This window comes from Ambystoma mexicanum, chromosome 8, assembly GCF_040938575.1.
Source record: "Ambystoma mexicanum isolate Mex_15411 chromosome 8, UKY_AmexF1_1, whole genome shotgun sequence".
Classification (NCBI taxonomy): Eukaryota; Metazoa; Chordata; class Amphibia; order Caudata; family Ambystomatidae; genus Ambystoma; species Ambystoma mexicanum.
The window spans coordinates 1,660,393,095-1,661,274,530 of NC_090929.1; the positions used below are offsets into that span (position 1 = coordinate 1,660,393,095).

The window sequence follows — 881,436 nt, forward strand, 5'->3', positions numbered from 1 at the left end:
ATGGGCAGGCAGCGTCTTCCTCTGTGTGCCCACTGTCTCGCCCGGATCATGGGGATTCCAGCTTGCCTCTGTCCCTGGCCTCCTCTACGCTATGTAGATGTCAGCCGTGGCTTGTGCGCAATTCTCCATAAAACAGCTTGTCTACATATTGTTAATTGTTGGTACTTATATTGGGACACTTTTCCATGGGGGGGGCACCTGCAAATCCGCTTCCGCCTATGCAGCGCGACATCGGCTGCAGCCTGCTCGCACACACTCAGGGGCCTCTGCAGCAGTCCACCGTCGCACTCCTCACAGCCCTACGATGTTCGGAGTAGCCCGCTCCATGTTGTGAGGTCGCTCCAGTGACCGCGCCTCATACACACTGCAGACCACGGCGGGCCCCTCGCCGGTAATTCCCAGGGCTTCACGCCCGCTCCATGGGGTGCGCCACGGGCTTCCCTCCTAACAGCGGTAGCCCTGTACTGTGGTGGCTAAGGGCTCCTGGCCGCCACAGCATCAGCGCTACCCGCTCCTTGTGGATACAAAGTCGCGGGCCGCATCTGAACTCCGAACGATCCCCCAGGCACGCTCGCCACTGCGCTCCTGTCTTCCACGGTGCTGGGAGCGCAACAAATGCATCTGCAGCCTGGAGCGCCCGAGGTCATCAAGACTCTCTTCACAATCGTCCGGTCCTCTCAAGGGCTGACGGCCATCCTGCACAGTTGTTGCTGGCCTTCTCAGGGGCTCGGGTGTCCTTTGTCCTTAGGCCGCCATCTTGGAATTTGTTTTTCGGCCGGGCACGGGATACAAAGTGTCGAGAATGCCGCTTCCTCGCTGCGAACAGGACTCCGACTTGCTCCTCTTCTGCCCAATGTGTTCACACGCAGTTCATGTTGTTTTCAAGCTGCAATGAGCTGTTTGATGCACGCTTTACAACGGATCAGTATACCGGATCACGGAGCCCCCAGGAAACACAGCCTATTCCATGGCTACCTGGCCACGCCCCCCCCCATTGCCAATCCTTACTTCTAAATACAAATGCTGTGGGAAACAATGTTATGCAAAAGAAAAGTGTTCAAGAAATGATATGTCACAATCACAATAGTTGAGCCGTTGGCTTCCCTTCCCCACGTTTTCAGCATGGGACAAGGTGGCACACTCGAGGTCAGCACACACTCTGGCTTCTCTAGCACGAGGATGCACTTCTAAATCTCATTATCAGGGCCTTCTGTGCCAAAGTCTCTTTGCCATTCAAACTCTCTTACTTCAGAGTGCCTGATGCGACAAACAAACATTAAAGTTCCTTTCTTTTCAGGATTTCAAATGCACAATTTCTCGGGTGGTTCATGGTTTACCCGGTGTCCCCCTCCATCTGGGTCAGACGCACTTTAACACAATGTTCTCAATTGGCCTCCCTCGATCGGGCTTGGACCACTTGATCTCATTTTCCAATCTTTCCTTTCTGTATCAAAAATCGAAGACTTTCGATTATGTGCAGGGTTTTGCTTGACCCGTCGCAGGACCACTTCAATTCACAAACTCTATCTCCTTACAATTCTTTAACTTTCACCTCTGCCATTTCTCAGCTGGATACCTTAAAGAGACCTTCAATTGAGCATGCATGCAGTGCCGGATCACTCTGTCAAAGGTATCTTATTGTTCCCTTCAAAGTTCAAGCTTTTCCCAGCAATTTAACTTTACTCGCGTCTTTCATCATATGCATTGTTCATTCCAGCGCTTATTATACAATGTTGCTGATTGCAACCTTGGCTTCAACACAGACCGGTCTGGTATCGGTCTCCCCAAATCACCGGCTGTGTTGATTTCTCTGTCGCAACTTTGTTGTTGGAGCCAAGGATGGTACCGCAGTGGCTTCTGCTCTCCCCCCCCACCCCCCGACTCGATTAGTCATGTAGGAAGAGCGTGGGACCTCAGACGCAGAATGCAGGATTCTTCAGCCTGGTTTGCTGGTCTTAGCTTTATGCCTAGAAGGTTTTTTGAAAGTAACGGCTTTCTGCCGAAAAGGTTGAGCGTGTTGCCCTTCTCATAAATCCCTCATGCCTGGACGTCTTTCTCCCCTTGGTCACCTGCTGACGCGGAATTGCTGTTTCCTTGTGTGCTCTGTCTCTTTCAGAGTGTGCTTTCAAACTCTGCCTTTTATCCATGTGGGGAGGTTTAATGGAAGTCAGGTGTGTGTAATGGTCAGTAATTACCTGACCTCGCCTGACCAATGTATTGGGACACGTCAGGTATACTGCGCGGGTGTTAGTCTGTTTTCTCCTAGAGCGGGCTGTCCATGTGAAAGTGTTTGTGTAGCAAAAGGGGGGCAGAGTCCCTATGTATCCTACCTGGTAGGATAGGGTAAAGGTGTTACAGGGAAGGGGATACCGCGTCTCACCATCCGGTGTCCCACTCCTCGAAAACACTCACCCAGGTGATCCTCCCGCACTGGTCCACCCCCAGGAACTGAATCCAAAAGCGATGGCCATGTCCTGGCAACCTGAATGAGAGATCCCCGGGGACTAGTGGGTGAGACACCTTCTGATTTCCCACATGACGCAATTATCTGCAGGTTGTCAGAGTGCATAGACCTAGGCGCAGCATAAGTGCAACCCAGCTAGGTCTTACTCCAACTATAAATAAGTGAGCAAGGTCCTGTGCGGCGTGTCATTTGCAGCCCTGTAGGGTAAAATCACAAGGTGCAGTCTATAAAAAAGAGGCAAGGTGGGTCCCCAAGAAGGTCAGGAGTGTTGTGCCGGCACCATCTGTACAGCAAGCATTACCTCGTCTATAATTAAATGCAGTTTTTGGCTGGCGCCTCCCGAGGGTTCAATCCAGCACCGACAGCCTTCACCAGTGTGGAAACACAGTCGTCACCATGGTCAGGCATATGGTCTTCCCGCACCGACTACACAGCTAGCAGTGCCGCATGATAGTCAGTGGCGGACAGGACGAGCTGCGTTCTGGTTCAGTGGAATTCTGCACCGCGTCATCACCTCAGCCAGCAGCACCAAAGCATGTTGGTCACTGGCCGTGTTGCATGGCTCAGGTCCTGCATTCGTTTGGGGGAACACCTATGTTGCGTCCTCCGCACGTTGTTCGGTGCCTCTCTTGCTGTGGCTCCGCGATAGGGGAGCAGGGACAAACCTCTAATTCTTGTGGTGTACAGTACCCAAAAGGTGTCTCCTGCATTCTGGAATGCTTCATCTAGCCACCGGGATAAGCGTCATGGCAAATCACAGTTGCGGCTCGGTATATAAAGTGCGTTTCACCTGTTCTGCACAGAGCTTACAGAAAAGCCGACATGACAGCGCAGCCGCTCCACAGCGCCCCCCAGCCCAGATTTTCTTAACACTCTCATGACTGTGTAAAGGTGGAAGAAATTATCTTTCCATGTCCTGCTATTTATCACAATGTCGTCTATATAGGCTCGGCAAAAGTCAGACTAACGCTGTAAGATGTTGTCCATCAGTCTCTGAAATGATGTGGGAGCACCATGCAGACCAAATGGCAGGACTTTGAACTGAAACAGTCCTAAGGGAGTAGCATGATCATACTCATGTCATGATCATACAGCGGAACATGCCAAAATCCTTTCATGAGATCTATTATTGAAAGGTAGACAGCATTACCCAGCCGGTCGATGAGGTTGTCAGTATGCAGCATTGGGTAAGCGTCAAATGTAGAGATGGCATTAACCTTTTGGAAATCTATACAAAACCTCCAGCTTCCATCAGGTTTTGCCACCAACACGATAGGGGAGGACCAGGGGCTATTAGAACGTTCAATGAGGTTGGCCTCAAGCATTTGATTAACTTCCTGGATGTTGGTATCTTTTGGGGACTAGGTACTAAGTATGATTTTAAATGTACTACTTTGACTTATGGAGTGCGGATATGATGATAAATATCCTTCACTCTTCCGGGCTTCTCTTTAAACACGTCAGTAAACTGTCTTGCTTTTGGTTATTACTAAGATCGGGGGAGATTAAGGCATTATTATCCATATCCTCTGGCAACAGACAGGATCATATAATGGCATTGTGCTCAGAAGGGTTTTCTCTCTATTCCTTTAACACATTTATATGGTAGACTTGGGTTTTTAGACGACGGTCCAGCTGTGATAAATTTATAATTACACTGACCCATTCATTCCAGCACCTCATATGGTCCATGCCACTTATATATACGTTTATTTTCAGAAGTGGGTAATAGCACTTTCAGTTTTTGACCTATTGTAAAGGACCTCAAAGGGACCATTTTGTCAGAAGAGGTTTTCTGTTGTTCCTGTGCTTTGACCATGTGAGTCTGTACCAAAGATCTAATAGCTGTCATATGTTCTTTAAGCCTAGTTGCAGTTTGGATTAGTGGGATTGGGGCCTCTTCTCTCTCTTCCCAAGTTTCCCTCAACATATCTAGGACAGCCCAGGGTTCCAGCCCATAAAGTAATTGAAACGGGGATGTGGAAGCCTGAGGGATCTTTCAAACTGCAAAGAAAGCTCATGGAATCATTTGATCCAAGTTTCTACCATCCGGTTCCACCAACTTCTGTAAAATGGTCTTGAGGGTTTTCTTAAACCTTTCTACGAGGCTGTCTGTCTGGAGATGATATACTGATGTTCATAGTGTGATGATATGTAGCAGTTGTTTAACCACCCCCATGGGTTTACTCATGAAAGTCGAGCCCTGGTCAGGTAATATTTCCTTTGGAAACCCTTCTCGGTTCTGGGTACCATGTCGCTTAGTCCCCAACCACCAGAATATATTTATTTCCCAGTTCGGAAGTTTCTAGGGGTCCCACGATATCCATACCAATTCTCGAGAATGGAATGTCACTGATGGATAAGGGATTTAAAGGAACTGGTGGTGGTATGTGAGTGCTAGTCTACTGGCAGATTTCACAAGCCTGAATACAGTTTTTAATATCTGCATATATTCCGGGCCAGTAACATTTATTAGTTATTTGGGCCTGAGTCTTGGACTGTCCCAGATGGCCTCCTGTCAGATGTGAATGGGCTATCTCTAAGACCACCTGCTTGTGACTTGTATTTTTATTAAACCCCCTGAAGTGGTGTCTCCTCTATATAAAAATCAGTGTTTCAAAAAGAAAAAGGATCTCCCTTTCTCACGACCCTCTGGCTCAGATAGTACTTATAAAAATGCTTCAGCCAATAAGGGATTGCTCCTTTGGGCAAGGGCTAGATCTGGAAATGTTTTGGGTTTTTCTTCTATAATTTTTCTGGGTTCAGGGATCAGAGGGGTATCAGGTGATTCATCTACCTCTCCGTAACCGGGCCCTCGGTGGCTACTGATGGATTTGATGCTCTGGCACTTAACTTCTCAAATTTAATGATTCCCCAACTTGTATTGGTGGAGCCGCATCAGCTTCCTGACACCATTTGTGAAAGGCATCATGAAGTAAGACACAAGCAAGAGACTCCCTTTTCTCGAAATCAAGAGTTTATTCGTTATTTGTCAAGATGGAGTAAGGCCTAACTTGCCCTATGCTAAGTTGGAATGTCCCTACCTAAAGAAACTAAAGATAGTCTGTGTTCTTGAGTTCAACTTAAAGTCTGTCTGTGTGCAAAATCCATGCTTGCCCTCTCATCTAAAGATGCATAATGTGTAGGGATGTCAGCAACCAAAGAAATAGTGTTCAAAACAAAGTTCTGAGCTTTTCAAGCTCCTTTGTGCGTATTACAGCCTCTTCCCCAAGTTCAAAGCAATTCCACACGAAAGACCTCAGGGTTCCTTTCCCCAAGTGTAACACAGTTTCCATAGGGGCTTGGGGTTCCCTTCCTCAAGTTCAATACGGTTCCAAAACAAGACCTCTGGGTTCGCTTCCCCAATTTCTACACAGTTCCAAAATAAGGCCCAGGGGCTTCCTTCCCCATGTTCAACACTTTAAGCTTCACAATTATAGTCAACTCTCATGGCTTTCGTATTCCAAACCAACTTTGCAACCTCTTAGGCTGGTCAATGGGCCATTTAACTTGCTCTTCTCTCGAACTGCTTTAACACTTGACCAACACAACAGCTTCAGTTTCTTAACTTTCCTTGGTTCACTCCAAGTAGGTTTACTTGTTCTAGCGCAGTTATTGGACCACACGGTCCACCCAATACAGGTCACGCAAACATAAAAACCCTTGGCACTTTGTTACAGTCACTGGTTCTTATTGGACCTCTTTGCAGACACAGGCTCTCTCTTTGAACCTGCATCAATTGTCCACTTGCAGCTCTTTTCCTCGTTGGCAGTTTTCTTGACTCTTCCAACACGTGACTTTCACACCATTCACCTTGTGGGATGATTTCCTGAGCTCCACCTTGCTTTCACACTTCTCATTAGTGCTTATCCTTTGCTTTTCACTTACTTTCAAAGTGCCCTTGTTACTGGCATTCCTTTGATTCATACTTTCATGTTGACACCTCGGGCTGGCTTTTACTATTCTCATAATTGCATTTCACTTTCAGTTCATTCGTAGGGTGCTTTCATGTGTTTCACATAACGTTTCTTTAGTTCAGTATTCAAAAATGCAGGCAATATTTTGCAGCTTGTTCAGGTTTCATAAAATTCTCCTTTGGTCTCCTGACCAAATTAACATTAGCTTTCATCTGATCGCATCTCTGTGTGCCCCAACCAAAGCCCCTGGAGTGCCCCGGTGTGACTTTCCCTCATCATCACTCACTGGTATCCGGCACCTCCTCCCGGTGCCTTTGGTTCTCTCCTCTGAGTTTGCTTGCTCTCTCTCGCCTAATCGGGAGCTTAGGTAACATCATCAAATTGGAGCCTCTCGAGTGCCAGCTCGGACGATGATAATGGGGCCAGTACCTCAGGACCACAGTACAGAGATTGCTCCCGTGATAGGCAAGGGAGGAGGGAATAGTTTGTACATTTTGAGGATGACAGAGACCAACGTCGTCAAGTAAGAGATGATCTGGCTTTTTTAGACCAACGCGGCAGAGGCTGGGGGCGCAGCAGAGGTCAACAACACAATTCCCCCCGAATAACCAGGAGCAGACGGAAAGGGTTATTCCTGCAGAGGAATTACTAGTTGCCAATCTTATCTGATCATGCCTTAACTAGAGATGAAATAGCGGTACTACAAAAAGGCTTGTCCTTTGTACCCACGGCTAAGTATGATCCCTTTGACACCCAGATCGAAGTAGCTCAACCTCTAAGAAAAATCACACTCAAACATTTCTTTGGGGACCTGGACAGCTTCAATACTACTGCCAATTCGAATGATACCACAGGTCTCCACCCAAAATCCACGTTCTACCCCTCAACATTACACCTGAATTGATTACCTTTGAAAAGGCATTAACAAAGCAGATCATGGAAATCGAACAAGAAAACCACCCTGTCTTTCACAATTTGACAAGACTGGAAAAAGCTGCACTGGACAACCTGAGCAAGAATTCCAAAATAGTAATCAAACCAGCCGATAAAGGTGGTGCAATCGTGTTGATGAACACAGTGTCTTACGTACTAATGATCACAACCCTCTTGAACAACGACTTACATTATCAGTGTTTTAGCGCAAGGCCCAACTGAGAACTTGAGAATCTGCATTGCTATTATAGCCGCTAGTGAGGGTCATATTAGTAAGAAGGAAGCAGAATTTCTGTGCCCCACTTTTCCGAACATCCCAGCCTTCTATGCACTCCCCAAGATACAGAAGAGGGTTTCTCCTCCCCCCCAGCCGCCCGGTAGTGGCTGGCATTAATTCAATTCTGGAACCACTATCCCAATTTGTGGATTTTTTCTTGCAATCAGAAATACCTAAAATGCAGTCCTACATCAAGGATACAACTGCTGTACTGAATCTCATAAAAGACATAGGGCCTCATTACGAGAATGGAGGTAGCCATGGAGCTATTTGCTCCATGGCTGCCTCCGTTCCGGGCTCCATTACCGGGTTCCTGCAATGGGGACTTACCGGGTTACTCCGACATAGGAGGACCCGATAATTCCTCCTTGCAGGAACCCATCCCCATTCCCATTTGAGCCCCCATAGGGCTCAATGGGAATTGGGAAGGAGGTAATAACGGGCAGATTACATCTGGCCCGTTATTGCCTCACTCTTCCCCTCGTGGGACCCGGAAAACATGCCTGGTTTTACCAGGCATGCGATCCGGGTCCCGCGATGGGAAGCTCGTAATCGGTGCTCCTGGAATTAAGGGGGCTGGTCCCGTACCGGCCCCCTTCATTACGGGAGCGGCAGCCTTATAATGAGGCCCATAACCTTCAATCCAGAGGAACAGCCCCTGGTGGCTCTAGACATAGAATCTCTATATACCTCAATTCCCCAGATGGAGATGTTGCTGGTTATTGCCAAAGTCCTAGAAGAAGAAATACCTCCATCTGAGATCCTCGCATATTTCTATTACAATTTACAGAGATCGCACTAACAAAAAACCTCTTTATGTATAAAGAATTATTTTTTTAACAGATGTCAGGAACGGCTATGGGAGCCAACTTATATGTGGCAGACTTTGAGAAAACATACATTTACAACAATAACCAACATACAGGACAAATCTCGTTGTGGCGGAGATATATAGGCAACATCCTACTTGTCTTCACAAGAAATGAAGCCCAACTTGAAATATTTATGACCGAACTTAACAGCAGGAAAAGATATTTGAACTTTACTTACTCAAGTAGTAAAGAAGAAAGCCTCTTTCTGGATTTAGAATCACAGCAAAGAATGGGATGCTCAGTAGTACGGTGTTCCGGAAACCGACAGACAGGAATTCTCTTTTGCAGTTCGATAGTTTCCATCCAAAAACAGTAACCACAAATTTACCATTTGGACAGTATCTACATTTTCGGTGCAACTGTTCTGACACCACTGAATACGATGAACAGACAATGACATTGACACAAAGATTTAAAGAAAGAGGCTATCCAAGGAAATTACTTAAGAACGCTAGGAAAGGAGCACGTAATATTCCACGAGCCCACACGCTCGAACAATGCAACAGACCTACACAGGAGAACCGTATTATGGTAGTATTTAGCTATTCGTCTCAACTGAATAGGGTTAAGAAAGAAATCCTTAAACTGTGGCCCATCCTCAATGTGGGCAAAACGGCACTGCCCCCACCGCGTTTTGCAATTAAATGCAGAAAAAACATCAGCAACTCAGTGGTGAGCTCTTACCACTCAGGACTAGGTCCTCAGTCTCAAACGACACTATGGAACACAACATGTCCAGATGGATATGCTCCATGTGGGTCATGCTCAGTATATCCACTAACTAACAGGTCAATAACACTGGACCTCGGTCTCCATACACCATGGAGGCAATTGACTTTCATCAATTGTGATACAAGCAACGTGATTTACATGAGTACCTGCCCTTGTTACCTTCGATATATTGGCATGGCTGCTTGACCCATTAAGATGCGTATACAAGAACATCAATCATGTATACGCACCAGGAAACTCAAAGCTCCCCTAGTTGAAAATTGTTCCATCAAAAAACACAAAGAGAATGATGACCTTAAATGGTCTGTGATTGAAAAAGTACACATCCCTCCCAGAGGAGGCAATATAAATGTGTTACTACTTTAAAGAGAACAAAGGTAGCTCTTTAGATTGGGGACTGATCGTCAAGGCTTGAATGAACCGATTAACTGGCGAAGCCTTCCAACCCTGGGCTGATTCACCCCAGGCGCTAGGCTCATACAATTATGAGTCACATTGTGACTCTTCAACTTTGAACCAACTTAGGAATCTAACATACCATAATATATGTTGTCCGTAGGGGTTTCACTCCCCCGCTGGAATATGTGTATTCCAACGTAACCAATGACTATAGATTTTGAGACATCCATCTCTTAAGAGGGGGACATCCCCTTACCTCCATTGGCTTGACATAAATATGTACAATCTGTGACTACACAGCACATGACACCTGTGCAAGTGTTTGGTCGTTCTTGCTGATCCAGTATGGAAATATTCAGAACATAAATACAATCTTATAAAAAATACTAGTCGGGTTAGTTAATTGATCCGAAATGGAGCACCGACTTCGATTACTGGGAAAGGAGTATGTACCTGTCACAAGGGACTAGCCAGTACAGAAACACATTTACATCACACACGATATTCCAGTGGGATGTAATTTTAGGAATAGACTGTGCGACGTGAGTCGATAATTGCATACAAGATTCAGTATTTCTCTTAAAGTAATCAGGGCTTATTTTCACTATGTCGAATTGTCCTATACATTTCTCGTGCCCTTAACATCTATGGCAAACTAGGTCACTCCAAGATGGCGGTCCACCCCACGCACGATCATTCAGTTACGTGCTCATGTACTTCGGGTTACTGTGGCAACACGCAGGCTTCTAATCACCAAGACCTTGCGGCAGCTATTACACGCTGATTCAAAGTGTGGAGGCTGTGAGCAAGACAAATGAGCTGCGTTACACGGGTAAGCTTTGTCAAATCGATTTTTACTCTCTGGGCAGACGCTTCACACTGTCAGCCACTTTGATAACATGCCCGTAGATAAGGGGGGGCTCCATATAACAGATGGGCTGTCCCTTGTTACAAACAGAACATGCCACTTTGTCATACCACGTGGCTGCAGCTAAATATAATCATTAGCAGATGCAGCAATCCCAATAAGGGACAATGGTAAATACACGGCCCACTATGCGCTCCCATATAAGGGATAGATTGGCCTATTTGGGACCATAGTGCCCCCGCATGCACAGCCGCGCACCACTACAGTCCTAAGTATAGTAATAAATATAAATTAAGCAAGTAATTAGTTTTACTTTGCTCAATGTCAGATACTGAAAATGCTCATACTCATTATTGTAAATTGCGAATGTAGGCCGACTACACAGCCTAATACATATCTGTGTACCTCTTCCAGAAGATACAGCTACATACAACCCCTGTACCCGAACCTTATGAAACCATACATGTGAATGACCGACCAGTAATGTGAGTATAGAAAGATGTGTGTTGGCTCCGTAATATTACAATATTACAATAATTATCAAAACATATATACGCATCAATTGCAGGTATGGTGATACTGTCCCTATACTCATTTCTTTTTAGAGGGTCTGCTTGGAAATCTCCACCCATTGAGTACAGACGTGATACCCTTCATGTAATATGTCCTTGGAAGCACATCATAACAGCCTAACTAATATGGGCATGTTGTATATGCAGATGATAATCGCAATCTAGACCAAAGGCATGTCCTGAAGAAGGTGTCATAAATTAAGAAGTACACTGAAACCGGTTGACAGAACACAGGTAGACAGTGGACAGATTTCCACTGCAGTTCCCGCCCTTGAGCACCAGGAAGGCCCTCTAACATAGGGATCTGCCCTTATTTCGTGGAGTATTCACAACATCCTTTTTTTAACTGCTCTATTGAGAGGGCTCTTTTCCTCCCTTTTTACCATGGCACTCTCAGCCACAGTATAGGCTAATAAAGCAATCATTGCAACAGAGTCAATCACTTCTCCAAGCTCCTCTATCTCAGTCTCTACCTGTGGTGTTCCTCAGGGGTCTAACCTCTCTCCCTGGCTGTTTAACCAATACCTGGCGCTTTTGCCCACTTCATTGCCACCCTCTGCCCCATCTTTCAGTACTATGCGGATGACACTCAACTAATTTGTAGGCTCCCTTCTGCCACTTATTCTCCTTCTCTGACTGTCTGCTATCCAGGAGTGGTGTGCCGCCAATGATCTCTGCCTTAATACCAGTAAGACGGAAATTCTCCTCATCGGCACACCTGCTACCTCCTTTCCTGTCACTCTCTGTCTGGACTCTCTTGGCCCTCTTCCTGCTCCCACCTGTGAGGCTAAAAACATCTTCGACTCCACACTCTCCTTCTCTCCTCACATCTCTGACGCCTCGAAGAAGTCATACTACCAGCTGTACCTCCTTAGAGGTATTCTTCCTTTCCTCTCCTTCCCCCAGAAGCTCACTGTCTCCAGAGCTCTGGTTCTCTCTGGGCTGGACTACTGCAAAAGCCTCTTTTTAAATCTGCCTGCTTCTACACTGCGCCCTCTGCAACTCATCCAGAACAGGACTGCGAGATCTGTCCTTGGGCTCAAGCCCAGGGATCGTATCCCTCCAGGACTGAAATCTCTGCACTGGCTCCCAGTGGCTTCGTGGATTAAGTTCAAACCCCTCTGCATTGTCCACAAGCCTTCAACTCTCTCTTCCTAAATATCTTCCTTCTCGAGTTCTTCGCTCATCCGCCTCCAACTCCCTCAGAGTCCGTCACTTCTCCAAGCAACGAGTTGGTGGTAGATCTCTGTCTTTGGCTGGTCCCTCCCTCTGGAACAGCCTCCCTGCCTGCCTGAAACTTGAGGAGAACCATTTCCGGTTCCGGAAGCACCTTAAAACCTTCCTCTTTGCTTCTGCTTTCTCTCCACCTCTCCCCTGCTGATCTCCTGGCTGAAACTGAAACTGCACTGGTCACCTGGCTACCCTCTGATCTCGAGCCCAGGTCCCCTCCCCTGCCAGTTGCACACCTGAACTGCCTCCCTGGCAACCCCTACACTTGGGGATTGTTTTCTGTATCCCTTCAGTCCACTACCAGCACTTGACATGTCTGCACTTGCCACCATCTGGTCGCACTTTTGTACTTATTGCTATTATTTATTCAATTTTTTCTTTTTGTTTACTGTCGACCCCATGTACTGCACTGCCCTCTCCTCCCCCCGCACTTTTCCCCTTCCCCCTTCCCCTGCAATTGCACAATCTCAATGTCACCAGGCCTAGTAAGATCGCTGTCTCTGCTTCTCTCTGTTCTCCCTTCCTTGCCTTGTTGCACCTTGAAACACTTGTGTATAGGTGCGTTATGAATGCCATATCATATCATATCATATCACAATAAATGTGGGGGTTCCTGTCCTGTTTTTAGTTGATCATATTGCTAATCCTTGGTTGCACAATTTTAATCAGCCCTCACTGAGGCCACACCTGCCATAGTCTTGCACACTACTAGAGCTATTAAAAGACTACCTAAAGACTAGATAATAAACATCTACAGTTTAAACAAGAAGTTCTTTGATTTGTATTAAAATTAATCTGAAGCAATTCTCTGCACCTCCTTATTATATCCACTTTTAGATAAGCGGCCCGCCAGCACTGCCTAGGGAAAGTGATTTAGAGAGGTAGGGACAGATAGAAACTTCTCTGTCCTCTTTGTATTCCTCCTTGCTTGTCAACATCAAACCACTATGCATTAAACATCTACTTCTTTTGTGCTAATACACTTTGCTTGGTCATAACCCAGTCGCAATGACTGATAAGCATGTAACCCTCCTTTTGTGTGAATCCCCTCACCTCTTCCAAACCTTCCTTCTACGTGCTGCGGCTCCCTAAAGTCTTCAGTGTCCCCCAGCTCCAGAGGGGGACACGCGGCAGCGGTTTCTGCAGGACTCCTGACCCTCTCACAGCCCGGTCTGGCTGGAGCATCTCTCTGCCTTTCCTGCAGCGCTCAGCGTCCTTTTCCCTGAGTGGGCTCCTTTCTCCACATGGGACGCTGTCTCCTGCAAGCTGGGTTCTGCCTCCCAGCTGGACTCCGGCAACCTTGGTTCTCTCTCTCCCAGCTTGACTCCCTTTCCTTCTGACTTCTTTCTCCTTATATACACATGTAGCCTGTCAACTGGCTGCAGGTGTAAGCCATTTGCATGACCCCAATTAGTGGGACTTGCCTGACTAGTATAGTGGTGTTTCACAGTCCTCTTCCTCATCTCAGTACCAGAGTGATGAAATGACATGTTAGCGTGTACTGCTCCTAGCTTCCTCTTCCTCGTCCCAGTACTATAGTGGTGTGACTGAGGGGGAATGATAGATTGGGATTGGCAACAGCCTATAAAGGCAGGGGGAGTGTACGGTTGGTTTGCACAATTAAAAGGGGGATACCATGCCTCACCTGCAGACATCCTCTCCCCAATCCCCAAGGGCCCTCCACCCAGGTGATCCTCCTTCTCATCTCGCATTGCTCTCTCCCACTCCTCTCGGGTAATCAAGCTGTCACTGATGTCCAGCACCACCTCTTGATCCTCCTTTGTTGTTTTCTTTTTCTTCAACGGACGACATCCTTGATGAACAGTCGGCAGCATAATTCTCCATACCTGGTATATACTTCACGATACAGTCATATTTCTGTAGGCGAGAGACCAATCTCCTAATCCTGCCCGATACCTTGTCCAATCATTTCAATGCTAATATTTCAACCAATGGTTTATGAACTGTGTGGAATTTGAATTTTGTTCCCCACACAAAGCTTCCAAACCTTTTTGCCACCCACTTAACGGCCAAAGTTTCCTTTTCAATTGTGGCATAATTCTTCTCAACTCCTTTCAACAATTTGGAGGCAAAGGATATTAAGTACTCTGTACCGCCTTCCATTTGGGTCATCACTGCCCCCAGGCTCACGTTGCTAGCATCAGTCGTGATGATGGTGGCCCTTCCTCTTTTATAGTTTTGCAAAGTCGGAGCGCTTGCTAATCCACCTTTTATAGGCACAAATTCCAAATAAATGCACCTTTGCTCTTAAGTAACTGCCTCATGTTTGCAGTGTGAGCAGCAAAATTATTAATACACTTCGAATAATATGCCCTTTACCCTACACAAGATTCAGATCCTACGCTCTCAAATGGCTGCACAACAACGACATGCAACGACCCTCACCCTAGTGGAAACAGTACAACCTGTTAAAATGTTACTCTTATGCGCTTAACCCTGTTATTTTATATGCATTTTATCACTCACTGTAAGTGACCACTGTTTTGCTGTGTTAGCCTGTGTCAGGCATTGTAACTAAGTTTCGAGTCCTCTTGTACTGCTGCGCCCAGATGCCCACGGGCTCGGAGCGCATTACCAAATAAACAAACAAACAAACAAACAAACAAACATTTGTCCATTCCCAAACGTGTCCGTAACTGCTCTCGGCCCCTCGGTGCAGGCATTCCTTCAATCTCATCTGACAAATTCTTCTTTGGACGGATGCCCTCTTTTGAAAGGACATGCCCAAACTATTCAATTTCACTTCTATTAATTTTGCACTTTTCACTGCTAAGTGCCATTCCTGCCTTATGTAGTTTCTGAAACACACCCTCACGCCTTTTGTTGTGTTCTTCCAATTTGTCAGCATAGACCAGGATGTCATCCTGAAAGAAAAGAACTCCAGGATCCCCATCAAATATCCGGTACATAATCTTCTGGAAGACTGAGCCTGCAGAGATGAGCCCAAAGGCCATGTGCTTATACTGAAATGTACCCTCCAGGGTTATAAAGGCAGTTAAGTGTCTGGACATCTCATGTAGTTTTACTTGATTATAGGCAAAGGTGGGGTCTAAAGTGGAGACAAAATCCTGTTGGCCCCGTGGTTGAGATGATTTCTTGGAGGTTGGGTAATGGATGCCTCTCTGGCACAATGCATTTATTCAACTATCTCATGTCCACACAAATCCGTATCTTCCCAGAACTTTTCCTCAGAACGACCAAAGGGGAGACCCACTCCGAAGCATCAATGCTCTCAATGATGACTTGTTCCACCAACTTCTTCAATTCTGCTTTCATTGATAAGGGTATATTCGGCATTTTATGCACCACGGGTGTGCAGTTGTCTGAGCTTTATGTGGTGGACAAATCCCTGTAGACATCCAACTGTGACAGTACTGCATCTTTTGCATTGGGATTAAGCTTGACCAGTTGCTTCTTCTGGTGCATCCGGCTTAGTAGGGGCATAGGTTCTTTCCTCAAGACATATACTTTCCCAGTGGTATCTCTCCCCTTGAAAGTCAGTGTCGCATTGAACCATCCTAAGAGATTTATGGTCACACCCCTATAAGCCTTAGGGCACATATCTACTTCACTCAGATATTTGGCCCCCATATTCTCCCAAACGTTCTTGGGCATCAATGTGTACTTGGTGTGAAGGCATCATGGAGTAGACACAGACAACTGAATGAAGTGTGTACTACAAACTTTTATTACAAATAAAAATAAGGTTGGAAGAAGGCCTAACTTGCCCTCTGCTAAGGTGGGATTCCCTACCTAACTGAAACTAATCATAGTCTGTGCCAGGAAGTCCAAATGAAATATCTGTCTGTGTCCAAAATCTATACTTGCCTTCACATCTAATTGTATACAATGTATAGGGATGACATCATCAAATGAGAAGTGTTCAGAATAAAAGTTCTTCCAGCTCTTAAAAGGAAAAAGGGTTTTCCCTTCCCCACGCTTTCAAGTCTTTCAGTGTTTCACAAAACACAATTCCATGGGATCTTCAATGTTCAACGTTCCAAAATATAAAGTTCAGTTCCTCAATTTCAGTTTAGTCAGATTTTCTTCCTATATTCAATCAAAACAATCACAAAGTGGCTTTTCCTTAGGTCGATGTCTTCGGTCTAGGTGCAGTTGTTGGACAACGCAGTCCACCCATCACAGGTCACGCAACCAACATACACAGTGAGGCTTGACTTAATCTCCTTTCAAGTGCCCTTGAAGCTTTATTATCACTTATTAGTTCATCATTTACTTGCTTAGCAGCTTTTGCTTGTAAAACCAACATAGGCTTCTCAGTACACTTTCCTGCTAGGAAACTCAATTACTGTAAGATTTCTTTTGCACAATCCATCATAAGTTTCCCAATACACTCTCCTGCTAGGAAATGTATTCTCTGTTTCAGGTTTCTTGGTTATAGTTATTTTATACAATCTATCACAAGCTTCCCAGTACACTCTCCTGCTAGGAAACTTATTCTCTGTTTCAGGTTCCTTTTGTGTACAGGCTTTGGTACCATTATATTTCTTTCACACATTTATTCTTGGCTCTTGGCAATGCTTGCTTATTTAACTCCAAGCAATCTTGGCCATGCTTTCTTATTTCACTCTTTGCAATGCTTGCATATTCAACTCTTGGCAATGCTTGCTTATTTAACTCTTGGTAATGCTTTCTTTCATGGCTTCTCATTATGCTCATTACGTTTTCACATTGGTTTTGCGTATATTAAATTCAGATATTTACAATTCAGTGTCTTTTGCCTTCACAGAGGGTGTCAGAAGTGGGATGCGGCTCAACAGAACCCTTAAATATGAAAAACTGAGTACCAGAGCAACAGAACCCTCAGTAGCCTCTAAAGGCTCTATTGGGATTGATATGTGTAGCAGTAGGGACAGGATTATTCCCCCCCGGTGAGAGAAGACTGATACCCACTGATTTGATCCTAATTCCACCCCCTGGAACTTATATCCGACTGGTGTAATGCTTACCTGGTATCCACGGGGACGTCACTCAGCCTATTCTGACCTCTTATGACCTCAAACCCTTCCCTGGAGTCTACTCGACTGGAGGCTGGGCCTTGTTTTCTTGGAAAGTGTGCTCTCCGTCCTGCTTTCAGCGCAGGGGTGCGTTGATTGATGCAGGCTCGTTGCTGCCTAGTTACTTCACTGGCAAGAGTCCGACAGGTAAGTATAATGAGTCTTTTGAAAAGTTCTCTAACTTCGTTCCTTTCCTTCCTTAGATGATGGCCGCTTCCGGGGACGTGCTGCTGAGATGAGTAGTGCTGAAGGAGAGTAAGAGCGCAATCTGCAATGCGACCCTTTCGTATTTGTATTGAACTGAGTTCTTTTTCTGTGTCTTTTAGGTGCCGCAACGTTTTTCAGCGTGGATGCCGGTTATGAAGGTTATGAAGAAGAAATGCGGTGAGTAAGCACGGTATGCGGCGCCTGTAGATGTTTCCACGCTAACCTGGAGTGTCTTTTCCCTCTTGCAGATGGATGAGAAGTTCCGGAGACAGAGTTCTCCCAGAGCGGATGGGATTCAGGTAAGCGTTTGAAGCACGTACAGTCTTTAAAAATAAGCGAAGATTTGCTGAATGCTTACTAATGCCTTTTTTCTGTTCTTTTCCCTTTTCCTTAGGAAGCAGCGTGCCGGGATGGGAATGACACCGCCAAAGATGCCCGCAGAACAGAAGAAGCGATGAATGATGGGCAGAAGCGCTGCAAGGTAAGGCTGTTCCTAACAGTGTTCTTGCAGGAGCTGAGCGCAGAAGAAAGATGCAGGCCTACTGGAGACCAATCCGAACACGGTGAGTGTCACGCTGTAGGTGCAGAAAACACAAAGCATGTTTCTCAGCCTGGGCGTGGCTTAAATAGTATCTGCGTATCCCAGGTGTCTCTGGGCTGAACCACACCCAAAAGACTAGACTGCACATGCAGTTCAGGGAACCGAAATATGTGGGGGCATCCATCTTGTCCCCATCAAAGCACTACAAGTCGAATCCCCAATGTTATCCTATGGGAGTGAGTGAGTCTGGTGCCACAAGCGCCAAGTCTGACTCCAAGTGGGTCTTTGGAGGGATGGAGAGGCCTTTGAGGGCCATGTAGGCGATCGTGGCCTGGCTCCAGCCTGACATCTTGGAGGGCTGGGGACATGAGGGGCAGGAATCATGACAACTGGCTCCCAAATCATGATTAGCTTGAATATTTGGAATTAATGTACTGGCTGTGGTTATCGACCCAGACTTTAATGGTGATGTTAAGGTATTGTTACAAAACCATGGAAAAGATCCCTTTCAGATCCACCAAGTGGATACAATTCTTCAAGGAGTGCATGAGAGGGTGTCACATCCCCCAATGTTCACACAACATCACGGAGCAGCTCGCAGTCGCTCGCAATCCAACAGAGCAGCAAACACTCACAAGCTCACACGCGATTCTGCAGGTAGAAGCATCGACCCCTTACCAGAATTACTAAGTCAATGCTTGGTAGGTCGGGTGTTTATCGACCTTCCCTCATGTGGCAGGTGAAATGGAGGTACCCTTTCTGTTGGCGCAACCATCAGCGCAACCATCATCGTTAAAGAGAACTAGGCGTCACGTGATCACCAACTAGAATCACGTGATTCCTCTGCACGCCTTCCGTGCCTTCGTGACTCCATCACGTGACCGCTTCTGATTGTTTAAATGCAATTGAAAACACAGAAACAGTGCTTCACAGCTGCTTACTCGAGTACTGTTTGGCGCTTCGTTTCTATTGGATTTTGGAATTCTACGACCACAGACTTCTTTTTAGATTGATTCTGTCTTCTGCCCCTGAACTGGTACGTTGTCTTGGACATTGTGTTTGCCATCCTGCTACCGACCTCGGATTCTGCATTAACGGATTACCCTGCGGATTTTGCACTAACGGACTACCTTATGGATTAACTCTGGTCTGGAACTGCTATAAACATTTCTGGTGTGTGTTCCCATGGATTACAGCTTTGGTGTTCTTCATTAGTCTGAAAGTGATCACCTGTTCTCTACTTTCCATTGAGAACCTCTCACGCACTCTCTACCTGGCGCCAAGCTTCCCACGCATCAATTTCCATTTTTCATAACCATTAGGTAAGCAGTGTTCCACTTCTTCCTGTGTATCTGTTTACTGCATTGCACTGCTTGATTACTTACCCATTGCCTTTCAGCGCTCAAGGGGTCCTTCCGGCAGTTCCTGGTTCCATCTTTGACGACCTACTACACACCTGTGGCCTCAAAGATTGCACAGGCAGTGGGTTTATTCTGCCTGTGTGGTACTTGGGGACGGAGGTATTATATAATCTGCACAACCATCAAGTTTAGAACAGAGGGCAATGCTCCCTAGGATCAAGGAAGAGGAACAAAGGAGAAAACAGACAGAGGTACTCGAGGTTTCGTAGAGGCAGATGACACACCTGATACCCCTCCAGAGCCAGTACCTAGAAGGGTCAGAGAAGACGACACAGAAACCCTTCCCGACCTAGCCTTTGCCCAAAGGTATGACCCATTGTTGGCTGCAGACCTTTTTTAAAGGTTACATCAGAGCAAGAGCTGTGAGAAGGGGGAACCTTTTTTCTTTTTGAAGCATGGTCTGGTGTATAGGGGAGATACCACTGCTGAGGGCTTAGTGAAAACCCAGTTGGTGGTTTCCAAGAGTCAAAAGCAATGTGAGAAACCTGAGGGTATTCTTCCAAGTAGACCTCTGGAGTCCCTTATTCAGGTGGCCAGGGAAGGGCTGGCACTCTCAGATCCCAACCCTGGTGGTGGATGAGCAAAGGAGGATCACCTGGGTAGGGGAGCCTGGGGTAAGTTCGGGAAAATGCCCCAGGTGAGATGCAGTATTATACCGGAGAAGAAGGAGAGGATTACGGGATCCCCAAGACCTTTGTAGGTTGCGCTACATCTGCCTCCCTTCCTCTTGTTGAATCTTTCTTACACAGACACCATCAAACCCCTGTATACAACCAATCCACTAGGATCTCAAACTTCGTTACACTTAGAAACGATCTCTCCCAGAATCCCTGTTTTCATATGTCCTACCCGTATACTCCCAGTCATTCTTTTCCCGTCCCTATGTTTATTATTTCCTGCACTCCCAACCTGCTCAGATAAAACACTACCGTTCCCACAATCCCCCATGTTTATTTCAAGATAATGCTCCCGGTCATTCCCGTTTATGTCACAAACTTTACCAATCCCACCCTTCTGAATTTACCATGCCCCCTAGGATGAAAAATATAAATTCTCATAACAAAATCTTCCTTTTTGACACAAACAATTTCTTAACCCGTGGAAGACAGCAGACTAACTCTAGAGCTGTTCACCTAACATGTCCTGACATAAGGGCCAGGTAGAGTCAGGCAGTTGACAGGGATCACACACAACTGATAGCCCTTTTCCTTCCCCACGGGGATAAAAGGTGAAGCACAAGAGCACAAGGCGACCAAGGCAGACTGCACGACGTGAGAGCTAACCCAGCATGGCAGTTCAAGAGGAGGAAAAAGACGGTGCATACTGAGAGGATAACAAGGAGAGAAGCAACCTTGCCCTTTCTGACCAAGTCCCGTGAAACCTCCGCAGAAGGAATCATAAAACCATGAACAATAGCCAGCATGTGTTGCAGCAGATGTCAATGGTACACGAGACCCTCCTGCGTTGATTACCAAGCCGGGGAGAGACGCTTGTCTCTGTGGTACCAACCTTGATGAGAAAGAAAGCCAAGTGGTTCATCACAGCCGGAGAGTCGAGGGGAGATTCAATAAGAAACCGAACTGTGTTGAACAAAAAGTAGCCAAAGGCTGATTTGAACTTTGAAAGGCTTTAAGATACGATTGATGAAAAAGGGGTAAAACCAGCAACAGAGGAGTCCGGCACCACATGGGTGCTCACGCAGGAAACTCTGGGCGATTACCCGATGGTAGAAAGTACCGTACCCAGAAAGCCTTGTGACAAGGCGAAAAGAGGTCAAAGTGGTCATACAGGGATCTTGTAAAATCCTCTGAACGGTCGAAAGTCTTTGACCTACAGATGATTGTGAAGGAAAGGGAGATGAATCCCGCTTGATGAGATTAGCGCATTAACTGTGTGTTGTAAAGGTTGGCAACACGGATGCTGACGAAAAGAGGCAAAGTCTAAAGTCCCTGTTAATAGTGTGTTGACCGAAGTGAATCCAACTGAGGGGTGTCCACAGTGAACTGTCTGTAAAAGTTGGCAAGAGGGAACCCGGCAGAGGGAAGGTGACAAAAAGGGGCAAAGCCTGAAGAATTGTTTAAAAAGACATTGTGAGTCGTGAATGTAAGAAAAGCCATAGTGAACCCGAAAGAGGGAGGCTGGCGTTTGAAAGGGGACCAAGCCCGAAAGAGGGAGATGCAGGGGTGGAAAGTCATCATCCAAAGTTTATTGAGAAAGGAACTGTTTGGTTGATTTGTTGAATACGAATTGTGAGGGGTCTGCACCCACAAGAGGGGGACCCAGGGGTGAAGCCATCACCCAAAGTATAAGTGCAACAGAACTTTGTGTTTGTTTGTTGAAACCATCAGGCCCTCGAAGGCAAGAGACTTTTTGTTAAAAACACTTAACCATCGAAGAACCTGATATCCGATACAGACCTGTCGGCTCGTGCTGGGAAAGCTTGAGCGTGTGCTGTGCTCCAAAGTCCCATCCTACCATTATTTGTGAACACTCCTTTCTTTATTGAGAACATTATACCACACTTCTTTTTGTATTTAGAGTAAGGATTGGCAATAGGATTTTCTGAGTATAGGCCCTTTTATTTTGACACAATGCCACAAGGACTGCCTTATTTTTCATTTGATGGTCGAAGCTTGCACCCATCTTAGATTTAGGTTTAGGTTAGGCGTGTTTCCACCCTGCATTTACAGTTTAATAAACACCCTTGAACTGTGACCACTTGTGTCTGTCTTTAGTATTGCCACAATGAGCTCCTTGCAGCAAGTGGCCCTGGAGATAGCCCATTCACATCTGACCGGGGGCCATTTAGGACAAGCAAAGACACAGGTCCAAATTACTAATAAATTCTATTGGCCGGGAATACATGCTGACATCAAGAACTTTATACAGGCCTGCAAAATTTGCCAAAAGACTAGTACTCATATGCCACCACCAGTTCCACTAAATCCATTACCTATTATTGAGATCCCTTTCTCAAGGATTGGTATGGATATTGTAGGACCCCTAGAAACATCTAAATTAGGAAACAAGTACATTTTGGTATTCGTGGACTATTTGACCCGGCACACCGATGCTTTTCCCCTGAGAGCTAATACCACTCAACAAATCCTGAAATACCTGCTCCCTTTCTTTTCCGGGTGGGTCATTCCTAAAGAGATATTCACTTTTCAAAGTTCAACTTTCATGAGCAAAGCTATGTGGGAAGTTAAACAAGTGTTGCATATCACCACCTTGGGAACCTCAGTGTACCACGGCAGACAGATGGCCATGTAGAACGATTTAACAAGACACTAAAGACTGTACTTAGGAAGCTGGTGGAACAAGAGAGCAGAACGTGGGACCAGATGATCCCATTGGCCTTATTTCCAGTCAGGAAAACCCCTCAGGCTCCCACAGGGTCCTCCCCGTTTGAGTTACTTTATGGACGAGAACCCCGGGATGTCCAAGACATGCTGAGGGAAACATGGAAGGAGAGGAAGGTGGCCTCAATAACTCTTTCCCAAACTACCAATAGAATTAAGGAACACAAGACTATCTTTGGTACAGACCCATATGGCCAAGTCACGGGAACAACAAAAAGCCTCCAATGATAAAAAAAAGGTTTCACTGAGATCCTTTTCCATCATCCAGAAGGTATTTGTTTTGTTACCCACTTCAGAGAACAAACTAATATCCAAGTGACATGGTGCATATGAGGTATTAGAGCAGATGGGACCTAGTAACTATAACATTTCCCAACCTGATTGCTGCCTCAAAACACAAGTCTACCACATTAATTTTCTAAAGGAATGGAGGGAGAATCGTTCTGAAGCTACAGCCACCATTCTGTCCTGTTTATTACCTGAGGCTACAGATAACATCGCCCTAATAACCCTCGATTTGAGTAAAAATCAAAAACTAGACTTATATGATCTTATAAGAAGGTTTACTGATGTATTGTCACGACCCTCGCCCAAAAACCCCTCTGGCAAACCCATTGGCCAGGCGGAGTCAGGACTCGGGTCTCTAGAGCCTGGCATCCTCTTCAAAAGCCCTCATGGTGCCAGTCCTGGGGCCTACGGCCCCAGGCTCATACACCATGAAAAACAATGTGCTTGGGAACTACTTTTTTGTATTGTCAGCCAACATGGAGGCTTCCACATAGCTTGGTTCCTAAGAACCAAGCTATGCGGTGTAGTGTTTTGGGTGTGGTAGCCTAGGGACTACTTTACCTAGACTATTTTGTTGGGGGTATTTAAACCACACCCGAGCAAGAAAACACGATTCGCGTTACTTTGCAGCTTGCAACGGGATGCTCACCATGTCCAGCTATTCCCTCGAACCTCGGAGAAGCAGAACCTGCAAGGAGACAAAAGGAACATCATTAGCAGCAGCATCTTACCTGCAGTCTTCATCTTTAAACACTCGCAGCTACTGAGAACAGCTTCCTCGAATCTGCACGCCACCTGGACAAAACGACCTGAAAGTGGAAGATAGATGCAACATTAAAGAAAGCAGTAGAGACATTTACAAATTATGAACTGCTGAAAAGGCTAACCTGGCTGGTCGCCTCTCGGCTGGCACCACTCCGGACATTCCACTTGCGCTGAAGAACACCACGACCTACAAGGAAGGAAAACACAGGTTAGCAAAGGCAAGACTTTGCAGCACTGGGAATACGCTTACTTACCGCATCATAGCGCTCTTAATGCGCCATCATTTACCAGCGGGGCTCAACCAAGCCAGTTCGCCGCGCTGAAGCTCTGCATACCTAAGGGAGAAAAAAGAGACATTTTAAACAAAGAAAGGCATACAGGATAGCAACAAAACTAAAGAACAGCAATAAGACCTACCTGAACAATATCAAACGGGCCGGCGTCAGTGAAGTAACTGGACCGCATTCGCCCATGAAAGACAACGCGCCCCTGCAAAGAAGGCAGGACGGAGAGCATGCCTAATTCTACCACAAGGTGAGGAGAGGGTGCCAGAGGGACTGAAATCATACAGGGTTGGAGGAAGGATACTTACCCCAGTCGGTCAGTCTTGAACACAGTCCTCCTGTATTTTCAGGCAGAACCTCCCCCGCAGACCACATCAGGGCAAAGCTGAGAAGCATACCAGCGAGTAACCCGGCTGGGTGGTGTCCCTGTGGATACCAGGTGAGCGTAACATGTGTTTAGAGAAGAACCAGGGAGAGTTAAGGATATTAATGACCATATCCGCACTCCAGAAGGCAAAGTGGTACATTTAAAACCTTACCGACTACATGAGGCCAGAAAAGAAACGAATATTCACGAAGTAAAGCAGATCCCAGAGGCTAACAAAATTGAGCCATCTATTAGCCCCTGGTCCTTTCCTACCGTGTTGGTGGCAAAACCCGTTGGGAGCTTGAGGTTTTGCATCGACTTTACAAAGGTAAATGCCATCTCTGCCTTTGACACTTACCCAATGCCACGAATTGACGATCTAATCGACTGACTGGGTAATGCTGTCTACCATTCCACAATAGACCTCACAAAAGTTTATTGGACCTGATAAAGAGAAAACTGCCTCTGCCACTCCCCTAGGTCTATTCCAATTTAAGGTCCTGCCCTTCGGTCTACATGGAGCTCCCGCAACATTCCAGAGATTATTGGAAAAGATTCTACAACCTTACTCGGACTTTTACAGAGCCTATAAAGATGATATTGTTGATCCAGCGTAAACCTAGGAAGATCGTTCATTCCACCATTACACTTTCATGCGAGTACTCAGAAAATCAGGCCTAACAATGATACCACGAAAATGCAAACCAGCCCAATCTGCTGTTAAATACCCTGGTTTTTTTTCTGTAGGTAATGGCTCTGGTCAACCCCAGCAAGAAAAGGTTGCGGCAGTCCTTGACACCCCGATGCCAAAATCAAAGCAAGACCTAAGAGCCTTTCTGGGGTTAATCCGCTACTACCGCCAGTTTATTCTGAGCTTTTCCAGTAAGACCTCCCGACTCACTGACAAACTGAAGAATGCAGAACCCCAGAAGATCAAGTGGGATGAGGAAGATGAGGTTTGTTATACCACTCTCAAACAGATTAAGAGATTTGGAGTTGGAGGGAGAAACTGTCCCCTGCGCAATTTAGAGATTGCTAATGATTGTCAGTTGTTAGCCTGCAGCTGTAACGCTCACCTGACTCCCACGGGGGCGCTGGCCTGGTTCGTGCTGCTGTGACCTCGTCTAAGGTGATGCGCAGGGTTCGGAAGACGGACTGGACCGAGCCCCAGATCTGGCTTGTCTGACTCGCAGAAGTATCCTTCTGTAGGTGAGAATATGGGGTTAACTGTTTGCGGGGTAATGCAATCGGCCTCCCACTTACCCCTCTCACCCTCCTCAAAACCCTTCTGTGCTTCCCCGTAGCGTCTCACCTTAGGGTCTGGAAGGACGAGCTCTCCATCCTGCTTCTGATGCAGGGGCGCGTTGGTATCCAGTTACGTCACTGGATTTTCGGATGGGTGAGAACCAAACTTGCTTGGCTTCCAGGTAAGTTTTTCTATAAGTGGTTCCCCTTTTGTCCATGCATTAATGTTCTAATGCTAGTGTCTTTTTCCCCATAGGGGCCGGGGTACGGAATGCCGGGGAACAGGCACCGACCCGAGGTGAGCGGTGAAATCCTTGTGGAAATCAGGTGGTAAGTCTTTAATGAGTGTTTTGGTAATGTCTTTTCATTCACTCATTAACGCTGATGTCTTTTTCCCCTTAGGGGCCGGGGTCCGAAAATGCCTGGATGCGGCGCGGACCCGAAATGAAAAGGGAATGACCCAACAGGTAAGTCTTGACATGGAGTTTAGCTTCCCTTTTCCCTTCTTTCTCTCACCTTTGTTCTTGTCTTTTTGTCCCTAGGCGCGGGGGTGCGACTGCGAATCCGGATGGTCGCTGCTGAACACGGAGGCGCCCTGTAAAGGTGAGTAGAATGCGGCGCTGCAGCGATCGATGCGATGTGCTTTTAAAAATAAATGTCTTCCTTTTCAGGATTGTCGGCGAAATGTCTCTGGGATGCAGATTTAGCAGTTGAGGCCTTTTCTTTCTTCTGTTCTCTTGTTCCCTTCCTTTGCAGGTGATTCAGGATGCTGGCAGGTGTGGCGGAAGTCAAGGTGCAGGAGCAGACACGGTGAGCGTCCAGCTGCTAGATGCAGAACAACGCGAAGCACGTGTGGCTGATCGGGTGTGGTTTAAATAGCCTTGGAAGAAGTTCCTAGAATGTGTCCTTCCTCCAATCAGGTATGTATCCTTCCCCGACCACGCCTGGGTGGTAAATGAGTCCCACAGGTAAAGTAGTTCCTTTCAGGCCTCAAGGAGGCCGGGGTTCTGCAGCATGGTCTGCATCAGGTAAGTGCACCCAAACACTTTCATAATGAGTGTTAAGACGGATTTCTGAACTCTGTCCTGGTGGCGCAGAAGTTCAGAAGGCCAACCTAATTACTTGGAACAGGGTAACCTCTGGACAAGCCAGACCAATCAAGGTAGCGATCGCGGCGGTCAAGACTAGGTCTCAAGAGGGGTGAGGGTGACTGAAAGCCCGCAATGAGCACACAAAGCAAGAGCGCTTACAAACTACTCCAAACAGTTGTTATATCAAAAATATATACACATTTATTTTAAGGCCTTTAAAACAATGACCGTAGCGAGAAAATCACAATATCACAATATTAAACCAACACATACCATATCAACACAATATATATACAAATACACAGTCGCAAGCGTTTAAAGCACGAAATATGTAGTCCACCTGAAAGGAAAGGAAAACAGGCAGTGCGATAACGCTTTAGACTCAGTTCGCCTTCAGAGGCACCTAACTAGATGGAAGTCCGAGCCCTGCGAAGAGTGGAGCCTTGTGCTCAAAGTACCTGCCACGCCGGTGCCAACGGGCAAAAGGGGAAGCTCTTTGGAGGAAGTCAGGCAGTTCGGGTTAGTGCACAGCAGAAGGAGAACAGGTTCCGCAACTCAAGCGCAGCCTCCACAGCGGGCAGAAGCAGAGCGCGAGTACGGCCAAAAGGGTGCTGTTTTTACACAGCAGGGAAAAGCAATGGGATACTGCAGGAGGGCGACCAGATCCTAGCTAAACTACTCACCGGTCCCCGAAGCAAGCAGACCCAGGCTTCTCCACGTTAGTTTCAGCAGCTGGCAGGTTCAGAAGAGCAGGGAACGCCTCGTAGTCGTGTAGAGCAAAAAGACGTCCCAATCGACGAAACCAGCACAGTTTTGTTGCCGCAGCAGGACAACGGAGCGGCCGTGTGTATTCGAGCCAAATGTACACTCCTCCCTTCAGACCTGGGGACGCCAAGCGTACGAAGCGTGGGAGAGTGACCAGGACTCGAAATACAACACAACCTGGCGGCGGTTACAGAGCAGGACTCCCTTGTAAGCTGGTCAGTCAACTGGATGGCCCAGAGACACTTCCGAAGGCTTACTTGGCAGGAGTTGATGAAGTCGCCGGGAATAGCTGTTCCTGCTATTCCAAAGGTCGAAGCACCAGTACAGGCCTTCTGGTTCGATCAAAGGAGGAAAGGGTTTCACAGGACGACAGCAGTGCAAAGGAGGATTCCTTCAGCGGGTCACCAGCGATTCCTCGGTCCAGCCTCTTGGTTGCAGGATACTTGGCTCCTGTATTCCTTCGTTCGTGAGAACTCAGGAGATCGACATGGTAGTGGTGTTTCCAGCCCCCTCTTATCCACGGTTCCCTTCGCGCCAAAACGGAGGGGAGCCAATGGGAGATCCGCTCATCAACACACATACCATACGTGGACCAATCACGGACCACGGTGGTCCCAGGCATTCACACCACCCTAGACTCTCTGGCACCCAGGATGTGTATTGGGACCAGACATCCCAGCCCACACCCTGGAGGCACACAAACGACATGTAGAAGCCCGCGAAAGCAACCACGTTTCGCGGGAAAGTACATGCCCAAATAAGGAAGGCCCCGGGTCTCTCGACCTGGGGAAGGTGAAGGGAGCAAGACGGTTAGTAGACAAGACAAAGGAGCCTCGTGGTCTGGCCATTTTGGGAGCCAGGCCACCATTTTGGGTTCAGTGCGAAAAACGTGCTCAGAACGCCAAAAGGAGCTCAAAATAAACAAAACGATCGCTGCCACCATTCGAGTCCCTGAATGACTTGCACCGATCAAATACCATCCTAAAAGAGTATCTAGGGCCTGTAGAAGGCTAGAGACCCAAGAGAGCTGTAACTTAGCTTACAGTGCCCTCTTGTGTCATGTTGCACTAAAGCCGCAACATGATAAAAGAAACTACGGGAAACAGCGTTCCCCGGTACTGACTGTCTTAAGGGCATGTCAGTTTCCCCGTAAGAAAAGAGCGAAAGCCCAGAGGAGTGCGGCAGAAGGCTGCACTTCTCTGGCAAAGTCAAGAACAAGGTGAAAAACAACAGCAAAAAGTTTAGGGGTTGCCACATGGAAGGAAAATTACCTACAATTACGAAATCTTTCCTAACACTCGCCCCTCCCAGACTATGGACAGGGGGAACTAATCCACCCCTGGATGAGTCTCTTGTTCAGGTCGGTAAAACATTCTGGACAACCCATCAGCATTGCTATGTTGGACACCTGGCCTATGCTCAATAGTGAAGTCGAAGCCTTGTAGACTTATGGACCACCTAAGCAACTTTGGATTCTCCCCCTTCATGTTCATTAGCCACTTTAACGGCTTATGGTCAGTTTGCACAGTGAAGTGGGTCCCATAGAGGTAGGGCCTCAGCTTCCTTAGGGCCCACACAACAGAGAAACATTCTTTCGCTACCGTGGACCATCTGAGCTCTCTGTCCTTAAGCTGGCGACTAATAAAACCGATAGGGTGTTCCTTACCCTTCTCATCTACTTGTGATAGTACAGCTCCTATCCCAGTGTCAGAGGCATCCGTCTGCACGATAAAAGGTCTTTGATAATCAGGGGCCCTTAGGACAGGGGCCTGGCACAAGGAGTCTTTTAAGCCGTTGAAGGCCTTCTCACACTCGTCGGTCCAAGTTACCTTCTTGGGTTTCTTCGGAGTTGTGAGGGCAGTCAGAGGAGCAGCTATGGTGCCATAGTCTGCCACAAAATTGCGGTAATACCCCGTGAGTCCTAAAAAGGCTCTCACTTGGGTTTGCGTAGTGGGGGCAGGCCAGTCTTGTACTGCTTGTACCTGACTGAGTAGAGGCTGTCTCCTCCCTCCACCTACTTCATGTCCAAGGTAAACCACTGAGCCTTGTCCATTTTGGTGAGGGGCCACTCGGACACCCTCAAAAGAGCTATCTGAAGGACTGCTTGGGAACAGGTCGGGGAGAGGTTCAGACTCCTCTCCCGCAACGTCTGAAGCCAATAGCAGTGCTGCGATTTCGACGCTTGGGACGAAAGCCTTCAGCCTATTCACGTGAAACACTTTTAGAGCCTGTCCAGGCCTTCCAAGGTCCACTGAATAGTTAACCTCACCCAGGGGCTCCACCACTGGGTAAGGGCCTGACCATTTGTCCTGTAAAGCTCGAGGCCTTATGGGATTCATGATCAGGACTTGCTGACCAAGTGTAAAGTTGATGAGGGAAGCTTTCTGGTCGTACCAATGTTTCACCAGCGCTTGCCCTGCCTTCAATTTATCACTAGCCAAGCCCATCAGAAGTACCATCCGTTTTCTGAGCCCTAGCACATAATCAACTACATTGGTAGTAACAGGGGGAGTGGGCATCTCCCATCCCTCTTTGACGATGGCTAAGGGTCCCCGTACGGGATGACCGAACAGAAGTTCGAAGGGGCTGAAGCCAACACCCTCCTGTGGTACCTCTCGGTAGGCAAACAGTAAGCATGAAACAAGAAGATCCCATTCTCTTCTCTGAGGCTCCTCCAGAGCCCCAATCATGCTCGTTAACGTCCTGTTGAATCGCCCCCCCAGACCATCGGTCTGGGGGCGGTATGCAGAAGAGAACCTGTAGGTGACCCCACATTCTTTCCACATAGCCTGCCTATACTTCGACATAAAGTTGCTGCCATGATCCGACACAACTTCTTTAGGGAAGCCAACCCTAGTAAACATGCCGAGTAAAGCTTCTGCAACTGGCTTGGCAGTTACAGTTGTAAATGGGACGGCCTCAGGATACCTGGTTGCATGGTCGACCAGCACCAGGATAAACCTATTGCCTGAGGATGTTTGCGGGTCAAGGGGACCAACCATGTCGATCCCTACCCTTTCAAATGGTACCCCCACAACTGGGAGCGGTACCAACGGAGCTTGGATTGTCGCGCCAACCTTACCAGACAACTGGCAGGCGGCACAACTCCTGCAGTGACTTTCTACTTGCTCCCCCATCTTGGGCCAGTAGAAGTGCATGGATAACCTTTGCTTGGTCCTCCTCATACCAAGGTGACCAGCAAGGGGAACGACATGCGCCAACTGCAGGAGGAAGGGCCTAACAGCAAGGGGAACCACCAACCTCCTATGGTCTCCTTCTGTAGACTCTGTGGGCTCACTATACAGGAGTCCACCTTCCTGGTAAATCCTATGCATCCCAGGAGGTTCACCCTCAAGCTGGGAGCAGGCCTGTCTCCTTAGGCCTTCCAGAGATGGGCACTCACGTTGGCCTTTACTGAATTCGTCCCTATCAGGACCTCCTTCAACTAACAAGTCTTTTAGTTCAGGATGATCGTTGGGGTCGAAAACTTCAGGCATCTCCACCTCCTCGTCAGGCCCGGGCGATTGACCAACTTCCTCCACCGCAGTGGTAGGCGAGCTCGGGGGAATATTCTCTTTCCCTCGTTTTGACTTGTAGACTCCTTTCGCCTTGGGTTTCCCCTTTGGCTGGGGCGGCGTATTGGACTTGGCCAATGCTGCCCGTGCTTGAGACCGTGTGTAGGGTCTTTCGGCAGTGTCTCCTACGAGCCCTAAAGCTCTGAGATCATTACCCAACAAGACCTTTCCCGGGACGTTTCTCTGAATGCTCACTGGAATCCTGACTGCTGTACCATTTAAAGTAAGATTTACAGGGATCACGGGAAACATACGGAGGGGGCCGTCAGCCAACTTAGTGGGCATCAGAGTAGCTCTGGCAACTTCCTCTGAGTCTACCAAGGTAGAATCCACTACAGTGCGACTGCACCCACTATCCCTAAGAGCTGGAGTATCCACTCCATTGATCAGCACACTGGGCCTCATTACGAGTCCGGCGTTAACCGAGGCGGTAAAACCGCCTGGTTAACGCCGGACTTGTATTACCATTCCGCCTCCGTGACTCCAGGAATTACCGGGGCATCACAACCCCGGTTTTCCGGGAATCACGGAGGCGGAATGGTGTAAATCCCCATTCCCATTGAGTCCTATGGGACTCAATGGGAATCGGGATCATGGAAACACCGGCAGCATCTTGTAATGCTGCCGGTGTTTCCTCGTCCGCCTGCAGGCGGGCGGTGTTAAACCCGCCAGGTCAGACCTGGCGGGAACATCACCTCCCGCCTGCAGGGGTCGGGATCAGGCGGTTCGGAAACAACGGTGGCGGCGGGTTTACCGCCACCGTTATTTCCGGACCGCCACGATCGTAATGAGGCCCACTGTCTTTAAAGTAGCGCTTGGTATTATCCGGAATCCTAGCATAAGCCTCTGCGACTTTAGGCTCCCAGGAACCCAGGGACACTAAAACTACCTCAGCCTCTATTCCGCTGGGAAATGAGTCTGATGAGAAGGATGCTCCTGTAATCTCTTCCTCGTAGGAGGAGAAGGCCAGATTAGCGGAGTGGACCCCCAAAGGTCTAACCTTACACCGGGGATCCCCCTTCACATGGTCAGTTGCTCCACAAGAAAAACAAGCCCCATTGGGTCTGTTTACGTAGGGAGGCTTATTGTAACCAGAGTTCTGTTTCGGAGGCGGACCTCCACTACCCTGTGAGTTCTCTTGTGTTGTACCCTTGTTTTTCTTTTTGTGGCCCTTAGGGGAAGAAGATTTAGCAGATTCCCCACCCTCCATATCTTTGGACTTTTTCCCTTCCTCCTGCTTACCAGGATGAGTTTTGTCCTCATGGGACACTCGATGTGACACCCATAAGTCTGCTGCAATGGCCAGCTTCTTAGGATCTATCTCCTTCGAATCGGCCAAATGCTGCTTAAGCTCCGGGGAAGAAGAGGCAAAAATATGTTCCAGCATGACAAGATTTATCATGCCTTCGAAGGTAGAAACCTTATAACCTTCGACCCAGCCAGTTAAGTTTTTCAAAGATTCAGCGACATAAGATACCCAAGTACCACCTTCCTTTTTCTTATACTCTCGAAAACGCTTTAAATATTGGGCCGGAGTCTTCCCAAACTTTAAAATGAGAGTTTGCTTTAACATTGCGAAATCAGCTCGCTCAGCCTTCGACATTTCCATGATGGCACTACAGCCAGAATGGGGCAGTCTACTGAGCAACCATGCAATCTTATCAGCATTGTCAACTTCTTGAACCTCGCATGCATACTCAAACGCATTCAGCCAGTCCATAATGTCATTCCTTTCTTCATACACACTGAGCAGATCTTTCGGAAACCGTGGATGAGAGGAAGCCCCAGACCCATGTCCAGGACCCTTGGACCCATTTGCAACCTGAAGCTTGGCCAGTTCCAACTGGTGATCCCTGTCTTTCTGTTTTTCTGCCTGTTCGATTTTTAGTTTGGCTATGCTGAATTCAAGCTCCTGCTGCCTAAACCGCAGCTCTTGCTTCTTGAATTCAAGCATAGCATCCCCATCAACACTGGCAGAGGAAACATTAGACATCTCGTCCTCCCTGTCCTCGTGGTCGCGATGGATCAGTGCAGCGGCAGAACCGTCGGTTCTACCAGTGAGAGCAGCCCCACCACCTTCTGCACTGTCCTCAGAAGTTATAGCGTCAAGCTGCGCTTCTTGCCACGCCACGATTCTCTGGATCATTTCCAATTTTGTGCCTTGAGAGGAAACACCTCTCTCCGCACACATCTTTTTCAGCGTTTCTGATTTGGAAGCATTTAAAGTTAACAAGGTATTTGTTTCCATACTGTTTGATAGGACTATGGCCTTCTTCATACACACTGAGCAGATCTTTCGGAAACCGTGGATGAGAGGAAGCCCCAGACCCATGTCCAGGACCCTTGGACCCATTTGCAACCTGAAGCTTGGCCAGTTCCAACTGGTGATCCCTGTCTTTCTGTTTTTCTGCCTGTTCGATTTTTAGTTTGGCTATGCTGAATTCAAGCTCCTGCTGCCTAAACCGCAGCTCTTGCTTCTTGAATTCAAGCATAGCATCCCCATCAACACTGGCAGAGGAAACATTAGACATCTCGTCCTCCCTGTCCTCGTGGTCGCGATGGATCAGTGCAGCGGCAGAACCGTCGGTTCTACCAGTGAGAGCAGCCCCACCACCTTCTGCACTGTCCTCAGAAGTTATAGCGTCAAGCTGCGCTTCTTGCCACGCCACGATTCTCTGGATCATTTCCAATTTTGTGCCTTGAGAGGAAACACCTCTCTCCGCACACATCTTTTTCAGCGTTTCTGATTTGGAAGCATTTAAAGTTAACAAGGTATTTGTTTCCATACTGTTTGATAGGACTATGGCCTTTTTAAAGTTATACTACAACAATTCACTACGTGTACTGGTTGGAATAACCTGAAATGCCTTAGTTCGAGCGCAACACTGGATACCTTCAGTCGTATCCCACCGCTGTACACCAATTTGTTAAGACGGATTTCTGAACTCTGTCCTGGTGGCGCAGAAGTTCAGAAGGCCAACCTAATTACTTGGAACAGGGTAACCTCTGGACAAGCCAGACCAATCAAGGTAGCGATCGCGGCGGTCAAGACTAGGTCTCAAGAGGGGTGAGGGTGACTGAAAGCCCGCAAAGAGCACACAAAGCAAGAGCGCTTACAAACTACTCTAAACAGTTGTTATATCAAAAATATATACACATTTATTTTAAGGCCTTTAAAACAATGACCGTAGCGAGAAAATCACAATATCACAATATTAAACCAACACATACCATATCAACACAATATATATACAAATACACAGTCGCAAGCGTTTAAAGCACAAAATATGTAGTCCACCTGAAAGGAAAGGAAAACAGGCAGTGCGATAACGCTTTAGACTCAGTTCGCCTTCAGAGGCACCTAACTAGATGGAAGTCCGAGCCCTGCGAAGAGTGGAGCCTTGTGCTCAAAGTACCTGCCACGCCGGTGCCAACGGGCAAAAGGGGAAGCTCTTCGGAGGAAGTCAGGCAGTTCGGGTTAGTGCACAGCAGAAGGAGAACAGGTTCCGCAACTCAAGCGCAGCCTCCACAGCGGGCAGAAGCAGAGCGCGAGTACGGCCAAAAGGGTGCTGTTTTTACACAGCAGGGAAAAGAAATGGGATACTGCAGGAGGGCGACCAGATCCTAGCTAAACTACTCACCGGTCCCCGAAGCAAGCAGACCCAGGCTTCTCCACGTTAGTTTCAGCAGCTGGCAGGTTCAGAAGAGCAGGGAACGCCTCGTAGTCGTGTAGAGCAAAACGACGTCCCAATCGACGAAACCAGCACAGTTTTGTTGCCGCAGCAGGACAACGGAGCGGCCGTGTGTATTCGAGCCAAATGTACACTCCTCCCTTCAGACCTGGGGACGCCAAGCGTACGAAGCATGGGAGAGTGACCAGGACTCGAAATACAACACAACCTGGCGGCGGTTACAGAGCAGGACTCCCTTGTAAGCTGGTCAGTCAACTGGATGGCCCAGAGACACTTCCGAAGGCTTACTTGGCAGGAGTTGATGAAGTCGCCGGGAATAGCTGTTCCTGCTATTCCAAAGGTCGAAGCACCAGTACAGGCCTTCTGGTTCGATCAAAGGAGGAAAGGGTTTCACAGGACGACAGCAGTGCAAAGGAGGATTCCTTCAGCGGGTCACCAGCGATTCCTCGGTCCAGCCTCTTGGTTGCAGGATACTTGGCTCCTGTATTCCTTCGTTCGTGAGAACTCAGGAGATCGACATGGTAGTGGTGTTTCCAGCCCCCTCTTATCCACGGTTCCCTTCGCGCCAAAACGGAGGGGAGCCAATGGGAGATCCGCTCATCAACACACATACCATACGTGGACCAATCACGGACCACGGTGGTCCCAGGCATTCACACCACCCTAGACTCTCTGGCACCCAGGATGTGTATTGGGACCAGACATCCCAGCCCACACCCTGGAGGCACACAAACGACATGTAGAAGCCCGCGAAAGCAACCACGTTTCGCGGGAAAGTACATGCCCAAATAAGGAAGGCCCCGGGTCTCTCGACCTGGGGAAGGTGAAGGGAGCAAGACGGTTAGTAGACAAGACAAAGGAGCCTCGTGGTCTGGCCATTTTGGGAGCCAGGCCACCATTTTGGGTTCAGTGCGAAAAACGTGCTCAGAACGCCAAAAGGAGCTCAAAATAAACAAAACGATCGCTGCCACCATTCGAGTCCCTGAATGACTTGCACCGATCAAATACCATCCTAAAAGAGTATCTAGGGCCTGTAGAAGGCTAGAGACCCAAGAGAGCTGTAACTTAGCTTACAGTGCCCTCTTGTGTCATGTTGCACTAAAGCCGCAACATGATAAAAGAAACTACGGGAAACAGCGTTCCCCGGTACTGACTGTCTTAAGGGCATGTCAGTTTCCCCGTAAGAAAAGAGCGAAAGCCCAGAGGAGTGCGGCAGAAGGCTGCACTTCTCTGGCAAAGTCAAGAACAAGGTGAAAAACAACAGCAAAAAGTTTAGGGGTTGCCACATGGAAGGAAAATTACCTACAATTACGAAATCTTTCCTAACAATGAGCCTGGCGCCTATGGCGCCAGGACTGACGTTTTCTATGAGCCTGGCGCCATAGGCGCCAGGACGCTGTCCAAAGGGCCCCTATAAGGGGTTGCTGGGACCTTTCCCGGGGACTTGATGTCCGCTTTCGGGGACGCAGGGCCTGAGCCGAATCCCCGGGAGCGGGCATCGTGACAGCACTCCCCCCCAAGGCCCCTCGCAAGGTTGTTCCCTCCGGGGGTTTTGGTTTGTTTGGGAAGAGTCGGTGGAATTTCCTGACTAATCGAGGTGCATGCACATGGTCACTGGGTTCCCACGACCTTTCCTGAGGTCCGTACCCCTTCCAATCAATTAGGTAGAAAAGCTTTGACCTAAACATTTTTGAATCTAAAATGTTCTTCACTTCGAATTCGGGTTCCCCATCTATTTGAATAGGTTCTGGAGGTTTGAGTAGTCGGGTTCCGGGTACCACTGGTTTCAGAAGTGACACATGAAAAACAGGGTGAATTCGCATATTAGCTGGTAAATCAAGTTTAACCGCTACTGGGTTAATTATTGCCGTAATAGAATAAGGTCCCAGATATTTTGGGTTAAAAGTTCGAGGCCCTTTGAGCGGTAAATGTCTGGTAGCTAACCACACTTGATCCCCAATCTGATACGGAGGTGCTTCACTCCGATGTAGGTCAGCATTCTCCTTGTATTTTCTCTTGGCTTGTTGTAAATGCATGGTTGCCTCTTTGAAGGCTCGGGTAATGGTAGAATGCAGATGTTCTACTGCGGGCACTCCGAGGTTCTGAGGTGAGTCGAGGATTGAGGTTCGAGGGTGATGTCCAAACAAGGTATAAAAAGGACTATGGCCAGTTCCAGAGTGTACCGAATTATTATATGCGTATTCGGCTATCCAAAGAATGTCTTTCCAGTTGCTTTCAGATTGCTGTAACATACACCGTAAGTACTGCTCAAGGGTCTGATTTGTCCTCTCGGTCTGACCATCGGTCTGAGGGTGGTGACTGGTCAATAATCTTACGTCGATTTGTGCCAATTGACAACATTTGCGCCAGAAGTGGGAAATGAATTGGCTTCCCCGGTCAGAGATTAGTATAGATGGGAATCCATGTAGCCGAACAATATTTTCGAGGAATTCTTTGGCTAGGACAGAAGCTGAAGGTAAACCTTTCAAAGGAATGAAGTGGGCCATTTTGGAAAACAAATCCACAATTACCAGAATGGTTTTGTATCCCGAACAAGGAGGCAAGTCCGTAATAAAATCCATTGATAGGGTGTGCCAGGGTGCTGGCGGTATGTCTAGAGGTTGAAGGAGACCGGCTGGTCTTTTCTTTTGACCTTTATTTTGGGCGCAAACACCACAGGACATCACAAAAGATTTAACATCTTTTTCGCCAAGAGGGCCACCAGAATTGTCGTTTCACCTTTTCCATTGTCTTGGCAATACCGGGGTGTCCCTCTATTAATGTATTATGATAACCTGAAATAACTAGTTCGTGTAAATCCTTGTGCGGCAGGAATAAGCGTCCTTGGTAATAAGGTAAACCATTATCTATGGTAAAGTCTGATCCCTTTTGTATCCAATCCTGTAGGACTGTAGGGTCCAGGAGTTGTTTCACTGTGACTTGAATGTCTTCAAGCGTCTGTAACGAAGTCATGCCTAGAATTCTCTGTTCGGGAATTATTGGTACTGGTTCTGAGTTTGTATCAGATTCTCCCATTCCAATTCGGGATAAGGCGTCTGCTTTGCCGTTCCTGCAGCCAGGTCGATAGGTAATCATGAAATCAAATTCAGCGAAAAACAAAGCCCATCGGAGCTGCCGTGATGACTGAGCCTTGGCGGTTTTCAAATACTGTAAATTCCGGTGATCAGTGATCACCGTGATGGTATGTCGAGCGCCAAGCAGGTAATGCCGCCAGGCTTTAAAAGCGGACTTTATGTCTAACAGTTCTTTGTCAGTGATTGCGTAATTAATCTCTGGTGCCGAGAATTTTCTGGACCAAAATGCTACGGGATGCAGTTGGTTGGTTTCAGGATCTCTTTGAGACAGAACTGCTCCAATGGCTAGGCTGGATGCGTCAGTTTCGACGACATACGGGAGATCTGGACGTGGGTGTTTCAATATAGGTGCAGAGGTAAACTTAGCTTTTAAATCCTGGAAGGCCTGCTCGGCTTCTTCAGACCATTCAAAACTTTTATTTTTCCTCAAGAGTGCAGTAATGGGTTGTACTATGCGTGAAAATTCCGGGATAAACCTGCGATAGAAATTGGCAAAGCCGAGCATGCTTTGAACCCCTTTTACAGAGCTAGGTGATGGCCATTTGAGGATGGCATCCACTTTTCTTGAGTCCATTCGGACTCCTTTGGGTGTCAGGATGAAACCGAGAAACTCAACTTCTGTGGTATGGAAAACACATTTCTCCAGTTTAGCAAATAGTTTGTGTTGGCGCAGTTTTTCCAGAACTGCCCTAACGTGTTTTCTGTGATCAGATTCCGAAGAGGAGTACACTAGAATGTCATCGATATAGACGACAACACAAACATCGATGAGTTTCCGAAGGATATCATTCATGAAGAATTGGAAGGCAGCAGGCGCATTGCACAACCCGAAAGGCATTACCTGGTATTCGAATAATCCATATTTTGTACGGAAGGCTGTTTTCCATTCGTCGCCTTCTTTTACTCGCACCAGATGATATGCCCCCCGGAGATCTAACTTGGTGTATGTGCAAGCGTCCTTCACCTGGTCAAGGAGTTCAGGAATCAGAGGCAGAGGATAACGGTTTTTGACCGTTATCTGGTTCAATGCGCGGTAATCGATACAAGTTCTAAGGTCGCCTTCTTTTTTAGGCACGAAGAACAAAGCCGTGGATGCCGGGGACTTTGACGGGCGAATAAAACCATTGGCGAGGTATTGATCCAAATATTGTCTCAAATGCAGGTTCTCAGGTTCGGTAAGGGCATAAATCCTGCTACAAGGGGGTTGTGCACCGGGCACCAGATCGATTTGGCAATCGTACGATCGGTGAGGAGGTAACGTGTTGGCCTGTTCCTTTTGGAAGACGTCCTGAAAGTTCTGGTATTCCGGAGGTAATTGCATGGAGGCAGAGGTTACAGATGCTAGATTAATCTTCAGGTTTTCTGGGTAGCATGTTTGTGCACAATCCGGGAAGGTTATTCTCTTAGCTCGCCAATCAATTCGAGGATTATGTGTCTCTAACCAAGGAATTCCAAGAATAACCTGAAACTGTGGAGCCTTGATTACATCAAACACAACTGCCTCCTGATGGCCGTCAGGACCAATAAGAGTCACCCCAGTAGTGGAATGTGTTACCGGTCGAGAGGCAATTTCAGTTCCATCGACTGTGGTGATGACATCTTTGCTGGTTTTAGGACGGAGAGGGAGGTTAATCCTAGAGGCCAATTCACGATCCACATAGTTTCCAATAGCCCCGCTATCGATGTATGCCTTTATTGCATGCAACCGCTTAGGCTTTTCTGGATCTACGAGAACCATTGGCACAATGAAATGCGAGGTCTGAGAGTTAGTTTTCAAGCTCGGCAAGCGGACCCCTACGCTTGTCGGGCTGAGTCGTTTCCCGAAACAGAGTCTTCATGGTTTTTATCAGCGGCTCCTACCGCTTTTCGGGGCGGTTTTGCCGGGCAATCTCGTAGAAAGTGTCCAGAGTTCCCACAATAAAGACATCATTTTAACTGCCGCCTCCTTTCACGTTCCTTTTGAGTTAAGGGTTCTTTAACCCCTCCAATTTGCATAGGCTCAGAGACATCAACTCCCTTGGGGTTAGCGTGGGTCTTGACCAACACCCGGGTCTCAAACCTGGACCGATCTGTTTTTCTGTTTTGAAGTCTGTGATCCAATTGGACCACTAAGTCTATATATTCTGTGCATTCTTGGGGCGGATTTACAACTTGGGCCAAGACATCTTTAAGTTCTCCGCGTAGACCTCGATAAAATAACGTGACTCTTTTATCCTCTGGCCATCCCGTTTCCACAATTAGTCTATTAAAGGTTGCAATATAGGATAGGAGGTCCTGATTGCCCTGTCGCAGGGATAGAAGTTCATCATCCAGAGCCTGCCCCTGAGAGTGTCGAGCAAATAACCTTTCCTTGCTTTCTTGAAATCCTTGAAAATCACGGAGAATCGGGTCATCTTGAGTAACCAGTGGAACTGACCAATCGGCAGCGCAGCCGCTGAGATATGACAATACAAAGGCTACTTTGGTCTGATCATTAGGGAAGGCCCCAGGTCTCCATAGGAAGTGCAAACAACACTGATTCATGAATACGGCGAATCGTTTGGGGTCCCCAGCAAAGCGTTCAGGTGGGGCCAGCGGCATGTTTCCAGGTAGATTAATCTGCACAGGGTTACTGGGAACCACAGGAGCGGGGTTCCCTCCGGAACAGGATAGAGGAGTTTGTCCAGCTTGACCTTGCAAAAGCTGTCTGGCCAGGTCATCAGTTCTTTCCTTTGATATTATTAATTCCCTCTTGAGGGCATTAGTCTCTTGACGAGCGGCATGTACTTCGGCCCGTAATTCCCCCAGTAATTGGGCCAACTGATCAGTCTCAGAGGTTTCCATAGCGCCTGGGTGGGAATTTGTAGGAAGGCTTCGCGTTCTGTAACGCTCACCTGACTCCCACGGGGGCGCTGGCCTGGTTCGCGCTGCTGTGACCTCATCTAAGGTGATGCGCAGGGTTCGGAAGACGGACTGGACCGGGCCCCAGATCTGGCTTGTCTGACTCGCAGAAGTATCCATCTGTAGGTGATAATATGGGGTTAACTGTCTGCGGGGTAATGCAATCGACCTCCCACTTACCCCTCTCACCCTCCTCAAAACCCTTCTGTGCTTCCCCGTAGCGTCTCACCTTAGGGTCTGGAAGGACGAGCTCTCCATCCTGCTTCTGATGCAGGGGCGCGTTGGTATCCAGTTACGTCACTGGATTTTCGGATGGGTGAGAACCAAACTTGCTTGGCTTCCAGGTAAGTTTTTCTATAAGTGGTTCCCCTTGTGTCCATGCATTAATGTTCTAATGCTAGTGTCTTTTTCCCCATAGGGGCCGGGGTACGGAATGCCGGGGAACAGGCACCGACCCGAGGTGAGCGGTGAAATCCTTGTGGAAATCAGGTAAGTCTTTAATGAGTGTTTTGGTAATGTCTTTTCATTCACTCATTAACGCTGATGTCTTTTTCCCCTTAGGGGCCGGGGTCCGAAAATGCCTGTATGCGGCGCGGACCCGAAATGAAAAGGGAATGACCCAACAGGTAAGTCTTGACATGGAGTTTAGCTTCCCTTTTCCCTTCTTTCTCTCACCTTTGTTCTTGTCTGTTTCTCCCTAGGCGCGGGGGTGCGACTGCGAATCCGGATGGTCGCTGCTGAACACGGAGGCGCCCTGTAAAGGTGAGTAGAATGCGGCGCTGCAGCGATCGATGCGATGTGCTTTTAAAAATAAATGTCTTCCTTTTCAGGATTGTCGGCGAAATGTCTCTGGGATGCAGATTTAGCAGTTGAGGCCTTTTCTTTCTTCTGTTCTCTTGTTCCCTTCCTTTGCAGGTGATTCAGGATGCTGGCAGGTGTGGCGGAAGTCAAGGTGCAGGAGCAGACACGGTGAGCGTCCAGCTGCTAGATGCAGAACAACGCGAAGCACGTGTGGCTGATCGGGTGTGGTTTAAATAGCCTTGGAAGAAGTTCCTAGAATGTGTCCTTCCTCCAATCAGGTATGTATCCTTCCCCGACCACGCCCGGGTGGTAAATGAGTCCCACAGGTAAAGTAGTTCCTTTCAGGCCTCAAGGTGGCCGGGGTTCTGCAGCATGGTCTGCATCAGGTTAGTGCACCCAAACACTTTCATAATGAGCCTGGCGCCTATGGCGCCAGGACTGACGTTTTCTATGAGCCTGGCGCCATAGGCGCCAGGACGCTGTCCAAAGGGCCCCTATAAGGGGTTGCTGGGACCTTCCCCGGGGACTTGATGTCCGCTTTCGGGGACGGAGGGCCTGAGCCGGCTTCCCGGGAGCGGGCATCGTGACAGCAGCCTGGCACATGGTTTGTCAGTGAACCAAAACTTCAAAGTTCCCGAAGGGTTAGTTTTTGAGTGAGAAGACAAACCTAGTTTACTTTAGGTGTTGGCTGGTCATAGTTTGTTCAATTTCTAGAACGATTCCATATTCTGAGTTATCAGATTTAGAGACACGCGACTCCTGTTTTTGCTTCAATGCCAATTTTAATAGAATAAAGCACAAGGTTGGGCAACATATGCCAAGTGAAGTGAAAGCGAAAGCCGGCGCGCGTTTCGACCGTAGCCTTTCTCAAGGCTGTGCTGGTTGAAGTGTTGGGTGATATGTGTGGGCGATGTAATGGCGCAGTGGTTCGTAATCAAGAATTGTTTATACATTAAGGCAGAGATGTCATGACCCATAGAACTTGTCCTTTCTGGACCTCCTGGTCCTTATCGCGCCGGGGCTTGTATTCCTTGTTACTCCCAACATGGCCGCAACAAGCGACTAGCCTCACACCAGCTTTCACGACGCACACGGCACATCCTATACCTATCATTAGGTAGTGACTCGACGTGTGTGTGCTGTTCGGCGATTCTTCTATCCAAGATCCTGGTTCCCTTCCTCCTTCCTTCTTCCTTTCCCTCTACTCGACTCCTGGAATCCCCATTCTTAGCGACCGCTAACTACTTCCCTGGACATCCTGGAACAACGGCCTTCCCGGAACTCTGAACGCGCTCTGCAGCCGGACAAGACTGGAGCGAGTCTATACAAGACCCGATCCGTCCACAAGAGGAATCCTCCCGCGGAACAGAGCAAGAAGCGATCCCAGGTGAGACGGGGGAGATTTATGACAGTTTGAGACGCCAAACGACCGACACTGATACTGCTATGGAGAAAGCAGTCCAGGACCTTATGCGTGGCATGCAAGAGCTCACAACTGAAGTACAGAACTTAAAGGCTGAGAATTCTGCGCTAAAGCAGCTAGTGTTGTCTCGCGACCCCGCTAACAAGGACAGTGTGTTACTTGGTGGAGTGGTGGACAAATATGATGGATCAGCAAAATCCTTACGTGGATTCCTGGATTCCTGCTTGGTGCATTTTACCTTTAAGCCCTATTATTTTTCAACTTCTAGGGCGAAGGTGGGCTTCATTATCTCGCACCTCACAGGGAACACGTTAACCTGGGCTACGCCCTTAGTCAACTCAGGGGATGCCCTCCTGTATGATTATGATGGATTCATTCAGGCACTCAAGACTATGTTCGACCGCCCAGAACAGGTTTTTAGTGCTCAAGAACGCTTACTTGATTTTCGGCAGGGTACCCAGGATATGTTAACATACGTTACTAGATTCAAACAACTGGTCAAGGAAGCGGATTGGTCCTCTGAAGCAAGTTTCACTCTATTTCGCAGGGGTCTAAACGTGGACATAAAGGATGAATTAGCCCGGGTAGCTCGTCCTAGTTCCTTCCAGGCTTTTATGGATCTAGCCCTGCAGAAAGAAAGGCTGAAAGAAGAAAGACCAAGACACCTTTTCAAAAGAATTCCCTTGAGACCTCTGTTAAAACCGATTCAGACCCAACCCCTGACACAGATCCGGAACCCATGCAAATCGGAGCCTTACGTGGGCCTATTTCCCCTCAAGAAAGGATGAGAAGGATCCACACAGGCCTGTGCATGTATTGTGCCTCGGATAAACATCTTGTTAGAGAATGCCATCTAGCCCCTCCACGGCGTTCGGGAAACGCCAGCTCCCGATCCTAGATAGAGCGAGGTGTCGGGAGAGAGATGTTTGCTCCACATCAATTCCATCCTTGAACTCTCCTGGACAAAACAGTTTGGTGATTCTACAGGCCTTCCTCTCGCCCTCCAAAGACAAGACCTATCCCATTCTGGCCTTGGTGGACTGCGGAGCTATGGGAATTTTCATTGATCAAGACTGGGTAGTTAGTCATCAAATTCCGTATGAGACACGAAACACCATGCAGCCGGTGGAAGCAATTGACGGAAGACCCCTCTCTTCAGGACCCATAAGCCTGCAGACTAAAGAGATCCAACGTTTCATAAATCATCATCAAGAGCGGATTACATTCGACATCATTAAGTCAGCCCATTACCCCATGGTTTTGGGTATGCCCTGGCTACAAAAACACAATCCGTATATCAATTGGACAGCAGGATCATTATTCCTGGGCTCAGAGTTCTGTAGGTCCCATTGTCTATCCCTGGACCCTTCCTCGATAACTCCTGACGAACCTCCAAGAGACCAAGAAAAAACACTCATGGTTTCCAATATCATACAAGTTCCAGAGTCCTATCAGGAGTATGCTGATGTATTTTCTACCGCCATAGTCCAAGCATTACCCCCTCACAGGCCTGAAGATTGTGCCATAGATACAGATCCCTCAGCTGTAATTCCCTTCGGCCGAATGTTCATCCTTTCCGAACCTGAGAAAAAGGCCCTTCGGGAATACCTCAACACCAATCTTGAAAACGGCACCATAAGACCCTCGAAATCTCCAGCGGGTGCTTCGTTGTTCTTCGTTCCCAAGAAGGACACCAAGGAACTCAGACCTTGCCTCGACTATCGAGGCTTAAACCAATGCACCCTCAAAGATCGATACCCACTGCCCCTGATTTCGGATATCCTGGAAGCTGTGAGAGGAGCCATAATTTTCACGAAGCTGGATCTCCGGGGTGCCTACCATTTAATTTGAATCCGGGAAGGGGACGAATGGAAGACAGTCTTTCGAACACCCTTTGGTCACTTTGAATACCTAGTCATGCCTTTTGGACTAGCCAATGCTCCTGCAGTGTTTCAGCGTTTTATGGACAGTGTGTTCTCTGATATGTTGTTCCTCTTCGTCATTGTCTATCTGGATGACATATTGATTTTTTCCAAAGATCCTCTAAAACATGAAGAACATGTAAAGGTAGTACTACAACGACTTCGTGAAAACAAACTGTTAGCCAAACCCGAAAAATGCTTGTTCCACGTCACTTCTGATTCATCCTTAGCCCAGAAGGAATTGGCATGGACCCTTCGAAGGTAAAGGCCATACTGGCTTGGCCCGCTCCCACTTCTGTGAAACAGGTGCAATCCTTCCTGGTGCTCGCCAACTTCTACCGGAAGTTTATTTCTACCTTTTCAGAGATTGTTCAGCCGATCGTAGCTCTATTGAAGGACACCCCCTTTATCTGGTCTACATTGCAAGATCAGGCATTCCAACGATTGAAGACGGAGTTCATGCAAGCCCCCATCCTGACCCAACCCGACACAAATCGCCCATTTCTAATGGAAACGGATGCCTCTAACTACGCCATAGGGGCGGTCTTGAAACAGGAACTTGAGGATGGACTGGAACACCCCATTGCTTACCTTTCACGAACCCTGACCCCCAGTGAGACTCACTATTACGTCCTGGAAAAGGAACTCTTGGCGATCCGCCAAGCCTTCACTGAATGGCGACACCTATTTCTGGGTGCTAAATATCCAGTTCAGGTCCGCACAGATCATCGGAATCTCCAAATCCTACAGTCTTTGGAGTGCAGGAACAGTCGTCAGGCCCGATGGGCCTACTTCTTTGCCCAATACCAGTTTCAAATCATTCACGTTCCCGGATCACAAAACATGATTGCTGACGCCTTATCTCGACGTACAGACTACGCAACCACTGAGGATAAGGCCTATCCTAAGATGTTTCCCCAAACTATCTTTGTAGCTCAGGCAATCAACCTCCTGGAAGAAATCCAAGCTCAAACCCAGTCCTCTGATCTCTGGAAGGAGATTTCAAGGAAGAATCCATGGAATCTAAGAGTCAAGGAAGAATATCTATTCAAGGACAATGCACTGGTCATTCCTACGCAGAAATTACAACACAAGATAATAAACCTCTGCCATGATACCCCTCACTCCGGTCATCGTGGTATAACTAACACCCTCCGTCTTATACAAAGACAGTTTTGGTTGCCTCATATGAAGACCGACGTACAACAGTACGTCAAGGCTTGTACTGTCTGCAGTCAAAACAAACATGATAACAAGAGACCGGCGGGTCTTCTACTGCAACCATCGCTGCCAACAAGACCATGGGAGTTTATTGCTACAGACTTCATTGTGGAGTTACCACCTTCCCGAGGGTACACGACCATCATGGTAACCATAGACTTGTTCACCGATATGGCTCATTTCACACCTTTATATAAGCTACCATCTTCCTTAGAACTTGCTGGAGTCTTCCTGGAACATATTTTCCGTCTCCATGGACTTCCTTCCAAGATCATATCAGACCGAGGACCTCAATATGACTCACAATTCTGGAAACATCTCTGTCGCATTCTAGGGATCCAATGCGCTCTCTCATCAGGTTATCACCCACAAACCAACGGAGCCAAGGAACGTGTAAATCAAACTCTGGAGCAATATCTTTGTTGTTTTGCCACCAAGGTTCAGGATGACTGGTATCTCCTCAGACCCCTGGCCGAGTTTGCCTACAACAATCCCGATCACTCTGCACTCAAGGTCAGCCCTTTCTATTGCAGTCACGGTTTTCACCCGTCCGTTTTACCTTCTGTTCTTCCACATCCCACTCCAGTACCTACTCTCGACTCTTGGATACAGACTCTCATCAACATTCACAAGGAAGCCAAGGAACATTTGAAAGAGGCCCAAACACGCACTAAGCTCTATGCGGATTCCAAGAGAAGACCAGCGCCCTCCTATTCTGTTGGTGATCAAGTCTGGTTGTCCTTGAAACTATTACGATCACATCTACGGCCAAAGAAATTGGCTCCTCGGTACTATGGACCATTTTGCATAAAGGAGGTCGTCAATCCTGTCTCTTTCCGACTAAAGCTACCCGATTGCTGGACGAAAATACACCCAGTTTTTCACGCCTCCCTATTGAAACCTTACATCCAATCCTCCCGAAAATCCTGCAGGCCCAGTCCTGTTGTTGTGAATGATCAGCTAGAATATGAAGTGTCCCGAATATGCGATTCCAGGTATAAACGAGGTCAACTTCAATACCTGGTTGAATGGAAAGGATACCCTCCTAGCGAGAGAACCTGGGAACCAGTTTCTAACTTAAATACCCCTTGACTGCTTCGAAGATTCCATCACATACACCCCGGCAAACCTGGCGGAACAGGTCTTCGGATGAGGCATGCTGTCATGACTCATAGAACTTGCCCTTTCTGGACCTCCTGGTCCTCATCGCGCCGGGGCTTGTATTCCTTGTTACTCCCAACATGGCCGCAACAAACGACTAGCCTCACACCAGCTTTCACGACGCACACGGCACGTCCTATAAATTGGCCACGCCCTGCGGCCCCGCGCGTCTCAACGCTATCATTAGGTAGTGACTTGACGTGTGTGTGCTGTTCGGCAATTCTTCTATCCAAGATCCTGGTTCCCTTCCTCCTTCCTTCTTCCTTTTCCTCTACTCGACTCCTGGAATCCCCATTCTTAGTGACCGCTACCTACTTCCCTGGACATCCTGGAACAACGACCTTCCTGGAACTCTGAACGCGCTCTGCAGCCGGACGAGACTCGAGCGAGTCTATACAAGACCCGATCCGTCCACAAGAGGAATCCTCCCGCGGAACACAGCAAGAAGCGATCCCAGGTGAGACGGGGGGAGATTTATGACAAGGACATGGTAAGGAGAAAAAACAATGTTTCATTTTGGCAAATTCACATGTTGTAACCAGGTGGTGTTATGTGAATAGTGGTGGTGGTTGTCGTTTGTCAGTCCGATAAGAGTTAAGTAAGCCATGGCATGCACTTATTAATGCATTATTTGCAAGTTGCATAAAGAACAGTGTACCAAGGAGAAAGAGCGGGAGGGGGGGGAAACAAGGGAAAGAGTTAGCAAGATAAAAACCTGGTAGGGTATGCGAAAAAATGGTAGAGCTACTGGTGCTTACCAGGAGAATGGTGGTGATCCTGGGTAAGGATGAGAAACTGCGTAGCCTCCCGGTAGGGTGCGGGCTGTGTGCTGGTTAGCCAATCTGTAAGCAGGGTAATTAGGGCTAGCTTTAGCATTTACTAAGGCCTGTGTTATCCACAAAAAGGTTTAATGCAAAAAGAAAAGTAGAGTTGTCCTAGGTAATGAGTAGGGTCATGCAATCCTGGGTGAGGAAGTGTACTGAATTGATTAATTCCTATGGGCTGATTGGATGAAGCCAGAGGCGTAAGTGAAGATAGGGGTGGAGCATTGACCTACGTGGGCGATGGTGCCCGGACCTAGGCAGTTAGAGAGTGGTACGGTTATCCGGCAGGAAATCCGTGTATTTGTGAATTGTCCTGTAGCTGGTAGAGTGATAGCTGTAATTGGACAGATAGCATTTCTGATTGCTTCAGAGCGCTTAATAAGTATAATCGGTGTGGAGTTGGACCAGAAGGTGAAACTGTGGTCCGATTGATAAGTGTCAGGCGCGTAGGTTAGTGAAGGGGGGTAACGTTAACCCACATGGGGGATAGGGGCTAGACCAGGGTAGTGGGGGGAGCAACCACAGTAAGTAAAAATGCTGGTTGCTTGGACATGCTGTCTTGGTAATTCTGGTGTGTGTGTAGCGTCTGCATCTGCATTGGTATTAGGGAGTAGCGAGTATTAGGCTAGCAAGGGAGGGTAGCGTTAACCCACGTTGGGGATATACACTGGACCAAGGTACTGGGGGAGCAACCACGGTAAACAAAATGCTGGTTGCTTTGACCGGTTGTCCTGATGCGTGCCAGGCGTCTGCAAATGGCATAGGTCATGGGGAGTAGCGAGTGTTACACTAAGCCCCAGTAGGGAGGCTGACTGAGCATAAAATTGCCATCCTGCACGATCCTATGGGGGCGCGGTTGCTACCAACGGCTATTTAGTGCCTCAAAATAAATAGCCCAGTTTGGAATTGGCTGACACGATGCAAGAGAGCCATGATAGTAATGTAAAACCAAAAAAGTTGGCCCACTGTTGCTGCGTGTGGTGATGTAGGGAGTCCATGTGAATTAATAATGAATTGCTTGCAAAAGTAGGCGGGGGGGAGCCGCGATTGGCGAGTGGTCGAAAGAAGAAGCTAGGTAAGAGGATGATGTGACAAAGTCATTCTCATATAGTTGCAGCCTTTGGGCTGACTTGCGTCAACGGGGTGGGTAAGCGCAGTTTGGTATGGTCAGGCAGGCTATGCCAGTTTTAACTGGGAGAATGTTGCATGAAGATAGATCCTGTGGCTAATGCCTTCGAGTGGTTGATAGAAAAGCTAGGTAAGAGGATGAAGCGACACAATCACTCAAAAAGTGCTGCAGCTTGTGGGCTGACTCGCGTCAGAGGGATGGATAAGTGGAAATCGGCATGGTAAGGGGGCCATGCCAAGTGCAACTGGGAGACTGTTGCATGAAGATGGATACTAGGGCTAAACCCTGAGGATTTGGAGAAGTCCCACCTTGGGTGGGGAGCCATGGTTGTGGTAGAATGTGTTGGGTTCAACCAGATAGGTGGAAAGGCAAGTGGTGTGCCTGTAAGGGAAAGTCAACATGTTAGAGGGAGGCTGGTAATTGTGACCGCAAAACAAGCACGTGATGCTCCACGAGGTTTAGCCGGGTGGAGCGGCTGGTCTGTCAGTGGATTGCCAATGAGCTCTGACAGATCAGGAGTTGGGAGTGCAGAAAAAAGGACAGAGATTAGTTAGATTTCAAAGGAAAACATTACATTCATTATCACTGTTGAGTCCCAGTGTAACACATCTGTATATACAGATGAGTTTTGCTTCTTTTTGTCGCAGGTGAAGTTCTCTGTCTCCACCTCTTGCATCTGCTGGTACTGTTTCAAGTCCCACAAACGAGATGTTCTCCTTCTTGTCCAACTAGTGTCGCTCTTGCCAGTGTGTTGCAATTGGATATTTTGACTATTGTGAATGTAGTGAACCCAGATGCTCTCAGATCCGAGTTCTGAGCTCCCTCTTGGTGCTTCCAATGTACTTGCTATCACATGCACAGATAATGATATATATAACAAACTTGGATTTGCAATTGATATATTGTTTTATTGCATGCTTGTCAGTTTCATTAAATGTGACTGTTTTGGTGTTTTTGGCATATTTGCATATGGAGCATGCCCCACACTTGTAAAAGCCTACAGGTTTGATGCTTGTGAGCCAATTCTCAGTTAGTCTTTGAGCTGGTGCCATGTAGGATGAGTTTAGGATGGTCCTTAGAGTTCTGGCCTTGGTGTAGGTCAGGGCGGGTTTGTCAGGCAACCAACTCCTGATGTCCACATCTATTGTCAGGATGTGCCAATGTTTGTGAAGGATTTTTTTAACATGTTGGCTGTCGCTGTAGTACTTGGTGATGTATCCGATTTTATCGTTTTCTTTGAAGGTCTCTCTGGTGGTTTCTTTAGGTGTCAATAGTGTTGGGCGTTTTGTGCTTCGTGTCAGATCAATGGCTGTGTCTACGGCCGGCTACGGGTAGCCTCTTGCTGAGAATCTCCCTACGAGTGTGGAACATTGCTTTTTGAAATGTGCTTGCGTGCTGCAATTTAGTTTTGCTCGTATGCATTCCCCCTTGGGAATGTTATTGATGACTGATTTTCTGTGACCACTGGTAGCATAGAGAACCGAGTTGACTTCTGCGGGCTTCCTGTAGGTTGTGGTGATCTTTTTGGTTCCCACGGGGCTGATTGTGATGTCCAAGAAATCTATTGAGGTTTCGCTTGATGTGTCAGTTAGTTGTAGTCTGAAATTGTTGTCTTTCAGGTAATCTTGGAAAAACCTCAATTGTTCCATTGATCCGGACCAAATCATCAGAATGTCATCTATATAGCGAAACCATTTATGCACACGTTTGTTGAAATCCTGGTTTGAAAAAGCATGCACCTGTTGAAATTGATGCATGGATAGGTTGGCCATGGATGGTGCATAGTGTTGCCCCCGTGGCAATCCCTTTGGTTTGTCTGTAGTATTGTTGATTGAATAAGAACATTGTGTTTGTCAGAGAGAACTTGAGAAATTCTTTGGTTAGTTCAAGATGTGAGCAAAAACATTCTGATTCCTCGCAGAAGGCAAAGTCAATTGCCTTAAAAGCAAGCGTGTGGTCAAAGGCCGTATCGAGGGCCTTGACATCCAATGTCACCAGAATGTAATTGGTTTGCCATGTTACATCTTGCAGAAGTAGTAGCGTGTGCATGGTGTCACATCGGAATGTTGGTATTTTTGGAACTTCTGGAGCCAGTACATTGTTGATATATTTGCTGGAAGTTTCTGTTATCCACCCAATTCCGCTCAGGATCGGACATCCTTCGGGGATCTTGTTGAATTCTTTATGAACTTTTGCCAGGAAATATATCGTCGGCATCGTATGGTGTTTGGGTTGTAGGTATTTGAATTCATCATCGGTCAGTAGCCTGGGACGGTGCCATTTAGTCAGTAAAGTATTGGCTTCTCGTGCTATTTCCTGGGTTGGGTTGTTCTGAAGAGTCTCATAGCACCCTGGTGTTGTTAGGTGTGTCATCGCCATGGTCACATAGGGCCTCATCACGACTTCGGCGGTAACCCTTAAATCCGGTGGTAGCGCTATTACCGTTGGATTTAAGGGTCCGCCGAACCAGGGCTTTGGCGGATTTCGCCCCAGTTCTGAGCTGGGGGGAAATCGGCTGAAAATTCACGCTATTACCTCCGGTGGGAAATCCGCCGGCGGTATTAGCGCAAAGATTCCCCATTGAGCCCAATGGGGAAAGGGGCATTCCCGAATGGGCTCAGTGGGGAATGGGGACTTACATTACCGCCGAACTCGTGATCCGGCGCTATTAGCGCCGGGGAGTTCGGCGGTAGGGCTAATACCGCCCACGCTAATAGCGTTACCGTTACCGCCCAAGTCGTGATGAGGCCCATAGTCTGCTCTGTCCATAATGACAACGTTCCCTCCTTTGTCAGCCTCTTTGATAATGATTTCATTGTTGTCCTGTAGGGCCTTTGTTAGGGAGAATTCTCTGTAAAGGCTAATTTCCCAAACCTATTGAGTCCCCCAGCAACTTTGCTGGATTTTTGGGTTTTTTTTTTTCTCCTGCTAAGAGTGAGACTCTTTTTCTCCCACACTTAGGCATGATTTGAGAATGTCCTTTGACTGTAAATGTGTTTTATGGGCTATGGGGTCTTTTACTCCATAGGGCTTCATGTGTTTTTGGTATGTGTGTTACACAGCACCCTCAGTGCAGTAACACAGGGGTGTCATAATGACCCCCAAACATAGACTCCACTGTCTCCCAGGGCATGTAAAGTCACCATTGACTTTACTAGTCTTAAATTGTGAACAGAATCAGTACAAACCATCATATTGTGGAAGTACTGGTAGGGGTAATTTGATTGCCCCTGGGTCTGTTTTTCAAGGGGGCACTGTCCAGTCCTCTCTTGTCGAGTTTCTGGCTGGTGGCAGTGGTTACGACGCAAAATATTCCACCAGAATATTTCCTATGGGATTTTCCCATTCATTTTAAATGCACCACTTTTTTTGGTGCAATGTTAAAGATACCGCCGGGTTATTTATTTAATATTTATTCCCCGGTTGGGTCTTTTTGCCAGGACTCGGTTTTAAAATGGCGTTTGTGTTCGCCTCTGTAACTCCAACCCAAGTCAAGCCCTTTGTTCCACTTTTGGCGGGCTTCTGCACAGAAGCCTCCAAAAGTGGTGCCACTCTGTCTGGGTCTACAGGATGTGTGGGAGGGGGGAATAGGCACCCTGGACAGAGTTGCCTCGGCAACTCAAGTCACACTCTTGTGTGATTGGCCCAGTGGTGAGCCGCCCGGGTCCCCACTTTGCATGTTTGTGTGACAGCTAGGACTGATGAATGGGGGTTTTCTGCATAAAAGCAGGGCTTTGGGGACTGGAACTTCAGAAGTCGCCACAGGACCTAAAGAATCCGAAGAGAGAGAAGCTGAGCCGACCTGCAACGACGACACCACCGGTGGAGCCCTGCTGAACCGACTCACCACTTCCCAACGACAGAGAAGATCTTCTTCCAGGAGAGTCTTCTTCCTTTGAGCTGGTGGGGTTAACCAGTTCGCCCTTTTTTCACCTTCCTGGATCGTCTCGTGGTCGAATCGCCCGTGCCAAGCACCCCAGCGGCCGGATAGCCACGCTTCACCACTACCGCAAATAAAAGGGTAGTACATTTTAACCGGGAAACTCTGCGGCTGGTTTCTTCCCTGGCAGTGCAACGACCTCCAGCTTTCCTCCACGTCGAGACCTTCTCTTCCCCTGGACGAAGCACCGACTTGCACCCGCTGCCAGGAACAACTGCCCCCACTGGAGCTTTCTCACCATTTCAGGTACTGTGTCCCGCCTGGTCTCCCTTGCAACACACCGTCCAAGGTGTCCCGTAAATCCTTGACTCTTTATCCTGGGGTGACCTCGGACATGATAACTAACTTTTCTGAACTGATCTAACTCCTTTTTGAACTATCTGCAAAGACTTTTAAAGTGTACTTCAACTGTGTGATCTTGGGCACATTCCGCCTTGCTCTCTCCAAGAGTGGGCCTGGCCTATGAAGTTTTTGCTCTACAGTAGACCCTGCCTTTCTTGACTTGCTGTTGTTCTTTAAAAGTGTTGGTATTGTGCGTTTTCCTATTTCTGACTTTTCTCTCCCTTTTTAAATAATTATTGGAGTGCCATCTGGGTTAAGCACTCACCTCTGTGTTGATAAAAAGTGGTGTTCTTTTCCTAAGACTTGTCGAATAATTAATCAGGGAGGTGTATATATTTCTAGTGACTGTGTTTGAACTTGCTTGACATATTAGTGCCAGTGTAGTTTTACAAGTGTGTTTTTAAATAAATAATTATATACTTTTATACCAAAGCTCTGGTCAGTGTTTGCTTGTGCTACTGTATTTTTGTACCTAATGTGTATACTCTATATACTGCTTAACTCTTCTTGAGAGAAGTCTGACTGCTCAGCCACAGCTACCAGGTAAATCTGGGTGGTATAGACTGCTAACACCTGTAGTCTTAAACTTTTTGCAGTGGTCCCTAAGGGAACTGCACAGGTTTCTGCCTAACAGCCTTCAGTGTGCTCCTTTCTTGGTTTGCAATATTGTCGGATAGTGTGCCGTGTCTGACTCTCAACCGGTCTTCTAATGTTTGTAGATCTCAGGGTACTGCTTGGGTAAAAATGTTGATAGCATTGTCGCCTTGTAGATTCAGCGTGAACTTAGATTTCGCCTTCATTTCTGGGATTTTCAAATTGCTCTTGTCGATGTTCAGCTCTTGCAGGGTTTGTTGTATGGTCTGTCCTTGCATTCCAGGTTGTTCTTCCAGTGTCGCTAGAAGGTGCGTGTGCTCAACATGCTCCATATTGATGTCACTAATTGTGACTTGTGGTCTTCTGGTAGGGCGCCAGTTGACTTGTTTGGCAAAATATTTTTTGAGCTTCAATTTCCTTGTGTATTTGTAGAGATCGATATGTGCATCAACATAGTTGATATGAGCAGAGGGTGCAAATGACAAGCCTTTATCGAGTACATTGATGTCACTGCTCGTTAGGTTGTGACTGGAAATGTTCATCACTAGGTGCGAGGCCTGGCTTCCCTCTGTTGCAGCTGAGTTTGTGACCTTGTCAGTCTGATATCGCTTTCTATTTCTTCTAGTGCGTTTCTTGGTGCCCGCTCATTTGCCTCTCTTCTATCTAGTCTTGGTGGTATGTTGTCCCTGGGGGGATCTAGAAAATGCACTTGTTTCTTGGTGGGTGAACGTGTCCCTTTTTTGTATCATTGGAAGTTATATCTGTCAACAATCTCGATGTCAATACCCCCGCTTCCCTCTTCAACCTCCTCACCTGTTGAATCAGAGTCCTCTTCAATAGATCTGAGAGTTCGATGCGCTCTGTAGTCTTTTTCTTTTTTTCTTTGTTGCGGATATCTCCCACGAGAAGAAGCCACAGTGAGAACGATAGGAACGCCCTGACCGTGACCCCCTCCCGGGAGAGACTGGAAAGGGGAAAAAAGCCAAATGAAGGCAAAAACCCTAGGAAATCACAACGGCAGGTGGGAATCCTGATGGAGGTTGTAGCAGATGAAATCAACAGAAATCAGCAATACTCAGTAATAGAAAGCGAGGAAGGAATAACAGGAAACAGGAAGTGTAGGAAATGCAATAACTCCCACAACAAGTAAAACGGAAAGAATGGCAAGCAAAACAGAATGGTTAATGAACTAAAGAATACGAAGAAAAATAGAGAGAGAATGGTCCCGAGAATCAGAACCTGAAAGGTCGAGGAGGAATAGAGAGAGGAAAGCTCAGCGGAGCAGAACACAGCGTACAGCAAACCGCGGCAGCAAAAGAAAGCAAAGTTGACCGGAAGGGTTGCAACGCACAGAAGGAAGATAGGGTGTGGCTTAAATAATGCCACGTTCGTTAAACGGAGAAAGACTAGACAGTCAAGTGGACGTGATGTGAATCACGTGACAGGAATGAGGAAGTGCGTAATCGGAATCGGGGCCACAGACGCCAGGTAGGAATGCGTTGCATGACAATATCCAATGCCCCTGCTGGTTTCATTAGGTCTTGTGAGACTTGATGTTGCTTCATTTCAACTCTACTTTTCTTTTTGCATTAAACTTTTTTGTGGATAACACAGGCCTTAGTAAATGCTAAAGCTAGCCTTACTTACCTTGCTTAAAGATTGGCTAACCAGCACGCAGCCCGCACCCAACCGGGAGGCTACGCAGTTTCTCATCCTTACCCAGGATCACCACCATTCTCCTGGTAAGCACCAGTATCTCTATCATTTTTTCGCATACCCTACCAGGTTTCATCTTGCTAACTCTTTCCCTTGTTTCCCCTCCCTTCCCGCTCTTTCTCCTTGGTACACTGTTCTTTATGCAACTTGCAAATAATGCATTAATATGTGCATGCCATGTCTTATGTAACTCTTTTCGGACTGACACACGACAGTGTGTCCTCAGCACCGACCAAACCTCAGAGGCGCTACTTTCCCGAAGCGATGAAGAACGGGCCTTCTCCCGGTCGCGTCCTCCAACGACTGCGACTGTCGCTGGCTCAGTGAGAAGAGCGGAGAAAACAGCCCCGAAGACCAGCGGGCTGGACTTGCAGCCTGAAACTGAACCGCAACGGACAACAGACATAAAAGGCAACCCTGCCTCCACGGACTTGCTTAATGCATCGGCCGTTGGCGTAGCTCTAACACCGCCAGCCGAAGGGCTGACGGCGGGGAGGCTCGCCCTGGGTATCCTGGCAGGCACCAGCCTGAGGCCTGAAGGCCCGGAGAGCCCAGAGAGGGCGCAGCTCCTCTCAACAACGCTCTCTCCGGCTGGCAACCCCAACCCCCCGCAACAAGACTCCCCTTCACTTACCAGGTGCTCGCCTTCTAGGACGAGGGGGAGCAGCCACATGACCATCGATCTTGCTACACTTGTGGCAAATGCAGCCCACAGCCGCAGTCCCTCCCGGGGGGGGCTACAGCGAGGGACTTTCTGACCAGCCCCCAGTGAATTGCTGTGTCCACGAGGCCACCTTAAACATCGACTAAGAGTTGCTGCAGTCCAATGGAGGTGCAGCTGCGAGCAATGAAGCGATCACTGCTTCTAAAAAAAATCACCCCTGTCTGAAAAAGCTACATGCAACGGATGTGCCTCAACCAATAAAACTAAAAAACTATTGTCATACATGACCACACCACAAGAATCAGCACAAGTTCCAACGTTTTCACTGGGAAAAAAGAACCCCAACTGCCGGAGCGGGACAAAATATTTGAAAAAACAGAAAATGACTCTAAAAAAAAACATTCCTAAAAATGGCCAACTGTAATTCTCTGAAATACATTTTTTTTAAATATGGCATACGCAATCATGATCATTTGGATGAGTTATCGGACGCCGAGATTTTAGAGGCCATTCAGGACCCTTTCCCTGCCATCAAGATTAGGAAAACAGGCACAACCTCAGAGGTCGTCCCTTCACAAATTCTCCTTGTTGCAAGCAACACACCTCAAACCGCCACAGTGCACGGCAGCTCGGAAAACAATTTGAGGCCCACAGTTGAGGTAAGAAATATGCACAGCCCGGATTTAGAGGCTGGCCCACACAGAATAGAAAGGCTGCAAAACGGGCCATCCTCACCTGGGTATCCTGAGACCCTTCTACCTATAGTGGACCAAACTACCCGGGAGACGACACCGCCAAAATTCACCCCATCCAGTAAGGGAGACGAAATTGTTGCTGCACCACCTGGAGGATTACCACACGTAACCCCTACAAGAGATGTCAGCAAGGCAAAATAAATGGAACCAAAGCTGCACAGCGGCGGATCCACGTCCCCAAGCCCCCTGATGTAGAGTGATCTCTTTCTGAACCCATTACCACCTCGGCAAAGCAACAGGAACTCTCAAAAACATCAGACGCCGGTACGGGTGACGAGCCAGGATTCCTTTTTCAACACACCGAAGAAGCCTCAGAACCAAAGTGAGCACCCTCCATCAGCACTAAAGGAAACACCATCCAAGCAAACCGACATGCTAAAGATCATGTCAGCAATTACCATCGCGCTAGCTCCTTTCTGCAAACTGTATGAAGCAATGAATGATACTCTGAAGGGCCACTCTACAATATCTGCGATGATGCACACCAAATTGATTTATTTGGAAGGGTATATTACAGCGATGGATCAAAATACAAACGCATTGAATAAAAAAACAAACGCCCAAATAAATAAAGTCTCTGCTCCCGACGGGCAAACCAATATACAACACGCCAGCAACACAAATTTGAATTCAAAGGCACAGTCTCAGACTACTAAGAGTACCCAAACGGAGAATAAAACTACAAATACTGCAGTAAGGGTGGACCAAAACCCAGAATATTTCGGTATATTCAACTTTCAACAAAGCAACACTTCAGGGGGAAACTCTACTCTACCAGAAGTTTTCCTTTTCCAAGAAAAATTACCTGGGAAACCCCCCGTCAAGCCATCACGCAAGAGAGGCGAACCAAACCGGTCGGAAACCGAAGGAGCATCATGCATCATTACAGGTTCTTCCTCAAAGGAACCAGTAATCAACGCAAAAGCAAACTCGAATAATCAAGCTTTACTGAAACTACATGCCCCTCCATGTGAATAAAGAGATCACTGGCAACAACAAGCTTGGCATTAGTTTCCACATTACCTAAGGAAACTCTCAAAACAAAGGCTACACCATCAAACCCGGCAGAGCGAGAAATGACCGCCAGAGGGAAAAACTGCCAGCGATTCCCTCCAAAATCACCGACCACGATAGCTGACTTCCTGGCGGACAAGGTATGAATATCTCGCAACATATTCAATCTGACCTCCTAGAAGATTCCGAAGTCAAACATAACAAACAACTCTCCAAAACGGAAATGCAAACACCCAAAGAAAAAAAAAAAACACAAAGCCCTGAAAGAAAAATGCATTCAGTCCAATATTCATCTCGCAGCCCGAGAAAACACTGTGAGAAGCGGAACCACAGAGATTATCTATCCTCGAAGGCAAGATCTCCTAGACCGTCTGATCAAAGGTTTCGACAAGAACGTAAAAGGTCCGAAAGAGCACCCTACAATCCAACTGCTTACCTTTCTAAGCCTGATTCTCAGCGCACTTACAAGAGCAGACAGAAAGAGGGCCCCAACCAATCTCCAGATCGTACTAAATATATACCGAAGGACCGCTGCTCGCCGACCAGATCTAGCTTGAGAAGAAACTCCACTCCTATGACAACTTTCAAAATCAAACAATCCACCTGGAACCACAAGGACCTTATTCTCAATAGAAGAACCATAAGGAAAATTTTCAGCAGAAACACTGCCTTCAAAACTTTGATACCAATATATTACTTTCGGGTAGAACCGTATCATAGGGGGCCCTATGCGAAGGCTTTTATTCACATAAGAACCTCGGCTTTACCCTCATCTCTCAAAGAAGGAGTGGAAGAGCTACTCCAGCAGGGCCTCCACCTGTCGGAGCTCACAGACAGCCGACGTGAGTTGACCTCTTTGAGTCGCAGAAATCAGCAAACGCACAGGAGTGTCCACACAGGTCCAAAACTGAGGACTTGTATAACACAAATAGGCTGCCTAGACATATGGCCAAGTCCACAGTTTTCATACCTCCTGACAGCAGACATCTCACCTTGGCGACCACGAATGAACTGAAAGCAGAAGGGAGACCTAGTGATTCACAATCCAGCCCTTTGAACTCACTGCCAGTAATAAATCATAGATTCCAGACATCAGCTAATGTCACTCAATCAGGCACACGTAGAGAACAAGCTCGAGATTTACAACCCACTAGCCTAAATAGCTCGCCGAAACTAAACAAAAACGACTCAGCTTCCCCCAATGAAACAACTATGGGCTTGGCAGCCAAAAAAGCTCTCGTCCTATGCCAAGAAATAGCAACCCGTGACCTGCAGCCAAAAATTCTGAACGCCGGTCACATCAACATCTACCAAGCCCGCCATCACCATTTCGAATATCGGCTTGTGGAATACAAGGGGATACCAACATCTGATGAAAAGGGGTGGTGTCAATCTAAGCATCTTCGACATTCTTGCCCTGCAATAGACATAGATAACTGAAAAACCACACCTGGACGGCTTTACTATAGAGTTTTCACCAGAAAATAAAAGCCAACTAGGACGTCCCTCTGCAGGGCTACTATTAGCCATCCGCTCGGGCAGTGGAGTTACCATTCACAAGTCACTGGCCTTTTCACTACACCACCTGGCAGTGCTGACAACTTGTAACATCTTTGGACATTAATAAAAGCATCAGGGGCGCATAACGTACCATCACAGTCGAACAATGTAAGCGAAGAAAGATGGATATCATATTTCAGCTGGCTTTTCATCGTTCCACCTGCAGACCATCCCTGCTCTCCTGACGATCACGAAGCCCTTTGGGAAGATCTCTCCAATGAAGAAGACATCAAAACAACTATCCTTAAACTGAAAGTTTTACGGGCCCAGGGGCCGGACAGTGTGACAAATATTGATCTGAAGAACTTCCCATCAGAGTGGTCAATGCTTATCAGCTTGGTATTCAAAAAATGTGCCACCTCAAGATCGCTTCCAAAGTCGTGGACGTCGGCGGTGATGGTCCCAATTTTTAAGAAGGGTGACGGGGCAGACCCACAAAACTATCGACGATAGCCCTCCTCGATACTATTTGGAAAATGTTTGGCATGCTTTTACTTCAGAAATTCCAAGAATGGGCAACGATTGCCCCTAGCAATGATCCCTTCCAAGCAGGTTTCCGAAAAAATTCTGGCACACAATTAACATCATGCTGCTCAGCATCCTAAAAAACAAAATTCAGGAAGGGCCCTCAAGGGTGTACCTAGCGTTCATAGACCTCACCCAGGCCTACAACAAAGTCGACAGATCCTTGCTATGGAAAAAACTTCAGGTTGAAAACTGTCCCAAAAAAAATCCTCAAACCGATAAAAGCCCTCCACTCTGCAACATCTATAAGGGTGAAACTCAACAAAAACGGTCTCTTATCGGACCAAATTCCAACTAGTAGAGGGGTAAAGCAAGGGTGCCCTCTGGCTCCAGCACTTTTCATAGCTTTCATAGTTTCATAGGGGAATACAAGGACTCAAATTCCTCCATCAGAGCATTTCCACCGAAGATTGGAGGACAGATGGTCCCCAGATTGGCTTTCAAACCTGTCAGACTACATCGGACGGAACAAGCTGGAAATTAACAAAAAGAAAACGAAGATCATGATCATAGAGAGAAAGGCAAAAAGATCTAAGACGCTGCACTGGCATCTTAAAAATGTTGAAATAGAAGCAGTCACAGAATTCAAATATTTGGGGGTAATGCTCGACAGTTCTCGATCAGAATTGAGCATGCAAAGATACATCTGGGCCGAAGCCCGGTCGCTGACGACACAAGAGCGACTGATGGATAAGAAATTCAGACACTTTTCTTTTTTGCCTGTGATGAAGTTTTACAAAGCAAAAGTCGTCCCCTCTCTGATCTACGGCGCTGAGGCTATGCCAATGATATCGGAAGAAATCTGGCAAAAAATCGAGGGCCACTTTTGGAGAGCGTTGATGTCTTTCCCTAAATCAACTTCGCTGCCAGCAATCAGGAGAGAGCTTGGCCTCATTTCACTAAAGGCAATAGTCGAAAACAGCAGCATGTCACTGTTCAGAAAAATCTTGAGACCTGACGCGCCGTTTTTTTATAAACTGATAAAGAACCTGAGGAGGGAGGCTAAAAAATGATGACAACATGGGCATCCAGAAAAAGGGAACAACTCGATCTAATTGCCTACACAGAGGACGATCTAATCAGAAATCCACTCAGAGTCAAAAAGAAATTAGAGGAGCTAGACTGGATTGCAACTCTTGAGAAGGCCAGAAAGAACAAACTTTTAAGCCACCTGCCACCGCACTTAATGAAAGTAAATGACACAGCGGAAATTTACTAAAGATTCCCCAATAGATCTTCAAGGCAGACCTTTTTGAGAGTGAGACTAAACTTGCTGCCGACAAATGAGATTCTCCACGTAAGAGGACTCTCGAGCTCTAACATCTGCAGGCTCTGCAAAAAGATCTATTGACCACTATCCTTATTCCACATTTCACCTCCTCCAACTGTACAGCATTACCAAGATCTTCCCATACAGTTTTGGCACATGAACATTTGGGATCTGTTTTTCTGGTCCAGCTGGGAAGCTTAATTTTGACCTGATCACCTCTCATCATCGTCACAACTTTACATCAATGCTTTTTGTCATACCATTTGTTTGATTCCTCACCTTTCATCTTCATGCTCTCATGCACTCCCTTGACACCGATATCTACCATTTTGGAGCACCCCATCCAACCCGGAATGAACAAAGTGGAGGGTGTACGACCCTGCATCAACTAAATCGAGTGATCCCACTCCCCGGATGTATTGAATTACTCTTCACAATAGTTTCTACTGCCAATCTTCACCCCCCTGTACTGACATCCGAATTCCATCCATGAGCATTCTGTTAAATCGCTCAATACAGCCATTATTTTGTGGGTGGTACAGTGTTGTTTTCTTCTGCTTAACACCATTCTTCAACAACCAGTCTTGAAACTCTTTGGAAAGAAAGTGAGGACCATTGTCGCTAATTAGTACTGCCGGCCATCCTTCCCTCCAAAAGATTTCTTCCAGAAACCTGATCACATTCTTAGCATGATATTTTTTATCACTCCTACTTCCGGCCACTTGGTGAGTAGATCCATAACCACAACCACATAGGAATCTTGAACCCCTTGAATGTTTGATGAACCTAACAAGTCTATTGCAATGGTATCCCAGGGAATTCTGGGAGCTTGATGTACCACCATAGGGGATTCTCTTTTCTCCAACACCTTATCGCTGTTCTTGCACTGTTCACACTCCTTGATTCACAGGACTAGAGATGCTCTGCAGTACAAAGTGCACCAACCTGGTCGCTAGAGCACACTTGTGCCTTTGGGAACTAGCTCCCACTAACCTACTTACCTACCCCTCCTACTCTGCTCTCGTTTTCCTCTTTTGCTGTATTACCTGGGCATTTCATATACTTCTCACCTTGATTCCTTCCCGTTCCATCATATCGGTAAGGCTTCTCCATATCATTATATATTAATTACCATTGCTGCTCCATCCCCATTTCATCCATGTCATTACTCCTCTTACCTTTTCCCTAGAAATCCCTTGCCTACCAGAATAGACCACCTTAACATCTACTTACCGGAACACATTGCTGAAGAGATTAGCCACTCTCTCTCTCCAAGTCATGTTTTCCTCATGTTTTGATATTCATGCCCCTGACTCCTGTCTTCTTATTACAGCTGGTGTCGCTTGTGGTTATCTGTTCACCACCCTGCTCTTTCAATTAATTAACCTCTCTATTAGTGCATTAACATAACAGAGCGGTACATAAATAGGAAGGTCTCCCTCCCTGTGAGACTTAGACCTGCTGGTCTAGGTTCCTGTTTCCGGTCGTTGGACCATTGGAGAGACCAGAACTCGTTTGGGGACCCGGTTCTGGTGAGTCACAACAGAATCTGAAGCCATATCCAACATGAATGCCTCTGACATGCTGGCCACACTCGTGCAGCTGGTGTCCGAACTTTGCGCGGACATGACCGCCACTCATGACTCCATGAATCGTCGGATTGACGCCCTGCAGGAATTTACTCATCGTCCGCCTTGAGTAGAGGCAAAAGCCGCTGCTGCCATCCCTGGGTCAGGGTACTCCTTACCTCAACAGGATCCAGTACTTGTTCTCATGCCCACCCAGTTTCCTCTGGCTCCACCTGAGAGATTCAACAGTGACCCCAAACAATACCGAACGTTTATTAACCAATGTAAGTTCCATTTCCTGTGTCGGCCTGCCACATTCCCCGACTCTACTACTAAAGCCGCTTTTGTATTACCTTATCTTGTGGGTAAGGCTGCAGCCTAGGCCAACCCCCTTTTGGAGAACAACAGCTATATGCTCTATGACTGTGATGTCCTGATTACCACCATGAGTCGTGTCTTTGACACACGATATAAAACACAGGCCACTGATCTGGAGTTATTAAACCTTCAGCAGGGCGATGCTTCTTTACTAACGTACCTATCTAGATTTAACCAGCTAGCGGCCGAGACAGGTTGGCCGGAAGATAAGAAAACCACTGTCTTTTACAGGGGTCTTTCTGAATCACTGAAAGACACTCTGGCCACTGTGCGAGTGGTTCCTACAGCTTTTCAGGACTTGGATCTCGTGCTTCAGATAGACGCCAGGAGAGCAGAGAGGAAAGGCGAATGGAGACCACCTCCCCCGGTCTCAGCACGTCTGGAACTGCCTCTACAGGGAGACACAAACCCATGCAGATCGGTGCAGTGCGTGGTTTGTTGTCTTCTGCTTAGAGGGATAGTCGGATGAAAGAATAATCTCTGTATGTACTGTGGGTCCGCCAAACACTTTCTGCGCACATGCCCTAAGAAACCAGCCGAGATAGTTGGGAAACTCCAAAGCTCGGCAGTAGAGGGAGTCCGATTGCCGAGCGCCCTACCTCTGGACTTCCCGGGCTCGGGTGCTGTGATCCTGTTTACTGTTTTCAGTCCTGTTTTCATTCCTTCGGGCAAACCCTGGCAGACACAGGCAATTATATAGATTTACACTATGCTTGAGAGGCAGGAATTCCCATTATTACCAAACCACAACCGGAAGTAGTGAATGAAGTAGATGGTACAGCCCTGGTCTCCAGCCTGGTGACAGCACAAACAACTGAGCTCTTTATGTCTACCAAGTGTGGGCATTGTGAGTGTATTTCCTTTGACTTGATCACCGCACCCCAGTTTAGGGTAATCCTTGGCCTTCACTGGCTATTGGAACATAACCCTACTATTGATTGTCAACGACATGAAGTGCTTTTTCTGTCTGATGTTTGTGATTCTCATTGTGCTGGTACTGGATCCCTAATACAGGCCAGTCCTTGCCGGTCTCTCCTTGATACCGCCTCTGTGGTAGGGGCCACTTCAGCCATTCACGTTACGGGACTTCCGAAGGAGTATGACGCCTTCAAAGATGTCTTTGATAAGGGTAGAGCAGAGCAACTGCCTCCACATCAGCCTTATGATTGCCCCATAGACCTGATTCCTTACTCCAAAATCCCAACGGGCCGAGTGTAATCCCTTACAGTGAAGGAAGACCGAATCCTGAAGGATTATATTGACAAAGCCTTGCACACTGGTTTAAATCGCCCTTCGAAGTCTCCCGCAGCATCCCCTTTGTTCTTCGTGCCCAAGAAGGAGGGTGACCTGCACCCATGTATCTACTATAGGGGCTTAATTCCATCAACGTGCGAAACCAATACCCCGTGCCACTTATATCTGTCCTTTTGGACCAGTTGGGTTAATCAGTTATTTTTACGAAACTGGATCTACGTGGGGCCTATAATCTTGTCCGCATTACAAAAGGGGATGAGTGGAAGACCGTGGTTTAAGACACGCTATGGATTGTATTAATACTGTGTCTTGCCCTTTGGACTCGGTAATGCCCCGGCCACATTTCAGTACTTCCTGAATGAGGTCCTCCGGGACATGCTGGATCAGTACGTAATCATATACCTGGATGACATCCTGATATACTCACCATCATACGACCAACACATCGTTCACGTCCCCTCTGTTTTACAATGCCTCAGGGAAAACCACATATACGCCAAGGCCGAGAAATGCATCTTTCATGCCACGGAAGTCGAATTCCTTGAATATGACATGACAAACAAGGGGGTACGGATGAACCATTCCAAAGTGAAGGCAGTGCTCGATTGGCCAGTCCTAACAACCATCAAGGCCCTACAGTCGTTCCTCGGCTTCCTTAACTTTTACAGTAGATTTATCCAGTCCTATTCCTCTGTGGTTGCTCCCTTAACAGCTCTCACCAGTAACAAGGTCCCCTTTTCATGGAACTCCGGTGCCCAGAAGGCGATTGAATGCACTCAAGGAGGCGTTTACTTCAGCCCTGGTACTACAGCACCCTAACCCTTCTCTGCCCTTCTTTGTGGAAGCCGACGCTTCTGGCGTTGCAGTCGGGGCCATCCTGTCTCAGGAGTGTCAAGACACCGGCATCTTACATCGGTGGCATTCTATTCTCGGAAACTGACACCCTGTGAACAGTTTATATAGTCAACGAATGCAGGCTTTTGGCAGTTTGTTATGCTTTCACTGAGTGGAGACACCACCTATTGGACACTAGCTATCCTGTACAAGTATACCCTGATCATTGCAATCTCTTGGAGCTCGAATTAACCAAATGCATGACAGCCAGACATGCTAGATGGCATACATTCTATTCCCTGTTTGATTTCACGATTACTGATCGTCCGGCCCGCTTACACTCTAAGGCCGATGCTCTTTCCCGCCTGGACGGGAAGCTTCTCACGACTGACAAGGAATGTTCACTCCTGCTTCCCAACCAGGTCATATGTGGTTGTACTCCTCAGCCCTCACTCATTAACACGGTTCAAGAATGGGAATCATTGGAATCACCTGAACTGACTGAGTACAATATGGACGTTGTCCACTTACTACCATACATTCAGGGCAGGACTGATATGCCCAATGTGGCAGCCCGTCAAACCTCACTGCAATGGTGCCATGATTCTGTGCTCGCCGCCCATCCCGGTAGAAAAAAGACTATGGGTCTGTTACGCAGGTGGTGTTGGTGGCCGTCTATGCATAGATATGTAGTGGATTACATTTCTTCCTGCTCCATATGCACATAATGCAAGTCTTCTTCATGTTAAACTATCGGATTGCTGCAGCCACTCCTGGTACCCCATCGACCATGGCACATGCTGTCCATGGATTTTATCATCGAATTACCTTCAGTACACCAGTTTGATACTATATGGGTAGAAGTAGACTACTTCTCCAAGATGGTGCTCTTCATAACTTGTTGTGGCCTTCCCTCCACACCTGTTCTGGCTGATCTTTTCCTACTTAATGTTTTTTGTATCTTTGGGCTCTCTTCGATCATGGTCACCGATAGGGGTTCACAGTTTACCTCACATTTTTGGAAAGCACTAACCTCTTCTTTTGGCATTGATGAACGCTACTCAAGTGCTTACCATCCCCAAACAGACAATCAGACCGAGAGGCTTAATGCCACCCTTGAGCAATACCTCAGCTGTTTATGTCTCCAACACCAGGAATCCTGGGTATCTGTTTTGTGTTGTGCTGAGTTTGCATATAATAATTCCATACACTCCTCCACGGTTCGTCTCCATTCTTTGCTCTATTTGGGCAGCATCCTCTGGCCTTTCCGTTGGATCCTGGGCTGCCTCCAGATAATCCGGCTGCCCACTCCTGCGTCCGGGATCTGACTATTCTTCATAAAGACATAAAGGCACACCTAGTGAAGGCCCAGGATCGAGCCAAATCTTTTGCTGATGCCCATCATTCTCCTGCACTGACATACCAGTCCAGGATGCAAGTCTGGCTCCCCACCAGGAATCTCAAGATCCCGGGTCAGAAGGTGCTGTTGCTGTGGTTTGTAGCACCCTATAAAACCACAGAAGTTATCAACCCGGTGGCGGTACGCCTGGCTCTGCCCTCCCATTGGAAGGTACACCCAGTCTTTCATGTGTCCCTGGTCAAGCCCTGTCTTCCAGGCCCTCATTTGCCTTCTCACCCTCACCTGTGATGGTACATGGTTCGGAGGAGTATGAGGTCAATGCAATCCTAGTGTCAAGCTTGGTGTCCCCTTCCCTCAACTCATCCTCACCTTGTTTTCTTGTTACACATTATCAGCGTTGGTCATTGTGGCAAAGAAGGAGATTAGGAAGAACGGCACATAGCGTTATAGCGCAGGCTCCCAAAGTGACGGTTCCTTGTGAGGAAGGCCGCGGTCTAGTTGTTCCACGTACATCTTACGTTCCTGCGTCTACTCACGTGACCCCTGATAAGGAAGGAAGTGTTAGTAGCATACGCGTCGCTACTGTTCATACAGACACTCCGTAAATTCGCCACTAGGATTCCTTCTTCCGACATTGCTAGCTTGCATTATCCTCTAAAATCTAATCTTTACTCTTGTCTTTCCGCCTCTCATACATAGAGGCTTACTCTCAGGCCGTATCCAGTTTCCACCATAGATTTCCAGCTAGGAGTTCCGCCCGTGTCTGTAAATACGTTAAACTCAGAGTCCTCTTTAGCTCATTCTATCCTCCGATTACTAACATTCATACCCTTTCTATTCCGTTCATTCAGCACCACAGTTCTATGGCTTCCAGCCATTCGGATACTCCCAAGAACGTCCTCATCCCATTGAGAATTACATTCTAAAAATCACATACGTTTCCCTTCCATATCCATCTCTTGTTCTTTCACTTCTTTCTACCTGGCATTTACCTGTTCTATATTGTTCCCCGGAAAGGTTTCCAATCCTCTTCGCACTCCAGCTCGCCTAGAGGGACCGTCCAAGCTGCTACTCACCGCACCTCGATTCAGGGTTTTATTCCCCAGGAGGGTTTCCCTGGGGATTCTGCCTCCCTCCTCTCTGATTTTCAATCCGGGGAGTGAGAGAGAGCAGGACTCCCACGGGGGATTCCTCAATTTCTGCCTGTTGCCTCCAGTGCAAGTCTCTGTCTGCCCAGGTTAGTGAATATTTAAGTCTTTGATTTTTCCTCAATTAACATTTCCAAAGAGTCTTCAGGTGATTCTACTTCTTTCTTCCTTCTGGGTTTTCTTGGTTCCTTCTTCTTCTTTTCCTTTTTGTGATGTAAATAGGGGCGAGGCTCCCTGGTGGCCCCCGTGACCGGAAGGTAACCTAGTCCTGGGGGCCCCGAGGAGCAAGCTCCCAATCTCAGGGAAAAAGCCGACCAGCTGAAAATACCCTGAGCTGAGTTGGTGGTTCTCCTTATCTTGCGAAGTTTGGGCTCTGGTTGTATAGTCCTCTGAAGTAAATTGTAAGAGAGTGTCAGGATTAGTCAGGCGAGTACTAAGGCAGCGAATATGGCAAGGGAAATGTGCACCCAGGAACAACGACTCAGGTATGCTAGAACCCAGGAGTGCAAAATAGAGTGTGACATCAAAACCAATATATGAAAAGGGATGTGGGGTAAGCACCTGACCGCGAGGAAAGTCGGCAAGCACCTTACCCCCAATTGCTGTTACAGGTACTGACAGCGCTAAACCCACGTGGAGGGCCAGCAATGACAGGATCTGTGTACTAACACTCTTGATGATATTACATAAGGGAACTTAGGAACTGTACTCACGAGGACGAGATACACCTCTTGAATGTCAGCTAGCCCACGAATCCTGTTGATGAATCTGGGACCCAGAAAGGCTATAACAGCAATGGGAGAAGTAGGGAGGTCCAGAGGACAAGGGCTGAAGGCAGCCGGAATGAGGCAGGCTGCCGGGCAGGGAGCCCAGAGGACAAGGGCTGAGGCTGGGAATCAGCAGAGCGAGATCCGCTGCTATGTGGAGAGCCCGCAGGGCAAGGGCGGAGGCTGGAAGGCAGCAGAGCGAGATCCGCTGCAATGTGGAGAGCCCGGCAGGACAAGGGCGGAGACTGGAAGGCAGCGGAGTGTGATCCGCTGCAGAAAACTAAATACCTAAGTTGGAATAGGGATAACAAACTAGTGGGGAAAACATAAGCATTCACACAGGAGCTAGCTACCACCACACACCACACCTAATGATCAAATGGGAAATGGATGCAGAAGTGCAATGGAAAACATGGAATGGATCCTCTAGAAAGTAAGGATCAGGAGCAGGGAAAAACAAAATTACCTATGCAAACTCTCCCTACCCCTCCAAGGAAAAGACAGGAAACTAAACTAAGAGGAAGGCTAAGGCAAATGGGTAACAGCAGCAAAGGACAGAGTCAAAGAAATATAGAACACAGACAAACTGGGCTGCATCTAAAAGGGGAAAGCACTGAGAATTGCTGCCTGCAAACAGGGGAAGACAAAAAGGGAAATCAAGGGAGCAGAAATCAATTAGCGCAAGAATCCGAAATTCAGGGCGGAGGAAACAAGAAAACAGGAACAGGGAAGTAGGTACAAAGGCAAGGAACCAGGAACCAGGGACTAGTCAAAAACAGGAACACTGCAAACGATGACCAGCGCTGGACTGAAGTGAGACTGAGGCTTTTAAAGCTGTTTAACGAGCACACGCCTCAGGTGTGCTGACTGCTGCACCTGCAGCCACAGGTGTTGCCTATCCTCCACCCAACCTTGTCCTGCAAGGGTGGAGGTGGAGCAGTGGGCCAGGCATTCTGGGAAGCACAGTCATTTGGTTAAAGAAGCATGCTGGCTGCCAAAAACCTGGAATGGATCCGGAAGGGAAGTAGTTTGGAAAATAGGGATTTAGCGCTCCCAATTCATTACAGCACTGTGGCATTAGGTTCGGAGGAAATGTCCAGCAAGGAATAAGCCCCAAAACATGCCCCCAAGTGGCGGGAACGGGAGCGAAGGGAGCGAGTCGTGACAGTATACCCCCTCCTACGGCCCTCTTCGGGTGCCCGCCACCCGTACGAGACTTCTTCTTTCCATGATGGGAGTGCTTTTTCTTTGGAGGTGGCACTGATGGAAATGGTGGCTTGTGGGCAAAGGCTGATGGGCTTCCATGATAGGAGTGTGTTGTCTTTGGAGGTGATACTGATGGAAACAGTGTCTTCTGGTGAGGAAGAGACTCATGGTTCGAAGAAAGGCATGAACTTGCAGGACCTGGAGCAGAGTTGGAAGGTCCAGGAAGCTCAGTCACTGGGAGTGGACCCTTGTAAGTCTTTGAGGAGGGAGGCAGGCTGGTGCAACTTGCCTTAGACGATGGTAGAAGTTCTGTTAGACTTTCTGCCGAGAGCGGACAAGCGGGAGGTGTGGAAGTTGCTGGCTTCAGGAAATGTTCATGTTCCGCCATTAGAGAAGGTGGCGGCTGAGGTAGAGGTTCAGATCTTTTTCTGTCATCCATCTGGGAAAAGGCTTGTGGTTGAAAATGATTAAGGTTTGACTGCACATATTCTACGCCTTGGATGCCTGGAAGTCCCATGGGTTGTACGAGGCTGGTACTCCTGGTGACAGTCGTGTAGCCACCTTGTTGCACGTTGGATACAACAGCAGGGACGTTTGGCATACTGATAGGAGTGATAGACACAGTACTTGGTATTTCAGGCACACTCGCAGAAGGAGCAATAACAGACACATCTTGAACTGCAGCAGTCATTCCCTTCCTTTGGCTACTAGCACCCAACTGGTGCTTCTTGGCAGAATTCTGTTGCACAAGTTCTGTAGGTAATACGCCGGTCTGCACCACCCCCTGTACACACCCAGGTGAGTGGTTCTGACTCACCACTTGGTCCAGCTTGATGACTCTGAAGCGGGAGCTGGCAAAAGTCTCAAACTCTGATGCTGCATTTTTAGGAGGCTCTGATGCTAAAGTGAAGCAGTTGGGAGAATCGTCTTGTGGAAAAGGCAGGCATTCTGGTGCTCCTCCTGAAGCAAAAGAAAGGCAATCTAAACGTTCATCGACAGTAAATGTTTGGGATTCAGGAGGACTGTCTGGAGCAGTAGAAAATATAGCAGGATCTGATGGTGTAGACAGGTATACCTCTGATGTTGGAAGCGAAGCTAAGCAGGATACCGGTGTATCATGAACTGAAGGCAAACAAGCAATAAACTCTGGAACTGAAGACATGCACATATGATGGACTACCGGAGGCTCTCTGGCTGAAGGATGATCTTCTGGATGAGTCACTGTAGCTGAAGACAGGCAGGCCAGAGGAAACTTTGAAGCTGAAGGCATGCGAGTTGGAGCCATCTCGGTAGCTGAATCCAAACATGTCAGGGTCTTTGGGACTAACCCCGTGCATGGTGGAGGCTCTTGATTAAATGGCAGACATGGCAGCGGTTCATTGATTGAAGACACGTGTACCAAAGATGACTGCAGGGCTGTGGATTGGATCATAGAAGAGTCAATGGTTGTAGGAGGACACACAGAAGTCTCAGAAGTTGATAGACACATTAGTGGCTCAGGAATGGAGGGCACCTTTAGGGCATTAGACTCCTTGGCTCCAGTAACCAAGGACTGAACTGTACCCTTGCAGTCCTTTTCTTTAGTGGGTGACACAGAGTCTCTTTCTTTGTGGAAGTCAAAATCAACCAGTGGAATCACCATAGTAAAGTCTCTGTTAATCAGGATTTCGTCAATTGTCCATTCCTCTGTCTTAGCTTCTGAAAGAGGCAGATTAACAATCAACAGTTCAGGAATCGCCTGCTGGTCTTTTGGTTCTGTATACTGTGGAATGAGTTCATCAGAACATGAAATCTGTACTGTCTCTGACTGTTCGTATTGATCAGAATTGGCAGAAGGAAGAGTGAACCCAGAGGTAAGATCGTCTTCCACATCAGCTTTAACATCTACTTCAGTCTCAGCAGCTGTATCAAGAGCAGGACCTAAGCCTACTGTAGTGACTGAATCTGTGTATGCCACCTTTGTGTATTGTGTTTGGAGATCAGAAGCTTGTATGTGTGCTAGCTCAGAATTATGACAGACTGCTACACAGGAAACTTTAGGTAAAGGAGTGGCTTGTAAATCTTCAGCTAACTGCAATCCCTGACAATCAGCAGAACAATTGTTAGAAACTGTGCCCAGATTGAGCGCTGTGCTAGAAGAAAGACTTTCACTTCCAATAGATCTAACATATTGGCAATTATCATGGTTTACCAAAGTCTCTGCACTCAGGGGCTGAACTGTGTTCACTTCATCAACATCAATGGATAAAGTCTGAGGTGTATTCAGGAATGCGTGCAAGATCTTATTCTCCTCTTGTAAAGAAATGAATTCTTGTGTTAACTCCTCAAGCTTAGCTCTTAGCATGCCCTGCATTAACTGTACATCACTATCAGTAGGCACAGGGGGAGGCATAGTGGCATCAGGGCTGGATCCTGCACTAGCAATCTGGATGTGCACCGATTGTGCATTATCCTCAACTGCTTTCAGGTTCTGAGATTTATACTTTCTCATACTAACTTGGTCTGTGTTACCCTTAAGCAATCTATTGACCTTAGACCTCTTGACATTAGGGACTACCGTATGTACTTGTGCAAAGAAGTATTTGGACTGAGGGTAGAAGACTGAAGTTATGCAAGGAACCCCTCCATTCGTTATGTTTGTACCATGAAACTGTTCTATCTGAGGTGAAGCACAACTGGAATCATGGGGTTCAACAACAGAGGTACTCTTGTATAATAAGTCTAACAGTGTGTTGTTTTCTGCGGCTAAGGCTTGCGCTGACATAGAATCGGGATCAGAACAAAAGATCGAACTAGGATCAGGCAATGTAGGATGTGCCATCCTATGGGAAAAATACTTTGCTCGTAAATGCCCATTCGTGACAAGGAGTTCATTTAAGCCAAGACTAGTGATTTGATTGTCACAGGTAAATGTAGGGGAAGCTTTCTGTACAAGCTTGTTAGAGGCCTTGCTGCCTTTCTTTCTTAAACTTGCCATATTCAATGGGAATTTTGGGCTGGTCATACTGTCAGGATTAGTCAGGCGAGTACTAAGGCAGCGAATATGGCAAGGGAAATGTGCACCCAGGAACAACGACTCAGGTATGCTAGAACCCAGGAGTGCAAAATAGAGTGTGACATCAAAACCAATATATGAAAAGGGATGTGGGGTAAGCACCTGACCGCGAGGAAAGTCGGCAAGCACCTTACCCCCAATTGCTGTTACAGGTACTGACAGCGCTAAACCCACGTGGAGGGCCAGCAATGACAGGATCTGTGTACTAACACTCTTGATGATATTACATAAGGGAACTTAGGAACTGTACTCACGAGGACGAGATACACCTCTTGAATGTCAGCTAGCCCACGAATCCTGTTGATGAATCTGGGACCCAGAAAGGCTATAACAGCAATGGGAGAAGTAGGGAGGTCCAGAGGACAAGGGCTGAAGGCAGCCGGAATGAGGCAGGCTGCCGGGCAGGGAGCCCAGAGGACAAGGGCTGAGGCTGGGAATCAGCAGAGCGAGATCCGCTGCTATGTGGAGAGCCCGCAGGGCAAGGGCGGAGGCTGGAAGGCAGCAGAGCGAGATCCGTTGCAATGTGGAGAGCCCGGCAGGACAAGGGCGGAGACTGGAAGGCAGCGGAGCGTGATCCGCTGCAGAAAACTAAATACCTAAGTTGGAATAGGGATAACAAACTAGTGGGGAAAACATAAGCATTCACACAGGAGCTAGCTACCACCACACACCACACCTAATGATCAAATGGGAAATGGATGCAGAAGTGCAATGGAAAACATGGAATGGATCCTCTAGAAAGTAAGGATCAGGAGCAGGGAAAAACAAAATTACCTATGCAAACTCTCCCTACCCCTCCAAGGAAAAGACAGGAAACTAAACTAAGAGGAAGGCTAAGGCAAATGGGTAACAGCAGCAAAGGACAGAGTCAAAGAAATATAGAACACAGACAAACTGGGCTGCATCTAAAAGGGGAAAGCACTGAGAATTGCTGCCTGCAAACAGGGGAAGACAAAAAGGGAAATCAAGGGAGCAGAAATCAATTAGCGCAAGAATCCGAAATTCAGGGCGGAGGAAACAAGAAAACAGGAACAGGGAAGTAGGTACAAAGGCAAGGAACCAGGAACCAGGGACTAGTCAAAAACAGGAACACTGCAAACGATGACCAGCGCTGGACTGAAGTGAGACTGAGGCTTTTAAAGCTGTTTAACGAGCACACGCCTCAGGTGTGCTGACTGCTGCACCTGCAGCCACAGGTGTTGCCTATCCTCCACCCAACCTTGTCCTGCAAGGGTGGAGGTGGAGCAGTGGGCCAGGCATTCTGGGAAGCACAGTCATTTGGTTAAAGAAGCATGCTGGCTGCCAAAAACCTGGAATGGATCCGGAAGGGAAGTAGTTTGGAAAATAGGGATTTAGCGCTCCCAATTCATTACAGCACTGTGGCATTAGGTTCGGAGGAAATGTCCAGCAAGGAATAAGCCCCAAAACATGCCCCCAAGTGGCGGGAACGGGAGCGAAGGGAGCGAGTCGTGACAGAGAGCCAACAAGTCCAATGGTTATTATAGATGGACTGGGTAGCTAGATCAACCCAGTCTCTCCTCAAAGGAAGTAGATGCGCCTTAGAACACAAGAAGCAGCAGCGTCCCAGGACAGAAGAGGCGACTGTGCCGCCGAACACAGGAGGCGGCAACACTGCAGAGTCTAGAAGGCTGCCATGCTGCAGAGCACAGAAGTAGCAGCATTGCTGAGCACCGGAGGCAGCAGCAGTACAAGCACAGGGGGCAGTAGCGCCGCAGGGTACAAGATGCGGCAGCACCGCTAGCACAGGAGGCGGTAGGTAATTAAGAAAACAAGGAAGACACAAAGAGTATCAAGAGAAAAACACTGAGAACGGGTGTTCGGTTACGATAGCTAAAGAATTTTAGATAAAGTAATAGACCAGAAGAAGCAGAACGTAAGGAGACAGAAGGCAAAGAACAGCAAAAAATGAAGTACCAATACCCACCTCCATGTACTGTAAGACTGCAGACCCACGAAAGAAATACCTGAATCAGGGTAGCTTCGGAATGTGTCAGAAAAATAGACAGCGAAAACAAGGAGCGAGTCACTGGAGATCAGAGATCGATAGAGTTTGGAGTTTTAGAAAAAACGATACAACGCATCGGAGTAATGGTGCGTGTAACGTAAATACGCTCCGGTGGCCATATTGGAAAAGACATAGACCGGCAACACGGAACGCGACATCCATGTTAGGTGTATCTCCATTGGAGCCAAAACCTCCACGGCTGATGCATTACACCTAGATATGAGGTCATGTAAGGGGATGCAGTATTATTTGATTGACTGGAAAGGGTACTGTCCCAGAGACAGGACTTGGAAACCGGTCAGTAACATACACAATCCTGGACTCCTAGCACAGTTCCATGCCTCTAGGGGGGTGTTGGCATCTTTAGGGGAGGATACTGTCAACGTGCATTACCCGTGATGTCTCGTCACAGATCTTTACTGAGCCGTTTCCCGCACATAAACAGTTCCCCTTAACGTTGAGGATGCTTTCGTGGGAAAAGGCATTGGACTTCTGCTTATACTGTTGCCAAGGGTATCGGCCGCGCATGTGGTCATGTGACCAGCTATGATGCAACACGTCCTGCCTCCGTATCGGCATAAATATCGAGTAAACCTGGACACAACTGCTTCTGAGTGAAGTTGTGTTCCAGAGCCGAATTTCTGTTTGTTTCGCTACAGTCCTGATTCCCACTGATGACCTTGCCCCTGCTTACGGACTTGCCTGCCTCCCATCTTGGTCTTTTTCTTATCGTTGTTTTCTGCTTACAGACCCAGCCCTGCTTATAAACTTGCCTGCCTCACGTTTGGTACCTTTCCTGCCCGACAATGCTGACCTTCTGCTACACCTTTGGATTTACACCTTCCTGCTGATTTGGATCCTTTTGCTGCCCACACGCCGTCGACCAACCTTTGTTTCACTGACTTCTTCTCCACTCCGCCTAAACCAGACGGAGCTTGTGTACCGGACTAGAGATGCTCTGCAGTACAAAGTGCACCAACCCAGTCGCTAGAGTGCCCTCGTGCCTTCAGGAACTAGGTCCCACTAACCTATTTACCTACCCCTCCTACTTCGCTCTCCTTTTCCTCTTTTGCTGGATTACCTGGACATTTCATCTACTTCTCACCTTGATTCCTTCCTGTTCCATCATATCGGTAAGGCTTCTCAATATCGTTATATAATATTTACCATTGCTGCTCCATCCCCATTTCATTCTTAGCATTACTCCTCTTACCTTTTCCCTAGAAATACCTTGCCTACCAGAATAGACCACCTCAACATCCGCTTACCTGAACACCTTGCTGACGTCCCGTGCCTAGGATTGGTTCCCCGAGAAAAGAGGTTAGCCACTCTCTCTCTCCTGGTCACATTTTCCTCATGTTTTGATATTTATGCCCCTGACTCTTGTCTTTTTATTACAGCTGGCGTTGCTTGCGGTTATATGTTCACTGCCCTGCTCTTTCAATTCATTAACCTCTCTATTAGTGCATTAACATAACAGAGGGGTACATTAATAGGAAGGTCTCCCTCCTTGTGAGGAGACCTAGACCTGCCAGTCTAGGTTCCTGTTTCCGGTCGTTGGAACTTTGGAGCGACCAGGACTCATTTGGGGGTCCGGTTCTGGTGATTCTCAACACTTGGGCACTTGCAGGGTGGCATGTCAGGAACCCCCAAAGAGAACACTGGGAAGAAAAGCCTGCATCCATATAGCTTCATATCAGCAACAAGAAACACAAATCCTATCTATTGGGTTGCAAACACGTGTGAGTATATCTGAACACTGCATAGTTTGTTTCTTCAAGAGGTGTGAAGTGGATTCCAGTTGCAGGCGTGCTCCGAAGTATCCCTGGAGCGAGAAATGCTTTTTACCCGACTGGCGTGGGTCGCAGGAAGAGGAAGGAAGCAGTTTGCCGGGCAGAGCGCAGTAGAGAAAGCAGCAAACCCGGAGGCAGCAGAGTGAGCGGACACGTATGCGAAACCCGGTGGGTTTACTAGTGTTATGTGACCCCGGAACGCTCCATGTTCACCCGCTAGCCAAATCTTATACTTTTGAATATCAAACTGATGTAAAGAACTTGAAGTGGCAGAATAATAATGCTTTTGAATACCGAACACATTAATAACTTTGGGAACAAACAAGAAAGGTATCATTATACTTGTAAAGGTCAAAGTCATTGCCAAAGCCAAAAGAGGGCAATATCAAAGCAAGTTTATAAGAACCAACATTGTCAAAGCCAAGAGAGGGCAATTAAGAAACAATTTGTTTGTAAACCCTATTGCCAGATTAAGAAAGAAGTAGATGACTTAAACAAGTATTGTCTAAGCCAAATAAGAGCAAGTTGGAGCAAAAGCCATTCTCAACAGTTGGTTAATAAAAGAGTGAGAAAACAAGAGTGGCAGGAAGCTGCCTTCCTGATAGAAAGTATTCAGGAAGAGTGGCGCATAACCTGCATAGCTGTGCTAAAATACTTTTTGCCCATTTATTGGATTTCCTACTGTCCTAATATGTGTGTGCTTTTATTCAGTGGCCACTTGAGGCGCTATGTGTTTATTTGTTATGGGATAATTTGGCACAGCAGCTACTTGCACCTGGCATTCAAAGATACGTCTGTTTTCTGTCTGCTACCAATAGAAACTAATTAACCTAATAATTGCATGCTGTGCCCTGGGAAATGTAATCTGGTGCAGTTTCAGCTTCTAAGCAGAATTCCCCTTCGCACAATGACCTTGGTGCTTGGCCTGCTGTCTGACCATCGTGAGGCCTGGAATCTTGTGTTAAGCAATTTTACGTCAGGCTGCAGTATTTCAGAATTGAGGCCTTGCAGGGTTTGGTCTGAGTAATGGCGGTACTGCTGCTCTATCTCCACCATGTTGGTGTTCTTGGCGTCTTTAGCATACCGCCATTTAATTATTCCATGCCCGTGTATGGTGCAACCTCTCCCTGCCTGCCCATGTCTATACTACCTGTATAGCTCTGTCAGGGTATTCTGCAACCTGTTCCTACTTCTTTTAATTCACACTAATTTTCGCCCTACTTGTGTCGCACAACCTATTCTACTCTTCATGGCGACTGTGTGACCATTAGTGTTTTACTAACTGCTTACATAATGTTTCTCAGCTTGTACTTTCGTTCATGCTCGGTAACAGTGGGGCGCGTGGCCAGACTCGGCGCAACCTTTATCTGCATAGCACACCCTTTATTATTGTGAGAAACCTGATGATATTCTCGCTCGTACTCCCCTGGGATCCTCTGTGCAGGTCACCAGGGAAAGACCATCGCGTTTGGATCCTGACCCTGGGGGTGGACAAGCGAGAAAGGATCACATGGGTGAAAGGTCCTTGGGGAGTGGGAGTGAGGTACCTGCAGGCAAGCCATGGTATCACCCTTTCTCTTTAGAAAGTCAACCCAACCTCCCCAAGCCTTTATGGACTATTACAAGTCCTTCATTTCCCCACCTTTGTCCTTTAACAGTACTGTGACAAAGAAGAGGCAACTTGGGGTAATTACCACTAACAACTCCCATGTCCACTTTAACACTGAGACAAGGAAGATACCTGCTAAAAGCTATGGGGGTCAGGCATGTCCTCTTAATCAAAGTCAGGCAGAATTGGACAATAGTGCACACCTGCAGCCTATTGAAGGACTACAGTTGCATAAAATGAGAAACCAAGAAGTGAACTGAGAGAGAGACCTTGGGAACTGTCAAGGCAGAGAGCAGCAGGAAACCCCGGAAGACTGGAGGCGGCCGTGGTGGGACCCGAGGTGGAGCTGGGACGCCAGACGACATCCCCAAGCCGTGGGGAGCCTCCAATATGAAGTGGGAGCAAACAGAGCTGTGGCAAAGCCAAAGAGAAGAGGGCGCTGAGTCAGTCCTCTCAGAAGCAGAGGAGCCACCCACGCTAGCCGAGCTCCAGTCCACAGGTGAGCAGGGCTTGCGGAACCAGAAGCAGCAACCAGAGCAGAGGAGAAAAGCAGCGAGAGCCGCCGGAGGTGGATGCCTATGACCAGTGAGTGCTGGGAAAGCCACTCAGAGACTGGGGCACTCCGGGTGGGCTGCAAAAGCATAGAACAGCGCAGAAGGAATAAATGCTTCAGTTACAGATAAATCTATGATACCAAGTGAATGCAAGAAAGGCAAGTTGCGCGAGGCACAGTAATTGCCAATGTTGAATAACGAACTGAAAGAAAGTAGCAAATCAAGTCGAAGGACTCTGACTACAGAGTTGAAGTCAAGTCTGAGAAACCATTTGTTTGTTGAATAGCAAATGGATTCAACCCTAAAACCGTGCTTAAAGGACTGTAACCTACATACTTGAAAGAAGCTAAGCACAAAGGGGGAAAAAGGGTCACCAGCATTGAATGTGTACAGAACAAGGATGCCAAGGACTGGCTTAGAGATATGCGGTACTCTATAGAAAGCCTAAAAGGCTGACACAAGCAAGTCAAAATAAAGTAACTCATATACTGAGGCAAGATACTGAGGAGCCTATGTGTGAGCAGGAGAACTAAAGGTTTCTGGTTGCGCGACCTGTAATGGGTGGACTGTGTGGTCGTACAACTGCGCCTAGACCAGAGAACCACAAAGTGTTGAAAAAGGTCAAGATAAATATGCCAAGTTTCAAAAAGGAAAACTACCATTGTTGCATTTAAACCTTTGGGAAGAAAGCTCTGAGCTGTGAAGAATTGTTGGAAATTACCTTGAGGACAGAGCCTCAAGATCATTTCTTTTGTGATCACTGTTACATTGAACTTGGGGAAGGGAACCCTGAGACCTTCTGTGATGAGAATGTATTCAGCTTGGGGACGGAAACCCAGAGAAAGGTGTGGAACTTGAGTGAAGAGAAGATAACTTGAAAACTGTTGTGGACTTGTTTGTACTTGGGGAAGGGGAGCTGAAGAAGAAGCCCAGAGCTGGAAATAGCTCAGAACTTTACTTTTGGAACACTGCTTAGTTTGTGGTTGACATCCCTATACATTGTTTTACTTTAGTGGTGAGGACAAGCATAGGTTTTGGACACAGACAGACGTTTATGTTGAACTTACTGATACAGACTATCCTTAGTTTCTTTAGGTAGGGAAACCCCACCTTAGCATAGGGCAAGTTAGGCCTTACTCCATCCTGACATTTAAGTTAATAAAAGTATTTTTGGTGAGTATTTAATCAGTTGTCTTAGTCATACTTTATGATGTCTTCACATTATGCAAACTAATGCCAGTGACACAGGAATGGTAGTTGTCTTGTCCCAGTTGGATGACAAAGGGAGCGACCATCTCAAAATCTTCATCAGTAGGCAACTGAAAGGTAGAGAACTTAGGAGGGCCACTGTTGAAGGCGAATGCTTTAGCATAGTTTGGAGTCTTAGGTGTTTTAGGCCTTAATTTACTAGGTCAGCCTTAAAGATCCAAACTGACCATAAGCCCTTAAATTTGGCTTATGCAGATAAAGGGTGTAAACCCCAAACTGCTCAGGTGGTCCATTAGCCTGCAAGGGATAGACTTCACCATAGAGCACAGACCAGGGAAGTGTCATGATAATGCAGATGCCCTTTCCAGAAGGCATGTTGACCATCTGGCTGAGGGTGACAATCTTGTGGGAGATTAGTCTACCCTCACCTTAGTCTGGGGGGGAGTGAATGTGATGCTGGAAATGCTTTGGAGTGACAGGGCCTCCGTATCCTTGTTGCACTACTCACCTGTACTTGTTTTTCTGTATGTTATCTGGATAGGAGTCCAGTTTGGACCTCTGGCACTGCAGCTCTTAATTTTTAATGTTGGTGAACAATACCCACGGGCTACCTCTATGACACCCATGGGTAGGGGTGCCTCTTGGCACCCATTGTGTGTGTTTTGGGCACCTGGTCTTGCCCCACAGAGCAGGGTATGGGCTGGTGGCTGCTAAATGCTAACTTGGCAGTGGCTCTGGGTCGCCCCCATTTTGGGACGCATAGACCCCGCCACAGGAATCGATGGATTCCTGAACAAAGGCAAGATGACCACTGAAAGCCTCATGACTTCCTCCCTTTCCCTTCCTGTTTCTCGAAGTCCCGAGAAGCCCTGGCTCTGTCTCCGTTCCCCTGGTTGGATGTTGGGTGGAAGGACCATATGTGGCTCTGGGGCTGCCCCTGTTGACTGGTAGGAGCCTTCCCAGCGACTGCTTGTTTTGTGTATACCCTAGTGGTGGGACCTGAATGAATGGAAAGGGGAGTCAATTCACATTCTGAGTTGTGTGTGTCTGGTTTTGTTTGTGTCTCACAATGCATGTGGTCTGCATGAGCCAGCCCAGTCTGAAACTGGAGTGAATGCAGTGTGTGCTCTGAAAGGCTGGGTGCTTCCCCCAATACACATTCACTGTTTTGAGTGTCTAGTTTTGGGTGAACGACCTGAATACCTGGAAGCCTAATTGGGTGCTGCATGATAAATGTCCTAGTGCAGAGGTCTTCAATCTGTGGGGCGCGCACCCCTTGGGGGGCGCGCCACCATGCCTGAGGGGGTGCGTGATGCCTGGCAGAAGAAGAGGAGAAGAAAGAGTAACGCTTTTTTTTTTTTTCCTGCTGCACTGAACTGAGCATGTGCAATGGGGAGCCACTGGCTCCCATGCACATGCTCAGCCAGTGCAATGTGGTGGGGCGTGGCCATGAAACAGGATATAAACGCAGCCTGGACGCGTGCTTTCCTGCATTTGGATTGCGCGTCCAGGCTGCGTTGTGGTGTCCTGTGTTCCTTGCTCCTGCTGCCGCCGCCTGTGAGAAGTAAGTAACCCTTTATTTACAACGCGGCTCCCCCGTGGCAATCTGCCACGGGGGAGCCACATTATTAATACAGTACCGGTCCCCCTTCTCCCTTCTCCCTCTGCGACCCCCACATTAGGGGCATGGAGGAGAGGGGGCGAGCAGGGGACCGAAACTGCCCTGCCGGTGTTTTTTACAACGCGGCTCACCCATGGCAGATTGCTGGAGCCCAGCAATCTGCCATGGGGGAGCCGCGTTATTAATGCAGCACCGGTCCCCCCTTCGCCCCTCTCCCTCTGCGACCCCCACATTAGGGGGCATGGATGAGAGGAGGCGAGCAGGGGACCGAAACTGCCCTGCCGGTGCTGTTTTAATAATGCAGCTCCCCCATGGCAGATTGCTGGAGCCCAGCAATCTGCCATGGGGGAGCCGCGTTATTAATGCAGCACCGGTCCCCCCTGCGCCCCTCTCCCTCTGCAACCCGCACATTAGGGGGTATGGAGGGGAGGAGGCGAGCGGGGGACCAAAACTGCTCTGCCGGTGCTGTATTAATAATGCAGCTCCCCCATGGAAGATTGCTGGAGCCTAGCAATCTGCCATGGGGGCGCCGCGTTATTAATGCAGCACCGGTCCCCCCTGCGCCCCTCTCCCACCTGTGTGTCAGTCTCCTCCTTCTGCACCCTTACAGGGTCCTCAGGGACATTCAGTGATTTTTCATATTTTGCGTTTCTCATATGCAACAAATGTTTAGGCACACTATTTTGCTGACTGTTTTGTAGTATAAATCCTGGTCGATTTATTTGGACTTCATTGCAGTTAATGTCCATTTCAAGTTTACACAACACAGAGGTTCTCAAGATTTGATCCTTTTTTGCTTTTCTGTTGCTAAAAGTATTTGGCTGCGAAACATTAAGATTTCCATTTTTATAACTGTTTTATAACTGTTGGTAATTAATAGTTTGCTCTCTGGCATTTACTACTTTTACGCTATAATACCCGAGCTGGAGGGTTGGATCAGGCAGCAACAGTCCGGGGACTGTTGGGCCCTTAATGATGGGTGCTGGTACCTTTACCACCCATCCAGCTTGTGGGCGAAAGCATTATAGCTATTAGCACACTGGGTTTTTAATCTGGGGTGCTGACAGCTACCCTTTTTATTTGAATGAATGGGTTGCGCGTTTGTGGCAGCACGTTCATTCAAACAAAGTACTTACCTAAGATGGCCTCAATGGAAATGGAAGGCGGGCATCCAGATGGAGCCCCTCTTCCATTTCCATATTTTCATAGTGGCCAAGCAGACATGAGGGGAGTCCCTTCAGGTAAATTGGAGATGGGGAGGGATGACAGACGTGGGGACTGTGAGGGCATTTCTGGATCCGTGTGGGCATTACCCAGCCTGAACTTGCCTAAACCCTTGTGGTCACACCTCTTGAAAAGGTTTTGTTCGCCCGTCAATTGGTATTCAAACCAGGTCAGCAGATTCTCTGTGCCCGGCTCTGCTGCCATTTTCATTTTAATTTGCACCTGTCGTGCAGTTGTTCAGAAGGCAAATGCAGAATGAACCTTAATATAGATATAAATAGATCTATAGATAGATAGATATATTATATAGATATAAAATTACGCCCATGGAGGCAAGCGGCGGTCTGGAACTGCTCTGCCGGTGTTGTTTTTACAACGCGGCTCCCCCATGGCACATTGCTGGGCTCCAGCAATCTGCCATGGGGTAGTTGCGTTATTAATACAGCATTCAGCAGATGTCATGTCCCCCCCCAACATTTTCAGCAACGGTCCTCCCTGCACCCCTCTCCCTCTGCGACCCCCACATTTGGGGGCATGGAGGAGAGGAGGCAAGCAGTGGAGTACCTTTGCTGAAGATGTTGGGGGGGCATGACATCTGCTGAAAGGTTTCCGCAGCTAAATGAATGGGGATAAAATGGTGTGCCATGAAAGTTGGGGGTGGACAAACACCCCTGTCCCCCCTAAAATTACGCCCATGTAGGCAAGCGGGGGACTGAAACTGCTCTGCTCTCACCTCTGCCTGTGTTACCCTCGGCTCTGCCTGTGTTACCCTCGCCTCTGCCTCGGTTACGTGTTGTATGTGACAGCCATTTAATTTTGAATATGTCCATGGCACGAGCCAACACTATACACAGGGACCTTTTCATGTATTGCTGAGTCAATGTGCTGTTACCTTTCAGCACCTCATACCTGTGCGAAATTGGGTTCTCTGCACTTGCAGCCCTAAAGACAAAATATCGGTCAAAGCTGGAGGTGGAAGAAAGCCTGCGGTTGGCTATTGGAAAAATTGAACCCAATATTGACAGGCTGGCTGGTGAAAGGCAGGCCCACCCGTCACACTAGTTCTCCAGTATGCCACTGTCCAACTTGCAAGTGACAGCATTGACAGTAAGTTGTTGTACTTGAGAAACAAATTGTTACAGCACTTGCATAGCAAATGTTACTACAAGACAGCAATATTGGGTGTTTTCGTTTGTGTGAAATAAATATCCAACACTATTTTTAGTCAAGTCCTCTGTATTATAGCAAAATCGGAAGGCTTTGTTCACAAATATTTGTCCTCTAATCTGACTTGAATCATTGCAAGCAATCATTTTGAAACAACGTGGTGTTTGGCATTCACTTCTTCATTAGGGGCACCATTCTACTCCAGCGCGCAATAACGGTTTGCAACCGAGTAAAATTTTGGAGTTAATGTTTATAGGGGGGGCCTGGGCCGGAGACATTTTTCTTAGGGGGGGCTCGGGGTCAAAAAGTTTGAAGACCACTGTCCTAGTGTGTGATTGGCTGACTGAGCCTAACTCAGCCTGAGTGAATAGGCGTATTTGGGCATATCAGTAGACCCCTCACTTACCTCTGTGTCAGAAGCTGCCAGTCGAAACCAAAAGTCCGAAGCTTGGAAGCTTGTATCCTGAATCCAGCTGGAGGAAGAAGTCTTTGGTTGCAATTCTTCAAGAAATCCAAAGGCTGCTGTGCTGATTCAAGGACTAATCAAGAGAGGACCTGGAGAAGCAACCTCTTGCCATAGCTATGAGGGGACATCGTGCAACTGCTGTACTTCACCCAAAGTGTCCTGGAAGCCAGTCCTGAGTGCCTGCCATCCTGCAGAGGGATCTTTGTGGGTCCAGAAGAGTAGTGACCGGACATCTTGAGCCCACGAAGGCCAACAGCAGTGTCCTGTGTCTGGAAGCTGTCCGTGACCAGAAGAAAGCCAGATTGCTGTGTATCCCCCAGATGATTGGTGTGTATCCCCCAGAAGAGGGGGTACCCTGGCATAGTGTTGCTCGACGCCTGCAGTTTACCAAGTTCCCACCAACTTAAGAAATCTTCAAGTGGCACTGCAACCACATCTGTCCACTTTTTCACAGCTGAGGAAGGCCAGTATCGCTGCCTGCAGAGAAGTGCCCCCCAGTGGGTTTCCCATCATTTCTAACTGGAGAACGAGTCCTGAGGGTCCACACTTGGTGGTGGCCCGCAGAGAAGTCCTGTGCTTAAGTCCAAGTCACCAGAAGCCATCCCGTCGTCCGTGCTGCAACTATAGCACCGAAAAACTGAACGGTGGCCAAGCACGAAATACTGAAACCTGACACTTACTTTTGTCGCTGCATCCGTCGCCACCAAAGGTCATCAGCAAAAACCAAAGGCCTCATCCTCACCTTCCAAACCTTGTCGAGTCCACAGTGAGTTTCAGATTTGTGGCACATCCACAGCCGGCATAACAATCCGACCAAGATGACCCCGGCGACAGACCTTTACTGCTGCCTTTCTGGCACTGCTTGGTAACCTTCGCCTACTCAACAGCAATGGCCCAGTGGCTTCTTCTTCCAGAGGGGTCCATCCTCGAATGGGCATCCTTTAGTAAAGCCGAGAGACTCCACCACTTTGCCTTCCAAGGCTCCCAAGGTACTGTGATGACGAAAAGTGGCTTCCTCCATCAGGTTCCATCCAGGGGTCCCAGAAGCGTCTCAGGCCGGCCCTCCTGTTGTTTTTTGGGTACTTTGGGGTGGTGGGATCTGCAGAAGCAACAGCAGTTAATGAACACATAAGGACTGGACATTGACTGGACATTGGCATTGACATAAAAGCAAAGTATTACTTACCTTTTCTTACAGGTTGCTTGGGTGGGTGGATCTCCACACAGAATTAGATGTTTACTCTAAAATGGATTCTGCCAATGTTGTAAAGCATTACCTGCATTTCTACATTCATGACTGTGGGGTTAAACAGAGTTTAGTTCTTTAATGCGTTTTAATAACTGTTACCAGCTGGTGCATTATTGCTGAACTAAGAATAACTGTGGTACCATATAGAACGGTATATATAGTGTTGACTATTTGAGTAGAATGTTATATATTTTTTTTTATCTGGCATGTTTTAGCAAAAGCTTTTCTCACCAATACACACAATAATAAACACAAAAAAATAAGAAAATACTAACATACATATAAAAATATGTGCATTTACATAGAAATTACCAATAAACTGTTATATCCATCCAAAATCACATCATAAAAGCATGCAATGTACAAATAAGATAAGTTCATAGATATTGCAATATTTTGGCACATTGACTACCCTTCAAAGGGATAGCTTAAATATTAAATTCCTTTCAAAGTACAAAGTCAAATTTCACAACATACCTGTATTAAAATCAATCCGTCTAATATTATCATACTAATTTGCAAAGTGCGTTGCACTACCATCCTGAATGTCCAACCTAGCTAGAACAACCCTATAGATATTATAAAGTGTAATCGTCAATGAAGGGACATTACCACCATTTCATAGAACAAAGTGAGTCTTATTTGTTTTTATATATTCACCTAAATCCTATGTTAGTTATAGAAGAACTTGAATAGCACCTAACATAGTGTGTAGACATTCCTTTGTAGGGGATTGGGGATTCACTGTACCTAAGAGCCAGCCTGCATCACTCCCCTTGAGTCTCATCCTTGGCTGCTCGCCTGCCAAAATGTGGGACACAGAGCCAGGGAACATACATCTAACATCTTAATTTTACTTTCACTTTCTGCCTGACGCGGCAGAATGTGCTCACGCATGTGTGAGCATGCCCGACCCTCATTGGGCATATTCAGCGTGATGAGCAGCCTTCGTCACGCTGGGTTAACCGTGTCCATGCCGGAAATGACATCTCCCCCTCTCGGGTGAAACAAAATCCTGTAACTCACATTTGGCCTCACATTTGGCCTCACATTTCTTCGATCAGTCTCACAGGCCTTGTAATAGATCGCCTGGGTCTCGTAGATCTCACCACAGGCGGGCCACTTTCAGTCGACGCTGTTTCTTCACTCTCAGATCTTTCTCTATGAAGCTCCTTCTCTGCCTCGTGGTAGAGCCAGAACTGTGACACATTTCGTGTGATCATCCTGCCTGGGGATTGGGCTGTCAACATAGGCCCCTTGACCTCTGTGATGAGTAGATGACCAGGATCAAATCTTGACTCAGATTTCCGTTCTTGTTTTCGGCACACAAGGACATTGTCCCCAGGTTACAGTGTGGCCGACTATGCTGCCCTCTTCTCATCGGCATATCTGTTCATCTCAAGTTTCCTGGTTGCATCCTCCACATGTAGCTTTGCAAGGTCTATCTCTCGGTGCTCTTCTCTGTGGGGCAATCTCATCTTTACCTTTCTTTGGAACACCAACTCTGAGGGGCATTTTCCCGTTGTCTCATTTGATGAGTTTCGGTATCCTGCACACTGCTTGATTTAGTGACACTGGGCTCAGCTCGTTTTGTTGCAGTACTTTCTTCAAGCTCCGCATGAATGTGTCAATCATTCCATTAGCCTGCGGCCACAATGGCATGATTTTCCAGTGGCGTAGGCCCATGTGGCACATGAATCGAGCAAACTCCAGACTGCTGAATAGAGGCCCATTGCCCGACTTCAGCATATCGGGAATGCCCCACGCAGAGAATATAATGTCTAGTTCCTGGATTACGGTGCTAGTTGACATAGACGAGATCATCTGTACGAGGGGCCACCGGGAGAATTCGTCCATCAGCACCATCCAGTATTTTCCCCCACCAACTGGTCCAGAAAAGTCAACCGCAAAATGAGTCCATGGGGCTTCTGGCAGTTCCGACTTTCTGAGTGGTTCCGGATTACTGGGCTTCGATGTGCACTGGCACAGGTGGCATTTATTTACGGTGTCTTCTACCATCATGTCGATCCCTGGGAACCACATGGTGTCTCTTATTTGATGTTTAGTGGCGACCATGCCTCAATACCCATCATGCGCTAGATCCACTACTTGCTGTCTCAGATCCGTGGGTATGATGATTCGCCTCCCGTACGTCACCAGAACTTCTGTTGTGACTGACAGTTCATCTTTCACCTGAAGGCTTGCATTTCTTGTTTCCACATTTCTTGGCTTCCCTGTGCGTATCCCAGCTCACTGTCTCTCCATCTTCGCAACGTGATAAGCTCCTTCCCCTTCTGCAATATCTTGTCCCTCATGGTGTGATCTCTCACCACAGCCCTCGTTAGTGGCTTTGGGGGTCCGTGCTGAGTGAGGCAATTGATGCAGAGACGTTTTTATGGGAGGGCAAAAGGGGCACTTGCCTAGGGCCCCCACCTTGGAGGGGGCCCCAAAAGGCTGCCTGATCTAAAGAAGTAAGATGCCATTGTTCACCAGACTTAAATAGCACATGTCATGACATTTTCAGGCCGATTCATGGAATAAATGTGCGCCGAAAAACCCGGCGCAGAGGGGCCAATACGTGCGCTGCGCCGAAAATCAGCGCAAAGCGCAGGGAAACCAGCGCACGTCGATTCATGGAAGTCCCTGCGCAAGAAAAGCAGAGGACGTGCGCGGAAAAAACGCGCGGCGCAGGCCGGCGCACAGGTCAACCAACGTCGTGCGCCACGGCCACTGCGCCATCACTCCGAGCGCAGCGCACAGCTCTAAAGTAGGCGGGACACAGGGCGGGATACTCGGAATGGGGAATAAAATGGGGCACAACACTCGGAATGGGGAAGAATGTGGGCGGCACGGGGAAAGTTCAGGAGGCAAGTGCGCGGAACGCCCACACGCTCGCATACAACACGTATTCATGGAATAGAATAGGGCAAAAAAGCGCACGCTCAAAGCAGCGCACAGGCACAAACAGGCACAAACACGACCGCCACAAGAAAGCAGGCGGTAGCGTCTCTGCGCCTGCAAGAAATGTGCGCTAAAAGGTGCGCCAACAAATAGCACCTATATACAGACATGACCAATGTCCAATACTGTTGCCCTCCAGGACAAAAGACGTACAAAGGGGTACCCACAAACACAGACACGCGCAGAGAGAAAAAATAAACGTGTGCGTGCATACCGGGGTGCGCGGGAAGTTCCACACGCGATATGGCCGAGTACGTGGATTGCAGGGGTGCGCGGGAAGTTCCACACGCGATATGGCCGGGTACGTGGATTCCAGGGGTGCGCGGGAAGTTCCACACGCGATATGGCCGGGTACGTGGATTCCAGGGGTGCGCGGGAAGTTCCACACGCGATATGGCCGGGTACGTGGATTGCAGGGGTGCGCGGGAAGTTCCACACGCGATATGGCCGGGTACGTGGATTGCAGGGGTGCGCGGGAAGTTCCACACGCGATATGGCCGGGTACGTGGATTCCAGGGGTGCGCGGGAAGTTCCACACGCGATATGGCCGGGTACGTGGATTGCAGGGGTGCGCGGGAAGTTCCACACGCGATATGGCAGGGTACGTGGAATCCAGGGGTGCGCGGGAAGTTCCACACGCGATATGGCCGGCTACGTGGATTCCAGGGGTGCGCGGGAAGTTCCACACGCGATATGGCCGGGTACGTGGATTGCAGGGGTGCGCGGGAAGTTCCACACGCGACATGGCCGGCTACGTGGATTCCAGGGGTGCGCGGGAAGTTCCACACGCGATATGGCCGGCTACGTGGATTCCAGGGGTGCGCGTGAAGTTCCACACGCGATATGGCCGGCTACGTGGATTGCAGGGGTGCGCGGGAAGTTCCACACGCGATATGGCCGGCTACGTGGATTGCAGGGGTGCGCGGGAAGTTCCACACGCGATATGGCCGGGTACGTGGATTCCAGGGGTGCGCGGGAAGTTCCACACGCGATATGGCCGGCTACGTGGATTCCAGGGGTGCGCGGAAAGTTCCACACGCGATATGGCCGGGTACGTGGATTGCAGGGGTGCGCGGGAAGTTCCACACGCGATATGGCCGGGTACGTGGATTGCAGGGGTGCGCGGGAAGTTCCACACGCGATATGGCCGGGTACGTGGATTCCAGGGGTGCGCGGGAAGTTCCACACGCGATATGGCCGGGTACGTGGATTGCAGGGGTGCGCGGGAAGTTCCACACGCGATATGGCAGGGTACGTGGAATCCAGGGGTGCGCGGGAAGTTCCACACGCGATATGGCCGGCTACGTGGATTCCAGGGGTGCGCGGGAAGTTCCACACGCGATATGGCCGGGTACGTGGATTGCAGGGGTGCGCGGGAAGTTCCACACGCGACATGGCCGGCTACGTGGATTCCAGGGGTGCGCGGGAAGTTCCACACGCGATATGGCCGGGTACGTGGATTGCAGGAGTGCGCGGGAAGTTCCACACGCGAATTGGCTGTGTGCTCCCAGGCATTACCTGTACACCCTCCACGGCCCCTGCAGGCAGCACACACCACAGGGAACTACCCTGCACACCTGCTCATGTCTCCCACCACCCCCACCCCCCATCCACCAGGGACACCCTCCACCAGGCCCCCACCCATGTCCAACCCATGTCTCCCACCACCCCCAACCCCCCATCCACCAGGGGCACCCTCCACCAGGCCCCCACCCATGTCTCCCACCACCCCCACCCCCAGCACTGTGGGGAACCTGCCAGCAGGCCCCCACCCATGTCCAACCCATGTCTCCCACCACCCCCACCCCCCATCCACCAGGGACACCCTCCACCAGGCCCCCACCCATGTCTCCCACCACCCCCAACCCCCCATCCACCAGGGACACCCTCCACCAGGCCCCCACCCATGTCTCCCACCACCCCCACCCCCAGCACTGTGGGGAACCTGCCAGCAGGCCCCCACCCATGTCCAACCCATGTCTCCCACCACCCCCATCCACCAGGGACACCCTCCACCAGGCCCCCACCCATGTCTCCCACCACCCCCAACCCCCCATCCACCAGGGACACCCTCCACCAGGCCCCCACCCATGTCTCCCACCACCCCCACCCCCAGCACTGTGGGGAACCTGCCAGCAGGCCCCCACCCATGTCCAACCCATGTCTCCCACCACCCCCAACCCCCCATCCACCAGGGACACCCTCCACCAGGCCCCCACCCATGTCTCCCACCCCCCCACCCCCCATCCACCAGGGACACCCTCCACCAGGCCCCCACCCATGTCCCCCTGGCCCCTGGTCCTGACGATACACAATAATGGCAGTAATGGTCAGCATACCCAGCACAAACACCCAGGCAAGGATTGCATGCACCCACATAGTGAATGCAATCACACGACACAACCCCAAAGGCAAGTATGCAAAAGAACACATGTCCGCCACACACACATACACAATGGGTGCAAGTGAATGTCAAAACCCATATCATGACATGTAAGAAACAAAAGAAAAAATGACACAAGTGTAAGATAATATAAAAATCTATTTTAAAAAAAATCAAGTAAACTAATACAACTATCTGGCAAAGCAAATAAAAGGTCCATGTCCAGGAACAAAAATGAGAAACCAAAAAACAAAGGATAGAAAAATCAACAGATTTTGTCCAAAGTAAACACATGTAGTATGAAATGAAAGAAAAACCATTACGACATGGTGTAAACAATATGAAAGTAAAAAAATGTACCTCCCAAAAAATAACTATATATACAGGAATGTTCAAGGGTCCATGAGCCCAACACCACTAATGAAACCTAATACTAACTAATTAAAAAAATATGTACAAAGAAGTGGCCATTGTCCAAGCGGTCCAAAATAATGAAAAGAAATAAAGGAAACCTAGCACTAACTAACTAAAAAACTATATACAAAGGCAGCGGGCTAGTCCTGCGGCTCACTTGGTGATGCTGGCCAGGGCATCCTCGAACTCCATGTCAATGTCCTGGAGGCGGGACTCAGTCCTGGCCCCGAGGTCTCGCAGGGACAACCCCATGTGCTCACCAAATTCCCTGCGAGCCTCCTCGAGGCACTCAGCCCGCCTCAATGCCTGATGCATGGAGATCTCCGCCCTGGCCATGGCGAGCCGCTCCTCTTCCGCCCGCTGCCGCTCCGCACCTATCCGCTGGCCAAACTCCTCCCACACGGAACACACTGCCATGCCAGGGTTGCCCTGCCCTCCGGCCGATGCCTGCCCCTCCGATCTTGATGGCCCTGAGCCATGATGCCTCCCACGTCGAGCCCGCTGCTGCCTCCGACGCCACTGCCTCTGCCAGCACGACGGCATCCAGGCTGATGGTAACCACCGACGCCGTCGTGCACGTGCCCTGCCCAATGATGCCGGCACATCTTCCATCTGCTGGGGTCCACTTGCTGTGTCGTCCACCCCTGCTGGACCTCCGACTCCCAACTGCGGCAGGGATGGGATCCCCACCGAGCTCGCTGCATTGGTCGGGGCAGGTCCACAGGGGGCCATGGTGGCATCTGGGCCGGAAGACGGCAAGGAGAACGACCGGTGGATAGCCTGCACAGAGGAGGAGAGGGCCGTCAGATTGGCCAACACATGCAGGAACCCCCCAAACATGGCCGATCCCAATTGGGCCACGTCGGCACGGTGCACTTCGTGATGACGTGCGTGCTCCTCCCGGGAAGCACGCACGGCATCACGAATCACAGCCGTGCGCATCGCGACCCCAATCAGGACCTGCTCCACGCGGCCAGGGGTTCCCACGGCCGCAGGTGGAGGGGAGTCAGTTGACATGGACATCCCCTCTACCTGCGGACGGGCCTGGGACGGGGCATCCCTGCTGGTGCATGGTGGTGCACTCACAGGGTCAGGGACAGCGACATGCACAGGCACCTCCACGGTGACCTGTGCTGCCTCCTGCCCCTGGCCCTGGACTGCACCACTTGCACCAGCAGGGATGCTCCCACCAGGCCCCATGTGTGCACCAGTGTCGGCCTCCTCCTCCTCTGTGCAAACCACCAACCTGGATGGCTCCTCACCGTCTCCCGCCGTAGCAGGCCCCTGTGGGGGCTCACCCACCCCTTCCGCTGCAGCCGTGGGGGCATCCCCGCCGCCTTGCTCCACAGCGCCGTCTCCGCCCTCTTCTTCACTAGCCGCTGCGTAGAGGGAGACAAAGGACACAAGCATCAGGCTACTGTACAATGGTCCCCTAGACAGGAAGCAATAGAAGATGAGCACCCCTGTCAAAGTACACTTCCATCATGTCCCTCCACAACACATGGGTCAGTCCAGGCAAAACACACACAGTAACAGGCATGGTGCATGCCATGCACATTTCCATGCATGTCCAATTGACTCTTGAAACATTCAATGATAAGTAACTCACATGCATCATGGCTCATGCATATCACTTGCACACACTTCACCTCAGTCACATCCATCTGGCCACAATCACACCGAACACAGGCAAAACAAGGGTAAGTTGGGTGCGTCACTGAATCTGTGCATTGTCACACACATGAGTCATGCATCCATGGCATGCACAAGTCACAGACATGCAGGTCAGGCACACAGACATGGCTACCATATATGTACCTGGCATCAGCACCCATCCTTCACCCCCATCCATGTCCAGGTACAGAGACTAGCATGCTCTCATGTCCCAAATCTGCATAGTGCTCCCCATGCCGCATTTCAACACATGCAACAACCATGTGGGTCACACATCACTGGTCGCACATGCATTACCATGATGTCCCAGCACACATACATGCATACATGGCCCATGGCACACATACAGGCAAGTATCATAGAACCAGCACACCGCAACATGCCCTGTCTCACACAGTGATGCTTGGACACTTACCGCTCAACTCCAGACGGGTCTCCCTCTCAAGGATCTGGGCGTGGAGCGCTGGGCGTACGCGTTCCAGGACCCTCTTCTGGATGGAACTCATGTGGCCCCGGCCCCCCTCCACGAGGCGCCGGGCCTTCACAAGGGTCCTGGACCTCAAGTCCTCCCAGCGCTTCTTGATCTTCAAGACGTTGCGGGTTGCCACCCCCTCCGCGTTGATGGCAACCACACAGTCGGCCCAGATCCTCTCCCGTCCTTCCTTGCTGGCGCGGGACGATCCAAAGAGGGCATCATACTGCCCCAGGACATGCTCCACCAGGACACCAACTTCGGTGGCAGTGAAGCTGGTGCCCCTCTGCCCCTCTGGCCTGGGGTTGCCACTGGTGCCAGATGTAGAAGTGCCCGACATGGCAACCCCAGAGGCAGGTGTGGGTGGGCAACTGGGTCCTGGGGCTGGGCTGTGGAGCGATGTAATCCCAGTTGGGAGTCTTCAGTTCCAGCAGGGGTGGACACAGCAAGTGGACCCCTGCAGATGGCTGATGTGCAGGCACCAAATGGCAGGGCACGGTGGCAGCAGGCAGGCAGGCAGGCAGGCAGCAGCAGATAGCACGTGGGAGGCTGCTCAGGGCACTGGGGGGGCAGTAACTCAGCCTTCGGGGCAGGAGCGTGGTGTTCCGTGTGTTTTCGGGTGGCCAGCTTGATACGGAGTGATTTGGCACGTGAAATTCCTGCACGTCAGCGTGAAATCCGAGGAAAGGCCCTTAGCGCGTAAGTGCGTCAGCACGCATACGCGATTCTATTGGACCAGAGTCCCTCATCGCGTAAGCGCGTCTGACGTGATCCGCACGGGCGTTCCCCACTCAGCACGTGAAGACGGAGCACACGTGGAAATACAGCACGTCAGAGTGTCATCGCGTGTAATTGGCCAAAAGTGCGCGTACACGCCATTGGCCTATGTACGTGTATTTCATCGCGTGTAATTGGCCAAAAGTGCGCGTACGCGCCATTGGCCTATGTACGTGTATTTCATCGCGTGTAATTGGCCAAAAGTGCGCGTACACGCCATTGGCCTATGTACGTGTATTTCATCGCGTGTAATTGGCCAAAAGTGCGCGTACGCGCCATTGGCCTAAGTACGTGTATTTAAGGGGCGCGCGGCCACTTACACAAGCAAGTACGTCAGCGCACCTGTATGCCTGCTGCGTGGGAATTTCCACACGCGATTGGAGTGGGAACTCGATTCCAGGGGTGCGAGGCTCACACGCTCGCCTACAACACGCGCAAGGCATTAATTTGCGCACTTTTCAATAAACAAGCCAGGTGCCAGGATGAACATACCGTTCCTAGCAGCAGTGGCAGTGGGCTACCAAAGGAGGAGGAGGAGGGGAGTCAGGGCCAGAATATTCACACCCAGAACCAGCCTATTCGGGATGCCTGATGACCAGGTGTATGGGAGGTACAGGTTTCCAGCACACATCATACTGGACCTGGTCAGTGAGTGGGAGGATGACCTCACATCACCCACCCTGTGCTCCCAAGCACTCAGCCCCCTGCAGAAGGTCCTGAATGTACTGCACTTCTTGGCCACTGGATCCTTTCAGCGGACAAGTGCCATAGTGGGTGGTGTGTCACAGGCCACGCAGTCACGCTGCCTACACCAGGTCTTGAACATCATCACTGCACGGCCATCAGTCCGCAGGCACATATATCTCCCCAGGACTCATGCAGAAAGGCGGACGTGCATCCAGGAATTCTATGGTGTGGCTCAATTCCCCAAAGTGCTTGGTGCAATTGACTGCACACATGTGGCACTACGTCCACCCAGGGCAACAGAGCACATCTATAGAAACCGCAAGCACTGGCATTCCATCAACGTGCAAGTTGTATGCAATGCCAAGGGAATAATCACATCAGTATATGCCAACTATCCAGGGTCCACCCACGACAGCTTCATCTACAGAATGTCTACCCTATGCCGGGACCTAGAGGCTGGCCAGCATGGAGATACATGGCTGCTTGGTGAGCATGAATGCCACTGCACATGCATGCATGTCAGATACTGGGTCATGACACAACACCACTAATGATACCCATCACCACCTCCGCAGGGGACAGTGCCTACCCTATCAGCCCCCACATGATGACCCCAATCCGGAACCCCACCACGCCACCCCAGGTAAGGTACAACACAGCCCACATTGCAACACGGGGCATAGTGGAGCGCACATTCGGAGTGCTCAAGTCACGCTTTCGCTCCCTTGACCGTTCTGGCGGGCAGCTGTTATATGCTCCCCGAATAGTGTGCAGGATCATAGTGGCAGCATGTGTCCTGCACAACGTTGCAACACGCCGGGGCCTGCCCGTGGACATGGTGGTGCCCCCACATCCACAACCACATGCACGCCCGCTGCGCATGGGAGGGGAAGGGCACGGGGGGAGGCAGCCCGTACGCAACTGGTGGCCAACTTCTTCACCTAGGAATCACAGTGCTGGCTAGTGCACACTGCTCTGGCACATACCATCTGACAATCAATGATGACACTACCTGACAATGTCTGAAAATTACTTGACAATAAACAGTCAGATACACATCAGCCTGAGATTGTTAACATGGAAGTGTCAATATGTGTGCACCCCTAGCTACACATACACCAGCAATGCATCACAACGCAAAGACACAACTCCATCAATCTAATATGCATTGCCACAGGCGATTCACTACATGACAACATTGCCATGTCACCCATTCCCTTCACAGTCCCGCCACTGAGGACACCATGTCATGGTATGTGACAGCAAACAAACTGGCCATCACAACATGACACCAGTGTCACAAATAGCAGTGCCCCAAATGGAACATAGCCGCACTTGAGCAGCTAACCGCCCTGGAGCCACTACTACACACCTGTGTAAGAGTATTTTCAATCAAATTACACACCAACCCACCCTGAAGCCCACCCAAACAAGACACATTGCATGTAATCAATGGTAGTGTCATTACCTGATTCTGCTGGTATGTCCTCACCGTCCAGATGTACAGTGATGGCGCCATGCAAAAGTGTCAGTGCACATCTACCGACATGTAGTCTGACTCCAGAGAGTATGCCCTTGTGAAGATCTGTGTGACATACCTGCAAAACATGAGCAACATATGTAAGTAGAGGCACATATCAAACCATCATGCATAGTTAGGTGCAACAACAATGAACACTATGAATGTCTACACAGTATTGACTATGGACTGGCCAACAGCTCATGGGAGTCCAATGTCACCGTGTAATTTGCTGTCACTTGGGCACACCCTTTGCAAGCCCATGGAAACGGAAGCAGGAGGGGTGTGGATGTCTGCTACCCAAGCATCGAAACCAAACTCAGGACAAGCCTGCATGTGCCCAGCCACAATACAGTGTATGCCCAGGTACCCACACAAGGCAACACTCTTGCAAAATAAAAATAAAAATGAGAAAAAATGGCCATGAAAGGGCCGGCGGGGGGGGGGGCCACCTATGAGGTCCGAGGACAGGATGCACGCCACAATCCACCTGTGTGGATCATGGGAAAGGAAAACACCCCATAGGCTCGTGGCCCACACGGCTACTCTGTTGTGGGAGATGAGTCGCTATGGCTCTGGCCAGACCCTGCAGCTGACTCTGGAGGTGGGGGAGCTGCCTCAGAAGATGGTGTGACAATGGGAGGCAGCCCACGCAAAGCACGAGTTTGCTCCTCCATGGCTGCAAGCAGGCGGGTCTGGTAGTTCTGGTTCTGGGTTATAATCATGCGGAGGTCCCCATGCAGTAACTCCCGGGATGACCTGACCTCCGCACGAGTTGCCTGCATCTCGGCCGAGAGCGTCCGTGTCAGACGCTCCAGCTGCTCCTCTGTCCTTCTATGGGATGAAGCCTCAAGCTCTAACAGGGTCGACCTGAGGTGACGGAGTTCTTCCCTCAGGCCTTCCCTGTGGCGCTGGGACTCCATGGAAAGTGATTCCCGCAGAGTCGCCAGTGCCGCCCGCCTGTCCATGTTGGACGCCAACATATCCTCCCTGTGTGCCTGGCAGATGGACTCTGTAGCCTGCTCCAGTCGCTCCATCAGCCTTTCTGGGGGGACAATGGAAGTGGCCACCCTATCCATGGCCTGTGCAATCATCTCGGATGATGCTGCCTGTTGGGTGGCCATACCGTAGATGGATTGCTCCCAAACGGTATTGCCAGGTGGCATACGGCCACCACGTTGACGGGCACCACACCTGCCTGGGGCAAGGCGGACTGCGCCTTGCTGTGCCGGCAAGGCCTCAGGCTGCAGGACTGCATTCCCTCTCTGATCTGCAGCCCCAGGAACAGGAACAGAGATTGGGTGGTGTGGCCCTGCATCCGTAACCACCGGAGGCTGATCTGCCGACACTGACATCCCCATTGAGGGCAATGGCCCGGCTGCAGGTGGGTCGGACAGAGGAGATTCTCTCCCAAGAACACTCACCTGCGACTGCACATAGGTGTCATCCTCCGAGTCTACACCTGAATACTGCTCGGGGGAGGAACCCCCAGAGACACCCCTCGACAGCACGGCCTGCAGCACTTGTGGGTTTTCACCCACAAACACACCACGTCCCTCACTTGTGGTAGGTCGGCCCGGGTTGCCCTCCTGGGACGGCTCCACCACCACATCCCCAGCATCAACAAGTGCTTTGTCCCCGGCAAAGACATGAAAGAGAAAAATGGAAACAGGCATTAGCACCATGGCATGCAACAAGGGCTGATGAACAACAGAGGCAGTAGTTCTACGACACATGTCCAACATGACTGGGAGACCTCCTATGCATTCACCATCACTGGGTCTGTAGGGGAGGCTCAGGGCATACAATGTACAGATTGGAGAGCAACGCCTGCTCACCTTGCTGCCTAGCACTGCCATCACACATTGGCCGTTGATTGCCATGTCAAAGGCACATGCCATCACACACATGGCATGTGACATAGCCACCAAGTGAAGAGGGAGAGGAGGGCTACTTTTTTGGATTTCAACCACTCTGGTCCTGACATTGCATCGTCACATCAATAAGTATACATGTTGTACATGGATCTGCTAGTCCAAATTGGCAACGATGCACAGTGCCTTGTCTACATCAACAAAATGCAGTAAACAATGTGATTCCACCTCCCCATCACCTGTAAAGGATTCATATTGCATTCGTGAAGCACCGGTCAAGTAATGTATGAAGGTACAGCGGAGCACTGAGGGGTGGTGGGGCAGAAGGGGATGCCAGTCAACAATCCTACTGGTGCTGGTGTCATTCATGTCACGCAAGTGCAGGGGTGGGTGGCACAATGAAGTGCAAGGGGAAGTGGCGGCTGGAAGTGCTGTACAAGGTAAGTAGGACTTGACGTCAAGGGCAGATGGTGTTAGGCGCAGACAACTGCTGGGGGGGTGGCCTATAGGGGTACAGAGACATTCATGCAGTGCTGTGGGCTCGGAGGGGACAGGGGAGGTACACACTGCTTCTGGCTCGGCAAGGTCCTTTCAGATTTCTATGTGTCCTGCAGAGTTGTCACATGCCGCAGATATGTGCCCTTGGATTGGGGATCTCATCTTGGTGAAAAGGGTGAGGCGCTATTGCCTTTGGAGCATGTGGCAGGCCAGTTTGCCAGAGGATGGCCATGATGCAGGACATTCCCTCTCTGCTACCCGGCACCTGTGGTTTGGGTTCACAAGATCCGAGTCATGCCAGGACTCTGCATTGGCATGGGGCTTCAGACAGGTGGTCATGACCGTGGCAAAGACATCCAGTGTACCTGACATGGAGTGGAGCATGGAGTGGGCCCTGTCAGGATGGGAGTGAGCCTAAGGGGGAGCTGGATGGGGGGGAGATTTTGGCAGCATGAGCCTCGACTGACACACACTTCATGGGTCGGAATACCAAGAAGGTGTGTGACAGTGGTGAGGGTGGCTTTGCCTGTGGGGTGGTGAGGGTGAGCTGGGAGGAGAGGAGAATGTGATCACTCCAGGAGAGAGGAGTGTAGAGATGGACGGAGAGGGGAAAGTCAGATGAGATCAGAGCATCAAGAGTGTGCCCTGCAGAATGAGTAGGGACAGACGGGAGTCTAGAGGGTGAGAGGGAGTTGCTGAGGTCACAGAAAGGTCACGTGGGGGCGTCAACAAGCATGCAGGTGGATGCGTACAGCACCAAGGATGAGGATTTCTGTGTCTGGGGACATGAGTGAGGAGGAGAGGTGAGGACACTCAGAAAGGAAGTAGTACATTTGACCAGTTTTCCCAGACACAGTACGCACTGTTTGAGAATGTCAAGGTGTGGTGGAGAGAGACCTCACACAAGCCATTCCAGAGTGGAGTAGGTCTAAGTAGGAGTGACAGTGGCAGGAATACCCTCAGGGAAGCCAAGGGCACACCCCCCCTGCACAGTAGTGGCGGGCCAAGGAGAGGGTCAAGGATGCAGACAGAGCTGGCCGTCAGACATGTTTCCATGAGACCAAGGATGTCAAGGTGCATAACCTCATGTAAGTGACAGATATCGGAGGAATGCCTGATGCAGCCGCAGTGAAAGGAGTGTAATTGTGGAGGAGGTTGACAGCCTTGTAGGACTTACGGGGAGTGCTAGAGATCAGAGGTGCAGCATGTGTAGGAGTTGGAGTGGGAGGCGGAGAAGGTTCATGGGAGGGTGCAGGGAGGCAGTGCAGGATTGATGAGGAGAGAGGAGGGGGGACAGCAGGAGAGGTAAGGAAGTTGATGAGATGTGGGTAGCATTTCTCAAGGAGATTGAGGTTGGCCTAAGGGCCTTGGACTGAGACGCTCCCATTATCATGCACATCAATAGTGGCCTCTGAGGATTGGAAGGAGGCCAGGAGTACACCCCAACGGGTCCCACCAATGATGGTGGAAGAGGAGCAAGGAGAGAGGACAGGGACCATGTGAAGGGTCTATGGGACAGGCAAAGGCATGTATGAGCAGATGTCAGTGAGAGTTAGCTTAGAGTAGGCTCAGATGCACTGGTCAGCTCTAGGGTGGGTCGCATTGGAGGGCAGGGTGCCCTCATTTGACTTTTGGCAAGCAGGTGTCGTGAGTAGGGCACGATGGTCTGAACTGTAGAAGTCATGGAAGATAGACCATGAAGAGCAGCATGGAGTGTGAGGGAATGGGGCTCGAAACCAGACGGTACCAAAGCCCACAGGTAGGAGGTGGATGTCAAGGCAACATCCACAGTATGACAGCATGTTGGTTGGCATTTATATACAGAGGACGCATTAGCATGTGGTATCATTGCATGTCAGGCATGTGAAGATGAAACTTGCATGGCTGGGGGAAAGGATAGGAATGGTATGTAAGACATCAGATGAATAGACAGGGGAGTATGAGCAACAATGTAGTGACAAAAAGACAATTCAAGGGCAACTTCCATGGTGTCGGCCCATATGTGCACTGTTGCCAGTAGGGATAGTGCTGTGGCCAGATGGTGTTGCACTGAACATACTGGATGAGGCACATGGGTGCCACTATCAACTCTGCCACACACCCCCTTGACAGGCACCCAACATGAATGCTTCACACGCACACCATGCACATGGATAATACACACATGCATGTGCACTCACCGGATGATGCCTCGTAATCAGGGAGGTGTCCCACACCTTGGAGTTGTCCCTCGGTGACGTAGGATCCAGCTACGGACTCGTGTGGTGTGAGTTCTATTTCCTGTGCTGGGGACCCACCTCCAGTCACCAAGGTTGCGGCATGACTTGAGGCCAGCTTATCCTTTGCCCTGCGCTTAAGGTCATTCCAGCGCTTCTGGCAATCACTAGCTGTGCGCCTCACTACTCCAAGGGCACTTATTCTGTCAGCAATGGTCTGCCAGTGTGCCTGGCGTCTGGCATGTGTGGTCTTGGACCCTGCAACGATGACCATTTCCCTATCATGATCTGACACATACTGAACAAGTGCATTCAGTTCGGCGTCTGTGAAGCTTGGCTTCCTTGATGGGCCGGACTGTGCAGCCGTGCCTGGGGCATCAGCCTGTGCCGGACGTGCACTCTTCCTCTTGCGCTTGGAAGGGGGTGGGGATCCAGAGTGTCCTACGCCGCTGTGGACACTAGGGGCAGGAGTCGTGGTGGACTCAGTACTGGGTGTGTGGGATTGCCCACTCAGCATGGGAGTAGGTGCAGGCATTGGGGGTAGTGGGATGGGGTCAGGCCTGATCTGAGGTGCATGAACTAGGACCGACACAGTCTTGGCAGGGTGTATGAGAGGTGGGGTGGATGGAGCCACACCCTGGCTACGGGGGCCAGCAGATGACCTATCTGGCATAGATGCGCGTGCCCTGATGACACCAATGTGCACCGGTGCACGTGCAGTGGACCTGCTGACCTGGATGTCAGCGATGGGATCACCCTCAGACAGGTCTGGTGCCACAATGGCCTGGTCCAACAAGGGCTGATCAGGGTTGGTATCAGCCACATGACTCTCAACTGGGGGGGGGGAGGGGGGGGGCATGGGTGTCCCTGACTGTTCCTCCAGACTGGGGGGGACAGGGGCACCCTGCAAGTCACAACCACGTCCCCTAGTGGATCCTCCACGGCCACCACGTGTGGCTCGGCCACCTTTGCCACCCTTACGGCTTGCACGCCTCCCAACCATGGCACTGATGGTATTGTGCGTATGGGAGTCGGTGTGCACAATTGTCCTGGGCAATTGGGTGTCAAAGGGGTTGGGTACCAGATGGTATTCGTACCCTAGTGCAGTGGCAAGGCTATATGACACCCCTGGGGAAAGATGACGGGTCACGCAACGCACAGGCACCCCAAAAAAGTTAAGGAACGTGCACAATACCCCTCCTAGACCACGTGTGCTGATGGAAAACCCTGCACTACGCTGTGGCATCCAGTAACACAATGAACGTATGCGTGTCACACGCAGCCTAGATTGACCTCTGAAGGGGTAGGCTACACACGGGGCAAGCACAGATGTTAGATACGTGCGTGACTCACCGTCTGCCAGGTAAAAGAGCGTGAAAAATGTGCGCTTTTGGTTGTCAACACCCCCGCCAAAAGAAGATGTGTACGCTGTCTGAGGAGACAGGACAACAGTAGAAGGGGACACTGTTTGAGGGAACAGGCCCAGGTAAACCAGTACAAGAGGAAAAAGAGAAAAAGCTGTCAGAGGTAACAGGGAGTACGAACTGGAAACGCCGTGAAGTAAATCGCGTGTGAAACGACAAGAAGTACAGAATTCACCCACTCGCTCTCCACGAAAAGCACGTACAAGGAAATGGTGTTCAACACTACCTTTTATACAGGCCCACACGTACAGCGTCACTTACGGCGTGTACGTGCTTGGCCCATGTTCACCAATCACACGCTTTGACACTCCTGCGTGTAGCTCACTTTTCACCAATCACACGCTTTGTCACTCCTGCGTGTGGATCCTTTTTCACCAATCACACGCTTTGACACTCCTGCGTGTAGCTCACTTTTCACCAATCACACGCTTTGTCACTCCTGCGTGTAGATCCATGTTCACCAATCACACGCTTTGACACTGCACGTGCAGGTAACTATTGACGCACATATGCTGGTGACGGGTTTTCGCGCGATTCGCTGAGTGTGGGGTTTTCACGTGCAAAATCACTCCCTATCAGGCTGTCCACGCGTTCAAACACGAAAGACCACGCTCCTGGCCAGGAGGCCAAATTTAAGTCCCCCAGAGCCCTGAGCACGCTCCCACCTGCCATCGGCTGATGCCTGACTGCCTGCTGGCCACGTGCCCCACAGTGCTGGTGGGTGGGGGTGGTGGGAGACATGGGTGGGGGCCTGGTGGAGGGTGCCCCTGGTGGATGGGGGGTGGGGGTGGTGGGAGACATGGATGGGGGCCTGATGGCAGGTGCCCCTGCACTGCTGGGGGGTGGGGGTGGTGGGAGACATGGGTGGGGGCCTGGTGGAGGGTGCCCCTGGTGGATGGGGGTGCAGGGGGACATGATCAGGTGTGCAGGGTAGTCCACTGTTTTGTGGGCTGCCTGCAGGGGCCGTGGAGGGTGTACAGGGTACACCTGTGAGGGCCCACCCAGCCTATTTGCATGTGATAATTCCCACGCACCCCTGTGATACACGTACCCTGGCCAATCGCGTGTTGAACTTCCCGCTACCCCTGTAATACACGCACCCTGGCTGTTCGCGTGTGATAATTCCCGCGTACCCCTGTAATACACGTTCCCTGGCCTATCGCGTGTTCTACTTCACGCGTCCCCCTGTAATACACGTTCCCTGGCCAATCGCGTGTTGAACTTCCCGCTACCCCTGTAATACACGCACCCTGGCTGTTCGCGTGTGATAATTCCCGCGTACCCCTGTAATACACGTTCCCTGGCATATCGCGTGTTCTACTTCACGCGTCCCCCTGTAATACACGTTCCCTGGCCAATCGCGTGTTGAACTTCCCGCTACCCCTGTAATACACGCACCCTGGCTGTTCGCGTGTGATAATTCCCGCGTACCCCTGTAATACACGTTCCCTGGCCTAACGCGTGTTCTACTTCACGCGTCCCCCTGTAATACACGTTCCCTGGCCAATCGCGTGTTGAACTTCCCGCTACCCCTGTAATACACGCACCCTGGCTGTTCGCGTGTGATAATTCCCGCGTACCCCTGTAATACACGTTCCCTGGCCTATCGCGTGTTCTACTTCACGCGTCCCCCTGTAATACACGTTCCCTGGCCAATCGCGTGTTGAACTTCCCGCTACCCCTGTAATACACGCACCCTGGCTGTTCGCGTGTGATAATTCCCGCGTACCCCTGTAATACACGTTCCCTGGCATATCGCGTGTTCTACTTCACGCGTCCCCCTGTAATACACGTTCCCTGGCCAATCGCGTGTTGAACTTCCCGCTACCCCTGTAATACACGCACCCTGGCTGTTCGCGTGTGATAATTCCCGCGTACCCCTGTAATACACGTTCCCTGGCCTATCGCGTGTTCTACTTCACGCGTCCCCCTGTAATACACGTTCCCTGGCCAATCGCGTGTTGAACTTCCCGCTACCCCTGTAATACACGCACCCTGGCTGTTCGCGTGTGATAATTCCCGCGTACCCCTGTAATACACGTTCCCTGGCCTATCGCGTGTTCTACTTCACGCGTACCCCTGTAATACACGTTCCCTGGCCAATCGCGTGTTGAACTTCCCGCTACCCCTGTAATACACGCACCCTGGCTGTTCGCGTGTGATAATTCCCGCGTACCCCTGTAATACACGTTCCCTGGCCTATCGCGTGTTCTACTTCACGCGTCCCCCTGTAATACACGTTCCCTGGCCAATCGCGTGTTGAACTTCCCGCTACCCCTGTAATACACGCACCCTGGCTGTTCGCGTGTGATAATTCCCGCGTACCCCTGTAATACACGTTCCCTGGCCTATCGCGTGTTCTACTTCACGCGTACCCCTGTAATACACGTACCCTGGCCAATCGCGTGTTGAACTTCCCGCTACCCCTGTAATTCACGTTCCCTGCCTAGTCGCGTGTAGTACTTCCCGCGTACTCCTGATTTGATGATTGCCCGCTTTTCTTTCCTTGTTTGCCTGCCCTGTGAAGTGGTCCAGGGTTAGCGCAGCCCTTAGCGATGATTTAGCGATTTTGATGGCTTTTCCTTGCGCGAGGGCGTTCTTGGGGGCGTTACTGGCGCTGCTGCAGGCTCGCTGCGATTCTCTGCGCCACGGCTGGTTTGGGAGCTTGAAATCCATGAATACGCTGTGCGCGGAAATCTGTTTTAGCGCACGTGCCTGGCGCAGACTATCGCAGGCGCACGCTGTGCGCCAGCCGCGTGCGCTACTTGTGCGCTGGATTCTATGAATTAGCCTGTTTATGGCATGCTGCTGAGGTTCTAAACCCACTGCCTGTCTGTTTTGACAAGTACATTCTGTTTTGATGAATTCATCGTGTAATACCTACTGTTTTCACTGTGTTATACATAGCCTGTTCCTAACAGCATAACTCTGTAGCATTCTTTTCCTTCCAGTGGGAATTATGTTGATCATGTGCAATACCTAAAGTTGAAAGGCATATTGATAAATTGAATGCCACAATTGTTAAGAAGTTAAAGAAGTTAGCTCAGTGGGTTAAGCACTCATTGCAGAGATATGTAGTCATATGCAAGATTAGAATAACACATTCCAGCAAAGCTGGCAGGGCTTTCCTACGTTTGAAGTTTATAAACCGGCCTGCATATGTACTTGGTCTTATAGCACAGCAGGTTCTATTATCAGCAATGTACCCGCACCAGATAGTGGCTGCTATAAAATAACATATCATCTGTATGGTGAAGGTCTAGAAATTGGTTTGTTCAGATGGGGTGTTGTAAAACCTAGGCCATCACCTCCAAAGATGAGCATAAACTGTTAGTCCAAGAGGTGAACAAGTATCCAATTTCAAGACTGTGGAACAAAAGCGTTCATGCTTGTATTCTGACTTTGCCAGCAGACGATACAGTGATCCTGGTCAAATCATCTAATATATCTCACATTACTGTGCTGTCTTCTGTGAGGTTTCCCTGGTTGCATCCAGTGGCATTGTTGAGCACATTACATGATCTTTCTTCTTATGTAGGCCATTTGACTGGAGGAGAGTGGACCACATGTTGCAGGCCTCGGGCAAGCATATTTTAAGGTCTGCTTGTTTGACACAAAAAAACGGTTTGCTTTATTGTAAAAGTCAAAGGTTTTTATGCATGTTTATAAATGACATTGTCACAAGCCATTGTTTTGGAAGTATTTAAAGCTTTAAAATACGAAAGAAAAACACAGATTAAATGTGTTAAATCACAGGCACTTATTCCTTTGCTCTCTAATGGCAACTAATTATCTCAGTCTGTCTGGATTCAGACGCCTTCCTGGTAGCTTTTAATCTGCATTCACTATCCATGCTATGGTATGTGTAGCTTTCTCCTTGCTTCCAATTGGTCTCCTCTATCCATGCTTGAGCACTTTTGCATTCTGTGAGGCAGCTTATGTGAGTTCTCTGTCTATTCTGGGATACAGGTACCTTTTACATACGGTCCTGCATTAATACTACAGGCTGCATACCTTCCTGGATACTATTGATAAAAAGTATCCTGTATCTATACTAGAACAGAACAGAAGTAACCTCTTCGTAGACTGCTAATGTTGGCCTTCAAATGCTACTTGTGTATTATTCTGATTAGAGTAAGAATGAAGGCTAAGGGGACTTAAAGGGAGTAAACATGCTTATTTTGAATGCTGCAAGGCATCATATCAACCTATAGTTTGTGATCGCGACGAGGGTAAGTGGGGGGTGGGGCACGACCAGCTATTCTTGATGAGTTAATTCCTTTGATTTGGTGTAGGGGGGCCCCCCCAAGATGTCCATGCCCAGGGCCCCAAAAGTGGTTAAGATGGCACTGAATTGATGTATTTCTGCACTATGGATGGGTCATGGCCTTGTTTCGCAAGCGGGTGACGGGACATGAAATCTGCCGGATTGTACTCTTTCCCCGGTGTATGAACGATGGTGAAACTGAAGTCCTGCAATCTTAACCCCACATCTTTCAATCCTGGGGGGCATCTTGCATTGAGGGTTTCCGTGGATCGTGACCAATGCATGGTGATCTGTCACTACTGTAAATGGTTTTCCCAGTAAGAACATCTGAAAATGTTTGTACGCCCAGACGACGGCCAACCCCTCTTTTTCTGGCTGGGAGTATTTTCTTTCAACCTCTGTCAGACTTTTTGAGGCATATGCGGCGATGACCATGGGACTGTCCCTGCTGGGCTTGTGCTGCGCCAGGATGGCTCCCAGACCTACCGGGCTTGCGTCCTCCATCAATTAAGTACATATAGCCGGGTCACAATAGGCCATACATTCGGCAGACCCAATGTCTCTCTTGATCTGTGCAAATGCCTTTTTGCATGCTTGGTCACACTGAGATGTGTTCCCTTGCTTGGAGAGTTCTCTCAATGGTGCACTAATGGTAGCAAAGTCCTTCAGGTATCTGCTGCAATACCTTGCCCTCGTCAGAAATGAACGTACATCACTACGGAAGCGAGATGTTTTCAATTGCTGTTACTTTCCCTAATCAGGACTCATCCCCTCTTGCGAGAACACGTGTATGAAGAACTTAAGGTTCTTTTTGTGAAATGCATACTTGTCAGTATTTAACGTCAGCCCCGCTTGAGAGAGAGCTGTGCACACCTGATGTAGCGCCTGTTCATGTTGTTCAGGATCAACTCCAAATACCAAAATGTTGTCACTGTAGTTGAACTAATTCTTTATGTGACGAATTACCTTCCTTATGCTCTACTACAAAATTTCAGCAGTTGACGATATCCCAAAGCTTAGCCGCTTATATCGAAATAACCCTTTGTGGGTTGCAAAAGTGGTTATGTAGCGTGATTGTTCATCTAGCTGTATCTGGTTGTATCCTTTATATAGATCAGGTTTCGTGAATACCTTAGCTCTATTCAGCATGCTAATCATGTCATCCAGATGCATGCCAGGGTATCTCTCTCATTGGATTGCTTTGTTGGCTTGGTGCATGTTCACGCACAGGAGAATATTTTCAAAGGACCCTTGTTTGGGTACTGCTACCACATCTGAGACCCCCGGGGTGGAGCCACAGACAGGTTCTATGATGTCCTCCTTTAACAGGCACTTAATCTCTTTCTCTACTTGCGGTTGTGGGTGAATGGGTATTCGCCGCAGATATTGTGCCACTGGAGGTATTGACCCATCAATGTGAAGGGTCACTGGTTCTCCCTTGAATCAGCCGATTCCTTTGAAAAGTTCTGGAGATCCTTGCATCATTGAGATTTAATGCTGCATCATGTACATTACTTAAATGATCTTCATTTCGAGGACCGTGGGTCGGCCTAGAAAGTTGTTTCCTGGCACCTCTCCTTGAAGAACGTGTAGCTCTGCCATTGCCAGACTCCCTTTCTAGTTCAATTGTATCAAAAACTTCCCATGTTTCCGAACTGGCAGCTGGGCATCCCACTGAAATACCTTTAGGTCTGACGGTTCCAATGCCGGCGGATGTGCCATCTTGCAAAACTCAGATGCACATGATGTTCAGTGTGGCTCCCGTGTCACCACGTCAGTCATCATATATGCATATTCATGATGACTTCTTTCTTGCTCTGGTGGGGGCAACGATGGCTGTCTGGTAATCCGCCGATGCTAGCTCACTACATTTCTTCTCGCGTAGGTCTCTCTCCTGAGTCCTGGGGCATGTGGGTTGTGTTCTTGTTGAGTCCCGCTAGTACTGCCTCCTTGTGGCCTGTTCAGCGGTGCATTACACACTCTAGCCATAAGATTTCCTGCCCACAGTTAGCGCATTTCTGTCCAAAAACAGGGCATTGGGTGCCTTCCTTATGGGGAAAAGGCAGGCCACACCTGTAACACTTTCCAGCAGTGCCAGAACTTCTCGGTGGGGTATTTCTACTGTTGTCCCTTCTGCCACCTTAACTGATGAAATATGCTTGCTATTTTACTGGTCCCTTTCTGGCTTCTATCTGTGTGGCTTGTGAGTCTGCTCTCGCTTCTGTCCATGCCATTTGTAGAATGGTGGCGTGGGGAAATGGTTCCCGGAGTAGTTTTTTTCTGAAAGCAGATGATAAGCACCCTCCGATGACCCTTAACCTGATGGCCTCATCATTTGAGAATTTATTAAAGTCACAATGAGCCACAAACTTGTGCAATCGAGTTGCAAAGGCTTCCATGGATTCACCAGGCATTTGACAGGTTGTTTTGAAGATGTGCCGTTTGTGGTCTATGTTTCACTGAGGATCAAAGTATGTGCATAGTGCCTCCTTGAGCCCCTCATACGTTTTGACTTCTTCAGGCGGCAATATGGGGATGGGGTGTTCAACGTCGTCACCAACCAAATTGATATGTAATCTTCCGGCAAACTTGTCTGGAGCCTTTTCATCATAGGCGGCCCTGTAATTCTCGAATCTTTGTAGCCATCTCTCCCATCTCTGTCCCAGGGTTTGTTGATCACCCATGTCAAAAGAGCCCAGTCGAAGAAATGCAACTGCACTGGGCCCTTCCTCATCAGATCCATCACTTGTTCACCTCTGCCTCTCCTCAGTCACCGACATCCTGCTGCAATCAGGCACCCTCAGATTTACACGCTGTTACAGGACTCACAGATCTTCACTGGCCACTGTATTTCTTCCCTTCTTTCTTTTCTCTATGTGGTGAGTGTTAATATCCCATCCTCGTCGTCAGTTTTCCGGTCTTGAAGCACAAGACAACTTGAATATCTCCCTTTATGTCCACAGCGCGCAGCAGCACCAAAATGAGGGACACAGAGCCAGGAAACATACGTCTAACCTCTGTATTTTACTTTCACTTTCTGTCCGACACGGCAGAACATCCTCACGCATGCGCTAGCATGCCCGAGCCTCATTGGACATATTCGGCGTGACGAGCAGCCCTCGCCATGCCGGAATAAGTGCGTCCATGCCGGACAAGACACCATTTGAGAGCCCTGGCTGAGGTACCTCTGTGCATACATGCCAACATTCAGACGCACCTGGGCGGGAGATTTCTACAGGGAAATCGGGAGACGCATATTTCCCCATAGCAATGCATTGGGGCTACAGTTATTTTAGGCGGGAGGCCGTGTAAAATAGCAATATTTTTCACCCAAAAATCGGGATTCTCCTGCCTAAATCGAGAGGGTTGGCATGTATGTCTGTGCCTTTACCCCAACCATATATTGAGAGTAGTACAGGTATCCCCCTCATCTTTATAATTGTACTGAACAGATTGAATTTACAGTGGCTAAACAAAGTGTTTTGTAAGGCAACCTCGGTTGCTTGACAATGTTGTATGATAAAAAAAAATGTTAAATTGTGTTCACAGTTTATTAAAACGTTAACACAACATTTAATCTACAAAATATTCAATTCATTTTTACAATATCAATTCAATACATTCTACCAAAAATTCACAAATCACTAATGTTATTGAATTCCTTGTTTCTTCTCCACACATAAAACCCAAATCAGTGTATATATATATATATATATATATATATACACATGTTCCCCAAAAAAATAGTGAAATAAAAATAAAGAGACTGACCATGTTTCCATTGAAAATGGGAGTAAAGTAACTGTGACAGGGGTCTGGGCGCCTGTGTAGCCAAAGCTCCGGCAGGCGATATCAATGTTATGATCATGGCCTACAGTTCCCGGCGCGCCCTTCGCCAGTCTCATCTCAGCCAGCCCAGGACTCCACTTCCCGTCGTGCTCTGCGGTGCAGAGGTTTCCCAAGCATGGCGGCGGTGGCGGCCCGGGCGGCGCATGCGCAGTGCTCACGCCTTGCCTCACACCTCCAGGGGGAGGGATGGAGAGCTGAGGAGGCTCCAGGCCGCCTGCACCGCCGGGGAGAGCGAGGATGAGGGCGGGGGGACGAGGGGCGGCGAGCCCCGGAGACAGCGCGCGGAGAAAGAGGAGCCCACGGAAGTGAGGGCCGGAGGGTGGAGTGCTCGGTGCTGGCTGCTGCTCCCCCCCAGCACAGTCTACTGCAGTGCCCCCCCCCCCCCTCCTCCTGCCTTGCACTAGCTTCCCCACTCTTTACAGTTATCCCCCCTGACACATGTTCTGACTGCTCCCACCTTCCTTTCTGGTGCCAGTGACACCCCCCCAAGTACCCACTGCTGCACCCCCTCCCCTCGCTAACGTTTCCTGGGGCCCCTGCAGAGCCCCCTCCTCTTACAGGAGGCCCCTGCCACCCATCTCCACACTCTTATCTTGGCCCTTGCAGTAGCTACCCCCCCCCCCCACCCCGGAGAGCCCACTCTTCACCCCTCCTTTAATCCTTGACCCCTTGAGTGCCCCTCCAGATATCCCCTAGGAACCCCCCCCCCCCCCCCCCCCCCCGAGCTTTCCGGCTGCATCCTCAGCACAGGGCCTGGCTCTCTCCTTGAGACCCCGGCCCCAGTGTCACCTGTGCCCGGTGCCCCCTCTGCAGACTGAACGCTGCCCCAGCTGTGCTCCGCATTTTATCCCCATCGCAGCTTCTCTCCCACTTTTCATACCCCCCTGGGCTTGCCATCTCCCATCTACTTTTGGCCTCTCGCATTTCCCTCTGCTGCTGTCAGGCTGCCCCCCCCCCCTCACTCCCCCTGCCCCATCTCCCTCCCCTGCCACCTTGGCATAGCTCAGCTCTCGGCTCCCCACTGCAATATCTCCCCCTCGGCTCCTGAGCCCTGTGCCATTTCCCTCTGCCCCCGACCTTCCCAATCTCACTGCTGCGACTGGCCTATCCCTCCCTGACCCCCAATCACTTTCCCCTTCTACTCCTTACCTGCCCTAATCCCTCCTGACCTGCTAGATCCCATCCTCTTATCATCTTCCATCGCTCCCCTTGAACCCGGGCTGGCCTATCCCCTTCTCTTTCTTAAACTTGCATGCTTCGATTCCTTTGCTTCTGACCCATCCTTGCGCCCCTCATCTGCCACACACGCTCTTCTCTTTATCTGCCATACAGTACGGCACCTTCTGCTCCTGGCCTACAGTATCTCGCCCTCTTCCTGTGTCCCCCCCCCCCCCCCTCCCTCCCTCCCTCCCTCTTACCCACCCACTCCTTCCCCCTCCCACCCCCTCCTGCCGCCGCGGTGCTGCCTCTCCAGTTCAGCCTGTCGATGGAGCTGGAAAATATAGTGGCCAACACGGTCTTGCTGAAAGCCAGAGAAGGTAAGCGGGAAGGGGGGGGCTTGGGTTTGGGTGATCGCAGAGGGGATGCAGTGCGGGCCCACCCTCCTAATGCCACCGCCGTGGCGGGCAGCCCCTCCGCGCATTGCACACAGCGCATTTCACAGGCGCACACCCGATGTGTCCGCACGGCTGTATTTGCGCGGATGCTGCAGGAATACGAGAGCGCATCGTGCCTGCGGTAACACGCAGATTGCACGGAGAGCGTCAAGCCTTGCGCGCGCGCACACACACGCCTGCATGTTGCGCGTGTACACGGCACACAGGGGTCGCACACCTCGGTGGCTTTTGAGAGATGCAGCGGTTTATATTGTAGGGGCAAGCACAGAGCTGGAGGCAGGGCTAATGTCTACATGGTGGTGATATATGCCAAACCTATTATTGTGCACTCGGGAGGCTACAAGTGTATAGCGCGGCGGCCCTAATTACACCCCTCAAGGCGCTTTGCGGTGGGTGCCTGAGCACCGCAAAGGCTGAAGATGCATGTTAATTTTGCCATTTCCGAGGCAGGGTCGTCTCATGGGCGGATGAGCGCCACCGCGGTGGTGGTCTTCGTGTGCCAGCAGGCCCCGTCTGAGGCGCTCTGCCTGGGCATCCAGGGTGCTTCGTGGAGGGCACGCGGGCATTGCATTGTCGGGGATCTGGGCAGTGCCTTGCTCTGCACCCAGGGGAGCTGCTATCATTGAATGGCACGGCGGTGCCCTCTTCCCCGGGGCACGTTGGCCACCCGGGCGCCTCTCCATGGTCTTGGATCCCGCCGCCCTTGGCATCCTTGGCCTTTCGAGCGCACTTTATCGGGGCTCTGGCCATCCCGGCGCCCTCTCGTCCCCTGGCATCCGGCGATGCCACCTCCGCTCTGCTCTCCAGAGCCTTGAGGCTGATAAGCGATGCGCGCAGGGCTGATAATGGAAGCCGGCTTCCCGAGTGCAGACTGCAAGGTTATGCCCAGGCCCTCCCCCTGTTTGCTCCAAGGGGGTTTTCACTGAATCACTGACATGTTTCACATTTAGTGGACATTCTTATGCTCCCATAATGCTCTTTGCTTTCACGCAATAGCGTGATCGACCCTCGGCCTCTCCTCCAAGGATGAGAGCGTTCCCCCAGTAAATGTTTTCCATTTCCAGCACGGGACACACACACAGACACACTCTCTGCTGCAGCATTGCACGGTCTTAAAGAAAGCAGGCGCCTTGAGGCTTCATAAGGCTGTTCTGTTAACATGCTTTTTATATTGCCCCCAGTCACCTCAGGGGAGGTAGTCTCGGAACACCCAGGCTTGGCCGCGGAGTGGCGACCTGTGTCCACCGCCAAGTGCACCCAGGACTTGCGGAAAGAGAATGAGGAAGCGTGGAATAGATGCTCCAAACACGCAAGGGGGGGCATTTTTTGTACTAGCATTGCTGCAGGTCGGCCTGTGAGGTGCACCGTAGACCCCTTTGCCCACTTTTAAGTTGGTACCCAATGCAGTGGAGTGTGTGCTTGGGCCATCCTGGAGGTTTGGGGGCATGTTTGCCCCATCCTCTGTATAGTGTACTTCTGGTCAAACTCCAGAATGTAAATTCTGTGACTGCCGAGCCATGATCGGCATAAGCAGTAACACACTGTGTGTAAAGGTGGATGCTGTTGGTAATGGGAGGTTCATTAATACTATAATAATGGGTGGGTGATTGGAGTGTTGGAGCGAGTAGGGTGTAACTGACAACCCCTGGCACCTTCATATCGAAAAGGTCATATTATCACGAGTTGGTTCTCTGCAAGGCTATGCTAGACTTTTTGTTTCATTGCCAGGTGGTTGCTGCCTGCCTTGTGAATATGCCATCAGTGTATAGATGGAATTGGAAAGAAGACGGGGTAAGCAGGAGCTACAAGCAGCTCCTGGGTATCCAGCATTAGCCAGTGACCAGGAGCTGTCAACCGGGAACCAGGAGCTAAAAGCAGCTCCTGGGTATCCAGCATTAACCAGCGACCAGGAGCTACCACTGGGGAAGTAGGAGCTAAAAGCAGCTCCTGGGTATCCAGCATTAGCCAGTGACCAGGAGCTGTCAACCGGGAACCAGGAGCTAAAAGCAGCTGCTGGGTATCCAGCATTAGCCAGCGACCAGGAGCTGCCACCAGGGAACCAGGAGCTAAAAGCAGCTCCTGGGTATCCAGCATTAGCCAGCGACCAGGAGCTGCCACTTGGGAACTAGGAGCTAAAAGCAGCTCCTGGGCATCCAGCATTAGCCAGCGACCAGGAGCTGCCACTGGGGAACCAGGAGCTAAAAGCAGCTCCTGGGTATCCAGCATTAACCATTGACCAGGAGCTACCACCCGGGACCCAGGGCTAAAAGCAGCTGCTGGGTATCCAGCATTAACCAGTGACCAGGAGCTGCCACTGGGGAACTAGGAGCTAAAAGCAGCTCCTGGGCATCCTGTATTAACCGGTGACCAGGAGCTGCCACTGGGGTCTGCAGAACCGACTTCCACTTAAAATGCAATTATTTGGTCCATTGTGGTCTCTTATACCTTAAATGTTGTATAGAAGTGTCCCAATGTTTGTTTATAGATTGTCCCAATTCCAGAGAGTTGCATTCTGTTCGGCATGGAGTTGCTGCTCGTAGCTGTTGATGTCGAGCTCTTCTAGGATGCAAACGGGAGCTATATAACCCCCCCCCCCGTCCCCCCTTAATTTCTAACCCTTGTATATGGTCATGCAGAGCCACCTATGGTGCAGGCGTATGTTCTGAGCTCTCTGCACAGGCTGTGTTCCTTTGACTGAAAGGCACAGGTGGGTTTGCGGCAGAGACAGGTAGGGAGAGAAGGGCCCGCTGCCTGTACGTCTGTGTGCAGGCACAGTCTGGCGCCCTTCTGTTATGTTGCTATGCTTTGACTGTTCCCCTAAGGCTAAAGTAAGCTGTGTTGCCTGTAGAGGGCTTGCTGCTGGGATAAGGCCGCCTTGCAGAACTGATGGGCAGGGAGGGATCGTCCAGGTTGGGCCTAAAGATAAGCCCAGCAAAAAGACTGGGCGTAAAATGGAAGCAAATCTGCTCCAAAACAGACACGCTGGCAAGAGAAACGGTGATCTGTGCAGCTTTTGCACATGAAAACCATTCTGATCACACTTGGGAGTGGTTGTATGTAAACATTGCAAAATTGGTATGTTAAAAATGAGACCTTTTCATTTTCCCTCCTTTGTAGTGTTGTAGAAGTTTTGTACATTGCCAGACGCCACCGCAGATGTCACCGAGCACTTGGACTGTTTAGACACAGTGCTGGCTTTGGCTCAGCAGTCGAGCTTTTAGACTGTCATAGTGTGCCTGGTCATGCTGTGACCATGCCCAAGAAAGCCAGGGAGGGAAAGTCCTTCTGGAGACTGCCCTGGGCTCCAAACAGCCATGTTCTATAGACGGGAGGCCTGGCTGGTGCCAAGGGCACTTTTGAATGAGTGGATTTTGAACTGCGGCTTTTCTGGGAGCAAAACCCCGGACTGCGCTTTCTGGGAGTTCATGAGTCCTGGTAGGAATTGTATGTCGGTGATTATAGTGGTGGGGCATGCAGCACTGATCTTGGTGTGAGGCCTGGCTTTTCTGGGAGTTCTTTACCCATAGCAACCCGGACCGCAGTTACCTTGTCCTCTTAACCGAGGGGAGAATGCACAAAACAGGTGGGTAGGTAAACACAGGGAGTGTAGAGACTGCTTACAGATTACCTTGGCCAGAATACTTTGGGCGTGATGACACTTTCTTAAGTGGAGGGCCGCTCCAGTGTTTCGGGGGAGTGCTGCTGGCCACCTAAAGTGCTGGAACGTTAGACGTTAAACAAGCATTGGCAAAGCCAACAGTTTTGGCTTTTATGTAGGCAGGGTTCTTAATTAAGATTCAATGAGCAGGAGCTAAAGCCAGCTCCTTGGTGAAGGGCATTGCCCACAAGGCAGGAACCACCACTGGGGAACCAGGAGCGTGTAAATGGCACATTGCAAATCTAAATTTTACATGCGATGCACACTTGCCCATTATGTATGATCCAATATATTTAAATGGTCCTAGATGTGTCCTAATGCTTCTTCTTTAGTTACTTTCTCAAACCCTCAAAGTTAATGTCACACATGCATGTTTTGTAAGGCCCCAGTTGGCCTGGAGAGCCAAACGTATTTCCTGGTAATGATTGGTTTTAAGCTAACCAGGCTCTGCTAAGGTAGAAGCAGTAGCTAAATAGCACCCAGCCATGTGAATGGTAGGCATGAGATAGCGTAATGCTAGTACACGCCCTTAAGATGGGAAACGCTGGAAAGTGGGGTGATTACCTGGGAATGTGGTGGCAGTGCCAGCTAAATGACTATCTAATATATATACACAAGCCAAAACTGATGGCTTTGGCCAGCCCTACAGAGAAGGGGTGTGTCAGCCACTTCTACTTCATAAAAATAGAGCAATATTCCCAAAGAGCCCCTGCCTTCACCCGCACAGCTCCATGGATATGCTTGGGCCAGTAGTGCATGTAGTACCTATTATTATTGCCGCCTGATTGGAAGAAATACGGATGCATCCTTTAATGTGCATGAATAACTAGGTGCAAAAGAATCATTATTACACCACCATTTCCGTTAAACCCATCCCGACACTATGCTGTCTATCCGCATGCTCGAATGCACTAGTCTTTGCTTAGAAGGGCGCTTCAAACTATCCGAAACTAAAGGAAAAGCTCAAGGGCGCAGTAGGGTTGGGTTGAGATGCAGTGAGGGAGGAGGTGGGAGTCCACAATGGTGGGTGTTGTGTATGCATGCGTAACAGCCACCAATATCCCTAGATTCAGAAACAAAAAACAGATACCGGAATAGATGAACGTTGCTCTAGATCAGAGGGCTCATGGGAGTGGTAGTCCAAGACACCTCCAAAGCCGCAGGTTGCAGAGCCCTGCAGATGGCTCATGGGAGTGGTAGTCCAGGACACCGGCAGAGCGACAGGTTGCAGACCCCTACAGAGGGCTCATGGGAGTGGTAGTACACGACACCTGCAAAGCCACAAGTTGTAGAACCCTGCAGAGGGCTCATGGGAGTGGTAGTCCAAGACACCTGCAGAGGACTCATGGGAGTGGTAGTCCAAGACACCTGCAGAGGACTCATGGGAGTGGTAGTCCAAGACACCTGCAGAGGGCTCATGGGAGTGGTAGTCCAAGACACCTGCAGAGCTGCGGGTTGCAGACTGACCTGGTGCAGCATGACCTAGAACGGTGTAGCATATCGACCTAAGAGCGCATCAGTTCAAGCACAGTGGAGCATGGCAAAGTGCAGAAACACAGCAAAATCCTGTCGTAGCTTAGCATATTTGGGCCATTCTTTATGGCTTGGATGCCCTAAATATACTTGAGGGCCATTATTGGCGCTCAGTATTGGGTTTGGGCCCCTCATGTCCTATACAATATCTCCGTCTGGAACTAGGCCTGATCTCATTGAGGGGTATGGCCCAGCGCGCCCGGGGAGTGTTGTGCCTCCCCAGTTTGTAAATGACTTGCTTCTGCGGGTTGTAATTATGACTCTGAGAAGGTCCTGTGAGGCTCTAACTTAAACGGCTAAATGAGGCTTTATTCTTGGAGCTTAATTGGACCTTCTTCAGGAAGAGAGTCATGCCATATGTCCACGTGAAGAAATCCTTCGAACACGAGTTGAATAGATGGGATTGGTTTGAAAATTATACCCACTTGTCCAAACTAAAAGGGTATAAGGCAGTATCCCATGTTTTGCATAGATACAGGAAGATTAAACTGTACCTGTACTGTGCCCGGCCCCTGAAGTAAGGCAATTCTTAAGGCTGCGCACCAATCAACTCCAGGTATTAGCAGTCACCGGCCCACGCCCGGAGGTGTCACTGGAACGAAGGACCTGTCGTATTTGTGGGAGACTACGTCTCATGGAAAAATCTAGACATGCCCTTACCCTATGTCCAAAACTGGGTTCAGTCTATATGTGCCTGCCTGGCAAGCTGTTACATAGATACAAGTCTATTAAGGGGGAATCGTTTTGGGATTACTGTCTCCACTCGGACACTATCACGGTTCAGCTTGCCTTATTTAGGCTATGGGCCCATGTTTGTACACTCCTACCAGCCTAGAGTCTAATACTAGACTGTACTAATCCCCTGCACGTGTTCCCGTTCTCTACTTTATTTTGGCGATGGTTATATGTATTCGAGCCTGGATAGAGCATATACCTATGAGCCTTTATATACGGTCTATTTGATTTGTTTTATATGTTTATATTTGCTTTTATATTCATGTGGTGATATGTTAATATCACGTAATATTGTATTTTATTGTACTCATATGTTTGTGTAAAGACCGAATTTCGGTCTATATCACAATACACTTATTATAGCTTAGCATCACAAAAGAACTTCGAGTGGGTGCCCCACATAATGCACAAATGAAGCCCCCCAACTGTCCCCCTGACTGTCAGCTAAACGAATGATGCCACATACCTTTGCTGGAGCCCCTCCTGCAAAACGTTGATTGTCGGATGAGCATAGGAGCCCCTAAGAGTGTTCACTTATTTTTTGTTTAGGTGTGTTTGGGGGGGGTCCTTGCTGAGATTGTATTTGCAAGTGAGAGAGAAGGATTTGGAAGTGACCCAGACCTGACGGGCAACCACCAGCCTCTTTCCAGGACCACCTTTCTCATGCCATCTGAACCCCTTGTAGATGCAAGATGTGTTGTGGTCTTGGGGCAAGCCTAGCGGATGTTGAGCAGGATTGAAGATGGGCATGGTGTTGCAGAGGTAATGGGAGGGGGGCGGGCAGGGGTGTTCTGCAGGGACCGGAATAAAGATTTGATGTGCAGGAGCTACAAGCAAACCCTGGGTGATGGGGCATTGGCCAATAAGCAGGGGGAACCTCTGGCAATTGAGATATTGTGGCATGAATTTTACCAGCGCTTGTTGCCCTTTGCATATGACGCGTTGTTTCTTCTCAATGTGTCCTAATGCTCGTTTCCACATGTTTCCCACACACGCAGTTATGGCGCCCTTTAGCATGGGCAGCCAGTAGCTCTGGGTTCCAAGCTAACGAGGCCCTTCTCGGCTGCAAGGTTCTACTTCACGTTGAGCCATGCTTGCGGCAGCGCTGGCTTGCAGGCTTTTGACTTGGGTGCCGAGCCCTGCTTGTCGGAGCTAGTCCAAGTGTGGGAGTTAGTTGCGTGGGATTGTGAAGCATAACCTCTGCCATTGTCATGGAATACTGGCACCGGTCCTCTTTTGTGACCATGAGCATGGTCGAGCTCTTTGGTAGGTTAAGATTGGTTCATTTTCCTTGAGTCCCAGCCTGAGCAAAGGGATCATCTTCCGACCTTCCTGTCAGTGCTGCTGTGCATGTGTTCAGGTCAGATGGCTCATGTTAGTTGTTCAGCTGTTGCTCGTGCAGGGTGTGTTATTGGGGTTCAAGATCCACCAGCATTATCTACCCCCAGCAGTGGATTCCCTTGGTGCGGTTGGGTCTTGCGTCGTTGGATGCGTTCTGTGGCGTGTGGTTTCCCTCTAGAGCTTTGTGGCATTTAGTGCTTGCATGTGCCATGTTGAGCCTGTGGAATAGCTGGGTCTTGTGTCGGGTTAGGTTTGTAGTCCATGGAATTGGTTTTTATTGATAGTGGTGTTGTCCAAGCTAGTGATAGGTATTTGCTAATGACTTCCAGGATGGGCCTGTGTAGATGTTGAGGAGCACTGGTCTTTCACAATGCAATAGAACACAAGGGTTTGTTTTGGGCTTGATAAACACAAGTTTATATTGAGGATCGACCAGACTAAAAACATAACTGGAGGAGCAAGAGGCATCAAAGTAAGATCTGTGAGCGTTGTTAAAGGCTTTGCAATTCTAGTTGGTGCACCCAACACCCTCTCCTTTTGAGGCTTCCCTTTTAGATTAGGGTTCTTTACCACTCCCAAGATCCCTCATTGACCATGCTGACTCAGTCCGGTGGGACTTGTAGTCCAAAACATCAGGATAGCCTGATGACTTGGGTGCCGAGATGATGGTTGCTGGCCCAAACTACATTTTGGAGTATTTTGTTTCAAGCTCTTCTGCAACACTGAAGGGAAGATTTTGAATCCGTTCCAACCAATGGCGTTGCTCTGGGCATCCCTCCAAGCCCTTGTTCTTAAGCCTGCTGTCCAGTTAACTGAATTGGTAAAAATAAATATGCAAGTCCTGCTTGGCCCTACCCTTAGACGGTCCAAACCAAACTGCTTGGTCACACCTCTTGTGTTTGGGCAGCATGCTGTAAATAGCAGGTCTGAGCTGGGTCTTAAGGTTCTTCTTGGAGCTGAAACCAGGGTGAAAGTTTGACTTCTGCCACACTGTCCCAATGCACGGACCAGGCACTGGGAACTGGTAACAGCCGAACCAGTGGGTAACACCAGGCCAATTGAAGCAAGTCAGCAGCCTCTATGGGCTGCCAAAGGCAAAACCTCTGAAGCTGGAGCAGGCACTGGAATTGAACATGTAGACTAGAGAAGAAGGCTATATCCTCCAGATGTGTGGCTCCTGGTACCCCACACCATTGGCTGTGCTCACTAGGGATGATGGGAGTTGTAGTCCAAAACAACTGGAGAGCCAAAGGTTGCAGAACCCTAGGCTCGAGCAAAGGATAAATGGGAACATGATTTTGATGGACTCTTGTGGGGTGGGGGCGGGGCGCGGGGGGACAGCAAGTAGCTGTGGGTGTTGGGGAACAAGCAACAATGCACTGGAGTATTAATTAACCTTGTTGTGTGTCTGGAAACTCGCTGTGACCCAGAACTGGTTGTTGACTGTCTTGCCTAATGTCTGTTATGAGATGCACAATGTAGTCCAACACTTCTGGAGAGCCAAAGGTTGCAGATCCCCGTTAAATACATTTAGGATTGTTTGTGGGTGAGTGGGCCCACTATCGGGTTAATTATTTACAGATTAAGCATGGGGGCAAGCCGCACTTGGCCCGTTTGAATCCTGTCAGGACTGCCTAAGTCCTGCTCCTTTCTGAGGGCAATCGATGCAAAAGAGACTGGAAAAAATGGTGGGTGTCTACTTCAGGGGGCGACGGAGACCTGCTGTGCCCTGATGTCCTCAACGATGGAACTTTTGGGCTGGTGGCACATCGTCCTACCATTTGGGGGAACAGATGTGCAGCGGCAGGCCCGGAAGCCCCTCTGTGGTGTTGGTCAGTGAAGGCTGGCGGGAGAGGGTTGAGAGGCAACCCGTAAAGAGCGGGCTCCCTCACCGGCTCCCATTTTGAACCGAAATACGGCCATAACATGCTCTGCTGATCGAGTTTTTTGGGTTAAAGTTGTAGAAAATACCTTATATTTTTTGGATACTTTTTTGGGGGGCTATGTGTTTGTAGATTTTCAAGTTCCGTGGTATCTAAGCATAATGTATTATTGTGGCCTGGGGGGCCTATTGAAAACCATTTAATTGCATAATGGCGGTTATTGGGGTGCTTAGAAGTGGGGGGAGCCTTGTATGAAGTGTCTGCCAACACAGAACACGATACACCCAAAAATATGGTGCTCGGTGTTCTCTATGTATGAATAAAGGGTGATTCTGTCTCCCGGCAAGCCAAGTGAAAGGTCTAGGTAAGGATTAAAGGGCCTCCCTGTGTTTCGCCTCTCATGGGCCCTGGTCTTCCCCTGGAACTTGGCTTCACTTTACTAGTTTCAGTGTAAAAGCTTCCAACACTCTTCTTGACCTCCCCAATGGCAATCCCCGATTTGTATCCTTTCCAGCCTCTCGGCCCTCGCTGCAAATACCGATTGACACAATTTGGCCAGGTCTTCTCCCCAGTTCAACAAGCTTTCCCGGTCCTGCTTTCCCCGTCATAGGCTCTCAACTTTCTCTGGTTTCTGCCTCCTCTTACTAAAGGCATCCGATCTTATTATTTATTTTTGTAGGCCTCGCACCTTGTTCTCTTTATATTAACGAATCTTTTATAACTTGCTACATACCGGGGACCAGTCTCTAAGCTCGGGACCGGGATTCGAACCAGTGTTGCTATGAGTTGTCTTGCTTCCAAGACAAACGTGTTGCCCCTGAGCTATCCTCCCAGCTGGTGTACTTTGCTTTGGTAGTGGTTGGGTCACGTTCCTCTTTGTCCCTGCCCTTCTGATTGGTTCTTGTGTTCCATTGAGCAAATTCACCTTTTGCCTTTCCCGGGCCTCTGGAGGCTTTAAAGGCCAAGTGACCACCCTGAAACCAGGCTGCTGCCTGCGGCATGTTTTGCTCGTACCCATCCACCAAGCAGGAGGCTGTGGTTCCTCAGACTTCGGTGCACCTCTTCTTTCATTTCTTCTAGTGAGTCCCTGTGTGGGTCATAGGTCAGTTTTCCCAGTGTAGTCCATCTTCCCCCACACGTGCTGTATAATAAGTGGGTATCCTCAAGTGCGTGGGTGAAACAGTACCCACACAGCCATTTACAGATTTTTGGGTGGGCCTCGCTAGCTCAAGCCCTACCCGCTCTACGCCTCTGGAAACATGTAGCGCATGCTGTAGCTGGCTATTGAGAGATCCTGCACTGAAGGTGTCTGTCATGTACCTGTGTATGGGGGTGGAGTGTTGCACTGCAGTTGTCCATGCTGTACCTGTGTGTTGGGGGAGGGGTGGTCTTCCACTGCAGGTGTCTGTGATGTGATGTACCTGTGTATGGGTGATCTTGCACTAATAATAATTTTGCATTTATATAGCGCTACGAACCCTCGGGTATCTGAGCGCTGCTTATTATTAACCACGGTGTGTGGTGCTCATTTATCGACCTCGGAAGGATGAAAGGCTGAGTTGGGCCCTGCCGGGATTCGAACCTGCGTTAGCAGGATCTGCACTGATGTCAAAGCAAGTGCTCTACTGGCTGTGCCACGTGACCGGCACTGCAGGTGTCTATGCTGCTCCTGTCTATGGGTGATCTTGCACTGCAGGTGCCCATGTTGTACCTGTGTGTTGGGGTTTTGCACTGCAGGCGTCAATGCTGTACCTGTGTTGTGGGATCTTGCACTGCAAGTATCCATGCTGTACCTGTGTGTTGGTGCGGGGGGGGGGGGTGGGTGGAGTCGGTGGGAGTCTTGCACTGCAGGATCCCATGTTGTACCTGTGTGTTGGGGATCTTGCACTGCAGGGGTCCATGCTGTACCTGTCTATGGGGGCGGTCTTGCACTGTAGCTGTCCATAATGTAACTGTGCATATGAAGGGATCTTGCACTATGTCCATGCTTCGCCTGTGTATTGGGGGTTGGATCTTGCACTGCAGGTGTCCATGCTGTACCGGTGTATGGGGTCTTGCACTGCAGGCGTCCATGCTGTACCAGTGTATGGGGTCTTGCACTGCAGGTGTCCATGCTGTACCGGTGTACGGGGGTCTTGCACTGCAGGCGTCCATGCTGTACCGGTGTACGGGGGTCTTGCACTGCAGGCGTCCATGCTGTACCGGTGTATGGGGTCTTGCACTGCAGGCGTCCATGCTGTACTGGTGTATGGGGTCTTGCACTGCAGGCGTCCATGCTGTACCGGTGTATGGGGTCTTGCACTGCAGGTGTCCATGCTGTACCGGTGTACGGGGGTCTTGCACTGCAGGCGTCCATGCTGTACCGGTGTACGGGGGTCTTGCACTGTAGGTGTCCATGCTGTACCGGTGTACGGGGGTCTTGCACTGCAGGCGTCCATGCTGTACCGGTGTATGGGGTCTTGCACTGCAGGTGTCCATGCTGTACCGGTGTACGGGGGTCTTGCACTGCAGGCGTCCATGCTGTACCGGTGTACGGGGGTCTTGCACTGTAGGTGTCCATGCTGTACCGGTGTACGGGGGTCTTGCACTGCAGGCGTCCATGCTGTACCGGTGTACGGGGGTCTTGCACTGCAGGCGTCCATGCTGTACCGGTGTACGGGGGTCTTGCACTGCAGGCGTCCATGCTGTACCGGTGTACGGGGGTCTTGCACTGCAGGCGTCCATGCTGTACCGGTGTACGGGGGTCTTGCATTGCAGGCGTCTATGCTGTACCAGTGTATGGGGTCTTGCACTGCAGGCGTCCATGCTGCACCAGTGTATGGGGTCTTGCACTGCTGGTGTCCATGCTGTACCGGTGTATGGGGGTCTTGCACTGCAGGCGTCCATGCTGTACCGGTGTATGGGGGTCTTGCACTGCAGGCGTCCATGCTGTACCGGTGTACGGGGGTCTTGCACTGCAGGCGTCCATGCTGTACCAGTGTATGGGTATTGCACTGCAGGCGTCCATGCTGTACCAGTGTATGGGGTCTTGCACTGCAGGCGTCCATGCTGCACCAGTGTATGGGGTCTTGCACTGCTGGTGTCCGTGCTTCGTCTGTGTGCCTGTGTATGGGGAATCGTGCCTAGTGCTGCTGAACCTTTCCCCGGTGTGGATAGAGCCGTTTCTTCATAAAAACTAAATTTTTTTTAATTTTATTTTTTTACATGGTTTCCTTACTTCAAAAAGGAAAGTGTTTTCATTCCTTATTCACAACTTCATACACAATTAAGGATTCCGTTTCTTATCAGAAACACATTCTAGTCCAAAGAAAAAGAAGGCAGGAATAATTCCAAAAGCGAACCTTTCCACAATCCCTCATTCCCTGTATAATCGGTGGGTGTCCAGTCAAAGGATCCATTACAAAAGGTGAGGGTCAATAGGGTCGAAAACCAAAGGTTCGAATTTTTTTTTAATATATTTATTTTTGGGTTTCCGTGTAGGTAAAAAAGTGGTTTTTACCACAAAAACGGGGGTTGGGGAACCCCCCAAAAAATATATTTAAAATTTAAAAAAAGTTTTTCGAACCTTTTGTTTTCGGGACTATTGACTTGAACCTTTTTGTCATTCGACCCTTTGCAGTTGATCCTTTGACCTATAACCTAATCGGTGTCATTTGCTTGCCGCCGTCATTGTTTTCATATTATTTATTTCTTTAAACACTCCGTCCAAAAAGTTCGTCAACGCGATTATTGATGTCCTTTCTCCTTGGAGAAGTGTTCCACCATTAATCTGCAGTATATGTCTTCAGTTCTTCAAAGAAGTCACCCAGTGTGTTCTTAAAGATGCCAGCGCCTTGCAAAATAGGAGGAGATGTTTTACAGTTTCCTTCTCTTCCTTCAATTTGCACACTCTACCGCTGACTTGACTTTTCACTCCATTATTTCTTGATGCCAAAACCTCCAGGGTGGGGGGTACGTATTCAGCCAGAATCTCATAAATGTTGTTATGGTGGCGTAACTGGGGCTCATTGCCAAGTATGTCGGAAGAACATTGTAGGGCCTACATGTTGGTCCTCCTCGGGTGCATTTTTTTCCCCTTCATTTGCTTTTCCCTGTGTCATGATACAAATCTCTATTTTCATTGAGTCTGGATTAGTCCATAATTGTTATTATGTTGATGTTGCACTTTCACGAGACCTGATGCAAGCTCTCTTCCAGTCCTGCAGCCAAGGGTCTCTTCCACCATGTCTTGCTCCTTTCAGTGACCCAAAGTCTCTTTTCGGGTCCACTAATACCATTTTTCTAAAGTGCGCTTGAAGTGAGATCAGCCCAAGCTCCTGTCTCACCACTGCTATGGGGACACACTTGGGAAATTCAGCCGCTTTTTCCAGTATGTCCCACAGTTCCTGTGACAGTGACAAGAATGCTTCAGCCCATATGTTACTATTGGAACTACTTTCGTTTTATAGAAAGTGAATGCGGGTATAATGGAACATTTACTGAATCTTCTTTGGATTAACCTTCCCTACGTAGTTAATACTTTAATTTTGTTCCTCGACATGATTTCTTGGGCAAGGTCTCTTAGGGCAGTGTTTTTTTTTTTTTATAACTCGCTTAACATCTGAGTTTGGTTTCTAAGCTTGGATCCGGGATTCAAACCTCTGTTGCACTGTGTGGTCTTGCGTCCAAGACCAGCACATTGCCCCTGTGCTATCCGTTCATTTTCTAAGCGCGGAACACGTTGACTTTTAAACCGTTCTCCTGCACAAATCGTTCCAACACTTTTAATTGCCTTTGCAGGCCCACTTGAGTTTGGTCTAACAAAACCAAATCATTGGCGTACAATAGATGGTCAATCTTTACCCCATCTATGTTTGGTGGGAAGCTGTGGGTTTTCTTCTGTATGTCTGGAAGGTTCGAGAGGAATAAGGTAAACCAGGCTGGCGCCAACAGGCAGCCCTATTTTAGCCCTCTTGATGTCAAAATCGTACCTGTTAGGGAGCCCTGTTGGTCCATCTTTATTTGAAGACTTTTATCCATGTGCAGGTCTTTTAAAAGCTCCAAAAGATCACACGGGCATCGCCAAGTTGCTAGTTTACTTCACCGTTTGTTTCTATTCACCTGATCCAAAGATTGGGCAAGCTCTATAAATGCCAAAAATATTTTACTATTTGATCCCCTCAGATGGTTTTTCAAGAGGTTTATTATGAACAAGTTCAAGGAGTTGTCCATTCCTCTGACAAAACCCGACTGCCAGTGGTCCATGCGCCCAGCCTCCCCTGTCCATTTTTTTCGAAACCTGCCAAAACTAGTTTGGCGAAGACCTTACCCACCACATGCAAAAAGCTATAGGGCAGTAGTTGCTGGGATCCTTTCTATCGCCATTTTTTAAAGTTGGAACCACTAGGGAGGTGGGTTACTAGAAATTTGGCCCATAATTCTAGCTCCTCTTCTAGATTGGCTTTTGTCAACCCTTCGGGGCCAGGAGCTCTTGAACCATTGGCTTTGATGATGGCTTCCAGGATGTCCTCTTCCTCAGTTTAAGAGATCCTTTCTGCACCCGAGTTCTAGTTTTCCAGGAGAGAAGATCTTCATCTGAATTGAATACTCTTCCAAAGTGACGCACCCATTCTTGGGCATTGAGGTGTTGCCAGATCTCCAATTTGCTATGTTGTCCATCTATTCAGAGTCCTCTTTGAACATTCTGAATGTCCTTCCCTTTATCCAACTTCTCTGCTATGTCCGAGCCAAATCTGTGTTGTGCTGAAAGATGATGTTCTTGTTTCATTAAAGGCCATTAAGAATTGTGGGTACTCTCGATAATGCAGCTGGCCATGGGAGGGAAACGTGCATGGGGGGGAGGGGAGGGGGCCAAAGAAGGTGGAGGTGGATTATTATTCTTCACATTCACGCGTGGCCCACCGCTGTTAAGATGCACCGATCTCCCCCTGCACACTGTTGGCAGGAAGACGGCCTGTTTCCTACTACTTGCAGTCCTGTCCACCCCCTCCAAGAATGTACTGAAGAGATGAGAGGACAGCCGTGCTCTGTGCGGGGCTAATGGAACTTATCCAGGTTTTCACTGCTCTGGGACAGGAGCCATCTCTATACAGAGGTAGCAGGGGCCCTGGATCATTGCCTCCCGCACCCCTGCTGTGGTGCAGCAACCCTCTTAGCAGAGACGGGGGCCCTCGGTCATTGCCTCCCGCACCCCTGCTGTGGTGCAGCAACCCTCTTAGCAGAGACGGGGGCCCTCGGTCATTGCCTCCCGCACCCCTGCTGTGGTGCAGCAACCCTCTTAGCAGAGGCAGTAGGGGCCCTGGGTCATTGCCTCCCGCACCCCTGCTGTGGTGCAGCAACCCTCTTAGCAGAGGCAGTAGGGGCCCTGGGTCATTGCCTCCCGCACCCCTGCTGTGGTGCAGCAACCCTCTTAGCAGAGGCAGTAGGGGCCCTGGGTCATTGCCTCCCGCACCCCTGCTGTGGTGCAGCAACCCTCTTAGCAGAGACAGGGGCCCTCGGTCATTGCCTCCCGCACCCCTGCTGTGGTGCAGCAACCCTCTTAGCAGAGGCAGTAGGGGCCCTGGGTCATTGCCTCCCGCACCCCTGCTGTGGTGCAGCAACCCTCTTAGCAGAGGTAGCAGGGGCCCTGGATCATTGCCTCCCGCACCCCTGCTGTGGTGCAGCAACCCTCTTAGCAGAGGCAGTAGGGGCCCTCGGTCATTGCCTTCCGCACCCCTGCTTTGGTGCAGCAACCCTCTTAGCAGAGGCAGTAGGGGCCCTCGGTCATTGCCTTCCGCACCCCTGCTTTGGTGCAGCAACCCTCTTAGCAGAGGCAGTAGGGGCCCTGGGTCATTGCCTCCTCCACACACCGTGGAGCAGAAACTACTTTACTGTGTACTGAATGTTATATAAGCTGTTCTGTAGCCATTACCCTGCTCTAAGATTGCTTTCAAGTGCAAAGGGGGAGAGAAGACTGAGTGGGAGAGAGAGATAATGAGTAATCGGGGGGGGGGGGGTGAGTGAAAGGAGGTGATCTGAAGTGACTAAGAACTCTGGGCACACAGCAAGGCCACAACACCCCCCACCCCCTGCAGACACTCCCTCTTGAACCAAGCGATTGGATAAGGAGAGTTGGAGCAATCTATGGGCCGCACGCATATACTACTCTGAATTTCCATGTGTGACTCTGGCTCCTGGGAAGACCTAGCCATCCGCGTTCAGAGTAAATCTAGTCTATATCGAGGAGCCTAAACTAGCCTTCCTACCAAAGGGGGATAATTACTAAGATTGTCACTTTCAAGTCTTGTTGCTTATTCATGTCGTGCAATCCAACCTCCTAAAGCTCATAAACTCTTACTTGCATCTGCCAGCGCCTCTGGGGCTAAGCTTCTTCTAGATTGGTTTTGATGGACATGTGTCCTGTTTTTGGCAGAGCCTGAAGAGATTAGAATCCCAGAAGTCTGTGGACTGGGCGATGTAGAAAGGGAGGCGAGCCCAGGGGTTCGATTTGTAAGTAATTGTTGCGGATGGTAAGAAGTAGTAATACGGTCAACTGTGGAGTATCATTAGGTGTCGAGGGACTGAGATTTGAGTGGTGGGCGTGGCGTTGGCTAGAGAAGGGTGGGTGAGTTGGAGATGTTCAATATGTAGAAAGTGCTGTAGTGCAGACCTTCACTTCAAGAACATGCTCATTGCATGGTCTACTTTTGTTTGAAGTCTTTTAAAAGCAGAGCTTATAATACTTTTCCCAATGTCTAACCTGAAATTATTTTTTGGTCTAGTGTTATAATACTGCGTCCCTTCTGTCAAACTCAATACGATATTATTCTCTTGTTGATGCTTTTTTTCCAAAAATGATAATGGTTCTTTCAAGAATCCCTATTCACTTTGGTCCTTGCTGGATAATGGCAGTGTGGCCTGCCCAGAGGGAGTGGGGCTAGCTAGCACTAGGCAGACTTGCTGCCCGTTCATGGGAGCTGGTGATGTTGGCAGAGGCCCTCGTCAGTGTAAGCATCTGACCGCAGAGAGAGGGAGTGCGGCCCCGTTGACATGGTGCCAGGTCCCATGCCCTGTCTGTTTCTGATGGTTTCGTTCACTAAATTGGCATTTGGGGAGCCAGGGGAGCATGCAGAGAAAATGCCCGGATTAAAAACACGCTTTTGCTGGTCTTCATCTGGGTGTTTTGTGGGTGGGTGTTTACCAGTAGGTCTTTGTAGTAAGACCTCATCGATCACGGCACCCTCTGCCATCACCTATCTTCTGCAGCCAACTTCTCCCCCAATGCCACAGCATTGATCACCTAATTCCATGAAGATAGTCATGAAGGTCTTATCTGACCATGCCTGCGCACACCCCAACATCCAGTGCGGTGTCCCATAAGGTACCTGCATCTCCCCCACCCTGTACAACATATTTATCAGACTGCTATTCCTCATCCTTGATGTTCCAGGCATCACCTATACAAATTACGCGGAGATCACAAATCTGACACAAAAACCCTCAACTCAAAGTACGCCACCATCCAAACATGGATGGCTGAAATCAGGCTTTGTCTAAATGGGGACAAAACCGAACTTCTTCCAATTGCTTCCTCGGAAACACTAGGGAGATTCCATGACCATTACAAAGCCTTCACCATTGACGGTGTTCAAATCCCGGTCTCCCAAGCCGTCAAAACACTTGTCTACCTGGACTCTAACCTATCCATGTCTAAACGGGTCAACGCCATAGCTTCTGCAGCGGCCTACCACGCCAAACTAGTAACCGCGTCAAGACCCTTCCTCACTGAGCAAAATTGCCTAGCCGGAGCCATGATTGGATCCTGCCTTGACTATTGTAACGCCCTCCTTGTCGGCACCTCAGCTAAAACATCGGAAAACTCCAGGTTGTCCAAAACAACACACTCGGGGTGACCATCGGCATCCCCAAAAGAGACCACATACCAGCCGCCAGGAAACAAGCCCATTGGCTCTCTTATCAAAGAAAGGGTAGTCTTCCAAACCTTGGCCCCCACACATATATGCCTGCACAACACAGCCCCCCTGTAACTGTCTCAAAGAATCTTAAGACCACACGCTGCTTAACCCAACAGAACCTCTTACACCAACTGCATCACAGTACCTACGGTCTTGAAAACGCATGCTGGAGGCGCCAGCTTCCACCTTCATTGCTGCCTCCCACTGGAACTCGCTACCACCTTAGAGGAACAACCTCCCACATAGCCTTCCGCAAAGCGATCAAGACCATGCTTTTCGTATGAACTCACCTCCACCCCCTTTGACCGGGTACTTGCTGCCTGCTAAATGTATCCTAAAGTTACACATGTAACTAAAAGCAAGTACTGTACCGTTTGCTCTCTACTGCTACGCTCTCTGCGACCAGTAGCAATGTTTGTACCATGTAACTTAAGACATTTTCCTTTGACCAGTGCCTCAATACCTCTGGGCTGATGGTGCGCTTTATAAATTTAAACAATACATTTCTGAGACCAATGGCGTGCAGTGCGTCCCAAAGGACACATCCCAACGCTGGGCTGGACGTGCGCAGCATACAGCCATGCTCTGGGCAGAGGCAATAGTGAACTTTGATTTAATCCAACCACTTGTGACTGACTATCTGTGCCCTCGAAGGCACATTAATGCATTTCTCAGTCAAACCTCTTACCTGCACCAGCCTTGCAGTTAGTGCTTCTCTGTTCACCCAGAGTTCTGCTCACTGCAGATGTTTCCCAAAAGCTCTGAATTCTCTTCTGAACCACGTGCTAGATATTCGCCCTGCTGACTTGAGGACCCCCTTTCTACTGCTGCTTAATTTGCCCCCTACCATCCCAAGCCCCGCCGGCTGTGACTAGTGCCTCCCTTCAAGCTCTATGATGGGCTATACTGGCCATATCGGGTTTCAATCGTTCCGTTTGATGTGATGTATCTTGCCCTGAAGCCGCTGTGCCCAGTATGCTGGGTTGTACCCACTTTCCAGAACAGAACTGCTGGCTACCAATCCCCACACGCCCTAGGGGTTGGTTCTTTGCCCATTTTGCTTTCTGGGATAGACTGGGGTGGAAGTGGTGGGGGGAAAGACTGGGGCGGAAGTGTGGGGGCCTTTACACTATACACAGGCTTAAGGTCATCGAGAGGCAGGTCTGAACAGAGGATGCTTGGTCACTGGCAAAGTCAGTTTATGCATGGGGTAGACTGACCAGCAGCGGTGTGGAGGAAGGTCTTCATGCATTTGCTAAGCTATAGCTCTTCAACATATGGCTCTCCAGCTGTTTTGGACTTTGACTCCCATGATCCCTCACCATTGGCTATGCTTGGTAGGACAGATGAAAGTTGTAGTCAAACACCTGCAGGGCCAAAGTTTGCAGACTCCTTCTCCGGGGCCAAAATCTTGAGCTGCATGGGATGCACATAATAGTGTTCACTGGCCCTCATATTTTGTGCGCCCCCTGCCCGTGCTCAGAAGCTCTAAGCTCCTGTTGGAACTTCTCGGGAGGATAGCTCAGGGGCAACACACTCGGCCTTGGGAAGCAAGACGACACGGAGCACCACAGGTTCGATCCCAGGGTCTGCGCTTAAAAACCTCTGGGAACTAGTCTGATAAATCTACCCGATGGCGCTCATACTGCGCCCATCGTCGTGGTGGTCTTGTACTGCACCCCCACTCGGGATAAACCAGACCGTGGTCTGCGTGGGGGAAAAGGAAAATTGGGAAAAGTGACCGAACAAGAGACGTGGGAGTAGAAAACATCTACACTAGGAGAGATACAGTGGGGTTTCATACTTTTAATGCTTGCTTTTCATAAATACGTGATTCTTTGGGCTAACTGAGCACAACCATCACATGGAGAGTTCGAGGAATGTAATATATTAGGCTTTCATTTAACAGTTTTAATGTTTTTTTGCCAGCGTTTCTTCCATTTCTGTTTTTGGGGCAGAACAATTTTAGAGTGTACGTGTTGGGTCTTAGAGTGCTGTACAGCAATTGGGCACACTAATATGGGTCAAGTACAAGGATTGACTATTACGGGCCCCTTGAAGCCCAGTGCCACATTGGTACAAGGCAATAAATGAAACTCCAGTATACTTTCTTTCGTTGGATGCTTCTCAAGTGTATGGCCACATACTAGCCTAAGAGCAGGGCCTTCTGAGGGAGTGAATATTCGCGAGCATACCAGTGTGAAACATATGATCACTGCTGTACATTGTGTATAGGAGTAGTTTTACTCTGCTGACTCTCAGCCTAATTTACTAGGCTTATTGTGCATGTAGAATGCATGCAAGTCTGTTTATGAAACACCATGGCTTTTCCCTTTCAATGACTGGCTCTTCTATGTATGTAGGTGATTTATACAGTGCACACCTGGTTAGAATGCAACAGTGTGCTGTACAATTGAAGGTGTTTGTAGAACATAGTGAAGGGGGTGTCCTCTTGGCGGGGAAGTGTTTCTGAAAGACCCTGCTCTCTGAATCGCGGGATGGAGGGAGCCAGCCTGATGCTAGCAGGAAGGTTGTTCCAGAGCATGGCCAGACATTGCTTGTGCTCTTTCTTTCGTTCTCCTCCTTGAGTTCCAGTGTGGCGTTCTCTTGGGTCCCAGTGTTGAGTTAACCTCCTGGGATTGTGATATTTTCTGCTAAGTTTGATGGCTTCCTGGATGTTAGAGCAGTGCTTCCTGGAGATTAGAGCTGTGTATGGGGTGCACGCTGTTGAAGGTTATGCAAGCTTGGGGAGGTAGCCTCTATAGTTACTTGATAGTGGGCTTATTGTGGATGTAGAGTGTGGTTGAATCTCTTTGGTGCCCGGATGAGGTGTGCTGGACCGCTTTCAGGGGGCGCGAGTAGTGATTGGGGACACATGCCAAAAGGACGTTGCCACCATCAATGGGAGAGTCACCAGGCTTGAATGATGGATATGAAGGAAAGAAGGGTTTGATTTGGCTCGGATACAAGAGCTGATGCTGTGCTGTGTGTGTCGTCTTGCAATGTGTACTTTGAAGCAGAGGTTGGACTCGATGGTGAAGCTGATTTGACTTTGCAGTAGGGGCAATTTGGGGCGGGCAAAACTTGTCTGGATCCATCGGTGCCAGCCAGTTTGGTACTTGGCTGCGTTTGTTGCCAACCCCGAGGATGAACTGTTTTGGTAGGATTGACATCCAGGCTTGAATGGTTGAGAGGCAGTGTTTGCATTTGGTAGTTGACCTTCAGGTTATAACTGTGTCATCAGCATACTCGTTCCTTTTTGATGTTGAATTTGACCACCTTTATGGGACATGCCATGACACAGCTCGCTATGTCATTTATATCTTGCATCACCATTGATATCGTTCTTTTGGCCATGGAGGTCCGGCCTTCAGACAGGGGTGGGCTTTGAGTGAGGGATACGGTCCAATGCTGGGCGGCTTTTCTGACCCAGGTGAAGTAGTGTGGTTCTTGGTTTGGGTGGTGTGTTGGCCTACAAAAAACATTTATGGTTGTATTCATTTGTGTAGAAAAATGAAACGTGGGCACTTGTGTGCAATGTAATTGCATCTGAGCTAAGATGTTGCCTAAAGGTTTGCCGTGTTTATATGGGCTACACTAGCCGTGGCGTACGCTGTAAGGATGTAGCGAGTCTCTCTAAGGACCTCTGTGACCAAGAAGTAGAACGGGGCCAGAGGCCAAGTCCTTTCTCAATGCCACAGATAAATGTGTATGTACACATGTGGTTAATTTTTTCCCGATGAATGCATGGCTGCAGCGTCATTGCCTTCAGTAGTTGACTTAGGATTCTCTTGTAGAAAATCAAGTATCTGTACCTACAGGTTGTCATCATAAAAACCTTTCCCCAAATGTTCAAGGACTGGTGTTGGACTAGTAAATGATCGCCTCCTAGAGCATTTGGGGTGAAGAGGACTTTCCCATCCATCTTTTTCCGTTCATTCTTATTGATTTAGATATCTTTCAAATGTGTCCGACAGGCCCAGGGGTACAGAGGCCCAAGGGGGTTGTTTGCTCTCATTCAAGAGCGCTTCCAGTTGCTGATAAAAATTATCAACGTGGAATCTGTTTGGCTGAAAAAATACTAAAATGAAGTGTGTGATATTTATTTTAAGATGTTTATTACAGTGCAATTAAAACCAGGCTTGTGTCTCAAAGTAAGTGATAGCATTCAGAAAAAGTCTTGCCATCTTAAACTCTTGCAGGGTGCAAATTAGCCTACTACCAAAGACGGTGTCTTTATCAGTTAATGGCTGCAAAGGGTCACAGAAAGCGACATAAGAAGGCAGGAATCTGGAAAGTTAGTCCCAGCTTTAATTAGGCGCTCCCATGGCAGCTGGAGTTATGCGTTTGTGCAGACTCGAGCATTGTGACGGCACAACCAACTGCAATAAGTTATTACAGCTATAGATAGCATTGATGCCATTTTCCTACTACAGATTAGTGATGCCACAGCTATACCTTACAGAGAAGGGATTTACAAGCTTTTATACAGGTGGTGTGTATTATATCTGGTGTTCTAATGGAACTTGTCACTACGTCAGCCATAGTGCAAAAGGACGCTCACCCTTGTCAATGCGCTTAAAGCCTTGCACCTACCTGCCTTGCCTGCAGGGGAGTTGCTAGGTCTGGAAAAGACCCGGGGCTAAACTGATGTCGGAACTGGGGGCTAGCTAGTCTTTTGGCTGTAGCTCCTGAGATTCTATCCGGGGCTACAACCAAAAGATCAGGGGCTATAGCCCTCTTAGACCCCCCCCCCCCCCCCCCCCCCCCCAGCAACGCCCCTGCTTGCCTGCACAAACCTCTTACACGCTCAACATTGCACTTTGGGCTTGATTAATAACTAAGGGGGGTTTTGTAAACGAAATTTTGACTGCAGTTTTGGTGCACAGTCTAGGTCTGTGGACCCCGAAGCATAAAGGTCTCGGGCTAAATGCAGCACCCCTCTAGGTCCGTGTCTCGGCCAGATGTTTTCTGCTACCCTCACCGTGGACTGTGCTGGTTCAGGCTCATGGCAGTTGTAGTGCCAAACATCTGGCGAGCTTTTGGTTCTGTGCGCTGAAAGGAAGGTCAATGTGTCCTGCGTGTGTATGTTCACATGTGGTCTGTGGGGACTGGCGTGCACCCGGGCACCTCTGGGAGATCTTGGGTGCATTTCCCCAATAGTCCCTGATACTGGGGTGTGTAGAAAATGTGAGGGGCAAAAGATTCCCTTTTCAAGTATAGCCTAACTGGTGCAATAGTTACTTGTTCAAAATCTCCTGTTTTCCTGCAGCGGCTCCGCTTGCTCGGACCGTTCCACTCTTAATACAAATGAACGGAGGAATGTTGCAAAGGGTAGGAAAGCAGCCAAGCGCTTGCAATTTCTTGGATTGTTAGCTGTCCTACTGGAACGTTAGTGCACTTTATATGGTGCCCTTTGATGTCTTGACTGTTCTTTGGTTGGTCACACTAGGCGATTGACATACAATGTATCCAAACACTTGCTGCTTACTCTGGACCACTTAATTTTTGGCAAAGTACGGTTCCGCTAGTGTGTGCAGACCGATTGTGCGTGCATCTGGAAGATTCCACAGGAAATGCAAGCCTCTCTTCTGATGGACATCCCTCCGCCATGTGTTGTGCTCAGAGCTTGTGCTGAAGCTGGCAGGTGGCCTCATGGCGCAGAGGAAATGGAGGCACGCTGCAAGTTAAATGTATAAAGCAAAAGGTGTAGATCCTACTTTAAAAAGCCAAGTCTGCGTGGTTTGTGGAATGTTTCTTTTGTTTTTCTTGCAGTTGTCTGAGGAGGGAGTTCCAGAATGTTGGTACCTAAGCAGAAGGGCACTGTCATCCTAGGCACACTTTCTTTCAGAGGCCTACTGAAGGATACCAGCAGACAGCTTGAAATATGGGATAGTTAATTTTATCTGGGATGCTCGATAATACCGAGCCTGGGTCAACCGGAACAGAGCACCCAACAATTCTGAATATGTATGAAAGTACCTCTTCCCAAAATGGTCTAATTTTTGGACACTCCCACCATTTGTGCATCAGAGTCCCTCTATTCCCACATTCTCGCCAACAGTCCCCTGTAGAACCGGAGTCAATATTCTGAAATCTGTCTGGCGTTAAATACCATCTCGACAGCACTTTATAGGCTACCTCTTTTAACTGTACCGTCAAAACCACCTCATTGGTGCTCCACCAGATACCATGTCACTCTTTGTAAGGGATTTGTCTACCCAAGTCTTCTCTCCTTTCGGTCATGTTAGCCCATTTCTTCTTTCCTGTCCCATTGTTTGTCACAAACTTCTCCGAATGGCAGTCAATCTCTAGTGGCAGCTTCTTTTACTACCTTGCCCACCACCCAGTCGCGCAATGATCGGCCAGTTTCCTGCCGTTTATATTCCTGATTGCACTCCCCAAAGGGTTTCATAACCCTTCCATTGAACATGTCTGCTATACACCACCCTTTGTTCTCTCTCCAACCCTTTAAATGGACCTCTCGTCCTGCTCGGTGCAAAGTCTGGATTGATGTGAATTGGTGGGAATGGCGATGGGAATGTAGTGAGATTTCGCCATATGGTTGTAGAGAAGGAGCCAAGTACCCCCACCTCAAGCATCTCACCCATATTGCCTATATATTGGGAACCAGAGTGTAAGATCCGTGCAGTACCAATGAAAATACAGATACCAAGGAGCATCATGGAAGCCAGGTTCCTACTGCGAAAGCCATACCTGCATACAAGACAGTATGATGGCCATTTGAATGAAAACCCCGAAGCAGCATGAAAAAAAGAGCAAAAGAGCAGACTGGTGACGTCGTGCAAAGGAATACTGATGCACCTAGAAGAGATGCAGAGACCAGAAAATGAAAATAGTCTATAAGGCATCAAGAGCGTATCAAAGCTAAGTGACCTCTCGGGTTTGGGATAGAGGCTTATGCTACAGAAATGGTGAAGATATCAAGTCAGTTTACACCTGTACAGATGCAAAGAAACGCAAGCAAAGTATTCTTAAGGCTAGCTATGCAGTGAATAGATTGCGGCAAGCGCCAATGTATGCATATATAGGAGTAAGTAAAGAATGGATGTTTCCACTACGTATTATAGCAGAGCTAGACCAGAGAAGGAAGGTCTTTTCCAGAGTGTCGCAGTTGAAAAGCAATTCAATTACAGGGGTGAATCTCAGAGGTGAGGCTGGACAAGCCCCAAGAAGGCAAGGTCGTATCGGACTGGGATGAGCATACATTAGTTACAATCGTGTGATAGAATGAAACTCCTGTTCAGACGACGTGAACGAAAACAAGGAAGACGTTGGAGGTTCATGAAATAATAGTATTTTAAAAGCACCAGAGCTCAAATTTGTGGTCTTCGGTCACGTGGAGGGATGAAGCTGGACAAACATGACGAACCACACCTACGCAGGGAGGCAGAGCGTGCCTCTACTCCCCTGAATTCTCCAGAGCAAGGAACATTTCGCAGGCTAAGGTCAAAGCCTTAATTGACGTGCAGACCACTAAGGTGGTGATAGATGATGTGCTAATTTGTGAGAAGCTATGGTTATGACCAGCTCACCAGCATCTGGAAGTCCAGCCTGTGTGCTGCTAGCGTGGGTGGAAAAGTACTGACGGATGTAAGGGTCCCAACCAATTATAGAGGCCCTTGTAATTAAGAGCCCTATGGCTTGTGTAACCAATGGGACATTGTGCATTTAGTGACGTTCATAGTGACCTGTTTGAGGGGTGGGCTTAGTTCCACCTGATGTCGAAGAGCCTATCACTTTCTTAGACTAGTATGGAACGTATATGTAGGTGTTCCTTTTAAGCCTATCACATTTGCCACTAGGTTCATGTAGTTTGCCACATAGGGTGACGTCAGCAAATACATAGGTTAACGTCATCAATGAGACGTATTTTCTATAAAAATGTTTTTTCTGAGACGCATTGAGAGACCATGCCATGAGACTTCTGTTGTACTCCTTGTTTTAGATAATTGATATTAAAACCGTCAACTTTGCCAACTTCCTGAGTCGTTTTGATTATTGATGTTTCAGTATCTTCTGCATCCACATTCATCTCAAAGTATTGCTACTTCGTCTTAAAGGGCATTGTCGGCTGTCCCAGTTCAGTCATTGTATCCCATATTTCAAATGCTGTCCTAGTCAATATGTTACTACACACAGGTGTCGGTCTATTACCCTTCGGTTGACAGAGAAGGCTTCACAATGGGATACTTCTGACTGCAGAATCCGTAGCCGACCTTCTATTTGACACCATTCCTTTACTATCAGAAGCTGCGCTGCCACAATATGCCTGGAAGTCTGGTGCTTGCAAACCCCCTCGTCCCGGTCCATCTTTCAATAATGCTTTGGCTAATCTGCCTCTCCTCCGCTTCCAGATAAACGATGTGGCGCGCTCTGCAGTGCTAGGAGCATTTTCCTAGGGATTCTTACTGGGAGGGCCTGAAAAAAGTATCATAGACAAGGAAGCACATTCATTTTTAAAACGTGAATACACCCAAACTAGGAAATGGTAATTTACTCCACCTGAGCAGGCCAGCCTCAATGGTTTCTAGTAAGGTGGGGTAGTTGATGTCCTAAAGCATGTCTAAGTTAGCACTTAGTAGCTCTCCCGACTACTCTCTTTAGCCCTTCGAAGTACAAGCCGATGGCACACTAGGGAAGGCGTAGTTAAGATTTTGTACTTGTCCAGGTTCGCTTTGGACCCCGACGCCCGCCCATATATCGCAAGATCATCCTGTACTGCCGGAAGAGACTTAAGGGTATCGCGCAGAGAGAAAATGACATCTTCTGGAAATAGAGCAATTGTATACTCTGTCCTGGATGTCTGTCCATGTCCTCACCCTCTGTGCAAATCATCCATGATCAACGCAAAGAATATGGGCGACGGGGGACACCCATGTCTAGTTTGTCTATCTAGTACAAACTGGGCAGAGAGGACACCGTTGGCTCTGATTCTTGCAGCGGGTTTATTATATACGGACTCTATCCGTTTAATCCAGTTGTTGCCCATCCATTCTATTACCTCCTTAAGAGCCGAGTTAACTCTATCAAAAGCCTTTTCGGCATCTAAAGAGAGAAGAAATGCATGATGCCTTCTGAACCTAGTGGTGTTCTCAATGAGCTGAAGAAGCTTTAATCAAAAGCCTGATGCCTCTCTATGAAACCAGTCGGATTCGAATCAATACGGTCTGGAAGTATTCACTCCATTCTCATCCAGAGGATTTTGGAAAAAAATGTTCATCCATGTTCAAGACAAAAATGGGACCGTAGGACCCACAACTCTCTGGGCCTTTACCTGGTTTATGGATTAGGCTAATAAGGTCTGATTCATTGTTTCTGAGATTGTGCCAGATGTTAAGAAGGGAGTTGAATAAATGAGTCAGTGCTTTTAGCAGTGATCCAGAGAATGCTTTATGAAAGTGGTTTGTCAGACTGTTAGGATCCGGGCCTTGTTATGCTTCAGAGCTTTAATTGCATGGATAACTTCCTCAAATGTAATCGGGCTCTCCAGGCACCTGCCTTTGATGCTCTGTAATTTGCCTTAGTGATGCTGCACCTATATATTCTTTCGCAGTTTGCTTCTCACCTGGTCTCTGCATTGTACAGCCCCTGGTAAAAACTCTGGAAAGCCTCTACAATGCCATCTGCATTACGTTTATCCTCTCCCTCTGAGTTCTTCAGCATTTCTAATCTGGCCTTTAGAAGCTTTCAAAGCTCTAGCTAGTAGTCTGTTGAATCTGAAAAGTATGTATGATGAGCGGTCTAATAAGCGCAATGAAGATCGTTCTGCCCAATTAACCTCTATTGTGTTTATTTGCCCCTTAAGAATTATTAGTTTCCTGCGCATATGCGTCGACCTACTATCCTTATACTTTTTGTTTTTATTATTTCGTTTTTATTATTTATAATGCGCAAGGGTACCCGGAGGTATCAGGCGCATCATTTACAAGAATTTCCGAAGCTTAGTTGCAGTCATCATAACAAATGCATATACGTAGGACAATAAGGTAAACCTATGTTATATACAAAGCAGCAGTGAGGTAGACGGGCATTATATACAAGTAGACAGGTAAGCACACGTGGATAAAGTGTGTGCAGGTATTGCAGCATTTATTTGTCCTAGTGGGCCTCTGTTTGTAGCCATGAAACTACCTTCGAGCAGAAGTTTTGGTAAGGCAGGTCCATTCTGAGGTCTGCAGGCAAGGAGTTCCACAACTTGGCCGCTTTTACCGGGAAGCTGTTTCCCCCTATGGTGGCACGTTTGTAGTTGGGAACGGATGGGCAGTCTTTATATGCCGTTCTTACGGGTCTTAAGGAGGATTGTCTGTGAAATCTATTGACCAGGTAGGTTGGGGCAGCATTGTTGAGAGCTTTGTGGGTGAGTGATGCCGTTTTTAAGAGGATTTTGTTATTAGTGGAGAGCCAGTTGTTCTGTTGGCTGAATCCTGTTATGTGTTCTCTTCTAGAGATGCCCAGAGCTGCTCTAAAAGCGTTCTTCTGGAGGATTTGTATCTTGCTAGTAGTGGCCTTAGATGATCACAAGTAGAGGGCGTTGCAGTAGTTAAGGCGGGACAATATGAGGGCTCTGGCAAGTGTAAGGCAGCTAGTGTCCGAAAGAAATGATTTGGCTGCGCTAATTAATTTGCATGTGTATGCCGTGGAAGATGCCAAGGAGCTCACTTGTCTTTTAAAGGAGAAATTAGAATCCAGGTAGAATCCCAATGTTTTGACCTCCTGTCCGACAGTGATGTTATTCCCATTAATCATGAAGGAATTGTATGCCGGGCCCAGTTTCTTTAGGCTGGAGGTGGTGCCTAAGATGATAAGCTCTGTTTTATCATCATTCAGGCATAGTCTATGAATGGCCATCCATGCCTGGATGATGGTGTATACCCTATTTATCAAGGCCAAATCCTTTCCGTAATCTCCAGAAAGCGGAAGGAGGCTCTGGGTATCATCTGCATAGTTGGAGTAGGTGATACCGAGATGATCCAGATCATCGAAAAGGGGCTTAGTAAATAGATTATACAGAGTAGGGGAGACACAGGAGCCCTGTGGTACACCACAAGCGATGGGTATGGAGTCTGCTGAAGCAGTGGGAGAGAAGACCCTCATGGTTCTGCCATCAAGGAATGATGTGATCCAGGTGATGGCCTCAGTGGAGAAGTGTGCTGATGAGTGGAGGTGTGAGCATAGGACGGAATGATCGACCAGGTCGAAAGCTGCAGATAAGTCGAGGAGTAGGGCAGCTTGTCCATTGTCTCAGTGTGTCGTCAATGAGTGTGGTTTCAGTCCCGTGTTGGGGGCGGAACCCTGATTGTCTGGAACCTAATAGATGGTGCTCTTCCGGGTTCTTCTGTATTTGTACATAGGCAACCGTATCCAGAATTTTCAGTAAGAAAGGGACGGTTGTTATGGGTCGGTAGTTAGTGGGTGTGGCTGGGTCAAGTGTAGTTTTTTTTTTTTTTTTTTTTTTTTTTTTAGTAGTGGTCGTACCCAAGATTGTTTTAGATTGGTGGGAATAGAGCCGGTGGCGAAGGAGGCGTTAATTAGTTTCGTAATGAAAGGGCAGAGTTTGCGGGCAGCATCTTTGATAAGCTGTGCTGGGCACAGATCTCCTTGGCAATTGGATGGTTTCAAGGATAAGATGATTTTTTTTCAACTTCAAGTGTATTGACTTTGGAGAACTTGAAGCGGATGATGACTGTGGATGTGAGTTTATCTGGGATTTTTGGGGGGAGAGTGACATTGAGGGAGGCTTTTTTGCTGGAGATTTTGCATTGTAGGGTCGCGATCTTGTTCGCTAAGGCGCTTTGAATTTCTGAGCACCAGTTTTTATCTTTGGCGCAAGTGTCAGGCGGTACTATGGGTGTTTCTATTTCTTTAAGGATAGAGAAGAGTTCTTTCATGTTGGATTGCGCTTGGGATATGCGAGAGTCAAGAGGTTCATTTAGCCAAGTAGATTTCTTTTTGTAGAGTGCGGCTAGTTTGTAGTGTTTGAGTTTGTTTGCGGCTGACAGGGATTTGTTTCCAAGTGGCCTCGCAGTTTCTTTTCTGCTGCCTAAGGTTTTTGAGGAATGTTGTGTACCATTTGTTGAGGTGTGTTTTTGGTTTGCTTGGTCTGAGTTTGAGAGGGGCGTTGTTGTCCAGTGAGGTGGCCATAATCTTGTTATATTCTTCGACCAAAGTGTCAGGGTCGAGGTTGTCAGTGTATTGAGTGTGGGAAGTAGGTTTGGGTACGAGTCTTTCTACTGTCTTATTCTTCTTGTTTCTAGTGAGAGCTGGTGGGGCCCTAATGGTGGGCGGAGGAGGAGCTCTGTCAGTAGAAAGCGTGAACGAGAGTAGATGGTGGTCGGTCCAGGCTAGGGGTGAGATATTTGTGATATTCGCTTGGCAGTTATAATCAGCTACCCAGTCGAGTGCTCTGCCTTTTGAGTGAGTGGGTACTGTGCATCTTTGCGTGAAACCTAGTTCTGTGAGAGAGTTAGTTATGGAACTGGCGATGTGGTCTCCCGGGTCATTATAGCCTAAATTAAAGTCTCCCAGGGTGAGAACTTGAGTGGAACTTTTAAGATTGCTGGATAGAATGTAGTTAAGGTCTTCTTCAAAGGTGCCAATGGGGCCTGGCGGGCGGTAGATCAGGTAGATATTGAGTGTTTGGGTGTTGGTAAGTGGAACTTTGATAGTGTTTTGCATGATAGGATATTGGAGGGAATTGCTAGTCTCATGGTAAGGCTGCACTTATGGATAATGGCGACACCCCCTCCTCTGGAGTTGGGGCGATCTTGTCTCGGGATAGAGTAGTTATCTGGGACTGCCAGCATGAGCATGGGACCTGCTGCTGGGTGGAGCCAGGTCTCAGTAATAGCGAGGAAGTCAAGGTCTTCTATGAGGATTAAGTCTGCTATTTCTGTAGCATGGGCTACTAGCGATCTAGCGTTGATCAAGGCTACCTTGATTTTGGGGCTATCTGTGTTTTTAGGAGTAGTGGTATGGCGCTTGTCCTGTGTTGATTCTGGAATGCCTTGGGTGTAGGAGTTGTGAGGTGGTGTTGAGTTGCGGTTTTGGGGTGACTAGGAGGTTTTTGTAGAGGGATTAGGTCTAGGCGGCGGCGCTCTGGGGTTCTGTGTAGTAGGCAGTGAGCGGGCAGGGGGTTCATACATTTTGGCTAGACTAGCTCTGAGACCTAGGTGTCCGTCTATAGTGACTCGAAGACTGGTAGGTGACTGTGGTTGAGGGATGTTTGTGTCTAAGTTTGGTTCAAGGATGTTAAGTCTGGTTAGGGATGGCGTGTTGGGTAGGTATGGAGCCATCTTGAGGTGTATTGTAGTGTTTAAGAGGATCAGGAGACATGCAAGCAGGTTGGTGGTGAGTGGGCACATGTTAAGGAGGTTATACCTATACATCTAAGTACAGGGCAAAGTGGCTAAGGTACATTTAGCAGTGACTTGATTCATGTATAGCAGTTAGGCTAAGATGCAATGAATAGCGACCAGATTATACCTATGCATCTAAATAAGTGTGCAAAGTGGCTAAAGTACATATGGCAGCATCTAGATTCAAGTATAGCAATTTAGGCAAGAACGCATTGAATGACGACCAGATTATACCTATGCATTTAAATACAAGTGTGCAAAGTGGCTAGAGTGCATTTAGCAGTGGCTGGATTCATGTGTAGCAGTTAGGCTAAGGTGCATTGGCTAAGAACTGGGTTGAGGTGGGCAGAAAGGAGGCAAACAGTTGAGGATACACATGTGCGGTTTCACATTAGCAGTGCGGTCTTAGCGTGGTAGAGTTTTACAAGTGATGGGAGGGAGCAGGTCAATAGAGGTGCGCAAGGTGGCATTTACTGTCGGGCTATGGCAAATGGCTGAGGTACGGTGGGATACACAGTAGCGGGTGAGGCAGCAACGAAAAGGTACAATATGTCATGCAGTTACTTGAGCATTTCAATTTCACGTGGGTGGTAGCGGGCAGCGTTATAGTTGTGGCGGCGTTTCAATAGTGTGCAAAGTACCTTAGAAAGAGTGATAGGCTGAGTAGTGCGCAGGACTGCAGTGGGAGTCAAGGTTCCGGCAGATTCGATGTGTGCATCGGATGATGAGCTGGCAGCTTATGCGAACAGGTGTTAGGAAAGCTGCGGCACGCAAGCACGGTCCAGCTCGGTCAGCTCAGTCAGGTAGCAGCCTTTGTCTGTTGCCTTTGTTGAGCTGGCTTCACCGATAGGCTAAGGGAGTGCGGGCAGCCAATCGGAGGGAGAGGCGGGCTTGTGCCTTCTGCTGCAGAGATGATTCAGAGGGTGGAGATGGCAGCGGCCATCTTTTAGTAGCAAAATCTCGTGTTGCTGCTATGTTGGATTCAGGTGGAAAAATGCTTTGTTTCGTTTCCACGTGGGCATGGGGCTTTTACACGATTCTTCGTGCATTGCTTGGAAGTCACTTTTGCGGGCAGTGCCTATAACGTAAAGGGTGTAGCCTCCAGGCTTACCTTTGGCCCAGCAGTACTCCAGACTGCATGGGGCAGCTCCTGCAGCTCGGGGGTGAAGGATCTCCTGCTCCAACCTCAGTGAGCCAGATGAAGGACTACCTCAGATCTCAAGCAGCTGGTCTTTCATCTTTTCTCAGCTTAGCTAAATGGAGTACCCATAAATGTGCCCCTTAACACCGCTTTAAGTATGTACCATTTATTGTTGCAAGACGTAGATTCAGGCTTGTTAAATTCAAAATATTTGCAAAACGACCTCTCTATTTCTTACCCAGAGTGTGATCTCTTAACAAATGTTTCGGTAGTGACCATAAGTGTTCAGATGTTCTTAATTGTGGAAGATCCAATTTCAATAACACCGGGACATAGTCAGACAGCGTGAAGTGCCCAATATCAGTCTCTACCACGTTTCCCTGTAACACAGTGGCTACTAAAATATAGTCTATCCTTGTATAGATCCTATGTATGTGGGAAAAGTAAGAGCAAACATACATAACCCCCAGGAGATCAAGTTTTCGTTTAAGCTTGGGCGAGGCCTGGACTCCTGCCCCTTTGAAACCTCTAAATGATCCAGGTGCTTATCCATCAGCATATCCAGATCTCCCCCTATGATTTCTCCGGTCAGGCGTAGCATAAATTCCACTTGGCCCGTATTCGGAGCATACATCGTCAGCAGGCTCTGCAGGGATGTCAAAGCGAGCACTCTACTCGCTGTGCTGTCTGACCGGCATGATAGGCCTACTGCGCAGTTAACAAGGACGTATCTGCGTCTAGGTCAGAAAGGGATGCCACCACCTCCAGCCCCAGTCAATTGTTGACCGGGGAGTGTAACCCCCTAACATTCAATGATGGGACCAGCAACATTTATATTTGCCAGAACTTTGAAACCAACCCCATAATGAGCTGAATTCCTAGTCTGGCCCATTTGCTTGGTGACTTTTTCCCCTACTGGTGCGATATTTGTCTTTCAGTAAGTTTTCTGTTAGTGGTTTGAATAACCTTATTTTCTGCAGAGTGGTGTTTGATAGAACTTGGAAGAGCTGGACTCTCGAGCCTCTGAAATTGAAATTCCCCTGCAGCGTACAGTGTTTTTGGTATAAATGTGGCTTAAAAAGAATGTCCCTTGGCTTGGCCTGATTCTGTCTGGTAGGGCTTGGGTAGGCCAACTCTGTTTGCTCTGTCCAACTTAAAGGTATCGGGCGACTCCTCGGGGCATAGCAGGGCAAACAGTTATTGAATCGTTTCTTCTATCCCCGCTCGTTACGCCTCCTCTCGCAGGAATTTCAGTCTGATGTTATCCCTCTGTGACCTATTTTCGAGGTCTTCACACTTGGCACAGTTGCACTATTTTTTTGTCGGAGCCCATCCACCTCTGTGTTGTAACTTCAGCTAAAGATTGCTCCATTTCATCAACTCTATTTCCCAGCGCGCTTGTTTCCTTCTGAAATCCCTCCACACTCCTTGCGACACCTTCCTTCAGCCCCGCCATCTCCTCCGTTAGATTATCCTGCAATGTTTGCGTGCATGTGGTTAGGTCGTCTTTGGTGAAAGATGCCCTTCCCCTGGGCCGCGACTTGTGTTTCAGGTGTTGCTGCCATTTTCAGTGTCCTGGTTCAAAAATCCTTGGACAAAAATTTCAAATCTGGCCTTTTGTTGCCTACGCGGAGGTTTGGTAGACTGTTGTGTCATCTGGGATTCGGGTTTCATGCTTGTGATTGGGTAACTATGCATGAGAGCGAGTTTCAGGAATCTGCAGACCGTTTTACACGAAAGACTTCACTGGGATGGCAATACCTGTGGCTAAATGGGTTCCATGTAATAATGTCCCTGCAAAAATGTCTCCTGACAAAAATGTCTGTTTTGCGGATACATAATTATATTGAACATTCGGGGACACCCCTGCAACCACCTCATTTTAGTTTTTTTTTACAAGGGGAGCAGGGAAAAACCCTGCAACCAGTTCCTATACATAATGTCCCCATATATAATGCTGCCAATGACCTTTCCCGGCGACATTATGTATGGGGCACTATTACCTGAAATCGCTAAATGATTGCTTTGTGGTTTTGTGATCAACTTCTAATCTGGAAGCTTTCACCAGCTACTTTCCTAAGAGATTCTCCTCGTAGCTAGGGGGAGATCTGGGATTCACAAGCCAGCTCTCAGACGTGTGGGCGCCAAGAGTGGGGCGTGTATAGATGAATGCATGGAATGGGCGAGGTGGCAGAGAGGGCAGTGATGGGGGAGAGTGATCTGCTCCTAAACTGTGCCCTGGATGTCGTTCAACATGACTTTAATGTGGCGGATCTCTGTAGTATGTTTTACTTACAATTAGACTGGATTTTCAAATTCCTCAGAGTATGGAAAGAATGCTGAATCGATGGGCACATCGGAGATGGGCAAAGAGATGGGAAATTGCATCATTTGTATTTAAGATTCTGCTATACATGAGGGTACTGTGTGTGTGTGTGTCTGGAAATGTGTGCCAAATGCTTTAGCGGCACTGATATCCTTTTTGCGGGGCCAGGGGGGGCTGCATATCTTGAATCGGGCGTATATTGGGTCTACTCCTAATGTCGAGCGACATCTGTTGATCATGCTTTGTCATACACTCTGCTGATGTTGGGAGCAACTGATGGTCTCCGGTAGTGCTGGGTCACAGAGATATACTCTTCCATGTTCAGAGAGCACACTACCCTGCCCTAATGGGCAACGAATAGATGTTTGGTTAATCCCACCTGATTTGTTAGGCCAGATAAACAGTCAATAGTTCCAAATATAATACATTTTTTAAATCATTTTTTCGTAATGAAATGGCTTGGAATAGAAAATGGGTAAAGTAACTCGTTTCTCAAGGTGGACCCAGCTACTAGAGAAATTGACAGGCGCAATAATTTCCCGGGAAGGCTTCTCCAATTCAAGAGGAATTTCTGATTATAGAATTGATCAGTTCCAAGGGAAACTAGTAAAACATAGTTCTTTTCACCATAACGATCTAGGTTCAGTGCCACCAGGGGTTAGTCAAAGTCAGTATTTACACAATAATTCTGATTAGTTCCATGGAGCCAATAACCTGAACAAATCTAAATTAATCGCTAATTTCCAAGGCAGCCTGCATTGGAAGCCAAAGCTTCGGACACCAATCCTTCTGTGTTAATGACTGCCTCCTAATTGTGCCTGCCTCCCCCTTCCTTGATGTTAAAAACGGAAGGCTAGTGCAGGGGCAGACATTCCATGCTGCTCGCAAGCAATGAAGTCACCCGCCCCTTCAATGCACACCATCTCTTACTCCCAGTCCATGATCACTAGCGGGTGGCGAGACCAGAGATCTGCTGGAAAGCTTGCCTTGCAACATACTGTATAGTCCCCAGGGGTGACCGGCGAAGTAGTACCCTTTTGCTGCAATTCTTCGATACGCTAATAGCTCAGCAGGTAACACTCAGGGAAATGCAACCTATATGGTCTTCCTGGACCGGTGTGGAAATCCTTGGATATACAATCTTTAAGCGGTATTTCTCCTGGTCTGCAAGCCCCATATTGTAGCCTCTTTCTTGGGTTTCCTGCAGTGTTTTTTTTCCATTATGTAACCAGCCACTGGACTTGCTTTAATTAGCCAAGAATTCTAGAAACTGGCTAGATCGGGTATTGAAGTATCGATCCTACCTAAACCTGCCCTCCTTGGGGATGACCTTACCTTGCACAATTTCTAATAATTTGCATCTATAGCCTTGCCGGACACTCAAGCGGGCCACGAAGATGAACTCCGGCGCCCCCCCCCTTCTCAAATGTTGCTCCGATAGCCTTCAACCAAGAGCGGGTCTGCCGATGGCCTTCATTTCTTACGTATTAAGCAACTATCAGCTGTCGGTCCTTCTCAACCCTCAGAATTGCTGAAGTTGTTTGGTGCAATATGTGGTCCTTTTCCGTCTGAGTTCAGGTATTCAAATATTTGGAGAGCTGGAGCTAAAAGCAGCATCGACCTGTGTGGAATGAGGAGTTGGTACATGCTTCAAATCTCATGTCCACATGGTGTATGAGCTGTAACTTTTCCTCTGTTGGACAAAGTGGCTGCTCGAACGGAAGGCTTTACACATCTGGTTAAGCCTGCTTTCTCAGGAAGCTGTTTGATGCCCCTGCACCCCATGTTTCAGCCACCTGCTCCGTTTGTTTACTTTCCCTCCTGAAAAGTAAAACCTTACTTTCTCTGCATCTACATCCTTGTCGCTCCAGACACACACTCCTCCTTGAGCCCCCAGGGTGGCCTACTTACTTGTAGCTTTATTTTTTTGTGTCTAGGTGACGCTTGGGGAACAGCTGGGGAAAATGGGATATGAGGGGGTACACAAAGCTTGTAGGTGTTTGGTTATTTACCCACCCATTGACTGCCTGTGGCCATGCTACTCCCTATGGCCATTCCCACCAATTTCCTGCTCCTCCTTGGATCTCATCCTCCTGGGATCTGTTTGAGCTAACTCTTTCAAGCTTTTCTATCAACCTTTGGGCTGGAAGGCCTGCCAGTGTTTTTCAAAGCAGTCTTCTGAGAGTTAATGACTTAATTGGAGCTGTAAACACTAGTGGTGTAATAAAAGGGTCTTAACCAGGTTGCCTTCTGCCACTCTATTTAAAAGCACTATGCCTGAAGTCTTGTTAAAAACCAGCATTGGCAGAGCCAACAGTTTTGGCTTGTGTGTAAGTATTAGGCATTTGCCAGGCACTGCTATGAGATGCCCAGGTACTGGCACCAGTACAGCTGCTGCCACTACGGAAGTCCCTGGAAAATGTCTTTCCCATGCCTATGCCTGCACAAAAGCGAAATGCTTTTTTTCTTATAGCTAAAATGGGTTATGTTGTCCTGCACCATGACGACCCCCACCCCCCACCCCCACATAAACCCCCCCCCCAGTGAATTTAATACTGTAGTCTTGGCCGATGTGTGCTAGTGGCAATAAAGGTCCCCAAAGAGTACCAAGAATTCCCTGGAGAAGCCGGTGCACGGAATGCATGCAGGCATTGCACGTGCAACGGCTCAAAAGAACTTGAACAATGATGTTAAGTGCCGAAGAGTGGTGAGAAAGTGATGCTATATTTGTAGAGAAGGCGCAGGTCCTGCAGCCCAGGTCTATCTGATACGCAATGCAGTATCTAGGTAAACCCAGAGCCTGTCCTTCCTTCACCGTAATGGGGTTGTAGAAAGAAGCTGCGGTGCTTTGCCCTACTTGGGCGTTTCCCTCACTCCTCTGCGAGAATAAGTAACTCGCAGACATTGCCACTCACTCGTGCAGCTGAAGTCATTTATGATCTGAGACAAAAATGCTTGCTCGCATATTTGCCTTACAGCTCATAATGCGCTGTTTCCCCAGAGGCGAATTCTCAGCGCGTGGCCATCGGTGCAGTCCCAGCGTTTTACAGACGCTTGTGTGTGTTCTTTTGTGTATCTTTGTGTGTTGGGGGAGGGGCAGCAGGGAGGGAGGCTTTAAAGCACACTGTTTTGTTGAAATACTGTAGCAAAGGTTTTAGGCCAAATTGGTTCGGTTCACACTGTGTCGATGTTCCCCACGTTGGTTATGGGCAGAGTTCTACACTCGTGAGCAGTAGAACGGGGCTGCAAGAATGGCAGCAAGCAGTACATAAAATAATCATCAAAGCGGCAATGCCACTATACATCGATACAAACTTTGAATAAATGTTATTCAATTCCAAACGTTTGTAATTCTATTTAAAGTACTTTGATTTAAATCATTAGCAGCCACCGCTATCTATAGTTGGCGCAGTACATCCGGTGGCAATTGGGGTCAGCTAGAAAATCAGATTATGCTCTTGTAAATCATTAGCAGCCACCGTTATCTATAGTTGGAGCAGTACGTCTGGTTGCAATTGGGGTCAGCTAGAAAATCAGATTATGCTCTTGTAAATCATTAGCAGCCACTGTTCTCTATAGTTGGAGCAGTACATCCGGTGGCAATTGGGGTCAGCTAGAAAATCAGATTATGCTCTTGTAAATCATTAGCAGCCACTGTTCTCTATAGTTGGAGCAGTACGTCTGGTTGCAATTGGGGTCAGCTAGAAAATCAGATTATGCTCTTGTAAATCATTAGCAGCCACTGTTCTCTATAGTTGGAGCAGTACATCCGGTGGCAATTGGGGTCAGCTAGAAAATCAGATTATGCTCTTGTAAATCATTAGCAGCCACTGTTCTCTATAGTTGGAGCAGTACGTCTGGTTGCAATTGGGGTCAGCTAGAAAATCAGATTATGCTCTTGTAAATCATTAGCAGCCACTGTTCTCTATAGTTGGAGCAGTACGTCTGGTTGCAATTGGGGTCAGCTAGAAAATCAGATTATGCTCTTGTAAATCATTAGCAGCCACTGTTCTCTATAGTTGGAGCAGTACGTCTGGTTGCAATTGGGGTCAGCTAGCAAATCAGATTCAGTTCTTGTAAATCACTAGCAGCCACCATTATCTATAGTTGGAGCACTACATCCGGTGGCAATTTGGGTCAGTTAGCACATTTTGCCCGCTCTGCATTTCTTAACCCAGTTCCATTCTACCCAAAAGGCACATAATGTGTGGTTTCCATTATATGCAATTAGTACACTGTTGCCAGATTACACTCTGTGCCTATTTTGTGCATCCTTGACGGTTTCCGTCCTATCCAGTTCGCATATCTGTACAGGTTTCCACTTTGATCAATCGGCTTAGTTTTCAGTAGCAGGTACAGTTTGTTACGGTCAGTTCGTAAAGCATTTAGCAACTTCCCATTTAGCGCTTGGATTTTTATTTTTCACTATGTACTGTTTAGCATACCATTCCTAGTTTCCATACTGCTCAGTTGGCATGTTACATTGTTTTAGTCTTGGCACATCATTGGAACTTGTCATTCTGCCCAATTGGCACTTCTTCACTGTTGTACATTATGCCACTTGAAATTGCTCATAGTTGCCAGCTTCCAGTTTACCCACATACATGTTTACTGTTTTCCAATGTGCCCAGTGTGACGAATCCAGGGAATTCGTCCATTCTCCCCAACGGGCAGCCACCCCCTTTAGGAATTGAGAGGTGAGCCAATGGCAGCCACCCCCTCTGGGATTTGGGAGGTGAGCCTGCTACGCGATACACTCCTGGGTGTTGGGGCAAACAGGATCCCACTAGAGATGCACCACCACTGCCCCCGAACCCCCACCCTTTGGGGACAAGGAATGCCCAAGGCAAGGCTCAATCTCACCTCCCTTTCAAGAGATCACTGTTTATTGGTTATATTGGAATTGAAGATGTGACCAATGTACAAAAGTTGTATGACTTGGTTCCTAACCCATTCTCCTCTGTTGAAGATGCCGATGACCATGGACTTCTCATCTTTACTCTAGGGAGGAAGTTAAAGCTGGGAGGAAGTCTGCAGATGGACAGACTCCACCGGATGACGCGGCCCACGCAGAGGCAGTTCCTCTGCTGGAGAGCAGAGCAACACAACATGGGTGTTGTGGGTGGAGACAGAGGGCTCTGTGAGGAATTCTGCTGTTTCGACAAAAGTGGGGGACCCCAAGCTGACTGGGGTCGCCGAGGCAGAAAAGCACCACAAAGTACCTGCGCCTGATGCTCAAACGCCGAAGTCCCGGACAGGAGAAGGAGAAACCAAAAAGGCCACTGTGCATCCCGAAGTGGAAATGATGGTGCGGATCCATGGGAACCATAGATACAGACTCCTGTACAGAGTCCTGCAGCTGGAGAGAAGGTACGCAGCTACCGAGGGGGACTGGTTGGCATGTGTAGAAAACTTTACAAAACCGAACTGACTGAGCCCCGGACCCACCTAGGGCTGCGAAACCCGTGAGGAGCTAGAAGAGAGAAGCTGGGCTGAAGTAGCCCATAGCCTGACTGGGGCTGAGAACCACTCTGCACAGCGGTGGAAGATTCGTATTGCATAGGGCAGTAGGAGCCTGCAGCCCACCTGTGGCTGAGATATTAAGAAGCCCATGAGGGGAAGACAGAGGCTGGGTGGAAGCTACTACAGAAGGACAGAGCAATGGAGGCCGAACTTTGTTTCTTTTTCTATATCCCTCCGTTTCCCAGAGTCTGGAGAATAGAAACTCGAAGGAGGGATAATTGCCTTTTCTTTTATGAATTCCTGACCAAGACCTTGTGTTGTCCAAAGTCAAGAGACTGATCTTTCTTTTTGACCTGGACTTTCGCTGTGAACCATCTACGAGGCCAGAAACTCGAGTAGAGTATAAGAACATTGTGGGTGGTCAGAAAACCAGTCACCATTAATCTTTCATGGGGGAGTAACCCCTAGACCAAGAGTGTGTTTGTCTGGCTCTCTCAACTCTCCTTTAGTACAGTTTCTATAGTTGGTACACCATGGCCAGTTACCATCATGCTGTCCCTGCACTTGTATGTCTGGCAGAGGTGTCGGCTTGCCTGTTACTTGAATGTGTCCATTCCAGTCCTATTTGCAAGGAAGAAACAGGACTGGATGGTAGTGTATGCCTGCTTTACATGGGACAAGTTGACATTTGGTGCTGGAAGGAGCAGTCTGTCTCCGGGGATCTGCAGATGTAAGTTCCCGAGGATATGGCCAGAGTTCAATTTAGTGGGATGTATGGCACGATTATCTAGTGACTTCAATGGATTGAGCTGCTTCTAACATTCTTAATGGTTCAGCAATTTGGCTACTGGTTGTTCAAGTCCACAGGCAGTTAGGAGGCATACGGCCCTTGCAGCTTGATGGGACCATTATTCTTTGGTCCTGACGAAGGTGGCAACAGTAAGATTATCCACCGAAACATAGGGTCTACGCCACATGACATTTTGGTTACGTATGTCCGTTTGCACTGCTTTTACAGTGATCCTCCATATGCCAAGACAGGTGAATGCAGCCCCTGTAGAGTAGTGGTCGCTGGGCTGACTCTGGGGCCAGCTGTATAACTTGGTTGTAACTTCGCGACATAGTATGTGTTCTTCACTGTTTGTATTTATTAACAGTAGTTGGTTCGGTTTCATTTTCAGTTTTTTTGACAGTTTTTGGTGTTTACGATTTGTACTCTTGATTTTATATCCACTTCACCCAGGTATGTGAGAAATGATTACACCATTCTGTTTTTATAATTATGTGATGAATGAGTATAAAAGTGAGAGTTAGAAACTCTTATGGGTTACTTTGATGATGTATTCTCCATGTGGGGTTGCTGGACTGTAACCCAATTCAGGCTAGGACTAAATTCAAGTAATTGTCTTAATTGGTAGACTTTTTCAAAATATTCCTGGTGGGAACAATCTTCTTCTGTTCTCAGGAAAGGGAGGAGAGGCTAATGCTGTCTGTCTGTCGTAGTCCAGAACCTCAATTGTCACCAAGGGTGCTGGTGGCGGCAGGGACCACATACTAGACACACTACTACACCGTCTGGGCCAGTTATTATCTTCAAGAATGTGTGGATAAGTCTGGACCGAACCAGCCTTCCTGCCAATAAAAGGCCTATTTCAGCAAGGCCACCGACTGCACTTTTTGCGTACACAGAGCCGGTGTAATCACCCACTTGTTTTACTCTTTGTGCCATAGCAATGCCTGCATTTGCTCTGCTCTGAGCATTCTAGATCAATGTACAATCCAGTTGCACATTGTGCAGTCCAGAACTGCCCCCAATTTACATCATTTCTCTTAAGTCTCCACTGCACTAAACTGTGCAAATGCACATTGTTTTGTATAAAACTACATTTTTATTTGCAAAAACCAAACTGGAAGACACCAATTTAATCTGGGTATAAATTGGAAAGTGTGGTGTGTGAGAAGAGGGGATCCCCATGGACCGAAAGTCCTATGTTAAAAGCCTCGCCCACAGCGTACAGATCTAGGCGCAAGCCCACATGTATTGTATTGCCGTCATTTTATATAGCGCCATTTGTATGGCCACAATGCGCTTTGTGGATGGAACATCCTTTGGGATCAAAGTTCCAAGAGAAGGCTTAAGGTGCTTGTGTGCATTTGGCCAAGATTAGGAATTAGGAGGGATGGCTAGGCTCCCTTAACAACCCAAGAGGTCAGGCACATGGGCGGGTGCTGAGGGAGGTCACAGCTAGTGCAGATTTGATGTGTGCCCAGCTAGACCGAATTTAGTTGTATGTTGTCTTTTAATGGCCGAGGTGTTGAGGCAAGTCTGGTGTTTCAGTGCAAAACCGTTGTGACTAGTTGGACCAAATTTGACAGTTGTAGCTGCATTCTAGAGTGTGTGTGGTTGGATAGCTGTGCCTGCCGCGGATGTTCACCAACATGGTGCGTTTACACACAGAGCTCATCTTCGATGTCGCTGTGTCATCTGATCTTCTGTGGGAGAGGAAAAGCCAACTACCCTGGTAAACGTTTAGGGCACTATGGACAGCCTACCTTACTAGTCTACCAAATGCAATATATTGGGTGATGTATGACGTAGAACATTTGTCGGAGGGGACTGACAAAGTAGCATAGAAACTAGGCTAATGGGATTCCGAGTGCAATAGACAGGTTACCTTTATAGTCTGACTAATTATGTCCCATGTTCTACAGACAAAGCCGTCTAATAAGCACGTTGTCGAATATCTGCTTGTAACCACTGTGCGATACAGTGGCTCAATTAAGCAGTTATATAGGTGCAATGGAGGGTTACCAACATATAATCGGGGTACCAAACAGGGAGGGTGCACCTAAATTTAACAGAACACAGCTGGGAAAATGTACCCAGAATTAAGAGAACACAGCAGTGGTAAGTCACCTAGATTCAAGATAACCCAGCAGGTAAAATGCACCTAGACCTAAGAGAACACAGCAGTGGTAAGTCACCTAGATTCAAGATAACCCAGCAGATAAAATGTACCCAGAATTAAGAGAACACAGCAGTGGACACGCACTTGGATTCTCTAATAAAGCAGCAGTGGAAGTGCGCCCAGATTCAAGAGATCACAGTAGGCGAAATGAACCCAGATTCAAGATCGCTCCACCACGAAAATGCACCCAGACTTAAGATAAGACAGCAGGGGACATGCACCTAGATTTGAGAACACAGCAGGCAAAATACTTCTAGATTAAAGCGTGCACAGCAGTGGAGATGCAACTAGACTCTAGAGGCACAGCCGGGTAACATGCCACCTAGAATTGAAGCGATCAAGCTGGGAGAATGCACCTGGTATAAAGACGGCACAGTAGGGAAGATGCACCTAATGAAAAACAACTAAGACATCTAGATTTGAGACGAAACAGTAATGGGAGAAATACCTAGTTTAGATACTAGGCAGTAATGAATGGGCATTGTCCGGGTGAAGTGAAGAAGATCCAGAATTGATGATAACCCAACGAGACAGACTGTCTTTGGTGATAAAGAAAGGATCGGCCTGGTCTCCGGATCCAAAATCTGACCATTTCTGACAAACTAGTTCCTTGCTGAGTGTTAAATCGAGGGACCCCCTTGGCCCCCCCATTCCCTCTCCTCCCGCACCACCTGAAATGTTACTAAGGTATTTTTTGGGGACTAGAAGTATGTTTTTTCCATTGCTTTTTACCAACTTTGTACAGACCTCCAGGACTAAATTGGGGTGAACCCCCACTACTTTGTGAGCTTCCTAATTGAGAGGTGATGTGCCACTAAGGAGTGTGAGATGAAACCCCCCCCCCCCCCCCCCCCCCCTCTGAGTGCTTGGGAGGGACGATGGGGGTGTCGGGACTCCACTAAATGGCAGGCCTCCATTCCACCTCTCATTTAAGCTTTTAGATAGACCCGGCGTTGCAGGTGGTGTGGAGCAGAGTTGCACCGCGCAGGTACAGAACCTTGTGCTCCAGGTGGCCGTGCTGCAATGCGTGATCCGCTCGGCCCATGTGGAATGACGAGTGGCTCATGAAAGGCTTCCACGTGGCGCCTCGAGCAGTGGAACCACCTGGGAAATTAAGGAACAAGTTCCATCCATCCATCCTCCCTGCCTGGGTTAATGCACCTCACGAGTCTGGGCCTTCTTTTAACCACATGGAGGCGCACTCCTTATCATTGGATATTTAAGGGAAGGATGCTCTTCTAAACTGGCGGCCTTACCCTTGACTACTGCAATTCTGGGGCCCAAGTTAGCCCGACACTCACGGCCCGAGTTACCCCAACACTCACCAGGTGCATAACAAGCTTCTGCTCCTTGTGGGCAGTTCATCACATGAACAAGGTCCGTTTTTATAATGCATTCCCCAATTGAAGTCCTGTTTTTATTTCAGTTTTGAATTTTGAAATTGTAAGATAAATGATCGCTATCTGAGTTACTTTGTGCAATAGTAGTGTTAAGCCCAATGGAAGCCCTTTGCTTTGATCAGCAGTCCTGAAATCTCTCAATATTCTCATTCGTAATTCTGAGGATCTCAACCTTCTTCAAGTGTGAGGTTCTTCTGTCTTCTTTCTGGAGGAATTTTGGCCCCAGAATGTTTCCTTCACATGCTTCCACACTTCTACTTTCTACTTGTCTCTAGACTTTTTGGTGAACAATACATTTTTCAGTCCTCTAATCTGCAGGTTCCTGCGCTGGGTTTGACTTTGCCATAAAACATTTAGTGCTTACCACCGATCAGGGTCCAACTTGTTTCAACATATTTCATTGTTTTGACAACTCAGGTGATCGCCAGAGTTCCGAATATTTCGGGTTCTGCAACACCCCTTCATTTCATACTAATCCGACCCCTCACTTTGATCGCCCTCTGCCCGCACCCCTCCCTCCATGGAATTGGCCATCTTGCTTCCCCTGCTCTCATAATTGAAGTGATTAGGTCGTCCCTTTCTACTACAGCTTCTAGCGCGTGCCCAGAGGTGCTGCCGGTTGCACCGGTGTTGTATCTCCATACCCAGTCCCTCCTTTTGTGGACCAGCCTTGTCCCTGGCATTCTCCAAGCAGGAGAAGGGCTTTCTCTGCTTGCCAGGAAGCCGTTTTCTCTGGTCCGCCGCTGCCCTCTCTACCCTTCTGTGAACGTGACGCGACTACGTGTTGGCCAATGGATTTATGGGAACGGCTGTCCACCTGGTATGCCGCAAAGTGCACGGCTACATTCTCCCTGGGTGAATTTGTCTTGTATAAGCAAACTACATGCATCACATAGATGCCAACATTCCCCATTCTGCCCGGGAGAAGCTAGTCCAGTCCTTGTTTCAACTTTGCATTCTGGGACTTGTAGTCTTGGGACAAAGAAGAAATCCGTGCCTACAAGTCCAAGAATGCAAAGTTGAAACGAGGACTAAACTAGCTCGGGGTAATTTCTCTTATGGCTTGAGGAGCTCTGTCTCCTGCAACCAACATGTATTGTAATCCTCTCAGAGTTGTTTCTATTGATGCTTCATTCGTTTTGACTCATGTAGGCTGCATACCATGAGATCTTTGGGACTCCATGAAGCAGTGTGAACTGTTTTCTCTGCAAGGTGCTCCATGCACGCTCCTCATTCCACCCATGGTCCAATCATGCAATGGTTTCCACCGGGTTCACCTTCTAAAGGGTCCCTTTTCCATTAGTTATAGAGCCTCTTATTCCAGGACCCGGGGTACTGTTTAACTTCTCGGACTATGCTTTCAGTTCAATGGACTCCAGAGTTGAACTCTCAACTTCCTCTCTTCCGCTCTACTCCCAACCTCTGGTTTCAGTGTTGTCCTCTCTACACGTCCGGGTTTTCTTGTCTAGCTTCACTTGACACAAGTGGTCCAACTCTCACTCTTGGAGTGCTTTTGCCAACCTTCAGCTTTGCTCTCGTTGCTTCCCCTACGGCAGTGGTTCTTTCCTCATCCACTGCAGTGCTCACCCAGTGGGTCCTCTAGCCCCTGCCTTGTTCTTTTAATCTCCCACGGTTGTACTAGCAGCAGAATATTGTCATTCTCCCCCAGGCTTTAATACCCCCTCACACACCGCCAAGATTTGATTATCGGTGGCTAGGGTTGAGTGTAAACTTTGCTTCCTGTCGTACACCAATGGTGTAGCCATCTCAACCCCGGTGTGCGCACTGCTCCTCTGCCAACATAAGCCCCCTCTCTTCTCTGAGGGCTCCCGCAGCTACTTGTGGTGCCCTGCGTCAGATCACCAGACCCTGGGCTACCAAGATTGTCCTTCTCAGCCACTTTGAGGTGGACTGAATCACTTGGCATTGATGATCGTCAGGTTTTGCTAATATTTTTTGCAAGTTGTGCCAGCTTTGCTTTGTGAGCTATTTGCTTGATTGGGCAAATGTTGACACTACTCTAAAGCATATAAAATGTATTTTTTACCTTTTGTTTTTGTCTTTATCAAGTACAGCTCCCTGTGTCCTCTTGTTGTGCCATTTTTAACTTCACGTGATTTCGGAGTTGTGGTGGTATTGTTTCTGTGAACAATTTACTCGGATACTTTACGCTAAAGGAGACACTCCTGTGTGTACAGTGTTTGTGGTAGGCATAGTGGTTGAAAAATGTTATCCTGGTGATTGGCCTGTTTTTATAAGTGTCCTTCATCCTGGTGCATGAGTGAATACGCACAAGAATATACAACGTTGTGGCACTGCGGCTCCGCTGGGATTCAAGTGAAGTTTCTTTGGAAAGAGATCACCACTTGAGTAAGCCCTGTCTGATGCGAAACGTGGGGGTGAGCTTTCCAGAGCATTAGCAGCGCCTGAAAGAAACCTCGGAGTTCGAGCAGGAGTGGAGATTGTGATGGTGAGGGAAGACAAGTGTGTGTGTGGCAAGCAGGAAGTGGAGCCGGCACCACCCTCTCTGCAAACCCCGTAAGTGGATTTCTGAAGGAATACATGTCTGGTGCTGCAAGCACAGTGATGAAACCAGGGATATCGTCCCTTCTTCCCAAGGGGGAACCACCCACTTTGGGACTAGGGAGGTGAGTTTGCTATGCTTCACACCCTAGAGGACACAGCAAGCATGATGCCACTGGGTGTGACACCCCCTTTGGGGGGCAAGGAATCCCCAAGTAAGGTTTTCTTTTACACTTCCCTGTAACTTACTATCCCAAGTGTTTGTTGGCTATATGGGAATTGAATAGTATGAGGTACAGGGTCTTTAAAGGTGGATGGTTTGGTTCAGGCTGGGGTTTGTTACTGTCCATGCATGAAGAGAGGAAACCATGCAGTTTCCCATTTCGTTCCAGGCAGGAACCTAAAAGGCCTGAGCGCCACACAGAGGGGGAGAGAGAAAGTCTGTGGGCTAGTGACAGAAGCCTACGTCAAAGTGTCATACTGGAACAAGTGGAAGAGCCCTATGCGGGACACCAGGTATCATCCCAATACTGTATCAAGTATGAGTGACGATATGCACTCAGACAACCGTATCGAATGTACCCTTGCACTGAAAGGGTGTAAGGATGTCTGCACACACCTATGGACATCATAGAGCTATAAGTGAAATCTGATGAGAGCAGAGCGACGTCATGAAGGAAAGATAATGAAACGATATGCAAATACTTAAAGAATGAAGATGTGATTGACGTAAGAGAAACATGTAATAGAATATGAAGTAATCATACAGTGTACATATGCATAAACGCAAGGTAGATGAGACCTATAGATTCTTGCTGCAGAAGAAGACATAACGTGGCCATGATGGAAAGATGGACCTCAGACTCGTATTAAAACCAATCAAGCTACCTCAGACAGACCAGGGCTTCAGAGTCAGGAGACACTGGAAGAACAGCTATGTGTTAGGAATAAAGGAGTCTATTGGCCTGCGATCAAGATGCTACTTCAAGGAATAATTCCAAAGCACAAGGGCAGTCAGAAGGATAAGCCATGCACATAAGACATATTTCTCTTAGATTAAGTAAAGAAGAAAACATCTGCAGGAGTCAAGTATTGGACAATTAAAGATGCAAAAGGCCTATGCAAGGTGGACTGAGCAAGTCTCTAGAGGCCGAGAGGATTAATGACACCCAGCACAGTTGAATCAAATAGCAGTAAATAGAAGATCAAAATGGAAATTTGTGGTCTCCTCACACGTGATTCAGAAGACGAGAACAAGGGCTATTAAACTCCCGACGAAGATAATGGGGTGCCTAAACGCCCTTAAAAGTCTCAGAATCGAACAGGCTGCAATGTCAACCACAAAGGAGAAGCTTTGGCTTGGGGCCAGACTGATGAGATGATGGACTAATTGGGAAAGTAGGGAGTAGTCTCACATTACTCTCAGCACCTTGGTTCCATTTTGCTTACGTGCTGCAAACGAGTCGAAAGTCCACTGTTTGGAGAGCATGCCAACCAATCGGAGGGTCTATGAAGCAACATGCTATACAATGTTGCAAAGGCCGATACGCTGCCATGATTCTGCTATAAACCGTATTATATGTATGAGGCGTGCCTAACTGATAAAGGGCAGCCAATGTTGTTAACACTTATACATACTATAGGTACATATGTTCCCCTAACCAATCCCTCCTGTCAATGGGCTTTACAGTTTGCCAAGTAGGATGATGTCATAGATGACTCTTATCAAGGTATAAAACCTTTGCATAACCGCATTTGGGTGCAAGTGTGTGGACTACAGCTTGTTGTTCGCCAAATTGCCCTACTTATTTCTTGCTGATGACAATAAAGTAGTACTTTGCCATACTCTTTGAGTCTGTGCGTATTTGAGTCTGAGATCGCTGGTGGTAATTCCATCTAGTACATGACTCTTCTAAGTGCTAGAGCACAAGGGCTAAACACCAAGTTACCCCACGAGGGGATGAAAGCAGTGATATCTCAGAAGGGCTGAGTAGCCACTGTGAAACCAGAAGGTGTCACCCACTAGACCCCTGGTGGGGATCTGTCATCCAGGTGGCCAGGACACGGCCATCGCTTTTGGATCCAGTTCCTGGGGGTGGACCAGTGTGCGAGAACCACATGGGTGAGGGGGTCTTTGGGGAGTGAGACACCAGATGACGAGACGTGGTATCCCCTTCCTTGTAACCCCTTTACCCCATCCTACCAGGTAGGATATTTAGAAACTCTTCCCCCCACCATCCCCCTTAACAACACAACACAAACACTTTCTCAGACAGCTCGCTATGAGAGAAAACAGACTAACACCCGAGCCGTATACAATGGTCAGACGAGTTCAGCCAATTATTGATCATCACGCACAACTGGCTTCCATTACACTTCCCACGCGGATAAAAGGCGGAGCATGAGAGCACACTCTGAGTGAGGCAAAGCACACGAGGAAACAGCAGTTTCGAGACGGCAGCTGAGCAAGAGAGGAAAGATGGCAAAACCGAAGGAGATCGCAAGGAGAGAAATTCCCTTGACCCTTTCGACAAGGAACCATTACTTTCCGGAGACCTCGAGAATAGAAGGCGTAAAACCAGGAAACCAGTCTGAAGAATCCTGCATTGTTTGTTGGAGATACCCGGGGCTCTCAGGGTCAGTAATCAAGGCGGGATCACCAGCCGCAGTAGTACCGTCCTTGGCTCGAAGAACAAAGCAGCATCAGCGAAGTCAACACAGCCAGTGAGTTGGGTAGACCGATAAAAGACCAGTCTGTGATGAAGCCAAGGTTGCAAGCAGCAACATTGTATGGCGAGCGATGGAACGAACATTGTTCAAAACACGTTTGATAAGAGACACGCAAGCGAAGTTAAACCAAGCCAGCTACAAAACCTTTGAGTAGTCCGGCACTGCGTGGGTGCTCAATCAAAGGTCTCTGTAAGATATCCAGCTGCAAAGTGATAACCGTGGATAAATTTGGTCAGGGCCCGGAGGAGGGAAACCAATTGAAAGAGAACAAATAAATGTGAATCGAAGAGGTCCTGCGACGGGTTAAGCAAAATTCTTCGCACAGCCGAGAAGTTTTCTATTTTGATGAAATAGCGAAGTTTGGAAAAACATGAATTTGGTCTGAGCCCAGCAGAGGGCCACCAATTGAAGGTTTTGTGTTAAAGTGGTTTTGAGCCTGGTGGAGGGGCATCCGGGGTGAACAGTAAATCACCCGAGAAGTTGTATAAGTGAAAATCCTGAGAGGAAAGGAGCTTTACTGTTTTGTCGCATCGGGCCCTCTGAATTAAGATACTTTGAATGGCAAAGAGACTTTGGCACAGAAAGCCCTGATCTTGAGGTTTTGAACTGCATCCTCGTGCGAAGAGAAGCCAGAGTGTTAAACTCTCGTGCGCCGCCTTGTCCTGTGCTTAAAACGTGGGGAAGGGAAGCCAACGGCTTGCATATCCTGACATATACGTTTTTTGAACACTTTTCATTTTTGTAACATTGTTTCCCACACTATTTGTATTTAAAAGTAAGGATTGGCAATAGGTTTATTAGTATTGGCCCTTTTATTTTTACAAGACACCACAGGACTGCTTCATTATTATTTGATGGTCGTAGCTTGCTCGCATCGTTAGAATTGGGTTTAGATAGGCATTTTTCAAACCCAATTGAAGTTCAACCAATACCCTTGAACTGTGATCACTTCTGTCTGCCTTACTGTTTGATTCCATGCCTTCCTTACAACACAGAGCCCACGATGGTACCCCACTGTACAGGGGTGGTGGGTGAAAAGCAAGGATAATCCTAGAGGGCTGAGAAGCCCCCTAGCCCACAATGGGGTGGGGAGGAAAGACATGACTTGGGAGCGGGAAGGAGTCAATAACTTAAGCAGGGCAGAAGAACCAAGAAGCCCACACTGGGCTTAAACACATAACCTAAGGGGGGGGGTGAACAAGAGAACCATCCAAGACATACCAGAAGTACAAGAGCCAACAAGCTGGGGCAAAAGACAGTTAAGAGAAGGGTAAGCCAAGACAGTCTCCCAAGACAGTCTCACAAAGCCTGCTGGGTACGACAAGCGGAACACTTACAAAATCAGTTGACAAACTTGAGACTTCAACTGATGGCAACATTTGGGTGGAGGCCAGGAGCGACTTTTTTTTATTGTATTAGCAGGCCGGGGTCTGAGGGAAAACCAACATGGTGGGTGGGGGGTCAGAAACCAACCACCACTAGCGAATGAAAGGGGAGCGATCGTACCTCGGCTATGTTTAATTAGTGGCACGCACAGACGATAAGTATAGCTTAGGTTTGGACAGAGGGTGGAATTTTTGTAGGACATACTGACTAGCACTAGTTAATTATTTGTCTTTGAAGATTATGGAAGCCATCATCATTGCTGTAGGGACAGGATAGGCCGCCTTTCCTTTAATACAATTAAGGAGTTAAAATCATGTGTTCTTGTCCGTATCGTATGCCTGACTTAGCACAGTACTTTACCGTCACCCCTGTTGGGGGACATGGTTCTTTGTTGTTATGGACGCCTTCCACGTAGTTATGCGTGCGCCCCCTCCTGCTAATCTGTACATACCTTATTCTTTTCAGTCTTGACCAGTCTGGCTTTTGGAGGGGGTTTTTAGTATCGGTCTTCAGAAGGCCCTCATTGATAGGTGGGCCCCAGTGTGCGCATGTGTTTTAGCTTGCCTACATTTGGTTGGCATTCATGCTCTTGCACTGCAAGCTGCATGCATAGACTTAAATAGGTGCATCAGATTTCACCGCTGTGAAGTCTACAGGGGTTGATCGCTAGGCATATGTCTTAACACAAGCTTGTGGTTAAACACCCCTATGCAGCACTGCAACAATACTGCACAACAACAACAGCAGCATGTGGAGCTACTGTATCTGTCGTGGTTGGCAGCATGTGGAGCTACTGTATCTGTCGTGGTTGGCAGCATGTGGAGCTACTGTATCTGTCGTGGTTGGCAGCGTGTGGAGCTACTGTATCTGTCGTGGTTGGCAGCGTGTGGAGCTACTGTATCTGTTGTGGTTGGCAGCGTGTGGAGCTACTGTATCTGTCGTGGTTGGCAGCATGTGGAGCTACTGTATCTGTCGTGGTTGGCAGCGTGTGGAGCTACTGTATCTGTCGTGGTTGGCAGCGTGTGGAGCTACTAGTGGTCTTCAAACTTTTTTGGCCGGGATTCCCCCCCTCTCCCTCCCCGGGCAAGTGGCAGGGCATAACTATTTCCCCAAAAAATGCCATAGCGACCAAGCGCAGGAAGGGAGCCCGAACCAATAAAGGGGGATTTGAGGGGGGTTTCCCCCCCATGAATTGTTTTTTAAATAATGGATTAAAATATTGCATTGTAGAGCATACTTAAAAAAAAATCGTAAATAGCCAAACAGTTTGCAATTGGTGCTGGGGGGCCCAGGGGGCAGGCATGACATTTTCTACTGGACATCATGATGGATGCCCAGTAAAAATATACCATCCCTGTCCCCTGGGACGCTCTGGGCCTAACACAATCAACATGATTGTGTGTATGCAAGGCGCTGGGGTGCTAAGGGGGAAAGCATGGTATTTTTGACTGGACATCTATGATAGAAATCAAGTAATAAAATACCATCCCTGTCCCCTGGGCTCCATAGCGCCTCAGAAGGAGAGCTGATTTTGGTAGGGGGATTGTGCATCAAAGTCATTTAGGCATTTTTAAAATGCGTTTGTTGGGCAACACTCCTGACCCCCCCCCCCCCAAACCACCCCCCCTCTATCCACCACTTGCCAAAATCAGCTCAAGGGGCCAAATCAAACTAACACGCACACATTCATACAGCAATCCCTATTATTCACACAAGCATCCGTCACCATACACTCACTCATAACACAAGCATACACGTTTACATTTTTAAAAAATGAACATAAACATACCTTCTGCATTGGCCTGTGTGTGGGTGCTGAAACGCCTTGCTCCAGGCTTCTCTGTCTGTATAAGCGAGGAGGCGCAGGAGCTCCCCCTTGCACATACAGACATGCAGTGCCCCAGCCAGCATTTCCAATGAGCTGTGCAATACTGAAATGAACTGTCAAAGGGAAATAGTGTTTCCTTTTGACAGTTCAGCCAGCCCAGGAGCACTCACTCAGCTGGAAAAAGCAGCTGAGGGAGTGCTCACTGTTTCACTGGGCTGGCTCCTTAGCTCCTCGATAATGTGTGAGGGGGGCACTGGGTGGGTGCCCCCTCACCATTATGGATGCGCCGCCAGGGCCACCTTTTTGGCCAATGTGGGCCAGTTTGAGTTTTTTCACTATGCAGTTTGTAATTTTGACCACTGATGCGTAATAAATATTCTTTTAATATCACAATTTACTTAGATTTTAACACAAAGCACCCCATTGGGTACTATTCAAACAGTCTGTGACTAAAGGAATGAATATCCATTTAAAACTGCGAGCCACTTTTTCATTGGTGCCCGAGACAGTTTCATGCTTTAGCCGGACCACGTGAGCCAAGTCTACCCATTTCGTCCAATCATTTATTTTTTTTACATTTCATGTTGGGCTCTCAGGGCCCCCAGGGATGCACCAACGGCCACCTGCAGAGCCACGCCCCACCGTTTGAATACTGCTGGCTTAGTCGGTTTGTTGGATATCCGCTCTCTGCAGGTGTATATAATGACATTGTGCACTCATTAGAAACCAGTTCCATGCCTTTTCGTCTTCAGTATGTTATGAATGGGTGTTATGGCTTGACATAATGGTGATCGTTTTATTGATAATGAAACAATAAAACCATGTCTGCCCTAGCAAGAGGTCACACCGATCTCTGCAGCAGGCCCTCAGCCCACTGAGCTGTGCTCCCATCCTTGACTCGATTGCTGAGGCATCTGGTGCTGAATATACCTAAATGTCCTCTATCCCCACCCCTCTGGTCACCCGTGATGTTCCCTTGTGCCCCCCTTTCTCGCACACAAGTGTTGCCTGTTTTGCTTGATTCTTCTACCCTGCTTCCCCCCACCCCACACACATCCTACCCCCCACAGCCTGCTTCTGCAGGAGTCTGTCCTGATACATTCTGGTTTCACCCAATGCTGGATTTGACTTTTATGGACTTCATTCATTCACGGTGCGTCACCCTTTCTCAACTCTCATGCTGGACTTCCTCTGCATCTTATACTCGTAGTGGCCCTGAATCATGCTGTTCCATCTTCATCTTGTTTTTGACCTTTCAACATTGTGTTACTACTGACTTCTGCAATTGTATATGCTCTCCTCTCTTGCTTCTCCACTCTTTTTGACGGTTTACTCTGTTCTCTCCTCCTCCTGCCTTTCTCCCTTTTCCCATCTCCTCACCTCCACCCCTCGCTTTCTTCTATGCACTTAATCTATAAGAATTGTCCCTGGACCTAGTATGATAGCAACCTCGTCTGTCTCCTCTCCTCTCCCCCTATTTTTCCCCCCACCCCCAGCACTACCTGAAATGTCTTCAGGCCTAGTACGTTAGTCGCTTGTTTTGTTCTCCCCTCCGTTTCTGCACCCCTTACCCTAACCTTTTGTTTTCTCCGGCTCTACCAGAAATGTCGCCAAGCCTAGTACTGTGGTTGCCTGTCTGTTTCCATTTCCTTCCCACTCTCCCCCTCCCTTCCTTATCTATGTCTTAGCTCTTGCACTATCTGAAATGTCGTCAGGCCGAGTATGATAGTTAATTTCACATCCTTACTGTTCATGGCCTGTAAGAATGTTGTATTTTCCCCTTGTTCCCTCCCTTGCCTTGAAGCGCTTTGAAACACATTGTATATAGGTGCTATATAAACATATCATATCACACTAGTCCATCGTTAAATGTGATGCAAATGTACCTCCTTGCTCTTTGTCCTTTCAGAGTGAATCCTACTACGTTGGCCTGATATGTTTCTATACCATGCTTTGTGTGTATTGGCAGATTGATCTGCACGGTGTGTCTGCTTTATCGAGCACAGAGTACTAGTCTAGCTCTTGAAGGGAAAACCTTTCAGAACTAAAGATGGAATGCAAGGAGACGACCTAGTTTACTGGTTCAACACCCCCAGCTTCCTCGCTTGACCAATTATGTGATTCTCTGCCTTATTTTCCAGGAATGCCACCAATGGGACCACCTGGAAAGGCTTTGTGTGTACTACACAACCTACTTGCGCCTGCTATAATCGACTGCAGATTTGCTCACAATGCAAACATCTCGACTTATTCATTGTACACGCGAATTTTCCTTTCCTCGCACTCATGGCTATGTTGTGATCCACGGTTCTTTCCTTGCAGCACTCTGGGCAAGGAGTAAAATGCATGATGCCAGAGATGTGTGCAGCACTCTGGGAAAGGAGTAAAATGCATGATGGCAGAGATGTGTGCAGCACTCTGGGCAAGGAGTAAAATGCATGATGGCAGAGATGTGTGCAGCACTCTGGGCAAGGAGTAAAATGCATGATACCAGAGATGTGTGCAGCACTCTGGGCAAGGAGTAAAATGCATGATACCAGAGATGTGTGCAGCACTCTGGGTAAGGAGTAAAATGCATGATGGCAGAGATGTGTGCAGCACTCTGGGTAAGGAGTAAAATGCATGATGGCAGAGATGTGTGCAGCACTCTGGGTAAGGAGTAAAATGCATGATGGCAGAGATGTGTGCAGCACTCTGGGTAAGGAGTAAAATGCATGATGGCAGAGATGTGTGCAGCACTCTGGGCAAGGAGTAAAATGCATGATGGCAGAGATGTGTGCAGCACTCTGGGCAAGGAGTAAAATGCATGATGGCAGAGATGTGTGCAGCACTCTGGGCAAGGAGTAAAATGCATGATGGCAGAGAGTAAAATGCATGATGGCAGAGATGTGTGCAGCACTCTGGGCAAGGAGTAAAATGCATGATACCAGAGATGTGTGCAGCACTCTGGGCAAGGAGTAAAATGCATGATACCAGAGATGTGTGCAGCACTCTGGGTAAGGAGTAAAATGCATGATGGCAGAGATGTGTGCAGCACTCTGGGTAAGGAGTAAAATGCATGATGGCAGAGATGTGTGCAGCACTCTGGGTAAGGAGTAAAATGCATGATGGCAGGGATGTGTGCAGCACTCTGGGCAAGGAGTAAAATGCATGATGGCAGAGATGTGTGCAGCACTCTGGGCAAGGAGTAAAATGCATGATGGCAGAGATGTGTGCAGCACTCTGGGCAAGGAGTAAAATGCATGATGGCAGAGATGTGTGCAGCACTCTGGGTAAGGAGTAAAATGCATGATGGCAGAGATGTGTGCAGCACTCTGGGTAAGGAGTAAAATGCATGATGGCAGAGATGTGTGCAGCACTCTGGGCAAGGCGTAAAATGCATGATGGCAGAGATGTGTGCAGCACTCTGGGCAAGGAGTAAAATGCATGATGGCAGAGATGTGTGCAGCACTCTGGGCAAGGAGTAAAATGCATGATGGCAGAGAGTAAAATGCATGATGGCAGAGATGTGTGCAGCACTCTGGGCAAGGAGTAAAATGCATGATACCAGAGATGTGTGCAGCACTCTGGGCAAGGAGTAAAATGCATGATACCAGAGATGTGTGCAGCACTCTGGGTAAGGAGTAAAATGCATGATGGCAGAGATGTGTGCAGCACTCTGGGTAAGGAGTAAAAAGCATGATGGCAGAGATGTGTGCAGCACTCTGGGTAAGGAGTAAAATGCATGATGGCAGAGATGTGTGCAGCACTCTGGGTAAGGAGTAAAATGCATGATGGCAGAGATGTGTGCAGCACTCTGGGCAAGGAGTAAAATGCATGATGGCAGAGATGTGTGCAGCACTCTGGGCAAGGAGTAAAATGCATGATGGCAGAGATGTGTGCAGCACTCTGGGTAGGATGCATGGAAGTGCACCTTGCAACTGTAGAACAATGCAGCGGAAGCTATAATGCCTCCCAAATCCGAGTAAGCTCAAGTACTTTAAAATGAAACAATCATTAAGTGCCGGTTCCAAACTTGGCAAACATTCCTCTTATTTACTGTAGCGTGTTGTGTAAAGCGCTCCAGTGCCATGTGTCTCTGCACACTTCATTGCTTGTTTGAGAAATTAATATGTTCACGGCCAGTGCTCCAGATAACATTTAGAAGTGGGAGTATTTTAATGCCTATTTTTTATCGTGGGGGGGAATGATTTTTAGGGAGTAAAAATGTAACTCCAATTTCCTGTGGGCCTTTTTATAAGCGAGTAAAAATGTTTTAACTGGAAAACAGGGATGTTTTTGTAGTAATTATTCCCTTTGACCTAGTTACTCCTGCACATTAAAAGATGCACGTTTGCTTCTTCTGATAAGGCAGTAATAGCGGTTTCTTCCTGTGGGACTCCATGCACTGCTGGCCCAAGCGTATCCATTGAGCTGTGTGGCTTAAACCACGGGTGCAAGATTGTACATGTCCATTTGATATTTCTATTCCCGAATTGTATTTTTGTCAGTACTTAGCTATTTTGTACAGAGTAAAAGTGGTCAATACACCCCTTATCTATATGGTTGGGTGCACCCCAATATCACTAAGATCGCCCCCTCGTAGTAACTTGGTTGTAACCTGGATGGCACCACGTGAACATCTGGGGCCAGGGCTTCGTCCTGTCCTTTTTGTTGCAGTGCAGTGGGGGAGGAGGCACACAAAGGGTTGATCTCCACGGGAGCAGACTCTCCCCAGCTCTGATACTCTAAAGCCCATGTGAGCGCTTGCATGATGTCATAGCGATAGACCAGGCAGATGGATCTATTTCAGAGGGCACCTAGAGATGAGATCCTGCCAAGACACCTGAAAGGAAAAATGACCAATCACAGCTTACCTTCTGGAGTATATCCTACCATACCCAGGCCAATTGGCTTTATATAAATTATTACAATCCAGAAAAGCCACCTCCTTGAAGTTGTGGGTGCAGTTTAGCGTGTACCAGGCTGTTTGTGGGCATTCCGTGTTTCTATATTGTTTGTATCCAATAACATTACCGAAGGCATAGGTTGTTTTCTATAAGAGATTACACTTCTACCCGTATAGGGAACATTTTTCAAGGGTTCGAGATTCTTGTGCCATAATATGGTTTTAATTTACCTAAACAAATTATGTTCCATCATTGCACAGACTTGTGTTTTTGGATATTGAACGGTAATCCACTAGTGCGGGTTGGTGAGGTCAGGGTGCTGATTTATATAGTGCTGAATGTACGTACATTTTATTACACTTCATACAGTGGTTATAAATCCAGTAGTTCTTGGATTGTAGTTGATGCCTGAAGCTAGGATGATTAACGAGAGGTCTGCTAAAATTGCTTGGCATGTAATTCCCAACTTTATTGGTCAGTCTGTCTACTTATTTGGCAAACAGACTTGTGGATTCCAGATCCTATCTCCTTATGACTAAATATCAAAACCTTGGCCCCAAGTAACCCGTCTGATCTTACAATGCTCCCACCATTCACTGGAAGCCTTAGCATACAGCTTCATCTGGACTAGTGCTCACCAGCTTAAGTTCTCCATTTGTCAAGCTTTAATAGAACCGTGGGTCCTTTCGTGCGGCCTGGCCCATGGGCCACTTTGTTTCTACAACTGGTCCACGAGCATATTGCATTCGTTAGCAGGCGCTACACATGTGCCTAAGTGATCTATTTGTCAGATGTCTTGAAATTGACCAAAATAATGTTTTATGACACATAGCTGATCATGTTCTACAACGTGGTCTGTGACATGATCTGTTTGCTCATGTACTGTGCAATAGCGGTTTAGGGCTACAGTTTTGTTGTTTTAAACCAGGGGTGAAAATGCAAAGTTGCAAGGTGGCAGCCATATGCAGTCACTCGCCACCTCGATTCTACACAGAGTATTCCATTTCTTACTCGCCAAGAGTCGATCATCATTGGCCAGTGATCAGTGCCCATGGCAACATTTGCACCCTGGTAAACAATCGCCTTAAAGACACTTCAGTAAGGTATTTTAAGTGAATTTAAAGGCTTTTGTTATGATAGATTTCTCACCATCTATAGATTTCAAGTTTTGGTATCCTCCTGGGAGTCCTATTAATTATCAGTATGTTTCTAAGCCTTGTGCCATGGGATCCCCCCACTCCACCCCCATTACGTGTTCATGGCAACTTTGTGATAAACGAGGAACCGGAACAAGAATGGGGGAGATATTTGGTCTTTTCGCATACATCTTGATTTTTCTTGACACGCCCACCCCCCAATAATTTTTAACAAGATTTTACTGCAAAAATGTACTATGAATTTTTGCAGGAATGCCAAAAACTGTACACAAAGTTTTAAGTGGCTCACTTCAAAAAGATTCTCCGGAACATCGCCGTTCTCGCGATTAGATGAAAAATGAAGAAACGGAAATCCACCCCCAGCCCATCGCAAACTCTCGTTTCCCAACATCCCTCCCCGTCCCTTCTGAAGTCCAATATCCCCTTTCCATTTATAGAGCATTGTCATTTCTCATTCTCACGAGAATGGCCGGCTGCATTGAAAAAGATGATGGCTTTTCATTTCTGAAAATTCTTCCTTGCTGAAATGTACCATGGGAGATGTCCGAAAAATGTTTGTTCTGCTGCACCCTTTATGCTGGCAATTTGTTTAAAGCAATTTAAGGAAAGGTACACCTGCACTGCTTTGTCAACAACTTGTTCCGAATTTGGAGCACATATGTGCACCTTTTTTGTTTTTTCTTCTGAGCGCCTGTTCAATGAATGCATGTTTTTTCCTCTGACAAAACTAATGCAAAATCTGGAAACCCTTTTTCCATTACTTTAACCTTTACACTGTTGGACGCTTTCCACCACTTTTAAACTTGGTCAGTAAGAAACGGTGTGCAGTGTATATGTCTAGAATTGAGGTGGCAAGTGACTTTTGTTGCTGGCGTGTAGCTTGTGACTTGAATTGTTGCTGTGTCTACATGCATATATGTTAAATGCATACTATTTATTCATTAAGGCAACATTGTTATGGTTCCTAAAGAAATCCTATCTTGGCCACTGCTTATGCCTCTCGTGTGGCAATAGATGACCTGGCCACTGCTTATGCCTCTCGTGTGGTAATAGATGACCTGGCCACTGCTTATGCCTCTCGTGTGGTAATAGATGACCTGGCCACTGCTTATGCCTCTCGTGTGGTAATAGATGACCTGGCCACTGCTTATGCCTCTCGTGTGGTAATAGGTGACCTGGCCACTGCTTGTGCCTCTCGTGTGGTAATGGATATCTTGGCCACTGCTTGTGCCTCTCGTGTGGTAATGGATATCTTGGCCACTGCTTATGCCTCTCGTGTGGTAATGGATATCTTGGCCACTGCTTATGCCTCTCGTGTGGTAATGGATATCTTGGCCACTGCTTATGCCTCTCGTGTGGTAATGGATATCTTGGCCACTGCTTGTGCCTCTCGTGTGGTAATGGATATCTTGGCCACTGCTTATGCCTCTCGTGTGGTAATGGATATCTTTGCCACTGCTTATGCCTCTCGTGTGGTAATGGGTGACCTGGCCACTGCTTATACCTCTCACGTGGTAATGTGATATCTTGGCCACTGCTTATGCATCTCGTGTGGTAATAGGTGACCTGGCCTCTGCTTATGCCTCTCGCGTGGTAATGTGATATCTTGGCCACTGCTTATGCCTCGCGTGTGGTAATGTGATATCTTGGCCACTGCTTATGCCTCGCGTGTGGTAATGTGATATCTTGGCCACTGCTTATGCCCATCGTGTGGTAATGTGATATCTTGGCCACTGCTTATGCCTCTCGTGTGGTAATGGGTGACCTGGCCACTGCTTATGCCTCTCGTGTGGTAATAGGTGACCTGGCCACTGCTTATGCCTCTCGTGTGGTAATAGGTGACCTGGCCACTGCTTATGCCTCTCGTGTGGTAATAGGTGACCTAGCCACTGCTTATACCTCTCGCATGGTAATGTGATATCTTGGCCACTGCTTATGCCTCTCGTGTGGTAATAGGTGACCTGGCCACTGCTTATGCCTCTCGTGTGGTAATAGGTGACCTGGCCACTGCTTATGCCTCTCGCGTGGTAATGTGATATCTTGGCCACTGCTTATGCCTCGCGTGTGGTAATAGGTGACCTGGCCACTGCTTATGCCTCTCATGTGGTAATGGATATCTTGGCCACTGCTTATGCCTCTCGTGTGGTAATAGGTGACCTGGCCACTGCTTATGCCTCTCGTGTGGTAATAGGTGACCTGGCCACTGCTTATGCCTCTCGTGTGGTAATAGGTGACCTGGCCACTGCTTATGCCTCTCGTGTGGTAATGGATAATCTCGCAAGTGTTGGCCATGACTTCTCAGGTGACCCCGTAAATAATGATCAGATTTATAAATGCATTTAAATTTATTTTATCAATTGTCAGTTTATAACTGACAACACAATCAATGCGATTTGCCAATTTTAAATTAAATTACAGGTTACATTATGAATGCCCATAAAATCTATTATAAAAGAAACCCAGTTGAAGTGTTCACATGTGTTGATATGGTATGAAAGTTGGCTTTAGGAAGCACGATCTATACACGGATACTTGCCGCATTTCTTTATAATAATGCCATCATGCACGAATGCTCTTTTTAATGATGTTTCAGTCGGTCTTGCATGTTTGTCTTTAAAATGTCTATATCACAACCGTCCAATAGCTTTAATAAACCGTGCAAACGGAACCGGTGGAGTCAACGTGCGTTTAGCTCTGTGTAGGGACATGTACACAATCCTTTTTATACATGCAATCGGTTTCCATGTCTCTTATTACTACACATACATGCATGTTTCCTATAGTACTATAATGGAGCATGTTCTGCATTCAAGTTTTCAAACCATTTCTAAATACTTATTAGATGCATTTTCTTTCAAAAATGTTTACCACACTGCAGCCACATCCCAAATGTCCTCTCGCAGCATGGGGGACCATAACAGCGGGCACATATGTCTGGCTTTTCTTCTTTGGGGCTGCAATCCTATCCTTTGTGCAACGTTTTTGTCACTGAGCAGGGCAACTGAACGTTCATGTCCATTTAGCAAACTGTCGCCAGTTTTCACGCACGCATACACGTATGTGCAGATATACATAGTCATGTAACAAAATATTCATGACGGAGAATGAAATCCCTGTGCTAAAGTAACGAAATGCTATACATTGCTAAATTAAATGCTCTTTTTCTCCCTGTAGGTACCTATTAAAGCTTACAAAACACGTGCCTTACACTGGCATGCAAACGCATGACCCCTGTGTAAACGTCATTTTTTATATCGAACATTCCATTCCATATGTGTAATACATATGTCTCTGGAAACACTTTGCTTCTGTACACGCTTTGTGGACAATCTATCAAGCATTCGCTAATAGACTCTGAACTCTGTGGTCCCCGATGCAATATTTATTTGTCTGCAGTTGCAAACATTGTTCGCAATTGAAACCATAGAATTTAGTGTTATATTTGAATCTACTATTGTGCAAACGTGGTCCTATTTCTAAAGGTGTATCTGAACATGCATGTTAATATACCAACGCATCTACACCTGTGTTTTTGATTAAGTCCGTTTGACTGTTGTGTGTGCAAGGCTGCAGGCATGTTTGATTGACAGTGGGTCACATGATTGCCTGCGGTCGGGCGCGCACCGTCTGCTGCAGTTCTCTCTCTTGGGAAACCTTTGCTCTGCGATCAGGGAATAGCCACCATGGTCGCACCCCCCACGACGCACATTTCATGTGTCCATGGACTGAAAAATGCCATCATGACGGTGCTTTTGTCCACGGAACAGGACATGGTCACGACCTAGTAAGCCCCCCTCCTGCCCCCACTCCTGTCCACACTGTAGCGAACAACGCCCATTTACCTTGGATATGGCTCTGATCCCAATTACTGCTCCTACCTTTCACCCGCTCTTCTCTCCCCTCCAAGTGCCGCTGACACACGCAACTCTTACTGTCTAATTCCCCCCCTTTTTTGATGTGTTGTCTGCAGACATGTTTCCTGTCCATGGTTAGTGTTCGTCCATGAGAACCCTTTCCCCCTCAATTTTGTTCACCCCTCACGCACTGCCTATGGTTTCATGTATAAGCCTAGTGTAATATTCTCTTTTTGAAAATGTTTATTGCACTGACGGTAGTGTGCACTAAACGTGCACGAACAAACGCAGCATCCATTCCAACAAATATTAGCTGTGGCCACCTTTCCTTATTGACCCCTCTGCCCCTTCCACAATGTTCCAGGGCACAGTATGACTACCTGCTTGAAGTCTGTGGACTGAACACAGAGGTAAACATATTTTTCCTACTTACTGTTGGGTGTTTAATTTTTTTTTTTTAACGCTGGATGAATGATGGCTGAATTTGCGGAAGCTTGATTTCTGAACCAAGCCGCCGCTTTTTGCAAAATATGTGGAGCGACATAGTCCCGCGGTTTGGGCTGTAGGCGCGATCAAACATTTCCCTAAAGCAAGTGAAGGGCTATTGTGGTGTGCTCTAGCACCTTGAAGCGCCTCCTGTGCTAGATGGAATTACAAATAAAGATCACAGACCAAATAACCGGACAGACTCAAAGAATATGGCAAAACACCACTTTATTCTCCGTTCATAAAGTAGGGACACCTGACTGCACTCACACACACTAACTTGATTACACAGGGGTCTGGTAGCCCAATATGCGTCATCTATGATGTCATTCTATGTGGCAAAATACAAAAAACCAATCTGGCAGAAGTATTGGTTCAGGGCTGCACAACTTGCTTTGCTGGAAGGCCTGATGTCATGTGCAAGCCTTCTGTGGCGGGATGGACGGCCTAAAGGGGTCGTGCAGGCTTTCGTTGCCAGAAAATGTCCCAATGAAGTGTGAGAAGGCGCAATCTGAAATGCATTTATTTACTTTATTGTTCCATTTCTTAATTTTCTAAGAAAATCCTGTAATATTGTATAGGAGCATAATGAAAACATTGTTAGAGGAAAGTACTTTAGGCCCGGAAGGATGCTGGCAAAAATCCCAAGGGAGGATAGCTCGGGGGCAACGTGCTCGCCTTGGAAGCAAGACGACATGGAGCAACACAGGTTCGATCCCTGGGTCTGCGCTTAAAAACCTCTGGGTATTAATCGCGGTATAAATAACATATCATATTATATCAAGGTATTGCTCTCCTAACTGTGATTGTGTTTTATTCTGGCTAGCTTTTTAAAGAAAACAAATGCATCGTTTCACTTATCCAATACCATCATCCATGCCAATTGTAATGTTTATCATACCTACAATACCCACAAATATACAAGCATCTGAAGAAAAAAACATTTTAGCTTTGTAGAGTTTCAAATGCTGTCTCTTTAAAATGCAAGTAGTGTGTGCATTAATAGATTTTAAAGATGTTTGAGAAAAGCCACTGACTTAATTGGCAATTTGTGTGTCCATTTGGCAAACACGTAGCAACTGTTCAAAAATGCCTACATTGATGAAACACTTGGTTTGGTGAGTTCCTTTTCTTAAATGTGCACAAATAAAGAATGGAGATGTCAGCCTCTGTTATTTCTGTGTTGCTTCAGTTTCTCTCTACATTTAGAGATAAAATTACCAGGAAAGGGCTGCACCTTCTTCTTGAACTCCACTGCCCTGCAAGGCCATAAATCATTAGGCGAAGGGCCACATCTGGCCCACTATGCTGTGCACCCTTGGTGTAAGGGAACAGATCTACTTATAGAATATATACAGATGAGTGAATCATTGGCTACCTCTTATCAGTAGGGCAAGCCTTGAACTACCGCCTAAATATATACAATACTGAATATAGCGGAGAAAACAGTAGATAGCCCTATGCAACATTGTAAGTTAGGTTGTCCCTCAAACCCACTGATTGGTTGGCATGCTAACCCAACCTTGGAATTTTGACTCCTTAGCAGCACGCTCCGTGAAACAAAATGTAAGCGTTTGATTCCTGTCACTCTACTCCCCGTTTTGTTAAGGAGTCCATCTGCTCTCATCGGTAGGCCGTCAGCCAAAGTCTTCCTTCTGTAGTTGACCTTGTTGGCTGCCTTCTGTCCTGCAACATTCAAGGGAGTGTACGGGCACCACTTTCTTTATCTGAGGCTTAATAGCCCTTGTTCTCTTCCCTGAATCACGTGTTAGCAGACCACAAATTTGTCCGTTTTGACCTATTTTCTGCTGTTTGATTTAATTATGCTGGGTGCACTTGCTCCTCTTGGCCTCTAGAGGCTTGCTCACTCTCTCATTTGAACTTTGTACACTTTTAATTAACCAACAAATGGCTCTTGCCAATGTTTTCTTCTTCAATCTATGAGGAATGTCCCACATTCAGAGCTTATCCATGCAACTCCCTTTGTGATATGATATGGCATTTATAACGCGCCTATACCACAAGTGTTTAAAGACGGGACGAGGCAAGGGAGGGGAAACGGAGGGAAGACAGACAACGATCCGACTAGGCCTGGTTTCATTTGAGATTGCAAGTGTAGGGGAGGGGGGAGAAGGGGTAAAAGTGCGGGGGGGGGCAGTGGAGGGGACAGTGAAGTACATAGGATAACAATAAATTAAAGACACCAAAGTGTGGCCAGCTGGTGGCAAGTGCTAGTAGGGGCTGTAGGGATACAGAAACAGTCCCCGAGTGCAAAGGGTGGCAGTTTAGATATGTAACTGGCAGGGAGGGGACCTGGGCCAGAGATCAGAGGGTAGCCAGGTAAACGGTGCAGTTTCATATTCAGCCAGGAGATTAGCAGGGGAGAGGACGAGAGAAAGCAGTAGCAAAGAGGAAGGTCTTGAGGTGCTTCCGGAACCAAAGATGTTTCTCCTCAAGTTTTAGAGAGGCTGTTCCAGAGGGAGGCCCCAGCAGAAGAAAGATCTACCACCAGCTCGCTGCTTGGAGAAGCGACTAAACTTGAGGGAGTTGGAGGCGGATAAGCAAAGAGCTCGAGAAGGAAGATATTTAGTAATAGAGAGTTGAAGGTATTGAGGTCCCAGGCCCCAGAAGGCCTTGTGGACAATGCAGAGGGTTTTGAACTTGATCCTCGCCAGGACTGGGTTCCAGAGCAGAGATTTCAGTCCTGGACAGATACAATCCCTGGACTTGAGGCCAAGGACAAGACTTGCAGTCCTGTTTTGGATGAGTTGCAGAGGGCAGAGAGTAGAAGGGAGATTTAGAAGGAGGCTGTTGCAGTAGTCCAGCCTAGAGAGAACCAGAGCTCTAGAGACAGCGAGCTTCTGGTGGAAGGAGAGGAAAGGAAGAATACCTCTGAGGAGGTGCAGCTGGTAGTGTGACTTCTTAGAGATGTGAGGAGAGAAGGAAAGTGTGAAGTCGAAGATGACCCCGAGGTTTCTGGCCTCACAGGTGGGAGCAGGAAGAGGGCCAAGAGAGGCTGGCCAGAGTGACCGGAAAGGAGGGAGCAGGTGTGCCGATGAGCATCTCGGTCTTACTGGCATTAAGGCAGAGATCATTGGCCAGCACACCACTCCTGGATGGCGGATAGACAGTCAGAGATGAGGGAATGAGAAGAGGTGACGGAAGGGATCCTGAAAATGAGTTGTCATCCGCATAGCACTGAAAGTTGGGGCAGAGAGCAGCAATGCGGTGGGCAAGAAGTAAGAGCCAAGTATTGGTTGAACAGCCAAGGAGAGTGGTTAGACCCCTGGGAACACCACAGGTAGAGATGGAGAGGAAGGACCCCCTGCTCTGTGCTTATTCTTTAAAATAGCATCCTTCATTCTGGGCCAACCTTGACTCATTGTCTGTTCTGCACAAAGAACTATTCTTCTGCGTCTCCTGATCTTACTTACAGCCTTGGTCTTTTTCTGAGGTACCTGGGTTGAATCAGACACGATTGGTGTCCATTTTCCTCTCATGGCTGTCCTAGCCACATTACCTATACCTTGGTAGCAAGCTTCTATGTTTCGTTTCTACCTTGTGTTGCTATGAATTTACATGTAGTCGATCAGTAAGTAACTTCTTTGTAGTCCTGATTAATTTAGCTTTTAGGTGCATGTTTCTCTTCGTTCTTTACTTACATTGCTACTCTTAAGTATCTTCATATTGTTTCAACATGGGTTCATATCTTTATATAATCACTCTGCCCTCGTCGGATTTCCCTTAACGCTCCATGATGTTCATAGGTGCGTGCCGTTATCTTTCCATGCGGCATCCTTCCACTGGCTCAATGTGAAGGTACATTCTGTATGGCTGTCTGAGTGCATAACGTCTCTCATATTCTCAATGTGGTATGAGAACAACACAGAGGGCCCCCGTTTACTACGCTTCTGACTATTCCGATACGACGACGATGGTGAGAACTAGTGAGGAGTCTACCTGCTCCTCTACGGTGGCGACAAGGAATGAAGACTGGCCAATTGGTGCCACAGTGGTTGCTATAGACGTATTTTAAATAATAAACCAGATCTATCCCTAACTCTGAAGGGATTTCCCTAACTAAATGTGCTCCTCAGGAAGTCCGTGTGAGTCAAAACAAGCCAAAGTCCAGGTCACAAAGATTCTTACTCTATCCCTGTCACTACAACAAAACAAAGTCCCGCTAATGTTCGTAATCCAGGAGAATGACTCCCTTATCCTGGATGTAAGGCGCCCAAACGCCCCTCGGGTTGTTCTAAGCAAATGTTCTGGGATCTCAAATTCTTCCTTTAGATGTCCTACACATCTCGCCTCTCTCCACCTCGGCTTGTCGGACTGTGACAGGTTATACCTACATGGTCTCTTGCTCTCTCCCGATAGTCACCTATGTGTCTCTGCTGTAGGCTATAGTAGGTGGTCTCGGCACCATTGTCGCACCGTACGGTCCACACACTACAGTCCGTGCCACAACCTCTCAGTCCCTGCATGTTTATTGTGCTGGTTCCCAATCGACTCGCAAGACATTTCTCGAGCGTCCGCTATTCCTCTCGTCAGCCTTGTTGCAGTCTCCTGAAGCCGTGTGCCAGCTTTTTAGGCTCAATGTGGCCTCCTCGGTTGCCTAATCCTCCCTCCGGTTGCATTCCAGCCTCCAGCTTGCCAGGACTGCACTGGCAGCGGATGACTAAGAATAGAGTCCTTTTTGTTAATTGACAGCAGTTGTTCTAGCGTTCGTTCAGGTCAAATGTAGCATTTTTGAGCGCTTCGTCTCACTACTATTGTAATCAGATGGGTTTGATATTTCACAATAAGCCATATTTTCTGAGGTCGTCTTATGTTAAGATTTGGGCATTCATCGTACGTGGTGGTATTTTACAGTGGTCGTGCCTCCCAATTGCGCGCTTATCTTTGTGCATGTTACCACCCCTAGGGGGAATATTGCTTAGCGGCCTCACCTCCCTAGCCTCATGGGAAGGGATTCTCCCCTGCGAGGAAGTGACGCCATCTGAAGGATCGTCCTAATATTCAACAATGTTGGGACTCACCTAGAGGTTTGCCCACCCATCCCTCCCTCACAGTCAGCTTTACTAAAAGCCATTTCCGTATCTGCTGCTATTCACATTAGGGCTCCTCGCTCACATTTCTGATACTACGATCTACGTTTCTTTGGATTTCAGAATCCACTTCCCGTGTTGGGAGCGGCGAGCAAGCAGACGGGTTACATACTTTAATTTCAATTGGCTTTAATGAGGATGCTGTGTTTTTTGTAAATTCTGGGCGGTTATGGGTGCATTTTGATTTTGTCTTTAGCTTTTAAGGTGTGTGTGTTTGTATGTGCTTGCTTTTTTTTGGGGGGGCTGTTCCTGCACCATACTGACCATTGCCATGTTCTCGGATTTCTGACGGGTCAATTGCTGAATTGATTTAGGCATCTGCAGAGATGCAGTTTGGTTCACACGAACTGATGTGTCGGTGTATTCTCGAGCTTAATCTCTTTAGGTTCTAATTTTAGCATTTTGTTTAGAATTCGATTTGTGGTGATCTCGTATGTTTTGTTTTGTAATTTGTTTTTCCAGCCCTGATTATTGGAATATTTGACCAGATTATGTAATGACAGGTTATTCTTAATTGTGTGTGCCGTCTTCCGTCGTTACGGATTGCAGTTTGAGCACAGTGCTCCCTTTAAACATGTGAATGCAGAATTGAAATAAAGCTGTTTTTGGTCATGAGAACTGTAGTTCAAGAGTACTGCTGTATGCTATATAACATTACAAGACTTCTCCTTTGCTCCAAAGGTTTCTGTGACTAGCCATTTCCTGGCTTTCCATCTTTGGGATGGGATGAGGCACCCTGGATCCTGAGAGGTGGACACTATTAGTGCTGGCATGGCAGTGTTTCTGTGACTAGCCATTTCCTGGCTTTGAATCTTTGGGATGGGATGAGGCACCCTGGATCCTGAGAGGTGGACACTATTAGTGCTGGCATGGCAGTGTTTCTGTGACTAGCCATTTCCTGGCTTTGAATCTTTGGGATGGGATGAGGCACCCTGGATCCTGAGAGGTGGACACTATTAGTGCTGGCATGGCAGTGTTTCTGTGACTAGCCATTTCCTGGCTTTGAATCTTTGGGATGGGATGAGGCACCCTGGATCCTGAGAGGTGGACACTATTAGTGCTGGCATGGCAGTGCTTCTGTGACTAGCCATTTCCTGGCTTTGAATCTTTGGGATGGGATGAGGCACCCTGGATCCTGAGAGGTGGACACTATTAGTGCTGGCATGGCAGTGTTTCTGTTACTAGCCATTTCCTGGCTTTGAATCTTTGGGATGGGATGAGGCACCCTGGATCCTATCTTTGGGATGGGATGAGGCACCCTGGATCCTGAGAGGTGGACACTATTAGTGCTGGCATGGCAGTGTTTCTGTGACTAGCCATTTCCTGGCTTTGAATCTTTGGGATGGGATGAGGCACCCTGGATCCTGAGAGGTGGACACTATTAGTGCTGGCATGGCAGTGTTTCTGTGACTAGCCATTTCCTGGCTTTGAATCTTTGGGATGGGATGAGGCACCCTGGATCCTGAGAGGAGGACACTGTTAGTGCTGGCATGGCAGTGTTTCTGTGACTAGCCATTTCCTGGCTTTGAATCTTTGGGATGGGATGAGGCACCCTGGATCCTGAGAGGTGGACACTGTTAGTGTTGGCATGGCAGTGTTTCTGTGACTAGCCATTTCCTGGCTTTGAATCTTTGGGATGGGATGAGGCACCCTGGATCCTGAGAGGTGGACACTATTAGTGTTTGCATGGCAGTGTTTCTGTGACTAGCCATTTCCTGGCTTTGAATCTTTGGGATGGGATGAGGCACCCTGGATCCTGAGAGGTGGACCCTATTAGTGCTGGCATGGCAGTGTTTCTGTGACTAGCCATTTCCTGGCTTTCCATCTTTGGGATGGGATGAGGCACCCTGGATCCTATCTTTGGGATGGGATGCGGCACCCTGGATCCTGAGAGGTGGACACTATTAGTGCTGGCATGGCAGTGTTTCTGTGACTAGCCATTTCCTGGCTTTGAATCTTTGGGATGGGATGAGGCACCCTGGATCCTGAGAGGAGGACACTGTTAGTGCTGGCATGGCAGTGTTTCTGTGACTAGCCATTTCCTGGCTTTGAATCTTTGGGATGGGATGAGGCACCCTGGATCCTGAGAGGTGGACACTATTAGTGCTGGCATGGCAGTGTTTCTGTGACTAGCCATTTCCTGGCTTTGAATCTTTGGGATGGGATGAGGCACCCTGGATCCTGAGAGGTGGACACTATTAGTGCTGGCATGGCAGTGTTTCTGTGACTAGCCATTTCCTGGCTTTGAATCTTTGGGATGGGATGAGGCACCCTGGATCCTGAGAGGTGGCACTATTAGTGCTGGCATTGCAGTGTTTCTGTGACTAGCCATTTCCTGGCTTTGAATCTTTGGGATGGGATGAGGCACCCTGGATCCTGAGAGGTGGACACTATTAGTGTTGGCATGGCAGTGTTTCTGTGACTAGCCATTTCCTGGCTTAGAATCTTTGGGATGGGATAAGGCACCCTGGATCCTGAGAGGGTGTCCTCTCCGGAGCGCCTTAGATCCTGGGGAGGTGCCTTTTAGAACATGCATGTCTTTTAAATATTGTACTGTTTATGTGCTCTTATTGGTGTCTTATGTTACATTCAGTAAAACTATAAACAAAATGGAAAAGGGGGGGGCCTCTGTATTTAAACAGGCGCTTGACTTGGGCCTTTCTGTGAAATGCACGGTGGGCGGTCCCTTGTTTGGTTTACATCTTGGCAGCCAAAGGATGCAATCATCTGCTGTATGGCCATCTTCCTCACTTACACTCCCGCGCATTTTTAGTCTGCGTCTTCATCATCTCCAATTACATGAAATCACATGTTCAGCTACACCCTGGGTATCCCTTTAAATTTGATAGTCCAATTGAAGGAGGGAACCCAGTTGGATTGCTTTGCAACATATTGGAGTCTGCGCGGCATGCGGACCATCTCTGGGTGGCTTTTGGAATCTGTTGAGCACTTGTGAAAGCAACAGTGTTTTTTCATTTCTTGGATGCAATATGTTTAGCTGCTACTTTGTGTATCGCTGTTCTGGGAGAAAGTTAACATCACTTGCTTTGTTCTGTGACGAATCGCAGGTTTCAGTCTTCTCCCCTGGGGGAGCCTTTCCCTGTGAGGCTAGGGAGGTGAGCCTGCTATGTGATACACTCCCTAGAGGTAGAGGCAAGCGGGACCTCACCAGGAGAGACTCTCACCTCCCTGCCCCCTCCCCCTTGGAGATGAGGAACTCCCTAAGGCACTCGCCTACAACCCACCACTAACTACTCCTACCATAAGAAGACAGGTGGAACAACACGCTAATGTTTGACCTTGTGTAGAAACGTGAAGTCCACACGCAAGGTATTTATGTAATCCTGCATGCGAGTAATGGTGTATACAGAAGGAGGACTGACCTACCCGAACGGATAGTTACACACCCTATTTCTTTACATGTGATTGCTTTCAAATAGATGAGGCTCGTGACTAGTTAGCCTCCAAGAACAATAAATGTGGAACCCACGTGCTCTGGATATACAATTAGTTCTATATCTCAGGCTACCCCAAAGAATCCAATGTTACTGATCTGGAGCAGAAGAACAATGATTCAGGTGGACTACTGCTGTGACTTAATAGCCATTTTTAATTTTGGCAATTCTTATAGCGAATGCAAAATTTCTCTCAAAGGTACTAAACAGGTTACACTTTCATAGAATCACCAACTATTGGTGTGCATTATAAATTTCAGCAAACAATAGTATACATGCATACAAACAAATGTTAGCAAAGAAAGCACATTTTCAAACAAAAACCATTCTGAACATGTGTAGCTGGATGTGCAATCTTTCCAGCACAAAAGTAAAAGTAAAACAAGGAAACAAAGGAAGAAACCCCACACGTCCTAGTTGTGTGTGGTGTAACGGGGTAAGTGAATCCGCCACCCACCAGAGTCTAGTGTGTTTGTGACCTGGCTTTCGGAACAAGTATAAAGTCTTGTGGTCCGGGGACCGAGTTGTTTCTAATCCAAAACCAGTGTCGGAGATGTCGTCTTCCTGATGACTTGGAGGATCAACTAGTGGGTGTTGTGTAGAGACGAATCCTAGGTCAAAGTCTGTAGTTATATTCCTGCTGATTTAGAGATGGGCCGCATTGCAATTATGTGTCCAATAAGATGTTTCGGCGGGCAGGAAAGGCTACCTTCATCTGGACCTACGGATGTCGCTCTGGAGAAGGGGGGGCTCCTGTTCTCAATGCAGACAAGGAGAGGGCCCGCACAAAGCGTGTGAGGGCGCTGGGTGGAACTGATACAGCATGAGTCAGGTTCCCACGGCGGGGTCCACTGCAAGGCAGAGGGGGGGAGAGAGATTAAGACGCAGTTCCTCAGAGCTAGAAGAACTTCAAGCTGGAGGCCGCATCTACGGCTGGCATTCACATGGATGCGGGACGGAAGGCGTCCTGTGGGAGATCCAATCACTCCAGGAAGGGCGCCATATTAATGCTGGAACTTCCGTCTGCTGGTGGCACAGCACGTAGTGCTACTGACGAAAGGCAGAGTCAGTCATAGTGTGCCGGTCCGCGTCCCGTGCTGTGTCGAGTAATGGAGCACTTTCGGAAAACTGCCAAGAAGGACTTTGATGTTTTGCTGTGGAAGACCCAGCAATGTGTCGTAAATCAAGAAGTAATCCTGTTTGAGAGAAGTCCAGGAGTTTCTAATCCGTTGTGAGCAAAGCTGAAGGAGACTGGGACGCACTGCTTCCGAGCTTGGAAGGCAGCTGGTGTGCAAAATCGACATGAGAGAAACCTGAAGCTGAGTGAAGGAACCCTCTGGTGAGCAACTGAATCCTTGGTGGTGGCGTGAATGAGAATCTGGGAACTGTGGAGTCAGTAATCAAGCCGTGACCACAGACCTGTTCTCAGCACAGAGCGGGTACAGAATGGGAGAGGGAGACACCAAGAAACCAACAGTATGAGCGGAGGAAAGGATCCCATCCCAGCGATTCTAACCCCAAGAGAAAGCGTTGATGGGGAAAGTGGGAGAGCTGGGAGTGATACTGAATATAACAAATGGAAGAAGCAGACTTGTCCCAGCGAGGATCTGAAGTGAAGGTTACAAAAGAAGAGTGGGAAGTTCTATGAAAGCACTCCTACTTGTCTCAGGAAAGACGGAATAACGGAGAAAGTGAAGAATCATTATTTGAACCCTGATACTCGTACAAGAAGGAAATAACAGTAGAGAACAAAGAGAATCGGGAGAGAGAGAATAACAACTGCGGAAGGGGAAACCAAAGTGTCAAGGAAACGATGGAGAAATTGAAGAGCCCATGTCAGAACTGTACGAACTGATAAAAATAGTGTCAATAACTACATACGAAGTGACTCTGCTGAAAAGCAGGCGTCATTCTCCTGTGCGTTGGTTTTGATAGTGCTGCGGACAAAAGCTTCGTTTTTGACAGAGGGCAGATTTTCCTTTTGGACTCGCTGATGAGCACCCCGATTAGTTTGTTAGGTAGGGGAAAACCCATAGTTTAAGGAAGGTTAGGAGTTTGCACCTTTTCATTTGATACGTTTTAAAATGGAATCCACAAGTCTTTGTCCTTTGACTCGCCACAGTTCTTACTGATCCAAGAAGGCAGCCGTCAAAGGAATTTTGGAGAACACCCACATCTGGCTTAAAAAGTCATAGTATAAAAATGACTCTGCAAATGTGAGATCCTTATTGGAGATATTGTCTCTGAAAGTAGTGGTAAATATTAAGCATAGACAATTACTGAAAAGACCAGTTGCATGCCGCTGAACAAAGAGACATGAAAATATAACATTTACCATAAAATGACACACACACACACTATACAATTAAATCTAATTATACATGCAAACCCAGGATGAAAGTTGGGTCACTAAACAGGATGACCATTACATCGGTTGACTAATGAGAATAATAATTGGTTAACACGGTTCTGTGGGTGGGTGGGTGGGTCTTCCAAAGTCTCTGCCCTTTATCCTTAGTCATATTCCAGCTGTTTGCACTTTCTGAAAGCTGTGTTCTGAACATTGGACACCTCAGTGCATCCTTTTACTGTGGTCCCTTGCAACCTTACTATAATTCATAATCCTCAAGCGTCAACCAGTTTCAGCGGTATGTAACCATTTAACGGACTTCTTCAGGACTTGAGAATCCGGCACTTGCTGTGGGGGAATTCACAACGTATGCAAGTGGCATCGACTCTTCATTATGCACACATTGTGGAATCATCCCTTTGTTGCTTCCTGAGGGGGGGTGCAACCATTGTATGTTCATCTCAGGGAACACCACCATCTCTTGCCCGTGTTAGATTTCACGGCAGTTGTGTCCTCCTTACTTTATGCTTAGTTCTAAAATTCGATCACCATAACGTTTCTTTGCCGCTAAAATAGAAGTTTGCATGAGTTTTACGATTTGATTAAAAATGTCTGGCATTCAGACTTCTTCCAAATAGTGACCTTCTTGCGAGTAAATAACTGTTGCAAAGGCCTTGGACGGGAGAGGAGGTGTGCGAGTAAATGACTGTTGCAAAGGCCTTGGACGGGAGAGGTTGTGTAAATACACACGTTTTTGCACCATTTTTCACCTGCTAGCAGCAATGGTCCGTTAATACCCCTATGGCCCTGCCTGGCTTGTGCCTTTCCCTTGCCTACACAAAAGCCCAAAGGGTTGGCACTGCCAATAAAGATTACCCCTGCTAACTGCGCAGGCAGTATTAATTCTATTAAAGACTAGGAGGCAAGCATTATGCTTAATCTTCATTTATTTCTACTCTTCAGCAGTTCAACAAACACATATATAAAACTTTGAAAAGTGAACAAAACTTTTTCTTTTTTCAAAACTACAAAATCCATGAGTCTCTGTAGTCCATATCCTTTCCACCAGTCACAACCCACTTCCTGTGCTTGGACTCCTCCTCTGCTTTTACTCGCTCTAACTTCTCATCTTTATAACTAGTCCTCGTCAACGATGCGAAGACTCTCTTGAACTTTGGAACTCAACTGTCGGAGAACTTCCGGTCTCCTGAAGCCTTCCGCTACCTCTGCATTCAGCTATTCTTCTGATCCTCCCCTATGAAAAACAATACAATAGGAGATTTTAGGGTGGTGCCTATGTAGTGTACTCGCTAACATAATTCAAAACTTAATCTAGACAGTACAATACTCAGGTGGTAATTTAATGCTCGCCTCCTAGTCTTTAATAGAATGAATACTCCCTGTGCAGTTATCAGGGGTAATCTTCATTCTATGACAAGACTGGAGGCGAGCATTATTCTTGTTCAAAGCTTACCCAGCACCGTTCCAGCTAGACTCTCCGCTGGCTTACAATAAAACTCTTTAAATGTGCGATCACTTGACCAGTCTGCTGCAAGCATTATCTCACTTAGTGGTACACCGGCTCTCATTGCAGTTGAGGCCATCACTCCCCTCACTGAATGAGCTCCATACATGCCCACATTCACACCTGCTGCTTGCATAATCTTTGACCCATCTTGCAATGGTAGCTGATGTCACTGCATGATAGGGCTTCCTGCGCACTATTAGCAGCTGAGTAGTACTTACTGTCCTATACTCCGCTGTCCTGTTCTCGTATTCTTTAATGCACCGTGCTACGCACCATTTTGTATTGTTCGGAAAATATGGGTAATGGACTGAAGTCCCTGCCTTAGTCCTCCTAACTATAGAGAAAGTCACTCCTTCTGGTCCAAAAGACCACCTGTTAATCTCTAGGGCTCTAACGTCTGATACTCGTTTGCATGAGATTGGGCATAATAATATAGCTAGCTTACCTGATAACTGCTTAAGGGAAAGGTATTTATCTCTTGGCCAATCAGATAACAGTCTTAATACTGCCGCCACGTCCCATGTTACATTATATCTGGGCTCTGGCGGCTCTGAATCTTGCCCCTCTGATGAGCCTCACTACCGCTGGATGTTCCCCCGTCGGGATGCCTTCTATTGGCATGTGCCCTGCTGATATAGCCAATCTGTACACTCCTATTGTACGGAAAGCTCTCCCGTTCTGCAATAAGTTTGCTAGGAAAGTCAGTATATGCACTACAGGTGCTGATACGGGATGAACACTTCTATTCTTTCACCAGCTTGTCCATTTTGCCCAAGCTGCGTCATAGCTCCTCCTAGTGGATGGAGCCCAGGATTCAGCGATAAGCTGAGCAGCCTGCGCCGAAATTCCTGGCAAAGCCCAACGTGTCCTGATATCCTGCACGCGACTAGCGGGAGTGTCCCTCTCACTCTCAGAGGATGACATGACCCTGCTGGGTCCCTGAGCAGTCGCTCTCTTTCGGGAAGGACTCTGGGTATGTCCGCTACCAGTTCCATTAGCGTTGGAAACTACACTTGTGACTTCCACAAAGGCACTACTAATACCAGCTCTGCTTTCTCCCTCCGACATTTTGCTAGAACTCTGCTCAACATCACAAAGGGGGGGAAAAGTGTAGTGCGTGTCTCCTGCCCACTCCTGCAGGAAGGCATCTGTTCCCTGCCCTCCCGGATCCAGCCTCCAGCTGTAGTAGAGGTTCCTCTGTGCGTTGAGCCGGGAGGCGAAGAGGTCCATATGTAATGGTCCCCATCTTGTGTTCAGCCTCTGGAACACTGCTGGGTCCAGCTTCCAATCGCTGGAGTCCGTCAGATACCGAGAGTTCCAATCTGCTACTATGTTCAATGTGCCTGGCAGGTACTCTGCTGTCTCTGATCGTAGGCAGAATGCCACAGATCTTCCGCTAGTTCTGCTAGCATCTTGGACCTCGTGCCGCTTAGGTGGTTGATGTACCTCACTGCTGAAATGTTGTCCATCTTCAGCAGAACGCAAGATCTCGCTCTCTCTTGTGAAAGCTTTGATCGCGAACGATCCTGCTAGGAGCTCCAGACAGTTTGTGAAGGCAAAGATCCTCTTCGCTCCACTTGCCTCCCGTCTGTAGTCCCACATCTGGCTCCCCAGCCCTTCCGGCTGGCATCTGATTCTATTATCAGATCCGGCTTGTCTCCGAATATGGCTCGCCCATTCCAAGCGTCCATATTCTTCAACCACCACTCTAGTTCTGTAACGGAGTCGTGATCTAGGGGTACATATTGATGGTACTTCAGACCCTGTTTTAGATGCTTTATCTTCAACCTCTGCAGTGCTCGGTAGTGCAGGGGGCCTGGAAATATGGCTTGAATGGATGCTGCCCCACTATCCCTGCCAAGGTCCTGAAAGATACTTGCTGTCTTTGTAAGCATGTCCTGATCTCTCGATGTCTTTTATATTCCGAGCTGGAAGCTCCAGTGTCGCTTTCTTGGTATCTAGAACAAACCCTAGGAAGTCTAATCTCTGCGCTGGCGTGGCATCTGACTTCTCTGTATTCACTAGAAAACCTAGCGAACCCAGAAGGTCCTGCACCCATCTCGTTTGGTACACTAGTACCTCCCGATCTTCTGCTAGGAGGAGATCATCCAGGTATAGTATCAACCTGACGCCTTTCTCCCTGATCGCTGCTGCTACTGGTTTCATCAGCTTTGTGAATGCCCAGGGTGCTGAGGCAAGTCCGAATGGCATTGTCTTGAATTGCTAGAATTGTCTTTGCCAGTGGAAAGCTAAAAAGGGTCTGTACTCCTTGAGTACCGGAACTGTAAGGTAAGCGTTCTTCAGATCTAGACGCGTCAGCCAATCCCCTTCTCTTAGGGAGTCTCTGAGCTGATGGTTACCTTACATTTTGAAATGCTGATATACGATCCAACCAGTCATCTCTTTGAGATTTATGACTGGACGTACTTTCTCTTTCCTGTGCACCAGGAACATATTGCTGACAAACCTCTGGGCTGTCTCGCATTTCTCTGTCACCTGCTTGCGGGCTAGCTGCGTTATCTCGCTGTCTAAACAAGCTTGTTCTGCTTGTGATAATCTCTGTGCTTGTGGTCTGCTCAGCTGGACTGGGGTCTCTATGAAATCTATCTGTAGACCTCTGACGGTCTGCAATATCCAGGAATCGCTTGAAAGCTTGTGCCAATTCTCTAAACATGCGCGTCCTCCCCCTACATGAGGATACTGAATCGCTCTCACCTGGTGTAAATCCTTGACCTCGTCCTGCTCCTCTGGACCTGCGGCCTCTTGGTAATCTCCCTCTGGACGGGAAGAATGTGTCTTGACTCTTGTTCTCCCAGTATTATGCTCTGGGTTTCTGGGGTCTTCTCCCTCCTTGATTGCGACCGGCTGCACGACCCCTGAAGCGGCCGGTCCCTCCAAAAACTCTACTTGGAAATATTTTACGGATCGATGCTTGTGCCTATTCCAGCGAAGCTTATGTACCAACAAATCGGCCCATCTCCTTCCCAAAGGTCTCTCCAAACAGGAGGCCCTGGGCTCCTTCTCCCGCTTCATACGATGACAGAACGCTAAGCTTATAGTCCACCTTGAGTAAAAGACCTTTTCTCCTTTCTGAAGCGATGGCACAATTCGCATTCCCGAGAAGATGGACTGCCCTCTGAGCACACCCAGCGTGAGCGTCAGGGTCAACCTCTTCTGTGTCCTTGGCCCTCTCTGCGAGGTCCATAATCTTGGCAAGTGGTCCTGCTAAATCCAATACTTTTTACTGGCAGCTTCTCCAGGACCTATCAGTACCCCTGCGAGGGTCCTTGCTTGTTTTTGACACGAAGGTCAGCATCTTTGGATCGAGCTTGGGGGCTTCCGCTACCTTTCCTGGGAGGTCTGGTTGCGGGCACTCCGCTCTTAGGCGCTGTCTCACCTCCTTATCTAGTTTGCGCAGTCTTGCTGTCATGTACTGCGCTACTCGGGGAGATGGTTGCCACTCGGTGGATCTCTGATTCCGGATGCTCTCCGGGTCAAACATCTCATCCTGATCCTCCAGGAGGTGCTTGTCTTTCTGTGCTCTTACCCCCACTGGGCTTCGCCTAGTCATCTTCCTTGGCTTCCTCTTCTCCCTGCAAGGTCTGACCCTCTACATGCTCTTCTTCCGAGCCTGGGTCTTCACCTGTATGTCTTCCCCTGGAGAGAGGGGGTCGTGAGGCCCGGCACACCCTGACGTTGCAGATGAGCCTCTTTCAGTTTTGCAAAGGCGTCGGGCACCTCAGGCCTTTTCTGCTGCTCCATCCAAAGAGCCCAAGGCGTTTGTCGGAGGTCTTCCTCTTGAGGGCTATCTTGCTCCCCTTATGTCCCTCTTTCAAGGGTTCTGTGGGCGTGCGCTTAAAGTCTTTGGTGCTACAACTCGTCTGTGAAAGCATAGCTTCCAATGTCTCTAGCCTCTCCTGCAGGGGTCTAACCCCTTCTGCCACTGCATCGATGAGGGAGCTTCCCAGCACTTGTTTGAAACTGGCAGCGAGGTCCTGCGTCTGCTCCTCCTCGCTACACTCAAACTCCGACATTGCTGCTGTGCTGTGTGCCTAAAATACCTGAAGCAGGTGTCTTGGCATGCCCACTGCTCCTCAGAGATGTTGTTTAATGAATATATTATCCTTGCGCTTTTTTTTTTTTTGTGGCTGCACCAACTTTATTTCCTTTTGCCTTCTGGCTGTTGCGAGAGGCTCGCTTCTTGTGCGCTAGTCTATAAGCTGCTTAGCAGTGTGGAGTACTAGGGACTCTCTTGATGTATGCTGCTCACGATGCCGGGTCGTGGCAGCTGCTCGCTCAGCTTTGTCTGACCAGCTGATTCTCCACCAGCGCTGGCGATCTTAACGACTGCTTAATCCTTTTATGTGCTTCAGCACAGTTCGCTTGCTTGAGCCTTCAGTATGCTCTTCACGCGTTAATGAACAGTGTCGCTTAAGAACTACGTTCGCTGTGATCTGTGCGACCCATCGCGCTCAGCTCTTCCTACCCACGGTTGGGGGCTAAAGACCAGGAGCGCTGGTCGCTGCTCCCTTCTAGTGTGGCCCCGCCTACCCGAGGGTGGGGGCCTCTGCGCTGCTGTGAGGCGCGCCTCTGCGCTCGCGGGCGCTGGCTCCTCCTACCTCAAGGTGGGGGCCGGTCCTCACGAGCAGCACTGCTACGAAGCCCGCAAGGCTGGCTGCACCCCTGAGGTGCCGAGCATGCGACACAGGGCCACCAGCCTCGCGGGTCCAAAAGTCCTGACTTAACTGTAAAAGGCTGAAAAATAAACGTCAGACCCTTCGCGTTCACTTCGCCTCGTGAGACTGTCTAAACGGCTGCCTGCTTATGCATGCGCTTGCGTGCCTAAACACAGAATGTCAAAACTCCTCACACGAACTCCTTGCATGCGTTCCCTGCGCTTATCTGCATATTATTTGAACAATTACATTAATTATACTACTAATGCCAGTTGTACTCATCTTCCACTCATTTCCATACAATCCTCACACGGAAATGCGGAGAGGGAAGAAAGGGTACTTATCTGCTTGAAGAGCAGTAAAAGAGGAGGAGTCCAAGCACAGGAAGTGGGTTGTGACTGGTGGAAAGGATACGGACTACAGAGACTCATGGATTTTGTAGTTTTGAAAAAAGGAAAAGTTTTGTGGTTCACTTTTCAAAGTTTTATATGTGTTTGTTGAACTGCTGAAGAGTAGAAATAAATGAAGAGTAAGCATAATGCATTCTATGACAAGACTGGAGGCGAGCATGATTCGTATATTGTCCTCTGACAGGGGTGCTTTTTAAGCCTCCCACTTTGTCCTAGAGTGACTTTATGACCCTACATTGGTTTTAGGGAGTAGGCTGGTGGCACCTCTGTTTTCAGTGTTTGCTTGGCATGGGGTGCAGGCTGATTTACTGCATTAGTCGCCCAATGAGCCTTATTGTAAGCCTTCACGCTGCTTAATGTGTGTTTTAAATCCTGCCACTACTCTACTGCTGCATAGACTGTGCATCGCTCCCACGCGTGCATCTCAGACAGCGAGCCGCACTCTCTCTCTCCCCCCCCTCTCTGCACCCCAGCCACAGGCCTGACACCAGCACCGCAGGCAAGCAGGCAAATGACAAGGCAGCCTGCCCACACCACAATTCAGTCCCCCCCCAAACAAGCTGTTTTAACAGTTGAGGTCAGAAGCACGATCATTAAACAGTTTAAAAATTGTGGTTTTGGACGCCAAAACCCATGCAGAGAAAAACAAATATTGTTGCGTCGCAGAACTAACGGTTCAGAAACGCTGGCGGCTCAGCACTGCAATATCCCCAGAAGAGCAGGAGTTCCCCCTGCCCCCCACCGCATGCTTCCTGCCCTGTGGGGTGGGGGAGGTGGGGGGTGGGTCGCATCCAGACTTTAATAGACCTCCTAAGGCACCCTGGACGGTTGTCTTTTTTTTTCTTTTTTTTTTTTTTTTTTTTTTTTTACATTTTTTTTGGAGTTGGGTGTAAACACTCCGGGTTCGAAGCATACAAAAAAAGTAGTGCAACTAGGTTCCCTGTCGCCTCTCCCTTTCCCCCAAACTGCCCACCACCCCATGCCTACTCGCACCCCCCTCACAAACCCCAGGCTTGAGTCCAAGACCCCCTGTGTGTTTAAGAAATAAAAAGATAATAAATAACTACAGGCTGCAGCCGGGAATCGAACCCCTGCCTTGTGCATCCAAAACGACTCTTGATCACTGGATTTGTTAAGTGTGCAACTGTAAAATGTCTCATATCGACGGCATCTTGCTGTACAGGCCATGTTCTCTATTTATTTTTTACTTTTAAATTTATATAGCGTGCAAACAGCCTGTGGGTATCGTGGCCCTGTTGCATGCGAAGCTTAGTTACAGTGGGCTTCAGACGATTTTTGGAGTCAATGCAGGTTAGTTACATAAACGCAATCTATTTGTCGGACTGTATGTAACAGTTGGGTGTGGGTGAGTGTCCTAGTTAGTGTCTTAGCTGTATGGAACAGCTGGGTGAGTGTCCTAGTTAGTGTCTTAGCTGTATGGAACAGCTGGGTGCGTGTCCTAGTTAGTGTCTTAGCTGTATGGAACAGCTGGGTGAGTGTTCTAGTTAGTGTCTTAGGATAACATGGTGCATTGTGTGCATTTTATACTTAAGCCGTAAGATGATGTGAAAAGATGTTCTCTTGGCAAATGCTTTTGTCGTGTTTTTTTTTTCCTTCAATCGGGAAGACGAGCTGAATTAAATTTGCATATTTCTCTTTGACTCCTATTGGGAAGTGACGTCACTGACGTCCGTCTCCCCTTCTTCCGCCCTGCCTGTCCTCCACTCCACCCCCCACAACTGTTTACACTACCAAAACTGAAAAACGTTATCTTAAACGACCACCATTGTCAGTCATTGCCCCCTCGACAGCCTGCAGCTTCATACACCCTCCCTTTCCCATCACCCCCCATACACTCTTCTGAAGCCACATGCCAAAGTCTCGGGCCGCCCCCTCCTACATACAGCTGTGCCTGCAGCAATGTCTTGTTAATCATGCTTGAATGCACAGGATACATGCTAATCACTGTGTACACATGGCGTGGCTGCTCGGGATCGGACTTTGTCACTGGACGGTTACTGAAATTCAAGTCTTTAAGTGGGCTGGGGCTAGCCAAGGTTGAGTCCCGGCAGTCTTCCCAAAGCGCTTATTGACTGCAACAAAAGACCCCTTTTTTTTGTTGCTGCAGCTGGGAGTTTCGAACCCCAATTTTGCCAGTGTCGCAGCCACTGTGCCATTACAGAGATGCTGGAATCTCCTTTCTTTTATTCAATAGATTGCTTGAGGTGATGGGCTTCATGTTCGAAACAAAAAAAGCTTCCGGCTTCTACGAAATAGCAGTGCCATTTCGTAGGTGCTGGATGTCTTACGTTTAAACTTGCTTGACATGAAGCCTGTCACAGGCTTTATGTTTCAAACAGTGTATTGAATGAAACGAGAAAATTGAGTATCTGTGAAATAGCACAGCACAGTGCAATGCGATACTGGCTTGTCAGCAGGAGTGTTTGGGTTCGAATCCCCAGAATGGGACAATAAAAAAAAAAGGCCAATTCGAAACCCACTTTACCAATAACAAGCCAGTGTCACATTGCACGGTGCCGTTTGTGAAATGCTGGATTACTTTACTTCCATTCAATGGTGTTTGACACACAAACCCTGTGTCAAGCAGGCGATTGAATGAAACCGTGGTCGGGTTAGAAGTGAGGAAAGTCACTTTTTTTATTGTCACGTGTTGGTGACACTTCAGGCCAAGGCCATCATTTAGGCCACACGCCCTCTTTACAGCCTCCCCTCGGATCCCCTCTTACCCCACGGCACTGCTGACATGAAGAGCAAGCCAGTGTCTACAAGATGGCTCAGCAGGATGTGACGGTAGAGCAGGTCCCAGGTTCGAATCTCCAATAATCGGTGGAGCCCAGAGCTGGCTGACTGGTTATCTTTTTGTGTTCTGGTGCAAAAACGACCGGAGACGAACTTATGGTTGGCAATAAAAAGGCTGTGGTTTTGTATTGTAAACAGTGTTATCGTAAAACAATTGGGTACATTTATTTAGCCAAAACACACATGATAAACTTATCTCTTGGGCACCGGGCCAGTGGCATCTACCTGGCCCGTTCCGCCAACTTCTTCCCCCGACTTTGTGGGCCCCGTTCGTTGCCCTGTTGTTCCTCTTCTCTCCGTTGGGGTGGGTGGGTCGGTGGGCGGGTCTTCTGCGTCCGCAGAAATGACTAGTGGAGCACCAGAGAGAGCTGGTTTCTTAGTGCCAGGTCTCTGTTTATATTCGTTTCTGCAGTGCCTCCAGGCATGCATGATTCCAGGGGCTTCCTACCCCTATGGCCGGCTTGCACCGACGCCGTTCACGCCTAGGTGTGGCCTTGTACCTCCCTTCCTGCCCTACACCTTGCCCCTGATGGGACCATCATTGTTGCACCCCCCTCCCTGCAGTGCGGTAAGTGTTTGGGAGGGGGGTGAGCCAGGGGCAGCGGCACCGAGCTGCCTCCACCTTCTTTCCTGCAAGGGCCGCCGTGCCCTTACCTGGTGCACTGTTCCCTTTCGCTGGCCCCCCTGATTACTCCCCTGTGCACTTGAGCTGCCTTGAGCCCCAAGTCCGCGGGACATGGCCAAAACTGGATAGCAATTATCGAGCGCGCTTCTGCTTTTAAGGAACGGTTATTGGCGTGACAAAACAATGGTTGATTTTACCAAAAAGTACAAAAACTTCGTCCCCTCTAGTCCCTGTCCACTTTCACCTCTACCCTCACCTTAGTTCCGCGCTCCCATTGGCTCCTCTGTTATTAATTTCTCAGGTGTGCATGCAGCTGTTAGTTACAGCACTCGGCGTAGACACGAGCAAATCTAGCGATCGGAAGTCTCTTGATCCGTGAGCAGCTTGGTCCAGCCACACCATTTTCCTTGGACTCCGATGACCTGGAAAGACTAAGCTTTCACCCAGTCTGCCTAGCACTAAACGGCTGATATTTTTGATAGCAAAAATAGCTTTTATGAAGCCGCCCTTTTGAGCCTGTTAATGAATCCAACCTTTTTCAGTGGCCAGAATGTTTGCCCTAAATATTACCTATTTAATTGCTGCCTTGTCATCTGAGGACGTTAAAAGGATTCGCCTGGCGACTGAACGAGTCATTGCCATCTTTGCAAAGCCCATTCATACAGGGGCGCCGAGTACGCGGGTGCTCCGGGGCCCGGGCACCCGCCGGCAGAATGAAGTCTGGGCTGCAAAGCATCTGTCCCTCAATTTCTAAAAATCGTTTTGGTTTGGGTATACTTATGAGGTACACCCAACCCAAAACGATTTTTTTTTTAATGGAGGTACAGATGCAAAACAAGTCTGTCCCTCAATTTCAAAAAATCTTTTTGGGTTGGGTGTACAGCTACATCTCTGCGGCTGCCGGGCCTACCTCTTGGCCCATTGGCCGCCGGCAGGCGAAGCCGGCCCCCTCATTCCAAGGCCCATGAGAGGCAAGGCCAGCACCTGTTTTGTGCCTGTTCGGTGCCGTGGCTGCCGTCTGCCAGACCCCCTGGCTCTCTTCACACAAGGTACTTTTACTCCTCTTGACAGCCACAGCAGTCTGATTCTGCCCATACGCATTAATATGTGACCAAGGCCCTCTCCACATACACTATGGTCCTGCTTATGCCCACACAGCCTGACCACCACAACCATGCCTTTACAGAGCCACGCGCAGTACAAGTTCTGCATTTAGCCTCTCCTTTGATTGCTTTTGCCTATCTATAATCGCATTTAGCCTACATATGGTTGCTCTGACTAGCCTAGAGGCACCCTGCACCCAGATTTGCATTTAGCCTGTCTCTGACTGCATTTAGCCTGTCTCTGATTGTATTTAGCCTGTCTCTGATTGCATTTAGCCTGTCTCTGACGGCAGTTAGCCTGTCTCTGATTGCATTTAGCCTGTCTCTGACGGCATTTAGCCTGTCTCTGACTGCATTTAGCCTGTCTCTGACTGCATTTAGCCTATCCCTGATTGCATTTAGCCTGTCTCTGATTGTATTTAGCCTGTCTCTGATTGTATTTAGCCTGTCTCTGATTGTATTTAGCCTGTCTCTGATTGTATTTAGCCTGTCTCTGATTGTATTTAGCCTGTCTCTGATTGCATTTAGCCTGTCTCTGTTTGCATTTAGCCTGTCTCTGTTTGCATTTAGCCTGTCTCTGATTGCATTTAGCCTGTCTCTGACGGCAGTTAGCCTGTCTCTGATTGTATTTAGCCTGTCTCTGATTGCATTTAGCCTGTCTCTGACGGCAGTTAGCCTGTCTCTGACGGCATTTAGCCTGTCTCTGACGGCATTTAGCCTGTCTCTGACGGCATTTAGCCTGTCTCTGACTGCATTTAGCCTATCCCTGATTGCATTTAGCCTGTCTCTGATTGTATTTAGCCTGTCTCTGATTGTATTTAGCCTGTCTCTGATTGTATTTAGCCTGTCTCTGATTGTATTTAGCCTGTCTCTGATTGCATTTAGCCTGTCTCTGATTGCATTTAGCCTGTCTCTGTTTGCATTTAGCCTGTCTCTGATTGCATTTAGCCTGTCTCTGATTGCATTTAGCCTGTCTCTGATTGCATTTAGCCTGTCTCTGATTGCAGTTAGCCTGTCTCTGATTGCATTTAGCCTGTCTCTGATTGCATTTAGCCTGTCTCTGACGGCATTTAGCCTGTCTCTGACGGCATTTAGCCTGTCTATGATTGCATTTAGCCTATCTCTGATTGCATTTAGCCTGTCTGTTTGCATTTAGCCTGTCTCTGACTGCATTTAGCCTGTCTCTGACTGCATTTAGCCTGTCTCTGACTGCATTTAGCCTATCTCTGACTGCATTTAGCCTGTCTCTGACTGCATTTAGCCTGTCTCTGACTGCATTTAGCCTGTCTCTGATTGTATTTAGCCTGTCTCTGATTGCATTTAGCCTGTCTCTGTTTGCATTTAGCCTGTCTCTGTTTGCATTTAGCCTGTCTCTGTTTGCATTTAGCCTGTCTCTGTTTGCATTTAGCCTGTCTGTTTGCATTTAGCCTGTCTCTGACGGCAGTTAGCCTGTCTCTGACGGCAGTTAGCCTGTCTCTGTTTGCATTTAGCCTGTCTCTGACTGCATTTAGCCTGTCTCTGACTGCATTTTGCATCTAGCCTGTCACTGATTGCACGTAGCCTACATATGATTGCCCTGTCTAGCCTAGAGGTACCTGACTCTTGCAAACCAACTGCTCGCGCCTAAAACCATGTCACAATGATACTAACTTTTATTTACCTGTCAGCCTTTTGGACCACAATGCCAAAAGTAAACCACCAACCGAGGCCTACACTACAGGGCATACCGTCCGTGGATGAAGGACTCTTAACTCCCCCCTTAGAGCCCAGCCATCAATCCTCACACTCACTTATTACCCACCAATCGCTAACATACCTCCCCTATGACTTTGCAAGTAGAAACGCAAAACTACGTTCAAGATTACCTAGAATTTACGAACCATTAGCTAGACTCAATACCTCTTGCAATAGAAGTAACACTAACATCCGAAACACTCCTCCTATAAAGATTGACCTCCATCGCAATAACCGCCCAAATAAGCAGCCCAATGCTAATAATAGCATACCTAAAAAGAAAAGTAATGCCACCCAGGCCACAGCAAAGCCGAACATCCAACTGAAGTGCGCTCTTATTAATGCCAGGTCACTAATAGCACACGCTACCGAAATTGCGGATCTCATTCAAATAGGAGACTATGACATCCTCGCCATAACAGAAACTTGGCTGCACCAAGCTGCAGGACCTGCCCTAATGCTTGCCTTACCCCATAATTACACCATACTCAGAGAAGATAGAGTCAACTCTCGAGGAGGTGGCCTAGCTATTATTGCTAAAAACAATCTCACCCTAAAAATTGAACCAAGTTCAACGACTAACTCCTGCGAATCATTAACTGCTAAACTCCTCGCATCTCCCTCTCAAACTATTACTATTCACCTTATCTATAGACCACCAGGCCCTATTGGCACGTTCGAGGAGGACATTTCCACGATCCTCTCAAACAACCTAAAAACTTCATCCCAAGCTATCCTGCTAGGAGACCTAAACCTAGGCTACAATGACCCTAAAGACCTGCAAGCAACTAATGTCACTAATGTCATCTCAGAACTAGGCTTCTCCCAAAAAATCCTACAACCCACACAGGAAAAAGGCCGTATACTTGACTGGGTTGCTGACTATAACTGCAATACGATTGTCGATATCACCCCACAAATCTGGACAGATCATGCACTGATAACTTTCCTCCTAAATGTTAACTTGGCCCTACCTATTGAAATTGCTCTGGCTCCCCCCTTGCCAACCAGAAACAAAAAACTTATAACTACAGAAAAACTGCTACCACTCATCCTCCCCAGACTAAACTCTCTACCTGACTTATTGGACACCTCATCACTAGTAAATGAATTCAACTCTTCCATGGCTACAGCTCTAGATACTATTGCCCCACTGAAACTTAGAAAGAGTAAGCCCAGAGCCCACCTAAACACCTGGTTTACTCCTCACCTCAAATCTCTAAGACTTGAAAAACGCAAATGCGAATCTGCCTGGCGACTAACCCCAACAGAGACAAATAAAATTGCACTCATCAATGCCTCCAAGATTTACAAAAATGAAATAAAGAAAGCAAAAAGAGAGAACTTCAACAACAGAATACTGCAGGCCAAATCTGGAACGAAAGAACTATTCCTTATACTAAAGGAACTAGAAAACCCTATTCCTGTCCAGGATAACTGTGACAAAAATAAAATATGGTGCTCTAACATCCAAAAAGCACTAAATGACAAAATTGCCACTCTCCAAACAAAAATTGAGATAAAGAAACAGAATATTCCACCCTCAACCAACCTAAGAGGCAAACCACCAACCAGCACTAAACCAGACCATAAATTTAACTTCTCGAAAGTAACTATACTTGAAACCGAAAAGATAATACTTTCACTCAAGCCATCCAATTGCCGAGGCGACCTATGCCCAGCCCAACTAATAAAAGACGCGGCCAGAGACCTCTCCCCATTCATTTCTAAGCTTATTAATGCCTCCTTTGCTTCAGGCACTATACCAGATAACCTCAAGCAATCTTGGGTCCTCCCCCTCCTAAAAAAACAAACATTGGACCCATCCATCCCGACTAACTACAGGCCTATCACAACGGTACCCTTCCTATTAAAAATCCTAGACAGGGTAGCCTACCTGCAGATCCAAAAACATCTGGAGCTGCACCACCTTCTAGGCACAAGACAATCAGGTTTCAGACTTCAGCATGGAACTGAAACCGCGCTCATCGATCTTAAAACTCAGGTTGATGAGCTGAGAGACTCCGGAAAGATGGCCCTACTCCTCTTACTGGACCTCTCTGCAGCCTTCGACCTGGTGGATCATGATGTGCTTTGCACCCACCTAGAAACAGCTGCCCACTTCTCCACACATGCCATCGCATGGATCAAATCATTCCTAACCGGTAGAACTATGAGAGTCTTCTCTACTTCTGCTGCTGCTGACCCTGTATCCATCACATGTGGAGTCCCACAAGGTTCTTGTGTCTCCCCCACTATGTACAACATCTTCACGAAGCCCTTGTTCGATGATCTAGATAATCTGGGTGTCACCTACACTAACTATGCGGATGACACTCAGATTCTCATACCACTCTCAGGGGATTATGAACAAGATTTGGCCTTGGTGAATAAGATTTATCTCATCATTCAGGCATGGATGGCTACCCACGGGCTATGCCTGAATGATGACAAAACGGAACTCATCATACTGGGGAACACACAAAACATCAAAAGATTAAAAGAAGAATACTCCTCCTTCGTCATAGACGGTAACACTATCAAGGTAGCAATTGAGGTAAAAACATTAGGATTTTACCTTGATTCCCACCTCTCCCTAACCAAACAGGTGAGCGCAATGGCATCCAGCACCGCATATACCTGCAAGCTGATTAGAGCCGCAAAACCATACCTATCCACTGCCAACTGCCTAACCCTTGCTCGAGCATTAGTGCTGTCGAAATTGGACTACTGCAACGCACTCTATATAGGGGCCAATAAACATACGCTGCAAAAGATTCAAACACTACAGAACAATGCTCTTAGAGCTGCCTTAGGAATTCCAAGAAGGGAGCATATTTCAGAGGCTAGAAGACAATCCAACTGGCTCTCCACAGCGGACAAAATCAAACTCAAGACAGCTTCTCTAACTTTCAAAAGTATCAACCATCTAGCACCCAAATACCTAGCTGTTAGATTCAACAGAAAAATCTCCACTAGACCCACCAGAGAAGCATACTCCAACCAGTTAGTGATACCCCCATTTAAACTAAGTACGGCCGGAGGAAACAGCTTCCCGGTCAAAGCTGCCCAGCTTGGGAACTCCCTCCCGTCCGGCTTGAGATCTCCCCAATCCTACGCTCTCTTCAGATCTAACTGTATCAATTGGATCAAAGAAAACGACCGATAGTCCTGCCCTACACCAACATAACCACTGTTCTACAGACGTACTATGCACATAATTATATACTCTCTATCTTCCTACTGCATATTTCCTGTATATATTATGTTATATGTATATATTATGCACAATGTATATTCTCCTTACTGTCCTGCATTATGTAATTTCTACCATGTATAACCACTACTTGTAAACATGCGTAACCTGTAAAGTTTAAAGTATCCTTGAACAACGCGCCCGGTTACCTTCGGGTCTGGCGCGCGCTATAAATAATAAACAAACAAACCCCTCTTGCATTGCATCTGCGAAGGGAGGGGGCAGAGAGGGAAAATGACGTTTGCATGTCCGAGTGTACACGCGGTGAGGTTGAATGCTATGGGCGGGGAACAGAGGCATTGAGGGAGTAAACTACACTTAATTCTAAGGAAGGTAACCGCGTGGGAGAGGGTGGGAGTGTGGGGTGAAGTGGGAATCACCTTCTTGGGACGTTTAGCGGGGTGGGGGGGGCGCAGAATGTGATAATTCGGTCTTTTGAAGACCACACAAATCGGCTGAAATAAATCTGTCTTTTTTGTATTTGTTCTTCAAAATGCAGAATTATCATATAGAACCCAGTATGGACCTTGCCATACTGTTGACCTTGTTCAGTGTAATAGCATTCAATGGAACAGTACTTGCAGGGCCTAATGGTGCAGAGCTAACCGGCTTCTATATTTTTAAAGAGACAGTAACGGCATGACTCCTACGGCCCGTCCCCATTCCTCCATACTCATGGGACATCTCTCCATCCTGTGGGAGGGGACCGGAGCACTTTGTAAAAAGCATCCACTTTTTAAAAAAAAATTTATCCCTCCTCTTTCCTACGTGGGTCCCGGCACGTGGCCGTAACACCGCCCACCTTGGCTCCGCCCTGCGCATCGCCCATCGGTCCTTTTCTCCGCACGATCGGGGTCGGACGCACTTGCATCCTCGGAAGACTTACTTCCCTTTTTCTCTCTCTGGCTCTCGCTAGCGTCCGTTTACTAGTCTGTCTGTCTTTTAAACTAGATGTTCCAGACGGTTCATCGTGTCACCGTCGCTTCGCGAGGGCGGATCCCCATCCACTTTGTTTAGAGTGTTTGGGTCCGGAACACCGTTGGGACTCCTGTTTTTACTGTGACTCCCTTTCGGTCCGGGCACTTCAACGTCAGTTGGAGCGGTGGGAGGTGGTGTTCGGACGGACGACTCCTTCGCATTTTCAGGCGTTCATCGACGAGAAGAAAAAACGCCCGGTAAGTTCTTTATTTTTCAGAGCACCCCGGCTGGGGGATACCTTTCCGGGTTCCTCTCGAGCCGGGAGGGGCGTTGATCGCTCTGTTACTGGGGTTCGCCCTGAGGTGCCTGTCGGGCCTAATAATTCTACCAGAGTTTTCTCCGAGGGTCTCCGTAAGGGGCCTGTGTCCACCGGAGTACGCTCCGAGGCCCCTCCTGTGGGGGCTGTCTGTAGATCCAGTTCTACTGAGTCATGGGGTACCGGAGCTTGCTTTGAGGCCCCTCTTTCGGCTTCCCTCAAAGACAAAACCGGGGTGCACCCCGAGGTCTTGGCTGGGCTTGAGGTTACCGAACGGCTGTTCGAGGTCTGTGCCGATAAGGCTTCTACCGGGCCTAGGTCAGAGGTCCCTCGTACAGAGGCTAAGGGTACGAACAGTTCTGAGGGGCCGGGCAAGGCCCTGTCGGTGAAGGCACACCGTTCCCGCTCTTGTGGTGACACCAGATCTGTTGAGGGGGCAAAGAAGAAAGTTTCTTCTTTTACCGGCAGTGCCGAGGCCCTTCCTTCGAAGGCTCAGTTGGCGGTTGGTATGTCTCAGAAACATTCCCGGCCTCATAGTACCGGCTCTGCTGAGGTTCCTTACGTTAAGGCTAAAATTAAGACGGCTGACCCATCGACGGGGACCCCTGCCTCACTTCCTCACGTGCCGTAATTCCCCTCAGATGAGGACAAAATGGCGGCCGTTCCCGCCACGACCACGACCATTAGGTACTACCCCTACAACTACGCCATCGGCCCCTGGTGTAGGGTTCGGTCCTTCGGGTGAACCGAAGGTCCCTTGTGCGCATCCTTACCGGCCGGTTTATGATTGGATTGTTTCGTTGCCCGCGGGGGCGGCTCCCTTGATTTATGTGGATTCGTCAGTGGAGGGGCCGGTGTGGCACCCTTCTCCGTTACATCCTGGATTTGTCCACCTCATGAGAGGCCTCCTCCGGTTCCGAAACAATCTCCTGAGGATGCTTTTTTCGGTAAATTTCAAGCGCTTATGCGCACCAAACACATGAGGGAATATTTCAAAGGGCTTTTCGAGGAGATATGTCCACCCGTGCCTCCGGCTCCACCCGTTCCGCCGGTGGTTCCGCTGGCGCCTCCCTTGGTCGTGGTGACTGCCCCTGCGCTTCCGCCTGTGCCACCATTGTCCCCAGTGGACAAAGCAGTGCCTGACATGGCTCAGCAGGATCCTGACCTGTCAGATGACCCTTAAGGCGATCAGGACAACGAGGACCTTCCCCGCTCTATCGGAGCTCTCCATGACGGGGTGCTGGACATAATGAGTTTCTTAGATGTTCCGGTGCCCGAGGCACCTGCTCCGCAGGAGGACGTGCTTTCTGGGGCATTCACCTTGTCTCCTTTGGAGCGTACCGGCCTGTTCTTGCAGAAGGACGTTCTGGCCGAGGTCAGAAGAGTTTGGGAAAAGCCACACTCAGGACTTTTTGTCAATAAAAAGATTGACGCGAGGTCCAGGCTGCATTCTTCGGAAGAAGTGGCCTTGTCGTCTTGTCCGCCTCCCTCCTCCACAGTGGAGGCTGCGGCCACGTTGCAATCCAGGTCTGCAGCATCCTCCTCCGCGACGGCTACTCAGGTCTTGGGGAAGGAGGACAAGCTCCTGGACTCCATAGGGAGGAAAATCTTTGCCAATTCGGCCTTGCAGCTCAGGCAGGCCAATGCAGAATTGATTTTGGTGGGAGCTAACATGCGGATGTGGAGAGGTCTGTCGGAGTTTGAGGAGCACATTCTGGTCGGGAAGTTGGAGGCCTTTCCAATGCCAGGGTCGTGGCCCAGGATCTCCTGGAGGCTGCGGCTCATCACGTAGGCACCTCGGCTCGGGGTCTGATGCTTGGGGTTGATACCTCGCGTCAAGCGTGGCTGCATGCCACTAAGTTCTCGAAGGATGTGCAAGACAAGGTTCTGGACCTTCCATTTGATGGTAAGGAGCTTTTTCACTCTTCTACTGATGTAGAGCTCACCAAAACCAAAGATGGCACTCAGACGGCTAAATCATTGTCTGTTCTGGTTAAAGCTCCCTTCAAGTCTCAAAGGCTGTTGTCGCAAGGTCGACCTTCCTCTGGTTTTAGGGGCTTCCTCGACCGCAAATCTCACAGAGTGGATACTCCTGCGGGGAATAACCGCCGTAGACAACAGCGTACGTGGTTTTTCTCCCACTCTTCAGCCTCATCAGGTTCAGGTGGCACCGCCACCGATAAGCCTGCCAAATGAGGGTTTTCCTCGCTCGCACAAGACCCCGGTGGGAGGACGCATTGCGTCTCATTGGGAGGCGTGGCAGGCCATCACAGAAGACGGATGGGTCTTGTCAGTCGCTCGAGCGGGCTTCCACTTACCTTTACCCCTTACCCCACCCCTCAACCCTCCTTTTCAGCTGTCGGGCTCACCCTCCCTCAAGGCCGAGGTTCAGAAACTTCTGCACCTCAGAGCTGTGGAACCCGTTCCCCTTGGGGAGCGAGGGGAGGGCTTCTACTCCCGGCTGTTTACGGTGCCCAAACCCAACCAGGCTGGCCTGTGCACCATCCTAGACCTTTCCCAGTTCAATCTTTTCCTACCCCAAGAGAAATTCAAGATGATCACGCCCGGCCAGATTTGCTCCTCTTTGCAGATGGGCGATTGGCTCAGCGTGGTGGATCTTCAGGATGCGTACATGCATATCCTGATTTGGAATCCACACAGGAGATGCCTCCGCTTCTCTTTGGGAGAGGAGCACTTCCAGTTTCGGGTGCTTCCGTTCGGCCTCAGTTCGGCGCCGCATGTCTTCACGAAGATGTCGGTGATTGCGGCCTATCTTCGTCTCCAGGGTATCCATGTGTATCCCTATTTGGACGACTGGGTCCTACGCAGCCCTTGTCCGTTGGCAGCAGCGGAAAACCTCCAGTCTCTGCTTCAGCTCCGGTTCCATCTCGGGCTGTCGGTGAAGTGGCAGAAATCCTCCATGAAGGTCTCACAGGACCTGACTTTCTTGGGTTTTCGTTGGAACCCGATCGACTGCCGAGTGTTTCTGACCGGTGACAGAATGGCGGACCTGTTGGCCACGTGTCAGATGTTTGCGCAGTCGGAGAGCATGTCGGCCTGGTGGTTCCAGAAGCTTCTGGGCCTTATGGCCTCGTGTGTACTGGCTCTTCCTCGTCTCAAAATGAGACGGACCCAGATGGCTCTTAGGAGTTCCTGGCGTCAGGCTGGGGACCCGGATTCCAAGCAGATAATGATTCCAGATTTCATGAGTGGACCTGGACTGGTGGTCATCTCTCAGCAACCTGTCAGTGGGCGCGGGGTTCCAGGACCCAGCCCCCATGGTGACAATCGCGACAGACTCCTCCCTTTTGGGGTGGGGTGCGAAGTTAGATATTCTTCAGGTCTCGGACCTCTGGTCACCTCAGGACAAGCTCCTGCACATAAATCATTTAGAGCTTCTACGATTTTTCTGGGGCTCAAGGTGTTCAGACCTCTCATTGTCAACAAGGTCGTCCGCATAAGAACGGACAATGTGGTATCAATGTATTACATAAACCAGCAAGGGGGAACGAAGTCTCCCCCTCTTGTGGACCTGTCCATCCAGATTTGGGAATGGGCGGTGCTTCATGGGGTCTGGCTGCTTGCAGTGCACATTCCGGGCCAGCTAAATGTCACTGCGGGTGCCCTCAGCCAGCGGACAGTGGTCAGCTACGAGTGGGAGTTGAAGGCGGAGATCCTCTCATGGATTTTCTCGTGTTGGGGCACACCGGAGGTGGACCTCTTCACCACGGCGGTAAATAAGAAGCTTCCTCAGTAAGCCTCCACAGGAGGTCTGGGGGGGCCTCCTCTCTGGGGGACACACTCGAGATTCCATGGCACAACATGAGAGCTTACGCCTTCCCGCCTCTTCCCCTGGTTCATCGAGCAATTTGGAAGTTGAAGAGCTCTGTCGACTGTTCTCTTCTACTGATAGCTCCGTGGTGGCCGGCCAGGTTTTGGTTCTCAGAACTTCAGCACCTGTCGGTGTGTCCGCCGATCAGGTTACCAGTAACTCCCGATCTTCTTCACCAAGGGGAACAGCAGATGTGGCACCCCTCCCCACAATTGCTCAACTTGCCGGCTTGGTGCCTGAGTTCACGTCTCTAGAGCATTTGTGTTTGTCTGCGGATAACATGCGCATTATCCAGGCAGCCAGGAAACCCTCGACCAGATCCCAATACAAGAGTAAATGGCTCAGGTTCTGTCATTGGTGTTTGGAGGGCAACGATTGACACGGTGCTGTCCTTCGTATCCTCCCTAGCAGTGTCAGGGGTTCATGTTCTGTCTTGCAGGACTTATCTCTCTGCGATTTCCGCTTACCTCTCTACAGACCGGTGTTCTTTTTCTTTAACCCGGTGGTGAAGAGACATTTTGCTGGCTTGACACGCATCTACCCTCCGGTTCCTAGTCTGCACCCGCCTTGTGCCCTAAATGTAGCCCTGATGGCGCTGTGCCATAAACCTTTTGAGCCAATGGCACCGGTTGACCTCAAGTACGTGTCCTGGAAAGTGTCCTTTCTGGTAGCCGTTACGTCAGCGAGAAGAGTGAGCTCCAGGCATTGTCGGTGGAGCATCCTTTCTTGGTCTTTCACAAGGACAAGGTAGACCTTCGGACGAACCCAGCTTTCCTACCAAAGGTAGTGACCGAATTCCATCTGAATCAGTCGATTTCCCTTCCGGTCTTTTTTCCGAACCCTGCCTCGGAGGCGGAAAGGGTTCTACACTGCCTGGATGTCCAGAGAGCTCTTAAGTTCTACCTGGACAGGACTTCCGAGCTTCGGAGCTCTTCCCAACTGTTTGACCTTCGGTAAGCCTCAGGGCAGACTGGCGTCTAAGGCATCTATTTCCAGATGGATTACCGCCTGTATCACGGAATCTTTCACCGTCCAAAAGCTGAAACCTCCTAAAGGTATCCATGCACACCAGGTGCGAGGCAAGGCAGCCGCGGTTGCTTTTCAGAAGTATGTTCCCTGGGAGTCCATCGCTAAAGCGGCTACTTGGGCCTCCCCATCTGCTTTCTGTAAGCATTACTGCCTCGATATGAGCTCTAGGGCCGACGCTCTGTTCGGCCAGGCTGTGCTGAAGAACCTGCTTCAGTAAGGGGTATTTCCATCCACCCATAGTTCCTGTAAGGAGTGCTTGGGAATCTCACATAAGTATGGAGGAAAGGGGATGGGACATAGGAGTATTACCAGGTTACTCACCGTAGTGACCACCTTACTCCTAGTCCCCTTTCCTCCATACGCCCGCCTGCCGTCCCCTCTAATAAGATTCCTCTGTTATTGCTAATGGGTCTTTGACCCTGCGATAGAAAAGGACTGGGCGATGCGCGGGGCGGAGCCAAGGTGGGCGGGGTTACGGCCGCGTGCCGGGCCTCGCGCAGGAAAGAGAGGAGGGACAAATTATTGAAGAACATGTGGATGCTTTTTACAAAGTGCTCCGGTCCCGTCCCACAGGACGGAGAGATGTCCCATAAGTATGGAGGAAAGGGGACTATGGACTAGGAGTAAGGTGGTCACTACGGTGAGTAACCTGGTAATTCTCAGCAGGGCTGTGTAATCTATTTTCTACTAGAGCTGCCAAGTTTGAAATGGGGCAATGCTGGTACTCCTCAGTTAGCTCGCTAAACAGGGCTTCTATAATTCTAATACTATGCTTTTGTTGAGGCAATGCTAGTTCATCTTAGTGGGGCTGCTATACTTTTGATGGGACAACATCAGCACTTCTCAGTTGAGCTGCTACACTCTTATTGACAAGGTCTGAGCACTTCACAGCAGCAGATTTATTTATTTTAATTGGTTATTTATAATGCGCGTAATACCCAGTGGTCGAAGTGTATGAAAAGAAGTAGTGGAACTATGTTCCCTGCTGGCCTGCACCGCTCCCCACAAACCCCATCGGCACACCCCCACCCATGCACAATACAAACCCCAAAACACATGTGCCTGCTGTTTGAGGGAACATTCAGTGTATGTTTCAACTGCTTCCCACACTTTTATTTTAAAACAAAACCTTTCTGGAACGGTTTCTTTTTAAAATAAAGGTATAGGAGCAGTAAAACGTAATAGAAAGTAGAGGAGCACCGCTCCTGTCCACTCCCGCCCACTGGTTATACCCAGAGGTTTCAAAACGCGGACTGAGGGATTGAACCTGTGTTGCTCCATGTCGTCTTCCTTCCAAGGTGAGCACGTTGCCCCTGAGCTATCCTCCTGAGACTCTGAAGATCTGAAGTACTTTTAATGATACAGAACCAGAACTATTGAGCAAGTCTAACATCATCATCAGAATAACTCAACACTGTGGTTATACAAGAACTAATATATTTAATGGGATGGAATTACTCAGAATGTAGCAGCACTATTCAATAACCCAAAGTGCTTAAGCATAGTTAATGTGAAAATACTACACTTCTCACCACTGGGACAGTACTAACACTTCTCACAGAGGCTTCTACACCTGTTATGGGGCAGCACTGATCCAGCCTACTGGACAGCTTCACTTTTAATGACGCTGCTCAATAGGACTGCTATACTTCAATAGGAAATGACCAACACTACCCCGCAGGGAATTGCATACTCTTGATGCCACCGAAGCAGCACTTCCACCCACCACAGCTGGTTTATTTTTAATGGCACAGTGCGTGTACTTCTCAGCCACTCTGCTTTACATTTAAACAGACCGAATTGTCATTTCTCAGCAGGATTGCACCACTATACCATTTTGTGTTCTGTATGTGGAGTGCTTCACCACCAATGTGGGCTCGTGGCACTCTCCCAGTGTCTAAATAGATCTGTCTACATTTAATTGGCAACAGGCATGTCCGGAGCTGCCTGCTGTCCATAAGCTGCCGCTCAGGATGTTGGAAGCCGTCATGGGGCAAGGGATAGAAGGCTTAAGCCTGTAGGATAGCAGAATCAGCAGGGTCTTACAACCTGTTCACTCATTCTGCAGTGAGGGGGTCATGGGGCAAAATGAGCCTGAACCCACATGCAGGGGGTTGTTACCCCTTTATCTCTCCTGCATGAAAGAATGAGCTCTCTCAAACACAAATGATCACCCCTGCACAAACATTGAATGAATATGGTATGGATCTATAGATCGAGAAAACTGGAGTGAGAATTCAGTGTTTTAACAGATGGTAGACTGATGCCATTAATATACATGGGGTCACTGAGATGACCAAGAGTGAAACTGTACGTTCAGTTGTGAGATTACCAGCAAAGGGTATACTATGCTCCAAGGAGTGAGGTGCCCACTCAATATATCACACTGTTTAAAGGTATGAGACCCATCCTGAATGCTTGCCCTGGATGATTATACAGGGGTGGAGTAGGGGCAGTGTTGGCCTACTGGAAGGCTTAAACTTCCTTCTTACTTGACTTTAGTATATGCAGTACATGCTAGCCAATGCTTCCACTGTTCTACACCGCCCGCCCCCCAAGTTGGCGACTACGTGCAAATGTGGTCATAAAACTGCTGGTGATGTCACTTCCTATATTTGGGCACCCTCCAGGAAATTCATAAGTCGGCTCCCCTGCATTCATAGAGCCTTCAGCTAATCATGCAACATGCATCTGATATGTCCTGGGGAAGTCCGGGGGGGGGGAGGGGGGAAGAGCAAACCCCCCTCAACTGAAAAAGCTGTAAGGGAAGGGTGTGTCTAGGGCAGGGGTATTCTAATTGCTTTATGCTGAGTTCGCCTTGAGTAAATATATTGTTGTAAAGCCCCACCTCCTTGAGTAAGAATTGTTGCCGGCATCCCAGATGCCATATCTGCTTATATAGCTCATTGAAAGCAAACAGCGTAGGTCCTTTTTTGAAGACCCCCCTACCCCCCCGGTCATCCTTCGTGCCCCCCTACGAAGGTGAGACCCCCAGTTTGAATACCACCTGTCTTAGGCCCTTACCTCGCTCCTATAATGCGGTATAAACCATTAAATCAGCAGAGAGGAACTTTTTTGGCTTATTTTCTTCCAGCAACAGTCGTTAAGGATGCGTTTGCTGTTCTTGGCCTCATCTGGTGTGAAATTATAACGGATTCCTTCACAAAGGACTTGCGGATTGCAAACTTGGCCTGCATGGCTCTTCTGACGAGTACACGCGTGTACCCAAATGTACTGGCAATTATCCGGCTGTAGTAGTGCTGGCCTTCCTGGGCAGGTGCTGGAGACCTGTGAGGTGGTTCACCTTACGAGGGGCCCGTGGGTTGAGTATTTGCCAATCAAGTGGACTACTGTATCTGCTGCACTGCGGTCATCCTACGCTCGGGTGCTCGACGGTTCTTGCACATGCTGACTGTGTTTGGGTTGGAGGGCCGGGTCTTGGACTTTTCACCCCATCTTGCTGGAAAATCTCACAGGATGGGTTTTTATTTTAATTCCAGTCCTATTGACTGCCATCTGTTTGGGGTGTTACAGGGTTCCATTAAGCTGTCCAGGTTGGTCAATGTGTATCGGAAGCTAATGGGAGCCTCCCGTGGCCAGCAAGGAATCTACAATGTGACCGGACTTGCAATTAGATCTGTCATCAATTCAGGCTGTCCAACATCTAGGTCTCTGCTTGGAGGAAATTGAGTCATGGATGCCCAGGTAGACTATAGAACTCAACCGCAACCAAGATAGAATTCCTCTACTCTCCGAAGGCTCCTGCTCGTTGCCCACTCTAACTTGCCGCCAGAAGCAAGGGACCATGCCCGTGGAGGGGGAAGTCAATGGTCGTCATTCTCGACATCCAGGCTGTTGCCAAGTCAATTAACTTCCAATGATTTCTTCTCCAGAAAATGTGTGATCCAATGGCTGCACTCGGCTGTACTTCCACATCATGGAGTAGCTCCACCATTGATGTCAAAGGGAGGTGTCTGGGTGTTACGGAGAGCGAGAAATGGGCGAGGGAGAAGTAAATGGAACTATTGTGTCGGTGTGTGCATGAGTGACACGTGGCTCTCCAGTCCCTGCTGAGTCCTGCCTAGCCTTCCAAGCACCTTGCTGCTTCCATTGAAAGCAGTACTCCCTTCTAAAGCTCACTTTGGAGTGTACCCAGATAATGCCACCACTTCACTGCCAAACGACAAGAATGGCTTTTGTTTGCCCCTAGCTCAATGGGTGTCCTTTAAGGTTGCTTGCCTCACCTACATAACCCTTCAAACTGGCCAAATTTCATTGATAAACTTTGACGCTAAACTACTCGGAGATCATTGCATCAAGATGATCTAAGGTGGTACCGGGAATGATGGACCCGGATCAATGCGGATTTGTAGGAGGCCGAAAAGCTTCTATGAACCTAGAGTACCTACATTATATTATGGAGAATGTATGACAGGAGAAGGATGGCAAGCTCTAGTCGCCTAAGATGCCATCAGTCTTCGGTCCATTGGGAAAGGCATAGCTCTTCAGGGCACTGGAGGCTTATGGTCTAGGACCAGGCTCATTGCATTGGATGAAACTGTTCTGTAAGGACCCACTGATGAGGGTGAAGACTGGGGAGGAGTGTGGTTGGGTTTCTACACGCTAGACACTGGAAAGGAGTACTAGGCAGGGGTGCCCGGTATGACCAATATTTGTTATGACACTGGAACCGTTGGCGGGTTACTTCAGAAAATGCATCCTGACACAGGAATGCGAGGCATCCTGCACCACAATATATCATTCTATGCAGATGATTCCTTGTTATGTTAGTGACCCCATGGAGAATGTCCCAATCCTACTGGAAGTAATGGGTAATCCTGGGAGAGACTCTGGGTTTCTCCTAAATAAAGAAAAACCTTCTTCTGTTACCACTGGCGTAGTTACGAGACGAGCAAAAGGAGGCTCTCCCCGAATGGGAGATAAAGTAAGAACTTTAATCTTTCCGATGTCTGGGGGTACAGATATTCCATGACACGAAAGACTTTTGTACACAATACGGGCAGGGCACTGACTGGCATCAGGGAAGAGTAAAGTTTTGCAAAAGGTTTTCGCTATCAATGATGTGGTGTATAGCAGTATGTAAAATGGTGGTTCTCCCCCGATTGTTGCATTTTGTTAATATTAAAATTAAAACAAAATCATCCACTACCAACCCCCCAGAAACCTCTGATTGGGCTAAGCCCTCCTTGCTATCCTCCCTTACCACTACACCAGAGGTGGCGACTCGGCTTTCTCTATCCTTGTCCCCACCATCTGGAACACCCATCCTCTGCACCACCGGAAACTACCTTTCCTTCAAAAAAGTCCTCAGACCTGGCTATTTGCTACATGATCCTGAAACCCTCTCCCTAAAAGCTCTAATTCCCAATCCGAATTTTGAAACCCTCAGCACCTGGCGGCGCCCCGGAACACACACATTATCGTACACTAATCATGACCGTTTAACCACAAGCACCACTAGCTGAATCACAGCCCTTCATATATGAAATGTCACAGGATTGCGAAGACACTGCACCTGGCATGTACGGGAAAACGGGCAAATCGCTCTCGCAGTGAGTCCACAGTGGTGTGACGGAATCGCCTCCATTCCAATAGGACAGATTGGGATGCACTGCAGGGAAGTGTCATGGAAGGATGTGGGGCATGACCCGTGCTCCTCTTGTTGCAAATATACAGTGAATAGACTCACTGTTGCTGACCTTTTTATTGCAGCCTCAAGAATCGACGGAAGAAGCCATTTGCCAGAGTGGGTGCACAAACAAATCGCCACCAAATTCTGCTAGGTATCCATACCGCACCACCCCAGTAAACTAGCTGCAGGCATGGCTACCCGCACACATCAGAATACATTAAGGACTATGACAACATTTGGTCGTGCTGTTCACATAATGATCTGCCTTACACCACACTACGCCGCAATACCTCAGACATCAGAATACCGCACAGGCCTATGACAAATTTGGGCATGCTGAACACCTAGCGAGTCTCTAAAACTCACGCCATCTGCTGTCTCCCCTCCGCCCCATCCACATGCCTGACCTCACAGGTTGCTCTCTACTGGAGCCTGGCCAGCCCTGCTAAGACTTATCATGGTGAAATGCACACACATCCTAATCCTAGTTCTTGACCTCCAACACTCTGGACTTCGGTCCTACGGAGGCATTCCCACTAACAGTGCATTTAGACTATAATAATGGTAAAAAAGCACTATAGAAGTGACAGTACAATATGATTAACCAGTGTCTTAAAATGCTGGATATAAAATGAGGGGAACTGTTGTGGGGTATGGAGAGATGGATGGTAGCGTTGGAGACGCTAAGGCAGTCCCATCAAGATGGAGGATTGTACCTTTTGGACTTTGAATTACATTTCATAGGAGCCCAACTGCAGGCAGTGGGCTGGTGGGATGGCACCTTTAGGGGTGGGGGGAGTGGGGGAATAGGTTGCTGGGCATTTTACCGCACTATAGAAAGGGTATCAAGTTATTATGGGGTGCGATAGGATCTATTGGATGAGAAAACATGTATAAAGTTCCATGGGAGGGATGGCCCAAACGTCAGCGCAGGCTCCACATTGAAGGTATGCACAGCCCTGGTCGGGAATTTGTGGGAGGTACTAAAACAGATGGCTCTAGCAAGACTGCAGGATGGGCGTTAGAGATTGGGGACTTCTTTACCAAGGGGCAATATTTGCTTTTGAACAGTGGAGATACATATGACATGCATCGGGGTTCCTTCCTTGCATGCGCACGGGTAGTAGGGAGGATGGCAGCAATGTGGGGACCTATCACTGGGGAACCGGAAGCAGAATTGGTGGTACAGTTCGTGTTGGCGCTGTGTGAGGGGAAAGGAGCCATTTCATGGCAAATGAGGGGTTTCATGATAGAGTACCAGAGCAAGATCTGGGCATCCAGGCCAAATGGGAAATGGATGTGGGGCATGAAATATTGGAGAACACGTGGACTCGTATATCGGAACAGGTTAAGAAAGTTTTGAGTAATGCAGGGTTCCAGTTGATCCAATTTAATTATCTGCACAGGGTATATATGACACTGTTGAGACTTCATGCCAACAGCCAACAGATCTCTCATTGGTGCCCACGAAGCTGGGACAGCTCGGCATGGTTCTGGCATATTGTGTGGGGTTGCCCAGTGATGGTCACCTTCTGGGAAGCAGTGATGTCCAGGGTCAGTTTTCTTATGAGCTTAAGTGTGTGCCAGAGGTTTCTTTTCTGGGACTTGTACCGGGTAAGTGGAGGGATAAAACTCGAGGGAAGATGGCACTGGTGTTTTAACATTTATTTTGGCCAAATGGAGGATTGCAATCTTGTGGGAAAGTCTCGCAGGCCTGGCTTTACAGACGTGGGTCTGGGATACTCGCAGGTGGGGTTTGGCAGGGATGGAAATCCTGCACCAATGGGGAGGAACTGAGGAAGAAGAGGATGCAGGGATTGATGCTAAATGAGGTGATATCACCACAACACTTCACGCCACCCTGAGATTGTGAGTACCGCAGAGGGAGAAGAAGAGAGCCAAGGTACAAGACCAACAGTAGGGGCAGGGGAGGATGGTTGGGGAAGCTCCATACATGGCTTGGTGGGAAAGCTGGGACACAGCTGTATAGGGGGAAGAGACGTACCGGGCAGATAATGGGACCTCAAATAATGGTTTGGGCGCGACCGAAGAGACGTGAGGAAACGGGTATGGTGATGCCATACAGAATGAGATGTACCAATAATGCTGCGACTGTTCGATACTGTAACGTGTGAAATAATAAAAAGAAAAAGAAACGTTCACACTGGAATCCCAGTGTACCTTGCCTAAAAAATAAGTTGTGTTCATATCACTTGTGACGAATCTGGACTATTCGTCCATTCTTCCCAGGGGAGAGCCACCCCTTTGAAGCTAGGGAGGTGACCCCGCTCAGCAAATACCCTCTCTAGGGGACTGGGCAAGTGGGAGTGACTCCCATCTTGGGTACAAGAACTCCAGGACAGTCTGCCTACATGGGAATCGGAAAGACTGTTGATTCTATCTTGGATTCCTCTGGTGGTGGGCTTCTGGTATTGCTGGGGTTCACCAAACTCCAGTGAAAGAGAAATGACGCACCCTTTTTGTTTGTGATTATGTGCGTGAAGCCACAAGGAACTTGGGGGGAGAGAGAGGGAAATTCTATGTAGAGGTGAGCCTCTGACCGGAGGACGTCCTGGAGGGGCGGAGCCACCCTAGACTGCACAGCCGGTGATAGCGTGGGGAGCACACATTGCTAACCAGATGCCAGCTGACGTCCTGACTGGCAAAGAAGCCATGGTTGAGAGAAATATTGAGACGGTAAAGCGACAGTCTTGCCTCATGGCGGGATCACAGGGAAGCCGCAGTGAACTTGGCAGGGGGGTCTTTTTAACCAATGCCAAAACCAGACCACATTGGAGCGATCGGATCTCTGAAAGTCCATTAGCTGCTGAAGCGAACTCTCCCAAAGAGGTAATGCCAATGAGAGGGGCGATAAGTGGTATTGGAGGCTTGGAAAGCTACAAGGATTATGGGAGCCGACAAAACCCCTTCCGAAGTTGCAGTAAAGCAAGCCTATAAGAGGGCCCTGGAAAACTGAGATCCATTCATATTCGGGGCTGTGCGAGCCACAAGGTTTATGGGAACCCGGAAAACCTGAATGAGCAGACGCCCCAACAAGGACCTGCTAAGCTAAGGTGTTGGAGTGCCAGAGGACTTTGGTGAGTCCTGGAAACACAGAACATGGTGAACAGAACTGTGAAGAGAGTGACCCTGGATGGTTCCAGGGCTCTTAAAATGAACACAAGTACACTATCAAGCACCAAATAAGAAACGGTCGAATTGTGCTAAGAAAACCTTGCCTTCCTGTGGAAAAAGGAAAGTGTATGAAACAAATGTAAAGACTTACAACTTGGCATACAGCTTCCCTCAGTAGTAGAGCTAGATGGCGTTGCCTTTTCTTATTTAAATAAAGGCCCTTTAAAACGTCACAAATTAATCTGACTCCTTCTGGTTCGCCACATGCTCCAGATACTAGAAGCAGCAGTGTTCTCAGATTGTAAATCCCTAAAATGATAAATGCCTATGGCGCATTCAGTAATTCTTTCACTGGTTTATCTGCACACCTAGAATGCTCTTTCAGCAGGTGTGCGCCGGGAAACTTGCCTTATATTTCTGTAAGGTTCTTTGGGCGTGGTGTGGTTCTTTGGTTCTTTGGTTCTTTGGGTGTGTTTCTTTGGTTCTTTGGGTGTGGTTCTTTGGTTCTTTGGGCGTGGTTCTTTGGGCTTGGTTCTTTGATTCTTTGGGCGTGGTTCTTTGGGCGTGGTTCTTTGGTTCTTTGGGCGTGGTTCTTTGGTTCTTTGGGCGTGGTTCTTTGGGCTTGGTTCTTTGGTTCTTTGGGCGTGGTTCTTTGGTTCTTTGGGCTTGGTTCTTTGGTTCTTTTGGCGTGGTTCTTTGGGCGTGGTTCTTTGGTTCTTTGGGCGTGGTTGTTTGGTTCGTTGGGCGTGGTTCTTTGGTTCGTTGGGCGTGTTTCTTTGGGCTTGGTTCTTTGGTTCTTTGGCCGTGGTTCTTTGGGCGTGGTTCTTTGGTTCTTTGGGCGTGGTTCTTTGGGCGTGGTTCTTTGGGCGTGGTTCTTTGGTTCTTTGGGCGTGGTTCTTTGGGCGTGGTTCTTTGGTTCTTTGGGCGTGGTTCTTTGGTTCTTTGGGCGTGGTTCTTTGGTTCGTTGGGCGTGGTTCTTTGGGCTTGGTTCTTTGGTTCTTTGGCCCTGGTTCTTTGGTTCTTTGGCCGTGGTTCTTTGGCCGTGGTTCTTTACGTCTGGCTAATGTGGTCTGGGTATGCCGACCTCCATACGACTGCTGCTGCTTTGCTTTCTTTTTTATTCCGGCTAGTTTCCTTGTCTTGAGGCCCTGTGTTTTTATTTGTCTGCCTTTCTAGATCTCCGTTCTGAGTTCTACGGTGGTCGCCTCTCATTGCGGATATTCATAAAAACCTTGACACATTCCAGGGGCCTGAGTGGAGGAAGCGCATTGATCTGTTTATCCAGAGGTTTTATTTCTAAGTCATGTAGAAAACATCAGTCGTTCACTGTCTGTACTTGCTATTATACTAACAATTCCAACGTATGCACGTAACTATAGCACTGACACACGCTGTGTGCATTCACGTGCCTTTTCAAGACTTCTGCATGAAAACGGGTACAAAATAAACACACAAAATGGGTGAGTAAATCTAGTGGCTAATTGTCTCCACTAAACATGGTAACCTCAAAGTTCCGAAGCAAACAAGGCCAGTAATACTGCTGTGAAACCACTGTGTGTACTCGTATGCACCGCGGTGTACTACACATGCCCCGCAACCAAGGGTACCTAATAATAATAAGCACCCCTGCCAAACTCCAGGAAACCCCATGATGGAGAAACAAACCACACGAATTCCCTCAAGAGGGTTGGATTATATCTCCCAAAACCACACTTTCCCAATGTGCAATTTGGATAAGTCTTTAATTAACCACCACACTGCCAGCTTCTGCGACTACGCAGGGTTGCTTCTGAAAGGGGGCATGAGTGAAAGGTTCAGAGGTCGTCCAAGAATAAGGGGTGGGAGTTGGTCTGCACAGGCTTTGCAGATACATATTAGGGGTGCAATTTGTAGTGGTAAGTGAGGGAATTGGGAGAGCGTTGGTGTCAATCCATCGCTGCACCATCCTTTTTATTTCCTTTGTAACATTTTTTGAACGGATTTAACAGAGAAGGGTTAACATGCCAAATCACATTTAGACATTACATTTAGTGCAGAAGGAATGACCCACCACCCACAGGGACCGCTTCCTCCGAGTTGGCGCTGTTTGTGAGAGGAGAGGAGAATGTGCCAGGTTACATATTGACCTCACATTTTGTTCAGCCTTCTCCATCTTTTGAAACAGTTGGACTTCCATCCTCCTATTTCCATAATTGCTTCTGGCCCCTTGCCCAGCCCTCCTGCTGATGTGTCTGCCCGAATTCGAAAGGAGTGGGTCCCGAAAACCCCCTATGTTACTCACAGGTTTTTTAATGCCATGCCCATCACGCTCTTTAACTGAAAACTGCTCAGGGCCGTACTGTCCCTGTGCAAAAAGAGGCGCACTGCCTCCTGCCGTAGGTCTTACTTGTAGCTCTGAGGCTAGACTGGAGAGCGTGGACAGGAGAGTCATTGCTCTCCCCTTCCCTTTTTGGTCTGTCTTAGACTTTTTAGGTGTTTTTGTGCCTGATCTCCCCCCCCCTGCCATCGTGACCTCTTCCAGTGTCGAAAAAACCTGTACCCCGGCCCTCCTTAGTCTCGGGGACCAACTCGCTGACTGGATGCCCCAAAGAATGCCAAGGTGAATACTGCTGTGAACAGCACTACTCCCCCCCCCCCCCCACACCCCCCTCCACTTCGTATCCCTATCAACCTGTGAAGTTTCAAAATGAAAATGTCTATGGGGCGCCTGCGATCGAGGGCGTTTAGCCCAGCCCTTCAGCTGACAGTAACGCTGTCCAGTGACAGTGTTCCTTAGTTGGGTCTGGCATCCCTCCCAGCTTATGATAGTGGCCTATTGCTGCCAGGTGGTAAGCTACCCAGGATCTGGTTTTCTGAGTCTGCCAACCCCACTCGATAAAGGCACGAACTGGCGATCCTCCCTGATGCTCCACCAGAAAACTTTCCTTGAACGTCAGAAATCGCGCCCAACACACTTTGTGTGCCTTCCTGTGCATGGCGCCGATGCTGTGCCGACCAGTGTGCTCACGTTTTCCCAATCATGCCCCACCGTTGGCCCTTGAATGCGATCATCCTCGTTTGCCTCTGGCCTGCTTTCCCGAAACCTTCCCGACTGTAAAAGGGGAAAAGAGAGAGAGTCAGCTGCTATGTTCATTGCCCCTTGTAAGTGTCTCGCTCTCACTTCAGAGTTTGAATTCAGCAAGCTTGTTGCCAGCTCCCGGAGTAAACTCAAAACCCTTAAGTTGCTAGATGTCCCGTGATTTATGATGTGCACCACTGACAGGTTATCCGACCATAGAATCACCCTTTTATTGGCCAATGATGTATTCCATAGCCGAAATGCCTCCACTATGGGAATCCACTCCAGCAGTCTGTCTCGGGTTACACCCTCTAAATGCCATGATGCCGGCCATGCCTGCGCACCCCAGTCCTTACCCAAGATCACCCCAAAACCATGGGCGCCTGATGCGTCCATTAAAAACCTCATACTTTGACTGCTTGCCCACTGCTCCATCCATAGTAGCACCCCGTTAAACTTATCCAGGAAACCATCCCACCTCTTCAGATCCTCCTTTACTTCGTGTTGAGATGCATGTTGCAGCCCCACTGTTTTCAATTCATTGCTTCTGGCGAACGCCCTGCCCGCTGGTATCACCCTACCGGCGAAATTCAATTTTCCTGCCAATGACTGTAGCTCCCTCAGTATCGCCTTGCTCCTGCCCCTCAATCGTGTCCCTTAGATTCTCTACTTTGTCTTACCCTTCTCTGAATCGATCTCAATTCCCAGAAATGTTAGTCTCGAGAGTGGGCCAACTGTCTTCCCTTCTGCTACGGGAACCCCCCGCTCGTGTGCCAATGTCTTAAAATTGTCTATTAACGTGCCACATTCCCCTGTCCCTTTCCTGGCGATGATCAGGAAGTCATCCAATTAATTCATCACTTTCCCGTCCCCGGCCTTCACCTTAATTTCTGGAAGTATACACAGGAAATTGAGCAGCCCATGGGCAGGCATTTGTCTTGGTACCGCCCCTCTACCTTGAAGCCAAGCAAGTTATAGCTATGTCTGCTGATTGGCAACAGTCTGAAGGCGCATTCAATGTCCGTTTTCCCCATTGGAGCCCCTTTACCAGCTCCGCTGCATCCTCGAAGGAGGCGTAGTTCACCCTACAGCTTTCCTCTGCGATGCCATCGTTCTAAGATTGCCCCTCTGGGAAGTACAGGTGCTGGATGAGTCTGGCCTTCCTCTTTTTTGGGCACCAATCCCAAGGGTGATACTTTAAAGTTCTTGAAGAGAGGGGTGGCGAAAGGACGCCACCCCCTCGCCCCCTGCCTAAACTGACTTCCTTTGCAATTTTCTGTGCAACAACTTCTGGCAATTTTAGCGCATACTTAGGTTATCTGCCTCCCTGTTGCCTGCTGGACCGTGTACGGAATCACAACCCCCCCCCCCCCCCAAAGGCCCTCCCAAAGCAGTTTCACATCTGCACTGTTCTGGTAGGAGTTTAAGAATAGCATCGTTCTGGCAAGGAGTATGGGTGTAGGCAGTGAGATGTCACTTTCGTTTTGTATTCTCCTTTGGCTTAGTGCCAGTGCCCTTTTTTTCCCGCATCACATGGTGTTGTGCTATGACTCCTGAGCATTTGGTGCATGAATGTTTGAATCGGCTCCCGGACTTCTTGTTCCCGCGTTGGTGCAGCGAAGATATGCTTCTGCCTGGCGTCCTGAACCTCCTTGTATTTCCTGGCTCGCATTTGTTGCCCTTTCGCAGGCTTTTGCTACGGTTTGGCAGGCATCCCACCCCCTTTCCTCTTTTCGGGCTGTAGGCCCATTTTCGCAGGCTTTTTTATCACCCCTCCCCCTTGTCCAGGAAGGACGCTGCCTTGTTATCTGGGCGTATCCTTGAGGCCTCCCCCCCCTCCTCCTCAACACCTCCACATCTGGGGCTCTGTCCTGACACTCCTTTTGGGTCATTGCCTGCCCCCAGCAGGGGAGCGGCCACAAGCCCCACCACCGGCTGCCCACCCCGCTCAAATAAAAAGAAAAGGTTTTGGGGCGTGGGGCTCCTGCCCTGTTCAGGTCAGTTGCTGGGGCGGGACAGGAAGTCAGGCGACCCCTTAGAGGGCTGCCCCAGCCACTCCGTGATTGGCTGGACAGGGCAGAAGCACTTGCTGTACGAGTGTGCAGAAGCTAGCATGGCTGTGAATTTAAAGGTAGGTCAAGACGGCACAAAGGTGGTGGGCTCCTATTGCGCTTGCCCCCTTGTAAAACACTGGTGCTGTCGCTACCCTCCCCCATCCCTTTTGTTGTAGTCGGCTCTCTCCAGCCCCTTTGTTGCCCCAATCCATGTTTGCCCCTGTTCTTGCCACTTATTTATTTTTTGGGCTGAATGATCAACCTTTCAATAATTTAATAAACACAATAATGCAAAAGGATAAAAAAACAAACCCACAATGCATAAATACATAGATAAAATTATTTTAAAAACCCCTTTACCCTCCCTCAGGTTTAAACAATAAAAACCTTCTAAAATGTAATTTATCCTTATATCTTTAAATATTTCCTATATTTATCGCTTCCAAAATCTAATAGCTCCTATAAACAGGTCACATGCGCACCACTAAAAATCATTGCCCGGGCCTTTTCCATGCTCGCCACTTAAAATCATCGCCTTTTCTACGGTTACATAGTTAAAATTGACAATGTTTTTTCAAATGTAATTGCCTTGGGCGCCCACATTCGGGCAAGTTGTAATTGAATGCCTTTATCTCTATCCTGGTTGCAGAAAAGCTACATGGGTTTGGATTTTCTGATCGTTTATCCGTCGTCCCGCTTATCTTGCGTGTTAACTAGAGACTAAGGCGAAGTTTTGAGAACCCCTTCTGATTCTTGGACATGGGAAGCTGGTTAGTTTGGTAAGGAATGCAGTGATCTGCGTTCATAAGCATAATTCAGGAAGCTCTTATTTGCGACATTCGACTGTCCTACACCAGTCGAACCTCCAAAGTTTGAGTTTTGTGTTGTCCGTTCTCCGGCATTAATGTTTCCAGACTGCATTTAACCAGGTGAGACATTTGGCCTCCCAACCTGACCTCACCCCTGCTTGATGGGCCTTTATTCGAGGCCCTAATCGAGGCAGGAGGGAGTATGTTTACGCCAGTATCCTGCTCCTATAGAGAGTGAGGTACTTGCATGTTACCATTCCTGACCGAGAAAGCAGCCCCAACTCATGGCTTATGATCTGGATCAGAAATACCCCCAGGGAGGCCTAACATGTGCCCTCCAATGTATTCCAGTCCATACGCCATGGCTGCGACCACTTTCTGTTTGTAAAATGTGTGCAAAGGTCGGTAGGACAACCTGCCAAACATTGTATGTAGTACTAACAGCCCCTGAGCAGCTGCTGTAGTTATTTTCAGTCTCCAGTCATTCCTATAAGGGGGTTCCGCGCCCAGGTATCGTTTCCCAGTATCCCTAGGTATCGATACTCGTGGACCCTCACGAGGGGGGGGTGGATTTATCTACCATCATAATCCTTATTTTAGTTTCACAGATGGTGGATTAAGAGACAGGATATTTGATTTATTTGTATTCATTTTAAACCTTTTTTGGGCGGTATTGTTCCAACATATACAACTGCATGTGTAGCCCCATGGGGGTCTGGTCCACAAGGACCAGATAGTCCACATACAAGAGGCACTGGACTGGGTGCCCCCCCCCCCCGTTTCGTGGGATGGGGGGGAAAAGTCCCAATGTCGGCTTTTTATTTTCCCAGCCCCTTTAATCCCTACGTTTACCTCCTTTAGACCCCTTTGTTGCCCCAACCCCTTTATTGCTCTAATCTGTTGGCCCCTGTCCTTGCCCCTTTTGTAGCCCCCAACACCCGTAGCCAATAGTGTCGGCCCCTGTCGTGTTTAGCCCCATGTCTCACTGCAGTACTTTTGGTTGCCCTGAAGCTCTTTAGCCCCTTTTCTTGGCCCGGCCCCTTTTCTTGGCTCGGAGCCTTTTCTTGGCCTCTGTCCCGCAGCCCTTTCCCAGGCATGGCTCGTGCTGGGCACTTAGAGCCAGGCCAGACCCCCAGGATCGACCCGACCCATTAATTCCCTGGCTCTCTCTGGTCCAGTTCCAATATGCACAGAGTGAACTTAATGTTAGGTGGGTATGTGTGTAGGTCGTCGTTATCCTGGGCTGTTGGTGGCTGTGGGCTCTTCTAGGCTACCAGCAGAAGGGTACCCGCTCCCAGCAGTTTACATTCCTGAGGCTCTAGGCCTGAGCTTAAAGGGTAACCTACCTATCGAGACCTGGTGCCATTCCCTGTGGTGGCACTTATGCAAGGGCCTCGGGGCTGGGTAGTGGGAATGAGGGCACCTACGCTAGCCCTGCGATGTTGGTGAAAACCTATTTACACGCGTACATCGGCATTCTAATTAGCTGAAGCTGGGTTTAGCGACTTAAAAGGAATCTAGTAGCCTTGGCTCATCCGTGTAGTCCAGGCAGGGGGATACGTTTCAATGGTGTGGTGAGGCCCTGCAGCGGTAGGGGTCCCCTGCAGCCACACCCTATGAAAGCAGAATGCCGCAGCTGGGGGCCTACTGCATGCACGAGTGAGAAGGATGGCGCGAGAGGTCCGACCCATCCATGGACATCGCCGTGCAGTTACAGATGTTTGACAGGTTGCTTGGTTACAGATGTGATATGATGGGTTATTTAAGCGCGGACCCGGGATCGAACGTGTGGTGCTCCGTGCTGTCTTGCTTCCAAGGCGAGCGCGTTGCCCCTGAGCTATCCTACCCTCCTTACAAACTTGGTGAGGAGAGGGCCTTGTTTCCGGGTCATTACTGATGAGTGGCCCAAAGTCCTCCAATAACTGCCGTAGCGCCTGCGTGTCACTGCGCCACTGAGGCCCAGGATGTGATGTTTGAGCTGGAGGCTAGGCCTCCCGTGTACCGCGTCCGTGCTGTCGCTCTGCAGACCTCACCGCCCCGCAGGCTTCAGTCACACTCGAGCTGGGTAGCCTTGGCACCGATTGCTTTGCTTTTCCCACTCCAGGGGCGGGACCTCAACACATGCTCTGTGCCCTGGGGGCCACGTTGATGACCCTGCAACCGGAGTTCCAATTCTAGCTTTAACCCTTAACTAAAAAACGGGGCGTTTCTGGGAATATCCGATCTACACCTGCTTAGATCTCGAATGTCTCCCCACCTAAAATCAGAAGGAAGTTGCATGCATCGCTTCACTGAAAGCGTGCAAGCAGGTCCCCCTTTCTTGCACCCGGGGCCGTGTTCACTTCACTTCACCTACTGTGCTCTTCTGATATTACTTGGATGCTACCGTGCTAATCCTAACCCTCCATGTGCCTGGGCCTGTGACTTTTTGGTCTGTCCTGGGGTTTACCAGAACCCGCCGAAGTGCCTAAAGTTGTGACCTGAAATGTCAGCTTAATTGTGTAGCCAGTGCCACAGATGCGTTCTACACAGTTCCTACAATGGACCTCCCACTTTGTGCTGCTACGGCGTGGACAGCACTTCTGGTCCAGTGACCCCAACCGCCAGGCCACGGCGGCAACAGGTAAATGGTGTTCATTCCTGGGTATGTGATGGCACTACCTGGCAAATGCCTATTCAACAGCCACACCCGTTGGCTTTGGCAAAACAATGATTTCAGTGATTGGAATGGATGCAAGGACTCACGTACTGCTTACAAATCAAGTGGCTGAAGCCCCCAATTTGTTGAGATATTTTGTATTACACGAGGAACTAGTGTTTAGCTTTAATGAATCCATTACCTTTTAAAGGCCAGCTAAAGCGGTATGTTTTTTGTGGGGTGCAGGGGGAAAGTAGGTGAGTGAAATGGCCATGTGTCATCAGTGGGTGGCTGAAAAGCCATGCCCCACAAATCTGCTCGCGGCAAAGGCTCTGCCAACCTGTCACATCCCGTGTACATTAACGTCCCATGACACTAGTTTGGGCCTCTAGGCAGCGCTTACAGCGCCACCTAATGGTGACAATGAATATCCACGGGGTAGGGCCTCACTGAACTTTCACCAGGGCCTGGCTGACCTCGGCGCCTCGGTGGAAAGCCCGCCTTTCTCTTGGTTCAGAAATGTGATTTCTTTTTTCTTCCTCCCAACCGCGTGGGTGTGAACACGGGAACCGCGCTGGATTGAAATAATATAATGACATGGGCGTGAAGTGTGCGTCATGCCACGCGTCTTTTGCAGCGCACTGAAGGGGGGCGAGGGGTAGGTAGGTAGGTAGATAGGCAGGCATCACCATGGAGTGGGGCTAGCGTTGGCTGGTGAAGGTTCTAATCGTGTTTTAAAGGCAGCCTATTGCTATTAAAGCAGGTGGTCCGCGGACTGGCTACGCGGGAACATTGCCAACATGGTGCTAACATGCACTGAACCCAACCTTCTGCGACAGACATGCACTCACACTCGTGTGCAGCCGCACCAATCTGCTGCCGTCTTCCATAGAAGCCACAGTTAACCAGTCATACCACGTCACACAGCCTGTGAGGAATTCGACCATTCGTACGGTGGGTGTGCACTCACATGGACTTTCCTATGTTGGGAGATCAACCTCTGGAAAATGTGTGGGTCTAATCTGCACACATTTTCCTATGCTCACCGCACGACATACACATAGACCTGTGTCTTCTGGGTGGACACAGCCTACGGGCGCAGTCCTCCCAGCAGAGGCGTTGCTATTGGGTGGGGGGGTGTGGGGGCTATAGCCCTGGGTCTTTTGGTTGTAGCCCCAGATAGAAGCTGAGGTGCTACAACCAAAGGGCTATAGCTAGCCCCGAATCCCAACAGTCCTGACATTGGCCTAGCCCCAGATCTTTTCCAGACCTAGCAACACCCCTGCCTCCCTGTCATATTTAGTTGGGTACTGACGAGTGGAGTACATGATGCATCATAGAAGGGGAGGGCCAAAACCTTCCTCCTGCCATGGCCAGCCTAATTAACTATCAAAGGCTCCATGGAGCCGCTCTGTCCATTTGTTTACCCTCTGCAGATGGTGGCAGCAATTAACATAATGATGGATTACACTTAACAGGCCCACATGGGGCCTGGCTGCAGAGTTTTATCAAAGGAAACACCAACAACCTTTGATATGCACTGTCAACCTGAAGCCAGCTCCCGCTCCTCAGTATCAATGGCAGTGAAGTGCCATGTCTGGGACTGCATGTTTACAGTAGTCCTCCCCAGAGGGGGCACCCAATTCAGAAGGTACATGCATGTGGATTGGTGGAGATAGTCTGGTCTAGCTTCAGCTTCAAGGGATACCTGCTCCTTTAATCAGGAACCACAGACGTCTCAATTAACCAGAGAGACCATTTGATATACAACAGACCGGAAGATAGGTTGGCCCTAGTATTACATGTTTTCACCCCTTTACCTTTTCTGTTGCGAAGCACTCTGCTTACAACCTCATGCATACAGGAGATTGTTGGTGTGGACCCAAGATTTGTCTATTAAGGTAGGCTTAGCCTACACCAAGCCCATTTGGCTTTAAAAGCTGGCCAAGCCCCTCTTTTGGGCAGATAATCTGAAGACCTTGCAAGGAGTAACAAGAAGAACTCTGCATTAGACCCTGACTGAAGGTATAGTCTGCCTTGCAGCTTCCGCCAGTGAAGGAAGGATTTCCAAAGAGGGGAGCAAGATCCCTCAAACATCTCCCAGGGAACAGAGGGAGATACTGAATCCAGAGGACCCTCCAACTGCTCCAGAACCGGTCCCCAACCAACAGTGTGCCCTGCTAGGCTCTGCAAGCAAACTTCCTAGGTGGGAAGTGCCAGAGAGTCTCTGAACCAAACCAAGGAATTTACCTGCAACATTCTTTTCAGCTTTGGGCCGTCCTCCTTAAAGGACGACACAGACCCAACGAAGAAGTTAGGAGTGTATCTACTAGCATAAACCAGCGTCCGTCTTAAAGCACATTTTCGAGCAAGTCGAGCCCTTCTAGCTGCAACAGACTGCACTGTTGACTGTTGTCACACTGCATTCGCTGATGTCGTCAGACGCCTCCACCAGTGCTTCTGACCCACCAACCAGCACTGAGACAACTATTCCTGACCCTGAGCCACTGTGTAGGCCAGTCTGCAGCCGTCCGTCCAAACTTGTACGCCTGCCACCTGATACCCACAGCTGTCTCCCTTCTTAAACTGTCACAGAAGCTGCAAAGCGCCCTGAAACAGACTCCACACTGTCGAGCACCAAGAAGTTCTACAAGCCCAAGGTACATTGTGGTTCTGTCCCCCTGGTCCTTCTCCGAAGGCCCCTAGTGACGTTTTACGACCCATTGCTACCTTTGTGTTGAAAACAAATGTCCTTGAACTATTGCGGTTAATTACTTTATCGACTACCCTCCTGTCAGTATCCGGAATGCATCCCTTTCCCCTTTTTGAAACTGTCTGTCCTCTGCATTCCTTTATAGAGTGGTCTGTATTTTGTAGTTTGCTAGAACTGTCTGTTGTAATAATAAAGTAGATATTTAGATATTTGTATGCAACCTTGACTGGACAGTCCCTTTCTTATCATCGAGTAATCATTGTATTTTTGGTGTGTTGCAACTAACAAACGATCCATGAACCTGTGGAAATAAACCTGCAGTTTCGTCCATGTTACCAAAATTGGACAAGGTTTATAATTTGCTTTTGTTTCCAATCTGTTAAGATCCCTTCTGGTGTACTAGAGGTGTGGGGCTGATTCATGGTTTAGAAACGGATAGTCATCCCTGGACCACTGGTGCCCCGGAAGTTGATTCGTCACACGGCCGTTGCATTCCAGCAGTACTGTACCAGGCCTAGCCATACCAAGCCACACGTCCACTGGTATTATACCAGGCCTAGCCATACCAAGCCACACGGCCACTGGAGCCCACTAGTATTGTTCCAGACCTAGCAGTACCAAGCTACACGTCCACTGGTATTATACCAGGCCTAGCCATACCAAGCTACATGGCCACTGCATGCCACTGGTATTATACCAGGCCTAGCTAGCCATACCAAGCCACGCAGCCACTCGAGTCCACTAGTATTGTTCCAGACCTAGCAGTACCAAGTTACACGTCCACTGGTATTATACCATGCCTAGCCATACCAAGCTACATGCCCACTGCATTCCACTGGCACTGTACCAGGCCTAGCTAGCCATACCAAGCCACACGGCCACTGGAGTCCACTAGTATTGTTCCAGACCTAGCAGTACCAAGCTACACGTTCACTGGTATTATACCAGGCCTAGCCATACCAAGCTACATGGCCACTGGAGTCCACTAGTATTGTTCCAGACCTAGCAGTACCAAGCTACACGTCCACTGGTATTATACCAGGCCTAGCCGTACCAAGCTACATGGCCACTGCATGCCACTGGTATTATACCAGGCCTAGCTAGCCATACCAAGCCACGCGGCCACTCGAGTCCACTAGAATTGTTCCAGACCTAGCAGTACCAAGCTACACGTTCAATGGTATACCAGGCCTAGCCATACCAAGCTACATGGCCACTACATTCCACTGGCATTGTACCAGGCCTAGCTAGCCATACCAAGCCACACGGCCACTGGAGTCCACTAGTATTGTTCCAGACCTAGCAGTACCAAGCTATACCTCCACTGCACACGGTCACACATTGTGTCAGCTATGCACCAGAGCTAGCCATGCCAAGGCACACGGCCCCGACATTAACGACAGTTCTGCTAAGCCACATATACTCGCAACGTGCGAATTACCACGTGTGTGCAATCGTGCAGAGTGGCACAGAATTCCTGTCTGTCAAATACAGCCATTATCTCAAATGGCTCAATTTTGGGGGGGGGGGGGTGTTTCAGGACCCAGTTGAACACTGACTGGACCATCGGGTGCAAAACACTCAACGTCTCGAGCTTTTTCCAGAACAGAAGGTTCGGAACTCACGTGATCCGAATGCCCTTTAAGGACATCTCAGTCAAAGCTCCAAAGCATATCGCCGGTTTCTTTCCTGCTTGAAAGGCCACCGCGATGTAGCCGGAATTGGGCGTGGTGGTGGTGAGCGCTGCACGGTGTGCACGCACGCACGCGTAGGGGAGAGATGTATGTGATTGGAGCAGCGTCTTTTGCGCGGCCCTGCCACAGGCAGAGGGACTATCCGCGGTGCTGGTCCCAATACCCAACTAAGTGCGTCTCCTGCTATCGGCCGCGTAAGGCTCGATGTCCGCATGCATGTATGCACTAGAATCGGCACCATGGGAAGAGCCATCTCGTCGGGCCTCCCCGTGCCTGGTGGCGCGCGCTCTCGCTGCACACACTCCACTGCTTGGCAGCTGGGCTTGCTCAGTCCCGTGCATGCACTCCTCCTTGGGTAGGGAGTGGGACGGTGTTTTCTCTTCTGCTACTCAATAGGAATACGCCTACGAGTTCTGCCTGTCCTTAATGTCGAAGCCCGACCACAAATGTGTCAACACCATTAAAACATCTGGCGCGCTGTTTCTTTTGTAACAAACACTTATTTCTTGGCCGGTAGAAAGGCTTTCACACGATGCTAGACAGTGGATTCCACCATTTAAAAAAAGAAATACAAATAATAAAAGGAACAAAAATAGAACCGGAACTCTTCCCCTTTTTAGTGTGGGCTGTTGGGTGGTGCATGCTGTTGTGGGGCGCTTGGTTAGTGTGGGCTGTTGGTTGGCGCGGGCTGTTGGGTGGCACTTGGTTGGCGCGGGCTGTTGGGTGGCGCTTGGTTGGCGCGGGCTGTTGGGTGGCGCTTGGTTGGCGCGGGCTGTTGGGTGGCGCTTGGTTGGCGCCATGTTGTTGGGTTGCGCCATGTTGTTGGGTGGCGCCATGTTGTTGGGTGGCGCCATGTTGTTGGGTGGCGCCATGTTGTTGGGTGGCGCCATGTTGTTGGGTGGCGCCATGTTGGTGTGGGCTGTTGGGTGGGGGCTTGGTTGGTGTGGGCTGTTGGGTGGGGGCTTGGTTGGTGTGGGCTGTTGGGTGGGGGCTTGGTTGGTGTGGGCTGTTGGGTGGCGCATGCTGTTGGGTGGGGCATGGTTGGCGTGGGCTGTTGGGTGGCGCATGCTGTTGGGTGGGGCATGGTTGGCGTGGGCTGTTGGGTGGCGCATGCTGTTGGGTGGGGCATGGTTGGCGCGGGCTGTTGGGTGGTGCATGCTGTTGGGTGGGGCATGGTTGGCGCGGGCTGTTGGGTGGGGCATGGTTGATGCGAGCTGTTGGGTGGCGCATGCTGTTGGGTGGCGCATGCTGTTGGGTGGCGCATGCTGTTGGGTGGGGCATGGTTAGTGTGGGCTGTTGGATAAAATCCAAATTGCATTGGAGTACCGATGGGGAGTAATGGTATATGAGGGACACCCAGCTTTTAGGTGGTGTTTGGGTATTAACCCACCCATTGGTTGCCCATGGCCATACTAATCCCTATGGCCACTCCCACCCACTGCCTGCCCCTCTCCACCTAAAACACCTCCTTGTGGGAACTCTTTGAGCTCCCTTTGATTAACATCAACTTTGCACTCAAAAAGCTTGCCAATGTTTGTTCAAATCGATCTTTGCTGTTCTAATGACTTAATTGGAGCGGTGAACCTGCTAATAGTGTTATAAAATTAAGGAGTCCTGCGCTCATACACACCATGTATAAGCGCTATGCGTTCCCTTCACTGAACTCCTGTTAATAACTAGCACAAGCCAAAGCTGCTGGCGTTGCCCATGCTCAAGTATTCGGCATTTGCCAGACACTGCTATTAGATGCCCAGGTACTCGCACCATTTTGCAGCTGCTGCCATCAATGGCCAGTTAATACCACTATGGCTGTGCCTGGCAAGCCTTTCCCATGCCTACACAAAAGCCCAAACCCTTGGCATTGCCAATGTTTGTTCGCGCAAGGCGGATAACTGGGATGACACTAAGTGGGCGGGGTGCATTCTGTAAAGGTCTGAGTGGGAGCCGGTGGTGCCTGGAGCGAGAGGGAGAAGGCTGACATGAACAGAAAGAAAGATGGTGGACGGGGAGAGGTGCCAGCCAGCCACTGTGGAATGCAGGCGGTCAGCTGACATTCGTGCCTCTCCCCGGTTGCGGTGGGTAGATAACTGCCGAGTGTAGGAATTCCAAAGCTAGTAATGTAGACACACCGTTGCCCACTTTGCTCGCCCATCTAACTCGCTCACACTTAATGCCGGGTTACTGGAGGATCACCCAGAGAACATGACAATCGGCAGGAATAAGAAGTGAGTGGGGGAAATATTTCCATGAATTCCAGAACATGGCAGGGCTTAAGCTGAGCTTCACTTACTAACTATGCATCCATTGTGAAGGCACTGCAGTGGGATCTTTCGGTGGTAATCGGCACCACCCTTCGGTAAAACGAGTGCTGCAAATTAGCGCCGATTCCCTGCTGGTGCACACAAAACCTCTAAAGCAAACCTGTACAGTATAGCCAGTCTCTGCCAAGGGCCACCCTGAACACTGTGGATCTGGGGCAGAAACACGGATTGGGTGCTGGGGCAATGAGGGTAGGACCTGCCCCTCATGCCACACACCAGCAACGCCAGTGAAGGTCACTATAGTCACAAAATCAATTTTCACGATTGTAAAACCACGCCACGATATTAGTACAGTCCATTTAAATGCAAACCAGCACAACCAGGCCCTGTAGTATTAGTATTTGTCACATTGTATACCTATTTACGCACTATTTCAAATGTTTTACGCTCTGAGACTAGACAAAATAATTGTACAGTAACTTTCTTCTGTGCACGTTTCGACAGCGACCTAACGTTACACGGCAAATTACAAAGATCTAAAAAGAGTTTCGGCTGATTTCATATCATTCATATATGCAATCACTACATGGCCTTCATCAGGTCTTGGCAAAAATAAAACCATGAAATCGGAGGACAGTGTGGCTAGTTGCTATGAATGTCTTGTAGTAATTGTTTATCTTCATAACAGTAATGCTCCGAAACACTTGGGTATGTTTGTAATGTGAGACAAAACGTCGTGGTAATAAGGATATTAAGGCCATAGATTTACTCAGAGAGGATGGCTATTGTACAAGTATGTCATTAAATCTCAGACTATAAAAATGGAAAAGCCTTTAAGATTGCTAGCCATTGCTGCTTCCACTGGGTGGCTGAATGAGTACACCCTATGCAGCATGCTAATTTCATGGGTCTTCTGGTGTGCTTTTGCATTCATATTATACAAAGAGTTTTTATGACTAGTGAAATAAATGGGTTTTACGACAATTCTACCAAAAATGAGTCTGCTTTTGACTGTAGAAAAGTTTAGAAAGCGAATGACCTGCCCAAAAAAAATTGGAGGCACAATCTTACACTCTTATTAGGGTCTTTATTGAGTGTGGACCGAGCATTGGGAAGCAACAGTGCGCTTTAAAATCATACGGGGAAGAACACTGTGAGGGAAGCAGAGAAAGGAGCGGGGAGCTAACAGGGGAGGGTGGGCAATTAGCAGCATCGGGGAAAGACAGTGGGGAGCAGATCACTTGGTCCCTAGTGGGGTGGGGAGTGCAGGGTGTGTGGACCTAGGTGTTAAGGAGGAGTCATTCCTTGAAGAGGGAGATCTTGAGTTATTGCCTGAACTGTAGAAGTGATGGGAAAAGTCTGATGTTGACGGGGAGCAGATTCCAGAGTCTTGGAGCGTTGATGGAGAAGGCCTGTCTTTTGGTTCTTTTCTTCCTGCAGTCTAAATTCCAGTCTGCACATGTCCTTGCGTCTGATGGATCGCAGGCCTCCGGAGATGCAGAGTTTCTTAATGAGGCAGCTTGGGGACTTCAGGGTGATGATGCAACAGGAGTGATCACTCACCCCCGCACTCCCTCCCCTCAGGATGGAATCAACAGCCTGAATTCCAAGAGTGCATCCCTTTCTTTCGTGAAACTGTCCTCCTTTACAGGATGGGCTGTATTTTGTAGTGTGCTAGAACTGTCTGTTTTGATAATATAAAGTAGATATCTGTATACAACCTTGACTGGACAGTCCCTTTTATCATTGGGGGAATAATTGTATTTTTGCTGTGTTGCAATTAACCAACATTCCATGACCGTGCGGAGATGAGCCTGCCGTTCCATCCACGTTACCAAAATTGGACAAGGTTTTTAATTTACTTGTGTTCCAATCTGTTTGGATCCCTTCTGGTGTACTAGAGGTACAGGGCTGATTGGTGCTTTAGAACCTGATATTCATCCCTGTACCACTGGTGCCCCGGAAATTGTTTTGTCGCACCTTTGTGCCAGCAATGAGTGTATGAACCAACAGCCAGGGCCATACCAAAAAATCGACCTCTGATCTGACAATGAGAACTGTTGTAGCAGAGTCCCTGCTTCGTATACAAAAAAAATCTACCAACCCTCCGATCTGGTAGAATATTAAGAATCCTCAAAGCAAGACCATGACCGTGCAAAGCACGCAGGCCAAGCATCTGCTACAAAGACCAAGCATCGACCTTCAAGTTGGCACCAGCATTCTGCAAAATTCTAGCAATCCACCCATGATCAAATGCCAAGAAAGAAGGGACGAACCAGCAGCCAGGCCATCCTCCGCACCCACATTCTGTCTAATACCAATGAGTAACCAATCCTCTAGCCTAGACCCTTCTTAAATACTTCAAATCAGCTTTTGCTCCAACAACAGTCCTCAACCTAATGGCTAAAACAATCCATATCCAGCCTCTGAGCGATAACTTCACAAACCAGACCCAATCGCAAACAAAAAACGAAGCCTGCACTCAACCAACACTCTTTAGATTGCTTAAAAAGCAGCATGCTGAAGACCCTCAGTCTCACCGACCACCTGCTCCCTGGAAAGGACGGCAAATCACTCCAACCCCCGGGACCCTCTTCGCCCCCAAACCCTGGCCTGGGAGTATAGTCCTGCAGCTGCAGGCCCCGCTGAGGGCGCCTGCCGGCCACCCTGGCCGCTCCACAGCTGTGCATGGAGTCTGCCTTCTGTCCCGCCTTCCCCCGGATCGCCCAAGGGAAAAGCAGCGCCTAGTCTCCCCGCCGGAGCTTTTTTTTATTTTATGTTTGGCAGCATGTGCATGGCCTAAATTATGCATTCCTTTTATTCAGCGTTCATCATTGATGGCGCCGCTGGTTTACAGGCGGACACTGCGCATGCGCGGCACGTACATGCACAAATCCTGGAATTCAAAGTAGTGAGTCTTTCTCTGCTGCGTGTGTTCCACACATGCAACCCTCCTCTGGCCCTGGAGCATCGTTGGCTTGTTTAAAAGAGTGCAAAAACATGGCTCTCACTTCCGGTGCAGGGGCTGGTATTATGAGCAATATCATGGCCTGTGCAGCTGCGCCCGGTGGCGCATGCCTGTGTCTTTGGAGGGTTCTAGTATACTTTGGTCTCGGTCTCGGTCAAGGGGTGGGGTGGGGGATGTAATCTACATCCTAGAATGAAAGCAAGTGTCTACTGGGATGGGTAGCAACGTATCGTGCTGCATGCTTGTCTAATCAGTCCTATTGGGTTGTGAGGGACAGCACAGCAGGCGGGGGTGAGGGAGGAAAGGGGAACATTAATCGGTGGGCACGCGAACCGCATCCCAGACCCTCATGGAGAGCAGTGGGCAGACACGTAGGGGATGGGGGAGGAAAGGAAAGCGAGTGTGGGGATCGGTGGTGGGCACTCGGGCCGTATCCCAGATCCTGAGCCAGCAGGGGTAGACCCGAGGGGCTGGAGGAGGAAAGGGAAGCGAGTGTGGGGATCAGTGGTGGGCACTCAGGCCGTATCCCAGATCCTGACTGAGCAGGGGTAGACCTGAGGGGCTGGGGAGGAAAGGGAAGCGAGTGTGGGGATCAGTGGTGGGCACTCGGGCCGTATCCCAGATCCTGGCTGAGCAGGGGTAGACCTGAGGGGCTGGGGGAGGAAAGGGAATCGAGTGTGGGGATCAGTGGTGGGCACTCAGGCCGTATCCCAGATCCTGACTGAGCAGGGGTAGACCTGAGGGGCTGGGGAGGAAAGGGACGCGAGTGTGGGGATCAGTGGTGGGCACTTGGGCCGTATCCCAGATCCTGGCTGAGCAGGGGTAGACCTGAGGGGCTGGGGGAGGAAAGGGAAGCGAGTGTGGGGATCAGTGGTGGGCACTCAGGCCGTATCCCAGATCCTGACTGAGCAGGGGTAGACCTGAGGGGCTGGGGAGGAAAGGGAAGCGAGTGTGGGGATCAGTGGTGGGCACTCGGGCCGTATCCCAGATCCTGGCTGAGCAGGGGTAGACCTGAGGGGCTGGGGGAGGAAAGGGAATCGAGTGTGGGGATCAGTGGTGGGCACTCAGGCCGTATCCCAGATCCTGACTGAGCAGGGGTAGACCTGAGGGGCTGGGGAGGAAAGGGACGCGAGTGTGGGGATCAGTGGTGGGCACTTGGGCCGTATCCCAGATCCTGGCTGAGCAGGGGTAGACCTGAGGGGCTGGGGGAGGAAAGGGAAGCGAGTGTGGGGATCAGTGGTGGGCACTGAAGCCGTATCCCAGATCCTGGCTTAGCAGGGGTAGCTCTGAAGGCTGAGGGGCTGGGGGAGGAAAGTAAGGCAAGTCAGTGGGAGGACATTCACCGGGGCACTCGGGCCGTATCCCAGATCCTGAGCCAGCAGGGTGAGATCGGAGGGGCTGGGGAGGAAAGGGAGGCAGTCATTCACTGGGGGGCTCCTAGGCCCTATCCCACATACTGAGCCGGGATAGCCCCGAGGGGCTGGGGAGGAAAGGGAGGCACTCATTCACTGGGGGGGCCCCTAGGCTCTATCCCACATACTGACTTAGCTGGGATAGCACTGAGGGGCTGAGGAGGAAAGGGAGGCAGTCATTCACTGGGGGGCTCCTAGGCCCTATCCCACATACAGACTGAGCCGGGATAGGACTGAGGGGCTGAGGAGGAAAGGGAGGCAGTCATTCACTGGGGGGCCCCTAGGTCCTATCCCACATACTGACTGAGCCGGGATAGCCCTGTGTGGCTGGGGAGGAAAGGGAGGCAGTCATTCATTCACTGGTCCCCGTTCCTTTCGTACACGTTTTTGTGCCAAAAGTACATCGCTCTTCTTTTGATTTTTAGAAATAAAATAAGCACATAGGCCGCGTGACAGATTCTGACTGGGCAGGGAGCGACCCGGATCCAATCCCTCCTTTTCTAGGGCACCTGTGCAGTGGGAAGAGAAGTGCATTCATAATGCATATTTCATGAATGAGACACGCGAAGCACCGCCCGCTGTACCCAGCAGCGGGCCATCGCCCGCCATCACCAGTAAACGCTCCGCTTCTGGCAGCACTCGGCGCTTATGGTATTAAGCGATAGTTGCTTATCTGCAAACCTTCTCTATGGCAGAGCTTTGCGCAATGCCAGTCTTTGGTCGACAGCCTCGGTTTCTAGAACACATGCACTCTTCTGGGATTGCTGCCCGGTGTCCCGGGGAGGAATCCCAATGGGCTTTGGGCGCTTTCCCAGGTGCCTTCTCTTCGAGTGTCGGGCAGTGGGTGCGCACATCCAGCCGCGGCGGCACCGGTTACCCTAATCTCCGCTCGCTTAAGTTTCCAAGGCGTTGCAGACGAGTTTCAAGGAATCGGGTTAAAGTTCCTAATGAGCAGTGGATGTGTGCCAAGGACGTTTCCGTCGTCACATCTGGTTTATCTGCCCAGCTCTTAGAAGGCTGGGCCTCTGCGAGATGGCGCGCTTACCGGGCCGATGCTAGACTCCTATGGATGAGCCGAGGCAGGCGCCTGTTTAGGGGCTGCATCTTGGAGGCCGGGGTGGGGTGCTGGGGGCTCATTTTTTTTTTTGATTGCCCATCCTCATCATGGCCGTCTTGGTTAGCACAGGAGGGTCCATTAACTTGGATCCCCAAGTGTAACGCTGCTGCTGGGGTGACTGGGATGGGCTCCACTGGGGTCCTGATCGACTTGTTCTCACTGAAACCCCTCCTTTGAGAGGGGAGGAGGGTTCCCATCTGTGGCTGCACAAGGGTTTTACCGCCATGCTGCTTGGTAGCACCCAAGGGTCCAGACGGCGCATTGAAACTTCCCACCTGTGACTTTCCTGTCCACTTCAACGTTCTTATAGCCCTAGTTGCTGACAGACGCCCACCCCCCTGCGTGTGGGACCCCAACAGTCCTTAAAGGCACCAGCAGACCATCTTCCCTCTGCAAACCTTGCAAATGCTGCAGCGGGGACTGCCACACTGAAAGTGAGACTCATGTTCCCAGGCAAGCTTTTTTGGAGGACCTGGACAGAGTGGTATTTGGACTAAAGAAGGCCCACTGCAGCGACGAATACACAAAAGGAGGTATACATTATTCGCCTACACAGCCCCAGCTAACACCCCCCGAACACGTATGCTCTGCTCTACCCAACATTCCGTGTGATGTTAGTCACGCATGTCAAAGACCCGCATCAACCAATCAACAAACTGAACCTAACCCCGCCTACATAAGAGTTGGTGTGTGCGAGTGTACTTCTGTTCCCCATTCTGGAACCCTGCTGCTCCTCTGCCGCCTGCTGCTCCTCTGCCACCCGCTGCCCTGCTGCTCCTCTGCCGCCCGCTGCTCCTCTGCCGCCCGCTGCCCTGCTGCTCCTCTGCCGCCCGCTGCTCCTCTGCCGCCCGCTGCCCTGCTGCTCCTCTGCTGCCCTGCTGCTCCTCTGCTGCCAGCTGCTTCTCTGCCACCCAGCCGCCCGCTGCCCCTCTGCCACCCGCTGCTTCTCTGCCGCTCCTCTCACAAGCATTGTGCAAAAGGTGACTGAGGATGCATGTCTAACCTACCACCATGAGCTGTTCCAGTAGACACCACGCACTGCTTCACCTGGACATGTTTCCTCCCTTTGGGTAACTGGTGCTACTCTTCAGGTGTATAGATTTGATCAATGCCAGGATCAACTTTCAACTCGGTGCTCAGAGTCAAATGATATGATATAGCATTTGTAACGCGCCTATACACAAGTGTTTCAAGGCGCGACGAGGCAGGGGGAACAAGGGGAAGACAGACAACGATCCTACTAGGCCAGGTATCATTCAGACCGCGCGTGCAGGGGTTGGGGAAGGGAAAAGTGCAAGTGCAAGGGGAAGGGGAGGGGGAAGTGCAGTACAAGTAAGTAGAATAAAAATAAATAAATAAATAGGGCCAGCTGGTGGCAAGTGCAAGGTAAGTGCAGGCAAGTGCTGGGAAGGGGGGCTGTAGGGATACAGAGACAGTCCCGCAGTGCAGGGGGATGTGATGCCAGGGAGGCAGTGCAAGTAGAGAGTGGCTGGGCCCAGGACCGAGGTCGGTGAGAGTGGCCCAGTTGCAGATTCAGTGCAATTTCAGTGTATTATTTAGCAGGGGAGAGGGAGAGAGAAAGCAGAAGCAAAGAGGAAGGTTTTGAGGTGCTTCCGGAACCGGAGATGGTTCTCCTCAAGTTTCAGGGAGGCAGGAAGGCTGTTCCAGAGGGAGGCCCCTGCCGCGGAGAGAGATCTACCCCCAGCTCGTTGCTTTGAGAAGCGGCTGATCCTGAGGATACAGGGTCAGCCTGTATCCCTGATATGGATACAGTAACAAGAAACATCCCAGATCACTCATGCATACCACACAGCTACATCACCCAGCCGCTGTCCTGCAGTAGGCAAAAAGTATCGACTGACCCAACCCCACGTGTTTTTTAATGGGGATACCAAGATTTTAGCCCTTCCATTTCATTTAATAATTAAACGCTTCCTGGGAACTTTCTGTGACGAATCAGCAGTTCTCATCACTTCTCCCCAGGGGGAGCCCTTTTCTTTGAGGCTAGGGAGGTGAGGCAGCTACCCAATAGTCCCCCTAAGGGTGGTAATATGTGGGAGGACCTCATAGGGAGGGACCCACTCCCTCCCCCTCCTGAGGACAAGACATCCACCTCGGAGGGAAAAGCCTTCCTAACACCATATCCCAAAATACCGTGCCCTGGTTGTCTCCTACCTACTCCCCAATTAACAGGAATACAGTGTGTTGTGCTGAAGGTCTCTAGTGTTGAATATACTGGGACGAAGCAGAGTGGGAGAAACATGTGGGTTAACAATATGCCGACTCCACTAAATACTGTGACGAGGTGGCCTCGGAGGCATAAAGATTGCTACAGAAACCTTACAACATGGAGCTGACTTTGTGCAAGGGCAGAGTCTACTATATCACATGGAAAGTGCAGTAGACACCCTCCCCCTGGAGACTACAGCAGGTGCAGAGTCAGTGGAGATTCAAACTGGGGAAGAAAATGGCAGTATAGCTGCAGAGCAGATCAGCGCTACGAAGAATGCAAGCGGGGCACTATGAAAGTCCTTGACCGGCCTTAACAGAGGTGCCTGGTGGTCAGTTGGAGACAAAGTAGCAGTGGCATGACTTAAAGAGCTGGACCGCTTGGTCTTACAGCTATGCTGATACTGTGGAGCTGGAGTGCCCGCAGAACCATAGAGGGACGCCAGAAAAGAAGGCAAGGAACCTGTCACAGCCTGCCACTACAGCAGGAAGAACCAGTGACGTGTCATGCAGGTAAAGGGAGACCCAGGGTGACATATATTCAGCAGAAGGGCATCAGGAGTAATCTCCTTCGTCACAGTGCTGACACAGAAGGCCTCAAGAGTCAGACTCTGGAGCAGTCTCACTTGTTAGTGGTGAAACTCCAATAATTGGCTGAAGACAAATTTTCTTAAGAAGTATTAGAGACTACCATAGAGATGAATAAAAGCAGGATATTAACATTTAGACGTTTGTGAAAGAACTGAAAAGACTGTAAGATTTATGGAATGAAATGTTGAAAGTCGGGTTGAAGAACTTTTCCAAGTTGGCAAGGGAGTCCTTCTCCTGGTGCTTTTGGAAGCATTTGATTGAACATTGTATGTGCTGATAAGTGGCAGGAGCAGAGTAGCGGATTTGAGATGGGGGGGGGGTGGGAGGGGCAGTGTATATTTTAGTTTTGACTGACATCCTGAAGTCCACCCAAGTTTTCTTGGGATGAGGCAGGGAAGTCAAACTCCTCTAAAGTAGGGAAAGAGGTTATCCTTACTCTGCCTCGCCACAGTTCACACCCGTTGTATCTATTGGAGTAAAGAAGCAATGTACTTCAATGAATTACCTTAAACCAGAATGATGTGGTCCTGCTCACATTAGGTAGGTAGGTAGGTAGGTAGGTTGGTGTAGGGCAAAGAGGTAAAGCTTGACGCAGGGGAACCGAGCAGCACTGTGTGGTCAGCCATTGTGGGAGACTTGTCTACATGACTGTGGCTGCCCTGGTCATCCTGGGCACAAGCTTGTGCCCCCGCCTCTGATGCTGCTGGACGAATTGATCAATCTGTGGTTTGATATGAGCATGTGGGGAACCCACCTGGAGTTTGACCTTTTCCGTGCAACTCTAAATCTGCAACCAACAGTGATTAGGAAATGAGTGGGACTGCATTGAAGTCTAATGGGTAATTGATTTGAAGCAAGTGACCCTGCATTGACGCCTAGTGGGGCAATGAGGAGGGTTACAAGAGACTGCATTGCAGTGTAATAGGGCATTGATTAGGAGCAACACTTTCCTCGATTTGACCCATTCGATACTGTTGCTCTGCTCTAGTCTCTCATTTTACTTTGCAGGGTTCTGTACTTAAATACTTCCATTCTTAACTTTCTGACTGCACTTTTTGTCTCCTGGGCCGGCCAAGCCTCCTAGGGCCTCCCTTTTTCTCATGGTGTATCTCGGTCCTCTACTTTTCTCTCTCTGCACCTCCTCTACTGGCTTCAGTATTTTCTCCTTTGGTTTCTCCAATCTTCTGTAGGCGGAAAATTCACTGCTTTTTCCCTCTCTCATCCTTCTCAGACTCCATTCACTCTTCTTTCATGGCTTGCTTACTTACAAACCAATCTTGGATGTTCTTCCCCCTATTTGCATCGTGACCCTTTCTGAGGAATCCGACCATCCACACGTGTGGTGTGCGCGCTCACCAGGGCTTTTAAAAATATTATATGAAATTGAATGATGGTAGATCAACCTCTGGAAAATGTGTGGGGCTAATCCGCACACATTGAACTATGCTCACTGCACGACATACACCTAGACCTGTGCACTCTTGGTGGACACAGCCTACAGGCGCCGGCCTCCCTGTCACTTTAAAAGAATTGATACCACGCAACCTTACAGCTTTCACCAGCGAAGGCAGGCTAGGATTTCCAAGGGGGAAGCAAGATCCCTCCCCTAAACATCTCCCAGGCAACAGCGGGAGATAGTGAATCCAGAGGACCTTCGAAGCGGCTTCAGAACTGGTACCCAGCCAGCACACAGAGTGCCCTGCTAGGCTCTGCAAGCACCCTAGGTAGGACGTGCCAGAGGGTCTCTGAACCAAACCCAGGACAAGGCCGGTGCCTGCAACACTTTGCTCAGATTTGGGCCGTCCACCTTAAAGGACGACACAAGCCCAGTGAAGAAGCTGGGAGTATATCGACTAGCATCAACCAGCATCCGCCGTGAAGGACATTTTTGAGCCAGTCGATCACCACAAGCTGCAACCGACTGCACCACTGACAGTCGTCACGCAGCAGTCGCTAATGCCATCAGACGCCTCGACCAGTGCTTCAGACCCACCAACCAGCACTGGGACAGATTCCTGACCCTGAGATGCTGTGTAGGCAAGCCTGCAGATGTCCGTCCAGCCTCGCGTGCTGAACTGCATACTGCCTGATACCTGCAGCTGTCTCCCATCTTGAACTCTGTCGCAGAAGCTGCAAAGCGCCCTGACACGGACTCCAGCACCAAGAACTTCTACAAGCACACCAGACCTGACACGATTGTGAACGTTAGCCTGAGTCGCTTGGTGTGCCTCTCACTTGGGGGCAGCTGTGATAATTTGCCTTAACATGCCCCACAGGTGCATCACTGTGCACCCTGCTTCCTTGTTCCCCATGCTGTTGCTATATATCTGTATCCCCACCTGTCGCTGTAAGCCCAGCCCCTGTCTTTGTGTCTGTGTCGCTCTGTTACCTGCCCTCCTGTGCACGTGCCTGGTATCGGGCGCTTTAGAGAACCATCATATCACATCACTATGCTTACTCTCACTATACACCATCATTCAACTAGAACACAGCTATACCCCTGATTAATTCGGCCTAGCTGTTCACATACGAAATCGACCCCACAAACACCTCATCACCCTAACAAAACGCAGCTAGCCGAGCACATTCCGGCCCTGTTGCTCACATATGCGTCCTTCAGGCCTAACGCAGCCAGAGCCCAGTCTTGGTGTCCACCCACCAGACTCACACATCCGACTGATATCTTCAGCGCCACACCTAATGTCAGGATGCAGCTGCCATCCGTCAATTACATCAGCTGCACACGTAGGGTGCGTGGGTGCACCAGATATGACTCTCGCTACTGACCAGAACTACCGTTCCCGAGGGCGTTCAACCTACCAGCACTTTAAGATCATACCAATGATATATAGAGCACTATATAAATGCCAAGTAACATAACACAACATAACAAGGTACATTGTGGTTCTGTCCCCCTGGTCCTTCTCCGAAGGCCCATGGTGACTTTTTATGACCCATTGCTCCCTTTGTGCTGAAACAAAGTATCCTTGAACTATTGCGATGAATTACTTTACCGACTACCTTCCTGTCAGTATCAAGAGTGCATCCCTTTTCCTTCTTGAAACTGTCCTCTGCATTCCTTTACAGGGTGGGTTGTATTTTGTAGTGTACTAGAACTGTCTGTTGATTAATAAAGTAGATATTTGTATGCAACTTTGACTGGGTAATAATTGTATTTTCGCTGTGTTGCAACTAACCAACGTACCACGACCTTGCAGAGATAAGCCTGCTGTACCGTCCACGTTACCAAAATAGGACAAGGAGGTTTATAATTGACTTGTGTTTCCAATTTGTTCGGATCCCTTCTGGTGTACTAGAGGTGTGGGGCTGATTGATGGTTTAGAAACCAATATTCATCCCTGGACCACTGGTGCCCCGGAAGTTGACTCCTCACAACCTTCAAAAACGGAAGTTCTTTTCTTTGGTGCTTTTAGTATTCTCGGCCACCCTCCTCCTCATTTCCACCCTTTTTGCATTATTTTTCTACCTCAGCTGACCATCTGGGTGTGTTTTTTACCCATCTTTTATTTTCACTTCACATCTCTATCGCACGTTCTTGCGATTTCATCTATTTAACATCCGTAAAGCCTGCTGGTATCTACCCTTTCATGCTTCTTAGCTCCTCATCTCGTCAATACTTTTACTTTTCAAGTCTATTGCTTCGTCTCTCGGCTGACCATCTTGCCCTTCTGATCGATCTATGTCTCCACTGTTCTCGTCCTTTGCACCCTCTCTCCCTATGATTTGAACTCTTGGATGGCTGACTTTTGAATACAGACTCATGTTCTCCTTTTTATGCCTGATATTCAAATGTCTCCATGGTCTTGCATCCCATTACCTTTCTCTTTGGTCTCTTTTGGCACTGCATCTCGTCCTTTGCGCTTTCTTTCTCCTTGTTGTCCCATGTCGACCCTGTGCCCCCTCCTGCTTCCGCTCCTTCTCCCTTCTCTCCCCCCAAGCACTGGAAGGCCCTTCCCCTCCTCATCAGGTCTCTATTGCCTCTCTCCCTTCTCAAAACACCCCTGGAGGAACATCTGCTCGCAAATTGATTAAAGTCCGCTTTTTGTACCGTTTGGACCTTGTGAAGCGCTTGAGGACTAGGCGCTATAGAAATAGAAATGCAATAAAATACAAAAGTCTAATAAGGCAAATATTTGGAAGTTATATTTCATTGACGTCTAGTAGGTCAATAATGGGGTGCAAATGGTACCCCATTGTAGTAGAATTATCGGGATGATGTGAGACTCCATTCTGAGGAAACCGTTTCGCTTATGTGGGCATGGATTCACGTTTTCCAGGCCATTATTGTTATGATGCTACCTGGCCAAAGCTGGCAAATGGTTCTTCGACCTGGGAATAATATGGCAGTGCCTGGCAATGTCTATCTAATGCCTATACAAGAGCCAAAACTGTTGGCTTTGCCAGTACTTGTTAACAAATATTAGAGCAAAGAACAGATGCAAGGCACACTTGGTGAAGGCAGATTTTATTTTTACACCAAGAGCTGCTTTATAGCTGCAATTAAAGCATTACTTTTCAGAAAGCAAAGGAGCTAGGGTGAGGAGACGCATGGGCCGAAGTGTTTTGGGCGGAAAGGAGCAGGTAGTTTGCGCGTATTGCTATGGGGGCCTGGCTAAATAATTTTACAATGTGGGCAGACTGTCTCTCCTCACATTCCAAATCCCTATCTGTAATGCAATGAAAGGGTGGAACTAGAACATCTCACAACTAAAAAGCCAGCCCTTGTCATTAGTGCACCAATTCATTCGGCTACAGCTTAGTCCGGACATGAGTAGCCCCCACCCCCCTACAAGTAAAAGGAAAATGCTTCAAAGTTGTAAGTGAAACAAGTTATGCAAAATAGAAAGTGTTGGCATTTTAGATGGGGAGCCTTCCAAGTTCAATGCAGCAATTGCAGGATGGCCTCTAGTCTCCCACCCGTGTCTTCTCTTCGTTACAGGCCCTGCTTTCAGTCCCGTCCAACAGCGGAACACTAAAGCGCAAACACAATGATGCCAGCAGTGTCATCAAGTTCTCCTAGAAGGGATATGCCTACCTCGGATTCAAGTGCAGCACAATTGGATAATGGTCACAATAATTTGTACAAGGGGCAAATGAGAAGAAAGTGTTGCAAATGTTTGCACAGATCTCCGCCCCTCACGACAAAGTGAAATGCCTCCTTTCTTCTGGGATCGGGATAGGCCATTTCAGCTGACCAGTCATGCACCCGACAGCGCCGCAAAGTAGCCATCCAGGAAGTTCACCTCCAGTTCAGTGCCGCTGAGCAATGCACTGTGGGTATGAAAATTGTCTTAAAAGCACGCATGTGGACTTTTCAAATTACTGGCATAAAGGGAAGGCTGGAAACCGGACTTTGGATTTCCTCCCTTGATTTTCGGCGCGTTTGTCATATTCTGGATCCTGTTGCTCTTCGTATCTTCCAACCTGTTTCTCTTTTAGGATTTCTAGAGAGGTGCGACATGTTATGGAGGATATCGCTCAGTTCCAGGGACTGATAATCGGCCTTCAAAGGTTTCTAATTTGTAGATGCTTTTTCTTGCTTCGGATGTTCTTTCCAGGCCTTTGCTTTGCTGGACTGTTTATAGCTCTGTTTTCGTTCAGGAGATCCTGAGGTCTGCTACTGACCTCCCCTTCTGGTGCGTGGGTTGCTGGGTAGTGGGTAGTGGTGGCGCGGGGGAGGTGGGCTTTCGGGGTTGTGTGAACTTTATTCAAACGGCTTTCGCCTCTTAATATGTCCATGTTTCATACTAGATACCATGCCTCACACCCAGAAACCATTTGGCAGTCATATGTGGTCTGCAAAACTGTCCACTAGAGGTGAGATGTTATGCGTGTATGGAATTTATAAAGCGCAAACCTAGTGGGGAAACAACGGAGCGCTGTACAAATGGGACGCACACCGGTAGTTAGTGCCCTTATGGAGCCTGCATTTTTGCGTGAGAGCATGCGCACAACAGGTAGGGGGAGTGCAGGGATAGCAGAGGTGGTAGGACGGGCTGAAGAGCAAGGGAGGGGGGCTCCAGAAGGGCCGAAATGGGGTTGCGACCGAGAGATCTGCCATTGGTGAGGTGCTCTTTGAATAGGGGTCTTCAGGCCTTTCCTGAAGTGTAGGATGGATGGAGGGGGCCTGGGGTGGCTAGTCTGTTCTGCATCACCGGTAACTTGGTCTCTGTTGATAATCATTTTGCATCACAATCATTTGTTTTTGCATTGTGAAAGTTGCTTTTCTTACTGCTATCAGACTGTGGTTTCCAACTGCATGTTTGAGATTACCACCCCTATAGGGAGGCCCTCATGTAACCTTCCCTTATGGTACACCGTCCAGAGTAATCCTTTTGGATCAGTCTCATAACTTTTTTATTTGGTCTTCTTAAAAAAGCTATTTTTCTGAAATTTCTGATCCAGTCCTCATAATTGCCTGTGTAGTTCTCCTGGTGTGCCGGCCAGAAGAATCAAATCCTTAGGTTGTGGCCGTGCTGGGGAATATTCTATGTGGCTAGTCTTTTGAGCCTCCCACGACCGAAATTGAGGGAAGCTGGGAGCTATTTAGCTCCTGATTGTAGCTTATAAGAGCCTCGTTAGCTTAACATCAACCGCTACCAGGAGCTATTTTTGGCTCCCTGTGCCAACTGGGGCAGAACAAACGCACCTATGTGAATTAGGACACAGCTATACGACATTTAAAGTATAAAGGGGTCATACATAATGGACAATTTATATTTTTGCAACTAGTGTGGAAGTTTGATTTGTACAACGCTATGTATTTTCTCCTTTTTGGCCATTGGTAGCTCCTGGTCACTGGTTAATGCTGGATACCCAAGAGCTGCTCTGTGCTCAGATTTATCAATCTTAATTTTGATTCCTACAGTGACCATATCATTTCTGTATTGACAGAACAATGTTGGTGTCGACATGCAGTCTTGCTTCACTCCCTTATTGTTGCAACGTTTGCGGTCAAAGTGGATGCGTTTTCACACATCTCCATTATGTTTAAAAAAAAAAAAAAACTTTATTTAATGCTTGTGGTACATGACATTGCAACAACACATCACATATATTCGGAACATCAACATTCAGTTCAGTTATATTACAGCATAAACAGTATTACTGATTTGATGGATCGCTGGGCCCTACCGGGCTGTTACTGGCCGAGTCTGCTTCGCATAGATCTATTCTAAACGGGGCCCAGATGTCCTTCGGTTTACTTGAGTTCGGGAGTGACATTATATAGTGTTCTTCACATTCATTGACCTACATCAATTCCTTAAAGTGGCTCACTCTTGGTGCCTGTGCACTCTTGCATTTTTGCAGAATGCAGTTTTTTGCCACTGCGCATGTGATGTTAAAGAGCCTCCTTGTCACCTCTGATTGTTTACCAATGTCCCCAAACAGATATTTTTGTGGTGTGAGGTCTGCCGGTATCTGTTTCACCTTCTCTAGGATATTTGCTACCTCGCCCCAAAACGCGAGCACATGAGGACAGCTCCAGTACATATGTATCGAGTCAGCCCGATCCACCCCACACTTCGGACACTCACCAGGACTATTATTTGTAAACTTTGCCACTTTTTGGGGGGTATAGTGCAGCTTATTTAGCATCTTAAACTGAATCAGCCGGAGGCCCGCGTTCATGGATACCCTCTTGGTCAATTCACAGTATCTCTCCCAGGTTCTGTCAGTTATATTCTCACCCAGGTCTGCTTCCCAGGAGGTCTTTATTGTGTTTACCGTTGGAGTGTTAGCCTGCACGGCCGCATATAGCCCCGAGACGCTGGTTCCAGCTCGGGTAGCCAGGGTCAGCAGGCATGGGTGTGGTGGGGGTTCATCTGGGAACATTGGCCACCGGGCCTTGAAGGCCAATCTCATTCTATGATATTGCAATATCATCAATTGGTCCCTTCCCATCCCTGTTTTGAATTCCTCCAACGTTATGAATCTACCATTAGGGAATATGTCCTTTATTTTAAATTCCTCGTCCGGGTCCCATTTGCTTTGTATACCTGGATCGTATGTGGGTGTTATACCTGGGAAGTTCCAAAAGGGGGCCTCAGCGTAGTAAGGCGTCTTCACCCCAAGCCTTCGCTAGAGTTTGAACCATGCCTGTGGTGTTGTACTAACTGGGTCAAATGGGCATTCATCTCTGTGTTTGTCTTTAAAGATGACTGACCTTATGTCGGTTGGGCGTGCTGCGTGTTTTTCAAGACCAATGTGGGGTGAGGTGTCGTGTTCGTCATAACAGTGCTTAACAAATTGGGCCTGTGCAACCAGATAATATAATTCGAAGTCAGGGGCTGCTATGCCGCCTTTATTATATGGTTCCACCATTTTTTCCCACTTCATCCTGGAACCACCCCCCCCCCCCACCAGATAAATTCCCCCGCCATGGATCTAAGAGTGTCGAAAAACCGCCTGCCGGGCCAAATCGGGATGTTAGTAAATATATACAGTAGCTTAGGAAGGATGACCATTTTTAGTATGGCTACCTGGCCGATAAGTGAAATGGGAAGTTAAGCCCAGAAGCGGAGCCTAGTGGAAATCGTAGTCAGTAGGGATTTGTGGTTATTCAAAAATAGGGATGTTCTGTCTCCCGACACGATAACCCCCAGGTATCTTATCTTGTCTGGGGACCACTGTAGACCGTGCGTGTTGCTTGGGCATCTGGTAGCAGGGGTCAGGGGAAAGATTTCAGCTTTATAACGAATAGTTTTGTATCCCGCGTATTCTGCGAATTTGTGCACTGCTTCCATCACTGGACCCAAGTGTGTGTCAGGTTCTCGGATGTATAATAAGGTGTCATCTGCATACAGGGATATTGATTGGGTCAGGCCCGCCATCCATATACCCCTCTGCTCCTGATGTTCTCTAATTGCTGCCGCAGCTGGTTCCATGGTCAGGGCAAACAGTATGGGGGGAGAATGGGCAGCCCTGTCTAGTACCCCTCCCCAACTCAAACCAATCTGACATAGTGTGGTTAGTCAACACCCTGGCTCCCGGGTTAGTGTACAACACCTTGACATATTTCAGAAAGCATGGGCCCAGTCCAAATTTTTCCAACACCATGAACAGGTACGTCCATGACACAGAGTCAAACGCCTTTTCGGCATCTAGGGACACAGCTACCGCCTGGGCCTCCGGTTTGATCTGGGCCATGACGCCAAATAGCCTACGTAAATTGAGTGCTGTAGGTCTAGTGGGGATGAACCCGCATTGGTCAGGGTGTACTAATATTGGCATGTGAGGTAGGAGTCTATTGGCCAGAATCTTTGCAAATATCTTGGCGTCAGTTTATAAGGGACAGGGGCCTGTATGAGGACATCTCATTGGGGGAACGCCTGGGCTTAGGGATTACAGTGATTATGGCCTCTCTCATGGATGTTGGTAGTACCCCTACTTCTGTGGCCTCCTCCCACATGGACAGTAATATCGGGGCAATTTCCTCACTCAGCTCCTTGTATAATTCGATTCCCAGACTGTCTGAGCCAGGAGCCTTTCCATTGGCTAGTGACTTAATCGCTTCCTTAATTTCGTCAATCGTAAGGGGCTGGTCTAACAGTGATTTATTTTCAGCTAACAACTTTGGGAGTGTGATACTATCTAAGTATACTCTGATATCATTGGGAGTTTTTAGATCATGGTTGGCGTAGAGTTCTTTATAAAAATGGGAAAACTCACTATTAATACCCTCCTCGCTTGTTGTCAGTGCTGTCGCTCGCTATTATGCTGGAGATCAAGGTGCGGCCTCTTTCAGCAGGTTAGCTAGGGTGCGCCCCGCCTTGTTCCCTTCGCCATACCGGCGTGCTCTGGCTGGAGTGGCCATATACAGCAGTTCCCTATTAGCTAGTTTGTTGAATTCTTGTAGGTTGCTATTCATATCTGCAAGGGTGTTGTCTTCATGCAGGGGTGTGTATCGTTGCTCTAGCTCCCCCAATCGGTTCTCAACTTCCGCCAGTTCCTTCCTGACCGCTTTTAATAGCCCCGTGGATTTGGAGATCACGATACCCCTCACCCACGCCTTGAACGTTTCCCATAGTGTTGCGGGGCTATTTACTGAATCCTTATTGGTTTCTAGAAAAAATTCTACCTCGGTGTGTAATTCCTCTACCACTGCAGGGTCCTTTAAAGATGTCGGAAGGCACCCTCCATCTTCTGACCAGGGGTCTAAGGTTTCCTAGTATCATGTCTAACACAATAGGGGAGTGATCTGATGGGGTGCGAGGAAATATTTCACTTTCGTTAATTTGGTGCATGAGAGACGCAGACACCAGCCAGTAATCGATGCGGGATTCGGTGTCATGCACTGAGGAGTAGAAGGAATACTGTCTCTTTTGGGGGTGCAGTGTTCTCCAGGCATCTACGAGTTGTGAGATGATTTGTTGTAGAGTGTTAGCTGTTCTCGTGGGATTCCGGTATGTGGAGGTGGAGCGATCTAGTTCTGTGTCTAAGATGGTGTTAAAATCTCCTCCTCACATTATTTGCTCGCCCACACACACACCAATATCTTGCAGTACATTTGTGTAAAAATCAGGGTCATCCATATTCGGACTATATGCATTTATCAAAATCAGTTCTTCCCCCGCGATGTTTCCCCAAACTATAACGTAGCGACCCAACGGGTCTATTTTACTCCTCTCAAATTGGAATCCAACTGATGGGTAAATCGGGGTCAGTGCCCCTCTTGCCTGCGAGGAGTATTCCGTACAGTATCTATGCTTACCCCACACTTTCAAGAATTCTGTGTTAACCTTCTGGAGCGCATGAGTTTCCTGAAGCATGACAATCTGAGGTTGATGACGAGTGACATAAGCTCCCACTTTGTTCAATTTGACTCGATTATTCAGACCCGGACGTTCCAAGTAAGTAAGTTTCAATTTAAGCCCTCGGGCCGCTCTAACAGGGTTAGCCATGTCTGTATACCCAGTTTGCATTTCTTGCCTTGCTGTTATTTAGGAGTTCCATGTGTTGCAATGACACCACGTTTTATAACTTGAGGGACTCCTCCAACTGAGTCCCGGTTCCAGAACTTCCCCCTCCTCCTCCCCGCTTTGCTTAATCCGGCAACATTTTAATCTCCCACCCACATCAACCCCACATTGACAATGCTGCCCGCAATAAACAGTCCCTTAAACATGTGGAACCTTCCTGAAGGTCACTAGTTGCAGCCATCTGGCGCACTCTAGGCTGAGGCTCACAGCCCAGAGAAACAAGTTTTTGTTCAGTTCGTCACTGTTACATAACTTCCAATTTCTTTCTTTTTTTGTGAGGTGGCAGGAGGTCGAGCCTTAACCTCACTTTCCGCTCTGGTGGGTCTCGTCTCTCACCCCTAGGTTGTGGGCTCGCATTTTGGTTTGCCATTCGGTCTCCGGGGGGTAATGGGATGGAAGACTCTTGTACAACATGGCACCTGTGGGGTTCTCGAAGAAGTGGGCCCGTCCCCCATGTTGTATTCTCATTTTCGCCGGGAAGATGAGGGCATAGGGCACATTTCGCATACGTAGCTGCTTTTTCACCCCTTCATATGATGATCTTTGCATTTGCACGTTGGTCGAGAAGTCCGGGTATATGTGGATTTTGTTCTCTTCGTAACGTAAGGTTCCTTTTTCTCTCGACAGCCGGAGTATAGTGTCTCTGTCTCAGTAATTAAGGAGACGTGCAATTATAGTTCGAGGGGGAGCTCCTGGTTTCGGGTGTGGTGCTAAGGTGCGATGGGCTCTTTCGATCAGAAAGTGATCCGAGAAGTCGGCACCTAGGATGTCTTTCAACAAGGCCTCAACTTGTCTCTCCATGGGACCCTTGCCAAACTCTTCCGATACCCCAACAATCCGGATGTTTCTCTGGGATCTTGGTTCAAGGTCCTCACACTTGTTATGGGTTTTATGTAATTCTGTTTGGAGGTGGGCTATATCTCGACTGTGTTGTAGTATCGTGTCCTCGCTTGCGTTTATCCTATTTTCCGCCTCCGTAACACGCGCGCTTTCTTTTTCAACACGTGCCTTCAAGGATCCGATCGTCGCCACTATATCATCTAGTTTTACGTTCATAGCCATGAATCCGTTCTGTACCAGCATTGCTAGGCGTTCCATCGGGTCAGTCTCCTGCCCATCAGGTAGGTGTGGTTCCCCGCCAGCCGCCCCCGCGGTTGTGAGCTGGTGAAGGTGTCCATCGGGCCAATTTTCTTCCCACCTGCACCCCTCTTCTCGGTGCGGCCCATGTGGTGCGGCCTCCAACGAAGGATGGACTGTGTTCCCCCACGTATTGTTGCCCTGTGCACCGCTATGTGGCACAGGTGTGGAGAGGGGGTGGTATCCTTTATATATCTGCCCTTATCGTCTGGTGTACTGCCAGTGTATAGGAGTTAATTTCGCAATGCTGCGCTGGTGGAAGCCCCCCCAACCACTACTCCGGATCATATTTTGAAGGGCCCCTCCAGGGGGTCCTGCTGTGCTCGAGTGCTACACGGCAGCTCCGCCACGCCCATGCGCTGTAGGACCTGTGGTCACGGGTGATTATTCCCCACTTAAGGATATATGTCTCTCCACCCGGATGTTTTTTTGATGGGCCTCTATGATGCGCCGGTATATCCCAGGGTGCTGTAGGGCGACGATCTGAAGCAGCTTAGGGTGCTGTAGGATTGTTGCCCCCGTGACAGTGGGGGCAAAATGCAGTGGGCCCAGGTCGCGGCTGCAGTTCACTATGCAGGGCCTCTTTATTGCGGCCACTTCGATCCGCCTCCCCCTTCCCTGGTGCGGGGCTATCCCCGTATCTCGTAGTCACTTACTTGGTAAAAAATGGGGGGGGTGGCGGGCTCCGGCCCCACTCGCCCCCAGGGCCGGCTCGCGTTCGCTGGCAAGGGCCGTGGACCACCTCAAGCTCCACCGCGAGGGGCCACGGGTCGGGGGCCGGCCCACGCCACAGTCCCCCCCGGCAGGGAGCAGGTTACGGCCCACACGGAGCCGCGGATAGTGTTGCGGTGAGCTGCAGGGCGGGAGCCGGGCGAGCAGCCGCCGCATCTGCGCAGCCGCGAGGCAGTCCAACGCCTCCAAGCCCCTCGTTCCGCTCCCGCAGGGCCCCGTCTTCCCAAATGGATCCCGAAGAGTGATCGCGGGCAAGGGCACCGTAGTCTCAGGGCGGGCAGACACTCGGCCTCCCCCTCCTTTGTGGGCAGGCTGTTGTGGGTCGTGCGGCGCTCCTCCCCCACCTCGGTCTTCCGTCGGGCGTCCGTGGAGCCCACAGGCGGCTCCGCAGGCCTCCACCAGCCGCCGAATCTGCAAAGCAGGGTATCTCTGCACCTCGGCTCCGATTTCTCACAATTTTTCACCAGTACGTATGCCGGAGCTTCTGCTACCAGAATATAGCTTTTTGTTGAGCTTGGGACGTTCCTGACAGGATAAATTATGAAACAGGATTTCCTCCGAGCTGGAGCTCTTGTGCTAGGCAGCCATCTCTGACGTGCGCAACAGCACCCCCCATCTCCATTATGTTTTTTTAAGGTTTCCATCAAGACCCAACCATACAAGAATATCCCAGAGCTTGCTTCTGAACGCCAGGACAAAAGCTTATGGGCAACTTGGAAAGGTAGCATACAGAGACTTTTTTTGACACTGGTAAATTTGTGGGAGATGTGTTGTAAAGATCTCATCAATGGTTGACCATCCACCCCTTAAACCACATTAGCCTGGATTTCATATTTCATGCAAGTATTGACAGCCTTTAGTGTGATCGTGACGAAGGGATTGCAACCAGTATAGACGGGTTGATCGGTCGGTATGATAGTTTGGGTAATTGGGCCCTAGAGGAACCCTTGACGCTTTTGTGCCATGATCCGGTTAACCTTTTTATGCCAGTTTCGTTAAGGAAATTGCAAATAGTGGAGCCAACCATTAGCTCACCCTTTAAAATTGCAGACGGAATTGAGTTTGGGCCCACTGATTTCCCCTCCGAGAGATTGGGGGTCGCCTTGCTTACATCTTTCGTTGTGAAAGGCTTTGCGGACCCATATTTAAGTCTGAGAACAGTTGTGGGGAATGGAGTGCACATTTACTGATGTTTATGTTGCCACCAAGCAGAGCTTCACAGAAATTTGAGATGACATGTGTTGGCTCATCAGTGGCTACTCCTGGTTGATACGAAGGTTGACACACCATCATAATCCTCAATAGTGGCAACATTGAGCCCTGGGTTGTCAGTAGCTACTCCTTTCTGAGGTAGACATTGACTCCATTGTAGCCCATATAATGGCACCCCTACTTTTAAAATATTGTTATATGGTTTTAAAAAAACGTTCAACAAAACCAAAATGAATTAAAATACAAGTTCATAATCTACAATTGATTACAATTCAATAAAACATTTATCAATTTGAAAATACATTTAAACACAAATGCATAATCTACAGTTCATTGCAACATTAAAATACTGTCTAAAATGTATTTCTCTGACCCCCGAATCAACGGGCAGGCAGCTATCAAATGTTCTATAGTTTCAACCATATTCAACAGCCCATAAAACCTGCATACTCCTTGATCAACCGTTATCATATGGTAACACATCAAAATCTTTGATCTGAATTTGATTAATATGAAATCTAAATCGTTTCACAACTGTATTTGGGTACAAAGAGAGACAACTGTTCCTACAGATTTGAAACCAGTCCTTAAATGGGACAGTGATTCGTACGAGTGCATAGACTCCATTGTATTTGTCCAATCATGCCTATAAAGATGTTTGTTAACTCTTAATGGATTTTCCTTAGGATTGTCAACTGTAAGGCCTCATTCTCCTAATATGTGGTTGCGTGAAGTTGACAATTCCTGTAAAAAGGCTTCCTTACCACTTAGTAGCACCCTATTAATTTCCTTATATAGTGATGGGGTGCATGGTGGACAGTCTTGTAATACAGCCCCAAGAACCTCCACTGAGCTTAACCTCTTAATAAATGATACCAAGTTCATATCCAAGGGCTGCTAGGGGCATGGGCTGCTAGGGGCATGGGCTGCTAGGGGCATGGGCTGCTAGGGGCATGCCCGAGTCCTTCTCCACAACCAAGCATTTATGGCAGGAAGCAGATTTAATGCCGAAAGTGGTAATATTTATATCCGTAGAGTATCTTGGGAATAATTTTCCCTTCATAGAGCTAAAGTGAGGGAAGAATTGAATACTTTGCATATGTAGCATCCTCTCCCACCAGTTGATTTCCCAAAGCTTTTCCCAATGAAAACAGCCAATCATTAATGAAAATGACATTGTTTTGTTGATGTCGAGAGCCCCAGGTAGACAATACCCTTCACCTTTTCTAGCTTTTCATTGTCAATTTGCCACGTAAATTTATCAGAGCTACGTTTCCCAGTTTTGTTGGGATTGCTTTTTAATTTGTGGAAATCCGCAAACTTGGAGAAAGCTAACAAAAGATGCTGTAGTTGTTTTGGGATCTAAATCAAAAGTTTGAAAATCATCAGCATATGCGAACCAGAGTAATTTCAATTGATCAATCTTCGGAGTAGCCAAGGCAGCTATATCGAGGTGCTCTCCAATGTCACTCCAATATAAATTAAAAAGTGTTGGCAGCAATGTTCCCTCTAATTATTTTGCTCTATGTGCGGAACTGGTTTGCTGTTGTGCGCACATTATTTTCCATGTGCGCAACTGACTAATGAGGTAAGCCACTTTGTGAGCGTGCGTATGTAGTGAACTACCGTCACAAAAGAGAGTTTGGAAAGTAATTTCCTCTTCCCGGCCACTTCGATTCTTGACAAATCTTACAATCTTACTACACTTTTTACAAACACAAAGGCTAAAATAGAATATGTTATATGTGATTAAACAGAAAACTCAACCAGTCCAAGACTTCAGCATCTGCCACAGTACCTTGCAAATGTTTTATGCCACTGGAAAATCACTCATGTGTACTACAAAACACAAGTATATGTCGTCAAACTGATGTGGCTGCCAAGAAATTCAGACAGGAGTTCAAGTGTCACTTTAATGAAGTAATTCAAGGGCCAGGAGAACATGCATCTAAAAATTTGTGTAAGGATGATAATTGCATCAGAATAGCTGCACCTCAGAATATGATGATCAAATATTCCTGTGCCTCTGCTTACTATCCACATTACGTTGTCCTTTGGGTATTGATAACACCAGCCTTACAGCTAAGAGACATATAGACCATCCATTTTTACTCCCTAAATATGAAAATGTGCCCACCAAAAATGAGAAACAATGAACATTTTGTTTCATCAACCCACAAAGCTCCACTGATATTTTGTCGAATTGGTGACCAGTAGAGCAGTAGAGTTTGGAGTGGCATAGGAAGGAACTCTTCTAATATTAATGCCTGAACGCAACAGGAATTTTAAGGGGAAGAACATCTTTTAATAATCAGAAAGTATTCCTATTGGCAAAGCTAATCACTTTTTTACTCCCTGAAAAATCATTTGGCTCCAGGTAGGGAGCAAAATCTGATTAGAGCCTTGCTTGTAACCCCAACATAGAAAATGAAATGACAGGCGACATAAATATATAAGAATATCACATATATATGCCTTTTAAGTTAATGGCATCAAATCTTGAGAGATAGAACAGATTGAGTCCCTTCGTCTGTAAATGTGGATCCCTGTTCTGTAATTCTTTGTCATGAGTTAAACAAGATGCAGGGAGATGCTAGAGACGATACAGAGTGCATGGTTATATTGAAAAGACCTTAGCAGTTGAGCATAGAAAGAAAAAGGTGCTGTTGTCTAGACGGGTACTAGAATTTCCTATCCTTTAGCAAACGAGCAACACATTTCCTTCAGTGTACTGTCGAAACTTCTGACTTGGTTTTTTTAATTTGCTGCTTTGATCATCACCCGCAAGAAGTGATGACCTGTGTTCTTCCACTCTTACCCTTCCCCGGCCCCTGTGGTTGCCTACAATACTAGTTGATAAGCAAGGAATATTTAATGCCTCAACATATGTGCATTTTAAGAATGCCATGACTCTGCATGTACGCAATTATTTTGCAGCGCATACAAGATTGTTTGCAACATACCCCATACTTATATCATTGTGTAGGATTACGCAGTGCTCAGTGAAACAGTTTTTTGCATAGCAGCGAGTTACCATATAATGTATGATGGTCTATGCCCAAAGGAACTCTGAACACTTGGAAACGAGGCAGATTGTGTAAAATCATTCTCCTGTCTGACTATCCGGTGCCCTGATAATATGGACGGGTAATCCCAGGCATAGTTCATACTAATTATCCCTTGTTGGCAAAGTAAATTATATTGCAATGTAGCTCTCTACTTATAGGGTAATGTTATTAATGCTAAAGTAGGAGCCGCTGAGCGTCACATTTGTCTTCTAAAAATCCTTATAGGGCAAATTCATATTTGAGTTTTATAATGTGTTCACTAGCAAGGGCGCAGCTTCAAAGCACTTGCGTCACATATGTACAAAGAAGAGGAAGTATGGGATAAGGTTACATATCCAGGTGGCCTGCTTATTTACAGTCAGTATCCAATATTTTAGCTGGTAGTTAGATTGTATCGTGCTTTTGGTAAGACACAATGAGTAACAGAAATTCTGGCACTTGAACGTTATTCCTGTTATTCATATCATTCATATTACAACAAACATAAAACCATATCATATCAAGTAGATGTAGGTACACATCTGCTAACCTTTCGCAGAGCCAAGAGAGGAGGAGTCAAGGTTGTCCGGTACTATCTTAATGTGCTCTGGGGCAGAAGTTAGAGTCATAAGGTCAAAGCGTGGTAGAATCAAGTTTAGGAGTCATAGGTGGGGAGGGAACATTATGGTTAATGTGTGCATGCGTATCTTGGTTAGAATCTTCTGTTAATGGAGCCAGTTTTTCATATTAGTTTTTAACCTCTTATGTGTGTATTTTGCTTTTAGGGATTTTAGGTGTTTATTGTCACCCTGGCATAGTAGCGTAATGCAAATTAGCAGAATATCAAGGATAGTTGCTTATTTTAAGAGAAAGCTCATTTCAATTAATTGCTGTGGCTTGTGCTTTATTACATATTTTTGAATATCTGAGAATTGTCTGTGTGCGCTGCTAAAAATCTTCTGAGCGGCACCGAGAAGGAAGCTGGGCAAGCGCACATGCGCACAGCTTAGAGGGAACACTGGTTGGCAGGCGGGACTACTTACTGTGACGTAACTGTCTGCTACATATTTACTTCCTTGTATATGCTGTGACCGGATATAAATAAAGTTGTTTTAAAAAAAAGTGTTGGTGCAAATGCACACCTGCTGGACTCCTGTGAAAAATTACCATGATCTAATATAACTTTTATTTCGGTACTGGAATAAAGCCCAATAATGAGTCAAAGCAGACCCTCTGGAATTCCCCATTTAACAATTTTGCTCCACAATAGACCACGATCGACTGCGTCAAAACCGGCAGATGAATCCATGGATGCCACAAATATTGAGTCCCGTTTTTATTTTTTTATTTTTTAGTCCACTTATTTAGAGACTAATTTCAGCAAAAATCCCTTCAAGGTAATAGCATGGTACTTGCAAAATCCAGTCTGTCGTGCGGGCATTCTATTTGATTTTTACGAAGTTTCAAGATGGTATAAAACAAGTGTAGCAAATACTTTGCTATTAGCATCCACTATTGCTGTTGAAAATGTAGGGTGTCCATCCGGTAACCCTTTTTGAAAATGTTCAAAATGTATGAGCAGGACCATGATTTTGGAAATGCACATTTAGACAGAATGTCATTAAATAAAACCAACAATCTGAATCCCCAAGTCTGTGGTTCACCCTTGAATAGCGCATTCGACAGGTTGTTGGACCACTGCCTCTAGAGGATCTAATGTTGCCTATGTCTTCGACTATCTGTTCCTTTGTTATCTTCAGTACCCAGGTATGTAATCCAGAGTCCTACAATGGTTTTTAGTCGACCAAATTTGTGATGGACTGCCAAAAACCTTGGCGAAATGGGCCATCCGTTGATCTTCAGAGACTAAGAAAACTGTGTTCAGGTTGGAAACGAGCAAGATTATTCATAATATGCCAAAAAGCGTTTGAATCTTTCTTTTCCAATATTGAAAAAAAAGTCTGCATCTCTCTGATAACTTAAAAAGCAATTGCTCTTAACCCAGTTCTTATGTTTGCTTAGTTTTTTAAAATAAATTTTAGGGTTTGCCAAAGATTGACATCCCTATTAATATTCTTAATCTTTTGTCTTCAGGCCTTTTTAAGATTTGCCACATTTGGATCTAATTCATGTCGATGTGTCAATGAAGCAACCCTCCGTTCGTGCTTGTGCACACTATTGGAAAGACGTTTCTCAGGGAAATCCCTGTACTTATCGACTATGAACATAGCATTCTGCCATCCATTCCATTGAGGAATGTCGTAAACACCCTGAGGCTGCCTCATTTACCCTAGTGTTCCCATTCCACCTTACTATAAAACCTAAAGGGTCTATGCTTAATTCAGAGCATGCATATGTTGACCTTTTATGAAGTGATGTGTGGAGCTGAAACTTGGTGGACAAATATCTGTGACTGTTATCGTTAGGGGGCAAAGTGTAGGTGAATGCATCTTTCATACGACCCACTACTAACAAAGATGTAATTGATAGTAGACCATGTGCAGTTAGCTGGAGTATCCCCCCTCAAAGCACCCATTTCATATGCCCATGAACCTCCATATCCGGCCATGTCTAGTCTTTCCCGAACTAAGAGGGAAGAGACGAATGTGGCTGAACAGAAAGACAATCAGCATTGAAATCACCCAAGAGTACAATTTCACCTCCCGGGAACCTGAGTTGCCAGTCATCAATGCTTTTCAATATTAAGTCAAGAAATGTGTCCAAAGGACCAGTACCCTGGTGCCAGTATATTATTCGGCAACAGCACCTCCATTTGTCTATTTAAATTAAGCCTTACATGTGTTGCCAGAGCACCAAATGTTATGTCTCGTATGGTGACAATACTTATGTACAGACAGGAGCGAACTAATGTGAGCAAACCACCCGAGGGTCGCCCAACTACACGATTTTTAGCAGATTGAAACAGCGGCTTATAACCATCGAACGCTGGACAAGTCATCGCCCATGTTTCTTGCAAGGCTGAATGATTCCTCAGCAATTGGCCCACAGTTGGATTAGATTTTGGTGAATAGTGACCCTGTGTATTCCATGATATTGATATTAACTTAAACAGTTCTCAGAATAGGTGTTGGGAATGGTGGTCGGTCAAAAGACCGAAAAAAAAATCTCGAAATACAATAATCTCGAATCCAAAATCCCGAAAAAAAAAAGTCGAATTTTTTATTTATTTAATTATATGCTTTTTTGGGGTCAGGTAAGTAAAAAAAATGGGTTAAAATAAAAAAAAAATAGAAAAAAGGGGGGCTGGGGGGGGAACCCCCCCATTTCGAACAAAAAACGTCATTAAAAAAAAATTCGACTTTTTTTTTTTCGAGATTTTGGATTCGAGATTATTGTATTCGGGATTTTTGTTTTCGGTTTTATGACTATAAACCGTTGGGAATACTGTCCGGGAGTCTGAGATCTTTCTGCACTCAATGTCTCCGATAGCCAGGACCAGTCCTGACGTGGCTCTAAAATGGAGGCACATCGTTTAGTAAAAGCTTGATTTTGATATTTGGGATGTCTACGAAGTGAGACTATGATCTTTCTAGGTGATTGGTATTTGTTATCTTCATTGATCTTTACAATGTCGATTGATATACAAATGTTATAGTACGAAAGCTCAAAGCCCAAAGATCTGATTGTACTTCACTCATTAGTAAGTCCAATAGGATTTTTAATTTTACGTTCAAAATTGCACGGTCAGATCTGTAATGGTCAATGAAATCTACATGTTCGATGTTGCCACTGGTGATAGCTGCCAGTGATGGAATTGAACAGCAAATATTGATTTTTACGGTTCTCCGGGAGGACACTTTCTAATAACATTTGAGAACCATGTATTACAGCACTTTTAGGGGCTGAAGAGTGGGTATTCAAAGCATCCCACCGTCCCCCCTGATTGACCTGTAAACTTAATTGTTGTGCCCCCCCCCCCAAAGTCACTCCCTTTTGAACCCCTCAGTACACTGAAAACCGATGTGTTTGAAGGCTTACTTTTGTTGTAGATGTGAACTGAATCTGGGAATCTCCCATTAGTAATCGTAGTTCCTTCTGGAACTTCGCTTACTACGGAGGTAGCGGAGTCTTTCTGATGAGCACCAGTGTAAGCCGGCACCTGTAAAACATGCTCATCATTCAGAGCACCAACAGAAAGAGTACATTGGGTGCTAGCCAGGCTGATGACATACCACCAAATGAATCTTTAGAGAGAGCATTCCGACCCTGGTCAGCTCGAAGTTGTTTTGAACACAAGGTTGTACCACCAATACCTTGCGCACGGATCCATGGTAGTGTGGCAAGAGATTTACTAAAGGAGGTCGATCATTTTGAGGCATTGCTTGTGGAATGTATGACAATGATAGAATCTTTCTGCCCATAGACCTATTAACCCACAACAGTTGTGCAAAAGTAACTGTTAGCTGTAAAATCTTGGGACGGCTTCATTAGTGCCAACGGTCCCTGATTTTTCAATCCACTCAAAGATGATTTGGCTCGAACATCTGACACTTGAGGTAGTGTGGTCTCCAACCTTTTAGATATCAGGTCGGTGAGACTCGCCACAAAATGGCAAAACATAGACTGTTGATTGAGGGGTCACTCCGATTGTAATGTTTAAATATTCAACAATCCACCAAACTACCCTCATTCACAGAGGATCCAGAATACTTTAATTATGACATTGACTTTTGGTGTGCTGGAAATTTGGGGATATTTGGCACCAATCTCTTGCAGGAAATGAAGCTTTGCCGATTCCTTTGACCTTTTTCAGCTCTTTGTATTATCTTAGATAATTTACCTTTCGGGGCTCTGACTCTTAATAGCGATGAAGGCCTATTCCAAATGGGGGTATCCACCATCACGACTGAGTCATTGGGTGTCGAAAGAAATCAAGAGCTGTACTGTCCACATCACCGACAACTACAATTGCACCACTGTCATTTGTCATTTCAACCACGGGTGCAACTAGAGAGGAAGATGAGTCGACCAAGCTGTCTGTTGTGTTCTCGTCGGGCTGGCTCTTTTGATTTTCAAGGGAACATTTTGCGACAAGAGACCTTCCATTGCTATCAATATTTTCTGGTAGATTAGTAAAGCCTTTCAACTGTTTAGTGGAATTTGACATCCGGTTAGGGATGCTTTTAGTTTGGTTATATAAACAGAGTGACTTCGTTGACGAGCTCTGTCGCGTTTCTTTAGCAATGGCACTAATTAATACACAACTCTCCGAGGTCAGCGAGGCGTCAAAGGAACAGAACCGTCCATTAGTTCCTTATCTAACATCGATGCCGTTTCAGGTGCCTCGTTACCAGAACCACAGGTGCCCCCTGGGAATTAGTCCCCTCAATTCTCTGGCCTCGCAACAAGTCACCCTTCAACTTAGTATTTTCTTGCCCGTAGCTCAATAAAAACGATTTAGCAACATCATGCAATTTTATGATCGAATGTGTACAGATGGGACTCTTGACAGTACTGCGTGTGATTTAGACTTTGTTCTCAAGTGCACATAAAACCTGATTTATTTCCAGTAACGCTTCACTTAAAGAGGAGTCAGAATTGTCTTTTGGATTCTGAGAAGCCACCGACACTCTGCGAGCAGGTATGAATGGTGGAGTGGAGTTAAAACTGGAGAAGGAAGAGTCTTGAGTTGTTTACACTGCGGGGAGAAAGTGAAGGAGGTATATTTAACAGGTCACTTGAGTCCTCCAATACCAATTGTTCATGATGCGTGTTGGAAGTAACATTTAAACATGTCTGCACAGTATTGTATGATTGTAGATGGGTCTTAGCCGTAATGGAATAAAATGCAGTAATTTCCCCAACCCTCGAGGGGGAACAAACATTGCCACGCTGAGAGACCGCCACTCCTTGATTCTCCCTGGGGTTTGAGTTGGTTCGACATTAACAGGACTAACCTGGGCGTTTTGATTAATGACGTCACATACATCATTAGGAACCGCCGTTTGAGACCGTGGTAGGTGAAGCAGCATTGCAGCCAACATTTCCGTATCAGTAATGTGTGCTGAATTGGAGTTGGTAATGGGGTGCGATATCGCATGCATGGCAGCACTCCTAAAATGCATTGACGGCAAACAATGCTTAGGTTGGTGAGTTACCAAGTATGTTACCCCCAAGTGAGGCACAAATGGGACCACAAAGGACAGTCAGACGTGGGCTGTGGCAGGCTATGGTAAGACGGTACTCGGAACCATGCTATTACCACACTCCCGTGATAACGCAGTTCAGCCAGTTGGAATGGGACTGATAGTCTGTGATTCTGCGCAGCCAAGATCAGCGCCAGCCACAAGACGCTAGTACAAATTGTTTCAGATAACTTGATCAACTCCGCTGGGATCAAAGGAATGTTTCTTGTAAGCAGAAATCCACACAACTGCCACAAAACTGTGTGACTTGCTCACGACCTTGCGTGCGCTTTGCGCACAGTCCTGGGTTTGAACTCCCATCAGGTTCAGGTCTCAAGGGAGGAAGACTGGGTCGAGCAGCCCATGATCCCAGGGCTTTCAATCGCACCCAGATGAATACAATTGCTGCCGGCACAGAAGGAACAGTTGACGCTGCCACACAGCTGTGCGTGAGCCAGTGAAAACAGGGAGCAGGAACTAGGCTGACTCGGGTATGTAGAAAATGGAAGATGCTTTTATTTAAGGCTTAGTTGCATAGATAAAGTTAGGAAAGCGAGAGAGATCACATGCATCTGTCCTGGTTCCCTGCCCAGCTCCCCAGTCCCTAACCGTCAACCATGGAATCCTCGGGCCCCAAACATGCCACACTCTACCAAGCATTCCACAGGACCTCCTTGCTTACACAGACACACTAGCATTAAAGATACAGATACAACACTGTCTCTCTCCTTAAAACCACAAAAAATAGATGATACCCACTTCTATGCCAAGATTAACCTTCATAACTAAACCAACCTCCTTCTGGCCTGCCACGCCAGGGCCTCAGTGCTGCCACCACCAAGTGCAGTCACTTAAGGACAATGAAAAACAAAACTTACATTCAACACCTCTATCTGCCAACCTCCTTCCGCCAGGACTGCCACCCCTGGCCACAGGTCTGCCACACCTGAGCACATACCTTTGCCCAAACCTAAGGCGACTTCACTTGCCAAATAAACGTAACCCCTAACTACACTTGACTGCTACATTGGCCCAAGCTATGTCTTCAGCATGCAACTTAAATATAACAAAAACACCAACCATTAATTCACACACAACCGATACCTCCTCCCTCAAGAAAACATACAAAAAGAATGAAAATTATAGAAAAATGACTCACAATGACAAAGAGCACAAAAACACAATACGCATTCACAAATAGAAACGGTGTGATGCGTATACCACGCATTGTCCCAACTATACTTGTTCAAAACACCAAAAGATGAAAATGCAGTGTGACATAAGCACAACTAGAATGAAAATTGTCGTGCTGGTTACTAATAGTAGAAAAAATATTGATATTAAAAATGATACCTCTCTATCTAGCAACCATGCAAGTGTATAAGGTTTCCTCCAATCAACTCTTGACCACCAAACCCATGTGGTACAACGCAAAAAAATACACTAAATCTACACTGGCCCACACCTGTGTGCCCAACTCAAAAATGTTTTTAAAAATCAGCAAAGTGTTTTAAAAACCTACTAACACAACAATAGCACTACCTGGCACACAGAACTCAAATAGGAGTTTGAACTGCTGACACTATTCAAAACAACAACTGGAGACATATACACTAACCTACAACGCATATCCTTTCATGCGAGTCCACACTCCCACACTTAATAAGCGCACACAACTGGCTTCATCAGTCTCCTAAACAATTCATGGTCTACCGCCATAGTGTCCTAAAACACTTACCCTTATCACTAGGGTTCATCTCTGAGCATGACACTGTTCCAGTACGTATAAACTTCAACTTAAAACGGGGTCTCTTGAATGCTTTCTATTAAGGCACCGCACCTGGCCAGCGTGTGTAAGCCACCCCTTACCTCCTTAAACCAGTATGTCGCTACATACTATACTAGGCATTTGCTAATGCAATCTCCAACGCGTGCTCATGCTACGTCTTACATCTTGTATGGCCCCACATATTTCGTTCAACCCATAAATATATATATTTACACTCTGCCAATATAAACACTCACTTCAACTCATGCATTCATGCACTCATCCACTACACAACATCTGTACAGCTTCAATATACAATTTTCTTCGAGGGATGATTAACATTATAGACATGGTGGTGATCAGTCACCATTCTAAAATTGCAAATCGAAAAAACATTTACCATTTTATATAAACATCCCAATAATTTGTACAGTGCATCTGAGTAACCCACATCATTTAAGAAAAGCATTTCCGCTGGACTCAGATTAAAAAAATGTAATGGACAGTTCCTAATTTAAAAAAAAAAGAAACTCTTCAATTTGAACTCCACACATCATTTAAGAAAGTCCTCACCATGTTTGAAAAAACATCTCTGTGCAAATCTCTTCTAAAGCGTTGTGCATCATCTTCAATAACATTTTCTCATTTAAATGAGCAACTTTTCTGTGTTAATCCCATTTAGACTCCGTCAACAGCACCCACTACAATATCGCACTATGAACGTACACCAAAGTTCACTCCCAACATTCACACCCAAAAATGGTTTCCCAAATGCTGCCGTACACGCAAACATTGGCACAATGATCAATTAGCAGAGACTTGATTTCCATAAATATAACAGACTCGTCGCTCTATATCCTTGACAATAGATACACTGACACTGAACGATTGAACACTTCAGATCCTTTGAGTTCTTTTTCAGTCCAATGGCAAAACAACAAATAAATGCCCCCCTCAACAGTGCCGCCGTATGAACACAGCTGTTCAGGTGCGCGCCTTCAAAGTTAAACGACATACTTCTTCCATTAATGCTGCCTGTCAACATAAGGGATCACAGTACCTTCATCTCCAGATCACTTAAAAACGTCCCCTTTAAATCCACAAGGCCTCAGTGCCGAGTAAATCAAATGTCACCTTATTTCCGTGAAACTCCGGCGCAGAACAAACCCGTTTCTTTCTATTCTTTGCATGGTTTAATTTATTCACCCCCACGTTCCAAAATATCTAGTCCCGGCCTCCACAGGCTTCCTCTGCTCTTCATCTTGGACCGCCAGGCAATCTGATCTGAATTGCGCATACGTCCGAACGTTTCTCTGACGTTTTACTCGCGTTTAGAGGACCATTCCTTTAACATCCTTCTCCGAACACGGAGAGGAAAACAAAGGTCGCTGTCCCTTTTCACTGCACTCCAGTCCAACCGCCAGGTTGGAACGCAAAACCATGGAGGGCCTGATGCATGGAGGGCCTGATGGGCGCGCGCGCGCACCACCCACCGCGCAGAGGGACCCTGGGAATGGCACCATTTCGACCGGCAACCAGTTTCCTTCCCCACAGTACCTTGTGCCATGTCGATTCCCAGCGTGGACTGGCCACTTCAATTGCCCGCATCCTTCTTCGGCGCAGACAGGCGCTCATTGCAACTGCTGTACATTACTCTGCAGTATTCACTGGGGGAAAATGTAAACTTCTGGCTGCTTGCACACTACTCCAAAGCAGGTCTTATACCGCTGCCGAGGTTCAGATTCTCCAACAGTCTGGGCATTGCCACCCACAACTTCTGCCTCACCACCATGGACTGCGCTTGCTTTACATATGGACTTTATACTTTCATGCTTCACCAGGCTTCACCCTCCCGCTCAGCTCTCAGGGTTCAGTGCAGATCCTCGTCCCCAAAATGTAGTACCTTGCCTCCTGCAAGGTGTGCCTGAGCAAGTGAAGACAGAGCAGGAACTAGGCTGACTCGGGTATGTAGAAAATGGAAGATTTATTTAACTCTTAGTTGCATAGATACTGTTAGGACAGCAAGAGAGATCTTGGTTCCCTGCTCAGCTCCCCAGTCCCTAACCGTCAACCTTGGAATCCTCAGGCCCCAAACCCAACACACTCCACCAAGCATTTCACCGGACCTCTTGCTTACAGACACAATGGCATTAAAGATACAACACAGCCCTATATAATGGCAGCATTGAGCTGTGGATGGTGGGGGTGGGTGCCAGAAGCTACTCCTTGTTGAGGTAGGGGTTGACTCCATCGTATCCCTTTATAACGGCAGCATTGAGCTGTGCATGGTGGGAGTGGGTGCCAGTACATACTCCTTGCTGAGGTAGAGGTTGACTCCATCCTAGCCTTTTATAACGGCAGCATTGAGCTGTGGATGGTGGTGGTGGGTGCCAGTACATACTCCTTGCTGAGGTAGAGGTTGACTCCATCGTAGCCCTTAATAACGGCAGCATTGAGCTGTGGATGGTGGTGGTGGGTGCCAGTACATACTCCTTGCTGAGGTAGAGGTTGACTCCATCGTAGCCCTTTATAACGGCAGCATTGAGCCGTGTGCTAGGGTTGCAGAAATGGTCAACTGCTAATCTGCTGTTTCTAGTGGTTTAGCGGACGGGGGGCTCTCCCATTCTCTAGAGGCCTGGGGTTAATAGAAACCAATGCGACAGGTCGACATGGTCCATAAGCAATGAAACTAGTGGGGACCCTAGACCTCAGTGCAGTCTGTGCAGTTGGGAGAATTGCCAAGACTATAACCCCCTTCCTGCCGGTAAGATAGCTCAGCTGGTTGAGCGATTGCTGTTGTGATCGGAGTGTAATCTGCAGGTCCCAGGTTCGAATCCTGGTGAGGCCAACTCCGCCTTTCATCCTTCTGAGGTCGATAAATAAGTCGAAGCTGCAGTCAGGTGATATTTTATTCAAATATGTTTTCTGTAAAATGCTTTGGCAAAAGCGCTATATACAAGGAACGCATCCATTATTTCTCTCCTCCTGTTCCTTACCCCTCTGCTGCTGGACAGCTTCCCAGGGGCTCGCAAAATAGGTAGTCCTGCTTTCCAATAAATATTTCCATTGGGTTTGGCCGCATTGCAAATTCCAGAGGGTGCATTCGAGAAGGATGTACAGGAGAGGCGCAGTCACACATCTGTATTGACGCAGAAGCTTAGTTTATATCGGAAGTCTAACAGCGACAAGAGTTCCTGGTGTTCCTCACCTTCTCCTGCTGCTCAAACCCGCCAATAGGGCAATCTCCGAAGCGTAGGCCAAACATGCTAGTATGGGACAGTGTGATTGGTCAAAGTGGACCAGTCGGAGTTATTGAAAGTAGCAATTCGCCATTTGTGGGTGTGGGACCATCTGTGAGTGGCCAACTTAGTGGTGTTTAGTGTGATTTGATAGAGTTCACTTGCAATGCCCCATCAGAAACTGTAGCTTTCCCAGAATTCCTCCACGGTGTTGCATCATTTGTCAGCATAATAATAATAATTAATAATAATATGCTTCCGAGCACTTGGGGGAGAAGTAGCCTTGGGGCACATGGACCCACAGACCTTCCCGAAATCAGAGCATGGACTTCCCCCTTCCATATAACCTTGATTAGTGCCTGTGAAGACCAACTGCAACCATCACCACGCACAAGAAGCATGCTCTACACTAAAACCCTGAGGAACTCCCCCAAAGAGAGAACTTAATACCACAGTCTCTAAATGGAGCCCCCCCCCCTCCTGAAGAAAGACCTTTCCCAGGCGCTTTCATAATTTTATGACCCCGTTGACATCCTCTGTTGCCTTTGACCTTGGTGATCGGATTGAAGGACTGTTCAGCAATGAGTGGAGAGGTTAGTGGTGTGCTGTTGTCCGTGAGAAGTAAAATGCCCTAAAGACTCCAGCTTTCATGTTATGTTGATAGCAATCTTTGTATGCCCACATGTCGATCTGTGGCTGCCTTATAGCCCCGTACACCTTCATAAATAAACAAAAGATCATTGTAATTAACCCTTCCGTGCCAGCATGTTTGCCAACAATTCACCTGGAGGTAGCTTTGGTTTTGTGGGTACACCGGCCCAAGCCGATCATAATCTTAAGGGCATTGGGATGGTTAAGCAGGCCTAGGAGCACGGGGGTCGGTGTGAGAAACCAGAAGATGTCTCACCCCAAGTCTCAGTGATCTCTCTCAGGTGGCCAGGGCACGGCCATCACTTTTCAATCCAGGCCTTGGGGGGTGGACCAGTGCGGGAGGATCACCTGGGTGAGGTGTCTTCGGGAAGTGGGAGGGATACACCGGCTGGTGAGATGCAGTTTCACTCCACCTGCAACACCTTTACCACATCCTGCCAGGTAGTATACGTGGGAACATTACCCCCACTTTCCCTTTCCCAGTACTTTCACATGGACACTCTGCTCTGGGAGAAAACTGACTCCTACCCCGAGCAGTGTATCTCATGTCCCGCTGCTGTGGTCCGGTCAGGTTAGGTCAGGCAATTTCTGACAATCACTCACTCCTGACTTCAATTAACTTCCCCCACACGGATAAAAGGCAGAGCACGAAAGTGCACTCTTGAGTGAGGCGAAGCCCACAAAGGTACAGCAGTTTCAAGTCGGCAGCTAAGCGAAGGGAGAGACGGCAAACCAAGAAGGGAATTACGCTTACATTTTCGGCCAGATGCTGTTACTTTCATGAAACCTCTGAGGAAGAAAGCGTAAGGCCAGGAAACCAGACTAAAGAATCTTGCATTGTGTGTCTGAGATACCGAAAGCCCTCCTGTGTAACTGACCAAGGTGGGGAGGAGCAGCCGCCACTGTCCTTGGCAGAACAAGTACCAGAAAGTGCAACACAGACGGTGATTTTGGAAGACCGATGCAAGACCGATCTGTGTTGAAGTCACGGTTGCAAGCGGCAACATTGTATAACGAGTGCTGGAGCGAACATTGTGCAACATGTGTGATGAGAGACACGAGTAAAACTAAACTGCTAATAAATGTTTGAAGTTAAGAAGGAAAGATATGATACCGTCGACAGTGGTCCAGCACCGTGTATGTACTCAATCGAAAGTCTCTAAGGTATCCCGCCAAGAGAAACGAAAGTAGAAGGTTGAGAATAATTGTATAAAATTAATTGAAGTGGTCCTGCGCTAGTTTAAGCAAAAACCATTGCACATTTGAAAGTTATTCGCTTTTGATGTCAAGAGGATCTGAGCCCACAGGAGGGAGATCCATATCAAGAGGATCCAAGCCAGAACGCGGGAGATCCATGGTCTGAGCCCAAACGAGGGAGACCAAGTGTAAATAATGTGACAAAAGGGTGTCTCAGCCTGAAGAGGGAGACCCATGATGAACATTGACCGTGTGAACGTGTGCATGTGAAAATACTGATAGAAAGGGAACTTTGAGACTTTGTTACAACAGACCCTCTGCAGTAAGAGACTGTTATTGGAACGAGGCTTTGGCAGAAGGCCCCCATGCTGTGCTTTGAACAGTATCCTCGTGGCCAAGAATCCTGAGTGTGTGCCAAGCTCGAACGTGCCGCCTTGCTCCATGCTGAAAACATGGGGAAGGGAAGCTAACTGCTCAACCGTCCTGACCTATGATTTCTTGAACACTTTCCTTTTTGCATACACCATTGTCCCACACCCTTTTGTATCTAAGTAAGGATTGGCACTAGGCTTATTAGTATAGGCCCTTTGATTTGACAGACACTTGACTAGCACTGCGTTATTATTATTTGATGGTCGTAGCAGATAGGCATTAAACCAACCCATTTGAAGTTCAATAAACACCCTTGAACTGTAATCACTTGTCTGTTTTCACTGTTTGATACCATGCCTTCTTTACATAGGCCAGGTGGTCATTCTGTAGTGTTCAGGTGCATTTCCAGGTGCTGTGAATTCACAGGCAGCGAGTCCATCGCGGGTCCATCAGATCCAGTTTCTCCATCTATTCCAGAACCTATATATTCTCCATCTTTATCACTCGATGTCTGATGTGACTGCCATGCCCTCTCGGCCTCTTCTGCAGGGACTGACCATGGCACGCACCAAAGTGACATGTCCTGCCATATTACCTGTAGAGCCCTATTGAAGCTGTATGTTTTCTGCTCCGCGCTTCCTGGGAACCTTTCCATTGGGACCCCATGCTTGGTGGATGGATGGGTGGGTGTTTGGTTGAGTCAGTGTTTTTATTTTTTTTTGTTTTTTTTTTTTTTGTTCCTCGCTCTGACACGAGCTGCGTCTGGGGAGGCAATTGGCGCTTATTGTTTAATTTTCAGTAGGCGGCCGTTTTTCTGGTCTCCTACCACTGTTGTCGTGGTCTGTGTAAATGTCTCGCTGTGGGGGTGCCACTTTGCTGTTCATTTCCTATCAAACCCACAAGAAGGAGTTGAAATTAAAGGCGTGTGTCTTATATTCTTAGACCATGCCATGACTTGTGAAGTTGCACAGAATTGAGTGCTTGGGCACTGGCAGGCCTTCTGCCGCTCTCATCGTTTGGTTTCCAATCTGTGTTCATTTGTATGGGGAGCCTTTCTGGGGCTTATCTATGGAAAACATTCCAAAAGCATCCAAGTCTGTCTTTTATGTTCATTGTTTCTTTCCATGGGCCTAATGGAAGACGGACCTCCTCCTCCTCCTGTCCAAAGGTGGGCATGAACCGAAGGCAGAGAGTGGAGTATTGATGGGAGAGGGGATGTGGTTGAGCGCCACAGGCAAGTTTTGAAGTCTCCAGTGAGTCGAGGCGTGAGACAGTGAGAAACGGAAGTGTCAGACACTCTGGTGACGACAGTCTTGGGGCCTATACATTTTTCATTTAAATGGGTCGTGGCCTGAGGGCGGCGGGGGGGGGGAGGGTTCCCCAAGCAGCTGCCCCATGTCTCAGTCCTTGGTATGTGGTGTCTGCCTGCCAGAAAAGCATGCAGTCTTCTTAAAATAAAGCGATAGTATCGGCAACATGTGGAAGACCACATGTTTCTATAATGGTTGCTTTATTTGCTGCTTGTGGAAGTCTTTCTATAAATCCTGTGCGGAGCTGGCGTGTTTATTATATTCTGATGAGGGAGAATTTCCGATCTGCGAACACCTTTTGAGCGTTTCCTTTACTTTCTGTATTTCCATTTGTATTCATTGAGCATTTGTTAGGCGCTTCTACAACAGAACAGTGTTTCCAGGCACCACAAGGCAAAATGGGGAGAGAACAAGGGGTAAATAACATTGACAAAAACAGTAAATGTACAATCGAGGTCCCACTAGGTCTTGTGGCATTCGGATGTGCAAGTGCAGTGAAGACCAGCGCAGGGGATAGGGATGGGTGCGGGAGCTTAGTGGAGAAGGAACGGACAAGTGCTGGTGGGCCCGGGGGAGGGAAGTGCCAAGGGGAGCCTGGGAGGAGGCCTCCGGCTAAGTGCTAGGGCGGATGAACCCCAAGGAGGGATGCGCCTCACGCACAGGGGGCATTGCTGTGGGGGTGGAGGGTGCTGGTGTGGAGTGCTGGAATCCCGAGCGACTCATGGTATATTCTCAACTTATCGGAACACTTTGCACCAAAGCTTTCATTAAATTAGCACTCTGCGCCCCCACCTCCCCCGCGTTCTAATGGTCTGATGGGGGCAGGAACCTTATAAACCTCAGATCTTCATCTCCATTGCTCAGGCTGTTGTATAGTATTGCCTCTACGTGAATGCTGGATGTGTACACGGTGTAATTCTCCTATATGTGTATGTGTCAATATTTAGACACAGATCAGTGTTATTATTTAAATGATCTTCTCTCGTTGCCTGAATACAGCCCAGTCTCAATCTTGGGTGGCCGTGGTGGCGGCTTTTAATATTTCACTACAACATGACAGAACAGTTTCGACCATTGTTTGGTAGCATTTTTTCAGGATGCAATGCAGCCTTCTTCAGGATAGGCAAATGTTTTGGGGGTTGGATATATCTTTATTCATATGCCTGTATTTATAGTCTTAATTGCATGTGTCAGCGGGATATACTGCCTGTAGACGGCCCAGAGACGAAGTTAAAGGCCCTGGCCTGCAGCATAAGAAAGCTTTTCACTGTAACAGGAGCCAAATTTCTTACCTTGGATTCTGTACCCGCTCTTGTGGTAATGTGGTCCTCTGAGGTTCAATGAGCAGACCAGTGCCGGAAATGGCAGCTCGGCCCGGCTGAGTTTTGGCACGCACAAGGACGAAGACCAACACTTGTGTCGTGGGTTGGCCAGGGGGGGTTTGATGGTAGGACCCTCTTTGGTTCAATGGTGCCAGGAGACCCCACCAGGATGTAAAAAACAAAGGAATGAGGAGGGCAGCAGCACTACAGGAGCCTCCAAACATGCTGGTAAATGACCTATGGGAAGAGGAGGGACGGGTGACCAAGTGAAAGGACTCTCTGGCCCGATGGTTAATGCCAGGGTGCTCAGCCACCTCATTTTGGAGCAGCCGTTCCCAGGTGGTAAAAGGTATTTTACTGTTTGACTCTTAGAAATTCTAGTCCAGCCATATTTTAGAACAGCTGCCAAGTTTTCTAGTTCCACGTAAGACACCATGTGCCAGTCCCTGTAGGCCCATTCAATGGAAAATCCGAAACTACAAGTTCCAGCATGCGATGGGAACACTCAATACTGGCTCACTCTGTAATGCATTGAACCATGTTTTAGCTATGGACTTGTCGTACTATGTTGACCCACATCTGTCTTGATATGATGGTAATATTTCGAAGGTAAAGAGTTAATCCGTCTGCCCCTCTGTGCAGTTTCTTTCAGTTGGGCCTGCCCAAAGGGAAGTTCTCTTCTTGAACTTCTGTGCAGTGCAGGTGGTGGTGCAGGGGTCTGAACACTTGCTCTGGTCCCGGTCAGGGGTGGCCTGGGAACCAAAAGAGGCCCTGGACATTATTTTCAAAGTGGCCCCACATGACACATTTTCAGCAAGCACAATGCTTTTCCTATGCGAAAAATAGGAAATGCCACACAAAAGACGCCCAGGTTGCAGAGGCCCACCGGGAAATATCCAGAGTTCCCTAAAGGCCAGTCCACCCATGGTCCCGGTGATTCCGAACTCTGGAGTAGATCCCCATCTGATCATGTGTAATGTTTACGGGGTTGATTGCTGATCTTCTGTACACATCAGGTGTGCTAAGGCCCCCCTGAATGTATAGGCATGGGAAGGCACGCTGGTGGAGCGGGCAGTCTCCCGCCTGTGCCGTGCAATGGTATGGCATGCGAGCCGGGCCACCTGCCTCTGAGTGAAGGAATGGACGAAGGCTTGCTTGGAAGCAGCAGAGAGTGCACACTTGCAATCTCTGGAATAGTGGTTGCTGGGTCTCTTACTGAGCATGCCCTGTACTACAGATTCTCACATGGTCTTTCCGTTTGTATTTTGAGCAGTGGGCATCAAGCTGCCATTTTCTGTCCTACCTTCAGCGAAGCGCATGCGCTGCAATGATAGGTTTGTGGTGTCCACAAGTAGTGTCTGAGTAGTGCAATAGACTGATCCATTTGTCTGCGTCCGGTTGTCCTCTTACGCCTCCTTACAAATACTGTTTTTCCTGTATTCGGTGGCCATGTTGGCTACCTCGAGCTTCATCTCATCTACTAGGAGTCGGCTTGGCTAGTATGCTGTTCTGCAGTCTCTAGCCATGTCTCCTCGAGCTTAATCTCCTCTACTAGGAGTCGGCTTGGCTAGCATGCGGCTGATCTGCGGTCTATAGCCATGTCTCCTTCAAGGTGCATGTAGACTGATCTACACATCGAAGGATTTAAGAAGCCCGTCCCATAGCAATGGTTTGGCCAAGTCTTGGCGGAACCAGATATCGTTGGGATAAAGGATTTTTATTTTAATATTTCCCGGCAGGCGGCGTGTCTCTTTTACAGTGAGTGGTCCCCATGGCCTTTATGGGTTATCAGAACCTGTTTCTCTGATGTGCTGATGAAGTGGCCCGAATCCAGGTTGTTCATGTTTGCATTTCCTAATACTTGTAGGAGGAGCACATTTCACTGCGTTTGTGCATTTAAGGGCCCTCTGGTGAGTAGCATAGATCAGGATGCACCTCTGGTCTGTCTTTGGCAGCTGTATCTCAGGCATAGTCCCTTTATACATTGGCTAGCATGCCTTCCTTTATACATTGGCTAGCATGCCTTCAACTAGTACTTCACTTCTGTCCTCGTGTCCCAGGTCTGTAAAATGGTCATAATTAATGCATCTAGCTGTTGAAAATGTAGTTCAATTACTATACATTTGGGGATCCTCGTGATCTAAATACTAATAAGTTAATAACGTTTCTCAATATACTTAAATTCTTACTCAAAATATCAATACGATCATTTAATATGTTGTAAAATCTGTAAATTCATCAATTCTTAATAAAATATTATAAAATAACTTTGAAATGTTAGTAAATCATATATCTTACACAAGTATTGACACCTATAAAAATGTTCATCGCTGTATTTTATCTTGCAAGGTAATCCTGAATTACATTATACTTAAACCAATGTTTCTCCAGCATTGGATCTTTCATAGATTCAGATGGTTGAATAATCCGCGTCGTCAGACTGGGAATCCTCTGTGATAAAAATAATTAACATTTTTCAGTATACATCCATTTTGCATGGAGAATGCCTGTAATTTCCATATTATGGCATATGAGCCCTTCTATTGTGTACTCCCTCCACCTCACTGTGGTCCATATGACCCTAACCAATGAGGTGGCAGGGCTTAAACTCTGCCCCCAGCAGCCATCTTCAGATTTTTCACTGCAGTCTAACAGACATAGGGAATCCTCAAGCTCTCTGAGCTTTTCAATTCTTTCTACTTTTTTTGTGTGGAATATATTTTCCAAATATATCCTACTTTGTTTCCCTGGTTAGGGGCTCTTTTCTCATATATTTTTTGCGACGGATAACTTTTGTTTGTGACCCAAAATCATCGTGTAAACCACCTCTTCAGAATGGCTGCATCTCAGGCTGTCAAGAAGCCTTCCCTGTTCAGGGACTGCACGAGGTGCAAGAAGTTAGTTTACATGAAGGACCCTCATGAACACTCCATTTATTGCTTGTATCCGCATGACATTCAGAAATGAGATATTTTCAAGTCCTTTTCCAAGAAGACCCTTCAGGACAGGCACAGAAGACTCCTATTACATCTGGAAGCCAGGGATCAGTCTTCGGTCGAAGAGTCTGTCAGAACAGCTCCTGTCCACTCCAGAATTCCATCTGAGAGACAAACGTCGAAGAGAAGGGCCCCTTCAGTGAAAAGGAGTTCCTCTCCCATTGCTAAAAGTAAGAGGAAGCTGGAGATAATACCTTTTCTGCCTCCACGAGCCAGAATAAGACACATTTGGCCGCAAAATCTACCTCCAAAGGTAAGGAGTTTACAAAAAACCGGGGGGGGGGCATTCGTCGACGGGGAAACCGTCCACGAGCGATGGGAAGGATAAAGGCTCGTCGGCCAGACCATCGAGGAAACCCTCATTGACAATGATTATGCATAAAACATCGTCTACGGCAAAGTCCTCGTCATCGGATTTATCGTCCACGAGGCACTCGTCCACAAAACACTCGTCCATGGAGCACTCGTCGACTGGTGAGCGACCACCCAAAATGCATTAGTTGACGAAGGTACCGTCGACCAGAACACTGTCGACAACACCACAAGTTCCTGTATCTACAGAGGAATTAGAGCCTGAGGTGCTCCCCGCTGACGCCACGGTGACACCAGTCATTTATAACAGTTTCCTTGAAGCTGCAGAGGCTGCTGAACCAATGATAGCGCAAGTATCTCCTTTGGGCGACATGGCAGAGCTTCCTGATGTGATTCTCCAGGAGGAGTTTTCAGATGCAGAAGTGGTGGAAGAACGACCTTGTCTTTCTCCTAAGCAACACAGTCCCCCTTGGCAGCCTTCTACGGAAGAGGCTGCCTATCCTCATGACCCGATACTGATGATGTCCACACGAAAGATCATGGATGAGTTCTAAGCGTCAAAGGGAGCAGAGCAGGCCGGCTGCTCAGAGCCAGAAATTCATCTGAGAGACACTTCTCAGATTCCAAGTACATCAAGAGGTTCGCCTCACAGGAGTAGACCTCAAAAAAGAGCACAATCACTTGAACGTGCTCGAAGATCTAGGAGCAGGACTCTCAGTGCTTCACCGAAAAAGGTCCCATCACCAGCATAGTCGCATAGACCTTGAACTCCGGATAGGGATCCAACAATGGTGCCATCCTCAGTTTCAGTCTCGGATTGGCAGGAAGATCCTTTTAGAGAATTCTCTGATCCAAAAGAGGGCGAGATTACATAGGAGCCTGACGCAGCCAGTGAGTAGATGAATACGTGGTCGAGAAGCCCAGAAACAAAGATTCCCCAGGAGAGGCTTCACCTCCGGATGACCTGCTTTCTTTCCACACCATAATAGGCAAGGCTGCAGAATTGTTCAAAATTTAGGTTGCATCCGAGGAAAAGAAATCTGTGCTTTATGAGCACAGGGACAACCGCAGGAGGACTGTTACCACCATACTTCTCCTCGACACCATCTGGGAATCCAGATCCAAGATTTTGTCTACGCCCTTATCTACTCCAGCTCTGGTTTCCAGAGAAGAAATATAAAGCACCCGAGTCTGCACCGCTTTGTCTGAGAGGTCATACGAAATCGGACTCGGTCATCACAGTTGCAGCTAGGAAGAAGCTTGCCAATCCCGCTTTGCCGTTGTCGGCACCACCGGACTAGGACGGGCGTAAACTTGAAGCCATGGGCAGGAAGGTATCTCCTTCGGCGTCGCTTACCATCGGAGCGGGCAATGCGCTGGCCATGACAGCGAGATTTCACCGTGAGCTTTGGCTCCGTATGTCCAAGTTGGCTAAGCAGTTACCACCAGAGCTCCAGGAAGAGGCTAAGTCGATAATCGCCGATGGTGAAGCAATCTCGGATCATATGATCGACAGAACGGTTGAAAGTCGACAACCACCTTAAGAGAATTAAATCCGACACGGACACAGCCCGGGCCATTAGTTCTTTAAAGGACAAGGATAAGGACCGTCTGTCTTTTCGTCCCTTTAGAGTCTCATCCTCTAAGTTCAGAGGGTACGGCCGCTCCTCCTTATGGTCAGAAGGCGCAAGGTAGCACGTACCAAGAGAACAAGTATCCTCCAACAGATGCTTCCAGAGAGGCAGGCGTGGCTCCGCCCAAGGGAAGTCACAAAACGGACTATCTGATTCTTGACCCTCAACGTCACACCCTGGTGGGGGGGGGGGGAAGGGTGAGCCAATTCTTCCAGCGCTGGCAATTACATCAGACAAATGGGTGTTGCAGGTGATCCGAGAGGGTCACACCTTAGAATTTCTAGACCAACCTCCTTCCCTACCTCCAACTTCGCGCAGGGTGCATATGTTAAGGCAGGTCATGTCCGAAGTTTGAAAACTGCTCCAGAAATCAGCAGTAGAGCCGGTGCCGTACCACCAGAGGGGAAAAGGTTTCTACTCCTGCCTTTTCCTCATCAAAAAGAAATATATCAAACTCATAAAATTCAAAATGGTAGCATTGCAAGGAGTGCTTCCTTGGTTAAACAAGCACGACTTCTTGGCCACTTTAGACTTGGAGGACGCATACTTCCATATACAGATCCATCCAGCCCACAGGCAGTTCCTCAGGTTCACGGTGGGAGTTTAATTTTCAGTTTTGAGTGCTCCCGTTCGGCTGGAAATCGGCACCAAGAGTTTTCACAAAATGCTTGGCACCAGTAGCTGTAAAACTCAGGAGGACAGGAACAGAAGTCTTCCCATACTTGGACGACTGGTTGATAAAAGCATGTTCCGCCGCAAGCGCTCGCTCAGCAGTTTTAAGGACTGTCAACCTCCTAAAAGAGTTAGGTTTTTACATAAACATGAAGTCCTGCCCCGTTCCCAGCAAGACAGTTCTCTTCCTGGGCGCCGAGTTCGATACCAGCATTCCCAGGGTGAGACAATCAGCGGAAAGAGTAGCAGCGATTCTCCGCTCGTCCTCGTGCTTCCTGGAGAGAGACAGCATCTGTGCGCTCTTACAAATCCCTTCTGGGCTTGATGTTCTCTTGCATATTCCTCATACCAAATTGCAGGCTTCGTTTGAGACCGGTTCAGGAGGTCCTGGACCACCAATGGAAGCAAGCTCTCGGATTCTGGGAGGACGTCATCCAAATTCCATCGACATTAGCTAAGGCTCTTCGATGGTGGAATGTTCAGCGGAATCTTCTACAAGGGATGCCGTTTCAAGCACCGACATCGACCCTTCTCCTGAGGAAAGACGCATCATTATCAGGCTGAGGCGCTCACCCTGCGGACCTCCAAACCAAGGGCACTTGGTCGGCACAAGAGTCTCAACTCCACATCAATGTGTTAGAGCTTAGGGCCATAAGGTGGGCGCTGAAGGCTTTCCTTCCTGTAGTAGCTGGACAGGTGCTTATAGTCCAGACCAGACAACATAACCTCCAAGCACTACACAAACAAGGAGGCACAAGGTCAGAGATCCTGCCGCAAGAAGACCAGCCGCTATGGGCATGGGCCTTGCACCACAGAGTGCAGATCAAGGCAGAGCATCTTCCAGGAGTGGATAATGTCCTAGCAGACAAACGAAGCAGAGAATACACGTCGTCCCATGAGTGGGAGCTTGACGAAAAGGAAACCCAACAGATTTTTTCCTTATCGGGCCATCCGCAGATTGACCTTTTTGCCACCAAGGACAACAAGAAGTTGCGAAGGTTCGCCTCGAGGTACCCGGAGTATCAATCAATGGGAGACGCTTTCTCAGTGGCTTGGATGGGAAGTTCCTCTATGCCTCGCCCCCATTCCCCTAATTGTGAGGGTACTACGCATACTGAAAGAACAGAATTGTTCAGTGATCCTAATTTCGCCGGATTGGGCGCGACCAGTCTGGTACTCGACTCTGAAGCATCTATCCCGACGGCCCCCGATTCGCCTCAAGGCGCGTCAATAGCTTTTGACGCAACAAACACAAGGTCCTCCACCATGACCCAGGGAGCCTATCTCTCAAGGCATGGTTCCTGAGCAGCGTAAACTGATGAATCTTAAGCTACCATCAGAATGTTGGGATATCATCAGGGCCGCGAGAGCCCCGTCGACGCAAGTCACCTACACCAGGAAGTGGACTCGATTTTCCAAGTGGTGCGAGAGATCTACCCTCGATCCGCTCAGTTTCGGTTGACCAAGTTCTACCCTACTTGTTGTATGTTGCTAAAACAGGGCTTTCGTTGTCCTCTATCAAGGTCCATCTATCAGTCATAGCGGCGTACACAACAACTCCGGATATGCAATCCTTGCTCTCTCTGCCGGCGGTTAAGATCTTCCTGAAAGGGCTGATGCGTAATTATCCTCCCACGCCAGTCCCTAACTGGAGCCTGAACACCGTCTAGACAGCCCTCACGGAACCTCCCTTCGAACCCATACACAGATGCGACGTGAAGCTTTTGTCTTGGAAAACAGTTTTTTTGATAGCCATCACATCAGCCAGGAGGATCAGTGAGTTGCAAGCTTTGTCGTCTGAACCTCTGTTTACTTTGTTCCATAAGGACCGCGTCATCTTAAGACCACATCCTAAGTTCCTTCCTAACATGCTGTTGGAAATGACACTGAGCGCATTGTCTTGCCAACTTTCTTCCAGAATCACACCTCTGAAGCAGAAAGAACATTACATCTCTGGACATTGTGAGAGTGTTGAAGTTTTATTTGTCGAGACCCAAGGAGTTCTGCTCCTCAAATAGACTGTTCATTGCTTTCTCTGGCCGTACCAAAGGCCAGAATATCTCTAAACAAAGTCTGGCATGCTGGGTTTCATCCTACATCACCTACTGCCATCAGATGAAAGGCGACCCTCTATTTAGACCGCCATCGGTGCACTCCACAAGAGGGAGGGCAGCGTCAACAGCATTCCACGCAGGGGTAGCCTTGAAGGACATAGGCAGAGCCGCCACCTGGAGAACTCTGCACACGTTCGCTAAGCACTACTGCCTGGCTGAAGATACCAACAAGGAAGTTGCAGTTGGACAGGCAGTGCTCCGCCACCTCTTTGCATGAGGTAGGACCAGCCTCTTTTCCCACCTTTCCCTGTATTTGTAACCGTTGGTTGTTGCTGCATGGTAAAGGCTTGGTCAGTAATGTATTCTACTTTTTTTTCCATAACATTTTATTGGGTTTTACAGATAATCACAACATCAACAACAATACAGCAATTGATATTCCACGAGTGTGGTACAGCTAATTGAGCACTCTGGCAGGGGGAGGTAGATCTTAGTGGTCTGTTCGCTATTGTCCATGAGCTTGTCTATTCGCGATGCTTGAGCAGATGACTGCACTCTGGTTCGGCCTGGTTTGAGACTACAGTTTAATAGAGCGGGCTGCCTTGGAGCCTTCTGGTTAGTGGAGGCCTTCTGGTGGGGCCGGGAACTTGGCTGCATAGTCCATGAATGGGTCCCAGATGTTCAGGGCTCCGTTTAGGGATCCTGAACGGATTGCAGTGACTTTTTCAGCCACTGCTATGTCCCAACATTTGGACCACCATAGAGCAACTCAGGGTCCGTCTTTGTTTTTCCACAGCCGGGCCATTGCGATTTTCGCCGCTAGGAGTAGGTGCGTGCATAGACGGGGGATATGCCCTGAGATTGGGAATGCACCTCCTTCGGTTTTGCCCAGAAGGATGACCCCTGGATCCCAGGGGATGGAGAGACCGGTGATTTCCTTGATGTTTTTTATCTCTCTCCAGCATGTCTCTGCCTTCGGGCAATTCCAGACCATATGAAATAGTGAGGCAGGGCAACCGTGCCAGCTGGTTCTGGGGATGGTTGGATTGGCCTTGTTCAGTTGAGCCGGGGTGACATAGTACCTGTAGCAGAGTTTATAGCCGCCTTCCCTGTTTGTGATACACTGGAAACTTTTCTGCAGTCTGGACCATATTTTCTCCCATTCTTCGACCTCCTATTTCTTGTCCCAAATCCTTCTCCCATTCCAGCATGTACCTTTCTTTTTTGGCGGGATCTGCTCTGTCTAGGAGACAATAGAGCGCAGAGGTTCTGCCTCTTTTAGTTGGGGTAGTTAGTGAAAGTTCCAACGCCGATAACTTCCTGGATCATTTTTCCCGGACCCCCCTATTGGACAGCCAATGCCGTATTTGGGCATAGTGGAGCTTTCCCGCTCGGCCACCCCAAATTTTGACTTGCATCTCTCGAATGAGATGGACATTCCTTCTTCTAGATAATCGCAAGTTTTCAGTAATCCGTCCTCCCTCCACGACTGGAAGCTGAGCCGGTGCATACCTGGTGAGAAATCGGGATTGTTCCATATGGGGGTTGGGGGGCCCAGAGCTCCTTGGATGCCCCATTTCTGTGCCGCTGCTTTCCAGCAGTGGACTATTGTGGCCGTAGCGGAGAGGGGGCCGCTGTTTGTTTGTGGCTTTGTTTGGTAGATGTGGGAGTTCTGAGGGTGTGACCGGGCACCAGGCCTCTTCGAGCTGTGTCCATTTCGGGGTGTCTGTCTCTTGTGCCCAGGAGAATGCGTGCGATAGCTGCGCTGCTAGGGTGCATCTGGCCAAGTCGGGAACTCCCAGCCCACCTTGCGCTTTCCCCCGCATCATTATTAGTTTACCGATTCTGGCTCCCCCCCTCTCCCCCCAAATTCCTGCATTTTCTTTTGCAGAGCCGTCAGGACAGGACCCGGTATATGGGTCGGCAATGCTGTGCAGTAGTACAACCATCTGGGGATAAGATTCATTTTTATGGCGGTAATCCGCCCGAACCAGGAGATTTCGTGGGACTTCCACCTCTTCAGGTCGTTTTGGAGATCTTTAATTATTTGCGGGAAGTTGCTTGAGTACAAGCGGGATGGGTAGTTGGTGATCTTTACCCTGAGGTATTCAATTGGCCCTTTCGACCAAGGGATCGGCATTAGGGGCTGAGAGTAGTTCTTGCCTGCTTAGGGAGATTTATTGCTAGGGCTGAGGATTTGTCCAGGTTTACTCTGAACCCTGAAAGGACCCCGAACTCTTTGATCTCATCCCATAGGGCCCCCCGTGACGAAGCTAGGTTAGACGCTGTTATTAACACATCTGCATATAGCGCAATTTTATATTCATAGCCTTCCACGGATATCCCTCTTATCCTAGTGTTTTGTCTAATTCTTGCTGCAAAGGGCTCCATGGATAGGGCAAAAATCAAGGGAGAGAGTGGGCATCCCTGTCTGGTGCCCCTGGAGATGTGAATTGTTCCGGATCTAGTGCCGTTTACCCGCAGTTGTGTGGTGGGCGTTTGATAATTGGCCATTACCCAGGTTGTGAAATTTGGGCCGAAGGCAAAGTGGTTGAGGACAGCCCTAATGTACCCCCAGTCCACCAAATCGAAGGCTTTCTGGGCGTCCAAGGATATGACTGCCATTCCCACCTTCAGAGTGTGGGCACTTTCAATGATATTTATCGTTCTCCTGATGTTATCGTGGGCCCCTCTCCCCGGAATTAATCCTGTTTGATCACGGTCAATCAGGTTTGGCAGAATCGCCTCCAGACTGCCAGACAGAACCTTGGCAAAAATCTTGTCATCATTATTCAGGAGTGCTATGGGTATGAAGTGGCCAATTCGGGGTCTTTCCCGGGCTTATGTAGCAGGACTGTGAGCGACTCCGCCATTGAACCAGTGACCGATCTTTAGGACAGGAAGGAGTTAAATAGGGCCGTCATCGGGGTGCTAGGATTATGGCATCTTTTTTGTAGAAGTTAGCGGATAGGCCGTCTGGGCCCAGAGCGGTGGATTTGAGAGATTTAATGGCTTTGGCGATTTCTTCGGTGGTGATGGGCGAGTGCGATCTATACCCCACCAAAGCACATCCAAATAGTCAGGCAGGTTGTCTAATACTGTGGGTTTCCCCGACATTATGGCCTTGTGGTGCCTCACCAATTCGCTAATTTTGTCCAACTCAGAGTAATGTGTTTTCCCGTCTTCACCCACTAGTTTGAGGAAATTGTTTCGGCTGCAGATCTTTTTCAACTTTTGCGCTAGCAATTTGTTTGCCTTATTCCCTTTACTATAATGGAACTGTCTTGTGAAGGCCAGGGATTTGGCAGTTCCATCGGTGCAGTGCATTTCAAGCGCTATTTTGGCCTTCCTCAGGGCTCTGTTTTCCTGGAGCTGTGTGACTTCAATTCAGACTCTAGATGGTTTACCTGGTCCTCCAATTTGGCTGCCGCGATATTTGAGATTCTTCTATCTTCGCTTCCTTGGCGAGTTCAGGCCTCGGACGTTCCATGAGAGAATGGTTACCTCGCTTGTATCGGCCATCCCCACTCTCTTCTGTGTTAGCTGTGTACCGGCCTGTGATCCGCGCTGGGAGCTGTGCTATTGAGAGCGGTGTGAGCTCGCTGTGTTGATATCGTTTTAGAGATTGCTGATGTTGTGGTATTGATTGGGAGGCTGGATCTTGGTTGTTACAGCACTCCGGGCTTTGGAATAGTCCTTCCTTAACCCCGCCCATCCCCGATTTGAACTCGGAGAAACGTCATCCTACTGCTACTGGGAAAACTGGTGGCACCAATGCGCTGGAAGTTGGCCAACTGGGCCACCAAACTGAGGTAACTTGGAGCTCGAACGTTGCTCCCGTGCTGTTAGTGTAGTTGTTGTCATTATGCCTACCCCCGGAGCACCAGGCCCAGCACCCCCGGGAGCAGACATCACGCCCCTGGGTAAAAGCCCAACGGCCCTTTATAGGGGCTCTTTGGACTCTGTCCTGGCGCCGTTGGCACCAGGCTCATTTTGGACATCAGTCCTGGCGCCATAGGCGCCAGGCTCATAAGGGGAAGTGTTTGATGCACTTACCTGATGCAGACCATGCTGCATGAAGAACCAAGCCAAATAAGGCTTAGGAGGGACTATTTTTCTGAAGGAACTATTTAGTTACTTGGGTGGGGCTGTGGAAGAATACTCACCTGGGACTTCTTCCAAGGCTATTTAAGCCACGCCCGGACAGCCACACGTGCTTCCGTTGTTCTGCATCCCAGCAGCTGAACGCTCACCGTGTCTGCTCCTGCACCTGGACTCCAGCCACTCCCGCCTCGAACCTGGAACACCTGGAAGGAAAGAAGAGAAGAGAAAGGTGAAAACCAAGAACTTATTCAACCTTCTTACCTGCATCCGGAATCTCACGCCAGCATTCCTGAAGGAAGACTTCCATTTAAGAGCACCGCGTTGCTCGCTGCAGCGCCGCGCTTCACTCACCTGTTCCCGTGACGCCGCCCGGCTCCATCGCGGCTCTCAGCATCGGTCGCCACATCTCTGCACCTAGGGGAGAGAAGAAGAGACAAAAGGTGAGCAAGGGAGCACAAGAGGAAAGACGAATTTTCAGCCATATTACTTACCGGCTTTTCTTGGTGAACCATTCCACATCTCGGGTCGGCGCTGCATCTTTGGCAGGTACTGCACCCCGGCCCCTATGGGGAAAGGACAAAAGACATTACTGGGGAATTATAAAGACAATTAGAGGGGTCGCCCTCATCACTAACTCACCTGATTTTACCACCGGCAATTTAACCCCTCAACTCATCGCCTTTGTTCTGCACCTGAAATAAAGGACAGATCACAGGTTAGGAAAAAACAACATGAAAGGAGGCTCACACTTGAACTTTGCATCTTCATACTTACGGCTTATCGCTCGGATAGTCAAGTGGATTTGCCAGCGCCATTCTGAAAACCAGTGAAGTAACTGGACGAACGCGCGCCCCTGCACCAGAAGCAGGATGGAGAGTTCATCCTTCCAAACCATAAGGTGAGCTTAAACCAGGGGGGGTTTTGGAGGAAGTCAGAGAAGAACGAAGGGGGGAAGGGGGGAGCAAGCACACTATTCAGCAGACAGTTAATCCCCTTTCTCATCTGCAGAAGGATATTCCTACGGGCCAGACAAGCAAGATTTGGGGGTCCTGTTCAATCGGTAGTCTGAATTCTGCGCATCACGCTTGAAGAGGCCACAGCAACCCAGACCAGACCAGCGCCTCCGTGGGAGCCAGGTGAGCGTTACAGTTGTAGGCATTTTCCGGTGAGGACCCTCCATGTTGGGAGGGTCTTGATACATTCCGAACTGGTGGATTCGCTCCGCCACTAGTTCACTAATTCGATAAGTATCGTTGTCACGTCCTTGGTACGCTGGTGGAGTTCCTGAGTGGTCACCCCGGGTTAGAGTCCTTCTTGGGGGGTGGGGGGAATGGAGTCTGCGCCTCCTTCCGGCTTTCGACCAGGTTCCCTCCCCGGATTTTCTGGGGGTGCATGGTTTGATTCTTCAGGTTCCGATTCACCCTCTGTACTCCTGACGCCCATGAATTTGTCCGCCTCTCTCATGGAGTGGATTTTTTTCTGGGCCCCTTCCCATGTGAATCTGACTGAGGTTGGAAATCCCCAGTGGTATGGGACCTTTTTTTCGCGTAACCACTCTGTGAGTGGGCGCATCGCTTTACGTTTTTGGAGAGTAGAGTTCGCTAGGCCCTGGTAGAATGAGATTGTGGAACCCTGGAAGGTGATTTGGCGCATTTGCCTCACCTCGCGCATAATTTCCTCCTTGATTTGGAAAAAGTGGATTCTTACCAGGACGTCTGGGGGGAGTGTAGATTCCTGTCTAGGGGTTGTTCTGTGCACCTGGTCCAATTCTAGGGGTGCCTCATCCGAGAGGGTGATTATGAATTGAATCAGATCCGAGACGTAACTTTTGAGGTCTGCATCTGGGATGGAGGATGGAATCCCTCGTAGGCGGATGTTCCTTCGGGATCGATTCTCTGCATCCTCCCGCTTTGTTTCCAAGAGGTCGCATCTCGCCTCTAGGGCAGCAATTCTGTCCCTGTCCTGCTCCTCTTTGAATCTTTGATCACAGACCTCGGCTTCGAATTCGGCTGTTCGGCATTCTACCTCCACCACTCTTTTGTCCAGAGAGTTGATTTTTCTTCGTGACCTCTTCCGTGCTTTTATGGATTTCTTTGGTTAGTGCCGATAGTAGATCTTGGAGATCGGCCTTTGTGAACATTTGTGGTGAGCTGTGAGCTGAGACGGCTGTGATGGACGTGGTGTTGTTGGTGGAGTCCTCTGACGGGTTTGGATTTTTCGCTAGATGAGTTGGACATTAGGGCAGCAATATCCGTTTGCTTGGACGCCTTCCCGCTTTTTGACATTTTGCCTCTGAGTAAACCCAGGCGTGCTTACAGTGGAGTGTTCTTGGCTCCCCTCCGCGAATGAGGGACCACGGGATCGGCCCTCGTTTCCCACCCTCCCGGGGGGCGGCTTCAGCCTGGGGTCTTCAGATGAGGAAGGGAGGGGTTGTGAGTGCGCAACCCCTTGGTGGGCCGTATATTGGCTGGAGTGCTGGTTGCAGTAGGGTCTGGTGGGCACTTTGATGGGTGCGGATTTGAAGTGGTGGGGTCGCTTTCAGGCGGGTGAGGATTGAGGCCTCTGATGGGACTGGGCGAGAGCCTTGATTGGAGCCCCTTAAGGATGGAACCGGGGGCTACCATTGGCGGGGGGACCGGGAACCAGGCAGAACTCGGATGGGCCCCCTCCTCGCGACACCCACTCCTCACCTGCTTCAGTTCGGGGCGCTGTGCCTTTGAGGGCTGGGCTGATGGGCTGGCCCAGGGGGAGCCGCTCGTGCGGGTCGGTAGGTCTGGTAATGCTGAAGGGGCCAGAGCCCTGGGTGGCCCACTGGCGGGGGTACGCTCCACTGGGGTGATGGGCAGCTGGACGTGGTCCCGACCGCTTGCTGTGCCTGTTGAGGGATCTCCACCCCTGGGATTGACCTCCGTATCCCTCGCTGATGCAGCAGGGCCCTGAGGGTGGAGCATAGGGCCCCGCTTCAGTGCCACTCGAGCCCCCTGGGGTGCTGGGCGGGCTGCAGCAGTTGGTTCACCCGGGAGTCAGTCAGGCGCAGCCCCCTGATTGTCGGAGCTGTGGGGAGTCACAGATGGTTGTGCTTCAGATCAGCGCCGTTGGAGGGGGGACCGGCTTGTGCTGGGCGGGAGGGAGAGTGGGAGGCTTCAGGGTGATGGGTTTTGATTAGCGGAGCCTCCGGCCCAGTGTCTGCCCCAGGGGGACCGCTCCTCATGCAGGCTGGTAGGTCTGGTGCTGCTGGCCCAGGGGAACCACTCTGGTCTGGTATTGCTGGAGGGACTGGAGACTTGGATGGCTCACCTGCGGGGGCTCGCGCCGCTGGCTTTATGTACAGCTGGATGTTATTCGGAGCGGGCCCGGCAGACTGGTTGCCTTGACTAATTGGCGGTTCTACGCACCTGGGCTCGGCCTCCGGGCCCCCCTCTGATGCGGCCGGACTTGTGGGTGGATCTCCGGGCCCTGCTTCAAGCAGCCCCAACCCTGCAGGCTGTTGGGCGGGCTGCTGCAGTTGGTGGATCGGCTCTGGGGAGATCCGGGAAGGCTCCCCCGAGTTATCTCTGCCTCCGTATCGGGCCCCCCACAGGAGACAGGCGCAGATCCTTGGCTGTTGAAGCTGCGGGGAGCTGTGGGTGTATGCGCTTCAGGACAGCGCTGATGGAGGTGGACCCTGCGGGTGCTGGGCGGGTGGCAGGGAGTGGGCTGCTCCAGGGTAGAGTGTTTTGGCCGTCGGAGTGACTGTGTGCTGTTACTCTACCTGCCTTGACCGCTGGAGTCAACCGGGAAGGATGCCGGTGCAGGGCGGCGTTGCAGATCTGGGTGCAGGCTAACTCATCGGAGTGCTTAGGTGGCCTGCTAATGTTTGGCGGCTTTGGCAGGGTTAACATGCCTGCTCCTCCCCCTCATGGATGATCTTCAGGTCTTGGGGACGTGGCGGCCATTTTGTCTCCGAGTGGGTCCCAATACGGGAAAGGTCCAAATCATGGTGGATCGAAGTCAGAACTGGGACCCACTCGAGCAATCGCTGCAGCAGGGTTTCTCCGACCAAATAATTTAATTGCGGGTTCCAACGGGGTCTGAAAGCGGCACTTTTGGTGTAACGCATTGGGCCAAGCAGGCGCTCCCTAGGAAGACATGCCGATCGCGGCAGCTCTGACCCACGCCCCCAAAGTATTCTACTTTTATACAGTTATGGATATGGTGGCATGGGTTTTACTGCTTGGTATTCTATTCAAGCATCTGAATCTATGAAAGATCCAATGCTGGAGAAGTCTTAGTTACTTACCTGTAACTATTTCTCCAGCATTGGTATCTTTCATAGATTCACATGCGCCTACCCGCCTCCCCTGAGGCTGCTCCCTCTTCCTGCAGCCATCCTTCCTGTAGTATTCTATGGCTCAAAATCTGAAAATGGCTGCCAGGGGCAGAGCTTAAGCCCTGCCACCTCATTGGTTAGGGTCATAAAGGACCAAAGTGAGGTGGAGGGACTACACAATAGAAGGGCTCATATGCCATAATGGGGTATTTGCATGCATTATCTATGGAAAATGGATGTATACTGAAAAATGTTAATAATTTATCACCGAGGATTCCCAGTCTCACAACGGGGAATATTCAAGCATGTGAATCTATGAAAGATACCAATGCTGGAGAAATACAGTTACAGGTAAGGAACTAATACATACAAATTGAACATCTTGAAGTGAGAATTGGTCCATAGAAATTAGCTTATGTAAAATAGAACAATTCACTAATTATCCAACTATTTTCATTTGCCTTTCATACAAATGTACTTTTTTTATCCCTACATGTTTCTGCCCTTTGTGGTATCTACTTATACATTCTTCAGGGAATCATTTTTGCCTTCCACGTCTCATAGAATTATGCATTAATCTTCTATTGCATCATTCTGTAGATCAGACCTGATTACATATAATTAAGTTTTTAGATTCTACTCTTAAAATGTCATTCTTTGGGGCAACTGTTTCTATGGCACTTAGTTATGAGTATGATGTTTGACGTGTATAACTTATGTTCTCCATCTATGTCATCCCGATCTATCTTGGACCACTCGAGCAAACAATGCCATCCTCAATCAGATGTCTGTTTCAATTTTACTCGGCGATGTTCCAATCATTTGGCATTGGTCATAATTGACAGGACCTGGAGTTCCCACATAACCTAAAATGGGTAGAAGTTCCCATATATTTGTTATAGGGGTGATCGGGTTATCCTATTCCTTGGTGAATGTACCCATTGATCTTGGGGTTGCGTTCCTCTTGTGAGCCACGTGGGGTGAATGGATGCCATTCAGAAGGGGATGTTGCAAAGTAAGGACACGGAAGCTTACTGTGAATATCTCTGATGCTTTCAATGGTGTCAGGAAGAGGTTTGTGTCAAAAGCGGACTATGGTTCTAGTTGGTGTTTGGTTGCTTGAGGGTGAAGGCACATCCCCAGTTCACACTGCACGAGTGCCCAGCTTTATACACTTCCAACTCACTGTTATTCATGGAAATGGAAGGCTGGCACTGCCACACCAGTGTGGGTGATCAGCTTCATGTACTAGAATGAGCTATGCCAGGATGAAGGCACATGCCCAGTTCACACCGCTGCTCTTGCTGTGCGACTACTACTGACTGGTGAAACTCACTCCACATCCTAATGAAACATAGCCCGAGACAATAAGTGCCAGCGCGGAGCCCTGGCAAACACCCCCACAAATGAGCACTGCCCTGCTCCCTTCTGATGAAGTGGTGCCTGGGCAAGCGATACCCTTGCATTCAGGTGCTGGGGTGGGTTTCCCTTGTTTAGTCCCAATGATGATCCTCCATGTGAGCTGCCCCGAGAGATATGGTGTGGGCAGGGTCGGATTTGCCCTCCCTTTCGGCCCGTGGCCAGGCCTATATCGTCCCTGGGGAGTGGGTGCCAGTTTCTGGCCACGCCTGGGCCGGTTTTGAGAAAATAAAATCAATTTCAAGCCTTTCATCCTGCTGAGGTTGATAAATGAGTACCAACACAGGCTTGGTGATATTGTGTGCATATTTGTTCTATAAAGAGCTTAGACGTAAGTGCTATATAATAACATATCATTTGGCCTTGGACGTCTGCTTGCATTCACAGTAATTTGACAATCTGGATCTATACACAGTTATTAATGATAGATATGGTGATCCATTTTTTTGTGTTACTTTGCATTTATATAGTGCCTTATGTACCATTGGTATGGTCTCAAGGCGCTGGTAGGTTGAACGCCCTCGGGAACCAAAGTTCAAGTCAGCATAGAGTCAAAGGTGCGTGTGAGCACCGGATGTGAGTGCAGCTGGTGTGGCATTCGTGTAATAGCTGCTTCTTAGCGGTAGGTGTGGTGGTTGAGAGATCAAGAGTATGTGTTAGTTCTGGCAGGTTTTATCCAGACCGATTCTGGCTGTGTTATGCCTGAGGAGAACGCCTGGCTGGAGGGTGTGTAACCAGCAGTGTTTAGTTAGTGATGGGGAGTATGAGGCAGATGTTGGTATGAGAACAGCTATACCGAATGTTGTCCTAGTATCTCTGTGTTCTAGTTGAATGGTGGTGTAAAGAAGAGTAAGCGTGGTGATGTGATATGATGGTTTACATGCTTTCAAACGTTCCATGCACTCGAAACCATTCAATGTATGTTGCGCAATTTTATGCACTCCAATCCGTTCCACCCACTCCAATCCGTTCCACCCACTCCAATCCGTTCGTGTACTCGGATCCGTTCCGTGTATTCTAAGTTGTTTTATGCACTCCATCCACATTTTTCACCCGTACCTTCCACATACGTCACTCGTTGTATCCAGTGAAATGTTTATCACAGTGAAATCATAACCATATTTTTCGTAGTGTACTTAAGAACAATGCCATTTGATGCCACTTCTGTTTTGTGAAGGGGTGAAAATGTGTGTTTTATCGCTTCCCGGGATGTTACTTTGGGGTGGGGTCAAAAGACATCACTTCGGGTGATGTCATCAGAGGCCAAGGGTCGTAAGGCGAGGGGTGGGGCACTTTTTTATGGGTGACCAGGCCTTTTTCTTGTCCCAGTCCGACCCTGGGTGTTGGGTGCTGCCAGGTCAGCAGCGTGGCCAGTGTGACTGTCACAGTAGTTGGCATGCCCGCCTCTGCCAGTGCGTCACGTGGCCCGGCAGGTGTTTGACTGAAACGAGAGGCCAAGAGTTCCGATGCAGTCTTAAGCCCTTGACGGAATTGTGGTGGCTTGATGTCCATTTCCTCAGTTGCTCGAACTGAAGGGACCCCCAGTGTAGATGCAGGAACGTCTGCTTTGTGAGGCTCCGTAGTGAAGCTTGAAAAATGCCCGTTTTCACATGCTACATTTTGGGTGCTCAAGTGTACCCTTGTCGGCTTGTCAATGTGTGTTGTCGGGATGGAGGCAAAAAAATTGAGGCAAGAAATTGTCCCGGGGACCAGTGGAACAAGTGGCCCACAGTCGGAAATGGCAATTCATTCAGACTAAACAAAAGGGGACGATTGTGGCGCAAATGTATTGCAAATTGTGCATTTTAAAGAGTATTGGTTTGGTAACACTGGCCACAGAGAATGCGCTCCTGAAACTGCCCCTCATAGCACGTATGGCTTTCTCTCAGGCCAGTGCCCGCTTGCCTTATAGGCCAGTCCGGTCATGTCTGTCCTTCATTTTTGTGAGTTTTCTTCTTAATTGATAAAAAGAAATGCAATAAAAGTGGTTTTTGGTCCAGTTTGGGATCTGTGGGCCATAGTGCTATGCACCGTGACCTGTGACCTGTTGCCGTATTGGCGGTGCCTGGCATGACATGGACATTCCAAAATGCCGGTGCCAGGATGACTGCATGCCAGCTGATCGGAAAGTGGCCAAGGAATGGGGACGCATGTTGGGATTCTCTCCCCTGGCATTGCTTCTTTGTGGCCTCTGGATAGCCTTGTATGTCCCTTCTGGTGGCAATGAACTTGCCATCGGCACCAAATCTCTGCTCCGAAACTGGTGTGTGGTCGGAACACATTTTAGGCCATCAGTGGCAGTCGTGCTGAAAGAAGGCAGACTTGGACACACACTGGGAATAATTGGCCACAATGAGTTGTAGTCTGTTAAGTGTACTTGATGTTTTTGCACAACCACAATATTGGCATTAATATTTTGTAATTTATAGTTCATAGCGCAGATCTAGCTCGAGAGCAGCACTTTAAATAAACGTGTACATGTGCTGACATGCTAGCGTACTCTGACCCTGGGTGCGTGTACATGTGCTGACATGCTAGAGTACTCTGACCCTGACATGCTAGAGTACTCTGACCCTGGGTGCGTGTGTACATGTGCTGACATGCTAGAGTACTCTGACCCTGGGTGCGTGTGTACATGTGCTGACATGCTAGAGTACTCTGACCCTGGGTGCGTGTGTACATGTGCTGACATGCTAGAGTACTGGGTGCGGTAGCGCCATAGTTCCAGGTTCAGTGTCCGCTCTTGGGTGGGCTGTAGGAAGGGTCTATGTTCCGAGGCTTGAGCACAGTCTTGACTGTTGACTTGGGCCCCCATCACCGAGGGAGGGGGAGCTGAAGCAGACGGTGTGAGCTGGCCCTGCACTGCTGGAAGCGTTCTCATGGCAAGGCCAAGCGGTCCCCATCCAACTCAGAATCATATATTGACTCCCTGTGCGGGCAAGGATCTTTTTCAAGATCCTGGGACTTGCATCAAAAATCCTTGAGGTGCCTAAAAGCAAAGGGAGCCCCAAACCAGCTCTACAGGGGCCACCCACCTGCAAGGCCCGAGAGGAGGTGCTATGGCATGGAATTGCTCCACACCACTGCAGTAACATCCCTGAAGCCATAAGAGTGATCCCCAACCTGACGCCGAAACTAGAGGCCTTCTCGCGTAGTCGGGCATCTAGGGGGAAGCGCCATTGGAATCTGCCAAAAGCTTTAAGTTGCACAGCTGAGCTATCGCTCTTTACATGTATAAAGGGACGTGCTTTCCCTGGTGAGGAATGCCGACTGCACCTTTCCTATTCCGCATGGAGTGAATTGCTCGCCCCCCCCTTCTCTAACTCCTTCTCGGGGTACCGGTACGCTTGCCACAGGGAGCGAGGCCCTCCCTCCCGCCCATTGTTAAAAAGCGCCACTGGTTTCATGCCAGGCGGGGGACGGCTGCGCCAGGGATTTCCCGCCATTGTTGCTCGTCGGAGATTACATTTGCTTCGGAACCGCAGTGAAGAGGCAGCTTTTGTGGGAGGGAGATCTCGGAAGGAAGGGCCGCTCTCCTCGGAACGCCCTTTGCTAAGCCGCCGGCAGTGCAGCTCTGTGTGGACAATGGAAGCGAGCGCCCCAGAGGGGCCCACGTGCAGTGGGGAGACCGGGCGCAGGGAACCTACCGCGTGTGCTGGCGGTGGCATCAATCATTTGGATGCACTCCTCTTCGTAATCGCCCTGGGCTCGGGCAAGGGCGCTTCTTAAGTAGGTTACAGAAGAGGTCGGGCGGGGGTCCATCCAGGTACCCACCCTGTACATTCCCTGGCTGTCCCACCGCCTGCCTGCATTCACGCGCCGTGCCTCGTGTGTCCCACCTCTGCATTCCATGCACGCACCCACAACAGGCGATGCTTCTGCAAGTTCCAGCATTTTAATCCAAGTGCGCACTTGCACAAGGGACTTGAGATATTTTAGGGGTTCGGGGATGTTTGCCCAATGTTTATCCCATGCTTAAAGAGGCGGTGTGTTGTGCTCAGAGGGAGATGTCATAATCTGGGTGCCCCCAAGCCAAGGGCCTATACAGGGTAGGGCCTGAGCGGGCAAGGCCCACCCAAAATCTGTAAATGCCCACTCAGCAGCTCTGTCTGGGCATTTAAAGATGTTGTCACGGTTGGGTCCAATTACATTAGCGTCAGGCCCCACTTGTTAGACAGTCCTGGCCACGCCTCTGGCGTGGCCATTAAAGCTTAGTGCTGAGCTTGCCCTGAACTTTTCACCCTAAGATATATTTTCTTGAGGTGCTTCTGGAACCGGAGATGGTTCTCCTGAGGTTCCAGAGTGGCAGGGAGGCTGTTCCAGAGGGAGCTCCCAGCCGAAGACCGAGATCTACCCCCAGCTCACTTCTTTGAGAAACAATGGACCCTGAGGGAGTTGGAGGAGCAAAGAGCTCGAGAGGGAAGGTATTTACGGAGAGAGAATTGATAGGTATTTTGGACCCAGGCCCCAGAAAGCTTTGTGGACAATGCAAAGGGTCTTGAATTTAATCCTTGCATCCATGGAGAGCCAATGAAGAGATTTTAGGGCTGGAGAGATGATCCCAAGGCTTGAGGACAAGTCTGCAGTCCTGAGTTGGAAAGGGTGGAGAGTGGAGGCAGGTAGATTTAGAAAGAGGCTGTTGCAGTAGTCCAACCTAGAGAGAACCAGAGCTCTGGAGACAGTAAGCTTCTGGGGGAAGGAGAGGAAAGGCAGAATACCTCTGAGGGAAGTTTTACTTTTTAGAGACATCAAAGATGTGGGCAGAAAAGTAAAGGAAAGTGTGGGGTCGAAGATGACCCGGAAGTTCTTAGCCTCGCAGGTGGGGTAGGAGGGGTGCCATGGGAGGGTGGCCCGAGAGTGACAGGAAAGGAGGGTGAAGGTGTACCGATGAGGAGAATCTGTCTTGCTGGCATTAAGGCAGAGATCGTTGGCGGAACACCACTCCTGAATAGCAGACAGACCAGCCAAGATGAAAGAAGAGGTAGCCGAGGGAAGCCTGAAAATGAGTTGTCATCCGCATAGCACTGAAAATTGGAGCAGAACGCAGCAATCCGATGAGTGAGAATTGCCAGGTATTGGTTGAAAAGCCAAGGTGAGAGGTTAGACCATTGGGGAACACTGCAGGTAGAGAGGGAGATGGAGGAAAGGAAGGACCCAAGTGGGACCTGGGAGGTTCGATCGGAGAGGAAAGAAATCAGCCAGGCCAGGGCCTGATCGGTGATACCCAGGTTGTCACGGAGACGGTTGAGCAGAATGGTATGGTTGACTGTGTCCAAGGCAGAAGAGATCGAGTTGGATGAGGACAGAAGGGATGTTAGTCAAGGTTGGAGAGCAGGTCTTCACGGATGTTCAGGAGAGCAGTTTCCGTGCTTCTGGCAGCTCGAAAGCCCGACTAATGGTCATGAAGACAACCAACAGAATCGGTGTGAAGGTTAAGCTGTGAGATAGGCAGCTTTTCCAGGAGTTTGCACATCAAAGGAGCGATGGAGATCGGGCATTAGTTAACCGGGCAAGAAGGGTCGTCTGTGGGTATCTGGAGAAGAGGGTGCACAAGAGTGCTTCAGAGGGGAGGGCAAGACTGCTCAGGTGAATGAGAGGTTGCAGAAATCTGCCAGGGCAGGAGCAAGGGTGTCAATGTGGTCCTTGATGGTTTTGGAAGAACAGGGAAGAACCTGTTTGGGTGAGACTTTCATAGATCAGACTTGTCAAGAAACCTTGTTGGCGAGAAAAGAGGAAAGGAAGGGGAAGAGGGTGGGGGCGGCTGCAGGAGGGCCAGAGTTAGCTGAAGAAGGGGGGGAAGAGAGGGTGGGAATGAGGGTGGACAGGATGTCCTAGGTTTTTGAGATGCAGTGAGAGGCAAGGGCCGTGAGCGTAGAGGTAGAGACTGCAGCAGGGTTGGCCAGCTTCTTGCAGATTGAGTTCGGCCGAGTTTTTATATGCTGCAGAGACACAGGCTTGGATGGGGCTCTTTTCTTAGAATGGACAAGGAGCCGGTATTGCTTTTGGAGCAGTTGGCAGGCCAGTTTTGGGGGGGGGAGAGACGGAGGGAGGGACAGAGGGAGGGACGGACGGACGGAGGGAGGGAGGGGAGGGAGGGAGAATATATATTCAACAATCCAATGAAAATTCTGCTAACATGACCCCATCGATGCTGCCGCTAAATTGGCCAGACACTAATACATTAGATGTCTTAATCTTCAGTCCCATTGCTGAATGTGTTGTGGACTGCGTCTCTGCGCTAGTCAGTTTGCCTTTTTCTCCCTTTACACAACATAAGAAGCCTAGCACTCGTCTGTGCACTCCTACAATAGAGGAAGTTCTCTGCTCACTTTGTGCACATGATTTACCCCAAGAGACTTGTCGGACTCTCGTGGCACGTGTGCAGTAGAAGGGCAGCTACATCATTGCTACTACTTGGATGCGCCAGCAAGATGTCCACCCACTTTGGTTTCCGGCTGCATAAAGGAAAACAAATGCTCCTAATTGCCAATACATGTCGACTTTGTCTGGTCCACACTTGTATTACTGTGCAAGGCAGTACATTCCCAAGGAATACCCAGACTTTAAGCCTACTCCTCCATAGGGGTTCATGGTTACAGGCTGCTTTGCCCTGCAAGACTTACTGCCCTCTAGGACTTCCCCCTCCCCCCCTAGTCATTGACCTACTCAGGCAGTCCCTGTAATCCCATACAATGGCAAGGAGGAATATCGAAAACCGCACTAAAGTCTATGGATAAACTTGTAGACCTACATTTTATAGTAATTACCTGTACATTTCTCCAGCCCTCTACTCTGGTGCTGTACTAATTATTGGAAATACCTACTAGTGATATCTAGTGGCTCGTCCAGTATTGCTCTAAGTTGTACTTCAAGTGAAGAACTAAGGTAGCATCAATAAGTGGATGTTTTATTAAATAAAGTGCAAGTAAAGTGCATATTGAAATTCAGTTGTTTTCCATTAGCTTTCAAACACCCACGTCTCACTACTAGACCATAATAAATACATAAATACAATACATAGACTGTTTAAAACCTGCATGGAAGTGGAGTCTGTTATATTTCTCGATGGAAGATACACTAAAATCTCTAACATTACTGATTCTATTGTATTCCCACCCGGGGAAGGGCACTCAGCTAATCAGGTGGTTGGAACAGCAGGCGAGATTACACAACCCACCTGTTGTTCCAGACCCCCCCCCCCCCCCCCCCCCCCAGACCCTTCCCCGGGTTGTGCTTTTTTCCCCCTCCCTTTTTATAACGCGGGAAGGCAGCAGGGAGGCTCTCCTTGTTGCCTCCCCACATTAGAAAACTCCAATTCCCCTTCACCCCCCCACCCCAATTTACCTGAAGGACTGGAGCCTTGTGCTCTGGTCCCTGATGCTCCTCCCATCTGGCTGCCATCAAAATAGAAAAGGGACTTTCAGATGATTTTTGGAACAAGTTTTCCATTACCGCATAGTCCCTTTTCCATTTCAATGGCGTAGAACTCATCTCCCGTCAGATGAAGAGAAAAAGAAAAAAAAACTATCCACACCCCAGTAAAACCCAGAAGGCAAACTCTGAACAAAGGAATTGCACAAGCGAGGACCAGAACAGTAACAGAAATATCCAGGGAAGAATAGGAAGTCAAAGTAAGGCAAGGTTCAGGATTGAGACCAGGAATGAAAGAGGAAAATCAAGAAGAAAAGATTCTTAGTCCAATGGTACAGGAGTCTGGAACTGCAAACTAGAATCTAAGGACCAGAATCAAGGAACATGGGACTGAATTAAAGACCAAGAACAAGCAAACTCGGACTAGGACACAAGGACTGAACTGCAGACTGGTAACAAGGAACTGTAACTATGGACTGGAATAACAAGGGCAAGACTGCAGACAGATGACAGACTCGGACATGGCATACAGGAAGCTAAAGCCAGGTAGCATGGGCTATGGGCACAGAACCAGGAATTTCAGGCAGGGAACAAGATCATTTGTGTTCAAGAGCAAGGAGCTGCAGACAGTGAATAGAGGACTGGACGTAGGGGCGCAGGGCAGCAGTGCAGGAAGCACAGAGGGGCAGGGCAGAAAGCATAGAAGTGGGCTTGCAAGGCAGGGAGCACAGGGCACTGGAAAAGGAGCAGGTTCTGGAAGCAACAGGACACAGCAGAAATAAAAGGATCAAAGCACAAGGGGCTGGAGGCAAACTCCATGCAATAGTCTTGGGCTCCCGCAGGCAGCTGCTTACATACTGCCCTGCCCTGTTCTGAAGCAGACTCATTCGCAGCACATGGAGCATCACACCTGAAGGTAATCTGCCCCCTCCCTCTCTGGTCCTGGGAAAGTGAAAGCACTGATCTCTAATGCTTCTGGGGATTGTAGTTCTAAGACTACTGCATAGCAATTGCTATGGAATGAGAACTGCTACAGGGTACATTAAGGGATATGTAGTTAGTGAAATTAAATAAGGAAGTTCCAAAGTCTTGCAAACGGTAAGTAAAAACAAAAACCTGAATGGGTAGTGTCCAGGGAGGATTATGGAGATAATTGAGTCCCAAATAGTCCATGATGGGTGCCAGTTGGTGCACCAGTGGAACAGTTGTGATAGCCATGGCTAGGCGAACCTCTTTAGGCCTATCGCACTCGCATCCGCGTCTACCCAGACTCTAAGCTCTGTAGTCTATCAGATCTTGGTGGCGTCCCTATGAATAATATACTCTCTAGAGTTGGCCAAACCTCTGGACAGCAGACCGGCCCACAAGCACTTCCTGCCTGCACCCGCCCTCCCATCAATACCACAGATTTTACTTCCGCTTCTCCTGTTCCACTAAAGACTCCTGCCTACTTTTTAATATATACCCAAAGAGTGATGGGCACACCATTTCTCAGGAGTGCCCCCTGCAACTCTAGTACTGTTCGCATTGTAGGGCTTTCGAGCCTCATGCTCTTCGGGAAGGCAGTCCCAGGTGCTGATGATTAGTGCTGTGGGAATTCAGCTCCTTGTTGTTGGAATATACAGGAGTTGGGAGCCAGCACTCCCCCCCCCCCCCCCCCCAACCCTCCACCCCCCCGCCATTGCTTCAGAAGCTGATGAAACAGATGTTCAGAGTATCTGATACCTAAAAACTATTTAGAACAGCACAGCCTTTAGACCGGCTGCAGACTGCACCCAGTTTGACTGCGACATAGGCCAGTGGGAAAATGCATGTCTGTTTATTTAGAAGTTCATTGAAAAGGGCGACCTATTACCAGGATCCAAACTGGGTTGGCCAAAAAGGAGCCTTTATCTAGTAGTCTTCATGAGGTGATTGAATCGTGCTATGTGATAAAAATGTGAACTTGGCCGGCGTGTAGAGTCTAATGCACTTCTTTCACCGTAGGGCAATTTCTGACGGGCTGCTTTCTTTGAACCGCAGCCTGTCTGGAATTGCTACATGCGCTTTTTGCGCATGGACTGTGAACAAATGGGGGGGAAGCTGGAGCGAAAGGGGTGCACTTGGCGACGGGTAAGGAGTGGTACGGGGGTGGGGGAGGTGGTGTTTCCTGAGAAGGGAGGAGTCTGGGAGAAAGAGGGCAGGGATGGAGCGGGGCCTAGTGGCAGGGGTTGTCCCTGCATTACAAATGGGAGGAGGTATGAGGGGACAACTAGTGGGGTGTTACCTGCACAGGAAGAGGGTCAGTCGTGGTGGGGGCATGGAATAAAAGTGCCTGCAGAGCTAAAACTGAAAGCAGGAGACTGTGTCTCAGCAAAAGTGGCCTGTGGACAATTTTCATATAACCAAGTGGCTATATCCCCCTACACTTCACATCTTCCAGTTGGGGCTAATCTGCACTAAACAACCATGCTGGTGGTCATTCAGAATATGGTGTTGGTTCTGGCATTTTCTCTTTAGGATCTTCTAAATCCAACCATTTCACCCCTCTCTCTATGTTCTGGTCTATCGAAAAAAGTCGCACGTGCCTTCTCATACTCCTCCCTTTGTTGGCGTGACATCATTACACCACAACTGGTATGGCTTTCCTCATCAAGATAGTCTGCTTAGGGACAGCATTCCATGCTTGTCCATCAATGCATTATTTCCTCCTTTTTCCTTCGGCGGAGATCCTGCGATCCTCCCCAGAGCCTTGTAGCAGCCATTTCTCTCTCCTCTGGTTATATAGATCCCCAATCATTGTCCCTAGACCTTCTGCCTCATGTTCATCAGCCCATGTCTGTGTCCTTGAATACCCTTGCAACTCCCTTTGGGGCTGTTGTCATCCTCCTCTTCCCATCGTTCTCGTCCTTCAATGGGTACCATACTCCTGTTAACGATATGATCTATTATATCATATTTGTCCCATACTCATTTCTTTTTCCCCTCTCATCTCTATTTTCTTCTTCCTCTTGTCTTTGCAACCTGTGCTCTTTCAATCTTTGAGCTTTTATTCACGTTTTTCTCTTTTCTTTTTCTTTTCTACATACGTTTTGTTTCCTGTCTCTCTTCCTTGTATGCCCTTTCTCGTTACTTTTCCTTTTTTTCTTTCCTCATCTCTTGAACATCATCAATGCCTCTCTGATCTAACTTCAATAGTATCTGTCCTCCCATCCACTCATTCTGTACAATTGTCATTCCACTTGTCTTTCTCTTTTTTTTGTCTTCTGGTTTCCTCTTCTATTTCTGTCCTTTATCTCATCACGCTCTGTTTGTATTGCGTTTACATATACTTATTAGTCTTACTTTCTTCCATGCTGTCCCCGCTATTATAAGCGGGAGGTGCGTATGTTGGATTAACGTACCCCGTTGCTACTTTTAATTCTTTTAGCAGATACATTCCCTGTTTATCTTCTGTTGTGCTATTGTTTTTTAGGAGGAGACGAGGGGCTAAGTGCTTTGCGTCCTCCTTAAAGCTGATTATGTATCCATTCCTTGTCTGGTGGATCTTCTCTTTCTGGTACATCTTCCAAAGTTCTAAAACAGCTGACCTTTTCTGTAGCTTCTTCCCCGTGTATGTAGTATGCAAGAATGTTGTCATGAGTCGCAGTACTGCCTTTTGATAATGAACCTTCTTGAGGCCACGGCATGAGTGTTTTATTAGTCGTGCCCTGCACCCACTCTGTGTGGCACCTTTTATTTTAGCTGTGTATTGTGGTAATGTCCTTCATAAATGTGACGGGGGAGTGTCCCCCACAATGACAAGCCGTTTTTGACTGTCGATACTTACCCAAAGGTTTTTGTTTGTTATTTAATCACACTTCAACAATCACTTTGGCTCTGCACCATCAATCGCTGCCTGCATATCAAAAATCTATTTTTTCAAAACATTTCAAATTGTATGCAATGACATTCATTTTATATTTGTTTATAGTTTTTATCAATTCGTATTATCCTGTATTTATTTGTTTTAAAGATCTTATTTTATCCTATTCTCAAATACTACTCCCCTATGTTTGATTAAATTCTGCTTTTCTTTAAATACTCCCCTCCTGAGTTTGACACCAATCACTTTCTTTTCGAGGGTCTAATAATTTGTCAAATATTATTGCTTTTGTTATTTCTTTAAGCTCTCAACCTATTGTATCACCACTAATATAAAAGACAGTGGGCCTCATTAGGACTGTGGCGGCCACGGAATGAACGGTAAGGGACCGGCACCGTTCATATCGGGCTGCCACATTATGAGTTTGCTCGCGGGTGGCAGTATGCACGTCTGGTCTTTCCATAAGTGCATACCGGCACCCGCAAGCAGACCAGGATGCTAACAAGGGACCAGTCGTTAACAGGTTCGTTGTTGGCATCCTCCCCATTCCCATTGAGCCCTATGGGGGCTGGAATGGGGATGTACTGGGTCCAGGTGATGTGAAAGGGATTTACCGGGCCCTCCAAGGTCGGAATGGCCCGGTAAGTCCCCTTTTTGGGGTCCCGGACCAGAGTTTGGGGAAGCCATGCTGCTAAAAACTGCATGCCTACCTCCAAACTCGTAATGAGGCCCAGTATATTTTCTACACTGATATTTTTCAAAATCCCCCATAACATGTGTGCACACTTTTTCTGAAATAGTCTCATCCTCCTGATAGACATATCTCCTCTCTATTTTACTCCATTTTAGCAGTGTCACTCACCCTTCCTTGGCTGTAGCTGCAGGAGTCCTTTCAACAATACTTGGTTCCGGAGTATGGTGTGGTCCCTTCTCCCTCCTTAAGGACCGTTCTAAGTTTTCCCACTATATACATGCAAGATGACTCCTCCCCTTTTATTTGCTACTTTCGATGTTTCTACTTGCATTCGTTCAGCTCGAGGCCTTTGGTATCGACCTTTCCCCAATTGACCAGTTTGACATCAGTCCACGGGGTGCATGCGGGTCCCAGACAGGTATTTCTTCAAAGTGGCCCCTGCCAGCTCTCTCGGGTCACATGTGTTATAGCGCTGCTCCTCGCAGGAAACTGGTCTTCCTGCTAATGGTGGAAGACGTTGAGTTTCCGAGGGTTTGGATCTTGAATCATCTGCACCGCTACCAAATGTGCAGTAGCACTTTTTGGGAGTATCTATGTGCAGAATGGAATTACCATAACAAATAATCTTAGGTCCAAATAATCGGACAGGCTCGGAGAATATGGCACAATACTACTTTATTATCAATTCAATAAAGTAGTGCAATCTGGCGAACAATTGTAGTCGGCACACGCAGTTACATTACAGGTACACAGACTTTGTGTGACAAATAATAAAACATATTAGACTTAGGGATTGGTTAGGGGGAACACATTGACTTTATAAGTAGACAAGTGTTAGTTACTTTATTGGCTGCTGCTCTCTGGTAGGCAAGCCTCGAACTTCCTTCTAACTACGTATAATACACATTATAACAGTGAAACAGTAGCAGATTGGCTCATGCAACATTGTATGCTCGTTGCTTAGGCCCTCATGACAGGTTGGCATCTTCTCCCACCTTGGACACCCTGCTCACTAGCAGCCCATGAGCAGAACAAAACTGGTGCTGAGAGCGTCAGACTACTGCCTATTTACCCCTTAGTTCTACCATCTCATCAGCCAAGCCTTCAGCCAAAGCCTCTTCTTTGTAGTTGACCTTGTGGACTGTTCTCTTCCCTGGGACTTTCAAGGGAGTGTAGTTTCACCACTATCTTTGTCGGGGGGTTAAGGAATAGGCCTTGTTTTCGAGTTCTGAATCATGTGCGAGGAGACCTGGTTGCTCCGTTTCACGTAGACTTTTCTGCATCTTTGTCAATACTTGGCACTCATAAATGTTCACTCATTTACTTAATCTAAGAGAAATATACATTGCTTATGCTCGGTAACTCCACTTGTACCCTTCAGTAGCTTCTCGCTCTGACATCCTTGATCTCTGGCCAGCAGCTATTCTTTGTTCATGCATGAATTTGTATTTCCAGCCTCTGTCAGCTCTGGGGTCTCTCCTTCAAGCTTTTCGCTTACTATAATTGAGAGCTGGCGTCCATCTTTTCAACATGGCCGCTTCACCTGTGTTATGTTCTCTACTGCAGCAAGCTTCTATATGGCTCACCCACCTTGTGTTTCTGCGTATAAAAGTTTACTACTCATCTGGATGCTTATAATCTTTGTATAAATGGTTTCTTCTTGCCTATACGTATATTCACTCTTCTTGCTTCAGTACATCTTCTGTCTTTAAGTATTCTCATATTGTTTTGCTGCGTCATTGTATCTTCTCCTTATGACATCACTTTGCACTAGTCAGATTTTCTTTACAACTCCTCTATATTCACTGGTGTCTGCGAATCTTCTGCTACCACCTCTGTACGAGGCTAAATTCGATATAGTTGTCTGAGTGCCTAACGTGTCTCATACACTTGATGCAGTATTGGGATGATACCTGGTGTCATGCACAGTGTCTTCCTGTCTGTCATCCAGTATGACGGAGTTGGGGGGAGGAGCCTTTCAGTGACTGTTAGGGAGAATTCTCATGCATGGTAGATTTCCCTTACCTACCGAGTCCCTCAGCAGCTTTGCTGGATTTCTAGGATTTATTTATTTCACCTGGTAAGTGTGAGCCTTTTTTCCCACTCTTACATGTGTTTTGCTATGTGTGTTTCTACTTTTTGTGTGATCTTGGGCACTGGAACCTCACCTACTCCAGGGCACCATATTATTCATGTGTGTTACACACCACCTTCAATGCAGTGACACAGGGTTGTCTTTTAGACTTCCCACCGACTCCATTTTCTGAGGCTGACTACCCCAGAAAAGGGTAAAGTTGCCATTAACTTTACCTTAGTCACTTTAAACCACAGACCCAGTACACCCCATCTTTCATGGAGTATTGGAAAGGGTTAATTCGTATCCCTTTTTGTCTGTGCTTCTTGGGGCATTGTTTTGCTCCCTTTACATTAAGACTTGGCTGGTGGTAGTGTTATCTACCCTAACTTTTCTACCGCGATTTTCTTATATAAACGTGGTAATGTTTTAGGTTACTTTATCAGCCTCAAACATAAACCCGCTTGACCAAATATATTTTATTTTGGCTCAGGCCTGGTTTATTCACCATTTCTTTTTGTGAAAGTCTTTCTCGTGTTTTACTCCACGCGCCAACCAGGTTTGGTCCCTTTGTTAATGGCTTTTTCGTGGGCTTCAATACAGAAGCCCTCCTTTAGGCGCCTGAGAGTCTGGGTAGGCAGGATGTGAGGGAGGGGTTTTAGGACCCCTGCCATGGGTTCCCTTGGTAACCCAAGTCGCACTCTTGTCTGATTGGCTAAGGGGACTGGCCTTGCCAGGCCAGCCACCCTGCTGTGTGATTGACAGCCAGGCTGTATGAATGGGGGAAAACTGCATAAAAAGCAGGTCTAGGACTGGAAGAGCAGAGTCGCCACTGGAATAAAAGAACCAATGAGGAACTGGAAGAGGAACCCTACAATGACTGAACCACCCGGTGAAGCCTTGCTGCAGGTCCGAATCTCCAGAATCCGACGACAGAGAAGATCGTCCAGGAAACTTCTTCCCTTGAGCTGGTGGGACCAACCAGTTCACCCAAACTGCAAGCCAGGGCCCCTCCTCTGGTCGAATTTGCTGTACAGAGCTACAGTGGGCCGGATAGCCAGGAAGGTCGGACCATGCTTGGGTTTAAACGAGCGCACCTTTTATTTGTTGCTTTGCTCTGCTGCTGGTTTCTTCCCTGGGTAGTGCAGGACCCTCCAGTCTTCCTACTTCTGATCAGTCCGACAGTTGCTTCAGGAACCGTGAGCTTGCAGGAACTACCAGGAACGTCTACCTCAGCTACAGCCCCTCTCCATTTTAAGGTACTGTGCAAATCCGGTTGTGCGTTTCGTTCAGCCACAGTGAAAGTGTTTGATATCTTTCTCCAATCCGAGGGCTTGTCCTTCTCTTCTCTTTGAAATAACTTTTCTACCAACCCACCTCGGCTGGAAACCGTGCCACGAACTTTACCGCAAATTACCCTGAACTGTATTATCTTGAGCAAAAGACTTTTGAACCATTGACTTTGGCCCTAAGCCTTTTCCATCTGATTTTATCATTGTAGTCTCTCTTGTTCGCTTGCCATGAGTACTTATCTGTTGGAGTGGATCCATTTCTGTAAACCTTTCTTTCCCTCCCTTTTAAATTGCTGGACTGCCGTTTTGCCCCCACTTCATTTTGTGAGCTTAACTTGTCTGGAATTTAAGGTAAGGGAAGTGGTGTGGTGTATTAAGTGATTTTTAGACCGCTTATAGTGTAATGTTATACAACTGAAGAGTGAAATAAATGTATATTCTTTTACTTGAAAACCTTGAGTCAGTGTTTGCCTGAATCATAGTAATTGCTGTCCTTTGTGTAATCTCTGCTACTGCTCACTTGCTCTTGAGATGAGTCTGGCTGCGCCGCTACTGCTACCACTTAAACTGTGTAGTACAGACTTGTACCAAAGGTGAAATTGTACTGTCACTTGTAGTCTTGTGTGTGGTTTTCCCAAAGGGTACTGCATATAATTCTGCCTAACAGTGACGTACATGTCTGCTGCTCTACAAATCATTCCTTGGAGGAGGGACTTGAGTGCCTTCCTAAAATGTAGAAGGAAGTGGGCGAGTCTGGTGTTGATTGGAAGGAGGTTCCAGAGTGTGATTCATAGACGGAGAAGGCCTGTTTTCAGGTCCTTTCTTCCTGCAGCAGCGGTGTTGAAGTCTGCTCGTGTCCTTAGTTCTGGTGGATCACAGGTCTCCAGAGATGCAGGTTTTCCCAGTCAGGTAACTTGGAGACTTGAGGGCAATGGTCTTATAGATGGTCTGTGGATTTGTAACTCCCAGTCATTGGTATTGTAACTGGACTAGCTTCAAATGACGCAGAGGTTATAGGTGGGGAATTTGCACTGTCCGCTGGCTAGTGACAATTAACTCTTGGTGAATAAAAATGGTGTGCTGTGTGCCTGTCGAGAACGGAGTCCAGCGATTTATGCCTGGCAAGTAGATTGCATCTCGCCTTTTTTTTTTTTTTACTTTAAACCCTTGAGGGTGAGTACTGAGACGGACAATTAACCTCTTTATAAATGATATGCTGGAAGGATTTGACTCGCTTTTATTTTTAATTGGCTGTTGGGGCAAATTTGTGGATGCTGGATTGGGGAACGCAAAGAATCACAAACCTCTACAAAGCGGGACTTGTCAATGTTCTGGGAAACAGTTGTAACCGCAGAAGGTAGCAGTGTTGAACAGGAGGGGAGCCAGGTAACTTCGAAAGTTTAGAAAATTAGTCATTGTTATGCAAAAAAAGTTTACCAGTTGCTTATTTGCACTTTTAGCTTTGTTTGAAAAATTTAAGAGAATTTTATTCTAAATTGTGAAATTGTGCTTTTTGAGTGATATTACCTATGTGCTGCTATATTTTTAAATTATTAGCTTGCTGAAAAGTTCATTAACTCGGAAGCTGCTAGGTCCGTCTGGACTAAAACTCCCGAGCGGTCTGTAGTCCCTCTGACTACAAATTTGCATACCAGGAGCGTGAGCGCCGGCGCGTGAGGGAGAAGCCGGTCTGTGCTGGTCCGTGGCGCGCCGTGGACTTCATCATTTTGTCTTAAAGTAGCTATATGGCTGGTTTTACGGCTACAGAATACTATGGCAAGGATTGTATTACTGGTGTGTTAATGGATGCTCCATTGGGGGCGGCGGGCAAACGTAGAGCGGGAATTGTAAAACGTCACTTCCCGGCTATTGATGTAAACAATCCAGTACAATGTTTTTGTATACACTGCGTGGTAAATACTGGTAAACCAATCGAGCTCAAGACAGAGGAGAAAATGTGTAATGGCTAGATATTGGAACAAATGTACATCGAAGGGACTAGAGCCATGGTTAACAACCCTATCACAAAAGTGTCGATCCCGGAAGCCACCGATTCTTTGGCCCCATTGAGAACCAAGCAGGCCATCCACTACATATCACAATAAATGTAGTTCAACTCCGGCCCTACATCTCCCAAACTAATTATGAGACTGTAGCTAGGGCAATCATTGGCAGTAGCTTACTAGCTGGTATTGCAAAGGTGGAAACCGCCCGGCTTCAAACACTGCAAAATAGTGTGGTCAGGGTCATTGTTGGCCTGAAAGAGAGAGAGAGGGCGTGTCTGATGCCACGTGCAAGTTGCACTGGCTACCAGTTGAGCCTAGGGCTCATTTTCGGATGCTAATCATCACGCATAAGTGTCTCAATGGGAGTGGCCCTCGTTACCTGGCTGAGGCTTTGTGAAAATAAAACCATGTTGGGACTCTGAGGTCAAACAGCACAAATCAAATACACAATCCAAAGCGCCATCTTGTGCTTTCTTTGTGGCGGCGCCCAAGGCATGGATTGATACCCCCCTGATCTCAGAGATCGTGAGTCGATGGCGACGTTTAGGGAAAAGATCAAGACGCTGCTATTTAAATAGGGCTCCTGTTAAGTTTGTTTACCCGAGTCGTTGGTGTGTGCATGTCTTGCTGTTTGTTGCGCCCTCACGCGTCCGTGTTTTATTGAGCGCTATACAAATGAAAAGTGTAAAGTGAAGGAGAGCGCTTTAAGGCAGTTGCAACATAGTCGTATGCCAGCAGGTTATCCTTCAGCCCTGTGAGTCTAGATTGAACTGTCGTTCACTCACACATTCAAGACAGCCATGCAGAGGCAAGTGGAGGCGTTGGCACAGATGGAGGCGTGATGCACAGGGATGAACCTTACTGGGAACTGTTCAGCTCCTAGTTGTGATCTTGAAAAGTGTGCTTGGATCGACTCCTAAGATACCAAGAGCGACTTTTGAATTCCCTGTGAATGGTTGCCATAAACACCTACCCATGCGACATTAACTCGGTGTGTTTTGGAGTCTGTATGAAGGAGCCCAATGACGTCTAGAAGGCCCTCATGCAGGATTAAGTTACGCTTGAAAGTCATAGCCTTCTTCCCCTCTGGAAGTAGGATTTAAGCATGCAGTTCATTTGCCTAGAGCAGCGAAAATCAGGCGTGCACCCCCCATAAAGCTAAAGGCCACGAGCCTTTAAGCTTGGGAGTTGCCCACAGTGACAAGGGGGGGGGGCCGCAGGACGGAAAGACAGGCCGCAATAAGGTGCGCCCCTCACCCGTTGGTGGTGCCCTGGTATAACGCAGGCATCCCAAAGAAGAGCCCGACAAGGAGGGGACCCACACAGCAGAGCTGCTTACTGGCGGTAGGCACCAGCCCCTTGGGCAGTAGTGTTCTCTTCCCTCTTTACTTCAAAAAGGAGGGGAAGAGGAAAAGAAAAGATGAGGGGAAACAGAGCCACGCACCTGTGTGCGAGTGGCTGTCGTCCAATGCCAGCCTTCCTGGTTTCCCAGGGGCCTGTGATAGCCTCAGGGCACATTTGGCCTATAAAGACAGGGCTGCTGGAGCAGCACTGGTATCACCACAAAGACATTTGACCGCTACCCACGGCCAATTGCAGCATTGAACTTGTGAACTACTGCATCCCCACTGCGTAGCGATGTAAGGCAGACCAAGATGTGTTTCTAAAAGGGACTTAAAACTTCAACCAGCTTCATTGGCGTAATAAGGCATAAGCGTTGGCATCTAAAACACTCTGGCAGAATATCTCTGGCCGAGAGGAAGAAGAAGCCGGGTCAGCACTGCAGAAGGACCACTCTGGCCCGAGTGTACTGGACTCTGCGTTCGCAGACCCAGCTTCTTGTTTGCCCGCACCCACCCACCCACCCTGGAAAAAGGTACATTTGGGCAAGCGCAAGAGAACTGTCGTGGAGCAGACGGCAGGGGCCTGGAAGGAAGCTGCTAGCAGGAACAGGAGTGCTCACCAGATAATGTACAGGTCCCAAACACACCGACCTGGGGGCCCACGCTGGGGGGCACCCAGGGAGCAAAGAAGGGCAACTTCCAGTTCCTGGCCCAACTGCCCAAAGGTACAGAACTAAGGTAACGCTGCACATCGGTTTGTTGGCAAATAAACACAATACTCCTTTTGTGTCAGTATTATGTTTAATAAAAAGCCATAGCCTTGTTATTGCCAACACAATCATGAGTGTGTGTTGTTAATGTGTGATGGCACATAAGGATAGCGGTTCCACAGCTCGGTGCCCTTGTCCCCAGCAGTCGTTCCTGCTTTACCAGTTGGCAGCTGCTTTGAGCTCGAAAAAATCCATCGAATAGTTCACAGGAACACCAGGCTGACTTCCTTCTGCACCACCCCATCATTACCTGTCGATAGAGTTGGCTGTAGTTGGTGGCATTGCGTTTACCCTCCTAGGGGGAGAGGCTGGGGGCAGTGGCCTGCCAGGCGGTAGTTGCCATTTATCGAGGAAGATTGGCCATGTAACCAGGCAGAATGGAAGCCAACATCCAACTCTAAAACCCAAAAACAAGTAGGTCCAAATGGCTGGCACTGAAGTGGCTGCCAACCGAGGCACAGGGCAGTGGAGCCAAACGCCCACCATGAAATACATCTGCCTCCAGCATGCTTTCATCCCTGTACAAGTGTAGCATTAATGGTGACCCAAATGGCCCAAACTAGGGAGGAGCCCGAGTTCAGCGTTACCAGCAAATCGGGCATTAGGCTTCCTTAGAATGCGGGCGTTAACTCGAGTTATTTAATCGTACTACCGTGGACGCGGTCATCTGTAAGCACCTGGCCTCATGTATGTGGCATTGCCGTGATGTCCGCTGTCTCTCCTTGTTTAATGTGCCGAGCGATGGGGAATGACCGCGATTCCCTTTGAACTCTCATAAATAAGCACACGTGGACTCCCAGATCCGGGTTGTGATGGCAGTCGGAAGAATTATGTAAAATATTGGATTTGGGTAGTTTTGCACTTTTTTGCAAATGGATTTGGTGGCATGGCTGGCTGAGCGGCCTGGCATATCTTCCCGGCACCCTTTTAACCCTGAAGTACTTGGCACTGTAAATTACTTCAGGGTGAGAGCACTAGCGGGGGTGGGTGGTGATCATTCAGGTGCGAATATATTATATTGAAGGTACTTATATAACGCACAGTCACCAACGGAATTGGTCCCCAGGCGCTCTGGTGGATCTGTAAACGATAAGGTGGGATGGGTTAGTAAGGTGAGGAGGGAGTAGGATAGTGAGAGGAGTGGTGTTCTGCTGGCAGCTTCAACTTGGTGTACACCGGGTGATGAGCTTAGGTGCGAGTATCGGAGCGATGTCAGTCCTCGTGTGCTGTTGGTGCAGTTTGTGTTGTTGCGGTGTAATGAAGTGCGTGCGGTTTGTTGTGCGAGAAGTGGTTGTGTGCGTTTTTGAGTGAGTTAGGTATGCTGAAAGTTTGGGCTTTTTTGTTTAGTGGGTTATATGACATTGGACCAGTTAACTTTCCACAGTTCTGTCTGAGTGTGGCACTTGCCAAGCTTCACAATCCCATCCAGGTGCGGCGCAGAATAATGTTCACCATTCTGTTTCAGCGTGGCATTTGCTAATTTCGTAATTCCATATAAGTGTGGCACATGCTAACATTCACAATTGCATTTAATGTGGCACTTGCTAACCTTCACCATCCCACCTAGAAGCGACTTGGGCTAATATGTACAATTGTAAGTGTGGGACATGGGAACATTCCCAGTTCGACTTAAATGTTGCACGTGGTAATCTTCATGTGTCACATGCTAAGGTTCACAGTCCCTCCAAGAGTGCCACATACTAACATTCACAGACCTGTCTAGATGCTAGGCAGGCTAAAGTTCACAAATCTCTCTGGGTGTGGTGCTTGTTGACATTGGCAAGTATGTTAGTATGTGGTGTAAGGTAACATTTACAAATCTGTCCTGAATAGATTCAGGCTGGTGTTCTAGAATCTTTCTAAGTATGCATGGTGTAAGCCTATGCTAGTATGTTATGGGAAGGAAAGGTAGAGTGGCAGCGGCTTTCTGGAGTAGAGTAATTGCTCTACACCCCACCCATGCCACACTTACAGTTTTTGTTGGTGTCTGTTCATGGCTGGCTTCACTGGCTTCCCATGCGGACACCTGCCGACACTCTCTGGAGCTACCCTTGGCCTTGGGGCCCTTAGCCGCAGGGGCTGTCGGGCAGAGGGCTGCCCTAGGGGATCGGTTATGACCTGGTGAGTCAGCCAATGGGAGGCTGTGGGTAGGATAGGAGGCGGGAGGGAGAGGGGAGAGCAGGAAGTGCTTGCCGGCAAACTAGGCCTACACACGGGGCCTGGAGATGGATTATTCCCACACAAAATGGGCAAGAAGGGGGTGCATGGTCAAAGGACTGTGCTTACATGCTTTCAGTATGTTAAAAGGAAGCGGGTGGCGGTCTGCGGTCACTAGACCCAAACAACGGGAGTAACAGCCAATTCGAGCCGTGGGGGGGATGGGAGGCGGGATGGGAGGCGGGAGAGCAGAAAGTTCTCGCCGGCAAACTAGGCCTGCACACGGGGCCTATTCGTATTCGAATAGCGTTGCAGGCAGCCCTCGCATGTAGGCAATACTGGCTGTTAACTTGGTGCTGTTTTATTATGTGATTTGTGGTCCGTTAACAGCTGTTCTGGCCTGCAAATGCGAAGCTTAGTACATAGTGCAATCTTTTCCTTCCGCAGACTTGAAGGGGGCACAGTATGCCAAGTTGCCAACTGTCGGGCGAGCGCAGACGCTCTCCAACCCCTGCGGCGGTGTTTTGGACTGCATGCACACATCACGTGGTTTCCATTCAGGCCCATCAGCCTCATGACGTGGCGGACAAGAGCTATGACCCTCGGCGGGAAACTCCTTGCGTGTCCCCTTGTGACTCCTCATTGCTCGGTGCGCCGCCATCTTTGACTCTCCAGTATTGGTAGGTTTAGTGTTCCTAAAATGCACTAATATCCGGCTTCCATTTCTTCAACTAAACACACTGCCTTTTCATTCCTGATTTGCATATGTTTTCACCGTTTCATATATTTAGTAATTGGTTTTCATGTTACATAAGTTTTATATATTTTTCAATGTGCTACTTCCTCTCATTTTCGGGCTACAATATTACTCTAGTAACTGTTGCATGTCACCCCTGTAGGGGGACATGGTATCTTCCATTGTGTGTTGTGGTCACATGGTTACCCATGTGACCACGTTAATAAAAGGTACGAGCTGCTTCCGGCTCGTCAGTCACTCCCATTCTGGCTCCAGCGTCGTCCCTGCTGCACCAGGCTGGTGCTGCGCTGTTGGTGCTGGGCCCACGGACGGGGCCCAGCTTAAGGACGGTGCCCCTGCCGGGCAACGCTGTCCCTGTGGGTCCCCCAGCCATGTGAGGCGGGTTGGGGATGGGACCCCGGCCTGGGTGCCCCCAGACCCGGGGCCGCGGTGGCCAGGTGGACCTGGCCACGTGTGCGGAGCTCCGGTGCTCTGGAGCGGGGTGGGCAGAACCCCCACCCCTGAGTATGCGGCATGGGCGCCGCCGAAGTGTGTGTGTTGTCGGGTGCCACCCGACCCGAGCATGGGGCTGCCCGGTGATCCGGAGCAGCCCCCAACAATGGCGACGAGGAAGTCGTGCCCCGCGTGCCCCGGAAAATGCATGCGGAGGCGGGCCCATCTCCAACTGGGCCCGCAATGGAGGAAGGCTGGCTAGCTGCCCGTCCCGCCCCCGTGGGAGATGGAACAAGTCGGCAACTGTGCCGCATGGAGGAGAGGTTGTGGCCTGAGGGAGGCGCAGTGGCTGCTCTCCCTCTCCCCTGTGTGAAGGAGGATTGGCGGCGTCGGCCGCGTGTGCTGCTGCTTCCCCCCATCTGAGGAAGAGAAATGCTCTGCGGCCTCAGCCGCAACGGGTCCCGCAAGAAGGTACAGGGGGCGGGCCCAATTCCAACTGGGCCCGCAAAGGCATCGGGGTGGGGCCCGCTCCCCACCCGCGTGGAGGGGAAGGAATCTGCGGCGTCTCAGCCGCATTGTGAGAGCGGCGGTGGGCGCGTGCGCTGCCCCTCCCGCATCTGACGGGGAGCTGCCCGCGGCCTCGGCCGCCGTACACGAGAGTGGGGTGGCGGCCGCGGCCACAAGAGGAGATGGACAGCATCCGCCGAAATGGTGAGGGGGGCTGCCCCTCCCCCGCGACCTGGCCGCAGCGCACGCTGATGAGGCCGGAGAGTGAAATGAGGGGCCGCCGAACAGCTGAGGCGGCCCCGACGGAGGAACGGCATCGGCCGTGGCACAGGGGCCGCCCAACAACTGAGGCGGCCCCCAACAGGAGGCAGACCCATCACCACCTGGGCCCGCCACTAAGGAGATGTGCTCCGGAGAGGGAAAAGAAAAAAATGTGTAGAACGAGGATGTCGAGGCCTGGACAGGACAAGGCAGAGCGGTGTAGTGGCCCTTTCAACAGCATGGGCAATGATGGCAGCAGGCATGGAGGAGGGTTGCAGCTCTCATGAGTGCTTGTGCGCCCTTGGCTGGGATGAGCAGCAACCTAAGGGCATTGGCCTGCCATCCGGCCACCGGCCCAGCATCCGGTCAGGGAAATACGATAAGCCCGGGCACCCGCAGGAATGGAAGAGCAGGAAGAAAGGAAAGGTGATCCACAGCACCCCGCCAAGAAGAGCTGCAGGAGACTTGAATGGCCAAACACAATGCCAGCAGCCCCTATGTGAAAGGGGAAGTGTGTGGAGGGGCCTGTCGTCCGTCACCAGTGCCCTGCCGCGGGTTGTCCCCACACAAGTGGACCTAGCCGATGTGGCCCCTGGGCCTCCCCAGGTGCGGCTTTGCCGGCCCTGTGTGACTTTGGTGAAAGTTGGCGGGGGCTCGGACGGTGTGTACTGCAACTCCACAGGTGTGGAATATGGACACCACCATCGACATCCCCATGAAGACGGGGGGCCTGCAGACATGGACTTGTTTAAAGTGGCCCAGTATCTGGGCAATGTGATGTTTGGGCACACCTGCGCATGCACAATGCTACGTGTGGTTTGCAGTGGTGCTTTTGTGTGACAAGTCAGAACCACTCACCCAGGTTAATAAAGGGTATGCAAATTAGTAGTGGTTCAAGTAGCAGTAGTCATGGTTAGGTTGGGACGTTGGGGGTTTTGTTTTGTTGTTATGAAAAAGGAGGAGTGTTGCATGTCACCCCTGTAGGGGGACATGGTATCTTCCATTGTGTGTTGTGGTCACATGGTTACCCATGTGACCACGTTAATAAAAGGTACGAGCTGCTTCCGGCTCGTCAGTCACTCCCATTCTGGCTCCAGCGTCGTCCCTGCTGCACCAGGCTGGTGCTGCGCTGTTGGTGCTGGGCCCACGGACGGGGCCCAGCTTAAGGACGGTGCCCCTGCCGGGCAACGCCGTCCCTGTGGGTCCCCCAGCCATGTGAGGCGGGTTGGGGATGTGACCCCGGCCTGGGTGCCCCCAGAGCCGGGGCCGCGGTGGCCAGGTGGACCTGGCCACGTGTGCGGAGCTCTGGTGCTCTGGAGCGGGGTGGGCAGAACCCCCACCCCTGAGTATGCGGCATGGGCGCCGCCGAAGTGTGTGTGTTGTCGGGTGCCACCCGACCCGAGCATGGGGCTGCCCGGTGATCCGGAGCAGCCCCCAACAGTAACGTGGCATGGCACCAAGCACATTGCTTTTTATAACTTGTTTTTAAAAATGTAAATTTGACAATAAGCCCAGGCTAGTTGTGTTAAGGAGTACGTAGTGCCTTGTGTGGTGTGTTGGGTTTATTTACAGTGTGGGTTCTGGCTTTCCTCGAGCCTGTAACTTTGCAGTGGTCCGTAAGCAAGTGAAGACATTAAATTAAAATGATTACATTACAATATATACAGAAAAGGGCTGCAGGGGTGTAAAATGGTCTTGTAGGAGGGGTCCTCATCATGGTATTATAAATCCTGCCCCCACCTCGGGGCATGAGCGGGAAGCAGGCGGCCATGATTTGGGAAAGGGTCCTTGTGTAAGACTAAAGTTTGACCATTTCCTCACCTATGCGCTGTACTGCATCTGTACTGCTCGGCCCTGTGCAATATCACCAACTCTTCGAACTGCTCACTTACCTTCCCGAATGTAATGTCTTTATGCCAGCGCCCAGATGCCCCCGGGCTTGGCGCGCTCTACAAATGCCAAATAAAGATACATGTATAGTGTTCATGCCTCCGGCGGTCTATAATGCCATTGTCAGTGTTAACAGCAATATCGGGCTTGCAGTCGTAGTGCTGAAATAAAACCTGTTACTTTAATAATGATCGCTTTATTTTGTAATATTAAAATGGCAAGGCTGTCTTTTGAAAAGGTTTTAAGCATTTAATTTCTAAACTTGGATTGGAATAAGTGTTTCTCTTGACAATTCAAAGCATTGTTGTTCCTCGTTCTACTTTTCACGCTGGGTGTGTTAAATCGGATGCTTCATGTGATTTGGAAGGTGCATGGAGTGGTCCTGTGCCGGTGTGTATCTGGCTTGGACATTGCATTGCTGGTCTCTCATGGTGGAGACTTGCTTTCTGCTGTTTCCATCTTGGTTTCTGAAGTGACAGTGAATGGGGCAGGGGTTGGGCAGTCTCTTCCTTGGGTTCTGTAATGCAGCTGCGGTTGGGCAGTCTCTTCCTTGGGTTGTGTAGGGCATTCTCCTCCTTGGGTTCCGTAATGCGGCAGGGGTTGGGCCGTCTCTTCCTTGGGTTCTGTAATGCGGCAGGGGTTGGGCATTCTCTCCCTTTGGTTCTGTAATGCAGCAGCGGTTGGGCATTCTCTCCCTTTGGTTCTGTAATGCAGCCGCGGTTGGGCATTCTCTCCCTTTGGTTCTGTAATGCAGCCGCGGTTGGGCATTCTCTCAATTTGGTTCTGTAATGCAGCCGCGGTTGGGCAGTCTCTTCCTTGGGTTGTGTAGGGAATTCTCATCCTTGGGTTCTGTAATGCGGCAGGGGTTGGGCAGTCTCTTCCTTGGGTTCCGTAATGCGGGAGGGATTGGGCCGTCTCTTCCTTGGGTTCTGTAATGCGGCAGGGTTTGGGCATTCTCTCCCTTTGGTTCTGTAATGCGGCAGCGGTTGGGCATTCTCTCCCTTTGGTTCTGTAATGCAGCTGCGGTTGGACATTCTCTCCCTTTGGTTCTGTAATGCAGCCGTGGTTGGGCAGTCTCTTCCTTGGGTGGGTTGTGTAGGGCATTCTCATCCTTGTGTTCTGTAATGCGGCAGTGGTTGGGCAGTCTCCTCCTTGGGTTCCGTAATGCGGCAGTGGTTGGGCAGTCTCCTCCTTGGGTTCCGTAATGCGGCAGGGGTTGGGCCGTCTCTTCCTTGGGTTCTGTAATGCGGCAGGGATGTGGCATTTTCTCCCTTTGGTTCTGTAATGCGGCAGCGGTTGGGCATTCTCTCTCTTTGGTTCTGTAATGCAGCCGCGGTTGGGCATTCTCTCCATTTGGTTCTGTAATGCAGCCGCGGTTGGGCAGTCTCTTCCTTGGGTTGTGTAGGGAATTCTCATCCTTGGGTTCTGTAATGCGGCAGGGGTTGGGCAGTCTCTTCCTTGGGTTCCATAATGCGGGAGGGGTTGGGCCGTCTCGGTTTGGGCATTCTCTCCCTTTGGTTCTGTAATGCAGCAGCGGTTGGGCATTCTCTCCCTTTGGTTCTGTAATGCAGCTGCGGTTGGACATTCTCTCCCTTTGGTTCTGTAATGCAGCCGTGGTTGGGCAGTCTCTTCCTTGGGTGGGTTGTCTAGGGCATTCTCATCCTTGGGTTCTGTAATGCGACAGGGGTTGGGCATTCTCTCCCTTTGGTTCTGTAATGCGGCAGCGGTTGGGCATTCTCTCCCTTTGGTTCTGTAATGCAGCCGCGGTTGGACATTCTCTCCCTTTGGTTCTGTAATGCAGCCGTGGTTGGGCAGTCTCTTCCTTGGGTTGTGTAGGGCATTCTCATCCTTGGGTTCTGTAATGCGGCAGGGGTTGGGCAGTCTCTTCCTTGGGTTCTGTAATGCGGCAGCGGTTGGGCATTCTCTCCCTTTGGTTCTGTAATGCAGCCGTGGTTGGGCAGTCTCTTCCTTGGGTGGGTTGTCTAGGGCATTCTCATCCTTGGGTTCTGTAATGCGGCAGCGGTTGGGCATTCTCTCCCTTTGGTTCTGTAATGCAGCCGCGGTTGGACATTCTCTCCCTTTGGTTCTGTAATGCGGCAGGGGTTGGGCAGTCTCTTCCTTGGGTTCTGTAATGCGGCAGGGTTTGGGCATTCTCTCCCTTTGGTTCTGTAATGCGGCAGCGGTTGGGCATTCTCTCCCTTTGGTTCTGTAATGCAGCCGCGGTTGGACATTCTCTCCCTTTGGTTCTGTAAAGCGGCAGGGGTTGGGCAGTCTCTTCCTTGGGTTCTGTAATGCGGCTGGGGTAGTGCATCGTCTTCCCTGAGTTATGTAATACAGCAGGGGTGTAGGGCACATCAAGCTATGGGGCTCTGTAATGCATCAGGGGTAGGACATACTATTGTTTGGGTTATGCAATGTGGCAAGGGTAGGGCACAGTGAGCTATGGGACCCTGTACTGTAGCGGGGGTAGGGCATTCTCTTCCTTGGGTAATGCAATGCGGCATCGGTAGGGCACAGTGAGCTGTACTGCTACAGGGATTGGGCATGTCAGCAGGTGTGGGGCACAGTGATCTGGCATCCTGTACCGCGGCACGGAAGTGCTGATCCTAATTGTCCTGTGCCGCAGTAGTGTATGAGCACCGTAAATCTAATTGTCCTGTGCCGCAGTAGTGTATGAGCACCGTAAATGCCACAGTTGGTCGCGGGATTTCGACACTGAGCCACAGCAGTGATGTTGTCTTTATTTTCCTTGCAGGGGGTGGAGGAAAACGCAAAGGCAAAAGCAAGAAGTGGAAGGAGATCCTGAAGTTCCCTCACATCAGTCAGTGCGAAGAGCTTCGGAGAACGACGGGTAAGTAGTCGTACCCATTGCCACTGTCACCCTTTATCTTCACATGCTGGCATAATCTAGTACTGGATGCATAAAGATATGTAGTAGGCTTCACTGGTTGTAACCTGGCAGTGACCTAACTTGGTGAAGCCAGTTGAGCTGTTGATGGTTCATGCGTGGAGTTGTAGAGCTTGTTATTGTAGTTGATTACAAAGGGTGGCCATAGGGTTTAATTAAACCTGATGCCCACTCTTTGCCTCTTTCCTTCGACTATCCACAAGATGGTCTGCCCTGGACCGTCCTTAGGATAGCTTTCTTACTCTGCATGGGCTGTGTTCCTGGTGCTATAATGGAGGCACAGCCTAGCTTCAGGTTCCATGCATTTCTAAACCCCTTGTATGTCTTATGAGAATGTCAAAAGAAGTGTCTCATGGTTGCAGAGTCTGCTGATCTTGTTCAAACAGTCTACCGGGATCTGGACTGAAGCGACCTCACTTGGCAGTGCCCACGTGAAGCCTCTTTAGAAACTTTCCAATGAGGTTAAGAGACTGGAAGCCGCCATGCCCGGCAGCAAGGTTGCCAAAAGCATTCTCAGTGGGCACATCTCACACTTGAACGCAGTGTTCCTCGCTCCGTTTTGGACTGAGAACCACTGGCGGGCCTTGTCTAGGGGGCCGAGGTCATCGGCTCTTCTTGACTGGTATGTTTGTATTCATGGATGAGAATTTTCCTGGGCCCATGTGAGTTGCCTGTGTTTTTTCTACTGTCCTTGCCATTATTCAGTGTTGTCTGGGCCAAAAGCGATGTTGGTGGACCTGGTGCGGTGGTCAAAGTAAGGATTTGATTAGGAGGAGCGCAAAGCAGCCACTGGGTATCTGGCATGCTCCAGTAGGCAGGAGACGCCTCGGTGAACCAGAAGCTACCTGGCATGCCACACATTTGACACCCACATGAGATGCAGACCATAGCTTTTTGTCAATTATCAATGACCTATTCTGCTGTAAATCTCTTCTGGGTGTGTCCGAATCCGCACATTCCTAGATATAGAGAGGTCTCTGTGTGGGACCAGTTGGCCAATGTGGCTCCTGGTAGCTGTTGGTGTCAAGCCAACCAGGCACTCCACGGCTTTACACATGGAACAAAAACATTTCGAACCCTGTGGTGACTGGTGACTGTCGGGACACCTATCAAGTTCAGGGACTGGCCAGGCTCCCCAAGATGTAGGGGGACCATGCTCCATTGTGAGGTCGTGAACGGGTGGTCATGCCCCATTATTAAGTTGAGCTGCTGGCATGGCTCATCGTTGCCACCCAGTATTGCCCCACGGCAGGTTACTTATTGCTTTTAGTGCCCCAGTGGAAACCCAGAGGTGTGACGGGGAAAGTGAAGAGTTGAATAAAAATGGGCATAGCTTCGGTGATTGGAAAGGGGTCTGGCATGGAAATGGTACGCGGTCCTCTCTGCAGAGTCTTTCTTCCATATCTATGGCTGTTGGTGCGAGGTCAGAGTGTGACAAGGTAGCCGGGCAAAGAGAAGGTTGCAGAGGAGGCCTGCCACCTGGATGGGATGTGATAGCTTTGATCTGTGAGAAAGAGGTGCCGGTGGGCCAGCAGCATTCCAGAAGCTGCTAATGTGATGTTAGGAGCCACGACTGGGCTTGTGCTTCTCCGTCCTCTTTCCAGGTTTGTGTCTGGAAAGAGGCTGGTGTTGCAGCTCCCTTTCGGATCCTGCAGAATCGAGCCCTATCGGTCCCAAATCTTTGCCCGGGCATGCCCGCTTGGAGAAGAAATGGCAATTTGTAGTTCTCTGGATGGAGCAAGTTTTTGTTGCGCAGGAGAAGGAAGGACTATGCATTGCATTATGGCCACATGCACTTAAAGGCCTCTTGTTCAAAGTGCTCAAATGTCCCCTATTGGCTGCTGGCAATGAAGGACGCCAGCCACAAAATCTTTGCTAATGTGCTTCTGGAGCAACTAAATACCTGGATAGAAATAGGGCATATTTTGAGTACATTCCAAACAGGATTCAGGAAAACTTACAACACTACTACCAACATAGCAACATTACAATATCTACGGGCACTTCGACCAAATAGGGAGAATAAGCTCTATTGCTGCTATGTTGATTTTGCAAACGCATTTGACCTGGTCTCCAGAAGCAGACTTTGGGGGAAACTAAAAGGTTGGGGCATTGATCCAGCCCTACTCTACCATATACAAACACTTTATAGCAATACTACAGTAGCGGTTCGCCTTAATCCGGAGGGGACGCTGACGAAATATACTTCCACCTTACTGGGGCTCAAACAAGGCTGCGCATTGGGTCCTTTACTTTATAACCTTTACACAGCCGACATGGAACAAGCACTAGGGTCACCTAGAAATGTCCCCCCCTGCTATCAACGGCGTAAAAATCATTGCAATGGCATATGCCGACGACATTATCATTTTCAACCAGACGCAGATTGGTCTTCAGCGTTCCTTGGACACGCTAAATCAATATGCAAAAGTAAATCACATGGTGATCAAAACAAATGTGTCTGAAGGACTCCCAAAATAAGTTCAAGAATCCAGAGTGGCATTTGGATGACTCGCACTTGGACACTGTTAAGGAAGTTATCGATTTGGGCTTCCCAATATGGTCCACCCCATCTGCCTCCAAATATGAAGATCATATTTGCACAAACATTTTGAGGAGGTGGGCAGCCATAAAATCATATGTGGAACAGGGGTGGCGGTAATGTCGAAGGGTTCATACAAAAGACAAGCATATGTCCCACCATTTTGTATGCATTCAAATCTTGTCAACCCGGGAAATTGGCTGGTTCGAAAAAATTGGAGGCTAAACTTCTTCGCTCCATAATGAATATGCAGAGAGGTTTTCCACTGGAGACTCTGCATCTCGAGTATGGCCTGCAGTCTTTATCTTCAAGCTTGGCATATAGAAGGATACTGCTTTACCTTAAAATGGATAAGATGGCACTGGGTACAAACCATTTACTCCAATTGCTGGGCGAAGATCTGACCAAAAGTCGCCCTAATAACTTTGACAAAGACCTTCATATCTTTACAGAAGACCTGTTGTTGAAATTCGGCCTTACCATGGACATAATACGTGAGCTACCAGACTTTTTATCATTAATAAAAAGGAAAATGTCTGAGTCAGACATGGTTAAGGCAATAGAGAGACTGAGCAGTCTCAGCAGATATAGAGAATACTCTCAGCAGGCTTTTAAGAAAGGTCAATTTATTGACACTGTCCAATCCTGCCCTCCGAAGATTTACAATGCAACTCAGGTTCAACATACTCGAGACAAAGGAATAGAAGAACAAATGGGCCTGACATGGGCCTGACATGTGCAGGCATTGCGCTGAGGAAGTAGAGACCAGCAGACATTTACGGACTTCTTGTCCAGCATTGAACGCACTGTAAAGCAAAGGATACAGGGGATTTGTTCGCTCAATAGATAATATAAGCAGGGACCAATTTTGGGCAGTCTTAATAAGCGGTGACTATTGTAGTTAATGCAGCGGCCCAAAACATCTGGAAATTGGCAACTCTTGATAACTAGACTGTGTGATTGTAAGATTCCTTTAAATATAAGAATATTTTGTTTGTCTATTACGGTGATGTCTGACAACCTATTTTAATCCTTTTAATCATTTGGATTGATGAATGTGATTTTGTATTGTATATTAAATGTGCAAAAGTTTGTTAACGGAATATAAACTAAAGGCACAAGCAAATTAAAAAAAAAAAACAAATGTCACCTCTTAATAGAATTTGTGGCATCCAAGACAAAAATGACTAGCTGACAAGATGTGGAAACCCCCCTTGCCTTCTCGCCTCCCCCACGCTGCCTTCATGCTTAAAGCATGAACTGCACTGCCGGGTTGCGGGGCAGTGCCACTACCACACCTTCCTTTTGTAGCAAAAGAAAGTTCAAGCTTTGAACTCTCCCGTCCTCTGCACACTCTGAGCTGAATAACAGCCAAAACGGAATGGAGCATAAATCTAACAAATATTCATCAATTGCAATGGTACATATTGTTCAATCAAAAAAGAATGTAATCAGACGGTGATGTCAGAACATGTTGCAGTGAGCGATATCTTGTAGAGGCCATAGACCCCCCCCCCCCCACCCCTTCATGAGCCATATAAACTGTGGATTGAAGCCAAACAAATCAATGATATAATACCCAATAACTCACCAATATCAAACCATGAATTACATGCTACTACATTTAGAGAAGGCAAATATATTTTACTTAACATTTCCATCTCCAATTGTACCATTTTGCACCAACCTCCGGTGCAATTTAGAACATGGCATTCAATTGCGTGTGTGGAAACGCTACACCCGAGGGGGCTGCCACCCATTAGGGGAAGCCACACACACCACCCAAGTGGAGGAAGCACTTGGTACATAAAGGACAGCCTAATGGCCTTCATCAGTACATGGTACAGGAACAAATCCTTCTGAAAAGATGCCAAATGCATAAGTGACACCCTTTCCTTAAATGGGGCTCCACATTCATCGAATACATAAATGATCATAATCAGCTCATCCTGTCACGAGGGGAAGGGATGTACCAAACTCTTGACCACCCGTACCATCCGGGGCTCGCTAACTCCGTTGTGTGCTATTTTGCTTAACGTATGCCAGTGCCAACAATCCTAGTGAGTTGCCTGCTTAAACACGTGACCTGGCGAAAACATACATAATGGTTAATAACCCAAAAACACTCGCGTATCTTGCGTAGACCGTAAAGAGTCTAGAAGAGCACTGCAACAAGACTGTGAAGGAGGAGGGTAAGAGAGGGGCGAGCAAGATGCGAACAACTGCAAGTGAAAGAGGACGGGGGTCTGGAGGCGGACCATGGATGCATTGAAGGAATGGAGAGAAAGCGGTAGCAAGTCCAGATAGGGGAGGAACGGGGAAGGAGGCCTGAAAAGCAGCCGACCAAAGGGACGACAGGGCAGAGGCTGGATGACTGGACAGGAGAGCAAATCCATCATCACGAAGGGAATGGGCAGAGTGCCAGTGCAGAAGACTGGGGGCAAGGGTGCCAGGCACACCTTGACACCAGGCTTAGGGCTCAAAAGCCTGCTCCACACTGGAGCCCAACTACTTTCCCTGGGGTGAGAAGTAATCCGGGTTCTAAGAACCCTGCCCCGCCAAGAGACAGCGCCAAGTTGAAAAATTGCTCCACACAAAGGAATGGTGCAAAAATTAGTGTATTCAAAGTGCCCTATTTGAGACATGTGTTTCGGCGATAACTCCGCCTTTTTCAATCAGGGCTAATGGGTGTCGCGTTCAATGTTTCTCATTGGATTTGTTGGTTGCCCTGGTCATGGGTTAAATCCCACCTTGCAAGAGGCGAATCCGTCTGAGCGTCGGCAACCCTGTGGAGTTTTAGTGTGGCTCTCCCTGAAGGAGGGATAACTTTTTAATCGATAGCAAGTGCACTAACTCGTTAAGAGACTGAAGGGGGGTGTTCTTGTGGTAGAGTAAATTGCCCTCACTCTGTCCTCTCCTCCCTAGCGCCATCGTCCCCTGGGCTAGCTGCAAGGGACCGGAAACCCTTACTTTCCATTCCTTTGGGGTCACGGGGAATGTGCAGTTAGCCTTGGTGACTGGGTAGTCAGGACGTGATGGTTGGGCAAGATGCATTGAGAAAGGGGGGGAAACTGCACGCTGAAAGGGTTCCAATAAAGTTCCTTATTACCTGCTGGTAAGGCCGCATAGTTTCTACCCAGGTGTGGCGATTCATGCAATGGAACTGGATTTATCCTTTTGGCGGGGACCTTCTGTTCTACCTCAGAAGAGGTGATGAGGAGGCGCGAGGAGAGACCAGGAGGTGCTGAACCCTTGCTGTTGCTGTGGAAAAACAGGGCCCACGTGATCAGATTTGCAAGAGTAACCAGGCACAGTATCTGTTTATTGCATTGCCCCTTCCTAATTACTAAACTAAAAAGCAGCAAGAACCCTCAAATGACACATTGAGAGCGGATGAAGAGGTGATAACAATAACCCCCCATCCCCGGCCTGTTAACCGAGGTTGGTCCTCAGTAGCTGGTTTCTCACTTGCCTGACTTCACTGGTCACGTGATGAGAACCTTCTAGAAACATCCCCTCTAGTTAACCCTGAGGTCATCACTGCCGCTTTTTCCATTCATTAGGAACAGCCCTGGTTTTATCCCACAAATGCACTGTAAAGCGAACAACCTCTGAAACACTATGGCAGTTTCTTGTAGGGTGTGCTCTAAGCAAACTTTCACTAGATGTTACTCCATCACGCTGGAAGTACCGAGTAAAGGAGAATTCAACCTTCATGTACCAGTACCTAATTCATCAAACATTTCCATTTTTATTATAGCATAAAAATGTCAATCATAAAAACATCGGCAAATATAATGTGCTTTATAAAGTGACCAGTGCATCCCAGCAAAAGGGACTCGTGCTTCACAAAGTATTTATTGTACACACTGACCAGGACAGTGTATTCAAATGGCCTTCAGGTCCCCAGATATAACCTTATAAAAGCGGGGGGAAGTAGGTTTCGGGTTAGAGCAGCACAGCTTTGGAATTCTATGCCTTTAGCGTTAAGATCTGACCCTTCAGTCTCCAGTTTAGGAAAAAAACCGAGAAGTTGGCTTTTAGCTGGATCTTAACCTATCATAGATGGCCACTTCTCTCTGTCAGACCCTCTCCTGCTGTTCTTGTATAGACTTGTAAATATTTCACTTTGAAGTGTGTAATTCACTATGTATTCTTGTCCTGTAATTTGTATATTTTTGTATCCTGAAACAATGTAATGAAGAATTATTTTTATGCAACGTGTAACGCACCCAGATACCTCCGGGTTTGGAGCGCTATATAAATTAACAAACACAGAAAATCCAATTGCTGAAAGTCCACAATTGTGCATTTAATACTTACAAATAGTTAGCTAAGCTTAATCTTAGTCTTGGGCCCATGTGCAGGCATGAGTATGTGCTGCCTCAATACCTCGCCTCGGTTTGTTTCTGCACCCACATCAGTGTGTGCTCATATCCAGCTTTTTCCATTCATTAGGAAGAGTCCTGGCTTTATGCCACCAATTCTGCAAATGTGCGCTCTGTGCCTCTGCCTGGCTGTCGAGGCTTTCCATGGCAAAGCAGCACTTTTCAGTTTCTGGGACTGTTTATGCTAAAGAAGAAACCTAAAATGGAGGAATACATTGTATATTCCCAGAGTGTGATCCTGGACTGGCTGCAGAGCCGTTCAGGACTCGCCCAATCTTCCCCTCCGACCTCCTGTGTCTAGGGGAAATCGGAGGTCTGCTTGCACCAACCTGAAGCCTAGGGAGGTGCTGCACCAGTCGGAGGTGCAGCGAAGTCCACTCCCACAGGGCCCTACACTAAAGCAATACCATGGGAAGAAGACTGGCTAGCTCTGTATGGGAGTGGCTACTCCTGCCCGCCAGTATTGCCAGAAAGAGTATATTATGTCTCCCCAAGTGCTGCAGTGCCGTGCAGCCGAAGGATGACATTAAAGGGCGCTGCTAGCTGCCGGGGTGCTTGGCCCCTTACAGGGTTTCGTCCACTTGTATTGCTATTTGACGTGGGCTTAGCAAAACCATGCATCCCTGTCCACCCATCCAACATGCCACCTGCTCGCGCTTCCTGGGTAGCTTATTACCAAACTACAGTGGTTCTAGAACTTGTGCGTCTGCCTAGCCTGAGATCCGGGGTACTTGGAGCATGTATTGGAGAACAGAGATACCCGCATTTAAGATGGCCTACCTCAATCATCAAATGTTACTTTCATCCTGCATCTCTTTCTGGCCAGCAGGGTCTTCCACTATACACCGTAATGCCTTCTCCGAAGCCAGGGTCTGCATTTCTGGTCAAACCAAGAGAAAAACTGCCCTCCAAAGATGGCCGACGCTTTACAGTACGAGCAGCTGCAATTCTGAAAGCCCTACCACTATAGACTCATATCTCCTGGCCAGGGCTTTTAGGGCCTTTCTGAAAGCATACCCCTTTTACTAGTTCACTTATCTGCAGGAGCTGTGAGCGAGGTCCTAATTGCCAAGAGACTTTGCAAATGCACACCCTCCCTCACTACCTCTGATCTCAACCCTGCTCAAACTTCTCATACAAATTTGATTTGGTGTGGTTGTGAATTTCTTGCAGTCAACCCAAAAGTGAACACACTTTGCCTAATGTTTAACCTGCACTACCTTTGGTAGCATTCCTCTGGGACATTAGTTATGCAACATGTATTGAAATGGCACAAGGGCGCAAGCCTGGTATGCGCATCGTGTGCTTTTTCAAGGCCCATGTGTTCTTATAGAATGGTCTTGGAGCTTCATGTATGTTTGATATCATGGCTTTGTCTCAGGTTCGGTTCTCTTGCATAAGGATTTATTTGTTCTGTTTAGTCTAGCCCTTGTGATGCGTAGGTCCGTGTGATGCTTATGCCTTGTGGTTGTCTTGATCAACGTCCTATGCATTTGTACTTTGCGGTCTACAGAATTGTTTTGGTGATCCCTTCAAAGGTTTGAGAAGTAGTAATCGCAAATTCCCAACTGCAGGAGATGCCCGGGATTGGTCATGGCATAATGCCTGAAGGATGAGCAGCTGTACAACATACGCTCAGCGCTGCTACTTATTTTCTTGCATTAATGATGTGAATTTGAAAACATTGTGGATGTTCATTATGAGCGAGCTAACCATTTTAAGAGATGTTTTGATCTCCATTTTTTCCGTTTTTTTTTTTTTTTACAATTAAGTCCAATATTAAACCTTTGTGACATCCAGCTGCGCGTGTCTTGCATAGTAAACGTACTGTTGCATTTCAGAATTTTATGCAAACTTGTGCATCCAACTCAAGCTCCATCTGAAACAGTTTCATAGATCTACGATTAAAAAAACCATGAAACTATAAAGGCCAACTTGATTAGCCATCGATAACTTTGATAGCCAACAGAATATCATCGGGGGTTGTTGAATGTGGCCTATGTTTGGAAAATGCTGCCCAGAATTCTGAGTCTTCAAGAGATTTGGAGGAATAACTAACCTGTCTCTTAACTACACAAAAAGCGGTCTGTGAAGCCCCTCTGCCAAGAAAGAACACAGCCAAATAACCTGTTCTGTGGGAAGGTGCCCACTCGGGAGGGTTTACAACCACTTTTTAGCTCTACCTTTCACAGAGAAGAACTATCTTGTTACTAGCCCGGGGCAGATCATGGGAGAATGAATTATTCACAGGAGACCAAGAGGACTTTAGGAGTTTATGCATTGTATGATGTAAAGAAATGGTACCCATTGAGCAATGTTATAAAAATAAATCCACATACTGTAAATATTGATCGCCCTATTCATAAGTCAAGGCGCAAACTTTGCACTTGCCATGAGCAATTGGTTTGTAAGAAAAGTCGCGGTAGGTGTAGAATTGAGATGGCAAGTGACTTTTTATGCCTGGCTAGCATCTTGCAACTGGAAATGTTGCCCCCTGCATAGCTACAAACCTACATTTTTGTCCTAAATAAACACATGGTTACCAGATGCGGGGAGACAAATATTTTGTTATCACATTTGCTGTGCTACAACACATACCTATCCATACAGTTCATTAATTCTAAGATGACCAAATAGCATCATTAAGAACACAAACCCCAGCTACCTTATTGTATAGTATCAAATGTTTTCAAGGTCAAATCCAGGATCCAATCTTCTGGCTTAAGTACGTGCTTGAGTTTGAATATCTTTAATAACAGGGGGATAAAACAGATATTCAAGCCCTTACATGTTACCATACCCGATCCAGGGAAAGCCAGAGGGATTCTTACCCGAGCTGGCACCAGGAGCTTATTCTAGTCTTTCCAGAACTTCTTGCCCAAAACCTCTTACTCATTCCTGAAAAATGTGTATCCAAGTCGTCTGCAACCGACCTCAAACCCCAGCATAGTTCTAACTCATTCAAAGCTAAACCAGCTAGTTTCACTTTATCAGTAGACATGAGAAATAGCTTTCTTCGTAATTGACCTGAACTGAAGATCGACTTGACGTGCAACCTTTCAATGAATGAGCTTTCACTGCAGTGAAATGGGAGTTTCCAGATCCTTTGTTCCCCGTGATCCTGCAGCTTTTATTTCCCACTGTAACAGGTTCAGCATTTAGCCCTACAGTCACGGTAGCTCTGGGATCCGTAAACTCTTGATTCACCTAAAGTGAGGTTGCATCTGAAAATGCACCATTGTAGCGATGTAGAGCTTATTCTACCGAACAGGTTCTTCTGTATCTGCTTCTATTCGAACCTAAGGACTTGAAGCCGCAGAATTCAATGGATCTGATCAAACTTTACCTCCTTTGAAAATTCCTGTGTCCATCCATCTGGATTGCAGGATGGCCCATGTGCAAGGTTCAGAATTAAGGAAACCCCTGAACCTCAATAGTGGGCGCCGGCAGACCCTGAGAATTGCAGCGGTACAAATCACAGTGAGATAAAACATACTCTGTGCGCTCTCAATTTCCATGGGTGACGAAGTGCGACTCTCTGATGAGAAAGACAAGTGTTTGGAATTGTGGGTGGTTTTCCCAACAAGGGACCATAAAACCATATCATTTTAATGTTCGCAATTGGTTACCCTAATCTTTGGCCAGTCCTATTAATTTGAATCCCATTTAAAGTTCCTTGGTGAAAAATCACTCTGCAACAAAGTCGGATAATGGGGAAGGCCTCTGTCTTAACCCAATGTATTCTTTGTCCATACAACCTATCGCTGTGCCTCAAAACTGAGAACAGGGGACCACAAGAATATTATGGGTCAGACCAATCTCAAATAGTCACCTCCACCAGGTGTCTGCAATATGTGGCCCTCAAGATGTTTTGTATTACGAATCCCATGATCTTTCACCATTGACTATGCTGCCTAGGGCTGATGGGAGTTGTAGTCTGAAACGTCAGACAGGTTGCAGAACCCGGACCTAGTCTGTATCAACCCTATTCATTCACTGATTAATTAATAGAACCAGTGGCTCAGTTACTGAATCAAGCAAGTACGGTAACTGACTCAGAGATTTCATTAGACTTTTCTTGCCATTTAATACCAATGCCTTGGCTTCTCTGTAAAGTGCACGAAGTAAACTGTATAAACTGTATATGCATGGACCAAACATGCATCTTATTTTAGCCCATGGAAAGTTCACTTCGCAGTCTCCCCGGACAATCAGGGAGTTATGACCCATTAGCATTCTGTGCGGGGGGTGGGGTGCTAAACCAATTAGGTGCCTAGGAATGCGGGCTGATACTCTTGCCTGCTTTCCAAGCCGCCTGACGGCCGGTTCGGCTGCCTGCCACCCCCCCCACCCCAACCCCGTTTCCTTTTCATTCAATCCCCCCCTCCCCACTTACCTCATTACGGCACCAGCCAGTGGCTCCACCGCAGCTACTGCTGCTTCCCCCTCCGCTCTGCTTTTTCGGTTGCCATGGAAATGGAATAGGGGCTCCGTATGGAGCCTCGCCTGCCCTATCTATGGTGGCCATCTTGGTAAAGGATTTTCTTTTGTGAATGGGACACTGCGAGGCGACCCGTTCACAAAATGAAAATACTTTAAATTGGCCCCTTTCCAGCCCATGGGACGGGTGTTAATGGCGTTCTGTACCCATTCCACCGGCTATACCAGGGGTAACGTTCTGGGGTCCCTGTTAATGTCCCGAGCAAACTCTGGGCGCTCCGCCATTACCGCCAGGATAGCCCATGGAACGGATACATAACTCAACTTGTTGGTCTGTTGAGGGTTGAGCAATGAGGGTTAAAACTGCTTTATACACCCCCCCCCCCCCACCACCCTTGGGCCATACTAGACGTTACAGCCCCATAAACCTTGTTATATGCCCTCTGTGTTCCAGGGCCTTCAACTGTCTTGAAAACCTATAACACCTAATACTGCCCTTGGACCAGGTATATAAAGCTTGAATAGCATATGCTTCAGAAGTGGCAGTTCACCTGATCGAATGCCTTTGCTGCCTCCATACTAATGATTTCTGTAGAATGTCCCCCTTACAAAATCAAATTTCTCTTTGATAAGTTTTCTAGTGGATCCCCAATGGCCTTGTTTTGAATTATCCGGCACCCCCATTACTTTTCCTTAATTACCTGGGAACACTGGCTTGTACCTTAACATCAATGTCCCAAAAGGAAATATGAACTTAATGAATTGTTCTAATTCTAGACTACTATTTGGGTGAAAAATAGTTTTATGCTCTTTCCGGCGGCCTTCCTCCAGATAAGTCATTAGACGGTTTTCGCAGAAGAGATGACAAATGAACTCCAAAAGCCTGAAAAAGTCAAACAGCCGATCCATCCAACTCCGGAGCTTTGGTATTTTTCCATTTGGTGGTCCGCGTAGCACACCAGTTTAATCCATCTATCTGAATTTTTCTATAGCGCCACTAACCCGTAGGCCTCAGGGTGCTTGCAAAGAGAGATATTAAAACAAGGAAGAAAACAAACACCCTGAAAGAGAAGCCTGGTTCATAAACCGAAGGAAGGTGTGGAAAAAAGAGGGCTTTTGGAGGGTGTTAACAGCGATTGTTTTTTTTTTTTTTAATGGTATTGAATCAATCGGCAGAGTCCATTGTAGAAAAGAGAGGTTTTCAAATGCTTCTTAAAAAGAGCAGTTGAGTCGCTATCGACAAGGTATTTAGGGATGGCATGCCACACGGACGGTGCCCAGGAGTTGGAACTAGCTCCACCTATTTTCTTTAAGGTAATACGTGGTTGTATCAGGCGGACAGTATCATTGGATTCCAGAGTGCGTCCAATTGGCTTTTCATTAGTCTAGTTGCCAGGTAGGATGGGGCTTCATCATGGAGGCCCTTGAACACTATGACTAAACCATTGTGTTGTAGCCGATGTTCAATAGGTAGCCAGTGTAGACTCCTCCTGGCTTCCATGACGTGAACTTTGCGCTTGAGACCACAGACGGCACATACACCATCATTCTGAATTACCTACAATTGTTTTAGATTTGTCTGCGAAGTGCCTAGTAATAGGCTGTGCAGTAATCCAATTTGCAGTTTACGATAGCGGCGCGATCATCGCAAGATTTGCATCTGACGGAAACGGGCGAATATGCCAGAGTAGCTGGGTGTAGTTGCAAAAGGAGGATGAAAGGTAGCTCACCTGACGATTTAAGGATAGTTGGGGATAAAAAAAAAACCTACAGTCTTTACTGTTTTGGAGACGGGAATGACATGTTGGACGATGGTGAAGTTGCCATATTTTGGGTCAAGCTTTTTTAGTTTTTGTTGGGTGCCCAAGATGAGAAGGTCAGTCTTTGAATTGTTAAGGGCAAGTGAATTGATGGCCATCCATTTTTGAATTTCGGTAAAGATGTTAATGTGCTGAGTCGTCGTGTACACCCCAGATAACCTCAGAACAATCTGTCATCTGCATACTTTGCGAAATATACACCCATGGTAGACAGAAGATCACACCGGTGTCTTGAGTAAACATTACACAGCAATGGTGATGCGCATGACCCCTAGGGGACCCCACAAGTTAGTACAATACTGTTGGAATATGCATTGCCCTTAGTAACTACCATTCATGCGTCTTGGGCCTAGGAATGATCTAAACCATGCTGTGGCTGAGGGAGTACATCTGCCCACAGTAGATAGTCTATGCGACAAAAGCCGATCAACAAGATCAAAGGCGGCGGATAGATCCAGAAGCAGTGCTGTATGTTCTTCGATGAGGCCTGCAATGTGGAATTTTAAGTCCAGTAAAGCCGTCTCAGTCCCGTGATTGGGGCTAAAACTAGATTGCTGGGCAGCTGAATGTCCTGACTTTCTATGAACGCCTGGTGTCGTTGGTTATGGGTCAATAGTTGCCAAGTTCAGCTGGATTCAGCTGGATCAAGATTGCTTTTTTTTTTTTTTTTTTTTTTTTAAAGGGGCGCGGCCCAGGCCTCCTTGATGTTAATATATCATCTTTGCAGGAGGTGGGGTTTAGTCTGTGAGCTACCTCCATGACCCCCACCCCCCCTTACTGAGACTGCTTTAAAAGTAAAAAATGCAACATCTGGGGCAGGTGTTTCAGCCCCACTGGCAGTGGAGTCTATGGAGGTAGACCACCTTTTTACTTGGGCACGTATTGTTTCCTGATGTTACTCCATACAGGCCTTCCACCCAACTCCGGGGCTTTGGTATTTTCTCATGTGGATGTCCGCGTGGTGCACCAGTGCAGTCTGTCCTATGTCGCCCATATTCTGGACTCTTATTCCATCCGTGCTTTTCAGAGGTTGTCACAGAAGGTTCATGCAGTCGAGTGCTGCAACTTTCCGCCAAGGGACAGGGAGTCTGTTTGGACTGCAAGCATCCTCCAGAACATGGGGCGGGAGGAAAACAAAGAATATTTGCTGCTGCTTCCGGGCTTAGAGCTGAACTGAGCCATTAGCAAAGAGCACGAGTGTAGCGACAACACGGGCAAGCTTCCTGCTATGCTTTCATCCAGTACAAAGAAAAGGGAGGGCACCCGCAGCTTGCCTGCAATGCCACTGAAGACTAGCCGCCACGAAGGGACCTCTAGGCCCAACACGCACTATGATTCTCACACCCCTACCATGACAAGGCTCATGCGTACGATCGCTACCAGCCCTATGATTCTCACACCCCTACCATGACAAGGCTCATGCGTACAATCGCTACCAGCCCTATGATTCTCACACCCCTACAATGGCAAGGCTCATGCATACGATTGCTACCAACCCTATGATTCTCTCACCCCTACCATGGCAAGGCTCATGCGTACGATCGCTACCAACCCTACGATTCTCGCACCCCTACCATGGCAAGGCTCATGCACACGATCGCTACCAACCCAATGATTCTCACACCCCTACCATGGCAAGGCTCATGCATACGATCGCTACCAACCAACCCTACGATTCTCTCACTCCTACCATGGCAAGGCACATGCATACGATCGCTACTAATCAACCCTATGATTCTCTCACCCCTAACGTGGCACGGCTCATGCATACGATCGCTACCAACCAACCCTATGATTCTCTCACCCCCACCATGGGAAGGCACATGCATACGATCGATAACAACCCTATGATTCTCTCACCCCCACCATGGCAAGGCTCATGTATACGATCGCTACCAACCCTATGATTCTCACACCCCTAACATGGCAAGGCTCATGCACACGATCGCTACCAACCCTATGATTCTCACACCCCTAACATGGCAAGGCTCATGCACACGATCGCTACCAACCCTATGATTCTCACACCCCTACCATGGCAAGGCTCATGCACACGATCGCTACCAGCCCTATGATTCTCTCACTCCTACCATGGCAAGGCACATGCATACGATCGCTACCAACCAACCCTATGATTCTCTCACCCCTAACATGGCAAGGCTCATGCATACGATCGCTACCAACCAACCCTATGATTCTCTCACCCCTACCATGGCAAGGCTCATGCACACGATCGCTACCAAACCTATGATTCTCACACCCCTACCATGGCAAGGCTCATGCACACGATCGCTACCAACCCTATGATTCTCACACCCCTACCATGGCAAGGCTCATGAATACAATCGCTACCAACCCTATGATTCTCACATCCCTACCATGGCAAGTCTCATGCACACGATCGCTACCAGCCCTGATTCTCTCACCCCTACCATGGCAAGGCTCATGAATACAATCGCTACCAACCCTATGATTCTCACACCCCTAACATGGCAAGGCTCATGCAGACGATCGCTACCAGCCCTATGATTCTCTCACCCCTACCATGGCAAGGCTCATGAATACAATCGCTACCAACCCTATGATTCTCACACCCCTAACATGACAAGGCTCATGCACACGATCGCTACCAACCAACCCTATGATTCTCTCACCCCTAACATGGCAAGGCTCATGCACACGATCGCTACCAACCAACCCTATGATTCTCTCACCCCTACCATGGCAAGGCTCATGCACACGATCGCTACCAAGTGGTCTGAGGGAGCATCGGCACGGGGCGCTACAATACTGGCGGATGAGGAGGTTGCCCAGGAGGTCTTAAGGTGCATCCAACTGCTGAGTAAACGCGACCCTTACAGTCCAGGCACCGTTGCGCCTCTACCTGCCTCAATTAATGAGGCAAGTGGATACCTTGACTAAATCTGATCACATTCCATTCGTTAGGATATGTTCAACTCATGGGAACCCTTTAACAAGAACTCCTTTTTCAATGTATAGGCCTGACGTTGATTTAACAGTGAACTCATTAGGGGCATAAACTAAATACTGAACCCGTATGAAGATGTGTGGGGGGGCTTCAGGCAATGATGCACGTCACTCTTAAGTTAGCGTTCAACACATCCTGTATTTTAAGAATGGTCCGGTTTAGGAACATGTTTTTTAATAGGGGAAACGCTACCACTAAAGACCTACTTGTACATGAAACTGTCAGGGCGGGGTTGCACGCGCTAGATCCATTGGGTCTCCCAGTGTCCCCCCATGGTCGAACCGAAGACCCAAACCTATTCTGACCAGCCCCCTCTTGTAACGAGCCCAGGGCAGTTAAAGGGAGACCGAGTGAATCACAGGAGACCCGGAGGTAACCCACCGTATAGTGTGGAGCCCCGCGAGCAAGGTTAGAAAGACGGACTCGCGTACTTTAGGCATATATTGCCCATCCTGTTCATAAGTCAAGGCGCAAACTTTGCAGTTGCCATGAGCCTCGAAGGTTTACACACTTCCTCTCGAAGGCAGACCCCCCAGCAGTGCCACCGCTGCCACCTCCCCACCCCAGCAGCCTCTGCTTCTATCAAGGGGGCTTCAGCAGCTCCATCTGCCTCCTCTGGGTGCAAGACCCTGAATGGCTTGCCCCAGCTCCCCTTGCACCCATGAAGCTCTGGTACAATGCGGTGCCTGCCAGGGATTACTTCTAAGTTCTACGCGGTGATCCTCTTTCCTCTTGCTGTTTCTTTAGGGCTTGGTTCTCGCTGGTGTCCAGTGGGTGTTGAGATTTCATCCTCGGCGGCCAGCAACTGAGAAGCTAAGAAGCGTCTGGCGCCATCTTGGGAATCCCTTGGTCTATGGCAGGGATTTGTGCAGCCTTTTGCGTGGTTGCACGACTGCAGCCTTGCTGGACCTTGGTGTTGCATTTGACCACGTTAGCACGTGCGTCCATTCTTCACGGCCCACCTCTGTTAGCCCGCTGACGCTCATTATTTTTCATGATTTCCATCCTTCTAAATTTGAAAAGGATTCCATGTTGTAGTGGGCGGCATCGGGCCAGTGCGATGCAGTTTGAACGTGTTCCTTGACTTGGAGCTGCATCCTTACAGATGGCTGTTCCGAGGCATGCTGGTAGTTGTGCTTTGCTATTCTCCCTTCCGCCGGGAGCGCGGTGATTGCCTGGCTCCTCACTCCTCCAACTGAATCAGCTGGTGTCCAGGATGGCACAGATACGGCTTGTGTGGGGTCTTTCTGTAAATGCTGGCGCTGCCTCACCTAATTTCAGGATAGCACCAGCATCCCATTGATCTTTGTGTTTCCCCCGCTGCTTTATTATTTTATTTGTTTGCAGTGTGTTCAACACCATCCACGTTGGTCTCCCTCTTCTTTCATGGCGGCCCTCTTCCTTGGCACCAGTATGCCTCCTAGGGTTACAATGGAAGCAGTCGCACTGCCCCTGATTGGCTGCCCAGCTTGTTTTCTTGCCCTATCGGATGCCGTCAGGCATGACGTGCTGGCCCCTACACAAAGGCCCACAAAAAAGCCCCCTGTCTGAGCCTGGGCAGCCCAGTGGACCCCCAAACTGTCATCCTCATTGAAACTCGTCGGCACTCTTGTTCCTTTTTGGACTTGCCTCTTGGAGCTTTTAGCGCCCTTTTTGCAACACGCGAGTGCTGGCTGATCTTTCTTCTGCCTCCTCCGCTAACACCTGAACCTCATCCATTGTTTATTCACTCTGCCTCTTGATCTCTCCTTCCTAATCTACTCCTGCACTGTACTTGCTCTGTTAAACTTTCTTTTTAAACAGAGAGAACAACATTTTGATTGTAGGTGGTGGCACCTGTTAAATTATTGCACCCATTTTGCTCTGCATTGTGCTCTGTTCAAAATCGTTTTGAGGTTGCGATTTATTTTTTAACATCTTGTCCCCTTCTATGCACTACACTCACTGGGATCCTTTTTTAATGCTGCCATGGCATTCCCAACTATTGCTCTGCAGTTCGTGTCATTCTATCTATTAGGTCTCCTAGAAAGTGGCCAGGATTGTGCAGTGCTGCCCCTTCCTCTCACCCCCCCATCTCATGCACTTATCACTATCGGAAACGCTGTCAGGCAGTTCTGATGGACTCGCTGCCCTGTTCGTCTTACCCTCCACTCTTTCCATGTTTTATGTACAGCTCTTGGATTGAAACGACCGTCGGACACGTACACTAATTATGTCACATGTTGTAAACCGTTTGTATTCCTTAGTTTTATGTTGTACCCCCAAATGCTTAGCACTTGCCTAGTAAGCATGGCCATTCTGTTTTTGCTAATCTCATCTTCCCTGCGTTGGAGCGCTTTGAAACGATTGCTAAGTGTATAGGCGCTATATAAATGACCAATAAATACATTAAATAAATGGTGTTCTTTTGGATAATGGGCCACTGCGTGTAGCCAGGGAACCGCTGTGCATCGTGGGAGTAACCGGCCTATGGGGAACCTGCCTCGTCTGCCCTTGGTGGCACACCAGGTTGCGGATGGTCCAGCCACGTCCCTGGTGCCTACCTACCCTCTTGGTGATCAGGTGACCCCAGTCATTTCACCACAGGGAGCACAATGATCTATAATAATCAGTGGTGCAATTGTTCCATGGCAGGGATGTCTGGAGATCAGAGCTCCACCCATCAGTGGTTTCTGTAAGCTTTTGGCCCGCACGCTAGGGAGTCTGGGATTGTCTGTTTGCCTTCTGTGGCCAGTGCATTCACCTTTCACACACTCCACTCTGAGCTCTGTCACTGGTTACCAAAGATTTCGCAATCTCAGATTGTTCTGCCTGGAGTCCGACAGATTTGGTGATACCTAAATGACCTTCAAGCCACCACACTTGAATGATCTGCCTTGAACCACCTGGGTACACGCTCCGGATTCTGCTTCCTCGATGCCACCCGGGCACCCGCTTCGGATTCTGCTTCCTCGATACCACCTGGGCACCCGCTCCTGATTCTGCTTCCTGGATGCCACCCGGCCACAAGCACCTGGTTCTGCTTCCTGTGTGCCCCAAGCTCCTGATTCCGCTTCCTGGATGCCACCAGGGCACACACTGATCCTCCGGATTTACTTTCTGCTCAGGGGCGTTATGGCAAATGTATCTTTCGGCAACTGACCAGCTATAGAGTTCCTCGACTTCTGGGCGCTAGGCAAAGTTCCAGACAGGGAACTTCGTCACATGCTCTGGATGGCAGATCGGAAGGGGGCGGGGATTATATAGCCAAACCCGTTCACCAAGATGAGAGCATCGAATAGGCTGTGTGCAGAATAAGTGAGGAATACACAAGGAACTCCCCCCTCCCCCCCCCCCCCCCCATCTGAGCCATACTGGCTGGCCTTGGGTGGAGAAGAGCGTACATGCCTTGCCCTTGTACATGATCAGTTGGCACCCAAGCCACTGGAATGCAGTGTGAGAGAATGAAGCTGGAGATGAGGCATGCCAGCTCTGTCACAAGAGACCTACCTTAAGGTCCATGGCCTGGGGGCGGGCAGGGGCAACTGGCCATCTTAAGGCTCAGATGCGGAGCCCCCCTGGCCCCTTAAGCACAGGCTTTGCGACCACCCACCCTCAAGCAATGACCAGGGCCGCAGGACAGTACCCACTTGCTCCCTGAGCCCTGAGAGGCCACAAAGAGGCAGTTTCCATCAGGGCCAGACTGGGCAATAAAATGGTCTCGGGCACCAATTAAAAAGTAGCCCACAGTTTCAAATGCCTATTCATTCCTTTTGGGACACTTTTTAATAAAGTTTTTTGATGAAATGTGATGCAAAATGTGCACGTATTAAACACTGGTCAAAACTATTAGCCGCATGGTGAAGGAACACTGGCCAAAAAGAGGCCCACTTTGACCAAAAGCACCAGCATTGGGCCTTTTTGGTTGGGCCATGGGCCTATTGCCCTATAGGCCAGTCAGAGCCTCGTTTCTATTGACGGGAAAGTTGGGAGAAACTGCGCGAACTCGTTCAATGACGGTGGCTTTTGGTCTATCTCCACCAGACCACGCTTCCTGTCCACAGGACCCCCCTGAACCAAAACCTCCTTCACAGGGCGCCCTCTGCAGTGCGGGAGTGCTTATCGGGGCCACAGGTGCGTTCCGAATCCTGGGATGGAATAGACCGTCAGTGCGACGATTCCAGTGAAGCCCCTCTGCCCTTTCCCCGCGCCCCTCTCCCCAGTCGCCCCCTCTCCCCGCCAGAGCGCCCTGTCCCAGCTGTGAAGCCCTCGCCACGGAGAGTTCTCCCCGCCAGGAGCCCTGCTGGGAGAAGCGAGCTCATGGCAGGTCTTTGAAGGACGCCGAGGTTCCGCTGGTTTCCTCTGCACAACTTGCCTTGCTGTTCTGCCTTTCCTCCTCTCCACCCTTAAATCATTCTTTCCTCTGCCGGAGGGTGTGAATGAGGTCACTATTCTATGGCTGGCAGCGTTTCTCTCCCTCCTTTCCAAAGGCCCCATAATAAATCAGCATCGTTGCTGCACTGACATCAAAGTTTGCAGGAAGCTTGCAAAGGCCGGCTGCCACATCACACGCGGGCCGTCACATTTTTCACAGCCTGTGGTGCTGCAGGACGGCGGAGCGTGCTCCCGCCACCCCGTTTTATTTCACGGACATCGGATTTTGCCAAGTTTGGTGTTACTGCTGGCTGGCATTCCCACAGAACAGTCGGGCAGGGTTTAGCACTCGGTGCTTGCTTCAGTTTACAAAACGCTTCATACGGCCGGCATGTTTAAGAAACTTCCAAGTTCTGACAGATGTCTGTAGTTAGGAAGTGTCTGACGACTGGTGAACAAGATATTCACAGCAACCAAAACAATCTGTGCAGGAGTGAACTAAGGCCGCCTTACTGGTAACGCCCATGTTTCTCACGAGTATTTGCATTTCTTTTATTTATGAAGCGCAGCAGGCCCAAAGGCATCCGGGGCCATCTCTTAGGTTACAACATGGTCTGGGCAGACAAAGCATTACAAATAATTACAAGTATCTACATACATATAAACAGTACATATTTACACAAGGTGAGGCAGGAGGCTATCGCATGAGTGGACGCTGGTGGGTGGTCGAGTGCGAGTCTTGGGCAATTAGCCAGGTTTTGGCCATGTTTTTGAATCTCTGAAAGGACGGTTCCACTCTTAACGGGTTGGGGAGCGAGTTCCAAAGTTTGGCAGCCAATACTGGGAATCTGGTCCCGCCAGATCTCTGAAGGTTGAAGCGGGGTATGGTTATGCAGTTAGTCTGCGCAATTCTGCGGCGTCTGTTAAAGATGTGAAAGGAAAATCTATTTTTCCAGGTAGCTGGGTGCTTGGTGGGGGAGGCATTTGTGTGTAAGAGCAAGTGTTTTCAAGGAAATGTGTTGTGTTACTGAGAGCCAGCGTATACTGGGTCTGGTGTCTCCGATATGCTGGTTCCTAGGGATATTTAGTGCAGCTCTGATGGCATTGTTTTGGATGATTTGTAACTTGTTTAAATTACAAAGGTTGGTGCCAAGATAGAGGGCGTTACAGTAATCGATTTTTGACAACACCAGAGTCTTGGCTAGTGTGGTACAGTTGGCTGGAGATAAAGGGCGACTGGCTGTGATGAGCTTGCAGGCGTAAGCAGCTGCGGAAGAGACTGCATTAGTTTGTCTAGCCAAGGATAGAGTGGAATCCATGTAGATACCCAATGTTTTAGTGTCCTTGGAGACCTTGATGGTCTTACCATCGATAATGAAGGAGTTGAACAGGGGGTCAAGTCTGGTGCGTCTTTGGTGAGAACCAAGGATGAGGAGCTCTGTCTTTTCGTCGTTCAGACAGAGTCCATGTTGTGCCATCCAGGCTTGGATGACCTGGTAAATGGAGTTAACATCCAGAGAGTCAGTAGTATAATCTCCCGAGATGGGGATGAGTATCTGGGTGTCATCCGCATAATTAGTGTAGGTGACACCCAGATAGTCCAGAATATCAAAGTGGCTTTGTAAACATGTTGTACAAAGTAGGGGAGACACACAATCCTTGTGGTATCCCACAGGTGACTGCTGAAGGTTTTGCTGCCACAGAGGGGGAAAAAACCCTCGTGGATCTGTTATCCAGAAATGAACTGATCCAAGCCGTTGCTTTATCTGAGAAGTGGGCAGCTAGTTTGAGGTGTCGACACAGTATTTGGTGATTTACAAGATCGAACGCCGCTGAAAGGTCAAGTAGAAGTAGTAGGGCGAGTTTGCCCTTCTCTTTTACGTCTTCGATCTGGGTTTTAAGATCAATGAGGGCAGTTTCGGTGCCGTGGACGGAAGCCTAATTGCCTCAGTCCCAGGAGTTTGTTAGATTCCAGGTACTCTTGGATCTGTAAGTAGGCAGCTCGATCGAGGATTTTTAGTAAAAAAGCACTGTAGTGTGAGGCCTGTAGTTGGTTGGTATGTTAGCGTCCAATGATGCTTTTTTCAAGAGCGGGATAACCCAGGCGTCCTTCAAATTGTCAGGTACAATCCCGGTGCTGAAAGAGGAGTTGATGAAAGTAGTAATAAAAGGAGCTAGGTCATGGGAGGCCTCCTTAATGATAGGCGCGGGGCACAAGTCTCCCTGACAGTTGGAGGGTGTAAGGCTGTTGATAATATTTTCAACTTCAATAACGGAGAGGGGTGAAAAGCTGAATGGTTTCAGCGAGTCAAAGCTAGGGTTGTTTTGGGTCAAATGGATATTGGGCTGTGGGTTGAATTGCAAGTTAGTTTTTTTTATCATTGATTTTGGCTTGGAGGGAAGCTATCTTCCCAAGTGGTGCGTTTTGATTATTAGTGCACCAGATGTTATCTTTGGTGCATGTGTCTGGTGGGGTGACTGAATTCCAACTCTTTTAGTATTCTGAACAGCTCTTTGGTATTGGATTTAGCTTGTTCAATACGTTTGTTATAGGTGTCTTTTTTTCCCCCTGGAGTATGGCTTCTTTGTAATTAGAGTTGCAAGAATAATGCTAGCTTTATTTGTTTCAGTAGGGTTATTTTTCCAACGCGCTTCTGAGTTTCGTTTTTCTTTACGTAGAGTTCTCAGCTGAGGTGTAAACCAGGAGTTAAGGTGAGCTTGAGGTTTAGGTTTTCTCAATTTAGATGGGACAATGTGGTCAAGGGCTTTTAGCATAGTTTGATTGAAGGTGTCGACCAGGACAGTTGCATCAGTGCATGAGTGCCTGTTGAGAACCGGGAGGATAAGAGGGAGGAGTTTTCACAGGTTATGTCACGCTTATTTCTAGTGGAAATCGCGGGTGCGACGTCAGAAGTTGTACTAATAGTTTTGGCTGGGAAGTTAAAGGTGATTAGATGGTGGCGAGTCCAAGCACGGGGTTGGTTGGATTCCACGTTAATTTCACAATTTAAGTCTGCTATCCAATCGAGGATTCTACCCTTGGAATGTGTAGGTTTATTGATATTCTGAGTAAAGCCTGAGTTAGTGAACAGCTTGATAACATGGGCAGCGGTGTCATTGGTGTCTGAGAGGCCCAAGTTGAAGTCACCTAGTGCAATGATTTGAGATTTGATTTTAGTGTTGTCTGCAAGAATGTTGGATAAATCTTCAGCAAAGGTGGATAGGGGTCCAGGGGGCCTGTATATTAAGTGTAATATGATGGTGTGGTTAGGGGGAAGAGCTAATTTAGCTGTGAGCACTTCTGCAGATGAGATTTGATGCGCGGAGGAGATGCAGAAGTTTGTGGAGTTTTTGTGGATGATGGCAATGCCACCTCCTTTTGATTGGTTTGTATTACGGTCGTGTCTGATGAGGATATATCCTGTGGGGATAGCTAATGAGTAGAGGCCCTGAGGCAGTGTGGATCCAGGTTTCAGTGATGGCGATGAAGTCAAGGTTGTGTGTTAAGATGAGATCAGCCACATCTAGTGCATGAGCCATAAGGGATCTGGCATTAATTAATGCCCCTTTGATTAGGAGTTTAGGAGCTGGACTGGGGTTCATATTGAGTTTCTTAACTGAGGTAGGTACGGGTAGAGTTGTTTTGGTCCTGGCAATTAACTGTAAATTGTTAATATGTCGAGTGGGAATCAAATGGTGGTGAGAAGCATGAGTCTAGCGCCTAGTCTGGAGTTGCTCACTGAGATCATGCATGGTTGGTTCAGCGTAGGTCTAGTGGCGAAGTGTTGTAGCCAGAGGGCAGGGTTGTTGAGGTATGGGTTTGTGAGGGGAGAGGTAGTGACCATAATTGTGGTAGTATGATAGAGTAGGTTGGTCGGCGGCGCAGTTCTGCGGTTATGCGCAAGTGAGGTGGGGAGTGAGGTAAATGATGCCACCGCTAATGCAAATAGCTTAAAGATGGATGGCAGAATGGAATGATTGGCCGCTGAGGAGAGGTTTTGCCACAACATAATGACTGTGCTCGAGTGAGTCTGCAAGTGAGTTAAGTCAAAGTAGCAAGTACTAAGTCTGGAGGAGCTGAAATGCAGTTTCAACTAAATGGCACAAAATACAATTTCAACTAATTAGCATTCTAATAGAATTCCAGCAAGGTTGGGCTAAAATGCAGTTTCACTAAACTGTCTGATGGGGTCATGAATTCGCAGTCTGTGCAGGAGTGAACTAAGGCAGGCCTTGCTGGTAATGCACAGGCTTCTCACCTGTCTGATGGGGTCATGCAGTCGCCCTCTGTGCAGGAGTGAACCAGGCCTTACTGGTAATGCGCAGGCTTCTCACCAGTCTGATGGGGGTCATGCATACGCAGTCTGTGCAGGAGTGAACGAAGGCAGGCCGCCTCACTGGTAATGCACAGGCTTCTCACCAGTCTGATGGGGTCATGCATTTGCAGTCTGTGCAGGAGTGAACTAAGGCAGGCCTTACTGGTAATGCACAGGGTTTATAGTCATAAAACCGAAAATAAAAATCCCGAATACAATAATCTCGAATCCAAAATCTCGAAAAAAAAAAAGTCGAATTTTTTTTTAATGACGTTTTTTGTTCGAAATGGGGGGGTTCCCCCCCAACCCCCCTTTTTTCTATTTTTTTTTTATTTTAACCCATTTTTTTTACTTACCTGACCCCAAAAAAGCATATAATTAAATAAATAAAAAATTCGACTTTTTTTTTTCGGGATTTTGGATTCGAGATTATTGTATTTCGAGATTTTTTTTTCGGTCTTTTGACCGACCACCAATGCACAGGCTTCTCACCAGTCTGATGGGGTCATGCATTCGCCCTCTGTGCAGGAGTGAACCTGGCCTTACTGGTAATGCGCAGGCTCCTCACCAGTCTGATGGGGGTCATGCATTCGCAGTCTGTGCAGGAGTGAACCAGGCCTTACTGGTAATGCACAGGCTTCTCACCAGTCTGATGGGCCCGTGCATCCACACACTGTAGGAGTGAACTAAGGCAGGCCGCCTTACTGGTAATGCACAGGCTTCTCACCAGTCTGATGGGGGTCATGCATTTGCAGTCTGTGCAGCAGTGAACCAAGGCAGGCCGCCTTACTAGGTAATGCACCGGCTTCTCACCAGTCTGATGGGGGTCATGGATTCACAGTCTGTGCAGGAGTGAACTAAGGCAGGCTGCCTTACTAGGTAATGCACAGGCTTCTCACCAGTCTGATGGGGTTATGCATTTGCAGTCTGTGCAGTAATGAATTAAGGCAGAATGTCTCTGAGCAGGTGGCGCTGGAAGTGAGACTTCTTAGTAAGGTCCATGATGTGAGGGATGAAAGAGAGCAGAACGAAGATGACCCTGAGGGTTTTGGCCTCACAGGATGGTGGGGGGGTAGAGGTCCCAAAGAGGGTGGCCAGATGGTAGGAGGAAAAGAGGGCGCAGGTGTCGCAATCGGAAGGATCTCCGTCTTGCTGGCATTAAGACACAGATTGTTAGCTTCACAGCATGCCTGAATGGCAGACAGGCAGTCTGGGATCAGAGAGGAGGTTGAGGCGGCGGCGGCGGCGGTGGAGGCAGAAGAACGCAGTTTGAAGGAAAGCTGCGTCATCGTGGGGTCAGAAGGAGGAAATCAGACGAGCGAGAGGGGTAAGATAGATGTTTAAGAGCCAGGGCGATGGGATAGAGCCCTGGGGGACCCCGCAGGTAGAGAGAGAGAGAAGTGGTGGAGGAGAAGGGTCCCAATTGCAATTGGGAGGGGCAATTTAGTAAGAAGAGGAAAGCCAATCCAGTGCCCGGTCAGGGATGCTGAGGTACCTGTGGATGCAGTTGCGGTGGGTGGAAGTAATCTAATATCCAACCAGGTACATGGCTGATCATGTCCACCCCTAGGTGGATAAAGGTCCTTATAATTTGTTTCTATATGCCATCTTTCCTACCCATATACTGATGGCTCCCTCTTTTTTTTTTTACAGCCTGGGTGTTTGCAGCGTTGGTACTGCTACTTCCTGCCACCTTTTTCCATCACTTAGGAAAATCTCTGTAAAGAAATGAGAATCTGCAGTGACCAATACTGAGGTGGGCTGGGCTGACTCATAGTTTTGTCCTTTGGTGTTGGACTCTCTGTGGCAGAGGTGGGGTAAGTCTGACCAGAAGAGGAGAGTGAGGGACTTTGATTCCTGGAAGAGTGGAATTGTAACAGATGGGGAGACCTCTTTAGTTCCAGAAAGGGGTCTACGTAATGGACAGGAGAGAGCACTTTGGGAACATTTTGCAGGAGGACTACTGCGCTATAGAGATGATTGTGCAGGTGACCTTCCGGTTCGGAACTTTGTTTGCCTTTTATTTTATGGTGCTTCATATATCCTGAATTCAGGGGCGGTTCCTCCCAAGAACCTTTGCATTACAGCCATCCTGAACCAATTTCCAAACAATAGTCTTGTTTTACTTTTCTTTAATAAAACCCTTTAAGCCCATTCAGGTGGCATTTGTCAGCAGTTCTGTGTTCCCTTTTTGATGCAATATGAAGGGCCAGCGGTAGAAATGTAAAATTAATCCAGCTTCATTCTGTTGCCCCATGTAAAACAAAGGTTTGAATTAACATTGTTTAGAGTTATGTGATGAGGCCCAGTGTCTGGTGATGGGGGTATCTAGTAGGGTGACCAAAGGGACCAGGTGCCTCCTCTAAGTGGTTGATCGTATTTGGTTCCACTGGTCAACTTCACTTAGCCCCCATCGCATGGTAGGGGACCGTTATGAGGGCAACCCCTTACTCTGGATGTTGGCCATTTAAGGGATAACTTGAAGAGTCCCTGTTGCTTTTACCGAGAACCCTGGCTGGGAGAACTCCACTTCAAAGGCTAAGGGAGATTCTTCAAAGACTCTTGTTATGCCCTCCTCTTGGGCTATGGTTTTGCCAATTCCTAGTGTGCATAGACTCCAAGAATATGCCAAAGAACTACTTTATTCTCAACTTAATAAAGCAGGGTAAACTGGCAGACATCGGATTGATGCATGCACACACATACAAACTTGATTACACAGAGGTCTTATACCCCAATATGCGTCATCTATGATGTCATTCTACTTGGTGGCAAACTGTAAAACCTATTGACGGGAGGGATTGGTTAGGGGAGCAGATCTACTTTTAGAATACATATGGGTTAGTACACCATTGGCTGTCTCTTATCTGCAAGACACGCCTTGAATAACTTATATGTATACTACTGATTATAGCAGACAAAACGGCAGCGGATTGGTCTGTGCAACATTGTATACCAGATTCCCCCATAGACCGACTGATTGGTTGACATTCCCACCCAACCATGCACTTTCGGCTCGACTAGCAGCACCAAAGTGAAATGAAACCTAGGTGCTTGAGTCGCATCGTATTCATATTACTCCCCACGTTCCCATTTAGTCGATCTCATCAGTCCGGCCATGGGCCAGAGTTTCCTGTCTGAATAGGCCTTGTTTTCAACCTCTGAATCACGTGTGAAGAGACACAAATGTCTCCATTTTGACCTCTTATTTACTGCTATTTAATTCAATTATGCTTGGGGTCATTGCTCATCTTCGCCTCTAGAGATGTGCTCACTCCACCTTGTATAGACTTTATACGCTTTTAATTATCCAATAATTTGCTCTTCTTTAATCTTAGAGAAATGTCTCACGTCCATGACTTATCCATCTGCCTCCCTTTGTGCTTTGCAGCAATTCCTTTAAAAATGGCATCCTTGATCCCATGCCAACATAGGCTCCTCTTTGTTTTGCACACAAAGCTGTTTTCAAACGTCTCCTGACTGCACCCATTGTCTCTCTGAAGTAGCTGAATTGAATCTTATACGAGCCGACATCCGTTTTCCTTTCGCGGCCGTCCTTGCCACGTTAGTTTCCTCTATAGGAAGCTTCTATATGTCTCATCTACCTTGCGTTGCGGTGTATTTACACTTATTGATCAGAAAGTTACTTTGTCGTCTTCGTATAAAATCACTATCATTTCATAAATGTTTCTCTTGTCGCTTCAGTTATGTTGTCACTCTTAATTGTTTTCATACTGTTTCAGTAGGTCTTTGTAAAACTTCTTTGACATCACTCTGCCCTCATCAACTCTCACTACAGATATTCAATACAATGGTGCGTGCTGACATTCATCAACTCTCTGTGCGAGGATACATTCAATATGGTTGTCTGAGTGCATATCTTCTCTCGTATACTCGATGCAGTATAGACATAACACATGGAGTCCCATAGAGGGCTCTTCTCCTGCTGTTCCAATATGACGGCAGTGAGGGGGCAGGAGTCACATAATGTGCTTCCAACTGCTACTCTACATTAGTGTGCCAACATAATGTTCACTCATGAGTGAAATAATCTTGCCAATCCATTGTCTACTGGTGAAGTTTCCACTCACAAGTGATAGTTGGTTTCACTGAAGACCTGCATTCCTTTCACACCCAGGGGTATCTCACACTTTTAAGTGATTCACCGGCATTGATCCCACACGCAGAGTAGGCAAGAGTTGTGCCATTTCAGAGTGGTCTGCAGCCACAGGGCTAGGGGTACATTACAAGATGGCGTCCAAGCTAAATAGACTTTATCAAAACTATAAACCAAGGTCAGACTTTGGGCAGTTAGCAGCCCCATCACAGCTTTCCCTAATTCCAGTTCCAAACCCTCACAAAGAGCTTCACCCAGGAGGAGAAAGTCCTATAAAAGCACCCAGGATGTCTGTCATGGTACTTTCTAGAGGGAACAAGCTAGGAGTATGGGGCTCATCAGGAGATTGGGGGCAGGGATCAAAAGAGTAAGAGCTCAGTGTTCTGGAGCTTCCCCCACGAACAGGATGGGTGCCAGGGGCAGGAGCCTTGGCCGGAGCTCAGACACTAGGTGGGGAAGTAACATGTGTTATCCTCAACATGCACTGCACCACTTGGTTTCCTAGCTGTTGCTACTATGCAAAAAACCCAATACAGATGCAGGCCCTTCTCCGTGGCATCGTGATCTCCATCACCTGTACGCACCCACCTTGCCTCACCTCTTCGTTGACCGTTGTCTGTGGCCATAGTCCACCACTCCGTGCCATTCCTCTAACAACTCTGGAAGACCCTCACCACCCCCCCACAACCCTCCTCCCCAGCTTTTCCTTTGCACCCACTCCCCTGTGGACCCTTGCTTTTTCTGGGGCGCTCATCGCCATTTCCTCTTGTCTCACCAGCACAAACTCTATGCTGAACCTGTGCCGTGATAAGATGCCCTGCTGGCATGCGCAGGAGACTAACCTCATCTAGTGCCAGCTTGGTGCTCTGATGGGCAAGGGCTCTCTTTTAGGCCATGCCCGAGTTTCCTGGCCTCTTCATACGCTAATGGAATGTGAGGCTGGCACTTCCTGGTCCTCTCCATCCATGGACCAGTCCTAGTGACTGGCTTGCTCATGGGCTGATGAAATAATTCCTTGGACGGGGCCTAAACCTTTCCGGAGATGTGTGTGCGAACGAGGAAGCACTAACGAAACCACGCAAGATGTTTACTACAATGGGTTATAATGCAATTTTGTAGCACATTGGTTTGCCCCAAACACTGGTAAAACGTCATACAATTTAAAAAAACTTTTCTTTAGGAGTAACATGTAGAAAATCTGAAAGATGCAAGGCCGACAGCAGTGCACAGGAACTTTTTATAATGGTGCCTGTGCCCACAATATGCCAGTACTGCCACTTTGAAGCACATTTCCATGATGCCCACGTTGTCATTGTTGCCACTGTAGGATATTTTCAACACCCTGATGTTTCTGCTGTTTGTCATTACTAACACTGTAAAACACTTCCCTGAAGCTGGCACCTACACTATTTTATTGGAGAGAAGTTTAAACAAGGTACATTTTGTAGATGTTATAAAGTTTGAAAATGTTGCCCCTTTTTGTACAAGAGTCCATTGCGTCCTGGGTAGGTTTGAGCTTTAGAAAAACCACATGAGATACATTTATACATAGTTGTTTGGAGGGAATTTAGTTGCCCATTTTAAGGAGGGGCATAGATGCCAGCAGGACAGTGTAGTTCCATTGCACAGAAGCCGCCCTTTTGAAGCTGGCATCAGAACTTTCTGGCACTTGTGTGAAAATAGCTGTGCACTTTTGGGAGGGTTGACCATGCCGAGACTGGTATGGCAATTTTCAGATGGAAACATTTGGAACTGGCGTGGCCGTGCTGTTCAATGGCGGGCACAGTTGAAATTGGCATGAGATGCCCTGCATCAGTGTGACTGGCAGGCTTGCGCATTGGGTTGAGTTGAGTTGCGGCATCTTCATGAGTGCTTCCCCCAAGTTGCAAATCGCATCATTAGCAGCACCCCGATATCACTGTCCGCCCGGGTCACGTGACAATACTTGGCTGTGCCAGGCTAGTGAGCTGACTGTGTTTTTATTGTATGAGCTGGCAGAGCAGCAATAGTGCGTCTTTTGCCCGCGGGCATCTGTTTAAGCCCGTGTTGAGTCTGCAGGTGAAGTGACAGGCATGTTCCTAGTCTGCCGGAGGCACCGCTGGATGAAACGCTGCTTCTGGGTCTTGGCACCAGTGTTGGTCTCCCTGGCCGGGGTGCCAAGTGGCAGGAGTGGGGCTCCTCTACTTTTAGTTTTACTGCACCTATACTTTATTTTAAAAAGAACCCGTTCCGGAATGTGTTTCTTTTTTTTAAAGTAAAAGAACTTGAAGTTGGAACTTGCAGTGCACTGAGCATTCCCTTAAACAGCAGGCGCGTTTGTTTGGGGGTTTGGATTGCACGTGGGAGGGGGTGGTGTGATGGGGTTTGTGGGGAGTGGATGCAGGCCAGCAGGGAACATGGTTCCACTACTTCTTTCCGTACACTTTGACCACTGTACCTGGCACCCAGTTCTTCCAGTAGGGCCTTAATCTCGTGGCCACCCTAGAAAGTAGCCTACTTCTGGGAAACCTTCCTATGCACTCTGGCAGGCCAGTCCTCGGAATTGCTCTTCAAAATTGCCTGGCCTTGACCAGAGCGCTTCAAAAAAGTCCTGCACTATTGTGAGCTATTGATTAAAGTTGTCCTTCACGGAGAGCCACACAAACTCCCCAGGGAAAGTAGCTGGGCACCAGTGTGGAGCAGGCTTTTGGCGCCTCCTGCTTAGTGTCAAGGTTTGCTTGGCACCCCTGCCACCCTGTCTTCTGAACTGGCACTCTTCCCATTCCCTTTGTGAGGACGTTTTTGCTCTCCTGTCCAGTCGTCCAGCCTCTGCCCTGTCGTCCCTTTGGTCTGCTGGTTTTCAGGCCCCCATCCCCGTTCCTCACCTATCTGGACTTGCTACCGGTTTCCCTCCATTCCTTCAATGCATCCATGGTCCGCCTCCAGACCACGTCATCTTTCACTTGGAGTTATTTGCATCTTGCTTGCCCCCTCCCTACCCACCTCCTTCACGATCCTATTGCAATGCTCTTCTAGACTCTCTCCTTTTGAATATGAATAATCGTGTTCTTGTAAAGGACACTTCTGCCATTTTGTTGGTCTCGCTGTGCATGATGCCGGGACCCTTTGAGGGCCGCGTTCTGATTTGGGCAGATGTTCTAGCAGGAATACCACTGTCGGTAATTACCAGCAACACAAGTAGCATTCCTGGAAATCCACCCAAATGCACCTTCTCCATTGGTGCAGTGGGAACGGTGCTGGTATTTCCGGAATGCAGCCAGTGGTAGATTAGGAATAGCACCTGTTGTACTTTTAATCACCCATTTCTACCCACAGCTTGAGGGTGGAATGGATAATGTTGAGTGGAGGTTCAGAATGCTAATGTTTAAGATATTTATACTGTGCACCGTCGGCAACGGAATTGGTCCCCAGGCGCTCAGGTGGGGGTGGGTTAGTCGGCAGAAGAGGGAATAGGAAATTGAGAAGATGGTGTCCTGTTGGCAGCTTCAGTTAGGTTTTCACTGTGCGCCTAGATTTGGTGTGAATATAGGATCGATGCAAGTCCTTGTGTGCTGGTGGTGCAATTTATGTGTTGATTGTTTATTCCTGCGGTGTGGTGAAGTGTGTGCGATTTGCTGTGCGAGAAGTGATTGTGTGGGTTTCTTATGAGTCAAGTATGTAGAAATTGGAGGTTTGTGTTAGTGGGTTATATGTCTCCTAATCCTTGTAACTCTTGCTCTATGTATCCGGTCGTCATAAGGGCTAGGTATATTCTTTCGATTGTAATGTGTCCTCTAACGCATTCCACATCTTTGACATGTAATGTCCACAGCTGTGTACTTTCGGAAACTTTTTTTCGGCAGAGGGCATCCTAAGTCGATGGCGTCGGGTCGATATCCCTCGGAGGCCTCCGTCAAGGGTGACATCACTGTATGTTATAAATAGGATGCACGGCACCGTAGCCTCAGTTCAGTTTTGTCCGCAAATGTGTTTGCTTCGGAGACTCAGCGCACCACGGGTATTCCATGTGAATGTCTTCTTCTTCAACCCCTCCGACTCTGCGGTCTGGCTTCAAGACTTGCTGGAACTTCAAGTCGAAAATGTCAATTACCAACCTGCATCGTATTTGTTTGTGGTGCTTGGGTGAGAGTCACGATACAGGCGACCGTTCCAAATGCCAGTTACTGACTGCTAAGGACTTGCGGGAGCGTAAGGGAAACTTAAGGTAGGTAGTGGTTCTAAATCCAGTAAGTCCCGTAAATCGAAGTCCAAGGGGATGTCTACCGACGATTCGAGGGGTGACTCTCTGTATCAGAAGTCCAGGGGTTCTCGGTCCCAGAGTGGTTCCCACCATTCGTCTTCCTCATCATCTCGGCATTCTAGGAAGCACCGTCATCGGACGCCTTCCCCATCCTCAGAGGTTGGAGCCGCGAGGAAAGTGGCTTGCATGACAAAGTCCTCGACTCCGGAGGAATGGGGCTGCCTTTCGAGAGCAGATGTAAGCGATTTTTCAATCGCAGGGCACAGTTCCGTCCACGCCTTCTGATGAAGCTGGCAAGGAACGGTCTTGTACCGTTACTCGCACGCCTTCGGGCTCGGGTCCTCGACGCTCATCGGGAACCGCTGAGATCCCGTTTCGACAAGGCTCAGGATAGTCGCAAGAGACTTTCTTCCAGGTCTCGGTCCTCGTCTCCAGCGAGACTGCAGAAACCGGGTAAGAGCTCAAGGTTGGCGTCGATTCTGTCGGCGCTGTGTCTGTCGGATACCGACATCAAAGCTTTGCCTTCGTTCCAGCCCTCGGTGCCGTTGTCGACGCCAAAGCCAGCGGTGCTCTCGATGCCGACGCCTTCGGCACCCATAACGCCTTTGGGGCTTTTTTCCGTAATGTACAGTTGGAGAACCCCGATACTTTGGATCCTCCAAGGAAGGCTCCTTATAAGTCTGTGAGGCTTGTGGTTGACTCCAGACCCTCTTCTGTCCCGAGGCAGGGCTTTTCCCTCCTCCTGGATGACATATATGAGGAGGAGGAGGAAAGGTCAGACTTTGATGTGGACCCTGTTGAGTCTGATGTGGCTCCTGTCTTTGCTGATGAGTCAATTGGATGAGTTGAGGCAAACTCTTCATGATGCCAGTGGTTTGGACTCTTCTCCGGAAGCGGAATTTGGCAGGCCTGGGGCTCATGCTGAGTCGTCCTACAGGAGGCTCATGGCTAGGGTCACAGAGTATCTGGGCTGGTCCAGTCCTCCTGAAGATTTTGTGCAATATGATCTAACAGACATTTTAGATCAAGGTCCGTCCTCTGCCCCGGTGTTACCTTTTCATCTGACATTACTGAAAAGGGTGGCGGCTGCTTGGCAGTCACTGGAATATCTTCCGGCTGTTAACAAATAGTTAACCAAAAAATACTGCCCTTCCGGTAGCGACTCCAGCTACCTTTTTGTCTCACCCAACTCCCGAGAGTTTGGTGGTTCAGGCGGCTACGGCCAGCTCGAGGCAGGTGGCGTACCCTACCATCCCTCCTAATACGGACGGCCAACGCTTCGACGGTTGGGCACGTAAGGTGTTTTCTGCGGGTAGTATGGCGTTGAAGTCTGCCAACTCCACTTGTGCCTTGGCAAGGTTTTCACATGCTCTGTGGAATTGTATTTCGCTAGCGGCTGAGCATATTCCCTAAGGGGAAGAAAGGGATGGGTTCTCTCTCGTCAAGATGACAAGGATGCCATATGTGAATCCCTTCAGTTGGGTTTGGACACAGCCGACAGTGTTAGCCGGTCCATGGCTGCGAGCAACGTTATACGTAGATTTGCGTGGTTGCGGAAGTCAGGTTTTGCTCCGGATGTGCCAAGCCGTCTTTTTAACATGCCCTTTGATGGCGCGTATTTGTTTGGCTGCAAGGCTGACGAGAGCCTCGAGAGGTTGCAGACCTCAAAAAAGCTGCTGCTAAATCTTTGAGCGCAGCTGTGGGTCAACCTCTGCCTTTTCGTCCTAAGGGGCAGCAGTGAAGGGGAGGTTCTTTTCGTTACTACTTCTCCTTTGGTAGAACGAGAGGGGCCACCAGTCAAAGGGGTCAGCGTAAAAGTACCTGTGGTGGTCGGGGAAATAGACCCGCAGCCACTTCAGTCATGAGGCCATGTCCCATGGTTCGCCGGTTGGGGGCAGACTGTCTCAGCATCTCGAAGAGTGGCGAGCCATTACTTCGGATGCATGGGTGCTAGATACAATCGCCCATGGCTACTGCCTTCCCTTCCTAAAGTGGCCTCATGACAGTCCACCAGGGAATCTCTCTTTGAAGCTTCTGGATCTGTTCCTTGTGCAGGAAATCTTGACCCTGCTAGAGAAAGGCGCTATAGAAGTGGTGTCTGTAGCGGAGAGGAACAAGGGTAAGTATTCGCCTTATTTATTGATTCCAAAGAAAGATGGGGGATTGAGACCCATCCTGGACTTGAATTGGATGAACAAACTTCCCAGGAAGGACAAGTTCAAGATGGTCACTCTTTCTCAGACCCTTCAGGCCCTTCAACTTCAGGATTGGTTGGTGTCTCTGGACCTACAGGATGCTTACTTTCATGTGCCGATTCATCCCAAGCACAGAAAGTACCTGAGGTTTAAGGCTGGCTACTCGCACTTTCAGTTTCGGGTCTTGCCATTCAGATTGGCCTATGCCCGAGGGTTCTCACCAAGCTAATTGTGGTGGTGGCAGCGTATCACGGGCGAGGGGGGGATTCACATCTACCCCTACCTGGACAACTGGCTGATCTGTGCGCATTCTCCCGAGCAAGCATTTGATCACCTCGGTCTCACCTGCCGCTCCATCCTCAGGCTGGGCTTCTCCCTCAATTTCAAGAATTCCCATTTGACACCTTTCCAACAGCTCCAGTACATCGGGGCTGTGTTGGACACGTCCTTGGAAGTGCTCGCCTCCCAAGGTGAGGGCTCATCACATTGTGCAGATGGTGAACAAGTTTCAACACGCACAGAGCGTTCTGGCTTTCGATTTCTTAAGGTTGCTTGGCCTCATGGCATCCTGCATTTTTCTGATGCCAGAGGCCAGGCTGAGGATGAGATCCCTGCAATGGGTACTCAAGATGAAGTGGTCACAGTTCTTGGGCAAGATGTCGGATCCCGTTCAGATTCCACTCTCGGTCTCCCAGGATCTTCTGTGGTGGGTCAGCAAAGGGAACCTGATGAAGGTGGAGCCGTTTTGGCAACCATGGCCGGAAGTGACTGTAGTGACGGATGCTTCCCTCACAGGATGGTGTGCTCATGCAGACGACTTGATCGCAGCGGTCGTTGCTCTCTGTCGGAGTCCAGGTTCTCCATCCAGAGGTCAGGACTCTCAACCTTCACGCTTGGTATCTGAAAGGTTGAGGTATCAGGATTGGGACCTCCCGGATGACGTGATGGATGTTTTGATTTCGGCCAGGCGGCCAGCAACAGAATCCCTGTACCGTTGCCGTAAGTTTTGCGACTGGTGCAGAGCACAAAATGCTGATCCTTTTCATTGTTCAATTCCCATGGTTTTGTCTTTCTTGCTTTCTTTGGCCCACAGGGGCCTTCAAGTTGGTACCATTAAGGGTTACCTGGTAGGCGCTGTCTATCTTCAAGCGCTCGTTTGAAGAATGTTCTTACTATAACATTCCTATGATTTCCCAATCTCTTAAAGGGCTCACTAATGTGTTCCTGCCGTCCCCTTTCCAGGTGGCGGTTTAGGATCTGAATTTGGTGTTAGAATTCCTGATGGGTGCTCCATTTGAACCTTTGCACTCTTGTCCTTTGAGATTGTCTTTCAAGACGGTGTTCTTGGTTGTGGTTACTTCCGTTCGCAGAGTGAGTGAATTGCAGGCACTTTCCTCTAAGCCACCCTTTATTGTGTTCCACAAGGATAGGGTTGTACTGTAGGTACGTCCTTCCTTTCTAACTAAGGTAGTGTTTGAATTTCATTTAGGCCAGAAAGTGGTTCTTCCGTCTTTCTATCCGCCTCCTCATCCTGTTAAGGAAGAAAAGAGACTCCATAGGTTGGATCCTAGGAGAGCTCGGAGCTTTTATATTTCTAGGATGGCCAGGGTTAGAGCGAACAATCAACTCTTTGTGGACTATGCTGGTCACCGATTGGGCCAGGCTGTTACAAAACGGACTTTGTCCAGGTGGATTATCCTCACCATTTCTGAGTATTACCGTTTGGCGGGAAAGGACCCTCCGGAAGGGTTGTGAGCTCATTCCACTAGGGGCGTGGCTACTTCCGCAGCCCTGCAGCGGGGTGTTCCTAGTAGGAATATTTGTGGTGCAGCCACATGGGCTTCTGTCCGCACCTTTGTTAAACATTACTCCCTAGATACACTCCATGGTCCAGATATGGCCTTTGGTAAGGCAGTTCTTTATTCTGCCATCTGATTGGATTCTCTAAATTCTTTTCCCTCCATTTTCTGGTACTGCTTTGCGAGTCTGTCAAAGATGTGGAATACGTTGGAGGACACAATCTATTCGAAGAACAAGTTACTTATCAACTGGTAACATTCTTTCGATTGGATGTTCCTCCAACGTATTCTACATCGCCCTCCCAGCCTGCCCCTCTGGAGAATTTCCTATGCAATTAGAGCTTACGTTTCCGCAAGGCTATGTGCAGTCAAGCAAGCCTTGGATATGTGCAGGTCGCATGTTATGGGTTAAAAAAAACATAAACTGAGGCTATGGGCGTTGTCTTATTTATAACATCTGGTGATGTCACCCTCGACAGAGGCCTTTGTGGGACATCGACCCAATGCCATCGACGCAGGACGCCTTCTGCTGAAAAAGTTTCCGAAGTGCACAGCTGTGAACATTACATGTCAAAGATGTGGAATACGTTGGAGGAACATCCAGTCGAAAGAACGTTACCAGTTGGTAAATAACTTGTTGTTCTCCCTCATGTTGGAATAGTTTCTACGGGCAATGGCGAGGCTGGTTCCCAGCAGTGTTTTTGATCTCTGTATATTCATTTGGGCGAGCATTATCCCCGCGTAATGCTAAATGGTGCCACAGAGTGTCCCCCAGAAGTGGTTCCACAGTGTTCCCAGATGTGGTTCCACATTTTATATTTTCCAAAACCTTCTTTGCATAATAATTGTTTCCTGGACACTCGTGTGTCTTCATCCTTCTTCCTTTTGACGATATCGACATAACGCATCTTTACCCTTTTCCATAATATGCTATGATCTGTGGTCAATAGAAGACCAAATCTAAACCCCAATATGGCGCATCCACTTTTTCTAGAGGGATAGCGATCCAGATACAGGACACAAACTCCTAATTCTTTTTGTGAACATGCCTTCAGATCTGTCGTTTTTATATTTTCCTTGCGTGTTTCTTGTCAAACAGCAATTGTACCTCCAAAAATGGATTTTGTACAGAGCCGGGCACTGCATAACTGTAAAATAAGTAAAACCCCATGATTACATCTGTTCCTTACAATGATCGCTATGACAATTCTTAGTCACAAGTTCGTAGGATTTACATTTCTCAGGTAGCGAGCCTGCAGGTGGGCTGTCATTTTTTTATCCATCAGTGTCTGGAAGGAATAGTGAGGTACGTCCTGTGTCAACACTTTGGTGCAAGACGCACTATGCCCTCATGTCTGCCGTGTGCCCTCATGTCTGCCGTGTGCCCTCATGTCTGCCGTGTGCCCTCATGTCTGCCGTGTGCCCTCATGTCAGCCGTGTGCCCTCATGTCAGCAGCTATTTAACAATGTTCAAACAAGAAAGCGATTGAAAGAATAGGGGATAATAAATAAGCGTGGTTGGTTGTGCCCTTTTGTTTCAAAAATAAATATTTAAAGAAATACTGTACAGAGCACCTGCAGTATTGTCAGTGTATTCACATGGATCCCTACAGGCAATAGATGTAATTTGCAACAACATTTCAAGGTATAATTGTGTTGTTGTTGTGCGCCTGTGAATTGATGGCCCACGGTTCCATGTGTAACATTGATGCCAAAACTCCTTGGGCCTCTGTGCAACAGCAGTCATGTATTTTTTAGTTTTTTTAACGTTGACTTCGTGCTTGAAGCATGGATCAACACAGTTTGCTTCCTGTACAAGATCAAGTACTTGCTTTTCCTTCTAAAAAAGGAGGTCCTGTGCAGCCTCTGTACAGGAACTCTGTGCCGGGAACACGGGTGTTCAATGCATGAGTAGAACACTCGGGCCACGGGGCCCAATTTATATCAATAAGACTCTGCTCCCTCTTACGGCTTTTGCTTTGAGCACATTTTATTGTTTTAGAAAATTTGCAAAATTGAATAAACCTCAGTCTAGCCTCAATACGTCAGACTGTATGTAGATGAGGCATGTGGCAGGTTTGGATTTTAGTTATACTATAATATAGTTAATAAAGGCTTTTTACACCCAAGCATGCAAAGAGAGAACTATCCCATCATCAATATACAATCCTTAAAACTCAAAACCCAATCCCCAATCCCTGAATAGAATAAGATATAGCTTACTACCATCAGCTTTAAAATAGCACTACTTAGAGGCGTCTATCTCCAACTAACAGCGAACAACCTTTCACATAGTGTAGGTAAAATAGTTCAAGGCACGTTATATGTAAACGATTTCAAATATACATTTCCATGCATATATCAAAATTAAAAAATATGCATCAACCCAAAATATCTAAACTACCAATCACTTCATCTAAAACGCATATCATGCCTGTGTTTGGCTTAACATCTGCAAAATTCTTTCCATCTGCCCCAACAGCCCTTGTCGTTTAGGTTTATATGGTCAAGAAAGGCCCCATAAGCCATCAGGGCAGAACGCCCCATGTTATAAACGGCCTCGCATTCAATGATATGTTTAACTGTTTCCATATCTGTGTTGCCACAAAGTCTAAACCCACGTTTAGGGGGGCTGCCAGCTGGAGGCTGCCATCTTCCCCCGCCGGGGAATGAGTTAACTGGTGTCCCACTCCCCCTTTGCCCTACCTCCTTCCCCATCCACAGACTTCCCTCCCCGCCCTCATACCCATCCCCACTTAACTTTGTTGAAGTCTAGTTTGGGAGCCAACGTGCTGGGAACACTTATGTCCCCAGCACGTCCGCTCCTGATATGCGACAGGCCATCATGGAAAGGAAGAAGGGACTACATGTAGTCCCTTCCTTTCCATGCGGCCCTTTTTTTCCTTGACTTTTTTTGATGGGTGCCATGGAAAGAGAGAAGGGGGTGGCCATTTTTTTTGCTTACTTTTCTCTATCTTTTTCAATGGCCGCCATGGAAAGGGAAAACTGATTTGGTTTTCCCATCCCCGGTGGCCATTTTTCTTTTTTTTTTTTCCTGTTTAACGCCAGAGCATTTCAGAACAGAACAGACTTTTAGTGCCCTGGTCTTTGCCAGGATTCTACTAGCAATAGGGCCCTCGCAGGGGGGGGTCATTACCGGACTATGGACCTCGGGCATTACCTGAAGTGGTTATGCTGCCCCTGCTCGGGGCCTATTGCTTAAATGCTAAGTTCTTCCTGTTGCAATATGTCTACTACTAGTCCAAACATATACATGGATAAGTGTGGGGGTCAAGCAGAGGCACAAGGTCCTCTTAACTATAGTTTAATTTTGTTCTGAGTATTTTAATTTCTTGGGAGTATTTGCCTATTTTTAGTTAGTAAAGTGGCCGATGCACCATCTTATATGTAGGGCTGTCGACAAGCCTGACCATAGTCAGTGGGTGGGTAAATAGCTGATCACCCACAGGCTATGGGCCGCCTAGTCACATCCCAACTCTCTCCCTTCATTTCCCATGGCAATAGTTTTGGCTTCCAGGCTGGGCTTCCTGTGCCACCGAATAGCCAAACTTAAAAATGCTTCCGTGAAAGCATTAGTTTAAGTGGCTTTCAGCAGGGTACTCCTCTTAAATCTCCCCCTTTTCATTATATTTCAGCAATATTTTAGAGCTCGCCCACGGTAATATTTAAATGTATGCCATGGCCGTTGAGGCACCAAACCTCCTGGCTTGCCAGAGTGCACACTCGAGCCCTTCATGCGGGCAAACCTTACATTGTGTATCAGTTTCCTACTCCACATTTCTACCTTTGAATCGCAGTCCCCCTTCTGGCTGAAGGTCCACGTAATAGGACTGACTTGCAGCTATGCTCCCCCAAGCATCCGCTGCCTCCCTCCCTCCTGTCTGTAGCATCTATTGCCCGCTCCCCCATCCTCCTGCACTAAGCTTCTGGATACCCCAGGTGGAAGGAAGCAGTGTGCCACCCCACGGGCAGTCCTACGTGCCCTGCAACTGCTACATGGTGCTTTAGTTCAGTATAAGAGCAGATTAACAAAACCTATCCCTTTCTTGCCAACGTTTAAATAACACTGGTGTGCCGGATGGCCTCCACGTGATATTGGGGGATACGCCTCTGAAACGGGATTCCATGTGTCTACAGAAGAGGTGCTAATTATAATTGGTTGGAAATACACGCAACATGTGGCGCGCTTAGTAAAACCTAATGAGACCATGCAGAGTCGATGGAGGGGGGGGGGTAAAGGTGATTGGACCTTCTATCACCCTAATCCCTTTTAATATGATAGCATAATGACGGTGGTGTGGCCATCCTTGCAGGCTTTCTGGAGTCTGCATTCATCCTGCGGCCTGGAACTAAGATCATCCCACGTCCACTGGCCACCCCTTGATCCTCAGACTTGGTTTAATCTGGAACGCTTCCCCTTTCTCAGGGCCAGCAGCGCCCTGGGCAAATTGGCTCCCCCGCACGCCCCTGGTCAACAGGGTGCGGGGCCAGGATGTCACTTTTTTCACGCCTTCTGCCACTATGCCTGCTCGGGGAGCCCTTGAAAGACTCCCCTGAGCTGGCGTGGCGGGGACTAATGGCGCCCCGGACGGTTGCCCGGCTTGCCCCCCCCTAAGGCCGGGCCTGCCCTTTATACGAGTCCATGAGCTCTTCCACGCACCACCTGCAATAGCATGTCTTGCTCCTTGATATACACCCAAACCTGGTCGTGTACTCTCCACAGCCACGCAGAGCTTTCTCTACTTTCAGTCTTTTGAGGGGCGTTAAACAGTTGGTGCATTTTGCAAGCTGTGGTTGTATCCTACTACAGCTTTGCAATGGAGGTGTTTTTGTAGTTTTGACGGCTACGCTGCCACGGGTTCATATGTTTTGTCATCCGGTATATTTTCCCTTGCTAACCTCCTCTGACCTGTTCCAACACCTCTCCACTCGCACGTGGTACCACACTAGCTTATGCACACTGCCTATGCACTATTCCACAATCTGCACCACGGTCCATCCTTCGCCTGGTTTCCTGCTCTGCCACCGCTCTTCCTGACTGCACTCGAACAACGTTCATAAATTTCTGGTCACGTGGGTCTTTTATAGCCGGGCCTTCCTGTTTGATCATTTCCTGCTCTTCCCACGGGTCCTCTCTTTCTGACCTCTCGGGATAATGTTGCTCCTCTTTCTCCCTGGGGACGACGCCAGTGTCCAAAACCTTTGAGACCACCACCTTAGCCCCGCACCATTTTCTAGTGGCAGCATTTGTGATTGTTCTGTTGCACGTCCTGGGGTTTCTGGCTGCTCACGTCACTTTCCTGCTGCCCTGGGAATGCCTGCATTCGAGGGGATTGGGTCCTCCGACGTATTCCATATCTATGACAGTAATCACCACAGCTGTGCTGCTTCGGAAAATCTTTCGGCGTCATGCTTCGATGATGTTGATATGCTGTCCTCGAGGGCCTCCGTCGAGCTGATGTCACCGGATGTTATAAATAGGACGCACGACGCCCGTAGCCTCAGTTCGTTTTTTTCTGCAAACGTGTTCGCTTTGGAGATCTCGGCGTGCCTCGACTCTTCTGAGTTCTGTTCTAATTCAGTTCCTCGAACCTGTTTGTGAATATCTGATGTCCTCGTCTTGTAGCCCGCGGCCGGGTTTTAAGAAGTGTCGGGAATGCGGGTCCAAGATATCGTTGACGGATTCACACGTTGCTTGCCTCTGGTGCCTCGGTGGGGACCACGACACGGATGACTGTGGGGACTGCCAGTCGCTTACTTCGAAGGCCTTGCGGGAGTGTAAGAAGAAACTTTCTGTAGGTAAGGTGGCTAAGCCCTGGAAGTCGAAGTCCACCGGCCTTTCGACTGATGATTCGAGGGACGACTCTCCGCATCGTTGTCGTCGGTCCGGGGGGGGTCTCGGTCCCGGAGTAGGTCCCGCCATTCCTCTGCCTCTTTGAGGCACTCACGGAAGCGCAGTCATCGCTCGCTTTCCCCGTCCTCGTCTGAGGACTAAACTCGTCGGCAGGTTGCTTGTCCCAACAAGCATTCCACTCCTGCCGAATGGGATTCCTTTCGGCAGGAGATGATGGCGATTTTTCAGTCGCAGGTCTCTGGTCCGTCCGCGCCGTCGAAAGACGCCGGCCGTGACCGTGCTAGAGACACCACTCGCATGCCTTCATGCTCGAGTGGTCGTCGCGATCACCGGGCGCCTCGAGGTCCCGGTTGGACAAGGTTGGTCGCTCTAGACATGCCCGTTCCAGGTCCCGGTCCTCGACGCCCTCGACCGTCGGAGCCTGTGAAGTCTTCAAAAAAGACATCGATGCCTGCGGTGCCGAGGTCGTTGAGGGACTCTCTCGAGGCTCCGCCTCAGAGGAAGCAGTTGACGCCATCGGCACCCAGGCTGTCAAACGACATGCTCGGGCCTATGCCCTCAAGGACTGTCGAAGCTGTCGACGCCACGCTCTACGTTTACGCTGATTCCGTCGATGCCCTCGACGCCTTTCGAGGCTGTTTTGTTGGAAGTACCCCGTGGCACGGTGGAACCCACTAGAAAGGCTCTGGCCAAGGCTAAAAAGGTCTTTGTCCCTTTTTCTGTGCCCTCATTCCAGCCTCTGGATTATATTTCTGAGGTGGATGAAGGGTCTGAGGAAGGTATGGTTCGTGAGGAGGTACCTGATGAGATTTTGTCTGGGCATAGCCAGATTGAAGACCTGCGGCAGTCATTGCACGACGCCAGTGGTCTGGACACCTCTCCGGAGGTGGAGTTCTGTAGGCCTGAACCTGGCACCCCTGCCGAGTCCTTGTACCGGCACCTTATGTCGAGGGTAATCAAATACTTGGGGTGGTCTGCACCACCGGTGGATTTTCTGCAGGATGACCTGACGCATATCCTCGACCAAGGTCCACATACTGACCCGGTACTGCCATTCCACATGACCTTGCAAAGAAGGGTGGTGGCGGCTTGGACTGCCCCGGAGAGTCTCCCGACAGTGAGCAAGTATTTGTCACGAAAATACCGTCCATCCAGTAGCGACCCCTGCTACTTGACCACGCACCCCACTCCGGAGAGTTTTATGGTGCAGGCGGCTACGGCCCCAGCAAAGCCGGTGTCGTACCCTACCATCCCTCCTGATGGGGACGACCGGCGTTTTGATGGCTGGGCGAAGGAAGTGTTTTCTTCAGGGGGTATGGCTTTGCAGGCAGCCAACTCCGTGTGCCTTGTCACGTTTCACGCACACTCTGTGGAACTGTATTTCGTTAGCGGCTGAACATATTCCCGAAGGGGGAAGAACGGGATGGTTTTCCTGCCATGGTGCAGGATGGCAAGGATGCCATGTGCGAGTCCGTTAAGTCAGGTCTGGACATGGCAGATTGTGTCAGCCGGTCCATGGCGGCGAGCTCCGTAATACGCAGGTTTGCGTGGTTGCGGAAGTCGGGGTTTGCTCCTGATGTGCAAGCCCGGCTCCTCAACATGCCCTTTGATGGTGAACATCTTTTTGGCAGCAAGGCTGACGAGATCCTTGAGAGGTTGCAGACCTCCAAAGCTGCAGTGAAGTCGTTGAGCGCTGCAGTTCGCCCATCTCTGCCTTTTCGTCCTAGGGGACAGCAATGGAGGGGAGGTTCCTTTCGATATTGCTCATCCTTTAGTAGATCGAGAGGAGTTGCAAGTCAAAGGGGCCACCGTAGGAGTGCCAGAGGTGGAAAACAGGGTACTCGAGGTGCCAAGGCTGCTCAGGCAGTTGCCTCTTTACCCTCAGCCAATGCCGCTTCTGCTCAGTCATGAGGCCATGTCCCATGGTTCGCCGGTTGGGGGAAGGCTGGCGGAGCATCTTGTAGAATGGCGTACCATTACTTGAGATGTGTGGGTTCTGGAGATCATAGCCCACGGCTACTGTCTTCCTTTCTGGCAGAGGCCTCACGACAATCCCCCAGGGAATCTCTTTGAAGAGTCCGGATCTACTCCTTGCGCAGGAAATTGTCCCTGCTGGAGAAAGGCGCCATAGAACTGGTGCCTGTAGCGGAGAGGAACAAGGGATAGTATTCCCCTTATTTTTTGATTTCGAAGAAAGACTGGGGATTGAGACCCATCATGGACTTGCACGGTTTGAACAAGCTCCTCAGGAAGGACAAGTTCACTCTCTCAAGTCCTCTAGGCCCTTCAACTTCAGGACTGGTTGGTGTCTCTCGACCTCAAGGATGCTTACTTTCATGTGTCGATCCATCCCAAGCACAAGAAGTACCTGAGGTTCGCGGTTGGCGAATCGCACTTTCGGTTTCAGGTCTTGCCGTTCGGATTGACCTCCGCCCGGAGGGTCTTCACCAAGCTCATGGTGGTGGTGGTGGCAGCCTATCTCAGGAAAAGGGGGATTCACGTCTACCCCTACCTGGACGTAAGTCCTGGATCATCTGTCCGTCACCTACCACTCCCTTCACAAGCTGGGCTTCTCCCTCAACTTGAAGTCCCACTTGACGCCAACTCAGTGGCTCCAGTTCATCGGAGCAGTGCTAGACACATCCCTGGGGCAGTGTTTTCCTCCCCAGGTGAGGGCTCTTCACATTCAGCAGATGGTACACAAGTTTCAACGTGCCCAGAGTCTCCTGGTGTTCAAGTTCTTGAGGTTGCTCGGCCTGATGGCATCCTGCATTCTTCTGGTGCCAGAGGCCCGGTTGCGGATGAGATCACTGCAATGGGCTCTCAAGATGCAGTGGTCACAGTCCTCCGGCAGGATGTCGGACCCCGTTCAGGTGCCGCCCTCGGTTGCTCAGGACCTTCTGTGGTGGGTCGACGAAAGCACTCTGATGAGGGGGGCTCCTTTTTGGCTACCCTGGCCGGATGTGACGATTGTGATGGATGCATCCCTCAAGGGTTGGGGAGCACATGCCAACGAGTTGACAGTCAGCGGTCGTTGGTCTCTGTCGGAGTCCAGACTCCATACTAATCTGTTGGAGCTGAGGGACGCAAGGCTTGCCCTGAAGGCTTTACTGCCGACTGTGCGAGGAAAGAATGTCCTGATTCTGACGGACAACACGGTGGCCATGCACTACCTATACAAAATGGGGGGGGCAGGGTCACTTCCTCTGTGCAGGGAGGCGATGCAGCTCTGCTTCTGGGCCATCCAGCAGGGAATTTCAATCTCAGCCGTTCATCTAGCCGGAGACGGAAACGAGACAGCGGATGCTCTGAGCAGGCAGAGCGCGATCTCTCACTACTGGGAGTTGGCTCAGGAGATTCTCCTGGAGATCTTCGCCCTTTGGGGAGCCCCTCAAGTGGATCTTTTCGCCTCCAGTGTCAACTGGAGGTGCGAAAGGTTCTGCTCGCAGGAATTTCCTCCAAGAGGTGCCTTAGGAGACGCGTTGGTGGTGGAGTGGTCCTTCCCACTGCTGTATGCGTTTCCGCCAGTCCCCGTCATCCCGCAAGTGCTGCAGAGTTTACGGAGGTTCGGTTTCCGGATGATCCTCGTTGCTCCAGCATGGGCCCGGAGGACGTGGTACCCAGACCTTCTCGACTTATCCATCTGCCCTCCACGTCATCTTCCCTACCGAGACGATCTGCTCTCATGGGAGGGGAGTCAGATTCTCCATCCAGAGGTCAGATCCCTCATCCTTCACGCTTGGCTTCTGAAAGGTTGAGGTATAAGGATTGTGACCTCCAAGACGTGATGGAGGTGTTGCTTTCGGCCAGACGACCGGCAACAAAGTCCCTGTACCGTTGCCGTTGGATAAAGTTCTGCGACTGGTGCAGGGTTAAGAATGTGGATCCTTTTTCATGTGACATTCCTGTAGTTCTGTCTTTTTTGCTTTCTTTAGCCCACAAGGGCCTGCAAGTGGGTACCATTAAAGGTTACCTGGCAACGCTGTCCATATTTAAGCGCTAGTCTGAGGAGTGTTTTTATTTCAAAATTCCTTTTAATTTCTCAGCTTTTGAAAGGGCTCGCTAATGTGTTCCCACCGTCACCTTTCCAGGTGCCCGGTTGGGATTCGAACCTTGTTCTAAAGTTCCTAATGGGTGCTCCATTTGAGCATTTACATTCTTGTCCTTTGAGACTGTTAACCCTTAAGACTGTATTTTTAGTTGCAGTCACTTCCGCTCGCAGAGTGAGTGAGTTACAGGCTTTTTCAGTTAAGCCACCCTTCAGTGTTTCACAAGGACAGGATTGTCCTTAGCGTTCGTCCTTCCGAAAGTGGTGTCGGAATTTAATTTAAGCCAGAAGGTCATTCTTCCAGCATTTTGGAAGAGCAGAGGGTCCATAGGTTGGATCGTAGGAGATCTTTAAGTTTCTACATTTCACGCATGTCCTGGGTCAGAGTGGATGATCAGCTCTTTATAGGTTCCGCTGGAAGGCGTTTGGGACAAGCTGTGACTAAGCAGACTTTGTCTAGATGGATTATCTTGGCAATTTCTGAAGGTTACCGCTTGGCGGGTAAGGACCCTCTGGTAGGCTTACGGGCCCATTCTACTAGGGGTATGGCTGCCTCTACTGCCCTGCAGAGGGGTGTTCCTATTCGTAACATCTGTGAAATAGCCACTTGGGCTTCGGTCCATACTTTTGTACGACACTACTCCCTAGATTCTATCCATGGGCAGGATCTGGCCTTTGGCAAGGCGGTCCTTTACTCTGCAATTTGATTGGGCATTTTAAATTTCTATATTCTATATTCTAAATTCTTTTTCCCTCCTCCATACGTTGGTACTGCTTTGGGAGTCTGTCATAGATATGGCATACGTCGGAGGACCCAATTCCCTCGAAGAAAAAGTTACTCTTACCTGGGAACAATCTTTCGATGGGATGGTCCTCTGACGTATTCCATATCGCTCCCACCCTGCCTTCCCCGCTACAGAATTTCTATGCGATTGCAGCTTACGTTTCTGCGAGGCTTTCTGTGGTCATACTGGCAGAAGATTGGTGCCACACGTTCTGAGAAGAAACTACAACTGAGGCTATGGGCTTCGTGAGTCCTACTTATAACATCCGTTGACGCTGGCTCGATGGAGGCCCACAAGGACAGCGTATTGACGACATCGACGCAGACGCCGAAAGTTTTTCCGAAGCAGCACAGCTGTGGTGATTACTGTCATAGAAATGGAATACGTTGTCGGACCATCCCATCGAAAGAACGTTACCAGGTAAGAGTAACTTGTTTTTCTGGCTGTTACCTGCGGGTGATGAGTGGCGCAGAGTACCACTATTTAGACGTTGCTAGGGAGGAGATGCATTCTGGAACCGGCAGTCGTGCAAGAGAAAAAGGACCTTTGCCAGACATGAGGCCGCAAGGCATGGTGGAACATATGGCATACCACATTCGCAGGTATGCCTGGCGCTATAAGGGGGTTCAGGGACTGGGTCTCTCCCAACTTCCTCACCCTGCCACTCGGGTAGGATTTGCTCTGGTAAGCCGCCTAACCCAAGGGTAAAGACCGTGGGCTGACGCCTCTCCTCTCCTTAACCCTCTTTTACCATTGATCAGCCTGCTTCTGCATACAGTTCCTAAACCTCCATGTGCTCCGTATCAACTCTGCTCCTTCTCTTTAATAGCCCCTAAATCCTGGAATCTGCTCCAACATTGTTAGTCTTTGCGGTTTTTGTGATTTCCATTTTCATTTGTAGTTCTTTGGCAAAAATGTTATCAATTGAAATTGATACAAATACTATTATCACTAGTCTGTTTTTATCCAAAGAATCTGTCCTTTCTGATGACCACAATAGTAGCACTTTGAAATGCGTCTTCACCAGTCCAGAAGTGCTTTTACTCTAGTAGCATGTACTACATTTGATGCATTCGGCGAGCACAAGCATTGTCATGGACAGAATTTCCATTTTCACCTTTCAGCGTCCCCAATTCTTTTGTTATGTTAAAGGACATTTATACCACGCACTATCACCACCGGAGTGGTCCCCTGGCACTCTGGCGGATCTGAAAAGCAAGGGGCTAGGGTGAGTTGGTAGACTTCGCGGGAAAAGGCTCAAGAGAGCTGTGATGTGCTGTTGGCAGCTTCAGTTCGGTTTACACCGTTAGCTGAGCGTAGGTATCATTTTCATTTTTTTATTTATTTTTTCCAGTCACGGTGCTGTGAGGCTATGTGTAGTTTGTTTCGTTGTTGCTGTGTAGTGAAGTATGTGTGGTTTGTTGTGCGGTATAGGTATGGTTGTGTTATGTTAGGAATTTGAGAGATGTGAGCAGAGGGATGAGATGGTTATTGGTGTTTGGTTAGTTGTGGCGCTCCATTGTACCTCCTACGCTATGGCCATCGGTGATACATGTCCCTGCTAGTGTTGTGTATTGTGGACTGGGGAATCTCCCTCCTTTTATTCCGTGTAGTTTTTCTGCAAGGCTATTTAGAGAGTGCCTCCTCCTCCGTCCCCCTCCACCCAGTATCCTGCATAATTTATTTCTGCGCTCATTTTGCCCTTTGGCCTAGGTGTGCACCTACCACCTCTTTACTCTGCCTCTTTTGGGTGCAACGGCAGGGGTGAGGGGGGACCTTTCCTCTCTGCTCTCGATCTACCTGGTCTCACTCTTATCCCTCTGTCTGGGATTCAATCTAGGATGCTCCCATCTGCCTTTTTACACTCCTTTAAGGCTTTCGATGGGGACCCGCTCTACCTCCCACTCGGAAGTCTCTCCAGCTCCCTGCCCTTGTTGTGGTACGCTTCAGTCCTCCGTCTTGTGAGGTGTGGGTGTTGCTCATTAGTTTTTGTCCGGTTCTGAGTTGAGCAGCCCAATTTTTTATTTTTCTTAATTTTAGATGGGTCTGAATGTTTCTAATTTTTGCCGCTAGTCTGGAGAAAGCTGATGCCAAGTTTTTTCCCCTGTGCATGGTTTAGCTTCTGGGCGGATGTCGTTGCTGCATCTGAGTGTTCTGGCCAGTTGGTAAATGGTGATTTTCTTTTGTAGGAATTCTGCTCCTTGGCCGTGAATTGCTCTGTTATGCACATTATTTTCATTGTAATTTGTTTTTTTGACTGGCAGGCAGTGTAGGATATTTAGCGCAGGAGTGATGTGGTCTTTTTGCGATAGTGTAAGGAGCCTGGCCGCTGCGTTCTGTGTACGTTGCAATATCTTCAGTAGATAATCTGGCATTCCGAGGTATAAGCTATTGTAGTCTATCATGGACATGACAAGGGAAATGATGGCTAGTGTTTTTTGTGTGAAAACGAGAGGAATGCTAGGATCTTTTTGATTGTGTGTGGATGGAAGAAGCATTTTTTGATTATAGCATTTACTTGGAGTTCTAGTGTTAGCTTGTTCATTAGAGTTCCAAGGTTTTTGACTATTTTGGATGGTGTGGGTGCTGTTCCTAGTTCTGTTGGCCATGGGGTGTATTGGTTGCATTCCTGGGTTTTGGATATGATCATGATTTCTGCCTTGCCTGAGTTTGAGTCTGTTCGTGTTCATCCCATTGTAGAGTTCTTTCAGTCTATTGGCGATGTTTTCCTCTTATACATCTTCTATTTTGTATATTGTTTGGGTGTCACCTGCGTAGTTGTGGCAGGCGAGGCCGTGCCTTTTGATGAGGTTGCTTAGTGGGGTCAAGTAGATGTTGAAGAGGAGTGGGGATAGGGAGGATCCTCCGGTAATCTACAGTGGTGTCCCCCTGCGTGGATTTGAATGGTTTTATCCATAATGTTTGTTCTTTCAGGTAGGAACGATTTAATCCAGAGCACGTGTCCGTGATCCATGTTTCTTACACTCTTCCAATTGGGATGTTGTGGTTGACTGTGTCGAACGCTGCAGAGAGGTCAAGTAATGTGCTTCTTTTAGAAATACATTAGCACCCTGAGGAGAGGCGGCCTGCAGTCCCATTGGCTGCAACGCAGGCTGGGCTAGCCAGTATAAGCCTGTGTTCCACATGGGCTCCCTGTGCTTCTTACAGTCACTGCATACTCTTCTTTTCTGTCTCCTCCTCACCACCGCCCCATGGCACCTTATTTCTCCTCACCCCCTGCCTGCCGTCCCTCTGGCACCTCTCGTCACACCTCCCCCCGCACCTATCCCTTGCCGCGGCACTCCATACTCCTCTAGCTGGCCACAGTAAGGGTCTTTCACCATTTTCTTTCTTATGCGGTGGCCTTTGTGTTTTGTAGTTTACTTTACATTAAATTGACCCGGTGCTGTCGAGAATGACCCGATTCCCTGTTGAAAGCAATATTAGGACCCTAGATTGATGCGAATGGTTTTAATTAACGCTTTAGGGGGTGGTGTGGCGAGGAGAGGCTCTAACTCACTTAAAAAGCTGCATTCCAAGCTTCCCTTGGATATGTAAACATTGTGCACTGGTCAAGAAGATGGCATAAGTATCATCACGGGTAGCCCCGGGCGAGTGTGCCCTCTTCCCAACAGCCCCAGGTCCCCCCAACCCTGAACACGGTCTAATATAACCTTGCCCTCAGGCTCTGCTGTGCAGCAGCTGATTTTCATCCTCATTAAAGGCCCTCGAAAGTACTACCGTGGTAGTGGTCGCCTGCCCCGAAATGGCGCGCTGCAGGTTTCCTTGACACTTTATAGGTCCCTTGGCCGGCAGATTCATAAGCAAATTAAAATATAAAATTTGGTCTTGCCATGATTTGAGGCAAATTTTCTTAAACTACACAAATGTAACCCCATGCTTAAATTGGGAAATTGAATAAAAGGCTATTCTTGTGTGTCGCGTGCTTGTGGAAAGGAGAGAGGGAAATGGCCAGAGGAGAGGGAGGCAAACATGTCGAGGGTATTGAAGCTACTTCGCCCCATTAGGGCGTGGCCATTTGGAAAGTCACCGTTTGCCTCTATTTGGCTCTTCAAACATAACACATTAATTAGGGTGTAATGCCCCTGCTTACTGTTCGGAGGGAATTCTGTGGACAGCTCACTGGGAAAGTTCTTCCCATCCCCTCCACAGTGCATTTCTAGATGAGTGAATTATGGGGCGGCCAGGAGTCAAATCCTTGGCGCTCCCAAATAGGCGTGCACCTCCTGGTGGTTTTCCAAATCATGAGCCAACGGGTCGAAACCCTTGAGGTATCTTACTTTGTGCCCGGAGCCAGAGTTTTAATCCCACCATTGCCACTTGACACCAAGCATGGGGTTTCTTTCAAGAATTGTCACTTTTGTGTTGCATAGTCCTTTGGTTTTATGTAACTAATGTATTCTTAACCTAAATTGGACTTAAGCACCCGGACACCAGTCATGTCTCAAAGAGAAGCCTACTCTGGGGAAGGTTGTGTTCCGATGATATCTTTCCATCGTTTATGTTGGCCGATCCTACCCACCTAATATTATGGGGCAGACAATGTTCATGGGTGCACTGACGTCCTGCCACACCACCGTTTCAACCAGCTCCTATACCACACCCTTGACGTTCCTTCCAGCCCCGTATGCCCGCCAAAGTGTCCTGGTTATCAAATGGATCTCACTGTATGGACACTACAAATAGGTGTAAAGTTTCCATCTCACCGCCTTCTTCTGGGCTCTGTTCAGAAAGGTGTCTGCTCTGCTGCACGCACTGTGCACCCTGCCACTTTTAGACTGACTTGCTTTCTCTCATGGGCTCCAGGCGTGGCTTGTATTAGCCTCAACACCTGCACCAGTAATATATTTTAGAACTAAGAGCAGCAATGAATTTGCACTGTACATTTAGAAAAAGCTACCATTACGTTGATGTTTACATAATCTATATGGGCGTGGTATCCCATCTATCGATCGACAGCCCAGGTATAATCTATTGATTTATTATTTAAGCAATGTTGCCCGAGCATAGGGGGGGGGGTCATTACCAATTCAGTTAAAAGCCTGGGCAAAGGGAGGGCTTCAATGATAGTCTGGAGCATTACCTGGCCCAGTAACGTGCCCTCTCGCCCCCCCCCCCCTGCGGGGGTAATGTTGCTATTACTAACCCCACACATTGTACCAGGGTACAAGTCGTGTTTTTGGTTTTTATTTTTTTTTGTTGAAAAGTTTCTCAACTTTACAAAAAAAAATTCCAAATAAGATGGCCACCATGAATCTGGGAGAAGGGAACTACATAGTCCCTTCTCCCTTTTCATGGCGGCTAGTCTCGTGTCGGGGACGCACCAGGAACACTACTGTTCCCGGCGAGGGAAAGCAGCACAAGGTAAGTGGAGCAAGGGTTGGAGGGGGGACTAAATATCTGGAAAATGTCAGTGGGGCACAGGGACCACTTACCTGAATATCCGGCCGGGGAAGATGGCAGCGTCCAGCTCTGAGGAGGCATGGAGCGCGGGTTTTACCATCTGGTAAAGCCCCCGTTCTGACCCTCATTGGCTGGGAGGATGAAACCACACCCCCGCCTGGTAGTAATAGCTTATAATCGGAGTAGATCGGCCTCACTTCCCTATAATCTATATATCGCTTACTCTCGCAAATGGGACGTTATGCAGGAGGCTGTCCTTCTCTAGAAATGGGTTTTAATCTCTATCAAAAATGCAACTTCGTCTGGGCTGTGCTCCATGATTGGGCGCCAGCCCATCGGTGTTGGCGCAGTTCCGGCTTTTGGCTGTATGATGGGTGTAGCAGCTGGTGCAAGCTCAGATATACTGACACAGGCCATGGGTACACATTAAACAAATGCCAATGAAAAAGATTCTGCTGCCAAGTGAATGCCAACGTTGCCCCCTGCGATAGTGTCTAGAGCAAAGAAACATGAGCAGCAAATGCTGTGCTAAGGAATGCCTGGACACGTGATCAACACGCGTGCACTTGTACTTGTACTGCCCACTCCTTTCTGCCCTTCTGCTTGTATATAACCTGTATATATTTGTATATGAATGCACAGCAATGTAATCAATGCTGAAAATCTTATTGCTGCCTTCTGCACCCTGATGCACTCGGGTCTGGCGCACTAGAAGTAATAAAAAAACAAGGAATCCTGGGAAAAACGCCCTACACATGGCCAACACCTTCCTATCTTCACTTGCATCATGCTAAGTCTTCAATGAAAAAGCTTCCTGCATCACAGGTCAGGCTAAACAGCCTATCCTAGAGCGAGAAATAACCAGGCAAACACACATGCAGTGCTCCACGTGCCACACGCTATCAAAGCGGCCATCTTGCAGTAGGAACAGGACCATTCAGTCACTCCTCACACCCTTCTGATTACCAGGCGGAACAAAAGATCCTTGCATGAAGACATTTCTCCGATTGAACAGTCTACCAGTGCCTTAGAAGTGTGTAATGGGGAATACCTCCATGAAGTAGATAGAGTATGGACAGCTTGGCAGGGGTGTTGCTAGGTCTGGAAAGGATCCGGGGCTAAGCTAATGTCGGGACGTGTGGGATTCGGGGATAGCTATAGCCTTTTTCTTGTAGTCCCTGAGCATCTATCCGGGGCTACAACCAAAATACCTGGGGCTATAGCCCCATCAGCCCCCCCAGCAACGCCTCTGTGGGTTGGTCTGTTATCATTCACACGGACCGTGACATCTTTTTCTAACTAATTTCTCAGATTTACTGTCCTCATGGGCTTCAGATGCAAAACATTACTCAATTGTGGGTGCTTTCCATTTTCAATTCTGATTGTATAAAATTCCCTGGGCTCATAGATGCCTGTGATATTTCTCTTGCCTCCAGTGCCGTCCCACGTGCAGGGACATTGCCTGGATCTCACTGTGGCAGGAAACTCCAATATCTCCCACTCAACTCCTCCTTTGGTGTGTTTGGATCATTTTCTGCCTGTGTTCCATGGACATACCGGACCCCCACTTTCAGGCAAAGTATTCAATGCAGACTAAAACTTTCCTGGGCTACGCATACATTTTTTTTTTGTCTGCTTATGGTCAGGCATTCCTTACTCGTTTGGAATCTTTGCTGGTTAAGGGAATTGTCCAGCTTGTTACTCCAACTGCTGTCCAGGAGAGACGTGTCTGTGGCCATCGTTCACATCCATCCTTTTTGTGCTTGATCGTCGTCGCTATAGGCAGGCACGAGCCAAGTGGAGAAGCTCCCCTAGGGAATCTGATCACCCGTTATCCAATGAATCTCCAAATCGACCAAAAAGGCAATTTTCACTTTTCTGGATTTCTAAAATCGAACAGGATTCTTTATGCCGAACTCTAGGGTTTTCTGTAATCGCCACGAACTTTCAATCTTTATCACTGTGAATTTCAACCAAAACTGCCCTTCTGTGTTTTTAGGATAATAATCTTATTTCGCTGATAGGTCTGCCAAACATGACTGTTTGCTCTCCACCCTTCTTAAATGCAATGAAAACATTTCTCCTGCTTACTGGAAGTTACCATGTCACAGGTATGTTCCTAGACTGGTTCCACTCATTTCTGAGCAGCTGCAGACCCCCAGTCCGGCTTTGCCCTTTTTGGTCCTCGGTAGGCTCGGAGGACTGAGGGTTCTCCAGGGGTCACCTCTGTTCCGTTCTTTTTGGAAAAATATTTTAATTTTTTTTATTTCCTATATGGTCACCCTGCTTACATTCCTAAATATTGCGAGTCCAGTTACCATCCCTACACAGGTGATAATCACCTCTTGCTTCATGTGTAGGACACCCCTGCCCCCACTCCCCTGCCATGATTTCTCATCACTTTTTGGATTGGACCAATTAAATCAGTGGAAGAGAATAAATGGACTACAATTTGAACTCCTTAAAGACAGAACTACTCCTAGCCCTCCCCCATCTTGTAGAGAATCCAGCATGTCAACCCTTCTCCCCCCCCCCCACTCCATACACACGTTTTTGGGGGCACCTGCTTAACTTTGCTGACAGGCTGAAAAATGTTCTGCTCATCTGTGATGCAGATCTCAGCCTTAATTCCCAGATGCGTTCAGGAGTCAAATGATCTTCTATTTTCTGTAAGTCTACTAAGCTACAGCAATCTTTTGTCAATGTCAAGTGATCTTAGCCAGGTGCGTTCCTTGTTGAGAATCTACTGAAGGGGTGATTGAGGCCTGGCTCCCAAGGCCTTTTGCAGAGCCGCCCCAGCCTTCTTGGCCTGGCTAGAAGAGATGTCCCTCATTGCATGAGGTGCCCTATTCCTATCGCCTCTCCCAGTACTACCTGCGAGACCTACATGAAGTTCTGCGAGTACCTTCCACACTCTAGGCCCCAGCGTGTGGCCTTGCTCGGTATAGAGCAGGGAGGACATCCCTGTTGTCTCTCGGACCACTAGGTTGGTTGCTCAGTGTCTTCTGCGACTGCTGAAGTCTCGGCAGCCTCTCACCTGATTCTTTAAGTGGCAGTAGATTCCACTCTCCTACACGTGAAAGGTTCTGCTGTGCACCTGATGAAATTGGCTGCCTGGCACTCCCGACCCCCCCCCCCCTTTCCCTTGACACACGGGCCACAGCAAATGCATGCACAGAATGTGAATGCAAGGACTCTGTGTGTGACCGTCTGCTTGCCCTACAGCGTTTCACGTGTTTGTGTTTAGTACAAACCTTTAAAGGCGAGGAACTCCGAGCATGCAGGCGTCTGGGTCTGGAAAATACCCTCTGAAAGATCCATAAAGCCCCTACACAGAACCCAAGTCCTGTACTCTAATATTAAATGTAGTGCTGACAGAAATTGACTTGTTTCGGTTAGCTACACTTTCTGGTCGATTTCTCCCCATTCTTTGTGTGCTGTGGGGCCCACAGACCCCCCCAGCCCGCTCCCAAACGTTGACTATGGTTTATTGGTTCTTGAGGAGCCTCGCTCTGGAACGATCGTCCTATGGGCCATTAAGACACGCTAATCTTCCTTAATGCTCCTTCCTTCAAACTCGTTAAATGGCTGCCTTTCTGCACACTGCGACCTCTGTCCTCAGCATTTAGCTAGGAGCTGCGATTCCACCTGGCCAGCTCTGTGCCAGCCTCCCCGCGGCCGAACGCCCTCTGCTCTGCGCCAGCCTCCCCGCGGCCGAACGGCCTATGCTCTGGGCCAGCCTCCCCGCGGCCGAACGGCCTATGCTCTGGGCCAGCCTCCCCGCGGCCGAACGGCCTATGCTCTGGGCCAGCCTCCCCGCGGCCGAACGGCCTATGCTCTGGGCCAGCCTCCCCGCGGCCGAACGGCCTATGCTCTGGGCCAGCCTCCCCGCGGCCGAACGGCCTATGCTCTGGGCCAGCCTCCCCGCGGCCGAACGGCCTATGCTCTGGGCCAGCCTCCCCGCGGCCGAACGGCCTATGCTCTGGGCCAGCCTCCCCGCGGCCGAACGGCCTCTGCTCTGGGCCAGCCTCCCCGCGGCCGAACGGCCTCTGCTCTGTGCCAGCCTCCCGGCGGCTCGGCCTCTGCTCTGTGCCAGCCTCCCGGCGGCGCGGCCTCTGCTCTGTGCCAGCCTCCCGGCGGCGCGGCCTCTGCTCTGTGCCAGCCTCCCGGCGGCGCGGCCTCTGCTCTGTGCCAGCCTCCCGGCGGCGCGGCCTCTGCTCTGTGCCAGCCTCCCGGCGGCGCGGCCTCTGCTCTGTGCCAGCCTCAGAGGCCGCGCGGCCTCTGCTCTGTGCCAGCCTCAGAGGCCGCGCGGCCTCTGCTCTGCTCTGCGCCAGCCTCACGGCATCTGCTCTGCGCCAGCCTGCCGGCGGCCGCACGGCCTCTGCTCTGCGCCCGCACGGCCTCTGCTCTGCGCCAGCCTGCCCGCGGCCTCTGCTCTGCGCCAGCCTCCCCACGGCCCCTGCTCTGCGCCAGCCTCCCCGCGGCCCCTGCTCTGCTCCAGCCTCCCCACGGCCTCTGCTCTGCGCTGAGGCCTTGTTCTTTTGTATGGCCCGGGAACAGAAGGTGAGTCCTTTGCTCCGGGGCTTGGCAGAGGCTCTCATTCAGAAGGTGTAGGATCTTGTTGGGTCGCATTCCCTTTTGGCATGTTGTGATTTCGTGTAGTATTTCAAAGTCCATTTTTAGAGCAGACAGACCGCGAGGGAAACCGGTTTTCCTTGTTCTTTATTTTTAGAACATTTCCAGGGCACTGTAGTAACAAACCTTTTACAACTTCCTCCTGACGGTCTTTAAGATTATGAAGCGCGCGCGGGTGAATTTGCTTACTGCGTATCTGATTGCGGCTTCTCGGTGTGACCTCTTATCAACACAACCAACAGTACGACTTCAGAGTCGAAGACACTCCGTACAGAACCGCATCTCGCGAAAATGTGAGGAAAATCATAACCTGGGCATTTGTCCAATAGCTATGCCGTTGTATCCCACATTACCCATTTTGTCAGCCCCTTTCGTTTCCCCTCCAGTAAGGTGCTGCATGAGACATTTCCTTTGATTTGGCATAACAAGGCCGCAGATTTATTTTTACATATACATAACCACTGTAAACAGGTATTAAAAAGTAGTTCTAAAAGGTGTGGCGACTGCTCCTCGTCCTGCTTCCCCCTTTACCTCCATATTGTTTGCAGGCACAACTCCCCCAAGGCCTTCGAGTCTGAGAAATCGCCTGCCCCTGCAGGTCTTTGCGGACTGGGGGAGCGCCGTTTGTTGGGGGGAAGTTGAGCCCCAATTGCTACCGCCAGACACCCCCGCCGTTTAGGCTCCCAGGAGGCGCTGTCTAGAATGGGCGAAGCCCCTTCCGGTTTAGCAATGGCTCATTCGGAGTCTTTGTCTTATCATAGGTTGCCACAACCCGCCACGCCAAAGGTGGGTTAACGCCCACCGTGGCTCCCCCTTTTCCTATTTTGTAGTTCTAGCAGTTCTGAGTACACCTTGCTGCCCGGTGCAACTCAGTCTATCCTCCTTTGACCAGGGATTTCACCTTTGCCCGTTGTGCCTGATCTAGGGATACTTCAGTCCCCTCCCTCTTTCCGTCATACCTTGACCTGCTCTTGCACAACCGGCTCCCGGTTTGACCACCGCTTTGAGGCCAACTGCCTCCCCTTTCCTCAAACCATCCCTTGGTAGCCCCAACTCTCTCAACCCTCCGTGCCTGCTATCCCCCTGCCCCTGCAGGTGATTCTGGGCTGAGAGAGAGCCATTTGTTCGAAGAAGCGGAGCCCTCGTTGCCACCACCAGACGCCCCTGCCGTTTTAGGCTCCCAAGAGGCTCTGGCCCGACTCCGTTTCTTGCATAGTCCAACCACCTCCTTTGTAGACACCGCTCTCTCAACCCTCCATGCCTGATACCCACCTGCCCCTGCAGGTGTTTTGGACTGAGAGCGCGCAATTTTCTCAAGGAAGCGGAGCCCTCGCTGCCCCCACCAGACGCCCCTGCCGTTTTAGGCTCCCAAGAGGCGCCGGTCCGACTCCGTTCCTTGCCCAATCGTCTCCTTCGTGGACACAATTCCCTGCACCCTCCGTGCCTGATACCACCTTGCCCCTGCAGATGTTTTTGGGCTGAGAGGGTGCCATTTGTTCGAGGAAGCGGAGCCCTCGTTGCCACACCAGACACCCCTGCCTGTATTTGAACAGAAAACAATTTGTTATCCACCAAATGCAGACATGAGGCATACTGTGGACACTTGTAGGCTGTGTCCCAAAAGCATTGCCTCGTGGATAGGTACCTTCCCTCATACATAAATGCCTTTGTCAGCTGAGTGAATAATTGACCACCCTGTCATCTCAGGGAAATCTTGGTTGGTGCAATCGCTACCTGTCCGTACGGATCATCTCCCCCAAGGAATGCCTCCCGGAAAACCCTTTCGAGTGGCTCCTGAAAACCAACCAGCCTATTATCCCTCTACCTTCCTCATAACTACTAAGTACTCCCATATCTAAACAACTTCAGGCCACGCTACAGCCGAATTGCATTCTGGTATTTGTAGTCTCGTTATCCAGAAGTGGGGCTTATTTGTATCCATACAACCTATACTATTAGCCATAATTTTATTATCCACCCGCCATGTTTCCGCTAATCTTCCAGTAATTGTGCCTCTTAAAAGAATGTTAGGTCCCGTGGCACGCTATCCTGCCCTAAAGACGTAGAAACCCACTTTAAGAAACCTTTACTCGATCCAGATGCACCCTAACATTTTTCTTGGATGTTGCATAAAAATCCAGACACGCGAGTTCCGCACGTTGCTGTGCTATGGCAAGTGTACTTAACTATTCACCTCCCGCGGGAGGGACCAGTGACTCACTACGCGCAGCAGTGCCCCCCCCCCACGCAACAGTACCCGGGGCTGTCCCCCCAATTGCCTGGCCATATGCCCCCCTGCCGTAAAGCCAAGCCGATCAACCCAGGAGATATACCCGCACCCATCTCTCAAACCCAACAGTTGTGGGCTGTGTATACGCCTAAGGGATACGCCAGGCACAATCCCCTGGCCATGCACCCTTCTTGCACCTGCTACCATCGATGGCTAGTAAATACCCCAATATTCCATGGCCTTGTGCGTACACCGGTTACCAACAATGTACAGTAATACCACGGGCAACCATATCCCGTGGCCATGCACTTACACCATGTTTGCACCTACTAACATCAATGGTCAGAAAATCCCTATTCGTAGCAAGTATTCCCTATTATTCGTGTGGACATTACTGGAAACCAACTCCGATTACTTTTGTTTTTTGGAAAAACCAATCCCATGCCTGTGTAATGAAAGAAAATGTCTTCACTGCAAAGCCGCCATTTTTCCATTTCCAAAACAATAGAGAGCACCTTGACCAATGCGTAGCAGCTGCCTGCAATCCGCCTTACTTAGAAATGCACATGGCAAATGCCTAAACGCATTCTGGGACTTAGTCTTGCAGGTATACCGGGCACTAAACCCCGGCCAGGGGCATGACTGCGTCTGGCATAAATTAATTTAGCGAATAAAAGCCAATCCGATACCAATCCTGTGCCCAACTACCATTCCCATAATGCACCAAAATGGGCTCAAAACCTTAAACGCAACCCCTAAACACGGCCACTGACCCCATTTCATTTCAGCCCGCAAGTATTGCAGCAGTTCTTTAAGGCTGTGCCCGTACCTGGATCTCACTTGTAAAGGCACAACATTGCCACACCAACCTTAGGGGTTATCCGTTCCTTATGCAATCACGGCCTCCAACCATACCAGCGAACACTGCGCTTACACCATACTGTGCATTGCCCATTGACCCTAAGCGAACCCTCGTAAGTGAAAAGCTCGCCCTGTTTCGTCCCAAATGCACCTCACACCTGCCTATACCGCTGTAAGTAGCGAACTGACCAGTTATATTACAACCCCAATATCTTTGCTGATCCCCTGAGCTACAGAAACATGGGGGGAGAGGCCACCCCTAAGCGCAAAATCGCGCCTTAAAAACACTAGCGTACCGGTGCGTTACAACTGGCCTATCATAAAATTCCCCCGCACCTTGCTATTACGTCCCTGCTATACTTCTTAGCCCACATTTGTGCCCATGTCGCACCATCATGCAACTCAATCCTACCATCTTGCCTCGTGGTGCTCCGACACCCGACACCAGAGTCCAGCCATAATGCTTAATAACAACATTTTGTCCCCGCTGCCTCGTGATGCACCCCCTAACGTTGGAAAGAGGCATGCCATAATCCTTGCAGCGCAACTGGGTGCTACCTGCCTCGTGGCGCTCCCACACATAATGTAAGGCGTCATTCAATACTGTTTATAGTGCCCTTTTGTAGTCCCTGCCCAGAGGCCTCCCCCATCCCTTGGGAAGAGTCGTATCTGCTTGTCCCGCCGTTGCAAACGTCAGATCTTTCCTTTTCGTACCGACAGTTTAAATAGTTCCCAAGGAGGCGTTTGACAGTAACATGTGTCGTAAATTGTGCAATTTAAAGACTACCGAACAGTAACTGGTCAAAACTGCTAGGCGCACAGTGAAGTAACACACCATAGTAGCTTCTACGCATTGTCACTTTCGTGACGCCCCTCCCGTGCCTGCAATACTAAACCAGTTGACCACAACTACTACTGCCCGCACAACCGCAATGGAAGAATTCATGCCCGCCTTTCTAGAACCTCTTAATAATTGTGTATGAACTATGTTAGGTTACTCATACCGTGTTTAATACCCAGAGGCTTCTATGCGCGGAACGAACCTGGAGTGCTTTGTACCGTCATGCTACCAAGGTGAGCACGTTACCCCTTGAGCTATCCTCCTCCTTATAAAGTAAGAATGCCGCCTTAAAACCAAATTGCCCCGAACCACCGCCGGTTTAGGAGAACAGTTTCTTATCCATTAGGCCACCGGGACCACTCGTGTGTGACAACCCACCCAGTGCTGTGTTAAAAGAAACCACCCGCCTGATCTGCGTGTTGCGGACAACCTCAGCTCGCAACTCCAACCTTCCTAAAATATGTCACCTGGGTGGGCATTAGATCGGTACCCACGTCCGACCCCTAAGGTGCCATATGTAATTTACTCCGCAAGTTCTGCTGCAGCGCTTATTAATGTGCGAAATCGGACCACTACTCCCACAATTATTCCTTAGTTGTATACTCCTACTTAGTTCCACAACGATTGCCCTGACGCAGCTTCGCCCGACTGAGCTGTTGGACTGGACACCCTGCATCAAAAGCACCTAAAACCTTAAACCACTGCGGCAATTCCCATAAGATCGACCGCCGACCAGCTCCCTTATTGTTTAATACGAGCGCGCACCCCGAGGGGACAGACACCCCGGAGTGACGTAGACCCAGCGCGGAGATGTCATGACCCAAAACCAAGCCCGAGTAACATTTAGGTTTGCTGTGTTGCAGCACAAAAAATCAATCTGGCTCGCCGCCACACGACCCCACTAGGACCCACCTAATAAAGAGGCCATCCAAACCGCTGACGCTGCCCTGGAAACATAACAACCGGTAACTCGAGTAATGAGGGCAGCCTGCTTCTGCTCTATGTGCACGCGAAGAAAACAATAATTTGGCACGTATATAGCGCTACGAACCCTCAGGTATCTGAGCGCTTCTTATTATTACCCATGGTGTGTGGCGCTCATTTATCGACCTCGGAAGGATGAAAGGCTGAGTTTGGCCCCGCCGGGATCCGAACCTGCGTTAGCAGACTCTGCACCGATGTCAAAGCGAGCGTTCTACTCGCTGTGCCACTTGAAACAGATAATTTACGACGCGTTTCATCTCGAGTGTATGTTCCCATTGCCAAACGTTTCTAAAATTCCAGCCCTTTTCCTCTGAACACAGGAACACTTTTTCGATTTATCTCAGTAGCACAGGGGTTATGAACTGAGAAGCCAATCGTCACGGAATTAGCCCCATATGCGCCCGCCGCCGCTTCAAAAAGCGAAATTATTTTTCACAATACTTTCTGAATTCGGAGGTTCCACTCGAGGTACGGATCGAACCGGCAACCTCTTAAGTGCAAGTCAGAACATCTACTGACTGTGCCACAGCCTGGCTAAGCGCTAAAACTTAAACCCCTGCAGCAACCCACCTAACCTCGATCGCCGACCCGTTCCCTTACTCTCCTATTAATACGGAGAGCGCACCCAGCTACTTCTGAAGCGACAACAGCGCATATATGGCGCTATATCCACCCCGCTCCTTACCCGACGCATACTCCTTGCTGGAACACCATTCCACTCCTTCACTGGAAATCGCCCCAACATCGCCACTCTTCGTCTTTCTGGGTCGAAAAAAGGCACTCCTCCAGCCACAGCATCGCGGGATCACAGACTCACAAACAGCAACCGAAAACGAAGTCCTCCACTTTTGGCGGGCGCCCAGCTGCTGGAAGAGCTGCAAGTGCCCCTGCACCGGGCGCCCGCCGCTTTTATGTCCCAAGCCCCGCCTCCTTCCTTTGTTGCCCTTCGCGGGCTTTCCCGGGCTCTTGTCGCCCTCTCCTCTGGCTCCTTTGCCGCCCTCTCCCCTGCCCCTGGGGGGGAGGGGCGAGAGAGCGTCCAGGAGGAAGGCCCCTGCCCCGGTTATCGGGGTGCCTCCTCCACCTGCTGCGCTCTCCGTTCGTCACCTTCAAAGGATACCTGGCCTCTGAGCACCCCGAGTCTGGTGTTGTGGCCTTCCAGTCACGGTGACTGCAAGTGCCTTTATGTGTTGAAGCTGGAACCCCTGCACGTTGGAGACCTGCTTGGGAGGGGGGGGCGGGGGAGGGTGTCTCCTGCGGCCGTTTCCGCTCTGTGGAACAAGGAGCTGCACAGTGTTCCATAAAACCATCTTCCATGCCATGGCCACTATAACTCTGACATTGTGTGCGACTGTTGTGCTTAAGATGGCCGCTTGAGTATGCAGGCTTTACATTACAGCGATAGGGTCACATTTTCATCGACTGGTCGATTTTGCAGCTGACGGAAGCTTTCCTAAATCTGAGCAGGTGGGCAGCAGGGGTTAGGGTGGTATGCCTACAGGCGCACACACTAAAGTCACATTGCTTTCCCTGCACTACAGTTGGCATTGTAACAGTGCACTTTAAGCGGATGCAACCCTATAGAACTTTCTGCTAGATGTGTCTGAACGCTTCCTTGTATCCGATCTCCAACACGCCGAGTTCTTCCTGCATGGCACCAGTGCACATGGACGTTCAAAGTAGCCACAGTTGCTTGTAGGCTGCAAGCACTTCCATCCCTGTGGCACCATATTCCTTTGCCCTGTCACAGGTGAATGGAGAAGGGTGCAACGCGCATGACGTCAGAGTGCCAGCAATGCCCCTGCCACACCCGGAAAGACCCTTATAGGCAAATGAGCATGCACGAGCCAGCACTGGGCCCTGACCCACTAATGCGGGTGTCGGGTCTGAACCTCTGAGACCAGGGTGTCAAAGGCTGGGCTGCTGGCTAGTCACAGGGCATGCATGACACGACCGATTTACCTGCAGTCAAGGAAGGTTCCATCGCATGGCCGGCCTGAAAGCCTGACTGAAGTGTTTAAAGCCTGTTGCTTCAAGACTTGGCCGGTGCAACAGTCTCAAACTCCTCGGACATTGAAAGATTTGATTGGGGGTTATACATGACTAAATACCGTCCAGTATGTGATGTGCTATTTGCTGGGCTATGATTGGCTGCATATCGCTTGCAGCACACTCACTAACTGTTCCCCTTCCAAAAACCTGGAAATACTATTTGTGGACCAGTGGCAGTCCCCCTCCAGAAAAGGCAATTTTATCCACAGTAACGACTGTCTTGTGGAGCGTATGAAAGCATAATTAATATATATTTTTTAATTTTTTTATTTACTTGTGTATAATCAGAAAAGAATGATTTTTACAAGTCATTTCATGTGAATGTTCAAGGATTTGTTTCCGAATTTTCTAAGTTGCTAGATAAGATCCTGTAGACTGAAAACAGTAACTTGTATCAGCAAATAAGAGACATGACCAGTTGCAATCACTAACAAATTTCCGTAGAGTTCGTTGCCTAGTGGAGAAGAGTGACTGACTGTTCATTGCCAACTGACGGCCGGAGTACCGTAGCCGGTGGAAGCCTGTTGCAATGATTTTAACAAAGGCTGCCTCCATTAATTTAGCAGTCACTGCAGCCCAACGAGATTTTTCCCCAGAGATCAGGCGACACCACCATGTGTCTTCTTCTATTGGAACGGAGTCAACCCATAGAGGGGCCAAGAAAGCTGTATGTTCTTGAATTAAGGAAGGACAGTTTAACAGGAGGTGACCAACTGTCTGTGGATTCAGGGATTTTGCATAGTCTGCAAGTTGTGATGGCGGAAAGGCTTCTTATCCCCAGAATTTCTCTGGTATGGAGCAGATTAAGTCGTGCTCTTAGAAATGTACATCAAAGTTTTTTATCCGGAAATTTGATGCAATACGGCAGAGCAGATTTCAGCTTGTTGTACGTGGGTGGAATAGGTTTTAAAAACTTGATCGCTGCTGCTTGTTCGGCGGTGGCAATCCAGTCTTGGAATTTCAATTTTTCCGTTACTCTTTGGGGGTTAGTGATAAGGTCATCTGTTGAGCATACTAGTACTTCCAATTTACTTTTTTGGTGGTGTATCCAATTCTGTGTGACCTTGCAGCTCGTTGAAGCCAGTTCCTGACCAATTATGTTAAAGATAGGCAGGCCATCTTTAATTAGGGTCTTCCTGAAGAGGGCCAGTGAGGCCACACTGACCTGGCGTTTAGCGACGGAAGCCCCAGCTCTCGCCTGACAGCCTCAATAGGAATAGAATTCGGAAGGCCTAGAAGGGGTTTTCCAAATGTATCCCTCTAGTTTCTGCCAAAATCCATGTGGCATGGTAATCGTGGCGTCCATGCCATAGGTTAGAGCGGGGACCATTTTCCCCTTATGAAAGTTGATTGCTGGGATCAGCGAAAATGTACCAAACTTTTTGTCGATCGTTCTTAGTTGGGATGTCAAATGTTTGCTTTTGGCCCAAAGATGATGTTACATTTTTGTCTCTTGAGGTGTCCCATCGATGATGACTCCCAGGTATTTGAAATGAGGGACCACTTTAATTCTGACTGTTTACTGACCAAGGAAAGGCGTTTTTTTGATGTTGATGGTTTTTGAAAAAGATCATGATTTTAGTTTTTGTCTGATTAATTTGGAGATTGTTGATGTTCATATATTCTGCCAGGTTGTCCAACTGACAACGTAGGCCGATAGGCGTCTGATCAAGGAGAATCATATCCTCGGCGTAAAGAAGACGAGACAAATCAGTATTACCAAGCTTTGGAGGAAAGCTTTGCACATTGGTTTCAGAGTCTTTGAAGTCCCCCAAAAAGGCGACAAAGTGCGGGTGCCAGGGGGCAGCCTTGCTTGACTCCTCTATGCGCTTGAATTTCCTTGGAGAGGGAGCCTTGCCTGTTCAGCCGTACACAGAGTGTGGTATTTGTATGCAGAGCTACTATCGGGTTTAGGACAGTATCCGGGCATCTCCATTGTTTCAGCTTTTCCCACAGTCGCGATCTGTCAACTTTGTCGAATGCCTGCGAGAGGTCGATGAACGCAGCATAGACTGTCGGGGCACCCTGTTTTATTTTAGCCTTTAGTATGCTGAGTATGAAGATGTTTACTGTAGTGCTGCCGTTCTTCTTAAAGCCTAGTTGAAAAGGGTCGCTGCACGGGGCTGTTTTCGCCCAGCGTTGGAAGTGAGCCAAAAGGAGGTATGCAAACAGTTTGCCCATAATGTCTAGTAAAGCTATTGGGCGGTAGTTACCCGGGGTCTTCCCTACTTCCTTTCTTGAAGATAGGAATGATTGTAGATTTGCACCACGATAATGGGATCTTCCTGGAGGCTCTACAATGTTCAAACAGGATGCTGATGAAAGTAGACCATTCGTTAGGATGTTTTTTAAATTGATATTGGTCAGGCCATCAGGGCCCGGAGCTCTAGATGTTTTTAGATGGCCAAGGTTACGTCGGCTGTTACTGACAGATCAACCCAAGGGGCTTGAGTGGTCTCCAAACAGAGGTTCGTGGACGATGTCGGGCAGGCAAAAAGATCGGTGAAGAAGACAACCCAGGCTTGTTCCGTAACTGAGTTGATCAGGTTTGTAGCTGTAGGGCCTTGGGAATTGTTTATCAGGAACGAGAAGTCGGCAGTTTTTTTTTTTGTCGAAAGAACTCTCAACATCGTTTCTGCATCGTGCTGGTATAGTGCTGCCCGGCGGGATCCGATCCATGATTTATAGGTATTGTGTTCACTTTTCCACAAGTCCCATGAGGCCTTGGTATTATCTGCCTTAGCACTGCGTTTTAGTTTTCTTATAGCTTTTTTTTTAACTATTTGTTTGTCGTAATTATGGTTATGGGTTTTCAGCGTGATCTTTCCAGAGAGCGGATGTTTCTTGTATTTAAGGAACAGAGGGAGATAGTTCGGTCTTGAAACTGAATCCAGGGACGGCTGAGCCTCCGTTGCTGCGGCGTATTGTTGCGTAATTGATCTAACAGTGGCAGATGTCAGGCGGAGGTGAGATTGTTGGGGGTTGGTCTCAACCGATGATAGCATTTTGCCATTTGGGCAGTGGAAGGCCATGCTAGAGTTAGCATATTATGGTCGCTTGCTGTGGTTTCAACCACCCGGAAATGTTCGCTTTCTGAACGCATAGCATGAGAGGCGAAGATATAATCGAGGGTAGCTGCCGACTGGCCTCTTTCCCACGTTGGTATCTGTTGCTGCCCATCCATAATCCATGCAGTGTTATGCAGGTTTCTGGTTGACATGAGGTTCATCCAAGCTTGTCCTCTGAGTTCAGCTTGTGTTGCGTGAATGAGAGCTGACGGTTGGTCATTCGGATGAACGCACTTTGCGTTAAGGTCGTCGCAGATTAGTACGCACGGAGTGTTCCATTCGATAAGGATAGCGTCAATGGTTTCGGCCATAGTTTGACAGAAGAGAGTTGTCGTCGTCCTTTGAGGGTTCTAGTAGGTGGTAATCGGCGCAAGCAGAGGCGTTAGGCAGGGCTTTGAACTTGTCTTTGTATTTTCAGCAGAGCGGTTCCACTCAATAAGAACTGGCCTGACCGTACAGCGATGAGAAGGCCTGCGGAGGAACGGCCAAGAAGACCTTTAACAGCCGGGGAGATCACAATTTCAAATCCGTCCATAGACGGTTTCTCCAGGAGCCATGTCTCTTGGAGACCAAAAATGTCGAACCGACCTAGGTCCACAGTGTTGCAGTCTACTAGGTGGGCATGTCCTCGGATGTTCCATGAGGCCAACGTCAAGGACTTTTGGTGGAGGACCTCGTCTGCATCATTAGGTGGTTGCTATTTGACTCGATTTGGGGGTTAGGGCTTCTTTAATCCAGTGCCAAGGCCCGCCCAGTGTCTTAAGTTTTATTGGAGTGGCCATTGTATCCGAGGAAGACAAGGTAGATGTGTCTTGCCTATGAGGTCTGTAGTTATATGTTCTTCTCCGAGGAGACTGGTCTCTCCAGCTTAATCTTCTTTGATGCGGACGAGGTCTGTCCGTAGAACGATGGACCGGGCTGTGCCTGCTTGTCTCTTGTCGGCGTCAGGTAGAGCGTGTTTCTGGCCAATCGGACTCTTCGGGTCAATCACATTTTGGTGTTGGCCATGTTGGGTCAGGGTGCCCTAGTGGGGTGTGAGATGGACGCTCGTCTGGGCCATAGTTGTCACTCAGGTTCTTTGAGTCTGTGAAATGGGCCTTCAGTTCGTCTCTTCGAGCGGTGTGTCGGTCCGGTGGGCCACGATCGTGATTTCTTCTGTTTTTGGGACGGTCTTCCGTAGTGTAACTTTTATTAGTCGAGGTTTTTAGTTCGGATAGAATAATAGCTCGTAGTTTTAGTTCTTCTCTGCCTTGTCGGCTCAGATCTTGGATTGTGGATGTGTATATGTGCAGGTAAGCTTTGGCCTTATTGTCACTATGGTATGGCTCGATCCGCTTAAAGTCATCCGATTTCAGTTTCTTTAAGCCTGTTATAGACAATGTTATTTTTAACTGTTCTTCTGTTCAGAATCATATATTTGTCTTTATTGGAAATCTGTTCATTTTGAAGCGACGGGAAGGTTTGGCTTTATTAGAATCAGCCTCTCGATTTTCTGTTGAATTGCGAGTAGTGTTGAGCCGAGGAGACTGGTGTCCAGTTGAATATGTTCTAGCTGTAGGTCTGCGGTGTAGGGCAGGCGATGCTCTTGAGAGAGCGGTCGGACGCGGAACCCAGTATGGTTTTTGAAGAGTTGTTCCCACCGTTGAAAGTGGTGGCACGTTTCATTTGACTGCTTTCTTGCAAGGAGAGGTTGATATTTTCTGGAAGTCGTTAGAAGCGCTGCCTCTGTCAGGCGATTCTTGCTCAGAGTGAGAGGACGTAGTAGATAGAAGGCTTAAGTCCATAGGATCCACCGTTGATTTGGGAGACTGGGTTAGGTCAGTCACCAAACTTGTCTGGGTAATCTGAGTCTGCTTTGCCGGGGGGGGGGGGGTTTGTGCGCCTGAGAACCCGACGTGGTCGAATCAGGAGCACGATGAATGGGTTGGTGAGTGAGGGTATTCAGTTGGTCCTCCGTGGCTAGTTTTAATACCTTTTTTCCCGCCCTGAGCATTTGTTCTGTCCGGGGCTATTTGCAGATGTTGACTTAAGAGTGACTTTTGTCGTGCTTACAGTTAATGGCAGTTTAGGTTTATTTAAGAATAATGGAGCAATTCCATCAGGCTGTCTGAACTGGTGGGTCTTTGCTGAATTGTGCTCCGCTGTCTCAGCGTGTTTTTGGAAAAGGTAGGAGCCAAAGGCTTGTCCACAGTAGGGGCTGGTGCGTCCTTTGCTCTTTATAAAGCTTGCAAAAGGGAGCCATTGCAATAGTTATTGCAGACATGATTGTGGTCATGTCTTTTCTGTTTGGCGACTCTTTGTGGGTAGGTGAGGGAAAGTCAGTAGATAATCCATTCTTCAGTGGAGTGTCCCTGGAGTCTAAAGATGTAGGGTTTGCGACTGAGTGTCGGCGCCTGGAGCTGATGCCCCCCGCGTCTGCTTGGTTTGAAGGCCTTGACAAGGTCGGGCGTGTACCAGACTCAACTCCTCCAAAGGGTGGGGGATGAGGTGAAGGTCCTTGGAGTGCCGAGGACAATTTAGAGGTAGTTGAATGGACCTTAGTCCATGGTTGGGGGCTCATTCCTCTTTGGGGCGGATAGGCTTTTGGTTGCAGCAGGTCAAGAATGTCCGAAAGTCCATGATGAGTCAGCCGGGCGTCAGTGATGGGAAGAACCTGCGTACTGGCCTCCGACCTCGGGACAGGCGATGTTATATTCGATGCCTGCCGTTCAGCTGGTGAAGTTGGACTTATGCTTTCTAAATGTTTCGGGGCCAGTTGGGGAGGGCCCGCTTTGTCTGGGGAAATTCGGGGACTGAAGGGGACTTGGGCTGCATCTTTCCCAGCTGCAAGTGGTTGAGTCGGAAGGGGAGCAGTAGTTTTTCTATATTTAGAGGCCCGGGGAGTCTCCTCCAGTGCTTCCAAGATTTCTGCGTCCGAAAGTTCGGAGTCGTTTGATAGTTTCCTTTTCCCTTGTGTCTTGAAGTTCAATAAAGCATTCGACAAGAGCGGGATTGGTAGGGTGAGTTTTCCGTGGCCTTGCTTTTTTGGGCCGGATGGGAGCCATTGTGTTTGGTCTGTCTGCTGGTTTTTACAGTAAGCTCCGGGTGGTTTTGATATTATTTTTACTGTAGTGAGCAATTTACTGTTTGGGACTTGGGTAGCCGGAATTTTGGATGTTGTTTTACCTTTTTTTTTGTACAATGATCTTTTCTTGTTTGATTGGGGATTTAGCTTGTGATTGCAATTATCCGACGTTATGGAGCATTGATCGGAATCTACCTCAGAGTCCGACTCTGAGACAGATTTTGAGAGCCGAGTTTGAGTTTGAGGATCTAGAAGTGGAGCGAAGATCGGGGCCAATGCTGCGTCTGCTGGGTCTGCATAGGAAGGGAGGCTAGTGGCATCAGCCGCAAGATGTAAGGTTGTCCGTGGGATCAGGTCCCCAGTGATCTCACTGGGTGTATGAACTGCTGCAAGAGGATTAGAAGAGGGCGTGTTTTTTTTTTTCTGCGGGGCTGGAGATGACCGGGCTATCCTCCGGAACAGAATGCATCAAAGCCGACGTGGTCTGGTCAACCGGCTCTCCTGAAGGTCTAGATGCAGGTCAGGTGAAGGCTGATGCGGCAAGAGTAAGGCTGCTGTCGCCTCTGCCCTCAGACCCCCTGTCAGGGACCCACCGGTCGCTGCGCAGGACGGGCCGCTCGCACAGGCGGTGAAGGGGTAGGTGGCGTTGGCTAGGGGAGCCAGAAACTGTCCAGCGAGAGGTCCGGAGACTCCGCCTCCGCCTTACGTAGGTAGGGCGTTCAGCAGTTTACAAGATGCTGCGGGTGTTGTCGCCGATTCCTTAGTGCCCAGGGCCGGTGAATAATTCGAAGTCTCTCGTCCAAGGCCGTCATGCGGCGAGGAGAGCGAAAAGTGATCCCTGTCGTCTAACTTTGGTTGAAGAGGCAGTAGATCTCGGGAGGGAGAGTCAGCGGACGTTTCACCGCCAGAGTCACAAAGGCGGCGTTTGAGGTAAGAGGTGGATTCAAGGGCAGGATGTTTTTTTTGACGTGGCTCCTTAGGAGCCGTTGGTCAGGATCTTCCTCCATGAGAGGGGCGGTGAACAGGAAAGGGGAGGAGGGGAAAAGGGGGGAGGGATGGGCTCCGCGATGCAGATAAACTCGGGGTGAATGAAAAGTTCAGAGGCCTGGCCTTGATGTTCAAAAGAGTTCAAGAGAAGTTCAGAGAGATGAGGCCGGGAGAGCCGTGTACCTCTGTGCCTGGATCTGGAGTGTCCACCTCCACGTCTGCTACTGCTGCAGACTGGTGCAGACTGGAACTCAGCTCGGAACTCCGCACGCGCTCTGCGCTGAACTGGAGTTTTTAAAGCTGGTGGAGCTGGTCTTTTTCTTAAAGGTGTACACTGTATTTAATTCCCAAACTTGCCACTCACCGCCTACCAAACTAAGCACAATGTCCTTCAATTATATTTTCGTTTCTCCATCCCCTGTCCAGTTTTTTTTATAAGAGTTTAATTGCATGTGGTTGCCACCAAGAGAGTGGTCCCGGCTCTGGCGGCTGGATAGTAGCAGTAATGCTTCTGTATCAAAAGCGCCATTTTGTAGACATGCTGGCGGCTCATCTGATGTGCATATTAAAATAAAAATGGTGCGCAGACGATACGAGCGCAGTATGCGCTTTTAAGTACTGCATGCCTCATCTCTCTGGAGCTCTTGCAATTTCTCATTTTTATGGGCCTTTTAGGTCATTTGGGAAGTTGCAAATAGAAACTTATTGCAATTGGTTTAACCAGTGCTGTTCTTGGAAGAGTAAATGCCAGTCTGCGTCCATTCTACTAAGGAAAAACAGCTTTAAAAAAAAAATTACTCTGACCTGTGTATTTTTACCAGTACCATGAATATAAGTACCAGGTACTTAAGCTCACCTTTTTGGTTATTGATTTGTCACAAGTGACTTAAGAGTTAACCATGTTGAGGGTTAAGAATTAACTATGTACAGGGTTCAGGAAATGTCAGAACAAATATGAAAATCTATAAATTGAAAAACTGTCAGGAAGCATCAGTGGCTAGTAATTGATTGGTAGGATAAATTGATTCTCTCTGACTGGGTTTGATAACTTTGCTCATTTATTTTCTTTTATCTGCTAGATAATTTTTAGTTACAGATTAATTAATCTTGAACCATAATTGGAAGTGTGCCTGAAAATCTATGCATGAAAATTGAGAGCAGAATATTTAATTAGAACTACGTAAAATAAAGTTCACTGGACTCATGAATTGAATACTATTTATCTCTGGTCCCAAGGAAGGCATCCACGGTCAAACGAATGATGAAACATCTGTATAAAATATCCAATTTCTATAACCTATACTCTTAAGGTTCTACTAGAGCCAGTAAGACAGCAGAATGAATGTGCTGTGATTAACCATACAGATTTCACACATAGGAAAATAAATATACAGATTTGAAAGTGCAGTAGAATAAATGGAGCAGTGGTTATAATACATATTAATGCTCGATTAATGCTCGAGATCTAATGTTGTGAATTCCAAATATGGCAAGACCAACTGAGCTGTGAACGGATCAAGCAATTTTCTTACTATCTTTATGTTAGAGTTCTTATTTCCTCGTTTCTAATTGGTGTTATATTGTTTTTGATTCATTCATTATTTTTGTATGTGGAATCAATGTAATGTTCTATTTATTACTTGGATGAAAGGGGAATGTAATCCTTATCCACTATTACATTCAAAAGAAATTGGAATCCTTTTGCCCATTTTTACGGTTGGGATATGGAATAATTGAGATCCTTTTTTTGTTTGTTTTGTAAAGGCACTTTAATGGGTGATGCACGTCGAGTCGATCATGCTGTTGTTCTTCCCTTAGTCCTCGGATTGATAAAAGCTTCCCCTAGGACTGACCTAGCCCGCAGTTTGAGTTACATTGACATTTTTAATGCTGATGATTCGTTCAAGCCTTTCCTGAAACCGGAAGTGACTTTCAAACTACTGGCTTGGGGGTGGGGGGGCAGGGGGGAATCGAGCAGGAGGTTGTTCCGCTGGAGTTTCTCCTCAGTGTAAATGTTCCATTTCATTGGCCGTTGAATGTCAGCAGTTTGAGATGAAGCTGTTGCACTCAGCGGGGCTTGTATTTCTGAATTGGCTTCCTGGGATAACCGGGTTCTTGAGTTTACAGGGCAATCGTAGGAGTCTTGAACTCTAACCGACTGAGTTATCTGATCCAGTAGATATTTTGGGGATGTGGAGATTATTGTGGCAACTTTTAAAAGGGATTTCTTATTTTTTAATTTTTTTGGGTATGTAATTGAAGCAATGAAGATCCTCACGAGTCAAAGTAAGTTTCACGACGTTTGTATTTATAATGACGTCCTCCTGCCCAGCATGCAACTGACACACTGAGCAGTCGCCAGACCATTTATTTGCTCTTGTATGGAACCCTGGGCAGGCCATGTTTCCCTGGTAACTCGCAACATGTTATGCCATTACTGAACAACATAGCAACCCAGTGAACCAGTGAACTGATTAACTTTTGTAAAGATAAACATATGTACAATGGCAGTTGTGTAGCAACACGAAGATGAAATGGACATTAAAAAGGTGTGAACGCTCAACCTCATCACTGGTCTTAATCATTTCTACACTTGTCCATCACCCAATACCAGGGCATACTCCAATACCTTGTTCACCCTCAGGGGACCAACAAATGCACTCTCCCCTTCAATACGCGACAGAGTCTACGGACCCACGCAATCGCCAGCATTCACTCTGTGAATCTAGCTCCATGCAACTCATACCCTTTCTTCATTCCCTAATTTATTGTCTATTTTTTTTTCTCAAAGCTACCTCATATTCTACCAAACGCATCCTACCTAACCATAGCCGACATATTGATGTGGCAGCCTTTCTTCTCCTTAACCCACAAACGGAATGAGACCCGTTGTGGCAGGAGGCACCAGTCTGTATGCCCACAGCAACTTCTCAAAGCACTCCTCTGACAGCTAAGCGTATGCGCATCAGAGTCCTAACAAATCTCTCCACAGTCCTGTTAGTGGAGGGGTGGAGAGTGTGGTCTTATGATGTTCAACTCCCATGCCTTTAAGAAAGGTTTTCATAATCCTAGAAGTGAATTGGACTCAATTGTCTGTCAATATTTTGTTCGGAAAACCTTCCTGTTGAAATATTCCATCCAGGAACTGCACCACTGCTTTGTAGTCTGCTACCTGCATACATTTAACCTCCACCCATTTTGAGTAAAGGCCCAGTAGGACCAAGACCCATTTCTTTATAACCCCTTTTGACCAAACTGGACCTAAAATATCTAGCGCGAGGTACTCCCACGATAACCTAGGAAAGTCAAAAAGATTTGAGGGGTTGGGTAGAAGTCCTCGGGACCTTCTCAGAAGCAGCACACACATTGCATTCTTTAACCAAGTCCTCCCCATCAGAATCCAACCCCTGCCATCAATCAGCTCTTAGCCATTGGTCTTTGAAATTCCTAGGTGACCCTAATGGGCCAAATCTAGCAACTTTTTACATTTTCTTCCTTTCCTTCCCATCATCTATCTTCCTCTCTACCTGTGGTGTTCCTCAGGGGTCTAACCTCTCACCCTGGCTTTTCAACCAATACCTGCTAACTCTCGCCCACTGCATTGCCATTCTATGCTCAAATTTCCAGTGCTACAATAACACTCAACTAATTTTTAGCCTCAGCCACCTCCTCTCCCATCTCTGATTGCCTAACTGCCTTTCAAGATTGGTGAGCCCCCAATGATCTTTGACTGCCAGCAAGACGGAGATCCTCCTCATCGGCACACCTTCTCCATCCTTTCCCCTCTCCCTGGCCGGCCTCTCTTGGCCCTCCTCCTATCCCCACCTCAGAGGCTAAGAACCCTGGGTCATCTTTGACTCCACACTTTCCTTCTCTGCTTCTCTGCCCACATCTGAAGTCAAACTTCCTACTGCACCTTCTCACAGGTACTCTTCCTTTCCCCTCCCTCCCCCAGAAGCTCACTGTCTCCCAAGCTCTGGTTCTCTCTAGGTTAGACTATTGTAACAGCCTCTTTCTAAATCTACGTGCCTCTACTCTTTGCCCTCTGCAACTAATCCAGGACAGGACTGCAAGACTTGTCCTGGGCCTCAAGCCCTGGGATCGTATCTCTCCAGCTCTGAAATCTCTCCATTGGCTCCCAGTGCATGCAAGGATTAAATTTAAAACCCTCTGCATTGTCCACAAGGCTTTCTGGGGCCTGGGTCCAAAATACCTTCAGCTATCCTTCCGCAAATACCTCCCCTCTCAAGCTCTTTTATTTTCCGCTAACTCCCTCAGGGTCGGTCGTTTTTCAAAGAAATGAGCTGGGGGTAGATCTGCCTTTTGGCTGGGGCCTCCCTCTGGAACAGCCTCCCTACCACTCTACAACTTGAGGAGAACCATATCCGGTTCCGGAAACACCTCAAGACCTTCCTCTATGCATCTGCCTTTGCTCCCCCCTCTCCCCTCCTGATCTGCTCTCTTGACACTGTGCACATGGCCACCCTCTGTCCCCTGGTCCCAGGTACCTGCTCACCCTGCCACCCTCCTGCACTGCCTCCCGGCCACCCCATGCACTGGGGACTTTATCCATACAGTCCCCAACCGCCCCACCAATTTTCTTTTTATGCACTTATCACACTTACCCAGTTCTGTTGCCGTAAACACAGCTCTTGCCGGCTGCACTACCCCTGTTTATTGCTCTATTATCTATTTATTTGTATTTATTATTATTTATCTGTTCTTTTCTGCTCCGCACTTTCCACTTCTTCCCCCTTCCATGCACTTTTCCCCTCACCCTCTCCCATGCACTTGTGCGCTCTCAATGTCACTGGGCCAAGTAAGATAATTTTTTTCTCCCCGGTCTCCCTCCCGTGCCTTGTCGCGCTCTGAAAAACTTGTGTACGAGCGCAATACAAACAAAATATCATATCACACCTCCACAGGCGACACTTTGCAACCCACCCTTAAAACATGACCATCTTATAAACTTAAGTCATTCCGGATTCTGTGAATGCTCCCACATCCCACATCGCTTGACCAACCTGACCAATTGCTACAGATCTATTCCTTAACCTTGAGCAATGCCTGGTCTTCTTCGATAGCATTTTCCCACAACTCTTGCGCAATGGTGTCCTCACGCACCCAAAATACATCCTGAACTGGTTCCTCAAAATCTTCAGCACAGCTGGCCACATTCCTGGATAATGAATCGGGCAGAACATTGTCCCATCCTCAAACAAATACAACCCCCAAATCATGTCCTTGCAGGGCTGTAACCCAGTTAACCATGGGTCTTGAAACTCAATTTAGACCCTTGGAAGTAAAAACTGCTACCAAGGGTTTGTGATCAGTCAGAACAGTGCAAGATCATCCCCTCAAAAATGGTTTACATTTCCTTATGCTACTGTAACGAGCCCGAAGCGAACGACTCGCGGACATCCATAAACAGGAAGAAGTTTCCATTACGCCTTGGCAAGAACGGGAAAGCTACTAGGGTAGACCGCATATGGAACGGAGGTGTGCAGGAACGCTTTCGTTCTGAGAAGCAGTCGGTGGTCAGGAGAGCAGTTGGAAAAACACCAGCAGCGATAAGTTTAGGAGCCTGCTGCGGGGCAGCCCGCCGACCAGTGCAGAACGGGTCTGAAATGTTTGCACGCGATGCCCACATAACTATATGAGCATCAGTTTCTGCTCATCAAACACCATATACCCCCTCAACTCAAATGGCGAAACAGACCCTGGCCTTATTACATAGCTTGGATGGGCACTGAGGGGTGCTGCGCCTCCACGCAGCGGCCCGCTGATTCGAAGCTGAATGGTGAAGTCGGCTCTGAAATGACAAAACCCACGCGGTCAAGTAAACCGGCATCACGGTGGCCTGATGGCAGATCGGAAAAATGGGTGTGTGGGGGACAGAGGGTATTGCCATGGGATTGGTCCTCCCAAGGAAATGTTTCTGATTTGTGGGAAGGAAGTAAAAAAGGCAGTGCTTATGTTACATTGGGTATGCAGTGGTTCTACCTAATAATACAAAATAAAGGATGAAATTATAACAACGGAACAATAAAGAGAAAATAAAATGTAAAAGTAAATATGTGGGGATGGGGTAAGGGGTTAAATCTGGTGTTGAAGAGATTGGGGGCAAAGTTTTTTTAAACCTGGGGAAATGGGTTTGCACGGGACACCCCCGCCCCAAAACAAATCAGTTTTTTGGGTTCTTTAAAATGTCATTCGTTTGTGGTTTGTTCAAATCACATGGGACCGTTACATTGCGTCTTGTGGACTCCCTACTTTACAGGAGGAAGAGCGCTGTGCAGAAGATCTGGAACACTGCTGGGCCCATGGGGCTGAAGATTAGAAAGGAAGAGAAAAGAACCTTAGCAAAGTCCTACTCCAGAGCTTTAAGCAGGAATACATAAAAGCCACATTTCAAATCAAGATTAGCTGAAGGAAGCTGATTTCTTTGATGTAACCAATATTGTCTCATTTAAAGCAACATTGTCCAGCTCTGTTACCTGCCCACAGGCCAACATGACGGACAGCGCCTCTTTCTCTATAACCGAGCACCTAAGTCTAGCACCCCTCAGAGCTCTAGATGCAAACGCTATCCCTCTCTCACAGGCATTTTCTCTCTGTAGAAGAACAGCTCCTAAACCTGTACTGTTGGCATCTGTCATGAGACGTCCTTAGTAGCGCATGCAAGATGGCCAGTTTGATTGAGATAAATTCTTGATCACATTCAGGCGACCACTCACACAAAGATCAAATGTTCCTGCATTTGTTAGAAAAGGTTTGTCACACATTTTGCGTTGGACTCAACACCTAGGAATGACGACCCTTCTTGCTTGTCTTTTGGCAGCGTAATTTGCATTATTGAGTTGAGCGCCACTAAAGTAGGAGTAGTAGTAGCGGATCATTCTGCCGCGATTATTCGTATTTATTATTGTGTATGTTGAAGTGATGAGAGCGTGCGGTTCCCCTTGGTGAATTTAACCAAATTCATGCAATGCTTTAGTGGTTTTCAATCATGCCAGGTGTGGGGTTCATCCAATGTGATGTACACACGCTGGCTCGGTGTTGAAGGATATCCAGCTCATATTGTTAGACAAGTTACTGGTGTGTGAGTTGGAAGACCATGCTAATGGAGGGCTTTTTCTCCTTATTGCTGGTTCTGACCTTTATGCACGTGGTGTGCCGTTTGGTTTTGGTGTTCTTTGGTTTTTGATTTGCCTCTCCCCGACATAACCGGGATGGCCCGTTTCACGCTCACTTTGAAGCTTTTTCGAGACGATCTACTCTTGAAAATCTGAGCCAAAACAAAACGTTCAAGTTTCAGCACTTCGCATCACTTGCAACATATGCTAGAAACCGTAAAGACCCGCAAAGAATTCCAACCTTTTGTCTCGACCCTTGGAAAAAAAGATTTCCCTTCAGCACAAAATGTTTGAAAGCTAGGACCCCTGTAAGAAACAAAAATTGAATAATATTGGTATAAGTTAAAATTGCTTCTGAAAAGCTTATGAAAAAGGGACGGAACAAAGTTCTACTAAGAGCAGCTCTTCCCTTGGGTGTTTAACCACCAGTATCAAATCGTGGCTACACAAGAAGTTGTTGAACGAGCAGCGATTTATATTTGCCCTTTTCTCAGGACAATAACCGGAAGGTTTACCAGAATAGAACTTGCAGGTGAAAGGTCATTTAGGAAAAGATCTGTTCAATGACTAAACCAAAGTAATTTAATAGATAAATGGTAGGAGCCGTCCCAGCTTGCGCTTGTTCACAACGTAGGTTTATGTATTAAACCTAGGAATTGTCTCTCGCTAGTCTCGCACTACGTGATGTGATCTCAAAATACGAGCTGGGCTTGTCCTCCGTCCTACAGGTACCAGGGTTTGAATTCTCTGGCAATCACCTGTGGCGTCAACATTAAAAAGGGACAGTTGGACCTTTGGATGTGGTCATGAAACCAAAAGAACCGGCCTTGTTCAAATATGACGAAAGACAAATTACCTCAAAGCTTGTATGCTTTAGGCGCTAAGCCTTCTGGCTTCACTAAATTTCCACTACATAGTCTTTCAAATAAGCCAACTGTTTCCATATACGAAATACATATGATCAATATTATTTCTATAAAATGCCATATCGGGTCATTAATACAACTTGTTCAAAGTAAATTAAATAAAAATGTCAAAAATATAATCAAATAACTGTTTTAAAGAAACTCATTAATCTCACTCTTTTTATTCAATCCAAAATGGGTACAATCACTCTACGCCAGAAGCCCTGCCACTCGGACCATTGCAGACCAAGATATTAACACTAACCTGCTTAACAACTAGATAAAATTGTGACCGCTAGCCTGCGTCACATCTAGATAGAATTATGAACATTGGCCTGCGTCACATCTAGACAGGATTATGAATGTCTTCCAGTGCCACATCTAGATAGCATAGCGAATATTAGCCATTGCCACATTTAGAATTGTCAATGCTTGCTTGCTTCGCATCGGGACAGGATTTTGAAGGTGGGCCAGTGCCACATTTGGATAGAGTTGTGCATATTGGCGTGCATCATATATAGACAGGATTGTGAATATTATCCAGTGCCGGATCTAGATAGAAATACATGGATATTCATATGCCACATCTAGACAGAATGTGGAAATTTAGCACATATCACTTCTAGATAGCGAGGTCAATAACCAACGCACTAACAATTTCACCCCTCTGCACACACCTCTCAAACTGTAACCAAACACAACCACAACCCTAAAGCATAACAAACCACACAAACTTCACTACACCGCAACAACAAACCACACATAGCTTCGCACAACAGCACACGACGGCTACCGACCTTAAAGCACCCCCAAGCTCAGCGAACGGTCTTAACCGAACTGAAGCTGCCAACACCACATCACTGCTCTCTTGCACTTATCCCGCTCGTTCCCACTAACTCGCCCCCCACCCCCTTTCCTTTTCAGATTGGCCAGAGCGCCAGAGGACCACTCCAGTGGTGATAGTGCGTGGTACAAATATCCATTAACATTAAATCCACCTGCTTTACAGTACGAGAATGTTTTCCTGTCCAGGGAACTCGAGTGAGTAGAGGGTAAGATATCCGGAACGCATTAAACCGTTTGGAAGAAATTAACCCAGTCGTTTCAAGGCAGTCCTTTCCCAACCAACTTTGTCTATCCAGCAGTACCAGGTGGTCCAATATATCAAACGCACCGAGCAACCAAACATCAGAACCACAGATTGTCGTGTCATGAGCTAATCTGCGTTTGACCTCATGGTCACAGGTTTGAATCGATGAAGGTCCACTCAACCCTTTATCCTGAGTGTGATAAAATGAGTATCAGTTGCTTGGGTAGCAAACATTTGACTTAAGTGCCAGAATACGTCACTGGGGTTATTGCACCTGTTCTGCTCTGGATGTCCACTAGTTCAGAATCTGTGCGCTGCACATGTCTGGCCGGGCACTGCCAGTGGAGCTGTAGCCATCCTTTATATCCGTGCCATCAGAATATCTAGAAACCACAGCGGGAATCCACATTGGGTTTCTGTAAAAGTCATGTTCCAAGTGCATCGTCTAGTTTGTGAGGTCTATAGCGGGGGCACCAGTTCAGCTTAAAGCAAAGTATTACGCTTGTTGGCCCTCATGCCCTTATTTATTTGTAATTCTTGTATAGCTCTACTCGCCCGTGGGCCTCAAGGCGCACAATTCCTGGCCTTTGTTGTGTGGCCTTAACTTTCCTGAAAACTCCAGCAGGACTAATAGCTGCTTCACCCTAACTTTTCTTGGCGTCCTGGGGACCCTCCCTGTTGTGTTCTAGCTTTCACTTAAGTGGCAGTGACACCGACATCATATAGAAACTATTGGGGGGCACACAGATTGCAGCTTCCTAAAAAGCCTTCCTGTCTTTTCGGCATGAATTCTAAAACAATTGTTCTAGGTTCTAATGCGTGTCAACAAAACTGCACCAGTCCCCTGTTTTGAAACTGTATCAATGCTTCCCAATGGCGGAGTATAAAGAAAAAATTACCAAAACATTTGTTTTCCATTAAAAATATATTTTTACTTGCTTATAAAATATTCTCATTGGCAATTGGACTTGTATATTTACTCCCTAAAAAATCATTTTACTTTTAAAGAATAGGGAGTAAAATTCTCCCACTTCCAAATCTCATCTGGAGCACTGCTTGGCTCTGCAGTACAAAAAGGGGTGTTTATAAGTGGTACAGTGGGAGGGGCAGATGTGAAACCTGTAGTGTTGATGTGTTGATGGGTGAGGGGGCGTGGGGTGCGGATTGGCAGTATCCAGTTCCTGTGTACCAATCTGCGGTATGTGTTTTTGGGGGAGGAACTGGGGAGTAGGGTATCCATAGGGAAGAACCCAAGATCTGATAGGCTGCAGTGCTGAGAGTCTGGTAAGCTGCTGATGTGGGAGTGTGTGATGTGGCTACAGAGGAGAACTTAGTCATGCTTTGGTAAGTGTTGATGGCTGGGCATGTGGAGGCCATTATTGCAGGCGGGTGTTGGCGTGCATGCGTGTGGCTGTGTGGGGGGTGTAAGGTGGTAGGAGACCTTCAAGGGAGGCCTGTTAGTTGGGGAAAGAGGGGTCAGGGGAGGCCTTACAAGGCAGAACAATCTGCAGCCGTGCACTCCCACCCCTGGCCTCTAGCAGGCAGGTCTCATTTTGCGAGTACACATTACCACTGTCAAGCTCTTGCTCTTATTCTCCTTCCCGAACCATAAGGTACCAAGCAGAGCACCCACCTGATATAGAATGAGGTGCCTCTTATTTTTTAGGGATATTTTAGGTCACTGAGAATCGGTTCTGTTTAAAAACACACATCTTCCTGATGAATTCGAATATTGTTGCAAATACTGTCATCCTACTGTGATGTCATAGAGGATTGTGAACGTCCTAATCACCTGTGATGTCACAGCAGGGGGGTGCAGCAGTTTCTCTGCCATGATTGTTTTCTTCTGTTTAGGGTGCTCTGGGGAGAGGTCACTTGGGGCCTTATTAGGCTTGGTGGAGATTCCCCCTGAAATTACTGCCAATCTGTTTGGTGGTTTCCACCATCACAGTGAACCCGCCTTGTTGGGAGTAGTGGGATGGCAGCGTTGACTCCTCATTCCCGCCTTCCGAAGGACTCCATGGGGAATGTGGAAGATTGTCACTGACCTTTGTATTTATGTCTACAGATCACAAGTCTACAGTGAAGACGAATCTACTCATCCGTCAAAGGCGTTAATTCTAAATGTCAATACGGTGAGCCATTAGTGGGACACTTTTTGCTCCCGCTCTTTTTTTAGGCTTTACTTAATAGTGAACAGCTTTACTAATTGCTGTTGTTCTATGTTGCCCCCCCTAAGTTTTATGAAGAACACCACAGAGGAGAGTATATATATATATTTTTTTAAAAGTGTGAAGACCTGTTTTTGATAAATTGCTTTTTGTTCCCCTGAAGGTCTTATTTACAATTGTTGTCAAAGAACGAAACATGTTGGGTGTTCTATGGATGTTGTACAGGTGCCAACATGTCTCAATGAATTATTGAGTTGAATTGAACCACATGTCTGTACACATGAGGATTCACCTATCAAGGGTACTGGATGTCGTAAGAGTAACCTTCAGGATAGGGACTGTCTTTTGTGCTAAATAGAAGTGCTTATCACTATACGGGGTTGTTTGTAGTTTTAGATAGTTAGCGTTTTGGTTCATTGTAAGGTTCTTAGAACTTTATTTATAAGGGATTGTATGTTAGTCTTGTTTTATAGACTCCATTGCACATCGGAAAAAAGAAAGGGAAAAAAGATGTATGGCAGAAAAGTGTTCTACACTTCGTTTTAAACTATGAATTATGTGAATACATTTTGATATAATAAAGTATTACAATTGATTGTTATACTTTATGGTACATTTGTTTTAAGTGTCATAATTGTTTGTAGAGTGGAGTTTCATTCCAAAAGCGGTAACAACCTAGAGGCAACGCGATTCTCTAGTTTAGAAGCTGTCGCAAGCCTAACCTTGGGGACGAATCTCAGGGCCATTTAAATTTTCCCCAAAGGCTTTTGTTACTCGAATGTGGAGGATTCGCCAGTGGCGGCAATTCCTCCTGCAGTAAATCCTCCATTTTATGGGAAGTAAAGTGGAGGAAGTACGTACAGCAAGTGTTGAGGTTTTTCTCAATTGACCCTCCAACTCGGTGTGGAGATGCAGTGATGGAATGACTGACTTTACTGCCATTAGCAAACTCGTAGTGAGGCACTTTGAATGTTTTGTGTGTGTGTTCTTCGTCCCATACGCCTCCACTCTACACACCCAGCAATGCTGATCTATAAGGGCTTGAGCGAGGGTTGAAATAGAGGTTCAGGGGGGCTCATACAGCAAACACAATTATAGATGTGTTGCTTTCAGCTATGGCGGGTGCATTTCAGCTCTGGGTTCCAAGCCACAAGCACAACGAGAGCAAAAGTCTTGTGTGGGATGTGACCTGAACAGCCCTGTGGAACATTTCCCTGTAGTTAACTACACCTTTAGAACTCTCTAGCGTGCCTTAATCATTACATGGATTCGTGCCATTAGCTGCTTAAGCCACCTTCCTGTCCCCAACCTCCTCCTGCTGATGGGTAACCCCCCCCTCCCCTTCAGGAGTCAAAGGACGGTCTTGGATCCGGTCTGGTTGCATTCTCCCCTGCATTGGGTCCTGTCTGGTCGAATTCTACCCTGCCATCCACTCCCCTTCAGGGGTCACTGGGCGGTCTTGGATCCGGTCTGGTCGCATTCTCCACTGACTTCCTTGATGGAGACGCTTCTTCAGAGCTATTTTTAGCTCGGCCTCGTTCTCAGAAGGAACCGGTTCTCCCCTATATTTTTAGATATCCCCCGCCCCGTCTGTACGTGGGAGTGTGCACCTTGAAGCTACCTGTGCTTAAGCGAGCATGATCTTGGGATGGCCGTGGCGGGATGTTTTCTGATTACGCAGGGGCAGGGTGGGCTCGCGTGGGGCTAGCAAGGTGGGTGCCCTTTCTACTTCACCTCGAATCTGGGAAGTCCACGATTGGTTCCCTGCTCGTCAATGGTGGTCGCCTTATGAGGAGGCCCAATGGATCGCATCCGATAATGGAAAGCGGTCTCTTCCCACCTCCAAGTTCTTCCCCAATAACAGGGGTCGGAATTAGGATTTGTTGACCAGGAGCAAAATGCTGCTCTTGGGTATCGATGGACCACAAAAGTGATGGGTGGAAGGTTTCGAATTAATCTAAACCACTGGCAATTGCTCTGGGCAACCTTCCACACCACCGTTTTTAGCCCGTCTGCGCCATTGCAAAAGGGGACCAGCCATGTGCAAATCAGTCAGCAGCTGCCTCCACCGAAGGTAGCAGCCCAGCCCGAACTGCTAGGCCAGGTCCCCTCTGCACAGAAAACCAAGCAACCCCAGACATGTTTCGGCCTTGTTGGACCTCCTCAGTGAGGTGCAGCCTGGTTCCCTGTGGCGCAGCGAGCAAAGGACCCACGTCTGGGCATACCCTCTCTCACAAGGAGAAACAAACTGACCACAAAAGTGATGGGTGGAAGGTTTCGAATTAATCTAAACCACTGGCAATTGCTCTGGGCAACCTTCCTCTTGGGTATCGGGCATAACCCGCTAGGCAGGAGCTACGCCAGGAGAACCAGGAGCTAGTACATGCAAGCTCTAACTTTTTGTCATTCATAGATTATCCAACATGCTTTAAGTATCTCTTCAGTGTGTACTTTTATACACGTAACCCACATAGTTAATATTCCATAGCTCTGTTTGTATGGCACCCCTTGCCTGGCAAGTCGGAAGTAGCTCCTGGTAGCTCTTGTCCTCAAAGTAACCAGGCTCTCCTTGGCCATCACCAGAAGCTAAATAGCCTCCAGCTCTTGGCAATGTCGAACCCTGGAATAATACAAAAAGACTGCTTATGACAATCAAACCATGGTAATATGCCAGGCATAAATGAACCATAATATGCATACATCGAAAAATAAAGTAATTTCTTATACTGGAAGGGGCACCATGGCAGACCCCACATCTTGGGCAGCAGGAGGGACTTGGACTAATTATCTGGCTACAGGGTCTTTGCCCTATGGCGTGCTGTGCAGCAGGGCAGTGCTGAGCAAGTGTTGTCTATCCAGACCCTGGTGAAAGGCTGGCACTGCTGGGACTGTCCTTTGGGTAGTGCCACCATCCAGCTGCTAACAAGGCTGCTTGGTAATGGTTGCTGCTGGCACTGCAGGACTGTGTTATTGCTCCCCCCCCACCTACCCCTCAGAGTGCTTGCTATGCTCAGCAGTTGTATGCTCGGTCCTGCCCTTCTAGTGCTGGCAGCAGCGGCCATTGGCACTGCAGGCTTTGCCTTTCCAGTGCCACCACTGCAAGGCAGTGGTGTCGCATGTTTTGGCCTTCCTGTGGGTATTATTGACACTATGGGCAGGGGTGCTGCTGCAGGTGCTCTTCTTAGTGCTTTTGCTGTATGGCAGTGCTATTGTAAGGCCTTCTGCTGCAGTGCAGGTCCGGCTGTGCAGTCTGGTAGCAGTACAGGTCCTTCTTGGTTCACACGGGTTGCCAGTACATCTAATTGTATGTCTTGTTTCTCTGGTGCTGCCATGCGAGTGGAAAGTCCCCGGCTGCTGCTTCTGTGTGGTTTTAGTTTGGGCTTTTATCTGTTGCTTGCGACACCTATAAGACAAAACTATTGCATTAGAGGGCAGATATGGGGGAATGGCAATTGAGGGACACAGTGTGAAGGTGTTTGGCTATGTGCCCACCCAATGACTGCCCACAGCCATGGGCATTCCCACCCATTTATCCCAAAACACCACCTTGTGGGAACTGAGCTCGCTTTAATCAAGCCTTACTATCAGACTTTGCACTCCAAGTGCCTGCCAGTGTTTTTTCAAAGCAGTCTTCTGAGAGTTAATGATTTAATTGGAGCTGTAAATGCGCATCTGGTGTAATAAAAATGTTTATCAGACTTGCATTCAGTCACTCGATTGTGACGCATGATGGGTGTCCTTCACTGACGTCCTGTTAATAAGTAGCATTGGCAAAGCTAACAGTTTGTGTATGATTATTAGGCATTTGCCGTGCACTGCTATTAGATGCCCAGGTACGCGCACCATTTTGCAGCTGGTGCCATCAATAGCCAGTTAATACCTCTACGGCTGTGCCTGGCAAATGCCTTCCAATGCTGACAGAAAAGCTCAAGCCGCTGGCTTTGCCAATACTTTTTTTTTTAAGCAACATTTGAAGAGGGGTTCAATGGAGTGTAGGAATTTACATACTATTGAAAAATGTCGGTATTAAACCGTTGCCTCTTTTTAGCAAATGTTTTTACCTGATTTTGACACAGTATTGCTACCTGAACAACCCAACATGTGTATCTTAAACGACACAAGATAAAGGCAAAACTGTCAAAGTTGCAAAGAACTGTTACATAATCTAACCATAGAATAAAAGGCCAGATGTATGTGTGTCCCTGTAAATTTGTCTGATGTGTTGGCTTTGCCTGTTGTCACCGCTAGAGGGAGCTGTTGCCTTAGGTTACATAGACAATGCCAATTTGCATAGCTTTACCTATGCGACCACTAGAGGGAGCTGTTCCCATAGGATATATAGAGACAATGCCAATTTGCCTTGCTTTGCCTGTTGCCACCACTAGAGGGAGCTGTTGGCTTAGGATATATAGCGGTCCAGCTGTGTCAATGTAAACCGGCTCTTTGGCCTGTGTACAGGGGCCTGTACACTAGTTGCCCATAATCCATGAAATCTGCAAATAGACCCACCCACATTACTTCCAAACACAGGCATCAGCACAGCAGCGAAGCTGTCTTGCATTACCCCCTCTTAAATAACCGCACCCAGCCCCTCGTTCAGATGCTCTCCCGTGCATTGAAAGGCGCTCTTGGAAGTCTACAGTTTGGTCTTTCGCTTTTGCTTGAATCGACCATTTACATATCCTTGTGTTTGTGGGGGTCGAGGAGTAGTGGGCAGGGGCTCGACCAAAAGTGCCTGAGACAAACTGCAGACTTTCAGGTCTTTAAAAACGCGTAGAATAATGTCAGATCCGCCAGAGCGCCTGGAGGCCATGCAAGTTATGTATCATAGTATGGTTAAAAATAAAATGGCTTGGAAAAGAGTTTAAACTGTTTTCCATATTTGAATTGACAGCACCCGTATCGCAAATATTTACACCTTCGTTGTGGATGAAACTAGACTTGCTGTTTTTCAGCCTGTTTCGAAGCATTTCGTCTTGGGAAATGCAGCACAAGGAGATGAGTAATTTGCCCCAAACTGCCTGTGCTTCTTGGATGAAGAGTTGGCAAGTGAACCACTTGGTGTGGTTGCATCAAAGTGAAAATGGCTCATTACTTAATATGAGCTTTACTTTTAAGTATGAGCTTTCATTCAGTTAAACGGGTACATTTCAGACTTTCTAATCGCTCAGTTGTGATATTTGATGATTGAAAGACCAGGAGGTGTAGTCATTTGCTCGGAATTAGACAACGTGAACAAGGGGAGAAGCCAAGATTACAACCCAGATGTCCTGGCTGTGCAGCTGCAAGTGTTAACCACTATGTCAAACTTTCTACCTAAAATTGCCTTAAAGCCCCTGTAATAAGGCGCCTTCCATAAGTTCACTACAGTGTAAATGCTCAGCCCAGTTAAAAGCAAAGTCTTCCAACTAATTTGCCACTTCAAAAATGAGCCTGATTGTACTGTTGCCAGGGCTGAGGCATTAATGTTAACAAAATGCCCAGCCATAAACCATCTGATGGTGCTTATTTTTTTTTTTGTGATTTTGCAAATTTGCTAAAAATTGATCCGTGACCAAAGCAATTACATTCTGTAAAACAAGTGCTTTCTTAGACGTGCAACATGCTGTAATCGAACAAGCATGGAACACAAACCACACAAAGTGAACAGGACCTTTTCATTTATTTTCACACCGAAGGACACTCCTTTTAAAGAGTTTTTTTAATCTGCCAAAAATGAAAGCGCATCATCACAGCAGGAGCTCGTATTCCCGACTCGTTGTCGATGGTTTTCTCTCTCCCTGTGCTCCCTGGTGGCCCTCTGGGAGCCAGCAAGGCAACCACCAATCTCACTCGTTGGATTGTTATGAAGTAAAGCCCACAGTCGCTGCCTTCAGGCAGAGAAGAACCTGGGAAGCGGGTCCATCGGTGCTCTGAGTCTCAGGGGCCAGTGGGCCTACCGACCATCGCCTTCACTCATGCGAACAGAGAGCTTTCCTTTCATAGAGACTCCTTCAGTCTTGTTGCCTAGGGACCCTCCATCACTATGAACTTGTCTGCCGTCCAATCGATGACCCACACTCGGCCATATCATCACCTTGCTCCTCCCAACTGCTTTGTCAGTTTCTTCTCAATGCGCGTATTGTATTATGGCCTGACTATGCACTGTTCTCCAGCATGGGGTCTGGCATGGATTCACATGCTCATGAATATTCCCCGTCGTCAGGCTGGGAATCCTCGGTAAAGAAAAAACCAGTATCAGTTTCGTTTCTGATCTGTCTTTCGTAGTAATAACCAATCACTGGTCTCTGCGTCATACTGACCACAGCCAATGACTGCCCTCTACCTAAGCACCGCCTCTGGCAGCCATCTTCAGATTTTTACCGCACGTTCATGTGTTGGGATCCTCGTGCTATTGCTCTCGAGCGTTAGTGCTATTTTTCGCGCTTTTTCACAAAAAACTTCGATTCTTTCGGTCAAAAGAGCCTCAAGCTCCACCGATCCTACATCCGATCAACGGGGACCCGTGTCGGATTCATCTGTGCCCCTCAAGGGTGAAGATTTCGTCGAGCTACACTTCGGAGGACTCCAGAAGCTTCTCAGGCCCGGTCTCGGAGATGGCCCAGGAGAAGGGAAGCTCGACGCCCGGAAAGCTGTTCAGGGTCTGCCCTGGATGCCAGCTGCAGAACGTCTTTAAGGAGGACGAACATTCTTTCTGCCTTTACTGCCTTCATGAGGACAAGACGCACGTGGAGAAGGACTGTGCGTTTTGCGGCAACATGTCGGAACGGACCATGAAGGACCGCCATCAACGTCTCGCCAACTGGCTGGAGGGTAAGAGCCCGTCTGGCGAGAAGAAGAAATCCGAGCGGTCTTCTAAGACCTTTGAGGGCGCCCCGGCGACGGGGGCCCAACATAAGGCCAAGCACCGCGAGTCCGCTGGCACCGGGAGCGCCGAACGGTCGGGCTCTACGGGCGCCAGGCAGGGCGCACCCTCCCCGGCACCATCAACCACGAGCCAACGCTCTGGGTCGGGTAAGAGGAAGGCCGAGCACCCGGCGAAGCTCCTGGAGAGGCCCCGGTCGAGCTCTAAGGCAGAGGAGGAGCGTGGCAGTGCCCCCTCCCTCAAGGATAAGGCGGTGAGCGCACCTAAGGTGGTGAAGGCCTTGATCCATCCGACCAAGCCCTCTATCGAAACGGTCGCGGCGGCCCTGGCTCAGCCTGTGGTGGCTGCACCAGTGGTGGCGACCTCAGGGCCCAGAATCTCCCTGCCTCCTCGGAGGGAGTCTTCTTTTGTGCCCATCGATAGGACCCCCGTGAAACCCTCCGTGGGGAAGAAGAAGGGGGGGTAGGGCGTCGTCGTAGATTCGGCCTCAACCTCAGAAGAGGAGCTGATCGAGGTCTTAAGCCACGGCCTAGGCGTGGAAGAAGGCCAGCCCGTCGGAATGGACCCCGACGCAGGTGACGACAACGACATCGTCGAGGATACCGACGGGGCCCCTGCTCGCCCGTCGGACTCCCCTCTGCCAGCGCCGCAAGACAACTCGGCGGCCATTTTGTTGGCCATACAGTCCTTATGCTCCGAGATAAGGACGAGGCTACCGTTACCGACGGAGGAACCTCTCCCGTCGGGGGATCCAGAACCGGGACCTTCTGGTGTTCCCCCTACCAAGAAAAGAAGGATCCATCCACCACCTCCTTTTCAACCGTCGCGCCCCGTCCAGCCCTCCTCCCCGTCCACCCGAGGGGATGATACGGGGACTGACACGGCAGCGACGGGTACGGACGACGAGGCATACGACGAGGATTTTCCGTCGTCGCCTCCCACCAGGGCTTCTCCGCTCGACGAGATCGGATCTTTCCACTCCATGATCTCCAGGGCTTCCGAGCTTTTCCAACTCTGCCCTGAGGAGAAGAAAAAGGAAGGCTTCCTTTATCAGCGGCGCGAGGCCAAGAGGAAGATGGTCCTCGCAGTGCCTCTGTCGGACGACATTTGGGATGAGGGCCTTTCCCTCCTCAAGAACCCTTCCACGACGCCAGCTAGAAGAGACCGGTACGAGAAGAAGTACCGGGTCCCGGACACGGCCCCCCTATGCCTCCGGGCGCAACCTACCCCGGATTCCGTCGTCTCCGCGGCAGCCAGGAAGAAAGCGGGGGGGGGCCTCCACATCGACTTCCCCGCCGGACGGCGAGGGAAAGAAATTGGATGCTATGGGACGTAGAGTCATCTCGTCGGCAGCGACGACGATTAAAGCGGCCAACGCCTTGGCTATCGTGGCCCGCTACGACAGGGAGCTCTGGTACAAGATAGCTCCCCTGCTGGATTTTCTGCCGGACGACAAGAGGGCGGAGGCCCTTGAGATCCTGCAGGAAGGTGAGGTGGCCTCGGACCACGCCATCACCGTGGCGACGGACATCGCCGACACTGGGTTCCGCCAGCTGGGCAACGGCGTTTGCCTTCGACGTCGTGGATGGCTCAAAGCTACGGACTTCCGGCAGGACGTCCAGACCAGAGTCCTGGACATGCCCTTCGACGGGAACAACCTGTTTGGGAAGACAGTGGACGATTCCCTTCAGGCCATCAAGGCGGATACTGAGACGGCCCGGGCCCTTGGAGTCCTGCAGCAACGACGGACGCCCTTTCGGAGCGGCGGAGGCAAGGGCGCCTCCAAAGGTTCCGGCGGCGGTTTCGCTTCCTACCGTCAAGCGGCCCGCTCGTCGTCGCAAGAGGCCTACAGAGGACGAGGCAAGTCTAGCGGACCCCGCCGTCGTCGCCAAGGAGGTCAAGGCGGCAAGGCCGCGTCCAAGCAGGATTGAACCGGCCGTGGGGTCGGGCCCCCACCGAAGCACCCCGGTGGGAGGCCGGCTGGCGGGCTTCGTCAGCGTGTGGGAGTCCATCTCCACCGACCGTTGGGTGCTGGACGCCCTGGCCCGGGGCCACGCGCTCGAGTTTCAAAGAAGGTGCCCGCGCGTCCCCCCCGTGGCCAGGAAAGAACTTCACGTCCCTCAACTTCTCCTGGAGGTAAAGGCGATGCTCAGAAAGGGCGCCATCGAACTCGTCCCAAAGAGGCTTCGGGGCTCCGGAGTCTACTCGAGATACTTCCTCGTGAAGAAGAAGACGGGAGGATGGCGCCCCATCCTAGACCTGCGACGTCTGAACAAGTTCATCAAGGCGCAGAAGTTCCGGATGGTCACCCTCCAGCACGTCCTGGGTCAGCTGGAGGAAGGAGACTTCCTATCGTCGTTGGATTTGGAGGATGCCTACTTCCACATTCCCATCCTAAAGGGGCACCGAAAATTCCTCAGGTTCGTGGTCCAAGGGCGTCATTACCAGTTCAAAGCCCTTCCCTTCGGGCTACGGTCGGCACCCAGGGTATTCACCAAGTGCCTCGCACCGGTGGCGGCGCAGCTGCGCCGCGAGGGGATTCACGTCTACCCCTACCTGGACGACTGGCTCATCTGCGCCAAGACGAGGGAGCTCGCCGTGGTCCACACGGCAAGGACCGTCCAACTCCTCACGGACCTGGGATTCGCCGTGAACTACGCCAAATCCCACCTGGTGCCCGCGCAAGTCGCACTGTTTCTGGGAGCGAGGCTCGACACAGTGTCCCTTCTGGCCTCCCCGTCGGAGGAGAGGACCAGGACCATCTTGGGCAAGGTGCAACGGATGTTGGTGGCCGACGCGGCCAAAGTGAGGTCCATCAAGTCCCTCCTCGGGATGATGTCTTCCTGCATCTACCTCATTCCCATGTGCAGGCTCCGGATGCGCCCGTTGCAAGAATTCCTGGATGCGCGCTGGATCCAGACGACGGGCAGCTTCGAGGAAAGGATCAAGCTCGACGAGAGCTTCCGACGAGCGATACGGTGGTGGGGCACCCGCGCGCATCTGACGGCGGGCATGGACTTCCAGACCCCAGCCCACCAGGAGACTGTGACCACGGATGCCTCCCTGGAAGGGTGGGGAGCGCACACCGAAAATCTGCACGCAAGGGGACTCTGGCTCCCGACGGAGAAGTCCCTGCATATCAACGTCCTGGAGCTCCGTGCAGTGTTTTGGGCCCTCAGGTCCTTCCTTCCGTCCCTCAAGGGCAAGGTGGTGAGGATCTTCACCGACAACACCACCACCATGTTTTACATCAGGAAACAGGGCGGAACCAGGTCCCCAGCGCTGTCCAAGGAGGCGCAGGACCTTTGGCATTGGGCCGTCGCCCAAGGGATTTTTCTGGTGCCGTTTCATCTGGCAGGGATAAAAAACACCATCGCCGACTCACTCAGCAGGGAGCTGCGCTCGTGCCACGAGTGGGAACTACGGCAGGATCTGGTGGATCGCCTCTTCCGACGGTGGGGCACACCCCAGATCGACCTGTTCGCGACGGCGACGAACACCAAGTGCCGGAGGTTCGCCAGCAGGTTTCCCCAGACGAGGAGCATGGGCGATGCTTTCTCGTTCCCCTGGGAGGGCCTGTTCCTCTACGCGTTCCCTCCCTTGCCTCTGCTAATCCGGCTCGTCAACCAGCTCAAGAGGTCACGGTGCAGGATGATCCTCGTCGCACCTGCGTGGCCGAGGCAGATATGGTTCCCGGAGTTGCTGGACTTGTCAGCGTCCCCGCCGATCAAGCTGCCGGCGGACGCGGATCTACTCTCCAGGGAAGGAGGCGCCATCCTCCACCACGACCCGAAGTCGCTGAACTTGCAGGCCTGGCTCCTGCAGCGCTAGAGTTTGGAGGATACGACATACCGGCCGATTGCAGAGAGGTTCTTGCAAAGGCCAGGGCGTCCTCGACTCTTAAATGCTACGGACACAAATGGAAGAGGTTCTCTGTCTGGTGCCACGCACAGAAGATTAACCCTCTACGGATTACGGCTCCCCAAGTACTGCCGTACCTGCTGACGCTGGCCAAAGCTGGTCTGGCACACGCGTCCATCAAGATTCATCTTGCTGCGATCTCCCGATACACCAGAACCACGGGGCGGATGTCCTTGTGGTCTCATCGTCTGGTGAAAGAGTTCATGAAGGGACTGTTCAGATCGTTCCCGCCGGTGAAGGCTCCGGCCCCGGCGTGGGAGCTCAACGTGGTGCTGACCAAGCTCATGGGACCTCCGTTCGAGCCTCTGCACTCGGCCCCGTTGAAGTTTCTATCGTGGAAAACAGCTTTTCTTGTGGCCATCACCTCCGCACGATGAGTGGGAGAGATCCAGGCCCTTTCCTGCAAGGCCCCGTACTTGACTTTCCACGACACGAGGGTAGTGCTCAGGACGCACCCCTCCTTCATGCCCAAGGTACCGTCGGACTTCCATCTCAACGAACCCTTGGTGTTACCTGTGTTCTTCCCGTCGCCTTTGTCGCCGGCTGAGAGGACTTTGCACTCGCTGGATGTAGCTAGAGCGCTGAAGTTCTACGTGGACCGCACGAAGGGTTTTCGGAAGACGTCACAACTCTTTGTGAACTTTGGACCTGTCAATCAGGGGAAGGCTCTCTCGAAGGCTTCCATCTCCAGATGGCTCTCCGGCTGTATCATGTGCTGTCACCGGTTGGCAAACCGACCGCTGCCTGGCCGTCCGAGAGCCCATTCCACCAGAGCGATCGCAGCTACCACGGCGTTCCTATCTGGTGTGCCCCTGCTGGACATATGCAGGGCTGCTACGTGGAGGTCGACGCACACCTTCACGAAATTCTACTGCGTCGACCGGGATTCCAGGGAGGAGTCCAGGGTCGGCCAAGCAGTGCTGCGCAACCTGTTCGCCTGAGGTGAGCCTGGTGAGGAGGTAAGATGCTTAATGTTGAGTTGATGTGATGCTTAATGTTGAGCCTTTGCCACCTCCCGTGGTTGTGCATGTGTGTACTGCTATGTATTCTTTATTCATGAGCATGTGAATCCATGCCAGACCCCATGCTGGAGAAGGAACAAGTTACTTACCTGTAACTGTTGTTCTCCAGCATGGGTCTGGCATGGATTCACATGCGAACCCTCCCGCCTACCCCTCTGCGGCTCTTCACTTGGTCATACTGCCACTTCACGTGCTTCCAAATCTGAAGATGGCTGCCAGAGGCGGTGCTTAGGTAGAGGGCAGTCATTGGCTGTGGTCAGTATGACGCAGAGACCAGTGATTGGTTATTACTACGAAAGACAGATCAGAAACGAAACTGATACTGGTTTTTTCTTTACCGAGGATTCCCAGCCTGACGACGGGGAATATTCATGAGCATGTGAATCCATGCCAGACCCATGCTGGAGAACAACAGTTACAGGTAAGTAACTTGTTCCTTGCATTGCTCCATGCGGTGGTAGCGCTATTGTGTGTGCAGGTATTGTATTGTTATGGCTATGCACTGAGGCATTGCGCCGTGCAGTGGTAGAGCTATTGTGTATGCACATATTGTATTGTTATGGCTATGCACTGTTGCTTTGGGCCGTGCGGTGGTAGAGCTATTGTGTAGGCACATATTGTATTATGGCTATGCACTGAGGCATTGCGCCGTGCGGTGGTAGAGCTATTGTGTAGGCACATATTGTATTGTTATGGCTATGCACTGAGGCATTGCGCCGTGCGGTGGTAGAGCTATTGTGTATGCACATATTGTATTGTTATGGCTATGCACTGTTGCATTGTTCCATGCGGTGGTAGAGCTATTGTGTATGCACATATTGTATTGTTATGGCTATGCACTGTTGCATTGTTCCATGCGGTGGTAGAGCTATTGTGTATGCACATATTGTATTGTTATGGCTATGCACTGTTGCATTGGGCCGTGCGGTGGTAGAGCTATTGTGTATGCACATATTGTATTGTTATGGCTATGCACTGTTGCATTGTTCCGTGCGGTGGTAGAGCTATTGTGTATGCACATATTGTATTGTTATGGCTATGCACTGTTGCATTGGGCCGTGCGGTGGTAGAGCTATTGTGTATGCACATATTGTATTGTTATGGCTATGCACTGTTGCATTGGGCCGTGCGGTGGTAGAGCTATTGTGTATGCACATATTGTATTGTTATGGCTATGCACTGTTGCATTGGGCCGTGCGGTGGTAGAGCTATTGTGTATGCACATATTGTATTATGGCTATGCACTGTTGCATTGGGCCGTGCGGTGGTAGAGCTATTGTGTAGGCACATATTGTATTATGGCTATGCACTGTTGCATTTGGCCGTGCGGTGGTACAGCTATTGTGTATGCACATATTGTATTGTTATGGCTATGCACTGTTGCATTGGGCCGTGCGGTGGTAGAGCTATTGTGTAGGCACATATTGTATTGTTATGGCTATGCACTGTTGCATTGGGCCGTGCGGTGGTAGAGCTATTGTGTATGCACATATTGTATTGTTATGGCTATGCACTGTTGCATTGGGCCGTGCGGTGGTAGAGCTATTGTGTAGGCACATATTGTATTATGGCTATGCACTGAGGCATTGCGCCGTGCGGTGGTAGAGCTATTGTGTATGCACATATTGTATTGCCCTACGCTCTTCCCTGCCCAGTACCCAACTGCTCTGAAAGATCAGATTTCCTCCTCTCCCTCCCTTATGCTCTGGAGACGCTACAAAACTGCTGGCACTTTTAAAAAAGATGTATTCTATTGGAGTTCTAGAAAGTAAACCATTGTTTTTATGAAACGTGTAGAATAAACGCGTGCCTATTTAATGTTTACATCCCTGATTGCACGAGCAGTCCTTGGCAAAGCGGTTTATTGTTTTCTTTGTTTTCATTTTTAAAAAACGAACAAGTGAAAGACACATTTTTCATATCAATGACGACAACGTTGGTGTTAACAGTAACAATTTCGTCTTAAAATTATTGCATGAATTTTAAAACTGAACGTTTTAAGACAACTTAAAAACAGATTTCCATTTTCAATGTTCAATTTAAAATGTACGATTTCTAAATTATCCGAATAACGTATTCACCCACAATTACAATTAAACAATTAAAATTCTAAAAAGACCAAACGGTTCCTAAAATTAAGAAATACATAAAAATGTCAGGACCTCATTACAACCCCAGCAATTCTTATACCTTCACCTAGAGCCTCACTAACTTCATACAGTCACGGGTTCGAAGCTCTCAGACGTTTCCACATGGAGCCACAACCAGCGAAGGGCATGTGTTTAATTCCGAGTTCAGGCAATATGTCTCAAAGGACTCTGGCTTGATCGTGCCATAGGATTAGGTGCAGGACAGGGTGCATGAGAAAAGCAATGAAGCGGCCGAGGGAGGATAGTGGGAGAAGAGCAAGAGAGCAACGGGATTGTACATTTGAAAGATGTGCTGCTATGCAATGTTGGGTTGGAGCTAGAGGCGACGGGCTAGTGGTGGGTCTAGCACAGGGCACTGCAACCTTTGGCTCTCCAGATGTTTGGACTCCAACCCTCCTTCAGCACTAGCCATCGTAGACCGTGGGGAGACACCATGCGAGCCAAAAGTTGCAGATCCCTAGTCTAGAGGATAAACTGGGGGGGGGAGGGCAGAAGAGTTCCATGCTTTAGGAGGAGTAAGGCTGGAAGAGTCACTTCTGGAGGGAGCATGAAGGGTTGCGGGCATGGCTGAAGAGTAGAGGGGTACTCCAGGAGCTGAGGTTTGCAAGGCGCATGATGAGGCACTTGCGGAAATGAGAGCATCTGGGTATGCTTTCAGAGAAGGTTCTGCTGAGGCTGTGAAACGAGCCTAGAATTCCAGGCCGAAGGCTCTGCTGAAAGACCACGGAAGTTATTCCAGCTGGTTCCCAAAAAAAGGCACCTGCAGAAGCTGCACCCTCTTAAATATGCTCCCCAGAAGCTGCATCCTCTTAAATATGCTCCCCAGAAGCTGCATCCTCTTAAATATGCTCCCCAGAAGCTCTAGCCTCTTGAATATGCTCGCGCAGAAGCTGGAGCCTCTTGAATATGCTCGCGCAGAAGCTGGAGCCTCTTGAATATGCTCGCGCAGAAGCTGGAGCCTCTTGAATATGCTCGCGCAGAAGCTGGAGCCTCTTCAATATGCTCGCGCAGAAGCTGCAGCCTCTTGAATATGCTCACGCAGAAGCTGCAGCCTCTTGAATATGCTCGCGCAGAAGCTGCAGCCTCTTGAATATGCCCGCGCAGAAGCTGCAGCCTCTTGAATATGCTCGCGCAGAAGCTGCAGCCTCTTGATTATTTGGCAAAACACAGTTTGATGTCGTTTTTAAGAACACACTTTGAATTTGGTTTAGTACAGTAATTGGGGCGAACTTGGCAAACCTAAGGAGTGTTTTCTGCATTTCTCATAGCAACGCGTTTAAGTTTAGAAACCCCTCCTAAAGTTTGGAATTGATTTTTCTTTTAAACACACCGATCAAGCTTGCAATGTCCATAGCCGACCACGTCATATTGTTGCCACCATCTTGTGATGTGGAATGTGGTGCTAAGTTACTAGACAGTAACCCGCAGTCCTTTTCTAATGGATTATGAAATTGCCAATAGCATTGCTTTGATTCTGTACACTGGATGATTAGCTCTTAAAGAGATTTTTTTTAGTCCGTCATATTTTTATTATATAGACCTTTGAATTAGTAGCGTACCTTTTTGGAGTTAGTTGCTCGTAACACTGGGGTTGCGTGCGATACTTGATGCCTGCATTACAAATGCAATACATATTAATTTATTCCTGCAGGAAAATCAGGAAACAGTGATTTGCCGTAAATCACACGATTTGAGGTGATATAATCAATGTTCCTGCAGCTGGTATCGTTTGTAAATCTCGCTGCTGTGGCAAGTGGCAGCCTAAGAACGGCAGAGGGCTATGGGTGACGGGCGGGAGGGGGGCTTTTAGCAGTGATCACCAATGTGTAACTTGCAACTAACCGGCTGCTTGTGACACCCTAAAATGTTGCTCGCCGGTTGCTCCTAGTCGTGGTGTGGAAGCCAAGATGGAGGCACTGCCCGGATGAGAAGCAATGGCAGTGCAGCCTGAGCTAGGACTATGTGAGCAATCTTGCCACACCACCTGCTGTGTATACCATCGGTTGTGGAAGATTCAGTGGAGTGGGCAAAGGGGTGGAGTGGGACAGATGGATTTAAAGTATAAATGGAGCCCGCGGGAGGCGACAGATGATTCTTAAGGCTGCAGATAAGACGAGTCCCATAAAGACCACACCAGTGATGTTGAAAGTAGAAGTAACCACATTCTGGTTCCACCACACTGCTTGCTCTATGTGGGCATGAAATGCAAATACACCTGGAGCCGGAGTGTCGCTTTCGGCCCAGAAATTAGGCCGGTCTGACCATCCTAGTGAAGATGAGCTGCATAACACCAAAAGCTGCATAACACCAGAGGATAAGCTGCTGGCTTCAACCGGTGCACAGTCTGTGTAGCAACTGTTGCAACCAAGCAGGTTGGAATCTGGCTATTCACAGAGATTTTGAACTGCATAGGAGAAAATGAGTCACAGGAGTGCCGAATTGTCCACAATTAAAACGTTCCTTTTGGCTTTTTTGTAAATGGAAAATGTTCCATACACAATGCAATGTCCTTGTGAATAAATGCCCATCTGCGGATCCTCTGCCCAGCTGACAAGTATACACTAATGGGCAAAATAATTGAACCACAGGCCCACGTGTGTCCCGGTGAACATGGACATCGTCTCTACCTCCTTTGCACAGTTGGCAAGTGCATAGCTTGAGTTAAATGGTGTGCTAGCCCAGCTTTTCTTTCTTAAATAATGTTCCAATGTTTTAACCAGGGAAGTTTGTGTTTCTTGCAGCCAGGCGTAATTGTCCAGTAATACAGCTGGCAGTGCTCTGGTGGCAAATTGTGATTGTCTGATAATTTGCAGGCAGATAATGGGGAAAATACACATGCCACATTGTTCACCATAAAGTAATTTGCATTCCTTCCAATTGAAATGCAATGAAGCTACTTAATAATTTGAAAATAACAAGACCATAGGTTCTGCCAAATACCCGTTAAACACCTCACCCTTTCTATGAAGTGGTTCTCAATGGCCAATGCCATTGGCCCAATATGCTTAAAATGAATTAATTTCCACTACCTTTCCCTGAAGATGGTTGAGGTAGAGACCCAAATCCTTCAGTAAAACTCTTTTTATCCCTTATGTTTGTAAGGGACACAACATTCCACAGAAATTCTTTGAAGGTGAATAACGCACAAAACCACGGTGAAGTGACCTTTAAATTCTAACATGTTTTCCTGCGTTACTATTCTTGGGTGCATAAATGTACACCATTTGAAACACTAGATCTAACAATTGTCGTTTTTGTTTGAAATGCTTCAACTCTTGACCAGCAGTTTTTTACTTTCCAAACAAATCAATTTGCTGCTAAATCGCCTGAACCTTTCTTCGGGTTGAGCTCCAAGCACGGCGTGATGTTTCTTGAAATGCTGCCATGTTTTTGAACAATTTTACAGTCCTTGTGTGTCTAAAAACGACCAGCTTTCTACTTGGTTTCCTTAACATTCATTGTAAACACAAACGTAGGGGAAAAATTAACTTCGAGACCTTTGTAAATTTCCTGGAACTGAATTGCACTCGGTGTGAGCCGTTGAAGAGCAGCTCGTCACAAGAGGCTGCGTATTCCTGCTTGTGGACCAAGAGTCTTTTTTCAGTGAACTGACTGTTCAACTGGATGCCTCCTTAAAATCCCCTGAACAGCGCGGAGCGCTCGCAGTGTGAGCAGTTTGGCAGTTTGGAGAGCGAGGTGCCGTCTGCCCCGCATTGCGTTTCTGCGAAAGATAAAGAATTTGCCTGTGCCATCGACGGAGCATCTCGTCCGAGCCGCAAGGTCACACATGTGACCGGGTCTCAGGACTGTGGATACTTTCTTCCAACTACGCATGACGTCCCTATTGGTTTGTTTTCATGCCTTTACTTGCTGAGGGACCTGCCAGCCTCTGTCCTGTGGCAGTCATTTAGACTGGCCCTTTTGGATCAAACGGGCTTGGGATCTAGAATGGTAATGCTTTTTTATTTTTTAATTTTTTATTTGGTTTAGCTGTAAAAACAGCCTTTCAAATTTACAAACAAATAAAAACATCACAATCATATATATATATACATATACAATTTACAAGAACTTTTTAACACAAAAAAAGAAAAAAATAATTATCACCTATTTTTTCTTTTTTTATCGGTCTCGACAACACACCTGAGAACAGGGGCCACATGGCACCAGCAATAAGAACCAAGCAATACACATAGAACAGCACATCCTGGATCATCTGAAACTTACCAGGGGCCAGGCAGCAGACAATGCGATAACTGTTGCAAGATGGACAACATCTAAGGGGAACCGTCAGGGGAGGAAGAAGAGTTCGATGGTGAGGCCATGGCGGATATATAATCTCGGAATTTCCGCCAAATGTCTCTTGGCCTTGAATGTGGATGTTGCATTGTGTTCCAGGACTCCTCAGTATCATGAGCCCATGTGATTGTCCTGAGCCACTGTGTGTAGGTAGGTGCCATAGGGCGGAGCCAACATAACAATATGCAGCGAACCGCCAACAGCATACAGAGACCTGCTAGTTTCTTAGAGTCGCGGGACAATTGAGGGAGATCTTGGAACAAGCAATGCAATGGAGTGGGGGCAATAGTGTGTTCCAAGATGTCTGATAGTGTGGAACAGATATCCAACCAGAATTGGGACAGGCGGGGACAGTACCATAGCATGTGGATGTAAGAGGCCTGATCTGTGCCACACCTGGGGCAACTGGGAGAAACGCTGCGGAACATGCGATGAAGTCTCATTGGTGTATGATGGTAACATGTGTAGCATCTTGAATTGGATTAATTTAAATTTAGTATTGTAAGACACGTTGTGAGTGCGGGCACACATTCGGGACATCTCTCGTCAGTAAGCTCAACCCCGAGATCTCCCTCCCACCTGTGTCTCAGCTTGGTAAAGGGGGGGGCTGCCCTAGTCTGCAACAGGGAGTAGTCTCGACACCTTGCCCCTGAAGGAGAGAAAGGAACAGAGCGCCACAACTATCGGTTCATCTGGCGGCAAGGAGAGAAAATCTGGATTTAAGATTCTCCTGGAGCGAGGAGTATTGTAACCACACTGAGGGCCGGTGTTTGAGGGAGACCGGGAGGTCAGGCCACTCGATAAAGTTCCCCTGTTCGTAGGCATCACGGAGTGTCAGGAAGCCGGCATCCGCCCAGTGAGATACCACTGATTGTGGAATATGTGGAACATCGGGAAAGAAGTTCCATAATGGCAGGTCCCCGTGAAATGGATGAGGTACCTCGACCATTGTCCAGAGTTTGGTCAATGCTAACGATGTGCTAGTTACGGGGTCAGCGTAATCTAAGTCCGGGGGGATTGGCTTGAGGATCAGGGAGCCGATCACTCGTTAGCTTCTCCAGGCGAACATGTGGGGGAGGATCAATGGTATTAAACCAGTGGGCTGCGAACTGGGATTGGGCTACCACCCAGTATCTAATGAAATCTGGGGCGCTGAATCTGCCCAATTCCTTGGGGGCGGTCAGTGTGGACAGTTTGAGGCGGACTGCCCCGGAATGCCAGAGAATGGTGTTGCTTATGTGGCGTAGTGTTCGGAAAAATGTGTCCCCAGGCCACACAGGCAGATTGGTAAATCGATAAAGTAATTGTGGTAATACCACCATTTTAAGTATTCCGATTCTGCCTGCTAGTGAGATGGGGAGTCTGACCCAGCCGGAGGTTTTTGTAGCTAGGGTAGTTGGGTATTTCTGGTAATTGTCCTCGCGTAGCTGCGCTGTGTGGCGGGAGACCACCACCCCCAGGTAAGTGATACTAGATGGCTACCAGATGAACCCGCATAAGTCCACTGGGGACTGTGTGGAGTCCGTGAGCGGGAATAAGGCAGACTTGGAGCAGTTTACTTTCAAACCAGAAATGTCTCCAAAACAGGCAACATCTGCAAGTATAGGGGGAGGTTGATTTCAGGGGAATGGATGTATAATAGGGCATCGTCGGCGTAGAAAGAGACTATATCGGATTGGCCAGCTGTACGTAAACCCCTGTGCGAGTGTGACTGTCGAACCATGTCAGCAAAGGGTTCCATGGCTATGGCGAAAATGAGCGGGGCGAAGGGGCATCCTTGATGTGTGCATCTGGATACCTGGAAGGGGTCGGAACACCTGTCCTCCGTGCGGACTCTAGCCGATGGGTAGGTGTAAAGCAGTTTGATCCAGGCTCGGAAGTTAGGGCCGAATTTGCACTTCTCAAGGATTCTCCATAGGTATTTCCACGATACAGAGTCAAATGCCTTCTGCATGTCCAGAGTGGCTGCAACCGCCTGTGTGGATGGGCTGACCCTGCTAATCACGTTGAAGAGACTTCTTAAATTCAGGGCTGTAGACCTACCCGGAACAAATCCTACCTGGTCAGGATGTATAATATGGGGCATGTATGGGGCTAAGCGGTTGGCTAGCAGTTTAGCGTAAATTTTAACATCGCTGTTAATCAACGATGGTGGTCGGTAAGAGCCACACTGGGTGGGAGGTTTACCAGGTTTGAGGAGCACTGTAATCAGTGCCTCTCGGAGAGTCGGGGGGAGTATACCCCTATCACATGATTCTTCCCAAAGGGCCAGCAGGTGTGGGGCCAGGTGGGATTTGTACTGTTTATAAAAATCCATGGGGAGCCCATCCGGGCCAGGGGCCTTCCCGGACGCCAGTGACAAAATGGCCTCAACAAGTTCCTCCGTAGTGAGAGGTCTCTCAAGGAGGAAGCTGGCGTCCGCCGACAGGACTGATAGAGGAAGATTCTCTAAATAGGAGTCAATTTCTGGGACCTGGGGGCCGTCAGACCTCCGCGTACAGGGAGGTGTAAAACGAGAGGAACTCAGAATTGATATCTTGAGGGGAGGTGGCCAGAGAGCCATCGGGCCTCACTATGGCTGGAATATTGGGGGCCCCAAATTCGCGACGCAGCAGTCTCAAAATGATATCACCCATTTAAAATTTTAAACTACCAAAAATGTTTTTGAACCAAATACTTTGACACAAGTCTATTGATTGTTTCTCTTAACACTAGCTTCAGGAAATGTACTCATTCATCTTGAACAAGGACCCATTTAGTATTTTGTTTTACATTTTCCACTTCAAACATAATTCCATACATATATTTCAATCATTACACATTTCCCAAAATACAGTTGTCCTTAGTCTTTTAGTTTTAATGTCTTCACAAACATAAGTATAGCTATGTTCATTTTAGCCCATTGACTATGGTATAATTTATCCCAGAGGACCTCATGATCTGTAATATACTGTTCCTCAAACAAATGTTTGAAGAATTCACATCTCTTCTCAATTAGTGCAGGACAAGCGGCAATTAGATGTTTTAAAGTTTCAGACTGTAATGGCTCCTTACAAAAACTAAAATCCTCATTCATCGTCATTCTACGCATAAAGCGAACTTCATTTGAGAGACAAATATTTAATCTTATTCTCAAATAGTCAAATCTATTTTTTGGATTCCGAAATTTGACTAGATATTGCTCCATTTTGTGTAGTTCCTTAATAGCATAGGGTTGGGATTTAAATGTTCTTAATTTTGCACATGCATTTCCGGTCTTAATCCAGTCAAACATCCAAAGTTTCTTTTTTGCTCTTTCAGGATTATTTGTTAAGAGCACCTCGTCAATACCAACTTCAACCATTACTGACTGTATCCACCTTCGCCATTTGATGATTTTGCAATTATCTGAATTTAACATAAATGTTCCCATCATGAACATCACACCATTCTTTTCAGTGACCATAAGATACTTGCGATATAAGCATAACACTTCCCATAGATAGACCGCATACAAGGACACTAATCCCAATTCGTGTTTTAGCAAGCATATTGAGACTGTCATAGGTAAGCCACAAATGGATTTCCAAAATGTACCTTCCATTTTGACCCATGTCATCTTGCTCATGATGTCTCTTGTTTCGGTAGCATAAGTCAAAATGGGGATAACCTTTTGTTTATAAAATATCACCACTGGTATCAAGGAAAATTAACCATATTTAGCCTGTATGATTTTTGTTTGATGTATCCCAGTTGACAATTTCTGATTCAAAACTCTAAAAAACGGTTTGCCACCTGAATCATTACTAAATTGAAAGACTAGATTTTTGTACTCAGACACTATTTAAATTTCTACATTCCTAATGACCCATTGGGCCTTTTGCTGATGACCATTTTTCTTCTGACCTAATATCATAGTTTTACATTTTGATTGATGTATTGCCAAGAAATTCACCTTTGCATATTTACTTAAGGGTTACCAATAGATTATGCAAACCCCCCAGGGGTCTTAGCCAACAACACAAGGTCGTCGGCATAGAACAACCAAGGGATGGGATGCCCCGCTAGTCGTGGGACATCTGCTCTACAATTCATGAACTCGTGACACACTGCGGCCATAAAGAGGTTGAACCGGGTACTAGCCAGGATGCACCCCTGTTTAAGTCCTCTGAATGTTGAAATTGGATCTGCCAATGTTCCATCGGAGGCTAGCCTAATTTGTACAGTTGTTTTTTTAGTGCAATTCCTTTATCCAGAATATTAAATATTCTGGACAATTAGCCTCCAACAGTTTCTTAATCAACAATTTCCTGCACACCGAATCAAACGTGGCCTGGAAATCAATAAAGGCAAGGTAAATTGTTTTGACCTTTTCGTTGTTCTTGGCTTGTAATGATTTCCAGGATGTGTAATTAGTAGCCATTTCCATTCCCGGCATAACGCCTGTTTGATTTGGGTCCCTCATTTCCGCACCATTCAGCCATTCATTCAAGTCTCTTAGCAATAATCTAGCATATACTTTGCTAGGAATATCTAGCAATGATATTGGTCTATAGTTTGCCGGATCTTCATTGTCCCCTTTTTTGTAGATTGGTATAGTAATCGATTTTCTCCAGGACGGTGGTATACAACGAGTACTCACTAATTTCATGAAAATACACAAGAAAATGTTGGCCCAAGCCATTGTTTATGACCTACCATGTTCAAGTCACCAGTAAGGATTGTATAGTTATAGGACGGATCTGAAAGGGTCATGTTCAAAAGGACCTCGAAAGTATTCATCTGATATTGCTGCATGGTTCCAATATGTTTATTAAACCTATGATTTTGCAATCAATTTTTATCCTCACCAGTTGAAGAAAACTATTGGGAGAGGACCAAGGCTCTAAGTGAATGTTTGGAGATATATTTATGGCTACAGTAAGACCAGCCATTGGTCTCCCCTTAACTGGTACAATAGCCGGAACTAAGGCAATGATATGATTGTCCCATAACGGGGCGACGGCCAACCATATCTCCTGAAATGCCAATATGTCAAATTTTCCCAGAATACAATCTTTAGTTTTCGTCAGATATTTAAAACCTCTCGTATTCCATGAGGCTAAGGAGAGGGAAACAGACTGCTGTACTAGTTAATTTTTACAAGGTCTAATTTCTCTTTCATATCGACTCGAATCATGGTCTGGTACTTCAAATTACTGTTAGATTTAGACTGATATTGATTCTTGAGCATGGACATTTGAGGAGGATCCACTACAGAGTTGTTTAACAGCTGAAACCCCAGTTCGTACAGATCCATTCTAGCCTGCCATAATGCATTTTTCACAAAGCCAGATTTCATCCACAATTTTACCGCTGATAAGTCAGTTTGATGCAAAAACTCTATCTGATCAATATCTGCCGGACATATTCCCTCCAAAGCTGGTACATCCGCAAGAATATTCATAACTGTCTATTAAGATCAAAAGACTGGAACGGATGCGAGCGGCATTGCAAAATTAGATGGTGAGTTACCACAGGTCTCAGGGGAGTTTGCTGAGCCCCTCTTAGAGCAGAGTTAATTTTTAAGTCTCTTTGGGGTAGCAATTTATTTGTGTAGGCCACTGAGGGAAGTTGGCCAGAGTCATTTCTCTCAAATGAGTCCACTATGTTGGATTTTATTTACCATGGAAACAATTCTCTTTACTGATTTCTCAATTTCCTCCTTCCATTCCTTCATCATTAGTGTGTCCACACCTGGCAATTTTGCATCCACTGCAGGCAAAGGTTCCTTAGACTTTCGATTCTTGAGGGCTCACTTTATTTAAAGAAAAGGACTCCATAGACTCAGTGTCATTTTCTTGAGATCCTACACGAGAAGAAATATGATTTGTGTCAGAGTCTTTATTCTGATTACTCAATAATACAAGGCTATCTAGCGGTTCATAAACCAAAGACCCTACTTTAGCCAATTTAGATTGATTTGTTTTGAACAGCACATCGCGAAATTTATTAGCAATGGCTTTCCGCGCCAATGAGGTGACTGACGTGGGTTTTGATAGCGCCCGGATGAACTGTCTAGTTCCTGAAATATTAGAGTTAGGAATAGATTTGACGTTTTTTGATTTTTTTTCATTGCCTTCATTATCTGTGTTTGTGCAAACTTGTTTTTTTAATCAAATATGAGGTACGTAGCACCTTTATTACACGGCTCCGTTTCCTCTACAATTACAATATCCTGGCTTTGTAGTTCATTTCCACTAGTGGAAGTGGACGGAGTTTCCATATTCTTAGTTTTAGCCTTCTTTTTTTTAGAACATTGCTGGCCAGGTACACATTTTAACACCAAATCTTTGTTCGCCTCAACTACGGGGATGCCTGCACCCTTTGTAATCCCCAACACTGTCTCAATTACCTTCTCAACGCACCTATCATTGTTTGCAGTAATTTTTTTCTTATTTTCTTATTTGCAACCTGTTGTAAAACTAGTTGTTGATTCTGTGAAAAATCGATTAATAGTACATCAGATTCATCATTTTGCAATTTCCCGTTTCTCAGTATCACTTTTCCATATTTAACTCCTCATCCCCTTGATGACTGCAACATATACAGGGATGGTTAACATTGTTTTGATTCTGTAGCAATTTTGCTAATAACATATGTTGCTCATTGATTTTGGTATCTAAAGAATCGTACAATCTGGTTAGCGAAAATAACGCTGCATTCATTGTTTGAAGAGAGGTTTCAACACCTATGACAAAGGTTCCGTGGGAAGGTAAATTTTGTTTACTCTGTGTATATTGATTACGGCGAGGAGTTGGATGCGTAAAGGAGCAAGACGAAACAGATGACACATTTGGCGATGGGGAGAACATAGGCGATTTAGATAAATCATGATTGCTCAGACCATTCTCACCGTCTTGATCAATCATCTTGCAGGAACTAATGGAACTCGCATCACAAATGTCACTACTGTTATTGGTAATGGGGTTATCCGAGAGTGAAGTTACCTTTAACAGCGCCAAGTCAAGACTCACTTTCACCCACACTCTCAACCTGCTAAATTGACCCTGAGTCCACTGATAATTTTGGAGATTTTACTGTGTACTGCTTCTTTTACCCCCTCTCTTGTTCCCAATTGTTCTTTAATGAGTTCCAATGCACCAGCAGCAATTAAAGAGTCAGGTGGGGTACTCACTAAATCAACCACCCCCATTCAGCATCTGTTTGTCAGAATGCTCACTATATCCCCCGTTGGTAAGATGGTTTAATTGGAGCTTCCACACCCCCCTTCATTTTGGCTCCAAACTCGCAAAATTTCCCTATATCAGCAAGAAGAGCGCAAGAACGTATGTTTGAGGCAGATTTACACGCGCGTACCAACTGAATGGTGCGTGAAGAAGATTTTGGGGTCTGGATTGCTACTGCCACACAAGCTTTTATTTTATCTTGGGCAGGCATTCCTGTTTTTAACGTGAGCACCATCTTGCAAGGAGAAGAAATAGATGTTTTTGAATAATAAATTCATCAAACAGCTACAGGTGGCAATTTAAGTTGTCTAGCAACGAATCTAAATACCTTTTTGGGCTACACAATATACATTTCAAGCGGCACCACTAGCGTATACGTGATTCAGGTGTGGATTTTTAGCACTGCAGTGGACACCCCTCACTGTTAGAATACGAAAAATTGAAAGCACCTCACCTTGTGATATTACAGATGTAAGCTTAAACGGTTTCCACAGACTGGCCCCCAGGGCAGCTTATACATGCAAGATAACAAATATATAGCCTCAGGACACCAACACCGAGACAACGAACAGCAAACAGCGTACTTTCTCATACTTCCGTGTGCGCGTGAATGGTAGTGCTAAGGGGTAGCAATGATGTGATGATGTGATGGGAGACGCAAGGACACCATTTGAACTTGGTTTGCCCTGTGAACGAGCTCGGGCTCAGCCCGGTTCTGTGACTCCAGCCTTCAGAACTCTGGAGGAGAGGAGACGTATTATCGGTCTTGCTTGAGCTCCTGTTGACCTGACCAGGGGAGTAGGTCTGTTCACCAACAAACACTCAGCAAACCAGATCCTATTGGAAAAACGTATTGTGGACCAAGAGACTATGGTTCTCAGTAGAGCTATAGGTTTTGAGTTTGTTGAGGAGTGTTCCATCCCAATCACATATTAGCTCAGGTGATAATTACCCAGGTTGAGTTTTGGAAGGATCGGAGACTGGACAAGGTAATCCTGAACTTGCACTCACACTTGATTTTAAACCAAATCACGGCTGCTTCTGATTACATCAGAGCATGGGGGTATGACATCAGTATTTCTGATGCAAAACCACCTCATTTACCTAAGGTATCTTTCCCCAAGGGTGGAAGTGATGGATATAACCTAGCTGCTCAGCCTGAATGAAGTGCAATAATGGTAATGATCGAAGGAGGGAGATCTTTACCTTGGATATGGGTGTGGCTAATTCCATCGATAACACTGATTGGAGCTGATTGGTGGCTTCCCTGGTCGCTCGACCAAGCTTATTGGTATAGCAAAAGCAGCGTACGTCCAGTAGAGATTTCAAAATCAATTCTTGGAATACCAGGGGTTCCGCTCTTTTATTTCATGTCTGCAGTATAAGACCTGCTGGCTGTCGATGCCTTTAGTTTACAGGAGATGTGGCTCTTAGAACTGCCTGTTTGATGTGTTTGTACTTTTTCTAAACCCTGCATAGAAGAGGAATAAGGGTCGCCCCGCCTCCAGCCAACAGAGTAAAATTAAGGAAGACATGTTTGTTGTCCCTAGTCTTTGTCCAACCTAACGCATTTCTTCAGGCCGTGGAGTTGGAGTGGGATCCTCTGGTCCACCTGTAACTCAGCTACACTCTAGTGCTCAGTCTCAGCATCCGATAAAAATCAACCAGGAAGAATTGTTCGAGGCCATCAAAGAGGTTGTTTGGTTGGCAAACGCTTAGAAAGTTCAGTTCTTATTTGCAGTGATTGAAACGCATTATGCGTCCAACCCACCTTATAGTGGCTGTGACCGCAAAATCAATCATGCTGTAGCTAAGAGGGGTGGTATTTCAGTCCCTGATGGCGCATGGGGTCTTTGTATAGTGAATGGTAATGTCTCAGGTCACGATCCTCCTCACCACACATGGGAAAGAGATGCCCAGAGAAATGCGTTGGACTGTTTTGTTTCTGAAGGGATCTTTACACAAGTCACGTCCTTTACGGTTACGCCATCAAAGTTGAGTGACCATCTCCCTCTGTATTTGAGCTTGCGAATTCAAGACTGAGGGATTGCGGCTGATGCCTTCCCGTTGGTTTTACAGGTTAACCCTGGGGCAAACGTCTGGCGTGGAATGACTACAACATAAGGACATTTAATAACATCTGGGTGACCTTTCTTAATGGCAAAGACCTTTACGAGTTGTTGAGAGAAGTGTCATATGTGGTACAGTTGAACATGGTCTTTAGTAGGATGCGGCCTCGCAGCAAAGCCTTAGTCGTACAAAGGCGCGTATACGACCCTGTGGTCCAATGCAAAAAAGATTTGTGCAGAATGCTGCGTCATATCCCCTTAATAGACCTGATCCAGTGTAGTCACCTGCAATTGGTGCACAGGAGTTGGACTCGAAACTATAGGCATACGCGGTTGCTACGGGACTCGCAGGGGATGCTGCAGGTAGTGGCCTTTAAAGATACTCTGTCTTTTTGGAGCCTCCTCAATTCAGATCTCCAATGCCAGCCTAAGTTCCAGGTAAACCCTATACACGAGTAAAAATGGCTGGGGCATTTTTCTATCACTAATGGCGGTGGGGCGTAGATAATGCGCCTCAGGAGATCGCCCTGGAGGCTGGACATGGACCTGGAGGACCTGACTGGCCTAATTACCCGCAGCTTCGAATCGGGGGTGTGTGCCCTGACGCACGCACTATCCACAAAGGTATTAAAGGGTAATTCGACTGTCTGGGCAAATGCCTTATTAAAAATGGGATGGTTTTGGCTACAAATAAGCTTCCTGATTTAAGGTTGAATTCAATTTTGGTCACAATTTACAACAAGGGGTCCCGGGCAAACCCTTCTAACTACCGCCCCATTGCACTTTTGGATGTGCCAAAATCTTTGCTTCTATACTGCTGCGTGACTTTCGTTCATTGACTTCTCAATGGCATTTGATGGTGTTGACGGGGATCTGCTGTGGCAAAGCTTTTGAGCTGGGGTTGCCCGAAGGGTCTGAGAATAATTATTGCCTTCCATTCCAGCAAATGGGGTGAGACTAAATGGGAGGGGTGCCGCCTTAAGCAAGGATGCGTCTTGGCTCCCCTTCTATTGGATCTCTCTTCATCTGACATTGCGGGAGCTTTCAAGGGCATTTGCTGTTTTCCGCTCTGTCTAGCATGCCTTAGGGCAAACCTATCTCCTGTATGCTGCCGACCTGGTCTTGTTGGACTTCACCCCGTTCGGCCTATAGAAAGAACTCACAGGCTTGGCAGAGTATCCGAGGTGTAATAAATGAACATCAGCAAGACTAAGGTCTTCCAATTTAGGGGCTGTAAAGAGAAGACACTATACCAATTACCAATGGTTTTTGGGTAACTCCATAATTGAGCAGGTACCAAATTTTGTTTATCTGGGCTTATATCCTTTTTAAGGGTCATAGCCACAACGAATCCTTCCTCTAAAAAAATTTAAAGATCTCATCTTTGGCAGTTTAGGCCTCCCTCATTAACAGGAAATATGGGTATTTTTCAATGGTATCGGTTGTGGAGTTTTATAATAAAACAAAATATTCCCAGTATTTCCATATGGGGCAGAAACGTTACTCCACGAATTACTGGGGTAAATTAGGTCGCTTTTGGTGAAGAGTTTTGACTCTGCCACTGGGGGTCCCTGCAGCGGTGCTATGCTACGAGTTGGGCCTTCTGCCTATTGCTGCCCATGTTGCTTGGAAACAACTATGCTTTTAAAAAATATATATTTATAATGCGCCCAAGCCTGCTGGCATCGGGCCGCAGAAATAAACACGATGGGACTGAGGGTCATAGGGAGGCATGAAAAAAAAACTGGCATGGAACCAGGGTGGGTTCATAAAGGCTTATTCGAACAGCCAAGCCTTCAACTGTTTCCTAAATGTGGAGTGGCATTTCTCCAGACGTAGCCTCAGAGGTAGAGCATTCCATGAAAGAGCTTTAGTTTAGTTTATTATTTATATAGCGCGCCGCTTGGCCCTGGGGCATCCAGGCGCTTGACATGGTTACACAATAGCGAAAGTGTAGCAGGCAAGTGATACAGGCATGGTAAGAGTAGGTAAGCATTGCATAAGCAGGTTAACATTGCATGAGGTGAAGACATTGTGATACAGTTGCTGATAATACACATTGTAACGCGGTTACTGACAATATTACAGATTATGACGTATTTGCATGGTTTGATAGTGTGCAGGTTCTACAGTATATACAGTTGTGATGTAATAAGTCAGCGATTTAAACTTCTTTGGCCAGCAGCCAAGTTTCGGCGCTGTGTCTGAAGCAGTGGAAGGATGGTTCGGCTCTCAGGTCGGTTGGTAGTGAGTTCCAAAGTTTTGAAGCAAGCACTGGGAAGCTTGTGCCGCCTGCTTTTCGGAGCTTAAATCTAGGGATATTTAGGCAGTGAGTTTGGGCTGATCTGGTTAGGCGGGATGATATATGGTGCGCGAAGTTGTCCGAGAGGTAGCTAGATGCTTGGTTGGATAAGCATTTCTGTGTGAGAGTGTTTTATATTCAATTCTGAGGTATAGATGGCCAATGGCAGTCGAGTCTGGTAACAGAGATGTGCTCGTGTTTGGGTATGTTAATGGCTGTTCTTAGTGCATTATTTTGGATAACTTGAAGCTTGTTGATGTTCTTTTGGCTGGTGCCCAGGTAGAGAGCATTACAATAGTCGACTTTGGAAAGTACTAATGCTCTGGCTAGGGTGGTGCAGTTGGAGGTTGAGAGGTAGGGTCTACTGGCATTGATGAGCTTACATGTGTAAGCGGTGGTGGATGAGATAGCGTTGATTTGTCTTGTCAGTGTGAGGGAGGAGTCCAGGTAAATACCAAGAGTTCTGACGCTGTTGGAGACAGAAATGTTATTGCCGTCGATGGTGAATGTCTGAAAGTTTGTCGAGTTTTTTAAGTCTGGATTGGGAGCCTAGGAGAAGCAGCTCAGTCTTGTCATCGTTGAGGCAGAGTGCATGTTTGGCCATCCATTCTTGGATAATGGAATACATGTTAAGAACTGTGTTGTTGGTGGAGTAATCGCCTGTTAGTGGGATGAGTATTTGCGTGTCATCGGTATAGTTCGTGTAGATGACACCCAAGTGGTCTAGTATGTCGAAGAGGGGTTTTGTAAACACATTGTATAGTGTGGGGGAAATGCAGGAACGCTGGGGGATGCCGCAAGCAACGGGGGCTGGTTCGGCAGAGGCTGTTGGAGCAAAGACCCTCATAGATCTATGTGATAAAAATGGAGCAGATTCTATAACAAAGACACCAGCTGGCTCAGGCTCTGTTAATACTAGGCAGAAAGACCATATGAAGGGTTAATGGAGGAGATCTGATGGAAGGGAGTAATTGACAGCTCCTTAGACCAATCACAGAGAAGAGTTGATGGAGATGAAGTTTTCTGATTACAGTTGTCCCTTCTTTGTTTTTGTTGTTTTTTTTGGTTGCCAGGAGACAGAGGAGGAGGACTTGAAGAGCGACGGTTTGAACTGGGCTTACTGAGTTAGAGGAAGAGAAAAAAAGCGAAGTTGTGCCGTTGCACCAAGTTAACCAGAAGTTAAAGGAATTAAAATTATAGGCGATCGTTAAAAATCGCTATTTAGATTGTTCGTTGTAAGAGTGAGAGAAGCCGAAGAGGGGGAGAGGCCGCAGGAGACGGAACAGCTGATCCGCCGAAGGAAGGAGGCGCGGTCATCGAAAGCCGCGAAAGACGAGCAGCTGATCACACGGTGAGCCCTCCGGAGAGAGAGGCTTCGTTCAAGGGAGGCCGTCAAGACGAACAGCTGATCACCTGGTGAGCCTTCCGGGGATAGAAGTTTCGTTCAGCGGAGCCCGTCAATACGAACAGTTGATCCATCTCGAAAACGCCGAAGGAAGGAAACGCGGTCATCGAGAGCCGCGAAGGAGAGCAGCTGATACAATACAGAGAGCGCAGTGGGGAGGAGTTTTGATCAGTCGAGGTCGAGTGGAGCCATTCAGAAGAAAACATCTGAAGCCGGTAAGAGAGAGAAAAGGAGCGTATTTTAAAATGGGAATGAGTCGAAATTAACGGGAGTTGTTAACTCGGAAAGACTAATACAGTCACTATATAACTGAGGAAAAGGGGAAGAGTGGACACCAGAGGAACCAAAGATACATGATGAGAAGTGAAAATAAAATAGAATAAGAAGAAGAAAGGTAATCATTTACCTCTAGTGTAATCTCCGACAATGAAGTTACAGAAATAAGTAAATATGGAGATCTGAACTATATTCCCCTAAAGACTTTAATGAATACAAAGAGGCTTGGTCAGTTAAATCCAATAAGGAGCTCTTGAAAGAATAAAGACTCTATTGTTAAAAAAATCCGATAAAAGGCAGTCACCTCTATTCCTGGTAAGAGAAAGAGTGATCAACAGAGACGGTAAAACCACCTAGAAGAGAAGTGAAACTGAGCATATGCTAGGAGAGAAGACCACAAACAATAAAATAATCTTCATAGAAAAGAAGACTCACCAAGACTTACTTGAAATCTTCTATCCCGCTTGAACAAGAAAAGTCTGTCTTCACCAGAAGACGCATCGAGAGACCACCTGTATCCTTTTATTTGATTTCTGAAAGAGACTATAAAAAAAATTAGAAGAGTTATATGTTGGTAATAAAAGTTACATTGCGAACAAGTTAAAATACAATCTCCGTTTAGCTGTGTTTATTTACCATCATTGTGTATAAACCTCACAATCTATTATTCAGGAAGGACTGAATCCAGGCATTGGCCTTGTCAGAGAATTTGGCTGCTGAGGCTAGGTGCTTGCAGAGAATGTCATGATTTACCAAGTCAAAGGCGGCCGACAAGTCAAGGAGGAGAAGGGCTAGTTTGCCGTTGTCTTTGAGGTTGTCCATTTGTGTCTTGAGGTCGATCAGGGCTGTCTCTGTGTCGTGTTTGGGGTGGAAGCCTGATTGTCTGAGCCCTAACAAGTTATTTTTCTCTAGGTGGTTCTGAATCTGCAAGTAGGCAGCTCTGTCAAGGATCTTTAGGAGGATGGGGCACAGTGGTAATAGGTCGATAGTTCGTGGGGACACTGGGGTCTAGAGTGGGTTGTGGGAGTGGGTTGTAGAGCTGTAAGAATGTCAAATGAGCGTCCATACCCTTTGGACTTTTTAGTATGTGGAACCAGAGGTTGTCCTTGGGTGCACAAATGAGGATGTCTGGAGGATACATAGGGTGTTATGCGTTTCTTAAGATAGATGCATGCCTTCCCATATATGCAACAATGGGCAACCGAGAGGGCCTTGTACCTTGGTCTCGCATAAACCGGCAGCCAGTGTAGTTTCCTTCTGGCCTCTGAGATATGCCTCCTCCTAGGGATGTCAAAAATGATCTGAACGTCATCTTTTTGTTTCATCTGCATTCTGGCTGTGCATTGCTTGTTAGCTCCTATAAGGAGGGCGTTGCCATAGTCCAGCCGGTGCATGAAAATGGCCCGGACCAGGACGTAGCAATGTTTCCGAGTTAAGAAGGGTTTGGCGTGTCTCAATACTCTCAGATGGTATTGGGAGTTACGGAACAAACCATTGATGCCATTAGAACTGAGGGAGGCTTCTATGTAGACATCTAGTGTCTTAACTCTCAAGAGTGCAAATGGCATTTCCCTCCAGGTACATGGTTTTATATTCAGGAGTTGGTCTTGCTCTTGTCCTAGGTACGGCCAAAGATCATGAGTTCCGTCTTGGAGGGATTTAGACACATCCAGTTTCTGGACATCCACTCTTTTATTGAATCGGAGATTAACCTCGATGAATCGATATCGTAGTCTCCACTTAATGTTTAAAATCATGTCTAGTGAAATGCCTAAGCTGTTTTGGGACTTGAAACCGGTTAATGAGGGGAAAGTGCATCTTTTAATAAATGGATTCTGAATTGTAATGACATCATGACCAAAAATTAAATGGACATGCCCACATTTCTGGCTACTCCCCTCCTTCTTAATAAGATAATCTGGGAGTGGCACTGGATTTTGACTATTCAGGAAGTCTGTGGGTTGAGGTCATTCTGCAGAGTGCGCCACGATGGTAGTCCTTTGGGTGTCTTCCCAAACTGCATGCTTAGATTCCTCTGTTCTTATTGGAGATCTCAATTCCTGCACCTGCAGCTCAACCTGCTGCCGACAAGAGAAGTCTTGGAGGCGCGAGAGGTGGTTGAGCGCAACCTAAGAACCTGTAGGTCCTGTAATTCGGAAAGTACTGTTGAAACTATCGTGCATGTGTTATTGGAATGTGAGTTTTTAAATGAGCGTAGTATCTTGCACCTGAGCACCTTTTTTGTGATTTTAAAAGTTTATCGAGTGGGGTTGGGAGCGCTGCATTTCTTGGAAGATCTGTTTATGCAACGGCAGCTCCGCGACGACTGTGTGTTTTATCGATATCTGAAGTCATGCTTTTATCAAGTGCTCTTAACAAGTTTTTGTTACATAATGTGAAAGTAATGACTGGTTTGAACTTGTTTGTAATCGTAACTGTGAAAACATTCTTTTGGAAAGTATGTGTGTGTGTGTGTGTGTGTGTGTGTGTGTGTGTGTGTGTGTGTGTGTGTGTGTGTGTGTGTGTGTGTGTGTGTGTGTGTGTGTGTGTGTGTGTGTGTGTGTGTGTGTGTGTGTGTGTGTGTGTGTGTGTGTGTGTGTGTGTGTGTGTGTGTGTGTGTGTGTGTGTGTGTGTGTGTGTGTGTGTGTGTGTGTGTGTGTGTGTGTGTGTGTGTGTGTGTGTGTGTGTGTGTGTGTGTGTGTGTGTGTGTGTGTGTGTGTGTGTGTGTGTGTGTGTGTGTGTGTGTGTGTGTGTGTGTGTGTGTGTGTGTGTGTGTGTGTGTGTGTGTGTGTCCCCGTCCGCCCGGTGAACGCTGATATTACATCAAGGTACGGATGTTGCTCACTGCTCCATGTAATGCACACATGCCGCTCATGGTCTAGACCAGAGAAGGTCTGGGACCCTTGGCTTCAAGCATGAACAGTCCATCTGAGCAGCTGGAGGAGAGTCTGCCACTGGCCACAGAGAAACGAGCACCCATGGATGGGATGTTGGTCTTGGGTAGTAGAGGCGACTAGAACATTGTGGAATCCAGACTGATGAGGTGGGGGGTTTGGGCGGGCAGGTGAGGGTGTCAAAAGAATATCGCCATATGCCTTTTGGGGAGTGGTGTTTTCACACCTCAGGGGTTGGAGAAAGTGCAAGGCTCAGGCAACCAGCAGAAAAACTGCCAATATACTGTCTACATAATAAATATATGGTTAGTTTCCAAACCGATAGGGAGGCACTTGAAGGGTGGGGCAGGGGGATCCAAATCAAACTGGGAGTATTCAACATTGGAAGGGTGGGGGGTGGGGCGGAGAGCCACGTAAAGGCCTGCTACATTTCCCCTCAAATGCAGTGTGCGTGATTCTCCAGCATGGGGTCTGGCATGGATTCACATGCTCATGAATATTCCCCGTCAGGCTGGGAATCCTCGGTAAAGAAAAAACCAGTATCAGTTTCGTTTCTGATCTGTCTTTCGTAGTAATAACCAATCACTGGTCTCTGCGTCATACTGACCACAGCCAATGACTGCCCTCTACCTAAGCACCGCCTCTGGCAGCCATCTTCAGATTTTTACCGCACGTTCATCTGTTGGGATCCTCGTGCTATTGCTCTCGAGCGTTAGTGCTATTTTTTCGCGCTTTTTACAAAAAACTTCGATTCTTTCGGTCAAAAGAGCCTCAAGCTCCACCGATCCTACATCCGATCAACGGGGACCCGTGTCGGATTCATCTGTGCCCCTCAAGGGTGAAGATTTCGTCGAGCTACACTTCGGAGGACTCCAGAAGCTTCTCAGGCCCTGTCTCGGAGATGGCCCAGGAGAAGGGAAGCTCGACGCCCGGAAAGCTGTTCAGGGTCTGCCCTGGATGCCAGCTGCAGAACGTCTTCAAGGAGGACGAACACTCTTTCTGCCTTTACTGCCTTCATGAGGACAAGACGCACGTGGAGAAGGACTGTGCGTTTTGCGGCAACATGTCGGAACGGACCATGAAGGACCGCCATCAACGTCTCGCCAACTGGCTGGAGGGTAAGAGCCCGTCTGGCGAGAAGAAGAAGAAATCCGAGCGGTCTTCTAAGACCTTTGAGGGCGCCCCGGCGACGGGGGCCCAACATAAGGCCAAGCACCGCGAGTCCGCTGGCACCGGGAGCGCCGAACGGTCGGGCTCTGCGGGCGCCAGGCAGGGCGCACCCTCCCCGGCACCATCAACCACGAGCCAACGCTCTGGGTCGGGTAAGAGGAAGGCCGAGCACCCGGCGAAGCTCCTGGAGAGGCCCCGGTCGAGCTCTAAGGCAGAGGAGGAGCGTGGCAGTGCCCCCTCCCTCAAGGATAAGGCGGTGAGCGCACCTAAGGTGGTGAAGGCCTTGATCCATCCGACCAAGCCCTCTATCGAAACGGTCGCGGCGGCCCTGGCTCAGCCTGTGGTGGCTGCACCAGTGGTGGCGACCTCAGGGCCCAGAATCTCCCTGCCTCCTCGGAGGGAGTCTTCCTTTGTGTCCATCGATAGGACCCCCGTGAAACCCTCCGTGGGGAAGAAGGGGGGGCAGGGCGTCGTCGTAGAGTCGGCCTCAACCTCAGAAGAGGAACTGATCGAGGTCTTAAGCCACGGCCTAGGCGTGGAAGAAGGCCAGCCCGTCGGAATGGACCCCGACGCAGGTGACGACGACGACATCGTCGAGGATACCGACGGGGCCCCTGCTCGCCCGTCGGATTCCCCTCTGCCAGCGCCGCAAGACAACTCGGCGGCCATTTTGTTGGCCATACAGTCCTTATGCTCCGAGATAAGGACGAGGCTACCGTTACCGACGGAGGAACCTCTCCCGTCGGGGGATCCAGAACCGGGACCTTCTGGTGTTCCCCCTACCAAGAAAAGAAGGATCCATCCACCACCTCCTTTTCAACCGTCGCGCCCCTTCCAGCCCTCCTCCCCGTCCACCCGAGGGGATGATACGGGGACTGACACGGCAGCGACGGGTACGGACGACGAGGCATACGACGAGGATTTTCCGTCGTCGCCTCCCACCAGGGCCTCTCCGCCCGACGAGATCGGATCTTTCCACTCCATGATCTCCAGGGCTTCCGAGCTTTTCCAACTCTGCCCTGAGGAGAAGAAAAAGGAAGGCTTCCTTTATCAGCGGCGCGAGGCCAAGAGGAAGATGGTCCTCGCAGTGCCTCTGTTGGACGACATTTGGGATGAGGGCCTTTCCCTCCTCAAGAACCCTTCCACGACGCCAGCTAGAAGAGACCGGTACGAGAAAAAGTACCGGGTCCCGGACACGGCCCCCCTATGCCTCCGGGCGCAGCCTACCCCGGACTCCGTCGTCTCCGCGGCAGCCAGGAAGAAAGCGGGGGGGGGGGTGCGGCCTCCACATCGACTTCCCCGCCGGACGGCGAGGGAAAGAAATTGGATACTATGGGGCGAAGAGTCATCTCGTCGGCAGCGACGACGATTAAAGCGGCCAACGCCTTGGCTATCGTGGCCCGCTACGACAGGGAGCTCTGGTACAAGATGGCTCCCCTGCTGGATTTTCTGCCGGACGACAAGAGGGCGGAGGCCCTTGAGATCCTGCAGGAAGGTGAGGTGGCCTCGGACCACGCCATCACCGTGGCGACGGACATCGCCGACACTGGATTCCGCCAGCTGGGCAACGGTGTTTGCCTTCGACGTCGTGGATGGCTCAAAGCTACGGACTTCCGGCAGGACGTCCAGACCAGAGTCCTGGACATGCCCTTCGACGGGAAAAACCTGTTTGGGAAGACAGTGGACGATTCCCTTCAGGCCATCAAGGCGGATACTGAGACGGCCCGGGCCCTTGGAGTCCTGCAACGACGGACGCCCTTTCGGAGCGGCGGAGGCAAGGGCGCCTCCAAAGGTTCCGGCGGCGGTTTCGCTTCCTACCGTCAAGCGGCCCGCTCGTCGTCGCAAGAGGCCTACAGAGGACGAGGCAAGTCTAGCGGACCCCGCCGTCGTCGCCAAGGAGGTCAAGGCGGCAAGGCCGCGTCCAAGCAGGATTGAACCGGCCTTGGGGTCGGGCCCCCACCGAAGCGCCCCGGTGGGAGGCCGGCTGGCGGGCTTCGTCAGCGTGTGGGAGTCCATCTCCACCGACCGTTGGGTGCTGGACGCCCTGGCCCGGGGCCACGCGCTCGAGTTTCAAAGAAGGTGCCCGCGCGTCCCCCCCGTGGCCAGGAAAGAACTTCACGTCCCTCAACTTCTCCTGGAGGTAAAGGCGATGCTCAGAAAGGGCGCCATCGAACTCGTCCCAAAGAGGCTTCGGGGCTCCGGAGTCTACTCGAGATACTTCCTCGTGAAGAAGAAGACGGGAGGATGGCGCCCCATCCTGGACCTGCGACGTCTGAACAAGTTCATCAAGGCGCAGAAGTTCCGGATGGTCACCCTCCAGCACGTCCTGGGTCAGCTGGAGGAAGGAGACTTCCTATCGTCATTGGATTTGGAGGATGCCTACTTCCACATTCCCATCCTAAAGGGGCACCGCAAATTCCTCAGATTCGTGGTCCAAGGGCGTCATTACCAGTTCAAAGCCCTTCCCTTCGGACTACGGTCGGCACCCAGGGTATTCACCAAGTGCCTTGCACCGGTGGCGGCGCAGCTGCGCCGCGAGGGGATCCACGTCTACCCCTACCTGGACGACTGGCTCATCCGCGCCAAGACGAGGGAGCTCGCCGTGGTCCACACGGCAAGGACCGTCCAACTCCTCACGGACCTGGGATTCTCCGTGAACTACGCCAAATCCCACCTGGTGCCCGCGCAAGTCGCACTGTTTCTGGGAGCGAGGCTCGACACAGTGTCCCTTCTGGCCTCCCCGTCGGAGGAGAGGACCAGGACCATCTTGGGCAAGGTGCAACGGATGTTGGTGGCCGACGCGGCCAAAGTGAGGTCCATCAAGTCCCTCCTCGGGATGATGTCTTCCTGCATCTACCTCATTCCCATGTGCAGGCTCCGGATGCGCCCGTTGCAAGAATTCCTGGATGCGCGCTGGATCCAGACGACGGGCAGCTTCGAGGAAAGGATCAAGCTCGACGAGAGTTTCCGACGAGCGATACGGTGGTGGGGCACCCGCGCGCATCTGACGGCGGGCATGGACTTCCAGACCCCAGCCCACCAGGAGACTGTGACCACGGATGCCTCCCTGGAAGGGTGGGGAGCGCACACCGAAAATCTGCACGCAAGGGGACTCTGGCTCCCGACGGAGAAGTCCCTACATATCAACGTCCTGGAGCTCCGTGCAGTGTTTTGGGCCCTCAGGTCCTTCCTTCCGTCCCTCAAGGGCAAGGTGGTGAGGATCTTCACCGACAACACCACCACCATGTTTTACATCAGGAAACAGGGCGGAACCAGGTCCCCAGCGCTGTCCAAGGAGGCGCAGGACCTGTGGCATTGGGCCGTCGCCCAAGGGATTTTTCTGGTGCCGTTTCATCTGGCAGGGATAAAAAACACCATCGCCGACTCACTCAGCAGGGAGCTGCGCTCGTGCCACGAGTGGGAACTACGGCAGGATCTGGTGGATCGCCTCTTCCGACGGTGGGGCACACCCCAGATCGACCTGTTCGCGACGGCGACGAACACCAAGTGCCGGAGGTTCGCCAGCAGGTTTCCCCAGACGAGGAGCATGGGCGATGCTTTCTCGTTCCCCTGGGAGGGCCTGTTCCTCTACGCGTTCCCTCCCTTGCCTCTGCTAATCCGGCTCGTCAACCAGCTCAAGAGGTCACGGTGCAGGATGATCCTCGTCGCACCTGCGTGGCCGAGGCAGATATGGTTCCCGGACCTTCTGGACTTGTCAGCGTCCCCGCCGATCAAGCTGCCGGCGGACGCGGATCTACTCTCCAGGGAAGGAGGCGCCATCCTCCACCACGACCCGAAGTCGCTGAACTTGCAGGCCTGGCTCCTGCAGCATTAGAGTTTGGAGGATACGACATACCGGCCGATTGCAGAGAGGTTCTTGCAAAGGCCAGGGCGTCCTCGACTCTTAAATGCTACGGACACAAATGGAAGAGGTTCTCTGTCTGGTGCCACGCACAGAAGATTAACCCTCTACGGATTACGGCTCCCCAAGTACTGCCGTACCTGCTGACGCTGGCCAAAGCTGGTCTGGCACATGCGTCCATCAAGATTCATCTTGCTGCGATCTCCCGATACACCAGAACCACGGGCCGGACGTCCTTGTGGTCTCATCGTCTGGTGAAAGAGTTCATGAAGGGACTGTTCAGATCGTTCCCGCCGGTGAAGGCTCCGGCCCCGGCGTGGGAGCTCAACGTGGTGCTGACCAAGCTCATGGGACCTCCGTTCGAGCCTCTGCACTCGGCCCCGTTGAAGTTTCTATCGTGGAAAACAGCTTTTCTTGTGGCCATCACCTCCGCACGACGAGTGGGAGAGATCCAGGCCCTTTCCTGCAAGGCCCCGTACTTGACTTTCCACGACACGAGGGTAGTGCTCAGGACGCACCCCTCCTTCATGCCCAAGGTACCGTCGGACTTCCATCTCAACGAACCCTTGGTGTTACCTGTGTTCTTCCCGTCGCCTTCGTCGCCGGCTGAGAGGACTTTGCACTCGCTGGATGTAGCTAGAGCGCTGAAGTTCTACGTGGACCGCACGAAGGGTTTTCGGAAGACGTCACAACTCTTTGTGAACTTTGGACCTGTCAATCAGGGGAAGGCTCTCTCGAAGGCTTCCATCTCCAGATGGCTCTCCGGCTGTATCATGTGCTGTCACCGGTTGGCAAACCGACCGCTGCCTGGCCGTCCGAGAGCCCATTCCACCAGAGCGATCGCAGCTACCACGGCGTTCCTATCTGGTGTGCCCCTGCTGGACATATGCAGGGCTGCTACGTGGAGGTCGACGCACACCTTCACGAAATTCTACTGCGTCGACCGGGATTCCAGGGAGGAGTCCAGGGTCGGCTAAGCAGTGCTGCGCAACCTGTTCGCCTGAGGTGAGCCTGGTGAGGAGGTAAGATGCTTAATGTTGAGTTGATGTGATGCTTAATGTTGAGCCTTTGCCACCTCCCGTGGTTGTGCATGTGTGTACTGCTATGTATTCTTTATTCATGAGCATGTGAATCCATGCCAGACCCCATGCTGGAGAAGGAACAAGTTACTTACCTGTAACTGTTGTTCTCCAGCATGGGTCTGGCATGGATTCACATGCGAACCCTCCCGCCTACCCCTCTGCGGCTCTTCACTTGGTCATACTGCCACTTCACGTGCTTCCAAATCTGAAGATGGCTGCCAGAGGCGGTGCTTAGGTAGAGGGCAGTCATTGGCTGTGGTCAGTATGACGCAGAGACCAGTGATTGGTTATTACTACGAAAGACAGATCAGAAACGAAACTGATACTGGTTTTTTCTTTACCGAGGATTCCCAGCCTGACGACGGGGAATATTCATGAGCATGTGAATCCATGCCAGACCCATGCTGGAGAACAACAGTTACAGGTAAGTAACTTGTTCCTTCCATAGGTTCTCATTCGCGCCCGCCCCACCTGCCCCAATCTCCTCTTTTGCTAACATTAGTGGCAGATGGCCTCTTAACACATACATACAAGAGAAAAAATCAAAATGTATTACAAATGGAGACGCAGGAAAACTCATCTATTAGAGCTCTGTGGGGCAAAATGCATGCTGACCTCCTAATTTGCATAGGGATTGGGCCAACGGAAGTGATTTGCAAGAAAGGGACATTGCAAGGAGCATCATCGGTCTTTGATACTTGGAGGCACCATGCAAGTGACTTTAGAAGAAGTTGCCATAAGCAAGCCAAGTGGCAAATAACTTGTGTAAAATACCTAAATTGCACTATTATATACGGAGCATCTCTATAGTCATTAGCCTTTTTAGATTTGTTATGACAGTATGATAAATTAACATGAGCTCTGAATTGAATCACTTACAGAGCTGCAGGTAAGAAGACATCGTGCTAATAAATAATTTTCCCAGGATCACACACTTTAGTTAAATGCTGGAACCGTGATGTGGACAATTTAAGCAACTGAACACATCTTGGCGGGTTTAGTTGCTATAGATATCTGGTTTTGCTTTGCATTTCATGTGCTTAAATAATACTTTATTTATAGAAATGCCTCGGAGGCAAACCACATTACAAAGTAAACTAGCCTTTCATAATAAACTAGCTGTAGACCATATACATGTCATAGAAATATGTTGAGCAATAAGAGTATGGCTTTAGTTTTATTCTCCCCATCCTGCATGCAAAGTCACAATAGCATCGTGCAGACTAAGGTGACCCTAACCATGACCCATTGGGTTTTAAAGCCACAGCCCTCTCATAAGACCTGCAGCATTATGCACCCTTCTCACTTCTGAACACCCCCATTCACATTTCTTAAGGGACAAACGTCCCTGCTATTAGTTCCCCTTCCCTCCCATCAGTGTCTAATGGCTCCCATTGTAATTCTTTGTGCCAGGACAATGAGGGTGCTGAGCAGGAACACTGTGCTCGGGACCCTCATTGTCATGCCAGCGGGACACACCTTTGTTTTGGCACCCTGAGGTGTCCCACTGCCAAAGGTTCTGGTCTGGCTTTAAAAGAGCAACACTGGCGTGGGGGCACCCTACCCCCTGCTTGGTACGCCACTGCCCTGCGGTCATTGGAACTGTGCTTTCTTAGAATGCATTTCGAGGTGTGTGGCATTGGGGTTCTGGTTTTATAGCTTAACCTTCTGGCCTGAAAGCCCATCAGCAGATCCTCATTCTCTTTTGCAGGCGGCCAATCAGAGGCACTGGTGGTTTCACACTTACCTCCTCTGTGGCCTGGATCCAACGCCCTCCACCCCCACTACTTGTTCGCAGGCAATCTTGAATATATATATATATTTCTGAGGCTTGTGGAATCTGCTTAGATCACATGCTGTGCATAGGCCGACATCTAGTGGAAGCTGCGGAGTATTACAGTTTGATTTTCGAAAATGGGCGTCGACACAGGGCGTGCCAGTAATACTATCCCTAGTGTGACGTCCACTGTACCCAAGATCCCTCACGCGTCTAGGATCCTCAGATTGTTTTTTTCCGCCATACTGGTCGGAAGCATTTTGCGGAGTCCCCTGGCCTTAGCCATACTTTTGCTAAAATTTAAAAATAATAATCTATTGACGTCCTTCCCCACCCCAACGTCGAACTTCGGCACTCGACGCCGGCTGGAGAAGAAATCGACCGTCGGCTGCTGCACGACGGACTTGGGCCTCGGAAGGCCGCTGGCCTCGGCCCGGGCCTGGTAGGCCGCTAGCCTCAGCCATGCAAGTAGGGAGAGTGGGGGGTGGTACATACTCTACACTCTTCGTATATGGTGTACCTATATACATTTTCTACACTTAACAGCCCGCTGCCTCAAGGTGCATATGGAGGGTACCCCTTTTCAATTCTGCCCCAAGTGCAATCGCAAATACCCTTGGGTCGACAGGCATGCCACGTGCAATCTTTGCTTGCCGAGGGACCACCCCGAAGCGAACTGCAGAGCATGTAGTAGGTTTAAACCTAAGACACTTAAGGACCGTTCGACGAAGCGTTGGGCCCACCACGTCAGGCAGGTGGCCATGGCAGCGGAGGGCGCCTTCAGCGACGGCAGCAACGCCGTACTTTCGGACAGCGAGGGCATTACGGCGTCGAAAAACAGCGGAGCGCAAGTCCCCGACCTCGGAAGGTCGTCCGGCAGGGCGGCTATGGGGAAGACCCCCGGCGACACAAGCGCTTCACATACTACACACACTAAACACACTAAGTCCAACCGAGACTCGACGACGTCGAGTTCTCGGAAAGAGGCAGAGACAGAACGGTCCGATTCGGTGTCCTCTGGGCGCTCTCTATCTAGATCGCCGCATGACTCCAGGCAATCATCCACTCTTGCCAAGAGTGCCTCGCTCCCTAGGCTAACAGAAGTTCGATCGTCGGAAGACGACTTCCACCCCCAGGCCGCGCTCCAGGAGTCGGAGCCCGCAATTAAAGCCAGCGAGGCCCCACGCTCGAAGGACAGGGACACCTCTCCCGATCCTCGACGCCAAGCGTCAAAACTCCAGAGCCACTAAGGGACAGGGAAAACACTTTTCTACGCACGGGGAAGGGGGAAAACAGCAGAAGAAACTACCTGTACTTTCTTCCTCACCTGTGAAACACTCCACCCCCCCTAAACAGACAGACAAGCCCAGGTCTGCTGATAGGTCCACAACCAGCAAAGCTACTCAAGATAAATCCCATAGACTTGCTGGGAGAGTCATTCCCAGTTCCAAAAGATGGTCCAGTGAAGACATAGATAGGGTCATGTCAAGAATGTCTTTTTTGGCTGATTTTTATGGTAAAAATCCAGAACATTTCATCTCGTATGATCCACAAGGGGCCACACCCTCAGGCTCTACTGATCCTATCCCCCCTGAGTAAGAAGGCCCGGTTTGAAACCCCTATGAGGTCTGAACCCTTCGAGGTACAACCTTACGCAACTCCATACTCGCGGTATCAAGGAGAGGCTTCCTTTTGTGAAGACCAAGAATTTGGTATAATAGAAGAGCAAACCGGGACGGGCTACTATGGGGATGATGAGGACCATGAAGAAGAGGAGGAGGACCCGGAAACATACAGAGTAGATTCCCCGGTAGAGAACGAAGCTCCTAAATGAGGTTCTCGCTCGCGCAGCAGAACATTTCCACATTGGCACCCACGGTGTACAGGAGAAAAGGGACTTCGCAGAAGAGTTAGTGGGAGAAAGGAGGCCTGTTGCCCAGACCATCCCTATCCTTAAATCCATTCAGCGGAGAATAGATCTGTCCCTGGTGAACCCAAACCTCACCAGAACAGTCAATCCCAGGGTTGAAAAACTTTTCAGGGCGGCACAGTCTGACCCTCTCTATTTATTTATTTTTATTTTATTTATTGCATTTATTACTCGCCCAAACCCTTGGGTACCACGGCGATGTTACAGACAGGACATCTGAAGCCAGACTCCCTAGTTGTCACCAACACTCGTAAGAGGGCTGGGACACCCTTGTCTTCGTCAGAAGCTCCTCCCGACAAGGAGAGCAAAAAACTATATGGTTTCGGCAGGAAGGTAGTTAACGTCCGCCTATCAAGCCAGGATTGCTAATTCCACCACCCTGTTGACCAGCTACAACTGCCATCAGTGGGAAGAAGTCGCGGCTCTCATAGCCTCTGCTCCTGAACCATTAGAGGGCCAATTAGCTCGGATTTCCGCAGAGGGTAGAGCCGTGTCTGGTTGCATTTTGAAAGCAACCTTTGACGCCGCGGACAACGCAGGCAGATTGATAGCAGAAGGTACTGTTATCAAGAGACATGCATGGTTACGGCAGTCTGGTTTTAAGGCAGAAACACAGGCGTCATTGTTGGACAAACCGGTGGAAACCGATCTGTTGTTTGATAAGGCGGTCGAAGACGCACTGCAAAATGCCAAGGACGAATACGAGACACTCAAGTCCCTTGGCCAGTTAACCAATAAACCCTCTAACCAGAGAGGGAATAGTAATTTTCGTCGCCCACGCGGCCAAAATTCCCAGAGAGGATCTAACTATTCCCAGGGGCAGGGTACACAGTGGAACAACAACCAACAGTCTACCCAGGGTTACGGCAGAGGTAATAGGAGAGGTCGTGGTAAAGGCAGAGGCAGCCCCAGAAAAGGAGGCGGCACGCCTCCACCAAAGCAGTGACGCTCAGTTCAGGGTCCCTTCTCACGCAACCCCAGTAGGGGGGCGCATTTCAAACTTCACCCAGGCTTGGGAAGGGATCACATCAGACAGATGGGTGCTGTCAACAGTATCCACAGGATATTGTATCGAGCTACTGCAGCGTCCCCGGAACCATCCTCCACGACAAAGAGTACACTCCTTAGAACATCAGAAGATTCTCCTCGAGGAGATCGCCATTCTTCTACAAAAGGACGCGATAGAACTCGTCCCGGGACACCAGGTAAACAAGGGTATTTATTCAACTTACTTCCTTGTGCCAAAGAAAGACTTGACAATGCGCCCAGTATTGGACTTACGGCCTGCCAACAAGTATGTCAAGCCCCAAAAATTTCGTATGACCACGCTACAAGAGGTAATCCCCCTCCTAAAAAAGGGGGATTACATGGCAACCTTGGATATGAAAGATGCTTATTTTCATATTTCCATGTTCCCAGCGCAAAAAGTACTTGCGCTTCAAGGTGGACAGTCGCCACTACCAATTCAAGGTACTGCCCTTCGGGATAGCTTCAGCACCAAGGGTATTCACCAAGGTACTGGCGGTGACGGTGGCACACCTACGCAGGGAGGCAATCCCAGTGTACCCTTATCTGGACGACTGGCTCATAACGGGGGAAACCCCAGGAATTTGCAGGACAAACATTCAAAGGACTGTCGACCTCCTACACGAGTTAGGCTTCTCAATCAACGAGAAGAAGTCAAGCCTGGTGCCAAGCACCTCAAAACAATTCCTAGGAGCAATCCTGGACACCCAGGAGGGGTTGACCTTTCCTTCAGAAGAAAGAATTCGGAATATACTACTGCAAATTCCGCATTATCAGTCCGGTCAACAAATAACGGTACGCAAAGCAATGCGTTTACTGGGCATGATGGCGTCATGCATTTACCTGGTCCCCCACGCGCGCCTGCGCATGCGTCCCATGCAGGAATGGTTGGCGAAACAGTGGTCTCAGGCAAGTGGTCAGTGGGACGATCTAGTGGTCATTTCGCCAATACTGGTATAAAGCCTTCACTGGTGGACAAGAGAGAATCTCGCACAGGGGAAACCCTTTTACGATCCCGAAGTACAGGCAGTAGTCACTACAGATGCATGTCTGACGGGGTGGGGAGCTCACCATCTCCACCACACAGCTCAGGGTCTCTGGTCTCACTCAGTGGCCAAGAACCACATCAACCTGCTAGAGCTTCTGGCAGTATTCAGAGCGCTTCAGGCGTTCAAGCCCCATCTACTAAACCTGTCAGTGAAAATCCGGACGGACAGCACTACAGCCATGTTCTACCTGAACAAGCAAGGAGGGACTCGCTCGCCAAATCTGTCCAAGCTTGCCCAGAAAATCTGGATATGGGCACTCAGACGGAACATCTTCCTGTCATCACAACATGTTCCAGGGGAGCTCAATTCCCTAGCGGATGCTCTGAGCAGAGACTCCCTCCCAGAGGAACACGAATGGGTTCTTCACAGAGAGGTCGTAGAAGATCTCTTCTCTCAGTGGGGTTTCCCCACTATAGACTTATTAGCCACAAGCGAAAACAGACAATGCCCAGGATTTGCATCCAGGTTCCCCCAACCAGACTCCCAGGGGAACGCCCTGTGGATGAACTGGTCAGGGATGTTTGCGTACGCTTTTCCACAAACTCCTCATCAGGAAACTGGTGAACAAGATGAACAGGGAATCGATGACGCTCGTCCTAGTTGCTCCCATGTGGGCAAGACAACCGTGGTTCCCACACCTACGCAGGATTGCGGTGTGCAAGCCCATCAAACTTCCAGCCTGGTACAACCTATTGTCCCAGCACCAAGGTCAAACAGTGCACCAGCAACCCAACTCAATGAACCTGGCAGCATGGCTCCTGAGGTCATAGTTTGGACACCTCAATTTGCCACAGAGGTGTATGGACATCCTAAAGGAATCTAGGAAACCAAACACAAGGCACTGTTACTTTGATAAGTGGAAGAGGTTCGTTATCTGGTGCCAGAGTAGACAAATCAACCCGGTTGATTGCACTCCTTCCACTATTGTTACATACATGCTCCACCTGCTAGATGCAGGATTGGTTTTTAACTCACTGAAAGTACACCTGGCAGCCCTCTCGGCTTGCACCACTTCACATAGCAAGGTTTTGTGGTGGAAAGTACCAGTAGTTAAAGCCTTCATGGAAGGAGTAAAGAGACTTCACCCTCCTATTTCAAACCCACCACCAGGGTGGGACCTTAATGTGGTGCTAGCCAAGCTCATGGGCCCCCCTTTTGAACCCATGCATAAAAGCAGTCTCAAACACCTGACTTATAAAACGGCCTTCTTAGTAGCTATTACTTCTATAAGAAAGGTCAGTAAAATTCTGGCTCTGTCAGTGCAGGATCCCTTCTTTACCGTCCATGAAGACAAACTGGTTTTACGCACACACCCTAGGTTCTCACCTAAATTTATATCAAAATTCCATGTAAACCAGTCCATCGAGCTTCCGGCTTTCTTCCGGAACCCGCAAAGCTCGGCTGAGGTGAAACTACACACCCTAAATGTGCGTAGGGAGGTCCTCTACTATGTAAATAAAACAAGACCGCTAAGGAAAACAGATCAACTGTTAGTCTCCGTAGCTACAGGCAGAGAGGGGGATCGCGTCTCGAAAGGTGCCATCTCGAAGTGGATTATTAACTGTATCCACCTGTGTTACTCACTCTCTGAAAAGACTCTGCCTTTTACGCCAAGGGCCCACTCTACTAGAGGCATTGGGGCCACTCTGGCTTTCATTGCAAATGTACCCCTTGACACCATTTGCAAAGCAGCTACTTGGAGCTCTATTCACACTTTTACTCAGAATTACTGCATTGACACCCATTCCAAGGCAGATACACAAGGGGACAAGCGGTTCTAAGACACTTATTTGCTCATGACCCTTCTCACATCCCACCTCCTTCTGGTACTGCTTGCTAATCTTTGCATAGCATGTGATCTAAGCAGATTCCACAAGCCTCAGAAGGGATACATTACTCACCGTAATCGTATTTCTGATGCTTGTATCTGCTTAGATTCACATGCGACCCACCCTTCCTCCCCTCCGAGAGAAGGCGCATGATTGCTTGTAGTCTTACCTTTCTGTCTATCTGCTTGGATTATCTATACTCGCGCTACTCCTCATGCTACCTCATGTCAGAAAAAATACAATCTGAGGATCCTAGACGCCTGAGGGATCTTGGGTACAGTGGACGTCACACTAGGGATAGTATTACTGGCACGCCCTATGTCGACGCCCATTTTCGAGTTTCGAAAAACAAACTGTAATACTCTGCAGCTTCCACTAGATGTCGGCCTATGCACAGCATGTGAATCTAAGCAGATACAAGCATCAGAAATACGATTACTGTGAGTAATGTATCCCATATCAGCTAAACCGCAGGACAGATTTCCCCAGTCTCCTAAGGGCCTGGCTTTCAGCCTTGATCTGCACCTGCACCGTGCACTTGAGGTTACTCACTGCTTAGGTTAACACATCCCCTGCATTATTCGAATAATTAGGAGTCAGAAATAAGTCGATTAAATGCTTTTTCCTCTGCTCCCTGCCGTTGACCACCACCACCGTTATTCCATCGCAATGGTTGGCATGTGTGCGTGACCTCCGCCCCTGCCGGCAGTGGTCAAAGTGGAAAGGAACTAAAGGGTACGACGTTCCCTACTTCTCAGGGAAATCTGTCATAGTTCCCTTTCTGTGTGACCTAGAGTATCGTTCCAGGACAGTAGGAATGGTCACTTTTTTTTCTTTTTTTAAATGTTTCCCCAGCTGGGGATTTGAACCTATGCTCTGCCGGCAACAGTCCTGTGTCAAACCTCATTGTGCTGCCTCACAAGTGCTGGGTAAGCTTTGTTTATTTCAATAGACGGCTCGCACATGAAGCCCATTCCCAAGCAGTCAGGCAGCGCTCTGGGAATTGCTGTAGTGTAGGCGCTGCAGTGCTTGTGTAGGCAGAGGGGCTTGCAGGTAATGGGAGGGGCGTGCCAGTGGCTATAGCCCTGAGCATGTTATGCGAGGGGTGCGAATGCTGGGGGATTGGAGGGGGCTGCATAACGCTGCATGCTGAGGGGGGCAATGACCCACTAATAGTGGTCATTTCCATTCCTATTCTTTCACTGTGTTTTCTTCATTCTTGCGAGAACTGGTTTAAAAAACAGCATGGCAAAGGGAGGGCCCAGGTTGGAGGTTTGAACTGAAGGTGGGAGGTGGGCAGGGAGTGGGGGGGGGGGGTGTGATATGACGGTGGGAGAGAAGGGAGCAGAAAAGGGGGTGGGGCAGAGGGAATGTCTTTGCACTACTTGTTTTGCACTCTTCGACCACTGACTGTGGACGGCTTGCCTCACGGTAAGTCACCTGCCATGGCTAAGACCTCCTGTTTGGGGAAGAGCGTGGACTCCAGTATTCTCTGGCCTCCCGACTCTTGGAAACCATGTGCAATAGGCTGCGCGGTGCCCAGGCTTCCTGCATCGTCCTCCGTCCTCAGCAGGATTCACAGCAGCTGGATTGGACTGCCCGGTGCTGCTAGTGCGGGAGAGCAACCAATGAGAAGCAGCCCTGCAGGGATGTGGGGAGATGTGGGGAATACGGGGGAGGAAAAACTCTCCCCAACCCAAGATCATAAACGCGGGCGCTCACAAGCACAGGTGGCTTTACTGCCAAGTAATCGCAACCTAGTTTTCAAGCTAAGAGAATATGTTACACTTGCAAATAGTTACTGTGAATCTTAAATTTGCCCTATTCAAGAATCCACTGAAAATGCTTTATAAAAACGGAACTGAACTTGGTCAACAGCGTCGTCTTTCGCCGTTCACACATCAGTAACGCGCAATGCAGTGCGCTCTGCCTGTGCTGCGGCGGGGGCAGTGCTTCGGTTTTCCTGTTGCATTCATTTAAGAAAGAAAGGGAAGGCCAGAAAGCCTTGAGTTTGATGTATTCGGTTTTGATTGCGATGTGTCACACAACACATGAATATGCCTCAGACATTGAATGTGCTATATGCCATTTCTGCCACCTTCTGTTGCACCTTGGTTAACACATGAGCGTTTGCTGATCCTTCTTGCTCCCCTTTTGTATCTGCAGAGAGAAATTATTACAATTTATGTGACAAGCAGCCAATTGGAAGACTTCTCTTTCGCCTGTACTGCGAGACGCGGCCAGAGTTTGAGTGCTGCATTAATTTCCTGGACTCCGTGGTAAGTCCCCTAGATATATAGATGTTGGCGCTGCTTGCTGTAACACTGTGAACTCAGCTCGGTCTCTTAACATGTACCCCCGAGCCCCCCCCACCCCAGTATAATTAACCGGTCACTTTGCAGGACTTTTTGGGTTCTTTCTGATTCTCGTGTTTACGCCACTGAAGCCTTTCCATGCATTTGCTCACTATCCGAATGTCCCGTACAGCTGTTCCTCCAGTGGAACCTACTCTTCTCTCTGTTTTAATGCTCTTGTGTATAGACCAGGGATTTTAATATTGCATACAATGTCAGCAGAAGGACTGTGGCTTTTGCAGGCAAGAGAAGTCTCCACTGGGGGCGCTGCAGGTGTTCCTAGCAGTCCGGCGAAGTGGTGAAGTTCAGAGGGCCCAGATGGCTAGTACTCTTTTCCCATTCTTTGCCTCTTTTCCTTTTTTGTTTTGAAATGTTCCCCCCCCCCCCTCTGTTTACTTTAAAAAGAATATCTTAAAAACAAGAAAAGGAAAAGAGCATTGGCTGCCTCGAGGGATTGAACTTTGCCACTTCCATCTCTAGGAATATTTTTCTGTAGTTTACAGGCCGAAAGAAAGCCACCACTCCCCTTGATGTTTCTGTAGGGAAGGGGCACTAGCCGCCACAGCCGGGGACTGTGCTGGCAGGCATCTGAGGGCTTTTGCCCTGCAGTACATGGGTACTGTGAATGTTCAGCTATGCCCTTGCCTATTCGCAGCCAGCTGGTCGCTTTGCATTCCACAAAACAAAAAAAGCACTGGTGCATACGTTTGGACACAGCACTTCCCCAACTGGGCCCTTTCTTTCATACATTGTCTTTTATTTTATATTCTGCCAATCTGCTGGAGATATAACCTTACATTTCAATCAAATCGAACTGTTTTCATTGTAGGCCATACGTTTGCTTTTAAAAAAATGTTTTAATACAAAATAAGTACTGGTATGGGGGTACAAACCCAGCTCACAAATCTACATTTTTTAAAAGGTCGTTTAGTTTTCTTTTTTTTAAGTGAATTAGTTCAACAAGGAACTTCTCACCAAACAACCATAAAATACGTAAGCAATCAAACACATACACAGGTGCAATAGATATGAATTATCAATGAAGTCATCACATTAATAGTGAACACATTATTAAACATGTACATACACAAGTTTCCCTCATGGTACAATTATGAACTAATATACTGTAAAACACTTCATATACTAAATTTATCCCCCTCTAATCAGTAAAGCACAGTACCATCATGGGAACAACTTTTAAAAAGTTCAATGCAGCAAACCTCCACCCGTTTGCTTTTTGAGTTAAAATGTTTCCACACGAAACCATACCCACATGGTAAAAGCGTATAATCTTGTACTAAATGATTAAGTATATTGCACGTTGAGGAGTTACTACATGGTATTCCAGTAAAAGAAGAATAGTTTCAATATTTCCCTCTTTACAAAAGCTTTACAATTCTCTACACCAATTCGCTAACTATGAAGATTCTATCAGCATTTATGTTTAAACCCGGTAAGTCACTGCAATGCCTCACACCTGCCTTGCGACACCACATCACACTGACCGATAAAACAAGACAATGGGCCTGGCCCTACTTAAAACACACACTGAGAGGTAACATCGGCAAAGCAAGAGTGTGGTGGCAACCAAGGAGCCACATCAAGCAAACGTTACAAGTGAGTAAGATGAGAACAATGGTCAACCTTGCTCAAAGGTTTGGTAAGTATGGAACTCTTGGGCAAAGTACAGTAAAAGAGCAAATGCACACTCAAGGGAGAACCACAAAGGGGATAGAAAGTTTTCGGAGTGAAAGCTGCAGCACATGCAGGTGAAGCCATGTGAGCAAGAGGACAGTTTGAGATGGGAAGCGCACCCTATATAGAATTGGGACGATGGAGGCTAGCAGCTAAGTTGCAGTGCAAGAGTTTACTGATTTACATAAATGTACAGGAGATGTAGGGGCATCATCTGTTTGGGGTGGTGGATCCGGTAATGATGCAGGATACCGACCGTGATCCCGGTCGTGTTGCGCCTTCCAGGTCGAGGATAGCTCCTTGCGCGTTCACTTCAGGGGTTGTTTTGAGCGTAATACATCACATCATTGATTTCAACGTTTTAACACTGTGATTTGGCGTAGAAATTGAGACAGAAGAAAGCTGACCTCAAATTGTCCTTGTACCTTGTTGTGATGCCCCACACTTAGCCCCTAAAATGATCTTTTGTTCCCTCCATATGGAAAATGAGTACAGCACCTGCATATTGGTGTGCTTAGACTTGTGCTATCTTGGCCTAGAAACCGGGTGGTAACAGAATGGGAAATGGGGCTGTTGATGAACTGAATGTTTGACGTACCAAAACCGAGCTGCCTAAGCATTTAGATCAAACCTTCTGGAATACTTTGGAAAGTAAAACTAGAATTGTTCAGACACTGTTCTCATTTCAGTGCTTTGCTGTCATGTTTGTCAAACAAAAGTACTGTTTTTCATCTAATGTACCATCCTTCTAAATCGTGTACTACCTTTTTAGATGAATGTATTAGTTTACTAAGCAATGCTGTTACTTCTCGTACATTGAATATTTTTGGGGGAGACTTTAACACCTTGTGGTTCTACAGTCTTTTTGATTCCTTGCTACAGACTATATTGAACCTAAGGCCACCTCAACATGTTTGGTGGCCAATTCATATCAAAGGAAATGTATTGGATTTAATTATTGCAGGTTTCACATTTATAAACTGTGGAGTTCCAGTTTATCTTGATTGGTCTGATCTTTTTAGAATTCTGTTCTCCAAATTGACATCTAGTATTGTATACAGTGGTCATCAAAAACGATCATGAAGAATTAGTTGAAATTTCGCCTTGTGCTCCCGTCCCAACCACAGATTATTATTTCAAGATCACATTTTCTAAATCTTTCCTTTTCAACCAGTGAATTGGTGGAAGGCTTTCGTGAAATATTGTAGAATACTTTAGATGAGGCTATTCCCTTAGAATCCAAACCGATTTGACAAAAAACATGTAACGCATGGTACACTCTGACATATGCATCTACTCCTTGTTCACAAACGTGAAAAGATCTGGTCGTAGTGCAGATCAGAAGTGTAGCTGCCCACGTTGAAAACTGCATGCTTAAGAGAGGAAAAGGCTTATTAAGGAACTAATAAAAGCTTTCTTATTCTAACACTATCCCTTGAACTCATTTTAACCCAAAAATCCTTGTTGGCACTGTTCCGAAATGTGTTAACCCACTTAAATCTGTAGGTGGGTCCAGAGTGCTTGATTTGTTCGACAGTAATTTCCTCCTCCAGATTGGACTAATTTGTTTTGAGTTCAGGGAGCTCAGAGACTTTGGACTCCCCACTAGCCGCTGGCTAGTGATATTTGACTCTTGGCCACAAAAATACTAATTATGTAGATCAGAAATCCGTCCTTGCCTTCCAGGCTCCTGCCTTGCAGCCGATCATGCTCCGCTGCTACCCTCCGCCATTGCCTTCCAGGCTCCTGCCTTGCAGCCGATCACGCTCCGCTGCTACCTTCCGCCATTGCCTTCCAGGCTCCAGCCGATCACGCTCCTCTGCTACCCTCCGCCATTGCCTTCCAGGCTCCTGCCTTGCAGCCGATCACGCTCCGCTGCTACCTTCCGCCATTGCCTTCCAGGCTCCAGCCGATCACGCTCCTCTGCTACCCTCCGCCATTGCCTTCCAGGCTCCTGCCTTGCAGCCGATCACGCTCCGATGCCTTCAACCTACAGTCTTCGTTCGCTGGGCTTGCAGTCTAGCAGCCTTCTACAGTCCTCCTGCACCCTTCTACAGTCAGCGGCCCTACTCCTCTGGGCTCACTCCTTGCTGCCCGGCCCTTTTGGGCTCCTTGCCGTGCAGCCTGCTTCACTCCGCTGCCCTAAGCCCTATCCCTCGGGGCTTCCTTCCTTACAGCCCTGCTCCTTTTGTGCTTGCCCATTGCTTCCCTGCTTTTCTGAGCGTTCTACCTTGTACCCTACTGTCCTCTGCTATCCACATCAGTTTACCTTAATTATTTACTTTCAGTTATTACAGTTCCTCTGTTTCCTGACTGCTGCTCCCTTCCTTTCTTCCTTGTTTTCAACCCTCAGTTCTTTCTCCCTATCCAATCCTGTTATACGGCTTTCCCTTAATTTCCTTCTGCTAGTTTTCTATTCAACTTCCTTTTCCCTTGATTTATGTTAGTGTCTTCTCTTGTACTGTTTGTAAACCCCTTGTACAGAGCTTGTCTGTTGTTTACCGTCGGGCAACCTCTGCCCCTTCCCTTGTCGAGTTTCTACGTTGCAGACACCCAAAGCTGTTATTCCAAGCCATGAGCAAACAGTGTGGGCCTCTGTTATAGCAAACTGTGCAGAAGGTTAGAATTTTCCTAAGGTTCGTGGAATACTCTTTCCCTATATCTGCATACACCCCAAGAGGGAATTCATTCTGTACCTTTTTCCTTGCTACTCTTGCCTACTCTTCGCTCTCCTTTCTTTCCGCTGTGTGTGAACTATTTTGTCTACTTTACTTTGGCACAACCACCCAAATCCTTCCTGGGTGTCCTGTGCCACTCTTAATAGAGTGCCATCCTTGATAGGAGGTGCAGGGGGGGTGGATCAGCATGGAGGTGCATGGGGGGGGATCAGCATGGGGTGGATCAGCATGGAGGTGCATGGGGGGGTGGATCAGCATGGAGGTGCATGGGGGGGTGGATCAGCATGGAGGTGCATGGGGGGGGGGATCAGCATGGGGTGGATCAGCATGGAGGTGCATGGGGGGGTGGATCAGCATGGAGGTGCATGGGGGGGTGGATCAGCATGGAGGTGCATGGGGGGGGGTGGATCAGCATGGAGGTGCATGGGGGGGGGGTGGATCAGCATGGAGGTGCATGGGGGGGGTGGATCAGCATGGAGGTGCATGGGGGGGGGTGGATCAGCATGGAGGTGCAGGGGGGGTTGGATCAGCATGGAGGTGGATCAGCATGGAGGTGCAGGGGGGGTTGGATCAGCATGGAGGTGCGGGGGGGGGGTTGGATCAGCATGGAGGTGCAGGGGAGTGCATGGAGGTGGATCAGCATGGAGGTGCAGGGGGGGTGGATCAGCATGGAGGTGCAGGGGGGATCAGCATGGAGGTGCAGGGGGATCAGCATGGAGGTGCAGGTGGATCAGCATGGAGGTGCATGGGGGGGTGGATCAGCATGGAGGTGCAGGGGGGTGGATCAGCATGGAGGAGGTGCAGGGGGGGTTGGATCAGCATGGAGGTGCAGGTGGATCAGCATGGAGGTGCAGGGGGGGTGGGATCAGCATGGAGGTGCATGGGGGGTGGGATCAGCATGGAGGTGCATGGGGGGGTGGATCAGCATGGAGGTGCATGGGGGGTGGATCAGCATGGAGGTGCATGGGGGGGTGGATCAGCATGGAGGTGCATGGGGGGGTGGATCAGCATGGAGGTGCATGGGGGGGTGGATCAGCATGGAGGTGCATGGGGGGGTGGATCAGCATGGAGGTGCATGGGGGGGTGGATCAGCATGGAGGTGCAGGGGGGGTGGGATCAGCATGGAGGTGCAGGGGGGTGGGATCAGCATGGAGGTGCAGGGGGTGCAGGGGGGGTGGATCAGCATGGAGGTGCAGGGGGGGTGAGTCAGCATGATGGAGGTGCAGGGGGGGTGGAGTCAGCATGGAGGTGCAGGGGGGTGGAGTCAGCATGGAGGTGCAGGGGGGGTGGATCAGCATGATGGAGGTGCGGGGGGGGTGGATCAGCATGGAGGTGCAGGGGGGGTGGATCAGCATGGAGGTGCATGGGGGGATCGGCATGGGGGGTGGATCAGCATGGAGGTGCATGGGGGGTTGGATCAGCATGGAGGTGCATGGGGGGAGGTGGGATCAGCATGGAGGTGCATGGGGGTGCATCAGCATGGAGGTGCAGGGGGGGTTGGATCAGCATGGAGGTGAAGGGGAGTGAATCAGCATGGAGGTGCATGTGGGGGTGGGTCAGCATGGAGGTGCATGTGGGGGTGGGTCAGCATGGAGGAGGTGCAGGGGGGGTGGGTCAGCATGGAGGTGCAGGGGGGGTGGATCAGCATGGAGGAGGTGCAGGGGGGGTGGATCAGCATGGAGGAGGTGCAGGGGGGTGGAGTCAGCATGGAGGAGGTGCAGGGGGGTGGAGTCAGCATGGAGGTGCAGGGGGGGGTGGAGTCAGCATGGAGGTGCAGGGGGGGGTGGAGTCAGCATGATGGAGGTGCAGGGGGGGGTGGATCAGCATGATGGAGGTGCAGGGGGGGTGGATCAGCATGGAGGTGCAGGGGGGGATCAGCATGGAGGTGCAGTGGGGGTGGATCAGCATGGAGGAGGTGCATGGAGGTGGGTGGGTCAGCATGGAGGTGGGTGGATCAGCATGGAGGTGGGTGGATCAGCATGGAGGTGCAGGGGGGGGGTGGATCAGCATGGAGGTGCAGGGGGGGTGGATCAGCATGGAGGTGCAGGGGGGGGTGGATCAGCATGGAGGTGCAGGGGGGGGTGGATCAGCATGGAGGTGCAGGGGGGGTGCAATGGTGGTGGATCAGCATGGAGGTGCAGGGGGGGTGGGTCAGCATGGAGGTGCAGGGGGGGTGGGTCAGCATGGAGGTGCAGGGGGGGTGGATCAGCATGGAGGTGCAGGGGGGGTGGGTCAGCATGGAGGTGCAGGGGGGGTGGAGGATCAGCATGGAGGTGCAGGGGGGGTGGAGGATCAGCATGGAGGTGCAGGGGGGGTGGATCAGCATGGAGGTGCAGGGGGGGGTGGATCAGCATGGAGGTGCAGGGGGGTGGATCAGCATGGAGGTGCAGGGGGGTGGAGTCAGCATGATGGAGGTGCAGGGGGGGGTGGATCAGCATGATGGAGGTGCAGGGGGGGGTGGATCAGCATGGAGGTGCAGTGGGGGTGGATCAGCATGGAGGAGGTGCATGGAGGTGGAGTCAGCATGGAGGTGGAGTCAGCATGATGGAGGTGCAGGGGGGGTGGATCAGCATGATGGAGGTGCAGGGGGGGGTGGATCAGCATGGAGGTGCAGGGGGGGTGGATCAGCATGATGGAGGTGCAGGGGGAAGGAGTCAGCATGGAGGTGCAGGGGGGGTGGATCAGCATGATGGAGGTGCAGGGGGGTGGATCAGCATGATGGAGGTGCAGGGGGGGGTGGATCAGCATGGAGGTGCAGGGGGGGTGGATCAGCATGATGGAGGTGCAGGGGGAAGGAGTCAGCATGGAGGTGCAGGGGGGGTGGATCAGCATGATGGAGGTGCAGGGGGGGGTGGATCAGCATGGAGGTGCAGGGGGGGGTGGATCAGCATGGAGGTGCAGGGGGGGGTGGATCAGCATGGAGGTGCAGGGGGGGGTGGATCAGCATGGAGGTACAGGGGGGTGGATCAGCATGGAGGTGCAGGGGGGGTGCAATGGTGGTGGATCAGCATGGAGGTGCGGGGGGGTGGATCAGCATGGAGGTGCAGGGGGGGTGCAATGGTGGTGGATCAGCATGGAGGGGCAGGGGGGGTGGATCAGCATGGAGGGGCAGGGGGGGTGGATCAGCATGGAGGGTGGATCAGCATGGAGGGGCAGGGGGGGTGGATCAGCATGGAGGTGCAGGGGGGTGCAATGGTGGTGGATCAGCATGGAGGTGCAGGGGGGGTGGATCAGCATGGAGGTGCAGGGGGGTGCAATGGTGGTGGATCAGCATGGAGGTGCAGGGGGGTGGGTCAGCATGGAGGTGGATCAGCATGGAGGTGCATCAGCATGGAGGTGCAGGGGGGGTGGATCAGCATGGAGGTGCAGGGGGGAGGTGCAGGGGGGTGGGTCAGCATGGAGGTGCAGGGGGGAGGATCAGCATGGAGGTGCAGGGGGGGTGGGTCAGCATGGAGGTGCAGGGGGGTGGGTCAGCATGGGGGTGCAGGGGGGAGGATCAGCATGGAGGTGCAGGGGGAGAGCGCACGGGGACTCCTCTTTCGGCCCCTTCGTGAACCACATGCTTCGTGAAACCAGGCTGTAAATAAAGTGACATGTTTAATGTATGGCAAGACTTACATTTAGTTATATGCTAATGCAGTGTTCTGTTCAAATGTATTGCATGTTGGTATATTATATGTTCTTGTAAAGGTATCGGTTGTAACTTTTTTAGTTACTAGTGAGGAAGAGTTAAGGTTTCAACAGCGTTTGTTTGAATGCAATTTCGATGTTAGGTTTAATCCTAATATGTTAAACCTTGAGGTTTTTGTTCTCTTTTGCCCCCTGTAACAGAGGCTCGTGGTTGCGGTGATGCAGGTACCATCACCTGTCATATTTCAGGAGTTATGTTGCATTAAAGCAGCACCTTACGTTCTTGGCACTGGATTTTAAGGGTGTCATTATGCTATATATCTCCCACCACTTGTGATGCAGCAATTGTATCTTCTGACATAACCGACGATGCATGTCCTGTTCTTGTGCTACACATCATGGGGTTCCCTCGTCCCCATTGGCGGTTAGTGGGACACAGTCTCAAACACTCCAGAATGGAAGGCCACCTGCGATGTGCATCCCGGCCCCACATGCCTGGGCCTCCTTTCCAGCAGAAGATACTTGAGTTAACCATAGATAACTACCACCCACACCCCCAGTATAATTATCCTAGCTTGAAGAAAAGTAATCGATGAAGGGTAAAGACATTGTGAACTGTCCCTGCAGTTTAATGGAAGGGGCTCCTTGCATTTAGATTGTTGGCGCTTTGGTTATTCACAACTGCAACTTAACGCCTTCGTCAACCTCATGGAAAGTAATGGGCCTTCTTTGGTTTTACGGAATAGTGCCCATTAGCCTGGCCACAGTGAGGAAGCGAGTCGGGCTTGCTCCGGTGGGTCCCAAAATAGGTCCATCTCTATGTCCCAGCAGGATGACCAAAGGGACCATCAGGAGGAGAATGCTGGTTGCCTCCTCAATTCTGCTCAGGACCCTTCCAACTGATCTGCACCTTCACCAGCTCCACCCCATTTAGGGGGGGGTGACTACTTGTCTTCTCATCCTCTCTAACATAAGGCCTGAGTAACTCCTGAACATGTTGAGTCCCTCAAGAATAAGATGCCACCGGAGAGGGTATTTTTTTGTGCAATTTCTGTGATGGGGGTACATTGTGGAGCTTGGCTTGCCCACCTTCATATCCCGAATCTGTCTCTTGGTCTTGCTCCCAAAGGTTAATGTATTTCATTATACCCAAAGGGTACACCCTGCCTAGCATCCGATACAACCTAGATACAGATCTGGTCCACGGCCCCCTCCCCCCTCTTTTTTATCTAGATACTCCTCGAAGTATGCAAGCATATGCTGTGGCCTTGTTTGGCTATCGTTGTGGGTCACCCAGTGTCTTAGCCTTTGTGACAAGGTCACTAATCTGACCTTGTCAAGAGGGATAGGGACCTTTCTCAGCCTGCGGGAGGCCTACCAGGGTGGAAGCCAGTGCAAGTCCTACCCCAAGGGGTTTAAGGGGGTGTTGGCAGTGGCTTGGACCCCAATTTCTGTCACCTTCCCAAGTGCCTGTTTATTTGCGTGCAGTGCAAACTTGCATCACCCCATGCCTCTTGAGAAGGATGATGGCCAAGTTTTATCTTCCTTTCCTAGAAGAAAAACTAATTGGCAGCAGTATGCAGAGAAGCCATCGGTGCCCCACGCTATCAGCCTGCAATCCTATGAGGCCCCGAATCAGCAAGGAGAGTGAACATGTGAGGAAACTGAGCTTACATGGATGCTTGACATGCTGTTCACTACTCCCCAGCACCGGCAAGCAGAACAGCAGTGGAGAGTAGATAGGGGCACAGAAGAGGGTACAGCTGTACCGGATGGTGAGGAGGAGAGGGGTGGGCAGCATCTAGTGAGTCGGTGTCGTGAAGGGCGACTTGATACCCTAAGTGTTGAGGCAGCAAGTAGGGCTAAAAATCACAAGCCTCTTTTGTTTTGACCTAACTTATGCTGGAGCCTGAGACTTTTATGAATTCATATCTGATCACACCCTTTTCAGTCTCAGAGATGATTCAAGGGTTCTCGTTTTGGTTTTCAGGGCCTTAGGGCCTTCCCTTTCTCTCGTATCTAGAAAGCACCAACCCACCCTAACCCAGGCGTCCCTATTCCGCAGGCAGTATATGCAGATGATTGACCTCTACATTCTGACTTCTGCTACAATGGATAGCCTAAGGGACAGAGGCCTTCTTTGTCTCATCTCCCTCACTGACTGCTTAGACTGACAAAACACTCTCCAGTGGGTAGTAGTCTAAGAAAGGGATGATGGGTTGTGCCTCTGTCTATCCAACTCGGTCTTTGTCTTATGTCCACATGCTCCTCCCCTCTCACTCGGATGTTTCCCACTTACTACTCTCCTCCCTTCAACTCCACCCACCTAATCTTCTACTCCTCATGGTCTCGTGAGGATATCTCAGGGGCAACGTACTCACCTTGGAAACATGGGGACACGGAGCAACACGGGTTCGACCCCCCGGGTCTGCGCTTCGAAACCTCCTGGGTATTAAGTGCTTTATAAATAACCTATCATATCACATCTTTTTCTGTACCTCTGATGTTTCACTCCTTCCAAGTCTTGCCTCCACGCTTCGATTTTACAAGTCCCTGCTCCACACCAGAACTATCACTCCACCCAACTTTCTATTTAAACACCCTCCTTTCAATCACTCGAGCACCTCACATGCACATTCTCTCCTAAACACACTTGCCATTTTTTCCCGAACACTAACAACGCAGTATCACTTGCACTCACCAACGTCTCGCAAAGAATAAAGTACCCCCTCAGTCCACCTTCATTCCTCCTGCTGGTCTCTTGGTCTGCACCTCCTCTGACCTCAACTGAACAACACACAACTTCTTGCTTCCTCGGGTGGCTTTTAACCCTCTCCTTATTCTCTAATTGGACTGTTGTCCTTGTGTACCCCTGCCCGGGAGGTATTACATACGTCTTCATATAGTTCATTAAGCCCTGCTCCCTTTCCCTGTGTGGTTGTACAGTGTCCCAGTTAATGTTGGGGGCAGCCAGGAACCTCTCACCACACCCCTAAGAGAAGAGAATTCCAGCCTTTGGTGTGGGGGGAGTAATTGCTACAGACTATGGAAGGTCTGAACATAACTCAACAAGTTAAGTTTCTAACTCACAACTTTGGGATATACCTTGACTAGTAATTTTTGCTTCACCAATACATTTGTGTTGGTACTGCTTAACAACTCTGATCATTGCGGCATACCATTCCCATTTGGTGTAGATGACAACACCGGCTGCTAGGTTTGGTTGGAAATCTTTCTCTGGGCACCATGCACCCCGTCTTTGAACCCATTTCCCTTTCCACTCTAAAAAATACAAGCCAATCATAAACCATCATAGAAACTCGCACCAAGCACTTCGCAAAAATATGTCAAAATCCTAAATGAATTGGGAATTCACAACTTTGGTACACTGCCTTATTAAGCTCGGAAAAACTCTTGCAAAGAACGAAAAGGGAATGGCTCCGATCCAAACCCCAAATTGATCTGAATAATTTGAAGAGTAGAAAGAACCTATTAAAACAACTGAAAATAAAAAGAAGAAACCTATGCCAAGAAGATGTTCTCATTAGCAAACCTCACAGGAGTGGGTTCAGGTTCTTGGGTCTGTCAACATCTCGCTATCTGACATGGAGGCATTTCCCGCCAAATCTAAATCTTTGGGTCATGTAAAGACTGTTGTTGGGCCACAACAGCAAAAGAGTTTGCCAGGCTTCTGGCACCGGCTCTTCCAGGGCTTCTGAATGTATCTTACCATTCGGAAGAATCCCTTTGGGAATTTTATATTTGTTGTGATGCTTCCACTATTAAAGGAACCCAAGCTGTGTCCCATGGATCCGGTCAACGGTTGACTGATATCTAGGCTTCCCTATTGCGTGGAGCAAGTAAACAGGCGGTCAGATGAGGAGACCGTATTGATGATAACTTCCTTGGCAGATGACATTCAGGTGTTGTCAGGCAGAGGCAAAGCAGCGGCCTTGATCTTTCTCAATCTTTCTGTGGCCTTCGATATGGATGCCATTCCATTTTTCTTTTATCGACTGTTGGGTATGGGAATCAACAATAAACCTGCGGCTTGGGTTGTGTAGTTTCTCCATGATCTCTTCCAATCATCGCAACTTGGAGGCTTTGAATCTCTAACCTCTTGTGAAAATTTGAATGTCTTTATTGAGCCCGCTTCGGCCGTCAGGCCTTTGGTGTATCAGAGTTGCAAATATGAGAGCTTAAAACCATTGAACGAACACAAGGAGAATAACATGAAACGTAAGCATGTAAATATATGCAATGATTAATAGATCTCTTGAGTATTCGCACTCTTTTCGCACGCTTTTCAAGTAGCAAATGTTTTAAAAAAAATAAAATGTGAGTTGGCTATGTTCGCAATAGGATAGACGATTGACTTCCAGAATAATGCATGTGTTTGTCTAAACATCTCGTACAAAATAAACGGAGCAATCTTAGTCTAAGCTAAACTGGCTGTGTGAACTATGAATGGTCAACCACAATTTTCAAATTAGATGGAGCCTTTGCCAGGTTATTACAGATGCTCCGAAAATGGGGGAGATTTCTTTCACTGTATCCTTCGACAATAGTCTGTTGCCAGAGGAACTCCATTCATTAATCTATAACCTGTAAGGAATTTCAAGCCAATGCCCCACTTTCTGGTGTAACCAAGCTAACAACTTTACTTCTTCGAGCTTCTCTGGGTTCATTTCTTGCGGGCTTCTCCACATTGACGATGAATGTATTTCTCTTACCGTGAATTAGTTTGCTTATTTTGCGATTTGCAATCGCTGGCATTTGAGCTTTTTGTAAACGAAGATCCCCGGTCATAGAAGTTCTTTTCTTCTGACTAGCAATTCTGGCTACATTTGCATGAGTCTATACAGGTTGACGTAATTGGCCTGCCATATTTGGCGACTCTACTAGAGGCGATGACAGGAGTAGAGGTTCATGCTCCCCCTGTCATCTGTCACTAATTTCTCATTTGATCACATTTTTGCCTCTAGCTGCTATTGAGGTACATGAGGTAGTTTGGCAGTACCTGTCCATTGTTCTCTGAGAGATGTTGGACCCTCCATGATTGACAGTCTCAGGCCAGTGCTGAAAGTCCTGTTAAGTTAATTGATTTTAATGGAAATTTAAGAATAATTAAGTTGACATTACAGCAAGTTGCATGAAAAGTGAGGTACGGCAGTTATTATGATAATTGACGATGCTGTAGTCCACTACATAGAATATGATATATAATAAACGTGGTTGGGTTGTATTATAATACACTCCCTTATAGATTGCCACTCAGGGGAATCTTTCAGCTCAGAGCTAGTCTTCTGTCTGGTTGATGCAACTTAACTCAGGGGGTTCTGTAATGCAGCTCCTCCAGGCAGCCTTGTTGGGGGCTGTGGCCGTGGTTTTTCTTTTGTTGGTGTGTGAACTTTAGCTCCCACTGCAACTCCTGCCGATGTGACTTTCTTTGAATCCTTTTGTGCCACAAAACTCCCAACATTTTCATCAGAGAACAGTCTGGATCCGCTCCTGGGATCCTATTGCACCTGCAGACCTTTCTGGGACGGAAGATGGTGGTAGGTTTTGAGGACAGGAGCCGCCTCCCATCCCTACTACCGCATTATGACCTTTGGGGCTGATCACCTCTGACCTTTCCAGCATCCTCCATTTCTCCCACTTTCTGTTCTCTCAATCTTTGTCTTCTCCTCGCACTCCTCTCCAAGACCTTTGAGAGCCGACTTTCTCTTGGTTGGAAGAGGGAATATGCTCTAATGTTGGCTTCTCCAGGATTTTGTGCATGATTTTCACCCTCACCCCCCCCCCTTTCCACATCCTCCATATCAGTAAGTCAGTGATCTTAGGCTGGAGGGAAGATTTGGCTTCTGCATGAGTAATTCAGAGTGAATCGCCTCTTGCGCTCATATGGCCTGTTGGGCTTGCAGATGACTTCAATCGATGGGACCTCGTGATAGGCTTTCTCTTTTTCAAAGGTGAGATATGATGTACAAACAATAACAAAACAGTCCAGTAATGGAATAAATGTACAGATATGGATAAGGAATGAAAGAAGGGAGGATCAAAAGGCTACCTCACTCATACATCATGTTCGACCATTGCACTTGCAGTGTTGACACCAGCTAGACGAGCAAGTTATTACTAGTGTGCCGTGCCCGCTGCCTCACCTATAGGTACCTTTACTCAGTGTTCTGCTCCGAACCACATATTTCTTTTGCCAAGGGGGGGGCAGTGTCTAATCAACTGCTGAAGGATCAGCTGGCCCCCCACTGACATTCGGACCGATGGGGGGGGACAGACCTCCGGCCCCCCGAGGAGACTGGTTTCCTTCCAGCCTCCCTTTTCCCCCCGAAGAAGAGGACAATGTCCACTATCAGACGCCCAGAAAGGTAGGTCATGTCAGACCGACAATCCGCACCGCGGGTGGCCTCGCGTTGCTATGTGCGTTTTCCCTCCATGGCTGCTTCCGCCAGCTCTGTGGCATGCATGATCCGTTCACTGAAGGGCTTGCCGTTGTCTTCGTTCTATAATATATACTTACAACCTATAGCAAAACTTAATGTTTATTGGCATGTTGTTTTTGCATGCAGACACAGCACATATTTTCTTAAGCCGCCCCTTGTTTGATGCATTAGGCCAGAACCTTGTGAAATCCTCCGTGTGGCCCTCAGCCCGCGTCCCCTCGCCATTCCCCAGCTTTGTGCTTCCTGCGTTCTGCCCTCCCCTGTGACCGCCCACTGCCCCTGATTGGTCCCCTCGTGTGCAGCCAAATCTATTGTGCCACATCTGAGCTCCCGCTCCGTTTGCCATCCACTCTTTGAACGAGCAGGGGAGCGGAGGGGTGTATGGAGCGGAGGGGTGTATGGAGCGGAGGGGAACAGACTAGTGGGTGGAGCGGACGAGTGCATAAGAAAAGAGGGGTGCGTAGAGCGGACGAGTGCAGAATGCATGTAGTATGGATGAGTACGTAGAGCCGCTGAATGCGTAGAGGATGGAACGGGTGAAGTATGTAGATAGAATGAGTGACATATTTGAATAGAATTGATCGCATATGTGGATGGAACGGGTGCCGTATGTGGATGGAACGGATGAAGTATGAAGATGGTACGTGTGAAAAATGTGGATGGAGTGCATAAAACAACTCAGAATATACAGAACGGATCCGAGTAAATAGAGCGGATTTGAGTGGGTGGGGCGGACTGGAGTGCGTGGGTGGGGCGGACTGGAGTGCGTGGGTGCGTCGAGCGGACCAGAGTGTGTAGCAGACGGGGGTGTATGGAGTGGACTGGAGTGCATCGAATTACGTGACTTACATGGAATGGTTTGGAGTGCAGGGAACGTTTGAAAGGCATATAACCCATCATATCACACCACCACGCTTACTCTCTTCTTTACACCACCACTCAACTAGAACACATACTATGACAACATTCGGTATAACTGTTCTCATACCAACATCTGCTGCACACTCCCCATCATTCTAAGTAAACTCTGCTGGTTACACACCCCCCAGCCAGGCGTTCTCCTCAGGCCTAACGCAGCCACATTCGGTCTGGATAAATCTTGCCAGAACGAACACCTACTCCTGATCTCTCAACCACCTTACCTACCGCTAAGAAGCAGCTATTACACGAATACCGCACCAGCTGCACACACATCCGGTGCTGACATGCACCTTTGACTCTCTCTACTGATCTGAACTTTGGTTCCCAAGGGCGTTCAACCTACCAGCACCTTCAGATCATACCAATGGTTATAAGGCACTATATAAATGCAAAATAACAGAACAACATATTTGGTGGATTTCAATAATGTCGGGAACATGCATACCTCCACAGGTTAAGAACTGCATATTACAAGTACGAAACTGGAAGAAACTTCATACAAATGTAATGCACCATAAAATAAGGGGTGTGTGTGGGGTCCACAATCACCAACCCGGAAAGTCACTATATGGCGAGTTAGGTCCCCTCAGACAGTCCGGTTGCACTTGTGAGCATTCTCAGTATCCACATGGACTAAGATATCCAAGATGGCCCTATGGTGAGGCAGAGCAATGGCATCCCTCACAAGGACTGTGTTAAACAAGATTGTTGTATTACAAGTCTTGTGAATAAGGGTTTTGTGAACACCTATAGAGATTAGGGAACAACTATAACCAAACTGGTTTGATCCTAAAGTAAACCGCGCACAAGGGGATCTCCACACAAGTGGGTTTCCTCGCAGGTGTCTAACACTTTTAGTTCTGTCTCAAATTATAAAGTTGCTAAACCTAACCTGAATGTCTGTCTCTCTTGAGGCACCCTTGTCCACAACAAAATCCCAAAATAGATGGTCATCAAAAGCCGCAACACCTAGTCTTAACAAGTATTTTAGCCTCCTTGCTACCTGTAAGGATGCTGCGCACACATCAGGTAGGCAGTAAACAGCAGTTTATTGCACAAGTTTCATAAGGTAAAAAAAAAAAACACATCCCACAGGGCCTCAATCTCCAACTGACATTGCTACAAATACAAACATTCTACTGCTTTGCTGTAAGTTCCATGCTGAAGTTCTACATTCTTCTGTAAGCCACATTACAACACATCTCCCTCCCTGAACCACTACAAACGCATAACTTTGAGACCAACCCCACCATAACCATATTCATTGTAAGAACAATGGTTGATACCTTCAAAGGAAATAATTACTACCTACAAACAAACACAAACTATATACATGTCATGATATTGCTTAAGCAGTCCTCCTGGATGGGGAGAACTTCAGGTTTGCACAAACAGCATGTTCTCATTTAAACTGTACGTTGATTTCAGTGGGCAATCCTCTCGCTGCTTGACCTTTGCCACTCTTGGCCATATTCCTCACCTGGCACCCTTACTGTTTGAAGTGTATTTTGATTGTTGCGCGTTGCCCTTTTTAATGAAAGCTTATTTAAAACTGACCGTTAAATACTTTTACTAGAAAACCTTGAGTGTAAGTGTTTGGATACTTGTAATTGTGAATCTCAGTGTTGCATCTCTATTGCTCACATTTACCCCCCTTGAGATAAGGCTGGCTGCTCAGTCACTCTACCAACTTGTGTAGTACAGACCTATACCAATAGATGGGTTACCTAATACCAAGAGGACAAGGCTGGTGTAGTCTCCCACATGGTTACTGCATACAATCTTGCCTAACAACCTCCCTGAATTTTAGCAAAATTGGTTACCGCGGTTAGTTGTCTCTTTGCCCAATCTTTTTTCTTTCCATGATTGTATGCCCATTCCAGAAATGTATTAATCTCTTTTGTTGTTATTGATTCTACATGCGATCTGAATGACACCTGGCCTAGTAGGATCGTTGTCTGTCTCCCCTTTTCCCCCCTCCCTGCCTTGTCGCGCCTTGAAACACTTGTGTATAGGCGCGTTACAAATGCCATATATCATATATCATCATACATTCAATAAACCTGTGACATTTCGTACCTGTTTCCAGACACTTACTAGATTGAGCTGTGGTGTTTGCCAACACATTCTTTGCAAGACCCAATAACCCCGTTGCAGGGTCTGTATTTTCTGCAAGAGGCTTGCTCCTGCTGACACCCGTCTCTGAGGTGTGTGTAACTGCTGTTGATGCATCTCGACCCCGGCCGTCCGACGTTGGCATCGATGCTGCCTTCATTTCACTGGCAGTACCTCCCAGAATTCTCTTGGAACTTCCGTCGTCTTTTTGTCTGCCTCTGGGCTCATTTGACATAATGTACTCTAATGAAATCGAGATAATGAATGTTATGATCTGTGCCAGCAATGTGCTTTGCCCTTATTTCAATGTTTCTGTTAAGAGTTTTGATGGTCATGCCCCTTAGTATACGTAAAACCAGATGGTAAGTAGTTGATCTTCTGTTTCTGATCCCTACTACTGCCATGTTATCTGACCATGCAATGAGTTTGATGTTTGCTAAACGGTCACCCCAAATATGGAGCACCAGCCAGGTTGGGATGATCCCTAGTAATGTAATGTTTCTCATCAGCCCTTGTGTATGCCTTGCTTCTGGCCAAGACCCTGCACAACCTGCCTTGCCGAGCATATCTCCAAAACCTTTGCTCCCTGCTGCATCAGTAAATGGAACTCTTTTATTGTCCGTGTTTAATGGTGTGTGCCATATTGTTGTTCCGTTGAATTTTGACAAGATTGCTCCCATACCAGCAAGTCTCTCTTAACTTCCGCCCCCAGCCTTGTGTAGGTGAGTTTTTGTGTAGCCTTTGGTCATCATGTCCTGACTCCTCCAACACCTTCCCCTGTGGGATCACTCTGGCTGCAAAATTGAGGCTACTTGCTAGTGATTGTATTTCCCTAACGGTCCCCTTATCTTTTCCCCTCAGTGCTCTGAACCTTTGGAGTAGTTCCTCTGTTTTCCTGGCTGGGATCCTACATTCCCCTGCCGCTGTGTCTACTTCAATGCCCAGGAAAACTATGCTTGTAGCTGGGCCGGTGTTTTTTTCCTTTGCCAGTGGTATGCCCCACTGCGCTGCCATTGTTATAATTTCTGACAGAGATTATTTGCATTACCCTGTTCCAGGCTGTCCTATCAAAAGTAAATCATCCAGATCTTGTACCACCTGGGCTCCTGGTCGTGTTTCTCAAGAAGGCTCATTGAAAAAAATTAAATGAATTGTTCAAATAGTGCACATGATCTCACACACCCCATCGGCAGGCACTTGTCTATGTAAAATGTATTTTCAAGTGTGAAACCTAATCAAGGTTGCAAACCGGCGTGCACTGGCAGTAATCTAAAGGCTGACTTTGTCTAATGTAGCCATTCAAGCATTTCTCGCACGTTTCTTAATTACTCTGAGTGCCTCGTGGAAATGTGTGTATGTCGCTGCTGTTTCCGTTTCGGGCATCCCATCATTCCCTGACTGGCCCTGTGGGTAGGACAAGGGGTGTATTAGCCTGTACTGCCCTGCTTCCTTTTTGGGTACCAGGCCCCAGTGGTGAGCATTTCTTCCCAGGGCCCTCCAATCCTGTCTAAATCTAATTATGTTTGTATTGTATTCCTTAATCTTGTTGAATTCTCTTTTGCAGATTTCATATTTTCTGGTATCACCCTGGACCCTTGTCCTTTGAATGGGATGCTGAAACCTGCCGTCTCCTTGCATGCTGCTATTAAATGCATGAATTTGATTACTCTAATGGGTGTCCTCCCTGGTGTTAAATACGTTGCATTTCCCCCATTAAACTCCCTGTTTACCTGTTCAATTTGGCACAAGTTAGCTTTAGTACTTGGACACTCATTGTTCTTTTTTGGGGCCTTTACTTGGTAATCTAGTGCATCCGTTGCTGCTGCGTTATCCTCTAAACCCCCCACATTTTCAACAAGCATGATTATAGCTGCACTCCTTACTCCATGAGCAGTGAACTTTCTCAAATTTCCAGCATGTAATATTGCACCTGTTGCTGTTTTGTGGTTGGCTTGTACTGTTCTGTGGGTATTTGACCTAGCAACCCATGGCCGCTTTTTTTGAAAGAGCTGCTCACTCCGATTCCGATGTTCTGGTTTTGTGCCTTTACTGTTGCGTGTCTGTGGCGTTTTCGTGCGAGTTGTGCTCTTCTCTGCGCAGCATGGCGTTTTGATCTTCAGCACCTCCTGAATGTATAGACTATTCTGCACCTCTCTATTTTTGGGCGTACTGCCATGGCCCTTCTAAACTGCTTGTCATAGGAGAGTCGGGCTTTTCCTCCAAAAATGTCCCGAACTTCCTGGATTTTATTTACGTAAGCAAATAGCGCCCTGCCTTCATTTGGGGGATTTTCCTAAAATTACCTGTTGCCATTATGTTGAATGCCTTTAACCAGTTATCCCAATTGTGTTCAACCTGTGATTTGTCTTTATTTTTATTTGTATTTTATTTTTTTGGGTCCCCAAACACATCATAATATTTTTGTTCGGCCTCTAGTAATGAGAAAATGTCTATATATTCTTTCTTCTATATTGTTTCCTTGGGCACCTGTTCAATATTCCAAGCTAATCTCGTAAATATGTTTAATATCTTTTCCCAGATCTTTGTGGAGTTGTAACTACCACGTTCAAACCAGCATCATTGCTGATGTCTGGTGTTGGGCCTGTGCCTTCTGGTGCTGGCGCTGTTATTATGCGCGCGCCCATTTGTGGTTGGACACTCTGTATCGCTCTGGGAGGCACTGGGACCCGCTGTTACCCATGCTCTTAATGGCCACCCTCTTCCCTTGCTCATCATTATCGTTTGACCCTGTGCCCCTTAACTGCCCCCACCCCCCAAGTCAGTCACCATCTTCTATAACCTATCAAATCTAGCATTAAATAACATTTCTTGTTGTGTGAAATACTTGGTTGCAAAATGATCCATCATTTCCTCCATGCGCGTCCCTTTTTCCCTCCCAGGCCTTGTAGACGCATGCGCGTCAACTTTCTCGAAGTTCGCCTGGCTCCTCCAGAAGGCTTCGGCTTGCACAGTTTTCCCCCAGGGTGCTTTTATTTCTTGGATGACAAACGAATGCTGTGTCCTCCTCCAAAGCCAGTATCCTCGACGTTAACCACTTCACAGTGACGACGCCCTGCCGAAACTGAGGGGCTGTGCGAACCAGTCAGTAGGAGCTCGAAACCTGAATCGAAAAGACTGAGCCCGGTTTACCAAAGCAAGACCAAGTTTACAGTAAAGCGAACAGCTGAGCAGGGCAATGCTCAAAAAGAAAGTCTTCTGCATTCGCAGAATAGAACTGTGGTGCTCCGTCCAGAGTACCAAAGAAACTGATTTCTCCCTACCTATCATCCTAGACTTGCCTCAGGCAAGACATGTGATTTGGGGGGGGGGGCTAGGGTGGGGAGAGGTTTGTTGGCCCCTCTTCCTGCATTGCTGGTCTTGTGTGAGGCACTTGGTGGTGCCTTTGCACCCTGGTGTGTTAAGCCCTAAGCCTGGCATATGCTGAAACAGACGGGGGGGTCCGGGGGGCGGGGAACGCGGCAGGTTGTGGCCTCATGTTACTCATGCTGCGTGTGGCAGTATATATTTTGTCCCTCCGTCACCCTTGCGCCCCAGATTATTCTCCCATGCTTCTTAGCTACGGGGGTGCCTCCTTCCACAGCACTGGCCAGACCTACTGGCGCAGCATGGGATTAACCAGGCTCATTTAGATTAACTCCCGGTTTGCTCTGCGATTGTATAGCTGAGACCGGACTATCTCGGGGGGGGGGGAAGGACTCTAGCAGTGCTTGCAGGTGAACAGTGAACCAAGCATCATCTGGGAAATGATGCGAGAACCTGCACTCGAGTCCAGAACCACATTTGACTAGAACAGACAATAGACCGGTGCTCTACACAGGACCTCTGGGACCCCGTCCTTCTGGAGGCTGGAAGACGCCACACTGGACCCATGGGACTGCCGTCCTTCTGGAGGCTGGAAGGCTCTACACTGGACCTCTGGGACTGCCATCCTTCTGGAGGCTGGAAGACTCTACACTGGACCTCTGGGACTGCCGTCCTTCTGGAGGCTTGTAATGGAAGACTCTACACTGGACCCATGGGACTGCCATCCTTCTGGAGGCTTGTAATGGAAGACTCTACACTGGACCTCTGGGACTGCCGTCCCTCTGGAGGCTTGAAATTGAAGACCCAAGGAGAGGAACAAACTACCAGGTGTTTTACAAGACACCTGATCCTTTTGGCAACCTCCTAACTACTGTAAAATGTTCAGTGGGAGGAACGTACGAAGTAAGCAAACTGCAGAAGAAGCTGCAGTGATTCCGATTCAGAACCTGCCACCATTCCGAGGTGTGCAGACCAAGCCCAGGGGTGCAGCTCGCCCCCTCCAAATGCCTGTCTGGGTGTACCAAAGTACCCATTTTGCAAAGCCCCCGTCTCCCCAGTGGTACTAAGCCTACTCTTCTGCGGACATGCGCCCAAAGTCCCTGCATCCTCTGGTCCCAGTTGTCCACGCTGGAGGTATAGTATGAATACATAGTTTATTTCGGATTAACAATCACAATCCATAAAACGTCAAGCAAAAATAACATACATTAAAATCTAGGTCAAATGCATCATAATAACTCAAGAAATAGCAATCAGTTTGGTGTATGAAGAATACAGTCGTTCCTCTAGTCCAGGCCTATTGCAGGCAGCTTGCATGTTTAAATGCACTGGTCGCATCAGAAGGCCACAATAACATCATAAAGGCAGGTTTCCAGTCTTTAAAACCAAAACCTCCAAGTAACGTTAGAAGGTAGCTTCTGGAGGTCAAATGGAGAGAAGAAAATAAAGTGGGATAAAGTTTTGGCCCGACTACATGCTTAGTTCCTGACCAATGCCAGCATACGACTTAGCTGCAGCGTGTTTAATCTAGCTCATGTGGGAAAGGTTGTTCACAAAATCAAAATACACAGCCATCCCTGTCATTGTTGAGGGGAAGGTACTATCTTGCATTCAATGTTGGAAGGTTCATATTTTCATTCATACTATTGCACACAATCTGAAGTCTCTGTTTAAGTGCAGTCACAGACATATCAACAATGCATGATGCGTTGGAAAAACTAAATTCCAAACCCACAGATTTTTTTTACATAATTTCAAATACAGAAGTACCTTGAAACTAACCATCTCCTAGGAGTCTGCCAATCAGGTTTCAGGCCACAACACGGAACTAAAATGGCACTAATCGATTTAAAAACCCAAATTGATGAGCTCAAGGACAAAGGGAAAACTGCCATGCTACTCCTCTTTGACCTGTTGGCCGCCTTTGACCTGGTGGAGCACGAAGTTTTGTGCAAACACTTGGCCTCGGCGGCTCACTTCTCTAAGGACACAATAGCATGGGTCCAATCCTTCTTAAACAACAGGACTGTGAGAGTCTTCTTGCCTTCAGCAGACCCCATCCAGACTACATGTGGCGTACCACAATATATTTTCAAAGCCTTTGTTTGACAAATTGGACAGTCTGTGTGTCACCTACACTAATTATTCAGATGACACCCAGATCCTCATACCCTTTCGGGCGATTACCATAAGAACATGGCTTTGGTGAACAAAATGTGCCTCCTCATTCAGGCATGGATGGCAGCCCATGGCCTCTGCCTGAAAGACGACAAAACGGAGCTCCTGATTCTAGGAACAGTTACCAACCTAAAAAAACTGAATACTAACTACTCGGCCTTCAATATTGACGGAAATACAATCAAGGTCGTAAAGGAAGTAAAAACTTTAGGCTTCTACCTTGACTCCGCACTAACCTTGAATAAACAAATAAACACTATGGCATCCTGTACAGCCTACACGTGTACGTTAATTAGGGCCTGCAGGCCATTCCTATCCAAAGCTAGCTGCATCATCCTAGCCAACGCCTTGATACTCTCGAAATTGGACTACTGGAATGCCCTTTACCTAGACGCAAGTAAGTATACCCTGGAAATAATTCTAATTCTACCGAACAATGCCTTCAGAACCGATCTAAACATTCCCCATAGAGAACATATATCAGAGCGAAAGGAGAGAATATCATTGGCTGAAGGTTAATGACAGAATCCTGCTTAGAACATCTTCCCTTACTTTCAAATGCCTCAACAAAGCGGCACCTCCTTACTTAACCGAGAGAATAGTCAGGAAACCTTCCACCAGTCCTTCCAGAACAGCCAATTCCTTCTGCCTCAACATACCCAGATTTAAGCTAAAAGAATCTGGAGGTGGTAGCTTTCCAGTGAAAGCTGCACAGACCTGGAACACGCACTTCCATTCAGAGTGAACCAATCCTACTTCAGCTTTAGACTTAACATCTTGACCTGGTTGCAAACAAATGACATCTGACTTTGCTGTACTCCATGCCTCGTTTCATATGCATCTCTCACCTGACTGATTTCACTTACTGTACAACTTTGTATTCCTTCCTGTATAATCTTGCCTCTAATACTATCTATGCATTCTGTAACCTAAGCCTAAAGTATTCCTGTATTCGTTGCGCCCAGTTACTTGCGGGGTCGGTGTGACTTACAAATAATAAATAAACAGAGCCGCAAGTTTTTCTGATATGAAGAAGCCAATCAACTTCATAGGAATTCCCTGACAGCAAGTGGCTGATCAGGGCTTTGGTTAAATTCTTCCTTGCTGTTCCACAGAGAGCCAGCAAAGAGCCGGTGTAGGCTTCATGGTGCCACTGATACAAGGGAGGCCTGGGGTTAAAGCGCTGGAGATCTGGCCAAAACCAGTGCATAGGAAGTTGTCCAAGGGGATGGCATGTCCTGGCAACACATGCTGAGACGCACTTCTTGTGTTGGGACATTGGCATGAGTCCAGTATGTTGGCAATGTGTAGATGCTTGCCTTGACTATTGAGATTGTGGAGTGAGCTGTGCAGTGCTTGACGAGCAGCCGTCCCTGTGAAGCTAATGTTCTCTGGTCCTGTTCTCTTGCAGGCAGAGTATGAAGTCACGCCGGATGAGAAGCTTGGTGAAAAAGGGAAGGAGATCATAATGCGGTATCTAACTCCAGAGGTAAGAGGTCTCGAGCGGCCAGCGCTGGCCAGCACACCCCTCTGCCCAGGGCGGGTCTGCTACATGGCGGCGATGGACTCTCTGCTCGCCCCACACGCAATAACTTGCCATGTGTGCTGCACATGCTCCCCTGGCCACGTCTTCTCACCTGGTCTGTCACTTTAAATATAGTTGGGTCAGGAGCTTTGCGATCCAGTTGTACAAATACAAATAATCTCGTTTTTGATGAAGGTCCTGCTACTGTCTGTTTTTCTTAAAACCCTCGAGTAATGGAATGCCTGCTGGGTAGCAGTGGTGGTTGTGCTCTGTGTTTGTTGGGTACTATAGGCTATTATGCGTCACTCCAGGTGGGTGGAGAATTTGAGAAATGTGAGTAGAAAGTGCCTGGCTTATGCCCTACAATGGTGATGGTGGAAGGTTGTCATGGAGATGCTACAGCAGTCTCGTCATTGGTCGCGGTGTGGGAGGGCGGGGGCGGAACACTCAACACACCAGAAGTAAGAGCTCAAATAATGTTTTAACAGCGGGTGATACGATTGGTTATTTATAACGTGCTTAATACCCAGAGGTTTCTAGGCGTGGATCCGGGGATCGAACCTGTGTCTTGCTTCCAAGGGGAGCATGTTCCCCTGAGCTATGCTCCCGAGACTAAGGGTGAGCATTGTAACTGAAAAGGATGGCCAACATGGGTGTGTGATACTCAGAGAGCAGGAACAGGGCTGCCAATCTTGTGTAAGACGATTTCAAGAAGTTCCTGAGCCTTGCCTGAACTGCGCTGCCAGGGAGTCTGTAGGGTCTTTGTCATCGGATTCACTACCCTTCTCCTGGATCTTCAAGAGAAGCTGATTGGATTAAGTTCTGCAAGATCTCTGGTCTATCCCTGTCAGTACAGAGAAGTAACGGAAATAGCTGCTAACTTCCCTGATCTTCTGGCTTACTTGCAGTCACTCACAACTGTAGGGTGTCTATTGTGCCCGAACATGCCTTCTGGGGTACCCTTGCTGGTGTTCTAGGTCAACACTTGCCCTTGGCATTGCTTGGGTGTTGACGCCACCCACACCTACAAGCAAGCACTTATAATGACACATTTCCACCACAGAATACCTCTCCTCCCCACGGTGCTCACCCACCAGCCAAGGGTCGTTTGCGTAGGCTTGCGCCCACTGTACGCTCTGGTTTGTTCTCCACACACACACTGGGTATCGCCTCCAGCCCTTAGTACTGTACAGGTTCTTCCTTGCACCAGGATCGTGGTTGCAGCCGCGAGGTGTCTGGCAAATGAAGACTCGACTTCAGGCTTTCCGGGCCCTTGCCAGAGTTTGGCAGAAGCCCTTAGCAGGACATGCTTCAAGGTCTGGTGTGCCGCTTGGCCAGGAGTTCTAATTGCTCTCTTCTACTCTGAGATCTCCATCACCACATCTCTGTATCTCTTCCAACCTCCCCCACTGCCCTTTCCTTCTGCCTCATTTACAGGGCTTGAGAAACCTCAACTGGTCCAATAAACCTGGTGATTGTGGCTCGTGGCCTCATGAACCCAGAGCCTCTGGGTTCATCTGGACCCCTCAGAAGTGCCTCCTGGGTGTGGCCCTGCTTTCTGTGAGCACCGAGTTGCTGAATGGCGGGATTGGTATGGAGCACATGAAGGGAGTGCTTAGGGGCCACTGCTTTTTGGGGATAAGACCGACCTGTCCTAACGAGACTCTCCGCGTGGGTGAGGCTGCGCGCGGCCTGCACGCCGCCCTTTCTCTCAGAAGGCTGTGCGCGAGTGCTTCTGGGAGCCGCTCTGGGGCTGCAGTTTGGCACCAAAGGCCTCCCGCTTGGGGTCTGTCTTCTTGCCAGAGTTATGTTTTCTGGAAATGTTGCTTCCTGCATTGCAAGCTCCTCCTGATCAGTCCTTATATAATAGAGCCCTTTCATTGGGCAACCTTCAGGAGAGGCTCTGCGGGGCCAGGAGCGCGGGGCCAGGGGCGTTCCACCTTTTACTGCCTCCAGGGGCCCCACCAGCCTGTTCGTCCCAGCTCACACTGCGGTGCGCTGCTGTCACCTTCTGGCATCCTAGGAGCTCCTTTCGGCCCGAGTATTTGGAAAGCCTCGTCGGTGTGATCAGCCCTGAGCCTCATCACACTGCTTTCCACTATAGGCTGCGGGGCTTAACGATGCGTGTGATTTTAGTGCCAAAACTGTTATATCTGTAGACGCGAGCAATTCAGGCCTGGGAGGTGTACTTGAACAGGTTCAAAATGAGGAAATGGTTCCTATAGCCTTTGCTTCTAGGACACTTAAAGATGCTGAAAAAATTATTCTACTATAGAAAAAGAGGCTCTGGCTGTTATGTGGATTTTAGAACATTTTAAGGGGTTGATATGGGGTATCCCCATTGAAGTTAGGACTGACCACAAGCCGTTGATTCATATCCTGAATCCAAGAAACCTACATTTAACATCTCCTCGCATAAGGAGGTGGATTCTCGTCATAATGCAGTACAATTTTTTAATCAAATATACTCCAGGTAGAAGTAATGTGGTTGCAGATTGCTTGTCCCGTTTACCATGCTCCTCAGGTGATGAAGGTAATGATATAGATGAAGTGGAAATGGACAGCGTCATTGCACAAGTACATCCTGGTTTCACTAAGGAGGATTGGATGGAAGCGGTCAAGGCAGATGAGGAACAGGAACAATTGAGGTTAGCGATAACGAGTGACTGGAAGGACGTTCATGAAGGGATAGTGCCATGGGAAGGCAAGAAGGAGGAAATGGCGTGCAATGAGGTCTGCATATATCGGGGTGATCGCATTGTGCCACCCACGAGTTTGAGAGAGAAGATCATGCAAATAGCACATGAAGGACATATAGGGAGAAATCTCACTAAAAAGAGTAAGGGAGGTTTATTGGTGGCCTAGGATGTGGAATGAGTTGGAAAACATGGTGAAGGAGTGCTCTGCATGTGCGGTGAGTGACAAGGGAAAAGTTGTCAGAGCCACACCTTTGCAACCCATAGAAATACCAGTATCGGTGTGGACAAAGTTAGCCATTGATATTTCAGGACCATTTGAAATATTGGAGCCACATAAGATCTACATTATAGTGTTGGTTGACTGTACCTCTAAGTGGGTTGAATGTGGCATTGTAGAGGGGTCTATGTCTGCAATAAAAGTCAAGAGATTTATGGAAGAAATATTTGACAGGGAAGGAGAGCCTCAGGAGTTGGTATCAGATAATGGGGCACAATTCATGGCAAATGATGTACAAGATTTTCTCAAGGAAAGAGCAATTAGACATAGAACCACTGCTTTAAACCACCCTATGGCTAATGGATTGGTTGAGCGAATGAATAGATTTATCAAAGACACTATTCAATTAGCAGTTGCAAACAACATTCCTTGGAGAGAGACTCTTAAGGAAGCATTGCTCACATATAAAGTCACGCCACATTCCGCAACAGAAGTAGAACCATTCACAATGATGAGGGGAAGAGTGGCTACCAACAGACTGAGACCAGCTTGGTTAACAGGAAGAAACAACAGAGTTGTGGACATGGAAGCCGTGGTGGAGAGAGTGAAAGACAAACAAGAAAAGTATAAGAAATATTATGACAGGCAGAAGAGTGTGAAAGAAAATACCATAAAGGAAGGTGATTGGGTGAGAGTGAAAGAGCCCAGAAAGGTTGTGAAGGGAGAATCCAAATATCGTGACCCGCAGATGGTAGTGAGTTGTTCCGGGAAATCCGTAATATTGGAAGATGGAAATCTGTGGTCATGTGATGATGTGGTCAAAACCAATGGGAAGGTAAAGCGAACTTTAGACAATGTTAAAAGAGTGGTGTGGCGTGATGTTAACAAAAGTAAAGAAGAGCTAACAAACAAACACGCCAATGTTACAGAGGTGAGGAAGGACTATACATGTATGGCGAAAACCAGAAGCAGAGCACCATATTTTAAAAAAGACTTCATGTATTATTAATAACCTTTTACAAGAGGCCAGCGGCTATTCCTGGGAAGCAGAGACGATGTGTATCCTTTTACTTGGGATGGTGTAGCCCGATGTTTTGAATTTCTTGTTAATAGTTCTTTCGTTATCTAAGAATGTGATAGTTACCTGTGTTAATTATAAGGGGGGGAGATGTTATATAGTAACTTGGTGATTGCATCACCATGTAGAACCTTTGCCAGCTCGGGTTCCAGATGACGTTGTCTGTGTGGCTCGTGATGCGAGCTACAGAGAGATAACGACATCGGAGCTGTGATGGCTGCAGGGGAACTCTCCATTAATGAATAAACCCATTGAAATACATAAGCTGGTACGAGTCGTGATTCGTGCTGTGAAATACGTAAGGAATGAACACAACACCGCCGTGCCTTGCCACCCTGGGAAGATGCCAGCCCCCAGAGCCGGAGCCTGCATTGGGTCCGTGCAGGAACCCGCCGTGCCTTGCCACCCTGGGAAGAGGCCAGCCCCCAGGCCGGAGCCTTGCACTCGTATCTTGCCACCCTGGGAAGAGGCCAGCCCCCAGGGCCAGAGCCTTGCACTCGTGCCTTGCCACCCTGGGAAGAGGCCAGTCCCCAGGGCCGGAGCCTTGCACTGGACCTCTGCCTTGCCACCATGGGAAGAGGCCTTGCACTGGATCCGTGCAGGAACCCGCCGTGCCTTGCCACCCTGGGAAGAGGCCAGCCCCCAGGGCCGGAGCCTGCACTGGACACGTGCAGGAACCCGCACTGGACCCGTGCAGGAACCCGCCGTGCCTTGCCACCTTGGGAAGATGCCAGCCCCCAGGGCCGGAGCCTGCACTGGGCCCGTGCAGGAACCCACCGTGCCTTGCCACCCTGGGAAGAGGCCAGCTCCCAGGGCCGGAGCCTGCACTGGACCCGTGCAGGAACCCGCCGTGCCTTGCCACCCTGGGAAGAGGCCAGCCCCCAGGGCCGGAGCCTGCACTGGATACGTGCAGGAACCCGCACTGGACCCGTGCAGGAACCCGCCGTGCCTTGCCACCCTGGGAAGATGCCAGCCCCCAGAGCCAGAGCCTGCACTGGGTCCGTGCAGGAACCCGCCGTGCCTTGCCACCCTGGGAAGAGGCCAGCCCCCAGGCCGGAGCCTTGCACTCGTATCTTGCCACCCTGGGAAGATGCCAGCCCCCAGGGCCGGAGCCTGCACTGGGCCCGTGCAGGAACCCGCCGTGCCTTGCCACCCTGGGAAGAGGCCAGCTCCCAGGGCCGGAGCCTGCACTGGACCCGTGCAGGAACCCGCCTTGCCTTGCCACCCTGGGAAGATGCCAGCCCCCAGGGCCGGAGCCTGCACTGGGCCCGTGCAGGAACCCGCCGTGCCTTGCCACCCTGGGAAGAGGCCAGCCCTCAGGGCCGGAGCCTGCACTGGACACGTGCAGGAACCCGCACTGGACCCGTGCAGGAACCCGCCGTGCCTTGCCACCCTGGGAAGAGGCCAGTCTCCAGGGCCGGAGCCTTGTACTCGTGCCTTGCCACCCTGGGAAGAGGCCAGTCCCCAGGGCCGGAGCCTGCACTGGGCCCGTGCAGGAACCCGCCGTGCCTTGCCACCCTGGGAAGAGGCCAGCCCTCAGGGCCGGAGCCTGCACTGGACACGTGCAGGAACCCGCCGTGCCTTGCCACCCTGGGAAGAGGCCAGTCCCCAGGGCCGGAGCCTGCACTGGGCCCGTGCAGGAACCCGCCGTGCCTTGCCACCCTGGGAAGAGGCCAGCTCCCAGGGCCGGAGCCTGCACTGGGCCCGTGCAGGAACCCGCCGTGCCTTGCCACCCTGGGAAGAGGCCAGCTCCCAGGGCCGGAGCCTGCACTGGACCCGTGCAGGAACCCGCCGTGCCTTGCCACCCTGGGAAGATGCCAGCCCCCAGAGCCGGAGCCTGCACTGGGCCCGTGCAGGAACCCGCCGTGCCTTGCCACCCTGGGAAGAGGCCAGCCCCCAGGCCGGAGCCTTGCACTCGTATCTTGCCACCCTGGGAAGAGGCCAGCCCCCAGGGCCAGAGCCTTGCACTCGTGCCTTGCCACCCTGGGAAGAGGCCAGTCCCCAGGGCCGGAGCCTTGCACTGGACCTCTGCCTTGCCACCATGGGAAGAGGCCTTGCACTGGATCCGTGCAGGAACCCGCCGTGCCTTGCCACCCTGGGAAGAGGCCAGCCCCCAGGGCCGGAGCCTGCACTGGACACGTGCAGGAACCCGCACTGGACCCGTGCAGGAACCCGCCGTGCCTTGCCACCTTGGGAAGATGCCAGCCCCCAGGGCCGGAGCCTGCACTGGGCCCGTGCAGGAACCCGCCGTGCCTTGCCACCCTGGGAAGAGGCCAGCTCCCAGGGCCGGAGCCTGCACTGGACCCGTGCAGGAACCCGCCGTGCCTTGCCACCCTGGGAAGAGGCCAGCCCCCAGGGCCGGAGCCTGCACTGGATACGTGCAGGAACCCGCACTGGACCCGTGCAGGAACCCGCCGTGCCTTGCCACCCTGGGAAGATGCCAGCCCCCAGAGCCAGAGCCTGCACTGGGTCCGTGCAGGAACCCGCCGTGCCTTGCCACCCTGGGAAGAGGCCAGCCCCCAGGCCGGAGCCTTGCACTCGTATCTTGCCACCCTGGGAAGAGGCCAGTCCCCAGGGCCGGAGTCTTGCACTGGACCTCTGCCTTGCCACCTTAGGAACCCGCCGTGCCTTGCCACCCTGGGAAGAGGCCAGCCCCCAGGGCCGGGGCCTTGCACTGGATCCGTGCAGGAACCCGCCGTGCCTTGCCACCCTGGGAAGAGGCCAGCCCCCAGGGCCAGAGCCTGCACTGGACCAGTGCAGGAACCCGCCCTGGACCCGTGCAGGAACCCGCCGTGCCAGGCCACCCTGGGAAGATGCCAGCCCCCAGGGCCGGAGCCTGCACTAGGCCCGTGCAGGAACCCGCCGTGCCTTGCCACCCTGGGAAGAGGCCAGCTCCCAGGGCCGGAGCCTGCACTGGACCCGTGCAGGAACCCGCCTTGCCTTGCCACCCTGGGAAGATGCCAGCCCCCAGGGCCGGAGCCTGCACTGGGCCCGTGCAGGAACCCGCCGTGCCTTGCCACCCTGGGAAGAGGCCAGCCCTCAGGGCCGGAGCCTGCACTGGACACGTGCAGGAACCCGCACTGGACCCGTGCAGGAACCCGCCGTGCCTTGCCACCCTGGGAAGAGGCCAGTCTCCAGGGCCGGAGCCTTGTACTCGTGCCTTGCCACCCTGGGAAGAGGCCAGTCCCCAGGGCCGGAGCCTGCACTGGGCCCGTGCAGGAACCCGCCGTGCCTTGCCACCCTGGGAAGAGGCCAGCTCCCAGGGCCGGAGCCTGCACTGGGCCCGTGCAGGAACCCGCGGTGCCTTGCCACCCTGGGAAGATGCCAGCACCCAGGGCCGGAGCCTGCACTGGACCCGTGCAGGAACCCGCCGTGCCTTGCCACCCTGGGAAGATGCCAGCCCCCGGGGCCGGAGCCTGCACTGGGCCCGTGCAGGAACCCGCCGTGCCTTGCCACCCTGGGAAGAGGCCAGCCCTCGGGGCCGGAGCCTGCACTGGACACGTGCAGGAACCCGCACTGGACCCGTGCAGGAACCCGCCGTGCCTTGCCACCCTGGGAAGAGGCCAGTCCCCAGGGCCGGAGCCTTGCACTCGTGCCTTGCCACCCTGGGAAGAGGCCAGCTCCCAGGGCCGGAGCCTGCACTGGGCCCGTGCAGGAACCCGCGGTGCCTTGCCACCCTGGGAAGATGCCAGCACCCAGGGCCGGAGCCTGCACTGGACCCGTGCAGGAACCCGCCGTGCCTTGCCACCCTGGGAAGATGCCAGCCCCCGGGGCCGGAGCCTGCACTGGGCCCGTGCAGGAACCCGCCGTGCCTTGCCACCCTGGGAAGAGGCCAGCCCCCAGGGCCGGAGCCTTGCACTGGACCCGGCAGGAGCTGCGCCGCAGCCAGCCTTCCTCCAGCACGAGGAGAGAGCCTGGAGTCTCTTCCAGGCTGGCCCTGGTTCAGGAAAGCAGCGCGGGGGCGCGAGTGGAAGGATTCGGGCGCAGCTGTTGTTGGTCCTGCGAGGGAGGCTGCGGCAGGAGCAGCGCTGAGCGAGCGTGCACGGCAGCGCCATCTCACGCAGCGGGCGGCCCTGCCTGCGCTGCCGTCTTGCGCACAGCGTGCACGGACTGCCCTTCAAGATCTCCCGTGGCATCTTTCTGCCTGCCTAGGCCCCTGACTGCCTGTACCCCCCCAGAGTGCCCGCTGCCTGCTGCAGTACCACTCCATAATGTCCGCTCCCATCACCTGCGCCCTTTGCCCTATGAACTCCCCTTCAGTGCATGCTGCCAGACCTACCCTCATCACATCCACAGTGAAACCCTGCCCGCCCTCCATGTCTGCGCTTTCCCTGCCCTTCTCTCACCCATTGTGAGCCTTGCCTCCCGTTCCCATATGGCATCCACTGCCTTACCTTTTTGCTCGTTTCCCATGACCTGTGACCCCCTGCCCTCCTCTGCCCACTTAATCTGTCCTGGCTGCCATCCTGTTTCTGCAGTGGCGTTTGTGCCCTCACCCGATCTCTGCAACCCCTGCCCTGGTTGCCCGTGTGTTTTCCCATGCTATTCTCTGCCTTCCCAGCCCCCTCCCCCCAGCGCGCCTTGTCCTTTGCCTGCCCTGCACCATCAGCTTTTCCGCAGTATGCAGCGGTTCCCTTCCGTATGGTGTTTCCATAGCTGGCCCACTCTGAAGCATCCCAGGGTGCTAAACAGTGGCATATGGATGGAATGCTGTGACTGACTGCCGTAGCATGCAGAGTGAGAGAATGTTGTATGAAGAGTGGGCTCTATGGATGTCAGTTGAGAGGATGTGATCACTGAGAGAGGCCGCTGGTGGATGTCATCTGTCCCTTATGCTTACCTGACCTGGTGTCCCAGGAACGCAGTAAAGAAGTGGTCATGATTGGCCAGGGACCCAACTTAACAGCATACCAGGGTGCTAAACATTGCATCACTGATGCCATCAAAATAACATAATAGACAAATCTGTAACGGAAATTTCAATTCATCCAAAAGAAAAGTAAGGCACCTATTCAATTACATAAGATTTTCAAGACGTGTTTATTCACACGGTTACTGAGGCAAAAAGACCACGTGGTTGATATAGAAGACAAATAAGCCAATGCATGTCGGTGCAGCGCACCATCGTCAGGGCTATGTGTTCAAAATTATCAAACCAATTTGTTACTTTGAATCGGGTGTTGTGGACCCAACCATGTCTCAACAGATATATTCAAAAAATATACCCAAATATATACAAGAGTACATACCCAAGTTGTTTTCAATTGTTTCCAATGTTCCAATTTTTACAAGGAAATGCACGATAAACGGAGAAAAAAAGATGTACCCTAAATGAGTTTTTCTACCATGGCTGCTTATGGTAAATGCATTCTGAAAATAGTCATGCAGTAAATATCAAACCGTTGTGTTCCTGTTGGGGCTTTGCGTGTATGGTTTCCCCTCTGATGGGATCTCCTAGAGAGTGTTAGCATGTAATACATATCTTAATCCGAATCCTCTCACATATATATATATAAATATATATATATATCTTGTGTAACACATGTAACCGTCCTCCTTCTTACCTGTATTCTCTGCTTGCTACACAGCTCACCAAGCACAACTGCGGGGCTGCGCGATGCTCGTAAGCTTCATTTGTTGCCAGGGCGACTCACCAGCCACCGCCCGTCAGCTGTGAGCAGCTTCCCGGGTTGTGGCTCGCGTCCTGCCCTCCCATGGAAAAGGGATGGCGGGATAAGAGGTCACCATGGCAATCTGATGTTGTATACCGGTTCAAGGACGTTGTTTGTCTGCAATGTTGGCAACGTTTTTATATTTATATCGCTTCTGTAGTGTCGTTTTCAGGCCAATATAATTGTTGTCTGGCCAACATGAAACGCAGAGATCCACAACATTTGCACATTAACATATGTGAGATGTACATTTATCAATGTGGATACGTCCCACATGTCTAGCTCATCGTGTTATTGGTTTATAGGTTTCATGTGATTTGAATTTCAAAACATTCAGACACATCTAATAGCATACATAGACACTTTCTATGTACAAATTGCTATAGGTTACAATACATGTTCCTATGGGTTATGTCATAACGTGCATTTCAGAAAATCATTGTTCAAACAAAGGATATATCCAACTGTAAGCAACCAGCGCTTGAATGAGGATTTGTTAGATCACAGACAAAGTACATTTCGTCATGTATGTCCTTCGATGTCAGAGTTCCAAGTTTTATCAGACAACCCTATAATCATACATAGTAACTTTCACATAGGAAGTATTAAAACTATCAGTTGCAATACGTATTCCAATGGGTTGTGTCATAGCATGCATTTCAGAAAATCATTATTCAAACACAATATATCAAACTGTAAGCAGCCATAGCTTTAACTGGTATTTGCCAGATCAAAGAAAATAAGCAAAATGAATTTCCTCATTGAGGCCCTTCGGTGTCAGAGCTACAAGTTTGTCTATCCAAAAAGACTTTGGTCTAGCCTTTTCTGCGTAATCTCATGTGGATCTCTTCTTGTTGCCACTTTCAGAATCTGAAAACTTATCTGGGCCTTTCTGAAATGCATGTTATGACATAACCCATAGGAACATGTATTGTAACTTACAGCAATTTGTACATAGAAGAAAGTTACTTACCAACTGATAATGTTCTTTCGACTGGATGTTCCTCCAACGTATTCCACATCTTGACATATAATGTCCACAGCTGTGCAATTAGGAAGGTTTTTCAGCAGAGGGCGTCCTGCATCGATGACGTCGGGTCGATGTCCCTTGAAGGCCTCCGTCGAGGGCGACGTAACCGGATGTTATAAATGGGACGCACCGCGCCCGTAACCTCAGTTTAAGTTTTTTCCCACAGAACGTGTGGCAACAGTCTCATGCTTGCTTGACTGCACATAGCCATGCCGAAACGGAAGCTGCAATTGCACAGGGAATCTTCCAGAGGGGCAGGCTGGGAGGGCGATGTGGAATACGTTGGAGGAACATCCAGTCAAAAGAACGTTACCAGTTGGTAAGTAACTTGTTCTTCGAATGGATTGTGTCCTTCAACGTATGCCACATTTTTGACAGACTCCCAAAGCACCAGTAAATGGAGGAGGGAAAAGAATTTAGAGTACCCAACCAGACTGCAGAATAAAGAATCACCTTACCAAAGGCCATATCCTGACCATGGTTTGTATCCAAGGAATAATGCTCAACAAAGGTGTGACGCAAAGCACATGTAGCGGCATCACACATATTCCTAATAAGACCGTGCTGGAGGGCGGTCGAAGTAGCCATGCCCCTAGTGGAATGAGCTCGCAACCCTTCATTAGGGTCCTTACCCGCCAGTCGGTAACACTCCGTAATGGTGAGCATAACACCTGGACAAGGTCTGTTTTTTAACGGCCTGGCCCAATCGGTGTCCAGCATATCCTACAAAGAGTTGATTGTCCACTCTAACCCTGGACATCCTAGAAATGTAAAAGCTCAGAGCTCTCCTAGGCTCCAAATGATGGAGTCGCTCCTCTTCCTTACCAGGATGAGGAGGAGGATAGAAAGATGGGAGAACCACTTTTTGACTCAAATGAAATTCAGAAAGTACCTTTGGTACAAAGGACGTACGTACCCCAAGTACAACCCTGTCCTTGGGGAACACAGTAAAGGGTGGCTTAGAGGAAAGTGCCTGCAATTCACTCACTCTGCGAGCGGAAGTAACCGCAACCAAGAACACTGTTTTTAAGGACAATAATCTCAAAGGACAAGAGTGCAAAGGTTCAAAAGGAGCACCCATGAGAAATTTCAAAACCAAATTTAAATCCAAAACCAGCACCTGGAAAGGAGACGGCAGGAACACATTCGCGAGTCCTTTAAGAAACTGAGAAATCAAAGGAATCTTAAAGTAAGAAAATTCTTCAGACGAGCGCTTAAATATAGACCACTCCGCCAGGTAACTCTTAATGGTAACAACTTGAAGGCCCCTGAGGGCCAAAGAAAGCAAAAAAGACAAAACCATAGGAATGGAGAACTGAAAAGTATCCACATTGTGACCTCTGCATCAGTCGCAGAACTTGCGCCAACGGTACAGGGATTTTGTTGCAGGCCACCTGGCCGAAAGCAACACCTCCATCACAATCATTATACCTCAACCTTTCAGATACCAAGCGTGAAGGTTGAGTCTTGACCTCTGGATGGAGAACCTGACCCCACCCCAACACCCCCCCTCCCCCCTCGCCCGAGAGACAGAGAGCAGTTCCTCTCGGTAGGGAAGACTGCGTGGAGGGCAGATGGACATTTCTAGAAGGTCCGGGTACCACGCTCTCCTGGCCCAATCCGGAGCAATGAGGATCATGTGGGAATCGAACCTCTGCAACACTTGAGGAATGACGGGGACTGGAGGAAACTCATAGCAGTGGGAATAACCAATCCACTATGAACGCGTCTCCTAAGGCTCCTCTTGGAGGAAATTCCCTTGAGCAGAATCTCTCGCACTTCCAGTTGACACTGGTGGCAAAGAGATCCACTTGCGGGGTTCCCCAAAGGGCAAAGATCTCCTGAAGGACTTCCTGAGCCAACTCCCACTTGTGAGAGATCGTGCTCTGCCTGCTCAGAGCGTCCGCTGCCGCATTTTCGTCTCTGGCCAGATGAACTTCTGAGATCGAAATTTCCTGCTGGATGGCCCCGAACCAGAGCTGCATTGCCGTTCTGCACAATGGGAATGACCCTACCCCACCCCCTTTTTTTGTTAGGTAATGCATGGCCACTGTGTAGTCCATCATGATTAGGACACTCTTCCCCCTACAGAGGGCAGAAAAGCCTTCAGGGCCAGCCTTGTGGCCCTCAGCTCTAACAGACTGATGTGGAGTCTGGACTCTGACAGAGACCAACGACCGCTGGCGGTCAAGTCATCGGCATAAGCGCCCCATCCTGTGAGGGAAGCATCCATCACTACAGTCACCTCTGGCCACGGTTGCCAAAATGGTCCCCCCCCCCCCCTCGTCAGGTTCCCTTCGTTAGCCCACCACAAAAGATCCTGGGAGACCGAGAGTGGAATCTGAACTGGATCTGACATCTTGCTGGAGAATTGCGACCACTGCATCTTGATGAGGCATTGCAGGCATATCATCCGCAGCCTGGCCTCTGGCACCCGAAAAATGCAGGATGCCATGAGGCCAAGCACTTCCCCATGGACGTGTAACAGCCCCGATGTACTGGAGCTGTTGGGAAGGTGTCAGATGCGACTTCTTGAAATTCAGGGAGAAGCCCAGCCTGTGGAGTGTGCGACCGGTGAGACCGAGATGATCCGGGCGTGCTCTCCCGAGTAAGCGTTGGATCAGCCAGTCGTCCAGGTAGGGGTAGACGTGAATCCTACCTCGCCTGAGGTACGCTGCCACCACCATTAGCTTGGTGAAGACCTTTGGGGCAGAGGTCAATCCGAACAGCAGGACCCGAAACTGAAAGCGCAAGTCACCAGCAGCAAACCTCAGGTACTTTCTGTGCTTGGGATGAATCTGCACATGAAAGTAAGCATCCTGTAGGTCCAAAGACACCAACCAATCCTGAAGTTGAAGGGATTGGAGGACTTGAGAAAAAGTAACCATCTTGAACTTGTACTTCCTGGGAAGTCCATGATGGGTCTCAATCCCGCGTCTTTCTTCAGGATCAAAAAATAAGGGGAATACCATCCCTTGTTCCTCTCCGCTACAGGCACCACTTCTATGGAGTCTTTCTCCAGCAGGGTTAAGACTTCCTGCGCAAGGAGTGGATCCGGAAGCTTCAAAGAGTTTCCCCAGTGGATTGTCGTGAGGCCGCTTTAGGAAAGGAAGGCAGTAGCAGTGGGGTATGGTATCCAGAACCCACACATCTGAAGTAATGGCTTGCCATTCTTTGAGATGCTGAGACAGTCTGCCCCCAACCGGCGAACCATGGGTCATGGCTTCATGACTGTTTGGAAGCTGCTCCGGCAGTGCCTGAAGGCAAAGAGGCAGCTGCCTAAGCGGCTTTGGCACCACGATTTCCTCGACCACCACGGGTACTTTTTTGCTGGCCCCTTTGACTGGCGGCCCCTCTCGTTCTACCGAAGGAGGAGTAGTAACGAAAAGAACCTCCCCTCTCTTGCTGTCCCCTAGGACGAAAAGGCAGAGGTTGACGCACAGCTGTGCCTGAAGATTTAGCCACATCTTTCGAGGTCTGCAACCTCTCAAGGCTCTCGTCAGTCTTGCTGCCAAACCAATGTGCGCCATCAAAGGGCATGTTCAGAAGACGGGCCTGCACATGCGGAGCAAAACAAGATTTCCGCAATCACGCAAATCTGCGTATAACGGTGCTCACAGCCATGGATCGGCTAACAGTCAGCGTATCCAAACCCGACTGAAGGGATTTGCACATGGCATCCTTGCCGTCTTGCACGAAAGCAAGGAATCCAGCCCTTTCTTCCCCCTCGGGAATATGCTCAGCCGCTAAAGAAACAGTTCCGCAGAGTGTGTCAGAAGCTTGCCAAGGCACAAGTGGAGTTGGCAGATTTCAAGGCCATGCTCCCAGCAGAAAAATACCTTCAGAGCCCAACCGTTGAAGCGCTTGTCATCCCTATCAGGAGGGATGGTAGGGTACGCTGCCTGCCTCGAGGTGGCCGTAGCCACCTGAACCACCAAACTCTTGTGAGTGGGGTGAGTGGATAAATAGCTGGGGTCGCTAACGGAAGGGCGGTACTTCTTTGTCAAAGATTTATTAACAGCCGGAAGAGATTCCGGGGACTGCCAAGTAGCTGCCACAGTTTTCTGTAAGGTGAGATGAACCGGTAACACTGAGTCAGAAGATGGACCTTGATCTAAGATGTCCGTCAGATCATCCTGTACAAAGTCTTCAAGAGGACTGGACCATTCCAGATACCCCGAGACCCTAACCATGAGCCTCCTGTATGAAGACTCGGCATGAGCCCCAGGCTCAGGCCTACTAAATTCCACTTCCGGAGAGTGTCCAACCCACTGGCGTCATGAAGGGTTTGCCTCAACTCCTCCAATTGACTGTCCCCAGAAAAAACTGGAGCCACATAAAGTTCACCAGGGTCCTCAAAATCAGACCTTTCTTCCTCTTCATAAATGTCATCCAGAGGGAGTTGAAACCCTGGCCTGGGGACAGAAGAGGGCCTGGAGTCCAAAACTGTCCTCACAGACTTCATAGTAGCCTTCCTAGGAGGATCCACGATATCCGGGTACTCCAATGGCAGATTGCGGGCAAAAATACCCAAAGGCGTCGAGGGCGCCGACGTCGAGAGCGTCGACAACCTGGGCGTCGTGAGCGCTGAAGGCTTAGACGTCGACACTGGTTCCGACGGCGCCGTGGGCCGATACGACGGCAAATCGTTGACGTCCGAGTTGGACGGACACAGCGCTGACCTAGTCGACGCCGGCTTCAAGCCCATAGCAGATTGCATCGGTCTGGCTGGAGACGAGGACTGAGAACTGGATGCATGTCTCTTGCGACTGTCCTGAGCCTTGTCTGGACGAGACCTCGAAGGTTCCCGGTGCGAGTCGCATCGCGGACCTGAGCCTGAAGGTGTGCGAGCCGCGGTACGAGACCGTTCCTTCGTTAGACGGCTTCGTTAGAAGACGCGACTGGAACCATGCCCTGCGATTGAAAGATCGCCAACATCTTCTCATTAAAAGCAGCCCATTCCTCCGGAGTCGAGGACTTAGTCGGGCATGCCACCTTCCTCGAGGCACCATCCTCCGAGGACGACGGGGAAGGTGACCGGTGACGGCGCTTCCTAGAGTGCCGGGACGATGAAGAAGAATGGCAGGAACCACTCCGGGACTGAGATCCCCGGGCCACCTCCCGACACGGAGAGTCACCCCTCGAGTAGTCGGTGGAAACCCCCCTGGACGATTTAGATTTTCAGGACTTATTAGGCTTAGAGCCCCTACCTACCTGGAGCTTCCCCTTCTGCAAGGCCTTGGCAGTCAGCAACTGGCGTTTTGAACAGTCGTCGGGTGTTGTGCGACTCGCCCAGGCACCACAAACAAATGCGATGCGGCTCGTGATCGACGTTTTCGACTTGCAGTCCCGGCAGGTCTTGAAGGCAGACAGCTGAGTCGGAGGAGTCGAAGTAAAATACAGCTCACCGATGATAACCAACGCGGCGCGCCAATTTTCATGAAGCAACACATTCCTGGAAAAAACTAACTGAAGCTACGGGCGCTGTGCATCCCATTTATAACATCCGGTGGCATCGCCCTCTATGGAGGCCTTCGAGGGACATCAACCCGATGTCATTGACGCAGGACGCCCTCTGCTGAAAGTTTCCGAAGTGCACAGCTGTGGACAGTACTTGTCAAAGATGTGGAATACGTTGGAGGACACAATCCATTCGAAAGTGTCTATGTATGATATTAGATGCGTCTGAATAATACGGTTTTGAAATTCACATCACCACATGAAACCTATAGGAATATGTATTTCATCACGTTATTACTCAGACACAAGGATTAACGGTATGCTATTGCAACAGGGAAAATTATTCTGTTCCCGCCCTCATCCTTATGGATTAAGAGAACAACGATGGTATGCGATTATAGATAATACCCTTTTTGACAAGGAGTTTGTGCAGTGCCTTTCACACTAATATTTCTGAGGACCATCCTATATGATTATTCCTGTAATACATTCGTGAATATATCAGCTACAGTGCACATTTAACCACACTGAATGGGTACAGATACAATCATTTTGTAAATCAATAACACAATGAGCTAGGCATGTGGGACGTATCCACATTGCTAAACGTACATGTCACATATGTTAATGTGCGAATTTTGTGGATCTCCGTGTTTCATGGTGGTTAGACCGCATACCCATTGGCTTGCACGAGTAACGCATGATGTTCGTGTTTCATGGTGGCCCGACAACAATTCTATTGGCCTGAAAATGACACCACAGAAGTGATATAAATATAGGAACGTTGCAAACATTGCAGACGAACAACGTCCTTGAACAGGTACACAACAGCAGATTGCCATGGTGACCTCTTATCCCGTCGTCCTGTTTCCATGGGTGGGCGGGACGCGAGGCGCAACCCGGGAAGCTGCTCAGTTGACGGGCGGCGCCTGGTAGGTCATCATGGCAACAAATAAAGCTTACGAGCACTGCGCGGCCCTGCGGGTGTGCTTGGAGAGCTGCGTAGCAAGTGGAGAGAGAATACAGGTAAGGAGGACGACAACGGGTACATGCCTTATACAGGCTTTATATCTGAGTGTGAGTATTTAGATTAAGATATGTATTACAGGCTATAATGCTCTCTAGGAGACACCATCAGAGGGGAAACCACACACGCAAAGCCACCACACGAACACAAAGGTATGATATTTACTGCATGACTATTTTCAGAATGCATTTATCATAAGCAGCCATGGTAGAAAAACTCATTGAGTGTACATCTTTTACTTTATCGTGCTGCTCCCTCCTGTGAGGCCAAAAACCTTGGGGTCAATCTTCGACTCCACACTCTCCTTCTCTCCTCACATCTCTAACGTCTCTAAGAAGTCTTACTACCAGTTGCACCTCAGAGGTATTCTTCCTTTCCTTCCCCCAGAAGCTCACCGTCTGCAGAGCTCTCGTTCTCTCTAGGCTGGATTATTGCAACAGCCTATTATTAAATCTGCATGCTTCTACTCTCCGCCCTCTGCAACTCATCCCGAACAGGACTGCGAGACTTGTCCTTGGCCTCGAGCCCAGGGATCGTATCTCTCCAGGACTGAAATCTCTGCACTGGCTCCCAGTGGCTGCAAGGATTAATTTCAACACCCTCTGCATTGTCCACAAGGCCGCCTGGGGCCTCAATACCTTCAACTCTCCATTCATAAATATCTTCCTTCTCGAGCTCTTCGCTCATCCACCTCCAACTCCCTATCGGTCAGACGCTTCTCCAAAGCAACAAGTTGGTGGTAGATCTCTTTCTTCGGCTGGGGCCTCCCTCTGGAACAGCCTCCCTGAAACTTGAGGGGAACCCTCTCCGGTTCCGGAAGCACCTCAAAACCTTTCTCTTTGCTTCTGCTTTTTCTCCTCCTCTCCGCTGCTGACTTCCTAGTTGATAATGAAACTGCACTGGTTACCTGGCCTCCCTCTGATCTCGGGCCCAGGCCCCCTCCCCCGCCAGTCGCACTCCTGCACCACCCTCCTGGCAACCCCCGCACTTGGGGACTGTTTCTGTATCTCTACAGTCCCTTTACCAGCACTTGACACCGGTTGTCTGCACTTTTACTTGTTGTTTATCTTATCCCATAAACTGCACTGTCCCCTCTCCCTTGCCCCTCTGCACTTCCCTCCTTCCCCTGCACTTGCGTGATCTGAATGACACTTGGCCTAGTAGGATTGCTTTTCTGTCTTCCCCTGCCCCCTCGCGCCTTGAAACACTTGTGTATAGGTGCGTTATAACTGCCATGCCATATATAATATCCTTGTACAAATTGGAACATTGGAAACAATTGAAACAACTTCGGTATGTACTCTTGTATATATTCAGGTATATTTTTTGAATACATCTGACACGTGGTTGGGTCCACAACATATGATTCAGTGTAACGAATTGGTTTGATAATTTTGAACACATAGCCCTGACGATGGTGCGCTGCACCGAAATGCATTGGCTTAATTGTCTTCTATATCTACCACATGGTCTTTTTGCTTCAGTAACCATGTGAATAAACACGTCTTGAAAATCTTATGTAATTGAATAAGGCGCCTTACTTATCTTTTGGATGAATAGAAATTTCCCTTGTTTTGAAAAACACAATATTTGCCTGAAGACAAGAAAATCTGAACATTGTGAATCATCGATTACGTTTATTTAAAAGTGGAAGGAATGAATAGAGCTCAGAAAGGAGCAATCTGTGAGCACCAGCCACAATTAGGTGGATCCCACCTGATTTTTCCGGTTTGATTGTTTTAGGGCCCTTGTGTCATAGGGCAATTTTTACCTGGTAGCTCCTAGTACAAACAGAAGCATATCAACCATAAGCAAGAGAGAAATATATTTGAACGTCCAAACTAAAATAAGTCGTGCCTACCTCTATTCCTCTTTCAAAATCTCTACCGTAGACACTTTGAGAATAGGACTCGTTGGGTAGCTGGGAGTATTTGCATGTTGCAGCATTCACTTTCTTTGTGTCCTTATTCCTGCTGGGTGCACGCCTCTTACTTCCCCACAAAGATGTTTCTTTCTGCCAAATAAAAAGAGGGGCGTAACGATTACAAAGCTCTGCCTCAACCGAATCCTAAAGGGCAGGAGAAGCTGGCGCAGGTGAAGAACACTGAGCATGTGTTAAAATGTGGTGCTACCTCTACCAAGCCGACAGGAAATTATATGATAGGTTATTTATAACGCGCTTAATACCCAGAGGTTTCTAAGCGCGGACCCAGGGATCGAACCTGTGGTGCTCCGTATCGTCTTGCTTCCAAGGCGAGCACGTTGCCTACTGAGCTATCCTCCCGAGACAAGAAATGGAGAACCAGTTTCAGACAAACCTGCCCTGCTAGACACTGCCCACCCTTCTCCTCCCTGCCACCCGGTACAGCTGTACCCCTCCTCTGTGCCCCGTTGTATCCTGCCCCTGCAGTATATCTGCTGTTGTTCCCACTGAAAAGAGCTCTGATGCATCTGTAAAGTTGTGCACCTCTGTAAAGCGCTCAGTTATGTATCTGTAAAGTTGTACACCTCTGTAAAGCGCTCCCTTGCTTCTCGAGACTAGGTCCGTGCTCAAATACCATAATAACCAGGAAATGAACCTGGAGATATGAAAGAAATGCAGTTTTACTATCCACTCTAAAGATACTCAAAGCTGGAAGGGCTGCATGAAAATCAGATGCCAGGGAAACTGAATGGCTGTGTCCCAGTAGACAACAAGGAAAAACCTGGAAGAATCCAGCACAAAACCGAATGAACGTCCCAAAGAAGCCAGCATCCGTGGGATTCCAAGAAGCTAGCATCTAGCATCCATGGGATTCCGAGAAGCCAGTATCCGTGGGATTCCAAGAAGCTAGCATCCGTGGGATTCCAAGAAGCCAGCATCTAGCATCTGTGGGATTCCAAGAAGCTAGTATTTGTGGGATTCCAAGAAGCGCAGCATAGGAAAAGGGGGACTATATCATTCATGACACAATTCCTGAACTGCTACTATCGCTCCCTACTCCTTAAACTAAGGTGGACTATCCTCCCAATCAAAGAAGCAATGAAGGGAAGGAAACGGGTTGAGAATAAGAATACTCTGTGTAGATTTTGCTAAGGGAAAAGGGTAGTGGAAACCAGCTACCATTTCTTCCTTGAATGTACTGAGTTAAAAGGGAAGAGAAGTATCTATTTGGTGAAACTGGCAAGATGGGGAATTTCGGGGGAAAATGACTATATATGGGCCAGATGCCTGTCCATTAGTAGCATTGCTGATATAGGTGCAGTAGAGGGCTTTATTAAATCTTTAGATCTATATTCACAGGTCCTATCTCCCACTGCGATTTCTTAATTCAACTATGTATCGTTGTATTGATACTGCAGTGACTGGGTAACATTTTGACACTATTTCTCCTTGTAATATTCTCCCCAACGCCCTTTCTCTCCTTCTTTTCTTATGAACGTTCCTTACTCTCTATGCAGATTTTTGGCTTTGAGCTTTTTTTGTACTTTACATTAAAGCAGTTCAGGAAGTTTTATCCTGGACCAGTCCAGAAGGTATAAGTTTTGAATTTGAGTTTAGAGGCAGTGTTTATTTTTTTCTCTCGCTTTTCTTTGTTTTTCTCTTTTATCTTTTAAATGAGATGATGATTATATCTTCGTTACTGACCTATTATGTAATCGTCTAATGCAGGAATTTAACATGAAGAAATGTCCAGACGTCCAGACATGCAGGCAGCGGCTGGGCTGGAGATTGTGTTCCAAGGATGGCTCCTTAAGATATTGTCGTAGGCGTACAACTGTTTGACCAAGGCCGACCCCTCAACCAGGGCACTCGGCTTCTTCATGTGGATGTTTAATATCTTGGGGGACGGAATCAAACCCAGCGGTCCTCCATATGGAATGGGTCTGCATCTGGAGTGTCTATCTGGACGAATTGTAAACCCATAGAAAGCAATGATGGCAAAACGCTGCTTGGCTCTACCCTTTAATCCCATGTAAGTAGGTGCTCCATGGTCCATCGTGTCAAACCCCACTGAAAAATCGAGGTCAAGTATGCAATATGTATGTATTGTCATCCAGTGTTACGCTACGGCAGCAAAGAGCTTTCTTGCGAAGAACTTCCCCACCATGGAATCCGTTTTGGCATCGTTACAAGTTGCCTTGGAAACTGTTCAGGTCACGTAATGTGCTAGTCAGCTGATCGGACGTGCTTTGTTTCTTAAAGCCTTCAGCCACGGGAACTTCATTGCTGCTAATTGTACGTTACTACGTGCCTTTTTCGTTGCCCGCTTACAGCACTGTTTGCCTTCCTCGGATTACCCTCTGTGCACCTTTGACTCTGAACTCTTGTTACCAGACCTCGGCTTTGTACTCTGTTTCTGCTTATCTGGATTACCCTAAGGACTTGTTGGCATGGTAGTTTTTCTATACTGCCGTTAAACCGTAGGAGCCTCCCCGCTCAATCTTCAGTTCTGCAGGCTCTGCGGTTCTTCACTTCCGCTCAAAACTGAACTCCAGTTCTCATTCATCTTACGCTTGCATAAACGCCCTGCTTACCATCTGGAGTTTCCGGCTCTATGATCAAGATCTGCTGAGATCCGCTTCAACACGAAGTTGCTTGGTCCTTTCTTCCTGTTCTATCTGAATCATCTATTTGGACTATAAGACCATTCTTACCAGTGCTGCTTATCAAGGACCTCCTTTCCTCCAACTATCTGATTAACTGTGTTCGCATATTGAGAGACTGTTTGTTCTTTCTACTGAAGTGCATTTAGGAACGCTTTCCAGGACATGCACCAACCCGGCCCTAGTGCGTCCCTCGTGCTGTTCGGGTTATCCTCCCTATACTAACCTTCCCATTTTATTATTTTTTTCTGTGGGTTTCATCAACCATTTTGATTCTGTACTCCTTATTGAAACTGGTCCAGGATTTCCTCTCAGGACTACTCATGCACTATCTCGGGTACCGGCAGTTCTATTGTGTTTAATAGAATTAATTAAAACGAAACAAGCTAGGGATAATAATCAAAACCTTTTTGATATCTCTTGCAGCATTGGTCTGGCGGTGCGTTCAATCCCGCTCTTTTGCATTATAGATTACTCTGTCTGTTCTTACATAAATAGCAGAGTGGTACCTCGTGAAAGAGCCACTCTCGAAGAAGCCTGATTCTTGAAATCAGGGGAACTGGGTTTTCGGAGACATCTACGGCTCATCATACATCTCGCTCCAGGTTGAAGTCAAGCACACCTTCCGGCTCGGTGAGTAACATCCAGTATACACACTTTCACTCTCCTCCTGAACTGCAGATGACTGTGCTCCAGAACGGAGGGCAGATTTGGTGCACTGAGAGTCGATGGGGTGGAGAGGTTTCTCATCTCTCAAGTCCCTCCTTTTCTCCCATACTCTTCTCTGGTTGCCCCACCTCTCTAGTGTAGAATAGCCTTTCTGCCCATGTATTGCCAATGGTCTGCTCTAGCTTCCAGTTGGCACTTGTCTTGAGTTTACCAGCCCTGCTTGGTCTTCCGTCTCTGCACTCAAGCCCTTATTGTGTTAGTCTGGTCATTCGATCTGACCTCTATTGGTAAGAGCTCGTTATGATGCCCAATGATCCGGACTGGCATCTGAGGGCATTGGGATGGGGAGGCATCGCCCATTGTTCCCTTGGGTCACGTGGGGATCGCGCATTGTTTTCATATGCACACGAGACCCCGGGAAGCATAGTTTCCTATTTGGCTGACACTGAGCCATACGACTGATGACCTAGGGCTGCTTCAAATTAAGTTGGGGGCGCATTAGCTGAAGGGCCGTGTCACAGCCCCCCCCCCCCCGAACCCTGCCCACCCCACCTAATGCAACCCAGTTGTACAATTTTAGTGTTTTGTTGTTCAATCACTTTGTTTGAGTAGCCACACACTTTCAAAGCATTGTCTGATTTGAAGAGCATTCATGTTTGGCACAATTCCTGGCATTCCTTTGCCTGCAGCCATTGGTCCTTGCTTTTGAGGATATGCTTTATTTATTGGTGCTCCATTGGGAGGATTCTGCTTCCTGAGGCCACTCTAAATGTGGGGTGTCATTGAAGAATGTGGTACATCAAGTTCAGTTCCAAGGTGGGCTATGTTTTCCACAGCTAGATGAAATGAGGGTCGCCGAAGGTCACAAGATAAGTTTGTTGTGGCGAATGCGGGCTATGGCGAAACAGAAGGGAGGCATTCCCCCACCCCCCAGAATGCTGGATATTGATGGATTGCGTTGGAGGTGCTCTGCACCCGTTATGGGGGAGACCGCCTCAGGGGGCTGGAATGGTCCAAACCCTGTCCGCTGTGGCCCTAGAGGGTGATCATGAAGGGTCCCGGTGTGCTCACTTAACAAGTAGGGCACAGGATCCCAGTACACATCAGCGCTCCAAGAAAGAAGCTGGAACGTTCTCCCCAGGGCACCTGGTCTACTAGAGGACTTCAGCTCCCAGAAAACCACCTCTGGGAACCAAGCAGTCTCTAGACTGGCACGACAAAGCGACTGAGACAGAGACTGCAGCACTCTGCGGAACCTGGCACTGATCAAAGGACTTTGAAAATGGTGCAAAATGCCACAAAAGCATTGTAAACTTTGCAGCTCACCGTCGGATCTATTAGAACCAATAGTCATTAATACCAACATGTAATTAATGATGGAGGAATTGAGAATCCCAGTGGACTAACAAATCCCAGAAAGGGAAATATCGTAGCCTGGGGAATTCGGGGAACAGCTTAGAAACTGCAGCAAAGGTTCATGGATATAAAAGGGGGCTGGGAAAGTGTGTATTTACTGCTTTCAACCACAAGACCTGCTACAAGGGGAGTCTGCTGCATGGTGAATGGTAGAGCTCCCTGACTACACGGGGAGGCTGCTGCAGGGCGATTGCTGGAACTGCTGCCTGGAAGGAAGCAGACCTGTCTGCTGGGGCTCCCTGGCTACACGGGGAGTGTGCTACAGGGCGAATGCTGGAACTGCTGCCTGGAGGAAGCAGACCTGTCTGCTGGGGCTCCCTGGCTACACAGGGAGTGTGCTGCAGGGCGAATGCTGGAACCCCTGCCTGGAAGCAAGCAGACCTGTCTGCTGGGGCTCCCTGGCTACACGGGGATTGTGCTGCAGGGCAAATGCTGGAACCGCGGCCTGGAAGGAAGCAGACCTGTCTGCTGGGGCTCCCTGGCTACACGGGGAGTGTGCTACAGGGCGAATGCTGGAACTGCTGCCTGGAGGAAGCAGACCTGTCTGCTGGGGCTCCCTGGCTACACGGGGAGTGTGCTGCAGGGCAAATGCTGGAACCGCTGCCTGGAAGGAAGCAGACCTGTCTGCTGGGGCTCCCTGACTTCACGGGGAGTGTGCTGCAGGGTGAATGCTGGAACTGCTGCCTGGAAGGAAGCAGTGCAAGCCTGCATACCCTGAAAGGAGACGTAGAGCTGCTAAACTCTCCAAGCCCTGGGAGAGGAAGAAGGCTGATCAGAATTGCTATTAAAGCGCAATGTTCCAGGAGGAACCTCCCGTGAATCAGTGAAACCCACGGTCTTGGACGGAGCGGCCATGAATCCTGAAATATAAGGTCCAGGCAGAGTCTGCTGTAAACACACAGAGAATCAAGTGGCCAGTCCCTTTTGTTATAGTAGAGTAGGGACTTAGTATGAGGAGTAGATTTGGGAACTCTCTGTAAAAGTAATTCCTTGGCACTTTGTTTATAGCGTAGGGTAGTCGGAGGGTACAGAAATTTTTCTTGTTGCCATTGCTTTCAAGCTTTTCTTCATGAGAAGTAGGGTGTACCGTGAGGCGTGGGGACATAATAGGTGTTAAAACTTTGAACATTAGGGGATTATTGGAAGCACCAAGGGAGCACCATTTAGCTCAGCCCATCCTGACCACATAATCCCGCTTTAATGGTAGTTTCCACTCGTGTCTGTTATGCATTTAACTCGTTTCTCATTGAAATATCTTGAGGATTAAAATACTGTTTGAACCACACTTTGAGCATGTATCATGGCCTCAAGTTCCCCACAATATACGTGTGTGTGTGTGTGTGTGTGTGTGCGTGCGTGCAAGGGGGTTGCGCCCACTCGTTGTGGCCTAGTTTGTCCATGTTAGTGGAGATTCTGGGCAGGTTTGTTTGTTGGAGTGTAGATCTACAGATTCATGTCGCCAAGATCAGTAGTTTGTTAGAAGTCGATTGGCAGCTCTCAGTGATATGTGGCCATATCCTCAGGCAGGGGTGGTTATTGAGTCTGTGTTGTGGTCTATAGGTAGAATCACTAAGGTGGTTGTTGTGCAATAGTTCCATATTTCAGCTATGACCAAGGTGTCCAATGAGTGTACCTTGATGGCAGCATTAATGTTGGTCCATGACCTGTTTTTGGCCAGGTTGACAAGCAAGAGATTGTTGTTGGGTGGTTTTGTCTGTTGGTTTTTAAGATGGTTGATTGGTAAGTCATTTTCCCCTACTGTGTTCTGTAAGGGTGTCAAAGGATTCTGGCGCAACGGTGGCATGGTGGCGATTATGAACATTTATTATGAAAAAAAGACCCTCACTATCCCTATCTTCTAAGAGGGGGTTCCCTGCCTCGAACTAATAGTAAAGGATCAGTCAGAATGTCCGTCAAAATCAAGCTCCAACATCCTGCGTCATAACCTGCTTCTATTACTTACATTACAACTAAAGAATACTGCAACAGAGTTATTTCTCCAGGAGAATGACTCCCTTCTGCTGATTAGAGTAGTGTTCAAAGAAATATTCTCTTGAACAAAGGGTGCCAGGGGGAATGACTCCGGGAATGACTCTTCCTCTGGCTTGCGGGTTCCTCACAACCTCTGCACAACTCCACATTCTTGACCAGGGGAATGGCTCCCTTTCCCTGGTGTTTGAAAAAATATTTTTTGGCACTCTCTCTGTATTGGCAGAGTTCCAAACCCTTCTCTGGTGATTAAGAGACTTCTCTTTGCTACTCTGACGAGGATATCCTCCTCGGGTGTCCAGATCAGTCTCTGACCCTTCTCTGGTTGTCAGTGGGCTTTTTGAAAGTGTCAACAAAAAACTCCACCAACCATAATAAGTCACTAAAACCGCATACACAAAGTACCATCCTAACTAAAGTCGGCACACATACTATTAAGGGTGGGCTAATTGCCTGATCGCTGGTAGCACATGCGATCGACATCGCTGATCTAATAACTGCCAAAAACCTAGTCTACCTGGCCATTGCTGATCCTGGCTGCATGCTGCAGCAGGACAGTCAATCCTACTCGCTGTGCCAGACAATTACAGAATTGTAAGAGGACATAATCGATACTAGAGGCGGCGGAATCGCCATTATAGCCAAATCAGACCTAGACCTGAGACTACCCACTTTGCATAAACTCTCATCTTGCAAACTAATGACTTACAACTCCCATACTATAACAATCCAGCTAGTATACAGACCTCCTGGGACCTTGGGTACCTTCGAGGACGATCTGATGCTACTACTGACGGATAATGTCAAAACATCATCCCAAATCTTAGTACTGGGTGATTTATAATCTGGGACTGAACAACCCCCCTGAACAGATCATTACTTTCCGTCATTCACCCTCCCAATAAACCCTAAATAAACTAAACTAAACTTGACAGTATCTCCATGTCAGACAAGGAACAAACGTAACATCACAGTGGAGGCTATCTTGCCACTTGTGATCCCCGCACTAAATGCAACAGAGGATATCACTGACCCCAACAAACTAGTAGAGATCTACAACTCCTCTGACTAAAGCTCTGGATACCATTGCCCCCTTAAACTGCGCAAAGGTAAACCAAGAGCGCACTTAAACTCTTGGTTCACTCCTGAATTAAAAAAACTTAGGGATGAAAAAAAGAAAGCTAGGATCTATTTGGAAGCTCATCCCCTCTGATGAGAACAAAACTACTCTAAGGAATATACCTGCTAAATACAAGGAAGAAATATTAAGTACTAAACGGGACTCCTACACTAATGGAATTAATCAGGCTAGCTCTAGTACCAAAGAGCTCTTTGTGATCCTTAGAGATGGAGACGCCCATTACTCCAGTGGATACATGCGTAAAGGACCAACTCTGGTGCATGAACATTCAGCATGCTCTCACCAACAAAATAGCCACGCTGCAAACCAAAACTGCTGAAAAAACGAAATAACGTACAAAATATAGATAACATCCACCACAACACAAAACTAAACACTAATCCATCTCATAACTTAACATTTTCAAATATCTGCCTTGGAGGTACAAAAAAATCACTGCCTCCCTCAAACCATCACGATGCCAAGGCGATAGTTGCCTGGCGCAAATAATTAAAGATGCTGCTAGAGATCTAGCACCTTTCATATCCAAATTAATCAAGGCCTCTTTCACCTCTGGTCTAGTACCCACCAATGTAAAGGAATTCTGGGTCTTACACCTACTTAAACAATCTCTGGACTCGACCATTGCTACAAACTGTAGGCCAATTACGACAGTTCCGTTCTTACTGAAGATTCTGGACAGAGTAGTTGGCTACAGATCCAAGAATATCTAGAGATTAACCATCTACTAGGGACTCGCCAATCGGGATTCAGACCACAACAATGGATCGAAGCGGCACTCAATGACCTAAAAGCCCAGATTGATGTACTAAAGAACAGGAAAATGGCATTACTACTATTATTGGACCTTTCGACGGCCTTCGATTTGGTTGACCATAAAGTATTATGCGACCACCTTGCCTCTGCAGCTCATTTCTCCCAGAATGCCATTACTTGGATACAATCCTTTATAAATAACAAGCCTATGAGTCTTCTCCCTGTCGGCAGCAGCAGCCAACCCCATTCCCATCAGATGTGGAGTCACTCAAGGCTCCCGCATATCACCCACCCTGTACAACATCTTCACTAAGCCTTTGTTCGATAAACTGGACCGTCTGGGTGTCATCTACACTAACTATGCCGATGACACCCAGACCCTCCTTCCGTTGTCGGGTACTTATGAGGATGATGTAGCACTAGTGTATAAAATGTATCATTGTTCAGGCGTCGATGGCCACACACAGCCTCTGCCTGAATGATGACAAAACGGAATTGCTGATTGTAGGTTCCATAGCTAACCTAAAAAAAAGGAACTTGGATTACACATCCATCAACATCGATGGAAACAAAATCCCAGTGGCCAAAGAGGTAAAAACTCTGGGTTTCTATCTTGACGCCACCTTAAATCTACATAAACCAGTGAACGCTATGGCCTCAGCCATGGCATATACCGGGAATCTAATCGGGGCTTGCAAACTTCTGCTATCTAAGGAAAGTTGTATTACGCTGGCCAGAGCACTTCTAATACTGTCCAAGTTGAATTATTGCAATGGGCTTTACTTGGAAGCCAGTACATTTGTGCTCAATACACTACAAACCTTTCAAAATAATGCTCTTAGATCAGCTCTGAGCATCCCAAGCAGAGCTCAGATATCTGCTACTAGCAGACAATGTAAATGGCTGTCAATCAAGGACAAGATTCAACTTAAAACTATGTCGCTCACTTATAAAGCACTGAATCGCGCAGCCCCTGCATACCTAACAGAACAATGTAACTTAAAATCATCTACCCGAGTCACCAGGTCAACTAACCCACTCGGCTTGATGGTCCCTAGATATAAATTACATAAATCTGGTGGGACCAGCTTCCCAGTCATGGTTGCTCAGCTGTGGAACTCGCTCCTGTTATCCTTAAACAGCTAACGCTTTTTGCTATCTTCAGAAGTAATTCCATCAAATGGCGAACTGAGCAGTATTAACTTTAATATTCCTGTACCACTCCAATCCAGAACCTTCGAATCTGAAATGACTGTACAGTTCGAGTAAATTAGTATCTGTAGTATTACCTATGTCTGCAACTTTGTAATTATGATTGTTTCATTTCTGTAATTATTTATCATCTGTACATCTGTAACATCTGTAACTTCTGTAACTGTCCAATGCACCCAGATACCTCACCTCCGGGTTAAGGTGCGCTATAGAAATAAAACAAACTGTAACCAGGATGTTCTCCTCAAATACTTGGCTCACTACTGTTGGTGTCCCTGACCCGTCTCGGCTGGCCAGTGGGCTTACTGTTGCCACTGTGATGAGGAAGCTGTTTGGATGCTTGATTTGCAATTGTTTGGGTCCTTGATCAGTCTCTGGTGGTCAGTGGTCTAAGGTCGCCCAATCATTTTTTCATTACTACAGGGCCGAGGGATATCCTCCCTGATCCACTCTATACCGTTCTGTTCCCCAATAGCCATATAGCTGCCACTCGGGTGAGGAACAATACATTGTGTGCCCCTCTCTGTCACCCCATATCCTTACCGGGTCTCCTGTGCCCCCCTTTACCTTCTCATGGGATACAGCATGTCACCAGTACTTCCTTAGATGGGGGTCCTTGTCAGTGGCTTCCTCTGCTCTTCTTGTCCACTTTGATGGTCCTGGCCCCCCTCCGCGGTCCTCTGCTCCTTAGTCTTGGCTTTGTTCTTGAACCCGACAGTCCACCTTGTTGCAGTCACGCCACTACTTCTGTTCGGACTCAGTCTGGTCTGCTCCCATCAGACCCAAGATAGACTCTTGCAGCCTGCCGCTGGCATCCTCTGCACACCCTTTCTTCTGGACCTCACTCTTGAGTTCAAAACTCCAAGGCTCCAACAGGCTTCTGGCTTCACAGCGATCAGAGACACTTTAGTCCATCTTCCCTTTCCTTTTCATCTCCGGGACTCCGCCCCGGCGCAGCATCCACACCTGTAGTCGAGGTCTCCTTGGCATTCTTCATGCCTCCGGTGAGCAACCTTGTTGCAGCAGTTGAGTTGGTTATTCTTCATTCTTCCTGTGTTCTTCCTTGTCTCAGTATATTTGTTCTCGCTGTTTCTCCTACACTACAGAAATACATGTATCTATTCTGAAGGAAGTGGTTTGGCATGGAGGGGGGGCATTACGAAAGGTTGGGGTGTGATGTTGGCCAACGAGCTATACCCTAGGTGATCATCGTCCTGCCCCCCAGGGGGGTAGTCTCTCCACATGAGGTCCTCCTGCATTATACCACCCCAAGGGGGACTATTGGGTAGTGGCCGCACCTCCCTAGCCTCATGGGAAAAGACTCCCCCTTGGGGAGAAGGGACGATACCTTGCAAATTGTCACACTACCAAGTGTTTGCTTTGTGTTCTGAGATCTATACCATCTATCTTTGTGATGTTGGAAGGTGGCTACTCGGTGAGGCTTCTCCCTAGCACTGTTTTAACTTGTATAATCATATCTGAGGCCTTGCTGCTGGTAATATGTGCTGGGATTACAATCTCAAGCAAAGGTTATCAGGGATATTTGGGCATAGTTAAATTGGACTTGAGAGGCAGGGGAATAGCTCATTGTAAGACCTTGTGGTTTTGTTTTGATTACAGCTGGATAGTGGCATTATTGTAACAGTTTATTGGTATACCCGTGGCCAGCTTCATGTTTTCTCACTTTAAGGGCCCTAAAAAGTAGAGCCGTAGATGCATGAGTAGGCTAGAGTGCCATAGTCCAGTCTATTGAGAAGCAGGGCTTGGCAGATTATGGGGTCAGACTTGTGCAGATTGTCCTGAGGTTTAGAAGTTTAAGCTTGCACGCAGTTTCGGTGATGAAAATATTTTGTTTGCCATCTAAGAGAACCCAGACGTTGCAAGCCTTGGTGTTGTACCCGGAGTGGATACAGATCTGAGTGACAGTGAGAATGATGCAGCCTTGGTATGTTGGCTTCCATGTGTTATTTCGTCATCGTAAGCTGATAAATTGATGTCTGGTGGGTGATCTGCATATCTCAAGGATGCTATGATTTTCTGAAGCTATATCGTAGGAATACTTGAAGAATTAATGATCACCTTGATTCTGCAGGCTACTGGCGCCAGGGTACTTCTCATGGACCTTAATACAACATTTGTGGCAACAATGGAAGGAGTTCAGGAGGAAAGGCGATGGGAGAATGGAGAGTGGGGTTAGTATTGGTGGCCAGAATAAAGAACATTTGCTCTTGGCAAGTTCAGCATCAGGGAATGCAATGCCATACAGGGCTGGATGGCAGTCGGTTGGTGGTGAGCTCCGATGTCAGCGAAGATGGTGTGGTAACGTATCATCAGTAAAGAGTTGGTATGGTGTGGGAGTCTCTCTGGTGTACGAGTGCCTGAGTGACTGAAGCTGCAGTGTAATCGATGACTTTGGAATGTGGAATGGTTGACTTGTGCGTGCCTGAATTAATGTCCCGAGGGACAGTTGAGATGTGATGCTAGTGTACTTACCTGAAGTAAATGGACACTGATCTTTCCGTCTAAAATAAAGAATTAACTTGAGTTTTATCCGTAGTCCGAGTTCATGGAATCTTCACATATCTTCTATTACAATGTATGGCAAACTGAAGGGTGAGAGGAGTCGTCCAAATGAGAGTAATTGGTCCATGACTAATCTTTATAGGACGACCGTGGGGGAGCAGGTATTTTCGTTCCGGGAGATGGAGTGGTCTGAGATGTGGCCATCTGACCACCCATTGGTGTATGGTGTCCTTGAAGCCACTGGAGGAAATCGTTTGGAGGGGGAAGGTTTGATTCACAGCGTCAAACATGGCAGAAAGAGTAGAATAAGGCTAGAGAAGAGGCGAGAGTGGGGTGAGCATTTGTGAGAAAGGCGAGACATGAGAGAATGCTTTGTCATTGGAATGCCTGCTGCGAAAACCCTAATCGAAGTTGGTCGCCCGGGCAGTGTTCTCTAAAATTCTCAACTGCTTTGTGAATTACCTAGAGTGGTGAGTGGGAGGATGTCCGTGAATGTGAACAGAGATGGTATTTGAGACCAGGTTTTATTTTTTGATTAGAGTCAAAACTAGCTTCAGGGTTAGGGTTGGGAAAAAAAAGGTCTACAGGATAGTTCACCTAGTGAATGATCTATAATTGATGAGAATTACCTCATTACAACATTGTTAATGACACAATCACCCCAGGTGCATACCTCAGGTGTTAAAACACTGTGGGATGTTGATTTCTATGAACATAGGTCTCCAACCTAATCTTAAAGTCTGTTCCTCAAATTAAGTCCAAAGGTGATGGCCAACAGAAGTCCTTAAGGCGTACTTTATGCTTATATGAATCCTGTCCAACAAAACGATCCATAAACCTAGTCTTTTAATGCCTGACCCTGCTCTGAAAACAAACGCACAAGACGATTCCCTTCATGGTCTCTTGGGTCAGACCTCCCCAGAGTCTGTTTCTTCTCCAGACCTATCCAGGTTTTCTTGAGCTCCTCTGAGTACTCTATTTTCTTGTGGGTCTGAGCACTCACTCCTTCCCCCAGCATTTGGTGATGGGGTGGTTGCTTCCTTTACCCCAAACCATGGACCCAATTGTCTCATTTCTTTCTCTTTGTTTCTCGTCCTCGCTCTTTCCCCAGTGCTTTTTTGGGCTGTTTCCTTCTTTCAACCACACGCCCATTCTTCCAGCACTCTAGATTAGATGCAGAGTAACCCTCCCCCCGCCACCCATCTCTAGGGATCCTGGCCTGGCCACGCAGTCAGTATTGGTGCTCTCCTACCCAGGGGTGTCTCCTTCTGTTTTTTTTTTCAGAACGTTTCCTGGGGTCCTGTTTCTGTGTTAGAACTAGCTATGAGGCCTTGTCTCCTGAACACCACTGGTCTGTCACATCAGCCTGTAGCCACAAACTAAACATTCCTGTTGGTTTTGACAGAGATGCATGCCACAAATGTTCATTTCAAATATTGACGGTTCAAAATTGAGATTTGCTGAGCAGGAGCTAAAACCAGCTGCTGGGTGTCGGGCATCACTGAGTAGGCAGTAGCTATTGCTTAGGAACCAGGAGCAAGCACCCAGAACACCACCGATCTAACTTTCACATACAGTGCACACTTTATGTATGAATCATTAGGTTTAAATGTTTACTAGATGTGTCCTAATTCTTCTTCATTAGCATTCTCAAAAACGGCCTGTTTCTAAGGCACCAGTTGCTTCGGGAGCCAACAGAGTTGCTCATTGTAGCTGTTGGTTTCAAGCTAACCATACTCTCCTGGATTTGAAGCAGGAGCAAAATAGCTCCCAGCTCCCCTCAATTTTGAACCTTGGACTTTGCCAGCATTCTTTCCTCAAGCACAATTGGAACTAGCCTGAATATTATGGAAACCTTTTAAGAGTGCATTACAGCGTTAATATGTTGACTGGAAACCAAAAAGCTTGAGGTTTTTAGAAAATGCATGTATTTCTTTCTATGTGGCATGCACAAGATGAGAGGTTGCCTGAACAAGTTAATCTGCTAGCCATGTCCAGTTTGCATTGGTTTTCAAAACAATCTCCTTCATTTGCTTTAATGATTGTATGGCCACTTTATCAGTATTCTGATTGCACTGCGTGTAGCAATTTTTAGAACTATTTTTACAACATAGGCATCAACAAGCACAAGAATTCACAAACGCAAGCAATATTTCACACATGGTAAAGCACTGACCTCATCTGCTAGGATGTGCTTGCCTAACCGGGAAGCCGGGGTGCTAATTCACCAAGAAGCGGTTTTAAAATCCTGGAGGAGTTCCTGAGAGTTTACCCAAGGCTACGCCCCACTGAACTACGAAGGAGCAGGCACTGGTGGACAGACCAGCAGAGGCAAGCAGAGCAAGCAGATTTAATGACTACGCCAAGACACCAATTTAAGTCTTTGGGCCTAAAACTGGCATGGTGCCAGTTTTCCCAAATAATTTTGTTGCCTGCTTCAATAATTTGGGGGTTAAACTAATCTACAAGGCTTGACTGCTTTGGAAACACCTATCTTTCCAATGCTTCCACCTTGCTCATGGAGCTAAAAATTGACACTTTGCCAATTTTGCCAAATTCAAATTTTTTGCCGGTTTCACTTTTGTGGGGGGGCTGAAGTAGGCCCTTTTTACCAATTTTTTCAGCATACGTTTTTCTTTTCCATGGTTGCACCATTAAGAGACGCAATGTATTTTTGTTAGGTTAGCCTTTCAAATGTCCCTGTCCTGGTGAAACACTGAGTGAGTTAAGCGTGGGAAGAGTTTCGGCACAGCCTCCAGATATAATCTGTGCTGCCCCATGTACTACTTTGGCAACACCATCAAAGCACAGGACAGGCAAGGGGAATGCTTTGCAGGTTCTTTAAAAGGTTGCATATGTAATCTCAATGGGTCTAGATTGCCTTTAGGTTCTTCTTAGTTAACTACCCATAGAGGGCATGGACTCTTTGACAGCGTTTGTAACCCTTTCCACCTAACGGGTTATCCAGAGGTTGGTCTGTATAATCTCCTGTCCCCTGGTTTGCCAAGCCTCAATCACAATTGCGAGTGTGACTTTTTCTGGGCCACAATGGCTACATACACATCTGCGATTGGTATTAGGTACTTTGATATTTTGAAGAGTAGGATGCTGGATGTCTACTCCACTACTTTATTGCTAATATTAGTAACTGTAGATTGCTTGACTATTCTATAGTTTCTCGACAAGATAAATATACATGCATGCTAAACCAGAGTGGGGCAGCCACAATGTCCATATCAAGCGGTAGGATCCATGTTTCTGTGACTTCCATCACAAGGAGGTTTGCTTGATGGAAGTTGTAGCCTTTCTGGGGGCTTCTTGGTAACCTGGCTGCTGTGGCTTCACACTACCGCAACATGGCTGGGCATCCAAATAGGTTGCAAAGGGTCCATTCTGCAGCACTAAACACTCTTCACTGGTTACAATCATTTAAGTATTACTTACAATGCTTTTCATGGATTAGGGCCAAAATGGACATGCTACATACCAGTGCAATCTCTCTGGGCCCAGTCTTCACTACTGTTAAAACCCAATGTGTTCCGCAAAGCAAGAGGGGGCGGCAGAAGACTTGCTATGTAGGCAACCGGCCTTTAGAACAAAATGTTCGCTCTCCAAGTCAGCGACCATATGCTTTAAAGGAAAAAAACCCTAAAGCACAAAGTACAATAAGATATTGAGTCGTTGAAGTGCCTCACAGGGCTTCCATAATGACCTATATGAAAGAGGATATGGGGTCTGGGGTCAGGGGACATTTTACGTGTCCCTATCTGGCCATGTCCTTTACACATGATGAGCAGCCTGTGGGATGCATCACCCCTGGTAGTCTTGCTCTTATGCAGAGTGTCTCATTCCTTCCTTCCTTCCATAATGTACAGGTAGAGATATGGGATTCAGGCGTGTGCATGTGGAGTACGTGAAGGGTATGGTGGACGCAGGATTCAGGAGAAGATTGTTTTGTATGCTTTGGTCACACTAGTGCCTGTTGTGGCATGCTGCTAGTATGCAGTAGTGGTGGAGGAAAACACAAGAGCGCAGGGGTCGGTATACACCTTCCTTGCTAACTTTTACACCGCAATCGACTACCTGAAGCAGCCCCCCCCCCCTCTACGCGTTTTTGGCATCTTGCCAAATGACTGAGCTTGCATGAGCCGCCATGAAAAAAGTTTAGGGGATGAGTGGATAGTCAAAGGAAGGAACTGGGCTGTCGGTCCAGCAGTTGGCCTCTCGCACCAGCAGTCACCATCTCTTAGGGCCTCGCCAGAGTGCGTGCCCCCCCCGCTGAGTTTACCAGCTCTTACCCCTCATGCTCGGCTTCTTGGCATGCCCCTCGTCTCCAGTTCACCGGCTTGGCCAGCTCTTCTACTTCAGGACGATCAGCTCACACATCGCCAACTTGTGTTCTGGTTTCCACTGACACTGCTGGAGAGGCGGGAGGGCAGGCGCCCATCTAGATGGTGCATTGGGTCCCTGTGTAGCCGGGGTGCTGGGATATAACACAGCAAGCCACACCCTCCCACTGGTGTCTTCCATCCACAGCTGCTCCCCCAGGCACGTGTGCACGCTTCACTCCTGCCCAAGAGCAAAGAGACCACTACGTGTCTTCAATGAGCCTGAAGCCAAGTTGCTAGGTGACTGAGCCACCCTGTCTTGCCTGTGTCAGTGAATTCCTGTATTGGATACCGTGGGAGCTCACCCACATCAGGGTAATCTTCTCCCAGACAAGTGTATTTCCTAGCATGGATAATTCAGGAGTGCAGTGTTCTACCACCCCAAGCTCTGTTCCCGTGCTACACCGATGGATTGAGCCCTTTTACCAACTGAAGTTTGAAACTAATACTATGGAAAACGACTCCCCTTTGAGGCGGCGAGGGCCAACCCAGAATGGAATGCTGCCCCAAGGCTTTCATTTTCTTTCCTATGTGAACATTACTATTCAGAAAGGGAGTCCTGCCTTAAAACCAGGACCAAGAGAAGCCTGCTCTGTCTGTAGGCCATTGATGTGTGACCAGGCCCTCGTACCGCTCTCCATGTCAGGTCTTGTACATCACACAGAGTGTGGTCCACATAGGATCCAAGTGCCTTGTGATGAAACTGGTGCTCTCACCCCTGAGCGCTCACCTGCACACCTGCTTCAAAACCTCCTAGGATTACTCTGCTAGAAGGAGTTTCCTTCTGTGTTTGGCAGCAAATTCTATGTTGCAGGCGCTCAAACGACTTGCATGCTCTAGTTGGCTTTCCCTCTTTCAGAAAGTCTCTGAAAACTGGTCTTATCCTGTCCCCTCAGCAAAAATAAAACACACTGACCACAACATTCCATGTTGGGTAGCCATTCGGACTCATCGAGCATCTCATCACCATATATGCATTGAAGTGATGGACTAGTCTTTGGTCAGCCCAAGAGAATATGCTGGACCAGCTACTTCCCTCCTCCGCTGCTGCAGGGAGCACCTCACACTAGTTTTGTCTGCACACGCCTATCGCCTCAACCATTTTACATGCTCCTAGCAGCTGGACTGGTTCAGGATCACACCTAGCCTAATGCATTGGTGACATCAGAGTCCGAATCGCCTCCTTGCATCCCTGCCATGAGCACTTTCACGATTGTTCTCAGGGCGTCCTTTCCGCACAAACTAGGACGGTCATAGCTCTATCCCTAGTCTTAGCAAGGCATCTGATCCCACCCTTCTGTACCTTCTATTCAGATGGCCCAAGCCAGACATCGGAGGATGCCCGCTCCCCCACTACCAAGAGACCAGGCTCCCACCCAGATGCAGACCCCCCTGCTTAAACTCGTCTGCACTCAAGGATGGATGAGCTCTTGCCAGACTTCCTTAGCAGCCAGAATTGTCATCGGCGGGACTCCGGCTTATCCTCTAAAGCCCTGCCCAATGACCCCACTGCCCATACACGATCATCACCTGAAGGCTTGGCACACAGTACAGGTCCATTGTGCAAAGACCTCTACTGACTGCCACAGAAATTCAAACGACCACAGGTGCACACTACTGGTTAAGTCGCTAGTCTGTCAATGTAGTCCCTTTTAGGTCTTCCATGCCGTGTGCCTCATGCCTCGTCTCTTTGGATGCCCTTTTGGAATCCCCCTGTGGTTGAGCAATGCACCGTTTCCTTGACTTTTGTGCCTTCCATGGCTTTTATGTCCCCAAGTCAGTTATGCCTCTACCCCTCCCCATCCTCACTTTTTTAGTACATCATCTCTTTTGATGCCTCTCTTCCACACCTCCTGGCCCCCACTCCTTACACTTTGTATCCCACTCCTTACACTTTGTATCCCACTCCTTACACTTTGTATCCCACTCCTTACACTTTGTATCCCACTCCTTACACTTTGTATCGCTCCTTCTCTTGCCCCATCTGTGACGGTTGAGCCTTAGGAGTCCAACACAGAGATGTGTTGTCAGGTTGAGGCTCTTTATTAGTTAACAGCTAGCTTGGCCTCCTGGCCAGCAAACAAAAGAAACAAACGAAAATAATAAACTTTACCTAACTTCAAAGGTCCAGTCCCTAAACTAGTAACACAAAGTTGAAAACAGTTGTTTAGGAGGATGTCTGAAAAGTCGCTGGTCCCAAACTTAACCTGAACAATCCACTTCCCTTACTCCAAACAAAGTGAACTGTGACTCGATCACTGTCAATATCTCTTAGCTTCTGTTTGGAATCCACAAAGCAAGTTGTTTATATGTTGCCCCTTCAAGATGCTGACCTGGCAAGAGTCCCACCTTACTGGTCTTTTAAATGGGGTTCTCTCCTTCTCTGTCTTTAGAGGTGTTCAGGATTAGTCCCTCTTCCTGGGTATGTGTTCTCCTCTCCAGCAGCGGCTCATCCTCCTTTACTCAGGAGCTTCAGGGATCCTCAACCATCAACTGAAACAGCCCTGTTTATATAGCCAGAGCTTCCTCCTGTGCCTGGCTTCTGATTGGTTGGGAAACCTCTCTGCATGATTGGCCAGCAGTGTGTTTCCACTCTGGCCCTCTAGTTACTCCCCTTTTCTCATTGGTCCTTATTAAAATGAAGTTAGTTGAATTAGTCTATCTTATTGGGTGTTTAAATCACGCCCATGTTATTACTAGTGGAAAAGCCTGTGTACTCAAGCTAATGTGCTTAAAGGAAGATATTTTCAGAGTGTAAATATATGATGTGGTGTATTTTAATGTAATGTATGTTAATGGAACAGAAAATGTGAAGGATCTTGCTCCTTTTACGCGGAGGAGTAAAAAGCTCAACCAAAATCTCACGAAGCCGTTGAAAGTTCAACACAGTACATAGGGCCTATTGTTATATCTGCTCCTCATTGTCTTGGATTCCACGTAACGGGTTTTAGGCTTACATATATAATGTTGAGGGATGTCGGAGTGATACTTTTCACATGCAGTATGATCCGAAGTTGACATGAGATCATAAAATAAAGTAAATTGAAGCCAAAGTTTAAAACCTACATGACGAATATTGATAGAATACATACCAAGAAATATTAAAATTAATAATTAATTAGTTACATAAAGTACTTATGTATTTTCTTAGTGAAATAGTACTTAATCAAAAAAAAAATGTTTTAAATGTATATATTTTCTTGGTGTATGCAACTTGAAGTATGCTGTTAAAGTGGTGTCCCCGCAATGGGCCTTTTCTGCAATTGTATGTTATTTTTCAAATACACATTTTGTTCTCCTGGAAGATGAACTTGAAGTCTTATTGTTGTATACATGAGGCACTGGCTCCCTCTACTAGTGATAACTGGCAAAGCGGGCAGGACGCCTCTCGAGAATCATCCATCTGGCCTTTTATTATATAGTATATGATTCTGTGTCCAAGCCTTTGGGGGTTTCATTTCAATAATTTCCAAGTTCCCCATGGGAGGTTTTGAATTTGGGTGCACCCCATAGGATGCATTGCTTAGTTTGGGCTTGTGCTGATGCTGCCAAAAGGCGAGGCTAGGGCCTTTCCTCTAAAGCTGCTGCGGGCATCTCTGCCCACTCCAGCCCTGCAGCCACCCAGCTCGGGTTAGACTAGTCATCCAATCTCCCCCCTTTGATGGATTTCTATCGATGCAGGGGATCCCCTGTGAGTGCCAGTCGCCCTGGTAAGGGGGGCTTCTTTGGGGCACATGGTAACCCATTTGACCACACATTCCTCCACACTTCAAGTCCTCATCTGCTTCCTCGTTCCCTCTCACCCATCTCGGTGCCTCCTGCAATGTCTCCTAGGCCGCCAGTGGCTCCACACACGCTCCAGGCCCTTGAAGGTCTTCACGCCAGCATGCACATGCCTCGGCAATGTGTGTTATTAAAGCCATGCCCCAGCAAGTATGCTCTTGTGTTCTTTACTACTCGGCCCACCGTGTAGCCAACTGGACACTGGCCTCCCTGTTTTCAGCCGCCACCAACATGCTTGCTAAGCCGCAGCGCCACACATGCATCCAGCACCTGGCCCAGCCAATGCACACACCACTCTGCAGCCACGCATGCTGTCTTCTGCACCTCTGCTTACCTGGCCCAGAGATGCACACCCATGATGCTTCTGCATTGTGGAAGTCATCCTGCGCATGCGTGTGTATACCAAACTCGCAAGTCTTGGAATGCTCTCGGCCTGCAACTGAAGTGGGATGCTGGCATTGCTAGTCAATTTTGCAACCACTGTCCTGGCTATGCCCGCCTGCACTCCGGGACAGCCCCCGCAGTAGGAGGCGTTTGCCTTTTTCAAGTGGTGCCCTGGAAATTACTTGCAACTGTAAAAGACAGTACTTGGGTAACTGGGCTTGGACTCTTGGAAGAAGGGTGCAGGGCTTCTGGGGTACAATCATGCAGGCATATTCTTTGCCCTCCCTACCAAAGAGCCTTGACAGCGGGCTTCCCTTCCATCCCTAGGCCGATGCAGTGATGGGTGCTCACTGTGTCTACATCAGGAAGCTGTTACCCATGTTGCGCCGTGCCTTCATGATCCAGAGTATTGGAATGTCTAGACTGCAATATTTCATGCCAATTTAAGCCCAATTACAGGCGGTATATGTCTCCTCTGACGCTATCCGATCACCCCAGGGCAGCTGGCGCTTGGCTCGGTGAAGATGGTGGATTGTCTCAATGTGTGTGTTGCCCTTGTTTTCATCAGTGGTGCCGTTCCCTCTTTCCCCCCCCCCCCCCCCCGAACCTTGCCTTGTTCCAGGTTATGTATCCGCTGTGGTTCCAGAAGTCTGGACTGGGAGGCAGTCACTAGAAGCCCAGGCCCGTCGTCTTTGCCACACACTCCTTTCTGCGCCAGGGAAAGGCCTTTGCTAAGTTGCTGTCGGAACGCTAGGTACCCCCTGGAGGACACCCCGGGGTTCCTTGTGTATACTGCACTGCTGCGTTTTGATATCTTGCCCTTTGATTTTCCTGTTGTCTTTTGTCATGTGTTTGTGCTGTGCTACATTGCATCGTTTGCTTGCGCATCGTGCAGCTGCTTCCGCTGGTATCTGCTTGCGGGTGATCCATGTTCTTTTCACTGCGCCCCCTCCCCCCTCCCCCCTTCCGCTTGGTGAGATGGCTGGGCCCACTAACTTGCGATGTGTATGTGCCGCTTCCCAGCACAGGGCTGTGCCACCCGTGTGCCGCTTCCAGCTTGCCAGGCTTCCGCGAAGGTCTGCCGTATTCCTTCTGAAGCATCTGGCCGTGTTTTGTCAGACATCTGTTGCTATTTTCTTTTATAAGTTTGTTTTTATCTAGTTTGCATTGTTGCCCTTAAGGCATATGCTAAAAGGATGAGTAGGGGCGCTCGACTGGCTCGCCAGATGTTCTGTCCTCGTGCTTCCTGTATAAAGAAAGGCACGAGGGCAGGGGGGCTGAGACTGAGCGATGCTACGTGCCTGCGCCGGCACAATGCCAGGAAGAGGTGTGGGCACGCTGGCGGAGCAACCTCTATAAGAGGGCACAGGACAAGAGGTGGCGAGGAGAAGCTGAGAGCACCCACTAGTTCTCGTAGGGGTGGCGTCTATATTATAGCACAGGGCGAGGCGTGAGGGTAAGGCGAGGGCACCCTCTAGACGTGGTAGGGATGCCTTCTATATTATCGCACAGAGCGAGGCTGAGGGTAAGGCGAGGGCACCCACTAGATGTGGTAGGGGTGTCTAGTATATTATACTAGAGGGCGAGGGGTGGGGAGGGGGTCAGTTGAGACCACCCACTAGACGTGGTAAGGGTACCTTCTATATTAAACGCTCTTGGAGTATATGTTAAAAAAAAACTCACTGACCGTCAACCTTGAAAAAACAAAAGTAATGTGTTGTAACGGCAAGCGCCAAGGTAGGAAGCATAGAATATGGACCATATAGAATACTGAACTTGATCTTGTGAAGCAACAAACTTACTTAGGAATTCCTATAAGTGACCAGAATACTCATCAAGTCTATTTATTATACTTGATAAAGAAATTAACCACAGCAATATCACGGACAACTATTTTGGCGAAATTTGGCAAATTCTCAATACTTTCTGCATTAACCTATTCTCAACAAAGGGTCACCCCGGTATTACTTTATGGCTCAGAATCCAAAGAAGTTCAAATAGGGAGTATCTGGCAAAAACTAGAAAGCAAATATTGGAGACGAATTCTTAATTTACCAAGATGTGTCCCAATGGCTTGGATTAGACATGAGTTGGGGTCATAACCTTGCACGCGAGATGCATGTGGTAGATGATTGCCTTGCAGGGACGTCATTTCACCAAAATGCCAGGGGTAGCGGAAGTGACATCACACGACCCTTGACCCCCTGATGATGTCATTTGACCCCACCCCAAAGTGACATCATGGGATGCGATGGAACGCGACCTTTCACCCGTTGACAAAACAGGAAGTGGCATCACATAGCATTGTGCACTACGAAACATATGGTTATGATATCACTATAATGTGATGTACATTTCATACAAGAATGAATCGCCATATGTATCGTTAAGATCAGTGTGTATGGGCCCATATTACCAAATTACTGTGAATGCAAGCAGACGTCAAAGGCCAAATGATAATGATGTGTTATTATATAGCACTTATGCTTAAGTGCTTTATATAGAAAAAATATACACCCAATATCACCCAACCTGTGTTGGTACTCATTTATGGACCTCAGAAGGATAAAAGGAGGAGTTGAGACGTATAAGAACAGACTTAATCAGTGACTCACCCCCTGAAGTGTGCCTGAAATAAACCTTTAATGAGTCTAGCAATTATTGTATAGAATTCCAGAAAGACACATTATTTGGTATTCCTATTCTTTCTTATTTAGGGTCAGTGCTGAAAGTGTTAGACTTGTGGCACTCCTGTTCTTATTTTTCTTCTTTTTTTAAAGGGGCCTGAACAAGAAAGGCAGCCACTCCAGAACTAAAGAGCCACATGGTGCTGGCCAGAGACCATAAGCTTACATTACAAAAAAAAAAGTTATCTTTTGCTCTATTTTCTTCTAGAGGTCGCAAGGGTGACCAGAGGTCACAAGGGAGACCTCAGAGGTCGCAGTGGCAACCCCCAAATGACGTCCCCTGTTAGCTCTGAAGTCAAACATGCTTCTTAGCATTTTATCATCGACACACAGGTTTGTCTCCAAACATGCATTTGTAGTCGAATGGAAAAATGCTGCAATCGACATGCTGGCCGAGGCAGACATTCCAGTGCAACTCTTGCTCGAAAACCCAAGCAAAAATGACTTGTTCAGTATGATTGGATTAAATCTCGCATAAAATGTCAAACCTATCAAGATTTCAGCAATAATCCCTTCCAATTTAAGAGATACTATATAGCAGGGTCGTATTTGTCTAAAAGCCCATCTCCAGCTCACAGAGCCGCCTCTCTGCGATTCAGATTTAATCTGTGGCCCACCAACGACATTCGAGCCAGGGGCGGATTACTACCCAAAGAACATATTACTCGATTCTGTAATCGAGTATCGGAGAAGGAAACCTTACGCCATCTTGTCGTTGATTGCCATCAGCTAAAACATCGATCTTTATATCTGAAGAAACCCTTTCGAAATTTTAGAGAATTGACACCTGACCTTTTATGGCAATTCATCCTTGCTACTAAACCTACTTCTGTAAGAATCGCGATAATCAGATTTTTAAACATGTTGCAATTTACCTGATAAATGAGTGATTATTGCAATAGTTTTTATCAATAATACAGGTTTGTCAAGATTCAAATAAGCGCATGTAACTAACTATTTGTGACGTCAATGACTTTTTTTATATTAAAGTTGTACATCTCTGTGATTCTTATCATCAAACATGACAGCATAACACGAATTACGTTACATTTTTCAGCCTTCTTTCATTGCATCTCGTTTTAGAGTTTCAGTTTAGTTTGTGTTGAATATGTATGTCTAATAGCACTGATGAACAACTCAATTTTACCCTTAACATTTTTTGGCGATCTGCATACCTGGCTACCGGTCTCCGCTCCAACCTTTCAGTGCACACGATTGTATGTAGTGAGTCTAAAATGTATCCATTTGGAAACTCCCCCTGCACTCTGTTCTTCGAACAAGTGGAGTTCCAAATGTATCTTTCTCCCTCTCCCACTGGCTACCCGCCCCTCGTCGCCCCTGCTGAGTCTCTGGTGGCACCCCCGGAAAACCCCATCCTTCAGCCAACCCTCTCTTCCCAGCTCTGCGCTTTCATTATCCAGGGACACCCACAGATCCCTAGCTACTCCTCTTCCCTTCACTAGCCCCCTCCCCCTCTTACCGCTCCTCCTCGGCCACCTTTCACTTTCATGACTTTCTCACGCTATGTGCGTGACGTTGATTGTACAATCATGGAAGTGCACCCAATGAATGACTCCACCCACCTCCCCAGCTCGTAAATTGTTCACCTAGGAGCGGCATTAACCTGGATGTTGAATCCTGAGCACGGATACAGCAGAAACTCTTGGGACCATGAAAGCGGGGCTCCTAGTCACACGGCACCCTTGCTGCGTCACCCCAACCCTCACCTAGCCAATGTAGTGCACCCCTCCTTTGTTCTGAATACCCTGGTCAGCAGATACTAGATGCCCTTGCACTGCAAGAGTATTACGCCCTGGTTCCCCAAAAAGTCAAACGGAAAACCATTCTCTACGTTTGTCGAAGCAGATGCAACAAATGCTGACCGAGATAAACCTGGCAGGGAGGGGGGAGGGGGGTATTGACCAGAATCCTTGGCAACAGGAACTGAATGAATGTTGATACTGAAATTTCGAAACTCCAATGTATTGCTCACCCTTCTGGACATGCTCAGCAGACCTGTGCTTCTCCTCTCTACAATTTCCTGCTCACTAGCCCTCTGCAAGATCAGTCCTCTGTGAGGTCACCACCAGGATGTGCAGTGTACAATTATCAGACCTTCTAGTAAGCTGGCACCACTCGGGTTCACCGTTGGACCCAGGCCCTGACAAATTGTGTAAGGATTGCCCTATAGTAGGTGAACTCTTGTTAAACCTGTAAGTGCGACGCGTCTCTTGAAAGAAGCCGTTGTTGGACCCAGCAAACTTCTGGCCCTTTTGGAGCTGTGTATTTTGCCATGTCTGATAGACTCATCCGTCATAGACCAAGCCCAGAAGATCCTAGTCTACTGATGTTTCACCTCTAGCGGTGATGTGGACATCTTGGGGGAGATCAGAATTCATCCTCATTTTTTTCCCGATCTCGATATGCTGGCAATTTCGGTACCCTCTGCTTTTATTCCCTGCTCCTATCACTCTCTCCTTGGGCATTTACATCCTGGTGAATGCCAATGAACAGCATTCAGTGATGCCACTGACCAAATTCAGAATCCGTCGTTGTCCTTACTGACTGAGATTGGACCCTAAACTCCTGGAGAAAGGGCTTCTTGCTCGAGCTTAATGAACTTAAAAACTGAAGTTGTCCTTTGTTTATTGCGGTCCTCTTGGTCAAGGGGGGTCTTTACCTTGGAGATAGTTTTTCTGTAGCCAGTTGTGGTTGGCTGGTTGCTTGGGATATTAGTTATGGAGTTCCTGCTGCTCTCCTTACCCACATGTCCCCGCTGGAGCCCCATAAAGCAGTAATACTGCATTTCGCTGGCCATACCCGCTGCTAATGGGCCCAACAGCGGGTCGTTGGTACCCGGTACAGCCCACCAGATGTGGTGCTACGACCAATAGCCAGAACTCTGCTTCTATTTACATGGTAGAAGTGGTCCATCAGTGAAGGTGGCGTGTGGGCTGCTTTGAGATGTTTAGCAGAGGCAAGGTGAGTGGGGAGCGGGACAGGGAACCCTCCCTCCACCCCCCCCCCCCAGTGTGTGGCACAGACCATGGTGACCTGGGTGAGCAAGCACTAACCTGCACGATCAAGCACAGGCTTTCATCAACAAATATGGTCTGTTCAGGATTATTCTGATTGGCTGGCGCTGAGCAACTGCATGCTAATATATCTTCCTCACGTTGGCGTGCCTTCCATTATTCTGTTTCCCTAACCACGACAATGTCCCTTGGAGTCGTGCCGCTCCATCTTCATTTCTAAACCTATAGCCTGCACACCATTTCAAACTCACCAAGAGTAAATGATCACTAGCCAATGGCGAGTGCACATTTTGCACCCCGGGTGCAAGTTGTCCTGGTGAGGGAGGAGTCGTATTGGTAGAATGAACTGAGAAAATACCAACCGATCAACTGTTCAACATTTTTTAGACCTGTTATCAAAGGATGCGTTTTCGATGCGACTCATGAAGGGGGCTCCAGTGCCATTGATTATAGTACAACATGCACTCATAAATCCACCACTGAGCTTAATGGTTCTAAACAATAAGTAAATAGGGTTGACATGTGCCTGTATCAATACTAAAAAATTCAAGATGGCACTGAACACTGTGAAGTTTGTGTTTTAAAAAAAAAAAAAAAAATTCCAAGAATTGGCATACAACATTGGAAATCAGTTGATGATAGGTCATTTATAACACGCTTAATACCCAGAGGTCTCTAAGCGTGGACCCGGGGATCGAACCTATTGCTCTGTGTCGTCTTGCTTGAGCACGTTGCCCCTGAGCTATCTTCCAGAGACAGAGTTGCACCAAAAAGAGTTTATTTAACCTCAAGGTGAGTGAATGAAGAAAACACATCAAATGAGCTTTTGCAACAAAGAGCAAATCGATCAAGTGAACATTCAGCCATCAAAGTTCAGGATATAGAATTAATGAAGAAAAGAAAGCGACTCAACCAAAGGTGTGTTGTCCAAATGAGGAAATTCAAAAAAACTGTTCCTATTTCCATCATCAAAAGTAAAGATGGAGACATCAAATGTATGAAAACGGAAAAACAGAAAAAAAGTATTAAACATTTTACAATTGGGACGGAGTTATTCATATGAAATTGCATTTTTGGAGTATGTCATAACCCCTCTCCTCAATTATGACCAAATTGTCATTTGGTTGATTGTTAACATACAGTATATATTTTGTGTGCGAACTTAGTTTGACAACTTAATCTTATTCACAATAATTAAATTAGAAAATTATTGGCAACTAATGGGGCAAAAAATCTGCCTACAGTTCGTTTTTTACACTGCTAACGACTACTAAAGTTGTTTCCACACTGGGGCCTGCCTACATGTGTGAAGTTTTACAAGATGATGGAGGGACCCGGCTGATGCATCGGGGGTCGTCCTTCACCTGAAAACATTTCGGCGGACGACAGCCAATTGTTGAATGCCTTCCTCAGGGCACGTTAGAAGACCCTAGGGAGGCATAGATTGTGTGCATCAGTGTCTTTTTGGAAAATATACCTTTCAAGTAGCAGCCACCCCTTGTATAGCACCCCAGGGCCCCTTGCCCTGTATTAGCCATGACTGGCGGTGTTCCATAAGTCGCATCGCGGATCAGGGCGACCATCCTATCTGTAGAGCTGGACCTGCTCTATCTCAGTCTATAATAGAGGTACCTAGTTCTGAATGGCATGTCATGGCATGGCTATTGTAAAAGAGCAACAAGGATATAATATATAGGAGCAAGGTGCATGTCCTACCTGGTGATCTTTAGTGTGGCAAGTGTCTTGTACTGCAAGTACTCAGAATCTAGAAATCAAAGCATGACCATTTATGAATGAGGGCTCTAGGTCCAATAGGCAATCTAAATTGCAACCAGATCACTGCAAACGTCGTTTAGCAATACCTTATTATTGCAAATACAGGGCTAATGTGGGCTCCGTACAGAGAATTAGTGGCCACACGTGCAGCCACATTTTGCAATAACTCTAGCCTATGAGTGGAGCCCAAGGGTTAGACTTGCTGGCGGCTCTTCAGGTGAAATATGTGAACCTGGTGGTGCTGGGAGATTTTACTGAGAGATTTAACTGCCCTCTTCTATCCACGCTAGCCCAGTTTTGCGAGGCGCTGATGGATCTGGTTCCTCTATCAATATATAGCTGAGCCTACCCATGTTCAGGGTGGCATAGGTTTTCTCAGTGGTAGATAGTATTGCGTCACGATGCCTGCGGGCGCATTATAAATAGATAAATAAATGTTAAAAAAATATTACGGTTACTTCAGTTAAGTGATTTGGTCTGATCATAGCCTTATTGCCTTTAAGGTAAGGATGTTGGTAGCACCTATCAAAGCATCCCCAGCGCTGTCTTTGAGACGTAACTGGCGCTCGGTAGATACTCAAGGCCCATTGTCTGATCTTGGAGAACTGTAAAGGCTCTAGTAGTATTACTCTGTCCTCCCTCTCGCTTGTAAGGCTCTAGTAGTATTAATCTGTCCTCCCTCTCGCTTGTAAGGCTCTAGTAGTATTAATCTGTCCTCCCTCTCGCTTGTAAGGCTCTAGTAGTATTAATCTGTCCTCCCTCTCGCTTGTAAGGCTCTAGTAGTATTAATCTGTCCTCCCTCTCGCTTGTAAGGCTCTAGTAGTATTAATCTGGCCTCCCTCTCGCTTGTAAGGCTCTAGTAGTATCAATCTGTCCTCCCTCTCGCTTATTTTTAAACGGGTAGGTCAGGCACCCCCCTATAACTGGTGCAGGCACAGAGGGCTCCTTCTGAGCCATGCTTTACCGAGCAGCTGGAAAAGCCTCTCGTTTGCCCTTGAGACAAGCTGAGCATAAGTGGCGACGCTTCCTTGGCCTGACCGAGAAAGCAACATTGCAATCGATGGTCATAAGCTAACGTCAAGACATTGTCTGCTAAACGAGCATTTTTAACCCAGACAGTCGAACTTGCATTGAATCAATCCAAGAAACTTTTTTCGGTAGTGAAATCACTTTTGTCCACTTCCCATTTTTCCTCAGGAGTTCGGCCCTCTCAGGCACTATGTGATTCTTCTGATGTCTTTATTCCTAAAGTAGAAAATATCCAGCAAGCACTCTCTGAGGAGGCCATGTAGAGCGACCTCTCTCTCTCTCCCTCTGAGAATATCACGCAGGAGTTGGCAAATGTCCCCATCCTCTCAGCAGAGGAGGTTGCACAGGCTGTTTGTCAGCTGAAGTCAGCTGCCCCCTCTGACCCGATTTCGTTGGCTATACTCAAAGCAATCCTACCTGGCATGGTGCCTTGTGTTACTGATGCTGTGAACCTCGCTCGGCAGTCAGGCTCAATTCCAGCTCATCCCCTTATTGAAGAAACCGTCCCTGGACACATCAGTGTTAGCATATTTTCGGCCTATTTCCCTTCTCCATTTTTCTATGAAACTACTTTAATCACTGGTCTCACCTCTTCTGTCCTCTTTCTTGGAAACGTCTCTTTTCTTTGAATCCTTTCAGTCTGGATTTCGCCCAGGACGGGCCACGGAGAGTGTCCTCGTGTCCGTTGATGATCTGACGATGCTGGTGGAGTGGGGACCCTGATTCTGCTTGATCTGTCAGCGGCCTACGACACTGTTGACCACTCCATACTGATATCCTGTCTTGAAATGGCAGGGCTCTACGTGTCTGTCCTGGCATGGTTCACCTCTTTTCTGTCTGAGAGGAGCCAGTCACTGTGACTTTTACCCTTTATATGTTCGGCACGCGCCCTCACCTGTGGTGTTCCTCAGGACCCTGCTTGTCCCCCATGCCCTTTAATATCTATGTTCAGTCACTAGTTCACCTCACCTGCTCTCACGGGTTTCGTTGTTACTCTTACACCAATGACATACAGATTTTGGTCGGTATGGAACATGCCGGGTGATCCTCGGGGTTGTGCAAATGTCTTTCTGCAATGGGAGAGTGAATGAATGCAAACTGGCTCAAACTGAACACGGACAAGATGGAAGTCCTGGTGGTGGGTTCCCATTCTGGATCTATTCTTTGGACTCCCTCACTTTGGCCTTCCAAGCTCAGTGATCTTCCCTGTGTCCCATCTTTTGGGTATTTTTCAGGGATGACTCGGTAGTGACGCCATGCTGGCTACTTGCTCCTCCGTACAAAGCAATCGTATTGTAAGGCTATTCTGATCTTACCCACAAAGAGCAGCGCTGAGGCCATTTGCCAGCAAGAAATCAGACTGGCCCAATGAACCAGTAAGCGGGTGCTTCTGTTGTCCGTCTAGGGGCCCTCACCGGAGATGGTGCACTCAAACATGGGATCTTCCCGGATCCATCAAAGACTGGTTATTTGCTTTAAAAAGGTCCTGCTTAAGAGAAGTTCACATGACCGTCAGCGCAGGGGACTTGGGCTGCAGAAGTTGATCCATCTAGCGGTTAATGGTTCTCTCACCAAACCGGCAACACTCATGAAAGATCGGTGTCTAACCCAGCAGGTTTGTTTGTTATTCTGTTGAACACGGAAGACACTACAAATCATGAGCATGTCTGGGCCCGGGCAAAGCAATCCATGGGCATGTCTGGGCCCGGGCAGAGCAATACATGGGCATGTCTGGGCCCGGGCAAAGCAATCCATGGGCATGGGGCCCGGGCAAAGCAATCCATGGGCATGTCTGGGCCCGGGCAGAGCAATCCATGGGCATGTCTGGGCCCGGGCAGAGCAATCCATGGGCATGTCTGGGCCCGGACAGAGCAATCCATGGGCATGTCTGGGCCCGGGCAAAGCAATCCATGGGCATGTGGCCCTGGGCAAAGCAATCCATGGGCATGTCTGGGCCCGGGGAAAGCAATCCATGGGCATGTCTGGGCCCGGGGAAAGCAATCCATGGGCATGTCTGGGCCCGGGGAAAGCAATCCATGGGCATGTCTGGGCCCGGGCAAAGCAATCCATGGGCATGTCTGGGCCCGGGCAAAGCAATCCATGGGCATGTCTGGGCCCGGGCAAAGCAATCCATGGGCATGTCTGGGGCCCATGCAAAGCAATCCATGGGCATGTCTGGGCCCGGGGAAAGCAATCCATGGGCATGTCTGGGCCCGGGGAAAGCAATCCATGGGCATGTCTGGGTCCGGGCAAAGCAATCCATGGGCATGTCTGGGCCCGGGCAAAGCAATCCATGGGCATGTCTGGGCCCGGGCAAAGCAATCCATGGGCATGTCTGGGCCCGGGGAAAGCAATCCATGGGCATGTCTGGGCCCGGGGAAAGCAATCCATGGGCATGTCTGGGCCCGGGGAAAGCAATCCATGGGCATGTCTGGGCCCCCGGGCAAAGCAATCCATGGGCATGTCTGGGCCCGGGGAAAGCAATCCATGGGCATGTCTGGGCCCGGGGAAAGCAATCCATGGGCATGTCTGGGCCCGGGGAAAGCAATCCATGGGCATGTCTGGGCCCGGGCAGAGCAATCCATGGGCATGTCTGGGCCCTGGGCAAAGCAAGCCATGGGCATGTCTGGGCCCTGGGCAAAGCAAGCCATGGGCATGTCGGGGCCCTGGGCAAAGCGATCCATGGGCATGTCGGGGCCCTGGGCAAAGCGATCCATGGGCATGTCTGGGCCCGGGGAAAGCAATCCATGGGCATGTCTGGGCCCGGGGAAAGCAATCCATGGGCATGTCTGGGCCCGGGGAAAGCAATCCATGGGCATGTCTGGGCCCGGGCAGAGCAATCCATGGGCATGTCTGGGGCCCATGCAAAGCAATCCATGGGCATGTCTGGGCCCTGGGCAAAGCAATCCATGGGCATGTTGGGGCCCTGGGCAAAGCGATCCATGGGCATGTCTGGGCCCGGGCAAAGCAATCCATGGGCATGTCTGGGCCCGGGCAAAGCAATCCATGGGCATGTCTGGGCCCGGGCAAAGCAATCCATGGGCATGTCTGGGCCCGGGCAAAGCAATCCATGGGCATGTCTGGGCCCAGGCAAAGCAATCCATGGGCATGTGGCCCTGGGCAAAGCGATCCATGGGCATGTCTGGGCCCGGGCAAAGCGATCCATGGGCATGTCTGGGCCCGGGCAAAGCAATCCATGGGCATGTCTGGGCCCGGGCAGAGCAATCCATGGGCATGTCTGGGCCCGGGCAGAGCAATCCGTGGGCATGTCTGGGGCCCATGCAAAGCAATCCATGGGCATGTCTGGGCCCTGGGCAAAGCAATCCATGGGCATGTTGGGGCCCTGGGCAAAGCGATCCATGGGCATGTCGGGGCCCTGGGCAAAGCGATCCATGGGCAAAGCAAGCCATGGGCATGTCGGGGCCCTGGGCAAAGCGAGCCCTGGGCAAAGCGAGCCATGGGCATGTCTGGGCCCTGGGCAAAGCGAGCCATGGGCATGTCGGGGCCCTGGGCAAAGCGAGCCATGGGCATGTCTGGGCCCTGGGCAAAGCAAGCCATGGGCATGTCTGGGCCCTGGGCAAAGCAAGCCATGGGCATGTCATTCAGGACCCAGAACAAGTAATGTCCTGAGCCAAAGTGGGCCATGGCAAGTCTGCATATGATCAAACAACTTACATTTTCTGTTGTCAAGGGCATACAAGTAACCTTTAAACAACCTACGTGTGGACAGTAAACTGCTGGAACGTGGGCTTGGAATTAAAAGGCTGTCCCCAGTCCATTATTAAGTTGGGGGTGAAACCTACTGGGAAAATTTCCATATGAAGAGAATCGTTTTCTCCCGCCACCATGACTAGGGCACATCCTGAGGCGGATCAGAGTTTTACTTTTCCACAGGAGGTCTGGCTGGACTAACGCTGTGTATTGGTCGCCCAGAGTCCCACGCTGTCCCCCTGGGTTGGCCTGTGCTGAGTTTGTTCAGTATGGTTGCATTTATGATCTGTAGAACCGGTCCACCGGTTATGATTGGCCAGAATATCTTACCATACTCCAGCGACCCTACTCTTGCCTCAAGTGTAATTTTCTATTAAACAGCATAGAATTACAATGTGTGCATGCTGCGTAGAGATGGTTGCAACCCTATGCAATTGTTTTCTGCAACCTCCCCCCCCCCCCCCACATCTAACGTAAGTCGTGCCTCGCGGAATTGTTGATACATTATACATGGAACAAGCACCCACAGTACATCTCGGCTTGTTGTGTGGTAGCCATCCTGATGGCTAATGATAGCAGCTGTCTTCACAGATCACTTTAAGGCCCAACCCGAGGTGTGGGCGAGACTAGGCTCCCAAGAATAGGCAAAGCTCCAATCATGCCTTGGTTATAGCAAACTTTGGGCAGTAATAATATAAAGGACTAATGTGCAAATTCCCTGCCCAACATAGTTGTCTGAGCAAATGTTACATGCATACGTAGAAGGGGATGGGAGGTGAAAACAAAACGTATCCTGTCTGCCCCATTTTGCCACCGTTTGCAGAGATGGAGTACGCGGTTCTTTGGCCTCCACCCTAACCTTTCCATACACTGACTCAGGGCTTTAAGTGGGCCGGGCCCCGGCAGTCTTCAAAAAGTGGGACTGAGCCGGGGCCCTGCCGGGGCCCCCCCTTCCACTGCACGCAACATTGGCGGGATGCATTATCCCGTCGCGTCAGGCATCTGACAGAAGTGGCAGCCAACCACAGCGATGCTGTGCCTGGCTGCCACTTCTGTAAGTCATAGTAACTGCCTCTGGTGACCTCTCGCGCGAGGGGTCACCAGAGGCAGTTACTGTCCCTTTGTTTCCCCAGGTCGCCGAGGCGTCTTTAACCCTCGGCGAACCTGGGGATTCCTCGACATTTTTCGAGGTTTATGAAAGATGGCTTGAAAAGTACACAATTCAAGCCATCTTTTATAAATCTTTGCCGACGGACAATTTTGTCCGTAGTCAAAGTTTTATAAAAGATGGCTTGAATTGTGTACTTTCAAAGCCATCTTTCATAAAACCGAAATGTTAAAAAAAAAATGGCCTGAAAAGTAGGCAAACCGTAAGGTATGCACACACACATATATATATGCATGTTATAATATCTGTGTGCGTACCTTACTATGGTTTGTGTACTTTGCAAGCCATTTTTTCTAAACATAGAAATAAATATTTCTATGTTTAGAAAAGATGGCTTGCAAAGTACACAAACCATAGTAAGGTACGCACACAGATATATAACATGCATATATATGTGTGTGCATACCTTACGATTTGCGTACGTTTTAGGCCACGCCCCCCACAAGCCACGCCCCCAAATGAGGGCCCCCCCCTCGATTTCTAACCCCACTTAGTGACTGACTGACTCTTCTCGCCTAACATCCGGTTGGCTTCTTGCGTTACCTGTGTAGGAGTGGGTCTTGCCCTTGCTTTTCCCTTCGCCAGATATCTCCCAGATGCCCTTCCGCCATTTCCTGCCCTGCTGCACAGCCAATGTCAAGTTAAGGCTGAAGACTACCCAGACCTGTGCCGACCAACCCTTGCCCCGCCCCCGCCCCCTCCCTCTCCCTCTCCCCCTCGATCTCCTTTGGTTCACTTGAAAGCTTAATACCCCTACAGCTTTGGAGGTACCATCGCTGGTAGTCATGTCCCTCCCTTCCTGCTGCGCCTGGTTAAGTTCTGGGGGGAAAGCTGTCTTTTCAAGCGGCATGCCCGGTTTTGCTGCAGCCTACTTTGCGTGGGTCTGCCCACTGGATGTGCCAATTATTGAAGGGGCCCGGCAATGCACTTTTCATATCGTCAAGAAAAACCCACTTTTTTGTTAACCTAATATATGTTCAGAATAACTTCACTTCTAGAGTTAGTGTCTTTGCATTGGGGCAAGACTGACGGTATGCCTTTGCATTGGGGCAAGACTGACGGTATGCCTTTGCATTGGGGCAAGACTGACGGTATGCCTTTGCATTGGGGCAAGACTGACGGTATGCCTTTGCATTGGGGCAAGACTGACGGTATGCCTTTGCATTGGGGCAAGACTGACGGTATGCCTTTGCATTGGCGCAAGACTGACGGTATGCCTTTGCATTGGCGCAAGACTGACGGTATGCCTTTGCATTGGCGCAAGACTGACGGTATGCCTTTGCATTGGGGCAAGACTGACGGTATGCCTTTGCATTGGGGCAAGACTGACGGTATGCCTTTGCATTGGGGCAAGACTGACGGTATGCCTTTGCATTGGCGCAAGACTGACGGTATGCCTTTGCATTGGCGCAAGACTGACGGTATGCCTTTGCATTGGCGCAAGACTGACGGTATGCCTTTGCATTGGCGCAAGACTGACGGTATGCCTTTGCATTGGGGCAAGACTGACGGTATGCCTTTGCATTGGCGCAAGACTGACGGTATGCCTTTACATTGGCGCAAGACTATTGGTATGCCTTTGCATTGGCGCAAGACTATTGGTATGCCTTTGCATTGGCGCAAGACTATTGGTACGCCTTTGCATTGGCGCAAGACTATTGGTACGCCTTTCAATTGGCGCAAGACTATTGGTACGCCTTTGCATTGGCGCAAGACTATTGGTACGCCTTTGCATTGGGGCAAGACTGACGGTATGCCTTTGCATTGGGGCAAGACTGACGGTATGCCTTTGCATTGGCGCAAGACTGACGGTATGCCTTTGCATTGGCGCAAGACTGACGGTATGCCTTTGCATTGGCGCAAGACTGACGGTATGCCTTTGCATTGGCGCAAGACTGACGGTATGCCTTTGCATTGGCGCAAGACTGACGGTATGCCTTTGCATTGGGGCAAGACTATTGGTATGCCTTTGCATTGGGGCAAGACTGACGGTATGCCTTTGCATTGGCGCAAGACTGACGGTATGCCTTTGCATTGGCGCAAGACTGACGGTATGCCTTTGCATTGGCGCAAGACTGACGGTATGCCTTTGCATTGGCGCAAGACTGACGGTATGCCTTTGCATTGGCGCAAGACTGACGGTATGCCTTTGCATTGGCGCAAGACTGACGGTATGCATTTACATTGGCGCAAGACTATTGGTATGCCTTTGCATTGGCGCAAGACTGACGGTATGCCTTTGCATTGGCACAAGACTAACGGTATGCCTTTGCATTGGCGCAAGACTATTGGTATGCCTTTACATTGGGGCAAGACTGACGGTATGCCTTTGCATTGGGGCAAGACTGACGGTATGCCTTTACATTGGCGCAAGACTATTGGTATGCCTTTGCATTGGCGCAAGACTGACGGTATCCCTTTGCATTGGGGCAAGACTGACGGTATGCCTTTGCATTGGCGCAAGACTGACGGTATGCCTTTGCATTGGCGCAAGACTGACGGTATGCCTTTACATTGGCGCAAGACTGACGGTATGCCTTTGCATTGGGGCAAGACTGACGGTATGCCTTTGCATTGGCGCAAGACTGACGGTATGCCTTTGCATTGGGGCAAGACTGACGGTATGCCTTTGCATTGGCGCAAGACTATTGGTATGCCTTTGCATTGGCGCAAGACTGACGGTATGCCTTTGCATTGGCGCAAGACTGACGGTATGCCTTTACATTGGGGCAAGACTGACGGTATGCCTTTACATTGGGGCAAGACTGACGGTATGCCTTTGCATTGGCGCAAGACTATTGGTATGCCTTTGCATTGGCGCAAGACTGACGGTATGCCTTTGCATTGGCGCAAGACTGACGGTATGCCTTTACATTGGCGCAAGACTGACGGTATGCCTTTACATTGGGGCAAGACTGACGGTATGCCTTTGCATTGGCGCAAGACTATTGGTATGCCTTTACATTGGTGCAAAGGCACCGTTATCAAACCTTTGTTTTTCAAGAAATATATCATACCATATTGAAAGGGAGTAGCAGCAATATAAAGGAAACAAAAAAGGGGAATGTAGGGGCTTCCCCCGTGAAAGAATTAAAACAATACAATAGCACCAGCGCAAAGCCCACCTTTAGTGCTTCCACTGGTGAAGATGCATGGAACCGAGGTATTGCTGTCTGCTGGCGGCTACATGGAAACTGGTGACTCGGGAGGAGGCGCTGCCTGGGAAGCAGTCGCCACTTTCCCTTTGGCATCAACTGTTGGTGGAGACCAGCACAGAGCTCAGAAGAGCATCTTTGCCACGGTTTGTGTTAGTAAAAACTTTGCTGGTTAAGTTGTGTAGCGCAACTTTTACTGTTTCCTTTCTCTGTGCTTTGGGTCTGCAAGAGAAGTGGGGGTGGAGTGGTGGGATGAATCGAGGGTATTCATCCCTTCTCCCCAAGGGGGAGCCACCCGCTTTAAGGCTAGGGAGGTGAACCCACTCCGCAAGACCCTCCTTAGGGTTCTGTGCAAGTGGGACTTCACTGTGAGTCACCCCCGCCCCCTTTAGGGGACAAGGACTCTCGTTCCCATGAGGAACTCCTTAGACCAAGCACCCTATTAGCATATGTGACACTACCTGCTTTGAATGTGTCCTCTTTACATTTGGCTGCAGGTAATGCTGAAGTGAAAGTCATCAAAAGGAAAATAAGAGGTCTCTTGAAGACACGTGCATTTAACTGGAACGAGTGTGTTACGAGGGGAGAGTATATGGTGCCCAGAGGAAGCCCCGCTGACATAAGTGCACCTTTGCAAGGCAGGGCAGAAGCAATCCGTGGAGCCTGCAACTTTTGGGGAGGCGAAGCATGCCAACCTGAAACTCTGGATGGTCAGCGAGTCCAACAACACTGAAGCTGTTGGCAGGAGTAGTCCTGTGCAAGATGGTGGCGTGACCACGACTGTATTGTGGTGAGGCGGGGACGCCCGGCTAACAATGCAGAGACCAGCCTAATCTGAAGTGCTATCAGCTCCCTACCACCAGTGTCTGTAGATGGTAGGAGTCTGCAGCGAAGCTGGGAATGGAATACTGGTGAAACCAAAGACCGAGAAGCCAGACAAAAAAGTTTATTATCCAAGCAATTTCCGAGCCCTACAAGGTTCCCCTGAATACACAAAGGTACTGGGGAGAAGTGTATGTCTGCTGGGGCAACATGGTACTTTGACAAATCAGAACCTCTTGTCACTCCTCTCAGGGGAGCAGAGCCTGATCCCATATCAAAACCAAGACACTCTATTCGGTCCCAAAACAACACCTCGCTTAAAACCACAAATTCCATATGGTTATACGTACTACTGTAATATGTTACTAGTTACAGGGAGTAGTAGTAGTGCAACGGAGAAGCTACACACAGCTGTTATGTTACTTTGCTTTTATATAGCGCCTTATGTACCATTGGTATGATCTCAAGGCGCTGGTAGGTTGAACGCCCTCGGGAACCGTAGTTCAAGTCAGTAGAGAGAGAGAGTCAGAAGGTGCGTGTGAGCACTGGATGTGTGTGCAGCTGGTGTGGCACCCGTATGATAGCTGCTTCTTAGCGGTAGGTGTGGTGGTTCGGAGATCAGGAGTAGGTGTTCTTTCTGGCGGGGTGTTATCCAGACAGATTCTGGCTGCGTTAGGCCTGAGGACAACGCCTAGGCTGGCGGGTGTGTAGCCAGCTGTGTTTAGTTAGGGGGATGGGGAGTATGTGGCAGGTGTTGGTATGAGAACAGCTGAATGAAAGATCAGAGCAGCCAAAATAATAACTCTAGTCCTTCTATCTTGAACAATAGTACCAGCATTAAAAGAAAGGAACTACTAACTCCACTTGTTGGTCGTTGGTGTAGTAGCAGTAGAAGTAGGAAGGAATTGTAAAGAAAAACCAAAGCACTACAGCAGATTAGAGAAAGTGAATGCAGGAGAGCAAACTGAAGTATTACACTCTCAGCCACCCCTGTTGTGTGGGCTGACTTCCTAGACGTGGGACTCCATTGGCAGCTGACATTGGAGAATGGAAAGCGGAACAAGCAATTAAGTCATCCACCTATCGGGAAGTATGAACACTGGTGCCTGACTGACCGCAAAGTTCCCGTTGGGATGTGGACAGCGCCGGACATGGACATTGTTGGACACAGTAAGCCGTGATACTGTGAGCCTGCAAGGAGTAGGCGTCACTCGCCAACAGGTTGCAACACCATACCAGAGAGCGGCGGACCCAAAATACCAACAAGGGGGAAATACTGACTGGCAGAGAGAAACAGCCCTGGTACGGTGAAATCCCAGGAGACGGGGACTTCTCCAGCTGGTGCTGACGGCGGCGGACAAAAGAACAATCTTACAACCAGTTCCATTGGACTGATAAAAGGCATTTACAGGGGAGAGAGTGCAATGGGGAGAAAAGGGTATAGGAACATTGCGCGGGAGATGTTCTATATTGGCGGTAAGATAAAAGCTGGAAACCAGAGACACTCAGTACGAGCATTAAAACCCCAAGTTTCATAAAAAGGACTATATTATAAAGAGGAAGTGATTGATAAAGTAGACCGAAGAGTGACTCTACTGTGACCCAAAGAAGGCACACACAACTAAGTGTACATTTCAAGGGCACTACTCTTACTTGTCCCAGTGATTGGAAGCTACAAGAACTGAATATACTTGGCAGGTTAGTGTACCAAGTATCCTCGGGTTAGCAGGATACAAATATAGTTCTTGGCAGGGGAAAACACCAAGACTATCAAAATTGAACAGATCCACAAATAACGTCATTGCTGAAAATACAAACGTAATCCAAGTCCGTCAGAAGAAAAGAAAACAATTGCTTACCACAACAGGGGAAGAAGATTGTCCGCCTTGGCAAAACCAGAGAACATTACTTTGACTTGGTGAACTTTCTTTAGGTTTTGAACTGTGTGAAACTTTGAAGTCAAGTTGAGGAAGCTGCAGGACAGCAGCCACAAGACCTATTTTTCCTTGTAGTCAGTTTTTGGAGCTTAGAGTGTGAGTGCCATACAAGGGTTTTGACCCAGGACAGTGGATTTTATTTTGGACTTTCTGACCAGGACTGTCTCATTAGTTTTGTTGTGGCAGGGAAACCCCTCATAGTTAGCTAGTGAGGCATTTCTCCAAAACCTTTTATAAGCACATCTGTGAAATGACAAACATTGTGTCCATCTCCTTACTCCGAGCCCTCACAGTAGGAGTACAGAAACTCGTACCAGTCATAAGGACGATATACGAACACTTAACCAGCCTAACTGGAGTTGAGAAGTCAATAATGAACGTCATGAATAACCGTATATGGGGAAGTAAAACGGCACTGGAAACAAATACCCTGGGAAGAAGGGGAAAGGCCCCATGAGCACAGGGTGGAAGAGTGCAGAGAACATGCCACAAACATGTCATACGTGTTGAAATAAGACGGTCCAGCGAGTAGTATAAGAGAAGTAATAATCCAATACAGAGAACCAAGGAGCGGGGGAGACTGAAGTTGGATACAGTCCTAGGAGAGGTTGAATTTAAAGACTGAGATGTACGACCAAAGGCAAGAATGTGAGTGCGTCTCTCAAGGGAAACTGCTATAAGCTCATCACTAACGAGAGTACAAGGTCCAGGAATGTTTTGGCCGCCCTACAAGAGCTCATAGGAAAGCTATCATGAGAATATCCAAGAAGATCGTCTTAAACGTATGTTTACAAGATAGACCGTTCTATAAAGAGAATACAAGGAGACCAAAAAATACCAGAAGACATTCTTTTGGCCTACTTTGCATTGTTCATATTAGTGGGTGGGTTAGGTATAGTTTGGTTCGGACCAAGAACGTTTATTTTGGATGTCCGGACTACAGACCAGCACCTTTAGTTATTTAGATGGGCAGCATAATCCCTTTAGCGAAAAGGAAAGCTAGGTCTTGTCTTATAGTTCAAATAAAAGAACCCTTAAAATGTCCTTAAAGGAATGGTTTGCCCAAAAATGTTTATTTCAGAAATAGATAGGCAATATAAAAAAAAACGATTGGCATTTTTTTTTTTGAAGTCCCTATGTAAAATTTTGAGCAATTCAAGCTCAAAGATAGCACATGGGGGCATCCATTTTATGAAATGGATGCCCGCCGCTGTGCTCGCTTTGGCTTTTGTGGCACTAATGAAGGAAAAGCCAGCCAGCTGTAGTAAACAAAAGCTACCACTGGGTGGCTTTTCCTTCATTGGTGCTGTACGCAGAGGACTGGGACCGGAGACTACAGGCAGAAAAGCTGCAGCTGCATCTCGGTAAGTGCTATTTTTTAAAATAAAAATAAACACTAGCTGCGGTTTTTTTCTAAGTTTTCCAGGCTGGAGGAGCCCGGAAAACTTAGAAATAAAACCGCAGCTTTAAAAACGTTGTATTTATGTTTGCGTGTCGCTTTTGAAGCGACCGCAAACATAAATACAACGCGGTTGTGTTTGAAAACGCTGCGTTGTTTCTTTCTGAGTTTCTCAGGCTCGGAGGAGCAAGAATTTGTACTAGTTTCCCTGAAGGTACTCTGATTATAAAGGGAGGTTATCTTGGGAGGGGAAATTAAAAGCTCCTCAGTTATTTTATGTTGCGCTTTCCGCAGTTTATCCGCGAAGGCTTTCTGCACTTTGTTGCAGTCATCACTGGTGGGTTTAATGAGTGGCATGGAAACTACAGGGTTTTCCCAAGTCCAAGTGCTAAAAAGGCGAAAGAGTTCTTTCGGCCGGTCCACGGCTGAGGTAATCTGGTAATTGTAGAAGGTCTTTTTAGCTTCAGTAATCTTGATTTTATACGTCCTCTCTAACAGTTTCCAAGCTTGCAAGTTCTCTTCGGAGTGATATTTACGCCATTTGCGTTCTGGCTGCCTTTTATTTGTTCGAAGTTCCACTAAGGCTATAGAGAACCATTTGTGCCGATTGAGTAAATCTTTAGCTGATTTAGCCTCAAGTGGGGCATGTTGATTAAGCATATCTGTGGTTTCCTGGTTAAAACTGTTGATGAGCGTCTCTGGCTCATCCGAGTCATCCGTTATCATCATTCATTTCTGTATGCAAGTGGTCAGAACAGGGGCACTTATATCCTTATAATTTCAGGCGTTGAATAAGCGCACAGGTTCATGCACCCTACTTACTTTACCTGGGAGCTTCAGTAAGCAGGAGACAAACGAGTGATCAGACCAGATACATGGAGTGGTGATAATATTCTCAACTAAGAGATTCCCACTCCCGATCCAATCAAGAATATGGTCTTGATTGTGTGCAGGTTCAGTATTCTATATCGTAATGTGATGGGTCTTCAACTTTGTTTCTAGGTTAAGTGCTTTTTTTATCATGTTTTTATCATTTTTCCAACGATTGAAGTCTCCCAGGATAACTAATGCTAAGTTTGCCATCAACATGGGAGCAACAATGTTAGTCATGTTGTCATTGAAACTATCTAATTCACCAGGCAGCCGATATAAAAGAGTACCAAATTGGTGCATTGGTCAAAATTAGAAATGAGTTTGACATGTATAATGTCACTGCCCACACATTCAATTTTGACGTCATAAAAACCAAGATGTTTTTTAACGTGTGATGACTTCAGCTCCAGCCATTGTCTAGATTTCAGCAGTGCTGCCAGGCCTTGTGTGTAGCATGAGTTCTTTCTTCTACCCTGTGTGTATTGAGGGCCTGATGTCTAGATCCTGCCAGGCCATACAATGGTTCACATTCTGATTGACCGAGTGCCATTGTGTGTGCTACCTTTTCAGGGCCACGTGACCATGCGGTGTGGCCCGCGCCCTGTGTAAATGACTCCCATTGATGGGCAATGTGCTGCCTCGTATAGATGATACTGCCACTGCACTGGTCGGTCTGTCCATTGCCCACATTTGAGACGTCAATGTTCTGCAGGGAACACCTCGACCTCCCTCCCTGCACCACCCCAACCCCCCTCCAAACACAGCGACTAGCAAAATGACCTAAACCGTTTTAATGGATTTTGGGGCCCAGGCACATTTGGGGATCCACCTGAACTAAAAAAATGAATGCATTCAGAATCTCTAGACACACCTACCCATTTTTGTGATCACAAAATCAAGCTTGATACGCTGCCCCAGCTGCGATCAAAGTAAGCATGGGGTATTGTGACAGGGTCATGACCCGATCAGCCTGAAACAGCGGACCACTTCTCGACCTGGGGGTAGGGGTCTACCAGCATGTATACCAAGGCTTATCCTGCCTCAGAGGCGGAGTGAAGGAACTAGAGTTGGAGGGGTGGGGCTGCCCCCACCCCATGGGGCGTGCATTGCAAATGACTGCTGGTAACACTATATCTCGTCCACAATGCCTGACACCGTCTCTTCTGGCCAGAATTCTCTTTTGTCCTTTTCAGAACTGCAACTCACAGAATGTACCTGTATGAAGCCAAGAAAACCTGGACAGAAACAAGAGCAATGGAATCGAGACCAAGCATGGAATAGACTTGGATTGTTCTTGCTAAAGAGAGTAGACACCCATCACTGTGCCCACCAAACCCATATGGACTCAAGGGGAATGAAGAAAACCAACTGAGTGACAAGCGACTGCAGGGGAGCATTAAGACAGACTTCCTCCCCAAAGCCACCTGGGAACAAACCTCACCAGTCCCTAAAGGAACCCCCTTGACAGTCCCAAACATCGGAGCGCTAGCTTAGCTAGAGGTTGGTCAACAGGAGCATGTGGGAGCCGGGAGGAGAACGAGAAGGGGGTAGGCTGGGCTGTAAAAGCATCACCATCAGAGAGGGGATTGGGAAGCGTGCGGCTGAGGGCAAGTGGAGCAGTTTTGCATCAAGAGGCCAGTCAGAGTGCAAATGGTGCAGTGCTGAGGAGACTGGCAGTTTTATGAGGTGTGGTTTTGAGTGTAGGCAAGAGAGGCACCTCTTGAGTGTGGTGGGGGATGGGAAAGGTGAACCTGAAATGGGAGGTGAGAAGTGGAGGGATTTAAAAAAGTGAAGTGAGTGGACGTTATAGTGTATGGTAGGAGAGTGGTGGGAGTGTAAGGCGGTAGTGGAAGTAGTGGTGAGGGCGGAGTGAAGCCGGAGGAAGGCTGCTGGGGGAGAGGTGGAGAGTGATGAGATCAGGAGACAGGCGCGGTGTGCGAAGGAAGAGGTGTGGTCAATAGAGACAAAGAGGAGAAATATTGGAGAGAGGAGCAAAGACAAGTAGAGCGGGGGGAAGGAGTGGAGGTAGAAGAAAGGCAAGAATAGGAAGATTCTGGAGGGAAGAGAGCAGAGATGGATCTGGAGGCAGAAAGAGAAGAGTATATGAAGGGGAGATACCAGAAGTGAAATGCTGGTGACATTGGGCAGTAAAAACAGACCAGACGTATCCCTTGGAAAGATCCCAGAGGGAGATGGATAGAAAAGGCCACTGCCATTAGAATTCCCTGCCAGAATAGGGAAGACCTGGACATTAAGGGTTACTTTGTGCTAGAATACGTTGGGGGCATTCTTGCGATTGACGTCTTTGCTGGGTTGGAGGGAGTCCACGGATCATCCATGTCCCCTTCCATGCTGGAATCAGAAGAATAAACAAGTGGCATTTCAAGGGCAACATTACTGTTTATGCAGCGGGTACGTGTGTTTGACCGTGGGTACAGACACAGTAGCAGCCATGAGGAAGGTGACCTGGCTGTGGTCTACAGGTAGGACGCAGAAAAGCTGTATGGAAGAGTTATCGATGCCCCAACATTCTAACAAAACTCAAGATGATCAGCCTCACAGAATGTCCAAATGCACACCTCCACCAGTACATTGTAATGGGATCATTATTACTAGTGCTTAGCTGTTTAGTTGTTACATTTTTGCTACCAATATTTTGTTCTGTGACTTGTACAGCTCTCTGATACTCCTGAGTTAGGTACAGTAACACAAGTGCTGAAGCATGGATACAGGAGACATAATGGAATCAAAACGGAGGATACATACAGCATAGCAGAATGATTAAACGCTACCAGGAAGGTGCTTGTCTGAACATGGATTTAGATTAGAAGGTGGTCCTGGTCTTCAAGTGGAGTTGCCATTAGAGAGCAGAGAAAGAGGTTACTTTGTTGTGTGCAGTATGTACATGCCACTATTGTATGTGAGGCAACCCTTTAGCCAGCTATACCGTAAATTAGACTTTTTTGGAAGAGCTAGATGGAATTACCAATAAAGATCTCAGAACAAATAACCAGGCTGACTCAAAGAATATGGCAAAGTACTACTTTATTCTCAATTTAATAAAGCAGGGTCACCTGGCAGACATTGGACAGATGCTTGCACCCTCGCACACAAACTTGATTAGGCAGAGGTCTTATACCCCAATATGCGTCATCTATGACGTCCAGCTACGTGGCAAACTGTGAAACTTCTTCACGGGAGGGATTGGTTAGGGCAACATGTCTACATATAGAATGCATATGGATTAGTACTTCATTGGCTGTCCCTTATCTGTAGGACGCACCTCGAACTATCTCAATGTGTAATACTGAGTATAGTGAACAAAATGGCAGAGGGTTGGTCGATGCAAAATTGTATAGCGGGTTGTCCCATAGACACACTGATTGGTTGGTATTCAGTCAACCTTGGACTTTTGGCTCGGCTAGCAGCACGTAAGGAAACCGAAACCCAGGTTTTTGGATTATGTCAGGTTATTCCCTACTTTCCCAATAAGTCTATCATCTCATCAGTTTGACCATGCGCCAAAGTTGCCTGTCTGTAGTTGACCTTGTTGCTTGCTTTCTGTTATGGGACATTCAAGGGAGTGTAAGCATGCCACGCTCTTCATCCAGACCTTAAGGAATAGCCCTTGTTTTTGACTTTAGAGTCACATGTGAAGAGACCATGAATTTGTGCATTTCGACCTCTTATTTACTGCTATTCGATTTAATTATATTGAGTGTCATTGCTCCTTTTGGCCTCTAGAGACTTGCCCACTCCACCTTGTATAGACTTTATACACTTTTAATTCTCCAATACTTGGCCCCTGCAGATGTTTTCTTCTTTTTTAATCTAATAGAAATATATGTCTCGCGTCTGACTAATCCATCTGCCTCCCTTCGTACTTTGCAGCTATTCCTAAAAAATGGCATCCTTGATCCCAAGCCGACATAGACTCCTCTTTGTTTTGCACACAAAGCTGTTCTTCCAACATCTCGCGACTCTTCAACCCTGATCTGTTTCTGAGGAAGCTGAAATGAATATTTATACGAGCCGGCGTACATTTTCCGACTATGGCCGTCCTTGCCACATTATCTATTCCTCTTTGTCTTTTCTACCTTGCGTTACTCTGTATTTACACTTATTGGTCAGAAAGTTACTTTGTCTTCTTTTGTATTCATGATTACTTTATCATTTTGTACATGTTTCTCTTGTCACTTCAGTTTACATAGTCTTTTGTAGTTTCATATCTTTTCTGTATGTCCTCGTATAGCGTCTTTATGACATCACTCTGCCATCAAGTTCCACTAAGTGCTCCATGATGTCCAATTGTGCGTTCTGACATCCTTCCACATGGCATCCTTCCACGCTTTCAGTGCAAGGGTACATTTGGTACGGCTGTTTGAGTGCGTATCGTCATATGTTTGTCATACACTCAACGCGGTATAGGAACAACACATGGGGTCCCATATAGAGCCCTTCTCCTACTGTTCCAATATGACAGTGGTGAGGGGGCGCGAGTTGGGGATAATGCGTCCCACTGATCCTCTACAAGGGTAAGCATTGTAGCTTCATTTTTAATATAAAAAAGAAAGTACAAAATTGAAGAAATACTAAATGATGTGAACCTAAACAAATCTAGTCTTAATTTCACTTCTTTTTTTAAAACCTTTAAATATTACCATGACAGTAATAATGTACAGAACAACATGTGATATTGTAGTAAAAAGTAAACTTTCATTGTATCAAATAAGCCTGCCAGATGCCTGTGACGTTTGATTGGCTCTGTCTGCAAACCCCCCCCCCTCCAATCAAATGGTCTACATGAAAAGAAAGGGAAGGCAATGGGCTAAATAATGGCACCAACATGTAAAAAGACCGGCCTTTTCACAGAAGACTGCACAGTCGCGGAGAGTGAGATTAGATGATTTATCCAGGATCACATTATCATCTGGTGGCATAGGCAGGACACGATCTTCAACGCTAGCTCCCCAGTCTGGCATGTTGCCTAGTAATCGCATCACCTGGTTAGCACTTTATAATCTGCATTGAGTGGCTACCAGGTCTTGCCAGCTCTTGTCCTGCCTTTACTGCTGCTTTGTTAACTAGCGCTGTCTGCTGCAGGTCTGATAAGTATCGCCATAGGTGTTGATATCACCAAAGTGTATTTACACAAGTTAACCAACCTGAGGGGAAAGGTGGAGTCGCCCTAGCTGGAATTTGTTTTATTATTTATAATGCGCGACATACCCTCGGGTAACAGGGCGCAGCAGTTACACGTATATGCAAAGCTTAGCTACAACAGTATAAATATTTACAGACCGGTATAAAATACAAGGTATATACAGATAAGACCTATTTACAGATGACTGGTGCAAGAGTGCAAATGATACATACAACTTACTTGTAACAGCAGTATATACAGATATAGGTAATGATGGGGTAAAAGTGAACAGGTATACAACTAGGTGAGAGGTAGGAGTAGCTCCAGGCAATGAATCCTAGCTAATTACTATGTTACTGAGCATTCGCTTTCAGCCACAAGATAGAATTGGTCCTCAAGTTATGGTACGGTAGGTCAGTTCTCAATGTGGGAGGTAGGGAGTTCCACAGTTTAGCTGCTTTCACCAGGAAACTATTACCACCAATAGTAGAATGATTAAACTTGGGAATAGAGAGGCAGTCGTTATAGGCAGTTCTAGAAGGTCTCAAAGATATCCGTCGGTGGAATCTGTCGACCAAGTAGGTGGGCACAGCATTATTAAGGGATTTGTGTGTAAGTGAGTTTTTAGGAGGATTTTATAATTTGTTGGAAGCCAGTTATTCTGTCGGCTACTCTCGGCACTGAATATGAGCCCAGATCTCTATAGCGATTATGTAACACACTGAGACCTTCTCAACCATTGTGGCACTCAAATGTATTAATTTTCATTTCCACTTTGCTTATTGCACATAATTAATATATTCCCCACAGAAAGGTGAGAAGCTGCACAACTATAGTGACCATGTGTGAGAAATTACACAAACTCATCTTAGAGTCTGACCTATCCCTCATGTGCTCCTTGGAAATGGTGAGATTACATGAGCTGGCTAACCTGTGTGCAGGACACATGGCAGAGACGATTCGAATGGTCCAGGTAGAAGTAACGTACGTCCAGAGTCACCCGCCGCCATGAAGATCACCCATGTGACCTAACGCAAAGCAGTGAAACTTCACCCAGAAACCGTTTCTCCTGTGGTAGCAGGTGGCCTCATCAGTGATGGTTCGGCATTTGCAGCCAATGTGGTAAACTCACCCACTTTTGGAAATGTTTGACCATCACCACCACAAAGCCAAGACACGTAATCACTGCCTAAGAGACAACTTAACCGGATAGCAACCGTCTCTCAACACATGATTCTCCATCCACATCATCTGCCCAAGTGTCTTAGTAGAACTATTAGAGGGCTATAATGAAGTGTTCTTCATATCAATGACGTTTGGCCTGTATCCTCACGAAACGACAGCCAGATGCCAAGTGATGAGTGAACAAACACATTGGCCAGTGATTGTGGCTTTGCTCCTCACTGCCTTTCATTGCCTATTTGAAGGTAGTGGCTGTCCCAAACCATAACCAGCCCCTCTTATAGTTTAGAGCATCCGGCCCATTGCTTTGCAGCATCGCTCTGTCCCCTTTCATCCAAGACCATTTTGGAGAACAAATTGTGAAAATTTGAGCACAGTGACATCAGAAGGGTATCCGGCCCCACTCCTAGCATATCGCACACAAACCTGACACACCTGAAGTAGCGAGGATTTTCATGGAGAGGAGGTTGTCGAATAAAGCAATATGAAGGGAATGCCAACCCACACAACCATGGATGAAATGACCTGCAGGGCCCATACTGCTTTTCCAAAATTGATCTTAATGCAGGGTATCACCAGAGTCAGTTACACCCAGAATCCTGCTGCATCGCCACCTTCTCATCCCACATGCGGCTTTTCAGATACAAGCCTCAGCTTCAGGGCTTTCTTGTGCTAGTCGAGTTCTTCCACTTCCCTGAATTGTTAATTGGGTCTATCTACTGCTGCACATGGAGTAATTCCTATACCGGAGACTATTTTTGAATGCCACAGACCTTCTAAGACACCTCGGTCCGATAGCGAGCCGCCTTTTCAAGGAATGTCATTTTGTAAATTCCTGCTGAACTTTGGCATTGTACTCGAGATTCACCCCGACATAGCCAAGCGCCAATGGCGCAGGAACACTTGCAAAGAGCCATCACAATGTTCCTGAGAGAATGCAGGCGAAATCCTCAACTACCGTAGTCCTGGCAGAGGCTCAGACGCGGGGCAATTTGAGGGGCTTGCTTCCTTCTCTTAAGTTGAAACCCATGCAGACGGTTGAGCAATTGAAAATTCTCCAGAAGCGAGGTCAGAAATTCTGAAGAACGTAAGCGAGGAGTAAGGGCTGTGACACTGCATGGGGGGATGAAGACCTGCTCCACAACACAATCGATACGCAAAGAATGCATGCTGTAGGAGACCCAACTCTGTATTGTTGCAGAGGTGCAATGATCAGCGCAAGTAATGGTCACTCATGGGTGACTAGCAATGCATCATACCTTAACCCATTAGACTTGTGGGTGCAGAGACCAGAAATGGGGAAGGGTCAAGTGAAGGGGGTCTTGCAGAACTAGTAGCGGCACACTGAGAACAGTGAGGGAGCAGTGGGAGAATCTAGTACTGAGGACCATCCATGGTCATCACTACTAGATAGTAGTAGAGACCTGATCTCTCTTCTGCCTTTGACACAGTCAACCTTGCTATCCTGCTCAACAGTCTCCGTGATAACCATCACCGATCAGGCCCTGGCATGGCTGACCTCTTTCCCCTCCGATCGACCCTCCCAGGTCCAACTTGGGTCGGTCCTCTCCTCTATCTCTACTTGTGGTGTTCCAACCTCTCTCCCTGGCTTTTCAACCAATACCTGGCACTTCTTGACCACCACGTTGCAGCTCTCTGCCCTAATTTTAAGTGCTATGCGGATGACACAACTCATTTTCAGGTACTCGTCCGCCGCTTCTTCTCCTTCACTCGACTCTGTCTGCTATCCAGGAGTGCTGTGCCGCCAAAGATCTCTGCCTTAATGCCAGTAAGACCGAGATTCTCCTCATCGGCACACCTACTCCCTCTTTTCCTGTCACTCTGGCCGGCCTCTCTCTTGGCCCTCTTCCTGCTCCCATTTGTGAGGCTGAAAACCTCGGGGTCATTTTCGACTCCAAACTCGTTCTCTTCTCACATCTTTGCTGTCTTTAAGAAGTGTCACTACAACTGCACCTCCTCAGAGGTCTTCTTCCTTTCCTCTCCTTCCCCCAGAAGCTCACTGTCTCTAGGCTGGACTACTGCCACAGACTCTTCTAAATCTGCCTGCTTCTACTCTGCGCCTGGATCCATCTGGATCGTATCTCTCCAGGACTGAAATCTCTGCACTGGCTCCAAGTGGCTGCGAGGATTAAGTTGAAAACCCTCTGCATTGTCCACAAGGCCTTCTGGAACCTCAATACCTTCAACTCTCTCTTCCTAAATATCTTCCTTCTCACGTTCTTCACTCATCCGCCTCCAACTCCCTCATGGTCAGTCGGTTCTCCAAGCAACGGGTTGGTGGTAGATTTTTCTTCGGCTGTGGCCTTCCTCTGGAACAGCCTCCCTGAAACTTGAGGAGAACCATCTCCGGTTCCGGAAGCACCTCAAAACCTTCCTCTTTGCTTCTGCTTTCTATCCTCCTGTCCCCTGCTGATTTCCTGTCTGATACTGCATTGGTCACCTAGCTACCGTCTGATTTCGGGCCCAGGTCCCTGCCAGCCTAGTTGCACACCCGCACTGTCTCCCGCACTTGGGTCTGTATCTGTAACCATACAGTCCCCCTACCTGCACTTTTGGACACCTGCTGTCTGCACTTACCCTTGCACCTGCCATCTTCTGGCCACACTTCTTATTGTTTTGATCCCATGTACAGCACTGCCCCCTCCCCTTTCCCTGGCACCTTATCCCTCCCCTCTCCCCTGCACTTGCGCGATCTCAATGTCACTTGGCCTAGTAAGAACTTTGTCTCTGTCCTCGCTCTGTTCCCCCTTTCATTGCCTCGTCACGCCTTGAAATGCTTCAGTATAAGCGCCTTATAAATGCCATATTATATATCATGGGTGGAACGGGGCGAGACAAGCCCAAGTGGAGAAACCCAAGCGGTAGAAGGACCATCAGAGGTAGTGAACAGGGGGGCAGCCAAGGTATCCAGCGAAAACCACTAGAAGGCCCCCCACTAGAAGCTTCAGTAGCAGGATGAGATGCCCATCAGTAGCATACATGTTTTGGTATGTTGGGGAGGCATGTTACAAGGTCATGGCGTGGTGCATCGGCCTGAACTAGTGGAAAGACTCACAAGTGTTGACTACTGTGGCCTTGGGACTTGTCACCTGGGTGATGAGATTTCACACAAGGTGACCCTCTTACACCCTAGCACTGAAGGGCTGTGCAGAGCATGCCTCACAGGAGTGGTTGCTCTCTGTGCCCACAGGAAGTTTTTCACCCTTATTTCTGCTGTTATTTCTAGACGTGTACGGCATGCATGTATGTATTTGTGGGTGTCTGGTCACAGCCTGGCGTAGAACAGTGCGGGCCTCGTAGCGCGCGCTTTCCCTTTTGGAATCACCACACTGCGGAGAAACACTCCTGGAGCCGCCTCCTTCTGGGCCTAGTGTTGGTGCTGTGGCCCTCCCATGAGTCTTGAACCGTGTGCTGGTGCTTGCCTCTGGCTTCTGATTGGATACTCGCGCCTCAGGTTTCTGATGAGAAAGGGGTGTTCCCGGGCTCTCCTCTGTCTGGAAGTATTTGTTCTTCCTGCTCTGGAATGGGCGTTCCTTGCTGCTCCTTACTTCCTATTCTTCATCCGGCTTCTGGTCACTATGTCCTTTCCTCCAGCCATTCATTCGGGGCTTTGAAGTGTGAGGAGTTGCACGTATGTTATATCGTGTTCTCTTGCTTGGTTGCACCCAGGGGTGTTGCTAGGTCTGAAAAAGATGGGACTATGCTAATGTCGGGTCTGCCGGGACTTGGAGCTAGCTATATATAGCCTTTTGGTTGTAGACGCTGACCACCATTCCAGGGCTATAATTAAAAGACCCAGGGCTATAGCACCCTCTACTCCTCTCCCCCCACCCCCAGCACTCCTCTGAGTGATGTCCTGGTGAGTTTGTTCCTTGAGTGCACTTTAAAGTGTACTTCACAATAAAGTGCATACACTTGTACAGCTGCAGGGCCTGCTTTGTCTGTGTTTATTTATCTAAATGAGGGTGAAAGCAAGTGGGATAATTATAAAATACTTTAACCAAATGCGTAGTGCACACTTCTTTTGGGCTATAGTTGTTTGGCTGAGCGCCCTTCTCTGGGTGCGAATATACAGTTAGGTGGCTGGAACAGCGGTCGGCCGCTGTTCCAGCCACCATTCCCCAGGTGGTGCTTTTTTTTTTTCTTCCTTTTTCTAATGTTTTTTCCTAACGTGGGCAGGCAACCGGGTGCCTCTGGCAAATGAGCCTCTCCCTGTTGCCTCTCCACATTAGAAAACCCCATTTCCCCTTCACCCCACCCAACCTACCTGCGGACCAGAGCCTTGGGCTCTGTCCCCGATCTCCTCCTGTCTGGTCGCTGCCACTGAAATAGAAAAGGAACTCGTTCCCTGTTCGGATGACGGCAGCCATTTTGGAACATGTATTCCATGGCCGGTGTCATCCGAAAAGGGGCCAAGTCCGTTTTCCATTTCAATGGTGGCAACCAATTCTTTTGGCGGGAGATGGGCTGCGTAGAGCAGATCTCCCGTCGGATGGATAAAAAAAAATGATCAGCACCCCCAGTAAATCCCAGTGTGCGACTAGCTTTCACACCCCGGCAGGGTGGTGGGGGGCGGGGGAGGCTAGAGGTCGCACTTGGCTTCAAAGTCCCTCAGGCCTACCAAAGATCGGGGTGGCGAGCAGTTTTGCCATAGGCGTGTTATAAATGCCATATCATATCATGTACGCCCCCTCCCCGCCCTTCAGGGCGTGAAAGCTATAGCATACACCGCCCTGTTGCAGCTTTCTTAAAACGTTTTCTAGATGCTTTAGTAAAAGGTGTTATTTTGTATCTTAATGTTGGTAGCACTGAACCACCCCTCACTCAGAAAAAAACTGCTTCCTAGAATAGTCTTTAGTGAGTGCGGAGTGCAGGCTGACCTGTTCACAATCGGGTCAGGTGCTTGGAATAGGGCCACATCCCCAGCTCCCTCGGGAATTCCACCCATGGAAAGAAAGCATATGGCCACATTTTTCCCCTTTGTGAAAATCTATCCAGACATATGGCCCACGTCAAACATCATATTCCCGCCTTTTGGCAGCGGAACAAGCTGAGTGCAGTGTAACGTTTAGGGGCCATTGGAGGGCACTGCCGCTGCGCTCTGCGCAGCCGCAACCGAGGGCACTGGGAAGCCTGGATTCTCTTGCACCAGCAAGGGAACTGCCAACAACCTGCCACCTCGGCGTCCTTTATGCCTCTTGTTCAGACCGAGCTGAATCTATGGGGTTTCTGCTGGCCCAATTTATGGGACCCTGAAACATTTTTTTTTTGTTGGTTTGCATGGCTATTTTACTGTGTTCACAGGGATTCATTAGAAGCCCCGCGGCCAAGGCAACCCCTTTTCATTTTGGCCCTAGGTCAGTGGTATTCAAACTTTTTAGGCCTGGGCCCCCCCTGAGCAAAATGTGGGAGGCCGCCCCCCCAAATTGGCAAATGGAAAGTAAGTCCAAATGGCTATTAACTATCGCGCACTGGCACGGCACCCTACTCCCAGTATAGTCCCTGAGTTCCCCCACCTCCGCTCATTACAGCTTCACGAATAACTCATCCCATGCCTAGCCCATTCTCTGTGTTCTCCCCACCCTGTTCCCACCACAGTCGCTGGGCTCCCCACCCTTCTCCCAGCACAGGGCCAATGGTGGCTGGCGAATCTTTTAAGTGGCGGGGCATAAATATTTCCACCAGATATGCCATAGCGACCCCTGGTCTCCACAGCACCTCAGAAGGAGAGCTGGATTTGGCAGGTGGGTAAGGGGATTTTGCAACCAAGACATTTTTAAAATGCTTTTGTTGTACAACCCTCCTTTTCCCCCTTCACCCCGCACTCATCAAAATCAGCTAAACTGACCAAAACCCTCTCACTCGCGCTCTCTCACTCGCGGGTTCTCACTCGCGGGTTCTCACTCGCGCTCTCTCTCTCGCGGGCTCTCTCTCTCGCGCTCTCTCTCTCGCGCTCTCTCTCTCGCGGGCTCTCTCTCGCGCGCTCTCTCTCGCGTGCGCACACACACACACACACATCTTACACTCTGACACTCGCTCACACCACACACTCGGCAATCACTCTATCATTCACACAAGCACCTATCATCATACACACACACACACTCCTAACACAAGCATACATACACATATTTTAAAAAAAAATGAACATAAACGTACCTTCGTCAGTGGCCTGCACGTAGGTGCCGAAATGCCCCACTCCAGGCTGCTCTGTCCATATGTGTGAGGAGGTGCAGGAGCTCCCCCTCACACATACATACATGCAGTGCCCCAGCCAGCATTTACAATGAGCTATGCAAGGCTGGCGAAGCAAAACGACCCTAGCCTTGCATGGCTCAGTGAGCATGTGCGGCTAAGGGACTGAACTGTCAAAGTGAAACAGCATTTCCCTTTGACAGTTCAGCCTCTGCTCATCCATAATGGGTGAGGGGTCCACTGGGTGGACGCCCCCTCACCCATTATGGAAGAGCTGCCAGGCTCGGACTGGCCTATAGGGCAATGCCCATACCAAAAATGCTAGTGTGGGCCAGTCAAAATGGGCCACTTTGATGGCCAATGTCAGCCAGTTTGAATTCCTTCACTATGCAGCTACTTCACTATGCAGCTAGTAGGTTTGACTATTGTTGCTGAATAAATATTCTTAAAGTATCACAATTTGCTTACTTTCTAACAACACTCAGTTTGTGACTAAAGGAATGAATATCCATTTGCAACTGTAGGCCACTTTTCACTGGTGCCTGAGACAGTTTTATGCTCCAGTCCAACCATGTGACCCGGACCGCCCATTTCCACCAATCTAAACGTTTTCATGCTAGGCACTCGCACGCCGGCTTGTGGAGCCACGAAAGGGAAGGTAACGCTTACAAGGTAATGTAATGGAGAGGGGGGGGCGAACCGTGCGATTGAAGGCCATAAGGGTTGCGGGAACCAGATAAACCCAAATAGAGACCCAGCAAGCCTATCGGTGGGCAAAAGGGCGTTGGGAAGCCAAAACACATTCATAGTTCTGGCTGGAGAAGCCACAAGGTTTGTGGGAGCCTGGGAAACTCTAACAGGCAGACGCTGTGCCAAGACCCTGCTCGGGTAAGCCTGACAGAGTCCCAGAGGGCTTTGAGAAGCCCAAGAAACCTGAACTCTAACATACAGAATTGGGAGTAAAGCGAACAAGGTTATGGTCAGTCACCAAGGGTGAAATGGTGTTACGGTAAAGAAACCTTGTTTTTCGTGAGACAAAAGAAACCTTATTTCAAGACTTGACGAGCAAACATCTAGAGCCTATGGAAGGGCCCGGGAATTATATTATGTGGAAGTATTTAACTTTTTTAAATGTTTGATACTCTTCCAAGAACTTTTTGGAACATTGTGAATCTGTTACAAATCCTGTTTCTTGGGAAGACGAATCCAGGATTGATGAGCTTTCAAAAGACTTGCTTGGAGGAAGAATTCAAGTGTTTGGCCAGGCAGAAGCCCAAGGCCTTGTCCAGGGCGCCTTCATTTTGTTTGGATTTCTTAAGTGGTAGGACCAGTTGGGATTCGGTCAGAGGACTTTTTACTTTGGACTTTGACGTGTACCCTTGGCTTTAGTTTTGTTCGGTAGGGAACTTCCCTCATAGCGATGGAGCTAGCTAGGCTTTTTATTTTTTAATTTGAATAAAAACTCTAGAACAAGTTAGTCACTCGTCTTATTCCTTCTCGTTCTCCAGAGTATGCTGGACTGGTTTATACAAGCCTGCCTCACACAAGCCCCAGTACACATCCAGTGTGGGTGTACCTAAGTGTTTGGCGGGTTGTGGGGCTAGCCCGATTGGTTGGTCACCAAATCCTGTGTCTCTGCCTGGTGTGCTTTGAGCGGTGCCTTAGGCTTGCCCACCAGTGAAGGTCTGTATCTAGGAGAGACCCTGTGCATTCCCCAGATCAGTGCATGCTTACCTAAATTGCTGAAGGATTTGCCAGAAAGCTGGGTTACTGAACTTTAGGACCAGGTGTGACGATACCACCTGAGCCCTAGGTCCTTTTCCTCTTGCTCCCTTTTCTTCTTTTGGCTGCTGTATGTCCTTCATTGGCTGTTCCTCCTACTGGTATGCCTTGAGAGCTGGGCTGGATGTCCCATGCTGGGACACCCTGGATGGTTCTCCTGATGTTTTACCATTACTTTCCTGGGTCTAGCACTTTTCGGTAGGGAGTCTTTGCTGTCCAGAAGAGTTGTAGATCACCATAGTGCTTTCCTTGGTGTTGTCGCCTCCACCAGTTCCTTTTGGGAAACTGTTTTTGACGGCTGCCTGCCCTCTTTTGCCTTTCGAGCGCACTGGATCTGCTTAGTCTGGTTCTAGGTGCCTTACTCATCACGTCTGCTCCTCCTGGCTGGACATCCTCCTTTTGTGTTGGGTTCGGGGTTGGGGATGGGGGTCTTCGCGGGCACTGTATCATGTTTCTTGCCTGGTGGAGGAAACATTGCACTTACGGGACTGTTTTGTAATTTCGGAGCCAGGTCCTCTGCATCTGGCACCATGAGTGCCTGTCCCGGAGTCCACTGTAAATTTGTCATATATTTTATCGGGTCCATTGTGTACTGGAGTGGTGGCCGTTGCTGGCTCTATCGCAACGATTCACCTTTGGAGCCCATTGGCTAAAATCCTGCTCTACTGACCCCCTTTTAAGAGCTCCAGTCCGAAGGTTATCTGGTAATGAACCTTAGGACTGGGCTCCTTAAAGGGGGGAGGGTGGTCTCTTCGGGCACCACATGAGGTTGGTTGCTTCCTTTTCCGAAAACTGTGGTGGTAAAACAGATACCTACCACAGATTTTCTCCTTAGCCACAGCTATATCCCTTTGGTAACTATGGGGAACTTTTACCAATTTCAAAGCACCACAAAAAGTTTTAAATGTGCTATCGGGAAGATTTACCTTTTTCCTGGGTCCTCCTTGGGTCCCTGGTGTTTTCGACCAAAGACTAGAATTTAATAACTACCCCAGATTTATTGCAGATTTTAATTTTAAACGACTGCACTCTTGCTATAAAATTGTTTCTATGTATTTTCGACCCCTTTCTAAGAGTCTACTGAGACCATCAGAGTCTGGCAGTTAAATCTAAGCCTATTAGGACCTATGTTGGCCTTCAGGGCATTGCTGGGGACAGTGGTAACCCCCTCTACGCCCTTAAGATACTGTATTAAGTATATGGTTTATAATTATATTTCCATTTTACTATGTGCTCTACTGGTTGTGGGAGCACAATGATCATGTGTTGGCATTTTCTTTTTTAAACAATCTGTTTTTATTAAAATATTTAGAATCACAAAACACAGCATCGGATACAGTTACATAAATCAAAAATAACAGACATACCAGAGAACCAGACAATACAGAACCTTCCAAACCAAATTTCTGTGGCCTCCAGTACAATAACATCGAGGTCAAGATAAACGGACCCCAACTTTTGTCTAGGATCATCATGCCCAGCCCCCCCACCCCCCTCCTGAATGACTCGGGACCCTTGTTTCATTAACATAGGGTGCAACAATACAAGAGACACAAGGGAACTGCCCAGGAGGCGGCACATACACCCCAGGTAAACTTTAGCGTTAAGGAAGCAGCCTTTATGCTTGTTCAGGATGTGAGAATTGTGCGCCTTGAAGAGGGCTTCTCCCATTTATTTATTACATTTGTTGATAACGCCCAGACCCGGAAGTATCACAGTGCCAAGTATGATTACAGTACAGGAATGCAGTCGGCAGATGGGACAGACGTATTGGTACAGTTCGTGCAGTCATACGATGGTAGGAAAAAGCTTCTATACTTATTTAAATAGTAGCATTTTCAGTTTTTTGCATAAGATTTGGTATGGGGTTCTTCATGGATACATGGCGGAAGGGCGTTGCAAAGAGTGGGAGCTGTACAAATGAAGCTAGCTCCGCCTGCTCTTTTTCTAGATAACCTAACTGCAGCAAGCGATGAGGTGTTGGAAGAGCATAGGCATCGATGTTTGGGGCTTTTGTAGATGCGCTGGCTGAGGGAGGTAGGTGCAGAGTTATGAATGCATCTGTGTGTTATAGTTAGGACTTTAAATTCGATACATGTTTTGATAGGCAGCCAGTGGCCCTCGTGCCTCACATGAGAGATGTAGTCTGATTGTTTCATACCCCAGACTGATGGAAGGGTATTATTTTGGATGGGTTGGATTTTCTTTATATTTTCTTTTGGAGGTTCCAGAAAGGATGGCATTGCAGTAATGCAATTACTACCTAAAATGGCTGTGGCTAGCGGGAGGAAATTGTCCGAGGACAGATGTTTTCTACTGAGGTTGATGAGTTTTGTTGAATAGGCTGCAGAGGATGCAAGGGCCTTTGTGTGTGTGCATCTTTAATGCACAGTAGAGATGAACTCCCAGTGTTTTTACATGGCAAGATACTAGCATGATATTGCCACAAATGGAGAAGGAGGTGTGAAGGTGTGGTCAAGATGCGTCAATGGGGGTGGGGAACCTACAATGAGGAGCTCTGTCTTGTCATTCGAGCAGAGATGGTGGTTGGCCATCCAGGCTTGGAAGATGCTATATATCTGATAAATATTGACAAGAGTCTTGGCTGTAGTTATGGTCAGTTTTAGTAATACTTGCATATCATTGGCAACGTTTGTGTAAGGCTTTCCCAGGCTGTCGAGGTGATCATGGAGGTTTGGTCGCTCACAAAGGAGTTGATCCAACTAGCGGTGTCTTTGGAGAGATTGAAGGTGGAAGTCAGATGGTGACATAAGTTGTTGTGGTCGACCAGATCAAATGCTGCAGATAGGTCAAGTAAGAGGAGGATGGCGAGTTCTCCTGTGTCACGTATGCTGTCTAGCTGAATCTGAAGGTCAAGGAGGGCAGCCTCCGTACTAGGTCTTGGTCTGAAGCCAGATTGGTCTAAAGGCAGACTGGTGTGAGGAAAGCAGGTTGTGGGCCACCAAGTAGGTTTGGAGTTGGGTGTAGGCCGTGCAATCAAGGTTTTTAGGGAGCAATGTTACAGTTGTGATGGTGCGTTAGTTGGGAGAGTGGGGTCGAGGGAAGGTTTTTTGAGAAGGGGGGGTGGCCCAGGCTGCTTTGGTGGTTTTGGGGACCGAGCTGGAGGCAAGAGGCATTGATGAAACGGGCAATGAAAGGTGCAAGGGGGGGGGTCTGCACACATCTTAATGAGGTGGGCTGGGCAGATATCCCCTTTGTAGTTGGAATGCTTTAAGCACTGGATAGTATATAGGATGTCAAGATGGGTAACGGGTGAAAAGTGGAAGGATGACGTGGTGGGCGTGATGTGGTTCACGAAGTGGTGAGGAGATGTATACTTGGCTGAGGGCATGTATTTTTTTAAAGAACGGTTTTATCTCTGAGGGCATGGGTCTTGTTAGGCAGGGAAGATTGGACTAGAGAACACCCGTTTTCATCTTTGGGGAAGCTGGTGATGGGTGGTGCTGGGGATTCAAGCTCCTTGAAAATGTTGACAAGCTCTCTGGTATTGGAGCTGGCTTTGTTGAACCTTGTGTTGTAAATGCTGGATTTAGTAGTAGTAATCGCAGCTTTGCATGTTTTGGCAGTGGAGAGGAATGTCTGTGTGCATTTCTTCCCCACAGGTGCTCTTTTCTGTCTGCGGAGGGTCATTAGCTCCTCGGTAAACCAATTGAGGTTGTTTTTTTCTGCAGTGTAGTTTTGAGATGTGCGTGGAGGTTGAGTGTGGGCAGGAGTATAGAATTGTAGGCAGAGAGGCTAGTTTCCAAGTTCTCACTCTTGGGCAGTAATGCAAGGGCAGAGCAGATAGTAGGTTCGAGTAGTTCCTTGGTGAGTCTGCGGGTGTGTCTTGCAGTGATGTGGAGATGGTTGGTGACTTTGTGGGTTGTAGTAGCTTTGGGAGTCAAGGTGAATCGGATCATTGTGTGGTCTGTCCAGGGCATTGGTCAATGGTGGTGAACAAGATGAGCGTGTTGAGATTGGCAACCCCATCGAGGATTCAACCTTTGATGGGAGTGGAGAAGACTTGGGCGAAGTTAATCTCTTGAAGTGTGGCACTGAGTGTCATTGAAGGCAAGGGTGAAATCACTGAGTAGGATATGTTTGGTGTTGGGTTTAATGAGTGGTGCAAGAGAAAGAGGGATGTCAGTGTCGGGAGAACTGAGGTGGTTAGGTTGGCGGTGGAGGAGAGCGATGTTTAGGGGGCAAGGTTCCACTTGATGAGCAAGAGTTCATAGCCTGGCAAGATGGGGAGTGTGGAGGTGTGGGGGGTTCTGATAGGCAGGGATGCTTTGGAGAGGATAGCGACTCCTCCGCCAGGATTGGAAAGTCGGTTTTATATGAAGATGGAGTTACCATTTGGGATGGCAAGGGATGGTGTGGGCCCTGCTCCATTATGCATCCAATGATGGCATGGATGTCAAGGTCTTCGTCTAGTATGAGGTTGCAAGCATTGAATACATAACAAAAACTGTGCTCATATCTATTTGATTAAAGTTTGTGTATTTTAATGAGCTTCAAAACAACTAACACGTATTTCGACCAAGGGTCTTCCTCTAGGCTGTTAGTGAAATAACATATCCACTGTTTTACAAACAGCCATGGACCACGTGTAGGCATATTTGATTAATACAGCAATGTGGGTTACAACATTTGAAAATGGCCACTCGATACATATGACCATGCACAAACCAGTGGCACAAATGGACAGGATTAACAATTCAGTAAATCATCAAATGAAACAAACCATAGAATACAACCCCTATGCCAATAAACGATAACAGGGAGTCCCATCCAGTTTCATGCAAGGAAAATTGTAAACAAAACACCTAATGCAAAATATATGAACCTCATATCATGGTCGTCTAACCAGTATTAACAGATTATAGTGGACATCAGTATGAGTACCCATTCAACTGATCCTTGAGTAACAACCGAGCCAAGATGGTCTCAATCTCATGCAGCACCAATTGTGCAAGTATCACCCTCTTATCAACATTATGTGAAGACGCCACTGTGCACAAGTCTAAATTTACAGTGAGTGATCACACTGATAAGCCATCAACTACCATTTACCATGGCCCACTCAAATTATTTGCCCTATATCACACCATCTATGCATTGTGGTGTGGTGTGCTACGAAGGATGTCCAAAAAGGATTTATGCCTACCTGTGCTTTGTCACGAATAACTAACTCGGTTGGGTAGAAAGTGGGACTATGGAGGAGCAATAGATACTTGAGTTAATCTCATTTATCTTTCTGATGGGCATGCCCAAGCCAACGTAAGTCAAGAGCCTACCTGACTGTTCCCACGTTATGCAGACATTGTGGTGTTCATCTGCCAAAATGATCCTAATAATTAACCAATTATCGTACAGTCTATATGCGATTTAACAAATTGCAACTGAGTAACGCACTTAATTGTGCAATGTCTTCTTACCTCTCGTCTCATGCCAGTTGGCCTGATCATTGCTTCATCCACTGAGCGGCGTGGATTCCTGTTACTTATCAGAACACTATATTAAGCCGAAGTGTCTTGTGTTAAAGACAGAACAGCCATCTTGGAACAGAGTTAGTTAACAATGATTTACTATTCGTCTGCAACCTGCTTTCCACTAGTATTGCAGAGGGGTTGCCGCATTCCCTTCATGAATTGCATGTGAAGGACCGGAGGGGGGTGTCTGTACTCCTGCTCTCTTTATGGTAGAGGAGAGGCACAGAGGACCCCGGCCAAGATTCTCTATTGTTGGTAGAAATGGACGAACGATCAAGGCCTAGCTTCTCAGGAGGTGATGCAGGCTGGTTCTTAAGTACACCGTAGTCCCCAAGTCCCCACAAAGGAATGTACACACACTGTTAGTGATACGTCTTTATATAATTAAGGTTCAAGGTTATGTATACAATCACAATGACTCTTTGTGCTCAGTTAATCTACAATGGCAAATATATACAGTTCTAGGTGGTACCACTATTACTCTGATTCCATTAAAATATATGAACTGTACTCAGTTCAAATAGCATACGAATCAACACAGCAAAACGATATCAACCATAGACTTAGGAGGAAGACAAGTTGGTTAGACAATTGGCAGAATACTGACCCCTAGCGTCAGGCCTAGTTCTGTATGAGGATACCCCTCCCCCCCCACCTGGGCAACCTGTTAATGAAGGTGCACTACAAGCCCACTCTGTATATTGTCTGAGATTCTGATCATCTTCTATAGTTCTGCAACCCAAATGTACCTTGTGTTGTAGAGTTCATCGGGGGAATAGATGGATCCGTCTTGAGCGCACTCCCTTTCAGGCAGGAGCCACGGGTCGCCGAACTTCTGAGATAAAGAAAGGGTAAATGTTATGTAGGCAGCAGCTTCGGTCCTTGCGGTGCTCATTGACAAGTGATCGAAAACGTCCTGCAACAGGGGAGGCGTGCGGTGCACCTCAGTGACGATGGTTCGCTGCTGCAAAGAGTTAATGAAGAACTTTGGCCGAGCAAGGGCGTCAAATAGTCAGCGTCTGGCATCGGCGAACGGGACGTGACCACAGCTGGCTTCCGTAGCTTTGTCTACGTCTCAGAGGTCTTCAGGTGGCGGGAAACCCACCAGTGGTTTCTCTTCGATGGCTTTAACTTTCTCCGGCAGGACAAAAGTGGTCGACGAGTATGAACAAGGGAGTCCTTGGATCAAATGTTCTTAGGCAAAGGGAGCACTGCGGCTCTGGTCGGCAACGGCGGTCGTGGACCGCTGTCCGGTGCTTTTCTTAGTTCTCCTCGGCGGTCCCCTTCTCTGGTCGGCAGCCTTTCATAGGTCTGTCGACCAGGGAGCTTTGGCAAAGATCAGCTAGTGCATGATGGTCCCTCGTAGCTCGTGAAGAGGGCGGCTTACCAGGTCCTCTCTTGGATCAGTTCCTTGAAGGCACAGCAGCTTCCACATTAGCGAAGGACAGCAGCAGCAGTTCTTCTTCCACAGGGCTTCAAAGTTAAGCATCATCTTTAACTTCAGCTTCTGAACGATTTCTAGCAGTGAGCGGCCCCCAGATATACTGTTGATCTCCCATTCACTCTGCTGTGTCACTCTCAGGCAACCAATCACTTAGAAGGGCATTCAGGCAGTCAGGCCGCCAATCAGGTGCACTGTACATTCCGGCCATTCTAACACAGAGTGTGGATTCGGACAAGCACTCTGCCGTTCAACACTACACACATCATTCATACTGGTTTTGGACAGGGCTGTCTCAGTCATTGTGTCAAACACCAGATACTAGACACCCATAACACAGAATGCCTATTCGTCACACACTCCGTTCACCCAGGTCCCACCCCACGGGCGTACCCATAACATAGTCATTTGGAAGGCTCCAGCCAGTCTGGCCTGGACTTCCCTACAATACCATATATGGAACTTCCACCCAACAGCCAGTCAGGGGGAAGGGACAGCGTCCCAGGAATTTGGGAAAACAAGGTAACGGGCAATAGAAAGCAAGAGGCCACAGGTGCCATCTTGTTTCCCATCAGGAATCACTGATTCCAATGACGTGTCCTGGGCATCCCAAAATGGAGGACACTCAGCACCGCTGTCACTTCAGCACGGAGCTACCACCAGCTCGTACCCTGCTCTGTGGGCCACACACATGTGCCCAAAAACATACACTAGGAGTACAAGGTTGTACTCCCACCCAAGAGTGCCATAGGGGTATCCCAAGGATCTGTTCACCAAACCAAAAGAGAGCTGCACCGCCAGGAGTCCCACATGAACTCCTGTGTGGAGAACATGACAGAACACACATGATAAGCAATAAAGGACAAGGATGTGGAGGCCCTGTCCCTCCGATGCATTTCCAGCACCATATTGCTTTATTTCTGCATTAGTGATTCTTAATAGTAATATCCATTACATCATGGTGTGTTATTTGCCCAATCCCATGTGCAATTATAATTCGTCTAGAGTAATATTTATGGCCACATGCTGGCCCCGTGGTAATCGGAGTACTCATTAAGAAGAATACTCCCGATTCTGAAAGACCTTGTTTGTACCAGTGTTCTTTGAGGTGTGCCGCCGCGTGTAGGCGGAATTCTGTTAACTGTAATAATCATCTGCCATCTTAAGGTAGTGTTTGCTTCATGCCGTTCCCTACTATCCTACAGACCTGCTTGGCTCCAATGTTGATCAAAAAAATAAGTAAAATTGTAACACCAGACATGAATAATAGCCAGGTTTGGCATGTATGGGCTAAAGAATGGTTTGTACAGTTATATCTTCCACATCAAACCACTTTGAGATTCAGTTGTTACCACGTGCAGACATGTTGCCATAGTCTTGCTGTGAATATGAAGATTGACCCAAAGTTCTTATACAATTATATTGAACAGACTATCCATCCGAATCCTATTCACTCATTAATGCTGAAAACATACATGCTGTAATATAAATAACATCTGTACTGTGTAACTCGACTGGTTTCGAGTTATAATTACTGTGATTGGTCAGCATTAATCACCAACAGTTGTATTTCACTGACGAGGGTGCTAAGACATTGAATAGTTAGAGAAATACTGACAATTCCTGGTCTGTGTTTAATCCTTGCTATACAGTTCTATACTTCCAAATCATCTGTGATTCTAATTCTTAATTTCAATGTGTGGTGGATTGCTCTTGGTGGGAATGAAACCTGCATTCATCCTACAAACTGCAAGTATTTGGTGTCTAGTTGGTGATAACGCTGCCAATGTGTTGCCAGTGGATATTTTGCCCATTGGCTGGAGATGGCGCTCATATGTTCCTGTATCCGTACCTTCAATGAAGCACATATTGTACTACCAATGTAGTTGGACCCACAAACGCATGTGATGCAGTAAATCACAGATTTTGTGTTATAATTGACACATTTGTTTAACCGATGTGAACCTACGTTGCCAGATCCGACCTCATTGCTTTGAAATGCAGATGGACACCGAGCATCCTCCACGTTTGTGGAATCCACCTTTCTGCATTTTGGACAGCCAGTTTGCTGTTTTAGTAGTTTCTCGCATAAATGAGGGGCACAGTTCCCTCAATGTCGGCAGCTTGCTATACATAAGGGATCAGTTGAATGGGTACTCATACTGATGTCCACTATATTCTGTTAATACTGGTTAAACTATCATGATATGAGGTTCATCTATTGTCATTTTGCATTGTTCTGTTTAGTTTACAATTTTCCTTACATGAAACTGGACGGGACTCGCTGGTATCCTTTTTTGGAATAGGGCTTGTATTCTATTGTTTGTTTCAATTGTCGATTTACTGAATTGTGTAACCTGTCCTTTTTCCCCATGTTAACGTTAAAGGACATTTGTACCGCGCACTATCACCACCGGAGTGGTCCCCTGGCGCTCTGGCGGCTCTGGAAGAGGAAGAGAAGGGTGGTTAGTGGGAAGTAGCTGGAAAAGTGCAAAAGAGCAGTGATGTGCTGTTGGCGGCCTCAGCCCGGTGGGTCAGTTGGCTGGGCCTGGGGTGTTTTGCAGCTGGTAGTTATTGTGTACTGTTGTGCGAGTCTGTGTGTTTTTTGTTTTGTTGTTGCAATGTAGTGACGTTTTTGCGGTTTGTTGTGCTGTATGTTTGTGGTTGTGTTTGGTTTGAGTGTATGCAGAGGGGAAAATTGTTAGTGGAATTGGTTAGTTGGCATCTTTATCCTGACTTGAGACGCTGGTCTGATGTAATTTCCACAGGTGGGGTTCGGGAGCACCTCTCTGTATAGATCTTGGTACGTCTGGCCTTCGAGGTCCCTTTCAAATCTGACCCCCACCTCCCCCAGTCTTCCTTTCCCACTCATACGGCTAGCGCACCTGCCCATGTACACAGCTCCATAGCGATTTGTTCATGGTCTCATGTGTTGGATGGCCATTTTCAAATGTTGTAACCCACATTGTTGTATTCATCAAATATGCCTATACGTGGTCCATGGTGCTTTGTAAAACGGTGGACATCTTATTTCACAAACCGTATAGTGGAAGACCCATGGTCGCAACACCTGCCGGCTGTTTTGAAGCTCATAACGCACCCTTAAAAAGAAATCCGGATAGTTTTGGTTATGTGTTCAGTTCTGGCTAAAGTCACAGGGGGCTAAGTGTGCAACTACATAACCATCTGCTGAAGATTTGCCCATCACTAATTAGCTGTACTAACTTGCATCTGACAAGCCCTTGAGGTTCTAGCACTTACGCGCTACATACGTTTAATGTAGTATGAGGTTGTGTATGTCCACGGCATGGGCGCAGAGCGAGCGAGCATTAATGGTTACAGTTGAGGTGCTCAGGTTCACGAGTAGTGGGGGGGTGGAGGGTGTGGGTGAGAGTACCCGAGTGGATAGAATCGGTTTCTTTCTCAGAGTGTCTTTGCGGGGTTAGGTCTTAGGAGCGTGGGTGTGAGAGCAGAGACATCAGTCTCTCAATGCCAGTGTAAGCTAGGGAGCTGGTGATCTTGTAGGTGGTGAGAGGTTCCGCACTGTTAGGCAAGAGAATAGTGGTGGCAACGATAGATTTGCTGCATGTGATTAAGTGGAGTAAGTTGGCAGTAGTTTAGATCTGATTGGAGCCCAGAGACCAGGGGGGCTGGGACAGTAGTAGCCTTTAAGTGAGATGGGGGGGTGGGGGGGAAGAAAGGGCATGGGAAAGGGTGTGGTGATGTAGGGATCACAGTAATGTATGAAGGTGTTTTGAGTGTCAGGAGAGAGAGTATGTTGGGGCAGCAGGCAAGTTGTTACGCAACCTATTGGGTGGTAGATACTTGAGGTTTACGCAGTCCGATTGTGGGGATGGAAGACTGTCATGGGGCAGTGTGCTCGGTATCGGCTTATGTGGGTCGTGTCTAGTGAGCTGGGCAGCTGGCATGAAGGTATCCTGTGCAGTGGTGCCAGATGAGGTGGTTGAAATTCTAAATGCTGACTGTGTTGAATATGGAGTACCAAAACAGTGCACTAGGTAGGGGTACAGAGCGCAGGTACAAGGTAGGCAGAATTGCTGAGCTGCCCCTGTAATTGCTCATTTCAGGAGAGGTACTGGTTGGCGTGATGTATGTTTGAGTCCTAAAAATAGGCCTATTGGATAGTCTATGCGGTGCCATGTGGCACAGAGCAGCATTGACAGTATTGCAAAAGAACCTGTTGGGCAAGGCACACAGGTGGGCGCAGGCGGTGCTGGGAGGCACAGGCCAGTAAAGTCAGTGGCACAAGAATACATTTTTGGCAATACACAGGTGGGACAGGCAGCGAGGAGGGGCACAGGGCAGTTGAGACAGTGGCACAAAGAGACCTAGTTGGTTCTCTGACGGAGCGCTTATCCATGAGGTGTAGTGAGGTGAGGGTAGTTTCGGAAGGTGGGGACAAGGAGAGGGGTTTCTGGATGCCTGGTCGTCATGGGAGGGCTTGGTTACAGGCAAGATCATGACTAGTATATGCGGTGGTGCAGCTCCACGGGAGTGTGTGCTAGCAATAGGCTCCAGGGGGACGAGTCTTACCCATGTCAGAGGAAGTGGTGTACTCTGCACATAGATGATCAGGCCTTGTTGTGCTGGTGCCGGTCGGGCGGCAGACAGGGTCTTGTGCCAATGGCCCCAGGCCCTGACAAGCACCGACTAGAATTGGCCTTGCTTGTGGGCCTTCCTTTGCTGGGCCTGCCGGCTCTAGGAGCATGCAGCTGATAGGCTGTCTTCCAGCCAATCATGATGCGGCTGAGCCGGTAGGTTTTCCGGAGCTCTGGAGGACATCTCCACATAGTGGGAGGTGGCAGCCAAATGTACCTTTTTGTTGTGGCTTCATTTTCCATAGTGCACAATTATGCTTCTGTAGCTTCATTTTGAAATCTGAGCGTTTCCATATTGCAGGCTGCATTTTTCCTCATGTTATCGATCAGGACTTTCTTACTATTTATGGGGAAATTTTTACTTGAATCAGCGCAGTCGCTGGATACATTGATTATTTGCTGGTGGGATGCTGCAGGAGGGGGTTCTATCTCCACGAGGGGCGATTCAGGAGGATGTAGGGGTTTACTGTGGCACCGACAGGCATTGGCCTTGCCCTACAAGAAGCGTCATCATTTCAGCTCTACTCGTCCCAAATTCCACCCTGCAGCAAGGGACTCCCATACTTTGGACTTGCTACAATTGGGGTTCCGCATGACATGCCCCATGTTTCCCCGTGAATGCTCCCCAATCCTGCATAAAAGTGGACAAATAATCATACTCCAAGTATGTCCACTTTTCCATCAAATAAACATCCAATAGCTTCTGTAGCCAGTCCGACTGCAGGGACGGAGGGTAGTCTCCACTTTTGTGCCAGGGCTATCCTCGCTGCACACAGAAGGGTCTCCCGCATCCTCGACAGTCTATCCGAATCATAATCTTTAGGCGGGATCTTCAAAAGAAGTGAGTGGTTCAAGCTGCAGGGGAATCCCTGTAATATCCTAAATCCAGCTCAACAATTCCGCCCAAAAATCTGAATCAAGCGGCACATCCACCACATATAAATAGAAGTCCCTATACCCCCAAAACCCCGAATACATAACGATGAAGCACCTGGGACAGCCTTAGAAATCTTCACTGGGTCCCTGTGGCAGCCATTTGAAACCTTAAAATTGTGTTCAATTGCATGTGTGGTAAGGTTACTGTGAAATGTGACCCTGTACATTTTCTCCCAGCACTTGATCCCAGTAAGTCTTATACTTCAACCTCCTCTCGATCATGTTCAGGATAGGCTCTTGTATAGCTTAGAAACAATCCCGTTCCTTGATTGAGCCTTTTCAAGGACCATCTCGAGCGGTGGGAGTTCTCAGAGAAGACACACCCTCCATCCTGGGCTCAGTACCAATAAGTCTGAGATATTCGAATATTCCAATGTTTTCCTTCCCCAACAACACCTGAAAGTCAACAAAATCCTTAAATTGACCACTGGGATGTCCCACTCCCTGGAGACCCATGTCTGACCACTCCTGGGTCCTTTTGACCCCCAATTGGTTCAGCCGAAATGTTGGGTCCCACAGCGAGCTCAAAGGGGAAGGCCACAGGGATAAATCTCTATTAATTGAGTTATTCCTCTGCAGGAGCCAAAGCGCTCTCAACGTTGGGTGTTTGCGTACCTCACGAGGTACCAGTCTATAAGAAGTCCCTTCCCTTTTTTCGGTATGTAACGCAATCTTCCAAATGAATCCAATGGGGGCCTCAAATCCTCAGTCATGTATTCTAGCATCACCCTGAGCTGTGCCGCCTTACAATATAAGACAAAGTTTGGGAATCCAAAACCTTTCTCCCCCTTAGGAAGCACCAAACCCCTAGGTGCTATACAAGAACCTTTAGTACATGTGGTCTACATCCTTGAAGAACCTGTCAGGCAATCGAGTGGGAAGCATCATAAACAGAAACAGCACCTGGAGGAAGTCTATTAATTTTCACCACCGTCATTCTCCTTTCCCAGGAGAGTGCGAGGTCGAATCACCTCTTGAAATCCTGCTTAAGCTCCCCATAAGTGGGTCATAAGGCTGTATAAATCCATAAAGCTCCTAGAGATCCTAATACCCAAATAAGTTATTGCCTCCTATGCGAAGGTCAACCCATGCCAATCCTGGGTGAACCAGGATTTAGTCGCTGGTGTACCTACCGAAAGAATATAAGACTTAATGTGGTCGATTTAAGACCTGCCAAGGCACTGTAGTCATGCATTCTCCATCTCCTCCAGGGAGTCCCTTGGGTCCATCATGTAGCATAAAATGTCTGAGAATAACGAGAACTTCACACTCGATGCCATGGGTTAGCCCTGATTGCTGTTTCCAGGGGTTTAATCACCAATGCAAAAAGAAGGCACAAAGGGCCCCCTGTCTAGTTCTCCTAAGTAACAGAAACCCCCCAGAAAGAGCCCTGTTCACCATCACCCTGGCTACGATCCTTCCCCTCCTCAGGGTTGACCGGAATAATGACCCTGAGCATCCAGTGAGGGAGCGGTTTGCCCATCAAAACCTCATTAAATAGCTCTGGCTTATCAGGAGCCAGCAGTGACCGATCTTTTATAGAACCAAACTGTGTACCCGTCATCTCCCAGGGATTTACCACACTGTGTACCCCTCCTCTCCCAGGGATTTACCACACTGTGTACCCGTCCTCTCCCAGGGATTTTACCACTTTTCATTCCCTTTTATGGTCGCGATAACCTCTTCCACCATGATGGGGGATTCCAACAAGACTGCTCCTTTGGGGAGTGGGGGGCTATTGTAGGGATCTCTAACCTGTTAAACATCCTTATCCTCTCCACGGTCCTCTCCCATTCAGAGTTATGAAGGACATAATGTTTTCTAAACGTTTCCGCAATGTCCAAGCTACTTCTCTTAACTCCATCGTCTGGCGGCATGCGTGTCACCATTTGAGTCTGCGTCTGTAGGTTCCATGCCAACAGCTTATCTGCTGTCTTCCTGCGCTCATAATATTTCTGCTTGAGGCGTAGCGTCCAGTCATTTTTATGCGCCGGCAGAGCCTTGAGTTCGGCCTTGCATGTGTTAAGGTCCTTCAACCGTGACAAACTCATGCTGACCCTCCCCATCGCCCCTTAGGGAGCAATGGTTTGATTTTACTTCTCGGAGACTCCTCTTTTCTCATGCATTCATGCTTCTGTTGAGAGCCTATCCAAATTACTCCCCTACCCCCCACCTCTCATGGTCGCCTTAAAGCCGTCCCATAGTGTGGCCATGCTGATTTCGCCTGTATTGTTAAACTCAAAATGCTACTTCATTTTAAGTAAGGTTTGCCCCACCTACTTATCCCTCAGAAGGTAATCATTGGAATACCACCACCCCCCATGTCCTCCCCTCTCACATACTCCCACCACTGCCATAACTAAGTCGTGGTCTGACCAAGCGACTAAGCTCGCAACAGCCTTCTGGACCCATTGAAGTGTGTTTGAATCCACCAGCACCAGATGTATTCGCGAAAAGGAGTTGCAATCTACCGAATGAGTAAAAGGGGCATTGGGACGAACCCCTGAAGTGGAAAACAACTCCTCTGCCTCCCCAACTTCCACTAATGCTAGGGTCTCGTTAATTTCCTTGAATGTGTTAGTTTGCGCGGGTTGACCATATTAAATCCCCTCCCCCCACCATCAATACCCCTTCCACAAACTCTTTCGGACATTGTCCCACTTCCTCACAGAATATCACTTGGTCCGTATTGGGCAATATATTTAAACTACTGAGAGTCTAATAACTTGATAAAGATATTTTCCCCTCCCGGTCAGATTCTGTGTCGAACACCTGAACCCTGCAGGAGGTCCCCAGCAGCACGGCCACCCCTCTTTTCTTCATCAGACCTGAAGAAAAATCTTGGCGGCGACTCCACCCCGTATAAATGGCTCTGCCCCGCGCACTGAGTCTCCTGTACACAGAGAATATCAAGTTTCATTGACTTAAACTCGCTCTTCATCAGGGATCTTTTGAAGGGGGAGTGTATACCGTTTACTTGGAGAGTGCCCATTTTAAGGCTGATCTCCAGTGCTGTCAGTTCCAGCATACATGTTTTCTCTCAGCCATTTTCCATCCCAGCCTTCTACCCTCAACCCTCTATCAAGCTTGTGAAAACAGACCACTTCCTCCTGGAAGAAAAAACAGGAGCGCAGAAGGAAGGGGAAAAACACAAAGCATACACACAAATACCCTTTAAACATACATACGGAAGAGACCCCTCCCCCATAACTCCCCATCCGTGGATCCACCCCACCCACCCCACTTTCTCAAAGAGGTGTTAGCACCTGTCTCCAACCCTTCTACTTACAGGTACAAACCACCAGGTAAAGTTCCCCCTCCCGTCACAACTCTCTGAAAGGATGCACCTCTTTGGCAGCACTCCCCTGCACCCATGGAACCACCAAGTAACTGTCACCGAGCCCCCCCGAATGAAGGATCCAGATCCCCAAAGCACTCACTATCAAACCCAAATGAAAAAACCCATGCTTGTACCTCTCCCTGAGCCCTGTACCCCTCATTCTTTGACCAGAGTTTAGCATTTCCCACCCCATTGTATTGAACATGGTCCGTCCACCCGCCCCCATTTCCAACCCCTCATGCACAAGACTCTAGCGCATTCCCTGCCCCCCCACCCCATTGCCAAGAGCAGGACTAGTAAGCCCTACTGAACCCACCCCACCAATCCCCCAGAAACCTAACTCCAAAACTTCAAGTTGGTCACTTTCTGTGGATGGCATATTCAGCTTCTTGAATTTTCTGGCACGCTGGATTTTCCATCCATCTTCGTTTCCTCGGTCCTTCGGTCTGCTTCTGGATAATGGGCTGAGAGCCTCGCGTCTGAACTCTTCTTCTTTAATCCATTCCTCTGTGACCTCTGAATATTACCTTCAGTAACAAGCTGATATTTAAATCCTTCCCACTCAAGGACAGAACGAGTACCCCCATCTGTATCGTACCCCTCTTTGGCGCAACCATTGTGTAAGGGGTAACGCGCTGCTTTCTATGTGCTAGTGTATTGGACGAAAAGTCCTGGTAAATCGCAACCTTGGAGTTCCCATAATCAAAGGAGCCCAATCCTCTTGCCTTTTTCAAGATCCGGGCCTTCTCCTAATAGCAGTGGAACCGAACTATGGTCGAGCAGGGTCCCCTACCTCCACCACCTGCTTTGTGAGCCACACCAATACTATATTGTTAGGAAAGATTTCTCTTTACTGCGCCTTTCCTTCCTTCTTTATGGAGCCCCCAAACTGTTTTGCTTTTATTTTTTAATCTGACCTGTACTTTTTGCAGTGCAGTACTACACTGGCTTTTGCTCATATGTAATGGGGAAAATGAAATATCCTTCAGGCTGTCAGTACTGGGAAACATTGTTTCCCTTAATCATGTTCCTACTTTTGGTTACTTTTTATCATTGTACAATGCAGCTTAAGACTACAGTACCATGTGGTACATTTTTGTTTTGCCCTAGACTAACACTTGGAGGATTTTTGGTTACTCTAGGTGTGCTCAAAGGATAGGCTGGTAGCAGCAATGACTTTTTTCCCACTTTTGGGGACTTTGTTTTAGCCGTACCGCGTTTGGCTACTAACTGTGGCTACTGGTCAAACATGGCCATTCCACAAGATTTTTCCCTTGTCCTTTTGCCATCTTGTCCTTTAGCCTTCTTGCTGGCCTGAGAGGCCAGGAAAATCCTTGAAGGACATCCAGTGCCTGGGAAAGCAGGCGCTTTTGGTGGGCTACTGGAGGGCTGTGTTTTGTTGCTGGCAGGATGTGGGCTGGGACTGTCTGGTCCCAATCCACAAACTGGTTTCAGTGTGTCTGAGTGATATGCATGAATATTCCCGCCAGTGGTCCTGATTGGACCACTGTTGTGGTGTGTGTGGGTTAATCCTACTATTGACTAGGGCAAGTTTCAGCTCTTACATGGCTTTTAGGATGCGTAGAGGACCTCTGCACCCATTCTTCAGAGATCCTGGAGAAACCTGAAGGAGTCAAGAATCCTGTCCAGCTGCGAGACCCGCGAAGAAACCTGAGGCCTGCCTGAAGGAGGCCTGGCGACCACCTTCTGCTGCTGTCCTGCAGGAGCCCCGTCTTGCTCGTGATCTTTAGCAGTCCTGCAAAGGAGCTGCGACCTTTGGAGTGGAGGGGACACATCCATTCCTGATGTCTGCTCGGTACCCTGCAAAAGAGAGCCTTGGGAAGTGCCCTGGAACTGTCATATGGCTGACCAACTTTGAGCTGCCGGCATCACTCTTCCGAGTTTCAACCTTGAAGTTGGGGAATCCTCAGCTGGCCCTACAAGACTGGCCTCTATGAAATGTCAGCGTCCAAGCATCAAGGGGACCCTAGGTAGGAGGGAAAGTCTGACCGCGGCTGTTGAGTCTCTTTGCATCGCCATGCTGTGGTGACCAACGTCCGAAAGCGCTTACCTGACCCGAGTCAAGTCCTGAGAGGGGTCCTGCATCGTGTTTTGCTGCAATCTTCCATCGAGTCCTTGCAACAGTGAAAGACACCAACCGGTGATCAGCTAGAACCTGCAACCCCTGCGAATCACGGACTGTGACTTTCGGCGGGAAAAGCAACCTCAGACCCTCTTCCTTTGTCCTGGCAAGTCTGGCGAAGAATCGGAATACAGAGGTAAGTTACAGAGCTTCTTACATACCCCTATACTCACATTATATGTCATATGGGCTTACAATAAATCTTTATTCTAACACTTTTGGGTTTGCCATTACTTGCTTGCGCAAGACATCTGAAAGTTGGGGCCACATTTGGAAGTTAGTTTAACTCGTACCCTAACCATAAGAACCCTTCACTGGACCCTAGAGACCCTACCTGCATTTCTTCCAGCTTCAAAGATTCTGTGGCACTTTTAACTGAACTATTGGGCAAAAGGCCCAGACAACTTGGGGCTGGACAATTTTAGTTGGGATCATTTTTTGTGGACCTTGCGTGCATAATATTAATCTAACCTTTCCTTTACAGGAGTTTGATATGCATTATGCCATATAACAAGTGAATGTATATATGCATCTATTTTATTCAGTGTTGTGTGATAACTCTACTTGCTAGTAGTCATTTTTCTATAGTGTGCTTTAGCCAATAAATTAAAACTGTATTTGTATACATCCTAAGTATAATCTGTGATTCCCATTGTGTGACCTCATTGTGGACCCCTTACAAGCGCACCACCTCTGAAGAACTTAGCCTAGACCGCCTGTCACTGCTACCTGAACTAGTTTGGCTATAGCTCCCCAGAGTTGTCCCGGTCACAATATAGGTTGGCCTTCTATACATCTGTCCACCAGGCCAGAGTATAGAAAATCAGCCCTAACATATATCCATGTCTTTCTTCTTTAAATACCAGAGGGAACATCCTGAATCCTCTTTTCAATATCCCCTGGAGTTTCGCCGTCCTTTTAATGTACCCCGAAAAACCTAAGGTTATTTGCCATTCCCTATTGTCGCCATCATTTAACTTAAGGTGTAGATCTTCGTTCTGCCTCCCCGTCTCCGAAAATGTTATGTCCAGCCGCGTTTCAAGGATCTCCACCATGGACTTTTTAGTTTCCAAAACTTATATTTTCACTACATCCTCTACACTTCCTCGGTAATTATTTTCGCCACCTTGGCTCCAATGGTGGTTCTCATGCCCCTGATCTCTTCCAGGATCACCATGATGTCACTTTCTCTCCTGCGTCCATACCTGGCGAGCCGCTCGCGGCTTAGTCCGTTTTCACCTCCTCCCTCACCTTCAAGCTCTGATTCCTAAATTGCTGCAGCAATGTCTTCCAGCTGATTGAGCTGCTTAGTTCAGAGCCTAAGAGTCACAAGCCTCTTTCACAGGCAGGAAAGCTCTTAAAAGGATCTTCAACTCTACTGAAATCCTGGTGCCTCCACCACCCCACCTGAAAAGCTCACCCAGCCCCAAAGACCACCTCCACCACAGTCTCGAGGCACACCAAGCCTGCCTCGGCGCCTCAGGGCTCGCGCCCATGTTAGTCAAGTCTTATGGCCCTAGGTGCCATCTTCCTCTACCCTGTCTCTCGGCCCAGCATTCAAATCCATTGGGCCCCTCCAGAAAGGGGGTGGAGCGGTGACCTTTCCCCTCACGTCCTCCCCTTTATGTCAGCCATAACGCTTCATGTGCCACCCCACTTCCCTCAGCACGTGCCCCTTCTGGGACCCTGGCGAGGTGCGGGTCCACTCACTGCCACCTCTCCACTGTTCCTACTGATCAACCTCCGTGGAATAGGGCCTCTCCCAGCTCCTCCATCCACGCCGGCTAACAGGGTCACCTCGGGCCAGGGGGATCTGGTGCTGCTTTTCAGATCTTCAACTCACCCCCCCTTCCCCCATGACATTGAATCGACCATTGACCACTCACCGCTTGCTTGGACATGGTCCTGGGACACATGCCTTCACGTCCTCTCAGCCACTGCAAGTGGGAGGGTCCGACTCGCAACTCAGAGAGAGCAGTTTTCCACCGGATTGGTCCCAGGGCTGTACTGACATCTCGCCTCTATGGCCCTATCACTCGGTGCCTACGGGGGTGAGGGGTGTTTTGCCATTCCCTCAAATCGCTTGTCGTGAAGGGAGGTTCGGAGCCTTGCTAACTGGCAGCCATCTTGACCGTTTCCCTGGTGGCCTGCATGTCTTTGCATTTTGGATTCTGATTATGACTTTGTACATCCATTTTTACTCTCTCTAGTGTTCCTTTTACTCCATCTCTCACCCTTATTTGTTTAGTTTAACACCTCGTAATGGTCCTGCCTTTACCGTAGGAGTGGGAAGGGTTTGCCTTTTTCCCTTTTTACTGTTTCATTTATACATACTGGGCCTCATTACGAGTCCGGCGGTAAACGTGCCGGAAAAACTGGCAGGCTACCGCTGGACCCGTATTACCATTCCGCCTCTGTGATTCCTGGAATCACTGGGGCATTATGACCCGGGAATTCCGGAGGCGCAATTCTGTAAGTCCCCATTCCCATGGAGTCCAAAAGGACTCGATGGGGACAATGGAAACACCAGTTCCGTCTATGACTGAGCCAGTGTTTCCATTTGGGCGTGCAGGCGGGTGGCGTTACTCCCACCAGGTCAGACCTGGCAGGAGTGACACCTTCCGCCTGCAGGACTCTGAATCAGCCGGTCCAGAAAGAACGGTGGCAGCGGTTTTACTGCCACTGTTCTTTCCGGACCGGCAGGGTCGTAATGAGGCCCACTGTGTTTTACTGTGTTGTCTTTAATCCGGAGTAATTATTTGAAATAGTGCATGCTTTATGTGCAATTTCAAAAGGATGTTTCTATTTTTAGTGTGATTGTGTAGTCATTTATTTTTGTGGCTGTCTATTTGGGACGTTCTGCACCGATACACAAGCCTACTACCTTCACAGAGGGAAGCCGGACTGCTCTGCCAAAGCTACCAATAGATAGTTTGGCCTATCTTGTGGTTGCAACCCTGTTGACCATTATGATAGATGGCTGTACACCCTCACCAGAAGGCTGTGGAAAAATCTCCCTAATGCCTCTTTATGTTGCACTTGCCCATCGTGGGCATCGATCAAATGTCAGTTGTGTTTTTGTTTCCTTGAGTAAGATTGTAGCTTGCTTTGGGATGACATTGTGGGAGGTGGGCTAGTGCATCCCCAACGATCCATTTCGCTTGTAAGGAAAATAATCTGAATCAACCTGTGAATGAACGCACCCACCAATACATTAAAGCGCTGCTGTTTCTCTATTGTTTGTATACACGTTTGATTGAGCCCAGCCTCACCCGTTCCCCTTCTGCCTCCACAGTCTCCGGTTTACGTCTCAGAAGTCGGACAGGAGCTTATCCACCAAACCGAGGAGAAGTTTGAGATCAGCCCGTACAAAGAGCTCTTCTCCCACTGTGCAAAGTAAGTATTGCTTTACCTGAAGAGGTGCAGCCTTATCTGGGAGGTCAGTCTGTACTGCAGCAGGTGCTATGCTACGTCAATACTCCAGTCTTTGTATCACCATAGGCATAGGAGAGTTCTTGCAACAATGTTGAATTATGAGATCTCCCACAGACTATGTACTTTTCCATCTGGCAGGCTCCATGGTATCACCAGTGCTCCATAAGACAATATATGAAGGCAGGTACAACAATTACACTGGAATCAGACTCGAGTTAGGAAAATATTAGTTTTATTATTAACACAATCATTAAAAAAACAATTAAATTCAACTTTATTATATACATACAATTAATACACTTTAAGACTAATCTTAAACAATAGTCTAGTGACGTTATGATCCCTATCGGTGGAACTCAATATGACCGTAGATGAATCATTAAATCGAGAGATGAAGAAGGCTCCTATTCTCTTCAACAGTAACAGTATCTAAATCTATTGCAATTCATTCTAAAAGTTGTGGCTCAACATGTTCCTGTTCTCTAGTTCGTTGCGGAACATTCTTCAGGAGAAATAAAGTAGGTCACGTTGACACTGATGAGGATTAGACAATGTCTTCCCTTTTTTTTGAGCTATTTCAGCTTAGATTTGTGTGAACTGAAGAATCTATCTACCTTCATATATTGTCTTATATTCTGTAGACTACCAGAAATGGTGGGGATTTCACTACTTTCATAGTGTCATTTGGGTTTCCCTCTTAAATATTTTGAATCGCCAGTGCTACAGCATGCGATGTTGTAGCTGGAGTTTGGAAACCTTCCAACAACTCCTGTATGTACTGCACCCTTCCCACAAGTCCTATATATACTAGGGCACCAGGTACGCAGTATCCCAACTTGCATACCTTGTATGTGCTGCATTCGTTATGTCCAACGAATCCAATGGGCCTCCTCCCCTGCACAAATTCTATTGGCTCAATCCCTCGGACGTTTCATATATGCCATGGCTAAACCTGGCAGAGAAACTTGCCATCTACCGAGGCCATCACGCCACCAGAAGCCATAACATCGCCAAGCTGGGAATACAACCATACAAGCATGCAAGAAGGGAAAAATCAGGAACCTGTCCATTTTCTGAAAAGCACCCTCTTTTGAACAAGTTGCCAATGGAGGTAAGAATGGCCCGCTCAATCTTACTTTTCAGGAAGGACATGACATGAAGACACTACTCTTCAAAGAACATCTCTCATCGCTGATCACTCCACCCTAATTCTCCCTCCTCTGGAGCTCCCACCCTAATCCTCCTATCTATCCGGCTCCTCTGCTACACCCTTACATGTAACCCGCTGGGTGTATCCCCTCTGCTTTAGCTCTCTGATTCCTAGCATCCCATGCAATATATATATGTATGCCCAGGCATCCAACATCCCCTATATCTCTAGATGTGTTACACCCAATGGAGCATACTTTTTACCCCTAGGCATAGAATACTGCATCCAACATATCCAATGTATGTCCAGTGTCCCTAGGCATCCAACACCCCATCTAACAAGGCCTGTGAAAGCCATACTGGTTGGCTCACCAGCTCCCATCTAAGCATGTCCTATGTGCCCTGTGCACATATGTGCACAACACCCTACCCAACAAGAACTATAGGGGTCAAATCACTGGGCATATACCAGCTCATCTATCAAAGCTCTACATGTGCTTTGGCACTGAACATACAACACAGTGTGTGTCATATATGCCCTGCATCCCCTGGCATACAAAAACCCATCCAACATGTCCTCTACGAGCCAAATCAATGGGCACCCCAGTTCCTGCTTCTGCATGCCCTATATGCCCTGAATACATAGGGGAACGCCACCCTACCCAACAACACCTAGATAAGGCACATCACTGGCATAGCATTTCTAGGTGTACACTGCCACCATCATACCATACCTTATCATTGCATGTATTTTAACTTGTTTTATGACCTTTTCCCCAAACCTCTGTAGAAATGTAAGTAAACAGTACAAGAGAGTCATGATGAAATACAATAGGAATAGATAAAACAAAATGAGCTTAAGAAAAAAGCGAAGGTCTCTGGGCAGCTTTTAAATGATTTGTGGAACTAACCAGAAGCACAGGTCGGAGAAGGAGGGGTTTGGGTGGGGCGATTGGACTTACCGAGCAGAGCAAATAATTGGTAACGGGGGAGTAGGGGTGTTATTTGATCTTGGGGTGCATACGCAGAAATACTAGTGGGGAAGATCTGGATGGAGAGTCTGGGTAAGTGTTGAGCCGGAAATGAACCTGGTATTCAAGAAACTGTGGTGGTAAAAACCTCACCAAACTGAGATGGAAATTCTCAGGAATGGATCGAACTGGATAAGCAAAGTACGGGAAGTGGACTGTGACTGGTGGAGGGGGCGGTTGCGGGCAGACTAGGTTGGCAGTATATGCAAAGAGTGAGATGCTTAACCGTAAGGGTAATAATGACTTGTTTTTATATAGTGCCTGCTAGCACAGATTGCAATATTTGTAGCGATGTAGACAGGAGTACTGTGTAACTTAAATGCTTGTTTCCTTACTCCAATGCGGACACCTGCATCGAACAAAGACACTGGCCCTTGGGAGCAATCCTGTATCAGGCCCAGATCTCTGAATGTCTGTCAAGTCCTGCCACTCTCTAACAGTGTCCTGGATTAAAAGTGTGATATTATTGCATTCTTAGAAGCCCCAAGTATAAGAGGAACTAATGGGGCGGGCACCTGGCTGTGCCCCGCTCTGCCCCCTTCCCCCATCTCCCTGCTTAGCTGTGGTTGTGCAGCTACATTTATTCTTTGGTGCAGGAGACCAAGAACCGGGCAGTGTGCAGGCCTCCTGTGTGAAGGGGAGAGCTGCTCGACTGGGATATAGCTTTCTACCTCTCTGTTCCCCAAAGTCTAAATTCACTGCCCAATCCTTTTTTCTTTTTTAAACTGTTTTCCTGATTTTTCTTAGTACCCTTCCCCACTCTTTCATCCTATTCCCCAACTCCCTTTCCTCTTTTCTGTGGCCTGAAGAGCTATACTAGTAACCTTCCTGCATTCATAACATTCCTACATATGCCCCCCGTACACTAGAGAAGGAGGCAGTCCCCATCATAGTCCTGAATGTCCAGGGACAAGCCAAGTGCCAAACACTGGTGTACTTCTCATGGGAGAATGGGGTGGGAGCAAGGAGGCCCCCACCTCTATGCTCAATAACAGGAGAGCGTACATAGTGAGACAGATGTGGTGGGTCAAAGGGACAAGGCGCTGTTTTTTATTAAAAGAAAAGGGGAAACTTCCGGCTTTTCCTAAACTATGGGGTTTCCCTACCTAATGAAAACTAGGAAGCTAGTCTGTCGGAGTCCAAAAGGAAGATCTGTCTTCTGTTCAAACTAGTCTAACCTGCCCCCTGCCACTCTTGGAACTAAGACACAGGAGAATGACTCCCTTTTCCTGTGGGCTGCTTCACAGCAAGTTCACTTTAATCGTAGGTAGTTCTTTGGAACTACTTTTCTGATGCTTGCGAATCCCATGCTGTGCATATAGTCCAACATCTAGTGGTAATCGCGGAGTATTGCATCTTTTTTATGAAAATCTAAAAGGGACGTCGAAATGGGCGTGACTGTAACACTATTCCTAACATGACATATAGTGTACCCAAAATCCTTTGAGCGTCGAGATCCCATCAGATTGTTTTTTTCTGCCTACCTAGTTGGTCGCACACAATGCGGAGCTTGTAAGAGTTTATATTGCTCTTTTCTATTTATCGGTAATTCCACTGTTTGCCGGTGGTTCAATTGCCCTCGACGATTTCTCGACTGTTGACGCTTGGTCCTGTCGGCCGACGCTCCATCCTGGGCTGCTTGGGTGACTGACTGTGTGGCCTTGGCTTCTGGCTCGGCCTTCACTTTAGGGAGAGTGGGGCCCTGTTTGTGCTTTCTCCTTTGAGAATGCCTTTTCTTTACCCTTTCTCTTCTTTTTCTCTTGGTTTGGCTGCCGCTTTCCTCTGCTATGCAGAGGACTCCTTTTACGTTTAGCCCATCTTGCAACAGTACATTTCCCCAGAAGGACATTAATTGCCTATGCAATAGGTGTTTCCCTCGTGACCACGACGAGCGCTCGTGTGAAGCCTGTAAGCTCTTTTGGCCAAGACCCTGAAAGACGGGCATATGAAACGGTGGGTGGCCTACCCCATGTGTACAGAGTCACTCCTCCCCCCCCTCCCTCGGCACAGTTGCATCAGATGAGGAATCCGTCGGCAGCCGCGGCTCAGATTCGGAAGCCGTTGACCTTACCGTGGACCTTACTGTGGAGCTTTCGCGCTCCCACTTGTCCGTCCTTCCCCAACCCCGACAGGCATGCCACCGGCAGTGCGATGGGGAAGTCACACCAAGGACACTCACAAACCACATGCTTCAAAGCACACAACCCCCAAACTAACCTTGACCGATCCGTCGAGGAAAGTTTCAATGCCATCAGGCCTGTCGAAGTCTTGAACTGGGCCTTCTAAACTTTGCTGTTTAGCGCCCTCTGCGCAACAACATTCGTGGTCTACGCATGGGACTAAATCTACTTCTGTAGCGGGCGCTCCCTCAAAACCTTCCACTTCCGACACAGTACCGTCGAAAGACTCGGCAGTGCCGAAAGACTCGCCAGAACATACCTAATCGACAAAAACACTCCTGATGCTTCGGCTTTCTAAAGAGGATTTGCCCATTTTGGACCCCAGGAAGGCCCCCTTATCACCTGAGGGCTATTCTCGGGCCTACCCTCCTTTTTCTAGGGCCCTACTTCCTAGCGCAGCCCCTCCTGCATGGCCCCTTCTCCCTCAGATTTATCTGAATGGACCAGGGATAGGTTTGAGGCCTGTATGAGCAAGATGGCAGTTTGACTTGTCAGGACAGTTTGAGGAGATTTTGAAGAGACATAGGAATGTGGACCCGTGCCCCATCCCTCCTACGTCCCAGATGCTCCACTCTCCCAGTGCCCAATTAACCTCCTTAGAGGAATCCCATCAGGACCCCCAAGTCAACCTCTTTGGGGATGATCTGGATGATCCTAGCCAGGATTCTGCCTATGCTCAAGGCCATGGCCAGGACAACCAGGATCCCAATTACCAGGACCCAGACTGGAACCCTGTGGATGACCAGGGCACATGGAACACCCTGCCACATGACGCTGGCATCTTTCTGAATGCGCCTACCGCCTCCCAGCCTAGAGACTCGCCGCCTATAGATGACCAGATGTTGATCAACACCCCCTGAAGAAGGCTGCTGACCATTTCAAAATTATCACATACAAAGCCGCCCCTGATTCGGACTTTGTGGAAGATATTCTTAGGGAAAAGACACCAGTCAGCCAAGCCATCCCCTTGCTGAACTCCATCAAGAAGAGTCAGGCCCCCTCATTGCTCACTCCATCTTTCACATGTGTGGTTAACACCCATGTGCAAAAAATGATTCACCCGGCTCCCTCAGACCTGCTCTAGATCAAGGGCCACGCTATCCCGGATTCCTTGGTTGTCACCACTACTAGCAAGAGGATGGGAGTACCATTTGTCCTCGTCGGAATCTCCTCTAAACAAGGACTGCAAGAAGTTGTTTGCCCTGGGCAAGCGTATTGCCACCTCTGCAGTGTATTCCACCAGGATTGCCAACAACACCACGCTCATTGTGAGCTATAGTGACTTTTAATGGGGCCTTCGAGCTGTCCTGGAACCTAATTGCACCCGCCTGTTAGTGGTGGTCACAGAGGGTAGATAGATCGCACAGAATATCCTCAAGAATACTCTGGACTCTGCTGAAACTGCAGGGCATACCCTTGCCCAGGGAACCCTGCTGAAACGCCATGCCTGGTTAAAGAACTTGGGGTTCAAACAAGCCAGTGGAGGCAGCCAAGCTCTTCGGGGAAAACGGTTGACGAAGCCCTGGAGACGACAAAGGAGCACAATACCCTCAAGTCGCTCAGTCAGATCTAGGTTAAGGCCTTTGTCCAACATGGCAACTCCAACTTCCGCCGCTCCTTTCATGGACAGTCCTTCTCCCGCTCTGCCAATATGGCTCGGGAGGATCCAACTGGGCTTCCGGACAGGGCTCCTCCGGCAACTTCCAATCCCAACAGAGAAGTTTTCATCGGGGAAAGGGCAGGGACAGAAACTCTGCTTCCAAAGGCTCCCTGGGCTCCGCCTCGTATTGAGTAGTCAGTCCGGGTCACCTCCCACACTTCCCCAGTCGGGGGACGTTTAACATCATTTGCCCACGCATGGGAGGGGCTCAAATCAGATCAGTGATTACTCAAGACTGTTGCCCACAGGCACTTTTAGTTCCTCCATCCACCCCGCTACCATCTGCCCAGAAGCAGACGCCTTTGAGACCATCTGCACATCCTTTTGGAAGAGGGTCAGGTCCTGCTCGCAAAGGGCGCCATCAAAGTGGTCCCTCATCTCCAGGTGAACAAGGCTATTTATTCAGTGTACTTCCTTGTACCCCAAAAGGATCTAACCATGCACCCTGTTTTAGATCTGCGTCCGGCGAAGTATGTTAAACCACAAACATTCAGGATGACAACTCTTCAGGAATTAACCCTGCTGCTGCGGCAGGGGGACTACATGGCCGCATTGGACATGAAAGATGCATACTTTCATAGTTCATTGTTGGCAGCGCACAGAAAGTAGCTCAGGTTCATGATAGTGGACATGCACTAGTGTTTACAAAGGTACTGGCTGTAGCTGCGTCTCACCTGTGCAGGCAGTCCATCCCATTGTATCCCTACCTCGACGACTGGCTCATTACAGGGGACTCGTACAGAATCTGCCAAGCGAATACCCAGGTGACAGTAGGTCTCCTATTCAGCCTGGGAATCTCGATCAGCGAGTAAAAATAAAGTCTGGTCCCCAGCCAAGTCAAACAAGGGCCCTGATTCAGACAGAAGACTGATCTTCCCTTCCAACAGGGTTCAAAACATGCTGTTTCAGAACCCTTAATATGTAGCCAGTCACCGGGTAACCATTCGCAAGGCCATGCAGCTGCTCTGGATAATGGCTTCCTGCGTCGTCTTATTTCCTCATGCTTGTCTGAGCATGCACCCCATGCAGGAGTGGCTCTCGAGCCAATGGTATCCGTCCAGTGATCTAGTGCTCGTCTCGACAGCCTTCGTTCAGTCTCTGCAGTGGTGGTCAAGGGAAAACCTTCTACAGGGTTAAACCTTTACCACCCCTGCAGTGGTCCTGTCATTTCATCGACTGGTGTAATTTTAATGACTTTTTTCTCATTTTATTTTTACTGAAAAAAACTCATCGAAATTGATTTTTTCTTTATTTTTGGGTGTTTCCCCACCCCTGCCCCAATCTCCCATCCCCTATTTTTGTACCTATTCCTGGCCCGCCCCTTATATATACGTTTCCAACCCCCCTATAGTTTTTTGGGGGGGCATTGGTGGGATGAAACCCACTAAAATTACACCCGTTGATGAAAGAACACTATCCCCCACCCCCGCAGTAGAGGCCACTCTCACCACAAATGCATCTGTCGGGGTGGGGCGGGGGGGGCTCACCTCCAAACAACTGCGCACAGCGTGTGATCCCCATCAGTAGCATCCAATCACATCAACCTGTTGGAACTGCATGCAGTGTTCAAAGCCCTGAAAGCCTTCCAGGCACACCTTCAGGGGAAGACAGTTCTGGTCCTCACAGACAGTACTACGGCCATGTATTACCTTAACAAATGGGGGGGGGGGGGGGCACTCACTTTCTAGGGCTATCCAGACTGTCCCAGAACATCTGGAAGTGGGTACTCAAACGACATGTTCCTCCTCTCACAACATGTTCCAGGGGAACTCGATCTTCTGCAGACAGGCTCAGCAGAGACTTCCCCTACCTATAGAGCACGAGTGGCTATTACAAGAGCACATTTTACTTCACGCCTTTGCAGAATGTGGGTTTCCAGAGTTCGACTTGTGCTGGACTCTGGAGAAACGCGCAATGCCCAGATTCCACCTCTGGGTATCCACAGAATCGATCCAAAGGCAACGGGCTCTTGAAAACATGGTCCAGGAGATTTGGTTACGCTCCTCCCCTCCAACTCCCCTCCCACCACCCCCGATTACCCTTCTCAACAGAATAGTGCACAAGATCCTGGTGTCTCTAATGTGGGCCCGCAGTTTCCCATCCCAGGAAGCTGCCATGCCCGTACAACATGCTGTCTCAAGACCAGGGGGGAGACACTGCATCCATGCCCCCGCCAAAAACACAATTTAGCAACTTGGCTCCTGAAGTCATAGTTTGGGCACCTTAAAGTCCCTCAGAGATGCATGGACATACTCTGGGAAGCATGAAAATCAAACACCAGACATTGCTACTCCAACAAGTGGAAGCGCCTTGTTATCTGGTGAAATTCTAAACATGTCAATCGATTGACTGCTCCCATAAAGATATCGTCCTTTATCTAACACCTATTAGACTCAGGACTTGCTTTCATTTCCCTAAAGATCCACCTGGCCACTCTCTCTGCATACACCACATCCCAGAGCAAGGTTTCATGGTGGAAGATTCCTGTCATATATGCCTTCATGGAAGGGGGGATGAGACGTCATCCCCCTATTTCCAACCCAACTCCCGGATGGCACTTGGACGTTGTTGTTACCAGATAAATCGGGCCTCCTTTTGAACCCATGCACAAGGCGAGCCTTAAGGCCCTCGCATATAGGACTGCCTTCCTAGTGGCCATTACTTCAATAAGAAGGGTTAGTGAACTGCAGCCCCTTTCAGTTCGATTCCTTTGTGACTATTCACAAAGACAAGGTGGTTTTGCGCGCACACCCACGTTCTGCGCCTACATTCATCTCAAAGTTCCATGTGAATCAATTGAGCTTCCCACTTTCTTCCAACACCCCACTAACTTGGCAGAAAGAAGCCTCCCCACACTGGATGTGAGGAGGGCAGTAATGTTATACCTTGAGAAGAGACAGCCACTGAGAGAAACAAACCAATTCTTCGTCTCTGTGGCAGCTGTCGGAGAAGGCGACCCTGGCTCTAAATCGGCGATTTCCAAGTGGATTGTAAATTGCATCACACTGTTATGCCCTTGCCAAAAGAGATCTACACTTTACGTCTAGCGCTCACTCTACTCTGGGCACAGGGGCTACCATAGCATTTATTGCAAATGTTCCTCTAAATTCCATTTGCATAGCTGCAACCTAGAGTTCTATCCATACCTTCACCAACACCCCTACTTAGATGCACACTCTAGGTCTGATTCTTAGGTGGGACAAGCGGTGATAAGACATATTTGCTACTGTTCCTTCACACATCCCACCATCATCTCCTGGTACTGCTTGCTAGTGTGATTCTTAGCAGATTCACAAGCATCAGAAGACCTGCATTACTCACCGCTTAGATTGACATGCGCCCGCCCAACCCCCTTCTCTAAGTAGAAGGAACATAGACATCTTACACCTTCTCTCTTCTGTACTCGCTCACGCATTCTGCAAGACTCCCTCACGGCAGAAGTAAAACAAACCAGTGGGACCTCGACGCATTAGGGATTTTGGGCACACTAGACGTCACGTTGGGGCTAGTGTTAGTCATGCCAATGTCAACAATTCTTTTTGATTTTTGAAAAAAAAGATGCAATACTCTGCGATTGCCACTAGATGTCGGACTATATGCACAGCATGTGAATCTAAGCAGATACAACCATCAAAAATACAATTATGGTGAGTAATGTATGTCTTAAATCATATAATTCAGATATTGGACTCTCCAACTTCTCAACGTTGTCTTTTACATGTTGGTTCTTTCTGTTTTAATCTTCTCTTATGTGATCTTATTTATTTCTATCCCCCCTTTACTTCAGGGCAATTCTCTTCTATTGTTGGATCAACTTGAGGCTTTATCTTTACTCAATGTCCAACTCTTTTCTTGTCTAGGAAATATATAACTGTTCCAATTCTAGCTCTCGCTCTTAGGTATTTCCAATACTTGGTCTTTATTTGGACAAGTAGGAGTGTCCCAGTAATGATTCCCACTCTTATATACTTCCCATACTTGACCCTTACTGGGATGCGTATGAATAGTCCATTTGTTATTTTCGGTCCCCCGCCAGGTGATTCTGCTAACAGGATTGCATCACCGGGCTTGCAGTTCATACAGTGCCTTCTTCAGTGATTCAGCTTGGCTTCGCGGCTCTTTGTTTTCCTCTCCATTCTGCATTCTTAGTGGTGCCTTCAGGTAAGTGGTCTGTGTTTGGGGACTCCCAAGTCCAGCGGCCTTCGTTCACACCACCACCCCTCACTCGGCCGCCCTTTGGACAGCTTCTCGTACTTTAGGTTTTCCTGAGGGTAAAATGCCCAGACTGGCACGGCAGCTTCTTCTCAGTACATGAAGCCATGCATCTCTGTCTCCTTCAGCTCCACATTACAGCTGATTCAGATCTCCCAGGCTTCTCTCATTCCCAGGCCGCATTCTTTCAGATTCATGACGCTACCGCGGCGCATCCCCGGCAATGTCGATGTCCTCCTCTGTCCTCCGTGCTGCTTCAGTGGTTTTCTTTGTCTCTGTACCACATACATAGATCTTTTCAGGTTGACTCCAAGGTTCTACAGAAGGATAACAAATACCAATTTGTTCATGTTTTCTTCTGGAAGGTGGTATTGATAGGCTAAAGGTGGGTTGGTTGGGGAGTTCTTCATCGGAACAGGAGTCCTTGTCCCCAAGGCAGGAGTCTCTCCTGGTGAGGTCCTACTTGCCTGTACCCCTTGGGAGGGTGTTGCATAGTGGGTTCAGCTCCCTAGCCTCACAGGGAAAGGCTTCCCCCTGGAGAGAAAAGACTAAATCCTGCGATTCATCACAGACCTCAGGTCTGCCAGACCGGAGGGCATTCCCACAGATATAGGGGATGAAAATGTTTTGAAGGTAGAGGATAGTTCAAACAAGACTTGTATGCAAGTCATTGATTTGTGTGACTTCAGTTGGGATCTTTGCAGAAGCACAGCACCCATGCATTGAAAATGCTAATATGTGGCGTAGAAACCAGTGGAACGCGTGGGAAGCTGGAGTAAGGTGGCAGTACAATTATAAAGGCCGAAAGATAATTGCATGGTGGCCAGGGAGTTTTGAGGGACCATCCTTTGAGAAGTGGCTGGAAGAGACTTTAAAATGGAGACCTGAGGTTCAGACGATTAAGGGCAGGAAGGAATAATGTCCCTGTGGTACGAACACAAGTAAAAAGACTGAGTGGCGAAAGTGAGGACTGAGAGTAAACTTTAAAAACTGAGCTCAGAATGAAGCAGTCGGTCAAGAATTTGTGATAGAAAAGGCTGGAGAAAATGAGGTGGACCTTTAAAAGGGGGAGGGGCAAAGGAAAAGGTTTCATATGAGGCACGCGGCTTGTTTGGAAGGTGTGGTGGAAGATGGCAGAGAAGGGGCAAGGTGAATTCATTGATTGAAGAGGATGTGAATGGACCAGAGGCATGGGATAGCTGGTTGGTGCTTGAGGATGACTGGTGAGTTTGGCTCAGGATAGCAAGGAAAGGACCTGGAAATGGAGACATAGACTGAGATTGCTGGGGCATTAGTGGGCCATTTTAGAGGTGAAATTGGTGGCATAGGCAGAGAGTCAGGTGGGACAGAAGAAGCTGCTATAAGCAAGACCTCCGTGTACAGAGGAGGCATTGATGGGAGACCAGAGGTTGCATGCAGCAGTAAAGGGGCAAAGATGAGGGTTCCAGCATCAATGAGGGCCTCGAACACACAGCTGGTCCAGAAGTACTGTGACCTCGAGGTCCAGGGGAGGGCCCAGGAAAGGTAGAAGAGATGGCCAGGGCCTCGGCACGTTTGTGCACCGATGGTGGGAAGGAAGACCCGGGTAGCAGTGAGGGGGTAGCAATGGAAGTCCAGATTTTAATGGAGAGAGTGATGGGGCCTAGAAGTAGTTTTTTCGCATTCCGGAGGGTCATGTAGATGCGGGATGATCATCTTGCCGTGAGAATCTGCGGTGCGAGTGGGCTTCATTACTAAAGATGGCAGAGCGCATGAATACAGGAAGTGCAGGTGGAAGGATGAAAGGGGCAGCATAAAAGAAGAGTATCAAAGCTCTAGGGGATCCTGGCTATATGCTCCGCCCCTTCCTCCCCCTCGCTTTACACCTCAGTTGCACCATTCGGCAAGGCCACCGGTCTACTATGCATCCTTTGGCTTGGATGGAGCTCTACTCTGCCTGGACCTGCTAGTGCAGAGCGGAGCCAGCACAGTTGGTAGTAGGCAAGCTTGCTCATGAGTGGAACTTTCCTTTCCTGTGACCCACTATTGACATGCTTCCCCCACGTGGCACTGTATGCATAGCACCGAGATCATAATTATAAAATCCATGCCGTGTTTTCCTCTGAGACAGATCGACCTATGACTACCTGAGCGGGGAGCCCTTCCAGGAGTATCTGGACAGCATGTACTTTGACCGCTTCCTGCAGTGGAAGTGGCTGGAAAGGTAAGAAACTTCGAATACCGTGTCTTGTTTCGAATGGTCAATGGCTTTGTGTGTAGCCGGTGCCTGCCATGTCATGCTGAAGTAATGGGTACACAGCTGTCCACAGCCTCCCTCCCTCTCTTATGTAAAAGCGAAGGTTAAACTTAAGGCCATCACGCCAACGATGAGACCAATATTGACTGTTCCACTCAGCCCATATTTACGTGTTGTGGATACCATGCATCGGGCTTCTGTTTCCATTCGTGTGTTTGTACCTGGAACCCCCACTTGAAGTCACTGCTGGCATATACTTTGTCTGTTCCCCTCCAGGAAGTATGCATGGCATGGCAATACACACATTTCTGTATCCATTTTGTTTTGAGATGTTTATATAATATGACCCGGAGGTGCTTTGCATGTAACGGATATTTCTTTTATGTTTAGAGGCAATTCATGTTTGTAATTACTTGCTCTTTTTTTAAATTCCAATTAAGAATTTTTTTATCAGTTACATTTTTGGAAGATTTTAATGAATGCTAAAGTTTTCATGCATAAAAAAAGCAGGTTTATTTTTTTTGTTCCGATAAGCACACATTTTCCGATGTCTAAAATGTTTTAGAAGTCTTGATGTGCGAAGTAATTCAGTCTGGCAAAACATTGGTTCTACATTTTCTTAAAAAAGTCATTTGTTATTGGCAATAGACGAAGAACCAAAATAGTTGGTTGTGTAAGCCATTGAATGCCAGTGACGATAGAGTGGTGGTTAGTGACGCTAAGGACCTGATTCACAGAACGTTTTGCTTTGGCTTTGCTCCATTATAAAACACTTCCATGAATCGGGCCCTAAGTATCTACCGGCGTGCAAGGCTGTGGGATTGGTATCTACGGGCGTGCAAAGCTGTGGGATTGGTATCTGTAGGCGTGCAAGGCTGTGGGGTTGGTATCTATGGGCGTGCAAGGCTGTGGGGTTGGTATCTATGGGCGTGCAAGGCTGTGGGATTGGTATCTATGGGCGTGCAAGGCTGTGGGATTGGTATCTATGGGCGTGCAAGGCTGTGGGATTGGTATCTACGGGCGTGCAAGGCTGTGGGATTGGTATCTGTAGGCGTGCAAGGCTGTGGGATTGGTATCTGTAGGCGTGCAAGACTGTGGGATTGGTATCTGTAGGCGTGCAAGGCTGTGGGATTGGTATCTACGGGCGTGCAAGGCTGTGGGATTGGTATCTGTAGGCGTGCAAGGCTGTGGGATTGGTATCTGTAGGCGTGCAAGGCTGTGGGGTTGGTATCTATGGGCGTGCAAGGCTGTGGGGTTGGCATCTATGGGCGTGCAAGGCTGTGGAGTTGGTATCTATGGGCGTGCAAGGCTGTGGGATTGGTATCTCCGGGCGTGCAAGGCTGTGGGATTGGCATCTATGGGCGTGCAAGGCTTTGGGGTTGGTATCTACGGGCGTGCAAGGCTGTGGGATGGGTATCTACGGGCGTGCAAGGCTGTGGGATGGGTATCTACGGGCGTGCAAGGCTGTGGGATTGGTATCTCCGGGCGTGCAAGGCTGTGGGGTTGGTATCTCCGGGCGTGCAAGGCTGTGGGGTTGGTATCTCCGGGCGTGCAAGGCTGTGGGGTTGGTATCTGTGGCCCTGGAAGCCTGTGGGGTTGGTATCTACGGGTGTGCAAGGCTGTGGGGTTGGTATCTACAGGCGTGCAAGGCTGTGGGATTGGTATCTACGGGCGTGCAAGGCTGTGGGATTGGTATCTATGGGCGTGCAAGGCTGTGGGATTGGTATCTGTAGGCGTGCAAGGCTGTGGGATTGGTATCTGTAGGCGTGCAAGGCTGTGGGATTGGTATCTACGGGCGTGCAAGGCTGTGGGATTGGTATCTATGGGCGTACAAGGCTGTGGGATTGGTATCTGTAGGCGTGCAAGGCTGTGGGATTGGTATCTGTAGGCGTGCAAGGCTGTGGGGTTGGTATCTACGGGCGTGCAAGGCTGTGGGGTTGGTATCTACGGGCGTGCAAGGCTGTGGGGTTGGTATCTACGGGCGTGCAAGGCTGTGGGGTTGGTATCTACGGGCGTGCAAGGCTGTGGGATTGGTATCTACGGGCGTGCAAGGCTGTGGGATTGGTATCTGTAGGCGTGCAAGGCTGTGGGATTGGTATCTGTAGGCGTGCAAGGCTGTGGGATTGGTATCTGTAGGCGTGCAAGGCTGTGGGATTGGTATCTGTAGGCGTGCAAGGCTGTGGGATTGGTATCTACGGGCGTGCAAGGCTGTGGGGTTGGTATCTACGGGCGTGCAAGGCTGTGGGGTTGGTATCTACGGGCGTGCAAGGCTGTGGGATTGGTATCTGTGGGCGTGCAAGGCTGTGGGGTTGGTATCTACGGGCGTGCAAGGCTGTGGGGTTGGTATCTGTGGGCGTGCAAGGCTGTGGGATTGGTATCTACGGGCGTGCAAGGCTGTGGGATTGGTATCTATGGGCGTGCAAGGCTCTGGGATTGGTATCTAGGGGCGTGCAAGGCTCTGGGATTGGTATCTACGGGCGTGCAAGGCTGTGGGATTGGTATCTATGGGCGTGCAAGGCTGTGGGATTGGTATCTATGGGCGTGGAAGGCTGTGGGATTGGTATCTATGGGCGTGCAAAGCTGTGGGATTGGTATCTATGGGCGTGCAAGGCTGTGGGGTTGGTATCTAGGGGCGTGCAAGGCTGTGGGGTTGGTATCTATGGGCGTGCAAGGCTGTGGGGGTTGGTATCTATGAGCGTGCAAGGCTGTGGGGTTGGTATCTAGGGGCGTGCAAGGCTGTGGGGTTGGTGTCTAGGGGCGTGCAAGGCTGTGGGATTGGTGTCTAGGGGCGTGCAAGGCTGTGGGGTTGGTATCTATGGGCGTGCAAGGCTGTGGGATTGGTGTCTAGGGGCGTGCAAGGCTGTGGGACTCTGCAGGGCTTGGCGTGAGCAGCCACTGTGTGCCTTGGAGGTCTTGTCTACTAAACACAGATGTTGTTCTCATTTAAAAAATAGCTTCTAAGTCGGAATTGATCATAGGCCCAGTTTGATGAAGTCTCGGTGTCCTCTGATCCCTGTGGAGACCCATAGAGGTGATGAAGATGATATTGGTTGCAGCAGGCGCTGCCTGAGACTGAAGCAGTGTGCAAGGTCCTCGCATCGACGCACCCAGTCGCTTCCTTTGTGGATGCAGGACTTTCTCTTGTCGGTGCTTTAAGGGGTGCCAATGCCAGACTTCCATGCCCCTGCTGCCCAATGCCCTCTTTTATTATTAGGGCGTTAGTTTATTGAGCGTGGACCCCAGCTTCGGAAAGTAACGGAGCGCTTTACAATCATAGGGGGAAGACCACAGTGAGGGAGCAGAGAAAAGGGAGCGGGGAGCTAACTGGGCAGGGCCGGCAATTTAGCACAAAGCGATCTACAAGCACCCAGGGGAGGAAACAGTGGGGAGCAGACTGACCCAGTCTCAGGTAGGGTGGAGAGTGTGTGGACCCCAGGTGCTGGGGTGGAGCCATTCCTTGAGGAGGAGGGTCTTGAGCTTCCTCTTGGTGAAGACTCGTGGTTTTGTTGACAATTATTTGTTGGGGTAGGAGGCTCCCAAAAGATTGTAACGTGCTGCAGGTCATAGAAATGACACTGGTTGTCACCACGGGGGCTGCCAAGAAGATCCAACATACCATGTGACCATGGTGGTGAGTGTAGGATTATGGGAGGGGGGACCCCCTGGAGGCATAGAAGGGGTGCGGGATGTCAGAATCGTGGGCAACCCCCTGCCGCCCAGGTAGATGACTGTGCCCAGAGCCGCATTGTGAATGGGCGGACCCCGTGTAAGCAAAGGGCCACGCCAAAGTCCATTTCGGGCGTGGGTCCCGCGCAGGGTGATTTCGGTTGGATTCGCGTGGAGGACTGGGCCACCCAGAAAGAAAAAAAAACTGTGGGGCCAGGCCCCAACACAATCCACTCAACCAAGGACGGACCCATGAAGGTACTGTAAGGACGTGACTGACTGCAGCAGTCGCCCCCATTGTCATATAACGTGTTATGTCTTTTTATCAGTCTTTGTTTGTTGTAGGGATGTATGAAAGTGTACAATAAATGTGAAGTAGGGTAAATGTTATGCAAGGGTGATTATGGGAAATATTAAGTAGGGTCAGGGTTAAGTAGGTTATATGTATAGTATATAAGGGAGTAAAGGGGGAAAGCCTGTAGAGAGGGGGGTAAGGACCCCTGGCGTAAGGGAACGGAAGAAGGTGGTGGCCTTCCTGAGGCTGCCTACGTGGTCGGGCCACCCACGGAGGCCATCTCCTGGCCTCATGCATCAGTGGGTGGGTCCAGGGGGCAGGCACGAGTCCTGCTTAGCCAGTCTTTGCTCGAAGGGTCTCCCTGTGACCCCTCCAAGGAACGGTGGGCTGACGGGCTGACCCCTAGTTTGAAGGCACTCCCATCAGGGGGATTTTAGAAGGGGAATAAGAATGTTTAATGAAAGGTAAAACATGTTTTTGTTTTTATAAATGGAGAGTCACTGTTTGGGTTCTTATAAAATCCACCTTGGTGTCTGTGTCTCTCCAATAAAGGCGTATAGTAAGTAATCGGGTGTAGCCCATTTCCTGTTACCAGCAGCGCTTCTAATTTACAGATGCAGTGCCTCTCCCCCTATTCAGCTGGGCTGTGAGGGGAGGGTGCTGGTTCCCATGGGGACTGTCGCTGGTCTCGGGTGTGGGTGGCAGTGTGCCCCCCTTGCCTACACCAGGGCCAGAGATCAGTGGCTACCGCGGGCTTAAAAAATACAATGCTCAGAGAAGCATATTAATTGCCTACTAGTACAGAATACTATTGTATTTGACGTTTTCAAGTGCGTTGCTTGCAACTTGCTGGTCGCTGTCAGAAATAACCCCCAGGAATATATTTCCAACTGGCCCCTTTGCTCCACGCCGCATATTTGCCACTCCAACCACACTCAAGTTAAATGATGATTATTGATTGGACACTCCTTCTGGTCAAGCACCCTGTAGTAAGTTATTTCAGACCAGCCTTTAATGAAATGGCTCCACTGACTAGCTCCCACAAGCAATTGATTTTACAGAGTGACATTACAAATGTACGCACGGGCTCACTCACTTCCAAATGGTGGAATCCCACCACCACTGCAAGGGTGGTCGCCCAGTACGGGTGATGGGACCAGCCCCCCAGCTTGTCATGGAAACTCTTCCCAACCTTTTCTATGGCTCCAGTTCATTCTCCTTTGGTAGCAATGAGGTCCAAATGCAAGGACTCGGTCTTCTCCAATTAGCTGAGGTTGAACGTTGCCTTCCCCCGTTGACCTAATACAGACCAGAGAACTTAGAAGTTGTACCGTCTCTCGTAATGTTTTTTTATCTAGTCATGTTTGTATAAAATCCAGTTATCAATAGATGCTATGGAAACCTACAGTGCTTAGTTGTCTGCTACCAACTACCCATGGGCATCTAACGTGGTGTGACATGGCAGGCAGCATGCCTTTTAACCCCTCTCAAACCTTCTGCAACCTCCTTGTTGCAGAAAACGACTTTGCTAAATTTACTATACATTTAGGCAGAGTCAAAAGCTCATGCTCTCCAATCTGTTCCGCATCCTCTGGACCTGCTGATCACCCGCTCCCACCGTCTCATTAATTTTCATTTCAGACACCCAGTCTTTCACTGAGCCTATTCATAGGACTGAAGTACCCGGCTTCTACCACCAGCCCAAAGACCATCATTTTCTTGGGAGACGTCAGTCTACAAGGCAAACACTCAGCCAGGTCCATGAAGGAATAGCAAAGTCCTCTTGTACCCCCAAATGCAAGATCAACACCCTTGACTTCATTATCTGTGCCCTCTCCTCAGTCACCTGCCACACCCCCATTTCCCTCCTCTAATCAAGCCATTCAAACCTACAACAGCGCACATTACCGAAGAGGCCAACACAAGCCCTCCAAGATGAACACTTCTGCCATTGTGCTCCTCGGAGCCCACCTCCATTTACAGAGTCCACAGCCCCTGTCCACAATCCGCAGATGAGCACCCCCTCAGGAAAGCTGAAGTGGTCAGCCACATGGCGACTAAAGCCTGCTAATCTTCAGAGCTTAAACCCGCAAAAGGACTATTTGCATACTGTAAAAGCAGCAGCTTGCTGCCCTAAAAACGATTTAAAATGCCAGCGAAACTTCTAGCAGGATATCGCAAGTACCTTAAATACTAAGTTACTAATAAAAGCAATGCACATGTAAAAGCCGCTCACCATGGCCCACCTCGTTGCACCGCTCTATATCAGTCTTCCAAAAGTAGACCTCCATCAATGGAGTTCTGTCAACACTTGTAAACCCTGCAGCATGTGTCAGCAGTGGGCCACTCAAGAACCCTGCCACGCCTTCACATCACGATTCACTGAAGGACAAAATCTCTGCCATAAAATCTCAACTCGCAGCTCTGCTGCCTGCGTTGAATGAGTTGACTCCCTCACCTCATCCCACACCTCCTTCAGAACCCCTTTTCAGCTTCTGCCTAGTGTCCCAGTCAGACGTACTCGCTACTATCTGTACACTCAAACTATCCAACTGTAAGGGAGACCCATGCCCAGCCACATTATCAAGCTACTTGCCACTACTCTGACTCCCACCATCACCGACTTCATCAACGCCCGCTTTGCCACCAATTCTGTCCCTTCCTGCCTTAAAGCAGCCATAGTCCCTCCACTCCTTAAGAAAACCCTCTCTGGACCTTTCCCACCAACTACTGTCCCATCACCACCACGCCTTTAATCCTCAAACCTTGAATTGGCAGGCCTACTCTCAAACGCAACTCTTCCTAGAACACCAACTGCTAGGTTCGAAACAATCTGGTTTCAGGCCCAAACGCAGCACCAAAATTGCACTGCTAGACCTCAAAATTAATCTAAACTATTTGTGACTCTGGCAATCTCGCCATCCTCCTCGACCTATCCGCTGCTCTCGACCTGATTGACCATGATATACTTTGCCAAGATCGGTCTACTAACTTCCACTTCTGCGCTGATGACGTATCCTGGATGAAGTCCTTCCTAAGCAATCGTTCCTCTAGAGTTTGCATCAGTGACTCCTCTGATACCATTGCTGCTCCCCTGGAGTCCCACCTACCCTCTACAACACATACACTAAGCAGCTCTTTGACCATGAAGGCATCCTCTGTACAAACTTTGGGGACAAAACTCAGATCCCCTCACCCCATCACAGGAAATTACTCCCTAGATGCTGAGTCCATTAACAGGACATACAGCACTGTGCAGAACTGTGTAATGACGACAAAACTGAGCTGCTCATTGTGGGCTCCCCCTTTTGTCTGAAAATCCTGGACCCATCATTTGCCCCATTTACCATTGACGGCTCCAACATTCCTGTCTTGAAACAGGTTAAAACCCTTGGTGTTCACCTTGACACTGATCTCTCCATGACTAAAACACATCAATGCCCTGTCATAGACAGCCTACACCTCCAAACGTATCTCCCTGAGCAGACAATTTCTCTCTCACTCCCTCCACTGCCTGACTCTGGCTAGAGCCATCATTATCAACAAACTTAACTACTGCAATGTTTTGCTCCTAGGCACAACCGCCAAAAATATTGCAAAGCTGCAATGTGTGTATATATATATATATAAAAAAAAAAAAAGCCCTTCGAGGAGCCCTGGGCCTTGGACGCTCAGACCAAATCTTAATCATCAGCTGTGATGTCCACTGGCTCCCCATCAAAGCCTGCATCGAATTTAAAACAGACCCTTGCACACCGCTGTATTTACAAAGAGGCCGCTCTTTATCTCATGAACAACATCTCCTGTAAACCCTTTGTGTGACCTCTACAATTCTCCTCCTGCCTTGCTTTCTCACCCCGCAGATTCAGTAGAAAGGGCAGCTGATGCGAGCTTCTGTGTCTCTGCCGCTCTAGAACTCTCTACCGCCAAACATTAGGAATGAGTACTCCTGTTAGTCCTTCAGAAAACTGGTGAAACCCTGTTTTTTCAACAAATAAGAATAATCTGCCGCTACTCCCGACATTATCCTGTATCTGCTTCATCTCACTGATTCTGTACAAACTGTCATACCCTCGGGTCTGGGTGTTAAACAAATGCAATACATAACTTAAAGGAGCAAATTCACTGCCAGTCCTTCCACGACCTCGCTCAAAGCAGCCTCCTTTTGTAGATGACACCTTATGTTCTGTGAATATCAAATCCACCTCTCCCAAGGACCTCAAAAGGCAGTGACCTCGTTATGCCCATTGTAGAGGAGCAGACGTGTACGTCACTAATAGACTCCGCCCCCTCACCTCCATCATACTGGATGAATAACAGGAACACACTGTGCATGACACCAGGTATCCTCTCAATACAGACAACCGCAGCGAATGCACCCTCGTACTGCAGTGGTAGCAGGAGAATTGCAGGCACCAATGAACGTAGAGGAGTTGTAAAGAAGATCTGATAGGTGCAAAGTGATGTCATCAAGAGAAGACACAATGGCAGACAGAAACGGTATAAGAATTCTTGAATAAAGATGGGACTGAAATAACATTTTTTTTTTTATATACAAAGAAAAGTAACGAGATGAGTAGCAAATTTGTATACGCAGAAACTCGAGGTAGATAAGCCATATAGAAGCTTGCTGCAGTAGAAAGCTATCCTCCCGGCTACATGATTGGCCACTGCCAGATCAGCCAGAACAAATACACATTTATTCAGCTAAAATGGAGGTGAAGGCAATTACCCCAGGCAAGATTGAATAGTCCTGCATTTATTTACACCCCTGTTTAAACCCTCTAAACCAATGTACAGTTTTTTCTCATTGCACATGCTTGCAAAAGAGCTGTACTCTGTCCTTCATTTGTTGGGTAGGTATTGCTTCTTAGTGAGGATTGACTGCAAGTTATGAGGAAGGCGCCTTCACATCTCCCATTACCATGATTTGAAGTGGTTGTGGCTGGGTCTGAACTCGAGCAACGTTTCACTGTAGTTTTCCCATGGTTAGATAGTCTTGCAGGTCATCTCTTTCACACAGTCTCGAGACTGATAATACATGTCCTCTTTCTAGGGATCATGGGACGATTTGACAATCTGCTTTTAAAACACGCCTTTACCCTAAGTCTAGTCTATTAAGATTATAACTAAAAGAAATGAGATCCTAAAAAGTGAAATTGTAAACAAAAAAGTATCAACATCTGAACTATTGACATTAAAAAGGAGTTTGAAAATTGTTTAAAAAACAATAGGATTGTAAAAATCTCGTCCGTTTCATTGCTGGAGTCTCGTGCCGTTTGATAATGGGATGTTTGCAGCACCCGAGTGGTGTTGGTGGTCGCTTTCTGTGTCTGGGGAGTGTGACATGTGCTGCACAGCGTCCATGCTCATTGTAAGTAACTGCTCTGATGCAGGCTGGGCTAGAAGGGCACACCTAGTCATAGTGGTCAACATTGGAAACCACAGTTTGTGATGAGCGGCTTTTACCGTCTTGGAATAATTTTATCAGAGAAGGCCGCGGCGGCCCTGTGGATATTTGGGACTCTGGTCCTTTGGGTAACCAGGCTCCTGCTCAAAGATACTTGGGACACTCTTAAGGTTTCTGTTGTGCTCTTGAGTTGAAGGGGCAACCAAATGCCCTCAGAGGCTCAGAAGTTAGTACACATGCTTGTCTGTTGGTATAATATAGTTTCCATTCTTTTTCTGTCCTACAGGCAACCAGTAACTAAAAACACTTTCCGGCAGTACCGAGTGCTGGGAAAGGGTGGCTTTGGAGAGGTGAGTGGAAGAACAGTTCTGCATTTTCCGGGTGGGAATTGGGGTGAGTGGGCTTGGGTTCCCTTGTCCTTAGTTGTTCCTTTAACCAACGGTTCGTCTAGTCATTTGGAAGTGACTGTCGTGCTCAAGTGGCCAGCTAAAACTGATACTTCTGTGAAGTAGCCAAACACACGAGCTGTAGCTATGCAAGCACTGGAGAGAAGCTGGAAAGGTGGTCCTCTTGGGGGTCCTTGTGACCTTTCATGCAGATTCAGCTGGCTGTTGGCTTTCATGGGTGTTCCGGGCCCTGCACAGAACCGTTCTGCTCTAGAGCAGTTGGCCGTCGCCTCGCTTTTGTGTAGATTACTCTACTGTTGCCCGTCTTCTGTGTTCCTGACTGTGGCGCCAACCGAATGTGGGACAGCCCATCAATCTTCAGTGCCTTCATCGTTTAGGGGGAATCTGTTGTGCTGTAAGAAAAGGGCTTGTGTGTCTTTGTTAGTTTCATGCAACAAAATGCCCTTGGTGAACCTTTGTGCATGTGCGTCTGTTGGTTGTTACACACTATAGAAAATGGAATCTGCTAGGGTGGGATCCTCGGTCTCAGAGACACTGGATCAACTCTTGCTGGTTTGAAATGTCTCAGTAGGGTTCTGTATGGACAGTAATGGCACTATTCCATATCGGAGGAGAAAGCACGCTGCTAATAAAACTCTGGGCTTTCTGAAGTTATGTCTCTGACCTCATGATGGGTTTGGGGTAAAACCTTCATGAATATCCCACTTTGGGCTCCTTGTGAAGGTTGCCTTGATAAATATTACACTATAGGCTTTGTGAAGTTGTTTGCCACTAGTGAAGGGTTGGAGAAGAAGCTTTGATAATGAACACTGTGCCGTCTCTGGATCTCTGTAGGATTGTGGTGCAGTGTGGATGGTTCTCTGGCTGCAGGACTAGGTCTTGCAGAGTCTGTAATTTGGTCCTGGGCCTGAGGGTACAGGTGTCTTTCAAAGGCGGCCGCTCTGTTAGGGCTAGTGTATTCATCCACCTAATTTCTCTTTTGTGTGTGTGTTTTAAACGTCAGGTCTGCGCTTGCCAAGTTCGTGCGACGGGCAAGATGTACGCCTGCAAGCGACTGGAGAAGAAACGGATCAAGAAGCGGAAAGGGGAATCTATGGCGCTGAACGAGAAGCAGATCCTGGAGCGAGTCACGAGCCGCTTTGTTGTGAGTACCCTCCGCCACGTGCTCTTCATTTGTGTATGGCCCAATCCCAAGGGCTGCATTGTTGGCCCAGCGCAAGGCGTTGATCTCCTCGCCGTGATCTAAGCATTACGTTTGATTCCTGACCCATGTGGTAAGGCAGATAGTGACCGCTCTCCAGAATCGCAGCATTGACGACCAGGTAGGCTTTGCCATCACCGTCCCACCTGCCAAGAGGCCTTCCTAAAAGACCTTCAGATGTACCATTCAGACCTACAAAACGAACGCAAAAGCAATGAATGCGATGGCCTCTTCTAGGTACACACTGGGGTCCTTTGTGGAATGTGCTTCGACACCTGGTCCCTCACAAAAGGGCGTAATCCTGGCCAGCGGTTACAAGCGGCATCAAAGCTCTTCAGGCACTGCCGCAGCAGAATATTTAGTCACATGTGGACTATTGCGGTATCTAACGGGCTAGACGCCCATTTTACTCTTGTAGGCTGGTAGATGGCCTAGAGCTGCCTGCTGGACATTTTTGGGGACCCCTTCTCAGTATATTGGAGTGGATTGCGAAGCGCTTGAGTCTTTTCCCTCCTCCCCGCACGCCCCTTTGGAGCGCGTAGGTGATGTCCTTTGGCCTTTTTTGCACCTCCTTAGTCTTCTCCTGGGGTGGTCAATTGCTCTGGATGGAACTTGCGTCCCAGTAGCAGAGGCTGTGTTGGCAAGCGGTCATTGTCCACGTTCCCTCCTTTCCAGGTGAACCTGGCCTATGCCTATGAAACCAAGGACGCGCTGTGCCTGGTCCTGACGCTGATGAACGGCGGGGACCTGAAGTTCCACATCTACAGCATGGGCAACCCGGGCTTCGAGGAGGAGCGGGCCTCTTTCTATGCAGCCGAGATCCTGTGCGGACTGGCGGACCTGCACAAGGAGAACATTGTATACAGGTGAGACGGGCACCCCAACTGCACACCAAAACCTACATGTGCACATGTTAACGTCATTCGGGCGTCCATGGCTTTAGTACGAGTTGGGTTGGGGCCCTCGGCCCTTGTTGAGGCTGTTCCTGAAATGGGGTGCTGTCTGTGGTAATGTTTGTTTTTTTTTAATTAAAATTTTGATTTATTTTTCTGTGGATAAATGTTCCTTTTTTGTTATACAAAACATGCAGGTGCGCTGTGATTGGCTGGCATCTCTCTCTCTCTTTGGTGCCAATCAGGTCGCCAGGAACATGAGGTTACTGTCTCCCAGTAACCGGCCGCTCATGGTCCTGTCCAGGCGACTGCGCCGCCCCTTTCAAGTCCCGCCATGTTTTGCTCGGCCCTCACTTGTGGCCTCTGTGCCCCCCAACCCTGGTTTCCCCTCGAATGGCCACTCTCGATACGATACAATTTGTGTAGCGGCCATCTGCATTCCCAGTTTTTAGTTTTGTTTGGTAATTATGGAGCGAGAGTCATGCAAAGGCGATTTCGTTTGTATTCATGCCCCCTCAGTGTTGTGGAGACAGGCGCAGTAACATCCCTTAGCCCTGGCTGAGGGCCCCTCTCCACTCGGGCCTAAGCACAGACTGGGGGCTGCCCACTGCCCTGCTCTGCCCCCGGGCCCATGGATGCACTCTGTATTCTTAGTGTTGTGTAAAGCTGCCGGGCTCTGCTTTTTGTGCCATTTAAACACGTATTGAACAGCAGCAAAGCATGTCTATATCACATGTTCCTGCGCTGTAGCCATGCGCTCACATTAGTTACTACGAGCCATAAAAATACGTCACATACCAGCCACCACGGGCACTAAACAATAAAGCCAATTGGGTACGTAGGAGCTTGCCCGCTGCCTTCATCCACTGAGCTCCACGATCAGTGGCACCAGCAGAGCCCTGCCACATGAAGGCGCTATAGCCCAAAAGACTACCTCACAGTTCCTCTTCGCGTCACGACATTATAGGTCACTTATATAGCGCCACTGGAACACCTTTTCTTTGAATGTGCATGAATTACTATGTGCAACAAAGCATGCTTTACAGAAAACCTCTCCTTTTTAAGTCAATATGTGTACTCTCCCAATCAATCCTCCCGTTGGGCATGGACATTTCCTTTTTTACTCCCTAAAAAAAGAAATATACTCCCACTTTCAAAAAATAGAGTGCATATTCCCTCATTAAAATGTTACGTGCAGCCTTGAATAATACTCCTTTTTTCCCCATAAAAATTGGCCTTTTCGGCCAATTGAGCGTGATCGGCTTGCATTGTACAAACCAGAAAAGCCTCTGGTGAGAGCATTCCATGCCACGGGGAGTTTTGGTTAAAACCCTTTGGTGAGAGCATTCCATGCCGTAGGGAATTTTGGTTAAAACCCTCTGGGGAGAGCATTCCATGCTGGCTGGATTTTTGATTGACACCCTCTGGTGATGCTGAAGGGAGCTTTGATTGAAACCCTCTGGTGAGAGCATTCCATGCCGTAGGGAGCTTTGATTGAAACCCTCTGGTGAGGTGCATTCCATGCCACGGGGAGTTTTGATTCTCACCCTCTGGTGAGAGCCTTCCATGCAGTAGGGAGTTTTTATTGACACCCTCTGGTGAGAGCATTCCATGCCACAGGGAGGTTTGATCGACACCCTCTGGTGAGAGCATTCCATGCCGTAGGGAGTTTTTATTGACACCCTCTGGTGAGAGAATTCCATGCCACAGGGAGGTTTGATCGACACCCTCTGGTGAGAGCATTCCATGCCTTAGGGAGTTTTGATCGACACCCTCTGGTGAGAGCATTCCATGCTGTACAGCCTCTGGTAAGAGGATTCCATGCCGGCGGAAGTTTTGATTAACACCCTCTGGTGCGAACATTCCATGCAGAAGATCTATTTTCGTGGGATTGGAACATTTCATGCAGATGGTGGTTTTGGCTTAACTGCTAGTGCTGGAACATTCCATGCAGAGGAAATAAACACTTTACCCCTTTGCTGGGAATCTTCCATGCAGAAGTATGGTTTGGCAGAGTCCTTGTGCACAGACTATTCCATGAACACTGAAGGTTCGGGAGGAACCCATTCTATGCCAACGTACATCTGGCCTAAATTCTGGCCTTTTGGTCCCATTGGAAGTAATTGCTGTGCGCCTTCATTTAGAACCTCACTCTAGTCTGAGTGCGTCACTCAGACGTACCACCCTAAAGTCAGGAAGCAGTGAAATGACCCCCCTCCCTCACCCCCCAGCATTTTCCAGTAAATATCCTGTGTGAATAAACCAATGTTTTTTTTTTTTTTAGCTGTTGAGGTGGATTTTCAAAATCAACCCTGGGGTGTATTTTGTTAGGTCACCCTATTATGGTGAATAGGGAGACTGAGGTTAGCCAAACGCAATTAAGGGAAGATATCGGATGGGCAAGGCATAGTGTTAAGAGGGCTGCAAGAGTCCACACAGGGCACCAGTAATTCTAGTTAGAGAGGTAGGTACAAACATACACTATTATTCCGTAGTCCTTTTGAAATGCACACTAAGCAAGTACAAAGTTGTAGTCCAATATTGTCACACCAACACTATAAACATATACATTCAATCAGCAAAGAGTAGTATTCAGATAGGTCTTTATGCCCAAGTTAACCCCATGGAGGATGGGCAGAAATTGGTATCTTAACTTACCACTCCTGACTCAGATTTCACCAGAAGCCACTGCTGCGGTTTCCTGAATCAGTCGGGGATAGTCGTCTGTCTTGATCCCGTCGAGGGATGCCTAGGGCTAGCGGGCGCAGAGGTAACTTTTTGTATTGGGATTTAGTTTTGGGCGGTCGTGATGCTTAGGAATCGATTCCAGACACCTTCCAGTAGAACACCCAAACAAAGAAAAGATTGAGATGTCTGCAGAGCAGACCACCTCAGGACTCAGGAAGCGATGAAGAGTGGATGCAACGGCATTCACCAAAATCGTGCGGCGACAGGCGATCTTCACGGGATGAAAAAGGAGCAGGCCCAGCACCGCTTCTGTTGATTCAGGAAGGCTGAAAAGTGCAGGAGCAGCCATCTTGTTACACAAGCTGAAGATCCTCCAAGCTCCAGGGATGCACTCGGAATGGTGATGGCTGGAGTGAGGTAGCCCAGGAGAGAGCTGGTTTGTCCAACAGTTGGTCCGTTGACACTTCTGAAGGCTCGGATCCTCGAGCAGGGGTCGGGACTGGTTGTTCCTACTGATCCAGGGGTTGAAGCACTGCCGAGGACTTAAGTGAGATCAGACTGAGGAGCAGGGCTTCCCCTGGGACGCTGCACCATGGATTCTCTCTTCCTCCATGTCTGCCTCCATTTTTGGAATCTATCGGTTCTGTCATTCTCCACCGTCTCCGTCTCTGTGTCCCGAGTGTGGTTGTTTTGCTCCTCAATCATCTGCATTACAGCTCCTTTGGGGTAGCCTTCAGTCGCAGGATCCGACCAGGCAGCTTGTTTCTCCTCGCTGCTTTCGACTCGCTCTGTATCTGCGGCCTCTGGATTCACCCTCCTTGGCGTCTCGGCCTCTGCATCTCAGAACGCTCTGCTGTGGATCAGCACGGCAGTGTTTGCAGGGCACTGCCTTCCTGAACCCTTTCATCAGCATACCTTTTTTCCGTCCGCAGACTTGGTCGCTTGGTTAACAAACAAGAGGAAAGACTAAGGATGTTTTGTCGAATCGTCACAGTAGAATATTGTCTGTTTTAGAGTTTAGTGAGACGCTGTTCTATCCTGAAAGTTAGAAGTGGGCTCAGAGGCAAAAGGAAAGTGTTGCAGTGCCATTAGTATTGGATCTTGCATAATGTTTTCCTGTGATCGCCCACAAACCTACAGTTGTAATAGATGGGGCTAGCTGGGGTAGGAGAAAGGGAGCGCAGGCAGGAAGATGGGGTGGACGGAGGATAAACGAGTGCTCACCAACACAGGGCCGTTATGTGGGAAAGTGTAGAGGAGACGGCGACTCTGTAGGAGAAGTGGAACACTTCAGCTTTGAGTGGCGAAGAGAAGGGAGGAGCCTGGTGGTTCAGTCTCCCTTTCATGCTCCACCACTGACTGAACCCCACATCCTGTGCATGCATGCATACCACCCAACCCCACATCAAGCTTCACTCCTTCTCCAATGACCCATGACTCCACTTAGACTCCTTCTGCTCTTTGAACAAATTAACCCTTCCGCCCCTGACATAATAGCACGCCTCCCCATCCCCAAGGCTGCAACACCATCTGGACCAGTCGGCCCCACTGTATTCTCTAAATCACTCCTCAGAAACCATCACTACTCTGATAGGCTCAGTCTGCCCCACTCATATCCCATCAGCCTCTGGGAGACGCACAGAGCACGGTGGAGCTCCCCAAAGCCCCTGGGGGTATGCAACAAAAGCTTGGTGCACCGTATGTGTGATCTGTGTGATTTAGGGGCTCTGCAAAGCACTGTGAAGATCCGCCGTGCACCCGGTCATATAGTGGTGGCGGATCAGGAGCTCAGCAGAGCATGGCACCACACAGTTTGCAGCAGCAGGTCAGAGTGGGGTAGAGGTGTAACACATGGAATCCAGTTGGGTTACTAGCTTAGAATGTGTATTCGGATTATTGGCCGTATGCATATTCTGCATCTGCTCATTCCCAAGAATGGAGCTTTCTAACCAGAAACCGAAAGTAACACTACGCTGCTGCTACTCATTCCGCAAGTGTTGGCATGCGAGGCAGCAGCCGTGCAGAAGCATGCGAGGCAGCAGCCGTGCAGAAGCATGCGAGGCAGTATTTTTGTGTCATCTGACAACCTTTGATTTGTCCCTCTGCTCTCCAGTGGGAGAGTGCAATGGCAGTAAAGTGAGAATCTTATGCTACAGCCTCACTACTGCAATAGTCTGCCTTGAGTGGCGCCAGCATACTGGGGCGTGTCAGGAGGAGGACACAGACTCTGGTCTTCCATTTTATGTTTATGAAAACTCCCGACTTTCCCTAAACTACAGGTTTTCCCTATGTAACGAAAACGAACTAGGGTGCCCATTAGTTGTCAGGGAGTTCAAAAGGAAGATCTGTTCAAACTAGTCTAACCTGACCCTACAAAAATAGCTAAGGCAGAGGAGAATGACTCGCTTCTTCCGTAAGCTGGTTTCTCAGCAAGTTCACTTTGATAAAGTATTTGCAGGTATTTCTTAGCAACTGCTGTCATCAAGTCAAAGTTCAGACATTGGGCTTTTCAACAGTGTCTTTTACACGCTGGTTCTCCCCCCCCCCCCTCCTTTTTATTCTCCATTCTTGTCATCTTATTTGTTTTTATCCCCCCTTTTTCCATGGGGCAATTCCTATCTTCCCTTGTGACTTCCTCTTTACTCACTGTCCAATCCTTTTCCTGACTAGGGCTAATGGGATTCTTCCAATAATGGTTCTCCTTCTCGCTATTGCTTTTTGTCACTTTGTCTTGCTTGGGGAAAATGGGAATATTTCAATTCTCCAGCATGGGTCTGGCATGGATTCACATGCTCATGAATATTCCCCGTCGTCAGGCTGGGAATCCTCGGTAAAGAAAAATCAGTATCGGTTTCGTTTCTGATCTGTCTTTCGTAGTAGTAACCAATCACTGATCTCTGCGTCATACTGACCACAGCCAATGACTGCCATCTCCCTAAGCCCCGCATCTTCAGATTTTTACCGCACGTTCAAGTGTTGGGATCCTCGTGCTATTGCTCTCGAGCTTTAGTGCGTTTTCGCGCTTTTTCATAGGAAAATTCTCTTTTTTCAGTCAAAAGAGCCTCAAGCTCCACCGTTTCTTTATCCGATCAATGGGGACCCGTGTCGGATTCTTCTACGCCCCTCAAGGGTGAAGATTTCGTCGAGTCACGCTTTTGGAGGACTCCAGAAGTTTCTCAGGCCCATCTCGGACATGGCCCAGGAGAAGGGAAGCTCGACGCCCCAAAAGCTGTTCAGGGTCTGCCCTGGATGCCAGCTTCAGAATGTCTTTAAGGAGGACGAACACTCCCTTTGCCTCTACTGCCTGCATGAGGACAAGACGCACGTGGAGAAGGATTGTGCGTTTTGCGGCAATATGTCGGAGCGGACCATGAAGGACCGCCATCTGCGTCTCGCCAACTGGCTGGAAGGGAAGAGCCCGTCGGGCGAGAAAAAGAAGTCGTCCGACCGGTCTTCTAAGACCTTTGAGGGCGCCCCGGCGACGGGGGCCCAACAGAAGGCCAAGCACCGCGAGTCCGCTGGCACTGGGAGCGCCAAACGGTCGGGCTCTACGGTTGCCAGGCAGGGCGCATCCTCCCCGGCGCCATAAACCACGAGCCAACGCTCTGGCTCGGGTAAGAGGAAGGCCGAGCACCCGGCGAAGCTCCTGGAGAGACCCCGGTCGAGCTCGAAGGCCCCATCGGAGGGGGAGCGAGGCGATGACCCTCCCCCCAAGGAGAAGGCGGTGAGCGCACCTAAGGTGGTGAAAGCCTTGATCCACCCTGCCAAGGCCTCTATCGAGAAAGTCGCAGCGGCCCTGGCTCAGCCTGTGGAGGCTACACCAGTGGAGGCGACCTCGGGGCCCAGAGTCTCCCTGCCACCGCAGAGGGAGTCCTCTTTCAAGCCCATCGACAGGACCCCCGTGAAACCTCCGACGGAGAAGAAAAAGGGGGGGCAGGAGGTCATCGTGGATTCGGCCTCAACCTCTGAAGAGGAGCTGATCGAAGTCTTAAGCCACGGCATTGGCGTGGAAGAAGACCAGCCCGTCGGGAGGGACCCCGACGGAGATGACGAGAACGTCGAGGGTGCCGACGAGGCTCCTGACCGCCCGTCGGAATTCCCTCAACCAGTGCCGCAAGACAACTCGGCGGCCATTTTGTTGGCTATACAGTCCTTATGCTCGGAGATGAGGACGAGATTGCCGTTACCACCAACGGAGGAACCGCTCCCGACGGGGGACCCGGAGCCAGGCCCTTCTGGCAGCCCTCCTCCTAACAGAAGAAGGATTCATCCTCCACCTCCTTTTCAACCATCACGCCCTGCTCAGCCCTCCTCCCCGTCCACGACCCGTGGGGATGATACGGGGACGGACACAGCCGCGACGGGTACAGACGACGAGGTTTACGACGAGGATCTTCCATCGTCACCTCCTCCCCGGGCTTCCCCGCCCAACGAGATTGGATCGTTTCATGCCATGATCGCCAGGGCATCCAAGCTTTTCCAGCTCTGCCTGGAAGAGAAGAAGGAAGGTTTCCTTTATCAACGGCGCGAGACCAAGAGGAAGACAGTCCTCGCTGTACCTCTACTGGACGATAACTAGGATGAGGGTCTCGCCCTCCTCAAGAACCCATCCACAACACCTGCGAGAAGGGATCGGTACGAGAAGTACCGGGTCCCGGACGCGGCCCCCTTGTGCCTTCGGGCACAGCCGACCCCGGATTCGGTCGTCTCCACGGCGGCCAGGAAGAAAGCGGGGGGGGCTTCGGCCTCTACGTCAACCTCCCCCCGGATGGCGAGGGAAAGAAATTGGACACGATGGGACGCAGAGTCATCTTATCGGCAGCAACGACGATTAAGGCTGCCAAAGCCTTGGCTATCATAGCCCGCTACGACAGGGAGTTGTGGTACAAGATCGCCCCCCTGCTGGACTTCCTACCGGACGACAAGAGGGCGGAGGCCCTAGAGATCTTGCAGGGAGAAGTGGCGTCGGACCACGCCATTACGATAGCGACAGACATCGCTGACACTGGGTTTCGCCAGTTGGGCAACGGCGTGTGCCTTAGACGGCGTGGATGGCTCAAGGCAACGGACTTCTGACAGGACGGTGCAGACCAGAGTTTTGGACATGCCATTCGACGGGAGCAACCTGTTTGGGAAAACAGTGGACGATTCCCTACAAGCCATCAAGACGGAGACGGGCCGGGCTCTTGCTGTTCTCCAGCAACGACGGCCGCCCTTTCGGAGCACCAGAGGCAAGCAGGGTGCCTCTAAAGGTTCCGCCGGTGGATATTCCACCTACCGTCAAGCGGCCCGTTCGTCGTCACAGGAAGCCTACAGGGGATGAGGCAAGTCGGGCGGACCCCGCCATCGTCACCAGGGAGGACAAGGCGGCAAAGCCTCATCAAAGCAGGACTGAACCGGCCGTGGGGTCGGGCCCCCACCGAAGCATCCCGGTGGGAGGCCGGCTGGCAAACTTCGTCAGCGTGTGGGAGTCCATCTCCACCGACCGTTGGGTGCTGGATGCCCTGGCCCAGGGTCACGCGCTCGAGTTTCTAAAGAAGTGCCCACGCGTCCCCCCCCCCCCCGTGGCCAGGAAGGAACATCACGTCCCTCAACTTCTCTTGGAGGTAAAGGCGATGCTCGAGAAAGGCGCCATCGAGCTCGTCCCAAAGAGGCTTCGGGGCTCCGGAGTTTACTCAAGATACTTCCTCGTGAAGAAGACAGGAGGATGGCGTCCCATCCTGGACCTACGACAACTGAACAAATTCATCAAGGCACAGAAGTTCCGGATGGTCACCCTCCAGCACGTCCTGTGTCAGCTGGAGGAGGGCGATTTCCTGTCGTCGTTGGATTTGGAGGATGCTTACTTCCATATCCCCATCCTAAAGGGACACCGAAAGTTTCTCAGATTCGTGGTCCAAGGGCGTCACTACCAGTTCAGAGCCCTTCCCTACGGATTGAGGTCGGCACCCAGGGTGTTCACCAAGTGCCTCGCACCGGTGGTGGCGCGGCTGCGCCTGGAGGGGATCCACGTCTACCCCTACCTGGACGACTGGCTCATCCGAGCAAAGACAAGGGAGCTCGCCGCGGAGCACACGGCGAGGACCGTCCAGCTACTCACGGACCTGGGATTCTCCATAAACTACGTCAAGTCCCACCTGGTGCCCGCGCAAAACTCCCTGTTTCTGGGAGCGAAACTCGACACAGTGGCGCTTCTGGCCTCTCTGTCGGAGGAAAGGAGGAGGGCCATCTTGGGCAAGGTGCAGCGGATGCTGGTTGCGGACGCGGCCAGGGTGAGGTCCATCAAATCCCTCCTCGGAATGATGTCTTCTTGAATTTATCTCATCCGCCTGTGCAGGCTTCGGATGCGTCCGTTACAGGAGTTCCTGGACGCTCGCTGGATCCAGACGACGGGCAGCTTCGAGGACAGGATCACACTCGACAGCTTCCGACGAGCGATCCGGTGGTGGGGCACCCGTACGCATCTGACGGCGGGCATGGACTTCCAGAACCCGGGCCACCAGAAGACGGTGACCACGGATGCCAGAACCCATGCTGGAGAAGGAACAAGTTACTTGCCTGTAACTGTTGTTCTCAAGCATGGGTCTGGCATGGATTCACATGCGAACCCTCCTGCCTACCCCACTGCGGCTCTTCACCTGGTCATACTGCCACTTCACGTGCTACCAAATCTGGAGATGGCTGCCAGAGGCGGGGCTTAGGGAGATGGCAGTCATTGGCTGTGGTCAGTATGACGCAGAGATCAGTGATTGGTTACTACTACGAAAGACAGATCAGAAACGAAACTGATACTGATTTTTCTTTACCGAGGATTCCCAGCCTGACGACGGGAAATATTCATGAGCATGTGAATCCATGCCAGACCCATGCTGGAGAACAACAGTTACAGGTAAGTAACTTGTTCCTTATATTTCCCACTCTTTTATAAACTTCCAACATTTGGGCTTTTCTGAGTAGAGTATGAGTGTTCCAGTAGTGATTGTCATTTTTCTTATGCACTCCCAGCCGGTAATGATGCCCCCCCCCCCCCACGGGTCTGCACCAGTCCTTCGGCTTCACTCACTTCTTGAGTGCAACACGCTAGAATTCGCACGCCCGCTTCCTCCCAACATCGGAAGCTGTGCGTCCCTGTTTCCTCCAGCTTCGCTCCCACAGCTGATTGGAAACTCCCGGGTTTCTCTCTCGCTCTCCCAGGTCTCCTCCCCTCCCCTCCCTTACGATTTGTTGCTGCCGTGGGACTTCCCCCGGCACAGCGTCAAAGTCCTTCGGCACAGCGTCAAAGTCCTTCTTCTTTATTCTACTTGTACTCTTGCTGCTCGTCTCAGTACCACATAAGTCTGTCTTTTCAGGTTTACTGAAAGGTTCTATTGGACGGTATCAAATACCAGCTTGTTGTTCATGTTTTCTTTTTGCAGCTTCTATTAGCGATGGGCTATATGTAGGCTGATTAGGGCATTCCTCATTAGGACGGGAGTCCTTGTCCCCGATTTGGGGGGGGTCTCTCCCAGTGAGGTCCCGCTTGCCTCTACCCCTGGGGCAGGGTATCGAGTAGCGGGCTCACCTCCCTAGCATCATAGGGAAAGGACTGCCTCCCCTCTGCGGAGAAATGACTGAATCCCGCTATTCGTCGTAATACACGGCAGTGACATGAATGTTTTTTTAATGTTTTCTCTACATCTAGCGACTGTTGGCTGTCGAAGGCCATGAGTGGAATCCTGCTTTCCTTATTTGCGAGTGGTGGTATTTTTTAAAACAGCGTTGTCCTGATGGGTGGCACTGGGATGTGAAGTGTTCCCTTGTAAGACGGGTACTTCAGACTTCATTGATAACTTCCTATAGCAGAATTGAGGTTGTACCAGTATAGCTTGTTTAATAACAAAATTAATATTCAGGCACCCAAAAAATTGTTTTTTGTACAAAAAAAGGTTCATGAGAGGTACTTTTGGCCTTTGAAATGACAAGACAGACTTGTATGGATTATCCAGAAGATGTTCTGTGCCGTCTGAGACTGTGAATCTGAAACATGAGATGGATTGTCCAAATAGTGCCTTAGCTTTTCTTCACTTAAGAAGCTTCTCAATTTTCACAATGCAATCTGAAGTGTATTTTAGCTTTAATATTTTTATTTTATTTATTGTATTTGTTGGTAGTGCCCAGACCCAGAGTTATCACAGTGCCAAAAAGGTGGTACATAGTGCGCTACAGGATAGTAGGATACAATTGCATTTGAACACAGTGATCTTGTTTAGCGTGGACAGAATGCTGTAGTAGTTGCACACATTTGTTGAACAGTGAAGTCTTTACTTTCTTTCGGAAGAGTGTGTAAGCAGGTTCGTCTTGGATGTGCTGAGGGAGGGCTGTAGTTTGGCCAATTACTTTTTCATTGGATACCTTGATGAGAGGATGACTGGTCCTGTTCCCCCAGCTCAAGACTTGCTTGTGGTTGGAAGCTAGCGTCCAACCATATCCCCTGGATAGACCCTTCCCCGCACTCTTAGGTTGGACTACTTTGTGCAGGAGCATATTGCCACTTTCCCAGACTTCCATCATGACACTCGCAGCGAGACAGACCGCAAACGGACGGGTAGGAATTTGCCGTGATGAGGCTATCCTACGATATGGGCAGATGTTTCGCTTATTTGAGCGCTGTTCAGGCACTAATCCTCGCTACCACCTGTAAGACTAACGTTCCCCTGAAAAGTGCATCTTTACAAGGAGCGAGTCTCCTCCTCCCTGTACGGTGACGTTGGCCATCGGGGAACTGAGCATTGATTTTTCCATGGCCTCCCACAACACGTATGAAGTGTTAATGAGCAGTCGCTGCGTGTGCCAATTAAAAGCGGCCCTTGAGTCACACATGCAGTTCCCAAGATGTCATCCTCCGAGCCCAGCACTCAGTTTAAGCAGCCAGTAATGAGGCTGATTCTCCATGCGGTTTCCGGATATAATGGCATTGCGAACAATAGGCCTTTATATTGGGAAATCCATTTGCTTTTGTGTTGGTTAAGTGCGAATAATCACCTATTCGGGTAGAAATGACAGTGGAAAGGAAGTATTGGACGTTCTAGGAAATGTTTAAATTCAGACGTAGGCGAGGTCACGGATCAGCACGAGGGTCAATCTTTTCCAAAATAGATGCAGTCCTACGTGCGAATGAGTAGTTCAATGCTCCTTGTGTGTTAAGGAGATCTGGTCCTGCGTTTATGAACCTCTGGAGGTCTCTTCAGGCCATCATGTGCTTATTAGGAGGACCTCCGTGTTCCCTGTACTCGCAGGATTATGGAGGCTGACTGACCGCCGCCAGGTTTTTCTGGGCTCACCTAGTGGTGGCTGTTGCTGGGCAGTCGAGAGCAACTCTTAACTGAGAGATGTGGTGATTAACATACAGTATAATTCACATAACATTCAATGATTTAATTTGGGTGATTTATGGCGCGCTCAAGGACCAACTGGGTCATACAGTGGCACGGGCTGTATATAAAAATACAGAACAGAGCAAAGAACAGTCAAAATGGCCAGATTTGTCAACTAAAGAAATACAAATGGAAAAAGAACCAGAAAAGCCTTGAATGGCCCTTTTTTTAAAAAGAAAGGTTATAAGGGCTTTTCGAAACTGTTAGTAAGATTCAAGGACTCCAATTTCTTGGGGAATGCTATTCCATAACTTGGGGCCATAGATGGCAAATCTTCTGTCTCCCCTTGTAGCACAGCAGGATCGAGGAATTTTCAACAACAATTGATCCCCGAGCGTAACAACCTGGTTGGTTGGTACTGGCTAAGTTTGTCTGCTAAATATAATGGAGCAGAGCCCTTCAGACTCGTAAAGATCAAGCAAACCACCTTAAAGTGTATTCTTTCATCCACTGGCAGCCATGACATGGGCAAACCTGCTCAGTCGACAAGCCAGTTTAACGGCTGCGTTCTATGCCCTTTGCAATCCCTGACGCTGCTTTGCCGGGATTCCAGCAAGAAGGCTGTTGCAGTAGTCCAGATGTGAATTTACCAAGGAGCCCACTGCAATAGCATAATTGCTTGGAATTAGCAGCAGGACTTGTAGCAAACAGAGTAAAAGACTTCCTGGACCTTGGCACGAACCTGACTTTCACTGCCAAGGTTGTCTTGCCATATACTGCCATGGTTTTTCATTTTAAGGGTGAATTTTAAATTCAGCGCCCAGGAAGCATGCATTTTAGGGATGCTTCCCTGCAGCGAGAAGATTTTTCGGCCCGAACAGGGCTACCTCTGTATTGGCCAAATTGAGACACTGGTTAATCCTAAGGAATGTTTCATCAACATTCCCTATTTTTATGAACACTTTGGTGTCATCGGCATAAGAATGAAAATTGGTCCAATGACTCATCAAGGGCCACAAATAAAGCTTGAAAAGCAATGGTGATGGGGGAGATCCCAGTGGAACCCCAAAGCCCAGATGAACGGTATGTGAGGGAAAGCCCCCATGAAAACTAACGGTGACGGGGAAGATCCCAGTGGAACCCCAAAGCCCAGATGAACGGGATCTGAGAGAGAGCCCATCATTTTTACCTGCTGGCATCAACCTGAAAGAAACTAGCCAAACCATTTCATGGTATCTTTGGAGACATTACCAATTTGTCTCAGGCAACTAAGCAACACTGAATGGTCAACCTTGTCGAAGGCCGCAGAGAGATCAAACCGTGAACGATCTCCTCTCCAACCGTGGCCTCCAACAAGTCATCCTGTACTGCCAGTAACACTGTCTCAGTCCCAAATTTGGGTCCAAATCCTGACTGAAAAGGGACCCCTTAGAGACTCCATCTCTATGCACCCCTGCAGTTGGCTGGTGAGCACTTTCTCAAGCAGTTCACCTGGTCACAGAAGGCCTGCAATAGGTCGGTAATTCTGCAGCATGGAAGAATCTAAATTGGTTTTTTTTCAATGACAATGGTTTTCTTAAGGTCCAAGGGCAGAATGCCCTGCTCAAAAGAATCCTTTATAAAATCTGTCATGAATGGAGCGATCTCTAGAGCGATCTCGATTAGTCTCTGGAGGATAGCTCAGTAGCAACGTGCTCCCTTTAAAAGCAAGACGACCCGGAGCAACACAGGTTCAGTCCCTGGGTCCGCGCTTAGAAACCTCTTACAAACCTCTGGGTATTAAGCCTGTTATAAATAACCTATCGTATATCGAACTCCTGGCAGTACACGCGGGTAGCGGAAATAAGCGATCATTGGGTGATTTAACCCGAGCACTGGTGAGAGCACGTCGTCTGATACCGGGCTATTTCGAAAGTCGGCATACATTGGGAAGCCACTGATTGCACTGGAGAAGTATGCCCAGTCTGATTCAAACCTATATTAGGGGAAGATGGGAGACGCAGCAAAATATTACACTCAATGGTTTCTATTTTTTCTTTAAAAAACATACTCCAGAGATTAGCCTGCCTTAACGACGGCACCAAGGAGGAGGAAGTACACTTCGATGATAAAGATTTGAGATAACTGAGGAGCCATCGACGGTGGTTTCTTTGCCACATCAATGTCCTCATGAATAGAAGCAGATTTGGCTCTAGAAACTGCTCGCCTATGCTTATCCTCTGCATCCTTTGCCCTAACCTCCCCATCTACAGTTTTAACCCCCCTCCACTTCCGTTCTGCAGCTCTACACTGTTTCCGCAAGGGAATTAGATTGTGAGTAAACCAGGGTTTAGATGTTTGTCTTTATTGGTTTAAGTGGTGCCATCTGAGAGCAAATATTATCCAAAACCGTAGCTCCCAAAGAGAGTCGTTGCATTGCAATGCAGGTGCAATGGTCCCTAATGCTCGCGGAACCTTTTGCTCCGGAGATGTTTGATAAACCCTTTGTTCTGTGAGCTAGCGGCGTAGATCTGCCATTGGGCGAGGATTGCTTCTCCGCACCCGAGCGCAATGGTCTGACCAATGGACTAACGTGTCTGTCAAGGTCACACTGTTCCCTCTTCGCAATGAAATATCTAACGAGTCCTTCAATACAGGAGGGAGATGTGGTCAACGAGGATAAACCATGGCCATCTGTGATCTCCCAAAGTTCCTCAGCATTAGACTGATCGCCTAACCATACATTCAAGTCGCTCAAAACAAAACCTCTCCTGTATTTACTCCCCGATGAGGAGGTGAACAAATCCAACTGTTCTAAAAAAAGAGGCCTTGGGCGGACCCGGAGGGCTATACCCAAAGGCAACTTTCAGTGAGGATGTGGGGGTGCTCCAAATGACCAGCTGGCCCACGTGTGACACCCCAGACCAATCTAACGAGGCTAGATGGGAAATCCGCAGTGATGGTTTATAAATAACTGCTATGCCCCCCCCCCCAACCCCTTCTCGATTGCATTAGAAAACCACGTGGACTCATGCCATGGAAGGGTTATAGGTCAAAGGATCGAATTAAAAGGATCGAATGACAAAAGGGTCAAATCAAAAGGACCAAAAACAAAAGGTTCGAAAAAATGTATTTATTTTTTTTACTTTTTTTTATTTTTGTGGTAAAAACCACTTTTTTTACCTAAACGAAAACCCAAAAATAATATATAATAAAAAAAATCGAACCTTTTGTTTTCGATCCTATTGTCTCTCACCTTTTGCATTCGATCCTTTAACCGGGCACCCCATGGAAGGATGCTTGAGAGCTGTCTCTGTTACAAATGTAATCTCAATCTCCTACGTCTCAAAGTAATGCATTTCAGTAGCATGGGTGATTGGGACCTGGCATTAACCAGGGCAGCCTTTTGTTTAACCCATTCACAGCAGATGGGGGGGGGGTCTGACTTTCACCCAATATACAAGTCCGAATCCCTAGAGAGCAGGCTTTGAGGGTGCAAAGAGAACTTGCCCTCATTATTGTTCAGGTTTCGTAAGGTTAAGCCATCATAGCGAAGGCCAGTCATGTTTGCCACAACTCCAAAATAGAGTTAGTCTCGAGAAATAAAGCTTTCCTGCGCCAAAGCAGTAGCGTTTCTGGTATACGCCCGCCTCAGGCCACCAACGCAAGCGCAGCTGGGAAACGTAGTCCTGTGAGTTGCCAGGAGATGAGCAAAGCTGAGGGTTTAGGCGTCCCGGGAAAATGCACCGAAACTTTAGTAGAACACTATCAAATCAAGTGCAGTGCCTAAAGGATTAATGCCACAATGCGAAAAATCTACGTGAAATAGCAGATGGCGCTCGCTTTGGCATCCGTGCAGAGCCTGCCGACGCAGGTTCGAACCCCAGCCGTTCATCCTTCCGAGGTCGATAAATGAGCACCACGCATCGTGGGCAGCGCTAAAATGCCTGGGGGTTCGCAGCGCTATATAGATGCTAAATTATTGATGTTACAATGATCTGAAGCAAAGTATCTACACATTATTTAAACTGTAATCTGTTCTGTATTGTAAATATTAGTTGTGCGGGGTCAGTAAACCTTGAGACAGCTTCCTCCTATCTGCTCCTTTCAACTTTTTTGTTTTTTATATATACTCCTTTTTCTTCAATCCCCTTTGGGTTCTTCTCTCCCGTGCCTAGGCCAGTCTTGGCCAGGAGAGTTCTGTCTGTGTTCTTCAATTCGTTCTACTTTTTACACACACAGACACAACGCACACAAACGCACACACACAAACGCACACACACAAACGCACACACACAAACACACAGAAACACGCAACATTTCTATTAAGAATAATTGATATAAATTAGTGGATGCATAATTTAAAGACTTTGGATGAAGAACGAAACGTTTTAAAACATTGACACAGGTATTTTAATTTTTGTATTTATTTATCTTGCGCCGCAGGCATCAGGGCGGGGACATAGAGACCTAGAGTCCGGGACGGCAGATTCAGGTGTATACACACCGCATTCAGAAGATAAGCAAATGCAGGTTTGGAAACTTTTAGTTGGCAGCTAGAAAAGTCCGAGTTCACCTGTGGCGTTGGTGGGCAGCGGTGTAGGTCTCGCGGCTGAAAGGCTGGGTGCAGCAGGACTGCAGAGGTCTCGCGGATGAAGGGCTGGGGTCTCGCGGATGAAGGGCTGGGTGCAGCAGGACTGCAGAGGTCTCGCGGATGAAGGGCTGGGGTCTCGCGGATGAAGGGCTGGGTGCAGCAGGACTGCAGAGGTCTCGCGGATGAAAGGCTGGGTGCAGCAGGACTGCAGAGGTCTCGCGGCTGAAAGGCTGGGTGCAGCAGGACTGCAGAGGTCTCGCGGATGAAAGGCTGGGTGCAGCAGGACTGCAGAGGTCTCGCGGATGAAAGGCTGGGTGCAGCAGGACTGCAGAGGTCTCGCGGATGAAGGGTGGGTGCAGCAGGACTGCGCGGATGAAAGGCTGGGTGCAGCAGGACTGCAGAGGTCTCGCGGATGAAAGGCTGGGTGCAGCAGGACTGCAGAGGTCTCGCGGATGAAGGGCTGGGTGCAGCAGGACTGCAGAGGTCTCGCGGCTGAAAGGCTGGGTGCAGCGGGACTGCAGAGGTCTCGCGGATGAAGGGCTGGGTGCAGCAGGACTGCAGAGGTCTCGCGGCTGAAAGGCTGGGTGCAGCAGGACTGCAGAGGTCTCGCGGGTGAAATGCTGGGTGCACCAATGCTGGGTGCAGCAGGACTGCAGGTCTCGCGGAGGGAGGGTGCTGCTGAATTCCTGGACAGATCGCTGCATCTCACACCGACTAGGCGCAGCAGTCTGTGTGCAGATGTGGGCATGGCTCATAAGGGTCCCAACGTTAGTTGGCAGTTCTGCGTTGCCCTTAGTTTCCGCCGCAGTCGGTTTCCATGCTCACGCCTTAAATCATGACTGTGACGCGCTTGCTCAGAGCAGAGCACTAAAGTCGCCCAGAGTTAGGGTGGCACAAAGACTCCGTTCCCCGTGCCCAGTAACATCGCATGGGTGGCATGCGTCTGCTCCTTTGGTGGGTGGGACAGATTTACGTATCCGAGTACTAGTGGAAAGGGGCTTGTTCTATCCCAACGGATGCTCGGGGGCGGAGAGGGGGTCCTTTTGTTAAAAATCTATACCTAGTCCTAGAGTCCAGGGACGCTTGACTCTGGTAACCACCGGTGAGTGGGTTGAAGAGAGAAGTTGATTAGAATGGGAGTGTGCACTCCACTCTGAATTGCCATATTTAACCTGAGTCTGCCCTTTACCTCGTTGCGCCCTATGACTAGTCCTGGAGCAATAGATGACTAGGCTAACCCATAGGAGCCAGTGGGGGGCGCTGTCCTGCTCACTGCACACAGCAGTCTGACCGCAAAGCCCGGCCAGTGCCTGCAGGCACCGCCCTTCTCAAGAGCCAATCGCTGCTCCAGTCCCAACAAGCCTCCATGGTACCCCGTGCCCAGAGAACTCCGTTGCATGTCCATGTGTGCACCTAGGAGCACCGGACACCCTGAGCACTGGTAATGAACTTTGCTGGAGGCCGGATCCAGACAGACCCAGCCCCCAACACCCAGCCACACACACAGACCCCTGGAAAGGGCTGACCATGTATGGAAAACCCAGCCACTCCAGGGCAGGAAGTTCAAAGAGCAAGATGGCCGAAAGACCAGCAGAAATCTTGTGGCTCGGCCATTGCATGCTCTGGTGCTGTAATTGCCTTCAAGGGATACAGTGCAGAGGTGCACGCGACTATGAAAGAGAACACAGAACAAAGGTATCCGCTGCCACCTGCCAATCCTGGACACATCATGTAAGTAACCACAAAGTTACATGAAACGGGGTACCCACCGCACTTCACAGAAGCTGATGTGTGCATGAAAAATAACCAAAGAACTTTACCATGGAGCGCAGAGTTCTCCTGCACTGAAGGTTCTGGGGACTGATCAGTGCCCCAAAACAGAAGCTTTGCAAGGAAAGCAGATCAAAAGGGCTTCCCTTGCCTCCAAAAGTCAGGAGAGGTTCAACACAGTAGCAGAAAGGTGTTCGTCCCATTGATGTCTATGGAGGCAAAGCAGTAAATAGAAAAACCTTTCCCAAAATTATGGACGTATATATTGTTTAAAAACATCTTTTTAAATAAGGTAAAATATTAATATTGTATTAGTCAAATATTAATAGGGTCTCACATCCCCAAGTATGTATTTTCTCTTTCAGGCTTGTTTGCTAAGAAGCACGTCTCATTCAACAGTGGCCTGTTACTTTCATTCTCTGAGCCCAATAATCACATGTGTTTGCTAGGATTTCTGGTGCAGTTTGAATGTAGGTTTTGGATGTTACAATGTCACGCATTATGTGTTCAATATGTTTGATATGTTTCTTTACCTGTATTAACATTAAGACTGTTCTAGTTGCATATTGAGGCCAGTGATGTTTGACTCTGTTTACTGATTGGGTACAAAGCCAATGATGGGGTCGAATGAGACGCCATTGATACGTGTTCCAGGCATGGAGAGTGTAGGAGACTCGGTTGATGTGGGTCAGGTATGCGAGTGAATGATGTGTGTCAGGCATGGAGAGTGTAGGAGACTCGGTTGATGTGGGTCGGGTATGGAGAGTGAATGTGTGTGCCAGGCATGGAGAGTGTAGGAGACTCGGTTGATGTGGGTCAGTTATGGAGAGTGTAGGAGACTCAGTTGATGTGGGTCAGGTATGGAGAGTGAATGATGTGTGTGCCAGGCATGGAGAGTGTAGGAGACTCTGTTGATGTGGGTCAGGTATGGAGAGTGAATGATGTGTGTGCCAGGCATGGAGAGTGTAGGAGACTCTGTTGATGTGGGTCAGGTATGGAGAGTGAATGATGTGTGTGCCAGGCATGGAGAGTGTAGTAGACTCGGTTGATGTTGGTCAGTTATGGAGAGTGTAGGAGACTCAGTTGATGTGGGTCAGGTATGGAGAGTGAATGATGTGTGTGCCAGGCATGGAGAGTGTAGGAGACTCTGTTGATGTGGGTCAGGTATGGAGAGTGTAGGAGACTCTGTTGATGTGGGTCAGGTATGGAGAGTGAATGATGTGTGTGCCAGGCATGGAGAGTGTAGGAGACTCAGTTGATGTGGGTCGGGTATGGAGAGTGAATGTGTGTGCCAGGCATGGAGAGTGTAGGAGACTCTGTTGATGTGGGTCAGGTATGGAGAGTGTAGGAGACTCTGTTGATGTGGGTCAGGTATGGAGAGTGAATGATGTGTGGGTCAGTTATGGAGAGTGTAGGAGACTCAGTTGATGTGGGTCGGGTATGGAGAGTGAATGTGTGTGCCAGGCATGGAGAGTGGAGGAGACTCTGTTGATGTGGGTCAGGTATGGAGAGTGTAGGAGACTCTGTTGATGTGGGTCAGGTATGGAGAGTGAATGATGTGTGGGTCAGTTATGGAGAGTGTAGGAGACTCAGTTGATGTGGGTCACGTATGGAGAGTGAATGATGTGTGTGCCAGGCATGGAGAGTGTAGGAGACTCTGTTGATGTGGGTCACGTATGGAGAGTGAATGATGTGTGTGCCAGGCATGGAGAGTGTAGGAGACTCTGTTGATGTGGGTCAGGTATGGAGAGTGTAGGAGACTCTGTTGATGTGGGTCAGGTATGGAGAGTGAATGATGTGTGGGTCAGTTATGGAGAGTGTAGGAGACTCAGTTGATGTGGGTCACGTATGGAGAGTGAATGATGTGTGTGCCAGGCATGGAGAGTGTAGGAGACTCTGTTGATGTGGGTCACGTATGGAGAGTGAATGATGTGTGTGCCAGGTATGGAGAGTGTAGGAGACTCTGTTGATGTGGGTCAGGTATGGGGAATGGGCAACACTCAGTTGCACGGCTTTGGAATGACGCGGTAACTGGAAACGGGTCATCGCAGGGCTGGGTACGTGTCTTTGGCGTGGTAGGCGTCTAGCATGTTCTTCATGGCACTTGCGCACGCTCACCATTAACTGTTCCCTTTCTGTTGCAGGGATTTGAAGCCGGAGAATATCCTGTTAGATGATTATGGTGAGTGCATGACCTGTGACAGCAAGGCCCTCTAAAGGCCGCCTTACGACCATTGCTTGTGCAGTATTGGCAGCAGGAGGGGCACCTACCGGTCTGGCACATTGCAGTAGGTCAGGGAACCAACATGGGATATAGTAGTTGCCAGATGCGCTAGGAATCGAGCCTGGCATCAGTTCTCATCGGGGTGGATCCATTATTCACCATGATTAGGGACCGTGCATCGCCTTGGAAAGCTCTGGAATGATCTTGAACTCTTTTAAATGTCTGCTATTGCCATTGCTTTGGCCTATGCGGCTGACTCGCAACAGCAAACTACTGAGTATGACTTATATTTCCGACTTAAGACAATTAACCTTGTATTTCAGCACTCGCATGTATGCATTTCAAGGAAAGCTGCAGATTGCTGCCATCTTTTTAATAGAACTGTGCAGTTTGCCATTTTGTACTTTATCACAACCCCATTTTTGTGCAGCTTTGCAAGAGTTTCTTTTGCTTAGCTGTTGGCCCGGGTTCTTGTTGAACTAAGTGCTTTGGCAAATGGAACAATGGCCGCCTGTTGGAACAGCACTTTACACTGCATTAAGGACCCTTCCATTGTGCACACTTCAGCTTGTCCTGGACGTATTTTCCGTGGTCTCAAGTGCTACCCTTGCAGTTTGGTGCTGTTCCCCGGTTCTGTCCAAGACCCAGCTACGTCTACTTTTTTGTCTCGGCCCCATGTTTTGGGAGCTGGAACCATGTGGTTACTATGGCTCTCTCCATATCTTGGCTTCTCCGCCTCGTGCTAGTCTTTTTCAGCTGGTCTCTGAGGATGGTGGCCTCTCAGCTGACCTCAGTACTGATGCTGCATGCAGAGGTGGGCAACGTGGGCGAGAATGGACCATTTGACCTCAGTACTGATGCTGCATGCAGAGGCGGGCAATGTGATGCTGCATGCAGAGGCGGGCAATGTGGGAGAGAATGGACCATGTTCCTATGAGTACCGCTACCGCTCCTGGCCAAGTGCCTCCCTAACAAGCAGCCCCGGTGACCCCCCTTCTCTGCATATCACGTTTCCCGTCCAAGGCTACTCTTGGTTTTTATCTGATAATCATTGTGTTAGTACAATTGGTTCAGTTGCAACAAAGACTACAAATCCCAGGATGCACTGATCTGGTAAATAACCCAGGACTGGTCATCCCACTCTTTGAGCACATACATTGTAAGCTGGCGTTGGGCGAGTGCTGATTACTATTCTTGGGAGGTTTCCGGGGGGGCTTACAAAGTGATTCTATCTGACCTCTGCCTTCTTGACTGACCACATTTTCACCCCCCCACCTTGTCCACATATTCCCTCAGCTGCACCATTCTGATCTGACCAATTAGTGCATATGTGGCAGGGAACAGAATACCTTATCAATCCCAGGTCAGTGGCCCTACTATTCAGCGTAGGATATCCATTCAGGGAGAGCAGAGAAATGACCAATGCTGGATTGCCTTGTGTAAAATGAAGCAGCGAACTGATCGGTTTGGTGTTTTTGACTCCCTTAGCAGCCCCTGTTTCAAGTCTTCTCGCAGTGCACACCTTGTGATCCCTACTGACTGCGTTTTGTTGCACGGTGTGCTCGGCAGAGGTTCTTTGACTGCTGCGCTAGGGTACCCACCTTTCCCTGACCTGGAGTACGCTCTGTGTTCATGCTCTGAGGGGCAGCAGTCTTCTCTGGTGTTGCTTCCGTTTGCATCTGCCCATTGTGTTTGTTTGGCCACTGCCTGATGGACCTGCCTGTTTCCCCCCCTAGGGCACATTCGTATCTCGGACCTGGGCCTGGCGGTGAAGATACCAGAGGGCGAGGCCATCCGCGGGCGTGTGGGCACGGTGGGCTACATGGGTAAGTTGGCTTTTTTCTGCATTAAATGATGACCATCTGTTGTCCTTCTGGGATGGCTGTCTCTAGAAAGAATCAAAACGGCAGCTGTACCTTGCCCCTCAAAGACTGAAGCCAGAGAGCAGACAGTCTGCCTCAGTGGGCCTCTGAGTAGTTATTTTGCTTGAGTTCTGTAGTGTAACACATCCCAAGCTTTCTTGATTAGTGGTCCAGAATGAAGTGTCAGTGATGGGGTTTGAATTCTGTCTTGATATTTCTTGCCTCATAATTTTGTTTCTTCCCAGCTCCAGAAGTCCTCAATAACCAAAAGTACACATTCAGCCCCGATTACTGGGGGCTGGGTTGTCTGATCTACGAGATGATCGCGGGGCAGTCTCCCTTTCGTGGCAGGAAGGAGAAGGTGAAGCGAGAGGAGGTAGACCGGCGAGTCCTGGAGACGGATGAGGTGTACACCCAAAAGTTCTCTGAAGAGGCCGAGTCCATCTGTAGAATGGTGAGTGGCGAGAGAAAGTACGCTATGCGTTGGTTCTGGGCGCAGCAGGCCCGGGGCAGCCCCATCGAGTGCTTTGAGTGGGAATGGGGAAAATTAAGCGCGGGTGGGGTTTTGTACGTCTGGAAGGATGAGCCCATTCTAGGTTGGATTGTACTAAAGGATCCACCTCCGTTCCAAAACAACATATTCAATTCATTCACATGTATATTTTCTAATTGATATTGCATTCCTGAACAAAGTTAATATACAAAGCAATATAACAATCCTTTTTATTCACACAAATTTAGCTTGCACATAAAATGTACTTGGTCTAACAAAAAAGCCTACAGCCAACACGTGTTTCAACCTTTCACAGGGTTTCTTCAGGGCTAATAAACCGGATTCCGTTCTTCAATTTCTTAGGCATTTCATATAGTATTGTATATCCTGATTCCAAAGTCACCTCTCTGGGTATGAGAGGCTGCTTAAATGGGTCCTATATTATAAGTATTTTTGATCCTTTTCTTCCTTGCTTCTAAAAGGTATTGTCGCTATTCCTGGAAGCAGTTAATCTGTTTAGGTCCATCCATCCGCTATTAGTCTTGAGGGGACCTATTTCAGGCTCCGTGGCCGGCGTTCCTTGTGGCACGCTGTTCGGGTTGTTCCCTAGTGACACGAGGGATTTACCTTGAGAGCTGTTTGGTCTCCTATACCCATTGCTTTGAGCGGTTTAAAACTAGGTCCGTATTCATTGTGCGTGCTGCTACCAGAGAGTGCTGGTTCTACCACATCATTGCAGTGTTTTGCTGGAGTACGTATATTCTCCGTGGCGTGCACTGGGGACGTTTATGAAAACCTATTTCTGGCACAGCACTCACTGTCCCAGACCCGGATTCCAGGATTTGATGACTTCTTTGTTGTGACTTAAGGGAGGCTTTGAGTCACTGGAGCTGACTGATTGAGTTGAGCAACTTTCCAAGGTGGATAAAGGTTTGTGAACAACATCTTGAAGAAAAGCACCTTCCCAAGATCAGGTGGCCCCTCCTTAACATGACGGTGGGTACTTAGTCTTGAGCCAGAAGTTCCCCGAATCTGTGGCACATAGAGACCAGGTCTTGCTGAATTTCAAGTTGCAATCTCTGGTCTACTGCAGACCATGCCATGTCAGATTGCAGTCAAAGCAGGGCTGTATTGGTGTTTGCCCACAAGCTTCGGCTGTGAAAACTGTCACCGTTTGAACTTATTTGTAATCAGTTGGGTTTTCTTTACAGAAACAAAACAGACAACCAAGATGAGGACTCCCCAGCACACAGTGCATAGTAAGAATCGGAAGATGGCTGCTGGGGCGGGGGCTCGAAGACTGCCACCTCATTTGTTGGGAAGGAAATGACCCAAAATGAGGTGGATACGCCATTAATTTCAGCTTAACCTTCATTCCAGTTCTGCTGGCTGTCTCCATGACCACCAGTCTGGCTTCAGAGCTGCCAGAAGCACGGAAACTGCTCTCCTGAACACCCGTGAAGATCTGCTCTCCAACCTTGACTCTAATATTCCCTCTGTCCTCATCCTACTCGATCTCTCTTCTGCCTTAGACACGGTCAACCGTACCATCCTGCTCAACCGTCTCCGTGATAACCTGGGAATCGCTGATAAGGCTCTGGCCTGGCTGACCTCTTTCCTCTCTGATCGACCCTCCCAGGTCCAACTTGGGTCCTTCCTATCATCTATCTCCCTCTCTACCTGTGGTGTTCCCCAGGGGTCTAACCTCTCGCCCTGGCTTTTCAACCAATACCTGGCAACTCTCGCCCACTGCATTGCCATTTTCTGCTCAAATTTCCAGTGCTACGCTGACGACACTCACTCATTTTCAGGCTGCCCTCGGCCACCTCCTCTCCCTCTCTCATCTCTGATTGCCTAACTGCCATTCAAGATTGGTGTGCCACCAATGATCTTTGTCTGAATGCCTGCGAGATGGAAATCCTCATCGGCACACCTTCACCATCCTTTCCCCTCTCTCTGGCCGGCCTCCCTTGACCCTCCTCCTACCCCCACCTGCGAGGCTAAGAACCTCAGGGCCATCTTTGACTTCAAACTTTCCTTCTCCGCCCACATCTATGAGGTCTGTAAAAAAGTCACATTTCCGACTGCACCTCCTCAGAGGTACTCTGCCTTCCCTCTCCTTCCCCCGAAGCTCATGGTATCCCAAGCTCTGGTTCTCTCTAGCTCGGACTATTGTAACAGCCTCTTTCTAAATCTACCTGCCTCTACTCTCCGCCCTCTGCAACTAATCCAGAACAGGAATGCGAGACTTGTCCTTGGCCTCAGGCCCTAGGATCGTATCTCTCCATCGGCTCCCAGTGGATGCAAGGATTACATTCAAAACCCTCTGCATTGTCCACAAGGCTTTCTGGGGTCTGGGTCCAAAATACCTTCAGCTATCCCTCTGCAAATACCTCCCCTCTCGAGCTCTTCGCTCCTCTAACTCCCCCTGGGTCAGTTGTTTTTCAAAGAAACGGGATGGGGGTAGATCTGTCTTCGGTTAGGGCCTCTCTCTGGAACAGCCTCCCTGCCACTCTAAAACATGAGGAGAACCATCTCCGGTTATGGAAGCACCCCAAGACCTTCCTCTTTGCTTCTGACTTCGCTCCCCCTCTCCCCTGCTGATCTGTTCTCTCTTGGTACCGTGCACCTGGCCAGCCTATGTCCTCCGGGCCCAGGTACCTGCTCACTCTGCCACCCTCCCGCACTGCCTCCGGCCCACCCCTTGCTTGGGGGTCTGTATCTACCCATACAGCCCTCCCCTTTTTCTTTCTTCAAAAGCAAATTCGTGAATGTGCAATTAGGGATTAAATGAATGCGGCAGATCTGCAGAGATCAGCGGGGTGCATTTAATCCCCAATGCATATTCCCTTTTCTGCCAGCACCTCCCCATAAACCTCTACCCTCTCCCATAAACCCCTTCTCCTGTTCGTGATATTATTACATTTTTTACCATTGTGGGGTCGAAAGTCCTAAACTGCAAGTCGTCCTTGGGATTTCTGCATTTTCCCTTAAATTCCAATCTGAGGCGTCCGGGACATGGCTCTATAATGTGTCCCCAAGCCTGGCGGGACCTGGGTACACCCCGGTATTGTTCTTGGAGTACTCTCGAAGGACTGACTGTGTGCACTACTGTCGGTGGCAGAATCCTGATGCCAGTGATACCCATGGAGGTGGATCTACTGAGCACCCCCTGCAAATCCAGGATGGTGTGTTAGTCAGGCCTGGTAGAACTACATGTTGGCAGATGAGACATATGTTGGCATGCAGGGGTCTTTCCTCCTGGGACCTGATGGTTATCAGTTTGCCTAGGGTATCTTCACTGTCCGTTTGCTGAAGAATCCAGCTCTGCATGGACTGCACGGATGACACTGAGGCGGCCGCTTAGGGGCATTTCCTGACACAGCCTTGTTTCTGGGTCAGCACAGAATATGCCTTGGTAGGTCTGGTGTGAAAGGGTGTCTGGGGCTTTGAGTGCGACTACGCATCCCAGCCTAAGGCCTGGGAACAGATCAACCAGGTTTGAATGCAGCAGTGCCCAGTGAAAAGATGGCTGCCTAAGTGTTTGAAAGGGTGCACCCCTAGGATTGGAGGCTGAGCTAGCCCCTCCCCTTCAAATCTTCCACACAGAAATTGGGGCAAGTTGCTGATGCAGAAGGGGGACTCATCAATGGACAGAGGATTGTGCATACGTTCTGCAGGATTTGCTGTCCATCCAAGCTCTCCTCCAGTCTGTGGATGCCAACGCCTCTGGAACCACACAACAACCATGTGACAGTGCTGCCTTTGCTTGATGCAATGGGACCAGCTGACCTGCTCCAAGGACTCCGACCTCCGAGAACCTGCACTATGTGATCCTATGCAGAAACCAAGGCACTGATGCGAAGGCACAACAAGATATGCACTGGTAACCGGACCGACTAACGGGTCTGGGGTTACTACCCTTAAGGAGAACTGCAACCACTTGTATTACAGAGAAAGTTGGTACTTGGAAAAGGTACTTCTGCTGCCGTTGCAGAATACCCATCCCACTGTAAAAGTGGTCAGGGGACTATAAGCAGCCTCCCGATGTACAGGCAAGAGGAACTGGGCCCTGAAAATCCCCTGCACCAAGAACAGAAGACCCAGCCATAGAACAAAGTTTAACTGTCTTTATTATGTATTCAAATGACCGGGATTACAGTATGAATGTAATATTCTCCACGCTCACTCAGTGGCTAGGCGGTTATCAGCTGTTTTTGTTCACTAGTAACATCTGAAAATGCAGCTAAATCCCAGAAAACCTAACGTGCGACGGCATAGGTTAGTAAGGTGAGCTACATAAACTTTTTTGTAGGTGTTAGTGCGCCCATTGGTTAACCATATCTGGTGGCTCCTCCTGAGACCACGTCCAAAAGTATCAAATACAAAGTTACAGGTTAGTGGAAGGTGGTTGGCCAGTGCAACATTGTATATACTCATCGGAGTACATGAATAGGGATTGGACAGACAGGGTCTTCTCAGCTTTGGATGGGTACCAGGCCAAGTGCAACAGAAATGACTCAGAAGGTGCTGTGTGTTTCCCAATGAGTTACCTTTGTTAATCTCCTGTGCCGTGAGACGGAACATTTGCCTTTGAACCTGTGCTACATTTGTATCACCCTCTGTTCTGTCCGGATGGAACGGCAATCTGCCTAGCTCCAATGAATAGGCATTGTTTACCAGGTTCAGGTTACGTGTGTAGGCACTCCTCCGTAATTATGAGGATTTTCTGCTTTGGCTTCTTGCAGGTGTCCCATTGCTTCTGCTCATCTGGGAATGTTCCTTCCCACCCATGTCCTTGGCTGTCGGTGCACAGTAACTGCGCTGGAAGCCTGCTCGGTCAGCTTCATCTCGATCAGTCTACCAGCCTTCTCTGTGTCTCAAATTCCCGAAGCGTCTCCCATTTACTCCAATGTATCTGTCGTCCATCTTTATTTGCATGGCTGTCCCTGTTGCATTTAGCTTCAGAATATGTATTATGTGTCTTGTGGTTTTCTGCTTAGTGAAAGGTATCAACTATGTGAGTCCTAAGCATATCCTTCGTGTCTAGCTGCAATAAACTAAAATGTCTACATAGCTTAGTGCAGAAATGGCTATGTGCCTCATGTCTAATGCATCCGTCATGTCAGTCGTGATTTCATCGGCCCCTTGTGGCTGTAGTCAATCGACTTGCTTTATAGATTGCAGGCTCACCGATTCTGTGATGTCATTGGGATATGGTCTGAATGGCTGTCTGAGTGAATAGCGTCTCTCACACCTGCGATACATCATCGATGAAGGGGAGGGAGTCAGTCACGAGCAATTTACATCTGTCGACGGGCAGGCTGAGATTGGGCTAGGTGCTACAAGGGCGATGTTTAGGTCCCCCCTCGTCACTACCATCCCATCACTGGAACCTTTACTCCCTGTGGATCAGAGCCAACACTCTGAAGCGAAGAATAATCTGTTGCCGTGCAAGCTTCTTCATTGGCGCTCCAGGACCTGAGGACTCCAAGCAGTAGTCCTCCGGAGAGATTGAAACTGATGGAACATGTCAGAAAGGGACAGACTATCCAGACCAGTATCCCATGCAACTCCGCTTCAGGCTTTATTTCCTATTAAAAATAACAGCCTCAGTGGCGGGAAAACTGTTTCTGAGACTTGTCTGGAGCAAACAGGCTAGAACTTAGCACACCTTGTGGAACTAACTCTCTAGGGACGAGCGCTGGTGACCCTGTGAGTACCAAAGGCTGTTTGGATAGCTGCCCAGAGGCTTCTAAAAAGGATCCACATGATTATTGCGACCCCCCCCCTAATTACAATGGCCGAAAATGTAGACTTTTTATTTCTTTTAAGCCTGCTTTACACCATATACATATGCGGCAGGAGACCCCCAAAGCCTCACCATATTACCATTATATCACATACCCCCCAAATATATATTGTGTATGGGGGTCTTAATAATAAAACACATTTTAAAAGTCTGCATTTTCGGCCGTCATAATTGTGAGGGTGGCATTTTGGGCCATTACCTCCTAAAAGTAGCACACTACAGCGTAAAAGTAAGAGTTCTTACTTGCCTGCAACAGCTGGCGGAGATGCATAACCTTCTATGCACATTCTTTATGTGAAGCAATATCACGTTGTACCATATTTCTGTTGATTTACACCCCGCCTGAAGAAAAGCTCCTTGGCTGCTCGGCCAACGCTATGCTGGGTGGGCTGAGGGTTCCTCGGAATGTATTGCGTGCTTGCTTGGATCAGGGGCTAGGTAGGCTGGGGGTTCCTGGGAAGATATTGCGTGCTTGCTTGGATCAGGTGCTAGGTGGACTGGGGGTTCCTGGGAAGGTATTGCGTGCTTGCATGGATCAGGTGCTGGGTGGACTGGAGGGTTCCTGGGAAGGTATTGCGTGCTTTCTTGGATCAGGTGCTGGGTGGGACTGGGGGTTCCTGGGAAGGTATTGCGTGCTTGCTTGGATCAGGTGCTGCGTGGACTGGGGGTTCTTGGGAAGGTATTGCGTGCTTGCTTGGATCAGGTGCTGGGTGGACTGAGGGTTCCTGGGAAGGTATTGCGTGCTTGCTTGGATCAGGTGCTGGGTGGACTGAGGGTTCCTGGGAAGGTATTGCGTGCTTGCTTGGATCAGGTGCTAGGTGGACTGGGGGTTCCTGGGAAGGTATTGCGTGCTTGCTTGGGTCAGGTGCTGGGTGGACTGGAGGGTTCCTGGGAAGGTATTGCGTGCTCGCTTGGATCAGGGGCTGGGTAGGCTGGGGGTTCCTGGGAAGATATTGCGTGCTTGCTTGGATCAGGTGCTAGGTGGACTGGGGGTTCCTGGGAAGGTATTGCGTGCTTGCTTGGATCAGGTGCTGGGTGGACTGGGGGTTCCTGGGAAGGTATTGCGTGCTTGCTTGGATCAGGTGCTGGGTGGACTGGGGGTTCCTGGGAAGGTATTGTGTGCTTGCTCGGATCAGGTGCTGGGTGGACTGGGGGTTCCTGGGAAGGTATTGCGTGCTTGCTTGGATCAGGTGCTGCGTGGACTAGGGGTTCCTGGGAAAGTATTGCGTGCTTGCTTGGATCAGGGGCTCGGTGGGATTGGGGGTTCCTGGGAAGATATTGCTTGCTTGGATCAGGTGTTGGGGTGGACTGGGGGTTCCTGGGAAGGTATTGCGTGCTTGCTTGGATCAGGGGCTCGGTGGGACTGGGGGTTCCTGGGAAGGTATTGCGTGCTTGCTTGGATCAGGTGCTGGGTGGACTGGAGGGTTCCTGGGAAGGTATTGCGTGCTTGCTTGGATCAGGGGCTGGGTTTGACTGGGGGTTCCTGGGAAGGTATTGCGTGCTTGCTTGGATCAATCAGGGGCTGGGTAGGCTGGGGGTTCCTGGGAAGGTATTACGTGCTTGCTTGGATCAGGTACTGGGGGTTCCTGGGAAGGTATTGCGTGCTTGCTTGGATCAGGTGCTGGGTGGGACTGGGGGTTCCTGGGAAGGTATTGCGTGCTTGCTTGGATCAGGGGCTGGGTGGACTGGAGGGTTCCTGGGAAGGTATTGCGTGCTTGCTTGGATCAGGTGCTGAGTGGGACTAGGGGTTCCTGGGAAGGTATTGCGTGCTTGCTTGGATCAGGTGCTGAGTGGGACTAGGGGTTCCTGGGAAGGTATTGCGTGCTTGCTTGGATCAGGTGCTCATGGGGCTGGGGGTTCCTGGGAAGGTATTGCGTGCTTGCTTGGATCAGGTGCTCGGTGGGACTGGGGGTTCCTGGGAAGGTATTGCGTGCTTGCTTGGATCAGGTGCTGGGTGGACTGGAGGGTTCCTGGGAAGGTATTGCATGCTTGCTTGGATCAGGGGCTGGGTGGGACTGGGGGTTCCTGGGAAGGTATTGCGTGCTTGCTTGGATCAGGGGCTGGGTAGGCTGGGGGTTCCTGGGAAGGTATTGCGTGCTTGCTTGGATCAGGTGCTCGGTGGGACTGGGGGTTCCTGGGAAGGTATTGCGTGCTTGCTTGGATCAGGTGCTGGGTGGACTGAGGGTTCCTGGGAAGGTATTGCGTGCTTGCTTGGATCAGTTGCTGGGTGGACTGGGGGTTCCTGGGAAGGTATTGCGTGCTTGCTTGGATCAGGTGCTGGGTGGACTGGAGGGTTCCTGGGAAGGTATTGCGTGCTTGCTTGGATCAGGGGCTGGGTAGGCTGGGGGTTCCTGGGAAGATGGTGCGTGCTTGCTTGGATCAGGTGCTAGGTGGACTGGGGGTTCCTGGGAAGGTATTGCGTGCTTGCTTGGATCAGGTGCTGGTTGGACTGAGGGCTCCTGGGAAGGTATTGCGTGCTTGCTTGGATCAGGTGCTGGGTGGACTGGGGGTTCCTGGGAAGGTATTGCGTGCTTGCTTGGATCAGGTGCTGGGTGGACTGGAGGGTTCCTGGGAAGGTATTGCGTGCTTGCTTGGATCAGGTGCTGGGTGGACTGGGGGTTCCTGGGAAGGTATTGCGTGCTTGCTTGGATCAGGTGCTGGGTGGGACTGGGGGTTCCTGGGAAGGTATTGCGTGCTTGCTTGGATCAGGTGCTGGGTGGACTGAGGGTTCCTGGGAAGGTATTGCGTGCTTGCTTGGATCAGGTGCTGGGTGGACTGGGGGTTCCTGGGAAGGTATTGCGTGCTTGCTTGGATCAGGTGCTGGGTGGGACTGAGGGTTCCTGGGAAGGTATTGCGTGCTTGCTTGGATCAGGTGCTGGGTGGGACTGAGGGTTCCTGGGAAGGTATTGCGTGCTTGCTTGGATCAGGTGCTGGGTGGATTGGAGGGTTCCTGGGAAGGTATTGCGTGCTTTCTTGGATCAGGTGCTGGGTGGACTGGAGGGTTCCTGGGAAGGTATTGCGTGCTTTCTTGGATCAGGTGCTGGGTGGGACTGGGGGTTCCTGGGAAGGTATTGCGTGCTTTCTTGGATCAGGTGCTGGGTGGGACTGGGGGTTCCTCGGAATGTATTGCGTGCTTGCTTGGATCAGGTGCTGCGTGGACTGGGGGTTCTTGGGAAGGTATTGCGTGCTTGCTCGGATCAGGTGCTGCGTGGACTGGGGGTTCTTGGGAAGGTATTGCGTGCTTGCTTGGATCAGGTGCTAGGTGGACTGGGGGTTCAAGGGAAGGTATTGCGTGCTTGCTTGGATCAGGTGCTAGGTGGACTGGGGGTTCCTGGGAAGGTATTGCGTGCTTGCTTGGATCAGGTGCTGGGTGGATTGGAGGGTTCCTGGGAAGGTATTGCGTGCTTTCTTGGATCAGGTGCTGGGTGGACTGGAGGGTTCCTGGGAAGGTATTGCGTGCTTTCTTGGATCAGGTGCTGGGTGGGACTGGGGGTTCCTGGGAAGGTATTGCGTGCTTTCTTGGATCAGGTGCTGGGTGGGACTGGGGGTTCCTGGGAAGGTATTGCGTGCTTGCTTGGATCAGGGGCTGGGTGGACTGGAGGGTTCCTGGGAAGGTATTGCGTGCTTGCTTGGATCAGGTGCTGAGTGGGACTAGGGGTTCCTGGGAAGGTATTGCGTGCTTGCTTGGATCAGGTGCTCATGGGGCTGGGGGTTCCTGGGAAGGTATTGCGTGCTTGCTTGGATCAGGTGCTCGGTGGGACTGGGGGTTCCTGGGAAGGTATTGCGTGCTTGCTTGGATCAGGTGCTGGGTGGACTGGAGGGTTCCTGGGAAGGTATTGCATGCTTGCTTGGATCAGGGGCTGGGTGGGACTGGGGGTTCCTGGGAAGGTATTGCGTGCTTGCTTGGATCAGGGGCTGGGTAGGCTGGGGGTTCCTGGGAAGGTATTGCGTGCTTGCTTGGATCAGGTGCTCGGTGGGACTGGGGGTTCCTGGGAAGGTATTGCGTGCTTGCTTGGATCAGGTGCTGGGTGGACTGAGGGTTCCTGGGAAGGTATTGCGTGCTTGCTTGGATCAGTTGCTGGGTGGACTGGGGGTTCCTGGGAAGGTATTGCGTGCTTGCTTGGATCAGGTGCTGGGTGGACTGGAGGGTTCCTGGGAAGGTATTGCGTGCTTGCTTGGATCAGGGGCTGGGTAGGCTGGGGGTTCCTGGGAAGATGGTGCGTGCTTGCTTGGATCAGGTGCTAGGTGGACTGGGGGTTCCTGGGAAGGTATTGCGTGCTTGCTTGGATCAGGTGCTGGGTGGACTGGGGGTTCCTGGGAAGGTATTGCGTGCTTGCTTGGATCAGGTGCTGGGTGGACTGGAGGGTTCCTGGGAAGGTATTGCGTGCTTGCTTGGATCAGGTGCTGGGTGGACTGGGGGTTCCTGGGAAGGTATTGCGTGCTTGCTTGGATCAGGTGCTGGGTGGGACTGGGGGTTCCTGGGAAGGTATTGCGTGCTTGCTTGGATCAGGTGCTGGGTGGACTGAGGGTTCCTGGGAAGGTATTGCGTGCTTGCTTGGATCAGGTGCTGGGTGGACTGGGGGTTCCTGGGAAGGTATTGCGTGCTTGCTTGGATCAGGTGCTGGGTGGGACTGAGGGTTCCTGGGAAGGTATTGCGTGCTTGCTTGGATCAGGTGCTGGGTGGGACTGAGGGTTCCTGGGAAGGTATTGCGTGCTTGCTTGGATCAGGTGCTGGGTGGATTGGAGGGTTCCTGGGAAGGTATTGCGTGCTTTCTTGGATCAGGTGCTGGGTGGACTGGAGGGTTCCTGGGAAGGTATTGCGTGCTTTCTTGGATCAGGTGCTGGGTGGGACTGGGGGTTCCTGGGAAGGTATTGCGTGCTTTCTTGGATCAGGTGCTGGGTGGGACTGGGGGTTCCTCGGAATGTATTGCGTGCTTGCTTGGATCAGGTGCTGCGTGGACTGGGGGTTCTTGGGAAGGTATTGCGTGCTTGCTCGGATCAGGTGCTGCGTGGACTGGGGGTTCTTGGGAAGGTATTGCGTGCTTGCTTGGATCAGGTGCTAGGTGGACTGGGGGTTCAAGGGAAGGTATTGCGTGCTTGCTTGGATCAGGTGCTAGGTGGACTGGGGGTTCCTGGGAAGGTATTGCGTGCTTGCTTGGATCAGGTGCTGGGTGGACTGGAGGGTTCCTGGGAAGGTATTGCGTGCCTGGTTGGATCAGGGGTTGGGTGGGACTGGGGGAAGGGGGGGTTCCTGGGAAGGTATTGCGTGCTTGCTTGGATCAGGTGCTGGGTGGACTGGGGGTTCCTGGGAAGGTATTGCTTGCTTGCTTGTATCAGGTGCTGGGTGGACTGGGGGTTCCTGGGAAGGTATTGCGTGCTTGCTTGGATCAGGCGCTGGGTGGACTGGGGGTTCCTCGGAAGGTATCGCGTGCTTGCTTGTATCAGGTGCTGGGTGGACTGGGGGTTCCTGGGAAGGTATTGCGTGCTTGCTTGGATCCGGGTTGTGGTCAGTGGCTTTGAAGACTGCCCTCAGGAGGTTCCTCCGGACTGTTATCTTTCACTAAATAAATGTGTGGTCAGTGAGATTTTGCACCTTTCCGCTAAGGTATTTTCATTGAATATGCATAAAACCTGTATTGACACAGCATTGATTATGAGCCGGCCTGGTTCTTGTTCTCTCATGCTTCTGACATTAGCAATTGTACTGAACCCAGGTACGGCCTTACTGCGGTGCATGCAGCGCTATAGAAGTACTCGTGAACATAATGTTTGCACTTCCAGGATTGGGAATTTTTCCTATTGCGTCCGTCCCTCATTTCTCAGGAAATGGTTAAAAGCCGCACGTCACTCTGATCCCCCTCCGGCAGCCACGTAACAAGGATCTTGGACCTGGGGGTACGTACCCCAGTTTCTCCCTGGCTTTCATTCGCTGTCGACATGGATTGTGGATTGTCTGATGGTTCTGGTCCTGCACTTTTGGCCAGGCTTAGTTCCTGCTACTGTTGCGATGAGGCAGTTGATCTGACTGGGGGTAATGAGGAGCCGTTGTTTAGTACAGGGCAACCTGTCCTCTCCCGTACGCTACCGAACCCGCCAGCTAGCCCACTTCGTAAATGGCGTATTCTTCACCAGCAGCCTGGATAAAGTATTGCTAGCTCTACGCCTTCTCTTTGATCCAGGTTTGGAAGTATTCAAGGTTGCCCAGTTCTCATCGTTTGTGGTGCACATCCCTGTGTTTTTGAGACCCCTTCAGTGTGTTTTAAGGCCGCAAGTGAGAGGTAGTCTGTTCACATGTGCTGTCACTGCGGATGGATGCCCTCTTTGTCTGGATCTGCACCTGGCCTCCCATCCTTGGTGGCCCTCAAAGGCTAGCCGTCGGGCTATGACACTACCTCTTTACCGTAATCCCGCTTGTACAGAGGGTCATTTTCAGTACAAGACCCCAAACTCTGGAAGCGTCTTGGGTTTCGGAGCCACATGTTGCCTCTTGGCGCTAAAGAAAAGATTTCAGTAAAATATTCTTTGGAGGGGAAGATCTTAAGCAATCAATGAAGTCCCAGTTCATAGCAGGGGCTCACACTTCAAAGAAGACATTATACAGACTGGACTTCAATTCTGTATCCTCTCCATTTATTCTTGCCTAAGCTTGATGCTGAGAGCCGGATGCCTGACTGGATGGAAGTGGGTTCAGTGGATGGTACGTTGGCAGAAAAGGCACAATGAGATGGGTACAATAGCCTAGACTTCACTCTTTTCCTCTACAGGCAACACGTTCAGTGAACAGAGCGATTGAGGAACCTGTACCCTCAGGAAATGATTGTTTGACAATGCGGCTGCATTCTAAAGCTTCTTGGGTTTAACCGTGTCTCTTTAGGAATGACTACGCAGACGCCATTGCCAGAGTCTAGTCATGATGGTCTATACCCATTGCGACTTGCTCTGTCTAGGGGTAGGTCAGCTACAGGATGTGTCCTTTTTGGGCCTTTCCATGGGTGAGACTGGTTATGATGTTGCATGAGTTTCTCTAGACCAAAGGATTCACCTCTGAGACCGGTTCTGTTTCAGGAACTTGGTCAGTGCAGTTTTGGGTAAAAATAATGCAAAGCTTTTTTTGCCTTGTATGTTGCAGTGTTTAATGAAAAACTTGAATCCTGTTTGTGAGCAGATGAGGTGGCCATTGAAAGCCGTGGGTACAGGCATGTCCAAGAGGGCCTCGGTAGGCAAATCTGACATTGTTGGCATGGAAGCCTTGAGAGCAAGAAGATGTGGGTTCTCTGTGGTCAAAGAGATTTCCGCCAATCCCAGGCAGAACCCAAAATACTGTTGTCATGTCATCACTGTCGGAGGATTCTGTGATGTTTCATGTGGCGTGTGTGAAGAGGTCAAGCACCGTAAACCCTGAAACTCAGTCCCCTTCAGAAACGAGCCTCACTTTAGCTAAAGCCGTAGTTGGCGCAATTGCATTCCCTTGTCTACACCTTGCCCAGTGCTGGCCCAGGGCCTTTTACATTTCAGTAGGATTCTGAAGCTGCTGGGCTCTCATTCCATTGGCTTCACCCAATTAGGTTGAATGGAAGCTGGACTATAGTCGCCTGCTTCCCCAGGGCCTGCAGAGGAATTTGCAGAAAGCGTGTCCACTCCGTTATGCAAAAGCAAAGAATCCAGCAGACCGAAAAGCACGCCAACACCAATCGCAATGCCAACATTGCAGGAAACAAAGCGTAGCTCCATGACTGCTTGCACAAGACAGCAACCCATCTCCTGATCTGCTCAAGAGCCACCAAAAAATGAACTCCCTCCCCCGTTTCTTCTCAGACCTTGGCCACTACGTTCCAGCCTTTTCCCACAGCAGAATGCATGCTCTGAGCAGATACGTTCATGCCATGCAAAGACTATAAAATGAAATCCCAGCCTGGCCCCACAAAACTGCCAACATAAAATGCGGACAGTCCCGGGCCTCTTGAAGAAAACGCTCATCAGTCCGCTACTCAAAATAAAAACACTCAATGGCCCTAATATTCCATCAAGTTACCAACCTCTCACGTATACCTCTTCATCGGCAATATCCCAGAGAAGGATGTCACCCATCAACATCAAGCCTGCAGTGAAACCCACCTGCTGCGGCAGAGCCTCCAACCCGGCTTCCAACCTATCGGAGGCACGGAATCTGCGTTGTTGCATATGATGGAGGAACTTCACAAGTCTCTAGACCACATCCCTCTGGTCACCCTCATCAGCCTCTCAGAGGCCTTTGACAGGGTCAACCGCTCCATCATTCTGGACCGCATCCACACCTCCTTGTAATAAAGGACATTGACTTTGCAGCAGGCAACATAGTATGGTGCAGCCCCCTCACCCCCCTTCCTGGTACAGGCCACCACCCTCCCCTGTGGAGTCTCTTCAACATCTTCTCCCTTCCTGAGATTATTTGATGTTTAAGGTAACGCCTGGACTGAATTCCTACTGCTGACCGAAGAGCGCAACATCCAGACTTGGCTCTCTGCTATGAGCCTTGAGGGCTTCACGCCCCAGCAGCCCACCTGCACCAAGTCTCTTGGATTAGACATCTCTCCTTCAAACAGCACATGGCAAGGAAGCTGCAAGAGGCTTAGTATCGATGTTCTCTCCTGTTGAAAATCAAGCCCTTCATCCCAGAAAACCACTTCAGATCTCCCGCCCAAGTGTTAGTCACTCCCACCTGGAGGGTGGCCATGCCCTTTTGAAAGGCCTTTTGGAGACTACCCTGGCACCCCTGAGATGTCATCCATGCTGCAGCACCAGTCATTAAAGGGATTTGACCACATCACCCAATTCTTATCGAACTGCACTGGCTCCCGCTGCAAGCCTGTATCTTCAAATCCTGCTGCACCATCTACAAAGCCATTGCCCTGAAGTCCCCAAGCTATCTTGCAGGGAAAGTCCGCATCTCCAGAAGCCTGCGCCGCAACATGTTAAGATGGGTTTCTAGAATCCGACCTGGTGGACAGATTTTACGAGGCCACCCAAATTATAGTGAGCAGGGAACTCCGAGAGATGTGAGCCGTCAAGGCGTATTCTTCGGAGTGTGCGAGTAGGGTCAGGGACCCACAATGAGGAAACACAGTATAGCACATATTTCAGTCTAGACAGTCCAGTATAAAAATAGATACTTGTTATGAGGAGTTCTAAACCCACTGGAAAATGAATCTAGCCGGTAGTAGTATTGCACAACACTCTGATACAAATATACAGTCACCATAGATTCTAATGGACATCAAATAGTTTAGTCGGCAAAGCAGGTAAGTATTTTAGATGCAGTAAATGATGGAACCAGATCGCAAGACAATGACGTAACTTAAGCAGTTACTTAAGCAGTCCAAACCCTAAAATGAATGGGGCCTGTGCCCAAAAGCCACAGGAGCCCACAATGTTTCTCACCAGAGTGAGTGCTCTGTAAGTAGGTTTTGATAGGCTTGTGCTGGCGATAGTTGTAAAGTTTAACAACAATTTTACAAGGATTAAGTGAATGTTTTCCCTTCTTCAGACCTGTGGCTAGCCCAGGGGCAATATACCTGACGCGGGTTCAACAACCAAAAGGTGAGTGGAGTGGTATTATGGAGACAAAGGGGCTACTTGTTCCCAGTGTTATCCCATGGAGAACGGGGGATGTGGGGCGGGGACTTTATTACTTACCCCCCTGACTCAGATTTACCCAGGGGACTTTGTGGCTAGTCTGCGGGGGTGCTGTCACTGGGGGATAGTTCTACCACCGTTCGTGAGAGGTGCCCAGGAGTTGCAAGGTCAACGACTCTTCCAGTTGAATGGGAAAGCGAGATGCCACCCTTTTTGGAGAAAAAAGGCAGAATACAGCAATGGAGACCCCTCACTCCCCCTGCAAGACACTTCACAGGTTGGAGGAAAGTCAGTTCTAGCTACTGTCTCGACACACATGGGTTTACAATACCCCCAAATGTAAGGAGAATGGATGTAGAAAAGCCACCGTACAGATCGGTGCACGTTTATAGGCAGTGGTAGAAGCGAGCGGGAACGCCCGGGAGCGGGGTTCCACTTCCATCGCTTTTATTTTTTAGTGTTAACAGTTCTGCTACTTTGTGTAACCATTTCAACCATTCTGGAACTGTTCTTTGTCAAATCGCACGTCTCTACTTTACCATCCCATAGCAGTTACAGCTAAACTGAAATCCGTTTCAACCTCATTGGCTGTCAACCAGCATGACTGCAGCCAATGAAAAAGGAGTTGCATGTTGCTTCCTTCCTGCCTACTCTTTCCCCTGCCAGAGTCATAGTTTCACTACTTTTTTGGTGCACTTCTCCCTGTTTTTAGGCACCCTTCCTGTCCCTTCCTGTGGGGCTCCCCCATGTCTGGCAAGATCCATTTGACCTACAGTGAATCCGGGCAGCGTTGCACAGGCCGGAGAAGTTCTTCGCCTTCTGTTATTTGACGCTTATTATATAGCACCCGTTCCCCACTGGTTTGGCCTCGTAGCGCTACAGGCTTGTCCGAGCGCGTGGGGCGGCGGCGGCGCCTGGTCTGTGATGCCAGTCCTTTGGGATCTAATGGCGCCTTGAAGCGTCAGACCCCGGATCAGGGCGCTGGCAGTTTCTGGTTGCAGTTCTGCCTTCAGGGTTAACCAGTTTGCCGCGCTCTCCTCTCCGTGCAGTGGACGCGACCGGCTGTTCTCAATATTTCATGATGTCATGTTTTCTGTGCCAGCTAGAAAGCCTGCCGATTTGTAACACTGTTAAAATATTAAGTACCTCTTCCGTGCATAATGGCTACTCGAGTGCGCGCTTTATCGTGTTTTCTGGGTCTCTGCTGCGCCCTGGTGGTCGCTCGGCGCTATGCACGCTTTTCAACACTGGTTGGGCCCAGAGATGCAGCAACATTGATCCCACGTGGGGCCCAAAGAAAGATGGGGAGTAGGTGCAGGGATTGCTCGGCGGGGAAATGGACCAAGACATGATGTACTGCTCCGGAACAGCATTCATGTCATCCAAACGAAAGCCACTATCCCGGCTGACTGTTCCATGCACTGGTCACCTGGCCACCCCTGAACTCGGGCCCAGACTCCTGCAGGTCCAGTTGCCCTTGCACTGCCTCCAGGCTCCCTCAGCACTTATGGTCTGTATCTGCAACCCTACAGTCCCTTCTCTTTGCACTTTAGAGCCACCCTATGGCAGCACTTACTGAGTCACTTGGACTTCTCCTTTGCCCCCCCCCAGCACTTGAACAGTTCCCTGCACGTGCGCCATCTGAATGACACAAGGCCTAGTGAGGTCATTGTTTTTGTCCTCCCTCTGTTTCCCCCTCCTTGTCTTATCGCGCCTTGAAACACTTGTGTACAGAAGCATTATAAATGCCATATCGTATCACCCAGTGCTGGGTGCCCCATAAATAGCTCCCCTTTGGGTGCTTGCTGTGCACATGGTTGTGTGCAGCACATCGACACCCGATATGGCAGTGATGTTGGCATGTCACACTCATTGCCCTCCAAACAGTGCCATGGTCCCTCCCTTGGGCACCTGAGCTGCCCCATCCATGGTTTGGTGATTTCTCGGTCACACCGCCCGCACCCCCTGATTTTCCTCCTGACACCCCCATGTGGCGGAGTGCCTACTGCTCTTGAGGAGTAGGGTATGAGTGGGGGCAAATCTGTCTACTCATCCCCCACACTACTAATAAACCCGCAGTGGTCGCCATCGTAAAGGTGAAACGGGCACAACCTGACCGGTGGACCGGCTTCTTCTCTTTAAGGCAGGGTGGGCTCAGGACAGGCACGACTCGTTAGGAGTCATGCGAGTAACCAGAGACACCATGCCAACAATAGTGTGGTGCCAATATAAAAATGCCCAACCAAGGTGCTCTAAAAACAGTAAAAAATACAAACCAGCATCAAAATTCCCTTACTCCACCCCTGTAAAAGAGGACGTGGAATGTAATGAAACGGGGCACTTTGGGCCTAAAAGAAGGGGAGCAGAGGCCATCCTTTCAGCAGCAAAGTCAAGCTCACTGACCATGTGCTTTAAAAAGGTAGAGAGTGGGTCTCACTTGTCACTCCGGCCCTTTAAGGCTGGTGAGGGGGGCAGAGCCCCTTCATGTACCTTTAATGCTTGTTCTTGCGACTCAACTTCGAGACCGGCTTCTTGGGACTTTAATTGGGTCATCGGCGTTGAGCCGTTTCGGGTCTGTGCCCAAAGAAGCCCGGGTGTCGAGACAGTCTGGCGATGTAGTGCAGTCCTGTGCCACTGAAACGGCTGGCACACATGCTGGCAGCGGGTGGGTTTCATGGCATGACAGTGGATCGAAAAGCAGCGGGATCAAAGGTCATCTTAGTCGCATGCTAGGCGTACTGGTGGTCGCGCCTCCTTAACCATAATATTTTCCAAATCCTATTGCAAGTTCAGTGACCTCCTCCTGTAGTAAGGATCAAGGGCCTTACACATGGGGGGGGGGGGGGTGAGGGGGTGAGTTGGTGGTATAGGGTAATTCTACCACCCCCCCTCACCCTAACTGTGGAAATACTCAGCAGCCTTCCAGTTATGAACGCAAGGGGCGGCATCATGGCTCCTCCGCAGCCTCCTCAGGAATCCGGTTGGCGCTCTTTGGGGAGCTTTCACCCAGGTGTGATGTCCAGTAGGTCATATTCAGCTACTTGTGCGTGTCTCACGGAGACCTTCCTGCGGGGGGTCGGGGTCTGTCGCCCTCCCCTTGGAGTCTTGGCGCTCCTCTCATGAGATAATAAAGTTTAAATCTCAGAGAGATGGATGGCAGGCATCAGCCTCCCAAACGTAGTAACCCGTGGGGTGGTTGTGGGGGGGGCAGAAGAGCACATGAAAGAAGCGTCTTCTGGATCAAGAGGCCGCAGCGTTCATTGAAGATTATCCTAGAGTTTAAGGAGTTCAACTGGACTCTATTTTCAGACTGCCAGAAGTCTGCGAGGAGCAGTCCATAAACCTTAAACTTGCCAGGAGGATGGTGTAGACCTTCTACACAGTGTGTCCTGGTTCTGCCTTGGCTGCTTCAGCAGACCAAGACTGTGCTTGGATGATGCTCGGGTACTGATGGGAGATGAGGTGCTTTAAGCACCAACAGCCCACGTGGCAATATGCGTGAGCTGCCACTGTGACGCCGCGGGGTGAAGAGGAGGCGTGGCAACCAAGTTCCCCTGCACCAAAGTACCTGTTAAGCCAAAGGATTGTGTTAGAATTGTGGTGGGGAATAAGGGCTGCTGGGAAGGGCTCGGTAGGGCGATAGAGTAGCGCTGCCTTGTGTATATGTCTGCTGGAAATGGGAGCCGGCAGCTAGAATCAGGAACTCATGGCCTACACCATTGGTAGTCCTCTGGGACGTCTGCTTTTAGCCTCCTAACTTGCTGACTCTTTAGTGTGGCTTTTGATGCATGTCTAGGTGGACCTCCTTTCCCTTTCAGGGACATGTCGATGTTTATAGGGACAGTTTGGTTCATGATTATCAAATGTTAATGCAAAGATTAGCAATCATTTGTCTCAATTTTGTTGTTAAACTTGCACTGTAGCTCAAAAAGGCAGTGTGTGCTGCACGAAGCGCGCTGTGTGTGTGTTGGCTGGACAGTATTGTACAGTGGCAGTGGAGGTTGTCTCTCCAGCTCGTTATTGTGTGGTGCGCCATTGCTGTAGCTTCTCCCATTGCACTAATGGAAGTTGACTTGTATAGCGCCTGTCTGACACTATTGGTGGCCTGTCTGCTGCTTACTAGCTTGGACCATCAGAAGTACAGAATCTCCTATGATGGAACTGCTGCCGGGGAATGTGGGGGCTCCCTCCCAAAGATGTGGGCGTCCTTCCTTTGGCTTAGATCCGCGCAGCGGAATTCAAGGTGACCCTGCACCGCCACTTGTCTTGTCTCGCCTGTAAGTAGGAAACAAAAGGATTGTGAAGTGAGTGCAGGTGGGAGCCCCTGTGGTAAGGTGCAGACTTGCATGTAGAGAGGGCCCTCTGAAGGGAGTCTGCTGCAGGAGTCTGCGGCAGGAGGCATACCGTTGCGCTAGAGCGCACGTATCCTGGTCCGGAGTTGGTGTAAATTAAGTTAAAAATACAGAGGAGGCTACACATTTCTCCCATTCCAAGGGTGGGGAAAAGTGATGCACTGGGGGTGCCCATCTTGTATGGCGAGTCCTGAGTGGAGGGGTGCTTGGGGTCTGTATGCTCTCTGGCTGCCATCTTATATGCGCTGAATCCTTGAGAGGCTGCTTGCTGTCAGCCATCTTGTCTTAGACCAGTTTCTGCACGTTGTATCTGCGCGTCACTTTTGCTCGGGCTGCTCGGATGACATTCTGGGAGTATGGACTGTGGTGCAATACATGAGGGATCGAGGACAGCAGATCTGAGCACCGCAGGCTGCGTGAGGTGGGCAATGTGGCAGTTTAAGGAAAGGCTAAGCCATGGCTGGAGCAGTCATTTGTCTTGCCCACTCCAGTATCGCCTGTAAGAGGAAGGAGTCAAGAGCCTCTGCCTTAGACTTGGACGCATCTTCAGAAGTGGATTGTTCTGCTTGGGTTCGTGGCAACTCTGAAACGCTGCACAGGCGGCTCGGCGGTGCAAGGATGGTCAGTGTAACTATCTATGCATGCTGTTATGTTTTAATGTCAGTGTGTGACCTAGAGCGACTGGATCCAGTTAACGTTGCGTGTGGGCCTCATCTATGTAGATCATCCGCATAGTGCGGCCATGTTCTTGTGTATGGCGCGGTTACGTAGACCACAGCAATTAATGTAGTCATGGTGCTACATTGCATGCAATAGCAGGGATCCAGCCCGTGCCAGAGTGAACTTCACCGCACCTATAGACCGCGACACGTGAAGCTGCAACGGTCATCCTCTTGGTGGAGCAGAACTTCATGGCTGTACATCATGTGTGCGCAGGCGATGTGGAGTCTCATGTTGTTGCATTTGCCATGACGCCGGGGTGTTTTATTCTCAGATTAAGTCTTATGTACCCCATGAGGAAGAGGTCTTCTAGTCTGACGTTTAGCCCTTTGGGCATCACGGGGGTGCTGTTGTATTCTCAGATGAGTACTGCTTCCTGTCTGGGTGTGTAGGGTACTGCGGAGAGCACTTGCCCTGCTTAATGAGGCACGCATGCTGTACAAGTGGAGCAGCATATACCACTTAAACTAAAATGCCAGGACCCGGATGACGACAAATGGCCTATTTCTTGACTATCATTTTGTCCATTATTTATGACCCCTTCTGCTGTATATGCTGTTGTGTAGATGTGTCCTAAGGTTTATTTCTAGGTAGTCCTGAATGCAGAGTTACAACATCGGTTTGTTTGCTCGGTATCATCTCGCCTGGATTTGGCCATAAGTAGCTCCTGGCAGCTGTTGGGTGTCGAGCAAAGCAGGCTCTTGTAGGAACTAAATAGCTCCCAGCTCTCCTCAATTTCGTACCCCGCCCTCTTGGTGAAACCTGCACATTCACGTCCTGTGGGTCTTTGTAGGTTATTCAGACCGCTCTGTACAACTTGTGGAGATCACATTGTCGTCCCCCGTCACACTGCAGTGCTGTGGTGTTCGCTGTGGTTATTGGTTTGGGCTGGAGTATCCAAGAGCCAAACCTGATGTAAAGGGATCCCCCCGCCCAAGACTGGCGCTGTCCTTTGGAAGCGTCTGCTGCCCTTACATCGGGGTAATGCATCCCTGGGACTGAAACATATGGGGGTTATTATACTGTGAACATCTGGTGACATCTTATCGATCAGCGGAGCAGTGGCATCGCCAAGAATCAAATTTAGGAGGGGCAAAGAGGGCGCCACAGACAAAAGTAAGGAGGCGCCTATAAAAGGGCGTCGGAAGCACACCACACTGCACCTCCCCTCCCATCAGAATGTAGGCACTAAACCATTAAGTTACTAATGACCCATCATTGGCGGTTTTGTGTGCTACATTCTGATTGGAGGGGCTGCTCTTGGCTGCAGGGAAACTTAACAGCTCTTCATTGTTGTGCGGCAGCATTGATTGCAGCCCTGTGTGTGTGCTATGCTGGTGGACACAGCATTGCAGACGGTGCAGAGAAAATAGCCAGGCTGAGGTAGGGGGGTGGGAGGGTGCACAAGGAGGAGCCTAGAATTTGAGGGGTCCGGGCACCCCCCCAAACCTCCTAGCGATGCCACTGCAGCGGAGGCCTTTGGTGCGCATGTTTCAGCATCAACTTTCAGCAGGGCGGAGCAAGACTTTGGTAGTCGGAATTCATGTGTCTTCGTTTCTAGCTTCATGGTCGTTTTTTATAGACCGCGACACGTGAACGCCACAATGGCATTGCGCGATACTATTTTCAGAGCACATTGATCTCTTCTTCGAACGGAAACCTTTTCTTACTACAGGGTAAACAAACTTATCGGGTCCTTGTTCATGCCCTACCTGCTAAACGCTGTTCAACCTCTTGGTACTGTGCGCAACTGGAGTTTCACTGCACCTGCGCATTTGGGTGATGGCTTGTAATCCAAACCGGTGGATAGCATTGAATGTGTGACCCCTCAGAGCACAGAATTATAGATGGGAAGCTATCCACTATGGCCATATGTTCCACCAAAGGGTTCTGAGTGAGCTCTCATAGACGACGATAGCAAAGCTCCAGTCGGCTTGAAATTCTGAGCTAGAGCACATACTCTAGAAAGCCATGCAGCCATCGTTCTTTGGTTGTGTACAGCCCCTGGGCACCCATCTTTATCCGTTGCACTGTCCTAATGGACCAGTGCTACAGCACATGGCGAGAGGATACATGATGCAACGGCGGCAACCCAGAAAGGAAAAATATACCTGGCAGAGAAAATGGCCTCTTCCCCTGCTTTGATGGTCCAGAAGTTCATTATCCATTCCAGAGTCCCCTGCTAGGACGCCGCAGCAGGAAGGGTACAACACTTTGAAAGGGAAATAGTTGAAAATAGCTTCCTACGGAAGATGTACACGCAAGAGAAACAGGACTCCATATGCGGATGACTTGCTCTTGCTACGGAGCGACCTGGACCGCTCACTGCCGGCTTTAATGGAGCAGATTGCAGAGTTCAATGTTCCTTCTAGATGCAAGATTAAGTGGTCCAAGTCGGAGGCGCTACCTGTCGCGTTGCCGGAAGGAAGCAATAGAGGATTTGGGTTTTCGATGGTGCCCCGAAAGGATACAATATTTGGACGTCTGGCTGAGCCGCTGATTGGACAAGATTATGTTGTAAAATATGGGCAGGCTGCCGTCGGGTCTGAAATCAGATTTGGAAAGATGAAGGCTGTCCAGACTGTCCCTGTGGGGGAAAGTTAATGTGCTGAAAATTAACTCTGCACCAAAGATTACTTATATACTCAGTATGTTACCTTTGCCCGCAGGTGGGAAGTTGTGGTTGGATATCAATGCTCTGTTACAGGGTTTTCTATGGGACGACAAGCCTCCTAGAATGAAACTCTGGAAACTCCAACTACCCGTTGATGGGGCTGGCTTGGGTTTCCTAACTTCCAGGCCTACCATCTAGCTTTCACTGTCGGGCACCTGGTGTCATTTCTGGATTCAGAACTGGATGAATGGACTGGTGCGGAGGTCAGTTTATGTGGGCCATTGGCACCTCAGGCTATACTTTCAATGAGATCCATCTGGCGCTTTGCCACTGCATTGTTAAGACTTCTTGAGCGTGTCTTGGAAGAAGTTTGTGATCCTTCTGTTAGGGGGGCTTACGGGATGGAGCCGTTACCATGTCTTGACTCGTCAATTTAGTGTAATCTGGAGATCAGAGATGGAAGGAAGATGTTGTTTTGGCCAGATTGGTTCCATGGGGGTGTTCAGTGGATTGGTGACCTCGGGGCGAACGGGACATGGCTTACTTTCAACCAGCTGTAGGCTGCCAAGGGGGTTCCTAACTGCACAATTCAAGAATTCTGCATTCTGACGAGGAGTGTTTCAGAGAAGGACAAGATAGATTTTGGAGTGGTAGTCGCTCAGACTGAATCAGTGAGGCACCAGGCGAGCAGGTTCTACACACTGATTTTGTCATCGGCCAATAGGAATACTGCTTTGTTGCAGGAGTGGTCCGCAAGATTGCTTGGGCGAGATGACTGAGTTGACCTAGGCGACTGTTTGCAGGAATGTGGGTTCTGTCTTCTAGTAGCCTGGGTGAGAGGTCAGGGCAGGTTAAGATATCGAACACCATATTTGCTGGGAAGTTCTCACAGGGTGGGAATGTTGTAACCCGTGCTATGGGAACATTATAAAGGGAGGCACTTCTGGAGAAGGTTGTCGTTGATATTCAACAGGCTGCTGAGAACGTCACTTGATTATGACGTTGATATCTCGATATTGGGGGATCATCAGCTTATTGGTGATTTGAGCGGTGCACGGAAAGGGGTTATTTAGGGGCTCTTTGATGGCTAACAAACTGATCTTGAGATGCTGGAAGTGGAGAATTCATCCCGAGGAGAGTGCATGGATTGGTGTGATGGGCAAGCTTGCAACGATGTAGAGGGTTATTTACAGGTCAAGCTTGTAATGATGTAGAGAGTAATTTACAGGTCAAGCTTGCAATGATGTAGAGAGCTATTTACCGGTCAAGCTTGTAATGATGGAGAGAGTTATTTACAGGTCAAGCTTGCAATGATGTAGAGAGTTATTTACAGGTCAAGCTTGTAATGATGGAGAGAGTTATTTACAGGCATCAGAAGAAAAGGAAGTTGTTTGAGGATATCAGGGGCAGACTTCTGGAACTGTACCAATCTCAAAAGGCACTGTTAAGGAGGGTGGGTTTCCGCAACGGTTATGTACATTTTATAAAATGAGAATTTGGAGAAAAAAATGAGAAATACGTGGCTAATGAAACTGCACGTAATCTCCGGGGCCTTATGCTACTCATAATGTGATAAACTGTCTGCCCGATACATCGCTATACGTTGCTCTTCTGAGCATTAACCTCCATCTTTTTTTGCAGCTTTTAACCAAAGACGTGAAGCACAGGCTGGGTTGCCCTGAGGGAAAGGCCTCGGAGGTGAAACGACATCCCTTCTTCAAGGCAATGAACTTCAAGCGGCTAGAGGCTGGAATCCTGGACCCGCCCTTTGTCCCAGACGTGAGTTGTGATATGACGAAAACAAGCCATCTGTGTTCAGGAGAAGCAAGGGCTGTCCCTGACTAAAGAGTATTGCCTCCAATATAAAAGCAAATGTCTGCCGGAGAAGTGTGTGGTGGCCCGCGCAGCGCGTTCATGAAGTCTCACTCACGAGGGTGTGTCCCAGACATGGGCAGCGCATCACACACGTGCTGTGCAGGAGTAAAAGCATTGTTGTAGTGTGCCCCACTTTTTGTTGCATTTGTTTTTTTAAATGAATGTACTGTGTCTTCTAGCTTAATAACTGCATTTGAATCATTGAATCAGTTTGTTGGAATGATTTTCAGGTCGTTATTTTTTTTTTCTGGGCTGTTTTCACTGTCTGCCGTTCCTCCTACCCGAGTGATGCTCTGCGTTGGCACTGCTGTGTGTGTGTTGGTTTGCATGTTCTAAGGTTCTGCTTGTCGCTCACGCCGGAGTGATGCCCAGTGTTACACGTTGAATGGAAGAAAGTCCCCTTTTGCACACTTTTCTGTTTCCCCTCCACTTTTTCAATGTGTTTGTGGTGCCCTGACTATTTCTCCCCCAATGAAATCGACCCACACTGGGCACGCGACTTTTTGCCCACGATGTTCACTGTTAGGCGGCAAGGGGTGAAACCAATCTTTTGGAAACTGCTTGACAGTTTTACATGTTCGGGAGTCGTTTTGGAAAAATAAATAGCAGTTGAATACCCCCTCGCACCCTCCGGTCAGTGCCTTTATTAATGTGCAGAGGGGACAAAACCCCTAAGCAGCCATGCACCGCAACAGGTTTCCACCAGGAGGGCAGTGCCAACTGTAAGAACTTTCCCACTCAGGCACACACTGCTTTTGGAGCTTCCAGTGCCCAACAGGACATCACATCCAGAACCTTTGGGCGTCACCAATGCTGGTGCTTTACCCTCTGAATAACCCGGCAGTAAGGTTGAGGGTGGCCGGGATTTGTTGAAGGCTCTGCTTCTCCTCTCTCCTGCAAAAGAAGGTCCCTCCTTGGAAAGGTTCTCTCTGGGGTGGTCAAATTGGCAAAGGCTGGAACTTTGATGACCCTCTCACCTGGTTTGGAACCACAAGGATCACGCTTCTGCCATGTGAAGGCACACCCCTAGACGCTCACACCAGAAAAAATGCAACCCGCTAGGGAAAAAGGGCCAAGAGATTCTTGCAAGGATAACAAGTTTTAATGATGCAAAAAAATAGGTGTGCTAGCAAAGAACTCTGCTGCTCAGGAACGTTCTGAGAAGAAAAGGTGCAAGCAAAAGCTTAAAAAGGGGCACAGCATCCTCAGTATACAGTAAACACCAGCGCGACTGGTTGGTGCAACCATTTGCCTACTCCATAGGGGATGCCAGGACATTGGCCCCAGCCCTGTCCATCCATCCATCCATCCATCACGTGGGGTCACCTGGGCTCATCGCCTCTGGGGAACCAAGGTTGAGAATACAGTTAAATGTGTTATGTAGAAATGCTACTCTATTACTACACAGGGCACCTGGCATGATCATGGGCTGGTACAGGGGGAGGCTTGAGGTCACCATGACCCACACACATTTCACTCATCCCAGGTGGGTCGTCCAAGGCTTCCATCCTTGCTGTTGAACTATGATTTATCCTCCCCGCATCTCGAATCATGCGGGTGTAAAGTACCGATAGGGGGGCCATTCTTTTAGACCTTTATGGTTGTCTGGTTTATGGCCAGTGGCCTGGGGTCAGCTGGTATCTTGGAATTCAGGGGGCTATAACTTGTAGTTGGCTGGGTGGGGGTCAGAAGTGTGCTCTGGCCTAGTTGTGATAAAACGTTCAGCGAGGCACCTATCACCGTCTCATGGCCTCACAGGACACATTATTTCTCGGGATGAAACGTATTGGCAACAGGAGGGTTTCTGTGGAAATTAACAGCGCGGGTCTCTCTCTCTCATCAGCGCTTGGGCCTATTCAGGTTTCTTGCCTGGGTCTACGGGGCTGCCATGCAGGCCCAATGTTTCTGCCATAGCTACAAAATGGCATCTGTTTATATGTGTGCACTAAGTCTAAACATCTACAGTTTGCATAATATTATGCGCAAGATCGGAGCATCAATCCAACACCAAAATCATCACTCTGGCCGAGGGAAACCAAGGCTGCTTCTGGTTTTGTCTGGAAGCAAACCTAACTCTAGGGGGTGGGGGAGGCCTCGTATTGAGAGTATCATTTCTCACCTGCTGATACAGTTCACTTGTCGAAAGTCACCTATTGGTTTAATGAGGCAGTCTGCAAGGGTGTTACCCTCCCCCACCCAGCCAGTGGGGGTGGGGGCACTAACGAGGAGCAGCAGACCCCCTGTTAATAAAACCAAATGAACATGACTTCCCTGCAGTGGCTAAGAGAACCCTCCCCATCCAGCTTGTTGAAGTAATGCATTATGGAACTTTCAGTCAGAAAAGTGATGAATTGCCTGCCTTCTTTGCATACATATGGCTAGTTAAGAAAGGTAATTAAAGGGAGGACAAAACAGGAGAAACCAAATTACAGAAGGGCAAGGGAAGAGTGTGGGCAAATGTTGTGTGGGCAGGGTGATAATTGCTGACAAACCAATCAAATATTTGTTAGTCAATTTGTTTCTTAAAGGAAGCTTTAAAAAAAATGACACAGAACCGCATTGCCTGTCAAATTACTGTCTGGCATAACAGCTTTAGGGTTCCCTAGCAAGAGTTAATGTCTGGGGCCGAGGGGGAGATGGACACATTCGGTGTTGGCCCTTAACAATAATTACACGTGAATACATGACACGTTATAAAATACGACAAACCCTTTTTATAATAATGCGTTTTTGGTTTTATAAGTGCCTCCTTTAGAAAGGTACAAACATCGAATATAAAATTAATGTCATTAAAATTCATAAATAAACACATGGCATTCGTAATGTCCCTAATTCTGAACTTTCCAAAATAAGTTGTAAAACACTGTCTGCTCAAACTGTTCAGAATTTGACATATCCACCAGAAATCTTTTCTTCCCGTCCTAACCCACAGGAGCATTCTTTGTGGCCACTGGGCCGGGTCCTTCTTGCTAACCATGTCATGATATTTAGGGGAACCATTCATATTCTTTTTCTGTGCTCTTCTGGGGATATTTGGAAACTTACAGCACCTCTCTCAATGTTCCCACTTGATGCAACATAAAATGATATCTATGGCAACGAAGATATGCATTCCATCTTACCTGCATGTTTCAGCCTGATCAGTACGTTCTTCACTTCATCAGGGCAATTAATTTGATTTGGTATGATACCCCACTTATTTGTCAGACTGTTTCCATATTTGTACCATGTATATTTTTCTTTGGCTGGGGATGAGAACATTTCCCTCACAGCGTTTAACCTGATGGGATTCTGAATATCAAAATTGCTAGTTTTGATGTAAAATTCCAAGAAACCTGCGCTCAGCAAGAACTGCAATACTATGCACCACAAGTTCAGCTCGCCGAGCGTCCCAAGGCGCACTGGGGCCGATCCCTACTATGTTCCTTAGAAATTAATTCTGGACCACATGCAATTCGAGAAGCCCCATATTTTGCAGTTGTACTATGCAGATGTGTGCTTTAGCTTCCAAAACCCTTAGACACTTGTTAATTCTCTTGCCTCCATAATTATAAGCGAAACGCCTCAGACCGTTGAAGCCTATTTGGGTTCGTTTTAACGTCCTTTTTAATGTGATGGAGCCAGGTGCCATTCCCGTGGAGCAAAATTCCTAGGTGAGTGATCTCTCAACTAAAATATTGACATTGTTTATTTCCCGCACAAACTTCTTTGTCCAATTTCCAAATTGGACTGTCTTGGTTTTCTCCAGATTTAATTGAAGACCATGCTCCTTAAAGGACCTTGCTGCATAATTTAAAGATTCTTGGAGACTGTGTGTTAACGTCTGCCGATCACACGGCTCTCCTTGATTTAACACCCCATATTTTGTGACATTTATGATGGGCAGATTAGTCTTCAATCGAGGTTTATATGGGCCAAAGTCAGATCAAAATAAAATACTGAGGCAAGGGGGCACTTGTTAGTAGAATAACTCGCCAGGCCTTGGCATTTTACAGCGGCTGAAGTTTCTGTGTAGAAGAGTTGGATTAGCTGGAGTAATCCTGCAGGCACCCCCAGCCTGGTACATTTTTTTCCAAAGAGTTGCTCTATCTAAGGAGTCGAATGCTTTCGATAGATCCTGGAATACAACAGAAACACAGCCTGCCCTCATCTTGACCTATTTTTCTATAATCGTGATCAGCAAGTAACAATGATCCAACGCGCTGTAGCCTCTTCTAAAACCCACATGAGTTTCTGGGAGCATATTAATAATCTCGGCCCATTCTTCTAATCTAGTTAAACTACATTTTGTGAACATTTGACTAGTACTCTCAAGCAAAGAGATCGGCTGGTAGCAGTGTGGGTCACTGTTTGACCCCATTTAAAAAATCTGTACAATTAGGCTCTTTCCAGGACACCGGAAGTATCTGAGAACTTACTATTGTATTAAAAACTGAACTGGGTGTAGTTGCAGGGTGCCTAAACTAAGAAATGAGCCCATGAACCTTGAGAACGCTCCCTGCAGCCCAGTGATTCCAAGCCATTGGAGGCCATTTCTGCACTAGTATTGACAGAGGTCTGGCTAAATCCGGTGTGAAAATACTCCTTACCAGAATATTCTGCCTACAGATGATGGACCATGTTTGGCTTTGGGTGTCGGATGCACCTGGGCGTCTTTCTCTGGCCTGCTGGACCGGAAGGACATGGGCCCCCATCTGTGGCTTCATTTAATCGAAGACTCTTAATCTGGTCTCCACAAGAGCAGCTCAGTCACAGCTGTACTTGAGTGTGGCGTGTGGCTCTAGGACTCCTTGTGCGGGGCGCTAACTCTTTCCCAGGACATTTACTAGAGCCGCAACAGCCCTTAATCTCTCCCCTCTGAGCTTGCACAAGCCTCATTGGACCGAATGGGGCAAAGTCGGTAGAGCGCTCACATTGCACTCGCTACCTAGACTGCCAACCGCACAGTCCCCAAGGACCCCATTTTCTCCTGGAAAGGGGTACTGAAGCATTTCTTTTGCCCCTAAGACTTGACTGAGCTCATACCTACCCCACAACAGTCTACTCCCAAAGGCCAGGCACCACCGGTGAGAGAACCTCACTTTAAATGTACTGTGTGGCTATGGGGGTGGGGGTGGCTGGTTCGTAGAACTGGGGCGCGAGTTGTGAGGTCAAATGGGGATTGGGGGGTGAAAGTGGCAGTGAGCATTGGTAGACACCCAGGGGAGGTAGAGATGGCAGCGAGCATGTGGATAGTTACTGATGGTGTCTGCCCTCCTCCCTGGCCACCTGATTTGTCAGCTGCTCTCCCCTGGGTGCTGCTGCCCATCCACCCTGAGCACCAAGCGTACTACTGTTGCAGATGTTCTGTTCAGCATCTGTAACACGGACCGCATCCAGCTTCACACGGCTTCACTGCAGTTACTTTCTCTACTGTGGATTGTCTGAGTGGCACAAGCCTTTATCCTCCAAGCCCAGATCGCCACTTGCAAGCCAGTGATGAATGCCATGCTGGCATCCCTCCAGGGATGTGTGGCACAGTGAGAGGTGTGCTGGACGTGCGGATGCCACAATGTGTTGCTCTTTCCTAGTAGACCCCCCCCCCCTTACCCCCATCTGTGTGTGATTGTTTTCTGCTGGGTCGGGCATGTAATCTGCAGCACTGTTTCTGGTGACCATCTGTGGCCTGGCCTCTTGACTTATGATCTCTCGTTGCTGCAGCCTCGGGCGGTGTACTGCAAGGATGTGCTGGACATCGAGCAATTCTCCACTGTGAAGGGGGTCAACCTGGACCAGACGGACGACGACTTCTACTCCAAGTTCTCCACGGCGTCTGTGTCTATCCCCTGGCAGAACGAAGTAAGACTACAATGCCATGCATAGTGGACCTACCTCTCTCCTACCATTCTACTGCGAGCAATTGTTCAGTTCATGCCACACTCTGTGGAATCCACTGGCAGAAAATAACACTTTTTTCCAGGGGTTTCATTTGGCAAGGGCATAGATCTGAAAATGAGATGCTGAACGAGTAGACTATATAAATCATTATGATGTGTCTTGGGGTGGCAGGACACACAGGAACCACTCCAGAGCCAGGTATGTAGAAAAGGTAAATTGCTTTATTGTTACAGGTAGGAAGGTAAGAATGGAGAGAAGGTAATTGGCTTCTACCTCCTCTTGCTCTCTCTCCCTGCCCCCATGCCCCCGGCCTCACACCAACACTCCGAGCTCCACTTACTCACACACACAGAGCTCATCCTGCCAGGTGCTAGGCCACAACACATCTCCTTCCTCAAAAGAAGAAAACAGAAAACTCGCCACATTTGCACAAGGAAAACTCGCATACTGAGGAACAATACGCCTTCTGTCCGGGTCTAGCTTGGAATGTGGTGTGAGCCTGGAACCTAGGCGCATGGAGGTTCTAGAGATGTTGGTTGAGAGGAGGCAGAGAGAGAGCCAGAGGGAGTAGAAGCTCGATTTCTGCTCTCCTTACTTACCTTCCTACCTGCAACAATAAAGCAAGCTTACCTTTTCTACATAGCTGGCTCTGGAGTGCTTCCTGTGTCCTGCCTCAAGTTAATACCACTCCAAGATACGACACTTCACATATTCATTTTGATAGTGAAGTGGTTAAGTGGTGTCATATCCTGTACTGTCGCCCCCTTTTCCCCACTGTTCCTTCCCCCACCCTCATCCACATTTTTCTACTTCTATTGTGACAGGGTCACAGCCCTGGGATAAGGGGCCTGCCTGCATTCAAGACCGAGCCCACCCTGCCCCAGAGTCATTGAGAAGGGGCTGGGGTTTGGGAGAGGGTCTCAATCCTTAAGTGAGCCACGAGTGTTGATGTATCACCTATCACAAGATGCCTCTCTGTAAATTTTCTTGGCAGTTATTTTCTGTTTTCTGGACTCCAACTCCCAGAGTGCACCTGGGAGCAGCCAAGACACTCCAGACCAGAGCTGAGAAAGGAATCGAGAACAGACCAGAAATGGACTGGAAATGTCCTTACCAAACAGAAATGAGATGCCCAGTTACACTTGACCTGCCAACCGCAGATTAACCCCAGGCGAATGGCAGGGCAGCAGAAATTAACTAGAAGTCGGGAGAGACTGGGGAGCAGCATAGGCACAGAACCCCTCTCAAAACTAAATTGGCAGCAGAACTCACCCGCACCTGTGAAAAGCCACGGGGAGAAAGCAGTCTGAACCCGTCATAAACCCCCCCCCACCCCCACCCCCCCTTAGCTGCTACCACACCAGACTGCAAACAAAGCCGTGCTGGAAAAGGGAAGGGGCTTCAAGGTTTTCTTTAAAGCTTTTCACCAGTGTAACACAGCCTCTGGAGAAAAGACCAGCACGGGGTATCCCAGAGTCCGGTGTGTGCTGGTAACACAGCCTCTGGAGAAAAGACCAGCACAGAGTATCCCACAGTCAGGTGTGTGCTGGTAACACAGCCTCTGGGGAAAAGACCAGCACGGGGTATCCCACAGTCAGGTGTGTGCTGGTAACACAGCCTCTGGGGAAAAGACCAGCACGGGGTATCCCAGAGTCCGGTGTGTGCTGGTAACACAGCCTCTGGAGAAAAGACCAGCACAGAGTATCCCACAGTCGGGTGTGTGCTGGTAACACAGCCTCTGGAGAAAAGACCAGCACAGAGTATCCCACAGTCGGGTGTGTGGTGGTAACACAGCCTCTGGAGAAAAGACCAGCACAGATTATCCCACAGTCGGGTGTGTGCTGGTAACACAGCCTCCGGAGAAAAGACCAGCACGGGGTATCCCAGAGTCAGGTGTGTGCTGGTAAAACAGCCTCTGGGGAAAAGACCAGCACAGAGTATCCCAGAGTCGGGTGTGCTGGTAACACAGCCTCTGGAGAAAAGACCAGCACAGGGTATCCCAGAGTCCGGTGTGTGCTGGTAACACAGCCTCTGGGGAAAAGACCAGCACGGGGTATCCCAGAGTCCGGTGTGTGCTGGTAACACAGCCTCTGGGGAAAAGACCAGCACGGGGTATCCCAGAGTCCGGTGTGTGCTGGTAACACAGCCTCTGGAGAAAAGACCAGCACAGATTATCCCACAGTCCGGTGTGTGCTGGTAACACAGCCTCTGGAGAAAAGACCGGCACGGGGTATCCCAGAGTCAGGTGTGTGCTGGTAACACAGCCTCTGGGGAATAGACCAGCACAGAGTATCCCACAGTCGGGTGTGCTGGTAACACAGCCTCTGGAGAAAAGACCAGCACGGGGTATCCCAGAGTCCGGTGTGTGCTGGTAACACAGCCTCTGGGGAAAAGACCAGCACGGGGTATCCCAGAGTCAGTTGTGCTTGAATCAACGGAAGGCCGGTGTAGAATCGGGAAGAGCACAGCGTATGAGGGCTGTGAATGAAAGAAAGAGTGGCAGGTGTTGGGGTGAGGTCAGGAAGTGTGAGGGTGGGGACCCCAGAGACCAGAGGAAGGACGGGGGAGCAGATTGCTGAGGAAGTGCTGTCACCATACAGATGACATACTGAGTGTGTGTGAGCGAGTGATACTAGCTGTATGAAGTGTGAGGAGAGGGGTATAAAAGGTGAGCAAGATGGAGAAATAAAGCTATATCGAGAGGGGGGGAAAGAGTGTAGGGGATAGAGCCAACGTGAGAGCGTGGTACGGGGTGTGAAGAGAAGTGTAAGGTGTTAGTAGGAGTAATAGTGAGGGTGGAGTGAAGCTGGAGGTTGATTGAAGGTAGTAGTTATAAAAAGGCTGCATGTGTGTGGTAAGGCGTAGATGGAATAGAGGGTTCTAGTGAGAGAAGAGCAATGCGAGTTGTGAGAACTGCAGCGGGAGGCGGGCAGAGGCCTGTAGGTGGACTGAGTGTGTGAAGACCATAGAGTGAGAGAGACCGGAGTGGTTAGAGGAGGAGAGAAAACGAGGGAGCAAGTGAGGGGAGATCAAAAGTATCAGTTTGTCCCGAGTCCGGCATAATCTTAACCATGCAAAATAAAGCAGTGATGGCTGGAAGGTTTAGAATTAATCTGGCATTGCTCTGGGCAACTCTCCAGACCATCGTTCCTCGCCTGCCAAGCCATTGCAGAAAGGGGAAAAACAACATGAAAATCATGCTTGAACCCACCCCAGAAGGGGCATTCCAGCCCGAACTGCTAGGTCACATCCCTTCTGCACGAGACCACAAGCATCCCCAGACATGTTTCGATTTTGATGGGCCTCATCAGTGAGGAGTATCTTGGGTCTCTAGGCCCAGCAGTCACGTGACTCGCGTCTGGGCATACAGGTCCTCCTCGGGTTGTCAAAGCAAAACAAACTGGTTCAGACTGCTCTGCCCTTTTTTGGGGTGGGTCCAAGCCTGATTTGCATGTGGTCTTTTCCCTTCTGTAGTGGCTTGGCAGGTGAACAATGGTCTGGAGGGTTGGAAAGAGCAATGCCAGAGGTTAAGATTAATTCTAAACCTTCCAGCCATTAACGTTTGGTTTTGCAGAATCTTAAACACATCGTTTTGATACCTGGGGAAAGGTTGGTGTATCCTTAAAGTTCTGAGGGAGCCAGGAAGATTAGGTTTTGCCTTTAGTCCTTCACTGACAGTATCGGATAGTGGCTATTGGCGATCGCTAGCTGGGAAATTCAGGGGGCTAGGGAAGCCTTGACAAGTGAGGTGGGTACACCACAGGAGGACTAGGGACGCCCCCTAATGTACCCATCACCTGGCTCAGGGGCATTACACAGGACAATCTGTTTATATTGTCATTATTGTGGTATTTATTGAGCGCGGACCGAACTTCCAGAAGCTACAGAGTGTATTACAATCATGTGGGGGGGATACAGTAAGGGAAGCGGAGAAAAAGGGAGCAAGGAGCTAACTGGGAAGGGCAATGGTGGGCAGTTGGCAGCAAGGGATCAGCAAGCAACCGGGAGGTGGGAGCAGATGACTGAATGTCAGGTAAGGTGGAGAGTGCAGGGTGTGTGGATCTAGTTGTTCGGGAGGAGCCCTTCTCTGAAGAAGGTCTTGGATCTCTTTCCTGAAATGTAGAAGTGATGGGGCAAGTCTGATGTTGACGGGGAGGAGGTTCCAGAGTCTTGGAGCGTAGACAGAAAAGGCGCTTTCCGTGCCAGGCCAGGGTCGGTGTCCTGGAGCGATGGAGACGTGTCCCAACAATGCAGTGCTGTTAGCGGCTTGAAGACACTGGGAATGGCGGACAGTGTCAGGACGGCAGTACTGGAAGACCATGGCCTCAGGGATAGAGAAGCGTAGACTTGAAGGCTCATCTGGCTCAACACGGCACCTGGTCACTGCAGCGTGCGTCCGCTTGGAGCTTGAAAAGAAGCTAGTCACCAGGCAGCAGTGTCAGGTTGGGACACTAGAAGACTCAGTAGGTCACTGAGGTGGATCAACAGAGCTTCAGCATCAAGTGAACTCGGGCGCAAGTGCACAGTTGGTTAAGCATCTAGGTCCAAGAGGACTCTGGGGGATCTCGTGCAGCAGCTTAGACTGTGTCAAAGGTGCCCAAACCAGCGCCTTTGGTTTGGAGGAGCACAGAGAGCCAGGGGTCATTTTCTTAGTTCTGCCATTGTTGGGAGTCCCATTCCAGGGACTTTAGGTTGCATTCCCGCTTGAGGGAGCTTGGCTGGCAGCTAAAGGTATTCCTTCACCTCCACTGAACAGGGTCCTTGTTCCAGTGTAGCCATCAGTTGATTTAAAAATGCTAGCTTCCAAGACATTGAAAGTTATAAGTTACAATTCACCAGAGACCGTGTTGCTGCCTTTGGGTCTTCAGCGACCGTTTTGGAGGCAACCGTTAGATTCCGCAGGCGAGCAGGATGACCGAAGGCCCACTGTCGTCAAGCTTCTCCGCTTGAAGAATGGGGTGGGTGAGTGCGTAGTCAGTCCATGCAGAAGTGAGGTTTGTAGTCCCTGCTTTTCATCTGATAAACGTGCTCTCAGGTTTGATAACATAGGGGACTTCCTCCGACATTGGGCCTCATTCCGAGATTGGAGGTAGTCATGGCGCTATTTGCGCCATGACTGCCTCCAATAACGGTACTGGCACCGGTCTCGTTCAATGGGGACTTACCGTTGTAGTCCGACCTTTGTGGGACCGATAAGTCCCCATTGAAAAAAAACATTCTCTATTCCCATTTGAGCCCCCATAGGGCTCAATGGGAATGGGGAAGTAGCTAATAACGGTACCGCAATTTGCGGTACCGTTATTAGCTCTGAAGTCCCCTAACGGGTCCCGTCCCTTAACACCTGGTCAAACCAGGCGTTAAGGAAGGGGCCCGCTAAGGGACTTCGTAGTAGGGCAGTAAGGGATTACCTGCACCGGTCTCCTTACTGGTGCCCGGTATCCCTTACCGCCCTACTCCGAATGAGGCCCATAGACACTGGAGACAGAATGCCTGTAAAGTGTCAATCATTTTTCCACCATGGTATTTGACCTGGAGTCAGGGAGAACAAGGGGCCAAACTGTTGCAGCAGAGCCTGACGGTGACCATGATGCCCGCATTTCATTTGTGGAGAAAGCTGAACTCCCTCCACTAAGCTGGTGAAAAACGTCATTATTCCAGCAAATATTAAACACTTAGGACTCCATTTACAAATTAATGTTATTGTTCACTTGGTAGGTGCTTATACAGGAAGCAGATACTGTTTTAAAGCGCCCGCAGGGCAACAGGGAGGGGACAGGGGATGAAAGACATAGTAATTACAGTAATGTTAAATAATTAAATGCAACAAAGGAGAAGAGACAATGGGGAGCGAAGAGGAACCAATTATGCCTTGTCGGTGTTCATAGCGTGCAAGTGCAGAGGGGGGAGGGGTAATGGGATAGGTGCTGTTTTGCTACTGGAGAGCAGTAGAAGTGCTATGAAGAAGGAAGACACTATTTGGAGATGCTGATTCTCTAAAATACACAGGTCAGGTTAATAAATTTGACCTGTGCATTTCTTGGGGGCTGTGTGACAGCAGGCTATACACTGGCTGTCCCGCTTGGATATATTATTGTAGGTGTGAATACTTGGATTTCCTTTCACTATGGTGAGCCCTTAAAGGGCCTTTCATGGTGAAATGCCCAAAACATTGATTGTGTCCTCCCAACGTATTCCACACCTATGACATGTAATGTCCACAGCTGTGCACATTACATGTCATAGATGTGGAATACGTTGGAGGAACATCCAGTCGAAGGAACGTTACCAGTTGGTAAGTAACTTGTTCTTCTATCCCTGAAATGGGAGTGGGGGAGCAGCAGTTCATTCCACTGTTCCATCCTTCTGTGCATTGCACATTCTTTCCCACCTGTTCTAAAGAGGCACGGGTGGGAGGATGCTTTACTGTTCCTTGTATGTTAAAGTAACTCAAGTTTGTAATTCGAGATGCACGTTTGAAATGCAAGAAGATGCCTACTACCGCCACATGATTCCCGGGCCTGCACATGGTTTGGGGGGGTGGGGGGAGGAGATGGAGGATTATTGAATAACAATTCTTGATTGAATCCCACCTCCCTTCACAAATGGAATCTTTTTGCAGGAGCCAGACCCTCGCCAGTAGTGCACACTCCCCTCAGCCGGCATGCCACTAGGCCACATCCAGTCCCCAAGGCCCCACCACTAAGGAACCGTGCAGCCCCTCCTCGCACCTTTCTCTTGCACCCCACAGCTTCTCTGTCACACGTATGCCGGACCTCCAAAGACTCAAGATCACGCCCGTTTCCCAAGCCTCCGGTTCCACTACATCATGCTTGTTGAGCCACCTCTGCCATAAGGGGACCCCGCCTGGCTTGGAGCACACATAGCGCTTTGCGCAGTCTTTGCCGAAGAAGCCTCGCTCCCTCTATAAACACCTCTGCATTACAGAACTGTGAAATTGAAAGTAGAAGACCTGCTGTATGTGGGCAGGGGTGGACTGGCCAATAGGGAACTCTTCCCGGTAGGCCCCTGAACCCTCTGCCTCTTATGTGGTATTTCCAAGTTTTTAATTGGGGAAAAGGGTGGGGCTTGCTTTGGATAAAAGTTCCAGGGCCTCTTTTGGTTCCCAGTCCATCCCTGTATGTGGGGCGGCTTACTTTGTTTTTGTTAATCTCAAGTAGAATACCTCGCAGGCTTTGTTAATCTCAAGTAGAATGCCTCACAGGTTTTGTTATGGTCTAGTCCTTAAACTGTTGGGTCTTGTTAGATGTCCCTGTTGGCCTGGGATTGAGTGTTGCGGGGAGAACATCTCCTCTTTTCATGCTCTCGAACCATGCTTCTGCCTGAGCCCTGAAAGTCGCCATACCGTCATTTCAGAGCAACCATGCCTTCTGCTGTTTTCCAGATGATCGAGACGGAGTGCTTCAAGGAACTCAATCAGTTTGGCCCAAATGGGACTCTATCGCCGGACCTGAACCACAGTAACCCACCGGAGCCGCCCAAAAAAGGTCTACTGCACCGGATTTTTAAACGTCAGGTATGAGACTGGATTGGGGATTTTTGTTGCATTTTTCAAAAAAGTTGGCATAAAATATTGTTTCCGAGCCACTTTCCCAGTATGGTATATGGAGAGTTAATGCATGGATAAGTTATTGGTTTGCAACGTCACTCGCCATTGGCAGTGCACCACCTGTCCATGGGCACTCAAGTGCAGGACTTTTCCTCAAGTTCTTGGCATTGAGACCCAATTTGACATTGGACTTCGGCCATTGGAGAACTCCTGCAAATGCAGTGGTCGGACACGCAGCGTGACGATCCTAAAGTGCCACTCCTCGAAGTCCACATTTGAAGTGATGATACTCTGATTAAGATGCATGTGTCGCCCCCTTTGCTAGGGTATGACTCCCTAAAATTTTATTTTACTAATTTTAAAGCCAGATTAAAAAAAATGTGACTAAAAAAAATACTCTGGGGTCTTTCTGCATAATGCATTTCGAAGCTCGTTCGGCCTTGTAGTCTCCCACAATGCTCTGGAAGCCGGGAGCCTTTAGTGTTTTTGTTCCCGTTCAGAATAGGGCATGAATAAGCAGCTTGCCTTGGTACCTGATGACTTTTTGTACTTGAAGTGTCAAAAACATAATAATGTTTCCTCTTTAAGGGTCTTTTCCCAGATACTTCTCTGGTAGCTGGGCTTCCAGTTTCCGCACTCCACTCCCTGGCCCTTTATTCTTGCCCATGTGAGGAGAGGGGGCGTAACATTCACCACAAGGTGTAGAACAGGTGTAAAGTTCAGCATTACTTTGAGCCAAGCATATAGAAACTGCACCAGAACCTCCTCCACACAGACATCCAGACCCCACCCCTACTTGCCAGCCCACCCTCCTCAGCCTGGCCCACGAAGACAACACAACCCTGCCCAAGCTCCCACCATCTGGAACTCTATTCCTTTTAGCATCCGCAGCATAGAGGATCAGCTTGCTTTCTGGAAGGCACTCAAGACCTGGCTCGTCCCTTCTGCATCTTGATGGACATAGTCCACCACCTTGGTGATCTATACCCCCTAGACCGGTAGGTGGGGGCAGCGATGATTCACTTGAGACTTGACAGTTCCTAGCCAGCACAGAAAGGCTTCCAGTCTATCTGTACGATACGATCTGCATACCTTCATCGCAACTAGATATTAGCCTGATTCTCCGGTACGTATAGCACTCCATCTCAATGGAACATAGAAGTATCAATCCCAGGGCACAGCCACTCATCCGCATACTTCTGCAACAATTCACTACTTGATTTCATAATGCGCATCGACTCTGCCATTACAATGTAGTGGAGTCCCATGAAAAATGCGGTTCAGCTGGACACAATCAGTCTCCTTGACTCGCCTACTCTCCTGACAGTCTATCAGAGCACCCATCCACTAACCAGATCTCCATAGGTCGCTAGTAGGGACTTGGCCACCCCTCCCCATCTTCGTTCTGGCTAAAATGCACACACACATTTTCTAAAAATCCTCCTTTCAGTTTCATACCTCTGAGTTCACTCCTCAAAGGCCATTCACCCGACGGGGCTTTGAGGCCATTCCAATGGCATTAGGCACTATATAAATGCCATAGAACGTAACATTGTCAGTCCTCGTGAATTCAGCCTCTGCAGCAAGTGATGCACCTGATTCTGACCCCCTCTTCGTTCACAGCGGTCATCCTTCGGTCGCTCTTGACAGTGTTGGTCGGGGGAATGAGGTCAATTCAGCGATCTTCCCCAGTGGGGGAAAACCCGGAATCACTTTGGCAAACACATTTGGCACCTGGTCAGCGTGGATTTCGCAATTTGCCAATTCTTCCGCCATTTTAATGTGATTGAGCTGCGCAAGTTAGGATCAAAAGAGAACCCGAATACCATTCTTCCTGTGACTGCTTCAAACAAAGCTGTGACAGAGGGACAAGCCATTTCAAATTGGCTTGTACTTGCTGCACCTGAAGTTGCTAATCTGCCGGCCAGGGAGGACAAGCCAGGATGTCGATTAGGAGACATTTCTGGGCAGAGCCTTTGGCCTAAAACTGAGATGCCCAGAATGGAAAAGCCAACCTCCTCCTTTCTGAAGCCACCCAATTTGACAGATACCAGGGAGGATATTGAACAGATGGTGACAAAAACCATATACACTTCAAGGCCACAACAAATAAATCCGCATGGATAAGATGACTTTTAGTGGCTTTCATGATACCTCCCTCCCCCCACCGTAGATTCCAGAAGAAGTCTCATGGAGCTTGAGATGGGCCGATAGCTGCTTATGTCAAACCACGGCAAAGCAAAGGCTCCCTTCTTTGCAAACCCCCCAACTCAGCAGCACAGTAGTGGGGATTGGTGTGTTGTTTACTGCAGAGTTGGTAAGAGTTTGCTACCGATTGATAGTTGGTGAACAGTTAGTGGGTGCGACTGCCTCCAAATTTTATGAATGCATGATTTTGATTCCCATCAAGACTAATACAGCAAGGTTAACTGAGAATGTGGAGGCATTGATGAGGTTGGTTAAGGGAATTTGGGTTTATTCCAAAAGGCTTCCAGTGAACAAAAAGCAACCTGGAAAATAAGACCTGTGGAGTCCAGTCAAATGTTCCTATAGGTTCAGAGTGGGCCCTTTGCCTCTTCCTTGTACAAGCAACAGATTGTGATGTCACTATGCTGCAGCCACAGGATGCTCCCCTCCATCTTCCACCAAAAAGCAGGCGCACCCTATTCCCGTTTCACTGTGCATAAAACACGACCATTACAAGGCCTGCTTGCGTGACTGCCCTCATTCCCCAACATCCTGGCTTTGGTTGTACATGTCTTAACTGCTGTTCCTTAGGAGAGGCATTACAAAGGCTCCTCGAGTCATGGTCCCTGCCATCTTGTGTTCTCCTGCATTTGCGATAAGCCATAGAAACTCAATATTCTCCCATGGTTGCACTGAGGTGAAGCTGACCTGATGATCACCCTTGCAAAGGTTATCTTTTGTGAAAGTAGCTACCTTCCTCTCCCCACAAGTGAATCCCTGTAGTGAATGAAAACATTGAACACCATTTTGAAAGTTCTTTGTATAAAATATCCCTTGCTTCTCCGTTGGATCACAAAAACATCAGATTGATATCAAAATCTATTTGAATCCAGAAAGACCCTTATACTTGAAGGATACTGCTCCGAAAAGTCTTTGCTATGGCAGTCATTTCATGCTGCTCCTTGGATCTTCTGCGGCCTCACGCAATGGCGGCGGTCACCCCGAGCATTCACCTCTTCCACGGCCCCCCTTCTCTTAATCTGATGGTCACATCTTCTCCAAGGATGTTTCTCTAAGCGATCCCCGTTTGGACACACCGTTACCTGCCCTCGAACGGTGAGATACCAGCATTACCCGCCTCCCAATAGAATCTGGGTAGAATAGTGCACATGTGGTGTTTGAATTGCAAAATGCTTAAATCCATTTTAAATAATTTGTTCAAAACTAATCAATAGAAATGAAAAATGTTATACTGGATCTGTGCACCTGCAGGCGCCCTCCCCTCAAATGGTTGACTTTCCCTGCCTTTTCAAAAACGTAACCTACTGCTTTAAAGTCATAATTGAGAGGTAGATTGTAACCCCACCATCCTACACCATTTTACCAATTCTCTTACCTTCTATTACGTCTGTTTTCTTTCAAACTCTTAATCCCGTTTGTTTTTTTTATGCTGTTACTTTAACAATGCTTTTTATAATGCATGGTTAACAAAGCCTAATTTTGACCTTTCAGATTGTACGCTGGCTTAAATTTTTTTTTAATGTTGGACAGCGGTTCATCCAAATTATTTGCTCAAAAATCATTCCTTTATGTCTTTCAAGTAAGCCACCTCGTACGGATCTATGTGAATACTGAGGAAAAAAGTTGACTACGAAAATAAAGAATTCATTTCCCCCGCAATTGTATGCAGGTGGAGCACCCCTCCCCACCTCCCACCCCGCAGACTCCACATATTCCCCTTATGTTTATTACCCTATAACCATATAATTGCGATGAAATGAGTTTTTTGAAATTCAGTACTTTCGTCTTCGAAACATTCTTTGGCTCAGTAATTGACGGATACCCCTCATACCTCAGTTTTCTTTATCCCAGTAGAAATTTTTCCATAAAAGATTAATTCAGCTATCCAGGCTTCTTTATGATCTCAAGGAACAAAGACTGAGACAGTTTATAAAAATATTTTTTTTCTTCACCCCGCAGCACCAGAATAACTCCAACAGCACTTCGAACCCGAAGGTCACCCTCAACCATCACATCACCACCAACCATGTCAGTACGAACTCCGTTGGCAGCAGCTAGTTCCAAGCGGGCACACATCACAAATCAACTTGGCCTGTCCAACGTTTTTGTTTTTACATTCCGTGGCTTCTGATGGCGAGAGACCGCCCGCACGCCAGCGATCAACGTTTCTCTGCGAGGGAGATCCCTTTTCCTCCCTTCGGAGGCCATCACTGAAGCAGCTTCCGCGTGATGGAGACGCTTCTGCTCAGGTCCGCTCTCAGGCATGGAGGGGGAGGGACAGGGCCACGAAGAGGCGGAGTTGAGGCAAGACGGCTGTTGGATGATCATGGCAATAGAATTCCAGGAAACGTGGCTTCTTGCATGTGACTCCTTTGCGCATCGGCGCAGCGCGTTGGGAGAATAGCAAATCTTATTTTTTACACAGGAAAAAGAAAAGGATCAGAAGAACTAGAGACGCAGCGTTTTTTGTAAATGTCTCTCGTCCCTGTTTACATTTTGTACATTTGTATTTAAAGGAGCGTCAAACCGTCGGGCAGTGACTCTTTCCCGGGTTGCCGCAGCTGTGAAGATGCGCGCTTTAAGACACTTAGGGTTTATTTTTTAAAATGTGACTCCTCAATTCTAGCACCTCAGATACTGACGGGGATTGGGGAGGGGGTAAGAAATGAAGGCAGAAGGGGTTTGGGATTTGAGGGGGCTGGGGAATATTTTTGTTTGTGTTTTTATTAAATGTTGAAAAGAAATCCTGTGTCTTTATTGCAGACTGTTCTTTCATCATCCATCCTTTTGAGTACAACTCATGGGTTAAGTGCTCACCTCTGATACGGGACCAGCTGGCACCATGCATGTTCAAATCTCAGCCAGTTGCAGTACATTGTGTACTATTGATATTGTTGCAGCACTTAGAAGCGGAAGGAATGTGGCCTGTAGCACTGTATGAAAACCAGGGATTATAGTCCATGTGTTTGGGTGGTTCTTGGAGATGCACTCGTCTAGACGGAAGACCGTCTTCCCTGATTGATCCAGTTTGGAGTGCGGACTCTGGATAAACCCAGTGCTGCTTCACCTGCATTTCTGCTTGTTCTGGGGATCAGACACTGACTTTAGTTTTTTTTTTAATGCTTAGACTACATCGGTTTAGAGAAATGGTTACTGTTATGTCTGACGTCACCTTAGCCGTCCAGTGATGTGATGGCCTTCTCCACAGAGAGCAGTGCTGAAACATCATGAACAGCAATAGCAAAAAGCAGATTTGCTCAGCACCGGGCCCCTCTCACTCGCCCATCTAGAATGGGATATTCAATGAAGAAATTGAGTTTTAAAAATAAAAAGTCTAGCTAGAAAGACTGCTCGGAGACCACTTGCAGCGGTCTTTCTAAATTGACCAGTTGCGCTCCTCGCCGAACATGGTTGCGTACAGGGGCTGACGGGCATGGCCAGAAGACAGCGGTGGCCGGCGTGCAAGGTGAGTCTGTCTGTGGGGGTTGAGTTGCAATGTTGTAGCGTGGTAGGGAGGGGGCGGAGGAATGGCTGTAGCGTGGAAGGGAAGGGGCGGAGGAGTGGCTGTAGCGTGGAGGGAGGGGTGGTTGGAGGGAAAAGGTTTGGGGGAAGAGGAGTGTAATTGTGTGCCTGTCTGTGGGAGGATTTAAGGACACTTTGTTTCTTGTGGGGAAGGGGATCGGGGCAAAGGTGAGTTTGGGGGGAGTGAACCTCTCCGATTTAATGGAATCACCATCCGATCTGGGAAGGGTGTGGGTTGGGGCAAACGGGATCATCTGGCTGGGTAAACCAGGGACTAATTCCACCCCCCTTCCCAAGTCCTAAACCTGCGTTTGAAGGCCGCACAAAATTCGGATGAAAGAAATCTGTAGTTTTTGGCTGTGCAGTCCTCAAAATGTGCAATGTTATCACATGGAACGTATCTGGCCGGTGGACTCTCACCTTGGCGTTCGCCTCTCTGACCCCACAGCCAGCTCTGCTGTGCAATGTGGCTCGCCTTGGTCCGCTCTAGACTGTTGGAAGAAAGTCGGCACTTTTGCACGTTGCTCTTCTTGGGGCACCCAGCCATGCCCTTCTTGCAGTGCTTTTTTCCTGTTTGCAAGGGTCATTCTGTTCCTCAGTCTAATTTCAATGAATGACTTCCCTGCTGGTCTCTGAGCCCCCTAAGTGCTGCCCCAAGGGTGAAGTATCAAAAGAGGACACACAAATGTGGGAAAACACAACTTTGTTGTGTTCGTGCTACTTGAAGGCAAGCGTCCCCACACAGCACGATCCTCCCCGCAATGAGAGACAATGAAGGACTCTCCCAATATGGGAATAAGGCCAAGACAGAGTGCGGGTGAGCGTAAATGGGAGTTTATCAATCAGAATAGGGCATGCAAAGGACTCTGCAAACTCCGAGAGCGCTCTGTCTGACAATAGCAAAGACAGGCGTATATATTTACAAAAAAGTCATAAGAACCTACACACTATAGGGGGCACAAGTTCATGGGGATTGGGTGGCGACGACTAACTATAGGTGCTGCTGTGATGTGGTTGGCTCTGGCTGGCAGACATCACTGGGCAGCCTCGTGGGTTGGGCTGGGCCTGGCAGGGTGGCGGAGTTCCTCCAGGCGGTGTTGTGGGGCCATCGCGGCCAGTGGCAGAGATGAATGTCTTCTCCTGACTTATTAGCCCTAGGCCATGCACACCGCAGTCATTCAGGCATATTGGTATTATCTTCTTTAGTAAATCTTTCAATAGGTTATACAACAGGTTAATGCAACACAGGAGGAATGTACCTTGTGAGGGGTCTGGAGGTAATACGTCAGGACATGGTTACCAGTGTCCTGTTGACCGGGGCCATAGGTCGAGGGGCTAAGCTTCGGGGCCTGGGACGGGCGGTACATGTCTTTCTGCCTTGTTAGAAGTTGTTATGGATGTTCCGCTGTGTGTTGTCAAAGTGTTGGGTGTCCTGATTGCACAGGGCCATAAGTCTGAGATGGTCCGGTGGGTTGTGAGGTTTACGAGGGGGCGCGTGTGTTCAGGCAGAGGTTTACTGCTGTGCTGTAAATAATGCAGGTGGCGGGTGGTGGCCTTGGGTGCTACAGAGGGGGTTACAAGTCTTTCAAGTGGCTCCAGTCTAGTTGGGGGAGGTAACGCAGCGCGGCGCGGTCTCTGCTCTCATGCCTTGGCAGCCTTCGCAGGGTGGGAGGGGGAATGGCCTTGCACGTATTTCACAAAGGTATCTCCCTCGTGTGTTGCCGATTTAGGTAAAGACATCACAAACATTTGAACACTCTATAATACTTATTCAAAACATTACAAAACATGCATTTAAACTTTGCTGGATGCGTCTTGATTATACCCAGTCTGAGTACCTTATTCATACATTGTTTTAACAAGTACAGTATTTAGTTATATGCATATATATTTGCAGTAAGTGAGGTAGAGTTAGGATTGGTGGAGAACATAGAAAGTAACCCGCCACTTGTTCGTGACGGTGGTGGCGCATGTGGGGCCTAGACATGCACACATGACATGTGCCTTCTCATGCATTCTTCACATGGGCCCTTTGTATGGTCACATTCGTTTTTTTGTGTCCTCTAGCAGCATTAGTTCAGTTATGGCGCGAGCCCATGGGGTGTAAGTTTTCCAGTCATACACGTAACAAACAGATTCCTGGTGCGTTCCGTTATTATTAGTACCCAACTGCAATGGTATATGCTCACCATCGCTTATGTCATGGGAGCATGATCTCTTGTAATTATACATCTTACAGGCTTTTGTAATATAAGGGATTTTATGGAAGAAAAGCATCCTTTGCAAGTAGTCTCAACATTAATATACAAAGATTGTCTGTCATCTAACGACCATTTTACTGTTCTTTTCATTTGCCTAGGCCTGCTGGCCGGGTCATGCTGGGAGCGATGATACACTGCGGGAGGTGAACTGTTACAATGTTAGTGTATTACACTAGCTCATGTCCTTCTTGTTCGTGGGAACATGCTCGCAGCGGATCTGCCAGGGTGCTGCGGCAACAAGGACGACTGAAACCCTCCAAGGGTGGGGGCCGCGCTACAGTGCGCTGAGCTCGCACCATCTTTACCAGACAAAATGGTTTCTAGGCCTAGCTAAATTTTAATACATGTGGGCAATTAATACGTGCGGGCAATGTCTCCAGTGGGTGAACCCTCCACCACCTGGGCCCGGGTGGCATGAGGGGACGCCCAAGAGAGCCATAGTCCTCACCTGGGGAGAAAGCGTAGGCGAGGGGGGGTCTTCTTGGACCTCTTTACGCCTGTAACAGACCAGGCGTTTCCTAGGCAGAGCAGAGGAAGGACTGCCTATCTGCAGGATTCCCTCTGCTGGAGTATCCCACAACTCCTTCCGGACCACGGTAGCCAAATGTAGTTGACCCATCCCACCTTGGTTGGCACGTCTCCTGATTCTAGTTAACAGGTATCCTTGAGGCAGCCAATTGGGGGGGAGGGGAGAGGGTTAGGGGGGTTTGTGGATAGGGAATTTTCTTTTTAGGGTCACCGGAAGGGGGGATAAGCCTCGTGAATTGTATGGGTACGGGGAGTTTAAAGGGGGAAAACGCACACAACATAAACATTTCTATGCTCTTTAGGATTGGGTTCCCAACCTGCAGGCCACTCTCCTGCTAGCAGAACATAATCCTTCTTGATTAGGGAGATATCCTCCTAGAACATATATCTCAGACCATTCATTCGCTAGTAAGAGCGACTAACATAAGCACATGGCGTCCAGGAAACTCCTGAACAAGCAATAGCACATAGCATGGAACATGGAATACAACACATTATGACGTGAGTCATTACATAGATAGACAGTACCCACCCTCCTTCCCTCGGCTTCTTAAAGCTGTCCACCAGTGATTACTTCCACAGTTGGTACACATTAACTAGTATGAGGTTTGCATGGCCCTTTCCACGAGCAAGCCCCAACAGACAGAACGTTGCATTCTCTGAAATAATCAAGTTCACACCCAGATGCTCCTGGACCCATCCCCCACTTGCCGCACACCTTTCACTGATTAAAGTTCATGGTAGGCGGTAGTGTTCTTAGCACATATGGCGCTCCAGCACCGTGTCACCGTTTGTACGTTCCCCAAAGAAAACCTCTGTGCACTTAACTGAGGCCTCGGGGGGGGGGGGGGGGCTGGATGGCCCGTCCCCAGGCAAAGCACCTCCTGCGCTGAACGGGCGAGCCTGCAGTATCCAACTACTTGCCATGCCTCTGTGAGGGAGAGGGAAGGCGCAGCGGCGACTCCGAGCTCTGTCCGCTCTCCCCCCTACCCCCTCTTCACAACCCGAGTCCGCCAGTTCACCGTCCTGCCCTCCTCCGGCCCGTGCCTGCAACGCCAAAATCACAAACAAGCAGCACAGGCCTCGTAGGAGTTTAGATAGCACACAACAGCGTGCGTGCGTGCGTGCGTGCGTGCGTGCGTGCATCCAAAACCCCATGTCATCATGGGAACTGTAGTTTTCTGGGTGTCGCAACACGAAAATAGCCCTGCTGAGCTCTGCCAAGCCCAATTTTCCTCAAGGATTTGGGGGATCGTGTTGAACTGGGGATGTCCCAGCTGTTTGGGGAGATCCTTTTCCCTGGTTTCCCTCTGACTCACTCAGGAAATGTCTGTTCTCCTGGCTAGTGGCTTCCTTCAGCTCCGGTTCTGGGGCCAAGTTGTGAGTGCCCACAGGTTCTAAAGTATGTGAAAAAAAACACAAAAGGGGTCGATTCCTAGATGCAGTTTTAGGATGGAAGCGAAACTCAGTCGCAAAGATTTTTCAAAGCTACATGGACATAATTTCCTTGTGCAATCTCTGTTCTATTTCAAACTAATTCTCGGTGTCTACACCCAGTAAAGGGTTCCCCCAATGCCCTCCGTCTCAGGGTGGTTATGGCGGCACCAACACACTTTTTTTATCCTTGGCAAGTGGGTTTCTGTATATGCAGTGATGAGCAGTCCTCTGGGTCTCTGTATATGCAATGATGAGCAGTGCTCTGGGTCTCTGTATATGCATTGATGAGCAGTCCTCTTGGTCTCTGTATATGCAATGATGAGCAGTCCTCTGGGTCTCTGTATATGCAATGATGAGCAGTCCTCTGGACCCCTGTGTATACAATTTTATAATCAGTCCTCTGTATAGGCAATGATGAGCAGTCCTCTGGGTCTCTGTATATGCAATTATGAGCAGTCCTCTGGGTCTCTGCATATGCAATGATGAGCAGTCTTCTGGGTCTCTGTATATGCAATGATGAGCAGTCTTCTGGGTCTCTGCATATGCAATGATGAGCAGTCCTCTGAGCCTCTGTATATGCAATGATGAGCAGTCCTCTGGGCCTCTGTATATGCAGTGATGAGCAGTCTTCTGGGCCTCTGTATATGCAGTGATGAGCAGTCCTCTGGGCCTCTGTATATGCAATGATAAGCAGCCCTCTGGACCCCTGTGTATACAATTTTATAATCAGCCCTCTGTATAGGCAATGATGAGCAGTGCTCTGGGTCTCTGTATATGCAATGATGAGCAGTCCTCTGGGTCTCTATTTATGCAATGATGAGCAGTCCTCTGTTTATGTAATGATGAGCAGGCAGTCCTCTGGATCTCTGTATATGCAGTGATGAGCAGTCCTCTGGGTCTCTGTATATGCAGTGATGACCAGTCCTCTGGGCCTCTGTATGTGCAATGATGAGCAGCCATCTGGACCCCTGTATATACAATGATGAGCCAGTCGCTGAGGGAGTCGCATTCCTTGCAGTACACCCTGCGTCTGCTCCGAGTTTCCAGTCTACAGTCTCTCTACAGTCTCTATTGTGTAGGAGGACCTACTACATATAGCCCATCTACGCCGCGGAGCGGCCGCGGAGCCAGTCGCAGTCCTTGCAAGGCCCGGAAAGCAAGGAAATGGAAGCAACCTCTGCCCCCTTTACATGCAACGGCTGAGGGAGACAAAAGATGTCTGAGGAGTTCTAAACCAACAAACATTCAGAAAACGTCCGCTGGCACCACATTGCCAGGTCGGCAACGCCTTCAATCAGCGCCTACCACGGCGGCAGAACAGCGTGTGCTCACGGTCATGGACATGGGCCGGGACTTGGATCCCCTATGCACATTCATACCGCCAGCCTGTAATTCAAGCGTCAGCTTGCAAAAATCAAAAGGCACAAACTCTAACTTCATCTCGGCCACCAGTCTCAAAACATTGGCTCCCCTAAAACTTCGACAGGAGGGAGCAATAGCAGTGAGTCCGGCGAGTCGCGAGATCAACGACTCTTGTACGGCGGAGAGGCCTCTCCGCTCAACGGAGGTCGCAATCCAAGAGCATTTGGCCCAGCTAACTGCTGATTCAGTGGAAGAGCCCGCCTCGTCCCGAACATCCCCCTGCCCCCCGCCGGCCAGAGGGCTGACGGTGGGGATGGCAGTCGAGGTGGGGGCCGCAGATCAGCTGTGCGGGGCTCTTGGCGGCAACCGCCCAGACAAATACGGAAACCTAACCGAGGAACAGCTATCACAACATTCCCCCTCACCGCCCGCTAACCTTACCTCGCAGGTACCCCACATGGACCGGCCTGCAGGCTTGGAACTGGGGCTGCTGATGATGCCTGCTGCTGCAGGCAGCGGAGGCCAGTTAACGACGAAAGCTGTAATCCACACGCCGGAAGAAATGAGCCCTCTGGTGGTCAAGGCCAACACTGCACCCAAAGTCATCGCAATGTCAATGGAAGAAACTCGCGCTGGAGGCTCACTGAGAGAAAGTGGCACCACGAAGGTTGCTCGAATTGGAGAAGAACGGGAAATACATAGAAGCTCCCAACATCAGCCCACTAAGCCCTTCAAACACTCAAACTGGAAACTTCAAAGCAAAAATACTGAACAAAAAAGAAAAGCAAAAAAAAAATTGATCATCAAACAAACACCAAAGACAAAAAACACAGATCAGCCAAACACGGCAGACAACAACGGTCCGCTCCCAATTGCGGGGAAAAATGTGGACACACATGAAGCCAAATATATTAACAAAAACCAAAAAAAAACTGCAATGAACACTCAGGGCAATTCTCTCAAAGACTTCTTTAAACGCCTTGGCAAAAGGAAACTGGACGCTAGGGAAGAGATCTCAGATGCAGGACTTAGTCCCAGTTTCCAAAGCAAGGAAAACAGGAGCCCACAATGCCACCAGGCCACAACCGCATCAGCCGACGGAGAACAGCAATTTGGGAGTATCCGCAAAAGAACTGAGCAACCCAACATCTCCAAACAGGGCAGCAAGCAAAGGTGGCAAACTGGCAATGGCAACCGTAGGAGGCCAATTTAAGTACCCACAAATATGTGGGATTTCTGATGCACCCACGTCGGTCTTTGAATCCAGCAGCCCAGGGATGACTCAACCACAAAACATTTCAACGACTTTACCATCAGCACCAACCCCAAAGAGGGGGTAAGTAGGCAAAAAGGACAACCCGGTGACGGTTAACCCGTGTATTCAAACTCAGTGCCCAGAATCCAGCGTGATTCCCAAACTACCAACTACGACCCATGAATCTAGTAGCCTTGAACTGCTGCAACCATGCACCTTTCCAACCATCACACCATTAGCATCAACCCCAAAGCAAGGGGAAAGTACGCATAGTAACGACGAAGAAGCACAGATTTTAAACCAACCTGAGAGCCCACAAGGAAAAGGGGCCTCTAGGGGAACAAGCGGTCGTACCCAGATACCCACAATACAAGTCCAGCATGGCGCCCCTTCGTCGAAATCCAGTAAAAGTCGCCCCTTGATTACACAACCTCCTTTTCAGCAGGTGACATTTGACTCCCTCCTTTCCACGCCAAGCAAATCGAGAAGAGCGAGGCAACCGCACCTACTCGGAAGGAAACTCCTGGCAAAAAACAAGACACGCTAGCAATCATGTCGGCAATAACAATAGCACTCGCCCCTTTCTGCAAACGGTACGAGTCACTGAACAACACCCTGAAAGATCATGCAACCCTGCTTGCCATGACACATACGAAACTGATATTCTTGGAGGGATAGGTAACAGCTATGGAAAAACCGACACTCACCAGGAACACAGAAACTGCAGAGAGCCAACCAGAACGAACCTGGCATGAACAACCAACACCTCAAACTGAAAGTATCACAACCATAAACACAAAAAATGAAGGGACACAAAAGCAGATAACCAGTCAAGTAACTCAAGTGGAAGAAGTTTTCTTACCCAAACCAAAGCAGAACCAGGGTAGCAACTTCTCCTTATTCAACAGCAACACGAGTAAAGCGAAGGGTGAGCTCCTATCCATCACAGAACCCGCGGTCCCTACCTCGAGTCTGTCTGGAGCAAAGGAAAAGGCGGGAAATGGGGTGTCAGCTTTCACAAAACCTCCACCCAAAAAGGAACAAAATAACCAAAGAAGGAACAGAAAATGACCAAATAGTCTTAAAACTCAGCGCCCCGCCAAACTCATCAACAAGGGAGACAGCTGCTGGCAGCAGCTCTACAACGCAGGAAAAGAACAACTCTCAAGACATAATATTCACAGGCTCTTCAAAAAATGCTCCCTCCAACGCTTCTGAAAGCCAACAGACACCAACATCGCCAATAACAGTAGAAGATTTCTTAAAAAATGCTGACGCAATGAATATTACTCAGCATCCAGACTGGGAAGCGGAAAAACAGATGACTGAAACATCAATAAAAAGAAGTAGTTTACCTACAAGCAAGCGCAAAGCGAGAAGCAGGAGCACTCGCCATTCATCAACTTTGCCTTCCCAGAACTCACCATCAACTACTCGAAGAAACAGAGAAACAACAATGGAGAGGAGCAATCGACACTTAAAAATAAAAGTATCAACTCACTCGTCTGACAGAAAATGAATCCACGAGAAAAGCAAACACTCAACTGAACATGAGAACCGTGCAGGAAACAGTGAAACCAAATTGCACGCCGACACGAAATCAAAAAATAAACAGACAAGACCGATCTGGGACAATATTCAAAACAGAACAAACATCATGGAACAAGGAATATACAACATTGAACAGAAGAACGACACTGAAAAATGTTGTGAAAACACACGCTCTAAAAGACATCAGATCAGAGGATCTCTCTCTGGTCGAGCCATACCACAAAAACGCAAAAGCCAAAGCCTTTGTACACATAAAATCAACAACCCCAAACTTTGGTCTTGAAGCCGAGGTGGAATTGAACCACCAGGGAATCCTGTTGACAAACTGGTCAGATAACAGTGACTTGGAATCACGAAGGAAAGACAAGAACAGAAAGTCCCCTCTAAGATGACATAAAACACCAAAAAAGGAGAGGCAATACATAAACAAGCGATGGCTAAACCCGAACCAAGAAGTGTTCAACCACAACACTTCGAGGGAGCGAGTGCCAAAACAAACTGGGTCAGCAGAGGGATCCCTGAAAGTGACAAAGGGAGAACACCTAAAGCAAACAGAGCCTGCTAGACATCGAGAGAAGTCTGCCCACCAGCATGAAGAAAAAAAGTCCAACAAAAACTAGAGGCCCGGAAAACAGCTTTGTGTGCAATAAAACGACATCGGAGAATCTGGATAAACCAAGCCAAATGAACCAACTATGGGCCTGGTTACCTAAAACACTCTCCAAAACTACAAAAAAATAGCAATCCGAGCCCCATGCAGCAGGGCCAACCGAAACGGGAGCCAAGGACCCTGCGGATGCTGCAGAAACCAACTTAAAACTAGGTTCATGGAATACTTGTGGGTTTCAACACCTCACGAAAATAGGAGGCATCAACCTAGGTCAGTTTGACGTCTTAGCCGTACAGGAAACCTGGCTCACAGAGAAGCCGACCCTGGACGGCTTCGACATTGTGATCTCACCAGCGATGAAAAGCAGACTAGGCTGCCCGTCTTCGGACATCTTACTGGCAGTTCGATCAGGAAGCGGAATCGGTATCTCTGAAACAATTGCATCCTCTAAACATCACCTGGTGACTATACTGAACTGGGAAAAATTAGGTGCGACAAAAAAGAAAAACCAGACGACCAAAATTGCTGTAATAGTGGTCTACTGGAACCCACAAGTGATTTCAGACGCAAGGTTCCTCAAAACAATTGAAAAGGAAATTAACATTTATGTGGAGAAAAAAATAACACACATAATTATATGCGGAGACCTTAACACCAAGTGTCAAGACAAAACAGCATGGACACACAAGACTTTCCGAAAGACACCGACGGAAGAGAGAGGTGACCAATGGAACAACTTAATGGCTGCAAGAGGCTTCTCCAATATGGCCCAACATTTCCCCAACCCTAAAAGAATCCCAACATGGGAAAGAATGAAGCAGAAAAGTACAATAGATTACATCTTCACATCTGAAGAAATGCAGAAGGAGGTGACATCATTCGAAGTGATCCACACTACTGCAAGTGACCACAATGTACTGCTAGCCACTTGGAAAACCACGGGCAACAAGAAAACTTCAATGGCTCTTGCCGTAGAAAGCAACAGACAAGGCAACCGCCTAAGACTAACAGCGGAAAGAATTGACCTGCTAATGTCAAAATACCATTGTGTAAAATCAAGCGTCGATTACCAACCTCTCCTAAGCCCTTTCAAAGTATCGATCAGAAGGAACGGGATGATAGGACTCGACAAAACCCACCAATATGATAAACTGGTGGTGGCAAAACGAGAAGTAATCAGACGACTTAAAAGGCGGATGAAAAACTGTGACTCTAAAGACATTAAAAAGGAACTTGCAGAAGAAACCAGAAAATATAAAGCGTGGATAAAAACCACTGTGCAACTTTGTACCAAAACGACGCCAAAACAATGCTGAAAAACGGTGCCGGGAAAAATGCAAGAGAATTTTGGACGCTGATGAACCTGACGGGAGCCACAATCCACTATACTCAAACAGTGTAAGTGAAGAGAAATGGCAGGAACACTTTGAATCCCTGTTCCAAGCACCATCAAAAGTGGAAAATCCTTCAAGAGCCGCCATGGATAGACGTGTCCGACGAAGAGGACATAATAGAAATCTTATGAAAACTGAAATCCTCCCGAGCCCCAGGACCTGACAGGATCACAAACACAGATCTTAAAACTTTCCTGGAGAATTGGACTACGTTCATAAGCAGGGTGTTCAGCAACTGCTTTAACACAAGATCAATACCAAGATCATGGACAAAGGCAACGGTCGTTCCAATTTATAAAAAAGGCGACAGGTCAGATCCATGCAACTACAGACCAATCGCCCTTTTGGATACAATCGGGAAGGTTTATGAAATGCTATTGTTAAACAAATTCCGGCACTGGGCAAAGACAGCACCGTGTGCGGATCCTTTCCAAGCTGGATTAAAAAAAAAACTCCACCGCTACAGTCAACATTATGCTTCTCAGCATAATCAAGAGCAAAACCCTTCAAGGTACATCAGGAGCATTCCTTGCGTTCATAGATCTATCGCAAGCATTTGACTTAGTGGATAGAGAGAAACTGTGGGTGAAGCTCGAAGCCTGGGACTGCCCAGAAAACATCCTTGCACCAATTAAAGCTCTACACAAGGATACGACAATGAGGGTAAAACTGAACCGAAACGGTTTACTCTCAGTGGAAATACCAACGAACCGAGGATGGAAACGGGGATGCCCTCTGGCCCCGGCACTGGTTACAGCATTCATTGGTGACAAAAGACTCGGATCAAGCGACCAGAACATTTCCACCAAGAATCAGTGGCGTCCCAGTGCGACGTTTGCTTTACGCTGATGACATCACTCTGGTGGACAGAACCGGACTACAGAGACAGCTGAATGAGCTGACAGAATACATCGAACAGGCTAACTTGCTAATAAACAAAGCAAAAACAAAGGGCCTTATTCAGGAACACAACCCGAGAAGATCCAAAACCTTCCAATGGAATCTGGAAAAAGTCAAGGTTGAGACTGTCAAAAACTTTAGATACCTGGGAGCAATGATTGATAGCATATCATCAGAAAAGACCATGCAAAATGAACTCTGGAGGAAAGCACGCTCCTTGACAACACAAGCCAGAATCCTTGATAAAAGATATGGCCGCTTTTCCCTGATACCGACATTAATGTTTTACAAAGTGAAGGTGGTGCCTGCTCTTATATAGGGTGCCGACGCCATGCCAACGATTCCAACTAACATCTGGCAAAAACTGGAGGGCTATTTCTGGAAAGCTGTCCTGAACTTGCCAAAATCGACACAGATCGATGCCAACCAAAGAGAGCTAGGCCTCACCTCCCTAAAAGCGACGGTGGATTTTTCCAGCATTTCTTTGTTCAGGAAAACAATCCTTCCAGACGCTCAGCCTCTCTACAAATTAATAGATGCTGAAATCAAAGAAGGAAGATGCAAGATGATAGCTAACTGGGCTACTCAGAAAAGAGTCCAATTGGAGCTTATCACTTGCACGGAAGAGGACTTGATCCAGAACCCGACCAAAATAAAAAAAAAACTGGCGGAGGCTGACTGGATTGCTACCCTGGAAAAAGCGACTGCAAACAAGATCCTGTCCCATCTCCCTTCCGCACCAAAGGAACTAAACGAAACAATGCAGTTGCTGCGAAGATTCCCAAACAAATCGATGCGACAAATTTTCTTAAGAGCGCGTTGGAACTTGCTCGTCACAAACGAGATCTTATTTGTGAGAGGCCAATCGACCAATAAATCATGGCGGTTATGCCAAAGAACCGACCAGACGGAGACAGTGAGACACTTGCTACTCTCCTTCCCGGCGATCCAGCAGACTCGACTAGCATATTTACAGCCGCTACTGGAAACCTACATTGTGAGCGAAGTAGTAGTATGATGGCAACGACTAATGAGCGGCCAAAAAACATCTTGGTCAGTTGCCACAGTAAAGATCTTACAAGCTGCTTTATTTCAATGCAGCAAGACGAACTTGGACAGCACTAACAAATCAGAATAATGCGCAACTTACAACTGCGAAAAAAGAAAGACGAAGGAGAACGTAGAACAGATTAAATACAGAAAGAAAAACTTTTTGTTGAATCAAGTAAACTTGATAAACACAAATAAAAAAAATTAAAAAAAACAATGATGAGCAGCACTCTGGACCCCTGTATATACAATTATGAGCAGTCCTCTGGGCCTCTATATGCAATGATGAGCAGTCCTCTGGGTCTCTGTATAGGCAATGATGAGCAGTCCGCTGGGCCTCTGTATATGCAATGATGAGCCGTCGTCTGAGTCTCTGTATATGCAATGATGAGCAGGCCTCTGTATATGCAGTGATGAGCAGTCCTCTGGGCCTCTGTATATGCAATGATGAGCAACCCTCTGGACCCCTGTATATACAATTATGAGCAGTTCTCTGTATAGGCAATGATGAGGAGTGCTCTGGATCGCTGTATAGGCAATGATGAGCAGTGCTCTGCGTCTCTGTATATGCAATGATGAGCAGTCCTCTGGGTCTCTGTATATGCAATGATGAGCCGTGCTCTTGGCCTCTGTATATGAAATGATGAGCAGTCCTCTTGGCCTCTGTATATGCAATGATGAGCAGTGCTCTGGGCCTCTGTATAGGCAATGATGAGCAGTCCTCTTGGCCTCTGTATGTGCAATGATGAGCAGGACTCTGGGCCTCTGTATGTGCAATGACGAGCAGTGCTCTGGGTCTCTGTATATGCAATGATTAGCAGTGCTCTGGGTCTCTGTATATGCAATGATTAGCAGTCCTCTGGGTCTCTGTATATGCAGTGATAAGCAGTCCTCTGGGTCTCTGTATATGCAATGATGAGCAGTCCTCTGGGCCTCTGTATGTGCAATAATGAGCAGCCCTCTGGACCCCTGTATATACAATTATGAGCAGTCTTCTGGGCCTCTGTATAGGCAATGATGAGCGGTGCTCTGGGTCTCTGTATATGCAGTGATGAGCAGTCCTCTGGGCCTCTGTATATGCAATGATGAGCAACCCTCTGGACCCCTGTATATATAATTATGAGCAGTTCTCTGTATAGGCAATGATGAGCAGTGCTCTGGATCTCTGTATAGGCAATGATGAGCAGTGCTCTGCGTCTCTGTATATGCAATGATGAGCAGTCCTCTGGGTCTCTGTATAGGCAATGATGAGCCGAGCTCTTGGCCTCTGTATATGAAATGAGCAGTCCTCTTGGCCTCTGTATATGCAATGATGAGCAGTGCTCTGGGCCTCTGTATAGGCAATGATGAGCAGTCCTCTTGGCCTCTGTATGTGCAATGATGAGCAGGACTCTGGGCCTCTGTATGTGCAATGACGAGCAGTGCTCTGGGTCTCTGTATATGCAATGATTAGAAGTGCTCTGGGTCTCTGTATATGCAATGATTAGCAGTCCTCTGGGTCTCTGTATATGCAGTGATGGGCAGTCCTCTGGGTCTCTGTATATGCAATGATGAGCAGTCCTCTGGGTCTCTGTATATGCAATGACGAGCAGTCCTCTTGGCCTCTGTATGTGTAATGATGAGCAGTCCTCTGGGCCTCTGTATATGCAATGATGAGTAGTCCTCTGGGTCTCTGTATATGCAATGATGAGCAGTCCTCTGGGACTCTGTATAGTCAATGATGAGCATTCCTTTTGGCCTCTGTATAGGCAATGATGAGCATTCCTCTTGGCCTCTGTATAGGCAATGATGAGCAGTCCTCTTGGCCTCTGTATATGCAAGGATGAGCAATCCTCTGGGTCTCAGCCTATACAGAGACCTAGAGGACTGCTCATCATTGCATATACATTGAAGAACAGTGCTCTGGGTCTCTGTATATGCAATAATGAGCAGTCCTCTGGGCCTCTGTATATGCAATGATGAGCAGCCTCTGGACCCCTGTATATACAATTATGAGCAGTCCTCTGTATAGGCAATGATGAGCAGTCCTCTGTATATGCAGTGATGATCAGTCCTCTGGGTCTCTGTATATGCAGTGATGAGCAGTCCTCTGGGTCTCTGTATATGCAGTGATGATCAGTCCTCTGGGTCTCTGTATATGCAGTGATGAGCAGTCCTCTGGGTCTCTGTTTATGCAGTGATGAGCAGTCCTCTAGGTCTCTGTATATGCAGTGATGAGCAGTCCTCTGGGTCTCTGTATATGCAGTGAAGAGCAGTCCTCTGGGTGTCTGTATATGCAGTGATGAGCAGTCCTCTGGGTGTCTGTATATGCAGTGATGAGCAGTCCTCTGGGCCTCTGTCTATGCAATGATGAGCAGCCCTCTTGACCCATGTATATACAATTATGAGCAGTCCTCTCGGTCTCTGTGTTGGTAATGATGAGCAGTCGGCTGGGCCTCTGTATAGGCAATGATAAGCAGTCCGCTGGGCCTCTGTATATACAATGAGCAGTCCGCTGGGTCTCTATAGGTATTGACGAGCCGTCCTCTGGGTCTCTGTATATGCAATGACGAGCTGTCCTCTGCGTCTCTGTATATGCAATGATGAGCCGTCCTCTGGGTCTCTGTATATGCAATGATGAGCCGTCCTCTGGGTCTCTGTATATGCAATGATGAGCCGTCCTCTGGGTCTCTGTATATGCAATGATGAGCCGTCCTCTGGGTCTCTGTATATGCAATGATGAGCCGTCCTCTGGGTCTCTGTATAGGCAATGATGAGCAGTGCTCTGGGTCTCTGTATATGCAATGACGAGCAGTCCTCTGGGTTTCTGTATATGCAATGTCGAGCAGTCCTCTGGGTCTCTGTATATGCAATGACGAGCAGTCCTCTGGGTCTCTGTATATGCAATGACGATCAGTCCTCTGGGCCTCTGTATATGCAATGATGAGCAGTCCTCTGGGTCTCTGTATATGCAATGATGAGCAATCCTCTGGGACTCTGTATAGTCAATGATGAGCATTCCTCTTGGCCTCTGTATAGGCAATGATGAGCAGTCCTCTTGGCCTCTGTATGTGCAATGACGAGCAGTCCTCTGGGTCTCTGTATATGCAATAACGAGCAGTCCTCTGGGTCTCTGTATGTGCAATGATGAGCAGTCCTCTTGGCCTCTGTATGTGCAATGATGAGCAGTCCTCTGGGCCTCTGTATATGCAAGGATGAACAATCCTCTGGGTCTCAGCCTATACAGAGACCTAGAGGACTGCTCATCATTGCATATACAATGATGAACGGTGCTCTGGGTCTCTGTATATGCAATATTGAGCAGTCCTCTGGGCCTCTGTATATGCAATGATGAGCAGCCCTCTGGACCCCTGTATATACAATTATGAGCACTCCTCTGTATAGGCAATGATGAGCAGTCCTCTGTATATGCAGTGATGAGCAGTCCTCTGGGTCTCTGTAAATGCAGTGATGAGCAGTCCTCTGGGTCTCTGTATATGCAGTGATGAGCAGTCCTCTTGGTCTCTGTATTTGCAGTGATGAGCAGTCCTCTGGGTCTCTGTATATGCAGTGATGAGCAGTCCTCTGGGTCTCTGTATATGCAGTGATGAGCAGTCCTCTGGGTCTCTGTATACGCAGTGATGAGCAGTCCTCTGGGTCTCTGTATATGCAGTGATGAGCAGTCCTCTGGGTCTCTGTATATGCAGTGATGAGCAGTCCTCTGGGTCTCTGTATATGCAGTGATGAGCAGTCCTCTGGGTGTCTGTATATGCAGTGATGAGCAGCCCTCTGGGTGTCTGTATATGCAGTGATGAGCAGTCCTCTGGGCCTCTGTATATGCAATGATGAGCCGTCCTCTGGGTCTCTGTATATGCAATGATGAGCCGTCCTCTGGGTCTCTGTATATGCAATGATGAGCCTTCCTCTGGGTCTCTGTATAGGCAATGATGAGCAGTCCGCTGGGCCTCTGTATAGGCAGTGATGAGCCATCCGCTGGGTCTCTATATATGCAATGATGAGCCGTCCTCTGGGTCTCTGTATATGCAATGATGCGCAGCCCTCTGGACCCCTGTATATGCAATGAGCCGTCCTCTGGGTCTCTGTATATGCAATGACGAGCTGTCCTCTGGGTCTCTGTATATGCAATGATGAGCAGTCCTCTGGGTCTCTGTATAGGCAATGATGAGCCGTCCTCTGGGTCTCTGTATATGCAATAATGATCCGTCCTCTGGGTCTCTGTATAGGCAATGATGAGCAGTCCGCTGGGCCTCTGTATAGGCAATGATGAGCCATCCTCTGGGTCTCTGTATAGGCAATGATGAGCTGGCCTCTGTCTAGGCAATAATGAGCAGTCCTCTGTGTCTCTGTATATGCATTGATGAGCCGTCCCCTGGCTCTCTGTATATGTAATGATGAGCCGGCCTCTGTCTAGGCAATGATGAGCAGCCCTCTGTATACTTGTGACTCGTTTCTGCAGACCGCCCAGGCGGTGGGGGAAGGCGAGGGTGGGTCCTCTTGCTCTAGAGGTTTCTTTATGCGGTTTCTCCTCAGTCTCTTGGAAGATCTTTCTCCTCAGTCTCTTGGAAGATTTTTCTCCCTCGCGTCTCCACCTGGGTCTTTGTCCAGCTGCAGTAATTAATTTAATTAAGTGAGCTACATGCTCTGTTCAGTTTCTAATGGTCAAGGCTTCCCTCTTTAACAGAAACCACCAGGACCGGGGATAGCTCCTGGAAAAGGTGACTCCCCTACTTTTGCCCGTCTTAATCTTCTATCTCCTGCCAGCTTCTGAGTCATGGCCCCAAGGAAGCTCTTTAATCTCTCGAGCAGGTGTGAGCTCCTTCACAGAGGCCTATGTGGCTTGGCCACCTCATGTTTTTCAGTTCACCTACTATCTAATGCAAAGGTGCCCCAATTCCCTAGGTCTTCAAGTTTCTGCCTCTTTTTATGTTGGCTTGGACCCAAAGTGGTGGTATGAAATTTTGGGTTTGTGGGTATTCACCATTAGTTTCTGGTGCCACGATTGGTGCAGCATGTCTAATGGTGCCACCGCCTCCCCATTTGCGTACCCCTTGTTTTCGCTTATAATCTTGTGTTGTGGTTTCTCTGATGACTTAAACCCGGCCGATGTCCGTATCTCTGTGCAGTCTAGGGTTCAGGAATTGGTGTCATGGCGTACAGGCAGTCTGGTGTCCCTGTTAGTGTCTTTGTGCAAAGTGGATACGTCTGATCTGTGTTTTATTCCATGCAGCTGTATGCTTCTCAATTCGCTCTTCTCCCCGAACCTCGTACACCTAAAGAGCACTCTGCATGTAGACTCCTGAGCAGGGCTCGAAGCTAGCAATCAAGTTTCCAGCTTTTGCTAAAATAATGACCAACTCTTCTTGGGGCTGATGTATGTGGGATTCCATCTCCCTAATACTCTCCCACATTCATGAGGTAGTTATGCTACACGATGCATCTTTCGCTTGAGGAGTTGGTGTTGGTGCACCTGAGGGGAGACTGGGGGAGCTTGGTCTATCCCCCAGGATATGTTGCTTGCAAAGTTCACTTCAAGTGGCTGGTGGGTTCCCCCATTTAAAATATTTGTCTAACACAGGGTTTTTCAATTTAAGGCCTCCAGGGCCATAATCCTGACAGGATATCCCTCATTAATATTCATGAGAAATGTGCATACATTAAGCATTGTATGCACATGTATCTAATGAGTATTAATGAGGGGTATCCTGAAAACCCCTTGGGATTAGTCGAACAGGTCAGTTCTTGAAGATCATTCTATCAATTGCAGCCTCTTTTCAGTGCACTCACTCCCTTGGAGTATCAAAGGTTTGCCACAAAGGAGCAAAACGGGAGGTCTGCACTTTTCTGCACCCTAGTGATTTTTTTTATTTCCAGAAAAAGGTGGCAGGGCCAATGAAGCACTTTGAGTTGGTAGCGCGGACCGATCCTGCGCCTGAGGTGAAACCGACGTGTTGACACAGCCTAGCCCTATGACCCCCCCCTGACACTAGTGTATCTAACTTACACTGCGTGTAAAGCCTAAACGTGAGCTTGTTATTGGAGTTCCAAGTGTTTTGAAATTCTACTCCACCCTGTTTTGAAGCAGGCTAAATATGCTACACCTGTGACTCCCCCAACATACCACTGGAACCACAGGTCCTAAGACCAGAGTATTCAATAGCATGTACGCGCACAACTGGAACATTCTATATAGACCACTTGTTTAACTGGCTGGGGGACACACCTATTACCCGCTCAGCCTCGTAAACGCAGCCGGCGAATGAGTGCAGAGATCAAACCCAAAAAGTGATGGGTGGAAGGTTTTTAATTAATCTGAACCACTAACATTCCTCTGGGCACCCTTCGACACTACCCATTTTTATCCCATCTAAGTAATTGCAAAAGGGGTCCAGCCATATGCAAATCAGTCAGGTACTGCCACCAATGGGAGCAGCCCTGCCCGAATTGCTAGGCCAGGGCCAGCTGCATGGAAAAACAAGCAACCCCAGACATGTGTTGGCCAGTGAGGTGCAGCTCGTTTCCCTATGGCTCAGCAAGCAAGGAACCCACGTCTGGGCATTCCCTCTCGCATATACTGGGTGTCGTTGCTCCTCTTGGCCTCTAGAAACATGCTCACTCTACCTTGTATATACTACGTACACTTTTTACTTCTCCTTTAATCTTAGAGAAATATGTCTTGCATCCATGACTCGTCTGTCTGCCTCCCTTCGTGCTTTGCAGCTATTCCTTAAAAATAGCATCCTTGATCCCAAGCCAACATTGACCACTCCTTTTATTTTTTTTTTTTTTTTTTTTTTTTTTTTTTTTTTTGGGCACAAAAAGCTGTTCTTCCAGCATATCCTGACTCTGCAACCCTGATCGGCTCCTGAGGTTGTTGAATATTTACACGAGCCGGCATACTTTTTCCAATAATGGCTGTCCTAGCCACATTATATATTCCTCTATAGCAAGCTTCTATGTAGCTTTTCTACCTTGCGTTACTGCATATTTACACTTATTGGCCAGCAAGTTTCTTTGTCGTCTTTTGTGTTCATGTTTACTTTATCGTTTCGTACACGTTTCTCTTGTCACTTCATTTACAGCGAGGGTACATTCGGTATGGGTGTCTGAGTACATATCTTCTCTCATGCACTTGATGAGGTATAGGCATACCACATGGGGTCCCACATATAGCCCTTCTCGTGCTGTTCTAGTATGAAGGTGGTGCACTTCTCCTCTCCAGGAATGATTATTGCAACTCCTTGTTTGCCGGATCTACCACGAAAAATATCAACAAGCGTCAGATAGTACAGAGTAACACAATCGAAGCGGCCTTCAACATCCCGGGAAAAGACTGCACAGTCAGAAGAAGAATCCACTGGCTCCCTGTGCGAGACCGCATTAAATTCAAAATATTATCCTTAACACACACCTGCCTATCCAACACTGCTCCGCTATGCCTGACAAAACGAATCTAAAAAATCCAATGCTCTAGACCAACCTACTCTTATGCAGCTCTCTTAGCTACCCAGAGATTCAAACGACAAAAAGCAGGAGGCTGCAGCTTCCCGACTATCGTAGCCGAATACTGGAACGCCGCGCCTCGGGAGCTAAGAGTAGACCCATCGCTTTGGTCCTTCCGGAGAAACCTCAAAACCTGGCTCCTCAGCCAAGATGCCCAATAAATTATGTCAGACCTTGTGAATTGACAGCGTATTCGCTACCTTACATAGTGCACCGCCCCACAAACGCAACCACTGTTTTAAACCTATGCATGCTAGGAATGTACAGTTGAACTGTTTAACCCTTCTATGCACCTCCTTGAACTTGACTGCTCTCTGTGGGATTTTCCCAGAGTTCAGAAGCATCCATAGTACAAAGCATTTTCTTTATATGAACAAACCAAGCGAGGCTTTTCCCTCCATTGAGACACAATAAATGTGCTAAGGCATTTCTACATTTACCCAAACCTAGTTGGTGCCGAACTCTTAGCCAGAAAAAGAGAGGGCTTAACATGGCAAGATAGATGGTGCCAAGCTCCAGGTGGGTAAGAGCTAAGAGAGCACTAATAGGGTAGTAGTAGCAGCAATTGTTTCAGAAATGTATTTTATTTAATGATCAGTGACCCACAGTTAACAAACCCCCTGCGCTCCGATACGTACAAAACAGCACGTAATGCCCGTTTGTCGTACAGATCGAGGGCCAGGGATACAGCACCACTCCCATGCCACACAAAATAAGTATTAATAGTCCCGCTGAGCTTATTTAGGGTAACCTAAACCTGGACCTTTCTGCGGCATTCGATACTGTGTATCATGCCATCCTACTGACCAGTCTGGAGCAAGCCGGGGTTGCCGGGCCCCTTCTGGTGTGGTAAGTCATTTCTTGAAGGGCGTTCCCAGACTATTTTCAAGCGTGCCACTCTTCTACTTCTGGTTTGACTTGTGGGGTCCCACAAGGGGTCAGTCTAGTCTCCTCTTTTATTTTATGTGTGTTTATTGGCTGATCTAATTGCTGAGTCGGGAGTCCTTTTTTTTTTATACCTGTACCTATGCTGATGACGCACAGCTAGTGTTTCGGCTGGACTCCCCCAAACAAAACCCCCTGGAAAACTCAGTGACTGCTTGGATAAAATGGGTAACTGGATGTCAGCAAATTGGTTAAAGCTGAATGGAAATAAATCTAAGGTTCTGGTGCAGGCCCCAAATGGTGGAAAACCTCTGGAATTCTCTATATTGGCCGACTCACTGGGCCCATGCCCTGTTGTCTGTGGATCTGTGAAAAGCCTTGGGGTGAGGCTTCTGCCCAATAGCTCGCGAGAGGCACAGATCTCGGCAAATTGTAACGCATCGTTTGGAAAACTGAAGTTTCTGTAGAAAATTCTACCTCTGCTACCCCCAGTCAGCCGCACAAGGTTGGGAACATCTACCATAACAGGGTCACTGGACTACTGCAACGGGATATATCTGGGACTACCCAAATATCAGATTCAGCGTATGCAGGTGCTCCAGAACTCAGCAGCAAGACTGGCACTTATGGCGCTGCGTCGGACCCCTTCTACAGCCCTTCTGCATCTCCTTCACTGGCTCCCGGGAGCGGCACAGATCGAGTTTAACATACGCTGTGTCATCAGTTGGGCTGTGCACAATGTTGGCCCTAAGTATCGGAAGCATAAGGTGGTACGTTACTGTCCAGCCAGACAGCTGGGCTCCGCCTCGCAGTTACTCCTTAAAATACTGAGGTATCAGCGAGAATGACTGGGAGGCCGTTCATTCTCAGTTATGGCCCCTAGTTTGTGGAACTCACTATGGCTATCAGTAGGTTCATGGATGAGCACCTATCCTTACACAAGGCACTTAAAACTCATTTGTTCTAATTCAGTAACTGTACAATTTCAAGTAGGAGACGTTACCGCTGACTCCAGTGCCTAGATGCCCTTGGGCCTTAGTTGCACTTTATACATTTTCAAATAAATAACCGCTGCTTTACCAGCTTGAGCCCCCCAACCTGGGTATTCCTAGAATCTCACCCCAAGATGGTCAAAGTGGTCATCTTGCTCAATTAAAATACTGTTGACTTTCGGCCAGATAAATTACGTTTTTGAAAGCGGGATTGAATACCATCAGTTTAGTCTTACTAATGTTTAGATTTAGTTGGAGCACCTTGCATTTGGCCACAAAAATAAAGATTTCTCTCAACCCTTCGGAGTACTTATTAAAACAGTGTTGTCTGCGTAGCAAAGAACTTGGTATTTATAAGCGGACAGTCTTGGCACCTGATTCACAATGCATATGTAATTTCTTAAATATAAATATTAAGTAGTGGGGCCAAGACACACCCCTGTTTTATTCTTGTGTTCACAGCAAACTGCGAAGTTGTGTCACCACCGGGACCATATCGGACACAGGAATTGGTTCCAGAGTATAATTGGATTGTTATAGAAATCGGGCTGTAAGGGGCGTTGCACGTTAATGAAATCTCTTATTAAATCGTCCTTGAAAGTGAATCAAAAGCAGTTTTTAAGTCTAAAAAAAAAAAACATGGGGCGTGGCTGAGTGTTGGAGCATCTAGACATGAGCTCCGGTGCGGCCTGTAATATCCTGCAGATTTATCCTGGCAAACCTGCATATTCTGCTGATAGACCGCTGTCGGGCAGAGGGGCCTCGACACATCCTGGCTGCGGCTGGTGGAGATCCGCGCAGGAGAAACTGAAGCTCCAGATTAGTATAATACGCCCGGGCAGTCCAAAACCATCTTCGGCATGGGATGTGCGCTGCAAGTAAGGCCGGTGGACTACCCCGGCAACGATGCCCTCAACTGAGTTAGACACTGGGAAGGAGCAGAGAGAGACAGCCGTGGCTTGGCTCGCGCTGTGGATCTCTGAGTGCCCTGCCTGTGCTGGAGAGAATTGCACAACAGTGAGCTGTGCCACACTGGGGGCACCCTATCCTATGGGTGCACGCAGAGCAGACTACCGGATTGGAATTAAGAGCGCGGAACCCATGTGGGAATTGATATCCTGCCAGATCAACAACCCTCACTTGGAACAACTCGCTTAGTGGTGTAATAGCCTATTGGGAATCTCCTGACAACAGCCTGGTGCAAAGCGGGTCGCCCAGGACACACATTGTCAAGGTCAGTGGAGGTGGTTGGTGAGAGGAACAGCAGGGACCCCACTGAGGTGGGGGTAGGCTTCGGGACACAGGTTCAGGCACCCTATGGGGCTGGAGGGAAAGTGGTCATCTCCTGGAGAGGGTGTTTGGCCCACACCACTGTTTTGTACTTTGAACTGGGGTATTCAGTGGATTCTTGCAGTCAGTACCCTGAGCCTTCACGGGCTGGAGTGGTGCTACAAAGTGGGGCAGGTTGTCCAAACAGACCCGGTTGGAGGGTAGTGCCTGCCACTTTCTGCTATAGGCAGCACAGGCCTACGGACGAGGATAAAGGGTGACAAACCAAGGAGATCATGGTGAAAGACAAGCTGAGGAAGACCGTCATACAGAGCAAAATGGAGCAATTTACGATCGATGCTCCGGGCCCCTCATGGGCTGTGGCGCATGGGGGCACGCCTGAAGAATCAGATAAGACTTTCATTGAGGGGCTTGATGTGTGCCATTGCGAATTCCCAATGGTCTAATGAAGGGAAAATAGACGGTTTGAGCTTGGAGGTCTCCTTGCTGCGCCACAACTTGCTCAAGCTGTCCTCGCAGGTGAGGGAGACTGAGCAACGGAGATCCGATTCAGAGGATGCCCTCAAAGCGATGAAACGCCAAATCAAGACAGTGATGCTGCGACTCAAGATAATGGAAAACCACATGGACGATAGTGAGGGGCGCTCCCGAAGCAACAATATTCGCATCCTGGGTCTTCCGGAAAAATCGGAGGGGCCCAGCACTGCAAGAAACTCATGGTGGCAACAGTAAAGACAGACACAAGTGATCACAGTTCAAAGGTGTTTATTGAACTTTATAATGGTTGAGATAAACGCCTAATCTAAACCTATATGTAAGAAGGGCTGCAAGCTATGACCATCAAATAATAAGGCAGTCCTAGTGACGTCTTGTCAAAATAAAAAGGGCCTATACTAAAAATAAAAATGGTGCCAAGCCTTACTACGAATTACAAAGAGTGTGGTATTATGTTCACCAGAAAAGAAGGAAGAGTTCACAAAGTAAGTCGGGACAGTATGGCTGGGTTTCCCTTCCCCACGTTTGAAGCATCGGACAAGGCGGAACTCGAGCACAGCACACTCCTGGGCCTCGACAGCACAAGGTTCAGTTCAAAGATATCAAAACCCCTTCAGAGGCTAAGTCTCTTTCCTGCAAAAATCCCTTGCCTTAGAAGGTTTGCTGATTAGAAGTAACAAACAAAAGTTCTCTGGGCGATTGCTCTTTGCCTCTAGGATCTCCCTCCACCGGGTTTGGATCCGTTGTGGCAATATTTGGGCGATTACTCTTTGCCTCTAGGATCTCCCTCCGCCGGGCTTGGTTCATCCTTGTAAAAACTGGCCTCCCTCTGTCAGGTTCACTACAGCCTCTCAAATATCGCTCGTAATCTTTAGGAGCCTTAATGTCCGTTTAGACAAACAACAAGGTGACACTTTCGTTGATGCACTGTTCTTGGGTGCATTATTCTTCACCCCTTCTCGTAAAAAATGACAAACAAATAAACAAACTAGTTCTTTGGGCGATTGCTTTTCGCCCCTGAGATCCCTCTACCAGGCTTTAATGCTTTCTTGCAAAAACAGGCCTCCCTCTGTCGGGTTCACTACGGCCTTTCTTCAACACAGTTCATGTATTTCTAATACCATTCATGTGTTGCTCAATTTGATCAGAAAGCGGGGTTCCTTTTCCTTTAGCTTTCTTTTGGCATCCCTCCGTCGGGTTCACATTTGCCAATTATCACAGTTGACAATCGTAGTAGAAAGCAGGGTTCCCTTCCCCTCGCTTTCCTCTGGCGACGGGCCAGAGACTTTGGATTGTACAAGGGATTTGACGTGACCCTTGTAAGGCCACTCTGACGCCTCACACCACCCTTTCCTATGGTCTTCTGGTGGTTGTAGTTTCAAGAACAGGTCTAGGACCAATCCTTCCAGGAGGGCATAGTGCACACGCCATTTACAGGAGTGAGGTTTGCTGAGCTAACACCCAGTGCAGTGGATTATTTTAACATATTGAATCCCTCTCCCCTGGCTTAGTTAAAATTAATCTACTTCCGGGGCCCACGCTGCACAACTTGCTTTCCAGTGGACAGCGTAGTGCCAGGAGGTGCGGCGCCTTTTCATGAGCCACGGGAGGCAGGGAAAGCAGGTGCCACCAGTAGGCGATATTATTACCAAACCACTTCAAGGGCAGCCTTTCCAGGCCCAGGCAGCACTTTGCAGGATGAGTGTGGCAAAGGCCACGAGATCAGGAGAAACTAAGAGGCAGGTAGAGCACAAGGCAGAGATGGGGATATATAATACAAATCAAATCTTATCTGGAACCGCCAAGGGCCAGCGAAGCACAGGCATGAGCCTGGCACCCACTGTGCCAAGCTTGCCTTCATTATGCCACTGGCCCTGTAGGCAGATGCCCCACCGGAAGTTCCTGGTGACTCCTGCAGGGGGGTCGCTGCATGTATCCAGTGAGGCACCACCGATGAGCTGAAACTATTGCATTACAGTATGGCTATGGAGAAATGCCATATGAGGAGGGACACCAAGCTTGTAGCTGTTTGGTTATTTTCCACCCAGTGACTGCCCATGGTCAATCCCTATGGCCGGTCCCACCCCCCACCCACTTTCTGCCCCTCCTGGCCCAAAAGACATCATTCTGGGCTCTTTGAGCTAGCTTTATTAAGCCTTACCATCAAGCATTATGCGCAAAGTGCCTGCCACCGTTTTTTCAAAGCAGTCTTCTGGCAGTTAATTACTTAATTGTAACTACAAAGGTGCTACTGGTGTAATAAAAATGTCTTAACCAGGTCTGCCTTCAATCACTCTATTTGGAAGCACTGTGCATGTCCTCCACTAAAGTTATGTTAAAAACAAGCATTGGCAAGGGCAACAGTTTTGACTGGTGTATAAGAATTATGCATTTGCCAGGTACTGCTGTTATATCCAGCCACTCGCTCCATTTTGCAGCCGCTACCATCAATGGCCAGTTAATGCCACTGCGACAGTTCCTGGCAAGTGCCTTTTCCATGCCTACACAAAATTTAAAACTGTTGGCATTGCCAATGCTTGTTTTTTTGCCGTCACTCGCTTCAATCTTAAAATGTCCAAGCCCAGTTTGAGGCGCTTGCCTTTTTCCTTTAACTGATCTCATTGCTCAAGCACTGTTGCACGTGGGTTTACACGCATGTTTCTATTGACATGTGTGCACCACAAACAGTGCACGACGGTGGCTAAGTTATGGCTGTTCTGTGGTGGCAAAGTGATGGAAACCGTTACAGCCAAATTGTTTGTTTGGTTTTTTACTGAATTTTTATGGGGTTTTTCAGGGAATCTCTAACTCTAAAGTCCATTTACCCCCAAAAAATAAATGTCAATTAAATTTCAAAGTAAAAATAATAATATACAGATTTAGACATTCCGCCGCACCTGTGAGACAATATGCCAATGTCCTGCGCACCTGCTCGTGCTTACCTTGACGTGGACCGGATGGAAGGCCTTCGGCGTGCCATGCAGCCCCCCAGACCCACATAGACTTTAACGGGACCCAGCTGGCCATGTGGTGGCTCCATGTGCCACCAAACGGGTCAACAGGGCGTGTGCTGGGTCAAATCTTGGATGTTGACTGCAGACCAGCTTGGTGGCTGGTGCCCGCCCACCCCCCTCCACTGCCCCCCTTTTAGCTATATTGCTGTTTTCTGGGGAGGGGGTGTTTGTGGCATATTGTATCGTTCCAGGGACGCCCCTTTCCCTCCCTCGAGGTCGACCTCAAGAGTGCCAAAAGACCCTTTTTTTTAAAAAAAAGTTTTCCATCGTGGCGTCTGGCCAGAACTTCAACTTGCTAGAAACGTATGTATTAGGTCCTACCGCCGCCCCCCCATCCCACCCCCCACCCTGCTTGTAGTTTTGAGAACCCCCCCGCTGGGTCACGGTATGCATAATGAAACACCACTTCTGGTGATGGCAACCCCGGGCACTTCCTGGCGTGCCCATATACTTCCGTTGTGTTGTGTGTCAGCGATGGTGAGCGGGGCAACATCCATGCGTTGACCTTGTGTGCAGATGTAGCCTGACCTTGTCCACAATACATTGGTTGTAAGAATCCGGGATTATTTGAGAAAATCGAGATCTACTGTCACGTTCACACTATGGTTCCGGGACAAGGGGCAGGAGGGGAAGGGTAAGTGGCGCGGGAGGCACGGGGAAAGTTGGTAGGAAAGACTCTTCCAGGCATGGCTTATTATGACTCTTTAATGTGCTAGTTGCTCTACGTTTTTTGTTTTATTGTGCTCATGTCTCTTGCACCAAGTACACAAAAAGATACATAAAAAAATTCCAGACAGATCATTCCATTTAACTATTGATATGATCCCATGCCAGCTTCTAAAAATAATTAAAAAACGAAAATATCACGTATACAATGTAGAACTGCTGCACCTGATGGAACTCGCGTTCCCGAGCGTATCTGCAGCCAGGAATGGGTTGGACGGAAGATCCTCCCAGCAACAAGAAAGCGAAAGAGCTGCTTTATTCTGAGAGATCCAGGGCACAAGAATTGACTGTTCCCTCCTCGATGCACAACCTGCTCTTCCTTTTCACCCTGGCCACACCCTGCCTGGCACCTACAACTTCAAAAGTGGGAAGATGATTTCAAGGAAATCCTAAAAACCTTCTTCTTCACATGGCTGCTGTGAACCTTTTCTAAATAGGATTCAGTAACAAGTTTAGGAGTTCTTGCCATGCCATTGCACAACGAGGTCTAGCAACCCAATTCAATTGTGTAAATCCAGTCGCTCTCTTCGGTAGCCAGTAATGTTACTGGAAGGAAAAAAAAATACTGAATTAACATTTTAATGAAAAATTCCTAAAAATAATAAATATATTTCTGAGGCTTGTGGAATCTGCTTAGATCACATGCTGTGCATAGGCCGACATCTAGTGGCAGCTGCGGAGTATTACATTTTGTTTTTCGAAACTCAAAAATGGGCGTCGACACAGGGCGTGCCAGTAATACTATCCCTAGTGTGACGTCCACTGTACCCAAGATCCCTCACGCGTCTAGGATCCTCAGATTGTTTTTTTCCGCCATACTGGTCGGAAGCATTTTGCGCAGTCCGCTGGCCTTAGCCATACTTTTGCTAAAAGGGGTGGGGTTAGAAATATAGGGAAATGGGGGCGGGCGTTACCTCCCCAATATTTTTTTTCAGTAAAAGTTTATTCGGTAAAAATAACTTGGATAACATCACATAGAACTGCCTTCTTCCAGTGCATGCCTAACTATACCTGGATCAGCCATCAATAATTCAAGTGGGCGATTTAGGTTTCCCAGTTTGTCCGTGGCTTGAACAACCCACAGAGGAAAAAAAACAAATCCTACACTGCTCTGGTCCAACGCACTTCATTTACTAAACAATTAATTTGCCTGTGGGACTTTCATTTTTTTCAAAAAAGCTCAAGACTTTCCAATGAACTGCCACCGTCGTAGAAATTAGCCCGAGTTCAAGCCTAGTTATGGCAGCCGGGACTCCCCTGGGGAGGCCCCCGGCATTATGCCAGATATGACCCTCCAATATACTCCAGTTGGGATGGGGAGACAGGTTGTATACATGTAGATCATACCACAGGGCAGGTAGACTCTTAACCCTGTAATAGGTCATTGTTGGGGTTAAGGAAAAAGTACCTAATGTATACATTATACTCCATAACTGGGTAGAGAAAACTCTTCTTTAGAAGGTCCAAGTGCGCGGTCTTAAATCCCCCACTTTAGATAGTGAAGCCCAGATAAACATACCTATCTGTTCTACTTGGAGAAGTCCCCTTGATCCTCCACAGGAAAGACTGGCGATTCTTCCTCCTGGAGTCTCGCACCAGGGTCTTCGTGTTGGTAGCATTCGTCCGCAGCCCATGAGCATCCACGAACAGGGATAATTTGTCCAAGGAGCGCTGCGATCCCACCGGGGTCTGATCCAGAATGACTAAGTCGTCTGCATAAAGTAAATACAGATATGACTGATAACCTATCCTCAGGGAAAAGAACCGACCCCTGACAACCACGTACCCAGGTCTGAAAGATACAGGTTAAAGAGTGTCCGAGCCAACACACAACCCTGCCTGACTCCTCGGCGCGTGCATACCGGCTCTGACAATCCACCCCTTTCCCCCAGCAGTTAGACGGACTGGAACTCTTGTGTCCGTGTGAAGAGAAACAAGAATTTCTAGCAGATGATTTGGAATACCCCGAGCCTCGAGTTTCTTCCAAAGAATACCTCTGTCCACGTTGTCAAAGGCTGCAGTTAGATCTACGAAACAGAGGTTTTTTTTTGTTTAAAGTTACTGTGCCGCAACAGCATGGAAAGAGTAAACACGTTTACAGATGTTCCTACACCTTTTCGATGCCTGACTGATTCAGGTCCAGGCTGTTAACCCGGCCTATCCACCTGCTTAGAGACTCCAGAGCAATGGAGGCAAAGATCTTGCTGCTAGAGTCAAGAGGGGTGATAATTCGAAGGTACCCGTCTATCCCCCTTCCTGTAAATTGGGACCACAATGGCCCTCCGCCATGACTCCAGAATAACACTACTCCTGAGAATCTCTGTAACGGGAGGTGCAATATAGCACCCCATAAATCTCTGCCCTGCTTCATAACCACAATTGGACCTCCGTCGCGGCTCACTGCTCTTGAGGGCCTAGCTTTCAATTGATTCCATATGCATCTGGAGAGCCCATACATCAGACTTTTCGATAAGAGGGCAACTCTCTACCATCTCATCTCTACCCTACAAATTACAGATATACCCTCTCCACTCACTCTCTGCAATTGGAATAGTCTGGAGAGATACTTGGTTGTCTTCCTTTAGGACCGACCAGAGGACCCCAGTGCTTTTAGCCTTCATAATTGCTAGGACCCCCTCCGCTCCCCAGCCCTTTAGCAGATATAAACGTGCCCTTTCCACCAATGCTTAAATGCTTGAGGAACCCTCTTGATAGTCTTCGCCTGTTCCTTCCTTTTTTCTTTAAATACCTAATACTATTCCTGAGATTACTTTTTTTTTCTTGTACTAGTGCATCATATACAATACAAGCGTTGTTTTTCCCCCACAATTGGCAACCTCTTTTGTTTCCCTGACCAATTGTAAAAACCTAGTAGTACGTTCGTTCACCCCAGAAAGCAAGGCGGCTGTTCCATGAGAAGACCAATATCGGTTCCTCAAACCTATTTTTAACAACCCGTTCAGATAGTCGCTCTTCAAAAGTCATTGTTGGTTCTACTTTTATGTGTTAATCCAAGGTTATGGTTTTGTTCCATCAACAAAATCTACAGATTGATCTGAAGGACCTACGGAGCTGCTCCTCGATGCCAGGTCAGCCAACAAGCAAGGCTTCGAGAGGTTCTCGCTTCGTGCGATTGGAGCATTGCGCTGTGATTGGCGTTGATCCCAAGATTCAGCTGCAGGATACCCAGAATGCTTTTCCATGTCACTTTGTTACAGGAATAATGAACCCGTTTTCCTAGCCTGAATGCCGGGAGAATTGTAATTATTAGAACACTCTCAACCTTCCGCTGGCCAGGTACCAGTAGGCGGTGGGAGATGTCACGTAAGATCTCCTGAGGGATGGTCCTGGAGCTTTTGCCTACCCTGGTCGAAAATCACTAATCATGCCCTCCAGGTGCAGTTGTTGAAGTAAATGTGGAGGCAGCGCCGCCCATTGTATTTCTCCTCTTTCCTCACTTCCCAACTTTCTTCCATCCCAACTCTGATTTTGCTTCCTCCTTTTATCTCCTATCTGCCTTCCTTCTTTCCCTCCCTTTTTCTTCTAATCTCAGTTTTTCCTTTACACCTTCCACCATGTTCCTTTCTTGATCATTGCATATTTTATCTCACTCTCTCCTTCTTTTCTTCCAAACAGAGGTTCTATGTTCTGTTAGTTGGGTTTCAAAAAACACACCAAATCTCAGTTTCGATGCCTTTTATTGGACTAACTGCAAACACTATGCTGAGAAGGTCCAGTGCATTAGCGTTCAAAGTTGCATAGACTTCATCAGATGGCAACAGCATAGTGTCTGCTCAGGCACCCACCTTTACTATCTAGACTGTTGTCTTATGAGGCGCAACTTGGCCCATCTTGTTAACGCTACTGGCTACTCTTGCCCCAAGACTTATGCAAGAAAGATGAGCTGAAAAGACAGTTGGTCTTCTTCCAGCCATAATAACTACGGGACCTCGCCCTCAAGCCATCCAGGTGGCAGATTTTCTGGTGCTTGCAAAATTCCAGGATGCTGCCCCCCTTCCTCTCTGGTCTCTTGGTGGTCTATATAGACGACTTCAGTTGAGGTTGTTGATCAATGTTTGCTTCCCTATTCTGTAGTGGGAGGTTACAGTGGCTCCTGGAGGGATACCCAAGTGTCTGCCGTGAACCATTACCTACCATACCATCAGAGTTAACCTTTGACCTCCGAGCTTCATAGTTCTTGAGTCCCTGCAGCCTCTCTTGGAAGTACTCTTCCAGGCTTGGGCCCTGGAAGCTCTCTTTAGGTTGTCCTTTGTCTTGGGGTGAGGGCCCAAGTCCAGCTGCGGCATGGAAGAGAAAACTGCCTTGAACCAAAGAGAGAACAGTTGGTGTTTCCATCTTGACCTGTGGGTGGGCTTTGGGAGCTGATGACCCTCTCCGCTGGGAAGCAGGGCTTGACTCGGCTGTGGCGGGAAGACTCCTTGGGGCCTGTGTGGAGAAGTGACATAAGAGGTTATCATTACTAAAGGAGAGCCATGTACCTGCATTCAAATTATCCCTATCTTTAGCTGACAGTTTCATTTATTTATGTAACTGCCCAATTACACTGCCATTGATATGTACATATTAAGAGAATAGGAGGACTGCTGTCTATCAAGTCCGCCTCATTAGAATGCCGGTAATTTTCTTTATATACTTGGCAACACCCTCTTATCATGCCCTGCGCCATGGCCATGCCACACACACTGAACTGAAACATGTTGACAGTAATTGTAAGGAATTGGGTTTCCAGAGTCTTTGCAGTGCGATGTAGATGAGTGTCTGTCTGCAAAACCAGAAGCTGGAGTCCTTTTCAGACATGAAGGCAAGGGTGTTGCCTTCAGTGAAACCCTTTGCAAGTCCTCTTCAGAAGTGTCCTGTGGCCATCACCTGGCTTTGGCACTGGCCTGTACAGGCTCGGACTTCCCAACTTCAGCGAATGTAGGTTCCTATTTCTGCGCTGCGATCTACAGGTGTGAGCAGTGCGTCCTATCTGTGGCACTTTCCAAGCTCCCCCTCTGCATAGACACTGTAGGATGTAATTGGACATTTACAGAAACACTTGTGTATAGGCGCGTTATAAATGCCATATATCATATCAGACCCACTTTCACTGGTTAGGGAATACAGTGCGATTGGCCAGCCAGCACTGTGTTCTGAGAAAACAGACCAGTGGGTTTAGAGGACTTTAGCAAGGTCTTCTTAATTGACCCTGTCCCCAAATGACCTGATGCAGCCCCCCTTTAATGGGTTCAGTACCTGTGTGTACACTGGGGTCCACTACCAGTCTGAGTAAAGTGGAGGTTGATATTTACTGCGAGCGGTGTTTAAAACAAATGCACAGTAGCTTAGTGACGATGGCCTCTATGCAGTGGCATTCAGACTTTGTTATGCTAAGCCCCCCTTTGAGTAAAAAAGCTGTTGCCAAGCCCCCCTCTGGGTCCTCCTATGGGGGTGAAGGGGTTGTGCAGCCCCACAGTTTGAAGATCAGTGCTCTATGGTGAAGACTGCAGCCTTTTATTCTGTAGTCGGTGAACTATGAAGACACTTGCTATTTTTACTCATTTGAGTGTCCATAACTAAAAGTACTTGCCAAGTCTAGGACAGCATATAACCTCTGTAGAGTTGATGTCTTTAGAATGTATGATTAGGAGAGGGCACTATTCTGTTCTCGATTCCCGGTTCATCCAACTGGCACAAGGGGGCCACCTGCAGCACTACGCGGGACCTGAGCTATGCAGGACCTGTCGTATGCTTTAATCTTTATCACATAGCAATGGGCAGGAAACCTGCAATTCAATGGACATTTGTGTTTAAGCCACAAATATTGTGTTGAACTTCTTAGAGTGGACAGAGAAGAAACTAACTGCCCCTTGTCACAGTACTTCTTTTCCTTAGCAACTGTTGCTGCGCCGCGCATCTCCAACAGTGGACAGGAAAAGAAGGTACTATCCTCTAATTTCTTAATGTCAGATTGCCTGCTGTGGCTTTAATATATGGGTGTCAGCATACATGGCACAATGACACCAAGAAACACCACCCGTGAACACAACAAACTACAGCAAAAACAGTTAAATACAAAAATACTCCTTCTGATCCTGGTTCTCACTGGAGATATGTTTGTTAAAACCTCAATTAAAACCTATGAAGATGCTGCTGATCCTTCAGAACCTTGCAATGATCAGACACATCAGGGTACTTCTTAAAATTGAAAGTATCAATAATCTTTGGTCGACCGGTTTCGGCAACACTATTACAGCAGAGGTTGCCTTCTTCAGGACCATCTTCCTGCGAGATGTTGTGCCTGTTTCAAACACTCTTATTAAGTTACTGGTGTATATATCATATTGTGACTGTTCATTAGTTTGTTACTGTTATAATCACAGAACCGGCACATGTTTAATTCCTACTGTGCCATTGACCACCCAGTGCATGACTTGGATGTTGCCCTCTTGAGAAACTAACCAGCCCATACATGGGTGTTGAGCTTAAAAGCGCACCAGTTGCCTACAGGTACTTTGTAAACTTTACTCGTGCTTGCACTTCCATCGGATATGTGCTCTCATTGTGCTGCTGTCTGCTTTGTCATTCAGTAGTGCAGACTTGCAATGCACAAGTAAAGTTTACAAAGTACCCGTAGGTAACATAAACAAATGAAGTCAGAATATGATGCAAACACCAGTAATATACTATGACTGTTTGTACCAGGCACAACATCTCGCAGTATAACTAGAGAAAGACTGCCCTGAAGAAGGCAACCTCTACTGTATTAGTGCCGCTGAAATGGTCAACCAAATATTAGGGATACTTTTAATTTTAAGAAGTACCCTAAAATGTCTGATGGTTGCAAGTTTCAGAATGATCAGCAGCATCTTCATAGGGTTTAATTTCAGGTTTTAGAGGGTTGAGCATACCTCCAAAGACCCAGGATCAGGGATAAATAAAACGTACCCCAGAGATTGTTCTCTGCTTTTATTAATTATATATCTTCCTCAGCGTTCCTCTTTCTTTGTTCCATCCTTTTCAACCAATCCAGAATCGGGCTGCAAGACTTATCCTTGGCCTCAAGTCCAGGGACCGTATCTCTACAGCTCTAAAATCTCTTCAATGGCTCCCGGTGGCTGCAAGGATCAAATTCAAGACCCTTTGTATCATCCACAAGGCTGTCTGGGGCCTGGGACCACGCTATCTGCAACTCTTATTAAATACTCTCCTTTCAATCTTGTGGCTCCATCCCCCTGCTGATCCAATGCTTTTCCAAGCAGAGAGCTGGGGCAGATCCTTCTCCTCTCTGGCTCCCTTCTCTGGAACAGTCTCCCTCTCTTGCTTCGTCTTGAACTGAACCGCCTCAAGTTCCGCAAACAACTCAAGACCTTTCTCTTCTCCTCCTCCTTCCCTCTCCTCCTCCTGTGCTAACCATCCCCTCTTTTGCTGAGATTGCCAGCCCTCAAGAGTCCAATAGGGTCCTGGCCTTCTGCCCAATCGCCCCTAGCAGCCCCCATGCACTGCCCTCTAGGCCCACATCCGCCTGCCTGGTGGTTTGCCTCCACCCCTGCATATACCTGTTGGGCGGTAGACCTCCCTCTTCTCTTGGGATGTCTCTGCCCATGCACTTACCTGTTTCCTCCCCAACGGGCACCTCCGGCACTCCCCCCTGCCCCTGGAGACCCTAGTTAGCACTTATCTTCACCCCTCCCTTTTATTCCTATTTCTTTTTACTGCACTTGCATGCTCCGAATGTCAAGGCCTAGTAGGACCGCTGTTCGTTTCTATTCATTCACTGTCAATTTCATTGATTATTTGCTCCCTTGTTCCCTTCCCTTTTGCATTGTGGCACTTTGAAACACTGTCTTGTTGTATAAGCACCTTATAAATATCCTATAAATAAATACATAAACTGTTTTTGCTGTACTTTGTTGTGTTCATGAGTGGTGTTTCTTGGTACCATTCTGATATGTATGCTGACACCCATATATAAAACATTTTATTTTTTAAACGAGGCGCCAGATGGCAATCTGACCTCAAGAGATTCGAGTATAGTACCCTCTTCTTTGCCTGTCTACTGCTTGAGATAGGCGGTGCAGCCACGGTTGCTAAGGAAACAAGGTGCTGTGACAAGGGGCAGTTAGTTTCTTCTCTGTCCACTCTAACAAGTGTGGGGGATTCCCCTACTACGTAGACACCTGAGCAATAATCATAATAAGTACTACGAGTGTGGTGTCGCACCACAACAGTGTTTCAAACAATTACTTAAACTACAAGGGCTTAGACCAGGCAAAGACATTCTGGACAGCAAAGTTCTGCAAAAATAATTGTTTTTTATTATATGTACATCACAAGATCACCATATCTATATAAAAAGTATACAGGTTTTGTAAACGAATGTTTTCACATTTGATCTGCATGGAAGGTAGGGCGCCGGGCAAAGGCATGAATTGAATATTTAAAGTGAAAACACAGGTTCATAATAAATCAGCTAACCCACCTGCAATCCTTTTGTAATTGCAGGTGCCAAAAAATATTAGAACTTCATACAGTAATTAACCTTAAAAGTGCAATTTATCATTTGGTCTCTCTAAGAAGGTCAACATCATGCACATGGCTTAAACCTAAATGTTTGTTGAATTGTATTATATTGCAGGTTTCCTGTCCGGTATTGTGTTCGTGCCAGTCCTGGAATGCCTGTGCTCCTCCTGACTGACACTCACTACAAGCCCACAAAATTCAGAATCTTTAAAAAATATTGTGCACTGTTAATAGAGAGAGGCCCCTGCGAGGACAATCGCTAACAGCTCTTCACTAGGGCTGAGCCAAAATGTCCAATCGGAAGGGGAGAATAAGCACATTCCACTCCCTGGTTCCACAAGGGCAAAGGAATTTATATATGTTTTCCTCCTGCTGGTGGATGGGCCTAGAGAGGCGGTGATTGTGCCGGTGGATGGGCCTATAGAGGCAGTGATTGGCTGGAAAGTGGTGAATTGGAGCCAATCCGAGTGGCTAATGAATTATGCTTAGGCCGCCCAACCAACAGAAGGATTTAGGGATAACACCCAAGCGCAATTAAGCTCCAAGGAAACCCAGACAGATAAACCATTAAAACCCAATCAACAATGTTGGGACAATGACCACGCCAGGTATGTGTGAATATTGGTTTATTCTTTGTCTTGAAGATATATGCAAGAGACCCCCAACCAACACTGCAGCTTACAACCAACTGCTAAATCTCAAGCAACAACATTCACTGGGGATTCCACAATCTGGAACCTCAGGCCCTCACCGCTTGTCACAGATGGAAAGGCATATAGCAAATACAGAACATCCACATAATAAATACAGAACGTCTACATAACACCCCCCCTCCCTTGTCTAAAACAAAGAATATCAACATTTTAATTGCTCTAAAAAAAGAAAAAAAATGACTTTGGTACAACAAGTAAAATAGCAACAATGACAATACTGATGCTGCGTAAGATGAGAAACTGAACACCAAATGTAGCGTCCTACTTCACTTCCTTATTTTAGCAACTCTTGAAAAGTTCCATATTTGACCACTTTCTAATCTCACAGCCTCCTCGAATACTTGGCCAACCCTGACTGGATCTGAATACAGGGGATCACCCTTCTTGGGAACAACAGCTCTCCTTATTCTGATAAAATCACCCACTTCAACTACTGTTCTCTTCCTGGGAAACTTCTCATTGGTTTTCTTAACCGTTTTTCTCTTCGCGCTTACATCCTCTTCTTCACCTCATCCACTACCTTATCACTTTCTCTTGCTCTACCCAGCCATGCAGGAGATAACAATGTGTTTCCCTTTCGTCCTCTCATTAGCTCAAAGGGACTGACTCCCGTTTCAACACACGGTGCCATTCGCAAAGCAAACAAACGTTCTTTAACTGCAACCTTCCTATCAACACCACATGCACTCGCCCCTCTGATTCCTTCCATTATACACCAATTTACCCTCTCAATCATGCCATTCCACTGAGGATAGTACAGTGCGGTTCTCTTGTGCTTTATCCCACACTTGTTTAAATACTCATGAAACAATTTCCCAGTAAACTGTGGGCCATTATCCGTGAGCACGCTCCTAGGCAGCCCTTCCCTCTACAAGACATCCTCTAGAAATCCCACAATACTCTGGCACGTCACATCCCTCATCACCTTGAAGTCTGTCCACCGCGAAAACGTATCTATCAGGACAAGCACAAACCTTCCTCGCCCCTTACCCATATCTACCGGGCCCAAGACATCTATTGCAAGATCCTGCCAGACTCCTTTTGGTGCTTCCACTTTCCTCACCGGCTGCACCACAGCTGACAGATTTTTTCCAGATTTGATACAATCAACACATTCTCCAACCACTCTTTCAACCTCGCGATCAAGGCCCGGCCACCAATAGTCAGCCTTTATAATTTCCTAAGTTTTGTAAATCCCAATATGACCTTGATGTGCAATCTTAATCAATCTCCCCATCAAACAGCTGGGAACAACCAACTTGTCCCAGCGGTATACCAACCCATCCACTGACAACTCCAACCTCACCTCCCATAGCGATCTCTCTTCACCCGACAGCAGCCTCTTCTCCGTCCATCCCTCCCTGACAAAACTAACTACATGTTTCCACCTTTCATCAGACTCCAATGCTTCAACCCATTCCTCTTTCTGTATTACACCTTCTACGGTGGCAAACACCATATTCCCTACATCCACATGCTTGGCACTATCATCGTCATTGGCATCATCCATTCTTAGTCTAGATGCATAATCTGCCTGCACATTATCTTTACCCGATGCTATCTTGATGTTAAATATGTGACATTGTAGCCTAGTTACCCAGCAAGCAACCCTCCGCAAGACTTTATCAAGACCCTTGCTTTCAGATATCGCCTTTAAAGGCTTATGATCAGTTCTCAGGGTAAATTCTTGACCCCATACAAAATTTTTGAGCTTCTCAATGCCCCAATGACATGCCAAGGTTTCCTTCTCCAAAACCGAATAGTTGAGTTCAGCACCTTTTAACATATGGGAAGCATGCATCAGCACTGCCTCGGCGCCATCCGCTCCCACCTGGGACATCACAACCCCTACACCCATTTCACTGGCGTCTACAGAGACGAGGGTCCTCTTTCTGGTGTCATACATAGCTAAGGACTTTGCCATGTCGATTTTCATTTTAATCTCATTGAACTCCCTCTCACATTCTCTGTCCCACTCAAACTCTACTCCCTTCCTCAATAATGCCCTTAATCTAGTCGCGCTATCAGCATAATTTTCCACAAAACGATGATAAAATTCTATCGTCCCCAGAAACGATCTCAATTCGGCCTTATTTCTCGGCGATTGCATCCTCTTAATACCATCTACCAAATCTCTTTTTGGCCTTAAACCATCCGCAGAAATCTCATGACCCAAGTACTCTACCACTCGGGTAGAAAAAATACACTTCTCCCCTCGCAACGTTATGCCACATCCCTTGAAAATCTTCAACACCACCTCCACCTTTTTCTCCAATTCCTCCTCACTCCACCCACATATTAACACATTATCTTGAAAACACCAAACATCACTCTCCCCCGTTAGCAGCTTTTCCATAACTTTTTGGAAAACCGAGGAGGCTGATATCAGCCCAAAGGGCATACGACGAAACTGACAAATCCCCTCATATGTGATGAAGGCTGTGAGCTTCCGAGATTCAACATCCAAATTAATTTGGTGATATGCACTTGCCATATCTAACTTAGCAAAACATTTTGCATTCCCAATCTGACTCAATAGTTCGCCCATATGGGATGTGGATGGCTATCATACACCAATTCAGTTCCCTCAAGTCAACACACACACTTAAATCACCACACGACTTTTTTACCACTACTACTGGGGAAATCCACTCTACAGCTTTAGCTGGTTCGACAATCCCTGCCTTTTCTAACTTCTCCAGCTCCTCCCGTAAAACACATTACACATTGACATTGGCAAAGGTCTGAGTTTGGCACACACAGGCGTGCTCCCATCTTTCAAAACAATTTTGTTCACCATCCCCTTGAGACATCCCACACCCTTGTTAAAAACATCCGGGTACCTCTCAATTAGACCGTGTTCACTACCCCTTGTCTTATCAGTCTCTGAAGCACTACTAATATTTAGCACTTGTTCTTTGCTATTGGGATATAGTCTGATGCCTAACCCCCTTTGCTCCCTCCATCCAAGCAGGGTCTCACCTTTCTTAGTAACATAAATCTTTCCACGTGTCATCCTACCTTTAAATCTGAATTGAGCGGTACAACATCCCAACACCTCTATTCTGCCCCCATTGTAGCCCCCAGGATTCTTATTTGATGGGCCCAAATCCTCCATTCGCCCACAAACCATGTTCTCATAAACCGCCCTTGACATCAATGTGATTTTTTAACACAAATCCGCCAGCATTTTCACTTGCTGTCCATTTACCTCAATCCAAGCGGATGGGTGTTCACACTCGTCAACCTCGGTACACTGCACCATATTCACAGTAACAATCTCATTCTCCAACTCTTCACCTTCATCTGACGACACTATATCGCATTCCTCAACAAACCTAGTCCCTTTTCCCCCACCAATGCGGTAGTTCTTACAGCAGTTTTCGAAGTGCCCCCACCTTTTACAAATGCTGCAGTTGGCTCGTCTCCCAGGGCATATGGGAGAATAAGATAAATGACGTGCACTTCCACACCGGAAGCACAATCGGTCATCCCTCTTTGCACCTCCTTGCATACCATCTTTCTGGGTCCCTTTATTCCCCAGCTGGCTTCCCTCACACTTAACCAGGATAACATCATTACGCTTGGCTGGTCTGGCCTCCTGTTTCTTTTTTTCCTTTATGCCATCTTTCCTTTTGTCGCCCACTCTCAGCACCTCAGTTGCCTGGGAGGGCTTTGTTTCTTTACTGGTTAATTTAGCGACACATTGCAAGGTATGTTCGATTCTCTTAGCAATGCCTATGACCTCTTTCAAACTGGGGTCATCTTTCAACTCTCAGCGCCGTAATGTATTCTTCCACGGTCTCCCCTTCTTGTTGGAATCTCATTCCGAAGTAGTTCCGTTCAAGCACCGTGCTTATCTTTGACTCAAAATGTTTATCTAGCTTTGCTAGTGCTGCGTCAAAATCATTTCCTCCACCTTCTACATCTAGTTCTGCAGTGTCTGGCAGCGTCTCATAGATCCTCTGTCCTTCATAGCCAAGGAAATGCATGAGCATTGATACTTTCCGCTCAGTGGACATCCCATTGCCACATGTTGCCTTCACATAGTGCAAAAAGCCTCTCTTCCAGGGGCCCCACTTAATCTTGGGTGGGCCTGGGGTAGGCATAAACATTTGCGGGCCCGGGACGCCAGATAGAGCCATAACTGATGCAGACTATACAAATCAATTCCACACAAATGAGAGCGCTTTAAGGTAGGGAATCCTGAATGCTACAGCACAGAGGGGCAGTATAAAAGCACAGCACTATTGCAGAGTTACTCCCTTCCCTCTTACCAGTGCAGACGTTTTGAGCAGTGCGCTCGAATCGGATGAACACCACTTTTTAGAGCATCACGTGACCACTTCCCATTAGATGCGGTGCACTAGGGCACCACGATCGCCGCTTCAGGCACTGCCTTCCCTTGTGGGCCCTGGGCGGGGTGCGCAAGCGAAAGTGCTTCGATTTTCCTTGCCGTTTCCTGGTTGATTTCGTGACCCTACCGCTTCGCCCCCAGAGTGCAGTCACGTGGGGCACACGGCTTCACGTTGCCAGCGACACGCGACTCGGGGGTAGGAGGCACCTTCCTCGCGGGGCCAAAACTTATCACGTAAAGTAGCCGACAATCGCCCAGAAAGTCACCAACCAGCGAAACTGCTGAACCGCTGGACTCCGGACCGGACGGCGAGCGAAAGGCTGTGCCTTCTTCCTGATCGACTCCACACACTGCTGGGCTAACCTACACGTCTCAAACACGATCGGTGCGGGACGGTGGCACGTAGTAGTCCCGGCCGGCGACGGACCCTCCTTTCTGGACGTTGGGGTTGGGGGTCTCAAGTCCCAGGTCAAGTCTCAGATGGGTACTCCTTACTGCGGACATCCCATCCTCGTCGCCAATGTTGGGACAATGACCACGCCAGGTATGTGTGAATAGTGGTTTATTCTTTGTCTTGAAGATATATGCAAGAGACCCCCATCCAACACTGCAGCATACAACCAACTGCTAAATCTCAATCAATGGTCTGGAGGGTTGCCCTGAGCAATGCCAGTGGTTAAGATTCAGTCTAAACCTTCCAGTCATCACCTCTTTGTTTTTGCTTTGTCACCCCGAGTGGGACGGGTATGCCCAGACGTGGGTCCTGTGCCTGCTGGGCCTAGAGACCCGGACGGGTATGCCCAGACGTGGGTCCTGTGCCTGCTGGGCCTAGAGACCCAAGCTACTCCTCACTGATGAGCCCCAACAAGGGTGAAACATGTTTGGGGATGCTTGTGGTCTCGTGCAGAAGGGATGTGACCTAGCAGTTCGGGCTGGACTTCCCCTTTCGGGGAGGGGCCAAGCCTTATTTGCATATGGTCTTTCCCCTTCTATAATGGCTTGGCAGGCGAAGAACGGTGGTCTGGAGGGTTGCCCAGAGCAATGCCAGTGGTTAAGATTCAGTCTAAACCTTCCAGTCATCGCCTCTTTGTTTTTGCTGAAATCTCAAGCAACAATATTCACTGGGGATTCCACAATCTGGAACCTCATGACCTCACTGCTTGTCACAGATGGAAAGGCATATAGCAAATACAGAACATCCACATAATAAATACAGAACATCTACATAACAACCACCCCTATCTGCCCACCCACAAGTAGGTCCACCTTTACCTGCCCACTCATACTAGGGCTGCCCAGCTGAACACATCCTCCTCTGTCTTCACAACTCCTGATGAACACCCTCTTGGCAACCGACCAGACAGCAGGTCCACACCCAACTCCCACATCTAACCTGAACAAGTAACCAAAAACACACTAGGTACAACCATTCACCTGCCAGCACAGCCCGCAGGGAAGTCATCCCACAGCCTACAGAGGAGGCGAGATGGGCCGGCAAACCGCAACCAAGAATGTTGGGAGATACCATTAAGCGGCAACCGAAGACTCACATCAGAGTATTCACCAAAACCGACTGCTCCGCCAACATCACAAACGCCACTACACTTGAATGGGCTAGTCACACTACACATAAACGCACCAAGAGTCAAACTAAGGTTCACACCCTGTCCTCTCTGAGATCCGGGAAACAAACCTAGAGGGATCTCCCCAGCACGTAGTCCGTAAATTCATCAACACTATAATGCACACCAACACAATAAATATTCATACATATGACAGCCATCCGCGACTCTGGACCCCTCTGGCCTGGAAGGTGGCTCAGGGGCAACGTGTTTGTCTTGGAAGCAAGACAATGCATAGCAACACAGGTTTGAATTCCAGTCTCGCGCTTAGAAACTGGTCTCCGGTATTAAGCGTGTTATAAAAGAACAATTATAATGTTATGGATATTTCCACATTCATTGAAGGTTTTAGATCATGCCTATAGCTCCTTCACGCTGGGGGTTGATATCATATGCCACTTCCAAAAACAAAAATACTGGGGGTTACCCTTGACCAGTCCCTCAATATGAAAGCACATGTGTCCTCGGTCGTGTCTTAATCAGTTTATTATGTTAAACTGTTATCACACCTGAGACCTCTTATATCTCAGAAAAGTGCTGAAACTATGGCAAAAGCCATAATGGGGGCCAAATTAGATGATTGTTGCAGTCTCTTACTAGGCATCAGCAAGTTGGCTCTACAGAAACTCCAACAGGTTCAGAATTGGGCTCTGAGAGTTGTAGCGGGGCTTTCCAGACGCGAACTTGTTTCGGAGGCCAGGCGGGGTCTGCACTGGCTTCCAGTGGAGGCTAGAATCAAATTTAGAACATTGGTTATACCATTTAAATGTAGAATATTAAGGATGCCTCCATATCTTCAATGCTATATCAAGGATAAAGTAAACACTAGAGCGCTAAAATCTGGAGATCACAATCTTCTGGAGCAACTCAGACCAAAAACCTCAAAAGCGGAGAATGGGGCCTTTTCCTTCAAAGCCCCCATCTTGTGGTATTTACTTCCAGATCACTTGCGCAAACTTACTCCTGGACAGCTTTAAGAAAGCACTTAAAACCTTTCTTTTTTCATAATCTGGCATTTCGGGGCAGCACCATATTACCAATAGGTATGTTTTTTTTCTTTGACCACCTGAGATAGGACCTGTGTAGGATAGTATAGGAGACCATGTTTGTTGTATATCTGTTATTTTGTTCTGTTAGCGCCTTCATGCCTATGGGCCCATAGTGCGCATTATAAATATAAAGAAGGATACAGCTCACCAGTGTGCACAACCACAATCCACCCTGACATCACACAACACACACACACCAACAGAAGCACCAGCACACACCCGAGGCACTGAGTCCTACCCATACGTTTTCAAGACATGGAGCCTCCTGAACCAACTCCAACATGCAAGACAACGCTCAGACGCCAGTTCCTCCTGGTTTCCTCATCCTATCCTCACTAACACACCCATCCCTCCTCTCTTGCAGAGCCACGTGAACGCCTGGAGACTGCCCTTGGGCGGTGGTGGTGCGCGGTATAAATCAATATAACATATGCCGCCCGAGAACTGCGCATGTAAGCCAATTCCTTTCGAAGTGTACTGGGTCTGTGATTGGGTGTAACGTCTTGCTACCTAATTGGCTGGCATTTTTGCCACTAATTGGGCACCATTCCTCAAAGGCAGAAAGACAATCTGATTTCAGCTCCACCAGAACACACGTTATGTTTGCTGTAGGGGTTGATTTATTCTCTTCTAACTTTACCATGTTTTTGCCAGGCTTTACTCCCCACTTGTGAGAGCCCCAAACAATGCGGAGCTGAAGGAGGGAAAATGTTTCACTTGACCAGTTTCCAGGCCTAAAGATTTGATCACTGAGCCTGTGGGAGCCTGTTTTACTTTGTGCTTGGCTTGAAGGACCTCTGATACATTGCCCATAAACGAGTAAAAACCTGAGGTTGGCACCACAGGATCCTTAAAGAGGTGTTGAAACCTTTGGGGATCAATGTTGTAGTGAGGTTTAGGATTTCTCCTGGAGTGCTGACGTATCACTCTGATTTTGCCTCTAGTGTCGATGAGCTAAACTTGGAGCGCTTTACCCTCCTTTGCAGAGGATCTGTGTGCCAAATTGGAGCACCGAGGCCTGTCTGTGAGGAACCCCAAAAGACAAGTATTGGTAATGCCTAGAAGTCCTGGCTGCCTTGAGGCTCATCTGACACTCTTCAACAGTGGGGGTCAACATGCACTCCAGCAGCAGCCTGGGGAATTCACAGGAGCTGCCACAGGGTAAGGCAGGGCTCAGCCTGACCCTGCAAGATCTTTCAAAGACACGTGTGCTAACCAGGCACTGCCCACCTGTGCTTCATGCTGTTTGACTAACTACCTGAAAACCTTTTCTTGGCACCTTACCAGGAACTTCACCCTTGGCGGCACCATTGGATATCTCGGGGGCAATGTGGTCGCCTTGGAAGCAAGGCGACGCGGAGCAACACCGGTTCGATCCCTGGGTCCGCGCTTAGAAACTTCTGGGTATTAAGCGCGTAATGAATAACCTATCGTATCATCCTGGTACTGGAGTACTCCTACCCCCTACCATGTGAACTGCATGGGAAGGCTCACCCGGTAAAACCAATACATGCCTGCATCTGTATTTCCGCACTAAATGGTCCAAATCATCGCAAAATGAGTCCCACCGACACAAAGCTTGCCGCCACCGCCACCTGCTTTTCGTGAAGTCGTCTATAAAACTCCTTTGGGTCGAGACTTTGTCATTTTTATGGCAAGAGTTGTCCCATTGACCTACATTGCTCCATTCGTCTCTATGGGCATTCTGGGTGCTCTGGACTTCTGCTTTTCTGGGACCCATTTTAGCCATGAATAGTGTGCCCCCCCCCACTCCTACCCACACACCTCCCTCTAAAATCTACAACTCTTGATTGCTATGTGAGGGGAACATTTCTCTGTAACTGTTTGAAAGGATCTACCCTTATTTTATGAATTCTGAATTGTTAAGTTCTCGGCTTCTGGCCACTTTTCTTAACAAGAGTCTGCAGGCACATCTGAACTGCATTGTATTTTTGCAGTAGTAGTAGCCGTCATTTATATAGCGCCTTTTCCCATTTGTATGGCCTCAACCTGCTTGTGGTGGGAACAACCTCGGGTACCGAAGCCCAGGTATGGGAAGTTCTCAGAAAAGGCTTGGAATGCGTGTGTGCATTTGTCCAAGATTAGGAATTAGGTGGTCTGGCTTGACTCCAGTAAGCCACCCAAGAGGTCAGGCATGCGACATGAAATACACCTTTGAAAGGGTTCCAACTGTAATGAGAAGGATGAGATCTTTATGGGCTATGCTGGATTTTCCTTAAACCTTTCAGGGCCATTCTTCTAATGGTTTCTGCTGTGAATAATTTGTTTATTTATATTCTTGAGGTTGTTAACTCTGCATAACAGCTTTGCATCATTGCTTCTTCTGGGCGTATCAGGGACAGATTCACCAGCCCACCTCTTCTATAAAGAGTTTGAATAAACACGGTAATAGTTGCCTGTCTTGTCATGCCAATGTAGGACCTTGAATTGAATAACTGCCAGGATACTTTCTCGGGAGGATAGCTCAGGGGCAACGTGCTCACCTTGGAAGCAAGGTGTCACGGAGCACCACAGGCTCGATCCCTGGGTCCGCACTTGGAAACCTCTGGGTATTAAGCGCGTCATAAATAACAAATCATATCTTATCATACACCAAGGTAGCGGCCTTGAAAGCATAACTCCTCCTTGCAGTGAAAAGAAGAGCGAGGGCCAAGCACATCACTTGACCATTAAAAGGCCGGTTCCTTTACCCTGATGACAATATCTTCAAGGCCAGCCCTGCAGCACTCTGGGGGCAGAGCTTCAACTTGAATTTAATGATGTGTTCATTGCTTTCTTTGTGTTCCTAGAATAAATGTACATTGTATTAGGAGTTAGCGCTTTGGCGTTGTGCGCAGTTCGGTTTGGGGTTGAGAACCAGCATGGATTTGTATTGGCCAATGCAAGGCATATCACCAGCGTCACCTCTTGCCTCATCCTCCCTGCCTCTCGTTGCTATGGATCACCACCGTCACCTCTTGCCTCATCCTCCCTGCCCCTCGTTGCTATGGATCACCACCGTCACCTCTTGCCTCATCCTCCCTGCCCCTCGTTGCTATGGATCACCACCGTCACCTCTTGCCTCATCCTCCCTGCCCCTCGTTGCTATGGATCACCACCGTCACCTCTTGCCTCATCCTCCCTGACCCTCGTTGCTATGGATCACCACCGTCACCTCTTGCCTCATCCGCCCTGCCCCTCGTTGCTATGGATCACCAGCATCACCTTGCCTCATCCTCCCTGCCTCTCGTTGCTATGGATCACCAGCATCACCTCCTGCCTCATCCTCCCTGCCTCTCGTTGCTATGGATCACCAGCATCACCTCTTGCCTCATCCTCCCTGCCTCTCGTTGCTATGGATCACCAGCATCACCTCTTGCCTCATCCTCCCTGCGTCTCGTTACTATGGATCACCAGCATCACCTCTTGCCTCATCCTCGCTGCCTCTCGTTGCTATGGATCACCAGCATCACCTCTTGCCTCATCCTCCCTGCCTCTCGTTGCTATGGATCAATCGGTAAACTCCTCATATCAATTAAATCCACCTCATGCGCTCTCCAACCATTACACGCTCAACTGAGAACTACTTTTGACCAGCTCCTGTGCCCCACATCCGATCCGCTGATCAACCCAACTCAAATGACCACTTCGAGCTCCCTTACTTGGACTGTCCTTGGACCTTCCAGCCAGTCATTTTAAGGAAAACACTAAATGATATTGTCAACCAACTACAATAGACCCCCCCCCACCAAGGACTAGTGCAGTAGTTTTCATGCCTGCCACACGCTGTCAATGTTGGACGATTTACCCACCATTCGAGATTCCAGTGCCTTTTGATACAACACCAACCACCTACATTCTCTCCAGTCCAGTATCGACTGGTCATAGTAAGCACTGCCCCCAATTAAATCATTCCTGGATAACCCACTTACTATTACCGATCCAAAGCAGTCATCTTGACTTATGAGGTCCTATAAGGAAACGTTTTCGAACACAGGCGAGAGATTGCTGGCAAAAAGGTTGAATCAATCTAAACCAATGTCATTGTTCTGGGCAAACCCCCAAACCATTGTCTTTCATCCTGCCAAGAAGTTACAGAAGGGGCATGGGGGGAGTTTATGAAAATCAGGCTTAGTCCTACCTTTACTACTCGGTCACATCACTTGTTCATGAGACCAGATGTAACGCAAGGTCTGTCTAAGCCTCATTGGGTGTCATCAGTGAGGTGTAGCTTGGATCTCGAGCCACTGCAAGCTCGGGACCAAGGTCTGGGCATACCCGCCCCACTCGGGGTGACTTTCACAACACTGACCTTTTCTCAGTGTATATCTTCCTCGTTACCTCTCAGTCCTATGAATCGCCTATGATGCGCAACTCTTCCTGCAGATCAAGACTGCTGTAGTCCAAGATGGCTGCCACTTGTCTAAATTGCATTCACAAATGGACTTCTTCCAACCTCCTGTATCTCGGTGACATCTGAACCAAATTCCTACTCTCTGGATAAGATAACGACCTAATGGCAGCTAAAGTCCTTTTCAGCAAATGCCATGAAATGTGCACCGCACCACAGGAATGGTCAAACCTGGGGAGCCCTTAAATTGCAAACTCCTTTGTCATTCACCTCAGGAAGCCCCCACCCCTCTTCCCTTCACGTTCATATCAGCCACCAAAGCCATGTCGCTCTTGGGCAGAACTGCAGCTCACGCTCCCTGTTGCTTGGACCCTATGATAGTCAAGCCAGATTAGCAGCCAACCCTCTGCACGGGAACCACATCTTGCCCACATTTCATTAACTACAGTGGCTGCCAATTAGATTCTTAACCCAACTCCAAACTCCAGATACAACAGATGCAGAAGAACTAACCACCCTCATTGGACACCTCCCCACCAGGGCCAACATGAGCTCAGTGCTTAAACACCCTTAGGCCTCCCATCACTGATGGTTCAGAAAATATTAACTGCTTTAATCTGGGCAGCTGCCAAGCTACTAAAACCTCACTGCCTGTCAGACCTCCAGTATCTAAAAACAATAGTAAGCCAGCACCATAAGCCACCGTTGCAGGCCGCCAACCCACCTGGCCATCCACAACACCATTCCTGTGAAGTGCCAGATGCCACCCCTTCTCCCCTCCAGATAAACACATCTATTCTACCCAGCTTTGCTCCACCCTAAACACACCGATAGAACCTGGGAGAGCCTTCAGCCAATCAGTACCCTTCTACACTTTGAAGAGTTCCAAAGCCCTTTTCATTGATATGATATGGCATTTGTAACGCGCCTATACACAAGTGTTTCAAGGCGCGACGAGGCAGGGGGGTGGGAGGGAAACACGACCAGACAGACAACGATCCTACTAGGCCAGGTGTCATTCAGACCACGCAAGTGCAAGGGTAGAGGGGACTGGGAAAGTGCAGGGGGAAGGGGACAGGGGGAAAGTGCTGTACATGGTTAGTAGAATACAAGATAAATAATAGGGCCAGCTGGTGGCAAGTGCAAGGAAAGTGCGGTAAAGGTTAGTAGAATAGAAGATAAATAATAGGGCCAGCTGGTGGCAAGTGCAAGGTAAGTGCCGGGAGAAGGGGCTGTGGGATACAGAGACAGTCCCGTGGTGCAGGTAGGCAGTGCAAGGGAAGAGTGGCTGGGCCAAGGACCGAGATCGGTGAGTGGTCCAGTAGCAGATTCGTTGCAGGTTCAGTGGTTTTAGCAGGGGAGAGAGGGAGAGAAAGTGGAGGCAAAGAGGAAGGTTTTGAGGTGCTTCCGGAACCGGAGATGGTTCTCCTCAACTTTCAGGGAGGCAGGAAGGCTGTTCCAGAGGGAGCCCCTGCTGCAGAGAGAGATCTACCCCCAGCTCGTTGCTTGGAGAAGCTGCTGACCCTGAGGTAGTTGGAGGTGGATGAGCGAAGAGCTCGAGAAGGAAGATATTTAGGAAGAGAGAGTTGAAGGTATTTTGGCCCAAGGCCCCAGAAGGCCTTGTGGACAATACAGAGGGTTTTGAACTTAATACTCGCAGCCACTGGGAGCCAGTGCAGTGATTTCAGTCCTGGAGAGATACGGTCCTTGGGCTTGAGGCCAAGGAGAAGTCTCGCAGTCCTGTTCTGGATGAGTTGCAAAGGGCGAAGAGTAGAGGCAGGAAGATTTAGATAGAGGCTGTTGCAGTAGTCCAGCTTTGAGAGAACCAGGGCTCTAGAGACAGTGAGCTTCTGGGGAAGGAGAGGAAAGGAAGGATCCCTCTGAGGAGGTGTAGCTGGTAGTGTGACTTTCTAGAGACGTCAGATATGTGTGGAGAGAAAGAGAGTGTGGAGTCGAAGATGACCCCAAAGTTTTTTGCCTTGCAGGTAAGCACAGGAAGAGGGCCAAGGGAGGCCGGCCAGAGAGCTGCAGGGAAGGAGGGAGTGGGTGTGCCGATAAGTAGAATCTCAGTCTTACTGGCATTAAGGCAAAGGTCGTTGACGGCACACCATTCCTGGATAGCAGAGAGACAGTCAGAGATGAGGGAAGGGGAAGAGGAGGCCGAGGGTGGCCTGAAAATGAGCTGGGTATCATCCGCGTAGCACTGAAAGTAGGGACAGAGAGCAGCTATACGGTGAGCAAGAAGTGCCAGATATTGGTTGAACAGCCAGGTGGAGAGGTTAGAACCCTGGGGGACACCACAGGTAGAGAAAAAGATGCCAGAGAGGAAGGAACCCAGTTGGACCTGGGAGGGTCGATTGGAGAGGAAGGAGGTCAGCCACGCCAGAGCCTGACCAGTGATACCCAGGTTATCACGGAGACGGTTGAGTAGGATGGTATGGTTGACGGTGTCAAAGGCAGAAGAGAGGTCGAGCAAAATGAGAACACAAGGGGTGTTAGTCAAGGTTAGAGAGCAGGTCTTCACAGATGTTCAGGAGAGCAGTTTCCTTGCTTCTGGCAGCTCTGAAGCCAGACTGGTGGTCATGAAGACTACCAACAGATTCAGCATGGAGATTAAGTTGGGAGATGGCCAGTTTCTCAAGGAGCTTGCCCAGGAAGGGAGTGATAGAGATTGGGCGATAGTTAGCTGGGCAGGAGGGGTCGGAGGAGGGTTTCTTAAGAAGGGGGTGCACAAGGGAGTGCTTGAGGGGGGAAGGGAAGACTCCTGAGGTGAAGGAGTGATTGCAGAAGTCAGCCAGGGCAGGAGCCAGGGAGTAGATGTGGTCCTTGATAGTTTTGGAGGAACAGGGGTGGACCTGTTTTGACGAGACTTTCATAGATCGGACTTGTCTCGAAACCTCGTCAGCAGAAAAGAGGGGAAAGGCAGAGAAGGAGGGAGGAGGGGTGGCTGCAGAAGGGCCAGAGGGAGAGCAGGGAATAGAGGGGGGGAGGTGATAGGAGGAGAGTGAGGACAGGATGTCCTGAGTTTTTGAAATTAAATGAGGCCAGTGCCGTGCAGAGGGCCTGAGAGGGGACAGGAGAGGTGGAGACTGCAGCAGGGTTGGCTAGCTCCTTGCAGATTTTTTTTAGAGTTCAGCCGAATTGTTAGATGCGGCAGAGATGCGAGCTTGGATAAGGGCTCTCTTCTTAGTGAGAACGGAGAGCCGATATTGCCTTTTGAGCAGGCGACGGGCCAGTTTGTCAGAGGATGAACACGAAGCACGCCATTTCCCCTCTGCCACCCTGCACTTGCGTTTAAGGGTGACGAGATCCGAGTCATACCAGGAGTTACATTTGGCTTTGGGCTTCAAGCGGATCCTCATGACAGGGGCAAGGATATCAAGGGTATCAGATATAGCAGAGTGGAGAGGGCTGTGTCAGGGTGGGAGTCAGCCGAAGGGGGAGGAGGGGGAGAAAAGGTTGTAGCGAAAGCCTCAACTGACACGCGCTTCATGGGTCGGATGACCGCGAGGGGTGGCAGTGATGAGGGTGGCTTTACCTGTGGGGAAGGGAAGGTGAGGTGGGAGGATAGGAGAAAGTGATCACTCCAGGAGAGAGGAGTGGAGAGAGGGACAGAGAGGGGAAGGTCAGAAGAGATCAGAGCATCGAGAGTGTGCCCTGCAGTATGGGTCGGCACAGACAGGAGAATAGAGAGTGAGAGAGAGTCGCAGAGGTTGCGAAAGAGTCCAGAGGGAGAACAGGAGGCATTAAGATGGATATTGAAGTCTCCAAGAAAGAGGAGTTGAGTGGTTGAGGACAGGAGTGAGGAGGAGAGGTCAGCCCACTCAGAGAGGAAGGGGGAAATTTGACCAGGTGGCCGATAGATAGTAGCCACGGTAAGGGAATGGCTAGGAGAGAGAGAGAGAGTCGGCAGACAAGGAATTCAAAGGAGGAGTAGGTCTGCGTAGGAGTGACAGTGGCAGGAATCCACTCAGGGAAGATAAGGGCCACACCCCCCACCCCCGAACGGTTGAGCCTGGGCAGGGAGAGGATCCTGTAGCCGTCAGATAAGAGTGTGTCAAAGCTGGAGACAGAGCTGGCTGTGAACCATGTCTCAGTGAGACCAAGGATGTCAAGGTCCAGTTCCTCAAGAAGGTGGCAGATATCAGAGGAATGTTTGACGGCAGAGCGAGAGTTGAGAGTGGCAATGTGGAGAAGGTTGCCATCCTTGAAGGACTTCCGGGGAGGGGTACAGATCAGAGGTATGCCCTTTGGAGGAGAAGAAAGAGCCAGAGAGAGGGCAGGAGGCAAGGTAGCCGAGGACCGGGAAGAGGGGACAGCAGGAGAGGAGAGGAAGTTGATAAGGCGCGGGAAGCGTCTATCAAAGAGGTGGAGGTTGGCCTGAGGGCCTTGGACCAAGACGGTCCCATTAGAGTAGACATTAATGATGGCCTTAGAGGAGCAGAAGGGGGCCAAGAGGACATCCCAACGGGTGCCACCATTAATGGGAGAAGAGGAGAAGGGAGAGAGCACAGAGACCATATGAAGGGTCCATTGGTCAGGGGAAGGCATGAAAAAGAGGATGTCAGTAAGAATTTCCTTGGAGGAGGCACTGGTGTAGGGGTCAGCGATAGGGAGGCCTGGCTTGGAGACCAGCATATCCTTTTTAAACTTTCCTACCAGATTTAGAGAGGAGAGCAGGATAGTCAATTGAAAAGCAGTTTGAGAAGATAGGAGAGAGAGAGAGCACCATGGAATAAGGAGGGAGGGGGGGTAGACAGACAAAAGCAAGCAGACAGGAATGAAGAGGCAAGCCCTAGTTTACCACAATTACAGAGCCACAGTAACAGTAAGTACGAGTTAGGTACCCAGTGTAGGGGCCACCTAAGTTTGAGATTGCTGCGAGGGGAGAAAAGCTCTAGTTTACCACAATTGACGGAACACACTGACGGGAGTAGGTAGGTGGCGAGCAGGTGGAGCTAACCAGAAAAGAATGGCGGACCGGCGCCTGGCGTCCCCTGCGGACACCTGCAGAGACACAGGGAGCCGCGACCGTAGGAGCCGCCCTTTGCCTAAGGGGCCCTTAGCCGAGGGGGCTGCCGGGCAGGGGGCTGCCCAGGTGGGTGGGATTTAAGGCAGGGGGAGAGGAAGGGGAGGGGGGGTGTGGGCAGGCAGGGAGGCGGGAACGGAGAGGGGAGAGGAGGAACCAGGAAGTGAGGAGGAGGCAGGGGGCAGGGGGCAGCACAAACGCGCACGGAGCGCCAACAGGTAAAAAACAGTAACAGGCTGAAAATTCAAAGGAAGCTTACTGAAGCCCAACAGGGCTTGGATGGCAGCCTCAGCAGCACGCCACACAGGGCTACGGGCGACCGCTCGACCCTGCTTCAGGCTCAACAAAGAAGCGAGCGTGGTGAGCGGTCGTCACGTAGTCCTGGAGGAACTACGAGGCAACCAATCAGAGGGGGGGGTGGGCGGGAAGGCAGGCTGGAAGGGAGATGGGAGAGGAGGAACCAGGAAGTGAGGAGGAGGGAGGGGGCAGCACAAACGCGCACGGAGCGCCAACAGGTAAAAAACAGTAACAGGCTGAAAATTCAAAGGAAGCTTACTGAAGCCCAACGGGGCTTGGATGGCAGCCTCTGCAGCACGCCACACAGGGCTGAAGGCCACTCATCGCTCACGTGCACATGTGCAAGTACCACATGTTGTACCAACAGTGCTTGAAAACAGCACCTAGATCTGTAGGTGCTTGTTAGCAGCATCGTGTGCTGTACCTGTGAGTACCACGAGCTATAGATTAAGCACCCGCATCCTTGTATGTAGGCGATTTGTATAGTGCCAACCTAGCTAGAAAGGAACATGGCACTGTACAATAACGGGAGTGGACCATTGTCTTGTCATTGAAGTGTTCCGTGCAGCATCTCAGATCCATCCTGAGTCACAGGAGTGAGGGAGCCCGACAATCTGATGCTAGCAGAAAGGTTGTTCCAGAATGTGGGAGCACAGCTGGAGAATGGCTATTGTCTCCTCCTTGCACTCCAGTCTGGAAATATCTTGGCACCTAGTGTTGCATTGACCTGCTGAGCTATGTATGATGGTGTATTGGGTGCTAGAGCTTTGTAGGTGATGCAGGCAGTCTTGAAGGTGATCGGATCCTCTCGGGGTAACTAGTGAAGTTCCTTGAGAGTGGGTTCAATGTGGTTAAAGTTCTTCAGTCCTGAGATGAGGTGTGCTGCATCGTGCTGGACAGATTTCTGGGGAGTCTGAGTAGTGAGTGGTATGCATGACAGGAGGTCATGGCCACCATCCAGGTGGGAGAGCACCAGGGCCTAGAGGAAAAGCCTAAAGTGTGAGGCAGGAATAAAGGGTTTGGTACGGCACAGAAGTGCGAGCTGGTACCATTCTCTTTGCATCTTCCTGGTGATATGCCCTTCGTCGGAGAGGTCACAATAGATGGTGAAGCCAAGGGACTTTGCACTATAATTATTGGTCACTTATATTGCACTTAATGCTGGACTCCTTGTTAGGCAGAATCCTGTGCAGTTCCCTTGGGGAACACTGCAAAAGATTAAGACTACAGAGGCAGCAGTAAACCCAATTGGTAGCAGTCTGCACCACCCAGATTTACCAGGTAGCTGTGGCTGAGCAGTCAGACTTCTCTCAAGAAGAGTAGGGCAGTATGCAGAGTATACACCATAGGGCCAAAACACAGTAGAGCAAACAAACACTGACCAGAGCTTTGTATAAAAAGTATATAGTTATTGATTTAAAACACACTTTAGGTAATACACTAGCACTCTCAATGAAAAATAATCTAAAACACAGTCATGTAAGTATATACACCTCCTTTGATAACTATCGGACAAGTCAGGGTTAAAGCACATCTATTTGTTAAGACCGAAGTGAGCGCTTAACCTAGATGGCACTCCAATAGTGTAGTTAAAGGGAGAGAAAAAGGCAGAGCATAAGAATAAAACAGTTCCCAACACTTGAGTTCAGAGCAAGGGGAGAAAGGCAGGTTATACTGTAGAGCCAAAGTTCATAGGCCAAGCCCACTTTAAATGGAGCAAAGCGAAATGTGCCCAGGATCACACGGTTACAAGTGCACTGAAAGTCTTTGCAGAGGGTTCAAAAGAGGTTGGGGTGAGTCAAAAGATGTAGTTAGAAGGCCTGGAGCCAACCCAGTTTAGAAGCCAAGGATTTAACGGTCGCTTTTAGCAATCTGTAGAAAGGGGAGGCCAAGCAGGACACAGTACCCTAAGAGAAAGGAAGCTCGAGCGGGGGCAGTTGTTCCTGGCAGTGGTTGAAGTTTGTGGTTCCGACCAGGGGAAGAGAAGATCTTGTCGAGGAGGAAACGTGGAGTCGTTGCACTGCACAGGGATGAAACCAGCCGCGGAGTTCCCGATTAAAAGGTGTGGTCCTTTTATTTGCGGTCAAAAGTGGTGAGCTTGGCTATCCGGCCTCCGGGGTGCTTGGCACGGGCGATTCAACCAAGGGCCATCTTTGGAAGGCGAAAAGGGTGAACTGGTTGGTCCCACCAGCTCAGAGGAAGAAGACTCATTCAATAGAAGATCTTCTCTTGTTGTCGAGAAAGTGGTGAGGTAGCTGCAGCAGGGCTTCACTGGTGGTGTCGTCGTTGCAGATGGCTCAGCTTCGTCCCTCTTTGGATTCTTAGGTCCTGTGGCGACTTCTGAAGTTCCAGTTCCAAAGGCTCTGCTTTTATGTAGAAAAAACCCCATTCATCAGCCTAGCTGTCAATCACACATGCTAAGTGGTGAGCCGGGCAGCTCACCACTAGGCCAATCAGAGTAGAGTGCGACTTGGGTTGCTAAGGCAAGGCAGTCCAGGGTGCCAATTCCCCCCTCCAACCTTCCTGTGGAACCCAGACAGAGTGGCACCATTTGGAGGGCTTCTGTGGAGAAGCCCGCCAAAATAGTGGAACAAAGGGCTCGACCTTGGTCAGAGTTACAGAGACGGACACAAACGCCCTTTTAGAATCGAGTTCTGGCAAAAAGACCCAACCGGTGATTTAATATTAAATAAATAAACCAGTAGGTATCTTTAACATTGCACCAAAAAGTGGTGCGTTTCAAATCAATGGGAAAATCCCATAGAGAATATTCTGGTGGAATATTTCGCATGGTAACCACTGCCACCAGCCAGAAACTCGACAAGGGGGGACTGGAAAGTGCCCCCTTGAAAACAGACCCCGGGGCAATATAATTAACCCCTTCCAGTACTTCCACAATATGATGGTTTGTACTGGTTCTGATTACAATTTAAGACTAGTAAAGTCAATGGTGACTTTACATGCCCTGGGAGACAGTAATCAGTATCAGGGTATGGAGTCTATGTTTGGGGGTCACTATGACACCCCTGTGTTACTGCACTGAGGGTGCTGTGTAACAGATACACAAAAAACAGATGTTACCCTATGGAGTAAAAGACCCCATAGCCCAAAATCACACAAACAGTCAGGGACATACCTCAAATCATGTCTAAGAGTGGGAGTAAAAGAGTCTCACTCTTAGCAGGAGAAAAAAACAAACCCCAAAAATCCAGCAAAGCTGCTGGGTCTCACTAGGTTTGGGAAATTAGCCTTATAAGAGAATACTCCCTAACACTCCCCCCCTACCCCCAGACTAAGGGACAGGAGGATTGAATCCACTCCTGGATAACTCTCGTACCTCTAGTCAGTTATAAACATCATAGAGGGACCATCAGCATGTTGGTGGTGACACCTTGACCTGTGTTCAATGGATAATCAAAGGTATTCCTTTGTAAGCTATATGACCTACAAACCCTTTGAGGAACATCTTCCTTGTTAAATCTATAGGGGATCTGGTTGACCAGTCCCTCAGAAGTTTGTACAACTTCTGAACCTGTGTTAGGCTTTTTCAAGGGGTCCTTATAAAGGATTCCCTTAGATCTAGAGGGGCCTCCAAGGTTCCTCACCACCTCTCTGTTGGGAGCAGGTTGGATTTCAGGCCTCTTGGTTGGAGGGGTTGGGGTTAGGCAATGTACCTGCTTCCCATTCCTCTTAGATCTGACCTTACCTACTTCAGGAGTTTCACTCCCAATACTAGGATTTGGGTTGGAGTCTTCAGTAGAAGGTCCAAAGGTCTGAAGGTTTTTGGCCTTAGACTTTTCTTTTCTGGTTTTCCACCAGCACTGAGAATTACCAGTTCTCTTAGGCCCAGGTAGGGGTCCAGTTGGTCTATCCTCCTCTTCATCAGAAGCAGGTGGAGTCAGAGACTCTAAAACTGGGGGAATAATGATGGAGCTTGGTTCAGGCTCCCATTTCCATAACATTTTAGCCTGAAATGTGTCTGAGTTAGAGGTCAACTTACTAACACCAGGGCTTGTAGTGGGGTTCTCAGTAGAGGCTCCCACAGGCTTAGAGTGGTCCCTTAAGGTGGCCTCTCTAGCCAATTTGGTTAGGTTATGTGTCTCCATGCTGGGAGGCCTGGGGGTACTGGATACTACTTCTAGAGATTTTGAGATCATTCCCCAACAGGACTCTCCCAGGCACCTCAGTCTGAACACTGACAGGGATCCTCACTGTCATGTTATTACACTGAGTGAGGGCTGGTAGAATAGAAACCATCTGGACAGGGTCTCCAGAATTCCTAGTGGGACCTTTGGGTGCCTTAGCCACATCCTCAGGTTTGAAAAAGCTTTCATCCACTACTGTTCTGCTAGCCCCAGAGTCTCTCCTGGCAGGAGTATCCTGGCCATTGACAAGAACATTGTCCATATAATATATTTTAGAGTTGGCTGGTAGGGAGTCATAGATTTCCCTATTCTTGCTGCTAACCAGACCCATAGGCTCTAAGAATACAGTTGCTTGAAGACCCAAGGGTTCTTCAGCAAAGACTTCAAAGTGAGCACTAGCCACGTGTACTTCCTCCTCAGGAGTGAAGGCTAAGGAGACTGTGCTGATCCCTGCAGGTTTACCCTTATATCTGGGATCTCCTTTGATGTGGTCAGTTGCCCCACAGAGATAGCATGTTCCAAATGCTCTCTGGAATGGTGGCTTGTTCTGACCTCCTTCTGGTTGGTGACCAGAGGGTACACTAGCCTGATGAGGTTTCCCTGGTGGCTTACCCTGGTTATGTTGTTGTTTGTGGCCCTCTTTGGTATGGGAGGTATTAGAATTCTCTGGATTCACTTTTGGTGGCTGCTTTCCTCATCCTTTTTCTGAGTGACCCCTGAATCCTTGTGAGTAGCCCTGTTGGCAACCCACAAGTCAGCAGCCTTAGCTAGCTTTCTAGGATCTATTTCCTTTGAATCAGCTAAGTGCTGTATGAGCTCAGGAGAGCAGGCATCATAAATTGACTCCAACATCACAAGATTTCTCATTCCCTTATAAGTGTTCACTCTGTAACCCTTAATCCATCCCTCTAAGTTCTTCAAACTTTCATTCACCCAGGTAGCCCAAGGGGTACCATCATGCTTTTTGAGGGTCCTAAACCTCTTAAAGTACTGGGAAGGGGTCCTCCCAAATCTAGCTATTAAAGCTAGCTTCACACATTCATAGTCCATCCAATAAACCTCTCCCAACACCATTACCACATCAGATGCAACAGGGGGGAGCCTAGAGAACAACCAAGGAAGCAACTGATTCCCTGTGATGTCCTGGAGCCCATGATTATATTCAAACATAGCCAACCAATCCAACACATCCAACTTAGGTTCATACATACCCACAATCTCTTTAGGCATCCAGGGTCTTTTGGGACTTGAACTCCTAGAGGATCCGGGGAGAGAAGTATTTTCAACAGACAATTTCTTCATCTCTAACTCATGCTTTAGCTCCATTTCTCTGGGCCTTAGTTCTTGGTGCTTCTGTTCAGATTGGGCACTAATTCTTTTGAACTCTAATTCAAGCCTCATTTTTTCTAGTTCAATGAATTCAGGATTTAATGTGGGACCTGCAACAGGTCCAGTAGACATAGCTTGAGGTGCTAGAGCAGGCAGAGGGGCAGTGGGGACAGTTACATTAGTCTCACTTTCCTCTTCTGAATCTACAACAATATTATCAATACTTTGACCCATATTACCATTATTACTGTTGTCTACATTTGCTGGGGAGGTAGGTTACTCTGAACCACTACCCAGACTTTGGTTTTCTAACAATCTTTCTATTAGTTCCATTTTCTTGCCTTTAACAGGAAGATCCTTATGTCTACAAAGAACTCTTAAACAATCATCAGTTTTTGCAGAAAGGGACTCCTGGCTGTAACTTTCCATAGTTGACTTGTTAAAAAAATAGCTTTTACAGTGCAAAGCGTTGTGGTTAGTTGCACTAAAGTATTTAGAAGCACTCTAAAATGTATACTCAATACAAATCCCACCGCTCTACACCAATGTTAGGCAGAATCCTGTGCAGTTCCCTTGGGGAACACTGCAAAAAGATTAAGACTACAGGAGCAGCAGTAAACCCAATTGGTAGCAGTCTGCACCACCCAGATTTACCTGGTAGCTGTGGCTGAGCAGTCAGACTTCTCTCAAGAAGAGTAGGGCAGTACGCAGAGTATACACCATAGGGCCAAAACACAGTAGAGCAAACAAACACTGACCAGAGCTTTGTATAAAAAGTATATAGTTATTTATTTAAAACAAACTTTAGGTAATACACAAGCACTCTCAATGAAAAGTGATCTAAAACACAGTCAGGTAAGTATACACACCTCCTTTGATAACTATCAGACAAGTCAGGGTTAAAGCACAACTATTTGTTAAGACCGAAGTGAGCGCTTAACCTAGATGGCACTCCAATAGTGTAGTTAAAGGGAGAGAAAAAGGCAGAACATAAGAATAAAACAGTTCCCAACACTTTTAAGAGTTCAGAGCAAGGGGAGAAAGGCAGGTTATACTGTAGAGCCAAAGTTCATAGGCCAGGCCCACTTTAAATGGAGCAAAGCGAAATGTGCCCAGGATCACACGGTTAAAAGTGCACTGAAAGTCTTTGCAGAGGGTTCAAGAGAGGTTGGGGTGAGTCAAAAGATGTAGTTAGAAGGCCTGGAGCCAACCCAGTTTAGAAGCCAAGGATTTAACGGTCGCCTTTAGCAATCTGTAGAAAGGGGAGGCCAAGCAGGACACAGTACCTTAAGAGAAAGGAAGCTCCAGCGGGGGCAGTTGTTCCTGCCAGTGGTTGAAGTTCGTGGTTCCGACCAGGGGAAGAGAAGATCTTGTCAAGGAGGAAACGTGGAGTCGTTGCACTGCACAGGGATGTAACCAGCCGCGGAGTTCCCAATTAAAAGGTGCAGTCCTTTTATTCGCGGTCAAAGTGGTGAGCTTGGCTATCCGGCCGCCGGGGTGCTTGGCACGGGAGATTCGACCAAGGGCCGTCTTTGGAAGCCGAAAAGGGTGAACTGGTTGGTCCCACCAGCTCAGAGGAAGAAGACTCGTCCAGTAGAAGATCTTCTCTTGTCGTCGGAAGTGGTGAGGTAGCTGCAGCAGGGCTTCACCAGCGGTGTCGTTGTTGCAGATGGCTCAGCTTCGTCCCTCTTCGGATTCTTAGGCCCTTTGGCGACTTCTGAAGTTCCAGTCCCAAAGGCCCTACTTTTATGCAGCAAAACCCCCATTCATCAGCCTAGCTGTCAATCACACATGCTGAGTGGTGAGCCGGGCGGCTCACCACTGGGCCAATCAGAGTAGAGTGCGACTTGGGTTGCTAACGCAATGCAGTCCAGGGTGCCAATTCCCGCCTCCACCCTTCCTGTGGAACCCAGACAGAGTGGCACCATTTGGAGGGCTTCTGTGGAGAAGCCCGCCAAAATAGTGGAACAAAGGGCTCGACCTTGGTCAGAGTTACAGAGACGGACACAAACGCCATTTTAGAATCGAGTTCTGGCAAAAAGACTCAACCGGTGATTTAATATTAAATAAATAAACCAGTGGTATCTTTAACATTGCACCAAAAGTGGTGCGTTTAAAATCAATGGGAAAATCCCATAGAGAATATTCCAGTGGAATATTTTGCGTGGTAACCACTGCCACCAGCCAGAAACTCGACAAGGGGGGACTGGACAGTGCCCCCTTGAAAACAGACCCCGGGGCAATATAATTAACCCCTTCCAGTACTTCCACAATATGATGGTTTGTACTGGTCCTGTTCACAATTTAAGACTAGTAAAGTCAATGGTGACTTTACATGCCTTTCGAGACAGTAGTCAGTCCCAGGGTATGGAGTCTGTTTGGGGGTCACTATGACACCCCTGTGTTACTGGACTGGGGGTGCTGTGTAACACATACACAAAAAACAGATGATACCCTATGGAGTAAAAGACCCCATAGCCCAAAATCACAGTGTCAGGGACATACCTCAAATCATGTCTAAGAGTGGGAGTAAAAGAGTCTCACTCTTAGCAGGAGAAAAAAACAAACCCCAAAAATCCAGCAAAGCTGCTGGGGGGCTCACTAGGTTTGGGAAATTAGCCTTATAAGAGAATTCTCCCTAACACTCCTCCAGTTTTTAAGTGTCGTAGCGGGATTGTACCCATGTTGCACGGCACCGTCTTGTTCCCAAGCCAAGTGTATTGCATCTGAGCTATCCTCCTGGCACCTCACGCAATGACTCTGATGTTCCACCTTATTTTCAGGCCACCGCAAAGGATTCGGGACTTTATTGGTGATCTTTCCAACTTTCTCTCCTCTGCAGAAGTCTCCGCTAATAACATCCTCCTCAAAGACTACAAAGTCCCTGAGGTACAACCAGCAAAACACTAACGTGACCCCCTATTCTCTTGAATCCATAGACCCTTAAACAGATTGTGCATGTCAAAGACTACATGCGAGACTTTGGATGCCCCTCCTCCCAACTCCTCTCATGCTTGAACTCCCCGCCGAGAAGACTGGGCCGACCACACTGAAGTCCCTCTTCTTATGGTCCACAAGGACCTCTCCTTCAGAAATTTTGAGAGGCAACCTTTGTAACATGCCCCTCCACAGGGAATGCCCCGCCCTTCTGGATAAATTTAACCACTTCACCAAAGAGCTAGTCGATGCCCACACGCCCCTAAAGTTTAGTTGTGCCAAAGTCACACTTTCTGCACTCCGGTTCACACCCGTGCTTGCTGCCAACAAATGCTTGATCCGATCCCTTGAAAAGCGATGGCGCAAGGACTGCAGCCTAGAGTATCTTGCCATCAAATCCCTGCGCACTCAACGCAGACACATGATCTTGGAGGCTAAATCGGCTTACTACACCTCTGCCTTTGAGGCAGTCTCTAATGGGAGAAAAGTCTTCTTTGAAGTAGTCAAGCACCGTGCTAAACCCACACCTGCGCTCGAGGTGCTGGCTTCACAAGAGAAATGCAACAGAACCAGTACGTCTTCATTATTAAATTGATGAGAGCAGAGGTCACATCGATGCCTCAAAACCAGACCGAGCCCTGCTGTCCATCCCCTCACAGGCACTGCCCTCCTGGACTGACTTCATCCTCCCTCTCTTAAGGATCGTTCTTACACATTTCCTTCCCTTAAGCCTACCGCGTACACAGACCACTTCCTCCCTCATTAAACAACTGACTGGCCCAGTGCTCGAGGCCCTCCTTGGTACTGTGAATTCCTCTCTCCGCGCAGGAGCATTCCCAGGAAAACCAACCACAAAGAACGGTCTTGTACGACCCTTCCTCAAAAAACACTTGCTTGATACCAAGGACCTAGGCAACTACAGACCCATCACAAGCCTCAGGTTCATCGGGAAGCTTATTGAGAACGTAGTTGCGACCCAAATAGATTAGCTTGGACTTCTCTGTAGTTCCAGCTTTTGCCCCAAATGCAGCACCGGGACTGCAACCATCCAAGTGGTAGACGATGCGCTGCAAATCACTGGCAGAGGGGACACACATCTCCACGTCCTCCTTGACCTCTTGTCTGCCTTTGACAAAGTTTACCTCCTAGCAGACCTCTGCCTCCTCACCTACTTATCCGGCAGAAACCAGGCTGTAGAGATAGGCTCATTCAGATCCAACTGACTCCTGGTCGCCTGTGGGGTCCCCAAAGATTACATCCTCTCCCTAATTATCCAATCTGTACATGGAACCCCACCATAGCCTTCCAGCAGTATGCGGACGACACTCGCCTGTACCTTAAGGTCAGTGGCCGGTAGGACATTGCTCTTCTCTGCAAATGCCTGGCTGCCATCGGAACATGGATGTCAAACGCCCATCTCCAACTGAACCCGACCAAGACCGATTGTGTCCACATTCCCCCAACTAAACAACAACTAACACAACTATGGCTGGAAAACATGTGCCTGGAGGGATTGAACCCCCCAATTCCCAAATTCATCCAAATCGCTGGGCTTCGTTGTTGACAGCCTTTGCTTCCAAAAGCACATAGCCAAAAAGACGCAAACTCCGTGGCGCAGATCTCCATGCTGCAAAATGAAACTGTTCATCCCCCTGCATGACTTCTACGTGGAAGTGCAAGCCCTTGCGATTCCACACATCGACAGGGGAAACACACTCCTTACTGGGCTTCTACCGGCACACGTTTCCTCCTCAAAGCAGCCCACAACGCTGCAGCCTTCCTCATTAAAGGCACCTACAAAATCCACTGTCTCAACCCCCACCCCTGGACCGTATTCAAAACTGCAAATGATGTTATTTATAACTCGCTAAATACTCAGAGGTTTCTAAGCGCGGACCCGGGGATCGAAACTGTGTTGCTCTGTGTCGTCTTGCTTCCCAGGCGAGCACGTTGCTCCTGAGCTATCCTCCCGAGACTGGGACATCCGCTACAAAGCAGTCTTAAAAGTAATGTACTTGGTGGCTAAACTCCACACCTCTGGAGAGTCTCACGTCACGTAGCAAAACTATCAAAAATGTTGTCGTCAAAGCTAGACCGCAAAGAGAAGACTTGCAAGCAGTCGTCCTCCTGCCATGCCCCGACCATCTGGAACTCAATCCCGGTAGAGGCTCGAAATGCCCCTACCCTCCTCCAGTGCCACTAAAAACATGGCTCTTTGAGCACCTACCAGACGAATGAAAATTAAGCCCTCCCTCGCGTTACTATATAAAAGGCCAGGTCCAAAGCCGAGACGCTCCCGTTGTAAAGCGCTCAGCTGCTCTCAAGCGAGGTTTGCGCTATAAGTAATAGCATAAAGAAGAGAAAATAATCTCCCGGCAAATGCCACCAATTGTCCCTGTGTGCGTACCCTTGGCAGCTTTTATTGCTGTCCCTGCAGTACCACCAACCGCACCTGCAACCGCCTTAGTGTTCCTGGAGTATGTATCAGCGCAGCTATTGCACCTGCGAGCAGCACCTGTGTCTAGAGGTACCGCAGGCACAGGTGCCGCTCACAAGTACAATAGGTGGGGCATGTAATTCTGCTTTTCCCATTATAAAACCCGGACTACAAGTCCCAGAATGCAAAGAAAAAAACAGGACTGGATAAGCACCTACAGATTGGAATGGATAATATTGGCATCTATGGTGTACCCAGGGTACCACTGCGCACTGCTCATTGGACCTGCAAGCAGCACCTGTGCCTGCTTACCCGGGGTACCCCTGTGCACTGCTAATTGTACCTGTGAGCAGCGCCTGCTGTGCCCTCCGTGCCACCACCTGCACGTGGCACTTCTGTATCTATGCTGCTTAAGAGCACAGCCAACTTACCTGGGGCACCTACGAGTGCAACACCTGGACCTTTGAGCACCCCACTCCTCTCTGTAATTCTATGATTTGCAAGCACCCTCAGCTGATCTTGGGGTACCAATAAATACAGGCCAAGCAGAAGATGTGTGGGGGCCCACTACTGGGGCAGTTAATGTGGCCCTCCCTGAGGCTCGGGGCCCCTTTCATATGAAAAAAGTGGAAAGGCCCTGACGCCGCCCATGGCTTAATCTGAAGGCTGGGTTCTTTCGCCAACAAAGCAGGTATTCTCTATAGGAGCAGCTGGTATTTAATACTGCGCATATAACTCGGGTCTGGCTTTAGCCAAAAACCCAGCAGCTTTCCAGGGGCAAGGCTGTCTCCAGCCAAGCCCAGCCAGCCAAACACAGGTGAGCCTGTCCCGTGCCTGTCTCTGACCCAGCCCCACCAAGCTTTCAGAGCTGCTTATGCTATCCCGTGACTGACCCCTCCATGCCCCTTTCAGGCTTCCCTGTGCCTGACGCTGCCACCCACCTGCCAGCTTGAGCCCATCCCGTGAATGATTTTGCCCCAGCGCTGCAAAGCTTCCGGAACTGTCCCAGGCGCTTAACTGGCCCTGACCCAGCTCTAAAGGACCTGTGGGGAATGTCCTGGCTTACCATTGGCCAAAGGGCGTCTAGTGGAGACTTTCGCTCGGGAAATGAATTGGACTGTGGCTCTTGGAGGATGCAATGGGGTCCAGTGACGACCCACTCCCATGGCGCTCACCTTGAGGTCCTGAAAGCCGGGATACTCCGGGATGCTGGGCAGGAGGAAGGCGCTGGCGCTCTGGGACCTCCTGCGCCCCCTGCGGAGGCTGCCTCGACTCCAGGCTGGGTGCAGCTGGCCCTGGTCTCCCCCCTGCCTGGCACCGAGCTTGCCCTCTCCCCCCGCCCCGCTTGAGCTGGGTCCCTCCATCGTGATCAGGGTCCTACTCCGCAGGCAGGAGCACGCACACTGCGACTTGCAGTGAAGCCACAGGCTGCAGGTGGAGCGCTCTTCTCGTGCCAGCCGCAGCCCAGGGTGCGGCTGCCAGGCACCCATCCGAGGGCAGCCACCTGGGCATCGGATCACACCTGGCACTTGCGTGAGGGGCGGCGGCCCGTGCACGCGGTATCTCCTCCCCGGAGGGACTCCTGAGGTGGCCTGAGATGACCAGGGCTTAAAGCCTCTGATCTCCGTAAATACCCGTGAATCCTGGCGGCTGCTGCTGCCGCCTCCTCCACCGCGCAAGGGTCAGCCGGCTCCCCGATGCGGGCAGATGTCGGCGTGCACAGCTCCCCGCCACCGGTGGTGGAATTTGGGCTCTACCTGGTGCAGCATGTGACAAGGTGTTATTACACAATAGTGTTAGTGACTAATAACTAAGGCCCCTGTTACAACTTTACACCTGCACAAGGACATGCATGTTAATGTTAAAGGAGTGGTCCCCTGGCGCTCTGGAGGATCTGAAAAGGGGGTGTGGGGTTAGTAGGGTGCAGTGGGAATAGGAAAGTGAGAGTTGGGATTTCCTGTTGGCAGCTTCAGTTTGGTTTGCACCATTGATGAGCATAAGTGCGATTTTTGGGTAAGTGCGACTTCCCAGTGTGCTCTTGTGCCGGGTTATGAGTTGTGGCAATGTGGTGAAGTGGGTGCGGATTGCTGTGCAGAGAAAGTGGTTGTGTGAGTTTTTGTATGAGAAGTGTATGGGGAAGAGGGAGGTTTTAGAGTTGGGTTCGCAAGGTTTTTCGTACCTCTTTCACTTTGCGTTTCTGCGCTCAGCATCCATGATTATCCTGTGTGTTAGGTGTTGTAATGTGTCCGTCTAGCTGGCATGCATGTTGAGAAGTGGCAGTTTTCCTGTGTGTTTCTCTAGAGGTATGTGTATCTGGCTGATGCAGGCCCATACCCCCCCCCCTGGGGTGGGGGTTGTTTAGGTTAGAGGATTCTGGTCCCTCCCTGCCCATCCCGTGTGGGGTCTTTACCTACCTAGGTTTCTGCTGTGGACTAGCTGTGTGTGGGCATGGGTTATTGGGGTGTCCTCCCAAGCACCCCAATTAGGGAAGATTATTTTAGGGGTCGTGGGTTACTCCTTTGGATTCTTGTTTCCGGCTGGGTGTATGCTTCCTAGTCTCTTCCTTCTGGTTTCATAGCAAAGAGCCAAGTTTTGAGTTGTTTTCTGAATTCCAGATGATCCCTTGTGTTGCGTATGTTTTTTGGTACGTCATTCCAGGTTATTGCTGCCAGGTGGAAGAACGATGATCCCCTGAATGTTCTTTTGTTGTATGGTTTAGGTTCTAAGCTAATGTCGTTGCTTGATCTGAGCGGTCTTGCTGGGTGGTAGATGTTTATCTTCTCTCTTAGGATGTCTGCTCCTTGGCCGTGGATTGCTCTGTACGTTATGCACATCGTTTTGAACTTTATTTGCTGTTTTATTGGTAGCCAGTGTAGCATTTTCAGCGTTGGGGTAATGTGTACTCTTCGCGGTAGTTTGAGGAGCAGTCTGGCAGCAGCGTTTTGGATGTGTTGAAGTTTTTTTAACAGTCGTTCTGGCATTTGTAGGTATAGGCTGTTGGTTTAGTCTACTCTGGACATGATGAGTGCGATGATGGTGAGTGATTTGTGGGTGAAAGAGAGGAATGGTAGGATCCTTTTTACCATGTGTAGGAGGAAGAATCATGTCTTGATTATAGCATTTACTTGTGGCTAAAGAGTTAGTTCATTGTCCATCAAGACTCTGAGGTTCTTTACTATCGTTGATGGAGTCGGTGCTGTTCCAAGTTCCATCGGCCATGGGATGTAGTAAATGTTTTCCCAAAAACAACGGTTTTGTAGGAAAAAATAGTATTCAAGGTGCATCGAATGTATGCCAAACAAATGAACCAGCTCGATACAGCACACAGATCTTCTGGAGCCCAGCAGTTACAGCCAAATAGGCACATTTTCACCCAATTGTGCGGGTTTTTTTTTTTTTGATTCCTCCTACCGGCATGATGATTTAAACAACCCAGTGTCATCCCTCGCCTCCTAAACAGACCTTGTGTTTAGAGATTCCGGCGAAGAGGAGACACCAGCATCCCCTTGTTCAGTATTTACCTGAACATCTGGCAACTTAGCTTGCATTTCAAAGTCACGGTCCTGAAGAAGATGGTTTGAATTTCCCGTGCCATCGAAACCGGTCGACCTTCCTTGGTCATGAGGGCTCTCATGACCTATCCGTGATCTCTTCCACACCAACTTTAGAGACTGCACTCTTAAATAAATTGCTTACTGTAGCACACTCACCTTAATAGAGCGAGCTACACCACCCTTTTTACAAGAGCCATTTTTTTAGCCCTACAGCCCTTAGGCTGTGTTTGATTTTATTGCACCCTCCAGTGGTGTCTCCAGCAGCACTGCTTTAAACTCCAACCACAATGTCCTACGGGAATCATTAAAGTTATACATTCTGAATGGAATATAAGCAGTTGACCTGTTTGGTAGGTTGTATCCACACAATTGAGCAGCCCCAAAATCTAATATACAGTTTTGTTGCATGCTGCCCAACCTGCTGAAGGCTACCACTTTTTAGATGTCCCTGTTGGACTATTTGTGCCTGTTCTCAGACACCGCCACCAGTATAGAAGGTTGAGGGACAGTACTCTCCTCTATATCTTTTTAGTAGACGTTACATCACGCGCAACCCAGGGAGAGGCACCCCGTTAGGGTCAGGGTGTTCTTCCTTAGGGCGAGGTACGCCGAGCCAGGTGGCCCTCCTTTTCATGTAATCGAGTGTGAGCACTTCAATTTATTCATTTGTTTGGCATACATTCGATGCACCTTGAATACTATTTTTTCCTACAAAACCGTTTTTTGTGTTACCCCATGTGATCCCGTTAACGGTTAAAAGGACAAACACGGTCGCACCGTGCTTAGCTTTATAAGCTCTCCCTGTTGTTTTTGGGTAAATGTTTTTCCCACTTTTGGATACAATCATTATTTCTATTTTGCCCGAGTTGAGTTTGGGGCTGTTAGTGTTGATCCAGCCATAGAGTTCTTTTGGGAAGCCTTCCAGAGTATCTTGTATTTTGTAGACGATCGGTGTCAACGGCATAGTTGTAGCAAGTGAGGTCGTGTTTTTTGATGAGCTTGATTAGTGGCATCAGGTATATGTTGAGCAGTGGGGATAAGGAGGATCCTTGGGGTACTCCACAGGTGGATTCCCTTGGATTAGATGGGAAAGGTTTGATCCATGTGGTTTCTGTTCTGCTTGTTAGGAAGGATTTAATCCATAGTAGGGCTAGGTCGGTGATTCCTATTTCTTCCAATCTTCCGATGAGGGCGTCGAATGCTGCGAAGCGATTCAAAAGTATTAGAGTTGTGCTTTTGTCTGAGTCTGCATTAGCCTTTAGATCATCCCAGATTGAGAGCAGTGCCGTTTGCGTTCCTCTCATCAGTCTGAAGCCTACTCGTGTTTAATCCGGCAGTAGGTGTTCTTCTATGAATTCTTCTGTTATTCTGTAGACGTATGTTTCGAGTAGTTTTGCAGGGCATGGGATGTTGGAAATGGGTCTGTAGTTGGAGAGGTCCTACACATTTCCTGCTGTGTCCTTGAGAAGCAGCTTGATGTATGCCAATTTGAATGATCTTGGTACTTTCCCTGTTGAATGTGATTGGTTGAAAATGTTTCTGTAGTATTTCATGGGTGTTCCTTGTGAGAGGATTGATTTGTGTATGCCTGGGGGGCAGGGATCCATGGGGGAGCCTGTTTCGTTGCTATTACTTACTAGCTGGATATATGTCTCCGCTGATATTTGGGGGAAGCATGAAAGGTTGTTCTAGCGATCCTCGGATGGCTGGATAGTTTGCATGTTGTAGTTGCTTGGTCTGCTTTGTATGATCTGTTTGATGGCACTGATTTTGTTTTTGAAGTGTTCTGCAAAGACGTTGCATAATTTCAGTGAAGGTATCGGTGTGTCGTTGCAGCCAGGGGGGTTTCTCATTTTGTTTATGATTTTAAACAGTTATTTACAGGTTTTGGCAGCTTTGGTGATTCTGCTGTCGTAGTATTTCTTTTTGGCCTTATCGATTTCCTTTTTGTACGAGTGGATTTGTCTTTGGAATTGTATTTTCTTCCCCTGGTTGTTTTTTTTCCCTCCATTAGTGGGGTTAACACTTTTGCTGTTGCTCATTTGCGTAATGGGGTGAAAGGTGTTTCTTTGGAGATCTCGTCTATTGTTCTGGTGATGCAGTTGTGGAGTAGTTCTGTTTTTCGGTCAAGGTCAACTTCATCCAGAGTCATTGCCGGGGGTTTGTTGACTCCCAGTAGTTGTACTAAGTTGGTATTTTTGATGGTCCTCCAGTTTCTTTTCATGATAGTCAGCAGTCTGTCAGGTTGTTTGGCTGTTGATGTGGCTAGCGTGATCACAAAGGGGATGATGAGGTGGTCGCTCCAGAGGATCTGTATTGATGGTGCTGTGGTAATACAGGCTTTGTTGGCAAAGATTACCTCCCGCTTATGTCCCACCGTGTGATTTGCTCCTTTGACTAGCTGGTGTAGTTTCATTGTCTTCAGTTGTTTGCCTAGTGATTTATGTGTGTTAGCGGTTTCTACATCAAACTAGATGTTGAAGTATCCAAGGATTATCAGGTGTTCCTGCTCGATGGCTAGGTTGGTGATGCTTCAGTGAAGGTGTCTACGAAGGTTGCAATGTATGTCGGTGGTCTGTATACCAGGATGAATTTGAGGTTTGTATTTGGGTTTGCTGTTAGGCGAAGGATTAGAGATTCACAGTTTTCGATGCTTAGTGGTTCTTCAGCTTGAATGAAAAAATCCTCTATATGGAATGGTGAATATGGTAGTGAAAAGTAGAAGAATGATGAACAGAAAAAAAAAGTAGTGGAACACCGCTCCCGACCGTTCCAACTCACTTCGATCACTGTTGGGCATCGTTACCAGGATGTCTCCTACTGTTTGTGGAGTGTTGGCCAGTCCTAAAGGGAACTTCGACACCTCCCTTTTCCAGCCGAGGCCAGCTTAAATTGAAGATGTCTGACCATAACGGTGCTCGAGTGGAGCACGCACACTCTGGTTTGTTGGGCGCTGAGGCTGGCTGACAGAAGGCGCTCAGTACGGCTAATTCAGCACAAAAGAACTGCAGTGTATTTCGCTGAAGAATGAGGGTGCGGACCAGTGGCGTAACAATATACTGTAATGCAATATACAGCACAGTTTCTGAGAAAAATTGCCTAAAAAGCCATAGTGCTTGCAATTGTTTTGTAGGGTAACACCAATTCAATACACGCAAGTCACCAACAGTGCACAGGAACATGAATACTTTGCTATTAAAAATAAATGCCATGCCACAATGAAAACATGTCCCACACGCTGCACAAGATAGACCAGTGTAGACACATAATAACATTACAGTTAAGCATGCCAGGACAGATTTAGACATACCTAGACTGGTTGCACCAAAATGCCAGTCGAAGCAATAACACTCATCAAGAAGAGAGCACACATTCAAGCACGGGTCTCTCTGGGCTCTAACAACACGACCAAACTCTTTAAAATCTGCAAGGAACTGGTCAATCCTGTTGCAGTCTTTCTCTTCCTCTCCCTCTTCCTCTCTCACCCCCCCTTTGACCATCTCTACATCTCCTCCTGCTTTCTCCTCTTTCTCTCTGACAACACCTGACGAGGTTTCTAGAGAAGTCCGATCTATGGAATTGTCCAAACAGGTGCTCCCCTGATCCTCCAGAACCATCAAGGACCATATTGACACCCTTGCTCCAGCGTTGGCCGATTCCTGCAATCATTCTTTCTCACTTCCTTCTGCACCCGTTACTCAAGAAGCTGTGGCCGATCCTACCTGCCCGGCAAACTATAGCCCAATCTCCATCAACCCTTTCCTGGGCAAACCCTTGGAAAAGCTGGCCATCTCCCAGCTTACTCTCCACACTGAATCTGTTGTCTCCATGACCATCAGTCTGGCTTCAGAGTTGCCAGGGGCATGGAAACTACTCTCCTGAACACCCGTGAAGATCTGCTCTCTAACCTTGATTCCAGCATTCCTTCTCTCCCAATCCTCCTTGATCTTTCCTCTACTTTTGACACAGTCAACCACGCCACCCTGATCAATCGACTACGTTAGAACCTGGACATCGCGAATCAGGCCCTGGAGTGGCTGATCTCCTTCCTCTTGGACTGCCCCTCCCAGGTCCAACTTGGTCCCTTTCTCTCCACCCCCTCTCTCTACCAGTGGTGTTCCCCAGGGCTCTATCCTCTTACCCTGGTTTTTCAACCTCTTCTTGGCCCCTTTGGCCCAACTGATCTCTGCCTTCTCCTCTAACTTTGTGTTATGCAGATGACACTTAGCTTTCCTTCAGGCTCCTGTCCTCTCTCGCAAATTCCTGACTGTCTATCTGGGATTCAGGACTGGTGTGCCTCCAACTATCTCTGCCTTAATGCCAATAAGACAGAGATCCTTCTCATTGGGACCCCTGCCCCTGCTTTCCCTCTCTCACTCTGGCTGCCCACCTTGGGCCATCTTCCTTTGCCTTCTTGCGAGGCGAAAAACCTTGGTGTCATCTTCGACTCCACTCTCTCTTTCACTCCTCACATCTCGGACATCGCTAAGAATTCCCACTACCAGTCGCACTACCTCAAAGAGACTCTTTCTTTTCTCACTTTCCCCCAGAAGCTCACAGTCTCCAGAGCCCTGTTTTTCTCTAGGCTGGAATACTGCAACAGCCTCTTTCTCAATCTGCCTCCCTCTACTCACCGCCCTCTGCAACTAATCTAGAACAGGACTGTGAGACTTATCCTTGGCCTCAAGCTCCGGGATCGTATCTCTCCAACCCTGAAATCTCTCCTCTGGCTCACGGTGGCTGCAAGGATCAAGTTCAAGACCCTTTGCATTATCCACAAGGCTTTCTGGGGTTGGGGCCCACATTACACCCAACGCTCTCTTCAAAAATACCTTCCTTCTCGAGCCCTTCCCCCAGCTATCTCCAACTCTCTAATGGTCAGCCGCTTCTGAAGGCAGAGAGTGGGGGTAGATCTTGCCTCTGCAGGTGCCTCCCTCTGGAATGGCCTACTTGCCCCTCTCAAACTTGAGCAGACCACCTGAAGTTCCGGAAGCAGCTCAAAACTTTCCTCTTCTCCTCTGCTTTCTCTCTTTCCCTCCCCTGCTGACCTACCTGTCTAGTGTACCGACTGGTTGCTTGGCTACCCTCAGAGTCTCACTGAGTCCAGGCTCTTTCTTGATCAGTCACCCTTGCACTGCCTCAGGTCCTACCATGCACTTAGGGGCTGTAACTGTAACCCTACAGTCCTTTGTTCTCCTTGCACTTGATAAGGATGTCAATCGGGCGACACACACCTTGATCTCAGCCTAGGATGTAGCGCTCAATTGAGATGCCTTTCTCTTTATTTTAGGCGAATTCAATTTGCGATGCTACACAACTCGTATCACACCCCCTTTTTCAAATACCCCGGGTCACAATGGACCATGAACCAGGCCGGTTGGTGAAAATGCAATATTTATTTATTTTTAAAATCAAAAGAAATCAGACAATTTTTTTATGAGGCATCAATCGCCAATGGGGTGATAATTACAATAGAAATGTAAGCAATGCACTTAACCTTCTCCCAGAACATATACACTGCGCAATTGAATAGGAGCACTTTTTGATTTTAGGAAACATGGCACCCAAGTTAAGGATTCCCCCTGCAATGTTCCCTCAACCCACAAATAATCGAATTCTGAGTGGATGGAAAGAAGCAGCAGGTATCCAGGAATAAGAGGGAGAAAACAGAATCACAATCAGGCCTTCCCTCACAGAATAAGAGGCAAAACAGACTTTAAACCCTTAGCAGAGGCCTAAAATAACACTCGAATTTTACAAATAATTAATTGTGTGATTAAATTATAATATACATGTTTTATCACAACAGCAGGTATGTTATATCACTGCCAATCAAACGGCAATGGATCAGCAAAAGGCATACAATTCGAAAATGAGAGGAAAGTGAAAACTGCAGCCAAATGACACCTTGGAAAACTTGCAATTTTCTCAATTCCCGCTTTAAATTACCATAACGGTTTTTAATAAAAACGGGTGAAATACTCTGATTTGGAGTGTGGTTTTTGGGCTGGGGGATAGAGGTATATCACAGAGTGGGATAAGGACAAAGGCATGACAAGATAAGCTATGTGTTTCTATGGGGTGGGGATTATACTCGCAGTCCACTCCACCTTTTGGTTTTGGGATTTTTGGACAGTCAACAGGGTCTAGTCACCACACGGCGGCACGCCTGGCAAAGGTCAGCTGGGCAAGGGCTGGTCACCGGGTAGCAAACAGCTGGGAAATTCGGGTCACTGGATGGCACATGTACCGCTGGATGCAGTCAGTGGGCAAGCAGTTAGTGGGCAGCAAGCCGGTCTCATTTCCGAATGCAAAAGGTACCACAGCTTTCCCCTTTTTAATGGGAGATTAGTGGGTTGATTCTGGATCACTGGCCTTGCTGGGATAGGAATCAGCTATGCTTGGGTTTTGCAGTGGGCTCTGGAGTAGGGTCAGCAATGCTTTGGCTTTGTAGTTTGAATCAGCAAGATGAATGGAGCAGATCAGGAATGCAGGAGCAGGACATTCAGGAAGAGTGTCTGTCTGGAGTCCTGTCATGGACTCTTATTTATAATGCATAGTGACATCATTGAAGTATATGGCTGGGCAGGTTTTGCTAGACTCACCTCTACCCCACTGGATTGGTCAGGGGTGCTAGTCCCTGCCTCGCTCTCAGCTGGTTGGATTTCAAGGGCAGGATGTCAGATTTATGATGTGAGTTTTACAATGTTCAAAAACCTCCCACAGTTTCTTTAGCTGAAAACCAATTTTGCCACAAATGGTACATTTATACAGTTGAAGTCTTTTAGCAAATTAAATAAATAGGTTACATATTTTCTGCAGACCATTGCAGTCCAACCCTGCAATCTGTGAGACTTTGTTTTGTACATTTAATAATCTTTGGTAATTTTTAGTGGGAAATGTTCGGCCTAAAATTCTAGGACTTTACACGTGTGTACATATTATCATGGGGCCTATTTCTGTTAATTTTTAACATTCCATCTTGTGTCCTTTCCCCATGATTCACATTCTTCTGGTGTTCATGTCCCATACATGCTATTGACGGCCAAAACCTTTTATTTGAAAGCCACAAAAATCATATTTAAACTACTCAATTTTTACATTTTTGTAAAGTCCTAATGCAAAGATAACCGTCATCAAAGTTTCTTAATAAAATAGTCTTTTGAAAAAATGGGAATCCTTTGTCCTACACTGGCCCATTTTTTTTCTTTTTAGCCGCCACCAACTGTCACTTCCCCCAGAGGGAGGATGGGATTTTCCCAGCTTGATTGAAGGTTTATTGCCCCTTCGCCACTTCGCACGTCTGTGTCCTAGAAGTTCCATTGTCGGAGGGTTCAGCCCATACCAGATTCTGTCCAACCTAGTAATTATCACTGGGGTGTTGGTATCTGCTGAGAGGGCCCCTTTTGTTTCTGTCATCCTCTCAGCAGAAACCTGTCTTGGGCTGATTCCTCCCCCCATGCAGCCACTGAAGTTTAATTTACTTGTATTTATTTTTGTTCTGAATTGGAAGTAAATCTGCTGAATAGAACCATTTCATACATTGTATTTTCACAGTACAATCCACTTTCACATTGTTAGGCAAGAAGTTTTTGTTCAACCTAGTACTCTTAAACAAACATTTTTCTCCTTTAGTTTGTGAAGCCCATTTTTACACATGTGGGGCAAGCTGCTAGCACTTTGCTTTCAAATTCGGTTTAAGACTTTCCCTCCGGATTCCCACACTGTTTTGCGGCTATAGTTATTTTCTTTTAGGCAGTAGTTTATTTGAACCACCTATGCACTGAAACTGACATAGCCCAGAGCTGGGGTTCCTTTGAATTACTGATCCTTGACACTTTGTAACTTAAAAGTGAAGCTTTTTTACAGTACGGCAGAAAATGAAGTTTCTTTGTTGTTTTTTCTCAGATTTGGTTTGACAGAGCCTGTCATTCAGGGGTCATGCTTGGTTTTGCTGAAGCACAATGGGGAGATGAATGGGCATGGCAGGGCCTTATTACTAACAGTAGTTTGAGAAGGAACAGATAAAAATAGCATCAGAACAGCATCATTTTAAGGTGAAATACACCCTTTTCAATGGGGACTTTGGGCTGGCAGCAAAGCACTGCTGCTTTTTCACTCTATTTCTTTTGCAAATGTAAGAACACACTGGCAAGATCCCTCAGTGTGCCGCCTTGTCCCCTCCTGCCCATGTGTGCTTGGCAAGATGGTGCAGGCATCTTTTTGTTGCTGCAAAACGCAGTTTTGGTGCCATGGTGCTTACTGGAGCCAGCACAGCCATTTTGCTGTTGGCTGCAGATGCGCAGCTTGGTTATGGGGAAATCCTGTTCAGTGGGTCAGTGTAGCCCACACACTACCCAGAGCTGTGCTGCACTTACTTAGAGCATTACTGCCCTGTTTTCCCCTCTTCCTTGCACTTCCCCCTCCCTTTCACCTTGCATTTCTGGCTCTAGCACTTGCACGATCTGAATGACCCAAGGCCTAGTAAGATCGTTTGTCTTATCCTCCCTCCCTTGTCTTGTCGCGCCTAGAAACACTTGTGTACAGGTGTATTATAATTAACTTATATCATATCATTTTGTCACAGATGCTCAGAAAAATATACAATGCTGCAGTAAGAAATGACTAGACTGGCAGTACCCAAATGCCAGTCTAGCCAGGTGATTACACTTAGAAGGACTGCTTTATCAGAAATGCGCAGTTAACAAACAGTCATACCAAACTGAGGAATGACCAGACTGGCTGCACCAAAATGCCTCTCTAGCCACTAATACCACATATCATGCCTGCTTACTCTGGACATAGACAACCATTATGATTTATCGCACAATTCTGCCCACCACACATCCCCTATGCCTCCCACTCCCTACCCAACCTCCAAAATCAGCTCCTTGGCCCAGATTTACCTTGACATCCCTCTTGCCTGTCCCAGAGCTTATGTATGAGACTCCTTGCCTAATAGGTAAGTACTGAGATGAGGAAGATTGGGACTAGGAGTAATGAAGATTACAGATAGCTAAGTCAGGCATTACCTCCATGTACCTCTACCTCATCCCTGTACTTGTGTAAGAGACAGATTGCCTCATACACAAGTACTGCCTCATACACAAGTACAGGGACGAGGAAGAATAGGGCTAGGAATAATGACGATTACCATTAAGTAATCAAGGCATTAAACACAAGTAGTGGCGTTGAGTTGACTGGGCTTCAGCACTATCCCCCACCTGAAATTTTGGGTTATGTTGACTCAACCTGGCTGACCTTAAGAGCAGTTGCCAGACAGAACAGGACACAGATGTTAAACGGCACCTGGGTTTTGCTGTTAACAAGGGGCAAGCAATTACTAGCGTAAAACATTTCACTGTTAGTACCTGCATTCAAATGCCACATTTTTTAGGCAATTCGAATTGTGATGTGGGTTTAGTACTTGCATGCCAGGGGAGTGATTGGAAGGGTAGAGGGGGAACAGGAGACCGCTTATTCTGACAGCAGTCCATAAGTGGGTGCTTTAAGACTTAAAGGAGAGAGTTAACTGCTTGTAATATTGAAGCGGCACTAGACAAGTCTAATTAAAATGTGTAAAGAAGTTGGATGCCATAGGATAAATAAGTTTGCCCCTCCTCCACTGCCTGTGAAGTTAGCGCCTATCCCAACATTTGAAGGATTAGCCCCCCGAAATGTAAGTTTTGTTGCGCCCCTGAACACAAGCACACACACCATTCACCATATACACACATGCACACGCAGTCATCCATACATTTAAGTGTTCACCCTTTCACCATGTAGGCACACCGAGGCAGCCACCCATACATTTAAGTGTGCACCCTTTCACTGTACATGCACACACGCACACCCAGCCACCCATGCATTTGTGTGCACCCTTTCACCATACACTCACACAGGCAGCCACCTACACATTTAAGTGTACATCCTTTCAAAATACGCTCACACAAGCACACGTCATGGGGTTGAGCAGAGCCCTATTACTTCAAAAAGAAATTGTTTCTTTTTGAAGTCACTCTGACTTCATAAAGAAATTATTTCCGTTAAGGACCGAACCATAATGGAAATAATTTCTTTATGAAGGCAAAGTGAGTTCAACAATAAACTTTTTCTTTTTGGTGCGGACAGCGTCCCAAGCGTTGCAGTGAGGGGCGGCCTCATTTTGTCATGCATCCCAGGCACCAAAGAGCATATCAGGAGCAGGAGTTGGCCATGGAGTAGCGGGAAATCGAGTTGCTGGAACGGGCAACAGTGGCGGAGTAGAAAGTTGGCTGGGAGTGTGTCAGGAGGAAGTTACATTGCGACACCGGCCCGCCATATGGAAGCAATTCCAACAGCCAATTAGGAGAGTCCAACAATGAGGATTTCAGTGATGGCGACATCGTGGAGGACACCCCACCAAGGAAGAGAGCACAGAGCAGTGAAGAAGGGCCATGCCAGCCACTAGTGACACCAGCGAATGTCAGAACTGGGAGAAAACGGTTACTAGTCTTTCCATCGAACATAAAATGCCTCAAAAGATATCCAAAAAAAAAAGTTCCATCAAATTGCCATGTATGAAGTGCAAAGTGTTTATGCATCAACACCCTTTCATCGAATAGGGTTTTGTTATATAAACACTTTACATTTTTTGCATGGAAATTCGATGAAACATGCTTAACGTTATAACGTTACAGGGAGTGGTCTAGTGCTGAAATTTATAATTTTGACACTGGACAGCTCCCTGTAACTTGTGTTCTTTATTGTTTATTGGGGGGTCCCCCCAAACCCGAAGGGTTCCTCTCCCCTAAACCCCCCCCAATTCCCTTTTTAAAAATGTAACCCTTGTCCAGTGCTGAAATATATTTTTCAGCACTAGACAGCTCCCTGTAACTTGTGTTATTTATTTTTATTTATAAAATGTCATTGGTTTATATAATTAAACGTTACATTTGTATTTATCAAAAGGAGTGAATACATCGATGGAGAACAGAAGCAAAAAAATAAATAAATAATAATAAAAAAGGAACGATCAGTTTAAGAACATTGAATAGGAGTTTCCAGAGCGAAAGAGTAATATTAAACTAAAATTGGGATATAATGTCAATCCAAAAGCGAATCACAGCAGTAATCATTCTTCGATTGTTTCCAGAAAGGATAAGTGACCATCGTTCATCTGGATCTAAAGGTCTTGCAGAGGTTAGATATAGGCGTGCAATTGCAGTACGTTTTTCTGCCAGTGGAGTACATTCCATCAAGATGGTATATCGTTTCAATCAAAGCTGCTTGCAAACAAAATCTGCACGACTGATTTTGATTCGTAGAACAATTTCGGATTCCATTAATTTGTTGTGTAGGTAAGATATTCAATCTCAGTCAGAGAAATAAGTCTCTAATTAGGCGATCTGGAAATAGATTGAGGTAAGGTGGAAGATCATTTGATGCTCTGATATCATTTGTGCAATTCAGCATTAGTTTGTATTGGTTTTTAATGGTTTGAGTTCTTATCTAATCGAGTCTTACTAGTTGCAATTTCGCTTTTTGCGGCCTATGGAGCAAAGCATCTGTCGTGATGTCATTGTCGATCTGTGCTTGGACAAAGACTTTCCATTTTATCAGAGCTACAGCATTGATGTTGTTTGAATTGGATCGCAGTATGTCCCATGCCGGGATGCAGTCATTGTTCAGAAGTTTTCTTAGCAAATCCAGTTGTTTCCATTTTATTAAGGAACTCGGGGATTGCAGGCCCAGTTCAAATCTTATGCGTGCAGCGGGAACAGCATTTGGTAATGAGAGTACTTTTGACCAAAAGATACGTTCTAGTTTATTCCATATATCATCTTGAAGATTGATCATGGTCTCTCCACCATATGTAAGGATTGAGGCTGCCTTCTGCTTATAGAAAAGGATGATCGGTTTAAACGAATACTTTCCGAATTTATTATGGATGATTAAGTCTTGACGTGCTAACATTCTGGCTTTGGCTATTAGATGAACTGCCCATGGTTGTTCAGTTTGGGACTGATTAATCCACATCCCCAAATACTTGAAAATTTTGACTTGGGCGATTTTTTTTCACTATTCAGGAAGAAGGAGATAGTTTTGAGTGAAGAGCCAAGTTCCATTGCGAGCCATCACTTTGGTTTTTTTGATGTTTATTTCTAGCTCATTAGTAATCATATAATTGCAAATGTTATTTAAGGCGAGTTGCAATCCTCTTGGAGTCTTTGAAAATAGCATGATGTCATCTGCATATAAAATAGTTGGAATGAGTGTGGAGTTCAATTTCGGAGGATTTATTAGAGGAGAGGCCACTGAATCCTCCCGATCTGAGGTGAAGAGGTTGTAAAGTGCAGCCGCTAGTGGGCAGCCTTGCTTCAGCACATGCCACACTTTGATGGGTTTAGATACTGTTTATTGGGGGGGTCCCCTCCAAACTCCCTTTAACCCCTAGAGGCCCACCCCCCCTATGCCCACCACACCCCATTTTCAAAAATTACCCTTTCCTCAACCCATTGAATTTCCAACTCAATCATACATCTATTTTAAAGGTATGTTATAGTTGGAAATCCATCGAAATTCATTCAATGAATATGCATTTCGATGGAAATACATTTCAATTGATAATTTTCGTTGGATTTTAATTTGACTAAACATTTTTCGATGGAAAGACTGGCTTCTGGAGAAAACACGCAGATAAGAGGAAAACTACAGGTACTGGTGGGGAAAATCTGTAAAAGCTAGTCAGACAGTAGTGAATACCCAGAAGCCAGTACAGGATTAGCAGATTTTGAGAAAGATTGAAAGTATCATTAATAAAATAAGGAAAATAAAGAAGATGATGAAAGGGAAAGGTACTGACCCAGAAGACACAAACACCAGCAGTGACCAAGAGAGAGAACACGTAAAAGCAGGGGTTGAGAAGAAGAACACAAAAAAGCAAAACTGGGTTGAAAAAGAATGGAAAGCTTAAAGGAGCTTTCGAAATAAAATCTGGGAGTCACACGGCAGGTAGAGAGCCTCAGAGAAGATTTAAAAGGACTCTGGCATGGCATATTGAGAGAGAAATGAAAAAGAAAATTGGGAAAAAACAATTCATTGAGATCTTTTCCCTGCTTGAGTTTCAGAAGCAAGGTTTTGTTACTTCCAAAGATGACAAAAAAGAGGATGAGAAAATCATGATGAAAAAAAGGATCAGTGGAGCGTACCTTCCAAAACTGGTTAGCAGCCTTCCATATTTTGGCATCCATAATTCTCGGAAAGTTCCCGGAAAAGGGGCTAGCATTGATAACTTACCAAAGCACAGTGCTCAAAGTGAACAAAACAGCTGGAGGAGATGCGTGGCTCAACTGTGGTAGTGAAGGAGATGCGTGGCTCCACTACGGTAGTGAAGAAGATGCGTGGCTCCACTACGGTAGTGAAGAAGATTCGTGGCTCCACTACGGTAGTGAAGGAGATGCGTGGCTCCACTACGGTAGTGAAGGAGATGCGTGGCTCCACTACGTTAGTGAAGAAGATGCGTGGCTCCACTGCAGTAGTGAAGGAGATGCATGGCTCCACTACCGTAGTGAAGATGATGCGTGGCTCCACTACGGTAGTGAAGAAGATGCGTGGCTCCACTACGGTAGTGAAGATGATGCGTGGCTTCACTAGGGTAGTGCGTTTAGGATGTTTATGTGCAGTTGTAGTGAGCTAGGATGGGATGAGGAAGAAGCAAATCTGCCCATTTGTAATGTTTTAAAAGGAAAAACGACAGTCACCTGCATACACGTCGGGGCAACAGACAGGGAAATCCTACTATCACAACACACATGGACCCAACGACTACTGCGATCAAAGAGGCAGAGGGGGTCAGCCCCTTCATAGGTTACAATCGTGGGGGTCAAAAACGTATATTCACAACACAGAATAGTTCTCACCCGCAGCCCAGGGAGGCATGCAGAGTGGGGCTACAATATGTTGGAAGTTTGAGAAAGGTTACTGCTCTTGGGGAAAGGTGTGCAGGTACAGACGTCAGTGTGGCAAGTGCGGCGGAGAGCACAGCAGCGACACAGGCACAAGGGCTTATCTACCTGCATTCGTTTATAGCGCCACTAACTAGCCCATAGGCCTCAGGGCGCTTACAAAGAAAAACATAGAACACAAGGAAAGGAGATACCAAAGCCAAACCAAAACAGACTAAATAGTATTGAGATATTGGCCTGCAAGGAGGTTCAAAATGTTTTCAAAACCTTTAACCTAAAGCAGTTTGGGCCAAACATGTCTGAGATTGAAATGACACTGGGCAGCGCGCCAATCAAACTACAGGCAGTGGTAAATTGGCTGCAGGTTTGTGCAGACAAAGAGATCGGCAATTTCATTACACAAGGTTTTACACATGGTGTCATTATACCCTTTAAAGGCAGCAGCTCACAGGCCACCCCCAACAACCTTAAATCGGTATGGGATAATCCAGACATAGTGAGGGGAAAACACACACAAGGAAATAGTTTTTGATAAGGGTGAGTGGCTCATGGAAGGCGTTACCATTCCTGGCTGGAGCACATCTGCTCACCACCAGGCCTGGTGCCCAAAAAAGAGAAGGGGCATACAGGATGATTCATCATTTATCCTACCCCCAGGAAAATCAGTAAACAGTGGCATCCTGGGCACTGAAGTGGCAGTGCCCTGCACCAGTTTCCAAGAAGCTCTTGAACTAGTGAAGAAGGCGGGGAAAGGGGCTTTATAAGCCAAAGCAGACATACGATCCGCCTTCATGCTACTGCCGGGGCACAGAAGGTCACACCTCTGGCTTTGTTAATTTTATTTTGACAAATGACCTCCATTGTGCTGCGCAGTATCATGCACCGTCTTTGTAATTGTAGTTGGTTATTTATATCGCGCTTAATACCCAGAGGTTTCTAAGCACAGACCCGGGGATCAAACCTGTGTTGCTCTGCACCGTCTTGCTTCCAAGGCGAGTGCATTGCCCCTGAGCTATCCTCCCGGCCCAGAGCTGTTTTCTTCAATGGGCCTTTCAGAAGTCCATGCCAGAGGCAGAGGTCGTCCCTTACTTGGATGAACGGTCGGAGATGTGCAGACAGGAATTGGAGGAATGCAAAGGACTAACAGAAGAATGGGGCATTCCTTTGGCATGGTTTATAGTCATTACGTCGAATGTCATAAAGTCGAAAGCCATAAAATCGAGAAAAAAAATGTCGAAAAAAAATCACTTCTTTTTTACTACGTTTTTTATTCAAAATGGGGGGGATCCCCCCCACCGCCCCTTTTTTATTTGTTTTACCCCCTTTTTTTATCGCGGAACTAAAAAAAAAACATATAAATAAAAAATAATATATTCGATTTTTTTTTTCGACATTTTGTTTTCGATTTTCTTGTAATTCGACTTTATTAATTCGACTTTGACTGCACACCCTTTGGCATATGAGAAAACAGCTGGCCCTTGACCCATTATTTCATGGGTATAGAAATGTACTCAATATGAGGAAATTGCTGCATCCCTGAAGATGAGGTAGAAGACTTACTGGCATCTATTACCGCATTGGCAGGAAAGCAGAAGGCAACAGTGAAAGAGCTGCAGTCACTAGCAGTCACTAGCAGGGTACGCTTAACAGCACGGCCAGGGTAGCGCCTCAAGGGTGAGCTTTCTCAAGAAGCATTGAATTGATGACAATAGTGGCGACACAGCAACATATTCCTATAGGGCTCGGGAAGAATGTCCAGAAGGACCTTGCCATGTGGGAGGAATTCCTAAGGCTCCCCAATGGGGCAGTCATTAAATCAAGAAGACAAGAGATTCTGATTTACTGATGCTGCAGGCAGTAGAGGCTTTGGGGCAATTTTGGGGCAAAAGTGGCGTGTGGACCCCTTGCCTCGGGCATGTCAGGACAACAGTTGGACCAGAAACATTGCGTTACTGGAAATCTTTCCCATCTGGATTTTCTTATGCCTATGGGACAAAGACCTAGGTAACGAAGAGCTGACTGTTTGGTCAGCCAATATGGCGGTGGCACAAGTTATTAACGGGAGAGCCACATCTTGCCAAATGGTGTTGGAGGTGCTAAGGGCGATGACAAAAATGCTGCTACGGGACATTATTGAGCCAAACATATTGCAGGTAAAGATAATGACGTCGCTGATGCTGTGTCTCGTCTACAGTGGGGAACATTCAGGCGTGTCAGACTGGTCGCAGACCAATGGATGACAGCAGATCCCGAGGAGGCTTGCAGAAGTTTGGTGGATCACAAGTGATTACGGAACATACCATGCCCGACGGCGGGGCCAAAGAAAGAGAGAAATACACAGCAACAGAAACCATGCCAGTGATGGGTGCCACACGTGGGGGTCTTAAATGGAAGTAGGGGGGAGACACCCAAACGTGCATCATTGGATCCTGCAAATGCGCGGGCTTCAAGAGCAGCGATGCAATACACAGTAACCACGGTGGAGGGCACCAAAGAGATGGAGGGACAGGATGCTAATACATTTGTGGAACGGGCGTTCACGCACAATCAAAATAACTCTTGGGCGGTATCCCAACTTTCATCAGTAGCATATATTGTGAAATTAACAAGGGGCTTGAGCCCGACGCACAGTGCATTGGTAAAAGGCGCTTTGAAAGGATCGGCTACTTTGGAAGGTGACAAAAGAGACACCCATTGAATTTTAAGAAACTGCAGATGACATCGACTGGTAATTATGAGTCAAAGTTATTCAAAGCAGTATTTGCGCTGGCATACTTTGGGGCATTCAGAGTAAGCAAGCGTATAGCCAGAAGCACAACAGCGGAGGACGGGTTAGCCCTGGTGGATTTCCGTATAGCCGAAGAAAGCGTGGCCATAATGTGGAGGAAGTCTAAGACAGAACAGCAGGGGAAAGGAAGGCTTATCCATTCATATTGCATAGACAACAACAAGAGGTGTCCAGTATTCAGCATAAGAATGTCCTCAGCGGGTGCCCGGCCATGGCCAGACCGCACCTGATCCATATCCATGAGAGAGCCCTCAGCTGGTTTCAATTTAAGTCACTGTTGAAGAGGTCAATCTAGGCGGCAGGGTGGCAGCCTTCAGAGTACGGCACTCACTACTTCCGCATAGGGGCAGCAACATCCACTTGGAGGGAGGACTTTGGCCCACAGAAGATGAAACAAGTTGATGGCTGGACGTCTGAGTGCTATGAAAGATGCATAAGAAAATATGCTATATTTGATCAGGTCTTGCCGTGACAGGGGATGGCAGCCCCCTTTAGGTCCACTTGGGTCGTAGGGTACTCCTTTGTGGCACAGACAGGAAGATGGTTTGAGGACACACAACAAGGACTATAATCCGTGCTTAATTTGTAAGAAAATAAGTGCCAGAGGCAAAATATTTTCTAGCACGCTTGGGACACGGCGGGTGGGAAGTTCCCCACCACTGTTGTCACCACCCACAGCTGCTCCCCACAGTGTTGGCACATTTGGGGTTGAACTACAGCTGGCACCTGCTCTTCGGGGCTGATGGATGCTCTGGCTATCACCACTTCATAATCAATCGGAGTCTGAGACAATAAGTGCCTGGGCTCAAAAATAAGTGCCTGGGCTGAGCCCTGGCAAACACCCCCACAGATTAAGCACTGAGCAGAGTTAAAAAAAATACAACCGCGTACTGGCGAGGAACACCAGGCAGGCTCTGGGAAGATATCCATGAGGAATTAGCTGACTTTTTGGGGTTCACGGAACCCCCAGAATACTTAGGTATACATTGGGTGGGGTCATGATTTGGTGAAACTGGGGAGAAAACGATTAGTTTGATATCTGCACATTATTAAAGAACATATTGCACGCTTGGAGGGACACAGAGATATTTGTGTCCTAGATACTGGCCAGAAGACAATGACACGGGCCCTTTCCAACAAAGCAATAGACATAGCAAGGAGAAATAGTGCAGTGGCCAGCTTCTGCTGGAGCATGGGTCTAACTTTCATCAGACACTAGCAAAAAGTACCCGTTCTCTGAACAGGGTTCTGTAGACAGACATGAAAACACTCTCATAAATTGTTGAAAATGAATGATCCTGTAGGTGGCTGTTCCGATTCGCTTATCGATGTGCTTTGCACTCTGAAGTAAAATACACTGATAATGGGTGCGTGTGGCTGGCTGCCATACTCCGGAGCAGACGTTGGTATGCTGCGGCATAATGTGACCTTCTGTGCGCTCTCCCCACCTGTCGCCTCACCCTAGCATGGTGCAGTTCGTTGTGGTGCATTGCTGTGCAAATATCTCAGAAACCGTGCATCCAAGGGCCTTGAAACGTGGTGGTTTTGTTCCCCGTGTTGAGACCGGTCCTTCTACGACCACATTGATATTTTGCCGATTTCAGGCAACCGTCTCATGGGTGAAGGTGCTGAAATCCGGAGAAAGGGGTGGGTTGTCCACATGTCATGTAGCCAGTAATGTCCGGAGGGTCCTAACAGGTAAATATGCAACATTTGGTGCAGGCTGGTGAAATGATGTGGAATTGTATAAGGAACAATGCTTCGCCAAGCCACAAACCTATTTTGACATCTGCTGAAAGCCGGGAATTGGGGTGGGGTATCCAAATGTTATGTTATGCTATGTTATGTTGATTTGTACCACGCGCCACTTCCACCCAGGGGCAGTCTCCAGGCGCTCACGTGGCTGCAAAAGAGGGGGCTAGGGGTTAGTGGGGAATAGGGTGAGAGGATAGATCCAGAACCGGGTGGAACTGGTGATGTGAGTGCTGTTTTGCATGTGGTAGTTCTGTGATAGGCCTCATGTATTGTAACCGTATGGGTAAGATTCCATGCCTCGGGTGTGTGGTAGTGTTTTGTGTTGGTGTTAGTGTGTTGTGTGGTTATGGTGGGTTGGTCATGTGCACTGGTTAGATAGTGTCCATAAGGGATCCAGAGTCACAGGTGGTCACAGCTGTAAGGTAACCCGCATCTTGGTGTGTAGTTGCATTGCTGACGGTTTTGGGCTATGCGGGTGGTTCACTCTAGGTATGGACATAGTACTGGTTCTCGGTTTTTGTGGAGTGTGAGAAACCTGAAGCTGTCTCACCCGCTAGTCCCCGGAGATCTGTCATCCAGGTGGCCTTGATATGGCCATTGCTTTTGGATCCAGTTCCTAGGGGTGGACCCCCCGCTTTCGCAACATGAACACTTTCTCATGAACAGCTCACTGTGAGAGAAAATGGACTAACACCAGAGCCATGCACCTGGCATATCCCAACACAAGGGTCAGGCAATTGGTGATCATTACACACACCTGACTTCCATCACACTTCTCCACATGGATAAAAGACGGAGCACGAAGGCACACTCAGCAAGGCAAAGCACATGAGGAAGCAGCAGTTCCAAGATGGCAGTTTAATACGAGGAGAAAGGCAGTAAGACCAGAGAGGGTTGCAAGGAGGGACCTTTTAAAGAGAAAAAACATTAATTTCACAAGCTTTCAAAAATAAGAAACACAAGTACTGGAATTAAAGCTGAAGAAACCTGCACTGTGTATCGGAGGTACCCGGGGCTCTCCTGCATCGATAGGCAAGGTGGGGAGGACAGTTTGCCGCTGTGCTACTGTCCTTGGCTCCTACAACAAAGCAGTGCCAGTAAAGTCAGCACAGCCAGTGAGTCGGGGAGACTGATAGCAGACCGGTCCGTGTCAGAAACAAGATTTAAAGCAACAATATTGTATGAAGAAATCTGAAGAGAACAGTGTGTGAAGCGTTTGTGATGAGTGATGCAAGTATAATTGAATATTAAAGTAGAGACTGAACTTTTGAAGCCAAGATAGAAACCGTATACTGAGTGGTCCGGCACCACGTGGGTGCTCATTCGAAGGTCTCGGTTAGGTAGCCAACTGAGAGGTAGCAAATGTAAAAGGAATTGTGAAATCGAAGTGGTCCTGCAACGGGCCAAGCTAAACCCTGTGCACATTCCAAAGTCTTCGATAGTGAATGTTAACATTATTGGTCCGAGCCCGGCTGAGGGAGACTAATAGTGAAAAAAGGAAGGATCTGAGTCTGGCTGACAGTGATCCGGGTGAACCATGAGTCACCTGAGAGAGAATATTCTCTGAACATTGGTGAAGGGATCTGAGCCCCGAAGAGGGGGATCCAAAGTAACGCTCGTTGTATAAAAGGCATCTGAGCCCGGCTGAGAGGGATACAGGGTGATGAGTATATCACCGGAATTAAGTACTTGTAGGAGGAAAGGAAGTTTGTATTTGTTTTGATACATCAGTCCTGCTGAATCAACAGACTTTGATAAAGAAAGACACTTGGGCACAAAAGGCCCAGATGCTGCTTATGAAACTGTGTACCACCTTGTCCCGCGTTGAAAACATGGGGAAGGGAGGCCAACAGCCTGAACATTCTGACATATCATTTTTGGATAACACTTCTTTCTTTTTCATAAACACGATCCCCACACTATTTGTATTTAGAAGTAAGGATTGGCAATAGGTTTTTTAGTATAGGCCCTTTTATTTTGTCAAGACAACACTAGGACTGCGTTATTATTATTTGATGGTCGTAGCTTGCTCCCATCTTAGATTTAGGATTAGATTGGCGTTTATCATACCCTTGTTGAAGTTCTATAAAGACCCCTGAACTGTGGCCACTTGTCTGTCTTACTGTTGATACCATGCCTTTCTTGTTGAAGTTCTATAAACAGCCTTGAACTTTGGCCACTTGTGTCTGTCTTACTGTTAATGTTTGCAGGGTCTTAACCGGTAACTATGCTAAATGTTCACTCCTATAAATATACTTGGAGGCATAGCATTAGGAAACCCTGAGCTGTTTCACAAGGATAGCAGCGCACATTTATCAAGGCATTCAGCCATACCATCCGATGAGACAACTGCGCTCTAGCGACAGCCATCTTCGGATTATTCCTCACTCGGCTTACACATTTCGATGTGACGGAAGATTCTCTGTCTTTGGTCCCAGGTTGTGGAATTCCCTGCCACTACCACTAAGGACAATGAGCTCACTTCTTCAATTTCGCAGAGCACTGAAGACCTTCCTGTTTAGGTAGACGGCGCCTCATATTCTGGGGGCATTGTTTTGATCCATCTCGTCTACCACTGCTTGTGTCATCTGCGCCAATATACGGTTAATTTCGTCTGGTGCAGTTTATAAATACAACAAAAAAAAAGAATAAAAAATTAAATCAAACGGCATGGAGTTATTTTCAACAGGTGTTTTTTTTTAGCACATTGGCAGTTATAGGATGAAGGTAGAAGTACTTTGGGGGAAACTGAGCGGTCGTGGACCCACTCAGGTGTGGCGGCATGGGTCAGGCTGAAGGCTGCCCTCTACACATAACACATGGCGCCAGCCTTAATTAAGTAGGACAGGTCCCACTGTCACAGACCTGGGAATATAAGTAGGACACTCCCAAGGACCTGGGAGTAGAAATTGGATTCAGGAGAAAGGGCATCCATCTTCCTGAACCTGCTGTGCCCAAAAGCACACCGGAAAGGTTCCAGTTTATAATTTTCCATTTGTAACTTGTAAAGCCTAGGGCCTGTTAATTTCCATAATTGCTGTCTCTGTGTAATCATTTCAGGTTGGCTAATTGTCTGTGCTTCTCCGCATCTGAATTCTCCCCGCTCTAAACCCGGCCTCGCTGTGTGCATCAATTTCACGCTTCCCCGCCTTATCTTCCCCTCACTCATTTTCTCTCTTCCAGCAGACCAAAGTCTGGATACTCCTGGCAGGACACAATATGCCACCCTACAGACGAACTTAGGGAGGGCGCTCTGAGACTACCACGGTGGAGACATTGCGCCGGGTAAAAACCTGTTAACATAACAAGTCTTTACTGCAGCATTTACATCTTTATGCAATTGTGCTTTTGCATCTGTTTTATTTTTAAAAATAGGGGGCAATCCCCCCCGCCACACCCTCTGAACCGATTAACATTTGGCTGTTAGGTCACTCTATGAGCGCTGCTTGTAAGCAAAAATTATCGGCATGGGAAGTGACGATAAGAGAGATGGCTGGGTGGAGGGACACACAGCCTGTGCAGGGTTTTTTTCTTTAAACCCACTCATTGACCACACATAGCCATGCAACTGCTATGGCTATTCCCATCCACAACCTGCCCCTCCCCACCCAGGATCACGTTCAGCTAGCATTGTGCTTTTAAGAGGATGCCAATGTTATTTCTAAGTATTCTTCGGAAAGTTAATATGATATGATTGGTTATTTATTTCGTGCTTAATACCCAGAGATTGCTAAGCACAGACCCGGGGATCGAACCTGTGTTGCTCTGTGTCGTCTTGCTTCCAAGGCGAGCACGTTGCCCCTGAGCTATCCTCCCGAGACCCAATGGCCCAAGTGCAGCTGTAAAACAGTTCCTGATGTTATAAAAATGTATTAGTCAAGTGTGCCTTGAGCAACTTGGTTTACAAGCTGGATGTGTGTCCTCGCATCTCCTTCCTTCACCAAATTCCTGTTAAAAAGCAGCATTGGCAACACCAACAGTTTTGGCTGTTGTGTAGGTATTATATAGGCCTTTGCCAGACACTGCCTTGGTATAACCTGTCACTAGAACCATTTTCCGCCTGTTACCATCTTTTGTCTATACCCCCTATTCTTTTTGTTTAACACACATTTTCTCGCTCCCTGAAAAGTGAGCAAAATCGATATAACTGCAGTAGATGGATAAGGGTGTAACAACATCTCACCGCTTTCAAGTGTAGCTAATATAGCCTACCAAAGTCCCTTGCGACTGAGGTACAAATAGGCCTAAACCCTCTCCCTGAACTCCACCTACGTTACCGAACTCCTAAGTTGAAGCAACATCTTTTGATCTAGGGGAGGGAAGGTGGGAAGCAGGATGTGACAAGTTGGAGTGGGTCCAGGGGCAGACTGGCCTATAGGGGACTCTGGAGATTTCCCAGTAGGCCTCTGCATGTGGGGCCTCTTTCTTGTGGTATTTCCACATTTTTTCCAACAGGAAAATGGTGGGGCCAGTTTGAAAAAGAATTCCAAGGCCTCTTTTGGTTCACCCCTGAGTGGGACACAGTGTAATGAAGATTACTTTTAAGCAATGGTGCCCTTCCTCAGCCCAGCAGTCGTAACATGCAATGCGAGACCAAACATCTGACTTTGTGCAAACAGACACAACATAAATACTGCAACACCTCTGATTTACTGATGTTGAAACAAACTCAGCTGCTTGCAATCAAAACTGCTGAGCTGAACTTTGCAACAGAATGCAAAACTTGGTGTCTGTGCTGATTAAGAACCATGGATGGGGAAGCTCAAGTTGCAGATCTAGAAGTCCTCTTTCACTCCCCCCAAAGAGCCCCCATTCCTCTGGTGGAACGACCCAAGATGGCTGTGGGCAAAAGAAAGTCTGAGGAACGGTTCTGCTGGAACCATTGACCCAGCATGGATGCGGGTGGTTCTTGCTTTTGTTGCTGGCCACAAATGATGCCTTAGAGGAGTGAGATGAAGCAATCACATTAAAAGTGTGCTCTAGCACCTTGAAGCATCTTTTGTGCTAGATGGAATTACAAATTATGATCTCAGACCAAATAATCGGACAGACTCAAGGAATATGGCAAAGTACTACTTTATTCTCATTTAATAAAGTAGGGAGAACTCGCAGGCATCGGATTGATGCTTGTACACTTGCAACTAAACTTGATTAAATGTAGGTCTTATACCCCAATATGCGCCATCAATGACATCATTCTACGTGACAAAATACAAAACCTATAGAGGGAAGGGATTGGTTAAGGGAACAAATTTAGTTATAGAACATATAAGGATTAGTGCATCATTGGCTTCCCCTTATCTGTGGAGCACACCTTTAACTACCTCTACGTATAATGCTGATTATAGCGAACAAAATGGCATCAGATTGGTCTATGCAACATTGTATGTTCGGTTGTCCCTCAACCCCACTGATTGGTTGGCATACTATCCCAACCGTGGACGTTTGGCTCTTCAACAGCACATATGTGAAATTAAAACGTAGGTGTTTGAATCCCATCAGACTGCTCCCCGTTTTCCCAATTAGTCGATCTCTCATCAGTAGGCCATATGCTAAAGTCTTCTGTTTGTAGTTGACCTTGTTGCCTGCTCACTGTCCTGGAACATTCAAGGCAGTGTGAGCACATCACTATCTAAACCTGAGGCTCTAATGAATAGCCTTTGTTTTCGACTTCTGAGTCACGTTTGAAGAGACCACGAATCTGTCCATTTCAGCCTTCTGTTTACTGCTATTTGATTTAATTATGCAGGGTGATTTTGCTCTTCTTGGCCTCTAGAGACTTTCTCACTCTCCAGGGTTTCCAACCAGTACGTCATGAGCCACTGGTAGCTTACCTGAGACTTCCCAGTAGCTCTTTGCATTAAACACCAAAATGAGCACTGTATGTTTATTTTGGTGCCTGAAGTCCCAGGGCATCTTCTCCTGCCCCTCCCACTTTTCTTCCTGCAAAGCAAACAGTCAAAGTTTGTGTGCAGGGTGAGGGGAGGGGCTGCATCTGGGGTTGAAGGGCTCTGGGAAGTGTCCCAACATATTTTAAAAACTGCTCTGAATTTACGCCTGCTGTCAGGTGTGCAGTTAGGTGCAAACACTATGGCAAGGAGGGTATCTACACTATCAGCCAATGTGAGTGCCTTTTTCTGCGAAGCTGCCTTTTTCAGAAGAACTTCCAGAAATCAAAACTTTCATCTTGTCTGACAGCATCTGAGGGTTATTGCGGTTTCAAGATGCACACCAGATTACTGAACACTGGTGGATAGCATGTAGTGTCAGCCTTCACATTGAATTGCTTTCCTACATTTTGATACAATTGACAATTTGGAAGAGACACCTATTAATAAAAAATTATAAATATAAAGATGTTTTGAAGATATTGATAATATGGTAAATTCATATGTTATTTCTTTTTTATATATAAAGAAGAAATAAACTAACCAAGGAACATCTTTGTACAAATTCTCAGACTGACGACATCACCACACCATAGGCTCTCACCAGTATCTCCCAACTATTGGACATTGACTACAAGTAGCTCTTGCTAGTGTGAAAAACCAACGGGTGTCTCACCTACTAGTCCCCAGGGATCTCTCGCTCAGGTGGCCAGGGCACGACCATCTCCTTTGGATCCAGACCCTGGGGGTGGACCAGTGCGGGACAATCACCTGGGTGAGGGGTCTTCAGGTAGTGGGGGTGAGGCGACCAATGGTGAGACGTGGTATTACTCAATTTCCCGCAATCATGATCCTGGGCCGAAGAAGAGGGCGACTGATAGTACAGAGGCTAACCCTTACATATCGCATTGGACATGTCCTGATAATTGGGTCAGGCAAAGTCAGGCACTTGACTTTAAGTGCATACATCTGATGCCAATCAGCTCTCCTCACATGGATAAAAGGCGGAACATAGAGACACACCTGGAGCAAGGTGGAACCCGAGTAATATCAGAACATCTGGGACGAAGACGAACCTACAGAGCAGCGGACAGAGAGACGAGAGAAAAAGGTGGAGAACCCCAGGAGTTCGTGCAGGAGGTAGTTACCTCCAAAGGGCCTCAAAAGACACGTGGAGAAGGCCAAATCCCAAACAAGAGGGCTGCATTATGTTTCAAGGATGCCAGGTGAATGGCAGAATTGGGGAGGCGAGGCCAAGCCTATGGTACTAACTTTGACTCGTGAATTGAAAAACCGTAAAGACAAGAAAGAAATGCACACAGCCGGTTAGTTGGCAAGCCACATGAAAGACCTGTGTGTGTTGAGGAAAGATTGACGTCGCTACATTATATGGCACAATTGAAGGCTGCACGCATGTGGATGAGACACGAAGAAAGGCAGACCTGTGATTGAACTTTTAAGTAATGATAGCTGTTAAACCAGCGATACTGAGTAACGGAGCATGCTGGCACAAGGAAGTAGCCCACTCGAATGTCTCTGTGAAAGGTGAAATGTTTGAAGAGATAAAGTGAATGAACTGCAAAAGCGAAGTGATCAAAATTAATCCTGAGAGAAGGGGAGAGTAAAATGTGAATGTTGAACTTTGGTGCTTATGACAGTGAACTACCCAGACCAAGAAGCACTGGGGCAAATAACACGAGTGTGAGCTGAAGGGAAAGTCAAAGTGGTCCTCCAGAGGTCTATACTAAAAGCCACGCACATTTGAAAGTCTTCGACACCAGGAAACGGTCCGAGCCCGACTAAGGGAGATCAGAAGTGTAATATGTTAGGGGAAGGGAACCCCTAAAAGATGCAAATTGAGCTTGGGGAAGGGAGCCCCTGCAAGTGTTGTGAACATTTGCTTTGAAAGGTCTGAGCCCAACTGAGGGGGGCTGACATGAACTTTTTGTTGAACTGTGTTTTGAAAGCTGGAAAGAGAGACTTTAACGTGGAAGACCAGGCAGGCCTTGATCCACGTTTTGAACTCCTTTATGTTAAGAACCTGAGCCAGAGTGTGTCATCGTGCCTAGGGGGACAGTCTTACTTTGTGCTGTCTAAGGTGTGGAGGAGAGCTGACTCAGCCACATTTATTCTTTATATTTGAACACTGTCTTTCCTTTGCAAACATATTCTCCTTTACACACTTTTTGTACAAGAGATAGGGCAGGCATTAGGTTTTGTTAGTATAGGCCATTTTGATTTGGCAGATGCAACTAGAACTGTTTTATTTATTATTTGATGGTAGAGACTACTCTCGTCTAGTTATAGGGCAAAGTAGGAGTTTTTCCAAACTGAGAAACTTTAATAAATGTTTTACAAATTGTATCTTAATAATAATAATTTAGCATTTATATAGCGCTACAAACTCAGTTATCTGAGCGCTGCTTATTATTACCCATGGTGTGTGGTACACCTTGGTGTCAGTGTCTTACTTGTGAAAGCATGCCTCCCTTACACTAGAGTAAAGGTTGGAGACCCCTGGTAGCCTCATATGAACTTTGTATGCCAACAGTTTGGCTTTCACAGATGTTTTCTTCTTCTTTCATCTATGAGGAATGTCCACATTCAGAGCTTATCATTTAAAATAGCATCCTTAAATCTGCGCCAACCTTGACTCATCGTCGGCTCTGCATATGGAGCTGTTTTTCCATGTCTCCTGATTCTACAGCCCTGGTCTGTTTCTGAGGTAGTTTGGTTAAATTCAATGTGAGCAAGCGTCCATTTTCCTATTATGGCCGCCCTTGTCATGTTATATATATATATACCTCTACAGCAAGCTTCATGTTTCTCTTGGTGCTCCAGTTACATCGTTATTCTTAAGCATTTTAATATTGTTTCAACATAGTTTCATATATCTTCTTTATGAAATCACTCTGTCCTCATCAGATTTCACTTTAACGTATGTCCACGATATCCAATGGTGCATTCTGACACCCTTTCATGTGGCTTCCTTTCACACAGCATCCTTCAACACTTTCAGTGTGAGGGTACATTCTGGATGGCTGTCTGGGTGCATAACATCTCTCATACACTAGATGCGGTATTGGAACAATACTGGGGGTCCCATTTACTGCTCTTCTACTGTTCAAGTATGAGTGCAGTGAGGGGAAGGGAATTAGTGAGAAAGCATCTACCTGCTCCTCTACATTTGCCCCTCTGGTGGAATTTCCAACCAAATCCTCTTCTTCCATTGTCTTCATCTATTCTTCATCCTGCTTCTTTTTTTGGAATTCAAATCTTTGTCACCCCCTCAGGTGACCTATATTCTTTATATGTTCATGCACACTCCAGGTCGTGTGACAGCACTCTCCAGATGGTGAACAGAATATCCAACGTTCTACATATTTTTTATGATCCTTGGGGGGTAATAGAACTTGGTTAATGGAGGTGCAAGGGCACTTTTCTTTATATTATTATGGGTACTGACTTCTTTTTGCATGTGCCCTCCCCTTCCAGCATCTATGTCAATCATTATCTTCAACCCAATAGCTTTTTTGGCTGTCTTCTTGCATTGTCCCAGGATAACCCTTATGAGACAGAGCCCTAGCAACACAAACACTAGTATTGCTCCAAGCATTATAAGAGCATTTGCCAGCCAGGTTGGAATCCATGAACACCGAGATGTAAACCAATCCTCATCCTCAATTTCGTCTACTTCCTCCACCATCTTCGTGTGCAAAGTTGACAACATTGTTATTGAATACAGGGTCCCATTCACTTCATCATGGGCAGGTGTAAATGTACAGCAGGAAGGCCCAATCTCGGCACATACGCCGCCTTCCATTGTTGTAATTAAGTCTAGGACATACCTGTTCTGGAGGGCCATATGCATGATTGCCCTCATTTCTTCTCTGATTGCATTAAATCCTTTTATTGTCATCAGCTCCCATCTGGTGATATGCAACAACTTGGCATTCACCACAGTTTGAATTACTGGCATGAAGATGGCTAATTATCACTGTTGTTCTACTAAACAGTTTATGTTCATGTGGAATGTCATAGTATGCAACTGCTTATTTTGCTGAAAAGTAATTCTCTTTCGAGGCGATTGAGTCCTCCGACGTATTCCATATCTATGACAGTAATCACCACAACTCTGCTGCTTCAGAAAATTTTCGGCGTCTGCATCCTGCGTCAATGACGCCGATACACTGTCCTCGAGGGCCTCCCTCGAGCCAACGTCACCGGATGTTATAAGTAGGACGCACGACTCCCGTAGCCTCAGTTGTAGTTTTTTCCCCCAGAACGTGTGGCACCAAACTGCTACCAGTATGACCACTGAAAGCCTTGCGGAAACGTAAGCTGCAATCGCATAAGAAATTCTGTAGCAGGGCAGGTAGGGAGGGAACGATGTGGAATATGTCGTCGGACCATACCATTGAAAGGACGTTACCATGTAAGAGAGTAACTTGTTCTTCGAGGGGATTGGGTCCTCCGACATATTCCATATCTATGACAGACTCCCAAACCAGTACCAATGTATGGAGGAGGGAAAAAGAATTTAGAATATAGAAATTTAGAATGTCTAATCAAATTGCAGAGTAAAGGACCGCCTTGCAAAAGGCCAGATCTTACACATGGATGGAATATAGGGAGTAGTGTCGTACAAAAGTATGGACCAAAGCCTAAGTGGTTGCTTCACAGATGTTTTGAATAGGAACGCCCCTCTGCAGGGCAGTAGAGGCAGCCATACCCCTAGTAGAATGGGCCCGTAAGCCAACCGGAGGGTCCTTACCCGCCAAGCGGTAACATTCAGAAATTGGCAAGATAATCCACCTAGACAAAATCTGCTGAGTAACAGCTTGTCCCAAACGCCTTCCAGCGTATCCTATAAAGAGCTGATCATCCACTCTGACCCGGGACATGTGAACAATAAGTAAGTGTAGTAACGGCAGGGCCAGAAGCAATCACTTCACGCCATACTACCCAACCACTCATCTAACAAAGCATCACCACTGTAAACTCGTTATATCTGTAATATATTTGCATTTGGAAACTCTGTTCTATACATTTGAGAGTTGCATTTAGAAGTGAGCCCAATAGCCTCTCTGTGAAAGTTGCATTTAGAAGTGTGTCCAATAGCCTCTCTGTGAAAGTTGCATTTAGAATTGTTTTCAATAGCCTCTCTCCGAAAGTTGCATTTAGAAGTGTGTCCAATAGCCTCTCTGTGAAAGTTGCATTTAGAAGTGTGCCCAATAGCCTCTCTGTGAAAGTTGCATTTAGAATTGTTCCCAATAGCCTCTCTGTGAAAGTTGCATTTAGAAGTGTGCCCAATAGCCGCTCTGTGAAAGTTGCATTTAGAAGTGTGCCCAATAGCCGCTCTGTGAAAGTTGCATTTAGAAGTGTGCCCAACAGCCTCTCTGTGAAAGTTGCATTTAGAATTGTTTCCAATAGCCTCTCTGTGAAAGTTGCATTTAGAATTGTGTCCAATAGCCTCTCTCCGAAAGTTGCATTTAGAAGTGTGTCCAATAGCCTCTCTGTGAAAGTTGCATTTAGAAGTGTGCCCAATAGCCTCTCTGTGAAAGTTGCATTTAGAATTGTTCCCAATAGCCTCTCTGTGAAAGTTGCATTTAGAAGTGTGCCCAATAGCCGCTCTGTGAAAGTTGCATTTAGAAGTGTGCCCAATAGCCGTTCTGTGAAAGTTGCATTTAGAAGTGTGCCCAACAGCTTCTCTGTGAACGTTGCATTTAGAATTGTTCCCAATAGCCTCTCTGTGAAAGTTGCATTTAGAAGTGTGCCCAATAACCTCTCTGTGAAAGTTGCATTTAGAGGTGTGCCCAATAGCCTCTCTGTGAAAGTTGCATTTAGAGGTGTGCCCAATAGCCTCTCTGTGAAAGTTGCATTTAGAATTGTTCCCAATAGCCTCTCTGTGAAAGTTGCATTTAGAAGTGTGCCCAATAACCTCTCTGTGAAAGTTGCATTTAGAGGTGTGCCCAATAGCCTCTCTGTGAAAGTTGCATTTAGAGGTGTGCCCAATAGCCTCTCTGTGAAAATTGCATTTAGAATTGTTCCCAATAGCCTCTCTGTGAAAGTTGCATTTAGAAGTGTGCCCAATAGCCTCTCTGTGAAAGTTGCATTTAGAATTGTTCCCAATAGCCTCTCTGTGAAAGTTGCATTTAGAAGTGTGCCCAATAGCCTCTCTGTGAAAGTTGCATTTAGATGTGTGCCCAATAGCCTCTCTGTGAAAGTTGCATTTAGAAGTGTGCCCAATAGCCTCTCTGTGAAAGTTGCATTTAGAATTGTTCCCAATAGCCTCTCTGTGAAAGTTGCATTTAGAAGTGTGCCCAATAACCTCTCTGTGAAAGTTGCATTTAGAGGTGTGCCCAATAGCCTCTCTGTGAAAGTTGCATTTAGAGGTGTGCCCAATAGCCTCTCTGTGAAAGTTGCATTTAGAATTGTTCCCAATAGCCTCTCTGTGAAAGTTGCATTTAGAAGTGTGCCCAATAACCTCTCTGTGAAAGTTGCATTTAGAGGTGTGCCCAATAGCCTCTCTGTGAAAGTTGCATTTAGAGGTGTGCCCAATAGCCTCTCTGTGAAAATTGCATTTAGAATTGTTCCCAATAGCCTCTCTGTGAAAGTTGCATTTAGAAGTGTGCCCAATAGCCTCTCTGTGAAAGTTGCATTTAGAATTGTTCCCAATAGCCTCTCTGTGAAAGTTGCATTTAGAAGTGTGCCCAATAGCCTCTCTGTGAAAGTTGCATTTAGATGTGTGCCCAATAGCCTCTCTGTGAAAGTTGCATTTAGAAGTGTGCCCAATAGCCTCTCTGTGAAAGTTGCATTTAGAATTGTTCCCAATAGCCTCTCTGTGAAAGTTGTATTTAGATGTGTGCCCAATAGCCTCTCTGTGAAAGTTGCATTTAGAATTGTTCGGAATAGCCTCTCTGTGAAAGTTGCATTTAGAAGTGTGCCCAATAGCCTCTCCGTGAAAAGCTGAATTTAGAAGTGTGAAAGCTGAATTTAGAAGAGTGCCCAATAGACACGTTGTGAAAAGTTAAATTTAGAAGTACATTTAGAAGTTGTATTTAGAAGTGTGCCCAATAGCTTCTCTGTGAAATATCATAATAGTCTAATACCGTGCTGGGTTGAATCGACTAATCTCCCTAATAACCTCTCTGGGCAAAGTTGAGTTATATTCATGCCTAATACCCTCCCTGTATAAAGTTGAATTGAGAGAAGTGCGCCTATTAGCGTGCCCTAATTGAACTGACTAGTGTCCAGAATAGTCTCTCTGCGCTTAGTTCAATTTAGAAGTGTGCACGACACCATTGAGGCTAAGAAGCGTGCCTAAATATCCTAATTAATCCTATTAGTATACCTAATAGTATATCTGTGTCATGTAGAATCTAGAACTGTGCCTAATAATCTAATATCACCTCTATACAAAATTGAATCTAGAGTTAGACCTAATATCATCTCTGTATACAGTTGATCCTAGAAGTGTACCTAGTAGTACCTAATAGCCTAATATCATCTCTGTGCAATTTGAACTTGGAAGTGTGCCTGAACTTAGAACTACAATTAGAAAGCCCTCCTAAATCCACCTAAAAGCCAGTACCAAGCATGAGTGCACCCACAAACCCACAGTTTATCGGAAACGACCGCCGTGGACCACACCCACTCCCCGATCTGCCTTCCCTCCCGTCCCCCCTTCCCAAATCACCCCACCCTCCTTTGCACTCTGTGCCAGTCCTCTCTCCAAACACCAAGCCAGAGGGGCACGATGGCGAGCCAACCACCCTAAGACCACTCCTCCCCTGAACCCCACCACCGACCAGCCAACGTTAACCATGCCTGCTCCCCTCACTATCATACCTGGCACACCCTGCCCTGCAAGCATCCACCCTCCGCCTTGCCCTCAAACCCCCGCCACCTTCCCCCCGACCTCACCCTTTCCCCTCCCTAAAAACTGCACGCCTAGCAAGAACCGAAGCTGCATCCCTCTCCCCCTCGGAACCCCTACCCTCTCTCACACTCCAATTGCAACAAAGAAACTAAAGAGGAAACGTACCTGGCCCCCCACAATCTCTCAGCACTCTTCGCCTCCCCTGTCTCAACCCACCACCTCATTCCCCCACTCACCTCCTTCCCCCATGGCTTCACCCTTCCTGAAACCCCTCTCCCTCGATTTCTCATCAACTGCAACTGAAACTCCTAACCATTCACACCCCGCCTTCAAATTCCCCGAGCCAGACTGGATCATCCCAACACACGCAGCCACCCAATCCCGCCCAAAGCCCGCCAATACTTCTGCTCGCCCACTATTTCCATCGATCATCACCGACCCTCCCCCTCTCCTTCTCCAGCTTCCACTCTCTCTGCCACCACCCCCTTCCGCTACAGCTCAGAGACCAACCTCGCCTGCCGATGTGAACTGCATCCTATTTAATGCCCGATCCGTAGCAAAAAAACAGACATTGCATCTTTGACCTCCTCGCCTCTGACAAACCAGACCTGGTCTTCATCACCGAAACTTGGTTCTCTGACGACTTCGCCCCAATCGCTAATGAAGCCTTCCCCCCTGACTACTCGCTCATCCCACTGAACCCTCCCTCCAGATCCAGAGGAGGGGGAGTAGCATTCGTCTTCAAGTCCCTCTTCCACACCTCAATCATCGACAACCAACCTTCCATTCCTTCCTGCGAATCTCTCCTTGTTAAACTATCCCTTTCCGCCTCGCTCTCACACAGTTTCCTAATAATCTACAGGCCCCCTGGCTACGATAGACAATTCGCAAACAACTTCTGCAACTCCATTGCCACCCTTCAACTAAACCATCCCCACCTCACTCTTCTTGGAGACTTCAACATATGGCTCGACATCCCCACCAACCCTATGACACACTCTCTGGTTAACGGTTTAGACGTAATTAACCTCCAACCCCACATAAATGGCCCGACTCACTATAAAGGACACACTCTTGATGCCATCTTTAGCTCCAACACCCGGATTCATCTAAACCTCCCCACCCCCATCATCTGCTCCGATCACTTAATTCTCTCGTTCGCCATTCGCTCACCCGACCCCCTTCCCGTACTCGAATCTGAACCGCCGAATCTACGCAAATGCTGGAAAAAACTGATTATCGTCCCGGACCTAGCCGACGCGCTCATCCAGTCTCCACCACCTACTTGCCAACTCAGTAAACATCTAACCCCTGATGCCTTTGACTCCTGGCTCAACGCATCTCTGCTGCGGCTCACACCCCCTTGCAAACCATCAACCCGCCGTGGCCTTTTCACCAAATGGTTCACTCCTGAGTTGAAGACCACTAAATAACTATATAAATACCTAGAACGCAAATTGCAGAAAGACAAAACCCAGGAGAGCAGGGCCACCTCTATCAGTACAAGGCCGAAATCCGGAAAGCAAAAAAAGCCCACTACAACTCCCGATTCCTAAACTGCAAAAACCAGAGCAAAGAACTCCACAAATTCATCTCCAAATTCACCAAACCGACTTGCACCACAACCGTCCCAACCCCCTCGCAATCACTGTGCGTCTCACTCTCCCTCCACTTTTACACCACAGCTCTCGAAAGAACAAATACTCAAGCCACCAAACTGGTGCTCTTACATCCACCAGGCTATACTCCTCCTCCCCCATACCGACCTGCCCACCAGCTGCAACCACTACGCAACCAACGTTCGAATCCTTTAGTCCAATATCACCAGAGCAATTTCTCAAACTTCTATCTGCCCGCAAACCATGTGGCTCTCCGCTAGACCCTTGCCCAGCAACAACCCTCAAAGAAATGTTCGCTTCCACCTGCGTAGGAGAACACGCAAGATCCATCATAAATGCCTCCCTTTCCTCTGGTATCTTTCCTGACACATTCAAAACAGTCCATGTCAAACCTCTGATTAAAATCCATTCCCTAGACCCTCTCGATTCGAAAAACTACCGCCCATCTCAAACACCAGGTTCCTTGCCAAACTCATTGACCGAACCGCCTACTCCCAACTAAATGCCTTTGTCGAAGCCAACAATCTCCTAGACCCCGCACAATCAGATTTCAGAGCCCCTCACGGAACTGAAACCACCCTAACCTCAATCTGGGATGACCTTAAAATGACAGCAGACTCCGCGGGATGCGCCGCACTAATCCTTCTTGACCCATCCGCCGCCTTTGACACAATCAATCACTCAATACTCCTAGACCGCCTCCACTACATAGGAATTCGTGGAACCGCTCTTAAATGGATAGCTTCATTCCTCAATGCCAGGTACCAAATAACGTTTTCTCCACCTATACCTCCCAAGCCCGACCGGTCAACACGGGAGTCCCACAAGGAGCATGCCTATCTGCCCTCCTGTTCAATCTCTACTTGATCACCCTCCCACCAATAATCCGTCCACACAACATCCTGTGTTACAACTACGCCGACGACACTCAATTAATTCTAAAACTCCTGAACTCAAAACCCAACTCCCGACCTGACCTGGCCTCCTGCCTCCTTGACATAGAACTCTGGATGACACAAAGCCACCTCTTGTTAAACCCCTCCAAATCGGAAATCATGGTTTGTGGCAACTCCGATCTTCTTCCGCACCCACTACCCTGGCCACTCGCCATGGGCAACTCACTGACCCCCTCCAACTCAGTGAAAAATCTTGGATGCACCCTCGACTCTGACCTAACTCTCTCGCGCCAAGTCAACAACGTCTCAAAGTCCTGCCACTACCACCTTAAAACCCTTAGGCGCATCTTTCCATATCTCTCCTTTCCCAACAGACTCTCTGCGGTCCAATCAATCGTTATATCAAGACTTGACTACGCAAACCCCCTATACCTCGGAATCCACGCCTAACAACTGAATAAACTCCAAAGGGCACAAAACGCAGCAGCCAAAATTCTACTTGCGCTCGGCCCAAGAGACCACAGCTCCCCAGCCCTTAAGACGCTGCACTGGCTTCCTGTAGCACGAAGGGTGACTTTCAAAACCTTATCCATCTCCCATCGAGCACTGCATAAAACCGGACCTCAATATCTTCAAGACAAGCTAAAACCCCATCACCCCCCACGCACCCTGAAATCAAGCTCAGCCGGCCTCCTAGTCACACCTAAAACAAACGCAGTCAGATTAGGCGGATCATCATTCTCAGCCTTGGCCCCCACGCTATGGAACTCACTCCCACCCCACATCTGCCTAACTGAGGATTTAACGTCTTTCCGCAAACTGCTGAAAACCTGGCTCTTCCCCTAAAACCAATCCATGCCAAACTAACCCAAACAGACTAACAGCATCTCAATGACACCAACCCAACAAACTACCTGATGCGAGAAATTGACAGCTAGTAAACCCCTAACATAAACTAAAAGGACAATCAGAATTATCCGAATAAAACAGATAGAAACAATGAAGTGGTTAATAAGAATAAATCGTACGGAAACAGTAAAGAGACTTAAACTCCTGAAATGGACATAATGCATGAGGAGTGAACGAAATGAATGGCGTGGGTGAAATAGTTAGAATAGATGAAGCGTGAGGATCAGATGAATGCACGGAGTGGGAGAATGCACGGGGGGAAGAACAGATGACTATATAATTTGAATGAGTGTATAAATCAAATGAATATCTAAATTGGATGAGTGTATAGAATGGATGATCCGGTTGAGTGGTTGCGTGTGTAGAGCAGATGAGTGCATAGAGCGGCTGAGTGCATAGAGCGGCTGAGTGCATAGAGCGGCTGAGTGCATAGAGCGCCTGGGTGTACAGGGCGCATGGGTGTACAGGGCGCATGGGTGTACAGAGCAGATGAGTGAAGAGAGCAGACAAATAGATAGAACAGGATTACTGCGTATTAGCGAATGACTTTATAAGGCTGATGGGTGCATATTGCTGTTGAATGCGTGGGGACCGGATGAGCACAGGGAGCGGATGAGCACGGGGAGCGGATGAGTGCAGAGGGCGGATGAGTGCAGAGGGCGGATGAGTGCAGAGGGCGGATGCGCATGGAGAGCTGGTGAGTTCGGGGAGCGGAGGAGTGCGGGGAGCATGTGATTGCGTAGGGTGGATGAATGCATAGAGCAGATGAAGGTATGGTGCATACGAGGGCATAAAGTGGACAAATGCCTAGAGCGGAGGAGTTACATAGACCGGATGAGTGCGCAGAACGGATAATCATGTAGAACGGATGAGTGCGGAATGCATGCAGAGCTGATGAGTGCGTAGAACGGATGAGTGTGGAGAACTGATGGATGAGCGGAGCGGGATGGATGAGCTGACCAGAAGGACGTATAGAATGGAGGGCTGCATAGAACAGACTAGTATGTAGGGCCGACAAGTACATAGAGCAGACAAGTGCATATGAGCGAAAGAGTGCATATGAAAAAGGGGTGCGTAGAAGGGGGTGAGTGCGTAGAAGGGGGCGAGTGCGTAGAAGGGGGCGAGTGCGTAGAGGGGGCGAGTGCACAGAGGGGGCGAGTGCACAGAGGGGACGAGTGCGCAAAACAGGTGAATGCATAGTGCATGCGTGGGGCAGACTGGAGCGCGTGGGGCGGACTGGAGCGCATGAGTGCATCGAGCGAACCGGAGTGTGTGGAGCAGATTGGGATGCATGGAGTGGATAGGAGTGCATGGAACGGACTGGAGCGCATAGAATTGCGTGACGTATATAGTATGGTTTAGAATGCAGAGAACGCTTTGAAAGAGCATACAACTCATCATATCACACCACCACGCTTACTCTCCCCTCTACACCACCACTCAACTAGAACACAGAGATACTATGACACCATTCGGTATAACTGTTCTCATACCAACATACTCCACATCACTCTAAGTAAAACACTGCTGGTTACACCCCCCCAGCCAGGCATTCTCCTCAGGCCTAACGCAGCCACACTCGGTCTGGATGAATCCTGCCAGACCGAACACATACTCCTGATCTCTCAACCACCACACCTACCGCTAAGAAGCAGCTATTACACGAATACCGCACCAACTACACACATACCCGGTGCTCACGCGCACCTTCTGACTCCCTCTACTCTGTCTACTGATCTGAACTTCGGTTCCCAAGGGCGTTCAACCTACCAGCGCCTTCAGAGCATACCAATGGTATATAAGGCGCTATATAAATGCAAAATAACAATAACAAATGTAGAAACTTAAAGCTCTCCTAGGATCCAACCTATGGAGCCTCTCCTCTTCCTTACCAGGATGCGGAGGAGGATAAAATGCCGGAAGAATGACCTTCTGGCTCAAATGAAATTCCGAGACAACTTTCGGAAGAAAGGAAGGACGAACTCTAAGGACAACCCTGTCCTTATGAAACACAGTGAAGGGTGGCTTAACTGAAAGTGCCTGCAACTCACTCACTCTGCGAGCGGAAGTAATCGCAACTAAAAATACAGTTTTAAGGGTTAACAGTCTCAAAGGACAAGAATGTAAAGGCTCAAATGGAGCACCTATTAGGAATTTTAGAACAAGGTTCAAATCCCAACCAGGCACCTGGAAAGGTGATGGCGGAAACACATTAGTGAGCCCTTTGAGAAACTGAGAAATTAAAGGAATTTTGAAATGAGAACACTCCTCCGACGAGCGCTTAAAGATGGACAGCGCCGCCAGGTAACCTTTAATGGTACCCACTTGCAGACCCTTGTGGGCTAACGAAAGCAAAAAAGACAGAACCAAAGGAATGTCACATGAAAAAGGGTCCACATTCTTAACCCTGCACCAGTCGCAGAACTTTCTCCAACGGCAACGGTACAGGGACTTGGTTCTAGGCCGTCTGGCCGAAAGCAACACCTCCATCACATCTTCTGGGAGGTCTCAATCCTTATACCTCAACCTTTCAGAAGTCAAGCGTGAAGGTTGAGGGATCTGACCTCTGGATGGAGAACCTGACCCCCCTCCCGTGAGAGCAGATCGTCTCAGTAGGGAAGACGACGTGGAGGGCAGATGGACAAGTCGAGAAGGTCCAGGTACCACGTTCTCCGGGCCCATGCCGGAGCAATGAGGATCATCCGGGAACCGAACATCCGGACTGGAGGAAACGCGTACAGCAGTGGGAAGGACTACTCCACCACAAACACGTCTCCTAAGGCACCTCTTGGAGGAAATTCCCACAAGCAGAACCTTTCGCACTTCCGGTTGACACTAGAGGCGAAGAGATCCACTTGAGGGGTCCCCCAAAGGGCAAAGATCGTTTTCGTCTCTGGCCAGATGAACTGCCGAGATCAAAATTTCCTACTGGATGGCCCAGAACCAGAGCTGCATCGCCTCCCTGCACAGAGGAAGTGACCCTGCCCCGCCCTTTTTGTTGAGGTAGTGCATGGCCACTGTGTTGTCCGTCAGAATCAGGACATTCTTTCCTCGCACAGTCGACAGAAAACCCTTCAGGGCAAGCCTGACGGCCCTCAGCTCCAACGGATTGATATGGAGTCTGGACTCCGACAGAGACCAACGACCGCTGACTGTCAACTCGTTGGCATGAGCTCCCCATCCCGTGAGGGATGCGTCCGTCACGATCGACACCTCCGGCCAGGGTTGCCAAAATGGAGCCCCCCTCATCAGATTGCCATCGACGGCCCACCACAAAAGGTCCTGGGCGACCGAGGGCGGCACCTGAACGGGGTCTGACATCCTGCCGGAGGAATGTGACCACTGCATCTTGAGAGCCCATTGCAGAGATCTCATCCGCAACCTGGCCTCTGGCACCAGAAGAATGCAGGATGCCATGAGGCTGAGCAACCTCAAGAACTCGAATGCCGGGAGACTCTGGGCATGCTGAAACTTGTGCACCATCTGGTGAATTTGATGAGGCCTCACCTGGGGAGGGAAACACTGCCCCAGGGATGCGTCGAGCACTGCTCCGATGTACTGACCTTCTTCCCACCATTTTCATGTGTTGGTACCATAGGTTATTTTTGAAATGAATCGAATTATCAAGAGATGTATTTATATCTTCATGGTTTTCCTCCACATCCCTTTAATAGACGTCTCATTGACTTTCCATATTTGTACCACTTTTTGCAACACGTCGAAAGACAATAACACAAATCATAATATCACCATCACTATTCCATGAACACCTATCGGCTTTCTGGGTGGCAGTGAATCTCTGATATTTTGAAGCCTTTCCATTTTGTATTTACTTTAATATACTAATTTGTTATCTCCTTTTTAATCACTTTAATATCAGAAACTGGAGTATAATTGCGATTATCAGTCTCCTCTATACAGTTATTTTTGGGATCTCCCAGAAATGTAATAGTGTTCACTCTTCGCATTAGGGCTGAATAAGTCTGACATTGGAGGAGCCCAAAAGAAAAATAGACACCGGGATATTTTTTTAATCGTTCGCAATTGTACAATCCGAGCCTTCTTCCAAGGCTGCCCACAAAAGATTAGAAATGTTGCATCAGCTTCCGTGAAGCATAAGCAGTGCACATAGTGGTCCTAATGGTGAATTGTCAGGCTGTTAGGGAAGCTTCAAGTCTCCCATCAATTGAATCTTGAGGGGGGCCTCTTCTAAGGTCATCACTGTTTTCACGGTCATGTTTTGTAAAAGGGAGTGATCCTTCAACTTGGTGGGATCATTTTCTTCAACAGACTGAAGTGGGTAGATCCAGACGAGATCATTCCATTTACCGGCAAGAACTTTCATGACCTGTCCTAGAGTTGGAGAGTCAGAGGTGGAAGCATTCTGTAAGTTCCTGATCTGACCTTATCAGAAGTGGACGGAGGTTCTTCCTCATGGAAGCCCATGCCTGCTTTGATGTGGCTAGAAGCTTCTCCGGCCGGTCCCTGGATGTAGATTCAGAAAAGCCATCCACATCACCGTCCTGCTCACTGGAGACATCGAAAACCAACCTAGGCCTCTTCAGCCCCTGGTTCCCCATCTCTGCCTAAGGCAAGAGACACAGCCTGTCCACTGCTTTTGCATGTAACTGTTTGTTCTGCTGAAGGGTAATTACAGCAGAGACGCACTGTACCCCAAGGCCCAGAAATGCTCAAGGGTGCGATGCCTACAAAGACCTGGAAGCCTACTAGCCCATGGTTCGAGGTGGTTCAAGGAAATGGGGTAGACCTAGTGGTACCTCCTAGGGAAGGGGTCTGCAATGTTTTGGCTCTCCAAATGTTTTGGACTACAAATCCCACCAGTCCTAGCCAGCATGGTCAATGGTGAGGGATGATGGGAGTCATAATCTGAAACACCTGAGGAGCCTCAAGTTGCAGACCCCTGTCCTAAGGGAAAGCCTCTGATTGGCAAGATACTGGAAGCTATTGGTTGATATGTTTGGAAGCTATTGGTTGATATGCTTGGAAGCTATTGGTTGATGTGCTTGGAAGCTAATGATTGATATGCGTGGAAGCTATTGGTTGATATGCTTGGAAGCTATTGGTTGATATACTTGGAAGCTATTGGTTGATATGCTTGGAAGCTATTGGTTGATATGCTTGTCTGTGGAAGCCTCTAGTATTCGAACTGGGAAGGAGGATGAAGAGAAAATGTGGTCCAGCGGGGGTAATGAGCCTGTCCATTTTTGTCACCACCACGTTGGGGACCACCAGTGTTCTGATGAGATGTATTCCTGGGCACTGATCGCCCGGTACTTCGTGTCTTGTCACTGGACGCCGCTATTTTGCTTTCTCTTTGGGCAGATGACACAAGCGAATGAGAAAAGCTCTAAGCCACAGGCACCCTGGTTGCTCTCAACTCAGTTCCTCAGTTTCTTTTCCGACCTTGGCTGGGAGCAACACATTGCATATAGCAACTACACTGTGCATATGAGGAGTTAACTTGAATGAGATGGTGTTATTTGAAACTGCACTTGGCATATGGCAGCAGCAACTGCACATGCAAGGCTGTGCCTTGCATGTGGTGTCTATTCTATGCATATGAGGCATTAACTGGCATGGAAGTCCCACTTAAAATATATGGCAGCCTCATCTGCATTTGGGGGGTGTCCTGAACTGTCTTGCATATGGTGACCATGCCGGGGGTTAGATGCTGAGTCGTTTGAGGCTGCCCTCGCCATATGACCTGCACAGGTGGGGCTGCACCAGGCATAGAATGCATAGAAGGCATGAGGTTAAGGGTGTTGCTGAAGCATTTGAGGGTGCACTTTGCTTTTATCATAATTACAACAGCGAGGAGGCCTTCACCAAAAAGCCCTGTACATAAGCAACTATTGGGTATCAGGGGGGGGGGGTCGGCAGTCCAATGCAGCGTTCCATACAGCAATACAAGGGAAATAAACTCTGCTAGACCTATCCGCTGCCTTTGACCTTGTGGGCCACCAGATCCCATGTCAGCACCTGGCCTTGGTGGGCACTTCTCGCAGGAGGCCATCTCCCGGATTGCCTCATTCTTGGCAGACAGATCTATGGGAGTGTTTGCAGACAATGTGCCAGTTACACGCAGTGCACCTGAGGCAGTGGTTGAAGCGGTTTGAAGCGGTTCGGAGCAGAACTCCTCTACTTTAGAGATAGTGACTTAGAATGTGGTCCGGTGAGGTCAACCGGACCTCATTCTAAGTCACTATCTCTACTAACCCTCACCAGAAATCAGTGATTGTAAAGAAAAAATGTATGAGGTTGAACAATAGACCTAAACACTGAAATACCTGCTCATTACGGGCAAGCAAATAGCTTTCTTATTCTGATGTTGTTTTGCATTTTTATTAGCAATGTTATGCTATTTATTTTAAAACCACGGTAATAATAAATCATTGTAATTGCATTTTCATGAACATTGGGTGTCTCATGTGTACAGACAACTGGCAGTGATCTGTAAATAGTGTGCTGCTTCCATAACCAGGCCGGTGTTGAACAGGTGGGGAAGCCTAAGTCCATTTTGTCCTTAAAGCGTCACGTGGACATCCATCCCACACAAAGGCGATGCACAGAAGTGGGTGAAGATTGTGGAGAGGTGAAGCGGGGATGGGTGGCAAAGTTGAGTGTCTTGTGAAGTGGGGTAGGGAAGTAAAGCGAGAACCGGGTGAGGAGGCTGACCCCGGAGGCTGGAGCAGTAGTGAAGCCTGCTGAGGACGAGTGGCACGTGGCACGTGGCAGCCTCTGCTCTGGGGGCACCCATGTCGGATCTGCAGGACCAGGCTGTGATCACCCGGCAGACCAATAATAAGAACTGGACAAAGACACGAGTTGCCACTTCCTGGGGCTCTGCTGCAGTGCCTCTCACGTGCCAGCAGAGCCCCTTTTATTAGAGGAGCATCATGACGATGTCATGACGCTGTTCCTTAAAGGGGCAACAGGCCCACACAAATGGGACACGCACACACAACAATACATGTGTGCCAATTCAACCTTTATAATGTTCAAATCTATGTAGAGCCGTACCCTTCCCTCTTACCGTGCAACGTTCCTGCACTGTTCCTCTCACCAGCTTCTCTCCCAAACACTGGGGTTCTGTTACTGTCCAGCCATAGGCGTCGCTGGGAGAGGGGCTCAGGGGGCTATAGCCCCGGGTCATTTGGTTACAGCCTCGGATAGACGCTCAGGGGCTACACCCAAAAAGCCAGCTAGCCCTGAGCCCCGCCAGTCCTCATATTAGTGTAGCCCCAGATCTTTTCCAGACCTAGCAACGCCGTCCACCACTCAAGTAGTGCATGTATATTCGATTGTGTACATGCAGGGCTGGACTGGCCTATAGGGAACTCTGGAGATGTCCCGGTAGGCCTCTGCACCCTGGCCCGGGCTGGACTGGCCTATAGGGAACTCTGGAGATGTCCCGGTAGGCCTCTGCACCCTGGGCCTCTTTTGTGTGGTATTTCCAAATGTTCCCATAGGAAAAGGGCTGGGCTTGCTGAACATGTGTAATATGGGGCCCCTTTGAACCAGGGCCCATCCACCCCTGTGTGCACAAGAGTGTGCGTGCCCTGCAGGAAGTGGCATCCTCGCAGAGGGTGCACTAGTGTGGATGCCTGATGCTGCATCCAGTGCACAGGGGATTTGCTTTATCAGCTGTAATTATGTAGTCCTCTCTCCCTCGCAAGCCTTTAATCCGTCTCTGCTTCTTTCCTGGTCAAGCGGCCAATCCTCTTAGCGGAAGATCTGGGCGGGGACGGGATATCATGGCGCCGCCATCCAGCGTAATCCTGGCTCAGGGATCCCAAAGGCTGTCGCCGCTCAGGGCCTGGGCCTGAAACGCCACCTGTTCCCTTCCCAGCCACAGAGGCAGTCCCTGAGCACGTGTGCATCGCAGCCCACACACCCAGTGAAGGAGCCCAGTGCATGGGTGGACTGGGAGCCAAAAGAGGCCCTGGAAATAACGTTCACACTGGCGCACTGTCACACATTTTCAGCAAGCCCAACCCTTTCCCTATGAGAAAATGTGGGCATAAAACAGGTTACCACACAAAGGAGGCCTGCCAGGAGATCTCCAGAGTTCCCTATTGGCCAGTCCACCCCTGGCTCAGCGCATGCATGTGTAGACCAGAGCTCAGTGCACGCATGTGCTGTAGACTGCGAGGATTAGGGCACCCGGAAAACCACAGGGAAGGCGAGGCAATATCACGGCCAGTGGGAGAGCCTTGCTTTATCTCCATCCCATGGGTGTGGACCTGTGTTATAATACGACCATGACTCACCCCTCCATGTACAGTCTTCTGTGCATCCTTGGCTGGCCTCCTGAAAACATGCATGATCTGAGCTCCACGGAGAAGTGTCAGGTGGAGCTCAGCCTATGCATGTCTGAATGAAGGACTGTGCAACCCTGCAATGGCAGGAGCTCAGTGATGCATTTTTGAATGAAGGAACTGTATACACATGCAAGGTCCAGGGCACCGTGTATGCACGTGTGGATCAGAGGGCACCCGATATGTGCAAGAGCTTAGTGGGTGCATGTTTGAATCAGAGCCCTGTGTACACACGCAAGGAGCAGAGCTCAGTGTATGCATGAATGAATCAGAGCCCTGTGCACACATGCAACGATCAGAGCTCAGTGTATGATTGTCTGAATCGGAGCCCTGTGCACACATGCAAGGATCAGAGCTCAGTGTATGCTTGTCTGAATCAGAGCCCTGTGCACACATGCAACGATCAGAGCTCGGTGTATGATTGTCTGAATCAGAGCCCTGTGCACACATGCAAGGATCAGAGCTCGGTGTATGCTTGTCTGAATCAGTGCCCTGTGCACACATGCAAGGATCAGAGCTCAGTGTATGATTGTCTGAATCAGAGCCCTGTGCACACATGCAAGGAGCAGAGCTCGGTGTAAGCATGAATGAATCAGAGCCCTGTGCACACAGACAAGGATCAGAGCTTGGTGTATGCTTATCTGAATCAGAGCCCTGTGCACACGTGCAAGGATCAGAGTTCGGTGTATGATTGTCTGAATCAGAGCCCTGTGCACACATGCAAGGAGCAGAGCTCGGTGTGAGCATGAATGAATCAGAGCCCTGTGCACACAGACAAGGATCAGAGCTTGGTGTATGATTGTCTGAATCAGAGCCTTGTGCACACATGCAAGGAGCAGAGCTCAGTGTAGGCTTATCTGAATCAGAGCCCTGTGCACACGTGCAAGGATCAGAGCTCGGTGTATGCATGAATTAATCAGAGCCCAGTGCACACACAGGCAAGGAGCAGAACTCGGTGTATGCGTGTCTGAATCAGAGTCCTGTGTACTCATGCAAGGGCTAGAGCTCAGTGTATGCATGAGGAAATCAGAGCCCTCTGCACACACACAAGGATCCGAGCCCAGTTTATGCGTGTCTGAGTCAGTGCCCTGTGTACACATGCAAGGGCTAGAGCTCAGTGTATGCTTGTGTGAATCAGAGTCATGTGTATATGTGCAAGGACTAGAGCTCAGTGCATGCATGAGTAAATAAGAGCCCTGGGTACACGTGCAAGGACTAGAGCTCAGTGTATGCATGCCTGAATCAGAGCCCTGTGTACACACGCAAGGATCAGTGCTCAGAGGATGCTTGTCTGAATCAGAGCCCTGTGCACATGTTCAAGGACTTTTCGCTCAGCATATGCATGAGTAAATCGGAGTCCTGTGCGCACACGCAAGGATTAGAGCTCAGTGTATGCATGAGTGAATAAGAGCCCTGTGTACACGTGTAAGGACCAGACCTTAGTGTATGCTTGCCTGAATCTGAGCCATGTGTACTGTGAAAAGCCTGAAGGTGTCTCCCTCACTAGTCCCCAGGGGTCTGTCATCCAGGTGGCCAGGACACGGCCATCGCTATTGGATCCAGTTCCTGGGGGTGGACTAGTGAGGGAGGATCACCTTGATGGGGGGGTCCTCAGGGAGTGGAAGTGGAACACCCACGGGTGAGACGCGGTATCCCCCTTCTCCCAACACCTTTTCCTCAACATACCACGTAGGATACACAAACCTCAAACACCCCAACTCTGAGAATTCTCCTTTCTGTTGTTCCACGATTTCGCCCTTCAGACGTTATTAACACCCCTTGGACGAAGAGTATAATATTCCATGACAAAATCCCTCCTGCTGATATGAACACTACTCTGGATTAAATCATTACTAGCAGACAGAACAGAAACCGTATGGATAAAACCCTTCAAATCCACCCCACGAGTTAACGTCTGTGGAGTGTCACAAGGATCATCACTATCACCACTGTACTTCAACATCTACCAGACTCCAGTAATCAGAATCTTCAAAAAATACAAAATCACATGCTACAACTACGCAGACGACACTCAAATCTACAAAATCGAAGACACTCAAGCCGATCTCTCGACCCTAATTGAGTGTCTAAAAGAAGTCTTTAACTGGTGAATGCCAACAACTTGAAAATCAACCCTGGAAAGACAGAAATCATGATTATGTCCAAAAACCAAAAGAACGCGTACATTCCCTGGCCGACAGAAATGGGAACCGCGCCAACACCATCTAAAGTAGTAAAAAATCTGGGAGTCCTGATGGACAACACCTTAACCTTAGAACCACAAATAAACACAATAATCAAGAAATGCTTCTTCCTCCTTCACACAACAAGAAGAATCCTACCTTTCCTCTCCTTCAACCACAAAACACAATTATCGTCCTCATCATGTCAAGAATTGACTACGCAAACAGCCTCTACCTCGGGATGCCAGAATACCTCCTGAAGGAACTACAACACATCCAAAGTGCAGCAGCCAGACTCCTCCTCAAACTATCCAGAAGAGACCACATCACTCCAGCGCTAAAAATACTACACTAGCTCCCAGTCAAACATCGCATCACATTCAAAACAATGTGCATAACACACAGGGCAATCAGCGGACAAGGAGCTGAATTCCTGCAAAAGAAATTAACAATCTACAAGCCAACGACACTCCTCAGATCAAGCAACGAAACCCGTCTGGAAGAAAAACCATACCTTAAGAAAACCTTGGGGGCTCTTCCTTCTCCCACTTAGCCGCAAAAACCTGGAACAACATCCCAAAAGAAATAAGAAACACCAAAGACCACCTACAATTCAGAAAACTACTAAAAACCTGGCTCTTCAACACTGTAGAATCAAATTGAAACAACTAAACAATCAAACAGGGGACACAAAGAACAGGTTGACAGAAATTATGATGACACAGTCAACACCCAGAACCGACTAAGGGAAACTCCTACAGTAACAAGAGAGACGGAGTTAGGTTGAATAGGACACAAGCGACAACTACAAAGGAAGCCAGTGAAGCCCGCAGCGGACAGACACCAACAAAACTGTAAGTGTGGCATGGGTGCGGTGTAGAGCAATTACTCTACTCCAGAAAGCCCCTGCCACTCTACCTTACCTTCCCATAACATAAACTGCCAACAAATTACACCATGCACACCTAGAGAGATCCGAGCCCCAACCTAATTCAAGGCTGGACTGTAAATGTGGTCCTGCACAACATTCTAACATGCTTGCATTACTAACTAATGCCAATCCCAGAGACAATAGTGAAAATTAGCCAGTCTCACATTGAGACGGGTGTAACAATGTTAGCATATGCCTCTCCTAGATAGAATTATGACTGGTAGCATATCCCTCATGTAGGCGCATTGTGAATGATAGCATGTCCCACTCTTAGTTGGAATTGTGAATGTCAGCTTGTGCCACACTCAGACGGAATTGCGAAAGATAGCATGTAACACATTTAGACATAATTGTGATAAATAGCATGTGCCCCAATAGCGTCACTGTGCTAATATTGAATCTAGACGGTATTCCCAACATCATTGAGTGTGCCCCAATAGCATCACTGTGCTAATATTGAATCTAGACGGTATTCCCAACATCATTGAGTGTGCCCCAATAGCATCACTGTGCTAATATTGAATCTAGACGGTATTCCCAACATCATTGAGTGTGCCCCAATAGCGTCACTGTGCTAATATTGAATCTAGACGGTATTCCCAACATCATTGAGTGTGCCCCAATAGCGTCACTGTGCTAATATTGAATCTAGACGGTATTCTTAACATAATTGAGTGTGCCCCAATAGCGTCAATGTGTTAAAGTTGAACTTGGAAAGCGTGCCTAATAGCGTCACTGTTAATGTTGAATCTACAAAGTGTGCCCATTAGCATCACTGGGTTGAAGTTGAACTTAGTGTGCCCTAATAGCGCCACTGTGTTAAAGCTGAACTTAGAATGCGTTCCCTAATAGCATCACTGTGCTAATGTTGAATCTAGACATTATTCCCATCATCATTGAGTGTACCCCAATAGTGTCACTCTGCTACAAGTTGAATTTAGAAGGTATTCCCAACATCATTGAGTGGGCCTGGTCGCATACACTTTACTGATTACCACAATATCACACTACTACGGTTACTCTCTCCTATACATCACCATTCAACTAGAACACAGCAGTACTATGACACACTCTGTAAAGCTGTTCTCATACTAACATGACTCATCAAACTACCCATCATCCTAATAAAACACAGCTAGCCAGCACACACCGGCTAGATTAGGCGTCTCCTCAGGCCTAACGCAGCCAAAACTCAGTTTGGATATCCACCCTCCAGACTGAACACATTCAACTGATCTCCTCAGCACCACACCTACCGCTAAGCAGCAGCTATCACGCAACAACCACACCAGCTGCACTCATACCTGGTGCGCACACGTACTTTACGACTCTCTCTCTCTCAACTGACTTGGACTGCGGTTCCCGAGGGCGTTCAACCTACCAGTGCTTTGAGATCATACCAGTGATACATAAGGCGCTATACAAATGCAAAATAACATAACACAACATCTGACAACCTCACCCACTGCTAATTATGAATGTTAACAGTTGCCACTTTTGGACGGAGCTGTGGACATTGGCATGCGCTGAGCCCGGACAGAGTTGTGAATGATGGCAGATGCCGCTCCTAGGCATAGTTGCATGTGTTGGCATGTGCCACGCTTGGATGGGATTGTGAGCGGTAGCCTGCGTGAGGAGCTGGGTAGGATTGTGAATGCCGACCATTGCCACATCTGGATAGAGTAGCGGTTGTTGTACGATGCCGTGTCTGGACTGTATTGGGAAGGCTACTGAGGTCAGAATTTGGATGGAATCGCGAACAGCAGCTAGCCGCACATATAGACAGGTTCCAAAAGGTGGGCAGGGGCCGAATTTGGACACAGTTGTGAATATTGGCGGGTGTCAATTATGGAAGGGATTGTGAATATCGGCTGGTGCCGGAGCTAGATAGACATGCAGTGATGTTCACGCGCCACACCTAGAAAGAACGTGGAAATTCAGCACATCGCTTCTAGACAGCAATGCCAATAACCAATCCACTAACTATTTCACCCCTCTGCCTAGACCTCTCAAACTCTAACCAAACACAACCACAACCCTATACCACAACAAACCACACACACATCACTATACTGCAACAACAAAACAAACCACACATAGGGCCTCATTCCGAAGTGGGCGCAAAGGGATTACCGGCACCGGTAAGGAGACCGGTGCTAGATAATCCCTTTGTGCCCTATTCCGAGGTCCCTTTGCGGGTCCCGTCCTTAATGCCTGGTCTGACCAGGCGTTAAGGACGGGACCCGCAAAGGGCCTTCAGGCCTAATAACGGTACCGCAAATTGTGGTACCGTTATTAGCTACTTCCCCATTCCCATTAAGCCCTATCGGGGCTTAAATGGGAATGGAGAATGGATTTTTCAATGGGGACTTACCGGTCCCGCAAAGGTCGGACTACACCGGTAAGTCCCCATTAAACCAAGTCGGAGTCGGTACCGGTATGGTAGGTAGTCATGGTGCAAATAGCGCCATGACTACCGCCCTACTCAGAATGAGGCCCACAGACATGTACAAAAGCACACAACGGCTACCGACCGGAGAGCAAAGCGAGCCCAGCGAACTGTGTTAACCGGGTTGAGGCTGCCAAAGGCACCTCACTGCTCTCTTGCACTTTTCCCGCTTACTCCCACTAACTCACCCCCCTTACCTTTTCAGAGCCGCCAGAGCGCCAGTGGACCACTCCGGTGGTGATAGTGCATGGTACAAATATCCTTTAACATTAACATTAACATATTACAAAGGACGACGGACTAGCAATCGAACCATTTACCTGACGTGTCCCAACACCAGGGTCAGGCAAAGTCAGGCAATTGACCAGAAACACACACACCTGACGGCTCTTTCCCTTCCCCACAGGGATGAAAGGTCGAGCACAAGATCACAATACGATCAAGGCAGACTGCACGTCCAGGGAGCTAACCCACCTCAGCACTTCAAGAGGAGGAGAAAGATATACCGAGAGGGTGACAAGGCGAGAAGCAACCTGGCCCTTTCCAACCAGGGCCCGTGAAACCTCTGCAGAAGGAATCGTAAAACCGCGAACAATAGCCAGTGTGTGTTGCAGCAGTTGTCAACGGTACATGAGACCCTCCTCCGCTGATAACCAAGCCTGGGAGAGACGCTTGTCTCTGTGGTACCAACCTTGACTCCAAAGAGAAGAAAAGCCGAGTAGTTCATCTCAGCTGGTGAGTCCAGGGGAGAGTCGATAAGAAACCAAACTGTGTTAAACGAAAAGTAGCAAACGGCTTATTGAACTCTGAAATGTTAAAAGAACTATTGATGTGAAAGGGGGAAAAGCAGCAACAGAGGAGTCCGGCACCACCTGGGTGCTCAATTAGGAAACTCTAGGCGATTACCCGATTATAGAAACTACCGTAACCAGACGGCCTTGGGAAAGGTGAGAAGAGGGGTTAAAGTGGTCATACAGGAGTCTTGTAAAAATCCTCTGTACAGTCGAAAGTCTTTGACCAACGGACGGTTGTGAAACTAAGGGAAGTGAAACATGCATCGTAAGAGTTGAATGGAAAAGGCGTGATTGACAAATTGGCAAGAGTGAACCCAAAAGAGGGATGCTGATAAAAGGGGGCAAAGTCTAAAGTCCCGAAATACAGTGTGTTGACAAGAGTGAACCCGGCTGAGGGATGTCCACAGTGAACTGTTTACAAAGACATTAAGATTTGTCAATGACACACAGAAGATTGTGTTGAAAGCCATAGTGAACACGGCGAAGGGAGGATAACAATTGAGAAAACAACATTAAGATTTGCGAAAGTCAACAAATTGCGTTGAAAGCCATAGTGAACGCGATTGAGGGAGGCGAACTGTCGAGTCAGATTTGAGCCCGGAAGAGGGGGATCCACGGGTGAAAAGCCAACATCCACCGACCCGTGAGTGCAAGAAATCAAAACAAGGGGAAAAGCCTTTCGAATGCATTGTAGGCCAGAGTAAAACATATGTGATTTAAAAAAAAATAGGGAATAATCAAAGAAGGAACTTACTGAGAGGGATACAATCAATTTGTACTGGACAATGCTGCCACCTGCTGGATACTTTTGATGTTGTAATTTGGAAACGTAGTTTAAATGTTATTTTAGGTAGGAGGAAAACATAACTTTAATTAAACTGGTATTTGGAAATCTGCATGAAGACACATCTGCAATTTACATTTGTTCTACTGCTGGCAGCATAAACAATGCACACAATTTATCAAAATGCCCCCTCCCCTCACTTACCTGAGCCCAGCAAAAACAAACAAAACAAATGGGAGAACACTATCCCCATTAATGCACAGTATTTGCAACCAGCAACTCACTGGTAAACTCAGAACCAAAAGCTGTCCTGGTGCAATGCCCATGCCTGGCCCATTTCCTGGTGTCATTCAATGACCCACATTTCTCTGTACACTTTGGTCGTCATGTCAAAGTAACATTCTGGGGCCATCGTTAACACTTTTAAAAGTATAATGTGAGTGTAGAAACACCTTCACAGCTTCTACAAATGCTCCTTTAATAGTGCATTGGCAGTAAGTGATAATTCATCTTTATCGGCGAGCATGCTCCTTTCAGGTGAATTCAATGCAGAAAATATTGGTAAAAAGACTAAAATGCCCGAAGAAGGATATCACTGAGAAAGAGAAAGAATAAAGGTGGGTATTAATAGCAATGTTTGTCCCCTGCCTCCATTGTTAAGGATGCGGGGGGACACCTCCGCTACCCCCTTCTGACCTACTTACCTGAACAAGAGCAGCGGGGGACACACCCCACCCCTGCCCCTCATGTTCAGGGCAGTAGGTCAAATGTGAAGAAGGTCAAAAAGGTAAAACGATTAATTGTAAACTATCAATTTGGGTGCTGCCAGATAGAAGGGAGGGAGGCTGGGGTTCGGCAGCTGTTTTATATTTCATGCCAACATTGTAATAAAATGTTTTATACATTTAAAAAAAACCTTCAAACTGGAAGTCTGAAAAAAAAACATCTCTTTACATATTTGGCCAACTTCTGCAATCTTTGACAGAAGGGGTATGGTTTAATACAAAATAAAAACCGGAATCACAGTGTCGCTGGTTGGTCTGATGTCGGATAACCCGTGGGTACTTACTAGGCTGCCCCAGCACTCTTTTGAGGTAATGACAAAGCATCTCCCTGTAGCATAATACTGCAGTTTTGTATCAGTTGTGTTACAGATATACTGTTATAGCCCACTGCCAAGGGCTTTACTGGTCGTTAATGCCCTCCCCAAAAGTTATAGGCCTGAGCCACAGGCGAGGGCCTGTTACAATGGGAAGGGCATTAACGGCTAGTACAGCCTTAGGCAGAAGAGCTACTATGCTAGTGCAACATTGCACTCAATTAAGAGACAACAGTGACATTTGGGAATGTTGGGAGAGGTCTATGCCAGCCATTATTGCCCTCTGCCACTGCATTCTCTGCAATGGAACTGCCCACGTTCTAATGTTCTTATTTTCCTTTTTGACTTTTTTGACCTGCATCCCCATCTGTGTTCTGCTATTCGAGTTGTGGCCATTCAGGTATTGTTTGCATTTATTCCTATGTATTTTTTTTATCAAAGTATTTATATATAGATCTTTCCTCTGCCTTTAACCCCGTCAATCATGCCACCCTGATAAATTGGCTCTGTGACACCCTTCGCATCACGGGTCTGGCTCTGGACTGGTTGACCTCCTTCCTGTCCAACACACCTTTCCAGGTAGAACTGGGCCCTTTTCTTTCCCCTATCACACTCTCTACCTGCAGCGTCCCTCAAGGCTCTATCCTCTCCCCGTGGTTTTTCAATATCTACCTGCCTTTGGCCCATCTGATCTCTACCTTCTCTCCTCACTTCCAGTGTTATGCAGACGACACAAAGCTCCCCTCCTCTTCTTCCTCTCTCATCCCTGACTGTCTGACTGCCATCCAGGCATGTGTGCTGCCGATGGTCTCTGCATTAATGCCAGTAAGACTTAGATCCTTTGCATTGGGACCCTTGCTCCTTTCTTTCCTCTCTCCCTCTGGCCACCCTCTATGGGCCCCCTCCCCTATCCCTCCTGTGAGGCAGAAAACCTTGGGGGTCATCTTTGATTCCTCTCTCTCCTTTTCTCCTCACAAGTCAGACCTTGTCAAGAAAGCCCACTATCAGCTGCACCTCCTCATCAGTATTCTCCCTTTCCTCACCTTGCCGCAGAAACTCAATGTCGCCAGAGGTCTTGTCCTCTCTTGGCTGAAGTACTGCAACAGCCTCTTCCTCAAACTTCTTTTATCCTCCCTTCACCCCCTTCAACTCATCCAGAATAGGACTGCAAGACTTATCCTTCACCTCAAGTCCAGGGACTGCATCTCCCCAGCCCTAACTTCTCTCCACTGGCTCCCGGTTGCTGCTAGGATGAAATTCAAGACCCTTTGCACCATCCACAAGGCTTTCTGGGGCCGGGGACCCTGTTACATCCAACTCCATCCTTGTCCCTTTTCTACCTATTTCTATCTGGAACATTTTAATGCGTACCTCTGGTCTGTTGGACTGGAAGATGCAAGCAGGGTTTTCTCTTCCAGTCTCTCACCCTCTCACTCTTTCTATCTCTCTCTCAGTCTCTATCTATTCCTCCCCATCCGCCTCCTCGTCTGCTCTCTCTTCCTCTCTCTCTCTCTCTCTCTCTCTCTCTCTCTCTCTCTACCCAGACCGCTTTCCTTTTCTTCTCACTTCTCCCCCTTCTCCCTCTCCTATCTGCTCCCCGCCCCTTCTCCTGACTTCTGCCACCCTTGCACTACCTGCACGTGTCTTCTCCCCCTCTTGCCTCCATCTCTCTACTTGCACCCCATTCTCGCACCCTCGATAACGCCAGTCTGATCCTCTGTGTTCTGATTTTACCCACTCTCTCCACCGGACTCTTCCAACCACCTTCCTCCTCCTTCTCCCCGCCCTCCTCACTACTGCTCCCAGTACCGCCTTCCACTCTCTCCCTCCCCCACGCTCCCTCTCTAATTTCCCCTACACATATCCCCTCATCTTTCTAGATCTACCACCTTTTGCACACCCTCACCACACTAGACTCCACTGGTACCACCCTCTCCTAAACACAATACTTCACCTGCATTTGATTGTTCTCTGTCGTTTGTCAGAGCTATGAGGCCTGTGAGCGAACTAGCGCTTTACAAAAATCATATAGAATAGAATAGAATAGCATTCACTCGGAACACGGCCACAATTTCCTCAAAACTCCAGTCCACTGTCTGCCCTCCACCTTCTCTCTTGATCCACCACAGCTCCACCTGATCTCACCAACACCTTTCAAAAGCATCTGGGCTTGCTGGGCTTTTACAGCCCTGCCCACCGTCCTTGGACACTCCTCCCGGCTCCCATTGGTCTCCCTGGTCACATGGTCCCCTTGGCCAATCTCTAGTTTAGCTATCCCCTTGAAGGATGGGACTTCCTTTGAAAGGCTATAAGGGGGGGTTTTAGCTCGGCCCCTTTCTGGGTCTCCATTTGCAGGGTGGCAGCCACGCGCTCTGGCCGCTTTTTTCCCCTTATGTCTTTCTTCATGTGCTGGTGTGTTTTGATTCCAATTCAGCTCGGGGGGTTTCTGTGTGTCTCCTGCTCCCCTGCAGTCCCATCTCGCTTTCTGTTTATACCACCTTTCGCCTGGAATCCGACTGGGGTTGGTAGGTCACATGTTGGGTGTCTCATGGGCGGGAAAACTCCAGTCCATTCCATTTTTGTTCCCGATTCTACTCCCTTTATTTCCAGTCCAGGTTTTCTTGGTTTTTCCCAGGTACATTCTTGGAGTTTTAGTCCTAAAACAGACAAACTATAACTCTGGCCAGAAAAACAACTGTGGGAGTGACAGCTGCACCAGACAAATGCAGTGCACACTCAAGGGGCAGAGCAGAGTGAGGTAAGGAGTGGGCATGGGGTGAGGGTGCATGGGCAATGTGAGGGTTTGCTATGGGGAGGGTACAGGGAGGATGGGGGTGATTTCGGGGGGGGGGCAGAGTGCAGCGTGCAGCCTAGCGGGTGATAAGTGGCTGCAGGGTGTGCCCTGCCCAACAGTAGGGTGGGAGCATTGTGGGTTTGATGGGTGGCCGGACATTGTGGGGTTGCTCCTCACACCAGAGGAGGGGCGGGGAACGGTCGAACATTGCCCACAGTGGCAAAGAGGCCTGTGGGTAATTTTCATAAATCCCTGTCGCTGAGGGGTGACCAGCACACTGCACGCGCACGCGCACATTAGACCTTTGTAAGCATGCACAGCAATGCGCGCACAGTGCATACACACACACAGCGCAGAGCTCAGGCATGCACCCAGCCTGCAGGTCACGCACACACATGACTCAGAATCGTATCTCTGGCTGCCACACGTGACCCTCGTCGGACACGCTCCCTCCATATGTGTGTCCATGCATCCTCATGGATAGGTCAGCAGCGCTCCAAGGGCACACTTTGCAACCTGCACAAACGATCATGAACAGAATTAGTGACCGGTGCACATGTGTGGCCATGGAACACATGCATGGAGCAAAGCCGTGTGTACGCATGCACGTGTACAGGTATAGTCTGGGGTGTCCTGTCCTAGGGTACCCTAACGAGTGCCAGGATGCCACAGATCGGGCAACAGTAACGCTGCATAACGTCCACATGCAGTCAGTATATGGATCTAGCTATCAGATGTCTGTGTATAGAATGAACACCGATGCACATACATTTCAAGGTCTGAGGTCAGTGAGTACCTGTATGTGTACGCACACATAGACCAAAGCTCAGTCTGTGTATGAAAAGGTCATAGCCCAGTGAATACATGTCTAGACCACAGCTCTGTACAAACATGTACTGATCAGAGATTGGTATACACATATGCCAAATAGTGCTCAGTGTAGTGTGTACGTGTGCAGCTCAGAGCTAAACACATGCAGTGCTGGCCGGTGCAATGATCGCAGTGAGCTAGCCGGAACCATGCAGTAGAGTTCGGGGATGTTTGCCCCATGGCTCATTGTATAGCCCTAATGTCAGAAGAAGTTGGTGCACAATGCCTACAAGTTATCACCGGTTCTGTAACCACCACATAAAATAATCCAAAGGTCAGGTCACAAACAGCCCACAGGGGTGTTTTCAACAAATATTTCTGCTGCCTGTGTCCAAAGTAAAACCAGGAAGTCTGGCTCAACAACATATATGCCATCATTGCCCTGTAAAATACAGGTACATGTTGCCATGTCCTAACACTATATGCCAGTATTGCTACTGTTAAAACGTGTCCATTCTGGCTGTACCCAATTCATGCCTTTTAGTGTCACTGCAAATCACGTGCTTGCTGGCTGTTGCCAATATATGGCCTAACAAATGGCAGCATAGCATTCTATGAGCACACTTGCATGCTGGCTAATATATGCCAGTCTTTCCACTGTAAGAGCACATTTGAAAGTTTACTGTTCGCAATATTTGCCAGTACTTCCACCGTAGGAACATGTTCATGTTGCCCAATAGATGTCAATAATTTACAGTAAAAGCATTTTCATGAAGCAGGTTATCATTTCTAGCAGCCCCCCACCCCGCTGCGCCACACACACGGACACACGGACACATGGACACACACACACACACACACGGACACTCTAATTCAAATATGCGTTGAAACACAGATAGTCCCACAAACAAACCTGCACTGATGGACATTTTCAAAACGTCCATTGGGCACTGAGCCACTGTGTTTCTGACGTCCTCTGTCCTCTCTTCCCCGATGACCTAGAGCCCGTCTGCGGCGGGCCGCATGCAGACTGCGCCCTAGCCTGCTCCGGTTCGTCCCAAGCAGGGGTCGTCGGCGGAGACGTCCCCTTTGCAACCTCTGCCGCCTTAACTCGGGTCAAGTGGGACCAGGTTTCTGCCTGGGGGCGTAGAGGCCTTCACTGCGCTCGACACAGCATCATTTTACAGCACCTGCCCAGCCCCATGAAGGCTGTGATGTCACTGGCCTTCGAACCTCTCTATGGCCCTGCACAGTTCTGCACATGTGTCAGGGTCTGGGCGGCTGATGCCCCGGGGCCATGAGCAATATACTCTGTAGGTCTTTTAAGGATCATGATATGCAAATACTATTCCGAAACATTTGCATTATGGCTCAGCTGGAAGGCACTTGCTGAATAATGTAAGTGTTTCGCTGTGACACGCATCGCCTTATAGACCGGGTGCCACTGGTGTCGCACCATCTCCCGCTGTGTACGTGAAACCAGTCTCCAGCTCGTCTTGTTTCTCAATTGTGTTGGTGCCACTGACGAGCAGCACCTGGCTATGCCAGGTGTCCGTGATTCAGGGAGTAATGCCTGCATTCTCGTACAACCACCGTTATTTATTTATTTATTTAGCAATTTATATAGCGCACCCAACCCAGAGGCATCTAGGCGCTGTACACACTGGACCTGCCGTTGAACACGCTGGACACGCACCTGCTCTTCCTCTTTCATAGGAGGGAGCAAACATGTTTAGTTTGGGTAATTAGGTTGCGCTTAAGCACCACCTTTAAGCAGCAACTATTGCATTGGAGTGCAAGTAGGAGAGAGAGTACCTGTGAGGAGGGACCCACAGCTTGTGGGTGTTGGTTGGTTATTTACCCACCCATTGACTACCCCTGGCAATGCCAATCCATATGGGCATTCCCACACACTACATGCCCCTCCCAAAACACATCCTCCTGGGATCGCTTTGAGTTCCCTCTATCAAAAGACTTTAGCCTGTTATTTCTAAGCAGTCTGCTGGGAGTTAATGGCTTAATTACAGCTGCAAATGAGAACTGGAGTAATATAAATGTCTTAACCAAGTGTGACTGTTATCTCTTCCAAGTCCTATTAAAAACAAGCAACGACAAAGCCACTAGTTTTGTTTTGAGGCATTAGCCAGGCACTGCCCTCGTATGCCCAGGGAATCACTCCATTTCCCAGCGGTTGTGATTTTAATGCCAATCCCATATCTACACAAAAGCCCAAACCGTTGGCTTTGCCAATGCTTGTTTTACCTGCGGGGCCGGCTGCAGCTGGTGTCCAGGGATATGGAGATGTGAACAAGCTCTTTCTTCAGCCCTCCGTAAACATCCCGTCCTTTCATCAATACGGCCCCACTCCCACCCCACAACACCCCCACCATATGCAATGCGGCCCCCTCTTCCACTCCCACCCCACAACACCCCCACCATATGCAATGCTGCCCCCTCTTCCACTAACACCCCACAACACCCCCACCATATGCAATGCAGCCCCCTCTTCCACTCCCACCCCACAACACCCCCACCATATGCAATGCGGCCCCCTCTTCCACTAACACCCCACAACACCCCCACCATAAGCAATGCGGCCCCCTCTTCCACTCCCACCCCACAACACCCCCACCATATGCAATGCGCCCCCCTCTTCCACAAACACCCCACAACACCCCCACCATATGCAATGCGGCCCCCTCTTCCACTCCCACCCCACAACACCCCCACCATATCCAATGCGGCCCCCTCTTCCACTCCCACCCCACAACATCCCCACCATATGCAATGCGGCCCCCTCTTCCACTAACACCCCACAACACCCCCACCATATGCAATGCGGCCCCCCTTCCACTAACACCCCACAACACCCCCACCATATGCAATGCGGCCCCCTCTTCCACTCCCACCCCACAACAGCCCCACCATATGCAATGCGGCCCCCTCTTCCACTCCCACCCCACAACACCCCCACCATATGCAATGCGGCCCCCTCTTCCACTCCCACCCCACAACAGCCCCACCATATGCAATGCGGCCCCCTCTTCCACTCCCACCCCACAACACCCCCACCATATGCAATGCGGCCCCCTCTTCCACTCCCACCCCACAACAGCCCCACCATATGCAATGCGGCCCCCTCTTCCACTCCCACCCCACAACAGCCCCACCATATGCAATGCGGCCCCCTCTTCCCCTCTTCCACTAACACCCCACAACACCCCCACCATATGCAATGCGGCCCCCTCTTCCACTCACACCCCACAACACCCCCACCATATGCAATGCGGCCCCCTTTTCCACTCCCACCCCACAACACCCCCACCATATGCAATGCGGCCCCCTCTTCCACTCCCACCCCACAACACCCCCACCATATGCAATGCGGCCCCCTCTTCCACTCCCACCCCACAACACCCCCACCATATGCAATGCGGCCCCCTCTTCCACTCCCAACCCACAACACCCCCACCATATGCGTTGCGGCCCCCTCTTCCACTCCCACCCCACAACACCCCCACCATATGCAATGCGGCCCCCTCTTCCACTGCAATGCGGCCCCCTCTTCCACTCCCACCCCACAACACCCCCACCATATGCAATGCGGCCCCCTCTTCCACTAACACCCCACAACACCCCCACCATATGCAATGCGGCCCCCCCTTCCACTAACACCCCACAACACCCCCACCATATGCAATGTGCCCCCCCTTCCACTAACACCCCCACCAGCCCCACCATATGCAATGCAGCCCCCTCTTCCACTAACACCCCACAACACCCCCACCATATGCAATGCGGCCCCCTCTTCCACTAACACCCCACAACACCCCCACCATATGCAATGCGGCCCCCTCTTCCACTCCCACCCCAGAACAGCGCCACCATATGCAATGCGGCCCTCTCTTCAACTCCCACCCCACAACACCCCCACCATATGCAATGCGGCCCCCTCTTCCACTCCCACCCCAGAACAGCCCCACCATATGCAATGCTGCCCTCTCTTCCACTCCCACGCCACAACACCCCCACCATATGCAATGCGGCCCCCTCTTCCACTCCCACCCCAGAACAGCCCCACCATATGCAATGCGGCCCTCTCTTCCACTCCCACCCCACAACACCCCCACCATATGCAATGCGGCCCCCTCTTCCACTAACACCCCACAAAACCCCCACCATATGCAATGCTGCCCCCTCTTCCACTCCCACAACACCCCCACCATAAGCAATGCGGCCCCCTCTTTCACTCCCACCCCACAACACCCCCACCATATGCAATGCGCCCCCCTCTTCCACTAACACCCCACAACACCCCCACCATATGCAACGCGGCCCCCTCTTCCACTCCCACCCCACAACACCCCCACCATATGCAATGCGGCCCCCTCTTCCACTCCCACACCACAACAGCCCCACCATATGCAATGCGGCCCCCTCTTCCACTCCCACCTCACAACACCCCCACCATATGCAATGCGGCCCCCTCTTTTACTAACACCCCCCACCAGCCCCACCATATGCAATGCGGCCCCCTCTTCCACTCCCACCCCACAACACCCCCACCATATGCAATGCGGCCCCCTCTTCCACTCCCAACCCACAACACCCCCACCATATGCAATGCGGCCCCCTCTTCCACTCCCACCCCACAACAGCCCCACCATATGCAATGCGGCCCCCTCTTCCACTCCCACCCCTCAACACCCCCACCATATGCAATGCGTCCCCCTCTTCCCCTCTTCCACTAACACCCCACCATATGCAATGCGGCCCCCTCTCCACTCCCACCCCACAACACCCCCACCATATGCAATGCGGCCCCCTCTTCCACTCCCACCCCACAACACCCCCACCATATGCAATGCGGCCCCCTCTTCTGCTCCCACCCCACAACACCCCCACCATATGCAATGCTGTCCCCTCTTCCACTCCCACCCCACAACACCCCCACCATATGCAATGCGGCCCCCCCTTCCACTAACACCCCACAACACCCCCACCATATGCAATGCGGCCCCCCCTTCCACTAACACCCCCACCAGCCCCACCATATGCAATGCAGCCCCCTCTTCCACTAACACCCCACAACACCCCCACCATATGCAATGCGGCCCCCTCTTCCACTAACACCCCACAACACCCCCACCATATGCAATGCGGCCCCCTCTTCCACTCCCACCCCACAACACCCCCACCATATGCAATGCGGCCCCCTCTTCCACTCCCACCCCACAACACCCCCACAATATGCAATGCGGCCCCCTCTTCCACTCCCACCCCACAACAGCCCCACCATATGCAATGCGGCCACCTCTTACACTACCACCCCACAACACCCCCACCATATGCAATGCGGCCCCCTCTTCCACTAACACCCCACAACACCCCCACCATATGCAATGCGGCCCCCTCTTCCACTAACACCCCACAACACCCCCACCATATGCAATGCTGCCCCCTCTTCCACTCCCACCCCACAACATCCCCACCATATACAATGCTGCCCCCTCTTCCACTCCCACCCCACAACATCCCCACCATATGCAATGCGACCCCCTCTTCCACTAACACCCCACAACACCCCCACCATATGCAATGCGGCCCCCTCTTCCACTAACACCCCACAACACCCCCACCATATGCAATGCTGCCCCCTCTTCCACTCCCACCCCACAACATCCCCACCATATGCAATGCGGCCCCCTCTTCCACTCCCACCCCACAACATCCCCACCATATGCAATGCGGCCCCCTCTTCCACTCCCACCCCACAACATCCCCACCATATGCAATGCGGCTCCCTCTTCCACTCCCACCCCACAACAGCCCCACCATATGCAATGCGGCCCCCTCTTCCACTCCCACCCCACAACACCCCCACCATATGCAATGCGACCCCCTCTTCCACTCCCACCCCACAACACCCCCACCATATGCAATGCGACCGCCTATTCCCCTCTTCCACTCCCATCCCACAACACCCCCACCATTTGCAATGCGGCCCCCTCTTCCACTCCCACCCCACAACACCCCCACCATATGCAATGCGGCCCCCCTTCCACTAACACCCCACAACACCCCCACCATATGCAATGCGGCCCCCCCTTCCACTAACACCCCCACCAGCCCCACCATATGCAATGCAGCCCCCTCTTCCACTAACACCCCACAACACCCCCAACATATGCAATGCGGCCCCCTCTTCCACTAACACCCCACAACACCCCCACCATATGCAATTCGGCCCCCCCTTCCACTAACACCCCCACCAGCGCCACCATATGCAATGCAGCCCCCTCTTCCACTCCCACCCCACAACACCCCCACCATATGCAATGCGGCCCCCTCTTCCACTCCCACCCCACAACACCCCCACCATATGCAATGCGGCCCCCTCTTCTACTCCCACCCCACAACACTCCCACCATATGCAATGCGGCCCCCTCTTCCACTCCCACTCCACAACAGCCCCACCATATGCTATGCGGCCCCCTCTTCCACTCCCACCCCACAACACCCCCACCATATGCAATGCGGCCCCCTCTTCCACTCCCACCCCACAACACCCCCACCATATGCAATGCGCCCCCCCTTCCACTAACACCCCCACCAGCCCCACCATATGCAATGCAGCCCCCTCTTCCACTAACACCCCACAACACCCCCACCATATGCAATGCGGCCCCCTCTTCCACTCCCACCCCACAACACCCCCACCATATGCAATGCGGCCCCCTCTTCCACTCCCACCCCACAACACCCCCACCATATGCAATGCGGCCCCCTCTTCCACTCCCACCCCACAACACCCCCACCATATGCAATGCGGCCCCCTCTTCCACTCCCACCCCACAACACCCCTACCATATGCAATGCGGCCCCCTCTTCCACTAACACCCCACAACACCCCCACCATATGCAATGTGGCCCCCCTTCCACTAACACCCCACAACACCCCCACCATATGCAATGCGGCCCCCTCTTCCACTCCCACCCCACAACACCCCCACCATATGCAATGCGTCCCCCTCTTCCCCTCTTCCACTAACACCCCACCATATGCAATGCGGCCCCCTCTTCCACTCCCACCCCACAACACCCCCACCATATGCAATGCGGCCCCCTCTTCCACTCCCACCCCACAACACCCCCACCATATGCAATGCGGCCCCCTCTTCTGCTCCCACCCCACAACACCCCCACCATATGCAATGCGGCCCCCCCTTCCACTAACACCCCCACCAGCCCCACCATATGCAATGCAGCCCCCTCTTCCACTACCACCCCACAACACCCCCACCATATGCAATGCGGCCCCCTCTTCCACTAACACCCCACAACACCCCCACCATATGCAATGCGGCCCCCTCTTCCACTCCCACCCCACAACACCCCCACCATATGCAATGCGGCCCCCTCTTCCACTCCCACCCCACAACACCCCCACCATATGCAATGCGGCCCCCTCTTCCACTCCCACCCCACAACAGCCCCACCATATGCAATGCGGCCCCCTCTTCCACTCCCACCCCACAACACCCCCACCATATGCAATGCGGCCCCCTCTTCCACTAACACCCCACAACACCCCCACCATATGCAATGCGGCCCCCTCTTCCACTAACACCCCACAACACCCCCACCATATGCAATCCTGCCCCCTCTTCCACTCCCACCCCACAACATCCCCACCATATACAATGCTGCCCCCTCTTCCACTCCCACCCCACAACATCCCCACCATATGCAATGCGGCCCCCTCTTCCACTAACACCCCACAACACCCCCACCATATGCAATGCGGCCCCCTCTTCCACTAACACCCCACAACACCCCCACCATATGCAATGCTGCCCCCTCTTCCACTCCCACCCCACAACATCCCCACCATATGCAATGCGGCCCCCTCTTCCACTCCCACCCCACAACATCCCCACCATATGCAATGCGGCCCCCTCTTCCACTCCCACCCCACAACATCCCCACCATATGCAATGCGGCCCCCTCTTCCACTCCCACCCCACAACAGCCCCACCATATGCAATGCGGCCCCCGCTTCCACTCCCACCCCACAACACCCCCACCATATGCAATGCGGCCCCCTCTTCCACTCCCACCCCACAACACCCCCACCATATGCAATGCGGCCGCCTATTCCCCTCTTCCACTCCCATCCCACAACACCCCCACCATTTGCAATGCGGCCCCCTCTTCCACTCCCACCCCACAACACCCCCACCATATGCAATGCGGCCCCCCTTCCACTAACACCCCACAACACCCCCACCATATGCAATGCGGCCCCCCTTCCACTAACACCCCCACCAGCCCCACCATATGCAATGCAGCCCCCTCTTCCACTAACACCCCACAACACCCCCAACATATGCAATGCGGCCCCCTCTTCCACTAACACCCCACAACACCCCCACCATATGCAATTCGGCCCCCCCTTCCACTAACACCCCCACCAGCCCCACCATATGCAATGCAGCCCCCTCTTCCACTCCCACCCCACAACACCCCCACCATATGCAATGCGGCCCCCTCTTCCACTCCCACCCCACAACACCCCCACCATATGCAATGCGGCCCCCTCTTCTACTCCCACCCCACAACACCCCCACCATATGCAATGCGGCCCCCTCTTCCACTCCCACTCCACAACAGCCCCACCATATGCTATGCGGCCCCCTCTTCCACTCCCACCCCACAACACCCCCACCATATGCAATGCGGCCCCCTCTTCCACTCCCACCACACAACACCCCCACCATATGCAATGCGCCCCCCCTTCCACTAACACCCCACAACACCCCCACCATATGCAATCCTGCCCCCTCTTCCACTCCCACCCCACAACACCCCCACCATATGCAATGCGCCCCCCCCTTCCACTAACACCCCCACCAGCCCCACCATATGCAATGCAGCCCCCTCTTCCACTAACACCCCACAACACCCCCACCATATGCAATGCGGCCCCCTCTTCCACTCCCACCCCACAACACCCCCACCATATGCAATGCGGCCCCCTCTTCGACTCCCACCCCACAACACCCCCACCATATGCAATGCGGCCCCCTCTTCCACTCCCACCCCACAACACCCCCACCATATGCAATGCGGCCCCCTCTTCCACTCCCACCCCACAACACCCCCACCATATGCAATGCGGCCCCCTCTTCCACTAACACCCCACAACACCCCCACCATATGCAATGTGGCCCCCCCTTCCACTAACACCCCACAACACCCCCACCATATGCAATGCGGCCCCCCTTCCACTAACACCCCCACCAGCCCCACCATATGCAATGCGGCCCCCTCTTCCACTAACACCCCACAACACCCCCACCATATGCAATGCGGCCCCCTCTTCCACTAACACCCCACAACACCCCCACCATATGCAATGCGGCCCCCTCTTCCACTCCCACCCCACAACACCCCCACCATATGCAATGCGGCCCCCTCTTCCACTCCCGCCCCACAACACCCCCACCATATGCAATGTGGCCCCCTCTTCCACTCCCACCCCACAACACCCCCACCATATGCAATGCGGCCCCCTCTTCCACTCCCACCCCACAACAGCCGCACCATATGCAATGCGGCCCCCTCTTCCACTCCCACCCCACAACACCCCCACCATATGCAATGCTGCTCCCTCTTCCACTCCCACCCCACAACATCCCCACCATATGCAATGCGGCCCCCTCTTCCACTCCCACCCCACAACATCCCCACCATATGGAATGCGGCCCCCTCTTCCACTCCCGCCCCACAACAGCCCCACCATATGCAATTCGGCACCCTCTTCCACTCCCACCCCACAACACCCCCACCATATGCAATGCGGCCCCCTCTGCCACTCCCACCCCACAACACCCCCACCATATGCAATGCAGCCCCCTATTCCCCTCTTCCACTCCCATCCCACAACACCCCCACCATATGCAATGCGGCCCCCTCTTCCACTCCCACCCCACAACACCCCCACCATATGCAATGCGGCCCCCTCTTCCACTCCCACCCCACAACACCCCCACCATATGCAATGCGGCCCCCTCTTCCACTCCCACCCCACAACACCCCCACCATATGCAATGCGGCCCCCCCTTCCACTAACACCCCACAACACTCCCACCATATGCAATGCGCCCCCCCCTTCCACTAACACCCCCACCAGCCCCACCATATGCAATGCAGCCCCCTCTTCCACTAACACCCCACAACACCCCCACCATATGCAATGCGGCCCCCTCTTCCACTAACACCCCACAACACCCCCACCATATGCAATTCGGCCCCCCCTTCCACTAACACCCCCACCAGCCCCACCATATGCAATGCAGCCCCCTCTTCCACTCCCACCCCACAACACCCCCACCATATGCAATGCGGCCCCCTCTTCCACTCCCACCCCACAACATCCCCACCATATGCTATGCGGCCCCCTCTTCCACTCCCACCCCACAACACCCCCACCATATGCAATGCGGCCCCCTCTTCCACTAACACCCCACAACACCCCCACCATATGCAATGCGGCCCCCTCTTCCACTAACACCCCCCACCAGCCCCACCATATGCAATGCGGCCCCCTCTTCCACTCCCACCCCACAACACACCCACCATATGCAATGCGGCCCCCTCTTCCACTCCCACCCCACAACACCCCCACCATATGCAATGCGGCCCCCTCTTCCACTCCCATCCCACAACACCCCCACCATATGCGATGCGGCCCCCTCTTCCACTCCCACCCCACAACACCCCCACCATATGCAATGCGGCCCCCTCTTCCACTAACACCCCACAACACCCCCACCATATGCAATGCGGCCCCCTCTTCCACTAACACCCCCCACCAGCCCCACCATATGCAATGCGGCCCCTACTTCCACTCCCACCCCCCACCAGCCCCACCATATGCAATGCGGCCCCCTCTTCCACTCCCACCCCACAACACCCCCACCATATGCAATGCGGCCCCCTCTTCCACTCCCACCCCACAACACCCCCACCATATGCAATGCGGCCCCCTCTTCCACTCCCACCCCACAACACCCCCACCATATGCAATGCGGCCCCCTCTTCCACTCCCACCCCACAACACCCCCACCATATGCAATGCACCCCCCTCTTCCACTAACACCCCCCACCAGCCCCATCATATGCAATGCGGCCCCCTCTTCCACTCCCTCCCCACAACACCCCCACCATATGCAATGCGGCCCCCTCTTCCAGTCCCACCCCACAACACCCCCACCATATGCAATGCGGCCCCTCTTCCACTCCCACCCCATAGCACCCCCACCATATGCAAGGCGGCCCCCTCTTCCACTCCCACCCCACAACACCCCCACCATATGCAATGCGGCCCCCTCTTCCAGTCCCACCCCACAACACCCCCACCATATGCAATGCGGCCCCCTCTTCCACTCCCACCCCATAGCACCCCCACCATATGCAATGCGGCCCCCTCTTCCACTCCCACCCCACAACACCCCCACCATATGCAATGCGGCCCCCTCTTCAACTCCCACCCCACAACACCCCCACCATATGCGATGCGGCCCCCTCTTCCACTCCCACCCCACAACACCACCACCATATGCAATGCGCCCCCCTTCCACTAACACCCCCACCAGCCCCACCATATGCAATGCAGCCCCCTCTTCCACTAACACCCCGCAACACCCCCACCATATGCAATGCGGCCCCCTCTTCCACTAACACCCCACAACACCCCCACCATATGCAATGCAGCCCCCTCTTCCACTCCCACCCCACAACACCCCCACCATATGCAATGCGGCCCCCTCTTCCACTCCCACCCCACAACACCCCCACCATATGCAATGCGGCCCCCTCTTCCACTCCCACCCCACAACAGCCCCACCATATGCAATGCGGCCCCCTCTTCCACTAAACCCCACAACACCCCCACCATATGCAATGCGGCCACCTCTTCCACCCCACAACACCCCCACCATATGCAATGCGGCCCCCTCTTCTACTCCCACCCCACAACACCCCCACCATATGCAATGCGGCCCCCTCTTCCACTCCCACCCCACAACACCCCCACCATATGCAATGCGGCCCCCTCTTCCACTCCCACCCCACAACACCCCCACCATATGCAATGCGGCCCCCTCTTCCACTAACACCCCACAACACCCCCACCATATGCAATGCGGCCCCCTCTTCCACTAACAACCCCCACCAGCCCCACCATATGCAATGCGGCCCCCTCTTCCACTCCCACCCCACAACACACCCACCATATGCAATGCGGCCCCCTCTTCCACTCCCACCCCACAACAACCCCACCATATGCAATGCGGCCCCCTCTTCCAGTCCCACCCCACAACACCCCCACCATATGCAATGCGGCCCCCTCTTCCACTCCCACCCCACAACATCCCCACCATATGCAATGCGGCCCCCTCTTCCACTCCCACCCCACAACATCCCCACCATATGCAATGCGGCCCCCTCTTCCAGTCCCACCCCACAGCACCCCCACCATATGCAAGGCGGCCCCCTCTTCCACTCCCACCCCACAACACCCCCACCATATGCAATGCGGCCCCCTCTTCCAGTCCCACCCCACAACACCCCCACCATATGCAATGCGGCCCCCTCTTCCACTCCCACCCCATAGCACCCCCACCATATGCAATGCGGCCCCCTCTTCCACTCCCACCCCACAACACCCCCACCATATGCAATGCGGCCCCCTCTTCAACTCCCACCCCACAACACCCCCACCATATGCGATGCGGCCCCCTCTTCCACTCCCACCCCACAACACCACCACCATATGCAATGCGCCCCCCCTTCCACTAACACCCCCACCAGCCCCACCATATGCAATGCAGCCCCCTCTTCCACTAACACCCCGCAACACCCCCACCATATGCAATGCGGCCCCCTCTTCCACTAACACCCCACAACACCCCCACCATATGCAATGCAGCCCCCTCTTCCACTCCCACCCCACAACACCCCCACCATATGCAATGCGGCCCCCTCTTCCACTCCCACCCCACAACACCCCCACCATATGCAATGCGGCACCCTCTTCCATTCCCACCCCACAACACCCCCACCATATGCAATGCGGCCCCCTCTTCCACCCCACAACACCCCCACCATATGCAATGCGGCCCCCTCTCCACTCCCACCCCACAACACCCCCACCATATGCAATGCGGCCCCCTCTTCCACTCCCACCCCACAACACCCCCACCATATGCAATGCGGCCCCCTCTTCCACTAACACCCCACAACACCCCCACCATATGCAATGCGGCCCCCTCTTCCACTAACAACCCCCACCAGCCCCACCATATGCAATGCGGCCCCCTCTTCCACTCCCACCCCACAACACACCCACCATATGCAATGCGGCCCCCTCTTCCACTCCCACCCCACAACACCCCCACCATATGCAATGCGCCCCCCTCTTCCAGTCCCACCCCACAACACCCCCACCATATGCAATGCGGCCCCCTCTTCCACTCCCACCCCACAACAGCCCCACCATATGCAATGCGGCCCCCTCTTCCACTCCCACCCCACAACATCCCCACCATATGCAATGCGGCCCCCTCTTCCACTCCCACCCCACAACATCCCCACCATATGCAATGCGGCCCCCTCTTCCACTCCCACCCCACAACAGCCCCACCATATGCAATGCGGCCCCCTCTTCCACTCCCACCCCACAACACCCCCACCATATGCAATGCGGCCCCCTCTTCCACTCCCACCCCACAACACCCCCACCATATGCAATGCGGCCCCCTATTCCCCTCTTCCACTCCCACCCCACAACACCCCCACCATATGCAATGCAGCCCCCTCTTCCACTGCCACCCCACAACACCCCCACCATATGCAATGCGGCCCCCTCTTCCACTCCCACCCCACAACACCCCCACCATATGCAATGCGGCCCCCTCTTCCACTCCCACCCCACAACACCCCCACCATAAGCAATGCGGCCCCCTCTTCCACTACCACCCCACAACACCCACACCATATGCAATGCAGCCCCCCCTTCCACTAACACCCCCACCAGCCCCACCATATGCAATGCAGCCCCCTCTTCCACTAACACCCCACAACACCCCCACCATATGCAATGCGGCCCCCCCTTCCACTAACACCCCACAACACCCCCACCATATGCAATGCAGCCCCCCCTTCCACTAACACCCCCACCAGCCCCATCATATGCAATGCAGCCCCCTCTTCCACTAACACCCCTCAACACCCCCACCATATGCAATGCGGCCCCCTCTTCCACTAACACCCCACAACACCCCCACCATATGCAATGCGGCCCCCCCTTCCACTAACACCCCCACCAGCCCCACCATATGCAATGCGGCCCCCTCTTCTACTCCCACCCCACAACACCCCCACCATATGCAATGCGGCCCCCTCTTCCACTCCCACTCCACAACAGCCCCACCATATGCTATGCGGCCCCCTCTTCCACTCCCACCCCACAACAGCACCACCATATGCAATGCGGCCCCCTCTTCCACTAACGCCCCCCACCAGCCCCACCATATGCAATGCGGCCCCCTCTTCCACTAACACCCCCCACCAGCCCCACCACATGCAATGCAGCCCCCTCTTCCACTCCCACCCCACAACACACCCACCATATGCAATGCGGCCCCCTCTTCCACTCCCACCCCACAACAGCACCACCATATGCAATGCGGCCCCCTCTTCCACTAACGCCCCACAACACCCCCACCATATGCAATGCGGCCCCCTCTTCCACTAACACCCCCCACCAGCCCCACCATATGCAATGCAGCCCCCTCTTCCACTCCCACCCCACAACACACCCACCATATGCAATGCGGCCCCCTCTTCCACTCCCACCCCACAACACCCCCACCATATGCAATGCGGCCCCCTCTTCCACTCCCACCCCACAACACCCCCACCATATGCAATGCGGCCCCCTCTTCCACTCCCACCCCACAACACCCCCACCATATGCAATGCGGCCCCCTCTTCCACTAACACCCCACAACACCCCCACCATATGCAATGCGGCCCCCTCTTCCACTAACACCCCCCACCAGCCCCACCATATGCAATGCGGCCCCTACTTCCACTCCCACCCCCCACCAGCCCCACCATATGCAATGCGGCCCCCTCTTCCACTCCCACCCCACAACACCCCCACCATATGCAATGCGGCCCCCTCTTCCACTCCCACCCCACAACACCCCCACCATATGCAATGCGGCCCCCTCTTCCACTCCCACCGTACAACACCCCCACCATATGCAATGCGGCCCCCTCTTCCACTCCCACCCCACAACACGCCCCACCATATGCAATGCGCCCCCCTCTTCCACTAACACCCCACAACACCCCCACCATATGCAATGCAGCCCCCTCTTCCACTAACACCCCCCACCAGCCCCACCATATGCAATGCGGCCCCCTCTTCCACTCCCTCCCCACAACACCCCCACCATATGCAATGCGGCCCCCTCTTCCAGTCCCACCCCACAACACCCCCACCATATGCAATGCGGCTTCCTCTTCCACTCCCACCCCACAACACGCCCACCATATGCAATGCGGCCCCCTCTTCCATTAAAACCCCACAACACCCCCACCATATGCAATGCGGCCCCCTCTTCGACTCCCACCCCACAACACCCCCACCATATGCAATGCGGCCCCCTCTTCCACTCCCACCCCACAACACCCCCACCATATGCAATGCGGCCCCCTCTTCCACTGCCACCCCACAGCACCCCCACCATATGCAATGCGGCCCCCTCTTCCACTCCCACCCCACAACACCCCCACCATATGCAATTCGGCTCCCTCTTCCACTCCCACAACACCCCCACCATATGCAATGCGGCCCCCTCTTCCACTCCCACCCCACAACACCCCCACCATATGCAATGCGGCCCCTTCTTCCACTAACATCCCCCACCAGCCCCACCATATGCAATGCGGCCCCCTCTTCCACTCCCACCCCACAACACCCCCACCATATTCAATGCGGCCCCCTCTTCCACTCCCACCCCACAACACCCCCACCATATGCAATGCGGCCCCCTCTTCGACTCCCACCCCACAACACCCCCACCATATGCAATGCGGCCCCCTCTTCCACTAACACCCCACAACACCCCCACCATTTGCAATGCGGCCCCTCTTACACTCCCACCCCACTACACCCCCACCATATGCAATGCGGCCCCCTCTTCCACTAACACCCCACAACACCCCCACCATATGCAATGCGGCCCCCTCTTCCACTCCCACCCCACAACACCCCCACCATATGCAATGCGGCCCCCTCTTCCACTAACACCCCACAACACCCCCACCATATGCAATGCGGCCCCCTCTTCCACTCCCACCCCACAACACCGCCAGCATATGCAATGCGGCCCCCTCTTCCACTCCCACCCCACATAACACCCAACATATGCAATGCGGCCCCCTCTTCCACTCCCACCCCACAACACCCCCACCATAAGCAATGCGGCCCCCTCTTCCACTAACACCCCACAACACCCCCACCATATGCAATGCGGCCCCCCCTTCCACTAACACCCCCACCAGCCCCACCATATGCAATGCAGCCCCCTCTTCCACTAACACCCCACAACACCCCCACCATATGCAATGCGGCCCCCCCTTCCACTAACACCCCACAACACCCCCACCATATGCAATGCAGCCCACCCTTCCACTAACACCCCCACCAGCCCCACCATATGCAATGCAGCCCCCTCTTCCACTAACACCCCACAACACCCCCACCATATGCAATGCGGCCCCCTCTTTCACTAACACCCCACAACACCCCCACCATATTCAATGCGGCCCCCTCTTCCACTCCCACCCCACAACACCCCCACCATATGCAATGCGGCCCCCTCTTCGACTCCCACCCCACAACACCCCCACCATATGCAATGCGGCCCCCTCTTCCACTAACACCCCACAACACCCCCACCATTTGCAATGCGGCCCCTCTTACACTCCCACCCCACAACACCCCCACCATATGCAATGCGGCCCCCTCTTCCACTAACACCCCACAACACCCCCACCATATGCAATGCGGCCCCCTCTTCCACTCCCACCCCACAACACCCCCACCATATGCAATGCGGCCCCCTCTTCCACTAACACCCCACAACACCCCCACCATATGCAATGCGGCCCCCTCTTCCACTCCCACCCCACAACACCGCCAGCATATGCAATGCGGCCCCCTCTTCCACTCCCACCCCACATAACACCCAACATATGCAATGCGGCCCCCTCTTCCACTCCCACCCCACAACACCCCCACCATAAGCAATGCGGCCCCCTCTTCCACTAACACCCCACAACACCCCCACCATATGCAATGCGGCCCCCCCTTCCACTAACACCCCCACCAGCCCCACCATATGCAATGCAGCCCCCTCTTCCACTAACACCCCACAACACCCTCACCATATGCAATGCGGCCCCCCCTTCCACTAACACCCCACAACACCCCCACCATATGCAATGCAGCCCCCCCTTCCACTAACACCCCCACCAGCCCCACCATATGCAATGCAGCCCCCTCTTCCACTAACACCCCACAACACCCCCACCATATGCAATGCGGCCCCCTCTTTCACTAACACCCCACAACACCCCCACCATATGCAATGCGGCCCCCCCTTCCACTAACACCCCCACCAGCCCCACCATATGCAATGCGGCCCCCTCTTCCACTCCCACCCCACAACACCCCCACCATATGCTATGCGGCCCCCTCTTCTACTCCCACCCCACAACACCCCCACCATATGCAATGCGGCCCCCTCTTCCACTCCCACTCCACAACAGCCCCACCATATGCTATGCGGCCCCCTCTTCCACTCCCACCCCACAACAGCCCCACCATATGCAATGCGGCCCCCTCTTCCACTAACGCCCCACAACACCCCCACCATATGCAATGCGGCCCCCTCTTCCACTAACACCCCCCACCAGCCCCACCATATGCAATGCGGCCCCCTCTTCCACTCCCACCCCACAACACACCCACCATATGCAATGCGGCCCCCTCTTCCACTCCCACCCCACAACACCCCCACCATATGCAATGCGGCCCCCTCTTCCACTCCCACTCCACAACACCCCCACCATATGCAATGCGGCCCCCTCTTCCACTCCCACCCCACAACACCCCCACCATATGCAATGCGGCCCCCTCTTCCACTCCCACCCCACAACACCCCCACCATATGCAATGCGGCCCCCTCTTCCACTAACACCCCCCACCAGCCCCACCATATGCAATGCGGCCCCTACTTCCACTCCCACCAGCCCCACCATATGCAATGCGGCCCACTCTTCCACTCCCACCCCACAACACCCCCACCATATGCAATGCGGCCCCCTCTTCCACTCCCACCCCACAACACCCCCACCATATGCAATGCGGCCCCCTCTTCCACTCCCACCCCACAACACCCCCACCAAATGCAATGCGGCCCCCTCTTCCACTCCCACCCCACAACACCCCCACCATATGCAATGCGGCCCCCTCTTCCACTCCCACCCCACAACACCCCCACCATATGCAATGCGGCCCCCTCTTCCACTCCCACCCCACAACACCCCCACCATATGCAATGCGGCCCCCTCTTCCACTCCCACCCTACAACACCCCCACCATATGCAATGCGGCCCCCTCTTCCACTCCCACCCCACAACACCCCCACCATATGCAATGCGCCCCCCTCTTCCACTAACACCCCACAACACCCCCACCATATGCAATGCGGCCCCCTCTTCCACTAACACCCCCACCAGCCCCACCATATGCAATGCGGCCCCCTCTTCCACTCCCTCCCCACAACACCCCCACCATATGCAATGCGGCCCCCTCTTCCAGTCCCACCCCAAACACCCCCACCATATGCAATGCGGCCCCCTCTCCCACCCCACAACACCCCCGCCATATGCAATGCGGCCCCCTCTTCCACTGCCACCCCACAACACGCCCGCCATATGCAATGCGGCCCCCTCTTCCACTAAAACCCCACAACACCCCCACCACATGCAATGCGGCCCCCTCTTCGACTCCCACCCCACAACACCACCACCATATGCAATGCGGCCCCCTCTTCCACTGCCACCCCACAACACCCTCACCATATGCAATGCGGCCCCCTCTTACACTCCCACCCCACAACACCCCCACCATATGCAATGCGGCTCCCTCTTCCACTCCCACAACACCCCCACCATATGCAATGCGGCCCCCTCTTCCACTCCCACCCCACAACACCCCCACCATATGCAATGCGGCCCCCTCTTCCACTAACACCCCCCACCAGCCCCACCGTATGCAATGCGGCCCCCTCTTCCACTCCCACCCCACAACACCCCCACCATATTCAATGCGGCCCCCTCTTCCACTCCCACCCCACAACACCCCCACCATATGCAATGCGGCCCCCTCTTCGACTCCCACCCCACAACACCCCCACCATATGCAATGCGGCCCCCTCTTCCACTAACACCCCACAACACCCCCACCATATGCAATGCGGCCCCTCTTCCACTCCCACCCCACAACACCCCCACCATATGCAATGCGGCCCCCTCTTCCACTAACACCCCACAACACCCCCACCATATGCAATGCGACCCCCTCTCCCACTCCCACCCCACAACACCCCCACCATATGCAATGCGGCCCCCTCTTCCACTAACAGCCCACAACACCCCCACCATATGCAATGCAGCCCCCTCTTCCACTCCCACCCCACAACACCCCCACCATATGCAATGCGGCCCCCTCTTCCACTCCCACCCCACAACACACCCAACATATGCAATGCGGCCCCCATTCCACTCCCACCCCACAACACCCCCACCATATGCAATGCGGCCCCCTCTTCCACTCCCCCAACACCCCCACCATATGCAATGCGGCCCCCTCTTCCACTCCCACCCCACAACACCCCCGCCATATGCAATGCGGCCCCCTCTTCCACTCCCACCCCACAACACCCCACCATATGCAATGCTGCCCCCTCTTCCACTCCCACCCCACAACACCCCCACCATATGCAATGCGGCCTCCTCTTCCACTCCCACAACACCCTCACCATATGCAATGCGGCCCCCTCTTCCACTCCCACCCCACAACACCCCCACCATATGCAATGCGGCCCCCTCTTCCACTAACACCCCACAACACCCCCATCATATGCATAGCGGCCCCCTCTTCCACTCCCACCCCACAACACCCCCACCATATGCAATGCGGCCCCCTCTTCCACTAACACCCCACAACACCCCCACCATATGCATAGCGGCCCCCTCTTCCACTCCCACCCCACAACACCCCCACCATATGCAATGCGGCCCCCTCTTCCACTCCCACCCCACAACACCCCCACCATATGCAATGCGGCCCCCTCTTCCACTAACACCCCACAACACCCCCACCATATGCAATGCGGCCCCCTCTTCCACTCCCACCCCACAACACCCCCACCATATGCAATGCGGCCCCCTCTTCCACTAACACCCCACAACACCCCCACCATATGCAATGCGGCCCCCTCTTCAACTCGCTCCCCACAACACCCCCACCATATGCAATGCGGCCCCCTCTTCTACTCCCACCCCACACCAGCCCCACCATATGCAATGCGGCCCCCTCTTCCACTCCCACCCCACAACACCCCCACCATATGCAATGCGGCCCCCTCTTCCACTCCCACCCCACAGCACCCCCACCATATGCAATGCGGCCCCCTCTTCCACTCCCACCCCACAACACCCCCACCATATGCAATGCGGCCCCCTCTTCCACTCCCACCCCACAACAGCCCCACCATATGCAATGCGGCCCCCTCTTCCACTAACACCCCACAACACCCCCACCCTATGCAATGCGGCCCCCTCTTCCACTCCCACCCCACAACACCCGTGCCATATGCAATGGGGCCCCCTCTTCCACTAACACCCCACAAAACCCCCACCATATGCAATGCGGCCCCCTATCCACTCCCACCCCACAAAATCCCCACCATATGCAATGCGGCCCTCTCTTCCACTCCCACCCCACAACACCCCCACCATATGCAATGCGGCCCCTCTTCCACTCCCACCCCACAACACCCCCACCATATGCAATGCGGCCCCCTCTTCCACTAAAACCCCACAACACCCCCACCATATGCAATGCGGCCCCCTCTTCGACTCCCACCCCACAACATCCCCACCATATGCAATGCGGCCCCCTCTTCCACTCCCACCCCACAACACCCCACCATATGCAATGCGGCCCCCTCTTCCACTCCCACCCCACAACACCCCCACCATATGCAATGCGGCCCCCTCTTCCACTCCCACCCCACAACACCCCCACCATATGCAATGCGGCCCCCTCTTCCACTCCCACCCCACAACACCCCCACCATATGCAATGCGGCCCCCTCTTCCACTCCCACCCCACAACACCCCCACCATATGCAATGCAGCCCCCCATTCCCCTCTTCCACTCCCACCCCACAACACCCCCACCATATGCAATGCGGCCCCCTCTTCCACTAACACCCCACAACACCCCCACCATATGAAATGCGGCCCCCTCTTCCACTCCCACAACACCCCCACCATATGCAATGCGGCCCCCTCTTCCACTTTCACCCCACAACACCCCCACCATATGCAATGCGGCCCCCTCTTCCACTCCCACCCCACAACACCCCCACCATATGCAATGCGGCCCCCTCTTCCACTCCCACCCCACAACACCCCCACCATATGCAATGCGGCCCCCACTTCCACTCCCACCCCACAACACCCCCACCATATGCAATGCGGCCCCCTCTTCCACTCCCACCCCACAACACCCCCACCATATGCAATGCACCCCCCTCTTCCACTAACACCCCCCACCAGCCCCATCATATGCAATGCGGCCCCCTCTTCCACTCCCTCCCCACAACACCCCCACCATATGCAATGCGGCTCCCTCTTCCACTCCCACAACACCCCCACCATATGCAATGCGGCCCCCTCTTCGACTCCCACCCCACAACACCCCCACCATATGCAATGCGGCCCCCTCTTCCACTAACACCCCACAACACCCCCACCATTTGCAATGCGGCCCCTCTTACACTCCCACCCCACAACACCCCCACCATATGCAATGCGGCCCCCTCTTCCACTAACACCCCACAACACCCCCACCATATGCAATGCGGCCCCCTCTTCCACTCCCACCCCACAACACCCCCACCATATGCAATGCGGCCCCCTCTTCCACTAACACCCCACAACACCCCCACCATATGCAATGCGGCCCCCTCTTCCACTCCCACCCCACAACACCGCCAGCATATGCAATGCGGCCCCCTCTTCCACTCCCACCCCACATAACACCCAACATATGCAATGCGGCCCCCTCTTCCACTCCCACCCCACAACACCCCCACCATAAGCAATGCGGCCCCCTCTTCCACTAACACCCCACAACACCCCCACCATATGCAATGCGGCCCCCCCTTCCACTAACACCCCCACCAGCCCCACTATATGCAATGCAGCCCCCTCTTCCACTAACACCCCACAACACCCCCACCATATGCAATGCGGCCCCCCCTTCCACTAACACCCCACAACACCCCCACCATATGCAATGCAGCCCCCCCTTCCACTAACACCCCCACCAGCCCCACCATATGCAATTCAGCCCCCTCTTCCACTAACACCCCACAACACCCCCACCATATGCAATGCGGCCCCCTCTTTCACTAACACCCCACAACACCCCCACCATATTCAATGCGGCCCCCTCTTCCACTCCCACCCCACAACACCCCCACCATATGCAATGCGGCCCCCTCTTCGACTCCCACCCCACAACACCCCCACCATATGCAATGCGGCCCCCTCTTCCACTAACACCCCACAACACCCCCACCATTTGCAATGCGGCCCCTCTTACACTCCCACCCCACAACACCCCCACCATATGCAATGCGGCCCCCTCTTCCACTAACACCCCACAACACCCCCACCATATGCAATGCGGCCCCCTCTTCCACTCCCACCCCACAACACCCCCACCATATGCAATGCGGCCCCCTCTTCCACTAACACCCCACAACACCCCCACCATATGCAATGCGGCCCCCTCTTCCACTCCCACCCCACAACACCGCCAGCATATGCAATGCGGCCCCCTCTTCCACTCCCACCCCACATAACACCCAACATATGCAATGCGGCCCCCTCTTCCACTCCCACCCCACAACACCCCCACCATAAGCAATGCGGCCCCCTCTTCCACTAACACCCCACAACACCCCCACCATATGCAATGCGGCCCCCCCTTCCACTAACACCCCCACCAGCCCCACCATATGCAATGCAGCCCCCTCTTCCACTAACACCCCACAACACCCTCACCATATGCAATGCGGCCCCCCCTTCCACTAACACCCCACAACACCCCCACCATATGCAATGCAGCCCCCCTTCCACTAACACCCCCACCAGCCCCACCATATGCAATGCAGCCCCCTCTTCCACTAACACCCCACAACACCCCCACCATATGCAATGCGGCCCCCTCTTTCACTAACACCCCACAACACCCCCACCATATGCAATGCGGCCCCCCCTTCCACTAACACCCCCACCAGCCCCACCATATGCAATGCGGCCCCCTCTTCCACTCCCACCCCACAACACCCCCACCATATGCTATGCGGCCCCCTCTTCTACTCCCACCCCACAACACCCCCACCATATGCAATGCGGCCCCCTCTTCCACTCCCACTCCACAACAGCCCCACCATATGCTATGCGGCCCCCTCTTCCACTCCCACCCCACAACAGCCCCACCATATGCAATGCGGCCCCCTCTTCCACTAACGCCCCACAACACCCCCACCATATGCAATGCGGCCCCCTCTTCCACTAACACCCCCCACCAGCCCCACCATATGCAATGCGGCCCCCTCTTCCACTCCCACCCCACAACACACCCACCATATGCAATGCGGCCCCCTCTTCCACTCCCACCCCACAACACCCCCACCATATGCAATGCGGCCCCCTCTTCCACTCCCACTCCACAACACCCCCACCATATGCAATGCGGCCCCCTCTTCCACTCCCACCCCACAACACCCCCACCATATGCAATGCGGCCCCCTCTTCCACTCCCACCCCACAACACCCCCACCATATGCAATGCGGCCCCCTCTTCCACTAACACCCCCCACCAGCCCCACCATATGCAATGCGGCCCCTACTTCCACTCCCACCAGCCCCACCATATGCAATGCGGCCCACTCTTCCACTCCCACCCCACAACACCCCCACCATATGCAATGCGGCCCCCTCTTCCACTCCCACCCCACAACACCCCCACCATATGCAATGCGGCCCCCTCTTCCACTCCCACCCCACAACACCCCCACCAAATGCAATGCGGCCCCCTCTTCCACTCCCACCCCACAACACCCCCACCATATGCAATGCGGCCCCCTCTTCCACTCCCACCCCACAACACCCCCACCATATGCAATGCGGCCCCCTCTTCCACTCCCACCCCACAACACCCCCACCATATGCAATGCGGCCCCCTCTTCCACTCCCACCCTACAACACCCCCACCATATGCAATGCGGCCCCCTCTTCCACTCCCACCCCACAACACCCCCACCATATGCAATGCGCCCCCCTCTTCCACTAACACCCCACAACACCCCCACCATATGCAATGCGGCCCCCTCTTCCACTAACACCCCCCACCAGCCCCACCATATGCAATGCGGCCCCCTCTTCCACTCCCTCCCCACAACACCCCCACCATATGCAATGCGGCCCCCTCTTCCAGTCCCACCCCAAACACCCCCACCATATGCAATGCGGCCCCCTCTCCCACCCCACAACACCCCCGCCATATGCAATGCGGCCCCCTCTTCCACTCCCACCCCACAACACGCCCGCCATATGCAATGCGGCCCCCTCTTCCACTAAAACCCCACAACACCCCCACCACATGCAATGCGGCCCCCTCTTCGACTCCCACCCCACAACACCCCCACCATATGCAATGCGGCCCCCTCTTCCACTGCCACCCCACAACACCCTCACCATATGCCATGCGGCCCCCTCTTACACTCCCACCCCACAACACCCCCACCATATGCAATGCGGCTCCCTCTTCCACTCCCACAACACCCCCACCATATGCAATGCGGCCCCCTCTTCCACTCCCACCCCACAACACCCCCACCATATGCAATGCGGCCCCCTCTTCCACTAACACCCCCCACCAGCCCCACCGTATGCAATGTGGCCCCCTCTTCCACTCCCACCCCACAACACCCCCACCATATTCAATGCGGCCCCCTCTTCCACTCCCACCCCACAACACCCCCACCATATGCAATGCGGCCCCCTCTTCGAGTCCCACCCCACAACACCCCCACCATATGCAATGCGGCCCCCTCTTCCACTAACACCCCACAACACCCCCACCATATGCAATGCGGCCCCTCTTCCACTCCCACCCCACAACACCCCCACCATATGCAATGCGGCCCCCTCTTCCACTAACACCCCACAACACCCCCACCATATGCAATGCGACCCCCTCTCCCACTCCCACCCCACAACACCCCCACCATATGCAATGCGGCCCCCTCTTCCACTAACAGCCCACAACACCCCCACCATATGCAATGCAGCCCCCTCTTCCACTCCCACCCCACAACACCCCCACCATATGCAATGCGGCCCCCTGTTCCACTCCCACCCCACAACACACCCAACATATGCAATGCGGCCCCCTCTTCCACTCCCACCCCACAACACCCCCACCATATGCAATGCGGCCCCCTCTTCCACTCCCCCAACACCCCCACCATATGCAATGCGGCCCCCTCTTCCACTCCCACCCCACAACACCCCCGCCATATGCAATGCGGCCCCCTCTTCCACTCCCACCCCACAACACCCCACCATATGCAATGCTGCCCCCTCTTCCACTCCCACCCCACAACACCCCCACCATATGCAATGCGGCCTCCTCTTCCACTCCCACAACACCCTCACCATATGCAATGCGGCCCCCTCTTCCACTCCCACCCCACAACACCCCCACCATATGCAATGCGGCCCCCTCTTCCACTAACACCCCACAACACCCCCATCATATGCATAGCGGCCCCCTCTTCCACTCCCACCCCACAACACCCCCACCATATGCAATGCGGCCCCCTCTTCCACTAACACCCCACAACACCCCCACCATATGCATAGCGGCCCCCTCTTCCACTCCCACCCCACAACACCCCCACCATATGCAATGCGGCCCCCTCTTCCACTCCCACCCCACAACACCCCCACCATATGCAATGCGGCCCCCTCTTCCACTAACACCCCACAACACCCCCACCATATGCAATGCGGCCCCCTCTTCCACTCCCACCCCACAACACCCCCACCATATGCAATGCGGCCCCCTCTTCCACTAACACCCCACAACACCCCCACCATATGCAATGCGGCCCCCTCTTCAACTCGCTCCCCACAACACCCCCACCATATGCAATGCAGCCCCCTCTTCTACTCCCACCCCACACCAGCCCCACCATATGCAATGCGGCCCCCTCTTCCACTCCCACCCCACAACACCCCCACCATATGCAATGCGGCCCCCTCTTCCACTCCCACCCCACAGCACCCCCACCATATGCAATGCGGCCCCCTCTTCCACTCCCACCCCACAACACCCCCACCATATGCAATGCGGCCCCCTCTTCCACTCCCACCCCACAACAGCCCCACCATATGCAATGCGGCCCCCTCTTCCACTAACACCCCACAACACCCCCACCATATGCAATGCGGCCCCCTCTTCCACTCCCACCCCACAACACCCGTGCCATATGCAATGGGGCCCCCTCTTCCACTAACACCCCACAACACCCCCACCATATGCAATGCGGCCCCCTATCCACTCCCACCCCACAACATCCCCACCATATGCAATGCGGCCCTCTCTTCCACTCCCACCCCACAACACCCCCACCATATGCAATGCGGCCCCTCTTCCACTCCCACCCCACAACACCCCCACCATATGCAATGGGGCCCCCTCTTCCACTAACACCCCACAACACCCCCACCATATGCAATGCGGCCCCCTATCCACTCCCACCCCACAACATCCCCACCATATGCAATGCGGCCCTCTCTTCCACTCCCACCCCACAACACCCCCACCATATGCAATGCGGCCCCTCTTCCACTCCCACCCCACAACACCCCCACCATATGCAATGCGGCCCCCTCTTCCACTAACACCCCACAACACCCCCACCATATGCAATGCGGCCCCCTCTTCCACTCCCACCCCACAACACCCCCACCATATGCAATGCGGCCCCCTCTTCCACTAACACCCCACAACACCCCCACCATATGCAATGCGGCCCCCTCTTCAACTCGCTCCCCACAACACCCCCACCATATGCAATGCAGCCCCCTCTTCTACTCCCACCCCCACCAGCCCCACCATATGCAATGCGGCCCCCTCTTCCACTCCCACCCCACAACACCCCCACCATATGCAATGCGGCCCCCTCTTCCACTCCCACCCCACAGCACCCCCACCATATGCAATGCGGCCCCCTCTTCCACTCCCACCCCACAACACCCCCACCATATGCAATGCGGCCCCCTCTTCCACTCCCACCCCACAACAACCCCACCATATGCAATGCGGCCCCCTCTTCCACTAACACCCCACAACACCCCCACCATATGCAATGCGGCCCCCTCTTCCACTCCCACCCCACAACACCCGTGCCATATGCAATGGGGCCCCCTCTTCCACTAACACCCCACAACACCCCCACCATATGCAATGCGGCCCCCTATCCACTCCCACCCCACAACATCCCCACCATATGCAATGCGGCCCTCTCTTCCACTCCCACCCCACAACACCCCCACCATATGCAATGCGGCCCCTCTTCCACTCCCACCCCACAACACCCCCACCATATGCAATGCGGCCCCCTCTTCCACTAAAACCCCACAACACCCCCACCATATGCAATGCGGCCCCCTCTTCGACTCCCACCCCACAACATCCCCACCATATGCAATGCGGCCCCCTCTTCCACTCCCACCCCACAACACCCCACCATATGCAATGCGGCCCCCTCTTCCACTCCCACCCCACAACACCCCCACCATATGCAATGCGGCCCCCTCTTCCACTCCCACCCCACAACACCCCCACCATATGCAATGCGGCCCCCTCTTCCACTCCCACCCCACAACACCCCCACCATATGCAATGCGGCCCCCTCTTCCACTCCCACCCCACAACACCCCCACCATATGCAATGCAGCCCCCTATTCCCCTCTTCCACTCCCACCCCACAACACCCCCACCATATGCAATGCGGCCCCCTCTTCCACTAACACCCCACAACACCCCCACCATATGCAATGCGGCCCCCTCTTCCACTCCCACAACACCCCCACCATATGCAATGCGGCCCCCTCTTCCACTTTCACCCCACAACACCCCCACCATATGCAATGCGGCCCCCTCTTCCACTCCCACCCCACAACACCCCCACCATATGCAATGCGGCCCCCTCTTCCACTCCCACCCCACAACACCCCCACCATATGCAATGCGGCCCCCTATTCCCCTCTTCCACTCCCACCCCACAACACCCCCACCATATGCAATGCGGCCCCCTCTTCCACTAACACCCCACAACACCCCCACCATATGCAATGCGGCCCCCTCTTCCACCCCCACAACACCCCCACCATATGCAATGCGGCCCCCTCTTCCACTTTCACCCCACAACACCCCCACCATATGCAATGCGGCCCCCTCTTCCACTCCCACCCCACAACACCCCCACCATATGCAATGCGGCCCCCTCTTCCACTCCCACCCCACAACACCCCCGCCATATGCAATGCGGCCCCCTCTTCCACTAACACCCCACAACACCCCCACCATATGCAATGCGGCCCCCTCTTCCACTAACACCCCACAACACCCACACCATATGCAATGCAGCCCCCCCTTCCACTAACACCCCCACCAGCCCCACCATATGCAATGCAGCCCCCTTTTCCACTAACACCCCACAACACCCCCACCATATGCAATGCGGCCCCCTCTTCCAATAACACCCCACAACACCCCCACCATATGCAATGCGGCCCACTCTTCCACTCCCACCCCACAACACCCCCACCATATGCAATGCGGCCCCCCCTCCACTCCCACAACACCCCCACCATATGCAATGCAGCCCCCTCTCCACTCCCACCTCACAACACCCCCACCATATGCAATGCGGCCCCCTCTTCCACTCCCACCCCACAACACCCCCACCATATGCAATGCGGCCCCCTCTTCCACTCCCACCCCACAACACCCCCACCATATGCAATGCAGCCCCCTCTTCCACTCCCACCCCACAACACCCCCACCATATGCAATGCGGCCCCCTCTCCACTCCCACCTCACAACACCCCCACCATATGCAATGTGGCCCCCTCTTCCACTCCCACCCCACAACACCCCCACCATATGCAATGCGGCCCCCCTTCCACCACACAACACCCCCACCATATGCAATGCGGCCCCCTCTCCACTCCCACCTCACAACACCCCCACCATATGCAATGCGGCCCCCTCTTCCACTCCCACCCCACAACACCCCCACCATATGCAATGCGGCCCCCTCTTCCACTCCCACCCCACAACACCCCCACCATATGCAATGCAGCCCCCTCTCCACTCCCACCTCACAACACCCACACCATATGCAATGCGGCCCCCTCTTACACTCCCACCCCACAACACCCCCACCATATGCAATGCGGCTCCCTCTTCCACTCCCACAACACCCCCACCATATGCAATGCGGCCCCCTCTTCCACTCCCACCCCACAACACCCCCACCGTATGCAATGCGGCCCCCTCTTCCACTAACACCCCCCACCAGCCCCACCATATGCAATGCGGCCCCCTCTTCCACTCCCACCCCACAACACCCCCACCATATTCAATGCGGCCCCCTCTTCCACTCCCACCCCACAACACCCCCACCATAAGCAATGCGGCCCCCTCTTCGACTCCCACCCCACAACACCCCCACCATATGCAATGTTGCCCCCTCTTCCACTAACACCCCACAACACCCCCACCATATGCAATGCGGCCCCTCTTCCACTCCCACCCCACAACACCCCCACCATATGCAATGCAGCCCCCTCTTCCACTAGCACCCCACAACACCCCACCATATGTAATGCGGCCCCCTCTTCCACTCCCACCCCACAACACCCCCACCATATGCAATGCGGCCCCCTCTTCCACTAACACCCCACAACACCCCCACCATATGCAATGCGGCCCCCTCTTCCACTCCCACCCCACAACACCCTCACCATATGCAATGCGGCCCCCTCTTCCACTCCCACCCCACAACACACCCAACATATGCAATGCGGCCCCCTCTTCCACTCCCACCCCACAACACCCCCACCACATGCAATGCGGCCCCCTCTTCCACTCCCACAACACCCCCACCATATGCAATGCGGCCCCCTCTTCCACTCCCACCCCACAACACCCCCGCCATATGCAATGCGGCCCCCTCTTCCACTCCCACCCCACAACACCCCACCATATGCAATGCGGCCCCCTCTTCCACTCCCACCCCACAACACCCCCACCATATGCAATACGGCCTCCTCTTCCACTCCCACAACACCCTCACCATATGCAATGCGGCCCCCTCTTCCACTCCCACCCCACAACACCCCCACCATATGCAATGCGGCCCCCTCTTCCACTCCCACCCCACAACACCCCCACCATATGCAATGCGGCCCCCTCTTCCACTCGCACCCCACAACACCCCCACCATATGCAATGCGGCCCCCTCTTCCACTAACACCCCACAACACCCCCACCATATGCATAGCGGCCCCCTCTTCCACTCCCACCCCACAACACCCCCACCATATGCAATGCGGCCCCCTCTTCCACTCCCACCCCACAACACCCCCACCATATGCAATGCGGCCCCCTCTTCCACTCCCACCCCACAACACCCCCACCATATGCAATGCGGCCCCCCTTCCACTAACACCCCACAACACCCCCACCATTTGCAATGCGGCCCCCTCTTCCACTAACACCCCACAACACCCCCACCATATGCAATGCGGCCCCCTCTTCAACTCCCTCCCCACAACACCCCCACCATATGCAATGCGGCCCCCTCTTCCACTCCCACCCCACACCAGCCCCACCATATGCAATGCGTCCCCCTCTTCCACTCCCACCCCACAACACCCCCACCATATGCAATGCGGCCCCCTCTTCCACTCCCACCCCACAACACCCCCACCATATGCAATGCGGCCCCCTCTTCCACTCCCACCCCACAACACCCCCACCATATGCAATGCGGCCCCCTCTTCCACTCCCACCCCACAACACCCCCACCATATGCAATGCGGCCCCCTCTTCCACTCCCACCCCACAACAGCCCCACCATATGCAATGCGGCCCCCCCTTCCACTAACACCCCACAACACCCCCACCATATGCAATGCGGCCCCCTCTTCCACTCCACAACACCCCCACCATATGCAATGCGGCCCCCTCTTCCACCCCACAACACCCCCACCATATGCAATGCGGCCCCCCTCTTCCACTCCCACCCCACAACAGCCCCACCATATGCAATGCGGCCCCCTCTTCCACTCCCACCCCACAACACCCCCACCATATGCAATGCGGCCCCTCTTCCACTCCCACCCCACAACACCCCCACCATATGCAATGCGGCCCCCTCTTCCACTAAAACCCCACAACACCCCCACCATATGCAATGCAGCCGCCTCTTCCACTCCCACCCCACAACATCCCCACCATATGCAATGCGGCCCCCTATTCCACTCCCACCCCACAACACCCCCACCATATGCAATGCGGCCCCCTCTTCCGCTCCCACCCCACAAAAACCCCACCATATGCAATGCGGCCCCCTCTTCCACTAAAACCCCACAACACCCCCACCATATGCAATGCGGCCCCCTCTTCGACTCCCACCCCAAAACATCCCCACCATATGCAATGCGGCCCCCTCTTCCACTCCCACCCCACAACACCCCCACCATATGCAATGCGGCCCCCTCTTCCGCTCCCACCCCACAACACCCCCACCATATGCAATGCGGCCCCATCTTCCACTCCCACCCCACAACACCCCCACCATATGCAATGCGGCCCCCTCTTCCACTCCCACCCCACAACACCCCCACCATATGCAATGCGGCCCCCTCTCCACTCCCACCTCACAACACCCCCACCATATGCAATGCGGCCCCCTCTTCCACTCCCACCCCACAACACCCCCACCATATGCAATGCGGCCCCCTCTTCCACTCCCACCCCACAACACCCCCACCATATGCAATGCAGCCCCCTCTTCCACTCCCACCTCACAACACCCCCACCATATGCAATGCGGCCCCCTCTTCCACTCCCACCCCACAACACCCCCACCATATGCAATGCGGCCCCCTCTTCCACTCCCACCCCACAACACCCCCACCATATGCAATGCGGCCCCCTCTTCCACTCCCACCCCACAACACCCCCACCATATGCAATGCAGCCCCCTCTCCACTCCCACCTCACAACACCCCCACCATATGCAATGCGGCCCCCTCTTACACTCCCACCAAACAACACCCCCACCATATGCAATGCGGCTCCCTCTTCCACTCCCACAACACCCCCACCATATGCAATGCGGCCCCCTCTTCCACTCGCACCCCACAACACCCCCACCGTATGCAATGCGGCCCCCTCTTCCACTAACACCCCCCACCAGCCCCACCATATGCAATGCGGCCCCCTCTTCCACTCCCACCCCACAACACCCCCACCATATTCAATGCGGCCCCCTCTTCCACTCCCACCCCACAACACCCCCACCATAAGCAATGGGGCCCCCTCTTCGACTCCCACCCCACAACACCCCCACCATATGCAATGTTGCCCCCTCTTCCACTAACAACCCACAACACCCCCACCAAATGCAATGCGGCCCCTCTTCCACTCCCACCCCACAACACCCCCACCATATGCAATGCAGCCCCCTCTTCCACTAACACCCCACAACACCCCACCATATGTAATGCGGCCCCCTCTTCCACTCCCACCCCACAACACCCCCACCATATGCAATGCGGCCCCCTCTTCCACTAACACCCCACAACACCCCCACCATATGCAATGCGGCCCCCTCTTCCACTCCTACCCCACAACACCCTCACCATATGCAATGCGGCCCCCTCTTCCACTCCCACCCCACAACACACCCAACATATGCAATGCGGCCCCCTCTTCCACTCCCACCCCACAACACCCCCACCACATGCAATGCGGCCCCCTCTTCCACTCCCACAACACCCCCACCATATGCAATGCGGCCCCCTCTTCCACTCCCACCCCACAACACCCCCGCCATATGCAATGCGGCCCCCTCTTCCACTCCCACCCCACAACACCCCACCATATGCAATGCGGCCCCCTCTTCCACTCCCACCCCACAACACCCCCACCATATGCAATACGGCCTCCTCTTCCACTCCCACAACACCCTCACCATATGCAATGCGGCCCCCTCTTCCACTCCCACCCCACAACACCCCCACCATATGCAATGCGGCCCCCTCTTCCACTCCCACCCCACAACACCCCCACCATATGCAATGCGGCCCCCTCTTCCACTCGCACCCCACAACACCCCCACCATATGCAATGCGGCCCCCTCTTCCACTAACACCCCACAACACCCCCACCATATGCATAGCGGCCCCCTCTTCCACTCCCACCCCACAACACCCCCACCATATGCAATGCGGCCCCCTCTTCCACTCCCACCCCACAACACCCCCACCATATGCAATGCGGCCCCCTCTTCCACTAACACCCCACAACACCCCCACCATATGCAATGCGGCCCCCTCTTCCACTCCCACCCCACAACACCCCCACCATATGCAATGCGGCCCCCCTTCCACTAACACCCCACAACACCCCCACCATATGCAATGCGCCCCCTCTTCCACTAACACCCCACAACACCCCCACCATATGCAATGCGGCCCCTTCTTCAACTCCCTCCCCACAACACCCCCACCATATGCAATGCGGCCCCCTCTTCCACTCCCACCCCACACCAGCCCCACCATATGCAATGCGTCCCCCTCTTCCACTCCCACCCCACAACACCTCCACCATATGCAATGCGGCCCCCTCTTCCACTCCCACCCCACAACACCCCCACCATATGCAATGCGGCCCCCTCTTCCACTCCCACCCCACAACACCCCCACCATATGCAATGCGGCCCCCTCTTCCACTCCCACCCCACAACACCCCCACCATATGCAATGCGGCCCCCTCTTCCACTCCCACCCCACAACAGCCCCACCATATGCAATGCGGCCCCCCCTTCCACTAACACCCCACAACACCCCCACCATATGCAATGCGGCCCCCTCTTCCACTCCCACCCCACAACACCCCCACCATATGCAATGCGGCCCCCTCTTCCACTCCCACCCCACAACACCCCCACCATATGCAATGCGGCCCCCTCTTCCACTCCCACCCCACAACATCCCCACCATATGCAATGCGGCCCCCCTCTTCCACTCCCACCCCACAACAGCCCCACCATATGCCATGCGGCCCCCTCTTCCACTCCCACCCCACAACACCCCCACCATATGCAATGCGGCCCCTCTTCCACTCCCACTCCACAACACCCCCACCATATGCAATGCGGCCCCCTCTTCCACTAAAACCCCACAACACCCCCACCATATGCAATGCAGCCCCCTCTTCCACTCCCACCCCACAACATCCCCACCATATGCAATGCGGCCCCCTCTTCCACTCCCACCCCACAACACCCCCACCATATGCAATGCGGCCCCCTCTTCCGCTCCCACCCCACAACAACCCCACCATATGCAATGCGGCCCCCTCTTCCACTAAAACCCCACAACACCCCCACCATATGCCATGCGGCCCCCTCTTCCACTCCCACCCCACAACACCCCCACCATATGCAATGCGGCCCCTCTTCCACTCCCACTCCACAACACCCCCACCATATGCAATGCGGCCCCCTCTTCCACTAAAACCCCACAACACCCCCACCATATGCAATGCGGCCCCCTCTTCCGCTCCCACCCCACAACACCCCCACCATATGCAATGCGGCCCCATCTTCCACTCCCACCCCACAACACCCCCACCATATGCAATGCGGCCCCCTCTTCCACTCCCACCCCACAACACCCCCACCATATGCAATGCGGCCCCCTCTTCCACTCCCACCCCACAACACCCCCACCATATGCAATGCGGCCCCCTCTTCCACTCCCACTCCACAACACCCCCACCATATGCAATGCGGCCCCCTCTTCCACTAAAACCCCACAACACCCCCACCATATGCAATGCAGCCCCCTCTTCCACTCCCACCCCACAACATCCCCACCATATGCAATGCGGCCCCCTCTTCCACTCCCACCCCACAACACCCCCACCATATGCAATGCGGCCCCCTCTTCCGCTCCCACCCCACAACAACCCCACCATATGCAATGCGGCCCCCTCTTCCACTAAAACCCCACAACACCCCCACCATATGCCATGCGGCCCCCTCTTCCACTCCCACCCCACAACACCCCCACCATATGCAATGCGGCCCCTCTTCCACTCCCACTCCACAACACCCCCACCATATGCAATGCGGCCCCCTCTTCCACTAAAACCCCACAACACCCCCACCATATGCAATGTGGCCCCCTCTTCCGCTCCCACCCCACAACACCCCCACCATATGCAATGCGGCCCCATCTTCCACTCCCACCCCACAACACCCCCACCATATGCAATGCGGCCCCCTCTTCCACTCCCACCCCACAACACCCCCACCATATGCAATGCGGCCCCCTCTTCCACTCCCACCCCACAACACCCCCACCATATGCAATACGGCCCCCTCTTCCACTCCCACCCCACAACACCCCCACCATATGCAATGCGGCCCCCTATTCCCCTCTTCCACTAACACCCCACAACACCCCCACCATATGCAATGCGGCCCCCTCTTCCACTCCCACCCTACAACACCCCCACCATATGCGATGCGGCCCCCTCTTCCACTCCCACAACTCCCCCACCATATGCAATGCGGCCCCCTCTTCCACTCCCACAACACCCCCACCATATGCAATGCGGCCCCCTCTTCCACTCCCACCACACAACACCCCCACCATATGCAATGCGGCCCCCTCTTCCACTCCCACCCCACAACACCCCCACCATATTCAATGCGGCCCCCTCTTCCACTAACACCCCACAACACCCCCACCATATGCAATGCGGCCCGCTCTTCCACTCCCACCCCACAACACCCCAACATATTCAATGCGGCCCCCTCTTCCACTAACACCCCACAACACCCCCACCATATGCAATGCGACCCCCTATTCCCCTCTTCCACTCCCACCCCACAACACCCCCACCATATGCAATGCGGCCCCCTCTTCCACTCCCACCCCACAAACACCCCCACCATATGCAATGCGGTCCCCCCTTCCACTAACACCCCCACCAGCCCCACCATATGCAATGCAGCTCCCTCTTCCACTAACACCCCACAACACCCCCACCATATGCAATGCGGCCCCCTCTTCCAATAACACCCCACAACACCCCCACCATATGCAATGCGGCCCCCTCTTCCACTCCCACCCCACAACACCCCCACCATATGCAATGAGGCCCCCACTTCCACTCCCACCCCACAACACCCCCACCATATGCAATGCGGCCCCCTCTTCCACTCCCACCCCACAACACCCCCACCATATGCAATGCAGCCCCCTCTTCCACTCCCACCCCACAACACCCCCACCATATGCAATGCGGCCCCCTCTTCCACTCCCACCCCACAACACCCCCACCATATGCAATGCGGCCCCCTCTTCCACTAAAACCCCACAACATCCCCACCATATGCAATGCAGCCCCCTCTTCCACTCCCACCCCACAACACCCCCACCATATGCAATGCGGCCCCCTCTTCCACTAACACCCCACAACACCCCCACCATATGCAATGCGGCCCCCTCTTCCACTGCCACCCCACAACATCCCCACCATATGCAATGCGGCCCCCTCTTCCACTCCCACCTCACAACACCCCCACCATATGCAATGCGGCCCCCTCTTCCACTCCCACCCCACAACACCCCCACCATATGCAATGCGGCCCCCTCTTCCACTAAAACCCCACAACACCCCCACCATATGCAATGTGGCCCCCTCTTCCTCTAACACCCCCCACCAGCCCCACCATATGCAATGCGGCCCCCTCTTCCACTCCCACCTCACAACACCCCCACCATATGCAATGCGGCCCCCTCTTCCACTGCCACCCCACAACATCCCCACCATATGCAATGCGGCCCCCTCTTCCACTCCCACCCCACAACACCCCCACCATATGCGATGCGGCCCCCTCTTCCACTCCCACCCCACAACACCCCCACCATATGCAATGGCTTGGAGGTGGGAATTCCGCTGAAACTCTCTGTAAACTCATGTGGTCGAGTTGTGTAGATTTCACAACTCCGGGCTAAGGGAAGTATCCGTGTGCCGCTGCTGTGCCAGTTTCCTGTCATGTCACCCTGGCCCTGGCTGCGCACACTGCACTTCCCGTCCCGCTGTCCCCGTGTTGGCATCTTCCATTCATGTGCCATCCCACAGCCAGAAGGGGCTGCCCAGATCCCAGCCTGCTGCAAGACAGCATTCAATGTCTGAAAGAGAGCAGCGTGCAGTCTGCTGTCGACATCAACAGGAGATGGCAGCTGTAGGCGTGTGAAGAAACATCACAAGATGGCCGCTGAATCATCCTGGCACTGCAGCGCGGTGCCAGCAGGACCTGGCAGCACGCCTTCTCTTCTCAGTGACATTTCTACTGTATGTCAGAGACTGGCTGGGGCGGAGAAGATTAACAGGGACTCAAGTCCACATGACCTGTTGGAGGACTCAAACCTCCGGGGAAGCATCTCCAAAGCCTGCATCGCAGGTATTCATGGGTGCTTAAAAGGTGACATAAGTGAGATCTGAATATTGAGTGATCTAATCTGCTACCAACAGAGGGCTCATGAATTTTGTTTGCCAGGCAACATGCTTGCAACGCCCAAATGAGCCCAATTTTACACAAAAAACCCCCACGAAAAAAACAATCAACTCTGTTCAATTACCTCTGAATGTGAGCGGGTCCTATGACAGCTTGACACGAGGTTCCAGTGCACTGAAAGGACGACCAAGGTGTGGTGGTGTGCCCTTCCGGACAACACGTGACAGGAGGTGGAACCCACCCCACGTGAGGTGAGGATGCAGAGGAGGAAGGTGAAATAAAAAGGGCACGTGTGCCGGAAACGGAGATACTACTTGACACAAAGGTCTGTGTGTTTTGTGTGCTGTTCGTCGAAAGGCCGCTGAGCCCTGCCTGTGCCCAGGCATACAACGTACCGGGGAAGCAGGGATTGGCAAAGCTCATACACCAGGGAACGCATCAACGTACAGGGGGGCGAGCTATGCAACGCGCAACGAGCTGAGAGTAGGTCCCGCTGAGCAAGAATCCACGGCCTAGTCGTAGTGGAGTCCCACACACACGCCAGCGAAAGCCTTACAGGAAAGAGGTGGGCGGTGAGGCTGGAAGAGCGAGTCAGATGCCTATCGGTGGCAAATCCGCTAGGAAAGAATAATCCCAGCAACATGACCATAAATAGATCCACCAGACCAGCGTGCGCAGGCACTACCAAGGCGCTAGACATCTCAGGGCAAGAAGCAGTGCAGGCTTGTGTGTGGTAGAATAGAAAACCGGCAAATCTGAAACGAGCTGCCACATTTTACAAAGCCTGAAGGGGTGACTAGTCCCTAACAAAGGTCAGTCTCCATCGACATTCACCAATTGGGGTGAGAGAGAGCCAGAACACCCGCCCACTGCAGTGGAATCAGTCCAACCCACCCGCAGACTCCACCCAATCTGCGAAAGACAGAACAATCACTGGGGAAATGCAAGTACCTAACAAACCGCAACTACCACTCAGGGGGGATGCGCAAGACACGCTTGAATGATGGAAGCCCACAGGCAAACCTAGCCAGAGGGGGCACCCCCAGGGACACGAGGGGAGATGCAGCAGATCGAGACAGGCCAATTCCAGGGCTAGATGCAACCATGGTGTCTTCATGAGGTCATTTGACCCATATGCAACAGAGCTGCGCTGCGGTGGGAACTGTGGCTCCAGCAGTTTCACCTCCACGTCAAATCGAAAGAAATCACTGATGCAGAAGAGCGGCAGATGCTATCAATGCTTAACTGGGCACATTAGCGTTACGACTATTTAACGCGCAACCAAACAGAGGGCAAGCTGATGACTACGAAACAGCAAAAGCATCCCTGAATGGGATGTTAAAAACCAGAATTGAACCCAGGCCCGGATCCACACCAAGCAACCAATGGAAAACCTTAAGTTAAATATCCCACGCCATACCAAATGACTTACCGGTAGACAGCCGTAATAGGACCAAAAACCGACTACATAAGCAAGACAAAGGAAAGAAACACCCGGACGACTCATCAATAGGACCACGAACCTAAACTATAATCACACACGCCAGACCTAGCAGATTGCAAGGGAACAGGAAACCCCGTATTATTAGCACCAACCCAGAGGGTGAGAAACAGAATAACCACCCACACTACACAATGTCCATCAAGATATGGCGGGAAGCACAATGCGCTATCACACAGTAACTACAACCAAACAGCCCAAGGAAGTCACCTTACAGAAACTAAAAAAAATAAAACATAAAAATGGGTTGAATATAGTCATGGCAGGAGGAAACTAACGACTGAATATACAGGCTGACCTAAACAGATACACTAGGACACCCCATCAACAGCACTCCGACCCTGAACCACTCAAAGCCTCAACCGACCAGGGCCATACTAGACAACAAGAGAATAGATAGTACCAACCCAGTTCCACACCCAAGGAAAAGGTTCAGACACACCTATCGCTCCATGGTAGGAGATGGTAGGCACTCCATACAATACTCACTACGAAAAAGCTGGATCAGCGCAGCACCACCACAGCGAGACGGCCCATAAGGAACCAGCAACAACCACCACCCACAGGGATGCAGTCCGCATGGATTCAGAAGTACCTGACAACAAACCTGGCATCAGGATACAGACCCCACGAACCCAACCCTCGACTTTCTGCATACTTAACCCACAAAGTCACACAACCATTTCTCTCCCAGCAATCCGCACGCACTTTATCACACCACAGCAAAAACACATAAACAGCACCCACAGAACACGAGGTCTCGCCAGATCCGATACTCGCACCGAAGCCTAGCACTCGGTGGATAGCGAGCTGAAGCTGCCAACAGCACATCAATTCTCCCACTCTCCTGCTCCCCTCCTCCCGACGAACCCTACCCGCCCTCCTTCCTGTTTACAGATTTGCCAGAGTGCCTAGGGACCAATTCCATTGGTGACGGTGCACTATATAAATACCTTTAACATAACATTATGAACGCTTCCAGCTGAGCATGGCCCGCAAAGACATCAGGAGGTAATCGATGATTATCACGCCCGCATCAGGGAGTTGGCCCTGGGATTTGAGTTCCCAGACACGGACTTCGCAGTGCGCCAGCAAATCATTAATGGGATATCTTCAGAGAAGTTTCCTATCAGAAAGGAATCTACCGATAGACCTGATCCTGGCAATGTGTCGACAAAGAGAACGCACTGACGAGGAAGTAGCGGCGATGGAAGTGGCAATGAGCAGATTGCCCATCGACAACCCCAAAGAGGAAGAAAACAAAGCACCCATTAAATGCAGGCCTGAAGGGAGGAGGACTGCCAATGTCCAACCACGCCGACAGAACTAACAGCAGGACTCCTACAAATGGTGTGGAGGCACGTGGCACAGAGGGGAGCCCTGTCCAGCGCTAGGAGCCATCGGACGAAAATGCAAACAACGCAACCACTTTGCAGCAGTCTGCCTCAATCCACCCTCTCAGAAGGAAACGGGGCGACCAAGCACCAACACGTCTAAAATACAAGACAAACGGAAGGTCAGAGCCGTAGCTGCCTATGGGAGACAATTTAGTGACAGTGAGGAACAAGAATCAACATAAGAGAAACCATCACCTGAAAGGCCTGGAACACGGCATAAGAAATGCAGCAAGCGAGTCCACATGATCTCAGCCATTAGACCAAACAAGAGGACTCAAGACGGGAGGAAAACTGCTCAACCAACCTGTCTGATTCTAGCAGATGGCAGGGGCAACAGTAAATGTAATGCCCTAACGAAATTCGAAGAACTGAAACCGTTACCTCAGCTCCAGAGCAAGATAGTGCAGCTATTTTATTTTCAAATGTCTTTCTTGTGCAAGGAGGGATACTGCTCCAGTACAGGTGAATTACAGTAGTAATCAATACAGCCTTATTCAGTCTGTGCATTTAAAAAAAACAAATAAATACAACTTTCCAAAAAACAAAAAAAAAGCAACGGTTGTAGGTCAAAGGATCGAATCAAAAGGATCTAAATACAATAGTCGAATCAAAAGGACCGATAACAAAAGGGTCGAATTTAATTTTTAAAAATTTTTTGTTGGGGGGGTGGGCGGGTACCCACCCAAACCCCTGTTTTTGGTGTAAAAATCACCTTTTTTTATCCCAAACGGAAACCCCAAAAATAAGATGCATTTAAAAAAAAAAATTCCACCCTTTTGTTTTAGGTCCTATTGACTCGACCCTATTGCATTCGATCCTTTTGCATTCGATCCTTTGACCGGACACCAAAAGCAACATAAACGATTCATACATAAAAGAAAAAAATATTATCTGGCAAGGGTAACGAAGGGGGGCCAAGCAATCCGGTCGTGTGGGGCAACATGACATGGGCACCTTGATAGGATCCAGTATGGGTTTGCCTGTTTGTGCTTTGGTAGGGTCAGAAAAGATTGGGTTTGGCGTGCTCACAATCAAATGCAAAAGTAAGGACGTTGGCTGTGGGATTCATGGCGGTTTGTCGTCTGATGGATGGAAGGTGGTGTGGATAAGTGATTTCCAGGCAGTAAAGGCTTCAGCGGGGTCATCCACATGGGTTCGTAGAGATGGCGGGCCATGCTCTTGTTTCCACCTCACACCAGGTGTTAAAGTCGTGGAGCCATAGTGTAAATTGAGGGCCATTTCGGGACTTCCGGGATATGGCAAAACGCCTCTTAGTGGGAATGCCTGGCAGATCCATGAATTTAATAACATGCTTGTGTTTGCTCTGTAACATGCGCCTAGCAGACATTCCATCGGGGTCCATTCGTATCTAGTAATCCCAGCCATCCTCCAAGCCAGCTCAACACGGCACCAAAACAACTGCACCTTTGCGCAGCTCCAGAACACGTGAATGTGATTTGCATTCTCACGGTGGCACCAGGGATAGTCGAAGAATGTGTTTCTAATAGATTTTGCCACTCTATTCTACACTATTTCTTTACGCATAGCCAGTGCTACTACGTGTTGGAGCAGCATTGATTCCAATGTGGTACCATCAGATAGCCATTTTTAGACGTAACTTAGTTTGGCGGCTAAGTAATAGAGCTCAAGCCTAGGTAGTTGCACCCCACCATCTTTATAGGGTAGATACAGCACAGCGAGGGACAGTTTGTGGCAGCCTGAACCCCAAAGAAAGTCCCTCATCAGTGAGTCAAGATGTCTGAAAAAAACACCTCTATGTAAAATTGAACATTAGTAAAATTGTAGAGGAACCTGGGGAGGATTATCATTTTGACGATGGCAATACTGCCCATGAGTGATAGTGGTAATAGAGACCAAAAGGCCATAGACCTCTTACGACCACCCATCACTTGAAGCATGTTATGTTTGTGTGTGGTTTCCGGTGTGTGTGCGACCCAGATTGTGTCTCCCAAGGGAGTCCTTGGTCCGGCAAGTCAGCAGTTCCTTCACCGCGGAGTCCACGGAGGGGGAAGAGGCAGGATTTATGCCTCCTGAAGGAGATCCCAATTAACTTCGCCAATCTATCCCGTACGTCTAGGGTCATGGTGAGATTGTGGTGTGGTTCACACAAATTAACCAGAACATCATCAACGTGAAGTGAAATCAGATGCCTGTACCTGCCGACCATGATGCCCGCATCCAAATATTCCTGGCGTAGGAACATCGCCAGGGGTTCCATGGCTAGTACATATAGCATGGGCAAAAGTGAGCAAAAGTGGGCAGCCCTGACGGGTCCCATGACTTATATTCCATGTTTCACTAGGGCAGTGGGTGAGGTATACAGTAATATAACGGAGCGGTCAAAGCGTTCCCCTGGCCCAAAGCTATGCAGCGAAGCGATCAACCACTCCCAGTACACAGAATCGAAAGCCTTAACTGCACCAAGAGACGCCACCACACAGTGCTGACTTCGAGGATTTGTTTGAGCGATGATGTGCTGGAGTCTCCGTAAGTTTAGGGCTGCACTGCCCTGGTATAAAACCTATTTGGTCTGAGTGTATCAGGGAGGATATAACCCTGCAGATTTGTGCCGCCAGAACAGTTGTAAGTATCTTGATGTCATAATTTAGCATGGTGAGAGGGCGGTAGGAGTCACAATTATCCATTGGTTTACCAGGTTTGGGGAGGGGTATCACCAGGGTCACCCTCATGCTAGTTGGTAGTATACCTTTCTCGTAAGCTTCCTCAAAGACCTTGAAAAGTATTGGGGCTTGAGTGGGGCTGTATGCCTTGTAGAACTCCGGAGGAAGCCCGTAGCTGCCCGGCGTCTTACAGGTAGCGAGGGAGGCAATTGCTTTGCATATCTCTTCCACGGTAAGGGGCTGATCTAGGGAGGTTTGCTCAGTGGCGGTGAGGTTCGGGAGCCGAATCAGCGATATGGCCTCCGTTATGCCTGTTTGGGGGAACAGGTTGTCATGGCTGTATAGCAGTGTGTAGTATCTAGTTAAGGTGTCATTAATCGCCTATTGAGATCTCCAAAGGGCCCCACACTCGTCAAGCAGTACCTTGGCCGGGGGTCTAGAATGTTTGCATGTGCAAAGCCATGCCAATAGCCTCCCAGGTTTGTCACCCTTGGCATGGGCCTGGGCCTTCTGCTTGGTATAGTCAAATTTAGCCAAACGTCCCCACGCGTCATTGCAAAGGGAGCAGATTTCAGTTAATTTGCTTTTGTTCGCCTGACTGTGTGGGCGCTGGGCCTCAAGCATTCTAATCTCTTCCTCATTGGCCTCCAGTCCCTCACGGAGTGTCCGGCAAATGCCGCCGGCCCTAGCTATGTCTTCACCACAGGTTACCACTTTCATTGTCCCCAAAATGGTGGCCCAACTGTCCACACTGCCCACGTTATGTTCAAAGAAGCGGGTCAGGGCATCTAACAGCTCTCTCCTATATACTTCATCAGTCAGTGCATTGGTGGGCATATGCCATGTCGGAATGGGAGGTCTGGGAGTAGTGAGATTCCATACAACCATTAGGGGAGAGTGGTCCGACATTGTGCGGCCCATATATTCTGCGCTACAGAGTTCAGCGAGGTGCCCAGACCGTACAAAGAGGTGATCAATCCTGGTGTGCAGCTTGTGGGGGGAAGAGTAGATAGAATATCCTCTCTCGGTTGGGTGCAGCTCCCTCTAAATGTCAACCAAATCCAGGTCTTTTAGGGTAGAATTCAGGGCTCTGGTAGCTAGGATTGGGCCGTCACAGGGGAGGGGGGGGATCTGTCAAGCATTACATCTCTGACACAGTTAAAGTTGCCTCCCCATAGAGTGAAGCCCTCCCTCCTGGAAGCAATAAGGGTGCTGAGCTTGTGGACATAGGGCGTAATCGTGTGGTTTGGGAAGTAAGAATTGACTATACAGACCTCTCTGTGATCGAGGTACCCTCGTATGATTTTATCCCCCCTCCTGTCCCTTTCCACCTCAAGTAATTGGAAGGGCAAAGATCTGCTAATCCAAGTCAGCACCCCTCTGGAGAATCTGGAGTATGTGGCTACATAGCCGGTTCACCCCCACCGATTCACAAGTAACTCCTGTTCTTCAACTGGCAGGTGGGTCTCTTCGAGGAGGGCAATAGACATTGTTTGACGCTGCAAATAAGATTTCACTTGGTTCCTGCAGTGATAGGAACCCAGACCCTGCATGTTCCAGGTCAATATTCTGACTGTAGCCATACCTCTAACATATATAGATTAGGTCCAATGGGGGCAGGAGGCCCATTTCTTGCTCATTCGCAACCCACCACTCTACAGAAGGATTTACATGTTGGTGTATGGTGCATAAAGCAGCGACCCAGACATTTCAAAACAGTGTCCTTATCGACCCCCAGCTATCCCCAGAGTACACCCTTGAAGGCCATGATGTATGGAGTGAACAAAAACGTAACATTAACAACACAAACGTATAACATTGCCCAACAAATCCTAGCTGTTCGGTTATTCCGGTATCATCTAGGCCTGGGTTGGCCATTGTATACCAGCTAGTGGGACCAGCAACAGGCCAGTACCAGTGTCAAAGTACGGGCGGGTGACTAGGACTAGCAGTGGGTGATTAAGCCTAGCCCCCACCGAACAGAAAAAGGATATTGTTCTGACACCCGATCAGGAGCCACTTGCAGATTCAGCGTCCGTGTCATTGTCGATGCATAGTGACTCACAACAAACCGTAGGGTGCAGCCGTCTCGGTGTAAGACACAGCTATGATGAAGCATTGTAGGGCTGGATTTCTTTCAGGCATATGCGCCTTCCCCGCCGGCCAAATTATTGTGTTCCATCCATATGTGTGCAGCTTCGGGACTGTTCAGGAAATGTGACTTGCCATTATGGAGGATCTTCAGTTTGGCAGGGTACATTAGAATATATTTAAGCCCAAGTTGTCCGAGCCTCGCCTTAATAGGCACAAATGTATTTCTGGCTCTCTGCACTGCCGGGGTGTAATCCGGGTAGACGGTGGCTCTGGAATTATTGCGTAATATCTCATCCCCCTCCCTGGAGTATCGCAGAATCACCTCCCTTTCGTGAAAGTTAAGGATCCGGGCAGTCACTGGTCTGGGATGGGAACCTGGGGGTGGACACTTCTGAAGGGATCGATGGCTCTTTCTACTACGAACCCCTGTGACAATTTACCTGTGCCAATCTCCTGCAGTAGTCCATTTTCAACATAAGGGTCAGATCAGGACCCTCGGTGCCCTCCGCTAAACCGAGCATGCGTACGTTGTTTCTGCGTGACCTTCCCTCAGCATCTTCCGCACGAAGTTCCAGCATGGCGCTTCTTTGTTCCAGGTCTTTAATTCTCACCACCAAGTCCTTGGTGGTGACCACAGTGTCACTTAGTAGTGATTATGCCATCGTAACCCTTTCTGACAGCTGCCTGACATCCTGCTGGAGTAGCTGCACATCAACCTCTATCTCGTCTATTTTGTTTACTACGGAGGTTCGTAGTGCCTCAATTGTAGCTAGCACTTGGTTCTCCCTGGGATCCTGGGCAGGAACGTGCAGTGACGATTGTTCAGTGCCTGTTGCTTGGGAAGCATCTGTGTGCTTGATCAGGCCAGCAAACGATTCCATAATGGTGGCCTTCCCATTATGTTTAGTAGGTGGCATCTGAACAGGGTAGTTGTTGGGGCGGCGTGGGATATGAGAAGTTGTCACCCGGAACATATCTCATTTCCGCAAAGTACCACAGATGATGTGGAAGGAGAGAGTGGCTGAAACCCTAGAGGGCAACGAGTCACCAGCCTGTCGAGAGGAAGTACCAGGAGGGGAAGAAATGGTTAACATGGATGACGTGATGATGGCACCTGACACACTCAGTCCTGGTGCCCCACGAGTTGAAGAAGCCAGCCCCCAGAAAGAGAGCGGGATCTTGCTATGCGTTGAGAGAACGGCCTCAACCATCATCACGACTGCCATGGTATGTACTTAATGGCTTGTACCACCGGGAGGAGGTGCCATCGTGACAGACATGTCTGAGACCCCGTGCCATGCATCACTGAACTGTAGAGTGATCACACTATTGTTTTATAAATGCAATTTTGGGAGGAATGCAGTGTTGTGTCTATCCAGGCAACCCGTGATGGGAGGGGGAGCCCACCCCACGTGATATGAGGAAGGTGAAATAAAATAGGCACGCAAGCGGGAAATGGGGCGGTGCGGAGATACTACTTGACACGCGTGTCGGTGTGTTCTGTGTGCTGCTAGTGGACAGGCTGATAAGCTCTGCCTGTACCCACGAGCATCAGCACAGGACATCACTCTAGGGATAGCGCTTTGAAGGCATACGAGAATGAGGAGCTAAGGGGGGCATTCATGTCTCGGCCACGCCCACTTCACTCACACAATGATCTTGAGCCAGGTGTTAGTGGTTGACGAGGGCAGGAAGTTATGTTCCAGAATAGGATTTGCATCCAAGATGGCTTGATATATTTTGAACATCTCCCATGTGATAGTTTTCCAGATTATGGCGATTGGAACCAAGTTCTGCGCTATTGATCTGTGTGTACTTTCAGCTAACACTGTAAGTCGCAGTAGCGCTTTGCAAAGCACCAAAACAGATAAAGGAGACATAGAAATGACGCAAAGGGCCTTAATGCTCAATAGGGCCGAATGAGCCAATGTGTTCGATCATAATCGATCGAATGGTACATTTAACTGAATTAGGCCAGTACCATGCGATCAATTATAATAAATACCGAACACGTGGAGCAGGGGTTGCGGGGGGTGCCCTCGCTCCCCATGTTTCGTATTTTTGGCCTTGGAGGGTTGCAGGGGTGTTCCCCGCTTCCTGAACATTGGAGACAAGGGACTCAAAAATAAAAAAGGTAAAAAAATTCAACGGAGACCCTGCGGCGCTGGATTGGACCCATGTTAGAGGGACGGATCGGACGCCACAGGGTAAGCAGAACCGAACAAGCAGGTAAGTAGGGGAGGTGGGGGTGGGGAGAGGGTAAGGAACAGACTGTATGTGTACATTTACGAACAAATTGCTAATGCAAGCACTTTTATTGCGGTAATTTCACTGCAAACAACCAACCGGAATCCGAACAGAAAACCTACTAATGCTGACTAATGCGCTTCCTACCTATATTTACCCAGCAGTTAGCACAAGATGCATTCCATTGCAGTACACACACACATTTCACACACATTAAATGACACCTGTTCAGTTTTTGTCTCAACTCGGGGCAATAATAGGGGCCTGTTTCTGCCCCCCTTTATTCTACGCAAACTTGGGAACACCTAAATCCTGCACCTTTTCATGTAAAGAGCAGGTCTCCAACACATCTTGCTCCCTAAGGCCAGTGGTCAGGGTGCCATCAGATGTCTCCTTTTAACCACGGTGATAACTGCCACGTGGGGGAGGGGAGTGGAGAGGGGCTTGGAATGGGGGCAGGGCAGATGATTTGCAGAAGAGCCAACTACTTGCTTAACCTGGCCCAGGCTTCAAACCGTAAGCCACCCCAGTAGGGAGCTGGCAGGGTAAGGAGCACTCCGGGAGGGCAAGCACAGGGCACTGAACCCAGCTGTGACCATAATAATTCCAAAGGGCTGATGAAAGGGTTTTTGCCAGCGATGCTCATTTTTCCGCCCTCCACTACCAACCCCATGTGTCTTGAGTACACCATCCACCCACACCGGGAATGTCCTGTCCTCTTCACGTGCATGCTTTGTCCACCGTGTTCCCAAGCCGCCATTTCACCCTCATGTTTTAGACCACTTTGTCATTTCAAGGACACATCAGATCCCTCTGTCTTGCACACGCAACCCACAGCACACCGGGAGGAGTAGAACAGTGACCAGAAATGCATTGCTATCTGGCACCCATCCCCTTATACACATGCCAGCGCACAACACTTGTATTTATTTATTTTTGCATTTATATTGTGCACCCATGGGCATCAAGGCTTTCTGGGTCAATGTGGGCCACTTTAATGATATAAAGTCGGCATTGACGTGAAGGTTGTCAGAAGGAGGCTACCACTTCCTTCCTCCAGCAACCCCCTAGCCCCCTGATTTGGAGGTGGAGCGACCGCTGCCTTTGCCTGCTATATGTCTGCCTCTGCCGCCATCCCTTCGACCTCCACTAAGGTCGATCGCGGCTCGCGTCAGTGACCCTCAGCGAGTGTCAGTAGCCGCCTCTAGCACAGGATGCGGGGTGGGTGGCAGCCTCCTTCCACGCATCCGGGATGGCAAAGAAATACCCTTCACGTGGCTGTCTAATTGCTGGCAAGCGGAGGGAGTTCCTTTGGCATCTCGGAGATCTGAGCGGAGAAGGAGAGCACGACTGCACCGCCAGCTCCAAGCAGGTGGCACGCTACCACAATCTAGCGTAGCAGGGAATGCACTCGGCGAACGTTCTGCCATCTTTACCACTGCCAATGGGCTGCTGCCAGCGGCAGATATAAAAATGGGTGGCCAGGTGGATATGTCTGCCAGGAGGAGGTATGATATGATATATGATAGGTTATTTAGAACGCACTTTATACCCAGAGGTTTCTAAGTGTGGACCCGGGGATCAAACCTGTGTTGCTCCATGTTGTCTTGCTTCCAAGGTGCGAGCGTTGCCCCTGAGCGCCCCTCTCCACTACTCCCTACTTCGCTCTCCCCAATTTCTACTCTCCTCTCTACTACTCTCCACTCTCCCCTACTCCCCACTCTCCCACGCTCCACTCGCCACTCTCCTCTCCCCCGACACTCTACTCCCCTAATCTCCACTCCCCACTCCCCTACTCTCCACTCCCTTCTCCCATACTCTCCACTCTCCTCTCCCCTACTATCTATTCCCCTCTCCATTCCCCTCTTCACTCCCCTCTCCTCTACTCTCTGCTCCCCTCTTCCCTACTCTCCACTCCCCTCTCCCCTACCCTCCATTACTCTCCGTTCCCAACTCCCCTTCTCTCCATTCCCCTCTCCCCTACTCTCCACCCCCTTTCTCCAACGTTCTACTCCCTTTTGATCAGATATGCTCCCTGCTAAATCTGTACATACCTTCTCTTTATCACTGTAAATTATGTAACACTGTAATTCTATGTAACATTGTAATTCTTTGTAACACTGTAATTCTATGTAACATTGTAAGCTTTGCATATTCTCTTCACTGCGCCCGGTTACCCTTGGGTCTGGCGCGCATTACAAATAAATAAACAAACAAACTCCCCTCTCCACTCCCCTATCCTCTACTCTCTAAACCCATCTCCCCTTCTCTCCCCTCCCCTCTACTCTCCACTCCGCTACTCTCCACTCCCCTCTCTCCTACTCTCCAATGTCCACTCTCGTGCCCCCTACCACCCTCCCCTCTCCTTTAGCCTCCACTCCCCTCGCCCCTCTCCACTACTCTCCAAGCCCCTCTCCCCTACTCTCCACTCCCGTCCCACTAATCTCATCCTACACTACACTCAACCCCTCCTTCTCTCACAGTCAAGCCTCACTCCCACTAGTCTCACTCACTCACCTTATAATACACACACTCTCAAACCCAAGGACCACTTTCTCTCATCAATCAATACTTCTTCTTGCACATGCTCTGTTTCAGCCTCTTCCCCGCTCTGCTCCACCGCCCATCCTCTGCCTGCTCTTCTCGTCGGCCTTCTCCTTCCTTGCCTTCACCTGAAGGACCCACACCCAGTCTCTTCACCCCCCTACCCTTATTATAAGACTTCTTTTTTATGTATTTATTGTGATTCCAAGGGTTATACATGTCGACAACCTTTAACTACAAAACTATTCCCAACTAAAAAAAATGACAACAGTTCCATACAAAGTATAAGCAAAACAATCCATTCAACTAATCCACTGCCAGAGTCTTTTGAATAACAATTAAACATTTCACCAAAGCCAAAGTTATTGGCATTTTCTCTCCTGATAACAGGGTCTTCCACCATAGATCTTTATGCCTATGGCCATACTTGATGATTACATCGGATATTAAGCTCTTTCTTTACATTTCATCACCAAGTGCCTTACATTTTCTGTCGAGTCCTCGTCATTACAGAGACTACATCGTCTGTGAGGCAGATCCCACTTCACCCGCTTAACCGTCTCTTTAGTCTTGAGTAGCGTTAAGAGGAATCTGAAAAATTGGTCCCTGTAAACCAGTGTGGGAAGGATTTTAGGTGTCTCAGGAGCAAATGTAATCTTCGACATTCATCCAATGGTTTCCCGTAGGGTCTTTACTTTTGTCTGTCATTCTGCGTACCGATCCCGTCCTGAATATATCATTTCTTTTTAGTTTTGTCTGGGTTGGCAATCAGGGTTTGTGGTTATTCCCCAAGACGCAATAGAAGGGATTTACACTTACCTTCCCATTGTATCAGGCCTGGCTCCTTGTGTTCCCCCAGTGCTTTCTCCAACCAGATGACAACCACCCTTCACAGGCTCATCAATACACTTCCTATTGAACGACAGAGACTTCCAATCCACTACGGCCACCAAGGAAGTCAGGCCCAATTCCATCCTGATAGCTTGAATAGTGGTGCTTCGAGGTATTCTCAGAGTCCCTTTCCAAAATATACCCTCTAACTTTGGCTAGTTCTTCAGGTCAATGTTCAGGGAGGTTTCTGCACCGTATGTCAGGATTGGAATCACTTTACATTGATAGAACTTAATCAGGGGAATTAGGGAAAAACCACAGTACCGCTTAAGCAAAATCCTCCCTACTCCTGCCAATTTTTGAGCTTTCTTCACAAGCGCTTCATATCTTGGGGCATCAATCGTACTGGTGTTTAAACAAACCCTGAGGTACGTGAGAGAGTGTACCACCAGAATCTTCACACCCATTAACTTCCAGTTCAGCTGTTTTGCACTAATTGGCCCTTTCCGCAGGCCCAAGGGCAATATTAATGATTTTTTCAGGTTGTTTGCCCATTTTTCTCGATGTAAGATTGAAGAGCAACCAATTGTCTCTGAAGGCCCACCGGAGTTAGGTCCATAAAGACCACATCGCGTATATTGGTGGGAAACATCTGATGTCGTTGAATGCTGAATTGATGTTGGAAATGAAAAGGTTAAAAAGTTCTGGGTTCATTGGGCACCCCTGCTTTAAGCCCTTATTTGTGCTAATGGTTTTTGTTAATAGGGGTGCTCCGTTAAGTCTTATTTTTACTGAGGTCTGGTGATGAAAATCCTTAATTGGTGCCAGTAAGGAGTTAGGACAACCCCACTGATGTAATTTAGACCATAGCAACAGGCGTGAAACAGTGTCAGACGCTTGCGTTAAGTCAATTGACGTAATGTATATTTTTCGTTCTTTGTTCCTCCCGGTGCGGGACTTTAAAACATTTATAATGAAGATGTTTAGGCTGGTGCCATGCCTTTTATAGAGCCTGATTGCCAGATGTCCATGTGGCCCGATGTTCTGGCCCATTCACGTAATGGGTTTAGTATCAGAGTGGCGACATTTTTACCAGGGGCATCTCACAGGGCAATAGGGCAATAATTAATCGGCTCCAACCGACTACCTTTTTCGTGGATAGGAATGATGATAGATTCTTTCCACGATAAAGTTATCGTCTGTGATAGGGTGACGTAAGAAAATAGGATTGACAGAAACTTAGCCCACTGATCTTTGTCCTGTTTTAGGGTCACATTACTTAACCCATCGGGGCACAAAGCTCTGGAAGTGGAAGATTTGTGAATGATCTGTGCGATTGCTCCTGCGCTAGTATCTATCAAATCCCAGTTTGCTTTTGACGTTCGAAATATGGAAGCTATCTCAGAATTCGGCCCAGAAAATGAACTAAAATAGGAGATCCATGTGTCCGGTGGAATTGGGTTCATACTTAAGGATTCCTGGGGGGGGAACTGATTTACATCCTCGCGGCTTCATTCCTCCACATTGTGTTTTTATATCGATGTAACCAGTTGTGATAATGCTGACACATTTTTTGCCTTCGGAGGGCTGCAGCTGGCGAGTGACATTTTTTAAGGAGGTGATTTTTTGTCTCTTGATTTTCTTTTGTTTGACCACCAATTCATCGTAAAAATGCTGATGTGAGAGAGAAACCTGGCCATTTCCTCTAGTCTTCCTCTCAAATGATTTGAATAGGCTCAAATAGTCTCTATTGTTTCAAGAGCTCCATCCAAATGAATTTGCCCAATAATAGAACTTAGTTGATTGGTCAGGCCATTCAGTCTCTGCGATGGAATTTTAATTCTATTCTTCCCCATCTATACTTCCAAGTTTGTAAGGTCGGTAAAGTTCTTAATTTGCACAAGCGATGTCAGAGTGGCAGAGTGGCAGATAATAAATTGTGATCACTGTCTTCCATGTGCTCCATTTACATCCTGTTTGTTGTAGCCATCAGTGCTCCCGAGATACACATATAGTCCAACACTTGGCCTCCCAGCTTTCCTTTCCTTGTTATCTTTGCAGGGATATCCCCAACAGTGTTTCCATTAAGTATAATCAGATCTTTTAAGTCGGTAGTTTGCTTCCACTTGTAGCCTCTTTCTTCAGCGACCGTAGCTCTAATGGAGTCGTGATTAATGAAATCTCCATGTTTGTCTATGCAAATAGAGTTTAGGTAGCCGCATACCACAATCCAAGGGTCAGTCCATTTTAATCTACATCTATCAATCCAGTTTTCTACCTGCGTTGGAAAACTGAGACTAGCCATACTCGCCGGATTCCAATACAAGTTGCATTTTCCATTTCCATTTTGCCCAATAATATTTGAATTAGCGGTGTCGGGGATAGTTCTTCCATTATGGCAAACTGGAGTTGATTTTTGATTAGGATTCAAAGGCCCGACATGGGCCGGCCCTTGACTCCTTTGACGGCTGGATTTAAATGACGCGAGTAGCCGTCTATTAGCGGTGGATTGCGCAGCCAGGTCTCCTGGAAGCAAAATATATTGTGCTCCTTGATCTTATCACCCCCATTGATGAATAAATGGGTAAAGCCCCTAGTATTCCAGTTTGCTACCGTAAGGGACTTAAGCTCAGCAGGTCTCTCAGCCTATGGCATTTTAATTTTATCTGCCACGAGGCCCATCCGCCACTTCCAATTTTCTTCCATTCCATTTGATTTCAACTTTTGATCTTCCTTTCTCAGAGACCTTATAGCTCGGTCAATCCGCTCAGTATAAGGACTTTGTCTAGAATGTGTGTAATATAGACCTTCCTTGTCTTCTCTCCTACTGCTCCTTCTTTCTTGATCTTTCCTTCGGCTCATGGGTCTACACGCGGCAGCTCTTTTAGGTGACCACCTAGAGTGTATATTTGACCTTGCTGATCGCTGGTGCTTATAGTCATCCCTGCGGAAGACATATGTTGGTTTAGGTGGTCGTATTATATGTTGCTGCTCCGCAAGATCGAACCCGAGTGGTCTCAATGAGATGGCTTCCTGCTTTAAAAGTTGAGTTGTCAGCGGTGTCGTAAGGTTGATGATTACTTTGTCTGACTGATAATCATCCAGGAACTCTACTATAGCCAGATCATTCGATGTCAGGGGCCTTAATGAAGGAACATGGTGAAATCATTTTATAATGTTTTCTCTGTTAAGAATGAAACCGTCCGTTTTAGGTGTCGTCCTTTCCAATAATAGGCCATCTTGATAATCAAATGTTTTGGCCCTCTCTGTACCTCTTCTTTTCTCCCACACTTTGCTTTTCTCGCTGATCGACGTGGTAGTTTTAAGGGTGAAATTCTATATGTCTTTTCATCTTCTATTATGATTTTCTCCTGAAGATCAGGTACGGGTATTAACTGAACTTCCTCCTTGTGTTCAGATCTTGGTATATGGAAATTCCCCCTTCCTTTCCAGTAGTTTAGGGGGTACCAATTCGGTACTCGCTTTGGATTCTGCCACCTCCCCTTGATTTTTCAGTAGGTGTTGAATCCCGTCTGAATGCCGAGTAATACAGGAGTTCTTTTATTTGAGCCTGTGCTCTTGCTGTTAGTCTGGGAACCCATTATCACTCCGTCCTTTGATTTGTAGACGGATGAGACCCTTCGGTCTTCCATACCATTTGAGTTTTTTGTTCAAGTCCATGGAGTCATTTTGATCATCTTCTTCGACAGACTCCTCCTCTTCTTCCTCACCAGTTTCTTCATCCACGGTATTATCAGTAATTGAATAAATCGATAGGTCCAGTAGATCTATCGAAGGAGCACCCGTTTTTTTCCCTCTGAGCCTTCTCTTGATCCTTTCTGCATATGATCCCTGGCAGTTTTAAAATTGGGGGTTCTTCTCTTAAGTCCCCTTCAGGATCTTGCCTGATAGTAACCCCTGACAGTATGGGGCTTGCAATTTGGAAACTTTGTGATATGCTTTTGGGATTCTCTTCTTGGCGCTTAGGACGTGTGTTGGAGGGTACCGCGATGTTACTAATGAACGTCCTATAGGCCAATCTTCTCTTCTTAGTCAGTAAGTTCAGATTATTTAATTTTTGTGTCTGTAGCATGTTTCGACAATTAAGATGAACATTTGATTCCATTTTCTTTGGTCTTTTTTGGAATTGTCCGAACCATAGCCTGATCTGTATTCTGGCCTTGAGTTCCCTTTAGTAAAGACTGGACATAATTGTTTTTGGAGATTTTGAGATTGATCCAAATGGACTCTCCGCGCGTCCCTCTGTTCTTCCATTTCCAGTACTTTCCCCTGGGATTGTTGTTCTGTAGTACCTTGATCGATCAGAGGGTTAGATGTCTTCTCCTCAAGGTCTATTATTTTTTCTGTCATTGTGGCCGAGCCATCTCCCCCTCCCCCCTCCTAAATCTAACAAGACTTCTGGCAGTCTATTACCTGTACACTAAAATGGGTTACTTGTTCACTCCGCTGGTTTCTCACTCAGACCCATAGTATCTAATTGATCAAAGAGTCTTGAAATTTGCCTCACTTCTTTTTCTTTAATCAGAGGTCCAAGAATTGAGTGAAGTAATGCTGCGACTTTTGCCGTACTTGAATCCATGTCTCTTTGTATCGCAGTAATAAAGGCCTCCACAAAAATCATTTTACATGTTAACATGGCCATCATTGTGGTTTGATCCTTTAGCTGGTCAGCTACTTGTTCGTGCGATTTCATGAAGGGAGCCAAGATGGATGTCAGCATCGTAATAATTGTAAAATCTTTGTCCAAAGTTGCCAAACTTCCTTTCTCAACGAACGGTCCATTCTTATCCACCTTCTCTGTTTTGGTGGAAACTTCCTGCCACAAAATAATAGGGAGAGTTGATTCAGTTATTCTCATGATGGATTGGCCCTCACCGCCTTGAGGCAGGCGGAGTCGGTCGTTGACTAAAGGGCATTGAGTAAAGCCTTGCTTGTTTAGAGTGTCCTCATATAAGAATTCTCTGTGTTTCCCTTCCAATATATTCACATTCTCTGTCGATGGAGGATGCCTCAATACTTTGTTTAGATGACCTTCTATTTCCAGTGAGGAAGCAGTCTCAAGCAAAAGCTGGTACTAAATCTCTGCTCCTTGGTTCCCTCTGAATCTTTAGGGAAGTGGGCGCACACCTAAGTAGAGATGAGTATCTGAGAATAGTGTTTAGATGACCGCAGAAGTGGTGTTAATGTTTATTGTATCTTACGAGGTGCAGGAGAGGAAAGGAGGGTTTTGGTACATAAACCCTACAGTAAATAAGAACAGGAGATGAGGACCCAAGATTGGAGTCCTCCCGCCCCCTGCACTCTCTGGGGCTACGCAGCAAAGGCGTAGATTCTTTGAAAGACATTTTAAATATTCATATTAGAGAACCTTATAGACTTGATATATCACCATTCAATGTTACTTATAAAGTAAAGCAAAGAGAGCAGTCAGTAATATTTAGGTGACCAAATCGAATGATCTCCTATTTATTCCTAAAAAATATATAATGGAGGCAGAAGTGATCACGAAACAGCAATACATTGTCGACATAATCATGAATTAGTGAAGGTTCCACTTTGGATGGCTTGATGCATTTTGAGGAAATTCCTCTTCTTCAGAAGCCTCTGTTGATGTCAATTCATGCAATGCTGAATATGGTCGTGAATTCCTCGTGTTATCCCTCTTTCAGTGAGTAGGTTCACTATTCTAAACTGGGGACCAAGTTCATTCGCTCGGAGACGAATGGCTAAGAGTGCCTGTACTCTAGTAAAAGCCAATACTGTGGCAGACGAGCCTTCTATGGTGGAAATCCATTCCAAAGGGACATGTTTGCAATCTTAACGCCGCGTTTGTAATGGTGGCCAGACGTGGAAAGAAAGTCAAGCGGCAATTCAAAGCTGTGAGAGATTTCTTCTTCCTATGACCTTGCAACAGGGTTGCTTTTCACTGCCACATAGTCCTCTCTTCATCTTGTTGCAACAACTCACCAGTTCTCTTGCACCAACCTAGAGATAGATGGTGTTGCGCCCGGAAACTGCCAACCTACCAGGTGCATCTATCTCTAGGTTCGTGCACTTTAATGCAATGATGCTCACTGTGTTTACTGCGGCTGACTAAATCTTGCCTGCGAAAGTACCTGTGAGCAACCGAAAGGTAGAATGGAAAACTCCAAACAGTCTCTCCAAATGCTTCGAGATTCCATGGAGATGAGTTGCTGCCCCCAAACAAACCCATGATTAGTAGTGATGATCATAAATAGCAAGGCAACACTACCATCTACTGGTTGGAAACAGGAACTGCAAATGGGAGAGAGCAGGAAACACCAGGGGCCTCATTACGAGGTTGAAGGCAGCCATGGCGCTATTAGCGCCATGGCTGCCTCCAAACTCGTTCCGACTCTGCCCTGGTGAATGGAGCAATTACCGGTCCATTCCAAGGTTGGCGGGACCAGTAATTCCCCATTCACCACGGCCATTCCCCATTCCCATTTGAGCCCCCATAGGACTCAATGGGAATGGGGAAGGCGCTAATAACGGTACCGCAAATTGCGGTACCGTTATTAGCTCTAGAGTCCCTTTGCTGGTCCCGTCCTTAATGCCTGAAAAAAACAGGCGTTAAGGAAGGACCCGCAAAGGGAACTCGTAGTAGGGCGGTAAGGGATTACCGGCACCTGTGCCCTTACCGGTGCCGGTAATCCCTTACCGCCCAACTCGGAAAGATACGTGTGTGTCCCGCTTGCTAAACATTTTCAATTGCAAATATATATTCTGAAACTGTTGCGTTAATGTATGAACTTCCCTTTATAATTGTTAATCTGAATTGCAACGGCTTTTGAGCTCGTAGACGAGGGAAACTAGTTTAAAAATGCACACATGTTTTCCTTGGTCAAGGTCGTGTTGAAAGTCCTCAACTGTTAAAAAGTACTTATTACCACCGTACCTGGCTGGTATTTTGAGGCTTAAGAGGTACATTGGACATTCAACTGACAAAGGAGACGAATGATATTTCTTATAAAGGATTCTTACCAGAGCATAAGAATGGCCAACGGTCTTGCACCACCTTATCCCGCACAAAAGAATCACTAGATACAGGGCTTTAAGTGGGCCAGGGCTAGCTGGGGAAGAAACCCGGCAGTCTCTGAACAATTTCTCTGGGAAGGGGTGCTGCAGGGCTCCCTAAAGAGCCTGGTAGCAGCGACGATGAGCCTGCTCGAAGCAAAACCCTTTTGTTCTAAGCTCTGGCTCGTGCGCGAGAGCTTCAGGTGTTAGAAAAAAATGCCTTTTCTTCCATAAATGTGGCACAGGTCCCCCATGTCTGGTGGGCCAGTGCCACAATTATGCAAGAAAGGGCAAGCCTGCTAAAGCCAAGGCCTTTTTTTTCTAAAGCCTTAAACTCTTGTGTATGCACAAGAGCATTAGGCTTTAGAAAAAAAGGCTCTGGCCTCATCTTTTCTTCCATAATGGTGGCGCTGGAGCCCACCAGGTGTCCCTTTAATTAAGAGATACAGCGCACACCTCGGGGTGATCGCTGCATCTCTTAGTTAATGGGATGCCTTGTGAGAGTCAGCGCCACCATTAAGGAAGAAAAGTGGCGGTGTCAACCCACGCAAGGAAACCTTTTAACTAAAAAATGCAGGGAACAGCACCCCCCCCCCAGAGTGTGAAGGTCATGATCCCTGCATCTCTTAGTTAAAGGGATGCCTAGTGGCTGTCAGCGCCACAATTAAGGGAAAAAAAGGTGTGGTGCAGAACCTCACCAGTCATCCCTTTAGCTAAGAGAGACAGTGCTTATTAGCCTAGCATCCCGGGTGAGAGGATGATGATCGCTGCAAACGGATGCCTGGCAGGGGTCGCCTGCTGCTGTTAGACCGTGCCCCTTGTAGGGGGGCGGAGCTTGCATGGGTGTCCCCCGCTGCCCTAGTTTGGTATTATGAGCTGCAGAGGTTACAGGGGTGTACCCCGCATACATTAAAAGCCCAGCAGGGGACAAACAACCGAAATTCCAAAAGCTTGAATTGCAAAATGCGATCAAGCGGGATTTGCAATTTTGTAACTCGAGCTTTTGGGATCCGCTTTCATAACGTAGATCCGTTACAAGTAACTCAAACCATATCAAGCTAGAGATAAATGCAATTTAGATTTCAAATTAACTTGTGTCCACTGCTTGTGTTCTTCGATTTAACGGATTGGCTGCTACACAGAAAAATGACTCCCCCCAAAAAGAAAGATAAAAGTGCAAGAAGCAAAAATAACACATTTTTTATATTCAAAAGAAATAGACATGAAATAAATGAAGACGAAAGCCTTTCTGCCTTGGGGCGGTCTGGTGTGAGGCTGAGGAGTGGGCCCAGGGTATGGTGTGAGGCTGAGGAGTGGGCCCAGGGTATGGTGTGAGGCTGAGGAGTGGGCCAAGGGTATGGTGTGAGGCTGAGGAGTGGGCCCAGGGTATGGTGTGAGGCTGAGGAGTGGGCCCAGGGTATGGTGTGAGGCTGAGGAGTGGGCCCAGGGTATGGTGTGGAGGCTGAGGAGTGGGCCAAGGGTATGGTGTGAGGCTGAGGAGTGGGCCCAGGGTATGGTGTGGAGGCTGAGGAGTGGGCCAAGGGTATGGTGTGAGGCTGAGGAGTGGGCCCAGGGTATGGTGTGAGGCTGAGGAGTGGGCCCAGGGTATGGTGTGAGGCTGAGGAGTGGGCCAAGGGTATGGTGTGAGGCTGAGGAGTGGGCCCAGGGTATGGTGTGAGGCTGAGGAGTGGGCCCAGGGTATGGTGTGGAGGCTGAGGAGTGGGCCAAGGGTATGGTGTGAGGCTGAGGAGTGGGCCCAGGGTATGGTGTGGAGGCTGAGGAGTGGGCCAAGGGTATGGTGTGAGGCTGAGGAGTGGGCCCAGGGTATGGTGTGAGGCTGAGGAGTGGGCCCAGGGTATGGTGTGAGGCTGAGGAGTGGGCCCAGGGTATGGTGTGAGGCTGAGGAGTGGGCCAAGGGTATGGTGTGAGGCTGAGGAGTGGGCCCAGGGTATGGTGTGAGGCTGAGGAGTGGGCCAAGGGTATGGTGTGAGGCTGAGGAGTGGGCCAAGGGTATGGTGTGAGGCTGAGGAGTGGGCCCAGGGTATGGTGTGAGGCTGAGGAGTGGGCCCAGGGTATGGTGCGAGGCTGAGGAGTGGACCCAGGGTATGGTGTGAGGCTGAGGAGTGGGCCCAGGGTATGGTGTGGAGGCTGAGGAGTGGGCCAAGGGTATGGTGTGAGGCTGAGGAGTGGGCCCAGGGTATGGTGTGGAGGCTGAGGAGTGGGCCAAGGGTATGGTGTGAGGCTGAGGAGTGGGCCCAGGGTATGGTGTGAGGCTGAGGAGTGGGCCCAGGGTATGGTGTGAGGCTGAGGAGTGGGCCAAGGGTATGGTGTGAGGCTGAGGAGTGGGCCAAGGGTATGGTGTGAGGCTGAGGAGTGGGCCCAGGGTATGGTGTGAGGCTGAGGAGTGGGCCCAGGGTATGGTGTGAGGCTGAGGAGTGGGCCCAGGGTATGGTGTGAGGCTGAGGAGTGGGCCCAGGGTATGGTGTGGAGGCTGAGGAGTGGGCCAAGGGTATGGTGTGAGGCTGAGGAGTGGGCCCAGGGTATGGTGTGGAGGCTGAGGAGTGGGCCAAGGGTATGGTGTGAGGCTGAGGAGTGGGCCCAGGGTATGGTGTGAGGCTGAGGAGTGGGCCCAGGGTATGGTGTGAGGCTGAGGAGTGGGCCCAGGGTATGGTGTGAGGCTGAGGAGTGGGCCCAGGGTATGGTGTGAGGCTGAGGAGTGGGCCCAGGGTATGGTGTGAGGCTGAGGAGTGGGCCCAGGGTATGGTGTGGAGGCTGAGGAGTGGGCCAAGGGTATGGTGTGAGGCTGAGGAGTGGGCCCAGGGTATGGTGTGAGGCTGAGGAGTGGGCCCAGGGTATGGTGTAGAGGCTGAGGAGTGGGCCCAGGGTATGGTGTGAGGCTGAGGAGTGGGCCCAGGGTATGGTGTGAGGCTGAGGAGTGGGCCCAGGGTATGGTGTGAGGCTGAGGAGTGGGCCCAGGGTATGGTGTGAGGCTGAGGAGTGGGCCCAGGGTATGGTGTGAGGCTGAGGAGTGGGCCCAGGGTATGGTGTGGAGGCTGAGGAGTGGGCCCAGGGTATGGTGTGAGGCTGAGGAGTGGGCCAAGGGTATGGTGTGAGGCTGAGGAGTGGGCCCAGGGTATGGTGTGAGGCTGAGGAGTGGGCCCAGGGTATGGTGTGAGGCTGAGGAGTGGGCCCAGGGTATGGTGTGAGGCTGAGGAGTGGGCCCAGGGTATGGTGTGAGGCTGAGGAGTGGGCCCAGGGTATGGTGTGGAGGCTGAGGAGTGGGCCAAGGGTATGGTGTGAGGCTGAGGAGTGGGCCCAGGGTATGGTGTGGAGGCTGAGGAGTGGGCCAAGGGTATGGTGTGAGGCTGAGGAGTGGGCCCAGGGTATGGTGTGAGGCTGAGGAGTGGGCCCAGGGTATGGTGTGAGGCTGAGGAGTGGGCCCAGGGTATGGTGTGAGGCTGAGGAGTGGGCCCAGGGTATGGTGTGAGGCTAAGGAGTGGGCCCAGGGTATGGTGTGAGGCTGAGGAGTGGGCCCAGGGTATGGTGTGAGGCTGAGGAGTGGGCCCAGGGTATGGTGTGAGGCTGAGGAGTGGGCCCAGGGTATGGTGTGAGGCTGAGGAGTGGGCCCAGGGTATGGTGTGAGGCTGAGGAGTGGGCCCAGGGTATGGTATGGTGTGGAGGCTGAGGAGTGGGTCCAGGGTATGGTGTGAGGCTGAGGAGTGGGCCAAGGGTATGGTGTGAGGCTGAGGAGTGGTCCCAGGGTATGGTGTGAGGCTGAGGAGTGGGCCCAGGGTATGGTGTGAGGCTGAGGAGTGGGCCCAGGGTATGGTGTGAGGCTGAGGAGTGGGCCCAGGGTATGGTGTGAGGCTGAGGAGTGGGCCCAGGGTATGGTGTGGAGGCTGAGGAGTGGGCCAAGGGTATGGTGTGAGGCTGAGGAGTGGGCCCAGGGTATGGTGTGGAGGCTGAGGAGTGGGCCAAGGGTATGGTGTGAGGCTGAGGAGTGGGCCCAGGGTATGGTGTGAGGCTGAGGAGTGGGCCCAGGGTATGGTGTGAGGCTGAGGAGTGGGCCCAGGGTATGGTGTGAGGCTGAGGAGTGGGCCCAGGGTATGGTGTGAGGCTGAGGAGTGGGCCCAGGGTATGGTGTGGAGGCTGAGGAGTGGGCCAAGGGTATGGTGTGAGGCTGAGGAGTGGGCCCAGGGTATGGTGTGAGGCTGAGGAGTGGGCCCAGGGTATGGTGTGAGGCTGAGGAGTGGGCCCAGGGTATGGTGTGAGGCTGAGGAGTGGGCCCAGGGTATGGTGTGAGGCTGAGGAGTGGGCCCAGGGTATGGTGTGAGGCTGAGGAGTGGGCCCAGGGTATGGTGTGAGGCTGAGGAGTGGGCCCAGGGTATGGTGTGAGGCTGAGGAGTGGGCCCAGGGTATGGTATGGTGTGGAGGCTGAGGAGTGGGCCCAGGGTATGGTGTGAGGCTGAGGAGTGGGCCAAGGGTATGGTGTGAGGCTGAGGAGTGGGCCAAGGGTATGGTGTGAGGCTGAGGAGTGGGCCCAGGGTATGGTGTGAGGCTGAGGAGTGGGCCCAGGGTATGGTGTGAGGCTGAGGAGTGGGCCCAGGGTATGGTGTGAGGCTGAGGAGTGGGCCCAGGGTATGGTGTGAGGCTGAGGAGTGGGCCCAGGGTATGGTGTGGAGGCTGAGGAGTGGGCCAAGGGTATGGTGTGAGGCTGAGGAGTGGGCCCAGGGTATGGTGTGGAGGCTGAGGAGTGGGCCAAGGGTATGGTGTGAGGCTGAGGAGTGGGCCCAGGGTATGGTGTGCGGCTGAGGAGTGGGCCCAGGGTATGGTGTGAGGCTGAGGAGTGGGCCCAGGGTATGGTGTGGAGGCTGAGGAGTGGGCCAAGGGTATGGTGTGAGGCTGAGGAGTGGGCCCAGGGTATGGTGTGGAGGCTGAGGAGTGGGCCAAGGGTATGGTGTGAGGCTGAGGAGTGGGCCCAGGGTATGGTGTGAGGCTGAGGAGTGGGCCCAGGGTATGGTGTGAGGCTGAGGAGTGGGCCCAGGGTATGGTGTGAGGCTGAGGAGTGGGCCCAAGGTATGGTGTGAGGCTGAGGAGTGGGCCCAAGGTATGGTGTGAGGCTGAGGAGTGGGCCCAGGGTATGGTGTGAGGCTGAGGAGTGGGCCCAGGATATGGTGTGGAGGCTGAGGAGTGGGCCCAGGGTATGGTGTGGAGGCTGAGGAGTGGGCCAAGGGTATGGTGTGAGGCTGAGGAGTGGGCCCAGGGTATGGTGTGAGGCTGAGGAGTGGGCCCAGGGTATGGTGTGAGGCTGAGGAGTGGGCCCAGGGTATGGTGTGAGGCTGAGGAGTGGGCCCAGGGTATGGTGTGAGGCTGAGGAGTGGGCCCAGGATATGGTGTGGAGGCTGAGGAGTGGGCCCAGGGTATGGTGTGAGGCTGAGGAGTGGGCCAAGGGTATGGTGTGAGGCTGAGGAGTGGGCCCAGGGTATGGTGTGAGGCTGAGGAGTGGGCCCAGGGTATGGTGTGAGGCTGAGGAGTGGGCCCAGGGTATGGTGTGAGGCTGAGGAGTGGGCCCAGGGTATGGTGTGAGGCTGAGGAGTGGGCCCAGGGTATGGTGTGGAGGCTGAGGAGTGGGCCCAGGGTATGGTGTGGAGGCTGAGGAGTGGGCCAAGGGTATGGTGTGAGGCTGAGGAGTGGGCCCAGGGTATGGTGTGAGGCTGAGGAGTGGGCCCAGGGTATGGTGTGAGGCTGAGGAGTGGGCCCAGGGTATGGGTTGAGGCTGAGGAGTGGGCCCAGGGTATGGTGTGAGGCTGAGGAGTGGGCCCAGGGTATGGTGTGGAGGCTGAGGAGTGGGCCAAGGGTATGGTGTGAGGCTGAGGAGTGGGCCCAGGGTATGGTGTGGAGGCTGAGGAGTGGGCCAAGGGTATGGTGTGAGGCTGAGGAGTGGGCCCAGGGTATGGTGTGAGGCTGAGGAGTGGGCCCAGGGTATGGTGTGAGGCTGAGGAGTGGGCCCAGGGTATGGTGTGAGGCTGAGGAGTGGGCCCAGGGTATGGTGTGAGGCTGAGGAGTGGGCCCAGGGTATGGTGTGAGGCTGAGGAGTGGGCCCAGGGTATGGTGTGAGGCTGAGGAGTGGGCCAAGGGTATGGTGTGAGGCTGAGGAGTGGGCCAAGGGTATGGTGTGAGGCTGAGGAGTGGGCCAAGGGTATGGTGTGAGGCTGAGGAGTGGGCCCAGGGTATGGTGTGAGGCTGAGGAGTGGGCCCAGGGTATGGTGTGGAGGCTGAGGAGTGGGCCCAGGGTATGGTGTGGAGGCTGAGGAGTGGGCCCAGGGTATGGTGTGAGGCTGAGGAGTGGGCCCAGGGTATGGTGTGAGGCTGAGGAGTGGGCCCAGGGTATGGTGTGGAGGCTGAGGAGTGGGCCCAGGGTATGGTGTGGAGGCTGAGGAGTGGGCCCAGGGTATGGTGTGAGGCTGAGGAGTGGGCCCAGGGTATGGTGTGAGGCTGAGGAGTGGGCCCAGGGTATGGTGTGAGGCTGAGAAGTGGGCCCAGGGTATGGTGTGAGGCTGAGGAGTGGGCCAAGGGTATGGTGTGAGGCTGAGGAGTGGGCCCAGGGTATGGTGTGAGGCTGAGGAGTGGGGCGAGAGGAAGGAAGAGGCTGGAAGAGTCTTGGAGGGTGCAAGTAAATGCAAAGGAAAGCCTTTCTGCCCTGGGGTGGTATGGTGTGAGGCTGAGGAGTGGGCCCAGGGTATGGTGTGAGGCTGAGGAGTGGGCCCATGGTATGGTGTGAGGCTGAGGAGTGGGCCCAGGGTATGGTGTGAGGCTGAGGAGTGGGCCCAGGGTATGGTGTGAGGCTGAGGAGTGGGCCCAGGGTATGGTGTGAGGCTGAGGAGTGGGGCGAGAGGAAGGAAGAGGCTGGAAGAGTCTGGGAGGGTGCAAGTAAATGCAAAGGAAAAGGTGCCTTGAGCTGGGTGATTCTGGGTACCCCACTGTCTGAAGGGACAGAAGCGAAGCTAATGCTGGCCCCTTCCCTAAAGCAGCGTGCCTTTTATGGACGGAGAGTTGATTACTTTTGTGAAAGAGGCAGAAGATACTATAGCCTCCATTGGCTGGAGCCAGCGGCCAATGGGGAGGGCTGTTCAAAAGGAATGCAAAACAGAGGGAACCTACAGGTTATCATTCTGCAGGGTCATTTGCTTTGTAAATAAAAACTATGCAGATAATACCTCTTTTAGCCGCTAGAGGTCACTCTTATGCAGCTTATGTAATGAATTGAATATCCTGTTCACACATAACACGAGCAAAGTTCTAGAATGATAATGGCCTGTGGGGCTGTGAGACTGCAATATTGGAAGGTGAAAAGTCTGTGTTTGAAAGCTCTTCGGGTATTGGCTGAGGCTCTGCTGTTCATTCTCACATTGCTTGAAAGCTGTGCTGGCCGGGTCCCACGTGTCCTTGTTAAAGGCTGGGTGCGGCTCAACTAGTTCACACTTTGTGTAATGATGTGTGTGTTGTATCAGTAACCTCCATTGGAATTCGTGACTGGTTGATTAGAGGATGAGATCGAAGGACAGGTAGATGGACTTCTAAGCGGCTGCTCTGCTGTGAACGTTTTGTGTCTTAGGGGAAAGAATGGTCCAGGGGTTATTGCCACCAGAGCACACATGTTGATCCAAGGCACGGCGCACCTGGGATTTAGAATAATCGGGGCTGGGAATTTGCTTTCCAACCGAAAAATGGAAAGGACACTTCCCCTCCGGTTTTTGATTTAAAATCAAAGTTGGAGTTCACTTCTGGGTTATGTGTGCACACTTGGAATCTGTTTGCTTCCCAAAAGGGCACCCCTGGGATTCTGTCGTGACCCCAGCCTACATGTGCACACTCGTGACTCCATCTGAATGCACACTTGGGCAGTGGGCGTGCATTTGAAATATTCGGCTGGTTCTGGCCAGTAGATGTTCTTACAATGGGACACCTGTATGCACACAATCATGCAAACGATCCTGGATGTGACACTTCACATGCATTTTTTGCATTCTGAAATAGATATTACACTTTTTGTGGCCTACACGGGGGCGTGGCCTTACAGCGGCAGGTGACAACCACCAGGCAGCCCTTTGCAGTGATCACCACCCTCTCAAATGAAGTGCAAGAGTGATAGTCCCCGCATCTGTTATCTAAAGGGATGCCCGACGGAGCTCTGCACCACACCTTTTTGCCCTTAATTGTGGTGCTCATCCCCACCAGGCATCCCTTTACCTAAGAGATGCAGGGATCATGACCCTCACACCCTGGGGGAAGAAGGTGCTGATCCCTGCGTATCTCAGTTAAAGGGATGCCTGTGGGTGTTGGCACCATCCTGTTTCTTTCTTAACGGTGGTGCCGAACCTCCCCGGACATCCTTTTAACTAAGAGACGCAAATCAATGCATCAGTTAAAGGGATGCCTGGCAGAGGCCAGCACCACAATTATGTCAGAAAAGGTGAGGCAACAGCCTTTCTTCTACAGCAATAGTTACAGTGGAGTACCCACATGCACACTTCATCCAAGGATGTATTCCAGAGCTCTCTATGGGTTGGAGGCCTCCTGGTCCTCTGAGAAAATGCAGGCATCCAGGACCTGCAAGGTAGAGAGCCCCCCATGAAAGAATTCTGTTGCTTATAAGCAATGAGAAATAACCAGCCCACTGCCCTCTGTTATGCCCATTCCTCATTCCTGCTTCCCTCCTACCAGTGTGCACGGAATGTGTATAAGCAGGTTTTTAGTTTGGTCTTCTGGGTGGCACTTTAGCACCACCTGTAAGCTGAAACTATTGCATTGCATTAAACTACAGATAGTGAACAATGGCATATGAGGAGGGATGCAAAGCTTGGAAGTGTTGTTTGGTTATTTGCCCACTCATTGTCTGTCCCTGGCCATGCTAATCCCTATGGCCATCCTCACCCAGTTCCTGTCACCCCCCACCCAAAACACCTGCTTAAGGGAACTCTTTCAGGTCGCTTTAATCAAGCCTCACCATTAAACCTTGGACTTGAAGTGCCAACCAGTGTTTTTTCAAAGCAGTCTTCTGAGAATTATTGACTTAAGCGCTACTGGTGTAATAAAAATGTCATAATCAGGTCTGCCTTCAGCCACTCGATTAATAATCACTATCCAATGGCCTTCTGGGATGGAGTAACATCTTCAGCTTCTAAGTGTGGGGGCGACCAATGGCCCTCTGGGAGGGAGTCACATCTTCAGCTTCTGGATGTGGGGGCATCCAATGGCTCTCTGGGAGGGAGTCACATCTTCAGCGTCTGTGCATGGGGGCATCCAATGGCCCTCTGGGATGGAGTAACATCTTCAGCTTCTGGGTGTGGGGGCATCCAATGGCCTTCTGGGATGGAGTAATATCTTCAGCTTCTGGGTGTGGGATGGAGTAACATCTTCAGCTTCTGAGTGTGGGGGCATCTAAAATGGCCCTCTGGGATGGAGTAACATCTTCAGCCTCTGGGTGTGGGGGCATCCAATGGCCCTCTGGGATGGAGTAACATTTTCAGCTTCTGGGTCTCGGGGTATTCAATGGCCCTCTGGGAGGGAGTCATATCTTCAGCTTCTGGGTGTGGGGGCATCTAAAATGGCGCTCTGGGAGGGAGTCACATCTTTAGCTTCTGGGTGTGGGGGCATCCAATGGCCCTCTGGGAGGGAGTCACATCTTCAGCTTCTGGGTGTGGGGGCATCCAATGGCCCTCTGGGAGGGAGTCATATCTTCAGCTTCTGGGTGTGGGGGCATCCAATGGCTCTCTGGGAGGTAGTCACATCTTCAGCTTCTGGGTGTGGGTGCATCTAAAATGTCCCTCTGGGAGGGAGTCACATCTTCAGCTTCTGGGTGTGGGGGCATCTAAAATGGCCCTCTGGGAGGGAGTCACATCTTCAGCTTCTGGGTGTGGGGGCATCTAAAATGGCCCTCTGGGAGGGAGTCACATCTTCATCTTCTGGGTGTGGGGAGTTCCCTGTACATCTGCACAGATGGTAGGCACAGTTTTAGTCTGGGGAAGACTCCATCGGCTGTAAGGGTGTGTGGGGGACGTGTGGGGGAGGGTGGGTCGTCTTGGGCACGTAGAAGTTGGAGACAAGGAAAGCAGCAAGGTGTTAGATGGGGGATAGCAATGAGTTAGATAAGGGGCAGAAGATTAAATAAGAACAACTGCAAAAACCGCTTCTCCACGGGTCGGTCCCTGTTTTTCGAATCACTGGGTGAGATTTTTCTCGAGCCTACGCCCATGCTTCTGCAGGTTAAGCCCATTTTTCTCGAGCCTAGGCCTGTTTTTCTACAGGTTAGTAGAAATTTTACGTAGGTTAGGCCCATTTTTCTCAAGCCTAGGTGCCTTTTTCTTAAGGTTAGGCCCATTTTCCTCAAGCCCAGGCCCATTTTTCTGCAGTTTAGGCCCATTTTTCTCGAGCCGAGGCCCATTTTTCTTGAGCCTAGGCCCATTTTTCTGCAGGTTGACCCACTTTTCTCGAGCCTAGGCCCATTTTGCCTCGGATAACGGTCTGTTCGGTTTCGATTATCAACACATCACCCCCTACACCATCTATACAAAGCCTTCTCCACACTACTCCTCTGTTCAGCACTCCATGCACTCTCCCTCCTCAAGTCTATCCCACACACTTCTCTATCCCACCTTCTCCCCGAGCTCGCTGTTAATACTAGTCTGAATCTTTGCCTTGGGTTAACAAAGCAATTTAGAAATTAGGTAAATTCTCACCTTGGCAGACTGGCGTATCCAATGGGAAGCAAATGCTGAATGCAAAGGTTGCCCCGACCGCCGCGTAACTCTCTACCCGGTAAGAAAACCTCGAGAGAAAGTACGCGGCCATCAGGGAAACCCTCTCGGGTAGAAAACCCTGATAGGAAGCAGGATCCAGTGACTCGAGCGAAAGGTGCCTTCAGCGCTACCGATGGAAATGGAAGTACGATGCTGGGCGGTTTCTTCTGGAGGTAAGAAAACAACAGGATGAGAGGAAAGGAGAACAAGCAAGCTTAGATACAAGAAGTAGGTAGGATTATGAACTCCCTCTAACCTCTTAATCAGCAACTTTGTGAATACCTAAACAACGGGATCCGATAGAAGGAGTTGGATGGGAAGTCTATGGAATAAATAGAGGGGTAAGATCTGGCGATTATAATCGGGTACGAATCAAGCTCAAAGGGAGAACAGGATATAGTTCTGGATGTTAAGAATGTTTACCCGTAGTAAGAATGAGAACTGAAATAATAATCTTGTGTTCCGACGAGGAGTGAGCAACAACTCCGAGAATCGGGCGCACGGGACAGGCGGAGGGAAAGTCTGAAAAGAAGAGGGAAGACAAGGTTAGTAAGGTAAGTAGTAGAAATGGTTGCAACAAGAGTAGAGTGAAATAACAACACCTAAATGCTAACTCACGGAGCATCAGCCACAACAGTAGCGATGCAAAGAGCGTTCAATCTGTGTGCCGTATAAGGGATTATGTGAGCTGTTCGCCGCGTTCCTGACGAATGTGGAAAGACTGCAACGTTGCTCTCTGAACGGCCCGTACAGTGGTCCACCATCTTGGAATTCTTGACTTGAAGTGAGGCGCATAATCGGTTTTGAGACCAGAGGGACCAATGTCTGGTATGTGTAACACTCGCTCTGTATCGCAGCCCCCCTACTGCTACTTCTCACTCTCTCCTTAACCACCTCCCTCCCACCCACCACTGACCTCACCTCATCCTCCTTCTTCCCAAACACTTTCTATCTTATGTGTGCCCTCCGCCACATAGCCCCCGCCCCACAAAAGGGTTACTGTATGACCTCATTTCTCTAATCTCCTACATCCTCCTGGCTTCCACCGCAGTAGTCCCTCTGCCCCCTCCTATTCCCCCTCCCCCACTAAACTTATGCTAATGGTTTGGAATGACCAATCAACCTGTGACGAAACTCCTTTCATCACTGAGCACTTTGACACGACCCCTCCTCCAGCACTCATGGGTAGCACTGAAACCTGGATCAACCCCCCCGCCCCTCCCCCCTTGATTCTGCTACTCCAGCTGCCCTGCGCAAAGTTTCTACTCTATTGTATCACTCCTCTAAAAAATGAGGTGGTCCGGCCTCTGGCCAGCAGGGCCCACCCCCTCTAGCCCCCTCCTTTGAATTCACTGCTCCCACCCACCCTTGTCACCATCATGCTTATACAAGGACCCCCGGACCCTCGCAACTCCTTCACTCGATTTTCTCCTGTACCCCCCCAACCTGAGACCCTGCTTGGACTCATGGGTGGCTTTCACCTCCCTGTAATCACCCTCCCCCGCGTTAAAATCACAATGGACTCTCCTTTGCGATCACTCCCTTACCTCACTGCAAATTCTACCACTCCTTCTCATGACTTCCTTCGCTCTTCCCGCTTCCAACCTTACTATCGACCGGTCCCTGCCTGACCACCTTGTCCTGCACTTCAACATCGGGGTCACCCCAGCAGCGGTTCCTCCCCTATTCCTGCTTTCGCCAAATGCAAATGTTACCCTGAATCCTTGGCCTACACCTCTAGGAAGTCAGGTCCATCTTCTCTCTCACGCCTCCTCCATTGACCAGGCCTTCTTTGATTTGAACTTTGGTCTCTCTGCACCATTTTATCGCCACTACTCCTCTCGTACCTTTACTGCCTCTGCCACTCTCCTCTAGCCTTGGGTCCCCCCCTCCGCTCCACGCCCACAAAGCAACAGTCTATGTCACCTGGGGCAAACTGAGTAAGCAACGCACCCCACCTCTTCTCGCCTACAAGAATGCTACTCCTTCTTTCCCCGGGCCCTTCACTTCACCAAAACCCCCTACTTCACCAAACCTACCAACTGTTCTTCGCTCCGAGCCTCATAAACATTCCTGCGCGCCGTACGCCACGCTGGCTCCTCCTCGGCCCAACGTGGTCTATGCTTCCCTCTCCGCTACGACTTTGCCAACCGCTTCTCTTGCAACATTCAATTTGTGACAGCTCCCTGTTCTCTGTCCCCCCATCTTCTCCCCCAAACTACCCAGATCTACCTCCTCCCCATCATTACTGCTGAACGCGCTTCCTCCGCCCCGGCTCATCCCTGTACCCCACCAATGGTCATGAATCTGGTTCCTCACCCCCACCTGGTCCCATATCTCCTCCCTCTTCAATTTATGTACTTCCCCTGGAGTCTTTCCAACACAGGGCCGGTCTTTGCGTCAGGCAGCCCAGGCGGCTGCCTGACGTCAGTCAGCCTCGAGGGGGCGCTGCACCAGCAGTCCACAGTGCCAGTGCTAGAATACACGTGTAACACGTTCGTTTCCTAACATTATAAAATTGAATGTGCCTGTTCATTTTTATAATGTTAGGAAACAAACGTGTTACACGTGTATTCTACCACTGGCACTGCTGCAGGCTGTGGCCTCAGCCAGGGCAGTTTCTAGTCCTTTTGGTTCCCAGGGCGAAACACTAGGAATGCGCCCCCCCCAAACCCCATCCCATGCGCCACTCCCACCGCACCCCGCGCTCCACACCCGTCGCACCCTGCGCACCACTCCCACCGCACCCCGCGCACCACTCCCACTACACCCTGCGCGCCATTCCCAAACTACACCGTTAAGGAACTGCTTCCCAAAGTCAAACAGTCCGTCACACAAGGAATGAATTGCCATTTTCAACGGTGGCCACTTTTTCACTGGTGCCCAAGACAATTTTATGCCCCAGTCCCACTTAGGCTGCAGATAATGAGGACTGGGCACACCAACCAAAAGACCATGAATATGGCACAGGATGCAGTAGATACAACCAACAAAGAACACAAGATGCTGAAGGGGGTTTGGAGGCAACCTAAGCCAAAAGGGCAATGACAAGGAGACACCAGAACCCAATAAACAATCACTTTAACATTCTTTGAATGGGAATCAAGTGTATGCTTTGATACAGTAAAGTCTTGACTGTTGTAAGGATACATGGACCAGGATTATTTATTTATTCATGCAATGTTTGTCGGGTACCTGCATATGTATTTATGCAATGTGTGTCGGATACAGGTAAATAAATTATCCGTCTCCATGTACCTGACAAACATTGCATTAATAAATAAATAAACCGGTTCGTGACTTAAAGAATATTTACTCAGCAACACTGGTCAAAACTGTTATCCGCATAGTGAAGTAACTCATCACCAGTGCCATGGAAGTGGTTTAAAGTGTAATTGATATATAGTTTGGAAAAGAAGCGGCATGAAAGAAATAGCGCTGCTTTTAACTATTATTTTGGCAATTTTCTGGGCTTGTAGGGAAGCACCATGGGCCCAAATGGGTCTCCTTTTGTACCGTGTTGCGGCCCATGGTGCGTCCCTGTGAGGCACGCCCACAGCCCACTGCACCTCCCCTCCCATCTCAATGCCAGCACGAAACCATTTAGTGACTAATGGGCCACCATTAGCAGTTTCCTGCCGGCATTGTGATGGAAGGGGCTGCTCTTAGCTGCAGGGGGACCTAAAGTATTTTTATTGGTGTGCTTATGCCCCCCACCCAAAGTGCGCGAAAGTGGTCAGAGGGAGCCTCTGACTTCTGTAATGACACGTAGTACTTTTGTACTAAGTGACATTACAGTCGGAAGGGGCAGCGCCAGCACCTGACCTGCAGAACTTTGCCCACGTCAATGCGCCGCCCCACAAACTGGGGAATTCCATCACCTCCAGATGCTCCAGGGACCGGGGCAATTGTGCTCCGGGCAGTTGCCTGTCTCGCCCGGGCCAAGAAACGGGCCTGGCGTAGGCCCTCAGACAGGGCATGGCAATTGGCAAATAAATTAGCAACATTTGTTGCTTTATTACCTTCCCCCGGCCCCGGGTAGTGCCAGCGCTGGTGGCGCCAGCCAGGCCCATGGGCGCACGTGCGGTGTGCCCTCCTCCAGGCTATGGGCGTGCACTGACACTGAAGTGTGAATCGATTGGGGCTGGCTGGAGCGAGTGGGTTTCTAAATCCTGAAGTTGTTCCCATCATAAGCACACACTGCCAAGCAGCAGCAGAATCAGCAAATGCAAACAGTTGCTGCATCTTGCCCTCGCTGATTGGCCTTGTTTCAGGATACCCGGCAGTAACTACAGCCTGCTGAGGCAAGCACACTTCTTTCCTCCTGCTCCCGTCCTCGCAGGTGAGGCGTTTTATTTATTTTAAAATGGTATTGCAGAGATGACTGGGCCATCCAAGAACAGCCTCTGGAGGCCAGAAAGCTAGATACTTTTGTCAAGGCTCAAGTAGTCATGAAAAAGGAAGCGAGCACTCTCCTCAGGAGATCAAAAGGCCGGTTCTCGGAAGACCTGGGCAGAGTGTCACCGTCAGCAGATCTTAGACAGTTACCCGTTCCAGCGGGGTCGCATTGGTTGGTCCATTGGCTGGGCCAAAATCACTTTGAGGGCGAGGTCCTGGGGGCCGGTACCATGCTTGGGCCGGTTTGGGGGTTCCTACGCACCCCTAGTTCCCGCTCCCGAGCATATTATTCGTCGTTCCGTCTTTCCTGGGCATGCACTGCTGACTTTATTTTAATGCAAGAGTTTCATACATTTCACTGTTCGCTCAGACTTGTCTTATGCTCTTCTTTGTCGTTGTGCTTCTTTCGTTTGGAATTGCAATCACGCTAGTCTAACGAGATAAACAAACACCTACACGAACGATGGTGTGAAGGAATGATGCAGGCGCTGGACCAAAAGCTGAGCGAAGTCTGCACAGCAGCTCGCTTGGGAAAGCGACTCAGCAACTACAGTAGAAACCGTCTCCGTGGACGGTTGGCCCGCCTTTCGTATAATGCAAATACCCAGACTTGCAGGATGCATTCTTCACTTTCTTTGTTCCATTGGGGGCGACATGCTGTAGCATCAATACATGCCCTTTAAAATACCCTGCACGGGGCAGCTACCGATCTCCTTTAACACAAACGCTGGGAAACGGCCATGACTAGCTAACGCCACATTAATCAAAGCCAGGGCGCTAAAGAATGGTTCAAGTGTCGGGGAATCACCTGCTCACACTTTCTGTTGTGTGACCAACCAGTGCGCAAAAGATGTTTCAGAGCGTGGGGCTCTTGATGCCACCTATTTCTACATTTGATACACCAGCAGCTAAACACCTGCACTTCAACATCGGGGTCACCCCAGCAGCGGTTCCTCCCCTATTCCTGCTTTCGCCAAATGCAAATGTTACCCTGAATCCTTGGCCTACACCTCTAGGAAGTCAGGTCCGTCTTCTCTCTCACGCCTCCTCCATTGACCAGGCCTTCTTTGATTTGAACTTTGGTCTCTCTGCACCATTTTATCGCCACTACTCCTCTCGTACCTTTACTGCCTCTGCCACTCTCCTCTAGCCTTGGGTCCCCCCCTCCGCTCCACGCCCACAAAGCAACAGTCTATGTCACCTGGGGCAAACTGAGTAAGCAACGCACCCCTCCTCTTCTCGCCTACAAGAATGCTACTCCTTCTTTCCCCGGGCCCTTCACTTCACCAAAACCCCCTACTTCACCAAACCTGCCAACTGTTCTTCGCTCCGAGCCTCATAAACATTCCTGCGCGCCTTACGCCACGCTGGCTCCTCCTCGGCCCAACGTGGTCTCTGCTTCCCTCTCCGCTACGACTTTGCCAACCGCTTCTCTTGCAACATTCAATCTGTGACAGCTCCCTGTTCTCTGTCCCCCCATCTTCTCCCCCAAACTACCCAGATCTACCTCCTCCCCATCATTACTGCTGAACGCGCTTCCTCCGCCCCGGCTCATCCCTGTACCCCACCAATGGTCATGAATCTGGTTCCTCACCCCCACCTGGTCCCATATCTCCTCCCTCTTCAATTTATGTACTTCCCCTGGAGTCTTTCCAACACAGGGCCGGTCTTTGCGCCAGGCAGCCCAGGCGGCTGCCTGACGTCAGTCAGCCTCGAGGGGGCGCTGCACCAGCAGTCCACAGTGCCAGTGCTAGAATACACGTGTAACACGTTCGTTTCCTAACATTATAAAATTGAATGTGCCTGTTCATTTTTATAATGTTAGGAAACGAACGTGTTACACGTGTATTCTACCACTGGCACTGCTGCAGGCTGTGGCCTCAGCCAGGGCAGTTTCTAGTCCTTTTGGTTCCCAGGGCGAAACACTAGGAATGCGCCCCCCCCACACCCCATCCCATGCGCCACTCCCACCGCACCCCGCGCTCCACACCCGTCGCACCCTGCGCACCACTCCCACCGCACCCCACGCACCACTCCCACTACACCCTGCGCGCCATTCCCAAACTACACCGTTAAGGAACTGCTTCCCAAAGTCAAACAGTCCGTCACACAAGGAATGAATTGCCATTTTCAACGGTGGGCCACTTTTTCACTGGTGCCCAAGACAATTTTATGCCCCAGTCCCACTTAGGCTGCAGATAATGAGGACTGGGCACACCAACCAAAAGACCATGAATATGGCACAGGATGCAGTATATACAACCAACAAAGAACACAAGATGCTGAAGGGGGTTTGGAGGCAACCTAAGCCAAAAGGGCAATGACAAGGAGACACCAGAACCCAATAAACAATCACTTTAACATTCTTTGAATGGGAATCAAGTGTATGCTTTGATACAGTAAAGTCTTGACTGTTGTAAGGATACATGGACCAGGATTATTTATTTATTCATGCAATGTTTGTCGGGTACCTGCATATTTATTTATGCAATGTGTGTCGGATACAGGTAAATAAATTATCTGTCTCCATGTACCTGACAAACATTGCATAAATAAATAAATAAACCGGTTCGTGACTTAAAGAATATTTACTCAGCAACACTGGTCAAAACTGTTATCCGCATAGTGAAGTAACTCATCACCAGTGCCATGGAAGTGGTTTAAAGTGTAATTGATATATAGTTTGGAAAAGAAGCGGCATGAAAGAAATAGCGCTGCTTTTAACTATTATTTTGGCAATTTTCTGGGCTTGTAGGGAAGCACCATGGGCCCAAATGGGTCTCCTTTTGTACCGTGTTGCGGCCCATGGTGCGTCCCTGTGAGGCACGCCCACAGCCCACTGCACCTCCCCTCCCATCTCAATGCCAGCACGAAACCATTTAGTGACTAATGGGCCACCATTAGCAGTTTCCTGCCGGCATTGTGATGGAAGGGGCTGCTCTTAGCTGCAGGGGGACCTAAAGTATTTTTATTGGTGTGCTTATGCCCCCCTCCCAAAGTGCGCGAAAGTGGTCAGAGGGAGCCTCTGACTTCTGTAATGACACGTAGTACTTTTGTACTAAGTGACATTACAGTCGGAAGGGGCAGCGCCAGCACCTGACCTGCAGAACTTTGCCCACGTCAATGTGCCGCCCCACAAACTGGGGAATTCCATCACCTCCAGATGCTCCAGGGACCGGGGCAATTGTGCTCCGGGCAGTTGCCTGTCTCGCCCGGGCCAAGAAACGGGCCTGGCGTAGGCCCTCAGACAGGGCATGGCAATTGGCAAATAAATTAGCAACATTTGTTGCTTTATTACCTTCCCCCGGCCCCGGGTAGTGCCAGCGCTGGTGGCGCCAGCCAGGCCCATGGGCGCACGTGCGGTGTGCCCTCCTCCAGGCTATGGGCGTGCACTGACACTGAAGTGTGAATCGATTGGGGCTGGCTGGAGCGAGTGGGTCTCTAAATCCTGAAGTTGTTCCCATCATAAGTACACACTGCCAAGCAGCAGCAGAATCAGCAAATGCAAACAGTTGCTGCATCTTGCCCTCGCTGATTGGCCTTGTTTCAGGATACCCGGCAGTAACTACAGCCTGCTGAGGCAAGCACACTTCTTTCCACCTGCTCCCGTCCTCGCAGGTGAGGCGTTTTATTTATTTTAAAATGGTATTGCAGAGATGACTGGGCCATCCAAGAACAGCCTCTGGAGGCCAGAAAGCTAGATACTTTTGTCAAGGCTCAAGTAGTCATGAAAAAGGAAGCGAGCACTCTCCTCAGGAGATCAAAAGGCCGGTTCTCGGAAGACCTGGGCAGAGTGTCACCGTCAGCAGATCTTAGACAGTTACCCGTTCCAGCGGGGTCGCATTGGTTGGTCCATTGGCTGGGCCAAAATCACTTTGAGGGCGAGGTCCTGGGGGCCGGTACCATGCTTGGGCCGGTTTGGGGGTTCCTACGCACCCCTAGTTCCCGCTCCCGAGCATATTATTCGTCGTTCCGTCTTTCCTGGGCATGCACTGCTGACTTTATTTTAATGCAAGAGTTTCATACATTTCACTGTTCGCTCAGACTTGTCTTATGCTCTTCTTTGTCGTTGTGCTTCTTTCGTTTGGAATTGCAATCACGCTAGTCTAACGAGATAAACAAACACCTACACGAACGATGGTGTGAAGGAATGATGCAGGCGCTGGACCAAAAGCTGAGCGAAGTCTGCACAGCAGCTCGCTTGGGAAAGCGACTCAGCAACTACAGTAGAAACCGTCTCCGTGGACGGTTGGCCCGCCTTTCGTATAATGCAAATACCCAGACTTGCAGGATGCATTCTTCACTTTCTTTGTTCCATTGGGGGCGACATGCTGTAGCATCAATACATGCCCTTTAAAATACCCTGCACGGGGCAGCTACCGATCTCCTTTAACACAAACGCTGGGAAATGGCCATGACTAGCTAACGCCACATTAATCAAAGCCAGGGCGCTAAAGAATGGTTCAAGTGTCGGGGAATCACCTGCTCACACTTTCTGTTGTGTGACCAACCAGTGCGCAAAAGATGTTTCAGAGCGTGGGGCTCTTGATGCCACCTATTTCTACATTTGATACACCAGCAGCTAAACACCTGCACTTCAACATCGGGGTCACCCCAGCAGCGGTTCCTCCCCTATTCCTGCTTTCGCCAAATGCAAATGTTACCCTGAATCCTTGGCCTACACCTCTAGGAAGTCAGGTCCGTCTTCTCTCTCACGCCTCCTCCATTGACCAGGCCTTCTTTGATTTGAACTTTGGTCTCTCTGCACCATTTTATCGCCACTACTCCTCTCGTACCTTTACTGCCTCTGCCACTCTCCTCTAGCCTTGGGTCCCCCCCTCCGCTCCACGCCCACAAAGCAACAGTCTATGTCACCTGGGGCAAACTGAGTAAGCAACGCACCCCTCCTCTTCTCGCCTACAAGAATGCTACTCCTTCTTTCCCCGGGCCCTTCACTTCACCAAAACCCCCTACTTCACCAAACCTGCCAACTGTTCTTCGCTCCGAGCCTCATAAACATTCCTGCGCGCCTTACGCCACGCTGGCTCCTCCTCGGCCCAACGTGGTCTCTGCTTCCCTCTCCGCTACGACTTTGCCAACCGCTTCTCTTGCAACATTCAATCTGTGACAGCTCCCTGTTCTCTGTCCCCCCATCTTCTCCCCCAAACTACCCAGATCTACCTCCTCCCCATCATTACTGCTGAACGCGCTTCCTCCGCCCCGGCTCATCCCTGTACCCCACCAATGGTCATGAATCTGGTTCCTCACCCCCACCTGGTCCCATATCTCCTCCCTCTTCAATTTATGTACTTCCCCTGGAGTCTTTCCAACACAGGGCCGGTCTTTGCGCCAGGCAGCCCAGGCGGCTGCCTGACGTCAGTCAGCCTCGAGGGGGCGCTGCACCAGCAGTCCACAGTGCCAGTGCTAGAATACACGTGTAACACGTTCGTTTCCTAACATTATAAAATTGAATGTGCCTGTTCATTTTTATAATGTTAGGAAACGAACGTGTTACACGTGTATTCTACCACTGGCACTGCTGCAGGCTGTGGCCTCAGCCAGGGCAGTTTCTAGTCCTTTTGGTTCCCAGGGCGAAACACTAGGAATGCGCCCCCCCCACACCCCATCCCATGCGCCACTCCCACCGCACCCCGCGCTCCACACCCGTCGCACCCTGCGCACCACTCCCACCGCACCCCACGCACCACTCCCACTACACCCTGCGCGCCATTCCCAAACTACACCGTTAAGGAACTGCTTCCCAAAGTCAAACAGTCCGTCACACAAGGAATGAATTGCCATTTTCAACGGTGGGCCACTTTTTCACTGGTGCCCAAGACAATTTTATGCCCCAGTCCCACTTAGGCTGCAGATAATGAGGACTGGGCACACCAACCAAAAGACCATGAATATGGCACAGGATGCAGTATATACAACCAACAAAGAACACAAGATGCTGAAGGGGGTTTGGAGGCAACCTAAGCCAAAAGGGCAATGACAAGGAGACACCAGAACCCAATAAACAATCACTTTAACATTCTTTGAATGGGAATCAAGTGTATGCTTTGATACAGTAAAGTCTTGACTGTTGTAAGGATACATGGACCAGGATTATTTATTTATTCATGCAATGTTTGTCGGGTACCTGCATATTTATTTATGCAATGTGTGTCGGATACAGGTAAATAAATTATCCGTCTCCATGTACCTGACAAACATTGCATAAATAAATAAATAAACCGGTTCGTGACTTAAAGAATATTTACTCAGCAACACTGGTCAAAACTGTTATCCGCATAGTGAAGTAACTCATCACCAGTGCCATGGAAGTGGTTTAAAGTGTAATTGATATATAGTTTGGAAAAGAAGCGGCATGAAAGAAATAGCGCTGCTTTTAACTATTATTTTGGCAATTTTCTGGGCTTGTAGGGAAGCACCATGGGCCCAAATGGGTCTCCTTTTGTACCGTGTTGCGGCCCACGGTGCGTCCCTGTGAGGCACGCCCACAGCCCACTGCACCTCCCCTCCCATCTCAATGCCAGCACGAAACCATTTAGTGACTAATGGGCCACCATTAGCAGTTTCCTGCCGGCATTGTGATGGAAGGGGCTGCTCTTAGCTGCAGGGGGACCTAAAGTATTTTTATTGGTGTGCTTATGCCCCCCACCCAAAGTGCGCGAAAGTGGTCAGAGGGAGCCTCTGACTTCTGTAATGACACGTAGTACTTTTGTACTAAGTGACATTACAGTCGGAAGGGGCAGCGCCAGCACCTGACCTGCAGAACTTTGCCCACGTCAATGCGCCGCCCCACAAACTGGGGTATTCCATCACCTCCAGAGGCTCCAGGGACCGGGGCAATTGTGCTCCGGGCAGTTGCCTGTCTCGCCCGGGCCAAGAAACGGGCCTGGCGTAGGCCCTCAGACAGGGCATGGCATTTGGCAAATAAATTAGCAACATTTGTTGCTTTATTACCTTCCCCCGGCCCCGGGTAGTGCCAGCGCTGCTGGCGCCAGCCAGGCCCATGGGCGCACGTGCGGTGTGCCCTCCTCCAGGCTATGGGCGTGCACTGACACTGAAGTGTGAATCGATTGGGGCTGGCTGGAGCGAGTGGGTCTCTAAATCCTGAAGTTGTTCCCATCATAAGCACACACTGCCAAGCAGCAGCAGAATCAGCAAATGCAAACAGTTGCTGCATCTTGCCCTCGCTGATTGGCCTTGTTTCAGGAAACCCGGCAGTAACTACAGCCTGCTGAGGCAAGCACACTTCTTTCCTCCTGCTCCCGTCCTCGCAGGTGAGGCGTTTTATTTATTTTAAAATGGTATTGCAGAGATGACTGGGCCATCCAAGAACAGCCTCTGGAGGCCAGAAAGCTAGATACTTTTGTCAAGGCTCAAGTAGTCATGAAAAAGGAAGCGAGCACTCTCCTCAGGAGATCAAAAGGCCGGTTCTCGGAAGACCTGGGCAGAGTGTCACCGTCAGCAGATCTTAGACAGTTACCCGTTCCAGCGGGGTTGCATTGGTTGGTCCATTGGCTGGGCCAAAATCACTTTGAGGGCGAGGTCCTGGGGGCCGGTACCACGCTTGGGCCGGTTTGGGGGTTCCTACGCACCCCTAGTTCCCGCTCCCGATCATATTATTCGTCGTTCCGTCTTTCCTGGGCATGCACTGCTGACTTTATTTTAGTGCAAGAGTTTCATACATTTCACTGTTCGCTCAGACTTGTCTTATGCTCTTCTTTGTCGTTGTGCTTCTTTAGTTTGGAATTGCAATCACGCTAGTCTAACGAGATAAACAAACACCTACACGAACGATGGTGTGAAGGAATGATGCAGCCGCGCTGGACCAAAAGCTGAGCGAAATCTGCACAGCAGCTCGCTTGGGAAAGCGACTCAGCAACTACAGTAGAAACCGTCTCCGTGGACGGTTGGCCCGTCTTTCGTATAATGCAAATACCCAGACTTGCAGGATGCATTCTTCACTTTCTTTGTTCCATTGGGGGCGACATGTTGTAGCATCAATACATGCCCTTTAAAATACCCTGCACGGGGCAGCTTCCGATCTCCTTTAACACAAACGCTGGGAAATGGCCATGACTAGCTAACGTCACATTAATCAAAGCCAGGGCGCTAAAGAATGGTTCAAGTGTCGGGGAATCACCTGCTCACACTTTCTGTTGTGTGACCAACCACTGCGCAAAAGATGTTTCAGAGCGTGGGGCTCTTGATGCCACTTATTTCTACATTTGATACACCAGCAGCTAAACACACCCTGGTGAGGCAGTTCCTTCTGCATAGTCCATTTCTCTCCCAAGCTCGGGACAATGTTCTTTACCATAATGGAGAATGTGAAAAAGCGCAGGGCTGCAAGGCTGGGGGGTGAGGGTGGAGGGCAAAGCGCACTACGCTTGGGGTACACTGGAGATGATTCCCCTGATACCCGCAGTACTCCAAGTCCCTTGAAATGAAATTCGTCTATACACTGCACAATGTGCAAGGGCCGCTGGTTTTCAAGCAACACGCGACTAGTAATTTGCAAAAAGTAAACTTAACGAGTCCCAAGAAAAGGTCATCTTCCACCCTTTAAGAATTTGATTGTTTTTGTTTTTATGTTGGGATGGTAGACATTGTTTTTCTTTGCGATCTTACAGTTTTCATGGTGCTATCGGGAGCTAAAATGAGTGATCACGAAGGAAACATTTAAGAATTTTGAGAGTTCACAAGCATGATCGAAACAAACCCCAATACTCAAACTGCCATTTCTCTGCCACGGTAATGCACTGCAGTGTGTTTCAATGTAAAGTCCACATTGTAATGTCATAATTCTAGAAAGCCACCTCTCCAACATTGACATTGGGAGCTATGTTGAATTGTACATGCATGTTAACTCTCTGCATATGTTTAAAGTAGACTTTACCACTCACATGGAGTACTGATATTGTTTATGTGTGTCCCTCCTAAATATATTTAACTTCCCGTGTAATATTTGATGCAATACATATTGCATAAATGCATGTATTTTAATGCTGATATAGACAGGCTTGTACAGCTATCGGTGGGTATGTTGCTGGTGCTTGTTCTTGGAGGTTTGAGTAACACTGTTCAAGACCAGTTCATCTCCTTTTAAGAGTGGCTAAATGTTTGAGGTCATACGAATGACATTAGTGTAGATCTGAAATTGTCGATTCTCTGACCTGAGTCACAGCAGCAAACTGGTCATTGTTACTAAAAATGAAGAGCAAAAGCAGACTAACATAACCAGGCCTGTTCGGGTTTAACCCTCTTATTGCTGTTTTCTGAGGTTCATGAAATTCAGCAGATGCCAGCATTGACAATTTTGTTAACTCATAGTCCCCACTACCGCTGCTCAGCCCATGACACATGCATGAGATCACAGGTCGGGGCTAGGAGGGTGCCAACAATGCTTCCCGCCTGAGGTGCAATCGGTTGTAAAACCGGCCCTGTTCCAAGACTGCAACCTACCTACCCACCCTTAAAAAGCCCTCAGCAGACCCCAACAATTCGGCTAACTTTCCCCATGGATCAATCCTTCCTACATACTCTAAAATCCTGGGAAGTCTCATGTTTAGCAGAATGGCCTCCTACCTGGAGTCAAATGTATTCCAGGACCTTCTCCAATCTTGGTTTCTTAGACTTCATTCTACCGAACTGGCCCTCTGCCACGTCTCTAACTCCCCATCCTTTCCTCACCGCTGCAAACTATCCTCCATTTGAAACCTACGTGACCTCTCAGCCGCCTTTCACACGATGGACCACTCCTCCCATCTTCGGACCTTCGCTGACCCTGGAATCCAGGAAACCTCTCGAATGGGTTGCCTCCTACCTCTCACATCGGTCCTTCTCTACGCCCTGGAACACAGTCACCTCTGCCCGCACCCCCACCCTTCCTGCCAGTGTCCCCCTTGGCTCTGCCTGTACCCCCTTCTTTCCACCCTCTGCACCTCCTCGTTGGGGTTCTCCTTCCACCCCTATGCTGATGGCACACACCTGTCCTTTTCCTTCCCTTCTTTCGCTCCTGACCTCTCTGTTCACATATGTAACTGTCTCTCCGCCATTCGCCACTGGATGGCACTCTGATGTCTTATGCTGAACTCCTGCAAGGCCGAAACACTCTATCCCCTCCCTCTAATGCCCACCTTTCCTTCCCTCCCCAATCCTGTTTCCACCCCACTTATTCTGCCAAGGCACGCATATCGCCCGTGACCCCTAGGGACCCAGTAAGTATGGGCTACATGCTTGTCCCCTAAGGTACCATATAAGTAAAGACACAGACACCAGAGTAATAAAAGTATTTTATTTCTCTATGTGTGTGAGTGCATTTGAGGTAGTGGTTGGTGTCGGCTCACCGGACAGGCCCATGCATCACAAAGGGCCCAGGCGGTGGGCGTGGGGCCATTCAAGCTGAAAAAGAACAGCCCTGTCTAGGCATGCTCAGGTAGCCTGAACCAAGCTGTCTATGCCCCAATTTGCCCACCTCGTGGCCGGCGATGTGCGCTCCTTTTAAAAGTCCTCCTGGGCTGCGTATGTCAGGCGCAGCCAAAAGGTGAAGAGGAGAAGTCTACTCTGTCCAGGAGGGTGAAGCAGTGAAGTAAAGTCCCGGGTTGGCTCGCCGGCCAGCACGGTTGAAGCGAGGGAAGGAGGAAGTCCTGGACTGCTATGTTGGTCAGCTCTGGTCAAGAAAAGCCCCAGGTTGCCTCATGGAGCATCCCAGGAGAAGACCAGAGTTCTGGCCTCTGCATCTCATGTTGCAAATCCCTCTCGGGAGGATAGCTCAGGGGCAACGTGCTCGCCTTGGAAGCAAGACGACGCGGAGCACCACAGGTTCCCCGGGTCCGCGCTTAGTAACCTCTGGGTATTAAGCGCGTTATAAATATCATATCATGTCATACTTGGGCTTGCTCTCCCTATCTAATAACACTGTCAGTATCACCCGATACTCTCTGCCCGTGCGCGTCAATCGCGCGTCAATCTTCTACTCTCCCCAATCTCTCTGCCTCCCTAGCCATCTTGAGGCTCCTCCTGTTTCCGCTCATTCTCCCTTCTCGTCCCATACTACTGGGACTACCTTCCTCACAACAACAAAAATGCTACTGCTATCCACTTCTTCAAATCCTTGCTCTAAATTCTTCCCCTATGTGCACTACCGCATTACTTTCCCTCCCTGACTACCTGTTACCTTAAACCACCTCCACCGTGCATTCTACCGTGCGCTCAGTCGGCCCACAGACCACTGTTTGCTTTGGCTGCCCAGGAGCGAGGGAGGTTTTCCTATGATGGATGATAATTCAAGCAAAGAATAAAAGGTGGACACCTTTTAAACATAAAAACCTTGCTTAAATATTTTCCTAACTAGCTTTTCACAGGTACCCTGAACAGAAGCTCAAGTGGTCTAGTGGGTTAGAGTCTCGACTAGGGTTACCAAATGTCCCGTATTTTGTGGGATTATCCCGTTTTGAAGGACTCTATTCCATGATGGACGGGTAAAAGTCACGCCTCCTTTCATTCGGCAGTCTCGACCCCAGCTGCCATTCTGTGCCTGCACCTTGAGCTGGTGATGCCTCTCTGCCACACGTGCTGTTAACACTCTGACACCTGACCTCATTAAAATACCATTTCTTTGTTCTTGGTTGTGATGGGTATGTTTACAGTTAAAAAAACCAATTGCATTGAAATTAAGTCAGGAGTTAGAGCATTAACAGCCAGTAACCAATTGTTTAAATAACAATTGGGGGGCAGGTTAAAGGTGAACGTTGCCTTGTGGGCAAGTGTCCTGCAAAATGATTTCAGAAAGTTGGCCTCCCCACTCTCGACCTTCCTCCTGAAGACCTGTGTTCGAATCCCGGCTTCGTCAGCGAAAACAAATTAAAAACATTAAAACCCCTGAAGAGTAGTAGATTGTTTTCCCGGAACCAAGATAGGGGGAGACGGCCAGAATGCGTGGCATCGGGTGGCATCATCCTGGGTGAAAAGACGTGTGTGAATAGCCATCCCTAGCCTCCTACATGCCGGCAGCAGGAGACCTCCTCTGAAATCTTAATCAATCGCTTGTGGCAGCACCTTGGCAGAGAGGGCACATCCAGGGGAGGCAGCATGGATAAGGCACCAAATCGCGTATTTCTGGGGGATTCAGGGTAGAGAGAAAGAATGAGGGGTTTGAGGATGATAGGAGAAAGAACAGGGGCTTGTGGCAGCACCCCAGAAAGCAAGAGGAACATATCAAAACATGACGGTGGCACACAGACCCACCGGTGTTTGCTCAGAGGCCGCGGGGAAAGAGAAATATGGCAAAAGGCCGGCATCAAGTGTACCGCAGGTGGTTGTGCCTGCGGGATTCCCAGCTCTACTCAAGCAGGGGCTTCAGACAGGAATTGGAGGGAAGAGTCATTTCCAACCATACTCTCTAGAGGGCAATTCCATATGTGAAGTGAATAGGTTTCATGGGGGGGCCCATATCTTATTTACTATCTTCACAGCAGGGTGTCCAGTCATCTGGTCGAATGACATTTGGTCGACGCAATTTGGTCGAAAACCGAATGGTCGAATTTTTTTTTTATTTATATGTTTTTTTTTCGGGTTTTCGTTTTTTTAAAAAAGGGTTTTTTAGAAAAAAAAGGAGTGAAAATAAAAAATAAAAAAAAATTCGACCATTTGGTTTTCTACCAAATTGGTTCGACCATTTGTCTGGTCGACCGATTTTTTTCGACCAAATGTCTGGTAACCCACAGCAGACAGCACCACAGCACAGGCCCTCTTTGTGGAAGATGCTGCACGTACCACCGATCTTAACACCTCACTGAGGTAGCGAACAGACACATGCCAACCAGTTACTCCCGATATTCCTTTGTTGTGAGTATTGGCCTGACATTAGGGAGTAAAATAGGCAGCTGCGCTCCTCGTCTGGAGCCAAAGTATGCAGCTACATATGTGGGGCGGGAAATGCTTATACGGCCAAAATCTACTTTTCCGCACTTGCATTGTGGAGCTACGCAATGGGCGTTACACTGGAAGAAAGACTCTAGGAACTCCAGTGGCAATTACAATGTCGATGTATATTTATAATGCAGTGAACATGAATAGTAGAGCATTAGTGCTGTGCAGCCCAATGTTAAGCAGCACAGGCAACGTGCTGTGCTTACTGCGAGAAACCAGAAGGTGTCTCACCCGCTAGTCCCCGGGGGTCTCTCTCTCTCAGGTGGCCAGGGCAGGGCCATCGTCTTTGTATCCAGACCGTTGGGGTGGACCCGTGCGGGAGGATCACTTCTGTAAAGGGTCTTCCGGGAGTGGAAGTGGGACACTCGATGGCGAGACGCGGTATCCCGCCCCCTGTAACACCTTTACCCAATCCTACCAGGTACGATACGTAGGAACTTTATCCCCCACCCCTTTCCCTACACAAACACTTTCACATGGACAGCCCACTCTGAGAGAAAACAGACTCACACCTGAGCAGTATACCTGATATGTCCCAATACTATGGTCAGGCAAAGTCAGACAATTACTGTTAACAACCCACACTTGACTTCCATTAAGCTTCCCACTTGGATAAAAGGCAGAGCAGGAGGGCACACTCTGAGCGAGGCAAAGCATACGAAGGAATAGCGTTTTCCAGACCACAGCTGAACGAGGGGAGAAAGGCAGCAAACCGAGAAGGGAAAGCAAGGAGGCAGGTAGCCTTGACCTTTCTGCTGAGAAACCGTTAATTTACAGAAACCTTCAGATTTGGAAGTGTAAGGCCAGGAAACCAGATTAAAGAATCCTGCTTTGTGTGTCAGAGATACCCGGGGCCCTCCTGCATGACTAGTCGAGTCAGGGAGGAGCTGCACCCACGGTGGTACCATCCTCGGCTCCAGGATCAAAGCAACACCAGAGAAATCAACACAGCAGGTGAGTTGGGGAGAATGATGCAAGACCGTTTTCCGTGTTGTAGTCAAGGTTGCAGGCGGCAACATGAAGAGCGCAAGAGCAAAGAGTATTAACGAATGGGAAGAAAGACCCGAGTAAAGCTCAATTGCTAATGGATGTATGAACTCTAATGCGAATCAGAGAAGGTAAGAGACAAAGTAACAGAGTGGTCCGGCACCGCGGGTGTGCTCAATCGAAGGTCTCTGTATTAAGTAGCTGGCCAAGAAGTGGCAGAAACAAAAAGTCATAAAAGGGAAAGTAATGAATGGAATGAATCGAAGTGGTCCTGTAATGGTTTAAGAAAAATCCATTGTCGAAAGGCTTTGAATTTTGAACTGTGAAAGAAAGCAAGATTTTAAGTGATCCGAGCTTGATTGAGGGAGGCCAATTGTGAACTTGTGTTTAAAGTGACCTGAGCCCGACCGAGGTAGACCTGTGGTGAATACTAAACACGAGAACTTATGAATGTGAAAATCACAGGAAGTGAAGAAATTTGACCCCACCCTGAAGTGACATCACAGGAAGCGACAGAACACGACCTATCACTCCTTGACAAAACAGGAGAACTTACCACCATGCACACAGGAATGAGGTCTCCCTTGCTAGATGGGTAGCAAGTGAGACCTCAGGGATCACAGGTGTGACCCCTGGCAACCTCTGAATAACACCCCTGTTAGATAGGTGTTATATCAACCCATTGAAGTTCAATAAACACCCTTAAACTGTGATCACTTGTTCCTGTCTTCACTGTTTGATACCATGCCTTCTTTACAACACTCAATCCTGCAATACTGATTCTAAGATACACTTGCAGGTTGCACCCTATATGAGGTGAAATTCATCACCCTTGCCTTGCAATTTGGAAACTTGGTAAATGCGACGGTGGTCTATGTGTCGCCGGACTGTGCCCTGAAGGGGCCATTGTTGGTGGCATTAGTTTGGAATTTATGTTGGAAGATTCACTAGTTGGCAAAATTTTAAGGGCTAATTTACTTAGAGACAGCATTGTGGGCTTATTTAACTGCTGGTTGCAAGCCCATTGTTTCCAAACTTTGAAAAAGTATTGTAGTTTCAAGGCTACACCCTGAGTGCTCTACAGTCACTCTCATGAAGGGCATCACTCGAGTATATCTCCAGACCGACTTGGCAGTGCCACTTTGCTTGATGTGCATGAATAGCATGAGGAGGATCCGGGTCCCAGCACAGTGGACCCCCGCCCTCCTGCCAGCACAACAGATCTACTGGAAGACCTGCCCAGCCGTAGGAAGTTCCTCCAGCTTCAGAGTAACCACGGCCTTAACAGTTTGCACAGGCTGCAAATTTACATGTACGAGCTGATGGCGTCAAAGGTGGTCACCAAGAATGGGGCAGCCAGGAGCGAGGTGCAGAAAAGGAATGGCCTAATGGCTTCCCGGGTAAGGAAAGTAAGGGACGGTGCTACTATTCTTATGTCGCTTTTCATGGATATCCTGACTCCATAATCAGAAATGTCAAAATCCCATTTTATTTTTGCAGGTTCTTTTGAAGTGCTTAGATATAATGCTCAAGATGGGGTTTGACAGCTTTGCTCACGAATAACAAAGGAGATACTGGAGACGATGTAGATATAGAATATAGAATACAAATAAATCCATCTTTATTTAATTGTGACCCCCGCCCCCGCTCTCCTTTCCCTCGTTCCACATACCTTTCTCCCTCTCCCACTACCATGGCCCTTGTCCCAACCAACCCTCTTACCTATCATAATACCGCCTGCCCCTGCCACCCGGCCCGTGATTGGACACCTCCATGAGCAACACAACAATAAACCCACGAGCACTAAGCTCGAGAGCTCCTTTTCTTGCTCGACAGGCCTGTGAGTGAGGGTCCTGCACTGCCCTCCATGCTTTGCAGATCAGCCTGGTGGTAAGTGTCCCCCTCCCCCACTCCACACATGATACTTTCTTTCCCTTTTGTCGCCTTCCTCGCTCCCACACACGCTTTTATATATTTATTTTACTTTTTTTGACCCTGTTTTATTTACCCACATTTGATTTGTGACCGCCGCTGACACTCTCTTCTTTTCCCCTGTTCTA

The 881,436-nt window shown here is 49.2% G+C and overlaps 1 protein-coding gene across 2 annotated transcripts; it reads left to right on the plus strand.

Moving 5' to 3' along the window:
* Positions 1–111,408: 111,408 nt before the first annotated feature.
* On the plus strand, positions 111,409–667,281 carry GRK5 (G protein-coupled receptor kinase 5). 2 transcript variants are annotated; one of them, XM_069611930.1, is made up of 16 exons: positions 111,409–112,783; positions 320,781–320,876; positions 454,588–454,700; positions 479,189–479,266; positions 576,515–576,615; positions 588,997–589,089; positions 598,780–598,843; positions 599,904–600,044; positions 600,777–600,967; positions 621,523–621,560; positions 623,339–623,428; positions 623,710–623,918; positions 648,709–648,846; positions 654,643–654,780; positions 662,222–662,353; positions 666,554–667,281. In XM_069611930.1, the coding sequence occupies exons 1-16, from the start codon at positions 112,732–112,734 to the stop codon at positions 666,650–666,652; spliced, it is 1,773 nt and encodes a 590-aa protein (XP_069468031.1). In that variant the 5' UTR covers positions 111,409–112,731; the 3' UTR covers positions 666,653–667,281. The 2 variants fall into 2 exon arrangements, with proteins under 2 accessions (XP_069468031.1, XP_069468032.1); XM_069611931.1 differs by lacking the exons at positions 111,409–112,783; positions 320,781–320,876; positions 454,588–454,700; positions 479,189–479,266 and having other exon boundaries at positions 588,993–589,089.
* The last annotated feature ends 214,155 nt before the right edge of the window (positions 667,282–881,436 follow it).

Bases quoted from the DNA above. Each gene is read 5' to 3' on its own strand.
- GRK5 (XM_069611930.1), top strand. From the start codon at position 112,732: ATGGAGCTGGAAAATATAGTGGCCAACACGGTCTTGCTGAAAGCCAGA. The intron at 600,968-621,522 runs GTGAGACGGGCA...TTTCTGTTGCAG, and splicing joins AAGGAGAACATTGTATACAG to GGATTTGAAGCCGGAGAATA. The intron at 623,429-623,709 runs GTAAGTTGGCTT...GTTTCTTCCCAG, and splicing joins GGGCACGGTGGGCTACATGG to CTCCAGAAGTCCTCAATAAC.